Source organism: Sus scrofa, chromosome 7 (assembly GCF_054392235.1).
Source record: "Sus scrofa isolate SSC_HxYL_T2T_F1_AM1 chromosome 7, Sscrofa_HxYL_maternal_Yorkshire_Landrace_v2.0, whole genome shotgun sequence".
Lineage (NCBI taxonomy): Eukaryota > Metazoa > Chordata > Mammalia > Artiodactyla > Suidae > Sus > Sus scrofa.
Genome location: NC_139389.1, coordinates 97,184,665 through 98,305,000, shown reverse-complemented (window position 1 = coordinate 98,305,000; position 1,120,336 = coordinate 97,184,665). Strand labels below are relative to the sequence as shown.

Here is a 1,120,336-nt window from a genome sequence, read left to right as displayed (position 1 = left end):
GGTCAACAATGAAGTATTGCTGACTATTATCCTCCCCTAGTCCTGAATTTAACTAGGAGTTAAATGAATGAAAAGTCCAGGGGTGACAGTCCTTAAAGAAATAAACATCATTTTAAATTTTTTTATTTTTTATTGAAGTACAATTGATTTACAATATTGAAACATCATTTTTGAAATCAGCATGATTTTGGCTTGGACTTACATGGTACTTAGATGACCCTTAGATGAATATGCTCACCATCATATCTTTTATGTTCTTTTCTCTTTTTTTTTTTTGTCATTTTGTTTTTTTTCTAGGGCCACTTCCTGAGCTATATGGAGGTTCCCAGGCTAGGGGTCCAATCTTAGCTGTAGCCAATAGCCTATACCACAGCCACAGCAACGCCAGATCTGAGCTGTGTCCGCAACTTACACCGCAGCTCACAGCAACACCGGATCCTTAACCCACTGAGCAAGGCCAGGGATCAAACCGGCAACCTCATGGTTCCTACTTGGATTCGTTAACCACTGCGCCACCACGAGAACTCCTCTTTTACATTCTTTCTTTAGACTAAGTTGAATTTGTCTTTAAAAAATACTATGCTGTGCAGCAGGAATTGACACAGTGCTGTAAATGAACTATAATAAAAATAAAATTTAAAAATGAAAAAATAAAAATACACAATAAGTATTAAAAAAAATTAAATATAAGTAAAATGGAAAAGCATTTTAAGAAAATTGCTTTGGTCCTAGTCTTAGTCTATTCCTGTTTCTACTTTTAAAATTCAAAGAGAAAGTATCTGAGGAATAATTAAATTGTATCTGGTGGGCTATTTCCCCCAAATCCTCCCCCCCACCCTATGGGAGAGGAGATGGAATTGGGGGATTTGAAGCAGCCCTAAGAATATAATACTGTGCTACTGAGCTACAAAAATCCTGCCTGATTTGTAAATTTGTGTTTCCATAGCAACGCAAGTGTGTAGTTAAATAATCCTCACTGGTCTATGACTGAATTCCAGCAACTCTTCCTAAGCCTTCATCCTATTCTAATCCCACAGCTGTTGCCATGGAAATGATCAGATAAGATTCAGTCCTGGAGGCAGATGGACTGGTGGTGGAAGCTACTTCCTGGCCTACATTTACAGCTTCCTGCAATATTAGGTTTTGTTTTGCTTTCCCTGACACCGCCCCCCCACCCCCAATCTTTGAATCACAGAAAGCAGCTGCCTCCAATGAGAGGTTAATGTAGCACAATGTCAGGAAAGTCATTCGTGGGGTCTGGGCATCCGGAGCAAATGAGAAAGAGATGATTCCAAAGTATTGCTGAGGGATGGAGAAATTGGGAATGCTTTTTTTTTGGACTCATCTTTGGAAACTTGCTCTAAGAGATCATCATGCCAGTGGTTTTCTTGTGGGAGTCTGCATCCCAGAAGTGATTTCCCTAGGCTGTGTCCCCACCCCAGAAGGATAGTGAGTCACACCAGGCTGCTCCCTGGGCTTTGCCAGTGCTGGAGAGGCCAGTTCATTCTTCATTGTTCATGAGCTGCTTCATTTTTCACAGCTGATGGGAGTTAACAGTGTGCCTCCAGGTTCACTCTGGTTGTGTCGGCAATGTCCTTAGAATTTTGTGGCTCCTCCAACAATCTCCTTTTATTGTGCATATTCTTGCAGACTCTTTGGGAAGATCTAAAATTTAAATAATTGTTTCTAGGCACTATCCTGATGAAGTTATGTTTTGTTTAAAATAGAAAGAAGTAGCGCCTTGCCCCTTTATTTTGAACAGTATGATTTCATATGTCTGTCTTTGCCAGATACTTCACTTAGGGGGCTTAAGTTAGCCCCCAAAGCAATCTGTGTCTTTCATGGAGACAGATTCCCTGTAACCTGTGAGCCGTGATATGTCCTATGAGAACAGGACAAACCTTAGAGCAAAATGCACTGAATCCTTGAAGTGGAAGGGATCCTACAGGGTCTCAGGCAATTCAATTACCAGGAGCAGTTTTCAGATGAAGAACCTGAGGCCGAAGTGGCAAATGCCTCACATCTTAGGGCTCATGCATTTGTCTCTGGAATCCTTCCCACACTGTCACCGGTTTAACAAAGGATTCCAGAGTTCTATCTAGCTTTACTTTCATTCTCCTTACCCCAGGCAGCTCCAACTGAATTCTTATACTGTAGTTATTGCTTACTCCCTTTTAGAAGTTTTACTCATAAATGCTATACATTATTTTATAAATTTTCACTCACTATAATCAGTGAAATAAACGCCTGTTGAGTTAATATATGTATCACATGATTGGAGGCAGTGCAGAGTGTTTGGAATAGGAAGACATTATCAAACTGTTAATATTTATCTTATTCTACATGACTCCTTTCACCATCATTACAAAGTGAGGGAGTGACAGCTTTTAGAACCTGCTTAGTGCTTTCTGGACAAGTTATCTATTTTAGGAGGTAAAGGATATGCTTTTCAGTGACACGAGGTATAATTTCATTCTTGCTCTTCTTCTCTCAACTTTCATAATTGTAAGTGATGCTGAAGAGAGACAAGAGCTGAATCATTTCTTACACAGAAAAAGTGAAAAATTCAGACTGAAAGCTTGCATTCTCAAGCAGGCCTCTGGGATTCTCACCAGAGCTAGAAAGTTGCATTCTCTTTCACTGGGCAAAAATGTTGCTGCCTCACCTACCATTCATGCCTAAATAGAGCATCAGCCAAGGCATAGAACCTTCGTGTGCCCAGTGTGCTCTGCTGACCATTGTTCTATTCCTTGAGTTAATTCAAGCTTTGTGGACACCCTGTTCTCCCTAAGCTTGAGGTCTAATTTCAAAGAATACTCTTCATTTGCAAGAAGTGTACTTGTTACTATGGTGATGAATCATGCCATTTCAATAACCATGAGAAGTCCTGAGTTGGAAGTTCATAGTCACTTGGAGGAAAATGGTTCCAGATGTGGCCATGTTAAGTCCCTCTTCAAATTCTCCCTCTCCCAGTCAAGTTTCAAATCCTCATTAATGCACTCTGAATATCTCTACGTTTACCCTCTCCTAAGCCACCATTATTATAGTAGCCTTGATTTGTCTCTAAGACCCCCTCTTAGCCCCATTCACTGCAGGACCAGAGCAATGTTTTCGAAAACCTAAATCTGACCATGTCCCTGTCTTGTCTCAAACGTTTTAATGACTCATCTCTGCCTTGGATTAAAATCCAAAACCCTAGCATGGCTCTTCGTGAGTGGCCCCCTCCCACGTCCCCAGCACAGCCTGAAGCCACCTCGTCTGCATTTCCTATACCCCAGCCACATACCCAGGTCCCCTCCTGCACACCATGTCCTGAGAACTCCTCCCCCTGCCCCTTGCTCCAGGCTGACTTCTACTTACCCTTCAGCCTTAACTGAAATGTCAGTTCCCCAAATAAGCCTTTGCTGAGTTCCCCGCTTAGTTTGGGTCTTAAACTTTCCTTGCACAGTGTACATGTATTTAGAAAAATTTACTGCAACTGTAACCACATAGCCATGTGTAAAATACTTTTCTTTTGTCCCTTCTAGAATTAAGTTCCATGAAAATAAAAATTCTATTTGTCTTGTGTATCTTGGTCTCCCAAGAGCCTAGCATAGATGAGATGCTTTAAAGGTAGCAGGTAAAACAATGAAGGAATGGCATTGGCTAAATGGAGGCTGAGAACAGTCACCAACATTGAGAAAGTGCAGCTGGTCAATGGTGGATCATTGGAAAGATCACCAATGTTGAAGAATGGATAGGAGGGGAGTTCCCTTTGTGGCTCAGTGGTGATGAACCCAACTAGGATCCATGAGGATGCAGGTTTGATCCCTGGCCTCACTCAGTGGGTCAGGGATCCGGTGTTGACTTGAGCTGTGGTATAGGTTGCAGATGCAGCTCAGATCTGGCGTTGCCTCTAGCCTGGGAGCCTCCATATGCCACAGGTAGGGACCGAAAAAAATAAAATAAAATAAAAAGAATGGATAGGAAATAAGAGACACCACTGTGTTCCAATTCAAATATTGAGCACCTATATTTACCAGACCCTGAGCCAGACAGATCCCTTCCCCCACGTACCTTATAGTCTAATAAGGGTGAATGTAAGTGTGAATGTAAATTAGTGAAGTCACACCCTACAGTCTTCTAAGGTACATGGATTCAATTACATATGCCTCACCTCCACCACAAAAAGACATTTTACATGTCATGTTTTATGCCTCAGGATGTCAGCATGATTGAGAAGATCTAAATATTCTACGCCCTCATTCAGGCTGAATTCCTACTAACATCTTTTCTCAGGGACACTGATTCTAGTACTTGAACATCAGTATGTTTCTTATATCATAGACCTTACTCAAGCCATCTACTTCATTTGGTGTTTGACTAAAGTGAAGATGACCTTCGAAAGGAATAAAAAGGCTAGAGAGAGGAGGTGAGCCCTAATGAAGACTCAACAAAGGCCTTCGCCAATTCCATAAGGAGCTCTAGAACTGGGATGGCTCTCCTGAGTTGTTCTGAAGTCAAGCAATGGGGCTGAGCCTTTGAATCTGCACCCTGAGCAGCCATTGGATGTAGGATGCCCCAGACATGGGCGGACCCTTAGATGAAGCAACACTGTTAAGTTCAGGGCAATTCCTGGGGAGAAGTTCAGCAATGAGCAGGCATAGGAAACACTCAGAAACTGGGAAAAGGAGAGTCTTTATCTTTTTTTTTTTTCTTTTCTTTTTAGTGCTGCACCCAAGGCATATGGAGTTTCCTGGGCTGGGGTCGAATAGGAGCTGTAGCTGCTGGCCTACAGCAACAGTAACACCAGATCCGAGCCGAGTCTTTGACCTACACCACAGCTAGCTCATAACAATGCCGGATCCTTAACCCACTGAGTGAGGTCAGGGATCAAACCTGTGTCCTCATGGATCTCAGATTTGTTTGTGCCGAGCCACAGTGGGAGCTCCGGGAATGTCTTCATCCTGAAGGTGGGCTTTGCGGTGATGGGGTTTAAACTATTTTTTTTCTTTTTTAGTTTTTTTAGGGTCACACCCACAGCAAATAGAAGTTCCCAGGCTTGGGGTCGAATTGGAGCTGTAACTGCCGGCCTACACCACAGCACAGCAATGCCAGATCTGAGCCACATCTGTGACCTACACCACAGCTCACGGCAATGCCAGATCCTTAACCCACTGAGTGAGGCTAGGGATTGAACCTATGTCCTCATGGATACTAGAAGGATTTGTTACCGCTGAGTCACAATGGGAACTCTGAGTAAACGATTTTAGGCCCTTTGGCTTCACAATAATTCCATCCATTGCCATCTTGAGCAGGTGCTGATCAGTGGATAAAGGCAAGTGGAAGTGTCCTGTCCCTCCAAGAATGAAATGTCTTTCCTAAGGGTGAGGCTATATGCTTATTTTTCCCTTAGGAAGCGAAATGGTGCACATAGATGTGAGTCAGGGAGTTTCATAGCTCTGGGCAGTGCTGTGGGCCCCAGCTGCTTGCTCCCTTGCCTCCCTTCCCATTTTCAGAAGGAGCTGCTTGTCCTCCACTGCAGTTCAGCAGCGACTGACAAGGAGGCCGCCAGAGCCTCCAGCACTCACTGAGACTTGCGTCAAGCTACACAGAGCTGTAGCAGGGGTTGGCTGTAGGAACGATGGATCCCAGAGACAAACCTGCTATCTGGCCTCTTAAAAGCAAGAATCCAGATGCTCCCTAAGTCAGGTTCGAATTATTCACCTAAGTGGCAGTGATAGGCTCTCTCCATCTTGGTCCAGGCAAAGGGCAATTATTTATAAACACTTTGTTCCTAATGTCAGTGCAGCCACAGCCCCTCAGCCACACAATACACTCTTTTTCTAGGATCCCGGTCCTGACATTCTCTCCCCTTTCCTCTTCCCTTTGCCTCCAGTTGCAGTGCTGTGGGGTTATGGCCATGGGAACACTTCTTTCCATATGAAGGTTGGGAAGGTCTAGTAGGTGTGAGCTTGCCCCCACCTCCACATGTTTATAACATATAACATAGCCTCTAATTAGACCAAAAGCAATCAGATAGTCAGATCTTTCCTTTTTAAACTTATTATAGAATTGCTTAAAGCTCCTACATCATCCCAAAGAAATTGTAAAACCCTTGTCACACTTCTGGGACTCTTTTCCCATGGGGACCAACCTGCCTCTGAAATCTCTCTTTTTTTAAAAAAAAAAAAAAAAAAAAAAAAAAAAAAGCCTGACAGCCACATTGGGGTTTGGATGAAATCCAGAATCACAGAGGCACTTAAAAATTGGGCAAACTTTCTGGGAATAAATTTAGCTAAGACATTTTTGTTCTTTTTAATCTCACTGTATGAAACCTCCTGTCACTCAGAAGGAGAATCTGGGAGCTTCTTATGTGTTCATATCTTCATTGAAAATTGAAGAGAGTGCAATTTAAAGTCATTTCTTTTGCCCTTACCACTAACTCCCATTTCCAGCTGTCCCTTTATTCAAACATGCAGTGAGCCCGTGCTGTGTGCCAGTCTCCATGCTTCAGGAGGCATGGAGATGAGAGAGAGAAAAATACTGTCTGTGCCCTAAGGCTGTCCCAGTACAGGACAAAATAGAGTGAGGCGGTGCCTCCCTGGAGTTGTGCAAATAGAGGACCACCTACCTTCAAGTATTTTACTACCTAGACTCAGGCTACCAATACTCAGCCACTGGCCATCTGTGGATATTGAGCATTTGGAATCTAACTAAAGGACTGAATTTGTCATTTTCTTTAGTTCCAATTAACATAAATTTAAAAACCAATACTTGATCCCATTACTGGGAAATTTTAAGTACGTTTGGAACAGCTTGAGAACATGTCTCCTTTTGAACTCTAAATGTTACGGAATATAAATACAGATCAAGTATTTCCGATGAAAATTTAGCATCCACATTGAGATGTGTTATAAGTATAAAACACACACCGAATTTCTCAGACTTATGAAAAGAAGAAAGTAAAATGTCCCATGAATAATGTATATATTTATTACATGTTGAAATGATAATATTTTGGATCAACGGGGTTAAATAAAACATGTTAAAATTAATCACCTATGGTTTTAATTTTACTTTTTAAAATGTGGCTACTAGAAAACTTTAAATTATGCATGTGGCACATGTAATACTAGATAATGATACTCTCAAAGAAGAAAGAGACAGGATATAGAAAATTAAAATTTAATGGGTAAGTGTGAGATAGAGAAGTAAGGGACAAATAGGTGGGGTATCCCATACAGGGGATGGATAGGAGATCCTGGGCCTGAAAAAGTAGAGAGAAAAGAGTCCTACTCAGACAACTTGACTTGTGCAAAGACAGGGAAACACAGATGAACTCCCTACATCAGTAAGGTAAATGAATTCAAAAAATTTTAATGGGATTGGTAATAAAGGTAAGATGAGAAATTGAAGGGCATCATGCACCAAATTAAGAGAGCTGAGCCTTATCCTAATGACAATGAGGAGCCATTGAGATACTTTAAGGAAAGAAACGACATCTTCAGTGCTACCTTAATCTAAAACTATCTCCCTCGTGGCCATTTGAAAAATGGACTGAATGGCATGACCCTGTAGACCATCCTCCACATCCAAGGAGAGCAGGGCTGAAATCCAGGGGTCCTCCCAGAAGGGATGTTGAGGGAACAGGGTGACGAAAGGAAGGAACAATTCAGTTTGCTGCCACACTGTAGAGATAATGAAGTGAGTTAGCAATGAAAAAGAAGGAATTTGATATTTATATTCTTGTTAACTTCCTTTTCAGAAAAAGATCTAGTTCTTCTTAGAAAGTACAGACCAAACTTGTGAAAACAAACACATATTTGGGAAGGCAAGTTACAACCAGAGAACTCTGAAAATATGAGCTTCCGACAAACTAAATCAATTAATTTATACCCAGTAGGATGAAAAATGCAATTACAGAAAGAAGAAAAAACTGGCTGTGTTGTGGAGACAGATTTTCCAGGATTACATCCAACCTTGACATTATTTGGATCCAGTTTATTTGACTATTCTCAGAGGTCAGGCCTCCCTTTCATGTTTTTTGGCCTTGAGACCTTTGGACCAATGCCTTTGAATACAAATATTTTAGCTCTTCCTTGGGACTCTCATTATGTTCTGACTTCATTATTAGTTCAAACCTCAGTTCATTACAAATTTACATTTACCTCCCTACCAGGAGGTCAGAGGGTATTTTTTATAAGGAAATGTAAATTGCTGTATTTCTGTTTTTCCTTGAAACATCTACCACTTGGGAATTATGTGTTATTCTCTTATCTCCCAAGAAGGATTGAATGAATCCTAATTTAAGATGTGTAAAATGCCTCAGGCTTCTTAGAAGAATAATATACTAGAAGTATAACATAGAAATACAGAGTTGTAAGTATCACAGGCAATGTTTTGGGTTTAATCAACACAAATGGTACCCAGTTGTCAGGCAGCTTCTTCTTGGACAGGTTTGGGGGCAGGAGTCAGATGGCTGGGTCTCCAGTCCTGCTGTGTATCTGGCCTCTGTGCCAAATGGGCCATTCTCTTCATGGCCCCTGGCTTGCGCTTCCTGGGGTGTGAAATTAAAATAATAATATCTGCCGTCTATGCCCCCAGGGGGCCATTGGGAGAATCAAGTAAAATGTCTTCTGCAAAACCAACTGGAAAGTAGGTACTTTCCACTGTGCATCACTAGAACTGACAAATGTTTGAGGACAATAATTAGGATTATGGTGATCGGTGCCATGTTTGTTTTATCTCTCCAACTCCAGCATATACATCAGCATATGGCCCATCACAGACACTCAGTAAATACTGTTGAAGGGATCCCTTCTTTCTCAAAGAGTACTTTTCATGACATTGTCTTGAAAGATCCTCTTCCCTACCATACACTTCTTTTCATGAATTCTTAAAGCCATCTTCTTTCATCTCCAGTATATGTACCTTAGTCTTTGATTTTCAGAATATCCACAGATGGCTGGCTTTCTATGCTAATTTTCTCCTAGTCCCTCACTTTTAAAAACCTCACTTCCGGTCCAAATGCTGCCTCCAATTTGGTCCCGTCTATGGCTTTCTGTTTGCCTGAACTTCGTTTCCTTCTCCTGCTTTGAAAATGTCTGTTCTCACTTCAATTCTTTTGCTACTTTTTCCTGCTTCTTCTTCTGTATCAGCAAATCCTTTGCCTCACTGTCAGTGAAACTCTTTTTCTTTTTTTATGCAATGCAAACTCTTTTTCTTTTTTTATGCAATTCGACTTAAGCACCACTATAATCTTTCTCATCACATGGTTTCCCTTTTGGTTAAACCCATTATTTTTACACAGTTTATAGTCTCCTTCCTTCCTTACCTTTAGTACCTCGGCTCTTATTTAATACTAGGTTTCACATTGATTGTTTCCTTCTGGGTTAGAGCCATTTTTGATGCCATCATACATTTTATGATTACAAAATATTTGGCCTCCAAGAACCTCTGCAAGTACAATGCATTTTGGAAAGAGCAAGAGAAATAAGACAGACCACCGTGTTCTAAGAGCACAATTGGTGCTTACAGGAAACTTGAGAGACATCACAATTCTATTTACTGAAGTCTTAATTAGCCCTTTGTCTCACCAGATAGACTGTATTTCCAAACTACAGGAGTGTATGTTCTTTCTTATATTTATTCTGGTTAGTCATTACTTTGCTCAGTGTTATCCCATTGTTCTAGGCCAGCCAGAGGACATAAAGAGATGATAAGTAACCTAGTTATAACAGTAACAAATAATATTCCTAGATGCTTTACCATATAAGTCAGGCATTCTTCTAAACATTTTGTATGTTTTACCTCATTTTACCCTCCAACAATTCTAGGTTGAGGGCACAGTAAAATTATAGATAAAAGAGTTGAAGCATTGGGTTTAAGTAACTCACACAAGTTACACCACTAGTACGAGATGGAACACAAAAAGGGCATAAAGGTCAAATTCAATTCACAGTTGTGTCTGCAAGAGATTTGCCTTCTCATCCCAATAGGCGGATACCATCTAATAGCATGTATTGGTGAAAGTGCTCCCTGGCAGAGTGGTGATTGTGTCCAATGTGGAGGGCAGTTGAAAGGGCCAGAGGAAAATTCATCCATGAACACAAACCACTAAATGAAAGAGAAAAAACTTGTTTTATGACCAGTTGTATGAAGATCAAAGTTTAAGGTTTCCTACTAGAAAGTATGCAGCATCATAGAGGGAGAGTAGTGCTTTCTAATGGAAGTACTACTACCCTAAATCTGTGGGCAGCACAGATCAATTGGTAGCTGCCCAGTTCACACTGGTGACCAAAGGGACATCAGATTGGAGCTCCCTATTATGGTTCTACGATCCTCAATGACTGGGCCTGTGATACCTATTCCACTGCAATTTCACTACCTGACATTGTTTTGTTGTTGTTGTTGCCATGGGACAATTCAGATTGGTAAGGAGGGAATAGAGAAGAAAAGAAATTGAGTGGCACAAGGAAGTGTATAAACCATGCATGTTAAATCATCTTAAACATTCTTCAAAAACACTGACAGTCATGAATAGAATAAGGCTCTCTACAAGGAAACTCACTAATATTACTCAAACATTTCCATACAACTCAGTGGTGGCTTCCCATCCATGAACATAACACAACCACTCCTGAAGCCTTTCCCAATCTTATCCAATTAGTGAGCCCCCATTCATTCTCTAAGTTCCTGTTTATCTAATACCTCTTATGAAAGTCTTTCCTTAGTCCCCCCAAGAAGTATGAGATACAACCTCTCCCAGTGGCACTTTGTGCTTCCTTACTGTAGCAGTTACCACAGAACATTGAAATCCTTCATTTATTGCGTTGCTGTCAGTAGAGCATGCATATCTCTGGGACAGCAAAACTACTGTGTAGAATCTATATTATAGATCTTTAATACTCAGATTAAGAGGGTTACCATGAAGCAAATACCTAGTAAACATATAGATAGCTAGTTGAATGAAAACATGAATGAACAGATAAATAAATGGGCCAACTCTCAATCCACCTTTCAGCTATTCTAAATTACCTATTCTAGCCATGGGGGTATCAGAGTTTGATTAGAAAAACAGAACAACAAGGAGTGATATAGATATAGAATAAAAGATATTATAAGAATTGGACCATAACAGTTGTGAAAGCTGATTAAGCAGTCTATTTAAAGCCATTGCTTCTTTATCTGATGCCAAGGCTGAAGTCAGCAGTGCAGGCAATTAAAAGTGGAAATGAAGTGGGTAAAGTTAAGGACAAACTAGAACCCATGAAAACAATCTCCAACCTCAACAGTGCAGGTGATATTGGTGCCTTAAACAATGGAATTGTATGTGTACCTTGGCCAAGATTCAGAACGGCTAATAGAGGAGGTCCAACACAAGCTGAAGTACAGGGCCGAGGCTCCCTGCCAACAAGGCAAGCCAACAGATCATGGGCTACAAGCATGCTTGATGAACCTACAGTGACCTTCCAAATCTGGCACAAAATTATTTTCTCACGGTCAGCCTTCACCAGGAGCCATGGAATAGGGACAGGAATTCTGGGAGATGTAGTTCCAGCTTAACCAACTTGATACTGCACAAAGCCACCGCCAGTAGGTACACAGTCATTGCCCACCCAAAGTGAGACCCAAGACTCATTTTGAAATTTGAGTTTTCATCTCAATTAGAGCCTATGCAAATGAGAAAGAGATAATTAGAAGAAGAGCTGGAGAATGTAATCATGAGGTGGCTATGGCAAATTGCATTATTGGCTCCTCTCTGTATCTGCACCATTGATGGCCTCATAGTGAGTAGGTTGATCTTTCCTGAGCCTTGACTTTGGGTGTGGCCATGAAACTGACTTTGGCCAATAACCTACAGGTGGAAGTAATAATGAGGTATATTTGAGCCTAGATATCAAGAGGCCACACATGTTTCCACTTGCCCTCTTCTCTTCTGTCTCCATGAGAAGCGCCTAGGAAGACTACCAGAAACGCACAGAGCAGAGTCATCCAGCACCAATGCAGATGGACTAGTGATGACGATTCATGATTGTCTTAAGCTCTGTGTTGTGGAGTTGATTGTTACACAACACTAGTTAATCAATACGACTCAAAGCAGTCAGAGGCCTCTCTCTGAGCAGCTAAAGCTTAACGTTTGCAAGAGTTTCACTACCGGCTACACAGTTCTCCAATTATGAGAAGTCCTTGTGTTTTTGTGCAGTCCTTGCAACTGCTTTTGTGCAATGAACCGTGTGGAGTAGGAGCATACAGTTTGTAGTTCTCAGGGGAAAGAAGACATCTCTGATGGGGACTACCTCTGGCCAGCCATAGATCCACAACTTGAGCCTACAAATTAGAGGAAGCTGAAACTAAGTTGTGCCCAGAGGAAGTTAGGATTTGATAGTATTCAGAGTTTTTCTAAAGTGATTTTATTTTCAGGTGCGATCTGGATGATGGACAGCAGAGGACTGGCAACTGCAGAGTTGCTGCCTAAAGAACGCCTTCTGATGGTTCCCATCACCTGTAGGATAAATGTTAAATACCTCCACAGAACAAGGAAGGTGCTTTTCTGACACCTCTCCAGCCCCTCCTTATTACTCCTGTTCTTACATATTTGCAAATTCTCTTTGCCCAGAATGTTCTCTCTTCTCTACTTAGCAAACTTCTACTTGTTCTTCAGAGGCTATCACAGATGTTCTATTTCCTCTGCCGATTCCCCACCCTGGAACTACTTTGCAGCTTCCTGACACATCCTTAGGCAGAACCGTCCCTCCTTCAAGTACTGTCTTGGTTGTGTTACTACCTCTTCCATTAAATGATGACCTCTTGTAGGCAGAGACTGTGTCTCTCTCACCACTGCATCAGTCTTCAGTATTTAACCCAGAACTTGGCACAAGAAAGGTGAGGAGTAGATTATAGCTGTGAGATTCAGTTGCTAAGATACATTTCAAGAGGATGAAAATTTTTCTCTACTGAAACTTGTATTGTGATCGGAAAAGGTGACCTCCTAAGGTCTTGTTAATTATCAGTGGATGCCATGGCAAAGACGTGATTTTTTTCAATTCTTTTTAGAAAGGATGTCAACTGGGAATAAGAGAAGAGCCTGAACCTTAAAATATACCTAAAAATCTCCAATATGTAAAATGACTGAATTCCCATCTAATGCAAAATAGCTTAACAGAAACTCACTTTAAATGGGCCACTTAAATAAATGCTGACAGGACATGTGCTTATCAAGGCTTTCATTGGGTTTCAGATCCTTCTCTCTCAAACATCTATATTTTTTTTTCCAGAATTCCATCTCTTTTTCAGACACCTCTCAATCTTTCAACTTGTGAAAAAGCTGAAGTGATGTTTTCTCCTTTCTAAATTGACCTTAGAGGAGTCAAAATAATACCTGGGCAAGGTAGTAGAGAGGGCTCCTCTTCTTTCAGTTTCAGATATAGCAGAAAAGAAGTGCTGTCCATCATTGAGCTTCACGCTTTTTGCCCACAGTTAGACCTAATCATCTCTCTTGTCTAGGGGTAACCTTGTATTCAGCTCTCTGTCAATCACCTTTCCACTTGGCCAGCCATGTCCTATAGGGCACTGTCAATAGGGGGCGCTAGAGAGGGACTGTGAGACTGCAGTAAGGCACAGGAACTTGCTTCTGTCTCTGTTTTCTGTACTTTTACTCACTGTAGCTTCTTCACCTCTGCAGTAGCAGCTCCTTTATGAGGCAGAAGATGAGTCCAGTTTTCAACATTTGCAGAAAATGACTTATTTCATATTGCACCCCATCTCTAAAGACCCCAGATGCAGCCAAGCAACATCCCCCCTAAAGAATCTGAGTTTCAATTCCAGGAGTCCTCCTTTCTAACATTTTTAAAAAAATTCCAATCGTCTTGCTTTGTTTCTCCAGCACTAGGGTGCTGAAGCTTCTGCAGCTGACACCTTGAAACCTAAGAATTGTCTTAATTTTTCCTCTCTTTTAACTAGGTAACAACTTTATGCTTAGCTAACAAGTCTTTTTTTCAAAGAAATTATTATTGGAGTATAGGTGACTTACAATGTTGTATTAGTTTCAGGTGAATATTTCTTTATATTAAATTCTCTCTGTTTAAATAACTGGTATGATTTCTGCTTATGAAAGAAGACAAATCACACCAGCACCTGGCTGATACTGGCTTCTAAAATATATTTTTGGCTCCTGTTCCCTCCTCTGCACCCTCTATGAGGCTTCATATGGTGCCAATGTCCCTGTTAAGATGCCCTGATTGGCAGGCCCCAGGCCTACCCCTGGATTCCTCTGTTGGATTCTGCATCACTCTTCTTGTGGTTTCAATGCTCAATTTCCAGTCGCCACTCCAGCCCCCATTCTGATCTCATGCTCAAGTCCCCAATACTCACCCTTGTACCATAGTTCACAGCTTACTGCTCCGGTCTTCCTCAAGACTTTTCAAATTCCCAAGCCTAGGTAAAGTTCCCTGATTGTTAGTAACTGGCTCAACTGGGGCGGGGGTGGGGGGAGTCTTGTTTTATAGATTTTCTGATTTCTGGGGTGTATAAATATTCCCATCAAGGCCAACTTCACTGAACATGAAATTGAGGGGAGATACAGTCATACTTCATTACACAGTAGTTTCATCATAAAGATAAAATAGATCAATAATCTCAAGAGTATGAATCATAGAAACATGTAGTAAAACAATTTAAATGTGTGTTGAGTATTTATAGCCTTTCTTTTTAATATAATTTATTTGTTATTTATTTTAACTTTCATTTTTGAATGGCTCTATTTGACAGCTGGGTCACAGAATTTCTGCAAATTTAACAGTTAGCTCCCACCAGCCAGGAAGAGCTGGCTCCAGTAGAGCACAGCTTTGAGCTATACCTACAAAGTGTCCTCACTCTATCCATGGGCCCTGGGTCTCTTCAGAGCAAGCACAGCATGAAAACTACCTCCCTGGGGATCAGCAAACCCAGGCCACCATTCTATTTCATTTAATTACTCCAGCCACACATCTCAAATATGTCAATAATTTGGGGGAATAGACTGCAAGGCATATAAACACAGACACCCCAGAACTCCAGGGATACCAGCTGCCTACCATTAGAAAATGATCCCTTTGCCTTTACCCAGAGCTACATTGAGTATCTTCCTTTTGTGGAAAGTCTTTGGCTGACTTGAGGAAGAGACTGCAGAAGAGGATAAATCCAAAGAAAGGCAGGAACAGGGAACAATTGGGAACAGTGGAATTTTCTACTCTTGGAATTTTCTACTGGATCATAGACCTTGTTCAACAGTGAATAAAACCTCCCAGTTCTTATTCCACAGCCACAAATTCCACACAGCCCTCATGAAGGCAAACTAATTTTTTCAGCAAACTTAGTCTCTCAAAGGCCCCCCAATTTTCACCCTTTCAGGAACACATACCCAGGAAGCTGAGTATAGGTTCAAGTTCATTTCCCTCTCCAGGACCCACTAATATCTCTATTTCTCTCATTTCCTATTCATCCCTCATCCCCTCCACTTCTTAACAGCTCAGAAAATCTCCATTTTCCTTAGGGCTGGGAATTTTGGAAATAAATCCAAGCAAACTCTTTCTCTTGACATTCTGCCTGACTTCTTGAGTCAATGGCAATGAGGACCTAGATATTATGCAGCAAAGACAAAGAGAAAAGCCAATTAATATTTCTGTGAGTCTCAAAATAATAAATACTGACCGTCATGATTATAATGTGAAACCTCGTTTCAATTCTTAGTACTTATATAATGAAAGCCCTTGCACTGGATTCCCCATTGCATCAAATGTCTTTCTGGAAATGTTTCGGTGTATTGATTGTGTCTCAGGGGCCTCTAGGAATACCTTATTGGCTTCATCAAAATCAAAGGGATAAAACTGACCAGACTTAATACTTGAATAATAAGATATCAAGCTGTCACCTTGAATTAATCCCAGCAACAAATTTGTTGCAAGTCAGTTCAGATCTGTAATAGCTATGTCTGCCACATGCTAGGCACTGGATTAAGTGCCAAAGAGGTAGGCATTATTTTACACCTATTTTACAGATGAGTATATGGAGGTATTGAATTTAACCTTCCCTAAGAACACATTCATGGTGAGTTTACAGCCTCTTCACTCAACCCTTCCTTGTGCTACACTGACTTCGTTAGTCAAAGCCACCAACCCTTGCTGCTAAGAATTTTCTTGAGTCTGAAGCTGTAATAAAGAATCTTGAGAATTTTCCCACCTTCCTTTCCTGCCTCATCACCACACATTCTTACTCCTTATTTCACACAGCTTATTTGTTTTGAAGAATTGGTCTTTGATTCAGAAATTAAAGATGTCATCTGCTTGAGTCCCCTGCCCCCCAAACTCTTCAGATCCATGATCTCACAAATGAAAGAATTTCATTTGGATGCTTGATTTCCCCCCAAATAATACCAGGGGGTAATGTCCATGAGGTGCCTATCATGTACTAGGATGTGTGAAATTCTCATTACGTGGTAGTCAATACCATCATTTATCACATTACCAGACTTTACTTTCCTGACTACAATCAGATGTAGGTTTCATGATCACAATTTTTACCAATGAGGAGACGGAGGCTTCTTAAAAGTAAAGTGCCCTGAAAATGTCCCACAAGTAGGTAGTGGCTGAGTGGAGGTGCAGATATGCAAACTCCAGCATTGCCCTCCTCTGGCAGGCTACTTCTCCACTGCACTTCTCTGCATGGAGGAGCCATGATGGAGAGTCCCCAGGCACACATTACTTGAATTACACTTAACTACTGCAGAGCCTTATTATGCATTTTCATCTTCTTAGTGCTTTCTAATTAAAAAGGAGGAGAGTGGTGATCTTTTTGCTGTGTAACTTCTGTTTTCTCTGAGTGGAAAGCAGAGGAACCCCAACCCCAAGGAGAGCCTTTGCATAATAGAGCTCATTGTATTGCAATCAGCTGTTTAAGTGCAGAGTTCTCCAAGGTCCCCTTTTACTGGAGAGAGTTAATTAACAACACATCCACTAATCACTTACCCGTGCTTAGTCTTGATTGCAAAGAATATGTGAATGTACTTAGTCATCTAAAAGTCTAAAAGTGTGCCCCTACTGTAGCAGGCTTTAATTAATGGTAATAATAATATTATTATTCCTATTTAACATCAATGGAGTGCTTACCAAGGACCAGGTATTCTGCTAAGTGATTTTTTTTTAATCCTCACAAGAACTTCAATTAGAAGCAGGCACTATTATTTTTCTCTCCACCTTGCCCATTAAAAGCCCGAGGTGAAGGTTAGGGTCAAAGTGAAAGGTGAAACTTGAACCCAAGTATATGCAACTCCAGGGCTTTGATGGCCTCCGTGTCTTAGGAACTGAAAGAATAAATCATTTACTTTTATATTATACTAAAACCCTCCTTTACAAATACAGCAGAGCTCAGAGTTATGACATCTAAGAAACTGAACACCCTTATAGCAATAAACTAAACTTGCAGACCATTTGATTGGTCTGTAAACCTTCCTAAGACCTTTGAGTTTGAGTCAATGGCAGGTAAGCACTCAATCCTCCCGGCTGGTGCCCCTATGACTAAGACCTGGACAAGGCAGGGGTTGGTGACCTCTTAGTGGCCAAGTGCAAAAACCCAGCTGAGTGGTATAAGCTATCAACTCTTCTAGCTAAGACTGGTCCTTCACTGTACAGACTGGTCCTTCACTGTACAGATCACTGTAATGATCAGGTGGGGTGGATTGTGGGAATCAAAGAATTTGAGATTAGAAGACCTACATTTATTAGCACAACCTGTTCCCTGGGTCTTTCCTCATCCTCTCTCCCCACCTCCCTTTCTTTTTGTCACTATATTCATGACTACACAAGCTATCTCCTCTGCCTTGAATATTTGTAGATGCCCATAAAAGCCCCCTCCCCAACTCCTCAGACCCTTTAAGTGTCAGCTTTAAAGCTCCTTTTTCACAGAAATCATCCTGACCCCCAGAAGAGGTCGTCCCTTATCTTCCTGTGCCAGGGGACACTCTTGTGTGTATCACAGCCATGAATATTTACTTGTGCAATTGTGCATCAGATATCCATGGTTGGCACCTGGTTATACATTCCATGTCTTATTCTTTGTTCTATCTCTAGCCTCATACACAATGTCCATGCAATGGACATTCACAAACTGTGATTTTATTAGTCTCCTAGGGTTGCCCTAACAAAATTCCAAAAACTAGATGGCTTAAAACAACAGAAATATATTGTCTTACAGTTCTGGGGGCTAGGCATCTGAAATCAAGTGGTCAGCAGAGTCAGACTCACTCTCATAGTGGTAGGAAAGAATCCTTCCTTGCCTCTTCTAGCATCTGGCATTTGCCTTCTCTCCTTGGCTCACAGGCACATCCCTCCAGCCATACAGCTGTCTTCTCCCTGTGCGTCCTCACATTGTCTTCCCTCTGTGCACATCTCTCTGGGTTCAGATTTTCCCTTTTTATAAGGTTGTCCCTCATGTTGGATTAGAACCTGTTCTGTGACCTCATTTTAACTTGATTACCTTTGTAAAATAACCTACTTCTTTAGAAGGTCACATTCACAGGTACTGGGCATTAGGGCTTCAACACACTTTTCTTTAGGGGATACAATATAATCCATAAGAGTGATTAAATAGATGAAAGAAATTTGCTTGCCCCATCTCTTAACCTTTCTGTACTATATAATTTTCCTCATTTGCAATAGGTGATACCTGTTTTGACCCCATATATATTTGTGAGTTGAAAGACGTTAATGGCAATAGAACATAGCATTCTTCTTCCTACTAGTAAATTTAATTTGACTGGTCAAATGTTTGGAAATAGCATAAGTGTACTTAGACCAAATTTTAGGTGAAATTGGAGTAAGACTAATTATCAAAAGAGCAGAATTTATATAATATCCAGGATGGGCATTTCTAATCCCCAAACCAGAGTAGATGGTATAAAGAGTACAGTGTAGGATTAGGGTAATGAAAGTGACCCTCAGAGGCATAGGCGTAAATAGAAGGGCCTGGGCTCAAGTCTTGCATCCCATCTTAGCTATGGGATTTAGTCTGAGTCTTAGTTTCCTAATCTTTAAACTGGATTAATAATGCTTTATTTATCCTACCTAAGGTTACTGGGAAGACTGACTGAGGTTATCTTAATATGCACTTAGTATGGTATCTAGGATATAAGAACAATCAGCAAATGGTAGACTATATAAGACACACATTATATATAGATATATGTGAACTCTGCTAAAAATCCAGGCCATGCAATTGCCATAACTATGTAGCAAAATGGGAAAAACGAAGGATGATGACTTATGGTGGAGTTGACCCAGAACAGTTAGCTCCCTGGTCCTCACTAATCTCTCTAGCTCAGCCAGGAGATGACTGTGGACTACCATCCTCTGTTTCAGTGTTCTTTCCCTTTGCTGTCTGTTAAAAGAATCTGTCAGAGGGACGCCCTACTCAAGAAAGGGTTCAGAGGTAGCGAAGGTACAAAACTATGTCAGTGGTCAGTGTCCCTGCTCTCCTGGGACAGATGTGAATGAATTTTCACTTTTCATGAATTAGAAAGTCTTTCCAGGAGGATAAGAATGAGGAGAGGAAAGAAATCCAGCTGCATGTTTCTGGCCAAATCTCAGATTGTACTTTGCCATCAAGGAAAAATAAACTAAAGGCACAGTTTGAGATGCCAAGAACGTTAAGGCATATGTTACTGTTAAAGAGTGAGAACAGGATGATGGCTGGTGTGGCCAAGTGTCTTAACACTGAAAAGCCTAGAAACTCTGCAGGGGCCAGGTGTCAAGTTCTTTGAGGTACTGGGCTTGCCTTTTTAAAACTACAGTGGTGTGGTGTTTTGGAGTCCATTAGACCTTGCTTCAAATCTTGGCTATGCCACATCCTAGCTCTCTGACTATGGGGAAATTACTTAACCTCTCAGTCTCAGTTACTTCAACTGAGAAGGGGAGATAATTCCTATCTTCTAAGTCAGTCAAAATGATTTAATGAGACAGGTGTACAAAATGCCTGGAACAGAATAAACACCCAATGACAGATAGTCAGTGACACTGCATGTTAGAGGTTGAATTGAGAGGGGGAGACCCACCAGTCCATGGTTCAAATGTCAGGACTCACATTCTGACTCAATTACTCACCATAGGATCTTGGGAAATTTAACTTCTTTGTATCTCAGTTTCTGCACCTATAAAATGAGAATCATTAGGCATGACCACAACACATTATACTCAATTTCCAAATTCCCAAACTTTAGAAAATCAAAACATTTTTTCCTAATGAAATCGAGCAGGACCCTATGGCCATTCCCTCCACCCACCAAAGTCCTCCGCCAGCCTTTTGTCTATAGTGAAACTTCGGCCAAAGAGTAAGTGAAAATGCAAAAGAAAAAGTGCAGAAGCAAAGAAAAACAGTCAAAAAAGACCAAATAATAATAGTTTAGTCATTAAACAAAGTCAAGGACATTTACTTCCTCCTCAAGGGCTATAGATAATATTCTGAGCCATATACTGTGAGCTATCTTGTAGAGACTGTAACCCCCACCAGGCAAAGAACTTTACTACATGATGACAAAATTGTAGCCAGGACATAAGCTGCCACAATTCTAAGAACTGGCCTCAAAGAAATGGGAACAAACTGACCCTGCACTGAAGATCAACTATACTTAAAAACAATCAAGATGATGCCGATCAGGGAGTTTCCATCATGGCTGAGTGGTTAATGAACCTGACTAGTACCAGTGAAGACTCGGATTTGATCCCTGGCCTCGCTTAGTGGATTAAGGATCCAGCATTGCCGTGAGCTGTGGTGTAGGTAACAGATGCCACTTGAATCTAGTGTTGCCATGGCTGTGGTGTAGGCCGGCAGCTACCGCTCTGATTAGACCCCTAGCCTGGGAACCTCCATATGCGTGGGTGTGGCCCTAAAAAAAAAAAAGATGATGCTGATCAGACAACTGCATGACCAATTTCAAGACGACTGTCAGAGATGTTTGTGCTATTTCTGCTTGTAGCCTCCTTCCTCTGCCTATAAAATCTCTTGCCCACTAATTTCTAGTGGAGGGAGTCGGCTCTTGGACATAAGCACACCTTTACCCCCCTACCCAACTCACTGGTTGTCAGACTCTGAAATAAAGCAAGCTTCCATTTCCAACAACTTTGCTGCTGCTTCTCCTCTTCTTCCTCTTCTTCTTTTTTTGACATTTTAAATAAATTTTATTGGAGTATGAGTGACTTAAATGTTGTGTTAGTTTCAGGTATACAGCCAAGTGAAACAGCCATATGTATAAATATACCCATTCTTTTTCATATTCTTTCCCTATATAAGTTTCCTTATTGGCTTTATAGCAGCAAGCAGCAGGACCCCACTTCAGATAACACTAACTCCATTGCTGACCAAATATAATTTCCACTGTCAGGATGTGATTTCCAATCAGTCTCTATCCTGCTTGGTAGAAAGATTCACAATGACTATGAAGTTCTGCCCTAGACCTTGCTGAGGGTATTTTATTACCTATAGTACATGAGTTGAATTGCCTTCTGAGAATTTGAAAAATTTTGAATTCAGAAGAGAATCTGATCTCAGAGTCTTAGACCAGGCAGTGTAGACCAGGGTGTAGAACTCACTTCATGGGGTTGTGGGCTGATGGGTCCATCTCTATAAAACAGGACAGAGCACTTGAAAGGGCTCAGTGAGTATGAGCAGGGCACAGAGCACAGACTTGGCACCAAACTGCCAGGGTCTGTCTGAAACCCATTCCACTGCCATCCTGCATGACCTTGAGTGATTTGAATAACCTTGAGGTTTCCCATCATGAAAAAAAAATGAGGACGATGACCATGATACCCTAAGTTATCACTAAATTAATGAATATATACAAAGTACTTGGTAAGTTACTTGGTACATAATAAGCACTAGTGTTAGCTATAATTATAATTATTAAACTCTTACATGTATGTTAAGATTACTCTTTTAGAAAAGACGTGACATTATAGCAAACTTGAGAAAACAGCTCAACTTGTGTTGGTATTCAAAGAATTTTACAGAAACTAGAAAGGTTACCCAATGTATTAATGTAAGCTGATCTTTTGTGCCTTCTCTAATCAGATTAAAGTACTTTTCATTAAAACAGTTTTAATGTCACATAATGCTCCTGATGGATTTTTTTCCACTAAGAATTATAAGACAAAAAAAAAAAGGTAAGTTCTTGTTTTAACCAACACAAGCTATTTCAGAGGGACAGATGAGGAAGGGAATATTGGAAGAACCCAATAAGGATGCTGTTCTAGGGATTGTTGGACTCAGCACCTGTGTCTACTCCCTCCCACCCCCTTGTGGAGTGGCTGTGAGTGTATGCCATTCAGACTTCCAAAAGAACTTGCTGCAGGGGGCATGCTTGGTGGACAACTCCTCATTTTTCCATCTGCATCCACCAGGTGTGTGCCAAGATCCTATTTTCCCCACATGGTTGAGAGTAAGTGACTAAGCACAGCAGGGGTCTTAGTGCCAGGCCATTCCTGCCACCAACATGGGATTCTTTTAATGAGCAACTATTGCTGAGGATGCCCCATTGGCTTGGCCAAAACTTTCTTAGAACTGGAGTCTGTGGCTTGGCCCACACAATCCTTCCTGCCCTCTCTCCTCATACAGGTATTTGATCTGTTTTGGGGTCTGAAGATTCTCCCTGCTTAGTCGTGCTTTCTTTGCCTTTATTACTCAAAGGAGATCCCCCCAGTAAATATCTTGCACATCTAAGCTTTTCTAATTCCACTTTTGTGTTTGCTCCTTGAAGGACCCACATTGACATAGTTTATTTCCCAGAACCCCTTGCCTTGAGGGTTTTGGATATTGAAGTTCTGCCTCTGAGATGTTCTTGCAGGAGATTTGGAAAGGAGATGGAAGGGAGACATTAATGTCTCTGTGATGGGGTAGCAGACAATTGGGATCCAACAGATATGGGGTTTTGTGGTAATTAGACTCCACATTCTACCAACCTCATGGATTTGGGATACTCTGACATTGGTGGCACCAGGGAACCTCAGATCACAATTGCTATGGAAGGATTTCAAAGCTGAGCAGCATCTCCTGCTCCTGCCCTTCCAGCCTTTCCAATAATTTCATAAGTACTCATTTCTTTGAATTGGATTTCTTTCCGCTTAAAACTCCTGAGGTGACTTACATTTCTTGCGCTGAATGCTGACTAATAGAGCAAATGGATTTGCAGCTTGCAAAGCTGACCTGTTTATGCTCAGGAAAAATATTTAATAAACTTGTTACCTTCTATCACTTGGAAGTGAGACCATATACCTACCAAGCCACGAAGTCAACAGGAAAGAATTATAAAGAACTAGAGGATTAGTTTGTGATGGTTGCTCCTCACAAGGTATTTCGAGAAAAACTGAGCTCTAGCAAGGATTGCCTGGAGCTTAAGCAAAGATGGAAGGGAATAGGGAGTCCAGGAACTAAGGTCTTCACCATGTTGGAAAAGGCAACAGCTTCTATATCTGATTTTCTTGAACCAGTCCTTGACATAGTCCTTGTTTACATGCTCAAGGGTGTCTCACTTTGAAGAATAAATTCTATGGCCATGCTATTTGTGTTGCACATAGCTAGAGAAGGGACTATTGTTCAAAGTGGTTTTTTTTTTTTTTTTTTTGAAGATATATTGAATTGAAACCTTTTAGTTAAACAGTAAATCAAACAAAAGTAGCCATTGCTGACCTAGTATCAAATTGCAAATGTTGACTTTCAACCCATCCTATTGTTTCCAAAGGCTTCAGTGTGGGTAGCTATTGAACTGAGGAAGAGGGATTGGGTATAACAAAAAGGTTATAAGTTTAAAGTAATGTCTAGGATATTCAACATCACTCATTATTAGAGAAATGCAAATCAAAACCTCTATGAAGTACCACCCTGCACTAGCCAGAATGGCCATCATCTAAAAGTCTACAAACAAGAAGTGCCAGAGAGGGTGTGGAGAAAAAGGAACCCTATCACACTGTTGGTGGGGTTGCAAATTGGTGCAGCCACTGTGGAAAACAGTATGGAGAGTCCTCAGAAAACTAAACATAGAACTACCATTTGATCCAGCAATCCCACTCCTGGGCATCTATCCAGAGAAAACCACGACTCACAAAGACACATGTACTCTGATGTTCATTCCAGCACTATTTTCAATAGCAAAGACACGTACTCCAATGTTCATTGTGGCACTATTTTCACTTCGATGGAGGAGTGGATCAAGAAGATGTGGTACATATACACAATGGAATATTACTCAACCATCAAAAGGAACGAAATACCAGCATTTTAAGCAACATGGATGGACCTAGAAATTATCATGCTAAGTGAAATCAGCCATACAATGAGACACCAACATCAAATGCATTCACTGACATGTGGAATCTGAAAAAATGACAGACTGAACTTCTTTGCAGAACAGGTGTTGACTCAAAGACATTGAAAAACTTATGGTCTCTGGAGGAGACAGTTTGGGGGATGGGGGGATGTGCTTGGGCTGTGGGATGGAAATCCTGTGAAATTGGATTGTGATGATCGTTATACAACTACAGATGTGATAAATTCATTTGAGTAATAAAAAAAATTTTTTAAATAAAGTAATGTATAGGAAAGAACTCTCTTTTGATTATCTATATACATTATCTACATATAGCATGTCATCTGCAAATAACATTATATTTCTTCCTTTCTAATTTATTTTTCCATTTATTCTTTTTGTTTTAATGCACTTGATAACACCTTCAGTAAAATATTAAATAAAAATGGTAATAGCAGAGATCCATGTCTTCTTTCTGATCTCAGGGGAAAGTTTCCAATATCTCACCATTAAATATAAGATTTGATAACCTTCCCTTTATTAGATTAAATCAGCTTCTTTTTATTTCTATTTTGCTAAGAGTTTCTATCATGAATGGATATGAATTATATTGTATATCTTATGCACTTATGGAGACAATAGCATTTTCCATTTATTTATTTCCACTTTCCATTTATTCAGTGAATTAACATTTAATTATCAAATGTTAAACCAACTTTGCATTCCTGAAATAATCCCAACCCAGCTGAGATGTTTAATCCTTTGTATATAACACTAAATTCTAGTTGCTAATATTTTAGTTAGGACTTTCACACCTGAATTAAAGAAAGAGCTGGAAGACTATGTTTTTCCTCTAATGTACTTGTTTAATTGTGTTATTAAGTCTATGAAAACCTCATAAAACAGATTGAGAATATGTTGAAGACTGTACCTTCTTTTTCTACGTTTTTATGCATGCTGAAAGTTAAGCTCATTTCTTTAAAGTCCCCCTTTTCTCTGGGTTTTTGGCTTTTTAAAGCCTGTCTGCCTTAATAGCCCTAAATTCCAATTTTATTTTTTCTCCACTTGCAAGCCGTTGATCTCTATGCTCCGTGACACACATCCTCAAATGCTCCAAGTGGGAAAGTGGTAAATGTGGAGCTCACATTAATCTGTTCCTCTCCTTTTAGTATCTCACCCCTTCAAGAAACTTGGCTATCCTGATTGCTCCATGATGGCTTCAATAGCTTTTTAAAATCCAGATTGTATAGGTGTTGCTCCCAGGAGCAAACTCTTTATTGTAACCCAAAGGAGAAATGTAATCCTCTTTAAGGTTGATCTCACATTGAAACATTTCTCATTGCTCCTTCTTTGGTTGAAAGAATACTAGATGGCAGTACTCTCAAGAATGACCTCATGGGAGTTCCATCATGGCTGAGTGGTAATGAACCCAAGTGGTATCCATGAGGACACAAGTTCAATTCCTGGCTCCATTCAATGGGTTAAGGATCCTGTGTTGTCATGAGCTGTGGTGTATGTTGTAGACATGGCTTATATCTGCTTTGCTGTGGCTGCAGTGTGGACTGGCAGCTGGCATATATAACTCTGATTTGACCCCTAGCCCGGGAACTTCATATGCCATGGGTGCAGCCCTAAAAAGAATGACCTCATGGTATAAGATATGAGAAGATATGAAAGAGTACCTGAATTACTAGCATCTGCTGTCAAATATAGGCCTGAGTTACAATTATACCTGTAACTAGCATTTTCCAAAGTGTGACTTTGTGAGATTTTCGGAATCACAATATACTCATTTTAATGTAGAATAATAATTGTACCTACCTCATAGTATTGCAAGGACTTAGTGAAATAATATGCAAGGAGTTTCTCAGTGCCCAAAGCCTGATAATCATACAAAGTACAAGCTAACACTGAGTTAATGAGTATGATTATTCATATTGATCTCAGTGTCTATTTTGTTTCTCCTCCTCATTCATTTTTAGTTGCTCTCTTACCCAAATGTCAAAAAGACTGAGTTTATATTTATTTATATTCCTTCAAATAATAGAGGTTCAGTTACTCAATTAATATATGTTGAATAGGTTAATCGGAGGGATTTAAGTCAACACATTGCTAGTGATTACTTATTTCATTCCATTGACCCTAAAATAATGGTGATTTCCATCAGCAGGACTAAATCATGAGCCAGAGGCAGTCAGTAAAATCATTTTGGACTGTCATCAGCCATTCTCACCTCTATCCCCCAAAAAGCCAGAAGAACCGAATACTTCTAAGGAAAATTATGGAGTCCTACTATCTCTAAGGGCAGAGCCACAGCCCTGCCTAAAGAGAAATAATTTTCCCCATTGTAATTTTATATTCTGTAGTCTTTAAGAAAAACACATTTGTGCTTGGATGAGGAGTATCACAGGTAGCCTGGCAAAGGGACCCACAGGCCATAACTGAAAAGGACACTCAGTTGGAAGGATCAAGTTTTACTCTTGCCCACCCAACTGAGCCTATCATCACCCCAGCACATATAAAGTGTCATCACCCACCTGGCTTTGGAGCCCAAAAAAAGATGTCATGGAACCTGGAGCTTGAGACCAGAGTATGAAAGTAGAAGATAAGCACTCTTTTGTAGGAGGGGTGGGCTTTCCCAAAGCAGGTGATGGGCCTGTCAGACTGCAAGGGCTTAAGAGGGCTGTATGCTGTGGTCCTGAGGACAGAAAGACAAATCAGGTTCTCCCCATGAAGAAGAGAGCAGCTCTAGATTTCACAAGACTTGACACATACATTTTGAAGGTCTTTTTAGAAAAAAAGAATATAGTACTAAAGATACAAAAATTAATTTCAAAAGTGATCATTTATTTATTATGTGGAAGGAAATTACAACAAATTACAATTTTTAAAGCATTACCACAAATGTAGTAAATAACATGCTATTTTAATTATTTAACATGCCTCCTAAATAGTGTTTGCCCATAGTTTTTAGCTGTCCTTTGGGATTTTGTAATATTTCCTATAGAGAGAATAGGAATGTAGGTCAGTCTTTACTTTAGCATGGTAAGTAAAACTTGGGTTTTTATTATTGAGATATTAGAAAATTCCTTTAGTTTCAAAAATTATTTTTGGTAATATGACATGATTTTTTTGATTTTTTAAAATTAATTCCTGAGAATCAGTATCTACTTTCTTTCCTTCTTCTATGAGCTGTTAGATTTGGAAGAAATTTCCAGGCTCTTATCTAACTATGTATTTCATATCTTCATTTCTCTCCACCACTACCTACATACTTGGTTTCTGGGCTCCATATGAGATCTTCTTATGATCTTGGGACATGCTCCTTTGTGTGACAATGCTGGGTGAATCAGCACATAGGGCACAATATCTATTCCTTGAAGCCATTCTGTTACAGAACAGCTATTAGTAACTATACAGCAGTGTGTGTTGAGAGCAACCACATAACATATTTTACATTGAAATACAGGTGTTAATGTCCCTGAATCAGGCCAGGTGTATGACAGAGAGTAAAATGAAATGGTAGTGGTTCTTAATTGCTTGCAATTAACATATCTTACTTCTGGAGCTCTTGCACAGTGGGATCAGCACTGTCTTGGGAGCTTTGGGACGTGCATTTGATCGCAGGCCCCCCATAGTGGGTTGGGATCCCACATTGCAGCGACTGCAGCTCAGATCTGATCCCTGGCCCAGAAACTCCATATGCCATGAGGTGGCCAAAAAAAAAAAAACAAAAAAAAAAAACTTACTTCATGTTGTACAAAGATCTACAGGCAATTGAACACATTGCTAAGCCTACTTCCAGGGCCTCGTAAAGAGTCCGTGTAAGTGAGGAACTGCAGCTAAAGCTTCTTTGCCTATATCCAGGTGTATATTTACCTATATTTAGATGTAACTTCCATTGGGTGCAGCTAAGAAGTTTTAAAATGGCTATACCACTATCTGTTGTCTTTCTTACTTTGAATTTACTTTCCAAAAATGTCCTTCCTTGTTCAGCAGAGAATTTTACATGGGCCCATGTGTTTGTCTTGTGCAGATTGAGAGGACAGGGTAGGAAGGAGATGGGGCTACTTTTCCTCACTTTGAGCTCAGGCCCCCGGGGGAAGGAGCTTGAGCCCATCAGGAGAATGACACCAAGATATTGCCAATAGGGAATGACTTTAGAAGACCCCCCCAGGAGGGTCCCAGAGAGGGCTCAAGTGAGGCACTCACACCTCTCTGCAAAGCAAGCTTCCCAGGATGAGGTGGGTTTGAGAGATAATAAGAGTATCTTCAAGAAAGTCCCCTCTTCATTGTCTCCCCACACAATTGCCCTCTATCTGCCATTTGGCCCTCATGATGTAGCCAAGACAAGAAACTCAGGTTCTGAGGCCATCTAACAAAGAGGAAAAAAAAAAAAAATGAAGCTATGGTTGATGGTCTATAAAAAGTCTATAATTTCTTTGTTTGGGTCACTTTTTGTTTAAAACATAAATTGAAGACTGCTCCCCTCAAAATGGCCCCTAGCCAGTGACCCTTTGGCCAGCTCAATCTTGAATACAATTGTTCTATTGTTAACCAGTATGGAGGGTTATAGATGCCCACTCTTGACTGGACCTCAGTCTGCCCAGTAGATGGAGACTGGCTCCTATTCCTGTGACACCAACTGGGGTCAAGTGGACATGGGAACTGAGGAGTTAAGATAACCCAGACACAAGGGTTTAACAGAACACTATGTCCCTGTTCTTGATCTTTGGCTGAGGAATTTACCAGTGCTGCACTGGACTGAGACCAGGTCCTTTCCCTGGTTACAAAGGCCCATTCTCACTTGGGCAAAAGGCACCATGCATGTGCCCCTCTGGAATTCTAAAAAGCAAATGCCATGCTTGTGTGTGTGTGTGTGTGTGTGTGTGTGTGTGTGTGTGGTGTTTGTGCATATATGGCAAACATTAGAAAAATGATTATGGACCTCATACTGGCTCATAGTTACTTAGATTTGCTGACTGATCCTAAAGTTCATAGCTATTCTGCTCCACAGCTGGCTGTCTCATTAAAAGAGATTGCCTAGGGAGTTCCCGCTGTGGTGCAGTGGGTTAATGATCCAGCTTGTCTCTGTGAAGGTGCTGGTTTGACCCCCAGCCCTGTACTGTGGGTTAAAGATCCAGCATTGCTTCAGCTGTGGCATACTTGGCATAGCTGGCTCAGATTTGATCCCTGGCCCAGGAACTTCCATGTGCCTTGTGGGTGGCCAAAAAAAATTTTTAATTTAAAAAATAAAAAATAAAAGAGATTCCCTAGACTCAGAAAATAAAAAGTGTTCTAGAACCCCTGAGCTATGTAGACTATGTGATGAGTTGAAATACAATATGCCATCATAAGAATACCTAGCAGTTATTGAATGCATATTGACACAGTGAAGGATAAAATATTAGAGCTAAAAGAGGCCTTACAATGAATTATGTCTTCAACAAATGTTTATTAGGTACCTATTACATGATATTCACTGTTCCATGCATAGAGGATAGAGAAATGAATGAGATAGGCAGATAATGTGCTCTTGTGGAGTTGATATCCCAGTAGAGGAAAACAATAATTAACAAGCAAATAAATAGGGATTGAATTGAATCTGTAGATTGCTTTGGGTAGTATGCCATTTTTACAATATTAATTTTTCCAACCCAGGAGCATGGAATATCTTTCCATTTCTTTGCATCTTCTTTAATTTCCTTGATTAATGTTTTATGGCTCTCAGCATGTAAGTCCTTTACATCCTTGATCAGGTGTATTCCCAGTTATTTGATTTTTTGAGGCACAATTTTAAAAAGCATTGTATTTTTGTATTCATTTTCTAATATTTCATTGTTATACAGAAATGTGACTGACTTCTGAAAGTTATTCTTATATCCTGCTACTTTGCTGAATTTATTGATCAGTTCGAGTAGTTTTGGGGTTGGGACCTTAGGGTTTTCTATCCCATGACATTTTTCACAGAACTAGAATAAACAATCCAAACATTTATATGGAACCACAAAAGACCCAGAATTGCCAATTCCAAGGAATAAAAAACCAAGCAGGAGGCATAACTCTCCAAGTCTTCAAGAAATACTACAAAGCTACAGTCATCAAGACAGTGTGGTACTGGTATCAAAACAGACATACAGACCAATGGAACAGAATAGAGACCCAGAAATAAACCCAGACCCTTGTGATCAATTAATCTTTGACAAAGGAGGCAAGAACATAAAATGGGAAAAATTCTTTTCAGCAAGTATTGCTGGGAAACCTGGGCAGCTACATGCAAATCAATGAAACTGGAACACACCCTCACACCATGCACCAAAATAAACTCAAAATGGCTTAAAACTTAAATATAAGAGAAGATACCATCAAACTCCTGGAAGAGAATATAGGCAAAACATTCTGACATCAACCTTACGAATATTTTCTCAGATCAGTCTCCCAAAGCAACAGAAATAAAAGCAAAAATAAACCAATGGGACCTAATAAAACTGTCAAGCTTTTGCACAGCAAAGGAAACCCAAAAGAAAACAAAAGGACAACTTACAGAATGGGAGAAAATAGTTTCAAATGATGCACCAGACAAGGGCTTAATCTCTAGAATATACAAGCAACTTATACAACTCAACAGCAAAAAAGCCAACAACCCAATGGAAAAATGGACAAAAGACCTGAATAGACTGTTCTCTAAGGAAGATGTATGGATGGCCAACAAGCACATGAAAAAATGCTCAACATCACTGATTATTAGAGAAATGCAAATCAAAACTACCATGAGATACCACCTCACACCAGTCAGAATGGCCATCATTAATAAGTACACATATAATAAATGCTGGAGGGGGTGCAGAGAAAAGGGAATCCTCCTGCAGTTTTGGTGGGAATGTAAGTTGGTACAGCCACTATGGAGAACAGTATGGAGGTACCTTAGAAAAGTATATAGAGAACGACCATATGACCCAGTAATCCCACTCTTGGGCACATATCCAGACAAAACTTTCCTTGAAAAAGACACATGCACCTGCATGTTCATTGCAGCACTATTCATAACAGCCGAGACATGGAAACAACCTAAATGTCCATCGACAGATGAATGGACTAAGAAAAGGTGAGTAGGGTGGTTGGGGAGCTTGGGGTTAATAGATACAAACCTTAGAAAAGTATATAGAGAATGCCCATATGACCCTGCAATCCCCCTCTTGGGCATATATCTGGACAAAACTTTCCTTAAAAAGACCCATGCACCCACATGTTCATTGCAGCACTATGCACAATAGCCAAGACTTGGAAACACCCCAAATATCCATCAACAGACAATTGGATTAGGAAGATGTGGTATATATACACAATGGAATACTACTCAGCCATAAAAAAGAACAAAATAATGCCATTCACAGCAACATGGATGGAACTAGAGACTCTCACACTGAGTGAAGTAAGTCAAAAAGAGAAAGCCAAATACCAAATGATATCATTTATATCTGGAATCTAATATACAGCACAAATGAACCTTTCCACAGAAAAGAAAATCACAGACTTGGAGAATAGACTTTTGGTTGCCAAGGAGCGGGGGAGTGGGGTGGATGGGGAGCTTGAGATTAATAGATGCAAACTATTGCCTTTGGAATGGATTCGCAATGAGATCCTGCTGTGTAGCACTGGGAACTATGTCTAGTCACTTATGATGAAGCATGGTAATGTGAGAAAATAGAATGTATACATGTACGTGTAACTGGGTCACCATGCTGTACAGTAGAAAAAAAAATTGTATTGGGGAAATAATAAATAAATATTTTTTAAAAAGTAAATAAATAAAGTAAATTCTGATCATTACAATTGCTATGATGGAAACCAACTAGGTTTACGATGTTCACTGTAGCACTATTCACAACAACTCCAGCAACTGAGAGGTATGGGAGAGATTTAGGTAGGGTGGTGAGGGGAGGCCTCCATGCTGCATATCCTCCATTTGTTCCAACAGACCCACTGTCCACCCTTCCCCATAAGCTCTGAACTCCTGGAGGCTGATCCAGCAGATCCAGTGACAACCAAATTGTCTGCAGAGGACAGGGCTGCATCATGAAAGAACTGGTGCACCCTAGCAGAAGAAGCACTGGGAGACCTGCAGGGTTTTGGAGTTGGACCACCCACATCGCACCATTCTTTTGGAGACTAGCCAGTCCACTGGTGGTAGAATGTCAGGATATTCATATTTTACATGATGCCTCCTAAAGGATATCCATACTGGAGGAGGCTATCAACAATCAGATAGACAAGATTTTCTGTCCTATAAATGTCAGTCAATCTCATTTTCCATTCATGGTAGTGTTTGCTGACAGGGCCATGGATAAAGTGGCCCTGACAGCAGATGCGGAAAACACTTGGGCTCAAAAGCCTGGACTTTTGGTTAGTACTTTTACTGAGAAGCCACCTTCTCAATATGGGTCACCAATGTTGAGTCCCTGACATGAGACCATTCCCTTGGGGGACCTGCCAGTCACTTGGCATTCACTTGATTATACTACACCCCTCACTTCATGGAGAGAGCAAATTTTTTTTCACAGTAGTAGATATGTATTCCAGATATGGATTTGCTTTCTCTTCCTGCAATACTTCTGCCAGGACTGTCATTCAGGGATTCAGTCTTTTCCTTCTTCTTGGTACCCCTCACATTACCTCTGGCAGCAAAGGAAATGCGGCAATAAGTCAAGAGACTATGTTTGATGCTTTGCCTGGGTTAGTCCACATCACAACCCCACAAAGCAGGCACTGTTACCACCTATCTTTTGTGGCTATGCAAACTGAGACCTGAGAAGTTTAAGATTTAAATGTACCCAAGTGGATAAGCTAGCTAATGACCATGACTAGGACTAAAATCCAGGCTTTCTGGCAAAAAAAACCCAAAAAAACAAAAAAACAAACAAAACACAAAAATTGTGCTCAAAAATAAAACCATTGTATTGACTGATTACAGGGTTGGAGGAGAAAAAAATATAAGTGAGAAGCAACTTAAGAGTGTCAAAAAAAAAAAAAGGAAGTGTCCCTCCTACCCGACCAAAAAAAAAAAAAAAAAAAAAAAAGAAGAGGAAGGAAGGAAGTGAGAAGGAAAGAGAAGGAGGAAAGGAGAAAGGAAAGAAGATAGGTGGAGATTGTCAAAAGCATACAGAATGGAGTTCCTGCTGTGGTGCAGTGGGTTAAGTGTCCGACTGTAGTGGTTTGGGTCACTGAAGAGGCTTGGGTTCAATCCCTGGCCCAGTGCAGTAGGTTAAAGGATCCAGGCATTGCTGTAACTGGCGCTCAGATTCAATCCCTGGCGCCAGAACTTCTATATGCTGTGGGTGCAACTAAAAAAGAAAAAAAAAAAAAGGATAGAGGAGCCAATCTAAAATCACTCAATTGTGAGTCAAATCTAGAACAATTTAAATAGTAAAATAAATAGCACTAATATCAGATTATAACCCAAAGATTAAAACAAATGTCCATGAATTTATACTGATATAAACAATTGGTTGAAGGAGTTCCCATCGTGGCTCAGTGGTTAATGAATCTGACTAGGAACCATGAGGTTGTGAGTTTGATCCCTGGCCTTGTTCAGTGGGTTAAGGATCCAGCATTGCCATGAGCTGTTGTGTGGGTTGCAGACGAGGCTCAGATCCCGAGTTGCTGTGGCTCTAGTGTAGGCTGGTGGCTACAGCTCGGATTGGACCCCTAGCCTGGGAACCTCCATATGCCGCGGGAGCGGCCCAAGAAATGGCAAAAAGACAAAAAAAAAACAAAAACAAAAAACAGTTGATTGAATACATAAATATGTGGAGGAAAAGGGACAAATTTTTCTTACAGAAGAATTCCAAATAAAATATGTTAAGTTACCTCTCCCCGCAGAGATGGAACTTAATTCCTCTCCCCTTGAGTTCAGGGTGGACTTAAAAGCCAACTTATAGAAAGAGGAAAAGAGTCACTTGACAGTGGAGAAAGCTGGCAGATACTCCCTAAGACAAGATCATCAGTAATAAGTCATATTGATATCATGTGTTCCTGATATGGTACCATGAGAAGGGCACTTCTCTGTGGTCTTTTTCAAAAAAAAAAAAAAAAAAAAAAACCCTCCCAACCCTACTCAAATCATGAGAAAACATGAAACAAACCCAAATTGAAGGACAGCCTACAAAACATCTGACCAGCACTCTTCAAAACTGCCAAGGTCATGGGAAAAAAAAAAAAAAAAAGGAAAGACTGAAAAATTGTTGCAGATTGAAGAAGACTAAGGAGACCTAGCAGATAAATACAATGTGGTGTCCTGGCCTGGATCCCGGAACAGAAATAGGGTACTAGTTAAAAAACAACTAGCAAACTAAAATCTGTAGTTTAAAGTATTGTACCATGACAGATGCCTTAGTTTTGGCAAATATAGCCTAGGGATGTGGAAATTCTCTGTACTAAGTCTGCAACTGTTTGCGGGGGGGGGGGGGGATTGTGGGTAAATCAAAAATTATTGCAAAGAAAAAAATTTTTTAATTTAAGAAAACGGACCACTATATAGATTGCCTCTGAGTCATGGTATTGGATAAAACTCCCCATGGTATTGGATGAAACTCCCCTTTTCACTTGGGAATATTTAGTCATGGGTGAAAGAAAATTTGCCTCTCTGTCCAATTAATAGAGAAAATAAAGAAAGGCTAAAAGAAAAACATAGGAGTTGATTAATTCTCAAGTTTATAAAGATTGCATCAACGAGACTGCACCATTAACAACTGTGCATGATTTAATAAACTCAGCAACTCTACTATCAGCTACCAGTTTCAGTTGTTGAATTTTTCTCTAAGTATTTATTAAAACCACAGGTCTTGCATCTTTTGCTAAAAATTTCCAACTTCACCAACAAAATCCTGTACCAGCCTTGATGAATAGCCACTGGGATAAATTATTTGAGATAATCAGAAGCTTCATTATGCATTGCTTGAAAAATTGGCCTCTTTAATGAATATATTTAATGTATTTCTATCCCACTGCAACATCATGCTGGTGAATCAATATAGACAGTAAATGGACTCTACAAACAAAGGAAATGAAGTGTAATTACAGAGAAGCAAAGTCAAGGGCCTGCCTTCTTCATAGCAGCTAGATTTCTTCTGGTTACAAGCCACAGAAGTACCAAGTCTTTTCAGTGCAACTGGCATTTAATAACCACGTATTTATTGAGTATCTACCTTTGAAATTCATAAAAATAACCACCACCATGTGCCAGGACTGTATGATCATTATTTTTTTTTTTTTTTTACCAACCCTACAAAAAGGCATTATTATCCCCACTGCTGGAGATGAAAAGATTGAGAATTTGAAGCATTAAGCCATATTGTTAGTGGTGCATCAAATCTAGATTTCTCTGGCTTTTTTTTTTTTTTTTTGTCTTTTTGCCATTTCTAGGGCCGCTCTCTCAGCATATGGAGGTTCCCAGGCTAGGGGTCCAATCCGAGCTGCAGCCGCCGGCCTACGCCAGAGCCACAGCAACACGGGATCTGAGCTGTGTCTGCCACCTACACCACAGCTCATGGCAACGCCAGATCCTTAACCCACTGAACAAGGCCAGGGATCGAACCTACAACCTCATGGTTCCTACTCAGATTCGTTAACCACTCAGCCACAACGGGAACTCCATAGATTTCCCTGGCTTTAAATCCAAAGCATTTCCCACAGCACGGTTTATTCACAGAACGTCTTTGCTAACTGGACCACACAACACAGACACTTTACTCCAGGCAAACTAAAAGAGAAAAGGTAATTCTTTAAGTGAAAGTCATCTGACTTTTTTTTTTTCCTAAGTCATTATTTAAATAAGTCATTTTTTGAAAAACATGAAAGATCAGTTCAACAGCATTTGGTTACTAGTTAACTCAAATTGTCCCTATTTTTCTCTTCAGAAGTTATGCCCTAAGTTCCATGTAAACATTGGAAGAAAGTGAGAGTTCTCAACAGCAGAGACACCTGTTCAAGGTATAATCCAGGAAATAGCTTTTGAATGTTTTTCTCCCAAGTCACAAGAAACTGTTTGTAGTTTCAAAAATAGGAAACGATGTAAGTATGAACTATGAGAAAACAGTCTCTTGAGCAGAAGCACAAACAACAGGTTCAGTGAAAACCTACAGTAACACTGTTTTCTCCCAAAAGAAACATTAAACACACTGTACAAAGGTATAAGGTGAGGCTTGGTAAACAGAAGGCGGCACAGCAGAAAGCTTCAGAGTCACAGGCCTATAATGCACACTCCAGAAATGAGAGCGAGACTCGGACAAGCAGGGAGGATGCGGGATGACCAAACCTCAGCTCTCTTTTATATATGTATCTAAATATTTTGGATCATAGATGACATACATATGCCTTGTTATAACCTAGGTTTGTATACTTTCATCTCTTTCTCTATATACATAAATATACATAACATGATTAGATGGAGAGATATAAAATGCAAAAGTATATTTATATATAGATATGAAAAATTGTAACCTACAAACCTAAAATATAAAAGAAGGCATATTGTTTTATTTTTATTTATTTAAATTTTTTTATATTTTATTTATTTATTTATTTTTGTCTTTTTAGGGCCACACCTGCAGCATATGGAAGTTCCCAGGCTAAGGGTCAAATTGGAGCTACAGCCTCTGGCCCTACACCACAGCCCCAGCAACTCGGGATCTGAGCCATATCTATGAACTATACTGCATCTCATGGCAATGCCAGATCCTTAACCCACTGAGCAAGACCAGGGATCAAACCCACATCCTTATGGATATTAGTTGGATTCATTAAGCAGGAACTCCTAAATTTTCTTTTTTTTTTAATCTTTAAAATTCTATAGTGCTTTACAACTTTCAAAAGTTTCACATACACCATTTCATGTAATCCCATAATAACATTTTTTCACTCTATGTTTCTTCTCACACCTTCCTTCTCCCCACTGGTAACAACTTATTCTTTCTGAGTCTGCTTCCTTTTTGTTTTATTCACTAGTTTGTTGTATTTTTTTATATCCCACATATGTTATATCACACAGTATTAGTCTTCCTCTGTCTGACTTATTTCACTTAGCATAATGCCCTTCAAGTCTATTCATGGTGCTGCAAATGGCAAAATTTTATTTTTTTTAATGACCTACCTGCAGCATATGAAATATCCTGGGCCAAGGGCTGAATTGGAGCTGCAACTGAGGCTCATACCACAGCCAAGGCAACATGGGATCCAAGCCACATTGGCAACCTACACCACAGCTTGCAACAATGCTGGATCCTTAAGCCCCTGAGAGAGGCCAGGAATGGAACCTGCATCCTCACAAAGACAATGTTGGGTCCTTAACCACTGAGCCACAATGGGAACTCCAAAGTTTCATTCTTTTATGGTTGAATAGTACTCTGTTGTATGTGGTATACAGACACACACACACACTTATACATATATACACAGCATTTCCTCTATCCATTCATCTGTTTATGGAGACTTAGATAGGTATATTGTTCTACATAAAAATTTTTATCTTAAATAAAATCAATAGTCTCACTTTTCCTTTTTGACTGGAAGTTCAGTGCTAGTTAATCAGATGTGCAGGCATTCCCTGACTGGATAAGAAAGCCTCTTCAGAACAGTGATGTATAATTGGAGGGTTTAGGACTCCTTTGAGAATGTGATGAAAGCTACAGAATTTCTTCCACGGAAATGAATACACACTCATTCACTTGTATTTTCTTTCTGGAACACCCATAGATGCCTGGCAACCATCCCTATGGAGAGCCCAAGAGCCTCCCAAACTTTCTGCCATGTTTGTTTCTAAAATATAGCAAAAGAGATTGACAAGCCACTAAGATTTCTAAAAATTGTTTTACAAATTCTTTGTTAACAGTTTTGAGTTTTATACACTTGCACATATGGAGTTATTTTCTGTGCCTTCTAATTCTAAACAGTGTTCCATAAGTACAGGTCCCATAGTAATGCAAGCAAGACAGACAATAAAAGTACAAAACAGGAGACCAAACACCCTTAAGATTCAGTGTATTAGCAAGAGGCTCCTAAAGCTTAGAATCTGATAAACCTCAGCCAAATCTGGAAGGCCATAGAGTCTGGTCCACAAAAGCATGGCTAGGGGAGCCAGAATATTGTCCTGTCAGTTTCTAAATTGTGACTGGTACAGAATGGAAATGGGTCGAATATGGTATTGGAGCTGAGATAACAAAATCAGTATGCAGAGCACATGGACTGATCCTGAGTAATAAAACAGAGTTGCATCATAGGCACATTTCACTTTCATTAATTCCACTGCACACACAAGGAAATTAAAAGGAAAAATAACAAGATAAAGAGTGAATAATTCAAATCATGCAGACAATGAGGCCATGTCATTCAATGAACACATGCCAAAAGGCAGTGGATGCAAAAATGGTGGTAAAACCTAGGAGAGAGGATTTTAAGGATTTCTTGGCCACTGACAAGTAAGCAAGCCCATTGTTGAGCTTGAAAAACTGAGTGACTGTCCAAGGAAGTCCAAGAGGAATTAGGACTAGGGCCACAAAAAAAACATTAGCCAGTAGAGAAAGAGACAAATCTGTGAAATCAACTGCAAGGGATAGAAAATCCTAGATATCTATCTTCTTTAGTAGTTGGGAATGGATAGGGGTTGAGTCTCTCTCTTCCTCTCTTTTGTAGAAATAAGCTGTACAGTATTCATTCTAGGCAGAAAAACAAAACCAAAAATATTTGTTAACAATAGTAGGTACAAACTATTGCATTTAGGATGAACAAACAACAAGGTCCTACTGTATAGCACATAGAACTATATCCAATTTCCTTGGATAGACTATGACGGAAAAGAATTTTAAAAGTGTGTGAGTATACGTATAACTGAGTCACTTTGCTGTGCAATAGAAATAGTCACAACACTGTAAACCAACTATACTTTAATAAAAAATATTTGGTACCGTATGATATCATTTATATGTGGAATCTAAAATATGGAGCAAATGAACCTATCTACAAAACAGAAACAGACACACAGACATAAAGAACAGACTTGTGGTTGCCAAGGGGGAGGGGGAGGGAGTGGGATGGACTTAGTGGATGCAAACTTATTATATTTGGAATGGATAAGCAATGAGGTTCTATTGTACAGCATGGAGAACTATATCCAGTCTCTTGGGATAGACCATAATGGAAGATAATATGAGAAAGGAAATATATGTGTGTGTGTGTGTGTGTGTGTGTATGTATATACATATGCGTGTGCATATATATTTATGCATAATGTATGTATGACTGGGTCACTTTGCTGCCCAGTGGAAACTGGCATAACATTGTAAATCAACTATAATTTTATTTTATTTTGCTTGTTAGGACCACATGCGCAGCATATGGAAGTTCTCAGATTAGGGGTAGAAATGGAGCTGCAGCTGCCAGCCTACACCACAGCCACAGAAACACAGGATCTGAGCCAAGTCTTTGACCTACACCACAGCTCACGGCAACAACAGATACTTAACCCACTGAGTGAAGCCAGGGCTCGAACCCGTGTCCTCATGGATACTAGTGGGCATCGTTACCACTGAGCCACAAAGGGAACTACAACTATAATTTTTTAAAGAATGAATTTAAAAAGTATTTGCTAGCAGAGAAATATGGCCAGAGCCCAAGTCACTAGCGACTGCATCTCTGCCTCAGTCTGGGACATTGCTGGATTATGCATTTATTGGGTGCTCTTAGGTTTTGTCATTGAGAGATATTTAAAGCACAGACTAAAGTGGATTTTACATCACAACTGACCTTGAGCAAGAAATATCAAACCAGGAAGTCACCCTTCACACTAAGCGCTAGACTCAGCCCCACAGGTGTCTCATGAGTGTGTGAAAAGTATTTGGTCCAGACTACAGTCTGTCCATCACCATTGCTGATAGGGCTACTGTGAGGAAAGACTGGGTTCACAGCCCATGCAGGGGGGATTTAGGTATGAACTAACATTTCAGCTCTCAACTCTACCCACAAATTATTTACAGGAGTTCTGTGTTTGTCATCAATAATGAAACTTCAAAGCCAGTCTGATCACCCAGGGAGAGTCGGAGTACAAGAAGTGGCCTTTTCATTGACTTCAAAAGCAAATGAAAATTATTCTATCAAATATCAGATATAAATCAAAGACAGAGGATGATGATGAGGGATTAAAAATAATTTCTCCTTATCATTGGTACCTACTTTAAAATTGGCAGAAACAAATCATACTTGCAGATATATTGGTCTATAAAATTCTGTGATCTGCAAAATTGCTAGAAAAATGAACACTATCATTCATATGATTCTTGACGTTTTACAATGTGTTTTAACACCTATTATCTTGTATCATAGTTAGACTAAATTCTGATGCAGTGTCACAGCGAGGAAACAGAGCCTCAGGACATTTAGCGACTTGTCAGGGTTCAGACCCTCAATGGCAATGACTATTTGGTCTCATTGGCGAAGAATTACATTTCACCACTAATAACATCCTACATTGAGCTACAAAAGAAAAGAAACAACTGTTTGGTTGCCTCTTTTTCTTGATGTAGCAACTAGGCTACCTCAACTAGGATCCAACAGAACAACTAGGCTATCAAGACATTGGTTCTTCAAATTCCATCATTAATCCAGGATGCCTAATTTTATAGGCTTCCCTGGAAATCATACTGGCTAACTACTCCTTTCTACATCCTCCCAATTCAGTGCTGTTGTTTTGTTGTTTTTAATTACCTCCCTTCCATTTGTTTATTATGAATCCCCATCAGTTCCAACACTCTAAAAGATGTATAAATACTAATTCAGGAGGCATTTTTCATGTACATAACACGCTGTGTCACTACATCCACCTCTGGACGATACAGCAAATGTGTGTTAGTCTCGAGTGTTTTTATTTGTGGAATGTTCTTATTACAGAAAACCAAAAATGGCAGAAGATGGCTTATTTTGCCTGTAATTTAGGCAAATTTTCTATTCTGAAATAATTATAATAATGTCTCAAGAATTCAATATTATATTCAAAGCCCGCGACTCCCTCATGTAGTTGGCAAGTTTTGAAAACAGAAGAGAAAGAACAAGTTTCAATTTTACAGAGGAAAACAAGTGCTGAGCTCATAGAAAGTAATTATAACTTCATGAAAGTCTCAAGATGTTTCATGCACAAATGCTTCTCAAAATGGGCTCTCCTCTCCCTTCCAAATTGAACCTAAATCCAGTCTTCTCTCCTATACGCAGACAAAGGACAAATTTCTACCTATAAACTGTGCTGGCAGGAGGAAAATGTTAAAGTATTCTTTTAGGCACATATTTAAATGATGTTTTCAAATCATTTGTAACATTATGAGAAGCAAATTTAAAAATATACTAAACAAGATATGTATTCTATAACCTAATTGACATAAAAATATGTAATAGAAAATCAATTTTAAATGGCTGGAAAGTATATAAAATGTTCATAATGAACTCTGGGTTACACAATGATGATAAACTTGTGCTCTGTCTTTTTCATTCTCTTAGGCTTCTACCTTAATATATATCGGTAGTTTTTTTAAGTATTATTTTTTCTTAAATCATCCCTTCCCATATTACAGCAATTATATGTCAATTTGTATTCCTGCAACTAACTACTTCCATATTCCGTTCACTCTATGCTCAGGATTTTCTCTGTACCCCAGCCCTCTTCCTTTCCCACTCTTTATGCTCTACCTAGGAAAACTTGTCTATTCCTATTGTTATAGTTATAATCTACACACTAATAATTCCCAAACATATACTCCATATCCTAGATCTCTCCTTTGAACTCTAAAGCTATGTATCCAGTTGCCCTTTTAGCGTGCCCACCATGATCACTCAATGGCAACTCAAACACAGCACATTCAAGTCAGAACTAGGACCCCTGTTTCAGAGAAAGGAAAATGAAAAGTAAAACTGATGCTTTGGGGCAACAGAGTTATTACGCTGCTGAGTATCAAGGAGGATGATGCTGGTACAAAAGCAGAAGTCATCAGAGAGCAAGAGTCCAGCAAAAAGTCTTTAAGATGGCGCTGAGACTGGGAGCAATTTTGTTCCTCATTAAATAATCATAAGTGTTCCCAAAAAGGAATTACCTCACTGATGTAGTGATTTCACCGAGAAGTGCAAAACCTTTGTCATTACAGAACAAGTAAATGTTTCAGGAAATTAATGAAGCAACCACAAAGGATGCACAAAAGCCCTCCCTCCAGAAGAGTTTCTCCTATTCACTCTCCACTGGTTGCCCTTTTCCCAATCAACAAGAGCTTGAAAATACTCTTGGACATTTTGACATTAGGTAGTGGAGGCAGAGGTGAAGGAGGTGGTCCAAGTGGTGGAGGTGGTGGTAGTGGAAGTAAATGTAAAGCCGATGGATGTGGAGGTGGTGATGGAGGAGGTGGTGGAGGCAGCTGTGGTGGTAACTGTACTGTGTTTACTTCTTAAAGCCAGAGTGGTTCCACTAGAAGGAATACAACCCTGACTAGCTTGGTTATCGGAATCTTTTCAAAGGCATTCATGAGAGGTGTTGAAAACCATCTCTTTAGGTAGGTCTTTATTAGGTTTATAGCTCTGCACCCTACAGTGTTATGTCTCAGCTCATGACACTTCCTGTGGCTGCAGAAAGTCTAGAAGGGAACTAAAATTACTGATGATAAAGCCTATTTATTGAATTAACTTAACTCAATATAGGGTTAGATGATCAATTTATTTATTTTTCCCTCTGTCCCATCAAACCCAACTTTTCCCCCTCTCCTAGATGAAATCAACAGGACTCACTATTTTTTTATTGTTTTTTTAGATAATAAACAAACGAACCCTAGAAATTGACATCAAAATATTGAGTCCAATCTTATACTAACCCATTTCTAGTGGAGTAAAATACAATAATCAAAACATTGTGAATTTCTCACCCAATACAAGCTTGATCTCTGCCACTCCTGGGGGAGTTTCTGAACACTCCAGGAAAGTCCAAGAGGGTGAGAAAATTGGGGGAAATGGAAATTGTCTTGAAAGCTGATATGTTGTCACTTGGGCTGGATGGAAGATAGAAGGTACTCATTTGCTAGGTTTTGCCCTCATAGGCACTTTTGCAGGATCCTTCACACTCTGCCCTTGCCCCCACACCACCACCACCACCACACCCCACCTCTGAGACTAGCTTTCTCAGCACAGGCAAGACATCATTTCAAAGGCTCTGGACTTCTGATGGCCCATCCCTCATCTGAGGTCACATGGTCTGCCCAGGCTGTCTTCATTGGTTCCTTTCACCAAGCCTGCATCTGGCCCTGGGAGAACACTCACCTTTGCTCCCTTTGATCAGATGAGTGCAGTGTCAGCCATGGCCACTCCTCTTTGGATTCTCTTGATTATGATAAGACATATGTTTCTATGTGCCCCAGATGCCAACAGGCATGTGCTGGACTCTCTGGGAGGTCCCATCAAAGCCCTCTCCGTTGACTTAAAGTCAGGGAAAAACCCCTTCCACCCTCAGTGGAAGACAGTGGCAAAAGCAGAGCCTTGTCAAAGAAACTCCTCCTTCTACCACCCAGTCCCCCTCCCCGAAGCCTGAAAGTGAGTGAAGGGTTATTGCTTACAGAACTGATTTTCCAATCTCTCAGCATGTCCTGCTAAGGATGCAGGGGTACTTGGCACCTATTGTGCTGTTCTAAGACTTCTGGGCCCTGCTGGAAGTTCTACACAGTCTGAGTGACATTTTAACATCCTCTTAAAATAGAGTTGAAGTGCTAGCAGATAAGAACTGAACAACAAAAAAAAAATTATGAACATATTTGATCTGGGAAAATAAACACAAAAAGATGATAACAATGAGAAAATATATAGCACTTATTGAGCAAGCTTTTACACATATTGTTATATAATTTTCAAGGACTGGAAGTGGATATGAGGATCACAGTAATAACCTAACATTTGGATAACAAGGCAGAGTTTACAAAGAGCTTTCTCACAAATTGTCTCATTTGATTCTCATAAGAAGCCTGCAAGGTTGGTGCTGTTCATCTCATTTTACAGAAGAAAACCCAGGGTCATAAGTGGCAAAGGAGGTTAATCTCACAAGCTAACCCACATCGGTTGAACCTGTTGCCTAGAGCAGGGCTATGTAGAAATAGAAAATAAGTATTGAGGAGCTCTCATTGCAATTTAATGTTGCCCTAACATCCAAGTGTGTGATTAATAGACTTGTTTCATTGAGTAGGGTATGGACCAACCACTTCAGGTGTTATCAGATTCACAGGGTGAGTCTTATGCAGCATGAGCTATATACCAGTCATGTGTAGTAGGACTGGCATTTTAGTCTGCAATTGGTTAGAAATTAAAAGAGAGAAAAAACTGGTCTTTCACAGTAGGTCATTTGAAAGAAAAAAAAAAGTGCTCTCTACCCTATGTGCTCTGTACCCTATGGCAGTTCATTTAGAAGAATCAGAACAGTTCTGTGGTTGATTAATGATGTCTGCCCTGAGCTTGGAGATAGGAGGCAGTGATGTTCAAGACATGCTATGCCCTTTCTGCCACGTCTGTACTCCATTTACAATGGACCCCACTTAGATCTTTAAAAGAGACATATATGGGAAAAGGAAGCTAGAACCTGTGCCAACTGAAAGAAAAAAAATAAGTGCATAACCTAAAGTTAAGGATTATGTTTTATTTGGTGGGCTTTCTGAGGATTCAAGCCCCAGAGGTAGGCTTTCGGATAGCTCTGAGGGATGGCTCCAAAGAAATAAGGGAGGAGCAGGATATATGGGAGATTTGCAACAAAGTCCTGGGGGTTGGAATATCAAAAGATGACTGTTAACTAAAGAAAACTAGGTGTCTCAAGTTAATAAATTTAGTGCTTTTCAATGAATAGGAAGATGCTTTCATCAGCATCTTATAGTTTTAGAGTACAGGTTTTTATCTCTTTAGGTAGGTTTATTCCTGGGTATTTTATTCTTTTTGATGCAATAGTAAATGGATCATTTCCCTAATTTCCCTTTCTGATTTTTCATTGTTAGTGCATAGAAATGAGATTGATTTCTGGGTAGTAACTTTGTATCCCTCAACTTTACTAAATTCTTTGATGAGCTCTAACAGTTTTCTGATAGTGTCTTTAGGATTTTCTAGGTATAGCATCATGTCATCTGCAAACAGTGATAGTTTTCCTTTTTTTCCAAACTGGAGTCCTTTTATTTCTTTTTCTTCTATGATTGCCATTGCTAGGACTTCCAAAACTATATTGAATAGCAGTGGTGAAAGTGGACATCCTTAGTCTTGCTCTTCATCTTAGTGGAAATGCTTTCATCTTTTCACCACTGAGGATGATGTTAGCTGTGGGTTTGCCAGAGATGGCTTTTATTATGTTTATGTAGCTTCCCTCTATGCCCACTTTCTGGAGAATTTTTATCAGAAATGTGTGTTGAATTTTGTCAAAAGATTTTGTAGGAAGATATAAGAGTCTGGGGTCTTTGAAATAATTTATTTGTCAAGAACCTTCACTATCTGGGGCCAGTATTCTGCTTTCCTCCATCCTGATACCCATGAGGGTCCACAGTTGCAAGTGGCAGCAGTAGCTGTTGGCATGATGACCATAACATCCTTTGTTTACTGATATGGCAGGTAACATTCTTACTCTACACCTGATTACAGGAACAAAATGCTTTACAAATTTCCATAATGCTTTACAAATTTCAAAAACATTTATATGTGTACTATTTCATTTGACACTTGGTACAATCCTGTTAAGACAAAGAAAGGAGGATTAGTCCCATGTTACAGAGAGGAAAACTGTGAGCCAGATCATTGAAGTTCTTATCCATACCCACAGGGCTAGACCTGGGACTGGAACCCAGGTCTCCAGTTTTTCAGTTCAAATATTCTTGTCACCACCCCAATTTGCCACCCTGCCCATGGTTGATGGGGAAATAAAGAGATCTATAAGAAAGCTCTGAGTAAAATGAAAATGTCATATGATGTCATTTTTTATAGAAAAGTTTAGATAATTCCATGGATGACATTCCTAGATGGTTTTTAGATTGACATCGCAGAGGACAGGCCACCCTGATAATAAGAAGCAATTTCCCCTTTCAAACACACCTCTGGGCTGCAGAGGAATATGGGTCCAAACTCAAGATGACAATTTCTCCCTTTCATTGGATGTCTTAGGACATCCAGAGGAATCACTTGAGTGCTATTGTAAATTGGTTAGTAAAAATTATCTTCTGTGCAACATACACCTATTGAGCACTTACTAGGTGTCAGAGACTAGATTAGGCCTGAGAGACACATACAAGCACAGGCAAAAATAGGCATGAACAAATATTTGCAATGAACAGTCTTATGTGAAATAATAATAGATTGGCAAGAGGTCCAGAATTGCTTCTGAGGAGGGAGAGATTAACTGTGGGTAGAGAGGGTGAAGAAAGAAGGAAAGGAAAGGGATCCACAAAGGAGGTGACCTTCCTTATGGCATGTTTTGAATGGTGAAAAAGCAGACACTCTGAGAAAGGGTGTGCAGAGTAAAGGAAGAGCATGTGCAAAGGCACATGAGCTGTTGCACATGGTAGGTTTGGGGAAATACAGACTATTCTACCCATTGTGTGTGTGTGTGTGTGTGTGTGTGTGTGTGTGTGTGTGTGTGTGTGTGTATTGTGGTAAAATATACATTGTAAGTCTTACCATTTTAGGTATACAGCTCAATGGCATTAGGTGCATTCACATGGGAACCTTCTGAAGACAGACGGTCATGCACATCCACTTTTTTCAAAGGTGTGCAATATAGGAAGAAAATCAGAATTTGACTATGCAGTTTTTGAAAGATACTAATTTATTGTTCAAGGAGAGACACACATTTTGCCTTATTGAAACTAGCCAGGTGTATAACCTCACTGAGACTTAGTATCTTTTTGATAGTATAAGGATACTAACAGAACCTGCCTCATGGGGTTGTTGTGAAAATTAACCATGTAGAGTGGTTAGAGCAATGTGAGTATTTATAAATGCTCAGTGTTTTATTGTTGATAGTGATGATGACGATGCTACTGGTGTGGTAGTGAGGATGGTGATGATGCTGATGATGAAGCAGTGGTGGTGGTAAGGGAGGGGATGATAATGTTAGTGGTGGTTGGTGGTAGTGCTGATGGTGTTGATGTCGATGACAGTAATGATTTCCACTTTTCTTGGTCCCTTACCCCCTACTGCCACATCTTGGCTTCCAGGACCAAATATGGAATGAATGTGGAGTAATTTGATTATGATTTGACAATATAGAGTATTGCTTGGCCCACAGACACCTCATTGCTCATCATTTACTTCAGGGCATTATCCACTAAGCAGCTGGGCAGGTGTGATGTGGGCATAAAAAGACCCTGCTCATGCACTGGTTGAGACAGTGTTTGCCAGTTCTCTGGGCAGCACTTCCCCAGATGCTGTTGGCGTTAAGAAATGCACAAGCTGAAAGTTAAGAGTTAAGTTTTATTTGGAGCAAAATTAGGACTAAGCCCTGGAGACAGCATCTCAGGTAGCCCTGAGAAACTGCTCTGAGGAAGTAAGCATCGAGCTAGGATATATAGGAGTTTTTGCATCAAAGTGCAGGTAGCAGGAACAAAAGAGGTCTAGGATCATGGAAATCATTCCTTTGATCTGCACCTCAACTATGGGGTGGAGGCAGTAAGTAGCCTCGGTTTTCACAGCCCTCAGGGCTCACTGGCTAAACTTTGGAGGAGGCTGCATTTGTAGATGACTGTGACATCCTTTGTTTTGTTGACTTAACTATTGCTCATGCTCCCCTGGCTCTGATAGTTTGGAAATACTGCCCCTAAAGAGGAAAGGGGGAATATCAGGATATGATAAAAGTGAGAGAGAGGTGCATACAGCCACGCACACACTTTACAAAAGTTTGTTGCTGGGGAGATATGGGGAGATGCACGAATTGGGCACATAAAAGGGGGAATATCAGGATATGATAAAAGTGAGAGAGAGGTGCATACAGCCACACACACACTTTACAAAAGTTTGTTGCTGGGGAGATATGGGGAGATGCACGAATTGGGCACATAAAAATATTCTAAAAAATATCTGACCTTGCAGAGACCTGTTCTAGTTTTTCCAGAGCACAGACCACTTCACTCCTGATCTCCACCCTGAGCTCCATTCAAGGGATGCTGAGGGTCGGCAGCTGCAGTGGCTCATGATTTAATCCATATAGAGGCAGGCCCAAACTCCAGTTCACCATCCTCACTCTCTCCTCTCTCCTTGCGTCCCCTCTTCCCTCCTTCCTTCCCTCTTTCTCTGTTTCCTTCTTCCCTGACATCTCTCCATCTTAATGGAAGTTTGAGCCCTCTTTGTCACTCATTAAGTACATAAGTTTGGTCAGGTTGTTCATTCAATATTGAGTGACCCATTCTGGGTCCATGGGCTAGTATAGGAAATAAGAAGAATAGATGGCTGTCCTCATGAAGCTCAGATTCTAGCAGACACAGATGGACTATAAACAATAAACATAGTAATTACATAAGTTAGAATAGGGTAAGTGCCATGGAAGAAAGAATCATGGAGCAATATTACAAGGATGTACAAAATGGCATGAGGAATGACCACAAGGGGTTATCCTCTCCAAGACCCCATCTGCACAAATATAAAATGTAAGTGAAGTCTGGCCAGGAAGGAATGAGATAATAAGCATAAAAGGGCTGTATAAATCATAAGCCAGGAGATGAATGTTTACTCTGAGGAAGACGCTTCTCATCTGGATTACTCCAAGTTGAAAATAAACCCCCCATTTGGACAATAAAACAGTAAAGGACAGAAATTCACATTCGCTGAGTTCCTACCTTGCACCACTTACTGTGTTAGCCCCTCACTTCAGGGACTTCCTCTCATCTCCAAGGTGGGCATCATTATCCCAGTTTTGTGGCTGAGAAGGACAAGGCTGAGCCACGAAGTAACCCGCCCAAGGTCAGTAACCCGCTGAGAGATGACAGCACTGAGCTGAGGATTCATCTCTGTGTTTCCAGGGCTCTTTCCTCAAGGGATCCAATGTGTTATCCCAGTTGGCTGACCTCTAAAAGTCCTTCAATTCCAAGAGTGCCCAACATCTCAGTGACTACACTGCTGGGTGAGGATAATTGGATGACCCAGAGAAAAACACATGTCTCGGAAGGAAATGAGTTCCTTCGTTTCTAACAGGAAGGCTGTTTCTCAGCTCTTTGGGCAACATAGATCCCGGGGAGATGGATGTCAGCAAGCTGGAGGGTCAAGATGAATGGGGGAGTGATGGGAGCTTGACTCAAGGGGCTGCCTCCACCTGCAGGATCCTGGAACCCAAGAAGAAACTAAAAGCATGAAGAATTTTCCTGGGACTTCCAAGCTTCTGAATAACAAAATAAGGATGGACCACCAATGAAGAAGCACCTTCTGACAGTGAGGTAACTTTCAGAAGGGGCTGCCCAAGTTACTTTCTTTAGAAAATGGAGTACTACACGTGCAGTCGAAAGTATGAGGTGGCTTAGGAAAGGCAAAAACACATCTATCAGTTCAAGTTCCAGGCTTGTGCGCAGGGAGAATTGACAGGCGCATTAAATATTGCTCACTCAGAAGTTGACCAGGAAAAAAATGTGTTTTTCATGCTATTTTCCCAATGTTTGAGGTTTTGAGATATTAAATCACTTAATATTATAGATAACAGTGTTTTTTGGCTGTTATCTCATGTCTGATCCCTGCCAGGTTATGAATAAAGATAGTCTTATTTACATATTTATTAGCTACATTTTACAAGAAAATAGCATCCCTGTGTCTCCCATGGTTCACAATCTGCACTGACTGGCAAGGACATTTAAAATAAGCCCCTGTCACAAGTTTTCATTTTATACTGGTCATAGTGATAGCTGTGCATGAAATTACAATAGGGATACGCTCCCAAGTCTGTGCCGAATATCAAGTTTAAGTGTGATGAGGTCATTTGGTGGGTCTGTGACCCTTCTAATTAGGTAAGGGAGTTACTGATCCCCACTTTGGGAACACAGTGGCCCAGATCAGCTCTCAGAACAAAGGTTCAGATTATAGCATGCTCTGTCTGAGGGTAGTGGCATCAGTGCCCTTTGCAGAAAGGCCTCTCACCTCAAGGGGACATTCAATGGAGTGCCCTGTTTATGGGACCCTAATGTCTATAGTGATTTATGTAGAACCACTTGAACCACTTGACCACCTGACCACTGCTGCAGAGTTCCAATCATTCCCCTGGGAAGATGGGCTCCATTCAACCAAGAAAGCAGTGAACATGATTAGCCTCCTAGTCCAGTTTCCTTTAACTTAGAGAAAAATATGTGTGTATAAAATTTCGACAAGCCTTTCTCTTCACAGGTGTAGAAGTATCTGCAAGTAGAAACTGTTTGGCAAAGAAACAGAGGAACCTTGACAAAATAGAGCTGCCCCCACCACAAGGAGGAAACTCCTGATAACTTTTTATTTCCTAGAACAGGGATGCTCACCTGTGATGGGGACCTCACCACAGGTAGGCAAAAGAGAATAAAATTCTGAATGAATCTAAACTTTCACTTTTCAACTACCTCTTTGGGTTTTATTTTGTAACTACTGACATCCTTAGGTGATGAGTCAAGAGTTATGTGAGTGACTAGCCAACACTGGACCCACCTTATTACTATGAAAAAAAGAAGTCTCTTTAACACTCTACTGTTTAATCCAACAACTCACTGGCTTCTTGTCTGCTTCCCTGGTCATGGGAAGGACTTGAAAACAATACAGATATTGGGCACAAATCTTCTTTGAAAGAGGTGCTCATTATCTCTTCTCTCAAGGGCCTGGAAGCAACTTTATATCCAAACCAAAACGAGCCATCTTCTGAGAGGTCACACCAAGGTAATTTGCATCCTTATCTAAGGAGAGCATCCATCACAAGCTGCTTCAAAGATTTGCTAGAGGCTCAAAGATCTTGTTTTGGGGCCACCAGTCCTCTCTAAGTTGTTTTGGTCAAAGATATATTCATTTACTCAGAGGTTTATTTATTTACTAGGAGATTTATTCCAATGAACACAGAGAAAATGATGAAATACATGACATAAATCTAAAGATTGCTGGGTGATTCTCTAGAGGGAGAATACTGTTAGGTATTCTAAGCTCCCTTGCTACAGATAGGTTTTTGGTTTTCTTTTGCCTCAGCTAGTTCAAAACTGGAATCTTCCAAACTGAACTTGACCTCAGGGACCTCCCGCAAATGTCCAGGTCTTCCAGAAAACTAGATTGATTCTTACATCATCTTTTCCAGGCCTCCTGTGAGCTGGAGCCCTATTTTGACCACCTGTCCTCCTCCTTGAGTGGCTCCTCTAGGTTGAAACTCCACATGATAAGAACAAGCCTTTTTCTTCAACTTCAACATCCTCATCAGAATCAAGCCCCTTTCGGGAGGGACTCCACCCTTCCTTGTGAGGCAAGAGGTAGATGGACTCCAGGATGGGCATTTGCAACTAGCCTCTTATTTACACTTCTTGAGTTAGGAGATAGGTACCACTAGCCTCATATACACTTTCTGAGGCAGGTGATAGGTGGGCTTAGGGAAAATATTTACATCCAACCACCTATCTGTGCTTCAAGATAGAAATTATAGTCACAAGGCAAATAACTGGTACTTATCTTCTGTGAACTTGTTAAACAATGGTAATAACAAGATCAAAAGAGGGGCTAAACCCTGCTTGGACAAAAGACCAAGAGTTCAGGTATTCCCCATCCTCAGGGTCAGGGAGACCCCAACTACACATGTGCAGAGAGATCCCTCTGGGTCAGAAAAGGAGGGGATGCCAGGACGTAATACATCAGGATATACTTCCCGCCATGCTTTGCTTCGGAATCCACTTTGGCCAAAAGATGTGCATGCAGATTGGGTCTGGTCAGGTGTGAAAGATAAAAGATAATTTTCCAAATGAAAACAAAGATCCAGAAGAACTGTTCTATGGAAGTGGTTTAAGTCATCTCTGGTGCACTCCTCATTCAGGGGGACTTCCGAACCTGTGCCCCTCCTTTGGGTATGTATCACTGCTCTGCTTCTGCCTTAGATAAATGGACCACTTCTCTGTGTGCATTCCCACATATCGTACTGTGTTTCTAACAATAAAATTTGTACCTGTTTTTACAGTTTGCATCCTTGAAACAGTCGTGCTTTCAACAGGGTCAAAAATCAGGGCAATTCTGCTTTCAGCCTCTAGCTGGTGTAGTGGCTAGGATTTCTGGTTTTCACTCAGGCTGCCCAGGTTCAGTTCCTGAGCAGAGAATTAAAATCCCACTCCAAACCATAATTACAGCTGTCTGAAATCACTTGGTCTCTCAGGGATTTCTCTGGGGTATTCCATTATAGCCTTAGAAGGGCACACAGACGGACGGAGACCTTTTGAAGCACTGGGAGATTGAATGAGGAGCAGAGGATGCTGCAGGAAATGATACAAGTGAGGTGTAGGGGGCAGCTAACCCAGTCCTAAGAACAGAAGGGTCTGATGAACTCACTTCCTAGGACACGGTCCCTCCACCAGTCACAAACAGCGTTCTCTCTGTGCCAGTCCTCTCTGCATTCTCCTCAAAATTGCCATTAAATAGAAAATGTGGAGATGATGTAAAAAACTTGGAAACTGCATATGTATGTGAGAGATAAAGTTTTTTAAAAAGCAAGTTAAGAGGATGGAGGTAACAAGTACTGGCAAGGAAGTAGAGAAAAGGGTATCCTTGGGCACTGTTGGTGGGACTGTAAATTGGTTCAGCCACTATGAAAAAACAGTATAGAGGTTCTCCACAAAATTAAAAATGGATTTAATTTTCAATTAAGTTAAAAATTACCATTTTAATTAGATTAAAATAATTAATTTATTTGGGAATAATTAAATTTTAATTAAAATTAAATATTGCTACCATATGATTCAGCAATCCCACCTCTGGGTATGTGTCCAAAGAAAGTGAAAACGATACCTTGAAGAGACATCTGCATCCTGTGCTCACTGCAACATTACTCATCATAGCCAAGATACAGAAACAAGTTAAGTGTTCATCAATGGATGCATGGATAAAGAGAATGCGGTATATACATACAACAGAATAGCATTAAGCCTTAAAACAAAAGAGAAAATACACTTGCAACAACACAGATGAACCTGGAGGATATTATGCTGAGTTAGATTAGCCAGACATAAAAAGACAAATAGCATATGACCTCACTCATATGCAAAAATTCATAGCCAAACTCCTGCAAGCAGAAGGTAGAAAAGTGGTTGCTAAGGGCTAGGGGTTAGGGGGAAGGGGGAGATATTCATCAAAAGGTACAAAGTTTCAGTTATGCAGGATGAATACATTCCAGAGGTCTTAGGTACAGCATGGTAAATATAATTAACATTACTCTATGATATACTTGAAATTTGCTGAGAGGGTAGACCTTAAATGTTCTCATCAGAAGAAAAAGGTAAGTAAGTGAGGTGATGCATGTGTTAATTACTTTGACTGTGGTGATCATTTCACAATATATACATTTATCAAAATATCATGTTCACTTCAAATACATACATTTTTATTTGTCAGTTATACCTCAACAAAGCATAAAACGAATGAAGGTAACACTTTCTCAAGTACTTGCTGAGCCCCCTGGACCACCTCCCTGGAACCGGACTTGTCCCTCTTTGGGGGTTTGCTGGTGGTCACTACAGTGTGGTTAGGTAACTCCCCTCCAGCTAACAAAAGCCAGATTCTTCAGGAAAAGGAAATTCTAGAACTACTGGCAGCAGACACCCAGAGAGTGTTTCCAAAGAAAGAATATCTAAACTGGAAGCTCTATAGATGAGCCAATTGGAAAAGAAGATGAGCTATATGAGAGTAAGGAAGTTCCTTAAGCTCTCCACACCTAAGTTCCTCCTTTAAGGTAGATAGTGGAGTTCCCCTTGTGACTCAGTGGTAACAAACTCGGATACTAATCCATGAGGACGCAGGTTCAATCCCTGACCTCCCTCAGTGGGTTAAGGATCCAGCATTGCTGTGAGCTGTGGTATAGGTCACAGACGTGGCTCAAATCTGGTGTTGCTGTGGCTGTGGCATAGGCTGACAGCTGCAGCTCTGATTGCACCCCTAGCCTGGAAACTTCCATATACTGCAGGTGTGGCCCTAAAAAGACCAAAAAAAAAAAAAAAAAAAAAAAAAGAGAGAGAGAGACATAACCAAAAAAAAACCTAACCCATTGAAGATTGAAGATTGAATTGATTAATTCATAAAAAGGTGCTGTCATGAAAATTGAATTGATTAATTCATAAAAAGATTTTAGAACATAAGTGCTCAATAAATACTAATGTTCCTATTACAACAACACCATTTGGAAAGGATAAAATAAGATACTATCTCCATTAAGCTTGCCACCCAGTGGGAAGGCAGGGATTAAAATAAACAGATAGAGGAGTTCCCGTCGTGGCCCAGTGGTTAACGAATCCGACTAGGAACCATGAGGTTGCGGGTTCGATCCCTGGCCTTGCTCAGTGGGTTAACCATCCGGCGTTGCTGTGAGCTATGGTGTAGGTTGCAGACGTGGCTCGGATCCCATGTTGCTGTGGCTCTGGCATAGACTGGCAGCTACAGCTCCAATTAGACCCCTAGCCTGGGAAACTCCATATGCCGCGGGAGTGGCCCAAGAAATGGCAAAAAGACAAAAAGACAAAAAAATAAAAATAAAAAATAAAATGAAATAAAATAAAATAAACAGATAGAAAAAATAAGATAATAGATAATTCCTGTAGTGGAAGTGAGTGCATTTGGAAATTCTAGGAGAATTTTCCCCAAGTTTTCTGGAAAATAAGGAAAGATCCCCAGAGAAGATGGCATTTGAGCTAGGATTAGGGTTATTAGGATCAAGGATGCATGGCAGTGGTGTCTTCCACATGAACACCTTGTAGAATTTTTTTTACAGGTCAAGAATATGGAATGTGCAAGGCATATAGGTGCAAGAGAACAGTGGCTCTTGGGAATTGCAAATACTTCAGATCTTGTACTCTAGGGTTGCTCATTACGAGTCAAGTGTAAACTAAATCAGCAATATGATTTTTTTTAACTGCCAGAAATGTGAAAACTCAAGCAAGTAAAAACCAATTCATACCTCTTAACCACACAGTTGATATCATCAGGCTTCCTGTTTAAAGGAAAGCCTTAGATGTTTCTGCTTCTAAGCTATTACTAAGTTCCAGAGCATGGATTAACACTGAATATATTCTCTGGAAATTATCCTAATTAGGTAAATATTGCACCCCAAACCGCTGTGGTCACATTCTTAACCCACTGCCCACTCCTCAAGGCCAATTTTTTTTTTTTTTAAGTCTATCCTTTGACCCTTTGACTCAGTAGTTTCCATTCAAGGAATTTAGCCTAAGGAAATAGAAAACAACTCAAATATGTATATTCAAGAATATTTATTGCAGGAGTTCCCACCGTGGTTCAGTGGTTAATGAATCTGACTAGGAACCATGAGGTCTCGGGTTCGATCTCTGGCCTTGCTCAGTGGGTTAAGGATCCGGCGTTGCTGTGAGCTGTGGTGTAGCTTGCAGACGAGGCTCGGATCCCACGATGCTGTGGTCCTAGTGTAGGCCGGTGGCTACAGTTACAATTCAACCCCTAGCCTGGGAACCTCCAGATGCCGCAGGAGAGGCCCTAGAAATGGCAAAAAGACAAAAAAAAAGGAATATTTATTGCAGCATAGTTTATCATATTTTAAAAGACTGAGCTCCACCTAAGTACCCTAACACAATGACTGGTTTCAGTGAACTAGGGTTCACCAAAGAGTGGAATACTATTCAACCATTAAGAATGATGTTGGGAGAGTTCCCAACGTGGCTCAGCGGAAACAAATCTGTCCAGTATCCATGAGGATGCAGGTTTGATCCCTGGCCTCTTTCAGTGGGTTAAGGATCCATCGTTGCCATGAGCTGTGGTGTAGGTCGCAAACGTGGTTCAGATCCTGTGTTGCCACAGCTCTGGGGTAGGCTGGCAGTTGCAGCTCCAACTGGACCTCTAGCCTGGGAATTTCCATATGCTGCTTGTGCAGCCCTAAAAAGACAAAAATAAATAAATAAATAAATGAGGTTGAGAGTTCCCCACTGTGACACAATGGGATCAGCAGCGTCCTCTGCAGCACCAGAACACAGGTTTGATGCCCTGGCCGAAGATGGGGTTAAGGGATCTGACATTGCTGCAGCCGCAGCATAGATCGAAACTGCAGCTCAGATCTGATCCCCTGCCCAGGAACTCCATATGCCACAGACTGACCAAAAAAAAAAAAAGAAAAAGAAAAAGAAAAAAAATTGCTGTTGGCCCTTGTGTCTCCTGATGTGATGCACTGAGGACACAACATCACTTCTGTGGTATTCCTGACCAAAAATGTATAAACTGAAGAAACATCATCAGACACGTAAATTTAGGATCAGTCTGCTAAAAAACTGACCTGTACTCTTCAAAAATGTCAATGTAATGAAAAAGTAAGTCTCAGGAACTGTGTCTTTTTATCTTGTTAAAATAAAGGAGACTGAAAAGACAAGACAAATAAAATGAAATACATGATCCTAGATTAGATCCTGGACCAAGAAAAAAAATCATTATAAAAGATATTATGGGGCTATTGGAAAATTTTGAATATGGACTTCCGATTAGACAATAGTATTAATCAATCTAAGTTTCCTGATTTTGATAGTTATGCTTGGTTAAGTAAAAAAGCGTTCTTGTTCTTAAGAAATTCACATTGACGTCTTTAAAAGGAAAGCTATCTATCATGTGCAATTTATTCTCAAATGGTTCAGAGAAAATACTAATGTGTTTTTAGAGAAATAATGATAAAGCAAATATGGTCAAATGATAGTAACTAGTGAATCTGAGTAAAGAGTGTCCTGGAATTGTTTTTGATACTCTTGTCTCTTGTCTGTGTGTTTTTACTTTTTTTTTTTTTCCTTCCTTTTCTAGGGCCCCTCCCACGGCATATGGAAGTTCCCAGGCTAGAGGTCTCATCAGAGCTGCAGCAGCCAGCCTATGCCAGAGCCACAGGCAACGAGGAATCTGAGCCGCATCTGCAACCTACACCACAGCTCATGGCAATGCCAGATCCTTAACCTACTGAGGGAGGCCAGGGATCGAACCTGCAACCTTGTGACTCCTAGTCGGATTCGTTAACCACTGAGCTATGACGGGAACTCCTCTCGACTGTGAGTTTTAAATTATTTTGAAATAAAAAGTTAATTTTAAAAAAAAGTAAATAATATACAGGATCTGAAATAAACCTCGAGGCAGTCACTCTCAGTGTACCTAGAGCCAGTGTAAAGTCAAAAGTATTATTTAAGTGTCCTGTTTTCCAGTTATTAAAAAGCATCAAGACCCTCAACCAGACATGGTGTCATTTCCTACTGTATTAACCTCCAGGGTTCTCTGGAGAAATATAAGGCAGACATACTTCTGTATTGCTCTATATCACTGCCTACATATCTAGATATTTATTACAAGGAATTGGTGAATTCCTTATAGTTGTGTTTATAAGGAAACTCTTGTGATTATAAAGGCTAAGTCCCCAGCTCTGTAGTTGGCAAGCTATAGATCCAAGAGAGTTAATGATTTAATTTCAGTCCAAGTCTGAAGGCTTAAGAAGAAAGCAGGAGTTCCCGCTATGGCGCAATGGGTTAAGAATCCTACTGCAGTGGCTTTGGTTACTTCAGAGGTACAGGTTCAGCTTCCCACCTGGTGCAATGGGTTAAAGGATCTGGCATTGCCACAGCTGTGGTGTAGGTCACGGCTGTGGCTCGGATTCAATCCTTGACCCAGGAACTTCCCTATACCATGGACGTGGCCATTAAAAAAAAAAGAAGAAGAAGAGCTAAGAAAGCAGGTTATGTAGTTTCAAAGACCTAGGAAGAGCCAGTGTTTCACTTCTAGCCTGAAGACAAGAAAAACTGATGTCCCAGCTTGAAGGCAGTCAAGCAGAAGAAAGTTCTTACTCAGAAAAGTCAGCCTTTTTGTTCTTCAGAACTTGAATGAAACCCACCCACAGAAGGGAGACTATCTACTTTATTCAGTCTAGTGAGTCAAAGGCTAAGCTCACCCAAAAACACCCTCTTAGACATACTCCGAACAATGTTTGATGAAATATCTGGGCACTTCGTAGCCCAACCAAGTTGACACATAAAATTAACCATCATCTCCTTAGTTGGTGTGATATATTGTTTGGCATTTGCATTGCACATGGTGGAATTTTTTTCAGAAAATTGTTAATCGTAATACCAAAGATTATTATCATACTCCAAACTGGGGGTATAAGATTTACAATCAGGAAAAACATCTTCAGAGTTCAGAAGATCTGATTTGCATTTCCTTAACCTCCTCAATTTTTGTCAATTCTGTAGCAAGGTATAATGTGGCAGAGGATTATCAGAAGGGCTCCAAATATTTGCAATTTATAACAAGCAGCTCTGAGTATTCTAATAATGAGACAGGGAGAGAGAGATACTCAGCCATCACAGGATATGACTCTGCTAAGTTTCCAAGGCAGCATGTGGCTGTTCTTTATAAAAGAGGTATCATTAAAATCCTGCTCCCAGAGAGAACAGGCCTTTACAGCTGCCCACACAGCACTAACTGAAACAAAGTTCTGGCAATCACTTATCTGATTGATGTGAATAGCCAGTCCTGTTAATTCAGGGCTAGGGTGATTTTTCTTTTGTCTTATTTACCAGTCTTTTCTCTGCACATCGATCCCATTAATTGGTTAATTGTGAGCTTTCCACTGGGCTGCCTGCTGTTTGAAATCCCCAGGGAGTTTCACTTAAGGTTTAAAAAAAAAAAACAAACTTCATCATAACTATCTCCCACAAAACCCTTCTCCCAAAATAAGAAGAGAGTCAGATTTAATTAAGAACTTTCCCCCTTGAAGTATCCACTTGGCCACTCTTTTTTTGCACCTCATTTAATGCCTTAAGGATATAGAGTTCATTCTGGCATTACTTCCTCCTCTGCGCCTGGTTCACTGGTGCATCCTTGAATCCAGAAGCCAAGTGGATTTACTAGCCCTAATTAATGTCTCTACGCTAATAAGCTGTCTTTCCAAATTTGCACACTGATTCCCCAATTTGATCAAAATATGTATAAAATTTTTCTAGAATAATAATTTATACTAATAAATATTTTATACTAGCAAGAGATGGCTTATTAGTAGGGAAGAAAATGGGTTATAGCACAAGTTGTAAGAATAACCTTCAGTGTTGAGATTTTTTTTTCCTAATAGGGAAGAGTCAGCCGTCACTGGGATATTTAGAATCCCAAGGACATCAGAATCAAGTATCAGTTGTCTGATCCTTTTAACAGTAATATATCTTCAAAGCTCTTGCTTTAACATCTAGAAAGTGTTCATTTTCTTATTTCAAACCAATTAAATATTCTGGGTGAAACAAGTCACTCACTTGCCTATAACCTTTTTAAAAAGTTATTTTTTAAAAATACTGTACCTATTAATAACCTGAATTTATGTTGACTATGTTTTAGGGCATTTATAAATGGTGAACTCAATTTCTGAAATTAAGTTTTTCAATCGCAATTTTCTAAAGAGAAAAAAATGGGGACCATTGGCCTACTTTGAGCAGTCACCTTCTAAACTGGATTGAGGAGTTCCCATCGTGGCGCAGTGGTTAAGGAATCCGACTAGGAACCATGAGGTTGCGGGTTCTGTCCCTGCCCTTGCTCAGTGGGTTAACGATCCGGCGTTGCCATGAGCTGTGGTATAGGTTGCAGACGCGGCTCGGATCCCGCGTTGCTGTGGCTCTGGCATAGGCCGGTACCTACAGCTCCGATTCGACCCCTAGCCTGGGAACCTCCATATGCCGCAGGAGCAGCCCAAGAAATAGCAAAAAAGACAAAAAAATAAAAATAAATAAAAATAAATAAATAAACTGGATTGATACCATTGAGCACAAAACCCTTGCCAGTCAACAAATTCTAACTGTGTATTTTCAGGCCAGTGGTTCCAAACCATCATCTTAGGGGTTTGTGAAGAGGTTCCTCTAGAGCTGCTCTGCTTCTAAATGTTTTACATATAGGACTATAAGAACGACGTCCTTGAACAGAAGGTCCATGACTTTAAAAGTTTCTAGGCAATTATTTAGGAATCTTTCTCAATTATTCCTCATGACCTTTGTTGGAATTAACTCTTTGATGGTTACATATTAATAACTAGACAAGACCACAATAACAAACCAAGTCCAGGAATCTCAGTGAGTTACCACAACAATGGCTTTTTACTAACTCATACCAACTTAGATGACCAGCACAGATTGAGAGTCTTGCTTCACTAGACATTGAGGGGCCCAGGTTGACTAGTTTTCCACCATCTCCATCTAAGACCTCCATGTTACAAGGTAGGGCAAGAGGGAGACTGAAGGTCGTGCAGTGGAAATTCAAAATTTACAACCTAGAGGTGATAAACACTTTTACTTTCACCATTGTCCATAACACTCACATGGCCTCACCTAAATGAAAGGAGCCGGGAAGTAAAACTCCAGGTGCCCAGGAAGTAGGGAAGAACGGGATGTTTATGACATCTGAAAGTCCACCAGAACTCCTCTCCTTTTCCCTTATCCCCGACGCCTGACTTCCAATTCCCTCTCAACCTTTCCCTGATTTTATGACATCCTGAACCCTTTTCTGGAATTCTAGTTGTATCTCTGCCCTTGCCCTCTTCCAGTGAACCTTCATACGAGTCACCCACCCACTCACACAAACACAAACATGCACTCACACACACACACCCCTCAACAATAGGAAATGGGGATCTGACAATTAGTTGACAATGCTTTGTACACATGTAGAAGAAACAGAAGTCAGTGAGAAGTGTAAGCATTCTGAATGCCTAGTACTTGTTAAGGTGACTCATAAGACTTGGTATTGATGGTCTCCATGCTCTGCCATCGGGGCTCTCAAATATTTGAAAATGATTCAAGATAAATTCTCTGATCATGTTCAGTACCACTCCCCCCGTATATATTGTAGCTCACTGATGACACTGGTCCTGTCTCAGACGTGTGTGTGTGTGTGTGTGTGTGTGTGTGTGTGTGTGTGTGTGTGTGTGGCGCAGGAAGGGGGCTGGCAGGATCATCCCCATGAATGCAGAAATGCTGAAATGGCAAATTCAACTGAACTAACCTGGCAGAATTTTCAAAATTATAGTGCTCAGTGCTGGCAGAGGTACAAGGAGGCAGGGATTCTCCTAGAATATAGGTGAGAGTGAATTTAGTACATTTCCGAAGGACAATTTGGCCACCCCTCCGAAAAGATTTTAAATTGTGTATATACTTTGTTCCAGCACTTCCATTTTCACAATTTGTTCCTAGGGGTAAGCACAAAGATTTAGTTGTAAAGTTGTCCAGTATAACATTATTTATTATATAGGCTTGAAACATCCTAGAGGCCCAACAATAGGGAATGGAATAAATCATTTCATATTATTGGACACAACCCAACAATTAAAATTACATTGTGGAAATATATACTATTGACATGAAAAGCTGTTCATAAGTTATAATTACATGTTCCCATTTTGGAAATAACTGCACACACATTTTTCACTTTTGCATAAGGTAATTTGGCTTGACTGCTTTTTATCTTCTTACTTTATCTGAACCTACTTTCTGGCTGAGATATTTGTGTAAAGATATTATTTTGAAAACACTCAAAATGCAACATTTTTAAGAAGGCCTGCTGGATGGTATCCATCCATATAACATCCCTGCTCACCCCCAAACCCCCACAGGACGGAACTCATAATACTTGGCTAAAACTCTCTCCTCTTTGGTATTGTATTTACCTAGCAAACACCCTCACACTTGGCTAATTTATATCCATAGATTTTTGCTGTCTTCCATTTCATTCTCTAATAATTTAGGTGTGAATCGCCACAAAAGCTTCTCACAGTTTTCTCTCCATTATCTTGAGTTTAGTTTCCTTCTCTCTTGCACATTATTCCACACTAGATGCATGGTTTCAAGCACCACGAACTATGCTTAAGAGGCTTTCTTCAGCCCACTTGCCCCCATCCTTCAGAATCCACATATCAATCAATGTTATTTGTTATTTGAGGACCTGCTGTGTAGCACAGGGAACTCTACCCAATATTCTGTGATAATCTACATGGGGAAAGAATCTAAAAAAGAATGGATGTGTGTATATGTAACTGAATCACCTTGTTGTGTACCAGAAATGATCACAACACAGTACATCAACTGTACTTCAATAAAACTTTTTAAAAATGTTATTTGTATTATTATCTTATTGAGCCTTCAGGTCAAGTCTCATCCCCTTTGCCCTCCTTCCACTCCAATCATAGGAATGGATTATATACAAAAGGGAAATTGTTTATATTTATATAAACATAGAACTCATGAAAACCTAGGAAAACTATGAAATTCACACTGATGATTTTATATAGAAAGCTATAAAGACAGAGAAACACTATGAAACAAAATTCCTGTTAAGGGCTTGTTATCCTAATATCTAGAGTCTGACAATTAAGTATTTGAATATCCTTCTGTTTTCCCAACATTTGTCATGGGTATTAGGCTAATATGCAGCTAGAGAAGTCTGTGCAAACAAGCCCTTCTGTTTCAATATTAAAGTACATGAATGTCCTCACTAGTTTCCTCTTGTTAAAATTGTGCTGAGTACACCAATGAGCATTATTTATATGGCAGGAGCAAATGGAGATGATTAAGACTCTTCTATTGAACTGGAAACAAATGCCCACCTTTCCTTCAGATCAGCCCTTATTTGTATGACTTATGCTATTCAGACTCTTGTTTCATTTGGTAATGGCATTGCACTGCTGTGTGTTGGGGCAATTTGTCCTCCACCATGTCAGAATCAATGAGCATTCTTTATTGGTCTAAGAGCACTAAGTGCGAGGCATTGCCCTGAAAGAAAGAAAAATATGACTGTGCTACAAATTTTTCAGCACATTGAAAAGCACCTCTCCCCTGTTCTGCACTGTAATGGGGCTACATTCCTAAGGAAGTTATCTGTGCCAATACACACAGAGCCTTCCAAGGCCAGGCACACACCAGCTACTTCAGGACTGTGTGGGTGCAAGTGAAAAATTCTCCTGCTGGATATGTTATCACACATCATGGTTACATTGAGAAGCCATCCATCCATCTGGATCGACTTTATACTCTGAAATATAAAGTTTAAGAATTGGATACAATGGACATTTATTTGTTGAGGCATCTTGTTAGGAAGAATAATTGGCTACAATGGAGGTCAAAGCCAAAGAGACATTGAGATGTTCAATACCTAAGGAGATAATAAGTAACATAAGGGGAATTGTTTCATTAAGTGGTCTCTCAACACTTCCTCTGGAAGAGTTCTTTATTTATAGATGTGTATGCCTCACCCCAGTTAAAATATACAATTTAGATGAGAGCAAAATACAACTCTCACTATAAACCCAGAATCTTTTGGGCTGACAGGTGGCCCCTTTAAAAATAACATTACTATCGTTTGCATATACTCTTGGTAGAGGCATTATCACATTTACTATGACTATTTTCAACAAGATAGCTAATCAAGATATAAGATTCCTTGATTAAATCAGTAATAAATCAAATACCCTTAAAGCTCCATATCGCACTCTTGGTGAGAGAAAGAGTGAGTGACCGTGGCGTCATCTGCTCTGCTGTCAACAGCAGTCACTGAATTAAAGGTGCATCTTATTTCATTATCTAGAGGGACTGAAGAAGGGGAATTTAGGAAGGAATGGACAAGGCTGGCGGTCATGGGCAGTGATATCCTCCACAGTGTACAGCCAACCAGGAGCTAGAGGCTCTTTCTACTCCCCAGAGATTAAAACTCTATGGGGGAGAATAGAGACCCCATCAGGGTAGGGTTGTCTACTACAGAGGAAAACTGTAGCAGGAAGTAGAGAAGCAGAATGATGTAGCAGAGAGAAACCTGCATTGGAAACAGGTCTAGGTTCGCTGTGGGCTTTGATACATATCATGACCTATAAATTTGGGAGCCTTGGTTTTCTTACCTGACTGATGGCATTATATATGGAGGGTATTAGTTTCCTGGGGCTGCCATAACAAAATACCACAGACTGGACAGCTTAAACAATGCAAATCTATTTTCTTATATTTCTGGAGGCGAGGGTCCAAAATCTCGAGTTGGTTTCTCCCAAGGCCTCTCTCCTTGACTTGCAGACAGCTGCTTTCTCACTGCAGGCATGGCTTCATGTCATTGTTCCTCTGTGTCCTCACCTCCTTGGTGTTTCTCTGTGTGTACAAATGACTTCTTCTTGTAGGGTATCAGTCCTATCAAATGAGGGTCCACCCCAAGAAACCCATTTCAACTTAATCACCTCTTTATTTATTTATTTATTTTTAATTTTTTACATTTTTTTTGGTCTTTTTAAGGCCGCACCCGTGGCATATGGAGGTTCCCAGGCTAGGGGGCTCATCAGAGCTGTAGCTGCCAGCCTACACCACAGCCACAGCAATGCCAGATCCAAGCCGAGTCTGCAACATACACCACAGCTCATGGAAACACCAGATCGAACCTGCAATCTCATGGTTCCTAGTTGGATTCGTTTCCACTGTGCCACGACAGGAACTCCCTTAATCACCTCTTTAAAGCCTGATGTCCAAATAGAGTCACAGTCCCATGTAATTTATAGGTTGGGGCTCCAACCTATAAATTTGGGGGCAGGGGACACAATTCAACCCACAGCACACACATAGCCAATGTTCATATGCAAGCAGATAATGGATATTCAAGTACATGAGAAACTGCAAGGTGCTTTATGGCATAATCCATTATCATCGGGAAGGAAATGTCAGAACATAATGCTCCTGAACTCCACTAGGATCAAGTGGCCCACGGAAGCCACCTTCAAGCTTTTTTTTTTTTTCTGTGAGGGATAAAGGGTGGAAAAAGTGGTAAAGAGTGTGAACACATATGGAATTATTTTTATTCCTATTTTGGCCACTGGGCCTCCATTCTGTTTCATACTTGTACTCAGATTTCCTTTGGGAGCTTCCCTCCCCAATCCCCTACACTAGGTGCTATGAAAATGCCCTGCAGTCCCACCAGAGGAGCTGAGAGATCTGTGTGAACATCTTCTGCTGGATCCTTCCTTTTACCAACTCTGTACATATAAGGAGGTAAAACAACCTCCTTAGTTGGCTAACTGGTTACACTCGCTTGGAACACTGTGTCCCATTAAAGTGATATAAGGATATAAGGAAAAATTGTTGGGTTTTATTAATTTCTCCCAAAGAGATCTGATAGTCCAATGTGTCAGAATATCCTGCTCCTAAGTCTGGTTTTCTGCCCTTATTGCTGATTCTCAAGGCTCCTCAAATTCTCTTTTACTTAAATTAGCCAGAGTTTGGATCTATTGCTTGCAACCCAAAAAAAGCCATAGCTGGTAATGGTGAGTGGAAGTATGAACAGAAAGAAGCTTACAACAGAGGGGGACAGGTGGAAGGAGGAAGGAGGAAAAAATACATTAGGATAGGAAATTGAAAGGAAAGAATAAAGAGTTAAAGAAATAGATGTATGGGGCAGAAAAAAGAGAAGGGGTAGAAGAATCAAAAGGTTACAAGGCTTAGCAACTCACATCTTTCTTGAGTGAAAATAGCTCCATGCCCAGAGAAGACATTATGGTTTCCCTTGAGTGATTTCAACTCAGTGAGAAGATCTTTCTGTTCATGGAAACTAAAGCTTCCCTGGTCCACCCAGGTCATTTAACACTAAAAGGTTTCACCTCCTGAGGCAACCTATGGTTATGAAACCTTAGACAGGGCTGGAAACTGCTTCCAGTAATGTATACTCTCTGGAGCAGCTCAAAACAGGTCTCCTGACAGACTTGCACTATTTTAAGACTAAGAGAGAAAGGGTGGAGATACAGAAGCTACCCTCAATGAGGTTGCTATATCCCAAATTCTGGTCCTTGGCTTTGTAGGTCCAGAAACTCCACTTATCCAGGGAATCTAGAATGGACTACTTAATTCAAACACATTTATAATTTGATGGATGGGTAGAACAGGATTCCAATTTCTCAATTCAAAAGTACTAGGTTTGAATCTGATCTGGATCCAAACTTGGCCCCTGGATTTCTTATCTTGTGACTTTTGCAAGTTTATTAACTTCTCTGAGCCTAAGTAATGCCTGTGGTTGGTGTGAGGGTTGCATGAGTGGTTCTCTGCGAAGTGTGTGTGTGCTACAAGGACTCAGAACATGTCACTTGTGTTCCCTCACCTTCTGTACCAGACTCCTCTCCTGCACCTCTTCAGAAGCTCTCAGCTTCATCTGCTCTTGTTTCAGCTACTACATCAGCAAGCAGCTCTGTAGGGCCTCTTCCTTATTTCAAACAGGAACAACGTGGCAGAGCTTCCCTCTTGCCTATTCCTGCTCCTCTCCATCATAGGCCATCCCGGCTCACTGGGAGGTAGAGGAGGCTCCCACCCCCTGGCACCCTCCTGTTCATGACCTTGAATGGTAGGAGAGTTACCATCATAGAGTGAATTTTTGGCCAAAGGGAGACATAGCCCAGAATAGACCCTTTAATATTTTCTATTCCACTGAGACCATTTATAAGGCTGTTCAGAGGTCTTTCCCTTTATCCCCAAGACCCTTGGCTCCTCAGAACCTGGTAACTTGGTGATGAATGACTCAGTAAGTCATCCTTGTGTTAGATTTGCCTCCTTCTCTCCCTCACTCCCTGAGATACCCCCTATTTAGTAATGATACCAGATGCCTTTTCCCCAGGAAACCCAAGCTAAAATGAACTCTGACTCCTTTTCCCTTTCCAGTCACCAGAACCAGAATAGCCACATAGGTCTGTCTATTGCCTGGATCAGGAAAATTTCATGCTACCCAGGAGGTCATACTAAAATTTCACAGTTTGTTGCTATATGTATATATGTGTGTGTGTGTGTGTGTGTGTGTGTGTGTGTACACACACATATATATATACATACCAACAGAGAGAGAAAGAGAGGTGAAATATTATGCAGGCTTAAGAATGAATCCTGTCTTATGCTATGGCATGATGGCCTGGATAAACTTTGTGAACATTATGCTCTGTGAAATAAGCCACTCATAAAACAACAAAAACTGAGTGGTTCCAAGTATATGAAGTACCTAGAATAGTCACATTCATAAAAATAGAAAGTAGGATGGTTACCAGGACCTGGGAGGGAGGCAGAAATCGGGAATTGTTGTTTAATGGATACAAAGTTTCATTTTTGCAAGATGAAGAGTTTTAGAGATTGGTTGCACAACAATGGGAAGGTTTTTTAAAAAGAGTCCAGTGGGACCATTCCTGCTAGAATTTATAAACTATAATAAATATGGTCAAAGATTGTGCTAGACCTCACCTTTTCTGATTAGACTATAAATATCAACTAAGATACAAGTTAAGCCTTGAAAGCCCTCTGTTATGGATTAGATTGTGTCATTGTTCCCCCCTCCCCAAAAAATTCGTATGTTGAAATCTTAACCCCAATACCTTATAAACGTGGCCTTATTTGGAAACAGTATCATTGCAAATGTCATAGTCAAGATGTGGTCACTAGGGTGGGCCCCAATCCAATAGGAATGGTGTGTTTTCAAAAGGGGATATTTGGAGACACACACACAGGGGAAATGCCATGTGATGGTGAAGGCAGAGAATCTACAAGACAAGACATGCCAAAGCTTGCCAGCAAACCACCCAAACCTAGGAGGAAGACATGGAGCAGACTCCTCCTCACAGCCATTAGAAGAAACCAACCTATGACACCTTCATTCAGGCTCCTAGCCTTCAGAACTGAGATAATATATTTTAATGCTGCTTAAACCACTGAGATGGTGGCATCTTGTCACAGCAGCCCTAGCAAATTAATGTATGGCTCCCCAAAATCTTTCCAACCTGCCAGATCTCCCCTGTGCTCTACTGTGTAATTTTTTTCTTCTTTATACTCAGTGACAAGACTACATGTGTATTTTACATAATTTTGGTTTGGAATATATGCCATCAAAATCACTCAAACTCTTGATTCTATCATATATTGCATTTACTCCCTTTTCAGGTTTATAATAGCTGTAAAGTGAGTATTTAGCTCATCTAGGACAGGGACTGTGTTCTCCTTCTCCTGGGATTCAAAGTGTGACTGAGTGGTCCTTAGGACAAATTGACCTCACAGGAAGATACACATTCTGCCTGGCTGAATGAATAATAGCTATTTTATTACTTATGTCAGTGACATGTTTACATGATAGGCATATTTCCCATCAGCCAACCACAGTCAGTGAAATGGAAAATCATACCTCACTCTATTAAAATGGCTTGGTGTTAATATAATGAAAGATTCACAATTTTATTAAAAAAAAAATCAGAAGCCACTGAAAAATCAAGTTTAGCCTGTGTCTCTACCTGCCTTCTTTTCTTCTCTTTGGTGCTTGTTGTGCTGCCCTCAATAGATGGTAGATGATAGATAGAGCTATCACTGCATATTGAGAGAGAGCAAGAAAAATCCTATACATATTGTGCAACACATTCAAGCACAGAATGGCTTGGCTGAATTCAACAAAGGAAGAGCATACAAAGTGTGCCTTTTTTATGTTTGTTATTTTGAAATAATAGGCCCCAAATTCTCCATTTGGCTTGACACAGTTTTCATTATGAGCAAGTCTTATTTGATATTGCGGCACATAAAGGAAACAGATTGGACTCCATTTTTCTCTCTCCAACGCATCATACCAGTAGTCACAGCACCTGTTGATATACCATCTTTGTCCTCAGTTACCATTAACTCTGAGTAATCCTGGGTTCATCAGCTCATCTCTCTGGACACAGAAAATGAGAGCCTTGTGCAGTTGACCTCTGAGGTCCCTTTTCCCAGCCCTGATTCTGTAATCCTTTGGGGTGGTTGGGGGCAGGGAATTTCTCATCATCAATATATGTTTTCCAAATGGCAATTCTTTTCTTAAGAAAAGCAATTCTTGCTAGGAATTTCAGAGTTGACAGAGACAGAATTGGAATATGTTTAGTAACCATAATTTAAATCTCTCTCAAGACATTTTTTCCTAATGTTTATAAGTGAAGGGTGTCAAAACCATTATGTTCACTGGTGTGAATTTTTATTGAATATCAAGAGTAAATAATATATGACTTGGGATGAAATTTCTATGAAAGCTATTTGGGGCCTTATGTAGCTAAAGCTCTTCAATTTGTGCTTTGCTTCAATATGGATGCAGCATTAATATTTATCTACAAATGATCCATGACTATTATTTTTACAGGTGCCTGAAACAATATGCCTTTGAAAGACATGTGGGGAATCAGGAGCACCCCAAACCCCCAGAGAGCACCCTGGATAATAATTCTTTCACGATAGGACCTGACTAGACAGTGCCAAGCAGCAGAGGTGGCTGCAGCTCTGGTGAGGAAAAAAGACAAAGGTCTAGGGAGATGTCAAGGGGCTGGAGGTTAAAAAGAAGTAGCAGTTTCTCCTCAGTACAGAAATATAATATTGAACAAATTTAGAAAACAAATAAAATTAAATTTTGGATTTGTCTCCAAAATATGATCTCCCCCCCACCAAAAAAAAGGTCTTTGAGAAAATGAACATGTATTGATGGCCAACTCTGCCTAGGGAATATTACAAATGCAATCTCATCAAAGCCCAGAAAAGCCCAGAAAAATCCTAATGTCAAATCTATTCATAGATCTGCTAGGTGATTTTCATAGGGCAGGGAAACCAGCATTTATTCAATATTCATCACATTCCTTACAAACACTGTGTTTAACCCTTACAAGAATCCTTTGAGATACGAATCCATTTTACAGGTGAGGAAACTGAGCCTTGCAGAGGTAATGTGTCTCACCAAAACAAGAAGTGACAAGTTGAACTTGGCTCTGTTGACTCCTGACTCTTTCCATTCTTACCCTGCTGCATCATGGAGTATAGCTGAAATTTGAAATTAAAACATTAACCGTAAAAACATATTATGTTTCATTAAAATTCCTGCAAATCTTTAGGGCATTGGGACATTTTCCCAATAGTCCAAAGTTTAGACATATTTCAATAGGTAAACTGTTCCCCAATCCATCTTCTTGAATCTCTCCATACAGTAGTGCAAGGATCTTCACTCAAGATCCACAGATTTGCTGGGGTGGTCAATGAACCTTCTGGAATTATGTATAATATTAAGTGTGAGTGTGTGTGTGAGAGAGAGAGGGAGTCTGTGTGTCTGCAACTTTCATTTTTCAGAAATGCCTCAATTCCAAAGAACATTAGGAGTCAGTGGCATAGATTCACAGAACTGTTATTAACCTCCAAGCCACTGGAGCCCTAATGGACTGTGAGAGGATGGACAATATCAGCCAAGAGGAAGTAGCTACTTTAAAAGGAATTAATAGGTCCTTAGAAGAAATTCGTGGAGTTCCCGTCGTGGCGCAGTGGTTAACGAATCCGACTAGGAACCATGAGGTTGCGGGTTCGGTCCCTGCCCTTGCTCAGTGGGTTAACGATCCGGCGTTGCCATGAGCTGTGGTATATAGGTTGCAGACGCGGCTCGGATCCCACGTTGCTGTGGCTCTGGCGTAGGCCGGTGGCTACAGCTCCGATTGGACCCCTAGCCTGGGAACCTCCATATGCCGCAGGAGCGGCCCAAGAAATAGCAACAACAACAACAAAAGACAAAAAGACAAAAGACAAAAGAAGAAATTCGCTGACAAGCTTAAGGGAGTAGAGAGTCCCAAGTTTTACACAGAGCAAGTTATATCCAAGTGCATCCCATCCACTGAGTGCCATAGTTAGGAAGGCCTGTGGTCAACTAGGGAAGAGCCAGAGGGGAAAAACTACAATGGCTGTTGCCTCAAGAATCCACTTAATGTAAAGAACAGTTGGAGGAACAGAGGGTGAAAGGAACCCTCAGACATTGAGAATAGGAATTTAAATGGTACAACCACTTTGAAGAGCACTGTGGTGATGTGTACTAATCTAAAAACATGAATATTCTATAACTTGGCAATGCTACCCATCCACAGAGAAATTCTTACCCATGTGTCCAAGGAGCCAAGGAGGAGAATTTTATTATAGAATTGTGTATAATAGCAGGAATAAAAAGAACCAAAAAAAGAAAGAAAAAAATTTTAAAGCCTATATATTTATCAACAGGAGAATGGATTCCAAAAATACAGACTAGCCACAGAATGGAAAGTGAATAGAAGCTAAAATCAACAAACTAGAGATACATGTATCAAGGCAGACATATCTCAACACAAATTCTCAGTGCAAATTTTTTTAAAAGGCTATATACAATATGTCATTCTCCATGTAAACTTTAAAGTTATGCAAAAATAAATAATATAGTGTGTAAGTACACATGTGCATATAGCAAAATAGAAAAAATGTGCATGGTGATGATTCCACCAACTTCCAGGTGGCTATTTCAAGGGATAGGTAGGGAATGGCATTAGAGCTTTGTCTCAATTTTTTTTTTTTAACTGGAAGCATATTTGGAAAAAATAGTACAATTTAACAAGTGTGGGTGGTGGATACATATTTTCAATTATTTCTATTATTACTGCCATTATAATTATTAATACACACCTCTGCGCTTGAAATATTTTGTAATATTGAAGCACGAAAGGCATTGCGAGCTGTCTTTACTGAAAGGGTTCAGGTTGAGGTTGCATGTCTTTTGGAGGCAATTCGTGCAGCAGCCTAAGATTAAATTAAAGGATGGATCATTTCCAGCTAGAAGTCTGTCAGAGTCTATAGTCCTGGAGAACATCCTAGCACTTGGATAACTAGCTTGCATTTGTTTCGTGTCTGCTTTATTTCACCTGGTACACCAGGATCAATGCTAGAGCAGAATGCAAGGAAATTAATCCCCTTTGGAATGATAGTGAGCAGGGTCCCTTTCCACACTTTGAACCGGTGTGTGCTTCCTACACAATTTATGACCTAGTCAGTCCTTGTAACTTGACAATAGCATTACAAGGAAAACTTTCAAACCTTCCAGTTTTCAGAGTTCCAGCCAGAGGTTAAATAATGCTAGAGTGTGTCTCTATTCATGGTCCCTCTCACCTCCCTTCGTACTGAGAAAACAAGCCCACCATCCACTCTCTGCCCTTGTGCCCAGTATTTTCAAAACAGCTCTGGCCCACATATGCGGCCTCTTACCTCACCTTGTCGCTCTCCTGTGCCTCCCTCTGAACAGTGCCCACATGGCATGTGCTATCTTTGTATCCTTCTCCTGTTTAGAGCTTCAAATCCAATCTGTCAGACCTGAAAGTCCATGTACTTAACCATTCAGCTCAATGGCCTCATTCATCTTCCCACCCAACTCCCAGTCCTCAGCCCCCCTATTCTCAGCAGGGGGCCAGTATGGGTTTGGTGCTCAATTGGTTTCTGTCTAATACAACTGTAATGGACTCAGCTGTTTATAGATACAAAAATTACATTCCTACAGCTTTCATCAAAGCCGGGAGAAATGAACAAGTCTTTTTATATGTATGAGATTTAAATATACTAATCTCATTTTTTCCTTAGTGACAGGATAATCATCTTTCTCATCAATTCATGCAGGCTCAGTAAAAACTGCAGACAAAATGCGAATGTAATTGTTGTTGACATGTAACCATCTTGTACTCACATCAATTAGGTTTAGGTACATTAGAAAAGATTAGGGAGAAAGAGCTTCCACTCCATTCCAAAATGTGCAGTCATTTATAAGGTGGCTCTCATCTGTTGCTGAGTCAAGGCTGTTCATGTACCATATCTCAATGTCCCTTTAAATATCACTCTCTTGCTCTTTGGGGAAAAGGGAATGATGTCATGATGTATACTTCTAATTATAACTGACCAGGCTCTTCCATACTCAGTTTTGTTCCCCACGGGTTTCACTATTTGCCAATATCTATTTAACTATAGCAGTAACAGGAAAAATTCCCAAGTCTAATCAGCTAGAAATTCTTTGGCTCTCTCCTACTTTAGTGGAATCATATTTTGCACTTGAGGTCATCTTTGTATCTGAGAGCGAAGCAAGACTGGGAGAAAATCAGTATTAAAAATAGAGCAAAGTTCCAGACTCTCATTCACTAGAGCTCATGGAAGATTCTGGCCTTTTATTATTCATGCTTAACATGGGCACCAACCCCCTGCCTGGAGAGTACGCCAAGGATCTTCACAGTGCCCTGGCTCTATCTTAACAACTGCCAGGGCTGGCATCTTTTGGAAGGTTTTGGTTTCCTTCTGCCCGTCACATCCAGACACCACAGTGGCAGGGTGAGTCCAGGAAAATGGGATATCCATTCACCCCATCTAGGCCTGCCTCCCACTCTGAAACCAAGTCACCAAATGCTCTTTTGTGCTCCTCTGATTCTTTCATTCCTATAAGAGATAGTGCCACTGCACTACCATGCAATGGGGTGTATTTTGCTCTGGGTATAAAAAGACAAAAGCCAGCTTTTGTGCTATATGTCACAGGAGATGAGTTAGTGAGACAGACCTAGATTCTACCTCCTGAAGTTTACAATCCAGTAGAGAAGATAGAACACAAATTGGAACAGTTACACTATCAGGTCACATGTGATAAGGACCATGTGGAGGAGCAAAGCAGAGGCTCTGCATAATAACAGGAGGGAGAGAACTTCTAGAAGCAGGAGAAAGCAGGAGGGGCACTAGGATGATCTGGTGAACTTTGCTGTAAGGAGAACAAGAAGGGGTGTGGGGTCTGGAGGTGTAGGCTGCAGGACTGACCTTCAGGTCTGGGGTGACCCCTGTCTACATGTCATGGGCCCCTTCTATTCCTCTCTAGCTGGTCCATTTCAGTCATGCAGGCAAACTCCTTGGTCATCCTTCATGGCTACCTCTGACCTCAAAAGGAAAGACTATACCCTAGTCTGCCTGTCTTTCCAGTGAAACATGCTCTCTCCTCCTGAAGTTTGCTGATGACCTCTCCACCATGAAGTGGTCCAAGGTCACCTTCCTCCTGTGACTTTGTTGTCGAATCCCCTTTCCCTCAAGCATGCAAGGCTATGTGGATACACTTAGATCTCTCTGGATCCAAGCACTCCTCCCATTAACAAATGGCCATACTCCTGAAAAAGAAGGGAGAGAGCCAGTCTGTTCTCCAAGTCATATTTGAAAAATACTAGAGATGCTTGGAGTTCCCGTCATGGCTCAGTGGTGAATGAATCCAACTAGGAACCATGAAGTTGCAGGTTCCATTTCTGGTCTTGCTCAGTGGGTTAAGGATCCAGCGTTGCCGTTGCCATGAGCTGTGGTGTAGGTTGCAGACACGGCTCAGATCCGGCATTGCTGTGGCTCTGGCGTAGGCGGGTGGCTACAGCTCCGATTCAACCCCTAGGCTGGGAACCTCCATATGCCACCGGAGGGGCCCAAGAAATGGCAAAAAGACAAAAAAAAAAAAAAAAAAAAAAAAAACTTAGAGATGCTTATTATTACCCTGCAGGAAATCCTTGTTAAACAAAATGCTCATTTGGAATGCAAATAACCCCACCCTAAGTGTGAATTGTTTTCCTCTTTCTTATGCAAATGGACTCTTGGCTACATATTTTCGTGGAAGCTTGACTTAAAATTGTCCTACTCTCCAAACTATATGCGGACTTCAGAGTAGAAAAGTCATTTTTAAAACTCATTTTCTCAAAGGATCTTGCACAGTGGCACTCTGTGAGGCTTGACCACTGGCTTGGTTGGTTCTGTGGTGGTCTCATCTAGCACAGGAACAATCTGGGGCTGGGTAAATAGGTAAGGTTACTTTTTGGGGATGCTGTTCTCTGACTGTACATTAGGATGCTTTGTGTAAGTCAGCCCTTCTATGGGGGCAACTTTGTTCTGGTCTATTCTTCAAGACCTCTGCTTTACCCATTCTGGCTACCAGAATCCTAAAGGCCTGGTGTGTTGCATCCTTTAGCGGAAGTTTTTCTCCCCAGTAGGATGAAGCAGCTTAATAGCACAGAAAGAGAAATGACCCCCAAGTCAGGCAAACAGCTGAAAGAGCACATTTGGTAATTACGAGCTCTGTGGGCAAAATATTAAATGTAAACTCTTTTAAGGCTCTGTTTCTCTTATTATAAAAAGATAAACAGTAACTATTTCAGAAAGTTGTAAATATACGAGTCTGGGTCATAGAAGTCATTTAGTGAATGATAGCTGTATACAACCTTCCTTCTTTAGATTTCAATTTTTTTAATTTAAATTTAATTTTTTAATATTTTATTGACAGAGTTGATTTACAATGTATTAGTTTCAGACATATAGCAAAATGCCTCAGTTATACATTAAATATACATATATTCTTTATACATATATAAAGAATATTTATGTTCTTTTTTCAGATTTTTTTTCCCTTATAGGTTATTAGAAAATATTGAGTTCCCTGGAGTAGGCCCTTGTTGTTTATCTATTTTATATATAGAAGTGCGTATATGTTAATCCTAAAATTCTAATGTCTACCACTCTGTCCCTTTCTCCTTTAGTAAACCATAAGTTTGTTTTCTCGTTTTCTTTTTTTTAAATTTTGTTGGAGTATAGTTGACTTACAATGTTGTGTTAGTTTCAGGTGTACAGCAAAATGAATGAGTTATATGTACCCATATATACACTCTTTTTCAAATCATTTTCCTATATTAGTTATTACAGTGTATTGAGTAGATTTCCCTGTCCTATACAGTAGGCCTTTGTATTATTTTTCTTTTTACAGTCACACCTGCAGCATATGGAAGTTCCTGGGCTAGGAGTCAAATTGGAGCTGCAGGCCTACCCTACAGCCATGGCAACAGGGGATCTGAGCTGCAATTGTAATATATGCTGCAGCTGTGGCAACAATGGATCCTTAACCCACTGAGTGAGGCCAGGGATCGAACCCATATCCTCACAGATACTGTGCTGTGTTCTTAACCTGCTGAGCCAAACAGATACTCCTGTTCTTTGTATTTTAATGATTTTTAAGAAAAACTGAACCCACGCTCTTTTTAAAAAACTATTACAAGTTTAAAAAATTACATTTGGTTTGCTAATGGGTTGACATGAGTTTAGCCACATCTTTATAAAATACGTTTTTGTACATATACTTATATATCCTAACACTAGGTACCTGAGGTTGCATATGTGTGTGTGTGCACATGCACATACAGGTACCACACCTCTAATTGCAGATGTGATGAGTATTCATTTCCAGCATTAATTTTCAGCCCCTCCTCACTAAGGAATTATCATTGCTGCACTGAATTAACATCACTGTGTCTTGTTATTGTAAACACACCTGCTGGTAAGAGTTTTCCCAGGGCTCCTTAGTTGCCAGTTCTTAAACTCAGGTACCCTCTGGGCTGGACTAGCAGCCCCAGTTCACCTGGTTGCCACGAGAAAGAAACAGGGCACTAACCTTTAACAGAACTAAGAAGCCTCTTTAGGATTTCTTCCAGCCTTCAAACAAGAGAAGGAATGCACGCACAGCTCTGTGCCTCTGGTGGGAAAAAGAAACATCTGCCACACCTGGGGGATAACACCCACACCCAACTCTTCTGATGTATGTGGTTAACTAGATTGTATCACTAATCAAGTTTCAGTGTAATTATCTGTGCATCTGTCTTTCTCCTGTGCAAAACTGTGAGGTTTTTTTTTTTGTGCATGTGAAGCGTGGAGCATTCATTTCAGTGTGTCCTGTGTCTCACCTGCCTTGCAGAGCTCCTGGTACATATTTGTTTAGGATGGATGGAGGGAAGGATGGATGAAAGGATGGATGGATGGATGGATGTAGGTGGCACATTTGTTGTTTTGGCTACCTATATCAGCCATAGTCCAAAATCATAGGAGAATTTTTTAAAAATAAGTGTTTACCCTATTTTTTAAAGACTTCCAAGTATTATCTTTTCCATGACCCAAGGCTGACAATAATGGCAGGTGGTTAGGCTTGCTGTACACATCCTTTTATATATCAGCTCATACCTCAAACTATGACATTCTGCCCACTCAAACACTACTGCCACCCCCAGATATTCCCCCTAGAAGGGGATCAGTATATGCCACCTCAAAATGCACCGTTTTGATATAAGGATTTTTTTGTTGTTGTTGAGGGCAATTGAGAAATTGTGGACACAGGAAAATCTTCCTAACCGTCCCTTACCTGTATTTAAAAAAGGGCTTACTTTTCCCTTTGTGAGGGTTGCCTCTTGATGCCCCCCCCATAAAGAAGAGAAGAACAGTCTTTATGATCAGAGATGCCAATAGTCCTGAGGTGAGTCCATACAAACAAACTTTATGAAATAATCATTACCTTCCATTAGTTCCCCTCAAGTATTCACCTTTTCACAATTTAACATTCCTAGAAGCCCAAAACCCCTTTTCTTTGTCAAGTCATATCTTCACAATTTATCACCCTCTGTTAACATGGTATATAAACTCCCAGGTCAAACCACCTCTTTGGATCTTCATTCTTTTTTTTATGAACTCCTTACATATATGTGAAAATTAACGTCAAACAAAGTGTATATGCCTTTTCTCCTGTTAATCTTTTCTTTTTTTCAGTTTAATTTGCAGATGCTAGTTGCAGAATCTGAGGGTAGAGGAAAAATTTTCCTTTCCTACACCTTTTTTATCTTTCTCCTGACCTTATACTGGCCTGTTGGAGCTCAAAATAAACTGCAACATAGGTGTTCCCAGCAGGCATTTGAAGGCTTGTAAAAGAGCACCTTATCTAATTAATACACAAATACCTGAGAGAGTCAGCTACTTTAAAACACGTCTCTGACTCTAAAACAGTACTTCATAGCTGCCGGTTCATAGTCCTTGAAACAAAGGATTAGCTCTTGCATCTCCTCTCCTCCCTGACAGCATTCACAGTTCAATACCTTTCTTTTTCCTCCCCTCCTCCCTTCTCCCTCACTCCTGAGGGTTCCCTTAGAGACCACAGATCAGTCTCTAGGATGTGCTAATATGCTGGTTGGAAAATACCTTGCCCCACATGGATTTCCTCCTCAAGAAGTCATCATCCCTGACTTAGGTTGTGGTATGGCCCAGTCCTTCAAAACCAGTGGCCACTCAAAGTCACAGCCTCTTATTGGCCATTTCCTGGCAACCTTCACCCCTGGCACATGGAAGTTCCAAGGCCAGGGACTGAATCCAAGCCATAACCATGAACTACACCACAGCTGCAGCAATGCCAGATCTTTAACCCACGGTGCTGGGCTGGGGATCAAACCCACACCTCTGCAGCAGCAACCAAAGCTGCTGCAATAGTATCCTGAACTTGCTGCACCACAGTGGGAACTCCCCAGACTACCATCTGATTTACGGTTGTGGTCATCAGAAATCAGGTAAGGAGGCATTACCAATGGTAAGATGACCATTGACTAGTGGTCATCAGAAACTAGGTAAGGAAGTGTCGGCCTCTAAAAATCAATGTTTAGAGAATTGGGCCTATTAATCACTAGCCTCCCACCAGGACTTGAAGGATTTTTAGAAAATGTCTTTAGCTGTGTCTGCTGAAGGGACATGTGGGTGACTGGCAGCCCCTACCATCTCTGCTATCTCAGCAGTCACTGGCCCTGCCTGGGCAGAACTTCAAAATTCAGGGTTCGCAGAACAGCCCTGTACTCCCTCACATCCTTCAGTTGCCTCGCTGAAGCGGGGTCCCAGTGCTGAAAATGGAATTGATGTGTGTAGTTCTCACTTTCCTCTTTTCTTCTGTTGATTTTTGGGAAGAAGGGGGCAGGGGAAGAATATCAAATTTCACACCATCATCTTCAAGCCAGATGTCTTCCTCTGAGCATCAGGGTCACAACAGGAAGAGCTTAACCCTCACGCCCATTTTCCAAAATCTGGAGGGGGACTTTTGTATCCGTGCATATAGTCTTTTGTCTTTTTTTTTTTTTTTTTTTTTTTTTTTTTAGGGCCGCAGCCTTGGCGGCATATGGAGGTTCCCAGGCTAGGGGTCTAATCGGAGCTGTAGCTGCCAGCCTACACCACAGCCACAGCAATGCCAGATCTGAGCCGTGTCTGTGACCTACACCACAGCTCATGGCAACGCCGGATCCCTAACGCTTTGAGCAGGGCCAGGGGTCGAACCTGCATACTCACAGTTCCTAGTTGGATTCGTTTCCACTGCACCATGACGGGACTCTTTAGTCTTTTTATCTTATTAATCAGACTGTCTTTAGCAAATGTCAGAGTTCCCTGCTGCCCTTGGTACATTTCATCTCTTGTGATGAAGTCCAAACACAGCCCAGAGGGGGGTCAAGCTGAGTGTGCACTGATTTCGAGGTAGCCTTCACTCTAGGCCCCACTTTCCAATTTTCTTGGGTTACACTGCACAATCTAGAAAGAGTGAGCCTTGAGAGCTTCTGTACTCCCTTCATTCAAAAAGGGACAGTGCCTAGAGTGATAAAAGACATAGGCTCAGGACTCAGTTGGCCCAAGTTTGAGGCCCAGCTCTGCCACTGCTGTCTATGAGAGTTGGCCCAGGCCACCGGCTTTTCTTAAACCTCATTGTCACATAGGGCTGGGGGCACTAAACTGAACTCATCGGGGTCAAGGCTCCAGTTCCATGCAAGCCTCGGGACCTGGAGTCCACTCCTGCTTCTTCTGCTCCCACCCAAGTTCTCTTAGTTCTCTGACAAGGTAAAAGCAGAAGACATTTTTCAGAGCCAAAAAGAATAAAAAAATGTGTCTCCCAAATGATGTTATCCACCTCCCAGTGCCGCCACATATCTGACAAGTTAAAAAAAAAAAAAAAAAAAAATTCTACCCTTGGAAGAGAAGGGGAGGGCAGAGGCAAAGCAGTGTCCAGGTGGGTCATTGTCACTCCACTTTCCCAGTCTTGCCATGTAGTAGAAGATCCTTATCTTTGTAGGTCCTCCATAGGGGCAGGGGAGGGGTGGTGAGAAACACTCTGAAGCTGCTACATCTTGGCCTTCCAGAGAGTTATAGGGATGGTTTTGTTAAGAGGCATCTTGAGGGCATTTTATCCCAAAGCCTTTAGCACAAAAAACAATATAAAAAAGATAATCCTGGAAGTTCCCGTCATGGCTCAGTGGTTAACGAATCCAACTAGGAACCATGAGGTTGCGTGTTCAATCCCTGGCCTCACTCAGTGGGTTAAGGATCCCGGGTTGCCATGAGCCGTGGTGTAGGTTGCAGACACGGCTTGGATCCCAGGTTGCTCTGGCTCTGGTGTAGGCCAACGGCTCCAGCCAGTTAGACCCCTAGCCTAGGAACCTCCATATGCCGAGGGAGTGGCCTTAGAAAAGGCAAAAAGAAAAAAAAAGAAAAAAGATAATCCTGAAAATCCTAAAACCTTTTTAGAGCAATTATCAAACAGGAAGGAGTTTCTTAGACTCTAGGAAGACAGTTCATGATAGGAAAAGCCCTGGACAATGAGTCAGAAGACAGGGTTCTCAAAACAAACTTCAACCTTAACAAGACAGCTGAACTCTGGGGACCATAGTTTTCTCAGCTCTACCTAAGGGGTAGTAGGCTCTTTTTCACCAGTTTAGTGTGAAGATTTATGGGGATCTGTGTGAAAGACATTTAAAAATGACCATGTAACACAATACTATTATCAAAAATTATGAATAATAATGATAGTAAAAAGGAAAGTTCTTCAGTTCTTCTCCAAATTGTCTAAGAAGAGAAGACATTTGTTAAGGTCAGTGTTTTTGAAATTTTTTTTTTTTTTTTTGGTCTTTTTGCTATTTCTTGGGCCGCTCCCACGGCATATGGAGGTTCCCAGGCTAGGGGTCTAATCGGAGCTGTAGCCACCAGCCTACACCAGAGCCACAGCAACGTGGGATCCAAGCCGCATCTGCAACCTACACCACAGCTCACGGCAACGCCGGATCGTTAACCCACTGAGCAAGGGCGGGGACCGAACCCGCAACCTCATGGTTCCTAGTCGGATTCGTTAACCACTGCGCCACGACGGGAATTCCTGAAACGTTATTTGATGTGACCTTCAATAAGAAAAAATCAGTTTACATTGTGGAGCCAGGATCTATATACATATGTCTCTGTGTGTACATATATATTGATTCCCCAGAGAAACAGGACCAACAGGAGGTATATAAAGATACTTATTAAAAAGCCATTGGCTCACCTAATTACAAAGACTGAGAATTCTTATAATCTTCCATCTGCAAGCTAGAGTCCCAGAAGGCCAACGGTATAGATTACAGGGTGAGACTGAAGGCCTAAGAACCAGGAATGCCAAGGGCAGAAGATCAATGCCTCAGTTCAATCAGTCAGATAGAGAGTAAAGTCAAACTTTCTCTACATTTTCTATTCTATCCAGGCCTTTGAGAGATTGAATGATGCTCACCCACTTTGGGAGAGGGCAATTGCTTTCCTAAATCCACCAATTCCAAAGCTTAATCTCTTCCAGACACACTTTCACGGACTTCTGAGTATCTCTTGGCCCAGCCAGGTTGACACCTGAAATTAACCACTACAGCATTCAAAAACAAAAATTTCACAAGATAAGACTTACCTTGAAAATAAAAGGGACTCTGATATGTTCTATTCTTTTCCATTCTACTTGAAATAAAATGCTGATTATAATTCTTAAACTTGATTTGGTTAAAACTCAGCCTAAAAAATACTAGTCTAGATTAGGGATCAGTAGACTCCCTCTAAAGGGCCAGGTAGTAAATCTCTTAGGCTCTGTAGGCCATAGAGTTTCTGTTGGAGAAAGCAGTCACAGACAATGCATAAATAAATGAGCCTGGCTGTGTTTCAATGAACCTCATTTACAAAATCAGGTTGCCAGCCCCCTGGTCATAGTCTGCTGAACCCTGTTCTAGACGAACTCGAGTTTTTTTAGGTAGAAATGTCCTAAAGGACTATGAGAATATAATTCAAATTGCCTTAAAAACCATCTGTGTCTCTAAGTTCATTGCAGAACTTGCTAACAACCTCAATTTGGCCTCCTGAATCAATCCACCCTCATGGAGAGAGAGAGTTCTTCCAACAGCAGAAATAGCCAACCCCGGGTCTCATGACAAGTCCTCCTCCCAGTGCAAATCAACAACCTGGCATCTGGTCATGAGTTGAATTACTGTGAGTCATTGCCCAAGAGCCTGACCAGACTTGAATGGAAAAAGAAGTCATATTCTGGAGCCTACAAAACCATGGACTGGATTCCAAAATGTCTCATCTCACAAAGCACTGCCTTCCCTCTCCCACTGCTTTCCATTTGCCCCAGCCTGGAAAAGTGAGATTGGAAGATTATTAACTATGGAAACCAAACCGATTGTGCACTGGAAAGGGCAGTTCTGTTTTCAGCTGAGTCTTTGACACTGTGTAACTATGAGAGAGGAAACTTCAATGATCACTTTGGTGAAGAACACGTTTTTTCCCAAAACTTTTTCATATGCAACATAAGTGACCTTTTAGTTCGACTTTTCCAGAAAAATCATCTTGCCTTTGTTTCAAAGTCAGTAGAGCCCAGCTTGGTGACCCTCAACAAAGACAACCTATGATCCTGCAATTGCACTCAGAGAATCAGTGATTTTTAACCTCCTCTGTCACCTTACTTAGTGCCTTAAAGGCATAGGGTCATTCAGAGCTCTCCAAGGGGTCAGAAAATTCTCTTTTAAAGGACCAGATAATAAATGCTTTAGGTTTAACAGGTCCAGAGGCAAAAGCAAAGAAAAAAATTCAGGTACTTACAGAATCATTTAAAAATGTGAAAAGTAGGAGTTCCCACTGTAGTAGAGCAGGATTAAGGATGCAGCATTGCTGCAATTGTGGCAGAGGTCACAGCTCCAACTCTGGATTCGATCCCTGGCCTGGGAACTTCCATATGGCATGGGTGAGGCCAAAATAAGGGGGGGGGACTATTCCTAGCTCACAGACCCCTCCAAAACAATTGGAGAGCAACATTTGTCTCATAGGCGGTAGTTTGCCAATCCCTGGCTTAGAAGGATGGAGGGCAGGGCAGTACCACAGCAGCATTATTCAACTGGAAATAAAAAGATAGATTTGGCTTTTGGAAAATATGCTTTCAATGTCATTGTTTCTTTTGATAGATAGCATTAAGTAAAGGGAATTTATTGTACTAGAATAAGGATATTTACGAGGCTAAAAATTAAGTACATAATTTAAGGTTAGAAAGTCTTAAAAATAAAATTATGTGGTTAGAAGGCCTTAACGGAAAAATTGTATGGTTAATTTTGCTTATAAATGTTATTCATGATGTAGTGGAGAAATATTTTAATCTGGTGGATTTAGGCAAGTCCTAGTCAATAAATTGAAGACACAGAAATGGTGTTATAGAGTAAAATTCCATGAAAATTCTACATTCTTGAGATCCATACAATGGAGTGAAGAAAAAAAAATGAGGAAAAAAAATGTTTAGAATCTGGCCTGTAGAGCAGAAGTCACCATGAAGATTGGACCTGGTTGTCTTGTTATGGGATCCAAGACCACATGTTAATGACATATAGAAGCAAAATCACATGCAGGTAATGTAGCAATATAACTTGGGGTGAGCTTCAAAGGGTCTTTAGAGTCCCATTTGAAGAAAGTACCATAGAGGGGTTGGGTGGAGAACAAAGAGTAAAATAGTGAACAACTTGAATGGTAAATATAGGAAAGAAGCTGAGTCCTTGGGAATGAGAACATTTGGGATGCTGAATATGTCCAGCATTCCTGCCAAACCATCCATCTTCATGACTCCATGTTATCCCATCTGTTCTGCTCATCACCACTGCTGTTGACCTGAAGCAGTGTAACAAAAAAGTGAATCAAATGGAAATTGTAGTCAAGGAGTGGAGCATGATCTTGGCTGGGAGAACAGACTCAAACTCCAGGGCTGAAGGGTGAGGTGAGGCTCCAAGTGGGAGAATGGGTACAAAGATCTGAAGCCAAAAGGAGCAGGAATGTATAGACATGAGTACACAAACAGAATCAGGACCAGTAGTTCAGGACAAAGGTAGGAGCAAGTTGAAAACATGAACAGACAAATGACTGCAGAAAATGTTCCATTTGAAGGCACTGGAACACTATCAAAGCAGCGTAGAATAGGCTGATGGTTTCCAGAGCCAGAAGGTACATAAAATAGGTAAATGTGATAAAAAGATACAAATTTCTAGTAATAAAATTAGTCATGGGGATAGTATGTACAGCATGGTAACTAAATATTATATTGCCACCTAAAAGTCACTAAGAAAGTAAATTCTGAACCTTCTCATCACAAGAAAAAAATTATTAACTTGTATGGTGACAGATGTTAACTAGGTCTATTTTTGTGATTATTTCACACTATTCACAAATATTAAGTTGTACACCTGAAACTAATGTAATATGTCAATTATATCAATAAAGAAATCATTAAAAAAGAAAAGATTGCTGTAAGAAAGAAATAGATACTGGCTTGTAAAAAAAAAAAGCAGCAGAAAAGAAAAGCACATTAATGTGAGTCTGATATTCTAGACATATTTCCTCTTGAAGCATTTACTAATATTAAAGCAGCTCAGAGCCAAGAGACTAAGAAGAGAGTATAAAGTGGTGTCTAAGAGGCTGAGAGGCTAAGAAGAGATTTTGGTAATCTCATAGAGCCTTAAAGACAGCAATTGAAGGTCAGAGCTCACCAAAGAGAAGGAGCTCTGGTAAACACCCCAGACTTCTAGTTAGAACCATACAAAGCATAAACCCTAGGAGCAAAGGTAAACAGGAAATATACCATCCCTCACAAAATCTGAAAGCACTGTCCAAACCACTCAATCATAAACTGAATTAAAGATATCTGACTCAATTCTAACTGCCTGCAAAAAGAAAAAATAAATTCTCTATTGAAGAATATGTCATTTGATCTCAATAATTTTCCATAACCAATATTTGATTCTCAATAAAGAAATTACCAGAGTTTCTGTCATGGCTCAGCGTTAGTATCCATGAGGATGCAGGTTCGATCCCTGGCCTCTCTCAGTGGGTAAAGGATCCGGTGTTGTTGTGAGCTGTGGTGTAGGTCACAGATGCAGCTCGGGTCTGGCATTGCTATGGTTGTGGCAAATGTCTGCAGCAGCAGCTCCGATTCAATCCCTAGTCTGGGCACTTCCATGTGTCACAGGTATGGCCCTAAAAGGCCAAAAAAAAAAAAAAATATATATATATATATATATATATATATATATATATGAAAAAAAGAAATTACCATGCATGCTAAGATTTAGGAAAAGTGACTAAAAATTAAAAATCAAAAGAAAAAATAAAACAGAAAAATGTGACAAGCTGGAGGATTTCATTAGAGAGTTTCATTTTAATAAGAGATTCATGGAAATTCCAGAATTGAAAATATGAAAACAAGGACTCACTAGATGAGTTAATTAGTAGATGAGTAGGTTAGCTCCAGTAAAAAAGATAATTAGTGAACTGAAAGATAGGTTAATAGAATCTATTCAGATTAAATGAGGTAGAGAAGAAAACATGAAAGTGTATAAACGTTTATATTAAACATATGAGATATATTAAGAAGATATGATATTTTTAATATTTGGACAATTGGTTCACCAGAAGAAAAAGATGGAACGGAAGCAGTGTTTGAAGATAAAACTAAGAAAAACATTGGAAAACTGAGGAAAGGCATCAAATCAAAGATTCAAAAAGTTTTTTGAACTCTAAACAGAGTTTTAAGAAAATTTCCCCCAAACTCCAAGACCAGATGGCTTCCAGACAGATTGACTAGATTATCTTCAATGATAATCTTACTCCTAAAATTCTGACTATATATGATGGATACATTTTTCCTCGTGCATCACAGAGCAGATAGGAGCTATTTCTCCTGCATCTTGTCTGAATCGTTGACCAACAAAATAATAAGAATGATAAAATGGCTATTGTTTTACACACACATGCGCGCACATACACACACATACACACACGCACACACACGCACGCACACAACCTTCCAAAGAGAACTCCAAGACCAGATGTCTCCACTGACATCTTTCGAATACTAGAGGGAGGACCACAACAATCTTACATAACATTTTTCAGAGAGTACATTGAACACTTTCTCTTTCTCTCTCTCTCTTTATTTTTTTTCTTTTTTCTTTTTTAGGGCCGTACTTGTGTCATATGGAAGTTTCCAGGATAGGGGTCAAATCATAGCCTACACTACAGTGACAGCCATAGCAATACCAGATCTGAACTGTGTCTGTGACCTACACTACAGCTCACAGCAGTGCCAGATCCTTAACCCTCTGAGACAGGCCAGGGATCCAACCAGCATCCTCATGGATACTAGATGGGTTCATAACCCTCTGAGCCACACTGGGAAATCCAACACTTTCTAACTAATACTATGAGGCCAGTAGAATTTTTTTTCTTTTTATATCCGCCTGTGGCATATGGAAGTTCCCAGGCTGGGAATTGAATACGAGTTGATGCTGAAGACCTATGACACAGCCACATCAATGACAGCCATAGCAAGCTGTATCTGAGCTGCACCTGCAACCTACTCCCAGCTTGTGGCAACTCTAGGTAGTTAACCCACTGAGGGAGGCCAGGGAACAAACCCACATCCTCAGGGAGACCATGTTTAATCCTTAGCCTGCTGAGCCACACTGGGAACTCCCAAGGCTAGTATAATTTTTATTACACAAACTGGCATGACATTACAAGAAATAAAAATTACATGTAAATTTCTCTCAAAAAAATATTATGTTTCACATGGAGATCAAGAATAAATTAAAAAGATACTACATCAGGACTGATATTCAGCTTAGCCTAGGAGTCAAGTTTGGTTTAAAATTCAGTATCAATCGATGTAATCCATCCTGTTAATAGAATAAAGGGAAAAAAAACTAAATAATTATCTGAATATATGAAGAAAAAGTATTTGAGGAGTTCCTGCTGTGGCACAGTGGGTTAAGAATCTGACTGCAGCAGCTCTGGTTGCTGCAGAGGCATGAGTTTGACCCCAGCCAGGTGCAGTGGTTTAAAGGCTCATCATAGGCCACAGCTGCAGTCCAGATTCAATCCCTGGCCTGAGAACCTCCATATTCCATGGGTGCGGCCATAAATTTTTTTAAGTTTTTGACAAGTATATGATAAAACTCAACCCTGATTCATAATTTTAAAAAATAATCTCTTAGCAAATCAGCTCTAAAAGGGAATCTCCTTAATCCGATAAAGAGAATCTACAAAATACCAACAGCAAACTTAATGATTCTTACAGTTTTTTCAGATATTAGGAATAAGACAATGACCCTGCTCTGTCCATTCCTATTTAACATTGTATTAAAGCCTGTGACCACTGAAATACATTACTAAATAGAATTCACACAGGCATATATACCTACCTAAAATAAACATAAATGGGTTTAAAAGGAAGAAAACAAAGTCATTCACAGACAAGATGATTGTATACATAGAAAATATTTTTAAATCTATAAATTAGTAAAATTACTAAATAAATTTAGCAAGGTGGTTGGATATAAGACCAATATAAAAATAATTTTATTCCCATAGACCAACAGCAAAATTTTTAAGTGAATTAGACCTTATAATTAAATGAATTATACCACATAGAATAGTATCCAAAAAATTCAAATACTTAAATATAAACTTCTGCGAGACAGAAGGACAATATTGAAAGAACATAAATAAAACCTAAGTAAGTGGAAGACTATATCATGTTCCATGGATTGGAAGAGTCAATGCTTTAAATATGTTGATTTTTTCCAGGTTGATCTAAATTCCACGAGGTTTATTTTTATATGTGTGTGGAAAATGAGACTCAATTTTGAAGTTTATGTGGAAATAACAAGAACCAAAGGAAGCCAGAATTAACTTGAAAAACCTCCACCATCAGATGTTAAAATGTATTATAAAGGAATCGTGATTAAGATATTAATTAGTACAAGAATAGATGAGGAGTTTGGTAAAACAGAATAAAAGTCCATAGATTGATATGTAAAAGGCACATGATTTATGACAGAGTGAAAAGAGGATGTTGATGACAATAGTGATGCTGGATCAACTGAGTATTTATATGAAAAAAATAAAAAGCAATAAACCAAAACATAAGCCTTACCTCAACCTACATGCACAGCTCAATTTTACTTTTTATTTGTATTTATTTATTTATTTACTTATTTTTGCATAGATCGATTTTAAATCGGAATCCTGAAGATAAAGGAAAATATCTTTAGGGCCATTTAGTGTGGCAAAGATTTCTTAAACAGCAAAATATAGGCCTACTTAGATAAAAGAAAGCAGGTACATCAGATACTATTGAAAGAATGGAATTCCAAGCCACAGATTTCGATACTATATTTTAATCTATGTATACAATGAAAAACTTATATCCAGAATATAAAGAAAAATATGAATAAGGAAAAGATCAATAGAAATAAAAGAAAATATGGAAAAACAGAAAAAAAATAATTGAACAGTCATTTTTAAAAGCATATAATAATCACTAGGAAAATAGAAAACTACAGTAAAATAACTCTACATATTCAGAAGAATAGGTAAAAATTAGAAGGACTGGCAATACCAAATATTTATACATTCCTGGTGGAATCCACATATGTTAGTGCAACTACTTTGGAAAACTATGTGAAATTTTCTGCTCAGGCTGAATATACTCATACTCTATGATCCAGCTGTTCCATCCCTAGAAATAGATATATTCAACAGAAATGCATACACAGGGTCACCAATAAAGGGTCGAGAATACTCCCAACATGGAGTTCCTGTTGTGGCTCAGCAGAAACAAACCTGGCTAGTATCCACAGGGATCCAGTTTGATCCCTGGCCTTGCTCTGTGGGTCAGGAACCCAGCGTTGCCATGAGCTGTGGTATAGTTCGCAGACGCAGCTTAGATCTGGCATTGCTGTGACTGTGGTGCGCGCCAGCAGCTGCAGCTCCGATTTGACCCCTAGCCTGGGAACTTCCATATGCTGCAGGAGCAGCCCTTAAAAAAAAAGCAAAACAAAAAACCCCCAAAATTTCACAACAGCTTTATTTATAAGAGCCAAAAACTAGAAACAAACCAAATGGCCATCCGGAGTAGGATACAGAATGGAAAATTTTATAGCAAGGAGATGAATGAGTTCTGCATGCAAAACATGAATAAATATTATGAAAAGAATGATCAAAGAAAACTGCTTTATTTTATTTTATTATTTTTTTCTCTCTCTCTCTTTTTTTTTTTTTTTTTTTTTTTTGCTTTTTTTAGGGTTGCACCCAAGGCATATGGAAGTTCCCAGGCTACGGGTCGAATCAGAGCTACAGACACGGGCCTACACCATAGCTACAGCAACACAGGATCCAAGCCGCATCTACAAACTACACCACAGCTCACAGCAACACTGGGTCCCTGACCCACTGAGAGAGGCAAGGGATTGAAACCCCATCCTCGTGGATACTAGTTAGATTCGTTTCCACTGTGCCAAATGGAAACTTCCGATTTTATTTTTTGAAGTTAAAAAATAGATAAGGCTAATCTATGGTATTAGAAATCAAGAAAGGGGATTTCTACTTTCGTAGAACAGTGTGGATGGTAACTGAAAATATAGTGGCTGACCATCCTGATTTGCCTGGGACTGAAGAGTTAACCATAACACAGGACTTTCAATGTTACGACTTGGTTAATCCCAAACAAACTTGAATGGTTGGTCACCAAAACTGACAGGATTCCAAGAGATGCCTCTGCTGAGTTGTTGATATTCTCTTTCTACATCTCAGTAGTGGTTTCATGGCAATCACTTTGTGATAAGACAACTGTACATACATACATTGGCTATACATTGATGATGTCTTTTTTTTTTTCATATATACTTCACTAATGAATTTACTGAGCAACCTATCATCAATGTAGACTAATGCAGGAGTATATGGAAAATTAATTATCTGCAAATCATGTATTAATTAATGTGTATGACTTTTCTGCTGATTGGAAAGTTCCTTCCTCATCAAGCTCTTGCTTATTCACTCACTATATATATGTTTGATCAGTACCTGCCTGCAGGTAAGAACTCTGCCAGGGGCTGGGAATACAAAACTCAACAATGCTTCTATTCTTGGGACAGAGATAGGCAATAAACAAATAACATGAAATAACACACTATTATGTAACATAATATTATGTAGGTAAGTGTAGCCAAAAAATAAAAGATAAAGAGCCTCAATGTAGAGGGTGACAGACCCTGATCTTTAGGAAAGGTTGATGATCGGATTTCCCAATGTGGCTCAGTGGGTTACGAACACAACAAGTATCCATGAGAATGCAGGTTCTACACCTAGCCTCGCTCAGTGAGTTAAGGATCCTGCATGGCCATAGCTGCAATCCAGGTTGCAGACTTGGCTCAGATCTGGCATTGCTGTGGCTGTGGTGTAGGCTGGCAACTGCAGCTCTGATTTGATCCCTAGGCTGTGAACTTCCATATGCCATGGGTGTGGCCCTGAAAAGAAAAAAACAAAAAACAAAACATAAACCTTTTGAGCATTTATTGCATGTAAAACTATTCACCTAAAGTTTGTTTTTTCCACCATCCACTGGAAGCTTCATTAGGGCAAGGATGGTATCTGGCTTATTCACCAGTTTTTCCCACTATGATGCAATGGTACATGCACTTGCCCAATAAGTATCTATAAAAGGCACAAATTACCACAAGCCATCTTTACGTATCCTTCAGTTTGTTTCTGGACTATCTTTTCAGTCCCAGGAATCTGTTTGTTTGTGCATAGTCTCACACTAGTTTAATTACTGAGGGTTTAGAGTTTATCTTAACATTTGGTGGTACAGTCACAGAAGGCATGATTCAAGGAATGGGCTACTTACGGAGATACAAACATAAGTAAAACTAGAGTCATCGACCTGGTGAGGGTCCACTTCTAATAGGATGGTATGGGGGTGGGGAGAAAAGCTTAATTTCAAAGAAGAGATTGGCAGCATCATCCAAGTCTGAGCAATGAATGCATAAAAGCGAGAAATGGAAAAGGAAAGAAACCTTATCCACATGCATAAGCAGGCTGACATTGGAAAATCCTCAAAATGGGGCTCAGGGTTTTAATTCAAGTTGAGCTTATTGGGAGCCATTTGTAGGTTCTAAAAAGGGCCTGTGCTATTTCCAGTCCTGAAACTGAGTGGTGAGTGTTAGTATCTGTGAAACAGAGCCCAGAATAAATTCCTGCTGAGATGGTATGACCGGTGTGGGGTATGGTGTGACCTGTTCATCTGATCCTTGTGAAGTAGCAGGGATATGGACAGCCCAGAGTGTTCCTCGGTGTCCTTGCTTTGAACCAGGGCAGGCCTGGGGCCTGAGGGTTAAGTGTGGACTTAAAAAATTCAGCAGCTCTCTAAGACAGTTCTGTGGCGATAACCCACTTGTGCCCTTGGGCTGAGGCTTGCTTTTCCCCAGCCCCAAACATGGATAATGTTGCTAGCTGTCCCAGATTTTAGAGGATGAGATGACAAGAGGTGAAAATGTCACTGCTCTTGGCCAGAAGAGGATGCCTAGGCAGGTTTAGAAGCCTCGACAACCTCACATGCAGGAGAGCAGTTAAACATGTATTTTAGTCTATACCTGGGTTGCAAATATTTCCAACATTTTGTGTTTGTGCTATTTCTCTCACCATGAGCTTCCAATTCAATGGGTAAGCCTGTGTCTATTGTTTATTTCATATTCCATGTTTGGGTCTCAAGTTTGAGTCTGAATGAATTTTCATAACCCAAATCATGCCCTATATGATTTTCAAGGACTATTTAAGTAAGCAGAGTAGTTTCATAAGAGATAACTACCCAGTTGTGTATGTTAAAGTTTTAAAACATAAAAAAGCTAAAGTTATAGCTTTTCATAAAGTCAGCTATAACTGTCATGAAGTCTCACTCACCTCATTGTTGCAGACAAGCATGGACGCCCCTCCTGCCGAGAGACGGGCACATGAAATGTCTTGGCTGGAGTCTTAGGAAGGTCGGAGAGGAGCATAGTGGTTTCTCATATCTGTCAACATGCTGTGAGCCCCCCGTGTGCACTCATTATTGGTGCCTCATTATCGTCTTTATCCATATGAGTTCAGATTAAGGGGAAAGGGATTCCAAGGGAGAAAAGCATCTTTGGCCCTTCCTGGATTCTTCCCTTCACTCTCAGGAACACTAATACATCTTGCAAAAGTGCTTTGTCTGCCACCACCCAACAGAGCCAGCAGAGAGCACCCCTAGAACTCTGGGCGGTCCCACCTCCTACACCAGAGACAGGTGCCTAATTTGCTCCTTTGGGAACAGGATGTGACCATCTAAAGGGCAAGGAATCTGCAGTGGTTGATTGAATGGATCAAAGATGCCGTGTAGGGGAACAAATATAAATAGAAGACAAATAAGTTCTGGAGATCTAATGCATAGTGTGGTGAATATAGACGGTGATATTATAGTATAATCATCACATTTGCTAAGAGACTAGATCTTAATTATTGCCACAAAAAAAAGATAGAAATGATAGTGTGATGTGATAGAGGATACAAGGACAATCATGTTACAACATAGAAATGTATCAAATCAACATGTTGTACACCTTAAATATATCCAATGGTATATTTTTAATGTATTTCAATTTCTATTTTAATATTGATGTAGAGAACCACAGGAATCAGCTGAAGGGTATGTTGTGAAGGTTTTGTTCTCACAGATGGCAGATCTCATTCAAGTTCTGGCCTCTACATTCATGAGCCCTTTGACCACGCAAGTTACTTTGCTCTCTCTTTGCTCCAATTTCTTCTTCTGTTGGGAGAAGCATGACACTTACTTCACAGGAGGCTTGTGAAAATTACACACGGCAACATATATAAAGTGCATGCACGGTACACAGTACTTCAGTCCCCAGGCAATATAAATGAACAAATCCATTTCTGAGAATTAGTTGCCTCCAGCTATGGTGGCTGGACTGCTCTTTGCTATAAAGACTGTCGGGACTAGGCCTTCATCATTTTACTTAGGCTTAAATTAGTAATTAATAAACCTTGACTTTTGTAGATTTTAACAATAATAGTAAACCTTCAGCCCTTGTATTATCACTGAATTTTTCCCTTTACCTCCATATGCCTTAGTGTCCACTCTGCCTTCCCCAGCGGACAGCTCAGTCTGTTTGCAACTATCTGTTCACTGCCTTAAAAACAAACTAGCAGGAAATATTTGTGACTGAAGTAAAAAATAAAATAAAATAGATCTAATTATTAGCATACAGCTTATTGAGTTTGATCCTTTGCCCTTCATTAATCCCATTAGCACGAAACATTTATTCCTACTCTTAGGGACAGGAGCAATTGATTATCTATATATAGATTTCACATGGACTTCCATTGTTGTGGTTCTGGCATAGGAGGAAAGAATGGTTAACGAAAATAGTAAGACGTGCAACAGAAGGAAATGATCAGGAGCTCTGGACTTAGGTAAACATGAAGAGACAAGGGGCAGATGGACTAAAGCAAGTTAATTTGTGTCCACCAAGTCTCCCAAGTTCCAGAGCATTAAGTACAGTAGAGGGCAAAGATGTTGGAAGAGACTGGAAGTCCAGATGCAAGATAAAGTTTAGAGAGACGCTCCCCCCAGGTCTTCATCCTGACCATGTGTCTAATGAAGGAATGAGATCTTCCTCTGGAACCATCATTACTTTCCTCATCCTGAGAGTTTAGTGAAAATCAAAATATTATGCAAGATTGTAAATCAGAGATAGATTCCACTAGAATTTAACTCATCCTTGGAATCTGATCAGAAATGCAACACAATTAGGTTGCAGGACTCACCCCTTACCAGGGGTCTGCCTCTCTTTTGAGGACAGGCAAACATAGAAGGTGGGGGCTGAAGAAAATATTAAGTTATTGGCCAGATGATGGAGGTCCCAGATGATTCTTATCGGGATTTCAAGATGACATTCTCAACCCAGACTTGGCCATGGAGAGAGAAGTGACTTCCAACTTCCTTGGAAGGGAATAACGCCTGTCTATCACCTGAGTTTTGAAACCATCATTTTCCTAGACCTGAGAGGAAAATCTAAGAGGACCCAACTCTACTTGTTCCATGCTACCTGAATGAAAGAACTTTAAGTGTATTATGGACCTTTTCAATTTTATTAGGATCTCAAGGGGTTAATAAAGTGTGTACCAGAGTTTCTGCTATAGTGCAGTGGGTTAAGAATCCAACTGCAGGAGCTCAGTTCACTGTGGATGAATGGGTTCAATCCCTGGCCCAGCGCAGTGAGTTAAAGAATCTGGCTTTGCTACAGCTACAGCGTAGGTCACACCTGTGGCTCAGATTCAATCCCTGGTCTGGGAACATCCATATGCTATGGGTGTGGCCATAAAATTTAAAAATAGATAAGTGAAGCGGGTCCCTTCTTATCATTTGAGTTTAAAACCAATTAACTGAAAGAGAGACAAAAGGCCATCAAACAAATGAAGTTACAATATGTGTTTTATTTCTGATAGAGACTTAATTGAAAGACATAACTTAGATGTTGCAATTATAATGAGCTCCCCAAAAGTGCACCCCACATCAATCCACCCAAGGTCAGGCATTGCTAGAAAACATTAGGTCTCCCCCCAGGAGGAGAGCCGTGACTGCTAAGCTGACCATTAGGCAAAGAACTAGTGCACAAGTTCCTCTCAGCAGCCATCTCCCAAGAAAGGAAGGAAAGGTTCCATCTCCCACATATACCACTCAGATACATAAGCCAGAGGAAGGAGAAAGGCCAGGAGCATTTCTCTCCAACAGAAGTCTGTCCTCACAAAAGGAAGTATCAGGGTGAGATGTGATGCTTCCTATAATGGTTTTTATTTACTTCTTTCATTTGCCATTTCTCTCTCAAAGGGAGGGAAGCATCTCTTTTCCTTCTTCAGCATCATGGTCCTTGGAATGGTACATTGGATGTGAATACTCTGTGACACATGTAGGTTGACAGCTAAGGGTTTTCCATATGTTCGTGGAAATGGCAAAGGGACTGCTAAATGGCTAGAGCACCACACACAGGATTTGGCAGGGCTTCCAGCAATCGACTCAGGTCTTTCACAAAATGGCAAGGGAACTCTTTCAAGGAATCCTTCCTCATGGGGAACGCCAAATCATTTGAAGTGTGTATATGGGGGTGTGATGGTATCATGGCAGAATGAAGGATTTCAGGGGAAAGAACAAGTAAGAGAGTGGATATTTTTCAGAGTCTATACATAGCTTTGAGGATATAAGTGAGGCATTTGTTATTCACTCATTCAGCAAATATTCACCAGTGTTTGGGAGGGCTAGTCCCTGCTGTGAGGATTCAGCAGTGAATAGGACCCAGTCCCTGGCCTCATGGAGTTTCCCTTCTGATCCAGACGGCAGGAAATACAATGTAACAAATAAAGAAATGATGTTACTGCATGTAGAGACACACTGCTATGCAGGAAGATTAACTGGCCAAGGGGATGGGGAATGACATAATTGTCAGGGTGTGCATTTTTTGGGGGGTAACAGGTGTCTCGATGGAATAACTGCCAGCAGCCAGAGATAGTTACAGGCCTTGGAGTCTTGCCTTCCACTCAGTGAGGAAATCTCAGTTCCAGATTCCCTGAAACTCCTTTGCCAGCCCCAGTGTGACTATATCAAGGGCCAAGGAGATTTCTGGGTTTTTGAGAAAACTGTTTCAGTATTAGGCAGCTCTAAAATGTAACAAGAATTTTCCTTGAGCTGGTAGTTTCCATGTGCTGGAATGCTCATGAAGATTTCTGGAACAACCTAGAATAAGGCCTCTTCCTCGTTTGTTTGCTTGTAATGGACTCTTGCTTATTGAAGGTCTACTGCATTTACACAGATAGGCAAGTTCCATAATCTCTGTGAGCATCAGTTTCTTCATTTGTTAAATCAGGAAGAACAGTGCTTGCCTTATTGGATTTTAATGAGAATTAAATTAGGAAATGCATCTGTGCCCAGGTATTGAATTAGATCATAGCTGATCTAGCACAAAGCTGATCTCCTTTGATACACAAGAGAACTCTGTAATGAAAAGTTTTCTTTCCTCAATTTATAATAAAGGGGTGGGTTCTCACAGAGGTTAACTCACTAAACAAAATTTCTAGAGCTCATAAGTGATGAGTAAAACTAAATGAAAGTGTGATATGTATAACCGAATAGCTTTTTGTATAGCAGAAATTATCACAACCTTGAAAGTCAATTATACTTAATAAAACTTGAAGAAAAAAAAAACAAATGGAACCTCAAAAGCATACAAAAATCAAGGCAAAAATAGTCTAATACCATCCTTACTTTCTGCCCTTTGCTTTCTCATTTTAAATTTGTAGTGGAAATAAATTGGGGTCAAATTAACGTTTTAAAGGATACTGCAAATTATGCCATGGATTGTGACATTGAGAACATTTCTTCTCATTTGCTGATGTCTAGCACACCATATAATATACAATTTTTTGAGGTAAATTTTCCTGTGAAGAAGCAATGACTGTCTGGATTTTGAAGTGGAGATGCAAAACCTATGGATGTAAGAATAAATCTATACACAAGGATTCCTTTCAGGTTAATTTCAGCTCCAAACACAACACAGACTGACCTAAACACAGAAAAAAAACACAGGTGAGGAAGAAAAAAAAAAAAGCACTTCATTCTGGGAACCAGAACTTCCTCCTGGGGATCCTTTTTTTCCCTACTTTTAAATTTATATGATTACTTTAGCTTAGAAAAATTGGATATAATCTTGTTAGAATTCTTGCTTAATTCTTAGGAAAAAAAATCTTGTCATATTTTAAGGCATGCCAAAATTCAATACAAAGGAAAAGCTCTTCTTACCTTTATTTTCAAAAGCTTCTGAGAATAATTTTTGCTTTTGAATTTCCATGGAGACATTTCTCATAGTTTCCTCTATAGATTAAATATTTTATAGGACTCCCTCAAATTCTGTACTTGTGTCCAGTTTAACTGAAATAAAAATAAAATTTCAATCTTCCTAAATTTAAAAAAAAAAAGTTCATTTGGACTTCAAAGTAAATTTTTCCAAATTTGCATGCTTCTGTCTCAAATGCTAGTAAGAGCTTATCTGCTTATCCCGGGCTGTTAAAATCATGTATTTTCTAACACCTTATCTCTTTGCTCAACTTTTCATTACATGGCATTATTCTAGACGTTTCATCCTGCCTATTTCCATTTGGATGCACACCTATCGAATCGAACGCTTTAGCCAGGTGAGTTCTGGTTGGTGGAGAAATAAATGGGCTGAGTTTACCCCCAACTACTCCATGTGGGTGCTGGACTTCTATTAATGACATAACATTTATATTGACTTATTAAACTACTGCACCACATTAATTGTAAGTACCACACAAAAGATTACTTCAACCTTTATTTTCAAGTGCAATGATGTGAGAAGGGGTCTCTCAGAGTTCCCATTGTGGCTTAGTGAGTTATGAACCTGACTAGTATCCATGAGGATACAGGTTTGATCCCTGGCCTTGCTCAGTGTGTTAAGGATCCTGTGTTTCAGAGCTGCAGCATAAGCCAGCGGCTGCAGCTCCAATTCAACCCTTAGCCTGGGAACTTCCATATGCTGCTCTAAAAAGAAAAAAAAAAAAAAAAAAAAAGAGAGTTCTATCATTTTTTCTGCCCTCTATTTATCTTTTTTAAAATTAAAAGTTTCTGGATTTCTCTGATGGTGCAGCAGGTTAAGAATCCAGCATCGTCTCTGCAGTGACTTGGATCTCTGCTGCTGTGGCCCAGGTTCCATTCTTGGCTGGGGAACTTCCACATGCCACAGGAGGAGCAGCCAAAAAAAAAAAAAAATCAACAGCTTCTACTTTATATGGGTGTACAGAGCCCACTTTTTTGTCTGCTTTCATTCTCAAGACCCCAGTAAAACAGAAAAGAAGTATAAAAAAGGCTAAACCACTAAACCATTAAAGAAAATAGGTAAGAGAGGGAAAGTTTAAGGGCAACAAGATTATTAGCCAATGAGAAATTTCAAATACTTTCTGGATGGCAAACGCCAGCGGGAGCACTTGCTGAAGGGAATGGTTTGAAGAAAGTAGGAGTCAGAATTAAATCGTACCAGTCACAGATTTAATTTTTGATGGATGTGAGAGAGGGAATCTGGGACCCTGTCCTTATCTAAGGAACAGCTTGGAGACCTAGATCTTTATCTTGACAAGCAGAGCCCCTGGCAAATGCTATTTAGTGTTGATTTCCTATCAGGTCCTTTCCTTATTAATCTGTTTAGCCAATGCTCACTGAGCCCTGATAAGTGTTTCTGAGGCAGAGGATCCAAAGATGAAAAAGATATAGTGTATACCTTTGAGGAATGGCAGGGTCTAATGGGAGAGACAGATGTATACACATAATTACAATGCAGTATGAGGAGCACTTTAATGAAATGCCACAGAATCCCTAAACACGAAGACACCAGCTCCGCCAAGAAAGAAGTGGGACTAGGAAGGTTTTGCAGAGGCTAGTGTTTGATCATAGTTCTGAAGGAGGCTAGGATTTTGCAGGCAGATAATGGGAGAAGATCATATTAGAAAGAGACATAGCATATACTAAAAAAGCATCCTTTTAAATTTTTTAAAAATTGTGTTTCTCAACAGTCCTCTTTTTTTTTCTGAATCTAATGATTTGTAATGGAGTTATAACTATTTTGATCATTGTTATTGCCAAAAAAATACATCAAAAAGAAAAAAGGATTATTGAAGGAATCCCAGGGGGTGCATTAAAAAAAATTGTCTCATCTAATCTGACTACCAAGCATTGGAATGAAATTGAACATATTGTAGTAATTTTTAGATACAGTTATTTAACAACCTTGGAATTTGATAGCACAAAAATATGATAATGCCATGTAGGTACGTTGGTTTGGTTTTTGTGAGACTGATAGCCCACACAGTACAGTACAAAGGCATCCTCTTCCATGGGAAGACCAAGTTCAAACCTGAAGAAAAACATCCCTACCATTTGCTCCAAGAATAGCTTTGTTAACTTAAATGAAATGTCAATTTTCTCATCAAGTGATTATGTTTTCTACTTTTCATTAAAATGATTATGTCATTGATTTTTAAAATTTTTCCTCATCTAAGCACACTAGAACATTCTTACAACATAGCTAAGAACTATCATTAGAGAAAAGATAGTTTATTAAGTCTTGCCATCCTAAGGTGGTCATAAGGTGATCAAGTAGAAATGGCAGAATACAAAATTCAATATCAAGCAGGACTTCTTAAATTTCTTTTAGTTCAGTGATGAACAATATTCCACCCAAATCATCTATTAATCATCTGACTGATCATAAAAGTTTTTTTTTTTTCCCTAAAGATTTTACTCATGACTTCCTATAGACAGTAAACTCCACAAGGACAAGGACCATGGCTGTCCCTTCTACAGTTTATCCCCAGAACCTAGCCCTAGTGCCTCTCACCCTAATAAAGGCCTCTCACTCATCATTTAGTGAGCCTAATAAATACTCACTGAATGATGGTGTCAGTGAATAGAGGCATTAAAAGGAGAAGGTAGGCTCCACATATGTTAATGAGGACCAGTACAGTCGGTGTTTTCAGAATAAAACAGAAATATCCAAGAGCCCGCAGCTCAATGGATATATCATCCATATAGTTTATCAAATGGAGATCTACTTGAGTCAAGAGCTCTGGTTGAAGTTTAAAAACCCTCTTGGAGGCACAGGTATATTGGTTTCACTCTCATGCCCTTTGCTTTAATCTTACAATCAACATTAAGGACTCAGATTTATATCTGAAATAGGAATTTTTCATGTGCCCATGGAAAAAGGTTATCTTAATAGAAGACTTAAGCTTGCCTGGAGTAGGGGATTTGAGATAATAGTAGCTACCACATTTAAGTGCATACCTCAAGCTAGGATATCTTCTAAGTGTTTATCTCATTTTCTTCTCCCTAAACTATATCAAAAAAGGTATTATTATCCAAGTTTTACATTGAGGAAACTGAAGATAAGAGAGGATAAAAGACCTCCAAGATCAACTCAGCTAACCAGTGATATGACCAGTAATTAAATCAAATCTACAGCTTTTACCAACTATTAGAGGTTGGCAGATTTTTTTAATAAAGACCCAGATAGCAAAAGTTAGAATTTTTCAGGCCATACAGTCTCCAGCCTGAATTCTCAACTCTGCTGATGGAACTTGAAAATGGCCAGCGGATAAGTAACCAATGAGTATGAATTATTTATGCCAGTAAAACTTCACTTTGGACTCCAGAATACCAATTTCATACAATTTTCATGTGTCACAAAACATTCTTCATTTTAAATTTTTTTTTAGCCATTCAAAAATTTAAAAACTGTGCTTAGCTGCAGGCTATGCAAAACCAGGTGGTGGGCTGGATTTGACATAAAGGCTATAGTTTGCCAACAGCTGACCTACTACATTCTACTTCTGCCCTCTGTAGAAGTGGGTGCTGTGGGTATCTGGGAAGAAGGTTTGAGGAAAAATAGAGGAAATCTGGGAAAAATTTATGTGTGCTTTGAAGTTTAAGCCAAGGAATGAGGTGACCCTGATATGGCAGGAAAATGTGATTGTTCTATTAAGCCCCATGATCTTTTAGTACCATAGGCTGTTACATTGTAAATTGAGATGCCAAGAATAACCAATAAGTCTGCAAAGTCTCTCAGGTGCAGCCCTTCACTATCCAGGGCAATCCAAGGTTTCCCAACACATTTTAACTCCCTTACTCTTTGAGAAGGGAGAAAGCAAACCAAGAGGAGGGAATCTGACAATTATGGGTCTGAAAATAGCATAGTCCCGACTCCTGCTGTCATTGATTCCTTCCTTCTCACCTGTATTACATAATATTGTCTACAGACAATTGAAACCCTAAAATAACAAGGGCATGAATAACACACACAAAAAAATAATTTCCAGGAGTGGGAGGGAGTGAGCTGGCCTGGGAGTTTGAGGTTAGTAGAAGCGAACTATTACATTTAGAATGGATAAGTGGAGTTCCCCTCATGATGCAGAGGAGTTCCCCTCATGGTGCAGAGGAAACCCCATGAGGTTGCGGGTTGGATCCCTGGCCTCAATCAGTGGGTTAAGGATCTGGCATTGCCATGAGCTGTGGCATATGTCACAGACATAGCTCGGATCCTGTGTTGCTGTTGCTGTGGCTGTGGCATAGGCCAGTAGGTGTAGCTCCTATTAGACCCCTCGCCTGGGAATTTCATATGCTGTGGGTGTGGCCCTAAAAAGCAAAAAAAAAAAATTTTTAATTTAAAAAATAGAATGGATAAGCAATGAGGTCCTGCTGTATAGCACAGAGAACCATATCCAGTCTCTTGGGATAGACCATAATGGAAAATAATATAAGAAAGGGAATGTAGGTGTTCCCATTGTGGCTCAGCAAGTTAAGAACCTGACTAGTATCCATGAGGATGTATGTTTGATCCTGGCCTTGCTCAGTGGGTTAAGGATCCAGCATTGCCTCAAGCTGCAGATATGTTGCAGATGCAGCTCAGTCCTAGCATTGCTGTGGCTGTGGTGTAGGCTGGCAGCTGCAACTCCCATCCAACCCCTGGCCTGGGATGTCTCTATGCCGTGGGTACAGCCCTAAAAAGACCAAAAAAAAAAAAAAAAAAAAAAGAAAGAAAGGGAATACACACACACATATATATAGAAAACTGGGTCACCTCGTGGTACAGCAAAAATTGGCACAATATTGTAAATCAACTAGACTTTAATGCTAAAAAAAATTTTTTTAAAGAAATATATTTCCTTCTCCTAAAAATTCAGGCAGCCCAAATCTGGATCCTCTCACTTTATTTTTCAGCTGTCAATGGAACATTTCAGTGTGTGGTCCAAGACGGATGCTCCATTCTGGCCATCACATCACTGTTCAAAGAGAAAATTGTAGGAGAAGAGCAAGACTTCACCCTTTCTGGGCACTTGCACATCTGTTCATGTCCTGATAGAACACAATCACAGTAGCACCTAGTTGCAAGGGAGTCTGGGAAGTGTAGGCTTTGATTCTAAGCATTCAAGTGCCCAGCTACTATTTGGGATATTTTTAGTGGAAGGGGAAAAGAGATGTTGGTGCCTAACTGACAGTTTCTGCCACACAATTCATTGGTGGAGAGGGATTTTTGTCACCTTCTGCTCTTGACATCTACCTCTGCAATACTGATACCAAGAGTTTCAAACACTGCTTTTCTCTTGGACAAAGTTCAGAGTTGCTCATCCTAGTTGCACCACACACTCACCCCGTGTAGCCCTGCCTGGCCACCAATCTCTCTGTGTCTCTCTTTCTCTTTGTGTGTGTGTGTGTTTGTCTTTTTAGGACCGCACCCAAGGCATATGGAGGTTCCAGGCTAGGACTCAAATCAGAGCTGTAGCTGCTAGACACAGCTACAGCCACAGCCATAGCAACTCAGGATCCGAGCCCGCATCTATGACCTACACCACAGCTCAGGGCAATGCCAGATCCTTAAACCACTGAGCAGGGCCAGGGATTGAACCCTCATCCTCATGGATACTAGTCGGGTTTGTTAACCACTGAGCTACAACAGGAACTTCCTGGCCACCAATCTCAACAGTTAACCTCCCTTTCCCGTTCATCCTATTTGCTTACCTTTCCCCGTTACTACCCTGGCTCCTTTCAGCCTGATTCACAACACTACATTCTGGTAACATATTCCAGGGCTGAGATAGGACCTTTCAGGCTGACCTGATTCCTATGACCATTGACCCAAATGATCCCCTCAGATGGGTGTTCCATCCATCTTTTGCACTGAGTGAGTATCACAGAACCCATCACCTATATCACTTCAAGCTAACATTGACTATCTGAAGCACATTAATCCACTTTTATCTCAAAGATAAACTTTAAAATTATGAAGAGAAAACCATAAATACAGAAAAGAATGCACATTGAGCCGTCGTTTGTTTCAAAATCAAGTTTAGGAGTTCCCTTTGTGGCTCAGTAAGAACTTGGCATAGTGTCCAATCCCAGGGTTCAATCCCTGGCCTCACTCAGTGGGTTAAGGATCCATCACAGCTGCAAGCTGCAGTGTTAAGTCACAGATGCATCTTGGATCTGGCATTGCTGTGACTGAGGTTTAGGCCTGCAGTTGCAGTTCTAATCTATTCTTGGCCCAAGAACTTCCATATGCCACAGGTACAGCCCTAAAGAAGAAGAAGAGAAAAAAAAATCAAATTTAAGTAAAATTTAAAGAAAGTACAACTTGGTTCCATCACCTGGCATTATTAAGTCAAAGGTCATAAGTATATATGCTTAACTGATATGCAAATCTAAAATTTGAAAAAATGTATTAGCTGGATCAGATAAGATAAGCAGTGGACTTCTTAGTATAGGCCCAGAGTTTCAGTGTTGGAGAGAGCAACATGAAACATTGTTTTCTGTTCTTTCTTTCTCCTAGTTAGAAGTACAATTTAATGGCATTGGAAGAGATATTTTTAAAAATCTATCATAGAGTCATTTCTTTAGTGAGAAGAGGGGGACAGTACCATAGAAAGCCACCTTTATTTTTTTTCCCTGAAAACAATCCTTCCCCAAGTAAAGTCCCCTATTATAAAGTCAGAATGACATAACTATGAGTTCTGCTTGTTGGATGTCCTGCATCACACAGGGTAGCAAACAGATGGCTCTGGAAATGCCAATCTTGCATGGTGTGCAGCCACCCAAATACCCTGAGGCCAGCATCACCCCTCTTCAAACGTCTCTCTCTTTTATTGGTTAGGTATCTTTGTTTCCCTTTGTGTCAAAGGAATCGGAAACAGATGCATGCATTTGGAGGAATTCATTTTACTAATGAGTTGAACTTCGTGGTCCAACCTTTAGAGATTTAAGAATATTAGATTCAGTGTATTTTGTGATCTTTTTCCTCATTTCTGCCTCCTCAGAAGGACTTCTCCAAACACTCACATTATTTTCAAGGCTCTTTTGGGTCCGATTTATGTCTTTTGGATGTTATGCTGTGCAGAGATCAGCCTCGAGGCTAGCTGGGATGATTCTGTTTATATTTATTTGATTTAGTTTTATACTTTTTTGCAGATATGGAAGAGCATCTCCAGAATGGCCTCTGGCAATGTGTTCATCACTCAGTTTAAGTGTGGGACACAATTGCTCCTCCAGTTGCTAGAAGGCAAGGTCAGGGCTGTAGAAGCAGCTATGAGCTATATGATATATATATTAGCGTATGTTAGAAACCAAGTAGGCACAGAACTAAGAAGTTTAGCGTACAGTGGTTTAAAACACATTACCTCCAGCCCTGTTAGCTGTTCTCAATGCATCTCCCTGGAATCTCTTCAGACTAAGAACTAAAGTCCTTTTCTTGTTTTTAAAAAACCCACATACCATGGCAACCCTGACACTCTCCATATGATAGCCCACCCTCTCAATGCCAAGCTTTCTCGAGTCCATATTTTTGTATTTTAGGCATTTTAAAGAGAACTAGAGCTTCTCAAAGAAGGTGGTATCTGAATATTTTTAATTTTTTGAAGTCAAATATTTGTTAAATGAAGAGACAGCTGAGAAGTTGTTGAGAATTTTTCCTCCTTTGGTTTATGACCCTGATGTTGAGACAGAGTTACCTTTGTCGCCACCACTACCCTCTTTGTTTCATTGGACTTTGAAGGACCACTAGGAGTCCTACCCTATGAAATAGTTCATGGGGAAAGCAGGGAGAGAATTGAGAAAACGTGTCCAGATTCATAAAATGGGGAAAGGGTATAATATAAAAGAGGTATAATAAAGCAATCCAGGGTCATCGGTGAATGAAAGGTGAGGGTAAGTAGGAAATGGGGCTGGAGAATTGCGAATCAAGAATATTTTTTTTAAAGTTTAAAAAGAGAATATATAGCTCAGATAGATAATTTTAAAAGATAATAATTTCAGAGGTAACAGGTTTGTGGGATTTTTAAGTCATTATTAAAGTCAAGGACTGCATGATGAAATCCACCCAAGCATGGGTTTCTTGCATTATTTTATTCTTATCACAGAAAGGAAATAAATTTAACAAGCAATGGAAAAGCCACATCTGAGCAATGACTCTGGCTTTTGCTATTGATATGAGCCTCTTGCCACTAAAAGCCTATTGGAATCAGCAATTAACTGGCAATCTACTGCTTCATCACCATCAGAATCATTTCCTCCACATGTCACTAATTCAGAACAGACACAACATGGGCTTCTTTCTGGTCAGAGGGGAACTTAACACTATCTCAGGCTTGTCCGGGTCAAGAGAGGTTTCCATTTCCTAACAGAGTTTCCATAAATGTTAGACCAGTTTGAGGTCTAAACTGACTTCAAAGGGGTCAAGGGCACGGAGTTCCTGTCTTGTTGCAGCAGAAATGAATCCCACTAGGAACCATGAGGTTGGAGGTTCAATCTCTGGCCTCGTTCAGTGGGCTAAAGATCTGGTGTTGCTGTGAGTTGCAGTGTAGTTCACAGATTCGGCTCAGATCGGCTTAGATCTGGCATTGCTGTGTTTGTGGTGTAGGCCAGCAGCAATAGCTCCAATTAGACCCCTAGCCTGGGAAGCTCCATATGCCACGGGTGCAGCCCTAAAAAGACAAAAAAAGAAAAAAAAGACAAAACGGTCAAGGGCATTTTGGATTCTAGAAAATGAGAATAGGATCCATGTCGACTGGATCAAAAAGGTTCAGTGGTCTGCCTTGGCTTGTCAGGATGCTTCCAGCAATCAATGGGTCAACTGTGAAGGGTTCTTGCTACAAAGCCTATTGATATAACTAGGCCAAGACAAAGAGTTTATCCTTGTCTCATCTCTGTGTCCAAAGGCGACATTATCTAAGGTGAAAGAAGCCAGTATTTTTTGTGACATTGTCTCATGTCTTGGAAATGATGTGACTGTTGTCCACATGGAGGCGTTGAAGGACAGTGTCTATTTTGAGAGATTGGACTGTGCTTGGTGAAAATGGCCCTAGGCTATAATGATCATGAAATCTAACATTATCTTTGAAACTTGCATGTGATTTATTGCTTTAAGTGCCATCACTCAAGGTCTCCAATGCCTTGGTCATTCCATTCAATAGAGGCATTAAAATAACCACATGCCTTTTAGTCTTTGTCCCACTTCCAGCAGTCTGGCTCTTTGACTAGCATTCATTCCTTCTGGGACCAGTCAATTATGAAATAAGACCACACACTCTCAGTACTAGGAATGACCAAGGGTCTCATGGGCTGCGGAGTGGGGTGAGAGGTAGAAGAGGGACAGTGATTAAATAACTGCATCCTTGGATGAAGTCCCAATATAAATGGGTCTATGGTTTAATGGGTTACTGTGCCATAAAAAAAATCTTTGGCTACTGAATACTATTTTGTCTTTCTATCTTCCCTAGGCCCCACAATCCTACTATATCACTTTCCTAACCAGCTCCTTCCTCCTACACCTCACCCCATTCTCCAGTTTGCCCATAATTAGCAGGTACAGATGAACTTGGACTCAATATTTGTAAGGCGATTGTGGAGAAAAAGAGAACGAACCAGGTGGTCAGGCAAAGAGAAGGAAATTTATTAAAGGGAAATGAGAGGGTGACTGACCCTTGAGAAGAGCCAGCTCCCTGCCCTTCTGGCGGCTGGCGGGTCCTTCTTATACCGCAGATGGAAAATTGGATCCCCTGAAGGGGGGTTAGTTTATCTTTTGTCTGTAGCTGGATTCTGGTGGTCAGGTAGTCTTGAGAAAACCGGAGGTGTGCCACGGTAGAGTGGTCTCATGGTCTTGGGAAAGTAGGCACCAGTGGCGGAAACAAGATGCTGCTCGAGCAAGGTGGTCAGTCTGACAGGTCACTGTGACCTCAGATTTTGTTTGCGAGATCAGCACAATGAGCCCCCATGTGGCCCCTAACAATATCGAGATAATATTATCTATGCCTAGCAGTATTGAAGACATTTCTATGATGGTGTTTTACTAGGGACTGGGATGGTCCAAATGAGGGTAGTATGTAGGGTTTGGCTTCTGTGAGTAAGAGCTAAAGGGAAATGATCTCTCAAGGAAAACCAAGAACAGAAAAAAGACCAAGAAAGTGCCTAAAACAAAGCCACAAGAAAGACAATGTGCTCTGGTAGAAAGGGCAAAACCTAGGTGTCAGAAAGGTCTGAATATAAATTTCAGTGCAGCCCCTTACAAATTGTATGGCCTCGAGAAAGTCATTTCATAACTACTACTTTAAACTGAGTATAATAAAACATTTCAAATATTGCAAATAATACGTAGTACATCTGGCACATGGTAGGTGTGTGATAAATGTGAATGATTCATTATCATTTTCATCATTATCCTCATCATTATTCATTGTCATCATTATCATCTTCAAAGCTAAGGACCAAGCTGAAGATACCAAACTCAGTTAGCAAGTCCAAAGGGTAGGAACAGTTTCAAAAAATGGTAGACAAAACCAAAAATCTGAATGGGACTGAAGTGATTCCTAGGCAGTGTGACATCAAAGCTGGAATGCCTGTGCACCTCTCTAAACCGGCTGCAAGTTATGTGAAATGTGAGTGGGTGAGGCTTGTTTAAATGCATAGGATAGGGTCAATACTCTCTACCAGCGGGTGGGTTTTGGAGCACCTCTCATGTGCCCAGACCCAGGATGCAGCTTGTCTGATGAGAGCTTCCGGATACCATCCATCCATAGATGCCATCTTTCTCTCCCCTCTCCTAGGGCTGGGGTTGTGTGAACATGAAATGAAAAACAATGCAGTCCTGTCCTCTCAGCCACAGATCCAAATTCAGTTCTTTGGAAGGAGTGTTCATATTACTTTATTTGTTCAGGCACAAATATGAGAGAAGAGAGAACCTCTGGGAAAAATGAGGGAGGAGGCTTTGATGGGAAGAAAAAGGCATCAAAGACTGAAAAACAAAGAAAGAAGTTACTGGCTTCTTACATTTAGTATTTATGAGTGAATTCTGGGTTTAAGAAAGTAACGTCCTCTTCGCCAAAATTAAGAATGGACTTTGAGTAATCATTGACCCTGGGCAAGAAATTAACCATTCTCCTTCTGCAATTCCTTATCTGTGAAATGGAAAAGCATGAGTCTAGACTATTGAAAAGCATGTTAACTTTTTTTTGATCTTATACTCTGCCGTTATGGTATCATTAATAGCTGCGACTGGTTGTACAAGAAAAAGATTAAGGCATGTTAGAAATCTTCTCCGAGAGATCTCCACTCAGGGGTTCCAGCTAAATTAATTCCAAATTAAGGAGATTTTGTATTACATGTATTTATAAAGTAGAAGAAACATTTTAGCCTCTCGTGTTTATCTTTAATAGGGAAGAAATAAAAAGATCTTATGAAGAAGTCCCTTTTGCTGTGCTTCTTTTTCTAACATTTCATGTTATTTCATAATATTGATAACACAATATGATGACTAAAAACAAGCTAGGCTTCTTTAAACTTAATTCTTGTCTTTTACACAATAATGGAAACAAAGCCTGTAGGAATATTTGGCCTGCCAGGAAGTCTGATGGAATTGATGGCGGCCCTCTTGACTCTATTTTTAAGTTTATTTAAACACACATACACACACGCAGAGTTCACCCTCTTCTCCCTCCCCTTCCCTCCTGCCCCACTCTGACAACCAACAATCAGTCTTCTGTATCTATGGGCTTGGTTGTTTTATTTCTGTCTTTTAGATTTTGCAAGTAAGAGATTTTACAGTGTTTGTCTTTCTCTATCTAATTTATTTCACTTAGCATAATGTCCTCAAGGTCCATCCATTTTGTTAAAAATGGCAAGGTTTCATTTCATTTCAAGTTTTTATGACTGGATAACATTCCATTGTATTTATATACCACTTCTACTTTATCCATTCATCCATCGGTGGATACTTAGGTTGTTTCAACATTGTGTCTATTCTAAATAATGTGGCAACTGCTGTGGGGGTGCATATATCTTTTCAAATTAGTGTTCTGGTTTTCTTTGGATAAATACTCAGAAATGGAATTTCTGGGTCATATGGTAGTTCTTTTTTCAGTTTTTTCAGGGAGGTCCATATTGTTTCCATAGTGGCCACACCAATTTACCTTCCCACCAACAGAGAGCACAGGGGCTCCCTTTTTTCCAGATCCTTGTCAACATTTGTTCTTTCTTGTCTTTTTAATAATAGCCATTCTGTCAGGTATGAAGTGTTATCTCTCTGGCTTCAATTTACATTTCCCTGATATTAATGATATTGAGTGTCTTTGCATGTACCTGCTGGCTATCTATGTACATACTCCCTGGAAAAATATCCATTCAGATCTCCTGTCCTGGAGTTCTCATTGTGGCTCAGAGGGTTAGGAATCCAACTAGTATCCATGAGAACACAGGTTCAATCCCTGCCCTCCATCAATGGGTTAAACATCCCATTTGCTGAGAGCTGTAGTGTAGGTTGCAGATGAGGCTCAGATCTGACCTTGCTGTGGCTGGCTGCTGCAGCTCCAATTTTACCCCTAGCCTGGGAATTTCCATATGTCATGGGCGCAGCCCTTTAAAAAAAAACCAAAATCCTCAGACAGCTCTCCTGTCCATTTTTTAACAAGATTGTTTTTTGGGGGGGGTTGTTCATTTGGGGGTTTGGGGGGGTTGTTCTTCTGGGGGTTTCGGGTTTTTTTTTTTTTTTTTTGCTATTTTTCTTCTCTATTTTTTGGCCACACCTATGGCATGTTCCCAGGCCAGGGATGGAACCCACGCCCCAGGAGCAACCTAAGCTGTAGCCACATGGGAACTCAGTTTTTGCCATTGAGTTTTATGAGTTCATTATGCATTTTGGTTAATAGCCCCTTATTAGATATTTGATTTGCAAACATTTTCTCCCATTAAAGCTTTTCTTTTGATGATGGTTTCCTTTGCTGTGCAGAAGCTGTTAGTTTGATGTGGTCCCACTTGTTTATTTTTGCTTCTACTGCATTTGTTTTTGGTGTTGGATTTTAAAGATTATCATCGAGTCTGCATCAAGACATTTACCACTGATGTTTCCTTCTAGGAGTTGTACTCTTTCAGAACTTATCAAGTCTTTGACCCATTTTGAGTTAATTTTTGCTTATGGTGTAAGATAACGGTTCAGTTTTATTTTTTCACATATGGCTATATCAATTTTCCCAACACCATTCATTGAAAGAGAAAGTTCTTTTCATTTTATACTTTTGCTTTCTTTGTCATAAATTAACTGGCCATGTATGTGTGGGTTTGTTTCTGGGCTCTTTATTCTGTTCCATTGATCTTTGTGTCTGTTTTTATGCCAGTCTACAGCTTTGTAATGCAATTTGAGATCAAGAAGCATGATGCCTTTGACATTATTTTTTCTCAAGATTACTTTGGCTATTCAGGGTCTTTTGTGGTTCCACACAAATTTTAGGATTGTTTGTTCTATTTTCATGAAAAATGTCATTGAAATTTTGATAGGGATTGCATTGAATCTGTATATTGTTTTGGATAGTATGGACATTTTAACAATGTTAATTTTTCTCATCTATGAACATGTAGTATCTTTCCATTTATTTGTGTCTTCTTCAATAGGTTCCCTAATGTCTTATAGTTTTCAGTATGTATGTCTTTAACTTCCTTGGTTAAATTTATTCCTAGGTATTTTATTTTTTCTGATGCAATTGTAAATCAGATTGTTTTCTTAATTTTTCTTTCTGATAGTTTGTTAGTATATAGAAACACAACAGATTTTTATGAATTGATTTTGTATGCTGCAATTTTGCTGTTTATGTTTATTGGTTGTGATAGTTTTCTTATGAATTCTTTCATATTTTCTATATATAATATAATGTTTTTGTAAATAGCGACAGTTTTCATTCTTCGTTTCCCATTTGGATGTCTTTTTTTTTTTTTTGCCTAATTGTTCTGGCTTCCAATAATACGTTGAATATAAATGATGAAAGGGGGCATCCTTGACTTGCTCCTGATCTTATAGGAAATGCTTTCAGCTTTTCACTATTGAGTGTGGGGATGCTGGCTGTGAGCTTGTCATATACGGTCTTTATTATGTTGAGGTTAATTCTCTTTAACATGCTTTGTTGAAAGTTTTTTTTTTTTTTTTTTTTGTCTGTTGTCTGTTGTTGTTGTTGCTATTTCTTGGGCCGCGGCTCCCGCGGCATATGGAGGTTCCCAGGCTAGGGGTTGAATCGGAGCTGTAGCCACCGGCCTACGCCAGAGCCACAGCAACGCGGGATCCCAGCCGCGTCTGCAACCTACACCACAGCTCACGGCAACGCCGGATCGTTAACCCACTGAGCAAGGGCAGGGACCGAACCCACAACCTCATGGTTCCTAGTCGGATTCGTTAACCACTGCGCCACGACGGGAACTCCCGAAAGTTTTTATCATAAATTGAAATTGAATTTTGTCAAATGATTTTTCTGTACCTATTGAGATGATCATATGACTTTTACATTTCATTTTCTTTCCTTTTTGCTTCTCTTTTTTTTTTTTTTTTTCCTGGTCCCACCTGCAGCATGTGGAAATTCCCAGCACAGGGACTGAACCCACACCATGGCAGCGATATGAGATGCTACAGTGACAATGTTGGATCCTTAACCCACTGAGCCACACAGGAACTCATTATGTTTCATTTTCTTAATGTGATGTATAGCATAGACTTATTTGCAGATATTGAACAATCTGCATCCCTGGAATAAATTCCAATTAATCACAGTATATAATGGTTTTAATGTACTATTGTATTTAGTTTGCTAATATTTTGTTAAGGATTTTTTGCATCAACATTCGTCAGGGATATTGACCTATAATTTTCTTTTCCTGTGGCACCCTTGTCTGGTTTTGATGTCAGGGTAATGCTGGCCTCATTAAATGAGTTTGGAAGAGTTCCTTCCTTTTCTTTTTAAAGAGTTTGAGTTTTGGAAAGTTTCTAGTTTGAGAAAAATTGCTATTAATTCTTTGAACGTTTGGTAGAATTCACCAATGAAGTCATCTGGTCCTGAACTTTTGTTTGTTGGGAGGTTTTTTGATTGCTAATTCAATCTCCTTACTAGTAGTTGATCTGTTCAGATTTTCTATTTCATCATTTTTCAGTCCTGGTAGAGTTTATGTATCTAGGAATTGATCCATTTCTTCTAAGTTGCCCAATTTGTTGGCATATAATTGTTCACAGTAGTCTCTTATGATGTTTTGTATTTCAGTGGTATCAGTTGTAATGACTTCCCTTTCATTTCTGATTTTATTTGTTTAATAATTATCTCTCTTTTTTTCTTGTTGAGTCTAAGCTAAAGGTTCATCAATTTCATTTATTGTTTCAAAAAGCCAACTCAATTTCAGTGATATTTCTATTGGTCTTTCTCTCTCTCTCTCTATTTCGTTTATTTCTGCTATTTAGTCTTTGCTGTTTCCCTCTATCTACTAACTTTGGGCTTCATTTTTCACTTCTCCAATTCCTTGAGGTATTAAAATTAATCCTGCTGAATAGCACAGGGAACTATATCTAGTCATATATATATGACTGGGTCACTTTGTTGTATAGTAGAAATTGACAGAACACTGTAAATCACCTATAATGGAAAAAATAAAAATCTTAAAGAAAATAAATAGTTACTACTGTACAAATTTAAAAAAGTAAAATAAAATAAAATTAAGCTATTTATTTGAGATTTCTCTTATTTCTTGGGGTAGGCATTTATCACTATGAACTGCTCTCTTAGAAAACTGTTGCTGCATTACATAAATTTTGGTATGTTACATTTCCATTTTCATTTGTCTAAAGGTATTTTTATAATTTCTTTTGACTTTTCTTTGGACTCATTTTTGTTTAATAGCATGTTTCCTAATCTCCATATATATGTTAATTTTCCAGGTTTCTTCATATATTTAATTTCTACTTTAATATTATTATAATAGGAAGGTGAAAGATATGATTTAAGCCTATTAAATTTATTAACACTAGTTTTGTGGCCTAAAAGTGATCTTTATTGGAAAATATTCCATGTGCACTTGAGAAGAATGTGCATTCTGTTGCTTTGGAAGGAATGTTCGAATGTTCTATAAGCATCTAAGTCCCCCTGGCCTAATGTGTCATTTAAAACTTATGTTTTCTTATTGATTTTCTACCTGGATGATCTATACAGTAGTATAAGTAAGGCACTAAAGTCTCCTATAATTATTGTACTGCTGTCTATTTCTCCCACTAGGTCTGTTAATATTTGCTTTATATATTTATGTGTTTCTATGTGAGGTGCATAAATGTTTAAAAATGTTATATCTTCTTGTTGAATTGACCCCTTTATCATTATGTAACACCTTTGTTTGTCTCTTATTATAGTCTTTATTTTAAAGTCGCTTTTCTCTAAATATAGCTTTCCAGTTTTGTTTTCGTTTCAGTTTGCATGGAATATCTTCTTCCATTCCTTCACTCTCAGTCTGTGTGTGTCTTTATATCTAAAATCAGTCCATTATAGACAGAACATAGGGGAGTCTTTTTAAAAATCTGTTGTGGCTCAGTTAAGAACCCAACTAGTATCAATGAGGATGCAGGTTCGATCCCTGACCTCACTCAGAGGGTTAAGGATCTGGCATTGTGGTGGGCCGAAGAATGGGTTGAAGATGCAGCTTGTATCTGGCATTGCTAAGACTATGGCTGTGGCTGTGGCCAGCAGCTTCAGGTTCAATTCAACCCTTAGCCTGGGAACTTACATATGCCGCAGGTGCAGCCCTAAAAAAAAAAATAATAATAATTCAACTAATCTCTGTCTTTTGATTAGAGAATTAAGCCTATTTACCTTTAAAGTAATTATTGTTAGGTGTGATCTTATTTATAGGTAGTTGTTTCTGGCTGTTTTTTGCAGTTCTTTGTGTTGCTTTCTTCTCTTGTTCTCTTCCTTTCTGGTTTGAGGACTTTCTTTAGTAGTATGCTTATATTCCTTTCTTTTTATCTTTTGTGTTTTTACTATAGATTTTTGTTTTGAGGTTATCATGAGACTTCCATATAATAACCTATATCTATGACAGTCTATTTTAAGTTAATAAAATTTTGATCCAGTTTTAAAGTTCAACCTTTTTACTCCCCCATTTTACATTTTTGGTGACGCATGTTACATCTATTTTTATCTTGGATATTCTTTAAATAATTGTTTTAATCATAGTTATTTTTACTACTTTGTTTTTAACCTTCATACAAGTTTTATAAGTAATTAATCCACTACCTTTACTAATATTTACTTTTACAGTGAGATTTATATTTTCAGCATGTTCTTGTTACTTATTAGCACTCATTCTTTTCTTTAAAGAAGTTTCTTTAACATTTCTCCTAAAGCCAGTTTAGTGGTAATGAACTCCTATAGTTTCTTGTGTGCCTGAAAAATTCCCTCTCTCCTTTGTTTCTGAATACTAACTTTGCCAAGTAGAGTATTCTTGGTTGGAAGTTTTTTTCTTTCAGAACTTTTTTGTTTGTTTTTTGTCTTTTTGCCATTTCTAGGTCCACTTCCTTGGCATATGGAGGTTCCCAGGCTAGGAGTTGAATCGGAGCTGTAGCCACTGGCCTACACCAGAGCCACAGCAACGTGGGATCTGAGCTGCGTCTTCGACCTACACCACAGCTCACAGCAACGCTGGATCCTTAACCCACTGAGCAAGGCCAGGGATTGAACCCACAACCTCGTGGTTCCTAGTTGGATTCGTTAACCACTGAGCCATGACAGGAACTCCTCTTTCAGCACTTTTACCATATTGTGTCACTCCCTTCTGGCCTGCAAAACTCCTGTTGAGAAATCTGCTAATTGTCTTATGGGGCTTCCCTTGTATAGAGCAAGTTGTTTTCCTCTTGCTACTTTTAAAATTTTCTCCTTGTCTTTTACTTTTGACATTTGATAATGTGTCTTTCTGTGGGTGTCTTTGTGTTCATATTTTTTGGAACTCTCTGGGCTCCACAGATCCTGATGTCTGTTTCCTTTCCCAAGTTAAGGAAGTTTTTGGCCATTATTTCTTCAAGTAAGGTTTCTGCCTCTTTCTCTCTCTTCTTTTTCTTTTTGGAGCCATCGAAGTGTATAAGCTTTTTACTGGCAGATACTGCCAAGCTTCATTAAGACAGAGGGAGAGCACCAAGATGGAATTCATAACCTACACTTCTTGAGAGCAGCTTCATAGTTCCTGAGGTATGTGCCAACCCTGAAACCTGCCCCTCAGACCAAAGCTCCAAGGACAAGCAGAGACTGGTGGGTTGAGTGCCTCAGTGCACTGTCTGTGCAATGTCTGGGAGTGGTAGCTTACCACAAACCATTTCTCCAATTGCCACAGGCTCATGGAACCAAGAATGTAAGCCCCTTGGCCACCAGAGCCAGATGATCAAGCGTTATCCCTAAGGAAGCAGCCACAAAAATTAGGACACCAGACAAAAAAGCTACAGTGCCAGACACATATAAATCTCCCTTCCAGAAGACACTGAGGTTCTGAAGATTTGCAGATGGTGAGCAGGAAGATAGCACTGGTCCTCCAAGTTCTCTGGAAAGGATTATAGTCATCCCCTAGATTCATGTTTAATGAGAAGCCTACCCCTCAGGGCACAACCATAATGATTGGCTACTAAGCCTCTTCATGGAAAGACCAGGTTCCTGGGTCTGTTGCCTCTTGCTATGCCTTGGGGGTGGTAGATATTTAAGAATGCTTTTGCGGGAGTTCCTGTCATGGCTCAGTGGAAATGAATCTGACTAATATCCATGAGGATGCAGATTTGATCCCTGGCGTCACTCAGTGGGTTGAAGATCTGATGTTGCCATGAGCTGTAATGTAGGTACAGATATGGCTCAGATCCCACATGGATATAGCTGTGGTGTAGGCCAGTGGCTACAGCCCCAATTCAACCCCTAGCCTGGGAACCTCCATATGCTGCAGATGTGGCCCTAAAAAAAAAAAAAAAAAAAAGGAATCTTTTTGCCATTGCTTAGAGTCCTGTGGGACCCACAAGCAAAGCCCCACTAGCCACAAGAGCTAGATTATGTAAAGGTGTCCCTCCCTTCAGTCACAAAATTCAGGATGCCAGAGAGAGGTAAGAGCTTCTGGGTGACACTACATATTGCAGTCCCACAGGACAAGAACACAAACTACTGGCCTCCAGAGCTAGACAATCAAGAGGTCTGTCCTGAATGGTGGCCACAAAAAATCATTCTAGGTGCATGGAGAAACTCCAGACTTAAAGGCAGCTCACTCGCTTATATTACAGTGTTGGCCTGAGGGGAAAGCATCTAATTTAACATGCATGTCAAGGAGCCTTCAGGAACAATCTCTGGGGATAGAGATGGACAGGCACCACCTTCACACTCTCCCTTTGCTGTACTCAATATTGACTTTTAAATGTAAAAAATCCATTTTTTTTTCTTTTGAGGGCATATCTGATCACTGAAGATTAATGCAAATATTCCACCCTTTATCTTCTACTACATGCTGGGCATGTGTTATGCATTCATTCGGCATTAAGCATTTTTACATTAATTATCTCATTTAATCTTCATGACAACATCATGAGGTCAGTATATATTATCAACTCCATTTGAAGAGGACAAACTTAAAGTGAGACAAAAATTCTAAATATGCCCTAAGTTCACATAGGTAGAAAATGGCAGTGGTATAGGCCAAACCCTGGTGCATTCAGTAAATATTAAATACATATGATGTCCCAAACACTGTGGTAGGTACCTAGGTGCCAGGGTGATTAAAAACAAATACAACCTACCTTCATCTACCAAGGGGGATGAATAGAAAGTCCTTGTACAAACCAACATGTGTTAGAATAGCAACAAAGTCAAAAATGGAAAGAAGAGTTACATGGCACTTGCAGAGCCTGTAATAGAGGGATTGGATTCAGTCAGGAAGGTTGGGAAATGCTCCCTTGATGTGCCTAAAGAATGAGATTGGGAAGATCGTCATGAGAAGGGGGAAAGCATGTGCAAAGTCCTGTGGCAGGAAGAATGGAAGGAACTATGAGGGATTAAGAGAAAGCCAGTGTGACTGAAGCATAGAGAGAAAGAGTAAGAATGGTACATAATGTACCTGGGGAGGGAGATAGGCAGGACATGCAGAGCCCTGTGGACCAAAGTGAGGAATTTTTTCTTTCTTCTAAGAGCAATGGGACCTCTAAGAAAAGTTCTGAGGGAATTCCCATCGTGACTGAGTGGTTAATGAATCCAACTAGGAACCATGAGGTTGCAGGTTTGTTTCCTGGCCTTGCTCAGTGGGTTAAGGATCCCGAGTTGCCATGAGCTGTGGTGTAGGTCGCAGACGCGGCTCGGATCCCACGTTGCTGTGGCTCTGGTGTAGGCCGGTGGCTGCAGCTCCAATCAGACCCCTAGCCTGGGAACCTCCATGTGCCAAGGGAGCAGCCCAAGAAATGGCAAAAATACAACAACAAAAAAAAGAAAAAGAAAAAGAAAAAAGAAAAGAAAAGAAAAGTTCTGAGCAGGAAAAATATTGAGCTGCTAAGTAAGGTGTAAATTCCCTTCCTTATTTTGCCAGTGGAAATGAGGCCAGTGAACACCCAAATCAGGAGAAGGAAGGAAACTGAAAGAAGGGGACAGTGATTTATGCTTTTTCTCCTAGATGATATTGGCCTAACTACAGATCACTAGCCATAAGGTAAGTGGTCTATGGTGACAAATATTCCATGAAAACTCACAAAGGGCCCAACCTGGCTCCCAAAATTCTTTGCCAATGGAATTCTTGCACCAATTCTCATTCTTAAAACATAGTTATATGATAAACAGATGAGTTTTATTTGCTTTGTATATAAACCAACAGATTTAAAGCGCCTACTCACCCAGTGTGGTGGTTAGTAAGACTAAACACACATGTAAATCAAACACAGCAATGAATACACTCATTTCCTGCATTTCAAGTTATTGCTGGTGTTTTGCATGATGTGTGGGGAATTTTCTTTCTTTGTTAAAGGATCCTAGGCCCTTTTAGATATAAAGGGTTCTTAGAAGAAATAAATAAATAAAATGAGGCAAGTCAAAGTTGATTTCATTTCTTTTACTGAAGCGACATGTTCATCAGCTCTGAGACAAAACTGTGGCATAAGAGAAAGGACTTGAACATCTAACATTTTCAGCCATTTCTAGTAAGATCAGAAGTTTTGTGTTTATTTATGGTGACTGAACATACTACTCTGGCTTTATGAATATTCATAAGTTTTTAAACTTAATTTTCTTTATAGATTAAAAAGTAAAAGAGTCTCAAGTTCAGTTCCCCGTGCTTCAGAAAGGACAAGGTTCTTATAACAGATCTTAAAAGAAGCAGAAACGGAAAGAAAATCAGGAATGCTCAAGAAAATGGGTCTTTCATTTTGTTGGACTTTGGACAGCAGAGGGAACTCAGATAAGGCCATTCCATGATGACAATATGTTCTGTTCACAAATCTGATATTCACATATTACTTTCTACAAAAGTAGCAAGCTGGAAACTCAGCCAGAGTCAACTCCTCTGAGTCTGGCTTTCACAATGTTGCCACTCTGATCTCTCTTCTGTACTTTATGTGGTGGTTTTCAAATATGTCCACTAATTTCTCCAAATTCCACCTTCCAAAGAATGCGACCTCATTTCAAGTGTGGGCCAAGCTTCTGGACTTACTTCTAACAGATAGATTATGGTGGAAGTGCCAGTTTGTGGCTCCTGAACATTCATTATAAAGGATATCACAGCTTCCTCCTTTCTCTTTCTTGGAACACTCATGATGGGGGAAGCCAGTTGCCATGTTGTGAGGACACTTAGGCAGCCCTGTGAAAAAGCCCACATGTGGGGAATGGAGGCTTCCTGCCAACAGCCATGGAAGTGCACCACCTTAGAAGTTAATCCTCCAGCCCTAATCAAGCTTTCTGATGACTGTAGCCTCCACCAACATGTGAGCCAGAACCACTAGCTAAACCGCCCCCAAATTCTTGACCCACAGAAGCTAAGAAAAGAAAGATTTATTTTGGGATAGTTTGTTACACAGAAATAGATAACTAATATACCATATAATAATAGCAACAAAAAATACTAACACTTGCTGAGTTTACTAGAACATAATCTCCTTGCAAAAAGGAATCGTATGTCTCACCACTGGAACCTCCATGCACTGGCCCAAAGTCAGTCCTCAACACATATTTGTTGATTCAATAAATGATAAGACCTTGGTTACATGACTGGTATGTTATTCACTTTACACATATTTTCTCACTTCCTATGGATATTTTATAAAGTATATTTTTTATGCCTGTTTTACAGGTAAAGTAAGAAAATCTGAGGCTTAGAAAGATAATGTAAGTAGATTCTAGCATCTCTGGAACTCTGGGACCAGAGACTCACACAGGTGTCTGTAGCAGTTCTATGGACTTAGAGTCCAGCCACACTGAGATGTGTTTTTGCACTTGCTGCACTATCAGTTAGAGACTTGTTCTTCCCACACCTCTCCTCAGAATTCTGGCAACTGGGCTAGAATGTGCCAAAGCTCCTGTGGAGGTGTAACTGCCATCTGCTCCTGCAAGAAAGCACAAGAACAAGCTTGACTGGTTAGGATAGGAAGCCTCAGGTCTGCTTCTAGAGGGAGGAGGATGGGCAGGACCTGCACTTTGACACTCTTAGCAGGGCCTCCCTCACGCTAGATGGTTCCATACAAGTCCAATCTCCAGTATGGGCAAGGAGATCTTAGGCTAGTTTAGAACCATGGAAACAACGTGCCCTGACTTAGGCAAAATCCACAAAACTCTACATGGATTCTCCAAACCCAGCACACTCTGGGAATTAAGTTTTAAGGCTCCAAGTCCCCAAATTGCATTCCTGGCACCCCAGCCCCACCCCCACCCCCAAGCCTTGATTGAAAAATATTAGTTGTTGAAAACAAGGTTAAAAGAGATTAACCTACCAAATCCAATCAACAATCAACATTCAGAGAACACCAACCAGATGTGTTCATGTCTAAATACACAGTGTTTTTGTGGTAACCTACTTTTTCCTTTTAAAACAAATAAATCTGCAGTACCCATGTCATTTGTTAAGAGTTTCAGAACTTCATTTTGTACTGTTTGGAGCTTTTTGATTCATTTCATGAAATGCTGTGTGTCTGTGATGAGATATTTAAATTTGGATATAATCTTACCTATCTTTGTCCTTATAACTGTATATAGTCCTACCTTGAAGATGGTTAATTTTTTTGTGAAAAATTATGTTTTGAATAGAGTTCTAGTATGGCCCACGAGAGAATCTTGATATTTTCCCAATAAGCAGCTCATTTTTCTGGTGGGAAAAAAAGGGGGAAACAGGAAACAATATTATTTCTTTGAATGTCAAAATACAAATGTTTAATGACCTAGGAAGAAGCTTACTCTATAGTACAACCAAGAAATAGTATGTATTTTATGATGCTCTCACATTAAACATATAGAAAGATTTATGTGTACATATAGACAAAACAAGGATAGACATGAAATACTAATAGTTTGCCCTTTCTTCCTCATTCCCCTCCCCTATCCATCCTTCCTTCCAATGTCTCTTGAATACCTACTGGGCGTCAGGCACTGACCTAGGCTCCAGGTGTCCAAAGATAGAGTTAGTTCTGCCCTCAAGTACCTCAAAGTCCAATGAGAAAGTCAGTGAATTAAATAGTTGGAAAAAACCAGATGTATAAAGGTATTAGAGCTTAGTGGTTCTGAGAACTTACCCTTGTGATCAACCCAGATTTGATTCCAAACCATAGTTTTGCACTTACTATGTGCACTTAAGCAAATTTCCTCACTTCTCTAAGTTCCAACGTCCTCATGTGCTAGTGAGGATAAAAATACCTACCTCACAGGACAGTTGCTAGGAATAAGCAGGAAGCTTGTGTATGTGAAGGGCTCAGCACAGGCCCAGCTATGGTAAACACTCAGTAAGTGGCCACCATTGGCTTTCATCATGGATGGCAGAATGGGAGCTCAGAGAAAGCTTGCTTAAAAGCCCTGAACTCATAAACATGTGACAAACTCTGAACGGGCAATTATAAGTCAGTTACCCAGAGTTCCTATGCTGTGCAAACCCAATCACGGGCAAAAGCTGCCATTGTTATTTTACAAAATTTCTATAATCTACAAAACCATAAAACTCCTATTTGAAGAGGCCACTCTTTTTTTGTCCAAGTCTTTTTTTTTTTTTTTTGTCTTTTTAGGGCCACACCCATGGTGGCATATAAAGTTCCCAGGATAGGAGTAGAATTACTGCAGCCACAGCAACACGAGATCCAACCCATGTCTGAGACCTACACCACAGCTCACGGAAATGCCGGATCCCCAACCCACTGAGCGAGGCCAGGGATTGAACCCGTGTCCTCATGGACAACAGTTGGGTTCGTTACCACTAAGCCACAACAGGACCTCCTGTCCAAGTCTTTTAGCTTCATCATTTTTAGCTCTTCTAAAAGACACTGAGGTAGCCCCCTACTACACAGCAAATCTAAAACCAGTTCTAAGGTCCCCAGAGACTCTCCGAGGCCTGACTTCCCACATTTCTTCCTTTTTCATGTCTTCTTTTCCTATCCATTTTATTTAACATTTTTAGCTCCTATCCTAATTACAAGATTTTCTAAAACTTACTTCCCCAAGGGATAGCATGGAAAGGAGAGAAAGCACAGCCCATGGGGGTCAAGCAGCCCTGAATCTCAATCCTGTGGCTCAGACCCCAGGAATGTTGAGCAGGCAAACTGTGCCAGTCCCTATCTTTCTTGTTGGCATGAGAGTGAAAATAACTACCTCATGGGTTTGTTGTGGAAGGGAAATGAAGGTCACTTATCTAGTAATCAAAACTTGGAACATACTCTATAAATGCTGGTTTTCTCCCTTTGTCAATAAAAATGATGTGTTCACTATACTGACACAATGACTTGAAAGACTCTGCCACTCCCTGCCAACATGCCCTTCCTCTCTTTTCATGTGGAGCAAATAAGCCTTTCAGATGCTTTTAAAATTGAAGCCCAGCTGATCTATGTTTTGAAGGCAAAGTGCACACCTACCATTCATTTTAGGCATAATCAGACAATACTGACAAAAGGGGAATAAAACTGCCACATTGATTGGGCTTCATTCATTCTTATTACCTAACTATCTGAATGAATAAGTCTGTTCAGTCCAATGGTCCTAGTTTCATTAGAAACTGTACTAAAATTTTGCAATCGAAAGGTTAAGACACTCCAAGGTAGAGCAAAATGACTCACATGCTTCATTCATCCATTTATGTGGATCTTCATTCATTTGGCAACTAGCAGATATATGTGTAGCACTATCCTAGAGAAAAAAATGTACGGCAATAACCTTTGTTCCCACAAAGAGAATTTGATAGATAAAAGACATCTTTGATCTCTCCTGTTTTTATGGGGCTCCGTACCCTGTCAGCTGCCCATACAGGTGTTCTCTCTTTCCCCTGACACACCTCAGCTCTTTAGCATACACCTGCTCCCCACTGAATCATTTTCTCAGGGGATACCAATAACCTCTTCAGCAATAAGACAATGCCGCCTCCCGCCCCCACCCCCCACCCGCCCCCAGCTCTTGGCTGACTTGGTTTCTTCCTAGTTTCTAACATAGTTGACTGCTCTTTTCTCAGGTTTCTCTCATCCTTTGATTTCTCTCCAGGTGCGCTTGGGTTGCTTCCCTTTAATTCACCAACTTCTTTGTTGGCAAAGGTATTTGCTGAAAATCCAATTCTTCCCATATTATTCTCCTGTTTAGAACTCATCAGCGTCTGCCTATGGCCTATGGGAGAAAGTATCATTTCCCCACTACTATATAGAAAGGCCCTTTGAAACTTGCTCCTGCCTATCCTTGCAGCCTGGTCCCCTATTCATCTCCTTAGAAACTTTATTGTCCAGTGATATGAAAGGGCTTCTCTTTAAGCTGATCATGCTCTTCCAACCCTCCCTTACTCTGCTTTTACGGGCTAACCCAGAGGAGGATCTCTGACTTCCCCAAAATTCCTGGGCTCAACATCAACTTGCCACCCAGAAATGGTTGGCTGTATGCCTGCTTCCATCTCTAATAAGAAGAACATATTTCCTGTTGATAACCTTGAGTTATCAACAGTTATCCTGGTGCATTACAGGAAAATGAATCAAACATTGTCGGGTAAACAAGGTCCTGTTGGTTTTCCTCTGCAATTTCTCAGCTCTCTTTATCCTCCTCCCTACACTCTCTGTTGCCTCTCACACTAAAGAGTTAAGCCTTTTACCTGGACCATCACAAAGCCTTTTACTTATTTTCTCCTGTGTTCTGTCTCCTCAGTGATGTCCATCCAAAACAGAGAAGTTAGAGTAACATTCCCTGAGCATTATTTGCACATGGGCAATTGGTAAATAACCACCGATCCAGTCCACCAAGGATGTCCTACCCCACTAGCTGCCACCACCCCCAGACACCTCTACCTCCACCCCCAGACTTCAAGTTGGAGGAATTAGACACATCTGAGGATTTGTAGGACCTGTCCCCACAGTAAGACCAGCATTGATTCTACCAGATTGGAGTTCAGTCTACACATCAGAATCTGTTTTAGAAGGTGCCAATATTTCACATAACCTATCAAAAAACATCTACTTTCCTGGGAATGTAAACTGGTACAGCCACTATGGAGAACAGTTTGGAGATACCTTAGAAATCTATACATAGAACTTCCATATGACCCTGCAATCCCACTCTTGGGCATCTATCCGGACAAAGCTCTACTTAAAAGAGACACATGCACCCGCATGTTCATTGCAGCACTATTCACAATAGCCAGGACATGGAAACAATCCAAATGTCCATCGATAGAGGATTGGATTCGGAAGATGTGGTATATATACACGATGGAATACTACTCAGCCATAAAAAAAGGATGACATCATGCCATTTGCAGCAACATGGATGGAACTAGAGAATCTCATACTGAGTGAAATGAGCCAGAAAGACAAAGACAAATACCATATGATATCACTTATAACTGGAATCTAATATCCAGCACAAATGAACATCTCCTCAGAAAAGAAAATCATGGACTTGGAGAAGAGACTTGTGGTTGCCTGATGGGAGGGGGAGGGAGTGGGAGGGATCGGGAGCTTGGGCTTATCAGACACAACTTAGAATAGATTTACAAGGAGATCCCGCTGAATAGCATTGAGAACTATGTCTAGATACTCATGTTGCAACAGAAGAAATGGTGGGGGAAAAACTGTAATTGTAATGTATACATGTAAGGATAACCTGACCCCCTTGCTGTACAGTGGGAAAATAAAATTTAAAAAAAAAAAAAAAAAAAAAAAAAACATCTACTTTCCTTGGCATGTTATCAAGGCCCTTTGTAATTGGATACAATGCATAATTTACTAAATGATACCTACGATATTCTATACAAGTATATCTCAAAACTTAATATGTATATGAAACATTTGAGGGATGCTGCTCAAAATATATATTGATTCAGAGAGAGCTGGAGTGAGGGCCTGAGACTCTGCATTTCTAACAAAGTTCAGGCGATGTTGCTGCTCCCTAGGCTACAACTTTGAGTAGTGAGTGACTAACCTCCAAGCCACCTCTGTCCCTGTGTTCCTGCTTCTTCCGCCTAGAATGTACTCTGGGCTCTATTAGTTAATTGGTTAATCCCTCAAAGCCAAGCTCAAATGCAACCTCCTCACCAAAACTTTCTTTTATCTCATGAAGTAAATATGAACTCTGCCTCCCTGGGATTTTTGGATGTTTTCTATGGGATATCAATCACCCAAAAGGCATAACTTACAAAGCTTCTACTTAAATTTTCATCTTAGGACAAGTTTTATTCTTGTCCTGTAAGTGGACCTAATCATAGCCCCAAATAACCTGCCCATTCATTACTAATTCTGCATAGTAATTAAAGTATTATGGAAGGCTCCCATTCATTCATGATAAAATAATCAGAAAAATTTGAACAACCTAGACTGTGAAGAATTGCATGATAATAATTTATGTTCATAGTAATAAACCCAGAGGCGTAAGGAGCCTAAAATATCTTCTGAATCATCAAAGAAAGATTCAAATTATCTTCGGCATATTTTAGTGTTACGTGAATTTGATTGTGTTCTAATTCTCTGAAAACTGACATATGGTATGTGCATGTGTGCATGTGTGTGTGTGTGTGTGTGTGTGTGTGTGTGAGATATGTTCTGATTCCTTGAAAATATATAAGGAATGTATGATTGTCTTTTTTAGTTACATGCAGTATTCAGCACCCTTAGCACCACCTCTATGCCCGCCATTCCTCCAACACACACACACACACACACACACACACTCACACTCACACACATCATTTCTTAGGGGGAACAAATTAAAAGGCTGGGATTCTACTGTACTTCTTAAATCTCTAAAATAAATTCCCCAAAGCTTTCATTTTTTTTGTCTAATATTGCCATTACAAATTACCATTATCTGGACTAAATCTAGATACTGGTTGCGTCTCCAATTTTTTGATTTTCCCATAATGAATGCATATTGCTCTTCATTCCACAGAGATTTGCAATGGATTACAAACACACATGATACAATTTCCAAAACTGAAGGAATTAAATATGCAGGAGAAAAACCCAAGGGTTGAACATAAATGAAACCTGGAAGAGTGGCTGCCTGGACATATGTTTCAGACAGTGAACAGTGCAGCCTAATCTTCAACCTGGAGCAAGGATGTGGTCCGTGCAGGTCTGACTTCCCACTTCCTCTTCCTCTTCCTTTGTGTCTTTCCACAGCCTACCAATGAAGTGGCAGGTGTTTCTCTTCTTCCTCCTCTCTGGGACTTTGTCATATGCCTTCTCTACTCCAGAGGTAGCATATACCTCCCTGTCTCTCCTGGGATTATATCATAAACTGTTGCTTCATTTACAAGGAGAATAAATCACAGTTTCATATTTTCAAAAATTGCATTCAATGCATTCTCCCCCTAATAAACCCTCCCCTCCACACACTCTAAGGATGTTTCCTTTTGTGCAGGAATCTAACTCCTTCCAAAAAAGTGGGAAGTAATTATTGTCCTGCACGTGAGTCCTGGTTCATCTTCCAAGGCCCCAGAATCTGGCCAAATGAACCTTATTATTGGCTCAAAAGTCTCACTTCCTGCAGTGGGGGTTCTTTCTCATTCTCCAAAGAAGCTTGACTTTCCTGACATGGGCTCTATCTTCAGTGGAAGCTAGCCACACCATCAGGCCAAGCTGTCTTCTGTGTGGACTAGCTCTCCTGCCAACACTACCTGCCACCTCAGCTTGTCTATTGCCTCCAGAGCCTGGCTCCAGAAAGAGGTAGGTGCTCGCTGAGCACAGCTTCCTAGGATCTCTCAGGCTACAACCCCAAACCCCCACACTCCACCCCCACCCAGTTACCTAGGTTGGGGGAGGTCTTTCCCAGGATATTTAACAGTTTGTAAATCACATGCATCTGTATTTCACAGGGTTGATCTGATAAAAATTAGAGAACCTGGGAGGCCTGGATCAAAACCATAAGGGAGGGTATCCAGGCATGGACGCAGGACTGCAGGACTGTCAGAAAAGGGAGAGTGACCGCTTTTTATCTTCAAAGCCCCTTCATGGATTTGTAGTATTTGAAAGAGGAAGTCCCTTTCTAGAACAGAAAATAAACCCAACTCCGTGGCATAACCTGAGGTCAAGAGTGAAGGGCCTGGGACATATTTGGGATGGCGGTGCTGGAAGGAGGAAGATGGGGAGCCATTGGCAGGTGAGAGGGAAGACCCAGAGTGAGCCCCCTGAGTGTGCAGACCTGCCAAGGTGGGTTGTCCACAGTAGAGGCCAATGTCAGCAGAAGGCCCAGGGTGACTAAATTAGTGGAGGGAGTGACTATATCTTAGTCCTGGAAGCATGCAGGAAGGAGCTTCTTCTAAGGATTAGGAAACTGGATGGAAGCAGGCCATCTCTGAGCCATTGCTGAGTGTCAACAATGTAGCTGCTGAGCATTCAGTGTCCAGAGGCTATACTGGGGTCCCCTCCATGTCTGACCCATTGCCTGTGGACAACACACTGCTTTGGCCCTGGACACTTGTTAGCACTTGACTTTTATGCAAGAAGAGAACTTGTCCTGACCAAGGTGGGACTGGGCAGAATAGACCAGTTTTCCTGAGCCAGGGCAGCAGTGGACACTCTGCCCCTGATACACAGGCTCCCTCTTGCGTTCCCCTTGCTCTGTCACTGCCCTCGACTCCTAAGGATTCCCTTGGTTCCTGATTGCTCATAAAGTGTGTTTTGAATGGCTCAAAGTATCAGGGTTTATATTGATTGGCCTATTTCTTTTTTTTTTTTTTTTTTTTTTTTTGTCTTTTGTTGTTGTTGTTGTTGTTGTTGTTGCTATTTCTTGGGCCGCTCCCGCGGCATATGGAGGTTCCCAGGCTAGGGGTCGAATCAGAGCTGTAGCCACCAGCCTACACCAGAGCCACAGCAACTCGGGATCCGAGCCGCGTCTGCAACCTACACCACAGCTCACAACAACGCCGGATCATTAACCCACTGAGCAAGGGCAAGGACCGAACCCGCAACCTCATGGTTCCTAGTCGGATTCGTTAACCACTGCGCCACTCCAGGCCTATTTCTTATAAGTCTACCTTATTTCTTTTTTTTTTTTTTTTTTAATCTTTTGTCTTTTTAGGGCCGCATGCACAGCATATGGAGGTTGCCAGGCTAGGGGTCTAATCGGAGCTATAGCCACAGCTACAGCAACATAGGATCCAAGCCGTATCTGCAACCTACACCACAGCCCATGGTAACGCCAGATCTTTAACCCACCGAGTGAGGCCAGGGATTGAACCCACATCCTCATGGATACCAATCGGGTTCATTAACCACTGAGGCACCACGGGAACTCCCTACCTTACCTCTTGCACACAATTTGCCTTGATCTCAGTAATATGTTTCTGCCATCATTCAAAGCTTCAGACTTTCTCTTATCCATGACAAATACCTGATTTTTCCAATCATGTTTTATTTTCCTCAAGCTCTGCTTCTTACCCTTTCTCTGCAATCCACTGCTATTTTCATCATGGTATGAAAATATTTGAAGCAGTCATGAAAGTTGTCCTCTTCATGTACTAAGTGTTTAGCGAAGAGCAAGAGTCATGTGAGAATTTCATCCATGATCAAATTCTCAGCACCATGTCAACTGCCTATCTGATCAGGAGAGTTCAGGTGATAATGAGAAAGGTGAATACCTCCCAACTGTATGTTTCTTTATTCTTTTCTTTCTTTAAATTGCTATTGAAGTATAGTTGATTTACAATGTTCTGATAACTTCTTCTGTACAACAACGTGATTCAGTTATACATAAATACACACACATTCTTTTGTCAGATTCTTTTCCCTTATGGATTACCACAGATTTATTCATTTTCTTCTTGCAACTGGAGCACAGTCTGTGAGAATGGGAAGGGACCATGGAGATTACAGGAAACAATCAACCATTTTACAGGGAAGTAAGTAGTAGAATTGACAGTTTAAAGCCTTTGCCCAAAGTTTAGCTAAGACCAAAACCTAGGCTTCCTGATTCCCAGGTCCAGATGCTCTTTCCACCACATTAAAAACTCACTCAATACGCATAAGTAAATAAAAATAGAATTGGATTTTTTTTTTTTTTGGTCTTTTTGCCTTTTCTAGGGCCGCACCCACAGCATATGGAGGTTCCCAGGCTAGGGGTCTAACTGGAGCTGTAGCTGCTGGCCTACGCCAGAGACGCAGCAACGCAGAATCTGAGCAGCATCTGCGACCTACACCACAGCTCACCGCAATGCGGGATCCTTAACCCACTGATCCAGGCCAAGGATCGACCCTGCAACCTCATGGTTCCTAGTTGGATTCATTAACCACTGAGCCATGACGGGAACTCTGGAATTTTTTTTTTAAAGCCAAGACATCAGTGGCACAAGCTCAAGAAGACTTTGTTTCATTCATTCATTCTATTCCTATTTATCGGATGCCCACTATATACCAGCACTACTGGGAAAAGGAGATAAACATGGGAGCAAACAGATGTCAATGCTGTACATGAACCTCAGACACTAAGCAAATATCCATACGAACAGATCATACCAAATCTCATTCAGATGTAACTGTTCTCTTTTAAACATATCAGCATGTCCAATATCAAGTCTCACTGTACCAGGAATGTGTCTAACCAGCTCATTGGCCATGAAGGGAGTCAAGTTCTTCCAGTGAGTATTTGCATTTTCCCCCAGGGCTACTCCCGGCATGGAACCCCCTTTAAACTACACTCTCAAAGTTTCTGCTGTGGCTCGGACAGAGGTGTGGGTTCTATCCCTGGCTTGGAGTATTGGGTTAAACGATCCGACATTGCTGCAGCTGCAGCATAGATGGCCTGGGAACTTCTATATGCTGTGAGTACAGCCATAAAATAAAATAAAGTAAAACAAAAATAAACTACATTCTCTGCTTGAGCTTTTCTGTTCCACTCTTGCAGTTGGACTTTAGGACAGAAACTTGCATGATGATCACCTGTGGTTCAAATTACCAGATTTTTCTTCCTCCTCCCATCAGGGCTAAAGCAGAGTTTCCTTGCAGTCCCTTTCTCTAGGCTGAGTTTGTTTCTGATGTGCCCTTACGTTGATGGACCAGCTTTGTGTGTGGAGTCTGATGCTAAATTCTCTTCGTGAGTTTCAGTGGGTTGGTTTTTTCTTTTTTTTTCCAAATTTTTCAGAGATATAGACAATAATGGTGCATTTTACAATCAAGAGCATCCTCAGTTCTTTGAAATACGGTAACCATAGATTATGACACGAACTGTGAAATAAGTCAGTGGGGCACAAGGATCATGAGAATGATAATTTAGACTGAAAGCCCTACCAAGAAGGGACATGTAAACCATATGAGTTTGCCAGGGTTGCCAGAACAAGTACCACACACCAGGGGGCTTAAACAACAGAAATTTATTTTCTCGCAGTTCTGGAGCCTGAAAAATCCAAGATCAAGATGTAGGCAAAGTTGATTTCTTCTGAAGTCTCCCTCCTTGACCTGAGGATGGTCATCTTCTCCCTACGTCTGCACACGGTCCTTTGTGTGCACGAAGGACCTTTTCTTTTTTTCTTTATTTTTTAATTGAAGTATAGTCGATTTACAATATTTTATTAGTTTCAGATGCACAGCAGTGATTCAGTTTTATACACACACACACATAAATCTATTCTTTTCCAGATTCTTTTCTTTATAGGTTATTACAAGATATTGAATATAGTTCCCTGTGCTGTACAGTAGACCCTTATTCGTTATGCATTTTATGTATAGTAGGGTATATATGTTAATCCTAAACTCCTAATTTATCCCTTCATGTCCTTTCCCATTTGGTAATCATAAATTCGCCTTGTAGGTCTGAGTCTATTTCTGTTTTGTAAATAAGTTCCTTTGCATCATTTTTTAATTTTTAAAAAATTTTTTGCCAGCCTTTGTTGTTTATTTTTCATTTTGTATTATTTTATTATTATTTTTACTTTTTATTTATTTATTTTTATTTATTACTCAAATTTTTAGATTCCACCTATGTGATATATATTTAGATTTTTTTAGATTCCACCTATGTGATATATATTTGCCTTTGACTTCACTTAGTACAATGATCTCTAGGCCCATTCATGTTGCTGCAAATGGCATTATTTCATTCTTTCTTATGGTTGAGTGATATTCTAGTGTGTATATGTGTGCATGTGCACGTGTGTGTGTGTGTGTGTGTGTGTGTGTGTGTGTACATATATATCTTTATCCATGTCTCTGTAGATGGATGTTTAGGCTGTTTCCATGTCTTGGCTATTGTAAGAATAGTGCTGTTATGAATATTGGGGCGAATGTATCTTTTTTTTTTTTTTTTTTTTTTTTTTTTGTCTTTTTGCCTTTTCTAGGGCCGCTCCCATGGCATATGGAGGTTCTCAGGCTAGGGGTTGAATCAGAGTTGTTGCCGCCAGCCTCCACCAGAGCCACAGCAATGCGGGATCTGAGCCACGTCTGCGACCTACACCAGATCCTTAACCCACTGAGCAGACCAGGGATTGAACTCAAAATCTCATGGTTCTTAGTCAGATTCGTTAACCACTGAGCCACCACAGGAACTCGGCATGTGTCTTTTTGAATTAGAGTTTATTCTGGGATATATACCCAGGAGTGAGATTGCTGGATCATATGGTAGTTCTATTTTTAGTTTTCTGAGACACCTCTTTACTGTTTTTCCCTTGTGGCTGCACCAATTTACATTCCCACCAGCAGTGTAGGAGGGTTCCCTTTTCTCCACACCCTCTCCAGCATCTATTGTTTGTGGACTTTTTGGTGATGGCCATTCTGACTGGCGTGAGGAAATACTTCACTGTAGTTTTGATTTGCGTTTCTCTAATAGTGAAATTGAATATCTTTTCATGTGCCTGTTGATCATATGTATGTCTTCTTTGGAGAAATGTCTGTTTAGATCTTTATAAGGACACCAGTACTATTAAATTAAGGCCCACTCTCAATGACCTCATATAACCATAATCTCATCTTTACCGACCTTACTTATAAGTACAGTCACATTCTGAGGTCCTCGGGGCTAGGACTTGATACAAATTTGGGGGGCACATAATTCAGTCCATAACATAAACTGAGGCCTGGAAAATGGGACAAATGACCTAGGAGCTGAGAATTCCAGAGAAGGGGTCAGCCTATGCAAGGCCCTCTTAGATAAGGAGGCCAGAGCTAGGGGGTTTTTTTGGTGTTTGTTTGTTTTGGTTTTTGCTTTTTTTGGTTTTGTTTTGTTTTGTTTTTTTGCTTTTTAGGGCCACACCTGTGGCATATGGAAGTTCCCAGGCTAGGAGTCCAATCAGAGGGAGCTGTAGCTTCTAGTCTACACCACAGCCACAGCAATGCCAGATCCAAACTGTGCCTGTGACCTACACCACAGCTCTTGGCAATGCTGGATCCTTAATCCACTGAGTGAGGCCAGGGATCGAATCTGCATCCTCATGGATATTTGTCAAGGTTTGTTGTCCCTGAGCCACAATGGGAACTCCCCAAAGCTAGTTTTAAATTCCTTTAATGTGATTCTCCAAAGTGTTTATATCCAAGAGAAAAGAATGTCATTTCAATGAATGAGTTTCTCTTAAAATCTGAAATAAAAATATGGTGGATTCCTGATTATCAATTAATTTTAAAATCATATTTTTAAAAGTAAGTAGGATTATGCCCTTTGATTATAATTATCACCCATGATTTCCTCCATCTGAAGTTGCCTTTGTGCCCTGTTGCTGCACTAAATGCACTGTGAATTGACATGAGGCTCTCTAACAGGATAAATTACCACCACTACATATGCCTTTTGGATGGGGAAGTATTAAAACCATTCCCTCTCCCTGCTTTTTTAGACCAGCCTCATCTCCAAGGGCCGAGCATTCCAGACACGGTGAACAGCCTGTGGCATCAGAGAATAAATGATGATCTGTAACAGGCTCGTGGAAGGATGTGTTCCATCAGGTGCATGGAGGGTGCCATTTCTCTCAGCCCATCTTCTTTAAATCAGTGCAAAAGCCCTTGTCCATCCAGCCTTCCTCCATAGGTGCATTCCTAAGATATTAGAAAAGTGAGAGTCGGAGTTCCTGTCGTGGCTCAGTGGTTAACGAATCCGACTAGGAACCATGAGGTTACGGGTTCGATTCCTGGCTTTGGTCAGTGGGTTAAGGATCTGGCATGAGGTTACGGGTTCGATTCCTGGCTTTGGTCAGTGGGTTAAGGATCTGGCGTTGCCGTGAGCTGTGGTGTGGGTTGCAGACACGGCTCAGATCCCGCGTTGCTGTGGCTCTGGTGTAGGCCGGTGGCTACAGCTCCAATTTGACCCCAGCCTGGGAACCTCCATATGCCGTGGGAGCAGCCCCAGAAAAGGCAAAAAAAAAAAAAAAGTGAGAGTAAAAAAAAGGACAATTCCTATTTTATTTTCAGGTGTGTGGTGGCTCTACAGCAAACAGGACCTGAGAATGTCAGCTTTAACTGGGCTATCTCCAAAGTGGATTTGAAATCCCAGTTTGTTGGGAGATCAGACAAAAAAAGCCTACTTGTATTTTCAGAGTTCTCCTCTAAGAGCTTCTTGATAGAAGCACATGATTTACTATATTGGAGAAGCGCCCAGTTACAGTATAGCTCATCCGGATGAAATGCCTGATTCTTTTTTTCAAGGAGGCGCTCTGATCTTAAGTGACCAAAACACCCACGTGAATTCCTAGGAGGGTGTTCAGCATTTGCCCTAATCTATATCTGGGTTGTGTGACAAGCAGATCTAAATGTCAGTTTGCATTTGCAAGGCTAGAACGTGGAACTCCTTTGCAGGCAGGTCTCACGCTGGGCAGGTGTCGCGCTGGGAGCAGGGGCACATTCTGTCCACAGAGTTAAGGGAGTCGTGTTAAGCTGCTCTTTGTTACTCAACTGCCATCCTCAAATAGGAGAGGTGGGCCCCGGGAATGGGTTTTGAGATGACTGTCCCTCCCACCTGCAGCCAAGTCCTATGTTGGGTGGAAGAGGTGGGGCACATCTCACCAGCTGGCCCCTAATTTTATTTCATCCAGACTTCAGGTTAATCATTGGAGTCCAGAAGAAGGAATCTCTCTTCCTTACTATGTAGTACTGTGATTTATCATTTAGAGAAAGGCTTCGGCTTTGCTAAAGAACAGTGATGACAGACTAATGGATCATTCATTCATCCAAACAGTAATTAATAGTGCATTTTTCTTTCATTTTATTATTTACACAAGTTAAAGTTCTTTTGTAACAGGAGTTCTTGCAACTGAAAAATAAAACTATGCAATGTAAGAAGTCATGTAAACAGTTGATAAGCGTATTACCAAGGTAATAAATCAGTAAATTAGTCTGTACTCAGCAAATAAAAATCATTATTAGTGCATAAACACACATTGCATTTTGACTTTCAGGATGGAACACTACTTCTGGACCTAGTGTTTTGAGTCCTTGTATTTGCAATGTTACACAAACTGTGCTGTTTTATTTTATGTGCAGTTTGCATGAGTAAACCATCAGAGAATACATTCTGTCTTTAAATTTTAAAAAATCCTACTAGATGCTAGTGCTGTTCCCAAAGTCTCTCACTGAAGCTGTTGTGTCTGTCTCTGAATCTTCTTCCTTTTCACTTCCCTTCCTCCCTTCTACTCCTTTTTTTTTTTTAATCCAAGCTGTAGATGCGACCTATGCTGCAACTGCTGCAACCTTGGGTTCTTAACCCATTGTGCCACAGTGGGAACTCCTTTTTATTTTAAGGTTTATATTATTGGTTATTAGATCAAATAATTATATTTGGTTTCCTGAAAAGAAAGGAGGCCTCAAAGTAGTTACATCCTGACTTCAACTGTTAATTTCAGGCTTAGTGGAACAAAGCTGCTGTTCTACTTCAAAGATCAAAAATAAGGCAAACATTCAGCTATAGCAGTTCTGAAGCACTCTCAGAGAACACAGCCAACTGGCTGACACCAATAAAGTTCCAAAACAGTTGATTAAGCTTAAATCTGTCTCTTTCACCTGGGGAAAAATATTGTTGGCTTAGGTGGAGAAATACACCTTTTATTTCAAAACTAAACTTTGAAGTTTGAAAATAAAAGCTAAAGAGTTGTGGCCCAATACACAAGGGCCATTCCAACCTGGAGGGCTGATCGGAATTTCAAAGGGAGATGCTAAGAGATGAGCACAGACTCCTGCATGGACACACGTTCTGGGAACCCAGCACTAGAGACAACACAGAACCTGCTGCTAATATACTTACCAGATAAATGATGGGCTGGCCTGTGGACCAGCTTCGGGCACAGGTCCTTTGAAGGAAAATCATCCAGTATTGCCAATCTGCCTATGATCCTGAGTCAAAGGCAGAAGAAATGATCTTTTCTCCTCTGCCCTCCCCCAGCTGCCTGGAAATGGCAGCAGAGATGCCAAAAAGCGGACTGAGAAGGTGGAACCGCCAGAGACGTAAAATAGTGGCTCTCAAACTTTGCTGCATTGCTACACATTAGAACCACAGAGGAGTTTAGAAAAATTCTGACACCCAGGCCATGCTGCGGGGTGTGGGGGTGGTGGTGGGATCAACCAATTAAATCAGGATCTAGGAAGTGGGTGGGTGAATACCAGGTGTTCACAATTGCCAGAGACCCCCAGGTGTCTGCAATACATAGCAAGTATCAGACTAGATGTAGAAGTGGTGTTTTTCAATTAGGCGGAGCCTGAGTGTCTGCATTTCTAGCAACCTCCCAGGTGGTGCCCATGCTGCTGGCCCCCAGAATGCACTTCCAATAACAAGGTGTAGGGTTTCTCTCCCCATTCCACTCCCTAGTGTTCCCCCAGCAAAATGAAAGGAGAGGGGGTGGGGGATGGGGAGAAGTGGGCCTGGGGCAGAAATTCCTGGTAGTTAGCTTAATCGGGCAGAGAGGACTGTGGTGTGTGAGGTTATCCTGAGAGGCTCATCACATCACCACAGCCTGGAAAAAAAGATAAGGAATCTGCACCACCTACGAGGACAGAATCTCTTGCCATTTGAGGTAGGACACCTGCTCCTCCATGAGAATGCTTCCCTTGCCCCACACCCCAATACTATGCACATGGGAAGAAATGACTGGCCCTGTATCTCCATCTGGGATGCCCCAATCCTGTACCTCCCTGTTATTACAAAGCCTGATGAGACAGGAATGGGCTTAGGTCTCCTCTTCCGCATATAAATATGGTCCATCTTCATACAAATATGTTCCATCTTCAACCAACCAGCAAGCCAGCTCACCTCCATGGACTCTGGGTTCCCTAACCTCTCTCCTTTCTTGCACACAGCTTCAGAAAAAGAACCCACTGTGTGTACTTACTGTCCACATTCTCTTAATTTCCACTCTCTCAATATTTAGTGTTGAAATATTGCTCATCATATTTTTTGCATTAATTTTGAATATTTTAAAATACTGCCTTAAAATAGTATTAATTTTGGTTACTTGGTGTTTCAGCACCCCCTTACATTTTGCTTCCTGAGGGGAATTCCTCACCTGCCTTACCCTAGTCCCAATCCAGTTCTATTTACTCCTCAACCCATCATGAACTGGCTTTGCTCCTGAAACTATTAGAAGTAACATTGAAAGAGTCATAAAAAAATCCTCAGAGTGTCATTTTAAGAGATATACTTCAACTCCCTGTTGTAGTTGACAAGCTTCTGAGCATTTCAAAACATCAGACAACAAACAAAATATACGCAAATATATTTATTACCAAAAAAGTTACTCTACTTATACCTAAACCTGTTCCTAAAATGTCGTGTCATCTTACTTTCACCCCTATTTATTTATTGTTTTATTTTCTTTTATTCAAATATTGTTGATTTACAGTATATTAGCTCCAGTGTACAACCGTGATTCAATATTTATTATTAATTATACTCCATTTAAAGTTATTTAAAAGTATTGGCTATATTCCCTGTGCTGTTCAATATATCCCTGTAGCTTATTTATTTTATACATAGTAGTTTTTGCATCAATTCCGTACCCCTGTCTTGTCCCTTCCCCTTCCTTGTTCCCCACTGATAACCAGTTTGTTCCCTACATTTCTTTATTATGATAATACCCTTCTATACATTCTAAAATTATAGCAGTTCTTAATTAAAAACCTTCCCAAAGTTATAGTATTCTTACCTAAACCAAAGAGAAAATGAATATCAATTCAGACAGCCAAGATTACAGGATCCAGTTAACCAATTGATTCTTGATGATGGCATAAACCCAGGTTATTTCAACTAAGTCTATTCAAACTAAAGCTATGGACATCAGGCTGCAACTTTCATTTGGAGGTAATCTTTTCTTTTTATATTAAATTAAGAAAAAAAAATAGGTTCATGCTTTTCTCACGGATTTTAGTTTCTAGTAGCCTGGAATTTCCCCATCAAATGCTGAAGTCTTTCTTGGCCAGCATGATAGAGCTCATTGTCCTGTCATTGTAATAACCTAGTCTCTTGGTATAATTTAAAATATATGGATGCCATACTAGTGTCTCTCTGTAATTCATGGAGCCATCTAGAGGTTTTTGTCTCCCAAGAAAGGTAGCATTGAGGCTGTGCAATGAGCACTCTTTTTCAAGACATTTGGCCTTTTTGAGTCATACTGGAACACAGTTTGAAACTTTTCTGCATAGTTACTGTCTGTGAGCACTGGTGCCAATAAGTCCCTCCTGTTCTTGGTTCTGTATATTTTCCCAAAGCAATTTGGTAATTCACAGTTCTCTGTATTTCTCCTTTTCTACTTATGCAGACAGGTGTGAATTTCACATCTCCATTTAAAAGCAAGTAAAGTTAATAGAAGAAACACCAATACCAATTTATGTTAACCTCCTCTCATTAAAATTAATAAAAAATTGAACAGGTCCCTTTATAGCCAAACTTCTGTGTTCATCCTAATTACCTGTGGTATACTTCATATCAACTTTTTTCTTAACATCATTATGAAGTTATGGCCTTTCGCAAACTCATCATATTTCAAATAATCACAATTACTATACCCTTTTCTGATGTTTAAATAACCAATTTGGTCAGTGGGAGACCTCTAAGCTAGCTCTTTTGTCTTTTCAATATAGTCCTCTGTATCTCTGCTTTCTGGTAACATATGGTATTCAAAGCCCATTCTAGTGTGTGTGTGTGTGTGTGTGTGCGCGCGCACACACACGTGAGCCAGGAGTGCTAATTTCATCTAGTAAAATATTAGAGATCCAAATCTGGACATTTAAGAGTTTATGTGAGAATAGGCGGTGGAAAAAACTACACTACTGTTGAGATACTTCTAGTAGGAAAAATAATGCTTTTTAACATCATTAAGTCCACATTGATTTTTTTTTCTAATATTATTAACATAATTAAGTCACTGTATTTGACTCATCTTGTACCATGAGGTTTTATTGATGACCTCTAAGACTTTCTAATATATTGCTGCAACAAATGACCTCAGCATGAACCTCGTTTCTTTCATAGTTCCAGCCATGCTATCGGCTTTTATGCTTGTCATTGAGCTGCATGGACATTCAAAGACTCTGAGGACTTGGTCTTTGTTCCTCATGGTCCTTATCACACAGATTTCCAATCTCACCCCAGATGACTTCTTGGCTCCTGGGAAATGTCCCTAAGTGTTTCTTGCCCCTGAGGAGTAATTATTTTGGATGCTGAGATGTTGATTTTCTGCTATTCAAAGACAGGCTTGGCTATACTCATCGGGAAGACTCTTCTGTTTAGGACTCGGTTTTGGAGGATACCACATTTCCCTTAGTCCACTTTTCCTCTGCCACCAGTTCTATATCTGACCCTACAATTTTCAGCCATTGACTTCCAGCACATTTTAATCTAGGAAGAAATATGTGGTCTCTGAATGGTCTCCTTAATGACAACATTGAAGGGACTGGAGCACCTTTTCCCCATTTCAGCTTGGTTAATATATTGTCTTCTGGAAATCCAGGTGTTCTTACATTTTTTATAAGGAGGATCCTCCTTGACTGGTGACTCCTTTTGGTCAAGGGATCTGGAGCTCCACAAGAGTTTGCTCAGCCTACCTCCATGGGTTAGGTGGGGAATGGGGGCCACCACCCCCTTGCAGTCTGTGCCAGACACCCTCTCACAATTACAGTGAGGAAGAGGGGTTGCAGAACACCGGCTTAGAGAGAGAAGCTAGAAAGTAGAGATCATAGAGGGGCTTATATATGATCTCTTATTCAAATAACCTTACCAGGATGGAGTTTTGTTTTGGCAGCAGCCTGGGTTTCATTTTATGCCTTTGAACTGGAATAGAGAGCATAAGAAATGTCAGTTTGCTGGTGTTTGCCCATTAAATGAGGCAATTTGGGTCCAGAAATAATGGAGTGTATATGCATTTTTTAAATATTGGTGAATTGTTTTAAAAATTATAATCTTGATGCTTTTTTTTTTTTTTGGTATTTTGTCTTTATAGGGTTGCACCCATGGTACATGGAGGCTCCCAGGCTAGGGGTCTAATTGGAGCTGTTGCTGCCGGCCTAGGCCAGAGCCACAGCAATGCCAGATCTGAGCTGTGTCTGCGACCTACACCACAGCTTCTGGCAATGCTGGATCCTTAACCCACTGAGCAAGGCCAGGGATTGAACTGGCAAACTTATGGTTCCTAGCTGGATTCATTTCTGCTGTGCCACGACAGGAACTCTGCGTTTTTTTTTTTAATGGATCAGGATTATAATTTAAAATTCTTACCACCATTTTTGCTACCCATTCACCCATTTTAGTGGGTGAATAAAATGTCTACCTTGTATTTGTTCTAATTAGTATTTATTTGATTAGTCATGAACATGAACATTTTTATATGTATATTGGCTTTTGTACTGCCTTACATTTTCTGTGTGGATCCTCTGCCCACTTTTCTTTTGGAGTATTAGAGTTTTATTTATTGATTTGTTAGAGTGCTTCATGTTTTCATATTATCCTTTTTCCCTATTGCTAAATTTCTTTTCTCAAGTTGTGATCTTATTGTTGAGAACAAAGTGCCTTGATGTAGAGGAGTTCTAATTGTGTAATAGTAAAATCTGTTTAACTTTTCTTTTGTAAGTACTTGCATTGCTTTTATGCTTAGAATGTCTTTCCTGCTTCAGATATCTGATAATGATTATTTGTTGATATTTTTGTCTATGTATGATTCTTTAATCCACCTATTTTTATTGTTATTTTTGTTTTGGGCTGTTGCATGGTGAGGCTATAATTTGAGTTAATCAATTTTCTCCACTATTTGATGAATAACCTCTTCCATTTTTTGTTGTGCTTACTTTATTAAGCTGGAATATATACTGTAGTCTATTTCAAGGCTGACAGCTGTATTCCATCAATCTGTCTGCCAGTTCTTTGAACCAGTACCATACTGCTTTGTTTGATGTTGCTTGCAATATATTTTAATTCCTAGTAAAACATTCCTCCTTAATCTAATTGCACAGTTTTTCCTATGTTAATGTGTTCTTAATTTGTTTTACTTGTTATTCCTCTATGTGAACTTTAGGATTGCTACGTCATTAAGAAAGATAATATTGCTTATTTTTGGTTTCCATCATGTCATTGAATATTTAACACATCATTTCAAAATCATAATAGTCTTTTTTTTTTTTTTTTGTCTTTTCTAGGGCCGCTTCTGCAGCATATGGAGGTTCCCAGGCTAGGGGTCGAATCGAAGCTGTAGCCGCTGGCCTACAACACCGCTCACAGCAACACCGGATCCTTAACCCACTGAGCAAGGCCAGGGATAGAACCCGCAACCTCATGATTCCTAGTCGGATTCGTTAACCACTGAGCCACGAGGGGAACTCCAAAATCATAATAGTCTTTACTGTCCTTTCATTGTGCTATCTTTGTCAGTTTTATATTAGTGTTACATTGACTTCATAAAATGAATCCCTATATTTTCAGCTTTTGTTTTTACATTTGGACAAATCATAAAACATGAAATTACCTCTTTGTGAAAAATCTGAAAGTTATGACAATAGAAATTTTTAGACAGTGAGACATCTTTAGAGGTCTTAGGGTCATGTAAAATTTGCCATGAAAATAATCATTTATTCAGTTTATCAAATTTATTAATATAGTGCTTTTAAATAATATTTTTTGTTTTTAAATTTTCTTGTTTTTATTTTTCTTTTCTACTTTTAAATTTTCTCTCTTTACTTTTCACACATTCCCAAGTGTAAAAAAGCAGTTCTCAAATTTGTGTATCAACTTTACTACTTTTATTTTTAAAAATTTGTTCATTTTATATACTTTAGAAAATCTTTTTTCCTTAGATTTGTTTTAAATACATTTTAAATATTTATAGTACAAATCCTTTGAAATGTAGCTACTTTGTCTACTTGTTTTTCAAAGAATAGTTATTCTGTAAAATGACTCTGGTCTTTGAATGAAATAATTGTGTTCTGTCCATTTCTTCTTATACATCTTTGCTTTATATATTTGATGCATAAAATACATATTCCTTTGATATCATCATTGAAGACTGCATATTTTTATGCATTCTTTGACTCATTTGATATTTTTTGTCCTTGTACCCATTCTTGTATGAATTTTATAATAATACCTTCACTTTTTCTTTATGCTTTTCCTGGTAAGTATTCATTCTTTCATTTTTTTTTTTTTAATTTTTTTTGTCTTTTTGCCTTTTCTAGGGCTGCTTCTGCAGCATATGGAGGTTCCCAGGCTAGGGGGTCCAATCGGAGCTGTAGCCGCCAGCCTACGCCAGAGCCACAGCAACGCGGGATCCAAGCTGCGTCTGGGACCTACACCACAGCTCATGGCAACGTCGGATCCTTAACCCACTAAGCGAGGACAGGGATGGAACCTGCAACCTCATGGTTCCTAGTCGGATTTGTTAACCACTGAGCCACGATGGGAACGCCTCATTCTTTTATTTTTAATCTGCTTGTGTGCTTTTGTTTTGGATGTTTCTTATGATTAGAATGCAGTTGGATCTTTCTCAACACAATCCTGAAGTCTTAGGAGGTTAAATCGTTTAAATTTGTTATAACTGTCCATCCTCTCATTCTGGGATATCTGGGACTTTTGCTCAGGCAGCTTTCAGAGGAACTAAGTAAGAACATTGATATGGGAAACAGCTGCAGGCAGGAAAACAAGGATATGCTCACACTTGGTCAAGGGCAAGTTCATCTTGCAGAGAAAGGAACATTCTCAATGTCAAGTTTGTGCAATTGGTCAGAAATCTAGAACAGGATCTAAATCAAAGAATTTTAAAAGAGCAGACACAACTGAAGAGTGGGCTCAGGAAACAGGGCCAGGAGAGCATCTCTAAGGAGGGGCACCAGGGAGACTATTCTCAATCATTTACTGTAAGTGATAATGAAAGCAGAAATGAAGGCAACACCAGTATGCAACAACAACTCATCTATTGATTCATGCTTAGGCCAAGCATTGAACTAATTTCTTTAGATAAAGATTTCCTTTAATCTCCACAACTACCCTGTGAAGTACATGTTATTCCAGTTTTACAGTCAGGAAAAGAGAAGGTCTGAGTAGGTAAGACATTTTCCAGACCAGTATTAGCAAGTGCCAGAACCTCTTTCAAGACCCAGTTTTCCCTGACTAGAAAGCCCATGATTTGAACCACTGTAATATTCTCTTTCCTTCCCACTATTATTACATTTTTTTCTTGGTGCTTATTTTCCCCATTTTTACAAAAGCTGTATATATTCAAGGAGTTCCTGTCATGGCGCAGTGGTTAATGAATCCGACTAGGAACCATGAGGTTGCAGGTTTGATCCCTGGCCTTCCTCAGTGGGTTAAGGATCCGGCGTTGCCGTGAGCTGTGGTGTGTGTCGAAGATGTGGCTCGGATCCCGAGTTGCTGTGGCTCTGGCGTAGGCTTGGCAGCTACAGCTCTGATTCGACCCCTAGCCTGGGAACCTCCATATGCTGCGGGTGTGGCCCTAGAAAAGACAAAAAGACGACAACAACAACAAAAAAAACTATATATATATATATTTGAATTCTTCTAATTGGGTTTTTCAAAATCACACTTGAACGCATAGCTTCTCTAATTATCCAATTCATTAATAATATAATAACTTGATTCCTTCTTTTGGAAGATGAGAAATTTAGTGCCCTTCTAATTCCTCACTTACCCTTCTTTCCCCATTCTTTGCCAATATCATTTGGAATTATAAACCTATTTATTATTAGTTTTATTTTCAGTTATTTTAAGAAATAATAACAACAAAAACTTTCCATCTGGCTGGTACTCTATTTACAACCTTTTTTTTTTTTTAACTTAATTCTGTAGGTTTAGTGGGGACTGTCACAATGTTTTTGAACCCACTTTTGCTATTCTTGAGTTTTTGTCTTTAATTAATATGTTCATTTGAACCCATCTTTCCATAAATTTTTCAAGAAAAGTGCCTGGGTGGTATCTTTTTCAAGCCCCTTATTAGAATACTAAGAATGTCTTTTTTGTTTTCTTTGCAAATTAACAACATTCAGCTTGAATCATAAGCATTTTCTCTTTTTACCATTTAGACTTTGCCATTATCATTTGGCATCCACTCTTGTGATGCTTTCTCAAATCAGCCTGTTTTCATTTGATGATAAGTGACTTTAATGTTTTGTCTGGATATTTATAGAATTTTTAAAAAGCCTCTATATCCAAAGAAATTTTCTAGAATATATTGAATTGTGCATCTTCATTAATTTTGCCTGGAAATGGTTCACTGTTTTATTTATCTTTTTGTTTGTTTGTTTGTTTGTTTTTCTATTTTAGGCTGCCTCTGTGGTATAGGGAAGTTCCCAAGCTAGGGGTTGAACTGGAGCTGCAGTTGCAGCTGCTATGCCACAGCCATGTCAGATCTGAGCTGCATCTGTGACCTACACCACAGCTTGCTGCACTGCAGAATCCTTAACCCACTGAGCAAGACCAGAGATTGAACTCGCATCCTCATGGATACTAGCCAGGTTCTTAACCCACTGAGCCACAACAGGAACTCCTGGTATGCTATTTTAAATTGTGCATTCAACTTCTTTTTTCAGCTTGAAAAGTTTTCTTCCATTGTTTTTCTTCAAAACTGCAGCAACGTAATTTTATTCTGGTTATATCTTCTTTGATGGCATCCTTCTTATCCATATATTAAGTCTTTTATTTTGATCTACCAAGTTGCCCATCTTTTCTCTCATCTGATTTTCTTTTCTCTACATTGATAGAGAATTTTTCTACCCTGATTCCATATCATTTGTTTGGGTTTTCTGCAATTTCACTTTTGATCTTCAAAATCGGATTTCAATTCCAAAGCTTTAGTTTTGGTTTATGTAAATCCAGTTCTTATCTGTCAGCTTCCTTTTCAAATTCAGTTAGATTCTGAAGCATCTGGTGGGGAAGGGTTCCTTTTCCTTGTGTTTTCCCTCGTTCGTTCTCTTTCCAGTATGAGTTACAGACCACTCTGAGCCTCCTATCACAAGCAGTGGGAGACTGGCCAGCCTTCTTGTTCAGTGTGTCACGCCCTCAGCCTTCCTTTCCATCATTCCGTAGGGGAGGAGAGTGCCTGCAGGAGCCGGAAAGGCATTAGAGTGAGGAAGTTGGGGTATGGGGAGGACCCTAATCTGAGCAGGGATGTTCCTCTTCTCTCTCTTTTGTCTATGATTTCTCTATTCCTCATAGTCTTGATTGAAGGGTCAGTGGCCTGCTGCATCTTATGGATTTTCTGTCATGGTCTTTATATGTGCTCTCCAGGAACACTTCATCTCTTAGATGAGCTGGAGCATTAATTCACTTGTACCTATACCAGGTCTGCCAAGGGTACAGGTCCTGGAGCCTCTAGCCCCTCAGGTAGGCGGGCAGCTGTAGCCACTTTCTGTCAGGCTTGGAGCACATGAAAATCTTCCCCTGCCTCCTGGCCACCATATCAGCATGTGGAAGTTCCCAGGCCAGGAACTGAACCCATGCCATAGCAACAACCCAAGCTGCTGCAGTAACAATGGATTCTTAACGCCTTACACCACAAGGGAACTCCCTAAAGTTTGACATAATATTAGCTTCTAATTTTCATACTTCCTTGGCTGGAGATGCTGTGGGGCCTTCAAAACATTTTCAGCACTGGCTTATTTCATTTGCCAACAGTTGCTGTCTGTAACCATTATGTTTTTATTATTATTATTATTTTATTTTATTTTTTGTCTTTTTGCCATTTCTTGGGCCGCTCCCACGGCATATGGAGGTTCCCTCTAGGGGTCGAATCAGAGCTGTAGCGGCCAGCCTACGCCAGAGCCACAGCAACGCAAGATCGAAGCCGCATCTGCGACCTACACCACAGCTCACGGCAATGCCAGATCCCTAACCCACTGAGCAAGGACAGGGATTGAACCTGCATCCTCATGGACACTAGTTGGGTTCATTACTGCTGAGCCACAACAGCAACTCCCTGTTTTTGTTTTTAATTTTATTGAAGTATGGTTGACTTAAAATGTTGTGTTAATTTCTGCTATACAGCAAAGTGATTCAGCTATGTATATTCTTTTTCATATTCTTTTCTGATCCTTAATCCAAATTTGATTAATGGATTCCAAATCTGATTCTATTTCTCCACTTGGATTTTAGATTCACCCTTTTTAAAATTGCATCTACACTGATGTTTCTCCTTTTCACTTCTTTCCTGAGTTTTAGGATATATTCAAATTAAGAGCTATAATTAAAAATATAGAACTATGGATACAGTAAGCTGCAAACACAGGCTATATGGTTTAAAAGCATATGGATCAGACTAATTGGAAAGTAGGGCTTGGGAGAGAAAAACCCTGTGGAAGAGAAAATAAGCTTCATCTCAGTCCAAATATTAGTTTCAAACCAAAGGAAGTTGGCCTCAAACCAATTCTATCCTTGGTTGGACACAACATATGATTGGTGTATTTTCTTAAAAAAAAAAGAAATCCATCCTTAGGTGAGAATCTAAGCATCTATTTTCCATCCCAGTGACAATCAGAAATCATTCTTTGCATTTATTTTTCAACTTTGTATTTGCCTATGAACAAAATTGAAGCTGGCAAAAGATGGTTCATGTGAATTACTTGAACAACAGTTTCTCATTGTGTTGAATTACACTGAGGCTGCTTGCTGTGAAATCTTGCTACAGCCCAGTAACAGTGGAAGATATTGTCATTTTTTTCCCCAGGCCCACGAAGTTAACCCACTTCTCTCCTACATAAATGAATTGATGGTCCTTTTTAAAGCGGAGAAGCTCTCCAAATCCTAATCACTAAGCACATACATACAGCTTATTAACATTTTAGGAATCAAAAGCCAGTTCATCTCCCATGTTACCCAATCTTCTTTAGGTTTCCCTAGATCAGATTTCTAGAGTATATGCCATCTCGATGTTTAGAATACCTCTAGTAGTCAGTAAAGTAAAAACTCATGGAACCAGAGCCTCAGCTAGCAATATTTTCATGTAACTTAGAAAAGTCACCTAACCCAGAAAAGTAGTTGGGAGGTCAAAAATAATCACAAGGTTCTATGGTCATTCATACTGACCAGTTCTAAATCCATCATCCACCACCGTGGGGATAGATGAATGAAAAAGGCTCCAGCCTAGAGATGGTGGCTATATCATTTCCCCAAAGGAACATTCAAGGTCACCCAGTTGGTGGGTGGGGTTTAAGTCTCTTTGCCTTGCTCATAGTGTGATGGTCAACTGTTCATCCAGAGGCTGGCTGGAGGGGGCACAGCACATTATGGGAGGCCTACAAACTCCCTTAATCTCCTCCTTCCTCTTTGTAGCTTCACCAATTTGGGATGGAAAATGCAGGAAAATACAAGTCCTGCCATTAGCTAGGTGTGAGCTCCAAAAAGCCACTTGTTGCTCTTCCTTTTTTCTTCTTTTTAAAAATTTTGATGGCTGCATCTGTGGCATATGGAAACTCCTGGACCAGGGATTGAATCCAAGTGGCAGCTATGACCTACACTGCAGTGGCAAGACGCTGGATCCTTTAATCCATTGTGAGGGCTGGGGATGGAACTCCATGCCTCTTCAGCAACCCAAGTTGCTACAGCCAGATTCTTTATTTTTTCTTTTTAAGGCCACACCTGCAGCATATGGAAGTCCCTGGGCTAGGGATGGAATCAGAGCTGCAGCTGCAGGCCTATGCCACAGCTACAGAAACACCAGATCTGAGCCACATCTGTAGACTCCACTGCAACTTGTGGCAACACAGATCCTTAACCCACTGATCAAGTTCAGGGATTGAACCCACAGTCTCACAAAGACATCAGCTCCTTAACCCTCTAAGCCACAATGGGAACTCCTGCAGATTCTTAACCCATGTGCCACAGCGGGAACTCCTTGTTGCTCTCTCTTTTGAGTGAAACAAGGCTAATAAAATCTGCTCTCCCTGTTGTGAGATCTGAGTGAGATACAGGACATCAGAAAACTCTATCCAGCAGTCACATACTATATAGAGATGAAGACAGTTACTATTTTTCTGCTGCTCCCTGTCTGCCCAGGAGAGGAGCCAAGTGGAGCACCTGCTGCTCATAAAACCCACCTCATTATTCCTGGAACCCTGATCTGCAGGTAAACAAAGGATGATGGAGAAGAAAGAGAAATTGAACATCTTAAATTCCTTCTTTCTGTCATGAGGCTGACATCTGATTTCCTTCTGGCAGACTTTGATTATTTTTAGCTTCAGGCACTAGATTATTTACATGGCTGCTCACCATTAATCATAGGGGAAAAAACATCTATAATCCTAATCCAGAATCCCCTGATAGCAAAAGTGCTTGATTTCTCTAAAGACAGCTAAGTAGTATGTAAAATAAATGGTCAAAGCTGATAAAAGCCTGCGCCCCTTTTGGATTGTACCCAAGGCAAGGTAGTAGAGACAAAGAGAGCTGAACTTGGATTCAAGTCCTGTCCCTTTTCAGCTGTGTGACCCTGAACTAGTCACTCCACAATTCCGTGTCTCCATTTATAAAACAGGAACAATATGAATCCCGCCCTCCCCAAGAGACAGATGCCACTGGGTGATAAACGAGATAATATATAGGGAGTTCAGTACTGGGACTATGATAGCAAATACCTTTGTTTCAAAAGCCAGCCTTGCCATTTATTAGACACATGAGACATTGGTAAGTTTCCTTAACATTTCTGGGCCTGTTTTATTTCCAAGACAGGGCCGATAATAATAGTACCTACTTTAGAAAAGGGTTGTGCAAGTTAAATTGAAAACGTGGGCAAAGCACTTAAAACAAAGGGTGCCTGGCCAGAGTTAGCACACAATAAATGTTAACTCTTGTTATTGTAAAGTATGTAAATGAGATTTGAAGAATATACTCACACTTTGAATGCCATTTCAATAGCGACAGGATTGTGGGTTCGGAAACAAGTTAAATGTCTCAGCTCAGCTTTGTAGCTCACAGTAGGCAGGGGTGGCAGGGAAAAGAACTGGAACCTCAAGGATCTTCTCAGGAAAAAGTGACGAGGTACATATGATGCCAGAGTGATGGAGAGTGCCAAGGGGATGAGGGGAAAGATTCTGTAGAAAAGCTGGCTATTAGTGACAGGGATAGTGTAGGGAGTAAGTGAGTAGCTGCAGTAAGGGGACAGATTCTTGGGGAATTGTACAGCCAATAATGACAGGAATTGGGGAAAATGGAAAAAGACCTCTGTGGTGGGAGCCACTTAGGCTAGGCAACAGCCCAGACAAGGGGAGGAGAGCACCTGAAAGGGACATCAAGCCTAGGTGAGATCATGTCTGGAACCACAGAAGGATTTAAATAGTATAGCAAGACAAAACCCCCACCATTACACCATCCGCTCTCATTCAAGTTCTTTGGGAGTAAGTAAAAATTATGAAAGTGTTAATTACCATTCAGTTTCATATTTAAACCGGCTTTGGTACTCAGGAGCCTAGGAGAGTGGGTCATTTTCTTTGAAACGATTAAGAAAAGGCTTTTCAAATGATTGGTTGAGCCCCCAGTAGTCCAGGTGGAAGATGCTGAGTACTTCTTGGGTACTTGTCCAGTCCTTTCCAGTCTCCTCTGAACTTCCAAAAGCTGTCTGAGGACTATCGGTCCTACTGGTCGTGCCTTGTGGCCCAAACTCCTGGTAATGATTAGAAAGAGCAGCTGCTGCCGGGTCTGGGCATTCAGGCCAAGGAAGGTGGCCTGAGCCACAAAGATAGGGGAGGGGTGGGGACAAAGGCAGGCCTGTGGCTTATCACCTCTGCCTGGCTCCAGCCTCGCTGCTCCATCATTCTTGAGGATGGGCTCCAGGCGCTCCGCTGGGGTCACTGCGACCCTGCAGCCACCTAAACACTGGCTGGAGGCCACAGATAGTCTGAGAGGCTCCCGAAGGATTAACGGAACTTCCCTTTTGCTGTGGTTTGGTTCTTTTCTCTCCTTTGGGTCTCCGGCTCATGAGGTACACCCAGTGGCCCAGGAGAGCAGAAGCAGAGACCGGTAGGCTGCAGATGCCTCAACAGCTCTGACCTCTGTCACCTCCCCAAGCCCCAAAGTGCAACATGTGTGTGTCCCCGGAAATACCCGGGCGGAGGTGAAGGATGCGCCCCAACCTTTTCTTGGGTACTCGATCTTATCTTTCTTCCTAGAAACCACCCCTCTCCTCCGGTCTAGAGTCCTGTTGCCCGAACTCTACGTCCCCGCCCTAGGGGGGCGCCTCCGCACCCCGTCTCGGCGCCCTGAGTTCCTCCTGCAGTACCATCCGGTGTCTACGGCGGCGCCCCGGGCCCCGCAGCGCCATCTGGGGGTCGGGCATTGCCTTCCTCCCGCTGGGGCACCTCCTCCCTTACTCCACAAGGACTCCCCCTCTCCCACGTCCTTTGGGCACCGGGACCCTCCCAACCTCGGCCGCGCGGCCGCGCTTGGCGCCCCGGTCCGGTACTCTCACACCTCCCCCGAGGACGCACAGGCAGCAGGGAGCTGCGCGGCGGAGGCGTAGAGCGGCGATCGAGGCCCGGGCCTCGCGGCAGAAGCAGGGGAAGCGAGGGCAGGCGCGGCCCGCCGGCGACGGGAAGCAGGCGATGGCAGTGGCGGGCGTCCGCGGGCGGCGAGGCGGCGGCGGCGGGCGGCGCGAGGAGCCCCTGTGATTGGCACAGCCTGAGTCGGAGGAGGAGGCGGGGGGGAGGGCGGAGGAGGAGGAAGGGGGCGAGCGCGGCAGCGGCGGCGACGGCGGCGGCGGCTGCGGCTGCGAGGAGCCTTGCCTTCCACCTTTCCAGCCCCGGCAGGACGGGGGCGGTTGCCGCGGGCCCGGGGCGGAGACAGCACGCAGCCTCGCCGCGCGCACCCCCGCCCGGCAGCGGCCCCGACTCCCGGGGCGAGCGGGAAAGCGGCGGCGGCGGTAGCGGCAGCGGCGGCCGGGGGAAGGATGCAGGGGAAGAAGCCGGGCGGCTCGTCGGGCGGCGGCCGGAGCGGCGAGCTGCAAGGGGACGAGGCGCAGAGGAACAAGAAGAAGAAAAAGAAGGTGTCCTGCTTCTCCAACATCAAGATCTTCCTGGTGTCCGAGTGCGCCCTGATGCTAGCGCAGGGCACGGTGGGCGCCTACCTGGTGAGTCCCCGTGCCAACTCCGCCGTGGGGCCCCTTCCCCAGCCCAGCTCCCGGGTGTTCGGCTGATGCGAGGAGGGGCAGCCCGGGCGCCGGGGGCAGGCGGGCATGACCTCCGCCCGGTGTGGAGGTTGGCGAGTGGTGCAGAGGCGGCCGCCGGGGGAGCTGCCGGCTCCGGCTGCTGAGCGAACGGGGAGCCGGCGGGACCGGGGATGCCGGCAGCTGCTCGCGCGGCTGGCGGAGGCTGGGGAGGGGGGGACCGGGCAGGAGAGGCGGCGGGCAGGTGGGTGTGAAGCCGTTCTTCTCCCTTCTTGAAAGCACAGCCAGAGGGTGAGTTCAGGAGCTCTCCTGGAGAGGAAGGCTTCGCGGTTTTCAGGTGACCTGTACGTAGAAAGAAAAGCCCCTTAGCATCCTGCGTCCTCTACTCTCCGTTCCATCCGCCTGGCGAACAAATCCATTATGCATCATTTTCTCCAGGCGCTCTCCATTCGCCAATTACGGAGGGATTTAACAGTTTAGAGTAAAATGCGTCCGAATGTGGCCCCGATCCGAGCCGGAGCTGCGGCGGGGGCGGGGGGAATATTCCCACTCCATTTCTTAATAGCCATCTCTCAGCGTCTGGGATGAAGTTATAGTACCTTGAGAGCAACTGAGTTTGTGTAGTTTTTGCTACCCATTCCTGGACCTAAATTACCCCTACCCCAACTGGTTCACAAGGGGGTATTGTATTATTGTGCACAATATACACTGCTTTCATTTGCCTTCCGAAAGGGGGATATTAATGCTGAAATAGCCAGGGGTGCATTTCAGAGGAAACAGCTTGTAATGACTCAGCACTGTCAAATACCTACTTTACCGATGCCTCCTGCCCCGCGCAGGTGTTCCCAACTTGGGTTGGAGAGAGTGCACTTCCAGACCCAAGTACAGTTCTGACCAAACGGGAAAAGATTTTTCAGTGTGTATAGTGTTAAGGTATTAGTTGGCTATTGACCTGAAACTGGTATCAAATGTCAGACTTTTTTGAGTGTTAGTGACCAAGTTTGATGGAGATAGAATTGGACAAGATTTTGGCTTTTGGATAACCATATCTGGAGATACAGCTATACTCTTCCTGATGGCACCATTAATTCCTCATTCCTGGCCTTGGGGTGCAGTTAATGAGAGCCAGACACGGAGTGCCCTGGACCATTCACAGGCTTGGGGCTTACTATCAGAGGGAAGTACGCAGGCTTGGTCTCTGGTGTGGCGAAAAGGCAGTTATGTGGTTACGAGAGGGTTGTTCAAACTCAGCTCAAGTTCCTGGGGTGGCACACTTAGAGGGCTTCTGAAAATCAAATGTATTTTCTTTGCTCCTTGCATTTAAATCCCTGTTACTGTCTGCATCCATGACTTTTATGCTTCTAGTGAATCCTAAAGCCAAAAGCACATTTCCTTTTCTGTTTAGATTTTTGTTTTATAAAACGCACTTTGTAGTTCAGCTGCATAGTTGCAGACGGTACCTGTGGCCTTTGGAGATTTGGAGTTAGGGGATAACCGTGTCTTGGGGGTCAGAGTATCAGTGTCCTTGGAGGGTATTTGAGTGTTAAAAATACTAAAATGGAGACATATATTACTAAAACACAAATGCAGAATAATAACAGTACAGGTGGGTCAGGACTGTAGCATATGTGAAGTAGGTAATACCTAACTGGGGCTATATTTAAAAGGAGGTGATCAGTAGATCAACAGCTGCCTCTAGTTTCAACAGTTTGCCTCAAACCAATTTTGTTCAATAGAGTGCATTATTCATGTTCTATATAATATTATCTAATGTTGGCAAAAATTGATTTTTTGAGGTATACAGAGTACTATGGGGTTTGGAATTTGTGGACAAAGATTTAGAAGATCACCATTTACAAATAAAATATTTGCCACCTAAAAAAACAACAGAACGTTTTACACCACAAATGATGAAGGCATGGGCTTAGTTTTAGCTTTCAGTGACCTAAGGGTTTTGGAAAGAAATGAAGCTGGACTTCAATCAGATGAGTGGTCTAAGCCCCTTTAGAAAGTTACGAAGCAGGGGGCTGGTGGAGGGGTGGATGTTGCAGGTAGGGCTGGCAGACTTTTGATCCTAGAATAGGCGAGTGGCAGGCAGAGGAGGAATTGAGTCCACCTGGTGGGGACCTCCTGGCATTTCCAGCCTGGGCTGATAAAGAGCCTGGTTCGAGGGGTAGGGTAACAGGAGTCAACAGGTGACTGGCAGAAAGCAGATGGAGGCCCATGAGAGGACAGGCTTAGGAAATTGAATTCATTGTAATTATCAGGAGTGGAGGCATAAGGTGCTCAGGGCTCCACCTTGCCATCTGAACCTCATGAAAATAAATAATTTGCTTGCCAGGGGTGACTGAATCAGCTTGCTCTGGGTTTTGCTCTTCACCGCTGCTTGAGAGTTTTCATCTGTTATTTGGGAGATGATGTTGCTCCTTCAGCCATGTCAGACTTCTTTATGGCTAATTTGAGAATGAAACATTGCAGGATGTTTGCAGGAAAGGCAACTTTCTCCATTCATCAAGGCCTTCTTAGGAAACCTGAGAACCTGTGTTTGAAGGTGATCACACACACAGGGTACATGTGCAAGGTGTGTGTTATATATGATCTTTATGCTGGCAATCAGCTTGCCCCTCTGATGAAGCATTTTCAGATACCTGGTGAAGGAGCACATCTTGGGACGCTGCCAACACTGCTTACTTTCAGGGAGGGGAGGGTGATTGCAGATTCTATGCCGATGACGTTATTTCCTATTTAATTCCCAGAGTCCATGTCGTAGCTACCTTATTTGTCTTCCCAGATACCATTTTTTTTTTTTTTTAATATTTGGAGGCTTCATTCATTTTTACCTTTTCTCCCTGAAGAGACAGATTACCCGCTGTCTTCGCTGGCACTGGTATAGGCTTCCTGACTATAGAACTAAAGCAGGAAATCACCTGTTTGGGGAAGCAACTTTGAAAAGCTAGACTCACTCTCTCCGTCTGAGTGTGTCCCTGGGTCTGTGGCTATGTCTGTTTTCCCTCAAGAACCTGCCCCACCTCAAGGTAGACCTATAGGAAATGCCACTAATTGTTAAGCTGGGCAGGAGACCCGCAACTTTTGGCCTGAGTAGTGGGGCCTTCTAGAGGAGTGCAGAAGGACACTGACCATGATACCTAGACTCCATAGCGATGATGATATAGATAAAGCGACCTGGGTGCAACCCAAGCCAGGTGTGGATTCTGAAATGAATTGCCCTTTCCAGTGTTTTAACTGGAAATCATGCTTCAGCTAAGCCAGCAGTCACAGCGATGGTCTCTTGTAGTTACTTAGGCTGCCCACTGGTTATGAAATATTTTTTTCTGCCTAAGAAGAGGGACCTGTTCAGTTTGATTGTCACTGTGTGCTGAAGAGAGAATGCAATTTAATTTTCCTCGACTCGGGTCTTTGCTTCAGATGGCTCCAGCCTGCACTGACCTACTTGCAAGGCTGTAACATCTGCTTAAGTCTTGGGCTGTTTGGAGAAGGCACAGGCATATGGGAACTGCACAGAGCCAAAGTCGTGTGCACTTGATGGTGTTTGCTGGAGAGCCACTGAGATGTTCCAAGACATTCACTGAGGGGTGGCCTGCCTATAGACATGCGTGTGTATTCTCACATTACTGAGCACTGGAGCTGATAAGGATGTGTGCAGGAAATTAAAACCTCAGGCACCTCTGGGCAGTTATAAATGAGGCTCAGTTACTGTTGGGTTTGAATTTCCTCAGAACGAAAACTTAAAAAAGCCAATTTAGCCTCTGTGTAGAGCACCCAAGAGGTTCCTATGAACCAGAGGTGGGCATATCCCTTTTTTTTTTGTAGGTTGTTATTAAGTTATTTTTATTTATTTTTTGTTGAAGTATAGTTGATTTCTAGTGTTGCATTAGCATAGTGATTCAGTTATACATACATTATACATATATATTCTTGTTCAGATTCTTTTCCCTGATAGAGTATTATAAATATTGAGTATAGTTCCCTGAGCTATCCAGTTAAGTCCTTGTTGATTATCTCTTTTGTATATTGTAGTGCGTATATGTTAATCCCAACTTCCTAATTTAACCCTACTCCACTTTCCCCTTTGGGAACCACGAGTTTGTTTTCTATGACTGTAAGTCTCTGTTTTGTAAATAAGTTCATTTGTATCATTTTTTTTTGTTTCCATATATAAGCATTATTGTATGATGTTTGTCTTTATCTTACTTCCCTCTAGAGTTATGCAAAAATGAAGTCTGAGGTTTTGGTGACAGTGTCAGCAGTCTGAGTGTGTGAACAAGGTTCCATCTCACTACTGTATACTTTTTTTTTTTTTTTTTGGTCTGAGAGCATTGAGTGGGCTTGCAATTAATGGCTGAGGTGAAATGGCTGGATTTGTTCTTTTTCTGTTTTTTTTTTCCTAAAGAGGCATCATTGTGAAGATGGGTTTTTTTTGCATATCCAACCTAGAAGCAGGCAGCTGAGAGACATTTTTAAAGTCCTTGTCAAATCAATAGGATGACTAAAGCAACTGTCTTTTCCTTAATCAAATTATTTTACACACTTATGGTTACTCAAAGTGACAAATTCCCTGCCATTTGCATAATTACTATATAGCCCCAGGTAGGAAGAAATAAATTTACCCTGATTTTTTTTTCTTTCTTTTCTTACAGCTTGGTTGAAAAATGTTTAGCTAATAATCACTTAGGGGAAAAATTATTTCTGAAAATTCCATTCAGTCAGCTTTGTGTACATACCTCAGTTTCCATGGGGGTTTTCCTCTTGTGTATTTAGCAATTGAAGAAACTGGAATCAGTTGTGAAGTGAACAAGATCTCTTTCCTGAATTGGGTAACTCGCCCCATTTCAGTTTTAGATACCTTATAAAGAAGGTGACCTAGAGGCCTCTCCACGGCAGCTCTGCCCTGCTAATCAATTGCTCAGCTTCTTTTTCAACTCATCTTTTCACTGGCTGCCTGAACGGTGCTGTTCTGTATGAGGCTGGAAAATTTTCTTCTTGTGCCAAGGCCACTTGAGCAGGAGGGTCTCTGTGAATTTCTCTTGCTCCTCTTATTAAAGCAAGCTTTGAGGTGCTGCCTTGTTCAGGGACCAGGTTCACTTAGCAGACCGGCCAGGCATGAGTACGTGTAATGTTGCAAAAATAATGAGGAGACAGCTGCCTTTCCTATAGAAAGAAAAAAACTTAAAAAAAAAAAAAGTGTATGTTATTGGCTGGTTACAGAGATAGAACACAGGTTGGCACTGGTTTCAGGGTCTGTGCCAGGCCTCCTGCAGAGCCTGTGGGAGCCACAGGGGCTCATGCTGAGCTGACCTTGGTCCACGGATGAGGGAGGGTGGGGCCTGCCAGGTGGCAGTGGGCAGGCAGGTGGGTACAAGATGCTGAGCCCTTGCTGAGGTAGAGAATTAAACCATACTGGCAGCATCTATCCAGCACCTTACTTCCAATTTCACGAACACATTTAACTTGTACAGGTTTAACTGCCCATATCACCGAATAACCATGTTCCTGTGAAATAGAGTCAGAATACTTATCATCACTGGATTTTGTAGGACGTGTTTCGCTATTATATTCTGTGCATTTGTGTGCATTATCCATTTACATACATGTTCTTGTAAAAGGTTGTAGTCGCCAAATACAGTATCCTGTCTTTTTGTGAGGATATTAAAGGACATTTCAGTGGTAATTTGATTATATGGCTCCCACATGGATTTAGAACCTAATCTCCCCTGAAGACAAGTCACCTATATTTTATTCCCTCTCAGAAATGCCTTTGGTAATCGGTAGGCCAGGAAGATAGCATCCTTACTCTTTTTATTTAGCATTGCTTTCTGTTTCTCTATCTGTATTTGCAGAATAGATGAGAAACAAGAAACAAAAGTGGAATCACCGATTTTGGTTCATAGCATAAGTGAATTGATGTGGTTTAAGACACTTGTGTTTAATGCGATCTAAGTGCTTAGGTGTTCACGGGAGAGGCAGAATTGCTTAATGATTAGAACACCAAGTTAAATAGTTAAAATTCCCAGGTGGAGAAGAGCAAGCAACTGTGGCAGCTCTGGTTCATTGAATGAGCGTCTCGAAGACCTGGGATTCATTCCTGTGTCTGCCCCTTGCCAGCTCTGTGAGCTTGGGCTGATGACTTAACCTTTCTGTGCCTTTGTATTTAATTTTAAACTCACAGTGTTGCTATGAGGATTCACTGAGTCAATACATCTAAAGTACTTTGAACACTAACACATGGTGGGTACCCTATAAAACTATTATTATTAATAATAATAGGATTATACATATTTACGTAACTATAAGCCTCAACCTATGAGAAATTATTTCAGTCAAGCTTTGGTTTGGGTTTCATGAATTGTACACATTGTTTCCTATTTTGCTGATCATTTTGTTTGAGAGGTGAAAAAAAATTTTTTTTCCCCTTATGGCTGCTCTTGCAGGATATGGAAGTTTCTGGGCCAGGGACTGAATCTGAGCCACAGCTGTGACCTATGCGGCACCTGTGGCAAAGGCTGATCCTCTAACCCACTGCTCCCGGCAGGGGATCAACCTGCACCTCTGCAGTGAGCTGAGCTGCTGTAGTTGGACTTTTAACCCACTGTGCCACAGCAGGAATTCCAAGGTGAAAACTTTTTTTTTTTTTTGTCTTTTTTGTCTTTTTGTTGTTGTTGTTGTTGCTATTTCTTGGGCCGCTCCTGCAGCATATGGAGGTTCCCAGGCTAGGGGTCTAATCGGAGCTGTAGCCACCGGCCTACGCCAGAGCCACAGCAACGCGGGATCCGAGCCGCGTCTGCAACCTACACCACAGCTCATGGCAACGCCAGATCCTTAACCCACTGAGCAAGGGCAGGGACCGAACCCGCAACCTCATGGTTCCTAGTCTGATTCGTTAACCACTGCGCCACGACGGGAACTCCCTGAAAACTTTTTTAGAGCAAGATATAAGTACTAATAAGTTGCTAGTTTTGTTTATTACCTTATTATAAATACAGCAATCCATTTTATCTTAGAGGTGCTATAAGAATTACTAATCACATGGGAAAGGAACCTGCTACAGTGATGGTTCTGCTGGCCACTTACAGTTGGTGGGTGCTTTGTGGTGGGTGGAGAAGGGACAGGATGGGGACAGCTGGGAGGACAGGTGCGCCGATGCCTATCTTTGGGTGTCCCTCAGGATTTTGCTCTGGTCCATGGCCTCAGGGTGGAGAAAACTGTGTAGATCTTGTAGGTTTGTAGGCAGCTGAGAGGCAGGGAAGAGAGTGTTGAGCTTAGAGTAAAAAATATCTAGGTTTTGGAGTTCCCATCATGGCGCAGTGGAAACGAATCTGACTAGGAACCATGAGGTTGTGGGTTCCATCTCTGGCCTAGCTCAGTGGGTTAACGATCCGGCATTGCTGTAAGCTGTGGTGTAGGTGGCAGACATGGCTCAGATCTGGCATTGCTGTGTCTGTGGTATAGGCTGATATAGGCTGGCAGCTGTAGCTCTGATTAGACCCCTGGCCTAGGAACCTCCATACGCCTCGGGTGCGGCCCTAAAAAACAGGAAAAAAAAATCTAGGTTTGAACCTGGACCTTCTCCTTACCAGTTCCCAATTGACTTGACTTACTTGAGCCTCAGTATCCTTATCTGAAAACTGGGGATGCTGATAGAGCCTGACCTACAGATGGTTGAGAGATTTACATGAAAGGACACATGATAGAGTGCCTCTTGTAGGGTGCCGTATTCAATACTTACTTGAAGAGCAATGGCACAACCCTCCTCATGGACCTTGGCACAGCAGACATCCCTTCTAGGAATCCGACGACTGGGGGGATTGTGTGTGGCCTGGGCTCTGTTTCCTAAACTGGAGATCTGAGTGAGCCCTTAGAGCTTGTTCTGCTCCTCTGGAAGAATAGTGGCCACTTCAAGGCAGCCTGAGGTGTCAGAAAAGGGGACCAAGAGACATATGTTGTGGACATATGCTACCCTCCAGGCAGCCTTGTTTAAGATGTGCTACCTCAGAGCTCAGCCCTGGTTGAGGGGAAGGGCTCAGGTCCCATGCTGCACCTGCTGGCTTCACCTTAGTCCTCTTGCAGGACTAAGCAGGGCGCAGCAGCCACAGTTGTGGACAGTTCCATGGTCTTGGTTCTTTGTGGTTTCCTTTTTTTTTGGTCTTTTTAGGGCTGCACTTGTGGCATATGGAAGTTCCCAGGCTGGGTGTTGAATCGGAGCTACAGTGCCGGCCTACACCACAGCCATAGCAATTCGGGATCTGAGCTGTGTCTGTGACCTACACCACAGCTCACAGCAACGCCAGATCCCTAACTCACTGAGCAAGGCCAGAGATCGAACCTGTGTCCTTCTGGATACTAGTCAAGTTTGTTACTGCTGAGCCATGATGGAAACTCCTCTTTGTGGTTTCGTAGAAGCAGAGCACATAAACTCTTAACACAGTCTTGCTGCCCATCCCGTAAATGTAAATTCGTCCATCTCAGTTTATGGTTTAACGGGGATTGTTTAGGAGGATACCTCTTACCCGGTGCCACGCACCTGCTGTTGGTGGTATTAGAAGCATCTTGCCTTCCTCAGCCTGGTCAGTCCTGACCTTGGGAAGGACAGGGCATGAACTGGGCCCTTCTCAGTCCTTCATGTTGCAGTGTATATTTTAGGTGAGTTCTTACGTTCATGTTCAAATGTCATGGGATTCGCAAGAGAGAATGTGCAGCTGAGGACCCCTGATCCCCAAACCCTGGTGGCTCTGTGCCTACCTCAATGAGGAAGGAACCTGCCAGGTTTCTAACATGCTGAACTTTCTGCAGCCATGGTTGTGGAGTCAGCAAAAGCATGGGGAGCCTTCTTTCTAGCATTTTGTGACAATATGTAGGGCGGAAACTGGATGCTGGCAGAATCAGTCTCCACTGTTGCCTCTTCCCAGCTTCTTTATTTCAGTTCTTCTTTGTGGCTCTGAGTCAAGCCCTTCTGAAAAGGGAAGCCTTATTTTTTTTTTTCCTTTTTTGGCCACACCTGTCACATATGGAAATTCCCAGGCAAAGGGTTGGAACTTCAGCTGGGGGGGCCTATGCCACAGCCACCGCAATGCCAGATCCTTAACCCACTGAGGGAGGCCAGGGACGGAACCCATATCTTCACAGGCACCATGTGGGGTTCTTAACCTGCTGAGCCACAATGAGAACTCCCAGGAAGTCCTTTCTGATGGAATGTTCCATTGCGTGTTCTTTAATAGAAATGGTAGTAACCAACTCTGTTGTTTCTTAAATGCCTGGACATTCCTCTCCAAGTGGAGAATAGTTAGTTCACTAAGTTATGAGAGTTGGTCATTGGCATTTTCCTGGACTTAAAGCTGAAGTCTCATTTATCCCTTCCAGCCAGCACTCCTTGGAAATTCTTAAAAGCAAAAGGCAACACAGGTTGCTCTGGGCCTTACTGGTTGAATGTCTGAACCTTTTTAAAAGAGTTCAACTTGGTCTCTGCCAAAGTAATTAACTGTGGGGGAGAGGTGTGAATCGACTCTTCCCCCTTTGCTTTTATGATTCCATCATAAAAATACTCTGGCAACGGCTCTTTAGTATCCTCTTCTCGTGGGATGTTATATCCCATATGGCATCGTAAGTTACCTGGTAACAGAGTCAGAGGGTACTGACTATAACGAGGGGGTTTTATTTACTTGAGGCTGGTTTTGGTTGAAATCTGCCCGGAGCAGGCTGTGGCTTCAGACCCATCCAACCAGGCGATGGTGTGACTGTTATATTGCTAAGATGTGGCAGAAGGTCTGAGTTAGTAGGGTGAGTCCATTCAAAAGACTGAAGTATGCTATTTGCTCTTCTGTCTGTGCATCTGTATGTTCATCATCTCTCCATCCACACTCCCTATGGGAGGTCGGTACTACCTGCAGATACGAATTTGTCTGACAGGGTGCCCTTGGGGACGGGTCTCTGGATAATGAACCTGACTGTCCAGGTAACCCTTGAAACCTCTTCTTTGGTAAAGCCTATTGTGGCTGTCACTTCAGAGCCCCTTAAGCTGTTAGCTGTGTAGCGTTAGCGGAAATGGGAAGTCGAGCAGTCTTTGGACAAATAGTCCTGGGAATGGAATGGAATGGTATAGACTAGACTAGAATAGCCAGTTCCTAAACGCCCCCCCCCCCCCAGCTTACACAACCATGGGAATCTGGGGAAGGTAGAAATGAATACTTTTACCTCCTTTTCTGTACTTGTAAGATAGGTGTCGGGAAAACAGTGTCGAGTGGTGTCTTTCAATTAGACTATTGTAAAATGTTCTTAGGTATGGCTGTTGTCTTTCCCTTCTCCCCCACCTTTGGACAATGCTTATGTAAAATAGGCAGCCTCCTTTTAATTGTTGGATTTGGGCCCTCCCTCCCTTTCTGACACTGCTATTCTCCATTTTCAGCTGATGAGAATGAGAAATTACCACCTTGAATATAAGTAAGTTGAAATTGGAAAGCTGCCCTCTAACTGATTATGTAAGCTCGAAAATACTGTACCTGAAATCTTGGGTTTGAGAATTCCCTTAATGAAGATAGAAATCTCTGAGCAGCCTGGACGCACATGTTTTTATTATGTAAGATTCAATTATTGTGATGCAACCTGTAAAATAAAGAATGGCGTTGATGAGTTCATCTCTCCATTGGCTTTTTGGGTCAGAGAATTGTTTGAAGTAGACCCACAGAGCCACCTAGGGCTCACCCCCCGAAAGTAGGCCAGGCGCTGCTTTAGCTCCAGCCCCCCTTCTCTCCAGGGTGCACAGGCTTATTCTGGGTCTGTGGTCACTGAAGCTGTCAAGGTTGCAGAGGGCAGGTATCCATCCGTTAACGTTGGCTGTAGAGATTGCTCATGCCACTCAGGGGGACCTCTGGGAAAATCGCTGTTAACCGTGACCGGCTTCATCTTTTGACCGTTTCATTTCCTAAAGCACTGCCGTGATGGTTCTTGGGATGTACTTTGTATTGTTTTCCATAACTGGCATGTAACTGGCATGCATTGCAGTGTGGCACCATCGTCCCATCCCATTCTCAAAGGCCAGACCTGCATAGGGTGCATAGCATAGCGTGCCACACAGTTGATTTCAGATTTCCAGCCTCCTGAACCGTAGACAAGGAGCTTATTCTGTGGCCACAGTGAGCGCTGGGGGGAAGAGACTTAAAGGAAATGAAATCACTTGAAATAGCTATAGAAGGTTTTCAGACAGGCTTCTGTAGTCTTTATGCAAACAATTTAGGGGACGACCCATGATTTATTATGTGGCATGTTGGGTTGCCTCTCCAGTATTGGTAAGTGCTATGTTGGTTGCAAGGCTTGACATGCCAACAACAGGTTTTCAGCCAGTTCAAGGAAGGATATCTTTTGGGGGGGGGGGGAAGAGCACCTTCCCTTTCCTTTTGCCAATTCATATAAATAGATCAAAAGTCACAGAACAGTTTTTGCAGCTTTGCAGCCTGCAGTTGACGAGAGCAGATGGGGAGGTCTGCCTTGCTGCACCCGGGCTCAGAGTGGCGCATGGAGCCAGCAGCACTTGGGCTAAATCCAAAGGCAGCCCGTGGAACGTGCAAGATGCACAGGTGGAAGATTGTCTAATAGGCCTAGTGTCCCTGTGCCCCAAGGTTGGCCTTGGCCTGCCTTGGGACATCCGTCCTTAGGTCTTTCTAAAGATAACATTGCGGAAGCTCTACATTTGTTGCTTTCATCTTAGGGCAACTCAGGGCAGAGAGCTAAGTCACTTACCCAAATGTGCTCCAGAGCTGCCCCCATTAGCCAGCAGGTGTGAGCAGGTAAACATGCCCTTTATTTTTTTAGAAATAATGATTTGAAACATATATAAATAAAAATAATGTTTTGGGGAATACTAGGAAAAAAATCACTCATTTCTCTTACGCTCTTTTAAAACATCCCTCCACCCCCCCCCCTTTTTTAATAGACACAGGGTGTCCTACTAGGCATCATACCTTTCCTTAATCCAGTGACCAGATTTAAAAAAATGCATTTATATTTACCTGTCATCTGATACTTTGGATTTCATTGGGGAATGCTTTTGCCACTTAAAAATGAGAGTACCAAGGCAGCAATTAAAAATAACTCCAGGGCTCCTAGCACCCAAAGCTATCAGGGAGACGATTCCATGTGACAAGAGGAACATTTTAGACTCCCCCCGCCCCCCCTCAAAAAAGAGAATGTTGAATGTTTTTGTGTTGAGGTCTGTTGCCTTGTGGCTGCCTTTCTCTTTATGCCATTTGAGCTGAGCTTCGGGGGTCCTGGTGATCAGCTCAGTTCTGTCGCCTCCCGGTTGTTCATTAATTTTAGTCTTGCCTCCTTCTGCTGGCCCCTGACCCCAACAGTGCCATGCTTCACCAGCACTGGCAGCATGTCATCCAGGTCTGCGAGTGAGGATGTACTCCCGGGAGTCCAAACCCAGGTCACTCTTGAGTGGGACTCTCTGCCAGGCTAATGCCATGGGGACTGTTAATATGCGCCTTCCAGCTCCTCCTTTGCGGGCTTCCCACCATCCTTGTTCAGTGGACAAGGCAGCTGAGCCCTTGTCTTTTTCTTGAAGGCGCTAATGATTCAGTCCCACCCTTCACCACGGACTGCATGTTAATCTTTGCCGTCCTGGACCATTTCTGAGCTTTATTATATTGCATTTGGAAGTGGGAGTCAAGAAGTGGGGTCTTCATATTTAAACCTTTTGTTCTATGGTGTTCATAGGGCAGTAAGTAGGGTTATTTCGCAGACATTTTGGGGAATCTCAGATGTTAGAAGACCAAAATTGGGTTATATTTTCCCCCTTAGGTGTGGAAAGATGTGATACGTGCTAAAAGAGAAGGTGATTTTGACACTTTATCCTTGGATTGGGAGCTGGACACGGACCCACAGGTGGGAAGGTGGATGAATATGAGTGTATTTCTCTGAATGTTCTTGAAAGAAGAAACCAGGTGTATTTATCCCCTGGGGCTGCTGCAATAAATCACCACAAACAGGGTGGCTTCTAACACCGGATTTCTTTTCTCACAGTCCTGGAGGCCAGGAGACTGAAATCAAGGTGTCGGCGGGTCTGTACTTCTTCTGAGACTCTGGGCTGACCCCTTTCTAGCTTCCTCCGAGCCTCTGCTTCTTGTGGTGGACCCTGATCCTTGGGGTTTTTTAGTTTGCAGTTACACCCCTCTCGTGTATGCCCTGAGGCCATGTGGCTCTGCCCCTCCATGTGTGTCTTTTCTCTTTTTTTTTCCCCTCTCTCTTTTAGGGCTGCACCCATGGCATATGGAAATTCCCAAGCAAGGGGTCAAATCTGAGCCACTTCTGCAACCTACACTGCAGCTTGTATCAATGCCAGATCCTTAACCCACTGAGTGAGGCCAGGGATCGAACCTCAGCCTGATGGATACTAGTCAGGTTCTTAACCTGCTGAACCACAAGGGGAAATCCTCTCTCCTTCTCTTATAAGGACACCAGTCTTGTTGAATGATGCTCCCCCTGCCGCCCGCCCCATGACCTCATCTGACCTTAATTACATCTGCTAAGACATTGTTTCTGAATAAGTCACATTCACAGATCCGGGTGTTAGAACTTCGCCATACCTTTTGAGAGGACACATTCAACCCATAACGCCAGGGAAGCAAAAGAGCAGAGGATCCTAAAACAATCTGCAGGTACAAAGGGGAAAAAAGAAAAAAAGACCAACTCTTTGCCCTCTTTAGGGTTTTGAGTTGTAGGGGAAGATTATGGGATGTTCGTTGGGGAATCCTTCTCACCAGGAAGGCCCTGTCTTTGAAAAAATGCTGTCCTGTGGCAATCCTTGCTTCCTTTTTTTTCTTTTCTCTCTTTTGTAAAAGTTTTATTGATGTATATTTAATTTACAAGGTTGGGTCATTTCTACTGTACAACAAAGTGACTCAGTCATATGTGTACACATGTCCATTCTCTCTGATTCTTTTCCTACATAGATCATCACAGAATACTGGGTAGCGTTCTCTGTGCTATACAGCAGCAGGTCCTGGTCAATTGTTCCATAGACCTCGGTGAGCATATGCCAGCTTTGCTCCTTTTCTGTAAGAAAACAGCCATGTTGCTCTCTGCGGGGGTGGCGTGGCTTGTGGGAATGGGCCTGATCGGATCAATGAGTCGCTTAGAACAAGGCCTTTCTCTATTCTGAGCATAGCCAAATGCAGGGATTGGACTGGGTCATCACATTCTCTGATTAAGGGAAATGCATATTAAAAAACAAAACAGAAATGCCTAGAAATAACATGCGGGTAAGCATGGTGTGTATATATGTATTTTGGGTGTGAGTGTGTTTGTGTCTTACACCAGGACTCCTTCACAGGAACCAGGCCTGATAAAATGTCTTGCTGGCCCTGTCCCTTCCCTGACACCATCCCCCCCCCGCCCCCAATTTGGTCAGGCTGAAAGACACTTTATTGCTATGTCAGCCAGTCTCTGATTTGGCCAGGTACATGTTCTATGGGGACCAGATATCTGCCTTCTAGTCTCATTCATCTCTGTGTTTTTTTGGTGGAGGTGGGAGCAGCATGATTCTCGGAATTTCTCAGCACACACTCCTTTTAAAAGACTTGAGCTCGGTCTCTGCCAAACTAATTAACTTGGACAACTTCCTTAAGTGCTATAAGCAAGAGAGAGCTGAGGAAGGCGTGTTCTTGGCCCTCATGGAGTTTATGTATCCTAGTGGGGGAGATGGCATGTTTATGATGCTTTCATTGATGACTCATTCATTAGACTGTTTTAGGTCCCGGGCCAGGCAGTGGCTCAGCCCTCTCTGAGCCTCACAGCTATGTGACACAGGACAGTATGACCTGACCACAGAAGCAAAGTTTTGGGTCAAGGTGGGAGGTAGCATTGGAGGGGGCCTGAGTGGATGAAGAGAATGTTTATGGTTGCAGATGTAAAGTAATTTTGTCTCTCTCTCTCTCTCTTTTTTTTTTTTTTTTTTTTTGCTTTTTAGGGCTGCACCCATGGCATATGGAAGTTCCCAGGCTAGGGATCAAATTGGAGCTGTAGCTGCCGGCCTACACCACAGCCACAGCAACGCAGGATCCAAGCTGCATCTGTGACCTACACCACAGCTCACGGCAACACCAGATCCTTAACCCACTGAGCGAGGCCAGTGATTGAACCCATAACCTTAGGGTTCCTAGTCAGATTCATTTCTGCTGCACCATGACGGGAACTCCTAAAGTAATTTTCATAAACTTGGTCAGGGTCAATCTAAGGGAATGAGAGGTCAGGGTTAGTGTTGAAAGAGTCTGCTTGGGGAAGCCTCTGATGAGAAGGGGCAGGCTGGGAACACAGGGCTATGGCCACATACCAGGGCATGTCAGGCTGGCACCAGAGCATCTCAGCTCCAGCCAGCCGTACAGGGGCTCTCAGTATCTCTCTTGTCTAGGCTTCCATACATCCGCCCACCATCCAGCTTTGAAATAGTGCCCTAAAATGCTGCTAGAAGCCAGACTTTAAGCATGGAGAGGGAGGCCATATCAGGGCATTCTCAGACTCAGCTGGAAGCAGGCATGGCTGTGTTGCCTGAGGTAGCTGAGGGGCTGAAGAATGCTGCTTGTCCTGGAATGCTGTGTTTCCCAGGGTGGGGGCCGTGGCGGGGGTGCTGCTGTAGCATCCATACACAGTGGCACATCTGTATTCAACCTCTCTTTTGAGTTATCTCCAAAGATTCTGCAAGATGGGCTGACATTCAGAAAGGTCCTGTCCTATTGGACTTTAAACAAAACAAAACAACACTTTAGCTTGGCCTTGGATGTATCAGTTCTGGTTAACTTTAAAGCTGGTAAGAGAACACACTGTGTTCACACACAGGAAATGTCTCCCAACAAAAAGTGGGCGTGCAGCTTTCAGTTTAAAAGTTGGATGGAGGCCATTCAGACTTCCCATCCTGCTCTCCCTGAGAAGAACTTGGCAAGCTGCCGAAAGGGGCACTCGGCCTCAGAATCATCATGCGGGTCCAGAGAGAATATACCCTGTGAACAGAGCCGGCTACTGGGGGCTAGAAGGCTGGAGGGGGATTTACTGAGCTTGTTGCCCTTCAGCTTCAAAGCCTGGGTCGAGGGTGTGCCGAGCCGGTGCAGAATGTCTCTGGCCTGCTGCTCCACACCTGTTGCTGCATGGGGCTGACTGAAGCTCTGGCTGAGACCGCTCAGAGCCCCGTGTGGTCACATCACTTGGCTCAACCATTCACTTGAACTTCACGTTCATGCTTGTGGCTTTTTTTCTTACTATAAAAGCATTACTGTTTTACTTATTACACAAGGAATACTTGTGTTGAAAATTTGGAAAATATGGGTAAATATTGATGCAGGGTGAAAGAGAAGAAGAAACATCATCTATAATGCCTTGACCTGGAGATGCACTGTTGGCATCTTGGAGAGGGGGGTCCTTTCATTGCCTCTGGGTGATCTCCCCACCCCCCCCTTGCGCCTCGTTCCTTCATGGCTTGGAGGATAGAGTGGTGAATACGCCTACTTCATTGAGCTTGAGAATGCTGAAGGAGGCAGTCCATGCAAAGCCCTTTTAGCCCATGCCTCTCTGCAGCATGCTACTGTTGTTGTTACTTTAATAGTAAAATCAGATCACACTCCACATTCTGTTTGGGTACCTGCTTTCCCCCTAAACCCTTGTGATCACTTTCTATAATATTACATGTTCTCTGGGGTCATGGTTTTCAAGGAAAATGACTTTATGGTAACTAGACTTGGGACGATCATTTTGAAACATACAGAAGCATCGAATCACTATGTTATATACTAGAAACGAACGTAGGGTTGTCAGTCAAGTTTTTTTCAAAAAGAATCAAAAAAAGAACACACACACACACACATACATGTATAAAACTGAATCACTTTGCTATACACCCGAAACTAACAAAACATTGTGAATCAACTATACTTCAATAAAAAAATAAAATTTGGGAGTTCCCTGGTGGCCTGGTGGTTAAGGATTTGCATTATCACTGCTGTGCCCTGGGTCACTGCTGTGGCACCAGTTCGATCCCTGGCCCAGGAACTTCTGCGTTCTGTGAGCGTGGCCAAAAAATAAATTTTTTAAAATAAACTTTCTATAATGATAACATAATTTGATGAGTTTCAGGAGATTACGTTAGTGTTAATTAATTTATAATAAAACAATTAATAACCACAAATCCAAATTCATAGAAAAAGAGATCAGATTTCTGAAGCAGGGGTGGGGGAAATGCATGAAGCAGTCGATGCTAGACTTCCAGTTATAAGATAAATGAGTAATAGGGATGTAGAAAGATAATTAATGGCACTGTATGTTGCATATGAAAATTAAGAGTAAATCTTAAGTGTTCTCATCACAGGGAAAAACACATTTTTCTTCTTTAACTTTGTGTTTATGTGAGGTGATGGATGTTCACTAGACTTACTGTAATCATTTCATGGTGCACATAAGTCAAATCATTCTGCTGTACACCTTAAACTTAGTGGTGTATGCCAATTATATCTCAACAAAACTGGAGAAGCTTTTTTTAAAAGAAAAATGACTTTACTGTTTTTGTAAAAACAATATATGTTCATTATGAGGAATTTTTAAATGAAGGAAAAGTTCAGCCAAAAGTATTTTAAGGAATTCCAGATCCTACCCTTCAGAAGTCATCATGACTGATGCTGAGGTCTCGGGAGTGTTCATTAATCACGCCGCCCCCTCTGCTTCCTCTTCTCCCCAACTAAGAATCAGCCAGGGGGTAGACTTCTAACATCCAGCTGCAGGGATATAAAAATATCATCTTGGAGTCGGGGTTGGAGAACTCAGTTTATGGATGGGTTCAGGCTTCTCACTACTCAGCTAGTCAGAATGACAGGCTGTGTGTCCCCGCAGGGCTACACCTTTGGGTAAGGGTGCCTTCCCGGGAGAGCAAAGAATGTGTGCATTCTGAGGACTGGTCACAGAAGGAGAGGAAGAGCAAGCTGGTGAGGTTTTTTCTGCAGGCCAACCGATTGGATACGTTGCTCCAGCTCCCTTTGGGAAGGACTGAGGGGGGACGTCAGAGGAATAGATGGGTTTCTCTCTGTTACTTCCAGAAGGTAGAGGTTTCTCTAGTATGGATCAAGGTGTCCAGGAGGAGGAGAGGGAATTCCTGCTTATCTTTCTCAATAGCACCACAGCGTTGTGGAGTTCTTCTGTTCTCACCTGGAAAAATGGCTGGCGGGCTGGCTGGACTTTATAAAATCCATGTTCTCAAGATGAAAAGTCCAAACAGATTGCACTCCACATTCTGTTTGGGAACCTGCTTTCCCCCTAAACCCTGTGACCACTTTCTGTAATATCAGCTGTTCTTCTCTGGGGTCACGGTTTTCAAGGAAAGTAATTTTATGGTGACTACACTTAGGACGATCATTTCAGTCAACTTTAGCAGAAGACTTAATTCAGACTCAAAAGCCGTCGCTGTCTTCTGCCCTTGAGTGTTACTGTAGAAGAGGCCAAGGCCAGTGTACGTTTTCCTCCTTTACAGATTATTTGCTTACAGATGAGATGCCTGAGGAATTCTTTCTTAATAGTTGGCATATATATAACTTAATCACACTCTAGGTTACCGGTGCATGGCATGTGTCCTGGTTTTGTGGAGCTTGATATTTTCATTGAGTTAGCATAGTCAATTCTTTATTAATCTTGGGACTTTTCTTATATTGTCTCTTGGAACGCATTTTTTTTAATTTTTTTATTTTTACTTGCTGCAAATGGAGGTTCCCAGATTAGGGGTTGAATTGGAGTTGCAGCTGTTGGGCCTACACCACAGCCACGGCAACACTGGATCCGAGCCGCATCTGCAACCTACACTGCAGGTTGCTACAATGCTGGATCCTTAACCCGCTTAGTGAGGCTATGGATGGAATCTACATCCTCACAGAGAAAATGTCAGGTCCTTAACCTGCTGAGCCACAATGAGAACTCCTGAACACTTTCTTGGTTCTATACAGTGAGTTCTCTGCTATAAGGAGGCCAGTTATCTGTATGCTGGATTGTCTTTGAACTCCTTAGTTATTTCTTTTGCTTTGATTTTTAAAATTTATTTTAATTTTTTTTTTGTCTTTTTAAGGCCACACCTATGGCATATAGGGAGGTTCCCAGGCTAGGGTTCGAATCGGAGCTGTAGCTGCCAGCCTCCGCCACAGCCACAGCAATGCAGGATCCGAGCTCGTGTCTGCGACCTATACCACAGCTCATGGCAACGCCAGATCCTTAACCCACTGAGCGAGGCCAGGGCTGGAACCCGCAACCTCGTGGTTACTAGTCAGATTTGTTTCCGATGCACCACAACTCCCCTAATTTATTGCTTTAGGTAAGCCTACAATCTTCTTTTTGTTTGTTTACTAATATTTCCTTTGAGTTCTCAATTTATTGAACTCGTATTCATATTAAGCCCTGTTTCTCAAAGATCTTTTGGTGGGGGGGCGGTAATCCTCTTCTTCTTGGGTTGTGTTTTCTCTTAGACTAAATACTTTGTTTTTGATACAATGCCTCATTTGTTCGTTTTCTTCAAGAGTCCATGTGTATAGCTGCCATGCCTTTTTGTTTGCTTTTTCCCACTCTGTTTCTGCCGGAGTAAGTCTGCCCAGATCTTTTTGTTCTGGATATGGGTGATTTCTCAATTTGAAGCCTCTCTGTTTTTTTCCCCCTTACTACCAAGTCGAAGTATGAAGAGGGCATCTTTTGTTTGTTTCTGTCCATGCTTTCTATAGTCTGAAGACATGCACAGCAGCCAGGGCTAAGCTATAGCAGGTGGTGTGCAGGCTGCTGGCCAGTCATAGCCAGAAGATGTGGGCTTGGGTGGCATTTGCTCTTCGGATCTTTTATAGGCCCTTTGAAGTGAGTTCAGTCTTCCTATGTGGGGGCACCCACTGCATATCCGCGGGCAGTGTTTTGTGGCCTGAATTTCATTACGTACCCCTGGAGCCTTCACTTCCTTCTAGCAGGGATGATCAGCATCAGGGCTCATGGCTCCTCCATCCTTTCCTCCCCAGTGGATGTTTTTACTATTCCCCAGTCAGAAAAGAGGAATATATGGATACTTCTTGGGGTACTTTTTTCCAGCTTGGTGATACTAAGGAAAACACTCAGGATTTTTTATTTATTCACCAGCTCATCTTCCTGAAGGTTGTAGATACAGGGTTATGGACCTTGCTAAGCTATGCCATTCTGCTCTGCTCTAGACTCTTCCTTTACTTTCCGTGGTAGACGGTATGAATTTATGACACCAGGGTGTGCTCATTTTCTTATTTTTTTTTGGACTGGTGATTATTTTATTTCTGCATTAACATTTTAAAATATTTTTTCCATTATAGCTGGTTTACAGTGTTCAGTCAATATTCTACTGTACAGTAAGATGACCCACTCACACATACATATATACACTCTTTTTTCTCACTTTATCATGCTCCATCATAAATGACTAGACATAGTTCCCAGTGCTATACAGCAGGATCTCATTGCTTATCCATTCCAAAGGCAATAGTTTACATCTATTAACCCCAAATTCCCAGTCTATCCCACTCCCTCTCCCTCCCCCTTAGCAACCACAAGTCTGTTCTCCACGTCCATAATTTTCTTTTCTGTGGAAAGGTTCATTTGTGCCATATATTAGATTCCAGATATAAGTGATATCATATGGTATTACGGTATTTGTCTTTTTCTGACCTCACTTAATATGAGTCTCTAGTTCCATCTATGTTGCTGCAAATGGCATTATTTTGTTCTTTTTTATGGCTGAGCAATATTCCATTGTGTATATATACCACATCTTCTTCTTTTTTTTTTTTTTTTTGTCTTTTCTGGGGCCGCTCCCGCGGCATATGGAGGTTCCCAGGATAGGGATCTAATCAGAGCTGTAGCCACCCGCCTACACCAGAGCCACAGCAACACTGGATCCGAGCCGCGTCCGCGACCCACACGACAGCTCACGGCAATGCCGGATCGTCAACCCACTGAGCAAGGGCAGGGATCAAACCCGCAATCCCATGGTTCCTAGTAGGATTTGGTAACCACTGCGCCACGATGGGAACTCCGTCACATCTTCTTTTTTTATATCAAAATTTTATTTTATTTTATTTTTTTTATCTCTGTGAGATAGAATTTGGTATTACCTGAGTTTTCTTCTTTTTTTGTTATTATTTTTTAATAGTTATTTCCCCAATACAATTTTTTTTTTCTACTGTACAGCATGGTGACCCAGTTACACATACATGTACACATTCTATTTTCACACATTATCATGCTCCTTCATAAGTAACTAGTCATAGTTCCCAGTGCTACTCTGCAGAATCTCATTGCTAATCCATTCCAAAGGCAATAATTTACATCTATTAACCCCAAGCTCCCCCACCACCCCACTCACATGTTCTTAATCCATTCATCTGTTGATGGACATTTAGGTTGTTTCCATGTCTTGGCTTTGTGAATAGTGCTGCAATGAACATGCAGGTGCATGTGTCTTTTTCAAGGAAAGTTTTGTCCGGATATATGCCCAAGAATAGGATATATGGTAGTTCTATATATAGTCATATGATAGGGATTGCTGGGTCATATGGTAGTTCTATATATAGTTTTTTAAGGTACCTCCATACTGTTCTCCATAGTGGCTGTACCAACTTACATTCCCATCAACGGTGCAGGAGGGTTCCCTTTTCTCCACACCCTCTCCAGCATTTGTTATTTGTGGACTTATTAATGATAGCCATTCTGACTGGTGTGAGGTGGTACCTCATAGTAGTTTTGATTCACATTTCTCTAATAATCAGTGATGTTGAGCGTTTTTTCATGTGCTTGTTGGCCATCTGTATATCCTCTTTGGAGAAATGTCTATTCAGGTCTTTTGCCCATTTTTCAATTGGATTGTTGGCTAATTTTTGCTGTTGAGTTATATAAATTGTTTGTGTATTTTAGAGATTAAGCCCTTGTTGCATCGTTTGAAACTATTTTCTCCCATTTTGTAAGTTGTCTTTTTGTTCTTTTTTAATGGTTTCTTTTGTTGTGCAAAGCCTTGTCCGTTTGATTAGGTCCCATTGGTTTATTTCTGCTTTTATTTCTGTTGCTTTGGGAGACTGACCTGAGAAAACATTTGTAAGGTTGATGTCAGAGAATGTTTTGCCTATGTTCTCTTCCATGAGTTTGATGGTGTCTTGTCTTGGGTTTAAGTCTTTAAGCCATTTTGAGTTTATTTTTGTGCATGGTGTGAGGGTGTGTTCCAGCTTCATTGATTTACATGCGGCTGTCCAGGTTTTCCAGCGCCATTTGCTGAAAACACTGTCTTTCTCCCATTTTATATTCTTGCCTCCTTTGTTGAAGATTAACTGACCATAGGTGTCTGGGTTTATTTCTGGGTTCTCTATTCTGTTCCATTGGTCGGTCTGTCTGTTTTGGAACCAGTACCATACTGTCTTGATTGCTGTGGCTTTGTAGTATTGCTTGAAGTCTGGGAGAGTTATACCTCCTGCTTGGTTTTTGTTCCTCAGGATTGCTTTGGCAATTCTGGGCCTTTTGTGGTTCCATATAAATTTTTGAATTGTTTGTTCTAGTTCTATGAAAAATGTCCTGGGTAATTTGATAGGGATTGTACTGAATCTGTAGATTGCTTTGGGTAGTACGGCCATTTTTACAATATTAATTTTTCCAACCCAGGAGCATGGAGTAGCTTTCCCTCTCTTTGAATCCTCTTTAATTTCCTTGATTAACTTTTTGTAGTTCTCAGCATGTAAGTCTTTCACCTCCTTGGTCAGGTTTATTACCAAGTATTTGATTTTCTTGGGGGGTGCAATTTTAAAAGGTATTTTGTTTTTGTATTCCTTTTCTAATATTTCATTGTTAGTATACAGAAATGCGACGGATTTCTGAATGTTAATCTTATATCCTGCTACTTTGGTGAATTTGTTGATCAGTTTGAGCAGTTTTTGGGTTGAGTCCTTAGGGTGCATCAACATTCCCCCCTCCCCCGGTTAAGTTTCTGAAGAGTGAGATTTTTGTGTGAAAGTTTGTACCATTTTAATTGAGAAGTGCCTAGCATCATTTTCAAAGATTGCACAATATTCCACCATATTTTATTCTGTTTTAGCTCCCTTATTTCTGCATGGCAGGTGTTGACAGCTTTGTTTTGCTACTATACATCCGTATTCCTCATTCATTTTCATTGTGCTTTTCAGAATGTGAAATGGGGAAAGGAGATTAAAGAGGATGGTCACAGCTGAGGAGAGGGGAACAGACATTTTTGAGGGTCTGGCACAAATCAGGAAGTACATGAATGGTCTGATTTGACTCTCACCACAACCCTGTGTGGTAAATCCCATTATTTCTGCTTTACAACCAAGGAAACTAGGGCTCAGAGAAATTAAATGCCTTGCCCAAATTGACACAATGAGTGACTCGTCCTGGATCTCTCAGTTGTCCTTGGCCCTAAAATCCCTTCTCTTTCCTCCACCTGAAGAAATAGCAGCCGAATCGCATGCTCAAGTAAGTTTGATGTTTTGCTATCGTTTTAACACGTTGCTACGTGTGAGAGAACACTGCTGTTTTTCTGTTTGAAATTTTTTAACTGAGGAAGAAGGTCGTGAAGGTTCAGCATGACTTTGTTGGGCAGAGACCCGTGCTCTTGGTCCCTAGTGAGCACAAGGTGGCATTTGCAGGTGATGTGAGCGCTCAGCAAGTCAGCTGGTGAACATTCCATGGTCAGTCACAGGGCTCTGGCTCCCGGCATGTTGTTACCTGCGTGCTCAGCCCTCGACCACATTCTCTCCCTGAGCAGCCAGCTCCTCCAAAACAAGGGCCATTATGTAATAATTCTGCCATAACAACCCCCACAAAATTACAGACTGCTCTGTGCCAGTGGGAACAGACACTCTAATTAATGTTCACTTCTTCAACAGATAGTCATTTTTCAAAACCTTAGTACAAAATTACATGTACCTTATTCAAAAAGTATTTCACAGGACTTATCACGAATAAATGGATATTTATCAAATAACTCCTGATTGGGGAGTCATTTATTTACCTTCAGTCTCAGTTTTAGCATCAACACCAAAAATGGGTACAAGCCCACCCCACCATTTTATGGGTGTGGTTGTTTTTGTTTAACTTATATAAAGATTTATTTTTTTAATTTCCTATGTTTTTATTATAGTTGACTTACATTGTATCAATTTCTGCTGTACAGCAAAGTGACTCAGTCATATATGTATACACACACACACACACACACATTCTTTTTCTCATATTATCTTCCATCATGGTCTATCACAAGAGACTGGATATAGTTTCCTGCGCTATAGAGTAAGACCTCACTGGTTATTCATTCTGTATGTAATAGTTTGCATCTACTTACCCCAAACTTCCAGTCCATCCCCTTCCTCCCCCCTGCCCCTTGGCAGCCACAAGTCTATTCTCCTAGTCTGTGAGTCTGTTTTTGTTCTCCAGATAGGTTCATTTGTGCTGTATTTTAGATTCCACATATAAGTGATATCATATGGTATCTGTCTCTCTTTCTGACTTCATTTAGTATGTGAATCTCTAGTTGCATCCATGTTGCTGCAAATGGCATTATTTCATTATTTTTTACGGTTGACTAGTATTCCATTGTGTATAAGTACCGCATCTTCCTAGTCCACTCATCTGTTGATTGACATTTAGGTTGTTTCCATGTCTTGGCTGTTGTGAATAGTGTTGTTATGAACATACAGGTTTGCTGAGACATAGGCCAAGGAGTGGGCTTGCTGGATCTTATGGTAGTTCTATATTTAGTCTTCTGAGGACCCTCCATACTGATTTCCACAGTGATTGTAACAATTTACATTGCCACCAACCGTGTAGATGGGTTCTCTTTTCTCTGGGTGTGGTAGGTTTTAAAGTGTTGTCCTGGTTTATGTCATTTCAGCCCTATTGAAATTCTGGGAGATAGGTGGGCATTTTTACCCCACATTTATTTTTAATTCTATGTCATAAATTCTCAAACAAACAAAAATAGTAATTATAGTACAGTGAGCACCCATGTACTCACCACCTAGGATTGAATAGTTGTTAAAATTTGGCATATTTGCTTCATATATATATACACATGTAGATATACATATGCATATATGCATATACCTTCTTTTTGACCACTTTAAAGTAAATTATAGGAGTTCCTGTTGTAGTTCAGTGGTAATCAGTCTGACCAGTATCCATGAGGATGCAGGTTCAATCCCTAGCCCCGCACAGTAGGTTAAGTATCTGGCACTGCTGTGAGCTGTGGTGTAGGTCGCAAATGCGGCTTGGATTTGGCATTGCTGTGGCTGTGGTGTAGGCCAGCAGCTGTAGCTCTGATGCAACCTCTAGCCTGGGAACCTCCATATGCCTACAGGCACAGCACCCCCCCCACCAAAAAAAAAAGGCAAAAAAAGTAAATTATAGAAATGAAGACACTTCACGCCTAAATATTCTGTTTTGCTTCTCCATAAACTATGATCCCTTCCCTCTAAAACTACAACCTTATTATCACACCTAATAAATTGGCTGTTTCCTAATTTCAACTAATACCTGTTACATTATCAAATATCTCCAAATGTTCCTAACACAGCTCCCTTGGCATTGCTTGCTCTATCCCTAGCTCAATCTCTAGAGCCCTTTCTTTCTTTTTATAAACAGCCACAAGCCAATTAAAGATCATGCATTTCATTTGTTATGGGATTGTCAACCTCTTTTTTTTTCAATTCTTTTTATTGTGGCAAAATAACATGTAATATGAAACTTACCATCGTTAACATTCTTAAGTGATATTAAGTACATTTCTGTTGTAGCGTTAACCATCATCACTGTCCATCTCCAGAACTCTTTTCGTCTTGAAAAACTGAAACTCTCAACCCATTAAACAATACCTCTCTGTTCCCTTCTCTTCCCTCCTCCTGGCAACCTGTTCTGCTTACTGTCTGTATGATTTGACTACTCTAAGTACCACATAGAAATGGAATCATACAATATTTGTTCTTTTATCTCTGGATTATTTCCATTAACGTGATGTCTTAAGGTGCATCCATGTTGTACCACGTTTCAGAATTTCCATCCTTTTAAAAGCTGAAATAGGGGTTCCTGTCAAGGCTCAGTGGAAATGAATCTGACTAGTAGCCGTGAGGATGCAGGTTCAATCCATGGCCTCACTCAGTGGGTTAAGGATCCAGTGTTGCCCTGAGCTGTGGTGTAGATTGCAGACATGGCTCAGATCCCATGTTGCTGTGGCTGTGGTGTAGGCCAGCAGCTAGAGCTCTGATTTGACCCCTAGCCTGAGAACCTCCATATGCTGCAGGTGTGGCCCTAAAAAGACAAAAAAATAGTATTTCATTGTAAATATATACTTGCTTATCTGTTGATGGACACCTGGGTTGCTTCCACATTTGAGCTCCTGCGAGTGATGCCGTGATCAACCTAAGTGTACGATTTCCAGTCTCTTGTAACCTAGACTAATTCCCCCACTTTTTGCCACTCATGTTGACTTTTTGAAGAGGTCATTATTATATAGAACCTTCTGCAGAGTGTTCTTTATTCTAAATGTGTCTAGTTACTTCCCCATGGTTTGATCTAACTTGTCCCCTCTTCTCATTGGATGCTAGTTTTTTTACTTGACTGGGTTTACGTTTTTCTTGGTAATGTTAGATCACTGGTAAGGGTGTGTTTAAGTATCTCATATTAAAGTGTCTGATTGAGCTCTGTTGGTGATGCTGAGGTTGACTGCTGGATTGAGATGGGTAGCGACAACCAGACCTCTCCAAGTGAAAGGCATGTTCCCTCCCTTGAAGTTGCTAAGTGATCTGCTCGCACCCTCTTAACAGATGAGGCTCTTGCTGAAATTCTGGCTAGGTGCTGACTGGTTTACCAAGAACAGTACATAATAATCTCTCCTGTTTATTGATTTTTTTTTTTTTTTTTTTTTTGCTGTGTGCGCAGCACTGATGCCACACTTGGCATGTATAATCTCATTGAGTCCCTCAGTATTATCTGTGTTTTATGCTCTTTCTTTTGGGCATAAAAGTGTTTTGAAGATACTTCTCTGGCCTCTGCCCCTCCTGCTTTCTTTTCTTCTTTCTGCTCCCACCCTCAGTGAGTCATGCTCTTTCCCCCAGGCTGGCTGGCGTGATGTGGGCACTGTCTGTCCAGTTTATAAGTCTCCAGGTAAGACCTTGGCTCTGGAGTCAGACTACTTGAATTCCAGCCTCAGCTCCACCCCTCCTGTGTGCCTCTGGGTTGGTTCCTTCCCCTCTGGACCTCAGTGTCCTCACCTGTAACTTGGAGATGATAAAAGGTCCTGCCTCAGAGGGTTCTCATGAGTGTGAACCGAGTTAGCACATGGGAAAGGCGGAATGGGGTGCCTGGCACATGTGCTTAGTGACTCTCGGCCTTGTCCTCACTGTTACCCCTTCCTGCCTTGAGTCCCTAAAGATGTTTGTCAGGCCGTTTCTGCCTTTTGGGTTTTGGGTGAGCACCATGGAGAGACACTGGGATGGCTGGAAATCAGGAGCAGGTGCCCAGTGGTGATGGTGGTTCTGGAACAGGGCCTGCAAACTGTGGCCCACAGGCTGAATGCAGCCTGCAAGCGTAAGTGGTGTTTTCTTGGAACACAGGCTTGCTGGTTCATTTACAGGTTCTTGTCTGCAGCTGCTTTTGAGCCACAACAGCAGAGTTGAGGAGTTGTGACAGAGACCTTGTGACCTGCGAAGCCTAAACTATTTACAATCTGGTCTCTTCCAGATTGTTTGCTGACCCCTGCTGTAGATGCTGCCCTCCTAGAGAATATCTGCTTTTAGCTGCCCCTCCCGGGGGTGGTGTTTCCCCATGTTCCTAAGGCTGGCTCTGTCCTCTGGGTGGGCCTTCCTGCTCCTCCTAGGCTGGCTGCCTGGAAACAGAAGACATGTGCTTTAGACGGGTGTTCTGAGGGCCACCAAACTGGATGTGTTCCTGCACTGGGGCGGGGGGGTGGTGGTGGTTCTTGTCCAATGGGCCATAGCGTTTCGCACAGCATCTCCTAGATGACTCTGCAGTGAGCACCTTTGGGCTGCTCTTGGCCAGCCGCCCCATGTAGATGCGGTGCCTGTGCCAGGGGGTGTATATCCTAGGCCCCCCCCTCTATTTGTATTCCTGGACCACGGACACCCTAATGGCTAATTATAGGTATTTTATTTTTGCCAATACGTTTGGGGTCCTGCTGTTTGACCCAAATGGAACGGATTCAACTCCACGGAATGAGAAACCTCATTTCCATCAGTTCCTTCAGCATTTGGATGGAAATAGACCACTTTCCCAAAGCCATTTCATATTATAGGTGGCTTGTATTACTTGATTTATTTCCTGGTCTTTAAGAGAGTTTTTATTGATCTGAGGCATTAAATTGAATTCTGACTGGGAAGAATCTCTTTCGTTATATTTTATGCTCTTGCCTCACCACTTAAATAACGTTTAATATCTTAATTAATTTGGTGTGAAATTCTGCAAATGATGATGGCAGCTCTCCTTGTATGTATTTTTATTTTATTTTTAATTGTTATTTCCCCAATACATTTTTTTTTCTGCTGTACAGCATGGTGACCCAGTTACACATACAGGTATACATTCTTTTTTCTCCCATTTTCATGCTCCATCATAAGTGACTAGACATAGTTCCCAGTGCTACACAGCAGGATCTCATGGCTAATCCATTCCAAAGGCAATAGTTTGCATCTATTAACCCCAAGCCCCCAATCCATCCTGCTCCCTCCCTCTCCCTCCTTGTGGTTACAAGTCTATTCTCCAAGTCCATGATTTTATTTTCTGTGGAAAGGTTCATTTGTGCCATACATTAGATTCCAGATATAAGTGATATCATATGATATTTGTCTTTCTCTTTCTGACTTCACTCAGGATGAGAGTTTCTAATTCCATCCATGTTGCTGCAAATGGCATTATTTTGTTTTTTATGGCTGAGTAGTATTCCATTGTGTATATATACACCACATCTTCCTAATCTAATCATTTTTAATTTTGATGTCCAGCCCCCCCACTCTCTTTTTTTCTCTCTTGCCCTTAAAGCCTTTATGATGTTTGTACTCTCTGATGCTACCGTATTAATTCCACATCTCTTTATTGGGCTTCTGTGACTTGCCAGGTACTCTTCTTGGTGTTGAGGACATAGCCACTCTCAAAACACCCAGTGATCTATGCTCTAAAGGAGCTTACATTGTGGTGCTTCCTCTAAACCTTTGCAGATGACATCAGAGCAACGGCTGAGATTCTTAGAAGAGTGGGTGGGGAGGCTGGTTGTAAAAAGCCCCTTTGTGGAGACGGGGAGGAGGAAGACTCTGATGTGAATCCCACAGAAAAAACAGGATCAGACAAAGCAGTGGGGTGGGGGGAGGTGCTCTACAGAGAAGTGGGGGTGTGGTCTGATGGGAGGCTTTTGGCTGGGGCACCAGGCCCACCACTGAGAAAGGAAAGGGAGATGGCCCTGTTGGGTGGAGGTTGCCATTAAGTAAGGGAATGCCTTGAATTCTAGACCTAGTCTCCTGGAAGAGAAAGAGTCTGTACAAAGAGGTGTTTTAGGATGAAAGTAGCCAGCGGTCCTCAAAGCCATGGGGGACCCATAGCCTGGTCTGAGCACACTGCCGGAAGTTGTGGGGGGGGCATTGCTGTATGGCTGTGTCACCTCCCCAGTCCTCTGTGCTCTAGGTGGCAGGGCCTGTCCTGGGGAGGGATCCTCTCTGAAGCTTGGCTGAAACACAGGGACCTGGGCTGACAAAATGGCGCAAGAGCCAGCGTCCCAGAAGTGCAGCCATTGTCGCAGGAGAGCCTGAGCAGGGTGTAGATTGGGGCATTTAAATTGGCTCCATGGGGAGTTCCTGTCATGGCACAGTGGAAATGAATCTGACTAGAAACCATGAGATTGCGGGTTCGATCCCTGGCCTTGCTCAGTGGGTTAAGGATCTAGCATTGCCATAAGCTGTGGTGCAGCAGACGCAGCTCGGATCCCGAGTTGCTGTGGCTGTGGTATGGGCTGGCAGCTGTAGCTCCAATTTGACCCCTAGCCTGAGAACCTCCATATGCCTTGGGCACGGCCCTAAAAAGCTAAAAACAAAAACAAAAAAACTGGCTCCATGGCTCAGTCCCATTCCTGGTCCTTGGTGGTGACCCAAGGGCATCAGAAGAAAGTCTCCGTGGGTGTTTGTAGGACATACTGTCATGAGGTAGGCCTCTCAACACTGGCTCCCACAGCACAGAGCCTAAATAAATGAGAGAACCTCTGGAAGCTTCTGTTAAGGATGTTAAATGTTACGTGTTAAGTTTGACATTTTGACAGGGGCAGAGCAAGCATTCTGTTATGTTTTAAAAGCAGACTCTAGTTTTATGTCAAACCATCCAGAATTGTCACCTCTTAGCTGCCTTCCTTACAACTCAGAGCGTGGATTTTCACATCCGGAAAAGTCTTTGTTCACCAATATCCAAACGATGAAATACTGATTGTAACTGAAAAAGTACCCACGTTTCACCAAAAGGGTCTTCTGCTAAGAGAGAGAAACGTTGCATTTCCTGGAGATTTTATCCTTTTTTTCTTACAATGAGGAAATAGGAATGGAGGCTTTTTTCCCCTCTTTACCAGTTTCCTCCACCTCTTTCTTATGAACAGTAGCATTCTCTCTTCCTGGCATTTAAATATTTTTGAAATAGCTATTCTCAGGCTAATAACAGCATAATGGTAAAACAAAGGACATGACTCTGTTCTGAAACTCAGCCTGTGTTCTGTGCTGGTGCTGTCAAACACACGCCTTTACCCACATGCATGGAATTGGGCAGCCTTGCTTCTAAAGGCAGTTGTGTAATGTGATAGGTCACTGTTATATTGACTATCTGTTAGCGTAAGGGTTCTCATAAAATATTTATTGCTTGTCCCTGAGCCAGCGCCCCATAATGCAGGTACATTTTGCATCACCACTTACACCATGAGATGCTTGGTTTCTATCGCTTATTTTGTCTGTCTTTTTTTTTTTTTAAAGCCACTATCTGCATTGTCTACTTTGAGGTACATTAGTTACCATGGAAACAGTGATGTCATTGGTGGGGGTGAGGGTTAGTGACATCCGCAATGACAGTGTAAAATCATTTGATTTAATGGTTTGAAATTTACACCACGCCTGGGGAAACTTAGGAGTATGTTTGAGAGGATGATGCGCTTAGGCAATTATAGCTGGCGGGATGCATGTGCACGTAACAAAAGTCAGCATTTGTGTGGTTTTTAAGTTGCAGACAAAAATATGCCAGAAAGTTAAGGAAAGAAAAAGGAAGGTCAAGGCATTCATATAATTTCCAACTGGTTGGGGCTCACAGTTACAACAAATGCATAGTGTTCCTGCTATAGGGATGGTTTATGTAAGTAAGGCCCATTTTCCCCCATAAAAATATTGTTATAGGAGAGATCTTTGGCTTTCTGAGTGAAACTCATACGTATTCCAGGCAGGGACTGATTAATTCTGATGTACAACTGAACTTTTGACAAGATCCCTAACAAGGTGTGGGTGGTCTCAGAAGCTTTAGAAGGAGCTTTTATGTGACTACAGTCATGTGTGTGACAGCAGAGAGGCTGTGGGAAGGCCCAGGGAGGGCCCTGGGTCCCTTTAATAGGTGCTCAGGGTGCTGAGTAGAGTGTCCTAATGACGCTGGTCTGTGTTCTCCTTCAACCTGCGTGTCTCTTTTATTTTATTTTTTAATTTTTTTGGAGTATAGTTGATTTACAATGTTGTATTAGTTTCAGGTGTACAGCGAAGTGAATCAGTCATTAATATAAGCATATCCATTCTTTTTTTTCCCGTATAGGTTATTACAAACTATTGAGTACATTTTCCTGTGCTATATAGTAGGTTCTCGTTAATCATCTCTTTTACACGGTAGTGTGTGTACGTTATTCCCACCCTCCCCATTCTTCCTTCCCCCGAATGGTTTCACCTATGGTAACCATAAGATTGGTTTTTGAAATCTGTGAGTTTGTTTCCATTTTTTTTTAATGATTTTTATTTTTTCCATTATAGTTGATTTATAGCATTCTGTCGATTCTTACTGGACAGCAAAGTGATCCAGTCATACATATATATACATATTCTTTTTCTCACATTATCCTCCATCATGTTCCATCACAATGACTAGGTATAGTTCCCTGTGCTATACAGCAGGGTCTCATTGCTTACCCACTGCAAATGCAATAGTTTGCAACTTTTTTTTTTTTTTTTTTTTTTTTTTTTGTCTTTTTGCCTTTTGTAGGGCCATTCCTGTGGCATATGGAAGTTCCCAGGCTAGGGGTCTAATGGGAGCTGTAGCCGCCGGCCTACACCATGGAGCAAGGCCAGGGATCGAACCCACAACTTCATGGTTCCTAGTCGGATTCATTAACCACTGAGCCACGATGGGAATTCCAATAGTTTGCATCTTGTTTCTGTTTTTTAAAATAAGTTTTTTGTATCATTTTTTTTGTGCCTCTTTAAAAAAAAAAAAAACACCTTTAATTTTGAGATCATTGTACATTCACTGGCACATAAAAGATAGAATAGAGAAGGATGCCAGTCTTGCTCAGTGGTAGCATTTTGCATAGCTATAGTATATACCACAGTCAGGAAATTGACAAAGATGCAGTCCACTTGCAGGTTTTGCTAGGGTTACGTGCCCTCATTTGTGTGAATATATTTAGTCCTTGCAGTTTTATCTCAAGGGTAGATTGTTGTGACTGCTGCCATGGTCTCCGCACAGAACACTTCTATTATATGGATCCCACCTGCTCCCGTTGTCCAGCCACACCCTCCCCTGCTCCCCAGTCCCAGGCAACCCTGTAGTCGTCCTTCAGTATCTGAAGGGGATTGGTTCCAGGACCCTGTGGATGCCAAGAATCCATAGGTGCTCAAGTCGCTTATGTAAGATGGCCTAGTACAGTCAGCCCTCTGTATCCGTGAATGGAGAACCCAGGAATATGGAGGGGCAGCTGGAAACTGTTTTCCATCTTGGTAACGTCATTTTAAGAAATGTTATATAAATGGAATCATAGAGCAGGCAGCCTTTTGAGATTAGCATATGTCAACAATCCATTCATTTTAATTGCTGAGTAATAGTCCATGATGTGGACGTTACCACCAGTAGCTTAAACATTCACTCCTTGAAGGGCCTTGGGCTGTGCTTGTCTTTTTAAACAGAAATACTTGGGAGGAGTTCCCGTCGTGGCTCAACGGAAACGAACCAGTATCCATGAGGACGTGGGTTTGACCCCTTGTCTCATTCAGTGGGTTAGTCTCTGTCGTGGTATAGATTACAGATGCAGCTTGGATCTGGCATTGCTGTGGCTGTGGCATAGGTTGGCAGCTGCAGCTCTGATTCTACCCCTAGCCTGGGAACTTCCATATGCCAAGGGTGTGGCCCTAAAAAGACAAAAGAAGAAAAGAAATAGCTGGGAGAGGGCTTCTGGGGTCCTAACAGCACAGAGTCATTGAGCACTTTAAAGGAATGCAAGTTTTCAGAAGGTCTCCCTCTAGAGCAGTGAGGCCTGGATTATTTAGAAGGAATGGATGAGGTACAGAGCACAAATGGAAGCCCAGGAGAGCTGGCTGCCCAGGTCCCATGTCTCCTTTTGGTTGAGGGAGGGGAAGGGCTTGGTATCTACTGTAGTTCGTTCCCTTGCAAAGGGGAGCAGAGGTACTCTGTGCTCTGAGACCTGCATTTAAGCATCTTCATCTTTCTTCCAGGATTGATGGAACAAAGTATTTTTCCTGATAGAAGGAGCTGTAACAGTAACTACTCAGCCTGCTTGACCCCCCCACCCCCAAAGCCCTTCTGGGGAAGATGAAAACCTGAACTCTTGTTCTGGGACAGGTCACCGAGGGAACTGTTTCCTTGGTCTCACCGATTGAATTTTCATTTTGAAAGTGTTCCACTTGGCCTTTTCAAAAATATGCCCCAGGACTGGAGCCACATGATGGAATTTAAACTCGAAAATCTTTCTCAGAGTACCAGCCTCATGTCTGTGTTTCTGGTCTGAGGTTCATGGGAAGCAGCCTGAATAACAGACCCAGTGATCTGACATTGCTTTTCCCATCGAAAGACTTTTAATTACCCTGTGTTTTTATGCAACCCGCAGGCTCTCCCCTCATCCTCTGCTGTTTAAGCTGTTGACCTAAAGAAAGAAATGGGTTTTAGCACTGGAACTGGAGGTTTAAAGGCCATGCAGAGAAACTTGGTGGTTTGGATCGGAAGCTTTTGATACCAATAGCTGTCAGTCAGAGTCAGCTCTTGGACTTTTAGAACCGCACAGTGAATGCCAGTAAGCAGGGAAGTAAGTAGCACATGGAGATAGCCCACAAAGGACGCAGAAACATGTGCCTTTGACCCAGATGTCAGGAGACGGTTTTCAGAGCATGAGCACTGATTCCTTCCTTTCTTCCTTTTTCCTTTTCCTTTTCCTTCCTTCCATTCCATCCTCCCTCCCTCTCTTTCTTTTTTTTTTTTTTTTTTTTTTTGACTGCCCTGAAACATATGCTGTTCCCAGGCCAGGGATCAGATCTGAGCTGCAGTTTCAACCTAAGCTGCAGTTGCAGCAATGCCACATCCTTAACCCACTGTGCCAGGTCGGGGATCGAACCCACGTCCCAGCACTCCCAAGATGCCACTGATCCTGTTGTGCCACAGTGGGACTCCAAGCAGTGATTTATTTGCAGGCACTCCTCCTCATTTTCTAGCACTAACCTGGGATGTCATGCCTAAGAGGTGTAACTGTCCCTCCAGCCACCACCTTCCCTGCCTCCGTCCCACCAGGTCAGATGCCCTTCTCCTGGGATTTCCTTTGCCATTGACACTTTATAACACAAAACCCTTAAGATCAGTGCCATGAAGTATAGTCACCTCTTCCTGGGGAGTTTGGTTCTCAGGCAGCCTGGGACACTAACATTGTGAGTAGGTAGAATATTACCCAAGAATGTTCCTCAGCTGTCTGGAAGGTAAATAGCGCTTTCATGCAGTATGAAAAATGCTCAGACTGAATCACGCTTAGCATCAGTGAGATGGGTGTACAAGGAGAGGGCAGGTGAGGATTGGCCCTTAGTGGGAAGATGCCAAGGTCATGTCTCCTTTCTCAAGCACCTGCTCAGGACATGCCTCTACTGAGTGGAATTAGGGATTAAACTAATCACACTCTTTAAATAATGTGTTGTTGAAGCCGCGTATTTGCTTATCTTTGTGTTCACAGCTCCCAGCTCAGGGTTGAGCATGTGGTAGTGTTTGGTAAATGTTTGCTAAATGAATGAATGAATAATCAGGCAGCGTAAAGCAGGGAGATGTGAAGTTTACTAGTACGGGATGGGTTGGTGGGGAGAGGGTTTCCACCCTCCATTCCCATAAGCACCATATGTGACTTTTCACCCCCCACTCTGGTTTTACTGAATGTGTGCAAAAAGTAACACTCCATCAAGGCTAATAAATTATGGCCTAGAAAGAACTGGAATTTTCTTTGCAATTAGGTAGCACCAGGAACTATAATATCATCTGGTTCTTTAAGAAGTTGGTTGGGCTGCACTCTTTGTGCAAGAATGGGCCTTGACTCACCAGGCATTGAGGATGAGCCACCTGTCATGGTGCTGTCCAGGCTGGCTGGCTCCGTCTGCTAAAAAACAGGCAAGTAGCATGGACTTGGGGAAGAGCCCCAGGCTCCCTCTGCTCAGATTCCAGGCCTCTCTATCAACCCAACTCAGTCTTCAAGTTGCCAGGATGCTTTGAGGCTGGTAGGTAATAAAATAACTCCTTTCTTCCTCCCCACTCTCCACTTTTTTTTTTGTAAACACCTGGTATTAAATGATTGACTTTCTCTTTCACCAGGTGTCTGGAGGCTTGCTTTGTGAAATCTGCTTGTCCTGAGCATGCAAAGAGAAACTTGGTACTGAGACCCTCAAATTCTCTTTTCCTGGTTTGTCTTTTCATTCTGTCTGCTGAGGCACCAGAAGGAATGTCAGAAACCTAGGCCTCTTGGTAAAAGAAGCTCATATGCGGGATTAGAACGGGCGGTCTCTGCCTGGCCCTCTTGCTCCGATGCCAGGACTAGGAGTGAAGTGGGACTACCTTGGTTTGGCTTTGCTGGGCCCTTAGAAGCCACCTGTCCTTAACATTCCGCCCTGTGCATTTCCTTACATGTAGCTGTCATTTCCACAGGGATTTCCCTTTGCAGTTACTTGTAATGAGCTTATTTTATGCCATTATGTACCTTTCAACTTGGTTGTAAATTCCAAGTGGTGATTTATCTTGCTTAATGACTAAGGCAATCCTTTTGCGTATTATTCATACTCTTCTAATTACTTCATGTGCTCTGCTGATTTATGTGTAGAAACTTTGGTTCCAGCCCTTTTGCAAGCAGAATCGTATTGGTGGTGTCTCTGGGTGCCGCACCTTCACATGTCATGGCTGCAGCCATGGGATGCCACACTTCAGGCCAGGAACTGTGCTAAATGCTTTTTATCTGCCGTCTACTTAATCCTCTGGCCAATATGCCCACAGAAACTTCAGGGTGGAAAGTGTTGCCACCATAGCATAAAGTCACATGGATGATCAAAATCGTGGTCCTGAGAATGATAACAATAATTAGAGAAATACAAATCAAAACTATGATGAGGTACTACCTCCCACCAGTCAGAATGTCCATTATTAAAAAATTTACAGCGGTACCCATTGTGGCGCAGCAGAAATGAATCTGAACAGGAACCATGAGGTTGTGGGTTTGATCCCTGGCCTCGCTCAGCAGGTTAAGTATTTATTTGGCATTGCCATGAGCTGTGGTGTAGGCTGGCAGCTGTAGCTCCGATTAGACCCCTAGTCTGGGAACCTCCATATGCTGTGGGTGCGACCCTAAAGAGCAATAAAAAATAAAAAAATTTACACATAAGAGATGCTGGAGAAGTTGTGGAGAAGTGGGAACCCTTCCAAACCATTTGTGGGAATGTAAATTGGTGCAGACATTATGGAAAACAGTGTGGAAGTTCCTTAGAAAACTAAAAATAGAGCCACTGTATGATCCAACAATTCCACTCCTGGGCATATATCCAGACAAAACTATAATTTGACAAGATACATGCACCCCTGTGTTCATAGCAGCGCTATTTATAATAGCCAAGGCATGGACGCAACCTCAATGCCCATTGACAGATGAATGAATAAACAAGATGTGGTGTATATACAGTAGAATGTTACTCATACCATTTGCAGCAGCATGGATGGACCTAGAGATTATCATACTAAGTGAAGTAAGTCAGAAAGAGAAAGACAAATATATGATATCACTTATATGTGGCATCTAAAATATGACACAAATGAACTTATATATCAAACAGAAACAGACTCAAAGACATAAAGGATGGACTTTTGGTTGCCAAGTTTTTGGGTGAGGGAGAGGAATGGGCTGGGGAGTTTGGGTTTAGCAAATACAAAACCTTATATATAGAATGGATAAACAACAAGGTCCTGCTATGTTACACAGGGAATTACATTCGCTATCCTATGATAAACTGTAATGGAAAAGAATACGAAAAAGATCATGTATGTATAATTGAATCACTTTACTCTATAGAAATTAGCACAACATTGTAAATCAACTACAATAAAATAAATTAAAAAAATAATCATAGTGATAATGTCTAACACTGCTCTAAGGTTTTTATATATTTTAACCTCTTCGATCCTCTCTAAACCCTCTGAAATAAGTATGACTATTATCATTGTTTTACAGCTGATTCTGAGGTCCTGAGAGACTAGGAAACTTTCTCAGTGTCACATAAGTTCACTGTGGCAGTGCTGGGCACCAAAAACAGAATTCTGACTTCCTGAGCCTTTTCTTTTAAATAATAAGAAATTGTATTCAAATAAAGAAACCAGTATTAATGTCTTCAAGAGAGATTATGTGAATTGCCAAAGTCAGAAATTATCATGCAATGTCTATTTTCTAGTATTAAATAGAGTTTAAGTGGTTTCTGCAATTAGCATCTTTCTAGGAAGCTGGGATCATCAGAATCCAGTTATAATTTTGACACTTCCTTTTTAAATCATCAGAATCATGTGTTTGAAATGAACATTTTGGGAATGCCTCCTCCGTGCCAGGCCCTGTGCTGAGTGTTTTTCATCTATTATCTCACTTAATTCTCGTAATAGCAATATTCTTTGAGAGCTGAGGAAACAGAACACCATGGAGATTAATTGCTTGGGTTCAGTGGCTGGAGCCCTCCTTGTAAGCTCACCTGAATTCCGAGAGCATAGACTCTGAGGTCCTTCCGCTGTGCATCAGGGAAGCTCTCTGGGAAAAGATGCAGTTGTGTGGGCTATCTGATGCTCTCTCATTTAGTAGGAAAAAGCCTACCCATCCCATGTGGAGCCCAGGAAGAAAAGGGCTGATGGGAGGCACAGGGGGTGCTGAGCCCACCCTCTGCTCTGGGTCAGCTGGTAGAGGGTCTGCAGAGAAACGAGGTGGTCTTCTTTGTCCCTTTCCCCATCACTGGCCAGCTCTAGGCCTGGCTGTGCCATTTCTGCCATTGCAACACTCATTCTGTAAGTAAGCTCAGAGGCCAGGAGCTTCCCAGGTTCCTGTTAGAAGGACATTTGAGGTCAAAGTGCTCTTCCCAAAGCTGCCCTGGCTCTGATGTCTCTGGCAGTAGCTGAGAAGATGCCTCCTTCTTCCAGCAGCCCAATACCAGAGTGTCTGAATTCGTATGTTACATGAAAAGGGAACCTTTCTCTGCTGGGCGGTGGGTCTGAAACCATAGCCTTCGAGTGCTGCTTAGAATGGGACTTTGACTGGTCTCTAGCTTTTGTAAGATAATCAACCCTTAAACTGCTGTGATGATCCTTGATCGTGGGCATCATCCTCTGTCCTCAATTCCATTCATAGTAGGCACTTGGGGAAAATCCATCCTTATTGTGAGTAGCCATATACTATGTGAATTGACAGCCTCCGCCCGCCCTTTTAATTTTGCTGCCAACATATGGGAAGATCAAGAAGGCTGTTCTGGGATGGTGACATTTGAGTAGATTTAAAGTCTACAGCTGTTCTGAGCAAGAGTGTTTTAGGCAGAGGGAATAGGACGTGCAAAGGCCCTGGGGTTGAAGCTTGCTTGTTATGGTCAGGGAAAGGAAAGTCTAGGGAGTCTCTCACAGAGGAAGCAAGGGGAAAAGCCGTGGGAGATGAGACTAGAGAGGTTGCTGAAGATCATATCCCGCAGGGCCCCGTGAGCCATCATAAGACTAAATTGACTGCTTTAAAGTTTATTTGGGGCCAGCACATATGATCAGTCCATTTCCCCAGTATCCCCAGTAGCCTCTGTGTCTTTGTCTTTCATTATTCCTTTCCTTCAGGGTGTCCTGTGCTTCCCCTTCGTCCCCTTGTGCAATGGGAGAGTTTTGAATATTGTAAGAATAGCACAGAAATCCATATGGGAAGCTTAGAGGATTATATCTTTTTCTATGACCTAACTCTTCTTTTTAGCTGGACAGTGATGATAGAGCTCATCTCTTATGCTTTTCTTTAAGATCCTCCCACCCCACGCAGATCCTCCCATTAGGTGAGATTTGTTTGTCAGGAGCCCCTGGCCCCCCACACCTGCCCTGGGTCAAGGCAGCTTCCTGACTTGTCTTCCCCATGGGACAAGTGTGTGAAGTCGTCTGCAGTGCCTGAAGGCCCTGCACGAGTATGAACTGGAGAGGGTGATTTGCCTCTTTATGCTTTGCCCTTCCAAAGAGAGATGTAAAAGCCAGGCTGCCAGCATCAGTACGTTTCTGTGGGGTGACCATATTTATGTGCTTACTGATTGCTAAGTCACCCTAGTGCAGGGCTCATTCAATGTCCTTATCTTTGTGGCTATTGTTCTCGGGACCTCACACTGACTCCATCAATCTGAGTTAGTCCAGCGTAACTGCAGATGAGAATTAGGGTGTCATGTGATGGCACTTTGCTGATTCTCTTTAAAAGTTGTGAAGATGAGGGATAATGGGTACTTAATGAGCTCCTGCAAGATGGCAGGTGCTGACAAGTGCCTTATAACCTCCACTGATATGTCATTATTCAGAACCCAAAGCTTGGAGGTCAGAGGTGTGTCCTTACGGCTGGATGTTGCGGTTGACCGGGAGAGGGAGCAGGAGTTAATGTCCTGCTCCCTTTCTGCCTGTGTCTGTGTGATGGCCAAGACTCACTCTCCCAGTGGAATCCGTGCTGGCTTTTATGGCCTTTGTGAGAAGGCACAGGGAAGCCGACGTGCCTGAATACCAGGCATCATTGTCACTGTCAAGTGCCTGTTCCGCAGTGCTCAGTCATGGATGGGTTTAGAAATGCCTTCGATTTTAGAGTTGATACAGGTCATGTGAATAGACTGATGATGTTTTGCTTTATTTTTCAATACTTTCCTTTTCTCGATTAGAATGTTGTCCTCCTTTGCCCCCCCACCCCCATCAGCGTATCTCTCTAAGTGCAGGCTGGCTCTAGCCATTTCCAGTCTGTTCTAGATGTTCTGTCTGAACATCCCTGGCCACCCAGTTCTCCACAAAATGACCCTAAGTCTGCTAGGATGAGACACTACAAATACCAAGTCTGCCCCCCTTGCCCACACCCACCCCATCGGGTGCCATGGTACTGCCTGTGCGCATGGGGGCCCCCGCAGCAGCTGGCGTCAAACAATGCTCATTCTCATCTGGCCATCCCAGAATGGCCTGGCAGCTTCGGCCATTCAGAGCCCGGCTGGGGCCGGAGTCGCTGGGTTGCCCTGCAGAGGCAGTTTGCCACTTTGTGCTAATAAACTCATTTCAATCCGAGGAACTTCTGAGGGCTCTTCTCACCCTGTCTCCTGTTTTTGTGATGAAAGATATTAATGAAACCAGGCTGGATGTGACTGCCGAGGTTTGAAATATCATTCTGCTGTGCTGGCTGTGTGCTCTGGATAAGTTACTTAACCTCTCTGAACCTGTCCTTCTGTATCCCTATATATTTTTTTAATTTTTTAATTATAGTTGATTTATGATGTTCTGTCAATTTCTGCTATACAGCAGAGTGACCCAGTCATGCGTGTACACACACAGTCCCTTTCTTATATTATCTTCTATCATGTTCTATCGCAAGTGATTGGATATAGTTCCCTGTGCTATACAGCAGACAGACAGGATCTCATTGCTTATCTCTGTATCTCTGTATTTAACTTAATACCTATGCCACGCAGTCCATTTTAGGATTAAATGAGATAATGCTTGGGGAAAGCACCTGGGCTGGGTCTTGGGGACACGTATGCCTCCCTAGATAATGAACTTTCTTCCCTTTTTCAGATAGGATCCCAGACAGAAGAAAAAAAGGGCCAGACCAACTTCAAGACATGCTGCTTTGCTCGTGGCTGTAATCTGGGTGTGGCAGATTTCAGATATTTTCAAACAAAAGTAAAAGAGCTTTAATTACGCCCTCATTTGTGGTTTAGTTTGGTTGCCGCCCTGTCGATGCTGCAAAGTGCAGGGCTGGCTGGGAGTCAGGAGTGGAAAGTCAGTACTTTCTCCTGAAACTCCCAAGTGTCTGGGGCTCAGAGATGGGGTTGCTGGTCTCCTCTGGATGTGCCGTAGTTCAGGGACCCGCCTGCTGAGTCAGCCTGGGCTGCTTGCTCCCTTGTCACACCTTTGGCGTGTGCGTCTTTGGCCCCTGTACTTACACTTGCTCTTGCTCTTTGTTTTTCGATCCATTAATTTTAGCTGCAATCTTCCAGTTGATGCAGAGCATGCACATCACTGTCATTTGTAACCAGCAGGTAGCTGGAGTGTTTGGTGTGACTTCGTTGTCACACTCCCTGGATTCCAGGCCATTTCATGCCAGGTGATCTTGGGGGTGGGGAACCTCAGTTTCTTTATCCGAAAAGTCGAATAGTGATAGCAGTTGTCTCACAGGCTTGTATGAGGATTTAGGAGGATTAACCTGTAAAAGTGGTTAGCACAGAACCTGCTCCTTAAGTAAAATTAAATTGCTTGTACTAGTATTGGTAATAAGCAATATTTGAGCATTTATTATTGCTCGTAATCATGGCCAAGTGCTCTGCTGGCGGAAAGCATGTATTACATCTTGGGTCTTCCCTGAGCCTTCCCTGAACCTCTCATGACTCAGGCCACAGCCTCACCAGCAGACCCAGAACCCTCCCAGTGGCCTTGCCCAGGGCTTTACCCTTCTATGTGTGGCTGGACAGTTCCGATTCTCATGGTGCCTTTTAAAGCAAGGGTGTTCAAGATGCTTTATCTACCTTTTTTTTTTTTTTTTTTCCTTTCCTTTTAGGGCCACACCTGTGACATATGGAGTTTCCCAGGCTAGAGGTTGAATCAGAGCTGCAGCTGCTGGCCTACACCACAGCCACAGCCACACCAGATCCGAGCCACATCTTCGAGCCACATCTTCGATCTGTGTCATAGCTCACAGCAATGCTGGATCCTTAACTAACTGAGTGAGGCCAGCGATTGAACCCACATCTTCATGGATACTAGTCAGATTTTTAACCCTCTGAATCACGACGAGAACTCCTATCTACCTTTTTACTTTCGCAAGCCAAGAGACTTAACTAGACTCCCCAGAAGATGCTGTCTGCTCTCCACCCTTTGGCACAAGCTAAATAAAGGGTCCACCGAACAGCAGCTTCAAAGGCCGCCTGAGTTAGTCTCCGGTTTCCACTTTGGTTACTTTCCAGCCTTCTTTGGTCTGGGCAGCCTACCCGGCTGCTCCAGCTAGCCGATGGGGCTGACCTTTAAGGAGAAGGAAAACTCTGCTGTCCTGACTCACTGGGGCCCCAGTTCTATCCTGGCTGGACAGCACGGCTCTGAGGAAGGTGGGAAAGGAGGCCTTGCTGGGTGTGAACTTCCCATTCATTTAAAAATCACTGTTTTCTCCATTATTCCTTTTATTTTATTTTCTCTCTCTCTCTCTTTTTTTTTTTTTTAGTGCCACACCTGCAGCGTATGGGGGTTCCCAGGCTAGGGGTTGAATTGGAGCTGTAACTGCCGGCTGTCGTATATGACAGCTACAGCAACGCCAGATCCGAGCCATGTCTGTGACCTACACCATGGCTCAAGGCAACACCGGATCCATAACCCACTGAGTGAGGCCAGGGATCGAACCCGCAACCTCATGGTTCCTAGTCAGATTCATTTCCGCTGCACCACAGCAAGAACTCCTCCCCATAATTATTTTTGTAACAGTATCACAAAAGTGGCCACTTAACATGTGCAGTTCTGTCAAAAAATAATTGTGAACAAACATGTCCCTCATGTAATTGTAGAGTGAACTTGAATCAATATTTTATTTAACTCATCAATGAGGGACCCAAGAAATTGGTAAAGCTGGCTCAAAGAGCATTGGAAGAACTGGCTATTCATAGGCATTTTGGGGAGAAAAAAGGATGGAAGAGAATATGTGTGTAAGTGTGGAGGGAATGGCGAGGTGCCATGCAGATCAGCCTTGAGGTACCCCAGCTTCTGGGAGCTGCCAGCAAAAGGGCTTCACTGTCAGCCCCCTTCAGGGTCTAAGGGAGGAAGACCTTTCCCTTCTTCTAGGCCCTGTGGTTGGTCTGATAATTAAATTGACATAAGACAGATGAACAGGAAAAACTAATTTCATATAAACAGGAGCTCATACAAACATTACACCCTAAGAAGTGACCAAAGCAGGCAGCTTTTATACCTTTTAAACAAAGAATACATTTTGAAGAGTGAATAAGACAGAGGGGTTTGGGTTTGGGGTAGTAGATTAGTGAAGAAGTAACAAGGTTTGTTTATACAGCCTCTTGGCCTTGAAATCCTTATCTCTGGTGACAAGGATGTCTGTCTTCTTTCTGGTACAGGGAGGGTGACTTTCACATGGGAGATTTAGTTCCTGCTTTTAGGGGGACAGAGGAAGGTCAGACTGTTTTTCTTGCACTAGCTGTTCCTTACACAATTTTAATTCAAAATAATCAATGTGCTGGGAGTTCCTATTGTGGCTCAGTGGAAGCAAACCTGCCTAGTATCTCCGAGGATGCGGTTCAATCCCTGGCCCCTGGGTTTGATCCCTGGGTTTGTTGCTGCCAGCTGTGGTGTAGGTCGTAGACACAACTTGGATCCCACATTGCTGTGGCTGTGGTGCAGGCAGGGAGCTGTAGCTCCCATTTGCCCCCTGGCTTGGGAACTTCCATATGCTGCACCTGCATCCCTAAAAAAAAAAAAAGAAAAATTAATATGCCAAAGTGGTATATTTTGGAGTGGCCTCCCTGGAACCCCATCAGGGGGTTGCCTTAACTGAGCAGAGTCTCCTGGTCTCCTGGGCAGCCTGCACCCCATATCTGATCCATGTCTGGGTATAAAGGCTAGACTGCTTACCCCCTGCTTGCATCTCTCCAGGGTCGTCCTATCTTCAGAACTGCCCATAGCGTCCACCTAGGCTTCTGTCTTGACTGTATCCCAGCTTGCTTTCTCTCTCTCCCCAGAAATCTGCAACTTAATGCACAGCTTCTCAGTGTCCAAGCCTTTAATGTATAGTCAATAGGAAAAGCAAACCCAGATATAAAGTTCTAGATCTCAGGGTTTGGCTCATCTGTAAAGAGCCAGATAGTAAATATTTTAGGCTTTGCAGGCCCTCTGTCTCTGTAGCGCTCACTTCAGCTCTGTGCTGGGAGCAGGAAAATAGTCATGAAGACCAAAAAAATGGCTTTGTTCCAATAATATAACTTATAAAAACAGGTGGAGGGTGGGATCTGGCCCAAGGGCCAGGGTGCTGACCCCTGCCCTAAATACGTTAAGTAACCCTGGGTAGACTGTTAAACAATATTATGACATTGAAAGTACAAGGTACCTGCCGCCTTTGCCCCATTTGATGCTTATAGAATATAATTTTAAATACTTCAACTGCCTGCAAGGGGATCATCTTACCATTTCACAAATGAGCCTAGTACCAACAGCTGGGAGGGCTCTGCGTGGTCGTACTGTTTAAGTAGATGGTAGTTTCTGGAAATGAGTGTGGATCTAGCCTTGAGACTGGCTATGCCCCCTTCCACCAGCCTCCTTCACTGAGTCATGGAAAGCAGAGGTTTGAGTGACTCTTTGGAGAAAAGCACCCCCAAACCAGAGCAGACTGCAGATTCATAGAGCCCAGAGGTACCTAGAGAGGCCCTGCCCAGCATCAATTCTCTGCCTTGGTCCTGGAGTTGTCACAGAATTGGTGCAGTTACCTACGAGTAAGGCAATTCGAATGTAGATACCTTTATCCATTAAGGTCCTAAAGGAATTGTCCTGCCTGGACCTTGTTTTCTGGGATGCATTCCTCTGACACCAGCAGGAGGTAAGAACAGCTTATACAAGGAGGTAGAGGTCTTACTGGGCTGTGCCATATGCTACCTGTGCCATTGACGAAGCCCCTTGGTTAGCCTGAGACTCTATTAGCACTGCTATGAAATGTGAAGGAATCTCTTCCAACTCTCATTTTGCAGAAAGTCCATTAAACAAGGCCTGGATTCGAATTCTGACTCCCCATCTCACCAACTATGTGACCACAGGCCAGTTTCTTAAGGTGTTCTGTTCCTCAGTTTCTTCATCTATAAATGGGGATAAGTATGGTATCTGTTTAATATGAAAATGAAATGAATCTATCCATGTAAAGCTTGTAGAACAGGGAGTTCCCGTTGTGGCCTAGCAGTTAATGAACCTGAGTAGCATCCATGAGGACGTGGCTTGGATCCCTACACTAGCTCAGTGGGTTAAGGATCTGGTGTTGCCGTGAGCTGTTGTGTAGGTCACAGATGCAGCTTGGATCCCGCGTTGCTGTGGCTCTGGTGTAGGCCAGCAGCTATAGCTTCGATTGAATCCCTAGTCTGGGAACCTCCATATGCTGTGGGTACAGCCCTAAAAAGACCAAAATAAATAAAGAAATAAGAAGCTTGTAGAACAGTATCTAACATAGTGAGCACTATGAAAGTATTTTATGTTGGTGTTTTTATTGTTTTTTATTGTTTACTTTTTTTTTTTTTCTTTTTAGGGCAGCATCTGTGGCATATGGAAGTTCCCAGGCTAGGGGTTGAATCAGAGCTGCAGCTGCCAGCCTAGTGTGATCCAAGCCATGTCTGCGACCTATAACGCAGTTCACAGCAACCCATACCGCAGTTCACAGCAACCCTGGATCCTTAACCCTCTGAGCGAGGCCAGGGATCAAACCCATGTCCTCATGGATACTAGTCAGGTTTGTAACCTGCTGAGCCACAATGGGAACTCCTAATGTTACTATTATTTTTAGCACTTGCTGTGAGGTCCTACTAGTCTTAGGGACACAATAAGTATAATTCAATGCATAAATGAGCCCCATTATAGATTAGATTCAGATTAAGTTCTGGAACAGTGCTCTCCAACAGAACTCTGTGGTGATGGGATTGTGCTGCCTCTGTGCTGTTCAGTAGAGTAGCCACCAACCACATTTGGCTGATGAGGACTGGACATATGAATGGTGTGATTGAGGAACTACACTTGAAATTTTATTCAATCTAAATATGTATAGCCATGTGCGGCTAGGTCCTGCAGTGTTGGACAGTGCAGTCCTTTGAACACTCTAGTGTGTAGATATTATGATTCAGTGTTTGGCGTTTTTTGAACGTCTGTAGGTGATTCACATGCAGGTGGAATTGAGAACCACAGGACTAGGGCTTTTAAGCCAGTACTTTCTCATCCATCCATCCACCTATCCATCTATCAAGAGGTAAATTCAAGAAGTAACTATTAAGTTCCTGCTATGTGCTAGTTTCTCTTCTGGGCAGAAGCAGTCAGCAAAGGGAGAGAAGGTCTTGGCTGTCAAAGAACTTGTGTGCTGGTGGGGGAATAGATACCATAAAAGCACACAATAAACAGGCCACTCCCAGGAGTTCCCATTGTGGTGCAGTGGAAATGATTTCAACTAGTATCCTTGAGGATTTGGGTTTGATCCCTGGCTTTGCTCTGTGGGTCATGGATCCAGCATTGCTGTGAGCTGTGGTGTAGGACACAGATGTGGCTCAGATCCCAAGTTGCTGTGGCAGTGGTGTAGGCCAGCAGCTGTAGCTCCAATTAGACCCTTAGCCTGGGAACCTCCATGTGCTATGGGTGTGACCCTAAAAAGCAAAAAAAAAAAAAAAGAAATAGGCCACTCCTAGACAAGGTGCTTGAGTGCAATCAGGACAGAAGAGAGTTTTGCTGTGATGACTGGCTTGGAGGGGATGGTGGTACTTGGTTAAAGGAAGGCCTCCCTCAGGAGGGGACCCCTTGAGCTGAGACCTGTTTGATGAGAAGGAGACAGCCTTGTCCTGATCTGAGATTCCTGTTCCAGGCAGAGGGAACAGCAAGTTGTCCTGAAATTGGGGCTGTGCCTGGCCTATTTGAGAAACAGGTGAAAGGGCGGTGCAGTAGGAATGGCGAGGACATAGGACTGTAGTTGTAGGTGAGCTTGGAGAGGAGGGCAGGGTGTTATTTTTTAGGGCCTCTGGGGCCAAGGTCCTGTGTTCGAATTTTATTCTAAGTGCCGTGGGGAACCACAAGAAGATCCTGAGCTGCTCTGTGCTCAGAGCACCTCTTTAGTTGCCATACTGTACCTGGGTGATGAGGAGGGGCTAAGTGGTGGCTGGGGCACAGATGGTGGCAGTGCAGATATAAGAGTGTGGCAGACAGGAATCTACCAAGGTAGAGCTGACAGAACTTACTGCTAGGTGGATGGCTCTTGAAGGTCACAGAGTGTTTTTTCTTAGCCCTACACAGTGAGACTGGGTATTTGGTATTCCCACTGACTGAATAAGTTTCCCTTCCTTCCATCTTCAGGAGGCTGCTAAGAAGCTTTGAGAGGCCATGGAGTGTAGGTGAGGGGATGATAAAGCATGTAGCCTGAAGCGGTGTTGCTCTGACTTGAAAGTGCAGATCACCTTGGGGATCTTGTTAAAATGCAGACTCCGACTTTGTAGGTCTGGGCTGGGGTCTGAGATTTTGCATTTCTAAAAGGCTCTTCTGTGATGCCGGGGCCACCTTGGCTTGAGCCCCACTTTACCTAGGGAAGGCTTACTCCTGCCACCCAGGGGCTCAAAACCATGATCCCTGGAACCTGTGTGTCTTAGGAGCAGGTGGTAGGTAGCCAGGAAGAATGCATAAGAACACACTTGAGTCCATTCTTCTGGATCTACATGGGCATCTTGGACTTGGCCGAGCCCTCTCTAGAGACTCAAGGAATTTGCTTGGTGAGTAGACAAAAGTCCTTGCCCTTTTGTTTGTCCTTTGGGAACATAATTCCTCAGCAATTATTTCACAGCCTGTAGCAGTGTAGGCACAGCTCTTCAAGTCCAATCTCCAGAACTCCATTTGAGGGGACGTATTTTACATGAAAAAGAAGCCTTTAAAGCAAAATGACCCGTGGGCAAGAAGGCACATGACTCCCTCTGGATCAGCAACCTCATGTTATTAACACAATGCATTTACTCGGGTGTCTGGGTGGGAGAAATGAGACTTGATCACCAGAGATATTAACAATGGGATGATCAGTTTCAGTGGAGAGGCAGTTCCACTCCAAAGCAGTGCCTCTGGCTCTGGATCCATTTCTTAATGAAACAGGAAAGGAAGTGTCAAGAAGTTTAATATGATGCATTTCGCTGAAGAGCATTACTATAAGTGAAACCTATTACCAGGCCGCAGGATTTAGGGCTGTTTGGAAACAAGTGTACTCCCTTGTAAAAGGGGGCTGGTTCAACCGTATTGATCATCCGGGGCCAGCACAGGAAGTTTTATTGAGGCAGGATTTCATATGGAAGCTTTTTGTAAATGAAACTAACATTTGATTACTGGGAGAAAATTACTGCGACTTGCCATCTGGTTTCCCAGCCAATACCATTGATTCATGGTGCTTGTAGTAGTTCCTAATAATCTGTCCCATTTCATATTGTATGAGATATTGAAGCTATTTTCCTGACTGCTCCAGTCTAAACATTTAGGGTTATTGCACCAAGCTTGCACTCCAGCTTTCTTCGATCTAATTTTTTGAGTTCTCAAGTGCTGCAGCATTTATCATTACAGGTTATTAAATTATCATGTGGTAGTTTGCATTTTTATTATGTTCTTCCCTTCTAATATATGCAGATCTTCCCGTTAGAGCCCACATAGATTTTTTTCACTAGGCAAAAGGAGGAACGTTGAACTGTCTCAGCCCACCTCAGTCAAAATGACCGATATCTTTTCTTGTTTCTGAGTGGGAAGCTCTTCAATAAAGCCACTCGCTCTGTGGGTTTGCCGCTCCGGAGAAGCCTGATTCCTCCAATTCCCAGTGCTCGTTTTTTTTTTCTATTTATTTCTCTTTTCTTTCTGGAATTACTGCTTACTCTAGAGATAGCTGCTTAATAGGAAGAATCAGGCACAGTCTAAGGGAGCTCTTAATGAAATGTGTTCAGTTCATAATATGGTCTTAGAATTAAGGCTGCAGCTTTTCCCGTGTTTATAGAAGTGCTCCCAGCAAAATTATACAACACCTCCCTCCTCTGTAAATCAGCATGTTACTTCCTGGAGGGGGATTCAGAGTGATGGCCCCGATCAACACAAAGCAACTCTTACTTGCCAGTAGAGATAAAAGTCAGATCCATGGCGCAGCCACAATTGCTTTTCAGGGATAGGACTCCAGGCAGAAATGGCACATGGAGGTGTTCCTTCAGAAGGGACCCTCTTCCCAGTGCGAATAAAGATGAGCCTTACATAAGATGCTTGCCATCCCAAGAGGCTGTTTCTGGCAAGGAAATAGTCAGAAATGTCCATAGAAAAGTCTCTGTGATGCCAGCTTTGATTCTGCCAAGAGGCATCACAAGCTTAGGAGCCAAACAGTCCTGGGTGGAAATCCTATCTCTGCCACTTTCTCACTGTGTGATCTTAGGAAAGATAGGTAACTGTTCTGCTCTTTAGTCTCCTCTGGAGAATAGAATCATGCCTTCTTGGCTGCTAGAGAGTTGTAAGAATTCACAATAATACATGCTAACTTTCTATCACACTGGGTACCATTGCCTATACAAATTGTTGCTTTCAAAGCAAAACAAAAATGTTAAGTTGGACATTACCACTAATCTTTTATTCTTGTTTTTACATTCTTTGGATCAAAATTTTAAAAAAATCAACAACCTTCAACTGATTCTGACCATTTCTTTCCTCCTGGCTCTTTAGACTCTATTGCAAGCAGTTTTCTCTGCTGATGCAAATGCTGGGAGTGTCATCTTAATAAAGCCAGTCTCCCTAGACACTAGTGGCTGAGTGGATGGCTTTGTTCCCATGTGCCAAGCTGAACCTACCCTGCAGCCCAGGCTCCAGCAGCAGTGTGCCAAAGGCAGTGTTGGAACGGAATGTCCAGGGTCTGTGATGGCAAGGGCATCACCTCTGTTTTCTGACCTGCCGAGGCATCCTGCAGTGGATGACATGTCAGCAGGGGGAGGGCCACAGGAGCTGTAACTGCTGGACAGAGCCAGGTGCATTTGCGTGCATGAGAGTCTTTGCTGTAGACACACAGTGTTGAGTTGGAATGAGAGGTAGAAAGCAGCATGGTTTGTTTCTGATGTTCTTGGCTTGCATGAAGGTATCTCTTTCAACACATCTTATTTCTTAAGCATGAAGTCAAAGGGAGATAATATAACCCAGTTAACCTGATAGGGCTCCAGCACGTCCCAGGGGATGCATCCATTGACCATCTATCATCATACACACAGCTCTCTGCTCAAGAGAAGAGCCCTGACCCCATGTCAGGGGTGCACAGAGCAACATGCTTTTGACTCTCTGGTCCAGAGTGAGGCAATCGTTGCTTTCTTACCGAGGTGAAGGATATACTTCTCTGTACATCCCATTGGAGAGGCTGTGCCTCTGATCTAGAACCTGGAGATTACAGTCTTCACAGAACATATTTTGTTTTATGTTGGTAATATTTCTAAGACCCTCTTAGACCTGCTTGTCTGTGCAATTTCCCCAACAGGGTATCTCTCCTGGCCTCTCACTTTTATTAGACATAAAACATCCCATGTGCATAATTATTCTCCTTGTCAGGCCTGGCTCTATTATTCTCTGGCCCCCAGAGCCATTTGGATCTCTTCTCAAAGGGTCTGGAAGGCTGTACTCACTTCCTCATTTCCAATTGAGATCTGGAAAAATTCATCTAAAGAAATTTGACATTTAGATCCCTAAAATCCTAGTGTTACATTCAGTGGGTTGGGGTCCTCTTCTTGCCTTCATCCTGAGACGCCCCCTCCCCACCCCCGTGCATGCATTCTCAGTGGAGGCGATATCATTGCTAATGGAGTGAAGATTGCTTCTTGTGGGTGGAAGAGGGATGCAAAAAATTTATTGCTCTTTTTATGTGTAAAGCATAGATACTTATACAGCATGTAAACAGATATGCAGTATGTCTCTGGTATTAAAATACCATAGGAGGCCAATTAAGAAGAAATGTCTAAAAAGGCTCTTGGGTGTGGGATAATGAAAAAAGGTTGAAAAACACTGCTCTAGAATTTTACTCTTGGTATCTCATATTCATTATTCAAAAAAAACTAATGCCTGAATGGAGACTCTTGGCTCTCCACTTGGGGTGAAGATATTACCAGGTGTAGTTTTGGGAGGAGGGGATGGCTAGTAGTGTGTTTCCAGCTGAAAGTTGTTCAGAATTCTTGAAGGGAAAGTCATGCATGTGTCTTTAATAGCAAAGGAATCACCTCAGAGATTTCGAAGTTGCAACTCCTGGACTACACCTCAAATGTACCCTAGAATCTTCTGGAACTCTGGACATCATTTGGGTGATTCCTAAATTGTCAGACCACAAGTAGTCAGACTCAAGGTCCACAACTGCTGATCTAGAAGAAGGAGAGAAAGTGACTTAGATTAAAAGCAATAAATGCTGGAGAGGATGTGGAGAAAAGGGAACCCTCTTACACTGTTGGTGGGAATGCAAATTGATATAACTACTATGGAAGTAAAAAAAACTTATTATTTTTAGTTTCTTCAAAAAACTATAAATAAGATTACCACATAATCCAGCAGTCCCACTCCTAGGCATCTATCTGGAGAAAACCATGACTTGAAAAGATACATGTGGAGTTCCCATGTGTCTCAGCAGGTTAAGAACCCAACTAGTATCCATGAAGATTCGGGTTCAGTCCCTTGTCATTTTATTGTTGAGTTGTAACATTGGTATAAAGTGTTACTCAAATCTCTTTATTCTTAAAGATTTTCTGTCCAGTTGTTTTATCAGTTATTGAGAGGGATATTAAAGCCTCCAACTGTTATCATTGAATTGTTTATTTTTCCTTTAACTTGACAATTTTTGCTTCATGTATTTTGAGGGCTCTGTTATTAGTTTGATGTGGTTTGGTTGACATCTGACATTGTGTAATTTGCTTTATGTCTCATATCTTTTTTTGTTCCTTTGTTCCTTCCTTTTTGTCTTCTTCTGTGTTAGATACTGTCTCATGTTTCATTTTGATTACTTTTCTCCTTATGTTTTGAATTATTTTCTTAGTGATTCCATCTATAATAGCACAGGCTACTTCAGATTAATAGTAACAATTCATGCAAAATACGGAAACTTTGCTCTAATACACCTTCATTTCTCTTTCCTCCTTTGTGCTAGTGTCATATGTTTATATATGACATCTATCTATCCTATCTGTCTATATATCATGAATTGAACAATACAGTTACTGTTTTATGCAGTCCTATACCTTTTAAAGAAGTTAAGAGGGAAAATATTTATCCACGCATTTAACTTTCCTGGTATTTTTATTTCTTAGTGTTTATATTTGAATTACATATGGTATAATTTCCTTTCTACCCAAAGGAATTCCTTTAGTATTTCTTGCAAGGAACATCTACTGGCAATGAATTCTTCCAGTCTTGTTTATCTAGGAGTGTCTCTATTTTGCCTTTAATTTCAAGTTGTAGTTTTGTTGATTATGGAATTCTTGATTGATAGGTTTTTTTTTTGTTTGTTTTTGTTTTTTTTTTCCACAGCCATAGTATGTGGAAGTTCCTGGGCCAGGGGTTGAACCCATACCACAACAGTGACAATGCTGTGATTCAGCTGCTGAAGTGACAATGCTGGATCCTTAACCTTCTGCACCACAAGGGAACTCCTTTTCTAGTTTTTTAAAAATACAATCCCACTGCTCTCTGAGTTACCTTGTTTCCAGTGAAAAATCCGCTCTTTAACCTTATTGAGAGTTGCTTGTATGTGATGAGTATTTTTTTTTCTTTGCTGCTTTGAAGATCATGTGTTATTTTTGCCTTTTAGCATGTATGTACACAGGTTATAATGTATCTGGGTGTGGATCTCTTGGCTTTTGCCCAACTTGGAGTTTGTTAAATGTGTTAAATCTATAGATTCATGTTTTTCACTACATTTTGGATATGTTGGGCATTATTTCTTCAAATACTTTTTCTGCCCTTTTCCTCTCTTCTTTCCTTATGGGACTCCCATTATATGTATGTTAGTGTGCTTGCTGATGTCCCACAGGTCTCTGAGGTCCTATTCATTCTTCTTCTTGGTTCTTCAGATTGATAATATAATTTATTAATTTATTTTCCAGTTCACTGATTCTTTCTTCTGACATTTCACATCTGGTATTGAGCTTCTGTAGTAAATTTTTTATTTCAGTCATACTTTCAACTTTAGAATTGCCATTTGTTTGTTTATTGTTGTTATAACTGTTCAGAGTCTCTATTCATTGATTATCATGTTTAAATTTAAACATAGCTATTATTTAAAATTTTAAACATGACTTTCTTTAGTGTTCTGCACATATTATATTAGGTGCTTTGAATCTTGGTTATGTCCAACATTGGGATCCACTGTGAGACAACTTTTGTTGACTACTTTTTTTCCCTGAGTAAGGAAAGGCCACGCTTTCCTGTTTGTTTTTTGCATGACTCTATTTTTTGTTAAAAATTGAGCATATGAGATAATATACTCTAGAAACTCTGGATTCAGTTTTCTGTGCACCTGAGATTTGTTGTCATTGCTGTTTGTTTAATTACTCATCTAGACTAAATCTGTTGAATCTGTTTCTCTCATGGTGTGTGTCATGGATATCTTGGCTCAGGTTTTTGTTTTTAAATCTCGTGTGTGTGGTTTTTTTTTTTAAACGTGTTAAATTCTTGTTTTTATTTTTATACCTATCTTCCTAGGCGTCACCCCTGTGTCTGCAGTCAATAATTGGTAAGAGTTTGAACTCCAATGCCTGCAGCATTAAGATTTTACTCAAAATTAATGGAGATCCCATCGTGGCGCAGTGGAAACAAATCTGACTAGGAACCATGAGGTTGTGGGTTGAATCCTTGGCCTTGCTCAGTGGGTTAAGGATCCGGCATTGCTGTGAGCTGTGGTGTAGGTCACAGACATGGCTTGGATCTGGCATTGCTATGGTTGTGGCGTGGGCCAGCAGCTGTAAGCTCCGATTTGACCCCTAACCTTGGAACCTCCATATGCTGTAGGTGTGGCCTTATAAAGCAAAAAAAAAAAAAAAAAAAAAATTTATTCAAAAATAAGGCAGGTTTTAAACCTTCCCAGGTTTTACTTTCTTCTTTTTGCATCTCCTTTGCCAGTGCCCACAGGCTCACAGACAGGCAGGAATGAGTAGAGAAAGTGGACCCTCTCTGGTCTCTTTTCCACTTGTACACAGCTTTCAGTCAACAGAGACCTGTGAAGAGGTTATCAAGGACCCTGTGGCTGATCTTCCTGTTAAATTTCTGACTAGTCTGCCAGTCTGTTGCTTGACCCAACCAGCACCATGACCTCAGAGTCTTAAGGTGGACCCCCTGTTCATTTGCCCTTAGGATTGCTATTCTTACTTACAACACTACTGAGTGTGGAGTGGGGTTTTCATGTCCACTTCAAATCAAGTAGACTCCCTCCATCCTCAGGCCCACCTGGTAGAACTGCTGTGCCAGTCAACGTGGGTGGGGTGTGGGAGGGAGAGAAAGAACCCAGATCCCCATTGTTCTTATCAGAGGTTCAGAAGTTTTTCATGGATAAATGCTGCTCAATTTGTTGTATGTTTTAGTCAGCTTAGGGTCTCGAAATAGTTGTTTTTGACAATTTTTGTCTAGTTTTATTATTATTTTTTGAGGAGAGGATTTGTCAGGCTTTTAACACTGCTCTTCTAGCTCCATTGTCTTCTTATCTTTCAGAGAGGAGAAATCATGTGGCAGGAAAAATCATGTACCTGTTAAAGGTATGGACTCTGACACCAGACTGCCTGGGCTTTAACTGGCCCTGCCATTTATTGCATGCATGAACTTGGGCAAATTACTTAACCTCTAGGCCTCTGTTTACCCATCTGTAAAGTGAGGATAACAATAGTACCTACATAATGGGATTGTTGTGAGAATGAAATAGGTTAATATACATACAGTGACAGGAGCAGTGCTTGGCACACCTTAAGTGCTATAAAATGTGAGCTTTTATTATTATTTCAGGGAGGGCAGAGGCTTATCTGGGACTTTAGCCCCCATATCCTTGCCCTAGTGCCTTGCACATTGTCAGCTCCTCTGACCTCCAGATCATCTTTCCTAAGTGATGCTCGATGTGTGCAGGAAATGAGGGCAGCTCTCAGAGTATCCATGGGTGCGAGGAGGAAAGACTGCAGGGGACCCAAGGAACAGATGGCTTTGTGCCTTGTTGAGGCCAAATACTGGTCAGTCTTTGTCTTGGGCTCATGTATGTTTTTCCTCCCAGCCCCAGGAACTGCTTAAAATGTCCAAGTGCCACTCACATACCACATTGAGTTTGAGATCGGTCTGCACATTTGTGTTTCCAAGCAGTTGGTGAGCACAGTTCTCACATTTCAGAAGTTTTCTTGCATCAGACAGCTCCATGGGTGAATAAAGCAGCGTGGCCACACTGTTTCTAGAGAGGGAAGGATCACTGGGGAGCTGCAGGAGGACAGAGGAACTTACGGTGTGTGTCCACAGCCCAGGTGGCTGTGTGCCTGTGCAGAGCCATCCGGCCAGTTGGTACTCTTGCCTCCAGTGGACACAAGTGAGACGAAAGGAGTACGGGCTGAACCCCCTCACCACCTTGGTGGGACATCTTTCAGCAGGACAGTCCTGCACAAGTGTCCTAGCTTGGCCACCATGTGTCCTACTCTGTGCTCAGGAGTAGGGCTGCGGAGATGATGAAGACAGCCTGCAAGGAGTTTTCATCCAGATGGGCCCAAATCATGACGGCCAGGGAGAAGTGAAGGCGGGGTTTTCACAGAGGAGGTGTCATTTGAACTGAATAGGTAGGGGTATCTGAGGTGAGTGGAGTAGGATGGGTGGGGGGTATTTGGGGCCATTGGAAGGCCAGGGGATGAGAAAGATCCAGGCCAGTGCAGGAAAGTGCAAGCGGGGATGACTGCAGGAGGCGCACTGAGAGACGGAATGCGGCCAGATCTCGGCAGGTCTGTCAGCCCAAGACAAGGAGCTCAGGCTCTTTTCGTGGGCAGTGGGCGTCACTGGAGGTTTTTATAGAGAGTCTTAGTTGGGGATGGATTGAATGAGGTAAAATGGGAAGGAGGACAGCCATGAGTGTGGATATACTTGGGAGAATTCAGAAAAGAGGGAACGAGAAACAGAATTGAGACCAGTGGGGTCTGGAGGAGGGGGGAGAGGAGGAGGAGCAGGGGCCAGTGGGATGCAGAACTGAGGATGCTTCTTAGCTTTTCCTGGGCCTAGGACCGTGCAGATATCAGTGAAATTCTTTTTTGCCCTTTTAGGGCTATACTTGTGGTATATGGAGGTTCCCAGGCTAGGGGTCAAATTGGAGCTACAGCCACTGGCCTACGCCACAGCCACAGCAATGTGGGATCCATACCTCGTCTGTGACCCACACGACAGCAACGCTGGATCCCCAACCCATTCAGCGAGGCCAGTGATTGAACCCGCATCCTCATGGATGCTAGTTGGGTTCATTAACTGCTGAGCCACACAGGGAACTCCCTGAAATTCTGATGTTCATGGAGGGAGGGATCAGAAGGCTGGGTGGGCTTAGCGGTGAGGAGGCAGAATCCTGTGTTGGGACCCGTGGAGGCTGGGTGCAGTGGCCATCTAGGGCTGTGAGAGGGGGGATTGGGTGCCCTCAGCATGTGGGAGACAGAAGAACGTGGGTATCCCTCCAGGAGGATGGTACAGTGACTCAAGGACCGTCATATGTGACCTTGGGGAATCATGGCCATATAGACCAGGAGACAAGGAGGAGAGGGAGCAGGTGGGAGGGAGGAAAAGCATGGAAGGCAGCTCAGTTGTGCAGGAGTGGCTGGCTGTGTCAGAAAGCCCAGAAACCTGGTGTATAGGCGGGAAAAAACCAACCACCTTGAAGACATAGGAGCTCACTGGGAAGCTTTATCAAGAGCAGCCTCCATGGCTCTAGCAGAGTGGTGATGCCCCATCACTCTGTGTTGTCTTGAGCATGGAAAACAGCTGTCAACCTGGCAAATGTGGACTTTCTTTATGACCTTGATGGAAGGAAAGAGGAAGAATGGCAGTGATGGCATGTTCCCATTGTGGTTCAGCAGAAACAAATCTGACTGGTATCTATGAGGATGTGGGTTCGATCCTTGGCCTCACTCAGGGGGTTAAGGATTCGGTGTTGCCATGAGCTGTGATGTAGGTCGCATATGCAGCTTGGATATTGTGTTGCTGTGGCTGTGGCCGGCAGCTGCAGCTCAGATTTGACCCCTAGCCTGAGAACTTCCATATGCCTATGTGTGGCCCTAAAAAGCGAACAAAAGAAAAAAAAAAAAAGGTCGGTGACAAGAAGAGTGGTTTTAAGTTGTGGTTTTTATATGCATGAGCATTGGGCAAGCTTGTGGTTAGAATAGTGATGCAGCCAGTGGAGTGGGGAGGGAAAGAAAAGCGGGCAAAGAGGTAGAGGAAGGTCTTTGGGAGCCAAGAAGGGATGGGTGGGCAGAGGGGTCCGTGCTGAGTGGAGGGAGGGCAGCTCTTCCCTGGGTGCAGGTGAAGTGGGCACCCCCAGTGCCTTCTTTCCCTTCGAAGCCCCTTCATCCACGTTGGATCCCACCTCTTGCTCCAGCAGGAAGAGACGCTGTGTCACATCCACACTTAGGTCAACTTCACTTCTCTGTTTAATTACAGGAACCCTCTTTGGTACTTAGCTTGGTATAAATTGGTACAGCATTGTTAACTCCTTGAACAAGGTAACGTGCATCCAACAAGTAATAGACCGTCTTACTCAGGGGTGGTGAGGCCAAGTGGTACTGAGTGCTTTTAGTCTAATGTGGCGGGGTGGCGGGGGGGCAGAACTGACTGGGCATCGGGAGACAGCCTGTCCCTTAGCAGGTGCGTGACCCTGGGCTATGTACTGTGCTGCTCTGGGCTTCCCCCCAGTAAAACGTGGGGAAGGGGCTAGAACATCCTCAATATACCCTTCAGTAGTAACCCCATTGTCCTGTGAGCCAACACTGTGTGTCTTCGGTGAAGCTTGAGGGTGTTTTGTGTCTGAGATGCACTGAAATAACAATGGATTTGAGTAGGTCAGGGAAGATGAACTCCTAAGATATGTGGCTGCTTCCTTCGTTGCTCTGACACCAAAACTGGACTTTCTCAGTCTGTCTTTTGGAAGCTTTTTAATGCACATGAGCAGGCATTATTTGGTTCTGATCCTTATTTATCTTATATCTTACACCTGGATGCACAAACTTTGGCAACCATGTTATTTTCTTATCAGCTTATTTGTATGGTTCATTTCTGAGAGAGGTTGTCATTAGGTGGAAGCAGATGATTCTTGGTGTTTAGGACTAAACTTCTCTGTCTGGTGGTTTGCTCTTGAGGAATTACGTATAATGATTTTGTGTACACTGTCCTAGTCGAAGCAGTTTATAAGTAGCATATTCCTGTGGAATTACAAGTAAAACCTGGAGACCAGGAAGAAGAAGAAATGCAATGCTTCAGTACAGCCCTGGCATCCCACACTATTGCCCTAGCATGGCGGCAGGCTTGAGTCAGAGATTCCTGGTAAGCAGAGTGAAAAGGGAAATACAGCTATAATCATGCTTTTGAATGGGAAAGCAGTACAGTTAGTTCCTAGGCAAAGCAGAGCTTTTTCTAGTGCTTAATGAAAAGCATTTCTCATATCAGCCTTAATCCAGTGTTTCTGAAAGTATCTATGTTTTTTTTTTCCCCCAAGGGATGTACAGTATTTAAAAAAATAAATAAGGCTCCATATCAGGAGAGTTTCAGGAAATGCTACATAATATGTATTTTGACGGATGATTAACAATGAATATTACCATTTTGAAATCTCTCATAAGTCTTGCAGAGAAACCTGTTTATCTTTGTTCAACCCAGAGTTTTCAAAATTATGACTTCATAATGCTTTTCCTCCTTTATAGCTTCTAATAATAATAATAAAGCTTTTTTAAAAAAAACATCAAGTTTGTGTGATAGAGGCCATGAGCCTTCATCATTGGAGTCAGGGGCACCTCCCCGAGGCAGGGAGCCGGGTGCTCAGTCACTTGGGTGTGGGATGGCTGGGCTTCAGTCCTGGCCCCTCCACTCACCAGCAGCGGGACCATCATCTTCTCCAGCCTCAGGTTTCCTCTTGTGTAAAACTGGATAATACTTTGACCTACCCCCTGAAGTCATCGTGGAGGGTAACTCTGTCAATAGATGTACAACCCTCGTACTGTCCTGGATAAGTCACTGATAAGTGTTCTCTGGGTTGTAATTAATGTTACCTGCAGCCCGGAGGACACTTTGCCCTGATGCTGGGTTCTTTCCACGTGACTGGGTACTAACTGCAGTGCTTCTTTGGGTACTGGCGGTGCTTCTCTTTATTCTGGCAGAGAGGAGCCCTGTTTGCCCTGGGTGATAATTGCCTCTTTTCAGAGTTGTTTTCTCCATTATACTGGGAGCTGGCTGAGGGCACCTGCAGCCCTGGGATTACAACCTGGCTCGGCTACTCAGTCTGGGGTTTTCAGTCCTTCTGATGGTAAGCCCAGCCCTCTGGTATATGGAGAACCTGACCCAGTGAACACAGTTCTGCCTGGGGAGTTGTGTGTGTGTGTACGTACATTGATAGTGTGATAGATGGAAATCTCTTTCTTAAGACTCTGGTCCTCTATACGTTTTTGCTAAATGCTGAAGAAATCATTTAACTCTTCCTGTTCTTGAAATTTCTCTTATAAGAGAGACCTGGCACCACATACATTATGACTTCAAAGAATGGTCTCAAGTCCTGTGAAAGGTGCTAAGCACAAACTATTAATAGTAGTCAAGACTCATGCAAAAATTTTTAGTCATGACTTTATAGCTCACTCACTGAGTGGAAGAAAAGTCTATTTGCTGTATCCAGTAGGGATGGAGAATCCTTGTTTTTCAGTGATGGACCATTGAGCTATAGAGGAAAATCAGTGACAAGATTTATAGAAGAAAATTTAGAGGTTTTTTTTTTTTTCTAGAGAATTGGAGTTCCTGTTGTAGCTCAGCGGGTTAAGAATCTGACTAGTATCCATGAGGATGCAGGTTCAATCCCTGACCTTATTCAGTGAGTTAAGGATCCCACATTGCCACAAGCTGTGGTGGGTCACGGATGCAGCTCAGATCTGGCATTGCTGTGGCTGTGTTGTAGGCTGACAGCTGCAGCTCCATATGCCGTGAGTGCGGCCCTAAAAAGCAAAACAAACAAACAACAATAAAAACAAAAAAAAAAACAAGGAGTTGCAGGCATGTTAAGTACCTTAGTGTGTGGCTCTTAAAACCCCTCATGGGTCTCGGCTTCTCACCCCTTTACACATGCTGATGCCTTTGGGCGCCAGAGGCCAGAGTCATGTCCGAATCAGAGATCCTCCTTGTAATTCTAACTCTCCTTTTCAAGAGAAATGGTTGTAAATTTACACCCATTTATTTTGTGGGTCATAATGTAGGCTAAATCATTCCACCAGAAACAAAGCAACATTGACTGTTGGTCTTCCCTGGTTGACCTGCAAGGCAGCAGGGCAATCTGTTTGCCGCCAGGGCAGTTACAGGACGTGCTGTTGTGTTGTCTTTTGTTACCTGGTTCTGCAGACCTCGGATCCTGCAATTCACAAGTGAATGCCTGGTGCATGCCATTTCCCCTGTGTCCTAAATTACCCTCTCCAAGGAGCTGTTCAGATGAGAAACAAAACCACACAATACGCCTCCCCGCACCTGATGCAGTTGCTGTTGTCGCTACTGCTTCATCACGGGGAGGTTGGTGCCCAGGCTTATGCGGTTAAGCCCCTTCTTGCTTTGCCTGCAAGAGGATGTCCTGGTATATGAGGCAAGAAATTGAACTTGGCTTGCGAATTCTTTTCATGGGATTAAAAAACAAACAGACCTGTGTTAAAGTGGTTCCTGGAATGACTTCTCTGTGTCAGCAACAGGAGCGCTTCACGAACTTGTTACAAAGGGCCGGGGTTGTTACTGCCAGACACAGGAATAAGGCCGTTTCCCAAACTGGATGGATGGAGAAGGGTAGCACAGAAATGGGGCAAAACCTGTGTCCAGATCCAGCCCCGGCTTGTTTTTGCTAATAAAGTTTTCTTGGAACCCAGCCCTGCCCATCCTGTACAGACTGCCCGTGGATGGATGGTGCTTTTGTGCTACGATGGCAGAGTTGAGTAGTTGCTACACGGATTATGTGGCCCAGAAGCCTAAAATATTCAGTGTCTGACCCTTTGTGGAAGAAGTGCGCTGATTCCTGTTCAGGAACCCCAGGAAAGGGACCTTTCTCTGACTACTGTTTACTATGAGATTGATGTCCAGATTATTTCTGCAGCTGCTCCCAGCAGCCCTGGGCCCTGCTGCTGGGTGTGTAGTTTGAGGGTACAGGGCCCTTGCAAGTTCCCCAGGGGTGGCCTGCTGCTCTGACATCCGTATCCTTCAGGGCAGAAGAGCTTTTCGATACAGGTTCTTTGTACTCCCGGGCTCTTCCCTGCCTCCCAGCGCTCTTAGCCCTCACTCTGGCTCCAGATTGAGCTGGGGAGGAGACTCCCCCAGGTCCTCTTCCTCGACCCAGGCCTCTCATCAGCTGCCGGCTCCACCGCATTTAACACCCGAGGCATCATACACAGGCTTCCTCCTGGGTGGTCCTGCCAGCACTGCCTCGTTTCTCATCAGGACCTTGAAATAGCTGTCTGGGTGGTTTCTCCGCCCTCCATACCCTGCAGCACCGCCAGGATACTGTTGCTGAAGGATGGCTCTTGCTCAAGAGCCTCCCTTGGCTCCCCGTTGACCTTCAGTGGGACCCTCAGCCTAGCCTCCAAGGCCACTTTATCTCCTCAAAGTGCTCACAGCCCAAAATGTCTTCTTCCTCCCTTTCCCCGGGGTGGTGTGAACTTCCCCTCCGCCCTGCCTTCTCCACACCATTGATCTTTTTGCTCTTATGGTGTTGTGGCCTCACCCCCTACCTACCGGCTATAAAAATCCGGTTCATCCTGGGAGTTCCCATTGTGGCTTAGCAGTAATGAACCTGACTAGTATCCATGAGGACGTGGGTTTGATCCCTGGCTCCACTCAGTGGGTTAAGGATCTGGTGTTGCTGTGAGCTGCGGTGTAGGTCCAAGATGCGGCTCGGATCCCGTGTGTGTGGCTGTGGTGTAGGGCAGCAGCTGCAGCTCCAATTTGACCCCTTCCATATGCTCTAAAAAGACCAAAAAAAAAAAAAAAAAAAAAATCCAGTTCATCCTTGTTGCATCCCACGCAGATCTTCCTCCATAGGCTGCCGCTCCATTGCATTTCCCTGGATGGTAGGCTGGGTTGTTAGGACCATTTCTTTCTGCTCTTCCCAGATTGTAAATCCCACTGGGCAGGGATTCCCTCTCAGCCGTAGTCATGTTACTTGCACCTCCCAGGAGGTAGGCGCTCTGTGTGTGGCATTGGATTGGAAGTCACACAGCATGTGAACCTGGGATAGTTAGTGGTGGCCCTTTTTTTTTTTTTTTTTTTTTTTTTAAATAGCCGCACCTGTGGCATATGGACATTCCCAGGCTGGGGTGGAATCAGAGCTGCAGCTGCCAACCTAGGCCACAGCCATGGCAACACCAGATCTGAGCTGCATCTACGACCTACGCTACAGCTTGTGGCAGTGCCAGATCCTTTACCCACTGAGCAAGGCCAGGGATTGAACCTACATCCTCACAGAGACAATGTCGGGTCCTTAACCTACTGAGCCACAATAGGAACTCCTTGACTCTTTTCAGTGTGCCTACTATGGGCCAGCTGCTCTGAAGCATGGACTCGCAATGCAAGTATTGTTATCCCCATTGCACAGGTAAGAAAACAGCTCAGAAAGGCTGACTTGGCTAGGTGTTATCAGAGCCAGATTTGAACTTGAGCCTCCCGTGCTCCAGTGCTGCATGGACATGGCCAGGGTGCACTGGTATAACCATCCACGCACACATGGCCCCCTCCAGTGTCCATACCATGTGTCTCCTCTGCACACACGGGCATGCACATACGCACACACACACATCTCTACCTGCCTGTTCGTTAGAATCACTTGAGAACTTTGAAAATACTTATGCCCAGGCCCAGCTCTCACACGTTATATCACAGACCTGGTCAGGGAGGGGGGCAGATGCTGGTGTGTTTCTCCAGGTGATTCCAGTCCTGGCCCAACCTCCCCTCCCAGGCCAGAGTAAGAAAATAGACAGGGAGAGGCTTTACAAGGACAGTCCTGAGCTTCAGCTGCCGCCTCAAGAACTTGGCTGCTTATTCCGTGCCTCCCTGATAACCTTGGCCCTTTCAGATTGAGGAAGGGCTCATCTGTCCCTGGCTGTGGTCTCTGGGTGCCTCCTGTCCTACAGCATTTCTGACAGCAAGACTGAAGGTCTCCCTTTGGGGCTGGGCCCCCTTTGCTGTCGGTGGCTTGAGTGTGTGCCTCCCTGAAATGAAACCCAGATTTCCCATAGGAGGGGCAGATTGGACTTGAACTAGAATCGAGGGAGTGCTTTCAATTGGTATCCATTAAGAAAAACAATCTCTGGAGGGAGTTTCTCTTGTGGCTCAGTGGTAATGAACCCCACTAGTATCCATGAGGATACAGGTTCCATCCTTGCCCTCGCTCAGTGGATTGAGGATCCAGCGTTGCCTTGAATTGTTGCATAGGTTGCAGACGTGGCTCAGATCTTGTGATGCATAGGCCAGCAATTGCAGCTCCCCAATTGGACCCCTAGTCTGGGAAATTGCATATGCAGTGGGTGCAGTCCCAAAAAGAAAAACAAACAAAACAAGCTCTGCAGTCTTGAGTGGGGGTGGGCTTCTTGAGGAAGGAGAGCCCCTTGGAGCAGTAGTTCTCAAAATCTGGTCCCTGAATCAGCAGCATCCGCATCACCTAGTAGCTTGTTAGAAAATGTAAATTCTGGGAATTCCTGTCATGGCTTAGTCGAAACAAATCTGACTAACATCCATGAGGATGCAGGTTGGATCCCTGGCCTTGCTCAGTGGGTTAAGGATCTGGCGTTGCCATGAGTGTGGTGTAGGTTGAAGATGCGGCTTGGATCTGGCACTGCTGTGGCTGTGGCTGTGTGTAGGTTTGCAGCTGCAGCTGCGATTTGACCCCTAGCCTGGGAACTTCCATATGCTGCTGGTGCCGCCCTAAAAAGCCAAAAAAAAAAAGAAGAAAAAGAAAATTCCCAGATGCCTCCCTGAACTACTGAAGCTGAGACTCTGAGTTTGGGGTTCAGCTCTGATACCTTCCAGGTGATTCTGCTGCCAGTGAAGGTTGAGAACCACAGTTCTCGATTGGTGGTGAGCATGTGTGTAGACACCTGGAATGCCAGTGGCATTCCCCCCTCCCTGACGCTGGGCATCAGAGAGTTTTATAAAATCTCAGACCCCTGGGCCTCATCCCAGGGTTTGGGAATCTATATTTTTAACAAGTGCTGCAGGAGATTCTGCAGTACAAGTGGCCTTTTTATTTTTTATTTTTATTTTTTTGGAATCGTGGTAGCATCAACCTGATAAATATTTCATTCTTTTAATAATAACTTGGTATCTACTTGGCACAGGGTGAGGACACTTCCTCTCTTCTTTTCCTCCTGGAGTTGCGGCTCCTTTGTCTCTAATTATCAAGACATTTCCATCAGTCCTGTTACCCATTAAGTACAGACAGTCATTGCCGTTAGCAGGCATCTTCCTCATTCCTGGATTGTTCATTGCCACATAAAAGCCACAAGTGGGCTTATGGCCTCATGCATACTTAATTAGTCCAGCTTCTCCAAATTGTGTTTTAAGTGAGTGAAAATGGTCTCTGATCTAATTGATCCACAAAGCATCTTTTCAGAAGGTTTGTGTCACTTAACTCTGGGTCCAGAGAGGTGTCCCTGAGGCCTTTGAGAGGCCACGGGGTCAAGGAAATAAAGACCCTCCTAGTTTCTGTCACCCCTGTGGGTTGTTCTGCAAAGAGCAGGTTTGTGGCAGGACAAGAAGGGCAGGCACAGGCCTCAGCTTTCTCTGGAAGAGCTGATTCTTTGTTGTTTTGCCCACAGCTGGCTCTCTCCCCACCACTCTTACCTGTCATTATAAATGTCCACACCTGTGTGATATTTTATGACAGGGCACACCTGCTAGAATGGAGCAGTTGTCATGTTTCAGATATGCTGCCTAGTATGAATGTCGTGAAGGCTCATGAAATATGGCATCTGCTCCAGCCCTGCCCACCCTTCCTCCCACCACCGTTGCCTTTCACTCCTAAGGTGGAGGTCACCAGGCTGCAGCCCTGCCAGCCCACTCAAGGTGACTCTGGTGCACTCAGGGGGACCTTGCTTAGATGTGTTCACTCTGCATCTGGCTTCTTCTGGGCATTTCTCAAGCCTCAGCACCAAGGCCTGAAGGACACCCACCCTGGGGAGGGGTCCTCCACCTCCCAGGCAGTCAGGCTGTCTGCTTTTGCACTTCCCAGCGGCGTTGCAGATGACAGGCCTCTGTTGGAGCATTTATTCCATCATGCTTGTTTGTGTTAAGGAGCAAAGAAGAGACTAAACGAAGCCTTGTTTTCACTCGCCCAGACTTTTCAGAAAGATCTTTGATCGTCCCTGGGAGTACTTTTAAAGCCACTTTTAAGGAGACCAGGACTGGCTCAACTTCTTTTCTCAACATTTGCCATACCTGGTGCTCGAAAAATAGTTTCATCACATCAGCAGGGCTGCCTGAATTGTGAGCTGGCCTTGCCTTGGTGAGAAACACAATGGAAACTGGCATCAGAATTAGAATGCCGGTACAGCTACTATGGAGAACAGTTTGGAGATACCTTAGAAATCTATACATAGACCTTCCATATGACCCTGCAATCCCACTCTTGGGCATCTATCCGGACAAAGCTCTACTTAAAAGAGACACGTGCACCCGCATGTTCATTGCAGCCCTATTCACAATAGCCAGGACATGGAAACAATCCAAATGTCCATCGACAGATGATTGGATTCAGAAGATGTGGTATATATACACAATGGAATACTACTCAGCCATAAAAAAGGATGACATCATGCCATTTGCAGCAACATGGATGGAACTAGAGAATCTCATGCTGAGTGAAATGAGCCAGAAAGACAAAGGCAAATACCATATGATATCACTTATAACTGGAATCTAATATCCAGCACAAATGAACATCTCCTCAGAAAAGAAAATCATGGACTTGGAGAAGAGACTTGTGGTTGCCTGATGGGAGGGGGAGGGAGTGGGAGGGATCGGGAGCTTGGGCTTATCAGACACAACCTAGAATAGATTTACAAGGAGATCCTGCTGAATAGCATTGAGAACTATGTCTAGATACTCATGTTGCAACAGAAGAAAGGGTGGGGGAAAAACTGTAACTGCAATGTATACATGTAAGGATAACCTGACCCCCTTGCTGTACAGTGGGAAAATAAAAAAAAAAAATAAATAAATAGAATTAGAATGCCGGCCGTAGAGGGCCACTCAGATATCCTGCCTCCATCAAGACCTGCATCTATGTTGGCTGGTGCTCTGCAGAGCTCGCCCCAGGACCAGTGCTGGCAGAAAGGCTGCAGTCATTTGTGGTGTTTTGGCACTGTGCTAACCCACGTAGAATTGCCTGGGGTGGGTAGGGGGCTTTAACAAAATCCCAGGGCTCAGGATGCCCTAGCTCAGAAAGTCACAGAGGAACCAGGCATCTGAAATTTTTAGTGGTTCCCAAGTGCATCCCATCAGAAGGTAGCATTGAAAACCCCTGGCTTAAAGGAGTCTGTTTAAATGTGTGGGGTTGAAATGAGGCTAACAGGAATTACTGGGCTACTGTCTGTTTTTGATAATAAAGGTAAGTGGAATAGAGGCATGCACATCACTACAGGTGTGTGTCATGTGTGTGGATGCAGAGAGGCTGTGGATGCTGACACCAGTGCACATGTTTATGCATTTGGAGGAAGGCTAGTTCACCTGACTCTCTTTCCTCCCTTTCCTTAGCAGCACACGCTCAATCCATCAGCAGGGGCAGCCCAATCTCCCCAAAGATGTAATTCTGTCTCGTCAGTGCTGCTTAGATTTTCCTGTTCATTTCCACTGCCACGGTATTGACTCGGACCTTTCCTTCTCCCTTCTCTCAATCATAGTCCGGTCTTCTTCTCTTGGCATTCACTTCTTCATTCTTCTGCCATCCATCCTCCACACTACGGCCCCACCTCTGTTACTCTTAGGGTTTTAGAGTCTTTGCCGTCATTCCCCATACCCACAATAAATGGTGATGATGGCTGTGGATAGCCCCTGCCTAGCATTTGTGCATACATGTGTTTACTCCTGGCACCCGTTCTAAGGGATAGCCCTTTTATCCCCATTTTACAGATGGAACAGTGAAAGCACAGGGTGGCATACCCAAGGTGACACAGAGTCAGGACGGCCCAAGAGCTGCTGTGGTTCGCTGCCTCACCCCTGCTTCCTTGCCTCTCCTGGCGGCTCTCCGGCTAGGTAGGGAAAGGCTGCTCAGTGCTAATGGACTTTTCATCCATTCTGTCTGATCTTCACATCCATCCCACCTGTGTGTATCATAATTCCTAATTCGTAGAAATCAAGGCTTGGAGAGTTAAATAACTTGACCAAAGTCGCCAAGCTAATTAAGGAAATAATGGGTGAGATTCAGATCAGGGGTCCTCCCTCCACGCTCTGCCTTCTTTCCACCACACTGAAGGGATTAATTCCTTTAGGGTGGCATCCTTGTTGGCTTCTTGCGGTCTGTGGCCAACCTGTCTTTCCAACTATGTGTTTTCCATTCCATTATTAAATCATGCTGCCTGACTTTTGCTCATGCTGTTCCTTTCACCTGGAGTGTGGTTCCCTAACCAGCTAGGGTTGCTGGACCTCTCAGGACAGGGACTCCTGTCTTGCTGCCAATACCCTACGTGGACCCTAGGCAGGGCATTCGCGTTTTCCCTCTGCCTCCAGGAGCCCTAAGCTAGTGCATTGCCTCTTGACTTTCCTTGTGTGATTTCTGCATTATGAATGTAGCAGGTTACAAACATACATGACTGCCTTTCTGCCAGGTGGCATCTTGAGGCCAGGTGTCACCCCTTCCTCCTGTTTCTATTTTTTGTGCCTATGGCAACACCAACCCACAGCAGATGTTTTGTAGGTATTCGTTAAGCCAATGAAAGGCAGACAAGAATGCAGAGGTGGGAAAAGGCATAAAACTATTCCACCCAGGGGACCTTGGTGGGGATAGAGTAGACAGAATAGTTAGGGATGTTTATACTGGATGACCTCTAGGGAAATGTCCATTGTTTGGAAATTTCCAGAAAGGAGCAAAGAATTAACGATTATCCTAATGAGCTACTCTAGCTTGTCCATTCCCCCCCCCCCCCCCCCAGGTTTTAGTGTCTCTGTGTTTTTGTTTCTTTCCTTCAGGTATGCTTTGCTAATAATAATAACCTCCTGGTAAAAAGCCTGTGGATCCTTTATCCTCCAGCATGGACTTTTATAAATAGGATGTAGTTGGGAAAAAGCTTGTGAAAGCTGTGGACTTTAGGACTCTGGCGGGACTCATGAGCCGTAAATGGTGGCAGCTGTGGGGATGGGGAGGCGTTTCTTCCACATAGAGGCAGAACCTTTCAGGATGGAAACAGGTGCCAAGGAAAACTTCTTCGCCAGGGGGAAGGTTATTTCTTTAACCACTGAAATTCTTTAACCCTTGGGTTATCATACTAAGTAAATGGTTTTTGGACTCTTCCGGTTGAAATCACTCGGCACATCTAGTTAAAAAACTACCCGGCTAGAGGGCCTGGGATACACACGTGCGCCGCGCTTCGCGCAAAGGGGGCCTCCTGGGTGGTTTCTATTTGCATTGATGTTGAGACTGCGTTTTGCATCCCACAGGTGAGCGTCCTCACCACCCTGGAGCGGAGGTTCAACCTGCAGAGCGCCGACGTGGGCGTGATCGCCAGCAGCTTCGAGATCGGGAACCTGGCACTCATCCTCTTCGTGAGCTACTTCGGGGCTCGCGGTCACCGGCCCCGCCTCATCGGCTGCGGGGGCATCGTCATGGCCCTGGGCGCGCTGCTGTCGGCGCTGCCGGAGTTCCTGACCCACCAGTACAAGTACGAGGCGGGTGAGATCCGCTGGGGTGCCGAGGGCCGAGACGTCTGCGCCGCCAACGGCTCGGGCGGGGACCAGGGGCCCGACCCGGACCTCATCTGCCGCAGTCGCACCGCCACCAACATGATGTACTTGCTGCTCATTGGGGCCCAGGTGCTCCTGGGCATCGGTGCTACCCCCGTGCAGCCCCTGGGTGTCTCCTACATCGACGATCACGTGCGGAGGAAGGATTCCTCACTCTACATAGGTAGGAGCTGCCCCAGCGTCGGGGGGGCGCTGTTCACTTTTGATTGTTAGTAACTGGGGCGTGTTAACAAAGAAAGGAAAAAAGTGGGCTCCTCAGCTTTTAATTTTGCCAGAGCACCAGTTCTCAGACCTGGCTACACATCTCGGGTGTTTTGAAAAATGCTGATGCCTGAATTTCATCCTTGGCAATGATGGTGTAGTCCAGTCAGGGGTGCATCCTGGGTATCACCCCTCTTTTAAGGAGCGCCCCAGGTGATTGCAGTGTACAGGGGAATTTGATCTCTACCTTGCTGGAGCCTCAGCAGACCTTGAGTGGGAAGACATGGTGAGGAGGGGTTTTATGTTCATTAATCTACCTTTGTGTGTGTGTGTGAGGATTTGGGGCCTTCCGGCATTAGTCATGGAGGTATACTTGGGGTGTCTATGTATTTTTAATCATCAAAATTATCTCCTGGTCATTGCCCTGTTGAAACCCAATGAGAGAGGTGATTGCATCTCCAATTTTTGGTGTTACTCAAAGGTGGTGACTTCTCGTAAGTTTCTTTTCTCTAGTGGGGGTATGCAGTGGAACTGGATATTTAGGAAGACATAAGAATTTTGAAAAAAAAAATTGTTTTGCTCTGTAGTGGTCTCTGCTGTTTTATACTGGAAGGATGGAAGCCGTTTGCCCGTGTAGGGTTTAAGAAATATTCAAGTGGCAAATGGAACTTACAGCAAACGTGGTCCTTCGTCACTGCTTCTGGGCCCTGTTGGGTGGTCATTTGCAGAGTGAGGGCTGGCCTGCCAAGCATCTCCATCCTTTGTTTACCAAATCTGATTCTGCCTCCCACCAACAATTGAATTGTATGACACAGCCCCTGTCATTGAGTGCTAAGCTTTGAAAAAATTACCTCTGCCTGTGGAAGCCTTGTGCCTCCGGAAAGCAGTGTGCCTTGGAGTATAAAGTTAATTATAACATGGAGCTTTAGGTTAAAATAGAATTTGCACAGAATTTGTCCTAAAGATTCATATCTGCCAAGCTTCCTCTAGACACTGCCCAAGCTTTCTGAGACAGGAGGTTTTGGAACAGTTACACACTCACAGGCTGATTTTTTCTTCCCCCCTGTAATTTTCTGTCCCAGCGGTGGAGTAGATGACTTTGTTGAGTAAATATGTCACAGATGTATGTCTCAGCCCTCTGTGAACAGGCTCTAGGCAAAAAGGGTGGAGAGTATATGCCTTTCCACCCAGGAATGGAGCCCCTGGGGGTCTGGTCACGACCAACCTGTGGAACACAGAAAAGAAGATTGCACAGGCCGGAGAAAATCGCACAGGCCGGAGAGGGCCAGTTCCTCCTCCCTATGGGTAGGGGTTTCCATCATCGTGTCTGATGGTGGGCACCATGGGGAAAGGGGACAAAGGAAATCTTTGACATTTTGATGCTTTTAAGGCTTCAGTGAAAGCCGCTCCTTATGAGTCTGTTGCAGACCAGGGCCACAGCATGTAGTCAAAACTTAGTCTCCCAACATTCAGCCGGGCAATTGGTCTCTGGCTTGATTGTTGTCAGCCTAGGACCTTAGGATAGATGTTTTCTGGTGGCCGTAATACCAAGTAGATAAATCAGAGCACAGGGAAAGAAATGGGGAGTGAAAAGCTGAGTTCTTGTCTACGATAAAAATCAAGTAGAAAAATTTCTCCCTGGCATCCCTCCCGAAGTCACACCAGTGCTAAATCACCCCTGCTTGGGGGAGCAGGCTCAGGGCCCCCTTCCAGAAGTCCACCTGACTGAGTTAGGCTGTGGTATTTCCCAGCATTGGATGCAGCCTGGTCTGTCGGTGCAAGATTTTAGGATATGGAATCGTTTTGGTTTTGTGGGAGGTGGAGCAGCGGGAAGTAGGGCTGACCCTACAAGGCATGGGAGCCTGGTCTCATTTTGAGATCTCGTCTGTGGGATTTACAGTAAGTCTTTGGTAGGAAGAATGTTGAAGCCAAATTTCTACTAGGGGATCCATTTCCTTTGTGATAGTTACGCATTCGGAGTTGGGAGTGTCCGTTTGCATGGTGCATGAAGGTTTTGGTGGCATCTGGCCAAATTCCAAAACGTGACTGCACAGGGCTGTGGAGGTGGCCTTCCTGAGCATCTCCGACTGGTTTCATTGGCCTGTGTTTGTGGACTGGTTACAACAGAGAGCAAGCCTTCTGCACAGATTGGCCTCTGTAGGTGGCCTTTTACTCTGTGCATGGTTTGAATTCTCTGGGTACAATTTAAGAAGACCATGGCATATGCAGAGCATAACTGATTCAGTCATTTATTGTACAGGGCGTAAAAGGTGTTTGTGATCAGGAGACTGTTTTAGCATTTATCTCCTCTAATAAGGAGCTAGTTTCTGAAGCCAAATTAAGTGGCTTTAGAAAAAGGGGAAAGGCCACTGAATGCGATGGAAATGAATCATGGCTTTTAAAACTCTCTGCAGAGAGAAGGGCAGTCTGAAGGGACTGGTCCTGGGACTGTGGGTGTTGATGGGGACCCTTTGGGGTGTAATAGCCCGTGTGTCTCTTGGTTCTAGCTCCTGCAAAACTGGTTAAGAGGGAGAGGCCCAGCCATCTGATCATGCATCTAACATATGAGTGTGGCCTGGAAGTTGAAAGGATTATAAATACTACATGTGTGAAACAGAGGTCCTTCACTCCCTTCTTGTGGGTGTCAGCAGGGAAAGGGATGATAGCTATGTGATGCTCAGGCCGCAGGTCGCTGGCAACAAGCCCTGCCCCTGGGTGGCCTGCATGGAGGATCAGTAGCTGGGTACTGTCAGCACGTCTGTAGCAGTGTCCTAGACACCCTACCACCAGGGGGAAAGGGAACCGTTCCATCTTGAATCAAGCTGATATTTTCCACCCAGGCGACTATTTGCCTCAGCCTCTTGTGGCCGAGCCTCTGCCAAACTCCTGGATTCCTCGATGGGTCATTCACCAGGGGCTTCTCGGGCTGCCACTGTTCTGTAGCTGCTGCTGCCCAGCCTGGGGAGGGAGCCAGGGGAGCTCATTACCAGGGGACAAAACCTGATGAATGGGGACACAGCTCAGCTGGCAGGCTTTTCAGGACCACACAGTGTGGAGCCAAGCCTCACAGTGTGGCAGGATGGTGACCCGTGGGTGGCACGTGGCCCTCTTTCTTCCTAGAGGGCCTGAGTGGCAGAGGGGACTGTTTGATGTGGCTGCGTGACTGGGGTCCATGAATCCACCCTTTGGGAGTTACTCGCATGGCTGGCCCATGTTGTGACCTTCGATGAGCTGTTTTCTCAGCCGCCCTGCTTCTCCAAGTTCAAAGCATGGCCTGTTGTGTTGTAGGCAAGAGTAAGTAGGCTAATGAAATGGACTCACTGAGTCCTTTCATTAGGTTGCTGTGTCAATTGGTTGGTGCCTTTTTTTTTTTTTTTTTTTTTTTTTTTTTCCTGAGGAGGAAAAAGCTCCAACTGAGAGTGGTAAGGATTTTTAAAATAACTATATTTTTAGTTAAAAAGTATTACATGTTCATTGTTGACAACTTTGGAAGTATAAAACCTTTGAAGAATGATTACATTTAGTTTTATGGTTCTATAAAATCCTTTCCCTCTTGTATTTAAATGCTTTCCTATACACACAAAAAATGTGTTTATAGTAAACAATATTTGTAACTTTGTTTCTCTCTTAATATTCCATGAGCATTTATCCATGTCACTAAATATTCTTCTATGATGTTATGTCTGCATACATAATATTCCCTTGTGGATCTATATCGTGATATTTATGATATTTACATGCCCTCTGCTATTGAACATGGATTTTTTAAATGTTGCCGTAAGAAACAAAGCAGATGGTGAACTGTGATTCTGAGAGGTTAAATAACTTGCCTAAGATAATGAATGGGACTGAGCACAGGGTCTGAGAGTAAAATGGTTTTTTTTTTTCCAGGTGCGTCTGGGATCTCTGACAAGCCTGGGTGGGGGACGGAGGGCTGGAGCATGGTACAGGGGATCAGGTGCAAGTAGGGGCATTCTGTGAGACAGCCTGAGCCTTTAGGAAATAGAAATCAAAGGAGCCAGGAAGGTGAGAAGAGAGCCTTATGGTCTCAAGTCCAAAGGGAGAGGTGTGATTGGATCAGAGAATGGAAGTGAAAGGCAGGACAGAGAGTTGGGAGGAGGAAGGAGGGAGAGGAAAGAGAAGAGGATGGCTGCTGACAGTTCAAGTCAGTGTTCTGGAAGGAGGTTGTGCCCCTGTTTCATGGTTGCCTTGAGTAGAGATGGGCGCAGATCAGAACTGTATTTCTTTTTGCTTTTTTGGCTCTGCCTGCAGCGTGCAGAAGTTCCCAGGCCAGAGATCAAAGCTGAGCCACAGCAGTGGCAATGCTGAATCCTTAACTGCTAGGCCATCAGGGAACTCCAGCTGTGGATTCCGTGTTCTGCTTACCTCTCTCCAGAACTGTGGACACCATACCCTTACTTGGCTGTTCCTTCTATTTTGGAACCCTGATGGCCATTAGGAAATGACCCTGCGTTGTGTGAGACATCTGTCTCCTTAAACGTTGTACACGCTGGTTCTGGTTCTGCCCTCTGGGCCCACGCCGAGAGATCATGATCCCTCTCTCATGTGTTGATAACTCCACAGATGGCTGAGCACCAGCGTCGTGTGGGCGGGAAAGGGCACCTAAAACATGGCTCTTCTGTGCTGGGACCTCTGCTCCGTCCATGTCCATGATGCGGTTTCCCACCACACTTAGCTGCCATTTGCCCCTTAAGGAGGGATGCCAAGACTGGGGGCTTGTTACTAGGGGACAAAACCAGGTGAGGGGGAAGCAAAATTTGGGTACTATATTAGTTTTCTAGGTTGGTCACAACATAACCTTGCAGAGTGAATGGCTTAAACAGTGGAAATTTATTTGCTCACAGTTCTGTCCAAGATCAAGGTGTTGGAGTTGGCTTCCTCTGAGCCCTTGCTCCTTGGCTTGCAGATGGTGCTGTCTCGTCCCTGTGTCTTTTTTTTTTGTTTTTTTTTTTTTTGTTTTTTGGTGCTGCACCCATAGCATGTGGAGGTTCTCAGGTTAGGGGTCAAATTGGAGCTGTACCTACTGGCCTATGCCACAGCCACGGCAATGTGGGATCCAAACTGCATCTTCGACCTACACCACACAGCTCATGGCCGCACCGGATCCTCAACCCACTGAGTGAGGCCAGGGATTGAACCCGCATCCTCATGGATCCTAGTCGGACTTGTTAACTGCTGAGCCACCAAGGGAACTCCCTCTTCCCTGTGTCTTTATCTGGTCTTCCTTCTGTGTGCATGGTCCCTGGTGTCCTAATTTCCTCCTCCTATAAGGACACCAGTCGGATTGGATTAGAGTCCACCTCATGATCCCATTTAGGCGTAATCACCCCTTTAAGGTCCTATTTCCAAATACAGTCACATACCAAGGTACTGGGCGTTAGGGCTTCAACATGTAAATTTTGAGGGACATGATTCAGCCCATAACAGGTACCAAGGAGACCAGAACCAAATCAAGCCAATATTCCTGTCTCTTTTGTCCTAACTTTTCTATAAGGAGCTGCATTGTCATGTTTGTTTTTTTCCAGTTACTCCAGGTATTATTTGAGGATGTGTTGTTTTCTTTTTCAAATATTTTATTTTGAAATAATTAGAATCACAAGTTGTAATGAAATATAGGAAGGTTCTCTGTACCCTTCATCCAGTTTCCCCCAATGGGAACGTCTCGCATCACTATAGTACAATATCAAAATTGGGAAATCAGTGTGGTTACAATCCATGGGATTTGTTCAGATTTTACCAGTTTTATGTGAACCAGTTTGTGTCTGTCTGTATATAGTTCTGTGCAACTTTATTACCTAGGGACAACATTGTTTTAAAAATGCAGGATGGGATCAAGATGAAACTGGATCTTTTTTTAAGTTTTATTGAAGTTAATTTACAAGGATGTGATAATTTCTGCTGTACAACAAAGGACACAGCCATACATATACACATATCCATTCTCTCTCAGATTCTTTTCCCATATAGATTATCACAGAATACTGGGTAGAGTTCTCTTTGCTATATAGCAGGTCCTCTTTGGCCAGTCACTCCGTATACCTGAGTGTGCATATGCCAGTCCCAACCCCCCAGAAACCAGGTTGTTTTGAGTCCTTTGAGTGTTTGGCAAACAGACATCCATGCAATACCGACACACAGACATACACACATGTGGGAAGATAGGGAGCCAGAAGGCTGTTGTCAGAGTGGGAGCTGGCTAGAGGAAATGGATTCTTTGAAGAGGGTTTCTGCATTCTCACAAAAAAAAGGGATCCTTGCAAGGTACCCAGATACACAAAGCATTTCCTCCAGGTGGGGAGGCACATATATTTGACACAAATGTGTTACGTTTTCTTTGTTTATCACTTCTGTTGAAACCCAGCCGAGCCCTCCCATGTTCCAGTTAATGATGCAAAGAGAATTATTCTCAGATTTCATCTGCCAAGTGTTTGTTTAGCACAAAGGTCACTCTAATACCAGGCAGCAACCAAAGAGAACCAAATTTCCCTTTGGAGCCCTGGGAGCTCAGAGTCATTTTGCTTCTGATGAGTTTTTATTTTAACTTGACATTGGGTAAAATGTGTTTTAACTCTCTAAAGAGTGTGGGTCGGGTATGGATCAAGTACACTGTGACTGCAGTTCATCTGAAAAAATAATTAAAAGCCATCCCTCATGGGAGCAAGCACAGCTTGTTATATTCTTGCAACTTCATTGATATCGAAGTTACTCTCATTAATTTCTTTTTTTTTTAAATAAATGATACTGTAAAACCAGTTTGTCTTGGCCGGGTTCCACTCCCTTTCTTCAGCAGCCGATCACATGCCATTTTCCGTGTGTTTCAGACACTTGCTAGGAGACGTATGTGTGGCTCTTATCTGGCACTTCCATATTGCCCGGCCTGGTGGATGTTTCTCATGTTTCTCATTCATTTTCAGCTACTCACGATTCATGCCCCGTGATTCATGGAATCACTGCTGTGCTCATTGCCTGGGTGACCTTGGACAAGGCTCCAAGCATGAGCTCTGGAGTCCAACAGTCTTAACATTCAAATCCTGGCTCCTCCACAGACCTGCCACTAGGATTTTGGACACATTTTCAGTTGACCTGAGCCTGGTTCCTTACCAGTAAAGTGAGCCTGCGATCTACCAAGTGAGGCTCTGTCTGGACATCAGGTGTTTTATCCAAGGTGGAGCTCAAAGGCTGCTCTGTTCATCTTTGTGGTTGCTCCACCTCTGTTTACAGATGTAGAAATGGAGGCGGGAATAAGTGGTTGGCTTACTGAAACACACTGGCAGGTCGTTTGACAAGAATGCTTGGATCTTGATTTTCAGCCTGGGATAGAGTTCATCTCGTAGATCTGAGAATAGCAACCTCTTTAGTCCTGAATTAAACCAGCAGGGCTCTTATTTGCCTGCAGACCCCTTGCTGGGGCTCATCTCAAAGCACAGAAAGGGCTAGAGCTGCCCCAAGCAGTGGGCGATCTGGTTTGTATTAAGTTGGAGGCCCCCCAGAGGATGGCCATTGCCCCAACATGACGTATTGATTGGCTTTTTGGGTTCCAGCACATTGCTTCTTAATTTGCTTCTTAACTCTGTTTCAGTTTGTTTTGTTTGTTTGTTTGTTTTAAAGAATTGACTCTTGTTTTAGCCAAATTGGGAAAAAAAAATAAGAGTACGAAACCAAAGAATTTGTAATCCAGGTACCTATAGAAAATTATTGTTGATATTTCGGTGTATTTCATGCCAGCCTTTTTTCCTTGTATTTATTTTTTACTTAGTTAAGGCCATACTCTTAATTTTTTTTGTATCTCATAAACAGTAAACATCATTTTAGATGATTGTATAATAGTTTGCCGATCTAGAAATGCTGGAATCAGTTCACTGGACATTTAGGTGATGAATCGTTGTGGCTCTAGCCTAATCCACATTTGCTGAAAATATTCAAAGCTCAAGTTCATTTGGATAGATTCTGTGGGAGCTGGAAATTAGCCATTTGTCCTTGCGGTGGCTTTTCCCAGAAGATAAATGAGAGGATGTCACAAAAAGAGACTTTGGGCTGGCGGGGAGCATTGGTGTCCTTGTTTTTTGCAGCCCCCCCACTCCCATGTCTCTGCTCAGGGTGGCAATCAGAAGTGCTGCCTGGGCTCAGCTAGCAATTGGGGGAGGCAGGCTGCATGGAGGCTGGGGAACCAAGGGGCTTTGCATCATCATCCTCAGCCCTGTTGCCCCGTGGGAACTCAAAGACAGTCTTGCCAGATCTTCTGATTTTTGAGAGAGACTAGAGATTCACATTTTTCAAGTGGAGTGAATTGCCTGCTCATTGAAATTCTCTCTAAACCCTCTGTGGGCCAACGGCCATAGAATCCAGCCTGACCACGTAGGAACAGCCTACTGTTTTGAGTTCTTTGCTCCAGACATTCCATTTCAGAGGGCACCCACCTTCTGAGCAGCAAATAAATTAGACAAATAAGAAAGGAGGGAAGGAAAGCAGTTGCACACATGAACACCACAGCCAGAATACATAGCATTATCTCCTGTGATACGGGCATTGGGTTGGGGAGGCAGTGGGGCTCTTCCCCAGACACAGGACACAGTGGCCTCTCAGGGTGCTGTACTGGCTGAGGCTCTGCTCCTGCTGCATATGAATGGGCGTTGCAGAATGAAACAGGAAGGAAACCATTTTTCCCAGCCAAGCATGGGCAAGAGAAAGAAGGATCCTACTCAGGGCTCCCTGAAGGGAGTATTGGAACGCAGAAAGCAGGACCACTGAACACTGGTTGGGGCCTGAGGATGTTTACTGTGTGTGAGAGCATCTTTGCTCAGAGATTGTAGAAGAGCCTCAAAGTATTTGACAGACAGGGAGTAAGACCGGAGAGGATTCCTGCGAAAGGTAAAGACGCACATGAAGGAGTTTTCCTTCCATCACCATCTCCAAGTCTACTGCTCGTTCCTTCTGTACCATCAGCCTTTCAGTGCACCTGACTAGTGAACGCAGACCCATTTCATTTTTCTTTTCAAACATATCACAGGTACTATGTTTAAATAGAAGTTCTTGAGATATTTTTCCTGACTAACATGCATATTTTTTCTTTAGTTCTAGACTATTTACTTCTTTCTTCGAATAATCTTGGCTTTACTTCCTTTTTTCCTTTCACCTATGAGAAGCTCTCTAGGAGAGCAGATGACATGAAGGGTTTGGTTTCTGTAGGGGATTGTGACCTGCTGTTGTTAGATTAGGGATTAGAGGCTAATGGCCTTCCTCTTCAGTGGGAAATGAGTTCTTCATTGCTAGAGAATTCTTTAGTGTTAAAATGTCTCACATAAGAGTCTTTGTGGCAGACTCTGCTTTTGTCTGTCAAGAACCTCATTTTTTTTCCCCATAGACCTCTCTCCTTTTCAGGTGGTTCTTATGGGCTGCAGAGATGATCATGTGTCCCGGGCATGACCAATCACGAGACTGAGAAAGGCTCTGGTCTCCAGTGATTGGCCCAAGGAGTAGTACAACCAGAGTCTACCATGGGGTTTGAAAATTGACTAGAGAGCTGCAGCAGGGAGAAAGAGACATGTTACTTTTTCTTCTAGGACAGTAGGCTGTAACTACTTTGAATACCCACAGATTCCAGTGTCCATCTTTGTTTTCACATGTGATGAACTTGACCTAGGAGTGAAGACAGCAAAGGAAAGTAGACCAAAGAAAGAGAAGGCATGAGGGATCCCTGGATCCAGCTATGCCTGAAGCTTGCATCCCAATTAGCATTCCCCTTAGGATCCCCTTAAGCACATAACTTATCCTTTCCAGCATTTGCAACCAAATGTTTTGGATTATGATCCTGCCTAATCAGGCTTAAATGCCCAGTCATGTCATGTCAGAGTTGGACTGGATCGATTTCTTCTTGAGGTTTGATCAAGCAACTTCCAACAGGGTTGACTATTTGTGTCCCCATGTAAGGCAGTTGTCCTCTGATCAGAACACTAGTTCTTTCATAATATCAAGGTGTTCACCCATGATATTCTAAAGAACTGAAGAACGCATGAACGTATACATACAATACAAGGATTAGGTTGAAAGTTTGGGCTTAGCTCTTTATTCTTTATTTCATAAACATTTAAAATGCAAAATAGGGACCCAGAGGCCAAAAGTAATGCCCCCTTTACTTTCTCCCTACCAACACCCCAAAATCTCCCCCAAACAAAGTATTTAAAAATATTCTGGTGGCAGGCTTTGTCTGAAACACAAGTATTTAAAAGCAAATCACCTACGTGGGCAGGAGAGTGGTGAGCACATGGAGCTTATTCAGTGGTGCTGTTTATTGAGTGGAAAAAACAGAGCCCACCCTGGCTGCTTTCTATGGCTGCACTTGCCAAAGCTACCTTAACTCCCTCTAATGACTTCATATTGTCAGGAATGAATGAGCTCAGTGAATATGTTCCAATCCCAGCTTGGCTTTGCCAGTTCATTTGTGCCAAGCTGTGGGGTGTGTGTGTGTGTGTGTGTGTGTGTGTATGATGTATGTATTGTGTATGCATGCATGTGCTTATTTTTGCCCACATACACATAAAAATCAGAAAATACTAAATAAAGCATTAGGTGGCCCAATGGACACTCATAAAAACTTAGGTGTAGTCTTTAGAGCTGGGATTCGTGAATGTGCCTCAAGAATGCCGAGAGAAATTAACTGGGCTGCTTGAAGCTAGAGGTTCTTAGATGTGCTTTAGGGGAGGGATCCACAACCTTTCAAAGTTGTAGGCAGATGTATGTGTGCTCTTGTGGGGAAGCTTTCACTGGATTCTCAGGGAGGTTTGTGACCCAAAAAAGGTTAAAACCATAGAAAGTCCTTATGTTGAACAGACCTTGATGACAGGTGACTTGGGATGAGATAAACCAAGATAGTTGAAATAATGCTGTGTGCTGTGACAGATGGCATCTGGAATGTTGTTTAGTGCTCGGCCTTTGACTTGATGTGCTCTCTGGGGAGCAGCTGTGCTTACAACAGGAAGTATTGGAGCATCACTTAGGCAACTGTGGGTGAAAAGTCAGATGTGTTCCCAGTGGCCCTGGTGACACCCTTTCAGGGCTTATCTTCCTGGGCTGGCCCCTTCACCCCCCCCCCCAATTCCTTTGAAGCTAAAATTTTCCATCCGGACTTTCAGCCTAGCCATGAGTGTTTGGGATAATATTCAGCAAATTTTCTGTGCTGGTTTGAACTGATGCACAGATAGGAAAATCAGAACTTTTTTTTTCCCCTCTAAAGGCAAAAACATTTAAAAAATGCACTTGGATTAATGGAATCTGAACTCTCAAAGTCAAAAGTTTCCGTGTGTTCTTACTAAGGCAAATTCTCTGGGGGCCATTAAAAGCAAAACAAATAGGCAGACAGTTGTGAGGGACCCTGGAAATCATCTGAGGACACAAATGACCTCTGCAAACTTTTTATGGGTAAAATTTTCATCCCAGTGTTTTTGGGATGGTTGCTGTGTCTGAGAAACCTCCTTATTTTCTTTACCAATTAACATTGCCTCTTATGTGGGAAGTGGAAGCGGGCCTTGGGGTAGAGCTCATCCTAATCCCTCTCCAAGGAGAGATGCTTTTCTCCTGTTCTCTCTAATGTTCTAAGCATGTGGTCCAAATGGATGTGATTTTCCCCCTGCCCTCTTTCTGGGCAAGGCATTATTACCATAAGAACATCCACAGTTGCCCACCTGCCTTGTGGGTAGTTAATGGAGTTTACAAAGGGAATTTGGATTCCCAGCAAGGGGCCTCATTAACACAGCAAGGATCTAATAGATTCTAAAATTGTGCATGGACACTTGGAACCATTTGAAACCCAGCAGTGTCTATACTTAGATCTAAATCATTTCACCTGCTCTCCTGGCCTCAGTCTGTACATTTGTATCATGGGGAAAAGAACCTTGTCTGGATCCAGCCAGATCAACTGTATTGGTTTAAGCAAGCATGAATGCTTATGGTGCGGGAGCTAAAGACAAGATTCCAAAGCCATCAGGCAGTATAAAGGACAAAATGTCTCCCACACTGGTGCTTTTATTTATTTATTTTTTAATACTGGCCTTGTTACTGGCCCTGAGCAAGTGTTTAATTTTAGGATCCATTGTTGTCGCAAAGAAAATTTAACAGCTGTCTGCTTATTTAGACAAGTGCGTGAAGCACCCATGGGTTTGAACGATGATCGTAATAACACTGAATGCACTAGCTCTTGTTTATGGGGCCTCTGCTGTGTTACAGAGTATGGGAGCTTTACCAGTGGTCACTCTTGCTTCCTACTCCTAAAGCCCAGAGAGACAGGGGTTGTTATTTTTATTGTACAGGTCCTTCCTGGGGGAGGTTAAGCAGCTTGGCCAGGGTCATATAGCTAGTGGGTGGCAAGGCCTGGATTATAATCCGGGTCACCATTCCCTGGTATCTTTTCCACCATATGCTCTCCTCCCCTGTCTTTAGATGCTACAGTGATGGTGCACCTGGATTAATATGGGACCCCAAGTGTGCTAAGTGTTAAAAGTGGCTTAACCCAACTACCTAATTTATTTTTTCTTTCTCTTCCTTCCTTCCTTCCTTCCTTCCTTCCTTCCTTTCTTTCTTTCTTTCTTTCTTTCTTTCTTTCTTTCTTTCTTTCTTTCTTTCTTTCTTTCTTTTTCTTTCTCTCTCTGTCTCTCTCTCTCTTCCTCCTCTCCCTCCTTCCTTCCTTCCTCTCTTTCTCTCTCTCCCCATCCCTCCCTTCCTTTCTTCTTTCCTTTTCATGTTGGTTCTTTTAGCACTGAAGTATGAAATGGTGATGAATTTCTAGGTCAGGAGAGCTCAGAGCCTGGCTTTCCCCATGGGAAATTTTCAAACTGTCATCAGATAAAGCTTTCTTCTACCAAAAAGACCCCACATGGTATGTTTTCAACATCTCCCTGCAGTGGAGTGAGACAAACGCACTCACCAGACTGTCTTGTTTACGTTGGAGACCTAACAGCATTTAATTGGTATACATTCATCCCTGTTATGCAACTTCAGTTCTTTTTTGTTGTTTTTTTTTTTCATTCCCAAGCTTGGCCCAGCTCACTTGCTTTACTGTGCAAGTCGGGGAGTGACTTTAGAATGTACTAGACCACAGCTGGGGCAAAATTGGTGAGAAGGTAGGGTCACAAATGAACACATGTGGAAGATAAAAAACAAGTAGTGATCCACAGGTTACAAGAAGGTAATTCCCAGGGCCTTTCAACCTGGGAAAATAATTGGCCTCCGCAATTGTTCAGGCCCACTGGGGTTCTGAAGAACTTCCAGAATAGATCATCTATGGAAATGAACTTAGCTGGGGAAGGTAGTTACAGGATGGATCAGAGAGTGGTAAAGGCCTCCTCAAGCTGCCTTGGAGGACGTAATGTCCAAGTAGTTGAACACTCTTCCCAGTATAGGCAGACCTCAGAGAGACTGCAGGTTCACCTCCAAGGTGACTGTTGTGATAAAGTGGGTCCTGCAAATTTTGGAAGCAGATAAAATTGCATATAAGAGTTATGTTTTGGAGTTCCCGCCGTGGCGCAGTGGTTAACGAATCCGACTAGGAACCATGAGGTCGCGGGTTCGATCCCTGCCCTTGCTCAGTGGGTTAACGATCCGGCGTTGCCGTGAGCTGTGGTGTAGGTTGCAGACGCGGCTCAGATCTCACGTTGCTGTGGCTCTGGCGTAGGCCGGTGGCTAAGCTCCGATTCGACCCCTAGCCTGGGAACCTCCATATGCCGCGGGAGCGGCCCAAAGAAATAACAAAAAGACCAAAAAAAAAAAGAGTTATGTTTGTACTGTAATCTTTTTTTTTTTTTTTTTTTTTTTGTCTTTTTGCCTTTTCTAGGGCCGCTTCCCGCAGCCTATGGAGGTTCCCAGGCTAGGGGTCTAATCGGAACTGTAGCCACTGGCCTATGCCAGAGCCACAGCAACGCGGGATCCGAGCCATGTCTGCGACCTACACCACAACTCATGGCAACGCTGGATCCTGAACCCACTGAGCAAGGACAGGGATGGAACCTGCAATCACATGGTTCCTAGTCGGATTCGTTAACCGCTGCGCCATGATGGGAACTCCTATACTGTAGTCTGTTAAGTGCACAGTAGCATTATGTCTAAAGATACAATGTATAAGCCTTAATTAAAAATATTAAAAATGGAGCCGCAGAAACGAATCCAACTAGGAACCATGAGGTTGCAGGTTCAATCCCTGGCCTCACTCAGTGGGTCAAGGATCCAGTGTTGCCATGAGCTGTGGTGTAGGTCGTAAACACGGCTTGGATCCAGCCTTGCTGCAGCTGTGGCATAGGCCAGCAGCTACAGCTCCACATTAGACCCCTAGGGAACCTCCGTATGCTACAGGTGCAGCCCTAAAAAGACAAAAGACTAAATAAATAAATAAATAAGTAATATTTTATTGCTAAAAAATGCTAACCATCACCTGAGCCTTCAGCGAGTCAGAATCTTTTTGCTGGTAAAGGATTTGAAGTATTGCCAGAATTATCAACACATGACACAGAGGCAGTAGTGATCAAATACTGTTGGAAAAATGATGCTGATAGATCTCGATGCAGGGGTGTCACAAACTTCAATCTGCAAAAGTGCAATATCTGCAAAGTGCAATAAAGCCAAGTGCAATAAAACGAGGTGTGCCAGTTTATGTCTTTAAGCCCTATTTTGCTGAGATCTTTTTGGTGGCCTGTAGACAAATAACCATTTTTTACTAGTCTGCCTGGAGGAGTAGAGAGAAGGTTCAGAGGTCAGAAACCAGGTGTTAAGTGACCAAGTGTTCAATCTAGGAATCAATTAGCAATGAAGTTGGAAAGTTGGGAAAGTGAGCTTTTCTAGTTCATGACTCCAGATCCATATTTCTAGACTTTTTTTTTTTTTTTTTTTTTTGGTCTTTTTTAGGGCTGCATCCACAGCATATGGAAGTTGCCATGCCAGGGGTCGAATTGGAGCTATAGCTGCCGGCCTACACCACAGACACAGCAGTGCCAGCTCCGAGCTGTGTCAGCGACCTATACCACAGCTCACAGCAATGTTCTGTTCCCGACCCACTGAGTGAGGCCAGGGACTGAACCTGCATCCCTATGGATCCTAGTCGGGTTCGTTTCCACGGCCGCCACAACAGGAACTCCCAAAGTAACCATTTTTAATTATATAGGTCAGTAGTGTTAAGTGTATTCACATAGTTGTGTAACAGATCTCCGAAACTCTTTGATCTTGCAAAACTGAAACTGTACCCAATAAACAACTCCTGCCTCTGACAATCACCCTTCTACTTTGTGTCTTTATGGATTTGATTATTTTAGTTATCTCATATAAATGGAATCATACCACATTTGTCTTCTCGTGACTGACTTATTTTATGTCGCATCTGGCCTCCAGGTTTATCCATGTTGTAACATGTGTCAGAATTTCCTATTTAAGGGCTGAATAATGTCCCTTGTATGTATATATCACATTTTGTTTATCCATTCATTCCTTGATGGACATTTGGGTTGCATCTACCGCCTGGCTGTTGTAAATCATGCTGCTGTGAACATCTCTGTGCAGCCTGTTTCTGGCTCTTTAAATGACATTTACTTGGGTGTCAAGCTCAGTTTAAGTCCCAAATTTGACTCCTTAATTTCACCGCCATTTTTCTTTGTCATTGACCTGCCTTGTTCTCTCCCTCCTACCTCCTGCATTTAAAAGCCCCCACCCCTTAAGGTCATGAATCGTGAAGATCCCCTATATCTGGCTCGCAGTCCCCTCTACACTCACTGTCCCAGGCCAGGCTCTCAGCCCCTCTCCCCTGAACAATTGCATCTACTTCTGATGAATGTCACTATGCCTAAGCTGGCATGTCTCCAAATATCTCCATGGTACTACTGCTCCAAAGCATGTTCTGAATTCTTATGAATCTGGAGAGATGTGCATTTTTCTGGACTCTGTGTTACCAAAGTCCCAAGGCATCTGCATGGAGTTTAATTGAATTTTATTATATGCCCAGTGAATAATAACAATATGGATGTGTATATTAATAGAATGCATATGTTTAAAATAACAGTATTGTCATTTTCGAGAGAACTAAAATAACTTGACCCCTTTACACAAGCAGAGGCATGTTAAATTGAATTGTCTACATTTTATTCATTCACTGATTGGTTTAACCAACAATGATTGAGAAATTTACCACGTGTCAACCAAGGTGCTGGGGATCCATGGATTGCTCAGGCCTGGCACCAGTCTATAAGAGTAATAACAATATCGACAAATGTTTATAAGCCAGAGATTGGCAGAGCTCTTTAGTATATGATTTGCTGTGATTCTCCAAATAGTCTTTTGAGTTCGGTTTTATTGTTTGCATTTTATGGAAGGAAATCAAGACATAGATTGAGTAACCTGCCTGATGAGGGACAGCGTGGAGATTTGAGAGGGGCGGGTTTCTCTCTCCAAGGAATGTGTTCCCAGCAAACTCTATCAGCAACTGTCATGCAAAACAAGAGCTTGAAAGATAGGGTGGAATGAAACACCGGGCTAATGGGAACCTCACACACTTTTGTATGTGAGGTTGGGAAATACTGACCCAATGTGCCCAGGAATGTTTTACAAGTGTGAGTAATGATTCTAGGACTTGCAGAGAGACAGGCCAGCTTTCAAACCACAGCTACTATTAGAGAAAAGAAGCAATGCTCTGCCTGTTCTCAAAGCAGGGAGACTCCGTTTCTCATAGGTGTCAGATGCTGTTCCCTGATGTGATGCGTTTTCCAGGCAAGGAAGCAACATGACAGAGCCTCTCAGCCAGACTCAGAAAGGAAGGTGATATCTGAGCTGAATGTCTGGGGGAAGCTTTTCCAGAACTTGTGAGCATTCATAGCTGGGGAAGTGGTGTTGACTTTCTGTGAATCATGGAGGCCAGCCTGAGAGGGGCCACCTAGCACTGTGTGTGTGGTGTGTGGTGTGTGTGTAGATGAAGGGAGAAAACAGATTGCTGTTCATCACACCAAAGACAAGCATGTTCATTTAAGACATCATTTCACCCCTCTTGGAGACTATCAATCAAATAATCCATGAGTGTTAGATAGGTTTTTAACATGAAGTCAGACTAGGAGATTAGGGCCACCCTTTGCCACGTGCAGTAGGGAGGACTTAGAAAGCTGTGGTTGGTGGGAAGCTTTGGGAGAGCACACACCATATGCTGGGCACTGAGCTCCATGCTGGCCTTAATGTGTCCTTTTCTTAACTTCCTCATGACCATTTTACAGCATAGGAAACTGAGGCTCAGCAGAATGAAGTACCCTTGTCCAAAGTCTTATCTCTTGGTATGGTATATACATATAAAATGGAATATTACTCAGCCATAAAAAATAATGAATTTTTGCCATTTGTGACAACATGAATGCAACTAGAGAATCTCATACTAAATGAAGCAAGTCAAAAAGAGAAAGATAGGTACCATATGATTTCAGTTATATGTGGAATCTAAAATATGGCACAAATGAACCTATCTACAAAGCAAAAACAGACTTGTGGACACTGAGAATAAACTAATGGTTACTGAAGGAGAAAGGTGGAGGGGATAAATTAGGAATTCAGGATTAGCAGATACACACTACTGTAGACAGGTAAAGAACAAGGACCTACTGTTTAGCACAGGGAACTATATTCAATGTCTTGTAATACTTATCATGGAAAAGAATCTGAAAAAGGGTATATACATATATACACGCATATATGTAACTGAATCTCTTTGCTATATATTTGAAATGTAAATCAACTGTACTTCAATTAAAAAAAGAGAGGTTAGTAGTTCCCATTGTGGCTCAGTGGGTTAAGAGCCCAACATAGTGTCTGTGAGGATGTAGGTTCTATCCCTGACCTCGCTTAGTGCATTAAGGATCCATTGTTGCTGCAAGCTGCAGCATGGGTCACAGATGCAGCACAGATCTGGCATAGGCTGTGGCATAGGCTAGCTGCTGCAGCTCCAATTTGACCCCTGGCCTGGAAACTTCCTTATGCCACAGGTGCAACCCCAAAAGATTAACTATTCTCAAAAAAGAAAAAAAAAAAAAAAGCCATGTCTCTTATAAGTAAGTGACAAGATTTGAGTGAAATGTTCACTGATTGTTACTGACTCAGAAGAGATTTTGGAGAATAACTATTTTTTTTAATCATGGGAAATTTGAGACCTATCCGAAAATAGTTGAATGAACCTCATCGTGCCCATTGCCCAATAATCATCAACGTGGCCTTTCTTGTTTCATCTGTACCTCTACCCAGTCTCCCATCTTCTTGATTATTTCAGACATCTTTTCAGAAATTTTCAGATGTGTCATTTTTGGGCAAATATTTAGTATTTATTTCTAAAAGATAAGAACTCTTTAAAAATGTAATCAAACTACTATTGTCATTTCTTAAGAATAAATAACAGTTTCTCACTATCAGCAAATATCTACTCAGTGTTCAAATGTTTCCAGTTGTCTCAGATAAAAACGTTTAATCAGATCCCCAAACCCTTATCTTTGCAGTTAGTTGCCTTGTCTCTTACATATCTTTTAATTGATAGGTTTTTGTCTCTTTCTGCCGGATTAAAGAAACTGGATCCTTTCTCCTGCAGTTTTGTACAGTTTGGGTGGCTCTTTTCATCATGTTCTTCTGTCCCCTACTTGTATTTCTTGGTTGTTAGAGCTTAGGGACCAAATGGATTTGTTTGTTTGTTTTTGTTTTTTGTTTTTGTTTTTTTTTTTTGCCAAAGAACTCTGCCTAGGTAGTGAGATATACTCTCATTATTACACACACAATGTCTCTCCCTCTTTCATTGGTATTGACAGCCATTGTTGATCATGGCCTTGATAGTGGTGACATTCATGTTCCAATATTCCTTCTTCATGTATTACTTCTATTAAGAGAGAATTTCTCATTTCAACTATTTTATTATCCCGAGGTAGCATTCGAATAAGAAAAAGCAGAAGTGCTATTGGTCCCTTGAGTTCTTGGACCCAGTTCCAATGCATGCACATGGAGGCTTCCCCACACCCACACGCTGTGTCCATGAATTCCACTCGATTCTGATGATCCATTCTACCCAGAGGTGAAATAAGATTCTACAGTTAAAGGGCTCAGTCCCACAAGGCCTCCCTCCATTTCAGACACCACTTGCAAGTCCAGGTTGTCACCGGTCTTTCTGACTGAAGCATATAAATCATAGGTTCCCATGACCCCCTCCTGTTCTGTTACTTCCCTAGAATGCCTCACAGAACTCAGGAAAACTCGTTTACTCACTAGATTTCCAATTCATTATATAAGAACATTAAAAGATATGAGTCAATAGGCAGATGAAGAGATACATAGAGTTTCTGGCCTCACACAGTGGCACATGGGAACACTGTGGTTCCCCAACATAGAAGCTCTCTGAAAAAGAGACCGAAAACCTGTCCTTCTGGGTTTTTATGGAGGCCTCATTACATAGTCACAATTAACTAAATCATTGGCCAGTGGCATTGTTTCAACCTCTAGCCCTTTTCCCCTCCCCAGAAATCAGAGGGCGGGACTGAAAGTTTCAACTTTCTAATCACCTGACTGGTTCTTCTGGCAACCGGCCCCACCCTGGGGTGGGATCAGAAGTCACCTTCATTAACATAAGCCCAAGTGTGTTGGAAAGGATTTACTGTGAAATAACGTGGCACCCATTTTACCTTTCTGGCCCTGCAGTGTTTTCAGAACTGAAAAGAAGAGACCACATATTATAACAAAAGATGCTCCCCTTACTTTTATCAGAAAATTCCAAAGACATCTGTGGAAGAAGACCAAATATCTCAGAAGAATATTTTGGTTATCAGAATGACCAAATACAAACATACATAGACAGATAGGTATAGATAGATATAGATATCGATAGATATATTGATATCTATATCTTATAGGTAGAGATATGTATTTATATCTTATAGGTATATATTTATATATATCACAATGATTACCAAAAAACAATTTAAGATTTTTTTTTCTAGTTCTTTTTTTCCTTGAGATATATCCTATTAGGGATATATAGTTAAATTACTGTGTTTAAAAATCATTGAAAATGCCTTCTCTGTGGTTAGGACTCTAATTCACTGATTAAACTCGTTCCATGTTGTCTTCTTATAGGAAAGTTTTTGAAATATAATTTTGTTTTATAATTATGTAAACTGTTTACATGGTTTCAAAGTCAAATCTACAAAATAGGAATTTCCTGAGAATTCTAGCCTCTAAACCAGCCAGTTCTATCCTGTACTTTCCTTACCTTCAAGGTATCCATTTTTAAAAAGCTTTCAGTTTTTATTTCTCTGTTTTTAAAATGTAACCAAATGCACATATATATACTTTTGTCTTTTTAGGGCCACACCCATAGGATATGGAGGTTCCCAGGCCAGGAGTCGAATCGGAACTGTAGACTCTGGCCTATGCACATCCACAGCAATGCAGGATCCAAGCAGCGTCTAAAACCTACACCATAGCTCACAGCAACACCAGATCCTTAACCCATTGAGCGAGCCCAGAGATCAAACCTGCGTCCTCATGGATGCCAGTCAAATTTGTTTCCGCTGAGCCATGATGGGAACTCCTGCACTTATATGTTAATACCTCCCTTTTCTTGAATAAAATGTAACTACTTATATACATTTTTCTCCATCAGACTTTCTTTTTATTGACAATATAGCCTGTAAATAAAATAACATCATGTTATATGAAGGATTAGGATAACTAGCATTATATAAAGATGTAGAATCATTGAATTTTGAGAGCTGGTGGTAATAATAGCAGATACTCATGTGGCATTTACTCTGTGCTATGCATTTTTTAAGTGTTTTAATAATTCAATAATTTTCATAATAATCATCCTCTGGGGGATGTGTTATGATTGTCCCCATTCTGTGGGTGAAGAAACTGAGGCACAGGGTTAGGTAACTTGCCCAAAGTCTGAGAGATGGTGGATGGATTTGAATGCAGCTGTCTGTTCTTATATACCACATTATGCTTTAGAACTGCCAGGGTGTGATTTTCTGGTTTTCATGAGTAAAGAAGCTACAACCCCTGAGCAGGTATATGTCCATGTGCCTTGTCTGTAGATACATTCCTTTTTCAAGTGGTCACTAGCTTGCCTTGAGCTTCTTGTGGAGTCTAGAATTTGATTTTATCTCATCATAAGCTAAAAACTTAGCCTGCTATTACTTCATGGATGCTCAAAAGACATGAAATGCCTGGGTCAGAGAGAAAGGATTTATTACTCTTGGCACAATACTCAGCATGTTATGACTGTTGCCTTGGCCTTGGCAGTACCATGGGGGTGATGCAGAGGGCCTGGATGGATGTCTGCTCCTGCAGTGAGTTGTGTCATAGGAGAGCACTGCATCTGGGGAGTCCACTGCTTTTCTAGCAAACAGTAAGCAAATCTATTCTTTGTCGTAGTGTGTATGTGTGTGTGTGGGGCGGGGGTAGTTATCTCCTTCCTTAAGGTGGCTTGCTGAGAAATGGCTGGGTGATAAATGCCCTTACATTCTACTCATACTTGGAGGGTGTGTAGGAGCTTAGAGAGTCTTCAAGGGCTGCTTCTCCCAGTGCTTCCCTGTATGTGTCTTATTTGCTTTAGAATAAAGAGTCAAGTAGGTACGTATACTGTTTCTTTGACAAACTGTTGCTTTTTAAGACATTTTCCAGTTCCCTTACGTATTTACTCCAGGCTTTTTAGTTATCAGATTCTAAGTACAGTAAAAAACAAAAACCCCCAAACCCACTGAGATCTGTTTTGAAGGTCACCCTTAACAAATTATCAACACTCACCACGTTGCAAACCTGTGGCTTCTCTTTATTATTTGTAACCGTTAACATTTTGAAACCAGCCAGAGGGATGCGGTTGACAAGCATCGATCAGTTTCATTGCTACATAATGGGAGGTTCCTTTTTTTATTTCCTTTTCTTTTTCCTGGTTGAATGTTGAGCCCAGATTTTCTTGCTCATGATTTTTATAATTCCATAAATTACTGCTCTGCCTAATACCCTGATTATAACTTCACCTTTTCATAGTAACACATTGAGCTTTGAATGATAACACTCTTGGGAGGCAGCCCCTCCAGCAGGTTGGCCTTCTCACTGAATTTCCTGGTTGGGTTGCTTATGCTAATTTAGAAATATTATGGGTCCAAGCCTTGTACGTTTGAGGGTAAGAAGTGGCCTTGTAAGCTGGGAGCGGAAAAGGCAACATAATGAGCTTTTGTCAACGTGCTAACATCAGCTCTGATCCCTGAAAGAAACTGGGAGCCTGGGGCCAGAGGCCTGGAGAGAGAGTGGAAAAAACAGATCCTGGGTTTGAGGAGGAAGGGGAGACCAGTGAGACCATTCTTGCCACAAAATAGCCCTTCCCAGCCAGCCCACCCCTATTAGCTACCAGGGTGGACACTGTTTAATTCAACCAACCTGACTATTGAGTCTAATATGCAAGAGGTGGATAAGCCTTAGACTCTTCTCTTGTGAATTTGAATGAAAGGCAGTTGACTCTTGAGGCTGAAGGAAGGGCGTTTTTTCAGAGGGTTCCTGTGTGAGGGAGAGCTGGAAGGCTTATCCCTCCCTTCCTGGTGCTGTAAGGGAGTATTTCATGTGACCTTGCTCAGGGCGTGTTACTGAGTGGCAATCAGCACTTATACAGAGTCTCCCTTTTAGGAGCTTTTATGCTTCTTGTTGGAAGGATCTTTTGTTTAACCAGGCTATGTGGGATCTTTCAGGACCTTAAAACTGTTTCAGGAACAATTAGCCTTGGGAACATAAGAGAAAATATAAAGCTGATTATTAGCATTTTCACAGGTGTGAATAGAGAGAAGCAATTCATTAGCAAAGCACTGAGCAAGGAATGAACGGGGCTTAGTGATTGCTTGGCCAGCACTCGGTCCTGGCTCCTCGTTGCTTCCTACCTCTGTGACTCAGTTTCCTTATACGTCCAGTGAGAGCTATAATACCATTTCTCTTGTTAGAGATGCGACGATTATAGGAAGTAACATGAAAATGTGCCATTGCTAGTGGATAGTAAGTCCTTAATGTTATTAAAGTAGAGGACAAGTCCAGTCTACCAATTTTCGCATGACTTCTGGACATAAGCTATAATCAAATTTTTTTTTTTTTTTTCCTAAATCTGACCTGAAGCTGCACTGACCAGTATGGCACCCACTAGCCACCTGGCTATGTAAATAGATTCAAGCCCCCCCAAAATAAAACACACAATTATACAGTTGCACTGGCTGAATTTCAAGGTGCAAGAGCCACATGTGGCTCTTGGCTCTTGTTTTGGAAGGTGTAGGCTATTGAACATTTCCGTTATTGTAGAAAGTTCTTTTGGATAGCTCTAGGCTGGAAGGTTTAAACCCTAAGGGTTTTGATGACATTATAATGGCTGTTTAATTTTGGAACTTCTTCCTGATACCAGTTCCCTCTCTGTGCACTTTGCTGCAAGTAGAGAAGAACCTCCATAGTGCTGACATGGGACTGAACAGACTATTTCAGTGACTGCTTGAATAATGGAGCCCTTCGGGTAAAGTTGAAGAGAAGGGAGTTTCTCCAAGGTGAAGGCTGGGCTTGCCCTGAGTGGTGACTGAGGGCCATCAAGTGTCTTTCAGCTTCACAGACCCTGCAGATGACACAGCGGCCACATTTCCCCCTTTTGCTTCAGTCCTCAAGACACATTCAAGTTCTCATAGTCCATTCTGTTTCCCTCATAGGCACCCAGTTTGTGTCCCTAAACAAGGTCACTGTGATTCTGGGACACTGAAGGCCTTTCATTCATTAGCTGAGTATAGGAAGTTAATATTGTCCCAGCTCTGCTCCCAGCATGTGCAAAGAAGGAAACTCAGGCCTGGAAGGGGCCAGAGAGTCAGGACACCCATGTCTCCCTTTCCTTTGGGTTTCATCTCTTCAAGAAGAGTGTGAGCTACATTTTGTAGCTAAATAACCAGCTGTCATTCCAGCCGATATAAAAGGAAACCACCTTACATGAAAATGTGTTTCTGTTTATGAACTCCTGAGGGCTCAATAGAGATGGCCTTCAAAAGGACTCCTGTTCTCTGCTGTCATCTCTCTGCCTCTCCTAGGAGCATGGAACATAGAAAAGCGCTCTCCAGGTGCCAGGCCCTTTGGGGAGCAAGGGATGGAGCTAGGAGCTATGATTGCTCCCTGCCTTTGGAGTAAGCAGGATCTCTGGGGAGGCAGCCTACTGGACGGGGCTCTCCAAGCTGCATTGTAAAGAAGAGGAGGGAGGCTGGTAAACTGGGGACAGAGGAAGGAGGGCAGGGGACCTTCAGGAAGAACAGATTGTGCCAAGTTTTAACTTGACGCAAGAAATAATGTATTAGAACAATTCCATCACTTCCAAGTTGTACAGTTGGGTAAGTTACTTGACCTCAGTTCTTCCATCTGTAAAATGGGAGTGGGGGTAGTGCAGTTCCCACCTCTAGGGCTATTCTGAGGATTAGTGAACTAATGCATGCGAGGCATTCAGAGTATCACCTGGCTCAGGGGAAGCCCTCAGTGAAAATTAGCTGTCACCATAGCAGCTTTCCTCTTCCTCTTAGTATTTCATTATTGTTAGAAGTAGGCTTTGGTGTTGAATTTGGATCTCAGCTTTGCAGCTGACCCTGTGCAAGCCCCTTTGACTTTCCGAGCCTTCATTTGTTCATCATTAAAATGGGGAGAGTACTGTCTGTGGTATGGGGCTTCTTATGTAGTGTGCATGAGGTATTATCTATAAAATGCTGCAACAGGGCCAGGAATATGGAATGTCCTCAATAATCTCAGTTTTCTCCTGTCCTTCTCTTCCCAGCCAACTTTCCCAGTAGTCGCTTGTAACCCACTTAGTAGAAAAATAATGGGATGGAATGGCATTTGAGGAAAATTAATCCAGCAGCGGTGTATGGGGTGGGTCAGCTTATGTGCTACACTGCAGCTTAAATAGAAGTCAAAACATGGCCTTTTGTTAGCTGGGTATTTGTATCATGGTTACAGGATGGGGTTGTTGTGGTTGTTGTTGTTTTTTTTTTTTTATGATTACAATAGCTCTTTCTAGGTGCCAGGCTGCTCTAAATGTTTTACATATATTTACTGATTTAACTCTCAAGACAACCATAAATAGGACTATTGGTCCCATTTTACAGATTGGGAAACTGAGGCCAGTTATCTTGTTTTATTTCTCACATCTGAGCGGACACAGGACCCTTCCTGATATGCGTGCACATCTTTTGGTCTAAATGGATTCCAGAGCCAAGGGTGCCGGGATGGTATCAGGACATATCATGGCCTGACACTCCCCTCCCTTTTTGATCCCTAGGAGCATCACTGCACATGTGTAATCGGAGAGGTATCCTTGACCAGGAGTGACGGAAGCAGTCATCTTATCTTTCTACTCCAGCAGAGCTCAGCTCCTGCAATTAGCTGTTTCCTTGAAGTGTCAAAGAGCAGCAAGGCCCAATATACTTGGCCTAACAAGTCCCAGCTGTTCTCAGCCCAGGGGCACATCCACCTCCTACCTCAGAGTCAGGCATTGAGCATCAGCCATCTAGCCCTGGGGCCCATGTTTCCGGCCCTCAGGAACTGATAGCCTTTTTTTTGTGGTCCAGGGAATTGCAGTGCAACAGGGTGGTCCAGGAGCATCACTCGGGTACCCCAGCCCCCACTGCAAACACCTGGACAGACTCTTGTAAGCCTGCTGTGCCCTCCTGCCTGTGTTTGCGTCAGTGCACCTGCAGGTATTAATCACAGCTCAGGGGCTCTTTGGCACCCCAGAGAGCCTCCTGTGCCCACATGCCCCCGCGCCAGCAAGTGTTTTGTGCTGAGTAAATCTCATTTTCTATGCGGTGACCTGGGTAAATATCTTCCATCCTGGCTGCTGCCTCTCAGAGTTGTTTTTGCCACTTTCCACCTGCCCCAGGCCTCTCCTGGCAGCCTGAGAACATCTGGGCAGGCCTACTAAATGTTCAGGAGAGATCCAGCCAGGGGAGGGCCCCCTTGACCTCTGGCCTTGGGCTTTGCCACTCTGCCGTTTTAGGAGGGTGATTTATTGAAAGGGAGGCCGAGGGGGATGGTGGGAGGAAATCGCCCTTTGAAACGGATGGCCAGTTTTGCCTGAATTAGTGTGCAAGCCTCCAGCCATGCAATTAAGGGTCGTTAGGCAGCTACAATGCGAAATTAATTCTGCAGTCCTTCCTCCCCTTCCCTGCGTGATTGTGGGCGAAACTGCTCCAGGGCAGGGAGAAAGCAGGCCTGTTCCACCGGCCTGCTGAGAAGGTTGTACTGTTCTCCTGGGAAGGGACTGAGCACTTGCCCTGGGGTGTGTGTGGTGTGTGTTCATTTGCACATTTGTGACGGGGAAGGACATTGAATAAGTGAGTGATTGACCAGCTCAGACTGAGCCCAAGGCCTTGAGAGTCCCTGGGAGGCAGTGGTGTCAGCTGCTACCCAGTGGTTTTCCATCCGGGGGTGGCAGGGCCATCCTGTGATGGGGGCTGCCTCCTTCTGCCCTTGGGAAAGGCTGGAACCCAACTCTGAGGCTAATTAAGTCTGCGTGACCTTGGCCAAGTTACGTAGCTTCTCTGAGCCTTCTTTCCTCCTCTGTAAAAGGAAGATGATGGAAATGAGGATGTCAGGCTCTCAGGGGTTGGAGGAAAGGCAGGTGGGTGTACAACTCCATCCAAGACCTTCTCTCTCCCTTCATCCTGCAGAGGTTGAAGCTTCTAATCTCCAGTGGGTTTGTACTTTTTCGCACTTGAGATATTTGTTTCTTACTCATTCCCTTAAAAAAAAAATTTCCCTCCTTTTTTTTTTTTTTTCCTAGCTGCACCCACAGCATATGGAAGTGCCCTGGCTAGGGATCGAATTGGAGCTGTGGCTGCTGGCCTACACCACAGCCGCAGCAACACAGGATATGAGCCGCATCTGTGACCTACACCACAGCTCATGGCAACACTGGATCCTTAACCCACTGAGCAAGGCCAGGGATCGAACCAGCATCCCCATGGATACTAGTCAGGTTCTTCACCTGCTGAGCCACAATGGGAACTCCTTTCCTTCCCTTTTTAGTCTAAAATATCTTCCAGCCACTAATGTCCACTGAGCTTGTCTCCATGAGTGTGTGACTATATCTCACAGCTCCCAAGCACCCTTTTCCTCTCAGCCTCCCTCGGTGCTTTGTATGCTGTAGGTGCTCTGTAGTTGCAAACTGATTTCCAGGAGCCTGCAGTCCTAGAGTGAGGGTGAGGGGCTAGTGTTAGAGGGACAGCTCCTGGGCTACAAACAGGGGTCTACACCAAGGCACCCAAATGTTGGTTGCCTCAGGACCGCCTGCCTTTGATGCAGGGCTCGCCCATCCAGGATGAAAATGAGTTTATGACATAAACTTAATTTTTTCCATGTAGAGACCTGTTCTTTATTCAGAGATGATGCCCCCTACCTACTGTTTTGCCATTTAAAGATACCTAATTCTGCGTCGCTATAGCTTTTCTTTTTAAAATTGTACTTGTAGGAATAAAAAGATGGTACCTCTGTCATATATTGCCTCAGTTTTTACATTTGTTTGGTCCACAGAATTCAAAAATTCAGGAACTGCTGGACTCGAACGTGGCTGATCCATAGTAGGCGCTTATGAGCCTCCCATTCTAAATTAGATATGATTGCACAGATCTGATGTGAAAGCACGTCTGACCTTTGTTGAGAATTTATTTTGTGTTTTTTCCTAAAGCTATGAAGGTATAACGTGCCTCTTCGCAGCGCTGCCACAGCACACCTGCAGGGGGCACCAGACACAGGCTACAGTTTGAACAAAGCACCCTAGAGTTGAGTGTTGGAGGTCCTCCCTCTTAGATTTAAAAATACTAGGCTCTCTGGTTTTCAGACTTAAGCTTGGCAAAACTCCTTGCCTCTTGGACACCTTGAGTGGAACTCCCCACATCACACAAACAGCACAGCTGCCTTGCCTTAGCGGGCGTGAGGCCCGGGGCTGCCCGTTTGGCCTCCCCATTCCTTCCCTCTCCCCCTTGAAAGTGTCTCATGGACCTTCTGTTTCTGCAATCCCAGGACTCCACGGAACACACCAGAAACCTTGAATCTAGTCTAATTTCTCTGTTTTAAAGTTTTTAAAAAGATTTTTTTATGAAATACACATAACATAGTTCACCGTCTTAACCATTTTTTAGTATACAGTTCAGTGTATGCATACCGTTGTGAGATTGGTCTCCAGAACATCTGCATCTTATAAAGCTGGAACTCTGTACCCATTAAACAACTCCCCACTCCCTCCTACCCCCAGCCCCCAGCAGCCACCATGCTACTTTTCATCTCCATGAATCGGGTGACTCTAGAGACCTCATAGAGGTAGAATCATATAATGTTTGTCCTTTTGTGACTGTCTTACTTCACTTGGCATAATGTCCTCAAGGGTCATCGATGTTAACGGCATATGTCAAAATTGCTTTCTTTTATGGCTGAATAATATTCCATCGTATGTATACACCACATTTTTGCTTATCCATTCATCCATCGATGGACATTTGGGTTGCTTCCACCTCTTGGCTATTGTGAGTATTGCTGCTATGAACACAGATGTGTGAATATCTCTGTGAGGTCATACTTTCAATTCTTGTGGATATATATACCCAGAATTGGGATTGTTGGGTCATATGATAATTGATACATAATTTTTTTGAGGATCCATTATACTGTTTTCTCTAGTGGCTGCATGATTACCCTATTTTATTGATGATGGAATGGGAGCCCACTGGGAGGCTTTAGTGGGACCTCAGAGCCCTGAGTGAGAGAGAGAGATGGCTGGGAATGTGTCATCCTGAACTCTCCCCCATCCCTGCTGGGCCGTGGTTTGGGCATAGCTGCCTTCCTCAGCCCCGGCCAGATCTTGCTGGGCACCAATGGAATGGCTCTCTCCTCTTGCCCCTTCCAGCCTAAGGATTGATGACTGTCTTCCACCACTGCTAGCCCTAGTGCCTTAGTGTCCCTTGGTGGGTCCCTAGGCCTGCTCTCACCTCTGGAAATCAACATTCATTGGGTGTTCCTCAGTGGAGACCTTCGAGTGTAACTATTAGCTACCTGCGCATCTTCCCTGATCCACCTGCAGGGTGACCTTGCGCACGTTGCACAACCTCACTGTGCCTCAGTTTCCTTCGTCTGTGTTGCCTCCTTAGGGTTGTCGATGGGAACATGTTAGCTAATTCTCAACTAAAACATGCAACAGGCTTAGAACAGCCACTGGCTCATAAGGAAGCCCTCCATAAGCATTGCCCTTGTTTTTCTGCCTGCAGAACCCTTTGTGCAATGCCCCTCTTAAGACTCTAATGCTGCCGTAGCCCTCCAGGGCCCTTCTGTTAGAGCATGAGCCCCTTGGGGATTTGGTAGCTCCAGATTTCTGGGCTGAGGGGCAAGAAGGCCAAGGCCAACAGGAGGGAGCGGTAACAACCAGGATGCTCTAAGTCTTGTCCACCCAAGAGGTGGAGTGCTGGGCGCGCTGGTGATGGCAGAGTCAAATGTCTGGCAGTGCTTTGCACTGACTCATGATTATGGGTTTGGGATGGACCTCTTTCATGAGGTGCAAGTACTTGGGTCCCTTGGGGTCCCTGGCCCATGAGGGCAGGCCTTTTGTAATTCAAGAACTGAGAAGACTTCAAGATCACAAGGTTGGAGTTCCTGTCCTGGCTCAGTGGTTAACGAATCCGACTAGGAACCATGAGGTTGCGGGTTTGATCCCTGGCCTCGCTCAGTGGCTTAAGGATCCGGTGTTGCCATGAGCTGTGGTGTAGGTTGCAGACATGGCTAGGATCCCGTGTTCCTGTGGCTCTGGCATAGGCTGGTATCTACAGCTCCGATTAGACCCCTAGCTTGGAAACATTCATATGCCATGGGCGTGGCCCTAGAAAAGACACACACACACACCAAAAAAAAAAAAAAAAAAAAAAAAAAAAAAAAAAGATCACAAGGTTAACTCCTTTTGTCTGGAATTGAGCAACTCATCTGGTGTCACATAGCTCATCAGTGGTAGGAGCCTGTCTACGTTTTTGCCAGAGGAGAACAGGGCAAAAGCCCTGGGCAGCAGGTGGGAATGTGGCTACCTCCCTGCCCAGAGGTTCCCAGATAACCGTGGGCTCCGGGCAGTGCCACAGCACTCTTGAGGAGGGCTCAAGGCCATGGTGGACAGGGTTCATGGCTCATGGGAGAGACTCGAAAGTCACTGGTGCTGGTGACTCACGAAGGCACATTCATCTCTACCAAGGCCTCAGGGACAGGAGCCTTGGATATGTTTACACATGGAAACTTCAGGGCACAACTGGCCTTCTCTACAGGCAAAATAAGGCCTGATATCAGAGTCCACTCTTTCCCTCTGCTGTCTTCCTGTCATGAAGAAGCTTCCCTCCTTCTAGTAACATCATAACTTAGGAAATACAAGTGCCCTTGACCTGGTAGACCTATTAAAGAGAAACATCATGTAAGGAGCTTTGTTTTTAAAAGAGTGAAAAGGCAGCAAGTGGCCTGTTTTTACGTGAACAGAGAAAGGGGGTACCTAATGTGGACCCTGGGCCCCTTTGCTGCAGAAGAATTTTTCAAATGGGCCTAAGATGAAAAGCAAGGGTATGAATATAGCAGCGCTATCAAGAACTGAGATATCATCAGAAGAGCCTCCCAGAGGAAATGGTCCAGTCAGTTATGATTTATGAACACGACAGAATACCGTGTAACCATTAAAAATAATAGTTAGACTATTCCGTTATTTAGGAATGTACATGGTGGAGGACCCAGTGAAAAACAGACCTGGAACTACAGCATAGATTGGCTATGCAATACCTTTAAGGAAAGGGACCTGATGGAATTATATCCTTTCCTCCCCACATGTCTCTAAGGTAGTTTTTTGTTTGTTCGCACGTGTGGCATTTGGAAGTTCCCAGCCTGGCCTATGCCACAGCCACAGCAATGCCAGACCTGAGCTGCATCTGTGACCTTCACTACAGTTCACGGCAATGCAGGATTCTTAACCCACTAAGCAAGGCCAGGGATTGAACCCGCATCCTCATGTGGATACTAGTCAGGTTTGTAACCTGCTGAGCCACAACGGGAACTCCTTTTTTTCTTTCTGTTTTTTTTTCTTTCTTTTTTCTTTTTTTTTTTTTTTAAAGAGAGCATGCAACCGGGACCCATTTCCTGCAGTTTATTTTAATCCTTAAAGGCCAAGGGGAGAAAGCAAGTGACCTGAGTCACCAGAATCCCCCTCTAAGGGAGGACAGGTTGAACATCCTTTGGGGACCATTCAGCAGTCAGTGGAAGTTTGCCACAGTGGAGTGGCAGAGGTCAGGACTAGTGACTGCAAAGAGGAAGCTACCAGTGGGGATCCGTGGAACATTCTCAGTCCCCAGCACCACACCCAGGAGAGCAGCACAAAGGAAGCGTGCTGTTGGGACCCTGAGTGAATGGGGTGACCACAGGATGTGATGCTGGGGTAGGGGCTGTGAATATTGGCCTTGGGTCCTTGGCATTTTCTTCTCAGGCCTTGGGTGGGGCCTCGGAGGGCAAAACCACAGGGCACAGGAAGCTTGGTTCTTAGAAATAGCCATGCTTGGACCTTCCTCCTGTTGCATGTCCAAGATAAGACCCTCCTTACCAAGCCTGGCCTTCTCAGAATGCCCTGCGGCAGAAAGTGATGCTTGCCCCCAGCAAAGGCAGCTTGTCTTTAACCCAGAAATTCAATTTGTACGCTGGCCGTTCTGTGAACTTTTGAGAATTCTCAGGCTTGGCCTCTCCTGGATGTGGTTCTGTGGCCTTGGTCTGGTGGCTGCTGGCTGAGGGAGCATCTTTCAGCCTCTGACCCCCAGAGTGCCATGTGGCCTGTGTCCCCGGCACCCCTCTTCCCTTTTTTCTCTGCTCCAGGACTGTTTGCAGTGGCTCTTTGGGGACTTCTCAAATACTCATGGGTCTTCAGATGATGACGTTAGGAGCCTGGTTATCTCAGACAGGAAACAGACTCTATATAAAGGGCCCCTTATCCTCTGCACCAGAGGCCAGCAGAGCCCCTTCAGCCTTCAGTAATTCTGTCCATTGGTGGTTTAATCCACTTCAGTGTTCATTAAAGACATGAGTTCGTCCTGGAGATTAACTCTGGATGAGGGCTTCTCTTGGGCAGTAATGGTTGAACCGAGAGTTGACTGCCCCGTTCCCACCCAACCTGCTTTCCCTGTGTGTGCTCTGTGCCCTGTAGGCAGATGCCTTCAGGACGCCCAATCTCTGCATTGTAGAGTGCTGTCCTGGGGGCTGCTCCTCTTTGCCCACCTGCACAGGAGACAGGAAGGGGCTGTATCCTAGTTGGCACTGGCTTTCCAGTTCTACCTGAATATTGTTTATTCTCCCAGCTAGATGTTCCGGCAGGGCCGCAGGGGCAGACGGAGGACTCAGATGGCAGAGATTCTGCCACATGGAGATAAAATAGAGGTTGACTTCCACCTTCCTTGCTCAGCTTTCCACACCCTCCATCCAGCTTGAGCCAGCAGTGACTCTGAGACCCCGGCCCCCAACCATACCTGCCCATTGTTCCCATGTAACCCTGCTAATCAGGTGTTGTCAGCATGCAGGGTCTTTAGATCAGGAGTTCTAGCCAAGTTAGAAGAGATGTGATGCCAGCCCCACACCGTGTTCCTGCAGACAAATGGAGGACCCTGCAAAAGTGCCACATGCACATGGCCCCGTGGGATGGGAGGCAGGGCTCCCTGGTTAGGAGTCAGGCGGCAGGGGCTCTCCTTCCCATCTCCAGTGTTCTCCCAAGTGAGTGCTCACTGGGAAAGGTCGAACATAAACCCATCTTTGTAGGAAACATGCATCCCAGTACTTTGGGTTGTTGTGGATGAAACACGTGCTTTGTCCCCAAGGTTGAAAAGCTTTCAAAACAGCATGGGGAATTCCGGTAGGGGTTTCCTTGGTGTGCTGCACTGCTGCCTGGTGCTCATGGGTATGAGGGCTGGGTCATCCCTGACAAGGGAAGGCACTCTAAGGAGTAGGGGAGGCATGACGAAGGAGAGCCATAGTCAGTCCAGGACACGTGTAAGGTTGAAGGTCAAGATCAGCCTTGTATCACCACTAATGCCCCCAAGGGCATTCTCGATGGCATGTGCTCAGCCTTTGTGTCAAGGTTCTCAGAGACCAAGGAGCACCCCACATCCTCCTTTCCTTTAATAACCAAAGGAATGAGTCATTCTTAAATGAATCAGTTCTTTGGAAAATCCTCTTTGGCTTCTTCCTTCCATCATCCTTTGTAGGAATAGTTCCCTCTGTTATGACCCTTGGTGTAACCTCACTTGTCATCATGCCCTGAAGCCTCTTTACGGAGTTTTCACCACGCTTCATTGAGGGCTTACCCTCGCATCTGTGGGTCTGGGTGTAGACGTGGTGGCTGCTAGAGAAAAGGATATTGCAAATATCAAAAAAGTCTGGGGGAGTTCCCCTTGTGGTTCAGCGTGTTAAGAGACCTGACGCTGTCTCTCTGAGGATGCAGGTTCAATCCCTGGGCTCCCTTAGGGGGTTAAGGATACGGCATTGCCGCAGCTATGGCATAGGTCGCAGATGAGGCTTGGATCTGGCATTCCTGTGGCTGTGGTATAGGCCTCAGATACAGCTCTGATTTGACCCCTAGCCTGGGAACTTCTGTACACCATGGAGTGACCATTAAAATTTTTAAAAAAGTCTGGGAGTTCCCGACATGGCTCAATGGTAATGAACCCAACTGGTATCCATGAGGATGCAGGTTCGATCCCTGGCCTCGCTCCGTGGGTTAGGTATTCATGTTACCGTGAGCTGTGGTGTAGGTTGCAGGTGTGGGTCGGACCCTGCATTGCTGTGGCTGGCAGCTACAGCTCCGATTTGACCCCTGGCCTGGGAACTTCCATATGCCACAGTTGTGGCCCTAAGCAAAACAAAACAAAAAAAGGCTGATGCACCCACAGCTGAGCTCAGAAGGATGGCGCTGTGGGGAAGCATGTGAACAACAGGACCAGACTGCCTGGGTTCCGTCCCGGCTCCATGATTTCCTGGCTCTGATGTCCTTGCCCTGTAAACAGAGTAGTGCCCGCCTCAGAGGTTGCTGTGAGGATTAAAAGAATAACTCTAGGAGAAGTGCCCAAACAATGCATGGGAACTGGGAAGCCCCAGGAGTGTGTTGGCAGTGGTGGTCAGCACAGAAGACACCCTGTGATGGAGAGAGAGAAGTGCTTCGCTGTGGAAACAGGAGGAAAAATGAGTTCTGACAAGGGGGCTTTTAGGAGAGCTGGGCACTGAGGCTGCCCTTGGAGAAGAAGGTTGTAGCAGATACAGGAAGCATCTGGGACACAGAGAAGCCTGAAGGTAAGGGGTCTGTGTGCACGGATGATGTGGAGCCCTCTCTTTGCTGGAGTTCAGAGTGTATGGTTAGTGGGGGCGGGGGGTCAGTAGGGGCTGGAGAAGCAGGAATCAGCCTAGGAGCGATGGTAGGACCTGGCCCAGTGGGTGAAGAGAATCGCATGCGCTCCATGTGGTCTCCTTGCCACTCTGGCTCTTGATCCTAGGCCTTGACCTTGGGGAGTGGGGGTGGTCTCTGATCCCCGATTTTGTGATGGGGGTGAGTGGGGAAGGGCACAGGAGCTGCTGCAGGGGGACCTCGAGTACAGAGCAGATAGGACACACACAGGCACATGCTCCCCTGGCTTTGTGCTATGGGCTCCATCTTCTGGTCCAGTCTGTCTAGTCACCTGGATCCCTGGTCTTTAACTAGTTTCTCTTCCATCTCCCATGCAACACATGTTCACTCTATTTCTCTCTCTCAAACTAATTTAGATCTGGTCCAGATTCACCTGTTTCTGTATGTCCCAAGCAGTGCCCCTGCTTTTTGGGATGGGGACTGATGAGCAATGCTGTGAAATGCCTTTGGCAGTGCCAGGTTTCATGGTATGCAGAATGCCTGTTGTGCCTTTAGTAGCTTGATGACAAAGATGTCTTGGGAAACACCCTCTGTGACTATCACAGCAGATAGCTAATATCCAATCTGAGTAAGGGAAAAAAATCCAACAGATATTTCTTTGGCTTTCACCCCCTTGACAGGAGAGCTTAAGCTCTTATGCATCTTCTCAACTAAAGCCAGTTCCCACAGTTCCCTGAGGGTGGTGTGGCTTTAAGGTATTTGCCAAATCTCACCTCATTTATTCACAGTCTTAAGTATATGTCATTTTATTGAGATATAATTTACACACCATAAAGTTTACCCTCTTACAATGTAGAATCCTGCGGATAGTCACAAAGTTGTACGACCATCACCATTATCTAATTTCAGAACCTTTCTGTCATCCTCAAAGAAACCCATTGAGTAATCACCTCCCCACCTCCCTTCCCCCAGCATCCACTTCCTGTCTCTGGATTTGCCTGTTCTGGACGTTTCAGACAAATCGAATCATATAATACCTGGCCTTCTGGGTCTGGCTACTGTCACTTAGTGTCACAGTTTTAAGGTTCATCCGCATTGTAGTATGTGTCAAAACTTCATTCCTTTTTATAGCTGAGTAATATTTCTTTGTATGGATATAGCAGATTTGGCTTATTCATTCATCCAAAGAGTCAATGGCTCTTTGGATCGGTTCCTGGTTTTTGGCTGCTGTAGGTGATGCTGCTCCAAATGTTTATGTATAATTTTCTATGCATATACACATTTCCAGTTCTCATGGGTTTATACCCAGGAGTGGAAGTGCTGGGTCATATGGTAACTGGATTTAACATTTTGAGGAGCTGCCAAACTGGCTTCCAAGGTGACTGTACCATGTTATATTTCCAGAAGGAACCGACGAGGGTTCCAATTTCTTGACAACCTTGCCAACACTTCTTCCCATCTTTTTGATTGTAGCCATGCTGGTGAGTTTGAAGTGGTTTTGGTTTGCAATTCCCTAATGCCTGATCATGATGAGCATCGTTTCACATACTTACTGGTCATTTGTATATATTCTTTGGAGAAATGTATGTTCATATCCTTTGCCTATCTTGAAATTGAGTTATTGATCTTTTTATTTTTGTATTTTAATTTTTAATTTTTTTATATTCTTTTTTCTTTTTTTTTTTTTTTTTAGGGCCTCACCCACGGCATATGGAGGTTCCCAGGCTAGGGGTCGAATCAGAGCTATAGCTGCCGACCTATGCCATAGCCACAGCAATGCCAGATTGGAGCCACGTCTGCGACCTACACCACTGCTCATGGCAACATTGGATCCTTAACCCATTGAACAAGGCCCCTGCATCCTCATGGATGTTAGTCAGGTTCATTTCCACTGAGCCACGACAAGAACTCCAAGTTATTGATCTTTTTTAATGTTGACCTAAAAAGTTCTTTATATTTTCTGGTTACTAGGTCCTTATCAGATACATACTTTGCAAGTATATTCCTCCCAGTCCTGTGGTTGTCTTAAGTATACATTTGGACAGGGGCCTTTCACCAGAATTGTGAGCTGTTGGTAGTCACAAAGGCTTGTGTGCAGACACTCCACCAGCAAACAGTTGCATCTTTGTATCTGTAGCCTCTTACCCAGCGCCCAGCATGAAATAAGTGCCAGTGATTTGAGTAAATAAATGAATGGTTTTCTATTGCTTCTCTGAGGTTTAAAATGGATCTGGGTAAGGTAGGCGGAAATGGATAATAAATTGCTGGAAAAACCGCAGAAGCAAAAGATGCACATTTGCACACCCAGGCATCTTGTATCTGGATGTCATTTTACGATCAATGAAGGCAAAGACTGGAATGCAGAGAGGGCTTGCACCTGCGTTTCTGACGCAGTAAATATACTTTTCTGAGGTCATTAGGGTGACTCTGCACAGCCCTGTTAATGTGTAATTATTGTGCTGAGAATTACGCTTGTCACCTATTGATTCCATCCTCTCAGCAAGACTTTGCACATTTCCTCCTGCCCCCATTCCACCCCGGCTCCAAAATCAAATCTTCAATGACCTCTCCCCAAACTGCTGGGTCCAGGAGGGAAAAAGGAGTGAAATCCACTGAAGGAGTTGCCAGCTATATTGTTATTATCGCCTTGGTCAGGGAAGAGGCAGCTGGGAGAGTCTCAACTTTAGCAAAAAGATGAGATGATGTCACTCTAAGAAGTGGAATCAGAGAATCCCAAGAAATGGGAAGGTGTCGACCTCAGGGGAGGAGGATTCCTCTTGGAATCATCTGCAGAGAGAAGGATTTCTCATTCTGCAGATAAGACCTGGAGGGAGGCTTCTATAATCCTAGAAAGAGGTCCCAGACCATCCCTGTAGAAGAGGACGTCTGTTTATAAAGCAACTAAATGTCAGCTAAACTGTCATCTTAGAAAGCATAAGTCACTCACTCATTCTTTCATTCATTCTTTCATTCATTGGCAACACCTTTTGAGCTCACGGCTGTTCCAGAAAGGGTCTTGCGAGGGGCTGTGGAGAGGACTCAAGTTCTGCATCTGCCCTTCAGCAGCTGGTTTCCTCCTTGAAAACCCAGGCAGGGAGGCAGATGACTGCAAAGAAGACCCAGAGGTGGTGAATGGGATGGGGAGGTGGAATGGGGTCAGGCTCCCATGGGGGGCCCAGGAGGGGCTCCAGGGGCCACTGGAACCTGCAAGGAGGAGCAGGTGCCTGTCAGGCAGCCTGGGGCATTGCAGGTGGAGGCGGGTGGTCCCTGTTGGAGCCTGCACCTGTGAAACCACAAGGCATGCATGGGAAGCAGGGAGTTGGCTGTGATGGCAGCCATGCGCTGTCCCCAGGAATGGGGACAGTGAGGTTGGCAGTGGGAATTTCCCACCCAGCGGTCAACTCTGCTGAGTGGTGGTGGGGTGAGGGGGCGTGTAGGGTGGGACGTGGCGGATCTGGAAGGGCACGTTCCAGTACTCCGCTGGGTTGGTCTCAGGGTGCAGTGGTGGCATCCTACCTGTGCTGCTTGGTGAGTCTTTCTGGGGCTGCCCCATTCCAGAGACCCCCAGTCTCCTCAGCTCTCTGAGGCTGATTTGTCTTTGAAAGAACATCTTCCTGGGGGTGGGGGGGGGAGGGGGGAGGAGATGGACTGGAATAGTAAGCAAGTCTCACACTTTTGTTCTTGGACTCTTAAACACTTCGGAATTGTTGAGGACCCCAGTGTGTGTTTATGTGGGTTGTGTTTTTGGATTTGGACTGTACTAGTCACGAAAAGTGAGAATACACAGGCACACTTTCTGTCGGCCATCAAATGACCATGTCTTCACACATCATGTAGAAACCACGTCCATGCACTTGAGAGGAAATGAGAATGAACAGGAAAATGTCTAGGTATTATGAAAACAGTTTTGACCTCACAGGCCCTCCCAAAAGGGTGTTGAGGACCCCCAGGGTTTCCAGAAATATTCTTGAGGGTTCTGTTGGATTAGCAGCTATATATGTAGGTCCACATTCTGCTTTGTTCCGGAGCCCCAGTGAATGTCTCAGTATAAATCGTCCACCCACTGAGTGGGCAGGTCTTGGATGTGGGCGCCATGTTGGGGGAGAAAGGGTAGATACCACAGAATAAGAAATTCCTGCCCGCTGCAGTTCCCAGGGAGCAGAAATTCAGTGAGAAATTGCAGAAGCAGATAACTTCTGTTGCATTGGTGATGAGACTATGAGGGAGGGTGACGGGCTGAGCCTAATTAGGTGCCTGCAAGGCTTTGGTGAGGGAGGGGGACAGTGAATCCAGATTCTGAGCTGTAAGTTGGCCAGATGAAGAGCACTGTACGTCGAGAAAGTGGCCATGTAGAAATTTGATCAGGATGGAGGTTAGAGCCCAAGGAGCTGGGGGAAGAGGGGGCACATTGGAGGCAGAGAGGGTTGACTTGCATAGCACCCTCCACATTCCCTTCCCTGTCCACTGGAAGATCTGAGTGGAAGGAGTGTCACTGGCCTGAACACTGCATCCTGGACCTTCTAACTAGTGGCCCTAAGTGTGGCCTTCCTCTCTGGTGCCTCCCTAGGGGTGCACATTGCCACACCTCCCGGTTCCTGGCCACGCCCCCAGCTCCTGGCCACGCCCCCAAACCTGGCCACACCTCCCAGTTCCTGGCCACGCCCTTCCCTATTTCTGTGCCTTAAGCTGCCTTCTTCCTGCTACCTATAGACACTTGTCAGATGCCCCTGTCTGCACACCCCAGTTCCATTGCCTCTCCCCACCATTCCCCCACCATACCCTAGTCAACTTGTCTACCTCTGCTTCCTACTGTATCTCATTCATAAGAATCGTGAATGAGCTTAGTTTCATACTACGAGCCACTGTTCTACAGCTCCCTGGAGCAGGTCTGCTATCCCCATTTCACGGATGAGGAAATCGTGACCCAGAGAGGTTAAGTACCCGGCACAAGACCACAGAGCTGGGAGGTGATGCGACTGGGATTTGAAATTCAGGCAGTCTGGTTTCAGTCTATACTCCTAACACTGCCCGGGGCTGCTTTTCATCTCATGTAGATTTCATGCCAGCTCTTGAGCCAGGAGTTTATTCCCAGGGAGCCACATAGTAGGTGCTCATTAGAGGTTTGACAAATGAATTTCATCTTTCTATCCTGCTCGCCTGGGCGTCATGCCTTGTGCATTTGCTGTTAATAAAGAAATGAGTACATGGGCTGATGAGCAGACAAAGAGCAGATGACTGCCACCTGTTACTGTGTGTGGAAGCTGTAATTACCAGCATTTTTCAGGGCAGAGGTGTGAGTTCAAAATGACTAGATGGGTTCTCAAATCATCCCCATTGCTGGTGAATGCACTTCTGAAATGACTTTGTCACTGTAACATCCCTGGCTAACATGAGGTACTGTTCTTACCGTAATCAAAAGCCAAAGCCTCTTGGGACATGCCATCTCTGAGGCCTGGGCTGGGGCTCTTGGTTCAAAGCAAGGACTAGAGGAGGAGTGCTTTCCCCACACCAGGGTGCTCTGAGGTTGGAGCTGGCTTTTGGAAGATGAAAACGAGTTAAAGTCTGGCCGTTATAATTCCCTTATCTCTGACTTCCTGCTGGGGCTGGCTGGCTGGTGTCTGAGCTGCGCAGAATCTGGGTGGCCTCTCAGCAGGGGAGCTGAGATCCAGAATCTGTGCACAGGCTGTGAGCAAACACTTGAGGGGGCCTTGATGCAAAATGGGCTCCAGGTGTTGGAGATAAAAACCCAGTGTTGGTCATTACCATTTCCCCCTCTTTTGGGCAGACCCAGTTGCCCCTGCTCTGTGGGTTTTTCCTTTCAGTGTTGCAGATCTACTGGCATATTTATTTGGAAGTGGAGTAAGCAGAATTTTTCAAAGGGAAGCAGTTTGCAAAAGCTGCAAAGAAAACAACTTGGGGTAAATGGCTCATCTGGCAATGGGAAACAGCCTCTGGCATTGAGAGCTCTTTAACCTTGTCTGAACAAGCAGCAGGGAACTTGGCGTCTGCATCATCTTAGAGAAAGATCCTTTCTGTTTCCCTGCTGCGGCTAGATCCTGGGGAGAAAGAGCCTAAAACCCAACCCAGGACCCTTTGAGAATTGGATAGGCGGATGTCTCTTTGCCCTGTCTGGTCAACGTCTGGGCCCCTCCTGCTCAAGCCTCCGTGGTTTCTGTCCCCTAGACTTTTACTCTAGTCCTCCCCCTTGTCGCCTGGTTTCTGCCTCAGCACCCTGGCAGTTTCCTCTCTGAATACTTCAGCCATCAGTATGGTCTCCTAAAAGTCCAAAGGGAATCTGCTCCATTACACTTGTGAGCAAGGCTACTGGTGCCTCCTGCATCAGTGTAGAAACGGTGTAAAGCCTTCCATTCAAAATAAAAGCTGGCCTTACCAAGGCCCACGTGGCCTGGTATGATCAGTCCCTTCTGACTTTCTGTCCCCATTTCCTGCTGCAGCCACACTGGCTTCTTTGCTGTTCTCATGTACATCATGCTTGTTCCTACCTCAGGGCCTTTGCATTTGCTATTCCTTCTTTCTCTTACCTGTCTCACTTGCCTGGTTCTCCCTCACTTTGTTGAGGGCTCTCCATTGAATATCATCTTTTCAGAAATACCCTGTCAGCCTTATGAAGAATAGCACGCCGGCTCTGTCCTCCGCACCCCCTTTTCCCCATTCTCAGCTTTACTTTTCTCAGTAGAACTTAGTGTTGCTGGTTGTGGTGCACAGATACTTGTATGTTTGTTTTCTGTCCTGCAACACTGAAATGTGTCATAAAGACAAGGATAGTTTGTTCAGTTCATTGCTGTGCTCCCCATGCATAGAGCTATGTCTGGCCCAGAACCACGTCTTTGTTGTATAAATGAAGGACTGAGTCTCTAGTTGCTCCTTCATGTTCACCCACCACCCTATTGTGGAGCAAAGGGGAGCTTTGGATTTCAGCAGCCCTGGGTTTGAAGTCTGGCTCTTCCATTCCCTGGTCAGGTGTTGCTGGGCAGATCAGCTTCCTGCCTGAGCCTTCATTGCTTCACTTGCCAATGGAGGGAGCGTACCATGCCTTACAGGGCTGTTGTAGGAAAGGAAGTTTGGGTGCTCAGGATCTGTTACCCTGTGTGTTGTGTTAGTTTATTGTCCACAAACAGAGAATGACTTAAAAAATTAACTACAGTTTTATCGAGATATAATTCCCATCCAATAAAATTTACCCATGTAAAGCATGCAGTTCAGCACTTTGGTATGTGCAAAGAGTGGTACAACCATCAGCACAATCCAGTTTTGGAACATCTTCATCACCTTCGAAACGGGACCCTGTGCCCCTTATCTTCATTCCCTGTTACATCCTCTCCCAGTCCCTAGCAATGACTACTTTATATTCTGTCTACTATAGAGTTGCCCATTTTTGGCATTTCATATAAGTGGAATCATATAGTATGTGGCCTTTTGTGATTGGCTTCTTTCACTTTTGCTTCCAGACTTATCCATGTTGTAGCATGCATCAGTACTGCATATGTTTTTATGACAAAAAAAGTTTTTATATCATTGTCCAGATATATCACAGATTGTCATCGACAATCATCCATTCATCCATTGATGGACATTTGGGTTGTTACCAGTTTTTCATCATTACAAATAATGCTGCTATGAACTCTCGTGTACAAGTTTCATGTGAACGAGGAGAGGTTTTGTTTGTTTTTGTTTGTTTGTTTGTTTGTTTTTGCTTTTTAGGGCCGTACCTGTGGCATATAGAAGTTCCCAGGCTCGGAGTTGAAATGTAGCTACAGCCGATGGCCACAACCACAGCCACAAGGGATCTGAGCTGCATCTTCAACCTACACCACAGCTCATGGCAACACCGGATCCTTAACCCACTGAGTGAGGCCAGGTATTGAACCCACATCCTCATGGATCCTAGTTGGGTTTGTTAACCACTGAGCCACAAAAGGAACTCCTGAGGAGAGCTTTCACTGGATATCTCCAAGCCAGCTCAGAGATGCTTCCTTTGAGGGGTGTTCATACCTGGAGCCAGGTCCCAAATCTCTCAGTAGCTCTTAAACTCATTCCTCTCAAATTATGATTGTATTTGTAGAAAGCTGTTATATATCCCAGCAGACATTCTTTTCTATAGTATTGATTGATCATTATTTTTTCACTTTTTTATATGACTGGCTGGTTATTCATTTGATTTTTTTGCTACCTGCAGTTCCTCTCTTTGGGGCATACTTGTTATCTTCTTGATCCTAGGCTGCACTCCTAGGCTGCACTCTGCTCAGCCACCTGGCTCTGTTTGACTCTGTTCTCAGAACCAATTGTGTTACTTTCTCCTTTGAGCTGCCCTTTTCTGAATGAAATTTGCCATTCTGCTCCAAGAACTCTTGACTTTAAGCGGACTTGTCCCAAACGTGATCTTTGAGTTTTTAGTTCATCTCATTCTAGTCAATGTCTTTATCTCCTGATTGCTTTATCTACAACTCCAATAGAATTCCAAAAAGCATCTGTGCAGGGCAGAAGGCAGCTCTCTGCTTCTACTTTGAGAAAACATCTCAGTTTAAGGTGGGTGGGATTCCAGAGAACCATGTCTCACATTTTTAGTGCACTTTTAAGTGCATTTCCCTGCACATTATGTTACAGATTGTACCTCAGGGCCTTTGCATGTGTCTTGTCTTTCACTCAGTCCTCTGTCCATCTGTCAGCACATCAGAAAGGCCTTCCCTGAACACTCTATCCCCACTCACCCCTGGTCCCCTCCTTCTTTTTTTCTTTGGAGCACTTACCTCCACTTTGCATAGTGTATATTAATGTGTTTATTCATTGCTTTTCCTCAATACAGTGCAAGCTCCATGACCACGTGTCATCCACTGTTACATCTTTAGAGCTTAACACCGTTCTCAGAACATGGAAGGGTCTGAGTAAATGTGTGTTCAGTGAGTGAATGAATGGGTGCATTTACTTATGTGAAAACTCTGGGGGCAAAGGTCCTATTATCTGTGTCATGTGGGGGAAAGAACCCAGAGTCAGATGATTTGAGGTAATTATTCCAAGATCATGGGGTGGGATGTAGCTGAGCTCAACTTGAGCTCATCCAAATTGAGCTCAACTCTGCTGGGTCCCAGTGCAGCCATGGCCCAGGCTTACAGGGCCCCAGGAAGTCCTCTGTAGGTATTTTGGAAGTTCTCAGAAAGGGCCACAGACTTCAGCAGGAAGTGGCACATGAGGTGTACTGAAGGGAGTAGAAATTTTCAGAGTTAGGGAGTCAGGATTTCCTGTGTGTGACCTGAGAGGGAAAACAGGAAATAAGTGAAACCTGGAAAAACAGCAGTGGGAGAGACTTGGTGCTGAGGCAAGGGCTGGCGGGGGAAGGAGGGAGGATGTCACAGCCTCAATGGCTGTGGAGGGTCATAAACCCAAAGGAAAGCTTCCATAGTGTTGTTTTAGGAACCTTGGGATCAACGCACACTGGCCCACTGGTTCATCTCAGGCTGTTCACTGGGCCCAGCCTCATCCCCCAGTATGCCCAGATGCCTCTCTACTGAGGGTTTTGAGGGACAGGAGGGATGGCAGCCTGGGGTGCTGAACTCCTGAGTGTGGTGTTGAGGAGAAAGGGGCTGGGATAACATGAGCAGACACCTCGAGTCTCACTGGATCTGACTGGGGACTGCATTATGTGATTTTATTGCAGTAGGTTGTACTTTTTTGGATGGGGAATCTGCATGTCTTCAACTTGTGAAAATAAGTTTGCAGGAAAAGGGAACCTGTGGTGGCACCAAAAAACTCACTCAAGATTATAAACTTCCCTAGAATGATCCGTAGGTCACATGACTTATGTGGAAATAATCAAGAGCAAATTCTTTTTTTTTTTTTTGTCTTTTTGTCTTTTTTGTTGTTGTTGTTGTTGCTATTTCTTGGGCCGCTCCCGCGGCATATGGAGGTTCCCAGGCTAGGGGTCCAATCGGAGCTGTAGCCACCGGCCTATGCCAGAGCCACAGCAACGTGGGATCCGAGCCGCGTCTGCAACCTACACCACAGCTCACGGCAACGCCGGATCGTTAACCCACTGAGCAAGGGCAGGGACCGAGCCCGCAACCTCATGGTTCCTAGTCGGATTCGTTAACCACTGCGCCACGACGGGAACTCCAAGAGCAAATTCTTAAAATGACAATGATAAAAGTAAAAGATACAATGGTCTGGTCATTTGAATTTTTTTTTTTTTTTTTTTTTGCTGTCGCTGGTTATTATGAAGTGATACATTTTATAGTTCCCTTTTTCGGGTATGGTAAATGTTGAGATGCAGCTGCTATAACAAGCAAGGCCTCACATACGTCATTGCTTAAATATTTATTTCTTACTTGAGTGACGTCCAAAACAGATTTTACTCATAGGGCTGCTCGTCACCAAGGGGTGGTGGCTCTTTCCACTTCGTTATTGCCATATCCAACATGTCACGTGTGTGGTTGCTGGGCTCATTTGCGTTGAGGAAAAGGAAGGGACCTGGCAGGAGGGCTGCCCTGTGGTGTCCCTGGGAGGCTGGGAAATAGTGCTGAGTATGGAAAGAGAGAATCTTAGTCAACAGCAGCCCCTCTCTGCCACGAGGAGTCAGTGGTTTTTAGTACAATACCCTCTTTAAGGGGTATTGCCCTTTATGCGCTGCCAAGTACATTCTTGAGAAGTGTTTCCTTTGATCCCCACAGGAAAGTTGTTATTGTTCCCATTTTGCAGATGGGAACGCAGAGGCTCAGATGATACAGGTAACTTGCTCATGGCCCCAGAGGAGCAGGTGCTGGCGTCAGACTGGAATCCAGGCCGTCTTAGGCCTCATACTGTTCCTGGCTCTGGGCTTTCTTCCCATGCATTTTTGAACGTGGCCTCGAGTCCTACCTTTAGACTTTTTGATGTGTGCTGCGCTGACTCTCTGGCGAGTCGTGGCCATAACCCCCATCTGATGGGCTCTGGGGACTTGTCTCCTCAGTGACAGCACACAGACCAGGACACCATGGTGGGCAGAGTTTTCAGAAACTTTGGGGAAGAAAGAGATGTGCATTAAATCCAGTGCCTCAAAGAGCAGGGGAATCCGAGAAGGCGTGGGATTAAGGGGACAAACACCTGAGGACCCACCCCCCCATCCCTGTGCCTGGGAACCCAAGCCAGCCCTTGCCCTCAAGCTCTGCTGAGGAGACCTTAGCCCCTCACATGGTTGAATATCCCATAATGAGTTAGAAGCCTGAGATCCTGCTCAAGTCCCCGCATTCTGCAGTACTGAAGAAGGACTTTTAAAACTAGACCTGTAATTCCCTTTGTGGCTCAGTGGTTAACAAATCCAACTAGGAACCATGAGGTTGTGGATTCGATCCCTGGCCTTGCTCAGCGGGTTAAGGATCTGGCGTTGCCGTGAGCTGTGGTGTGGGTCGCAGACTCAGCTCGGATCTGGCGTGGCTGTGGTGTAGACCCCCTAGCCTGGGAACCTCCATATGCTGAGGGTGTGGCCCCAAAAAGTCAAAAAGACGAAAAAAAAAAAAAAAAAAAAAAACCTCGACCTGATGGCTCAAAATAAATATCCTCCCTCACCAGGAACAATCTCACTTGGGTCTCTGTGGCTTTTTCAGCTTCGAGCTCTCTCCACTGTCCTTCATTGACCGCTCACTTCCTCACCCACTCCCGTGCGTCCCCAGCTTGCCTTCATGCCTCTTTTGCTGTCTTGCCAGCTGCCTCCTTTTTCTTCGCCCAGCCTGGCCTGGCCTGCATGGTGGTATTGGCAGGACTTGCGTTAGGGCGGAACCTGTGCGGATGCAATAAGTGGGAAAAGAAGGTTTGCCCATGGGCACACTTGGATGGTGGGAAGTTAGCAGGCGGCCTGTGAGAGCCTGAGTGCGTGAGTCTGTGTGTCTTGAGTGTGTATGTGTGAGAGAGTCTCTGTATGTGAGTCTGGGTATGTGTGTGTGAGAATTTGTGAGTCTGTGATTCTTTCTGTGTGATTGTGTCTGTGTGTGAGAGTCTGTATATGAGTCTATGTGTGAATGTGAGTCTGTGTGTATGAGTCTATGAGTGAGAGTCTGTGTGTATGTGTGTGTGGGGGGGGGCCTCTTGTTTATGTGTCTGCGTGTGTGTGTGCGTGCGCTCTGGGGGCAGTTCTTGGGAGCTGGTGTAGGTGCTTTTCTCTGAGTGGCTTCTACTCCCAGAATTGGCTCCTGGAGGCATCTGGCAGGAGTGAGCCAGTCATTTGAGACTGTTGGGCCCTGAGGACAGTGATTCCAGCTCCCAGCTTTGCTGAAGTGGGGGTGGGGTGAAGCGCAAAGAGGAGCCGGGAAGGGGACCTTGTGAAGCTGGCTGCCTTCAAGATCCTTCTCAGGCAGTTCTGTTAGAATCTGTGTGGTTCATCTCAGCCTGGCTCCTTCAGTGAGTCACACAGAAGGCATCCATCCAGGCCTCCTTCTGGCAGCCACAGGACAGTTGTGCCCAGCTAATCATGGGCAGCTCTGATCTGAAGTAACAAGGTTGAGTGGAGCTAGGTTGAGAAATGACCCCGACGGAAACCGGGGCTCGGGCTAGCTGCTCCCGCTGCACGGTGCCTGCACTCATGGCTGGTGATGAGGTCAGGGCGTTTCTGCTTTGTGACAGATTTGGGACACGGAGGAAAGAGGGGTCGAGGCTTGGTACTGACCGAGGCCAGCGCTGACGCCAGAGCAGATGGAGTGGTCCACATTCAGGGAGTGTGGACAGCACTGAGTTTAACCCGAGGAGGATTCTGATGACTGGCAAACAGATATCCTCTGATGCATCACAAGCACCAGCATCTCTCAGTGAGCTGTTCTTCTCACTGAACACAGCACAGCATCACTGTGTCCCAGGGTGCCTGGGTGGAAAAATCCCTCTTGGATCTGGGCAGAAAATTGTGCTTCTGAGCAGTCCAGGCTATGGTATTGAGCCCAGTGCCTGAATTTTGTGGGCTGGAATTTGTGTTAAGGCACTAGGCAGAGATGTGCTTTTCGAATGCAAATTTTAGGAACATTTTACTTCAATGGTTCCCTGAGGAGCAGTAAGCATTCCCAGATCCCAATTAACCTGGGTGCCTTAGAATGAATGCCTCAGCAGTGGGAGGAATCCATGCCTGGGCCTTGGTGATTCTTCTCAGAGCCAGCAGCTGGCAAGGTGCTTTCAACACGAGGCTGGGTGATAAGGTGGCGCTTTGCAGAATGCAAAAAACTTTGAACCCTTGCTTCTGCAGAGAGCTTGGCTGCTGCATCACAGATCACATTTGTATGGCATTTTACTTACAAAGATCAGCTTTAGTCACGGAGAAGACAAAAGCTTCGTGTAAGTGTTCTTGCCTCTTTTTTTGGACAGCAAGAGAGATGAGACATGATTTGCATTTTTGAACTCTGCTCTCAAATCAAATCACTTTATAAATGACTTTAAAACTGTCTTATTGTGTTTAGGCGGCTGTAACAAAAATAACCACAGACTGGCTGGCTTAAACAAGTATTTGTTTCTCACAGTGTTGAGGCTGGGGGGCTGGGAAGTCCAAGGTCAAGGCCCAGGCAGTTTCAGTGTCTAGTGAGAACTCACTTTCTGGTTCATTTAGATGGTTGGCTTCTCACTGTGTCCTCACTTGGCAGAAGGGACACGTTTGTTCTTTGGAATCTCAGTTGTTTTTTTGTTTGTTTTTTTGTTTTTGTTTTGTTTTGTTTTGTCTTTTTAGGGCCGCACCTACAGCATATAGAAGTTCCTGGGACAGGGGTTGAATCAGAGCTGCAGCTGCCAGCCTATGCCACAGGCACAGAAACACCAGATCCAAGCCGCATCTGTGACCTATACCACAGCCCACAGCAATGCTGGATCCTTAATCCACTGAGCAAGACCAGGGATCAAACCCGCATCTCCATGAATGCTAATCAGGTTCGTTATCACTGAGCCACAATGGGAACTCCTGGGGTCACACTTATAAGGCACTAATCCCATTAATGAGTGTTCTGCACTCATGGCCTAAGTAATTCTCTCTCCAAAACCCCACCTCTTACTTAATACCATCTTATTGGGAATTAGGATTTTACCATACTAATTTTGGGGGGACACAGATGTTCAACCCATTAAAAAAAACTCTTTGTAAATGATCCAAAAGAGTTGCCTCTGAAGTAGTTTTGAAATGTCTTAATCTTTTTGTGTTGCTTATGGTTTTCTTTTTAAGTATGCACAGAAGTAGTTAGATGATAAGAATTTTATGTCTAAATAAATGCAATAACTCTTGCATTTATATTTATTTTAAATAAAAACTTTCAAGTGAAAAAGGAGCATTTTGATGATCACAGCCTACTGGAGAAGCATAATGAAGCACAGAGTACATTTTGTAGTTCAATTGCTTTACACAGAAGTGAAGCGCGGGGGGGGGGGTCTAGATTAATCTGTAAGAGTATAAATAGCTCCCCACTTTAAGCTTTATGTAGTGTCCTGTGGTAGAATATCTATTCTAGTTAGGCTTTTCTTTGGATAATAATGCTATCTGTTTCTATCCCTTCTTTCCTAGTTCACAGGAGCTGATGTGGGGACATAACCCAGAAGCATTGTCACATGGTGAGGGCAGACAGAACTTGACGTAATGTAATAATCCATTCTTAGATAAATCACATGGCATACAGTTAATCCCGCATGAAATAAATCAAACCCATTGTACGGATGGATTCACCATTTTGTCCTGTCTTGTTGACACCCAGCTCCTGTTTTCCATCCTGTTATCTGGATCCTGTTACCTCTCTGATATTAAATATCTAGATCCTGGGAGCTATCACATATCAAAAGCACAGTTGAGGGCTGTGTTTACTTTCCACCAGCCGGCCCTTTGAGAGGCACTAGAACAGATTAGCAGGAATAAGGGTCAAGGTCACTTCTTCAACAATCCCCCAAATCCCACTGGCATAAGTGCGCTTCCTGTCTGTGTTGCCACGAGATTCGGTGCCAAGAGCTCTCAAGGGCGGATCTTCAGGCCTCCAGGAACCACAAGGAAGGCTTCATTTCTAGCTCTGTCTCTTTTCCTGCAGAGATGCAAGGCGCCTTTGAAATGCCCATATCTTCTTTTCCTTCTGATCGCCTTATTTGTTCAGATGCTTCCATCCCGAGCTCTTGCTGAGTTCCTCTGCCTGGTTGCCTCAAAAGGTACCCAGGCGTAGCCCATCTGTCAAAGTGCAGTGCACGTCCACTTTCTCAGACAGAGGAAATGCTCACAAACGCTGCAGAGGAAAGAGTGTGTGCCTGGTTTCAGTGTAGGATCAGAGACTGGACAAGTTGTCTGCATGGCCCTCCCCAGTCCTATCTTGGCTCCCTCTATTTCTCCTTGGGAAATGGAGGGGGCGGAGTGGGAGGGGAGTTTAGCTGGCATCATTTAGACGATGCTTTCTAGCCTCCCAAGAACTTTCTCTTAAGTAAACTCTATGGAGTTCTGCTGGGATTGTTGGAAACAGAGTGTGAGTAATAGACTGGCCATCTAGAATTCTCCGGACTCTGCTTATTATGCAGCATGAAGGTGTCCCCCCAGAACAGAACACTACCTCTAATTTATCACATCTGGTCACTAGGTGAGATGAATAGGGGGACAGACCATCATGGGACAGATTACACGAAATTTTGGTGCAAATAAAAGGAAGTTTCATCACAGATAGGAAGTAAAGAGGGCTGGGCCGGAGACATGTGATACCTCACCCACACAGACACACCACGCATACACATATGTGCAGAGCACTTAGCACAGGTGCTCACACTCACACAGTGTTTGCAGTTGGCCCATGATCTTTATGCCCTAGTGACAGGCACTGAACTGCTTTCGGTCACCTTTAGGGTGGGCTGGTATATTAGTTCCTTTAGGCTTTGCATGTCCTGGTTCCTCTGCACGGAAGCCTTTGTCTTTTTCCTCCACCCAGTGCCTCAGGCAAACCTTGGTTGCTTCATGTAGAGTCAGTGCAAGGGTCTCCTCTGCACCCGCCCCATCCCCCTGCGCATGCTGCCAATGCTGCACTGCCAATGCTGCACTGCTTGTTACCCTGCGTTCTTCTCCATCTTTCTGTGATACTGCATCTGTTGCTCATGGACCTGTCTCCCTACCCTACCTTGAAGGGTGAATCGTGTATTCATTGTACAAAGCAAACGTTTGTGCATCATCACACTTGGCACATACAGGTAGTTAGTATTTATTAAACAAAGGAATGAGTGAATAGATTTTGGGGGGGACGGGTTGGTTTAAAATAGCTGACCACTGTATGTGGACACTAAGAACCTGGAATTCCTGTTGTGGCTCAGCAATTAATGAACTCGACTAGTATCCATGAGGACGTGGGTTTGATCCCGGGCCTTGCTCAGTGGGTTAAGGTTCTGACATTGCCATGAGCTGTGGTGTAGGTTGCAGACGTGGCTTGGATCCCATGTGGCTGTGGCTGTGGCGTAGGCCAGAGGCTACGGCTTTGATTCGACCCCTTGCCTGGGAACTTCCAAGTGCTGAGGGTGTGGCCCTGAAAAGATGGAAAAAAAAAAAAAAAAAAAAAAAAAGAGAGAGAGAGAATGAATGAATTGTTTTTGCAGAGTAAAATTTCTCATGTTTGTAATTATTGTCTTTCCATCAGGAATACTACCGAAGTCTGCTTTGATGTCTTTACTTTGACACTCAACCTATATAATTTCTTTTCTGGTAGTCATGCTCCTGCTGTCCCCAAGACTTGTCCCCTGGTCCTTCCAGGAGAAATGTCCCTTCCCCCATGGAAGAGATTTAGCTCTGTCTCTGGTCCTCCTGAGGGTGGAAACAGGGCACAGATCCAGATTGAATGTAGGGAGTTGGCCAAGGTTAGCCCTTTGAATTGCTGGCTAGAAGAAAATTGGAGCTGGGAGCAATGGTCAGCGAGGCCTCTAATTTCCTGGCTTTTTGTGCCAGAATTCTCTAGCATCACAATTGCCATGGTGACTGAGGTAGTATAGAATTTTCCCCTCTCAGCTAACTGCTAAAAGGCAGAAAGACTTTTCTTGCTCACGTGGAAAAACATTTAACTCTGACCAGAAAAGAAAAAAACAAGTCTTACAGCCATTAAAAAAAAAAAAAAAAAAAAAGGCATTAGCATTGAAATACAGCACCTTTTCCCAAGCTATACAAAACACTTCCTAAGAAATGTCCTGGCTGCACACAGGAGAGAGGTAGGGTGTGTTCTGGACTATACTCTAGTGTGTAATTGAAAATATGGCCACAGTGCAGGATATTTGCATGCCTGTCTTTGGGCTCTGTTTTTCAAACAAGGAGAGTTGTGATGAAATCTGCAGCTGGTGAGCTGGCCCCAAGCCTGGGCAGCTTGGGCTCCAGTAAGGCTGTGGAGTCTCTAACATGAGGTGCCTACAGGGTGGGGAGAGGCCTGAGTCCACCCACTCCTGTCCCTGCAGCTGGCATATCAGGGCTGAAATGGAATTCCAGGTCTGTTGACCATTTGCTGTGACACTCCCGCAGCATAAAAGCAGGTAGCTAGGAGATGGGCAGTAAGTGGCTTTCAGGGACCCAGAAGGAGCCCCAGTGAAGCAAGACAGTTCCTTTAAAAAAAAAAAAAAAAAAAAAAAAAAAAAAAAAAAAAAAAAGTTGGGCCCATTTTCCCCATTAGACCCTCAGACCTCCAGGTCTCTTCTGACCAAAAACAGGCAGTGAGGGTAGATCCTGCTACCGTGCGTTGTCTTGCCTTGACTAGACAGTGCCTATGCAGAGGTGAAGTTTCCTTCTGACACCAGCAGCCTCCTCAAGCTAACACCTGTTTGCCTCCCCTAGGACTCTGAGCTGGGGTGTCATGGGTCCATCATCATGAATCGCTTGTGTCCAACCAGCCTCCAGCCTGTGCTAACATGCAGGTCAACACAAAGACAGGTATTAGTATAGATCCTTAAGTAGGCATAAGCTTATACGTTTGGGCCTCCCTATTGTGGATTCTATATTTGCAAACTCACCTACTTGCTAAACATTCTTTGAGATCTCAAAATCAACGCTCATAGCACTTTTGTGATCATCTGCTACATACAGAGGGTGGAGAAAAATTGAGTCACCCCACACTCTGTAAACAAGTGTCCTTTCTGTGGTCTATTTAATGCTGCATTTTCGTGCCGTTTGTTGGTGATTTTGCTGTTTGAAACGGCCCCCATGCACAATACTGAAGTGCTGTCTAGAATTCCTAAGTGTAAGGAAGCTGTGATGTGCTTTATGGAGAAAGAAGGTGTTAAATAAACTTTGTTCAGGCATGAGTGATAGAGCCGTTGGATTGCAAATTCCATGTTCAGGCATCACAGACATATTAAATAAGGTGTCTGTAAGCAGAAGCATCCAAAAGAAGGTTATATAATGATCTATTGATGAAACTGCTGTGGCCAGGGGCTGGCAAGAGCCTGCCCTTGTATTTCCCCTGGGAGCAGTGGTTCCGTATTTGCTAATTCAGTGTTTGCAGCAACTTCATAGAACTCCCGTGAATCACAAATATTGAGAATTCACTGACTAAAGTGCTTTGGGAGAGAGTTTACATAGAGTTTTGTATCTGCGATGCCACATCTGGAAACATTTGTCTGCGGCCTTATGGAAAAGCCTTGCTGGCACAGATGTGTGTTCACACAGGCCTGGTGCTGGGTTGGGGGTCTGGGGATGGAGGGGAAGATGCTGCTGGGAACAGGGCCCCAGGAAAATGCCTCTGATGGATCTTGCAGTAGAGTGTTTACTGGTGAGGATGGTAACGCCCAGAGTCCTGTGGACTGTGGCTGAGAACAGAGGCCCAGGAAATGCCATGGCATCACCTGCCGTCTGGTTCCTGGCCCTACCTGGTCCTCTTCGGGTCTCGGCTATGAAATGAACTGCGCCTCCATCCACATAACCACTGGAGAGGACAGTGGGTGAGGCGCTGGGGAAGGGAACTGAGACAGAGGGGTGAGGGTTTTCTCTCTCCACTGTCTCACTCCCCAGAGAAGAAAGGGTGATGGATATCCAGACACCAACAACTTCCTGAGCGCCCACTGCAGCCGGGCACTGTGTATTTGATCGCATCTGAACTTGAACTTGCCCACAGCACTCAGCTTGCTCATCTCCACTCAGCGGATACAGAGCAGGCGCAGAGAGGTTACCTGAATTGTCAGAGGACTAGGCTAATAAAGGATAGGATTTAGATTCAAGCCTAGGTTAACCAAAGATACAATGAATAGGACTTGGTGGGTGACTGGAAAAACAGAACAGCAGGAAGAGGCTGAGGTTTTTGTCTTTCTGGGTTTTTTTTGGTCTGAGTGTCTAAAATAGTGGTTCCTTTAAGGGAAATAAAGAAGGTTAATAGCAGAGGACAAATGTGAGTTAAAACTGGTTCTTAATCTGGGATGGTTTTGCCCCTTAGAAGATGTTTGGCAATGATAGGGTTCATTTTGGGTTGTTGGGGACAGAGGAACATGATGGGCACCTAGGGGCAGAGGCCAGGGGGGCTGCAAAACATCCTGTGATGCACAGGGCAGCCCCCGAAACAGAGTTTTTCAATCCCTCATGTCAGTAGCGCACAGGCTGAGAAGACCTGAAATAAAATGAAAGCAGGTGGTTTTGGGGGGTTTTTTTAGGGCTGCATGTACAGAGTATGGAAGCTCCCAGGCTAGGGGTTGAATCAAAGCTGCAGTGGCCAGCCTACGCCACAGCAACACCAGATCCCAGCTGTGTCTGCGACGTACACCACAGCTCATGGCAATACCGGATCCTTAATCCACTGAGCAAGGCCTGGGATCGAACCCGCGTCCTCATGGATATTAGATTTTTAACCTGCTGAAGCCACAATGGGAATTCCTGAAAGCAGATTCTTGAAGGAGGCGTGTGGGTTGGATATCTAGGGTCAGAGTGCAGAGAACCCAGAGGTGCCTGGAGACAGGCCAGAGGGGAGACCACAGTGTTGTGACAGCAAAGGGCAGCGTTTTTACTTGGGGTTTCTGGTTATGTTTACTCTGCTGAAAAAGTAGAGACTACAATCCAGAAACTTCAGTAAAATTATTTCCTTCTAACCAGTCATTATTCCTGACTCAAAGTTGACTTTCTCTTTGTGCATTCTCTGTATTAAATAAGACATGCTCTGTCATGAGCCATGCCATCACATGGTGGCAGACGGTAGATCAATGACAAGTCAGGCAAAAGAGTGACCTTGGACCTGGGAGGCCAGGCTGTCTGTAATGACCTCAGATATGGCACCATTCAGGGCTCACGGGCAGTGGGGAGTCTCCACTGGGGGGTCTGACAGTCAGGGCAAGGCCAGGGGCAGTGGCAGGTCCCAGAAAAGCACACCCCTTATTGGAAGGGTTCAGGCTGACCCAAGTTTAGGGGCACCATTGGCTTTTTTACTTCTCTAAGTCTTAATTCTGGGGGCATATTTGCAATGTAGATTAGCTGTGTGTCCTGGGGGAGCTGGTGACATTTCCAGAGACAGACTCATGAATAAACATGAACTGTGCCAGTTCCTTCCTGTAGTGGGAGCATTTGTCAAGGGTGGTGGGAGCCCAGAAGTGGGGGCAGGTGCCTTAGGTGGGAGAAGCCTGAGGACGGCCGGGGAAGACTCAGGTGAGTCACTGTCAGGCCCAGAAGGTAGAGGAGGAGTCCAGGGAGAGAGGGGAATGTGCTGAAAAGTGGGAAGCAACCAGGAGACTGGGGGCTTGCTGTGGGTGCTCAGCCTTGGTCCAGGGAAGGTTGGGGACAGACACAAGGCAGCAAAGACCTGAGTGCCTCCAGAAGAGTCATCTCTAAGGCTTCAAGGGAGACTCTCTCTTTAAAATTTTTTTAAAAATTTATTTATTTTTATATAATTTTTAAAGGTTACTTTCTTTTTCTTGTTCTTTTTTTTTTTTTTTTTTTTTTCTTTCTAGGGCCACACTCACAGCATATGGAAGTTCCCAGACTAGGGGTCCGATCGGAGTAATAGCTGCCGGCCTCCACCACAGCCACAGCAGTGCCAAATCTGAGCTGCGTCTGTGACCTACACCACAGCTCATGGCAATGCCAGATCCTTAACCCACTGAGCAAGGCCAGGGATCAAACCCTCGTCCTCATGGATACTAGTTGGATTCGTGTCCTCTGTGCCACAACAGGAACTCCTTAAAGGTTACTTTCCATTGACACTTATTACAACATATTGGCTATATTCTCCTCGTTGCACAATACATCCTTGAGCCTATCTTATGCTCAATGGTTTGTACCTCCCACTCTCCCACCCTTAAGTTGACCTTCCCTCCCCCTACTGGTAACAAGAGTTTGTTCTCTGTAGCTTCGAGTCAGCCTCTTTTTTGTTATGTTCACTAGTTTGTTGTATTTTTTAGATTCCACATATAAGTGATATCATATTTGTCTTCCTCTGTCTGACTTGCTCCACTTAGCATAAGGCCCTCCAGGTCCTTCCATGTTGCCACCAATGGCAAAATTTCATTCTTTTTAGGGCTGAGTAGTATTCCATTGAATATACGTGCCACTTCTTCCTTAGCCAGTCATCTGTTGGTGGGCACTTAGGTTGTTTCCACTCTATGGAATGTTTTCCCTTCCAACTTAGGTTGTTGGCAATTGGAAATAATGCTGCTGTGAACAAGGGGGTGCTTATATCTTTTCAAATTAGTGTTTTTGTTTTTCAGGGTTTATACGCAGGAGTGAAACTGCTGGGTCATGTGGTAGTTCTATTTTTATTTTTTGAGGAACCTCAATCCTGTTGTCCATAGTTACTGCACTAATTTACATTCCCACCAACATTGTAGAAGGGTTCTCTTTTCTCCATATCCTTGCCAGCATTTGTTGTGTTCTTTTTGATGAAAGCCATTCTGACAGGTGTGAGGTGATATCTTCTTGTGGTTTTGATGTGTGTTATTCTGATGATCAGCGATGTTGAGTATCTTTTCAGGGGCCTGTTGACCATCATTTTCTCACCCCGAAAGATGGGCTGTCCCTCCAAGACGGCAGAGCTGTTTCTAGCCCTTCTGCAGGGGGAAAGTGTGTGACTTCTCTCCAAGAGGTGTGATAAAACCAGTGCCCCGTTTGGCATCAAAATAAGAATTCCTTCATCAAAAAAGCAAACCTTGGAAATTCCCATTGTGGCACAGTGGAAACGAATCCGACTAGTAACCATGAGGATACCAGTTTGATCTCTGCCCTTACTCAGTGGGTTAAGGATCCGGCATTGCTATGAGCTGTGGTGTAGGTCTCAGACGCAGCTCGGATCCTGCGTTGCTATGGCTGTGGAATAGGCCAGCAGCTGTAGCTCCGATTTGACCCTGGCCTGGAAACTTCCATATGCTGCAGGTGCGGACCTAAAAAGCAAAAAAAAAACCCAAAAAACCTTGGAGTTTCTGTAGTGGTTCAGTGGATAACGAACCCAGCTGGTATCCATGAGGACGTGGGTTCGATCCTTGGCCTTGCTCAGTGGGTTAAGGATCTAGCATTGCTGCGACCATGGTGTAGGTCAGCAGCTGTAGCTCTGATTCGACCACTAGCCTGGGAACCTCCATATGCAGTGGGTGCAGTCCTAAAAATATAAAAGACCAAAAAAAAAGGCAAACCTTGCTGGGTGCTTCCAGAGGATGGGAGCTTAGGAGCCAGGCTGCCTGGATTCCCACCCAGCATCTCTGCCTCCTCACTGTGTGCTTGTGAGTGATTAACTTCATTTCTCTGTGCCTTAGTTTCCTGTCTGTAAAATGAGTGGAATAACTGCACCTACATCATTGGGTTTTTTATGAGATAAAATGACTTCGTGCAAATAAAGTGTCTGGAAGTAAAGTAAATCCTCAATTAACATTAGCTAATTGTGCTTCCCTCTTTACCTTTTATGGGAGGCAGTGAAAAAGAACTTAGAGAGTGTCAAGCTCCAGGCTGAACTTGAGAACTAGCAACCCCTTATGCTGCTCTTGGCTGTCAGACGTTGTTTTTAATTGAATTTGAATGCCTTTACGTGGGGTTGGCAAGATCCACAGGCCATCCTGCACCCCACCCCCATCCCAAAAATTTCTCAAACCTGTCTAGCCTCGCATGCTTAACGTCCTCTGCTCTTGGCTCCCTGGACACCGGGTCAGAGAACACAGGAAGTTGTGGTCCATTGGGGAGAAGATACAGGAGAAACTGTTTGCAGAATTAGCCCTGAATTTTGAGCCAGCTGTCACGCCCACATACATGGACCTGAGCCCTGTTCATAAGGCAGTGGAGTATTTTCAAAGGCTGGATTCGGTCCAGGAGCTCACTGCTGCTCAGTCTCCATGGCAGCAGGTTTCCAGGCCAGGGAACCCGGCAAGCACAGGTGGTAGCTGTGGGCTCCTGCCCAGGAGAGCCTTTCTCTGGGACTTAACTCTTGCCCAGCTGGCAAGGTCTTTCCCCTCCTCCTCCTCCTCCCCCTCCCCCTCCTCCTCCTGCTCCCCTTTTCCACCCAACACTCAGCTTGCACTCCCACCCCGCCATGCAGGGGGTGCTCTAAGCAGGAAGTGCAGCCTGCCTTCCCTGGCACACAGCAAGCAGCCTGGAGAGCAGAGCTAGTGATGGAACAGGGAAAGACTGCTGGCCCTGGAGGCAGAGCTCCAGGCTAAAGTGTGACTCAGGTCACTGAGTCTCATAGTGGGTGGGTGTGACATCCTGTCTGTGACATCTGGGTGTGAGTTTGGCTTGTAGCATTGCCTGTGATTGTTAGGATGCCAGAGAGAGGCAATATATATAGCGAGGACTTAAAAAAGTATGAGGTGCTTAGTCTACAATTTAAAATCATTAAACTTGTGTGGTGTATTATTTCTCAAAGTATCTGCAGAAATGAGTGTGATGATTGGGGTGAGGGTCCCAGACTGCACTGAGGAGAGGGTAGGTGGAAGGGAGGGTATATCATATGGGCAGAGGATTTTATGCTAAAGTATGCCAGGGTGCGTCTTGCTTTGTGGCTGCTCTCAGGCTTATTTTGTAGCCAGAGTGGCGGGTCCTCAGATTCACTGTGACTCTGCTGTCCCACCTCCACACTGAGCTCGTCTCCCCCAGGTGGGGAGTGGGCTGCTTCTGGTGTAAGGTCCTCTCCTTCGCATCCCCTCCGCCTGCATTTGAATTGAGAGGGGATAACACCAGCTCTGCGTCTTGTTGAAAGCACCCTGGGAGGGGAGACTCTGGGCCAAAAGGGGTGTTGTATTGTTGCTCTACCCCTCGTTGTGTGATGGGGGAACACACTACTTTGCCTCAAGCTCTTTATCCTTTAAAATGGAAATACTGAATTGAACGGTAGAGTGCAGTCCAGGGAACTGTAGGGACCATTAAATATGCTAACGCTGGTGAGTACTGAGAACACTGAGCGCTTAATACATATTCACTATCATTATGAAAAATGATCTAAGATATCTATATGATTAGCATCTTTAGCCACTCTGACGCTCGCGTTGTCAGACACTAGAAACATGATGGGGCCACGAATACAAACCTCATAATTGTTATTTTCTACCACCTTAAAAAGAATTAGCCACAGTTAAAAAAAAAAAAGTAGAAACAGGAGAACCTAATTTTGACAATGTATTTTATTTAATCTGAAATATCTAGGAGTTCTCTTGTGGCTCAGTGGGTTAAGGATCTGGTGTTGTCACTGCAGCTGCTCAGGGCACTGCTATGGCACAGGTTCGATCCCTGGCCCAGAAACTTCTACATGCCATAGGTGTGGCCAAAAAGGAAAAAATCAAGTAAAATAATAAAATACCTGCAAATGTCGTTTCAACACCCCATCGATACAAATGACAGTAAGATGTTTCAGTCTTCTTTGGGTACTAAGTCTTTGAAATCCAATGTATATGTTACACTTAACAGTGCATTTCCATTTGGACCAGCTACATTTTAAGTGCTCAAAAGTTCTGTGTGGCTAGCAGGTATGGTATTGGTCAACAGAGCTTTACCGTATATACCAACCACTTCTAAAATGTACCGTCATCCCTCAAGACTTTTGCTCATTGTGTTCTTCCTCACCAGCTCCAACTTCTTTATTGGGTTACTCCTGAGTGTCCCCCAGTGTGAGGTCTGGCATCAGATTCTTTTTTTTTTTTTTTTTTTCGTCTTTTCCCCTTTTCTAGGGCCGCTCCCTCCGCATATGGAGGTTCCCAGGCTAGGGGTCTAATCAGAGCTGTAGCCACCAGCCTACGCCAGGGCCACAGCAACGAGGGATCCGAGCTGCATCTGCAACCTACACCACAGCTCACGGCAATGCCAGATCCTTAACCCACTGAGCAAGGGCAGGGATCGAACCCGCAACCTCATGGTTCCTCGTCGGATTCGTTAACCACTGCGCCACGACGGGAACTCCTGGCATCAGATTCTTTAAAGTCCCCTTAAAGTCTGAGATAGGGCCTTTCCTCCCTGATTCCTGACCATTGCATGTACCCCGGGACCTATGGGTGGATCATAGGAGCAGCGGCAAGGGAATATTTGAAATTGAAGAGGCAGCTATGGACAGTTATGCACGCAATCCAAAGGAACATTGACAGATGTATTTCTGTTTACTCTCTACCCTGATTCTATGGGGTCACTTTTTTTGTGTGTTTTGCTGTCAGTTACATGGTATTCTATTTATTGCTTCATACAGTTTTGGATTTACATGTTTTCAGGTGTAAATTTCTAGGTGTACGAGGTTTGGCCAAGGTTGGACTCCAGAAGCTCAGGTGGAACAGATTAGACATGAATTTGTTTTGCCCTCTTTTATTGTGCAGTGAAAGAGTGAAAATGAGGGGAGGAGGCATAAGGAAATACTACTTTTTCCATTTCATAGTCATGGACTTACGAGTAGAATGATGAGAATTGGCTCTTGTCACCTTCGTGACAGCTGACCTGGTTTTTGAATCCCTTGTCCACTGGCTATGAGACCTTTGCCAAATGGCCCATTCTTTATGTGTCTCAGTTTCCTTGTCTGTGAGCTGAGCATGATGACTGATAGCAATATTGTAAATATGTAAATAGGTAAAAATGAAGGAACATAGTTATTAATTTCCAATAGGTAGAGTTTATTATTGTTTGCACTTCATTCATTCATATTTGTGATAAGTAGTGATTTTCTGTATTCTTCGTTATAAAAAAGTCTAGTTGATTAAAAACTGAAAACAGAGTGTGTTAATCTCACACATATGATGCTGTCCTTTTCTTTTTTTTTTTTTTTTTTTGTCTTTTTGTCTTTTTGTTGTTGTTGTTGTTGCTATTTCTTGGGCCGCTCCCGCGGCATATGGAGGTTCCCAGGCTAGGGGCCGAATTGGAGCTGTAGCCACCGGCCTACGCCAGAGCCACAGCAACGCGGGATCCGAGCCGCGTCTGCAACCTACACCACAGCTCACGGCAACGCCGGATCGTTAACCCACTGAGCAAGGGCAGGGACCGAACCCGCAACCTCATGGTTCCTAGTCGGATTCGTTAACCACTGCGCCACGACAGGAACTCCTGATGCTGTCCTTTTCAATGTCTCCTTGTTCTAATTTTCAGATGCTGAAATATTCTTTCTTTATGCAGTATGTGTTATAAAGATGACTTTGTTCCTGTTCCTTTTTTTCTTTAAATGTCAGATTTATTTTATTACCTATAATAAAATGTACACTTGCAAGTATACATTTGAGTTTCGTATGTACAGTTTGAGTTTTGACAAATGTATACAGTTGTATGAGCGCCCTTGTAATCAAGATAGAGAATTTCCATCACTCCTGAAAGTTCTCTCTTCCGTCTTCCCAGACCATCCCCTCCTGCCTCCCCTCGTCCGTTGCAGCGGCAGGTCTGAATCCTATCCCTATAGACTTGTCTTTCTAGAATGTCATGTAAATGGAATTATATAGAATGCTGCCTTTTGTGTCTGACTTCTTTTATCCAGCTCAGTGCTTCTGAAATTCAGCATTGCTGGAACATTTACCTGTAGTTTTTTCCTTTTTATTGCTGAATAGTATTCTGTTGTATGAACGTACCACAATTTGTTTATCAGTCAAAGGACATTGGGCTGTTTCCAGTTTTTGACTACTATGAATAATATAGCTATGAACACTTGTCAGCAGTCTGTTTTCATTTCTTTCTGGCAAATACCTCAGTGTGGGACTGTTGGGTTGTATAATATATAATGCTTTTCTAATATGAATTTTACTTTATCTTATTTTAATATTGTTCCCCCTTTTATTTATGCTCCTGATATTTATCCGTCCATTGTTTTATGTCTATACTTCATAGTTCCTGTGTTTTATGTGCTTCATCAAACAGCATATAATTAGATTATGATTTACTTTTTAATTCGTTCTGGGATTTTTTTTGGATTTTAATGAAATTTCTGATTGTTTTGTCTTTGTCCTCTTATATGGAGTTTTATATTTTGTGTTTACTTGCTGTTTATACCTTTTATCTTTCCCTTTGTTAGTTAATGGTATGATTTGGATGATAGCTTATTTTTTAACGCTAGTAATGCTTTTCATTAAGTTGTAAACCTGCATTTCTCTAATCATTAAAGACAAGGAAAAAAAAAAAAACCTAGGAGTAAGATCTTCCTTTCCCTGTGACAAAATAAATTCATTGCACTTTCTTCCTTCTTTTTTCATCTTGCCCCCAGCCAGTTTCCAATTGTTAATGTAATCAAAGGTTATACAGTTTCTAATTCTGTATAGACTGAGGTTATCATTGCATAATTATTTATAGCATAAAATATTTCTTCAAGCTTAATTTTTGGCTTTTATAACCAATTTTTAAACCATAATTTTAACAGCCGTTTATACTTAAATCTTTAAATTTAGATGATGTCATTGCTCCTTGCTCTTCCTCCTATACTGAGACTTTCTCATTCTTGAGACCTTGATTTTAGCTATTTAGTCAGGAGTATGTCTGAAATGTTTTCTCAGTGAAGGCATGTGGGCGATATATTTTCAGAGTTCTTAAGTATCAGAGAAGGCTTTTATGTTTCTTTCCACCTCAATAATAAGTTGCCCAGATAGAAAACTTATTTGTCACTGTCACTTTCTCCTATAACTAGGGTGCTGTTGACTTCTGGTGGGAAAGTGGAGTAAGCTAAGATCAGTCTGACCACTGTTCTTTGTATGCAAGTTACACGTTGCTTCAGTTTCAAACTCCTAACCACCTAGCTATGACCTCATGGTCCATGGGGAGAAGTGAAGTTGCTGTCCAAGGATATCATGATACATTCCATGTGATACACTTAGAGGAGGCATCTCCTAGCAGCTCCAGAGAAGCCCAGGTAGCTCAGTACATTTTGGTTTAACTAGGGCGGAAAGAAAAAATGTTGAGAATGTACCCCTGGGGAAATGGAGTCCTAAGACATCTCTGTAAAGAAGGACCAGAGGCAGAGCTTTCTTTTGCAAGCAAAACCCTACGAGAGATACTTTTTTTTTTTTTTTTTGTCTTTTTTTGTTGTTGTTGCTATCTCTTGGGCCGCTTCCGCGGCATATGGAGGTTCCCAGGCTAGGGGTCGAATCGGAGCTTAGCCACCGGCCTACGCCAGAGCCACAGCAACGTGAGATCTGAGCCGCGTCTGCAACCTACACCACAGCTCACGGCAACGCCGGATCGTTAACCCACTGAGCAAGGGCAGGGACCGAACCCGCAACCTCATGGTTCCTCGTCGGATTCGTTAACCACTGCGCCACGACGGGAACTCCGAGAGATACTTTTAATGGTTGAGGTTAAAAATAAAAATGTATCTTCCAAATGATGTCCCCGCAGCGGTTGTCTCCTCAGTCCTTGCGTGGGGCCAGGCGCAGGGTAGACTCTCATTCAGTAAACACTGAATATTGACTCAGATAGTGAGAATAGAAATATTGATGATCAAATCAGATATTGGACCAGATAATCTCCTAAATAAACAAATCTGCCTTTTGCTTCTTGCTGGCTTTCTCTCATCACCACTTCTGGGGAGTTTTATAGATTTCTGAGATGCTCCAGGGCTAGGAAGCATGTCTGCTGGAGGCCGTTGGTCAAAGTCAAACCCATAAATCAGTCACCGGAGGGATTTTCTCTCCCATAAGAGATGGCCTCAATCCTGAACCCCCTGTCCCCCAATTACTGTCTATGAAGATGGATTACTTCTGATGTCGATATTTCCAATCCTTTAATTCTTTCTTTCCTCAGTGAACTAAGCTCCTTCATTCTTCAGTGAAAATGGTGCTGTGCCTAAGTTTCTGGCATCCGCACAAGGAAGAAGCTTTCTGTGTGCTTGTGGCCTTTAGAATGAAAGCCAGTGATCTTTAGCATTCTTAATTTCACAAACCACCAACTCGTCTAAGCCCCGGTCCATATTCCAAAGAGGAGGAAAGGATTTGGATGTCAATTTAAGTCTTAGCATCTGTTCTGTTATTCAGGGCTCAGAGTACGAGAATGTGCCCTCCCTTTTTTTTTAATCCCACTCAGTGGAAAATGCTCCCCTTTCTGTTCCCACTAGAAAAGTTGTACATGCCTTAGAATTTTCCCACCAGAGTCAGTTTAGTAATTACCCAGGCGTTTGCCTTTTGACAGCATATGCTAATGAGTCTAGGTTCATAGAACAAAGTACACTCTTGGAAATCATGAATGAATTGATATATGAAAGCTGCTCTTTGGAACAGGAGTCTCTGGAGATTTCATACTTTCCATGTGTCGTCATCTGATTCAGGGATCAGCAAACTATGGCCCATGGGCCAAATCTTGTTTTTATCAGTAAAGCCTATAACAGTGACTTTTACAGGAAAACAATGCCAACCTCTGCTCTAGTTCAACACTTAAGACTAAAGCTGCCACTCACCTACCCCATCTCCTTCTCTGATCTCTACCGCATCTTCCTGATTGGTTGCCTAAATCAATTACCAATCCCTGTACTCACCACTTGGGCTAATTATGACCCCATACCTGTAGTTTCACCTCTGACATACAGGTGGCTACAGTTTTGAGTGTTACACTGAGTTTCCATATATAAAGCACCTAGCATGATACCTGGCAGTTAGCAGACCCACCATCTGTATTTCTCTTCCTTCTTTCTACCTCTTCCCCAATGAGCATGACCATTTATCCATGAAAGAAAAAATTAAATGGTGCTATGGTGCACGGTACTGATAAATTTGCAATCAGACAGCTTGGGTTTAAATCACTGCTCTACCCTTACCAGCTATGTGACCTCAAGCAAGATGCATAATCTCATTAAACCTCCTCCCAAAACAGCAATCATAATAGTATCTGTCTCCTAGTAGTATTGTGACTATTCAGTGAATAATTAATGCGTGTTAAGCACTTAGCAGAAAGCCTTGCACCTGGTGTGTACTAACTAAATGGTCCCATATATTATTGTCATCATCAGTGTAATAATCATCGTTAGTTTCTTCCCGAGGCGCAAAGTGTTGGTGAGGATCGTGGCTTTCATCGGCTCTGCCCACACTTGTCTGCCTCACCTCTGCCATTTGAGGTCTGCTCTCACAAACAAAGAGAACAGGTGTCTTCCTGGGGGAAATGCATTCTGAGTTTCACCTTCTGAAATGTGGTGTCACTAAAAATAAAGGGGAAGCATTCGAGAGGCTGGGTTTGCACATTTCCTTTGGATCCACTGCCTGGTTTCCTTCAGAGCCCTCGATGTATCCTCTGCCAATCTGCCCAGCCTTAGCTGTGCACCATGTGGTTCCCACCCCACACAGTTCTAAGGAGGCTGCTGGGAGAAGACCCTCTTCTGCCCAGATGGAGCTGCCTGAGTCAGTCCATTCATTCCTTTGTGCATTCATTCATTTTCTCACTTAACGTATATTTTACTATTCCTTGCACTGCAACATCAAGGGAGATTTAAGATTTAACTTTGTCATCAAAGGGCCAGTCATCTGGGGACTGGATTTTGAGGATGTGTTGGAGAGGCAAGAACTTGGGGGCTGGGAAAGTAGGGAGTTTTAAAGCAATCCAAGCATAACATGGTGAGTGGATTAACAGGGTGATGGAGCGGAGGTGGGTGAGAGGCTAGGATGAAGCTCAGTCTGTGTGAAGTTTCTAAGCTTGTTTTGAGTGGGTTCTTTCTAAACCTGACTCCTTGACTATAAATCCCTCTTGCTCAGGGATTATTCTGCGGGACTGGTCAGGCTCTGCCTCCCTAGGCAGTGTTCTCCCTAACAGGCTACAGCTGTGGTTGAACAGAGGGCAGGCTAGAGTCACTGTGATGTGAGTGTCCCCTGCCACTAGCGATCCGTGAGCAGACACGGCCCCGGAATGACAGCTTTCTGGGTTCAGCATGTGCCGAGCAAAGGCCATTCACTGTCTTTCCCCAGACCCAGGAGATACGTGCAAGGTGGCACTAGGAAGGAGCAACCCCCTCCCCCACCCCATGCCCTCCAGGGGACCATAACTCAGGCCCTTTATGGAACAGTGGGTCAGTGCCCAGCAGCTGCGCCTTTCTTGTCAAACACTGGCCTGGGAGGGCCAAAAATAGCCCATCCTGGGAACAGTGTGCATCCAGGAAGTGGTGAGTGGGTTGCCTCCAACGGGGAGGGTGAGCCAGGACTCCTCATCCCAGGCGGCCAGGGAGGGCGGAGACCTGGGTAGCGGCTGGGCTGGGCTGGGCCAGATGTTTGGGATGCCAGGGTTCCTGTCCAGCTAGGCTTGCCTTCCTCTCCTGGCTCTGTCCTCCCATTCCTCCACTCCTTTGTGCTAAACCTCTCCTCTGAGCCCCCTGGTCCTTCTCAGAAAGTTCCACTGGGACGCCATCATCAACCAAGGGGAAGCAAACCTGACTCAGCCTGTGAGGCCCCTGGGAACCTGCCATCCGACTCCTCCCTGTGCCCTTTGTGCTCCAGCCAAAACTGGCTCCTCAGCATTTCCCAAACACTAGTGGCTTTTGCTCCAGCTCTTTCCTCCCCCAACCCCGCTCCGCCGCCCCCATCCTCAAGGATTGCTTCCTTCAAGGACCAGCTCACGTGCCAAGTCCTCCCTCTGTAAGGCCATCATAGGATTTATCATTTACCCTGGACTGTCTCAAAACAAAATTCACATACCAGAAGTGCCTGGGCAATTCAGGTTGTGAGGTCACCCTCTTTTGAAAAGAAACGGGTCCCTCCCTTTACAGGCTCCCTCTATTCTTTCTTGGAAAAACTGTTGGAACAGATCCCGTGGCACTGCAGAATATGGGCATCCAGCTAAATGTTCAGTTCCTGCCCTGGGATCTAAACTCCCTGGGGACTGCCAGCCCCTCCCCAGCACCCAGCACAGCTCATTGCCTAAAGATGGTGTTCATTTCTATTCAGAGAAGCCACCTGTTAGGGAGTGAGTTTGGATGCTGCGTGCCAGGCACAGAGCTACTGGCTCTACATGCATTCCTCTGCACCCCAGTGCTGCTCCACCAAGTGACCCACATCAGCACAAGAGCAGGAGGCCCCTGCCACAAAGCCTTGGCACTCCAGGCTCAGACCCTGATTTAGCTGGCAGACCAAGCTCTCCCAACTTCAGGCAGCTACCAGAGGAGATCCTGCCAAATTTGTGGCAGGAAACAGTTGATGGTTGCCAGAAAAGGACCACCTACAGGTCATGCCAACCACATGTTCCTTGAGATGGAAGGCCAGCCATGGCTTCTTGTGCTGCATCACTGGATCACTCAGTGATCAGAGCAAAGCCCCAGCTCTCTGTAGTGTAACTTAGCTCACACGCAAGAGTGCCTGTTGAATTAACCTTACAGTCTGGCCTTGGCTTTGTGGGGTGGGGGTCGGGGGGGCTGTATGAGAAATAGTTGTAAGAAAAGTTACTTCTGAAACTGACAACACTTATGACTTGAACCAAGCCAGAGCCCAGACTGACTTGAACCCATGTGGCAGGACTCAAACCCAGTTTAGAACTTGAACCCACAGTTTTTAAATTAGAATCACTCACCTGGTGTCTGGACTTAACTGAGGTTCAGGTTCTTTGTGCCTCAGTGCAGAAGGAATTCATTGAGAGACAAAGTGATAGGAAAGACATAGATTTATTAAGATAGGATGCTTGGGAGAGATACAAGTGGGCAGGCAAGGAGGCTCTGTCCTGAGGATTAGCTGGGCTAGAGTTTTATCATCTAAGGGAAGGTAGGGGTCGGAAAAGACCGCCTCTTCCTCTTTCTTAGAGTAGCAGCTCCACCTTAGCATCCGATAAGAGAGTAATTGACCCTATAAGGTCGAACTAGGATGGTCTAGGTGCTTATTCAAATCAATAGAAGGGCAGTCCTTAAACTCCTGCCCTTGGTCCTAAGGGCAATGACCTGAGGCATAGCTCATGCTTTTATTGGTGGTAAGCCTGCTTCATTCTGATGGCTTTCTTGAGCGATTATTAATTTACAGTGATTTCCCAAAGTTCCCTATTGGTCCCCTGTTGAGACCTCTACAAGTACCTCTGTAACTAGCTTACTCCATCCCTATCACTTCTACGCTTTAAGAGCCCTGTCGAAGTTTCCTTGAAGAATTAATGAGATTAAGCCCACCTAGTAGAGAGATAACTACCCCCCCCCCTTTTTTTTTAGCTGGGGTCAAAAAAGAAACAGTAAAATGAAACAAAATCTTAGGGGGGCATCCAAAATAGTAAATGACAAAGTAGAGTCTTCTGGGTGAAGGGTACAATGGGGCTTGAAATTCTGTGCTCCCACCAGCCGGCTCCCTCTACTGAGTATCTGAGAAAACAGCCTTTAGTGAAGAAGATTAATACCCCAGAATCACTAGTGGCTTGGGTTGCTGGAAAACACAGGATAAGCACGGCAGAAGGACAGGTGTTGTCCACCAGCCTTGCGGGAGGCATGCAGTGAATGCTGGTGGGCAGGTGCTGCCCGGGCTTGCCCAGAACCACACAGCTAGATCAGGAAAGCACCCCTGTGAGTCCCAAGCCCAGGTTTTCTGTACCGCACCTAATGAGGGGAACAGGAATCAGGTGTGACTTACCTGCATCAGCCACAGATCAGGCACTGGAGGGCTTTGTCCCTTCTCAGAATGGCATCCCTATGTGTGTCTGTAGGAGCAGCAGCGAAAGACAGGCTGCATCCAAAGTAGAGTATCTTCTCGGTGTACGCCCCCACCCCGCACCGGACTTAGGTCCATTAGGCCGGGGGGAGGGCTAGTCAGACGTAGCAGTCATTTTTTATTTTTATTTTTTAACAAGTTGTGGTTTACAAGATGCACTTGATTTTTCTGTAGAATCAGTAACCTGAGCAGGCAAGGTCCTGGGTGCTATGCATTTCATTTCTTACAACATTCCCATCTTAGAAATGTTGTCCAGTTAAGAATTTTGATAACAAGGTCAGGTGCTTTTTCCCCACATTTTTCTTGAAGCATGGCCCTGAGAATCACTGGGCAGGGGGAGTGGTAGCTATTTATTTCTAGAGACATCCTTAGGCTGCCCCTGTGAGGAAAGGTGGGTCTTTATCCTTCGTCTTTATCCTTTGTCTGGTCTAGTGGGTGAGCTGCCCCAGCTGAGCCAGCGGAAACAGTTTCTCTCCAATTCCAACTTAATCTTTAATTGACTTTCTTGGACAGATTGAGAGCTGAAACCCATCAGGAGGAAACACGAGGCTGAATTTCCTCTGAGTGCTCAGCACACTTTTAAAAGTAAATTATTTATTTCCTCAAAGCGGTAAAAGCACATTTGTTTGGCTGTGGCATGGGAAGGCTGTGGGGACTGTAACTTGGCGAAAATCAAGGTTTAATGTTTGTGACCAAAAGCGATAAAATAGTGTTGAAGGATGGAAGTGTGAGAGCTACATGAAATTTGCCGTGGGAGCAGAAAGGGGATGGAGGGCAGCTGGAATTCACAAACACATGTACAGATCTCTGATTGTAGAAGCCCTGCGGTAAGATCCTCAACTCGTGGTACATTCCTGAATCCTAGCAGCACCCTAATTTGGGTCTAGATGCTGCCATATGTTATGGCGTGAATCCATCTATGGTAACTAGATAATCAAAGGAGGACAGTGAAGACACGGTTGCTATGGAAGAGGTGAGATGCTCGTGAGAGTGGACTTGATTCTGGCTCCCTGGTTTTCCAGTTCAGCCGCTGCACCTCTGACCCTCTCCCAGCCAAACAAGGGTTCTGTTTATCTAGACTGGGAGCTGCAGGGTCAGATGTGCTCTTGGTCATACCTCTTGAAAAGAGGGGTCTGCACCTTCGTTTCTGCTGGCTTGCCTGGCCGCCCCATGAGCTGCTGGGCTACCCAATTTGTTGATTTTTCTCAAGGGGCAGTGGTGGGAACCCAGCGCAGAGACCTAAATCCTCTTTCCAGACTCTTTCCAAAGCTTCAAAAGGAAAGAAAGGTCTATTTGATAACCTTTCTTCAGCTGTGTTTTCACAAGTAAAGAAAAAAATGAAAGTTTAAAATGGATTTCCAGGAGGATTCAACTGTCCATCTTATGGGAGATTTGTGAATAATTTTAAAAGAGAAAAATTTCCACAAAGTCTAGATACCATTGTGCCTTTTTCTGAGAGATAAGATGGTATATTTATGGGAATGTCTCTAAATAAGGATTTCCAAACGGTTTTGCTTAAACCTGTCAGTGAAAGTTTCTGTAAGTACCAATAATACTTTTTATTTATGTATACATTCATACTTGGATTTCTTTGTTCATATAAAATACAAATTAAAGAACAAGCCAAAATGTACATAAAAAGAGATAAAGACGAATATTTTTAAATGTCTAACTAATCCTGATCATTTTCTACTATCTACTGATATCTCAAGACAAAAATGTACACTTGAGTGATGTTTATTGTAAATGATTTTGAGTATAAATCCGTATTTTAAGTTATTTTCTTTATAATTCACATTGTTTATGCTGATTTTTTTGGTCATTGTTTTAAACTTTGTAATATGGCTGGTGAAAGCTCTTACTAGGGAAACATGAGGCCCTGCCCTTTTTGTTTGTTTGTTTGTTTTTTGTTATTTACTTGTGTTTGTATTGCTGATATGTCTTCATCCCTTTTCTCTGTAGGAATCATTCTTTTTAAGTGAACTGTTTTTTTGTTTTGTTTTGGTTTGGTTTGGTTTTTTGTCTTTTTATGGCCGCACCGATAGCATATTGAAGTTCCCTTGGCCAGAATCTGAGCCACAGCTAAGACCTGAGCTGCAGCTGTGGCAACACTGGGTCCTTTAACCCACTGTGCCAGGCTGGAGACCAAATCTGCACCTCCACAGTAACCCAAGCCACTGCAATCAAATTCTTAACCCACTGCATCACAGTGGGAACTCCTGAACTTCCTTTCTTTTTTTAATTAAATTTTTGTTTGTTTGTTTTGTCTTTTTAGGGCTGCACCTGCAGCATGTGGAGGCTAGGGCTTGAATTGGAGCTGTAGCTGTTGGCCTTTACCACAGCTCACAGCAACACTGGATCCTTAACCTACTGAGTAGGGCCAGGGATCAAACCTGCATCCTCATGGATGCCAGTCAAATTCGTTTCCACTGAGCCACGAAGGGAACTCTGCAAGTGGCAAACTTTCATTCATTTTTATGGCTGAGTAGTATTCCATTGTGTATATGTACCACATCTTCTTTCATCTGTTTGACTTGAGCTGCTCTAGTGAAGCAGGTCCTTAGGTCAGACAAGGATCTCTAGGCCCTGGGGACCCTTTAGAGGGCTCCGCTCTACTGCTCCTCAGAAGGCTGAGGGGTCCAGAGGGCTACCCCCACCCCCTGGAGTTCTAGTCACTAGGGGCCCTGGAGTTCCCTGTTTCAAGGGCCATGGGACCACTTCCAGGGCTTCCATGTCCTGCAGAGAGTGGCCCCAAGTGTCTCCAGGAGATGCTCTTGGTGGTGATGAGATTGATGGAGGAGTGAGTGCATGGAAGTTGCATCTGTGGGCTCCTGGATCTCCATGCCCACGAGAGAGAATGGAGCCTACGGTGGGAGAAGGGGGCACCAGAACCATGAGCCAGCTCTTCCCCTCCTAGCGAGCTGCCAATGCTGCGCAGCTGAGAATTCCAAGTTTAGACCTGTCCTTCCAAGTTCAAGTTCCTCTGAGGAGTGTGGAAAGACAAAGCCAGTGGAGGAAGCTGCTGGGAGCACCTGTGGGCAGAGGCTGTGTGGTGCTCCACCTTTGCTGGGTGTTCAGGTAGGGACTTGGGGGTGGGTGATGGGCCTTGGCTGGTAGATGAAGAGCCTCCCTGCACCCCGAAGTGAAGAAGACTGGAAAGTGACATTTATCCTGTGTATTGCAGAGCCATGGGAATAGGAAGTGGAGCAAACGGTTGGACCCTGGAAACAGCACCCCTCCCCTTCCCTCCCTCCCATCCTGCTACAGCCTCCTGGGCTGCGTCTTCTTAGCGCAGCCCCGTCCTGCAGAAGCACACTGTGGGCCACAGGTGTAATTTTAAATGCTCTAGTGCACGCATTAAAAAAGAAAATATAGAAACTGGTGAAATCAATTTTAATGTATTTTAACCCAGTGTAGCCAAAATATTGTAATTTCAACAAGTGGTCAATAGACAGAAGTTATTGGCAAGATATTTATATTCTTTTTGTGTGCTAAGTGGTGAAATTCAATGTGTAAATGTGCACATAGCATGTCTCAGGTCAGACCAGTGGTTTTGGCTCCTCTCCTGGGTGGTACAGTCCTGTGGTGGGAAGTGAAATTAATTTGATTTTGCACTTTCCATGTTATCTGATGTGAACTGTGGCTTTTGTATAGTTTGAATTTTGTTGTTATAAAGGTATATTAAAATTAGGAGGGGAGAACATTTTATTTAACAACTTATTAGCTTGCTTTTAGACTTTTTCTTAAATTGTATTTTATTAAAGTGCAGTTGATTTACAATGTGTTAATTTCTGCTGTACAGCAGAGTGATTCAGTTATGCACATACGTATATTCCTCTTTTTTTTTTTTTTTTTTTTGGTCTTTTTGTCTTTTTTAGGCCTGCACTTGCGGCACATGGAGGTTCCCAGGCTAGGGGTCGAATCGCAGCTATAGTCGCCGGCCTATGCCACAGCCACAGCAACTCGGGATCCGAGCCGCGTCTGTGACCTACACCGCAGCTCATGGGAATGCCGGATCCTTAACCGACTGAGCAAGGCCAGGGATCGAACCCACGTCCTTATGGATGCTGGTCGGGTTCGTTAACCACTGAGCCACGACGGGAACTCTGTATTCCTTTTTTATATTCTTTTCCATTATAGTTTATCCCAGGATACTAAATAGAGTTCCCTGTGGTATACAGTAGGAGTTTATTGTTTATCCATTCTATATATAATAGTTTCTAGTGGCTAGTCCCAAACTCCCAGTCAATCTCTCCCCCATCTCCTTCCCCCTTGGCAGCCACTAGTCTGTTCTCTATGTCTGTGAGTCTTAAACTTTTACCATTAAAGCATACGGTAAATATGTTGTCATTTGGGCTTTTGCTCATAGATGCCAGGAGAGGTGAATGTAAAGAGTGAGGACAGCTGGAGGCAGCTATGGTCAGCTGGGGGGATCCGGTCCTGTCCATCTCTGTGTGTCCATGTCTAATTCTTATTCATCTTTAGGGCTGTATAGCACCTAGGCCTTTGCTTTTTGCATGTAGGTAGGTGCTTTATGAAGAAGGAGATTAGATCTGCCTTGTTCTTGCCATATATTCCTAGAGATACTAACATATTAAGAAAGAAATAAGATCTACCTTTTTTTTTTTTTTTTTTTTTTGGACTTTTTGGTCCGCACCTGCAGCATATGGAGGTTCCCAGGCTAGGGATCCATTCAGAGCTGTAGCCGCTGGCCTACACCACAGCCACGGCAACTTGGGATCTGAGCCACATCAGCCACCTGCACCACAGCTCATGGCAACCCCAGATCCTTAACCCACTGAGCGAGGCCAGGGATCTGGCATAAACCAGGGTTAACCACTGAGCCACGATGGGAACTCCGAAATTAGATCTACCTTGTTCTTCCCATACATTCCTAGGAGATACTAATGTATCACCTCATTCATTTAATGTGCGTTCATTGAGCGCCCATCATGTATAGGGGGTCAGGTGCTGTTCTAGACTCTGAGGATACAATGGTGAAAAGATGGAGTTCCTGCTCTTTTAGAATTTGTGTCATTGATGAGAAGCCTGTTGTGTTCTTGTTAGAAGTAGTAGTAGTGGAGTTCTCATCATGGCGCAGTGGTTAATGAATCCGACTAGGAACCATGAGGTTTCGGGTTCAATCCCTGGCCTCGCTCAGTGGGTTAAGGATCCAGCGTTGCTGTGAGCTGTTCTGTAGGGCACAGATGAGGCTCGGATCTCGTGTTGCTGTGGCTCTGGTGTAGGCCAGTGGCTACAGCTCCGATTAGACCCCTACCTGGGAACCTCCCTATGCTGCAGGTCTGGCCCTAGAAAACACTAAATAAATAAATAAATAAATAAATAAATAAAACAAATAAATAGATAAAAGCCTGAAAAAAAAATAGTAGTAGTAGTAGTAATAATAATAACAACACCACCACTCAAGGTTGACACAGTTCAAATAAAATTCTGACATGTGACTTTGAAAGTACTCAGAGGAAAAAAACAGTAATTATCTTGAGCCTTAGAAATTTAACTAGTCAGCAGGTACAACAGATATTCAAAGTATCTCTTGGCCACACTAGTAGGATGTGGGATTTGGCTGCCAGGGATTAAGGGGATCTCTTTAAGAACACGTGCTGTAAACTGAGTTTGGTCCATAAACCTATTTCTGGGCTGTTGTCTGTAACTTGACAAATAGTTGTTTCCCATTTACAGATTTAGGGTTTTCTAGAGGCTGCTGGGAAGGAGATATAAATTAAAGTGATGGCATAGATCAGAAGTCTGGCACATCAGTCAAAGAACATGTGAAAAAATTAAATAAGTTCGCATCGAAAAACGTACAGTATTTTCAGAGTTCCGATTGTGGCTCAGCTGTAACGAATCTGACTAGTATCCATGAGGATGTAGGTTCGATCCCTGACCCCACTCAGTGGGTTAAGGATCCACCGTTGCCATGAGCTGTGATGTACGTTGCAGACATGGCTCGGATCTGGCATGGCTGTGGCCGTGGTGTAGGCTGGCAGCTACAGCTCCAATTCAACTCCTAGACTGGGAACCTCCATGTGCTGCAGATGCAGCCCTAAAAATCAAAATAAATAAATAAATAAATAAATGTATATAGTATTTTAAAAGATAAAAATCAAGTGAGCCAAAGAAAAATTTTATCCCATGGGATGGTTTGATGTAAGGAGTTGGGAGGAAAAGAAAACTTGGAGCTCAGTTAGGAAAATAACGAGAGCTTTTGTGTCTCTATTGGTGGCCTTCAATCATGAGTGAAGTCAGGATCATCTGGGGGACTTGTTACAACACACATTGCTGGCTCCCACCCCCAGAGTTTGTAATGTGTAGGTCTGGGGTGGGGCCTGGAAATCTGCATTTCTGACAGGTTCCCAGGGGCTAGCTGTTGGTCCAGGAATCACGCTTCGAGTCTAGTCTCTTTCATTACATTGCTGTTATTAGATGTGCAGCAACCTCATGCCTCAGTTTCATGTGGTTGGTGTCAGCTTGGGGCACACATCCTATAATGCAGAAAAGGTAGAATATTGTCTAATCATGAGTGCAGCAAGAATTGGGGGAAAAACACAGCAACTCGGTATATGCTTTCATCACAGCCTTAGGCTGACCTTGGTGTGGTTGATGAAGTCAACAGTCTGTCTGTGTTTCCCTGTGGGGATATTAACATTCGCCTCTCAGTGATCTGGCCCTTCTCTTTGGCTCATATTCCGATACTGCCCTTCTGCAGAAGCTGCAACAACCAGCACTCATGGCTTCCCAGACCCACCACGTTGCTGTTCGTCCTGCTATGCCCTTGTATAAGCTCCTCCCCTGCATTAACCTACGTGAGGTTTTGTCCTCCCTCAAGGACCCTGCTACAGCACTTATATATTATCCTTTGTCATGCATATAGTCCCCTTGCTTTGCCAGAGCTACTAGGGGACATCTGACATAGCTTCTTCAGTGTTGTAACCCCATTCCCAGCCTACACATAACAGATGCACAGTAAATATTTATGGACTGCATGATTGGATGCTTTAGTGAAAGCATCCCGGATTTCTCAGGCTATAAAAATAAATAGAATGAAATCACAACCAATAAATGGAATGCAGCACGTTCATATAACTGATATTTGGAAAAGAGTTGCAGAGTCATGGTGCAAATAAGGCGATAATGAGAATTCCTGAGATTTCCATTACGTTGCTCTGCATCACAGCCAAGTCCGAATCTAACTCTGCTTCTATTAATTGCTTCATGGAAGAACCAAAATGTTATTTACGAATAGAAAGCAATTTGCTGATACCAGCCCAGGGACATGAGTGAATATTACAAAATCGTTACCCATAAGCGCCTGTAATCTCCTCTATATTTTGGTCACAATGAGAGGTTATCAAATGAATCAGAGGACCAGTGTCTGAATCCTCAGCTCTAACATAATCACTTGGGAAAATATTTGATGAGATGGTAAAAAGATTATGAGAATGAAAATTTCTTCCATTTACCTAGAAAAGAGTAGCTGCAGAATTGTAATCATCTAGAATATTTCAAAATCCACTATCAGAGGGTCCATGATGTCTAATGCGTATTTTCGATTACAGCATTCATCACTTCTGTGCTATACATACAATAGAATTTTTGAAATTATGGAGTGGGGAGAACAGTGGTTTCTGCTGAAGAAAATGGGCAATTTTTTGAGAGATAAGCATTAGCTGGGAGACTATGGTGTGGGCAGGGGAAGGCAGAGTTTGGAAGAAATTGTGGCATGCTAGAGTTCTGTGAAATTGCTTTAGGTTTGGCCTTTTTCTCCTTATCCACTGCCTGAGGTAATACAGTAGTTTTGATTAAAAGAAGATGATAGCAGGGCTGTCATGGCAGTCCGTCCGAGGACCAGAGCAAGCTTGTGCCCTCTGTTGTCAGCCCCTCAGCAAGCTTGGTTCCCTCCACACCACTCACCCCATGTACCTCCCTCTGTCTTGACTCACCCATCCTTCTCAAACCCATGAGCTGGTTTCATTTCATCTTTCTTCCTCTTGCCTCTGGGTGTCCCTAAGGCTCTGTTCCTACCTCTGGCTCATATATGTGTGTGTGTGAATATTATGAATACATAATATTCAATATATATAAATTGAATATTATGTATTCAGAATATATATATATATATATATATATATATATATATTCAGTTATGTATTTCCAAAGACCCCTGAGACATCTCCACTTGGATGTCCAGCCTTGAAAAAAGAAAAAAACAGAAAAGAGCCCTCAGCTGAAACCCACCTCTCTTGCCAGATCTTTTCTCTCTCTCTCTTTTTTTTTTTTTTTTGTCTGTTGTCTCTTTAGGGCTGCACCAGCAGCATATATGGAGGTTCCCAGGCTAGGGGTCTAATTGGAGGTATAGCTGCCGGCCTACACCACAGCCACAGAAACACCAGATCTGAGCCACATCTGCCACCTACACCACAGGTCATGACAATGCTGGATGGCTAACCCAGTGAGCGAGGCCAGGGATCAAACCCGCAACCTCATGGTTCCTAGTCGGATTCGTTTCTGCTGTGCCACAATGGGAACTCCAGGTCTTTTCTCTTGCTGCACTTGCCTTGCCTAGTGCCTTCCCACTGCCTTTGCTTTTGCCTAAAATCCCTCCCACCCCCACTCTGGAATGGGGCTCTCAAATACAAATGCCTAAGAAAGCCAGGAAGGGAATTTGAATATGTGATGCTGGCAGGGGTGGCGCAAAAAATGGCAACTGATATTTCGCTTCAGTGTTGGGGAACAGCAGGGCCTGGTGGGGACAGAGAAGCAGTGAAGGGTGGATGCCCTGTCCAAAAAGGGGCAGCTCCTGGCCATCCTTAGCATCTAAGAATGTGCCATCTAGGGCCTGGTGTTACACATTTCTTTGCTTTTAAAGGGAATACGGAGTCTATTTATTTGTTTTTAGTCACCTGATTTTATGAATGGTAGCAATTGTTTGACATTAAAATCACCTTTTGACCTAACACTTCATAACTCATACAGACTGTATCAGTCCTGCGTGGACCTCAGCTGCCAGTTTGCAGTCTCTAATTTCAAGATACCCAGCACCGTCCTATAAACAGATTTGAACCATATGTAGGATCTAAAATTATCTAGCAGGAGTTCCCGGCTTAGCGGTTAACGAACCTGACTAATATCCATGAGGATGCAGATTCCATCCCTGACCTTGTTTAGTGACTTAAGGATCCGGCATTGCAGTGAGCTGTGGTGTAGTTTGAAGATGCGGCTCGATCCCACATTGCTGTGGCTGTGGCGTAGGCCAGCAGTAGGCAAGCAGCCACAGCTCTGATTGGACCCCTAGCCTGGGAACTTCCATATGCCATGGGTGTGGCCCTAAAAAGACAAAATTAAATAAATAAATAAAATTGTCTAGCAGCCACAGTATAAAAAGTAAAAAAAGAACAAGGGTGATTGATTTTAATGATATATTTAACCCAGTATTGCAAAAATATTTCATCATGTAATCAATAAAAAAAAATGCTGATGAGATATTTTGCCTTCTGTTTTTTGCACACTAAGTCTTTGAAATCTGGAGTGTGCTTTACACATATGGCATGACTCACTGTGGACAAGCTCTGTGGGGCTTCTGGCTGCTGTATTGGACATCATAGCTCTGATGGTGAAGAACAAGAATTAATTACACGCACAGAAAATAAGGAGAGATTTTATTCTTATGTTTGCATAGAGCTCGATGGTTTGAATTTAGGATAAACCAAAGTGGAAGATAACAGCTCTGAGAAGGATGAGTCTAAAAATGACAGAAAACTACATGGGAAAAAATTCTGAGTGGCACCAGAGTGATCAGTTAGACTTTCGAAAGCCTCTTGTGCATGGCTAATCAGAGTTTTTTTAATGAGATTTTTATGCTTGGAGCTCTACCTGTCACACAGGAATTTATAGCTGATGTTCTAATCCACACTTTGAGCTGGGGTTACACTTTGGATCAGTACTATGCTGCTGTCCTTCTGAAATGTCAAGGTGAGCTTTTGTCCTTAAGCATTTAAAATGTATTGGGAGTTCCCATTGTGACTCAGTGGTAACCAAGCTGACTAGTCTCCATGAGGTTGCGGGCTTAATCCCTGGCCCCTCTGAGTGGGTTGAGGATCTGGTGTTTCTGTGAGCTGTGGTGTACGTCACAGATGCAGCTTGGATCCCAAGTTGCTGTGGCTGTGGTGTAGGCCAGCAGCTTCAGCTCCAATTCAACCCCTAGCCTGGGAACCTCCATGTGCCAAGGGTGTGGCCCTAAAAAGCAAAACAAACAAATAAAGTGAGTATTATAGAAGTGAGGGTAAAATGGGGGCAGATGTGCTGAAATCAGTGATGACTTTGTCATTCAATTAAGTTTTAGCAAATACACTCACTGCTAAGAATAAGCATTTCCGCCCAATATATACCTACTTTCACTGTACATTCCTACTGGGGATCAGAGCCTTGGAGCTGTTGTCCCCTTTGGCCAGTGAAGACTGTGACCACCTGTGATCCCTTTTTTGACTCCCAACTCCACTGTTTTTGTGTTTTCTTATTACCCCAAGCTTGGTACACTCAAGAATCCATTGAGGCTGCAAAACTGATGGTCATGATCATAGAAACCACCTTGGCATCTTCCAAGAGTAAAGTCTCAACAACATGGCACAGAGAAAATCATACTCTGAACATACTGTACTCTCACCAGGTCTCTGTACACATTTATTAAAACCAAAACGTGGTCATGTATGCTCTTTTCCTACTGGAGGGAACCAGGGACAGTAGGACATCTTCTTGGGAAACTGTCACCATACTTATTTGACCTGAGTATAGTGTCGTCAGAGACCACATTAGTAACTTGGAAGATCCTCGTCATCAGTGCTTTCTAGGAACCAGTGGTTGCATCTCTGGTGAGTTAGGGCAGTGGTGCAGTTGAGAATGTCATTCTGGGTTGAACTGCCAAGACTGTTGGAAAGGCCATCCTAGGGCCGAGGGGGCTGCCATTGCTGTGACCAGTCCCCATGTCAAAAATCCCTGGCATGGATCTGACATGGGAAAGCTGCTAAGAAGCAGAAGTTGGCAGGACCTTGAAGGGGACCCCAAAGGCTCACAGAGGTGTTGTTTCCCCGTCCTTAGGCACTCCATCTCTCCCTGCTTCTGGGCTCACTGGCTTCAGGGAGCAGCCTCCTGTGCATTCCAGCCAGGCTTATCTCCTGGGTACAGCTTTGGTGGGGAGAGGAGGACGCAGTTGGTCTGCCTTTGTGCAAGGGAGGAACATTCCCACAATTGTCTGGGGGCATATGTTGGTCTCTCTGTGATCGCAGTGATGCAGATGTGTCAGCCAAGAAGTATAATTTCAGTCAACCTTGTCTTGAGCCTTCCTGATTCTAGAGGAAGTATTTCATAGCGATATACCTGGTAAAGGAGAAAGTTACGGAGCACTTCTTGTGTGAGGTTAACGTTCCAGATGCTTTTATGGGAAGATAAAATTTGAGAGCTAATTTACAGAGATAATGATTAATAGCAGAAATAGAGAGCAAATCATTCCTTCCTTGGGAGTGGCTCAGAAAGCAGGTATTAAAACAACGGAGAGTAAAAGTGGAACCTGGCCGCATGACTTGAGTATTTCTTCTTTTCATTCATACATGCATTCTTCTCATGAATATGTATTGACTATCTCACCAAATGCCAGGCACACAGAATGCAAGAACAGTTGAGATCCAAGGCTTTTCTTCATTTAACCAACCTGGTCTTATGGTAACTAGCCTGCTAGGTTGTCCTCCAGTAATCCTAGCTTCCTGGTATTCATACACTGTGAATTGTGTAACCAGTGCAATGATGGGGATGTGATGCTCTGTGACTGTCAAGTTTAGGATATAAAAGATGGTGCTGCTTCCTCCTTGTTCTCTGGGGCCACTTGCTCTGGGGTGAAGCTAGCTGCATGTTGGGAGGACTCCCCCATGTGGAGAACTGAGGCCTCCTGCCAGCAGCCAGCACCAACTTGCCAGCCACGTGAACAAGCCATCTTAGAAGCAGCTCTTGCACCAGTCAAGCCTTCAGACGCCGGCAGCCCAGCTCAGGTCTTGATTGCATGAGAGACTGTAAGCCAGAACTGCTCAAATTCCTGACCTCTACTTGTGTGAGATAATAAATGCTTGTTGTTGTTTTAAGCCTCTAGGTTTCGAGGCAGTTTGTTATACAGCAATAGATAATTAATACATGTCCCTGAGCATGTGCCAGGCGTGTTTTTAAGACCTTTGCAAATAGTGGCCTATTAACAGTCATGACAACCCTTTGAAGTAGGTACTATTGTTATAGTCATTTTGTATATATGGAAACTGAAGTCCAGAGATGTGTAAATGACTTGCCCAAAGTTAACGGAAGTTGTAGAAGGCCGAACTGGGATTTGAAATAAGCAGTTTAGCCAGAGTCCTTGTTCTTAGCAAGTATATCATGTAGTCGTTTAAGAGGGAAATGATTTAGGAAATCAGTTCTAAAATCAGGTGGCTGATGAAAGGCTGGGTTAGGATCAAGGAGAGGAGGGAACTGCATTCTGAACCCAGCCCTGTCACCTTCCAGGATTGTGTGTATGTATGTGTTGGGCGGGGGTTGGGGGGGGCTTGGATAAATCACTTCTCTGAGTCTCTGTCCATGTGACTGAAAACCTGAAATAATACCAATTCCTATTTTGGGTATTTTGAAGATTAAATGAGGTAAGGCACAACAGGCTTCTAGCTGGTGAGTCAGCACACCTGAGTTCCCCTTGCCTTCCTCAGTACCTTTTGTTTGTCGCCACTCAAGGGGAATTTGGTCATCTGGAGAAAGTTACTGCTCTCTGCCCAGGGTCCTGCAGCCAGGCACCATGCCTGGGTGCTGCCTTTGCTCTGAGGCTAGGAGGCTCCTTGGTGTGCCTGCCCACGTGATCATAGCTCTCTGAAGGAGACACCCATTTGGGCCTCTGCCCTGAATTCTCACGTAGGAAAAACCAACTTCCTGAGCATCCCCTGACCTTCATTGCCAGGATGCAGACTAACAGCAGCAAACCATTTCCTGTGCTTAATTGCATTATTCACAGCACTCTGAAGAGTGGGCGGTTTGGAACCCCAACCACTAATTTACCAAGTAGTTGGAAAAGCAAAAATAAAACAAAGAAAGGAGAGTGGTTCTGCTGGCTTTTTGAATTCTACATTATGAAGCCAGAGGTAATTATGTTACCTCTCTTGGGTATATAGTTGTCCCTCAGTATCCATGGGGGATTGGGTCTGGAGCACCCTACGGATACCAAATCCCATGGGTGCCCAAGTTCCTCAGATGGCCCTCCATATCCACAGTTCCACATCTGCAGATTTAACCATCAGCAGATGGTAAGCATAGTACACAATTGATCCACAGTTGGTTGGGGTTGGTTGAGTCCATGGACACGAATTGCAGATACAGAGGGCCTACTGTACTTGGAGATTCAGGGATAAAGCCACATGCAGTGGAAAGTGCAAGGTGTGGAAGTCACACAGACTGGAGTTCTAATCCAGTTCCAGCACTTTCTGACATGAGACACTAGGCAAGTTACTTAACCTTCCTGAGATTCATTGAATAGAAAATGAGGATAATGATGCTGACTTCATTCATTTCTGTGAAGATCCTGTGGGATAATGTAGATACCCTGTATCAGGATGAGTTCTTTTTCTCTTCATCGTGACTGTGTTGGATAGCAAGTGTCTTGGACAGATGATGGTTAGGAATTAAAATCTCTACAAGATTTTCCTCTGTCCCAAAGGAAATTGATGGATAAGTTCAACCAAAACAGCATTGCAGCAATCCACCAGGCAACTACAGAAGAGTTTCAGACCTGGGTGGTCCTTGGTGGTACCCAGTGGGATGTCAGAGCCCAGCCTTGGCTGCTTAGACCTAGCCTGGCTGGAAGATGAGAGATTTCGCCTTTTCAAGTCTATTTTTCTGACCCTGCAGGATAAAAGTAGTTATACACACTGATAATACTTTTTCTTTTAAAATCTTGTGCATCTCTTATAAGGCAGGTGAAAAGAAAAAAACCCAACAACTTAAAGTATAATACATATTCATGATTAAAAATACAAAACTAGAAAAAAAAACAGAAAAGTCTGAGCAATTTAGAAATAGAAGAGAACTTCCTTATTCTGATAAAATATGTCTTTAAAAAACTATGGTAAAGATGATACTTCATTGTGAAACTTTAGGAATGATTTCAGGATGCTTTCACTTCTTTAATTCACTATCACATTGGATATTTGGGCTGCTTAATCAGACAAGAAAAAAAGGGGTACAAAGTCAGAAAAGAACAAACAAAATTGTCAACATTTGCAGATGAGATGGTTATCAGTGTCAAAAAGGAGAATCTGTGAACTATTAGTAAGAATTCAAGTTTGATGGATACAAGATCTGTGTACAAAAATCAATAGTGTTCCTATAGAGAAACACAAACCAAGTAGAAAAAGAAAAAGTTAAAAAAAAAAACAAAGCCAAAAACACATGTCAGCTTCAAAAACTGTGACATAATGTAAGGAAAAGAAATCGACAAAAATAAGCAAGACATTTATGGACAATATTTAAAACCCTATTGAAGGGCATAAAAGGAGACTTAAACAAAGAGTAAAATATACCATGTTCATGGATGGAATGACTCAGTATCAAAAAGTTATTATTGGAGTTCCTGTCATGACTCAGTGGAAAACGAATCTGACTAGTATCCATGAGGATTCCTGGCCTTGCTCAGTGGGTTAAGGATCAGCGTTGCTGTGAGCTGTAGTGTAGGTCGAAGACATGGCTTGGATCTGGTGTTGCTGTGGCTTGGTGTAGGCCAGTGGCTACAGCTGGGATTCCACCCCTAGCCTGGGAACCTCCATATGTGTGGGTGCGGCCCTAAAAAGACAAAAAAAAAAAAAAAAAAAAAAAAAAAAAAAACAAAGAAAAAAGAAAAAAAAAAGAAAATAGTTATATCTCTCCAAATATAATCTGTAATTGCAGTGCCATTGCAATAAAAAGAAAACAGGCTGTGCATGTGTGTGTATGTGTACGCGTGCATGTGTATATATGTATAAGTGTGTGTATAACAATACAAGATAATCCTAAGATCATGGAGAAAAGTAATTGATCAAAAATAATTAATGCAGGTGTTCCTACAATGGTACAGTGCATTAAGAATTTAACTGCAGTGGCTCAGGTTGCTCTGGAGGTGTGGGTTTGATCCCCAGCCCAGCACAGTGGGTTAAAGATCTGACATCACTGTGGCTGTGGTATAGATTGCAGCTGTGGCTCAGATTCATTCCCTGGCCCAGGAACTTCCATATGCTGTGGGTGTGGCCATTTAAAAAAACCAAGAATAATTAACATAGTTTTATATAAACAGATTATATAGGAGGGGAAATTGCTCTAGTAATTATCTGGATTATAAATTATAGTGATTCAAGTGTGTGGTATTGGCACAGGGACATAGAAATATATATCATTTAAAACTGCCTGGTATGACCAGAAGCCAATCTGTACATGCATTGACATATAAATAAGAGCAGCGATGTTATAATAAGTGAGGAAAAATTATTTGTTCATTGAGTATCTCCTAAATGGTCAGCAAGCTTAAAGGAACAAAAGTAAAATCAGATACTTCTTACTATGTTAAGCATTTTAATCAATTTAAAAGGATGATTAAAGCCCTAAATATGAAAGTCCCCAAGTTTAGAACTTTCAGGAAGAAAAGAACAAACGCTTAAAAAGAAATCGATTTCATTAAAATCAAAACTTTTTTCATAGTAGGATGCCATAAACTGAATTAAAAGATGTATCACATAATGTGAGACAACTGCTCTGCAAAATCAGTCAGGGATTAATATCCAGAATATTTGAAGAATTCTTACAAATCACTAAGATAAAGGGCTAAGCTGTAGAAAAATGGGTAGAGGATGGAAACTGGGAGAAATCAGAGGCAAGAAAACTGCATGGACTGTAAGCATGAAAGATATTCAAATTCACCAGTAATCAGGGAGAGGCAGTTTAAAAACAGCACAGTGAGGTATATCCCCACACCTCTCAGACTGGCAAAAATGAAAATCTGACCACACCAAGGGTTGGCAAAAATCTGGGGGTTTTCATACAGTGCTGCTGGGAATGAAAACTGATAACGTTACTTTGGAGAATAAGTGACAGTTTCTCTTACAATTCAGCAGTTCTCCATTTACAGGTACACTCTGGAGAAGATCCATCTACAGATAGACTCCAGAGGAAATCCAGGTGTGCAAATGTGGAAGTATATTCACATAAGAGTGTTTGCTATGGCATTCTTTGAAAGAATGAAAACCTGAGACCAATCAAATGTCCATCATTTAGGGAATGGATGAATAAAGTATTGTATATGCATAAGATAGAACACTCTATAGACATTAAATGAATGGATTAGATGAATCTGGATAGCTTAATGTTGAGTCAGAAAAGAAGTTGCAGCCAAGTAATATTCCATTTATGTAACTTTTTTTAAAAGAAAGCACAGAATAGCATGTTATGGCTTATCGTAATACCCTAAGTACCAAAATTATAAAATCATGCATGGAAAAGATGTGGAAAGTCAGAAGAGCAGTGCCCTCTGGAAGGGAAAGTGGGAAGGTTGGATGGAGCTGGAGTAAAAAGTAGGCTTCAACTCTGTAATGTTTTATTTCTTAAGAAACAAACAAATTTAAAAAAAACTGAATCAAAATGAAAAAGAGGGACCTGAAATCAGTCGTGTAAAATGTTAACATTAGATTTAAGCTAGGTTATGGAAATTAAGTTATTTTCCCTAGATGTATGTTTCAAATCCTTCTGGAAGCAGTAACCACCAGCACCTTTCTGATTTGCCCGGAGGAGCTTTGTGGAAATGAATCCCTTGCTGGTGGAACCATTCTCTACAGGCATGTCCCTGCGCTGAGGGAGGTGTTGTGCACCGGCACCCGTGCCTCTGTGTGCCCAGGCTTGTATTCATCTCCTGCTCAGCTGGTGTTGCCTTGGCAACTTGGAATGCCCTGCATCTGGGGAATTGGGGATAGGTGAATGGCTTTGCACGTTGGCTGTTGGCTGTTCCTTTCCCTTCAAGGAATGCAGTCCGAAGCAAGGCTGATCAGTCTCTCTGTCTGCCTTTGTCTCCCTGTCTTCTAAATATGCAGTTCACCTCATCTTCATCATCTTTTAGCTATTCTTTCAGCTCATATATCTCATTTCCAGCCATTCCTAGGACATAACTCTTAAGTGTCTAATCAAAAACAGACCAAATTTACCATCTGAAACCATTCCTCTAAATAAGCAGTCAATATGCTTTAAAGACCTGAAGGGAAAGATGCTCTATTTGCATCGTAGACCCTTTTCCCATCACTGGGAGTGCCATGGAGGGGGTGAGCAGGGTGGGGAGGGCTGTGAAACTGGACACTAGCGCATGTCACAGGATGCTGCCTAGTGCCTAGGAAGTAGATGCCTGCCTCTGATCCCTGTGGTCTGTAAGAACCTCCTGGCTTGAACTGCTTCTTGTCCAGCCTGGACTTTAGTGGGGAGCATGCCAGCATTTCCTGCCCAGCCTCCTGGGCCCACTGGCCTGCTGTGTGTACCAGTCTTCCAGGGTGTCACTTGGAGTGATTGAGCCCGGTGCTCGGGGCTGAAGGACAGAAACTGATGTGAGAAAGATACCTAAGTGTTGCACAGGCTCTTGATTTCAGATACACCCCCAGGGAGGTTTTTTGGTGAGTTGAAGGCTGCATAATGAGACACAAATTAAACATGTGCTTTTTATCAGCACAGAACGATTTAAATTTGTGCAGTGTTAAAGCTGATCACGTGAAAGATTTCTGGTCTAACCTAATCAGCCAGCCAGCTAGTGTCTACTGAGTACTTCCTATCCACCTTTTGGAATGGGAAAGTCAAGTCCACGGAGACTGCATGATTTCTGTTAGCCAAGTTGGCACCTCCCCTAGACAGGTGCAAGTCAATACAGGTTCCTCCATCTTGCTTATAGGGTCTTCAGAGCCTCCTTTTCCTACCACATTTCTGAGACCATCACACAGAGCCCTTGGGTAAGGAATAAATGGGTCAGGATGAGCCCTTAGCTGCTGGGACTCAGGATCTCGATCCAGTGAAGACACAAAGATTCTGAACCCGTGGAGAAGATGTGTGGTTTTCCCATCAGTCTCAGTGCAGATGCACATTCACAGATGCACCTGTCACCACCGCAGGTGTTGATTGTCCCTGATAATGGGCCAGGCCCTTTGTCCAGGCAGGCGGTACCCTGACCTCAGCCCTGGTGCAAAGCATCAAGAGGGAGAAACTGGCCAATGGGTTTACTCTGCAAAGGCCCTTGAACAAAGCCACCTGCTAAGGACCTGTCTGGACAAACTGATGCATTTTATAAGTCTGATAACTGTTCTTAAAATTATTTAAAGCCCAGGTACTGGGAGCAGCCTAGCATGAACTTATTTAGTGCTTTCTCTCTTTTTTAGTAAGAAAAAGCATTATGAACGTGGAATTGGGATCTGTTGGTTCCTATCTGACATTCTGAGAATTTTTCTTCTTACTGCTTCTAGCCTTTCCAAACAATCTTATTAGCTTGATGCACACTTGGTAAATGAAGAGTTTCATAGCAAAGTTCTTCCCAGAATTGGATAATAGTGATTGTCTCTCTGGAAGGGTCTGAGCTGGGCAAGAGAGACTCATTTTTCATTGACTATCTTTGTAGGATTTGAATTAAAATTTTGCCCAATGTGTACTGTTTGCAACTTAAGTGAACTTGGTTCATTAAAAAACCCTTTTGTGATAGAACACAATGCATGCCTGTGCTGATAACACCAAATAGTAACTCTGCACAGGCATCTCCATTGCCACATCCCTTTTCTTATAACTTACCAGCTTTATGATGTAATCAGTTACTTAATACCATGAGTCTCAGTTCTCAAATCTGTAAGGGGGAGTAAGACACTTACTTGTTTTCATAGTGTGTCATAAGGATGAGATTATACACACACACACACACACACACACACATATATATGTATGTATATGTGTGTGTATATACATATATATTATCACTCTTCTTGTGTTAAAATCACCTTGCTGGACTCCTTCCAGGTTGTGTGTACTTGGATAGTAGGAAATATATCTTACGTGCCTTTATATTTTCCAACCTACCACCTCATGTTCTGGAACTTCTTGATGGGGACAGGGCATTCTGCACACAGTTTATTGCTGTATCTCTGTGCCTGGAACAGTGTCTGGCATAGTGCAGGCATGGTGTAAATTTTTATTCACTGAATAAGTGCACGCATGCAAGATAGGGGTCCAATTCATGTTATGTGCTTGGACACAGATTTGCTGAAATAATTTACACACAACTCGTCTCATGACCAGTGGTTAGTGTTAATAAATGCCCTTGACTACAGAGAATAAATACCCCTTTTGCTTAGGTTCCATCAGCTGACCCATCCTACACTGGTCTCGGCATCCACCAACAAATCTAGTCATTATGCCTCCTGGTATTAAGCTCCATTGGTCAGTGTGGACCTCACATTATACCTTCAGCAAACACACTTATTTTCTCTGCTGTATGGATGAGGGATCCTCAGCTTGTGGGCAAGGCCACGGATTGCTGAGTGAGAGCAAGAGCAAATCCAGTAGTGATGAGCTTTCCCATCTGACGTGTGCCTTAACTACAAGAGTGAACAAATCAGGTACACAGTACAGCCAGTTCCCCATGGGATTCACGGAGACCAGGGCAGCAGATGACACCTGGTTAGATCACAGTCCTTGCCAGTTGGCTCTGGCCGGGCAGTACTGGAGCTGGCATCTCCTGGCAGTGCCACCTGTCAGCCCTGCTCAGCCGGGGACCAGCCAGCCTCATGGTTCCCATGGGAGTTGTGCTGTCACCTGCTCCACAGCTGGAGCTGTCAGCCTCTATCTCCGATTCCTGATGATCAGCCACATTAACTGAAGTGTGCACGAGGGGCAAGTGCGTTGGGTAGCTGGTACCTGGAGCATCTCAGGCACTTATTAGAGATGCAGATTCCTGGATCCCAGCCAAACCTTCTGGGGGTGGGGTGGAGAGGCTTGAGAAGGCTCCAGCTTTAACAGGCTCCAGTGGATTCTCATTCATGGGAGAGGTGGAGGGTCATGCTGGAGTAGAGAGGAGGCTGACTTTCAGATCTGGACAGACCTGGGTGTGAGTCCAAGCTCTGCCATGTGCGTGGCTTGTGGCATGCCACCCCTCCTGGACCCCTGGAGGGGGTATGATAGGGATGATGTATGATAGGGATGATGACGGTGGTGTCTGGATCACAGACTTGTTAGGATTCATTAAGTTAATGTGTGGGAGGCACCATCCATGTGTTTGCCCTGCAGCAAGTACTTATGAGTGTTAGTTGGTGACACAGTGGTGACAAGACAATGAAGACCAACCTGGGGGTGGAGTTTCCCTAATTCTGCTTACCACAATGTCCAAGCAAAGAGATGCTTGAGTGAGATTGAACACAGAATGAATTGTGGGGCACTTTTTGAAACCTGAACACTAAAGACGTCAGCTCCCTGGATGAGCTGTCACTGTCATCTGTGCAACCCCCCCAAAAAAAAAACAATTTCAGGCAAGCCGTGTAACTGAGTTGTCAGAGGATGTATGCTTGTGTGTGATTTGAGAATATAAAGCAGATAAAGCCACAGAAGCAATAGAGCTTCCTCTCTGTTGCCCCTTAAATGCATTAGTCCCAACTGAACTCTGATGATTTTTCTTATGTTAAAACATCTTTCTTTTATTTTGTAATCTGGGAGACCCAGGTTCTAGATGCATCCAAGGCTTGCATTTGAGCATTTACCTAAAGCAGTGGTGTTTGGCAATAAGTAAAATAGCACTCAAAGCATGGTACGTGGCTCTAAGCCCTGAAATCTCTGAAACACCTTTATTGAACCATAATAAACAGCAATGCCTTGATTTGCTACACCTCACTAAAGAGCAGCACATGGGTGAGATGAAAAGTTCTTGATGTCTGCATTCTATTTACTTTAAATATAACCTAATTCAATAAATAGCCCAATTTTCTCCTAGCTGTTTTGAGAGAGTGGTATATAAAACCCGATTGAGGAGCTTTCCTGGATCCAGGAACTCTCTGGAGGAAGTGAGTCTCTGAAATGTGACTGGCCTTTGAAAAATCAATAGAGCCACCATGGTCGCCCTGCAAATTTGTCATTTGCATATGGAAACCATCAGTGGGTTAATGCCCCCATGGCTTAAACCAGCCACTAGCTCAACACTCAGAACTTGCATGAAATTGTGATGACGGCCACATGTGGTGACTTCAGGAGCACCCAGAATTTGATGGCCCACCTGTCCCTGTCATGGGCAGGCACACAGGTCCTGTCATATTGATGTCCTGCTGTTGGACTCACAGTGTGTGTGGGGTGTTGGTAAGAGACCCTGCCTTCCAGTTGGTCTCCATGTTTCAAGGCGAGCCTGAGGGTGACCCACGCAGAGGAATACTTGGTAGTCTCAAGCACCTCTCTGAGCTTTGGCGCTGCTTCTTTAAAGGAGTGCTCAGAAATGCCAGCTGCCCCTTACCTGGAAGGTTGGGGGGCACCTGGTGCTGTGGAGGGATTGAGTTTGGGTACAGTCCTGCCCCCAGGGAAGCCATTCCAGCTTGCTCATTTCCAGGTTACTTTTCGGGTAACCTGGAGGGAGTCCCCAGCCTCACGCACCAGATAATCCACTTGTGTCTGAGACACTCTCACCTCTGTAAGGGCAGTCCATCCATATGGAATCAGGTGTTTCTGAATTCCACTCCTGAGTCTGCTCCAGACGGACCTGGGGACTCAGTGATAGCCTCTCTGAGCCTCAGCCCTTCTGTCACCTGAAGAATATGCTGGTTAATTAGCTCTAATGAAGAATAAGGAAGATATCATATACATGGAAGTAGGTACCTCCGTTCCAGGAGTGCTCCGTGTAGCCTGGTGCACCGCTGAGTGCTCTGTGGTCTCAAGCTTGGGCATGCAATTAGGTAACTTGCTAATCTATTTTTCATAAAGCCTGCAAGGCACCAAGGAGAAAAGAATCCAGAGGTTAATTAGGTTCACCTATTCGGCTGTGCTGGAGTTGCTGAAGGATGTTGCTATTGTTTCTTCTGCACCTGGGGGAAAGGCAAGGCTTCTTCCCATTCTAGTTCTAAGAGTAGATGTCTTGTCTTACTGACATCTGCAAAGAGGTGACAGTAGCTAAAGGTGCATAAGAGGAGCTAAAACTTGCCTGTGAATGAGATAACACAAGTTCTTTGTCAGGCACAAATGAGTTCTACTGAACCCAGTACAGCTCCTGAGTTAGTTCAAGAGGAAAGAGGCTTTTTGGTTAGAGAAGAAAGAAAGAAAAAAAAAAAAAAAAAGGGAAGTTCTGAGGTTCTTACTGAACCTTCTGTTCAGATCAGACATTGTTTCTGCCTGATCCTGCCTTTCCTGCTTCCGACACGTCTACCTGTCAAGTGTGTTAAGGTATGCTGAGTTTTTAAAAAATCCAGCTTGGGGAAAAAAAAAAAAACCTAAAAACCGATTTTCTATTCATTTAATGACTGCAGTCATTGATAACAACTCAACTCTTATCAAAACTTGAGCCCCAGAAGACAAAATATAGTGAACTTAATAAATAGTATATATGGAGTTCCCATCGTGGCTCAGTGGTTAACGAATCCAACTAGAAACCATGAGGTTGCGGGTTCGGTCCCTGGACTTGCTTAGTGGGTTAAGGATCTGGCGTTGCCATGAGCTGTGTTGTAGGCAGCAGACGTGGCTTGGATCCCGTGTTGCTGTGGCTGTGGCCTAGGCTGGCAGCTGTAGCTCTGATTGGACCCCTAGCCTGGGAACCTCCATATGCCACAGGAGCGGCCCTAGAAAAAGGCAAAAAGACAAAAAAAAATTAAAAAATGAATAAAAAATAAATAAATAGGATATATGTATTCAACGATGAGTCAATCATTTCTTTACTGACTAAACGTACTTCATTAAGTACCACATCCAGAAATGGAGTTCCCTTCTAGAGAAAATGCTAATTAAGATGCCCGTTTAAGCCCCCACATTTATCCTCTTAGCAATATCTCCCTTCATTTGATCTCTCTTTAAGAAGGCTGGAGTCCTTTGCTAGATGAAGGAACTTCTAAAAGAAGTTGCAGAAAGGCCCATTAAATGATATTTTGAGAATTGTGCCACATCGAGTTATATAACTTTCCACATCATATCATACTTACTAAGCACTCGTGTATAGTACAAGGGTTTATACTCGAAATAAGCAACCTTCCAGCCTGTGCAAAAGAGGCTGATGTGTGTCTGTGGTGAATCATTCAGGCCAGCAGAATGTGTTCTTGTCTAGGCAAGGGCCTGATTCATGTCAAATGCTGCTAAGAGTAAGGGAAGGACTTCCTTCTAAAACCTTCCTGGTTCATGTGAAAGTTGATGGGATAACAAGCAAATACAAGTTAGGCAGGCATTGTTCTGTAGGGAAAGGACAGTGGTGTTCGGTCATTGCAGACTCTGAGCTGGAGGTGACAGACATGTCAGGTGCATGGCTGGGATGTGAGGCTGGCTGGCCTCTCCTCACTGAATCAATGAAAACCCTCATACAAGGACGTATGAGAGAGGAGAGAAGGTGTCAGATGTTTAAGGCCAACACAGAGGAAGGGGCGTCTTTTTGCATGAAGCGCTTGCCGGGTGGTGCATCACGGCACCTCTTCAGGGAGGCACACGAGAAGTGGATCATTTTAATTGGTGGCAAGAACTCTTCATGGGTCTGTAGAAGTGGGCTCTTTTGAAAATCAGAAGAATTGGGTGGAGGGAGAGAGATTGCTACATTTGTTTTTTCCCGTCTTGTAATTTTCAAGGCATCACAGGTCAAATGTATTAAAATAATCCCCTAAACATAAAACAGGGGTGTCCTAAGGTTAATATAAGTTTTTTTAATTGGAAATGGAGAGCCAGACTCTCCTGACTTGCAGGGTACTAGCTCAATGAGGGTGCAAAGTTACTTATTTTCTAAATCTTTGAAAGACTCTGTTTAAGAAGTAAGTAGATGCCTTTAGAAGAAGCCAGACTGATGGTCTTGGGGCAACTTGCCATTCCTAGACCAATGGGATACATGTCCAGTCCAGTCTTCAGTGGGACCAGAGAGGTTGCCTTTGATAAAGAAGTCAGCTATCTCAGAGTACCCACTACCGACATCACTTCTTGAGTGAGCTGAGCAACTCTAAATACTTGATCCACAAATGGCCCTTGAGCAAAATCAGAAAACGTTTCCCCCCTTCTTGTAAACACACACAGACACAGAAACACACACACTCAACAGGCCTAGGTTGTTTTCTCAATGATATTTTTCAGTGAAAATTGGCAAATGTGGTTGTTCTGCGCAGAAAACACTAATATGAGCTTTTTTATGATAAGCGCAAATGTAAAATTGAAACTAAATGTGAGTCTTTACCTAAAACAGATATGCTTTGGATAGCATCATTCATGATCAAGGAAGGCAAATAAAGTCCATGCTTATCCAGAAGAGCATTGCTATAGCTATAGAGACTCTGTTTGGAGAGATTTTATAGATTTCTGGATTTCTGATGTGTAAAATGAGTTTGTACCATATCAAAGATGAAGTCATTTGTAGGGAGAATGAAAAATATATTCCTTCTGACGTCTTTTTTTTTTTTTTTTTGAAGTGACATTTGTATACTATGACATTTCTTTGCTCCAACTTGTTTTCCTTCTCAGTGACCCCAGCCATCATCCAAGTAGTCAAGGGCTGCCTGTTGCCCCAAATTTTGTGCTCTGCTGAGCCATCTGCTGAGTGACAGTTGGGAAGTCAGTGAACCTTTAAGCCTTACCATCAAAATGTTTTCCAAAGGAACAACTCTGGAATTGAAATAAGCAAGAGCCAGTTCTTCTGGGGCCATAAACTGAGCACGTAGCTCAGTCTTGGTGGAATACATACAAGGTGCCCTGGGCTCTGCCATGTCTCCACCTTTCTACCACTTAGGGGTCTGGTTAGGTGGCTCAGGCTCCAAGCAGTGGCCTGGGTTAAATTCCTTCAGCCTACTCAGTTTCTGAACTTTGCGAGTCCATTTGATAGGGTTATCATCAGGGCCCTCTGCTTGTTGGACAGCTGTGCAGTGAATAAACGAGGTACTGGTGTATCAGGAGGAGAGAAGATTCTGACATAGATCCACCTTTGAATTGGGTTCTGCCACTATGATCTGTGTGATCTGGGGCAGGTACCAAATGTCTACAGGTCCCACTTTCTCTAGTTTGGATAACAGTAACCACCTTCTTCAAAGGTATGTTCTGAGCTCCAAGTGGATGCTGCATGAAAAGGCTTCCCAAAAGGCTCCTCAGAGTTTCCTAAATGTTAGCGCCATTGCTGTGGAGCTATAATGAGGATTAAAGGGAAAGGATCTGTGTAAAAGGGGCTGAAGAAGCTCATTCTACACATGTTGCTTTCCTTGATTCCCTTTTGACTAGTTCAGGTGTGCAAGTGATGTGAAAAGAGGAATGTGCATTCCACAGAGGCCTTTTCCAAATCCCTGTGCTCATGGAAAGGGACACGGGGCCAAGAAGTCTTATGGAGGAGGAGCACCCTTGGGGCTGGACTGCTCCAGGCTTTCTTCTCACCTTGCAGCCTTTCCTTAACTCCTGGCAGCCTAGGAGGGAGGGAGCAGGTACCCCTGAGATCCCAAACTACCACATGATACTGGGCGTCCTTATTTTTCTTTGTGTCCCTTTACTCAGCACAGTGATGGGGACACAGAGAAGGTCCCTGGGAAACTTTGAGTTATGGGATGCTAGTGCACAGAAGAGGTGCTCAAGTGATGTGTTCTATCTAGTCAGTGTTTCCCCAAAGCGTATCGAATGATAGTAGTACTTTAGGAAGGAGCTCCATTTAAACAACAACAGCAAGAAAATACATAAGCTTGTTGAAGATCTGTTTTGGAAACTGGTGATGCATATTAATGTGTTAAAGGCCCTGAGAAGTCCTGTACAAAGAAACCCGTTTAGTATCATTCATCCCAGTGTTTTCCAGCTTCATTTTGATCTGGGGAACTTTTTTTTTGCTTGTTTCCAGGCCACGCATATTGGGGACTCTCATCAATGACATATTGACTAGAATAATTCTATAATCATTAATCCTCATACATTTTCATGTCATTGTGAGACCTCCATGAGATATTTGCTTCCTTTATGGTCTACTGTCCCGGGCTGACTGCAAAACAAACTTCATGTAACTTTTCCCCCGACCCATGCTCTGCTGTTGATATCAGTAGGGACTGAGTATTTGGCCAGTCTCATTTTCCCACTTCAGAAGTCCTGCTGATCTCTTTGCATGATGACCCATGAGCTGCCTTAAGCCTCAAGTCACTTGCAAGTGATGGGACAAGACCCACTGGGCAGTCCCAGAGAGGCCCTGATTATTTTAACAGCTATAGGAATCATCCAATTAACTTTGCTGTGTTATACATCCAGGAGGCCCCCTACCTCTCAGCACCTCCCTTTCCCGTCACCCTGCTCCAGGTATCATTCTGTCTCACTTGGACCATCACAGTAGCTGCCCAACCAGACTGTTCCAAGCACGGTAGCCAAAGAGATCCTGCAAAAACCCAAGTCAGATCAAGGCCGTCCAATACCCTGGAAATGCCAGAGTCCTGACAATGGCCCTTCAGGCCATGCATGACCAGGGTCCCTCCCCTCTCCTCCTCACCTGGCCGCAGCTACCCCAGACTCCTTGCTCTCACCAGAATGCTCCAGGCAGGGGCCAACCTCACAAGCTTTACATGTTCTTTCCCTTTGCCCAGGACACTCTCTCCTGTGATATCCAAGTGGCTTGCCCCCTCATTTACTTCTGGTGCCTGTCAGATGCTGTCTTACCACAGAGGCTTGCCCGGGCTGTCTTGTATAAAAGAGCAGCCCTCTCCTACCCCACACGCCTTCCCCAGTAGTTGTCCTCTATATTCTTCACTTCTTCCCAGCCCCCCAACATCCGTTCTGCCTGACATGTGATACATTTATCAGTTGTTTGTTTACTGTCTCCTCCTGGGTTGGGGGGAAGGGGGCATCAGATGGCTCCAGGCAGGGCCTTTTTCCCCAGCTCCTAGCATCATGCTTGTCAAGCAGACCGACTTTAGAATCTAGGGGTTGAATGGATGAGTAATAGCTATCGCCATCCTTCGCTAGTGACGCGACCGGGATGAGTTACATGTAGGAGGTTTTGAACACCAGGGATCTTTTCAGTCTGCGGTGTTATTTGGAGTTGTTCAGCCTGGCAGCTCTTCCCAGGTTCAGAGGCTTCTGAGTAAAATTGTCAGGGCTGAAGGCGAGAGACAGAGCCTCAGCGGTGTGTGTGGGCAGGGACTGAGCCTCAGAGGAGGAGGGGATGGGGCAGAGACAACTAGAGAAGACAAGGCCAAGGGCAAAGTCTGCAGAACCCCCCCGGCTGTGATGCCAGCAGGGCCCCATCCCTTTACAGTGGTTTTCCTGTAATAGTAGTGATTGGTTTTTGCACGAGTGCTTTTGTCCTCGTTGCCTCTCATACTCGCCATTGTATTTGAATTGCCTTTGAGAATATGGTGGTTTGCACCTGAGCAAACAACTCACCAGGAGGGGTCGCTTTGGTTGACAGGGCAAAAACGGCTCAGTCTTCCTGGGCCTCAGTTTCCCTGCAATGAAGTGAGCAAATCAGAAGTGAAGGCTGTGAAAGCCCCTGCCTGTCCCAGAAGTTCCATGATTCTAGGAATCAAGTCACCTTGAAGCCGTAGGACCACATATATCATTCATTCCATGACTCAGCTTGGCAAAGTCCAATAAGAAAATTGCAGTCACAACCAAAGGTGCTGGTGGCCTCAAGGAGAGGGTCCCCTTCCTGCTACTGCCTATTTGGCTTTAGAAATGGTTTCACCCAGAGGCGACATGAGAAGGGTCTTCCTGTGATGAGGACACTTCTGAGCTCAGGCTGTGCAGCCAGATTCCATGCTTGGCCTCATAGGATTGAAGTACAAGCAAATTCAGAGACTCCCCAGGGGGCCAGAGAACATACAGAAGAATCACAGATGAATAGAAGGCTAGAGAACTTCAGAGAAGGGCGTTTGCAAAGAAAGGAAGGGCCATTTGCTGGATGTAAAAGTACAAGTTTGGTAGCAGCTCTTTTTTTTTTTTTTTTTTTTGTCTTTTCAGGGCCATACCGGCAGCATATAGAGGTTCCCAGGCTAGGGGTCAAATTGGAGCTGTAGCTGAAGCTTACTCCACAGCCATAGCGACACAGGATCTGAGCTGCGTCTGTGACCTATACTACAGCTCACAGCAACACCCGATCCTTAACCCACTGAGCGAGGCCAGGGATTGAACCTGTATCCTCATGGATACTAGTCAGGTTCATTACCTCTGAGCCACGACAGGAGCTCCCAGGTAGCAGCTCATTGACCACAGCTGCCACACATGGAAAGCTGGATGGTTCCGGGTCACATGATCTGGCAAGAAGCCAGACAGTGGCCCAACTGTTCTGGGGACACAGTTTCCTGGGGGACCAGTGTCCCTGCAGGGCTGGAAAGAGGGAGACTGTGCCAGTGGGGATGGGGGGTGGTGGGGTTCCCATGCAGCAGACCCGGAAGCTAGAGGAGAGAGCAGCTCTTCTGGGCTCCCTCGTGGGGCAAGACGGGACTCTGCTTACCCAATACAAGGGGAGTGTGAACTATAAACCCCTTGTTGACCTCAAGAAAGAGGTAAACTGAGGCAAGCTCCAAAAGATGAGTTTATTAAGGATTAGAGAGGAATTGCTATTCAGGACAAGCAAACTGGAACTAGCTACGGGACAGTCACTGAGGGTGTGGGGCAGGTGTGCTTAGGCACAGGGAACCCAAAGAGGGGAGAGTTCAAGCTCCATTCAGGTCAAATCAAAAACAAATGGAGACCAGCCTTGCAAGCTTCCCCAGCAGACAAAACCACCCCAGTCACACAAACAAAGCTCACTTGGTGCTTCTAGCTTGCCCTGGGTCACCTCTGGTCATGGCTCTGGAGGACTTCCCCAGACTGATAGGAGACAGGTGCTGATTATCTGAGAAAATTCCAGCAGTATCACTTTGCTATAAATCAGGCATTTATGGGAAGTCAGTGTCTTGGTCCTTGGGTTTTGTTTTCCTGAGAACGTGAGGCTGTGCATTGTAAATCTCCAACTTTATTTTTTCTTGTTTTATTATTTTAATTTTTTTCCGCTGTGCAGCATGGGGACCAAGTTCCTCTTACGTGTATACGTTTCCCCCCCCTGCTTTGTTCTGTTGCAATATAAGTATCAAGACATAGTCAATTCTCCAATTTTATTTTAGATTGAAATTCTTTCACACCTTAAGCTCAGCAGCTGTCTCAGCAGTGCAGTGAGTTTAGTATGATTAGCCCCATTTCACAGATGGGAATGTGGAGGCACACAGATGTGTGGCTCGCTCCCGGTCACACAGACACTGCAGCTGGAGGAAAGGCCATTGCCCTTTTCTAGTATTTCCAAGATGTGTGGCCCATGCTTAGGCCCCAGTGCTGGGTTGGCTGCAGCTGTGGGAGAAGGGGGAGTGCGATCCAATGCCACCCCCGCAGGTCTTCCTGGCAGAGACCCCACTGTGGCAAAAGGCCAGAGGATGTGAGTTTTGTTCCTGTGGTCTGATGAGCTCCAGGGAGCCTGTCAGTGGTGAGGCAAGCTGGGGCCACCACCTGAGTGGGACTGGACTTGTCAGCTGAGGATGTAAACTATTAAAAATAGGCAAAAGGTTACTTTCCAATGAGATAGAAAATGTCACTCATAACCAGACTTCATTACTTGGTTTTAAATCCAGCCGAGACATAGACCCATCATAAAATCGTGGCGTCCAAAAGGACCTTCAGAGATCCTGCTGGCAGGAGGATGTTGGCAGAGAGCTTGAACTTTGTCAGACACACTGGATTTCATTCCTGGACTTGCCCCACACAGCTCTGTGACCTTGGGCAGGATGCTGAGCCTCAGTTTCTCACCTTGTTGAATGGCACAAGAATAGTGCTCATCCAGTGGGTGACAGAGGCCTGGCAGATTGAGCTGGATACTGTATGTAAAAGATTAGGCCTGGAGTTCCCGTTATGGTTCAGCGGATTACAGACCTGACTAGTGTCCGTGTGGATGTGGGGATGATCCTTGGCCTTGCTCTGTGGGTTAAGGATCTGGCATGGCTGTGGTTGTGGTGTAGGCTGGGAGCTGCAGCTCTGATTTGACCCCTAGCCTGGGAACTTTTACATGCCATGGATGTAGCCCTGGGGTGGTGGTGGGGGGAAATTGGTCTGCTTAGGGTACTTCCCACAAATGGAAGCAATGATGGCGAAGCCTCCATGCTCCCTGTTATCTGCCCTTCCTCCAAAGAGTCAGGTTAAGGCCTCCTTATCTCCCCCATCAGGCCAAAGCTTTAATACATTGCCCTTGGGACCTCACAGAGGAAAACTATATGGGGAAAATCAGCGCCTTTGGGCCTCCCAAGAAAAAGTAAGGCACATAAGCAGTTGGGTAGCTTACCTCCATAGCCCACAGTTCCCAGGGCTGTGTAGGCAACTGACCACCTGCTGGCCCTTCTCAGTGCAACCCTGGTGTGAGCCAAACACCTGTGCACGGATATGAAGCGTGGGTGCAAAGAGGCAGGGAAAGCACTGGAAAGAAAACTGGCACTCTTGGGAGGGCTACAGGGGTGAGAAAACCCTACGATGAGGGTTTTCTTCCAGGCCTGAAGTTTAAATTACAGTCATAATTTATTGCTATTGTGGGCACTGAACTGTACTTGCCCTGGGCTCTGTAAACCCAGGAAATCAGCCAGGCCTCTTAGAAGTGGTGTGCAAACAGCTCTAAGAAAAAGAGACTTAATGGTTAAAGAGCAGTGGGAGAAAGAAAACATGCCTGCTCCTCCAGGCTGATCACTCAAGCATCCACCTCCCCTGCTCCATTTGCCCAGTCAGATACCTGCCTTCCAAAATCAGATCTACAAAATTTACCAAATGCCCAGTGTTCCAGGCTCTTGCTGGATGCAAAGAGGGAAATGGAAACTTTCAGGGCATTGTCCTTCTTTGTACAGGGAGAAGCTGGGAGGGCTCAGACCCAAAGCACTCTGGGAATTTAGCAGCACGGCCTGGTGACGAGGGGAGGGGAGGATGGAGCACGGAGGAGGAGGTAGTGGCCAGGAGCCGATACGGGGAAACAGACCTTGCTGTTCCCAGGGGAAAAAGCTCCACTGCCCAGAGTGCAAGCCCCAGAGTCAGCTGCATTCTGATTTGGTTCCATAGCTAAGCAGGTAGGGCAGACAAAAGCCTTAGAAAGCAGGAGCTACTTGAAGGCAGGGGAGCAGCAGTTTCTAGTTCCAGGTGGAAGAGCCATCTGGAGTGGCCTATGAGAGGCAAGCTCCATCCTCAAGGATGCTGAGCCAGACAAAAGCTAGTCCTGGAGATGAGCATTTTGGTAAATGTAATGCCATTTTAAGGGAGCCTTCCATACATCCTGCCAGTAGGATGGTGTCCAGGGAAGCTTCCATTCCTAAGGGAGAGCTGGAAAGCTAAGCGAGCAGAAAGTTGGGGCAGAAGCCAGTGTTTCCACTGGGCCGTGAGGTGCTGGGTGCACAAGCTGCTGCAAGCTGAGGATAAGCATTGGGGCACCACCCCTGCCTTCCAGCTGTGAGCCTGAGGCTATTCCCCCGCTCACCGGTAGGGTTGGGGCACCTGACCTCTTCTGCTCCTGAATCGGGGGGGGGGGGGGCTGAGCTTGTGGAGGGATGGCTTCTGAAACAGTGGCCCCGAAACCTGGTGAAGGTAGAAGCTTATAGTTTAGTTGGAGAAGTAAAATGTAGGGCTGCTGGAAGAGCTGCAGTAAGTCAGCACATGAGTCATTACCAAGGGAATTGGAAAGACATTGCTTGTTAGAGGGTTGACGGATGGCAGGAAAGGATTTTGGGCTGGGGTACTTCCAGGGAGGAGCTGAAGTTTCTGCTCAGCCTTAGAGGATTTTCTCAGGTCCGAAAGGAGCGAGGTTGAAGAGGACCCGGGCCTGGAAGGCTGGCAGACTGCAAACCAGGTTCTGATGTTGCAGGTTTGTGGGATGTGACTAGGAAAGGCTTAGAGGCCAATGAAGGGGCCTGATCCTGACCATGGGTTTTAGGCACTGGGACTCTACAGCCTCTGTAGGTTGACATGGCAGAAGTATACAGCATGGGGCAAAGAGGCAGGAAGCAGAGAGACCAATGGGGAGGACTCTGCGGGAAGCAGAGAGACCAATGGGGAGGACTCTGCGAGAAGCAGAGAGACCAATGGGAAGATTATGAATCAATAAGAGCCTGAGTCAGGAATGTGACAGTGGAAATGGAGGATAAGAAATGGATTCCAGAGATTGATCAGAGCAAGAGAGGACAGGACCGAGAGAAAAGCCCATAGATACTACATGAGTAAATGACAGGTGGTCACAGTCATAAAAAGAGGAGGAGGGGATGATTAGGAGAAGATGGTGGGTGAGCTTTGAGCAGGTGGATTTGAGGTGGCAGTGGGCATCTGGGTGTTGCTATCTCAAGGTTGTCAGATGAGGTCAAGAGGCAGGAAGGGTCAGGCTGGGTTGTAGATTTCAAAGTCTCCTCTGTGGAGTGGATCTCGGGCAGTTGTGGTGGAGACCACTTCCTCTGAGGAAACTCTAGGGAAAGGATGCAGAGGGTCAGCATAACACCAGGTGGGGTGGGTCGAAGAAGGACAAGGAGAAGCTCAAGGGAAAATCCAAGGTTAAGAGGGAGCCCCACGGAGTTCCCGTCGTGGCGCAGTGGTTAACGAATCCGACTAGGAACCATGAGGTTGCGGGTTCGGTCCCTGCCCCTGCTCAGTGGGTTAACGATCCGGCGTTGCCGTGAGCTGGTGTAGGTTGCAGACGCGGCTTGGATCCCGCGTTGCTGTGGCTCTGGCGTAGGCCGGTGGCTACAGCTCCGATTAGACCCCTAGCCTGGGAACCTCCATATGCCGCGGGAGTGGCCCAAAGAAATAGCAAAAAGACAAAAAAAAAAAAAGAGGGAGCCCCACAAAGCTATTAGGTGCCCTTTGCAACGGTGAGGGAGCATCCAAAGAAGAAAACATTGGACATGGGCAATTTAAGCTGCTGCAGGTAGATTTGAGAAAATGGTTAATATCCAGTCATTGGAACTGACCCCTCCAAGGTCTAGAGGATGTTCAAACATGTTGTTTCCAAAGAGAGTCAGAGGAGCTGGAGTTGTGGGCGTAGGGAAAGAGTGGGTGGTGTGGACAAAAAGCCTGGAAAAGGATGCAGAGGGGCCACCAAACTTCCAAAGCTAGAAGTGAGACACAATGATATTCCCTGAGGGGAAACGAGCTGGTATTTAATGGGTAGGAGAGGAAAAGGGGATCTTGCAGGAAGGGTGCTCTAGGAAAGATGAACGTGAGCAGGGAGCTTATGCTTCAAAGAACACGGGGCCATAGAAGAAATGGTTGTAGAGGTGCAAATATTTGGGAGTGGAGAGGACCAGAGAAGGAGTGCTTCCACCACATAGCTGCTGTCTTCTTAGAAACACTCAGTGAGAGGGGCAGTGGCTGTGGGTGGCAGGGCAGGGGGAGGGAAGGGGAAGGCAGATGTCGGCTTTGGGAACAAAGAGAAATGCAGGAGGGACCACTGCAGGGGATTGGCTCAGGTATCAGTAGGGGAAGAGGGCAGGGTGAAGTGAGCCACAGGGCTCCATGACACCCCCCACAATGGTCAGAAGAGTGTGTGCAGGGGACCCTGAACTGGGTGGGCTTTGCTCCACAGACCAGGCTGGAGGGGTGGATGAGCCTGGGACACACATGAATTAGCTGAAACGTAAAGGAAGGCCCTTGATGGCATGAGGTTTGGAGAAGTTGGAAGGAGCTTCTGGGAGGGGGAAGCTAAGCAGATGATGGGTAGAAAAGCTTGATGGGGCACACGGTGGAACAGGGCAGTGTGTGTGTGTGGGGGGGGGGTTCCAAACTGAGACCACAGATGTGGAGCCAGGAGGGTGATGCTGTTGCTCAGGGCTGCACTGTGGCTGATGCAGAGCCAAGTGCGAGGGATCAAGCCTTCTGGGGGATGGAGAGGCGCAGGCTGAAGATGACAGGTGCAGGCCAGCCCTGCGAAGGGGATATGAGTGGTGTAGTCGGAGGCCACTGGCTGCGAGGCCCCTATTTTAGTTTTAACAGTTCTGCTGCTAAGTGGCTATGTGGCCTTGGCCACGTCCCTTGCTTTTGCTGGATCAGGGGCTCCATCAGAAGTAATCCCTACATTGTTAACTCCACAAGGTGGTCCAGCGGGACACCTGGGACCCTGGAGGGGAATCCTAGCACAGCCTTGGGTGCACCAGTCTCAAGACTCCACAACCACTCGGGTTGGCACCTCCTTCCAGCCAGTTTCAAGTCCGAGTGTCCACAAACCTTGCTTGTGGTGTCAGGAGCAACAGCAGGCAGCCCGGTGCTTTGTGACATCCCCACTCTCCTTCCAAAATTGGAAGCTCTGAATTTCCCAGCCAGGTTTAAATCAGTGCTCTCACCAACTTTCTGGCAGGTAAACCAGGGCCATCACAGTGAGTCAGGTAAAGTGAGACAGGGGAGAGGACCACCCAGAGGAGCCTCCCCGGTCTCAGGTGGGCTCTACCTGATTGGGTGAATACAGAGAGCAGCCTGGGAGTGGGGAATCCAAATACAGGGGGGCCCCCAGCATCCTTCCCGTTCCCACCTCACAGGTCTGTGAACCTCAGTGTCCAGACACTGTGACTATTGGGTGCAAACTGTGTGCCCCTCAGCTACAGCAATGTGACTGCAGCATCTGATGCCACTGCCCATGCTCCCCTTGTGCCCGACCTGGGGACAAGGTGCCATGTAGGAACATCTTTTTTCCCCAGGAGGCTATATTTAGAGTGCTCCAGCTGCATCGCCGCTGTGAATGCTATATCTTAAGTAGGAGCATGTGCGTCATTAATGAGGTTGCAGGTGTGCGCACCCCAGAGGGGCTGACGCTGTTCCTAACGGGATGTGCGTCTGCTGGCCACTGCTTTTGGTGCTGCCACCGTGGCTTTGCTTATTATATCTCGGAAGATACCATGGAAGTTGTCTCCCTGGGTGTGAGATTCCCGGTGCTCAGGAGTCAGACTGCTGGCTTTCAAACCTTGGCCCTGCCACTGAACAGCTCTGTGACCTTGGGCAAGCTATGTCCTTGACCTTGTTCTGGAACCTCAGTGTACTTGTCTGTACCTTGGGATAATGAGAGGACTGATTTCACGACATTCATGGGAGGGTCAGATCAGGGGAAGCATCTAGCTCTTCCTTGATCAGGGGTCAGTAAGTGTCAGGCCCTCCCTCCCCCCCCCCCGCCCCCGCCAGAGGTTTCCTTTCATTTATAAACTATGTTAATCACTGCTATGGCTAAGTCCTGCCCCTGGCCCAGGCATGCTGGTGGGACAACAGGAAGCCTTTTTTCTCCAATTTTTATTATAGTTGATTTATATTGTTCTGTCAATTTATGCTGTAGAGCAAAGTGACCCAGTCAGAAATACATACACACTCTTTTTCTCATGTTATCTTTCATCATGTCTGTCCCAAGTGATTGGATATAGTTCCCTGTGCTGTGCAGTAGGACCTCATTGCTTAGCCATTCTAAATGTAACAGTTTGCATCTATTAACTGCAAACTCCCGGTCCATCCCACTCCCTCCCCCCACCCCTTGGCAACCACAAGTCTGATCTCCATTTCTGCAGGTCTGTTTCTGTTCTGTGCCATATTTTCGATCCAACATATAAGTGATATCTCATGGTATCTGTCTTTCTCTTTCTGACTGACCTCACTTAGTATGAGAATCTCTAGGTCCACCCAGGTGGCTGCAAATGGCATGATTTTGTTCTTTTTTTTGGCTGAGTAGTAGTCCATTGTGTATATGTAACACATCTTCTTAAATCCATTCCTCTGTGGATGAACAGGAAGCCTTTTGAGCTGAGCCCTGAAGGATGTCTAGCAGTTTGCTGACAGCAGGGAGTCAGGGTCAGAGAGGATGGTTCTCTTATGACAGCACTCTCTCTCTCTCTTCCTGGGCAGGCAGGAAAGGGGTAGGAGGCTTTGTCACCTTCCATGAGGATTACCTGTCTGGGTCAGCTCTGCACAGAGCCCTCGTGGTCCTGGAGGACATACCCCAGCTGCTCATGGCTCTGCTCTGCCTGGTGCCTCTATAGGGTGTCACATGAAGCCCTGTGGGAGAAGAGACATGGGGGAAGAGAGTAGAAGCAGGGCCCGAGAGGGAGCGTGCCCCCATGGCTCCCCAACTCTCAGCATCCCCCAGGATGTGCCCCTTCTCCAGGGGTGGAGAGGTGGGGGTGGGAGATAGGTTTTCCCAGCAGTTGTATGTCTGGGACACAAGTTTTTCTCTAATTACATCAAGATTTTCACCAGCCATGTAGGCTTATAACCTCATACAATACTTCTTTTCCTCCATAGCACACCTCTGTCAGGTCCTGATGCTTCTGGTTTAAAGCAATGTTGAAATCTGTCAGCTCCGTGAGTTAACAGTCCCATCTCAGCAGACTTTTTTGGAAGAAATACTGAATTCCTGAAACCATGTGAGCTGGCCCGCATGAACTCTGCCCTGAGAGATTTAAAAAAAAAAAAAAAAGAAGAAGAAGAAAGAAAGAAAAAAAAAAGAAACAAAGCACATTGCAGGTTTAGGGAGCTAACTAGAATTGAAAAGCAGTCACGTTTTGTTTCTATTAGGTTTCTACACGACCGCTGTTGGCTGTCCTGCTGTGTTGTGTGGAGTGGTGTTTAGGAAGTGGGCAGGGTGGGCAGGAAGGAAGATGGGACGGCCAGGCTTGTGTCCCACCCACCAGTCCCCCTACAGAGAGAAAGCTGGCTCAGCAGGGCGGTAACTAAAGGCGGGCTGCTCTCCTCTTTGACATCAGCGCTCGAAAGAGACCTGTTTCCACATCTTAATCACTGTGCTCACCAGGGGAGAATTTAGTAAATCCAGAAGGTAGCATAGTGCACAGGGCAGCGTTTTCCAAAAATATGTATTCTCCCAGGCCACCTCAGAGCTATTTGTAATCATTTCATTTTTTGTGGGCTATATGGTCAGAAGTGATCTTAACAACATAAAAAACATATCTAGGAGTTCCCATTGTGGCGCAGTGGTTAACGCATCTGACTAGGAACCATGAGGTTGCGGGTTCAATCCCTGGCCTTGTTCAGTGGGTTAAGGATCCAGCGTTGCCATGAGCTGTGGTGTAGGTCGCAGACATGGCTTGGATCCCACGTTGCTGTGGCTGTGGCGTAGGCTGGTGGCTAAAGCTCCGATTTGACCCCTAGCCTGGGAACCTCCATATGCCGCAGGAGCGGCCCAAGAAAATGGCAAAAAGACACACACACACACACACACACACACAAATATATATATATATATATCCTGGCTTCACTGGTGTGTGATGTCATCTGAATTGCATATTCTCTCCAAACCATCTTCTTTGGCTGTTAAGGAAATGGAATGGAATGTTCAGGAAATGTTACGTGGAATTTTTAGCATCCAGAGAATTTTTGCAGGGATTAAATGAGATAATATGGGGGTTTTCCTAGACATAGAGGAAGCACTCAGTGCAAAGCAGCCACAGTCCTCTGGTCACCAACATGACTGAGGCGCCTCTTGTCCTCTTCACATCCTCACATTTTGGGGTGGCCCAAGTATACTGTATCTTGGATGGTGCAGCTTATCAAAGACATGGTTTTCATTCAGAGCAGTTATTGAACTTCTTTATGTACCAGGAAATTAAGGCCACAAAAATGAGTAATGACAATAATAAAATTAATACAAATTAAATAAAAAATAATAAGGCCCTGCCCTGAAGCAGCTTCCCCTGTGGAAAGATGCTCACGTGAGCCTCCACATCATTTCTCGCTCTAATGATGACTCTGAGGTCAGCAGGTTCCAGAGACATGGGGAACCTCCCCAGGAAAGGGAGGGAGTCTGCGGGAGGCAGGGGGAGTCCCCCTTTTCTCACCATTCCATGTCACTTTTTAGAATTGACCCCTGGATTTTAGAAAAGAAAGGCCAGAGCCAGTGTGGAATGAGAGCCTCCCACTTGTTGGGAGTGGCAGGAAGACAGAGTCAATCCATTTTAGTGCTTTGGGACTAGACTGAAGCAGAAGGTGTAGAGATGAGGCAGGAAATCCTGTCTGAAACCAAACTTCCCATCCGCTGGCATGAAATCCTAATGAGCCCTTACAGGGAAAGGGAAAAAAAAAGTCTAGTAATATTCAAGTGATGCCGAAGAATTCCTGACTTTAAAAGGATGAAATTTTTAGCCAGGGAAGTTGGATATTTAGAGGTGCTTTTTTTCCAAAATTATTTTTAGCTTCCAGCTATACAGTTTCTCATGCCAATTTAGGTGCCGTATGTGGATTAGACCCATTGTGTTTGGGAACAAAAATAAGACACATCCTCCTGTTAGAGCTGGGATGTTTTAAGGCCAGTGCATGTTTGTGGTTAGTCTCAAAAGGACGGCACCTTGGGGTGGGGGGGGGGTGGCACAAAGTAATAATTAGTCCCAGGGTCATAGTCACCAGTAAAACTCTTAAGGAAATAGATGGCATTAGCCCATTTGCTCTAACGTGTGGAAAGTTCTGGGATGGAAGAAAAAGCTTGTGCCCTGTCGAAGTGGTAATTTTCTCAAAATGCATTATTTTTGCCTTCTTACTAAGTACCTGTGAGAGAAGACATAAACCTAAATCAATGCATTCTTCTGTTTATGAATCCATCCATCGAGAATTCACTCACCTCATCTCTCTTTGAACTTGGTCTCTTGCTCTCAGGGGGGCACAGCCAGGACTGCAAACATACCATTAAAAGCTGCTTTGATAAATGGTCTGACACGTCCATGAGAAGCATATAGAGGACTCGAGAGGCTAACTGCATGGTCTGTCAGGGAATCATCTCTGAAATAGCTGCTGACATCCATGGCTCCAAGAATTGCTGAGGAAGGAAGGACGCTGGGTGGTGGGAGACGTGTATGCCGTCCTGCCTTCAAGGAAAGCTTAGAGCTGCGGGTCTTGGGGCAGAGACAGATGATCTGATTCTTGGAATGGCGGAGTGGATGGTCATCCCAACAAGCCCATGCATTTTATAGCTGTGGAAGCTCAAAGAGGGTGGGTGGCTTTTGCCCGGGGTCACACAACTATAGGGAAGAATCTGAGCCAGAACCTGGGTGTGCCCTTTGGGGCTCAGCTTCTTCAAGTGTGACATGAGGGCTTGGGCAGAAGTGTGTTAAGGCCTCCCAAGATAAGACTCAGCTTAAAGGGACTCCACCGCTCTTTACAGAACTTACAGGGAAAAAAGCCTAGTGGCTGTTTGTATCCTAAATGGCCACACATGTGCCAAAAGGCTAGGCTGTTTTCAAGACAAGTGGATTGAAATTCACTACGTTTTGAAAAATTGTCTTTTGTCTTTTGTTAATCTCTGTGAGAAGCAAACTGGGACTTTCAGAAAGCGGAGCCATTGAAGGGACAAGATTGATTTTTAATTTACAACCTTGAAAGTGGCGATGGACCTTACCCTCCTCCCTCAGGAAGTCATCCTGGAAAGCTGGACCCTTCTCCCTTGATCTTCATTCCCCGAATGGCTTTTGAACGAAATCTTTATCTTTGCTTTCACAGTGGTGGTGGGGTGGATGTGTTTTCTGTAGAGCCCAGCATGCGGTATCTGGAACCATCTAGTGAATCAGTTGGACAGTCTGCTCCCTGGTACTTCTGCCTCTTGGGCTCCCAGCACTTCTCGCCATGCCTGGTTAGCACTTAGTGTTGAAACGGTCCCTTTCTTGCTGTGAGTTCTCCAGGCTGCAGGACTCCAAATAGAGCACAGGCCTGTCCCCTGATGGGTAAGAAAATGAACGAAAAAGCAAATGAAAGAAACTGATGTAACCCCACTGCTTTACATACGACAGGAAGAGTTCATCCTAGTGATTTCTTTATTTTTGTTTTTTTTTTAGGGCCACACCCAGGGTGTATGGAAGTTCCCAGGCTAGGGGTAGAATTGGTGCTACAGCTACCGGCTCGCACCATAGCTGTAGCAACACAAGATGTGAGCCACATTTGTAACCTACACTGAAGCTCACACGCAACACCAGATCCTTAACCACTGAGTAAGGCCAGGGATCAAACCCCCATCCTCATGGATGCTAGTTGGGTTTGTTAGCACTGACCCACAACCGGAAACCCCCCTCCCTTTTTTTTTTTCCCATCTCAGTGATTTCTCTAAGGAGAATCTCTTTCTACTCATGTCTAGATTACAGTCTTGTAATTACACTGGCCTGGCTGAGACTCCCTGCCACCACCACCCCCAAGACCACCAGGCCTTAGTCTCCAAAGAAAATCAGGCCTCAGCCATTGTAAAGGTTATGAAAATATGGAGTTCCCATCATGGCTCAGTGAAGACGAATCTGACTAGTATCCATGAGAACGCAGGTTCGATCCCTGGCCTCGTTCAATGGGTTAAGGATTTGGCATTGCCTTGAGCTGTGGTGTAGGTCGCAGATGTGGCTCAGATATGGCATGGCTGTGGCTGTGGCTGTGGCTGTGGGCTGGCGGCTACAGCTCGGATTCAACCCTCAACCCCTAGCCCGGGAACCTCCATATGCCATGGGAGTGGCCCTAAAAAGGAAAAAAAAAAAAAAAAAGAAAGTTTATGAAAATATGCTGCCAAAATGAAAGTTATTTTTTCTTCCTTTAGAGCTTTTTAGCTACAAAAGAGTTTACTTTTGAGTTTCTTAATTGTGTTAGAAGAGTGAGTTTTTCAGTCCTAAGAGATTTTAACATTGAAGAAGTACTTACAGTTCTGAGCTCATAGGTAAAGTCCTTACATCTTAGGTTCCAAGGTCGCAGGTGGTACTTCACATGGTTCTTCTGAAGACTAGAGGGTTACCGAGTACATGCAGATTATAAATGCCAACTCTGTCATGACTGGCAAACATAGTGATGGAGGCCACCAATGGTTTGGGAGCACTTGCCAGACACTGGGCCAGGCCCTGTACATTCTTGGCTTCTAGTTTTTGACCTCCTTCCATGTGGGAGGGAAATAAGGCTATAGTTCAGGCGACTGTCTATTCTGTCCCTTCCTTGCCAGTCCCCACATGGTCTCCTATTAACCTTCCCCTTAAACTGGGGTGACTTGAGGCCATCCTCTCAAGTCCACAAAGCAGGAAGAATGTCTGAGTTATGCTCCGCTAGCCCACTTGCCAACGCTGTGTGATTCATGGCTGAGTAGGAGCTAATATTCCCCAGGGCCTCTTTAGCAGTGGCAAAGGCTAAAGGAGAGATTGCAGAGGTTTCTAAGTTGCCGAACAGATTTTATGAACCACTAATTATCTCATAAAGGCATTTTATTGGGCCTGGGTGATGGCTTATTGGCACTGACTGTTTGAACATCTGAGTCCATTCACCTGTTCCTTCTGCCCCAGCCAGGGCATCACTGGGACACTCTGCCCTGCTCCCGCCCAAGCCAGCGTCCACCGCTGGTTACCAAGTGTGGGGACAGGGGATTCTGGTTCTGTCCTGTGACTCTTTGAGTTACTATCATTAGGAAATTTGATCAGGGGGAAATACAGTCTGGATAGGTGTCCCTCTCACCATGGTTGCTTTAATAGAATTGGCAACGGACATGAGCCTGGGCTTTCTCACCAGCAAAATGGGGTTACGAAGGAGCAAGAGGGGTTTTGTTTATTTTTGTTGGTTGGTTCTTTGCCTGGGCTCTTCCTCTTCTGAGTCTTTAAGAATTTCTCACCAAGAGCACAGGAATGACCAGGACAGGTGGTAGGTTTAACACATGTCAGAGAGAAAGTAGAACTAGTTCATTCCCATTTCAGGCTTATTTTTCCCACTGATTAGAACAGCTTACCATGGGAGGAGTGGGGCAGACAGCTTCACAGAGTGACCGGAGTCCCTGGCAATTATGAAAAAGAGCAGCAGGGACTCTGGGGCTCTTTGAGTTCTCCTGTCCCTTTCTTTTGGAGAATTTGGAGTTGTGAGTGCATGGATCTGCTGTCTGGTTCTTTCAAAAGAGTCAGGAGGAATGAGAAAAGGCAGGTGGGCAAAGGAGGTGAGAAAGTTGTCATGGTTCTCATTAAGCAGGAAAAAGATAGATCTGAAAACAACAGACAGGACCCACGAGAGAGTGGCGGTATTGCCCAAAAGTGTCTGGAGTGGATTAGTAAACAGATGGGGGCTTTGATAGATTACTGGGAGTTGTCATGAATTCTGTAAAAACAAAGTCAAATAAATGCTTTCCATTTTTGTTAAGGCTGCTGTTAGGCCAAATAGACGACCCAAGATGTGACTTCCTGGAGATGCATCACAATTTTTCTTTTAATATCCTTATGAGCTTGTTAAACAGAAACACTGTGTTTCCATTTATTGAGGGAGAAGTCATGTATAGACACAGGCTAAGGCCTTTTTGCACCTTGTCACCCATAAGCCTCAGATCCCACATCTGAAGAAGATACTCTCATCATTATTTTTCCTATCTTGCGGATGATCAAATTGAGGCTCAGAGAGATTAAGCAACTTGTCCAAGGTCCCACAGCCTGCCAGGGCAGAGTAGGAGTCTTACCCTGGATTCTCAGCCTTCCCTACACTTGACCTTGATACCACACTGCCTCTTAGGGTCTACTGTAGCTGCACCATTTGCCCTCGAAGGATTCATTAATGGATTGACATTGGTTTGGAAAGACCTCTGGCGTGGAGTGCCACAGGAGCTTCCTTTTGCTTTGTGCTGTTCAGTATTTTTTTATCCATGACCGGAGTGAAAACATAAAGGCACACTTTCCATGTAAGTGAAACCGTTGGGCCAGGCTGGAGGAACAGGTCATGCACAGAATGACAGAAAATAATCTCTGTCCCCATAGTGAGCAGAAACCATGAGAGCCACTTCAAACTGTCCATTTATGCATCATGGCTTTCAGTTGAATGTTTAGGTGAGCCACACCTGGGAAAGAGAGGCACTTAAGAATGGAGTCCAGGGAGTTCCCATTGTGGCTCAGTGGGTTATGAACCCAACTATATCCATAAGGATGCACGTTCCATCCCTGGCCTCGCTCAGTGGGTTAAGGATCCAGCGTTGCTGTGAGCTGTGGTGTAGATCTTAGATGCGGCTCGGATCCTGTGTGGCTGTGGCTGTGGTGTAGGCCAGCAGCTGCAGCTCCAGTTGGCTCCATAGCCTGGGAACCTCCATATGCCTCAGGTACATCCCTAAAAAAAAAAAGAAAAAAGAAAAGGAAAAAAAAATGAGTGGAGTCCGTGAAAGGGATGAGGACAGTGAAGGGCCTGTGTTGACTCCTCCGTCACAACCTTCTGCTCAATCTGCACAAACCACCTATTTGAGAATCTTCCCTAGAATTCCTGCTGAGGGTTAACAGTGGGCAGAAGACCAGAACCTTCTGCAGACTTGTTGCCATCGATGCCGGCTGGGTGCCATTAGGGCTGGGTTGATGCAGAGCACCTGATGGAGAAAGAGAAGGTGAGGGCTGTGGGGAAAGCTAGTCACTCTTATGTCAGGTGGTGATGGAGCCAGAATGAGAGGAGTAACAGTGCAGGCTGCAGGCATCCAGGGCATGTCCCTGATTTGATCAAGTCTCCAGGGATGGGATGATCTCGTAGAACCAGAATCCGGGCCCCTGGCCCCAGTTAGTACTACGGGGAAGCCACGGTGATGAAGACTGTCCCTCCAGCCTGGCTTGGCATGCTGGCCCCGGGAGCAGAAAGGCACACCTGTTCCTTTGCAGTGGGACTCTTCCGGCCATACTCCATTCAGCAAACATATTTATTCAGTAAATGTTTATTGACAACCAACAGCACCAGACAATTTTCTAGGCCCTGGGAACATTTTTAATAAAATAAAAAATAGAAAAGGAGAGAAAAAGACACAAATACCAGCCCTCAACATTGGGAAACGTTCTTCTAACTCAGAAAGAGGACTACAGGGATATTGGACGTAATGTAACATTCAGGTAACTCAAGTAGACAATAACTTCTTTAGGCTAAAAAGGTCAGGACTTTTTTTTTTTTTTTTTTTTCCCCCAAGTGGATTTTATTCCACAAAGAAATCGCTGTTTCTAATTTTCATTGAGAACATACGGCAGCTGGGGCTTTTTCCATCCCTTCTGAGGCCAAGTGCAGAATGCCAGGAGTTTGGCATGCCCAGGGAATTTTGTAGGATCTGAAAATGAGAGAGTTTTGCTTTTTGCAGGCATACTGATTAGGAGATCTTGACTCCTGGCTTCAGAAGTGTGTGTGTATGTGTGCACGCACCTACATGTGTGTTTAAACATCAGACAAAGCTTGACCCACAGTCATACAGCCCCCAAAACTGTCTCTTGCTTGAAAAAGTACCCCAGTTTCCTTCAGGCCCCAGGGGGTATACATTTAAGTAAATAATTAAATTGCATCCTGTTGCCAAGGAATTTCTTAAAGAAGAGGCAGTAAATGGAATCCCTTCTGGGAAAGTTATGCTGCAGTTACTAGATGGCTTTCTTCAAGGGGAAAATATTTATTTGAAAACTCTCCACAGTATGAAATATTTACATCTCAGGTCTCTAACTGAGGGACAGAGAGAAACTGTGTTCACTTCCAAAAGATGCCAAATTTAGGATTTGCCTCTGGCGGTGTGGGAACAGCTGTCAGGGAGCCTTCTGCGTTCTGACCAGGTCCGTGCACTGATATGAGGGTGAGCCACGGGCCCCTGTGCTCTGGAGATTAAAGATATTTGCGCTGGCCCAAAGCAGGGATTACTACCGGGCTTGGTAAGCGTTGGTATACAGTTCCCCATTTTGCATCTTTTACCTACATAAACATAGTCATTTGCCAGAGCAAAGACCTGTATGAATACTTGTTTTTGAAAAATGTTTATATTTTTGCATAAGAGAATACATACTCCCCATGGAAAATTTGGAAACATAATAAAAGCTAAGAAGAAAAATAAGAACCATTCATTTTTCCCACACCTCTGGGATAAAGGACATTTTTGTCTTTTTTTTTTTTCCCAGTATTCTTTTTTCCCCATCCACATCTATGCAGTCTGTATAAATGAATTATTTCATAGGATTTTGTTGAAAGGAAAGGTGAATGGCCTCTGCCCCAAGGAGCTGGGTGGTCCTTCCAGCTGAGCCCTGCTCACTTGCCTTCATACATTTTAAAAGAACTCTTCCATCTGGTGTCATGAAAGGTAAAAAGAGCTATGATTCAATCAGGCACATTCCTGGCTCAGGTGAAGCTTCGGTGTGCCTGTGAGCTGTAAGGCCACAGGTCAGTTCCCCCAGAGCGGTTCAGAATTGCAGCCCGCCTGCTCAGTCACACTTTTCAAGGTGCATGATTGCTCTAATAAAATGTTCTCAGCTCTAATTTTGTAACAGTTGCTACTAGGACTCCCAGAGGGATTAGGCATTTATCTTGAACAGGAGCTGTGCCCAAGCCCCCACCTGCATGGCAAAGTTTGCTTTAATGATGTTCCTTTGAATAATTTAAATGTCATCCTCCTGTTGATTCTTTTCTGTGTATTTTATTCTGCAGAATGCCCCAAAGGGTTAGTTGGTTTTCAAAAGCCGCGTGTTCAACATAGTTGGCTGTTTTTTTTTCCCCCTTCTCTGGCCTTGAGATTTAAGCATTGATGCTTTTCTTAGACAAATACCAGGGGGAAAGATCTTTGCAAAATAGAAAATTTCATCCTGGGAACACACAGTGGAGGATTTCTCACCTTCTGGAGCGCCTCTGGCAGGAGCTCAAAAGCAAGGGAGGAGGGAGGTGTGTCTGTGGGAAGGGGCGTGTCTGTGGGAGGAGGGCGTGGTGGTGGGAGGGGCCTAGGCCTCTGTGATTAATCTCCTTGCCAGAGACACAGTAGACAGAGGAACCACTACCATCCCACCTGTCATTACTGTTGATTGGATCGAGTAACCCAGTGTGAACTTTGAAGGGCTCTGTCCTCAGGGATAAAAGATTTGGGAAATTTTAGATCTAACAGGGTCTGTGAGGTCATCTTTTCCTAGACCTTGGATCTACAGATGAGGAACCTGAGGGTCTGCCAGGGTCAAGGATCATGTACTGAGTCACACCCACCAGGACAGAGTGGGGTTAGAACCCTTGTCACCTGAAACCCAAGCCATGCCTCTCCTGTGCCCCCAGGGAACTTCTTTGTGCTCACGTTTCAAGAGCACTGGAAATGTGTCACAGGGTACCATGGAAATGAGAAACACCCTTTGCTCAGGGGTCTGATTACTTGAAAACAGATGCCAACTTATGTCGTTGCCACTTTGTGAAGAACTGGACTGTGCCTGTGGAATTGGGTACACACACCCCTAGCAGCACTTTGGCATCTGATCTGTAGCTGGGTCATGCCCTGTGAGGGAGGGATGTGAGGACGTGAGGGTGGCATGAATATCCGTTATCCTTTCAAAGAAATGTTCTGCACAGAGGATGCCCAGGATCCCCTCGGGCCTCATTTACTTGTGCCAGGGCCCCGGATGAAAGCCAGGAGCAAGGAAGAAAAAGACAAAGGAAATTGGTGATGCCTTGAATGAGGCAGAAAGTAAAGGAGCTAAACACTAAGAGGGTTTTTCAAAGAGATGAGTCAGTGGAGAAATAATAGCAGTAAAAAAAGAACTTGAAAAGCATGAGAGGAAAGAAAGAGTGTTAATTACGTTAACCTTTAAGAAATTGTGCGGCACGCAGCAGGAACAGGAGCCTGTTTTGTTTGGTTGAAAGCAGCCATCTGATGATAAACACTTTCCACAACCCCAAATAAGGGGGATTCCTTGGTTGCTCCGTTGTTCTGCTAATAAGCCCCTCATGCTCCTTAAGACCTCCAAAGGCTCACATGGATCCCTAACCTTGACTCTCTTTGGAATTTCATTGTACGAGAAATGGAGAGGTGTGGTGTGTCTTTGGTTGGTCTCTCTCTGCCTTTGCCACTTTCCCTCCTGGGGAAGGGGTCAAGGGCCATGGGGAGAGCACAGTCTTGGGAGCAAGGCTGAGATGGTTCATCCTAGGTTTTGCCACTTAACCAGCTATGTGGTGCTGGCCAAGTGGCGAGGACTTTTCTGTGCCCCTGTAAATGGATTGTCAGCTGTGTCCACCCAGCTGAATTAAGTGCTGAGTTAGTCGATCCGTGGGCATCATGGTGGTGGTGATAGTCAGCCTACCCTTAACCTTGGGCTCTTGCCCATGTGCGAGTCTCTACAGTAGCGATCTTTGGCCAAGACAGGGACCAGGAGACAGAGTTCCCTAAGAGAGGGCTGGTGATAAACTTTGTCCAGGATTGTCAAACCCAGAGGACCACAGTATTTGCCGGCATGTGACCAGGGGAGAAGGGGGGAGGGCATCAGGGGCCAGGTGTGAGGACCAAAACTGAGCCTCACCAGGAGCATCTGGGGTGCTTCTTGACGATGCATGACCTGAGTCTCAAAACAAGAGGGGGCTGTGGAGTGGTGTCTTTGATGGTAGGAAGAGCCGCAGGGAAGGCTGGGAAAGTGAGGTTTAGGGTCTCAGGGCTGTGCTCTGCTTCCACCAGCCTAGAGGATATGGAAGGCATAAATGAAATTGAAACTGCAAGGGAGGAATTTTGGAGAAGGTTGCTGATTTTCAGGTTTTTACTTTGTATGTAATGAGTGAGCCGCTGGAAGCTTTTGACTAGTGGAGAGGCGTTGAGTTTTTGGCAGAAAGCTCTGGCTGTGGTGATTGGGTGGGCTGGAGTGGGAAATAGCTGCAGATGTTCGGGTCCCTGGAAGGTTTTTGTCATACTCCTGGCAAGCCGTCGGGAAGACACAGACCACATCAGAGATGCAATGAGAAGACAGCTTTGAGGAACATGACAGCAGCAGTGTGAGAAAGATGGGGGGTCTGGTTGGATTGGGCTTCTAAGGGCCGGGAAGTGATGACGCTTACTCTGCGGTTCCAAGTCTGTGTAGCTGGTGGGGGTGATAGGACGTCTGGGTGGGGAAGGGGGGGAGGATGAGAGAAAACAAGCCCTGCCTGAGCATTTTGTCTTTGACATATCAGGGGACGTCTTCATCTGTGTGTTCTGGAGGCATCTCAAACCCAGCACTTCCACACAGGAGCTTTTGACTCTCAGCCCCACCCTTGCTCTCTGGGCAGCCCTGACCATCCTAAAGGCAGCCCCACCCATCCAGTGGCTCAGCCCCTTCTTGCCTTCTCCCACCCCCCACTTTCCACACAGTAGTTTTCAGAACACTCTATCAGTATCCCCCCCGACCCCCGGCCTCAGTTCCCAGGGATCCCTCTGCATCCCCCTGCATGGAGCCCCGCCACCCTCCCCGTCCCTTCACAGCCCACTGTCAACAGGGTACACAGGAGTCCTCACATCCCATCACTTCCCTGCTCAGGACCCTGCAGTGGCTCTCCATCCTTCTGCCAGAAACCAAAATCACGGGAGTTCCCGTGGTGGCTCAGCGGGTTATGAACCCAACTAGTATCCATGAGGATGCAGGTTTGATCCTTGTCCTCTCAGTGGGTTAAGGATCTGGCATTGCTGTGAGCTGTGGTCTAGGTCACAGACACAGCTCAGATCCCAAGTTGCTGTGGCTGTGGTGTAGACCGGGGGCCACAGCTCCAATTCGACCCCTAGTCTGGGAACTTCCATATGCCATGGGTGTGGCCCTAAAAAGACAACAACAACAAAAAAAAAACCCACAAAAAACAAGATCACCCCAGCAGTGGACAAGAATCCATGATCCCATGTGATCTGCCACAGCCCCCAGACTCTGCCCTCCTCCCGCTCCCTCACTGTGCCTGAGCCAGGCCAGCCTCCCTGCTTCCTGCTACAGAGCAGATGGGCTCCCAGGCCTCGGCCTTGGCCCTTGCTGCCCAGTGTGGAATGTCTTCTCCTGATAACCTCATGGCTTATCCCTCGCTCCCTTGAAGTCCTTCCTTGCATGTCCCAATCTCAGTGAGACCCACCCCATCTGCACCCAAACCCTCCCTGCCCGGCATTGCAGCCATCAGTGCAGGAGTCATTGGTGTAGAGATCGTACTTAAAACTGAGAGGCTGGACAAGGTGGCCCAGGGAGTGGGTGTGGGTCAAAAAGGGAGCCTGGGGCCCTCCCATGCTGAGCGGGCAGGAGAGGAGGACCTGGACCAGAGACGAGAAGGAGCAGAGTGGGAGGCTAGAGTGGGTGGGATCTGGGCAGCCCAGGGAAGAAAGGACTTCCAGGAGGAGGAGGGGGTCACCTGGGCCAAGGTGGCAGAGGATCAGGTAGGATGACAGTGGCCATTGGATTCATTCATTCATACCTGAGGAAGCCTCATCCCCTTTGGTCCCTCTAGCAGTGACAATGTAGCTGTCGTCAAAAGACCCAATGAGGATAATGTCTCCATTGATCAGTTGTGTCTCTGCTTTCATCCTGACAGGCCTAACCACCACCTCTGGGTATCCTGTGATGTGCCAGGGGCCACACATGCACACTCTCATTTAGTCCCCACTGCAGTGCTGCGAGGTCACCTCCTTTTACAGCCAAGGGAACTGAGGTTCAGAGAGGTTCAACAGCTTGTCCAAAGTCAGAGGGAAAGGGGCAGAGCGGGACCAAGAATCCAGGACAGGCTCCCAGGTCCATGGTTTTTCAGGCCAGGCCAGTTAGTCCTATAGGTGCAGAACAGCCCCCGAGAGAGCCACGTGCTACTAGTCTCTGACACCTGAGCCAGCCACGCAGGGGACCTCATGAGTCCCCAGAGCCCTCTCAATGCATTTGTATAAAGAAGTAAGACTAGGTTGGTAACAGGGCTAATAAAACTCCTCCTGTGCTGTGTGTCTTATGTCAATAATGGTGCAAAGGTAAACTTTGCCAGAGGGAAATGTCACTCTTTTCCTTTGCTTTTTCCTTTGTCAAAACTAGGTTTGGTTTAAAAAAAAAAATAAAAAATCCCTGTTGTATGGCCTGAAGGGATATTGAAACCCAGATATGTTTGAATTTAAAATATACAAACTCACGTACATAGGCACATATAGAACTGTGAATTCTAAGACGATTCTCATTCGGGTGGAGTGATCTGGGGCGGGGAGTCCGGGTGGGGGACCAGGAATGAGGCTGCTGGTCACCTGATTTGAGTTTCGACCAGCACCTGGTGAAAGGCAGCAAACTGAATTCTCCCTCCCTGGGGAGCTCCCCGATGCCCGAATTACAACCAACCAGCGAGAGTGAGTTCTAACACCCATGGAGCCCCAGACCTCAGGGTGCCCCCACTTGCAGTGGCCCATCCATGAGAAGTCCCATCCCTGAGAGCCTGACTACCTGCCCTCATCGAGTTTCCCTCCCTAACCCATCAACGTCCCCAGTCTGCTCCCTTCCTCCTCTAGGGTGGCAGTGCAGCTCAGTGCTGTTGGCAGCGCCTGTGGGGTGTAGGGGCTGATGGCTGGAGAGGACACCACAGTTTGGGGTCCTGGAGGCTGGATGTTGATAGCGAGGGGCGCTCATACATGTGTAGTTCAGACTATGGTGACAGCCAGAGATGGCCAAAGCCATCTTATCCGGTGTAACTCGGCAGGACCCCTGCCCCAGGTCTGGACCAGCACCACCAGGCAACGCTCCAACTGCAGAACCTCCCCGGGCCATGTTGCAATTAGAGGAAGACACCCATCTGTTTTCTGGATTTCTCCTGCGTGTCTGACAGTCCTTCTAGCCGGCTGGGCTTCGTGAAACCCAAAATGGGTCTTGCCTGAAGCACATTCTTGTCTAATGTTTAAAGCCAGCCTGAGAGTTTGTTCTGGGAAATCTAATCTATGCACTTCCTTTGCCAGCCTGTTGTTGAAGAGGGGCTGTTTAGTATCTGAGAAAGCTCCTGGGGCTTTTTAATGATTCTGTTCAAGTTTTTCTTCTCCGCTCACTGAAGATTCCAGTGTGCCAAGAATTAAGGGGCTTCATCTCCTGAGGACTGTCCTTCAGTTTTAGAAAGTGACAGCCCTGCCTTCTCCCCACCTGGGCAGAGACATCTGTTAATCCAGCTTTTTCACTCACCTTGATAGGGAACCATATGCCTCCTTCAAAGCCAAAGTCTGTATTTTTTTTTAATTAAAAAAAAAATAACATTGCTTCGGTTACCACTTCCTGGTTCTGAGTTCTAGCTTTGCTCCTCTCCAGTTATGTAACTAGGAACTCACCTCCCAGGCCTCAGCCTCATCCTCTCTCTGGAAGCGTGAAGTCAGGCCGCCTCTGCGATATCCTCAGCCTTAAAGTCTTGTGACTTGGTGGATTTGTAACTTCTCACCTTGTGCTGTGCTGGAAAGCTCCCAGATTTCATGGCAAAGTTACCTCTTCATTCACCAGAGCATTAGAATGTGACCTCGAAGGAGACGGGGCTAGGGGAGGCACGCTGTGACTGTTTGGGTTTATTACTCCAAGTCCTGCTCTCTGGTGACCAACTCAAGAGGGTTCATTATTTCAACAACCAGTAACTGAATGCCTTCTAGGGGCCACTCACTGTTCTGAGTGCTGAAGATGCAGCAAATGGAACAAAAGCCCTTGGAGCTTATACTGCAGCAGCATGCTGTGGGATGCTTGATTGCATCTTAGAAGCCTAGAGCCTTGATCCTCTGTGATCTGCCTGTTGCTTATAACCATCCTCTTTAAGATGAACAGACATCTTCTCCCACATAGTGTTTTTGTAATCATGTCTATGCCAAATGATGTGTTTTACTGCCAGACAGGACTGTCTTTTCTTATCTGGCCTGACTCGGGGGAAATTCATGCATCATTCATTAGACCCTCCAAACTACTCATCTGTGACTAGATAGGAACCCAAGGCTCAGAGGCTGGTGTATGGTAGCATTTGAAGAAAATGGTCAAGCTAGCTATCCAACCTAGTTTTCTGATCCTAAATCCATGCTTCTTGCAATTGAAATCTCAATAATAAAGTCATGTGTTTATATGAAGGGAGTTGGTTTCTAGAACTCTAAATCTAGAACTTGCTATACAGGTCCTATTTGCTAGCCGTGATCCTCCACCCCCAGCATTAAGTCAAGTTCCGGACAGATTTATGAAGCTATCCTTACTAAGCTTCTATTGCTTACTGTTGCTGTGACACCTGTTTTGAGTTGCCAAAAGACATGCCAAACTGTTACTTTATTCTTATTCATTCTTACTCTCAGTGCGAAATTGGCTGCAGGGTCCCCTGGAAGACACAGTCTGAGACTTAAACGTCTCTGCAACTCACACTGCCCTGCTCCAGTAATTCATTCAGTTACTAGAACCTTATCAGCCTTCCTGGACCTACTGATGCATGAGGATTCCATTCTCTCAGCCTTTTTTTTTTTTTTTTTTTTTTTTTTTTTTTTTTTTTTGTCTTTTCTAGGGCTGCACCCACTGCATATGGAAGTTCCCAGGCTAGGGGTTGAGTTGGAATTATAGTTGCTGGCCTAAACCACAGCTATAGCAAGTCCAGATCTGAGCCGTGTCTGCAACCTTCATCACAGTTCACACCAATGCCGGATCCTTAACCCACTGAGCAAGGCCAGGGATTGAACCTGCGTCCTCATGGATACTAGTCAGATTCATTTCCACTGAGCCACGATGGAAATTCGTCCGCTTTTGTTTTTGATCCCTCTCCCCTTCCCCACCACCTACTCTCCAGCATAGCAGTTGGTGGTGAGTATCCTGGCAGTCTTGACGTCAACACCGTCACCTGGGTCTCTGTTGAATGACAGGGTGGTCCATCCTTAACCATTGCCCTTGGACCACTATTGTCCCATGGGATGAAAAGAGCAGTTAGCCTCACACGTGCAGTGATAAAACCTGAAGCCATCCTTTGCTCACTGCAAAAATTATTTGGAGATGAGTATGAGCCTCCCATAAAGGTCAGATACAGCATGGCAGAGTGCACTGGAGCTAGAATATCTGTGTTCAGGTGCTGCTTTTTCTCCGGGAACAGATAGAGCCAGGTGTGTGGATGAGCCTCCTCATCTCTCTGACTCTGTGTCATCTCTAAAAAGGAGATAATGCTCCCAGACTGAAAAATCTCCCTGCTGGCCAGGGGAAAATGTTTGTGCTAATATGAATAAAAGTACTTGGCAAAGTATGAAGTTCTGTACAAATGTGAAAGATCATTACTCATCTGCAAACAGGAAAAAAGGTGATCTGTGGAAGAGGAAAATGCATGGGGATGTAGAAGAGGCTGGAAGGCTATGTGTAATTTTGATACCCAATTTCACTAATATCACTATAACATTTCTGTATGCCTTCGTCTTTTCAAAAATAGCGGTGATTACAGTCTCAAAAAAGGACATTTTCTCATGAAGGCAAACAGGTGACTTCTTTGAACAGTACAGGTTCCATCCAGGTTTTGGTTATCCTGCTAGGTTGGTGGATTTTGGTGATGTGATTTCTTTTTCTTCTTCTTCTTCTTTTTTTTTTTTTTTTTTTTTTAGGGCCACGCTCACGGCATATGGAATTTCCCAGACTAGGGGTTGAATCAGAGTTACAGCTGCTGGCCACAGCCACAGCAATGCTGGATCCAAGCCACGTCTGTGTCCTACACCACAGCTCATGGCAACGCTGGATCCTTAACCCACTGAGCGAGGCCAGGGATCGAACCTGCATCCTCATGGATGCTAGTCGGATTCGTTAACTGCTGAGCCCTGATGGGAACTCCAGTGATGGGATTTCTTATGCGTGTTTGAATCTTTAGTACCAGCGGGTATTCTGGGGGGAGATGCAAGTAAGCATGTGTCTTCTTCAAGTTCCAAAGAGATGGTAGGGCTGAAGGCAGACAGCCCAGGGGTGAGTTACCATCCTCACCTAGAAGCCTCCTCCCTAGGATCTCACAGTACAGTAAGAAACCAAGGCACAACCATGAACTGCACACCCGTCTGTGCCCTAAGAGCGGTGCACACAGTGACACTGGAACCCTCCTCCCCCAGGGACCTGCGTGGTACTCCGCCTGTGCCCTGATGTCCAAAGAGGCCATGGTGGTGCCGGGGCAGTGCAGTCGGCCTCACCACAGAATGTGCCTTGACCTTAACTGCTCAGAAGAGTAGGGTAATTACTGCTGACAATGGTAGGTAAAGGGCCCTGGGGAGCACAGAGACCCTTGCTCTGGGTCCCAAGCATCAGTGTACATTAGAAGCATCGGAGGAAGGGAAAATGCCCATTTCCAGGGGTTCCCACTGTGGCTCAGTGGGTTAAGAACCCGACATAGTGTCTGCAAGGATGTGGGTTCAATCCCTGGCCTCACTCAGTGGGTTAAGGATCTGGAGCTGTGGTATATGTCAGAGATGAGGTTTGGATCCCGTGTTGCAGTGGCTGTGGTGAAGGTCTCAGATGCAGCTCCAGTTCTACCCCTATTCTGGGAACTTCCATACGCTACAGGCGAGGCTGTGAAAAGAAAAATAAAGCATCCATTTCCAGACCTCATGTTTAGAAATTCAGACCAAGTTGGTCTGGAATGGGGCCTGGGAATCTACACTTTTGACAGATAGCTGAGTTGATTCAGGTGCAATCCTAGACTTTCGGGTGCCTGATCTAACCTGTCTCCTCACACTGTGGGGGCTGGGCCCAGCTGGCCTTGGGCCCTCTGCTTCCTCCTTGCTAATGCCCATCTCACGAGGCTGCTGGGAGCCTTAAATAGAATGGGACGTCCAGTCTAGAGAGGGGCTCAGTAAGCATTAGTGCCAGCCCTTTTCTCGGAGCAACCCTGGACACATCACTTGTGTCTCCCTCCCTGCCCCTGCAGTGCCTGCTGAGCGAGGTGGACGCTCCGGATAAAAAACCGCTGAGTGATGCAAGCACACCTGTATGCACCCAAAGGGCTTGTGGGAACGGCCCCATAAGCTGGCCTACATCCTAGGGAGTGTGAAAAAAGATCCAGTTCTCCTTCTTGTCCAGGGTTGCCTGCACCATGGACTGAAAGTCCTGCTTTTGGAGGAGAGCTTTGGCATTTGAGCCAAATCATGTTTGCTAAACAAACAGACCTCTTAGGAAATCAGCTGAAATGCAGCAGAAGACTAAATTGTACAGCGTTTTGCATGCTAGGGATGCAGAGAAGGGGGAAAACAGTGCTTTCAATTCCTGCCCTAGCTTCCAGGATGAACTGTATGACCTTTCAGCATGTATATTTTAAATGCAGATGGAGACAGGGTTCACTGAACCTATGTGTACATATGTATGAATAGAATCTTAAGAGTTTTAGGATCTAAAAGGACCTTACACTCATCTAGAGGCTCTACCATGCCTCCCATCCTTCCCACACACGCTGAGTGTTAGAGGTCAGAACCACAAGGCCCAGGGAGCTGGAGTGGCTTAGGTACTAAAAGGGATGATGAATTTGAAGTGTATAAACACAGAAGGTAATTGAAACAAAGCTGAAATGTTTAATTTGAATCTTTCAGACAATCTCTTCGCCGTAGATGCCTAGCTAAGTGATGCTGAGCACAGTCTAATCATTTAATTGGAGGATTGGCAGGAAGAGGAGGTTTATTTCCTTTAAGAGCCATGACGCTCAGCTTCAGACTAAGCGGTGAGCAGAGTTCACCTTCTTGAGAGAGGGGCTAGGAGTGGGTTAGCGGTCTTCCTCTCTCAGCTGAGGGCTGGGACCCACCCTCAGCCAGGTAGATCATCCGAGCTCAGCCGAGCAGCTCAGCTGTTGGCATCTCTCCTTAAGCAAACCCTTCTAGTCTTCGTTTGACTGTTAGCATTTAACATTCATACGATATCAAAAATGTGCCAGTCAGAGGCTGTGCCAAACCTCCTCAGATCATTTTGCCTCGTGAACCTAAAATTATTTTCAAATGTGAGAAGATGTCAAATATTGGAGATGATAGTAGAGGTTGACCTAAGGGCCGTGATGGGATTCTTTTGCCATGGCACCTAGAAAATGCTTTCTGGGGCACACACATGTCCAGCCAGTTCAAGTGAGGGTGAGGTTTTCAGGCGGTCTTGGCTTATTTATGCACCTCTGAACACTTAGGAGCTTTGTGGCAGGCACTGTGCTGGGCACCGTGAGATGCAGGAGGCACTTTCTGCTTCAGAGGAGCTCACAGGGCAGCCTGGCATTGCCCGTGTCTAGTGAAAATGCAGGTAGCTCATCATGGACTGGAGGGAGGGGGAACAGGGTCAGAGTATGAGGGTCAGGCTCCACAGATAAGGCGCAGCGTCAGCCGAGCCTCAGAGGGTGAACTGGAATACCCCAGTTAGAAAGGGAGGTGGATGGACAGCCCAGCTGAGGGGATAGTGTGTGCCAAGATGCAGAAGTATAGACAGATAGCAACGTGCACTGGGAAACTAGCAAGCAGAGGACAAGGTCAAGGAGAATTAAAAAGTTGATGTCATATTATGGGGAGTGTGTCTTCCCCAGGGGCTCAGGTGATCTTTGCCATAGGAAGTCATCAGCAGGTTTTCAGATGTTTATTTTAGGAGGATGACTCAGGTGGCCACAAAGTGATTAGAAGATAGGGGAGAAATTCTAGAAACAAAATGACCAGGAAGAGCTCTTCTCTTGCAGGTAAATTGTAAGATTTCTTGTGACCCACCTCTGTGCAGTCATCATAGCCACGACTGCCAGATCAGCTGAGGGTCACTGGCCCTGGCTGGCGTTTGGGCGGAGATGTTAGTAATTGGCCAAAAGCATGTGTTTTCTTTCCATGGATGCCATTCAACTTGACTTTGTTCCTTGGCTGAGGTCAACCTCCTGGACATGGCTTGGCCTTACCCCAAGGACCAGTGGAAGTGCTTGGACTGGGAGAAGGGCATCACCCAAGGGGTGATAGATATTCTTCATCTCCCCAGGGCAGGCCGTGAAAACCAAAAGTTGCCCAACAGCCATTTCCTGACAAATACTCAATATCCTTCATGGATCCATTATGTGTTAGCCTGACTTGGTTTTGGATCGAAACTCAAGAAGAGGCGCTTGATTAGTTTGGGAGTGAGTAGATACAAGCTTTTGGAAGATTGGAAGAGCAAGGCATGAAGAGTAAGACCCATTCTTGGGCCACCCCGTCCAACCTTGAATAGAGAACTTGGTGTCCTATAGATAAAACCTTTGGTACGTTTTTTTCTGTGGTGCCGGGATTCGAGTGTCAGGTGGTAAACAAGCTTCATGCACAGGGGATCTTAGTTTCATGTGCATTATTTTCCTAAGTGAGGTTCTCACCTGGTTCCTGGTTTATTTTTTGATCCACTGCCACCTCCTCCATTTTCTCTAGTTATTTCCACATAATGACAACCACTTCCATACATGGAATGTCTACTGTGCCAGGTGTTTTACATGTGTTAAATCATTGCTTCCTTCCTTAGAACTTGGAAAGATTAAAATTATAATAACCCTGGTTATAATGAAGATGAGTCTGGGGAAGCTCAGAGAAGCTTAAGCAGCCCTTGGCGCCTCTCTCCCCCTCTCTCCTCCTCTTTCTCTCTGGTTTTTGCCATCCCTACGGACAGCCTTCTTCCCTTGTGCCTTCAGACACACTTCCATCATTTCCACCTCCCCTCTCTTAAACCTTTCTCTTGGCTCAGCTGCTCCTTCCAGCTTAGGTCTGGCTCTCTTTTTCTCTTCCCATAACCATACCCAGTGGCTCCATGGTCTGAGGCACAGACTTTTGGCCTCCTAGGATGATTTTCAGCCCTGCCTCTCAAAGGTGACCCCTGTTTCATCACCAACATCACCTTCCCTGATGTGCTGTCCTCTCTCGGCTTCCTGGGAGAGAGCAGCAGACTTCCTTCCTCCCTTGCTGACCCCTGCTTCCTCCCCTTCCATCTCCAGCCCCAAAGGAGATGCCAGTTTCCTGGATCTCTGTTCCTATCTCTCGGGGAACTCATCCCCTCCCTTTCTAGATGAGCCCAGCTCCCCGCAGGTGTCTGCTAGGTCACATCGCCTGTTCGGCCAGTTTCTATCACAGCCCAGCTGCACACTCAGTCTCTCAGGCCAGCAGATGGGAGGCATCTCCAGCTACTCCCAGCCATTTCCCTTCCTGCCAGAGCAGAGCATAAGTCCTGCTGGATCTTCATTTCTGGATGCCTCCTGGCCCAAGAGCCCTCCTCTTTTTTTTTTTTTTTTGTCTTTTCTAGGGCCGCACCCACGGCATATGGAGGTTCCCAGGGTAGGGGTCTAATTGGAGCTGTAGCCGCTGGCCTACACCAGAGCCACAGCAACACCAGATCTGAGCATCTGCGACCTACACCACAGCTCAAGGCGGCAACACGGGATCCTTAACCCACTGAGCGAGGCCAGGGATCAAACCCACAACCTCATGGTTACTAGTTGGATTCCTTAACCACTGAGCCACGACAGGAACTCCGACCTCCTCCTCTTCTATCTAGGCCCCCAAGTCATCAGGCCACCCTGAACTCAGGGGCCGCATCTGCATTATGTTGTCCCCTCCTTGAGAAACCACCCCCACTCCTCTCAGCTGCTGTATCACATCTAGCCTGCCAGACACTCCAGCTTCTTCCCAAACCACCACCCAGTCTGTCTAGTGAGATGTTTCTCCCTCACCCTTGCAGACAGGCGGGTCCCTGCATCCTTACCTGCACCCTCCACACACCTGCTCTGTGCTTCCCTCTGTCTCTCCCTGCCCTGAACCCCTCCTCTGCTTTCTTTCCATCTCCTAGCCAACCACCAAGTCTTACCTCCAACCCTGATTCCTCTTATAACGCTTAGAGGTAAAATGTATCCTCTCTTAGAATAACCCATACTCATTGTAAAATGTGTTTTAAAGTACAGAGAGGAGTTTCCATTGTGACTCAGCAGGTTAGGGACCCAAAGTAGTCTCCACAAGGATGTGGGTTTGATCCCTGGCCTTGCTCAGTGGGTTAAGGATCTGGCATTGCCACGAGCTGTGGCATAGGTTGCAGGTGTGGCTCAGATCCAGTGTTGCTGTGACTGTGCCATAGACCACCAGGTGCAGCTCCAATTGGACCCCTAGCCTGGGACCTTCCATATGCTGTGGGTGTGGCCCTAAAAAGAAAAGTAAATAAATAAATAAACATATACATCCATACAGTACAGAAAAGCATACAGAAGAGATGAAAAAACTTATAATTTTACCACCCAGACATTCTGGTTATAATTTGCACATGACTTTCAAAGATGAAATGCACATGCATACAAAAGGGTATGTATATATTCTTTTTACATCATTGGCATTGTGCTATTGGTACATTTGCTCTTTATTCTGTAATTGTTAGGGGAATTTTCCCATCCTAGAGAATTATCTTGCAGCAGCATTTTTTAAAGCCATATAACAGCCCATCATATGGATGTGCCGTTGATTTATTTAGCCGTCTCCTGCCAGAGGGCATGTCATGGATTCTAGCCTTCCAATATTGTAAATAACAAATGTCCTTTTCTCCTCACTCTAGCTGTTTGTTTTCTATATCATATGATTTAGCTTCTTTTAATAATGCAGAGCCAAATGACATTGATTGAACTACTGCTGGGTGCCAACCTCTCTGCTTAGTGCTTTCCTTTCTTACTTACGCCTCAGAGCTACCTTGCAAAGCAGACATCATCAGTGTCTCATGTCACTTGACTGAAGTCACCCACTAAGTAGGTGATGAGGTCCCAGTTCAGGCCCAGCCTTTGATCCCATGCCCAACTCCCATCACCCTGCCCTCTGATGGTGTTCAGAGTGCATAGCCGTGGACATCTGCAGGCGAGCTAAGACTTAAGGAAAGCAGTGGACAGCCTCATGGATTTTACCACCATTTCCCAGCTGAATTATAAGATGCCCTTAGATGTCTTTTGTGCACCTCTAGGCTTAATCTTAGACCTCATTAGAGCCAGAAGGGACTTGCTCATCTTATAAATGAAGAAGCTGAGAGGCTTAACAGGCATCTACAATGTCGGGGTGTCAGCTCTATTGGATAGCCTATGGTAGCTACATAAAAGCCAATCATTAAAGAGTTATTGTCTTCATCATGTAGACTTATTTTTCCTGTGCTCATGTGTCAGCGTCTGTGGCTACATGGATGTGTGGAAGAGGTTGTCTCATCTAATGCAGCAGGGGCTGTAGCCACTGTACCACATCAAGATTGGAGAGTCCGTGCTGGGCCCTGCCGTTCCTCAGCTGCAGGTGCCTTCATGAATTCCAGGTGGAACAGAGCCATAAGAAGAGTATGATCCCAGCCAAGAATTTCATCCCCTACAGTATTAAAATCCAACTTCTTTTTTTTTTTGTTTTGTTTTTGTTTTTTGTCTTTTTAGGGCCGTACCCATGGCATATGTACGTTCTCAGGCTAGGGGTCGAATCAGAGCTGTAGCCACCGGCCTACGCCACAGCCACAGCAATGCCAGATCCGAACTGCATCTGTGACCTACACCACAGCTCACAGCAACGCCCAATCCCCAACCCACTGAGCCAGGCCAGGGATCGAATCCGCAACCTCATGGTTACCAGCTGGGTTCATTAACCACTGAGCCAGGATGGGAACTCCTAAAATCCAACTTTTAATTGCCCGTTTGCCTGGATCTCTTTTCTTTAGGCAAGACTGTCAGTTAACTGGAGGCCCCTTCCTACACAGCTGGCCTGGCCCCCTTCCCCGAGTTTCTGATTCTTTGGGGCTGAGATGGAGCCTGATGGTTTGCATTTCTGACAAGTTCCCAGGTGGATGCTGTTGCAGCTGGTTGAGGACCACGCTTTAAAGCCACAATCTTAGGCCATTAAAAAGATGCTAGAGGGCAGGTCATGCCACTGGTTCTCATGTCATCAGCCCTGCTATTTAAGACGGCAGAACCCACGAGATGCAAATCATTCACTCCTGTACATCATTTGAAATCCAAAGTGCTTTTGCCTTTCTGCTCAACCTCAGGCCCTCCTGCTACAGTTTCAGCTCCTCCTCATGCCTGAATCCTCCCCAAGTCTGGCAGTTGAGCAGAGGCCACATCTGAGCAGCTGGTGGAGACTGAACTCACCTCGTTGCCCAGACGGAGGATCTTGAGAACAGGGATTAGGTCCACAAGACCATCATGTGCTTGCTGAACTATGGTGCCTATGCTCACCTGTGTGTGCCCCAATGGACCCCAGCCATTTACCCGGGGCCCTTGACTTCCACGCTCAGTGGGTTAAGGATCTGGCATTGCCACAAGCTGTGGCATAGGTTGCAGATGTGGCTTAGATCCGCCACCTTGCCTGCCTTGGACCATCTCTTCTCTGCAAGAACTGCTTTCCTGATCTGTCCCTAAGTGGAATCTGAGGCCTGTTTGAACTGCCACAATTCCCCCCAAGAACTCTAATATCTAACTCCACCCCCACCTCCACCCCCGACATGCACATTTCACTGATGTCTGGACCTTCTCCTGCCATCGCTGCTCTTCCATCAGACCCAGGAACAGGCAGCCAGCCTGATGGAGTTCTTTGCCTAGTGAGATGTTTCTCCCTCACCCTTGCAGACAGGCGAGTCCCTGCATCCTTACCTGCACCCTCCACACACCTGCTCTGTGCTTCCCTCTGTTCCTCCCTGCCCTGAACCCCTCCTCTGCTTTCTTTCTGAAATAGGACTGCCACCCCCCTCTTCTCCTGGGGAAGTCCCAGAAGTCCCCTAGTCCCAGTACCACCACCTGTCTACTCATTTCCCTTCTGCCCATCCTTGTGAAGTGTCCCAAGTACTCATGGCCAAAACCAGTCTGAATACAATCATATTTTCTCCTTTCACTCCCAAATCTAAAACTGCCCCCCCATTTCCCTAGTGCTGCTGGCTCTGTGGCTCTTAAATGTGCATCTAACCAGCAAGGTGATTATGAGACCTTCCGGGTAAAGCTGGACTGTCTGATGGGTCTTGGGAGAACAGCTGAACTAGTGGGAGAAGAATAGATCCCAGGAGCTGAGACTGCTGAGAGGAGGGGCCAGGAGAAGGGCTTGCGTCATGCCCAGCCCCCTGGCCTGACCCACTCCCCTGTCGGCTACTGGCACACTCGGTGGGTTCCATGTGTCACCAGCCAAAGGGGTGCTTTCTCTCCTCCTTTCCAAGCCAAAGACAAGAGCAAGTAGGCACAAAGCCTTCTCCTCCAGGCTCTCATTATCACGTCTCCATGGGCTTCTCTCAGAGAAAGGGGAGTCCTGACTGGGGCATAGCTCAAGGCACTTCCATTCCCCTCAAGAAAGGGAGAGTGGGTTGGGGGAGAGGAGGTGCAGTGGGAGCAGGGAGATAGACGAGGAGTTGTGGGGGAGACAGGGGGTCCCAGAAAGGGTCACTTTAGAAGTGTTGTAGGAGTTCCCGTCATGGCTCAGTGGTTAACGAATCCAACTAGGAATCATGTGATTGTGGGTTCGATCCCTGGTCTTGCTCATGGGTTAAGGATCCGGCATTGCCGTGAGCTGTGGTGTAGGTCGCAGACATGGCTCGGATCCCACATGGCTGTGGCTCTGGGGTAGGCTGGCAGCTACAGCTCCGATTCGACCCCTAGCCTGGGAACCTCCATGTGCCATGGGAGCAGCCCAAGAAAATGGCAAAAAGACCAAAAAAAGAAGAAGAAGAAGAAGAAGTGCTGTAGCTGGTGTGAAATGTGACCATGGGTCCCTGGTGGTAGTGATCCAGATTCAGGGGAGAGCTTCTCAGCCTTCGAACTGTTGACACTTGGGGCTGAATAATCCTTTGCTGTGGGGATGTCCAGTGCATTGCAGGATTTCAGCTGCATTCCTGGCCTCTACCCACTAGACATAAGCAGCACCCTCACCCCGGCAGATGTGATCATCACAGATATCTTCATACACCAAAACTGAGCCAGTCAACAGATGTTACTGGGAAGCTAGGAAGCTTTCATCTGCATTGACTGGATCTTTGCAATAACCCCATAAGGCAAGTGGCATTAGCCCCATTTTACAGAAGAGGAAACTGAGCCTGAAGGGGTTACATGTGAATGGATTGGATGACATAGTAAGTCCCAAGACCCAGATTTGAATCCAAGTTGTTCTGATGTCGAAGCCAATTATCTTACAGAAGTATAGTTGCAAGGAAAAGAAAACCCATAGGCAGAGTTTATTTTAAGGACACAATAGGGTGTTTCACAGGCAGCTCAAGACAGGAAGTGAGGTTTGACTGGGCCTCACAGAAATAGAACTGGAAGGTTGAGAGCCAGTTTCACATTCTCTCCTCTCAGTGCTCATGACTGCACGCACACCTACCTCTTTCCACACAGTGGCTTCCCCGCCCCGACTCTAATACGGTGCCAAGTTCCCAACCTGGCTGAAATGCTCCAGTCTCTGTGGGAAATCCAGATTCCCAGAAGCATGGTGACTGGCTCAGCCAGGCTGAGTGATTTGTTCTTGGTCCAATCAGCTGTGTGGTTTGAGGGCAGGGGAGGCAAGGGGAGGAAGTGACTGGCCTCCCAGACATCCTGAACCCTTGTCACCACCCCTTTGCTGCCCTTGCTGGACTGTCACCATGACAACAGAGGCCAATCTACCCAACACCTCAAAGGTGGAGGATTTTACAGACCAGCACCTAGGCCACCGAGTCCTACTGAGTGAAACCACAAGAGATGAGAGCAGACACATCTGTCTTTAGCAAACAAGTAGAGCCAGATCAGCCCCCAGAAATTGATCTTTACCAACACTTAATGAAGAGTTAGCTAGTTAATAGCCCATGACAATTCCAAAGGCTGTTAGGAGTCTGACAACCCAGACATTAACAGCAGCAGTGGCCAATTTCCAAGAGATTACTGCCATTCGGGGCCACTCGGGAAGGTATCCGGGAGGAAATGGTCACAGAGGGTCTCAGGTACAGCGAGGGAGGTGGAGGGAGAAGCCTAGGTGGCAGCTTGGTGATGTACAGTGGCATTAGCATCTCTGAGTTCAATTCCCTTGAACTCAGAAGGAACCCAACCAGCCCCAGAGGCCCAGAACCCCTTGGTGTCATCAAGGCTGTCTCCATGGGTTCTGGTCCTCTCCCTGCCCTATAACTGGGTGACTGAAGGTCAGTGTAACTGACCTCTAACCAACACACTTAGGCGGCTCTCGCAGGCACATGAGCAGCGCTTCTTGCTTCTGGGAGGCTATGCCTATCGCTCTCAGTATGAGTTGTCAGCCTCCAGTAGAGTGAGAGGGTACCCACCGCGGCCCACCTGCTCTGCCTGGCTTCTGCACGTGGGGTCTCAGGGGGCCCAGAGGGATGACTGACCTGAGAGCAAAGATGACAGCACAGGGTGCTGTGAGCTCTAAGGGGAATAGAAATAATGCACAGGCGGAGCACTTTCTAAGGCTCATCCTGCAGATAGGGTGCAGTTGCACAGAGCCTGCACCCATGGGAGCATGGTGTGCCATCCAGAGATTCATAAAGTAGGCTTTAGCTCTCTAGAAGCTTGTCTTGTGGGAAGGGGTCAGAATCCCTTGCCTCTATTCCCTACATTTCATCTATCAATAAGTGCTCTCAGCCCCATCTCTCAATTTCTCTTCAGCCCATCACCTTGCTCTGTCCCCTGTCCACTGGGTCAGTCCAGTGCACCGTCACCACCACCAGCTACATCCATTCTGTAATCCATTACTTACTCAGCAGCCAGAATCATCTTTATTCCCTGTCCGTTCTTAAAATGCTCCCATGGTTTTCCATTCACTGTACAATAAACCCAGAGTGTTTACCCTGAACCGTGAGAGGGCCTGCCTTCCTTCCCAACCTGAGTGCTTACACTCTGTCTCTAGTCCCTCCTTGTCATGATGCAGCCTCCCAGCCCCTCTTGCTGTTCCTGAGATCCTTCAAGCCCACCTCAGGCTTTCACACTCCCTCTTCCTTCCACGCGGGTCTCAGCCTTCAGAAACTGCCTCCTTCTCATCTCTCAGGCCCCAGCTCAAACTCACCTCTTCTGAGCAGACTCTCTGGCCACCCTTCCACCCTGCCTCCCACCCCACGTCCCCCCTGTCACATTTTCCTGTTGTGTTTTCTTTGTCATTTCTGGAATTACCTTGTTTGTTTATTTTGCTGTGATAAAGATACAGATCATCAGAACTAGGTAAGAAACACATCACACTTAGGGACAGAGGCGGGGGTGGGGATGACATGTGAGCTGGCACTTGAAGCAGAGGTGTGACCTGCCAGGTCAAGAAGTGGATAGGGGAGTTCCTGTTGTTGTTCAGTGGAAATGAACCCGACTAATATCTATGAGGATGTGGATTTGATCCCCGGCCCCGATTAGTGGGTTAAGGATCCAGTGTTGCCAGGCTGTGGTGTAGGTTGCAGATATGGCTTGGATCTGGTATTGCCATGGTTGTGGTGTAGGTGGCAGCTGTAGCTCCAATTTGACCCCCATGTGCCACAAGTGCGGCCCTAAATTTAAAATTAAAAAAAAAAAAAAGAGTGGATAGAAGGGAATAGCATAAGCAAAGGCACAGAGGCCAGTGAGTGTGTCATTTCAGGAAACAGCTTTTGGGCCATGTGCCTGTCACACAACTGCACAGGAAGGCGGGATGAGAGTCGACGCAGGCAGAAACCCCACGCCAGAGCATGTTGACTTCATCCGGTGGGCAGTAGGGGGGTAGGCATACTCAGTGAACAACACACCAGACCTCCTGGATTTGCACAATGGAACCCAATAGTCAACATTTGAAAGAGAAGTTGAGTTTTGTTTTTTGTTTTTTTGTCTTTTGTCCTTTTAGGGCCACACCCATGGCATATGGAGGTTCCTAAGCTAGGGGTCTAATCAGAGCTGTAGCTGCCAAACCTACGCCAGAGCCACAGCAATGCCAGATCTGAGCCACGTCTGCGACCTACACCATGGCTCACGGCAATGCTGGATCCTTAACCTGCTGAGCCAGGCCAGGGATCAAACCTGCAACCTCATGGTTCCTAGTCAGATTTGTTTCTGCTGCGCCACAATGGGAACTCTGAGGTTTTTTTTTAAATAGACAGGAGTCACTGGAAGCCAAGCCTGGCAAGAGAGGGAGAATGTATTGAAATCAGGAGCTTGAGTTTCAGCTTCAGGTGAGACTCTAGGAAAAGCTTTGGAGTGCCAAGATCCTGTTTTCTAAACCCATCTAGAACTGAAAGACCATGCAGCGTTCCCTTGTGGGGTGGGTTCGTGCTGGTCTGAGAGAAGGTGCAGGGAAACGGCCATGAGCCTGGCAAGAAGACACGCGTTTTCTCCCGATGGCTTTCTCCCACCCCTGCTGGCTCAAGCCAGACCGAAATACAAGTGCTGCACGATGAGGGTCAGATGCTGTCTATAATTCCACAGCGATGAGTCTTTGTTGGAACATCCAGATGTCAGGGCTATTTTGGGCAGATGTTCTGGGAGCAGGTGATGACCTCACGAGGGTGTGACTTTACAGACCAGATGACACAGCTACTGTGAGCGAAGCTAGCCTCTGCTCACCTAGTGCCTGTATCCCAGGGCCCTGAATTCAGAGCAGAAGCAGTGTCCCCTGTATCACAGTGCATGTCCTCTGCCCTTCCTCACCCCATACTGCCAAGTGAGCTTAGTGCACTTGGCCTGGGGCCTTTGAGAGAATTTTCCTTAGACAGAGCACCTAGACCCAGCTGGGTGCAGCACCATCCTCTCCTTCACCTTGGGCAGGGGTCAAGCCTAAGTGACTGGTGCAGCCTCTTAACCTCTCTGAGCCTCTGTTTCCTTGACTTTAAAAGAAAAAGCTGTTGGTGGTGGTGGTTTTTTAAAAGGCTAGTTATCTTGGGATAGATTGCTAAAATTGTTCCAGCTTTAGCCATTGGGTGCTCTTTCTGTGGCTTCTGTGACCTTCTGACATACCCCCATCCACATGAGACTTGAGTTTAGTTTTTGTTCGTTTGTTTGTTGAGCAATTCCTTACTTCTTGGCACTACTATCTACAAAACTCAACTTGTATTAAAATAGGAGTATTTTTGTACCTATCTTGTGGAGTTGTAGTAAAGATAAAATGAGTTGCCACAAGTCCTGCCTTTCCCCCCAGACTTATTTTATTGAGCTGTAATTGACATATAACCCTATATTAGTTTCAGGTATACAATGCAGTGATTAGACCTGTGTATATGTTGCAGAATGATCACCACAATAATTCTAGTTAACATCCATCACCACACAATGGATACAATAGTTACAATTTTTTTTCTTGTGATGAGAACTTAAGATCTACTTTCTTAGCAATTTGCAAACATAGAATACAGCATTGCTAACTCTAGTCACCACGTTGGAATTATATCCCGAGGACTTATTTATTTTATTACTGGAAGTTAGTACCTTTTGATTTGCTTCACTCATTTTGCCAATCCCTTAATACTTTTTTTTTTTTTTTTTTGCCTTTGTCTTGGGCCACTCCCGCAGCATATGGAGGTTCCCAGGCTAGGGGTCCAATCGGAGCTTTAGCCGCCGGCCTACGCCAGAGCCACAGCCACATGGGATCCGAGCCGCATCTGCGACCTACACCACAGCTCATGACAACGCCAGATCCTTAACCCACTGAGCAAGGCCAGGGCTCGAACCTGCAACCTCATGGTTCCTAATCGGATTCATTAACCACTGAGCCACAACGGGAACTACCCTTAATGCTTCTTTCACAGCCATCTTTAACAGCTGTATCCCCACACTGAAGGTGACTCGGAAGTCTGTTTTCATTGAAGCATCTCCTACATTCAAGCTCCCTGTTCTGTACTTGTGTAGTTATTTATTTTTTTTGTAATGCAGAACTTTCTTCCCCTGGTCATTCTCATCTTGATCCCACTTCATTCTGGCAGCCTTCCAGTCTCCTGCAGTCTGGATTCCTGGATTCCACTGCATGCCCTCCCCCCATTTGATGTATAGGTCTGCCATGCAGACAAGGCAAGGACAGGGCCAGCAGCATGAGTCCACGTGTGGTCCTCCTTGGCCACATTTCGCCGTTTTGAATCATGGCTGCCAGGAAAGACATTGTCAGATAAGAGTCCCTCTCTGTTGGCTTTCTCTAATTTATTCAACCTAGTGACCTCTTGAAAACAGGAAATGAAGTCATTACCTTCGATGTATTTTCAGGAAACCCATCCTTACCTATATTTATTGTCATTTTCCCTTAAAGGCCCATAAACCATTGGTGAAATTCCCTTCATGATTTTACTGATGTCATTTCCAGAATCTGCCTATAAGTCTTTAAAAATGGGATACTTGCCTAGTGCCAGTTTTGTGGTATTTTCTTAATTTTTACCTGTTTTTCCCATGTAGTCTCTGTGTGCTTATATGCTTTTGTCTGCCTCCAGTACCTAGGGTAAGCCAGGAGTCTGGAAGTCATTGGAAAACATCTTTAGAAGTCTTTTCCTTTTTTTTCCTTTACTTCTGGGTTCTGGTTCTCTTATAACCACATTTGTTCAGCCTTTGGGGCTTGAAGAACATTTCCCTTGAAAGAAAAAAATATATATACAAAATCATAGTTATGTGAGTATGATTTTTTGCTGAACCATCTGCTCTAAATTGAAAGACTCATCCTTTGCTGCTGTTTCCTCCTGCTCCAAAAATGCCCTTCTAGAGCCTTTACTTTTTAGAATCTCAGTCACTTCGGGGCTTATAGCAGCACCAACCCTTGCTTAGAAGTTCCTGCCACTCTGCATCCATCCTTCAGAGCAGGTCATTCATTAGCAACCCTAGGTTGATCTAAGAGTTTGCATTTCAACTATTGACTCATCTCACCATTTTCCTCCTGAGTGGTGGTACTTCACATCCAGAGTGGACCTGCCCTCCAATGCTAGTACTGATTCTGGGACAGAGTGGGTCTGTCCAGACCTTCCCTACTTCCCCCATTGATGAGAAGACACCCCTTTGGTTATCTGCCTAAGAAAGTCTTGCTGGCAGGAGGATGTCTACATTTATAGGTACCTGGCCTTCAAGACCCTCAGATTAACTCCAGTGCTTGGATTTGCAAGGAAAAGAACAAGCTCAGCCCCTTCCCATTTTTGTGTCTGGACATATTTCTGGTTTCCTTTACCATGTCACCTCGTTGGTTCTTTCATCATGGATAGACAAATATCACACTACTTTTTCCCTTCCAGCCAGAAAATACATTCCCAGATATCTAACATCTTCCCTGCCTGTTCCCTTCCAGAGGGCAGTGCTTGCCTGGCAGCTGCCCTTCTCATTTGTCAGAGTGGCCAGCCAGCTCCTCTGCCATGCCAGCCTCAGCAAGCCTGAGTTCCAGGAACTCCTGGAACTCCAGCCCATCCAGGAGTTCCTGTTGTGGCTCAATGGGTTACAAACCTGACTAGTATCCATGAGGGTGTGGATTCGATCCCTGGCCTCAGTCAGTGGGTTTAAGGATTGGGCATTGCTGTGAGCTGTGGTGCAGGTCACAGACGCGGCTCAGATCCTGCATAGCTGTGGCTGTGGTATAGGTTACAGACATGACTCAGATCCTACGTTGCTATGGCTGTGGTGTAGGCCGGCAGCTGTAGCTCCGATTTGACCCCTAGCCTGGAAACTTCCATATGCCACAGGTGCAGCACCCCTCCTCCAAAAAAAAAAAAAAAAAAAAAAATACCAGTCCATCCATGCAGACCCGAGTTCCAAAGAGATGGGTCTCCTTGGGCCCCACTCAGGGCATGGAGAGCCCAGCCCAAATCTCACTCTTGAATCTTCCCATCTTCAAAGAGCAGGGAAGAAAGCAGGTAAGCAATACCCAGACATTGATTGACAAGAGCATTTTTTTGCTTCCTGCTGAGTTTTCCTGCCTCCTGCCGGACCTCCTAGGCCATCTTACTAATTGTCAGAGGCTGAATGGGTCCTTGAGTTGTCAGCGCCTATCCCTCAGTGGACAGATGAGGACCCTGGGTTGCAGAAGGAGAGGCTCCTTGCCCCAGGCGATAGCAGGAGAACGACAGTATTCAGATTCCATCTGGCTCCAATAATGGTCAACAATCATGTCTAACATCAAATGTAAGCCTAACGTGTGCCAGGCAGTGTTCAAGTTTTATGCTACTTGTCACCTCTCATGTTTATTGGAACCCTGAAAGGTACCTAGTATTATCCCTAGATTTGTAGATGTGGAAACTCAGTCCCAGAAAAAGGATATGACTTACCCAGAGATGGGGAAGGAGTCAAGCTGGCCTTGGATTTGAGCCTCATCATCACCCCTGATTAAAATGCAGCCAGCTTTGAGTGCTGTGCTGGATTCCCTTACTAGCAGGCTTGTGCACGTGCAACACACACACACACACACACACACACACACATTCTGATCTATGAAGCTTCTCTTTGTCCCTGGGAAGTGGGAGTATTATTCCGCAGACTGGGAAACTGAGATCAAATCCTGCCCTTTCTACTATTTATTCTTAAGAGGTCCAGGAGCTCTAACCTGGCTATAGAGTTAAAGAATAAGCAGGACTCATTCCTTGAGTTTTTCTCCTTTTACTCAATGAGTTAAAATCAGCCAGAAGGCTGAGGTCAACCTTAACGCACACCCTCAGTCCTTTCCCTGTAGGGGGTGGTGCTCAGATAACCTTGAAGGCAGGATACGGGATGCCCTTCTGAGTGTGGCTACCCACCCCCCTTGGGTGACCCATCTGGCAGATCGTGGAAGAGGAGAACTGGCAAACATGGACCATCCTTCCATCCACTTAAGGATGCTTGTTCTCTGGGAGGCAGTTAACTTGAGCCCACATCACAGGCCCCATCAGAGACACATGGCAGCAGAGTCCTGAGTCTCTGAGTTTCCTGGGGCCGCTGTGACAGAGTAGCATGCATTTGGTGGTGTAAAACCACAGAAGTGCTTTCTCCCATAGCTCTGAGGACCAGAAGACTAAGGTTAAGGTGTCAGCAGGTCGATTCCTTCTAGAGGCTCTGAGGGAGAATCTATTCCATGCCTCCTTCCTGGCTCCTGGTGGTTCTGGCAATCCTTGGCATTATTTGGTGTGTAGAAACATAACTCCATCCTCTGTCTCCATCTTCATGTGGCCTTGCCTTCAGGGTCTGTGTCTCCCTCTCCTTTCTCTTGTAAAGACACCTGTTATTGGATTTGGGGCCCTCCCTAAATCCTGAATGATCTCATTGTGAGATTTGTAATTTCATTAAATTGGCACTGACCCTGTTTGCAAATAAGTTCAAATGTGGTCAAGGTTACTGGTACTGGGGTTGGGATTTGATCATATATATTTGGGGGCCACTGTTCAGCCCTTTATATCAGCATTCTGTCATGGTTTATCAGCAGTTCAGGAAGCCATGGAAGGTTGTGGTGTAGGTGAAAAGGGAATGAGTGCTTTCTGTCCCAACCTTGCTTACCAAGTAAACCAACTTCCTTCTCAGGGAGCGAGCCCCAGCAGAAGAGAAAGCCAGAAGCCAAGGTCCTGGAACAGGTTTCTAAAAAAGAGCTGCACATATGAGAGTTCTCGTTGTGGCTCAGCGGGTTAAGAACACAACTAGTCTCCATGAGGATATGGGTTCGATCCCCATCCTCGCTCAGCAGGTTAAGGATCTGACTTTTCCTGATGGTGTGGTGTAGGTCACAGATGCAGCTCAGCTCTGGCATTGCTGCGGCTATGGCGTGGGCTGGCAGCTATAGATGCCATTCGACCCCTAGCCTGGGAACTTCCATGTGCCACAAGTATGGCCCTAAAAAGATAAATAAATAAATAAATAAATAAGCAAGCGAGCTGCACTGGAGTTTCCATAGTGGCGCAGTGGAAATGAACCTGGCCAGGAACCATGAGGTTGTGTGTTCAATCCCTGGCTTCGCTCAGTGGGTTAAGGATACAGTGTTGCTGTGAGCTGTGGTGTATGTAGGTAGCAGATGAGGCTCAGATATGATGTTGCTGTGGCTGTGGTGTAGGCCGGCAGCTGTAGCTCTGATTGGACTCCTAGCCTGGGAACCTCCATATACCTCCGGTGTGGCCCTAAAAAAAGCAAAAAAAAAAGCAAAACAAAATGTGTGTCTGGCCATCCTGAGGAAGCAGATGTGTGCCCTGTATCAGGGCCGATGTAGGCCTCCCTCCACCCTGAGGCATGGAGCTGGAGCCCCTGATTTCCCAAGCCTTCCCCCCGCCTTGGCACACATCCCCTTCCCTGGCAGCACACATGCTTCCTGGGAGATGTCACCTTCACCACCCCGCCTCCATCACCTGTGTCCAGCACCTCTCCCCAGAGCTTGGCAGGACACATGCCTGGCCTGTCGGCAAGCTTGTCGCTTCACTTGTTATCCAGCCTGTGAGCAGCAGCTGGTATCATGCCCGCTGTGGGTTCCGTGCCCCTGATCAGATGGCACATGAGGAGCCCAGGGCTCCACGTTCCACTGTAAGGCTAGTGGCTGACTTCCCTGGATCTAGAAACCAGAACCTCAATGGATGGAGTGGAGGGAGTGTATAGATAGAGTGGCCTCTGTGAGCATGGCAGACCCTGTTACTGCATCAAACTAGCATTGAGCGCTCTGCAGCCCTAACACAGCTCAGACTGTGTCGAGAAAAGCCTCTGATATATGCTTATTAGCGTGTTGTATCTGAGCTCTTGCAGGCACTGGTATCTGCGTTTTGGTATCCATGGGACCTAAGGATGTGCCTTACCCATGTTAAGTACAGTTCAGGTTTTGAATTAATAACCATTTCCCTTCTCCTTTGCACTGGGTCTGGCGTATAGTAGGTGCCTAATAAGTTAGTCTTGTTCTTCTAGGGACTCCCCCTTGCTTGGGTCCAGGAGTGTTTGAAGGTCACTTGGCTCAGGCCTATTCCTTAGCCCTGTCTGAATTACAGGGCTGCAGGGAGTGAGTTCCCTGTTGGCCTAGTAGTTAGGATTCAGCCCATTCCCTGCTGCAGCCCAGGTTCTATTTCTGATCTGGGAACTGAGATCCCACATCAAGCTGCTGCACACCGGGCTGAGAGCAGGCAGAAATGATCATAGACCTGGATGGTAGCGAGGACTCAGCTGCGCTGCATCCCAGGGATTAAAGAGGAAGAAAAATCATGGCAGAAGCCTTCTCTCCCTGACTCATATTTGAATCAAACTTTTGGTTATGAATAACTGCCCCCAGAGAGTCCTGAAATTCTGAGACTTCCCTGGGGTTTGTTCATTGAATCACTGCGGAGGTGTTTGCCTGCAGTGAGTGATTAGCTATACAATCTCTAAAACCCAAGGGCTGGTGGAACTGCTGGGCAGATCCCAAGAAACCTAAGAGGTAGGGGGTGTGCACACACTACTGGCCATCTTGGTGGAGATGGGGCTATAGGGGCTTCTGGGCTGTGGGAACACTGAGGGGTAGGCAGCGCACTGGAGAGAAGGAGGGACCTGGCAAGGCTGGCTTCCAGGCACCCATGTCACCCCTTCAGATGCCCCTATGGCTTGGTCCCAAGAGCATGGGCCCACCCTTCCCAGAAGGGGTTCCCCTTTTGAGCCACAAGATCTGGCTGCAAGGTGATGCAGAGGCTCTGGGCAAACCCGCAGCAGCTGCCTTCCTGCTGCTGTCCAATGAGGCACTGACAGACTGTGCCCAACATACCGGCCCGCCCCAGGGATGATGCTCTCTGCTGCCTCCATGCACTGCGCAGGCCCTTCCTGGAGGCACTGCCAAAATATAGTGACGAGCAAACCCTGAACATTGAGGAAATTCAACCAGGAGGAAAACCCGAGCCATTACCCAACTCTGAGCCTTTCAGATACCTGCACAAGGCAGACAGACAGACAGACACACACACACACACACACACACACACACACATACACACACACACAACTTATATCACATTCTGTCCCAGAAAGTTTTTAAGGTGACAAAAATCCTTAATGAGTGTGAGGGAACCCCTAGTCCCTTAGAAGCAGGCCCTTGGCATGAGAACCTCCCGCTGTGAGTGAGGGGTCCCCTGGCAGTTGGGGACACTTACTGAGGTCATCCTGCTGGAAACTGGTATTTGAGGGCCTGAAAAGGCATCTTATTTTTTTGGGGGGGGGATCTCTGGAGACACTTGTTGACATCTTAAGTGAAATGATCAGTATCTAAAATAATAGTAGAATTTCAGGTTGTACCGCTAAAGAGAGGGCTTTATTCCCCCAGGATTATCACAGCAATCTCTGATACTGGTTCTTTCCAGAATCCTGAGGGCCTCAGAGGGCTTTGCATAATTTTAATAATCTGATTCATCATTATCATCTGGACAGTGGAGTAGGGAGGGGGTGTTTTCATTTTGGAAAGCTGTTCAATCAAGCGGAGGCACCACTAGGGGAAAAGAATGGCAGCATAGGGACCAAAGTCCATGTTCTGCACCTTCAGCTCCAGCCTACACTAAGCTGTGCCCCCATTAGATGTGGTCCAGGAGGGCTGCCTGTACATCCTCCAGTGGCTGGCCTCACCTGGGAAGAAAAGCTTCGTGTCCCAGGCTGGGTGGGATGGTGTGGCCCCCGGTCCTCTCCCTACCACCAGAGGAGGGGGCAAGGTCAAGAGCAGCAAGTCCCCCGAGCCCACTGCTCTTGCCCCAGGAGTCCCTGGAGGTGCACCCTTGGCCCATGGAAACCATGGTGGTTGACCTTCCCTGGCATTGTTGAGGAGCAGAGCCAGTCTGAAGCTGGGGTACCAAATGGACAGCGTCTGTGGCTCCCCAGAGCCCAGTCTGGTAGGACCTGTCACATGGCCCTTGTGGCCAGAGGAGGCTTGTGTGTGACACTGAAGACTGTCACCACCCCCTCCTGTTTCTCAAGGGTCCCTCCTCCTTGCTGTTTTTGTCAAGCGGATCAGGGCTTATTTGCATTCCACTGCAGATTGCAGAAAAAAGGAAGGGATCCCTGTCTGCATGACCTTTTCCTGTGATATGCTTCCATCAGGCAGCCTTGCTCCTCCATGCAAAGGGCAGCCAGAGGGTAAGAGCAGAGAAACCCCACAGGAACCATAAGCAAGGAGGCTGGGCCCCAGGGCGCTGACAGTTCTTCCTCGTTCCTTCCTTCTGGGCACTAGAAGGGCATTTACTCAGAGGAAGGAGGAAGGGGTGACTGACCACATTCAGGGCACCCCCCGGGGCTACCAGCTCCCTAAGAATTCTGGGTAATGCTTACCTGTAACTTACAAACATGAGCTCGTTTGCTCACTCATTCATAAATATCTCCTGAGCACATAGCTGGGATCCAGGCTCCGAGCTGAGTATGAAGATGTAAAGCTGAGTTTCTTGCTTCTTGTGTGGTACTGCAGTGAAAGGAGCTGACTTTGAAGTTCGCCCTTTCTGGGTTCACAAATTGACTCCACCGTGAGTTGCTGTGTGACCGTCAGTAAGTGACTTAGCATCTCTGATGTTCAGCTTCTTCCCTGTAAAATGTGAATGAGAACAACCTATCTTAGGTTGACCATTTAGTTAGTATCTTAAATAAGATAAAAGCGCTTATCACTGGGTAAGCACTTGATAATAAGGGTTAGCTCTTAATAGGTTGTTTGGAGGGGATTGTTGGGTACGAATCCTTCTAGTGCCCCCAGGAGCTGTCCTGTTCAGCTGCTTCTGAGGTCTCTGTGTGGCCAGAGAGCTGCACATGTGTTGTCTGTGTGCCTGCAGGTGGCAGCCTGCTTGGACACCACGGAGGAGATGACACTAGTTGACATCAGCCTTTGGCTGCATTCAGCCCCAGGAGTCAGAGGAATTCCAGAGTCAGTCCCCTTCCTTTCTCTATGTGAACACTTTTTTTTTTTTTTTTTTTTTGATACAAAGTCATCCTGAATGTCACTTGCATCAGCCCCAAGCTGAAGTTGAAGTTCTCTCAAGATGGGGAAAGGATCCCAAGCCCCCTGTATCTGGTGCCACCCGGTATATGACCAGCACCAAGCTCCACCGGCCCTAATGTCCTGTGGTCAAACTCGTGAGCACGTTGGAGGCGACAGAGATCTTGGGCAAATCACCCATTGTCAGGGCCTCAGGTTCTCCATCCATAAATGAGACAGAAGGAAACTACTTTGACTACAGCAGGCGGTTACCATTACTTAGAAACTCTCACTTCCTACTGCAGCAGGTCACAGTCTGTTCCAAAAGGATCCATTAACCCCCCCACCCCAGTATCTCCCATCAGACTGTGAGCTTCTTGATCCAGTTTCAGCAGAAGCACAACAGGAACAAAATAACAGAAGACAAACTTCTGTCGTTTAGAGATTTTTTTTTTTTAGCTAGACTTGTATGGTTTAGTAACATTCCATTATACTATTTTGACAAATAAGATTTGGAAACACACTCTCAGTTGGATTTGGGGAGTGGGAGAAAAGAGAGGCCACAGACTCCAGCTGTCTGCCCCCACGGCTCTCCCTCATCAGTCCCAGGCAGGGGTCAAGGACTTCCCAGGGTTAGCTTCGTGCCCTTCTCCTTTCTCCCTGCATCTGGCCCTCAGTCATCCTTCTGCCATCAGATTCTGCACTCAGGGAAGCACCCAGCCAGCACTTTGGCACAGAAGCGCCAGTGACTAAGGAATGCTTCCTTTTCCAGATGAATTTGCATATTTTAATTGAGGGCAGATGCCTTGAGTTAATTCAATGCAGCAAACTTGGGTTGAGCATTTATTATGCTCAGAGGAATAAGATTCGGAGAGCTCAGTGGGGTGGGTGGGGGCAGCTTTAAGAGGGAGGTGACATTTGAGTTCCCTATGGATTTTATAGGGGTGGCTCAGGGAGCAGCTAGACCCTGTCCAAGTCATATCAGGCTTGCTGAGAAGTGCAGGGACTCAGCAACCTGGAGAATGGCACATAGGGAAGGGAACTCTGGGAAGGGGCTGGAGTTCCTGTAAATTGTGCCAGAATGTGTGAACTTCACAAGAAGGCAATAAAGGTCTCCTGATGAGTTTTGAAAGGGGTTGGCATGGTCACACCTGTGTCTCGGAGAATGCAACTCTGCTGGCAGCACCAGAAGAAACTTGGAAAGGGCAGGGCTTGGCAACCAGGCGACCAGTTGGCCCAAGGAGTGCATTTCTAATTGTGGACTCTTAGATTCCAGCAAGCTATTAGGGGAGTTACAAGTGAGTGGTGAGATCCAGAGCCACAGCCCCGAGGCAGTTTCTGACAAGCCAGGCCACTCTCTCAGGCTCCTGCTCATGTGGCATGCCCATGGCTTGGAGCGTGGCCACTGACTGGTATTCTCTTTGCTGTCCCTCTGCCAGAGGCTCATTAAGGCTTTCCTTGGAAATGGGTGTGCCTGGAAGCCATTGGCTCCCATCCAACCCGTGTCCCACCCCAGGCAGCCCTGGGAGGGTGCCTAGGTCAGAGCCTCCCTGCCAGCCTCCTGCAGGTCGTTTTCCTTAAGTCAGGAGCTGCGGCTCTATAACTGGGCCAGCCCTTTGGAGTCTCAGCATTTCTCAAGGTGGGAGTTGGTGAGAAGAAAACACCAGAACAGGAAATGTTAGCTCAGCCTATGCTATCAGATCACCCAAAAAGGACAACAAAAAAAAACGGGAAGCTAAAAATAGCCCCTGAGGGCTAGTTCAGGTTCTGCTTTTAAGTACTGAGCACCAAGCTGAAGGGCAGTTTAACCATTTGGGAACCTCGAGGGCTGTGATGTTTCACTGAGGCCTGTTTTGAGGTTTGACAACTGGGAACGTGGACCTCAGCAAAGAGGGGGTATTTTGCTGATGGGACAGATACTGATCAGCACCCCCTCATGTGTGTAGTCCGTTAAATTCATTTCAGTCCAAACCCTAGAAGGGTGGGGTCCTTGTCATAATGGGATAGTGGAGCCACGACTGCGTCAAGGGCAGGCCAGGGTTCAAATCCTAGCTCTGCTGCCCATCCACTGGATGACTTTGGACCATTGTTTTAATTTCTGGGAACCTCTCTTTTCCTGTCTGCAAAATGGGGACAGTAAAAGTCATTGCACAGGATTATTGTGAAGACTCAATGAAATCATATGATTCCATTAGTTGGAGGCTCTGCCTAGACTTGTTCTTTTAAGTAGTATATATATTTTTTTTAAATCAGCCAGCCAGACGTTGTTCTAAGTTTTTGCATTTCCCATAGATTACCTTGTTTAACCCTTAGGGCAATTTTATGGAGTAAGTACTAAATTTAATTTCATTGGGTTTTGTAAATTTTATCAGGGAAATGGGTGAGTCTTAGGGATGTGTTTACTCTGAGCTTACTGGTGCTCAGGGGCAAGTTGACCTCTTCATCAGGCTGACCTTGCAGCCGTTCAAGCCGTGGGTCCTGCCTTGGGCAGTCTCCTAACCCACTGGGCCTTCAGGCACTGATCCCCATGGATGAGCCCCACCTTATGCAAAACTCTGCTTTGGAGTCTCTGACATCCCCCACCCGCCACGCCCCCCCACCAGAGCTTAAAAGTCAGTTGGATGAATTGGAGTCCCAATTTCAGTTTTTCCGGCAAAGGAGAAAAAGGGAGTGAGCTGGATCATTCAGCTGAGTTGCCGTAAATATGTGGCCAGCCTTTCCCATGTAGCCCCTGCTTCCTGCGGTAATTAAGGAAGGTCTGTGTGCTCAAACTCCTTTATAGCTCTTTTTAAAAACCTCGTTATGTCTTTCTTTTATTTTATCCAACAGTGTTATTGAGGTATAATTTATATCCCGTAAAATTTACTCGGTTTACGTGCAGGGTTTACAAAGTTGTCCAACCATCACCACAATCTAATATTAAAACATTTACAACCTCCCTGCTATTTCTGTTTAAAAGCAGATAAAAAGTTATGGGCTGGTCCTGTTGCACCCGTGACTGGAAAGTTTAACATGAAGAAGCTCCGCCTTAGAAGGCTAGAAGCTTCCCCAGCCTCTTAGGGAAGAGTAGTAAGAAGGCAGCTTAGAAGGGGTGCCAGGCTGCTGGTTCCAGCATCATATTAGGAAATGCCATGGAGTCCTAGCAAGCATGGACCCTGTGGGGACACTCACACCCTGTGTCTCATGGCTGCTCTTTTTGTAAAATAGAAAGGTTGGACTAGATTAGAGCCTTGAATTCGAAATTACATTCCAGGGAGCCTGGGGGTTCACCAAGGTGTCTCTGGAGCCAAGGAGGAGCCAGGAAGAGGGGGTCACCCACCTTCAATCAGAGCATCCTTTTGTTCATCTGGTTTAGATCAAAGAAAGGGTTTCACTGCAAAAAGAGAGAAAAGACAAGTTGGGCGGATGCTGAGCTGGAGTATCTTCAAGCTCCTTGAAACACTGTGGTTCTTGGATACTTCTGTCCAGGGAAAAGCCTGCCCAACCCCAGGCAAGGGTAATAGGTGTGGCAAGATGTGATGCCCCTGGGGTTAGCTGGGCAGGGCCTGGGGGGCCCTGAGCCTGGGGCTGGTCACTACAGGAGAGAGCAACCCTGTCCATTTCCCAGGAGCCGTACAGATGCTACTGTCTTCGTGCTTCGTGGGGCAATGGTGGGAGGGTACATTGTAGGGAAACACCTGTGGGGGATCAGGGTTGAGAAAAGGGAGCTTTTCCTTCCATATCAAGATTCCTTCCACAGGTGCTTCACCGTGGGAGAGCAGAGCAACCTAAGCCCTCAGTAAGGGGAGGCCACCCCTCCAGCCTCTGCATCACCCGCATCCCGTCCTGTGGCTCTCGCAGAAAGGCTCTTCCATGCCAGCATTTCCACATCACACGTGAGCTCCTGAGCTGTCAAGTCTGACCCTCTGGAAGGCTTCTCTTCAGTGTCACTGCATGTTTTAGGAGCTCCAGCCTATTCATGTTTCAGATAATTGCTTGTGGAGGGTTTCTGAGGCCACCACAAGAAAACCCCACCAGGAGTTCCCATTGTGGCTCAGTGGAAATGAACCTAACTAGTATCTCTAAGGATGTGGGTTCGATTCCTGGCCTCACTCAGGGGGTTAAGGGTCTGGTGTTGCCAGGAGCTGTGGCATGGGTCATAGATGTGGCTCTGGCCTGGCATGGCTGTGGCTGTGGGAAGGCCAGCAGCTTTAACTCCGATTCCACCCCTAGCCTGGGAACAGCCATATGCCACAGGTGTGGCCCTTTAAAAAAAAAAAAAAAAATAGAAGACGACCCCACCAGTGCCACCAAGTGTTCACAGGGGACTCTGTGATCCTAGGGATTCACTACCTGCCTGGGTGTCTGCCTCTTTCACCAAGAACTTAACCAGCAACTTGAGAACATGGTTATTGAGCATGGCAATAAATACATGCCCTGTTGAGTCAACTCAGCAAACATTTTTGGGAGAGCTTAAAAAAATGGTAGACATTATGCTAGCTGTGGGGAGAAAGGCGTGGTTAAAAGGATCCTCCTATTGGGATTCTCATCAGCTAGTGGGGACCACTGCATCTGCCAGGCACCATGTATGCATCTTAATTTTTCTCTTTTTTTTTTTTTTTTTTTCTTTGCTTTTTAGGGCTTCACCTGTGGCATATGGAGGTTCCCAGGCTAGGGGTCAAATTGGAGCTACAGCTGCCGGCCTACACCACAGCCACAGACAGCAGTGTGGGATCTAAGCCATGTCTGCAACCTACACCACAGCTCACAGCAACGCCAGATCCTTAACCCACTGATCAAGGCCAGGGATCAAACCCGCAATCTCATGGTTCCTAGTCGGATTCATTTCTGCTGCGCCACGATGAGAACTCCTCTTTCTCTTTTTCAGTCCTCCCTACCCACACCAAAGAGCTGTCAGGGTCATCTTCCCACAGTGTGGCTCTTCTTCCTGGAAACCTTTCTGTCCTCCCACAGCTGTTTGCTGGTGACCACAGCTGTGAGTCTGGCATTCTGGGTGTCCCATGATCCAGCCCAGATCTGCTTTTGCAGCCCTCTGCTCCAGACCACCCTCCACTTCCCATGTGGTTTCTGTAGCCTGGAATGGTGTCCCCTCACCTTCCTCCAGAGCACCTCAGGGCCACCTTCCATGTCCCAGGCCACATGTCCTGCACCCCTGATGAAGGAGTGAGGGAATTCTTACAGGATAGTAAGCTGATGGAGGATGTCATATGGTGACACTAGAACCCTTCCTCAGATACAAGGGACTTCTCACACGTTGGCAGTAGTAAAACCTACAAGCCTATCGTGGTTAAGGCATTATTAACCTGGTGTCACATGTCAACAACTGAATCATTAAATAAGAGTCATTAAGCATTGCAAGACTGCACGAGGACCACGTGCATCTTTTGGGACTGAAACCAGGATTGGTGCAGACTATTCTCCTTTGCAGCCACTTGACCACTTGGAATTAGAAACATCTGGCTCAGGCTACCTCTTAAGGACAGCAGCCCAGGGGACATTGGGGACGGGGAGTGAGAGTGGGGTGCAGGCCTGCCTGAGCTCCAGGGTAGAGATTCAAGACAAATACCATATGATATCACTTATATCTGGAATCTAATATAAGGCACAAATGAACCTTTCCACAGAAAAGAAAATCATGGATAGACTTGTGGTTGCCAAGGAGGAGGGAGTGGGGTGGTTGGGGAGCTTGGGGTTAATAGATACAAACTATTGCCTTTGGAATGGATTGGCAATGAGATCCTGCTGTGGAGCCCTGGAAACTATGTCTAGTCACTTATGATGGAGCTTGATAATGTGAGAAAAAAGAACGTGTACATATATGTGTAACTGGGTCACCAGGTTGTGCAGTAGAAAAAAAATTGTATTGGGGAAATAACTATTAAAAAATAATAATAACAAAAAGAAAAAAAAAGTAATTTGTTTTCTCCCTCATTAGCATGCTTTTAAAGGCAAACATCACAGTCGCCCAGGCAGCGATGGAGTTAGAAATTAGACTCTTCTGCTCAGCGAATCGCTCACGAGCTTCCCGAACACATGAGTCCAGCCCCCACCCCGACCTGGCTCCCACGTTTAAATATGAATCAGATGGTTTACTCTGTTCTACTTTCCTCTTCAGAAAGGAAAGCAGGCTCCAAACCTAATTAAGATAGCACTTCAAGTCTCTAACTAAATTCATTCACAGCCCCACTGCACTGGGCGCCAAGCTTCCTCTGACCTATTGCAAACCTGATTCAGATCAGTATCACTTATTCAGGTTTAAGCTACTAGAAAGATTTAAAAAAAAAAAAAAAAAAAAGAAGGCTGCTTTTCTCATGCTCGGTGGGGCCACGTGGCTCCGGTCCTTTGATCCCAGTCAGCACAGAGGCTCTACACCAGAAATGTCTCAAGACACACTCCTCATTAATTAACAGCTGCAGGCACTTGGAATGTTCTGTCCAAATGGCGTTAACAGACTCGCTTCTGTGGTGGCCAGAGCTTGAACGTTGAACGCAGAAGGATCCTCTTTCAAGCTACCTGCTCGCTCCCTCCCCTTATCGCAGCATTTGGAAGCAGTGCAGCTGCGGAGTTACTCACCTGGTCCCTCCCTAGTCACGTGACCCAGGAAATCCAGAACCTCTCTGGGCCTCCCTTGCCCCATGTCTAACATGCTTGGTCACATGTCCATTTTCACAGGGTGATTCTCAGAGATCCACAAATATTTGGAGATTCCTACTCTGTGCTGGGCATTGTGCGGGGCTCTTGGGAGGTAAAGGGGAATAAGACAGAGACTCTTGCCCTCAGAAGCCCATGCTCTAATTTTTTTTTTTTTTTTTTAGGGCCACACCAGTGGCATATGGAAGTTCCCAGGCTAGGGGTTGAATTGGAGCTGCAGCTTCCAGCCACTGCCACAGCCACAGCAATGTGGGATCTGAGCCACTTCTGCGACCTACACCGCAGCTGGTAGCAATGCTGGATCCTTAACTCACTAAGTGAGGCCAGGAATCGAACCTGCATCCTCATGGATACTAGTCAGATTCTTAACCCACGGAGTCACAATGGGAACTGCCTTCCTGGCTCTAATTTGTATATCCAATACTAATTATGTAGTGAGTACCCAATAAATATTAGCCATGATTTTTATGGTATGGTTAAAAAAGAAGTCCATGCTTTAAATTGATAGTTCTCAATCTGGGCAACGTTGCCCCCAGAGCACATCAGCCATAGCTTGAGACATTTTTGGTGGTTAAGACAGGGCATCTCATAGGAAGACACCAGAGGGTGGGGCTCAGGATGGTCCAATGCACAGGACGGCCCTCCACAACCAAGAATGACTCACCCTCTAAGTAGTGCCATGGTTGAGAACCTGGTCTAGGTAGATCAACCCAGATATGCAAGCAAAAACATGTCAGTGCACTGAGGTGGCAGTTATGAGAATTAGACCAAATGCTCTGCACACAGGGGCCTAGATCTGACGGTTCTCAGTAGAAGGTTGTCCTTTTTGTCCTCATGCATTGCAATACTTCTGCAAGGACTCAGGCTGGGTGCAAACATCCAAGAAAGAAAGCGGTCTTTGTGTGTGCTGCACAAGGGAAGCAGCCCTCCAGCTGACAGAAACCCAACTCATGGAACCCAGTGTGCTTCTGACACTCTGTTCCAACTCCGTCACATTCCACCCCCATCAAGGGTCCCCAAGGACGGAGGGAACCCGGACCAGAGCTGGGAGGTGGCTTTCAGTCCTCGACAGAGCTCCTCCAGGCAGAATTATAAATGAGTCACCTGGTGACTCATTGGGGAAAGGCCTCCCTGACGGTGGTGGCTCAGAACCCACCCAGGTGACATAAATCCACTTTCCCAGTTCCTTTCTTGCCTCTGCCCTCAAAGACTAAAAATAACATGTAAACTACTTAAGATGATTTACTCCAGTCACTTTTGTACTTTTATAACAGGAAAAGAAAGCAGAAGTGTTGAAAGGGGCCAAACTGGGAGGCAACCCAAGTGAGGATCTGGGAAGGTCAGAGCATGGTGAGGATTTTCTTCCATTGCGAGGGCTTTGGGCTCATTCAGAACTGGCTTCTCTAAGCAGATTGTCCCCCCGAACAGAGGAAGGGAGAGTGGACAGAACAGGAGCCTCTGACACAAAGTCTCCAGTCTCAGTGTCGGTGTTCTGAGGAATCACTCATCCTCCGAGCATCTGTTTTCCAGTCTTCACAATGGGTCTTGATGGCACCTCAAAGCCTTGTTTGGGAGATAAATGAGTTCAGGCTTTGAAAGTTAAACAGCCTTCTGTAGTTAGGTGAATGGCTGGGGGTCTGATAAGAACATTGTGGTTTTGTCTTTGTCTTTTTTTTAATTTTATTTTTTTTATTCCTCAATGAATTTATTACATTTATAGTTGTACAATGATCATCACAATCCAATTTTATAGGATTTCCATTCTACATCTCCAGCACATCCCCCCTACCTCCAACCTGTCTCCTTTGGAAACCATACGTTTTTCAAAGTCTGTGAGTCAGTATCTGTTCTGCAAAGAAATTTATTGTGTCCTTTGTTCAGATTCCACATGTAAGTGATAGCATTTGATGTTGGTGTCTCATTGTCTAACTTCACTTAGCATGATAATTTCTAGGTCCATCCATGCTGCTAAAAATGCCAGTATTTCGTTCCTTTTAATGGCTGAGTAATATTCCATTGTGCATATGTACCACATCTTCTTGATCCACTCCTCTGTCAATGGACATTTAGGTTGTTTCCATGTCTTGGCTATTGCAAAGAGTGCTGCAATGAACATTGGAGTACATGTGTCTTTGCGAGTCGTGGTTTTCTCTGGATAGATGTCCAGGAGTGGGATTGCTGGATCAAATGGTAGTTTTAATTTTAGTTTTCTGAGGCATCTCCATACTGTTTTCCACAGTGGTTGCACCAATTTACAATCCTACCAACAGTGTACTAGGGTTCCTTTTTCTCCACACCCTCTCCAGCACTTCTTGTTTGTAGACTTTTTGATGATGGCCATTCTGGCAGGTGTAAGGTGGTACCTCATAGTGTTTTGTTTCATTGGGGTTTTTTTTGTCTTTTCGCCTTTTCTAGGGCTGCACCCGTGGCATATGAAGATTCCAAGGCTAGGGGTCTAATCGGAGCTGTAGCTACCGGCCTACGCCAGAACCACAGCAAGGTGGGATCTGAGCCATGTCTTTGACTTTCACCACAGCTCACGGCAACACTGGATCTTTAACCCACTGAGCAAGACCAGGGATCGAACCTGCAACCTCATGGTTCCTAGTAAGATTCGTTAACCACTACGCCACGACGGGAACGCCTCATAGTAGTTTTGATTTGCATTTCTCTAGTAATGAGTGATGTTGAACATCTTTTCATGTGTTTTTTGGCCATCCGTATGTCTTCTTTGGAGAATTGTCTGTTTAGATCTTCTGCCCATTTTTTGATGGGGTTGTTTTTTTTGTTTTTTGTTTTTTTTTTTTTGGTATTGAGTGGTAGGAGGTGTTCATAAGTTTTGGAGATCAATCTCTTGTCAGTCGATTCATTTGCAAATATTTTGTCCCATTCTGTGGGTTGTCTTTTCATTTTGTTTATGGTTTCCTTTGCTGTGCAGAAACTTTTAAGTTTAATTAGGTCCCATGTGTTTATTTTTGTTTGTACTGTCATTACTCTTAAGAGGTGGATCTGAGAAGGTGTTGCTATCATTTATGTTGGAGAGTGTTTGGCCTATGTTTTCCTCTAAGAGTTTTATAGTATCTGGTCTTATATCTAGGTCTTTAATCCATCTAAACTCAAAATGGATTAAAGACCTAGATGTCTTTGTCTTTTAAAGATAGATCCTGGCATTGTTATGGACAAAATGAGGTCTGGGGTTTGCTTTAAGGTAACAGATAGTAGGATAAGTAGATGGAATATACATGGAAAGTAGACCACGAGTATCAGGAGGAAGGTTGGGGCTAGTGATGGGTAACCTGGACCTTCATTATTGTAGTCTGGGCTCTCTACTTTCATATTTGAAATTTTCCATTCTTTGTGAATATTTAGAAGATATCTTAGTAAAGAGCTTGGGAGGCTGATCACGCACAATGTAAATATATTAACCCTTCTGAACTATAGACTTCAAAGTAGGTATGATGGTCAGTTTTCTGTTAAATTTTATCACTGTTTTAAGTATAGCTGTATGTCTTTTAAAGTCAGTTTTTCAAATCTATATGTTTGGGGCAGAGGGTGCATGAGATACCCAGGATCAGAGGGAAAAAGCAAGCCTGGATGAAGAGGGTGAAGCTCAGCCCTGGGGAGCTAAGAGCTGGTAAAAGGATGGCCTCTCCCCAGGTGGGGGCCCGGAGGTGAGCTTTGGCACCGCCGCCCTGAGCTGCCAAGGCCCAACTGGACCTGGAGGAGTGGGAGCTTATGGATGGAGTGGAAGAGGGAGCAACAGACAAGCCCTGATTCTCCTTCCCCAGGAGGGTGAGCAGGAAGGAGAGAGGGCCCTGTGTTTGGGGAGGCTCACAGCTTGCAGAGGAAGCAGTTCAGAGAAGGCCAAGTCCTCCCGTTTGGCAGTGATGCAGTGCAGATGGAAGGCATTCAGACAAGAGTGTGGGGCCCTCCGAGTGCCTGGCTCAGTAATTTCAACTCCAGAACAGATGAAGGCGGAGCCATCACCACTCTGTTTCTAGCCTTTTAAAAAAAGTACATGTCAGAGATTGAGTCATTTGAAGCTAAGTGTCACCTGTCTCAGAACCATTTTCCTCCAGCATTAGCATTTACAGAAATGATTGGTGGCCCAGAGCACTCTTCCTGAGGAATGATGCTCACCTGCCACTGGAGGTGAAAGTGAGGGGTGCTGAGGCAGAGCCGAGGGTCTTAGGCAGAATGTGACCTCCCTTCTGGTCCTGATTCTTCAGTTGTGACACCTGGGGACATGTTACTTCATCTTTGGGTTCTCTGTGTCTCCGTCTGTGAAATGAGCCAGGCCATCTCTAAGGACCCTGGTTGACTGCTCTGTGACTGAGTTTATGCAGAAAGGCCACTTTAGGGTCGCCCCCGCAGGCCAGTCACACAGCACGTGTCTTCATTGTGATTTGGGGGCTCAGACACGGTGCGTTCTTGTTCCTTCCACTGAGTAACTTGCGCCAGAACCTGGGAAGGTCTCTAGAGCAGGGGCCCGCCTTTCTTCCTCTGTCACCGAGAGTACAGTTAGTGGCGCTAATCCCCTCTTCCTTACGAGGTGCTCGGATTTTTCCATTTCCCTCATGGATTCCAGTAACTTCTCAGTTAGTTAATAGGTTTCAAAGGATTTGGGATGGTGCAAAATGAAGGCTTTGGGAAATAACTGAGAAATTCCAAGTATCACCCCCCTTTATTCCTCCACACCTACGCACCACACACACACACACACACACACACACACACACACACACGCATGCACACTGGATTTTGAATCATATATTTTCAAGGATATTTGGCCCAGCCCAACCTCAAACCATTATTCACTCAACCTCCATTTAACAGTTGTTTTCTGAGTCCCTGAACTTGATGGAAGACCCAGGGCCCAAGAGATGGCCCAAGAGTGGCAGCAACTTTTAAATTTTTGGCCCATGAGACTCTTTCTTTAAAGAAAACTATGTTCATTTCCTGGGGCTGTCACAACAAATTGCCATACACTTGGCTTAAAACAACCCAAATTTCTTCTCCAATGGCTCCAGAGGCTAGAAGTGGGAAATCAAGGTGTTGGCAGTGCCAGCCTCCCTCCAAAAGCTCAAGGAAGAATTCCCTCCTTGCTTCTTCCAGCTTCCAGTGGCTCTGGGCATTCTTTGATTTATGACTGTGTCCTTCCAGGCTCTGGCCTCGCATGGCCTTCTTTTCTCCATCTTGTGTATGTTTTAGGGACACTTAGATTTATGGGCCCTCACTTCTCCAGATCCTTAATTAATTACATCTGCAAAGACCGTCTTTCCAAATCACATTCATCAGTTCTGGGGTGTGGGCATCCCTTTGGGGGATCATCCTTCAGCCCTCTGTGAAACCTTACACAGAGGTCCACATGGTAGACTGGAGAAGGAAGGGCCCTGGGTCCATCACATCCAAGCCCTCAACCTCACACATTCAGTGCCCTCCACCTGACAGCCTTTGGCACCAAGGAGCCGAGTTTGGAAACCAGAGCTGTAGTAGCGAGAGTTTGGGGGACTTTGGAGTCAAATCCTAGGCTTGGGAAGGACACCTGGACCTCTCTGTGTCATCGTCCGTGAGAAGTATTGGATCTACACTGCAGTGTTGACTTGTGGTCTCCGTGACATTGACTGTCCTCAGGCATCAGTTTCCTCTTGCCTCACTCCCACCCCCTGCTGGAAACAGGTGACAGAGGACCGGGGATTATGGGGATGCATCTGACTGCACAGCAAGGGGGCGTCAGGAACCAGTGGAAAAAGTCATTAATGGCTTTTAGAGGCAATTGAGAGCATCTAAAGTTGTAGGGATCAGAGACGTCTTTTCTTTTTCCCTGCAGAAATGAAGGTGCATCTCAAGCTTATTCGATTCTAAGTGCCAGAAGACAGGGTGTGATAAATAGACATGCTCTTCCCACACCCTGCCCCTACCTCTGCCTGCCTACACCACAGGCTGGAGCTGGGCCAAGCTGAGGTCCAGGGCAGCCTGCTGCTTCTGAGCAGGTCTTCTGAACCTCGGCCCTAGTGACATTTTAGGCTGCATCCTTCTTTCTCATGAGGGCTGTCCTGTGCATCCTAGGCTCTCCAGCAGCATTCCTGGCCTCTATCCACTAGTGGCCAGTGGCACTCCCCACCCCAGTGTGACAACCAGAAATGTCTCCAGACATGGCTTCCCCTGGGGCACAGAATTGCCACTGGTTGAGAACCACTGCTTTAGAGAAACTGTCCCCTCCTGAGCCAGCCTGTCAGGGGTCAGAACTGAGACAGCCATTTTCCTTGTAAAAATTAAAATGGAGTTCCCGTCATGGCTCAGGGGTGACAAACCTGACTAGTATCCATGAGGATGAAGCTTTGATCAGTGAGTTAAGGATCCAGCATTGCCATGAGCTGTGGTGTAGGTTGAAGATTCAGCTTGGATCCTGCATTGCTGTGGCTGTGGTGCAGGCTGACAGTTGCAGCTCCAATTCGACCTCTAGCCTGGCAACCTCCATATGCCATGGGTGCGGCACTAAAAAGACAATAAAATAAAATAAAATAACAAAACCACACAAGCTGCAGCCTGCCCAGAGCTTCTGGCAGAGGATTTTGATCCAGTCACTTTAGTTAACCTCTAACCAAAAAAGTACAGCCAGAATCACCAGGAAACCACTGGGTTTTCTTGTTTGCCTAACGACCTCCCTCTCCTCTCCACACAGAACCAGAAGGGGTTTCCCAGGAATAGGAGGCTCGCAGTGTTGGGTCCAGTTATTGGATCTCAGAAGGGCCTTGAGGACCTCTCCCAGTCCCCCAGGTGGGCGAGGTTCTTCGGAGACCTGCTTTCCATCTGTCCTGTCGCACTTTCAGAAATGGCCATCGCTCAGCAACTCCTCTTCCCCATGCCCCAATCAGTGACTTGGAACCCTGCCCCTCCACATTCCCTAGAGAAATTCAGTATCTGCAGAGATGACTTTTGCAGAAAGCCCATCTCCTGGGACTGAGACGCAGGGAAATCAAGCACCTGGTGTTGATTCAGACTCAGACTCTTGAGGGGGCAGACGGCAGGGCAGTGGGAGGACGGCGGGGGTGACATGGCTTTCTGGTTGATCCTCACCCTGTCCTGCCTCCCCTGTCCCTCTGGAAAGGGCCCTCCCACCCGCTCTTCTGGAGCAGTGGGTAGGGAGGTGCCTCAATCCCTGCATGCCCGGTGTGGGGAGGAACTTGAGAAATCCCTGGCCTAGATGAAAATCCTAAAAATCTCAGAATCTGCCTTGTCTGCCTTCCAACCATCTGGCAGGAAAGCCATCCTTTCAACCCAACACCTTGGCTTCTACTTGAACACCCCCAGTGGCAAGGAGCTCACTCCCTCCTAAGACAGCCAGTCCACCTGTGCCCAGCATTCTGGTCATCTGCATCCCTACAGCAGCATCCTGAATCTGGGTCTGGCTTCTGGAAAAACACACAGTGGTGGAGCCCCTGTCCCCACCCCAGGGCATCAGTCACACCACCAGCTCATTCTTTTTTTTTTTGAGAGGTCCCTTCCTCTTTTTCAGCCCTTTAGGCATTTCATGGCATGGCTTCTAGATCGCTCCCTCCCCCAGGTGCCCTTCCAGGAGATAATCCAGCATGGCATGGCCCTTTCTGATGGCATATTCTGGCCTCACACTGGGGCTGACACGTGAGGTTGGGGGGCCACCCACTCACATCCCAGGTTCTGTCAGTGCTGCTGAGGGAGCATCGGCATCTGAGACAAGTGCTTCTTCGCTAATGATGATTCATGCTGAGGCTTCCTGCCTTGACCAGTTGGCCCACTGCACCTTCTCCAGCCCATCCTCAAGTTCCCATCCACGGGTGCTGGCTGTGTTTCATCCTGGTAGTTCGGTCCATGGATTTAACCTATTGCATCCATTTATCTTGAGCCTTTATCCTTCCTTCAGTATTGCAAATGTGCCAGTGCACCATCATGTGTTTACCAGTGGGGTAGGAGCGAAACTCCCTCCTGCCTAGCAAGACTCCCTGCACCTGCTCTGGTGGCCATAGGTGTTCCACCAGCTCTGGGTCTGTGTCCTCGCCCAGCCTGTGCCTGCCTCATGGTATCGTGTGTTGATGACATCCCCCAATCTAATCAGCCTCCCAACCCCATCAGAAAACCACAGAGGAAATGAAGCTGGTGGGTTCGCTTCCTGGGGCACTCTGCTGACTTCTGACAGCAACAGCCCCCGTCTCTGAGAACGCTCATTGAATACCCCATTCCCAAATTCTGTCAGGTTTCAACCTCACCAGCCTGATCTTTCAGCAAGCAGCCGTGCCCTCTTCATGATGAGTCAGGATGAAATTTGCATTTCACTCATACCTCCTCTGTTTTCCGGCGTTCTTCAAACAAAACCCCTGGTGCAGAGGCACTGCTGGAGATAGGATCAGAAACAGAAGAAGGCAGCCATCAGGTCCCACTAGCCATCACCTCTGTGATCTGCTTGTCTTGCCCTGGTTAGGACCTCAGAATGCCCCTCCCTGCCCCCCCACTTCTCAATGGAGAGATTTCTGCAGTGGCAGCCCTTGTTCCAAGGCACCTTTCAAGGCTACAGTGCAGTTAGTTCTGGACACAGGATGCAGTTTTGATGGTGGAATTTCTGCTTCCGTGCAGTCTCCCAGCTCCCATCCCCATCTTCTGCCCCGTGAATACCAGCTGGCCTTCTGCTCATTTCCTTACATGGAGGGGCTCTCATTCCATTGATAGCCTGATGGACAATGCCGGGGACCTCCTCTAGCCCACCCTCCCTGGCCCCAAAGCCTGCTTCTGACGCTTCACTCACACTAGGTTGGCACTCTGGACACCAAAAGCCTTCCTGGACACCAGGCTTACTGCTAATGTGTGATCTGCACCCATCAGCTCAGAGCCAGGCAGCCCTGCCCTTCAGTGTACACTCAGGGGAAGACTTACCAGGTCCCGGCCTGCCTCGGTGTCCCCAGCATGCTCTCAGAGGCCAGTCTACCCAGAGGCTACCCAAGTCTATTCAGCCTACTCAGAGGCCCCTCATGCTGGGTAGACTGGCCTCCGAGCGCATGCTGCAGACACTGTGGCAGGCAGGGACCTGGTTCTACTGGCTGGCACTGCAACCCTGCCCCTGCCCATGACAGTGCCCACCGCCTCACATTTGTACATTATGTTGTAAAGTACGGAGCCCCGACTTTATAGTTTCAGGAAGGGGGTATGATTGGACAAGTTTTAGAAAGGTGAATCTAGTCAAGGACAGACTGCGCAGGTTGTGGGGTTCGAGGCACCACGGTTGGGTTAACAAGTTATGATCCCAAAGACCTCCTTCCAGCTGCCAAGGCATTTTGGAGACAGTCCTTTTCTTGACGGCACAGTACCAGGACCTTCCCTGAGGACCACAGATCTGCCAAGTCCTTTGCCCGCTGTGTCCTCCTGCAGGTGAGGAAGCTGCCCTCAGAGGAGCAGGTGGGGGACCTTGCTGCTTGTGCCAGAATCTCTCTGCTTCCCTGAAGCATCCATCCTGGGCATGAGCAGGTGTCTGGCTCCCTCTGGTGACCAGGAAATGCCTAGGCATTTGCCTTCTGTTTCCGCTGATGGTGGAAAGCACACTTGTTGAGTTAAAGACAAGTGAACACAAGTTAAAGACAGGCTGAGTGTACATATCTCTATGCTCGGGTCCAGTAATTCTGTCCATCAGGTGCCAGCTCCTTTAGAGTGACTAGAAGGATTTTTCCACAACCCACAAGCATTCTGTTGCCCTTTCTCCCTGCTGGATGGTAGGTGGAGCATGGGCAGGATTGGGAGCCCATGGAACCTGGGCTCCTATCTGGTTGTGTGGCTCTGGGTGGGTAACCTAACTTCTCTGGGCCTCAGTTTCCTCATTTGGAAATGAGGTGGACAGATCCAGGTCTCAGGGTTAGCATAAGGATTCAGTTATGTACCAAGTCTGAGGCACCTGGTACCTGAAAGATGCTTAAGGAAGAGTTATCTCCTTGTGATTAGCAATGGCATCTGTATGGCCAGATGGAAGTAGTGGTGGGCTTTCTGAACCTGAGCACTGAAGACAAAATGAGCTCGCCTTGCATGAACACCTGAGGACTTGGGTGAATGAGCATGAGAAATGCTTACCAAGGTCTAAGAACTGACCTGCAGGAGCTCCCACCCCAGGGGCTGGGTCTGACCTCCTATGCAGGGTTCTGCTGCCTCTCTGAGGCCTGGGTGCATCACTCCGGTTCTCTGAGCCTCAGCAACCTCCACAACAGCATCCCTGCCATCAGAGAGCCTCCCGAAGCCACAGAGAACATTCATGAAGATTCCAAAGCCCTTTGAAGGTAGAGGCTGTGCCTGTCAGGGAACAAGACACACCCTCTTTAGCAAGTAACTTTTCTTTGAGGAGCAGCTAGCGGAGGGCCAGAGGAAGCTAGTACGGGGTCCCCCGAGTCCAGCAAGTTCACTGGGCGATGACCCACTTCTGAGGCAGGGGTCTAAGATGCAGCACTGCCGGGGGAGGGCAGGGCACATACATCTCCTGCTCCCAGTCAGAGATCCGGGCGCCTTCAGTGCCCGGTTCATCCCACCCACATTCCGGCCCTCCCCTGCTCTCTGGATCCCCACGAGCTTCCCCACTCATTTTCTCTGTTGTCCCCATGTCCTGGCACCAGGTTTCTCTTCCTGACACACAGCTTTTGTGGGACACGCACACGTTGCCCAGGAGCTGCTGGAGCCCTGTGGCCTGAGGCTCCATGCACGCGCCAGGGTTGCTTCATATCCCGGCCTCAGCCACCTCTGCTGCTCTCTCCTGGACCGCCCTTCTGCTCCTTCCTCATTTTCCTTAAATCCTTGGTTCTTATTTCTGCTTCCCACTTTGGTGTCCGTAAATCATTGGCAAGTTCCTTGATCTCTCTGTGCCTCAGTTTCCGGAGGGGTAAAATGGGGCCGCATCTGCTGCTGAGGCTGCTGTGAGGATCGAACAGGATAGTGGAAAGTCCTTCCACTGGCCAGGTGTCCGTGCCCCCGTCACCCTTCACACCCTGTCATCGTCCCTCATGATAGTCCTCATTCGAAACCTGACTCCAGCTCTCAGCTCTGGATGGCTGCTGCCTGCATCTGGTTTACTGTAGTTCTGTCTGCAGCCCACATCCTGTGTCAGAACCACTGGCCATTTATACAATGTGCAGCAAACATACCCCTGTGGACCCAGAGAAGGGTTCGGAGGAAGGTACTAAATAAGACGAGGGTCCCACACAGGCGAGAGAGCCCCCTGCTGGTTTCGCATTCTGCCAGCCCTACCCAGGGGGTAACACCTATGCAGGGAACTGTTTGTTGATTCTGTCCTGATGTTGTGCGGACATCCTGGGACAGTTTCATTCATGCTTATTAGCGCAACTTCTGTGTCTGATTTCCATGCCATTTGGGTGCCCTCTGAGTTTCCAAGCACCTCCTCACGAATTGCCACGTGTGCTCTTCACACCAGTCTTGGGAGGCATATACCTGTTAGGGCTGCTGCTATAGAACATCCCAGACCGGGTGGCTTCAACAACAGACGTTTATTTCTCACTGTTCTGGATGCTGAAAGCCTGAGATCAGTGTGTCATCGGGGTTGGTCTCTCCTGAAGCCTCTGTCCTTGGCTTGCAGACGGCTGCCTTCTCCCTGTGCTTCACAGGCATTTTCTCTCCCCATGTCTGATGTCTCCTCTTCTTATAAGGACACCAGTCCTGGTGGATTAGAGTCCATCCTAAGGGCTCCATTCTGACTTAATCACCTCCTTAGAGGCCACATGCTGAGGTCCTTTGTGGGGCGGGATGGAAGTGATAGGACCTACACAAATGGATGGAGGTGGGCACAGTTCATCCCCCAGCAGGAGGTAAGCAAGGCAGGTGCTTGCTCCATTTGACAGCTGGAGATGCCAAGGCTGAGGGAGGGTGAGTGCCTTGAGCACAGCCTCCTTCTGTAGTGGCTCTGCACCCAGGCTGACTCTGGAGGACTCCAGGCCGGGCCATCTCTCCACTGCCCCCTGCTGGAGGCAAAGGGCAGGAACAACAGGAAGCCAGGAACCCTGCTGCCCTTCGAGCTCAGAGGATCTCTAGAGAGAACTTCTGGGAAGACCCTACTTAGCTTGCAAACAGGATGTGGGCCCTTCAGGAAGAAGCAGTCTCTTGTTTATTAGAGTGGGTTTCCTGCTTGTGTGGCTCGTGGCTTCCTGGCCCTTGCTCTGCCCGCAGCCTTTTCTCATTTCATCAGCCAGTGTGGTCTCAGCATGCTTGGACCCACAGCTTTCCCGGGGCTTTCACGGGGGATGAGGAAGGGCAGGCCGATCTCACTTGCTTTGAAGAGAGCCAGCCAGCTCCAGCCCTGCTCCTCGGTACCTGCCGCAAAGAAAGCGATGTGCTGGTAGTTCCAGCTGTGACACTTCAGCCCCACGGGGCTCTGAATGAGGAGTCATGGCCTGGCTCCTCCTGATAGTGGGCATCACATCCAGAGGCCCAGCAGCTGGCCAGACGAAGAGACATGTGCCCTCACCCTGGCGAGGCCCTGCTGGGCAGGAGGGTGGGGAGAGAAGCTTCTCCTAGCTGGACTGAGAAACAAGACCAGCAACAACTGTAGCTTTGACCAATTACTGACTCTTGCCGAGCATTCTAAGAATCCTGGCCTTGTAGATGCTTTCATTAGATACATGATTCTCCAGGGTGCCAGGGCTCCCCGCCTCTCCTGGGACTGGGTGGTCATCAGTTCATGGTTCAACAGACAAACATGGAGTCCCTTGTCCAGGCAAAGGACTGCATCCCCCTCTATGGAAAATAGGATTTTTTTTTTCCTTAAAAAAAAAAAAAAATCTCTGCCTTCCATGAGTCTACAGTTATTACAGCACGCCTACTCCATGAAACTTTATTTTTGCATCCAGGAAGACAGTAAGCAGAACTATAGGAAAAGTCTCAGACTAGGTACCATGGCAGAAGAGGGAAGAAGGAAGAAGAAAGAAAATCTCGGAAGGCTCCTTGGAGGAGGTGGTATTCAAGGCAGGCTTTAAGTGGAGGGGAGAGCTTTGATGCACTGACCAGGGCCTGGAGGAAAGCGAGAAGCTGGGTTGAAAACCAGCAGGGAAGCCTGGAACACAGGCAGCACCGAGGTCGGGTATGCCAGGCAGGGTTCTGGAGCGGAGCGCACAGTTGTGGTGGCATGCAGGGCTGCTTTGGCTGGCTGCACAAGAGCAACTTGGGTTCTGCCACTATGCACGGTGACCAGGTCTGGCCACATGCCTCCACCTCGCAGAGCTGACATCAGATGGCTCTGACATCCTTCCCTTTTCCCACATGCCTAGATGCATTTTGGGTCCCAGCTGATTCCTTGGGCAAGGTCAGCAAGGGCAGGGCCAGTGCTTCTCAACTTGGCTGCACATAGAATCACCTGGAGAGCCTGGAAAAAAAATCCCCAGGCCTGGGCTGCACCCCAGACCCCCTACATCAGCTCTCAGGGGGCAGGGCCTGGGGGTTAGTATTAAGTTTCCCAGGTGATTCTAAAATGCACCCAACTTTGAGACCCAGTAACATAGCTGACCTTGGAGGCAACATGTATGATACTGGTGGGAGGGGCCCGTAAGCTCTGGCAGCCTTAGCAACATGAGTGTTTTATTTAGTTTTGTTTATAAACTTTGCCATGGGGACAATGCTATTACACCAATTGCGTGCACTGTCTGGCCCATTATCTGTGTTCAGCAAATGGTCACCCCTTCATCCTCTCCCCTCCGCCTCCCCCTCCCCCTCCTAGCTAAGCAAGGGCAGTTATGTAATGCTGTCAGGCTGTTGGCAGAGGCCACCGGATAAATAGGTATCGCATGTTTTGCAGGCTGCCTGCTGTTTATGCATCATGTTTTATTCATGTACGTATGATGCAGAATGTTCCTTCTTAGAGGAGAAATTTCAGCCTGCAGATTTCGAGATGGAAGAATACATTTAGATAAATTGAGGGCACGGAAGGCAAGTGAGAGAAGAGAAAAGCAATTCTCTGACTGAGGGCTTGGTGGGCAGTTGGACAAGGAAGTTCTGCAAACCTGAGCTCTCTCTCTCTTCTGAGCCGGCGCTGCCCTCTAGTGGGGAAGAGCCACAGTCGACCCCAGCTTCCTGCTTGCTGCCGACTTGAGGAGACCCTCCAGGGTCTAAATTGCTCTGAGACCAGCTAAGGAAGCAGGCACATGCCTGAGAAGACCAGCCCTGCAGGCCTCCTGTCTTGGACTCATCATCCCAAAGACACAAAGAAAATTCTAGAAAGCATGTATAGTCTAGGTACCAGAAGCTTTGCACGGACTACCTCTAAGTCTCACTGTCCTGCAAGGCGGATATTCTTGTTCCCAGACATGTCTGGCTGTTTCCAAAGGCTTCACCATGAGATCCTGTCTGATTTTTTTTTTTTTTTTTTTTGGTCTTTTAAGGGCCACACCCGTGACATATGAAGGTTCCCAGGCTAGGGGTCCAATTGGAGTTGTAGCCTCCAGCCTACACCACAGCCACAGCAACATAAGATCTGAGCCACATCTGTGACCTACACCACAGCCCACGGGAATGCCGGATCCGTAACCCACTGAGTGAGGCCAGTGATCGAACCTGCATCCTCATGGATACTAGTCAGGTTCATTTCCACTGAGCCATGATGGGAACTCCCATCCTTTTTCTTATACTTACCAGATATATGATAATTATTTTGGGGGTGTCCATAGCTCTGAAACTAAATGTCAAGTCTAAATACAACTTTCAAAGAATGGTCAACATTATTTCACCTTATGAGGTATAACTGTATCAGAATTTTTAAATTTAATCAAGATCCTTCAATATCTTATCCCCAAATGCTTTATTTATCTAAATAATTTTGGGACTCTTCTTTTCATTAAAGCCTTCAGAGCTACATTTGTGATATCACAATAAAACTATCATTACTTTCTAGAATCACCGGCTTTATTTTTTTTAAGGGCTGAACCCATAGCACACGGAGGTTCCCAAGCCAGGGTGTCAAACTGGAGGTGGAGCTGCCGGCTTACATCACAGCTCAAGGCAACGCCGGATCCTTAACTCACTGAGCGAGGCCAGGGATCGAACCCACACCCTCATGGATACTAGTCGAGTTTATTAACCACTGAGCCACAACAGAAACTCCCTGTCTGTTCTTTCTCTGAGAACCTAGGTGGTCCTGGAGGCCTGAGTTCAAATCCACTTCTACTGTGTATAAGCTGTGTGGACTTGGGGCAATTGACTAGCCTCTCTGAGCTGCTGTTTCCTCATCTGCAAAAAGAGCTTATAATAACATGTATCTTACTTATCAAGCGATCGTGAGAGCCTTCGTTTGACCTCAATTATATCCAAAAGGAAAAAAAAAAACTTGGAAGTGATTGTCTCGGGACAATAGGATAATAGGAAGTTATCACCCGTTTTGAATGCATTACTTTTTTATTGAAGTACAGTTAGCTTACAATATTGTGTTAGTTTTAGGTGTATGGAATAGTGGCTCTTTTTTTTTTGTAGATGATATTCCATTATAGATTATTAAAAGGTGTAAGGTATAATTCCCTGTGCTATATGGTGAATCCTTGTTGCTTGTCTGTTTAATGTACACTAATAATGAAATATCTGATTGCATTACTTTTACAATCAGACAAAAACAAAGGATTAATTAGCCACTTTCCTCAGAAAAGAGGTCAAAACATTCACCCCCATGTTCTAGCCCAGATAGATACCACTGGAAAGATGTTGTCTCATTTTATTTCTTTCTTTCTTCTTTTTTTTTTTTTTTTTTTTTTTTGTCTTTTTAGGGCTACACCCACGGTATATGGAGTTTCCCAGGCTAGGGGTCTAATCGGAGCTATAGCTGCCAGCCTACGCCAGAGCCACAGCAACTCGAGACCCGAGCCTATGCCACAGCTCATGGCAACACCAGATCCTTAACCCACTGAGCGAGGCCAGGGATCGAACCTGTGTTCTCATGATTACTAGTCAGATTTGTTGCCACTGAGCCACGATGGGAACTCCCTCATTTTCTTGAAGTTGTATTAAGCAAATCTGAGGATCTCTCCAGAGCAAACCTGACTTGCCCTGAAGGGGTCTGTCCACTTGTCAAGCACAGAACCCTCAGCCCCACATTGCCTTGCCCCTGCCCACCTCAGTGCTAAGTCAGGACTGTCACATGAGATCCCAGTGTCCTCAGGTGTCCTCCCTCCCAGGAAGGGATCTGGAGCTAGAACTTGGGTGTCAGGCACTGTGGTTTTTAAGTGTATATGCTTCCTCCTTCACCACTGACTGCCCTGAGGGCCGCCGAGAAATGCCTGCCCCCTAAATTCCCTTTTATCCTCACCATAAATTCTACTGCCATAGAATATTCTGTTCTTTAAAAGTATACTCTGGGAGTTCCCGTCGTGGCTCTGCAGTATCCATCTGACTAGTATCCATGAGGACGCAGGTTCGATCTTTGGCCTTGCTCAGTGGGTTAAGGATCCGGTGTTGCCGTGAGCTGTGATGTAGGTCACAGGTGCAGCTAGGATCTGGCGTGGCTGTGGTGTAGGCCGGCAGCTACAGCTCCTATTGGACCCCTAGCCTGGGAACTTCCATATGCCGCAGAAGTGGCCCTAAAAATACAAACCAATAAAAATACGCTCTTTGGAAAATATTGTCATTTGTTTCCTGACTTTATTGGGTATGTTTTAAATGACTCTTTACTAAAATTGACCTTATATATAGGGACAGACTGGAAGTGAATGTCTCTATGAATAGGAGTGTTTCCCTCTGGGTGATGAGAGATGGTGATTTGTGCCATCTTCCTTGTAATAATAACAATAGCTAAAATGTATTAAACACGTATCATATGCCAGGCACTGTGGAGAGCCCTTGACCTGTATTAATCACTTCGACCTTCAAACAACCTTGCAAGGTAGGTGCTGTTACTATTTCCACTCTCAGGTGAGAGCATGTAGGTTCAGAGAAGGTGAATACCTTTCTCTAGGTCACACAGCGAGTTCAGACACTGGCCAGCTCCAGGCAGGTCTATATTCTTGGCCCCTGTGTGGTGGTGCCTCTCCATCCTTGCTTTATTCTCGGATGATTCTTCAGTGAGCCTATATGTCTTTTAAGATGAAGAAAAGAGGTTTTGTTTTTAAATGAACCTCTATTGTCCTACCAGTGCAAAAAACACATAGAAATAAATTTGATACAAATACAGTAATGTCCATGGGAAATATAGGAACGATGGTATTTCTTTATATGATTCTGTATTGATCACCCACATTCTCTAAAATAAGCATCTCTTACCTAAGTAATCAAAAAAAGTAATACATATAAAGCAGAAGAGAAAATCCTGCTGTTAGAAGTACCAGTGAGAAGAGTAACAGCTAATGTTTCTTTAGAAAGTCTGTGTTCCAAGAAATTATCTGATTTGCTCCTCAAAGGTACCTGAGGAGGTCTAGGCTATTGTGAACCCATTTTACAGAGGTGGGAACTGAGGTGCAGGGAGCGTTTGCGCTGTGCTCACAGATACACGGTGAACAATGGAGCCTGACCCTGCCCTTCCTGTAGTATCCTGACCTACCCTTAAGGTGTGTGACCCCTGTTCTGTTCCACTGGTGCTTCTCCGAAACACGAGTGGGTTTGTCTGATTACAGAGTGAGTAGAGGTGCTAGGAGAAAACCCTGGAGGTCTGGATGGCCTTTTTGCTTTTCTTTCCGCAACATAAAAGAGTTTGTGCTTTCAGCTCCCCAGGGACAGCCTTCACCCCTGGGTCCTGGGCCTGGTGGGATGTTGGCACAGAAGCCAGGCCCTGTGTCACCCTCCAGCAGAGAGGAAAAATAAAGGCTGGAAGGGAAAGGTCAGCATTTTCTCCTTCACACAACACCCTGTGTGCTACTGTAGCCAGCCCAGGGACAGGGGTCTTCTGTGGGTCCACTAGGGGGCAGCAAAGAGCAGACCTTCAGGTGGGCCTGAATGCTTAAGCCTCCAGGCCCGCTGAGAGGAGGAAAAGACCCACATCGCATTTCCCTTCCCCGGGTTCTGCTAACTCTTACAGCACCCAGCAAAGCCACGGAGCATCGGTGGAAATCAGCATTTATGAAGTGCTTCTGTTCCAGAGGTCATGCGGGGCCCTTAACATCTGCTCTCGTTCACCCGTTTATCCCTCCGTAGAGCGCTATGAAATATGCCATATTAGCATCTCCCCTTTTCAGATGTGGCAACTGACAGAGAGGGTGAGGGGCTCCCCTGGGGGACGGCCAGCAGGAGTCCCACCCAATCCAGTAGAACCCAGTGTTAACCCCACCACATCCACCTCTGAAGCCAGATAGTTTCTATGCACATCCTCCTCCTCTGTGGGGCAAGTATGAGAAGCAGGTGGCTGGCTACCTGTGAGTAGCAGGTTTGGGGTTGGATTCGATGTTTGCTCTTTAACTTTGCTTGTTTGTGCTTGAGCTAACTGAGGACCCAGTTCTTCAGAGGGCACAGGGGTCAACTGCCCCCTAGAAGCCATGTGTCCTGGAACAAGTGGCTTAACCTCTGTGGATACCCGCCCCATTGCATTGTTAGAAGGAATCACAAGATAATGTGTATAAATCACATTGTCCAGTCCCTGACATCATACAAGGAACACTCAATAAATAGTCAATGGTCATTTTTCTATAGATACTTCTGTTACATGTGTATTGACAGATAAGAAAATGTAATAATCATGTTTTTAATGCAGAAAACATATTACAGCTTAATAAATGGTTGTGAAACAAACATCCATGCAGCCTGTAAATAGACCAAACAAAACCAGCACTCAAGAATACCCACCCACCAACCCACCTCCTGCATAGTTTCTCACTCCCAGGCAACAGTAACCACAGTCCTGACTTCTCTATTATTCATTGCTCTGTTCTTCTTTAGAGTTGGACTGCCTAGTTATATATCACTAAATGGGAGTTCCCATCGTGGCACAGCGGAAACGAATGCAACTGCAAACCATGAGTTTACAGGTTCGATCCCTGGCCTTGCTCAGTGGGTTAAGGATCCAGTGCTGCCATGATCTGTGAGATAGGTCGCAGATGCGGATTGGATCTGGTGTTGCTGTGGCTGTGGTTTAGGCCAGCAGCTACAACTCCAATTGGACCCCTAGCCTTGGAACCTCCATATACTGCTGGTGTGGCCCTAAAAAACAAAAGACAAACATGTATACATATATATCCCTAGATGGTTTAATTTGGCTGTTTTCGATTCTGTGTAAGTGGTATCATCGCATCAGTATGCATTCTTGCCTGTGTCCCTTCCTTTGCTTGGAATTATGTCTTTTGAGTTTCATCTGTGTTATTAATGATTTGTTTTCTTCGCCGTGTAGCAGTTCCGGCATATGGAGATGTCACAGTTTGTTTCTCTGTTGTGCTGCTGATGGGCATGGGGGTTGTTTCCAGTTCAGGTATCTCACAGTGTTAGGACAAGCATTCTTGGATGTGTCTCCCAGTAGGTGTCAGACTCTCTGTAGGGTATTTACCTAGGAGTTAGGATTGTGGGTCATCAGGTGAGTTCCTCTTTGCTTTTATAGACACTGCCAAAGTTTTGCCAGAGTGATTATCTAATCTATGCTCTTAACAGGCGTGTGCAAGAGGCCCAGATCCCCCACATCCTTGACCATACTCGGTACTGTCAAGCTCTTTAATCAGCTGAAAATGCATTTACATTTCATCGGGGTTGTGATATACATGTCCCTGGAGTCTAATGAGCTTGAGCATCTTGTCCTCTTCCATTGTTTATTTGAATTTCCTCTTTGGCAAGGTACCTGTTAAGGTTTCTGCCTCCTTTTCAGGTGGTTCATCTTTTTCTCATTGATTTACAGGAATTTTTGTATAGTCTTGATTTCAGCTCTGTAATTCTTGTTTGGGTGTTTTCAAGAATGTGTGTTACACATATAGTTTCCTATGTTTTTGCTTTCTTAGTGGGCTCTTTTAATAAATCTGAGGAGTGACCCTTCTTAATTTTATCGTAGACCAATCTGTCAAGCTTTTCTTTTAATGGTTAGGGCTGTCTTTGTTGGATTTAAGAAATCTCTCCCTGGAGTTCCCATTGTGGCTCAGAAGTTAGTGAACCCAACTAGAATCCATGAGGATGGGGGTTTGATCCCTGGCCTCACTCAGTGGGTTAAGGATCCAGCATTACCGTGAACTGTGGGGTAGGTCACAGACACGTCTCAGATCCCACATTGCTGTGGCTCTGGCGTAGGCCAGCAGCTACAGTTCTGACTGGACCTCTAGCCTGGGAACCTCCATATGCCATGGATGCAGCCGTAAAAGACAAAAAGATCCCCCCCACGAAAAGAAAGAAAAAAAGAAAGAAGTCTCTCCCTGCCCCCAACATCGTGACAGTACTTTTATCTATTTTCCTCCATAAGCTATATTGTTTTGCTTTTTCACACGGGTCTCCAATCTGCCTGGAATTGATTTTTTACATGTGTTCTGCAGCTGACTTTTTTCCCCTGTAATTTCGAGTTGTCCTCGCACCATTTATGGAAAAGATCATTCTTTCCCCCGCTGCTTGGTATGCATACTTTGTCGTAAGTCAGATGTCCACGCAAGCATGGATCTGTTTCTGGCCTCTCTCTTCTCCTTCACTTGTGCATTTGCTGTATCTTGTGCCAGAAACGCACTGTCTTCATCATTTATAGCTTTCAAAGAAGTCCTGATATCCAGTGGGGCAAGTCTTGACAATTCTTCTTCAAAGATATCCAGGTTGGCCTCCACCCTCAGCATGTCTACACATAATTTGGAATCAGTGTGTCACATTCTACAAACACACAAAAGATAGTCTCTCGTTTTTTATTAATTATAATAATAAAGTCAATTAATTCTTCCTAGGCCGGGCAATTCCAAATATAATATGTAAAAGTCTTCATTGGGATTTTTCAAGTTCGTTTGGTTCTCTCTCTCTCTTTTTTTCCTTTTAGGTTTGTTCCTGCGTCATGTGGAAGTTCCCAGGCTGGCGTTGAATTGGAACTGCAGCTGCAGGCCTGTGCCACAGACACAGCAATGCCAGATCTGAGCTGCGTCTGCAACCTACACCACAGCTTGCAGCAACACCGGATCCTTAACTCACTGAGCAAGGCCAGGGATCGAACCTGCATTCCTCACACTATGTGGCGTTCTTGACCTGCCTAGCCACAACAGGAAATTCAAGTTCTTTTGGTTCTATGTGTCTGGTCCGACCCCTTTTTGTCAGGCCGTCCTGTCAGTCCCCTTGGCACATTGTATCTAGAAAGAGGCACGTTGATGGGAGAGTCCTCAGCACTGAGAGAGCCACATGCAGAGACCACTGTTCAGGGAAAGAGCAGCTCGGGGCTGAGTCCCAGCTCTGCCCCCAGTCGGCTGGCTGAACTTGGGCAGACCTTGGCCTAGAAGAGTTGCTCCCTTCCCCTTTTGTGTCACTGTTGTGACTGGGGTTCTCCTTCACACATCGTTTCAGCAGAGGGTGAGATGACTGTCACACTGGGCCAGACTTGGAACAGAACAAAAGAAAAAGGCAGCATCTCTGCCTCATGGGTATCTGGGACTGAGCCCTGAGCATTCATTGCCATGTCTGAAAAATGATCCACAAAAAATGTCCTGTGGTCAAGTAATTAACAAGCAGCTTCACACAGCATCCTGTTCTTGGAGATTCACATGTATATTTGCAGGTATTAGATCTGAGATTGTCCTCAGATTCGCATAGCAATTGTATTCGTTTCCTGTCTTTGCTATTAATAAGTTAGCAGAAACTTAATGGCTTAAGATAATACGAATTTATGATTTTAATTGTGGAGGTCAGAAGTCCATAATGCCTGTCACTGAGCTAAAGTCAAGGTGTCAGCAGGGCTGCCTCCCTTTGGAGGATCCTTTCTGGAGGGGAGAATCCGTTTTCTTGCCTTTTCAGCTCCTAGAGGCTGCTCACATTCTGGGGGGTCTCAACCCCACCCTCCATCCTCCAAGCGAGCAGTCACTAGTCAGGGCTTTCTTGTGATGCCATTGCTCAGGTTCTGGGGTCTCATCTCCTTCTCTGAGTCATCTTCCTCCTTCTTCCACATTTAAAGGTCCTTTGTGTTTACATTGGCTCATTGGGATAATAGCGTAATCTCTTTATTTTAAAGCAACTGATTAGTGACCTCAATTTCACTTGCAGCCCTCATATCTCTTTGGTCAATTACAGTAACAGACGCAAGGTCCAGGGATTAGGGTACGGACAACTTTGGGGACTGTTTTTCTGCCTCCCACATGATGGAACTTAGCCTGCAAGTCTGCTCACCCCAGCTCGATAACACATATAATGCATTGCTGTTCGTGTTATTTACAGCGCACGGTACAGCGGGAGGTCGTTCTCTAACCCCACACCGTTTTGCACGCTCCTCTTTGACATCCTGTGGTAGGTTGATTTGTCGTGGCCTTTCTTCTTCCCGAATACAAACTCCACCACAAAAGCAGGGACTTCTGTCTCTTTTGTCCACAGACATATCCCAGCTCCTTTCACAGCACCCAGCACCTGCAAGCACCATTACATATTTTGAATGATGGAGAATGATTGGAAGTCTCTCCAATAAGACAGTGAGTTTTTTCAGAGAAAATGCCTTGTCCAATTTATGTCTTTCCCCAGGTCCAGAGATGGCTGGTACTAAGCCTTAAGATTATATAGCATCAGATACATGGTGTATATGATGTATATCTGGGCTGCACAGTTACACCAGAGGTCCCCAAACGTGCTTGGTTCACTGGGCCCTCAGTGTCTTATTTTCCTAAAGCCCAGAGTCTGCAAGAAATGCCCCACAGTCATGTTTAGCATGTCGTTACTTCATGCCTGTTTAGAAAAAGAACACACATGAAGTGAAAGAAAAAATATTTCTATTTTTAAGTAAGCATAATTACTTACTAATAGGTTGTGTTTCCCTGCCTGGGGACTGCACAGATTCTCAAACCTTGGAATCAAATTGGATTCCATCACCCCCATTTCCTGTTCTGCATTGATTTCCACACAGCATCTGCTTTTTATCATGGTGACCACTGAAAACTTAGTTCACAAAGGTGTGATGTGGTTGAAAGGAATGGAGCTCAATCCAGTACGAAACCATCAGCTACCTTGAGTAGGTAGTTGTACGAGGGGCCTCTAACAGATGTCAGATAGTGCTGAGTTTCCCTCAAAAACATAAAACATTTTGCTGTGCCCCTGTGAATTCACTGTGGAACCCCGAAGTGCCTCGGCACACAGTTTGGGAACTGGAGATTTATGCAGAAAGCCTGTGTTGAGACCAGGATGCCAGACCAGAATGTCATCACCCAGGTCATCTCATACCCTCTCCCTTTGTCCAGTTGTCACATCCCTAGAAAGCCAGGTTAGCATCAGAATGAGCTTGGCGGGTGGGCAGGGGGATGAACTCTGGACTCTGAAGGGCCAGTTGGTCTTGGGATCACAGCTGCTTCTCCTGAGGAACCCACTTGGGGGGTCTGGCCTGCTGCCAGCTCCAGCCTGTCTCCCCCGGTGGTGGCTTTAGGAAATGAGACTGGGGGCGGGGGGTGCAGTACACTCTGGAGAGAGGAGGCCGGGAAACATACCTGTGCTGGCCCTCATTGTAGCAGAAGGGACAGGGGCGTCATCTACATAACAAACACTTCTGTGGCACTTTCTGGGTGCCAGATGCTATTCTCAGAGCTTTACAAACATGAGGTCATTAAATCTTCTCTAGAAGCCCCATGAAATAAGCTGAATAGCATTCCCATTTTACAGATGAGAAAGCTGAGGCACGGGGAAGTTCAGTAGACTTTTTCCAAGGTTCACAGAGCTCAGAAGTGGTGGAGCGGGGACTAGAACTCAGGTGGCCGGTGCTGTCTCCTGAGCTTCCTCCAGTACAGTTTTCCCTGAGGGAATGAGAGAAACCCGGCTTCAGAACCTGGCTGTGCTGCTTTCTAACTTTTTTTTTTATTTATTTTTAAATTTTTATTATAATTGCTTTACAATGTTCTGTCAATTTCTGCAGTACAGCAAAGTGACCCAGTTATACATATACATATATATATATATATATATATATATATATATATATATATACATACATACATTCTACCTTTTAAACTTTTCTGAGTTTCTGTTCCTTCCCTGTGAAATGGGTGCAGTAGACTCCCCGCGGGGATCACTGAAAGGATTACAGGAGGTTATGCTTGTAAAGCAGCGGGCTCAGGGAGGTAGTGAGCATTTCTGATCTCCGTGTCTCCTCCCCTCCCGTGTACATAAATCTTGCAGCCAGCAGGGGGAGGCACTGAGCCACTCAAGAACCTTCTCTCCTGGACCTGAGACGCTCAACACAGGGCTTCAGGATTTTAGTGCCCGACCATCTGTTTCTTGTCATTTAGGCAGAACTTTTTGAGGGGATTTTGCTAAACAAGAGCAAAATCACAGCCTGGTGGGATGAATCAAAAAGAGAGCAAGGAAGCAAATTCAAAAGTTCCTTTCTGGGAGATCACAGTCTGCCTCTTTGCTCTCTGGGGAACAGCATCCCCCAAACACCCAGGGCCATGCTCTCTGACGCTGCTTCATTTGTGCTTTTATCCTGAGACATTTCTCAAGTGCAGAGGGGCACTTCCTGATGCGGAAAGGCCCCCTCCTTTATCCCTTGGAAAATATTCGAGACCCCACTGCTGCTAGAGGTTTACTTGACATCTTTCTGATAAAGGAAAATGCTTAGAAAAATGTTCCCGAGATTTCAGCTGAGTGGGGGAATGCTGTCCACACAAAAATAGGCATCCTACCTCTTTCTTTGATTTTTGGAACGGGGGTCTCATCAGGTTTCTTTGGGAGAGAACTCTGTCCTATTGCATGGAAAGCCACAGTTCAGCATTTTGGAAAGCTGTGCCCTGTCCTGGAGGCCTGGGGTGGGAGGTGCCCTTGGCTGGATGGAGAGACCACCTTGGCACACGGCTTCTCCATGAGGCTCTGTCCATCCACGCTGCCAGAATGGGTGGCTGGCCCTTCTGGGCCCTGCTGGGCTCCTCTGGAGAGCTGAGCTTGAGGGATGCCCTTCCTTTTGTGTCATAACTTGCACAAGGGCAGGAGGTCCAGGACCTGGAGTCTCCCGCTTTCCCGTGTTGTCTGGCCTGTCCACACTCTCCACCGCCCCCATGTCGGGAAAGAGTGACAACAATCTGGACACAGGTTCCAAGGCTCATTGGATGTTTCTTTCCAGTGATACTAAAAGCTTGGTCCTTGGACCTATTCAGTGTTATAATTTTCATTGTTTCATCCATGGGGGATGGACCAGTGATTATTTCATTGATTGACATTTTTATTTCATTTGCGTGAAAGGAGGTGCATTATCGTGATGGGCAGGGGGTTGCTGCTGGGGATCAGAGTGTCTGCTGCAACGATGGGAGGAGAGTCAGAAGGGCACCGTTTGCAAGAGAATTGTGTTTCTATCTCTGTGTCCCTTTCTTCTGGGCGGTTGATTTACTTGCCGAGGTATCTTTAGAGCACCAATGGGTGACCACAGCCTGCAGCCTGGACAGGAGGACACGGCTGGCTTCATCGTATTGCCCTTCACTCAGTCTTCTCCTGGGTGCTGCTCTTGCCCTAGACACCCTCCCCATGGCTCTGCTCTCCCGCATCCTTCTTAGCTTCCCTTCCTGCTTCACTTACCTCCATCTGTGGAATGGGGCCAAGACCAGCTCTACTCCCCAATGATACCCCACCAAGGACAACGCTCCTAAATCTAGCACATACCTGAACGATCCCTACTTTCCAATAATACCCCCACCTTTCTTAGCTTTCTCTGTTCAGTTGTCTGAACCTAAGTTGTGACCAACCAGAGCCAGTGTTGTAACAAATGTGCTCCTTTCCAGATTCCTGTAAAGAGGACTATCTGTGAGACTGAGGGTCACCAGCTGGCTATGGGACAGGCTACCTTGAGACACTTGAGCTTCTAGATTGCTCCCCATCACAGAGCAGGATTTCACTGAGGGCAGATTCAGCCCCATTCCTGTGATAGAACCCATCCTCTTTTCATTCCTTCCTTCATCCCTTAAAAGCCGTGTTTAAATGGCTGTGTTGGGGTTCTGGGTTCTTGTCCGTGAATGGGGAAGATATGGCTTCCTTTGCCAGGTATGTAGAAACCAGTCAAGCTCCTGTCTATGGTTTCTTGTGTTCCCCGTCTCCCCAAGACAGTGAGCTCCAGGAAGGCTGGCTTTTTGACTGTTTGGTCCAGTGCTGAATCCCCATCCTAATGATCATGCTGCTTATTAGCACATAGAAGGAACTCAATAAGTATTGATTAAATGGATGACTATTTGAGTGGTTCCGTGATGACATCACTGAGAGATTTCAGGCTGAGTTATAGTCCACCCTGCGAACAGACCAGAATGACCCTCTGCTGAGCTCACATTCCCTCGGGTTGAATCTGTCTCCCACCTTGTTCTTTAAGTGTCATATGGACCTGTTAGCACCCACCCTCTGGACCCTCTGCTTGGATTGAATTGACCCAATCAGCACATACTGATTGTCCCCATGGGTGGCTAGCCTCTTGTGAAAGGGTCACTTCTTTACCCTTATTTTTATCCCTGGGGCCTTGGGAATTGTCAGTGCTTAGGAAATGTTTACCAAGTTGAAATTTATTTCATTTGATTTTCATTAAAGTATAGTTAATTTATACTTCCATTTCTGCTGTACAATCAAGTGACCCAGCTACCCATACACACCCTTTTTTTTTTTTTTTGCCCATTTTCCGTCAGCTTCTTACTGGAGAGACTGGATACAGTTCCCTATGCCGTACAGTAGGGCCCCATCCCCCATCCATTCCGAATGTAACCGTCTGTATCTACCAACCCCAAACTCTCCGACGGCCCCCCTCTCTCCCCTCTCCCCGCCTGGGAAATGTAAGTCTGCCCTCCATGTCCGTGATCTGTTTCTGTTCTATAGACAGGTCATTTGTGCCACATTTTAGATTCCATGTATAAGTGATATCATATGGTGTTTGTCCTTCTCTTTCTGACTTACTTCACTAAGTATGAGAGTCTCCAGTTCCATCATGTTGCTGCAAATGACATTATTTTGTCCTTCTTGAAATTTAAATAGATACAGGCTGTGGAGTTTTAGTTTGGGCTTTTTCCACAGTAATCCAACAGTTTTCTGCAAAAGTCCGGGTAACATATCCACCAGATATGTACCTAAGCATGTGCCTTATACCATCTTATTGAGTCCAGCAGAAGAGCTGAGTCCAGAACAGCTGTTACGACAATAACAGATAGCCATTCCAAAAACATGGAGGGACTGCAAAATCGAAACTTTAAAAATGTCTGATTAAATGTGCTCAAAGCATACCATTATGTGAGCTTTGTTATTTGCTAAATTCAAGGCCCGTAAATATTTCAGTACATTTGCGAATAATTTGTGGCTTCAACTTTCCTCACTTCACAAGAATTCCTGAGTTTGCACAATGAGTGCTGCGAAATCTCAACACTAAATTAAATGAATTACATCAAGCCAAAAAAAAAAATGTGAAAGCAAAATTATAAACATCCTTTCAAAAATGTTGTGGAGGAAAAAAATGATCTCATAGCAGACATGAATATATTTTAATAGGTTTGCCATGAAGTGGGGTGGAGTCCTCTAAAAGTGTGCTTGGAGCCCACAGTCATCTCAAAGCAACCCATCAAAAACTATAAAATTTCTGCCTAGTAGTACTGTAATAGAGTTTCCAAAAATGTGAAATACTACCTTCCCTCTCTAGGATTTTTAGACTGATTCCTCCAAAGTTATTTGTCTAATTAGACCTCCCATCTGATCAATGTAAAAATAGTTTTCTTGAGCTTTGACTCTTTTGCTCATTGAATGGCTTCTGCTTTTAATCTAATCTTGGTTTTGTCTTCTTCTTTCAGGTATCCTGTTCACGATGCTGGTGTTTGGACCCGCCTGCGGATTTATCCTGGGCTCTTTCTGTACCAAAATCTATGTGGATGCAGTCTTCATTGACACAAGTAAGGAGTTTTATCTCAGTTTCTAAGCGCCATCCATAAACCCTTCCACCGCTTAAAGGAGCCCCTGCCTCTGGGTTCTAAGACCTTCCCAACTCAGCAGCAGGATGCGTAGCTGGTGCCTGTCTGAGATTTGAGAAAAGAGCATGAGTGTTGGTTCACAGAGCCTGGACTCAAGTGTGTGTTCTGCCCGTGTTTCCTTAGGAGCCAAATAAATAATCCATTGTCATTGATTTTGCTCCTCAAATCTGAATGTTCCTCATCTGTAAATTAAGAGCAATAAAATGTACATCTGCCTCACGGGGCTACTGTAAGATACATCAGAGAACAGATGTGGAAATGCCTGGCATGTCACATACTCATTGAACACTGGTCCCTTAACCCACACGAGGACCCTGTTTTCTAAACGAAAAGTTGAAGTACTTGTTCTAGAAATGCAAGTGTATGCATGGGGTCAAGGGGACAGGATATTTGAAAATCATTTCTGTAAGAAAGATACTGTTGTAAAGGGCTTTATAGAGAAACACACCACACCTCAAGCCCATTTCAAGCAACACTTCTTGTGTTCCTAGCAGCAGGGGCAAATGTATTTCTCAGCTTGCTCTGGGCCGCCCCTCCCCACCCCCCAACTCTGATCCCTGAGCACACTTTGATTAAATAGAGTACTGGTTGAGATGGGCTAGGCTTTGTAGTGGTAATAGCCAGTGCTCAAATCTAAGTGAGTTTATGCAACCAAAGTTTATTTCTCAGCTGTACCATATCCAGTGCAGGTTGGTGGTGTTGGCAGGGTGAGGCTTGCCCTCTAGGACCCAGAAATTTCGTCTGACCCCAATCCACCTGGTTGCCAATGCAGGAAACCAGACTGTGGCACACTGAGCAACTGCTCAGAAATGACATGAATACACACATTTCAAAAGCCACAGCAAGCCGCCTGATGTATTAGCCTTCTATTGCTTTGTGCTAAATTATCCCAAGCTCAGTGACTTAAAACAATCATTGTTATCTCTCAGTTTATTTCTCTGGGTCTGGAATTCAGGAGCAGCTTAATTAGCTGGGTGATTCTGGCTCAGAATCTCTCAGGAGGCTGCAGTCAAGGTGTTGGACTGGTCTCAAATCATCTGAAAGCCCGACTGGAGGGGCTCCGCTTCCAAGCTCACTCCATGGCTGCTGGCAAGCCTTGGAAAATCAGCTTTCAGGCTGGCTCCCACCAACCGCTCTATAGGGCTAACCTCAGCCTGACTCTCCTGGAGCCCTCAACCCAAGAAAGGGTAAGATCACCTGGGACAAAGCCGTAGTCTTTTTATAACCTAGGCTAAGAAGTGACACCTCATTGCTTCTGTGGGATCCCGTATGTTAGAAACAAGCCACTTGTTTCTGTCTGCACTTGGGAGAAGGGATCATTCCACAAGGACATGGATTCCAGGGGTGGGGATCATTGAAGACCATCTTGGGACTGCCCACTCTATGGGGTCACAACTGCATGCTCGAAAGAGGACACTGTATTCCTGTGCATCTTAGCTAGTTGAAAAGCCAAGTTTCCTGTCTGTGAAAACAGTGCAGGAAGCAGGTCCAGCTTCTCTTCCCCCTCCCAATCTAGTCTCAGGATCAATAAGGACTCTCAGTCCCCCGGTTCTCAATTCATCATCTCTCGACAGTACTAAATTTACTAATTCACCCCAAAGAAATAATGTGGTTTTAAATCCGATCAAGTCACTTGGTGATTCACTCCATTAATCCCACTGATATATTTACTTGTAGCTAATGATGTTACAAATTTCCAAAAGGGAGGGGAAAAAAATCCAATGGAGCCTTATTTATTTATTTATTCTTTTAAAGCACTGGGTCTGTTCAGGCAGTGATTGAATGCTGCCATTTTGTAGCATTGGTTGGCCCTTTGTGCCATATTCCTAGCGAGCAGGTGGCAGGGTGGCCTGGTCAGAGAAACACACCAGGGTGGGAGCCAGCTGCCATCTTGCTTCTATGGATGAAAAGGCAGCTTACACCGCTGCACCAAAGGCAGCACAAGACAGAAGGGGAGGGAAGCGGGCACATTCCCAGGGCCACAGGGAAGGCTGCCTGGGGTGAGAAGGCGGATGTCCAGGCAGTATCCTGCCCCCAGCATGCCAGCCATGCCCCCCTTTAATCAGGGCTTGTGAAATGCCAGAATTCCAGAGCCAGCAAGCACCTCAGACATCATTCACTTTCAGCTCTTGCATTCTATAGACCAGGAAGCTGATGCCTAGTGAGAGAAAAGGCTGTGCCTAATCTAAGGGATGTATCCGAGCCAGCATGTGGGTATTTCCACTTCCAGATGCCCCCTCGCCAAGATTCCTCTTGGGGATGAAATTGCATCTTTTCTCAGTGCCTGGGATGACCAAGAAGTAGACAGGTGGCTAGAGGGTATCCCCTGGGTGCACCCTCCCTTTGCTTGGGCTGTTCCCTCAGGCTGGACCGCTGTCCCCACCCTTTCTGCTCCATCTCTGTCCTCGCCCTTCAGGGCACAGTGGGAGGTGGTGTCACCAGTGGTCCTGGGCTCACTGGCAATTTGACACCTCCCCACCTAAGACAGAGGGACTGTTTCCATTCCCTCCCGGCATCCTGCTGCCAGCAGCCTTCTTTTCTACAGAGTTAATAGTGGACTTCAGATCTGATGTTGCAGCACGAGTCTCCCTCTTTGTTTGCAGCCTTTCTGAAGGCCCCGGGAGGGCTGGTGCTGCTCTTTACCAGCAGAGGGCAGAAGAATATTATTTATTCTATTCCGAGAGCCAGCCACAGAATTCTGTAGTTCCCGGCAGTTTTTATTGTTTCTAATCCAGCGGTGGAAACTTGTCATTCTGTCTCTGGGTGGACTGGGGCTGTATTTCAAGGAATGGGATGGCCCTTTCCTGTCTTTTCCTCACCCACTGAGACTGAGCCGGTCTATAGGGCCATCGAGCTGAGGAGAGCGTGCCCTTAAGCCTGCATATACAGGGGCCATGCATGCAGCCATATGTTTCTGAAATTCCAGCTGAGACCTGGGCAAGGGACCTGGGAATCAGCAGCCTGGGAACTGTGCGAGGTGGGCAAGGCAGGTCCCTGGAAGGCCCCTGTTAGAGGGCAGATGGCGGACAGAATGTGCTTCCTGCCTGGTAGCCTGACAGCTGCGGAGGAAGCAGGGTTGAAAGGGAGAGATCAGTGAGACCCTGGTTGGAATGTGTGTGCAGATGAAGCTGGGGGTGCCGGGGAGGTGGTGGGTTGTGAAAACAGGCCAGCTGTGGGCCAGAGAGACCCCATGGGCAGCTCCCTGGGAGGGCTCCATGGGCAATGCTTAGACACGAGGATTCTACCGCCACTGCTTTTCATCTGTGTTTGATCCCTCTGTGGCTCCCTTTCCCCGCTTCTTGAAGAGGATAGACACCGCCTCTGACAGCCTGGGCAAGGAATCTTTTTAGAATATCTTTGTAAGACTGAGATCAGTCAAGGACAGGACATAGAAAGAAGGGCTTGGTAGGTCCCGTTGTGGCTCAGCAGATTAAGAACCTGACCTAGTGTCCATGACGATGTGGGTTTGATCCCTGGCCTCACTCGGGGTTAAGGTTCCGGCATTGTCACGAGCTGTGGTGGAGGTTGTAGATGCTGCTTGGATCCTGCATTGCTGTGCCTGTGGTGTAGGCCCACAGCTGCAGCTCCTGTTCTACCCCTAGCCTGGGAACTCCCATATGTTGCAGACTCTTTTAAAAAAAAAAGACGTGTTTGGTAGCAGAGTAGGCCCCTAAGTGTTGGACTGATCAACCCTCCTTCACAGTGTGGGTTTAACAGCTTGATGACAATGGCAGACATGAATCACCTGCTTCTTAAAGCTGTACGTGAACTGCCTCAATGGAACCTCAGAGCATCCCGTTGGAGGGCGGGCCCTGCTGTGATCCCCTTTAACAGTGGAGGTGTTCTCCTATGGTGATTTTGTGTTCTGGGGTCAAATAGACCTCCTTTTGGATCTCAGCTGCACCCCTTTTGAGCTGTGTGATCCTGGGGACATTTGTCCTCATGGGTCTGTGTGTGTTTAGCAGGAGTTAATCCTGCAAAGCACTTAGCAGAGTGCCTAGGGGGTAGGAAGCATACAGTAAAATTAGGGGTAATTAGGAACCGAGAGGTAAACTCACTTCCACAGCTACTTGGATTCAAAGCCCAGGCCTGTCTGACCCCACACTGGGCACCTGGCTGCCCCGAATCCTGTCTAGGAGTTTAGCCAGAAGGCTTCCCACTTCCATGAACAAAGGAACGTCTCATGCTGAGATGACCTGCCTTGGCCAGCAACTCCATACAGCCTAAGGTACACCAGCCCGCCAGCCCACCCTGCTCCAGCTACATAGCTTCTGCAGCTGCAAAAGATATGTCCAGTTGTTAACTTCACCAAAAAAGATCAAAAAGCAGAGAATCTTGAACTCTCTGCCACTCTAGGGCTGGCTGCTGCCACCAGATTCCTTCATGTTGAACTAATGAGCCCCACGGCTGGGATTCTGAATGCTCCACGCTGCCCTCCACCCCGAGTCCCTTGCTGTCTCGAGTTTCTAATTAGGTCTGTAACTTAATGATACTCTTGGAATTCTCGAGTCCCACAGCAAAAGTTTTGCAAAATAGGTTAGACAAATAGGTATATGGACTGTGTGAAAGGGGGGGGGACTGCTCAGAAAGCCAGTGTATGGCCTGGGATGAAGTAAATGTTCCCAAGCTGCTTCGATCTGCCCTTCTCACAGTCTTGGGTATCCTCATGGGTGGGTTGGTTGGTTAGCTTTAAACCGGTTTAACCCTGTTCCCAGGGATTTGTTGTTGTTGTTTGAACCTACAGTGGTAGCAGTCCCTGGAAATAGGGAGAAATCGCAACAAAGCCCATGTGTTTATGTGACCTTCAACAAAGGGGACAAACAGCTGCCAAAAGCTTGCTCAGCTCACCCAGCGAAACCACAAGGCACTCCAGACGTCAGATCCCAAGGGTGAAAGAGTCAGATCAATGGATTTTATAAAGCAGAAATCCTAACAAGCCCGCTGATGCCTATGCAAAGTCAGGCCCACCCGGTGCCTGCCTTGTGGTGGCCCACTGTGTAACCCTCCCTGTTCCCTCTGCTTCCTTCTCAGCACCTTTTCCTGGGGCCTGGAATGACCTGGGGCGGGGGGGGGGGGTAGGCAAGTCGCTGGAGGGAGCTTAGCCAGTCCATTCAGAGTCCCCTGAGAATGTTGTGCCTTTGCTCAGCTGTTCCCATGGCCCAGGATACTGTCCTCACCCCGTCCTTTTCAGCATCTTTCTTTATCCGTGGTTCTACCTTCATTGGCAGTTTGATACATTCTACGTAAATGAGGCAGACAGGTGCTCTTTAGTTGTGTTCTGGGCAGCTTCCTGATAGCAGCCTTTGCCAAAAGGCTGAAACTGCAGTCGTTGTTTTAAGACACTAACAGGACCCAGATAGAGACGTTTCCAGGCCTTGCCTCCTACCTGACCCTGAAAGAATACCTTTGCTATGCTAAGCCTGCCCAGGACCACTTTTCTTAAAGGGTATGAGTTTTTGTGTCCTGAGCCTTTTGTACTAGTCAGGGCAGGCCAAGTTATGCTGCCATAATGAATACCCCCAAAATGTCAGCACTTGGAGCACTTAAAGTTTTTTTCCTGATCATGTTATATACCAGATATGGGTCAGCAGGAACATTTTGTTCACTGTAGCTTCTTGGGTATCATCTTAGGGAGAATTTCACATGCTTTGGGACCAGGCAGGAAAAAAAAGCGTTGGGGGGGGGGGTCACACACCAGCTCATCCATGCCTCCACACAGAAGTGACGTGTGTCCCCTCTCTCTCATTTCATTGGCAAAGCTGTGTGGCTCATGGCCACACCTAACTCCACAGTAAGGGAGGTAAAGGCTTCCTTGTTTTCAGAGAGGGAGACCCGTGCATCCAGCACACATGCTTTGCCAGTCCACGTAGAGAACTTACCCTCAACATCCATGATACTAGAACAGTATCTGCTGGGCAGTGACAGTTGCCAGGAAAGTGGGAAGAGATATCCACCTTCACTGCCAAAATGCCTCCTCAAAGTACCATTCATTGTGGAAATGAGTAGAGAAAAGTGCCTCCGAGAAAAACGTTTCTCAGGTCTGGGTCAAGCATCCACGGTCTTCCCAAAATTGAAAAGAAGCTCCGCTCAGGAGGCCCATGCTGTCCTGAGGGCAGCAGGCTCCAAGCTGAGGGATTTCTTCTCAGAGTGTGATTTCTCTCCCTGCCATCGTCCTCTGGATAATTGAAATGAAGGGGAAAAATCAATACTTCCCCAAATAGTCAACTGTGATTTTCCTGGCTTTGCAAAACCCTGCCCTCCACATGCCTCCCTGCAGCCCTGTCTCCCTCTCCTTCTCAAGAGGCAGGTGTGGAGTTCCCGTCATGGCTCAGCAGTAATGAAACTGACGAGGAGCCATGAAGAGGTGGGTTTGATCCCTGGCCTCGCTCGGTGGGTTAAGGATCCGGCATCACTGTGAGCTGTGGTATAGGTCGCAGATGTGGCTCGGATCTGACGTTGCTATGCCTGGGCTGGTGGCTGCAGTTCTGATTTGACCCCTAGCCTGGGACCCTCCATATGCTGCAAGTGCAGGCTTAAAAAAAAAAAGAAAGAAAGAAAAAAGAAAAGAAAAACCAAGAGGCAGGCGTGCTCTGATGCTCAGGTACCCTTCCTGGTCTTAGGAATCACACGCTTTCCACCTACAGGCACAGGCACAGGGAGAAGGTGCCACGTTCATGTAAACATCCGCTTCCTTCAGCGCAGCCCTCTCCCGGGGATGTTTTCTCACACGTAGAGCAGTCACTAACTTCCTTTCTACAATATGGCTTTCCATGCGCTGCTAATTTGGTTCTCCCCAACAACTGCCAGGATTTCTCTCTCCCTACTGGCTCACATCTGCTAGCTTTCCATCCCCCCCTTCATGGGGCCGGTAGACATAGGGGGAAATACATAGCTCCCTCTTCCCGTCTTTTGTTTTCATTCATTGCTTGGCAGCAGGTGAAGAAAAACAGTTAAGTGACGGGTGCAAACAGTGTTGCTACCCGAGGCAGTGTGACTTCCTTTTCTCTTGTTTGCATAAAAAGGTTTTCAAGATCACCCAGAGTTCTCCCACACCATACTGCTTTTTAAAAGTCTGTATCTTAAAGGAATTCCCACCATGGCTCAGCAGGTTAAGAACCCAGAGCTCTCTCTGAGGATGCAGGTTCAATCCCCGGCCCCACTCAGCGGGTTAAGGATTTGGCATTGCTGCAAGCTGTGGCGTAGGTTGTAGATGTAGCTTGGATCCTGCATTTCTGTGGCTGTGGAGTAGGCCAGCAATGGCAGGTCCAATTTGATCCCTAGCCTGGGAACTTACATATGCCGCATGTGCAGCCTTTAAAAAAGAAAAAACATCTGTATCTTAAAATTTGCATTTATATAAACATATCCCTGAAAGTAAAAAACAAAACAAAACAAAAAAAAACAAGAGCTCCTGCAGACAAAGAGCCTACTGTTTGTGAGGAGATGTTTGCTCATTACCTCTCATCCTGGTAACCACTCTCCATGGATATCATCTTTATTTCGCAAATGATGAAACTAAAGGTGGGAGAGGGTAAGTAACTTCCCCGGCATCACATGCTAATATGTAACAATGCAGGGATTCAACCCCACGCCCACCTGAGAGTTTGTACACTCTCCTCTCCACTGTGCAGCAGTGCAAAAGCATCTAGTCCATTCTGGTGCCCTGGTTATTGCTTCTGGGTTGATGTCAAGGTCTCCAGGACAGAGACCACTGATGTCCCAAAGGCCAACTTGACACCTACCAGAAGAGCTGGTGGTCGTAGCCCATTGCGCAAAGCATGGGAATTAGTGGTCCACTAAGGGCCCTCCAGGAGCCCAGGGATCTTAAAACAAAGACCTAACAGTCAAAAGGAGAAGAGCGTGGCCCTTGGCACCTGGGTGCTTGTGTTCCCAGGTTCATCTCCGTAGATGTGAGCAAAGCACCTAACCCCTCTAAGCCTCGATTTCTCCATCTACACGAAGTAGGACGCTAAGGGTCTCCCTTGTAGGGTTGTGGGAGGGCTGGTTGGAACAGCTAAGAATGCACTCTGCATAGTGCTGTGCAGAGTCAGTCCTCAATAAAGGATGGCATTCCCACTGTGGCTCAGTGGGTTAAGAACCTGGCATAGTGTCTGTGAGGGTGCAGGTTTGATCCCTGGCCTTGCTCAGAGAGTTAAGGATCTGGTGTTGCTGAAAGTTGTGGTGAGGGTTGCCAAGGCGGCTCAGATCCAGTGTGGCTGTGGCTGTGGTGCAGGCCGCAGCTGCAGCTCTGATTCAGCCCCTAGTCTGGGAACTTCCTTATGCTGCAGGTGCAGCCATGGGGAAAAAAAAAAAAAAAAAAAAAAAAAAAAAAAAAAGATGGCTGCTATTTTCATTACTGTTAACTAAAGAATCTTTAGAGATGCTTTAGAAATAGGGACACGCTCATCTGGTGACTGTGGTCATCTCTCTTCCCAAGCCCGTCCATCCATCTGGTCCAGACCTGCAGCCCAGTTAGCTCTTAGCTCATATGCTGTGGTCCAGGTCTTTAAGAATTTCTTTCCAGGCTCCAAGGGTATGAGATTATCATTAAAGGAACATCTACAAGCAGCTCATCTGAGAGAGATGCTCTGAAAGGCAGTCGTAGAAAGAAGGGAAAACACCAACCAAGGGGTGAGATCTGGTTGTCGTCTTCTTGACTTCAGTTGGCAAGTCAAAGAAGTAAGAGCACGAGCCAGCCGGACCGCATGCTTGCTGCCTTTGAGCATAGACATTGGCTGCAGAGCTTTCTCCTAGAGGCCTAGCCCCACACCACAGGCCACCACCAAGGCTGGAATCAGCCCGTCTCCTCACAGCTTGGAAACAGGACCCTTGCCATAAATATTAAGCCAACATCCATGAATTGCTTAAGCACATACTACGCACTGTTTTGAGCACTTTCTGCTTGGCGTGGCTCATTTGATCACCCTAGCTTGGTAAGGGTGAGTACATCATAAGCATCTGTATTATCCAGACCAGTCAGCTGAGCCACTGACTGAGCCACAAAAAGTTTACATCGCTGGCCTGAGGTCGCACGGTGAGAAGTAGGCAGGATTTGGATCCAGGTATCCTGGCTCTTGTTTTCCAATCAGTGCCGCCTCATGAGATCTGTGAACAGATTTAAGATGGAGTGGGGTGTGGATCCCAGGTTAGCTGCTCTGTAGGGGGTGCAAGTGGTATACAGAGTAAAAATAAACTCTTCAACAATATATACATATATATATATATATTTGCTTCCCTGTGTTTTTGTTAGCAGACCTTGGCAACTCTGCCAAGCCAGTCGATTCCAGCCTAAATTCAGGGGGCGTCTGGCTTCTCACTGTTTTTGTTTAGACTGATGCAGGCACAGGGTTGGCAGGGAAAATAAGGAGAAAAAGCGATCAGCCTTCAGCTTGGGGAGAAACAGAAGCGTGGGTGTGAAGCCATAGGCTGCTTTGCCTGCCGTCCGGTCTTCCCCATCCCAGGCCATCTCCAGAGCCCTCAGCCCATCTGGACAACTGGTTCCAGACCTCTGCCAAATGCCGGGCCCCGCCAGGTCCCCTCCCATCCCGCTGACTGTGCTCTTTCCGATTGCAGGTAACCTGGACATCACCCCGGACGACCCCCGCTGGATTGGAGCCTGGTGGGGTGGCTTTCTGCTCTGCGGTGCCTTACTCTTCTTCTCTTCCCTCTTGATGTTCGGGTTTCCACAGTCTCTGCCCCCGCACTCAGACCCTGCCCTGGAGAGCGAGCAGGCCATGCTCCCCGAAAGAGAATACGAGAGACCCAAGCCCAGCAACGGGGTCCTGAGGCACCCCTTGGAGCCGGACACCAGCGCCTCCTGCTTCCAGCAGCTGAGAGGTAAGGGTGCCCAGTCCGTGGGTGGCACTCAGGGCCGGACACTGGGGGACTTGAGGTTGAATCACCTTGGTTTTGAGTGAGTCCTGTGCTTTACTTACCCCTGAGAAATGAATGCACTTAATAAAGCAAAAGCAGGAGTTCCTGCTCTAGCACAGTGGGTTAAGAACCTGACTGCAGTGGCTCAGATTGCTGTGGAGGCATGAGTTTGAGCCCTAGCCCAGCACAGTGGGTTAAAGGATCTGGTGTTGCCACAGCTGTGGCTTAGGTCACAGCTGCAGCTGAGATTCAATCCCTGGCCAGGGAACTTCCATGTTGTTCCATTAACAACAACAATGACAACAAAAGAGAGCTTCCATTGTGGCTCAGTGGGTTCAAAACCCAATATAGTGTCCATGAAGATGCAGGTTCCATCCCTGGCCTCTCTCGATGGGTTAAGGATTCAGTGTTCCCACGAGCTGTGGCGTAGATCACAAGTGAAGCTCAGATCTAGCCTCGCTGTGGCTATGGCATAGGCCGGCAGCTGCAGCTACAATTCAACTCCTAGCCTGGGAACTTCCATATACCGCAGGTGTGACCCTAAAAAGGAAAAAAACGGGGAGGGCAAAAGCAAAGTCACTATCATTTAGTGAAGGGGCAGCAGACAAACCTCCGCAGCTGAGACCCCAGTGGCTAACATAGCACCTGCTGTATAATAAATATAAATGTCTGTAGAAAGAAGAAAGTGAGCCTGGAAAGGAGGGAGCTGGACACTTCACAGCACCCTCTTGAGCTCTTTCAGGCTACTTACAAGAGCATTGAAGCAAGAAAGGACTTTGAAGTCGGTTCCCTTTGCCTGATGCAGGCATTCTTGAAAAGTCACATTCGAAGTGCATTTCGTTAGCTTCACTCTGTCCTCCCCTCCCCTCCATTAGAGATGAGAGCCGTGTTCCCTGGAAAGAAATATTAACTCAGGCTTGATAACAGAGCCACACTTTAGAATGCTGCAAAGCGCTCATCATCATTTCTATAAGAAAAAAGTGCATCTTTTCTGACAACACAGCAAGGCCCAAACAGTGATGCAGAATGCAAATGAGGGGTCCCCCCAGCCCCCATGGCTTCCATGTTTGGCACAGTCTCTTAGAGGCGGGCACGGTGACAGGGCAGCCTTGAGGCAGCTCAGCGTTTGTCCTGGCCCTTTCCCCGCCGAGAGGTATGTGCAATGCTCCCTGACTCATAGGACCCTTTCCTGCCGGGTATCCTGAAGAACCTGCTGGATTTGGAAGTGGGCAGGGGCAAGGCTGGGGTTACTTCTCAGCAAGGCTGGGGTGTCTGGGAAAGAGGTGGACGGTCACCTCTTGGCAGGATCCGGGCACACAGCCAGGCCTGCCTTCAGCCGCCGCCCCCATGGTCTTGCAGTGCTCCATTTAGAGATTTGATGAATGTCTTTTTACTGAGCTTCTGTCTGATGAGGTGCACTTTCTATGGAGATGCTTGAGAACCCCAGGCGACCTTGGGCTCCGACCCCCATTCGGCCCTTCTCTGGCTCTGCGATCATTAACTTCTCCGCGCTAAAGCTCCACAAGTGTCAAGTTGTAACACCGTTCCTCAGTGACAATGTGGTCATGAGAATTCAGACACTGCCTGTGGAAGACTGTCTGTTAAAACCACTAATACCGTGAGCCAGGGAGGAATTCAGAGAACTTGTGATGTTTCCCAGAAGTGACTAAGTTAAGAGCCTAATGTCATGTTTGACTCCTTGTTCTGCGCTGGCTTCTACCAGAGTCAGGCTGTGAAATTGTCTATAGCGGATCTTAACATTCATCTCTAGGTCCCAGAATGCAGTGTTAGATGAGAAGGCCACCTGCTTTGTGTCCTCTGAGGTGGCCTTGGTTGGGACCCTCAGGAGTATGCGCTTAATAAAAGAGGTTCCCCAAACCAGCCCCCTTCAGGAGCCCCCAGGTGGCTGGAGAGAAGTGCTTTGCTGCTCCTTTGCCACACACAGTGTCCCAGATGCCAAATCCACAGGAGGAGATGGGGCTGGCGGGAGAGTGGGCCTTGCAGGGGACACCATGACCTGCATGTTGGCAACCTTTTCAGGTACTTCCTCATCCCAAGATGATGGCCCCACCTTCCTAAGGCTCTGCTGGGAAGAGCTTCCCCTGGAGTTGCTCGTCTTTCATCTCTGGGGATACACAGAGAAAAAAGATACAATCATGACATCAAACAGCTCACCGTCCAGCGTAGGGAGAGGCCAGCGAGCCACCATAGGCAGCCTCATCTGGCAAGAACTGCAGTCCCAGGCAGCCCTGGAAGTTAGGGACATACAGCCAACAGGCAGGGAAGGCCCCCTTTTGGGTCCGAGGCAGAGCTGAGCTGCGTCCTGAGGGACACCACGGCCTCAGAATTCTCAGGCTCCAATGGAGTCACTTGTTAACCCATTTGTTAACTCAGCCAGCATTCACTGAGACCCTGCCAGGGACATGGCGGTGACCCAGGCAGCTTATATTCTGGAGCTTGTAATGTAGCCGGGGAGGCACACAGTGGACAAAGTCAATGACCAGGTCAGCAGTGGACGGCCTACAGCTGAGATGACAAGTGCACCGTTGGGTCGATGGCCTGAGATGCGCTGCTAGACCGTCGCAATCGCAAATTGTGGCCTGTGTGTCTGTGGCCTCCACTCAGATAATTAATGATTTTTAATTTAGAATTAGCAGTTCCCAGAGGCATCAGGTCCATTAATGGCCCTAAAGGATGTTCCAGCAGGAAAGGAAGGCAGTGAGTGTGTCTGGAAGAATCCCCAGGAGCCAGGGCACAGTGGAGCGAGCTATTATGCTAACAAACTAGTTTTACACAGGCCAGCACAAGGAGTAGGGGCCACGGTGGTTCGCAGTCTTTATTTTTTCTCTGTGTGAGACAAAATGTTTTTGCCACGTGGGCATTTCCACCAAAAGTACCCTGCGGTGCTGCTGGGTGCTCCCAGATGCTTCCTTCGATTTGTAGCCTTGAAAGCCCTGCCGGTCTGCAGGCAGCATGCACCACATTTACGGCTGCAGATAAGTGGAGCATCTTTGCACATATCGGAGGAATTAACATTGCTTTACAGATATGTATGTTGCAGTTTCTCATCCATTTCATTTGAGCTTGCAAATGGGTTTCTTCTCTGGTCATCAATCAGTGTCCCCTGCCAAGCTCTTCAGGCAGCAAGGGTCTCTGGGAAGAGCTGGTGTTGGCCTGGGAGCAGCCACTCCACCCTGCTTCCCCACTGGGATGGAAACACCCAGCCTCTTTTGCTCCTGGGAGAGCCGTGAAACTACTCACCTGGGTTCAAATCCAGCTCAGCCACTTCCTCATCATGCTGTCTTGCCCGTGCCTTTCAACTCCCCTTGGCTTTAACATATGGTGTCTGGTTTAATCTTTACAACAGCTGTATAAGGTCAATATTGTTACTTATGACCATTTATAGGAGAAAAAACTGAGCTCCACTTGGGAGACAGAGGACATCAAGCCTGTGGTCACTTTCCAGAGTGCTTTTCCCCAAAAGCAGGCTTTGAAGGTCTGTTCCCAACAAAGTCAAGCTGCAGTGGCAGCCTAAGCTGCAGCTGTGGCAATGCCAGATCCTTAACCCACTGTATCGGGCCAGGGATCGAATCTGCATCCCAGCACTCCCAGGATGTCACCAATCCCATTGTGCCACAGTGGAAATTCTGGGTTTTGCAATTGTTGTAAGAAGGTGAGAGATGAAAAGCTCAGAGTCTTGTTCCAGAACTGTGTGGAAAAGCTGTCACTTCTTGCACAGCCCAGAAGTCCCCAGGTAACGGTCACATAACCGTTTTGCAAAGCAGGCGGCAGGTAAACAAATGCTTGGCCTTCTGAAGCTCCAGCATCTCCCCTAGGTCTGCCGATCTGAGACACGTTCTTACATCTCAGCTGGGCCACCAGATAACTTTTCCTTTTCTCCCTGGCTCTAAAGCCCCTCCTCCCTCATCTTCTTCTTCAAAGCATTTTACTGATTCAGCTTTCAGGACCCCCACCCCACATCCTTCCCCTTGTGTCCAGCACTCACTGTGTCCACTCCCCCTCCTTTCCTGAGCCATGAGCCCCTGGGAGCTAGGACTGCACTTAGTGTGGCCTCCTCGAGCCGAGATGCTGAGAGTTTGCAGAACGGTTTCTAAAAGTCTAGATCAGGGGCCTGTTATACACACATATACAGTGTCATCATTAACTAGTGCTAATCCCACATCCACAGTTTTGTGTTGCATTTGGAAATGGACTCCAGTGTCACTTGCCATGGAGGGGCCTTTACAGTTGGGATGTGGGCCCTTTCTGCAGCCACATGTTTGTCCAGCTTCCCCATCACGTTCTGTACAATTTCTAGAACACATCAGGCGCAATCCTCTCAGCTGCTCTTTCTGCCTGGAACCCCCTACCTCCCTTGGCCCATTTCTGGACTGCACCCGGTCCCCACCTCCCCAGGAGGCCCTCCCTACAGCCTGTCTGCACAAACGCCCCCGTATTCTCACTGCTAGATTAGCCACATTCCTCTGTCGCCCTCAAAGTCCCTGCAAAGTGCTTGTTACCCCACTATGTGTTGTGGCCTGTCTGCTTATCTTTATCTTCCCAAAGCTTGTGGGTTCTCCAAGAACAAAGCTCTCATTCATCTTTTTGTTCCCAATGCCTAGGACAGTGCCTCACAGGTAGGAGATACAGGTTGAATGAAGGAAGGAATAAACAAATGAACACTTTCTTGCCAGCATGCATGCACACACACACACACACACACACACACACACACACGTGCGCACACACACACACACCCACAATAGCAACTAATGTTTGTTTTCCACACAGTATCATATTTAATCCCCCCAACCCCATGAGACATCAGTACTGTTTTACGAACAAGGAAATTGAGGCTTACAGACGGAAAAGAAAGGCATTTGAACCATGGGAGGGACTCAGGGCTTATCTTCTTAACCACGACATTGTCCTGTGTCTTCAGGCAATAACCAGACCCTCTATTAAAGAAAAAGTGGTATCCGCAGATGCTAAGTGACTTTTCAACTGCATGCATTAAAACCCCGGCTGTGGCTCCAGCCACACGGATGTGCCCTAAAGCAATGAGTCTTCTAGACAAAGGTACAGCCTAAAAGGGAGGGAAGGACCAACTTCCTGCAAGCACTTGTGTGTCCTGACCTTCTGATGGATGTCCAGCTGAGATGAGTGTCGCTGTAGCCATGGTTTAAAATCTGAAGGGAGAGCCCACCTTTGATCACAGAGAGAGCAGAGCAATCAAAAGCCGAGTGCTCTTGTCTTGACGCGCTTCACGCTGACTGCCGAGTGGCCTCTTCTGGTCCCAGAAAAGACAGCTGCACCAGGTGACAATGGCAGGGCTGAGCTGGCAGGGTGGGGGTGGGGCTTCAGGCACAGAGTCTTAAAAACCACCCCCAAAATGCAGAGGATGGTTGGCCACTTGCAAAAGCCCTTGCACAAATCTTCCCACGAGCCCCGTAAAGCAGGTGTTGTTCCTAATCTCTGAGCCACCTGTGGAGACACAGAGCCCTGGGGCCTTAAACCATGCCACCCGGTGCCCGTGGCTGTGAAGCATGCAGCTGGGACGGGACCCAGGTCTTGAACTCCCAATCTCAAGCTGTTCCCTCTGTTTCCCATAAAGGGCCATTCAAGTGTTACTGCACTGCCTGAGAAGAAGGAATCTGTCTAGGTGGTTGGAACAGAAGCCCTTACTGTGTTGGAGACACCTCCACTATTTTTTTTTTTTAATTTTTCAGGCCATATATGGCATACCGGAAGTTCCCAGGCTAGGGTCCAAATCAGAGCTGCAGCTACCGGCCTACACCACAGCCACAGCAACACAGGATCCAAGCCTGTCTGTGACCTACACCACAGCTCATGACAACACTGGATCCTTAACCCACTGAGTGAGGCAGGGCTTGAACCTGCATCCTCGTGGATACTAGTCAGATTTGTTACCGCTGAGCCACATCGGGAACTCCTCAGAACTTCCACTCTTAATGTCTACTTGCTCCCTGCCCCAAAGAGAAAATGCAGAGCTCGACCCTAGAAGACCTTCGTTTTTAGAGGAGATGGAACCTGCCTGGATTGATACCTGCCCACCCTTCTCCTGCCCACACCCCTGATGCCATCCGTCAGTGGGTTTTGCTGATCTGACCCTTACAAAACTCTCCATTCTGCTCTTGGGCTTTCCAGCCCTCCCGGCTGCTCTGACCCCTCCTGGCTGTCACCCATAGCAGGATGTTTGCAGAATGCATCTGATTCTGAGAGGCAAAGCCCTTCACGTGGCCACAGCCCAGTGACGTTCTGCCCCTCCAGCCTCACATCATCGGCCTTTTAGCCCTCCATGTTCCCCAGGCTGCCTTCCTCCCAGGACTTGGCACTTGCTGTTCCAACCACTGGAATTCTGATCTCACCTTCAGATATCAGCTCATGCATTGTGTGCCCAGGGATGTTTTCCTGCTGGCACTTTCTCCATAGCATGTTTCTCTCTGTGTCATATTCAGAATGAGACCTTTCTAGGACCAATCATTTACTTACTCTGAAAGCTCCATGAGGATTGGGACCAAACCCATCTTTGTCCACGCCCTTGTGCATGACTGGTGCTCAGTACACATCTGATAAATGGGAGGATGCATGGATTGCTGGACAGGTACGGCCCAGCCCAGCACAGTTTGCTGCTTTTGCTAAAGCTTCCCCTCCCAGAGTTTTTGCCTGTGTTTGACCCACCTGCAGACACTGGCTTAGTAGGAGCTCCATCTGTGCTCAGTGTCACGGCTGGTCCACAGGTTACCCCTGTATGGGAAGAGGGTCTGCTCCTGGTGCCCCGGCCACTGAAGCAGAGGGTCTGCTGGCTCAGTGGCCCAGTTGGCCTGCACTGTGACTTCAGGCTGTGTGTCTTTCCCATCTTCCTGGCAGGCATTTTGCTGCTTAGGCAGGGTGCCCGCTTACCCCCACTGTTGTGCCTCCACTGTTCTGCGGGCGCTCACATGCATTGGCCTGGCCACGGGTCCCAGCTCACACCTCCAGCTTCCGCATCTCTGCCAGGCCGCCTCCATCGTCTGCCAGCCAGCAGTCGGTTTCTGCTACATTTTTCTTAATTAGGGGCCTGTGCCTTTTTCCACATAATGTTAATGTGAGGAGCCTGGTGATCTGAGAGTCCTTGTTCTGCAGGCTAAACGGCTGAGTGTTTTTTATCCTGTGATTTGTCTTCTGAAATGTGTTTTCCCCTCATGTGGACTTCCCATGAAACTCTTCCTTCTTAATTCCATGGCCAAGGAAGACATCTGCCTTCCTAACTGCTTAGAATTCTGTGCTAAGCTGTGGGTCAGGTGCTGCCGTGGCGCACGAGTCATTTTTACAGGTCCTCAGGGGCCAGCCTGTCAGTAGCTTCATCGCGTCCGTATCGGCATTGATGAAAGATGTGCTGGGGGTTATGTCTGTGAATCAGCCACGGCTCCCCTCCTCAATCTATTTCAGCAAAGTGCCTGAGATGTTCATAGGTGAGGGCACCTAGCACGATGCTTGGCACATTGTGGATGCCCTTCCTGGATTTGGAAGGAAGGGAGGGAGGAAATAACTAGAGAACAGCATTTCCCAGTGAGGGTTCCTTGGAACATGAGTCCTCTGAGATGTTCAGGGAAAACCAAATCGACAGTAATAGGGAGGAGTGGTTACATAGCCCAACACGTTGGGAAACTGTCTGTATACTCTGGCCCCCTTGGATATTCATACATTGTGTTTGCATTAAAGGCTCTGAAAAGGCCAGCTCTAAGGAATACTGGCTGACTTTGCTTTATGTTTCTCAGGCTCATGTGATCCCAGGACTCTTTCATTCATGGTAACTCTCCAGGCCCTTATGCAATGTTGCTAGAACACAGGATAGAATGTGGCAAGGATTATGGACAGTTCAAAGGGATGTAGTAAGGACCACAGAGGGAGGATTTGAAGATGGGTGTGGAAGGATGTGGCATTTTCAGCTGGATGTGGAAGGATGAGCAGGATCCCCATGGATGGAGGGAGGAGAAGGGTTTCCGGGCTGGGAGATAGTTGTTAGCAGGGGCAAGGGACAGAAATGCTCAAGATGTATGTGGGAGAGAGACCTCTGGTTTGGGGAATAGGATTTAGAGAAGGTCATGATAGAAGGTAGGCTGGTCTCAGGTCCCACACTCAGCAGAGTTCCTGGCATCCAAAGCTACCTCTAAGTCTTAGTAAAATTATGAATGAACTATTTAGGGCCTTGTCATTGCCCTTCTCATGAGGCTGGTGGGGTGGGGGTTGGCTTGGGACAGTCTGTGACATGATTCTTGGAGGTCGACGCTAGCATCCTGAAGACTCTGAGAAGGACTGCTGCAAACCCAGCACTTCCTGAAATAGCATTAGGAAGCCTAGGTTTAGAGACAGGCATATACCTCAACTTGGGTGTTTTGGCCTCAGCATTTCTTTTCTGACCATTGCTGTTTCTTGCTCCAGACTTCTCAGGAATGAATCCTCCTATTGTCAGTGTTTTTGTGAATACTGGCCACCACTGAGGTGGGGCACCTTGCTCCCAGCGAAGGTTCTAGGGGCTGGCCTGAAGTTATAAAAGTGGTTTGCTTACAAAAGACTATTTCCTTACTCATTTCCTGTCTTTTGCCAACATGGAAAGATGCAATATTTGGGTCTGAATGAGAGCCTTCAGCTTCCCAGTCTCATTTTCCCACCTCGGAAATCCTGTGGTGATCACGTCTCTGACTTTACACTCCTGATGTCAGGAAATGGCGGGGCTGACCCCAATTTAGAGCCACAGCTTGCAGGCACTGGGCATGTCTCTGTGGATGCTTTGTTCTTGCTTTAAACCAGCTAATGGGCAACCACACACTACTTCTCCATGGTGGAGCTGCAAGGAACTTGTGAGTTTTAAAGAATCAGTGGAATTGATGGGCTCTGGGTTTTCCTGACTGGTCCACACCCATCTGACACTTGGGTTTCACTGAAGATACTTGTTTCCTGTGGTAATGCTTTCTTGTTTGTTCACTCAAACCACAGCCTTCTCTTTACCATGGAGGTATTACCTTCTGCCTTTTCCCTCACTGAAGATGGGTAGACACAAGTCTCGTAGCTGCTTCTCTCAAAGCTGGCAGTGAGAGGGTGCCAGAATCTCCCCTGGGTTCCTCGGGTGGAGATTGGGGGATGGGCTCCTCTGTAGTGATGAGACCACTTGGCTGCTGGTTCGGGGCCATTGCGTGGTGGGTATTCACTTCCAGGAGGCTAACAGGTACCACAGGCCTCCCTACCCGAGGGATGGTTTGAGATCTTCCAGAATCAGTGATGCAAATTACCCTATTAGCTTATTACCTATTTCCCTCATAGCCCATGAACCTGTAGAATATTATTAATGGTGTGAACATATATTGGTCTCTGTTCCTTAAGAGATGATGATAGTTATTTTTCAAGGCTGTGCAATTTGTTTGTTTTTTTATGGGATCCTTTCCTCTACATTGCATGTATTAAGCATCTGCTCTTACTAGGCACAGTGCCCATGTCTGGGGATGGAGCTGCTCCATCTCAGCTCATGTGGGAAAGACAGGAGGACCCAGGCAAGGGCATCCAGCAGGGTCAGAGGTGCCAGGATGATAGCCTCCCCTGGGCATGTGGGGACCAGCCCGTTGGGTGCTGAATAGTCATGCTACTCCAAGAAACTTCGTATTTCCCAGGATTTGTTCTACCTTGGCTTTACTCTTGAGCCTCCATGATGGCGTTTTTCCACATCATCATTATTTCTTCCTTCCTCTTTCTTTTTTTTTTTTTTGATAGTGCCTTGAATACTGTTGTTTATCTCATCCCATCCAAATTCGCCCACCTCTGTTCTCTCCTGCTCATGAGTCCTGGAGGTTTAGAAAGGCCTCACAGTCCCTCATCTTTTAGCAAAATGCTTTTCCACTGATTCAAGGCCCCATCCAGAAACCTGAAGATAGAGAAGTGGGCTCTGAAGTACAGGCAGACCTGAGTTTGAATCTCCCTTTTTTTTCACCTCTCAGTTTTACCCTTTCAGATAGGAGCTGTTGGGTTTCAGCCTCACGAGGGAGCCTTTGTTCATTGGGTCTAAATGGAGGATGGTAAGGACCCCCCCTGTTGTAATAGCGGTGAGAGTTAAGTGAGAAACCCTTACCACAGTGCCCATCCAACACTGTTGCCAGGCAAGCCTTGGCTGTTATTGCCATAATTACTGAACAGTTGCATAGACTGGCTCTATCTCCTCTTTTGGGAATTCTATTCATGCTATATTGACAGCAATGTTATTAATGAGAAAGACAGGTAAGGCCAATTGCAATAGAGACTGAAGCAGAGATACCTGAGGGTCGAGGGGAAGATAACTGGGCCCCACAGTGAGCACTTCCCAGAGTACCTCCCATTCCCGGGGAGGGCGGTGGACAAGGAATTGTGCCTCCTGACTCCCTGACCTGCTGTACAGTGAAGGGGGATCTTGTTGGAAAGCCTTCTGCTCCCAGGAGCTTAGCTCACCCACCATAGTCTCTTCCCTGCTCCATCTTCTCACAATGTCTGATCACATAGGCATTTCTTAGGAAGCTCGATGTCCTCTGAGCTCAAGGGGTCTCTCTCTAACAGAGCCAAGGATTATATTCTACTTATTATTATTAATCCTATTGGATTCTTTTTCATTGATGTATAGTTGATTTGCAATGTTGTATTAGTTTCAGGTGTACAGAAAAGTGATTCACTTATATATGTGCATATATATTTTTTCTATTATTTTCCGTTTTAGTTTATTACTAGCTATTGAATATGGTTCTCCAGGCTGTGCAGTCAGTCCTTGTTGTTAATCCTATTGGACCTGTGTTCCAGAAGCACTGGGCCATGTACTTTACATGCAGTGGGTCTCATTTCATCTTTGCAGCAATCTATGGGATGGAGTGGTGTGTTCTGCTCACAGACCTACTCCATCTTGAAGCCAGAATTCAAATCCAGTGACCTGGCTCCTTAGACTATGTTCTTAGCCATTATTTTAAACAACCCCATTCAGTGAAACCTTTTCTGTAGTTCAGGGCTCTTCTCCAGACTCACCAATCCTTTCTTTCTTTCACTCCTGTCCTTTCCCTCCTTCAAAACCCATGGACTATGCCCTTAGTCCTGCCAGATATGGCCATTTTCCCCAAACCCACTGGGAATATTTTATTATTCTTCATTCTGAGAATTAAGCCAAACTTTGACTACCAGGGGTAGCCGATGCTTAGTCCTCAGACAACAACAGCACTGCTCAGAACCCAGACCAGAATAACACAAAGGTTACCAACACACTGCGTGGCAGCAGGTGCCAGGGTTTGAGTTTCAGCTTTGCTCCTTTAATCGTGGGACCACTCTCTGCCTTAGTTTTCTCATCTGCCAATGGAGGACTTTAACCATCCCCAGATCACAGTTTTGTTGTGAGGATTGTATAAGGAGATGTGTAAGCAGTTAGAATGGTACTTAGCACACAGGTGATGCTCTGTCAGTGGTAGTCCTCACGATTTCTCCAGACCTGCCTTTCTTTCACTTGCAGGACCCACAAGTTTGCAAGAAACTCCTTCCTACAGGACTACCTTCCAAAGACTAGCAGTAGAAAATCTGTTCTCCCTAGAGATTGCTCCCCTACCACTTTTCCCAGCTTTGTACCACTCTGCTAGTTGCAGCTCTATGCTCCTGATGAGAGGTGAAAACGTCCCCCTAGCTGTGATACTGCATGATACAAGCCTGCCTGCCTCCCACCCCAACTCCCAACTTCTGAGGCTAAGTATGAAGGTGGGGGGCAAATGGCTATAGAAAACAGTAGGGGTTTGGTGGTATGGTGTGGCCTTGGTTCACAAATTTTTTTTTCTTTTTTCTTTTTTTTTATTAATGAATTTATTACATTTATAGTTGTACAATGATCATCACAATCCAATTTTATAGGATTTCCATCCCACAACCCCAGCACATCCCTCCACCCCCTGAACTGTCTCCTTTGGAAACCATACGTTTTTCAAAGTCTGTGAGTCAGCATCTGTTCTGCAAAGAAGTTCAGTCTGTCCTTTTTTTCTGATTCCACATGTCAGTGAAAGCATTTGATGTTGGTGTCTCATTGTATGGCTGACTTCACTTAGCATGATAATTTCTAGGTCCATCCATGCTGCTAAAAATGCTGGTATTTCATTCCTTTTAATGGCTGAGTAATATTCCATTATGTATATGTACCACGTCTTCTTTATCCACTCCTCTGTCAATGGACATTTAGGTTGTTTCCATGTCTTGGCTATTGCAAAGGATGCTGCAATGAACATTGGAGTACATGTGTCTTTTAGAGTCATGGTGTTTTCTGGATAAATGCCCAGGAATGGGATTGCTGGATCAAATGGTAGTTCTATTTTTAGTTTTCTGAGGAATCTCCATACTGTTTTCCACCGTGGTTGCACCAATTTACAATCCCACCAACAGTGTAATAGGGTTCCTTTTTCTCCACACCCTCTCTGGCACTTCTTGTTTGTAGACTTTTTGTTGATGACCATTCTGGTGGGTGTAAGGTGGTACCTCATAGTGGTTTTGATTTGCATTTCTCTAATAATTAGTGATGCTGAGCATTTTTTCACATGCCTGTTGGCCATCCATGTGTTTTCTTTGGAGAAATGTCTATTTAGGTCTTCTGCACATTTTTAAAATGGGGCTTTTTGTTTTTTTGCCGTGTGCTGAATGAGTTGTTTGTATATTTTAGAGATTAAGCCTTTGTCAGTTGAATCGTTTGCAGGTTCACCAATTTCTATGTGTCTGGGCCACCTCATTAGCTACTGTCACCTTGGAAAATTAGAATTTTATAGGGTTTATGGGCTTTCCATTGGCCTGAAAAAGCTTGGAACACTGGGATAGCCCTAGGATCAAGCTAATTAGTAGCCCTTTTCAAACTGAGGCTTTGAAGGGTAGGTTAAACCTTTGAAGAGGAATCTTCTTTGAGAACACTGCAAGTCATTGCAGTAAAACCCAGGATAGGAGGAAGAACCTGGGAGGAAAACAGCAGAACACAAGAAAAGCTGTTGTTTCTGGAGGCAAATCGGCCAGGTAGAGGGGGAAAAAAGAATATTTCTCATGCAAGTAAGGCCCACTGACTCTTCCCTGGGCTTTCAGTCAGATGTTCTCAAAGTTAATGATTTTCACATCTGATCCAAGGCCAAATTAGTCATTAGATATTAAGACAAAGCAGGCAGGCTCCTATCTCGACAAGGAATCCTTCCCAGTGAAATGGAATTATCTCTGGAATAATTAAAATGCTTGCTGAAGGATGAAAACGTTCCATTAGCTGGAGTCGCCTGTGTTGAGAGGTGCCCTCCTCATCCCCGGATAAACTGGGATGGCGTGATCAAGGACAAGGAGGTTCCGAGGCCCCTGATAGATAATGTGATCAAACAAGTCCTCACGGGCCTCGTTTCTGAGCCACAAAACAACTTTCCTAATTAGAGGATGCTGGTGGTGGTAGTTCAGCAGCGATTTTATTTGTAAGCAAGTGTGGCTGTGGTGCCTTCTTCTTCTGAAGTCTCCAAATCTGAAGAGCCTGTGCTGTGGCAGAGGAAGTGGCGCCCACCCTAAAAGTGTGGCAAAGGATGGTATTCCTGGAATGTCCCCAACCTACCTACCGATTATTGACAATGTTTCCAGAGTTTAGATATCTTGATGCCAAAGACTGTAGTGATTGAGCAACAGTGTTTCTATCTGCCAAAACATGAACAGCTGGAGGCTTTCAAATTCATTTATTACAAGGAAGCACGTGGTCACCTGATGTGATCTGTACCACTTTCTGTGGAGCCTGGTATTTCATGCCATAATCAACTGGTCCCTTGTCATGGGTACATTACACCATCACGATGTACCACACGCTATAGCAAATCAGCTTTCACTCATTAGTTGTGATTTATGATGATGGAGTCTTAATGTCCAGGGGGTTTTGTTCATGAAGACAAATACCTCATTACCTTCGGTTTATGCCTAACATCTTCATCTTTTGTTTTTGTTAAACAGTGCACATTTTTAAACATTACACAGTCAACATCCCTCTAAATATTTGTACAATACTTAATAATGTGGATTTAACAAAGGAAAATTTTCCAACATTTAAACATAGATTTTAGCTGTAACCTCTTCTTGGTATTTATTTGAAATGACATTTCTAAAAAACAGATTATCTCAAAAGTTTAAAACCATGTTAAAAATAAAACACACATATAAAGGCCAGTATACTTGCAATAAAGTAAGGTGTGAGTAAATGAATAGCATGGATGTAAAGTTGTTTTCTCACCTTTATTCTTATTCAGACCCTTTTTAAAATTTTTTGTTTTATCTGTGTGTGTGAGAGAGAGAATGTGTATGTATGCGTTTATTTAATCAAAGAGTCGCCGTCCTAAGGTTTTAGAAATTTAGCAGAAGCCACTGTGGAACAGCTGAGGCTATCTGCACTAGTTCTTGTCTGGTAGTTTGTAGTTATTTGTCTGATTGTTTCTTGGTTGGAATATGGAATCAGCTGGCTCAGCCTACAGCGATTTTAGCTCCGCAGTCATCTGGCTCAGTTCATTCCCATAACTAAGTTCCTTTTATTATGTCAAAGGATCCTTAAGTCTCTATCTTTTATATAGATTTTCTTTTCTTTTGTTTTTTTTTTTTTTTTTGTCTTTTTGCCATTTCTTGGGCTGCTCCCATGGCATATGGAGGTTCCCAGGCTAGGGGTTGAATCAGAGCTGTAGCTGCCAGCCTGTGCCAGAGCCACAGCAACGTGGGATCCAAGCTGTGTCTGCAACCTACACCACAGCTCACGGGCAATGCTGGATCCTTAACCCACTAAGCAAGGCCAGGGATTGAACCTGCAACCTCATGGTTCCTTGTCGGATTCGTTAACCACTGAGCCATGATGGGAACTCCTAGATTTTCATTTTTGAAACTTGGTATTTTTCCCAGAAATGATAAATTTTAAGTTGTGTGTAACTGCCAGTTCCTGACCCATTGTTCTGTCATTTTGATTTATTGAGCTCGTCTGTTAACATTATTAAAAACTTACATATCTTCTATTATTATTTTATTCTAATTAGTTGGGCCATTTAGAGGTTTCATCTCTGTGGAGATGAGTTAAGCCTGTGTAATTAGCTCTTTTCTTTAGGACAGCTGGCTAATTCATCACCTTGGAATGCAATGTTAGACACTGCTCACCTGTTTACTTTGTATGACCATGGGCACTGATTGGTTTTCCTAGACTTGGAATAGTACTTCATCTGGGACTCTGTTTTATCTTTTTCTATGCACACAGGTAGAAACAAGTACATCACATGCCAAATGTTCCACATTATTATGATTACAGTAGAGCAGAGGTCCCTAACTTGTCACTGTGCACCACCTTTACAAATATTTGCCTTCTCTCTTTACCACCTGTACCATTATTTACATAAGACTTACCTTTAAATAACTTTAAATCTACTTGTTTTGACCTAGCATCATCTTAATCTATGATAACTATGAAATAACACATTTGATATATCAGTTTTATCTTAGTTAACTTTTTTTTACTAAGTACACATTGAACTAATGGCATAAATATTGAAATGATGGGGTTGTCCTGGTACCCTCTGGCCCCTTGCATAGTGTTAGCACACCACAGTTCAGGCGATCTGGTCGAAGACCACGTACCAGGGGTTCTAATCACTGGAAATATCCACATAACGTGATTACTTTCAAAGGACTTTAATAAAACCAAATCTCTCATTTGCAAAAACACCAATTAAAAGGAAGTCTTAGGAGTTCCCGTCGTGGTGCAGTGGTTAACGAATCCGACTAGGAACCATGAGGTTGCAGGTTCGGTCCTTGCCCTTGCTCAGCGGGTTAATGATCCGGCGTTGCCGTGAGCTGTGGTGTAGGTTGCAGACATGGCTCGGATCCCGCGTTGCTGTGGCTGTGGCGTAGGCCAGAGGCTACAGCTCCGATTAGACCCCTAGCCTGGGAACCTCCATATGCTGCGGGAGCGGCCCAAGAAATAGCAAAAAAAAAAAGACAAAAGGAAGTCTTATTAGTGGTTCATGAAGCCATATACTTTAAGAAAAATAGGCTCCATTGGTAATTAAAGTGGGGCACAAGCTACAAAGCACTTTTACACCATCAACTCTCATCTGAGCCCTGAGCACCAGGACTGAGTGGGTGGTGGCTTCTAGGTTGGTTTGAGTGATGAGGAAAGACCACTGGAGTTAGTCACTTATGATGGAGCATGAAAATGTGAGAAAAAAAGAATGTATATATATATGTGTGACTGGGTCACCTTGTTATACAGTAGAAAATTGACAGAACACTGTTAACTAGCTATAATGGAAAAAAATAAAAATCATTTTAAAAACTCAAAAAAACCACTTGAGGAAGAGGGAATAGATGGAGGAAAGATCAGGGGTGAGAGCATTCTAGTGAAGGGAGGAGCCCCAGTGCAAAGACTCAGTTGGGGAGGATCAGGTACAGGCAGGGTTGGTCCAGAGGGAGGATAGAGCGTTATCAGATAGCCAAGGTGCAGACCAGGGGCCATTGTAATAAGTATGGATTTTGGCCATTGAAGAGTTTTGAGTAGGAAAATAATTTGAGCTGATCCCATCAACTGCTATATAGGGAAGGATTCTGTTAGATCAAGAGTGAAAACTAAACCCTAGTCTCCCCAGAGTGAGAGCTTATGGAAGCTTGGTCAGGTAAATGTGGTTGGGACTTGAGAAGGAAGAGGGTATGGAGGTTGGATTTTATGCATATATATATATATATATATATATATATATATGTATGTGCATATATAAGCATAATATATATGTGCATATAGTATATTTTTTCTTGAAGTAGTTAAGTTTAAATATTTTCTTATACAGTTATGAATATTCATCATAGGTATATTGCAATGTCTATACTTAGATATATTGTTATACCATAATTAATACCTCTATAATTTATAGTATATAATTTATATTTTCCCTCTTGAGAAACAAACTCAAACTCTTCTTTCTTTTTTTAGGTGAAAATAACTTGTGCTGGCTTAGAAAATATTTTAGTTTGCCAGTGCACTCTAAAAAGGCGTGGTATAGTCTCTCCTGCTTTAGTCATTGTCAGTTTCATTGATGAAATATCAGTGTATATTTCAAAGCCAGAGTTTTCACAATTAGGGGACTTACAGGTTAGAGCTTTTGGCCTGAACAACAAGGTGACTCTTGATGCTGTTTACTGAGATGGGTCAAAGTGAGATCTTGGGGGGAAAAGGCCTGAGAGTGCAGCCTGTGTGACCTTGGGCCTCTGCTTTTCTCCCTCAGTGATCCCGAAGGTCACCAAGCACCTGCTCTCAAACCCTGTGTTCACCTGCATTATCCTGGCCGCCTGCATGGAGATTGCAGTGGTGGCTGGCTTTGCTGCCTTCTTAGGGAAGTATCTGGAACAGCAGTTTAACCTCACCACCTCTTCTGCCAACCAGCTGCTCGGTGAGTCTGTTTCTCAGTCCCCTGGGAAGTCGGAGGGAGGCTGATGATGCCTATAATTCTGTAAGAATTGACTGAGACCCGCCGAAGGGCCAGACTGTGCTGCCCCTACAGCATGTATGTATGTTTCATGTGCAGAGGAATTTCAAGGTATATTCTTAGGGTCAGATATACCTGTCTAAAATAAAAAAGTACATGATAATAAAGAGCTAAAGTATAAAGTGTGCATAAATTGGTGTGCTCTGAAGAATTTGGAGGAATATGTGATAAAGGCAGAGAGGAATCAAGGTGGGTCTTGAAAGGTGAGTAGGCTTTGGTCAGGAACTTTAAAAAGCAAGAATATTCTTGGCATCATGAAACCATGGTCAGCAAATACAGAGGTCAGAAGCCATATGTTCCCCTCCATCCCTGTGGCTGTGGCAGATATAATTAATGGATCATGACTCTTCATCTCCCCAAGCTCAAGCATGGCCTTACCAGTCTTTTCAATAGTAGATGACAGGCATCTGCTTCTAATCCTTTGGCGATGATATGCTAAAGAAAACCAGTTTGTGGAGTTCTCATCGTGGCTCAGCGGAAATGAATCTGACTAGCATCCGTGAGGACACAGGTTCGATCCCTGGCCTTGCTCAGTGGGTTAAGGATCCAGCTTGAGCTGTGGTGTAGGTCGCAGACGTTGCTGTGGCTGTAGTATAGGCTGGTGGCTACAGCTCTGATTCGACCCCAGCCTGGAAACCTCCATATGCCTCGGGTACATCCCTAAAATAAAAAAGACAAAAAGAAAAAAGAAAACCAATTTGCCCTCATGAGAAGTAGCATTTATAAGAGTTAAAAAGAGGAAAAGTTAAAGTGATAGAGGCCAGAACGATGGCTACCCTTGAGGGTGAAGGGGAACAGAGGTACCAAGGAGCCCCTGGGGCTGCTGGAAATGTTTTAATGCAAGAGTGTATACAGATTCAAACATTCATCAGTGTCCCTTCAGCTTTGTGAATCTCTCAGGACATAAGATATCAAGTTAAAAAAAAAAAAAAAAAACGAAAACCCTACTACAATGTCATGGCCAGATCACAGCCCCTCTCCCTGGGAACTACGAGAGCAGCATAAGCCTTATTTTTTCCCCCTTTTTATTAATAATTCTTTATATCCCACTATTTTATAAGTATTTCTTCCAAGAAGTTTTAACAAAATGGAGCCAGCCCTTTAATACCTGCCTGACAGAAATAGGGTAAATTGTGTCTCTGTATAATTAAAGTTACAACCTCTTCGTTATACCTATGATCTCTCAGTCTTTGCCCTCCAGCACCCGAAGAGTTTATCTCTCACCTCCTGATTTCTCTGCTGTAGCTCCTTACATTCCGATTACATTTGCACAGTTGCTTCAAAGTCGGAACTTTGTTCTATTTCAGGACAGATTCGGAAGTTTTCTAAGTACAAACAAATCAATAGCCTTCAGGGCAGAAGGTCAAAAAACAATCTCACCTTCCTGCACCTGTTGCTTTCCTAGTGACTGTCTGTTAGAGCACTTGGCACAGGAGAACCCTCACCTGCCTCGCAGAAAGGCAGCCCAGTGGCCTGTCTGTCGGTCTGCCCATCAAGCGAGCGGGACTTGTGCCCTCTCACCGTGCCCTGCCTGGAACGTTACTCTGATAGCATGGCTCTGGAGGGCTGGCTGCAGGGGGGGTACTGTCATTGGACCTTTAGGGGACAGAGAGGGGCACCAGAAGCATAAAGCAAGGCTCATGTCTAAAAATGCTTCTTTAGTAGCTCCTGCAGATCTAGGGAATGGGACTCATGCAGTCATCTGGGCCATCAGTGCAGTGCTCTGTGCCCCCCATGAAGTCATCAGCAGATGGGGCAGAGTTCATAAAAGAGCAACACAGATGATTAAGGGCTGATGGCACTGATTTATGCATGAAGATAAAAAGGACTCAATCTGCATAGGTTAAGGTAATGAGGATAGAGTTTGGGGGAAGTTCTGATAACCACCCACATGCTAAGGCTGCACACACATTGGGGGGGGGGGCGATGATGGCTTTCAAAAAAATGGTACCCAAAGCCTGTTATTGCCATAGTTACCATCATCACCAGGTGCCGCTCCCTGCTGCCTTTTATAAAAAATGGAACAAACTGTCGCCTGCTTTCTAGGCGTGGGCTGTGGTCGTCAGATTCAGTCTGCTTGCTGTTTCATTCATCCTGAACATAATCTTTGAGTGTCCACTCTGTGCTGGGCACCATGCTAGGCATAGGGAACCGGGACTGAACAGGATGGAACGGTTCTTGTTCTCAGGGAAGCTGTATCGGAGGTGGGGAAGAGAGAACAAGAAACAAGAAAACTGAAAATACACGAGGCAGTTTCAGATAGTGGGGGGAGCCATAAAAACAATAAAGCAGGGCAAGCAACAGTAGGAAATGCCAGAGTGGGCTTCAGGACCACTCTAGAGACCTGGCAGGGCCTCTCTAATGAGGGCAGGGCCCGGCCGAGTAAAGTCTTAGGATGTTCTAGAAGAGCGACCAACAAATGCAAAGACTGGGAGCCTGAATTTGGCCTGTTTCAGGTAGAGAGTGAAAGAGGATTGGGCATGGTTGGAGGGGGCAGTGGGGCATGGGGCCAGCATGGAGAGGCAAATAGAAGTGAGGAGGTTGTGCATATCAGCTCTATACCAGGACAAGAAAGAACCCAGCACAAATAATCCAAGAGCATCAAATAATGTCGAGATATTATGTTTTTTTTTAAAAAAAATATGACTCGTGCTATTTTCTTTGCAGAACTCAGCTTTCCTGATTATGTTTTTCTCACCCTAATATTAAAATGAATTTGCATTCCCTTAGCACATGCCAGCTGATTGATGTAGTCAGTTGACCTAGAGGTCTGTTGATTGGCAAGGAGGAGGCAGCCTAAACTGGAAAATTGGCCATGCAGCATCTACACAGTGGATAAATGACACACGGTAATTTAAAGCTGAGTTTTAGATGAAGTGAATCCGAACAGAGCAAAAGCAAGCAGGAGATTGGAACCCTAGGATCCTTTGGTCCTCCTAAAATGCCCTGAGTCTCCAAGAATCAGAAATAACAGGTTTATGGTCCTGCTGCCTTGCAGATAGCTCTGTTTATAAGAAAGGGGGAAAAAAATTATGCCAGTTACTCACCAGGAGCTACAAACATAGTGGTTGGATTGATGCTACTTCCTGAGAGGCCATGGAGCTGGTTAAAACACTATCTCCACAGGCTGGTGAGTTCTGGTCCCTCTGTTTAAACAGCCTCCAGACCATTCCTTGTCTCATTAGAAGAAGGGGAGGAAAAATCCCCAAGTGATCTTGAGCCCCCCTTCCTGTACCCCCTGGAAAACACCCTGGGAACGCATCCCAGATCTCTGATGCCTTCCTCAAATGTGCATGCATGTTCCCAGTCTAAGCTGTCTCTTGGTTGTTCCTAAATCAGCTGTGTGTCTTTCCCATGAGGGTCCTCCACTTGGCGTGAAAGATGCATGATTTGGATTCCTAATTGTTGAGTTTTTTGCGTGTCTGTTGCCCCCGGTTGTCCTTGAGCTCCTGGAGGGATAAAAATGAGACCCCTAATGGAAACCTCAGGACATGGTGGAGGATGTGGAGAGTGAAGACTCAGGGAATTCTGTCGGTACGGGGCTCAGCCGGGGGCCTGGCGCCCACTGTCTGTGTCGATTGGTCCAGCTTCCCCTGCTAATGGTTCCGCCCCTCTGCCCTCCTCCCAGGGATGACTGCGATCCCATGTGCCTGTCTGGGAATCTTCCTAGGCGGTCTCCTGGTGAAGAAACTCAGCCTGTCCGCCCTCGGGGCCATTCGGATGGCCATGCTTGTCAACCTGGTGTCCACCGCTTGCTACGTCTCCTTCCTCTTCCTGGGCTGTGACACGGGCCCCGTGGCTGGGGTTACTGTTCCCTATGGAAACACGTAAGTCCCAGAAAGGTGTCATCACCCCCTGCCTGCCCAGGACTCTCTCCGGGGTAGGTCAGTGGAGCCAGCCTTGTCCCTAGGAACCATGAGCCCAGAAGTCAGTGATGCCTCTGCGTCTTACTTCCATGGTGGAAAAGTCAAGGTGAACGTGCCAGGCAGAGGGGGCAGACTTTACCCGGCGCGGCGCTTTCCCAGGGTGGCCAGGGCAGCACTGGGGAGACAGTCAGATGCTCATCCCCCAAGGACTCAAATGCCTATTTGACTTTAGAAATGACCTGAAGACAGATAGTAAAAAGCAAGTTTTATTTTAAAATTCAGCTTAAAATAAAAGACGGAAGATCTTTCAACAGTTCCTTAAACTATCAGAAGCTCACATTAGACTCAGAGTAATCACAGGGTCCAGCCCATGGCACGTATTGGTAAGTGTTGGAGGGAGAGATGGAGATAGAGAGGAGAGAAGGGAGGAAATTAGCCAGCTCTGTGGGACCACTTTCCTTATCTCCTAGTTATTATCCCAAGACTCTGAAGTAAACTCCAATTAGACCTGCCCTTCAAAGGAATTACAGAGAGGCCTTATGTACCCAGAGCCAATACCTGTCCTCTTTTCTGTGTGAGACTCTGAGGCTGGAGCATGGAAGCTGCAGCATGGTTGGCCTGCAAGATGCCAGTTCCTCTCCATGGCAGTCTTCTCCTCGAGGCCGGACACTAGGCCTTCTTCTGAAGTTAAGTCAGAAGATGCAGGAGTGGAGTTCCCGCTGTGGCACAATGGGTTAAGAATCCAGCTGCAGTGGCTTGGGTTACTGCAGAGGTGTGAGTTGGATCCCCAGCCTGGAACAGTGGGTTAAAGGATCCAGTGTTGCTGCAGCTGAACTCGGATTCAGTCCCTGGCCTTGGAACTTCCATATGGTGCAGGTGCAACCAAAAAGAAAAACACTGGGGGACATAGTAGAGCTGGCCTTATCTGCCACCCTGCGAGGTCACACAGGCAGAATGGGAGAACATAGGCAGTGGCAGCTTCTCTACATCCCCACAGAGGTCAGAGGGCTGTCACTGGGGGGGATCCAACAGAAGTTGACCTTTCTCTGATGGGTTCCATATTTCCTTTCTTTTCTAGCTCAGCACCTGGCTCGACCCTGGACCCTTACTCGCCCTGCAATAAAAACTGTGAATGCCAAACTGATTCCTTCACTCCCGTGTGTGGGGCAGATGGCATCACGTACCTGTCTGCCTGCTTTGCTGGCTGCAACAGCACGGTATGGGTGATTTTCTGATGGAATGGTACGGGGTGGGGGACTCAGGCAGCCAGAGTAGCTTGAAACCCAAGATCTGGGGCAAGAGTGGGCAACCACATGTGTCCCACACTTTGTGTTCCTGCACTGTGATTTTGTCTCAGCCACTACCCTGCTCTAGTGGAGGATTCTCCAGCATCAGGATAGGAGGCCTGCCAGGCCATCTAGCTGCTTCTTGCTAAATCAAATATGTTTCCAAAAAATGTCATTGAGTAACTGAAAGTAAAAAAATTCAAAGGAAGCTATATGGAGTCAGAGAAAAAGATTGTGATTCAAAGCACTCACAAAAAGTGTCTGTGGAGTAGGAGGACTCCACAGGTAATGAGCTCCCCGTCAATAGAAGTATGTAAAAGGGGGGGGCTAGAAAACCATTTATCAGGAAAGACTTCTTCCAGACCTGAATTATGTGACACGTAATTCAACCTCTACCAGGTTCCATTTCCCTTTATTTCCTCAGCTAAATGCTTCACACCTTTTTCCATCCTCCCACTATTAGCTTATTTTTTGTTTGTTTGTCTGTTGTTTTTGTCTCTTCTCAGTATGAATTGTACCATTGACTGTCAGCCTGCAGCTTTCCACATTCTCTGCTTGAAAACCTGATGCTAAGGGACTGGCCACCTAGTCCTGCTGGTCCTACCTTGCAGGTGTGTCTTGCACCTGTCCTTCTTCTGCATTCACATCACCATTGCCCTGGTGCTGGCCCTGATCTCTTGTTAGACCAGTGTTGGAGTTGCCTTCCTGGCCTCACAACCCCTTGTGTCTGTCTTCTACACTATAGCCAGAATGATTTCTGGTAACACTGCATATGACACTTTCTAAAGCTACTATCAGCTAGAAAATAAGATTTAGGTACTGAATTGGGTTTGTATATGTCTTTAGCACATGGCTATCCTCAGCCATGTTCTACAGCTGTGCATCTTTTCAGTTTGGAGTGTTCAGCTTTCCCTACACATACGACTTTTCATACTTCTTCCTCCAACTAGACAACTCCTACTCACCTGTCAGTACCCTACTCAAATGCCCCCTCCCCTGTGAAACCATCCTTGCCCTCCTTTATCTTTATCTTTGGGGTTTTTGCCTCTGCTATCTTGGTACCTGTCTCTCATGGGGGCATTTCTCTTGTTTCACTGCAAGGATATGTTAAAAGTGTTTGTCATCTGCTCTGACCCGTGAATTTCCTGAGTGAGAGCCAGCATCCACAAGTGTTCCATAAATGTCCAGAAATGCATAGATCAAAAGGAAGATATGAGGGCTGGGTGGTTGCTTTCAAGGAAACTTAGAGTTGAAATCTTATTTCTTCCTCTTTCCATACCTATATCTTTTGGGAGCAGTGATTTCTCTAAAGGAAGAAAAATCGATCATTTATTTTCATTTCCAAAGATCTCATTTTTTCCTTGCACTTAACATTTAGATTCTTGGCCGGTTATTAATATTTTTCTATAGAGAAAATAAATCACCCTGGGGGGAGGGTGGGGAGAAGCTGATTTTTTTTAATTAGGTGATAAAGTAGTTCCTTTATGTGAGTGGAAATGAATTTTAAAAAAGGGACGGGACCTTGAGAATGGTTAAAATAAAAATCCAAGCTATTCTTTTTCATGACAACAATTTCATTAACATTTTAATATCCAAAACGTTATATTAAAAATAAGTTTGGGTTACTGTGGTAAGAATTACTGACTCAGTATAGGCTAGTGTCTTGAGCCCAAATGAGTCTCTATTTCCAGAGCTTCTCTGAGCAAAACATTGTCTAAGAAATGTGTGTTCCCCGATCTTGCATGGACAGGTCTTATTGAATAAGAACCTAACCAGACCTATGTTTTCTTCTGGCTGCTGAAACAGCAAGCCGTGGAATGCAGTTATCATCACAGGGCAAGCTTGTCTGGAGAATAATCATTTATTTTCCAGACACCTGCCTTTTCTTGACATTACTGGAAGCCTCATATCATCTGCTGGGGGCTAGGCAGAGAGGTTATATCCCCCTGCGATTCCAAGGCAGAGATTGAGAAAGGCCCAGGACTGGGATGCAGGGAACACTCCTCTGCAGGGAGGCAAAGCTCTGGAAGCCCTGGCTTCCAACAGATGGACACAGGCTTCAGGGCCACAGAGCCACACTTATCTTGGAAAGGGGCCCTTGTGACAGCCTTGCCCTAAAAACCACCACAACTGTGAAACTTGCAACAGCAGCAAGCTTTTCCGAGCGCCTGTGCCAGCCAGGTGACCGGGTCTTCCACGTGACACTGATGGCCCATGGCAGCTTGGCTCAGAGTCAGCAGAATCTCTGGCCAGTCTCCAAAAAGGAGCAAAAAGCAATTTCAGTCGTTTAAAGTATTTGAGAAAATGCCCACATGGTGCATTATATTCCTGCTACGTTTACTCCCTCCTGCTCTCCTTTCCTTCTTGGTGCCAAGCTTTCAGAAAACAAAAACAAAACTCCCTCAGTTTCCAAAGCCTTCTCCATCTCTCTTCCCTCTTTCCCTGTTCATATCCATTCCTTCTGCATCGGCTAGAGTCCTTTTTTTAGAGTCAATGCAGCTGTTCTTCTACCTACATCCCAGCCCCACATATATTCTCTCACTCATCCTCTTCATAACCTTGAAATCAAGGAGCTCTTATACTTATTCCTTGATTTCAGATTAGTCACTTGCCCCATGTCATGCAGAACACAGTGACAATGGCGTTGGAACGTAAGGTCTGTCGGACAGCAATCCCAGTGTCTTCCTCTGACCCTGTGACAGCCCTGCATAGCTTCCCTACCTCTTTCCCACCTGAAGGAAGCTCTCCAAGCCTGCACCCCACACGTGGGATGTGGTGCCTTCCCATTAAGGCCATGCTGCCTCCCTAGCCTCAACCTGCCCACTCTGCCCATCTCCAGCAGGACCACCGGCTCTATCAGACTTCTTGGGATGCCCCAACATACCGAGCTCTTTTTTTTTTTTTTTTTTTTGAGAAAGTAAAGGAGGATTTATTTAAGTGAGAAATATGCCTCTAGAGGGGAGGTGGGCAGACTGGCAGGCAGCTGCCATGCATTTCTTGGGCAGGCTGGTTGAGGGACATACAGATGAATGGGAGAAATATTCATTGAAAAGGAGGGCTTTGGAAGTTTGTATTCCCTGATTTTCCCTTTTTTTAAATTTTTTTTATTATTCAATGAATTCATTACTTTTACAGTTGTACAATGATCATCACAATCCAATTTTATAGGATTTCCATCCCACAACCCCAGCGCATCCCCCCACCCCCTGACCATCTCCTTTGGTTCCAGACATGCCGTCCCTTTTATCTGGGCTGGTCTTCTCCTGAGCCCTTTATGTGCCTAACACCTCCTTATCCTCAGCTGAGAAGCCTCCTCCCACCTCCTCACTTCTGAGGCTGCACTGGCCCCCCCTCCTGAGAGGCCCCAGCCCCTGCCCTCCCAGCAGGGCTCTTCTTGCCCATCCCCTCACCAGATCTAATGGCCCCTATGCTTGCCCAGCTCCCTCACTAGTCTCTAGCATCCAGAGGTGTGGCTCTGCTGTGGACTTTTGCATTCCCAGTGTTAGCCATAGCCCTGGATAAAGGCTCCAGGCTTCCCACAAGCCCAGATGGAGGCCCAGAGCTGACTTCAATGAGCCCCAGGGAGCCAGGGGGTGATAACATCACAACTGGCAGGCGGGCAGGTTGGCTGGTGCAGATTTCAATGCTAAGCACCTCATCAATGCTCATCTCTCACCACTTAACAGCTTCCATCCAGACTTAGGAGAATTTCCCCTAACTTGATTAGATGTGAATAAGTCACTGACGAAATCATTCTGATTATTAGGAAATCTGGTTTACTAAGTTAGCAGTTTTCTGATATGCGACTCTCCTTCCTGCCCTGGTCTGGGCTTTGTTTTCTGTTGTCTCATCTCATTTCTCCTTGAGTGATAGTGATGGAAGTTTCCAGAATTGCATTAAATATACAATTTCTAATTCTTCTCCTTGCCTATGGCCAGGAGGGGTGATGAAAAAGATTGCAAGTTAATTTTGTGAGCTTCCTTTGGCATGAATATATTGTCCGGATTGTTTCTGTATCCTTCTCTCTCAGAGGTAATTATTCCGAGAGAAAGCATGTTGGTAGCTGCTGATTGACTGCTGCAAGTTGTATCCTTTTGATGTACTGAATAATTGACTTAAAAAAAAAGCTTCTATCAGCCACTGACAGAATGTTGAAAGTCAGTCCCAGTCCAGCACAGCAGTTTATAAGGGACTAGTGATGTACAACTAATCTATCCCCCCATCCAGGTGACAAGTATTTATCAAAAACCTTTTTGAACAGAGACCCAAGTAGGTGCTATGTCAGGGAGGGAGGGGATGGCCCCATTTTGAAACATGCAGGGGATTCCTCTTTCAGTATCATGGGTCTCAGTCCTGGCTGCACTTCAGAATCACTTGGAAGCTTTTAAAATATGAGGCCTGATCTCCATCTGCAGAGATTCTTTTTTTTAAATTTTTTGAGCCACCACAGCATGTGGAAGTTCTCAGGCCAGGGGTTGAATCAGAGCTGCAGCTGCTGGCCTGCACCACAGTCACCACAACACCATATCCAAGCCGTGTCTGCAACCTGAAGCTCTTGGCAATGCCAGATCCTTAACCGCCTGAGGGAGGCCAGGGATCAAACCACATCCTAACAGATACTAGTTGGATTCTTAACCCCCTGAGCCACAGGAGCTCCCATCCTCAGAGATTCTGACTCCCTCGCTCTGGAGCGGGACCCAGCCATTACCTTTTAAACACCTCTCTCCCCTGCAAGTGTGTCTGACACGTAACCAAGGATGAGAACCACTCGGCACTGTTGACAGTTGGGGCTACATCATTCTTTGTTGTGGAAACTGTCCTGTGGACTGGAGGATATTTAACAGCATCCCTGGGGTTCTACCCACCAGAGGCCAATAGCAGCACTGCACCCCACCCCCACCCCCGCCACTTGTGAAACCACCAACATCTCTGGGTATTTCCTTACCCACCCCAGTTATGAACCACTGCTGTAGTCAAAAGGATGAATTCTTGAAGTTTTTGAGTTCCCGTTGTGCCTCAGTGGCTTAAGGACCCAACGTTGTCTCTGTGAGGATGAGCATTTGATCCTTGGCCTCCCTCAGTGGGCTAAGGATCCAGCGTTGCTGCAAGCGGCAGTGTACATCAGATTTATGTTTGCAAATCCTCTAAGATGTGGCTGGGATCTGGAATGGCTGTGGCTGTGGCGTAGGGGTGCAGCTGCAGTTCCAATTTGACCCCTAGCCCAGAAACTTTCATATGCCACAGGTGCAGCCATGGGGGGAAAAATTCTAGAATCACGGCGTCATCAGAGCTGATGCTGAGCATTCATCCTTCAGCTTTCTCTCCCTTCTCACTATTCCTGGATTCACCCATGATAGAAACCAAGCTGGAGGTCAGAGGTGCCATATTAGCATATTTCTTCAGAAGAAACAAACTGATTATACCTCCTGTCTGCCCTGAGGTTGTCTTTACCATGACTGAACTGAGGTTTAACTACCTGGGCATTTCATATACAAGTCTAGGCTTCCCATCTCTCTGTAAAAGGTGGGTGAGAATTAACATGGCACCTCTACCCAGATGGGGCAGCAGTTGGCTGGAGCTGAGAAATGGCTGACCCTTTAGATGAAACACTTGATCGCCTCTTAGCCACAGTCCCCACCCCTTAAACCCTTATTTGTCTTCTAATGGTTTAGCATTGGCAAATCCTCTTGTATAACCTGACCCCATTTTCCAGAACTGATTTAAAAGTCTGTCCTCATCCTGGTGATGGCTTGTCAGAAGGGACCTTGGGGATATTCTGAAATCAAGCCCAATGGCAGTGGCATTTCCACCCAGGACACTTAATATAGATCTAGGCCCTGGGCTAGACATTAGAAATATAGAGATAAATAAGGTAAATAGATCATGTTTATTATAAGAGGAGGTATATTAGTCGAGTTATATACTGGGAAACACCCCAAAGCAGAAGTTAATCTGGCCTTATATGTTTATGATGTAGCATTAAGTGAAAAGAACACATTATGAAACAGTATCTAGATTATGCCCCCTTTTAGTAAAGAAAAAGAACAATCGAAATATTTGTGTATCTCCGCATGGAAAAACATTGGCGGGATATATAGGCTGTTACATTTTTTTTGTTATCTTTTTTTCATTTTTTAAAGTTTTATTGAAGTATATTTATTTATGTTTGTGATAATTTCTGCTGTACAGCAGAGTGATTCAGTTATACAAGTACACGAATCCATTCTCCTTCAGATTCTGTTTCCACATAGATTATCAGAGAATATTGGGAAGTGTTCCCAGTGCTATATACCAGGTCCCTGTTAGCCAGTCATTCCACATACCTCAGTGTACCTATGCCAATTCCAAACCCCAGTCTGTCCCTCTCCTCTGCTGTCCTCTTTGGTAACTGTAAGTTCGTTTTCAAAGTCTATGAATCTGTTTTCTGTTCTGCAGATAAGTTCATCTATATCCTTTTTTTGAGTCCACATATGAGTGATACCATACAATGTTTGTCTTCACTGTCTGACTAACTTCACTTAGTTTGATAATCTCTAGGTCCATCCATGTTGCTACAAATGGTATTATTACATTCTTGTTTACGGCTGAGTAGTATTCCATTGTATATATGGACCATACCTTCTTAATCCACTTATCTGTTAATGTACATTCGGGTTGCTTCCATGTCCATTATATGTAATGTTTGTAGAACATTATCTCTGGCTAGGACTGAAAATTTAATTTGTATATATTTCTTTATATTTTTTTCTGTGTACTTCTAAATTATCTAAAATGAACATTCATCCTTTTTCTAATAAGGAAAAACTTTATTTAAAAATCATACATGAAAGGTTAGATGGTTACAATCTAATAACTTAAAGCTGAGAATTAACATGGCATCTGCACCGCAAAGGGGCAGCAGTTGGCTAGCTAGAAAGAGGCTGATGCCTGTTTGGGTAGGAATTGATCCGGGGCAGACTGGGGCTAGAAGGAGAGAGTGTGGAGGTTATTTACTGGAGGAGGGGCAGGGCCAGCCTCATCCTCAGAGAAGGCATGGGTACTTGCCTGGTGGGCGGGATGGAAAGACATCCCAGCACAGAAGGTGTGCAGACACAGGCATGGTGGGGAGGCTTGAGCCTCGTGACAAGGGCAAGGTGTTGGTTTGGATGGGCGGGGGACGGGGCGGGGAGAGAAAGCTGGAGGGAGGGGCCTAGTGTCATTCTGAGCTGCAGGCACATCTGTCCCCTCCGTGCTCTGCACACATTTCCATCTGCGGCAGCTGGAGCAAAGAGCGAGCTTGGCCACTCCCCAAAGAACAGCCCTTTCCTCCCCTTCGGCAGGAGATAATTAAGGCTCCAAGGGGATGTGCTCTTCTCCTGCGAGGTCCAGGTTATGGGGGTGAAAGGTGGACAGAAGTCTTGCTTTCATTGCAGAGTTTTTCTCCCTGGCCATTATCCTTCAGCCAGTGACCCTGCCAGGGAAAAAGGGAGCACATTTCTTCTTGCAGTGTTTCAATATTCCCTTTGCCTGGAGGCACGTGCGTTGTCAGAGATGCTCTTTGTGACACATTCTGAGGTCTGCATCTGAAAATACTGGCTTGGGTTGGGCCAGTGAGGTGAAGAGATTCTAAGCTACAAAAAGACAGTAATAAATGACAGGAGAATGTATGAGGAACCTCACTGAATCATGAAAGGGTCCATAAAAGTCTCAGACACATGGGAGTATATTGTTATTCAAAGGAAGACATCCCAGCCATTGTGGTACCATCTCAGTCCTTTGCCATCTGGGTCATCAGGCAAAAGCAGGGCAAAACACTGCATGTGTCAATGCTCCCTCTGACAACCCCGATCTCTGAACTGCAGGACAGGGGCCTGACAGTTAATAGAAATTGTCATTTCTTCCTGGTAACTGAATACATTTCAGAAACACAATATTCCAGGATGTGAGAGTGAAACTTCCACGTTTTCACAGGCTCTCTCTTAATACAAATAACATCATCCGCCCCCACACCTGTCCCCTTAGAAAAGTCATTTTTCAACCTAGAGATTAGTTTTATTTGTGCAATTAATAGGAATTGATTCATCAGTATTGAATATGGGAGGAAAAGACCAAACAAAAACAACTTTATTTGCCAGATGTTTTTGAAACACTGCTGAGAAGTATTTTGTTCCTATAATATGAGCTGTCAAAATAGCATGCTTATGATTTTCTTCATCAATAGAGAATGAATCCAAGATTCCACAGAGTCATTTTTCTGTTTTTATGGTCTCTGGCTTTATTGTAATTATTTATCCCCATCATTGCATGTGAATAGAAACATTTCTCAATTTAAATTAATGACCGAATGTAGAATAAGAGTACAATTTTCAGTGACTGTGTTTTTATTCTTTGGTTAATTTCTTCTTTATTTTTTAATGTTCTGGAGTTTTAAATATTTCAATAGACAATACATTTGTACAGTTCAGAAACCAAAAACTATAAAAAGGAGGAGGAGAAACTCTGCTTTCCACCTCTATCTCCTGTTCACTCACTTTTCAACCCATCACCCTGCCTGATAGGTAATTACTATTATTAGTTTCTTATATGTCCTATGGATTTTAATCCACCTATAAAGGCATTATCCTGTACCTTGTTTATTTTTTTTTTAGTTGAGGTGTAGTTGATTTATAATGTTAATTTCATCAAGGTATACAGTGATTCAGTTTACACACACACACACACACACACACGTGTGTATAGTTCCCTCAGCTATACGGTAGGTTCTTGTTGGTTGTCTATTTTACACCATAGTTTTTTATTTTTGTTTTTCAATTTTGCTAATGATTTTTCTTGGAGTTCTTTTCACATTAGTACATGAAGCGCACTAATTCCTTTTTGACAGCTGCATAATCTTCCATTGTTTGGATGTACTGGAATGTATTTAACCAATCCCTATCTTTTTTCTTTTTTTCCCATTCTCTTTCAGAGTCTTTTCCCTCATAGATTATCACATACTATTGGTAGAGTTCTCTGTGGTACATGGCAGGTCCCCAGTCCATCTACCCCACCACTTGTCCCCTTTAACAATCCCTATTGATGGGCATTCATATGACTGCAGATGTTTAACTTCTGCAGACAGCATTGTGACTCAGATTGTTCACATCATTTTATTTATTTTTTAAATTTAATTGTATTGGCGTACAGCTGATTTACAATTTTGTATTAGTTTTAAGTGTACAGCAAATAAATCAGTCATACATATAAATATATCCATTCTTTTTTCTCGTATAGATTATTGAAAACTGTTGATTAGATTTTCCTGTGCTATACAGTAGATTCTTGTTTATCATCTGTTTTATATAGTAGTATGTATATGTTATTCCAATCCTCCTATTTCTTCCATTCCCACCATGGTTTCCCATGGTTTTGGAATCTGTGTTGGTTTCCGTTTTTTACATAAGTCCTTTTGTATCATTTTTGTTAGATTCCACACAGAAGTGATATTATATGATATTTGTCTTTCTCTGACTTCACTCAGTATCGTAAATTCTAGGTCCATCCATGTTGCTGCAAATGGCATTATTTCATTCTTTTTTATGGCTGAGTAATATTCCATTGTATATATGTATCACGTCTTCTTTATCTGTTCCTCTGTTGATGGACATTTAGGTTGCTCCCATGTCTTGGCTATTGTAAATAGCACCACAGTGAACATTGGGGTGCATGTATCTTTTCAAATTATGGTTTTCTCTGGATGTATGCCCAGGAGTGGGATTCCTAAATCATATGGCCATTCTTTTTTTAAAAAAGCGTAGTTGATTTACAGTGTTTGGCCAGTTTATGTTGTACAGCATAGTGACCTAGTCATACATATATATGCATTCTTTTTTTCCTACTGTATTCCATCATGTTCTATCCCAAGAAATTAGATCTAGTTCCTTGTGCTATATAGTCTGATCATATCATTTTGTGCCTGGGCAAGTCTCTCTGTAGGATAAGTTCTTGTAGAATTTATAAGCTAGTCCCACTCTGTCTGCCAGATCACCACTGCTTCCACATCTTATCAAGCCAGTTCTGCTGTGAGCACCTGTGTCATCTGATTACAGCACGATCTGTCAGGACACACTTATTTCTGGGAAAGCTCCATCTGACGCGCACATGTGGCTCCAGGCAGAGACTCCAACTCTCACAGAAGCAGGGGGGACTACCTAGCTCCTCAGAGAATGGCAAACTGGGAAGATATTCCTTTGCCATGAGGATGGAAAACTGGACATTTGCCCTGTCAGGAATGGTAAACTAATCTCCAGAAGCCTAGTGCGCTTTTAAATATATTGGAGACTGCCAAGGACAGCACTAGAGACGTACCCACTTCATTCAGGTCATGATCGGCCACAGGCAGTTGCTAAGGTATCTGCATTGTAAACAGAGAGGGTGAGAATTAGAACCCCAACCTCTGTCATCTCCTTCCCTCACACCCAGGTTCTCTCTCTCTCCTTTTAAACTTCCTACTGCTTGGTGCTTTGGAGTTCCAGGGGCCCCCACTTAGATGATGCCCAGTTTATATCAGCAGAAGGGCTGTCCTGATATTTCCTTCTTGCTTGGAATTGTAGTGTGAAACCGCATTGGTGGAAAATCACTTCTTCCAATTACACATCCTGGGGTGATTATTCCCACCACACTGTGACCTGGGGGTGGAAATTTCCTCTCTAACAAGCACCTTATGTGCCCAGAACCCCACATCTCTTTTAGCCCGACACCCAGGTCAGTCTGTGGTCTCCTGTACCACCTAAGCCCAAATAAAGGATGTTTCCCATCCCTTGCCTGAGGACTGCAGGCTTAGCATTTTCCCTTGATACCCTGCGGGAAAGGCCCCAGAACATCCCAGCTTGCTCTCTGGGCTCCATTCTTTCTATTGAATTAACTCCTTTAACTGAAAAGGAAACCCTCCAAGTCCTTGCCTACATCACTCCGGCTTACCTCCTCCCCAGCCTCTTTCACAGCTCCTCTTGGATACATTAAATCTGAATAAAGTACAGACTTGCCTAGAGCCTTTGGGAGGGACCCATCCATTTCCAGCTTCTCTCCTTGGCACCAACAAGTGGACCTCATCACTGGTCATGTATCAGTTTCCTGCTCCTCCTCTCCTGGTGTCAGTAACTATATAAACACCTCATTCCTATCCAGCTGGCCTGGTTTTCCCTGGGCCCACTTTTGTCCCCTCCCACCCCCTGGCTTTGTGCTCTCACTGGTCCCCTTTGCCTTGCTGCAGATCCCACTGTGGCTCAGCTTTGCCGTCCACTCACGCCATTCACAGGATGTTGCCTTCCTGGACCCTTTCATCTTACCTGCAGCAGACAAGCTGTGTAATCATTGAGATAAAGGTGTCTCATTTCTGTCCCATTCAGTGAGGGCCATGATCACAGGCCTAATCCAGAGTAGACCCATTGCAGAAGGGGTTTTTTACTTCTCAGAGCAGAGACGGGCGGGGCAGTTTCCTCTTATGGTAAATGTAATAGAGTTGAGCCATGGGCTAGATATGGGGCAAAAGTCTACGACTGGGTGTAACTTCCAATTACAGATTACTTAATAAATTAAACAAAGCTCTCTGGTCACACAGTTCATTCAGAGGATTCTGGCTCTAAGTGCTCAGTTCCAATACTCTTATCACATTCATCAGGGACGACATGAGTCAGAACTCAGTTCCTGGGTTACATGGCTAAACAAGAACTTAGCCGATCCATGAGCAGCCTGTTCCCTGAGCACTCTTTGAGTCCATTTTGTTCTCAGGACCCTGATCTCTGCTACAGGAGGGATCAAAGAGAGAAGTATGGGAGTGGTTTGGACTAGGGTAGGGCTTGAGAGATATTTAGGATATGGTAAAATGAATAGGACTTGAGAATTTATTCATTCATTCAGTAAATGGTATGGTGTTCAATAAATACGACAGTGGTTTCTTCTTTATTAGCCTTATGGTCATGAGAAAGATTTGACATAGGAGTTAAGGAGAGAGGTCCAGAATTACTGCCTGATTTCTATAGAGGTAACAGGGTCCTTCCTTCCTTCCCTCCTTCCTTCCGTTTGTCTTTTTAGGGCCGCACCTGCTGCATATAGAAGTTCCCAGGCTAGGGGTCAAATCAGAACTGCAGCTGCCAGCTTATGCCACAGCCACAGCAATGCCAGATTGGAGCCATGTCTGCAACCTACACCGTGGCTCATAGCAATGCCAGATCCTTAACCCACTGAGCGAGTTCAGGGATCAAACTGCATCCTCATGGATACTAGTCAGGTTCGTTACCACTGAGCCACAATGGAAACTCCAAGGAGTGTCATTTCTTAGGCAAGAGATATGGAGGGAAAGGAGATTGGGGCTGGGGGGATATGTCTCTGTCAGGGTTTGGTCAGGAAAACAGCACCCACTAGTCTTGTGGAAATAAAGGGTTTAGCATGGGAATTAGAGCTTAACGAACATGGAGGAGTTGGGGAATTAAGATGTGGAGGAAGTGAGATAAAGGATTGGAGAGAGAACAGTCACTCATTACATCCCCAGAAGCACAAGCTCAGGTGGGCAAGTCCAGGCTTATGGAAAATTCCCAAGAAGCTGTGCTCAGGTGGCTGCTCAGTGAGATGAGGGGGTGCTCAGGGAAGGATCTGGGGAAGCACACCAGCAAGTCTGTATCCAAGTCAATAGAGGTGGGCACAGGGTCTCTGCTGTCAGCAGGGCAGTCAGGAAAGAAGGCAGATATGCTGAGGGAAGCCAGGGCCAACCAGCCCCTTCTGGGCACTTCTGTGTGTGTCTGTCCCGGTGTCTGAACATTTGAGAGCAAAAGCCTCTGCTTCACTTCCACCTTCCAAATCTCACCTGTATTCTCTTCTGGTCCAGCTCTCATCCATGCAGGGAAGGGAATCCTACGGAAATAGTTCCCCGCCATGGATGGAAAACTAGTGCCAAAATGCTGGCACAGAGTCTTACACAGGGCTTTCCTCCCTGGAGTCAGTGTTGAAATCTCAGTACACTTGGGATCTAGGAAGGATCATCCCTGGTGGGTCTGGGAGGGATATGGAATCTCCCAGAGATTATTTAGCAGAGTCTTCAGAAAGCACATAGATGTAAAACCATGTAAGGAAGAGTCAAGGCAAGAAGGGAATAAGGTCTGGACCAGACTCCCAAGGAACCCTGGCATTTTAAAGTAGGAGATGGGCAAGGTGCCATCAAGGAAGGTTAAAAAGGAGCAACCTGAGAGGGAAGAAGGAAACCAGAGTGTGAGCCGTGGAAGCCAAGGGGGGAGTAGGTCACAGGCCTGTGATCGGAGGTGGGGGGTGGGGCTCCAGAGAGAAATGGATGGTGGGGCTGTTCAGGATAGAGGCCAATGGCCAGCTTAGCCAGTCCGATTCCTGCATGTGGGGATCTGAGCTATCTGGACTGAATTGAGAGCACGGGAGGATATGGAGATTGTGAGCAGCTAGAAAAGTTTAGCTGTGAAGCTGGGGTCGGGGAGAGGGGGAGAAGGAGCAGTTTCTTTCCCCAAGAAGGAAGGGAAGTAGCATCCTCAGAGTTGGGGAGAAGCCCTGCTTCCTGATAAAAGCAGAGGAAGTCCTGTTCACATAGGGATTCTAAAACCATCTTCTGAGTTTGTCTACTGTGTCTCAGTGCTGTGCTGTGAGGTGATGCTCAGTGAATCACAGGTGAGACATTCTCATTCATGGAGCTCAAGGTCTCCTCCAGGAGGATGGGGAGGGTCTCTGCCGAGGGGTGTGGAGCGCATCCTCTTGGAAGGAAATAATGACGCAGATGGGGTTGGCAGGTATGCCCTCCCAGCCAGAGATGTCAGCACTGGCTCCTGAAGAAGAGCTAGGATGTTTCCAGGCAGAGGTGAACAGAAAGGTCAGAGGGGCAGGGCCTCAGCACCTTTTGGGGAATGACAGTAAAACCCCCCAGGGGCTGTAATGGGGCCGTTTTTTTGTTCTTTTTTTGGCTGCCTGGAGCCGTATGGAATTCCTAAGCCAGGGATCAGATCTGAGCTGCAGTTGCAGCCTAAGCAGCAGCTACAGCAACGCCGGATCCTTAACCCACTCTGCTGGGCAGGGGATAGAACCTGTGTCCAAGCGTTCCCAAGATGCCACTGATCCCATTGCGCCACGTGGGAACTCCTATAATTTGGCCATTTATACAAAGACACCTGCTCTGGGCAGGTGGCTTAGGAAGAAGGGTCCAGCCCCACACAATTTCTCCCCCTCTTTTCCACGAATAAAATCTCCTGAGCAGGACACGGCCATGCAGGATGGAGGGGCCAGGCTTTGGACACCCCTGAAGCTACCCATGTATCTTTATGGGATAAGAAAAACCTCAATCTGTATGTCCTATGGGGAAAGAAAAAGGGAGGAGGAGGAGAGGGCCTGAGGAGGAGAAATGTAAAAGCCAAGGGGGATTTGTTTGACCCTCAGGAGGATTTACCTCCACATGTGCTCAGAGAGCCGAGCAGTCCTGGAAAGAAAAGCCATGAATCATTTATGATTGTTTTCATTTTGTATTCATTAAAGGCCTCCGCACTATTATTATCGAACCTTAATTGTCTTGGCCGCTGGCTCGGCACTGCCTCTCCCAGCCCCTGCTCCTCCCTTCACCATCAGAAATTCCTGAAGCGTGAGCCAGGACCGTGCTGGGGGGCAGGGGTGGCTGGGCAAGAATCCACCTAAAGATCAAACGGAATGCAGCCGCTTTTCTTTCCCTGCTCTGATCATATATTAATAAACGGATCTCACTGGGCTTCAGCTCGCTCCCCACGCCCTGCTCTCAGCTCCCTGACACCTCTGCACCCTCTTGGCTCTCTCAGCCCCCGGAGAACTTTCCCATTAGCTCTCTCCTTGCACGGCCCCAGAGCGAGCACAGCAGCTTCATGCATGACAGTGCACATCCTTTGTTCCAAGTGCCACATCGGCGGCAGAACCAGCCACCCTATGCAGGTTACCTGATTTACCTCTTTTAATACACTTCAGGGTAATTATAACTGCAGAAAAGAGAGGACAAATCAGCATGTGATTACAATGTTAATTTGGCAATGTTTTATCACATTGTGGAAGCACAATTTCCTCTCTAATTGTATGGGGGGGGACACGTGTCTATGGTGCTGCTTATTGAGGGATTCTTGAGCCATAGTCATGAAATACACAGGAGGCCAAGGCTCTGCTCCCCATAAATATTCCTTTATTTGCATGTGTTTGGCATCCTCCTTAAAAAAGCTAACTCATTTTATTCAGACCTAATTAATGGAATGCTACAGAATGCATAATAAGGCAGTGACAGTTCCAGCCAATGGATGGCTTTGGATTTGTAAACTAGAGGTATGTACCCCTGGTTAAAAGGGCTGAATGCTTCCCTTTCAGAATCTCACCGGCTGTGCATGCCTCACGACTGTCCCGCCTGAGAATGCAACTGTGGTTCCTGGAAAGTGCCCCAGTCCCGGGTGCCAAGAGGCCTTCCTCACCTTCCTGTGTGTGATGTGTGTCTGCAGCATGATTGGGGCAATGGCTCAGACGCCCTCGGTCATCATCCTTATCAGGTAAGCTTGGCCCCAGGGCCCTGAGAGCCAGCTTCACCTCTCCCCCTCCCCACCTGCTGTGTGTCTGCAGTTCTCCTGGAAATCAGAACTTCTGGGACTATAGGAGTCTTTCAAGCCAGCTTCCCGGGCTGGCAGGAATCAGTTACCTTCGATAGGAACCTCACACCAAAAGTAGAAAGTTGGGCCCAAGGGAGAACACTACACTTTCATCATGTCCCCAAGAAGACTCTGCGGGTGATTTTAAAAGGAACTATGGGAGTTCCCATCGTGGCTCAGCAGAAACGAATCTGACTAGCATCCATGACACAGGTTCAATCCCTGGCCTCACTCAGTGGGTTAAGGATCTGGCGTTGCCGTGAGCTGTACTGTAGGTTGCAGACATGGCTCGATCTGGCATTGCTGTGACTGTGGCCTAAGCCGGCAGCTGTAGCTCCGATTAGACCCCTAGCCTGGGAACCTCCATATGCTGAGGACACAGCCCTAAAAAGAAAACAAAAAGTAATTATGTTATCTAGAAAGTCATTAGCAAAGCTTTTTAAATGTGCAGAACCATTAAGGGTACTAGAGCAAAGTGCCATTTTATACTTATTAAATTTGAAAAATAAATTTAAAAAACTTACACCCAGTGCTTACAAGGCTGCAGCAAAATGGGTAAAATCACATATTGCTGGTGGCATTGAAAAGCATGTGGCTGCTTTCAAAAAAGCAATATGGTAAATGTGAGTCAAGAGCCATAAAAATGTTCAGATTCTTTATGCGGTAACCCTACCCCTTGCCACTTATCTTAAGAAAATACTTCTCTACAAGAAGGAAAGTTCAATCCAGACAGATTTTTATTACAGTGTTAACTATAATAGCAGAAAAATCTGAATGGGAATAGTGAGTTAAATTACAGTGCCACAGCTCAGTGGAATAATGAAAATTCTTAAGAACGTGAACAGTGTTATGAAATGAACCATTGAATTTAAATTATATATGGAGGATGATTATATGCAGTGTGCGTATGGATAAAACCCATCAGATCTTAGGTGTGGGTTTGGGGGGCTGCATTATGGAGAGTTTATTTTTTGTTCTTAGAAATTCCCAGGAAGTTATATTGTACTGTTCACACACAAAAGGCACCAAGAAGCAGGAAAAATGACCCTCATGACCACCATTAGCAATGACTAGTCCCCTTTTTTCTTTTTCCTCCCCTTGATTCCTCTGCAAAACCCCAGCTCAGTAGTTGGGCCTGGCAGAGCCAGCACAGAAAGTCAGTTGAAATCTTAATCATTTCTGTATCTTAGCTTGATAAACAGCTCTTGGAAATTTTTCAGGAGATATTTGATTCTTTTTTTTAAAGCCACACCTGTGGCATATGGAAGTTGTCAGGCTAGGGGTCAAATCATAGCTGCAGCTGAGGCCTATGCCACAGTCATGGAAGCACCGGATCCAAGCCACACCTGCGACCTACATCACAGCTTGCAGTAATGCTGGATTCTTAACCCACTGAGATAGGCCAGGGATTGAACCCACATCCTCACAGATACTCTTTTGGTTTCTTAACTTGTTGAGCCACAAGGGGAATTCCTTGGTTCCTTTTCAATGAGCCAGAAACAGTTGGCCTGAATGACCTAGGCTGAGCCTTGTCCTCCTCATAGCTCCATACTACTAGGGTGCCCACGTGCCTTTTGAAGGGTCCAGGGTAATACCATACATATTCCATCATCGTCCACATGCCATCACAGATGTTGTAGGGAGGTACAAGGGGACAAACACTCTGAGCCACAGCCCAGATGGGCACCAGCCTTTGTCCTGCCCCAGAGGAGTGGATCCACTGAGACAGAAATGTACCTGCCAGCGAAAGGGCTCAGGACGTCCACAGGTGAGGATAGTAGTAGTCACTGAAGTGCCAGCACTAGGCTCTTGTTTTAACTTCCTATGTTTGTGTCTTTACTAACATACGAAAGGGGAGGCAGAGGCTCAGAGAGTGATTAACCAGTGTCCTCAAGGTCCTGTAGCTAGTAAGTTGTGCAACCAAGGCTCTTTCCCTGGCCTTGCCTGGGACTTTCAATAATGTTGACCTGAGCCCTCCATTGCTCCATAGCTAAATCCCAGAACAATTATTCCTCCTGTGGGAACCAGTTTCCCAAAAGGATATCAAAGGAGAGCTTAGTATCTTGTTCACTTTATTCCTAGTGACATGATAGCTAAAAGGAAATCAGACTTCAAGTGATAAATATTCTAGCTCATTATGCCAGAATGTTTTCTTGATAAGGAGAATTTGCCTTTATCTTTGTGTCTTTCAAGTCAATGCCTTCAAATGAATGTGCGAAAACTGAAACCACGAAGCCAGTATTAATTCTGAAGAACTTGGATGTTGTCCCATGCACATTCTAAAGGGAACTGACTGTTTCTGTCCAGACACACTGACCTCATCCCTGATATTGCACAGGCATCTGGCTTAGCCAGAGAGTGGTTTTCCCATCACTCAAAGTCTTGACTTGGTGCCCTGAGATTATTTACCCATACTGTACTCTTCACAATTGAGAAGAAACCTATATTATGTATATTTCCCCAAGAATCACACGTTTAGTTTTCTCTGAAACTCTCAGAAAGAGGGCAGAGATTGTGAAAATGACATCCATGTTGTGTTTGGTTTGTAATTTGGGTTTGACAGTGTCTTTTGGCCTCATATACCAAAAAGCCAAAGGCATGCCCATCTGACACGCAAACCAGGTAGTAGATCAGTGGATGGATGCCACTGGATGGTTGGAGGAATGACCCCTGGGGTTAAGAATATTATTCCAGGAGTTCCCATTGTGATTCAGCGAAAATGAACCCAACTAGGATGTGGGTTCAATCTCTGGCCTCACTCAGTGGGTCAAGGATCTGGCATTGCCATGAGCTATGGTGTAGGTTGCAGGTGTGTCTCGGATCCCACATTGCTATGGCTGTGGCATAGGCCAGGAGCTACAGCTCTGATCTGAACCCTAGCCTGGGAACTTCCATATGCTGCAGGTGCAGCCCTAAAACAAAAGAAAGAAAGAAAGAATATTATTCTAGCTACCAAGTCCACAGGCAGGTACCAACCAGCCCATGGGACTGAGATAGCCCATTGGTAACTTCATTTCTAATGCTTATTTTCTGCAGAATTGATTGCATGAGGGTTTTTCTGGTCTTTCAGCCACACTGAAATGTTCTTGGTGTTTCCAAAGGCTCAGCCGCCCCCGACTGTCTCTAGGCCCAGCCTGGTCCTTCCAGGGAGCAGCATAGCAGAGTGCTTACCTCCCCATCTCCCCTAGGGACTCATGATGGCAATGGTACAAGAGGAAATTTCCCTGCCAGTGGTGTTCAGGATGACCTAAAGCACATGTGATCTGTCGAACGCCTCTCCCTCTACCAGCACACTGGAGAGATGGGGCCCCCAGGCTCAGTGGGAGATATCTGCCCCTGCCCCCCCCATACACATTCACTCAGCATGTGCTGCATGCCACACACCACGCTGATGATGGGCAAGACACAAACAGTCCTTGGCCTCAAGGAGCATAGACAAGTGTTGAGTAAGTACTAGTTTTAAGAGTAAGAAGCATGGGTTAGCAGATGCAGACTATTATATATAGAGTGGATAAACAGTAATCTTCTACTGTATAGCACGGGGAAATATACTCAATATCCTGTGATTAAACCATAATGGAAAAGAATATAAAAAAGAATGTATATACGCATAACTGAATCACTTTGCTGTAGAGCAGAAATTAACACCGCATTATAAATCAACTATACTTCACTTTTAAAAAGAGTAAGAGGCATAACAAAGGAGCCCTGTCACCAGCTGTGATGGCCTCTCCATCTGGAATCAATTATCATCATCTATCATCATTTCCAAACAAGCCCTCTACTGTTCTAGAAAACGTGTGAAAAAGTCACACCCAGGGACTGTTCTGGGTAAACCAATGTCTAGGATGATGTCAGTTCAAACAGATGCAATCATATGAAGGTACCTTTCCAATTTAAAAGGAACGCGAACTAGATATGGATGAATGGATTGTTTCACAAATGGTCCATCTGGGGAATCAACCCTATGCTGGTCTGCGTGATTTCACAAAATGGTACCAGAATGACAGAGGTGTTTGTGGTTCTGGCCTGTTTATTTTCCCCATCGATACTTCCTAATACAAGTACGCACCAACTTAAGATGATTTTCTGTCCTGGCAAATGCAAAATGCCTTTAAATGAAGACTTTATGGACCATATTTGCATTCCATCCTTCAAATAACAAGATTAGTTTTAGTTATTTAAAAAAAATTTAAATTCCTAAACTTATCTTGTCATTGCAGTTGCCGTGATTTTTCAGACTTTAGGCAGGGAAAGTGAAAGAAAAAAACAAAAGCACGAAACCATTAATAATTTCCTAAAGAAAGACTCTGATGGACAGCAGCAGATGACTCTGAGGTCTGTTAATTAAAGTGGAGCAATAAGAATCTTTTCTCTTTTCCTCTTCATCTCTCTGCACGTAGGACAGTCAGCCCTGAACTCAAGTCTTACGCCCTGGGAGTTCTTTTCCTCCTCCTCCGTTTGTTGGGTACGTATTACCTCTTTATTCTCTCAGTGATGAATCGGATGCCTATGACTAGGTGAGTATATATCAGTGAAATTGTCCCCGTTCTTTAGTTTGCTTTTTTTTTTCCTATGAAATTCAATGTTTGGTAAATAGGAGAAATGTTAATTTTGCTCAGGGTTTGCACCTAGACTCTGGATCTTGCAGAGTTTTTGTTGATAACAACTCTGCCTTCATGCCACCCTGAATTCTCATTGACACAAGGAGGAAAAGTGATGACACCAAGGGGAAAATAATTTGATGGTGTCATTTGGCACCCTCATTAAGCAGCCCATGAGCAGCTTGTGAAATGCCTCATTTATGGGGCTGCCAGCGGCGGGGGGAGAGCCATTCTCCCAGTGCTTCACAAATGGAAACTCTGCAGCCTTTAAATTTTTCCAAACTGATTTAGTTTATTTACCTTGGGTTTCCAGGATGGGGCAAATATGACTTCCATGCCTTAGAGTCTGCATTCCAAGGTTTGGTATGGATAGAAGGAATTAAGTCTGACACCACCACCCCCAGGTTTTAAGATGAGAAGTCAAGAATGAAATGGCCCACGGTTCTCCCAAGGTCCTGGGACCAGCTAGGGAAAAGCTGGAGAGTCCAACCAGGTATCCCACCTCCCAGCTATGCCCTAACCCTCTCTCCCTCTAGGCCACACTGGTGCTTTGTCAACTCCCTTTGTCAAGATCAAGATAGGATAACTTTTTTCTTAAATAATAAAGCAGTGGTCTTCCTTAATGGACATTAAATGGTAAATAGAGAAAGGGAAATAACCATGGCCTCTATCTCCAGAGTAAAAATAAAATTTCTCATTCTAAATCCTGTATAACCATGGGGGGAGGGCACAAAGAAGTAACTATAGAAATGTTAAAATGTTTATAAAAGTGAAAAATTGGCAACAACCTAAATATCCAACAAGCAGGGAATTAGTAAAATCCATTATGGGTTCCCCTTTTAAATTCTGGAAAGAAACATTTTCTAGACTTGGAAAGGGCACATGATAGGTGGAAGGGGAAAAAGAAGTCTATGGTATGTTATATATATGCAAATACTCTTAATGTGCATATAAACATGAAAGAATATTGAGAAGCTTGACATGGAAATGATATCCACTATTATCATGAATAGCGAGGCAATAAGTGATAATTTCTAAATGTCTTAAAATTTGAATAAATATATATATTTGTCTGTTACTCTCATAATGACATTACTTCCTATGTAATTAACACATGAAAGAAGAAAAATATTCACCCTTAAGTCCATTAATAAGATAAGGTCCTCCCTGGAGAATGGCACATACATGGTGTATGCCCCTTCTCTGCCTATTGCAAATAACTTCCTATCACTTGCCAAGATCACTTTTGCCATGCCCAAGAAAGACCTCTGAATCTCTTCAACCACTATCAATCCATGTTATTGATATACATAGAGAAACTTACCTGGTGTCTTTGTCTTATTTCTAGTTCATGGAGAATAGAAAATCTCTGGGTGTAATAATACCTAGTTAAAACAAGTTCAGCAGTAATTCAAACAAAAACTTTCAGTCCTTCCTGGAAATTTTGGAGGCTTTTAAAGCTCTGTAGCTACACAAGAACTAATTATGCTGATTTTTTTTCTCTATCATTGAAATGATGGAAAATGGCATGTGTCTTGATCCCTTCAACTTCCCACCCTGTTTGGGATGGATGGATAGATAGATAAATGTATAATATCTGATAGAAAGTCAGGGACCCTTATTTGTGAAAATAGTGAAACCATTCCCCATACACACTCATTCAATAAACTGACATTTATGGAGTGCCTAATGTGTTCAGAGCTCCATGGACCATACTCACGTGAACCCTGCACTGCCCTTAGGGAGTTCTTTTAGAAACTGACCAGGGAAGGTGAGAGCCCTCATCTATAGAATCACTATAGAGGTCTCTGTACCTCTAAACAAATGCTGAGGACTCAGTATAGCAAGTAAGAGAGAGTTATCCTTCGGAATAATCTTGGTAGCATAAAATGAAAGAAAACTTGCCAGCTATTTTTTTGAAAAGTTAATGAAAATCATAAGACCCTTGAAGACAGGACTGAAAATTATAGAGCATGTATGATGTGACACTGTTAAGATCATTGTATGCTGCTCTGAGGCAGTTTCTTTATTTGTATGTCTGCCCAGGAATAATCAGCCAGGCATTATTTAGAAGAGTATTTTCCAACTTCTGTGACTGTGAACCACAGCAAGAGATGAGCTTTTACATTATGGCCCAGTACATAATACATAGGCATAAATATAGCAGAAACAAAGATTTCATGAAAAAAGTGTTCGCCCTTAATATGAATGATGTGTTCTGATATTTTCTCTTCTGTTTTCTTCCATGCTTTTTAAATAGTGGATCATGACCCCCTGTATTGATTTTATTGCCCATATGGGTCCTAAATCACAGCTGAGAAAACAGCTCTAGAATGATATGCCAGTTTCACCTTTTAATTAAAAGTGGCTTATCAAAGAAGTCTTCATATTTGGCCTGATTCCATTTCCTACAGTACCCAATACGATTAACCACCATTACTGTTAATGAAGGGCCAACTGAGAAATCAGATTTCATGACATTGTCAACCTTTGTGTTTGACCTCACGTGTAGAAGAGGGATACAGTGAGGACGTTGCAGTGGAGTGAGATGAGATCTGAGATGCAGCAAACCAAATGACCTACTCAAAGCAGAAGAGGGACATGTGGAAGAGCCACCAAGGCTGGCCTTGGGGTGGGGGCAGGGGCGTGCATTTGAAAGGAAGTGATGTCCACTTATGAAGAAGGAGGAACAATTACACAGCTGAAAAAGGGGAGAAAGCGCTTTAGACAGAGGGACCTAAAGGAGTAACAGCCTGGAAGTGAACAAAGGCTGCAGCATGTTTGGGGCTGCAGGAAGCCCATGTGGCTGGGGGCACTGGCAGAAGATGGGGCTGTGGAGGGTGGCTGTCAGAAACATGATCGGGAAGGGCTGCTGGCCTGCTGACAAGTTTGACCTTTGTCCCTAAGGCAAATGAAGTCACTGATGGACTTTAGATGAGATCCATTGTGCACTTTTACGAAGGGTCACTATCTGCCACATGGACAATGTGGAAACTAATAAGCTGCTGGTATAACAGTAGCTGATGGAGACCTGTGCTGAGATGCTGGCTACTGAGGTGGGGAGATGTGGGTAGAGGAAGAATTGTCAAGGCTTAGTCTCTGAATGGAAGTCTACAGAGTGGAGTATCCAAGAAGGAGGAACCCACAGTCACAACTCCTTATAAAAAGTTTGGGCTATATATGGTGCACAGGATATTATTAATTAAAACAGGAGGAGCAGGATGAGGAGCAAGTAGGGAGTGGTAGAGACCAACACTGTCCAACACAACTTCCCGTGCTAGTGAAAATACTCCACATCTGTGTCACATGGGGCTCTTGAGCACTTGAAATGTGGCTTCTGTAAACTAGCTTTACTTCATTTTTATTTTCATTTAAGTAGCTGTGGCCAGTAGCTGTCGTGCAGGGCAGTGCGGGTATCAAGGCTCAGTCTTTGATGCACCACCATTGGTGGATCTGAGCTTGAGGAAGTAAAGGTAGCAAGGGGATACTACTCTTCACAGACGCTTGGCTGTGAAGACTCAGGAGTGAATGCAAGGTAGTCTTCCCTTGCTGTTATAAATGCCACTGGAAAGGAGTCGTTACAAAGGGCAGAGGCAGAAACTGCGGTGGCCTGGGTCAGTGTGACACCAAGAGCTTCCCAAGCAGCCAGTGGCAACCCCAGAGTCAAGTGGGAATATGGTTGGTGATATCAATGACAGGCGCAGTGGAAGGAGTGTGGAGCAAAGAAATTAAGGACAGTGTTCACAGGGGGGCTACAGTGATTGACCATGGGGCCTGGGCTGGATAAGGAAGAGGTGGGACTAGGAGACGGGAGAGAGGACAAAGAGATCACTGAATGTTGTAATTCATAGGAAAAAAAGGATTGGAATCTGGGGCCAAAGCTTTGTTGCATGAAAGATGTCAAAACCCAGGGTGCAGCAGTATGACCAGAGAGGATGGGAACAGCCTTGACACCAACGATGAGTTTTGCCTTTTTTTTTTTTTTTTTTTAAAGGGCTGCACCCACGGCATATGGCAATTCCCAGGCTAGGGGTCGAATCAGAGTTGCAACTGCCATTCTACCCCACAGCCACAGCAAGACTAGATCTGAGCCTCGTCTGAGACCTACATCACACCTCACAGTAACGCTGGATCCTTAACCCACTGATCAAGGCCAGGGATCAAACCCACATCCTCATGGATACTCAGTGGTTTGTTACCACTGAGCCACAACGAGAACTCTGAGGATGAGTTTCTGAAAGCTTGTGTCCATGGAGAAGTTCAGGTCATCCTGGACAGCAGTGGAAGTTGAGTAGGGGAGACTACTGAGCTGGGTAAAGGTAGGAAATTCAGAACAAACCAAATGACCTACTCAACGCAGAATGCCTGATGTTATCAAATCCGTCCTTTGCTTGCATCTTTTTGCAAATGCCTTGATCACTGCTTTGCTCTCTGCATGTGGGCATAACATCCACTCAAGGGTCTGATGCAGAATCTTGCTCTTGGAGTCTACTGCATGCCATAGGTGTTACACCAAATTAAATGAATGGAAGCAAATATTCACTGAGATCCTGCTGTGTCCAAGAACTCTTTTAGATGCTGCAAAGGATATAAAAATAAACAGGAGTCAGAGCCTGCCTTCAGGGGGCTCCAGTAGGAGAATGAAGAAAGTATGGGGAATAGATAGGGCTGGAAGAGTTTGGACCTTGATTTCAAGGGAAAATAGATTGGCTGAATAGTTGCCTGTGTGAAAGGCATGACAGTATGAGGTGGAAGAATGGATATACATTCAGAATTCTGATTTAGGAAGATCAGCCTGGAAGAAAGGTGCAAGGTAGTTCAGCAGGATGCAAAATAACTAAAGCATTGAGATAAAAAGAAACCGACTAGGGTAAAGCAGCAGGAATATAAGGCAAGAACAGACAGAAGCCATATTGTGGTGGTAACATCTCTTGACACCCCACCCTGACCCCAATGACTAGATTTGAGCCCCTGGGACTGAACCTACAGAGAATCTTTTAATAGGATAAGATAACAGCCACAGTCAGATGTCTCAGGGGAATTATGAGTGCTGGGCTCACCACCACAAACTCTCTTCCCACAAATGCCTGCTCTTAGTTTTCCAGAACAACCAGCTGGGCAAAGAGCACTGGGAAGGTCGACCTCAGGGTGCACCTCTGTACACAGAGGTCATTCCTGAGCAGATGCTCCTTAGGTCTTGGGTGACTGGTGATGAACTAGTCTAGGAGAAGTACATCTTGGAAGCTCCTGCTATGGTGCATCAAATATTTGTTGAGCTCCTATTGTGAAGTCTAGAATATAAAGAGGTTCTAGAGGCAAGTGAGAGAAACAAACACATTGGAAGTAAGCATGGTGTGCGGAAGACCCCAAGTGAGAGGCTGTGCCCCCAGCTGTGGGATGTTTGGGCACGGATTACAGGGGCTAGGATGCACAGGAGACCCCTTCCACTCACCTCTGCATTTATTTGCTTATTCAGCAAACATTTACTAAGCACCCATGATGTGTTTGACCTCCTGAGGGACCTGCACCGAAGATCTACTTCCTGACCTGTGCTAAGGTGACACCACATATTTGCCATGGAACCCTCTGCCGACAGGCACACCCAGGTTGAGTCCAGCTCTGCCATCTCTGGCTGGGAAACCTTTGGCAGGTTATTTTAGCCCTCTGTGCCTCAGTGAGTTTTAGCAAGGCACCCAGGAATGAAATGAGAATAGTTCCCCCACAACTTCTCCTATTTAAGAAAAGTGAATGTTAGGCCCATGTCGACAGTCCATTCTCTTTCTTGGCATCGCTGAAACAGAGAAACTCCTCAATCCTTTCAAGAGAAGTACTTTTTTCCCCAACAGCCCTCTGTCTAGCTTGCACTGGACATAACAGTAATTCCATTAGGTTGAATAGAGAGTCTGTGGTGAATTCAGGTCTTGGCAGGTAAGCTGGGAGGGGAATGGATATCTTTTGAAATGTAAATGCAAGAGTAATTTGCAGCTTCCATTTTGTCCCATAAAGAAATGTGAATTTATTTCTCTTACAAAAGCCTTTCAGTTCACCTTTTAAGTTTAGACCAAAGAATAAAAATAGGCCTGGCCTTTTCAACCCAGGGTTAGTGAATTAAGTAGCCAAGATACAAGACCCTGAGGTTTAATCTTTGTTAATAGATTTCAGGAAAACAGAGACAATTTCCTTAAGCAGTGCTGAAATTTCTGCATTGAAATATGGCTGCAATTTGGGCTCCAGTGTAATAGGAAGTAAGATTTAATCCTTTTAATATTCTCTGTAATAGCAAGTAACAGCATTGAGCCTCCGGATACCCTCCCCAACATATGGTGGGTTCCCAGTGTCCCAGTGATGGGACCCTGGTGAATGCCTGCTTCCTGCATGAGTTCCTGAGGAGACACAGGAAGAAAAGAACATAAAAGGGAGAGGTCTGCTCCTTCAGGCTCCAGGGAGGAGTGTGTTCTTTTACACTATAGTTTCTAGGAGTTCCCATTGTGGCTCAGTGGTTAATGAATCCAACTAGGAACCATGAGGTTGCAGGTTCGATCCCTGGCCTTGCTCAGTGGGTTAAGGATCCGGCATTGCTGTGAGCTGTGGTGTAGGACCCAGACGCAGCTTGGATCCTGCGTTGCTGTGGCTCTGGCATAGGCTGGCAGCTACAGCTCCAATTAGACCCCTCCCCTGGGAACCTCCATATGCCACGGAAGTGGCCCAAGAAATGGCAAAAAAATATATATATATATATGTGTGTATATATGTGTGTGTGTGTATGTGTATATATGTGTGTGTGTGTGTGTATAGTTTCTAAAGAAATACTGTATCATTATCACCTGCCTCCTTATTCCTTAGGTCACTTGAGGGCCTAACAGCAGACACAGGCACTAACATACACCTGATCCACGCAGCCTCCTTGTTGCCAGAATTCTGTGCCAAACTGAAACACAGAGACGGCGTTTTGGGGAAAGGAGGAAAAAATAACTTTATCGCTTTGCCAGGCAAAGGGGGGGCCATAGCAGGCTAATGCCTTAAAGACTGTCCCCCCCCCCCCACTTCTTAGAAAGAATTGCGAGTTTTCTAGTAAAAAGGAGAAAAACAGGTTTTCAGATAGGAATCAGGATTGGGACAAACATGCATTCTTCTTTCTTTGGGGGAATCTTGGTCATCAAAGCTGGAGTCAGGAGATGGCCATGATGGTGGTGTTCTGGGTTATTGCCTCGAATAAGAATACTTGCAAAAAGGGCAGATGGATCAGAGAGTAGAACCAACCAGGAAAGTTCCTGAAAAACATCATGTGCTAATAATCTTTAACCCACAGGGAAGTATGCTGAGGGTGCCTGATCTTTAGCTTACAGGAGACTGTGTTTAGGGTGCAATTAAACCAGGGAGAAGGACAAGGAAGGCATCTAAGCTGTTCAGTTTTAAAGTATTCTTCTTTTTTTTTTTTTTTTTTTTTTGCTTTTTAGGGCCACACGCATGGCATGTGGAGGGAGGTTCCCAGGCTAGGGGTCTAATCGGAGCTGCAGATGCAGACCTACACCACAGCTCACAGCAACGCCAGATCCTTAACTCACTGAGTGAGGCCAGGGATCGAACCCGCAAACTTACCATTCCTAGTTGCATTCGTTTCCACTGTGCCACGACAGGAACTCCTAAAGTATTCATTTCTAAAAGAAACATAAGGAATATCACTTTTCTCTTAGGTAGATGCCTATATTATTATGTGTGTTCCTTGAGAGGGAACCAGGATCCTGCCCCAAGGCTGTACCATTGTTACTTGACTGTTCCTCCCTTCCCTCATCAGCAATTGTCTGGAGTTGTCCCTAGGAACTCAGTGAAGGTCATGGTGACCGAAGGAGGCCCATTTCCTAAGAACAAGAAATGGGGGATGCAGAAAGGTCCTTGCACCCAGGAGCAGGGCTGTATCCAGTTTCATCCCTTCATGGTAGCAGCTGATTATCCTCCAGAACTGACTTATTCTTAGCATGTGACAGATTCGTGCCAGTTGGGATTATTTGCTGAATCTTGGCTGGAAGGATGTTCTGAAAATCTTTCTCCGGAGACGGTGATGTAAGACAAGTTTTGGAGTTTCCACTCTGTGCAATGGGTTAAGAATCCAGCTTCAGCAGTTCCTGTCACTGTGGAGACGAGGGTTTGATCCCCACCCAGATGCAGTGGGTTAAAGGATCTCGTGTTACTGCAGCTGTCACGTAGGTTGCAGCTGCAGCTCAGATTTGATCCTTGGCCCAGAAGTTTCTTTATGCCTTGGGAGTGGCCATAAAAAAAAATTTATTTAAAAAAAAAAGGAGTTCCCATCGTGGCTCAGTGGTTAATGAATCCGACTAGGAACTATGAGGCTGCAGGTCCAGTCCCTCGCCTTGCTCAGTGGATTAAGGATCCGGCATTGCCATGAGCTGTGGTGTAGGTCTCCCACATGGCTCAGATCCCACGTTGTTGTGGCTCTGGTGTAGGCTGGTGGCTACAGCTCCAATTAGACCCTTAGCCTGGGAACCTCCATATGCCGCAGGAGTGGCCCTAAAAGGCAAAAAGACCAAAAAAAAAAAGACAAATTTTCATTGATGCAAATGAAAAGCCAAAGAACAGAAAAGGAACCAGATTTGTTGAGATGCCCACAACATGAGGGCCTTTCACAAATGCTATCTCAACTTTGCAAAGATCAGAACTCCCTGCATGTGTGGGTGTGTGTGTTTCCCCTGCCACACTTTGCAGAGACCAGAACCCCTGTGGAAAGCTTCAAAAACCAGGCTTCAAAACCAGTGATTCCAAGAAGCTCAGAGGAAGGGTAAATAAAATGTTTTCTGTGTAGCCCTGGAAATCTCTGATAAGAGCTCTAAAATCTCCTCAAATCAGCAAACTTTGAATTAGCAGGAAGAAGATAATTGGATTGGGGGTTTTGAAATACCAAGCCTGGGAAAAATAACCTTTCAACCTCAGTTTCTCTGTAGGTATAATAAGGGGGTTATGGGGAGTTTGTGCTGTATTATGAGCGCCCCATGCAGTGCAGGGGTGGGGGGGGTTGGTAGACAGGAGTTACTACTATAGTCATCACACTGTAGATGTGTCCCATTGGTACCTGGGGGACCAGCATCATGCAGGGGCTGCAAGGGCTTTTAGAGGGTCCCCCCGAATGGTAAACATATAAAAATGAGTGGCCAGGAATTCCCGTTGTGGTGCAGCGGAAACAAATCCGACTAGGAACCATGCGGTTGCAGGTTCGATCCCTGGCCTCACTCAGTGGGTTAAGGATCCAGCGTTGCTGTGGCGTAGGCCAACAGCTGTAGTTCCAGTTTGACCCCTAGCCTGGGAACCTCCATGAGTCGCGAGTTCGGCCATAAAAAAAAGAGTGGCCATGTGTGAAAACTGATCACCAAGTGGAACTGCCTTCTGTCATTAATCAGATGAGTTAGTTCTAGGATAGCAAAGGCCTCTAATAAAAGAGATCTAGCAAGTTCTTCATCTCTATACACCTGGAATCCAGGACCTGAGCACTAGAGTTCCCCTTTGGGAAAGCATTTGAAGTCAATAAAAAGGAAAAGATGAATTTGGCAGCAAAGGAAGCTAATATTTTCTCTCCAGAAACATAGAATCTCATAAAGGTTATGAGGTACTACTTTCAAGGTACTTAGCCTAAAGTTTATTCTAAACTTTCACCCCCGAGTCGCCTGGACAAGATGAATCAGGAAGCAAAAGTTCTGGGCATGTGGAAGGACCAGACCCTTGCATAGCACTCCCCTCATTTGTACCAGTGCTCACCTTGACCCTGACCAGGCAGATCGTATTAGTTCCATTTGAAAGATCAAGAAACTGGGGCACCGAGAAAGGTGACTTACCCTAATCTTTCAGCTCCATAAGTCAGAGGGTCTTTCATCTCATCCACGAATGCTCTCCAAAATATTGAGCAAAATATGAAAAACTTTGCTAGACACTTAGCTTTCTAATTTCTGTTTGAAGGCTTCTTCCAACATTTTCCAGGGCCCTGTCATCCAATGTAGAGCTTGACAAGGATAAAATCAACACCGTTAGCACATAGAAGTATGCCCTACTATAAGACAACTGAATATCATAAAAATTCTCACTGGGATACAGATATGTGAAGGAGTTACATATTGGCACTTTAGAGGCATTTTTTTTTTCCCTTTTGGTTTAAGCAAGTATTAATGGTCGCATTATAATGCAGATTTCCTCCAGTGTGCTTAAACCTAACTTGCCCAACCTGGATTTGCATACAACTCTTCGGCACCTGTGCACTGTGGACAGGGGGCCCCTGTACCATCCATTCCCTTGGCAAAGCTCATAGCAGAAGCATCATGCTCTTATCTTCTCATTGCCTGTTGATGGGCAGGTGAGGCTAAAGAGGCAGAAGGAAGAGGAGGGAGGAGCATGGGGAACATATCACCTAGTAAGACCCCGACAAATGGAAAGGTGAATGGATCTGCATTCTCCCCTTGGGCCATAGAAACAGGCCAGATGAGTTCCACTGATTCCCCCAGTCTATCCATAATCTAAATTGGCTCCAGATCATCATTTCTTTACCCCATGATGGGGAGTGTGGCTTCGTGTCTCTGGCGGCTGCCATGGCCGTTCCACCAGTTGGCCCTTTTTCAGTTAAGAAAGGCATTTGTTGGGGAGCTGGGAGAAGACACTGGTTGGCAAGGTAGGTCTCAAATACCCGGGCAGCCTTTAGGACAGAGAATGATAGAAATGTGAGTTTCTACCACCAAGGCCAGGCTGACCTGGAAGCTGCAAAGAAGGAATAGGTTGTGTGGGATTTTGAGCTTGGGGCTTATGTATTCAATCAAGCTGCCAGGGAGGTTTAATGAGGTTTCAGTGAAAAATCCTTCTTTTGGGTTTTTTTTTTCTTTGGCGTTACAAGCAAGAGTTGGAGAGCGCTAAGGGTAAGTGCTGAGGTGCCTGGGCCCTGCCAACCTCATCACACTGATGGATAGTGCAGCCCTCCCCCACCCCATCCCAGGCCTGTCATTAAAACCAAAGAAAGAGACCCACAGATTTAGAAAATAAATGTATGGTTACCAAAGGGCACAGTCAGGGGAGGGGTAAATTAGAAGTTTGAGATTAGCAGATACATGCAATTATATATCAAACAGATAAACAACAAAGACCTGCTGTATAGCACAGGGAAGTCTGTTCAGTATCTTATAATAACCTATAATCAAAAAGAATCTGATTTAGCAGGACTTTCCTTAATTTAAAAAAGTGAAACTTGGAGTTCCCATTGTGGTGCAGTGGTAATGCACCCGACTTGTATCCGTGAGGGTGTGGTTTTGATCCCTGACCTTGCTCAGAGGGTTAAGGATCCAGCATTGCTACAAGCTGTAGCTTGCAGATGTGGCTTGAATCTGGCATTGCTGTGATTGTGGTGTAGGATACCTCAGATAATTTGAATGTGCAGCCAGGCCTTTGCGCTTGAGAATAACAGCAGACACGTGAACACAAACAGTAACATGGAACTGAATTAAGGGTGGTGAGCAGTTTCCGTCTAATCTGCCTTTTTCGATGACTGGTTGTAAGTGCCTGGAATGATCTATTGTCAAGGTTTTAAAACCAGGTCCCAGTTCAGAAGGAAAAATATTCTGATCCAGTGGTAATATCTAGGGAAAGGAAAATTGTATGCATGCAGATACCTTTTTAAAAAAAAAAACAAAAAAAAAACAAAAAAAAAACGGCTGCCCCTGCAGCACATGGAAGTTCCCGGGCCAGGGGTCAAATTGGAGCTGCAGTGGCAACACTAAATCCAAGCTGCCACAGCTTGTAGCAACACTGGATCCTTAACTCACTGAGTGAGGCCAGGGATTGAACCTGCATCCTCACAGAGACAGCTCTGGGTCCTTAACCTGCTGAGCCACAATGGGAATTCCGTATGCAGATATTTTCTATTGTAAACTATATACACATGTATATTTACATCCGTGAACACATACTTCATGTCTATCTACGTGTGTGCGCATGGATGTATGTGTATACACACACACACGTAACGTATAATGTACTTGTTTTCAACTTCTAGTCCCTCTGGGGTTCCAGCTCCATCCTCTCAAGAGCACACATAGCCCTGAACACCCCGTGCAAAAGAACAATGCACAGAGTACAAGCAGTTTCCTCTACAAGGTTGCACTTCTTTGAGTGACACCAAGAAAATCTCCCTTAAAGGAAGACTCTCTCTTCCTTCTCAGATTCTCAGTGGATGATGGCGATGATACCAGCTGTCACTTATTTTTGTGTTTACTGTGTGCCAGGCACGAATCTAAATGCTTTCCCTGTATTCAATGACTCAACCTTCACAGCAATCTGATGCTATTAACCCCAATTTGTAGATGGGAAAGCTGAGGCCCAGAGGACTTACATAACTGGCACAGGTTTGTGCTGTAAGTCAGGCAGAGCTGAGATTTGAACCCCAGCAGTTCCACCTCCCAACAGGGTCTTTCCCCCCCACCCCCCGCCCTGTGCCGCAGAAACACAATATGACCCAGGAGCCCTGTGGTCACATAGGAAGACACATGCACATAAGGGGGAGGAGACCCCTTCTCTTCATCCAATGGGCTGGCAGAGCGGGAATATTCATTAGCGGTCCTTTTCCCTCTGACAGGCTTCATCCCCCCTCCCCTCATCTTTGGAGCTGGCATCGACTCCACCTGCCTGTTCTGGAGCACGTTCTGTGGGGAGCAAGGCGCCTGCGTCCTCTACGACAACGTGGCCTACAGATACCTGTATGTCAGCATCGCCATCGCGCTCAAGTCCTTTGCCTTCATCCTCTACACCACCACGTGGCAGTGCCTGCGGAAAAACTATAAACGCTACATCAAAAACCACGAGGGCGGGCTGAGCACCAGTGAGTTCTTTGCCTCTACTCTGACCCTAGACAATCTGGGGAGGGACCCCGTGCCCGCCAACCAGACACATAGGACAAAATTTATCTATAACCTTGAAGATCATGAGTGGTGTGAGAACATGGAGTCTGTTTTATAGTGACCGAGGAGGGTTGAACTCTGTATTAGTCATCCAAGGGTCATATTTCCTAAAAAAAAAAAAAAGAAAAAAAAGTTTCCAAAAAACAAAACAAAAAAAACCCACACAGAGACACACACACACGTACACACGGCACCTTTATCCTTTTTCTCAAAATCAGAGCCAGACAGGATTCAGAATAAGGAGAGCGTGGGATCACGTGGTTGACGTGCGACCTTGGGGCTCAGAGTCTACTCTTTGAAGGCACCTCATGGTTTTTCAGGATGCTGACAGCTGCAAGCAACAGGCACTGCCAAATTCAGGGAACAGTGGTGGCCAGCTTGGAGGACGGACCTTTCTGGATATACACACACATACAAAACAAAAAAATACTTAAGTCTACTAAAAAAAAAAACCCAAGTTGACAACATTGCCAGGAAAAGCATTAGTGACACAGCCGGTGCCACCCTCCCTGTCCACACAGGGTACAGGGGCACGAAAGTCGGAGGAGTGGAGGCCTGCTCCTCTCTAACTTTTGCAATATGGGTCGCTGTGTAGACGACTCACCCAGTCTACATGTGGTTCAAGGCCCCAGAGTTCTCTCAGCGATGCTAAAGGGTGACCCATGCTGGAGTCTGTAATTGGCACCTCTCACCAGCTCCATTTCCATTTCTCAAGACTGAGGGCCCCCCCGGGGGGCCGGGCGTTGGGGGGCCAGCACCACCCCTTCCCCAGCAGCACCTCCCAGCGGGGGGTGCCCCCTCCCCCAGCCCCACAGAGTGACCTCAGGAAGCAGTGGGCCTCACCTGGCTATGACTGACCTCGCTCAGAGCCGGTGAAACCCAACCTAGTCCAACTCATTTGCTTACATTTGCCAAACATTTTGCCATTTTTAAGAAGAAAAAAAAAATGCCACGCATATGAATTTCAAACTGTTGTATGTATAACCCTCTGATACTATTTTTAACTACTTCTCAAATCTGTGTTAACCCTTCAGTCACTAACACAGTTCTCTAGGCCGAGTTTATTAATGCTGGTTGCTTTTACTTTTCTCCTTTTTTTAATGCACCAAAAATATAATGTGATTCAAGGGATGCAATTAATCTATTGTAATTTTTTTATCATTTTATCCTCATTCGGATATTCTGTGGAAACAAATATGCAGTGTATTAACAGAAGAAAGAAAATGCTTGAAAAAGAGAGTGGATATGCAGCCTGCCTTTAAAAGAATCACATTTGAGACAACAGGGGATAATGTGATGAATTGCAAATGTGCCTTCTCAATTTCTTCCCCCTGATTCAGTGATCACTGTCATGGGAAGCCCTTTCATATTCCTGTTTCACATGCCAAGAGTCGTTCTTTTCAGCCTGTGGAGGCGGCACATAGTTGTGGGTTGTGTGTTCTGGGGATAGGAGAGAAAGAACGGTTCCCTAGCACAAGCTTTGAGCAGCCTGTGGTGTCTGGGATAATGAATAGACCCACAAGCTCCTGGGAGCTTCCACAACGTCCACTGCCTGAAAATGTCCGTAATGTTTTCAGGGTCAGTCTTGAACTAAGAGTCCTTTGTGTGTGTTTTGAAAGTGACGGAACCTCAAACAGCTGGAAGCAAACCCACAGTTGTTTAGGGTAAGAATCATGAGAAAACCTCTTGCAGCCAGCAAATGGGGCCCAATGAGGCCATTTGCAGAAGGGGCAGAGCTTAGGTGAGAGCACAGGTACACACACGAGGGCCCAGTTAATCCACTTTCTGTGCCTTTGTGGTGACCTTGGTCCAGAGCACATCTGGCCCTGGAAGGACCCCAAGGGTGGGTGGGTTGGTTGGTTTGCTTTTTCACCACTGACATGTATTTGCACCAACACGTATTTGCGGTTCATCTAGTGACAGACCAACCAAAAAAGAGTGGAAGAAGAGAGGGGTGTTGTACCAAAATGTTAACAAACCCAGTAAATAGGGCGGTTTGATTGACAGCCCCAAACGAGGGAAAGAACCACGCACGGAGCAAATGCCCAAAAGAGAAGCTGGTGTGGTGACATGGGGCCACAGTGATCAGCTGCTGGGGACAGGATGCTTCTGCAACAGCCCTTTCATCTGTCTTGCTTGAGTCTGTCCTTGTTCCTGAAAATGGGACACTCCTCAATATGCTGACTCGTTAAAGTCAGGATTGTTCTCCAGCCAATTTACAAAGTATGTATGCTTTGTCTCTGCTCCAAAAGCTGGGATTCCATCTTGTATAGGTGTGCGGTTGGTTTTGTTTTGAAAATGTATTGCTAATGGATGACTGTCCTCTTGTAAAAGATTGTGTAGTTCTCCAAACACAGTCCACACGCACTGAGGCCACAAGACCTCGGGTTTTACAGGGCTATTTGCTTTTAAAAAAAAAAAAAAAAGGTTTTTGAAAACTCTTTGCATTTCAGATATTTTCCCCAAGATTCTAAGCTGAATAAGATGTTAGGATGACAAAAGAAAACAACTCCTCCGGGGAAAATCCGGGGCTGTTTTATTAGCAATCAGATAGACATTTTAAGTCCCCTCTTTTAAGATGGTTCTAGTGTGTATTGTTGTCATCTTTAAAAATTTTAATTTCTCTCATATACTCCAGAACCGAAAACCTAGTCTAGCTTTAATTTTCCTTTTGTGCTACCAAAAAACCCTTGTGCATACCCTGATCGCTCCAGCTCCTTGGCTCTTTGTTTGGTTTTGAGCAGGATTTTGAAGGGAAGGATTTCCTGGGGAGAGTGCCCTTGGACTTACAGAAAACAAAAATGTAAGGGACGGAAGAACCTAGAAAGTGAATGTGAATACTCTCTCTTCCGCTCCAAACCCCTCCACCACCTTAGTGGAAGATGTCCAGGGATGGATGGAAAAGGCTCTCTTGGCTGCAGCCTGTGACAGATTTGTGTCACTTCAAGAAGTTTTCTGCCCATATTATTCCTGCATATGAAATGAACACATTTTATAAAAGGATCTGTCTCTGGGGAACCGGGCTTGCTGTCTTCTTCCTGCCAAGGCTGACAGGGAAGCCCAGCAGCTTTGCTGCCTTCTTCATGCCTCCACAGAGGAAGGCTGTGAAGAGTCCAGGCACCCCAGGGGACATGGCCACTCCAGGAGGCAGCAGCATATGGGCTTTCCTCACAGCTAACCAAGAAGCCAGAGAGGCCTCTGCCCGCGGGTCCCCTAAGGAGTTTGCTTGCAGCGCTCAACAGGCAAAATAATGAGAAACCAAGAGCTTCTAAGGATTCCTTTGATAGACTTCCCAGTGTCTTCCAAGCAGGAGGGAATGTGCTTCTCCATAAAAATTGCTTCTTTCTCACCGCCTTCTGGTGGCATTGCCTCCCCTACTGATGATGTGTACAGTTAAAGTGGCGTCTGCATTCACATGGCTGATTCCACTTGCCCCTCTCCAGGAATGACCTAGGGTTTCCCCTCACTCAGCCATGGCAGGATTTCCCCTGCCTTCACGGTGGGAAGTTCTCAGGCCCAAGGGGACCTGCAGAAACGTCCCATACAGGGAACCAGCCGGTCCCTGGAGTGGGAGCCATGCTACTCCTGAGGAATTTTCTCAGGAAAAAGATTCTGCCGTGGTTGCTAATGGGTTATCTTCTATGCTTCTGAAGCAAGCCATTCATGAGGAACACACAACATGGAAATATGTATATAGATGTACTCACAGAGAACCCCTCTGAGGAAAAGCCCCGTGAGCCTGCAGGGCTGGTTTTCTCGCTGCCTGCAGTTCAGGTCCCAGGAAGGGTGGTTTCTTTTCTGCCCAGTCAAATCCGCCAGGTGGGCCAGTGTCCCAAGCCCTCTTTGGGCGTCTTGAGTGCACTCCTGAGCAGTGTGAAACAGCACAGGTCAACCTGGAGAAATCAGTGCAGCCAATCATCCAGTCCAGAGCAGAGGAACAGGACAGGGTCCGCTTCTCTCTGGTTCGGTGGTGTTATGCTGTATTTTATCTTTATTTGTAAGTATGGTTTATTGTTGTTTGTAAGTGTGGTGAGATGAGGCAAAAACCAGGCAAGCAGTTTTTCAGTCCAACAGACAGAATATTTGCCATCTTGCACTGTTCTTACTGTTTGGATGGTTTGGGAGAATTAGCTATCTGTCCAGAAACCAGTAGAAGGTACCAAATGCAGAGTAGGGGCTTGATTGCTCCTTTGACCTCATGGCACTACCTCTCAACAGCCTCCTCTCAGCCAAGATCTGTGTTTCCCTTTAGGTTAGAATCCAAGTCAGATACCTAAGGGGTGTCACATTTTCCAAGAGAGGGTGCTAGTGAAATTAAATCTGGCTGGGAAATTAGTTTGGAATGTAAAGAGAGTCCTTTTCCTCCCCTCTCTGCTTCTCCCTCCTTGATCCCTCTGTATTCACTTCTTCTAACTCAGTTCAAGCTCTAAATCCTGAACAGCTATGAAGACTGAAACTCTGAGCGCCACCAAGCCCTAATGACAGCCTTTGCACTTTGCTTCCCAGGGTATTATGGTTGCCCAAGAATAAACTGGTGAAACAGAGTAATGTCTAACCAGCAGAATATAAAGGAAGATGTTTTTGCTTAGATGCCTCTTACAGGGCCTGTTGCTGAGGATCACACGTGGAATTTACACTATCTGCATGCAGCCACCCACCCACGCCCCCCCTTCTCACATTTGTAGGTGACCTCTGAGCGCTTGGTTATTGTGGCAGGGAGGACACGAGTTAAGAAGCCTAAAGTGAGGGAGTTCCTGTCGTGGCAGAGTGGTTAACGAATCTGACTAGGAACCATGAGGTTGCAGGTTCTATCCCTGGCCTTGCTCAGTGGGTTAAGGATCCAGCATTGCCATGAGCTGTGGTGTAGGTCACAGACGCTGCTCGGATCCCACATTGCTGTGGTCCTAGTATAGGCCGGCCGCTACAGCTCCGATTAGACCCCTAGCCTGAGAACCTCCATAGGCTGCGGGAGTGGCCCTAGAAAAGAAAAAAAAAAAAAAAGCCTAAAGTGGGGAACTCGCAAAAGCAAGAATCTTCCAGCTTCTTAGAAATCTGGGACTGCCATGGAGACAGGCAGAGCTCATGCTTCTCAGAGGCCACCCACATGGTAGCATGGTTTTCTTTGCAGGATCTGTGCCATTTGGGAGAGCATTGTATGAGCCTGATATTTTCCAAACACATATTTATTCACTCACTCCTTTAATAAAATGTTCACTATATGCCAGGCCTTGTACTAGGTACAAAGGTTAATAAGTCATGGTTCCAACCTACAAGAACTCACAATTTAATAAGTCAGACAGACCAGAACACAAACAAAAGCAATGTAATAGTCACTTTAAGAGCCCAGGTCTGCCTGTCTGTGTTTGGGTACCAGGATGGCTGACTCAGGGAGCTGGGAAGTTCTGCCTCATGGTGTTAAGGATCAGGAAGCTCCAGAGAGTGGATGGTCTAGAAACCAAGAACGAGAGAGAAGTGGGTGTCTTCCCGGGAGACGGGGAAAGAGCCCTTCCATTGAAAGGACCAGCCGCGCAGGGTCACAGACCTTCTGTAAAGGGCCAGGTGGCAAACCTCTTAGGCTTTGAGGGCCATGATGTCTGTCACCACTACTCAACTCTTTCGTCTTAGCATGGAAGTGGCCCCAGACAATGCCTAAACAAATGAGTAGGCTGTGCTCCACTAAAGCTGTATCTACAAGGCAGGCATTTGCTGGCTTTGGCCGAGGGAGGGCTGTAGTGTGCTGATCTGTTCTGGAAGACAGCTGAGGTCTGAAGTAGCAAGGCATACAGGCTGGGGGGGCTATAGCAGCAAAGGCTGCTGTAGCATGGGCTGAGTCAAGCATTGGAAGGGTCCTTCAGCTGCAAGGACCTAATTCACATATCCCATTTTCCAAGAATGAGGTAAGTACCCCATTATTGTCAGGGTTTATAATGAAAGCAACATCGTCTTTCTCCTGGGTAATGAGGAGAATTTGAACTACACAATTTACAGTCCCTTCCAGCTCTGATGCTTACTCCCTAGTTCTACCAGAATAAGCATTCTTTTTTCCTAAGGGATGGAAACGGGCATGGGAGAGGAAAACGTAGGAACTAGACAAAGAAGAGTGAATCCAGATAATGAAAAGTATTTCAAATTCCTTCCCCCTTTCCTACCAACACAAGACATTGGATTGTAAAGCTAATAGATATGCTAAGTGTAATAACTGGTAAGCACTAATGATAACTAATAATATAGTAGCTAATACTTACCAAGCACTTACTGTGAACCAGCTTATTGCTTATATTAACTCATTCAATCTCAACCATAGTTCTGGGAGGCAGAAAGTGTTTTTAAGCTTCAGTTTACAGAGGAGGAAAATGAGGCTGGGAAAGTGCTGCATCCAGCGTTGCAGGGAAACGGGGAATCCTGGAAGGGGGGCAGTGCGGTGTAACAGAACACCCAAGACTCTTACATTTAGAAAGTGGGGAACCAGGAGGCAATCTGTTGTGCAGAACAAAGGCACCTAGGGTTTAGCCTATCTTTTTATTAAGGAAGGTGATGAGATTATTATTGATGGGATTAATGAAGGTGGCAAGATTTGTGGGCAGGGACAGGCATGGGCAATAAGGAGATTATCATCTTAGCAATATCCTTAGGACATACTGCAGCTGTTTATAGAATAACTTGGTTAATGCATAAGTCCTTCATCTTGTCTTTGAAGGAAACTCTGGACTTTAAAACTCTTGAGTCCATAGATATTTGCCTTCTGCAGTATTCTGCTGTTCCGTGGTTTCCAATAGGAAAGCTTCCAGAATTAGCTCAAGATCACAAAGCAGAGGTTCAAACCCTGGTCTGTGAAACCAAAGCTCAAGTTTTAGCCTTTATGAGGACTCCCTCCATACTGGGCAAGAAATGAGGGAAGCTTCCCCACCTGTAGGCACTGTCTTATCAGAAGACTCTGGCCCCTCAGTCTCACATGCCCCCTAATGTAACCACCTGGGACATGGCAACAGCTATATTCTGGCAGCATCCACTCTTTCTGTGTTATACCTGGTCTTAACCACAGAGCCCAGTGGTCAACATTTATGAGGAGTTCTACCAGAAGCAGGCAGATAAGAGGAAACAAGAGATTCCTCTGCTCTAATGCATTCTGAAATGCAGTGTCAAAGTGCTGAGATGCCAGGCAGGCAGCCCTCAGCCCTGGTCGCCAGCCTCCTCTCCCACCTGGCACCCCTAGGGTCCTCAGCCTCAGCCTCAGGAGCTCGGCTACAGCCCAGGGCCTTCGGACTCACCAGTGCCGGTCACTGGTTGGAGATATATATTGCTCTATTATCAGATATTAGACTTTTAGGGACAAAGTCTCTAGATTTTTCTATTTTTGTATTAGATCAACAATCAATGACTCAGATCAACAATAGTTGATGATTGGCACAGATACTGAATATTTTTCTGTGAGTTAAAGTGATTATGTTCTCTTATTGGGAGCAGCTGGAAAGACATAGTAAATTTTCTGGAGATTAAACATTCTGTATGTTGAACTTTTACTCTCCCATGGAATCCCAGAAAGTAATGTTCTTAAATTCAAACTGACTTCATAGAAGGTAACTCTCCCGGAGATATGTTTATCAAAAGTGTTGGATTTCAGGAATTCCCACCATGGTGCAGTGGGTTAAGAATCTGACTGCGGCCACTTGAGTCCCTGTGGAGGCATGGGTTTGATCCCCAGGCCGGCTCAGTGGTTAAAGGATTCAGTGTGGCCCTGGCTGCAGCATAAGTCACAGCTGTGGCTCAGATTCAGGAGCTTTCATATGCTGTGGGTGCAGCCATTAAAAAAAAAAAAGACTGTTGGATTTTATAATGGAAGGCCATAAAATGAAGTGGAAGTATGCAATGTAGGAAGTTTCATTTACAAGAAGAACCAACTAACACGTCACTTGTTCTCTAGCCCAACCCCTTAAAGGAGGAGAGGGGACTGGGAAGCTCATGTTTATTAAGAGTCTGCTACCCATGTGCTGGGTGCCCTAAGGCAAGATCCCAGATAATGCTCTCAGCAGGTTCCTCACCCCAGCCCTGTGAGGTAAGTATAACTGTTTCCACTTTACAGATGAGAAAACTAAGGCTCAGTAAACCAAAGCTTCCCAAGGTCACACAGCTGGTTAGAAAGTCACTAGAGGCCAATGCCAGGTCTGTCTGACTCCTGAACCAGTGCTCTTTTTGCTTCATCTCAAAAGCTACCAAAGTGAGAACACAGATCTGGCTGCTTAGGAAGCTTCAATGAGGCCAGCAAGCCATCTGTTAGGAAATCAAGCCCCTGCCGCCAACAAAACCTGATAGTTTCATAGAGAAATGAACCAAGAGCTGCAGGTGAAAACCTCTGCCAAATTTTGCCTATAGGCACAGAAATCTAAAATGAGAAGAACTCTTTACTTAATAAACATTGGAGACCTTTAAAAACACACCTCTTGGAGTTCCTGTTGTGGCTCAGCGGTAACAAACCTGACTAGTATCCATGAGGATGTGGGTTCGATCCCTGGCCTCGCTCAGTGGGTTAAGGATCCAGCGTTGCTGTGAGCTGCAATGAAGAAAGCATATGCAGCTTAGATGTGGTGTGGCTGTGGTATGCAGCTCCAGTTTGAGCCCTAACCTGGGAAATTCTATATGCTGCAGGTGCAGCCCTTAAAAACAAACAACAACAAAAAAACACCTTCCTTTTCTTACCTTTGCCATGTCAGCATAAATTGACCAGCCCTCATCATTCTCTGCCTTTATTCATTCTGTGCAAAGAACCAACATCAGCTCTCTCATTTCTATTCCCCCCCCCGCCGCCTTCCCCAACTCCCTTCTCCTGAGGCTTCTCTAACAGAGCCCCTAAGAACTCAAGCCTTATGAAAGTTGAGGAAGCATGATCCAAACTGCTCAGACGATGTGGGGTCCTGCTTCTACAAGCCAGATCTCAGCTGCAAAATCCTGAGGAAAGGCGTGACATTCCCACACTTGTCACATTTTGTACCACTGGGTCCAAGTCTAGAGAGGACAAGGAAATGAGCAGGGGTTTCTATGGCTCCACCATGCCTGTCACAGAACAGGAAAGCTGAATGTCATGGTCATGCAGACCTACACAGCTTGTAAATCACCAATGGGACTAAGCTGGGTTCTTAATGCATTTTAAATGAAGCCACGCCTCTTTTGGAAGCGTGGCATAAGCTTAAAAACATTGTTCCAACGAGGAGATTCTTTCACTCAGCAGGTGGTGACTCGGTGGCTGAATGAAAAGCAAACTGGCTGGAGGAGAAAAATGACATTAGGACACCGGGAGGCCCTCCCTGGCCCTCAGCCACCTCTTCAATAGAGATTGCAGTGACAGGGCCTGTCACTGGTGACTTAGATAAGATAAAGAGAAGTTAATGGCTGTCTTATTCCCTGTAGAAGAAACGTCCACATGGGTGTTGGTATAGATTCAAAGCGAACGAGGCTTCTCAGAAAGTTTTAGCCTTGACAAAGGGCTAGGCTTTGGGGTCTGGTTCCTCGGAGTGACATGGAGCAAAACTCAGTTTTTTTATTGGCATTGTTTCCAGCAATGTCCAGTCACAGGATGCTAGTATATAAGCCTAAAAAAAAAAAAAAGTAGGAAAACCAGAAAAGACCGATCGATCTCTTTTTCCTCTTGGCTCTCTTCCCCCCTCCCCCCTTTAGGCACTGAGTACCAAGACATTGAGACTGAGAAAACCTGCCCCGAGTCACAGTCACCTTCAGAAGACTCCTTTGTAAGAAGCTGAGGGCCCGGCCCTCTTCCTCTTGCTGCAGAGAACAGACCTCGCGGGCCTGACTTAGAGTGCTCTGCCCTGCCCGAGAACCCAAGGGTCCCTGTATAGACTCTTTGGCCAGTGTGTGGTCCTTTGAGGCCCCAAGCCCAGGCCTGTGACAAGGACTAAGGTGGTGTCTGTGGCCAAGAGTCCTCCAAACCCTTGGAGTAGGCATTTTTCCTGGATCACTAAAGAGTAATATTGGCCTGGTGTGCAAATTTCCTTCCACCCATCCCCCCTTTGGTTCCTGTGGGGGTGGCCTGCTGACATGCTTTAGAAAACCCCTCTTGAGAACGCTTCTCTGACCGAGGGCTCCAACGATTCTTCTGCAAGCAGCCAAGGCTGGCTTTTCATAGGAGAAGGTAAAAAAAAAATCCTGTTTCACAGAAGGGAGGGGGAAAAAGCACATACTCAATAGATTTTGAGTGTGGCATTCTGTATTTTTGCAGCTTATATTTTCCAGATGAGTTTAGAAATACGCAATGTCAAAGAACACACTGTACGTTTGCTGAAAATTATATTAAAAGCACTATTTTAATTCTTCCTCGGTCTCACGCTGTAATCTCTATTGTCTTTCTCTCATGTCTTTGAGTAGAATGATTTTAAAAGACTCTTGAGGGGAGTGTTTCTGGCTGTGTGTGTTCTATACTTATGGGCTTTGAATTATTCAAAAAGAGCACGGTCTTTGGAGCCAAAACAGACCTGGGTTCAAATCTTCCGGGCCCTTGCTACTGGTGTGGCATTGGGGAAGTGATCAGACTCCTCTGAGCCCCAGTTTCATCCATCTGTAAAATGGGACTATTGTCACCTGCTTTACACAATTGTGGTAAGACTCGAGGGAGATCCCAGGTGAAGGCGGCACAGTGCCTCGCAGGAGAGTAGGCACAGAGAAATGGCACTTGTTCACTGCTTCCCGGGCTCTGGCTGGAATTAGATGCTCCACGGTACTGACATAGTTCCTATTGATACATTCTATTGTCCTGTACTGTCAGCATCTGGTTTTCTTTGCTGGTTCTCGCACTGCCGGTAGACCCTGGGAGAGCAGAGAATGACTTCCTCTTGGGGTATACTGCTGAGGCTAGAGCGTGACATTTGGCAGATATTCATTGTACAATTGAATGAATGAATGATGAACAAACCCAACCCCAGACTCACCAACCTCTGGGGCTTTGATTTTAGCTCCACTCCCCTGAGAGAGCATTTGCCTTCCCTTCTCTAGGTCCTTAGATCCTCCCACAAGCCTCACCCCCTGGAAGGAGCTCCAGTTGCCTTCCCAGTCCTTGTGAGGCCTCTTCCTAATTGGCTAGCTTCTCCTCTACATCCTTAGTTCATTGGCAGGACCCCTACCTCTCACATGGACAGTCAGGTTGATGCCTGCCACTGACGTGCATCTTAGAGTCCCCACTGCATTCAGTGTATCCCTGGCCCGACAGGAGCTCGGGGAACTGATGGTCACTCTCTACCATCTGAACAAAAGACCCAGGATGGCCTCACTCCTCCTGTGAGGCCTGCCCTAATAACTGACCCACGTTCTCATATCCCCTTCCAGCCTGGGTCTTTCCCTCTACACCCCATCATTTGCAATTGAGTTTACCTGAAATCAGAGCTTTTCAAGCTGATATGACTTGAAGACTACACCCTCCTTCAGCCCTGCATTATTTTTTAGTTTGCTTGGGCGAGTTACTTTCTCTGAGGCTCATTTACCTGGCATGTTGGTGCCTTCAGGACTTCTTTTTAGCCTGACCCTGTTATTCATGTGATTGTTTATTTTTTTGCAAAGCAACATGATTTATTCTCTCCAGCATAAAAATCCCAAGAAAATGCAATTTCAACATTTTCCATCATGATGTGAAAAGATGCTGAAACGGCTGAAAAAGTGGTTAGTGATTCCTCGCGGGAGCTGGGCTTCATTTGCACTGGAAATTCAGTTTCAGGCAGAAGAAGGAAGCTGGGGAGGGTATTGCTTATGGCATCCATGCTCTCCATCCAATATTTCACATTTGTTTTTCAGCCACAGTCCAATTTCTTTTCTCTTGCTAATTTTCCCCCATAAAGGTGGTTGATTTATGGGAAATTTATTCTCCCCCCATTTTATCTGAACTTCACAAAGAACTGTTACTTCTTATTTGGAATCCAGAGATTCATCCTTCAATATTTAAGCAGACCTGTGAGAGAACTGTTGACACAGGTTGTTCAACTCAGGGAGAATATACAGCTTAGATTAAATTCCCAATGCCAATTCCTCCCAATGTCCTATCAGCTACCGTGGGCCACTAAGGCTTTGAACTACATATACATTTGGTCCATCTTGATCCAGATCTGAAAATCCAACTTGACATTTCTTCCAGTCTTCGTGAAAGGGCTAGCCATGCACTCAAGCATTTGGCTCAACCTAAATAAAATCAGGCTGTTTTTGTGCCCTTGAATGTGGATTCAGAACCATGAGCATATCCACTTTACAAAAAACTGCCTCCCCCCCACCTTTTTTCCTTTTAGGCTTTATTACTTACAGAACTCCTGCTATGGAACTGTTTCCATAACTCTGCAGAGAAATGTCTATAATTAATGCAGAGTGCAGAGACTAGCTTTCCCTTTCTAAAAGGCGCTTTAAAAAAAAAGCCTTAACCTTTCTAAGTTCTAATGTTCCCATGTTTGAAATGCATAAACACCTAGTTATTGGATCCCCAGAGGAGGGCTTTGCAGATCTATAAGAGTGTTTCAATGGGCACTCTCACTTCTCTTTTCCTCCTAAGGTAATTAAGGGGTGAAAAAAAGAAGGCAATTAACCTGACATACAAAAGCAGGGTGACAAAGGCATGAGTTCAGTTGACCAGGGATGTACAAAACTCTGAGTCCCTCAGGGACTCAGAGATGGCATGGCAGAAGCCAGCAGCCTCCTTTGGAAGAGAGACTGTAAGGCTCCTGTCTGTGGCATATCACTGAGAATTTGGCCTTGATGCACAGGTGAGGTTCCTCTTCATAACGAGTCACGGAGAACCTGACCATGGTCCACAGGTGCATCTGAAACCCCTCCCCATGAAATGGATGCGGGAACCTGTCCTCACGCTGTACACCCCCAGCTTAGCAATAGGCTCCTTTCTAACTCCAGAAGCTTAACTCACCCCCATGCCAACACTTCTACTTCTTTGGGGAATTATCCTGTATGAAGACAACTAAATTTTCATAGTAACATCAGTGCTCAATACAGATTAAAAAAAGAAAAACCCCCTCCTTGCAATGGCTGTTCCTTCAGCTGTTTTTAAAATAATCATTGGCTAGCTCTTTAAGTTTGATACAAGTGGTTCAGCTTTACAATGCCATGCTAGAAAAGGAGACGGATGTCTTGAGCAGGACACTTGAGATAAGATTTTATTTAAATAGCAACTGTGGAGTTTCCGCTGTGGCACAGTGGGTTAGGAATTTGGCATTGTCTTTACAGCAGTGTGGGTTCAATCCCTAGCCCAGAGCAGTGGGTTAAAGATCTGGCATCAATGCAGCTGTGGTGTAGGCTGCAGCTGCAGCTTGGAGTCAGTCCCTGACCTGGGAACTTCCATAGGCTTCAAATGTGGCTGAAAAAGAAAAAATAAATAAATTAATGGCAACTGTCTCTGTGAACACGACCCTTGAAGAAGCGTGTGGTCGCCAATCATTCCCTCAGATGACAGGAGCAGAACAATCCTGAAAATAAATGACCAAGACAGGGAGGAGAGATGAGAACTGAGATTATGTGAGAGAGGGCAGCGTTTAACAAACACTCGGAGGCCCTCAATGTGACTTGGTTCCCCACGCCCCACCCCTGCCATCCTTTACATCATCTTATGCTTCTTGGCAATATGAGCGCTGGGGGAGATGGTTGGTATTCCTCCATCCATTCCACATGTCAAACTGCTGTATGTTAGGTTTAGAGCAAGGCCATGATTTTCAGTTAGTATAGACAGGACCCTGCAAGGTGGTCTGCATAGCGTAGGCACCCTACAGCTGGGGGCAGTAGGAAAGCGGAATGGCCTGATGGAAAGAGCAGGTAACAGGTATGCATCTTGGCTCAGCTGCTTACTAACTTTGCCAAGGCAGCAAGTCAAGTCACCACTCTGAACCTGAGCTGCATGTAACTCTGAGAAAGGGAGGTTTCAATATCCTCGGCAAAGAAATCGTGAGAAGTCAGCATATGCACAGTCCAGCATCTATCCCCGGTGGGGCTTAAGAAGTGATGAGTTTCACTGAGAAGTCTCATTCTTGGCCACTTACATACAAATCACCTTCCATTTATGAATATTTGCTACTGCTCTGTTTTTTGGAGACTGTCTTTCTTGCTGTGTAGCTACTCCTTAAATGACTTAGTCAATTTCTTAATTTTTGAGTCATCTTATTAAAATAGCTTCCCTTCATTATTAAGACCTGGTTCTGGCCATTTGAGAACTCCAGACACATATTCCATTCAAGCCCTCCCCCAGCAAGGGCAGGCCTGATGGATCTGTGGCTCTGAGGGCCTAAAGGGAAGAGAAGCTTGGTCTGTTCTCCCCACCCTCTTCTTTGCCCATACTTGGCTCTAGACCATGATGTGGAAGTGAAGAGAAAGGCATGGTTTGCTTACCAGACTGCCCATGGCTAAACTTGCTATTATCACCTGCCATCACTGCCAACTGAGACCCTTCTGCAAAGTACTGATGTGGAAGCAGGCAGGCCACAGTAAGTCCAGCTGAAGAAGGAGCCCATCCCAGGAGCTTCCCTGGGCTCTGTGACTTCATTTTGAGAAACAGCTCCAACTGCAGGCAGATCTCAGTCGCCAGCCATGGGCTTCATTGCCCTACAGTAAGCACTTATTTCCCCAACACTGAGTTATTCTCTAGGAAACCTTCAGCCTCCAAATTCACCTTCTCCTAGCCTGAGCTTAGGCCTAGGGTAGGAGCAGGGCCACTATAGGGCCCTCCCTGTAACAGACTGGATCCAAGGACTGTCCTTGACTCCCTCCTGCCCAGCTCCATCTCTCCAGTGTACTCCTACACCTCTTCCCAGCCTGCTCTGATAGCACAGGACAAAGCAGCACACCTCTGCATTCAGGGTGCAGGCTGTCAGCCTCCCCTTCTTATATAACTGCAAATTTTATGAGCAATTTCTTTGGGGACCCCCTTTCCTCAATTTGGGGGCAGAAAACCATTCAATGTCACTCTTAACAAACATCACTTCTCCCTGCAAAATAGTGACCTCTCACCCCCTTCTATAGACCTTTGTGTGGGGACACAGTTGGGACATAGGGAAAGAGGGAAGAGTTGTCACTGCCAGTTTTTCTGAAGAGGGAAAAACCCAACAATCTCCCCTGGAGTGGCACACCACCACGTTATGCTAATATCGTCGAAAGAGGCCAGCCAATATGTGGCACTGATCATGGATGATGGTCCCTCAAGAGAAGTTTCCCACCTTTGCATAATGAGCTGCTGCCTTGCTCTGGAACCCTCAGCACCTTCTAGCCTTCAGGTAGTTAATGACTTGTAGGGTTCACCTTTAAGCAAAGAGTATTTATACAGGGCCTTGTATGGAGCCCTGTACCATAGGATGCCCTGTGCAGAGATCCAAGGAAGCCCTGTACACAATAAATTTACAATCTAGATTGAGGAAAAGCAGAGTTCCTGTCATGGCGCAGCAGAAACAAATCTGACTAGGAACCATGAGGTTGCAGGTTCAATCACTGGCCTCACTCAGTGGGTTAAGGCTCCAGTGTTGAGTGGGCTGTGGTGTAGGTTGCAGATGCGGCTCAGATCTGGCATTGCTGTGGTTCTGATGTAGGCTGGCGGCAACAACTCCAATTATACCCCTGGCCCAAGAATATCCATGTGCTGCAAGTACAGCCCTAAAAAGACAAAAGGCAACAACTACAACAGCAACAACAATAATAATAGATTGAGGAAAAGCAAGTCACCATATAATAAAAAGACCTCTACAATGCACTCTACATCCAGGCATTATTATTAAGAAACAGAGACATGACAGTGATGACTGTTCAGAGAGGAGAGAATCCCTAAGGATTAGAGCAGCCAGATGAAGTATTCTCAAGGAGGTGGGGTATGCAAGGAACCCACCCTTTCATTTAGGTTCCAGGTATTTGCTCTGTCCATTGGAATGGGTTTCTGGAAGGAGGCAGGCAGGAGTCACAGAAGTAAGAATGTCTGTGACAGATATGGGGATAAAGATAAAAACGTACCAAGCACTGGGCTAAATTCTTTACACATGCTGCCTCCACATTTAAGCCTTCCAAACACCCTATAAAATGGGAATTATTTTGTACCAGCTTGCTGGCCTTGGTTTGAATCTATGTTCCCTAACTTGCCATCTACAAGACTGCAGGTTTCCCAATCATGCCCACTTTACAAGAAGATTGCGGAATTCAGTGGAACAGTGTACATAAGGCGCTTAGCTCTATGCCTGGCACCCAGGAAATGTCTAAGAAATGCAAAGGCTCTTACTCCATTTGAGAATGTAGGAAACACATTCTTCCATATTGCTGGTCATTTGACAGGATTAAATTTTTAACTGAGCTAACTTGCATGGGTAAATAATTATAAAAGCAATTATCTCCCTGAGGACAATTATTTGCCATCACCATTTGCACCTACTGAAATTACATGCATAAGAAGCAGAGTCACCCATTGGCAGATAAACGTAATTAAACTGGAAAAATGTCATTCAATGGCTGATTGGATTAATAAAATAAATTTATTCCCCAGAGATATTTCCAAAATGCTTCTCCAAGCTGGATCATGTTTAAAAGCTTGTAACTCTGAATTCAAATTACGTATTAATTCCTTTCCAAAATCAGCATGCATCCAACTCTTATAAACACCATGGACCTCTGAGAAGCTATGACTAAATGGTTTGGTAAGCCACACAGACACTAATCCCCCTGATATTTATATGAGAATAGATGTATAAAATACATAGAATTTGTAGTAAAGTCCATCCTTTAAGTATTTCATGTGAATAATATGTTTCATGGTTTGAGAATTTTATTTTAAATTGTGGGCAAAAATGTGACATAATGTATTCAATAAGCAAATTTAAATAACATGGAGAGTTTAAGGATAAAAAATTTATATAGTGATCATATGCAGATTTGGCTCAAAATAGCTTTTAAAATTGAGTTTACAAACTATGTATTTCTCATCAATTTCCCCATAAACTAGAAGTAATTGGTAGGGTCCAAATTTATGGACCTTGAGTGATAAAGGATTTTTCCTTTTCCCTTTTGGTGTTGCCCAATACCCTACATGTTCTTATACTTATGAACACAGGCCTCTAAACTTTAATTTCTAATATTTTTCTACTGTTTATCACTCCCAAAGCCTCAAGATAATTGGTATGTTAGTTTCATAAGTTTAGATGCAGCTCTACATTTATAAGTTTTGGTGGCAGTCAACATCAGTGCTCTTCTCAGGTGCTTGAAATACTAATATGGGGTAGAGATAAGGAAGGCATAGAACTTTATTTTACTACCAGAAAAATTCAGTAGAGGAAAGGTGTCTTCCCAGTAGTACTTACTTCATTTCTGTGACAGAGGAAAATAAAAGTATCTTCTTACTGAATTCCAAAATGTTTGCCAGAGAGCACCACAAGCTTTTATTGGCCTAGAAGAATGGTTCACTCACTTGCACATTTCCACACATGAAAAAGAAATTTTCATATGAAGCTATTGAAGAAGTAAAAATGGATATGTTCAATAGTTTCTGCACACTTAAAAACTCCCTCAGAGTCTAAACCATGGTTAGTTATCAAGATACACTGAAATATATCCTTGGACCAAACCAAGTTCATGAATTATCTAACCTAATAAGACTAGAGCTGAAGTATAGCCAAATTGGTACAATCCTGAAGTATTTGGAAAACCATTTAATGACCATTCTAAATATTTACCTGAAACTTTTGATATTAGAAAGATTCTTGTACTTTTATAAAAACATAAGATCATCTTTTCAAGAGTCTAGTATGAATGGATGGCTCATCATGGCAGTAAGAGCATCAGTAGTTGTGTATACAAATTAGTAATGTGTTAAGTAGACATTCACCACTTTGCTGCCTGTGTAGGCTCAGATTCACAACTGATAAGTCATCCCTCATTGGTAGAAATCAGCACATTCTATCTGGGGCATACTGAGTGTAGAGACGTGGTTCCGTTGCTGAAGTCCTGATAAATAGAAAACTACCCGATTAGCGTGCAAATTTCTAAAAGAGCAAAATGCAAATTCATAGCTACAGGGAAGTATACACTCAGCTGAGTTCATTTACAAAGCTTTTGCTATTTCATACTTCATAAAATCACAATAATAATGATGCTGTCTCATTCATGAGAGCAACACACATAACCAGGGAAAATGCCAGCAGAAATGCAGAGTATTTTTTAAAGAAAAACTGTGAAGCCATCTTCAAAGACAAAGGTGATATCGTGAGAAATAAAGAGTTCTACCATATTCCAAGATTGAAAGACTAAATATTTGGAAAATGTGATTTTTTTACCCCCTGAAATGACAGTGATTCAATCCCCAAGAAAATCTCAATTTTAAGAATTTTTATGGAAATTCACAAACCAATTACAAAACTCAAATGGAAGTACCTCAAGAATAGCCAAGTAATTCTGAACATAAATATTAAAAAGAGTAATGACTGAAGAGTAGTATCCTCAAAAATCAATGTGTTAATAAAGCTCTAGTACTTAAAAAGCTGTGGCATTAGTACAGAAACAGAAAATAGATCAAAGGCTCAGATGAGCAACTATAAACAGACAGTGAAATATACTGGGGAACTTGAAATATAGTAAGAGTATTGCAAATTATGGGGAAAATGCTGGTTATTCAACTAACAGTATGGTGACATGATCTAGAAATGAACTTGACTCACTATCTCTCACCAGGGAAGAGTACATATCCTACATGTCTTTTTATAGTTAAAAGTATTTAAAAACTATGAAGATTTATGGTATTTCCATTGTGGCTCAATGAGCCCAACTAGTATCTATGAGGATTCAGGTTCAATCTCTGGCCTTGTTCAGTGGGTTAAGGATCCAGCATTGCTGCAAGGTGTGTGTAGGATGCAGATGCAGCTTGGATCTGGTGTTGCTGTGGCTGTGGTGTAGGCCAGCAGCTGCAGCTCTGATTCAACCCCTAGGCCTTAGGACTTTCATATGCCATAGGTGTGCCCCTACAAAAGCCAAAACAAAACAAAAACAAGGAAGATTTAGGAAAAACAGAACACATTTATGGTTTGAGAATTTTCTAAAAAGATCCAAAATATACTTTGGAGCAAGATGGTGAAGGAGTAGGATGTGGAGCTCACAAAGCTCACTGCTTTTCCCATAAATACATTTAAAAAAATCTACATATAGAACGAGTCTCACAGAACATCTAATGAATGCTGGCAGAGGACCTAAGACTTCCAAAAGGGCAAGAAAACCTCCATATAACTGGGTAGGACAAAAGGGGAACAAAAGAGAGCAAAAAGAGAGAAAAAGGAATCAAAACAGGATCAGCACTCCCTGAGAGGGAGCTGTAAGAGGAGAAGAATCTGCACACAGGAAGGTTCCCTGGGTGGTGGAGAGATCATCTTGGGGGTCAGAGGGGGAGCCTCAAAGCCTCAGAGAAAAGTGATGCATCCAGGCTGAGAAGTGCGAGGCAGAGGGAGAGCTGTACAGATGATTGGTTCCACCACCTCACAGCCCATAGCTTGAGACACTTGGGTGGGGGATATGTGCTGAGGCTCAAGCTTTGGAGGTCAGTCCTAAGGAGAGGACTAGAGTTGGCTATATGGAAACAGCCTAAGGAGACTAGAGAGTGTCTGGGGAGTCCCAGAGAAACAAGGCACCATTGTTGGGGAGTGCAAGAGGAGGCAGGGGCAGGACTGCCATAGGAACTTATTTCTCTGCACACTCATGGGCTCTCAAGCAGGCTACATGGGTGGGCACAAGCCTCCAGAGCCATCTCAAACTCTAGAAGTGGGCATGGCCCACCACTGCCTCCCATCCTGACCACCCCAGGGATCTATCCCACTGTGGAGGGCCCTGTGACTGGGCACTGCCCACTGCCCCCACCTTCCTGGGAATGCATGCACCCAGCCACAACTAGAAACAAGAAAATTTCGAAAGAGAAAAATCAGTGGTAAAAACAAAGATAATATAATCGTAGAAAATCACCCATTGACAAAAATGATGTGAAAACTAGTAGACATGAGAAGAGGAAAGGCAAATGCAGAACATCAAAAATGCATTTGAAGAGAACCACACCACAATAATAAGTACAATAGACACACATATAAAAAAAGAAAAAGCAATCCCAAACATGACACTAAAGATAGTCAGCAAATCACAAGAGAAGGGAAGAAAAAAAAGACACAAGTAATTAATAAAATGAAAATAAATACACACTTATCCATAATTACACTGAATGTAAATGGATTAAATGCTCCAACCAAATGACACAGACTGCCTGAATGGATACAAAAACAAGAACCATATATATGTTGTCTACAAGAGACCCACTTCAGATCCAGGATCACACAGACTGAAAGTGAGAGGATGGACAAAGATATTACATGCAAATGGAAATCAAAGGAAAGAAGGAGTAGCAATACTCATATCAGACAAAATAGACTTTAAGATTAAGAAAATCACAAGGGACAAAGAAAGACACTACATAATAATTAAAGGATCAATCCAAGAAGAAAAATAACAATTGTAAATATATATGCACCTAACATAGGAGCACCTCAATTTATAAGGCAACTTCTGACAGCCATAAAAGGAGATATCAACAGCAACACAATAATAGTGGGGGGACTTTAACACCCCACTTACATCAAGAGACAGATCATCCAGAGAATCAACAAGAAAACATAGGCCTTAAACAATACTGTAGACCAGATAGATTAAACTGATATATATAGAACATTCCATCCCAAAGCAACAGAATATACATTCTTCTCAAGTGCACATGGAACATTTTCCAGGATAGATCATATTTTGGGCCACAGATCAAGCACTGGTAAATTTTAAAAAGTTGAAAATATCCCAAGCATTTTCTCCGACCACAAGGCTGTGAGAATAGAAATCAACTACAAGAAAAAAAAAAAACAGCAAAAACCACAAACTATTAGAAGCTAAACAATATGCTACTGAACAACCAATGGATCATTGAAGAAATCAAAGAGGAAATCAAAAGATACTTAGGGGCAAATGACAATGAAGACAGAGCAACCCAAAACCTGGGACACAGCAAAAGCAGCTCTGAGAGGAAAGTTTAGGGCAATGCACTCTTACCTCAAGAAAAAAGAAAAAAAAAACAAATTAAAAAATCCCTAACCTTACACATAAAACAATTAGAGAAGAACAAAGCCCAAAATTAACAGAAAGAAAAATCATAAAGATCAGAGCAGAAATAAATGAAATAGAGACAAAGAAAATGACAGAGAAGATCAATGAAACCAAAAGTTGGTTCTTTGAAAAGATCAACAAAATTGATAAACCTTTAGTCAGACTCATCAAGAAAAAAAGGGAGAGGGCTAAAATCAATAAAATTGGAAGTGAAAAAAGAGAAATTACAACTGACTCCCCAGAAAGACAAAGGATCATAAGAGACTAATAAAAACAACTATATGAAAATAAAATGGACAACCTAGAACAAATAGATTCTTACAAATGCACAACTTACTAAGACTGAAATCAGGAAGAAATTGAAAGTCTGAACAGACCAATCACAAGCACTGAAATTGTAAACGTGATTAAAAATTTTCCAAAAAACAAAAGTCCAGGACCCAATGGAAACACAGCAGAATTCTATCAAACATTCAGAGAATAGTTAACACCTATACTTCTGAAACTCTAAAAAAATAGCAGAGGATGCCACTACTCTTCAACATAGTTTTGGAAGTCCTAGCCACAGCAGAGAAGTAAAAGAGATAAAAAGGAATCCAAATTGGAAAGGAAGAAGTAAAACTATCACTATTTGCAGATGATATGATACCATACATAGAGAATCCTAGAGATTCTACCAGAAAACTGTTGGAGCTCATCCATGAACTTGGCGAAGTCACAGGATACAAAATTAATACACAGAAATCGATAGCATTTCTATACACTAACAATGAAAGATCAGAAAGAGAAATTAGGGAAGCAATCCCGTTTACCATTGCATCAAAAAGAATAGAATACCTAGGAGTAAACCCACCTAAAGAGACAAAAGACCTGTACTCTGAAAACTATAAGCCACTGATGAAAGAAATCAAAGAGGACACAAATAGATGGAAAGATATACCATGCTCTTGGATTGGAAGAGTTGATAGTATCAAAATGACTATACTACCTAAGGCAATCTACAGATTCAATGCAATCCCTATCAAATTACCATAGACATTTTTCACAGAACTTGAACAAAATTATTTTAAAGTTTGTTTGGAAGCACAAAAGACCCAGAATAGCCAAAGACATCCTGAAAAAGAAAAATGGAGCTAGAGGAATCAGGCTCCCTGACTTCAGACTATACTACAAAGCAACAGTCATCAAAACTGCATGGTACTGGCACAAAGACACAAATATAGATCAGTGGAACAGGGTAGAAAGCCCAGAATTAAACCCACATACCTCCAGCCAACTAATCTATGACAAAGGAGGCAAGGATATACAATGGAGAAAGGACAGCTTATTCAATAAGTGGTGCTGGGAAAACTGGACAGCCACATGGAAAAGAATGAAATGAGAACACTCCCTAACACCATACACAAAAATAAACTCCACATGGATTAAAGACCTAGATATAAGACCAGACACTATCAAACTCCTAGAGGAAAACATAGGCCAAACACTCTCTGACATAAATGACAAAAACATCTTCTCAGATCCACCTCTTAGAGTATTGACAATAAAAACAAAAATAAGCAAATGGGACCTAATGAAACTTAAAAGTTTCTGCACAGCAAAGGAAACCCTAAACAAAATGAAAAGACAATCCACAGAATGGGAGAAAATCTTTGCAAATGAATCAACTGACAAGGGATTTATCTCCAAAATTTATAAACACCTCCTACTGCTCCATACCAAAAAAACAATCAACCCCATCAAAAAATGGGAAGAAGATCTAAACAGACAGTTCTCCAAAGAAGACATGCAGGTGGCCAAAAAAACACATGAAAAGATGCTCAACATCACTCATCATTAGAGAAATGCAAATCAAAATCACTATGAAGTACCACCTTACACCTGCCAGAATGGCCATCATCAAAAAGTGTACAAACAAGAAGTGCCAGAGAGGGTGTGGAGAAAAAGGAACCCTAGTACACTGTTGGTGGGATTGTAAATTGGTGCAACCACTGTGGAAAGCAGTATGGAGAGTCCTCAGAAAACTAAAAATAGAACTACCATTTGATCCAGCAATCCCACTCCTAGGCATCTATTCCGAGAAAACCATGACTTGCAAAGACACATGTACTCCAATTTTCATTGCAGCATTCTTTGCAATAGCCAAGACATGGAAACAACCTGAATGTCCATCAACAGAGGAGTGGATCAAGAAGATGTGGTACATATACACAATGGAATATTACTCAGCCATTAAAAGGAATGAAATACCAGCATTTTTAGCAGCATGGATGGACCTAGAAATTATCATGCTAAGTGAAGTCAGCCATACCATGAGACACCAACATCGAATGCTTTCACTGACATGTGGAATCTGAAAAAAGGACAGACTGAACTTCTTTGCAGAATAGATACGGACTCGCAGACTTTGAAAAACTTATGGTCTCCGGAGGAGACAGTTTGGGGGGTGGGTGGATGTGCTTGTGTTGTGGGTCGGAAATCCTCTGAAATCAGATTGTTATGATCATTATACAACTACAGATGTGATAAATTCACTGAGTAATAAATAAATACACTCATGAACAAATAGCAGAGGATGGAACACTACCAAGCTCATTCTATGAGGCTGCTGTCACCCTGATACCAAAATCAGACAAAGATACCACAAACAAAATTACAGACCAATATCACTGATGCACATAGATGCAAAAATCTTCAACAAAATTACTACCAAACTGAATGAAAATATATATTAAAAGGATCATATGACATGATCAAGTAGGATTTATCCCAGGGATACAAGGGTATTTCAATATCTGCAAATCTATCAATGTGATACACCACATCAACAAACTGAAAAATAAAAACCACATAGTCATGTCAATAGATGCAGAAAAGACTTTTGACAAAATTCAATGGTCCTTTCTGATAAATTTTCCAGAGAGGGAACCTACTTCAACATAATAAAAAACATATATGAAAAACCCAGAGCTAACATCATTCTAAATGGTGAAAAATTGAAAACATTTCCACTGAGATCAGGAACAAGACAAGAATGTACATTTTTAACACTGTAATTCAACATAGTTTTGGAAGCCGTAGTCATGGCAATCAGAGAAGAAAAAGAAAGAAAAGGAATCCAAATTGGAAAAGAAGAAGTAAAACTATCAGTGTTTGCTGATAACATGATACTCTACTTAGAAAACCCTAAAGACAGCACTAGAAAACACTTAGAATGCATCAATGAATTTGGTAAAGTTGCAGGCTGCAAAATTAATACACAGAAATAATTTGCACTTCTATATACTATTAATGAATGATCAGAAATATGTCAGAGAAGACATCCCATTTACAATCACATTAAAAAGAATACCTAGGAATAAACCTACCTAAAGAGTCAAAAGACTTATATGCTGAAAACTATAAAACATTGATGAAAGAAATCAAAGACAACACAACAGATGGAAATATGTACCATGCTCTTGGATTGGAAGAATCAATATTATCAAAATGACTATACTACCCAAGGCAATCTACAGATTCAATGCAACCCCTATCTAATCACCAAAGACATTCTTCACAGAACTATAACAGAGTATTTTAAAATTTGTATAGAAACACAAGAGACCCCCAAATAGCCAAAGAAATATTGAAAAATAAAAATAAAAATGGAGGAATCAAGCTTCCTGACTTTAGGAATATTAGAAAGCTACAGTTCATCAAAACATTACGGTACCGACACAACAACAAAAATACAGAACAATGGAACATATTTGAAAGCCCAGATATAAACCCAAGTAACTATGATCAACTAATTTATGACAAAAGAGAACAGAACATTCGGTGGAAGGAAGATAGCCTCTTCAATAAGTGGTGTTGGGAAAACAGGAAAGCTATATGTAAAAGAAGGAAAGTAGAACATTATCAAACCCCACATACAAAACCAAACTCAAAATGGATTAAAAACCTAAATATAAGGCCATACACTATAAAAGTCTTAGAGAAAAACATAAGCAAAACATTCTTTGACATAAATCACAGCAAGATCTTCTTTGATCCACCTGCTAGAATAATGACAATAAAGACACAAATAAACCAATGGGATCTATTCAAACTCAAAAGCTTTTGCTCAGCAAAGAAAAACATTTAAGTATTAGAAGACAGCCCAGAGAATGGGAGAAAATCTTTGCAAACGATGCAACAAACAAGGGCCTAATATGCAAAATATTCAAACAAATCATGCAACTCGACAGCAAAAAAACAAACAACTCAAGGGAAAATGAGCAGAATACCTAAATAAACATTTCTCCAAAGAAAAAAATGGATGGCCAACAGGCATATGAAAAAATGCCCAATATCACCAATTATTAGAGAAATGCAAATCAAAACTACAACAAGGTACCACCTCACACCTGTCAGAAGGGCCAGCATTAAAAGTCAACAAATGCTGGAGAGGGTGTGGAGAAAAAGGTACCTTCATCCACTGTTGGTGGGAACATAAATTGGTACAACCACTGTGGAAAACTGTGTGGATACCTCAGAAAACTAAATATAGAGCTACCATATGATCCAGCAATTCCACTGCTAGTCACATATCCAGACAAAACTTTCACTGAAAAAGGTACATGCACTCCTATGTTCATAGCAGCATTATTCACAATAGCCAAGACGTGGAAACAACCTAGGTGTCCATCAACAGATGAATGGATTAAGAAGACATACATACATAAAATAGAATATTACTCAGACATAAAAAAGACAAATTAGTGCCACTTGCAGCAACATGGATTGATCTAGAGACTCTCATAATAAGTGAAGCCAGAAAGAAGAAGACAAATACCATATGATATCACTTATTTGTGGAATCTAAAATATGGAACAGATGATCCTATCTAAATATTTAAAAAAAAACCAACAACAAAAAAACAGAAACAGATCATGACCAAGAAGAACAGATGTGGTGTTCCCAAGGGGGAAAGGGGAGGGAGTGCGATGAATGGGCAATTAGGGGGTTTTTCAGATGTAAACTGTTGTATGTGGGATATGGAAGGGATGGGCAATGGGATCCTATTGTACCGTACAGGGAAATCTGTGTGATTGGATCACTTTGTTGTACAACAGAACCTGATGGAACATTATAAATCAATTATACTTTAATAACAATAATAATAATAATTCATTTCTGAGACAAAAGCTGAGCTAAAGGCAATAAATAGCAGAATGAATAATATGCAGAGAAATGACTAAGTAACTTGGAAGATAGAATAATGGAAAACATCCAATCAGAAAACCAAATGGAAAAAAATGAAAGCCATATAAGAGACCTATGGGATAAGATAAAGCATGACAATCTACACATAATAGGGATTCTAGAAGGAGAAGAAAGAGAAGGGGATTGAAAATATATTTGAAGAAATTATGTCTGAAAACTTTCCAAATCTGAAGAAGGAAACAGATGTCCAGATATAGGAAGCACAGAGGTCCCAAACAAGTTGAACCTAAACAGACCTATGCATATTATAATAAAAATGCCAAAAGTTAAAGAAAAAGAGAGGAGACTAAAAGCAGCAAGAGAAAAACAAGAATTAATTATAGGGAACCCCTATAAGGCTATCAGCCAATTTCTCAGCAGAAATGCTGCAGGCCAGAAGGGATTGGCAGGACATAGTCACATTTCTAAAAGGGAAAAAATATGAAATATAGAATATTCTACCCATCAAGATTATCATTTAAAGAAATTATCAGACAAACAAAAACTAAAAGAATACAGCAATACTAAACCCATACTAAAAGAAATACTGAAAGATCTCCTCTAAACAGGAAAAGAATGTAAGAAGATATAGCATAGAGGAAATCAAAATTGGAAAGTAATCACTTAAATAAGCCAGTATACAGATCAGAGGTGAATTTTGTAAGTGATGATAAAACAAGGAAAAGCAAAAGAATAAATATGAAGATTTAAACGAGGACATCAAAATCATGAAACTTGGGGAAAGGGAGTAAAAAAATCTGGAATCTTTTTAAAGAATGTGCTTGAGTTTATACAAATATCAGTCTAAAGTAAGCAGATATAGGAAGGAGTTAACATTACTTGAAAAACAGGTATGTTAACCGCAAGTCAAAAACAAGCAATAGATTCACAAATACCAAAAAGAAGAGGACACATGCTTAAAAGGAAATTATCCAATCACAAAAAGAAAAAGAAAGGAACAAAGGAGAAACAGAGAATCAATTAGAAAACAATGTAATTTTAAAACAATGTAATTTAAAATTGCAATAAATACATATTATCAGTAATTACCTTTAATGTCAATGGACTGAATGCTCCAATCCAAAGACATAGCATGGAAGACTGGATGAAAATACAAGAGTCTACAACATGCTGCCTAAAAGAGATCCACCTTAGGGCCAGGGACACATAGTGTGGAAGTGAAGGGATGGAAAAAGATTTTTCATGCAAATAGAAAAGACAAGAAAGCAGTGTCATAATGCTTATATCAGAAAAAATAGACTTTAAAACAAAGGCCATAAAGAAAGATAAAAAGGACACTAAAGATAAAAGGATCAACTCAACAAGAGGATATTATACTCATCAACGTATATGCACCTAATATAGGAGCATCCAAATACATACAACAAATATGAACAGACATAAAAGGAAAAATGCGTGGAAATATAATAGTCAGACAACTTAACACCTCACTGACATCAATGGACATACCTTCTAGAAAGCAAATCAATAAAGCAAGAGAGATCTTAAATGACACAACAGAATAATTAAACTTAACTGCTATTTTCAAGCAGTTGTATCAAAAAAAAAAAGCACAGAATATACATTCTTTTCAAGTGTAGATGGAACATTCTCCAACATTGACTACATAACAGGGCATAAAACTGTCAACAAATTTAAGAGTACAGAAATTATTTCAAGCATCTTCTCTATCCACAATGGAATGAAACTAGAAATCAAGCATGAGAAATGAGAGAAAACTGATTACATGGAGGCTAAGCAGCATGCTACCAAATAAATAAATAAATAAATAAATAAAACACAACCCAATGGATCAATGGGGAAGCAAAAAGGAAATTAAAAAACACCTTAAGACAGATGACAATGAAAACAAACCATACAAATCTACTCTACATGATGCCACAAAAGCCGTTCTTAGAGGGAAGTTCAAAAAAAATACAGGCCTTCCTTAAAAAACAAAAAATAATCTCAAATAAACAACCTAATCTACCACCTAAAAGAACTAGAAAAAGAACAACAAACAAATTTAAAGTCAGCAGAAGGAAGGAAATGATAAATATCAGAAAGGAAGTAAATAAATAGAAATTCAAAAAATAGAAAGAAATCGATAAAACAAAGAACTTGTTCTTTTAAAGGGTTAGCAAAGTTGACAAACCTCTTACCAGGCTCACCAAGAAGAAAAGAATGAGACCCCAAATAAACAAAATAAGAAATGAAAAGGAGAAACCCAAACTGATACTGTGAAAATACAAAAAAAAAAAAACAACTATAATAGAACACTATAAACAATTATATGCTAACAAATTCAACATTGTAGGAGAAATGGACAACTGTCTAGGAACACACAACCCACCAAAATTAAATCAAGAAGAAATAGATAATTTGAACAGACTAATAACTAAAAATGAAATAGAATATATGATAAAAAAAAAAACTCCCTACAAACAAAAGTCCAGGACAAGATAGATGGCTTCACAAGCAAATTCTATCAAACATACAAAGAAGAAATTATACCAATTCTTCTCAAACTCTTCCAGAAGACTGAAGTTAGGGGAACACTCCCAAAGACATTCTGTGAAGCCATAATTACTCTAATACCAAAATCAGATAAAGATACCACCAAAAAAGAAAAATTACTGGCCAATATCGTTGATGAATACAGATGCAGAAATTCTCAACAAAATTTTAGCAAACCAAATCAAAACATAAAAAATGTCATATTCTATGACTGAGTGGGATTCACCCCAAGTTCATAAAGATGGTTCAACATACCCAAATCAATCAATGTAATACACCACATTAAGAAGAAAAGTCAAAAACCACATGATCATCTCAATAGATGCAGAAAAAGTATTTGACAAAATCCAACATCCATTCGTAATAAAAACCCTTACCAAAGTGGGTATAGAGGGTACATATCTCAACATATAAAAGCCATTATGACAAACTCACAGCCAATATAATACTCAATGGAGAAAAGCTGAACGCATTCCTGCTAAAATCTGGAACAAGACAAGGAGGCCTACTCTCACCACTTTCATTCAACATATTATTGGAAGTCCTAGCCACAGGAATCAAACAAAAAAAATAAAAGGCATCCAAATAGGAAGAGAAGAGGTAAAACTGTCACTGTATGCAGATGACATGATACTATCTATAGAAAACCATTAGGGTGCCACACAAAAACCACTTAATCTGATCAACAAATTCAGCAAATCTTGTAGAGCAGGATACAAGATTAATATTTACAAATTGGTTGTGTTGGAGTTCCTGCTGTGGTGTAATGGGATCAGCAGCATCTTGGGAATGCTGGGATGCAGTTTCAATTCCCAGCCTGGCACAGTGGGTTAAGGTTCTGGTGTTGCCTCAACTGTGGCTTAAGTCACAACTGAGGCTCAGATATGATCCCTGGCCCAGGAATTCCATATGTCATGGGGCAGCCAAAAAAAAAAAAAAAGAAAACAAAAAAAAACCTGAGGAAAGAAAAAACAAATTGATTTTGTTTCTACTTAACTATGAAATATTAGAGGAGGAATACAAAAACAATACCTTGAAAAATCATATCCCCACCCAAAATAAAATACATAGGCATAAACCTGACCAAGGAGGTGGAAGACTTACACATTGAGAGCTACGAAACATTAATCAAGTAAATTAAAGAGGATTCAAAGAAGTAGTAAGATATCCCATGCTCCTGCATTGGAAAAATTAATATTGTTAAAATGGCCATACTATGCAAATCAATCTATAGTTTAACAGAATCCCTATCAAATGACATTTTTCACAGAACTAGAAATAAATAATCCAAAAACATATATGGAACCATAAAAGACCCAGAATTGCCAAAGCAATCCTGAGGATAAAACCAAAGCTGGAGGCATAAGTCTCCCAAGGCTTCAGACAATATAACAAAGCTACAGTGATCAAAAGAGTGTGGTACTGGTGCAAACACAGCCATATGGATCAATGGAACAGAAGAGCGAGCCCAGAAATAAACCCAGACACCTACTGTCAGTTAATCTTCAACATAGGATGCAAAAATATAAAATGGAAAAAAAGACAGTCTCTTCAGCAAGTGGTGCTGGTAAAACTGGACAGCTGCATGTAAATCAATGAAACCATAACACACCCTCACGCTGTGCACAGAAATAAAGTCAAAATGGCTTAAAGACTTAAATTTAAGACATGACACCATAAAACTCCTAGGAGAGAACATAGGCAAGTCATTCTCTAACATAAACCATACAAATATTTTCTTAGGTCAGTGTTCCAAGGCAATAGAAATAAAAACAAGAACAAACAAATGGGACCCAATCAAATTTACAAGTTTTGCACAGCAAAGGAAAACATAAAAAAATTAATAAATAAACTGAAAAGACACCCTAAGCGAATGGGAGAAAATAGTTGCAAATGATTGACCAGCACTTAATATTCAAGATATACTAACTTGCACAACTCAACAAAAAAACCCAAACAACCCAATCAAAACATTGGCAGAAGATGGGAGTTCCTGTCATGGTTCAACGATAACAAACCCAACTAAGCATCTTTCAGTACGCACGTTCAATCCCTGACCTTGCTCAGTGGGTTAAGGATCCGGTGTTGCCGTGAGCCGTGATGTAGATCGCAGATGTGGCTCAGTTGCTGTGGCTGTGGTGTAGGCTGGCAGCTGTGGCTCTGAATCGACACCTAGCTTGGGTACTTCCATGTGCCATGGGTATGACCCCAAAAGACTAAATAAATAAATAAATAGATTTTAAAAAAATGGCAGAAGACCTAAATACACCTTTCTCCAAAGAAGACATACAAATGGCCAATAGGCATATGAAAATATGCTCAATATCACTAATTATAAGATAAATGCAAATTAAACTAAAATGAGGTACCACTTCACACCTGTCAGAATGGCCATCCTTAATAAGTCTACAAATAACTAATGCTGGAGAGGGTGTACAGTAAAGGGAACCCTCCTAGGTTTTTGCTGAGAATGTAAATTGGTACAACTACTATGCAAGATAGCATGAAGTTTCCTCAGAAATCTAAAATAGAATTACCATATGATCCAGCAATTCCACTGCTAGTCACATATCCAGACAAAACTTTAATTCAAAAAGATACATGCACCCCTCTGGTCATTGCAGCATGATTCACAAGAGCCAAGACATGGAAACAACCTAAATTCTGTTAACAGATGAATGGATACAGATGTGGTACATATATGCAATGAAATACTACCCAGTTTTAAAAAAGAACAAAATCTTTCCATTTGCAACTATGTGGATGCAACTAGAGATTATCACAATAAGTGAAGTATGTTAGAAAAAAATAAGACAAATACCATGTAATATAATTTATATGTGGAATCTAAAATAGGACACAAATGAACCTATCTACAAAACAGAAACAGACTCACAGTCATAGAGAACAGACTGTGGTTGACAAAGGGAGGGGGGAGGGAGTGGGATAGACTGGGAGTTTGGGGTTAGTAGATACAAACTATTGCATTTGGAGTAATAATCAAATGAAAGTCCTACTATATAGCACAGGAAACTAAATCCAATGTCTTGGGATAGACGGTGATAGAAGATAATATAAGGGAAGTGGTCACTTTGCTGTATAGCAGAAATTGGCACATTAAAAATCAACTATCTTTTAATTTTAAAAAGATCAGAATGAAAAAAGATCCAAAATACAAAAATCTGTAAATAACAGATTTGACTATTTCAAAATCAAAATATCTGTGCAATCTAAAACAGCACAACAGGAGTTCCCATCATGGTTCAGTGGTTAATGAATGTGACTAGTATCCAAGAGGATGTGGGTTCGATCCCTGGCCTCATGCAGTAGGTTAAGGATCCCTTATTGCCGTGAGCTGTGATGTAGGTCACAGACATGACTTGGATCCCGCATTGCTGTGGCTGTGGTGTAGGCCAGCAGCTACAGCTCCAACTCAACCCCCAGCCTGGTAAATTCCATATGCAGCAGGTACAGCCCTAAAATAAATAAATAAATAGATAAATAAGCAACAGTGCATACAAAATATAAAGAGAATAGAATGTTTAAAATATACAAATGACAAAGAATTACTGTCAGAACATATAATGAATCCCTACATATTGACACAAAAAGTAGACACAACCAGAACTGCTGAATTACACAGGTCCAGGGCTGCCATTTCCATTGTTATCTCTGTAAATCTGATAGAAAACAGAGCAAATAACATGAGTGGGAAGTACGTAAGAGGAAATGCAAATGTCCCATAAGTATTAGAACTCATTAGTAATCAAGGAAATAAAAACCTTTTAAAAATTAAAGACCATATTTATCAGAATGGTAAATATTTCTTTTGATAATATCTCATGTCAGGGCACAAGACAACTGACTTTCTCATATGATTCAGGAGTGTAAATTTATAGGACATTCCAAAAGACAATTTTCCAATGTCTATTAAAAATTTAAGTGTTCTTAATATGTGATCCATAATTACATTTCTTTACATCTATCCTAAATAAAGGTGTGGGAAGGGGGACAGAGGAAGGACATGACAGGATTTGGGTTTTTAGGACCCCTTGTAATCAAGACTTAAGTTCCCGGCCACCTCTAATCTTTCCCCAAGACCTGTATACAGAACATGGCGGGCATTTTCCATCAGCTTCTTTGACCTGACATCCCTGTTATGACCCCACTGCCTCCCGTGGTTTAAACTCCATCTGTCTTTCAACATCATGCACAAATATTATAAAGAATCATGATGGTTCTCTATGATTGGTTCATTAAGCTTGGCTTTTTGCCAATAGTTCATTGTCTCTAGTTCACATTATAGTTCTATGTGATGTTTTACCAATCCCAGTTATCCCCAGGATGGTTATAGTAAAGCATCTTTCAGACTCAGGTTGGCCCCTCCACTGGGGCCTCACAGCAGCAACTTGGCTGGGAAAGGCTTAATGCACCAGCGAGTTCAGTGATGAGTCAGTGGAGAGTCCACTGATCCACATTCCCCATAACTTCACTGGGAGTGATGCCTTCCCATGAGATCCCACAATCCTTTGCTTTCACAGCACTTATACTTACTGTATTAATTATGTTTGGGTCCATCAGTTCTCTTCCTCTATAGAGATATGCTCCTTAAAGACAGTATCTTTTTAAATTCTTTGGTCAGATAGTGCTTGAGATAACATATGTATAAAAGCACATTAGGTATTTTAATGCATTGTCAATTACCTATGTGGTAGTCTAAAAAGATAGATAACATTGCCAGGAGGAAGGTCTGATGCTCAGCCACTCTAACCATACATGTCATCATGATTGACAAAATTGCTCCTAAGATTACATAAGGAAGACCAGAACTGAAAGTGTCTTATTATTCTCCATCTCCTTTTAGCATAATCTAAACCATTCACTCTGGACTGATAATTTTTTTACTGAAGTATAGTTGATTTACAATATTGTGTTAGTTTCATGTGCACAGCAAAGTGATTTGGTTATATATACATATTCTTTTGAAATTATTTTTCCATCATAATTACAAGATATTGAATAGAGATCTCTGTGCTACACAGTAGATCTTTGTTGTTTTATCTATTATATATATGGCAGTGTGCATCTGTTAATCCCATACTCCCAATTATCTGCCCCCCACTTTCCCTTTTATAACCCTAAGTTTGTTTTCTATGTCGGTCTGTTTCTGTTTGGTAATTAACTTCATTTGTGTCATTCTTTTTTTGTCTTTTTTAGGACTGCACCCACAGCATATGGAGGTTCCCAGGCTAGGGGTCAAATCAGAGCTGTAGCTGCCAGCCTACACCACAGCCACAGCCACGCCAGATCTGAGCCATGTCTACAACCTATACCACAACTCATGGCAATGCCAGATCCTTAACCCACTGAGGGAGGCCAGGGGTCAAACCCGCAACCTCATGGTTCCTAGTTGGATCCGTTTCCACTGGGCCATGATGGGAATTCCATGTGTCATATTTTAGATTCCACTTATAAGTGATATCATACATTTGTCTTTCTAAATCTGATTTACTTAGTATAATCTCTAGGTTCATCCATGTTACTGCAAATGGCAGAATTTCATTCTTTTTTATGGCTAATATTCCACTGTGTGTGTGTGTGTATATATCACATCTTCTTAATATAGTCATCTATTGATGGGCACATAGGTTGCTTCCATGTCTTGGCTATTGTAAATGGCTCCTCAAAGAACATTGGAATAAACGCATTTTTTTTTCAAATCAGAGTTTTCTGGATTGATACATCTTTATGCCTACATAAGATTTTAGAATTCCCAAAGTTTTCCTGCAATCATGATCTTTATTGATTCTCTAACAACAAAGAGGAATAATTGGGGCTGCAAGGGTTAAGTGACTTACCCAAGGTTACTTGACTGGCAAGTGATAGAGCTGTAATTAGGAGCTTAGTATAACTTCCTCCAAGATTTAAGTGTTTTTTCTTCCACTGCACTATTTCTGTCTTTGAAGGAAAATCAAGAATCAACTCATATCTGAGCTGCAGGTGGACATGGAACAGGACAAGTACCCAACTCTCACTTTGGGATACCAGGATTTCACTTTTTTTTTTTTTTTTTTTTTTTGTTTCAGGATTTTGTTTTTAACTGTGTAAAATTGCATGGGTCTAGGAAGCCGTAGAAGAGTTCATAGCCCCTGGGAAAATGGTAGACAATGCATCAATTCTCAGTCCATACTTCTAGGAGACAACTGTGATTTGTCCACCTGGCTAGGGTATAGCTCTTATGTCAGAAAATGGCAGGCATAGTCTGAGGGACTTCTAGCGTTATTGCTTTTCTCTGAGCTCTGAGGTGAGAAATACATGCTGCTCAGCAGACTGGAATGTTCAATGTAGGCATCTTCTGGATGAGAGGCGAACATCATCTCCTCTGGCAATAATCAATCCAAAGCCTTCCTCCAAACTCTGTGTAGTTCAGAAGTATCCTGAACTCAGGCTGGGACAAATTTCTAGCTGCAGTGGGTTCTCTTACCTCTTAATCCAATTCCCTTACCATCCATTTCCAAACATTTACATTCTCCTAGCATGTTGGGTGTGTAGCCTGAATTATTTATGTATTCCCTCTGAATCTCTCTAGTGCAACCTAGGCAGAATGGGTCACTCTTCGTCTGGAAGAGCAAGGTAAACAGTCTTTCCTCCTGTGACTCTGCTGATACCCATTTACAAGGATTAAGGTCAACTCACTTTGAATACTCATAACCTGGGAAACTGTGCCTCTTTCTTTCCCAGAGATCCTGCTGGATATTGGCCAGCATAGACCTAGGTTACTCTACCCTAAAAGAGTTTTTGGATTACTTCTCCAAAAAGCCCTGAAGGCAGACTCCAATGTCTGTTTTGAAATGCACACCTCCAAGCATGTGAAGCCACAGCCACACCTGAAAAAAGACCAACACCCACCAAAGTAAATCAGGTATAGCCTAAGCATTGAGGTAGTTTTCACAAATTAAGCAGGATGACATCTCATTATGCCAGATGGCAAGACAGAGTGCAGGGAGCCACTGTTGTTTTTCTTTCCTCTTACTGTTCTACCCTAAATATGCAGATTATCCCAGAGGGCAGCTAAGAAATTAAAAACAGCAGCTATTTATTGAGGCTCAATTATATGGCAGCCACTGTCCTAGGTATCTTACCTTTATCCCCACAGTCAATTTTATTAGGTATGCATAGTTATCTCGTTTTTTTCAGAAAAGGAAAGAGGTGTTCAAAGTCCCTGCTAAGAATGGGTGGAGCTGGGGTCCAAGTCCCAACCTCTGTGACTTCTGTCTCCACTAGAGGGTGCTCGCCTCTCTTTCTAGTTTTAAGAGACTGACATCAGAAGATGGTTTTGATGGGATTGGTAGGTTCTGGGAACTAAGGAAACTCTAGATTCTGAATGGAAATCCTTCTATTGCTGTTTTTTCAGACAACAGGCTCCTAGGAGGATCCCTTAACACCATGTCGTCATGTCGCTGACAACTCTGTGGGCTCTGTTGGGCACAGGATGCCCTGTGAGTCCTGGAACATCCATGTGCTTCAGATTGCACAGAGATTTGACATCTGAGATAGCTGCTGGGGGAGCAGACAAATTTTCTGGTTGATTGCCCACCTTGAGGCTTCATGATGCTGGGTCGCTTATACTTAGTATTGAAGTGTCAGAAATGGTGGTGGTGGTGGTGGTGGAGACTAGAAATGTCTGCAAAAGAACGCCACTAATTGGAAGTGGCCACATCCAGGAAAATGCCAGCTCAGAGGTTGGTGACAGAATTCTCTGGACTCAATCTGCTTGTGGGTGGGGGTGTGGGATCTCAGAGGAGGAGGAAGTGGTCAGCGGTCACTGTCTTAGCAGGAGCAGTGGCAAAGGCCACTGATCAATACTACTTCCAGTGATGATGGAAACACTCTGTACTCTTATCCCAAATGGTAGCCACATGTGGCTTTTGAACATTCAGTACAATTGAGGGACTCAATTTTTAATTTGATTTGATTTTAATTAACTTAAATGGTCATTTGCATCAAGTGGCTACTAGTACATGCCTAGAACATCAGACTACACCCATCTTGAAGATAAGGGGCTAAGAGGTAGAAATTCTATAGGAGGAGGAGTTCATAAGTTAAAGGGTGGGAAAGTGTCTGGGCAAGGATTAGTTTATATTCTGCAAGAAATCATAGCCACTACTTCTTTTCTACTAGAAAAAAGATCTGTTGCAAAGGTATAGAGACTGAAGTCCATCATTACATACCCTACATATGTTGCCATCATTGGGTTCTTCAAAGCTGGCTTTATCCTAGCCACTCGCACACTCTTTTCTGGGGCTCTAAGGAATTTCAGCTGCTGTCTATACTTGATGGAAGCTCTAGGAAACTCTTAAGATTGTCCCAGGATGATCTTTTTTTTTTTTTTTTTCCTTTTTAGGGCTGTGCCCATGGCATATGGAAGTTCCCAGGCTAGGGGTCAAATTGGAGCTGTAGCTGCCAGCCTACACCACAGTCACAGCAATGCCAGATTCAAGCCACATCTGCAAGCTACACCACAGCTCACAGCAACACTGGATCCCTGACCCACTGAGCAAGGACAGGGATTGAACATGCATCCTCATGGATATTATTCAGATTCATTTCCACTGTGCCACAGTGGGAACTCCCTGTCCCAGGATGTTTCTGCCTAAAGAAATACCAAGCAGCCATTTCTAATCTATTCCTTTCCGTGCCATGCTGACCCCAAGGAGATTCTATAACTTGCCAATTACCCAGGCTCCAATCTAACAGTAAAACACAACTACTCTGGATGCATAACTCCAACCTACCTGGGAGCTCCATAATGAGGTTGCCCCACCCCAGAATGACTAACAAGAACTCAAAATACTTCTTAAAACCCACACCAGAGTTTACCTGTGTGTATCACCCACCCTCTAATTCTCCCCTCTCTCTCTCCTACCTCAGAGGACTTTTAACTAGTGAGGAGGGTGAGGGAAGAAATTGCTTCTGACAATCCTCCTCCAAGACTTTGAATTTTGATACTCAAAAATCTAAGCTTTAAAAATCTTTTCCTCCCCTTTCCTGCTCTACCAATCCTTTATTGAGACAATAGATGCCTAAGAGGGTAGTTTAAATGAGAAAGGACTAAAATAATTTTTTTTTTTTTTTGTCTTTTTGTCTTTTTGCCTTTTTGCCTTTTTCGAGGGCCGCTTCCCGCGGCATATGGTGGTTCCCAGGCTGGGGGTCGAAGCGAAGCTGTAGTTCGCCACAGCCACAGCAACGTGGGATCTGAGCTGCGTCTGCAACCTACACCACAGCTCATGGCAACGCCGGATCCTTAACCCACTGAGTAAGGCCAGGGATCGAACTCGCAACCTCATGGTTCCTAGTTGGATTCGTTAACCACTGCGCCACGATGGGAACTCCTAAAATAATTTTTAATAAGGGTGAGGATAACTAGAAACATGTTGTTTCCTAATCCTACAAAATATTTTTATGCCACTGCAGGCATAGATATTGAGACTCTGAGCTCAGAGAAGACTCTGCAGCAAGATTTACAGAGATTCCTTCTCCCATTCCAACCTCTAGATATCTCATAGCTGAAAAGATATCCACTCAGTTTTTCTTGAAAGGAAAAAAAAATAATATCAAGAATCCTTTGGTTATTCCCCTATGCCAAGAGTCTGCCTTTGTATTTGACATGATCTGCAGGCTAGAACCTGGCCATGCTATTTTCCTCAAGGACCCACCCAGGGTTGTAGTCAGCTGGTACTCACGAAATCCAGTGTAAATGTTGACATGGTGTAGTTCATTGCCAACCAATGCTCTCCAATTCCCTCTGCCCAGTTTTCTTCCTCACTTCCATCTCCCCAAGATCAAAAGAAGCCATGCAGAGTGTCTGTGCTTCAGAGGATGAGACAAATTGAAATCTCCCTCCTTTCCTGAGCCAGAGTAAAGCAAGCCCCCGTGGGCTTCCAAAGACCACTTCTGTTTCTAAATGTAGCCATGTCCTATGGAAGTTGAAAGGCATCTCCACGGTATAAGACTCTGAATAAAGCTGGAATGGGACTATCACATTCCAAGCCCTCCCCCAGAGAAAGAGCAATTAGTATTCCCAGTGCAGAAGGTCATTTAGAATAGAACCAGTAGAAATGATAGATCCAAGCCAAGAGTCAAGCAATTGAGTAATTATACATTTTCCATTTCTTTCTTAAGTGGGTACCTTGCTATAGGGGGAAACCTGTAATGAAACCAGGAAATCAAGAAAGTAATTGCAGCTTGCTTTTTTTTTTTTTTTTTTTTTTTTTTTGGTCTTTGAGGGCCTCATCCACAGCATATGGAGGTTCCCAGGCTAGGGGGTCAAGTCAGAGCTGTAGCTGCTAGCCACAGCCGCAGCCACAGCCATGCAGGATCTGAGCCTCATCTGAGACCTACACCACAACTCATGGCAACACTGGATCCTTAACCCACCGAGTGAGGCCAGGGATTGAACCTGAATCCTCATGGATGCTAGTCAGACTTGTTTCTGCTGAGCCATGATGGGAAATCCTCAGCAGCTATTTTGCAACCACTGACACAGTTCTCTGCTAGTCCTGTCCTTCCTGCATCTAGCAGGAAGGCTGAGGTCAAAAACACAGTTAACCACAACACAAAGCAAGAGGATGGTAAGTCCTTTAAGGTAGATTATATCCTCATTAATATACTTATCACCCTGAGGATTCAGTGAGTGCCAAAACAGAGTCTCAAACAATATAAACATGTATTAAGCCTTCCATGGCATTACTCTTTAACTTCTTTAGCTAAAATATGCTATACATAAGATCTGCAGACAGACACAGCCATAGCATATGGAAGTTCCCAGGCTAGGGGTCAAATCAGAGCTGCAGTTGCTGACCTACACCACAGCCACACTAGATATGAGCCATGTCTGTGACCCACATCACAGCTCACACAACGACAAATCCTTAACCTACTGAGCAGGGCCAAGGATCGAACGTGCCTCCTAATGGATACTAGTTGGGTTCATTATCTATGATTTACAGTGGGAACTCCAAGAGTAATTCTTTTTTCACGTCTAAATGGAAAGGCACAATGTCCATTCTGATCACAGACAGTCACACTCTCTCAGGGTCAGGGATGGGAAGGAGACAGGGTGCTTTCAGCCGGAGGGGAAAGAGAAGGTTAACCCATGCCATGGAATCCCTTTTCTGTCATGCTCTGTCTGGAGCTCTTCTTGTATCTTGTCTTATTCCTCCAAACATTCCTCCCAATAGTGAAGTACTACTGTATTAATGTACTAGAATAATGCTTCTGAAATACTGATGAATTTCCCTTTTTTGTAATTACTTTTCTCCCTTGGCCCTTTTTTCTCCTCTCAATCAGGTAGGCTATTTTGTGTTAGTTGCTCGGGGGAAGGATGTGGAACCAGAGCAGATAAAAAAGCCATTTCAAAAGCCAAGGCCCTTTGGCAAGGAAAATCACTCAAGCTTAAGAGTTGGACTGAGTAACAGAAGTTACTACCTCCAGCTCAAAGCCATCTTGCCAACTAGAAAAATGTTCTCCAGGCTGGAAGAAGAAGTCAGAAAAGAAACAATGAGACAGCATGGAAGATGGGAGGCCCCTCTAAATGTGGTCCTGTCCTCTCTCCTTGGGCTGAACCTGAGCAGGTAGAAAAAAATCTCATATTTGTTTTAGGGGTGTGAGAGCAAAAAGACTTCTGTCTTGTCTGCTTATATTGTGGCAGGAAGATAGTTCATCTCCAGAGACTTGGTTACAAGATGTGTCATGCAGTGGTGTGCTAGACCTGGCTAGCTAAAGTTGATTGGTACACTTACGGGAGTTTTGTGAGCTGAGTGTTAAATCATAAGTAACTTAAAATCAGTCATGGTGGGAGCATTTATACCCCAGAAACTGGAAAACTCTGAAAATTAGGACCTTCCTCTCTCCACCCCTCAGAGGTCATTAAACATTTACCTGCACACAACTGGAGAGGTGGAGGAAGACTTAGACAGTGTTGGAGAATGATACCTGTGTTCCCACAAATTAATGAGAAGGAGAGGAAATCCCTCCAGATGGAGGGATCCTCCAAATAGGTGACTGTCTTTGGAAACTGCACAGATCAACAACAGAGACCCACAAAGGAAGGAGAGGTCAGCAAATGTCCAAATGACACTGCTAAGAGATTAGGCCCTTGGGATGATGATGTTTTAGATAAGTACCCTAGAACATAAATGCAAACCTGGGAAAAGGCCCAGATATCCTAAATTATTTGACAGGACATTTCCTACACCACATGGAATAGGGACTCAAAACATGAATTAAATTCTTACGGAAAAATAAAATCACACATATTGTATACCTGAGTTTGTGAAATTTACATCTACATCTACATCTGTGTGACAGATGAGAAATGTGAAGGCTGGAGAGGTTGCCTCCCCAGAATCTCATCTAACTCCCTGATCCATGCTGTTTTCACCTCGGGGGAGCTGATATTGTGGGTGGCATTTCTGGGGGTGGGGAACTGATTTAAGGAGTAGGACCCAGAGCAGGTGCAAGCCATGAAAATGTAAAACATTCTCCCAGTCCCAACCCAAATCAACAAGAAGCTCCTGGACTCCTTACCTAGTAAGGTAATTTTAAAAACATTAGACAGCTGAAAAGGCCTCTTTTCTTTGTTGTTGTTATTTTTTTGCCATTTTCTTGGGCCGCTCTCGTGGCATATGGAGGTTTCTAGGCTAGGGGTCTAATCGGAGCTGTAGCCACCAGCCTACGCCAGAGCCACAGCAACGCAGAATCCGAGCCGCGTCTGCAACCTACACCACAGCTCATGGCAACGCCGGATCGTCAACCCACTGAGCAAGGCCAGGGACCGAACCCGCAACCTCATTGTTCCTAGTTGAATTTGTTAACCACTGTGCCACGATGGGAACTCCTGAAAAGGCCTCTTTTGAATTAGTCAGGTTTTGCCAAATAATTTAAAAGCCGAGTTTGATAGAGGGGCAAGAATGAGAAATGAGTAATCCAACTGATGACAGATGGAGTGTAAAAGCAGGAGGTCAGGGACCAAGAGAAGAGAACATGGCCATGGTGCCATGAAGGAGGAAAGAGCATATTTGGTGGAATCCAAGCAGTGGGCTATAGGCTGGTCTGTGTGGGGCCTGAGCATGACTGGGTCAGCTCTCAACAAGCCTTAGGAGACAATGGATGAATGACATTGGCATAAAAGGGAAGCCATGTGCCTGCTGATGGCCCAGAGGGAGAACTCTCTGGTGGAGCATGAGCTTTAGTTGTTATTCATGGCAGAGTAGACACTCACTTCTCCATCCCCTGCCACCCTCCCCCACCACTTTCCAAAGGCATCCCTCCCACTGCAGTGAGCACAGTGCTCCAACCAACATCAGCACAAAACAAAGGAGTCAATTCCAGCTACGAACCAGCCCAGGGAATCGTCTCAAACTAAGCAAATGGACCTGCCTTTACAGAGAGCCTCTCTTCAGGAACTGCATCCTTCTGTGCAGAGGGAGGGTCCTTCAGTTCACCCAAGGCAACAGCCTCATCCTGTTTTCCCTCCTGTTTCCAGGGTCTGGCTGAGCCTCCACAGAAAGCCAGACTCCCTCAACTTTGGAGGGAGACTTGAGCACCTATCTCCTTTAACTAGACCAAAGCGCCCTCTACCTCTGCTGGCCATTAAAGGGTATTTTAGAAGGCAAGGAGCATCTCTCTTCTTCAGGGCTTGGCTGGCAACTTGGTGAGGCTGGGGGGAGGAGCAGACAGTGTGGGGCTCTCAGCTCTGCCTTCACTGGGGTATAAAATCCATTCCACATCAGGGAGCCAAATAGTGACCCAGGTCCCTGCCCTTCACCCCGTGGACACTAGTCAGAAGCCAAAGTGCACTAGGCACCTTGGATCTCCTCTGAGCTATAGGAGGAGGGCAGAGGCTGCTCTTTCTAGCCCACTCACATTTTCCCCTTCTTCATTCTGCTGTTTGGTCCTCTTTCTTCACCTAGATTGTAACTGCACTGAAGAGAGGGGCTCTGCCTAATATCCCCTAAAATCATAGTAAGTGCTCAAGAAATGCATATATAGTTTGATCACTGATAATGGGTCCATGTGTTGCAAACAATGTCCATACCTTCCCAATAGCTCTCACTACTTGAGTGCTAAAGAGGAGGAATGGGAATTCTCCCTGTGATGCAGTAGGTTAAGGATCTGATTGCAGTGGCTCAAGCCTTTACTGAGGCGTGGGTTTGATCCTTGGCCCAGCACAGTGGATTAAGTATCCCGCATTGTTGCAGCTGTGGTGCAGGTCACAGCTGTAGCTTGAATTCAATCCCTGGTCCAGGAAATTCCATATACCATGGGAGTGGCCAAAAAATAAAGAGGAAAAATGAGGATTGAAGGAAAGCAGCAGACTATAATAAACTGTTTCCCCAAAAGTAGAGCACAGGTCACTAATGGTACACAAGTTGCAGTTAGGTCCAATGTTACCCAGAAAGAATGTTATAATCAAATTGGTTATTTACTTTGGTTATTGGTTAATCACACTGATTATTAAAATATGGTACTCAGATGTGTCATTAAATAACATTGAGTCATATCGTGGGAAAGCTATTTTACTTACAATTTTTTTTGAATTTCTAATTTCTTTCAATTCATCTGCTTAAAGAGGATGTCTTGGTCTCTCTGTCAGGTGCTGGTGTGTCTTTAACACTTTCAAACACTTGCTAATCTCTTCTAAAGAAGCTGTCTTAGTACCTGTGTCTAGATAAAATTAATTAACATTATTTATCATAGTTGTTTTTATGGCAACCTTACATTTTGGCAAGAGATACAGTTTTCCTATTTCCAACAGCGATAAGGGTTCATTTTAAACAAGCTTATAAGAAAGAAGTGGGCTTGTTTAAAGAAAACTAGTAAGGAATACCACAGATGGTATGCTGATATTGCAAAAAAATAATGTGAAGGTGTCACTTGCATGATAGAAGTTTCAGAGTGTAACATAAATGGCAATAGAAAGAAGACAGAATTTGGATTCAGAAACACTCTCATTCTCAGCAGGATGAGAGCCAGCAGCCCCAGCCTTGGTCCTCACACAGACAGGCTCTGTGTGTAGACAATTTGTCTTGCTGGAAAAGAAGTGTGGTGGGCATCGTAGTTAACTCCCAAATGTCCAATCACACTGTTTTGGTCTAAAAGCCAACAGTTGTTCATGTTATTTCCTTGGTGACTGATTTTGGCCTAAGAACAAGTGTGTATGTGAGTGAGAGGGAGGGAGGGAGAGAGATAGAGAGACAGATAGACACATAATTTAGTCAAAACAGGTGAAAAGGAAAAGTTTATGTCATGGCTGGGAAATAGATGGCCATCTTTTCCCTCTTCTGTCAATAAAAATTCATGTGGGAGTTCCCATCGTGGCGCAGTGGTTAACAAATCCGACTAGGAACCATGAGGTTGCAGATTCGGTCCCTGGCCTTACTCAGTGGGTTGACGATCCGGCGTTGCTGTGAGCTGTGGTGTAGGTTGCAGACGCGGCTCGGATCCCACGTTGCTGTGGCTCTGGCATAGGCTGGTGGCTATAGCTCCGATTCGACCCCTAGCCTGGGAACCTCCATATGCCGCGGGAGCGGCCCAAGAAATAGCAAAAAGACAAAAAAATAAAAAAATAAAAATAAAAATTCATGTGACCCCAATGGCTCTTTGTTTCTATCTTACAACCATCAAGGGAAGTTTTAGGATGAAGGCAAAGCTGAAGACACCTGCAATGAGGAAATGAAGAGGTCAGAGCCTAGGTGGTATTGATAAGAAGTTCACCATTGCACCCTGAAATCCTGACCAGTTCTCTATGTCCCATGATGGAAGATAATGCCTCTCATTATTGGTTAAGCCACTTGGAGCTTGGGTATCTGTTACTTGTATCTCAAATCCCCTATAACTCTGGACACTTTGAAGAGTCCCATAGGGGCTGGGTGCCATACAGGATTCCAGTTAATGACACAGAGGTGGGAAGAGTAGAGCAGGTGGCACTGTGCCCCAGCTCAGGTGATCTGTGACTTCCTTCATATCATTCAGCAAGAACATCTGCTGTTTTGCATTCAATACCTTCCTCTCTTTTCAGGAAAACACTGCCAAATAGGTTGGTGCATTCAAATACCCAGAAAAAGATTATGACAAACATTACTGGGAAAATAAGTCCTAGCCCACCAATGAAATCTCATCGGCAAGGGTCACACTTTCATTTACATGCCACCTGGACCCCACTGCAATTCTCTTCCTCCACCATCTCTGGGCAATGAGAAGCCTCCCTCTCCTCTCTTTATAGTGAATCTTTGTTGCCTAGAACATCACAAATGTCATCAACATGCCACAACATCTTTCTCTCCTTCAGACTAAATCCTTTGAGTCCATTCTCCTAAGTGTTATCTTCTAACTTTATTATTCAGTTCCAGTCCAGATCATCTAGCAGCCAAGGTTCTCTCTAATTAAAACTTCAATTGTACGTGGTTCCAAGGGGGTCTGAAAAAGCCTGGGCATATGAAATCCTTTATGAGCATAAGCTGAGTACAGAACATGTGTGCGGCATCGTTACTAGATGGAGAAGGCCCTCAGTGAAACTCACTATTTGTTGAACTGAATTAAACAGTCATTTTAGCCAATGCTCTTAGACTGGCTTTCCTCACAGGGCTGCTGAATTGCAAGAAGCTCTAGCATGTGATCAGGAAACCTCTGCTCTCGACTGAGCTCTTCACAAGCAGACTATCTGTATGTGATCATCAGCAAGTAACTTTTTCTATCTGGGTTTCTCTTGGTTTCCTCCTAAATTCTGGGACTTAATGGCAAAGATAGGAAGTGACCCACAGGCTCTGGATGGAATCAGGGAATATTCTGGGAACAAAGGCTAATGTGAGGCAAGTGGGGAACCAAAAGATAGGATTTTTGTTTGACATTTTTTCTTTCCTGCATCCCAGGGGCCTCACATCCAGGCTGTTCCATCAAACTCCAGCCGGGTTTTGCCAGGGAAGGAATCATTGGACCAGGCAAGAGATCTTCCTTCTGATGTCTGAGTGGGAGATGCCTGGCCCATGCCATCGACCTTATGACTCCCTTTAGATGCATAACAAAATAGGCTTCTAGGATAGGGACTTTCTCAGCTGCGGGGAGCAATCCAAGATAGAAGGGAATGAGGAACAGTGACCTCAGGCCGACAGTTGTGCTTGCTACATGTGCTAAGAACCCCTAGCTCCTCCATGTGCCTGGCCTCATTTAACCCTCACGGCTGATCTGCCAGGGAGATGTCAGCTTGAATGCACACATACAGCCACACCAGTTGTTTAAAATTGAAGTGTTTCCATGACAGTTCATAAAGAGCCTCTGTCCTGGGCCCCCTGAATACCTTGCTCCTCAACCTTCTGGGTCTCAGCAAATGAAGGCTGTCCCTGGGCACTAAGTGGGCTTCCAGAACCACTTTCAATACTTACACAACATCTGTTCTTCTTTGTTAGTGCCTATTATTGAATATTTTGAAGATCACCTTTGATGTATAATGCATATAGTAGACAGATTATATAGATTGGGGTCTACAATGTTTGCTTATTCATGAGACCAGTGGTAATTGGGTAAATAAGAGATGGTATATCCCCAATAGAATTTTATTCATCCTACAACATGGATGAACCTTGAAAATATGATGCTAAGTGAAACAATCCCGAGACAAAAGGTCAATTATTATGATTCTATTTACATAAAATACTAGAATAGGAAAATCTCTAAGGACAAAAATACATAAATGGTTGCTGGGGTAGGGAAGGGGGATGGATGGGATTCAGGGAGATGATAGCTAACGGATGTGGAGTTTCTTTTGTAGTGTTAAAAAAAAGTGTTCTAAAATGGATCTTGGTGGTAGATACACAACTGTCGGAAAATAGTAAAATCACTGAATTGCATACTTGAAATGGATGAATTGTATGAAATGTGAATTAAAGCTGCTTAAAGAAATGACTGGATTCAACCTCCATATTTACTAAATTTAAAATTATACACACACACACACTCCAATGCATTAACACAAATATAGAAACTAGATTTCTAGAGGATAAAATGAAAAATAGAGGTTTTAATATTTTCTGTCTGCAACCCAGTGGACTGCTTCTGGAGATCCATGTCCTAGAAGCAGAAGCTAAGGTTCACAAATGCTGTGGAATCTGCCTGCTCACAGAGCCTTTGCCCATCCTAACACAATGTGCAGACTCCAGGGCCTCCTGGAGGTTGAGGGAGGCCAGGGAGCCCCGCTATTTTTTTTTTGAGGTTCACAATGTAGTAATGAAAAACAAAGATATGCAAAAACAGTTAAAATATCAAGAAATACTTTGTTTATACTTGAAAAAAATAAGGCTTGTGACATAAAACAGAATGCAATATAATTGTGCTATTCACAAGATAATTTAGAGAGTTTCTGAGAAAAGTTAATTGAGAGCACACAGAAACAGTAGAATGGTAATGAAGAATATTTGGAGATGGTGTCTTATGGCTCCATTCAGTTCAGTCTCTAGGCAGGTATGTGCATAATTGTGCTTGGCGAGGTGGCTGAAGCCCTCGTGGGTATGTGAATCATGCTAAATGGACGCTGGGCTCCTGCAGTGGTAGACTGGTGGATACCTTGCTTTAGGGCAAAATACGAGAACCAGAGAGCAGGAAGGGAAGTGGCTTGCGAATTGCCTTTTACAAGCAGTCATTCTGCAGGATTACTTAGCCAGAGAATAGAACGAAGTGGAAGAAGATTGTGGGAGGAGCCAGCAGTTCAACTGTTAGGGGAATTATCAAGTCTCCTGGAGGCAAGGCAACTCATTAATTCACAGCTGGCAAGATGTTTCTTGTCAAAAGGTTGATTTTTGTGTGTGTGTCTTTCTCTTTTACCAACAGCACAATAGCAATGAGGACAGAAAATTGTGATAGTTCCTCCTTTATATCTCCTTTTGCCCCCACCATTTCCAAAGCCACTGAGCTCTGGAAAAAGGCAGGGTCAAAGTCTCCTTCAGGTCTCAGTCCTTGGAAATCGAGTCCCTTCTTCATTTGGAGCCATCCACTGGTTTCCATGGTAACACAACATCTGCTACCCAATTCTGCTCCAGCGGTCACTGGGTTTGGCATCCTCCAAGCTGTTGCTGGTTCTGTGTTTTGCCTGATGTGCTACTCTGCTCCCTGAGGAATGCATCACACTTTTTCAGCAAAGGAACACTTATTCAAAAGGCAAGGTTATGGAGAGAAGGGAGGTTAAATCTGTGCAAGCTGCAATTCTGAGAAAGCAGGCTCTCTTGCATGTAGGGCCATTAACTCTTGCCAAACTTTGGATTAATGTTCTGCATCTGTTGATCTCAAATCCTACAGCAAACCATCCTCCTAGATTTATTTTATTAGCATTTGCTTCTGAGCAGCATACATTATTTATTAAAACTTCTATAAGACATTTAAAATATATATAAATTCCATGTTCCTCTGTCTTATTTTCTCATGTTAACACATTTCAACTTTAATTGCTTGTCTGCCATTCTTTCTATTCACCAATTATTTTTGAAACTGAACAATATAGAATATAAATATAGGTTTCCTTGCCTACCACTTTCTCCTGTTTTTCAAGACAACATCTTTATTCCCACTTCCCCTTGAAAACACATGATTTGTCTTGCTTGCTTTAATAGTTACAATTCTCAGGGGGTCTCTAAGAAACGGAGTGCTAGTGTGGTACAGCTGAAAGAATACAGACTCTGAAGTCACGAGAATCTAGGATTGGCCTCCCATCAAGGGTAACCAACTCATCTCATTAGTTTTAGTACTGAAGTCCCTCATCTGGGGAAAGCCTTCAGACTTGGGAAAACCAGGATGATTGGTCATCCTCTTCCCAGCTTCTTCACCCTCTTGCTCCATGTTCTTGGGGAATTTACTCTGCTTTCCTGAAACTCAGTTTTCTTATTTGTAAAATGAGAATGATAAGATGTTCCTCAAAAGATTTTAGTAGGGATTAAATATGTTGATAGATAAGGTGCCTAATGGTAAAACAGAAGTCCATGTTCAGTAGTTATTATTATGAATCTTAGAATTAGAGCTCTAGAGATAATCTTGAATCACTCATCCAACTTACAGCTGAGAAACTGGTTTGTTCAGGCTGTCTATATTTTGAAGTCTGGAAGTAAGGCTAGGACTAGGATGGGGCACATGAGGTACCTGGGGCTCAACATTTAAGGAGGAATTCACTCTGACACCATGCAACTGCTAACTGCAAGCAAGGTGCCAACCTGATCACCTGCTCAAGTGACACATTTGGGTAATGCTGCCATATTAGCACTCATGGTCCTGCCTTAGATAAAAATGTCGTACTCTCTACTAGACAGATTCTCCATATTATCTTTGGTGACAATTAGTTTCTAATAGCAACAGTGTTCCTAAACCATGTGGAGCTTTGACTGCAGCAAAATACTTTTACCCTGAGCATCATTACAACAAAGCAAAACAAAAACCCTTGTTTCTCGAGAGACCTTGAGAAGTGAGTCATTATATCCAGTCATTTCCCAAAGAGCATTAAATTTTCTCTTATTGTTCACAATCTTTCAAGGAAATCTTTCTAAAAGATATTGCACATTTCTATCCCTTTTTCTTTTCCTATTCAGCTTTTAAGTGTTGAAATAGTTGTAAGTTCTGGTATAGTTGTAAGCAACAATACAGAGAGATACTTTGTAAACTTTACCCAGTTTCCTGTGGTTGTAATATCACAACTAGGATACTGATGTTGATACAGTCAAGATATAGAACATTTCCATCACCATAAGGATCCATCCTCCTGACCTTTGGTAGCCATATCTACCACCCTTCCACCCTCATTCCATCCCTGGAAACCACTAATATTATTCATTTCTATAATTTTATTATTTCAAGAAAGTTACATTAATGAAATTATATGTAACATTCCAGATTGACTTTTTTCAACATAGCTCTCTGGAGATTCATCTGGGCTACTGAGTATATCAATAGCTTATTCCTTTTTATTACGGAGTAATATTCCACCATGTGGATGTACCACATTCTGATAAATCATTAACTCCTTGAAGGACATCTGGGTGATTTCTAGTTTTTTACCATTATGAATAAAACTGCTTAGAAACTCATGCACATTGCTAACAGAAACTAAAAACACATGAACATATGGGCATCCTATGTTAATGAATTGGAAGACTTAATATTGTTGAGAGGACAATACTACCTAAAGTGACTTACAGATTCAAATTTCTACCAAAGTCTCAAAAATACTTAAAAAAAAGAAAAAAAAGAAAAATCCATCCTAAAATTCATATGGAATCTCAAAGGACCATGAATAGTCAAAATAATCTTAAGAACAAAGGTAGAGCTCACACCTTTCAATTTCAAAACTTACCACAAAGCTATAATTATCAAAACAGCATGATTCTAACATCAAGGCAAACATACAGACTAAATCAATAGAACGTAGAACACAGAAAAAAATCCTTGTATATCTGGTCAAATAATTTTGAAAGGGCCAAGACCCTTTAATGGGGAAAGGAAAGTCTTTTTAAAAAATAGTGTTGGAAACCTGGACATACACATGCACAAGAGTCATACCATGTAATAAAATTAACCACAAGATGATCAAAGACATAAAAATAAGAGCTAAAACTATGACACCTAAAAGAAAACACAGTGGTGGGGAATCTTCATGACACTGGATTTTGCAAAGATTTCTTGGATATTACATCAAAAGCACAAACAGAAGGAAATACAGATAAATTGAACTACATCAAAATTTAAAGTGTTATACATCAAAGGACATAATCAAAAGTGAGAAGGAAATTGATGGGATGGGAGAAATATTTGGAAATTGTACACCCAAAAAACCAGTTAATATTCAGAATATATAAAGAACCCCTACAACTCAACAAGAAAATAACGCAATTTAAAAATAAGCAGAGTACTTGAATAGACATTTCCCCAAATAAAGCTACACAAGTGGCTAAAAAGTACATGAAAAGATGTTCAATATCACTAATCATTAGTGGAATGCAAATCAAAGCCATAATGATATACAACCTCACACCCATTAAGATGGCTATTATTTATAGATATATAGATGATAGATAAAGAAAGAAAGAAAGAAAGAAAGAAAGAAAGAAAGAAAGAAAGAAAGAGTTGAGAAGGATGTAGAAATGGAAACCTGTGCTGCTTGTGGGAATATAAAATAGTTTAGTAACTATGGAAAACAGTATGGCAGTTTTTCAAACAATTAAAAATAGAATTATCATATGATCCAGCAATTCCTCTTCTGGGTATATACTGAAAAGAATTGAAAGCAAGACTCAAACAGATATTTATACTCCCATGTTCACAGCTAAAAGCAAAAGTAACCTCAAAGTCTACCGACAGATGAACAGATTTTTTTTTAAGTGGTAGTAGTGACATCACCACAAGGTACCATAGGTTGTTTCCAACTCAGCTCTTCCTCACAACTAATGACTATTCATGGGCAAGACATCATAAAGAAAATCCTAGAACACAGGGGTGTGCCAAAGCATCCTCAACATCACAGATATCAAAACAGATTAAATTAGGAGGGTAATAGGAATAGCTACACACTGGCTGTTTTTTCTTTCCTGTGGGTTAGACAACATGCCCGGTTATCACAACACCCTGAGGTCTCCCTTGGGCCTATGGTTCCTCCTGTGTGAAAAGAGAGCCCAGGGTGAACATTCAGTTCCCAAGCATTGTGGGGTACTTAGAGGGAGTCCCCATTCTTATCTCATCCCACAAGAATTGTGGGATAATTTGTGAAGCTTGACCACTATGGATCTGACCGTGACTGAGGCAGGGGGTGGGGGTGGGGCTTGCAATAACCAACTCCTGGATCCAGGTGAGTGAATTTCTTACCTGTGGTACCCAAGTAGAAGTCCCAATTGGTGAATTTTCTCATCTGCAGAATAAAATCAGTGGCACAGTCTAAATTAGTTTTCTTGCCTTAACAAAGCAGAAGACCCAGATCCACTTCTTAGGCAGGGGAGCTAATTCATAGCTCCATCTACTGCTGAATTTAGCTTTCTTCAGACCAATAAGCATGATCAGGAATACCTGTAAGGTTTATTGGAGCTGGACCACCCAGGCAAGGGAGCTAATTGATAACCTCACTCAATGCTGAGTATAGCTTCCGGCCCCATCTAAACTGAAAGGTTGGCAAGAATACCTGTAAATCTGCATATCCCAGAAATATTTAAGCAGAAATAATAGCAAGCATATCTGACCATCCAGAGAGCAAGGCCAATGGCCTTATTTAGCCAGGGAACTTGGGACATAGGTCAGCTTGAGTCAAGACAAAAAACAAAAAGCAGCACAGACTTGGATCTGGGTCTTCTGCTTTGTTAAGGCAAGAAAACTAATTTGTACGTTCACTCATTGCTGAATACAGCCTTCAGCTTGCCTGACCAAAGAACCTAACCAGAACACACAGGAAACTGTCTAACTATCTAACAACCCTGCTTATAGTGATGCTTGAACAGAGTGCACAGCTTGTGGCTTTCTCAATTTGCAAAGTAAAATCAGTGGCTTCATCTAGCCAGGGAATTACGTGCACAGTCTTCCTGATTCAGTCCTTATGCAAAGCCACGCAGGCTCTGGGGCCCATCCTGATGAACTACCAGGGCATGGAAGCCAATTTATAGCCCTAGATGAGTATAATGCCCAGTCCCAAATGTCTAGAGAGCCTGACCAGAGAACCCAGGCAACCACAGAGCTCATCCTATAGGCTTTCTTTGGTAGGGAATCAACACAGCAGTTGGTCCCTATCTAACTGTTCTCAGCCAGTGACACAATCACCTAGCCTCAGAGCTTGGTCAGTGGCCTCTGCCAAAAATATACCCTGATAGTAAGCCCTACCTGCCCAAGGATGTTACCAGAAGACCTGTTCAGAAACTCAAATGGAACTGACTGGTAAAGAACTATCTCTGATAAAGTGAACCTATAAAGTCTGGAATAGGAGATCACTTACTCAAATGCTCGGATACTTATATATATATGGAAGCAAAGGTTAGAAAAATCAGGTAAACATGATAACAGTAAAGGAAACTAATAAAACTTCCTAAGATTTGGAGATCTAGGAATTGTCAAAGAATTTAGAATAATCCTATTGAATAATATTAGTGAACTATAAGAACATACAGACAACTAAAAATTAGGGAAAAAATGAATGAACAAAATGAGAAGTTCAACAAAGAGATAGAAACCATAAAAACAGGAGTTCCTGGCATGGCACAGTGGTTAACAAATCTGACTAGGAACCATGAGGTTGTGGGTTCAATCCCTGGCCCTGCTCAGTGGGTTAAGGATCCAGCATTGCTATGAGCTGTGGTATAGGTTGCAGGTGTGGCTCGGATCCTATGTTGCTGTGGCTCTGGTGTAGGCCGGTGCCTACAGCTCTGATTCGACCCCTAGACTGGGAATCTCCATATGCCGTGGGAAGTGGGCCTAGCAAAGGAAAAAAAAAAAAAAGAAAACAGAAAAACAAAACAGAAATCTTATAGCTGAAAAATATAGCTAAACTGAAGAATTCAATAGACAGTTTCAAAAGCAGACTAGACTAAACATAAGAATCAGTGACACAGAAAACAGGGCATTTAAAATTATCCCAGTCAAAGAAGCAAAAAGAAAAAATAATGAAAAAGTCTGAAAAAAAGACCACAAGGTTATGGGACACAATCAAAGGAAATAATATACACATTATGGGTTATCGAGAAGCAAAAGAGAAAGGGACAGAAAGTATATTGAAGGCAATAATGGCTTAAAACTTTCCAACACTGGAAAGAGAAAATGGACATCAAGACCCACGAGACCTGGACTGCATGGCAAGATGGCAGAGGAATAGGTCATGGAGCATCCTTTCTCCAATAAATACATCAAAAATATATCTACATGTGGAATAATTCTCAAAAAACATATACTGAACTGTCAGAAGATTTCAGACTTCCAAAGGGGTGAGAAAATCTTCACATAACTGGGTAGGACAAAAGAAAAGAGAAAAAAGGAAGCAAGAGAGACAAAGGAATTCAGGATGCCCCTGGGAGGGAGCTGTGAAAGAGAAAAAGTTACCACACATCAGTAAGACCTCTCAATGGCAGAGAGATCAGCTGGGACAGAGGGGGAGCTTCAGAGCCTTGGAGGAGACCTCAGCAAAAAATTTGCAGAGGGTAAACTGGAGAAAGATCTTCAAAGTCAGTTGGTGCTACTGCCCAGCACACTCTAGCCAGTGAGGTAGGCAGGGGCTGGATGCTGAGGCCTGGGCTTTGGAGGTTAGATCAGGGGTGAGGACTGAGGTTGACTGCTAGGAGAAAACCTGAGGGAACTGGGGTGGGGTGCCTTGTAATCAAAGGAGACCAGGAAAAATCCTGGTCCCAACCAGAGAGGCTGCAGAACACCACTTGCCTGAGCTTCCAGGGGGTGGGTGCTAGCTACCACATCATCTCAAATTCCAAGGGAGGGAGCACCCTACTGCCCCACAGGGGGTCTTAAGAGCATATGACACTCACTGCTCCTTCACTCTCAGTAATGTGGTAGGTTCACTGCTGCCACTGCTCTCAGAGGGCCTGCAACTGTGACCAGGCACCAGCCCCTCTCAGACCCCTGCCACCATCCCCAGGGAGTCTGTGACTGGGCAACAACAATTGCCCCTGACCCTCTGAGAGCTTTCAAGTCTCACTGCTGCCATCCCCAGAGGATCTGCAACTAGGCAGTCACTACTGCCTCTGATTTCCCTGAAACCTTGCACAGCTCACTGCTGCCATCCCCAGGGAGTCTGAGACCAGGCACTGACCATTGCCCCTAACTCCCAGGGAATTGCATGGCCTACTAGCACTGCTGAGATGTCTTCAACTGGATACTGACCATTGACCCTGACTCCCTGGAAACTTGCATGACCCACTGCTGCCACTAAGTTCCACAACCAGGCCTCTGCCCTTGCTTTCTTGGGATTATGCATGATCCACATTCACCACCAAAGGGCCTGTGAATAGGTGTCAACTTCTGGCTACCATCAGGCTCCAAGAGGGGTCACAAAAGCCACTGCCACCTCCCTCACAGACTATATCCCTAGTCACAGCCTCGCTCTGGGTGTGTGTTAGAGCTGCTACTACTTTTTAAAACTTTATGACCAGGTACCAGCTGCCACATCTGCACACCTACTACCAAGAGTAAAATAGCCAGCACACTCCAAGGAAAGAGACAGTATACACCCATACCAAATTAAGGAGGATGAGCTGAAATCTCTCCTACCAACTCTACCAACTCTGTGAATTGTGGACTTAATCCACTGCTGCTGGCCTTATAAATTTAGTGCTGGTGGAATGTCTGAAGGGACAATGAGTGCTCCAGCACCTGAGATAGTTCTGGCTTGAGCAGTGTGGGCTTCGTGGGCATGTACATGCAGGGGCTGAACAAGGTCAGAGTCTGAGTTGCCTCCATATATCCCACAGTGGGCCCAGGAGAATAAATACTGCAATCCTTAGTCCTGACCTCAGTGGATCTGCACTGGTGACCTAGTGAAAAAAATGCCTGAGAGACACCAAGGCAAATTACAGCCATACCCACGGCTAAAATGGGGCTGAAAGCAGCACCGATAACAGTGTACTCTGTGAGTCCACATAAGGAAAATGTGACACCACAGAGCCCACTCACAGGTGAACAGCTCCAGCATAAGAATATTCAGTTGCTCCTTCCTTAGGGAGACTGCTATAAACCCACCTACTTCATGCTGCAGATCAGTACCACAGCCTGGAAACAGATCTAGGGGCTCCTGCTTCAACAATTAAAGAGCAGACCCTACCCCTTACAGGGCAATAACAACCACAGAGGAAACAGGAGGCCCTGCACAATATCCAGTACAGGCTCGGGTCACCACAACATCAAGCATACCTCCTATCAAGGAGATAAAGCCCAGCATACACTGAGAAAAGAGGTGATAGGTTGCCTAAAATCATACTGAGCTAATGGCCACCTCTAAATACACCCCTTGGCATGGCTCTGACCAACAGAGGGAAAAGACCCATCTGCAGTCTGTGGAAAGTAGACCATAAGCAAAGAAAGCTAGGCAAAATGAAATGACAGAGAAATATGTTTCAGAAAAAGAAAAAATATTAAAAATCCAAAAAAAAAACCCAACTAAATTAAGAGGAAATAGGCAACCTACTTGAAAAATAATTCAAAGTAATGATGGTAAGTGTGATCCAAGGTCTTGGAAAAATAATGCTTGCACAGATTAAGTTATAAGAAATTTAAAGAATAAGCAAAGATGAATAATACTATATCTGAAATGAAAAATAACTAGAATTAATCAATACCAGAGTAACTGAAGCAGAAGAACAAATTGGTGAGGTGGAAGACAGAATAGTGGAAATCATTGCCACAGAAAAGAATATAGAAAAAAGAATGACAAGAAATGAGTACAGTCTGAGAGACCTCTGGAACAACATCCAACACATTATCATTCACATTATAGGGGTCACAGAAGGAGAAGAGAGAGAGAAAGGGCTTGAGAAAACATTTGAAGAGATCATAGCCAAAAACCTCTTATACAGGAACCCTCACTCAAGTAGAGGAAGCACAGAGAGTAGCATACAGGATAAACCCAAGGAGAAACACATCAAGACACATATTAATCAAACTGATGAAAGTTGAATGCAAAGAAAACTATTAAAAGCCACAAGGGCAAAGCAACAAATAACATACAAGGAAACCCCAATAACATTATCAGCTGATTTCTCAGCAGAAAACCTACAGGCCAGAAAGGAGTGGCAAAATAGATTTAAAGTAATGAAAGGGGAAACCTTGAACAATTACTCTACCCAGAAAGGCTATCATTCAGATTCAACAAAGAAATCAAAAGTTTTACAGACAAGTAAAAGCTACAAGAATTCAGCACCTTTAAACCAGCTTTAGAACAAATGCTAAAGAAATGCGCCTAGGTTGAAAAGAAAAAGGCCACAACTAGTAACAAGAAAATGAAATGAAAAAGCTCACCAGTAAAGGCAAATATAAAATAAAAATAGGGGAGTTCCCATAGCAGTGCAGCGGAAACTAATCTGACTAGGAACCATGAGGTCGAGGGTTTGATCCCTGGCCTTGCTCAGTGGGTTAAAGATCTGGCGTTGCCCTGAGCTGTGGTGTAGGTCACAGACATGGCTCGGATCTGGCATTGCTGTGGCTCTGGTGTAGGCTGGCAGCTGTAGCTGCAATTAGATCCCTAGCCTGGGAACTTCCATATGCCACAAAGTTTCAGCCCTAAAAAGACAAAAAGACAGAAAAAAAAATAGGAAGTCATCCACAGACAAATATGATATCAAAACCAGCAATTGTGAGAAGAGGAAAGGATAAATACAGAATATTGAAAAAGCATTTGAAATTAAAAGACAAGAAACTTAATTTTTGTGTACACACACACACACACACACATAATGCTATATCAAAATCTTGTGGCAACAACAAACCAAAAACCACAATTGGCATACCCATAAAAAAGAAAAAGCAAACAAACAAACAAACAAAAAAAGGAGTTTCCATCGTGGTGCCGTGGTTAAAGAATTTGACTAGGAACCATGAGGTTGCGGGTTCGGTCCCTGGCCTTGCTCAGTGGGTTAATGATCCAGCGTTGCCGTGAGCTGTGGTGTAGGTTGCAGATGTGGCTCGGATCCTGCGTTGCTGTGGCTCTGGTGTAGGCGGGGGGCTACAGCTCTGATTTGACCCCTAGCCTGGGAACCTCCATATGCCGCAGGAGTGGCCCAAAGAAATACCAAAAAGACAAAAAAGAAAAAAAAAAAAAAAGAAAAAGCAATTCAATTACACCACTAAAGATAGTCATCAAATCACAAGATAAGAAAAGAGGAAGGGTAGACAAAAGCTCAACAAATCCAAAACAATTAAGAAAATGGCAATAAGTACATACATATTGCTAATTATCTTGAATGTAAAATGTTCTAAATTTACAACCAACTAAATGCTCTAACTAAAAGGCCAAGACTGGCTCAATGGATACAAAAACAAGACCCATATATATGCTGTCTATGAGACTGACTTCAGATCTGAGACACATACAGACTGAAAGTGAGGGTATGAAAGAAAATATTCCATGCAAATTGAAGTCAAAAGAAAGCTAGAGTATCAAAACTCATATCAGACAAAATATACTCATATCAGACTTTCTAATAAAGAATATTATGAGAGACAAAATAGGACACTACCTAGTGATCAAAGGGCAAATCCAAGAAGATATAACAATTGTAAATATATATGCACCCAACACATGAGCACTTCAATATATAAGGCAACTGCTAACGGCCATAAAATGAGAAATAAACAGTAATACAATAATACTGGGGGACTTTAATACCCCACTTTCAGCAATAGATAGATTCCCCCAGATAGGAAATCAATAAAGAAATACAGGACTTGAATAACACAACAGGACTTAAATAACACAATAGACCAGACAGACTTAATTGATATTTATAGAACAATTCATCCAAAAGCAGCAGAATACACTTTCCTGTCAAGTGCACATGGAACATTCTCCAGGATAGATCACATCTTGGGCCACAAATCAAGCTTCAGTAAATTTTTAAAAACTGAAATCATATCAAGCATTTTTTTCTGACCACAATGTTATGAGAATAGACAAACACACACACACATACAGACAAAACTGCAAAAAAAAAAAAAAACCAACAGAAACATGTGGAGGTTAATCAATATACTCCTAAACAACCAATGCATCACTGAAGAAATCAGAGGAAATTAAAAAATACCTAGAACAGATGAAAAAGAAGACACAATGGTTAAAATATATGGGATGCAGCAAAAGCAATTCTAAGAGGGAGGCCTCTAGCAATAAAATCTCACCTCAGGAAATAAAAATCCCAAATAAACAACCCAAACTTAAACCCAAAGCAACTAGAAAAATAAGAGCAAATAAAATCCAAAGTTAGCAGAAAGAAATCATAAAGATTAAAGAAAACAATAGAAAAGATCGATGAAACTAAAACCTGTTTCTTTGAAAAAATTAACAAAATTTATAACATTTTAGCCAGACAAATCACAAAAAAAGAGAGGGTTCTCAAATAAATAAAAACAGAAATGAAAAAGGAGAAATTACAACTGACAGCACAGAAATAGAAAGGATCATAAGAAACTATTTCAAGCAACTCTATGCCAAAAAAAATGAACAACCTAGAAGAAATGGACATATTCTTAGAAATGTACCATCTTCTAAGACTGAATCAGGAAGAAATAAAAATATGAATAAACCAATCAGAACTTCCAAAAATGAAACTGTGATTTAAAAACTTCTAAAAGGCAAAAGTCCAGGACCAGGTGGCCTCACAGGCAAATTCTATCAAACATTTAAGGAAGAGTTAACACCTATCCTTCTGAAACTCTTCCAAAAAAATTGCAGAGGAAGGAACACCCCAAACTCATTCTATGAGGCTGCTATCACCCTGATGCCAAAACCAAAGTCACCACAAAAGAAGAAAATTACACATTACCAATATTACTGATGAATATAAATGAAAAAATACTCAACAAAATGTTAGAGAATACTAACAATATTTTAAAAGGATCATACATCATGAGCAAGTGGGATTTATCATAGGTATGCAAGGATTCTTCGATATACACAAATCAATCAATGTGATACACCACATCAACTAACTAAAGAAAAAATATGATTAACTCAATAGATGCAGAACAAACTTTTGACAAAATTCAACACTCATTTTTGATAAAAACTCTGCTGAAAAATGGGTATAGAGGAAAACTATCTCAACAGAATAAATGCCATATATGACAAACCCATATCTAACATTCTCAATGAGGAAAAGCTGAAAGCCATCTTCAAAAAAATATACAAGCAATAAATGCTGGAGAGGGGTGTAGAAAAGGGAACCTTCCTACACTGTTGGTGGGAATGTAAGCTGGTGACAACAGTATGGAGAACAGTATGGAAGTTCCTTAAAAAACTAAATATATAACTACCATATGATGCAGCAATCCCACTCCTGGGCATATATCCAGAGAAAATCATAATTAAAAAAAATATACATGCATCTCAACGTTCACTGAAGCACAATTTACAATAGCCAAGACATGGACACAACTTGAACGTCCATCAGCAGAGGACTGGATAAAGGAGCTGTGGTACATTATGCAATGGACTATTATTCAGCCTTTAAAAAGAATGTGATAATGACATTTGTAACATCATGGGTGACCTAGAAATTATCATATTAATTAAATCACACAGAGAAAGATAAATATCATATGAGATCACTAATATGTTGAATCTAACAAAAGTGATACAAAAGAACTTAAAAAAAAGAAACAGAAACAATAATTTTGAAGCCAATTTATGGTTACTAAAGGGGAAATGTGGGTCTGAGGGATAAATTAGATGTTTGGGATTGACATAAACACACTAATATATATAAAATAGGTAACAAGGAAGGATCTACTATATAGGACACAAAAATCTACTCATTACTGTGTAATAAACTACATGGAAAACATATGAAAAGGAACAGATATATGTAAATGTATTACTGATTTACTTTACTGAACACCTGAAATGAACACAACTTTCTAAGTCAGCTATACTCCAATAATTTTTTTAAAAGAACCATAAGATCCAAATGATCCAAAATAGTGATAGACTGAAACACATTATAATTAAATTATCATAAGTTAAATAATGAAGAATTTTGACAGCAGCAGAAACAAAGAGGTTATATACCAGGAAACACCCCCACCCCAATAAGAAACTTCAGACCAGGAGAGAATGGAATGATATATTCAAAGTATTAAAATTAAAATGTTAATCAAGAATTCTGTGTTCAGAGATTTCCCATCATGGCTCAGAGGAAATGAATCTGATTAGTATCCATGAATATATGGGTTTGATCCCTGTCCTTGCTCAGTGGTTTGGGGATCTGGCATTGCCATTACCTGCAGTGTAGGTTGCAGTCACAGTTCAGATCCCATGATGTTGCTGTGGTGTAGGCTGGCAGCTGTGGCTCTGATTCAACCCCTAGCCTGGGAACTTCCATGTGCCACAGGTATGGCTCTACAAAGCAAAAAAAAAAAAAAAAAAAAAAAAAAAAAAAAAAAAAAAAAGAATTCTGTGCCCACAAAACTCTCCTTCAGAAGTGAAGGAGAGATAAGGGCTTTGCCAAACATACAAAAACTAAAGGATTTATTTATCACTAACCCTGCATTAGAAGAAATACTAAATGGAGATCTTTGAGTAGAAGTAAAAGGATGGTAATTACTATACTGAAATTATAAGAAGGCAAGATAAAACTTAGTAGTAATGGTAAATATATAGCCAGAATCAGATCCTGTAATACAGTAATGATAGTTCATAATTCACTTACAACTTTAGTTAAAAGTTAAAAAGGATATATGGTAAAAATAACTAAGATAATGTATCATTAAATATACAATATAAAAATATACAAACTATAATGTCAGTATCCTAAAATGTAAGGGGAAGGAGAAATAAAAGTGTAGAGTGTAGAAATGCTATTGATGTTAATTTGTTATCAGTTTCAAATATGGTTTTATAATTTTAAGATATTAAATATAAACCTCATGGTAACTACAAGGGAAAACCTATTGTATACATAAAAAAACATGATAAAGAAGTCAAAGCAAAAGCAAAAGATATCAAAACATATAAAAAAGATAGCAGGGTAATGAAGAACAATGGATGGATCTACAAAACAACCAAAAAACAATGAACAAAAGGCAATAGTACATTCTTACTTCTCAATGATTAAATGTAAATGGATTAAAATCCTAATAAAAAGACATAAAATGGTTGAAAGGATAAAAAAAGTAAGATCCAACAATATGCTGCCCATATAGCACACATAGACTGAGAGCAAAGGGATAGAAAAAGATAGTTCAAGAAAATGGTAACCAAAAACATCATGCAACAAATAAATCAGGGTAGCTACTTACATCAGACAAAATAGACTTTAAACTAAAACCGGTATAAATAGACAAAGAAAATTATTATATAATGATAAAGGGGGTCAATCTACCAAGATATAAGAATTGTAAATATATATGCAAAAAACATTGGAGCACTGAAACAGATAAAGTAAAAACTAACAGAGATGAAAGTAGAAATAAAGAGCAATACAATATTATGACTTGCAATTTTTAATACCATGCCTCCCCAAATGGATAGATTGTCTAGAGAGAGAATCAATAAGGAGACAGTAGACTTGAGCAATTCTATTGCCAAAGGGACTAACAGAGCATTACATTCAATGGCAGCAGAATGAACATTCTTCTCAAGCTCACGTGGAATGTTTTCTAGGATCAACCGTAAGATAGGTCATGAAAAATATTTTAGCAAATTTTAAAAGACTGAAATAATACCAGGTATCTTCTCTAATCAAAATGGCATGAAACTAGAAATCAGTAACAGGAGGAAAACTGGAAAACTCAGAATACATGGAAATTAAACAGCACTCTTTTAGACAAATAATGAATCAAAGAAGAAATTAAAGGAGACGTTAAAAAGTATCTTGAGACAAACAAAAATGAAAACAGAACATAGAAAAACTTGAGATGAAGCAAAAGCAGTTCTAAGAGGGAAGTTCTCTCTCTAGATACATCTGTATGTATATTTATCTATCTATCTATGAGAGACAGTGCCATATGTATGCCTCATGGTAACCACCACCAAAAATCTATAATAGATACACAAATACAGAAAAGGAGAAAGGAATCCATACACAACACCAAAAATAGCCATAAAATGACAAGTGAAGAGAACAAAACAGAACTCAAGACAATCCTAAAACATACCTACCAATAATTGCTTTAAATGTAAATGGACTAAATTCTTCAATAAGAACACACAGAGTGGATGAATGGATACAGTAATAAACCCATATATATGCTGCCTACAAGACACTCACTTCAAATCTAAATACACACATAGACTGAACCTTAAGGACAAATAATATACGTAATTATGCTTCATTTCTATACATTAACAATGAACTATCCAGAAGACAAATTAAGGAAAAACTCCGTTTACAATCATAACAAAAAGAATAAAATACACAGAAATAAATCCAAGGAAATAAAAGACCTGTACTTAGAACAGGACACTGTTCTAAGATATTGATAAAGATATTGAAGATGACACAAGTAAAAAGATATATCATGTTTATGGATTGAAAGAGTTAATATTGTTAAAATGACCATAATACTCGAGGCAATCTACAGATGTTATGGAATCTCAATCAAAATATCAATGGCATTTTCCACAAAACCATAACAAATAATTTTAAAATGTGTGAGGTTCCTGTCATGGCGCAGTGATTAACGAATCCAACTAGGAACCATGAGGTTGCAGATTCGATCCCTGGCCTTGCTCAGTGGGTTAAGGATCTGGCATTGCCCTGAGCTGTGGTGTAGGTCACAAATGTGGCTCGGATCCCACGTTGCTGTGGCGTAGGCTGGCGGCTACAGCTCTGATTCGACCCCTAGCCTGGGAATCGCCACATGCTGTGGGAGCAGCCCAAGAAATGGCAAAAAGACAAAATAAAAAATAAAATAAAAAATTTTAAAGTGTGTTGAAACACAAAAGACTCAGAATAGCCAAAACAACCTTGAGAAGGAAAAATAGAGCTGGAGGTATTATTCTCTTGACTTCTGACTAAGCACAAAGTTACAGTTATCAAAACATATGGTACTGGCACCAAAATAGACACACAGATCAATGGAACAAAATATAGAGCCCAAAAATGAACTCATGTACTTATGGTCAACTAATCTATGGCAAAAGAGGCAAGAATATATGACAGGAGAAAACAGTCTCTTCAACAAGTGGTGCTGGGAAAACTGGACAGCTACATGTAAAAGAATAAAATTAAAATATGTTTTTATAACATATACAACAATAAATTCAAAACAGATGAAATATCTAAAGGTAAGACTGAAAGCCATAAAACTCCTAGAAGAAAATTTAGGCAGAACACGCTTTGACATAAATTGTAGAAATAAATATATTTTTTGGATCTGTCACCTAAAGCAAAGGAAACAAAAGCAAAAGAAAAACATGAAACCTCATTAAGCCAAAAAGATGTTTGCATAGCAAAGGAAACCTTTGACAAAATTTAAAGACAAATACTGAGTGGTAGAAAATATTTGCAAATGATATGACTGATAAGGGGTCAATGTCCAAAATATGTAAACAGCTCATACTACTCAATATTCCAAAACCAAACAACTTATTTTTTTTTAATTTTTTTGTTAAAGTATAGTTGATTTACAATATTCCCTCAATTTCTGCTGTACATCAAAGTGGCCCAGTTATACATGTATATATTCTTTTTTTCATACTCTCTTCCATCATGTTCTAACCCAAGAGATTGGATGTAATTCCCTGTGCTGTACAGTAGGATCCCATTATTTATCCATTCTAAATGCAATACTTTGCATCTACCAACTGCCAACTTCCCATCTATATCACTTCTTCCCTTCCCCATGGCAAACACAAGTCTGTTGTCCATGTCTGTCATCTGTTTCTGTTTTGTAGATAGGATCGTTTGTGCCATATTTTAGATTCCACATGTAAGTGATATCATGTGTCATTCTCATTCTGACTTACTTTACTTAATAGGAGGATGTCTAATTCTATCCATGTTGCTGCAAATGGCATTATTTGTCCTTTTCATGGGTAAGTAGTATTCCACTGTATGTATAGACAAACTCTTCTTAATCCATTCATCTGTCGATGGATATTTGGGTTGTTTCCATGTCTTGGCTATTGTGAATAGTCCTGCAATGAACATAGGGGTGAATGTATCCTTTTGAATTAAAGTTTTGTCCAGATATATGCTAGATCATGTGGTAGTTCTATATTTAGTTTTTTGAGGAAACTCCATACTGTATTCCATAGTGGTTGTACCAATTTACATTCCCACCAACAGTGAAGGAGGGTTCCCATTTCTCTACATCCTCTCCAGAAGTTCTTATTTGTAGACTTACCAATGATAGCCATCTGACTGGTGTGAGCTCTACCTCATTGTAGGTTTGATTTGCATTTCTCTAATGATTAGTGATGCTGAGCATTTTTTCATATACCTGCTGGTCATTCATATGTCGTCTTTGGAGAAATGTCTAAGTCTTCTGCCCATTTTTCACTTGTGTTGTTTGTTTTTCTGTTGTTGAGTTGTATGAGATTAGAGGCTTGTCAGATGCATCATTTTCAAAGATTTTCACCCAATTCTGGGTCATGATTTCATAATGAGCAAGAGACCTGAATAGATATTTCTTGGAAGGAGACATACAATGTCTAACAAGCACATGAAAAGATGCTTAATATCACCATTCCTCAGAGAAATGAAAATCAAATCCATAATGAGATATCTTTTTACATCCATCAAAATGGATATCAGACACAAAGTACAAATATTGGTGAGGATGTGGAGAAAAGGGAAACCTTATACATGTGACAGGAATGTAAATTGGTGTGGCCACCATGAAAAAATGCTTAGAATTTCCTCAAAAACCCAAAAACAGAATTACCATATGACCTAGCCATTCCACTCCTGGTCATATATCCAAAGGAAATGAAAATGCTCATTCAAAAAGATACACACACCTCAACATTCATAGCAATACTATTTACAATAGCCAGGACATGGAAACACAAGAGCACATCAACAGATGACTGGATTAAGAGGATGTGATACCCATCCAGTAGAATATTAACCATAAAAAGACCTAGAGAATGTTATGCTTAGTGAAATAAGTCATACAGAGAAAGACAAATACTGTATAACATATGTGAAATTTAAAAATTAATACAAGTGAATGTATATGCAAAACAGACTCAGATAAGGAAAAGCAGCACGATTACCAAGAAGAAGGGGAAGGAGGGAGGTACAAATTAGGGATATGGTATTAACAGATCCAAAATACTATGTAAAATAGGTAAGCAATAAGAATATATTTCATAGCACAGAGAACTATAGCCATTACCATGTACTAACCTATCATGGAAAATAATCTACAGAAATACTAAATCACTATGCCATATACCTGAAACTATCAGGGACATAGTTAGAAAATAAGAATCAATGCGACCATCTCCAGGATTATACAGTTCAGCTAAAATCTAAATCAATCATAAGAGTCAATATTAAAATGAATATATGCTCATTATTCAGTGCAACTATATCCTACCATCAAATGTTTAATAAAACTGCACTTTTAAAAATGAAAAAAAGTACAGAGAGAAAAATGTATCAGGAAAAAATACTAGATATAGAAGATAGATATTGAAGATTTAATAAATGGATAATTAATATTTCTGGAAAAATAGAAGATAAATAATTTTCAAAGTTAAAATACAAGAAAATATTTTAAACATAGGGAGAATTGGACCTGTGGATCAAAATAGGCTAATGGGTACCAGGAAAAATTAAAATGGATCCAGTAATTTCTTATTCTTATTCTTGAAATTAATGAATTTCACAAGAAAATGCAGTTTTTTTTCATTGCTCGTCAGGATGATATAGGCCTATTACAACCTATTTCTCCCAATGATTACAACTGAGAACTCTTGAAAAGATAGAAAAAGGATCTACCCAAAGACTCAAGAACTAAGTAAAAAGCAGGTAAATTTGGTAGGAGAGTAAAAAACTGACAAGAAAATTCATAAAGGGATTAGTATCTCATTTTATTTTCTTTTCTCTCACAACTTTGACCCAAGAGTGGTCCTGGTCAGAAAGCTGCATGATGGCATAGTCAGAAAAAAACAACAAATAAACTTTTTTTTTTTCTGAGCAGAGAATCAGAAAAAGGAATACCTCAGATAAAAAACAAGTGATACTCCAATTTTTTCCTTCCTTATTTCTCTCCTGGCCCCACCTCAAAAGTAGGTCATAGTTGTCAAGGTGCAAGAATGACAGCATGGGCAACTTATACACTGCAAAAAAAAAAATTCTAAGCAGAGAAACCAGGAAAGCAGGCCGAGTTGTCTAAAGAGTGTAGAGAGATCCCCACTTTAATTATTATTTTTATTCTCCCTGATTTCCCTTAATGGGGGCCTTAGTCATGGAGCTGTATCTTTGACAGCAGAGGCCTCGGGTAAAATTTCAAGAGAAATTCTATCTCTGGCCTAAAGATCAGGATAAGGAACACCTGTGAGTTTGAGAGTATGAGAAAAATTGAAGGAGATCTAATTCTGTATATGAACAAGTATAAATTTTGTATTTCACCCTCAGCTATGAATGATAGAACAGGCCCAAACTACCATAACAAAACCTTTGGAAACTGAAATATAATATAAAGTACCATCCATGAAGAGTACAGGCATGAGATAAAGCCAATGAAGCAAAAAACTGACCCTAAAATTGAATTGAATTGGAACCACCATTCATATAAAGCAAGAAGAACTTTAAATTCAACCAAGCTGTTTTCTAAATCAGCAAAAATCAATATTCTCCAGAAAATTTGACAGTCCTAAAGTCTCATAATTTAAAAATGTCTGGAATAGAATCCAAAATTACTCTACTTATAAAGAACGTGGAAAATATGACTGATCCTCAAGCAAAAGGCAATTAACAGATACTATCCTTGAGATTATTCAGAGGTTGGAATTATCAGGTAAAGATTTAAAGGAGCTATTATTTATATGTTCTATAAGGTAAAGGTAAATACTTTTGAAATGAATAAAAATATGTATGTCCTCTACAGGGAAATATAAACTATTTTTAAAAGAGCCAAATGAAAAACTTTAACTAAAAAACAGCATATATGAAATAAAATTTTACTGGATGGCTCAATAGCAGAATGTAAATGAAAGAATGAAAGAGAAAAAAAAATTGGACCTAGAGAGAGTAATAGAAATGAATCAATCAAAACCAAACCAAACAAACAAAAAACTAGGGGATGTGGCAAAGATGGCAAAGTAGAAAGACCCTGAACTCACCTTTCACAGGCACACCAAAATTATAACTATTTATAGAACAAGATTTGATGAGAAAAAAAATGAAAGCTGGCAAAAAGACCATCCACAACTAACAATATAATTGAGGACTGTGGTAGACAAGGTATAGTTAAAGACCCACAACCCTGAGTAGGCTACCAATAAATGGGAGAGTAATTATAATTGCAGTTTCTCCCCAAGGATAAAGTGGTCTGAACCCACTTTGGGCTGCCCAGGCTGGGGGACCTGTACTGGAAAGATGACATCCAGAAAGTTTGGCATTGAAGACCAATGGTGATAACTGCCAAGGGAGCCACAGGGCTGTGGGAAACAGATTGCGCACATACACAACACACACAAAAATCTCACACACTCTGGGGCCCAGGGCAGAGCAGTAATTTGAAAGGTGCCTGAGTCATACCTACTTGCTCATCTTGGAGAGTTTCCCTGAGAGGCAGGGCAAAAAAACAAAACAAAACAAAACAAAAAACAAAACAAAAAACAAAACCTGGAGCTCACCCTGGAGGCATAGACACTAGTAGAAACCATTTTGGGAGCTCATTTTACTGCATGGACATTGGGGCTGGTAATAAGGTCTTGGAATACCTTCCTTAAAATTATTAGAGCTGGAATCCAGCCCCACGCACCAGCACTGGGACATATCAGACCAAGCACATGGCTAGGTTGAGGCATAGCCCACCCACCAACAAGACTACTGCTTTAAGACTTATTGAGCAACAGTCACCTTGGGACCCAACCCTGCACAACAGATGTCCCAGGACCTGGTATCACTCACTAATGTATTAATTCTAGCCTTAGAACATCCAAGCATCATGGCCCTGTATCCAGAGACCCTGGGACTCACTCCACTCACCAGTGGGCCAGGATTAGCCCCAGGACCAGCCTCACCCACCAGTGAGGGGGTGCCAGCCCTAGGCAGCCCAGAGCTGCCCCATCCCTATAAACCAGCAAGACAAAACACCAACTCTGGGACTCCCAGGATCCAGCTCTGCACACTAGTGGGCTAGCACTAGCCCTGGGACACAGCCTCATCCATAAGAAGGTGAGCATTAGCTCCAGGACCACTGCTGCCCTCAGCCTACCCTATCAGGACCCAACCCATCCAAGAGCAGGCCAGCACTAGCCCAGGACAACCTGGGAACTGACCCTGCCCAGAAACAGGCTAACATCAGATATGTGACACTCTGGCCATGTCAGGAACCCAACCCAATCCACAAGTGACAAGAAGCCTCTGCACAAGTCAGTGTTTGGCACCAATAACACCAGGGCCAGCCACAACTACCAACCACACACAGTATCAGCCCACTTCAGCAGGAAGACATATGCAGTCCACATAGAGGCCATACCTAAAGTGTAGAGGTCTGTTGACCAAAGGGGTATGCACTGCTGGAATGCATAGGACATTTACAAAAAGCTGTACCTCCACAGTTGGGAAACATAACCAACCACACACATAGAAATAGCAAATTAGGCAGAATGAGGTGATGAGAAATATGTTCCAAACAAAAGAACAAGATAAAACTCCAGAAGAACTAAGTGAAGTAGAGATACGAAATCTACCAGATAAAGTATTCAAGATAATGATTGTAAAGATATTTTAAAAAATTAGGAGCAAATTGGATACACAAGGTAAGAGAAGTTTTTAACAAAGAGTAACAATCAGAGACAAAGAATACAATTACTGCAATAAAAATACAATAGATGGAATCAACAGTAGATTAGACAGAGAAGAATGAGCTAAAAGAGCAATGGAAATCACTGAAGCTGAACAGAAAAAAATAAAACAAATTTTTAAAAAGGAAGACAGTTTAAGAGATCTCTGGGACAACATTAAGCATAACATTATAGTATTGGGGCCCAGAAGGAGAAAAGAAAGGAACAGAGAATATGTGTTTGAAGAAAAAACAATCTGAAAACCTTCCTAATCTTGAAAAGGAAACAGATACCCAGGTTCAGAAGACACCAAGAATATAAAACAGGATTAATCCCAAACTACTCTAAGACATATTATAATTAAAATGGCAAAAATTAAAAGATTTAATTGTAAAAGTAGTAAGGAAATAGCAATAATTTATATAAATAAGAACTCCCACAAGGCTATTTTCTGATTTCTCAGCAGAAACTCTTGCTAATCAGAAGAGAGCATAATATATTTAAAGTAATGAAAGAGGAAAAACCTATAACCAAGAATACTCTATCAATGCATTCATTCAGATTTGATAGAGAAATCAAAAGTTTTACAAAGAAGCAAAAGCTAAAATAGTCAGCACTACCAAAACAGCTTTATAATACATGTTAGGGAGACCTCTCTATGCAACAAAGAAAAGGACACAATTAGAGATATGAAAATTAGAAAAGTAAAAATCTCATTGTTAAGGGCAAATATACAGCAAAGGTAGTAAATCAACCATGAACAAAGCTAGTAGAAAGGTTAAAAAACGAAAGGAGGAGTTCCCATAGTAGCTCAGTGGTTAACAAATCCAACTAAGAACATGAGGTTGCAGGTTCGATCCCTGGCCTTGTTCAGTGGGTTAAAGATCTGGCATTGCCATGAGCTGTGGTGTGGGTCACAGACGTGGCTTGGATCCTGCGTTGCTGTGGCTCTGGCATAGGCTGGCAGCAACAGCTCCAATTAGACCCCTAGCCTGGGAACCTCCATAGGCCATGGGTGAGGCCCTAGAAAAGACAAAAAGACTGAAGGAGTTAAATCATCTATAACAACAATAAGTAGTTAAGAAATAAACAAAACAATAAAAAAAATGTGATGCCAAAAACAGTAAACATGGTGGGGTGGTAAAAATGGAATGAAAATATATTTAAACTTAAGAGATCAGCATTTAAAATAATCACTTACATACAGAGAATAATGTCTAAAAACTAAAAGACTATGATAGATATACTCCCCAAAATGGAAATAAATTCAAACACTAGAAATAGTTATCAAATCACAAAAGATCCAAAGTAATAATTCAAAGCAATTAATAAAATGGAAGTAAATACATACTTATCCATAATTACACTGAATGTAAATGGATTAAATGCTCCAAAAAAAGACACAGACTGGATGAATGGATACAAAAACAAGACCCATGTATATATGCTGTTTACTAGAGACCCACATCTGACCCAAGGACACATACAGACTGAAAGTGAAGAGAATGGAAGATGTTATTGCATGAAAATGGAAATCAAAGGAAAGCAGGAGTAGCAATACTCATATCAGACAAAATAGACTTTAAACTAAAGAAAATCACAAGAAACAAAGAAGCACATTACCTAGTAATTAAGAGATCAATCCAAGAAGAAAAAACAAAAATTGTAAATATACATGCACCTTACATAGGAGCACCTCAATTTATAAGGCAACTGCTGACAGCCATAATAGGAGAAATCAACAGCAATGCAATAATAGTGTGGGAACTTTAACATCCCACTTGCATCAAGGGACAGATCATCCAGAGAATCAACAAGGAAATAATACTCTAGACTAGATAGATTTAACTGATATGTATAGAACATTCCATCCCAAAGCAACAGAATATACATTCTTCTCAAGTGCACATGGAATACTCTCCAGGAGAGATCACATTTTGGGCCACAGATCTAAATATAGAGCTACCGTATGATCTGGCAATTCCACTACTGGGTATATATCTAGACAAAACTTTCAATGAAAAAGACACATTCACCCCGAAGTTCATAGCAGCACTATTCACAATAGCCAAGACATGGAAACAACCTAAATGATCATCAACAGATTAATGGATTAAGAAGATCTGGTACATATATACAATGGAATATTACTAAGCCATAAAAAAATTAATGCCATTTGCAGCAACATGAATGGAGCTAGAGAGTCTCATACTAAGTGAAATAAGCCAGGAAGAGAAGAATACCATATGGCATCACTTATTTGTGGAATCTAAAATATGGAACAGATGATCCTATCTAAAAATAACAAACAAAAAACAGAAACAGAGCATGGCCAAGAAGAACAGACTTGGGATTCCTGGGGGGTAAGGGGGAGGGAGTGGGAGGGATGGGCATTTTGGGGGTTTGGGGGGATGCAAATTGTTATATCTGGAATGGATGGGCAATGGGATCCTACTGTACAGGATGGGGAAATGTGTGTGATTGGGTCACTTTGTTGTACAACAGAACTTCATGAAACATTGTAAATCAACTATATTTAATAATAAAATTTTTTAAAAAACACAATGGAGGAGAATAAAAGAAGCAAGGAATAAAAAAAGAACTACAAAAATAACCCCCCAAATAACAATACCTATCATTGGTTGAAATGCAAATGGATTACATGATTCAATGAAAAGAAATAGAGTGGATGAGTGGATGCAAAAATAATACTTATCTATATTCTGCCTAGAAGATTCTCACTTCATATATAAACACACATATGGACAAAGTAAAGGGATGAAAGAAGTTCTTCTGTACAAATGAAAATCAAAAGAAAGATAGATAGCAATTTAAAACAGACTTTAATACAGACAGTAACAAGAGAAAAATTGGACATTACATATGATTATAGGTATCAATCCAAGAAGAAGATATAACAGTTGGATGGTATAAAATATACCACCCCCAAACAGCAGAATACATATTATTTTCAAGTGTACATGGAACATTCTACAGGATAGAGCACACGCTGGGGCACAAAACAAGTATCAGTAAATTTAAGGAGATTCAAATCACGTAGAGCATATTTTCTAGCACTATGAGACTAGAAATCAACTACAAGGAAAAACTACCAAAAAACCCCACAAATATTAGAGGCTCAATAATATGCTACTAAACAACCAATCACTGAAGAAATCAAAGAAAATTTTTTAAAAAGCTAGAGACAAATGAAAATAAAAACAAAATTATTCAAAATCTATAGTATGCAGCAAAAGTAGGTCTGAAAAGTTTATAGTGATAGAAGCCTATCTCACAAAACAAGAAAATGCTCAAATAAACAACAAAACATATCTAAGGAAACTTCAAAAAAGAACAAACAAAATCTAAATTTACTAGAAGGAAACAAATTATAAATATTAGAGCAAAAATAAATGAAATAGAAAGTTAAAAAAAATAGAAGACCAGTAAAATAGCTGGTATTATGAAAAGATAAAGATGATAAAACTTGAGCAAGACTCATCAAGAAAAAAAGAACAGTGTGCCTAAATCAAAAGTTAGAAATGACACCACAGAATTGCAAACGATCATAAGAGACTAGTATGAAAAAATGTATGCCAATAAAATGGACAACCTCCTCTCCTAGAGTAATGAAAATAAAACAAAATATAGAAATGGGACCTAATCAAATTTAAGAGATTTCATACAACAAAAGAAACTGTAAAGAAAATGGAAAGACAATCCACAGAATGGGAGAAAATATTTTCAAATGAAGCAACTGACAAGGGATTAATCTCCCAACTATACAAACAGCACATGCAGCTCTATATCAAAAAAAACCCCAAACAATTCAATCAAAAAATGCACAGAAGATCTAAATAGACATTTCTTCAAAGAAACACACAGGTGGTCAAAACACATGAAAAGATGCTCAGCATTGCTAATTATTAGAGAAATGCAAACAGAACTACAATGAGGTATCATCTCACACAGGTTAGAATGGCTATCATCAAAAAATCTACAGAAAATAGGAGTTTCTGCTGTGTTGTAGCAGGTAAGCATCCAATATCATCTCTGCAGCAGCTCAAGTATGATTCCCAGCCCTACACAGTAAGTTAAGGATTCAGTCTTGCCACAACTGTAGCATAGGTTGCAGCTGTGGCTTGGATTCAATCCTGGCCTGGGAAATTCCATATGCTGAGGGTGCAGCTGAAAAACAACAAAGATGTTTATGAATAATAAATGCTGGAAAGGGTGCAGAGGAAAGGAACCCTCTTACACTGTTGGTAGGAATGTAAATTGGTACCACCACTATGGAGAACAGTACAGAGGTTTCTTGAAAAACTAAAAATAGAATATCATTTGATCCAGCCCATCCCACTCCTGGGCATAAATCCAAAGAAAATAATAATTTGAAAATATACATGCATTCCAATATTCATTGCAGCACTATTTATAATAGCCATGACATGGAAACAACCTAAAGATAAAAGAAGATGTGGCATATATACAATGCAATAGTATTCAGCCATAAAAAGGAGAATAATGCCATTTGTATAAACATGGGTGGGCATAGAGGTTATAATGTGGTAAGTCAGACAGAAAGACAAATTTATGATGTAATTTCTATGTGGAATCTTTAAAAATGATACAAAGGAATTTATTTTCAAACAGAAAAAGACTCTCAGACTTCAAAAACACACTTATGGTTACCAAAGGGGAAAGGTTTTAGTATTAACATATACACACTACTATGTGTAAAGTATATAACCAATAATGACCTACTGTATAGCACAGGGACCTCTACTCAATATTCTGTAATAACCTATATGGGAAAACAATATGAAAAAGGATGAATAACTTTATACACTATTTGAAAGTATAGCTGAATCATTTTTCTGTATACCTGAATTAACACAACATTGTAAATCAATTATACTCCACTATAAAATAAAAGTTACATTATCAAATAAGAAAATAAAAATTCTCAGAAGTGAAGGAAAAAAAAAACAGAAACAGAGAACAAACAATTGTTTGCCAGATGGAGCAGCATGAGGGAGCAAAGAAATAGGTGAGAGAAGTTAAGGAGTACAAATTTCCAGTTGCAAAACATAGGAGCCAGGGATGTGAAATGTACAGTGTGAGAAATAGGGAAAATAATTATGTAATATCTGTACATGGTGACTTATCATAACTAGATCATGGTAATAATTTTGAAAGGTATTGATATCAAATCACCCCGTTGTGTAAACAGGAACTAACAGTGTTGTAAGTCAACTATAATTTAAAAACACACAAATTATAAAAAAGAGATCAGGTTTGTGCTTAAGAGGTAGGTTTGAGGTGAGGGGGAGTTGGATGAAACAGTCAAATAATACTAATTTACTAATTACCACTTAGTGATAAATAAACACTAGGCATGTAAAGTACAATTTGATAAACATAATTAAAACTGCTGTATGTTAATATGAAAGTTGTTGAGAGTAAATCCTAAGATTTCTCATGACAAGGAAAATTTTTTATTTCATATCTATATAAGATAATGATCACTAAACATGTGATGATCATTTTATGATTATGTAAGTCAAATTATTATGCTGTATACCTTAAACTTACACAGTGCTGTATGTCAATCACATCTCAGTAAAACTGGAAAAAGAAAAAGAAAAACAGGAAAAAATGAACATGGCCTGAGGGACATGTGGGATAATGACAGAATCTAACACTCATGTAACTGGAATCTCAGAGTAGAAAAAGAGATTTTTGAGAAAAAAGAAAGAAAGATGAAAACTTCCTGTTTGCTTAAAATATAAATCCAGGAAGATGCAAAAGATTATCTTAAATTATTTTATTGTATGAAAGAAAAAGTATACCATGAAGAATAGGGCAAAAAGATGTATATAGTTATAAGGCTTCTAACTTTTACTTGCAGTAGTAAAGAAGGCTTTAAAAAGTTTGGTGTGTATATTAAATCCCTAGAACAATAATTAACAGTGGCAAAAATGCACGAAGGAAAAGTAGAGGAACAAAACCTAGATGGGACCATCAGAAAATAAATAATAATATAGTAAACCTAAATCCAAACATAGTAATAATTATATTAAATGCAAGGCACTCCCATAAAAAAGTTCATGTGAGGGCATATCAAGAAATCAGCCACCTACAAGCCAGGAAGAAAGGATTCCACAGAAACCAACCCTAATGGCAACATGACCTCAGACTTATAACCCCCCATACTGTAAGAAAACTAAACTTCTCTTGTTTAAATTGCCCACTCTGGGGTATTTTGTTATTGAAGCCTTATCATACATATATGTATGACAGAAGTATAATTCCATCAAAAAGAATTAACTCCTCTAAATGCATATGAACCTAACAGATGAGTTTAAAAATTCACAGAGCAAAAATTGATACAGCCAAAAGAAATTTCTTAAAATTCACAATTGTACTTGGAAATTTCAGTATTCAATACAATAGTAATAAAATAATAGATAATTTAGCATTGACATAGAAGACCTAAACAACAAATCAACCACCTTGACCTCAAAAATATACAAATTCTCTATGTGCATATGAAACCATAAACTGGGCCAGTAAAAAATATTAGAAAATTTAAAAGAATTTGAATTAAAATTACAAAAAAGTATATTAGAAAATTTAAAAGAATTTGAATTAAAATTACAAAAAAGTATCTTCTCTGAGCAAATTGAAATTAAAATTCAGTAGCAGACAGGTATCTGGAAATTTTACAACCTGGAAACAAAATAATACACTTTCCTATAGCTCATGGATAAAAGAAAAAGTCTCAAGAAAAAAATAGGAAATATTTTGAGCTTAATAAAAATAAAATTACAGGAGTTCCCATTGTGGCTCAGGGGTAACAAAACCAACCAGTATCCATGAGGACATAGGTTCAATCCCTGGCCTTGCTCATTGGGTTAAGTAGCTGGCATTGCCATGAGCTATACTGTAGGCTGAGACCCAGCTGAGATCTGACATTGCTGTGGCCGTGGTTTAGGTCAGCAGCTACATCTCAGATTCGACCTCTCTCCTGGGAACTTCCATATTCTGCAGATGTGGCCCTAAAAACACCAAAAAAAATTACATCATATCAAAATTTGTAGAATGCAGATAAATAAATGTTGAGAAAATTTATAGCAAAAAATGCTTATATATAAAAATAAAAGTTTAAAAACAACAATATATGTTCCCAACTAAAGCACTTAGGGAAAAAAATACAAAGCAAGGAGAATAGTGAAAATAGCAAATAATAGAAATAAATAAAATGATTAATAGAAAATAGAAGAAAAAGACAAGATAGCAGAGTAGAAGGACTCAAAGTCACCTTCTCTCATGAAAACATCAAAATTACAACTAACTGCTGAACAATCATCAACAAAATAGACTTGAAACTACCAAAAAAGATCCTACACCCAAAGAAGCTGCAGCAAGATGGTAAGAGGGGCACTTTCATGATATAAGCAATCCCATACCCACCAGGTGGGTGATCCACAGACTAGAAAATAACTATATAAAAGAGGCTCTCACACAGGAGTGAGTTCTGAACCCCACGTCATGTTCCTCAGCCTGGGGGTCTGGCATTGGGAAGAGGAGCGCCATGAGCATTTGGTGTTGAAGGCCAGCATGGCATGTGTGAAAAACTCCACAGGACTAGGGGAAACAGACTACATTCTTTGAGTGTGCACACAGGGTTTCCAGTACACTGAGTCCCAGGGCAAAGCAGGGACCAACCTGCAGCTCTTGGAGGGTCTTCTGGGAAAGCATAGGGTGGTTGTGATTCACTGTGGCAGAAGGACATTGGAGAAGGAGGTTCCAGGGAATAGTCATCAGCATGAGAGCTTCTTGAAGGCTGCCATTTTAGAAAAATCTGGCCCCACCCATCAGGGCTGAGAATCCATAGGCCATACAACAAACAGGGTGGAAACACAATACCACCCATAAGCAAACAGGTTGCCTAAAGTCCTCCTAGGCACACAGCTTCCACTAATCATACCCAGAGACAAAGCCCACCCCTCCCTAAGAGGGACAAGACTCAGCTTCATCAGTCAGTGGGCAGGCACAAGTCCCTCCCATCAGGAAGCCTGCCACAAGCCCCTGTATCAACCTCACCCACAAGGGGAAAGACACCAGAAGAAGAGACATTACAACCCTGTAGCCAAAAAGGGGACCACACAAAAAGTTATACAGAATGAGAAGGCAGAGAAATATGAGCCAAATGAAGGGACAAGAAAAAGCCCCAGAAAAACAGCTAAGTGAACTGGAGATAAGCAACTTCCATGGAAAACACTTAGAACAATGACAGTAAAGATGATCCAAGATCTCAGGGGAAAAAATGGAGCCAAAGGTCAATAAATTATAAGAAACATTTAACAAAGAAATAGATGATTTAAAGAGTAAATGAGCAGAGATGCAGAACAAAATAACCCAAATAAAAAAAAAACTGACTATAAGGAACCAATAGCAGAATACTAGAGCCAGAAGAATGAACGAGTGAGGTGGAAGACAGACTGGTAGAAATAACTGATGCAGAACAAAGTAAAAAGAATGAAAATAAATGAGGACAGTCTAAGAGAACTCTGGAACAACTATAAACACACCAACATTAGCATTATAGGGATGCCAGAAGTAGAACAGAGAGAAAGGGTCAGAGAAAATATTTGGAGGGATAATAGCTGAAAACTTTCCTAACATGGGAAAGGGATCACTCACTCAAATCCAGTAGACACAAGAAATATCACATAGAATAAACCCAAGGAGGAACACAAGACACATATTAATTAAACTTATCAAATTAATGACAGAGAAAATATTGAAAGCAGCTAGGAAAAAACAACAAATAACATACAAGGAACCCTGATAATGTTATCAACTGATTTTTCAGCAGAAACTCTGCAGGCAGGAAGAGACTGGCATGATACACTTAAAGTGATGAAAGGAGAAAAACAGAGTTCCTGCCATGGCCCAATAGGACTGGTAGTGTCTCTGCAGCCCCAGGACTCAGGTTCAATCCCCAATCTGGCACAATGGGTAAATATTCCAGCATTGCCACAGCTGTGACATATGTTCCAGCTGTAGCTCAGATCTGGTCCCTGGACCATGTACTCCTTATGCTGTGGGGTGGCCAAAAATAAAAAATGAAAAGAAAAAAACTACAACCAAGAATACTGTACCCAGCAATGCTCTTATTTGGATTTGAAGGAAAAATCAAATGCTTTATAGACAAGCAAAACCTAAGAAGGTTTAGCACCACTAAACCAGTTTTATGACAAATACTAAAGGAACTTCTCTAAAAGGAAAATAAAAGATCACAACTGGAAACAAGAAAGTTACAAATGAGAACATTCAATGGTAAAGGCAAAAATATAGTAAAGGTAGGAAATCATCCACACACAAATATGATACCAAACCAGAAATTGTTGAGAAGGGGAAGGTACAAATGCAGATAGTGGAGATGCATTTGCAAGTAAGAGATCAGCAACTTAAAACAATCTTTAGTATGTGTGTGTATCAAAACCTCCTATGTTAAAATCTCATGGTAATTGCAAACCAAAAATCTACAATAGATACACACACAAATAAGAAAAAGTCCGGGATTGATCCTTTGATCATTATGTAATGTCCTTCCATCCACGAATTTGGCAAAGTTGCAGGATACCAAATCAATACACAGAAATCGATGGCATTTCTATACATTAACAATGAAAGACCAGAAAGAGAAACTAGGGAAGCAATCCCGTTTACCATTGCATCCAAAAGAATAGAATACCTAGGAATAAATCTGCCTAAAGAGACAAAAGACCTGTACTCTGAAAACTACAAGCCACTAATGAAAGAAATCAAAGAGGACACAAATAGATGGAAAGATATACCATGCTCTTGGATTGGAAGAGTTGATAGTATCAAAATGACTATACTACCTAAGGCAATCTACAGATTCAATGCAATCCCTATCAAATTACCATAGACATTTTTCACAGAACTTGAACAAAATTATTTTAAAGTTTGTTTGGAAGCACAAAAGACCCAGAATAGCCAAAGACATCCTGAAAAAGAAAAATGGAGCTAGAGGAATCAGGCTCTCCGACTTCAGACTATACTACAAAGCAACAGTTGTCAAAACTGCATGGTACTGGCACAAAGACACAAATATAGATCAGTGGAACAGGGTAGAAAGCCCAGAATTAAACCCACGTACCTACAGCCAACTAATCTATGACAAAGGAGGCAAGGATATACAATGGAGAAAGGACAGCTTATTCAATAAGTGGTGCTGGGAAAACTGGACAGCCACATGGAAAAGAATGAAATGAGAACACTCCCTAACACCATACACAAAAATAAACTCCACATGGATTAAAGACCTAGATATAAGACCTGACACTATAAAACTCTTAGAGGAAAACCTAGGCCAAACACTCTCTGACATAAACAACAGCAACGTCTTCTCAGATCCACCTATCAGAGTATTGATAATAAAAAGAAAAATAAACAAATGGGATCTAATCAAACCTCAAAGTTTCTGCACAGCAAAGGAAACCCTAAACAACACAAAAAGACAACCCACAGAATGGGGGAAAAATCTTTGCAAGTAAATGGACTGACAAGGGATTCATCTCCAAAATTTATAAACAGTTTCTGCAGCTCTGTACCAAAAAAAACAAACACCACCATCAAAAAATGGGAAGAAGATCTAAACAGACAGTTCTCCAAAGAAGACATACAGATGGCCAAGAAACACATGAAAAGATGTTCAACGTCACTCATTATTAGAGAGATGCAAATCAAAACCACTATGAAGTACCACCTTACACCAGCCAGAATGGCCATCATCAAAAAGTCTACAAACAAGAAGTGCCAGAGAGGGTGTGGAGGAAAAGGAACCCTAGCACACTGTTGGTGGGATTGTAAATTGGTGCAACCACTGTGGAAAGCAGTATGGAGATGCCTCAGAAAACTAAACATAGAACTACCATTTGATCCAGGAATCCCACTCCTGGGCATCTATCCAGAGAAAACCACAACTCACAAAGACACATGTATTCCAATGTTCATTGCAGCATTCTTTGCAATAGCCAAGACACAGAAACAACCTAAATGTCCATCAATAGAGGAGTGGATCCAGAAGATGTGGTACATATACACAATGGAATATTACTCAGCCATTAAAAAGAACGAAGTACCGACATTATTAGCAACATGGATGGACCTAGAAACTATCATGCTGAGTGAAGTCAGCCATACAATGAGACACCAACATCGAATGCTTTCACTGACATGTGGAATCAGAAAAAAGGACAGACTGAACTTCTTTGCAGAACAGATGCTGACTCACAGACATTGAAAAACTTATGGTCTCCGGAGGAGACAGTTTGGGGGTTGGGGGGATGTTCCTGGGTTGTGGGATGGAAATCCTCTGAAATCAGATTGCTATGATCATCATACAACTACAGATGTGATAAATTCAGTTGAGGAATAAAAAAATGGAAAAAAAATGGACTACACAAAGGTGTAAATATCAGGAGGTGTTAGTGGCCATGCAAATTTATATTACTATGATTCATGAATAAAGGATTAAAAAAACCCCACAAATTGAACAGGTGCCAAGTTGCAAATAATAGAAGATATTTAAGCAGACTGGCAGACCTGTGAAATTTAAAGGTATATACTGAGGCAAAAGGGGAAAAAAATGGTGTGTGCCTATATAGACAGAGATCCCTAACGTTATATTAACTGTCCTAGACAGTAGGTTACAGTGAAAACTTATTCTGGTCCTCAATCTGATCAAGTTTTGGTAACTTTATGGGCATTCTATTCTCAGAGAATGTTGAGGAAATCAGTCATCGCTGACGAATGTAAAATCCCTGTTAGCTCTGCCCTATTTAGTGCTCTTCCAGTGAGTCATGCTCATCATGTTCAACTTTCTTCATCCAATCAGGTGTGCTGTGATGCTCTCGTTTTGCCATTTCACCTTTCAGTCATCTTGAAAATGATCCCTAGTGGCCTTCTTGTGCTCTTGTACACCCCAGCACTACAACCAGGTCTAGTCCACCTATCACTATGCCCTAAAAGCCCAGAAGTCATCTTCCCACATGGACAATTGTCATTGCCAATTGGCTATGGAATGTTACACTGAATCTGTGTATGTTACCCTTTGTGTATCCAATTTCAGGACTTGTTTTTCTATGTGGATAGCCAGCTGTCCACTGCCTTCTTCCTAGATAGATCAGCTCTCTTACCCTGTACTCTTCATAGTAACTCAGAACACTTTGATACCTGTCATTAACGTCTCTGGGACCATTACTGAGGCCTCCTTCATAAAGTCAAGGAAACAGACTTTGATCCATTTATAAGAGGATTTGAGAGTTTAATCTGCACTTAGAAGGCCAAGATCTGATCTGGAACCTACTGGCTACCCTAAATCACATTGCTCAAAGCCAGCTAGAATCTCAATCCTGAACAGATAAGCCTTAACTTCTTTTTTCAAATCATGTGAATAATCATGTAGGTCTGAGATAAGTGCATGTGATGGGCAACATCTCTTGCCCTCAAACATCAGGCTCAGTAAATAATCCAAGCACCATCTGAGAGAGGGCTGTGCAGCTCCATGATCATTTTGCATCTTCACCGTGGGGTTTTCTCCTCTTGGCTTAGCCTGAGCTTCATGCTGGGTTGGCTCAGAAGAGCTCTTTAGATCCCTCTGATGTGCATTATAGTATGATGTGAGACCTTTCTCATCATACAGTGACTCATCTGACATTGTCAGGAATTTTGAAGTATTACTATTTTCCTGATGGGGAAGCAAATATTTAATGAGTCCCAAAGATCAAGAGACACCAGGGAAAGACAAACCTCTAGTTTCTTATGGCCATTGGGTGTGATGGTCCTTTCTAATGGATAGGGAGTGAATTGGTTTAGCTGGTCTGTGTCAGCTTATAAAATGACAGCAAATTGTATCAGCAACATTGGTAATTCAAAGTCCCTCACTGAGGACCTGAGTAACAAGGCTACTTTCTGTACCAGGAATCACCTTTGTATCATAGAATGCTAGGTAGTCTCCACTCCATCTTAATTTAGCCTATAAATATGTAAAGTGGTGGCACAGAGACATTTCTTTGATTGGAAGCATCTCTGCTACCTAAGCACACCCCTCAAAGGAATAATTTTTGGATAGAGGGGATACTGTGTGCTCTGTACTTTGCTGCTCTTAAGTTCTTCTCAATAAAACCTGTAATTATACACCTTGTGTCACTAGTGTAGGTATCACCATGCAACTTGATGATAATTTGGTTGTCATGTAAACCCTATCCTGAGCAATAGCCCAGCACCTCATGAATTCTACGGGCCCTCTGGGTCTCCCAAGGGGTAGGAGCCAGGCTCAAGGATGATAATTTAGAAATGAAATGGGGCTTGTTAGTGTAGCCTGAATTTGTACAGTGGGGACTAAATAGCCCTTTTCCATATGAGAGTTCATTTGGGATACTTTAACTTGCAGATGCTATTACATCCTAACAGAATGTACAAATTGAGGTAACCCAGATCATAAAATAAGGTTATCTAACCATATTGCCACCACCCTTTTTCATCCTGTAATATAGGCATTTACCTAGTTAATCTGGTTCCAGACTGGAGGGAAACTTTGCTAATGTATTCAGTTAGCAATAATGCCAAGATGCAACCCAGTTCACTCCAGCAGAGATGCATCTTCAACTAGACATTCCCTTATGTTGGATTCCACCAAGGATACTGACTAAACAGAATAAATATGAAAGATATAGAAGACTGATCTGATTTTTGAAAATTCAGAGGAAGGATTAAGATTATCTTTATAGGAACCAGAAAAAAGGTTGCTCCTAGGGGCCTTTCTTGGGGTTACAGATAGATTCAGTCGTTCACCTAATCCTGCTCATGGTCACATTACCAAATGTTCCTTCTCTTTCCTATGCGATCAATTCTCAGCAGGGCCAAGTATGGACACTGAGAGAGTTCACTGCAGGGTAAATTTTTTAAAAATTTCTTTTAGATATGATTTAGAGCTGTGAGAGATTTTTTCCTTAAAAAAACATTTTAAGCTAATGACTGTTCCAGCTCTGTTCATCAAATGTCATTTACAGGGTCAGTGAGTGGAATAAAAAGGAAAATGACAGTCTTTGAGGAGACATATGGCTGGCATTTAACTACCAAAAAGCACAGAAATGGAGGTATTTTTTAAGATGCCCAGAGTACAGACTGTGAGGAATGAGAACAGAGAGAAAATGTGTCATGATTTAGAAGGAAAGGATGAGGGGGTTGGAGGAAGGAGTTGTGGTAACACAAAATTTATAGGGAGAAAGATAAAAGAAAATTTCTTCCCTGCTTTGTAAACTTTGGTAGACTTCAGGTTTTCAAAATGGAGACATGAACTCATGTATTTATCGCACATCCACCCTAGAAACTCATTAGAATGAACAAGGAAATATAAAAATAAGAAACACATCTATAACAGCATTTAAAAAATAAAAAAGGAAAAACATTAGAGAACAAGAAACTTGGAAGGATTTCTGGACATGAGTATGAAGCATGTATTAATTAGGGTTCTTCAGAGAAATAGAACCAACTAGAGAGAGCTAAGTAGGTAGATAGATGAAGAGAGTGGGTTTGGGGAGGAAGAGAGGGGGAGGGAGGAAGAGAGGATTAAGGAAAAGGGAAAAAAGAGGAGATTATGAGAAATTGACTCAGTTATGGAGACTGGTAAATTCTAAGAGCTGTAGGGTGAGTCAAATTGGAGACCCAGGAGAGACACTGGTGTAGTTTCAGTTGGAAAACTGGAGGCTCAAGACCCATGAAAAGCCAAAGTTTCAACTCCAGTCTTAAGGCAGGAAAAGTTCAAACCTGAAGGCAATTGACCAGGAGAATTCTCTCTTATTTAGGAGACGGTCAGCTGTTTTTTCTATCCAGGCCTTCGATGAGGCCCACCCATATTAGGGAGGGAAATCCCCTTTACTAAATCAGCAGTTGATATGTTACTACCATCCAGAAACACCTTTCCAGAAATTTCCAGAAATATCTGCAGTAATATTGGAGCAAATATCTGGCCAGTCAAGTTGCCACATAAAATTAATCACAAAGAAGATGAAATGTTTTTAAAAAGATATGCAGATCTATGATACCCAGAACATGATTCCACAATGAAACTCAGTTGCAGGGGTTGGGGGGTGGGGTGGTGCCACTGAACTTTATGTGGCTCTGGCCACAGCATCTGCTCCCAATATTTGCTTGACGTAGACTAAGTGAACGTCCTGTCCTCCCACCACAACCCTTCATTTCTCTTCTTACAAAAGCTCTGGTCAGACATCGATAAGCCTAAATCTTACCAGCAGAGACCAGATGAAAGGGCCAAGTGGGATGCTTGGGAGAACTTTGAGAACATCACTGGAGACTTGCACATAAGGCAACTGCTTGCCTCAGCTCCCACCCTTGACACCCCACTACCTCTGCTTAGTGCTGCCAATAAGGGAGGGATGAGGATGTCTGGATAAAGATGTGACTCACTGCCCAAGCTAACCTAATGGCATAAGATGAGCGTATTGCTTCCCTTATTCCACCTTCTACCCACTTCTAAGTTCTATTTGGAAATAATTTTAGCATAATAATGTATCTAAAGATATACAATGGGTACTAACAACTCACTAGGGCTCAAGGAGATGAGGGGAAGAAAGTACTCAGCAAAGCTAGAGCATACCTAGCAGTTTCATCTTGCTCCTGACAACTCTTGGTGTAGAAAAAAACAAACAAAAACCTAAAGGAAATGAGAATTTCCCCTGTTCCTCTTCACCAGAGATTTAAAAATTTAAACAAGAGTCCATATGACCTTAGGAAAAAACCATCATAAATTACAACACTGAGGGGTTTCAGCTTGTGGCTCAATGGTAAAAAAAATTATCCAACTAGTATCCACAAGGGTATGGTTCAATCCCTGGCCTCAGTGGGTTAAGGATCTGGTGTTGCCATGAGCTGTGGTGTAAACTGCAGACCCGGCTTGGATACCACATTGCTATGGCTGTGTGTAGGCCAGCAACTGCAGCTCCAATTTGACCCCTAGCCTGGGAACTTAACATATGCCACAGGTGCAGCCATAAAAAAGATTTTTAAAAAATTATAACACTGAAAAGAAGTCTTCCTCTTAAAGAATGAGAGAAGAAAAATCATCAGACCCCGAAAGACTCTGTGTTCCAGGAGGTCCTCCTGGGAAATCAGACAAACATTATACTCTGAAAAGGTCCCTCTAGGAAACATATGAAAACTTGTATAGATCTCTAGATCACTCTTCCAAAATAGCTCAAGAGGACATTACATCTGTGGAAAGGGAAAAATCTGAAATCAAGACATTAGGTTGTGCTGCATGAAATTGCTATTTGATTACTTTTGAGCCACAAAACTGACAGTTTCATGTGTTCAATGAAATAGGTTGCCTTCCAGTGAAAATCTGAAGAGTCAAGGGACTTGGGATTGGAACAGAGATAGATGTCATGCATATAAAAAGAAGTAAGAATTAAATCATTTGATTTTTTGCAATATCTACTTATCAGTTCAGTTTGAGAAACTATGGCAAGACTTAGAGGTAAAAGATAAATTGATTAACTAGTAGGCAGATAAAATGCAATCCAAAAAGAAAAGAACAGAGCAAATGGAAGCAAAATCATCATAAAATACCTAATATTAAAAATTCCTAGGAGTGATATTAAAATGGCGACACGGATCAATCCTGATTTCAGTTTCCCCCTTCACAAGAATATCAATCAGGCACTATCCATAGTCAAGACACCATTATGAAAATCTTGGAACCTGGGGAGTCTGAAGCACCCTCTGGCCAACAGAATGAGAAGGACCACATTAGCAGGGTTAAAGGAGCAGTTTAACTTTGACTGCATTGCCTCTCCCTAAAGAGAGTGCAGAGTTGCACAGAGAAAGCCACCTTGGGCCTACAATTTTTTCTCCAGCGGGAGAAAGAGAACCCACAGTGACATCCAGCTTCCAAGCATTAAGGGACACTTTCTTGGAGTTTTATTCAAGTCTCATATCATGAAGATTTCCAGGGGAACCTACAGAGTACAACTGCTGTGGCAATCAGTGAGAGATGGAGAAGGGGAGTTGGGCTGATAGCAACTAGGACTTAGATCTTGGCAGATCATTTTCCTGCTTGAAGTGGTAGCTGGGAAGAGACTTCATCCATCAGTTATGCCCATCTGCAAAGCCAAGCTGTTGGCCATGCTGGGCCAGGTTGCTCTATTGGAAATTCTGCATGGTTTGGATCCCAAGCCAATGGTGTATCATAGTCATGGAGCCTATTTTGTGGTCCTGACTGGGCAGGGAAGCAAATTCTTAGTCCTGCTCAAATAATTCCATCCAGTCCCATCACTCTGGGAAACATGACCATAGATGTATGGCAGCTGTGGAGCTTATCCTACAGCTAGTCCAGGCATTAAATGAAACCAGCAGTTCTGCCCAACTGGTGAGCATACCTCTGGCCCCATATAACCAGGTAGAGCAATTAGTGGCCCTGAGGAGCCTCAGAGCAAAGCCTATGATACTGCCTAGCCATGGAGCATAGCATATGACTCTGCCAAATTATTGAACACAATGTATAGCTTGGCCCAGTCAGAGATCCCAGTATGTGATCCTACCCAATAGAGAAGTATAGCCTGGGTCCCCACCTGACCAGAAAGCATAGATAGCAATTTCAAATGACCACAGAGAACAATACCCAGCACCATCCAACTGTGTGGTATAGCCAAAGACCTGACCAGGTAAGAGAGCCCAGCTAGCAACCTTGTCCTATAGTGGAGCAGACCCAATGGCCAACCTGATTGCAAAGGCCATCCTGCAGCCCCACCTCAATGCAGGGTGGTACCATCAAGTCAGAAAGCATAGACCAAAGCCCCACTCAAACAGGAGCAGTAGCAGAGCATGTCCTGCAGCCCTGACAAGCTGTGGAATCCAACCTGTGGAACTGCCCTTCCAGAGAAACTGAGACCCCCTGAATAAAGATGGGGCTCAGCCAGTGGCCTGACCTGACTGCAGAATACATCCAGCAGCATGACCAAACCAGGCAGCTCACCAAATTGCCCCACTTGAATGCAGAGTCTAGCCGACAGTACCACCTCACCATGGAGATTAGCCAGCAACACACTATAACCCAAGAGCATGGGCAGTGGTCTCAACAAAAAGCCCCACCTATCCATGGATATCACCAGCTGACCCACCTAGTACCCCCGCTGCCACCAAAATTGAGCTCATTCCTGAAGTTTTCCCATGCTGAAATGAACCTATAAAGTCTGGAAGAGGTGACCACTTACTCAAATGTGCAAATGTAATGCATCAAAACCACAAAGAGCTGGATAAACATGATACCACCAAAGGAAACTAATAAAACCCCAATAACTGACTCAATAGAAATGGGGATTTATGAACTGTCTGACAAAACAGTTTAATGAACTACAAGAACACACAGCGAAATGAAATTAGGAAAATAATGCAAGAACAAAATGAGAAGTTCAAATAAATAAATAGAAACCAAGCTGAACAGAGAAACTACTAGTAAAAAGATTGAATCAGTAATCAAAAATCTCCCAACAAAAAATAGGTCCAGGACCAGAAGACTTCACTATAATGTTCCACCAAACATTCAAATAATAATTAATATCAGTCCTCTTCAAATGATTCCAAAAAAAAATAGAAGAGGAAAGGTAACTTCAAAATGTATTTTAAAAGGCCAGCACTACCCTGATAACAAAAACAGACAATAACACCATAAAAAAATAAAATTACAGGCCAATATCCTTGATAGACATAGATGCAAAATTTTAAACACAATTTTAAGCAAACTGAATTCAACAATACATTAAAAGGATCATATACCGTGATCAAGTGGGATTATCTCAGGGATCCAAGAATGGTTCAACATTCACAAATCGACATGATGCATCACATTAACAAAATGAAGGATAAAAATCACATAATCGTCTCAATAAATGCATATAAAGCATTTGACAAAATCCAACATCCATTTATGACAAAAACTCTCAAAGCAGGTGTAGAAGAAATGTACCTCAACATAATAAAGACCATTAACTGAGAAGTTCACAGCTAACACCATACTTAATGGTTAAAAAACTAAAAGATTTCCCTCTAAGAAAAGGAACAAGGCAAGATGCCTACTCTATTTCTTTCAATATAGCATTGGAAGTCCTAGCCAGAGAAACAGGAAGAAAAAGAACAAAAGTCATCCAAACTGAAAAGGAAGAAATAAAACTGTCACTATTTGCAGATGATATATTATATAGAGGAAACCCTAAAGTCTCATCCCAAAACTTCTAGAATAAACAAATTCAGCAAAATTATGATACAAATATAGAAATTTGTTGTATTTCCTTACACTAATAACAAAGTAACAGAAATTAAGCAAACAATTTTATTTATAATTGTATCAAGAAGAATAAAATACATAGGAATAAATTTAACCAAGGAGGTAAAAGTCTTATAAATGAAACCCCTAAGATATTGATGAAAGAAGTTGAAAAACACTATTGAAGGAGGTGATCAAGAGGCTGTGATCAGTAGTGGACCTGTGAGCTGGACCCAGGCAAGTAAGGGCTCCTACACACCTCCATCCTTAAAATGTACTTTCCATTCACTACTCCCATACTAGGAGCTGTTTTAAGGATATATCCTTGAAAGGTGGGATGCTTTTGAGACCATCTGGCCTGAATATGTGACTGAACACAGTTAAGGCCTCTATATAAAATTTTAGATACTGGAAGGCAAGTATGGAGATCTCTTCATCTTGCAGCTATCCAAGAAAAACCTTCATGTAAATTCCCTTGAGTATTAATACTGCCACCTAGAAATCTGGAGTAGTCTGTTTCTTTATATGGTCTCTCCTTACCCGCCACATATAGGGGACAGTTTTAGATTTTACCCAGGGAGCTGCCATCATTTTGAACCAACAAAGACACAACTAAATGGGAAAATATTCTGTGCTCATAAATTGGAATAATATTTTTTAAATGTTCATACTACCCAAAGCAATCTGTAGAGTCAATGCAGTCTATCAAAATTCCATGTCATTTTTCACAGTACTAGAGCAAATAATCCTAAAATTTTTGGTAGAACCACAAAAAAATCCCTAATAGCCAAAACAATCTTGAAAAGAATTAACAAAGCTAGAGGCATTACATTCCCTGATTTCAAACAATGTTACAAAACTACAGTAATCAAAAGAGTGTGGTATTGGCATAAAAATATACACATCAATGGAACACAATTAGAGAGATCAGAACTTAACCATCATGTATACAGTCAATTAATTTATGACAAATAAGCCAAGAATATTGAATAGGGAAAAGACATTCTCTTAAAAAAATGGTCTGGACAGCCACATGCAAAAGAATGAAACAGAAACACTATACTATACACAAAAAATAAGCACAAAGCAGGTTGAAGACTTGAAAATAAGACCTGTAACCATAAAACTCCTAGGAAAAAATCAAAGGTTGGTAAGCACCTACATAATGGTTTTAGCAGTGATTTTTTTTGGATTTGACACCAAAAGCAAAAATAGACAAGTGAGACTACATCAAATGAAAGCTTCTGTGTAGCAAAAGAAATCATGAACAAACTGAAAAAGCAACCTGCCAAATGGGAGAAAATAACTGCCAATAATATATCTGGTAAGATGTTTATATACAAAATATATAAAGAACTTATACAATAACAAAACCCTAAACAACCCTATTTTTAAAATAGGCAGAGAGTCTGAATAGACACTTTTCCAAAGAAGACATGCAAAAGACTGACAGGTATATGAAAAGTACCTTGACATCACTAATTATCAGAGAAATGAAAATCAAAACCACAAAGAGATAGCATCTCTCACATATTAGAAGTATCATCATCTAAAAGACAAATTACACGTACTGTAAAGGATGTGGAGAAAAGAGGAGTCTTGTATGCTGTTAATTGGAATGTAAATTAGTGCAATCACCATGGAAAACAGTATGGAGAGTCCTCAAAAATTAAAAAGAGAACTATCCTGTGATCTAGAAATTTCACTTCTGGGAATACATCTGGAAATGAAAACACTATGTCAAAGAGATAGTTGTCTTCCAATGTTCATGGCAGCAGTATTTACAATAGCCAAGACATGGAAACAATCTAAGTGTCCATTGACAGATGAATGGATAAAGGAGTTGTGGTACATAGAAGGATCAAGATGGCAGTGTAGGAAGATCCTGAACTCATCTCCTCCCAGAAATACAACAAATTCGGAAAAATATGGAATAACTGTCTTGGAAAGGGACCTGAAAGATGCATGAATAGAGCCTCCACAGCAAAGGATAAAAGGACGACATCAAGATGGGTAGGAGAAACAGACATATAGTTTTGCCAAGGGGGGGAAAAAAACATACCTAGTCATGGTGATCCACAGTGGGCAGGAATCACAAAGGTACCGCTATTTCCCCGAGGAGCAAAGGATTCAAGATCCACATCCCCCAGACCCTGCACATTATAAAAGAGACCTCAAAATACCTGGCTTTGAAAACCAATGAAGACTATGTCCAGGAAAACTATAGAACTGCAGTAGAAAACCTGATCTTAAACTCATACAACTTTGAGACTCATACAACCCAAAATCCAGTGCAAAGTCACCAGATTGAAAAGCACACCTGCCATAGGTGAAAGGGACCCACTTACTAATCTTGAAGCATCTTCTGGAGAGGAAAGAACCGGCTGGTACTCTCCCTGGGAACTGAACATTAATGGGAGATATTTTTGTGATTTCTGGTTACCATGCTAATGTCAAGATTTAGTGGGCACAATTTTGAAATTCTCCCTCTAATTTCTTAGTACCAGTGGGTACATGACGCTAAAAAGCCTCACCCACCCCTTTGTCTAAGCCAGGCCTCACAGCTGGCCATACAGTATCCCTGCCTTACCAGTATGCTGCAGCAGTCATATCTGGGCCACACCACAACAGGATGCATGCAGCACCCATGGGGACATCCCTTGAGCACCTCTGGTGGCCAGGTAGGACTGCACCTCTGAATCCCATAGGACATCTCCTAAATAAGGTCAGTCCTTTAAGAATGGGAGAGATATGAGTTCCCTGGTGGCCTAATGGTTAAGTATCTAGTGTTATCAGTGCTATGGCTTGGATTCAAATCCCTGGTCCAGTAATTCCTGCGTGTCATATGGGAGAGATAGCTGCCTTAAGGGATCTTTGGGTCAAACATAATGGCATTTGCATTACAGAGGTCCCAGGAGGAGAAGAGAGAAAACACTAGAAAAAATTATTTGAAGCAATGATGTCCTATTATATAGCACAGAGAACCATACCCAATCTCTTGGGATAGAACATGCTGGAAGATAATATGAAAAAGAAGGTATATACATGTATGACTGGGTCACATAGCTGTACGGCAGAAATTGGCATAACACTGTAAATCTACTATAGTAAAAAAAGAAATAACTGAAAACTTCACTTTCTCTGACAATTTCCTTGGGTAGGAAGTAGAAATGCAGGTTCAAGAAGCCCAGAAAATTCCAAGTAAGATGAACCCAAAGAGAAAAACACTAAGACACATTGTAATTAGAATTGTGAAAGTTAAGGTAAAGCATGAATCCTAAAATCAGCAAGAGAAAAACAAATTACTTACGAATTACTTAGAAAGCCCATAAGGCTCTCAGCACACTGCTGTTGGAATGTCTATTACCAAAAAGACAGGAAATAACAAATGTTACAAAGGATGTGGAAGAAAGGGAACACTTGTACACTGTTGATATGAATGTAAATTGGTGCAGCCACTGTAAAATAATATGGTGATTTTTGAAAACTTAACAGTACTACCATATAACCCAACTATTCCACTTCTGGGTATTTATTTTAAAAACATAAAAACACTAATTCAAAAAGATACATGCACTCCTATGTTCATTGCAGTTGTACTTCCAATAGCCAAGATAATAGGGACAACCTAAGTACCCACTGAAGGATGACTGAATAAGGATGTGAAAGATGTAGGTATAGACATATAGAGATATAGCTATTGATGCAAATATAAATAAATACCATTCAGCCATAAAAAAGAATGAGATTCTACCATTTGCAATGACATGGACGGATTTTGGAGGTATTATGATAAGTGAAATAAGTCAGGTGGAGAAAGATAAATATGATTTTGCTCATATGTAGGGTCTAAAAACAAACAAAACAAGAACAAACTCAGATATACAGAGATCAGATTAGTAATTTTTACCAGAGGGGAAGACAGTTTGAGGTGAGCAAAATGGGTGAATCCACTGTATGGTGATGAATGAAAACTAGACTTATGCTGGTGATCATCTTGTAGTATGTACAAGAATTACAATGCTGTACACCTGAAACCTATATAATAAAAATATATGCAGAGATATAAGAGAAACAATGTAATGGTGTAGCTATATAATGGAATTTAGCCATAAAAAAGAAGGAAATCCTGCCATTTGTGACAACTTGGGTGGACCTTAGGGCATTATGCTAAGTGTAATAAGTCAGACAGCTGAAGATAAGTACCACATGATCTCACTATATGTAGAATCTAAAAAAAAAAAAAAAAGCCAGACTCATAGAAACAGAGAACAGTTCTGTAGTCGCCAGGGGTGGCAGGCAGTAGGGTGGGTGAAAGGGTTAAGAGGGTCAAAAGGAACAAACTTCCGGTTATAAAATAAATGAGTCATGAGGATATAAAACACAGTATGGCAACTATAATTAATAATACTGTATCGCACATTTAAAAGTTGCTAAGATAATCTTAAAAGCCTTCACTAGAAAAAAAATTTATAACTGTGTATGGTAATGGATATTAACTAGATTTACTGTGGTTATCAGTTCTTAATTTATGCAAATATTGAATTATGTTGTACACCTGAAATGAATGTAATTCTATATGTCAATTATATCTCAATAATAAAAAGACAAAGTATGAAATCAGGCATAGTTGGGTCTTGTTAGGTGACAGAAGACTCACAACCTTCCAGGTTTAGGGACCTCTTCAGCAGGAGAAAGACTATGTGATTCATTAAAACAGGTAGTTAGTACTACAAAACCACTCATTCCTCCATTCAATAAATATGTTTTGGGGAGTTCCCACTGTAGTGCAGCAGAAATAAATCTGACTAGTATCCATGAGAATGTGGGTTTGATCCCTGGCCTTGCTCAGTGGTTAAGGATCTGGTGTTGCTGTGAGCTGTGATGTAGGTCGCAAACGAGGTTCATACCTGCATTGCTGTGGCATGAGCCTGCAGCTGTAGCTCCAATTAGACCCCTAGCCCGGGAACTTCCAAACGCCATGGGTGAAGCCCTAAAAAGCAAAACACAACAGGTTTTTTTGTTTTTTGTTTTGTTTTTTTTTGTTTGTTTTGTTTGTTTGTTTGTTTTTGCTATTTAGGGCTGCATCCATGGCATATGGAGATTCCCAGGCTAGGGTTCCAATCAGAGATGTAGCTGCTGGCCACAGCCACACCAGATCAGAGACGCATCTGTGACCTACACCACAGCTCACTGCAGTGCCAGATCCTTAACTCACTGAGCAAGGCCAGGGATCGAACCCACATCCTCATGGATGCTAGTTAGATCTGTTAACCACTGAGTCACGATGGGAACTCAAAAAAAAAAAAAAAAGTATGTTTTGAACTTCTACTTTATGCCAGACACAGGGCTTAGATCTGAAACAAGGAACACCCAACTGCACTGCCCTTCTGTCTTATAAGTGGATTTTTTAATCCACCTTCCAAACTTTCAATGGTTAGATCTGTTTCTTTTTTTATTTTCTTCAATAGAAATACCTAAAACTCTAATGTTAAGTGGCTCCAGGAAGGATCCCATAATGCTTCCCCTATTAACAATAGGTCCTGCAGAATGTGATGCCATCACAGTCCACAAGGGAATGCTCCACATCCACAGTTCTCTATCTTTGGTTCAGGAACAGGTTGCAATTTCAGAGAGTGGCAGGAATCTAGCTTCCACAAACTCCTTAATCTTGAACAAAGACCAGACTCCACGATAGCATAACTTACCAAAATTAGTAGGAAAAATATTATTGCTTCTATGATATGCTCCCTAAGAAATTTCAATTTTTTTTTTGTCTTTTTTTGTCTTTTTTGTTGTTGTTGCTATTTCTTGTGCCGCTCCCGCGGCATGTGGAGGTTCCCAGGCTAGGGGTTGAATCGGAGCTGTAGCCACCAGCCTACGCCAGAGCCACAACAACGCGGGATCCGAGCCGCATCTGCAACCTACACCACAGCTCACGGCAACGCCGGATCGTTAACCCACTGAGCAAGGGCAGGGACCGAACCCGCAACCTCATGGTTCCTAGTCGGATTCGTTAACCACTGCACCACGACGGGAACTCCAAATTTCAATTTTTTATTTAACATTAGTGAAATTATCATTTATGCATTATAGTACGTTCAGATGAGGAGACCAGCTGACAGGTTTTGTTCAGGTCAAGAACTGCCAGACAGCTCTCAAGACTATTTAACCTCAAATTCTACTTTAATAATTCATAATACAGATTTATCTTCTTATGGCCATGCAAAACTTTCTTTACAGGAGTTCCTATTGTGGCTCAGGGGAAACGAATATGACTAGCATTCATGAGGATGCAGGTTTGATCCCTGGCCTTGCTCAGCATTGCCATGAGTTGTGGTGTAGGTCACAGATGCAGCTCAGATCTGACATTGCTGTGGCTGTGGTGTAGGCCAGCAGCTACAGCTCAGATTCCACCCTAGCCTAGGAACCTCCACATGCCCTGGGTGTGGCCCTAAAAAGACAAAAAAAAATTTACGTCCTTATAGTTTTCCATCAAATTTATGTGTCAAATGCGGAATATGGAGCTAAAAATAGTCACCTCTGATAGGTCATTTCACTGTCTCCTTGATTCCTCTTATTCTTCTGTCCTAACTCTCCTTTAGTTTCCCCATGGCTCCCACTCCTGAACTGGTAACTATTGCTGGGGTCATCAACAAATGATCCCATCACTAACCCATGTTTTAATCAGTTTTTTAAATCAATAATTTGTTTACTCATTCAACGGAAATATATCAAGTGCTGCAATATGCTATCACTACGCTAGGTGGGGAATGCAGAAATGAATGAAACTGTTCACTGAGGTATGTGTTGTTTTTGTGCTAGTACTATATTTGATTATTGTAGCTTTGTAGTATAGTTTGAAACCAGGGAGTGTGATACCTCCAGCTTTGTTCTTCCTTCTCAATATTGTTTTGGCTACTTGGGGTCTTTTGTGTTTCCATAAAAATTTTTAAATTGTTTGTTCTATTTCAATGAAAAATGTCATTGGCACTTGATAGGCATTGCATTAAATCTCCAGATTGCCTTGAGTAATACAGTCATTTTAACAATATTAATTCTTCCAGTCTAAGAACATGGTATATCTTTCCATATGTTTGTGTCATCATCAGTCTTTTGCATCAGTGTCATATTCTGAGTACGGGTATTTTTATCTCCTTAGTTGGACTTATTCCTAGGCGTTTTATTCTTTTTTGTAATTATAAATGGGATCATTTTCTTAATTTCTCCTCTGATAGTTTGTTATTAGTGTATAAAAAGACACAAATTTCTGTATATTTCTGCAATTTTACTGAATTCATTGATGAGTTCTAGTATTTTTTTGGTGGCATCTAGGATTTTCTATGTATAGTATTATATCATCTGCTGTGACAGTTTTACTTTTTTTCCAATTTGGTTTCCTTCATTTCTTTTTTTTTACTGATTGCTATGGCAAGGAGTTCCAATATTATGTTGAATAAAAGTGGTGAGAGTGAGCACCTTTGTCTTGCTCCTCATCTTAGAGAAAATGATTTTAGCTTTTTAGCACTGAGTATGATGTTAGGTGTGGGCTTGTAACACATAGCCTGTTATGTTGAAGTATGTTGCCTCTACACCTACTTTGTGGAGAGTTATTATCTTGAATGGATGTTGAATTGTGTCAAAAGTTTTTTCTGCACCTATTGAGATGATCATATGATTTTTATACTTCAATTGGTTAATGAAGTGTATCACATTGATTGATTTGCAGATTGAACCATCCTTGCATTGACTGATTTGCAGATATTGAACCATCCTTATATGATCTTTTTGATCATGATTTATCAAACTTTTAATGCATCATTGGATTTGTTTAGCTAATATTTTATTGACCATTTTTAATCTATATTCATCAATGATATTGGCCTGTAATTGTCTTGTGTGTGGGGAGGTAACTAGTTTTGGGAGTAGTGATGCTTGTAGAATTGAGTTTGGAAGCATTACTTCTCTGCAATTTTCTGAAATAGTTTAAGAAGGATAGATGTTAATTCTTCTCTAAATGTTTGGTAAAACTCCTCTGTGAAGCTGTCTGGTCCTGGACATTTGCTGGGAGATTTTTTTTTTCTGATTCAATTTCATTACTAGTAATTTATCTCTTAATATTTCCTATTTTGTCCTGATTCTAGGGAGCTTGTACATTTCTAGGAATTTGTTCATCTATGTTGTCCATTTTATCATAATATATTATAGTAATTTTTATAATTCTTTGTATTTCTGTGGTGTCAGTTCTAACTTGTTTTCATTTCTGATTATACTGAATTGGGCCCTCTTTCTTTTTCCCCTGATGAGTCTGGCTAAAGGCTTGTCAATTTTGTTTATCTTTTCAAAGAACTAGCCCTTAATTTCATTGATCATTTCCATTGTTTTTTAGTTTCTACTTCATTTATTTCTGCTTTGAATTTTATTATTTCTTTCCTTCTACTAACATTTGGTTTTGTCTGTTCTTCTCTTCCTAGTTTTTTCAGATGTATGATTAGGTTGTTTGAGATTTTTCTTGTTTACTGAGGTAGAATTGTTTCACAATAAAATTCTCTTAGAACTGCTTTTGCTGTGTCCCATAGATTTTGGATTTTAGTGTTTCTTTTTTCATTTTGTCTCCAGCTATTTATTTATTCCTCTTTGATTGCATTAGAAATCTATTGGTTGTTTAGTAGCATACTGCTTAGCCTCCATCTTTTTCAGTTTTTATCTTGGAGTTAATTTCTAGTCTCATAGCATTGTGGTTGGAAAAAAAGACTTGACATGATTTCAGTCTTTTTAAAAACCTACTGAGACTTGTTTTGTGGCCTAGTATGTGATCTATGCTATAGAATATTCCATGTGCTCTTGAAAATAATGTATATTCTGCTGCTTTTGGATGGAATGTTATACACACACATATACACATATATCTATCAATCTAATTTTCCATTTAATGTTCCCTTATTGATTTTCTGTCTGAATGATCTCTCCATTGATGTAAGCACGGTGTTTTAGTCTTCTATTACTGTGTTACTGTCATTTTCTCCCTTTACGTATGTTAATATTTGTTTTATGTATTCAGGTACTCCCATTTTTATTGCATATATATTTACAATTTTTACATCTTCTCCTTGGATTGACCCCTTTACCATTATGTAATGTTCTTCTGTTATCACAGTCTTTGTTTTAAAGTCTATTTTTTTCTGATATAAGTACTGCTAATCAGGCTTTATTTTCCTTTGCATGGAATACTTTTTTCCATACCCTTAGTCTGTGCTTTTCTTTAGAGCTAATGTGAGTCACTTGTAGGCACAATGTATATGCGTTTTGTTTTTGAATCCATTCTGACACTCTATATTGTTTTTTGTTGTTGTTGTCTTTTTGGCTTTTAGAGCCATACCCATGGCATGTAGAGGTTCCCAGGCTATGGGTCCAATCAGAGCTGTAGCTCCTGGCCTATACCAGAACCACGTGGGATCTGAGCCATGTCTGCAATCTACATCACAGCTCACAGCAATGCCAGAGATCCCCAACCCACTGAGCAAGGCCAGGGATTGAACCTTTGTCCTCATGGATGCTAGTCAGGTTTGTTAAGTGCTGAGCCATGATGGGAACTCCCACTCTATATCTTTTGATTGGAGAGTTTAGTCCATTTATATTTAATTATTGATATGTATGTACTTACCACTATTTGATTGTTTCTTCTTTTGCTATCCTCCCTTGTGACTTGATAAATATCTTTAGTGTTATATTTGGATTCCTTTCTGTTTCTTATTATATCGAACATAGATCTCAGTTTGTGGCTATCATGAGGTTTATACATAGCTATATGTATATACATAATATATACAAATTATATATATAATACATTTGATTACATTGCTGATCTCTTAAGTTGAAACTCATTTTAACAACTCTGGATTTTGACTCAACTTCCTATGTCTAATATTGATATTATATTTTTACATATTTTAGTTTTGTGCATCCCTTAACAATTTACTGTGGATATAGATGATTTTGCTTCTGTCTTTTAACTTTCCTACTAGCTTTATAAGTGAACGATCTTCTACATTTACTGTATATTTGCTTTTACTAATGAGATTTTCCCTTTTGTAATTTTCATAATTCTAGTTGTGGCCTTTTCTTTCCATTTAGGTAAGTACCTTTAACACTTCTTGTAAAGCCAGTTTCTTGGTGCTGAACTTTTCTTTGTAAGACTTTACACCTCTTCTTCAAATCTGAATGACAGCCTAGCCAGGTAGAGCATTCTTTGTTGTATATTTTTTGCCTTTCATCACCTGAAATATAACAAGCTGATCACTTCTGATCTTCAGAGTTTCTACTGAGTCAGATGATAGCATTATGATAGTTCCCTTGTACATAAGTAATTTCTTTTTAAGAAAACAAAAAGACAACTTACATAATGGGAGAAAATAGTTTAGAATGATGCATGGACAAGGGCTTAATCTCTAGAATATACAAGCAACTTATACAACTCAACAGCAAAAAAGCCAATCACCCAATGGAAAAATGAGCAAAAGACCTGAATAGACATTTCTCCAAGGAAGACATACAGATGGCCAACAAGCACATGAAACAATACTTAACATCCCTGATTATTAGAGAAATGCAAATCAAAACTACCATGAGATATCGCCTCATACCAGTAAGAATGGCCATAATTAATAAGTCCACATATAGCAAGTGCTGGAGGAGTTGTGGAGAAAAAGGAACCCTCCTGCACTGTTGGGTGGGAATGTACAGCCACTATAGAGAACAGTATGGAGGTACCTTGGAAATCTATACATAGAACTACCATATGATCCAGCAATCCTACTCTTGGGCATATATCCAGGCAAAACTATCCTTAAAAAACACACACGCACCTGCATGTTCATTGCAGCTCTGTTCACAATAGCCAAAAGCTGGAAACAACCCAAATGTCCATTGACAGATGATTGGATTAGGAAGATGTGGTACATCTTGGTATAAAATTACACAAAGGAATACTACTCAGTCATAAAAAAGAACGACATAATGCCATTTGCAGCAACATGGATGAAACTAGAGATTCTCATAGTGGTAAAATAAATCAGAAAGAGAAAGAAAAATACCATATGATAGCACTCATATCTGATATCTAATATACAGCACAAATGAAACTTTCCACAGAAAAGAAAATCATGGACTTGGAGAATAGACTTGTGGTTTCCCGGGGGGAGGGGGAGGGAGTGGGAGCTTGGAGTCAACAGATGCAAACTATTGCTCATGGAGTGGATTTACAATGAGATCCTGCTGTGTAGCACTGAAAACTATGTCTGGATATTTACAACACAGCATGACAATGGGAGAAAAAATTATGTATACATGTATGTGTAACTGGGTCCCCAAGCTGTACATTGGGAAAAAAAAAGTCTGTTGGGGGAAATAATAAAAAATAATTTTAAAATAAAAATAATAAAAAATAGTTGATTCTTCCCTTGCTGCTTTTAATATCTCTTTATCTTTAATTTTTGCATCTTAATTACAATGTGTCTTTATGTGGACATCTTTGAGTTGGTCTTGTTTTGCACTCTGTGCTTTCTGGACCTGGATGTCTGTTTCCTTTCCCAGGTTAGGGAAGTTTTTAGCTGTTACGTCTTCAAACATGTTTCTCTGCTCCTGTCTCACTTTCTTCTTCTGAGACCTATATAATGGAAATGTTAGTATGCCTTGATGTTCTCCTAGAGGTCTCTTAAGCTCTACTCATTTTTTCCCATTCATCTTGAGTGATTTTCACTACTCTGTCTTCTAGTTCACTGATCTATTCCTTTGGGCCATCTTATGTACTGTTGATTCCTTCTAGTGTACTTTTTATTTCATTTCACGTCAACCCTATTTGGTTCTTCTTTATATTTTCTAACTCCCTGTTTAACTTTTGTGTATATTCATTCTTCTCCAAGTCCTTTGAGCAATGTTATCACTATTCTGAACTCTTTTCCAGGTAGATCACTTAGCTGTTCTTCTAAGGACCCTCTGCTGCCTAATTTTGCCTAATTATCTTTTTTCTCCTATGTACTATGTAGGTCAGTTATGTTTCTCACTCTTGGAGAAATGGCTTTATATAGAAGATATCCTGTGAGGCCCAGTAGCACTCTCCCCTTTAGTCACCAGAACTATATGCTCCAAGGGGTTCCCTTGATGTTCCTCCCTTCTGTTTTGGTGGTGTCAAGTACTATGGGGATGCTGGTCCTCACTGAGTTGGTTATCGTATCTTGACTAGTAAGAAGACCACCGGTCATTGGTGGGCACGGCATGGTAGGGGTGGAGGTCCCAGTCCTGGTGCCTGTCTGCTGGTGTGCAGGGCCACAGGAGCCTGGAATTTGTATTGCCTCCTGGTAGGAATTTCCTGTGCCTGAGGCTATTGTTGGTCCATTCATGGGTAGGGCCATATCCTGGGGAAGCTGGTGGAGGGGGTCAAGGTGTCCCATAGCTGATGTTACCTGCTGGTGGGTGGATCCAGATCCTAGGGAATCCTGGGGCTGGTGCCCACAAAGTTATTGGTGAGACCAGGTCTGAGGCTAGTGCTAACCCATTGCTAAGTGGAGCCAGATCCCAGGGTTTCAGGGCTGGTGCCAACCCTCTGATCAGCAGAACCTGGTTTGGGCACTAACAAGCTAGAGGGAGGACTCTAAAATTTTGTTTACCAAAACTGGTGTTCTGGTGGTAGGATAAGCTCCCAAATGTGGCTGCCACAAGTGTTTATGTACCCAAGGGGAGTCCCAGTTGTCTCCTACTTCTCTGAAAGGCTAAGACTAGCAAGTGGGTTTGACACAGGTTCTTTTCAAATTACAGCTTCTGCCCTGGGTCTCAGGACATGTGAGATTGTGATTTGTTTCCTACTGCTCCAAGGCTTTCCCAAAAGCCAAGTCCTGCTGATCTTCAAAATCAAATATTCTAGGGGATCTTTTTCTTTGTGCAGAATCCCTGGGCTTGAAGCCTGGTATGGGGCATGGATCCCTTGATTCTTAGGGAGAACCTATGAAATTGCATTTATCTTACCATTTATGGGTTGCCTACTTGGGGATGTGGGTGTTGATTGTGCTCCATCTCTGCCCTTCCTACCCAACTCATTGTAGTTCCTTCTTTATATCTTAGGTTGTAAAATACTTTTTTTCTGCTATTTTCAGGTCCTTCTCATCAATAGTTACTTTGTAAATAGTTTCAATTTTGGTGTGCTCATGGTAGGAGGTGAGCCCAGGGTCTTTCTATACCACCATCTTGGCCACTCCCTTCCATTCAAACTCTTTGAAGTTTAAATGTCTTTAAACTCAAGGGGAAATTATTTTAGCTATTTTCCTTAAAAATTTAGTCTGCTATAAAAATTCCACATTGGAATTTCTTTTCAGAATTCTTGGTCCCTTTGAAAGTAAAAACTAAATTAACTAGAAAAGGAAGAAATAGAGACTTTCATAGATTAATTCTTTCCTTTTTCAAGAGGAAGCTATATATCTTCAATAGCTAAAACATCTTCATGCACATAATCTATAAATTGTTATAGAATTTACAGTCCTCAGGTATACATGCAAATTCAGTGAAATGCAAAGAGTTGCTATGGTTTTTAGATGTTTCCTGTATTCCTGAAACTGTTCCCAACTTGGCATGGATACATTTTGCACAGCTTTTGAGGATTGATTCAAATGTTATTTCTTTCATTAAGTCTGTTTTTATCACTAAAGCTGGAAGCAGTTCTGCCTTCTCTAAACTTGCATGCTTTTAAGGATTTACTAGATAACTTTATTCAATAGTCAATTTAACTAGACCAATTAAATCATTTAGGAATACAGTGCATATTATGCCATAAAACCAATGGTCTCACCTTGTGAAGAATTCACTCTGACCTGGGGTTTTTAATTTTTGCAAAATAGAATATTTGCTTTTGGCATTGCATCTAGCTCTTCAATTTTTTTAACCTATAGAGACACTAACCACATTGAAATTTATTTATGACAACTTTGCTTTCCACATCATGTTGAAGCTATCATTCCCATTGTAGTCATTTTATCTTAAAGACTTATGGGAAATTAAGACATTAAAGAACAAAGACAATTAGTCATCTCATTGCCCAACCTTGAAAAATGGAATGATAGGAAGTACAGAGAGACAATTTTACTTGAGTAGCCACTTTGAAAAATATGAAAAAATGAGAGGAATTGCTTACTATTCTTAGTACTGCACAAGGTACTGAGGAGTCATTTTATACTTTAACAGGTATTTGTTGAGAATCTTTTGTGTTTTATGCCATGTACAGATCTGTGGCAGTGGTATGCCAGACAGGTCTGTCAGCTGGCAAGAGCTGCTACTTAAAATTTCAGGATTTTTTTGATAAATTAGTTAGAAAATTGATAGCTTGAAATTGGCTGTGTTTGGAGTATTTACTCTGCATAAATTGGAAAACAGTACAAATCAGGGCTTTTACTTTCAGGGAGCCAGTTACCAGCACACCACTGGAAACACATTCGTAAGTAATATGCATCCTGAATCCCCAGGAGTTTGCTTTATTGTTGAGGGATAAGACAAATACAGCAATGATCAAAACACCTGGCACCATTACTGGGCTACAATCCATGTTAAATTCTGATGCTTAAGTCTCAGTCCAAAGCAGAATTTCATTAAAAAAAGTCATAAAAGAACTTTAATTGTGTGCCCTATATATAATATGAATCCAAGGACATAGCACATCACAACTCTTAGTAGAACACTACTGTTTCTGACAACATGATAGGCTACAATTCTGAAATTCTCTGATCACAAGGTGGGTAATAATTTTGCATCACCCACACACATACACACTTTTTAATGAATGGAGTATTAATTTCAAAGAAAGAAATCACTTGAGGCAGTAATTTTAAAGAGTGAAAAAGAAAGTAGAGGCTCAGGAGAGAAGTGAGTACAATCATTGCCATTGAGGCTTCTGTGGATACTTACATTGCTAAATCTAGATTTTATGTAGAGAGTGAAAAAAATTAACTTAAAAATAGACTTTCCATAACTACTAACATCTGTAAAAGGAAAAGAAACTGACAATAACAAAACACCACTGGGGGACTTAACACCCCACTTACAGCAATGTACAGATCATCCAGACAGAACATCAGTTAGAAACACAGGCTTTAAATGACACATTACTCTAGATGAACTTAATTGATATTTATAAAATATTCCATCCAAAGGCAGCAGAATACACAGTCTTCTCAAGTTCATATGGAATATTTTTCAAGATAGATCACACCTTGGGCCAAAAATCAAGCCTCAGTAAATTTAAGAAAATTGAAATAATATCAAGCATCATTTCCAACCACAATGCTATAAGATTAGAAATAAACTAAAAGAAAAAAACTGCAAAAACACAAAGACGTGGAGAGTAGATAATACGTTATTAAACAACCAATGGACTACTGAAGAAATCAAAGAGGAAATAAAATATACCCAGAGACAAATGAAAATAAAAACACAATGATTCAAAACCTATAGGATGCAGCAAAAGCACTTCTAAGAGGGAAGTTTTTAGCAATAAAATCTTACCTAAAGAAACAATAAAAGTCTCAAATAAACAACCTAATCTTACACCTAAAGCAGCTAAAGAAAGAACCAACAAAACCCAAGTTAGTAGAAGGAAAGAAATCATAAAGATCAGAGCAGAAGTAATGAGATAGGAACAAAGAAAACAGTAGAAAAAAAATCAATGAAACCAAGAGCTAGTTTTGGAATTCCCATTGTGGCTCAGTGAGTTAAGAACCCAACATAGTGTCCATGAGGATGCGGGTTTGATCTCTGGCCTTACTCAACAACCAGAAAAAAAACTGCAAAAAAAACCCACAAACATATGGAGACTAAACAAAATGCTACTAAACAACCAATGGTCAGTGAATAAATCAAAGAGGAAATTAAAAAATACCTTGAAGCAAGCAACAACAAAGATACGACACTCCAAAACCTATGGGATGCAACAAAAGCAATCCTAAGATGAAAGTTTACAGCAATACAAGCCTACCTCAGGAAACAAGAAAAAGCTCAAATAAACAACCTAACATTACATATAAAGCAGCTAGAGAAGAACATATGAGACCTAAAGTTAGCAGAAGGAAAGAAATCATAAACATCAGAGCAGAAATCAATGAGATAGAAATGAAGAAAACCATAGAAAAGACCAATGATACTAAAATCTGGTTCTTTGAAAAGATCAACAAAATCAATAAACTCTTAGACTCATCAAGAAAAAAGAGAGGACTCAAATCAATAAAATTAGAAATGAAAAAGTTGAAGTTACAATGGACATCACAGAAACACAAAGGATCTTAAGAGACTGCTAATGCAATGAAATGCCAGTAAAGGAGAAAACCGAGAAGAAATGGACAAATTCTTAGAAAAGTACAAATCTTCCAAGACTCAACCAAGATGAAATAGAAAAGATCAATGGACCAAACACAAGTACTGAAATTGAAATTGTGATTTAAAAACTTCCAACAAACGAAAGTCCAGGATCAGATGGCTTCACAGCTGAATTCTAACAAACATTTAGAGAAGAGCTAACACCTATCCTTCTGAAACTACTCCAAAAATTTGCAGAGGAAGCAACACTCCCAAACTCATTTTATGAGACCATCATCACCCTGATACCAACACCAAACAAAGATACTTAAAGGCCAATTTCACTGATGAACACAGATGCTAAAATCCTCAACAAAACACTAGCAAATTGAATCTGCCAATATATGAAAAGGATTGTACACCATGATCAAGGGGAATTTATCCCAGGAATGCAAGGATTCTTCAATATCCACAAATCAGTGTGATATACCATATTAGCAAACTAAAGAATAACAACCATATGATCCTCTCAATAGATGCAGAAAAAGCCTTTGACAAAATCCAACACTGACTTTTGATAAAAACCCTTCAGAAACTGGGCATAGAGGGAACCTATCTCAACATAACAGCCATATATGACAAAACTAGAGCTGACATCATTCTCAATAGTGAAAAGCTGAAAGAATTCCCACTGAGATCAGGAACAAGACAAGAATGTCTGCTCTCACCACTACTATTCAACATAGTTTTGGAAGTCCTAGCCACAGCAATCAGAGAAGAAAAAGAAACCAAATTGGAAAGGAAGTAAAACTATCACTATTTGCAGATGACATGATACTATGTTTAGGGAGTCCTAAAGACTCCACTATAAAACTCTTAGAGCTCATCAATGAATTTGGCAAAGTAGCAGAAAATTAATACACAGAAATCAAATGCCTTTCTATATACTAACAATGAAAGATCGGAAACAGAAATTAGGGAAACAATCCCATTTACCATGACATCAAAACGAATAAGATAGGAATAAACCTACCTAAAGAGATGAAAGAACTGTACTGAAAACTCTAAGATGTTGATGAATGAAATCAAAGATGACACAAACAGATGGAAAGACACACCATGCTCGTGGATTCTAAGAGTCAATACTATCAAAATGACTATACTACCTGAGGCAATATACAGATTCAATGAAATCACTATCAAATTACCAAGAACATTTTTCACAGAACTCGAACCAAATATTTTAAAGTTTGTTTGGAAGCACAGAAGACCCAGGATAGCCAAAGACATCCTGAAAAAGAAAAATGGAGCTGGAGAAATCAGGCTCCCTGACTTAGGACTATACGACAAAGCAACAATCATCAAAACCATATGGTACTGGAACAAAGACAGAAATATAGATCAGTGGAACAGGATAGAAAGCCCAGCATTAAACCCATGCACCTACAGTCAACTCATCTATGAGAAAGGAGGCAAGAATATACAATGACAAAAGACAGCCCCTTCAATAAGTGGTGCTGGGAAAACTGGACAGCCACATGGAAAAGAATGAAATTAGAACACTTCCTAACACCATACACAAAAATAAACTCCACATGGATTAAATACCTACATATAAGACCAGATACTATAAAACTCCTAGAGGAAAACCTAGGCCAAACACTCTCTGACATAAACCACAGCAACATCTTCTCAGATCTTCCTCCTAGAGTAATGACAATAAAAAGAAAAATAAATAAATGGAACTTAATTAACTTCAAAGTTTCTGCATAGCAAAGGAAACCCTAAACAAAACGAAAGGACAACCCACAGAATAGGAGAAAATCTTTGCAAATGAATCAACTGACAAGGGATTAATGTCCAAAATTTTTAAATACCTCCTGCAACTCAATACCAAAAAAAAAAAAAACAAAAAAACAAAAAAACAAAAAAAACAAAAACAAAAAAAAAACGAACAACCCCATCAAAAAATGGGCAGAAGATCTAAACAGACAGTTCTCCAAAGAAGACATATAGATGGCCAAAAAACACCTGAAAAGATGTTCAACATCACTCATTATTAGAGAAATGCAAATCAAAACCACTATGAGGTACCACCTTACACCCACCAGAATGGCCATCATCAAAAAGTCTACAAACAAATAAGTGCTGGAGAGGGTGTGGAGAAAAGGGAACACTAGTACACTGTTGGTGGGAATGTAAATTCATGCAACCGCTGTGGAAAACAGTGTGGAGATTCCTCAGAAAACTAAACATAGAACTACCATTTGATCCAGCAACCCCACTACCGGGCATCTATCCAGAGAAAACCATGACTCGCCAAGACACATGAACTCCAGTGTTCATTGCAGCAGTATATACAATAGCCACGACATGGAAACAACCTAAATGTCCACCAAGAGAAGAATGGATAAAGAAGATATGGTACATATACACAATGGGAATATTATTCAGCCTTTAAAAGGAAAGAAATAATGGCATGGACCTAGAAATTATCATGCTAAGTGAAGTCAGTCAGATAATGAGACACCAATATTGAATGCTATCACTTACATATGGAATCTAAAAAATTCTAGAGAGGGTGTGGAGAAAAGACAACCCTTATGCAGTGTTGGTGGGAATATAAATTGTTGCTGCCACTTTGGAGAATAGTATGGAAGTTCCTCAAAAAACTAAAAATAGTCCTATCATATGATCCTGCACTTGCACTCCTGGGCATATATCCAGAGAAAACCATAATTTGAAAAGGGATGTGCACCACAGTGTTCACTACAGCACTGTACAATAGCCAAGACATAGAAGCAACCCAAATGTCCATCGACAAAGGGACAGATAAAGAAGATGTGGTACATGTATACAATTGAATATTACTCAGCCATAAAATGATGAAATAATGCCATTTGCAGCAACATGGATGGACCTAGAGACTATCATACTAAGTGAAAGTCAGAAAGAAAAACATACAAGATCATTGGTATGTGGAACCCTGAAAATGATACAAACAAACTTATTTACAAAACAGAAACAGACTTACAGACTTCAAAAACAAACTTATAGCTACCAAAGGGACAGGTGGAGGGGAGGGATGGTTAGGGGTCTGGGATTTTTATATGCACCCTATTGTATATGAAATGCATGTTCAACAGGGATGTGTTATATAGAACAGGGAACTCTACACAATATTCTGTGATAACCTATATGGGAAAAGGATCTGCAAAAGAATGGGTATGCATGTGTGTATAACTATCACTTTGTTGTATAGCAGAAATTATAACATAGTAAATACTTCCATAAAACATTAAAAATGGGAAAAATAAAAACACCATTTTCTGAACTTCTATAATCAATAAGTAGCCCCAGACAGAACCCATTTGGGACCCATAACCTCATAAGGGAATTCTACTTAACAAGGACTTGCATCTGAGTGACTCCAGGTCTTTCGGGAGAAAGAAAGAAATCTTCCCTGGAGAAATGAAAACATCTTTCATAGAAATTATAGAAAGTATCCCCCAGAAGAAGGGAGTTCCCAAACAAAAAAAAAATCACCAAATATATGAAAAAAAAAACATCCTGAGTAAGAGAAAACAAAGAAAAAGCTACAATGACAAGCCACATCTATAATTACTTCAGACACAGTATATGCATATACTTATTAGATGTAGAATAATTAGGTATATAAAATATATTTGAAGAACCAAAAGGGAGTATAAGAAATGAGTAAGAATCTATTAAGCAGATTTGAAAAAGGTATAATTTCTTGGAATAAAGTATGTAAAAATTTAGTTGTTAAAGCCTTATAGAAAAGTTAAAGAGCATAACGAAGTCAGATGAAATTATTTGTGAACTGACAGGTGGATTTGTACAGTTTGGGACTACTTTTTAGACATCAGGCATAATACTTTAGACATTTCTTTATTTAGGAATTATATACCAAAATTTTTAAGAACTTGAAAACATCCTCATTTCATTATTCTTTATATTTCCAACTTTTTATTATGAAAATATTTTAAATATAGAATGGTTGAAAAAATAGTACAAAGCTAAAACTTAGCATGTGTAAAAGTAAATTTATATACTTATATTTTTGCTGAAGCACCTCAAGGTAAATTGCAAAGGTCATGATGCTTCACCCTTAAACATTTCAGTATGTATCTAATTAAGGGTGAGAAAATATGAGATTTCAAGGCATGAAAGATTGAGTTGAAAGGTTCAATAACCAACCAACTAGAATTCAGATGAAACTAAGATAAATAGTGAAGGAGAGGCAGTATTTCAAGGAATAATGTTTTAGATTTCCTAAAATGGATAAATGATAACATTGTTAAGATTAAGGATACCCAATGAAAACCAAACAAGATAAATTAAAAAACTCCATACCTATATATAATATACCAAAGAAAAAGAGAAGATCTTAAAGTCAGCTGGAAGTTCTTAAAAGTAGAATGCTTAAAAGGAAAAAAAAAAAAAGAGACTTACTAAAAATCTCAACAGCTACAAAATGAACAAGCAAGCATTTGAATAGTGTTTTCCAAGTGCCGGGGGGGTGGTGGTCAGTGGAAACACATCTGTCTAGGAACCATGAGGTTGCGGGTTCGATCCCTGGCTTCGAACCCACAACCTCATGGTTCCTAGTCACTCAGTGGGTTAAGCATTGCCATGAGCTGTGTTGTAGGTCACAGATGCGGCTTGGATCTGGCTTTGCTGTGGCTCTGGCGAAGGCTGGCAGCTATAGCTCTGATTAGACCCCAGCCTGGGAACCTCCATATGCTGCGGGTGTGGCCCTAAAAAGACAAAAAAAAAAAAAAAAAGTGCTGGGGGGAAATTATACTTCCTGTTGTTTAACTGTAAAAAAAAATTTTTTTTTCAAGAATGAGGTTGAACTTTAATCTTGTGATTATATTTAGCATTCTAACACCATGAAAAAGACACCAGACAAATCCAGGAAATGAAGAAGTAATTATTTGGATGTGAGATTTTAATCATAATTTATAAAATGATAAAATTAGAAATAGATTTCCAAACTAGTAAAAGGTGAAAAAGGGAACGAGTGAAGAATCTTATTAGTTAAAAATAAGGCAAAGAAGATATAAAAAGTAAACAGCGAAAACACAGATCATACTGATATAAATAAAGCAAAAAATTTCACCACAATAAATGGGAATGAAATGAAATTTCCTGTTCAAAGCCAATGATTTCCTGACTTGATTAAAAAAAAGTCCAGCTGTGAGTTCCCATTGTGGCACAGTGGAAACTAATCTGACTAATATCCAGGAGGATGTGGTTTGATCCCTGGCCTCTCTCAGTGGGGTTGAGATTTTAAAATGTTGGTGCATTAAAAAAGAAGACAGTTTTAAATTAAAAGAAGCTAAAGAGATTTAACAACCAAAATAATGTGAACCTGATTTTAAGGCAGTAAATTTAGGGGGATATATAAGCTATTAATGTATTTTGAGAGCAATACATTAAGAAATTTTGAATATGGGCAAAATACTAGATATTATGGAAATATTGTTACTGTTTTCTTCAGTGTACTATGATATTATGATTAGGCAGAATAAAGTCTGTCATGATATATGTGACTTACCTTCAGATAGTTCAGCAAAAATTTTTATTGAGAGCAGCGTTGATGTGAGCTGTGGTGTAAGTCACAGACTTGGCTCGGATCCCCTGCTTCTGTGGCTGGGGATCTACAATGGGAGTTACAGTTGCCAGTGGTGTATTACTATAAAATAATAAAAGCTGCTGTGCTGTATTACTATAAAATTGATTTTAAGATGAAAATCATTAGCAAAAATTAGAAGTATAAATATTTTAATTCCCTAGGAATATGTATTGAATCTAAAATTGTAATTGCCTACTAAAATAGCTTAAACAAGAAAACAGAATAAAGATTAATGATGTTGGGTAGCTTTTCATGTATTTATTGTAATCAATCCATAGTCTTTGGCAAAATATCTATTCAAATAATTTGTCTGTTGAGTTAGATTGTTTTCTTATTAATGGATTTACATTTTTATGCAATTCTAGATACTATTTCTTTTTAATTACGCTTTTCTTTTTCTTTTTATGGCTGCTCCTGTGGCATATGGAAATTCTAAGGCCAGGGGTCAAATCAGAGCTGCATTTGTGGACTATGCCACAGCTTGATAACATGAGATCTGAACCTTTCATCTCTTCAGTATTTGCTTCATGCAATTTGAATCTATTATTATATACATACACATTGAAGATTTTTAAGTCATTTTGATGAATTTATTCCTTTATTATTATGAAATTACCCCTGGCAATATTTCTTGCCCTGAAATCTTTGTTTGATGTTCATATAGCCACTCTTTCTTTGGACTAGTGTTAACATGGTATTTCCTAATTCTTTTGTTTTTAACCTATATTGTTTTGTAATTAAATATATTGCACATAGCATACAGTTCAGTTGCATTTTTAAATTCAATATGGCAATCTCTGCTTTTAAGATAGATGTTTAGATTTTTTATATTTAAATATGGTTCTTAATATTGTTTTCTGTATTTTCTTTTTAAAATCTTTAAAAAATTTTTTAAGTTGTTTTATTGAGATTAGTTGATTTACAAGGTTGTGATAATTTCATGCTGTACAACATGTACACACACTCATTCTTTTTCAGATTCTTTCCTACATAGATTATCATAGAATATTGGGTAGAGTTCTCTGTGCTTTACAGCAAGTCCTCGTTGGCCAGTCATTCCATATCCCTCAGTGTAAATATGCCAGCCCCAAACCCCCAGTCTACCCCTCCCTACACCCTTCATGTCCACTTTTGTAACCATAAGCTTTTCCGTTTGTGGGTCTGTTTCTGTTCCACAAATAAGTTTCTTTGTATCCTATTTTTAGATTCCACATATGTAAGTGATATCATATGATGCTTGTCTCTCACTTCACTTAATACGATACTTTCTAGGTCCATCTTTAAAATGTCCACGTTGCTGCGAATGTCATTATTTCATTCTTTTTTGTGGCTAATATTCCAGTGTATACATGTACATCTTTTTAAAATCTATCATCTCCACAGTTGTTTTCTATTTGCCCCACATGCTCTTCCTTTCTCCCTCTTTACCTACTTTGTATTAAGTATTTATTATTTATTCTATAATAGACTTATTCACTATAATTTTCAGTGATTACATAGGCATTTAATATACCTTTTAATTTATGAGAGTTTTCTTACAAATAGTATCACTTCACATATATTGTGAACATTACAAAAATATTCTGTTTTCCCTCTTGACTTCTGTGCTATTGCTGTCATGCACTTAGTTTTATGTTATAGATCCTATGGATTATATGTATATTTATGTATATATAATGTATGAATATAATTCTTGCTTTGAAGAGTCAGTGATCACCCAAAAAATTTTAAGATTAGGAAAAATTATATTCTTCTATATATTTACCATTTCCAGTGCTTTTCATCTATTTGTATAGATTCAAATATTCATCTGGTAACATTTTCTTTCCGACTGAAAAATTTCATTTATCGGAGTTCCCGTCGTGGCGCAGTGGTTAACGAATCCGACTAGGAACCATGAGGTTGCGGGTTCGGTCCCTGCCCTTGCTCAGTGGGTTAAGGATCTGGCGTTGCCGTGAGCTGTGGTGTAGGTTGCAGACGCGGCTCGGATCCTGCTTTGTTGCTGTGGCTCTGGCGTAGGCCAGTGGCTACAGCTCCCATTCGACCCCTAGCCTGGGAACCTCCATATGCCGCGGGAGCGGCCCAAAGAAATAGCAAAAAGACAAAAAAAAAAAAAAGAAAAGAAAAATTTCATTTATCATTTTTTTGTAGTGCTAATCTACTGGCAATCAATTTCAGTTTTTTATGTCAGGAAAGGATTTTTTCTTTTTTGAAATTTTTTTTTCAGACTATAGAATTCTAAATGGAATTTATTTTTCTTTCAATAACTTAAAATATCACTCCACCGTATTGTGGCTTTGTTTCTAATGTCTGCCATTATTATTTATGTGTAATATCTTTTTTCCTTGGCTACTTTTAAGATTTTCCCATTATGATTAATATTTGACCATCTGACTGTGACATGCTGTGATGCTGTTTTCTTCATACTTGCTTTCTTTGGCTTTCTTGGAATTTCTTTGTTCTGTTTCTAGTCTTCATTAATTTTGAGGAAAAAATCTGACATTGTTTCAAATATTTTCTCTATCCTCTCTTTTCTGCAATTCAAATTACATGCATTTAGCCCACTTGAAATTATTCCATAGCTCACTGATGCTTCATTAGGTTTTGTCTTTTTTTCTTTCATTTTAGTTTATATTACTTTGTTTGTAAATTAATATTTTCTTCTCCATTATATAATCTGCTGTTATCCCAACCAGGATAACCAGTTAGTACTTTTACTATCTTTAGAATTTTATTTGGGGTATTTTAAAATATCTTCTATTTCTTTTTGTATTGATTAATTCCTCTCTCTTCTTGAGTCATGTTTATTGCTATTAGCCATTTCAATGTATTTGCCTATTGATGTTATTATTTGTGTCATTGCTGGATCTATTTCTCTTGATTGAATTGAGTTTCATCCTGGTTTTGTGCCATATTTTACTGTTTCTTTGTGTGCCTTATATTCTTTTAAAAATTGAAGCATAGTTGATTTACAATATTGTATTAGTTTCAGGTGTGCAGCAGAGTGATTTATTTTTATGCTTAAAATCCATTATAGGTTATTACAAGGTATTGAATACAATTTCCTGTGCTTAGCAGTAATTCTTTGTTGCTTATCTATATTATGTATACTAGTTTATATCTGTTAATCTCATACTCCTAATTTGTTCCTCCCCTCTACCCTCCCTCATTTGGTAAGCATAAGTTTGTTTTCTATGTAAGTCTGTTTCTGTTATGTAGACATATATTCACTTATTTTTTAGATTCCACATAAAAGTAACCATAGTTGTCTTTCTCGGACTTAGTTCACTTAGTATGATATTCTCTAGGTTCATCCATGTTTCTGCAAATGGCAATGTCATTCCTTTTTATGAGTAATATTCCATTATATATGTATACATGTGTGTGTACAAACAATGCATATATGTATATAATGGAATACTATATTCCCTGAAATGGAATATATGATATACATGGATGGAATGGAATATATAATATTCCATTTATTCTTTACCCATTCATCTGTTGATGAACACTTATATTGCTTCCATGTCTTGGCCATTTGAAAATGGTGCTGCTATAAACACTGGGTGCATGTACATTTTCAAGTTAAAGTGTTTTCATCTTATCTCGATGTATGCCCAGGAGTAGGATTGCTGGATCATATGATAACTATTTCTAGGTTTTTTTGAGGAAACTTTGTACTGTTTTCCACAGTGGCTGCACCAATTTACATTTCTACCAACAGTGTAGGAAGATTCTTTCCTCCACACACTCTCCAGCATTTATTATTTGTATACTTTGATGATAGCCATTTTGACTGGTGTGAGATGATACGTTATTGTTGTTTCAGTTTGTGTTTTTCCAATAATTAGCAATAATTTCATGTGTCTGTTGGCCATCTGTACATCTTCTTTGGAGAAATTATCTATTTTTAGGTGTTCTGTCCATTTTTCAATTTAGTTTTTTTTTTTTTTTTGTATCTTTTATATATTAACTCTTGGTCAGTCATATTGTTTGCAGATATGTCTCCCGTTCTGTAGGTTGTCTCTTCATTTTATTGATGGTTGCCTTCACTGTGCAAAAACTTTTAAGTTTGATTAGATCTTATTTATTTTTGCTCTCATTTTTTTGCCTTGGGAGATTGATATAAGAAAATATTGCTCTGATTTATATCTAAGTATGTTTTGTCTATGTTCTTTTCTAGGAATGCCTGATAAATTTTGGTTGGATGCTAAGCATATGTCCTTTTTTTAAAACTTTTGGGAGCATATTTTGTGGCAGTCTATTAAATATTGTTGGGCTTTGGGAGATAGTAAATGTTAATTGCAATCAATTTTATCCATTTATTTTTGCTTTAAAGTTAGGTTATTGCAGTTCCAGAATAGCCTATAGGCCCTGGCTATTTTGATTTCACCATTGAGGCACTATACTTCCATGTCATGTCTACTAGGAAATTTTCCACTCTGGCTATGGGAATGGAAACTATTTGGGGCCCTGTGAGATGCTAAAAATTGTTTTTCCTACTGTTTTCTGGAGGTTCTTTCCCCAGTCTCAGCAGTTCCCTCATATGTATTTGCAGATCAATATTCGGCCAAAGACTCAAGACGACCTATCAGAGGATCTCTGGAACTCTCTTTTCAGCAGACTCCTCTTCAGGATTTTGCTCCAAAATTCTAGCTCCCTTGGTTTTTCTGAACTAAGAATTGAGACAAACTGCTAGATTTTGGGGGGTTTCCCCTCCTTGTGCTATGGCATGAAAACTTTAAGCAATGAACTATGGTACTTAAAGTTCTCTCCTTGCTTTTTCCCTTGCTCTCAAAGATCACCATGCCAGGCTTTCTGTTGCTCAAAAAGCAAAAAAAAAAAAAAAAAAAAAATCATTTTCAATATGCGGTTTTTTCTTATATTAAGGTAGGAAAGTAAATTTAGTCTCTTTTCTTCTGTCATTCCTCTGACATACTAAATTTTAAGTGAATATGGAAAAGAAAAAGAACAGGAGTAAGCAAGGTACTCTTGAAGAACCGCCAAATAAGTGAATTTTCTTAATATCTATCAAGACATTACAAATAATAAGACAATCTAGTTGCCATAAATGGATGGAAAATTAAAATAAAAACAAGAAAGGGATTCACATGTTTGTATACATTTAATGTATATCTGGGGGAAGAATGAATTATTTCATATATAATGTTAGGACTTATTACCAATCTTGGAAAAAGTTTGAATCCATCTCTACCTTATACCATATACAAAAACCAACCTGACTATGGAAATGAAAACTACCCCCTGGATCAGGTAGAAATAAATGTCCAAGAATAATAGCAGCAGCTTTGTTCATAATAACAAGTTAAAAATAATCCAAGTATCCATCAACAAGAGAATGGATAGATTTAAGTTCAGTATAGTCAGGGGGATGCTATGCAGAGGTACAAATAAATGAATTAAAACTACACCCATGAACATGGATGAATCTGTGAAATATAATCTGATTGAAAAGAAGTCACAAAAGAATACCAGCAGTATGATATAATTTTGTGCAAAGTATAAATCAAATAAAAATGAAATAAAGATACTATTTAAACATATCTGTATTGACAAAACTATAATGAAAGCAGTTGGGATAATAAAATTTGGGGAATAGTTGTAGTTACTCTAATTGGTGGGACAGTGTGGGTGATGAGGTTATAGAGACAGATGGGGAGATGGATTGAAGGAAAGCATTGGCGAGTTTGAATGTATTTTATAATGCTCTATTTCTTAAGTTGGGAAATGGACTTATGAAGTATAAAAATAATCATAAAGTGACACTCATAAGATATTACATACATTCTCTTTGCATAATAAATTTCATAAAAACCAAACTTCTTAAAAACTGAAAAACAGTCTCTAGTGTTATATTCTTGAGTACCCTGCAACTCCCAGGAGCCCTCACACAGATGGCCCAAAGAAATTCTCTCTGCTTCAAATAAGACCTATTTTCCCATTCTGCCCAAGACTGCTTCTCTCTACTGCCTCCCCTGTTTTGCATAATGGGCTCAGAACTCATCAAGTCTTCACACTGTCACTGCAGAAAATAGACCCTCCTCAGTTCGTTGCTCTCCTTTCATGTTTTTTTCCTTGATATCTTCAGAAACATGTAGAGTGGTTCTCTAAAACCTTTAGAATAGGAGTTCTCAATGGGCTCAGCAGAAACGAATCTGACTAGTATCCATGAGGATGCAGGTTCAATCCCTGGCCTCACTCAGTGGGTTAAGGATCCCATATTGCTGTGATCTGTGGGGTAGGTCACAAATGCAGCCAATATCTAGCATTGCTGTGGCTGTGGCATAGGCCAGGGGCTATAGCTCCAATTTGACCCCTAGCCTGGGAACCTCCATCTGCCACAGGTGTGGCTCTAAAAAGAAAAAATAAAAACAAAAAAATAAAACCTTTAGAATAGCTAAAACAGCAGTCTGAATGATGTGTTGGGCAGAGAGAACAAGTAAATGCTGTAAGCATACATGTTAACATTTGTGAAACAGAGTCCTCCAGAGGAAACATTTAAGAAGGATGGGAACTCTGGCTGGGGATTATAGAAAAAGCTTCAGGCTTTGGGCAACATAGGAACTGGGCTTTGAAAATTGGATAGAATTTTAAAAGATGATAGAATGAGCATTTTCTGTAGAGGGAACTGTAATCATGAGAGACACTGAGTTTTTGGCTTGATTCATTCATAGGGGAAAAGAGTAGGTAACAAAAAATTGGATTGAGGTATCAGCATAGATTTAGGATGGTATGTTAAGGAGTTAGATCTTTATTCCCTAGAGCATAAGAAGCCATTGAGGATTGTTGAATATTTACATGACCCAACCTCTCTATGAAGATTTGAATAATTGATCTTAAGAACTTACTAGGGACAAGGCACTGCATGTGTGTGTATGAGTGGGTGTGTCTGTGTGTGGTGGGGTTGCAAAAATCAAAGAATGATCACTGTTCTCATGACTTATAATCTAGTTGAAATTAAAGATTATCATCAAGGGGGGGAGGATTAAAAACAGGACAGTTTTCTTTCTTCCCTGAAACAGGTCTGTCATGTGTGGTTTCCTTATTTGATTGGAATCAGTGTGAATAATCAGACATGACCAAATTCAAGAACAAAGACAATAATGCATTTCTGCTTTGCTCAGCTCATTATAAGCTGGACTGAGTGGTAACTAGTTGGTATAATGCTAGGAGAGAGGGCATTACTAACTCTCAGGAAATGCTCATTCCTGTTTATAGGAATAACCACAGGATCCATGTCTATAAATCCCATTGACCCTTTTTTTAAGGTACAGGCCACAGGAATCTGCATAGCCACATGGTGTGTGAATCAGAATGTAATGCCCATTAGAGGATGGATTTGCCTTCCCTGGGCAGTAAGCTCCACAGAAAGAGTATCTCTCCCAGACAAGCAGTAGGTTATTGATGTGGAGTATGCCAGACAAAATTCTCTTAGGCATCCCTTAAGCCTGATCTTCAAACTGCTTGCATTGTGAATCCCATCATCTATCAGTCTGGATAAATGCACCAAACTTCCTCAGGGGTGGTGAGGTGATCTATTTATGTTTATCACTGTATGTTGACTGAGATCTTGATGACAAGGAGCAAGATGGGTCTCTCTTCCTCTCTACTTATCCATCATCCCGTAAGTGCCAACATACCCTATTGAAAAGGAAGAGGCTGCCAAAACATATGCTAAAATTATATTGTGTTTCATCTTACTTTGTAAGTAATGAGATCGTTTAACGTGAAATGTAATTTAAAAGTGCAATGGGGCTTTTTTTCTTTTCCCTTCCCCTGGTAATAGCTTCAGACTCTGCGTGCAGCTGACTGACACATCAGTAACAGGTGCAGAATGAAACCTATTCCTTTCAGAAATGAGTGTCCGCTGAGAGAGCTGGACAGAAAGCAGCAATGAAGCGGGTCTTTGAAGACTTTTCCTGTGCCTCAAGGTCATCTCCCAACTGGCTTACAGTACATTACTCTAGGCTCCACAAAAAGCCTGGCTTTCAGTGAAGAGAAATCTTCAAACACATGCATATTAAGCTCACTCCACAACAAGACACCAAGAAGCTCAAACCACATTTCTTTCCCTTTTCCTCCCCTCAGCCACTTCAGAAAATGATATGCCTTCCTTCCAGGATGCAGAAATAGAGCAGCTGATTCTGATCAAATGATGCCAGATACATTAGCAGTTTCAGGTATTTGTTATCCCTTGAGGGGTTTAACATGAAGAACTGGCACCACTGGATGAGGCTGTAAATGTAATCTTCTGGAAAATTTTCACATTCAAGGTGAAGTCACATCTAAGGCAGCTAATAGTTTTAGATTCACATATTTAAGAAGAAAGTGGTAACTGTATGATAAAATATTAGCAAAGTTCAAAAATAGAGCTAGAATATCTCAGTCTCTGCTAGGAATGATACACAAAATGTTGTGAGATTTTACAAATGTACCTAACCTGTAGGCATCCATAATAATACCCTCTATTGCTATAATTTAAACATTTGATCAATATAAAGATTAGTACAGTCGGGAGTTCCCATAGTGGCTCAGTGGTAATGAACCTGACTGGTATCCATGAGGACACAGGTTTGATCCCTGGCCTTGCTTAGTGCTTTAAGGATCTGTCTTTGCTGTGAGCTGTGGTGTAGGTCACAGATACAGCTCGTATCCCATGTTGCTGTGACTGTGGTGTAGGCCACCAGCTGTGGTTCCAAATCAACCCCTAGCCTGGAAACTTCCATATGCCATGGGTGCAGTCCTAAAAAAAAAAATAAAGATAGTACAGTCAAAAAATATAGATCTAGAGATACAAAAGTTAGGTATGTTAAGGAAAGAGAAGGTCATGGCACCAGGAGATTAAGTTTTGGCTTGTTCCATTATTAAACACTATTGTTATTATTAAATCACACTTCTGAGTGTGTTTTAGTTATTTAACACTCAAAACCATAACGTAGAAGGCAGGTAAAGAGACACAAACCTGCTTGCTTGGCTTCTGGAGGAACTAGTTATACAATCTTGAGCAAGTTTCTTTCTCTCTCGGCTTTATTTTTTCTCATCTTTAAAAAGGAAGCTATTACTAGTAATTTATAAGATGCTTATATAAAACACCTGGTATATATAAATACTTTTAAAGCTCATTAGGTGTTTTTCCTTAAAAGCTTATTTTCAAAAATCTAACATTGTATCAATATAATATACAAATATAATTTAATATAAATTTAGCTGTATATATTTTTCATTTCCTAGTAGACAAGACCAGAAAGGAAACAAAATGAGTTCTAGAGGTCCCTCTAGATATTACAAAAAATGTATCCAGTCAGGTAAAAAATAAAACAGTATTCAACATTGTATTCAAGGCAGGAATTATGTTCCAAGAGGGATTCTTTGCATAGATCCATACAGAGAAGTAATTGATAACACAGTGGGCACTACTTTTAAATATTATTTTGTTGAAGCTGCAAAAAGGTCTAAGAATGACTTATTTTGTGTCAAACTTTGACAAATACTGAGATAGTATTAAACTTTTGTAAAGGCTTTTCAGTGAGGAATTAATGTAATTTACATGTGTTGCTTTTTGATGAACTAATTTAAAAGAAAGTTTAAATTAAAAAAAAAAGATATGCAGAGGTCAATATGTCCTTCTCAACTATCACTTATGATAACAGAACCCTAGAATGAAGCAGAAAAAATTGTTCCCTTTATGCCTTCTACTCAGGTTTCCACCCTGAGTTCTTGGATTAGGTAGGGCATTATTCTAAATCTGATTTTGGTTAGACTTATATTCTGAAAATGATTCGCTAAATATGCTATTACATGTAGGGTAAACTGACCTGTTATATGGAGTTTCCTTATTGTCTTTGAAAATAATGACAAGTATTCTAGTACAGTTTATCCTTAGTTGAATCTTCTTTAAAAAAATTATTTAATTGGAGTATAAGTTGATTTACAATGTTGTTTTCTGCTGTACATAAAAATGATTCAGTTTTATATATACATAAAAGAATGCATATATATGTACATGTATGTATGTACACTTTTTCATATCTTTTCCATTATGATTTATCACAGGATATTTAATATAGCTCTCAGTGCTATAAGCAGGACCCCTGTTGTTTACCTAGTCTATGTGTAATAGTTTGCATCTGCTAATCCATCATAGGTGTTTCCTAAAAGTATGAAAAAATGCCTGATAAAACTTTTTTTAGTGTGGTCCACAAACCAACAGCACCCACACCAACTAAAGCTCATTAGTAACGCAGACTCTCACATCACTCCAAACCTACCTCATGAAGATCTGCATTTTAATAAGAGTCTGATTATTCATATCACTCTTAATATGTTAATTCCCACATGGTAGATATGGAGTGGAGCCTGAAGTTCTGCCTTCCTAACAAGCAGCCCTATAATGCTGATGCCACTGCCTCAAGGGCCACAATTTGGGTAGCAGGGTTTAAAGAATGTCTGCCACCTTGGAGGTGCTTAATACAATAGCCTACAGCACTGCTTCTCAAACTGGGTGCATCAAGATCACCTGAAGGACTTGTTAAAACAGATGGATAGGCACCCCCAGAGCTTCCGAGTCAATGAATCTCAGTGGGACCCACAATTTGCATTTCTACCAAGTTCACAGATGATACTGATGCTACTGGTCCAAGATGACATTTTGAGAATTATTGGTCTATAGAGTTAAATGGAAAATTAAAAAAGATTAACTGGAGGCGGGATCAACATGGTGGAGGAGTAAGTTGTGGTGCTTACCTTCTCCCACAAACATATTAAAAAAAAAACTACATGTAGAACAATTCACACAGAACACCTACTGAATGCTAGCAGAAGACCTCAGACCTACATAAAGGGCAAGTAACCCTCCACATAACTTGGTAGAAGAGAAAGAATAAAAGAGAGAGAGAGATGAGGAAAAAAAGGAATCAGGATGGGACAAGCCATCCTGAGAGAGAGCCATGAAAAAGTAAAGGAATCCACACCCTGGGAAGCCACTTATCTGATCAGGAGATCAGCTGGGACAGAGAGGGAGCCTCAAAGCTTCAGAGAAAAGTGCCAGTCAGATAAGTGCAAAGCAGGGAGAGAGCTGAGCACTGAGACTTGGACTATGGAGGTCAGCTCTGGGAAAAGGACTAAGGTTGGCTATGTGGAAACAGCCTGAGGGGGATAGGGAGCAGTGCATCACAGCCAAGGGAGTGCAGGAGCAAGAATAAGCCCATCAGAGAAGCAAGGCAACATTGTTAGGGTGAAAGGAGCAGGGGGTGGGACCACTATAGGATCTTTTTTCTCTGAGTAGGTGGGCTCTAAGGCAGCAGGGAACCTCTTGTGCAGGCTGCAGAGGTAGGTACAACTGATGCAGCCATTTTGGATTCCTGAGGTGGGCATGGCCCAACACAAGGGTCCCATGAAGGGGCACCGCCTGCTGCCCTAGTCACCTCAGGAGTTGCCACCATGGAAGACTGTGCAACAGAGTGCTGTGTGTTTCCCTCTTCTCCTGGGAATGCACATACCCTGTCACTGCCATTGCCAAAGGCTCTGGATGCCAGCCCCACCTCCTTGAGGGTCACTGCCACTCTCCAGAGTCCTGAAACCAGAATTAGCATGCCACCCCCACCTCCTTGTGGGTCATCACCACTGCTAAGGACCAGAAACTAGGTGCTATTTACTAGCACTGCCCATTACTGCCTTCCTCCCTGGAAGCATACGCAGGCAGTACACCTGCACACCCCCTATCAAGGGGATAACACCCTGCACACACTGAGGAAAGAGACAATAAGCATCAAAACCTAAAGCAGGTCTCTCTCACGCGTGCTCACACGTGCTTGCCCTCTCGTGTGCTCTCTCTCTCTCTCACACACACACACACACATACACACAGGTGCACACAAAACCCTCACAAGCTACCCAGGGATATGCCTGCGTATAAATAGCCCTCCAAGACTTCAGTAGACATTTGTTTTTCCTAAACTCACAGATAAGAATAATGTTAGCAAAATGAAGACTCACAGGAACTATTCCTATTTAAAAGAACAGGAGAACTCCCCTGAAGGAGCAAACAAAGAAATAGGCATCTTCAGTCTAACAGGCACTGAGTTCAAAAAGGAGGTAATGAAAATATTGAAGGAATTAAGAATGGCTATCAACAGTAACATAGATTACTTTACGAGGAACTAGAAACAATAAGGAGGAACCAATGCAATTAAAAATTCATTTGCAGAGAAAAAAGCTGAGCTAAAGTCATTGAACAGCAGAATGAATAATGGAGAGAAATGAATAAGTGACTTGGAAGATAGAATAATAGAAATAACCCAATCAGGACAGCAGACAGAAAACCAAATAAAAAAAAACCAATATAAGAGATCTATGGGATAATAGAAAATGTGCCAATCTATGCATAATAGGGATCCAAGAAGGAGAAGAAAAAGGAAAGGGGATTTAAATATATTTGAAGAAATTACAGCTGAAAAAATTTTACAAACCTAAAGAAGGAAACGATAACCGGATATAGGAAGCATAGAGGGTCCCAAACAAGTTGAACCCAAACAGACCTATACCAAGATATATTACAATAAAAGCGGCAAAAGTTAAAGATAAGGAGGGCATTCTAAAGATAGCAAGACAAAAACAGAGTCAATTATAAGGGAACCCCCATAAGGCTATCAGCTGATTTCCCTACAGAAATGCTACAGGCCAGAAAAGAGTGGAAAGATATATTCAAAGTTCTAATAGAGAATAATGTGCAGCCTAGAATACTTTACCCAGCAAGATTATCACTTATAATAGAAATGAAGAATGTCTCCAACAACAACAAAAAAACTAAAACAATACAGCAATACTAAACTCATTCTAAAAGAAATATTGAAAGGTCTCCTCTAAATAGGAAAGAAGATATATCACAAGTGGAAAGTAATCATTTAAATAAGCCAGTATACAGATCAAAAAGAAAAAAAAAACCTATTTGTGAAAGCAATGATAAATGCAAGGAACAGCAAAAAGATAAATGTGAAGCTGTAAGAAAGGATATAAAAAATCATAAAATGTAGGGAAGGAAAGTAAAAATATAGACTTTTTTTAAAGAATGTGTTTAAGTTTGTATGACTATCAGTCTAAAACAAGCAGATATAAAAAGGGGTTAACATACTTGAAAAAATATGGAACCACAAATCAAAAACAAACAATACATTTACAAAAAAAAAAAGAGGACAAAAGTATAAAGGGAAATCATACAACTACAAAAAGGAAAAGGAACAAAGAGAAACGGAGTCAATTGGAAAACAAGGTTTCAAATGGCAGTAAATACATGTTTATCAATAATTACCTTAAATGTTAATGAACTGAACGTTCCAATCAAAACATGGAGTGGCAGACTGGATTAAAAAAAAAAAAAGATCCTACAATATGCTGCCTACAAGAGACTCACCTTAGGGCAAAATACACATATAAATTGAAGGTGAGGGGATGGAAAATATATTTTATGTGAATGGAAATGACAGGAAAGTGCAAGTTGCAATACTCATATCAGACAAAATAGACTATAAAACAAAGGCTATAAAGAAGGACACTATTTAATGATACAAAGATTAATTCAACAAGAGGTTATTACACTTGTCAACATATTTGCACCTAATATAGGAGCATCCAAATACATACAACAAATACTAACAGATATAAAAGGAGACATGAATGGGAAAACAATAGGAGGAGACTTTAACACATCCCTCACATCAATGGACAGATCTTCCAGACAGAAAATCGATAAGGCAACAGAGATCCCAAATGACATAACAGAACAGTTAGACTTAATTGATATTTTCAGGACATTACATCCAAAAAAAAAAGAAAAGAAAAGAAAAGAAAACCAGAATACATATTCTCTCCAAGTGCACGTGGAACATTCTCTAAGATTGATGACATACTGGGGAACAAAACTAGCCCCAACAAATTTAAGAGAAAGGAAATTACTTCAAGCATCTCTGACTGCAATTGAATGAAACTAGAAATCAACCACAAGGAAAGAAATGAGAAGTAAGAAAAAACTGACTACATGGAGACTAAGCAACATGTTATTAAAAAACCAATGGGTCAATGAGGAAATCAAAAAAGGAAATTAAAAAATACCTTGAGGGAGTTACCTGTTGTGATGCAGCAGAAATGAGCCTGACTAGTATCCATGAGGATGCAGGTTCAATCCCTGGCCTCACTCAGTGCATTGGGGATCTGGTACTGCTGTGAGCTACTGTAGTTTGCAGAAACAGCTTGGATCCCATGTTGCTGTGGCTATGGTGTAGGTTGGCAGCTGTAGCTCCAATTTGACCCCTAGCCTGGGAACTTCTATATGCCATGGGTGCAGCCCCCGCCAAAAAAAAAAAAAATACCTTGAGACAAATGACAATGAAAACACAACCATACAAAACCAATGAGATGCTGCAAAAGCAGTTCTTAGAGGGAAGTTCAGAGTGATACAAGGCTTCCTCAAAAAGAAGTAAAATCTCAAATCAACAACCTAACCTACCACCTAAAGAAATTAGAAAAATGTAGGACAAATAAAACTTAAAGTTCACCAAAGAAGGAAATCAAAGATCAGAGACAAATCAATACAGTAGAGATAAAAAAAGAAAAGAAAAAAAATCAGTAAAACCAAGAATTGGTTCTTTGAAAGCATAAACATTATTGACAAACCTCTGGCCAGACTCACCAGGAAGGAGACAGGTAGAACCCAAATAAAATAAGAAATGAAAAAAAAAGAAATCTCAATGGACAGTACAGAAATATAAAGAACATTAGAGAACACTATGAACAATTATATGCTAACAAAAGTGACAACCTAGAAGAAATGGACAAATTTCTAGAAACATACAGCCCACCAAAACTGAATAATTTGAATAGACCTATCACTAGAAATGAAAATGAATACGTAATTTTTTGTCTTTTTAGGGCCACACCCATGACATATGGAGGTTCCCAGGCTAGGGGTCTAATCGGAGCTAATGCTGCCAGGCTATGCCAGAGCCACAGCAATGCCAGATCCAAGCTGTGTCTGTGACCTACACCACAGCTCACAGCAAGGTCAGATCCTCAATCCACTGAGTGAGGCCAGGGATCCAACCCACAACCTCATGGTTCCTACTTGGATTCATTTCTGCTGTGCCAAGATGGGATCTCCCTTAATATGTAATTTAAAAAAAACAAACTCCCTACAAACAGAAGTCCAAGACAAGATAGCTTCACAGGCAAATTCTACTAATCATAAAGAAGAACTTATACACATTCTTCTTAATTTTTTCCAAAAGATTGAAGAAGAAGGAATACTCCTGAAGACATTTTATGAAGCCATCATTGCCCTAATACCAAAACCAAAGATAATACCAAAAAAGAAAATTATAGGCTAATATCATTGCTGAATTCATATGCGAAAATCCTCAATAGAATTTTAGCCAACTGAATCTAACAACACATAAAAAAGATCATACACCACGACCAAGTGGGATTCATTCCAAGTTCATAAGGATAGTTCAACATACACAAATCAATGTAATACACTTATTAACATAAAAAGTCAAAAACCACATGATCATCTCAAGAGATGTAGAAATAGCATTTGACAAAATTCAACATCCATTCATAAAAAAAAATGCTTACCCAAGTGTGTATAGAGGGAACATATCAACATAATATAATCCATCTATGACAAATCCACAGCCAGTATAATACTCAATGGAGAAAAGCTGAAAGCCTTCCCACTAAAATCTGGAATAAAACAAGAATGCCTACTCTCACCACTTTTATTCAACATAGTGCTGGGAGTCCTAGACATAGCAATCAGAAAAACAAAAGAAATAAATGGTATCCAAATTGGAAGAGGTAAAATTGCAGACGGCATGATACTACATATAGAAGACCATAAGGATTCCACACAAAAACTACTCAATCTGGGAGTTCCCATTGTGGCTCAGTGGTTAACGAATCTGACTAGGAACCATGAGGTTGCAGGTTCAATCCCTGGCCTTGCTCAGTGGGTTAAAGATCCGGTGTTGCCGTGAGCTGTGGTGTAGGTTGCAGATGCGGCTCTGATTCCGCATTGCTGTGGCTCTGGCATAGGCCGGCGACTACAGCTCTAATTCGACCCCTAGCCTGGGAACTCCCATATGCCACAGGAGTGGTCCAAGAAATGGCAAAAAGACAAAAAAAAAAAAAAAACCCTACTCAATCTGATCAACAAATTCAGTGAAGTAGCAAGATACAAGATTAACATTCATAAATCAGTTGCATTTCTTTATACTAACAATGAAATATTAAAAATGGAATAGAAAAAAAAACCTTTTAAAATCACACCCCCGCAAAACAAAATACCTAGGAATAAACCTGCAAGACTTGTACACTGGAGGTGAAAGACTTATACACTTAGAACTAGAAAACATTAATCAAGGAAATTAAAGAGTATAAGATATAGATATCCCACAATCGTGGATCTGAAAAAATTAATATTGTTAAAATGGCTATACTATGCAAAGCAATCTAAAGATTTATTGCAATCACTATTAAATTGCATTTTTTCCCAGAACTAGAACAAGTAATCCAAAAATTTATATGGAACCATAAAAGACTCAGAATTGCCAAAGCAAACCTGAGGGGGAAAAACAAAGCTGGAGGCATAACTCTCCAATACTTCAGATAAAATTACAAAGCTACGGTAATGAAGACAGTGTGGTATTGTTAAAAAAATAGACATATAGATCAATGGAACAGAATAGAAAGCCCAGAAATAAACCCAGACAATACTGTCAATTAATCTTTGACAAATGAGGCAAGAATATAAAGTGGGAAAAGAGTCTCTGCAGCATGTGGTACTGGGAAACTGAACAGCTGCATTTAAATCACTGAAACTAGAACACACCCTCATACCATGCACAAAAATAAATTCAAAATGGCTTAAAGACTTAAGTATAAGACATGACACCATATGATTCCTAGGAGATATCTTAGGCAAAACATTCTGACATAAACTGTACATTCTATATAAATGTTTTCTTAGGTCAGTCTCCCAAGGCAATAGAAAACAAAAGCAAGAACAAACAAATGGGACCTAATCAAACTCAACAAGATTTTGCATAGCAAAGGAAACTGTAGAGCTGTTAAAAAAAAAAAAAAAAAAAAGATGGAGAAAATTGTTGTAAATCATGCAACTTAACAAAAATAAACAACAACAACAAAAAAACCCAATAGAGAAATGAGCAGTTTCAAAAAAGACACTCAGATGGCCAATAGGCACATGAAAAAATGCTCAATATCAATTATTAGAGAAATGCAAATAATCAAAACTACAATGAGCTACCACCTCACACTAGTCAGAATGGTCATCATTTATAAGTCTAAAAATAAATGCTGGAGTGGGTGCGAGAAAAAAGGAACCCTCCTACACTGTTGGTGGGAATGTAAATTGGTACTGCCACCATGGAAAACAGTATGGAAGTTCCTCAGAAAACTAAACATAAAACTACCATATGATCCAGTAATTCTGATCCTGGGCATATATCTGGACAAAAATCAATGTTCAAAAAGATACATACATACGTATGTTCCTAGCAGCATTTTTCACAATAGCCAAGACGTGGAAACAACCTAAATGTCCATTAACATATGAATGGATAAAGAAGACGTGGTACATGTACACAATGGAATATTATTCAGCCATAAAAAGGAATGAAATAATGCCATTTGCAGCAACATGGATATTTCTCATACTAAGTGAAGTAAGTCAGAAAGAGACAAATAACTTATGGTATCACTTACATATGGAATCTAAAATATGGCACAAATGAACCTATCTACAAGATAGAAACAGACTTACAGATGTAGAGAACAGACTTGTGGGTGCCGAGGAAATTGGGATTAGTAGATACATACTATTATATTTAGAATGGGTAAGAAATGAGGTCCTACTGTATAGCACAGGGAACTATATCCACTTTCTTGGGACAGATCATGATGGAAGATAAGAAAGGGAATGTATATATATGTATACTGGGTCACTTGCAGAAATTAACACAACATTGTAAATCAACTGTAATTTTTTAAAAAGAGGGACAAGTTTAACCATTATACAATCACGAAAAGCAGAATAATAAATTAGCACAGCATTATTTTTAGTTATAAATAATAATGTTAAAATATAAAAGGAAATGCACAAGAGATTGTACAATGAGCTTGGGAATGCCCAGCCTATGGTCATATTCTCTTGGGCTTGACTGTGCATTCCTTTCACTGGCATCTTCTTTGGAATCTGCCCTTTCCTCTTGGATTCCTTTCTTCTCAGAGAATCTGGAACCTATGGATGCCTGGAGCTCTACCCTGTGGAGGCCATATGGGAACTGGAGTGGGATTCAAGGGAACAGAGGCAACCTCCAGACGTTTAAACCTGCCTGCTCTCTGCTCAAAGACATTTGACTGGTGGCTGTGACCTCAACATGGTAGCTACAAATGTTTTTTTATCAGATACTGTATAAAATTGAATGCATAAAAGGCTGCTAAGGTTGTCAATGTACAAAAGAATAAGTTCTGTAGAATTTGAATATACAAAAATGGAAAGATCTCTTAGACCTTTCTTGGAAAGTGATTGAGACAATGAGGTTGTATTGGAGTCCAGCTTAACACAGGTATTTAGTATACACATTCCTCTCATGCCCTTCATCGCTATCTCAAGCATAGAGTTCACAAAATCCTGGCCAATTAAATTCAGCTATGGAAAATCAATCAACATCCACAAAAGGGGCCCTGGAGAGAACAAGCATCAAATGTTTTAGGGGGAAAAACAGATCTTTATTCCCTGAACTTATAGTTAGGCATTGTACAAGGGAAAGCAAACCACTTTGCCCTTGTCAGTCCACTGGTGAGAGAAATCCACCTAAATGACACAATCAGTGCCTTGAAATACATGCATACAGAGAGCCAAGAGTTGTAGCCTCCAGAAGAGGTGACTTCCCTCCCAGATTGGAAAGCTATAGAAGGCTTTGTGGAGAAGAGGGCATCTGAAGAAGATGTAAGATTTAGATTCCAGGGTAAAGGGGAATAGAAAGACCAAGATAGGGAGGAGAAAGAGAAAGAAGTTCAGTTGGATTGCACACGAAATGTGTCAGATGTTAGAACTAAAGGGAGGCAGGTTGGAAGGTTCCATTGGGATCAGGCAATGGAAGGCTTAGAGGACCAGCCTTCTGCCAACTCCAGAATTTCCAGCCTGCCTGGCTTGGGCACCTCGAGGACACTGGGGCAGGACTGGAGGTGGTGAATGAGCATAGCTGACAAGAAACACCTGTGACCACCAATGGCAAATATTAACACTTTTGTTACCCATGATGCTGGAGTGCCCCACCAGTTTCACACCAACTGCACTTAAAGAGCAATGGCTCTATTTCCACCCCTGGTAGCTATGTACCTGTCCCCTACTCCACTCATCACATTTCAGAAAAACACTGCCAATCCTCCCAGGGCTGATCCATCCCAGGCAGTGTGGTCAAAAGACACAATCAAGATCCAGGACACATACCTGCAGCAGACTGGGCCTGGATGACATACCCCAGGACACACACCTGCAACAGAGTGGGCCTGGATGACTTACTCCAAAAGGCAACCATACCCCCTGGCCTCTGCTTGGTAAATTCAGGGTAATAGCTGTGGAAAAGTAGCTCGTTTCATTTCTGCGTTTTCCACATGCCTCCCAAGTCCCCTACTGCTGAGAAGAGTTTGAAGTTTTCCATGTGTGCCTCCCATGAACCATTGTTGTTTTTCTTGAAAGCCCTTTCATTCCAGAATGATTCCACATCTCAGTGTTTACTCCTCTTACATCCTAACTAGCCTGTGACCAACAGCTGTCATATTCATCCACTTAGACAAACTCAGAGTACCTCCCCTCCTGACCCCAGCCCCAAACAGTCCTGTCAAGCCTCTTCACATCTGTATTCCATGGTAGAAGGAACATCATTCATCAGGAGGAGTTATCAACAATTAAAACTATGAGATACATTTCCAACTGAATGCCTTGTTAAACACATATAATCAACCCTACATAAAATGACATACAGCTGATAAGGAACCACTGGCCCCAGGGGGATGATCCCAGGAGGAAACACACATTCTATGACCAAATCTCTGACATAAGCAATGAGAAAGCACCAAGCTTTAAAAATGAGCCAATAAAATCTAACAGTAAATGGGATGTTGAAGAAAATCAGTATTGTTATAATTGGCAGATTTAAACTGTGCTCACAAAAGATTCAACAATTTGTTAAGCCCTTGTTTCTTAACAGATTTTTACTTGAAAGTACATTGTATAAAAGAATAGAACATTTCCTTCTGATAGAAATGACAATGGTTAAGGTCAAAGCCAGTCAAAAAAATCCTGTTAACCCATAATTATACTGAAGAGCAGTACTGCCAAACTCTGTCTCATCTGGATGTCCTTTGCTTCTGCCCACATGTCATATCCTACATTATCGAGATACAGAATGGGTACCTCTTCCTGCATGAAGGCTCCCTTCCAGCTTCAGACAAAAGAAAAACTTTGTGAGCTATGACGTATGTGTCCACTTCACCCTGTTCATCTGGGAGTCCCTTGTTGGGAGAGTGTATCTTAATCATTTCGTATACTCTACAGTAGCTATCTTGGTATCTTTCAAAGACTAGTCCTTTCATAAAAGTGTTCTAATTGAAAAACATATGCCTGTTGTTAAACCAGGCAGAATAATGAAGAATAAATGGAACTTTGAAAAAATGATTGATAGCTCCTTATCTACAGTTGGATTCACAAGGAAGGCTAATTGAATTTAAACCTGAAAAACAACAGAAAGATGAAATGTTTTTCTTTGGACAGCATTCCATTATATGGCTAGGCCATATTTTATGTAATCAACCTCTAATTATTGAACCCTTCCAGTGACTTTTCTTGTTAATAAAGAATCCTACAAGGAGCAAAAATGAACTATCAATTTTGTGGATGTAATTATTACTTTAGAATAAACAATTGAAAAATTTCACCCATAAATGGGCATATGTGTTTTTAAGAGTATATAAAAATTGATATTTCTAAGTGGGAATTTCTAATGTTTCACAAATAGATGAAATCTTTGCTTCTGTTTTCTGCTAGATATACTTGACTAGAGTTAGGGAATTTTGCTTTATTTATATAGTTTTTTCTCTCAAGTGTGTGCTGGATTTTATTGTGTTTTTACACACTCTTTAAAAAATTGTATTTACAATATTCCATCAATTTCTGCTGTAAAGTGACCCAGTTATACATTTGCATACAATTGTTTTCTCACATTATCCTCCATCATGTTCTGTCACAAGTGATTAAATACAGTTCTCTATGCTACACAGAAGAATCTTATTGCTTATCCACTCCAAATGCTGTAGTTTGCATCTACTAACCCCAAACTCTCAGTCTATCCCACCCCCTCCTTTGGCAACCACAACTCTGTTGCCCAAGTCCATGAATTTTTTCCTTTTATGTATGTAGGTTCATGTGTGCCATATATTGGATTCCAGATATAAGCAACATAATGCAGTATTTGTCTTTCTCTTTCTGACTTCCCTTAGTATGAGAGTCTCTAGTTTCATCCATGTTGCTGCAAATGGCATTATTTTGTTGTTTTTTTAGGGCTCAGTAGTATTCCATTGTGTGTATGTACCACATCTTCTTAATCCATTCATCTATTGATGGACATTTAGGTTGTTTCCATGACTTGGCTTTGTGAATAGCACTGAAATGAACATATGGGTGCATATATCTTTTTCAATGAAAGTTTTGTCTGGATATATGCCCAGGAGTGGGATTTCTGGATGCTCCTTTGTTGAGTCTTCTCTTTATTGGGCCCTCTGATCTGCATTTTCCAGCTCTGTGTGTTATCAGGGCTTGCTTGCTCTCTGGAAATTGGCTGGGTTCAGCCAATGTATGGGACATTTAGGAAATCTAAAAGGGTGTTGGTGGAGGAGAAAGAAACTCAGAACATCCACTCTCCTGGCATCCTCCTTATTATCTTGTCAGTAGCTACATTTCTCAACCAAAGACCATAGATTCTATTAGATGTCCCTACTCCACAGTTTCTTGGAACTATTTCCTCCTCCTGTCTTTCAGGCCTTGGGTGGCAGGGAATATGCAGGTAGCAGCTCTCCACTATACTAGTCTCGGGGTATTTCACCATGCTTTGTGAACTCCCAAGCTACCTCTCTGCAAAGAGTCCCTTCATTAAACTCTGCCACTCTCCTTCTCAGTGTTCTGTTTCTTTTTTTATTTTTTTCTTGCTTTTCAGAGCTGCACCTATGGCATATGGAAGTTCCCAGGCTAGGGGTCAAATCAGAATGGAGGCTGCTGGCCTATGCCACAGCAACGTGGGATCCAAGCTGCATCTCTGACCTACACCACAGCTCACAATAACACCTGGATCCTTAACCCACTGAACAAGGCCAGGGATTGAATGTGAACCTGCATCCTCATGGATACTAGTTGGGTTCATTACTGCTGAGCCATGAGGGGAAATTGCCAGCTGCTTCTTGGCAGGCTGGGACTAATATAGTAGTTGGTACCAGCAATAGTCCAGGGCCTTTGTGGTAGCACTCAAACATTAGAGACAATGTGGACACAATTTCTAAAATTAGCCATGGTGTCTTTTGTGAAAATGGAAGTATTTCGACCCATAGAACCTGCAACAATGGCTGATGGAATCCTCAGAAATGAAATAAATGGGCAGCTTATCATATATACATAACATTCTGATTCTGGTGGGCAGAATCGTAAAATAAGTCACTTCCATTGGTTTTCCATGGCCTCATATCCAATTCCCACACAAAAATGGGTTCACAGACACAGAGTCAGTTGTATCCTTTGAGGAGGAACCTACAATGCAGCCACAGGTATATACTATGAATTTTCCTCCAGGCTTTCCCCAGAGTGAAGGAAATAACCAGGAAAAGGAACACATAGGCCTTCTTTCCAAAAGTTACAAGATTATGTCTCTGAACCAATGTCAAGCTGTAGAGATTGACTAGTGGACTATGGTGGAAATTCAGGGTGGTGACTTGTGGAGATTAAATGACACATGGTGTTCTGGACTAAATCCATCTCTCCATCATTCTAGTGGGACCAATCATAGTTTGTCCCATTCAAACATTTAGCCATCCGCCAAAGAGATACAGGAATGGTAGTTCTTAACACAGCCTCATTTAAGGAAATTATTTGCCTCATATAAAACTCACATGGACGTAGAGAATAATTATGCATTACTGCAAACTTAATCAGGCAGTGACATAAATTTTAGCTTTGGTTCCAAATGTGGTGGTTTACTGGGAGAACAAGCACAGTGGCCATGGGAAGGCATTGGACCTAGCAAAGGCCGTTTCTCCAATTTCTATTAATGAGGATAATCATAAGGCATTTGCCTTCACATTTATTTTTTTGTCTTTTTGTCTTTTTCTAGGGCCGTAATCAAAGCATATGGAAGTTCCCAGGCTAGGGGTCGGATCAGAGCTGTAGCTGCTGGCCTGCACTACAGCCATAGCCACTCCAGATCTGAGCCACGTCTGCGACCTATACCATAGCTCGCAGCATGCCGGATCCTTAACCCACTGAGCAAGGCCAGGGATCGAACCTGTAACTTCATTGTTCCTAGTCGGATTCATTAACCACTGAGCCATGATGGGAACTCCAGCCTTCACATTATTAGCTCTTCCACTCTTCTGCCAGAAAATCCAGAAGGACCTTAACCATTTTGATATTGCACAGAACATCAGGGCAGGCCATTACCTCAGTGATAGTAGCTGCACATAGTGAGGAAAATTGCCCACTGTGAAATGAGTGGTATCTGATTCACCAAATCAGAGCTGGACACAGCATCACTGGTTAAAGGGAGATGATCTAAATGAGACTGGGCTCCAGTAGGTCCAAAATGCACAATTAAATGCCGTAAGCATGTAGTTCACTCCCGCAAGGCACATTCCTAATACTTCCCTGCTTTTCCATCTACCCACACTGATGGCTTCATGGGGAATTCTAAATTAAATTAGAGGAGGAAAAATATGAGAACAGTTTTATGGGTGTATCTGCAGGATATAACTCCACTGGTGGGGGTGTAGGCTTGAAAGAGAAAGGGAAAGCTTCATTTAGGCTGACATTGAGTACTACCTGTCTGCCTCCTTTTCGTAGAAAAGGAAAATGCTAGAAGTGAAGTTTGATGTTAAGTCATTGGCAGTGGTCAATGGCTAGGTGGCTGTTTAGGAACTCCGAAAGATCAGGATTGGAAAATTAGTGATAAGGAATCCTGAGCTAGAGATGTGCAGATGGATCTCTCAGCATGACCACAAAGATAATCATTTCTTACAGCAGTGTCCACCGGAGAGCATCACTGCAGAGCAGGCTCTCAACAATCACTTGGAGTATGGATGTCAGTCAACATTTCCCCAGCCACAGTGCTTGCTCAGTGAGCTCAAGTCCAAAGTAGCCCTGAGGGCATTGATGGGGCATGGGCTCAATAACAAGATTTTCCCTCTTAAGACTCATTTCATTCCTGCTACACGGAGTGCCCTATCTGCCAACTGGCAAGTAGTACTCAATATAGCCCTAATCCCTGGGTCTACCAGGTAACCATCTGGGACAAGCCAATCATATTATTTCTTCTATCTTCTACTGTGGAAAGGGCAACAATATTACCTCATTAGGATAAATGTATTTTATATTAATGGACTTGCTTTCTTGACTATAATGCTTTCACCTACACTGTGAATGATTCATTATCTACTACTACAGGTCTTACCAAACCAAACTTGTGTCTTCTCACCCATGCACAATGAAGCCAATCTATTGACACCAGGTTATGGTGAAGCAAAGTGTAGCATTTATTGTAATAAGGAATAAAGGAATGGAATATGGGCAGCAAATGATCAAAAGGTTTAAATTCCCTGATAGCTTTTAGGGAAAGGTTTTTAAAAACAGGGTGAGAAAGAGGGTTTTGGGGTATGTAATCAGCTCATGGACATTCATCTGATTGGAAGGTGTTGAGGTAATCAGGAATCAATATCTACCTTCTTGTTTCTACTAGTCTGGAGACTACATGCTTGTGGTTAGCATGCAGTTAACTTCTTCCACTTGTATTTCACTATCTGTAAAAAAGCTAAATCATATGGTTCAAAATATTATCTATATGGTTCAAAATATTATCTATAGGCCTTGAGGCAAAACTGAATGTTGTTGACTTCAACGGCTAAGCTGTTATTTTGTCTTGCTTGACTCTTTTACTTTGGTTCTGTATTTTTTAAATCTCTCTGATTAAACGTGTTCTTTGGAACTCAGGGAAGGCTTAGGAAGCTAAAGTATTTCCACAAACAAAAATCAGGTGGAGGACATTGGGAGAGGGTGTGTCCATCCCAGGAAAGTCCCATAGGTTCCTCATTACAATGGTATCCTAAAAAAAAAAAATCATCTCCAACAAAGTCATCTTTATATGGCAAAAGAAATGTAGGTAGTGGGCTTGTGCCCAGGAAATTACAGTGTGCTCCATCACCCAGAGGTAGCTGGCTTGATAAAATGGTGAAGGGTTGGTTATAGAACCAGTAGAGAGACAACATTCAGCAAGGTTGGGGAGCTGCCTTATAGAATATAGTATATTCCTTAAATCAGCATTCAATATTGGGGCAACTCCAATTGCCAGAATGCATGGGTCTTGGAAGTAAAGAATGGAAGTGCAATTGTGTCTATTTTACCAAATAATTCATTCTAGCCTTGCTTTCCTTTACTGTGACCTTGGGTTTGATGGATTTGAGTTTCTAGTGCCCAAGGTGAGAAAGTTTCCACCAGGGAACACAGTCACATTTTAATGAAACTGCAGCCTGACAGTAAAACCCTACCCGTGTTTAACTTCTCATACTGCCAGACTAACAGGTAGAGAAGTCATTCTACTGACTTGGGAGATTCATCCAATTTCCAAGGGTAAACTGGATTGCTGTTATGAAAAGGGAGCAAGTGGAACTATGGGAGGCGGGGGAATCACTGTATTGGTGGAAATTTGCAGCAATGCAATAAAAACAGGACCATGAAGAACTTAATCTTGTGAAAATGAGAATGGGTATGATTGCAACACAACAGAATCCCTTCCACACAAGATACTGGAAGAAAGCAAGGGAAACATGGAACAGGTAGGCAGAAAACTTATGATGATCAATTTAGGGTTCTGACTTGTTCTAGAAACAGGAGCTACAGTAGCTGTTATAACTTATGCACAGTAGTTCTTTCCCATGCTTCACCTTTTGCAGTCTCAACTTAGATAAAGAATACTTGATGTGGTGATGCTACTGAAGTCATATTCAGCTCAGATCATTTCATTTTTTGCTTCTCCATCTGCTTTAGCTTCTCCTCCTGGAACTTCTGTTCTACAGATATTGAGCCCCTGGCTCTATATGTTTCTTTATATTTTCACTTGTAATTCCCAAGTTGTGTGTTCCAGGAGGATAACATTTGTTGGTCTGATTTCTAATATAGTTTTCTGAAGTGTCCATTGTGATATTCATTCTATCTTGTCTTATGGACAAATATATTTTGCTTCCAAGATCTCGTTTCATTTTTAGAATTTGTTTTTCCCCGATAGCTGTCTTCTCTGGTTTCATAAATGTGATATCCTCATGGAAAATATGAATTTAATGTTTTTGAAGTCTCTCCTGTTTCCTGTCCACTCAGCTGGATTCACTTCTTCAAACTGCTGATTTTGTTTTTTCATTTTACAAAGAAAAATTGAGATCAGTGGTGTGAGGAATTGTGTATCAGAATCACTTGGAAAATGTTTTCAAAATATACATTGCCAGTTCCTCCCTCCCTCCTTCAGTTCTGCTCTTCCCAATCCCAACAAAACTATAACAATCTCCAGGAAAGATGTCTCTAAGAGCCTTAGAAAATAAAATACCTACCCAGGTGATTCTGACATGCTTCCTCACCCCACATTGAGAACTAGTAGACTTCTATGAACACAGAAGTTCACAGTGATGTTGTGAACTTCCTCTGGCAGATCAGGTTATTAGCTAGTTAGCACATTAATTTGTTAGGATGTATGTATGTGAGCAGTCTGGGTATTGGCAGTGGTGACTCACAAGAGAAACCTCCTTTCAGAGGTAGCAGGCCAGGAATGTTTGTGGAGTCTTAGAGATCTGTTTAGCTTGCTCATCATCATGCCACACTTCTTAGCCTCAATTTAGCATTCAGTAAATAATTGCTCTTGAAACTGTAAGAAGATCAGAGCACTAGTTTCCAAGGGGAGTCAAGAAAGCACTAGTAGGGAGGCTGTGAGCGCCCAACGGCCCACTGCTGTGCTGGTGACTTTTTCCTCTCACATTGGCTGTGGCACCTGGGGTCAGCTGAGGTCCTGACCCCCTTTCTCTCGATGGCCCTGTTGAATATCTTTTGACTCCACTGCTGATAGGCCCCTATCTTTGCTTGTGCGTTCTCTTGAGTAGGAGCTGGATCCACCAGTCCAGAGTATGGACCTCTGGTCACTTGGCTCCTAAAGTCCATTCAGGAACATTGGGATACTCCTTCCAACTCTGACATATGTTTTGAGACTTTTGTTACAGAAATGCTGACAATTTTCAGAAATGTCCACTCATCCATTTCTACGAGGCCATCTCCTCTCCTTGTGCTAACCTGCAGGTTAGTTGCTGAGTGTGCCTATCAGTCTGAATCTAGTTGCTCACCTCCAAAAATGTTGCAAAATGCCTGGCCTCTAGATAATAATGCCCTTCCCCCCAAGGACACTGCAATATTTCCCCCTATTTTATGTAATTTTTGTTATTTTGAGGAACTTTTAAGATCAAATTTTTATCTTGAAAACTGATTTTTGATATAAATTTCAACATCAAAGTCAGAGGCTGCAGGCTTGTGGACTATAGGGCAAATGTGGTCACAGATATATTTCCTGTCCAGTACATTATTTTAATTATTAATTTCATTTGGAAGAAAGGTTGGAATCATACTGCAAAGGACATAGGACATGATTGATGTTCACCAGTATTGAGTTCTTTTCCTTTCCTGGTTATAACAGTGATTAGCTTAGCCCTTTGCAGTTGGAATGGGTCATGACATTAGTTTGGGTCAATGAAACATCAGACATTGACTATATTACTTTCTGGCTATTCTCCAAACTCTGTTCCCCCATAGCAGCAACTACAGGGACCATACTGGAGTCATGAGATTGTAGGGCACAATAAGCCTGGATTCCTAAATGCCTGTTAACCCACATGAGTCACACTTTTGCTATGTTAAGATAAATATGTTGAATTTTGAAGGTGAATTTTGAATACAACATAACAGTCTATTCTTATTATTTTTATATTGGTTTTATTTTTCACCCACATAATACGCAAACATTTTTCAATACCCTTAAAGATTCTAATAAGATTTTTCAATGGCTCTAGAATATTTCACCATGAGTGTATATACCACAATTTATTGAACTAATTCCCTATTGTTAAATGCCTACTTGGAAGCATTTTTATAAACCAATACTGCAGTGGGCTTTATTATGTTTGGCATTGGTTCTTTATCAAATTTCACTAGTGCTACTCTTATGCTTAGATAGGATTAAGTACTGTAGCAACTAACAGAAGGCATTGCTATACCAGGTTTAAAAAATACAGTCTTGGCTCAAAGAGGACATGATGGTTTACATAGAAAACCCAAAGGAATCTACAAAACAACTAGAACTGATCAGTGAATTTAGCATGATCAAACCATATAAAATACGCAAAAATCAGCTATATTTTATATACCATTATGTGAATGATTGAAAAATGGCAAAAAGTTCAATTTATAATTACATCAAAAAGTGCTTAAGATTTGATTTAAGACATAAGATCTATATTAGAATTTATAAAACATTGCTGAAAGAAATTGAAAAAAAAACTAAGTGAAGAAACACCATTTTCAACTAATTTAGAGCTAAATATTCATATGAAAAAAATGAATCTAGATCCCTTACTATACTCAAATATTTCAAGATGTATCATAAACCTAATTATAAGAACAAAAAGTCTAAAGCTCCCTTGAAAAAACTTAGAATATCTTTGCAAACTTGAGGTAGACAAAAGTTTTTTTAGATGGGACACAGCAACAGCCATAAATGAGAAAAAATTATAAATTAGACTTCATTGAAAACATTTGATATCAAAAGACATCATTAAGAAAATTTATGGAGAAGCCATAGAAAGGGAAACAATATTTGCAAAACAAATATCTAACAAATGCAACAACTCAATACAAATAACAAAGTCAAACCACCAAATAAATAATTGGGAAAAAGATTTGAACAGATACTTCACAAAGGAAGATACATAAATAGCCAATAAAGACATAAGAAAGATGTTTTTCCTCATTAGTTATCCAGGAAGTGCAAATTAAACCACAGTGGAACACCACTACACACTTATTTAGCTAAAATTTTAAAAGACTGACAACACCAAATGTTGGTAAAGATGTGGAGATATTGCAACCTGCACACATGATTGGTAGGAATGTAAAGTAGTGCAACACTCTAAAAAAGTCTGATAGCTTCTTATAAAACTAAGCATATACCTATTCTATGATCCAAGAATTCCATATAAGGAAATGAAGGAGCAAGATCAATATGGCAGAGGAGTAATATGTTGAGCCCAACTTCTTCCACAAACACATAAAAAATAAAAATCTACATGTAGAATGAATCACACAGAATACATATTGAATGTTGGCAGATGTACTTATAAAAAGGGCAGGAAACCTCCACATAACTTTATAGAACAAAAGGAGGCAGGGGAAGGAGAGAGAAGAGGGAAAAAAGGAACCAGGACAGGACCAGCACTCCTATGAAGAGGTGTTAAAGAGGAAAGTAATACACACACTGGGAGGCCATCTGACTGGCAGGGAGAACAACTGGGATGCAGGGGATACTTAAAGCCTTGGGAAAAAGTGCAGCAAATGGTCCAAGAAGAGCAAAGCAGATAAACAACCACACAGAAGATTGGTACCATCAACCAGTGTACCACAGCCTGAGACACTTGGGCAGGGTCTGGATGCTGAGGCTTGGGTTTCAGAGCTCAGTCCTGGGGAGAAGACTAGAGCTTCTTGAATGGAAACAGCCTGAGGGACTGAGGAGTGGTGAGCCACAGCTGAATGTGTGCATGAGCAGGCCAGGCCCCTCCCAAGAAACAAGATACCATTGTTAGGGAGTAAAAGAGGAGGGGTGCAAGACCTTCTTCTTTGTGCACATGCAGACTCTCAGGGAAAAGGGTGCCCCTTGCTTGGGCTATGGGGATGAGTGCAAACAACTACAGCCATCTCAGACTCCAGAGGTGGGCATGGCACACCATGACTGAGTCTCCTGACCAGGTATTCAGTCACCCCAAGGGTCACCACCAGAGGGCCTTGCAATCAAGTGCCACCTGTGTCCTTTCCCCCTCCCCCCATCCCTGGAAGCACACACCCTATCCCACCATTTCCACTGTCCTAGGTACTGTTTCCACCGCATGAGGGTGTCACTGCCCCTGCCAAGGGCCCTGCAACCAAGTACAGCCTGCTGCTCTCACTTCCCCATAGGTCATCACCATTGCCAAAGGCCTGGTGACAAGGCACTGTGTACAGGCACCACCCATTGCCCCCACCTTCCTGGAAGAATATGCAAAACACCTATCTTCACACCCCCATCAAGGGGATAATGGCCTGCATGAACTGAGGAAAACAATAGTAAGTATGCAAACCTAAATCAGTCCTTACACAAAAAAGTATAGAAAACTTCACAAGCTACCCAGGGACACTCCCACATATAAATAGCTCCCCCCCCCCCAAGACTATAGTGGATAATTGTTTTTCCTAAACTCAGAGTAAGAAAAATCTAAGCAAAATGAACAAGCACAGGAACCATTCCCAGTTAAAAGAACATGAGAATTACCCTGAAAGAGCAAACAAGGAAACAGACCTCTGTGGTCTAACAAACATCAAGTTCAAAAAGGAAGTCTTTCAGTATTTTCATTGCCTTAAGAAAGACTATTGATGTCAATACATATTACTTTAAAAGAACCTGAAACTATAAGGAGGAGCCAAGAAAAAATAGGAAATTCATTTTCTAAGGTGAAAGCTGACCTAAAGGAACTGAACAGCAGAATGAATAATGGAGAGGAATGAATAAATGACTTGGAAGATAGAATAACTGAAATAAACCAATTAGAACAGAAGATAAAAAGCCAAATGAAAAAATGGAAAAAAATTATCTATGGGATAATAGAGAGCATGTCAATCTATGTGTAATAGGAATCCCAGAAAGAGAAGAAAGAAAAAGGGATTTGAAAATGTATTTGAGATCTTCTTTGCTGGCTTCTCTGACTCCTGGGCCAGAGGACGGGATTAAGATGGTGGAACAGAAGGACTGGAGCTCAACTTCTCTCATAAAAGCAAGAAAATTACAAACGCTGAACAGCCTTCGACCAAACAGACTGGAAACTTTCAAAAAGGTATCCTACTCCAGAAGACAAAGAGGAGGCCACATCAAAAGGTAGGAGGGGCGATTACACTATATAAGCAAGCCCATACCTCCCAGGTGGGAAACCCACAGACTGGAAAGTAACTGTATCACAAAGACTCACCTATAGGAGTGAGAGTTCTGAGCCCCACGTCAAGTCCCCATGCCTGGAGATCTGGCATTAGGAGAAAGAGCCCTCAGAGCACCTGGCATTGAAGGCCAGTGGGGCTTGTGGGCAGGAGCTCCACAAGACTGGAGGAAACAGAAACCCCATTCTTGAAAGGCACAAACAAGTTTTCATGTGCACTGGGTCTCACGGCAAAGCAGAGGCTCAATAGGAATCTGAGTAGGACTTGACTGCATTTCTAGGAAGATCTCCTGGAAAAACAGGGGGTGACTGTGCCTCATTGTGGGGAAGGGCATCGGAGGCAAAGCTCTCAGAAATATTCATCAGTGTGTGTTTCTCTGGATGTCACCATTTTGGGAAAATATGGCCCCACCCACCAGTGCTGAGAAGCCCCAGGCCAAACAATAATCCAGGTAGGATGACAGTCCCACCCATCAGTAAACAGACTGCCTAAAGAACCACCCCCAGGCACACAGCCACTTCCAATCTCACCCAGAGACAAAGCCCAACCCAACAGAGGGATAGGAATCAGCCACACCTACAAGTGGGCAGGCACCAGTCCTTCCCATCAGGAAGCCTACAGTGAGGCCCCACACCAACTTCAGCCACAAGGGGGGCAGATATTAGAAATAACAGAGGCTACAACTCTATTGTCTGCAAAAAGGCCACCACACCAAAACCTATAAAAATGAAAAGGCAGAACTGTAACTCAGATAAGGGAGAAAGAAAAAAAAAAAACAAAAAACAGAAAAACAGCTAAGTGACCTAGAGATTATCAGCCTCCAGGAAAAAGACTGGTGATGCTGAAGATGATGCAAGATAGGGAAAATAAGCTGGAGGCAAAGATTGATAATATACAGCAAACACTGATCAAAGAAATATAAGATTTAAAACTTGAGCAAGCAGAGATGCAAAATACAATAACTGAAATAAAAAATTCATTAGAAGGAACCAAGAGCAGAATACAGGAGGCAGAACGAGTAAGTGAAGTGGAGACTAGTGGAAATCACCAATGAGGAACAGAAAAGAAAAGATTGAAAAGAAATGAAGGGAGCCTCAGAGAACTCTGGGACAATGTTAAACACACCAACATCCATATTATAGGGGTGCCAGAAAGAGAAGAGGGAGAGAAAGGGACAGAAAAAATATTCAAAGAGATAATAGCCAAAAACTTCCCTAACATGGGAAAGGAACCATTCACTAAAATCCAGGAAGCACAATGAGTACCATATAAAATAAACCCAAGGAGGAACACCCTGAGACACATATTAATCAAACGGAACAAAATGAAAGACAAAGAGAAAATATTGAAAGTAGCCAGGGAGAAGAAAAAAAAATAACCTGCTAGGGAACCTCAATAAGATTATCAGCAGATTTTTCAGCAGAAACTCTGCAGGCCAGAGGGGAGTGGCATGATATACTTAACATGATGATAGGGAAAAAACCTCCAGCCAAGATTACTTTACCCAGCAGGGCCCCCATTCAGATTTGAAGGAGAAATCAAAAGCTTTAGAGAGAAGCAAAAGCTAAGAGAATTCAGGATCACTAAATCAGCCTTACAACAAATACTAAAGGAACTTCTCTAGGCAGAAAAGAAAAGGCCACAACTAGAAACACAAAAATACCACAAGTGACAAGGCTCACCAATAAAGGCATATATACAGTAAAGATAGGAAATCATCCACACACAATTATGCTCCCAAAATCAGAAATCGTGAGAAGAGGAAGGTACAAATGCAGGACACTGGAGATGCACTTGCAATTAAGAGACCAACAACTTAAAACAATCTCATACACACACAGACTCCTATATCAAAACATCAGGGCAACTGTAAAACAAAAATCTACAATTGATACACAAACAAATAAGAAAAATCAATTCAAATACAATACTAAAGATAGTCATCAAAACACAAGAGGAGCGAACAAGAGAAGAAGGGAAGAAGTAAGAGCAACAAAAACAAATCCAAAACAGTTAATAAAATGGCAATAAGAACAAACAAATCAATAATGGCCTTAAATGTAAATGGACTAAATGCCCCAACCAAAATACACAGGCTGGCTGAATGGGTACAAAAACACAATCCATATGTATGCTGTCTTCAAGAGATCCACTTCACTTCTAGGGACATATACAAATTGAAAGTGAAAGGATGGAAGAAAATATTCCATGCAAATGGGAATCAAAAGAAAGATGGAGTAGAAATACTCATAACAGACAAAATAGACTTTAAAATGAATATTTTAAGACACAAGGAAGGACATTACATTAATGATCAAAGGATTAATCCAAGAATAAGATATAACAATTTTAAATATATATGCATCCAACATAGGATCACCACAATATATAAGGCAACTGCTAACAACCTTAAAAGGACAAATCAACAATAACACAATAATAGTGGGAGACTTTAACACCCCACTTACAGCAATGGACAGATCATCCAGAGAGAAAAGCAATAAGAATACACAGGTCCTGAAGGAATCATTAGACCACATGGACTTTATAGATATTTGTAGGACATTTCATCCAAAAGCAGCAGAATACGCATTCATCTCAAGTGCACACGGAACATTCCCTGGGACTCTGGGCTACAAACAAAGCCTCAGTAACTTCAAGAAAATTGAAATCTTATCAAGCATCTGCTCCAACCACAAAGCTATATGACTAGAAATCAAAAACAAGAAAAAACTGCAAAAAAAAAAAACACAAAAACGTGGAGGCTAAACAACATGCTACTAAACAACCGATGGTCACTGAAGAAATCAAAGAAGGAATTTAAGAATACCTAGAAGCAAACGACAACAAAGATATGACACGCCAAAACCTATGGGATTGCAACAAAAACAATCCTAAGAGGAAAGCTTATAGCAATATAAGCCTACCTCTGGAAACAAGAAAAAGCTCAAATAAACAACCTAACTTTATATCTAAAGCAGCTAGAGAGAGAAGAACAGACAAGATCTAAAGTTACCAGAAGAGAAATCATAAAGATCAGAGTAGAAATCAATGAAATATAAATGAAGAAAACCATAGAAAAGATCAATGATACTAAAAGATTGTTCTTCGAAAAGATCAACAAAATTGATAAACCCTTAGCCAGACTTAGCAAGAAAAAAAAAGAGAGAGAGAGGTCTCAAATCAATAAAATTAGAAATGAATAAGTAGTTACAACAGACATCACAGAAATACAAAGTTTCATAAGAGACTACTACATCAACTATATGCCAATAAAATAGAAAAACTAGAAGAAACGGAAAAATTCTTAGAAAAGTAAAAATCTTCCAAGACTCAACCAAGATGAAATAGAAAAGATCAATGGACCAATCACAAGTATGGAAATTGAAACTATGACTAAACAATTTCCAACAAACAAAAGTCCAGGATCAGATGGCTTAACAGGCGAATTCTAGCAAACATTTAGAGAAGAGCTAACATCTATCCTTCTGAAACTACTCCAAAAATTTGCAGAGGAAGGAACACTCCCAAACTCATTTTATGAGGCCATCATAACCCTGATACCAAAACCAGACAAAGATACCCCCAAAAAACCAAAATTACAGGCCAATTTCACTGATGAACACAGATGCTAAAATCCTCAACAAAACACTAGCAAATTGAATCCACCAATACATGAAAAGGATTGTACACCATGATCAAGGGGGATTTATCCCAGGGATGCGAGGATTCTTCAATATTCACAAATCAGTGTGATATACCACATTAGCAAACTGAAGAATAAAAATCATATGATCCTCTCAATAGATGCAGAAAAAGCCTTTGACATAATCCAGTATTTTTGATAAAAACCCTTCAGAAAGTGGGTATAGAGGGAACCTACCTCAACATAATAAAGGCTATAGATGACAAACCCAGAGCTAATGTCATTCTCAAGAGTGAAAAGCTAAAAGAATTCCTGCTAAGATCAGGAACAAGACAAGAATGTCTGCTTTTGCTACTACTATTCAACATAGATTTGGAAGTCCTAGCCACAGCAGTCAGAAGGAAAAGAAATAAAAGGAATCCAAATTGGAAAGGAAGTAAAACTATAACTATTTTCAGATGACATGATACTAAGAGAGTCCTAAAGACTATCACAAAAGTGTTAGAGCTCATCAATGACTTTGGCAAAGTCACAGGATACAAAATTAATTCACAGAAATTGACTGCATTTCTATGTACTAAAAACAAAAGTTCAGAAAGAGAAATTATTGAAACGATCCCATTTACCATCACATCAAAAAGAATAAAATACTTAGGAATAAACGTACCTAAAGAGACAAAAACATGTACATCAGTAAGACACTGATGAAAGAAATCAAAGATGACAAAAACAGATGGAAAGACACACCATGCTCTTGGATTCTAAGAGTCAATATTATCAAAATGACTATATTACCCAAGGCAATCTATAGATTCAATGAAATCCCTATCAAATTACCAAGGACATTTTTCACAGAACTCGAACAAAATATTTTAGAGTTTGTTTGGAATCACAGAAGACCCAGGGTAGCCAAAGACATCCTGAAAAAGAAAAATGGAGCTGGAGAAATCAGGCTCCCTGACTTAGGACTATACTGCAAAGATACAGTCATCAAAACTGTATGGTACCAGCACAAAGATAGAAATATAGATCAGTGGAACAGGATAGAAAACCTAGCATTAAACCCATGCACCTACAGTCAATTCATCTATGAGAAAGGAGGCAAGAATATACAATGACAAAAGACAGCCCCTTCAATAAGTGGTGCTGGGAAAACTGGACAGCCACATGTAAAAGAATGAAATTAGAACACTTTCTAATACCATATAAAAAAAAAAAACCTCGAAATAGATTAAATACCTACATATAAGACCAGATACTATAAAACTCTTGGAAGAAAACATAGGCCAAACACTCTGACATAAACCACACAACATCTTCTCAGATCTTCCTCCCAGAGTAATGAAAATAAAAAGAAAAATAAATGGGACTTAATTAACTTCAAAGTTTCTGCACAACAAAGGAAACCCTAAACAAAACGAAAGGACAACCCACAGAATGGGAGAAAATATTTGCAAATGAAGCAACCGACAAGGGATTAATGTCCAAAACTTATAAACACCTTCTGAAGCTAATACCAAAAAAAAAAAAACAAACAACCCCATCAAAAAATGGGCAGAAGATCTAAACAGATAATTCTCCAAGGAAGACATATGGATGGCCAAAAAACACATGAAAAAGTGTTCAACATCACTTATTATCAGAGAAATTAAAATCAAAACTACTGGCCAGAATGGCCATCATCAAAAAGTCTGCAAACAAATAAGTGCTGGAGAGGGTGTGGAGAAAAGGGAACCCTATTACACTGTTGGTGGGAATGTTAATTGGTGCAACCACTGTGGAAAACAGTGTGGAGATTCCTCAGGAAACTCAAAATAGAATTACCCTTTTATCCAGCAATCTCACTCCTGGGCATCTATCCAGAAAAATCCGAGACTTGAAAAGACATACGTATTCCAGTATTCCAGTATTGTAGCACTATATGCAATAGCCAAGACATGGAAAACAACCTAAATGCCCATCGACAGAGACGTGGATAAAGAACAAATGGTACCTATACACAATGGAATATTACTCAGCCATTAAAAGGCAAAGAAGTAACCTCACTTGAAGCAACATGGATGGACCTAGAAGTTATCATGCTAAGTGATGTCAGTCAGATGATGAGACACCAACATCAAATGCTATCACTTACACGTGGGATCTGAAAAATGGACACAATGAACTTCTTTGTAGAACAGATATTGACTCACAGACTTCGAAAAATTTATGATTCCTAAATCATTCATGTTGGGGGGTAGGGGCATGCACTGAGGGTTTGGGATAGAAATGCTATAAAATTTGGTTGTGATGCTCATTGTACAACTATAAATGTAATAAAATTCATTGAGTTATTTAAAAATAAAGAAAAAAAAAGAAAATTTATATAAAGAAGTTTTGCCTGAAAACTTTCTATTTCTAAAGAAAGAAACAGATATCCAGACATAGGAAGGGCCCCAATCAGGAAGAACCCATACAGACCTAGAGAAAGACATATTATAGTAAAAATGGCAAAAGTTAAAGATAAGGAGAGGATTCTCAAGGCAGCAAGAGAAAAACAAAGAAGTAATTATAAGGGTACCCCTATAACGTTATCAGCTGATTTCTCTACAGAAATACTAGAGGTCATAAAAGAGTGTCAAGATATATTCAAAGTTTTAAAAGGGAAAAGTATTGCAATCTACACTACTTTACCCAGGAAGATTATCATTTAAAATAGGAGAAGATTTTTCAACAAAAAGAACACAGCAATACTAAATGCATTCTAAAGTAAATATTGAAAAGTCTCCTCTAAATAGAAAAATATATATAGGCTATAACAACTAGAGAGTAATCACTTTAATCCAGTGTATAGATTAAGAAAAAACTATTTCTGAAAGTGATTATAAACAAAGAATAGCAAAGGATAAATGTGAAGGTATAAAAAAAGGAGCTCAAATCATAAAGTGTGGGGAAGGAGAGTAAGAAAATCTAGACTCTTTTTACAAAGTGTTTGAGCCTATATAACTATCAGTATTAAGTAAGAAGATATAGGAAGGGGTCAACATACTTGAAAAACAGGGCAACCACAAATAAACAATACAGTCACAAAAACCAAAACGAAGACACAAGCAAAAAAAAAAAAAAAAAAACCAAAGGAAATCATCAAACCACAAAAAAAGGAAGAAGAAATATAGAATCAATTGGAAAAGAAAGTCTAAAATGACAATAAATACTTATCAGTAATTACTTTAAATACTTTAAATGTCAATGGACTGAATGTCTAACTGAAAGACAGAGTAGCAGACTGGATTAAAAAACCAAGATCCTACAAGGGACTCACCTTAGGGCAAAGGACTCACATAGATTGAAAGTGAGGGAATGGAGAAAGATATTTCATACAAACTGAAAAGGATAAGAAATCAGTCCCAGTACTCATATCAGACAAAATAGACTTAAAACAAAGGCCAGAAAGATAAAGGAGAACACTCTTTAATGATAAAAGGATCAATTCAGCAAGAGGATTTTACACCCATCAACAATACATGCACCTAATATAGGAGCATCAAAGTATATACAACAAATACTAACAGACGTAAAAGGAGAAATGGATGGGAATAAAATAATAGTGGGAGACTTTTAAAACCCCACTCACATCAATGGACAGATCTTCTAGAGAGAAAATCCATAAGCCAAGAGAGATCCTGAATTATATATTAGAACAGCTAGATTTAATTGGTATTATCAGAAAATTACATTTAAAAAAACCCAGAATATACTTTCTTTTCAAATGTACACAGCAGAACATTCTCTTGGATTTACCACTTACTGGGCATAAAACTAACCTCAACAAATTTAAGATTATAGAAATTATTTCAAGCATCTTCTCTGATCACAATGGCATGAAACTAGATACCAACCACAGGAAGAGAGGGAGAAAAACTAACTACATGGAGACTCTTAGAAAACCAAAGGGTCAACAAGGAAATCAAAAGGTCAATTAAAAAATTCTTTAAGGCAAACAACAATGAAAACAACCATACAAAATCAATGGGATGTCACAAAAGCAGTTCTTAGAGGGAAGTTCATAGTGATACAGGCCTTCCTCAAAAAAAAAAAAAAAGAAAAGAAAAGAAAAGAAAGAAAAATCTCAAATCAACGACATAATCTACCATCTAAAAGAATTAGAAAAAGAAAACCTAAAGTTAACAGAAGGAAAGAAAGATCAGAAGAGGAAATCAATAGAGATTCAAAAAAATAGAAAAAAAAAATCAATAAAACCAAAACCTGATTCTTTGAAAGGGTAAACAAAATTGACAAACCTCTGACCAGGATCATTAAGAAGGAGACAGACAGAACCCAAATAAGCAAAATAAGAAATGGAAAAGAAATATCAATAGATACTGCAGAAAAAAAAAAACCATCAGAGAATACTACAAAAAAATTTATGCCAACAAATTTTATAACCCAGAAGCAAGACAACTTTTAGAAAGAAAAAAACAAAACTAAAGCAAGAAGAAATAGGTAATTTTAACAGACCAATCACTAGAAATGAAATTGAATATGTAGGGGGAAAAAAGCAAAAACTCCCTACAAACAAGTTCAGGAACTGATGGCTTCACAGGTAAATTCTACCAAACACACACACACAAACTTATATCATCCTTCTCAATCTCTTCCAAAAGACTGAAGAAAGAACACTCTGAAAGGCATACTATGAAGCTACCACCACCCCAACACCAACCAGAATGATTATTACCCAAAAAATTTATACACCAATGTATTTGATGAATATAGACGCAAAAATTATTAAAATTTTAGCCAACAGAATCCAACAATGCATAAAAAAATCATATACCATGGCCAAGTGGGATTCATCCCAAGTTCACAAAGATGGTTCAACATATGCAAATCAATGTCATACACTGCATTAACAAGAAAAGTCAAAAACTGCACAATAATCTCAATAGATGCAGAAAAAGCATTTGACAAAATTCAACATCCATTCATGATTAAAACTCTTAACAAAAGGGTATAAAGGGGATATACCTCAACATAATAAAAGTCATTTATAACAAACCCACAGCCATTATAATACTCAATGGAGAAAAGCTGAATGCTTTCCTGCTGAACACTGGAACAAAACAAGGATGCCCACTCTCACCACTTTTATTCAATATAGTATTGGAAGTTCCAGCCACAACAATCAGACAAAAAATAATCAATATTCAAACTGGAAAAGAAGAGGTCAAATTGTCACTATATACAGATGGCATGATACTATATATAAAACCCCTAATGACTACATTAAAAAAACGCTCAATCTGATAAGTAAAATTAGCAAAATAGTAGGACACAAGATTAAAAATCAGAAACTGGTTCCATTTCTTTACACTAACCATGAAATATTAGAAAAGGAATATTTAAAAATACTTTTTAAAATTCACCCCCCAAAAATAAAACACCTAAGAATAAACTTGACCAAGAAGATCAAAGACTTCTATGCTGAGAACTATAAAACATCAATCAAGGAAATTAAAGAGGATTCAAAGAAATGGAAAGATATCCCATGATCTTAGAATGGAAGAATTAATAGTTTTAACAGTTATGTTATCCAAAGCAATCTACAGATTTAATGTGATTCGTATCAAATAAGCCATGATATTTTTCACAGAACTAGAACAAATAATCCAAAAATGTATATGGAAACATAAAGGACCCAGAATTTCCAAAGCACACCTGGGCGGGGGGGAGAAGCAGGAGGCATAACTCTCCCAGACTTCTGATAATATTACAAAGCTACAATAATCAGGACAGTGTGGTACTGGTACAAAAACAGACGTATGGAGGTGGAACAGAATAGAGAGCACAGAAATAAACCCAGACACCTATGGTCAATTAATCTTTGACAAAGGAGGCAAGAATATAAAATGGGAACAAGAGTCTTCAGCAAGTAGTTCTGGGAAAACTGGACAGCTGCATGTAAATCAATGAAACTAAAACACAATTTCACACCATGCACAAATATAAACTTAAAATGGCTTAAAGATTTAAACATAAGACAGGATATTGTTATACTCCTAGAAGATAACATAGGCAAAACATTCTCTGACATCAACCTGACAAATGTTTTTCTAAGTCAGTCTCCCAAGGCAATAGAACCAAAAACAAACCAGTGGGACCTAATCAAACTTACAAGCTTTTACATAGCAAAGGAAACCATAAACAAAAAGATAGTATATGGAATGGGAGAAAATATTTTCAAACAATGCAACCAATGAGGGCTTAATCTCCAAAATAAACAACTCTACAACTCAACAAGAGAAAAACAAAAACCCCAATTTAAAAATGGGCAGAAGACCTAAATTGACATTTCTCAAAAAAAAAACATATTGATGGCCAATAGGCACATGAAAAGATGATCAACATGCTAATTATTAGAGAAATGCAAAACAAAACTACGAGCTACCACCTCACATCAGTCAGAATGACTTTCACTAACAAGTCTACAAATAATAAATGCCGCAAAAGGTGTGGAGAAAAGGAACTGCCCTACACTGTTGGTGGGCATGTAAATATACAACCACTATGGAAGACAGCATGGAGGTTCTTCAGAAAATATGTAACTACCATACCATCCAGCAATCCCACCCCTTGGCATACATCTGCACAAAATTATAATTTGAAAAGACATGCACCCCAATGTTCATAGTAGCACTATTCACAAATAGCCAAGACAGGAAAAACCACCTAAATGTCCACTGACAGCTTAACGGATGGAGAAGATGTGATTCATATGCACAATGGGGTACTACTCAGCCATAACAAAGAATAAAATAATGGTATTTGCAACAACATAGTATGATATCTAAGTGAAATCAGTCAGAAAGACAAATACCATATGATATCACTTATATGTGGAATCTAAAATATGGCACAAATGAACCTATCTGCAAAACAGAAACAGACTTAGAGACAGAGAAAGACTTGTGATTGCCAAGGTAAGGGGATGGAGGGATTGGACTGACTGGTTGCTTTGTGTTAGTAGATACAAAATGAACTATATCCAATTTCCTGACCCTAATGGAAAATATTTTTTTAATTATATAAAATTTACTGTACAGGAGAAATTGGGGACAACACTGTAAATTAACTATGTTTTAATTTTTAAAATTTGAAAAAAATAAAATTAAACATGTTATAAATCATAAAGAATGTTCATAACAGGTTTATTCATAAAAGGCAAAAACTATAAGATAACCAGGTGCCCATCAATAGGAAAATGGATAAATGAATATATTCATCTCATAGAATTTGCTTACCAATAGAAAGGAAAGAACCACTTACTGATAAATGTAACATCATGGCTTAATACGACAAGACTCACCTGATTCTATATACCTGAAGTTTTAGAACAGGGAAAATTGATGTATGATTAAAAAACTAATAGTTGCCTAGAGGGAAAAAGGTGGAGGCAAGCGCTTATGGGAAGGAACATGAGGAAATTTTCTCAGGTAATAATGTGCCATTTGTTGATGGGAATTTGTCTTACACAGATGTATGCATCTGTCAAAAATCATCAAATATTACAGTAAAATTTGAGGGTATCCTTTATGTAAATTTTATCTCAAAAGAAAAATATAAGAACTGTATAGAAATATACGCTCCTAAGTAATGGCAGATCTGTTGAAGTGTATAGGGGTGGAATGTACTGATGTCTGATATTCACTTCATAATGCACCAAAAATCAAGTGTATCAATGGCTGGAAAGGGATGAATAGATGGATATGTGGCAGAAAAATATTTTTAAAATGTTATAGAATTAGGCATTTACTTTTGCATAGGAAAGGAAACCATAAACCAGATGAAAAGATAACCCACAGAATAGATGGATGGACCTAGAGATCATAGTAAGTAATCAAAGAAAGACAAATATCATATGATATCGTTTATGTGTGGAATTTTTACACAGCAGAAACAGACTCACATACTTTGAAAACAGATTTATGGTTACTGAAGGGGAAAGGTGGGGGGAGGGATAAATTAGGAGTTTGGAATTAACATATACACACTACATATATAAAATAGATAATCAACAAGGACCTACTACGTAGCACAGGAAGTCAACTCAATATTCTGTAATAACTAACCTATATGGGGAAAGAATCTGAAGGATGGATAAATATATAAAATTGAATCACTCTGCCGCACATCTGAAACTAACACAACATTGTAAGTCGACTATACTCCAAAATAAAACAAAAATTAAATTGAAAGTATTTTTTTTTCAAAAAGAAAGTAGGTGTTCTGTATTTATTGTACAATTCTTTCAAGTATTCTATGTATTTGAAATTTTTCTTAAGAACATGCTGAAAGAGGTTTATTTTTCATGTAATGTTGGTCCAGAAATAGGTGGCCCAGAGCTTATCTGGCAGCTCCATGATGATTAGGAATCCAAGCTCCTTCTGACACTTCATGGCTCAAGGTGGCTGCAAGATCTGGTATCTAATCCAAATTGTAGCCAGCAGGACACTCAAAGCATCACAGCATTATTTTCCTGTCTCTCCTCTGCATTAACAATTTTTTTTCTCTCTACCAGGCTCTTGTAACCAAAATACAAACTTGCAGTTCTTTTTCCTTTAAAAATTCCTTGGAGTTCCCATCAGGTGCAGTAGAAACAAATCTGACTAGGAACCATGAGGTTGTGGGTTTGATTCCTGGCCTTGCTCAGTGGGTTAAGGATCCGGCATTGCCATGAGTTGTGGTGTAGGTTGCAGATGCAGTTCAGATCTGGCATTGCTGTGGCATAGGCCGGCAGCTGCAGCTCTGATTAGACCCCTAGCCTGGGAACCTCCATATGCCACAGGTGTGGCCCTAAAAAAAAAAAAAAAAAAAAAAATCCTTTCTTTTCCCAATCTCCACCTCTACTGACTGTCAACCTGTTTCTTTGCTTGCCTTTACACAAAACTCCAACAAATAAGGGTGCCTACATTTGGCATGTCTGATTCTACCCTCAGTCATCTTGTATCTGCAACACTCCCTTCTTAGTAGTGCTTCTGAGACACCAGTCTTCGTTTCCCTCCTCCCATTCCCCTGTCTCCTTAGAGTACACTCTCATTCTCCATCACAACCTCTCCTTCGCCCTCTTCCAATGCTGATGTCTCAATATTGGACTGACCCATGGCTCATCATTGGCCCTTGTGTCTTCTCCATCCCACCTGTTTCCAAATATTTGATATCATTCATTTGTTTATTACTCTCAAACTTATCTCTAACTCAGCCTTTCAACCAAGGTCCAGTGTCATACCCAACTCCTACAATTAGATCTTCATCTTCATGTCTGATATCTCACACATAATATATCCAAAAAAACACTCCTAATCCATTCCCTAAATCTCAATTTCTCAACTTCCCCTCTCAATGATTTCAGCTCCACACTCCAGGTGCTAAGCTAAAAAACATGGAGTCATCCTCTTCTCTCTTATACCTAATCCATCAGGAAACCTAGCTGGTTCTAATTACAGAATATGCCTAGAATCTGATGACCTCCCATTGCCCCTCTGCCATCCCCCCAGCTCAGTTTACTGCTATAGCTTTCTAACTGGTTCCCTGGTTTCTTTGCCCCCAAGAGTCTATCTATAACAGAGTAGTAAAACTAATCCATTTAAATGTAAGTCAGAAATTTCAGTCTTAGATTCAGAGAAAACATGGCAGAGTAGAAGGACTCAAGAAGCTCACCTTCTTTCACAAAACCACCAATACTTCTGAACAGCCATCAACAAACTAGAAGGTCAACTACCAAAAAAGATATCCTACACCCAAAGAAAAAGAAGCAGTCACATGGGAGGGGGTTTTCAAGATATAAGCAATCTGATACCCACTGGGTGGGTGACCCAGACTGGAAAATACCTATATTAAGAGATGCTCTTTTATAGGAGTAAGAGTTCCAAACCCTACATCAGGTTCACCAGCTTGGGCGTCTGGCACTGGGAGGAGATGATCCTGGAGGATTTGGCATTGAAGGCCAGTGGGGCTTAGGTGCAGGACATCCACAGGACTGTGGGAAAAACAGATTCCACTGTTGGAGGGCACACACAGAGTTTCATGTCCACTGGGTCCCCGGGCAAAGTAGGGACTCCATAAAAATATGGGTCAGGAGTTCCCATTGTGGCACAGTGGAAATGAATCCAACTAGTATCCTTGAGGATGCAGGTTCAATTCCTGGCCTCTCTCAGTGGCTTAGGGATCCAGTGTTGCCATGAACTCTGGTGTAGGTCACAGATGCGGCTTGGATATGGCATTCCTGTGGCTGTCGCATAGGCTGGAACCTGCAGCTCTAATTTGACCCATAGCCTGGGAACTTTCATATGCCACAGGGGCAGCCCTAAAAAGTAAAAAAATAAATTAAAAAATTTTTTAAAAATCTGGGTCAGACCTACCTGTGGTTCTTGGAGTTTCTCCTAGGAAAGTAGGGCATGACTGTGGCTCGCTGTGGGGGCAGGACATTAGCGATGGAGGTCCTGGAAATAATCATCAGTGCCAACTCACCTGGAGGCTTCCATTTTGGAAAAATCTGGCCACACACATCAGGGATGAGAGGCCCCAGGTCAAACAACAAACAGGGTGGGAGCATAGCCCCACCCATCAGCAAAAAGTTTGCTTAAGGGCCACTTAGGCACACCACTGCTTCTAATCATACCCAGAGACAAAATCCACCCCCCCCAGAAGGAAAAGACTCAGCTCCATCCATCAGTGGGCAGATACAAGTCCCTCCCATCAGGAAGTCTGACACAAGGACACAGATTCCAGAAACAAGAGAAGCTAAAAACTCATAGCCTGCAAAAACGGGACCACACAAGCTATGAAAAAAATGAAAAGGCAGAAAAATATGATCCAGATGAAGGAACAAGACAAAACCCAGAAAAACAGCTAAGTGACCTGGAAATAAGCAACCTCCATGAAAAAGATTTAGAGTAACTATAGTAAAGATGACCCAAGATCTCAGGAAAAAAAAACAAAAACAAAACAAAACAAAACAAAACTGCAGGCAAAGCTCGATAATTTAAAAGAAACATTTTTTTTAATTTTTAAAATGAAAACAACTGTCACTTTATTTTTTGTCTTTAGTCATTTTAGGACTGCACCCGTAGCATATAGATATTCCCAGGCTAGGGGTCCAACCAGAGCTGTTGCTGCCAGCCTATGCCAGAGCCACAACAGTGCCAGATCCAAGACATGTCTGTGACCCACACCACAGCTCACAGCAACACTGGATCCTTAACCCACTGAGTAAGGCCAGGGGTTGAACCCTCAACTCATGGTTCCTAGTCAGATTCGCTTCCACCACACCACATTGGGAACTCCAAGGAACATTTAATAAAAGATTTAAAGATTAAAAAAGCAGAGATGCAAAATACAATAACCAAAATTAAAAATTCAGTAGAAGGAACCAATAGAAGAATACAGAAGGCAGAGAACAAATTAAGTGAGGAGGAAGAGACTGGTGGAATCATTGACACAGAACATAATAAAGAAAAAAGAGTGAAAAGAAATTAGGACAGTCTAAGAACTCTGGGACAACTACAAACACATCAACATTTGCATTATAGGGATGCCAGAAGTAGAAGAGAAAGAGAAAGGGCTGGAGAAAATATTTGAAGAGATAATAGCCTCGAACTTTCCTAACATGGGAAGTGATCACTCAAATACAGAGAAGACAAGAAATATGATATAGAATAAACCCAAGGAGGAACACCTTAAGACATATATTAATCAAGTTAACCAAAATTAAAGACAAAGAGAAAATACTGGAACTAGGGAAACGAAACAACATACAAGGGAACCCTGATAAGGTTATCAGCTGATTTTTTTGGCAGAAAATCTGCAGGCCAGAAGGGAGTGGTATGATATACTTAAAGTGATGAAAGGAAGAAACCTGAAACCAAGAATACTCCATCGACATAAAAACAATATAACCTAATGTCCAGCAACAGATGAATGGATTAAAAAGATGTGGTACATATGTACAATGGAATACTACTCAGCCATTAAAAAAAAACAAAATAATCCCATTTGCAGGAGCATGATGGAACTAGAGATTCTCATACTAAGTAAGTCCAAAAGAAAAGACAAATACCATATGAAACCACTTATATGTGGAATCTAAAATATGGCCCAAATGAACCTGTCTACAGAACAGAAAACAAACTCATGGACAGAGAACAGATTTGTGGTTGACAAGGGGGAGTAGGGAGAAGTGGGATGGACAGAGGTTTGGAGGTTGGTAGATGCAAACTATTACATTTAAAATGCAAAAACAATGAGATCCTACTGTATGGCACAAGGAATTATATCCAATGTTTTGGGAACTATATCCAATGAAGGAAGATAGTATGAGGAAAAGGATGTATATGTATGTATCACTGGATCACTTTGCAGTACAGTAGAAATTGGTACAACATTGCAAATCAACTATACTTTAATCTTAAAGAGAAAGCTACAATATCAGTACTCATATCCTCAAAATGGTCTTTAAAGATGGTTACAATAGGCAAAGAAGGATTTTACTTAATGATGAAAGGATCAATCCAAGAGGAATATATAACAATTATAAATATATATGCACCCAACATACAGACACCTTAATATATAATGCAATTGCTAACAGCCAAAAAGGAGAAATTGACAATAACACAATAATTGTGGGGAACTTTACCATCCAGTTACGGTAATGGACAGATAATCCAGACAGAAAATCAACAAGGAAACACAGGGCTTAAATGATGCATTAGGCCAGATAAACTTAATACGTATTTGTAGAACATCCTATCCAAAAGCTGTAGAATACATTTTCTTCTCAAGTACACATGGAACACACTCCAGGATAGATCACATCTGGCCCATAAATCAACCTTGGTAAATTTAAGAGAATTGAAATCATATCAAGCCTCTTTTCCAACCACTATGATATAAGACTAGAAATTAATGACAAGAAAAAATAAAAAAACACATGGGATACTAAAAAATATGCTACTAAACAACTAAAGGGTCACTAAAGAAGTCAAAGAGGAAATCAAAAAATACCTAGAGACAAATGACAACAAAGACACAAAGAAAAAAAAACTGATAGGATGCAGCAAGAACAGTTCTAAGAAGAAAGTTTATAGCAGTACAAGCCTACCTCAGAAAAATCTCAAATGAATAACTTAATCTTACACCTAAAGCAACCAGAAAAAGAACAAAAAAACCCAAAGTTAGCAGAAGGAAATAAATAATAAAGATCAGAACAGAAATTAATGAAATAGAAATGAACAGTAGAAATGATCAATGAAACTAAAAACTGGTTCTTTGAAAAGATCAACAAAACTGATAAACCCTTATCCAGACTCATCAAGAAAAAAAGGAAGAGAGCTCAAATCAATTAAATTAGAAATGAAAAAGAAGGAGTTCCCATTGTGGCTCAGGGGAAACTAATCTAAGATCCATGAGTACACAGGTTTGATCCCTGGCCTTGCTCAATGGGTTAAGGATCCAGCATTGCCAGGAGCTGTGGGTAGGTCACAGACAAGGCTCGGATCTGGCATTGTTGTGGCTGTGGCCTGGGAACCTCCATATGCCACAGTTGCAGCCCTAAAAAGACCAAAAAAAAAAAAACCCAGAAATGAAAAAGAAGTTACAACAGGCGTCACAAATATACAAAAGCTATAAAAGACTACAAGAAACTATATGCCAATAAAATGGACAACCCAAAAGAAAATGACAAATTCTTAGCTACAATCTTCCAAGACTGACCAAGGAAGAAATAGAAAAGATGAACGGACAAATCACAAGTATGGAAATTGAAACTGTGACTAAAAAACTTCCAAACAAAAGTCCAGGACCGCACAGCTTCACAGGTGAATTCTATCAAACATTTAGGTAAGAGTTAACACCTATCCTTCTGAAACTATTCCAAAAAATTCAGAGAAAGGAATACCCCCAAACTCATTCTGAGGTCACAGTCACCTTGATACCAAAACCAGACAAGATACCACAAAAACAAAATTACAGGCTAATAGCACTGATGAATATGTATGCAAAAATCCTTAACAAAATACTAGAACAAATCCAGAAATACAATAAAAGTATTATACACCATGATCAAGTGGGATTTATCCCAGGGATGCACGGATTCTTTGATATATGTAAATCAATGATACACTACATTAACAAATTGAAGAACAAAAACTACATGATTATCTCAATAGATGCAGAAAAAAGCTTTTAACAAAATCCAACACCATTTCTGATAAAACCCTCCAGAAGGTGGGCATAGAGGGACCATACCTCAACATAAAAAAGGCCATGTATGACAAGCTCACAGCTAACATCATTCTCAATGGAAAAAGTTGAAATAATTCCTGTTAATATCAGAACAAGACAAGGATGTCCACTCCTGCCACTGTTATTTGATATAGTTTTAGAAGTCCCAGCCATGGCAATCAGAGAAGTAAAAGAAATAAAAGGAGTCCAAATTGGAAAGAAGTAAAACTATCATTGTTTGTAGACGACATGATACTACACAAAGAAAATCTAAAAGGAGTCCAAATTGGAAAGAAGTAAAACTATCATTGTTTGTAGACGACATGATACTGCACAAAGAAAATCCTGAAGATGGTAGAGCTCAGCAATGATTTTGGTAGAATTGTAGGACACAAAAATATTAGAAATCTCTTACATTTCTATACACCAACAACAAAAGTTCAGAAAGAGAAATTAAACAATCCCATTTACCATCTCATCAAAAAGAAAATACCTAGCACTAAACCTACCTAAAGACAAAAGAAGAGGTCCCTTTGTGGCACAACAAAAACAAATCTGACTAGTATCTATGAGGATGTGGGTTCAATCCCTGGCTTTGCTCAGTGGATAGGGGATCTGACATTGCCATGAGCTGTGGTGTAGGTCACATCTGCAGCTCAGATCCCATATTGCTGTGGTGTAGGCTGGCAGCTGTAGCTCCAATCCAACCCCTAGCCTGGGATCCTTCATGTGCCATGGGCGTGGCCCTAAAAAGAAAAGAAAGAGAGAGAGAGACAAAAGACCTGTACTCTGAAAACTATAAGTGCTGATGAAAGAAATCAAGAATGACACAAACGGAAAGATATATACCATGCTCTTGAGTTGAAGAATCAATGTTGTAAAAATGACTATACCAGGCAAGGCAACATACAGATTCAACACAATCCCTATCAAAGTACCAATGGCATTTTTTTTCAAAAATATAAAAAGATGTATGTAAACACAAAAGACCCCAAATAGCCAAAGCAATCCTCCTAAAGAGAAACGGAGCTGGAGGAATCAGGCTCCCCAACATCAGACTGTACTACAAAGCTACTATTGTGAAAAGAGTATGGTACTGCCACAAAAACAGACATATAGACCAATGGAATGGGATAGAAAGCCCAGAAATAAACCCAAACATCTATGGTCAACTAATCTACAACAAAGGAGGGAAGAATATACAGTGAAGAAAGTCTCTTCAATAACTGGTGCTGGGAAAACTGGACAGTTACACATAAAAGAATGAAATTAGAACACTCTCTAGAAATAAACTCAAAGTGGTTTATAAACTTAAATATAAACTTAAATATAAGACTGGCTATTGTAAAACCCTTAGAGGTAACATAAACTGCAGCAATATCTTCTCAGATCCACCTCCTAGAGTAATAAAAATGAAAACAAAAATAAACCAATGGGACCTAGTTAAACTTAAGTTTTTGCACAGCAGAAGAAACTATAAAGACAGCCCATAGAATGGGAGAAAATATTTGCAAATGAAACAGTTGATAAGGGGTTAATCTCCAAACTATACAAACAACTCATGCAGCTCAATATTTTAAAAAAGCCAATCAAAAAATGGGCAGAAAATCTAAACAGACATTTCTCCAAAGAAGACAGACAGTTAGCTAAAAAAAAAAACACAGGAAATGATACTCAGTGTCGCTAATTAAAGAAATGCAATTCAAAAATTCTAAAAAAATTAAAATAAAAATAAATAAATAAATGAAAATTAAAAAAAAAAAAAGGAGTTCCCATCATGGCTCAGTGGTTAATGAATCCGACTAGAAACCATGAGGTTGTGGGTTCGGTCCCTGCCCTTGCTCAGTGGGTTAACGATCCGGCTGAGCTGTGGTGTAGGTCACAGATGCGGCTCGGATCCCGCGTTGCTGTGGCTCTGGCATAGGCGGGAGACTACAGCTCCGATTTGATCCCTAGCCTGGGAACCTCCATATGCCACGGGAGCGGCCCTAGAAATGGCAAAAAAAAAGACAAAAAAAAAATTCTATAAGGTACTATCTTACACCACCCAGAATGGCCATCATTAAAGTCTACAAACAATAAATGCTGGAAAAAGTGCAGAGAAAATGGAACACTCTAACACTATTAGTGGGAACGTAAATTGGTGCAACTGTTATGGAAAACATATGGAGGTTCCTAAAAAAACTAAAAATAGAACTACCATATGATCCATCAATCATACTCCTGGGCATCTAGCCATAGAAAACCATAATTCAAAAAGATACATGCCCCCCCAATGTTCATTTCGCCACAGCTCATGGCAACACCAGATACTTAACCCACTGAGTGAGGCCAGGGATTGAACTCACAACCTCATCGTTCCTAACTGGATGTGTTTCCACTGCACCATGATGGGAACTCCTCAATATCACTAATTATTAGAGAAATGCAAGTCAAAACCACTATGAGGTACCACCTTACACTGGCCAGAATGGCCATCATCAAAAAGTCTGCAAACAAATAAGTGCTGGAGAGGGTGTGGAGAAAAGGGAACCCTATTACACTGTTGGTGGGAATGTTAATTGGTGCAACCACTGTGGAAAACAGTGTGGAGATTCCTCAGGAAACTCAAAATAGAATTACCCTTTTATCCAGCAATCTCACTCCTGGGCATCTATCCAGAAAAATCCGAGACTTGAAAAGACATACGTATTCCAGTGTTCCAGTATTGTAGCACTATATGCAATAGCCAAGACATGGAAAACAACCTAAATGCCCATCGACAGAGACGTGGATAAAGAAAAAATGGTACCTATACACAATGGAATATTACTCAGCCATTAAAAGAAAAAGAAGTAACCTCACTTGAAGCAACATGGATGGACCTAGAAGTTATCATGCTAAGTGATGTCAGTCAGATGGTGAGACACCAACATCAAATGCTATCACTTACATGTGGGATCTGAAAAATGGACACAATGAACTTCTTTGCAGAACAGATACTGACTCACAGACTAAAAAACTTATGGTTTCCAAATGAGACAAGTTGGGGGTGAGGGGGATGGGCTGGGGGTTTGGGATGGAAATGCTATAAATTTGGGTTGTGATGATTATTGCACAACTATAAATGTAATAAAATTCATTGAGTAATAAAAAAAATTTTTTAATTAAACAAAAAGACACATGCCCCCCAATGTTCATTTCAGCATTGTTTACAATAGCCAAGACATGGAAAGCAACCAAAATATCCATCAACAGAAAAATGGATCAAGAGCAATGTGGTACATATAAACAATAGAATATTATTTAGCCATAAAAAAGAATGAAATTAATGGCATTTGCAGCAACATGGATGGAACTAAAGATTATCATACTAAATCAGACAGTAAAAGACAAATATCATATGAAATCACTCAAATGTGGAATCTTAAAGGATACAAATGAACTTATTTGCACAGCAGAAGACGACTCAAAGACTTTAAAAACAAACTTATATTACCAAAGAGAACAGGTTAGAGGGAAGGGATGAACTTGGATTTGGAGATTGGCATATGCACACTGAGGTATACCAAATTGGCAAACAGAAACCTGCTGTATGGCAGAAAACTCTACCAAAGATTCTGTGATAATCTATGTGGAAAAAAATCCGAAGAGAATGGATTGTGTAAATGTATAACTGAATCACTTTGTTGTGATAATTTCTGCTGTACAAGACTGTACATCAACTATATTTCAATAAAACTTTAATAAATGTAAAATAAAATGTAAGTCAGATGTTATCTTCTCTGCTCAGAACCCTGCATGGCTCCCCAGCCTCCACCAGAGCAGAATGTGAAGAAATTCAGTGGCCTGCAAGGCTCTGAGGGGTCTAATGTTCCTCATTGCTTCTGGACCTTGTACACTGACTTCAGCCTCCCAGTGGTTTCTGGAAACTGGTAGGCATGTTCTAGTCTTTAGGTTCTTCACTAGCTGTTTCTTCTGCCCAAAACACTCATTGCCCAGACTTATCTTTGGATAATGCCCTTTCCTCCTTCAGGTTTTTTCTCAGGCACCTGCCACCAGTGCTTGTACCAAGACCAATACATGCTCAGTAAGTAAGAAGCATACAGAACTGTGTGATCAAACCTCCACAAACCCTCCATCTAGCCACACTTTTATTTGTCATTTAAGCTGGTACATTTCCTTCCTCCAAGAAAAAGACTTGTCTTCTGATCAACACAGCATTGTCTGAAGAGTTTTTAAATTGATTTCCCCAAACAACCTTAAGTGTAATCAGGACCCAAGGATATGAGGAGAGTTGGACTTGGTTGAAAAAGAAACACCATTTAAGTCCACTGCTAAGTCAGAGAACTGCAGTCAGGTAGGCTCTGCACTCGGGAATATAAAACCAGGACAGTGTGCTACCTAAATACTGGGTAATGATTTATAGAGTCATCTTTATTTAGAACAAAACCAAAACTGAAAACAAAGACCAATAGCAATGAAAAGAAAATAGGTCATCTCTCCTAATTTCTGCTCAGTTTCTAAGGAATTTAAGTTCAAATCTTGATAAATCTTAATATTCAGCTTTCCCCCCTCAAGACCTTGTGGGTTTATCTTTCCTCTTAAGGATGTGCCTAAAGCAAAAGTAACCATCACAACCATATGTTGTATGCAAAGGATTAAATTTATTTACAAAGGCAAATTGCTATCCCTGAGATTTCCCACTTTTCACAAGTAGCTAAGATTCAAGGTACAGCAGAACAGGTAGCATCTCTGGGTCTCCCAAACACCCCCATTTTCATGCTGCCCCTGCACTGTCATAAGTGGTGAGGGATCTAGCTCCAGAGCATATCCATGACTAGAAACTCAGAGGTGGTACCCCAATGGTTAGTTTCCTATAGTCCTGGAAGTTTCATTGCATGCAGCCAATTCACAACTTCTGCATAACTTGGAGGATAGGGGTGGCTCTCAAATATGGCCCCTGGCACCCATTCATGGGTCAGCTTTTACATGTGACACAACTGTTTCTCTACCTGCAATCACCTACAGTCAAGGAAGGAAGGGATCATGAAATCAGCTAGGATCTAGATTTAGACCACAGCATGAGTCTGATGTTGGCCACTGATGACATCATTTTTTAATACAGTTATTCTAGTTTTATTTTTTTATATAATGATTTTTATTTTTTTCATTATAGCTGGTTTATAGTATTCTGTCAATTTTCTACTGTATAGCATGGTGACCCAGTTACACATACATGCGTAGATTTTTTTTCTCATATTATCATGCTCCATCATAAGTGACTAGACATAGTTCCAGGTGCTACACACCAGGATCTCGTTGCTTATCCATTACATCATTTATGCTATCCGAGTGGGCATCGAAAAACAAAGGAGTTCTGATGGCAAATATAATACAAAGTTCAGGAAGCTAGAGAAGCCATATGTGCCTTTATTATTATTGCTGCTGCTGTTAATTCATTATTTGAATGATTTGTGTCAAGTCATCCTTCCAGTATACCTTGAAGCTGAGTATTGGTGCATTTTCCTGGTTACCAGGGCAAGGTCAGATCAAGTGTGTGGGTATGAATAATCTATATCATTCCATGGAGAATACTCAAATTAAACAGTGGGTAGCCCCCTTTCTAAGGCCTCCAGCTCAAACAAGAGTAACTCCATCCCAGCACACTACTTCCTGCTATCAATTTCAGTGCTCTTAAAACATTGACAGAAAAACCAAAGGATTTTATGAAAAGCTGGTCGAGTGCCTTCATACTCTATGGAGTCTTGGTCTGGGTGAAGGACTGCTTCCATATGGCAGTTTAATAAAATCTAATATGTCAAACTCATTCTGGAGTAACCTCTATCCCAGAGGGACACCATTCTTGAGCCTAGCTGTGCCCTACCCACATCTGTAGCTTCCTGCTGCCTGTTCAAATCTTCCCTCTCTTTCAAGGCCCAGGTGAAGATCATCTATCCTGTGAAACTCTGTAGATGACTCCAGTCACAAGGATCTTTCTTGTCTCTGAATACACATGCCACTGATTTCCCACTTGATTACACATTATTTGACACAATCCTTGTGATATTGATGTTACTCGTAGTGTGTTTCCCAATAAAACTATACTCAAAGTCAGAAACTTAAAATTTTACTTTGTTGTTTGCTCCCACCATACCTGGCATGGGCGTGAATGCATGATAGACAATGAAAGAACAGCTGAATTGTTCAAAAGTTAAAATTTAGCACAAATATTTTTTAAAAGGCTAGAACAGATAAAACCCCCTCATCAAAGATGTCTAAATTACATGTAGATCCAAAATTATATTCTTGAAAAAAGAAAGGCAAACAGAGCTATCCAGCCAAGGAAGCCAGCAGAGGATAAAAGAAATATATTTCAGCAATAGCTTCAAGTTGCACAGACAACACAATTATAGAAAAAAGGGAGGGAGTGAAAGATGGAGGGCAAGATTTTATTCCAAATTGACCTTTATAAAGCTTTTGAAGGATGCTGAGGGAAAGCTGAGGATGACAGCAGACAATGAGCTAGCCGCTGCCTTATGGAGTAAAAGAATGACAAGAAAAATAAGCACTAATTGTGAGGGAAGGAGCATATGAAAGGGCATTACATGAAGGACAGGGAGATAAAGAGCTCTGTGCTCAGGGCCAGGAGAACTACATTCCATTTTGACAGCTTTCTTAGCCAAAAGATGTAGATAAATTAGAAGATATACAGATGTGAACAAAATTATCTGAATGGCTGGGAAATTCACAAAGCATGGAAGGAGTCATGGAAAAGTCCAGATATAAAAATCTCTCATGATTCACATTAATCGCTCTCTGAATCAAATCATTGTCCTCCCTTTTCTAGAACCACATGTAGCATCTTAAGCACATATGATGTGCCTGGCACTTTACACACACCACCTCTAAGCTAAACACCAACTTTGTTAGCAGTGTTACTCTTATTCTACAAATGAGGGCACAAAGGCCCAGATGATTATAGTATAATTTACTTATTTGCCCATTTTGCAAGTATTTATTGTTGCCTTACTTTGTGCTGGGAATAGAGTATTAAGTGCCCTCATGAGCTTACATTCCAAAGCTCATGGTCACAGAGCTGGAGAGCTGGATAAGATTTGGACTCTGATTCTAAATCACATGCATAGTCTCTTTTTCTCTTCTACCCTAACAACAACCAAAAAAAAAGCCCTACAAGTGGTTTTCTTTGTAGAATTGTCAAAACAACATAATAATGTGGTTGTAAAAACTTTTGTCTCAACAACACTTATTGAAAAGACTGTTTAAGCAGAGAGAATATGAAGTGTGCTGAAAAATTGGAAGAAAGTCTTTTCTTACCTTTTTATTTAGATTCCAAAAGCAATATATGGAAGTCTTCTATGGTGGATTGGTAAAACATAAGCTCTTCCTTTTCCAAGACAAACATAAATTGTGGGAAAGGATTATCAAAAAACCATAAAAGTGAGCTTGCAAAGCAAACAAGAGAAAGAAAATATGAGATTCCAGAAAAAAAGAGCTTCAAAGCTTCAAAGCTAAATGACTGTGGTAAAGGGAGATCATGGATAGTGGCTCCTGTGGATATTGAGCCCAACATATATTTTAGGGGTTAGGGTTAGGGTTTTGACCCTTTGTGAGATGTGAAACCTAGGAATTGGCAAACTATGTATAAATGTAAGCCCTTGCACCTGAAGCCATAAGAGCTACTCCACCCTCCAAATGAAAACAACAAAACTTCACCTATGAGCTGGAAAGTTGTCTTCATGGGTCTAGGGATAAAGAAACTATTGCTCTTGGAATGGATTTACAATGAGATACTGCTGTGTAGCACTGAGAGCTATGTCTAGATACTTACAATACAGCATGACAATGGGAGAAAAAGTTATTTATACATGTATGTGTAACTGGGTCCCATGCTGTACAGTGGGAAAAAAATTTTTAAATAAATAAAATCAAGGCACATATTGAAGAAACCTCAAGTTGAGAAGGGAATACAAAACTAGTCCTGAACTAGAGAAACTCCTAGAACACTTGCTAAAGCAAGTCATAAATCCCATTACATGGACACTTTCACAAGCCATTATAGATGCAAAAACCCCTATGAGAGGTGAATTCACAATAAAAAATATAAATCCAATGAAAAAATCAAATATAATGAGGGTAGGTCTGCAAACAAATCAATTGGAGTATTGGAGCTAGTAGAACAATTTGAAAAGAACTATAAAATAAGCAACAGAATTAAGAGATGGAAGAAGTAATAGGAATTACAATGAAAGAAAAGTGCAGAATTTTTGAAGAGACATATTTTAAGGGGAAGTGGGGCTTTTAGAAATTAAAAACTTAGTCATTGAAACTGAAAACTCCAATACATGTACAGTAAGCAGATTAGATAGATGTCACTGATGAGAAAAATAAGTCAACCGAAAGAAAGTATTAAGTAAATACTCTGAATACTGTAGAGAAAAAAATAGATGATTATTAAAGAGCTATCAAAATATATGAATATATGAGAGGATTAAACTTCTACATGATGCCAGTTCTAGAAGTAGATATTGAAAAAAAGGAGAGAAGCATTATTCAACAAAAATGGTTGAAAACTGTTCCCAAGTTTAATAAGACATGGGTTCTTTGAATAGCACAGAAAATCATCAGCAGAATATAGAAATATTAATTCCAGCAATATAAATAGAAAATACTGAAGGAAAAAAATCTTAAAAGTAACAACAAAAGGAAAAGACAAAAATCACCTTAAAAAGAATGACTATCAGAGTTCCCATAATGGCACAGCAGAAACAAATCCAGTTAGGTAACATGAGGTTGTGGGTCTGATCTCTGGCCTCGCTCAGTGGGTTAAGGACCCCGCATTGCTGTGGCTGTGGTGTAGGCCAGCAGCTACAGCTCCAATTAGACCCTAGCCTGGGAACCTCCATATGCTGTGGGTGCAGCACTAAAAAGACCAAAAAAAAAAAAAAAAAAAAAAGAATGGCTATCAAACTGATACTATATTTCATATTAGCACCAATAAATATCAAAATTCTATCCCCAAAGGGCTGGGAGAAACTATCAACCTAGAATTTTATACCCAGAAAATCTGTCATCATGTTGTGAAATATGGAATATTGGAGCCACCAGTCAAATGTGGCTATTAAGCCCTTGAAATGGAGCTAGTCCAAACTGAGGTATAGTTTAAGTGTAAAATATTATAATTGATATTTCATATTTATTGCATATTGAAATGCTAGTATTTTGGATATATTGGTTAAATAAAGTATAATAGCATTAAGTACATCATTTTTTTTTACTTTTAAAATTAGTCCTACTAATCTCCCTCCAGCAAATGAAATTTACCACCTTTCTCCAACCTCAGGCTATTTGCAATTAAGATAATATTGTAGTTATCTCCTTGGCTACCTTGTACTTCAGAAATTTATGTTTCTAATAACACATTTGTACACTCATTTTATCCATAAATCCATAAGGATAGAGATGATATCAGCCATGTTCACCTGTAAGCATAGCATGGATCTGGGCCATCTGTCTCAGTGATAGATAAGAATGTGTACTTCAGCATACAGTGCCATGTTTTCAATCTGCCCACTTGGTGCTGCCTATCTGACCTTGGGGCAATTCATTTAACTTTTCTGAGCTTTGAATTCTCAGTTCTTCAAAATTTAATGAAAAAATGAATAAAATACCTCTTAGGTTAGCTCCCTCTAATGCTTTTAAATTTGTGCCTCAGTCTTAATTTATAAATGTGACAACACAGAGAGGTCAATGACATTGAAAGAAAAGGTTGTTACTCACAGTTCCCTTAGAAATAGAGGCATGAGACTCAGGGCCACATAGGGAAGCACCAGTGCCCAGTAGGAGAAAAGCAGGAGTGAGGGAAAAGTAGAGACCACAACTATTATTAGAATTTCCATGGGAACAGCAAAGCAGGGAAGAGAGGGCAAACACTTTAAGATTGAATAATTCCAGTGAGCTCTGGAGCATAGGGAATGCTCCTAGTTGTTTGATACCTGGCCCTGGGTGACTCAGGACAGGAGAATATTGACTTGTTTTGGAGAGTTAGATAGAGGTGGTTGGAGATATGGAGATTGTTTTGTTTGCATGAGAAGAATGTGTTCAAAGGCAAGTTATATGCTATCTCTAGGAGCAGATGGCTTCTTCCCAGGCAGCAAGCCCCAATCTGCCAAGATGTCAAAACATAATATAATAAACACCCTGTTGTCCCTCAGAAGAGAAACATCTTGCAGGTCAAAGTGGCCATTCCCTTGTGTCTAATACAATTCTGATTATTTGGGCATTTTTTGTAATTCTTGCCTTGTACCAAAACCACCCTACCTACTTATCAACATGCCAACCAGATAAAAGCTGAAGTTCTCCATAATCCCAGTCTTACTACTAAGAGTACTCCCTGGCTAAACCTATCACGGAAACCACTCTCAGTGGCTTAAGCAGAAAAGGAGAACCTATTATAAGGACACAGATGTATCCCAGGAACCCTCAGCCAGCTGGGCCTATGGAATGAACTGGATCAAGGATTCCATGCAGATATTCTCCTCTGTTCCTTTTTGCTTATCTGTTTCTCTTGCTTCTTCTACAGACTGATATCCTTTGCTGCTTCAGTGCACACTGCAGGTTAAAAGTGTACCACTGTAGCTGATTGGCCCAGTTTGGGTGAGGTGCTTATCTCTAGTCTAATTGAGTGTTGCTAGGCAATGAGTCACATTATCCAAATGGCAGACAAATGCCCTTTGCTCTGGGAGAGGGAGAGCGTTTAGTGGAGCCAAGGTAATTTTGACCAAAGCAATTAGATCACCTTGGTTGAATAGTTTGAAAGATGCTGGTGAAAATGCTGGGTAAATGAAGTTAAATAGGACATTTCAAGCCACAAAGCTAGAGTGCATTGTATATTTTTAAGAGGGTGATATAATATGTAGTGTTAACCAAACATTTTCAACTCCAAATACATTTTCCTCCCAAAGATTTACTAAATATTATGGAATCAGCATCCTGCATAACACAATTGCCAAAGGGCAGAACTTATAGCCTGTTTTTGAATTTCCAAAGCACTTTGCCCATGTGACAGATGTTCAAAAAAATTTGCTGGTTTTCTGTATATCTTCTATAATATTTGGAGAGATGGGTGCATTGAAAGTTGAGATTATTTCATGAGAACAGACACAAGAAGAAAGTGGAAACTCCGAAGTCCTTGCTTAATGTATATAATCAAAGTTGGAGCTAGACCATTCCTCTGATCTAGTTCTCTCCTGCTAGAAGGCCCAGGAAAGCTGAGTAACTAGCTTAACAACCCACAGCAAAGATAAAACTAGAACCAAAGCACGACAAGTTTAATTAACAGTAGAACAACCTTGGATATGTTCATGGTAGAGATTTGATTTTTCAAATTATTTGCCAAGCCTGCTTTGAGCTAATTGGTACACAGATACTATAGATGCACCTGGGTTTTATGAGAAGAGGAGCAAGGATTTTACAAGTTCAGGGGCAAAAATCCTTATTTGCCAGCCCAAGCTGAGCCTCAAGAGGCTCCAAGATGGCACTCTTCACCTCTGTGCTGACAGCCACAGAGGCTGCCGGTACTCAAATGTGCTCACACTGAGAGCTTCTCAGAGTGTTTAATCCTTAATTTAAATCCTAATGATTATTCAGCCTTTTTGAGAGTTTAACTCGGTCATCAAAGGTTAAACTGCCTCCAGGTTCTGCATGCAACAAGGCAGGATATTAGCTGCTCCAGCCCTCAATCCAAGTGGAAATCAAGGGCCAGTGAGAAACTGACACTACCTTTGTTCAAATGACCCACCTAAAATTCTGCCAAGAGGAAGGCAGAGTGGCGGACACCTCCAATGGCCCCCCAAGCGAAAAAATAGTGTCCCTCCATTCCCAGAGAAAAGAAGTCCTTCAGAGGGGAGTGTGTATGTTGCTGAATGGAGGCGGAGACCTCCTGCGCCCTGCCCTTCCCACACCCCAGTACCTATCTTTATATCCAATGCAGAAAACAGAGTGCAGCAAGGAGACTCCCATTTTTTAGCCATCATGTAGCAAGCACCTTAGTGCATGAAGATTTTGCTTGGCCCAAAGCTTGTGCCAGGAACAGTTTTAAAGTAAATTCACCCTTGATGCCTTCTACCACTCAGTGGGAAAAGATCATTTAATGGAACATGCCTTTCAAAATGATGAAATTGAGAATGCTTTTTAGCAAGCACCAGCCTCCCAGACAGTTAAGTAGTTTATATAAAACACACATTTGAGGATGGAAACATTGCAAGAAATGGAAAAGGCTGGGAGGATAAAAGCCATAGCAGCAAGACCCCCATAGAATACTAAGTTAATGTTTCTTCTCAAAAATCCATCTTCCTGAATAAGTCCCTTCTTAAATAAGGATTGGACTCCCACCCACCATGACCACCTCTTTTCCCCATTCAGCACCTGCACCATGCCCAGCAGGGCCATCAGAGGCCATTTTCCAAGGTATTAGATTAGGACAAATTGTACAAGACACAGAGTCAACACTCATGAATTTTTGCCAATTGACTGAGATGAAAATATATCAGGCACCCCTGGGATTGATGGAAAAGTTTATCTGTCCCTGCTTTGCTCCAGACCCTTCTCCTGAAGGGAGAGGCAGCCCATGGAGTTCTCCCCCTCCAATCCATCCATGAAATGTGTTTTAGATTATTCCCTCCCTTGAGAATTTTGTCTGTTCATATGGATTTTGTTTTTTTCCTTTTTGCTTTATTAAGGTATAATTGACAAAGTTAAAATATGTTTAAAGTGTACAACATGATTTGATATACATATACATTGTGAAATGATTCCCACAAATGAGTTGGCGTACGGATAACCTCACATATTTACCTTTTTGGTGTGTGAGAATGTGTGTCTACTCTTAGCAAACTTCAATTAGACTGTACAGTTTTATCAACTATAGTCACTTTCTCTTCACGTAATTTTCTAAGCATCGCCTATGGCATCTCCTCCAATGGCTGGATCAGCTGAATGGGCAAATGCATCACAAGATTCTCCATTTCCTCCTTGTGTTGATGTAATGGGGAAATCTAAACATAGAATGACCTTTACTTTTGTTTAATTTTATTTCCTCACATTTAAAGGAAGAGTGGTTCATTATGAAGTACTTGGAAAATACAGAAAAGTAGAAAGAAAATTCTCCAGCAAATCCATAACTCCACCAAGATTAAAATTATTGACTAACCCTTCTTTTAGTCTTTACACATTTTACATGTAATTTACATGTAAAACTAAGAGCTAGCATCCATTGAGCATGTTGGTAAGGATTCAGACACATTAATTCTCACTGTAATTCTAAATGGTAAATACAACTTATTACTGTATGTGATTATACTGCACATGTAATTTTGTTGTTTTTGCTTTTAACATTAAAAATAGGCATTTTCCACTTTACTAAGTGTTTTATGGTTATCACTTTTAATGATTTTATATTTTTAGTTTAGACATACTTTTAAATGATTTTATTAAAGATTTAAGTTGTTTTCAATTTGTCCTTTTATAAATAATAGTGCCATGAACATCTTCATGCCTGTTTCTTATATTTAACATTATTTCCTTAGGATAGTTTTTCAGAAATTGAACAACTAGGTCAAATTGATGTAAATATTTTAAAGGGTTTATTCAGTTGTTTGCAGAACTGATCCCTGTGATTTAAAGCAATTTCATGTAATTTAAAGAATGTGCTATCCATCATTTTCTGAAGTTACTAACTATATTATCCTGCTAAGAGTAAAATAGCATTTGAGGTCAGCTTAAAACTGTAACATTTCACCCCTAACAAGCACGCAAAACTAAAAATGCTACTTAATGTAAATGAGTAAAAGCAGTTTAAAAGTGCGCTAATGTAATACCAGCTGTTTGTGGGTTGTTTGGTTAATAAAAGCATAAAGCATCTATAAAAGTTAGCCATAGTCCCACTAGCACCCAGAGGTTGTCAAATTTAAGATTTCAGTGCGTTTCTTTCCATTCCTTAATAGAGAGATCAGATAAATAATGTATAATCCATGTTTATACCTTTTTACTGAATATTATGCAATATAAATCTCCTAAAGGATCTTGGTGCTTCTAATCATATGCTTCCCAGATGTGTTATGCAAATAAACACGCTCTACAGCTTTGGGGGAACATACCTCCAGACTGCCCAACAGCTACAAAACGGAATGTTCTCCACCAGTCTAATGAGGAGCCAACATGGAGAGCAGACCCTCTCCACTAAGGCCCAGATCCCAACTAGAGGAGGGTTCCCCAGCTGCTGTCACTGCTGTGGCAGACCAGATGGCTGAGCACTTGCTCTTGTATTAACCAAAATGCCCATCAGCTCTCTGCTGACTTGGGAAGGACGACGTATTTCAAGAAAATGAAACTTTAACCAGGGACAGGCTCCTCTTGCCTGAGCAGTGGGAACCAATTTTGATGACTGTAAGTTATCAAGACCATCAGATAGAGAATGCTGCTGGTGGAGGTATTTTTAGAAGCCTAACACAACTGGGAGGGGGCAAGGGGGGATCTAGTTGTTTACTTAGGTTCAGTGACAAGCAGTTTAACCTATCAAAAGCACCTTCTGACCTCAGCTCTGGGGAGAGGACCCCTCATTGATTACTTGGTGTTACTTCACCCCCAGGTCTGTCTGTCACGGCTTGCAGAAAACATGCTGCTCCAACTTATCCAGAGCCTCTGCTCACAGTTCTCAGCTGTTGTCTCCATTTCAGGGTGGGGGAATGCTGAGACTCAGAGGAGATTCAGCTGTGCCTGGTCCCCGCAGTTCACAATACTTAAGAGCAAGCAGGCTGCAGTAGCCAGTGCTGACAAGGACCAAGACAAAAATAAGCGTCTCAACCTTAAAAGAACACTGACTCCCCACATGGGCTCTCTAGGATTTGTTATAGTTGGTGTAGCTCTCATACAGACCCACCCCAGTTAAGAATTTTCAGGAAGAGATCTTGGAAATAAGGTGGGTGAGAAATTACAAACTGCTGCCCTTCACAGCCTGAGTGCCAGGAACTGATACCATTCCCCAAGGTAGATTTAAAACATTTGAATGTGTTGCCAAAATGTAAAGTTCAAGCAATTTCACATAAAAGTCTGGGTTTCTGGCTTACCTTGAAAATATGGGACATCTTCCAGCACTAGGCTTCTCTCTTGCTTGACAACACAAGCTTTCCTGTTACGGGGTTGCACTTTCCAGTCAGCCACATTGCCCCCTTTCCCTATTACATCATGTGCTTCTCACCTAGCAAGACCCACACTTCCCAAGATCTCTTTTGCATATGAGCACATGGACCTCTGGAGACCCTTACAACTTGCCCAACATCAGACAAGTTGTTTATTCCCTTACTCTATGCTCTTGGCCACAGACGTGCTTCCACCATAACTACCCACTACTTACAAGGTCTCTGGGAAAGGCTTCAGAGTAGCTTTTATAAGCTCCTAGGAACTCCACCCCTTCCTTTGCAAGCCCAGCTGATCTTTGTCTTCATTTCTGAATTAAAGTCCTTCTTCAAATTAGTTGGGTGAGGATGGGGAAACTAGAGCTCTTCAATAGAAGACTTCTGTTTAATGACTCTTAATGCTGAAATGCATTTGTGATCTTTCGAACCTCAGATGCACATTAGAATTAGATGCCCTTGCCGAGAGGCAGCCAAAAAAGAATCAGATGCCCTGGCCCCACCTCAAACCAACTAAGGCAGCGGCTCTGGATCCAGGTGTCGGTATTTTTCATCACCTCAGATGATTCCAATGTGCCTTCATGGTCTCTGATGTCTCTCCGAGGTCATGGTCTCAAGCCCACCTAGGTAATTTATGTCCATTTGAAGGGTTCTGGCAACCTTTCTCATCTGGAAAATGAGGAAGAGAGATTAGATTTATGATCTCCAATTGGGATGCTTTGCCCCTTGGCATCCACCAAGGAAATTACGAGGTTGTCGAGGTACTATAGGTATTGCAAAATGTCTCATAGAGATTGCACACTTCTCCATGTTAAGGCACATTTACACATATTAATAAAGATATTAGATCTCTTTGCTACTGCTTATAATTGCATTTACTTGGTGTGGTGGTTCTAGTTGCAAAATATGGGGTTTGGAGTGGGGAAGGGAAAATGTCATTGGTGATTAAAAATTGAGAGCAGAAGGAAGGAAAGAAGGGAGGGAGGGAGGAAGGGAGAGAGAGAATGAAAGAAAAGTTGGGCTCTGTCATAGTGATTTCATCAATTATTTCCAGTTCTGGCATTCTGTGGTTTGATGATAACACCTGGGAAAAAGAAAAAATGACTTCTGAGGAAGTATGTAGTCTTTGAACACCCCCTACCTTAAAAGAATTATATTCTAACACAATCCTTTTTAAACGGGACTTCCTTCCTAGTCCCTTTCTTTGCGGAATGTTCTAATCCCTGGAGGCCAAAGCCCTTGAAAAGAATTGTCCTTAATTCAGGGACCTCAACCCAGGAGGCCCTGGTTTACCTTAATGAGCCCAGCAATTTGACAGCAAGAACCAGGCAAGGCAGCAGGGACAAGGACAGTGTTGTCAGGATAAATGTCAGTGGGCAGTGACAAAAATAAAACATTTTGCTACACGACAGATAGGTGCTCCCTGACAGTCTGTCTGCTTTTATTTCTTTGAAGTCTTCCTCCTGCTTTACTCTCACTCAGCTGTTAAATTATTCTAGCCAACCTGACCATTTCTTCAATAAACATTTTCCTTGCCTAAACCTAGAAGGAATTTCATCAAGGAAGCAGAGGCTGTGTTCATTAGGCTGGTTTTTCTCTTTGTTGCATCTCCTGGGGAAATGCCCCCTTGAGTTTCACTCTTGCATATGCAAGCAGATCTGGTGACCATTGCTAGGCAACATGTCATCATAAATATTTCATTGGCAAAAGAACGTCTGTCTCAGAGAAGCCATCCTTCGTCTGTTCTGGTATTTCAGCTCTCCTTTATAAAAATGATAGGGAAAAAAAGCCATCCTTCGTCTGTTCTGGTATTTCAGCTCTCCTTTATAAAAATGATAGAAATCCATGCCCCCTTCATTCCCTGACATCTGTGATGAGAAACTGATGACAAAGTAATCAGGTAGAAAATTCTTAAAATCCAGGCATGGCAGTAATTAGAAGATATAATGGGGAAAAAAATCCAATTCACAATATTGTCTTAGTCAGGTTAGGCATCTATAAAAAAATGCCATAGACTGATTAGCTTAAACAGTAGACCATTTTTCATAGTTCTGGAGGCTGGGAAGTCCAAGATCAAGGTGCTGGAAGATTCTGCTCCTCGTGAGGGCTGTCTTCCTAGCTTTAAGATGATTACCTTCTTGCTGCATCCTCACTGGTCAGAGAGAGGAAGCTCTGAAGTTTCTTCTCACAAAGGCACTAATCCCATGGTTGGGGCTCCACCTTCATGACCTCTCCTAAACCTAATTACCACAAAGGTCTCACTTCTTAATACCCTCACATTTGGTGTTAGGGCTTCAGTAGTTTTAGAGGGAAATATTCAGTCCATAACAAATATTAACCAAATTTTCTTAAATGATATTCATAAAAACTTTGAAGTGATACATTGGCACATTTTTATGAAGAAAATAAAGGATGTGATGGTGTCTGAGCACTGTAATGACTATTTCTTTTTAAAGAAATACCAACACATAAGGGTGACAATAATCAAGCACATAACCAAAATATCAAAAGTGGTTTTCTTAGGGTATTTGCACTCTGGATGTAGTAGACAGAATTCTAAGGTAGCCTCCAAGATTTCCACCTTCTGATGCGTATGACATACAATCATTTACTTAAGTGTGGGCAGGACCTATAAATAAAATGGGATATGACTCCTAGAGTTACATGTCAAAAGGAATTCTTCAGATACAATTAAGATCCCTAGTTGATTGAATCAAAAGGAGGATTATCCCAAGTGGACCTAACCTAATTGGGTAAAAGAAAAGCTATGAATTGCCTGTGGGGACCACATAGCAAGGAATGGTGGGTGGCCTCAATAAGAATAACCCCAGCTGACAATTAGCAGGAAAATAGGGACTTAAATTCTACAAGGAACTGAATTCAGCAACAACCTTGAATGAGCTTGGAAGAAGACCCCAAACTCCAAAAGAGAACCAGAGCACAGTCACCACCTGGATAGTGGCCTCATAGGACACCAAGCCAAGATCCAGATAATCTCTGCCCAGACTCTTAACCCACAGAAACTATAAATTTGCATTGTTTTGAGCTAAGTTTGTCATATTTTATGATGTAGCAAGATAAAACTATTACAGTGGGTAAGTGTCCTTTTCTTTCCTCTGTTAGCATTTTTAAAAATTCTCATGTATTTCTTGTACAATGAACCAACTGAGGACAAAGTTGAAGGTTCCATTTGGAACACAGATTTTTAAAGAAAAAGTATAGCATCACTGGCATCTTTGGCAGAGGAAGTTTCCCACCAATTTCCTAGCCCTTGGGCCACTTTCACCAACTTCCTTCCTGACTCTAAGGGAGAGAATTTCATCACAATATTAACTCAGAATCTATTTTTTAGATGTATGCCTTGTAATGGACCTTACTCTGGGCATAAGCAGGGAGATCTCACTTCAGTGTTCTAAGGAAATAATTAGAAAAGATCATAGGAATGGATTTAAATAGATATCCATCACTATCTTGCTTATAAAGATGAAATTCAGAACATGTATAAGAGTATAGTAATAGGAGATTGATTAACTAAAGTATGCTCCACTCATTCAGTGGAATACTATGCATCTATTTAAAGATTATATATCCTCTGTAGTATTTTTTTTTCTTTTTACAGCCACATCTGCAGCATATGGAAGTACTCAAGCTAGGTTCAAATCAGAGCTGTAGCTGCAGGCTGAACCACAGCCATGGCAACACTGGATCTGAGCTGCATCTGCAAACTACACCACAGCATACCATAATGCTGGATCCTTAACCCACTGTATAGCTCTATATTATTAAAATATAAGGATGTTTATGATATAGTGTCATGTATTAAAAAAAACAGGTTACAAGACCCTAGGCTTAAATAGGAGAATCTCAATTTTTTTTTAAATGTAAATGGATGTATAGATACAGATACAAATTTAGAGATGGAGATAGATTAAAAGGTATTTGCAAGGATGTACATCAAGGTGATAACAGTAATTATCTTTAGTGGTTGTTGTAATTTTTCTTCAATGAAAATAGATTTATTGTACAATTTTTCAAAAGCAAAGAAAAATGAACTATTTAGTAGATGAAAGACATAGAAGATCCATGAGGCAGCTCATTGTAAGAAAGATTTCCATTTCTATTTAATAGTCAATAGCTTTGACTTTCCTTGAGTTTTGTTATTATTCCCATTTGTCCTCATGTTTACAGTAATGGTTGTATCTATTGATTGATTCTAAGAGAGACCAGAGACCTGGTCTCTGGAATAATCAGATAAATCTGTTTTCTTAGCATTAATGGTGTATTTTCCAGATACAAATCTTGAGAGACAGTACTCAATTATGTTTGTTGCGGTGGTTTCAAAACACACAAAAGGCAATGAGAATGCCATATCCACAACACTTATTGATGCTTCCATTCTGAAACTCCCAGTAGAAGACATTCTTACTGAGAAAACAGACCCTTTCAATCATCTTCCCTTCACCTTAAATTGAAGTGTAAATAATAAACTCACTCTATAGGTTCAGAGTTCTTATGTCTCTACCAAAGCCATCAGACAAAAGCCATTTAAAGTCATGGGACAATCACTGGATATGTTGGCCAACAAAATATTTTCCCAGTGAGATAAACCCTTGGTTGGAAGAGCACATGTCTATACATGAGTCAGGGAATAGAAAACCCTCTACTACAAGAAGGCTATGAATGAGGGGGTTGCTACTATCTGGGGAGCCTAGGCCAGTGGTTATCAATGAGGCATGGTTTTGGCCCCTACAGGACATTTAGCAATATCTGGAAACGTGATCATCAAATCTGGAGTGGGGAATGTGCTATTGGTATCTGGTGGATAAAGGCCAAGGATGTTGCTAAATATTCTACAATGCACAGGACAACCCCTCACAACAAAGAATTTTCCATCCCCCAAGCATCAATAGTGTTAAGCTTAGAAACCCTAGCTAGAAAGTCAGGAACATATAAAACAGGTGATGTGAAGGACCTGAAAGAAGTGAGAAAAGACACTTACAAGCAAAAATACCCATGCACAGAGCAACAACAAAATCATACTCAATTCCAGTCAATACGGGATAATGAGGATCAGATTTACCCTCCTGCCTTACACAACTGAAAAGCCTGACAAATATACCTAAGACAATGTTTATTAGACATTAGACCATTTGTGGGGAGGCAGGATGAAGCTATACAAAGGGGGTCTTGAGTCTTTGGATAAGTACTGATCTACACATGCTTGAGGGGAAATGTTCGAGACATGTTTGAGTCTACCAAAGACTGAGGAAAGAACTACTAGTAAAGAGTGCACAAGAACAACCTCCAGGGCTCACGCAGGGATGGGTATAGTTTATGTTCCCACAAGCCAGAGTGAAAAAAAGCCTCTTAAAATATTTACAATAGGTAAAATCTTCAGAAGCACATTGACTTACTTGTGGGGCCAAATTAGCCCTAGACTCAAGGCCTCTGTGACCAGCCCTAAGAAAACTTTTTTCTTTTCTTTTCTTTTCAGGGCCACGCTTGTGACATATAGAAATTCCCAGGCTAGGGGTTGAATCAGAGCTGCAGCTGCCAACCTACACCAAAGCCACAGCAATGCCAGACCCAAGCCATGTCTGTGACCTATACCACAGCTCACAGCAATGCCGGATCCTTAACCCACTGAGCAAAGCCTGGGATCAAACCCACATCCTCATGGATACTAGTTGGATTTGTTTCTGCTGAGCAACAACAAGAACTCCAAAAGTTAAAGGCAAACCTCAAAAGGATAAATTTGATTCCAAGTAATTTAACTGCATGCCAAAACAAAATTCAATAATCTATTAAGGAATACAACAAAATCCAGCAACCAAAAACATAAAAATATACAGTATCCAGCATTTAATTAAAAATTCCCAGACAAGAAGTTCCCATTGTGGCAGAGTGGAGATGAATTCAACTAGTATCCATGAGGAAGCAGGTTTGATCCCTGGCCTCACTCAGTGGGCTAGGGATCCAGCTCTGCCATAAGCTGTGGTGTAGGCCAATTTGATCCCTAGCCTGGGAACTTCCATATGCCATGGGTGTGGCCCTAAAAAGCAAAAAATAAATAAATAAAAATTACTAGACAAGCAAGGAAGCTGGAAAATTTGATATATTACCATAAGAAAAATCAATTAACAGAAACAGACCCAGAAATTTCAGAAATCATAGAAATAGGAGTTAAAAACATTCTAAAAATGTGTAAGTATGTCCCATATGTTCAAGAAGGTAGAAGAAAACATGACCAAGATGAGGAAAGAAAAAAGAACATAAAGTACTGAGAGGGCTGATTTATTTCTTTATTCTGGCACTTTATGAACATGGTGTTATGCTAGGCACTGGGAAAAGAGAGATGATTAAGGCACAGCCTCTGATCTCCTATAGTTCATCATTTAGCAGAAAACATAAATGCAGAAATGATTAGGTATTATGGACCGAAGAATGCCAGTGGAGATTTGGCCAAAGTGCTAGAGGAACACAGAAAGGTTGGGGGATGGTGACTACCTATGATAGGGATGAGAGCTAGGGTTTGGGTTTTTTATCATGGGGACAAATAATAAAAATAGCCAACTTCATGCAACAACAAAAAATTATTGAATAACTATATGCAAAAACATATTGGGAGCTTAGGAACAAAATGGATGCATAAAATCAGAAATGAACTCTCCTCTCTCGAAGGTAGCGTTACTGAGCCCTGAAAATTCTTAATTTTTTCGTCCTTGTAATAACAATGCAAGGTATTATTATCACCCATTTTAGCAGGTCACATTAATGTTCTTTCATTCTCTAATTCTCCCTGTATGTATTTCCTTCGACTTGTGACCTTGAAGGTCTTCCACTAAAGAGGCAGAGTACATTTTCCCAGCCCCTTATATTGGTGACATGACTTATTTGGGCTGATGAAATATTAGCAGATGGATGTGACCAAAAACTTGAAAAATGCCAGCACATTTGGGTTTCTTTTCTTTAGTATGTGCCATTACATGAGAAGAATATGCCTGTAGTCAGGAAGAGGATGAGACAAGTGGAACAGCCAACCCAATGAACCCACAGACCTGGAGTGAAAAGGAGTGTCACTGAACTGAGTCCAGTATAGATCAGCTAAACCCCAGCCAACCTACAGATGTGAAACCTGATAAATGCTTATTATTGTGTCCCACTGGCATTTTGGACTTGTTTGTTACACGCAATACCTGACTGATATGCACTGTCAAAGGAAGGGAGGGAGGTTAGGGCGACACAGCTAGACCAACACCTCTAGTAAACAATATAATCAGAGTTTGAATTTACATCTGCATGACTCTGGAGCTACTATCTCACAGATTTACTGTTTCCCAAGAGCCTCACTCCTAGGGATTTGCTCTAATGTAATAATTATATTCATAAATATGTTGACTAAAGTTTTGCTTAGGACTGAAAAAAATAAAAAGTGACCTAAAGTCCCCAAAGTGCAAAAAAGTGCTTAAGCAAAGTATGATGTACCATCTCAAAGGAATGGCTTGTGCATATAAAATGCCAATTAAGAAGAATTTGCAATGTAATGGGAGGTCTGTATTCTAATGATAATCTTTAAAACTAATATATATTTTGTAGGTCAACTAGAAGTAAAAATGTGTGTGTGTAGATATATAGATATATGTGTTTATATACATATATGCAAACAGAAAAGGGCAGGAAAGAAGCTTATTAAGTAAAATCAGTTTCACAGAGTTGTGGGATTAGAAGTGATGTATTTTAGTCTTCTAATTTTCCATTAGAGTTATTATAATAAAAACAGTAATTAAACTGACACACACACAGCTCTGGTGTCACACTTAATCCATTCAAAGGGCTTACACAGCCACCCACCATCTTATCCACTTGGAACCTCTGGAGCATTCAGGATGCCTGGGGGTCACAGAGACTTTACCTCTAGTGCTGTGAGCAATGTGCTTCAGAGGGCATCTTCCCATAACAAACCCCCACTAGAGGTGCCATGGCTTACATTTGACCTTAGCAAAAGAAGGGGGAAAGCCTTCAATCCCCAAAGACCTTGCATTTGTTAGCCAAGACAGATTTCTCCATTAATAAATTCTTTCATATCAAAGCTGGAGCCAGTTCGTACCCTGGTTGTCAAATGGGTTGGAGACTTAGCGGGTCTGGATATAACATGGGGGCATTTGCCGTCTTCCTTCAACCTTTCCAGTGTTTATAGCTCACTATATGGCACACTTACAGATGTCACTCTTCTCGCCTGGGCAGTGTGTACATCATCCCGCTTAATCTCCCAACAATGTCATCACCCCATTTTCTTGTGGCAGACCCAGGCCTTAAAGAAGTTGAGTAAATTGCACCAAGTTGGATGATAGTATTAGATGAATCAATAAACAAGTTGGTACCGATGTTAATAAAAACCAGTTCATCCAATGATTCCAACTGGAAGGTCTTCAGGTGCCTTGAAGATGGACTGGAGAAAATACTGTATTGGGAGCATGTGACAGGGACCTTCTGCCTTGGTCTGTTACTAGGTCTTCCTTGAGCCATGGCCAGAGAGGCGTCACTGTCTACTTTTCCCACCCTCTTTCCCTCTAAACTATTCTCTTCTCAGTAGCTAGAGTGATTCTTCAAAATCATACCCAATCAGGAGTTCTCATAGTGGCTCAGCATGTTAAGAACCAGCCTAGTGTCTGTGAGGATGTGGGTTCAATCTCTGGCCTCACTCAGTGGGTTAAGGATCCAATGTTGCCACAAGCTGCAGCATAGGTCACAGATACAGCTCAGATCCAATGTGGCTGTGGTGTAGGCCTGTAGCTGCAACTTGGATTTGACCCCCAGCCCTGGAATTTCCATTTGCCACAGGTGCAGTCCTAAAAAGAAAAAAAGAAAGAAAGAAAAAAAAAAAGCATACCCAGTTACAGCATTCTTGCTTACAAGTCCTCAGTTACCTCAGCGCCTTTCAATGGAACTTTAACACACCTCAGCACGACGTACTGGAACCTTATTTATTGGCTCTGCTATCTTTTTAGCATCGTCTTCCCTGTTATGCAACTGAACGTCTACCCTTCAGTCATCCAGGGCTACTTGCAGATCCCACAATACACCAGCTCAGGATCACAGAACTTTGCCCAGAGTCCTCTCCCCTTGGTCCATCTGTGTTATGGACTGATTGTGTCTCCCCAAAATTTGTATGCTGAAGACCTTCCTCCCAATGTGATGATATTTGGAGATGGGTCCTTTGGGAGTTAACTAGGGTTAGATGAGGTCATGAGAATGGGGTCCCCCATGATGGGACCAGTGCCCTTAACAGAAGACAAAGAGAGTCCAGACCTCTCTCTCGCCAATGTGAGGACAAAGTCATAAGGTAGGTGGCCATCTACAAACTAGCAAGAGGACCCTCACCAGGAACCAAATCTCCAAGCACCTTGATCTTGGACTTCCCAGTCTACAGAACTATGAAAAATAAATATTCTTTCTGTTTAACCCACACAATCTATGATATTTTGCTATAGCAGTCTGAGAAGACTAATTTTGCCTAAATAAAAGTAAAAGGAATCTCCTTTTCTCTCTCAAATGGCACTGTTTGATTATTCACCCCTAAATGGGGCGAGAGAGTTATCCCTGTAATTATCAAGCAAATTTGTTTACTGTAAATCTTGTCCCATGAAACAAGAAGTGTGGACTTTCTCCAGAACCATAATTATGTTTACATGTCTATGTCCCCTTCTACACTGTGACCTTCTTGAGGACAAGGGCTTTTTCACTGGATTCATCTTTGTATTCCCAGCAATAGCACATGCATAGCACAGAGTCGAAACTCAATTATTGATTGTCAAGTGGAACTCCACTTGAAATAGCCCCCACTCCAAGAGAAGAGAGACTGACCATTCACTGAGCACTCACTGAATGCATGCTCTGGGTTAGGCTCCTTACCATGTTGTTACCACTGGTGTCTCATTTAATCCTCACGATACATCTAAGATGGCTGTGATAATCCCCATTTGCAGAAGGTGACAAGGACGTTCAGAGAGGTTTAACTCCAAGACTTGCCCATGGTCAGGAGTCACTAAGGAATGAAGACAGGGTTGATGTCTGTGTCTTTTGTGGCTCCAAAGCCTGCACTCCAGTCCCCTCCCTGAACCCACTGTCTTCCTCTCAGAAGACGTGTGCATTCTTGCGCCCACTGGGTGAGCCAAGTATTTCTAGACAGTCTTCCCCTGAGAAGCAGAATCCCCATCACAGCCATCCTGATCTCCATTCGGCCTGTGGCCTGAGGTGTCAACTTCTACAGCTTCCACTAGGACAGGGCACCTCTGTACTTGGTTTTCTGGCAAGCATAGGGGGCAGGGAAAAGGAAACCTTGTGAGGTTTTAATTGTCATGAGGGCACTAGACATAAGGCATGGGGGCATAGGCTGGCTTTCCAGGATCCACCTGCTTGGGAAGCATCCTTACCTCCCGAGGGCTCTAGTGGGGACCCCTTGAGGTTCTCAGCATCTCCAAAATTAAAACCAAGTATGACACATATTTAAGCCATCTAGGGTTTTCTACCATGCCTTCCTCAACTCTTCTAGCCTCTGCTCATTATCCAAAGTCCAAGCCACTCCCACATCTGTAGGTGTTTGTTATGGTAACAGAATCTGTATGAGTTTCCTGGCAGTAGAATCTGTACAGTTTCCTAGAGCTATTATGGTGAAATGCCACAAATTCAGTGGCTTAAAACAATAGAAACATGTTCCCTAAGAGTTCTGGAGAGCAACAGTCTAAAATCAAGGTGTTGGCAGGACCATGTTCTCTCTCTGAAGGCTCTGGCAGGGGTTGGGGTGGGGTGGGGGGATCACTTTTCATCTCTTCCAGCTTCTGGTAACACCAGATGTTGCTTGACCTGTGGCATCATAATTGCCATCTCTGCCTCCAAATTCACACAGCCTCTCCCCCTGCATCTCTCTGTGTCTCAATTCCCCCTAATCTCCTTTCTTTTACAAGGACACCAGTCATTGGATTTAGGGCACACCTAAATCCAGGGTGATCTCATCCTAGGATCTTTAGCTTAATTATATCTGCCAAGACCATATTTCCAAATAAGGCTGCATCCATAGGTATGAAGACTTGAACATGTCTCTTTAGGGGATACTTCTTAATCCACAACAATGCACTTTAAAAAAAATACAGAATCTAATTAAAATTTTTTGTTCAGAAACCAAAAGATAGAAAATTCATAAGGAAATAGCATTCTTCCTGCATCTTAAAATAATTTTGGTCTTGTTAATGGCTTGCATTGCCCTGGTGGAATCAGGGCAGCCAACTGCTGATGTGTGAAATGAAAATCCCTTGCCCACTACAAGAGGAAGAAATAGTAATGGGGTTGACTCAGATGTGGTTACAAATATCTGTCACCAAAGAATTAGAGTACATTTTAAAATGGATATGAATATGGTTGGAGATTCCTACTTCTCTTTGCTATCCCTTCATCACTGTCAGCTAATACATAGGTCTGGAGTCTGAGAGACTCAAGTTCAGATCTTGATTTTATCCCTCTTAGCTATATGTCTTTCAGCAAGTTGCTTCACATTGCCAGGTATGTTTTCTCATTCGTAGATGGACTTGAAAATAACAACAAAGCAGGCACTTCCGATTTCCCAGAGTTTTCTGAAGATAAAATTGTATACATGTAGGCACTATGTGAATATCTATGGCTATTTTGAAAGATTCTTGCAGAGCCTTGGTTACCAAATTGAGTCTCTCAAGGTATGATGACCATGCAAATAGTGAAAGCTCAGATGCAGGAAGATCTTAAATCCCAGTGGAGGCCTTTCCCTAGAGCCTGGTTAAGTAAGCTTCCATGCTAGGTATTGAGGAGGGAAAGGAGTTTGAAAGAATCAACTAGCTGCCTGCCATCTTGTCTTTGCTAATCCCACTTCAAGGCACTGTACTGGCTCTCCCTTTAGAATTCCCACAGTATATGCAAAACGTGCTCAAAAAATATGTACCATCTATAAGATTATTCCCTTTCGCTATAAAAATTATGTGTCTATTTTCTGTAGAGCCTTTATCCTTCCCTTTCATTATTGTAGTTCTGGTACTCACTCAACAAACATTTGCTGCACACCCACTCTGGGCCAAGCCTTAGGCTACCACTAATGCTATAGATCTTGGAAGGCAGGGCCTCTAATAAAGGGAAAAGACCTAAGTAACCAGTACACCATGAGACATGCCATCATAGAAGGAAGTAAAGCTTCCATTGGTGGGAGAAGAGGGAACAGCAAGAGAATGGGGATGGAAAAGTAAAGGCTTGATGAGAGAGTGGTTCATGTGTTGGAGCTTTCCAGGGTGTCGAACACAAGAAGAGAGTTGAAGCATGAGGCAGGGCTTAGAAGACTAGCTGAGCCCCAGCCTGGAGAACTTTTTACGTCAGAGGGAAGGTTTTAGATTGTACTCTTCAGCCAAAAGGAGTTCAGGGGATGGTAAGCAGGACAGTGACTATATCCAACATACCCTAGCCCTATGAGATAGAATTTTGGGGATACTTCCCACAGGAAATTATCCTAGCTGAGGAAGTCTGTTTTCTCTTGTGAGTCAAGGGAATGGTATGTCAGCAAATGGCTTGGCACCTCTATAATCCCTGCAGAAAAGCTCTAACACAGATCAGAATCAAAACAGCCACCAGCTTGGTGTCCCTTAAAGTCTCCTGCTAGGAAATGCATCAAGGGAGTGAAGAACACATCCGGGAAGGGCAACTGGAAGGTGCCAGGAGTTGTAGGGAGGGAGGTGGAAAAGAGTGATGAAAAACAAATGGAGAGATGTATCAAAAATGGTAGGACTCTGCACAGGTACCGCAAGAACAAGGAGGTGGAGCAAAATCAATAACTCATTTCCTGATGAGAGCATAACTTACAAAATTATCAGAAAGTCAGGACAAGAAACAAACATACTCCAGAACCATACAGAAGCTTCTGCCAGCAAACATACTTAACAGATGGTTTTAGAAATCCACAACAAGGTAAATTAAAATGAGGTGGTTTACATCTTCTACTTTTCTTTGTGGCTTAGGTGGCTTTAGAACCCTCAGAGTAGTGCTGATGGGCCCTGAGAGCAGGAATGATAAAAGAATAGATTGGTATATTTGACAATCTAAAATGCAACATGCCTACATATCGAAAACCTACATATACAAAATGAAAAGGCAAATCCAGAGAAGAACTTTTATGCCCAAACTATCTTTAACAATTTTATCTATTCCTTAAAAAATTGGAGACAACCTAATAACCCAAAAATCAACTTTTAAAAGGAAGTTTTGAAGACCAGTAAATGTTGGAAAAGTTCTCAAAAATGCATCTAGCTAAGTAATAAAAACAGATCATGAGATTCTGAACATATATTATGACTTTATCTACATAGTAATAAAATGCTATGCATAAAATACAAAAGAGAAAAAATTAAATCTTTGTTATTACTTCTTCCTTTTCATAAATGATATCGACTGGAAGCCACTGAGAATGTTTGCGGGCATGAGGGTTCAGTGTTAACTGTCAAATCCTGTTGGGACTTCATCTTGCACTTGTAGTCTAATTCCTTAGCTCAGTTTGGGAAAAGCCATCTAAGGAAATAATGTGTCCTTAGATAAAATGACATGAACATTTTTTTTGCCATTTGGTGGACAATAATAGATGTAGAAACTTGTGCTCCTGACTGGGAATCCCCAAATGACACAGACCTTGATGGAGGTGTTTCTCTCTCATTTCTGGTACCTGCCAACAGCCCTCATATTCTGTTCTGGGAAGGCAGAGGTGAGGAATTGAGTATGTAGAGAAGGCACATTGTGTGCATTCAAGCAAAGGACTCCTATTTAAGTGCTATTTAAAAGGTATCAGAAGCATAAACAAATTACATGTTGAACCAAACTCCTGGTATAAGAAAAATAAATGCCACATGAAAGCCAGAATTTGTTCCAAAAGCCAAGAAAGATAAAAGACTCTATTGGACTCTTTGGTGCCTTTCTGGGAGGAAAAAGTTGTCACATTTGTAAATGATGTGAACCCATGCCTAACTCCTGCACCATCTGCTCCAACTGGCTTGTGGAATCTAAAAAAGAACATTTCCCTTTCTGGGTCAGCAGCAACCTCACATGCAGGGATGGAGGATAGGAGGGTAGGTGTAGATAAATGTACAGAATAGCATCAGCCCCTGGAGGCTCCCAACACATGTGGTAGACATGTCCTAACACTAGATGTCCCATGTGGAGTGGGGGCGAGCTGCTTACCAAAGGGTAAGAATAAGAATAGAAGTATCAAAGTTCCCCTTGGAGGTAGGGAGAAATACAAATGGACACAAACTTCTGTGATTTTCTCTCAAAGCTCTACTGCAAGAACCTGCCTGTCACCTGCTTCTAGAAAAGATTCCTTGGGGTACATCAATGCTATTTATAAGTAGGTTGCCTCTACTTATGCTGCCATTGATGTGGGCAAGGGGTGTGTGGGGAGTTATAAAAGGAGAACTGCAGAACGACCTTGCTCTGTAAAGGCAGCCTCGGGCCTCTTGAGCATGCAGAGACCTGAATTCAAGTCCAAGCCTGGCCCCTATGGTCTTGGACAAGCCCCAATTCCTACATCGACCTTTTGATACTACGTACAAAGTGGAAATGATGCACTTAAGGCTTCCTTCTCCTCTGGGGCTGCTTCTGGCATCAATTAGCAGAGTGTTTTGACCTGAAAACTTCCTCATGGATGCTGAGAATCAGGAGAACAACCACATGCAGGGTCTCCACTGTAGCATTCAGGGAAAGGAAGTCCCTAGATGCCAAGGGTTCTGGGGACTACAGAATGACTGTAGCCCCATGCCAACAAGAAGGTCACAGTTTGTGATTCATCTATCTTCCTGATATCCTGAGTAGCTCTCTATTTGCTTACATAGTGGTATGAATCAAATTTATCAAACTGAGTCTTGCAAGAAATTTTGACTTTATTTTACAACCACTTGAATTCTATTTCAAGCTCTCTTTCATTTAAAGGCAGAAAAAGTACTCTTAGTCAATTCTAAGTAAACTTAGTATTTCAGGTTTAAAAACTCAAACTTTCCCCATTCCCTTCTGTTTCCCCAGGAGTAACACTGCAGTTTAGAGAGCCTCACACAGCATCATAGCACTGGACCTGAGCTGGAAGAAGGGAAGAGTCTATGTTCCCCAGTCCTCCTATCCAGGTGGGGAGATGTTTGGCTCCTATCTTCAAGAGTCCTTTAAAATAGACACCGGTGAGCGTCACACAAACCTCAACCATAGTTATATCCACATTTTTCACTGTTTCCAAATTGCATTCCCTCTTTTGACAAACGTAAAAGTTTCATGAACTTCTTTAGAGTTATTTGGAATTTCAGAATAAATAGAACATCATGATGAAGAGCAGGGCAAAGAATTAACTGTTTTGATTACAAATTTCTTCAATCTACACATCTCACCCTGAAGAGTCTAATCCCTCCACTAGGGGACTTAGTGCCCCTCTCCCTGCTCTGTCATCTTCGCCACTTTGGGGGCTTTAAAATTCTGATGATTTCCTTAGATTTAGAGAACAAGGTCTTGGAAGAATGTGTCCTAAACTGATAGGTTTGGGGGCTTAGAGATGGGTTGGGGGGGGGGGGTAGTGGAAGAAGTGGGAAGAATTCTTACAGGGAAGAGCAGACCTTGCAATGCACCCTTGCAGAGAAAAGGGTCATAAAAACCCACCTTCTCTAGAAGAGGCATGGGGAAAGTTGGAGCTGGGTTCCCAGCAGAGAGTGGAGAAAACACCATGCAAGGAGTCAGGAGACCCTGGTTTGAACCACAGGTCTGCTGCTTAGAAATCTCATGACTGTCTCCCAAGGCAACAGAAATAAAAACAAAAATAAACCAATTGGACCTAATCAAACTGAGAAGTTTTGTACAGCAAAGGAAACCATAAAAAAAAAAAGATAGCTTATGGAATGGGAGAAAATACTTTCGAATGATGCAACTGACAAGGGCTTAATCTCTAAAATATACAACTTATGCAACTCAACAACAAAAAAACCAACAACCCAATTGAAAAATGGGCAGAAGACCTGAATAGACATTTCTCCAAAGAAGATATACATATGGCCAATAGGCACATGAAAAAATGCTCAACATTACTAATTATTAGAGAAATACAAACCAAAATTATAATGAAGTACTACCTCACACCAGCCAAAATGGCTATCATTAATAAAATCATCAAATAACAAATGCTGGAGAGGATATGGAGAAAAGGGAACCCTCTTACACAGTTGGTGGGAATATAAATTGGTACAACCACTATGGAAAACAGTATGCAGATACCTCAGAAAACTAAGTATACAACTACCGCATGGCCCAGCAATCCCACTCCTGGGCATATATCTGGACAAAAGTTTCCTTGAAAAAGATACATGCACCCCTATGCTCACTGCAGTGCTATGCACAATAGCCAAGAGATGGAAACAACTTAAATGTCCACTGACAGATGAATGAATTAAGAAGATGTGGTACATATATACAGTGAAATACTACTGAACCATAAAAAAGAACAAAATACTGCGATTTGCAGCAACATGAATGGAACTAGAGAATCTCACACTAAGTGAAGTAAGTCAGAAAGAAAAAGACATACCATATGATATCATATATCTGTAATCTAATATACAGTACAAATGAACCTTTCTACAGAAAAGAAACAAATTCATGGACTTGGTGAACAGACTTGTGGTTGCCAAGGGGAGGGAGTGGATGGACAGAAGTTTAGGGTTAGTAGATGTAAGTTATTGCATTTGGAGTGGATAAGTGATGAGATCCTGCTGTAAAGTGCAGGGAACTGTATCTATTCACTTGTGATGGAACATGAAGGAGAATAATGTGAGAAAAAGAATATATATATATATATGTGTGTGTGTCAATTTGCTGTACAACAGAAATTGACAGAACAATATAAATCAACTATAACAGAAAAAAAACACCTAAAAATAAAAAGTTAAAAAGGAAACAAATCACATGACTGTGATCCACTTCCCTAAGAAAACTGACAAACTCCGTGCAAAGTTACCTTTCGGAATTAACCTGGGAATGGGGGAGGTAATTCTATGTTAAGGTGCTAACTTCCTGCTCCCACTTTTCCTTATTCAGATTGGCTTTCAGTAACAGTCACCTCCCTGGTGGGGGATGGAAGGCTGAATCCAGTGTAGAAATAGTCTTGTTATTTTATCCCTGCCCTCTTCTCCAGGCATGGCCCACCACTTCTGAGGGGGGTTTGTTCCAAAGTCATTCCCACTGTCAAATGCTAGTGGCTTAGGAGCCTCTGTTCAAGAACCTTTGAATAATCCTTGAGTTAGTCATTCTCCAATGACAAGGGCCATCCTGAGTCAAAGTGGCAGTGTCTTCGCCATTGAATGCCAGCCTGAATGCCTTTTAGATCCAGAGGTCCTGCCGATTCTGGATGGTGATTTAAGTTCTTCCAGGCAATGACAGATTGCTGCCTGCAGATCATCTCCCTGCTACTCCTCCCTAACCCCCCCAACCCCGCTGTGCCCCCATCAGCAAAGTAGATGAAGTAGCTTCATTTAAAGGGAGAGGTTAGAATGGATATTCCCTTGGGATGCTCATTAGAATACAGTTCTGAGGCAAATGAATGAGTTAAGCTGGCTGTTAACCTTTAGAAACAGGGGGAAAAAATAGATGAGAAATAAGGTTGAGGTCTCCAGTTAGTGGTTTTTTAAAAATCTGTCAGATTTAATTAAATCATCACAAGTGCCTTTTAAAGGGCTCGTGTGGTTGTCCTGCGTGGTTGGAGGAACCTGGTCCAAGAGGCAGCCGGGGCTTTGGTGGCTCGCCAATTTCTGTCCTTTCCCAGGCAAAAAACACAAGTCAGCCCAGTAGCACTCATCATTATGTGGACCCAGAAGGCCATCAAATGCAGAGCTGGCATCAGGTCCTGAAGCTCAGCACAGCGTGGGAACTTTGCCAGAAGGTCCAATGCCCACATCTTTCAGACCTGAACTGGCTGGACTTGCTCTGCAGTGCTGTCTCTGCATTGTATCCACTGAGAGCCTAAGCTACAAACCCCCCTCCCTCTTCACTGCCCTCAGGACCAGAGACACAATACTTGGGGCTTAACTTTCATTTTATCATCCAAGAAATAGCTGTTAAATGAGAAGTCTCTATCAGTAAAAATATCACATATATTATTATATGTGAATAATACAGGTCAAAATGAAAACAGGAAGCACTTCTTTAGGAGATGGACATTGTTCTCAATGCTCTACATATTTCCAAAATACGAGACAAATCAAGAGCTGAGTGCAGAACTGCCCGTGGTAATCAGTTGTGCTCTTCACCAGACAATCCTGGTTCTCTGTTGGTCTGCAACCTCAGAAGCTGCCCAGGCATCATCTGAAACCAGCACCATCCACAGGGGGCAGGGAGAAAACGAAAAGGCAGGTCATTCTAGGTTGGTAGATGGTGGGTTTAATAAGCAAGAGAGCTTACATGCGAGACTTGTCTTTGGCTGCAAGACCAGTAGGTCTCAGTACTCAGCCACCAGAATCTTAAAGTATATGTAGAGGTCTTGATAAGGTTCAGGCATATATACAATCTAGATGGTCTTAGCAACACCTACTGTCTCAAGGTTGTGTCCTTGGGCAGCTTCTGGGTGGGGCGGGGAGCAGGCAGAATGCACATTCCAAGGACAGGAGAGGGCATAAGGAGCCTCCAATTGCGCAGGTCCTGCTCATATCCTCTTGTTAACCTCTCCTCACATGCCACATGTTATGACCAGCTCTTACAATCTCATAAGAGCTGCATTGTACCCTAAGCGGTCAGCAAGAGGTTTTACTATGATGGAGGTAGCTTTTCTTGTGGCTATCTGGCTGCATTGGAGGCAGATGTCACAGCAATAATATAGGCACATGTAGGAGAAAACACCAATGAAAATAAGGCTTCCCAAAATAAGTAACTTTTTTTTTAATCAAGAGCCCCAAGATCTGAACCACTAATGTATTAAGTCTCCTAAGCTGAGGGTCTGATCACTCAGGATGTTCACCTGTGGTTTTATGCAATTTAATAAAGAGGAGTATTAGCAGACCCATCAGGTAGGAACACACGGTGTTTTGATTGGATAATGGCACAGGTGCCTCCTTGAGGGGCAATAATATTGTCCAAGGCCATTCTATTTTAGAGGACAGATTTTATCATTAGAGACATTTCAGTGTTTAGTAAGGACAGCCTTCATTAGCTATGGTTTAAGCCCTGATGGATGAATTTAGTAAGAACTGTATGAGTTGTAACGTCCTCCAGGCCAATGGATGGGACAAAGATGGCAGCCAAATGATTAAACCAGTGGAAAACAGAATGGCCTCAATGAGAGGGAGGCTGACATCTTGGAGAACTTGACCTGATTGTGTCTTCCATACATGTTGGCCCGGGTGAGCCAGCACTGTCAGGTGTGAGGAGATGGGCTGGAGCAGGGTATGTCAGACCAGGACCCCACCTTCTCCCCTCTTTCAATGATGCATATTCCATTCCAGGTATAGTGCACTTCAGTAGGTCTAGCTGCAGCAGGAAAAGGTGATCCCAGTGGAGGCTGAGTAGTTCCCTCTAACCCAGGGATGTGAGGTAATTCACTCATCCCCACAGGATGTTCCACTGCAAATTGCAGTAGATATTTCCTTTCCCAGGTGTGAAGGGGCTTGATGTTCTCAGCAGCATAGCACATTGACCCACAGTGAGCGTCAGGGTGATGTCTGCGTCCTGGGACCTTCACACATTTACAGTACTGGGTCGCTCAGCAGGGGTCACCAGTCTGGCAATAGGCCATATTGGTTGATCATTCAAATGTATTACAGCCTGAGACAGAACTTTAGTCCACCAAATCAAGGGGGTTTTACCTGTTAGTAATTTAATCTGTTGCTTTAATGTTCCATTTTTCTCTTCTGTCAACCCTGTTGCTTATGGGTTCCAGGGGAGATCGAACTTCCATTCAACATCATATTCGTTGGCCCATTCTTGTACATCATGACTTTTAAATGTGACCCCCGTCACTGTCTATTTGATGAGGGTATCCATTCATGGAATTTAGCATCCTTAATCACCTAACGGTGCCAGCCTGGTTTTCACAGTGACAGGAGAAATCTTGGGCTAAGCCAAACGCAGAGTCCACACAAACCAAAGGACATTTAGAACCCTCACTTGGAAGGGGGGTGGGGAGGGAGTAATATAATCAATTTGCCAGTCCCTTACCATCTGGGAACTCTGGTGGATGGCCCCAGACTCCTTTGGTAGTTGGTTTAGATGCTGTCAAGAATACACAGCACATGCAATTACTGCATTAACCACATCACTGTATTTCAAGAGCAATTTGGCATTTTCAGCAATAGGCCATCCCATCCAGGCTTTACAGAGGCTGCTCTTTATCCATCCAGTCTGCTGTATCCACTGAAGGGTCAGTTGCTAGGGCTTGTATCCAGGCTAGGGCATCAGCTGCCTGATTGCCAAGGGGTGTCAGTGAGGACTGCCTCAGGCTCTTACAGGTAAACCGAAATGTTTCTTCACATATCCTCACCTCACAAGGGATTATTTATGATCATCCACCCCTTGGCTTTCCATTGTCCAAGCCATGGGGTTAATCCCTTTAGAACAGCTCAATCATCAGCACAAAGGGTTAAGAGACAGGGCTCAGGAGTGATTACCAGCTAAACCACTCTGAGTTCAGCCCACTGGCTGCTGTGGTTTGTTCCTGTTGTTAGGCAATTATATACCAGGTATCAGCATGAGATTTTTTTGCACCTGCTCTACAGGCTACAGACGCCACTACAGGAATAGGAGTGAGGGCATTGGGAGGATTTACACATTCTACAGGACCTAGGAGCACCTGCATTTCTAGAGACAGTGGGCTGGCAGACAGGGCCCTCCTCTGCTGCAAATAGGCAGGCCACTTAGTCAATGTGGGAATTTGAGCCATGGCAGAGGTGGGTTGATGGAACATATTTTTAACCCACCTCTTGATAGGAATGGGAAATTCTACTACTATTCCTCCATGAGACATTCTGCCTGAAGAAGCATTGTGTACACTGCTGGGAGCTGCTGCTCTAGGGGTATATGGGCTTCTGCCCCTTCTGAGAACTGGCACCAAAATCCTAAGGCACACTCTCCTTTTATTGTCTCCACCACAGCTCCCAACACATACCTTCTGGAGACACAGACACATCTAACTCAAATGTCAGCCTCGCTTGGGAGATGCCCAGAACTTCTGGGCTTCATTAGTATCTCTGCCTTCTCAAATGGAGCTGTGTGCTCTGCTCCCCCATCCCACACATGCCCTTTCCTTACGAGGTGATATACGGGATGGAGGCACTGTGCCAGGTGGGGAATGAAAGTCCTTCCAAACCCCCAGTCCCTACGAAGGCTTGCACCCCCTTCATGTTCTTAGGGGTTGGATAGATTTGCATTTTATCAATTACAGCTTGTGGGACTTACCCAACCAAACTCCCCAAATCTTTTTTTAAACAGTGTATGGGTCTTAAATTTTCTATGGGTGCATCTCCCATTCTTTCCCTCACAAATATTCCAACAAAGTCTGCAGGGTGTCCTGCAGCAGAGCCACGTCTTCACATGCTAACATGTGGGCCCAATTTGTTGATGGAATACTAGAAGGAGAAGAGGAACCACTCTTGGGCTATGATCCTACAACATACTGTGGGCCTGGGCAGGTAGCCTCAGAGAAGCACTTGAAAGGTCCATTAATGTCCCTCCCACATAAAGGCAAGTGGACCTTAGTTATCAGAAAACTGTACTTGTCAGATGTTTCCATGAATCTCCTTGAAGATGAAGCACTCTTGCATGTTAATAACATATATAAGATAACCTAAAAACAGTTTAATATCACTTTTGACAATGCTTCCTATGTAATTTAATATATCAAATAAACCTAATTTTTTAAATCTCTCTTTTTTTATACATCTCTTGGGTTGTTTCAGAGACCCTTTGGATAATCCCAAAGTTAAAGGTCAAAAAGACTTCATTTAGAATTTGATTTTGTGGAAGTTTGTCAAAAATATCAAAAAGTTAAAAATAGTTGATTACATAGGTCAATGTTAAACAATATTTAGTCATCCATTTAAACAAAGTGATAATTAAAGACTTCAAAGGCAAATTCAGAAAGTTAGATAATTGTAAAAAAAAGTTAGTTCTTTTAATAAAGCAGATTCAATTGTCTTAAGTAATCAAAAACCTAATAAACTCAACATGAAACATGGGAAATTATTTTGATAAAACACAGAATCTTTGTTTTCTAGGTAGATTACTTAAAACATAAAGTTAAAAACTTTCACAATCCCATTAAGAACAGACTAATAGTCAAAAGAACAGTTTTTAACAGATGAAACTTGTTTTTACATAAGTACACTATTGAGGTTAAAGCTTATTTATTCTTTAATCCAATAAAATAAAGCTCTTTTACAAATTAAGTTCATTAATACCCTCCTGAAGGTAGAAAAATATCACATATATATAACATATACATACATAAATATACAAACATAAACAGAACCCCATAACTTTCATCTCAAAACTTGAGTCAGGTATAACAATATAAAACTCGCTAGTTTATAAAACAGTTAAATTCAATGTGTTTCTGGCAGATGGAACAAGTTAAATTTACCTATTCATGTGGCTAAATCTTTTTACTAATATTTGTTGAGAAGACTAATATTTGCATTTGTCCTTTACAGCAATCTTATGGATTGATTTTGGGCAAGGGAACTTTTATAGAAGTGTGTTTTTTAAATAGCTTCTTTTTTTTTCCTTCAATCTCTGGCAGTTGTGGGCAGTGTTTTTGTTACCTCTTGGGTGTGTATATTTCAGACATGATAAGATTTGCAACTTCAAAATCAGAAATAATGCAAGTTCTCTCCTAGGGTTTGGTGTGTGGGGGGGGTTATTTCTCTATTTTCAGAAGTCTATGGTAGTTGCTATTTAAAATGTTCCCTTATATTAGGGACTTAACAGCATGGAGCAATCTGTCTATTTCATTGTCAATCACCACATCTCCCCCTTCATTCTTCTCACTTTCTCAGCCATTTGTTTCCCTCATTTGTCACAGTGCACTATGTACACTTTCTCAAAAAAAAAAAAAAAAAAAAAAAAAAAAAAAAAAACGCATTAAAGCACCCTGTGTTTTCTAGGCATCCCATACCCATGCAGGGATGTACAAGCATCTAACTCAGGATTTCTGCCATGGATCCCTCTTCCCCAAGATCCATTTCTTCAGACTCCTGGCTGGCTCACCAATTATTAGTGAGACAATGTTTCACTAATGTCTCCTGTTCTTTGGGTATGATCTTAAACTAGCCCTTTGCACTGAGGGCAAGGAGAGAGTGAAGAATGAGACTGACCATTCCAGATTGATTGGTAGCAGATTTAACATGGAAGGGAACATACATACAAGGCTTGTCTTGGGCACCATAAGATGAGTACCTCTCCACATCTGCCCCTAGAATTGTAATGTCTACATAGAGGCCTTAATGAGGTTCAATCACATATACCACCCAGATGGTCTGAACAATACCTTACTGTCTCAAGGCTGTGTTTTGGGGCAGCTCCTACAGTGGGGAAAGCAAGAAGAATACATGTTCCAGGGGCAGGGAAGAGGATGAGAAGCCTCTGATTGCCCAGATATAGCTTGCAGGTCAGCTGATGGTCACATCCTCTTGATGATTTTCTCCAATATCCTCCCTTTCTGAGCATGTGGTTGGTTGAACACCTTAGCTCCACTGTAGTTTGGGAGGGGCTGCATGATTCATTATGGCCAATAAATTTTGTGTTTAAGTGATGCATGTCCCTTGCAGACCATAGCATTTAATTATCAGTGCAAGACCCTCAATTTCTCTCTTTCCCACAGGCATAGTGACTGGCAACTTTCAGCATCAGAGCCCCCTGTCAATCCAACCTGGATATGTGGCACGAGTGGGAAATAAACTTCATTTGTTTTTAATTTTTGAGTCACTATTATTTGGGTTGTTGGCTAGCAAGACCTCTTCTAGGCTATCTGATTAAACATGCAGTCACAGGTTATTTCTGAAAAGATAAAAAAATGTGACAATAGAACAAGACATAGAATCAGAAGCAGGAGAGATTTCATACTTTCATTTTTTGTGCTATTTGTTTTGTTTAGCATGTCCATGCCTTTACCCTACTCCTCCGTGAAATTTAAACAAACAAATGAATAAAACATTCTGAGTAGCACTGTGTGCTAAGCATCACAGTAGGTAATTGGGAGACAAAGTTTGAAGCTATTCTACTTTCCTAGCCAAGGTTCTGCAAGGTCAATGTTCCCAAGTTTTTTCTGGTCATCTACATCTTATTCAGATCCCAACACCATACAGAGTTCCTCTCCCATTCATAGCCGGGAAGGCAGAGAGAGTGGGGCCAGACTCATTCTGGCCATGTCAGAGAAGTCTGAGTGAACCTCTCCATTACCTTCACTGACGTCTAGTTTGGAGTGAGCTCAGGAAAGTCTGTGATGATGCTTGAAGCCTCTCAGCTCACTGTGTGGACAAGCAGTGCTGCAGCTGGGTCACTTAAGGGGCCTCTTCCTGGCCATTGAATGTGATGCTGAAGCAGGCTATGTCCTAAAAAAATTTCTGATATAAGTGAGCCCATAAACAGCCCTCCTTGCCAGAGGCTTGGGCCAGTGTACTAGTTATGATTCATTATTCAGCTACAGAAACACAGTGGGTTAACCAAATAGAGAGTTATCCACCCCCCCCCAATAATAAGGAGCCCCAGAGAGGCTATCCAGAAGTGGTACAGCAGCCCATGGTGTCATCATTGCCCCAGGCTTTATCATCCATAAAGCTTGTCACCTCAGGGGCGTAGGATGATGCCTCTACCTCACACCTCCCATCAGCATTCCTGGCCAGAAGAAGCAAGAAGCCCTGTCAGGAAAGCACAGACTTTCTCAGAAATCCAATTTATATTGGCTGCAACCAGCCAAGCATAATAGTTCAGAGCATCAACACTAAAAACTTACTGTGTTCGAATCCTGGCTCCACCATTTTACATTTGTGTTCTAAAGCTGTTATCCTCTCTGTGTCGCAGCCTTCTCGTGAGTACAATAGGATACCCACATCATAGATATGTTATGAGAACTAGATCACAATGTGTTTACCATCATGCTTGGTCCATAGTTAAGTACAACATAAGACAGCCAAAGCCTTGACTGTAACCCTAAACTCTCAGGTTTTCACCAGCCACCTTAAGTACAAGGCCTATGCTCAGCTCTCAACACTGAGTGAGTATCTGCAGGGACCTGAGACTATCCTGTATGACACTGCATTTGTCCTCACTCAGGGGTACTTGGCTGCTGAGACATGCTGTGATTTTAGGCAAGGCCTGGATGGGGAGGTCAGCTAGAAGACAAAAGTCCAGGATGCCGGTGACAGAAGGAGCTCCGAGGGAGTGCTAGCCAGCCCCCTGCTACACTTTAGATCTGCGACAACACAGAATCGGTGTACATACATAGTAGGTGCATCTGGCAGTGATGCTTAGAGAAGGGTGGTCCACTAAACTCAAGGCAGGAGCCTAGTCAGCAGTGAGGAATGCAGGATAAGACATGGGGAATGGGACAGAGCACAGGCCCCAGGAAGAAGATTTAGAGGAAGGCTGGACATGGTCAGAACCTGGTCTCAAAGATAGCTCCCATCCAACTGGGAACTAGAGAGAAAAAACTAAACCATCGGGAGAGACACCTGGACTCACACATACAGAGATATTCAAAAGAGCGCACAACCAGCAAGGTAGGACACCCAAGCAGGTACCATTCTAGAGTAGGAGCCTGGAGCCCCCTCCTATTCCAGGACCACTGGCCCTTTAGTTGCGGCATCACGAAGAGCTCCAGGCACCCAAGGGGAGTCCAGGGAGGGGGGTGGGAGAGCCAATTGATGCAAGAGCATTTAGATAGCACTGCAGTTTTCCATTTCCTAAGAAAGCATTTCAGGATTTTAACAACTAGCTTATTTGTACAGGTGCCTTCTGCTTAAATGTCAGCCATCCATTCACCAAGTAAACTCCAGACATCATCCCCACGACTGTAGTTATACACTTTTGAAGGGCCCCTGTCATACTTAGAATGGCTGGGAAAAGAGCAGGGTTTAACCTGCAGGCATAGGGTCTCAGTGCCTGAAGACCTAGGGTTATGGCTGTCCCAATTCCCCTGTGTTCTTTCTCTAAATCCTCCAGTCCATAAAGGTTCTTGTTTTCCACTTTGAGATATTTCTGGGGATCAGGTAGCCATTTGGGGGTGTCTGCTAGATGCTCAGCTCCAACAGAGACTGAGTAGAGGGCACAGGCATGTTCCCGAGCCCCTGTCTTCCAGGAACAGGTAACAGAAGAGGCAGGACTCATCCTCTGCTAATTGCACCATTTCTTTAGGCAGCAGGACTTTAAAAAAAAAAAACTCAATCCTGTTTCTAGCCCGTCTCCCTCTTCTCCACTCCCACAAGCTGCGTTCTACCAGCAACAATTTTAAAATTGATCTTTGAAGTGACTCCCCACTTAAATCAGCTTCGGAGTTTTAAAGGGTAAGAAAATATCTCTTACTCATTTAGACTAAACTAATGTGCCCATTAACCATGTTGGAGACATGCAAAACCTACTGCCTAGAAGTTATCCATTAGCCTCATTGCAGGCTCTCCTACCCGCCAGCCTTCCTCCCATGCTGCTTTGGGGTTCTAAATCTCAAGCTTCATCTTGATGTTCCCCCCTCCAAAGACTAACATTCCCTGGCTCTCTATTGCCTTAAGGGTAAAATCCCAAATCCTCAGGCTGTGATCTAACTTGAATCTCCTTTTACCATGTCACTCCCTCCTGTCTGACCTAGGAACTCCAGGCTCCAACTCTACCAGACAGATCACAATTTTAACCCACTTGTTCTATCTTTTCCACCTGGAGAGACTTCATCCCATCTCCACATGTCAAATCCTAGCTCTCCTTCAAGGGAGGGAGTTAGCACTAACCTTCTCTAAGCCGTCTTCCCAAATCCTCCTGGTTTAGAGGATTAACCTTCCTGTGCTCTCTCCCCCAGCACCTTGTACTTACCAATTACAGAAGCTCAGCTTGCCTCTCCTGTGCCCCCCAGCGCATCCTTTCTTATCCAGGTATATCTATATACTCTTGGTTACTCCTTGAAGGCAACTTGCTCTATGGTGTTTTTTGTGCCTCTGTATATGTTTATTCCTGGACGATCTTCTCTCTCCTTATCTGTCTCGCAAACTCAAACTCATCCTCCTAAAGTAGTGGGTCTAACTTGGCTACAAGTTAGAATAAAATGGAGAGCATTGCAAAAGCCTGATGCCCAGGCTTCTCCCCCAACAAGTAAATCAGAACTTCCAGGGGTGGGTTCCTTGCATCATCACTGCTTTTAAAGCTCCCCAAGTGATTCCAACGTGCTGCCAAGGTTGTGAATACCTCTTCTGGAATTGCCTCAAGCTTTCACCTACTTAGTTCAGGTTAATTATTATTTCTATCCTGGGAGCTTAGCATTATGCTTGTAACTAAATAAATTTTTGTTGAATGACTAATTAAATGAATGGCTGGATGGTTGGATAAATGGAAGGAAGGAAGGAAGGGGGATAGAAGGGAGGGAGGGGGAGGAAAAAGGGGAGGAAGAGGGAAAAACGGAAGGACTGATTGATGCTGTGTTGCTTGGGAATAATTATATGCTGCCTTCTACTTCTAGACTTACTCATGGAAGAAAGGTATTAGTCCCATACCTCTACCAATGCAAAAACAACTCCTGTTGGTTGGTACACAGAGGGTAAATAGAAACCAAAGAAAGAGGCAGACTCCACATTGGAGGGAGCAGATTTAATAGGCAAGGTGTATGGTTAGGCTATTCAAGATGGACTTTTTTTCTCTGTATTTCCCCTGCTCAACCAACTCCTGCTTCACTCATAAGACTACCCAACCTTCTTAATTACAGGGATTTAATTAGTCCCTGGTAACTGAAGACCCCACATGATGTTAATTCCCCCTGTAAATGGTAGCCTCCTTCTCCTCCAAGGAGCAAAGACTGCTGCCATGTCCTGTTTGTCATTTGCCACACACAGTGGGGGTGGGTTTTCACTCCAGGACCTTTTGTGTAAGATCCCCAAGTCCAATAAACTATTGATGTCTCTGCCGCTGTCCCTGGGCTCTTTCTTGGTTCTTGGCTAGGCAACTACATGGTTTGCAGGCCTGCTGGATGCAGCCAAAAACAAGAGAACTAACTTATGATACTTGTCTTGGGCACCACAAGATGAGTAGATCCCCATATCCACCCCTAGAATCTTAAAGTTCACATAGAGGTCTTGATGCGGTTCAGCCATGCATACTCTCTAGATGCTCTCAACAGCACCTTACACTTTCAAGGTTGCATCCTAGGAACTGTTTCCACTGTGGGAATGGTGGGCAGAATGCACATGCCAAGGACAAGGGAGAGAATGAGGAGCCGTCCATTGCCATGGTCCATCTTGCGGGTCAATGGATGGTCACATCTTCTCACTGACTTCCTCAACCATTCCCTCCCATTCAACCAGCACAAGTGATAAGTAAATATTTGTGGACTTAAACTTAGCTGTGGCCTCCTAGCATAGCAGTTCTCTTCTGAGTGCCCACAAAACTCAGTATTGACCTAAAATGGAGCACTACGAAAAACGAAGTAATAAAACTCTATTTTCTCCTAATTTGCAGGGAAACTTGGAACTTGGAATTTTTATGTGTTTTAACTGTGTCCTTTCTGGGAGCTCCCATCATGGCTCAGTGGAAACAAATCTGACTAGTATCCATGAGAAGGCAGGTTCAATCCCTGGTCTCGCTCAATGGGTTAAGGATCCCACATTACCATCAGCAGTGGTGTAGGTCGAAGACACGGCTCGGATCCTGCATTGCTGTGGCTGTGGTATAGATGGGCAGCTGCAGCTCTGCTTCGACCCCTAGCCCAGGAACCTCCATATGCCATGGGTGTGGCCCTAAAAAAAAAAGTGTTGATTCCAAAACTTTTCTAAAAATGTTGTCTCCCTGAGGCCAAGTATTTTTGCTAGCAAGTATTGATAAATCAATATAATGATTAAACACAAGGGAAAACTAATAAAGGAAAATCTCTAAAATATGATTAGAAAATAACATCTGGAGAATATTTCTTCTGGTTAAATTGATTACCTGTTCTCTTCTTCCTCCCTCTCTTCTCCCTCCCTCTCTTTCTTCCTCCCCTCCCTCCCTCCTTCCCCACTTCCTTCTTTCTTTTGCTTCTCCTGTCCACAAATATCTACTTACCGTGTTCTAGGTGCCAGGCATTGCACTAGGTTTAACGGCACAATACAGACATGACCTTTTCCCACTAGAAATTTCCTGTGAATATTTGAATATTTCATGACTCTCACAAGGAAGTCTCACAAGACTTCCAGAAACTCCACCTCCTTGACAAGGTTAAGATACATTAATGCTTCACAGCCAGGGCTCAATTAAATATAATAGGTGCAATTAACTGTCAGATTAAGTGACTCTTTGTGAGGGCGCAGAGCCAGAGAAGGCAGGACCTGCTGGGCGGGGCCTGGGCATTCCCTCTAAGACCCTACTTTCCCTTTGGGAACTTACCACAGTACCTGTCCAGGCTCCTGACAGCACCCACAGTTAGGCCCTTTTGCTCTCAGGCCTCCAGACTCCCAGATCTCCCTGGGTTCCATGCTGCTGGACCTTCCACAATCACAGCAGGACCTCTGCGATTTTCCACGCCCTCTCTATACCCATCTTACTGTGGAAAGAAACACAAACCCTAAGGGTTACAAAGGTAGGGGGAAAAAGAAGGTAGAAAACAAAATCACAGAAACCATGAATCAGTCAAGTGAGCTGGATAGATTTGTGAGCAAGGAATAACTTTCCTCAGCCCAGATTGCTCAGCTCTCCCAACCTCAAACAGTGGTGCTCACTCAAATCTGGTGGAAAGCAGGTCTCTCCCAAACCTGCTTTCTATCCTTATTTGGGCCTGGGGCTTGCAATTCTAGCCTCAGAAGTCCTAACATTTCTGTGCACATGATTTCTTGTGCACAGTAGCTCTACCCCTAAAGCTTACTCACATTTCCCTCCAAAAAGTCCAGGCCTAGACTTCTGGTCTACCTGGCATCCCTCTGCAAGGCCATCAATTTTCCTGAGATCTGTGTGGTATGGTTTCCAGGCCTCAGATCCACTTTGCCTCTTCAAGAAATAGTCAGTGCATTTGGCTTGTCTAAACCCATTTACTAGCCTGTTGCTGAACTCTAGCATTGAACAAAGCTAGACTCTAGATTTTTCAATCTATTGATTTCACTGAGCTCTCTCTGCCCACCCTCCAGTGTCTGAGGGAACATTGTGGTGGAAGCCACCTCACCTTGGGTCTTCAGACTGTAGGGAGAGTCACACATGATTCAATAGCCTAGATTTCACTCCAGTTCACTTAGCAAATATCTGTGCTGCCATACAAGAGATTCTTCTAAGAGTTCCCATCGTGGCTCAGTGATTAACGAATCCAACTATGAACCATGAGGTTGCGGGTTCGATCCCTGGCCTTGCTCAGTGGGTTAAGGATCCAGCGTTGTCATGAGCTGTGGTGTAGTTCACAGACACAGCTCGGATCCCATGTTGCTGTGGCTCTGGCGTAGGCCAGCAGCTACAGCTCTGATTTGACCCCTAGCCAGGGAACCTCCATATGCCACAGCAGCAGCCCAAGAAATGGCAAAAAGACAAAAAAAAAAGAGGTGCTTCTAACTTCGAAATGTGGTATGAAAAAGGGGGAAAAAAAAGCCTCTCCTGTTCACACTATGGTTCAAGTCATTCTCAGAAGATTCATCATTCAAGCAGAGAAAGGAATGGAATTTTCCAGAGGCCACTTAATTGCACTCTTATAGATTATGGTATTTTAAACATTAATACTCTGTAATAAAAGAAACTAGAAGAAATTTGGATTAATCAAAGGCTGAAGCTGGAAGAGAGGACACATTATGGAGATTGATGACTTGGGTTAGATAATCACAGAGAGCTATGCATACGTTCAAGAAAGTAATTTTTAAACTCTGGCCTTAAAGAACAAGGGCCCTGTGGGGATGCTTCAGGTCTGCAAGAATTCCATAAAACTTTGATTCAGAAATTCTATATACTTAACTGTCTCTCAAAAAGTCTAACAAAAGCTTGCATATCCTAAGGCTATGTTTCCAAATTTTTACTATTATTGGAGACCACTGGTACTTTGTATGCTAACTCACCAACTTTATAACAAGTGTCACAAATGTGAACAAATTTGCCTGGGTTATACACACAAACACATGTAGGCTACGAAGAACAAGGTGAAAACTATTTTTCATGTCCTTTACAATCCAGGCTCCTGGATTCCCCCTGGATAGCAAACTGTCTTTATTTGCTTTTTTCTTGCAAGTCCTACTTCTCTTCATGTTTATGTTTGTTTTGTTGATGAGTTCCCTTTCTCCTCAGAGCCCATTAGTCATGTAGCTGCCATTTGGCTTTCCAGATCCACTCTTCCCACAAACATCTTCACTCCTCTTTCTGTCCAAGAGGCAGACAAATGGGTTACATCAATGGCCTTCCTTGCCCTTTGGCTGTCTGTTGAGTAGGCCAATGGTGAGCTCGAGGAAGAATGGGGGGATGGAGAGTAAGGTCAAGGGAATGCATCTCTGATTTGCTTTCTTGGGGTTATTTAGGTCTAGCTGGGTTCTCAGTGGCTGAAGGCCACTGCTGATTTCTGACAACTCTCTCTTCACAAGTCTTTCACCTTTAAGTCCTACCATCCATTCTCTCCTCCAGTCCTCTCAGGCTGGGTTAACATAACAGCTCTGGGTTTCTGTACTACCTCTTGTAGTTTTCCTACATCCTCCCACACATTTGTAAACAGACCTATCTTGAACTATCTTAATTTGAGTGTACCATCTGTCTCCTGCAGGAACCTTGACTGTACACCTGACTCTTGTTCCTCTTCCCACAATGGAAACCATCCATATGAACGTATGGGCTTCTGTTTATATGTGTTCTTGCAAAATAGCATTGTTTTATATGCATGTATTTGAACTTTCTCATAAATGTTATTGGGTTCTATATTTCATTCTGCTTCTTAACTTTCTCACTAATTACAGTTTTTTTTTTCAAGTTCATCCATATTGCTATGGCTACAGTTAATCTGTTGTTTATAAACTGCTGCACCCTGCTCTGCTCTGGGCACACTCCACATTTATCTAATTGCCAGATGATAGGCACCCAGGTGGTCTCCAGATTCCTGGCACCACAACCAATGCTGCAATGAACAGTCTTGTATATGTCCTCTGGGGAGCTGTGTTCAGAATTTCTTTGGACTCCAGAGAGAAGGATAAAATTGCTGAGTCATTCAGTGTACATCTACTTAATTGGACTCAATTAAGAGAAGAGTATCAACTGTGCTCTACACCATCTGCCCTCCTGGCAGCAGTGCCCAAGGTTTTTCATCACCAAATCCCCACCAACACTTGGCATTATCCAGCTTTCTAATTTTGCCAATCTATTTACAAAGTGGTATATTATTTTATAATTTGTCTTTCTTTGGTTATTAATGATTTTAAGTATCTCTTCCGGAGCATTTTGTTTCCTCTTCCATAAATTATATGTTCACATACTTTGACTATTTTTCTATTGGGGTTGCTATTTTTATTATCCACAAGAAATTCCTCATATATTATTTTTAACATGCTATTAGTTTCAGTTGCTAATATATCATGTAATGTTTTTACATGTACATTCATAAATGAAATGATACTATAATTTATTTTCTTCTATTGTCCTTATCTAGAGTAACTTTAATAATATGGGAATTAATCGTTCCTTGCAAGACTGATGGCTCTTACCATTTACACACTGATCCAAATCACTGTGATCTCTCACCTGCATTACCAATGAAGGATGACTCCGTGCAAAGGACAAGGGCATTGGGTTTTGGAATGAAGCAGCCCCTTCTCATGAGTCCCCATGTATGGTGTGGTAATTATCTGCTTTTATATCTGTCCCCCACCCCCACTGGACTGTATGTCCAGTACCTGGCACAGGTGTGCATAAAATAAATGTTTAATTCATTGGTGAGTTGGAGCTCATTCTTCAGCTGCCTACTATATGATGTGGAAACAGTCAGGAAACCTCAGTTTTCTCATCTCTATCAGGATAGTAATTATAAAATCATGTCCCACTGTTGTGATAAGTTAGATAGAACAATGCATATAGAGCACCACAGTCCCAAGGCCTGATGCTTGATGACAAGCATGTATGGGTAGAGGTCAGCCCAGGGATAATCTCCAGCTTATTTGAACCATGGCTCAAGACACCAAGGGGTCAGAAGCAGCACTGCTGTTTCAGGCTGGAGGAAATCCTCCGGGCCTGGTGCATCTGCCTACACAGGAGCACAGATTCCCTCAGGGCAATACTGTCTTGAACTTCCAAGGATCCCAGCACTGATTAGCATGTGAATGGCCTGATTTAGAGAAGAGTATCTAAGAGAAAAGCAAGGGAGCGTCTTCTCTGGTCCCTGGATCTGCTCACCACACCTCTCACACCATTCACTCATTAGTGCATGAATGGGGCCTTGATTACCAAGCCCAGCTATTGTACAGCCTTTCAGTGGAGTGGCTTCATGTGGGGATTTATTGGTAATTAAGCCTTGAATAAATGTTTTGCAAATGGGGCTTCTCCTGATGAATAAGAAGGGCTTTGGGAGTTGAGAAACTCTCAATGCTGGGACCATCCAGGCCTGCAATGTGTGCTTTCACTTTCACATAATTGTATATTTGTCCACTTCAAGGCTGCCCAGGCCCCAGCTGGCAGATGACAACCCATTACAAATGAAGGTCTACCCTCTGGGTTGTGTTCTTTCCTGGAAGATGTGTGTATATTTTCCAGACTGTTTATCTTGGCTAGTGCCAGTCCAGAGTCTCCCTCACTGCATCTCGCTGGAGAGACACAGGGCACTAGCAGGGCCTGTGGGGGAGTTCCAACCTCATGGGAAAGTGCCACTTCTCCAGGACACTGTGAAGTTACTTTCAAGTTTCTCAAAGGTTTGGTTTGGCCAGGAACTCTCACAGAGTTATTATTCTTAGCCCTTAGAAGGGCTCTCAGCCTTGGCATTTTTGACGTTTGGGGCCAGGTAATGTCTTGTTGGGGGTGAGCTGTCCTTCACATTTCAGAATGTTTAACAGCATTCATGATCTCCACCCACTAGCTGCCAATAGTATGGCAGACAACAAAAAAGTCAGCAAATGTCCCCAAATATCTCTGGAGGACAAGGTAGCCCCACTTGAAATCTTTTGTTTACAAAAATCCATTTTTACCCAGGCTTTCTTGGGCTCCTCCCCTGTACCAGGCACTGTCTGGGGTGCTGAGAGTCTGCAAAGAACAAGACATCCAAGATCCCTGCTCCCAAGCAGCTCAGCTTTTAGATGGAGGGGCAGACTGACAGTAAACAAGTCAACAAATAAATGGAATAACTAGTATTATTCAGAGGATATGATCAAGAGTACCCTAAATGAGGGACGGAGTGGGTCATTTCAGACGGAGGTCAGGGAAGTCTTGGATGAGGAGATGGAGCCGGCCACAGGACTCTTCTGATGAAGAGTTTGCCAGATAAATAGAACAAGGAAAGCAAAAAGAATGGGGGGTGGGGAGTGAAGGGTCTTGAGCATGTTCAAGGAAAAGAAGAGGCTGGTGTGGCTGAGTTAAGGACTAAGGTGCAGTGTGGGGTGACTGGGAGTTTGGAGAGGAAGTAAGGAGACACTACCTCATGGTCTGGATTGTATTTTATGTGTAATTACCCATTACCACCACCATTGCTCCTTCTAGTAGTTTAATTCCAACCATTCATCCATCCCACAAGGACCTCTAATTCCTTGAGCCTACCACTTTCTTACTTCCCACCTCTTCACTAAATCCTTTTATTTAATTATTTTTTCCACTTGCAGCATGCAAGTTTCCCAGGCCAGGGACTGAAACCTCAGCACAGCAGTGATCCAAAACACAACAGTGATAACACTGGATCCTTAATCTCTAGGCCACCAGGGAACTCCCTTCAGCAAGTTCTTACTCTCCTTTCTCAGCTTACATCCATGGCCCATCCTTAGTAACACTTTTTTTTTTTTAACTATATCCTCAACCCCTTTCCCTTCTTTCTACCAATGCACTTACCTAACACAATTTTAATCCTGCTTAAACATCCCATGTTTGCCTTGGAAGAGCTGGATGTAGCTGAAGAGACATACAGGCAGATTTGCCTGACATTAAAGTAACGCTCGCAATCTCAATAGAGCCTTATCCACTGCTGGCAACCTTCCTGTGGTCCATGCTCTTAATCACTCAAGGAAAACTGAGTTATGGAGACTTAAAATGACATCCTAGAAGGCCTATGGTGAACAGTTTAGAAAGGCCAACCTGAAAAAAAAATAGTTTTCTGTAGAACACATTTCTGTTTCCTAACCATTTCTTCAAACGTGGAAGCTGCTCTTGGCTATCACGCCAAATCTCAGATTCATCTCCTCAAGCAACTGGCCTGCGGAATGGCTCTGCAACCTGGTCATGTGGGATTCCCCCCTCCAACCTTCGCAGATTTCATGATAAGTCAACATGTTCTACGGCAAGTGACTGTGATGACACATGAACCTTCCTCCACTGGTAGGAGGTTAGACACCCAATAAATTACTCATGATAAGAGGGTTGATGGTTGACATTGGTATTAGTTTCCTATTGCTGTTGTAACAAGTTAACCATAGATTTAGTGACAATGAATTTATTCTCATACAGTTCTGGAGGTCAGAAGCCTGAAATCAGTTTTAATGGACTAAAACCCAGGTGTCTGCAGAGCTGGTTGTTCATGGAGGGTCTGAGGGGAAAATATGTTTGCTTGCTCTTTTCAGCATCTAGTTGCCACCTGGATTCCTCAGCTTGTGGCCCCTTCTCCATCTTCAAAGCACATGCCTCCAATCACTGCTTCCATCATTATAACACTTCTTTTCTGACTCTGGCTTTTTCTGCATCCCTCTTATAAGAGCCACTGTTATTGTCTCAGGTATACCTAGATAATCTAGGATAACCTCCCCATCTCAAGATTTTTAGCTTGATCACAACTACAAAGTCCCTTTTGCCAAGTAAGGTAATATTCACAGGTTTCAGGAATTAGGATATGGACATATTTGAGGAGCTATTACTGAACCTACCAAAAACATCTGTTCAGAGGGCATAAAAATCCAATAATAATATTTTTCCCAGTAATTTCTCTGGCTTCTTCAGGTCCTGACACATTGAAAACACTGTGTAATCATATCTCAGCCATCAGTTAGAAGTCTGTTAGGCATTTATAACTTGTGTGGATTAATCCTTTACGGATAAGAAATGGCCTCTGAGATTTGACTCCCCCCTACTTCATTTTTAAAACTGAAAACTGTAAATGTCATTTTGTTAACAGGGTCTCGATATAATTGAGAGAACATTTGTTCTAAGCACAAGGCTTAAATGAGGCCTTGACTTCCTGTATACTCACTTTTATCATCTCTTTTTCCAATCAGCTCTGGCCACCATAGCAATGATGAGAACCAGAGCGAAGACCAGCACTGCATACGACTGTGCATTAAGCAGGCCAGCTCAGTTCACAGGGCTCATTTCTGTCCAGCGCCTGCAACAGATAAATCCCACAAATCAGACCATATGGAACATGTCAGGACTGACAATTTTCTGAGGCTGAGACACCCCAAACCATGGGGGACTATAGCTATTACTGTACCTTCAGGATAAGCTATAGGATAGGGAAGAAATGAACCCTCAGGAAAGAGTGCGTTAGGTTATACCTGTTAGATCCAGGGACAGTGAATTTATTCAATCAATCAATCATCTCTTACTATTTAGAAGCCTGATAATACCCACCGCAGTGCTGGTGCTGGAAAGGTAAGAGGCAATATTGCAAACATGGATTTATGGTCTTGCTACCTTTTCTTTAGAACTTGTCATGGACCAATCACACAGAATATTTTGGAATGCAGTTCTTATAGTCCTCCAACAGATATCCCCAGAGAATTTAAACCAATCTTCTGATGCAGGAGGAATGGGTGGGTGGAGTGAATAGGGAGGGGAATAAAGTCAAGAACAAGTCAAGTGAAACAGGGGTTGTGCACTGTGGGTTCTATCTGAGGGCTTGGGGAAATGTGGGTCACATCACACTCTCCGGAGTCAGGCATGTGCTGATTCAAATCACTTACTGAACGGATTAAAAGAGGGAGTTCCCACCATGGCTCAGTGGTTAACGAATCCAACTAGGAACCATGAGGTTGCGGGTTCGATCCCTGGCCTGGCTCCGTGGGTTAAGGATCTGGCATTGCTGTGAGCTGTAGTGAAGGTCACAGACTCATCTAGGATCTGGCGTTGCTGTGGCTCTGGCATAGGCCAGTGGCTACAGCTCCAATTAGACCCCTAGCCTAGGCACCTCCATATACCATGGGTACGGCCCTAGAAAAGTCAAAAAAAAAAAAAAAAGGATTAAAAGAACTAAATTGAGTTTATCTGTAGAGCAGCCTCACATTCAGTGTTTTATACCATTGTTTCAATGGAGCCCTGGACCCAGCTATCCAGGGACAGATTATCATATGAAGGTGGCCATTATATGGATCAAAACTCATGTCTTAGAAAATGTGGTGCTATCTCTGGGAGGTAGGAGGTAACAGACATTTTGCTCTCTCATCACAAAGACAGGTAAATTCCCTTTCAGAAAACATGCTGCCAGAAGCCAGTGTGCAAGGAGCACAGGGCAGACCCTTATTGATGGTGGAGACAGAAGTGAAGACAGGGCCAGCTATTTTGAGCAGCAAAGTGTAGTCATTTCCATGGATGACCACTGATCATGGTAAATTAGACAAAAGCAAAGTGTTTCATGATGCCTGGCCAAATTATACTTCTGATGTGATCAAATTTAATGTCAGCATCTAAAAGTCTCGAAAACTGGCTGCAACACACAGCACCCCCAGCTGTAGTCAGCCCTGGAGGACCTGGGTTGTATGGGAGACACAGTACTTTTTAGTCACCAACTGTGCTCCCCTCTGAACCATATGTCCAGTGTTGATTGATGCTAGTTCTTTTAAGAGAAGGAACCAAGCCAGGCCCACCTGCATTCTGACCTTGGGTTGGAGTCTCAGGGTCTCGACTTGGGAGAACTAGTAAATTCAGAGAATTAGCTGAAATGGCCAAAAGCAAAATGATTTAGACTAAGGTACATAACAATGAAAACCATGAGTGATGGGGATACGTGGAAGCATTTTTCATTCATTCATTCAACATTTCATAAATATATATTGAGCATTTATGCTGGGCCAGACTCTGCAACTAATGATGAGAATTCATTGGTGAACATGAGTCCTGCCTGCGAGCTCTTATGGGCATCAGCTCTACCGTAGGGAGAGCTGGTGGTGGCTGGTTCAGCAACCATTTCCATTGCATCCCTCTCAAGCCATACTCCACTTTACTCTGGAGGCCTGGGCTTGGAGTGGGTATAATGCTACTTCCCGCTATAGAGATGGGGCCCATTAGCTGAGGATAATCACCATATCCAGAACAGCAATAGACAATAGGGCCCCTGTCCTAGGCTGCACATTTCAACATGCCCTGCTTTGAACATATTTCATGTATGCATTTTGCTATGATGTAAGAGTGTGAGGGACTGAGAGGACAAACCCACAGGGAGCTGGCTGCTCCCCTTAAAGAGCAGGCCCTTGGTATCTAAGCTCTAGCTCCCAGGCCTGCACTGGCCTCTTGCCCAGTTTTGTCCCTGCAAAGGCAGACCATGCTGCCAGCAGGCCTGCAACTAGGCCAGATGTAGAGCTTCAACACAAGGGCTGGAGTATCCACATGTGTGTAGGAAGCCCTTTGCAGTGATGGAGCATAGGGTGGATGAGCAAAGGAGTGGGCTACTGCCTAGAAGCCTCTATCTGTACACTTGCTTGGAAAGCATAAGTGTTCATGTAAGGCTAGGATATCCCATTTTTTCAACCCCACAAATGGTTCAAGAGTAGGCAAGGAACCCAGGTTAATCTGAGTGAACTTCAGGAATTTTGTAAATCATGATGGAAAGAACAACTCTTGCCTAAAGCCAGCCCTACCTCTGAAGGTTTGAGGCTTTGTAAGTCAATCAGTTCCCTTCATCATTTAAGCCAGTTTAAATTGCAGTTTCTCCATTTTACAACCAAAAACATCCCAATAGGAGGGTGTCAACCCCACTTCTGTCAGCTACCAGCTGTGCTATCATGAGCTCACAAGTCATTTTTATGAGCTGTTTCTTCAAATGTACGTGGGGATGATAACTGTTGCTAGGTGACTGGGAGGAAGAAGTGAAATGAGTGGGAAAAAATGCTTAGCATGGTACCTGGCATGGAGTTGGTGCTTAGTAAATGTCATTTCCTTTTGGATTGATGTGGACTAGAGAACTAAGGTGGAGCCTCTAGGAGAGTCTATAGCAGTCACTTTTTCATGCCATAAACCTTTTCTAGGCCCCTCTCAGGCATCAGTTTTCACATTATGGGTTAATACCCAAAGATGAATGAGTCAGAGATTCTGCCCTTAAAGGGCATACAGGTTCATGGACTGCAAGAGAGAGAGACAAGTTCTCAGTCACATCAACATGGATGATGCTGTGCTCACCTGTCTTTGCATTTCCAGGGCCTACTCAGGGCCTGGCATGGGGGAGATGTTCCCCAGAGTTTGTTAAATAAATAGGGCATTAAAAAAAAAAAAAAAACAGGTCTTAAAGAACAGGTTGGGTGTGTATAAATAAAGGGAAGTTTGGAATGCATTTTAGGTTAGAGATTACTCTTACTCGTCCTTAACAGAAACCTCATTTCCATGGCTTCTACACACAGGGAGTTCCTTTCTCTTGTCAGTTTCAGAGATTAGATTTCAGGGTGCCATGGTGGTTCCGTGGAACCCGTACTTTTTCTGTCTTTCCGCTTGGCCATGTGTAGCCTTCCTGGCAAGGTTTCCCCCAAAGGTTCTAGAAGGCTGCTATAGTTCCAGCCATACCATCTATATTCCAGGTAGCAGTCAAGGGAAGAGAAAAAAGTAGAAAGACAAAAAGGGGCTCACCCCAGCTCTCTGTCCCTCCTTCTCAGGGGTCCCTCCCTCTAAACTTCCACTTAAAATCATTAGCTAGAGTTTGATTCTGTGACCATACCTAGTTGCAAAGGAAATGCGGTCAGCTAGGCAAAAAGGTGTCTCCATAATACAGATCTATTGGTAATAAAGACAAGGAGGATGGTGGTTGGGGAGAAAAACCAGCTACTGCTGTCATCTGTAAGCACCGTAAGAGCAGAGATGAAGATGATTAAATAGCCCATAACCAGGAGCAGGGAGAGGATAGAGACTTGGCTGAAATGAAAGCTAACAAAAAGTGGTAGGTCAGGATTTCAAGCTGCAGAATCAAAAATACCTAAAGGGCTGTTGAAACACAGATCCCTGGACCCCACCTCTGGGGTTTCTCATTCAGAAGATCTGGAGTGGAGACCTAAAAATTTGCATTTCTAACAAATTTCTGGATGATATTGATGCTTCTGGTCTGGGGACCACATTTTAAAAACCACTTTTGGATGAAGTTAGCACTTTATCCTATAAGAAATATGGACCCCCTTAAAGTTTTTGATCTGGGAAGAAAAGCAATGAACTGATTTATGAACACCTGTCAGAGGTCTTTAGGATGGTTTGGAAAGGGTAGAGAAGGCAGAGTCTAAGGCCAGTAAGAAGGCACAGATGAAACCAGCATCAGAAACATGTTTGGCTAGGCTTAACTATATCATTTGTAGTAATTCCATGAAGATGCTGGCCTCCAAACCCCAACTTTATCAGCTTTGAGGAAAACTATCAAGCTACCTTCCTTATGCCCAACACGACTCTGTTATTGAAGGTGTATTAGTATTGAAGATTTATTTAAAAAAAAAAAAAAAAGGAGTTCCCATCGTGGCACAGTGGAAACAAATGAATCTGACGAGTATCCATGAGGATGCCGGTTCAATCCCTGGCCTTACTCAGTGGGTTGGGAATCTGGCGCTGCTGTGAGCTATGGCCACAGACACAACTGGGATCTGGCAGGGAAAATTTTTTTTTAATTTAAAAAAGCAAAGATGCTATGTAATATGTGCCCCTATCTCCCTACCCTACTCAAATGGAGCCCATAGAAGTTTACATTGAAAATGAGAAGCAGCTGCGTGGTACGAGTGAACAAGCTATCAGGTCACAAAAGAAGAAATAAGATAACAGAGAGAAACGAGGTCAATGGATCCTTGGTCCCTGCATTACTGAGTCTGCCCCAGTTTCTGTTTGTTTTGCCCTCACCTGAGTTTGGACCTCCATGGGGTTTGCCATTAAGACCAAAATATACAGGGAGCCAGGAAAGCCAGTTAAGGATTTGGACCAACCTGAGTTTAGCCCTCATCCTAACTATGAAGCAGGGTGGTGCTCAGAATCTGGGAGACTTTTGGAAATTAGAAAAGACACCCTCTTGGGCACAGCTTGACAACCAGAATGTGGCTAGATTTCAGCCCCCATTTGTCTGCTTGACCAATACCCTTTTGCAGGACCGAGCCTATAGGATGGTAAGAGGTGGTCCGGTGGTGAGAGGCAATGTGCTCTCAGGAGCCCTGGGTGTCTCCTCTATCAGATGAGATAGTAAGCAGAGGCCCCACACTTGTCAGGCAGATTAAATGAGGTAAAACCATGTAAAGTACCTGGCACATGGTTGGTGACCAACAGCATCGGTTTCCTTCCAGATTTCCCTTTGAATCAGTGAGGGTAGCTGGATGGATTAAGCCTCTTGGGCTGCGAGGGAATCATCTGTTTCTCCAAATCTTGGCTCAGCTGCCCCTGCTTGGCATTTGCAGTGGCGTGCCTGCTGCCTCTCTACCAGCATCTCATTGCCTGGCACAAGGAAAGACTGCCTGGCTCCCGCTGTGATGTGGGGTGCAGGACTGGAGACCAGCTGAGCTTCCGCAGTCAGCAAATTAGCTCCCTAACACTCACTGCCAGCTTCGGGGGTCACAGGGCCCCTGATCACAAGTCTGAGATCCCAGTGCCTTCCATCCCTTTTCATTAATTTCCTAAGCTCCATGCCACAGTGACAATGTTCCAGATCAGGTGCTGGGACTTCTCAAAAACCACTTTTCCCGCCAATCTAACCCATAGTGGGGTCCCTGGGCAGTTGGCGCAGGTGCTAGAGAGGCCAGGAGGGCGGTGGTATGGGCAACATTTCAGCAAGCTCTGTAGGCGGAGGCGAGGTGGAGAGCTTTCACCGCTGATGACTCTCTTTCTAAAGGGGCCAGTGAGAGGCTGAAGCACCAAGTCCCAATTAAATCACGAAAGAAGTGGGAGCAGGCGGAGGATGAGTGGGAAGGGAGGGAAGCTGCTGCTGCTGATTCTCCAAGGGCCACTTACCCTACTTGCTCAAGGCTGAGCAAGGCTTGCTGGATAGGGACTTGTCTTGGTCCAGGCATAATTGTCACAAACACTGAGCATCAATCATGAGCTGAGTATGGGCAATCCAGAGAGAATGAGACCTAGTGGGCAGACCTGCATTCAAGGGGGCAGACAGACCAGCAAACACTCCCTGGCTTGCAATATGGCACAGGCTCTAATAGAGATCAGTAGGAGTGTCGTGAATGAATGCAGGAAGGAGAGATTGTCCATCTCTGCCTGCAGCTATGGGGAGGCATCAGAAAGGAAGAGGCACTGGAGCCGATACACAAAGAATGGGCAGAAATTTGCAAGATGAGAGGAAGGGAATATCCTTCCAGGAACAGCATGTAGCAACCAGAGCCCTGAAATGCAGTGTCAGTGGAGGAACAAGTAGGGCAATGAAGCCAGGAAAGTAGTGAAACTGAGAAGGGTCTCCTATGCTGACAGTCTTATTGAGGGGGCATATCCAAAGGAGAAAGATGTCTTGTAGACAAAAAAGCAAAGAGGAAAATCCTTAAACTGTTCTCTCTCTCACACACACATACACACATAGACACACACTTTCTCCATCCCTGTTTTGTGGGGCTAGGGAAAAGCAGGCTGGTAGGATAATGAACTTCTAAGAGATGGGTGTTAAGATATCCAGGCTAGCAAGAGGGAGAGAGTAAATTATAAACTCTGAGATTAGTGCAAAAGGCAAAGAGCTGGGAACAGGAGTTTGAGTTAAAAGATCTGGAAGAAGGCAGTGGAATATGAGGGAAAATGTTGGGCAAGAGGCAAGAATGTCTGCGTTTTTGCTATGCCTACAGCTCTTTATCTGCATTCTTGTCTTGTGCTGTATCAGTGAGATGGCCTCACCCTCCCTAATTATCTGGATTCACTTGTCATCAAAGACCATCAGACCCAAGCCCCTGACCCAGGCCTCTATGTAGTCAGTAGTGTAAGGAAAGGCATCAGGCAGGAAGCTACCAGGGGCATAAAGGCCAGGTCTTACGGGTACAACGTTTTTTGGGCTCATGGTTATGGGTTTTGTAGGGTCTGGCCCAGCTCAAGCCCTTGGAATGCTGGAACTATATTCAGGATTCAGAATAGATATGGGGTCATTCTGCAGCCAGTCAGAGAAAATTGACACCATGCCAATTTGATTTCTCCCAAGACCAAGTGATAGAGAATACACAGGTGATGATGTGAAGAAGCATGCACCTGGGGCTTCTTTGAAAGAAACTGATTTTTCACTGTGTACCAGTGATGTCTAAATAGTCCAGATGATGTCCCTGAGGCCGTAAAGGGCAATGGGATGAGGAAGGGCCATGGCAATTCAACTCAATAAATATTTCTCAATGCCTGCTCTGAGGCAGCACTGTGCTCAGCACCAAGAAAGAGGAAAAAAACACCAACCCAGGGCTGGCCCTCCTGAAGCTTGTAGTCTCGTTGGGAAACATAAAATTAAACCTCAGTTACAAATGACCTGTAAATCCAGGTCTATGATTGAGGAAGCACAGGTAGCCAGCTGCCCCAGGGACCCAAAGGGGCTATGCGGGTGTGAAGGATGTTCAGGCAGAGGAAAGCATGAAGTAGGGCTCTGGGAGCACAGAGAGTGGGCCATACACTGGGCCGGGGGGAAGATGCAGGTCAGTGTGGAGTCCCAAAGCCAGGATCAGAAGAAGGGGCTTTACGTGGAGATCATGGGAAGACCCTGGAGAAGGGAAAGCACAGGAACAGCATCACCTTTAGGGGTAAATTACTTTGCCTTGAAGAAAGGGGACTAGAGGGTAGCAAGAAGGGGGACAGAGCTTCATTTAAGTGATAACTGTGTAGTGTAGACAAGAGATAACAGGACCTGGATTTGAACATAGCAATGGAGATGGAGGAAAGTACAAAGACTCGAGGTGCTTATGGAAGTAGAATGGGTAGAATTTGAATACTAACTAATGATGGCAGCGTGGGAGTGAGGGAGTTTGCAGTGGATTCAATACTGGCCCCTAACGTTACCAGGTCCTAGTCCCTAGAACTTGTACATGTTACTTTATAGGGCAAAGCTGCTATTATAGGTATGATTAAGGACCTTAAAATGTGGAGATTATCTTGGATTATCCAATGGATCTTAAACGTAATTATAAATGTCCTATAAGTGAGAGGCAGAGGGAGATCTGACACAGACAGAGAAGGCAGTATGACCACGGAGGCAGAGATCAGAGTAATGTGGCCACAAGGCAAGAAGTGCTGGCCCAAAGATGGAAAAGTCAAGGAACAGGTTCTCCTTAGCTCCTACAGAGGGAGCATGACCCTGCAGGCACCTTGGTTTCAACCCCCAGAAACCATATTTAGGGCTTCTGGCCTCTAAAGGGTGAGAGAAAAATTCTCTGTTAAGTCACCAAGTTGTAAAAATTTATTTACAGCAGACAAGGGAAACTAATAGAGAGTTGAAGAATAAACTCTAACCATCAAGCTAGCTTGATAGTTCCCTAGCTTGGGCAACTGGTGGGATGGTGGTAATGGAAAATCCCAAAAGAGAAGCAGGTAGGTAAAAGTGGATTCAAGAGTGGCCTTAGTGAAGGTGAGGGTTCTGTGAGCTAATGGGGGTAGATGCCTAACAGGCAAATGGAAATGCAGATTTGATGCTCAGGAACCAATGTTTGGGCTAAAGTCTTGAAATTCATGAGACATCAGAATTTAGAGACTACGTCATATTGGTGGATGAAATCACCAGGGTGATGTGGGTCTCACCCCTAGGAATACATTAGGATCACCTGAGCAGCCTTTCTAAATGCCTGCCCTCCCTTCCCAGTTATTCTAGTATCCAGAATCAAGAATCGCTGGTGTGGAGGAGAAAAAGGAGTAAACACTTAGGAGCAGGGGTTTTCAAAGTGTAGTCCATGGACCAGCAGCATTAGCATCACCTGAGAGTTCAACAGAGATGCAAATTCCCAGTACCCAACCCAGACCTATTAAATTAAAATTTCCTGGCAGGGGAGGTCTCAGGCCCAGGATCCTGTGTTTCAACAAGCCATCCAGATGATTCAGATGCATGCTAATATTTTTGAAAATCATTGGGTTAAAGGATGATCATCAGAGACAAAGAAGACCTTCCTCTGAAAAAGAGATTGAGTACAAGTAGCCAGCAAGGTGTTGTGTAGAGATCCAGAAAATGCGTGAACTGGCATCCAAAAGAGGCAGTATTTTTGTAAAGGGAGTGATGCTGCTGAAAAGTCAAATAAGATAAGGTCTACATCATTGGATGTAGGGACCATGGATGCTGGTCCTTGTTGACTTGACCAGAGCACTTTCAGTGGGGAGGTAAAGTTATGATGGATTGCAGAGACCCAGGAGTGTGTAAACATGAGGAAATAGAAGCAAAGAGTAAAAACCACGACTTAATAAAAGAGCAGTGAAAGATGGGACCAGCAGCTAAAGGGGAGGTATGGAGCCAAGGGAGCTTGTTTTCCATTTATTTTTGTTTTCTAGGGTGAGGATGACTTTGGAGGGAAAAGAGACAGGGGAAAAGGAGAAGTTGAAGATATGGGGAAGAGGGGGAATAGAGCAAAGGTGTGGAGGAGGCAGGAGGGAATGGAGTTCAAAGCAGAGACGTTGGAGGGGCCCTGGATGCAGAGGGAAGGGAGGAAGTATACATGGAGGTACAAATCAGTTGGCAGGTGTGAGGAAGCCTGAGGACATTTTTAGAATGCTGGTTTGTGGTGTTGCTTTTCCCTGGGGTTAAAGCCTAAGTAAGATCATCTGCTGAGACAGGGTGGGTATAGGCATGATCAATTAAAGCCACCATGCAGAATGGGACAGAGAGCTGACAGGAGAAAAAAAGAAGCCATCCTGGGCAGGGTCATAGCTCCACTTTAGGCTGACTATTGGGAATTTATCTTGGCCCCATTTTGCAGGCTCATGTGATTTTTTTTTCCTTTCACAACGCTCAGCAAAAAGGGCTAAGTGGTGCACCATTGGGGTTTTGCCAGAACAGTGAGACGGAGGGGCTTGAGTTGAGGATGCTGGCAGGAGAGTGGCTGACACTCTGGATAGGAGTTGCTGATGGACAGTGGGGAATTGATAGGTCAAGTGACCAGCTGTCAGGAGGAGGATGCATGTAACTAGTGATATAGGTGAGCAGAGACAGGGCTGTGATTGAGAATAGGATGTCTGAAATGTTATGCTTTCAGAGGTGAATTCTAATAGAAGCAGACTAGAGATGCACTGGGAGGCAGTACCTGGTCAGGATCAGGGAGAAGGGTGTGAATTCAGGTTACCAATCCAAATGGTTCCAGACAAAGGGGTGAGGTAAAGCCGGGAAGCTGAAAGATGGAGGAACTGGGCTGTGGTCACTGAGTTTCAGGGGAGGGAGCTGCCAGAGAGTTCCCTCAGAGGGCTGTGATGGGGTGCTTGAGAGACACCCTCTTGATGGGAAGTATCAAGGCCCCCTTGTGCCATGCTGTTCTTGCCTTACATGTGAACGTTGCCACACTGCTTCATTGTTGTTGCTGTAACAGCTGGTGTGACCTAACCAAATTTATATACCAGAGTTAATGTCTGTAATGGGCCTCATCTGAGCCCCCATTTTGGAGGCAGTGAGGGTAAGAAGGAGGAAAATTATCATCTGTCTTTTCCTGTAGCATATGGAGGTTCCCAGGCTAGGGGTCAAATAGGAGCTGCAGCTGTCAGCCTACACCACAGCCACAGCAACTCAGGATCTGAGTCGAGTCTGCGACCTAGACCTACACCACAGCTCACGGCAGTGCTGGCTCCTTAACCCAATGAGCGAGGCCATGGATCAAACTCACATCCTCATGGATACTAGTCAGGTTCATTACCACTAAGCCAAATGGGAACTCCCATCATCATCTATTAAAGGTATCAATTTCTCAGCTCTTCCTCAAATCCCACTTCCAGGGATTTCCCCTCCCCTCCTCCCTCCCAAGCTGGCACTGAGGGCAGAGGAAGCTGGCATAGCCTCATGGCAGTGAGGAGGAGGCCTCTGGTCACCTACTGTCCTCTGGACCCTTGTGTAACTTGCTAGGTGATCTTATTTGGAATCCCTGCCATGACCCCTACTTAGGTCCCCCACATTGCTAGGGCTACTTCCCAGGGATATTCTGGACACTGAGATCTCTCGCTATTTTGCATCCCCCACTGGGGAAAACAAGCAAGAACTTCCAGAGCCCCGGGTGCCATGGGAACCAGGGAACAAGGGAGTCGGGCATCTCCAGCTGCCATCCAGGCACCTTCAGTGCTGGTCCACACCAAGAGCAGGACTTCTCCTTGAGGTCCACAGTTCTCCTGGGCTACCCTCTGGGAAGTGGGGACCGTTCTGAGACTCACCCAAATTGTCTAATGTTTCTACAAATCCTCAGCCTCCCGGAAGAGTTGGAGAAGAGAGCAAGGACATCTATGTCTGACTCCTTCCTCTTCTCACCTTCCCCTTTCTCTGTTCCCCCCAACAATGGCAGGCATTCTACTTCCTCTTCCCATCTAACAAATATTCCTTCCTCAGTATGTTTGGTCTTCCCTCCCTCAGGCAATGAGGGCAGAAGAGTCAAAGGAAGAAAACTAGAAGTCCAGAAACCATGGATCTCCTTTTCATTCTCTGTCCCTGAAGCCCCAAGAATAGCATTTTCTGCATTTTCCCCTAACAGCAGCTGAAGGAGGTAAAGGAATATTTCACCACCTCTCCAGTGTCTGAACCCTTGGGAAGGAGAACCAGGTTAATATTCATCTAGGCTGTCCCAGATCAGTCATATCAATTGTGAAAATATTTCTATTCCAGCTGGTAAAGAGCTGCTGTCCTCAAGCCACTCCCAGAAAGAAGCGACATCCTCTAATGCACCATTCCAACTGGCTGGTACCTAAGCCATACACATTGATAAATATATTGAATATTACCCCTAAAAGAGAAAAAGAGAAGTTTTACCCTAATAGGATTGGACATATATGCATAAATGCTACCTCAAGCTATTGATGTTTCCATAAAATCGTCATTTCTGTAACATTAGTGAAATAACTTGTGTGAAAGCGCAGAGCATAATGCCTAGCACATAGCAGGTGTTCACTAAACATTAGCTAAACTATAATCTAAGTTATGTTGCTAAAAGTCTCCCTTGAGGGAGAGTTTGGAGCACAGCAATTCCCAGGGTTGATAGAACTGATACTCATAGCAATTTTCATTTAAGTCCCTAAAGCAGAGCTATGAATCAGATATGGCTAGAACTGGAGCATCTGGATAAGTTAGCAAAGGCAATTGCTTGGGCATCAGAATCGTTGGGCCTGAATGGCACTAGCTGATAGACAAAAGCAAAGCAAAATAGAAATAAGATTTGTGCCAACAGCACAAGCCAGTTGTATTCATCACCAAGTCCTCCCCATGGACAGATGTTGGGCCCTGTCATTTAATGAGTGCTTTATCCTCTCTGAATCCTCAATTCCACTGTAGAAGAGTGTCAGCATTCCCATTTTTGATGTTTGGAAACTGAAGTTTAAAGAGGATTGGTAACTTGTCCAAGGTCACATGGGTATCGAGACATGAATTGGGGAATCCCAACCACTCCATCTGGTTCTGTGGTAGTTAGCTGGTCCCCTCCACCATAAGCCTAGCTGTTCCCCTCATACACTGCTGTGGCTTGTTTTACTAGATCCTTTACAAGGAAATCACAAAAGTAATGGTCTAAATATTCACATATTCTGAATTAGACATCTTTTTCATAGAACCCACCCATAATCCAGAGAGTTCATCAAAGACTATGATGATGGAAAGAGCAATGAGATACAAAGAATCAAACACACACATCTACCCCCAACAAGAGAAACAAGAAGGCATCATTTGACAAGACCAGTGACAACCCTCACTGTCTTGAGTGCGTCCATGTGGGTGGAGAATTGGATGGTGCCAAGGACAGACTTTGCCAATTGATGGCATCTCTGGATGAGCAGTCTTGGTCTTGGTGTAGAAGGGAGCTGTGAACCAGGAGGAAGGTGATTGTTCACAGTGAGCCTGGTGGCTGGACGTATGCAGGGGGAGTTTATGTTCCTGGACTGTGCATATTTACAACTGGGATCAACACAGAGGAGGAAATAAATGCTAGAGTCTGTCTGCATATTTACACAGCAACTCTAACATCTAGTCTTTGCTAATCTCTTGGTGTCTGTAGCTTTCCTGGTTTTCAAAGTGGCTCTCTCAGACAGGATGGCTTTTTAATTTGATGAGGATTTTAAAGAACTTGGTAATCTGGGTCACTGGAACCAAGTCTTTTCATTAGCAGATGGATGAGTGAGGTTACATTTTCCTTTTCCCTCAAGCAGAATTAGATACATTCTAGCTGGTCTCCTACAGGCTTGCTACCACTGTGTCCATCTTTTTTTAAAATCCTTTTTTAAAAATTTTTCTTATGTATTTGTTTGTTTATTTTTAAATGATTTTTATTTTTTCCATTATATGATTAAATCTTTTTCATATTGAAGTATAGTTAATTTAAAATGTTGAACTAGCTTCCAGTTATGCAGCAAAATAATTCAATTATATACATTCTTTTTCTGATTCTTTGCCATTACAGGTTATTACAAGATATTGAATATGGTTTTCTGTGCTCAAAAGTAATGAGATACAAAGAACCAAACTTGTTGGCCCTTGTTTTTCTATTTTATACATAGTAATGTGTATATGTTAATCCCTCACTTATCTCTCCCCACCTGCGCTATCCCCTCTGACATTCCCTCCATGTCTGTGAGTGTATTTCTACTTCATTAGTATCTTCATTTATATAAATTTTAAGATACTATATCTGAGATCATGATATTTGTTTTTGTCCAACTTACTTCACTTAGCATGATAATCTCTTGGTCCTTCCATGTTGCTGCAAGTGGCATTATTTCACTCTTTTTTGTGGCTGAATAATATTCCACTGTGTATACATACTGCATTCTTTTTTATCTATTCATCTTTTGATGGCCACTGTGTCCATCCTTGAATCCACTGCCTTGGATGCCTTTATAAACACAGATCTAATTATGTTTATATTTAGAAATTATCTGAGGCTCTCAACTGCTATAGCCTATCTATAAATGATATTTTGAGCATGGAAATGTGGCCAAATAGATTTGGGGAATATGCTGCAAGTCAGAGTCTCTCTTTGTGTTTCACAATGTACAGCAGCATATTAAAGAGAATACACAGAAGTTTCCATCGTGGCTCAGCTGAAACAATCTGACTAGTATCTATGAGCACGCAGGTTCAATCCCCGGCCTCGCTCAGTGGATTAAGAACCCGGCATTGCCATGAGCTGCAGTGTAGTTTGCAGACGGGCTCAGATCTGGCGTTTCTATGGCTGCTCTGGTGTAGGCCAGCAGCTGCAGTACAATTTGACCCCTAGCCTGGGAACCTCCATATGCTATGTGTATGGTCCTAAAAAGGCAAGACAAACAAACAAAAACTTCCAGAATCTTGATTTAATATTCTTCAGTAGTGGTAAAAGTTCAGGCTGAAGACTCAGATACCAATTCAAATCCCAACACTGGCATTTAATCCCATGAAACCTTGGCCCTAGCTACTCTCCCATTCTGTGTCACAGGTTCCTATCTATAAATGACGATGATTGTGGCTTCCTTGAAGGGTTACTATAAAGGATTGCATGAGAGGATGAATGTAGAATATGTAGCCTACAGGAAGGACTCATGAATGGAATTTCTATTATTATAATTATCTCTGATCCAAAAAAGAATGAGACAGTTTCTGAACACAAAATACCTGGCATTCCTCTAAAACTTCTGCAGATTCAAATAACAAAAGGCCCCTAATAATGACAAGAGCAGTGAAAAAAGCTGACCAGGATACTGAATACAAATGATGACTTCTAGAGGTTTGCAGCATCAAAATAATAATAATAATAACTCAGCTACATAATTAAATATGAACATCATTGATTGTGAAAATGAGAAGACAAGGGTCTGCATTTTCTGGTCCTGGCTCTCCCTATAACTTGGTGTAGGATCCTGGGTAAGAGCCTTGTCCTCTGAGGGACTCAGGTTCCCCTTCTGCAAATGAAGACACTGGGCAGGAAGATGACCAAGCTCCCTATGGACTCGAGGTCCATGGGGAAACTCTCCCTCTCTATTGCTTCAAGTCTCAGACATGTCAATTAGCGTCCACTGAGGCACTTGCCCTGTCACTCTAAGAGCATCACACTGAGACTGACACACCAGCGATGTTGCCTTATATCAAAAGGATCACACTGGACCATCTCCTCCCCCAGATCTACCTGTGTGACTCAGGTCACAGGAGCAGAACCTTGCTCCAAACATGAGGCTAAGTCAAGAGGAAAGGAGAAAGGGAAGGTTTATCCTCTCTACTGATTGAATAACTTCTGTCCTGTCTCTGATTCACTTGGCATCAAAAAATGAACCCTTGGGGGTGGCAATAAAGACTGGGATTTGGGTTTTATTGTCTGACTATATGATAATCTCTGCAGAGGGATGATAAGAGTCTCTCTTGGGTGAGAGGTTGACAGATTATCTGGTTTGTTTGTCTATTTCACTATTTTAAGCTCTGGTGAATTAAGAATTTAAGCCTACAAAGAAGGAGACCAGTGAATATTTTAGTTTTTGTATTTACTTTTAAAGTCTGGCTAACATTGCAGAACTAAAGCTAAAAATTCTCTATATGACTGTTCATATATGAAAAAAGGCCTTGCCTTCTCACTTGTAAGGGTATAAAACGTTTTCCTAATTCTGGAGGATATTAGTTGTATTTCTTAAATTATAGGATTACTCTTTTGATTTGTTTATAATCTATATAATCATATAAGTGGTATATTCCTAAAATTCCCAGGAAATCAAAACATTGAATTTCTGATACTTTAACGTGCTAGACCTGAAAAAAATCCATTTTACATAAATTGTTACCTCAGAAATATTTTAGGGATCCAAAGTCACATAATCACAATAAGTTTTGGCAAATGACAATTCAAGAAAAACTAGCTATGTCTTTTCTCTGATTTTATCAGTGTTAAGTTTAATACAGTAGCACATTTTATTTTCCATGGGTTTGTTTTCTCAACAACAAAAAAAAAGTGAGTCTCCTAAATTTATACAGGTTTACTAATCAAAAAAGCTAACATTATTCCTGATGATGTTTAAGATTATGAAAACTGTAAATTTGCATTCAACTAAATTGAGTCATTATCTGAACCAACTTTTCATATCAACAGTAATTATGTTTTATATTAAACCAGTTTAGACATAATTTCCAGCATCTTTAGGTGAATTAAAATCTTGGACAAATATCAAAGTGAGCTAATTAATGGATAATTCTTATATACCTAGATATTTTCTAAGTAATATATAATAATGAGACATTGATTGCAAATTATAATTTAAAGTGCATGTGCTTTTGGATATTTTTATAATCTATACAGCTATGTCTCTGTGTCATGTTAATAAACATGTTTCTTTTAAAGTGTAAAAGTGGTGTGCCTGTGGCTAAATAAATTGTATGTATCACAAGCTTTGTTAGTCTGCTAAAATGCTTGTATATGACTTAATTATCTAGCCCCCAATTTTCTCTGTGAATTAGAAGTTGGTTACTTTAGTTAAAAGTCATAATATTTTTTTTTTAGATCCACACCTGCGGCATATGGAAATTTCCAGACTAAGGGTCAAATCAGAGTTACAGCCGCTGGCCTACACCACAGCTACAGTGACACAGGATCTGAGCCGCATCTGCGACCTACACACAGCTCACGGCAACACCAGATCTTTAACCCACTGAGTGGGGCCAGGGATCAAACCTGCATCCTCATGGATGCTAGAGGGGTTTGTTAACCGCTGAGCCATGAAGGGAACTCCCAAAAAGTCATAATTAATATGAATTAGGAGCCATAGTGACAGAACTACAGGTGCCTGTGTGCTTTCACATTTTAAGCAAGTCAGTTCCAAGATATGAAGGAGAGTAGGGGAAAGACAAAACTTGGAATGTGAAATCTATTTGCCTTGGTTTCACCCAACTCTGAAAAGAAACCATAAAAATGTTAACCTTTTGCTAAAGTTCTCTCAGTTTTGAAGGACTACCTTCCTTTATTTCCTAGCCAATGTCATTATTCACACTATAAAAGAATATTCTTTACCTTCTGTGTAATCTGCCTAGATAGCAAAGGTCCTTTGTCTTAGCAGAATGGGTTCCCATGCCTCTGTCTGAGCTGCGTGTTTATTATGTCCTTGATCGTGAAAAAAAAAAAAGCAAAAAACAAAAACCCAGAGGTTCATTACATAGAAAGAGTTCAGATGCTCAGTTAAGTCTGTTATTTTAAAATATTTAATAGTCACTCTGATAAACAGGTAGCCAACTTTTATTTTTCAAGCAGCCAATGATCTTGTCTTAATTAATCAAGTATCTGAATCTCCTCTGACAACTCTTCAGATTTTTGCCTTCCCCAGATTGGATTCTAATTAAGAAAAAAAATAATAAAATGTTCAGTATATTTTCTACACCTATCTTTGAAAATTCCCAACCACTGGAAAGTTACAAATATTTGTACTTTCACCTTATAAAAAGAGAAATACTAAATATAACTAGGTTTGTTTGGTGTTATTCATTGATTCTTCAGTTGGATTCACTGTTGTAATGGATGCCTTTGAAGAGCTGTCAGATCAGGAGAGCTGCTCTGACTCCCCTGTCTCAGACATTGTCCTAGTCCCCGTCTGGGCAACAGTAAAAATACTCTGGTTTCCCTCTTCTGTCATAGAGCTTCTAGAAGGTGAGAGGACTTAGGACTTCAAAGGACTTGGGGGAAGAAAGAGATTTGTGATTAGAGCAAACATGGAGAAAAAAATCTCTCCTAAATTCCTTCTCTCTTCTCCATGCTCATGGGCCCACCATTTTCCAGATGTTTTTTTCTATATGGAACCAGAGGGGCCTATATATATCATAGACAGTCAGAACTACTTGGACAAGTGGGTAGGCAGATGGTTGGGTAGATGGGTAGGTGGGTGAGTAGATGGGTGGGTGAGTGGTTGGCTGGTTAGGCGGGTAGTTTGCTGGGTGAGTAGATGGATGGATAGGTGGATATTGGATAGCTAGGTGGGTAGGTAGGTGGGTAGATGGGTGAGAGATGGGTAGGTAGATGTGTGGGCAGATGGGGAAGTAGATGGGGAAGTGGGTGGGTGGATGGGTAGGTGGGTGGGTGGGTGAGTAGGTAGTTGGTTGGATGGCTGGGTGGCTAGGTAGGTGGATAAGTGAATGGATGGGTAGGTAGATGGGTGAGTGGATTGGTGGGTAGGTAGATGGGTGGGTAAGTGGGTGGTTGGATGGGTAAGTGGATGGACAGGTGGGTGATTGGATGGGTAGGTGAGTGGGTAGATGGGTGTTGGATACTTGGGTAGGTGGGTATTTGGATGGATGGATGGGTGGGTGGGTAGATGGGTGAGCAGATGGATAAGTATATGGGGAGGTGGGTAGATGGAGGGGTACAGGGGTGGGTAGGTGGCTATGTGTGCTGCTACAGCAGGGATTTGACCTTACACAACTGTAAACAGTCCCTGGAAGCCTGTTGTCTGATGCTGCACTTGAAATCCTCAGGGCTGCAAGTTGGACAGGGAAGCTGGATGTAATATGAGGGAGAGCAAGGACAACTTGGAACTCATGGGCTGGACTAAAACCTGTGTCAACCTTGATGCAGTCACCTGCAGAAACTGACCCTAGGCCAACAGGAAAACGCAGCTGTTCCTGCACACCTTAAGAAATGGTGTGGATTTCTCAGGTACTCTCTACTTTATTTTCCAGGATACCATTTTGCTCCCATTGTAGCTTATCCCTAAACTTATCTGAGGGTTCTATTGAGTAGGCTTCCCCCTCCTCAGCCTGAGGGGACAGTTCAAAAGGGCCCACTTCTCTTATTTCTTCTCTGACTGTTCTATCCTCCTCTCAGCCTGTGGAATTGTTAGCTAGCTAGTCTATGTCTGGAGAAGAAAAAAGAGCTGTTTGGCAAACAGCCTTCCAAAATTTTTCTGTCACACTCTGGAGCGGTGACTCTTTCATCTTTAAAGCAAGTATGTGTTGTCTTTTCCTCTGACTCTGCTGTGGTCAGCACCTTGGGGGGAAGTGGGCTCACACTGAGTGCTGGGGCTGAGGGGTGAGGAACAGATGAGGGAGATGGAGAGAAATCAAGCAGGACATTTGGGGAAAATGGAGAAATGTGGGGGGGGGGCCTCATCATTTAGTACTCCAGAATTCTCTCTTCCACAAAATATTAAAAAATAGGGAATTTTCTGGGTCATAATTTCAACAAATATCTTATTCCTTTCCAGTAAAGAAACAAACCTCTTCCCAATATCCCTACTCCACACACTGCATTCAAATTCAAGGAGATATTGCCCTTGACCATGAAAGCACAGAGGCATGGTTATTGGGACTGGAACCCCCATAAGCCCTGATCCCCCTGCATGCTCTGCTAAGTGTGCCAGGAGTATAAGGCTCTGGCTGCACTATACCTGGGCCACTTCCCAGGCTGTGTCTGCAATGACTAGCCTTGACAGAGAAGGTAGCATCTCTCTCCCCAAAGCCAGCTTTCTTCCCTTCCCTATGCAAGAGATGAAGCCTTCAAGCTCAGTCTCCTTCTCCTATAAGAAAATTCACCACTTGTGAGTCAGCCATTCAAGCCCACTGTCACTTTACCTTACCTCCGTGGGACTGCAGGTCACAGAGAACTGGTTCAAACATGAGGCTCTGGCTACAGCTTTTGCCGTGAGTAATAAAGTTCTTTGTCTCTGACCCAGGAGTATCATATCTTCTGCAAGCATCCTTGAAAGCATGATGTGTTAGTTTTAAGTAGGGTAAAATCCCAGACTATTGGTAGTTCTTTTAAATGGTGGCCTCTCAATGCCTTCTTCCAAAGGGTATGTGGATCGCCTTGTCCACCATCTCTGTATCTTAGTGTAACCCTCACTAAGACCCTGCTAATTGATAGTGAAGAAAAGGTGATGACGTTGATGATAACAAAAACCAAAGCCACCGAAGAAATCAATTGTTTATCTCCCACTAGCTGGGTTTGTCTAGCACCAATGCCTAGAAACCCCAAATCACCACCAGCCATCACAGGAAAAACTTTTTGATGGTGTCCTGGTCCAGCACAGGTGCCTGGGTGATTTGGGTGCATTCTTAGTGGTTTTAGGAAGAAGGTACCTACCAAACCAATCTGGTTTCTTAGCCTGCTGCTAGCAAATGCTCGCCATTCCCAGACTCCGCGCAGCCTTTCTAGATGAGATTTCAAACCTAATTAAGCTTAGCATTATCATTGTTTTTATCACATTAAGTTCCCACTTGGCCCACAGCAGCAGAGACCAGAAAGTCAGCGCTGCATCTTTAAACAGAAACAACAGATTTTGGTTCAATTAAAAATTCATTAAAATGCAAATTAGTTTGTAAATTTTTTTCCCTCCTTCTGATGATTCCTCAACATGGCTTTTTAATCATAGCTGGCACCGAAGGAAAGGTGACTCCATGGCTAGAAAGGAGTAGAAGAGAGGACGAAGTGAAGCTCTGGACCCCTCCTGCCGTGGCAGGATGGTGATTCTCCAAGATCCTTACCCTTCTCCCCTCTTTCTTCACCCCTCCATTGCTTTGTTTTCTCCCCAGAGGGGACGGGTTTCATTCTTATTTCTCCCTAGTGCTTGACTGATAAACTCTATCATTTTCCTGATCTCCAGCTCGCTAAATCTTAAGGGAACCACCAGGAGAAAATAATTTGTCCACCTACATCCCGTGGCCATCCTATAATATTTTGATAATGCTTTCAAGGAGCTTTCTCCACTAACAGAGCTTTGAAATGTGACTAGGGGTTCCTGCAATGACTTAAAATGACAATTAGCCCCACCACCACAACCACCAAGTGCTTAGCCAGGTAAATTTTTTTACCCAAATCCAACAAAATCACAAAGCCCACAGAGAAGTAGCTGCAGACTAAAAAAACCTCTACTATATACAGGACCTGTGAAGCTTTGCCCTCACTCTCTGATCAGTTTACCCAGGAACCCCAGTAAGCTCTCCATTGCTCTGCCTGCCGTAGGAAATGGGGAAATTGAAGCTCAGAGACTTGGGGTGATCTTTCCCCTGCAGTCACATACCTAGAAAGTAGTGGTCAAGACCTGAACCATGGCCCTTGGATTCCAAAGCCAATGCTCTTTCCATTGCATGAATTCCATGATTCTTTGTTTCCATTTTCAGAGACCTAGGCCAGCTTATTGTTCAAGGATTGACCAGCCACTCCATCCAATGGATCCTGAGAGAGGGTGGATATATACACTGATGCTAGCTCTCAAGAAAACAATGCCATGCGCCTCAGACCCCACAAGTCATGCTCTCCACGTTCTACTTGCTGTAGGAAACAGGCAGCCACTGCAAGTTCATTATGATTCCCCTAATTGTTGAGAACACATTCAGGAAGCATGGTAGATGCAACTTAATTGAGAACTAATTAACTTGTTATAGTTATCTCGTTACATGCCAATTAAATGTCTAAATATTCTTTTCTTCTTAGATAAAGGAATAAAAAAGAAAAAGGTGACGGGGTTAAAACAGGATCTCCAAATGAGAGAATTCAGGTAGTAGGGCCTGGGTAGCTTTCAACCCTGCTGGGGCAGAAACAGGGCCCCTTGGTCCCGATGTAGTCAAGCTCATTAACACTATTTTAAAGGAAGATGTTCAAAGGCAGTAAGCAGATTTTGACTTTCAGTAGAATTCTCCATTAAATCCGGTGCGAAATGGGATTTGGCCTCAGAGGCCCCTGTAGACAGGACCTGGCAAGGGCTGTTTCTCTCACCTGGATTTTTAAGGTTTGGGCTATTTAAGGTTTGGGCTTTTTATCCCTTTGTTTGCTGTTAATCTGCCCTTTTCTGTGAAAATCCAAGGAGACCTTCCACGTAAACTGCATGCTGTTATCTGGAGCACATTGCCAGGGCAGGGCTCAGTTTCAGTTCAGCTCTCATGTAATCATTCACTCTTAATCTGTTTTCAGCCACAATGTCGTTTAACCCTCTCCTCTGCCGAGTTTCCAGAAGCTCTTCAAAAGAGGATCACCAGCAGAGGGGAGGCTGAGAGGTGCCTTCCCAGAGGACCAGGAACAAACGGAAAGCTAAAAGATAAAGTCTATTCACAGCGGTTTACTTTCAGCCCTAATGTTTCCTGTTAAAATTATGTCTTTAAATCACCAAAAAAAAGTGAATTCTGTTTATTTCTGTCAGACACTCAAATCACATTGTAAATCAACTGTACTTCAATAAAATCTTTTTTAAATGAAAAAAAAATACCACTTTTAAAACAGAAAAAAAAGGGAGTTCCCGTCATGGCTCAGCAGTAATGAACCCAACTAGTATCCATGAGGACATGGGTTCGATCCCTAGCCTTGCTCAGTGGGTTAAGGATTCGGCGTTGTGTGGTGTATGTTGCAGACATGGTTCAGATCCAGAGTTGCCGTGACTGTGGTATAGCTCCAATGTGACCCCTATCCTGGGAACTTCCACATGCTGCAGGTGAGGCCCTAAAAACAAAAGAAAGAAAGGAAAATAGAAAGAAATAGGGAGGGAGGAAGGGAGAAATTCAAATCAACATCAGATCCTGGCAGATGAGGGGTTCAATCCCATTCTCATTGGCTCCTTATAGTTGGAACCGACAGGCCAGTAAATTTGAGCCCCCTGGATGAGATGAATTGGTCCTATAGGAGGAAAGGACCGTTATCTGGCTTTTCATCTTAATGCTTAGAATTGCTCCACTTGACTCTCTCAACCCCCCCAGTGTGACAATGAGCGCCCTTTCCAGATCTTTCTGACTCCCTGTCTCGCTGAAGGAGATCCCAACCACATCCACTATTCCCAGGGCTTTTCCATTGCTCCTTTTCCACAGCCACTGCTCTAGGGGCTGATGGTTCCAACACAAGTCACAGCATTCCTAGGGAGAAATTAGGATGCTAAAGGCTCAGTCTCTAGGATAGCTACTTACTAGTCTTCCCCCAGGCTGGACATCTAAACCCCTAGGTCCAAATATGTTTCTGTAAAAGAATGCAATGTGATTCTCTAGGTTCCCAGGCTAGGGGTTGAGTCAGAGCTATAGCTGCTGGCCTACACCACAGCCACAGAAGCACCAGATCTGAGGCATGTCTGCAACATACGCCACAGCTCATGGCAACGCAGGATTCGTAACCCACTGAGGGGGATCAGGGACCAAAAACACATCCTATCCTCATGAATATTCATCGAGTTCATTTCCACTGTGCCACAATGGGAAGTCCAGCCCATATCCACTTGGAAAGAAAAGATGATGAATCGCTTACTATACAATCAGCTTAAACTGTGATGTGTAGTGTAATTAACATACAATGAGAGTCTGATAGGAATTCCAATTTTTTCTCACTGCAAAATTTGTGCAACCCCTCCTTAGAATCACAAGAAGCCTGCCTGCCATCTGATTCTCCTAGGTGTGTCCAAGTTTACTACCGAGGTTTGGCTACTTTATTTCTGCTGGGTCTCCAACCCCATTCCTGTCACACTTCCGTCTGTGCTGGGATGTGGCTTCTTTGTATAAAGCCTTTACTCACTTCTATTTGCAGAAAATACTCAATCTCTGCTTATGCATTTGTTCAAAGTTCACTTTAAGTACAGAGTATTTATCAACTGTATTGCTTTGCAAAGCGTCTGCCGCTGGTTACTCATTACGGGGAATGGCTTCTCTTCCTATTTTGCATGGCCCTGCAGCTTTCTGTCTGTGACTCTCTCATTTGAGCGCTCTGTTTTCCTTGGCCAGCTGCCTCTGTTCTCAGCCTGCAACCTGATGATTGGGGGCATATTTCAAACTCTCCTCCTTGAGGGTAGAGAAGGCAACAGTTTGGGACTGACATTAAAAGAGTTCTTCCATTGCATGGAAACATGGTTGCTGTGTTAAAATCCTCCTGGCAGAAGCAGAATCCTGGTGGCAGAGGTTTAACCAAAGCTTTGGGGTTGGCGGTAGAGGTGGCGGCTGCAGGGAGGTGTGGTTTCTGCCAGAGGATAGCTCTCCCAGCCCCGACCACCCTTTGGAATCCCCTGGTGAGCATGTGAAATTCTGACACCTCTGCCCCAGCCCAGAGATTCTGATTCAGTTACTGGGAAGGAGAGAGCTTGAATCAAGATTGTTTAAAGTTCCTCAGGTAAGACCAAGAATCACTGGATTAGAGGTTTGAGCCCAATCAGAGCCAGCAAGAAAAGTGAGCTCCCCATTCACGGCAGAGCAAGTCTCAACTCCAAATCCAAAGGACCAGCAACAGGACTGGCATCCAGACTGCAAAGCCAAGAGTTCAAAGTGGGGCAAAAAATGAAGCATAGTATAAAGAAAGCCAACCAGACAAAAGCCACAAGAACAGAGTGGCCTCTGCAAGGGCCAGGCCAGTGGGGCCATGGTTCACCTTAAAGGCCAAGGTATCTGGAGCCCCAGTTCAGCTCTGCTTAATGTCTGAAGCAGGATGCAGAGGGACACATGACTTCCTGCTTAAGGCTCTTAGACACCATTCTGGCTGCATTAGCTAATGGTTGAACCATTTCATACCATTGCTACCCAGATTATATGATAAATATAACGATGTAGAATCATAGACTGTTAGAGTTGGAAGAAATAATGTAGCACGATCTCCTCCATTACATCAAAATCAGATCAGGGCCTGTCTCTCCTCTGCTCCACTATAAAGGCTTAAAAGACTAAAGCCAAATGTTCACAGAGCCAGGCAGAAATGGTTTGAATTTTTGGTAAGAAAGTTTCCATTATCACCAACTCTGTTATTGTGGAGTAGTGGAAAATGGGAAAGAATCCCTAAACCAGCCATTACCACACTTTTGTGTGCTTGAAATATGTCCGAGGGGGTATGGGGGTGGGGAGATGTTAAAAATTCAAAGTCCTGGGCCCATTCCAGAGAGTCTAATTCAGTAGGTCTGGGACAGGGCTTAGGACTCTGCATTCTTAATATGTGAGATGCTCTATTACCCCCAAGGATTCTGATGTCAGTAATACCAAAGCATGTCTTAAGAAATACCATTTTCAGCCATGACAGCATCACCTAAGTCTTAGGTAGAAAAGCAGTGTTCCAAATTGGCTATGAACACTAACTGCACATAAAATCATCTAGGTACATTTTGAAAAATACTAATAGCCTAGACCTCAACTCAAATCAGTTGAATTGGAATTTCTTAAGACTGGGGCTATGTATTAGACATTGCTATAATAATGCTGTATAACAAACATCTCAAAACTCAGTGGCTTAAAGCAACAAGCCTTCATTTCTCACTTACAGGTTTGTTGCTGGACTGGAGCTTGGCTGAACTAAGCTGAGCTCAGCTGGGCAAACGCCCTAGACTACAGGTTGTATTCAGCTGAGATTTATGTATGTTTCATACTCCTTAGATCAGTGGCTACCTGGGGTACTTATTCTCATGACCCATCTCTGGAGTGTGAGGGACAAGCCAAACAAAGTACATTAAGGCTTCTGCTCATATCATGTCCAGTAGTAGAGACAGCCAAGCCTAATATCAACGAGATGGGAAAAATACCTTGCTTAATGGTTTGAAATATCACAGGGCTCCATCCCAGACCAATCAAACAAAAACTTCTGGAGTGGGGTCTGGGAACTGACAAAGCCCCTAAAATATGTGGGTGGAGTTGGGACTCCTCCTTCCAAAGATGATTCAGGTCCCAGGCGGTTAACCCTGTGTCAAGGAATTACAGCCCTATGCACTTGGAATACCACATGAGAAGCAAGCTCCAGGGCAATAGGATCCTAATTAATGATAGAAAAAATAATAAAAATCAAGCAAAGTACATTATTTTTCCATGTCACCCTTTCATGTATTTAGATTCTATCTTGTTCTGCACTGTCAACCCCCAGCTCATTTGATCTTTACACTGTTGGTTCCACTGATCACTGTCCACGTGCCATACTATCACATCCCCTCACCCCATCTCACTCTTAAGATGTACTCCAGATGTTTTTATGTGCACCTCTTTAATCTGGGGTTCTCCAGAATATCCCTCAGTGCTCTTGCTGTGGCCTTGACTCAAGAACAATCTAATCAGACCCCTTGCCTTGAGACCAAATTCCTGTTAACTCAGCCCAATTAAAACCACCAGGGAGGAAATGGCACCTGCTCACCCAGGTCAGTGGCAGTGGCCCTGGCTCAATGTCAAGATCAGCTTCTCAGCCTGTTGCCCTCCCTTTGGGGTCTATTCCCAGCTCTGCCTCCAACTCCCTCAGTTTCCTTGGATGAGTTGCCTCGTCTCTAGGTCCCAGTTTTCTCATCTGGAAGAAGGATTCTGGAGACACCCATGCCCTTCTGCTCTGCCTTTGGTGAGTTCGTGTTATGGGGGCCCGAGAATGGTCCACAGAGGAGCTCTGTTATAGTCAGGGGGGCTTGAAGAAAGCCCAGACACTAACCTGGAGTTATTTCTCAGCAGCTCACTTGTGAAAGGCTCAGGTGAAGGCTGTGCGGCTCCAGAAAAGGTAATTGCTTTGTTGCTGTTAACAGCACAAGCCACTAACCACATCCTCTCTCCTGCACAGTGACTGGGCTCCCAGTAAGGAGGCTCCCAGTAAGGAATCTCCCAGTAAGGAAGAGCTTTTATCACAGCTGGGAACAGAGCCATCTAGGACGCAGTTCCTGAGACAATGAGCCCACCTGATGCAGTATCAGGGGAGCTCACAGGCCGCACTCCTTTTGGCAGTAAAGCTCTGGCTTTGTAGACATTTCTCCCTGCTCACTGCTTTCCTCTTGCCCCTGCATCTGAATCCTTGGGATGGTGATGTGGAGATTATTCATCCAACTTCCCTTCACCAAGTCCCTTTGTGGCCTGGCCCCGCCTCCCCCTCTGTGCTTGTCTCTTTCTCTCTCCCCCTTCTTTACCATATACCTGTCACATCAGCCTCTTAGACATTCCCAAAACACACTAACTTCTTTCCCTCTTACTAGCCGGACTCCAGGAGCCACAATCACACCCTCAGGAAAGTGTCTGCTCCTACACCAGCATCTTATCCCAATGGCCTATGTTCTTTCTCCAATATCAGCACCATGCCTTCCTCTCCAAGCATGGACCGAGAGCGATTCTCAGCCCCCTTTCCACAGAATCCATGTATCAGCCTTCAATAAAAAAAGAGAGAGAGAGGTAAGAGAAACCCAAAAGATTTATTTCTTTCATACTTCACGTTAAAAATTTGGAACAGCACAGTACATGGATGCACGATGGGTCTCAGTTTAGACAAACTTACTAGATTTAGGAGTCTTATTTTCTCTTCAGGAGCTGTACAGAGGGTTAAATAGTATATGATTCATAAGTTTTACATTCATTAGTATCATTTCTATGCTGCCAAATGCATAATTCTGACTCACAGTTCCCACTGAACCTATAAGCAAGAGGATTTATTTTACTGTTTTATTCATTGATTTTCCTTCCCTTTTCAGTGTTTCCTTAAGGCTGTGTCATGGGCAAAATTTCACCTGTGATTAGATGTGGGATTAACAGTGATGGGAGCTGGGAATCTGAGTACCAGTCTCTGATTGGCTGGTACTTACACTTGGGTAGGATGAGGATGTTTTTCAGGAGGGGTATGGTCCCAGCCAAAATTCTCTAACCAGGACAGAGAAGCCTTACTTTCTAGAAAAAGTCAAAGTTCTGATAACAATGTCTAAACCTTAACACCAGGGTATTAAGAAACTCCTCCCTAATATTTCATATTTTTGGCAGCTTGGACAAAAGAATGTATTTTTCTTTTAATCTGACATTCCCCAAATTCATAAATAGCCCCCATCATGAATAGGCTGTTCATAGAAAAGGCATACAAAAAATATTCACTCTCACATATAATGAAATAATTTGCATTTAAAACAACAAAATGGAAATTTTTTTACCTAGCAGATGGCACAATGCTATTTTAGTACGTGTGGAAAAATTTTGATGGGAGAGTACATTTGCATAGCTCTTTGGCAATGGACACCAAAACAGAAAGTGTATATGATGCCTGATTTAGCAATTCCGCTCCTGGGAGTCTCCCAGAGCCATAGTGGCCCATGTAGAGGAACATTGCTGGAGAAAATCCCATGCCTATGCAGACTGGATTCACCTTGAATTTAATCTCAAGTGTGGAGAAAAGGGAGTCCTCCTACACTGTTAGTGGGAACGTATATTGGAGCAACCACCACGGAGAACAGTATGGAGAGTCCTCAAAAAACTAAAAAGAGAGCTACCACATGATCCAGCAATTCTACTCCTGGGTATACATCTGGAAAACAGGAAAACTCTAATTTGAAAAGATATGTGCACCCCAATGTTCATAGCAGCAATATTTATAATAGCCAAGACATGGATGTATACTAAGAGTCCATTGACAGAGGACTAAAGATATGGTACATATATACAATGGAATATTATTCAACCATAAAAAAGAAAGAAAGAATGCCATTTATAGCAACATAGACGTACCTAGAGATTATCATAATAAGTAAAGTCAGATAGGAAAAGAAAAATACCATATGATATCACTTATTGTGAAACCTAAACTATGACACAAATGAACTTATCTGTGAAACAGAAACAGACTCACTGACATAGAAAACAAACTTATGGTTACTAAGAGGAAAGGGAGGGAGGAGGGATAAAATAGCAGAATGGGATTAATAGATATACACAACTATGTATAAATAGATAACCAACAAGGACTTACTATATGGCACAGGGAACTATATTAAATATCTTTTAATAACCTATAATGGGAGTTCCTGTTGTGGCTTAGCAGTAATGAACCTGACTAGTATCCATGAGGATGTGGGTTTGATCCCTGGCCCCACTCAATGGGTTAATGATCCAGCATTGCCCTGAGCTGTGGTGTAGGTCTCAATAAAAAATAAATAAATATATATATATATGATATACACACATATAATGAAAAAGAATCTGAAAAAGAATATATATGTATATATGTGTACATAGGCATCTGAAAAGAATATATATATAATCACTTTGCTGTACACCTGAAAATATGATATTGTAAGTCATCTATTATTCAATTTAAAAGTAAAAATAATAATATTAATTTTACCTCAAATCTTAAATATGCACCCCAACCCTGCTTAGGAATTCCACAATGCTTTCTTAATCAAATGACTTTCTGCTCTTCTGTATAGCCACATCATACAGGCCCCTCACTCCCTAAATCTCTAACTTCTTTGAGCTAGAGACCCCGCCTCAGTCTTCATGGAGAAAGTGATGCAGATACACACTCTTCCCCATTAAAAAATTGTCGTGTGTCGTTCTACCACGGGGAGGAAAGATAGCATAAGAGGTGAATGGGTTTAAATACCGCATGTCAGCATAAGACTTTGGTCAAGTCATATGAACTCCCTGAAATTCAGTTTCCTCATCTATATAACCAAAATCTTAGTCAGGGCCATGGACAAAAGAGAAGAATCAAGAATGACTCCTTGGAGCTCCCGTCATGGCGCAGAAGAAACGAATCCGACTAGGAACTATGAGCTTGTGGGTTCAATCCCTGGCCTTGCTCAGTGGGTTAAGGATCTGGCATTGTTGTGAGCTGTGGTGTAGGTCTCAGATGCAGCTTGGATCTGGCGTTGCTATGGCTCTGGTGTAGTCTGGTGGCTACAGCTCCAATTAGACCCCTAGCCTGGAAACCTCCATATGCCATGGGTGCAGCCCTAAAAGGACAAAAAAAAAAAAAAAAAGAATGACTCCTAGGTTTTTGTCCTAAGCAACTGTAGATATAGTAGTACTATTAGCTCAGATGGCAAAGGTTTAGGTCCATTGTTCTCAAAGTGTGGCCCCCAGGCCAGCAGAATGAGCATCACCTCACTCCCACCCAGGACCTACTGAATCAGAAATTCTGTGGTGGACCCAACAGTCTGTTCTAAAAAGACTTCTAGGTACTTCTAATGCATGTTAATGTGTGAAGGCCAGTAATTTGGAGAATATACCAGAAGTGAAAAAATTTGAGTGTTTTAAGCAGAAAAGGATTTAAGGTAGTAGGTGCTTACAAAACCCTTGAAAGGGAAAAGGAATGTAAGTCAGGAAAGGGGGTAAACCTGGTGGCCTGGTTTACCTCCAGCTTACTAGAATGAGAAAGTTATGGGAGTTTAGGAAACATCTTACAATAATTTCAGCTTCGGAGATGATTCATAAGAAAATGCTGGAGGTCACTGCAAAAATCTTTCATTTGCTAAAGCCCAGGAGAAGCAATTGTTTGGTTTCTGGTTCTTTCTTCCCTCTAAATCTCATACAAAGGCTTCATGTTGGTAGAATCTAAACTAGAAAGTCATGCTTGGGAATTTGGAGAAATGGAATTGCCAGATTCCCAGCACCTGTGATGGGGGCAGACTGAAAAGGGGAGAATGATGTTGAGTTCCTCATTGATGCCAGTTCCCCACTGGAAGAGTGGGGAAAAACACAAGAGTCTGTTTGAAGTATGGATGAGCCATCCAAATGGAGATGTGAAGTAAGTAGCTAGATCTCTAGACTGAAATTCAGGGGCAAGTCAGGGCTGGAGATCCAAGTGTGGCTATCTTCAGCATGTAGGTGGTATTGAAAGTCTTGAATCCCTAAGATGACATCATTAGAGAAAGCATGTTGCTATAGAAGGTATGAAGAGACTTAAAGCTTGGCCCATGTTGACCAGAGGAGGAGAAAACAGTCAAAAACAAGGGCAATAGATCCACCCAAGGGAGTGTTTTGTCTGGAAGCCTACAGGGGAAAGTCTTTGAAGAAGAAAACAGGGCTAACCAAGCCAGATGCTGGGGGAGATCTGGCAAGACAGAAATAGAAAATGAATCCCTTGGCTGTTGAGATGGAAACCATTGGTGAGGTAGCTAGGAGCCACTTCAGAGGAACAGTGGGGCAAAGCACCACTGGGATTTGGTTGTGGAGAGAGTAAGCATAAAAGAAAATGGACAGATAATTGACAGCCCATTCAAGAACATTTTGCTCTGAAAAGGGACAGAGAAAAACTGAATTCCATAGTTTATATGTTTTGACCAAAGTCTGATACAAATAGATGGTATATAAACTTTTACCCCTGAGACTGTCTGTCAGCAAATCCTGTTCTATCTTCCCTCCCCAAGACAGACTGTCCACAAATTTTCAGTTTGTTTGTTGTTTTTCCTCTGGGTTTGCTTTCCCATAGTTATTGGAAAGAAATTCAATTCCTTACTTATTCCTCAAAGCCTCTTGTCAGGAGGTGACTTTTCTTATTAGAAAAGAGAGCTTATTAGACAGAAGCAGGGATGAGGCCCCAGGCAGGTCTTTGTAACTTCAAAAGCAAAGACCTTCTACTAATTCACTCCCATAAGCACTTTCACAGAAAAAGAACATTCAAAGAGATAATGGGGACAAGAAAGATAGACACTCCCTCCCTTTGATTGTTTCAGGTTAATAAATCAGTATTTGTGCAAATGGATTGACCCTAATGGCCACATGAATCTGAGCCATACCAAGAGAAAAGACCTCTGAAAATGAGTACAACATGGACCAGTCAGTGCCACTCTGTGATGGGGTTACTATCTGCATGTCACTCACTGTCTTCCTAAGGACGTCAGATGGCATTACTTCCATGTCCTGAGGCATTACTTCCCAGGTCCTGAGCCATCCAATCGGCCATGAATTCATCCTGTGTGGATGTCAAATGCACTTGATGAAGTCAACCCAAGAGAGGCTGAGAGCCAGCAGTGGGTCCACAAAGGTGTTAAAATTATCTGATCAACTGGTTAATGGAACTTTCCCCTTTCCAAGCAGATGTTTGGAACTTTGATCATATATGCTCCCTTACACCCTAGAAATTGTAACTAAATTAGTTGAAACAAATAATCAAATTAGAAGTTGACCTGATTTGACTTTCAGCTTGAAAAATGAAAGTCTTATTTTGTTCTTATTTTAGATAGAAAAATAATACATAAACATTGTAGGAAAAAATAAGGAATACATTTTATCAAGGTGGTGGACATTGGCATGCCTCACCAAGATTCCCATTCAAGGAAAGATTTGTTGCCTCAACTGCTGGGGATGCGGTCAGCATACAGCTCCAGATGTTAGATCCCTCAACATTTGCCTCAGTTCCTGAGCCCTACCCTGCCCAAGAACATGCCCTTCCCAGGGGAATCCATGCCCAGAGAGTCATCACTGGTGCCTGGGTATTTCAGCCCAGTAGGAGGCAACTCTGATGGGCCAAGCACATTTCAGAGCTCTCTGGGGCATTGACCAGGACCTTACCAAGTCTGCATGCTAATTTTGCTCCCTCATTTGCCCAATCATATTGCCTCTCACAGGCATTTGGTCTCCATTAAAAACTCCTATCCCAGCATCTACTTCGAGAGAACACATCCTGGGATAACTGGTACTGGGAGTGGTCCAAGAAAGCAGGCAAAAGGATGAGGTTTTGGAGGAAAATCACTGGCTGTTTGGTTGGCAATGAGAACCCCATGATTGGTGGTAAGTAAAATGCAGGGAGTAGAGTTATTTAAATTCCTCACCTTTGCTGAATTGGTATGATGAGTCTGCTAAAGGGAATGCTTTAGCTGGTGCAACTTATCAGAAGAGTGTATTAGAGTGGGAGTGGGCATAGTAACTATAAACACAGTGAATTCAATGGCTATTGTTAGGTACCATTGATGCCCTAGAAAAAGTTTGTGGATAGCTGACAAAATTCAAGTGAAAAAGCCAGAGGTCTTCCCTGGTAGCCAACAAAGAGGTTTTCATCTCTTGTACTGAGAGGACAAAGAAAACTGAAGCCCAGGCTCGGGACTTCATAGAAGAGTAGAGAACATGCACCCTAGCCAGTCCCCCAGGAGATGGTACCAACTTGCCACTAGCATGGCATCTAGAAGCATGGAACATTGATCGTTCATGCTAAATGAAGTTGAAATGCCAGAACTCCCATGGCTGATGCTGCAGAAAGGCATTAAAAGGCTTAGAGAAATGGGTAGGCTGGAGTGTATACACAATGAAAAGCCAGTAGTTTCAACACAATTTCCAAGGAAGTCTCGAAAAATATACTGTTTTCCAAGGTCAGTGGTTGGAGGACACCAGCATCACTAAAAAGTTCAGTAGTGGCTCTCCTCTGTAATCCATAACTGGTGGTTAGGGAGGCGGTTGCACAGCTAGGCATACTGAAAGCAATGTGGGTAATAGGACCCTTGAACAATAAAAGCCAGGGGGCCACAGTTATTGTAATGAGTACCAGGGTAGACATGGCATCCAATTGGACTTAACCATAGAAAATTCAGAATGTTATGGAGAAAAGTAATAGAACATAATGACACTAGAGGTAGTCTATATGGGCATCCAACAATGGTACATTAAAGCTTGTACCACCAGAAGAAAATAAGGATAGATGAGAAGAAGGCTGAAGGCAGTCACCCCAATAAAATATCACACCCTCTTACTCATGTTCTTGATTTGAGCCACTTTTCAGACTCAGACCAATTGACTAAAGAGGTGGCTTATTCCCAGGAGGAAGGAGCTTACTACACCATGGCAAGTAAGGACTCCCACAGTCCTTCCCCAAAAGGACCCACAGCCTTTACTTGGGTAGCTGTACACTGGGGAGAGAGGCTACTCAGACATCTGGAGGACTGTTGGACACAGGTTAAGTTAACACTGATACTCAGAAGCCTAAAATATCACTATCTTCCCCTCTCTGTTAGAGTTGGGGGCTCATGGGACCCAGGTAATAAGGGGAGTCTAGCTAAGCTCTGGCTCACAGTGAATCCACTCACCCACTTGTCACTCCCAGGGACTCCAAATGCATATTTGGGGTGCATTATTGGGGAGTTGATGTAATCCCCATTTAGGGTTCTTGATCAGTGGTTTGGGAACTATCACAGTGGGGAAGGCCAAGTGGAAGCCTTGGAGTAGTATCCTTTTTAGAGGTAATTATTCATAATTATGGCATTTCTGCTCATCTTCTGAGCCAAGCCTCTTGCAAGACTGTTTCTATAACAGACAGTCTTAGAAGGTAGAAATAGTGTCTCCAAGATAGAGACCCTCAGACACATTCCAGGATGATAAAATCTCCCACCTCCTAGAAGATTTTCTTATCTTCTAGAGTAATAAGCCTAATCTTTCTCTGGAGAGGATGGGCATGTTTGACAGCAGCCTGTATAGAATTTAATGTTTCCTAGGCTGGATATTTCCTGGCTGTGGCACAGACGAGTGTGCATTGCATTCAAGAAGCCCACTCCGCATGACCCCATAGAGTTTGGAGGGCAATCGGAATCCATGCAAACATTTTTTTTTTTTTGCCTTGACTAATAGATTGTCTAAATTCATCTTGCCTCATCGCTCTCTTAACAATAAAATTTATGGAAGTGCTGAAAGCAATCTATAAAAGCTGCTTGACCGCTCAACCTGACATACCCTCCCCCTTCAAAACAAGATGGCAAATTAAAAACAGAGTCACATCCTGGAAGGGATGGCAGGAATTGCTGACACTCTTAAAGACCTAAAGCAGGGGTTGGAAAATTATAGCCCACAGGCCAAATCTGGCCCACTACCTATTGCTCTAAATAAAGTTTTATCATATTTGCTGTGGGTTTGTCATAAATTGCTTTGATTATGTTAAGGAATGTTCCCTCTATACACACTTTGGTGAGAGTTTTTATCATAAATGGATGTTGGACATTGTCAAATGCTTTTTCTGCATCTATTGAGATGATCATATGGTTTTTGACTTTTCTTTTTTAACGTGGTATATAACATTGATTGATTTGTGTATGTTGAACCATCTTTGTGAAACTGGGATGAATCCCACCTGGTCATGTTATACAATCTTTTTGATATGTTGTTGGATTCGGTTGGCTAAAATTTTGTTGAGAATTTTTGCGTCTATATTCATCAAAGATATTGGCCAATAGTTTTCTTTTTTGGTGGTGTCTTTGGTTTTGGAATTAGGGTGATGGTAACATCATAGAATGTCTTTGGGAGTGTTCCTTCTTCTTCAATCTTTTGAAAAAGTTTAAGGAGGATGGGCACAAGTTCCTCTTTGTATGTTTGGTAGAATTCTCCTGTGAAGCCATCTGGTCCTGGACTATTATTTGTAAGGAGTGTTTTTTTGTTGTTGTTGCTTTTGTTTTTTGTTTTTGTTTGTTTTTACTTCTTAGGGCTGCACTCTCGGCATATGGAAGTTCCCAGGCCTGGGGTTGAATTGGAGCTGGAGCTACCAGCCTATGCCACAGCCACAGCAATGCAGGATCCGAGCTGCATCTGGGACCTATACCACAGCCCACGGCCACATAGGATCCTTAACCCACTGAGCAAGGCCAGGGATTGAACCCGCATCCTCATGGATGCCAGTCAGATTCATTAACAGCTGAGCCACTATGGGAACTCCTGAGTGTTTTTTGACGTATTCAATTTCAGTTCTAGAGATTGGTATGTCCAGTTGATCTATTTCTTTTTGATTCAGTTTTGGCAGGCTGTAAAACTCTAGAAAGTTGTCCATTTCTTCCAGATTGTCAAATTTGTTGGCATATAATTGTTCATAGTATTCTCATATGGTTTTTTGTATTTCTGCAATATCCATTGTGGTTTCTCCCTTTTCATTTCTTATTGTTTATTTAGGTGCTTTCTCTCCTCTTCTTAGTGAGTCTAGCCAGAGGTTTGTCAATTTTGTTTACCTTTTCGAAGAACCAACTCTTGGTTTTATTGATTTTTTCTATTGTTTTTTGAATCTCTATTTTGTTGATTTCCTCTTTGATCTTTATGATTTCCTTCCCTCTGCTGACTTTAGGATTTTTTGTTCTTCTTTTTCTAATTCATTTAAGTGGTGGGTTAAGTTATCAATTGGAGATCTTTCATCTTTTTTGAGGAAGGCCTGTATTGCTATGAACATCCCTATGAGCACTGCTTTTGTGGCGTCCCATAGATTTTGAGTGGTTTTGTCTTCATTATCATTTATCTCGAGGTATTTTTTAATTTTCTTCTTGATTTCCTTATTGACACATTGGTTTTTTAATAGCATGTTGTTTACTCTCCATGTAGTAGGTTTTTTCTCATTTCTTTTCTTGTGGTTGATTTCTAGTTTCATCCCATTGTGGTCAGAGAAGATACTTGAATGTTGCGACATGAGTATCTAGACATAGTTCTCAATGCTATTCAGCAGGATTTGAAATAATTTCTATACTCTTAAATTGTTGAGGTTAGCTTTCTGCCCCAATATGTGATCAATTCTTGAGGATGTTCCATGTGCATTTGAGAAGAATGTGTATTCTGATTTTTTTGGATGTAATGTCCTGAAAATGTCAATTAAGTATAATTTTCCTATTGTTTCCTTTAGAGAGCGGTCACTTAAATAAGCCAGGATACAGATCTAATCATGAAGATGTTTGAAATAAAATTTAAAAAAAGACATCAAAATTATAAAATGTGGGCAAGGAAAGAAAGGAAATAAATAGATTCTTTTTTCTGTTTTTTCTTTTTTCTTTTCTTTTTTTTTTAAATTTTATTATAGTAATGAAGTATATGAACCTACAGGACTATCAGGCTAAAACACACAGTTACAGGAAGGGGTTAACATACTTAAAAAACAGGGCAAGCACAAATCAAAACTGAACATTACATTTACAAAAAAATGAAAAGTACTCAAGCAGAAAATAAATGGAGACCATTCACCCAAAAAAAGAAATGAAGAATGGAGAATCATAGAATCAACTGGAAAACTAGGTTTAAAATGGCTATAAATAAACATCTATCAATTACCACCTTAAATGTCAATGGACTGAATGCTCCAATCAAAAGACACAGAGTAGCTGAGTGGATAAAAAAGCAAAAACCTTCCTTCTGCTGCCTACAAGAAACTCACCTTGATGAGTTTTAAGATGGTGGAACAGAAGGACTGGAGCTCAACTTCTCTCCTAAAAACATCAAAATTCACAATTAAAGACTGAGCTCTCTTCACCCAAATGGACCGGAAATCTTAAAAAAGATATCATACTCCAGAAGAAAAAGAAGAGACCACATCAAGAGGTAGGAGGGGTGATTTCACAATATAAACAACCCCATACTTCCTGGGTGGGAAGCCCCACAGACTGGAAATTAACTGGTTTACAGAGACTCACCTACAGGAGTGAGAGTTCCGAGCCCCACACCAAACTCTCATATGTGGGGATCTGGCACTGGAAGAAAGAGCCCCTGGAGCATCTGGCATTGAAGGCCAGTGGGGCTTGTGTGCAGGACCTCCACGGGACTGGGGGAAACAGAGACCCCCATTCTTAAAAGGTGCACACAGACTTTCACGTGCACTGGGTCGCAGGGCAAATCAAGGTCTCCATAAGAATCTGGGTCAAACCTGACTGCAGTTCTTGGAGGACATCCTGGGAAAACAGGGGTGAACGTGGCTTGTTGTGAGGAGGGACATTGAAAGCAAAGCTCTCGGAAATATTCAGCAGCAGTGCCTTTCTCTGGAGGTGGCCATTTTGGGAAAGTCTGGCCCCACCCGTCAGTCAGCTGCTGAGAAGCCCCAGGGCAAACAACAGTGCAGGTGGGATCACAGCCCTGCCCCTCAGTAAACAGGCTACCTTAAAACCCCTCAGGCACACAGCTGCCTCTAATCCCATCCAGAGACTAAGCCCCACCCACCAGAGGGGTTAGAATCAGCTCCACCTACCGGGGGCAGGCATCAGCCCCTCCCATCAGGAAGCCTACAACAAGCTCCCCATACTGACTTCAGCCACGGGGGGTGGGGGAAGGAAGGGCAAACATCAGAAGTAAGAGAGGCTACAACTCTATTATGTGTAAAAAGGTCACCACACAAAAACCTATAAAAACGAAAAGACAGAGGACTATAACTCAGATGAGGGAGAAAGGAAAAACCCCAGAAAATCAGCTAAGCCATGAGGAGATTCTCAGCCTCCAGGAAAAAGACTTCAGATTGTTGATGCTGAAGATGATGCAAGACATTGGAAATAAACTGGAGGCAAAAATGGATAACTTACAGGAAACACTGAGCAAAGAGATACAAGATATCAAACTTAAACAAGAAGAGATGCAAAATACAATAACTGAAATAAAAAATTCACTAGAAGCAGCCAACAGCAGAATACAGGAGGCAGAAGAACGAATAAGCGAGGTGGAGGATAGAGTAGTGGAAATTATGGATGCAGAACAGAAAAGAGAAAAAAGATTGAAAACAAATGAAGAGAGTCTCAGAGAACTCTGGGACAATGTTAAACACACCAACATCCATATTATACGGGTGCCAGAAGGAGAAGAGAGAGAGAAGGGGACAGAAAAAATATTCCAAGAGATAATAGCTGATAACTTCCCTAACATGGGAAAGGAATCACTCACTCAAATCCAGGAAGCACAACGAGTACCATATAAAATAAACCCAAGGAGGAACACCCCGAGACACATAATAATCAAACAGACCAAAATTAAAGACAAAGAGAAAATCTTGAAAGCAGCTAGGGAAAAGAAACAAATAACATACAGGGAACCCCAATAAGGTTATTGGCAGATTTTTCAGAAGAAACTCTGCAGGCCGGAAGGGAGTGGCATGATATACTTAATGTGATGAAAGGAAAAAAAACCTCCAACCAAGATTACTTTACCCAGCAAGGCTCTCATTCAGATTTGAAGGAGAAATAAAAACCTTCACAGATAAGCAAAAGTTGAGGGAATTCAGCAACACTAAACCAGCCTTACAACAAATACTAAAGGAACTTCTCTAGGCAGAAAATAAAAGACAGCAACAGGAAACAAAAATTCCACAAATGACAAGGCTCACTGGTAAAGGTACATATACAGTAAAGATACAAAATCATTCATGCACAATTATACCACCAAATTCAGAAATCATGAGAAGAGGTGGGTACAAATGCAGGACAGTGGAGATGAAATTGCAATTAAGAGGACAACAACTTAAAACAATCTCACATATATATAGACTCTTTTTTTTTTTTTTTTGTCTTTTTGCCACTTCCTGGGCTGCTCCTGTGGCATATGGAGGTTCCCAGGCTATGGGTCGAATCGGAGCTGTAGCCACCAGCCCATGCCAGAGCCACCGCAACACAGGATCCAAGCCACATTTGTGACCCACACCACAGCCCATGGCAATGCTGGATCCTCAACCCACTGAGCAAGGCTAGGGATCGAACCTGCAACCTCATGGTTCCTAGTCAGATTCATCAACCATTGAGCTGCGATGGGAACTCCTACATGTAGACTCTTATATCAAAACTTCAGAATAACTGCAAACCAAAATCTACAATTGATACACAAAGAAAAATCAACTCAAATACAACACTAAAGATAGTCATCAAAGAAGAGGAGAGAACAAGAGAAGAGAAGAAAAAAGAACAACAAAAACAAATCCAAAGCAATTAATAAAATGGCAATAAGAACATACATATCAATAATTACCTTAAATGTTCATGGACTAAACGCCATAGACTGGCTGAATGGATACAAAAACAAGATCCATATATATGCTGTCTTCAAGAGGTCCACTTCACTTCTAGCGACACATACAAATTGAAAGGGAGAGGATGGAAGAAAATATTCCATGCAAACAGGGATCAAAAGAAAGCTGGAATAGCAATACTCATATCAGACAAAATAGACTTTAAAATGAACAATATTTTAAGGGACAAAGAAGGTCATTACATAATGATCAAAGGATCAATCCAAGAAGAAGATATAACAATATTAAATATCTATGCACCCAGCATAGGTTCACCACAATATATAAGGCAACTGCTAACAACCTTAAAAGGACAAATCAACAATAACACAATCATAGTGGGGGACTTTAACACTCCACTTACAGCAATGGACAGATCAACCAGACAGAAAATCAATAAGGAAATACAGGCCCTGAATGATGCATTAAACCAGATGGACTTAATAGATATTTATAGGACATTTCATCCAAAAGCAACAGAATATACATTCTTCTCAAGTGCACATGGAACATTCTCTAAGATTGATCACATCCTGGGCTACAAATCCAACCTTGGTAACTTTAAGAAAATTAAAATTATATCAAGCATCTTTTCTAACCAAAATGCTATACAACTGGAAATCAATGACAAGAAAAAATCTGCAAAAAACACCAACACGTGGAGACTCAGGAAACAAGAAAAAGCCCAAATAAACAAGCTAACTTTATATTTAAAGCAGCTCGAGAGAGAAGAACAGACAAGACCTAAAGTTAGTAGAAGGAAAGAAATCATAAAGATCAGAGCAGAAATCAAGGAAATAGAAACAAAGAAAACCATAGAAAAGATCAATGAAATGAAAAGCCAGTTCTTTGAAAAGATCAACAAAATTGATAAACCCTTAGCCAGACTTCTCAAGCAAAAAAGAGAGAGGATGCAAATCAATAAAATTAGAAGTGAAAAAGGAGAAGTAACAACGGACATCACAGAAATTCAAAGGATCATAAGAGACTACTATATGCAACTATATGCCAATAAAATGGAAAACCTAGCAGAAATGGACAAATTCTTAGAAAGGGACAATCTTCCAAGACTAAACTGAGATGAAATAGAAAAGATGAATGGCCCCATCACAAGAACTGAAATTGAAACTGTGATTAAAGAACTTCCAACAAACAAAAGTCCAGGATCAGATGGCTTCAGAGGCAAATTCTATCAAACATTTAGAGAAGAGTTAACACTTCTCCTTCTGAAACTATTTCAAAAATTGCAGAGGAAGGGATACTCCCAAACTCATTCTATGAAGCCACCATCACCCTGACACCAAAACAAGACAAAGATACCACAAAAAAAGAAAACTAGAGGCCGATTTCACTGATGAATATTGATGCAATAATCCTTAACAAAATACTAGCAAACCACATCCAACAATACATTAAAAGGATTGTACCTCATGATCAAGTGGGATTTAACCCAGGGATGCGCAAGGGTTCTTCAATATCCACAAATCCATCAGTGTGATACACATTAACAAACTGAAGAATAAAAGCCATATGCTCCTCTCAATAGACGTGGAAAAAGCCTTTGACAAAATTCAATGCCCATTCCTGATAAAAACCCTTCAGAAAGTGGGCATAGAGGGAACCTACCTCAACATAATAAAAGCCATATATGACAAACCCACAGCCAGCATCATTCTCAATGGTGAAAAGCTGAAAGAATTCCCGCTGAGATCAGGAACAAGACAAGGATGTCCTCTCTCGCCACTATTCTTCAACACAGTTTTGTAAGTCCTAGCCACAGCAATCAGAGAAGTAAAAGAAATAAAAGGAATCCAAATTGGAAAGGAAGAAGTAAAACTATCACTATTTGCAGACGACATGATACTACACCTAGAGAATCCTAAAGACTCTACCAGAAAACTGTTAAAGCTCATCCATGAATTTGGCAAAGTCACAGGATACAAAATTAATACACAGAAATCGACGGCATTTCTATACACTAACAATGAAAGAGCAAAAAAAGAAATTAGGGAAGCAATCCTGTTTACCATCGCATCCAAAAAGAATAAAATACCTAGGAGTAAACCTACCTAAAGAGACAAAAGACCTGTACTCTGAAAACTATAAGCCACTAATGAAAGAAATCAAAGAGGACACAAATAGATGGAAAGATATACCATGCTCTTGGATTGGAAGAGTTGATATTATCAAAATGACTATACTACCTAAGGCAATCTACAGATTCAATGCAATCCCTATCAAATTACCAAGGACATTTTTCACAGAACTCGAACTAAATATTTTAAAGTTTGTTGGAAGCACAAAAGACCCAGAATAGCCAAAGACATCCTGAAAAAGAAAAATGGAACTGGAGGAATCAGGCTCCCCGACTTCAGACTATACTACAAAGCAACAGTCGTCAAAACTGCATGGTACTGGCACAAAGACACAAATATAGATCAGTGGAACAGGATAGAAAGCCCAGAATTAAACCCACGTACCTACAGCCAACTAATCTATGACAAAGGAGGCAAGGATATACAATGGAGAAAGGACAGCTTATTCAATAAGTGGTGCTGGGAAAACTGGACAGCCACATGAAAAAGAATGAAATGAGAACACTCCCTAACACCATACACAAAAATAAACTCCACATGGATTAAAGACCTAGATATAAGACCAGACACTATCAAACTCCTAGAGGAAAACATAGGCCAAACACTCTGACATAAACGACAAAAACATCTTCTCGGATCCACCTCTTAGAGTATTGACAATAAAAACAAAAATAAACAAATTGGACCTAATGAAACTTAAAAGTTTCTGCACAGCAAAGGAAACCCTAAAGAAAATGAAAAGACAATCCACAGAATGGGAGAAAATCTTTGCAAGTGAATCAACTGACAAGGCATTAATCTCCAAAATTTATAAATACCTTCTGCAGCTCCATACCAAAAAAACAAACAACACCATTGAAAAATGGGCAGAAGATCTAAAGATAGTTCTCTAAAGAAGACATACAGATGGCCAAAAAACACATGAAAAGATGTTCAACATCACTCATTATTAGAAAGATGCAAATCAAAACCACTCTGAGGTACTACCTTACACCAGCTGGAATGGCCATCATCAAAAAGTCTACAAACAAATAAGTGCTGGATAGGGTGTGGAGAAAAATGAACACTAGTACACTGTTGGTGGGATTGTAAATTGGTGCAACCACTGTGGAAAACAGTATGGAGATGCCTCAGAAAACTAAAAATAGAACTACCAGCAATCCCACTCCTGGGCATCTATCCAGAGAAAACCACAACTTGCAAAGACACATGTACTCCAGTGTTCATTGCAGCACTATATACAATAGCCAAGACATGGAAACAACCTAAATTCCATCAACCAAGGAGTGGATCAAGAAGATGTGGTACATATATACAATGGAATATTAGCCATTAAAAGGAACAAAATACCGGCATTTTTAGCAACATGGATGGACATAGAAATTATCATGCTAAATGAAGTCTGCCATACAATGAGACACTAACATCAAATGCTTTCACTGACATGTGGAATCTGAAAAAAAGGACACAATAAGCTTCTTTGAAAAACAGATGCTGATTCACAGTCATTGAAAAACTTACAGTATCTGGAGGAGACAGTTTGGGGGGTGGGAGATGTGCTTGGGCTGTGGGGTGGAAATCCTGTGAAATTGGATTGTTATGATTATTATACAACTACAGATGTGATAAACTCATTTGAGTAATAAAAAAATTAAAAAAAAAAGAAACTCACCTTAGGACAAAGGACACATATAGATTGAAAGTGACGGGGTGGGAAAAGATATTTCATGACAATGGACAAGACAGGAAAGCAGGGGTTGCAACACTCATATCAGACAAAATAGACTTTAAAATGAAGGCCATAAAGAAAGACAAAGAAGGACACTATTTAATGGTTAAAGGATCCATTCAAGAAGAGGATATTACAATTGTCTACATATATGCCCCAAATATAGAAGCACCCAGATACATACAACAAATATTAACAGACATAAAAGGAGAAATTGATGGGAATACACTCATAGTAGGAGAACTTAACACCCCACTCACATCAATGGACGGATCCTCTAGACAGAAAATCAATAAATAAAATTTTATCAAAACACTGCCACTCATTTGTTTACATAGAGTCTATGGTGGTTTTTGCACTAAAGCAGCAGAGTTGAGTAGGAATAACAGAGACTATATGGCCACAAAGCCTAAAATATTTGTTATTTGGCCCTTTGCAGAAAAGATTTGTTGACTCCTGACCTAAGGAAGTCAGGGTATGCAATCTCCATCATACCTCAAATTAACTCATCACTCTGGCCCCTTGAAGACACCAGATGGAGCCTGAAAGATGACTATAAACTATGGCAAACTTAACCAAGTAGTAACCCCAATTGCAGTTGTCATGCCAGATGTATTGACTTTGTGCCAGAGGCCAGGTCCAGCAGCCAGGGAGTGTACACTTTTCCCAAAGGAGAGGGATGGACATCGGCTTTTGCAATGGAGACAGCCTCTTTGTCCCTTCTTTCAGGGTGCTGGACTGCTCAAATTTTATTGGCACGCGTGGTTGATTATACAGACAGTTTTTCACTACAGATTACATCACAGTGTTAAAAGTACATTGGTTAACTTTTACATGGTACAGCAGCTATATGTCAAGTTCTAACATCTTTGTCTTAACTAAACTTAGTGAGTAAAATTTAGGGGCAATTAGGTACAATACACCATGTGGAAAGGAGGAGACTCAGTACAAATCATCCCATGGCCAGCCAGTCTTTACAATTTGAAGAGGTCACACACACAAGAATTTGGCATTCACAAATCTTGTTTTTAGACTAGTGCTTATCTTTAAAGTGTTATGGCAGGGAGACAGTGTAAGTAAATATAAACCAACTTAACTAAACTAGCTATCACTTTAAAACTTCTAAAATCAAGGACAAAACTCACAGCTAGGTTTCTTGGATAATATATGTCTAACTTTTATGAACCTCATTAAAATCCTAATTCTAAAGTTTACTATATAACTAGTTAATAGATAAGCACTATGTTTTAACTAAGTTGGATTTAAATAGGGGAAAGTCCTTCAGGATGAAATTCTTATTATATTATTGTTGTAACTTTGTTAAATCAAAAATCACCACAGGAAAATAAGAATGGAAAATAAGAATAATAGGTAAATAATCAGGAAAGACTGAGGAAAACTGAATAACAAATAAAACAGGAAAGACTAGGTCACCCGAGAAACAATTCATGTTCTCCAGTGCAAACATGGAAATTGTTTTCCCAGGAAAGCCCCAATTCTTTCCCCAACAACATCAAAATGTGTAACCTGAGGCCTGCCCTCGGCTTGTACCATGCAGGAAGGCTTTTATCCTGTCCAGAAGCCCACCTTTGGCTTGTACCGTTCAGGTGAGCGCCCTTCCTTTGTTAGGAACCTCCTTCAGGTTTTTCTGCTGTCAGGCAAGGTCCTTTTTTTGAGTCCCTTCATCTTCTCGGCTCCCCGCAACTTTGTTAGCTCAAATTAACATGACCTCATTTACATGTGGCCATTGATTTGATCAATGGATTCTCTATCAGTTCTCTATACTCCTATTAGAAAAGAGGCTCTGAAACAGTTTACACTCACATGGAAAGGGCAACATTGTGCATTCGGTTTTGTCCCAGGAATATATAAACTCCCCCTACAGAAGAGAGGTAGGTACTTTGAATATTTCACAGAACAGCCCACCTAGCCTATCCTCTACATTGATGATATTGTGATAATTGGCCAGACAAGAAAGAATTGGATAGCATGCAGGATGCTTTGGTATGACACATAGGCTCCTGAGGATGGAAGGTAAACCAGGAATACTAAGGACCTGCCACATCGATACAAATTTTAGGGGTACTGTGGTCAGGGACATGCCAAGACATCTCCTTCCAAGCAAAAAGTAAACTTTTGCATCTTCTACTTCCCACCAAGAAGAAGGAAGGAAGGAAGCACAATGCTTGACAAAACACTGGCAGATTTTGTCAAGTTCTAGAAGTATCGTATTCCACACTTTGCTACTGTGCCAGCCTATATACTGGGTGAAATGAAATACTATGTACCTCGAGTGGCACCAGAGCCAGAAAGGACATCACAGTAAGTCTAGGCTGCAGCACAAGAAACCTTGCTGCTTGAGCCATATGACCCAGCAGAATCTATGCTACTAAGTAATTGGTGGTGGGCAAAGATGGTGTATGAAGCAAATTGTAAATTTCAGTTAAATAACCACAGTGCAGGCCCCCAGAGTTCTGCAAGGTCATAGCCTCTGCAGTGGAGAATTATACACCTTTAGAAAATCGTTCCTGGAAGACGTGGAGCACCTGACCATGGAACAATAGGAGACCATAAGTCCAGAACTTGCCATCATGGTCTAAGTCTGTCATCATATCCTTAGGTCAGATTGGCCCAGCAGCAGCCTGACATAAAATGAGTGGGATGAGATGAACGACACTTGGCCCAGAGGGCACAAGCAAGCTGCATGAGCAGATAATTTAGATCCTCATGACTTCCCTTACAGGAGCCTGTATGACCAGCAGAGGGAGGAAAAGGCCCAAGCTTGGTTTACAAATGGGTCAGTGTTATGGGCTGAATATTCATGTTCCCCCAAAAATCATATGTGATAGAATTCGGAGGAGGGGCCACTGGCAGGTGATTCGATTTAGGAGAGGTCGCGGGGTGGGGGGGGAGCCCCATGATGGGATTAGTGCCCTTGAAAGAAGAAGAGGCTAAAACCTCTTCTCTCTGCCATGTGAGGACAGGGAGAGAAGGCAAATATCCACAAGCAAGGAAGGTGTTCACCAGGAACTGAGTCTGCCAGCACCTGGATCTTGGACTTCCAGCCTCCAAAACAGGGAGAAACAAATGGCTGTTTTTTAAGCCACCCAGTCTATGGCATTGTGTTATAGGAGCGGAGCAGACTGACATAGCCATCTTGGCATGTGAATCTAAACTGAGAATGGATGGCCATGGCAGCTGCTCTGGAGCCTCCCTCAGGGGAAGCTTTGAAAGAAAAAAGGTGAAAAAAATGCTTCCAAGAGTTTTCTCTTTAGCAGCCTAACTCCCCCCTCAGCCCAGCCTTGCTTCCCTTCCGTCTTTCTGTGGTGAGCGACACAGGAGCCTGTTCAAGGAGGATGGGCTATAGAGCGTGAGAGGGGCAGTCAGCTTACAGTCTCCAGCTCCTTCCAGGTCTGTTGTAGAAGTCGGAAGTCACTCCCCTCTCAGTGCAGCCTGCATCCTGTGGCTGAGCAACAAGGTCACAGAGGCCCAGCCATTTTGACCCCATTCAAGGCACATCTGAGGGACAATACTGTTTCTTTCTGCCCAGTCCCGCCCCTCCCTTTCCTTTCACAGGTGTTGACCCCTAACAAATATCATGTAACCTAAACTCTGTTTTAGCGCCTGCCTCCAGAGAACACAAACTGCAACAAAGAGGGAAAATATGTGAATTGAAGTCACCCCAAATCACAACCCCCATTGTAAATAGTGTGTCTCAGAGACGTGATAGCTCTGTCATAAGTATATGAAATCAGCCAAATAAATTGTAAACTGTTAAGTCACCCTTCTGTTTATTCAATGACAGTGTCAAAATCTCAACTTTTTCATCAGCATAAAATATAAAAGCTTGCCAGTTCCAAATCTAAGTGATTTGTAGCCCCCAAACATTTTAAGAAGGCTACATTGATGCCATTCAGACATACTGACATCCAATATTATCTGTATACCTCCAGGCTTCTTACCCTAGGTATTAGTTACCTGTTAGTATCAAATTACTACAAACGTTGCAGCTTAAAAAAACACCCATTTATGATCCCACAGTTTCTATGTGTCAAGATTCTGGACATGGCATAGTTGGATCTTCTTTCTTAGGGTTTCCCACAGGCTGCAAACGAGATGTTGTCCAGGGCTGGGGTCTCATCTGAAGGCTCGCCTGAGGAAGCTCACTCAGTGGTTGTCAGTGAGATTCAGTTCCCCATGGGCTATTGGACTGAGATCTTCTGTTCTCTACTGGCTGTTGGCTGGAGGCCAACCTCAGTTCCTCACCCAAAGGGCCTTTCCAACATGGTAACTGACTTCATCAAAATGAGCAAGCCAAGTAGGCAATAGAGTCTGACAGCAAGACAAAGCCACAATCTTTTTTAACCTAATTAGGGAGTTGATATCTTCCTAATGTTACTACAGTCTAACAGTAAGAAACAGGTTACTCTCTGGAAGAGGATTACACCAGGCCATGAATACTAGGAGGCAGAACTCACAGGGCACCATCCTGGAGGATGTCCACCACGTCACACCAATATGAACATGTTTATATTTGCAAAAGTGGGATCATATCATTTTACAAACTTCAACTTACTAAAATGCAGTGTAACTTCTGTCTACATAAATGTCACCTATTTCTGATTGTTAAGGACTTCATAGCATTCCACCAAACAGCTGTCACGTGATTTATTCACAAAACCCTATTTTCAGACAATAGGTTGTTTTTGATTTCTTCATTTCTATAAATGATGTTGCTATGACCATCCTTGTAACTAAACATTTCCACACTTATTTATATATTTACCTAAGAAAAAAATTTCTAGACATGGGTGGAATTGTTGGGTTGAAGACATACTCTGTTTAAATATTTTAATGGATGTTTTTAACTGAACTCTATTTACTGGTCTTAGGTTCACAAACGGCCTTTGTCCTCTCTGTAAATCATACTGCTGCTCCCAGGGCCAGCTGTGCAGAAGGAGTAAGACTCCTTCTGGTGGGTCTACACACTTCTATTCTCACCAACCATCAAGTTACCATATAGAACAGGTGTTCCATATAACAGGGCTTCTGTTCTATCACTAAATTGCCCTCCAGAGAAGTTTCCCCAAGTTACCCTCCTGTGAACAGAATGTGAGACTGTCTCCAGGAGTTCGCATGGTGGCTCAGCAGAAAAGAACAGTAATCATGAGGTTGCAGGTTCCATCCCCAGCCTCGCCAGTGGGTTAAGGATACAGCATTGCTGTGAGCTGTGGTGTAGTTCGCAGATGCGGCTCAGATCCCGCATTGCCGTGGTGGCTGTGGTGTAGGCCGGCAGCTGTAGCTCAGATTCCCAGCTAGCCTGTGAACTTCCATATGCTTCAGGTGTGGCCCTAAAAAGCAAAAAAATCAAACCAAACCAAAACAAAACAACACCAAAAAAGACTGTCGCCATTTATTTAAAATCTATTAAATGAGAAGCTGCTCACCCATCCTCAATAAAGAACACTCATTCTGAGTTCCTTTTCTAACAATAATATGAGTTTCATGGGGATCCAGTTCTTTTTTTTTTTTTTTTTTTTAGGGCCACACCCAAGGCATATGGAGGTTCCCAGGCTAGGGGTCTAATCGGAGCTACAGCCGCCAGCCTACACCACAGCCACAGCAATGCCAGACCCGAGCCACGTCTGCGACCTACACCACAACTCACGGCAGTGCCAGATCCTCAATCCACTGAACGAGGCCAGGGATGGAACCCGCAACCTCATGGTTCCTAATCGGTTTCGTTTCCACTGCGCCACAATGGGAACACCAGGATCCAGTTCTTAGATGCCCCTGGAGCCAGGCACAGATCACAACGGAACTGGACTAGATGTCAAACAACAAGGAGTGGTGGACGCTATTGAGAGCTGAAAAGCCTTGGGCTCACTGAAGTGTTTAAACATTTTTAAACACTTTATCGGCCCAAGAAAATATTTCTGTGACTCAGATTAAACTTGCACTATGAGTGTATGTTCCATGATTTATATCTGAGAGACACTTGTTGAAAAATAGTTATTGCCTCTGAACATGGGGTTGGGGGGGAGAAGCATTCTCTAAGAAAAGCCAACTGCCTCATACAGGTGACCCTAAAGTCTTCACTACAAACAAATCATATAAAATAGAATAGCAGGAACCCCAAGATGGACAAAGGGCACAAAAATTAATAAGCATTCTCTCCTTGGGAAGAAAAATTAGGTGTCATAAAAAGCATAAGTGAATGAACAAATGATGACAGTTTCTCCAGGAGCCGTGTTGCCTTCCTCCTTACCTGCTACAGAAGCAGAGTGCTCTCACTTTGAGAACCAGGAGTAATGGGAGATGCATTTATAAATACACCCACACTTGCCATGAATCTCAGTAGCTTCACTCCACATCCCTGCAGGACTGACTATAAGAATCCATTAAGTTAATGAGGGGTTGGGTGCAGCTGTATCTGTGCAACATGTGACAAGCCTCGCCCCATAATTGAATCAGGGATCTTTCAAAAAGACTCTGAGGGAAAAGCTCTGACTTCAGTTTCTCAAAAATCAGAGCACTGGGCACAGGATAGACACGTAAGGGGAAGATGTTTTATAGAGCCTTGTGGCAGGTGTGTGAGCTGTGAGGACTCAAATGCTGTATTAATATCACTCTCTTCCTCCTCCTTCAAGGAAGTGGATTCGTTGTTTTATATCCCTTTCTTTGGAGAGGGGAAGGGACATCAAGACAAAGGCTCTGATTTTTGGTCTAATTGTATGTCAGGATATCTGGGAAAAGTAGGGACATTTCATATTTTTAACTTTATGATGTAAACAGCTAGAAATGCTCATCTTACTGTGGTTGTTCCCAAATAAGGGATAATAGAAGGTGTAGATTTATTATTGATTTTCACTGATGGTGCAAGGTGTCAATCTTTTATAGATTATTTGAAGAACTGCTCAATTGTTAATTTCTTCACCAAAGTGAGAAGGGCATTAAGAAAAGGACCCCTCTGCAGCGATAACTTGGATTATCCAACCAGTTTTTGATGGTCTATGTCCATATCCCTTTGCTCTGTCTGCCTTGGATACTGCTTTCCAGAGGCAAGACTATGTCTATTTTTCATCTCGATTCCAGTTACATTGTGATTGAAACTGGCTTCTAACACAGATCAGTAAGCAAAATGTAAGATTCTTGTCCTTTTAGGCTATTATCATCTCCCTGCCCTTTTCCTGTTCTCTCAATTTCCCTTTTGAACCTCCCTGGTCCAGTATTTACCTGGCACTGGCTCAACCCAGCAATACCACTTCATTTTGGGTGTCATCCCCCGACCATACACCCATCTTGCACAGTGCCACCTGGTGGCTCCCCTCCACTATTACAGCATGACAACAAAAAGCAGCAGGGAAAAGCGTTATCTATCTAATGAATGGAAATGAAAACATCCAAGACTGACTGCATAAAAGAAATCAAATGACTGAGAGAGAGGGGAAAATGCCTCTTTTTTATGGAACGGCCATAAATTCACAAGTTGTATGAATGCAGAGTAAGGATTGATTCTGAAGGGACTAGTTTACAAATATCAAAGTATATTAACTATATTCCCACCAACCTCTTCTTTGAAAATACCTTTTATATTTGCATTTTGTCAGTGCATGAGGATGACTTTTGAGTGGTTAACCACTCCCTATGGAAGCACTTGCTTTACTGGCTTCTGAAAGCAAAACTGTCAAACAGTTTTCTATTATCTAGCAAATTATGATGAATCATCAATATTATTGATACTTAAGAGTTTATCCTTTCAAATGGCTGCAGTGACCTTGGAACGATAATTCCTGCTTCATACAAAACATCTCCTTCTCACAGTGGTTAGCTGTGTACTGTCATCCCAATCTGGGCTGGTATTTTGCCACAGGAAGGAAAAAAGAACAAAGTGGTAGTAATTTTTTAGCATTTATCTTTTTTTCAGCTATGCTCTGGAAATAACAGAAATGTTTATGGGGTGTGATTTTTAAATTTCTCTACTTTTTAAAATAGGTGCTGCCCCGTGATGTCTGCTTCAACGTTATTTGTGGTCAATTCCACTCTAGAAACAGAGGAAAAGAAGTTCTTTTCCTGCCAGCTTCATCTTTCCCATTGATTTCCTCACCGAACACATGCCCCTAATGGAGCTTGAAATGAATGCAGCTTTGCTTTTGTTTTCTGGCTTTGTTGGCACACCTCTGCCAGAGGCCAGCTGTGGTCTAAGCCTGAGGCACTCACCTTGCAGAAAGGGCCTCTGCCCCTCCCAGCTGCTGGCACACAGAAGGTGAAGAAGGGGAGGGGAAGATTCTGTCCCCTTGGCTAGGCCTGGCACAAGAGAAGCGTGCCCTTTGAAAAAAGCTGAACTATGGGTGGGGAGGTTTGTAAAACACCTAAGAGCCAGGAAGTTAGCAATTCCAGGAGATAGAAAAGGAGGATCACAGGGCTGGGAATGTTGGGGAGTCCTTACAAAAAGCCAGAGAAACTCACTTACACCTTAAAAACTACAAAATAAGAATAACAAAACGCATCCTAAATTACAAAACTCAGACCAAATGGGGATTACTCGCAGCAAGGAAAAGGGATAAGGAAGGACATTGTAAAGAAAGTCTTCTGGGAGTTCCTGTCGCGTGGCTCAGCAGTAACAAATCCAACAAGTATCCATGAGGATACAATTTGGATACCTGGCCTCACTCAGTGGGTTAAGGATCCCATGTTGGCCGGGAGCTGTGGTATAGGTTGCAGATGTGGCTCGGATCCTGCACTGCTGCGGCTGTGGTGTAGGCTGGCGGCTGCAGCTCCAATTGGACCCGCAGCCTGGAAACTGCCATATGCAGGAGTGGCCCTGAAAATCAAAAAAAAAAAAAAGAAAAAAGAAAGAAAGAAGAGAAAATCTTCCAAGTTCTGCAGCTGTCACTGGGCTTCTCTTCCTTCCTGACCTTCCCTCTATGTTCAATAAGCACAATCTACACTAAGAGCTGAGTCCGTGGATGAGAAAGAGTTAGGCTGAGGACTTTATGAGCACTTAAAGAAGTAAAATGACCCACAATGGGGCTCTTCTGGATCCAGCACCCCAGCTTTCCCCTTTTGGAAGAAAACTGAAAGAGTAAACTGGCCTTCCTAATCTCTCCTGGTCCCCTGCACTGCTCTATTGGAAAAATCACTTGGCATTTCTCTGACTTGGTATCTGAGTAACTTAAATGCTCATGGGGATGACTGCTACGTGCCCAGGCAACCTCCCAAAGATGTCAGATGTCTGGAGGCCACAGTTGCTCCCAGGGTCACCCAGGAAAATTTACTAAACAGCTTTCAGACCGAAAGAGTAACCCAGCACTCGTCTGTCACCTCAGGGAATTTCCAGAAACCTATGAAATGAACTTATTTTCTATATTGGATCAAGACTATAAATAGGGTTCTGTTACTGACCAGGGACTTGAAAAAAAATAAATCACAGCTATCACCAATAATATGCTGATATAAAGGCAGGTACACAGCTACAAATCTCCATACTCATTCAGAATTGTCAAATTATCTCCCGGTTGGTTAACATGTGGTCTAAGCTTCAATTATATGTAGGATTCCAATGTACTATGAAGGATGTTTTTAACATAAAAACATGCAACTCTACTAGGTGGTAAAGCTAGTCTTTCCAAAAGAATGTTCACTCTAATAACTGTTGAGTAGTAATAATGCTCTTTTAGAGTTGGAAAGAGTTTGAGAAAATTTGGATTAAGTAAATCTCTAAAAAAAACCCAAAGTTTTCTGAGGAAATTTAAATTACTGCCTTCTTTTTCATCTTTTAAAAAGAGGATATTTCAAAATGTCTGTAGTGGAGACATAGCTGCATTTAAGATGAGGATTGTTCTTCTCCAAGAGAGCTATGTGCCATGAGATGTCTTAAAGTCCCGGCCAAGAATTTTATTTGTGAAGATCTAATAAGAAAGGGTGTCTCAGAGTTCTCCTTGTGACTCAGTGGGTGAAGAATTTGACTAGTATCCATGACAATGCCTTGCCCGTTGGGTTAAAGATCTGGTGTTACTGTAATGTATGGTATAGGACACAGATGTGGCTTAGATCTGGTGTTGCTGTGGCTGTGGTGTAAGCCTGCACTGCAGCTCTGGTTTGACCCCTAGCCTAGGAACTTCCATATGCTGCAGGTGCAGCCCTAAAAAAAAAAAAAAAAAAAAAGAATGTCTTTATGATCTTCATGTTTCTTTCACCCCTCACCCCTCATTTTAGCAAGTATCGTTGACAGCACAAAACCCTCCTTAGCAGAGTTTAAGCAATGGTGACACAGAGAGGAAGCAGTCCCATTGGCCCCCAGGAGTTGCAAGATTTGGGGCACCATGTGGGCATTAAGCCACTGCCTCCTCTACTGTGGGTGGCTCTCCAAATCTCCCCTTTGCTCCTGGGGCTGGACTGTGATGCAGAACAACCTACAGCGAAGTTAGGTGATGATCAGCCACATCAAGTAAGAAGGATACGACAAGGAAGCTTCTCCAGAGGTCCCAGCACTAGTAGGACAAGGTTTTGTAGGCTGTACTTTCCTTCAATGGAGATTGCAATGTGAATATTAGGTAGATGCTTACAAAACATCAAAGAAAGATTGGAAATTGTTTGCAAAACCAATTTTCTTTACTTAATGTGTGTGTTTATATTGGGTTATTGAGAAAGAATATTAAGCTCCAGCAGAAAAAAAAAATCAGTGCAGTGAAAATAGGCACAACAAATTTTAATGACATTTTTCTTGATTACGGAGTCATTTATGGTCATTGAAGAAAATTTATAAAAGAGAGAAAAGTGTGTAGAAAAATACAGATCAACACGTTTCGTCATCCAGAGATAACCACTGCTCACATTTTATATATATCCTTTCTATTTTGGCCTTATCCTAAATAATAAATGAAAGTCCATATATAATGAACACATTATACTAGGATTCCACGAACTTTTGATACATTATCTTAGTTCATTCTTGAAATCCATCGAGTTGTTTTCTTCATTTAATATTTAGGAGACTGAAACTTGGATCAAGATCACACAAAAAGCTAAATTCTGAACCATGATTTGTGTGATTTCAAAATCAACCCTAAACAAGAACTATTCCAAATGTGGTCCATGGACCAGTGCTGGTGTGCAAACTGTAGGTTACTGACCCCCTGCTGAAATAAGTACAGAAACTAGTCAAGCATTTAGAAATTTTATAGAGATTTTGCATTTGCAACATCTCTCTGCCTGATCAGTGGTTTCCCCTGATGAAGAGAGTTTGGGGGTGCCTGGCACACACAGTGAGCAGCACATGGTATAAACACACACTAGTCACAAAGAAGAACATGCATTGGTTTGCAGTCCATGAGAAATATGAAACCAAATAAAAACCTGATACTGCACCATGAATGGTTTTAGGATCTTTGCTCTAAACCATGTTTTTAAATGTGTTATTATGATTATTTAGCTATGGTGAGGCAACTGGATCAGGAGATCCAGTGAAAAGACAATTTGCTGCTTCTAAGAGGAGGGGGGACAACAGGCTCCAGCACCACCAGGGGAAACACCAGGTCCGGTAGGGAGGCAGAAAGTATAGGAAGAAAATGTGGGCAAGAGTTTTATTGCAGTTTCCATGGAAAGGAACAGGTGAGGCAGGATAAGCAGGCTTAAGATTGTCTAGTTTGCATAATTTCAGTGGGCCCTGGGAGTTGGGGATGTCTCTAGGTACCTGGCCTTAGGGTGTTTGGGACAAGAGGATAGTGGCCCAGTTTTTGAGAGCCCCTTAAAGAGGTGGTTGGGGTGTGGATTCTGGATTGTTTGGCTTGCACATGAAAGGCATAATTCCAGACAAATCTTTAGCCATCTCTAGGAACTGACTAGCCCTGGGAGAGGCAATCTCTCCAGAGGCAGCAAGGACCAGGTGTCAAGCATCAGAATCAAAATACCTGCTTAATACAAACCACTATACTGCCTCCTAGAGTGATAACAATGAAATCAGTGTAGCAACATGGGGTGCTAAGAAACTGAAAATGCAATAACATGAAACTCAGCTACAGAAACAGCTCTGCTGCCCACACACTGTTATTTGTGGTCAGCAACTTTCCTCAAGACCTTGCTTCACACAGTGATCTGAAGGCAGGGCTAATGAGGTGAGAGAAAAAAAAAAAAAAAAACCTGCAGTGTTTTTTTCCATCCCTGTTGTGGCAGAGCCTGCCAGTCTGTCCTTCCCGTCTTTCATAATAGACTCATTAGATGGGCACATAGAAGATCAGAATAAAAGTTTGTTTCATGCTTCCCTTGCAGCTAGATGTGGCCACACAACAGTATCCAGAACAAAGGGGCAGAAGCATCCAGTGCCCAGTTTCAGGAACTTTCTTTCTGTCTATATCTCTCCCTCCATCCTGTTGCTTGGAACCTAGTTGTGATGGGCCAGGAGGAAAGGGCCTCACCATAGGGGTGGGAAAGAGCAAAGCTGGAAGAACGAGAGTCCCTAAGGACCCCATGGTCAAATCTGTCCAAGTGACCTGCTTGGGGACTCATGTGAGAGGGAAATAAACTTTTTTTAAACAAGCTGTTGGCATTTGGGGTTTATTGTTGCTTGCAGTTCAACTTAATCCAAACTAGCATACTCATAAAACCACTGGTCTCTTGATCCTTCTGCAATTTTCCCAGTCTGCTTCATCAAACCTGACTGGGGAAACTGGAAAGAAAAGATGTACAACCACAAAGAACACATTTGAGGGGAAGTAGAAGAGAACTCCTAAAGGGACAGATAATAAGGAACACACTTGAAGCCAAAGGACACTCCCCTTTACCCAGTGTTTAGCACTAAGATCCTAGCAGGTGGATATTCTGATGAATGCTGCCATGGCTTTGCAGACTGTCCCATCTGAAGTTTACTTCAGAAATAGTATTTCATCAAGCATGCTCACCAGATTGATGTGACTGTGACAACCTCCTATTGCCGGGGGTCACTCACGTTGTGCTAGAAATGTCTCATGCCAATTGGTAAACAGAGCCATCATTGAAAGTTAAAGTATATGAACTTGTATTAAATTATATTACAAATGAAGGTGATACATACTCAGAATACATCACTTCCTAACTTTATTTTCCAACTTTTACGATTGCCTATGCTTTTACATTTACCTATGCCCTTTGGTCTGTCTATGGGCATACATATATCTGTATATATCAACTCTACTCAATGTTGCCTTCAATGAGGTGATGGTGGTAGCCAGAGATGGGCCATGGCAGGAACAGGTACTATTTGCCCTTCCATCACGATAGATAACGAGGGTCCAGAAGAGGAATAAAGGTCCACCACTTGGAAGTTTACGATCTCATTGAAATGTCATGAACAACTAAAAAAAATCATTGTGTGAACTCTTCCAGGAGACAGGAGAGCTGGACTCTGTTCTCAGTTCTGACACTAGCATGAGGCTTTGGTCAGGTCTTTTGGTCTCTGGGTCCCAGGGCTTTTCATCTGTAAGATCCCCCAGGACTCAAAGCTCCACAAGGTGAGAAACTGTGCCTAAAGATCCCCACTGGAAGTTCTCTTCATGGCTCAGTGGTTAACAAACCCAACTAGGATCCATGAGGATATGGGTTCAATCCCTGGCCTCGCTCAGTGTGTTGGGAAGCCAGCATCTCCATGAGATGTGATGTAGGTCACAGATGCAGCTTGTATCCCTTGTTGCTATGGCATAGGCCAGCAGCTGTAGCTCTGATTCAACCCCTAGCCTGGGAACTTCCATATGCTGCAGGTGCAGATTCGGCCCCCACCAAAAAAAATCCTCGCTACATCCCAGCCCTCTCTAGCAGGGCTCTAGACACGTGATGGGTGATGTAGCAATACTCATGAGGTAAATGAATGACCAGGAACACACTGTCTGTACCAATCTTTCCTTTCAGCTCTGAATCTGCAGAGGTCCATGATCCAAACTGAGGCTAAAAGAAGTGACACAAGACAGTGCCAAGGATGACCAACTCAGGCCAGCTCCCTCAGATGCCTCAAGGGGTAAAGGGGTCGGGGGGAGGGGAGGAGTGTCATGCTGGACTCCAGGCAAAGTTGGGTGAGCTGATTCAGAGAAAACTGATTCTGAAATCACAGTGATAATTTTACAGAAGCACTGGTCAGAATAGAGAAAGGACATTCCTTTTATTTATTTATTTATATATTTGTGAGAAAATATTTTTCATATCTGTGTCTGACAAAGGACCAGTATCATGGATAATTTTTTTTTTTTTACATAGTCTGATCCTCTTCTCTTTTTTTTTTCTTTAAACTTTTTTTAAAACTGAAGTATAGCCGATTTGCAAAGCTGCACAGCCAAGTGAGGACACTCCTTTCTGTTTATCTCTGCCATCTGGTACCTAACTTCATGCTTTGGTTCAAAACCACCTTTAGTACTGCCTGAAGAGTTAGGAAAAAAAACCAGCAAAAAAAACGGAACTATTCCCCACCCCCAACCCCCCAAACCCCCAGCCCCGATGTCACTTCTAGTTCCCTGGGGAACTCATTCCCAAGTCCCTTCCAAGATCCCCAGCTGATAATCCCAGAAACACTTACGGGAATTGCCTGGATAGATTTCCTTCCTTTCTTTGGCTAATACACAATTTTTCTATTTACGAAAGCTACAAATGGAATGCAAATGTGCCCGTTTACTTTACCATGTTGTTACTGCTTGGATTGTGATTTTGAAGAAGGAAAAGTCACATTTCTGAGAACATTCAAATGTAGCATAAATTTCGGAAAAGAAGGCAGGCTTTCTCAGCTGTTGGAGGTGCAGAAACACAACAGCCTATTAGTCTGTTCCAACTATGATATTCTACCTCTTTACACCCCCCACTTCACTCTGCCCGCATCTAGCTGCGCACAGCTCCTACTTAAGAGATGATGAAAAAGTAAGCCCATTACCTCTTTACAGTTCATTTTTTTTTCTTTTAACATTCTAAACTGCTTTCAGAGAGAAAAAAAGGTGTTAGGTACTATTAGGTCAGAGTTTGGGGTAAGCAAATTATTATTTATTATTGAGATGAAAAAAATTGGATTGACTGAAAAGCCTCAGCTCTTCTTCCATGTGGAAAGATGAAAATTGAGATTTATGATTATGGTCTCTCCAGTGATGAAGGATGTGCAAGGAGTGAAGATAAATTTGTTCCCTGAATCCTGACGTCCCAGAATTAAGGGGATACAGTGAGAATCAAAGGCAGTGCCTCCTTACAAATCCATTTAGAACCGCCTGAAATGCTGGAGGGGGCCCTGACAATCCGATTCCAGAAGTTGCTGAGGCCCAGGGGAGGCTGACTGAACTAAAATTTCCTCTCTCAGAGTTCCCGTTGTGGCACAGTGGTTAATGAATCCGACTAGGAACTTGAGCTTGCGGGTTTGATCCCTGGCCTTGCTCAGTGGGTTAAGGATCCGGCGTTGCCATGAGCTGTGGTGTAGGTTGCAGACGCGGCTTGAATCTGGTGTTGCTGTGGCTCTGGTGTAGGCCGGTGGCTACAGCTCCGATTAGACCCCTAGCCTGGGAACTCCATATGCCGTGAGAGCGGCCCAGTAAATGGCAAAAAGACAAAAAAAAAAAAAAATTTCCTCTCTACCAAGTGAGTGAAACTGCTTGGGCAATTTGGCCTCCTTTAAGCCTCAGTTTCCTCACCTGCAAAATGAAGATGGTGGTACCCGTGAGAAAGGATTGCCAGGAGGAGTCTTCATTACCCCCAAGAAGTAGTTCAGGTGAAAAGTTGACATACCTATGGGTGAGCGGTGGAGGAGTTTAGCTAGAGGTGTAAACCAGGGTACATGCAGTTCTGGGTTTCCATGAATTTCAGCTCTTGAGGTTGGCCTCTGAAAGGAGAAGCACCCCCTTCCTCAGACAGTGACAGCGATGAGTGGGGGCTGCCCCAGGAATAGGTGTGACTCCACTGGGCTCCTTTAGGGATCCGCAAATTTTCCTGCTCCTCTTTCCCTCATTCATATGCATTTCCCAGGACCTGATTAGATGTCTGAATAGCTAATATGCTCTATTAATTTAAGCTAAAATGTTAATGGGTGGCAATGATTTTTAATTTGCTGCCCCTCCCATAAACTCATGTATTTTAACACAAATGTTCAATGACATAGCTTAGAGAAATGATTACAGTGGGACCTTCCAGTTTCTCAGACAAATCAAGGCAGAAAATAGTAACACATTTAAACAGAGGGGTCAGAAGGAAAGGAAGAGTCAGGATGGCCGAGCACAGGGGGCACCCATATGCAGTTTAGCCAGCATCAGCAGACATGACACTTCCCAGCCAATCATTCCTTTTCTTTCCAGATTCTAGGAGAAAACTTAGTTCTCAGAGACAGCTGCAAGGGGCAGCAACCGTGCACAGATGACTGTAAAAGTAGCTGGCCGGCTCAGATTCAAACCTAGGTGCTTAGGGACAGCATTCTACAGTCAACTATCACAAGAGTCCCCTATCATTCTCCAAGTAAAATCCAATCTCAGTGACTCTCGGTGCAAGGACAGCCTCTGCCTCACAAAGCTTCCTCTAATTCCTCACAGATGTACTTGAGGGACATTGCTCTGTGGGTCTGGTTGCAAGAATTTCTCTCTAAGGGGTGGAAATGCTCACCAAATCTCTAGTCTTCCTGGCCACTCAGAATGACTCTTCTCAAGTGAATCCAACAAAGGAAGCCTCTGAGGCTAGGATGATAACACGAGTCACCTTATAGGAAATGGAAATAGACTCTGCTATGGTAGTGCTTATAAACACTGTTATAATAGTGACTTTTACCCAACCTGGGATGAATTTAGGATCATGGCAATGTTTCCATGCTGTTCAGCATAGTAAGAATATAGTTGGTAGAGGAGCAGAGAGCAGAGGAGAGAAAGGCCAACCAGTTTCTTTTTGCTCTTTAGGGTGATCTTATTGATCAATCATAAGCTATTCAGGAGACCATAGCTGTACTGTAGTGCACCTCTTCCACCATCATTATAAACTAGCAAGACTCTTCCTCCTGAACCATGAACCACTAGAGGGCAGGACACATGTGTCTCTCTCTTCTTATGGTATCTCTTGCCCCTAGCACAAAGTCTGGCACAGAGTAGGTGCCCAATAAATATTGTTGGGTGATGGAGTGAAGGACAACTGGTTAAAATATTGAGCAGCATCACAGCTGCATCCTGTTCTTTCCTCTCCCTATTCCGATAGCCATTCATTGCAGAAAAACAAGACAAAGGTGATAAGACACATAACATCACAACTCCTAAAGTGTCCATCAAGCAAGATAGAGGGAAGGAAACAGGCCCTGAGAAAACTTGGAAACAGGATGTTTAGATCACATGGCCAACCCCTCAGATGGGAAATCCTGTTTTGAGGTCTGTTACTGCCTCTAACAGAGAGAGTGACATCCGACAAAGTGCCTAACATCAGAAAGCCTCACCCCCCAAAAAAAGAAAATAGTGATATTCTGGAGGATCTCAGTGTAAAAAGAGCAGAGGGGCACAGATTTTGCAAAGAGCTGAGAAAGAACTGGAGTTCTCTCATGGGAATGAGTACACCCTTTCTCTAGCTGCTCCCCACACTTAGAGCTTTCCCCATTTCTCTGTGCTGCTTTCCTCTGCAGCTCTCCAGGCATGGTGAGAAATGTTCCTGCAAAGGAGAGCTTATCCTGGCTTCCATGGTCAGCTGTCCAACAACCCCCTAGTTTGGAAGCCTTCCTTCTGCCCCTCCTTCCTGCAAACGAAGGGGCAAAAGGACTCTGAAGTGCTTTGGAGGGGGAATCAAAAAGGCTCTCTTACCAACCCAGGGTTCCTCTGAAGGGGCTTAGTCACTGCCAGCCCCTCTCCAAGCCCCTCTGGGGCCTGGCTCTGTATGGATGGCCCTGAGGCCACAGCCGATAGACCCCTCCCATTCATTCACCAGAGTCTTCCAGGGAGGACATTCTGCATAGCTTCTCACACAGGATACTTTCCCCCCACTCAGACCCCAAGAACACTTTCATAAACCAGCTGATCATTTCTGGGAACCTACATTCCCTGATTTCAGCATTGTTGCAATTAGTGCAAGAAAAAGAAAATTTAGGTAATTATCTAATTCCGGTAAAACTTAATGGGGCCCTTCCCACCCCGGGCTAATGGTTGGTGCAAAATGTAATCTGAGTTAAACTGACTAAGGCTGGAGAAAGATAAAATATTAGGCACAGAGAGAGGGGAGCATTACTCCTCATGGGAGCCATATTTTCTAGCAGACCTTTAGATCGAAATGAGGCTCGCGAGGTTGGGGGTTGGGGGGGTGGTATTGATTTTGCCAGGAGAGAGCAAGAGCTGGGAAGGTGAAGTCCAGCTCAGAATTAACACCGCGAAGGCCCCATGGCCCAGTGGACAAGTCTTTCATTGTGGGTGGCGCAGCCACTCCAGCAGGAGCCAGTGTTCTACCACCGCTGCAAGACGACCTCAGGCAACTCAGGGAGCTTCTCTGGACCCAGTCTCCTTGGGTCTAACAATGGAAACGAAGAAGACCTCCTGGAGGAGATGGTTTTCCCCAGGCCAGCACCTCGCCCACTAATTGCAATCAGAATCTCCGCCGAAGTTGACCAGTCTTGGATATGTCTTCTCCTCTCCCCTTCCCCCACTACTCCTTCTAATTCGTCAACTGCTGAAACATCTGTCTGGTTGAAACCACCTCCTTGTCCCGTGCTGGGGGCTGTCCCCAGGTGTTGGTCTTTGTATCGCGAAAACTTTGCGAGAAAGCGAGGGCACTGGACAAAGAGCGGGCGAGGGAGGGCGTTTGCCAGCCGGCAGGGTACGCCGGGCTTTGCGCGCTCTTCCCCGGGCTCAGCTTGGTACACGGACGCACGCGGTGCCCAGAGCCCAGCCTCCCTAGGCGGGGAGTGGCTGGCTCCGGCCACATCCCAGCGCCCTCCGAACCAGGCGGGAGAAGCAAAGGCGGGCGGCTGGACATTAGAGTTGACTGGGGTGGGAGGAGGCGAGCAGAGGCGCGGAGCGAAGCTGTCAAACTGAGAGCGGAGCCCCGCGCGGGGCGGGGGGAAGGGAGGGGAGGGGAGAGGAGAAGAGGGGCGGGCGGGAGCTGAGAGGGAGCTAGCTGGCTTGCCGCGCCTGAGCAACCCTTGTCTGCCGTTGTCGCCGCCGCCGCTGGCCCGGACTCGCCCGGAGCTCAGGGTGTCTGCCCCGCTGCGCGCCGCGCGCGGAGGCTCAGGCGCCTGCAGCTGCGCCCTCCAGCCCCAGCTCCTCGCGCCGGCCCGCGCGGGTCCCGGTGGGCGCGAACCCACCATGCAGCTGCAGTTCCGGAGCTGGATGCTGGCTGCGCTCACGCTGCTTGTGGTCTTCCTCATCTTCGCAGACATCTCGGAGATCGAAGAAGAAATCGGGTAAATAACTGAGCCCGGGCCGGTGCAGAGCCCTGGCGGGATCTCTCCCCGCCCTGGTACTCCGCATCTTCCCCGAACACCCTCTTTGTGTGTGCCGCGCCCCCCTGTCGCTCTTCTGGAGAGGTGGGGGACGATTTCGACCGGGTGGTGGTACCGGGGGCCGGGGACTGTTTGCGGAGCGGAGGGCGGGGGCGCGGCTGCTGTGGGGAGTCCCCGGGCGGGGAGCACTGGCAGCCTCCAGCTGGCCTGCACAGGGGAGCAGACTCGCCCACCTCCCCCAACCCCTTCCCCAGTGTGTCCGCGCGTGTTGTCTCCGGGGTCGAGGGAGGGCGCCGGGGAGTGTCTGGGGCGGGTGGAGGGGCCGAGAGTGGAGGAGGCAGGAGTTTCTTTGTCTCCAGCTCGGCCGCTTTCTCGCCTTGGCAAAGTGGGCAGGGGGCGCGCGGGGATCTCTGCTCTGGGGGAGGGGATCCCTGGGCCAAGGCGGAGGGCGGGGGCTCTTTATGGGCTCCTGGGAAGGAGCGTGTCCCCAGTATACACAGATACGCACACGCGCCTCGCGCTGCCCAGGAGCCCAGCGTTGGGGCGCCGACTGGCACCGCTAAAGGCGGAGTGCTCAGGAGTGAGCTGAGCTCCCTTCCCCACCCTCGCCTGGCTTTGGACGCTCAGCTAACCTCCTGGTGCTCCCGGGTTCCTGTGCGCTCTCAGCGCACAGATCGAGACCTTTAGGGGAAAGTCTGTATCTCCGCCCGCTAATCCTGAGGGGCGGGGGGCGCCCAGGCACGCGTGATATCGCTCTCCCTTTTCTCCCGATCTCTCCAGGGGCGGGACCGCGAGCCCCTGCCCCGGCGTAGGACTTCCAGGCGTCCCACTTACCGCGCGGGACGCAACCGCTGTGGGTCGCGGAGGCTGAGACTCGCGCCCCGCCCCACAGTCTCTCGCACCCCAAGCCGGGGCTGGCCCCTTACTGCTTCCGCGCTACCACCAGCCTCCAACCGGCGGTGGGCAGGTGGGGAGGCAGCTAGGGTTCTGAGAGATCCTTTGGAGAGCCTCCTGGCCCTGGACAAAGAGAAAGTGAGGTCGTAGAGTGGGCAGAAAGTCCCTTCCGTCGTGGCGCTAGTGCTGAGCCAGGCACCCTCCGCTAGTCCCAAGCCGCGTGAGCCCCTCCTTTGTCCCATTTGTTATTTCATTCACTTATCAGCCTTAGTTGAGGGCCCGCTGAGCTGACAGGTCTCTCATAAGGGAAATGCCAGTCCTGGACCAGGATGCCAAGGCCTTCAGGACTCAAACCTGGGGCAGGGGCCTCTTCTCGCTCTCCTTTTCTCCCTGCCCCTTCCCATCTTGGCAGCCCCAGAATTCCTTCTGTGAACTCCACAGCTCTTAAAGAACCCTCCTCCTCAACCTCGGTTTCCCCAAGAGCTCAGAAAACTTTTAACAAACACTGTTCCGTTAACACACGATGTGCTCGCGTGCGGAGATAGAGAAACGTAACTTCCCTCAGCTCTTCGCCTCAAAAAAAGTGGATAGGAAAGGAAATCATCTGTCAAGACAAGTCTTGGGGTGATGGAGAACACGGCAGGGAGAGCCTTTCTCTTGGCTCCCTGCTCTTCTCCCAGATGTGGGCTCTGCCTAGCCCAGACCACTTGCCGGCCTTGACATGTGAGGGAGGGTCCAGCAGCTGCCCATTGTTTTGCTATGAAAACATAAGAGATACACCCATTCAGGCATCCCTTGCTTGTCCATTCACTGAACTTTTACCCAATTTCTTCTACACACCAGGGACTTTTGATTTGTAAAATGCAATCAGGAAGTCACTTTACACACATAATGCTGCACTTTCCTGCCAAATGCATGGTAAAGCCCCCACTCCCCACATTAGGTTGTTCTGACAGGACAGCCACAGGACAGTGTATCCAGAAATAAGTTCCAAGGCCTGAGCTAACCCTGAGACCTATTTCACTGGGAGCGTGCACGCTGTGGGGGGGGGGGGTCCCCTATTTGGACTGATGCTGGGAAATTGTCAAATAAGTCCTGTGTGGTTGCAGACGCGGCGGATCCCACGTTGCTGTGGCTCTGGCGTAGGCCAGTGGTTACAGCTCCGATTTGACCCCTAGCCTGGGAACCTCCATATGCCATGAGAGTGGCCCAAAGAAATAGCAAAAAGACAAAAAAAAAAAAAAAAAAAAAAAACAAGTCCTGTATGTTATCTTGTGGTAGCCCTGTCCTCAGGTTGACCCCTGGCTTGACCAGTCCTGACCCAGGCAGGAGACACCTCTCTTCCTCATCTCTCCTCCAGCCCCACCCCAGTCTGCCCCAGATGACTCATTTAACTCATCTGGGACTTGCCCTGACTGGGGGAGGAAGGACACGGGGCAGAGGGCTGGGATCCCAACAGCTTCCTTTATCTGCTTACAAGCCAAGTTGCTTATTCAATCCTTGGAGCCACCCCAACATTGAGCAGCTAGAGGGGGCTTAGTGCAGTAAACGCCCTGGCACAGTGACCAGTGAGGGGAGCCAGGAGTAGGACTCTCGTCTTCCTCACCATATGCCTCACTTTCCTGGGACACCTGGAATCAAACTCCAGATCATGGTGCTGTTGATGACTCAGGGTGACTCCAGCCCTGCCCACCCTCCCCTGAACTTGCTATAGACCTGTGCTGGTGAAGATTGCGAATTACCTGCTAGTGTCAGTCCCTGGGAGAAAACAATGGTTCTGTAAAAGGATGGCAGTGTTTGGAAGGCAATGGTGGGACCCTGGAAAGAAAGAAGGAAGGAAGGAAAGAAGGGGAGGCAAGATGGGCGAGGGAGGGGGGAAGGGGGGAGAAAATGGGGAGGGGGGAGGGAGGGAGGGAGGAAGAGATCTCTTTTGGGAGTGTATTTTCCAAGAATTAACCAATGAGAACTGAAAGAGGAAAGACAATTTCATGTGTATTGTCTGAAGGAGCAAAACTAAAATATAGTTTTGAGTGCTTTAAGCTCTTGATTTCCTTTATTATAAGATGACTTTTGATGTGATGATCTCACAGGTCCTGTCCTGCTGAAGGAATGATATAACAGGTTGCAAAGGGCAGGGCTTTCTTCCAGTGCCTATTTCCTAAAAGACACATTTCTGCCTAAGTGATGATTTTCAAAGTTCCATTTCTAACTTGCTAGCTTGGGGAAATGCCTCCCTGGGGCTGGATAAGAAAATAAAAATGTAAAAAGAAGAGTTCTCTGCAAAGCACTCTAAGAGTGAATTCAAATTCTAAATCAGAGATTGGGTAGGGCTTTGGTAAAACAGCCCCTTGTCAACATCCCAAATTTTACAGTCATTGGGACGAATTCATAAGCTAAAATCTTTTTCTAGTTGTCCCCTGTGCTTTAGTCTTGCATGTGACCTCCAAGAGAGAGGTGTGGGCATGGCTTTCTTGCCCACTGCAGTACCCCAGAACCTGCCACACAGAAGGCATTCAATAAACATCTATTGGACAAATATCTTTCTGGGGTCTGGCCCATTGATGGGTACACACAGTATCCTTGGGAAAGGCTGATACTCGCAGAGCCTTAGGATGGAAGGGAATGTGGGATTTCCCCCTAAGAAATCTCTCCAAGGTTTACAGTAAGGGTAAACTTGACCCTGAGAAGTTGAATCGCTTATCCAAGATCACAATCTGGCTGATAAGGGGCAGGGCAAGCCCACACAGGTCTCCTTACTTGTAACCTAGTGCCCTAGTCCCCAGATGAGCTCCTCTAATCATGAAAGAGTTACAGAACTCTGGTTAAAGAGGGTGTAGCTAGCAATAGGAATAGGAATCATGGCAATGGTGAAGTTGAAGATGATTGTGATCATTAACATTTATTGATTTATTGAGTACTTGCTCTGAGCCAAGAATTATTCCAAGTGCTTTATAGACACTAACATATGTCATCCTCATGACAACCCAATGGTCACCTACTAGTGGCGCCAAGAGCTACTATTTGTTGAGCATAAATAGTTCCAGACACCATGCTTCCTGCTTTGAAACACTAGTTCACTCAATCCTCACCGAATTCCGCCAAACCTCACCAAAGTAAGCTACTGTGGCCATCTCTGGTTTATCAGTGAGAAAACTGAGGCTCAGAGAGGTTCTGTAACTTGTTTGTAATAAAGCAATTGACCATAATTCTTTGAGCCGCCAAAGCCCCTGTCCTGATCACCGAGCTAGATGGCCCTGTCATCTGAGATCATGTCCCCCTACAGTAATATTATGGAATGGGTCTCAAAACTAGCCTTCCTAACTCATTCCCCAGAGTTCTTCAAAAGGCCCTGTTTTCCTAAGAGCCTGGTCTGACTTAGTAGTTTGGAAAGAGGAAAGGTGAGTGATGAAGACAGGAGAGGGCCTTGGGGCTCATCTCCCCTAAAATGCCCCTCTAATCCAATCAAGTTCAGTGTGGTGGGCAGAAGGCAGTATCCCCTAGTTTGCCACACAGCTCATTTGCCATGAGCCTGAGTACCCCACACTCACAGGAGAAAGAGGGGTGGGGGTTAAAGCTTCTGAAGGAGGGAAAACTCATTCCGTTGCAACCCTGATTCTGATGTCAGTCGAATGCACCTTCCTCACTTCTACATGCCATGTGATTGGGCATCTAGGGGTCTGGACTAAGGGGGATAGTAAAGATGCTTAACAACTGGTCCCTCTCAGGCACTGACCTGTTAGAATGGACCACTGTCTGGTCAGAACTGATGCTGTCCAGCACATCATGGCCAGGGTCCTGGTGCACCCCAGCCAAACATCAGACGCTGTTTGGGAAAGTAATGGATAGGGAGAAGGTAGCTCTGATCATCAAATCTGTGAGGAGCAGGCAACTACTGCCATCAGCTGAGAATGGAGTGAGGTACACCTTTTAGTGGATGAGTCCAGGTGGATGTGGAAGGAAATGACCTTGAACGGTTGCAGTGCGGCATTCTTTAAGAAACACACACGTTTGCATAAGACAATGCAATGTTTGTTTGAAGCCCATACTTCTCCTCAGTCCTGGTGTACTTCACTCAAGTATAAACATGATTGGAGGATAAAATAAGACAGAAAGAAGGTCTGGTTTTTTAACTGACTTGCTCCAAGTCCTTGCTGCCAACTGTTCCTAGCATCAAATTTAAATTGTAAATAGATATCCATCTTAGAAACCAATTCACCACTCAGGGCCTCTTTCCCCTGGTAAAGCAGGGTTGCTAGGTTTTAAAAATGTTTAGGTTTTTACAAATTGGGGGTGTTTCAGATTGCAAATTATAAATACTTCTCAGAGAGAGTAGAATTCTAGGAAAGCTCCTGTTGCTTTTAGCACAGCATACAAGGTAATTCCTAATCTGGCCCCTGCCTCCCTTTTCAGCCTCCCTGGGCTCCAGTCATTGTGGATTGCTCACAGTCCCTGGAATGTAGCGTGAGTGACTTCACACATCTGTGCCTTTGCACAGGCCCTTACTGCTTTGTGGAGCAACCTTCTTGCACGCACTAGTCTTCCTGACCTCCACCCCTCCCACATCCTTCCTTCCCCTGATTCCTCCTTCACACTTAAGGGCTAGTATCACCTCCTTTGCAAAGCATTCCAGGACCCCAGGTCTTCCTTGGACTGTCTAAGGCAGCCCCCCCTCCTGCGTGTACCCTTAGCCTCCTGTCATGACAGTGACATCCTATGGAGATGGACTCAATGATTATGTTTTATTTTTTCCCTTATCCCTGGCCCCTGGAGATAAGTATATGGCTTAGTAAAGCCCATAAAGTATTTTTGGAATGAACAAACTCAGGCCGAGCACATGGTGAAATTTAAGCATGCAGCCTTTCTGCCCCCAAAGGTCTACACTACTCTAAGAATAATTAAATACCCTCTGCTTGCTCAGAAAGCCCACTGCTTTTCCCAATATGTGTATTCAACATAGAGGCCAGAGCTCTGTTAAGGGCAGAGTTTTTATTGTCTCAGAATGTTGGGGAGCAGGTCAGTGGCATGAAGGGAACTTTCTAGTTTGTAAAAGAGGAGGACCCAGTGGTCTATTTCCCAGTGCCAGTTCAGATTAAAAGCAAAGATGTAAAGCCCTACCTGCAAGCCTCTGTCCAGCTCTTTTTTCTCCCAGAGAGCCCTATCTAGCCTTGCCACTGCCCAGTGTGCCAGTGCCTGTGTCACCCTCCTTCTCCCTGGGGAGGAAGTGCCCACTCTGTCCATCTTTATCACCATAAGAGCTTCCACACTGGCATGAAGAGCAGACTTAACTTGAGGCCAGCTCTTTCCTTCCAAGGGCTGGTCCCCAGAAAGAATGCTGGAAGTTGTTTGTTTGAAAGGTTGAGAGAATAAGAAATATGAGGTCAGGTTGATTATGTCATCTCGAAGATTTTCTTTCTTAAGCAGTTTTAAGTAGTGTCTTGACTTTCCAACCCTGGTCAAACCAGCAAATCGTGATGGAATAGCCAAGACTTGTGGCAGCTGCAAGAACACAAAATGGGCTCAGGAGCCTTGCACCTATGCTTGAGGAGCTGCCTCAAGCAAAAGCAAGTTAGAGAGGCAGAAGGAAAGATACAGGGAAAAGACTGAGGGAGGGACAGGAACATGAATGCCACCAGGGGGTGGGTCAGGTGGCCACCTCCCACCGGCCCAGGGAGGGGAGGGCAGGCGGGCGGGGGGGGACCTGGGGCAGGGGTTGTGGGGCGACAAGTCCATCTCTCCAGGAGAAGTCCCAGAGTGAGACACTTGCATGCCGTATGCATTCAGGGAAACCTTTCCCTGTGTCTGAGTGATTCCTGGTCTGGGGCTTGTCCTTAAGTGTTGAGATTAGTCACTCTCCTGGGTGGCAGCTGGGCTGGTTTTAAATTCTCCCCAGACTCCTGCAATCCTTCTCTCGGCCAAGAAGCCGCCTGGTGTCCTGACAGGACCTGTTTGTCCCAGCGTTCTCTTACCCTCAGCTGTCACAGACTTGCAATGACAAAGAGAAGTGCTCCAACTGGGGAGAAGCAGGGCCTGATGAGACGTGTGTCCGTATCACCTGTGGATAGGGAGCAGCTCCTCTGGACACCTCTAGCCCCTAGAATCCTGATTCTCAGCTCTTGAAAACCCAGCCTCCTGCCTGGCTGTGGGGGTGGAGGGGGGTGCTTGAGATTCGAAATTGCTCTGCAAAGGAAGCTCTCAGCTCTGTCACAGAGTTTCCCCAGCATTTTGCTGTTATTATTGAAGGAACACAGAGGTATTCAGCTCTGCTTCCCGGCCCCTTTTTAAGGCTCAGGGCTGCTATTTTTCCTCTTGCTCTTAGTCGATGGCTGGAGGTTGCAATGACCCTAAGGTCAGCGGTCCCCAATGCGGATCTGCAAGAGGTGGTGACCTGGAAGAAAAAAAAAAAAAAAGAAAGGAAAATAAGAAACACAATGTAGCCGTGACAGTTACATTAGTTTCAAGTTTGCCAACCCAGTGATTTCCTGAGAAGAGCTCTTCCATATCCTGAGATGATGTTCTTTTTCTCTTTGGGGTATTGATGTCCTTTCTTTCCTGAAAGAGGGTGATGGTAGATAGTGGTTGTGGTACTTTTCCGAAACTAAGTCCCACAGCCCAGTCTTTTTGGAAATGTTACTGATGGTAGAAACCTGTAGATTGGGGTCTGATTTACCTTGAAGGGTAAGCAGAGGGTGTCACTCTTAGAAACAGAGGCTCGGAGTTCCCGTTGTGGTGCAGCAGAAATAAATTTGACTAGGAATCATGAGGTTTTGGGTTCGATCCCTCACCTTGCTCAGTGGGTTAAGGATCCAGCATTGCCGTAAGCTGTGGTGTAGGTCACAGATGTGGCTCAGATCCTGCATTGCTGTGGCTGTGGTGCAGGCCGGCAGCTGCAGCTCTGATTCGATCCCTAGCCTGGGAACCTCCTATGACGTAGGTGCGGCCCTAAAAAGCGAAAAAAAGAAGGAAGGAAAGAAGGAAGAAAGAAAGAAAGAAAGAAAGGAAAGAAGGAAGGAAGGAAGGAAGAAAGAAAGAAAGATTGATTCTCACTCCTCATACCTTTTCTCTGTGAGGGCTAATGCCAGCAGAGGATAATAGCAATTGTGTGTGTGTGTGTGTGTGTGTGTGTGTGTGTGTACGCATGCACATGCATGTGGCTTAAGCATCTTAGCTCTCTTCAGCCCTGTGATCTTGCCAACAATCCTGTAAGCTCCGTGCTATTACTATCTCCATTTTACAGATGAGGAAACTGAGTCATGGAACAGTTAAGTAACTCAGCCAAAGTCATACAGCTAGTCAGTTGCAGGGCTGGAGTGTGAACCCAGGCTCCAGGGAATCAGGAGAACTATCCAGTGTGGGTCATATGCTCATATTCCCAAAGAATGGTGCTTGGAGACACACAGAGAAAAACCTGGGGTGGAGCATCACTGGAAGAGAGCTCAGGAGACAGCAAGCAGAGGCGAGGTGGTAATGGAGTATGGCAGCCCAGAAGATCGATGCAGTTTAGGGTCACCAGATCCAAGGCACCTTGTTTTGAAACGGTGCCACCCCCACGCTGCCTTCCAACCTTCCCCCTCCTCCAGCCCCTTCCTTGTCCCCACCGGGTATCATCAGACTGGCTCTGAAGCGAGTTTGGTTGACCAACTAATTACAGGAGACACACACACTGAAAGAAGAGGAAAATAACACAAACAATTAAGGCCTGGAGGAGTTTTCTTTTGGGGACAGATAGAGGGCTAGGGCAATCAGCTCCCTGGAACTTGATGAGGAAAGAAGGAGGCAGGCGGGGATGGGAGGGGCTTCTATGGGGAGGCTGTACAGGCCCCAGGAGCCCTTTCTAAGTGCTGATGTGCTGAGAGCTCCAAGGGGCACGCAAGCCTCACAACTACCCTGTTCCCTCATCTACAGATGAAGAAATGGGTGCCAGAACTTGCTAAGGCAATTAGCTAGTAGCAAAGAAATGAGGGGCCAGCCAGCTTTGCCTAACTCCACCACCCATGCTGTTCTTAGTGACTGGCTCTGTGTCCTGGAATTGCCAGGCTCCCTGCTCCTGTTCCCTCTGCCTCCCACCTCCTGCCCTGGGCCATTTTCTGTACCACACAGATAGTTTGCAAAGGGGAGCTGGAAATCTTGGGACTTCAGAAAAGACTCGTGGCAGGACAGATGAGCCTCCCAAACACTATGATGACCTTGCCCTTGGGCACAACATTTCAGGGGATGTTGAGGAAGGGTGTGCACCCTTGGACTCTGTCCAGTGAGATGTGGGCACTGGTTTTTGGGTTTCTCATCTCCAGTTTCAAGAACAAGAATATTGACTGCACTCAGAGGAGTGATATGCAGGATTAATTCACACCTTCTTTCTTGGCAAATGCCGGCACGGCTTAAATAATGAAGTGGGGAGGCTTAAGATACCTGGAGGAAATGAGCTGGTAAATTGATAGGGCAGGCGACTTTTGTTTGCTGTACTCCTGTATTCAGCCAAGCCCCTCCTACTGCACCTCTGGGGTTCCTGATGTTTGGGAGTTGACTCTAAGTAGATTCTCCAAACTGTACCCCAGTCCATAGGTTTAGTTTCCAGGAGAGGCAAAGAGAAAGGCAAGAGAGAAACAGTGCTGCACAAATCCTGGCCTGGGTAGGGAGCCTCTTAAGCTGCAGCATGAAGGCAGCAGCTCATGACAAGTGGCTTCCCCAAGACCATTACCATCCTACCTTGGGGGTGGAGCCAGCCAAGGCACTGCAGCCCCTTTCCCAGCCTGAGTCCTCCCCTCCAGCAGCATCAGAAGGACTATGTGAGGTCTTCAGTGTAACTCCCTTCCAGCTGCCGACCTGGGATCTTTCTTTTCTCCTGTCCATAAGGACTGGCAAGTCTTCCCTGTGAGCCAGACTCATTGCTCATGCCTCCGGACACTGGACTTCACCTTTGGAGGCCCCAGGAGCTGCTATGGGAAGATTGAGGCTTTCTTTACTCTCTGGTGAAACACATTACCTGTGTGATCTCAGGCAGGTGCTTCCCCTCTCTGAGCCTCAGTTTCCTAATCTGCGTAATGGAGGTAATGGTGTACAACTCACAGTGTTCTAAGGAGCAACTAAAATATGACTGATGGGAATGTGAAATGGTGCGGCCACTGTGGAAAACCATATGGCAATTCCTCAGAAAATTAACAATAGAATTATCATCTTACCTAGCCATTCCACTTCTTGGTATATGCCCAAAAGAATCAAATGCAGAGACTTGAACAGGTATTTGGAAGTTCTCTTTGTGGCTCAGCAAAAACAAACCCAACTAGTATCCATGAGGACATGGGTTCAATTCCTGGCCCCACTCAGTGGGTTAAGGATACAGCATTGCCATGAGCCATGGTATAGGTCACAGACAAGGCTCGGATCTGGCATTGCTGTGGCTGTGGTGTAGGCCAGCAGCTGCAGCTCCAATTAGACCCCTAGCCTGGGAACTTCCATATGCCTAAAAAGAAAAAAAAAAAAAAAAAAAAAAACAGATATTTGCACATCAAATTTATAGCAGTATTATTTGCAATAGCCAAAAAATATCCATCAGTGGATGAACGGATAAGCAAAATGTGGTATATACATATATTGGAATGTTAGCCTTAAAAAGGAAGGACATTCTGACACCTGCTACAACATGGATGAGCCTTGAGGACATAACACTAAGTGAAATAAGTCAGTCACAAAGAGGACATATTGTATGATTCCATATTGTATGAGGTAACTGGAATCATCCACTTCAGAGACAGAAAGTCGAATGGTGGGTTGCCAAGAGCTGGGGGGATGGGCGGTTACCGTTCAACCGAGTTAAGAATTCTGGAGATTGATTGCACAACAACATGGACTGAACTGTATCATTGAAAATAATGAAGATGGTAAATTTTTTGTTATGTGTATTTTACCACAATTAAAGACACATGCACACACAAGAAAGCTGCCAGAATAGTGCCTGGCAGGTGCTCAAGACACATTGATTTATTTGAAGAACATAGCAGTGGTATTAACAAAGCAACATCAATGTAAGTATTATTTAATATAAAAAAATAGTGTAGTACCAAAATGCGTGGTGGGGAGGGAGAAAAGGGAGAAAAAGAGGAAGGGACATAGACTAGAATTAGAGAAATACCAGCTACTTCTTTGATGTGAGTATATTTGGATACACCTGCTGGAGGGGAGGCCCAGATTCTCACCACCTGGGACTATAGGGTTGTGGAACATGCAGACATATATTTTTTGTGGGCACTCTGTAAATACTCGGCCTACCTTCCGGTCTAACTTCTCTAACTTCTCATAAAAGCCTAAACTGCATGGAAGGTGCCAAGTATCCGGGAGGGAAGCATAGGGGAGAGGGGTGAGGGAGGGAAGGCTGGGAGAGGGAGGTGGGAGGCTAAGGGTGCAGACAGCAACTCCACCCCAATCCCTCCCTCCCAGATCCAGGATCCTAGCTGCCCCTTTCCTTTCCACTTATGTCTGAGAAGCTTCCTGTAGTGTTTTTGGCTCCAGGGTGAATCTGAACTAAGAGAGTCCTAAAACGTTTATCCCCAGAGACCTGGCTCCTGCTGGGCTGGGACCTGCTGGGATGCAGCTGTCTCTCCCCTTTTAGGCTCAGGCCGGACAACTCCCATAAGACAACAGGAGTGAGCAAGTGCTGTGGTTTCCAGGGGTGGGAAGTGCCAAAGCTAGGGATTGTGACAAATAGGGCAGACACCACCCCAGGGTTCCTGATTCAGCCAGTCTCGGATGGAGCCTGAGAATTGGTATCACTAACAAGTTCAAGGTGCTGCTAACACCTCTGGTCTTTCTGACAACCCCACTTGGAGAAGCCCTGGGCTAAAGCCTTGTCAATCAATGTGTGGACCTACAACAAGGGCATCATTTGAAATTTCAGTAGAAATGCAAAATCTAAGACCTCACCCAGACCAGACCTAATGATACTGAATCTGCATCATAACGAGACCCCAGATAATGCCTATACGTTCTCCCTCCACTGGTGGGAATAATTGGTTTCCTGGCCCTCTGTAGAGCACCAGCCCAAGGCAGTGACCTTGGCCCATCTAACCAGGGGAAACTTATCTCAGGATTCCTGTTGCCCTCAGAGATGACCTGGAGTGACCCTTGAATGGATGTCAGAAAAATTAATAGGAGTTATTTTTACAGACACTTGCTGGATGCCTGTGCACACACCAGTTTTTGTATGTTTTTTCACACATTTATTATAAAACCCTGGAAAGCCCATTGCATGGCTGAATAAACTGAGACTCAAGATAAACTTAATAAACACAGAAAGAAAAAAAAAAAAAGAACTGCATTTTATCAAGATCTAGCTGCCATTTCCCTGGTGCCAGAGTTTAGCCCTGTGGATTAGCCTGCTTCTCTCTCTCTCTGCCCCTCCCACAAATGAGGCCGGAGGCATGAAATAAGGTAAGGAGCAATCTTAACCAAGGGTTAAATTGATTTATTAAACGAACATGAGGAGGCTGCATTGTCTGTACCAGGAATAACCTTGACCCAGGGCTAGAGCATATGATAGAAATTTCCAGAGAGACCGGTCAGCCAAGTACTCCTTGGCTATGCCATTAAGCCCCCTGATGAGCTTGGCAAGGATGTGATCATTCACACAGCCAATGGCCCCACTTCACATTTGGCACACGCAATGACGGTTCCCTAGAGTTCTTGGGGTTCCTGAGTGGTTTTGGTGGCCTGCCCAGCCAGCAATCTAATTCCAAACTCCATTCTCAGTTATAAAAAGCAGAGGAATTGATGAGGAGGCCTCTAGGGGCGATCGAAGGCAAGTATAGGGGAGCCTTTTAAAACCAATCTGCTATTTCAGATAAAGACAGCCTCTGGGCAGGCTGGAAGCCAAAAATTTAATTGTACTTATTTTTGCCATTACTTTCTATTTAGGGTAAGAGATATTAGTATTCTATTTATGGTAGTGATATAGAGGTTCCTTTTATGATAAATTCATTTAAGTTTTAAGTGAGTTGATTTAAAGAAAACTATTAAATCAATGAAGTGGAATTAGCAAAACACATGAAGGTAGACCCTGAAAGTGATTGAAGTTGACAAGTAACCCTGAAAGGGACTGAAGTCAACGCGGCGAAGATGCCCTTGCTTTACTTCTTCTCGTGACTGTTATTTGCCCCTTTGGCAACAAAGCCGTGACAACTCCTTGAAAAACTTCTATAGAAAGTAATTGAGTTCATCTTCCGAAAAAGTACCTAGTTACATGTACAATTTCTCATTTGTATCTAGGAGATTGCCCAGTGCATGGGAAAAGAATCCCCCAATGAAATGATCCCATGCATGACTCAAAAAGCAAGGTGATTAAGCCCCACAACCCCCAGCAACACCATCAGGTGAGACCCCTGTCTCACCATCTCCTGGCACCCTCTAGATGTCCCTTGACTGTTCTTCATGTTCCACATTTCTTGCATGATGCCTTTCTTGCCTGCTAAATAGTAGCTTTAGGAGGGCTGGGACCATTTCAGATCTGTGCTGCTCTATGCTTCCAGATCCTTGCATGGTGCCTGGCAGAGCCAGTGTTAGTTTGCAGAACAAAGGAAGGAAAGGAGGGATGGCAGGAAGGAGGCAGTTAGTTCCTGAGAGAAGCTCAGCAAGGCCCCTGCCACCTACATTCTGCAATTATTTATATATTCATTTCCATGGCCAAAGGAGAGAAAATAAGGTGGATTCTAAGAGCTCCCCTGATAACTGTCTGATCTGAAACCCATGGAGTTCCATCTTGTTTAGAGATGAAACCCACTTTTCCTTCTTCCCAATTCCATGGAGAAAAACCAGCCTGCTCTTAAAGTATTCTTAGCAAGGTAATTCACAGTGCTATGCAAGCTCTATGGCCTGGTATGCAAAAGCCAGAGGGCTGGAGGGACGTGGATGTGGCTAGAATTTGGAATCAGGCGAGCTGGCTCCTGGCGGGCTGAGATCATGCTGATAACAAGGAGATTAATAAGGGTCTGCAACCTCCTTCATCCTGTAGTATTGAGGTGGGTTTTTAAATCAATGCCGGTCTGGCCAGTGTAATGGTACCTAATCTTACCTTTTGAAGCTGGAACATGTGAGAGTTGAGATCAATTGAGATAAAATAAAGTAAAATGTGTTGACTTTTGGATTTGGGGTCTTCATCAGAGTCCCATTGTGTAGTCTTGTTTTTAGTTTCTGTCCTGGAAATAGGCGGAGATTAGCCACTGGAGAGGATTGTTCTGCCTGGACGAGGTAATGGTCTCTTTACTTTTTGTTTTTATTTTTTTCATCTTCCACAAAATGATTCTCCATGAGGGAAAGATCCATTTCTGTCCTGTTCATCTCCATTATACCAGGGCACGTCACCTGGTAAATGCTCAATAACTCTATCTCAAATGCAGCATTTCAGTGTAACCAGCACACTCTATCCTGGGCCAGTCTCCTAGAAAAGGTAACCTGTTCCCAATTAGGTGCAGAAACAGCAGCTTTACATGACGTCACAGTGCCCCTGGAGAGAAGCCTCAAGAAGGCTCCTTGGTACCTGATTTCTGTGACAGTTACCGTGAGCCTCATGTGGTCATCACAAAATTGTTTGAGTAAAATGCATCTGATTCATTACACATGGGGGCTCATGAGCACCAGGCTAGGTGCTGGTGACATGCAGAGATGAAATCAGCACAGAAAAAAAAAAAAACATTCAAGGAGTTTGAGTTCTTGTGTGATGATGAGAAAAGTGTCCAGAGTGAGTGAGAGTTTAGAGATCTGGGCTTTGGTTGTGAATCTGCCACTTCAGTTGAGGCCCCTAAGCTCTCAGAACCTCAATTTTCCCATCTGTAAATGAGGTTCAGCAAACCCACCAATCTTCTCTGGCTCCAAAGCATCACCACTGGGTGCCTCCCCTGTTGAGTGAGGCTGGACTCACTGGAAATAGCTAACCCTTTTGCTATGCCTCTAAATTCCTTGCCCTGAAATCTTAGAGCAGAGCAATAAATAGGTGCTGGTCTATTTTCACTTACCACCTGCTCTACACTAAAAAGGGGGGGGAGAAAAGCCACTCTAAGGAAGGAGGAAGGCAAACTCACAAACCAAGCATCTGCCACATGCCGAGCATCAAAGTAGATGCTATCCCATCTCAGTGGAGGCTCTTGATGAACTTGCAAGATAAGCTCAAAGCATTGTTATTCCCCACCTCAGTACCACTTGGAGAATCATTCCATTAAAGTCAGATTGGTGTTCCAGACACATTATGCTCAATATACCATGTTTTAGAAAAGCACATGAGTGTGTGTAATCAAATATAAAAAAGCTATCATCAGTCATAGCTCAGTTGGAGCATTTCGGAAGCCTTCTTCCTTTGGTTATCAGGAAGATTCATTATTACCAGCAAGCATCTCAGCCTAGTGACAGTCCCCATCCTCAGTGGTGAGCCCTGCCGTGTCTTAGAAACAAAAATTGACAGTATTGTGCTGCCGATGCTGATGACTCAGACCTAATGGAGCTCCAAAGAGGGAATCCCCACAAAGGGCTGGAGACAAGGAAGAGAGACATTTTCTGGAGGAGGCAGGATTAGGATGGGACTGGAAGGAATGGTCCAAGACTTAGCAGGAAGGAGAATGAAGTTGGTGATCCAAGGTGGGGAGAATGGGTTGAGCCAAAGAAGATGCAAGGGCATATCATGGGGCTCTTCAGTGGGGCTTGGCTGGAGTGGAGGACCTAGACTGGAGGAAAATAAGGTAGGACAGAGGATGCAGACCCAAGCTGTCAGGGGCTGGAGACTCACACTTCATTCTCTGGGAGTTGCTTTAGTCCAACCTGGGGTTAAAGAACCCGAAAGAGTCTGTGACAGATTTCAGGACATCCATGAACCTCTTGAAATTTTAGGCATTTTCTGGGCAAAGGATCCATACAGTTGAAAGGATTCTCAAAGGGATCCACGGAGCTGAAGAGGAGCTGCTTTGGACAATTGGGACCCTTGAAGTGTCTTGAACAAAGGTGTAGACTGTGCATTGCTGGAAGGTGCAGGAGCTGGGGATACTGCCCAGGTCATCTATTAAAGCAGCATGGAGGGTCTGGGTTTGAGGGGATGGTTACGGAAGGGAAGAGAGGGAGTTGTGGTTACGGAGATGAAGCGACAACACTCTGGGATTGTCAGTGATGGCTGAGCCCACTGTGGGTACCAGAATCCAAAGAGAAGCTATGCCTTAGGGGCCAATAAGTAGTTTGATTTTAAACATGATGATTTTGAGAGGATGGAGTACATCAATGTGGGGATGAAGGCATTTAAAAGACACTGACTCACCATTCATTCAAGCATAGGGATAAAAGAGGCTGGCCTGCCCATTCCCCTTTATTTTCCAGGTTTGGGAACGAGGCCCCAAGATGGGAAGGAACTTGTCCATGGCCACCTGGATGGTGGGCAACAGGGATCATTATGTAAAAGAATAACATTCAAGAGAGAAGTCAGAGCTGAGATGGAGATCAGAAGCCACTGGGGGAGATGGTAGTTGGAGCCATGAGTGAAGACAAAATCCCTAACTTAGCAAAGACCCCAGGATTAAGCTGCAGTGTTTACTGTCACTTAAAGAGTTGGAAGGAAAAACCAAAGGAGCAAAGGCCACGGGGAAGAGCAAAGAAATGAGGGTAGAACCAAGAGACCAGAGCAAGACCAAGGGGTGCAAGTGCCTGGGCACGCATGAGCACTCCTCATGGGGTGAGGGTACCCCAGGGCCACTGGCCAGGGCATCAGCAGGCTCCTGGTAACACTTGAGAGACCTCTTTGCTTGGAGTGATGAGGTGATACGAAATTTCAGAGAGGTCCCTGATTAATAAAAGGGGGCTGTGATCACAGTCTGGACTTGCTAGAAGTTTGAGAATCAAAGAGAAGCAGATCAGGGACAGAGAACCGGCAGGAGGCGAACATATCACAAATAAGTATGTATTTGTAAAAATAAGGCATTGAAACAATGAGGGGAGAGGAGGAAAGAGGGAGAGGTTATATGAGAAAGCCACAATCTCTAAGGGAAAATAAACAGAGGTAGGGAGGGAAGGGGGGACGAAGATGCAGAGACCATCTTTTGGGGGGGAGGAGAGCCCAGAAATGACACGAATTTTAGTGGATGGAAGACTAGGATCCATTCATCCATCAGGTTCTTCTTGCCTTCTTGCCATGGCCTGTGCAGATCTCTCTTCCTAATGCTCTTCCTCAGCCCTTTCGAGGCTGAGCCCTTCATATTTTAGGATTCTGAGAAAATGCTATTACCCAAAACAGCTCTTCCCTGTCCACACCTGGGTATAACCTTGGTCTCTAATCCTCCATCACTGTTTGTCTTATTTTCTTCTTAACACTATCCAGTGTATGGATGGGTGGTTGACTCTGTTCCTTTGCTGGGATGTTTCCTGTATGTGTATGTATGTGAGTATTTCTTGTCTCCAAATTTCAAATTTAAGGACCTTCAAACTGGAGATTAGCTGTCTCCATCCCCCACTGTGACCCTATAGCCCAGCCCCAAGCCCATCACATAGTAGGTGCTCAATTAGCACATGCTAATTGGTGCAAAAATATAGGAAGGCAGAAGAATTCAGCCATGACCTTCTCTCTCTTCTCAGGAAAGTCTAAAGGAATGATAATAAAAATAAAATAAAAATAGCATCTGTCAAGCTGTTTGTACGTATTCATTATCTCTTTAACTCTTCATGGTTTACTCATTTTAAAGAGTGAGAAAGCTCTGTTTTAAATACTCCGCTAGTGAGGGTGGAGTTTGGGATCCCACCAAAGCTTGTTTTCTTTTTTGCTGCCTCAGTTCTTGACAGTGCTGGATCAAAGAGGCCTTCCCATCAAGAAAACAAGAGTCTGGATCCTTTTCTCCCATCCCCTCTGCTAGATGGTGGGGAGGCTCTATGTGACCTCTGCCCACTCCTGCCCACGGCATCACCCTGTTCTGCATGCACCCGAACAAAGCCTTCATGTGCAGGTGTTTTACAAGAGGACATGATCTGTCTAGAAAAAGATATTCAGTCTCCCATCCACTTGTCAGTTCACTGCAGTCACATAGGAGGTCAGCAGGTAAAAAATTCTCTTTGCCTCTTGACCATTCTAAACCCCAAGGCAGGCCTGGGCATGTCCCTCCTTCACCCTAGCCTTCTTCCTTGGCATCTTCTATAAGAATATAATGATAGGACAAATGGGAGGCTCTAGCAGCCTCAGGATGCCGAGCCCTCAGTGACAGCTCGAACCACTGTCCCCTGGGCACCATCCAGAGCCACCAGCCCATACCTTGCAGGCAGGCGAGCCTGTGACTGTGATGCGCCTGGGGCCCCAGCCTACCCCAGGGTCTGGACTGATGCTCAGGACAAGAGGAAGAGCAAAGGAGGGGGTGCCATGTTAATTCATTTTTGTTCCTCTCACTTGTGCTTATTTAAAACAGAACCAGGTTCCCAGGCTTCTTTGAAGCCTGAACTTTCTGTCAGAAGCTGCTGGAAACATTCAGAGTATTAGGGTCAAAGCCTCTTAGAATGAGGATGTAGGAATCAAGTCGGCTTGGGGACAACCCCAGGCTCCTGCCCACACCTCTTGTGCTGACTTGGTTTCATGCTTCCTCCTCTTAGCTATGGCCAGTAACGTTTTGGGCAAGTCTGGAGCCAGGTATAATGTCCCAGTTATGATGACCATCCAGCTCTGCTCTCTGGCTTCTCTTTGGGGTTGGCTTCTATGACACGAAGCCCCAGTTTTGTTTGAGCTCAGGCTTTGACCCCCCACTCCCACCCCTCACACCAATTTCCTAAGTTGGAGACAATCCGTCAGACGAGCCAGGTTCACATCCTGCCTCCAGCCCGCTCCTCACTGTAAATCCTTGGATAGGATACTTAACATTGCTAAGCCAAGTGGGAGTAATAAAAATGTCCCTCCGTAGGCTTGCTATAAGGATGGAAGGAGAAAATCCGTGGTGAGGACTTGGTCCATGTCTGCCCTGTGCTAAGTGCCCTGGCAGCGTTAACTTGGTGAAGATCCCTCCTCTGGGTTCTGTCCATTGGAGTAGATTCCTCCTCAAATCCCCGTTCAGACACCCAATTCTAGCATCAGCCTGGACACGCCTTGGATGCCACCATCTTCGCTTCACCCATCCCCACCCCACCTCCCACCTGCCAGTAGCTACAGTGATATTTGCGGGTGAAGTCACTTCCCATGCCCTAAGCAGCAGGGCTGGAGTTTGTTTTTTCCACCCTGAACACCATCTCTGGGCTTTTCTCTAGGGCTGTCAGAAAGCAGCTCACGGGGAGGACCCAAAAGGCAGGACTGCCCCTGCTCCAGATCCTCCCTGGAGCCTTGAGCTCCTATAGAACACAGGTGGGGCGGGGGATGGAGGCCACAGCTGACACCTGAGACCTTAGGGCTGAGCATCCTTCCAGAGCAAGGGCTGACTTCCTCTTACTAGTCTATCATCAGTGATTCAATCAGCAAGCCCCCAAAAGCCTTGTCATAGGGAGGACAGAGCTCCCAAATTTCCTTTTCCAGCACATTCATCTTCTGATTATTGTGGGGAGGGGGGGCAAGGACAGTGTCCTGGATGTTCCTCTTCTGCCATGGTTGATTTTATCAACAAGCATCTTGTCAGCTGTCATTGAAAGAGGATGAGAGACTAGTATCCCCTGCCACTTCCTGTACATCCCCGGGTCCTGTGGGCTTGCTATGCTTGGCCTAAGAGGAATTTCTGAATCAGGGAGTTTCACAGAGGTGGCATGAGCTGAGTTTTGCCACCTGAGTAGGAGTGGGTCTAGGGAGCTTAAATTCCAGTGTCTTCATGTATCCAGGCAGGTCACATAAATAAGTGAAGCAGCTCGGTGTAAGACAATAGGGAGTGGGAGTTCCCATCATGGCTCAGCGGTGACAAACTCAGCTAATATCTATGAGGATGCAGATTCAATCTCTGGCCTTGCTCAGTGGATTAAGGATCCAGCATCACCATGAACTGTGGTGTAGGTAGCAGACACAGCTTGAATCTGGTGTTGCTATGGCTATGGCTGTGGTATAGGCTGGCAGCTGTAGCTCCGATTCGACCCTTAGCTTGGGAATTTCCATATGCCCCAGGTGCAGCCCTAAAAAGACAAAAAAAAAAAAAGACAATAATGAGTGGTGTGAACTGTGGGGAAATGTAGTATATACTGCACCCCCAACATGAGGCACAGCTTCTTCTCAGCTCCACCATTTACTATGGTTCAGGGTTGCTAGTGCTTCTGATTACTCAAAAGAAGCCAAAACTTAGGATATTTTGTAACGACTGGTTCCTTGAGTTTTAACCCTTAGCTTCTTATTTTTAAAAGATTTAACATTGGAGTTCCCATTGTGGCTCAGTGGGTTACAAACCCAACTAGTATCCATGAGGATGTGGGTTGTATCCCTGGCTTCATTCAGTGGGTTAAGGATCCAGCGTTGCTGTGAGTCGTGGTGTAGGTCAAAGATGTGGCTCAGATGCTGCGTTGCTAAGGCTTTGGCATAGGCAGTCTACTGTAGCTCTGATTCAAACCCTAGCCTGGGAACTTCCATATGGTGCAGGTGCAGCCCTAAAAAGCAAAAAAATATATATAAATAAAATAAAATAAAAGATTTAACAATATGTTAGCCCCCCCCAAAATACATATTTAGGCCAGATATGACCTGGGGCTGGCAAGTTATAAACTCTGAATTAAGTGAATGGAAAATAGAATAAAGGGTTCCGGAGAGAGAAGCTAATGTTCAAAGGCACAATCTTGTGATCTGACTTGCACACTCCAGAAACTGCCCATTGCTTGGTGGAGTCAGCAGGTGGATGTGTGGGGCAGTGAAGATGAGGATGAAGAGGACTGTCTCAGAGGGGTCTTGTGTGCTGTGCTAAGGAATCCGAAACTTATTTGGAAAGCGGGGTGATTCTGTGAGGGAACCTAGAAGAGTTTCAAGGAGGGGGCACCCTGCTGCACTTTGCATTTTGGAAATCTGAGTCCAACTGGGAGAGGTTGACAGAGAATGACCCTCTGAATACAGGAAGCTAAACTGGAGGTCACCGATCCAGAGGGAAGGATGAGGGCACCTGCTTCCTCAGGTGGAAGAGTCTGAAGTCTAAGTGATCTTAGAGGAGGACTGGTGAAGGAGGGTGAGGAGAGTATGCAGCACCCTGATTCTGCAGGACTGGGTGCCAGGCCCTAAAAGGACACTGGGAGAGAGTGGGGTGGCATGGTCTGAGATCTGTAGGAGGATTTCCAGGCTGTTCTATGATTCTGGAGCCAGGCGCCAGCTGTGCCTAAAGATGCATCTGAAGTCATGACCATGAAGATGGACAATGGAAGCTGGAGGTTCAAAGGGTTAAGGATGCTCTGAGCAACCCCAACATCTCGGGAAGAGCAGAGGGAGTAGGCAGGGTGGGGAAGCATTTCAAAGAAAGCCAGAAGTGTTGGCACTTGGTGAAGGAGGGAATCTAGGACCTAAGGGATATTTCAGGGTCTCGCTCAAGAGAACTGAAGCATCGTTAAACTATTCAGGGAGCAGGCCACTCTGTGTGCATCCCGTTGGGGCTCCATCTAGCACAGTCCTGTGGCCAGTGGACAGGCCACACCCAGCTCTTGGCATCATGACTGTCAGATGTGCCTCTCTGTGTGCTGTTTAGCAGAGCACTTCTTTTTTTTTTTTTTTTTTGTAAGATCTATATTTTTCTATTATAGTTGATTTACAATGTTCTGTCAATTTCTGCCGTATAGCCAAGTGACCCAGTTATGCAAAGATATACATCCTTTTTCTCCCATTATCCTCCATCATGTTTCATTGCAAGTAACTAGATATTGTTCCCTGTGCTATACGTCAGGGTCTCATTGCTTACCCACTGCAAATGCAATAGTTTGCATCTACTAACCCCAAACTCCCAGTCCATCCCACTCCCTTCCCCTCCCCCTTGGCAACCACAAGTCTGTTCTCTAAGTTCATGAGTTTTTTTCTATAGATAGGTTCATTTGTGTCATTTATTAGACTCCAGGTATAAGTGATATCATATGGTATTTTTCTTTCTCTTTCTGACTGACTTCACTTAATATGAGAGTCCCTAGTTGCATCCATGTTGCTGCAGATGGCAGAAAATGCAGTGATTTAATCTTGGGCAGGCCTCCCCTCTGGACGGCCTCAGAGCCATCAGACAGCAGCTTGGTTCTGTCATGGTCAACACGTTCCATTTTCTTCCATCCACCAGTCCTTATCACCCCCTAACAGATGCAGCTGATGGAAGGCATCTTCCCTGAGGACAGCTGTTCCAAGGGGGTTCAGCAGAGTCCACACGCAACAATGGTTTTTCTCATCCGAATGGCAGAGCCATCACTTAAATAGCAGCACTGCAACTGACATTCATGTCTGCCCAGTGCTTCTCACTGTAATCCCAAGACAGGACCCACTTTGCAGAGAAGGACACCAAGACCTTGAGAGACCGAGGGCTGCAAAACCTGAGCCCATTTGGAGCCTTCACTGACAGTCCCACTGTCCCTCTTCCAGACAAGAGCAACATTCTCTGAGTGGTGACTGCTGTCGGGGGTGTGGCATTTATCCAGGATCAGCAGAGTGGGGAAGGGGATACATCAAACATCCAGAAGAAGAGTGCCTTTCAAGTGCCCCCCAACCCAGTTGCCCTCCAGGGGGTTTCTCAGGGAAAGGCAGCAGCTGTGTTAATAGGGACACGGCCTCTGAAAGTGGGTCTGTCAAGAAGTGAACAAAAGAAAGGGAAGAAAGGCCGACTTAAGGCAGGGGCCTTTCAAGTCCCAGCAAGGCGGGTTCAAGAGCAGAGCGCGGCACAATGGACAGGCATGCTGCTTCTCTTTAAAGAGCACAGATTTAGCCATACCGTGTGATATGAATGAAATGAGAAGTTTTCAGGCTGCCAATCTCTCTGTTAAGGATGTGCAGTAGTATATTTCTAATACAATAAAAACACAGACAACGACAGCCAAGGCCAACACTGTGTCTGCAGCAGGAGGCCCAGTGACTTCAATAGTGGACTCTAAAAGACTGGCCAGTGGAGGTGCTATGGCTTAAATGTTTGTACCTCCCTCAAATTCACGTGCTGGTGTACTGATGTGATGGTATTTGGAGGTGGGGCCTTGGGGTAATTAGGTCATGAGCATGGTATCCTCATGAGTGGGATTAGTGCCCTTACAGAAAAGGCTCCAAGAGGTCCCTCGCCCCTTTCCCCATGTGAGGATACAACATGATGCCTCCATCACAGAGCTTACACTCCAGTGGCAGAGGTAGACAGTGCACATAATACATGATATGGTGATAAGCAATAAGAAGATAAAAGGAGATGAGAGTTGGGAGGGCTGCAATGGACGTGGTAGGAGAGCAGATGCTTTCTAAAATGCGAGAGTCAGGAAAGGGCCCTCTGGGAAGGGGGGGTTTGAGCCAAAGTTTGAAAGAGGGGGCAGTGAGCCAAGACATATCTGTTGGAAAAATGAGGGAACATTGTTCCAGGAAGAGGGAACAACCAGTGCAAAGGCCCTGCCCTTGGAGTACTCCAGATGGGTGTGGGTAGGTAGGCAATGGTGAGAAGGATAGGCTGGGGTTTCCCTTTATCCTCCCTAAGACATGCTGCCAGGAGGCTGAATCCTCTCTCTACAGTGGAGGGAGGGCTTTAGATGTTTCAACTAATCTATTCATTCAGCCATCCTCTCTAGAGCACAGTGGATATGCAGGAGTTACACCCCTCCCCCAGTGGCAATACAGAGATGAGCAGGACCTTATCTCAGAGTTGGCCCAGTCTAGGGGCTGGTGGTGAAATTGTGTGCTAGGTGAAGCTGCAGTTGTAGCTGAGTGTAGGAACTCCTTTCTGCAGGTGTGACCAGGACACTAACACAGGACAGGGGATCTGGCTCACTGTAAAGCAAGGCCTTCAGAATGGGGGTGAGAGGCACCCAGAAAAGTCTCTATAGCCATGAACCATTTCCTGAAGTCTTCCCTAATGATCACTTTCACCAGCTCCAGCTCAACCAACTGCATAGATATGTATCACCAGAGTTTACATTGTTTTAGTTTCTGGGATTTCGAGCGGTGCAGATTTGAAATGCAGCATTCTCTTAGAAGTCGTTTTATTATAAAGTCTGTCTCCTTTATAAGATGAGTGTAGACTGGAGAAGGACAAGTCAAACATGAGTTGGTAATCCAAGTCTATGTATCCTTTCTGGTTGGCGCTTCAGTTTACTCAGTTTATTCTGAAAGCGTTCTGGTCTGGATAAAAAATTATACAGTCCCTCTCCTGGTTATCAGTGATAGTTTCATGATGACAAAGAGAAAAGATCAGGAATGAAGATGGTAGGAAATTCTTGGGATCCAAATGGCTTGTTTGCTTTTCTGAAGTGCAGATGACTATAAGTACTTTTATAACAGACTGGGGAAATTGGCTGGAATCAAAGTCCTCAGTTCTCACGGATGTTCTCTGAAGTTAATCAGAAGGAAGAGCCAAGAGTGAGCTGGTACCTTTTTGTACACTGATGGAAGCTGATTAATAAGGAAAAGTTTGCTGAAATCACAGCTAACATCTATATAAAATCAAGCTGATATTTAACATGAAGGAAGAGGGGATGGCAGAAGAAGGAGCTGAACATTTGGTGAGGAGGCAATAAGAAAGCAGATGCCCATGAGCTCATGGATGTAACCCTTCTGTTGGCACCTGAAGCACCTGCAGAAGCCCAAGCTAGAGATCTCAATTGTCATGGAAACACCATTATCAAGGCTGAACCCTATACCAGTCTCTTTAGAGCTCTGCGCCCAGTGGTGTTTCAGTGTCTGTGAGGTTTAAGGGCCTCAGTGCAGTGATAAAACCTACTGTATAGGAAAAAGCATCTCAAAGTCTGTTGAGCACCTCACTGAAGCTGTTAGACCTGACCTGTACTCAATCATTTTTATGATACTTTAATTTCATCAATAAGAAATTTGTGGAAATTTGGGGGTTCCCACCATGGCTCAGTGGTAATGAACCCAACTAGAAGCCATGAAGTTGTAAGTTCGATCCCTGGCCTCATTCAGTGGGTTAAGGATCTGGCATTGCTATGAGGTGTAGGTCACAGACACAGCTTGGATCTGGAGTTGCTGTGGCTGTGGCATAGGCCAGCAGCTGCAGCTCTGATTCAAACCGTAGCCTGGAAACTTCCATGTGTCCTGGGTGTGGCCCTAAAATAAAAAAAATAAATAAAAGAAATTTGTGGAAATTTGTTTTCCTCCTCGTTAAGCACCTTAACCTGCATAAGATCTTCAGATTTTCCCTGTCAGGCCTGTCAGGCCCTTTAAAGGAAAAGTTTACTGACTTTTATCCTACAGAATTTAGAGCCTTGGGGTTGCTGTAAAATGTGATTGGAAAGCCTAGTGAACAGCGTACAATATCTAACTCTTAGTGTTTGAGAAGTATACCTTGAACTTTGACCTCAGCTATTACATCACTCCTGGCCAGTTGGTGAACGAATACAAGTACCTTATCATGACTACCCATTGATATCTACTGGGAGTTATTGTTTGATGAGTATAGAGTTTCTGTTGGGGGGTGACCAAAAAACTCTAGAAATAGGAGTTCCGTCATGGCTTAGTGGTTAATGAATCCGACTAGGAACCATGAGGTTGCAGGTTTGATTCCTGGCCTTGCTCAGTGGGTTAAGGATTCAGCGCTGCTGTGAGCTGTGGTGTAGGTTGCAGACGCGGCTCAGATCCTGCATTGCTGTGGCTCTGGCGTAGGTCGGCAGCTACAGCTCCAATTAGACCCCTAGCCTGAGAACCTCCATATGCCGCGGGTGCAGCCCAAGAAATGGCAAAAAGACAAAAACAAAAAAAAACAAAAAAAACCTCTAGAAATAAATAGTGGTGATAGAGACTCCATAATGTGAATATATTTGATGCCACTGAATTATACACTTAAAAGGAATAAAATGGAAATTTTATGTTATGTATATTTTTAATGCAAAAAAGGAAAAAGTCTTTAAAAAAAGACTCTTGGAGGTCCCATCATGGCTCAGTGGTTAACAAATCTGACTAGGAACCATGAGGTTGCGGGTTCGATCCCTGGCCTTGGCCAGTGGGTTAAGGATCCGGTGTTGCCGTGAGCTGTGGTGTAGGTTGCAGATGCGGCTTGGATCCCACGTTGCCATGGCTCTGGCGTAGGCCAGTGGCTAAAGCTCCGATTAGACCCCTAGCCTGGGAACATCCATATGCCACAGGAGCTGCCCAAGAAATAGCAAAAAGCCAAAAAAAAAAAAAAAAAAAAAAGACTCTTGAACCCCGTTAGAAATTCTAGCTTTGTTCATGTGACTGATCCCATATCACCCTTTACCCTTGCTTTTCTCCCCACCATGGGTCTGTGAGGCCACAAACTTATAATGTGTCCTTGGAGAATCAACAAGCAGGAACCCCAATGGTTTTTATGCACAAATTGAAAGCAAGTATTCAGTATCCTCCCAGAACTGTGAAGGAAGAATTATTTGCAAATTCACGAATTGTGCTTTACTTTAATCTTCTATTCTCAGGACTAATCAACTGTTTGAGTTGGGTTCAGACTCTTAATTAAAGCTGTCAGCTCTTGAAAGTTCATTTACTGAGCCTGACTCTCCAGTGAGGAACCAAAGATGTGGGAGATTCCAACACAGCTTCGGGAACCCAACACACTTGGAACATGACCTTATCTATAAACAACGGGGCTTGGATGTAAGAAGCTAAACAGAAAGGCAGTTTTCACCTTTGCTAATTGCTTTTCACTAAAAAGAAATCCAACCATGCATGTTACTGTTTTTTAACATGCTATTTTTATTTATTGTCTTAGTTTACTACTTGGAAAGAGTATCATGTTGGTGGTGGAAAGAACACTGACATCCTGAAACATAGAGCTTTAAATTAATCAACCTCTATCCTTACTATGGCTTGAGGATATTTGGCAGGGCCAAATGGGCAGTGATTATTACTAACATTATACCTTGTTTTATAGAGTTCTTTATAGTGTGCAAAGTGCTTTCCCATATATTTTCTCATTTGGATGATCTAAGCATCTTTGTATCTGCGATTGCAGAATTCGGTAAATTATCTTGAGCAAATTTTTCTCACCTGATCATCTTCTATCATTCAACCAAGAAGGTGCCAGCATTCCCCCATCACAAGTGATGTTAAGCTTATTTTAATAACAATGGAGGCAAAACCTAATTAGAAAAAAAAATCCCTTGCCAATTCATGTAATTCACTTTGACCCAAACATCTGCAGTCTGAGTTTCTTTGAATGATAGTCTGTCCCATTCTATGTGTGGCTGAGAGGTGAAACTGTCTTGTGCAGTTAAAAATAGTATATGGGAACACGGCATGCAAACTGCAGGGAAGACTTTGGAAGCAAAGTCCCACTTAAATGATGAAGTTAGATTTGATTCATTGAGCCCCAGTTGGGCAAGGCACTGTGCAAGGCTGAAAAGATGAACATAGGGTCAGCTGGCTTTAATATAGGTTTTACTATTATTTAGGTATGGTTGGGCCAACAGATCAGGGGATGACTGCCATTGAAAATGTAGTTTGGGAGTTCCCGTCGTGGCGCAGTGGTTAACGAATCCGACTAGGAACCATGAGGTTGCGGGTTCGGTCTCTGCCCTTGCTCAGTGGGTTAATGATCTGGCGTTGCCGTGAGCTGTGGTGTAGGTTGCAGACACGGCTCGGATCCCACGTTGCTGTGGCTCTGGCGTAGGCCGGTGGCTACAGCTCCGATTCAACCCCTAGCCTGGGAACCTCCATATGCCGCGGGAGCAGCCCAAGAAATAGCAACAACAACAACAACAACAACAACAACAAAAGACAATAAAAGACAAAAAAAAATATATATATTAAAAGAAAATGTAGTTTGTTACACTCCCAGATACCAAGAGAGGTGGCACACCACATCATGCAGGGCCACAAGGAGTAGCACCAGGTTGCTCAGAAGGCAGAGAGAGAGGGGAGAACTGTGGGCAAGGGCACAATAAACTGTGGTTTCCATGGGAAGAAAGATGAGGCAGAATAAGCAGGTTTAGGATTGGCTTACTTTGAATAATTTCAGCAGACTGTGGGGCATAGGAGTTGTCCCTGTTTGTCTGGTACAACTGTAACCTCTGGTTATATTAAACCAGATAGGAGTTCCCATCATGGCTCAGTGGAGACGAATCTGACTAGTATCCATGAGGACGCAAGTTGCATCCCTGCCCTTGCTCAGTGGGTTTAGGATCCGGCATTACCATGAGCTGTGGTGTGGGCCACAAACAGGCTTGGATCTGGCATTGCTGTGGCGGTGGCATAGGCCAGCAGCTGCAGCTCTGATTTGACCCCTATCCTGAGAACCTCCATCTGCCACGGGTGCACCCATAAAAAAACAATAAATATATATATAAAACCAGATAGATGCATAGATGTCTGTTACCTGGCTTCAGGTGATTAGGGCAGGTGGATAGTGGCCCCGATAAGGGAGGTGGCAGGGGTATGGGCTTTAGATTGGCTGGTTGTGTTTGAAAGTTGCACTCCCAAGCCAGTTGCTTACTATCTAAGAATTGGCTAACCCTGAGAGGACCTGCCACTCCAGAGTCAGCAAGGCTGCAGATGTCAAAGCATCAGATACAGAAAATAAAAAACATGGTTAATGCACATACCTAGGGTTTCCCTTCCAGTGGGGCAAGCAGCTGAAGAAGCTGCAACTAAAACCATATCTCTATTCCTTGGCCTCTTCAACTATAAGAGGAGGAGTTTAGACTATGTAAAGGACAAGATTTTTTTTAAATCTTCTACCTGGAGGAGTTCTCATGGCGGCTCAGCAGAAATGAATCCGACTAGCCTCCATGAGGATGCAAGTTCAATCCCTGGCCTTGCTCAGTGGGTTAAGGGTCTGGCGTTGCCGTGAGCTGTGGTGTAGGTCACAGACGTGGCTCCGATCCCACGTTGCTGTGGCTGTGATGTAGGCCAGCAGCTATAGCTCCGATTCAAACCCTAGCCTGGGAAATTCCATATGCCACTGGTGCAGCCCTAAAAAGACCGAAAAAAAAAAACAACTCCCACTCCTAATTCCATTAAATAATTAAATATGAAAAGAAGGGGACAAATGCTAGAGCAGAATTGCATGCTTTTGGGAAGAGAACTGAAAATTGGGGTGATTTGAGGGGAGGCACAGGTGTTGGGCTTGGGGTTTAGCATAGAAAGGTAATAGGATGGGTTGGCCGGGGCGGGAGAATGGAGTGTGGGGGGATTCATCTCAGAAGCACCAGGCCAAAAACAAGAGTTAGAGCCGAGGTTCTTGAATGGAGGCAATTTTGCCTTCCTGCCCCAGGGGACATTTGGCAATGGCTGGAGATGTTTTGGGTGGTCACAACTTGGGGGGGGGGGCGCTCCAGGCATAAAGTAGGTAGAGGCCAGGGATGTAGCTCAACATCCTACAGTGCACAGATAGCCACCCAACACCAACACTGAAATCGCAATAATGCTTCGTCAGGGAAACCCAGAGTTAGAAGAGGGATTGGTTCAAAAAAATGCATGAGTTGTGGTGCCCAAGTCAGCAGGTTGAAGGCTCCCCAGGACCTGGCCTGGAGGCAGGAGAAGAGAAACACAGTGGGAAGACTTGTTGCCCAGCATTGGTCCCTCTCCAAGCCCCTGGTTACGTTCAACCAAATAGATGCACAGATGCAGTGCTCTTCTCACCTGGAGCCCTCTCAGGTTTCATGAAAGATGCTGAACAAGAGTTTGTTGAGTTTATATAAGCAGAATTTTACATTTTTATCAAGTCAAACCTGTCTGCATTTCTCGTAGGATTTCTTCTTACACTTATGAATTTAAGAAGTCCTCACATACGCCCCTCAAATGTCATCAAGAGTTGATAAATATTCTCTTCCATTTTCTTACCAATTTCTTATAGGTTGCCTTCTTTCAATATTTAACTGTTTAATTCAGTCTTTTCCAGAGGTGCCATAAGTGTTCTTGGTGATAATGTAAGATGATTTTAGGAATTCCACTGATAAATATTTTTGTGGAAATGGTTTTGTGTTCTTTTCAGATGTGTGTATAATCATGATATCAAACCCATGTGTTCACAGATGGTGTTGCTTAAGAAGTTTTTAAAAAATGAGTCAATTTAAAAACTTAAAGTAGATAGTAGTATGGGTAATAAAATATGGCAAATTGCTGATAGAAATACAAGAATTACTAAAGTCTGAGAAATACTTATTAAATTCACTTGAAATTTATTTTGCTGTCTAGAGTAGGGGAACACTCACCTGATTCCCCTCCAACTCACTTCCAGATTATTAATGAACTTCTTCATACCCTTTACTGAATTTCTCACTGATAATGATTTTTAAAAATCATACATCCGTTCTCATGTGCTGCGCTTTTGGGTGATCTTTTTTGTTCCATTAGCCTTTCATTAGTCTTGAGCTGTGACCACACTTTTAATCACTGTACTTGACTTAATATCTGGCCCACCAAATCTTCCCTTCCCCTGAGGAATGCTGATCTTGAGGACTGGGATTAAGATCGAAGCGTAAGAAAGGTTAGTGATGTGTGGACAGCAGCGTGCCTAGGAAAGCCCTTGGGGTCTGACCTGCATGGAATGTGGTTACAGGCCAGGGCCGGCCAGATACTCCCAGACCTTTGAATTAGAAGTGTGAGAGCTCCACCATCCCAAGGGGAAGTGAAGAGAGACGAAAAACAGATATTAGGCATTGATTTAAATATGAAGATGTATCTCTTGGTCACTACGCTGTACAGCTGAAATTGACACAACACTGTAAATCAACTATACTCTAATAAAAAATAAAATTAAATAAAAAAGATCCAATGATGTTCTGTGCAGTTAAAAACCAGAGGGAGCATGGTGAAATTTGAGGCCAGAAGGGAGACCTGGGATGAGGTGCTGAGTAAGTTCTAGCACTCTTCCTGTTGCTGGTCATCCTGCTGTGAGGCAGAATATTTTCTGTTGCCCAACAACATTGAAAAGACATTTCAATCTATCAGGAAAAGACACATATATATGTTTACACACACATGCACACACTATGTTCCCTATACACGTATGCAAATCCTAAAGAAAGCAAATAGAGGAGTTCCCGTTATGGTGCAGCAGAAACGAACTCAACTAGTATCCATGAGGATGCAGGTTTGATCCCTGGCCTCATTCAGTGGGTCAGAGATCTAGCGTTGCCATGAGCTACAGTGTAGGCTGGCAGCTGCAGCTCCTATTCAACCCCCAGCCTGGGAACTTCCGTATGCCAAGGGTGAAGCCCCCCAAAAAAATAAGTAAATAAAGGCAAAAAAAGAAAGCAGATAGAAAAATCCAGACTTAAAACCAATGAGGAGATAGGCATTAACTTCCCCCGAAGAGTTCTTATTACATCACAGGATTCTTTAAATATATAACTTTTGCAGTGATTTTAATTGTTTCTTGGGAATGTCCCAACACCTTGACTGAAAGGCTAGATGAAAATTTTAAAGATGAGAAAACTCTGAAGAAATATCTCCTCAAAATGTATATCCTATAAATCACTGGGGAAACAGTTACTTAATTTAATAAAAATGATTAGTCTCACATACATCTTTTAAACATACACACACAGGGCACAAAGTGAGCTAGGTAATAGGTACCAGGAGCAGATAATTCATCTATCCCCTGGCCCAGTATGATTAGCAAAGCAGGGTGAAACTTCATGGCCCAATAACCCCCATCTAGAATGGAATCTGACAGAACTGAATAGATGGTAGGGCCGGAAAGGGCCTTAGAATGAATGCTTTTACTCCAAAAACTTATCCTCCCGAGAAAGAAGCAAAGGCTCCCATGACTCACCCTTTTCCTGCTCCCCTACAAAGTGACACCACTTAACATTATCTTTCCTGCCACCAAAAAGCAAATCATTCTCATATTTGGTTGGAGATACTGACTGAGTCAGTCTTGTTGAACTTCTGATGTCTCAAGTTTGGAGAGGATATGAGGGATCACATTTTATCACAGGTGAGTGAAACAAGAGAAGACCAGGGGCAGATGCTGAGTCAGGCTAGGGTACATGCTGAGTCTTGCTAGAGCAGGTGCTGAGTCATGGTAACCCTTGCTGGCCTGTGGGATTAACCATAGGAGATTAATCCCAAAGGAGTATATCTCAAAACTCACATGAAATTCTCAAGTGGAAACCTTGGTGCAAATTGAAACAATGTTCAGGTGGAGGCAGGGGAGGATCTGGGAAGTCTACTGCCCTGGCTTGGGTTTGTGACTAGGCCAGGCTGTTGCCCATTCTGGAGAGGCTAGAGTGAGATCTCATCCGCCCTCTGTGGTCTCTAGGTGGGCTGGGGGACCTCCTGGCAATTGAAGAGGGCTTTGCAAAGAAGAGCTGGGTTTATAAATAATGCGTTTCCTTTGTCTTGCAGGAATTCTGGAGGCAGAGGTACAATCAGATCAGCTGTGAACAGCTTACATAGCAAATCTAATAGGTTTGTAAATTAGATTTTGTGTTCATTTGTTTTTGCTGTAAGGCAGCTATTAATCTGCTTCTCCTCTTTGCTGGATGGTGCCCTTCTTACTTAGCAAATAGATCTGTTTTGGTTCACTTTGGCTTTGCATTTCCCTAATCACTTTGGGGTGGGGGGGGAAATGGGGGGAGCTATTGATAAAAGAGTCCATGAAATGGCCCAAGGTCTAGAGGCTGCAGAGATGGAAAACTCAGATAGGTAAGAGTCACTTCCTTAAAAAGAGCCCACCTACTTGGAGGCACCTGAGCCACCAGTGGGCTTATTCATAACTTGCATTTTTGCTGAGTAATGGAGACTCAAGGGAATCAGGACTTTCACCCAATTTCATTGAGGTAGTTGGCTTGTCCAGGAAGTAAAGGTAAAAATTATGCATTCAGGAACTTTACTGAGACCTTTTAAAAATATTTAAGACAAAAAAAAAAAAAAAAAAAAAGGAGCTCGCGTCATGGCGCAATGGTCAAAAAATCCGACTAGGAACCATGAGGTTGCGGGTTCAATTCCTGGCCTTGCTCAGTGGGTTAATGATCCAGCGTTGCTGTGAGCTGTGGTGTAGGTCGCAAACGCGGCTCGGATCCTGCGTTGCTCTGGCTCTGGCATAGGCTGGTAGCTACAGTTCCAATTAGACTCCTAGCCTGGGAATCTCCATATGCTGCAGGAGCAGCCTAAGAAATGGCAAAAAGATAAATAAATAAATAAATATATATATTTAGGACATCAACTTGGAAACGCTAACCTTGATTACTGAAGGCACACTCCGTAAATTCTAAAAGTGTTTCCTCAAATGACAGTCCTTGGCCAGAGGACAGCTTGATTCAGGAGAGTGAGAGTTGCTTTGTAGAGCAACAGACCCAGGCTTGCCCTGGCTATGGTTGGACAGTACCTCAGTCTCCATCCTTCAGCAATGACAACTGCCCCAAAGCTCTGACCTACATGCAGTCTTTCAAGCCTAAGCTTAAGGAGTAGTAGAAGTGAGAAGAGAGTGTCAAGTTATTGACATAAAGGAAGGTCAGTATGCAAAATGAAGGTCTTGTTTTACTTTCTAAATATTCTGTTTTGGTCAATCTGGGAATGAGTGGTCCAGGTTTTTTGGGGTAAGGTCTGTTATTTGCCCTTCCATATTTTTTTTAGGTCTCTTACATCAAGTAGGTCTATTCCTTACCTGCCATGATTGGCTCAGGAAACTGTCCTGTCTGTCCTTGACATCATTGCTCCTAAACTCAAATGACCTCTTAGCCACCTTGGAGCTAAAAATGAGGTTAATGCCATGCCTGGTGAAATACAGATCCCACATGTATCTCTTCTACTGTGTGAAAATGCCCCATTTTGGAGGAAGAAGATCCTGTCCCTGGAGCAGTATATCCTATGCCCTGTGGTTACTTGGTGTAGGCAAGGGGGTGGGGACGGCTTCAGTCTTCTCAGGAGCCAGGCAAACCTGGAGTCAGTCCCAGCACTTGTTAGCTGGGCTGTGGCCAAGTAAATTCACCCATTCGAGCCTTGGTTTCCTTATTCAATTAGAATAATAATGCAACATCTTTTTCAAGGGATGTTTCTAAAAGCGCGACTACCGAATATAAGGCTCTAGCCTAGAGCTTGGTGTGCTAAAGGCACTCAACTGATGCTTATTACCATCACTGTGGATGGATCCATGGCATCAGAGGATGGACAGTGAGGTGGGCAAAGAAACTTAAGCCCAAAATGAGACTCTAGTGTCGTTGGGGTGGGCGGGGTGCTGGAGACAGGAGAACACATTCACTAACGAGAAACACTTCAACTCACCCATCGGCCGTGTTTGTGCAATACTGAGCAGGTAAAACCAGTGAACTGAGGTGGTCCTTAGGGTTATCTCATCTATCCCCTTGATTTTACAGATAAGGAGGCTGGGCCAGAGACCCAAAATGACTTTCCCAAGTCCCCCTTGTAGATAGTGGCAAAGCCAGAGTTAAAGTCCAATAAGACCTTGGCTGGGCGTGGAGGATCCATCCAAGTATTCACTAGGAAGTGAACAGAGATGGAATTTTACCATTATCCAAGCCGGTATTTCTCTTTCCCTTCGTAAACCTCCATACCCTTTACCCCAGAAAAGCCTGGAAACCCTCTCTGGAGGTTTCCAAGTGAGTCCTTTCTACAAACACCCATGGCAAAATACCTCTGGAGATCCTTCTTTCCTGTGAGAACCTGGGGTCACCCAATATGCCCAGCTTCTGAGGAGCATGGCCCTAACTGAATCTACCATAAGCCATAAGATATCAGGCCTCAGGTACCAATTACTGATGAGAACACCAGCGAGCTTCTGAGGGAGACAACTCTGCATCACAATCATTAAGGTATATCTCTCCCATGTACCTGTGGATGTAGGTGAAGCAATGAAGCTTGAGATCTTGGGGTGTGGCAACTAACTCTGGAATCCTGAGTGTCACTACTCCTGCCTGTCACCTACAGAGGAGTATTTGGAACCAAAGGGATGAAGCCACAACAAGAACTCCTGGAGCCTCACGAGATGGCAGCCAGGGGTAGAAGCAGGAGACATTAGCAGTCCTTCTAGAATTCTAGAACTTTAGAGCTGGATATTTCCCCTTCTATACCTTCTTTCTATAAATGGGGAAACTGAGGCTCAGAGACATAATGTGATTTGCCCACAGTCACACAGCTCATGAATCCTTCCTACGATGCCCTGTTCTTCCGTTCATGAAAACAGCAACAATTGCAAAGGAGTAGACCTTCTGTTGTCTTTTCTAGGCTCCCTTTAATTAAGCCTATGTGGTAGAGGAATACATCTGCCTTACTCAAAACTCTTGAATTTTCCATCCTCTGCAAAAGTTATGTATATTTTAATCCAAAATAAATGATATCATCCAGAAATATCGGGGGATGGAGGTGTGCAGGGAGAGTGTGCACCCCCAAATGAATTGCTTCTCTACCTACAAAAGCAAGATAGATCATTGGGTTTAAACCTCTTTAAAAGGATTTCATCTTTTTTAACTTGGCTGTTTCAAGATAAATGCAGAGGACATGAATGTTTGGTTTGAATTCTTCAAAGCTCCAGAATTTGGCATCACAAATCCACTTATCATTCTAACTGGGAGAATCTGCTGTCAGCACAGACAAAAGGACCTTGCGATGTGACCCACATGCATCTTTGTGCATCTGGCAGAGGCAGGCTGCCTCCTACACTGCCTTTAGAGATGTAATTGTAACCTAGTTTCTTAGAAACCTACTAGCATAGATTTCAGGCATCTGAATGCAAGCAGGTCCTATAATGCCTGGTATTCCTGAGTCAGGTGGAAAGATGATGTGCAGCCAGAGTTATGACTGGTCCTGGCATTCAGAGCCAGCATCTTGATCCATCCAGGATCCCCCAGGGTCAAATTCAAATTCAGCAAACACTTGTTTTTTGAGCACCTGCTGTGTTAGACCATTGGGGAATATTGAAATGAGGGAAGGAACAACCCCCGCCTCCCCCCTGGCTTACAGTCTAGTGGACAAGAGAAACAGAGAACTGGTAACTCTGAAACAAGGCGGATATTTGAAAGGATATCTCAGAGTTACAAACGAGGGATAATGGGATAAGGGGAGGAGGGAGAAGCCACAGGCTACATCCCATTATCCCAGTATGAGTTCTTGTTTTCTCTTTATTAAGTTTGTAAACCAATCTGTGATACTTGGTTGTTAATGCAACTGCTCTTTGGAGGTTCGCAAAAGCAGCTTGAAGAAGTATGACTATTTGGACAGTGACTGCTAGGCTTCACTGACAGGAAACGTTGGGGGTGGGGTGGGGAGAAAGATAGTTTATCATTCCCTTCCTGTCTCCCAGAATGTATGTAGGTTATACCTGAGGGAGAGAGTTTGTGCATTCTAGAAGATAAATAGACTCCCTTCCCTTCTTAGGTAATAACTGCAATTTTGCTCCTCCGAAGAAGTTTACATTCGGGCTCGTGCAAAAACAAAACTATTAGACTTGTCATTGGCTTGCTAACAGATCATGTCTCCCCTCTTCCTCTTTTTTTTTTCCTTCCAGAGCTGAAGTTGTAATAAATGGCTCCTCATTGCCAGCTGTTGTTGACAGAAGTAATGAAAGCATTAAGCACAATATCCAGCCAGCCTCGGCCAAATGGAGGCACAACCAGACACTCTCTCTGAGGATCAGGTAGTGGTAATTACCTCTAGGACAAGACACAGACTTGGCCTTCTTTGGCACGAGCCGGAAAATTGCCGTTCTCCATCATCTAAAGAAGTCAGGATAGAAATAAAATGTTTACCTCCTACTGAGGCAGGTTTCATCTGTAAGCAATCAGTTGGAAATAAAAACACAAGGCAAGCCTGGCATCCAGGCATGCGTGAGCAGCAATTTGGGCTGGGGAGGTGGTGGGAACTCTGGGCTGAGGTCCTAGATTTGGAAGGAATGAGGATCTCAGATCATCATAGAGGGCTTCTCCCCAAGGAACCCCAAAGCTGCAGTCCTTGCAGGGCATCCGTCCCCCCTTTTGACCACAATGCTTCTCCCATTTGTCTTTGGAGAGCTGCCCCTCCCACAGTCCGATGCCTTGAATAGCTAGCCCCTCCCTGATGACATGAAAATGAAAAGCCACAGCCAGTCATGGGGTGACCTAGGAGCTGATGGGACACCTGACCACAAAATAAGAAGTCTGTTTAGCCAGAGAACAACTCTTTTCCTGATCTTTGCAGAGGGGATGTTCCCAGAGCACTGCAGTCATTGTTGGATGGTGGGAACGGGGAACTGTAGAGAAGGGATTCCAACATCATCCCTTTGGCTACTTGGCTCTGAGAGAGCCGTGATTGACCCAGCAAAGACTGGTCAGTATAACCCAATCATTCACTTCTAGGCATTGTGCTGAGAGCCAGGGGGCACTGACGTGAATCAGATGTACTCTCAGGAGACGCAAATGTACCAAAGACAGAGCAGTGTGTGCTGTGTAATGTGTGCATTCGACAGTGTTGCCTTGTATAAACTGGTGGAAATAGCAAGATCATATTGAGGAGAGTACTTCATTTTATACAGAGACTAAGAGGGCTGGCCAGGAAAGACTTGCCCAGAGCAATGGGTTTTGTAGGATAATTAGGAGTTTGCCAGACATGCCAAGCTGCTGTCTGAAGTCTGGTGTTTGTGCTTCATGCTGCTGGAGCACTAGTCAGGGGGAGGGAATGGGGGTGATAAGGACCAGATGGGAAAGCCTTAACTATCACAACCCACCTTCCCAGTCCATCACCCCAGGGAGGAAGCTGAGAAGAGGGGACTGGGGCAGGGCAATCAACCTTGACCATAGCCACCAAAAGTGTCAGCACAGAGCAGGGAGCATGAGGAGCAGCATGAGATTGAAGCCCTGGCAACTGAGACACATCTGAAGGAGCTGATTCCTGTCACCACTATTCTGCCACCCCTTTTTCAGTGCCACTTCTGAGGTCCCCTGGGTGGGCTTGCCCACTTTTTCTTGCACCGCAACAGCCAGGGTTACTCACCCTTTCAGCACCCCTGCTTTGCACTAGTCCTGGGGCTGCCATCACAAATTTCCGCTAACTCGGTGACTTCAAACAAATGAAATATATTCTCTGGATTTCCCACTGTGGCTCAGAGGGTTAAGAACCCAATTAGTATCCGTGAGGATGTGGGTTTGATCCCTGGCATCCCTCAGTGGATTAAGGATCCAGCATTGCCGTGAGCTATGGTATAGGTCACAGACGTGGCTTGGATCTGGCGTTGCTGTGGCTGTGGTGTAGGCCAGCAGCTGCAGCTCTGATTTGACCCCTAGCTTGGGAACCTCTGTATGCCATGTGCATGGCCCTAGAAAAGACAAAAAAAAAAAAAAAAAAAGAAAAGAAAGAAAGAAAAACAAAAGAAATTTATTCTCCTATAGTTCTGGGGGCCAGAATTCTGGAAACTTCCTCTGAATGTTCTAGGGGAGAATCCTTCCCTGCCCTTCCAGCTTCTGCTGACTTCAGGTGTTCCCTGCATGTGGCCTCATCACTCAGCCTTGTATTCACTCAGCTTTCTCCACTGTGCCTGTGCACCCCTTCTCTTGTGTCTGATAAGGACACTTGTCCCTGGATTTAGAGCCCATCAGGGTAATCCAGGATGATTTCATGATCCTTAATTCAGTAATTCAATTATATTTGCAAAGATGCTGTTTCCAGTGAAAGCACCTCACAGGTCCCCAGGGTTAGGAGGTGGACATATATTTGGGGTGAGGCTACCGTTCACCCCATCGCACCACCTGTGAGTGAAATCCTCCTGCCACCACAAGCCCACTTCCAGTCTCCACTCGCCCTTTCTCCCAGCACTGAGTGGAGAAAAGGACACCCCACACCCACCCCCTGCCTTTCAGAGAAGACCAGACTGTGGCCTTTGTGGGGAGCCTGTAAACACACAGCCACCACGGCAGGAACAATGTGCCTTCACCCAGAGGGGGAAAGGATTTCCTTCATCTTCCTTCCATTAGTCTCACTGAAAGTATTAATAATAAAAGATTCTGTGAGAGATTTGGAATGATGTTTAATAATTGGTAGTAATTTCTCTTAATTAGTTAGAAATTAATTCCCTCACAGAGGAGTTTATCTCTGGGCTTTCTGGGGGCTCTCCTGCTTCTAAAAACTCTAGAGTAAGTAATTGCAAAGATTTCAGCAATTTCCCAACTCTATTAGTTTGTCAAGTTGCATTATCTTTGGTAAAGCCCAGTAAATAAAAACAATGCCTCTTGTTTTCCATCAAGAGATACATATTACTCATCAAGGGTGGTTTCCCCTTGCAGGATAGCAGGAGATCCAGGTCACTGATAAGGAAGGACCAGTGGGAGATGAGTGTCATGTTCTAACTGCCCCTCTAGACACTCACTAGAGGCTCTCATACCAGGACCCACCTTAGCGTCCCCTGTAGACCTTTTGAGAGCGTGCTGAGATCTGGGCCAACTCAGAATCAGGATATTTCAGAAGTCACCCTGGAGCTTCTGAATTCTTTATAGTTCCCCAAGTGATTAAGTGTGCATCCTGCCGGGACACCCACAGGTTATGACCATCTCAGATCCCACAGGTTCTCAGAGGTCAATATCATCATCTGCGCAATGGGGCAACCACTGTTGCCGAAAACTCAGCCTCTGTCTGCCATTGATGAATAGAAACACAAAGACAAGAGTTTTGGGTGAAGGAGAACACAATAGCTTTATTGCTTTGCCAGGCAAAGGGGACCACTGCAGGCTGCGCCCTCCTTGAGAGATTGGGAGGTGGCTTTATAGTTTGGGGAGTGGAAAATAGGGCCACAGATAAGGATCAGGGTGGAGGCAAACTTGCATTGCCTTTCAAAGCTGGTGTTTAGTGCTCCCAGGACTGTGTCTGGTGGTCCTCCTTCTTCCTGGAATGAAGACGGCTTGATCAAGTAGTTTTTCCATTTGTTGGGGATTTTAGTTCTGCAGAACCGCTCAAAGACATTGCTATGTATATTCCTTGAGAGGAACCAAGACCCTGCCCCAAGGCTGCACTTGACTGCTCCTCCCTGGTCTCTGCATCCCCTCCCTTCCCTGATTAGCAACTGCCCTTTGGAACTCAGGGAAGGTCATGGAGGCTGAGGCTTATTCCCTAAAAACAAGAAATAGGGGACACAGAAAGGCTTGGGTTCCCAGTTGCTCTACAGGGCCCTGCTCAGTTATACCACCTTGCAAATTCTCCCATTTGCAACATGTGTGAAGGTCCTGTCCCTGTGAAAGTCTCTGTGGGAAAGAACAGCATCATCATGTCTGTTCTAGATGGCAGTGCGCTCCCTGTGGGAAATGGTACCAGATTTCCTCCTCTCCATGACTTGAATCATTTCTAAAGATCTTTGGGGCGGTTTACACAGTTAAGTAAAATTTCCAGCTAGGATCCTCACATTCCTGGGTTTGAGTAAAGCTCCACTGTGCTTCTGAGAGGGTATTCTATTCCTTTTCTGACCAATCCCATCCCATCTATGTGCTTTGCTGGATGAATCTAGAACTTTCCCCCTAAATCCAAGTCACCCTAGAGCCTAGAGAGTGGTTTTTTTTTTTTTTTTTTTTTTTTTGTCTTTTTGCTATTTCTTTGGGCCGCTTCCGCGGCATATGGAGGTTCCCAGGCTAGGGGTCGAATCGGAGCTGTAGCTACTGTCCTACGCCAGAGCCACAGCAACGTGGGATCCGAGCCGCATCTGCAACCTACACCACAGCTCACAGCAACGCCGGATCATCAACCCACTGAGCAAGGGCAGGGACCGAACCCACAACCTCATGGTTCCTAGTCGGATTTGTTAACCACTGCGCCACGACGGGAACTCCGAAAGTGGTCTTTTGATCACCTTTGTTCTGACGCAACACAAAGGAACCCTGCCCTGAGGGACCAAAGATCAGTATTTACAAGCCCCAAACTAGATAGTAGTGAGGTGGGGTTGGGAAGCACAGGCCACAGAAACAGCCAGGGCTCAGGTGTCAGGCCATGTTCCCTGTCTCACAAAGGGAGATAGTCGACACACCTTAGTATCTATACCCCACTGACTCCCTGTGCCCAGCGAAGGCTTCCAAGGAAGAAAATAGGAATGAGGAACACAGGTCATCCCAGATTCCTCTTCCTAATTCAGGACTGCCTGTCAGATGGTGGCCCTGGATCCTGTTCAGAGATGACCACAGTTTGGGTTTGCCCAGGACACAGGGACACAGTTTGTCCCTGGGACATGGGGCTTTCAGTGCTAAAGGCATACTTTTCTAGGCAAACCAGGAGGGCTGGTCCCCCTTCCTTCTAGGGCCCTTTGTTTTGGGGGATTTTTGTCTTGGTTGGTTGTTTGTTTGGGTTTGGGTTTTGTTTGTTTGTTTTTTGCTTTTTAGGGCCGCACTTGTGGCATATGGAGGTTCCCAGGCTAGGCGTCAAATCGGAGTTGCAGCTACTGGCCTACACCACAACCACAGCAACGTGGGATCTGAGCTGTGTCTGTGACCTACACCACAGCTCATGGCAGCACCAGTTGCTTAAGGCACTGAGTGAGGCCAGTGATTGAACTGCATCCTTATGGATATTATTTGGGTTCCTAACCCACCGAGCTGCAATGGGAGCTCCCCAGGGCCCTTTGTGATGAGCTTACATTGTATCCAATGAAGTTGTTTCCCAGGGCAGTTATCCTGTCTCCTAGAAAGAGGTTGTGACCACAGAGACCTGATTGGCCTCTGGGCTGTTTTGACAATCCCTGTCTGGAACCCTTTCTCAGAGGGCATCTGACCTCTAGCTGCACCTGACCTCTAGCCCAGCAGAGTGATGGAGGAGAGGAAAAGCCAGATTGGCAAAGGGCTGCTGGCAACAGGAGACTTTTTCCTCATGTGTGTTTGGTTTTCGTAGGAAGCAAATCTTAAAGTTCTTGGATGCTGAAAAGGACATTTCTGTCCTCAAGGGGACCTTGAAACCCGGAGACATTATTCATTACATCTTCGACCGAGACAGCACGATGAACGTGTCCCAAAACCTCTACGAGCTCCTTCCCAGAACCTCTCCGCTGAAGAACAAGCACTTCGGGACTTGTGCCATCGTGGGCAACTCGGGGGTCTTGCTGAACAGCGGCTGTGGGGAGGAGATTGACACACACAGCTTTGTCATAAGGTAACTGCTGTGGGGGCTCTGGACCCAAAGCGACAGGCATATTTAAGTTGAGCATTGCCAGTTGTCCCAAGAGTTTGAAATAAGACAAGTTGGGTTAGTCCCCATTCTCAACCTTGATTGTGCATTAGAATAAAGGTAGCCTTTATCTAATTTTTTTTCTCTTTTTTTTTTTTTTCCATTGCCACATGTATGCCATATGGAATTTCCCAGGCTAGGGGTCGAATTGGAGCTGCTGCTGCTGGCCTACACCACAGCCACAGCAATGCCAGATCCAAGCCACATCTTCAACCTACACCACAGCTCATGGCAATGCCAGATCCTTAACCCACTGAGCAAGGCAGGGATTGAACACATATCCTCATGGATACCACTTAGGTTCTTTACTGCTGAGCCACAATGGACACTCCTTTTTTATTTAATTTAATTTATTTATTTACTTTTTGCTCCAGGTATCCTTTAAAAATCCCAATGTCCAGACCACATCCCAGAAAGATTAAATTCATCTGAGGGGTGGTAGTGCATGGCCCAGGGAGCCTGAGTGCTTCCGGTGTGCAGCCAAGATTGAAGGTCGCAGATCTAGAAGAGAGGCAGGCAAACTATGGCCCAGAGTCTGTATTTATCAATAAAGTTTTATTGGAACATAGCCACCTCCATTCATCCTCACATCCTCGGTGGCTGCTTTCTCACTGCAATGTAGAGTTGAGTTACTTGGTCAGAGGTGAAGAGTGATTGCAGAGGAAGCATGCAGCCCACAAGCCTAAAGCATTTATTATCTGGCCCTTTACAGAGAAAGCCTGCTGACTCTGCTGACTCCTGGATAGAAGCTAGTACAAAAGTTTGTTTTAAAAAAAAAAAAAAAATCTTGGGCTGATCCAAGTGGTTGATCCAAGTTTGTATAACTCTTTTAATTGTTCTGTAAGTGGCACTCGACTGGTACCTTTATTATCCTGTAGTCAAATCTGGGAAGTGAGAGGGCAACAGAGAAACTTGGACTTGTTCTTGACCATCATTGTCTCTGAATGTCACTGTGATCAGCGTCATTTTCCAGTCACCTGGGACACTTTTGGACACAGTTACCCACCACCCTGACACCTGACCCCCAATTCAGACAGACTCGGAAACAAGGCCTTGCTGTCCCCTGGTCAAAAGTAGGGCACCCCGAGCCTCGAGTTTCATCCCCAACAGCGCCCCAGCCGGGGCAGAACCACTTCTCAGGTTTCTCCTGGGGCTGTCTCTGTGCAGAGCCTTGTCCTCGGCTTTGGGAAGCGGCCTTATCACAGAGCTCCCTGGATCTCAGGATGTGGGAATAGACGGTGTGCTGATTCCCACGTCCACTGTGATGGAAGAGCCGCTGCAGTTTGGCAGCCACTCTTGATGTCATTTGTTGTCCTTTGCCAGGTCTGTGCTTGGCATTACCAGTGGCTTCGTTCCATTTCTCAAAGCCCTCTAGTCTAAAAATCTGGGGAGGATGGGGAAGATCAGGTTTGTCTAATTGGAAGCCAGAGAAGGGGTGAGGGTTGCTGGAAAGGAGTTAAAGGTGCAGTCAGAGGGCAAAACTGCCCCCCAGCAGGGGCTGATCACCTCCTGGAGAGCCAAGCGGCATTGAGGGCAGTTTCCTGACCTGTTCCCCATGGCGTACTTTCTATGCTCCACTCAGCCCTGCCCCAGAATTTCCAAAGGCCACGGCAGTTTCTAGCAAACGGTTTCTTTTTTTAGACACTTGCATGGCAAGATGAGCATTGCTATGTCCAGAGTCCAGCCTTGGCTCTGCTGCCCATTTGTCACATGACGTAGAGCGTGTCACTCCCTTTTCCGAGCCTTGGTTTCATCGGTGGTTGGTCTGGTCTCTGAGGTGCTTCCATTAGGCTCTAGTCCAGCACCTCCAAACTTTTTTTTCTTTTTTGGCTGCCCCACTACATATGGAGTTCCTGGGCCATGGATCAGATCCAAGCCATAGCTGCTACCTAAGCTGTAGCTGCAGCTGCAGCAACTCAGGCTCCTTAACCCACTGTGCCGGGCCAAGGATCAAACCTGCGTTCCAGTGCTCCCAAGACACCGCTGATCCTTTTGCACCACAGCAGGAACTCCCAGAACCTCCAAACTTTAATGAGCAAGATGCAGAGTCTTCAGATCTGGAGTGGGACCTGAGACTCTGCATTTCTTTCTTTTTTTTTTTAGAGCTGCACCTGCAGTGTATGGAGGTTCCCAGGCTAGGGGTCTGATCAGAGCTGTAGCCACCAGCCTACACCACAGCCGCAATAACACCAGATCCGAGCCACATCTACAATCTACAACATAGCTCACGGCAATGCTGGATCCTTAACCCAGTGAGTAAGGCCAAGGATAAAACCCACAACCTCAGTCAGATTCATTTCCACTGCGCCATGACAGGAACTCCAGACTCTTCATTTCTAATGCCTTTGCTGCTGATGAGTGGACTGCACTTTGGGAGGCATGGCCATAGTATGCTTTGCCTCTTCCAGGAGTCAAATCCACAGTGGTCCATACACATTTAGAAAAGAGGGACCTAAAATGCTATGGAGAGAGCCACTCTGAACAACGTGCAGTTGTCCTTTGACCTTTACCCTATGACTCTCACAGATCTGCATGTCTGTGGGGTAGACTTGTGTGGTCTTTTAGGATAAAAATCACAAGAAAATCATATGACACCCCACCCCCCCACCCCACCCCCGTGTAGAGAGGCCCATTTGACGCCAGGTTGCTGCACTGGCTTGTCTGCCCCCAGGACCACTCCTCTGGGTTCTTTCCACCTGGGAGGGGGTGGATCCTAGAGGTCAAAGACCTGCCCAAGCAGTAGATGGAGTGTGATGCCAGGGTACCACATGTGCCCAGGGCAAGGTGAGTGCTCATTTCCGCCCCTGCCTTTCCTTGGGGTATATGGACATTACTCCATGACTCCACACCACCTCTCCTGCCTCTCTGGGTGGTCCATGACCCTGTGCTCACACCAGCTGTGAGCATCACCCAAGCACAGGGGTGTCCATCTCTGGACTCCAGTCCAAGCCTGTTCCCAGCCCAGAAAAGGGGCTCCGTGTAGCTCTGCTGAAATAAAGGACACCGTGAAGTCCTAATGGGATGTTTTCGTCTCTATTCACCCAAGTCTTCAAGCAGTTGGCCTTACTCTGAGTTTATGGGAGGCATGTAGTCCCTCGCCCCCATCTCAGAACACTCTGCATGTGAGTTGCAGGAAGACACTGTGCAGACAGAATGCAATGAGCCCATAAAACATGGAGCTTCCTGGGGGAGCCCCAGGGGTGGGGGTGGGGGGTTCAAAGAGAAGCAGCCTGAAAGTTGATTGACCTTGGCGAAGGGAAGCGGTGAGGAGGAAGAAGGAAGCAGGGTGAGGAAAGGCATGGAATCAAGAAGGCTGATGTGTGTATCAGGGAGGCTGGTGCTAGACCGAGCATGAGTTCCACAAGGTGCCAGTGGGGACTGAGGCTGGACAGGAGGGCTGGTCCCCTCAGGGACCCCATGGTCCTGCAACACCAGGTTGGGGAAGGAGATTGCCACATGCAGGGTCATAGGTGTGCAGAGTAAATTCCCAGATGTATGGGGGTCAAAAGTTCATTGTTTGCTCACAGTTATATACACACATACAACTTCAGTAGGGAGAAACCTGTGAACAAATGCCCTTTCACAGATAAATCATCATCGTTATTATCATCGTCACTCAACCTTTACTAGGCACTTAGCGTGTGCCAGGCAATCCTACACACTTCATGTTCATTAACTTATTTAGTTTTCACAACAGTCCTTTCAGGAATGTTTCATCCCATCTCGGCTCAAGGAAGCTGAGGTACAGAGAGTCAAAGGTCAGTGTCAGACTGTGGGCCCAGGCGTCTGACTCTGAGCCCCCACTAACAGCCTCTCCCACCTGCAGATTCCTTCTCTCTGTGAACCCATGCATGTGCCTGCTGGGAGGGACAGCCTCCGTTCCAGCCCAGAGCCATGTTCATCCACATGATGCAGCCCACCCAGAATCTGTGCTGGAGGCCTAGCCTACTGCTGGAAGAGTGAGCTTAGATCAGGCTTACACCCTCCTGACCCCACACCCTCATGAAGAAATTCACGCCCAGTGAGGAAGGGGGTGTCTAGAGCATCCATTCAAGGCAGAGGGCTCCTCCTCACTCAAGAAGTAGCCCTGGGAGTTCCCATTGTGGCTCAATGGAAATGAACCTACTAATATGCATGAGGACGCAGGTTCGATCCCTAGCTTCGCTCAGTGGGTCGGGGATCTGGCATTGCCATGAGCTGTGGTGTAGGTCACAGATGCAGCTCAGATCTGGCCTTGATGTAGCTGCAGCATAGGCCAGCAGCTGTAGCTCCAACTCAACCTCCAGGCTGGGAACCTCCATATGCCACAGGAGCGGCCCTAAAAAAGCAAAAATAAATAAATAAAAGAAATATCCCTGAATATGATCCTGGGAAGCCTGGCCTTCATAGCACCCCTGCCGGAAACACCTCCCATGCACTGGGCCCCATGTTAAATGAGGGCAGGGCCCACCTCCTGGGAGCTCACAGCCCTGGGTTCCTCAGAGCCCACAGTCCCCTACTGTGGATGACACCCCAACTGACCAGATTGTCATCATGCATGGATGTCCTGTTTCCCAACCACCCTGAAGTTGGCTGGGGGAAGCTCCATATCTGCTTCCATCTTAGCCTCTCTCACAGCTCCACTGGCTCAAGGTGGACTCCACAGGTCTGAATGGCATCGGGTCCACCTCTCTCTGCTCTCAGGACCTGGAGGCTGGCCTCTGCCCAGAGCCCCAGGAAAGCCTTGGAAGTCTGGCTAAGACAACAGGAGAAATGGAGACCTGGGTGGCCCCCAGCTGGCAGAAATGACATCAGTGACGCTTCGTTCCTCTGGGGTCATGGGGGCCCCTGCAGCCATCCCAAGGCAGTTCAACCTCTTAATGTTTAGGCACAATCAGAGATAGCAAAGCCATGGGTAGGAATGGAGAGAGTGGATATTTCAAGGGGGCCAGACTGACATAGCAAACAGGTTTTCAAATCAGACACCCAGGTTCCCTCACTAGCTCTGTCAAGTGAGTGAGTTTCCCCGCACACTCTGGCTCTTGGTTGCCTCGCCCATAAAGTGAGGGTGATTAAAACTGGTTCACAATAAGATGAGCTGACCTGTCAATGGACCAGCCCAGGGACTGGCATACACAGGGCCTTGATGATATTAGTTTTCTTTCTGATTATCCTGCTTTTCTCCCCAATTGTTGAAGGAGGAAGGGTCTTGCTTGAAAAGAAGGATGAGTGGTGATTTTCCAGATTTCACTATTTGGTGATGCTGTGTGGTTTTGGTCTAAATGTCTCCAGTCTTTGTTCTATGACCACTTATCCTAATTTCTCAGACTTATTTCCATTGGTTGAAGGGCTTCTCCACCATTAAATCCTCCATGCCAGGCAGCAGCAGCCAGTCCTCCCTAGATGTGGTCCCAGTGTCACGGGCTTTCAGCATGGGCAGGAATCCCAGGTGTACACACCCAGGCTAGATCCTTGGAGGTGGAAGTTTCCCCACAAGGGAGACATCTATTGAGATAATAGAGGCTGCCCACCCAGCAAGAGTTGGCCCTCCCATACCCAATGCCATCCATCCCAGTACCTACTACAACTTCATCCTATTTCTGTTGCCTAAAATGCAAATTTTCCTGTGTTACTCTTCCCCTGTGGCCCTCGGAACCAAGTTCCTGACATATGGATCCTTTGATATCTCACCCTGCTTGCCTCTCCAACCTCATCTCCTCCATACAATACACTCCAGTGGGACCAAATCACCTGCCTCCCCCTAAATACCCATGCTGATTCATTTCTCTATATCTTTGCAATACATTTCTTTGGTGTAAAATATTTCCTAAGCTGCCTGGTTATAGGGCTTAACTGAAGAACTTGTGAAAATACATATCAATTCCACAGCTTACCTGCTGAATCTGGATCTCCATGTGAGGGACCTGGGGGTTCTGTGTTTTTAAATATGGCCTATTCTGGCAAGCTGGAGAAACACCCCGTCCTAATGTACCTTATCCACAAATGGCTCTACTCAGCCATCCTTCTAGACTTCCTGCAATGGTCACCCCTCCTGAAGACCACCTGTTGCTCCTCCTTCCTGCATTAATGATGATAACAGTGAACATGTATTGAGCTCTCACTGTGGTCCAGCAGCGTTCTAAGTACTAGGTGTCTAGGGACTGTTTCAATCCCTGGGAGGGGGTGCAGTTGTCATCTCCTTTGTAGCTAAGAAACTTGTGGGTGTTCCTGAGTCATGAGGAAGCTCTCAGAAAGCATAGAGAGGTTGAGCAGATTACCTAGAATCACACAGGCAGAAAGTACCAGAGCTGAATTCTGAGCCCAGGAGTGTGACTTCAGAGCCCTCACTCAGTCACCTGATATGACCAGATCACACCTGCCTATAGCATGGTCATCTTGTGAGCTGAGGGCTGGCTGACTTGCTTCCCTTCTCATCTACTAGATCCTGAGCTCTGGAAGGCAGGCCTTTTACAACCCCAGGGTCAAGCAAGTTTCTATGTATGTGCAAGAACCTAGTAAATATATATCAGGAGAAGGACCAGGGATAATAGATGGGGCCGCAAGTGCATGCAGATGCCCTGGGTCTTTGGGGATGAGAAGAAAGTGAGGAGAGATAAAGGATGGATAAAGTTAAGTACAAGAAGTGGTGTCTCAGCTTTCCTCAGTGGACCTTGCTGCCGTTTTCTCTGGCAGGTGCAACTTGGCCCCTGTGCAGGAGTATGCCCGGGATGTGGGGATCAAGACAGACCTGGTGACCATGAACCCCTCCGTCATCCAGCGGGCCTTTGAGGACTTGGTCAACGCCACGTGGCGGGAGAAGCTGCTGCAACGGCTGCACAGTCTCAACGGCAGCATCCTGTGGATCCCTGCCTTCATGGCCAGAGGCGGCAAGGAGCGGGTTGAGTGGGTCAATGAGCTCATCCTGAAGCACCACGTCAACGTGCGTACTGCATACCCCTCTCTGCGCCTCCTGCACGCCGTCCGAGGGTGAGCGGCCATGGGGTTCGGGAGGTGCTTGGTGGGCAATATTTCTTTTCCAGATGCATTTCCTGCCTAGCTGTACTACTCACACATTGTATGACCTCTGCAAGTCACCTGGCCTTTCTGAGCCTCCCTGGGAGGGGATGGGGTTAGCCAATGGGTTGCATATGGCATGCCAGTTTTGACCAGTTTGTCAAAAAGAGAGCTGCCCAGAGAGCTGCGTGGAAAATGATCCTCCAACTACTGCTGTGTGGAGAAGAAACCATAAGGGGAAGGGAATGGAAACAGGCATATTTGTTGAGAAGCTGTTGCAATAGTCCATGTTGGGAATTGTTGTGATTTAAACTGGGAAGGCGGTAGTGAATATGCATTAGTTTGGGCAGATTTGCCATAAAATTTGGAGTAGGGGGAGCATGATTTGCTGATAGATTCTATTTAAGAATCTCAAGGGGCAAGAAAAAGAGAGAAATCCGGGATGACTGTCAGGATTAGAGTTGGAGCAGATGTGTGAACAGTGGTGCCATTTTCTGTGATGAGAGCCTCTGGGGGAGCCCGTGAGTGTTTGAGCGTGTCAAGGAAGAGAGCTCTTTCTTGGGCATATTAAGTCTGAGATGCCTGTTACAAATACACCCCCCAACACTCCTGACTCCCAGCTTGAGGTCAGGTCCTGCATCCAGCCATGTGGTCATTCATAGTCCTGCTCTGGTGACATAAGAGGGCCCATTGTCCAAACTCCCACTGACCCAAGGACATTGAAATGCTCTTCACTGGGGCCCTAAGCTAACTCAATGTGACTCTGTGAAGCCTCTGAACTCAGAAATGATTTTGCTGTCCTCATAAAGATGACTCCCCCCTCCAAGGCACCCAAGCCTATGACTAGCACTGGTCTCATTAGGGTGGGTATTAATACTGAAACCCATTGCCCCAAGAAAGACCTAGAGAGACATTCGATGAGAAGCAGCCACATTCATGGCTGATGGAGCAGCGTGACTCCTGTATGGACTAAGGCTCACTGAGGCCACATCCCTTATCCTGGAGGTTAAACCATCAGACTTTCCTTCAACATCCACTTCACCCCCTCACAAAGCGGGTCTGCTGCAGCAACACCCCACCCATGTCATGGATTTAGGCTCATGTCATTAACGTTGTTTCTTCCTGGAAACAGGAAAGTCTTTACATGGTTTGATGGTCAGAAGACAAGAGGGAAGGAGATGAACTTCCTTTTGGTAAAGAGAGAAAAATTCCCTTTGCTGGGGAGTGAGCAACCACCTGGAAGAAACTATGCAGCCAGAGCTATTTCCAGCTATAATTGACTCACTTTCACCTGTCAAAATAGCATTAAGCACCAGTAATAAGCCCTTTAAACAAACAGGCTGTTAATCCTAAGATTGCAACATCTTCCTTTGCAAGAACTTCCTGGAGGAAATACTGCAGGAGAGATGGATAGAGAAGGGCTTCTCTTTTTAGCAAGAGGAAGAGGTGGGGGATGAGGGTCTCAGGAGCCTTGGAATGTATTTCTGCCAATGGCCCTCTCCCTCTGTGGGGACACTGGGCCTTGTAGGGTATGGATACAGTAGGCATCACTGAAAAGGTGGGCCGTGTCTGTAGTGAGAGGAAGGGCTTAACTCTGTCTTGGTGGGAAACTACCTGCAGGAGAAAGAATGAGCTTGTGAGGGATGCAGAACAAAGGCAGCTGAGAAAAGACCAATGGGTTATGGAGAAGAAAGCTAGCCAAGAGGCATTCTGGCCCAGTCTCAGAAACATGACCTTTAGAGGTAGGGACACCTGAGTTCACATCCCAGCTCCATCACTCACTTGGTTGTGTAACAACTTTGACCAGGTGGCTTGTGTCCCAAGCCCTACTTTATATATACACTGGGGAACTCTACCCACAACAGAATGTGTGTCCTGCGCCAACACAGGGGAGACACACAATCAGTCATAGCTACTACAATCATAGTAGCTGCCATCAACCACCGGCTAAGGAATTAGACTTGTCCTGTAGACTCAGGAGGTAGAAGCATGTACCAGAGGGTGGAACCACAGGGAGGAAAGTACACTTAGACTCCATGTAATAAAGGATTCATGTAAGTAATTTACTTGCCAAGAGTTCTTCACCTCAAATTTCCAATATAGGCTGTAGTTTGCAAAATAATCTTGTTGCCTTATTAAAAATCTATGGACCAATAAAACCTTCTGTTTATGGGGTGGGGTGGAATAAACACTTTTTTACTGCGGTAGATATATACCCCATAAAATTTACCATTTTAGCCATTTTTTTATTAGATTGGCTTTACAATGCTGTATCAGCTTCAGGTGTACAGCAAGGTGATTCAGTTATACACATACATATATTTATTCTTTGTCAGATTATTTTCCTATATAGACCATTTTAACCATTTTTAATGGTATAATCCAATAGTGTTAAGTATATTCACGTTGTTGTGAAATAGAACTTTTTCATCTTGCAAATCTAAAACTCTATACTCATTACACACAGCAGGCCCTCTTTTTTTCCATGTATCCAGCCCCTGGTGACCACCATTCTACTTCTGTTTTTATGAATGTGGCTACTTTAGATGCCTCATACGAGAATAGCGTTTACCTCTCTGTGACTGGCTTATTTCACTTAATGTAATGTTCTCGAGGTCATCCATGTTGTAGCATGTGTCAGAATTTTCTTCCTTTTGAAGGCTGAATAACATTCCATTGTATGTATATGCCATGTTTTATTTATCCACTCATCCATCAATGGATGTTTGTATTACTTTCATCTCTTGACTATTGTGAATAGTGCTTCTATGGACATGGGTATGCAGATATCTCTTTGAGATGCTGCTTTCAATTCTTTTGGATATACACTGAGAAGTGGAATTGTTGGATCATATGGTAGCTCTATTCTGAATTTTTTAAGGAACCCTCATACTGTTTTCCATAGTGGCAGCGCCATTTTACAATCTGCCAACAGTGTAGGAGGTTTCAATTTCTCCACATTCATACCAACCCTTGTTATTCAATTTCTCCATGTTCTTGCCAACACTTATTATTTTGGTTTTTTGATAGTATCCCATTTTAACCATTTTAAAGGGCACAATTCATTAGAAGAAATTCACTCTTAGAGGGAAATATAGGGGAATATTTTTATGACTTTGAGTTTTGCAATGACTTCTGAAGTAAGACAACAAAACACAGGCAACAACAACAAAATAGATAAAATGAACTTCATTATGCTTGAAGAACAATATATCAAGAAAGTTTTTTTAAAAACAGGCATAGAATATGAGAAAATATTTGCAAATCATATACCCAATAAGGGATTAATATCTGGAATAGAGAATTCCTACAACTCAACAACAAGAAAAAAATCAACCCAATTCAACAATGAGCAAAGGACTTAGAATAGACATTTCTTCAAAAAATATATACAGGTGGCCAATGCACACAAAAAGATGTTTAACATGAGTAGTTACTAAGGAAATATAGACCAAAACCATGAATTACCACTTCACATCCACAAGAATGGCTATTATCCAAAAAAGTAGAAAATAGCAAGTATAGGAAATTGGAATCTTTGTGCTTGATGATGGAAATGTCAACTGGGAATCAACTTTGAGCACCCTCATGTCTTTGTTTTACAAATGAGGAACTTGATGCCCAGACAAGTTGGGTGATTTGTATGCAGTCACCCAGCCAATAAGAGTCACAACCATGAAATGAACCACATCATCTCACTCTAATGCAATGCACCAAATGCAATAGACATTCACAGCCACCCAGTTCTGGACTGGGGGCCCCTAGGAGCTCAGTGGGCTGGGAGCTGCCATACTGTAGATGAGGTGTCAGGAGATAATAGTTAGCAGTGTATCAAGACTCCATGTGGGGAGTTTCTTTCACGGTGCAGTGGAAACAAATCTGACTAGTATCCATGAGATGCAGGTTCAATCCCTGGCCTCACTCAGTGGGTCGGGGAGCCGACGTTGCCATGAGCTGTGATGTAGTTCGCAGAAATGGCTCAGATCCAGCGGTGCTGTGGCTGTGGTGTAGGTCAACAGCTGTAGCTCCAATTCGACCCCTAGCCTGGGAACCTCCATATGCTGTAAGTGTGGCCCTAAAAAAAAGACTCCATGTGTACAGCATTGCTATCCTGAGCACAGGGCACCTTCTCCACCAGACAGAACAAGCAGGAAGGTCAGCACACCTTGGAACAACCTTGGAAGATGGACACAATTTTCATCCCCATTTTACTCATAAGGAAGCAGGCTCAGAAGAGAATTACCCAAGATCACATTGCTGAGGGGGAGGGGGATTAGAATCCGCATGTACAGGCTTCAAAGGTTTCTGCTCTTCCTACTGCCACCCCCTCTTCCCATATCCTAGACAGATAGACTGACCACTCTCTGTTGACCACTGATGCCCCAAAGTCATTACTAATTAAATCAATATTGCCTTTATGGAGATCTCTAAGAACATGCCACCAACCTCCTGTCCTGCCAAATGTCCAGCTCATGTATACCAATGACTTCAATGAGGCCATCATTTGTCTGTTTAACATATTCACATGTGATGTAACTTTGAGGGAATTCCCAATATTTGGGCCTCAGAGTTGAGTCTAAATTTCTCTTGTCAGACTGAAACAATGAAGAAAAAGTTATAATACAGAAAAATGCCAGATGCTATACTTGACTTCTAAACAATTGTACAGGTATAGAGGAATGGATTGTACCAACCATAAGCAGATATGTGATTGCTCAAAGGGATAAGGTGACTTTCAATCACAGCTATGGACTGAGAAAGTCTTTGGGAGTCAGGGAGGTCAGTAATGGCCCTGATCAAATCCCACTTGGAGATCCACATTCAGTTTTGGCTACCAGGCTGGAGAGGGACCACAGGGGCAAAGCAATTCAAAGTTGAAAGGATTTGCAAGAGAATTCTCTAAGGAGCATGAGAGAAATCTTTCTTCATTCAGCAAAATGCACAAGTACCTGGAGGGTTCCAGGCCTTATGCTGAAGGGATCACAGATTTGGACTGTGAGGCTCCAGGTGTAGAACTAGCCTTGGAAGAGGATCTACAGTGAGTCAGGTTTTATCTGAACACTGGGAAGAACATTTCACACTCATAAAGATCATCTGAAATGAGCATGGTTGCCTCTTAGGAATTAATGAATTCTGTATACTTGGAGATGTTCAGGCAACAGCAGATGCCTCTTCCTGGGCAATGGAGAGGGAAATTCTTCTTATACAGACAGCTGGTGTGTTCATTTGCTAGGGCTTCTGTGATCAAGTGCCACAGGCCAGTATTTCCCTACAGTTTTGGAGGCTAGAAGTCCTTCTGGGATCCCTTAGAGAACCTCTCCAGGCCCCCTCTTTGGCTTGTGGTTGGCCATCTGCATCTTTCTCCCTGTATGCCTGCCTGTCTCCAGATTTCCTGTTTATACAGACATCAATTATATTGAATTAGGACCCACTCTAATACCTCATTTTAACCTGATTACCTCTGTAAAGACCCTCTTTTGCAAATAACATCACACTCTGAAGTACTGGGAGTTGTGACTTCAACAGAATGAATTTGAGAGGATGTAATTCAACCTGTTATGGCTCAGCCTAAATGAACCCAACTAGTATCCCTGAGGACGTGGGTTCAATCCCTGGCGTCACTCAGTGGGTTAAGGATCTGGCATTGCCGTGAGCTGTGGTGTATGTGGCAGACGTGGCTCGGATCTTGCATTACTGTGACTGTGGTGTAGGCCAGCAACTACAGCTCCGATTCCACCCCTAGCCTGGGAACTTCCATATGCTGCACCTGCAGCCCTAAAAAAAGGCTAAAAAAGAAAAAACAGTTGGGCTAATGGCCACCTTTCCCACACAGAGAGCCTTCGATTTACCACACCTGTGCGGGAAGATGCCCCACCCACCATGTGCTCTCCAGATTCCTGCCCATGTGAGGCAGTTACTAGACCTGGACATTGCAGGGGAGGGGGCAGTGTGGGTCAGAGACCCTTAGCAGAAGGCCTCCCCTTAGACCCTCACCACCTCTGTTCCAACCTGGCTTCCAGGAGCTTCTGGCTTTGCCAGCCTGCATGTTGGCACAGTGCCCTGACTAGCTGTTGGTAGGTGACGTGGGCAATGGGGAGGAAGGACACCCAAGCAAATGAATACGGCTGAGGGAAGCAGGAAGCTCTGGTGAGTGGCGCTAATTCAGTTACAAGAGTGGGGAAGGCTGTGACCCACAGAGACCACAGCCCCTGGGCAAGAAAGCAGCCCCCTGCCTGGCCCATTTAGCCGCCCAGCCCACAGGCCTCGTGCAGAGGAGGCCTGTGAGCTGGTGCTGGTTTAGGCATTGGGGGTGCTGAGCCTAGGCCCTCGGAAAGCACTGATCCAGGGCGCCCCTGCTAGGCCTTGCTGCCTGTCGGCCAGGGGAGCGGAACCTGAGGTCAGAGGGCAGGTCCAGGGTGTGAGAGGAAGCATGGGGCAGCACGTCAGGGGAGGGACCAGCACAGCTGCCCCCCTCCAGATATGCCTGTCACAATCCACAGAGTGTGTCACCAGGGCCAGTCACAGGAGCTGAGCCCCAGTCTCCCCCCATGGGCACAGAGTGTAGAAATGCATCCCATGGTGGTGCTACCTAAAAAAAAATGAGGGCAGTCTGGGGTATTAAGGCACAGATGCTATTTGGTCATTTTTAGTGAATTGTCTCTCCATTTTTTTCAATAACAATGCACATAGTCAAAAGAAAAATCCAAATAATGTAAAAGGATTTCAAGCTGGAGTTCCCATCGTGGCGCAGTGGAAACGAATCTGACTAGTATCCATGAGGTTGCAGGTTCGATCCCTGGCCTCGCTCAATGGGTTAAGGATCTGGCGTTGCCATAAGCTGTGGTGTGGGTCAAAGACGAGGCTTGGATCCTGCATTGCTGTGGCTGTGACATAGGCTGGCAGCTACAGCTCCTATTTGACCCCTACCCTAGGAACTTGCATATGTCATGGGTGCGGCCCTAAAAAAAAAAGGATTTCAAGCGAGAAGCAAGCCCTCCTCCACAGAGACAGCCTGTTAAACTGATTTTCTGTGTGTATCCTTTCAGAAATATCCACTTTCACACCTAAGGGAGCGTGTTTGAAGTACTGCACCTCGCTGAATTCTGGAAATTATTCCATATCGACATGCACCACCTCATTCTCCTTCACAGCTGCCTAACATTCCTCAATGTCTGGACCATGATTTATGTAAGCAGAAGCCATCACGGTGGGCATCATAGGCTTTTCCAATCTTCTGCCAGTGCAATCAGTGTTATGGTGATCATCCTGTACTGGCATCTGCACACATACATACATCTGTACGCTTGCTTTTTAGATGTGCCATTGTAAAAAGTGACACAGAGATACGCTATATGTGTTGTTAGCTTTCATAGAGATTGCTAAATTGCCCAATACAGAGGTACCGATTTACACTCCCACCTGTGATTATTGGAAATGCCTGTTTTCCCATAACCTTGCCAATATGGTATATTATCAATATCTCTTATCTTTGCCAATCTGGTGAAAAATGGCATCTGGTTTTCTGTGAAATTGGAGTTCTTTAATTATGAATGAGATTTTTTTTTTTTCCTGTTTGGAGTGGCATCATTTTAGATTCCAGAATCCAGCCAGAAGGTTTAACCCTCTAAGAAATAGTCTTGCAGGGTCCCTGCAGGGCCTCTCAGGACAGAAGCAATGCCTGTGCTTGAGCGGCAGTCTCTTGACTTCCTGAGGGGCCCACCGGTAGTGGGAGGACCCCCTCAAGTAACCAGCATCATGGTTTTTCCTCCTTTCTTTTGGTAACATATTGCCTGGGATGCTGTTAGGCTGCCTTTCATGTGCAGATGCCTAGAAAGCTTTAGAGCAAGGCCAGGCTCTTTCTCCTCTCCTGCCCATGCCCCTGGAGGGAGCCTCTACTTGCTCATCTTTGCTCATTAGTTTGTTAAAGACTTGTGAAGCTATGCTTGGATCTGGGGTTGTATGGGAGCAGGAAATCAATCCACTTGCTCATCGATGTTTAAACTGTAGGGGAAAGAAGGGAGTTCCTGTTGTGGCTCAGTGGTAACAGGCCTGACTAGTATCCATGAGGATGCAGGTTCAATCCCTGGCCCCCTGCTCAGTGGGTTAAGGATTTGGTGTTGCTCGAGCAATGGTGTAGGTCGCAGACACAGCTCAGATCCTGTATTGCTATGGCTGTGGTGTAGACCGGCAGCTGTAGCTCCGATTCGACCCCTGTCCTGGTAACTTCCATATGCTACAGATGCAGCCCTAAAAAGCAAAAAAAAAAAAAAAAAAAAAAAAAAAGCAGGGGAAGAGAAAGAAGAGTAAACAAGTCATTATAGCATAGTGTGACAAGTGCTATGATAGGACAAGGACACCATACAAGACACAAAACCATCTGGGCAGGCCCAGGAAGGCTTCCTGAAGGGAGTGGCATTGAAGCTGAAAGTATAAGAAGGAGTTTCCAGCCAGGAGAAGAAGGAGGTGGTGATGTCCTAGAAGAAACCACAAGTTCTTCATGGTAGGGTGGCTGTGCACACCAGGGAGTGGAGGGATTTCAGGCCCAAATCTGAAGGGCTTCACAAGTCGGGCTAAGGATGCTGGATGTTATCCCATGGACCCCAGGAGTCATTGGGGAGTTTTTGGTGGCCTGGTCATACCTGAGGCTGGCCTGGCTTACTTGAGTGGGAGCACTGGCTCGGAACCAATGCTGAACCAGGAATCAGCCTCAGGCATCCCCAGGGCTTGACCCGCTCTGCATGCCTGCCCCAGATTCTGATACAAACCCCTCAGATCTCCACCACCACAAAGCTGGAAAAAGCTGCATCCTGGGATGTCCCCCAAGACACCAGAGCTCTAAAGTGATTCCAGGAAAAGGTCAGCAATGGACTATGGGGTCACTGGGTCAGCACCCAGACTAGTGATGTGAATGATGAGAGCTTAGGCGTCTGAGTCCTGCTCCTGGCTTTGCTGCTGATCCTGTACAAAGCATCACCAAAGCGTCCCTCCTTGATCACCCGTGAGGCATTCCCATTCCTTAAGGACAATATGAGCTGTATCCACAAAGTGCTATTAGCTTCATAGAAGAGGCCCTTTTGGTCCCTTTTTCCAACAGTGGCAGCCACCATGCTTTGCCATATACAGAGCACAGGAATCCAGGGAGAAGGACAAACGTGCTTTGACCATGATTTTGGCAATCCTCATTTATTGCCGTCCATGCTCATAAAATACAGCACTTAATCGTCTTGGCAATTGGGGTAACCAATTTGAAAAATAATTACTGCCTTCTTGGAGATTACTTTGCCTTCTAATTAAAACCTCCAGACTGGGATATTAAAGGTGCATTGTCAATACAGCATCCCGGATGCACCCAGCTAACCTCATTCGAGAAGGCAAAATTAATTAGTTTGTGTTTTAACACCCAGCTGTTATCCTAAGGAAAGAAATCGTCTCCAAGTCAGCCACGCACACAGTCTCTAAATTGGCCAGGGCGACTGAGGAGATATAAAGGAAATGAAGAGTGATTTGTTCCTGCATAACTCAGTCAGCTTCTAGTACAAGCTGCTCATTAAACGGTGCCCCTGTGTCCCTGTCAGACATCACTCAGGAGTTCTTGTTTACCCAGAGCTCCCTCCCTGCCACCGAGCTCTCAATTCACTCTGGAGCCTGTACTTGATGTTAACACCTTTCCCAGTGAGTGATTCCGGGCAGCGAATCTGAGAGGATGGACGTTTCTATTCCTGTCCCGGCCAGCCAGAGTCACGAAGCTGCGTGCACTGCTAGCTTCCCCCCACCCTCTCCTTTTCTACTTCCCATTTTTCACTTCCATTTGAGTCAAACATTTGCTGAGCACCTTGGAAGCCAGGATAATCAATTCCAGTTTATGCTACAATAACAACCCCCAAAACCCTCATGGTTTAGCACAACAGAAGTTTATTTCTCATCCTCACAAAGTGTGACGTAGGTTGACGGGGGCTCTCTTCCAACCAGTGCTTCAAGGATTTAGGATTCTTCCATCTCTGGCTGACACCATCCTGACAGGAGGCATTGAGTTTCTCTGAGGCAAGAGAAGAGAACTCTCCTAAGGAATAGTTGGGCCAGTGGGTACCATTTCTAGTTGCAGCCTATTGGCCAGAAGTGGTCACATGACCCCAGCACTATTACAAGGGGTGCTGGAAGAAGTAGGTGAACCCATGGAGGATCTGCTGAGCAATGCTGTCTCGGTGTCTTGGGCTGCACCACACACTGAGCCAGGTGCCCTTGAACCCCCCATGAAGGAGTATAAGGCACGGCCCCCATTCTCGGGGAGATCACAGTATAGTTTCCAGCGGGAGTCCAACCCATACAGCAATGAAGGATCCGCCTGGGTTGATAAGCGCAACAGGAGCCATGGAAACAAAGCTCATGATAATGAGGGGGAATGACTAACTCAGTTTGAGCTGAGGAGAAGAGGGTGGAACAAAGGGAGCATTTCCAGGAAGACGTGATTCATGTACTTAGTTTGGGGGGAAAAAAGAGAGTTCACCAAGGGGACAGGTGGGGGAAGGGCACATCTATGCAGAGGGTACAGCACGTATCTGTGTAACCTCAGACCTACATATGAGCTACTTGGATGTGTCCCTCCTGATTCAATTCTCCCTGCCCCTCTCTGGGCAGAGCACTGAGGGCCTGAAAAGAAATTCCCTTCTGAAAGCCCTACCCTGCTAAGGCCTTGCTATCAGAAAATAAACAAACAGCAAATCCCTAATATGGCATGTGGCCGGTGTTAGGGCTTGAATTCACTCAGGGAGTGAACAGGCAGTGAGATGCTCTCATGTGGACACAGTGCCCATGTCTCACATGTCCCTGGATGGTATCAACAGCGGCTGCGGCCAGCTCATTCCTGGCCCCAACCCCCTCCCCCAGAATCACCATAGAGTGAATAAAGCCCAAGAACCATGAGTGGGGAGGCTGCATTTTATCCAAGCTCTTTCTCACCAGCTACACGAAAAGTTTGCCTCTTCTCAGGCAAGTGACTCTGGATTCCCACTTTTTCTACAATTCCATAAATTGAGAGAGGAGAACAAGTTCAATCCCAGAGACCTGTGGATTACCCACAGGTGTGGTGTCTTGACTCACCCAACAAACACTCTCACATGATTTTGTATTATTTTTCCTTAAAATTAGTTGCCAACATTTAAAAATTTGGACAATTTGCATTAAAATCCAGATTTCTGATACCTTTGGAAAAAAATCAGAAAATTTGCCTCCGCCATATAGGACTACAATAAAACTGTCTACCCCTTTATTTATTTATTTATTTACTTATTTTTGTCTTTTTGCCATTTCTTGGGCCACTCCCACAGCATATGGAGGTTCCCAGGCTAGGGGTCGAATCGGAGCTATAGCTGCCAGCCTATGCCAGAACCACAGCAACGCGAGATCAAGGCCACGTCTGCAACCTACACCACAGCTCACGGCAATGTCGGATCCTTAACCCACTGAGCAAGGCCATGGATTGAACCCACAACCTCATGGTTCTTAGTCAGATTCTTTAACCACTGAGCCATGACAGGAACGCCTGTCTATCCCTTTAGATGCCACAGTCCCCACCACTCCCTACTGCCTTGGCAACACTTGAGGCTGGAGTCAGTTTTCCTTATATGCATATCCCAACTCTCATTCCCTTAGTTATATCACCTGCCAGGCTGCTGAGCTAGATGAGTTCTCCAGGTCCACCTGCCTTAAAAAATCAATGACTATACCTTATGCTTACCCCCCTCCTCCCTTCCTCTAAATAAGTTTCATTCTTAGGTTCTTTTAGAAGAACCACCTAACAGTTGAAACAGGGCCTCTTAGCCTTGGCTGCACATTTGAATTACCGGAGGAGGTTTTAAAAATCCCAATGCCCAGGCTGCCCCTGGACTGGAGGTGGGACCCAGGATCCGTCCTCTTAAAGCTCCAGGTGATTCCAGTGTGCAGCCTAGGTTGGAGAACCATTGAATGAAAGCTGAAAGTGCAATTGACTAGCTCAGGAGGAGGTGAGCCTCCCTTATGAGAGGTGGTTAAGCCAAGGTAGATGAGTGGCATTTGGCAAGGATCAGCTGGACTCTTCTGCTCCATGCATCCTTCCTGCTTTCTCCCCCCAGGGTCCTCCCAAGCTCAGTTCAGCCCCATGAGCATGTAGAGTATTAAGGTGGTCTAAGGAGAGGTTTCTTCCCTAAGAAGCCCCAGCCTCAGCTTCAAGCATCCCCCAGAGCCAGCATCATGCCTCCTATGTATTAGCTGGGATGAAATTTCTCAACTGTGCAGGGCAGAAATCACGAAGCTCTGCAGTATTGCAGTATGTCCACCAACTCCTTTTCCTCTTTTTTTTCTTTTTCTTTTTTTGATTGTTTTTTCAGTGTCTGAAGACTGTTGGGGTTTTTTTGGGTTTTTTGTTTCATTGGTTTTTTTGCTTTTAGGGCTATGCCCGCGGCATATGGAAATCTTGAAGGCTAGGGGTCGAATCAGAGCTGCAGCTGCCAGCCACAGCCACAGCAACGCCAGATCCAAGCTATGTCTGTGACCTACACCACAGCTTACAGCAATGCCAGATCCTTAAGCAATTGAGCGAGGCCAGGTATCGAACCCATATCTTCATGGATACTCATCCGGATTCGTTTCTGCTGCACCACAACAGAAACTCCTGAAGCCGTTTTTCTGTTCTCTGCTTTTGCATCCTCCGCCTGTTCCGGTCTGGAAAATTCAGCTGCAGAGAAGTTTCTCAGCTCAGACAGGATGAAATCGGAGGAGGTGCAAGGAAAAGCGTCCTCAATTAACTGGCTTATAAAACAACACGCTTGTGAAAGGAGGCCACCTGCAGTGCCCCAAAGGATGACATTCACCCTGATTCTGGCCATCAGGGACCACAGCCCCCATCATCAATGTTAGGAGGAAATTCAGTTCGCCCTGGCCTGACAGACAGGTTGGGGTGGGAGGGATCCTTTAAATAAGTTTTATGATATCAAATATTATATGATTCACTGAGATGATATGGGTAATTAGGAATCTATAACTTTTCTGATGCAAAAGCTAATGCCCCCTTTAAAAAATAAAAGATTTAAGGTTGACATTCTAAAACGTTTTGGGGTTCCTTTGTTGGAGCTGCAGAAAGAACCTCTTGCAAAAGGAAGAGCATAACTGGGCTTCCAGAAAACCTGCCCCCTAAACTTTGAGCTAGATGCACTGTGAATAATGTAAAACAGTTGTAACTTTCAGCAATATGTAAGTGCTCTGCCTGACATGCTTTTACTTTCTGACATAAATTAATTGACAGGTGCAACTTTGTAGTCGCTGGCATTGCTATGCTGGCGTGCCATGGGGCCTGTGCTGCAGGTAGAGAGTGGGTGTTTTTCACAATGGCAAGCGGGAGCGCGTGGAATGGGTACCCGTGGAATGTGTTTGAGTGCAGAAAAACGTGGACAGCTCCTGGTGTAGACACAATTGTAAAGAGATTGTGCTGAGGAAATACATCTTTCCACCAAGAGTACACATTGCATTTAAAGGGATTCAGCATTGGGTAAGTGGAAGGCTTTACTAGAAATAAAGGTTGGCCTACACGTCCCAGTGAGTTCTAAATCCTAGCAGGAGAAAAACCATGATGGAAAACAAAAATGATGGCAAATAGGGTGGCTGTTTTCCCACTTAGGGAGACCCTTCTAGATTGTGTTAGGACTTAGCGGCCGTGTTGGCAATCCCTGGGTCTGTGCCCCATCATTGCATAAATATAAAAACTGGGTCTAGCAGGGAGCAGCGACTGGCTCAAAGGCACACAGGTGGTTGCTGACGGAACTGTCACTGAAACCCCCTCTCCACTTCTGCTGCTTAGTCTGATGGCTTTTTCCTCACTGCTTTCTTGGTTAAGGTAAACCAAGGCCCTCTATTGGCAGAGGTAGCTCAGCGCCTCACTCAACACTGGAAGCCCTTAGCTTAACGCTCTTCTCTTTCCACCTGCCGTGTCTCCCTTCATACCTCTGTTCAGAACCCAGCCTCTCAGGACAGGCCACAGCCCACTGTCCCTTCAGCTCTCCAGGGGAGCCACATGCTATCAGAGACAGACAACCTGCATCAGAGGGTGGAGGGCCTGTGGGCAGGGATGGGAAGGTAATCTGACCATGCTCAGGAGGCAAAGAAGTCAACCCCTGCCCGAGTCAGGTGTGGTAATTGGTGGTGGGCACTGTGCAAGGGGCGGTCCTTTATCAGGGGCAGCCAACTACAGCCAGAGCACCAAGCCTGTATGTGTTGTCTGTAGCTCTTCTGTACTACCATGGCAGAGGCCAGGCATATAGCCACAGAGCCAACAATTGTTGCCACCTGACCCTTTTACAGAAAAAGTTCGCCAGACCCTCCTTTAGATTTTTTTATTCTCATTTTTTTAATTAAAGTATTAGTTGGTTTACAACATCATGCCAATTTCTGCTGTACAGCAAAGTGACCCAGTCATACATAGAGACACATTCCTTTTCTCATATTAGCTTCTATTATGTTCTATCTCAAGTGGCTGGATATAGTTCCCTGTGCTATACAGTAGGACCTCATTGCTTATCCATTCTAAATGTAATAGTTTGCATCTACTAACCCCAAACTCCCAGTCCATCCCACTCCCTTGCCCTCCCCCATGGCAACCACAAGTCTGTTCTCTAGGTTTGTGAATCTACTTCTGTTTTGTCAATAATTTCGTTTGTGCTTTAGATTTCAACAGGCCTGAGCTCAAGTCAATTTCTGGCCTTTCTATCTAGGTGACCTTGGGCAAGCCACTTTCACCTTTGAGGTTCATTTCTCCATCTGTACCTACTCACAGGCTTGTCTTGTGTCCATAAAATCACCTATAGGAAAGCACGCAGTGTGAGGAGCAGTTCTGTTACTTAATAAATAGTGGCTGTCAGTCCTTTTTGAAGGGAACTGAGAATTAGTCACTTGATTGGTCTCTACAGTTCCTGGGGTGGCAGGAGGCAGACTGTGGAACAGAAGAAAAATTTTCTTCTCCTGGAAAGGATAATTCACACACTCATGTCTCTTTTTCTGTTTCTTTTTTCACTTTTTTTTCCCCCAGATACTGGCTGACTAACAAAGTTCACATCAAAAGACCCACCACTGGCCTCTTGATGTACACGCTGGCCACACGCTTCTGCAACCAGATCTACCTCTACGGCTTCTGGCCCTTTCCATTAGATCAGAACCAGAACCCCGTCAAGTACCACTACTACGACAGCCTCAAGTATGGCTACACCTCCCAGGCCAGCCCCCACACCATGCCCTTGGAGTTCAAGGCCCTGAAGAGCCTGCATGATCAGGGGGCTCTGAAACTGACTGTTGGCCGGTGCGATGGGGCCACGTAAGATGGGCACCCCGTGGCACTCAGTGGCTCACATTTCCTGCCAGCTATACCACAGGCAGATGGGAGTCGGGGCAGCACAAACTCTAGAACAAGCAGGCTAGTGGTTTTCTTTGTTCAAGTGTAAAACAGTGACCAGAATATATATATCTATACGTGCATATATATATTGACCTGAGTATTTATAACTGTGTGGTGTTCATCTAGCATTAGGCAGATAAGCCACAGGAAGAAGGTGTGGAGAACCCACCTGGACCTGACTAAGACTCGGTCCATCTTTGGGGGCAGAAGGACTCGACATGAAAAGAAGCCAGTCCCCTGACTTTGGATGACATCTTGCCTCCCGGGTTGGAGGGATCCTTGGGTTCATGGGTGACTGGAGAGCCCCCTGTTGGCAGCTACCCTGAGCATCTGAGAAATGTGGATTCTGGGTGAGCTAAGACCCAGAGGGAACAACTTGACCCAAGTCTAAAATGGTGCTGTTCCCAGAGAAGAGGGAGATTGGAAAGTTCCGCCCAGCAAAGGAGCACGGGGTCACCAAGGAGCAGAGGCCACGTTGGACCTGAGGACCTTGTTCCATGAACTTAGAGTGGAATCGCCCATGGGACAAACCACAGTTGGTCCCATCTGTCCCAGACCAGCCTCCGCAGCTCTGGAGAGAAGGTTGGAGGAGACACGATGGACAGGTCATATTCTGACTTCAAAAGAACCCCCTAGAACCTGGGACAGAGCAGGCAGATGACACTAAAGAGCTTCGGTGTTCTAAAACATGTTTTTGAAAAATCACAACTTCCTGCTAAAAGTTGGCGCTCCAGCCCAGAATAAGGCAAAAGAGTGTCCAAAATACGGTGGTTGTTCTTTAAAGCAACTTGAGTTCATCAAGGAGTAAGGGACCCTGAGCTTTCATCCTCAGGGTTAGCCTCCTCCCTGTCCTGTTGGAAAGTCACGTGAGGGACTGTACTGTTCCCTTCTGTCACCAGGGAAGCCACCGCCAACACTTGAAAGGGCACCTGAAGGGTAAATGTCATCCTGTTAAAATATATATGATTGCCTTTCTAAGGGCCTCCAGGGCCCCGGAGTGTGAGGCTGGAAGAATGTTAAGGGTCCAGCTCCATTTCTCTGCAGCCACTGTGTTTGCTTTCTGCATCGTGCACTCTGTGAGGCCTCTGCAGCCAGCCTGCTGTGTCAATGTCACTTCCTTGTCACTCCTGATGGTCCCACTAGCCAGCACTGAGCTCCAACACAGGCTTTCAGCTCTGCAGGAAGAGGTTCCAGCATCTGTGTCCACCTCTCTCTTTCCACGGAGACAGTCATTTGAGAATCTGGCAAAATCCATCTCCCCTCTATTAAGATTTATAGAGTTAAGACTTTCTTTGAACCCAAAGCCAAAAGTAGTATCCAAATACTGGACATAATCTCCCCAGGGAAACCCGGGCTCAGTGCCAATGACTTAGGGGCTGGAATCCCAGGTCACATGTAGACAAGCATTAGCCAGCTTGATTTGCTGGATTTATTTCCCTCACCTGATAAATAACAGTGTTTTAAAATATATTTGAAAGATAAGTTAAAAACCATTATCTTGAAGGTGAAGGGAGTTAAGAAAAGTAATCAAGATCTGCTCCCAAGCATACTAGACTGGACATCATTAATCAAAGGCAATTCAGAGCAGGACATTTGCTCTAAATTAATGCCTGACAGAAAGCCAGTGGAGGCGGTGGAAGGATGCTTAGAACCTCATCACCCCACATGCAGATACTCCAGCTCCAAACTACGATCACAATTCTACGTCTCTTTGTTTCTTCCCTGTTGCTGTTCTTCTTCTTGAAATCAGAGATTTGGGATTTGCATTATAAAATGAATATTTAAAAAGCAACAGCCCTAACAGCCTCTGTAGGAACAGAGGAGTGTGGACTTCTCACAAAAAGTAGAAATAATTAGTATCATCTTTTACACTTCTCCAGGGCCTTTCATCTTGAGGATTTCAAAGGCCCCGGAAGACATGTAATTTCTGAAGCTTGCAATGCCCTGGGGAACAGGCAGAATTGCCAGCAGGGCCTCAATGGATTAGCCAAAGCCTTGGATTCCAGAAAGTTCCAGTGCTGAGTGCAGAGAGGAGCCTGGGGTCAGGTCTGGGGTTGGCGCTGTGCCTCCATGTTCCTGCCAATACCCCTAATGCAGGGCAGTCAAAGGGCCAGGGCTCTTTGGAAAACATGGTTTTCTTTCTGTCTCTTCTTGGTCTTGGTTCCTTAAGCTGAAACTGATGGAGCTGAAGGGAAATGAACTCTTGCCACCTGCCTCTGGGTTCTCTCCAGAGAACAGCGAGAGACCAGAACAAGCCACATGTCACCGTCCCTGACCTGCAGGTCCTCTGCTGTCAAAACACCTTGGCTGTGATGGCAGGAGCTCTGGGGCCTTAGCTTCCCCTCCCTGCTTGCCCTTCTCCATCCAGGCACGCACAATCAGGAGGCAGTCTGACCTTGCCTCTGTTTAGAGCTCCATTTGACCAAGGTTCCACTGAAGCCTCTGGCGCAGCCCAGCTAGCCTGGGGTGACCCCCCAGGAGTACCTGGTACCCAGTGCCCTGGTCCACCACCTTGTAATGACAGGGGTCACAGGCCTCTGGGAGCAAGTGGTCAGCCAGCCTCCCACTGACCATCAATCTGCAGTCGCCCCACCATCACCCACCATGGAGCCCCTCAGACCCTCTCCATTCACCTCCTCTCTCCCCCTTCACTTTCTTCCTCCCATTTCTAAGGAAACACCATCCCTCCACTCACCAGTCCTCAGCTAGTCTGCCACCTCTGTTCTCTCTTTCTACCATCAGGCGCTCATTCCACCGCCCTGGCTCCTGCAGCCTCATCCCTTCCCCACCAGACCTGGGAGGGGCTCTCTGGTGCTGCTACTGCCTTCCTCCTGACCTCCTACTCCGCCTCCACGCTCCTTGGACCAGCAACTCAATTGCCACATTGAAAGCCTCATTCCCATCACCAAGCTCTCTGCACCACCTGGCTCTCTGCTGACTCTTCCTGGACACTTGCGATCCCCTTTGCACCCAGTAGGCCATGTTCTCATGGCTTTTCTCCTCTTTCCCCAATGCCCCATCATTGTTTATTTATGTATTTATTTATTTATGTATTTATGATTTATTTATTGACACTCTTACCTTAATCTAAAAAGTAACCACCGTAGATCTGACTATTATTTCCCTCTCTCTGCCTAGCCCTACACATAAACCTTTCCCACCTTGGCATCCTCTCTCCCACCCCCTTGCATCACCTCCCTACACACTCCATCTGCAACCTCCCACCTTCCTGGGAGCCACCCTCCTCTTCCTGCAGCCCAGCCCCTGTCCCAAGTTCCAGGCTCGGATCGCATACTGCACATTGGTGGTTTACCCCATCTGCTCCCGCAGCGCCATAAATGCAACACTTCTGAAGCCAAGTTTATCATCTCTCTGCTCTCCTTCCTCCACAACCCCTCCTTTCCCTGTTGCAAGACCCCTGATCCTCTCAACCATCCAATGCTGAGACCCTTAAGTCATCCTTGCTGTTCCTTCCCTGCTGCCCTACCCTTGCCTTCTGGTCACTCGCAAAATTTCAGCAGCAGTGTCCTCTGCCAGGTTTCCTCTGGGCATGCTTGCAGGTTCTCCAGTCCATCCTGAACATTTATAGAGATTTCTTCATCTCCACCCAGTCACAAACTTTTAAAATACCATGCAAGTCTCATATTACAGACCATCAAATAAAGCCCTACCCTTTCTTTACACCCTGCATCAGTCCATCTAGAATAGCTGTCATTCCTGGAAGGGGGTGCCCGGTTTTCCTGTCTCTGTGCCTTTGGTCCTGCTGCTCTCATCCCCTGGGACACTCTCTTCTGTTTCCTTCAAGGCCCACACAGAAACCACATCTTTCATGAAGCGCCCCTGATCTACCAACCGATGGGGATCTCTCCCTCCGCTGAACCACCGTAGCACTTTATTTGTACCTTTCTCATGGCACTTACCATATTCTGCCTTGTATTATAGTTATTGTGCACTTGTCCTATGACTTCTTAGATTGTAAGCTCGCCAAGGGCAGGGACCGTGTTTTATTCATCTGTGTCCATCACAGCACCAGGGGTGGTGCGTAGCACACAGCAGTTGCTCAATAAATGTTTGTTGGATTAAATCTTTGATGCCTCTCAGGGCTGTGTAATTAAGGAAGCCGTTTTGCATCCATAATGTCACAAGAACCTCCAAAAAATCATGTGAGTTGGGAAGACAGAAATCATTATGTTCATTGTATAGATCATAAAACTAAAGCAAAAATCACATGAAGCCACATAGCTCACCAGAAGAATTTGCATCTAGGTCTTCTTATCCCCACTCCAGGTATTTTTCTATTAAGCTTTGTGGTTGGGTCACTTACACTGGCCCTAAGCTCCATCCTGGCTGCCACAGATCTGGACATCACCTTCACAAAGTCAGGCGAAGGTCAATGTGAACCTGAGCTCGTGTGCCCATCACCACAGGCAAAATCTTGCTCCTTTTTGGAGCAGACAAAAGCCATTCAGGTTTTACCAGGCCCAGGGGGTGGAGCTGTGGGACCTCATAAATCATTCCCACTGCTGTTGTCATGGGATAGAAATCATCCGTCCAGATGGCAAAGAGACTACCAGCTCCAAGGGGCTGCTGTTTGATAAATCTCTTCATGCCTAATTAAGGCTCCCCTTCCAGAATGAATAGAACAGGAACAGGAATGGATGATGCCAGTCAGATGGGACTCCAGACGTGCCTCCTGCCTCATGAATGTCCTTAATAGCATCCCCAATGACACTGACAGCCTGCCCCAGCCGGCCTGTCTCTCACCAGCACTGCTGGATGTCCTCATCTCTTTCCATCCCTATCCCCATCCTTTTCTTCCCCCCACCCTGAGGCTCTTACCCTTGGCACACACGCAAATCAAGGTGAGCCCGAATAGCCAAGTTGTAGCTTTTCCTGAGGACCTGAGCCCTGGACTGTAGCAATGAAAGGAGGTGGCAAGAGGGGAGGAGGTATGGGGCATCTATGCTACAGAACGGGGGGCTATTCTGGTGATGGGCCATCCCCAGCAGTGGGAGGTTTCCATAGTTACTGCAGAACAATGTAAACACTGTAGAAGCAGTGTTTTTCTCACCTTTAGGCTTCATGATGAGGGTAGGAGTCATTTCCATCCCTAGTGCACTGAAATCTCCACCTCCAGGCCGTCAGGGTGTCTAGAATCACCCTAGCTGTCTATAGCCAAAGCCCAACAGAATCACCCAGCAAGGACACTAAAGGTCCTTTGTGGCCTTTCTCAGTCTTCCTCGTCACTTTCTCAGCCATCCCACTTCCTCCTAGACCCTGGGGAGGAAAATAAGGCTCTAAAGGAGGTCTCAAGAATTGTGCCAAGAAAACCCCAAATGCCCCAGACATGACAGTGTGTTCAAATATTAAAGACACTTTTCCAAAACTGACCCAGCACCAGCTAGCAGCAGCCAGTCTTTGGGGGAAGAAAGAGACTATGAAGAGCCGACAGCCAGGCAGTGGGGAGACCACCCTGTGGCCCATGTGGCCCCTACCAGGGCAGGGTCAGCCAAGAGTAGTGCAGACTCCAGAGCTGAACACTGCGGTGAGTCAAGGTGGGGTTGGGGCTGCAAAACACCACTTTGATTTAGTTCAAGGTGCCCTCATTTTCTAGAATGAGGTTGTCCCAACGGAGCTGCTGGACAGAGTCTGCAAAGGGATGGCTGACTCAGTGCCTAAGGGAAGCTTGGTGTTGCAAAGAAGACCACTCTTCTTTCCTTTAGCTGTTTTGCTCAAGGAAAGCCAAGACTGCACTCTTCCATCCCAGTCTCCGGGGATCGGCACAAATGTAACTCAGTGGAACAATAGCTGTGGCAGTTTCTCAATCTGAGCTGGATACCTGATGATCCAGAAGCTGGAAGCTCAAGAGCCTGGGGGGGTGGGGGGTCATAGATGAGCCACTTGACACTGGTGCCTTCTCAGCCATAAGATGGAGAAGATACGTGCCTACCTCCTTCCTGGAGTTATGGGAAAATGCAAATAAAGAATGGGATTGAGAGAGAAGTGGGTGGAGGAAAGTGGGTACAAATGAAGTGCATGCAGCTGTGAGGTTCAAGATTCTGCTGATGTAATTTCTCTGCTTAAACCTGCCAGTGGCTTTCCTTCTTCCTTGGAGAAAGTTTGAATCATCTTACCGTGCTTATGAGGTCTTAAGCCCTCCTCCCCTCTGGCTCACTACATTCCAACCACACAGGCCCTGTCTCACTCTGTTCAAACCACATAGACCTTTTTGCTTCTAGAAATTTCCAGACTCATTCTAGCCTCAGGACCTTTGTGCAGGCTGTTCCCTCTTCCTAGAAAGCTTCCTCTCCAGCTCCAAGTAGGTTGCCTCTGCCTCTTTTTATTTTTTTAATTTATTTATTTTTATTTTTTTATTGTTTATATATATATACATATATATATATATATTTTTTTTTTTTTTTTGCTTTTTTAGGGCTGCACCCACAGCATATGGAGGTTCCCAAGCTAGGGGTTGAATTGGAGCTACAGCTGCCAGCCTACACCACAGCCACACAGGATCCGAGCCACATCAGTGAACTATATACCACAGCTCACGGCAATGCCAGATCCTTAACCCACTGAGCAAGTCCAGGTATCAAATCTGCGTCTCATGGATGCTAGTCAGATTTGTTAACCACTGAGCCATGACAGGAACTCCCTGCCTTATCTTTCAAATCTCAAATTGAATGTCAATTCCGGGGTAATTGCCCCTGGTCTCACTCAGCCAATCACTCTCTATTATATCTCCTATTATCCTGCAAGGCAGTCTTTATAAACAATCTGATTACCTCACTTATTTTGTGTTCTCAACTCTGAGAGAATTCATAAAAGATCCCAGTGCCCAGGCCACCCTTTGGACAAGTTTAATCAATATCTCCAGAAATCAATGGGGGCATCAGTACTTTTTTTTAAAACTCCTCCTAGTGCCCAGCCAGGATTGGGAAACACAGATATATTTGCTCCCCCCTTTTTTACTGTCTGCCTGCCCTTCTAGAATGTTCAGTTGGGAACTTGTTTTCTGTAACAATGTCCCATGCCCATGTGAGGGGGAAGTGGCCACCCTCCAGGGTTATGGTTAATGTCTTTCCCTGGGGAGCTGGCAACAGACTGCAATGTGACAACTTTCCTGGCCCTCTCAGGAGGTGCAGACCAGCTCTGAATTCTCATGATGACATTTTGTCCTTGCAGCCCCAGGTAGATGGCCAGCATTTTATCCCTTTAGTTGAGATTCTAGAGTTTTTCCAGTTCCAATTCACCTCTTCAGAGACCTTCATGACTCTTGCCCTACAAGGGAAGCTCATCCCCAGCCCCACCGTCAGAGAACTTGACCAGCTCAGCTGCATATTAGAGCCACTGGAGGAGCTCTAAAAACCAGGAGTTCCTGGACCCCACCTTCAGGGACTTTGGTGTGACTGGGGGGTGGCCTGTGCATCTCCAGAAGCTCCACAGGGTAGTGCTGAGGTGCAACCCCCACTGGAAAGTCCTGAGACAGGCCCAGTTCCCAAATCCTGGAACTCCTTCCACAGCAGCCCACCTCAGACCTCTGGTTGGAGGTCATGCTTTTATTTATTGCTTGTAAGGGTTTCCTTTCTTGATTTCAGGCCAGCAGGTTTTGTTGTTACTTCTCCTGTATCAGTCACCTCCAGGACCAGGATTGCTGTACGCTCGGCATAGGAGGAAAGGTCTGGCCGCCATAGTGCTTCCCTTTCCAAAATGCATGCTCAGTGAGGACAGGGCCCTGTCTGGTGTGTTCACCAAAGCACCTCTAGCTACTGGAACTGTGCCTGGTACAGAGAAGGCACTTAGAAAACCCCTGTTGCATGAATGACAGAATGAGCATGAGCTGTATGGGTATGTGAGTGCTTCCAAGGAAGACTTGCCCTCTGTTGACCCCCAAAGTTGGGAGGCATCCCACCTAGTGGAAAGAACCCCAGGGCCTCCTGAAGAGGAAAAGGAATTTCTCCACTTCCTCAAGTAGGCCTTGTGTGAGGTGATGTCTATCACTTTTATCGTTTACCACAGCCCTGTGTGTTTTATTGTCCCCACTTCAGAGATTAGATAACCAAGGCTCGCAGAGGTTAAAAACTAGTTCAAGATGACAAAACTCATGAGTGGAAGGTTTGATGCCAAAGCCAACACTGTTAGCACCAGCCCATCCTGCTAGCCCCTCAAGATCACTTAATTCTCTCGACCTTCTACCACGTGGTCACAAAGAGAGAACAGGACTCACCTTCATTCCATCCAGGCTCCTCATTGGCTCTACCCATTGGCAGAGCCACTATAGACTCTGAACATGCCTGTGCAAAAAATGTCTTTTTTTTTTTTTTAAGGCCACACCTGTGGCATATGGAAGTTCCCAGGCTAGGGGTCGAATCAGAGCTACAGCTGCCAGCCTATGCCAGAACCACAGCAACGTGGGATCAGAGACACATCAGTGACATACACCACAGCTCATGGCAACACCAGATTCTTAACCCACTGAGCAAGGCCAGGGATCAAACCTGCATCCTCATGTATATTAGTCAAGTTCGTTGCCACTGAGCCAAAATGAGAACTCCAAAAATGTCAATTTTTAAAATACTTCCTTGTCAATTGGTTAAGAGCTATGGTCCCTAGACCCCAATTGCCTGTGATGCAGCACTGTGGCCATGGTCAATTCAGATTAGTCAGGGCCGTTCTGAATTTTTCATCATTTCACATATCACCTCCACTCCCAACGAGAGAGCTTTTTGGACATTTGGACCCCTGAGCCACATCACATTGATGTTTTTGTGGAAGCCAAGCCTGGAGAAGTGATTTCCTTTCCTCCCTCTTGTTTTCCGTGGGCACATCCTTAGCCAAGAGAAGATGATGCAGGCAGCTCTGTGAGTATGATTGCAAATTCAATTCTGGAAACATGGAGAGGCCCCAGAAGAAGGAGCGGCATCTTGAATAATATCTGTGAGGCACCAGTGAAGGACTGGCAAGCAGGAGGGTACTCAGGCACAGAGGGAGCAGCTAAGGACTGAAAAGAGCAGATAACATTTATTGAGCACCAAACGCTTTACATGGACGAAGTCATTTAAATCTCATAGCTTCCCTTTTCAGGCAGCTATTATTATTGCCACTTCACGGATGAGGAAACTGAGGCAAAGCATTTGGTTAACTTGCCCAAGACCAAAAAGGTAGGAAGAAATTGAGCTGGGATTTGAACCCAAGTCCTTGTCTTCCAAAGAGCTTCAGAAGCTCCTAAGCCTCACTTTTGTGTGTGTGTGTGTGTATGTGTATGTGTGTGTGTCTTTTGTCTTTTGTCTTTTTAGAAACTCCCCAAGCTTCACCTTGATCAGCAGCCCTTGATCTCCTGGGGGCTGCATTATCCTTGCTGGTGAGTTATCCAGCTGGTTCCCTCACGTGCTATTCCCATACCAGTCTCATCCACCAGGGTTTCCCCACCCCCAACTGTCACCCTGAGGCCCAGCCAGTGGAAATGCTCATTAGTGCAGCTATAGTGACAGGTGCTGGCTACACGGCCTTGGGCCCTGTGGATGCAGCTGCTGCCATTTGAACTTGGCAGGGAAGACGGGCCTAGGCATTCCCCCCTGCACACACTGGACTGCTTGGCCAAGTGTCTGGGAATGAGATGGGGGGCAGCCAAACCACAGGCTGCTAGAAAAATGTGGAATTGCCTTCTGGCAGAGTCCAAGTTGGAAACAAGAAGTAAAGTCAGTGAAACAGAGAACAGAAAGGCACGAATGATGAGCAAGAAGGCCACAGATACAGGGTGGGGTTCCCTGGTGCGTCCCTGTGCACACTCCAAGATATCACCAGCTGTTCTCATCAGGACTTCTGCTCCTACAACCTGCCTCAAAATCAGGTGTTTACACTGGGCAGGGTTACAGCATAGGGGTGGCCTCTAGCCCTCCTCTGCAGCATTAGGGAAGCTGGGAGGCCTTAACCTCTCCTCCACAGGATTCTGCCTGCAGCATGGGGCGGATCCAGCCACATCACCTCCCATCTATTTCCTCATCAGTAAACCAAGAGAAAACCTCCTGGCTCAGATGCTTTTGGGATTGAACCTGATGAGACCCCTTGAATCCTTCACCCACAGAAGGGAGCTGACAGAAGCTGCCCTCTCAGGCCAAGGGGGCCAGGAGAGGTGTGGGAGGAGTTCCACTTCCATCTGGCTCGACCCGCTTCCTTGGCCTCCTCTGCAGTGAGTGGAGGGCCTGGCAGGCAGTAGGTTCCCAATAATGAAGGAATGTCTGTTGAATGAATGAATACTTCCCAGTTTCCTGAAAATATTTCTTTCCAATTGCTCACCAGACTGGCTCCCCAGGCCTCAGTTTCCATACCTGAACAAATAGGTAGGTTTCTCTACCTCCCTCTGCCCAGGAACTGCAGCAATGGTCACAGTAATGGAGCAAATAGCTTTGGGTTTTGAATACTATTTGGCACCCCTAATTTAGTGTCAGTCCCCCTCAATTCCCTCCCAGTTGCATTCAGAAGAGGCACTTTTTTCCAAATGGCTTGGTGTCTCTGCAACACCCTGAGTCCAAGTAGTCTCAGAACTGTCCATTTGTGAAGTGCCTAGCATGTGCCAGCCCCTGCATTGGGCCCTTTGCCTAGACTGTCTCCCTCTTCCATCAGCCCTCTAAAGTCAAGATTATTTATCTGAGGAGTTCCCTTCATGGCGCAGCCAAAATGAATCTGAGTAGTATCCATGAGGCTGTGGGTTTGATCCCTGGCCTCTCTCAGTGGGTCAAGACCCAATGTTGCCATGAGCTGTGCTGTGGGTTGCTGCTGTGGCTTGGATCCCACATTGCTGTTCCTGTGGTATAGGCTGGCATCTGTAGCTCTGACTGGACCCCTAGCCTGGGAACCTCCATGTGCCATGAGTGCAGCCCTAAAAAGGGAAGAAAAAAAAGAGAAAGAGAGAAAAGATTATTTCCATTTTATGGATGAGGGATGAGGGAGTCAAAGCCCATGGCTTGTCAGATGGCTGGTAATTAGCATTCCTTCTATGAATCTCTACCTCCCTATCTTCACAGCAGTTGAAGCCCATTCATTCATCCACTCGCTCATTTATTCATCTCTTCACACATTCATCTGAGAAACATCAGGGAGTTCCCACAGAGTGTCATGACACATCAACACCCTGTCCATGGTCCTGAGGGGCCCACAGTCCAGTGGTGGGAGTGGAAAGGGAGGGGGGATACATGGTACAGTGCTGTAGGGCTAACGTAGGAGGAATGAGCAGATTGTTGTTGAGAGAGTTGGGGATAGACAGCAGAAAAAAAGAGCAAGGAACTCTGTTCGCAGGAGGGTGCATCAGGTAGGATTACTCAGGTCTTGCTTCCCAGAAGAGAGGGCATTTGAATTCCTACAGTAAATGAATGTTCCCAATGCTGCTAATTGTCTAATTCACCCACATCTCCTCCTTCCTCTTCAACCTGTCTATTCTCTATGATGACCTCTACTACTCAGGGGAAGCAGAGCTTGGAAACAAGCCCTAGGGACTCAGTCCATGTACCTAGGAAGACAGCTCCCCTTTCCTCCACACACAGAGGGACCACAAAGGGAGAGGGAGTGATGGGACCCTCTGGCCCCTCCCCTCCCATGTTCCCAAAATTTGGTGACCCTCCAGCTGTGGGACAGCTGTGGGCTATAGTCCACCATCCCAGTACACAACTCCCACCACTGAGCCACTCAAAAGATGGCACCAGCAAGAACAGGTATGGAGAGGGTTCTTTGTGTGACTAACCATATCTGCTTCCAGTCATTCATTCAACTTCATGGACACTCTGAGAACCAGCAACCAACTATCCCTGATCTGAGCATTATAGAGGACACAGCCTCTGCCCCTGAGGACTCGGGTCTAATGGAATGAATATGCCCAACCAATAGCAACATGAAATGCAAGGGAACCCACCTATCCAAGCAACTGGGATTCAGATACAGTTTCACAGATATGACAGATGAGCTGGACCTTAAATGAGTGGGATTTTAATAGACGGTTAGACCCTTGACTATTTCCTCTGGAAGTTTCCACCCTCTTTGGTGGCAGCAAGGGTCAACAAGGGACAAAGAATGGATGGAGCGGCTGGCTACCACACTGCTGCCAATCCTTACTGATTCACAAAACCCACCAAAGGAATAAGCCCTGCCACCACTGGTCCAGCAACTTCTCTGGGTCTCAATGCTGCCCTAAAGGAAGGCACTTGGACCCATGAGATCCTTGATTTGTGAGTAATGTCTCTGCCATCCCAGGGGAGGAAGGATCAGCAGGTGCCCACTCAGTAGGCAGCTGAGGTCCACAGTGTCAACTTGCCTTTTCCAATCCGAGCCCATCCCTCACACCCTCATCTTGTTCCCACTGCACCTTCCTCTGAGAAGAAGATCTTGGTGTTCCACTTCTAATCACAGTATCTTTGATTGGTTTTCAGCTCTTCTCACTGTAATACCAGCCACCCATCCAGTCCTGGAGGAAATGGCACAGCATTTCCCAGGATGGGTGTTAACTACATGGGTCATTGAGGCCCAGATCTTCTCTCTCCTGGTCTTTCTCTGGGAAGATAGTTGTCTATTGCTGCTTACCAATGGGAGTCAAGTGGATAGAAAGGAGGAGCTAAGGATGAAAGTATTGGCAGCTCCATAGATCACTGAGTGGTGTGAGCAAGTCTCTGGACTTTTTCTTGCAGAGAAACCATAGCAACTGGGAGCAGGTTGGGGGCTGCTGCGGGAGTTCCTGGCTGCACCCTCTGCTCCACCTGGTCAGCAGTCAGGCATGCTCTCGGACCTCCTCACTGTGGCCATGCACTGTGGCTTCCTCCTTCTAATCTCTTTTTTCTTTCTCCTAGTCCTTACTGTATGAGACCTGCTCTCTTGATTTACTTAAAAATTTTAATTCTACCAATATAACAGGCAGAATATGTTCATATATTCATGTACACATACATGTATATGTATATATAGATATACAACTTTATGCCTTTACAAACACTCTAGTTTCTCAACCAATATATGATCAACACATTCATTACTTATCCTAATAAATGTGTATCCTCCAAAGCAATAGATTATCTGACCAAATCCACCCAAAGTTATAAAAAGTTAGAGTTAGATGTAGCCAGATACTTTAATGCATCTCCTACATTCCTAGCACAGGAATTCAAAACTACACATGAAGGATACCCAACCCAGCAACCATAAGCTTCTCTGACTATGTCCAAGATGAGAGGGTTCTGAGTCTGCTCCTTTCCTTGTCCTGAGCCACTGGCTTCACTATGCCCAGTCACCAGAGGTGGCATGTCTATTTGCCACTCCTGTGGCCTCACCTAGCCATGTCCTTCCCAAGTTTTTGTCCATGTGTTGCTGTTCTCTTTCATCTGGCCCAGAATATTGAGTGGACCCCAGAGTGACTGACCTCTGGCTCATCTTGGAGTATCTCCAAAGAAATCTCCCCTTAGGTGGCCTAGGTGGGCAAAAATAGGAATTTCCTGGCCTCACCCCTTAGGCACTCCACCCCCAGCACATCAGATGTGAGCACTGGAAGGAACTACACTCAAGCCTCAGAGGAAAATGGAAGCTCAGATGGGAGGTGCCATATGGACAATACAGAATATTGCAATTGCTTCTCTCAGCCCCATTCTGGTATGTGAAGCCATAAAAGAATCATGGCAGAGACATGTCCCTGTTACTTGATGAGGTCTCTTCATATTTGCTTCCTTCTCTTGATTGAATTTGTTGTGGAAAATAAGACAACCAACTCAGAGTTTAAAATAAGACTTTGTCAGATTTCTGGTTGTGGCTCAACAGTAACAAACCCAACTAGTATTGAACGATGCAGGTTCAATCCCTGGCCTTGCTCAGTGGGTTAAGGATTTGGGGTTGCCATGAGCTGTGGTGTAGTTTGAAGATGCAGATTGGATCCCACATTGCTATGGCCATGGTGTAAGCTGGCAGCTGCAGTTCTGATTTGACCCCTAGCCTGGGAACCTCCATATGCCACAGGAGTGGCCCCCCCCCAAAAAAAATAAAATAAGGCTTTGTCTTTACTGAAAAGCTGGAAGAAGAGGGTGAAGTAAATTCCCATAAGTAGGAGCAGATTGACTAGCACATCTCCACTGCTGATACATCAAAATTGCAGGTTTCTGTTATACTGAGGTACAACCTGAGATCCTTTCTGAGAAGTGCCTTGTGGCTGCACAGGAGGAAGGGCTCATGCTTTTCCTCAGAAGACAAATCTTATTATTTAGCCAACTCTGAAAGGGCTATTTGAATGGGGTGCAGATGACATTTATTTTAAAAAGGTCAAGAGTTTTGTCCAATAAAATATTAAAGAGATCATTTCATGGCAATTACAGGTTTTTTCCCTCCCACCACAGGTTACATAGGTGCACCTCTGTCTATTAGGCATTTCAATCATCTTTTCTCCACCTACAGTCTCATGGTCATCAGGATTAAGAAGATTATTTTTCCATTCAGGTTACATTTTTTTTTTGTCCAATTTATTTTTGCTTGAGATCATTTTGCTGTCAAGAATTACTTGTCCAGGAGTTCCTGCTGTGGTACAAGTGGACTAAGGATCCAGCATTGCCTCTGCAGCAGCACAGGTTCGATCCTCAGACCAGTGCAGTGGGCTAAAGATCTGACATTGCCACAGCTGTGGCATAAGCTGTGGCTGTGGATTTGATTCAATCCCTGGCCCAGGAACCTCCATATGCTGTGGGTGCAGCCAAAAAAAGGAAAAAAAAAAGAATTCCTTGTCCAGTGGCAGGGAAAAATAAATAATTTAAAATTTCTTTTTTTTTTTTTTTTTTTTTTTTTTTGCTTTTTTACGGTTGCACCCACTGCATATGGAAGTTCCCAGGCTAGGGACTGATTCAGAGCTGCAGCTGCCAGCCACAGCCACAGCAACATGGGATCTGAGCAGCATCTGTGACCTATACCACAGCTCATGGCAATGCTGACCCTTAACCCACTGAGCAAGGCCAGGGATCAAACCCACATCCTCATGGATACTAGTCAGGTTTGTTTCCTCTGAGCCAAAACAAGAACTCCCAAAAATTTCACTTCTTATATAGATGACTGTGATTTCCCATCCTTTCTTCCTTAAGCTCACCTGGTTAATCCTGAGCCAAGTTTTCCCAATTCTCAATGTCAATTGTTACAATTCGAGCCTCCAGAGTCTATCTTTCAGATTTGTAAATGTTCCTCTTTTTTTAGGAAAACATAAGAGAATTCATTCTCACCAATCCTTCTATACTTTTAAAACTCAGATATGTTAGTAAGATTCAGCCAGGAAAACAGAAACCTCTGTAGGTATTTCAAACAGGAAGGGGTTTAATGCAGGGAATAGGTTTATGATACTACTGGATAAACCGAGAAGATAAAGTCAGGGAAAGCCACAACTAACTTTCAGGAATTGAGAAAGTACAAACCCCCAGAAAGTACCACTGGTGATCTATGCTGCCCATTGCCCCCGACTGGGTCCACTTTAGGTGGAGGTCGCAGGAGCCACTGGAAAATCTTGTGTCTACTGTCTCGTGAATTTGATGTGACTGTGCAGGTGCAATAGTGACTTCTGTTTTAATTTTCTGCTTCTAAGTCACATCACAATGCTCCCCATTGGTGGAATCCACATCAGAATCCTGCTTATAAGTGATGCTGGGAAATGTAGTTCCCAGAATTCCAACCCACCAATACAGCAGAGGTTTTATAAGGGAGTAGGGACAAATGTTAGTTTCCCACATCTAATACACTGAGTGTGCACATTTTTCCAAGCTCTGTATTAATGTAGATGGATGTACAGATAGAGACAGATTCCACATTTCCACATGAAGAAAAGGAATTCAGGCTTGTTGGGTAATTTGTCCAAGGACATACAACCAAAAGTGATCATTGGTCTCACTTCTTAGCCTATGCTTTTTCTACAACATTCTCCTCTATCCTTTAATGTTTAGAACACAAACTTGTATAATCTATACTGTCCTTCCTGCAGCGCATCCCCAGAAGCATGCCAGGAACAAATTTCTCCCACTCCAAGGAGTCAGTTTAGGTGTCCTTATTTCATAGCATTTCCATGTAGTTTTGTCTGCCCCTCTCCAGTGGTATTCTGCCTCACATGGTCCTGCTGCTGGATGTCCATGTCTCCTCTACCAGTTTCAACTGATCCTTAGTTGTCTGGGGTTTGCTCACTTTCAACTTGATGTTGTTAACTTCTAAGCTGGTACACGGAGGAGTCTCAGCAAGCCTCCACTGCAGCTTCCAAGGTGCCTCTTCAGAAGGTCTCTGGTGGCCTCTGAAGGTCTGCTAGTTCAACCTTTCAGGAAATATTATAGACTTTCTTAGGACTGCTGTCAACTGCATAGACTATTCAGGTGCAACTCAGCTTTCTTCTGATCTTTTTCAGGTACTATGGAAGTCTCCTGCCACCCTCTAATGAGAGTTAAACTAGATAGAGAAGAGGAGTTGAGAAGGAAAGCAGTAGCAGCTCCATAAATTGCTGAGATGGGTTAGCATGGCCTTATACCTTTTTCTTCTGCCCTAGAAAGAAAAGGAACTTTTTTGGCTATGAGGAGCAGACTCTCAGCACCTAACGATGTCATCAGTCAGGATCCTATTAAGGAGACCATAATCTCCACTTTCCATCTTCAACAAGGGCATTATTCTTACTCTGTATATAGATATGAAGGATGTATAGTCCTAAATCAGAGGCCCTTCACTTTCAAGAGGATAAGATGAATGGCAGGAATAAATGCAGCATGGTAAATAATAGAGTACTTAAAAATTTGCTTTCTCAGTTAAAAAGAACGAGAAAAAAACTAAAAACTAACTAACTTTCCTGAATCATATCTGGAGGTGGGGGGTAGAAGGCAGAGAAAAGCCCATTCTACAAAGTGCTACCTTTTCAAAAATCTTTAAAGTAATAAATTGACAGATGAAAAGGTGTTGGAAGAAGCAAGGTGAAATCAAGATATAGAGGCATATAGATAAGTGGTGGTGTTTTACTGATGCTCATAACCCCACCCAGCAACATAGATGTCAACAGAGATCGTCCCTGTCTTCATTCCCAAAGGGAGACACCAGAACCTGTCTATATCAGATGGTAACTCTGAACTCAGCCTATTTAAAAAAGAGCATACACAAGGAGAAGGGATTAGCCTTTCTCTTGAACTGGGGCACAAAGAAGAGCCCTGTCTGCCTTTTATTCAGGCAGTGTCTTTGCCAATCCTGAGAGGGAATCTGAGAACAATGTGACTTCCATTAGGCAATTGCAATGAGGTTTCCCAGGGAAACATTAAGTCATAAGCTAGATTCCAACCAAACTTTTCCTCCTACATGTACTAGAGGCAGGAAACTGCCTTCGATGATGTAGAGGACACTGTTCTAGCTCTGTAATTCTAGCCTCTGTTTCCTATTCATGACAGCAGGTGAGTGCCATCAGAGCTCAACTGAGAAGGGCCATAGCATTGCGCAGGGAACTGGATGATGTCAACTATTCACATGTAAATCTGTACACAGGGGCTAGACCCAAGATGACTTACAAGTACTCAGAGTAGGTTTAAAGGCAACATTGGTTAACTGAGTCCCAATAATCATCTAAACACCAAACCCCAAGCACAAAGCATGTGTTTATCCTCCCTTTGGGAAGCATAAACAATGGCCCATTTCTCCTGGAGACAAAATAAAGCCTGTGAGAATCTAATTCAGGCTGTAGCTTCAATATGGCATTCCTGTGTCTCACTCACCACTCCTTCCCCGAAGTTTCCCTTCATTCTGTTGTATTCTCTGAAGAAAAAAAGAACCAGCTAAATTACAGTGTGTTTCTGGAAATCAGGTCTTTTATGACTCCCTATAAAGAGAACAAAGTGGGCTTTCATTAAGCTTCAAATAAACCATCAAATAAACTCTTAAAACATTAAGAGACACTCTGCCTCTTCTAAGTTGAAAAAGTTTGTGAGTAGGCTACACTATGCTTCTCTTTCATGCTCTGAAGCTTTATGGTACTAGCCATAGAACGACAGTTTTAAGTCTTGAGAGCATAGAGGGTGGATGAATTTGTGATCTGGTTGATGAAGATAGGAAAAAAAAACAAAAAACAAAAACAAAAACAAAAAACTCCCTTTCCACATTCAATGGCCCTGCTCTACCAAGCTTCCTTGAGTTAGCCATGGTCTGTCATCTACAAAAATGCTCCAATGCTAAGAAACGTATTCATCACCTTGCTAAAGAAGAAGACAAGTAAAAAATGCCCTGCTTTGCATCCTGAATGGCAGTGGGACAGAGCTGTCCCAGTTTCCAAGAAAACAACTTGAAATGATATAGTATATGTGTGATTTCAGGCAAAGTCATCAAATAATAAAGGGTGTTTTCTAGAAATTGTGAGAATAGGTCTTCTGCATCAAAATGGGGTTGAAAGCATCCATTTACCTCTACTTCCTTCAAAATGCCTATTAAAATAATTAAAAGGGATAAAATCCACTGGCGCATAAAGAGGAGAGAGAAAATGAGAAATTTGGAAGATGAAAAACAGATGGGTGAATGGGAACTGACTTAGCTATGCTGTAAGCTGGCAACAGGAAAGGTCACAACAGGTGCCTATGAACCAGTTATGAAGATGAGGCTAAAAACAGGAAAATTAGTTAAAAGCCTTTTAACAGTGATAAGATTTCCTCTCCCCACTAAGAATCTGGATGACGGCTTCTCCTACCTAACCCTGGAGCAGATGAAACCTGAGAACTGTGGACACTAAGCATGGGTACAGAACGGAGGGGATGAGTGACCCCATGCAAACAACGCTGAGACTCCCCTCACCCCATTTCAGCCCTTCCCTCTTCCAGGGATTAGCTACTAGGACTCACTCTCTGGGTAAGAGAGTAGAAGAGACTTCTTCTGGAATCTGACCAATTTAAGAGAGAATAGCATAAAGATATTGATACCAGAAGCCAGCCAGATCACTGTACACTGAAGCTCACAATCAAAAAGCCTGTGGCAAAAGCAGCAATGGTCAATAAGCATTCCATCTGCTCTCCACACTTACCAATCCACTTTCAATTAGGCATGGTCCAACTGTAACTGGCCAGTTGACTATAGGCAGAAGTGTTACGGTACTTCTGGAATAAACATAAGAACTGGGACACAACCATTTGGCTGTCTATTTCTGTACCAGGTGCACAAAGAGACTGCAGGATCCAGATGAAACAACTCCAGAATGATGGAACCTCCATCAACCTGTGTCCCCGAGTGTGGAATAGAGTTCCATAGCAACCTTCACTGAGGATGTTGTGCAAAATTAACTTTTATTGTGTGAAGCCACTGAGAACTGGAGGTTGCTTAAAAACACAAGTCTAGTCTCTCCTAAAACAAAGCCACACATACACACACGTACACATACAGTTTTCAAATGCCATTTTGGTGTAAAATAATAAAATGCAAGCACACGAGGATTATCAGATATCTGGTCCATTGCCCTTCCAACTGTAGCTCATGGTCAAAGTCCCTTTTAAGGGATATCCAGGCCAAGACTTCTTTGACTCATGCGAAATTCACAACCTTGCCACCCAGCACCCAGGATCTCTCAGCCCTTGTGCCTTAATTTCTAACCTGGACATATGTCAGGCCACAGTCTGCTGTGTCCTCTGATTCCAGGGAATAATAGATTTCCAGGTGGTCCTCCAGATGGCTCCAACCCCTAAAGGGTGTGGATTGGAGTATGGAGCAGGTCACATCACATGCCAACAACTTTGCCCCCAAATATTCCCTTTCCAATTTCTGGCCTTAATTATTTTACACCCTTGAGATGGGTGATGCTATAAGGGTCAGGACACTGGTTTTGGGTCACTCTCTTTGTAAGCCCTATCTATGTTCTAGCTTCTGGCTTTGGAATGGGAGGGTGGTTGGCTGCTTTTGTTTGGCATTTCAGCTAAAGGAGAGACAGAAAGTCCTGTTTTAAAATGCTATTACACGTACTGGTTCAGACAGCTTACCTGAAAGCCCGTCAAGACCTAGATTTGTAGAGCTTCCTCTCTAAGGACCCAGAAAATAGACATCTGTTAACTTGAGAGCCAAGATTACGGCTGAGTGAAACATAAAGAACTGTAAGAAGATGTGGGCCACACTTTAGCTATCTGAAACAAGATGAAATTATCTGCCTCCATTATCTGCCTCTTGCTTCTGGTTTACAGTCTCATTAAAATCAGAATTCCAGATTAGCAGCACCATGACATCAAATGGTTTGTTGCTAGAACAGTTCCCTAGCCAAGAAGTAAAACTTCAGAGCAATGGGCCAGTGGAAATAGGAGTTTGTCCAGAGGCTCTCCTGGTGTTAGAGGATGATTTGGAAGCTGAAGTGCACTTCTTCAGTCACTAAGAGGTTTCCAAATGGTGCCCAGGCTTCTGAAGGTCAATTGTTGAGCAAACTGAATCACAGTTATAGAATGTTATTGCTGGAAGGGACCTTAGAGACATTTGAGGCTGAATCAAATAAGTGGTAAGTAGGTCACTCTCAGATCCCAGGCTCATGGCAAACATTTAATTTATCTCACCATGCCGCCCACGAAGCCCAGCCTCAGCCAGTACCATCAGTGCAAGACGGCATCAAAGATGAAATCTATTGGGAAGTCCTACCTGATTCCCTTGGCGTACAGGTGAGGAATATTAAACTAGCACTTGCTCAAGGTCAACAGCAGAGATAAAATCAGCCTTTCCTGTTCCATGTTCTTTTAACCACTATACCCTGGAATAAATGGGGAAATGATCATTTCCCTCTTACTTACCTTTGGTCCATTCCTCCCTTCAGGTCTCTCCAAACGCTCAAGGCTTATTCTAGTTATAGATATGATTCGGATGCCACACTTACCAGTCTCTTTTGAGGCATAGTACTACTGCTTTTCCATTCTGTGATCCCCCCAAGAAGCATCAAATTAAGATCAAATGCTTTTGAATGGGCCAGAACCTCTTAATTCATTATTTCTAGAGCCTCCTAACCTTAACAAAAAGTCAATGTTATGCTTTCAAGTTAAAACACCTAACATATTCCTGAAAAGTGAAAATAGGATACTTCCAAGTGCCATATTATGGATGAACAAAGCTCTAGGAACTGAATGCATTTAAGGTCTTGAGGCTGGAAGGGATCAAAGAAAACAAAAACCATCCCTTCATATCTCAGCATCTTTCTGAATCTTTTCCAGATGAACTTGTCTACCTCTGTCCAGAATGGAAAGTGCTTATGGGTTAGAGGTGACCAGAAATCCAGACATAGAGAAATAGTGCATTCTATTCTTGGATTGCATATTACTGCTCCATATGGGGGTGGGGTGGGGGCGAGCCAAAACATATGGTGTTCCATCTGTAAGATGGGGCTGGCTGGGTCTCATGAATGGCTTTTAATGCAAGTAGATTCAGCCTGATTTGGTCTGCCTCCAAAGGAGAAGAAAAGCCAGTGATTCAAATATTGTGTAAAACCATTGAAATTAATGGCACAAAACAAGACTCGTTTGTATTCCGCCTAATTTAAAAGATGTCTGCTTGGTGGAGAGTAATGAATTAGTTATGGGGGAGTGTGGACTGAGTGTTCAACATTCTCCTTGAAGGAACAAAATGCCTTTTTTTCCTTCTTTCAAACCATTCTGTGTTAAGTTATTTTGTACCATTTGCCTTCAGGAAACCCACTAAGTATTTTGGCTTCTGTAATGGGCCAAATTTTATGAAGTTCACAGCACTGGACACAGCTGATCCTACTTCAACTTCCCAAGACCAAGCTGGGAGAATTCAAGAAGATACTCTTTAAAAATCTGCCTAACTGTGCCATCTCGTTCATGTCCTACCAGTAAATCTCCAAGGACTGCTTGTTGTTAGCAGACCCAGTGGGCAGGAGACCTTGCCCTTCCTGAATGCAACAGGAGAGAATTTGGAGTTCATCTTTGAATGATTGCACTGTGTCTCCAGGCCACAATTCCACTGGGTATCTCAAAGGGCTCCCTTGCATCTCCAGCACAGTTCAGTTGATGAACTAGCTATCCACTCCAGGATAATGATGATAACAGGAATAATGTGGTGAGACCCTGCTTTGTGCCAGGCACCATGCTACACATTACACATAAAGTATCATTCTTACCATAACTTCATGAGATACACTCTGTCCTCTGCCCTTTTCAGATGAGGAGGCTGAAGTTTAAAGAGTAAGCTGCCAAGGTCAAAAAGATGGTGAATGGCAGACCAAGAACACTGACATTCCTGCCTCAAAGGCTACACTGAGATTAAAGAGGAAAAGTTGTGCAGCTGCCTCTATGAACACCCCTCTAAGCTGCTGCATCTTTCCTTGGGACAGCCCAGCCTCTTTCAAGTAACTCAATCTATGGCTGAGAAGAAAAGCAACCACTCTCTAGTCATGACCCTCAGTCAAAGCAATGCTGGGCAAAAACCTGCATGAAAACTCCGTGGCATCATTCCTTCCTGGATGGGACTGGCTTTCTCAACACTGTATTTATTATATGATTCAGATCAAGACCCCCCCCTTATCAAGGCCAAAGCTCACCAAAACCCCCGACACTGCCCATCTTTTCCTTTAAGGGAAGACCTTGTGCAATTTATAGTCCATTTGTGGTTTAGTCACATGGTTTTCAAACCTATTTCAGCAAGAGAGACCTTTTCTCCACCAAATGAAATTAGAAAATGAAACTCCTTCATCTTAAGAGAGAGTAAGAGACTCACAGCTTTATTTTCCTCCAATGAACAAACCCTGAAGATTCCAAGGAATTTAAAGCTTCCAAGCATCACCATTGGAAATCCAGGGTTTTAGACCCATTTTTCACCTTCTATCTATAAGGGTTCCAGCAGACACAGACTCATGGACACATCCCCCAGTTTCTTGCTAGGAGGCAGAATTATTGTGGAAAGCTATTGAGCTTATCATTAATAAGAGCCATTTTCATGCTTGTACCCATTAAACCAACTATACTAACTAGGTGATCACAGAAGGTAGAGTTCAAGGGAGCCCAAACTTGAATCATTTGAAAGAGGGAGTGTTATTAGAGCCCTTTGGTCAGCATCAAACTTTCCTTTGCAGGAGGCACCCAGCATGTGTAAGGTGATCTTGCCTTATTTATTGTTTGATTTGAAGGGGGTCACAGAATGCATTGCATGTTTGTTGTGTGTCTTCTGGTGCTTTCAACGTAGGGTGAAAGGTAGAAGGAAATTAATACAAGACAGTTTTAGTTCTCTGGTATCCACTGTAAAAGAATGTATCCTAAAAAAATAAAATATACCCACAGAATGGGAGAAAATCTTTGCAAACCAAGAAACTGACAAGGGATTAATATCCAAAATATACGAACATCTCATGGGGCTTTTTTTTTCTCTTTTTCTCTTTTTATGGCTGTGCTTGAGGCATATGAAAGTTCCTGGGCCAGAGCTCAAATCAGAGCTGCAGCTGTGGTCTACACCACAGCCATGGCAACACCAGATTCTAGCTGCATATTCACAACCTACACCACAGCTATGGCAATGCCAGATCCTTAACCCACTAAGCAAGGCCAGGGAATGAACCTGCATCCTCACAGAGACAACATCAGGTCCTTAACCCTCTGAGCCACAATGGAAACTCCTCATGGAGCTTTATATCAAAAAAAACCAAAAAACACAATCAAAAAATGGCAAATCTAAATAGAAATTTATCCAAAGAACATATACAGATGGCCAAAAAAACACGTGGAAATAGCACTAATTATTAGAGAAATGCAAGTTAAAACTACAGTGAGGTATCACTTCACACCAGTCAGAATAGCCATCATCAAAAAGTCTACAAATAGACTGGCGAGACTGTGGAGAAAAGGGAAACTTCCTACACTGTTTATGGGAATGTAAACTGGTACAAACACTGTGGAAGACAGTATTAAGATTCCTTAGAAAATTAAACATAGAACTAACATATGATCCAGCAATTCCCCCACTCCTGGGCACCTATCCAGAGAAAACTCTAATTTTAAAAGATACATGCACCCCAATATTCATTGCAACACTACTTACAATAGCTAAGACATGGAAGCAATCAAAATGTCCATTGACAGAAGAATGAATAAAGAAGATGTGGTACATATATACAATGGAATATTACTCGGTTATAAAAAAGAATGAAATAATGCCATTTGCAGCAACATGGATGGACCTAGAGATTATCATGCTGAGTGAAGTAAGTCGGACAAAGACAAATATCATATGATATCACTTATATATGGAATCTAATAAAAAAGATACAAAAGAACTTATTTAAAAAACAGAAACAAACTCACAGATTTCAAACAGAATCTTATGGTTACCATAGGTGAAACTATTGGGAGGAGGGAAGAATTGGATGGTAGGAATAACACATGCACACTACAGTATAAAATAGATGCTTAATAAAATGTACTATGTAGCATAGGAAAATCTACTCAATAGTTTCTAATAACCTATATGGGAAAAAAGAATGGAGGTATTTATCAGTATGACTGATTCACTTTTCTATACTATTGAAACTAATACAACATTGCAAATCAACCATACTCCAATAAAACTAAATTTTAAAAAAGAATGAAATATGGATTACTTGAAAAGGTAGATCAGGGACTTTCTTTGCTGGAAAATCATGGAATTTCTTTTCTTTTCTTTCCTTTTTTTTTTTTTTTGTTTTGTTTTGTTTTGTTTTGTTTTGGTCCCTTCTCTTCTCTGTCTTCATTTTGACACCCAGCACGAGGCATAGAACAATTTATTTCAGGCTCTCCTATCACAGAGCACAACCATCAGAGTTCTTCATCAAGAAGCTATTTGTCAGTGGCTGTCCCAGCAAGAGCCAGTGTAGGAGAGTTTCAGGGGCATGGCTGTAAAAGTTAAAAAGTGGTATGAAGAGATGCTGTGCTGAACTGAGCTGGAATTTGATCCCAGGAAGGCCTGGATGCCCAGGCTCAGAACCATCTCCTGCTTCTGAAAGAAAATTCGCTATAGAGCCCAGGTCCTAGAAAATTAATGTTACACTGAGTCACTGGCCCCCAGCCTCCTTACCACCTTCCCTGAGACAAAGAAGCCAAGTAGCGCCCCCTCCCCCACAGCAGGCCTCCTCCCCATCCCCACTCTGTCCTCGTGCATATAAGTCTGTGTCCCCCACTCCCTAATTCAGGACTGCCCCCCCTCCTTTTCCAACATCTAATCTATAAATAAACCCAGAGTTCTGCCACCTGAAGAAAGGACTTTTAAATCTTGAAACGTGTGTTGCAGACACGAACTGCTGTCCTCACTTCAGTGTGCAAGTAATAAAACTTGCCACATCTTTCTATAACTCAAGTTTATTTCTATTTTGAGCTATCACTTCATAGGGCTGGGGGAAATCTAATCAATTCAGAATTTCCTCACCTCCCTGTGACCATGCCTAAATCCTGGGGATGAATGTGGTGCCACAGCATGGGGACAGGGGTGCCATCTGGTCCTTGACGTCAACTGTCAACTCAGGCATCTACCAGCACCCCTTCATCCTTCTCTTCGATGCCTTTCAAGCCAGCTTTCCACTACTCGCATGCCTGTTTTGGAGGGTCCAGGAATCTGCTCTTCTGGTCCTCAGGATGGGGCTGGTAGGGCTGAAGATGTTCACCCAGCTTCCAGGTTCTACCCTTGATATCTCCATAAACATGCTCGCTGTGTGGGGTTCTTACCTTCCCTGAAGTGTGATCGCTTGTGGGACTCTCTTGGATTTGTTGAGTTTGATATAACCTGTTGCTATAGGCTGCAATATCATCACTGCAGAGTAGGAGAGGCACAGACAGGAATTACCAAGGGACAAAAACTGTCAATACATTTTAAAAACATGATACTGCCCCTCAGGTGACCACAACGCAGCAAGTCCAGATGTGGTCTGTTTTCCACCCTCTTAGAAGGAGGCCCAAGCTTGAGAGGGATGGAGACAAAGCAGCCTGTGGTCATGGTGGGGACAAACTGGGACCCACCCCCCTCCCCATGAAAGGCAGGATGTAAGCTGGAATAGGCAGAGGGGTAGGGGTTTTATTCTTTTCTTTTTTGGCCACCCTAAGGCATATGGAGCTCCCAGTCCTAGGAATAAGATCTGAGCCATAGTCTAGACCAAGCCACATTCAAGACCTAAGCTGCAGCTGTGGCAAGACCGGATCCTTAACCCACTGCACTGAGCAGGGGATTGAACCTTTGTCCTGGTGCTCCTAAGACACCACTGATCCCATTGTGCCACAGCAAGAATTCCAGCAGAGGGGTATTTTTGGCAAGGACATCCCCCCATGCAGACAGAGCTGGGCGTCTCCAGAGCTCAGGCCATTTGTGTGGCAAGCTCCTAAGGAACTCAGAATCTTTACGGCTGACACCTTCCTTCCTTCCTCTGACACAACACCCAGCATGTGCTCAGGATAAACACCCAGAGACTCCTGGAGTCCTGATAAGGGACTCAGGAAGAGGAGCCTGGGGCTGCTGTTACAATGAAGCCTTTTCTATTTTTCAGCCTTCATCTCACAGGTGTGAGCTTTCCGAACCTGCACAGCAGGCCTCTCATGCCCGCCAGGGGAACGAGTGGTCATTTCATGGCTGGAGTCCTGGAGATGATGAGTTTGGGAGCCAGAAGATCTAGGTTTGAACTCTTGCCATAACTCAACCTAGCAGTGTGACCCGAGTCCCCTGGAAGCTCCCATGTATCTGTCTGTAAACTCAGGTGCCTGCAAGAATGGAACAAGAACATTTGTGTGAAATCCTTAGCACAGTGTCTATAGGAGAGCGAACCAGGAGAGAATTCAGCTAATCCTATCATCGCAACCACCCAGCTGTGCCCCAGCCCCTTTCCTCATCCTCCCCCCAGGCAGGTAGACCTGGGAGAGGGTGCTCCAAACTCCCCGCTGACCCCTACTCAGAGGAGCAGGGCATACGCCTCAGCTGCCCTGTCCCCAGGAAAGCCCTGTCTCTAGGAAAGCCCTGTCTTTACAACCTGACCCAATGGGCTGTGATTTCACCCTGTGTTTGTGGAGTGGAGGGCTGACTCTGGTATCCTCTCTTCCTCTCCACACAGCCTTAGCAGGCTTCACTCTGCATGGGGGACACATTCTGAGTCACCCAGATGAGCATCAGGGGCCTGAGGTCATGCCACTTCTGTGCCAGCCACTCCTCAATGGCCAACCTTACTGCCCTTTGCTATAAGCTGAGCCTTTCCAGGCCACTGTCCCTTAATGTCTTAGAATGTCACCTTGGCCCTAGTTTTAGGGTAAAGAGATCTGCAAAACCAGGGTCTCTGACACTAAATCCCAATATTTCTGAGGGTTGGCTTAGATGGCCAGAAGCTGGAGCCTGAAGCAATCATTTCTCATGATGTGGGAGCAGAAGCTGCAGTTTTCTCTGGGGCAGGCTTTCCCTGGTTCTGGGAAAGACCATTCTGATGCCTCTTTTACAGGCTGCAGAGCAAGTCCCATGTAAATATCTGGATGAACAAATCCAGAAGCAGATACTCCAACTGGGATCTCCAGTCTTTTTTTTTTTTTTTCTTTTTATGGCCACACTGCAGCATATGGAAGTTCCCAGGCTAGGGATAGAATTGGAGCTGCAGCTGCTGACCCACTCCACAGCCACAGCAACGTCAGATCTGAGGCACGTCTGTGACCTTCTCCACAGCTCATGACAACACCAGATCCTTAACCCACTGATCGAGGCCAGGGATCAAACCCTCATCCTCATGGATACTAGTCGGATTCATTACCTCTGAGCCACAACAGGAACTCTTAGGGATCTTCAGTCTTGACAACGTAAAAGGAGACTTGACAACATAAAAGGAGTTTTGACAACAAAACTCTTTGCAGGAGTTAGGGGATATCTCTCCAAAGATAATTTTGACACTAACTAAATTTCACTAACTCCAACCTAGTTGGATATGGGAGGAGGGTACATAGAGGGCTCTAGAACTGGGGCAGGTGCAGCAGTGAGGGGATGGGAACTTCAAGCTGATGCAGCTTCGGAAGAAGAGGCCTCATAATTGGCCAGGCTTGGGGCTCAGCAAAAAAAAATTGCTATGGAGAGGGAGCAGGGGCCCTGTGAGACATGGAGCTACGCACTTTGAAGGAAAAGAAACCCCAGAGCCAATGTTCAGGTTTTATTTTCTTTCATGTAATTCCTTCAAACCTTGGTAAGAAATGTTTTAAACAGATCGATGTTTGCGTTAGTCCTTTAGAAAATAAAGGGAAGAGTCAGTGTTTAACTCTGGAACTAAGGCAGACTGCTCGGGGGGTGGGGATGGGGGGATCCTCTATAGTGGAAGGCACCCCCCCATTCAGCACTTGTGGGTTGATTTTTAGGATGTGCGTGGGAGGTAGACACTGAATCGCCTGAAAAGCATCTGAAGTCAGTGTCATTTGTTTTCTAATAGAGGGAGAAAACTAAGAATGCACTTATGAGGAAGTTCCCATAGTGGGTCAGTGATACCGAATCCGATTAGTATCCATGAGGACATGGGTCCCATCCCTAGACTCACTCAGCGGGTTAAGGATCCCAAGTTGCTGTGGCTGTGGCTGTGGCCGGCAACTGCAGCTCCGACTCAGCCCCGTAGCCTGGGAACTTCCATATGCCGTGGGTGTGACCCTAAAAAGTACAAACAAACAAAGTGCTTATGAATTCACTGACTCACAATTTCTTTCTAAGCACATGCTCTGTACCAGGCCTTCTGCGAAGTGATCAGGATACAGGGTGAAGAGAACAGTAGTGGTTCTTGCCTGGATGGAGCATCCATCACCAGGAACAGATGAACAACGAAGTAATCATTCCACAGGCCGTGTATTTATTAAGGCTCTGCTGAGTGCAACAAAAGAGAAGAGCAGAGGGCTGTGAGACAATATAGGATCAACCCAATATACAACTTTGATTATTTTATCGGAACACTTTATTTTTGGATGTTTTCAACAGCAGGTTATTATATTATGTAGACATCAAATTTGATTGGCCTTCCACCATATCAGCAATGGACATCTAGTAAAAGTGGGGTTCCAGACACTGTCCTGGTTTGCCAGCCTCTGAGACACGCTTCCAGAACACAGCTCCAGCTGTTCCCCCAACACACACAGCACGGGGGCAAAAGTGACCCTGGAAAGAGAGCTGGTTAAGAATGGGTGATTATTATGGGCTGACCTGTGTTCATATGTTGGAAACCCAAGCCTCAGAACATAGGATTGTAATAGTATTTGGAGATGAGGCATTTAAAAAGGTAATTAAGTGAAATCTAATTGATTAGGGTGGATCCTCATCTAATGATCCTTATAAGAAGAGGAGATTAAGACACTGACACACACACAGGGGGAGGACCATCTGAGGGCACAGGGAGAAGAAGGCTTCTGCAAGCCGAGGAGATTGGCCTCAGAGGGAACCACCTTGACCGACACCTTGATCTCAGACTTCCAGCCTCAGAACCAGGAGCAAATCCATTTCTGTGATTTCAACCCCACAGTCTTTGGTGTTTTGTTATGGCAGCTCTAGCAAACTAACAGCATGGGGAAGGAGGCAAGGATGCTGACCCCAGCCAGCAGAGCCCTCTCCTCTGCCTGACCAGCATCCCACGGCAGGCCTCCCCTCCCCTCAGGGCAAACTCGGAGCCTTTGCTTCTGGGGCCCGGGGGTAGAGGGTGGGGGGTTAGGGTGACTCGGGGACTGAGGGTGACACTGCCGTTTCCAAACGCAGCCTTGATCTTCCCGCTACCCCAATGGTCCCTTTTGCCAAACTATCAGCCAAAGCCTGGGAGCCCAATCTATCCTCCTGCAGGCTCTGTGAGTGTCACATATTTCTTGCCTTCTCCCCTCTTCCTTTGTCCATGGGCTGAGTACCAACCAATTTCAAAAAAAAAAAAGGCAAAAAAAAACCCCAGTGGCAATTGTACATGCCAGCTTCTCTCCCAGAACAAGGGGCATGGATCTTGTAGTTTAAAGGAGATTATCTCCTCAGATTTAACGAGAGCCGCTGTGAAAACAGAGTCCCTTGGAAAAGGAGAACAACATCACAATAAAAAATAAAAGAATATTCATCCAATTAGTGTCTCTAACACGGCCTCATTATACATCCACTTCTGACATTTGCCAGTGGTATAAGATCTAAGCTGCAAAAATGCCTTTTGAAAGGCAAATTGACATTTGCCATAGCCACCCCTCACCGCCTCACGTCCTAAGACTTCGACCGACACTCCGGGGCAGCTGGATTAGGAAAAAGAGAAGAGGGGCCATGAATGAACCAACTCGTGGGAGAGGAGCTGAGACTCGTGATGGGGCGGGGAGAGGGCAAGAGAACATCGCAGCTACACGTGAACGACCCTCATCTTCTTTGTCTTTGTGTGATTTCCTTTTTAGGGAGCATTTAATAAGATACAGAAGCCGGATTTGGTTGAGCTGAATGCAGGATCGCCATGGCAACCTTCCTTTGGAGGTTATCCAAGTCAGGTAGTGACAGCAAAGCTGAGTTAAAGGTCACCCCTGCCGAGAAAGATGGGCATTGATAACGTATTTTAACAAGACCCAGGGGAGCTGGTATTTGAAAGCTACCACAGAGGATCAACTAGGCCCTAGGAATGGGAGGCAAACAACAGCAGTGCGAGAGGGGGCGGGGGAGCGTCCTGTAAGGGATTCCATCAGAGACCTACGCTGGAGCTGTAAACACCTCGTCCTATAAACAGAGAGCTTGGCCTCCACCAAAAGCTCGGACTTGACACGATTCGTAATGGTTCAACAGAAGGATTAAAAACCATTTTAACCAGGCATCTGGATGGTAAGGAAATACTCCTGGGCCTCTCTCTCTATGCCCAAGACATGCATTCTTGAAAAGTTCTAAATAAACCAAATGTTTGCAAATGGAAGAGCATTGACCTTCTATATCACTCCAGAGATACTTTGTTTAATTCCTTTTTTCCATTTTTTAAAGTTTTATTGAAGTATAGTTGATTTTTAATGTTGTGATAATTTCTGCCATACCAAAAAGTGATTCAGTATATATATGTGTGTGTACACACACACACACACACACACACACACACACACACACATCTATTCTTTTTCAGATTCTTTTCCCATATGGGTTATCAGAGAATATTGGGCAGAGGAGTTCCCATCATGGCTCAGCAGAAACGAATCTGACTAGTATCCACGAGGACACAGGTTCAATCCCTGGCCTCGCTCAGTGGGTTAAGGATGCGGCGTTGCCATGAGCTGTGGTGTAGGTCACAGATGTGGCTCAGATCCTATGTTGCTGTGACTGTGGTGTAGGCCAGCAGCTACAGCTCCAATTAAACCCCTAGCCTGGGAACCTCCATATGCTGCTTGTGTGGCCCTAAAAAGACAAAAAATATATATATATATTGAGTAGAGTTCCCCATGCTATACAGTAGGTCCCCGTTGGCCAGTCATTCCATATAGCACAGAGTGAATATGCCAATCCCAATATTTAACCTCTATCCTATTAGAACATCACTTTAAAATCTTGGAGTTGAGAAGCCTTTTTGTTGTTGTTATTCATGATGCTGAAGCCAGAAATCTTTGAGGAAATCACATAGATATGAATGTCTCTGTGGCTGGTCCCAAGAAGAATATGTAAAAATGAATTTTAAACATAAGTAAATAGGATAAAGTAACTCAACTTTGTTCATAAGTGAGCAAATGCCAATTTAAATAATAATAATTAAACAGAGGTACATGAAAATAATATTTTGCTTATCTGATAATCAAAGATCTACAAGCGTGCTACTACCTAAAGTACATGGAGTATGAGGAAACAAGCATTTTTGTTCACTCTTGGTAGGAGTGTAAATTGGTGCCACTCACTGGGAGATAATTTGTAAATATCTATCAAAATTTAAAGTGGACTTTTGGTTGGGATTAACATATACACATTGCTATATATAAAATGATCAATAAGGACCTACTGCACAGCACAGGGAACTATACTCAGTATTTTGCAATAACCTATAAGGGTAAAGAATCTGAAAAAGAATATATATAGATGTGTTTGTGTGTGCACGTGCACGTGTGTGACTGAATCACTTGTGCTATACACCTGAAACTAACATGACACTGTAAGTCAACTATAATTTTAAAAATTTTAAGTAAAATAAAACAAAATGGGAGTTCCCATTGTAGCTCAGTGGTAACAAATCCAACTAGTATCCATGAGGATCATGTTCAGTTCATGGCCTCGCTCAGTGGGTTTAGGATCCAGCATTGCCATGAGCTATGGTGTAGGTCACAGACATGGCTCAGACCTGGTGTTGCTGTGGCTATGGCGTAGACTGGTGGCTACAGCTCTGATTGGACCCTAGCCTGGGAAATTCCATATGCCATGGGTGATGCCCTAAAGAAAATAAAAAATAATATAAAATAAAATGGACCTCCCTTTCAGCTGGAAATTCCACTTCTACATATCTGCTCTCATGCAAAGATATATGGACACAGATGTTCATTTATTGCACCATTGTTTATATTAGCAAAAGATTAGAAACAACATAAAGGTCCACCAACAGGAGACTGATGGAAGAAATTACAAAACATTCATAAAATGGAATAATAGAAAGAATTAAAGAGATTTATGGGCAGTGACATAAAATACTCCCCCTGATATATTACCTGAAAAATGCAAGGATAGAATTGGGAGCATCGTATGTGCCCACCTAGACTTTCTATGACCACGAAATTTCACTATGAGCATGCATTAATTTTTCTGTTTAAAAAGTTAGGTTTAAAAAGTCATCTGGGATTGAACCGGGGAACATTTGTCCCACATAATGGACCTGGTTGGTACCTCCCCAGCATCCATTTCTCCCTTCATCCCTCACAGAACCTCAGCCTTGTTCAGTACTCCATCCAAGCCCTAAACAGCTCATGTGATTCAAGGGCCATAAACCTACCCAGCTCAAGTGGTGGACCCTGAGCCAGTGAGTCTCAGACTTGAGGGGGCAACAGAACCAGCTAGAGGGCTTATTAAAACCAGAGAGTGTCTGATTCAGTAGACCTAGAGTGGAACCCCGAGAATTTTCATTTCAAAGGAGCACTGATACTGCTGGTCTGGAGACCACACCTTGAGAACCCTTGATTTAAGCCAAGTGCAACAATGTCTTCTGAGCTAGGGAGTCTACACTATCTGAGACATTTGATGTGAGTTTGATGGGATGTCTTTTGGAAGAAGCTCTCTTCTTTTGAAAAAGAAGCACAGGGCAAGCCAGACTTTCCTTCTCTTCCCCACTCCCGAATACGAACAGAACAAGGATGACACCCTGACTGTTGTTAACAGGAATCTTATAACCACAAGAGAAATCAACCTTAAGATGTCACTGAGGAATTCCTGTTGTGGCTCAGCGGGTTGAGAACCCAACGCTGTCTCTCTGAGGATGCGGGTTCAATCCCTGGCTTCACTCAGTGGGTTAGGGATCCAGTGTTGCCACAAACTGTGGCATAGGTCACAGACGCAGCTCGTATATGCTGTTGCTGTGGCTGCAGCATAGGCCTACAGCTGAAGTTCCAATGCTATCACTAGCCCGGGAATTTCCATATGCTGCAGGTGCAGCCACAAAAAGAAAAAAAAAAAAAATTACAGGATGTCACTGATACTGTGAAAGGTGCAGCAGAAAGATGAAAACCCTAAGCCCTGGATCTGAGGCCCATCCCACTACTAGACTTCCCTTCATATGAGCCAATACATTTGATTACAGGTGAAGCCCCTCCATTGTGTCTTACCTGCAGACAATACTTTCCAATTGACACAAGCCTAGAAGACATTATTTTAAACTATTTAAAGTTAAAACAATTTCTCCTTTATTGCAAAATGCCATAAATTCCGCCCAGACCAATCACAGACTGAAGGAAGTATTCACAACATGCACCTTATGGGCACCACCTCGGTTAACTCCCTACTCAAGGAAGCCTCACTGCTGTCTAAACCCAGGGTCACACAGCGGTAGATGATGAAGAAATGCAGTTCTGAATCAAATCTTTAAAAATGAATCTTATTTGGAGTTCCCACTGTGGCTCAGTGGTTAACAAATCCGACTAGGAACCATGAGGTTGCGGGTTCGATCCCTGGCCTTGCTCTGTGGGTTAAGGCTCTGGCGTTACCGTGAGCTGTGGTGTGGGTCGAAGATGCATCTCAGATCTGGCATTGCTGTGGCTCTGGCGTAGGCCAGCAGCTACAGGTCTGATTAGACCCCTATCCTGGGAACCTCCATCTGCTGAGGGTGCAGCCCTAAAAAGACAAAAATAAATAAATAAATCGTATTTAACACGTAGCTCTGCAGTGTCAGAGCCTACAAAGATGTTATAACACTCAGAAAAAATTCCTTTAAAAGTGTTTAGCCCGTCTGTCTTTCTACATCCCATTGGGCATGGGAGCTATCTCCAATCTTCTCTCTCTACACCCATCCTCCAGAATATTGCATGGTTCTTCTCTTTAGGATTCCTGCCTTCTCTGGATAAGTCACTACCATAAAAAGTCATCTAATTTTCTTGGTCACTACCAATACTATCTTTCCCAGCTACCCCTGGAGGGGTGCAGTCAAGGTGGGGGGTGTGAAGGAAAAGCAGTACTATTTATACCTTTAAAATATGAACTAATGTAGAGATGAAGAAGTGATGATAGAATTTAAGTAACTTAGTCCAAAGGCACATCTGGAAAACCCAAGCTGTCAATTGCTATACTAATCCACCATCAACAAAGGATTGAGATTCTTAACACAAAAATCACTCTTACAAATCAAAGATGGAAAAACTATCCTAATGGAAAAATTCTCAAAGAATATGTACAAGCAATTCAAGAAAACAAATTGAAAAAGATGTTCAAGCTCACTAATAATAAAATGAATGGAAATTAAAACAATATTTCAGCTAGCAGATGAGCAAAGATTTTTTTCAAATTAATTATAGCTAGTGTTGGGTAGGGTATGGAAGAAAAGGAACTCTCACACTGTGCTCATGAGAGGGTAACCAAAGAAAAATTAGGTAATACCTCTCCATATTTAAAATCAGCATAGGAGTTACTGTTGTGGCGTAGCAGAAACCAATCTGACTAGGAACCATGAGGTTGCAGGTTCGATCCCTGGCCTTGCTCAGTGGGTTAAGGATCAGGCATTACCATGAGCTGTGTTGTAGGTTGCAGACCTGGCTCAGATCTGGCACTGCTGTGGCTGTGGCATAGGCCGGCAGCTACAGCTCCGATTAGACCCCTAGCCTGGGAACTTCCATCTGCCAAGGGTGCGGCCCTAAAAAGACACACAAAAAAGTAAATAAATAAAATAAAATCAGCATACATTTGACCCTGCAATTCTGCTTCTAGTAATTTATCCTAATGAGTTCATCAGACAGGCAGGAAAGAAATCTGTATAAGAATGTTTGCAAAGCTTGTGTTTTAATAGCAAAATATGAAAAAAATTTAAGGACCACCATAGGGGATTAAACATTATATAGGAGAGAAAGAAACACCTATTATGGACTTCCCAACACAACTCCACAATTGACTTTGTTGCCTTCTCAACCACAGGCTACATAGGACAAACACAGACTCCTTCAATAGGACCAAACCTTATCTCTGTAAGTGCGCAGCAGGGAGCCTCAAGGCAGAATGGGGTTTCTTGGCATATCTCTGGAAGAGGGAGGTGCTGAGCCCCACAGACTAGCTTCTTTCAGCCCCTCCTCTTCAGAGGATTAAGTGAGGTATTAGAGGAAGGCTGGGGTGTTACTCTAATAGAGGTCCTACCATCTGGAAACATGAAGACAGAAGAAAGGAGGTTCCCCCTACCCCAATCTGAACATAGATTTCAATAGTCATAGAAAAAGTCTGCAGGTGAGTAGCCATCAAAATGGTCAGAGAGCTTGCCTCTGAGCAGCAGAACTGCCTTTTCTTCTTTAACCCACAATTCCAGCATGGCAGGTTGGTGAAAGGATCGGAGCCAGACAGAGCCAGACATGTGATTGCCTACTGCAAAAAGAGAGGGGAAGGAAAACCGACCTTTATATACCTACTATGGGCAGGGTTGGGCAGTTTGTCTGCCTTACCTCAGCATTTATGTGTTGGGACACTTTGAGGATGTTTCCCGAGTGAGAGAGCGGCCAGAATCCTCACGCTGCCTTACCCTCAGGAATGCAGGAAATGATAGTGTTGGAAGGCAGCCCACCTGCAGTGGCACTACTGTTGTGAAGGGCAAGGGGTGCTCACAGAAGGAGAGGTTGCAGAGGAGATGGTCCAAGCCAGCAGCCAGGTGGAAAGTGTCGTGAGACTCAAGATCTGCAAGGTCAACAAGAACCTAAGTAGAGCCGAACCAGTGGAGAGCATGGATGGAACCAGGTCCCACCTTCAACAGGTGTAAGTGGCAGATGTCAGTAGGATAGCCATTGAGCTGGCAGGAAGAAATCCTCTCCAGGAAAGTTGTCAAGAATCCAGAGGATGGGGGTTCTCTGCGGCATAACAGGCTAAGGATTGGGCATTGTCACTGCTGTGCTTGGATCACTGCTATGTTGCAGGTTCGATACCAGGCCTGTGAACTTCCACGTGGTGTGGAGGTGCCCTCCCCCACCCCCGCAAAAAAAGAATCCAGAGGATGGCAAAAGGACCCCTTAGTTGCCATGAAATCACATACACGTATACTCATATCCAAACACCATCCTGTAAAGATAGAATAAAGTATTTGAAAGAAGAAAAACTGGCCCAGTAGAGGTTTGAACATTGAATTTGATTAGATATTTATAGATAAGAGCTAGAAATAACTTATAAGAACTGTTACAAGACTACAAAAGACTGTGCAAAGCGTTTTTTAAATTACACCCAGTGTTGACTAGAGTATAGAGGAAAAAGAACCCTCACATTTTGCTGATAGTAGAGTAACTGAAGAAAAAATAGATAATACTTCCCTAAATTTAAAATCGCATCCTTCTGACCATGTAGTTCTACTTCTAGTATTTATCCTAACGAGCTCATCGAACAGCAAGAAAGAAATATAAGAATGTTTATAGTGAATCCTCAGTCTCTGCCAGTACTGACAAAAATTAACATTATTTTTTCACACCTGAATTTGTGTTAATTTCTACCATGCACTAGTAATATTTTTTTTTTTTGGTCTCTTTTTTAGGGCCACAGCTGTGGCATATGGAAGTTTCCAGGGTGAGGGTTGAATCAGAGCTGCTGCTGCCAGCCTATGCCATAGCTCATGGCAACGCCAAATCCTTAACCCTCTGAGTGAGGCCAGGGATCAAACCCGCGTCCTCATGGATACTAGTCAGTTTCATTACTCCTGAAACACGACAGGAACTGCAGTAATTTTTTTTTTTTTTTTTTTTTTGTCTTTTGTCTTTTGTTGTTGTTGTTGTTGCTATTTCTTGGGCCGCTCCCGCGGCATATGGAGGTTCCCAGGCTAGGGGTCCAATCGGAGCTGTAGCCACCAGCCTACACCAGAGCCACAGCAACGCGGGATCCGAGCCGCATCTGCAACCTACACCACAGCTCACGGCAACGCCGGATCGTTAACCCACTGAGCAAGGGCAGGGACCGAACCCGCAACCTCATGGTTCCTAGTCGGATTCGTTAACCACTGCGCCACGACGGGAACTCCCAGTAATATTTTTTTTTAAGGAGAGGAAGTATGTTTTGCTATTGCTAGCTGGCCCCTTATCAGTACACTGCAAAGAACTTAAGGGATAGTTCTAGAATGAGAAAATGATGCGTGAAACTTAATGAGGGAAGAGATGTGTAAAACCTTGGAATCGACTCATGCCATGTCTTCAGGTAAATTTATAAGGGTTCTCTCTCTGCTCCCATCCTCTTGCTTTTCCTCACTTTGGGGTGTGTTTCCATTCATTACTTTAATGTCATTTTTATTTAAAATAGTGTCTGTAGTATATAGGGTTGATTGCCTAGTCAATTGCATTTCCTTCCTGTCTTTTCTTCTGGCAGAACAAAGCCCAGAGCCCCCTCAAATAGAGGGTATAATTGGAAATCCCCCAGCAAAAATGCTTAATGCTATCCCCAGTATAAGAGTGATTTGGAAATAAACCCACCTCTCTAAAGCCTACAAGGAAGATGATCTATCTCAAGCCTTTGTGGTGAGTAGAGGAGAAAAAAATCATCTCCCCTGAGAGTGTGTAATCTCAAATCAGACTCATGCGTGTTCACAGGCAGGATTCAAACTATGTGGCTGATTTGAAAAATCTCAAAGTAAGAATTTAGTTCAAATAGTCCTGGGTTGGTAATCCCCCAGATGCCTCACTTTCTTCCCTATCTGAAGGAAGTCATCTTCAACCCCATCCTCAAAATACTCAAGATCCGAGTAATATAGCTCATGATCAACAGCAAGAAATCATGAACCAAAACTAGCTGAAAACAAAGACAACAGAATAAGACTAGAAAACATGGTAAGATACTAAGATTATTAGACACAATATAAAGTCAAGTTAATATGTCTTTTCAAAGGAAAGTTGAACTTTGTAGTATGTACAGATGTCCGATTACGACGTTGTACACCTAAAACTTATATAATAATAAGAAACAGTAAGGGAGAGTTGAGTAATGAGAAAGCATATCTAAAAATGACCAAGCATATATGGGGGGAAATGAATAGAAACTCTAGAAATAAAAAATAATTGAAATTGAAAATATACTGCAGAAACACTGCATAACCATTATATTGGCTAAATTTTAAATGACTGACAGGATGCAGAACAATTGGAGCTCTCATACATTGCCAGTGAAAAAATGCAAAATGGTTTGAAATTTTGAGAAAAGTTTTAGGAGTGTTTTATAAAGTTTAACATACATTTACCATGTGATCCAGATATCCTGCTTCTAGATATTTATTCATAATAAATGAAACATATGTCCACACAAAGCTGATAATCACATATTTATAATAGCCAAACACTGGAAACAACCCAAATTCTATCAACTGGTGAATAAAAGTTGGTACATCCTTACATTGGAACACTACTCAGCAATTAAATGGAATGAAATACTGGTACATAAACTACATGATACACGAATGAATCAGAAAAATAGTATGCTTAAATAAAAGAATTCAAACACAAAAGACTCTGTACTATATGGTTTCATTTAGATGACATTCTGGAAAAGGCAAAATTATAAACACAGAAAATAAATCAATGCTGCCAGGAACAGAGAGAGGATGGAGGGAACTGATTATGGGATTATGGTTAAAGGATTATGAGGAACTTTTGAAGGGGTTGGAGATGCTGTCTATATCAGTAGTGATGGTATAATTTTGTCAAACCTGATAAAACTGAGCAATTAAAAATAGAGATTTTTGTGAGTTCCTGCTGTGGCTCAGAGATAATGAATCCGACTAGTATCCATGAGGACACAGGTTAGATCCCTGGCCTTGCTCAGCTGGTTAAGGATCTGGCGGGACCATGTACTGTGTTGGTTGCACATGCAACTTGGGCCCTGAGTTGCTGTGGCTATGGTGCAGTCCGGCAGCTGCAGCTCTCACTCAACCCCTAGCCTGGGAACTTCCACATGCCATGAGTGAGGCCCTAAAAAGACAAAAAAAAAAAAAAATAGAGATTTTTATTAGCTATGAATTATATCTCAATAAACCTTTTGAAAAGAAAGATAACACGGGGAAATTTTTTTTCTAAAAATACGTTGCAGAGATGGAGCAACTTAGACAGAGCTGAGGAGAAAATTACTTGACTGAAAGTCAGAGCTGAGTCAATTATCCAAAAAGTGGCACATGGGAAAACAAATGAAAGTAGGAAAAACAGATTAAGAAACATAGAGACTAGAGTGGCCTCTCTTATAATTAATCAGAACCCAGAGAGAAACTGCAATACTCATCTCCTTATCTCTACATGACCCTTCTAGTCATATAAAAAATATAACAGAAAAATAAAACGCAATTTCCCAAATCAATACACTATAAAGTATCTAAGAAAAAGCTTTACCAAGGATATACACAACATCTATGGAGAAATTTAAAATTCAATAAGGTCTTTGACAAGGGAGGCAAGAACATAAAATGGGAAAAAGAAAGTCTATTTAGCAAGCATTGCTGGGAAACCTGGACAGCTGCATGCAAAGCAATGAAACTAGAACACACCCTCACACCATGCACCAAAATAAACTCCAAATGGCTGAAAGACTTAAATATACGACAGGACACCATCAAACTCCTAGAAGAAAACATAGGCAAAACACTCTCTGACATCAACATCATGAATATTTTCTTAGGTCAGTCTCCCAAAGCAATAGAAATTAGAGCAAAAATAAACCCATGGGACCTCATCAAACTGAAAATCTCTTGCACAGCAAAGGAAACCAAAAAGAAAACAAAAAGACAGCTTACAGAATGGGAGAAAACAGTTTCAAATGATGCAACCGACAAGGGCTTAATCTCTAGAATATATAAACAACTTATACAACTCAACAGCAAAAAAGCCAATCAATCAATGGAAAAATGGGCAAAAGACCTGAATAGACTGTTCTCCAAGGAAGATATACAGATGGCCAACAAACACATGAAAAGATGCTCAACATCGCTGGTTATAAGAGAAATGCAAATCAAAACTACCATGAGATATCACCTCACACCCGTCAGAATGGCCATCATTAATAAATCCACAAATAACAAGTGCTGGAGGGGCTGTGGAGAAAAGGGAACCCTCCTGCACTGCTGGTGGGAATGTAAACTGGTACAGCCACTATGGAGAACAGTTTGGAGATGCCTTAGAAATCTATACATAGAACTTCCAGGAGTTCCCGTCGTGGCGCAGTGGTTAACGAATCCGACTAGGAACCATGAGGTTGCGGGTTCGGTCCCTGCCCTTGCTCAGTGGGTTAACGATCCGGCGTTGCCGTGAGCTGTAGTGTAGGTTGCAGACGTGGCTCGGATCCCACGTTGCTATGGCTCTGGCGTAGTCTGGTGGCTACAGCTCCGATTCAACCCCTAGCCTGGGAACCTCCATATGCCGTGGGAGCGGCCCAAGAAATAGCAACAACAACAAGACAAAAAACAAACAAAAAAAAAAAAGAACTTCCATATGACCCCGCAATCCCACTCTTGGGCATCTATCCAGACAAAACTCTACTTAAAAGAGACACGTGCACCCGCATGCTCATTGCAGCACTATTCACAATAGCCAGGACATGGAAACAACCCAAATGTCCATCGACAGATGATTGGATTCGGAAGATGTGGTCTATATACACAATGGAATACTACTCAGCCATAAAAAAGAATGACATAATGCCATTTTCAGCAACATGGATGGAACAAGAGAATCTCATACTGAGTGAAATGAGCCAGAAAGACAAAGACAAATACCATATGATATCACTTATAACTGGAATCTAATATCCAGCACAAATGAACATCTCCTCAGAAAAGAAAATCATGGACTTGGAGAAGAGACTTGTGGCTGCCTGATGGGAGGGGGAGGGAGGGGGAGGGATCAGGAGCTTGGGCTTATCAGACACAACTTAGAATAGATTTACAAGGAGATCCTGCTGAATAGCATTGAGAACTTTGTCTAGATACTCATGTTGCAACAGAAGAAAGGTTGGGGGAAAAATGTAATGTATACATGTAAGGATAACCTGACCCCCTTGCTGTACAGTGGGAAAATAAAAAAAATAAAATAAAATAAAATAGCCAAAAAAAAATTCAATAAGGAACACTTAATGATATCTAAACAAATGCAGAGATATTGCATTTCATTATCTTTAATGGCATAACAATATTGTAAACACAGACATTCTGCCCAAGTTAATATATAAATCCTATGCAATCAAAATTCTATTTGGATTTTGTGAGGGACAATAAATTTACTTTAAAATGTACATACAAGAATAAATATTCAGGTATAGGTAAGCCACCTTTTTAAAATAAAGGAAGGGTCTTTTCTTAACATATATTAAGACAGTCTACAAAGCCATATTGACATATTAGCAAAGATATTTTTGTAGTAGAGAAAGAATAGGTAAGTATGCCAAAGGAAGAAAAAGGAGAGCTCAGGATCAAAACCACAGGTTTCAGCCAAATCTACGAATACACACATATGCACACACACACATAAATGCATACACAATGTCTCGTGTGTGTAGGAATTGAATGTGTAACAAAAGTGACACTATGAATCAACTGGAAAAGAATGAGTCATTAAATCTGAATTTAAATCTGCCGCTACATGCAAAGGTGAACTTCTGGTGGACTAAATATGAAAAGTAAATATGAATATAAAATTAATGAAAGAAAATACAGGAGAACATTTTTGTGATCCAGGGGCAAGGAAAGACTTTGTAAACAAATTTTAAAAAGCATAAATCATCAGGCAAAAAAGGGGGTGTGGGGATGTAATTGATTACATCAAAATGAAAGATTTCTATGTGAGATATCTTGGACAAACTTAATAGAAGGTAGACAGACTAGGAAAAGATACTTGCAGTAACTAAAATCAACAAGGGAATAATATATATGCTATGCAAGGAATGTCTGCAAATCAGCAAGAAAAAAACAGAAAAACTATAGAAAAATGAGGAAAAATATAAACATGCATTTTTTACAGAGGCAAAAGCCCCAAACTAATGAGTGTATGAAGAGATGCTCAAACTCATTAGGCATCAGAGACACAAATTTTAAAAACAATAAAATATCCACTTACATTTATTAGATTGGCAAAAATTAGGAAGATGGCTTCATGCCAAATGTCAGAAGACATGTGGAGACACGAAAACACCAGGTGATGCTGGCAAGCGCTGTCCTGAAGTGCCATGGGTACCACTTCATTACATTAGGAATATGCATTCCCTATGAGCCCACAATTCCACTCCCACATTAGATTCCAAATGCACTCCTCTGCAGGTCTATAAGGGGATATATATGGACATGCTTATTGTAACTGTATTTGTGTGACAAAGGGGTTTTCTAGAATCCATTCCTGAGAGAATGAAGAGACAAAATATAATAAATTTGCTATGAAGCTGTGGATTAAGTATTCACATACTTAAATATAAAAAGAAGCAGGATGATCTATATAACACAACATAAGTAGGTTAAAAACATATTCCCACAAGAAATAATATCTGTCTTCCAAGAATACATACAAAGGAAGATCTATATGCATTAAACATATTGGCATGGTTGCCTCTGGAGTAGGGGGAGGGCAGTGGAGGGGATAAATGATAGAAACAAGGAATAAATAAATGATGGCAGAGAAGTGCCTTGAATGACTCAATTATGATAATACACTATGAATTGAGAAGCATAATTAGCTTGATCCTCTGATCTTGAAGGCTAAAAAATAATTCAGAATAATAAAAAGAAAAAAAAAGGAGTTCCCATCGTGGCTCAGTGGTAACAAATCCAATGAGTATCCATGAGGATGTGGGTTCCATCCCTGGCCTCGCTCAGTGGGTTAAGGATCCAGCATTGCCATGAGCTGTGGTGTAGGCCACAGACACAGTTCAGATCCTCTGTTGCTGTGGCTGTGGCACAGGCTGGCAGCTATAGCTCCAATACAACTCCTAGGCTGGGAACTTTCATATGCCGTGGGCATAGCCTAAAAAGTCAAAAAAAAACCTTTCATTGTTTGCAGAATATGCTATCAAGCACATAGAAAACCCAAAAGTATCTACATATAATTAGTAAGAGAATTTGAGAAGTTTGCCAGAATTGAAACCAAAATATAAAAATATTTTTCATTTCCACATACTGGTAAAAAAGAAAAGTTTCAGGATTTCCTGTTGTGGCTCAGGGGTTGCCGAGACCAGCTCAGCAGGATGGGGCTGATGAACGGGTGCTGTGGAACTTAAGGAAAAGAGTTAACATAAAACAAGACACAGAGACATTTACCTTTTTTTTTTTTTTTTTTTTTGTCCTTTTGCCTTTTCTAGGGCCGCTACAGCGGCATATGGAGGTTCCCAGGCTAGGGGTCGAATCGGAGCTGTAGCTGCCGGCCTACACCAGAGCCACAGCAACTCGGGATCCAAGCCTCATCTGTGACCTACACCACAGCTCATGGCAATGCCGGATCCTTAACCCACTGAGCAAGGCCAGGGATCGAACCCGCAATCTCATGGTTCCTAGTTGGATTCGTTAACCACTGCACCACGATGGGAACTCTGGGAGACATTTTTCTTAAGTAAAGGTGGGAACCTGGGGACTCAAGGTCTCAGGGACCAAGAGCCCTGCCTCAAGAAACCAAACTGCTTTTATTGTGCTCTTTAGGATGAGATCAAGCAAGGAGGGGCTATGGGTGGAGGATAAAAGGTTTGTTTACTATTTTATAAGTTCTTTTACTATTTTAAAAGCCCTTAGCTGGCAAAAGGTTAAGCTTTTACTCCCTTTAGGCACATATTAGCTTACGCCTTTGTTCTTAAGCTTAAGTCATTAATGCCTTTAGGTCTTTGTTCTTAAGCTTAAGTCATTGTGATTGTTTTTCAAGCAGGAAGATGAGATAAAGTAAAGCAGGAGGATGGGATAAAGAAGGACAAGATGGAGTTTTCAGCAAAGAGGCTAAGAAAATATTGTAGAAATATGTCTCGGGACAAGGGGTGACAAACCCAACTAGATTCCATGAGGATGCAGGTTCAATCCCTGGCCTCCCTCAATGGGTTAAGGAAGGATCTGGCATTGATGTGGCTGTGGCATAGGCCAGCAGCTGCAGCTCAGATTTGACCCCAGCCTGGGAGCTTCCACATGCCATAGGTATGACCCTAAAAAAAAAAAATAAAAATAATTTTTAAAAAGTCATAGTAATTTTTAAAAGATGGAATTTACGGCGTTCCCTTGTGGCACAGCCAGTTAAGGCCCGGTGTTGTCACTGTTCCTGTGGCACAGGTTCAGTCCCTGGTCTGGAAACTTCCACATGCTACACGTGCAGCCAAAAAAAAAAAAAATGAAATTTAAAAATACACAATTTACAACAATATATATCAATATATGGACCACCATATTTATCTAAAAATAAATTTTATTAAATTGTGCAAGACCTATATTATGAATCAATAAAGAATACCTAAATAAATAGATAGGCATACCATATTAATGGATTGAAATTAATTTGTCTCAGCAGACACCAGGAAGAGCAAACAAGGTGTATGGTATTGGTACAAAATGAACAACTAGACTAGTGGAAAGATTAGAAAGCCAGACACAGCAAAGGAAACCATCAACAAAGTGAGAAGGCAGCCTACTAAATGAGAGAAAAGATTTGCAAGTTATATATCTAATAAGGAATAAATATCCAAAATATATAAACAAATCACATAACTCAATAGCAAAAAAAAAGTACTTGACTGAAAAATGGGCAGGGGAACCTGAACAGGTATTTTTTCAAAGAAAATATTTAAATGGCCAACAGGTACCTAAAAACATGCTCTGCATCACTAATCATCTCAGAAATGCAAATCAAAACCACAATGAGATATCACCTCACATCTGTTACAATGGCTGCTATCAAAAAGACAACAAAAAGTGTTAGTAAAGATGTGAAGAAAAAGGAATCCTCATACACTGCTGATGAGAACAGAAACTGGTTGCAGCCACTACAGAAAAAAAGCACGGAGTTCCTCAAAAAATTAAAACTAGAACTACCATATGATCCAGTAATTCCACTTCTGTGTATTTATCCAAAGAAAACAAAAACACTGGCATTTTCCACAATGGCACAGTGGGTTGATGATCCAGCTCGTCACTGTGGTGATGCTGGTTTGATCCCCAGCCCAGTGTGGTGGGTTAAGGATCCAGCATTGTCACAGCTGTGGAATAGTTTGCAGATGTGGCTTGGATTCAGTCCCTGGCTCGGGAACTTCCATATGCTATATTTATCTGAAAAAGGAAAAGCAAAAACAACAGTAATTCAAAAAAAACCTCATGTTCATTGCAATATTATTTACAATAACCAAGATATGGAAACAACCTAAGTGTCCATCAACAGTTGAATGGATTAAAAAAAATGGGGTATATACATGATGGAATATTATTCAGCCATAAAAAAGAATTAAATCTTGCCTTTTGTGATAAAGTGGGTGGATTTAGCTATAATATGATCCCACTTATATGTGAAATTTAAAAAAACAAAAACAAAAACAAAAAAAAACCATTAAGCTTGTAGTTACAGAGAACAGAGGCTGGGGGGTGGGGGGTGAGCAAAATGGGTAAAAAGACATAAAAAGTCAAACTTCCAATTGTAAAACGAATTTAATGTACAGCATGATGACTATAGTTTATAATACTGTACTGTATATTTGAAAATTGCTAAGAGAATAAAACTTAAAAGTTCTTATCACAAGAAAAAAGATTCTTTATATATGATGAGAGATGTTAACTAGACTTATTGGGATGACCATTTCATAATATATACAAATATCAAATCATGTTGTACACCTCAAACTAATCCAATGCTGTATGTCAATTATACCTCAATTAAAACAAAAAGAATAGAAAACCAGGACCAAATCTTCTCATAGATGATAAACTGATTTACAATGAAGGTGGCATTTTAGTGCAAAGAGGACTAATAAATAACTGGTGCTGGGATTTTTTGCTTGTTTATGTGGAAACTAATGAAATTGGGCCTTTTCCTCACATCATACACACAAATAAATTCCAGGGATATTAAACATTTAAACATGAAAATCAAAATTTTGAATTATGAACACAATACAGAAAAAGAACTTTAAGACTTTGAAGGTAAAGCTTTTTTTTTTTTTTTTTTTTATCTTTTCTAGGGCTGTCCCTGCGGCACCTGGAGGTTCCCAGGCTAGGGGTCAAATCGGAGCTGTAGCCTCCAGCCTACACCAGAGCCACAGCAACACGGGATCCGAGCCGCGTCTGCGACCTACACCACAGCTCATGACAACGCCGGATCCTTAACCCACTGAGCAAGGCCAGGGATTGAACCCACAACCTCATGGTTCCTAGTCGGATTCGTTAACCACTGCGCCATGACAGGAACTCCAAGGTTTATTTCTTGTACAAGACCTAGAAAGAATAAACCATGAAGAAAAAAATTAAAATACACTACTATATTAAAATTCTTCAAAAGACCATCAAAACAAAAGTGGAAAGTCCAGACAGAAATTAATATATATAATCACTAAGGAAAAGCAATAGATTTTATTCCACTGGTTACAATAGGAAAAAAAAACCAGCAAAACAGATAAACAAGAACTTTATAAAAGAGGAAAACCAGAATGGCCAAGGACTATGTGGAAAGATAGGAAAAAAGTGAAATTCAAATCAAAACCATAGTAAAGGAACTCCCTGGTGACCTCGCAACGCAGTTCGGGACCTGACGTCATCACTGCTGTGGCTCTGGTCACTGCTGGGGGGCAGGTTTGATCCCTGGCCTGGAAATTTCCACATGCCATGGGCCAGGCTAAAAATCAAAAATAAATAAAAAAAAAACACACAATAAGAAAGCAGTGATACTGATGCCAGTAAGATGTTACCGGAATCCAGGTTCTTGTTCACAGAACTGAAAAATGAACTTCAAAGTTTTTATTACAGGAAAGCAAAGAGCTCCCAGCACAGACACCGAGAGGGGGAAGAAAAGTCCCCCTCTCTATTGTCTTAGAGGGGGTTTTATCCCTTAAAGACGGGGGTACCAATGTGTGATCCAGAAAGATATGGGTTTTTTTCCCATTGGCCTTGCCCAGTTACCTATATCAGTCCTTGTCCAATAGGGGTCTTAGAGGTGGAAATGCCCCCTAAGTTTTATGGTTTCTTTTCTCTTCCTTAGACCGAGCATCACCATTCCTCTCATTCCTTTTCTGTCAGTTGAGGAGTGGGTTAGTGATTAATGTCCATCTGAGTCTAAAACAGATACTCCCTCTAGGAAACAAGGCCTGTGGGGATGTTACTCCCTGGAACCCTTAAGCCACAGATGTTAATCAATGGCCATATCAAAACATGCATAGAAGCCTATGCTCCTACAATAACTACCTGAGTTATTATCCTGCCTCAATACCTCCAGATTGGCCTGAGTTAGAAAACCTGCCGTTTGTCTCGGGTGAGGAGTAACCAGTGTACTGTACAACCAGAACGCGTACACAGCACAAGGGTGCTGTGCATTGCCAAACACTTTGGAAAATAACCTGGCAGCAGTTTCGCTCCTGGGTGTACACACGTGTTGTTTCACCCAGCTGGGTGTGCTGCAATAGAATGCTGACACCACCCACCTAGAGTTAGTGTTGACCCCGCAGGCTGAGGGCAAGGTCTGGGAGGGTCCCAGGCTCAGAGCTTCTAGGCTGTACCCCTTGGAGCCAGAGCCCACCACCCTCCCCACACACCAATGTGCTCCCTACACACCAATGACGCTCCACCAAGCTTCAGTGTCCTGGATTTTTATTGGGAATTCATTATGCAGCCATAGCTGATTAAATCATTAGCCGGACAATTAAATTCATAATCCCAGAGGTCAGGGCACTGAAAGTCCCAACTCTAAGCCTTGCTCTTTCTGGAGACCAGCCCCTATCCCAACACTACCTAAGGACCCACCCTCACTAGCATAGCAAGGACATATCTATCGCTCAGGAATTTCCAAGGTTTCTGAAACTCTGTGCCAGGAACCGGGGCCAAATATCAAGCTGATTCTTTGCTATAAAACAATCCTAGAAAAATTCTTGAAAATATGCCCCAGGAGACATGAACAGCATGTTTAAAGAAGCACTGTTTGTATTGGGGGAAGAAAATGAAATAACCTACATGTCCTTGACTATCTTATGATAAATTGGTACAGTGTGTATTATAGATTCAGGGATGATGGAGAGAGCTGGGGAACAGGGAGGGAGTCACTGGTTAGAAAAAGAAAGGAAAGACCCATGTGCCCCTCCCCCTCTGGAGTGAAGACTTGGACCCTCCTGGAGATTAAAGATGACTCTGGGAGTTCCTGTTGCGGCTCAGCGGAAACAAATCCAACTAGGAAACATGAGGTTTTGGGTTCGATCCCTGGCCTTGCTCAATGAGTTAAGGATCCCGCGTTGCCATGAACTGTGGTGTAGGTCACAGTCGCAGCTCGGATCTGACATTACTGTGGCTCGTACACCAGCAGCTACAGCTCCGATTCGATTCAATCCCTAGCCTGGGAACCTCCACATGCCGTACGGCCCTAAAAAGCAAAAAAAAAAAAAAAAAAAGATGACTCTGAATATAAGGGATCTGTCCCTTCCCCTCGATTTCAGATTTCCATAGGCAGCACACTGGCCCAAGTGCACCCTCACCAGCAAGAATAAGAGAGTAGAATATTCTATCCCATTATCATCACCAACCATCAATTCCCTGAGGGTCAAGGGCCATGGAAAGGGACCCAGCATCTCTCTCTCACCCCCAAGGGGTGAGTGGTTAGCTTGGGGATGAAACCTGGCAGTAGTGCAACATACAAGTCTGTCAGAGACTGAAAGACACTGTGGCTGCACCTCTAAGAGTCACCTGCAACAGGAAACTAGCATGAAATCATCATGGCCCAAGGAAACCTGTATCTGGACAAGGCAAAGACTACTGTGTGGACACGGACACCGTGCCAGGCCCTCCTGAACCAAGATGAGGGCACTCAGAAGTGGGAGGTCCAGGATGGAGCCAGCAGACACTCCTTGACAGACATGCAGCCTACTACCTCATGGAGAGAGTGTCAAGGTGACAATCTTCCATTAACTGACATTGCCCCCAAAACCTCAAAGTTTAGGCCAGAAATGACCAAGTCCTCTGCAGTGGCAGGTTTTCCATTTTTGCACCCTCATAGAAACAGGGACTGCTGTTCTAAGGCTGGATGGAGGGATGAAAGAAAATTCACTTTTGTAAAGTGAAAAACTTGAGTTTTACAAACTGCATGACCTCTGAAACATCATATCCAATATGTTTATATATGTGTAACATAGAATAGGTATTGATATGTATGGATATGGATACATACATACCCATATATGTATACGTATATCTCTGTTAACATTTTTCTTTTTAGGGCTGCACCTGTGCCATATGGAGGTTCCCAGGCTAGAGGCTGAATCAGAGCGGCAGCTGCTGGCCTACACCACAGACACAGTGACGCAGGAGCCACATCTTCAACCTACACGGCAGCTTTCAGCAATGCTGGATCCCTAATCCAGTGAGCGAGGCCAGGGACTGAACCTGCATCCTTATGAACACCATGTCAGGTTCTTAACCTGCTGAGCCACAAGGGGAACGCCTTTGTTAACATTTTTAAACAGAACACGAGGACGGTCTAAGCCTACTGTTCTGTAACCAGCTTCTTCCAATTCATGGTGCATCAGGGGACCGTTTTCCCAGTTATTTACATAGTATTTCACGCTATGAATTATATATAACATTGACTTGAAGACAATTACCTTGGCCCCCTGAGTCTTCTCTTCAGAGCAAACATCTCCCGCTCCTCCAGGGCCCACGTCCAGACCCCTGTTTGCTTTACTCTGGGAAACTTCAGCTTGTCACTGTCTCTCTTAAAGTATATTAACCCAGGAGACACCAGGTCCAGGCGTGGAAACTGAACAAAGGCAGTTAAAAAGATGATTTTCCCCGTATAACATTCAGCCACAGGATTTAGCCTGTGTCACGACCCTTTCTGGACCCCAACTTGAAAGTCTCATTTCAAGGTGCTGACGACAACTCAAAGGCAGTCTTTTGACCCTGCATTCTGACCAGCCCCACCCACCACCTGCCCCAAACTATCCTTTCAGTCCAAACTCTTTCTCGACCAAAATCAAACTCCCTGGTCTTTGCTGCTCAGGTGTGATCTAAGCTCCAAAATCCCTCATGTTAAAGAGCTGTGCCCTGAGCGTTAGAATCTCCTTCTTAATAAAAAGAAAAGAGTTAAGATGGAAAATTGGGTATTAGGTGTTCTATATAACAATAAAGGAAGGAAGGGTCTTCCTGTTGTGGCTGGAGTTCCTGTTGTGGCTCAGCAGTAAGAACCCAACTAGTATTCATGAGGATGAGGGTTCAATCCCTGGCCTCACTCAGTGGATTAAGGATCTGGTATTGCGGTGAGCTGTGGTGTAGGTCACAGACATGCCTCAGATCTGACATTCCTGTGGCTGTGGTATAGGTCAGCAGCTGCAGCTACAATTCTGCCCCTAGCCTGGGAACTTCCATATGCTTCAGGTGCAGCCCTAAAAAAAACAAAAATTAAAAAAATTAAAAATTAAAAAAATAAAGGAAGGAAGGGAGGGAGAGAGGGAGGAGGGAAGGGAGCATGGTGGTAGGTGCAGGCCATGCGAGTATAGTATTTTAGCATCCAGGAGAGGGGTGCTCCCAGCCCCAGCTCACCACCCCCTACTCCGTTCCCATCCTGGCTTCATGGAACATCACGAAAGGCCTCCGGAGCTTATTGGTGTCCAACCCGGTCCATAAATGTAAGGTCATATGACATTCCTCTTCATAAGAGTAGCTTCCCCTTAGCTGTCACTCTGACCCCTCAGGCCCTAGAAGTAGGCTAGGCCCCTCTGGGAAGAATATTCCTGGTCCTGACACTCAGGGCGTGGTCTAGACAGGAGGCATGGGCTGGGCAGGCAGGGCCCAGCTGCAGGAGGGTCCTCCAGAGCACAGAATCCAGGACAGGCTTGGCTCTCCTGCGGGAAGGGGTTCAGCACAAAATGGTCCAGCCCAGCTGGCTTCCCAGAGAATCTTCAAGGGCAGGCAGACATCTGCTCACTTTAGGCAGGAAAGAATATCACAGGCAAAGGAAAGACAGTAAAAGAGAGTTTCCGCTGTGGCGCAACGGGATTGGCAGCATCTTGGGGATGCTTGGACGCAGGTTAGATCCCTGGCCTGGCACAATGGGTTAAGGATCCAACTTGGGTCACAACTGTGGCTGAGATCTGATCCCTGACCTGAGAACTCCATATGCTACAAGGCAGCCAAAAAAAGGGAAAAAAAGAAAGAGAGATTGTGTGTGTGTGTGTGTGTGTGTGTGTGTGTGTGTGTGTGTTCTAGATGCTGCCAACAATTCTGTGCAGTGCACAAAGGGATGAGTGTGCCTGGTGGGGACAGGGAGGACAAAATGACCAAGAGTAAAGGCCCCTTGGGCCTTGTGCATGCCCAGGGTTCTGTCCGGAAAGCAATGGGGAGCCAAAAATAATTTTATCCTAAACGGGAATGTGATCAGATTTGTATTTTAAAGAGGCAGCACTGCCATCGAGGAAAATAATGGAATAGAAAATAAATGAGAACAAAAGATAATAGCTAGGAAAATGCAGGCTGTGGATAGCAGATGTTGTGGGGACAGGAAGAGAAAAGGGGGGGTCAGGGGCCAGGGGCGGGGTGGAAGGCAGCCCACGGGGTGTTGGGGAGGACGACACTCCACAGCTCAGATTTCAGACCTGAGCCGAACCCACGTTCTCGTCGTGCCGGGAAACTGGCATTGCTACTTGACCTCCCTGAGCCTCAGTTTCTCTCGTCTTTCAAACACCCAAGAGATCTAGTGAGAGAATTTAAATGCGTGCTCGAATATAAGTTGCTAAGGCAAGCCTGACTCATTGCAGGTGTTCAGGAGTGGGAAATTCTCCATGGAAGTCAGTTGGAGAGTTTCCACAGAGCAAGAGGCTCCAGAAAGAAAGGCTGGGAAGAAAAGCAGCAGTTATTTCATGATCTCAAAAAGAGCCTTGAGCAGAAAGGGAGCCAAAGAAGGAAACAGAGATAAGGAGAGATCAGAACTTTATGAAAATGTAGAAGTCTGGACAAGTCTCAGGGAGGTGCTGTATGCTTTTCAGAGAAGCACGGTGGAACCTGCTGGAAGCAAAATGGGAACAGCTTTAATTCACTAAGAGCATCTTTGGTGAGACCTGGGAGAACCATCAACCCTCACGGCCAGCAACCACCCCACCCCATCAAGAAACACGCTTCCAGGGCACTGGAATATTCTGGCATAGGTGATATTCTGGGAGTTTCCCCAAACTAGCTTCTCAAGGAGCTGTTCCCTCAGGGATGGCCTAGGCAGAGCCTCAGTTTACTGGTGAACCAAAGGAGTCAATCACTAAATGACCGGGACACCTGAAACAAGACAGTTTCAAGGAAGGCACTGAGAAGGGCTGGAGAAAAAGTACAGACAGGAGTTGGAGAGGAAAGAGAAACCCACAGCTGGAAAGATCAATTTTTCTTTTAAACTTCAACATAGGAGTTCCCACTGTGGTGCAGTGGGTTAAGAATCCAGCATAGTCTTCAGTGGCGCAGGTTTGATCCTCAGCCTAGTGCAGTGGATCCTACATTGCCTTAGCTGTGGCATAGGCCACAGCTACTGCTTAGATTCAATCCCTTGCCCAGGAATTTCCATATGATGTGGGTGCATCCAAAAAAAAAAAAAATCCCTCAACATACAAAAACATACAGAATGCTTTCATCAAGAAATTATATTTATAGAGATAAGTAATAGATATGAAAATCCTATTTAATCAAAATCAATTAATCATCATTCTGCAGCCATTTAATTTGGGCTGAATTAAAGAGGGTATTCAGGGGACGGATAAATTAGGAGTCTGAGATTAACAGATACACACTATTATATACAAAATGGATAAACAACCAGGACCTACTGTATAGCACAGGAACTTTATTCAATAAGTTATAATGGAAAAGAATCTGAAAAAGAACAGATGCATACATATATATTATGTTATATGTGTGTACATATATACATATATAACATACATATATAGGTATAACTGAATCACTTTGCTGTATACCTGAAACTAATACATTATAAATAAATTAAATTGATTGATTAAAAATTTTTTAAAATAATAAACCTATGTTCAACCTATGGCAGCAGAGCTTCCCCACCACACTGTAAATAGAATGGCAGGAGATGTGGAAAGCCATCTCACACAGGTGTCCCTCCTTACCATTTATATTACATATTCCAAACACACATTCTCTTTTTGGAGCAATATCCAAGGCAATATTCACTTAAAAGTAGCACCCTCCCTGTATGGGTAAATCAACTATACTTCATTAAAGCTTTAAAAAATGGGGGGGGGGGGAGTAGTACCCTTCACTGCTACCAAATCTATCAATAAAACCCTTTTCTCTGTTGTATTTAATGTCTTGTTATTCACCATGGCAGGAATGACAAGCCCCTAACACACACATTACCTCTCATCCTGCCCAAGCCCTCTGCAGACATAACTAGCCGATCACAGCTTAAGGATCCTTGTCAACCAGTGTTCCAAAAGGGGCAAGGCATTTTTAATGTTCCTTTCTCCTAAATAACACACTTGTCATCCTCTGTCCAATGAGAAAATATCTATTTTGTGCCCAAGGTCCTAAGGGCTGAGGGTTCTTACCCAGTGGAATTACCATTTTAGAAAGAACTGGCAAAGCAGATGGTAGAATAGGGCTTTCTATGGGGGGAAAAGAAGAGGGGATCCCAGATGCCCATTCAACTGGCTTAGCATAGGAGTTAAGCCCATGGCTCTAGTTTCAAATCCTGCCTGCATCATACTTACTGGGTGCCCTTGGGTATGTTATTTAACATCTCTGTACCTTGGTTTCCTCACATAAAAATAGAAACAACATGGGAGTTCCCGTTGTAGCTCAGCGGAAATGAATCTGACTAGTTGCCATGAGGATTCAGGTTTGATCCCTGGCCTCGCTCAGTGGGTTAAGGATCTGGTGTTGCCGTGAGCTGTGGTGTAGATCACAGACATGGCTCGATCTGGCGTTACTGTGGCTGTGGTGTAGGCCAGTGGCTATAGCTCCGATTGAACCCCTAGCCAGGAACCTCCATGTGCCACAGGTGGGACACTAAAAAGACAAAATAAATGAAATAAAATAAAAATAGAAATAACAACAATACCTGCCTCTTAGCATTGACATGAGAATTAAAAGAGATAAGCTATGAAAAATTCCCAACACATGCTGAGTACTCAACAAATGTTACCTTATTCTTGTTATAATTCCTGCTATCAGGCAGTGTGCTGCTGGTGTAGGTAACACAAGATTCAGATAACGGCATTGATTTCTTTGCCGTGAATCTCGAGGTAGGGAGTTCCAGGCACAAATGGTTACATCACAGTTGCTCTGCATCATTTTGTTGTGAATCTCCAGGAGGTCAACAAGTGTTTCCCCACTGTTGTAAGGCAACCCTGTGTTTCCAGCTGCCATGTGGGTGCTAACAAAAAAAGGGAGGCAGCATTTCCAGCAAAGGAGATAGCTGGTGGTGGTGGAACCAATAACATATGGCTGGACTGAATTCAATGGGAAGAGGAAGGCTTTTTGCAACATGGACTCCGTATGATTCTGTTTGGTTAATGAGCCACACCTGTATGCCTTCCAGACATCCCTGGCACACCGACGAAGGGTTACACCACTGTGACCACCCACATCGTCCTGGGGCGGGGGCATCCCGAATCATCTTGTCTTTCCCTGGGCCTCTCCACTGTGTAGCAAAGCCTTCAGCTGGGTTTAACCAGCTTACTTTGCTCTTAAGTAATTAGTGCTTTGAAGAATCCATAGGCTTTGACTTATCTAATGCTGGAGCCTGTTCACTATGAGCAGAATTTAATCCAGGATCTATAGCATGAAAATAAACTTGCCTAAAACCACATACAAACAAAACCTGACAATAATGCAAGTAGGGAGACTTTTCTTGTGTGGACTGTAAAGTGGTTTAGAAGCAGAGGGGTTCCAGAAATCTTTCAGCAAAAGTGCTTTGGAGAAAAATGATGCTTATTTGGAGACTAGATAGATAGATAGATAGATAGATAGATGATAGATAATAGACAGATAGATAGGTGATAGACAGACAGATGGACAGAGACACACAGATAGATAGATGATAGATAGATAGACAAATAGAAAGATAGATATGGAATTCCACAGGTTTAGCAATAAAACCTATAATATCTTCTTGTTCCCATCATTGTGTGATCTTAGACAAATCACCTAACTTCCCCGAAACTCAGCTCAGTTTCTTTGTCTTTAAAATGGGTACAATACTATCTACTTCAGAAACTGACTGAAGTCAGACAAATCATGGACATAACCTACCTGACCTAATCGCGGGCACTTAGGGAGTATTCAAGTAAGAGTGCATATTATATTCAGGCCCCCAAAAGATATGTCTACCCAGAACCTGTAAATGCGACCTTATTTGGAAAAGAGGTCTTTGCGAATGTGATTAAGGATCCAAAGTGAGGTCATTCTGGATTATCCAAGTGAGCCCTAATAAGTGTCTTTCTAAGAGAAAGGCAGAGGGAAATTTGAGATGCACAGAGGAGAAGGCCATACAACCACAGAGGCATACTGCAGTGATATGGCTGCAAGAAGTGCTAACAGCCACCAGAAGCTGGAAGAGGTAAGAAAGGACTCCCCCCTCCCCGCCCACAACCCCGAGAGCCTTGGGAGGGAGCATGGCCCTGCTGACGCCTCAGCTTCTGGCCTCCAAAACCGTGAGAGAAAAAACTTCATCTTGCCTTAAATCACTCAGTTTTGGGGAGAGGAGAGGTTGTGTCCAAGTGGTTCCTGCTGTGTCTCCATTTTCAAGCAAAATCTTCAGCTTTTGTGCTTTGTGGCGTTGTTCCTTCATTTCAGTTTTTCAGTAGTATGACAAAAACTATGACTGGTTTCAGGAATGAGTTGATATGATACAGACCTATCCCAACTCATGAGGGAAAACAATGAAAGATTATTTCTGGGCAGTTCCCATTGTGGCTCATTGGGTTACGAACCAGATTAGTGTTCATGGGGATTCAGGTTCGATCCCTGGCCTTGCCAAGTAGCTTAAGGATCCAGCATTGCCATGAGCTGTGGTGTAGTTTGTAGACGTGGCTTGGGTCTAGTGTTGCTGTGGCTGTGGCATAGGCCAGCAGCTGCAGCTCCCATTTGACCCCCTGGTCTGGGAACTTCCATATGCTGCAGGTACAGCCCTAAAAAGACAAAAAGAAAGAAAAGAAAAGAAAAAAAAAAAAAGATTATTTCTGGCTCACACAACCTGTCCAGCCTGGGCTTGGAGAGGTTCTGCTCTGTGACATCCCCACTCTGGGACCCAGGCTGATGCGGCTGTTCCTTCTTAAGAGGCTGATATCCGCACAAGGCAGCTGGGTTTTCTGCAGCTGGGATATAGGCCTGGGGACCCAGCATGTGCACCTCAAGGCTTATGCCTATCGAGTGATGTCTACTACATTCCAATGACTTGAACCCTTGGCCTGGAAAACGGCAATGCTCAGGGACCAGAATTAGGGGAAAAGCTAGATACTGGGGAATTTTAGAAACATCAACCACAGGTCTGGATTCAGTCATCTTTTTGTCTCCCCATTTTAACAATTACAGAGAACCCCAATATGAACTGACAGTGAATAAAATGATCACGGACCTCAGTGTTTTCAGTCTAGTTATTACCATCTCAGTGTTGGCCCTGATTCCCCAGACTCCACGATGAGGCAGCAATGGATAAGAAGCCCTCTGTGAAGCCACTGTTTTATTTTTCCTTCCCCTGGACAACCACTCACCCCCACCACGGAGATTCATGGGAACTCAGGCCCCAAGGGTCTGTCAACTTTAGATGCTCCACAGGGTCCAATGCAAAGAGCCCAGATGGATAAGATCAAGCAGACAGTTTCTCAGACGTCTATAGCAAAGAGCAGAGGGCTGGCAGCCAGCATGAGATACTAAGACTAGTCTTTGTGGGCAGCTGGCGGGAGCCTGGGGATGCTGCCATTTTTCTAACAGGCTCAGAATGGAGATGGATTTTTTTTTTACCTGCTGGAGGAGCCACTAGTTAGCAAACACTGCTCTTCCAGGAAAACAAATACACAGCCAGGAGACCCATTTTTCCTCCATGATTAAACACAGTTAGCTCAGATAAAAGAGATTTCAAGTATGGAAACTCTTTAAAATCCCCTCCCTCCCTCCTTTCTTCCCTTTCTCCTTCTCCCCGCCCTTTGATGGAGTTTCAGCGCCTGCATGAAGCACTAACAACCACTATTTCATCTTACATTTCTATAGCAGGAAATGTAGGTCACTGATCTTCCAAGTGGCCTAGTTTTCCAGCTCTAAATAGACATATTTCCCCAGGTTGAGATTTTTTTTTTCTAGGTTTGTGTCTAATAAAAGCAGGACCTGCTTAGCCAAGCCAAAGAGGCTGTGCTCCAGCCTCCTCCTCTGCCCGCCAGCTATGCACAGGGAGGTTAGAAGGATGATCTGTAGGGCCTGCAGCCTTAGGAATGTCCAGGGCCACAGCTTTCCTTGTAAGCGGCATGAGGGCCAGAAGCTGCCTCTGAGGGCACAGGGGATAGGACCTAACAGGAAGAGTGGAGCCACTTCTCCTCCACCAGGAAAACAAGGACAGAGCAACCACTGCGGGTCAGATGCCCACCTGTGCTGGAAGCCTGCATTCTTCACATTTTATCCCTCTCCAGGTCAGCTTGGGTCTCCTCTTGTCTTCTTGCTTTATCTTCCTTCCTTCCTTCTTTCCTTCCTTCCTTTCTCCCTTCCTCCCTCCCTCCTTTTCTTTTCTTTTCCTTTCCTTTCTTTCTTTCTTCTCCAAGTTCATGGTAGAAAACTGGAAACAGATGAGTGAAAATAAAAACTGGAGTTCCCATTGTGACTCAGGATTTTTTTTTAAATAATTCAGTGAATTTTATTATATTTATAGTTGTACAGCCATCATCACAACCTAATTTTAGAACATTTCCATCCCAAATCCCCAGTCCACCCCTCTCCCTCTCCCCTTTAGTAACCTTAAGTTTTTCAATGTCTCTGAGTCAGTTTCAGCAGGTTAAGAACCCAACGTAGTGTCCGTGAGGATGCATGTTCGATCCCTGGCCTTGCTCAGTGGGTTAAGGATCCAGTGTTGCCATGACTATGGCATAGGTTTCAGTTGCAGCTCTGATTCAACGCTTGGCCCAGGAACTTTCATACGCTGCAGGTATGGCCATGAAAAGAAAAGTAAATAAAAGAAAAGGAGAGAGGGAGAGAGAGAGAGGGGAAGGAGGGAAGGAAGGAAGAAGGAAGAAAAACAAAAAAAAACTCATAATACTACCAGAGAAAAACCCTGTTACCATTTCTCTGTGTATCTTCCCAGTTATTTTTCTATGCATATACACTAACATAGGCTTATTTTTAGCAAGACTCAGATCACAATGTTCTATGGCCTTGTTTTCTCCCTTAACCTATGTTATAATTATAAACACTCCTGGTCAATTCGTGTGTGTGTGTGTGTGTGTGTGTGTGTTTACGTATATGACCTTGGGTTTTTTTTCTGAAATTACTCACAGAATTTTGTAAAAATAAATTCTAACCTGAAAGAGATGGCTTGTCATTTTTCAAAGATTGCTTTATTTAGGGTACTGTTAAAAAGGAATAAAAATCATCCCTAATTCCATCAGTTAAATCTACCTCTCCTCCCAATGTGCTGCTTCTCCAGCCCTGATATCTACAGGTAACCACCGTTACTAGCTTAATGGCCTGAGATTTTTCGTATGTAGTTAACATATATACATAGTAAACACTATATATAGTAAATATTATAAATACATAGTAAGCATATATACATACATGAACATGTGTTTTTAATGGGACTGCACCATCTTTTCTGTTTTGCAATTTGCCTTTTTCACTGAACAGTATGACATGGACATCTCCACATCAGAACATGTGCAGGATCCAGAGCATTCTTTTCAATCAATGCATGGCACTCCATCATGAACATACCATGAATTCAACTATTCCGTAATGAAGGGAATGAGGATTTGTTGTGGCGGTTTTTTATTTATTTTTCTATTTTTTTATATTTTGTTTGTTTGTTTGTTGGGTTTTTTGTTTGCTTTTTAGGGCCTCGCTCGTGGCATATGGAAGTTCCCAGGCTGGGGGTCAAATCAGCTGCAGCTACCGGCCTACACCATGGCCACAGCAACTCCGGATCTGAGCCACATCTGTGACCTACACCACAGCTCATGGCAACTTCGGATCCTTAACCCACTGAGCAAGGCCAGGGATCGAACTCGCATCTCCATGGATCCTAGTTGGGTTCATTAACTGCTGAGCCATGAAGGGAACTCTGTGTTTTTCTATTTTAAATCATGTTGTAGATATCACAGCAGGAAGGGCTCTATTAGAAGAGACCACTTAGGAGTTCCCGTCGTGGCGCAGTGGTTAACGAACCCGACTAGGAACCATGAGGTTGCTCAGTGGGTTAACGATCCGGCGTTGCCGTGAGCTGTGGTGTAGGTTGCAGACGCGGCTCGGATCCAGTGTTGCTGTGGCTCTGGCGTAGGCCGGTGGCTACAGCTCCGATTCGACCCCTAGCCTGGGAACCTCCATATGCCACTAGAGCGGCCCAAGAAAATGGCAAAAAAGACAAAAAGACAAAAAGACAAAAAAAAAAAAAAAAAAGAAGAAGAAACCAATTACCTTGTGGTCGATTCTGTCAAACAACTCTCCTAAAGATGCCATGGTTCAAATTTACATTTTTTCACCTTTCATCCATACAAGAAAATTTTCATTGTGGCTAAAGATAGAAAAAAACATCTTCATAATAGTTGCCTTGTATTTCTCTTTAGGAAGGTATTTTTTTTATTGTGCTAGTTGCAACAGAAAACCCAGTTCAAACCGACTAGAACAGAAAGGGGAATGATCTGGTTCAAACAAATGAGGACCCACCGGGTACAGGATTTTGTGGTAAGTCTCTGGCTCTATGCGTATGTGTGTTAGACTCAGCACTACACCTCTTCCTTCCTGACCCAGCCATAAAGGGCTGCTGGGAGCTCTGGGGGGTTATGCACTTTTTTGGTTCACATCCAGGAGATAGGACCCTGTTGCTGAGCCCTAAACCAGCCACTACAGTCTGAGTAATGTCTTGAGCCCTCTTGGGCCATCACTTATATAAACTGATCTCTATAGCAAGAGGAGTGAGGTCACCCTGCTTGGTTTAGACATGAAAACCAATCAGGACCCACTGTTGTTGCTGGGTGTGTGCCAAATCCACCCAGTCAACCTGGCTGCTATTGAGAATGGCGGGGAAGAGTATGGTTGGTGGGAGACCAACCTCACGTCCATATAATTACAATATGGGCCTTCGGTGAGTTTGCCCTTAGATAATTTCTTCACCCTTCCTCTGCGCTGCTCTGCATTGCCAGAGTGCGCACGTGCACACACAATGGGGATGGGCTGATCCCTGCAGCATGCATTTCCCATCTCCCACATTAGCTGGGCTTCTGCTGGATTCAGCCAACAAGAACTATTGAAGAGGTGGAGGATGAGGGAAGGGAGAAGCCAGAGTATTTCCTCCCATAGTTGCCTGCCTTGGGCAGCTTCTCTGGAAATAGCTTCCTCTCCTACAAGGCTCCAGTCCCCAAGTCAACCCCTTAGTTGCCTTATCTTCCACCGGGTGGGACCTTATCAACCACCTCCTGTTGTCTCTCCAGCCTAGAGGTGGGGGTGGCTTCCTGCCATTGCCAGTTTCTAAAGTGCATTCCATTTGTGTCTCAGCAATCCAACCCCCTGCATCACTGCTTCCCTGTGTTCAGCAGCTTCTGTTTTGAATGTATTGAGTGGTTTCGATTTTTCCTAGTGGGAAGTCTGCTACACTCCTAAATAGGTACAAACATAAAACCAGGTGTAAATTCACTAAGCATAGGGCTCCGATATAACAATAAAAACAATAACATTCCAAATAACATTAACTCAACGTGATAGACTGTATAGACCATATTATTTTGCCGAAAAAAAATTCCCTCTTGAAATGTGACGCTAAGCCTGTCCCCTGTGGTGCATGTACTTTCTGAGTTCTGCAGGCTTATGCCACCACGTGTGACACCACATGACCCTATTCTTCCACTGCCTTTCCCTATTGGAATTTCTGTGAAACTTTCATTTGTAGAGTACCAGCATTGATTTCTGGCTTTCCCATCTAAAAACCATTGTAAAGAAGATCTCCAGCATCTCACAGCCAAACTCAGTAATCACCAATTATCATCGGTTATCATCATCCAGATTTTCCAAATTTTTCTGTAAAAATAATGTTTCTATTATTCAAATAAAGGCAGAACATTTAAAAATATGTAGTGAAAGAAATGCCGGCATGGTTTTCACATAGATACTGGTAGATGAAGAAGAGCCCTGGGCCAAATTTCACGGCTCCTGGAATAACATTATTGTTCTCAGACTATGTGCTAGGGAACGCCCTAATTAATACTAATGACAATGCTCCCAGGCAGGTATTATAATTTTCATTTTATAGATGAAGAAACAGGCTCAAAGAAATTAAGCCACTTCCCTCAAGTCTCATATCTAGAAGGAGGCAGAGCCTCACACATTCTAAAACCCATGCCTCTTCATTCACCTCATTCATCCAGGGAAGCTAGAGTTGCAACATGCATTCATTCATTCAATAAATATTTATCAAGCACCTACTATGTGCCAGGCACAGTTCTAAGCACAAGGGTATAGAAGTGAACAAAATAGACAAAAACTTGCCCAGCCAAGATGAGCTTCTAGAAGAGGAATCGGGAAACAAACAATACTTGTAGGTACAACATATGGTATATGGATGGTGGCAAGTGTCAGGGAAACAGGGAAGGGAATAGGCAATTTTGCCTGAGGGGAATTGAAGAATTAGATAGGGTAGGCAGGGAAAGCTTTTAAGCAAAGACCTGGAGAAATGGAGAAATAAGACATCCAGCTAACAGGAGAAGGGTATTTCAGGAAAGAGCCAAGGCCAGGGAGAGCACCCCTGCAGGCAGTGTGGCTGGAGCAGAGAAAACCAGGACGGGTGTAGCAAAAGATGCATGTAAGGGTTCATGAAGAGTCAGACATATAGGGCCATGAGGGTCATTGTAAGGATGCTGACTGTTACTCTAAGACACAAAGTTACTGGAAGGTTCTAAACAGCATCATTCTGGCTCTTATGCAGAGAAGAGATGGTGAGAGCCTAGGATGGAAGCTAGAAGCGGAATTATAATAAATCCAGGTGACAGGTGACAGTGATGGGACCAGGCTGTAGGTGCTAAGAAGTAACTGAATTCTGGCTCTATTCAGCATTTGAAATATGACCAGGCATGGCTTTAATCTCAGCCTTTCTGGCCAATCAGTTTATGAGGAGAAAATTCTTTCAATCTAGGGAGACACAAAAGACCCCAGCACCAACGCAGCCCCGAGAAGCGCTGCCCAGTGGAAATTTCTGCGATGCTGGACTCTGCACTCTCCAATCTGATAGCCACTGGACCACGTGTAGCTATTGAGCACTTAAGATGGGGCCAGTGTGATGGGGGAACTGGATTTTTAATTTGATTTAACTTTAATGAATGTACAGTTTACAAAACCATATTGGACAGCTCAGCTCTAGAGAACCAGTCTGATAAATTGCATCCTAGCTCTCGCCTCTCCTTGGGATTTACCAAGAAGACAATTGCCTGGCCTTTCATTACGTGCTCTCAGATCTCAGCCCTCTGACACAAGTTAGCGTGCCTTTGAGAAATGGCTGCCATGTGAAGACAGTGCTAATTTTATCTCTGAAATGGCCCATTAATAAATAACAACGTGTTTATAAATATGCAAAACACACAATTAGTCAATTCCACAAAGTGCCTGTGATGGGAACATTAAAAACGTGTCCTAGAGTGAAGGGTGGGGGAATCCAAATAAATTTAGTTTCTCTTTAAACATGACAAGCAATGAATACTGAATCATTTACTTCTGAGAGTTGTAACACAAAAGCGAGTCATTTATTGGTTCCTCTGAGCGGGAGCAGCACATTCTAACCTAATTCATAGATGTGGAAAGCCATTATAAGAAAGTAAATGAGTTACCAATGAGAGCGATGGCAGATGGCAGCTGTTTTTGCACGACTTCATGGACCCTGAATTACTCTAATCATCATTTTATTTAAGCCCAGAAGGCCATAAGAAATAAGTTACTGACTCCACTGAAATATGTCTCCCTTAAACACATAAACTAGAACCTGAAATAGGTACATTATTCAAACAATTTCTTGCAGCAACAGGCACCAGCTCACAGGCCAAAGGCAGCCAAGAATTTCTACAGGACTTCCTGGGCCCCGGGGAAGGCCCCCTTATGAAGATGATTGAAAAAGTTTCCGTGTCAGCAAATAGGGTGCTGTCTAGCCCAGCAGAGCAACCGCCTTTTCTAGAATCTGTGTTGGCATATCTGCTGTACTCCCTCACCCAGAAAATGACCATGCTGGCCCCTGGGTCCCTAACTAGAAATCTGGACACTCTGAGTTTTTTCCACCCCCAGCTTTATTGAGATGTGATGGATATGTAATATCATGTAAGTTTCATTTGTACAGCGCGTTGGTGTGATACCTTCACATACTGTGAAACGATTACCTCCATAGCACGAGCGAATGCCTCCCTCACATCACATCATCACCATTTCCTTTTTGTGTTGAGAACATTTAAGATCATCTCTCAGCAACTTTCAAGGATATAATACAGTCTTATCAGCTATAATCACTCGACTGTGTACGCGGTTCCCCAAGCTCATCAATCTTATGACTGGAAATCTGTCCCCATTTTCCCTCACCCCCTGCCCCTGGCAACTACCACTCTACTCTCTGAGCTCAGCTTTTTTAGATTCCATGTAGAAGTGCCATCAGGCAGTGTTTGTCCTTCTCTGTCCGACTTACTTCACTCAGCATAATGCTGGGCATTACCTTTTACTCCCTTTCCTGCCCACTTCCAGTCCATTTGTTTCACGGGACGAAAAGAGCCTCACAACTGATCTCCCCACCCCAGCTCTAGCTTTGTGTTGCAATATACTCTCCACACAGCACTTCCTGTGCCACAAAGGGTCTCTGGCTCAACCTAGACCCTCAACCATACTCATGGAGTGAATGAATGATATCTAAGAGGTAAGGCAGAGTCAAACAATGTAGGTGTTGGAGAGAGATTGACTTTGAGAGTCATAGGAAGCAGGTGTGAAAGCATCTTAACCTGATGTGTGTCCTCCAGCCCAGGACCACCAGGATCATACCTGTGGTTAAACAGTAGGGTAACACACACCGTGGGGACCTCTGGGGGCATCTCAGCTAAGTGGCATTAGAAATGTTGAGCTCTGGATTTGTGTTCATGGTTTGAGAGAAGGTTCAAGGAAGTGGGGTTTGCTCTGCATTCAATGTTGTCAGGAAGCGAGGGGAGGGCATTCTATATCTGGATTTCTTAATAAACCTTACTTTGAAGGTGGGAGGAATGAAGCGAAGCTAAAACAGATTAGTAAGAAGTAGCAGGAACTCATCTGAGCCAGGATGGAAGGCTCATTGGTCATTTTTGTGGTTTGGACATGGGTTATGTCAATGTCTCTGTTTAGACATGACTAGAGAGTGGCCTTGTCTTTGTCTTCATCTGTCAAGGTCACAGGGTGGCCTGGCCTGATCTTGGCATTCTACAATGTGTTTGTGATGGACAGAGGGATGCGTGGTCCAGCTGAAAGGGCCAGGCCAGCTCTTGCCTGCCAGGGGCTCCTTCTCCCCTTCTCAGTGTTAGTAGGACACAGGGCAGAAGCAGGGTGTCCAGTTAGAAAGGTGGTGCAGTGAGAGTAGTCCTCATGAGGTGAGAGATGATGGTGGCTTTCACGGGGGTGACAGTAGCGGAGCCAATGAGAAGTAACTGACTTCAGGATATATGTGTGGTCACGGCCCATGCTCAAACCATACTGAGCTTTTCAGCTCCTCCGAGGGACCCCAACAGGTGGTGCCTGCAGGTCCTCCTGTAACACTCTTTCCCAGCCTTCTTCTCCACCTCCACCACTACCCAAGCCCTATTTCCTGACCTACTCCTATTTATCATGCTCTCATGTTATTCCCACCAGGAAATCTACCCCAGTCCTCCCATTCCATGTCTGACTGGTTGTCTTTTCTTTGGGATTCTATGATATTTCATTGCATTATTACTGTTTACTTACCTGCATCTCCAACACCGTAAGTTGAATCCAGGAAGGAGTGATGTCTTGCTCACTGTGTGTACCCAAGTCTCATCACATAATTGATGCTTAATGAATACATGTTAAGTGAATCAATGCTTTATTGATATTTACAGCTTTCTCTAGACTGGTTCCCAGCAAGTCATTATCTACTCCCTGACTCTTAAGCCACACTACCAATCCAAAACTAAACTGCCTTTTCATTTGAGCATACTCACCAAATAGTATGATATTGCTGGAACCAATTTTCAGATTTCCTGAAAATTATTTCTATAAACTCCAGAAATAGCAGGAGCTACTATGGGCTGTTGTGATTAAGTAGCAGTAAGTGTCTGGGTTGCAAATGGTTTTGATTTAATTTGTTAGCAGAGTTGAGATGTATTTACAAGCTCTCTACTGTTTATGATTTTATAGGTCAAAAATAGAGTTTTGGAGTTTTGTCATTTATTTCAAGAATCACGTATTCTTCTAGAAGCTGGAGCTACAGGGATAAAAAAAAAATAGAAATCTCTGGCCCAGTGGGGCTTCCATTATAATGGATGGGAAAGACGATTTTAAAAAGACAAATAAAATGCATGGAATGTTAAAAGCAGGAGCAAAGGGGGAAATAAAATGTTATGGGAGCTGGGACCTTAAGTAGTGTCTCCAGAAAAGGTTTTACTGAAAAAGTAGGTTGGAGGCAAGGCCAGAAGGAGGGCAGGGTGTCAAGCTCAGCAGACATCTGGGGGGAGGCAGAGGGCAAAGCCAGTGCCAAGGCAGAGAGTGCCTGGGCTTGATGCTGATCAAGAAGGCCAAGGTGGAATTACCTTTGTGGCACAGTGGAAATGAATCTGACTAGAAACCATGAGGTTGCAAGTTCAATCCTTGGCCTCACTTGGTGGGTTAAAGATCTGGCATTGCCATGAGCTGTGGTGTAGTTTGCAGACATGGCTCGGATCTGGCGTGGCTGTGGCTGTGGCGTAAGCCTGCAGCTATAGCTCTGATTAGACCCCCGGCCTGGGAACCTCCATATGCCCCCCCTGAAAAGCAAAAAAACCAAAAACAAGAAGGCCAAGTTGACTGGACCAGGGGAAAGAAGGAGTGGAGAAGAAGATGTCAGAGCCAGGAGAGCAAAATCAAAGTGGGTCTTCGAGGCTTCATCAAAGATGGTGGCTTTCTCTCTGATTGAAGGGGGAAATTTGGAGGGCTTGGATGACAGTTGAATACTTAAAATAGTACCAAGACAGAGTTCACATTGGTGGGTTAAGAACCCAACGTCTCTGTGAGGATGAAGTTTCAATCCCTGGCCTCGCTCAGTGGATTACTAACCTGGTGTTGCTGCAAGCTTCGAAGTAAATTGAAGAGGCCGCTCGGATCCAGTGTTGCCGTGGCCATGGCATAAGCCTCAGCTTCAGCTCGATTTGATCCCTGGCCCTGGAACTTCCAATATGCTGCAGGTGAAAGAAAAAGAAAAAGAAAAAAATAATGTTAAGTAAAATAAAATAAAACCAAACACTGAAACATTATCTGTTGTTTACTAAGATTAAAAATAGATTAAAATTTTTACCTTTTAATTTTTGATCATTTCTCTGCCGCATAATTTTAAAATTATGTTTTTGTTAGTAAATTTAATATGCTAATTATAAATGATGCAGAAAATACAAACATGGTAAATGAGAAGATTAAAAACTGTGGCTCCCCTACCACTCAGTGATAACCATTGTTATTTTTAAGGTTTTTCCTACCTTTTTTCTTTATACATGTATTACTTAAAATTTTTACATGGAATACACACACACACATATGTGTTGTGAGGCTTTTCCCTCGTTTTAATCATGACCACGTTTGCAATGTCATTAAAAATTCTGTCAGGAGTTCCCATGTGGCTTAGCAGGATAAAGATCCGGCATTGTCACTGCTGTGGTTCGGGTTGCTGCTGTTGTGCTGGTTCCATCCCTGGCCCAGGAACTCCCACATGCCTTGGGCACGGCCGAAAAAAAAAAATTCTGGAGTTCCCATCCTGGCGCATTGGTTAACGAATCTGACTAGGAACCATGAGGTTGCAGGTTCGATCCCTGGCCTTGCTCAGTGAGTTAAAGGATCTGGCGTTGCCGTGAGCTGTGGCGTAGGTCACAGACGCAGCTCAGATCCTGCATTGCTGTGGCTCTGGCGTAGGCCGGTGGCTACAGCTCCAATTTGACCCCTAGCTTGGGAACCTCCACATGTCATGGGAGCGGCCCTAAAAAAAGAAAAAAAAAAAATCTTTCAAACCACATTTTCCATGCTTCCAAAGCATTTCTTCACATGACGAACCCTAATTTCCTTATTGTGCATTTCACTCCTTTTCTCTTCCAGCAGCTCTACTTGCAAAACCAATAAGCTTCTAAAAGAATGTTCCCCACTGTCTTTGTTTTCTACTCTAAGACCACACACCAGTGACAGCTTGCATCATCTGAGGGGGTCAGACTGGAACAGCTTGTGGTAGTTTTTCGGTGATACGTAGTGATTTCTTCAGTGGGAATATCTTTAGGTTGAACAGACCTGTGTTGAGAATCTTCTGTAGTTGGAGTCACTCAGAAGTAATTACTGTTGTTTTTGAAAATACAAATCTGGCATCACTTCAACGACAACAGTGGTTCTGGAGCCCCTTCCCCACCCTCCCCTGTGCCACGTCAGATTTAATCAATCAGGAAGGAAGACAGAAATGCCAGCCCTCCTGCCTGGCTCAGCATCCCCTGTGTAATGCCACTGGTCTCCCAGCCAGTCCCCAAGGCCTGCTGGTGCCCACCCCCTGCTCTGACACCCTGACAGATGTCTCACTCCCTAGGATTCAGCCAGCCTCACCTCACCCTCCTTCTTCCAGGCACTACCAGGCTCTTTCTTAGACTTACACCATAGAAGTTGACAGGAAGTGTCAGGGCAGTGACCGAAGATCCATCAGGCTGTCATTTATAGTGCAGTCATCAGCACTGAGGTCCCTAAAAAGTCCCCTGGTTCCACCCCTTCCCAATCCACATGCCCAGCAAGGCTCATCACAGACTCCTGGCCCAGAAAGGCCATGTCAGAGAACATGAGGGTTTCAAAGGCCATGTCTTCTGGTGCAGGAGGCAGAAATAGACCACAGTCTCCATCTCACTCCACCCAGCAATAAGGTGGTTCCTCACTCTTGTCCTTTCGGGGTGAGCTGGGCACAGCTGTGATGACTCAAGACAGTCGTTCTCAACCCTACCCACTCAGAGCTTGTCCAAAATCCAGAACCTTGGGTCCCACTAATGAATTAGCTAATAAGTCCACTAAAGGATCAGAAGCTCCATTTTAACAAGATACCCAAGTAATTCAGATGTACGGTAAAATCTGAGAAGCACTGCTCCAGGTCAGCAGGTCTCTAACTTGAGTGAGCATTAGCATCGTCCCGAGGGCTTGTGAAAACACAGGCTGCTTACTATTCAGCCATAATAAGGAACGAGATTCTGAAATATGCAACAGTGTAATGTGGATGGGCCTGGAGAAAATTTTGCTTGACAATAATCCCGACCCATGGACAAATATCGCATGACTCCATTTGTATGAGTTACCTGGAACAGGCAAATTTGTAGTAACTGAAATTAGAATTGAGGTTTACCAGGGGCTGGGAAGGGAGAGCGGGAAAGAAGAGGGGAGTGATTATTTAATTGGTACCCAGTTTTTGTTGGGAATGATGAAAAAGGTTTGGGTATAGATAATGGTGATGGCTACACGACCTTATAGATGTTTTTGACGTCACTGAATCACACACTTACCCGTGGTTACCACGATACATATTAGGTATATTTCATCACAATGAAAAATAAATAAAATTTTATTTAAAAAACCCACAGGTTGCTGGGTGGGACAAATCCAGACCAGGGCCCAAGTGATGCTGCTGGTCCAAGGATCATATTCAGAGGGGCCAGAATCTGAGCACTGTTCCCGTATTGAAATTAAAGGAAAACTGGAGCCCACTCCAGCAATTCTCATCTGATTGATCTGAACTAGGGGGTGGGCATAGGGATCGGGTCAGCCTTCTTCAAGTAACTTTCCTGTAGAGTCAGGGGGAGGAAGCACCAGGATTCTCTGGGAAGCTTCCTGTCTGCCCTCACCCTCTAGGCTTTGGGATTGATGAGGAGCTCCTGGTGTTTCTTTGTGGAAGCTTTCAAAGCCCTGATCAAGAAGGCATCTGGGCAGGGAAAGAGTTTTTCAATGCTGGGAAAAATCACCCCACCCTTTGTTCTTCCAGAAAATACTTTCTAATTCATAGGACAGATCAAGAGAGAGAAGTTCGCTCAGTTACTACAGGGCCAGCCTTAATAGACTGATTTGAGTTTTACTACATTCTTCATTTTAGTGAGTATGACCTTACTTAGTTTCTTTAATAGACCTTCCCTGTTTTGACAAAATTTTAGACCCCTGGACTTGTACTTCAATTGCTAACATCTGGTAAATCTGTCACAAGTGAACCTACTGGAATAGAGCAGGAGAGAGAGAGATTGAAGGCCAGTGGTGCTTTTCTGAGCCTTCCTCCCCAACACAAGGCAATCCCATGAATAGATAACTAGCTTGGTGACTTTCCACCACTTCTACAGAGTTCTGTAAGATCACAGAAATGACCATGGACACCTCCACAAATGGTACTAGGACAATGAAACTCTTTTTTTATTTATTTATTTATTTTACAGAAGTACAGTTGATTTACGATGTTGTGTTAAATTTCTGCTGTGTAGCAAAGTGATTCAATTATACACATATATTCCTTTTTTTTTATATTCTTGCCCATTATGGTTCAGCAGAGGATACTGAATATAGTTCCCTATGCTATGCAGTAGGACCTTGTTGTTTATCCATCCTACATATAATAGTTTGCATCTGCCAACCCCAAACTCCTACTCCATCCCTCTCCCACCCTCCTCCTTCTTGGCAGCCACAAGTCTGTTCTCTTTAGGAGTCTGTTTTCGTTTTGTAGATAAGTTCATTTGTGCCATATTTTAGATTCCGTTTGTAAGTAATACCATATGATATTTGTCTTTCTTTCTTACTTCTCTTAGTATGATAATCTCTCAGTCCCTTCAATAAAACACATGCACTTTTGAGTCTCATTAAAATTTCCTTAGCCTCTTTGCCCTTTGCTCATGAAGCTATGTGTATTCCTTCAGCTGCTCAACCCACTGGTCTAGCACCACAGTTGACACACTGGGTGGGCAAAACCCCTTTCTGCTGCTTCCCTCCTTCCTCCAGCCAGCACCCGCCTACCGCTATCCTCATTGGAGATTTGTTTTCTCCCCACTGGAACGAGCAGGGAAGAGCAGCCCCAAGACCACATGTCCTACCCAACTCAATTATAGGGAACTTCCAGTACGTTAAAAATAACACACTTAAGAGGAGCACTAGCAAAGAAGAAAAGCATTCCATGGTTAGCCTTGGCCTCAAAATACAATGTTGCCTTCAAGATGGCCTTTCTGAAAGTCTTTGGCAGAAGCCCACAAAAAGAATCCACTTTCACTTAAACCTTCTGAAAGCTACCCTCCTTGCAGCTCTTTCTCTCTACTCCTAGTGATTTTTACACACAGACACCCAGTAATAACTCTGCTATTCCTTCTGCCCTTCTCCCAACCTTCTAAGTGAACCACTCTTCCCCAAGGTTTTTCTCAGGAAACAGTCACATTTCACAATACCCCCTCCACATTGTGAGGCTAAAAGGCTGATCTGGAAGTCAAATTTAAGTGGAGTTAGAGCTATCACTAAGGATCCCAAGACCAGGAATACAGATCAAAGTAATCTATAGGATTCTGGATTCTGTTAGTTACTTACTGTCCTGGGCTACCAGATCCGTATTAACTAACTCTCTTCACTGTAAGTCCCTCGGATGGAGGAAGTGATTAAAAGCAACAGGTTGGGAAAGACCAAGGGAGGATTTAAATAACCCAACTGGCACAATTCAGATTTTGGCCTTGAGAAGAAAGGGAAAATAGGAAATGAAATACATGGCCATTGTTGAAGTCTCCCCCTTAAGAGAAAATGGGACAAAAATTCCAAGTTGTGAACAAAATAAAGAAGACTCAATCGGAGACTTCAGAAAGATTTGGGGGAGGAGGGCTGGGTTGGGAGGTTGGGACTGGCTATAGCATACACACCACTATATGCAAAATAGATTGGTAACAAGAACCTACTATATAGCTCAGGTAAATCTATTCAATACTCTGTGATAGCCTATTTGAGGGAAAGACTCTAAAAAAGAATGGATATATAGCTGATTCACTTTGCCCTACACCTGAGGTTAACACAACAGTGTTAAGTCACCTGTAATGTATTTAAAAAAGAAAGAAAACTTTTCACAATGTTCGAGGTGACCTAGCAGATGAAGTGAAAGGAGCCTTACTCTCTCTTTTTGTAAATAGACTCAGATCTGAAATAGGAAAATTCGGCAGGAAAATAAATCAGAATGGGAAATGGCCAATTTAGAGGATCTCTGACATGTGGCTTAACATTTTCCAAAAAACTTGAAAAATAAAACAGATAGAAGTGAAAACAAACTTCTGGCTGTCCCAGTGAAATAACTGGTCCTGGAAATAATGTTCTCTTTTCCCTAGGAGCCAAGTTCTTATGAATAAATACATCTGTAGGCACTGCAAGTGGAAGGGTCACTGGAAAAACTAACATCACATATTTTGGTTAAGAAACAGAAAACAAGTGTCCAAAATCTGTTCAATGGTGCTGCAGCCGAGAGAAAGATTAGGACCTAATGATTCTCGTTCCTCATCTAAATTCCCAAGGGGACTGCTTACAAATACATGTGGACAAGAATTCAGCTTTCCTGTTGATATGGCTGCCACTCTATCTTCGCTAACATAGTACATTAGACGTGCCCCAGAGGACCTAAACCACTCAAATGATGGAAATCCCTAACCATCATAAGCCCTTTCCCCATCCCTACCTGTAACTGCTGTGTTGGGACCAGGAGCAGGAAAACATTCCTTCCTCTCTGTGATGCAACACCCCCAAATTTAATAGATAGAGAACAAGTTTGCAAGTGGAACTGCCAGCTAAAATGTATTGTAGAAGGATTCTGTTGGGAAGACCCCAGAATTAGAGTTGATATGCCTACTAAAACACCTACACTCTGTATGATTCAAGAAACAGATGAAAATTAGCCACGGTCTCAGAATCCCTAAAAGCCAAAAATTCTACAAACCCAGGCTAACTAATTGGAGCAGAGCCATAATAATTCAGATTGATTCTTCTACACTTTTACCTAGACATCTCCAATACTTTACTAAAACTAAATGCAAAGAAGGACTTAGGCTGATTACAACTAGCTTAATAGAAAGAGGATTAAGTGTCCTTTGTGCTAGCACCAGCAATACCTGTTTCACCTCTTTAAAAGCCTAACAGCTGAAGATGTAGATTTGTCTAAGGTTGATGAGCAGTTAAAATAAGCTTGTCTCCCTACCATGCTTAATTCAAGTCCCCCACTCTCCTCGGTCCAACCTGAAGCTAAATTCCGTCCTATTATAGATTTGTGTTTGACTTTCTCTAGTCTCCCACTTGATGATGAGAACCAACATTTATATGCCTTTCCCTCAGAAAATCAGCAGTACTCCTGGAAAGTCTGCCCAAGGGATTCACCAAAACTCCATCCTACTTTTCTCAAGTCTTAAAATATGTTGATGAGGAGTTCCCATTGTGGCTCAGTGGTTAACAAATATGACTAGGAACCATGAGGTTGAGGGTTCCATCCCTGGCCTTGCTCAGTGGGTTAAGGATCCAGCATTGCTGTGAGCTGTGGCATAGGTCACAGACGAGGCTGGGATCTGGCATTTCTGTGGCTCTGGCATAGGCCAGCAGCTACAGCTCCGATTAGACCCTTAGCCTGGCAACCTCCATATGTTGCAGCCCTAGAAAAGACAAAAAAAAAAAAAGACCAAAAAAAATATGTCAATGATATACTGTTTCCTTGTGGGTCCATTCAGATCCAATATGTAGATGACTACTTCTTTTGTTCCATTAATCTTGAAAATTCTAAAACCAACTCTACATCCACTCACAGAGCTGGCTGAAAAAGGACGCTGAACTTATAGGGAGAACTCCTATTTCGAAAAACAAGTTTCATTGTCTAAACCACAGCCTATTAGCTACAGGAAATGCATAAACTAAGGGGAGATTATAAATTATCCAGAATTGCCGAAAACCAACCAGGAAAAGATAAGATTTCTGGTATTAACTGGATATTGCAGAAAAAGGGCATAATATTTTTCTGTAATATCGAGGTTCTATATTATCTGACACAGTCAAACATCTCAGAATCCTCAGTAGAACAACAACCACAACAACAAAAAACTGAAAAGGTCTTCAGTGAACGCAAATATGCCTTTAACAACTACCTGAGCCAGATCTCCCAAATTATCATAAACCTCACTTTTTGTTTATGCTTGAGAGGTTTGGCTGTGCACTATGGATACTAACTCAAAGACATTCCACACATCAAAGACCCCACTGCCTCTTGTAATGGGTCCCTTGGTCCAATAACCAAAGATTATCCTCTTTGCCTCAGAGCAATTGTACCCTTAGCTAAATTAAACAATGCACTTCAGGAATTCCCATTGTGGCTTAGCAGTAACAAATACAACCAATATCCATAAGGATGTGGGTTTGATCCCTGACCCCACTCCAGTGGGTTAAGGATCCAGCATTGCCATGAGCTGCAGTGTAATAAAGTTGCTGGATTGAGAGTGTGAGATGGTGTATGGTAATATGAAAAGGGAAAAAGTAACATTATTTTCTTATTAAATGTCTAGGCAAAGATTATTGGTATTTTCAACTAGCCATTGAGGATTGTTCTGCATGTGGTAACATCAAGTTTAAAGATCCAAGTAAAAGATCTGAAATGTATCTTTATTTATTTACTTATTTTTAGGGCCACAACTGTGACATATGAAAGTTCCCAGTCTAGGGATCAAATCAGAGCTATGGCTTCGGGCTTACACCACAGCCACAGCAATGCTAGATCTGAGCTGCGTCTGTGACCTGCCAACAGCAGGAGAATGGATAACAATGGATGTAGATAGATAGATAGATGATAGATAGATAGATAGATAGATAGATAGAGGACTATTACTCAGCCTTAAAAAAGGAAGGAAATTCTGACACACACTACACCATGAATGAACCTTGAAGACATTATGCTGAGTGAAATAAGTCAATCACAAAAGGACAAATACTGTATGACTCCATTTTATGAAGTTCCTAGAGTAGTCAAATTCAGAGACAGGAAGTAGAATGGTGGTTTCCAGGGGTTGAGGGGAGGGGGAAAGGAAAGTTATTTAATGGACATAGAGTTTCAGTTTTGCAAAATGGAAAGAGTTCTGGAGATGGATGGTGGTGATGGTTGCATAGTATGAATGCGCTAAATGCCACAGAGTTATACACTTAGAAATGGGGTTTTTTGTGTTTTTTACCACAATAAAAAAAATGAAAAGAAACAATGCCAGGATATTTTTACAACAGTTATCACAAATATTCTTGAAAAATCCAATCCCTTACTGAGTCAGTGCGGGTGGTCAAAAATATAGGTTTTTCAAGGACATAGCTAAATTCACTTTTATCACTAAAAATAAAAGGGCAAATATATTCAATGATAGCTGACATATTTTTGGAGCAGTTAATGATTTTGAACTAATATGGAAGTAAAGATATTTCTTAAGCTCCCCAAGTACCCCTATAAAAACAATGGAAAACAAAAACACAAATTTACTTGATGTCTTAATGGCCCAAGGAAACAGTTCCTGTAGAAGTAAGTGAGATACCTTAGAAGTTAGAATAAATGCTTTAGCAGAGCATCTTGCTAAACAAGCTGCTCTAATAATCATTTTTATATAAGAATTTATTATATAAGAATTATATAATTCTTATATAAATCACATATAAGAATTTATGAACATATATATCTAGATGGAGAAATTCAAGAATTTCATAATAGATACACAAAATCTAGCTACCAACTCTGAAAATAAACACTGTGAATAAATGGATGATAAAATCCATAGGCTAAGAGCTGATGAAGCCAGGAGAGCAGAACAGCAGCACCAGGTAATCTCAAATGTATACTTGCTAAAAATATACCGTGAAACAACTCATCAGAGTATGAACAAATTGACCACCATATTAAGCAATCACTGTTAGAGACTTTTCTAAAATATTACAAGATATGTCCGTTATTCTTCATCTGTACCGAACATAATTAGGGGAAAATTGTAAATGTATGAACTGGAACCATATCCTAAGTGATACTTTGACAATCTCTGGATAGATTTTATACAGTTGCTTTCTTCTACAGGTTATGCGTGTGTAATAATAATAGTATGTTTATTTTGTGGGTAGCCTGAAGCATTTCTCTGATACAAACCTAGCATTCATTGTAGCCTACATACTATTTCTTTTGTGGAACCTACTTGGTACCCTCCAACTTACCCATCCAGGGATAGGGAATACATTTTATTGGGACAGTTATTTGGTTTTGTTTTTTTTTTTTTTTTTTTGGTCTTTTGTCTTTTTGTTGTTGTTGTTGCTATTTCTTGGGCCGCTCCCGCAGCATATGGAGGTTCCCAGGCTAGGGGTCGAATTGGAGCTGTAGCCACCGGCCTACGCCAGAGCCACAGCAACACGGGATCCGAGCCGCGTCTGCAACCTACACCACAGCTCATGGCAACGCCGGATCGTTAACCCACTGAGCAAGGGCAGGGACCAAACCCACAACCTCATGGTTCCTAGTCGGATTCGTTAACCACTGCGCCACGACGGGAACTCCTGGGACAGTTATTTGTAAGTTAAGCAAAGCTTTGCTCTTTTCTCAAAAATTCTGTCGTCCTTATCACCTCCAATCTTCTAGCAAAATAGAAAGAACAACTGAAATACTAAAACTGGAACTAGCTAACCACTTTTAAGTCTTATTGTATTGAGTTCCTTACCTTTAGGAACCCATAATGTCAGACAAAATAGACTTTAAGACCAAAAGAATAATTAGGGAGAGAGAGGGTTCTCCGCATAATGATAAAATTTCAATTCACCAAGACAATCTAGTCATTCAAAATATGTTACCATCTAACAAAAGTGCCCAAAAATATATGAAGCAAAACATCACTTCACAGAGAAATGTGAAAATCCACCCATTTTACCATATATTCCTCAATTATTGATTGCCCAGGAACAAAATCAGCAGATTTAGAAGATCTCAACAACACCCAGGCCAATTTTGTTTGATCTCAGGCAGAATTACTGGTGTGTCTGCCATCAAATGGTATGGTTTGTGGGAGGCCAGTCAATCTAGGAAATCCTCACATACTATGTGATTGGGGCGGCTGACTGCCGGAATAATTGGATGACTAGGTCACATGTCTTTCATCATACAGATGTCTAACCCAGGTTTGATCACATAGTAGGAGCACGGTTCCAAGTCAGGAAGAAGTAGAAGCTGCAAGACTTCCAGAGGTTTAGGCTTGGAACTGGCATAGTCCCTTCCACTGCTTTCTATTGGCCAAAACGACCCACAACCCCAGCCCAGATTCAAGGATGGAACACTAAACTCTACCTGTTGGTCATACTGCAAAGGGTGTGGGTGTATGGAGAAGTGAAGTATTACAGCCATCTCTTCAATCTTCCCATCAAGTTTCGAGAGGGTAGTTTCACATACGAAAATGCTTGTAGGGAGTTCCCATTATGGTTCAGCGTGTTATGAACCTGACTGTGTGGGTTATAGAACCCATGAGGATGTGGGTTTGATCCCTGGCCTCACTCAGTGGGTTAAGGATCCAGTGTTGCCATGAGCTGTGTATGTCGCAGACGCGGGTCAGATACCACGTTGCTGTGGCTGAGGCATAGGTCAGCAGCTGCAGCTCCTATTGGACCCCTAGCCTGGGAACTTCCATATGCCACAAGTGTGGCCCTGAAAGACAAAAAGGCAAAAAGGCAAAAAAAAAAAAAAAAAAAAAAAAAAAAAAAAAAGGCATTTCACTCTTCGGAGAGAGGGAGGCCAGGAAAGATGAGGAACGAAAAATATCTGCTAAATTTAGCCATTAGGAGTCATAAGTAAGTTCAGAGAGCGTGGCTTCAGCGAGAAGGTGGGTCCAAGCCTGGTGAGGTTGTGGGGAGAGTGGGAAGTGGAGGGATATGGGGGAGCTTCTGAGAAGGCGCTTTCAGGGGCTGGGGTGGCTCCACTGAGAGGCATGTCTTTCTCCCTGTTTAGCCCCACTTTCCTACTTCCTGCCAGGAATCTGGACATGATGACTGAACAACAGCAGTCCTAGTTCCACAGGGAGGAGAAGAAAGCCTAAAGGCCTCCGTCCTAGCACTTTGAGCTGCTGAACCAGCTCCAGCTCTCACCCACCTAGAGGTATTTCATGGCATGAGAAAAAGGTGTGGCCCTAAAAAGAAAAGAAGAGAAAATGGGAGTTCCCATTGTGGCACAGTGGTTAACGAATCTGACTAGGAACCATGAGGTTGCAGGTTCGATCCCTGGCCTTGCTCAATGGGTTAAGGATCCTGCATTGCCGTGAGCTGTGGTGTAGGTTGCAGACGTGGCTCAGATCCCGCGTTGCTATGGCTCTGGCATAGGCCGGTGGCTACAGCTCTGATTCAACCCCTAGACTGGGAACCTCCATATGCCTCAGGAGCAGCCCTAGAAAAGGCAAAAAGACAAAAAAAAAAAAAAAAAGAAGAAGAAGAAGAAGAAGAGAAAATGCTTGTAATTCGCCCCGCTAATAGATTAAGAGAGAAAAACTGATTATTTCGGTAGATAAAGAAAAAGCATTTGATACATTACAATGTGATCTCATGAAAAAAATCATTTGTAAATTAGTAATAAAGAGGAAGCTTTTTTTAACTACAGAAATTTACATCATCTTGAGCGGATAAATCTTAGAAGCATTCCCTTTAAAATAAAAATCTAGAATCGTGTATCCACCACCACCATTTCTAGTCAATATTTTATTAGATGTCTTTGTCAGTGCAGTGAGGCAAGAAAATAAATAGGAGCATAAGATTAGAAAGAAGAAAATAAAACTGAAATCATTTGCAACTGATATGACCATTTTCAGAGATAACCAATAGAATCCACAAATAAATTATTAGAAATTAAAGATTATTTGCTAAAATGACTGGCTATAAGATTAATATTTAAAAAGTTAATTTCATTCTATATATCAGCAACAAACAATTAAAACATCTTTTTTATAAAAAGGCCACATTTGCAAGAGCGTCAGAGAAGATTGGATCCCCATTAACTCTAACAGAAGACATGCAAGAACTCCATGGGGAAAGTTAAACAAATTTATTGAGACGTCTTAAAAGACCTGAATTAATGGAGAAATACATTTTGTTCATGAATAGTAAGACAATATTGTAAAAGTGTCAGTGCTCCCTGCATTGATTTATAGATTCATTTCAATTCCAATCAAAATTCCAGTGGATTTTTGTTTTCTTGAAAACACATTTTTATTGATCATTTAATTCTGAAGAACAAACAGAGAAAAAATTGTGAAAGTATTTCTGTAGAAAATCAAGGAGAAGGGATTATTTTAAAGTTATGGTGAAATAAATAAATGGAGAGCCCAGAATTTGACCATTCTTTGGTGTGTGTTTGTTTTTTCATTTTTTATACAATTTTTAAAGGTTACTTTCCATCTACAGTTATTATAAAATATAGGCTATATTCCCCCATGTTATGCAATATATCCCCCTAAACTATTTTACTCCCAACAGATTGTACCTCCCACTCCCCCACCCCGCCTTGCCCCTCCCCCCTTCTCTCTCCCCACTGGTAATCACTAGTTCATTCTCTATATCTGTGAGTCAGCTTCTTTTTTGTTATATACACTGGTTTGTTGTATTTTTTTAGATTCCACATATAAGGGATAGCATTGGTCTTTCTCTGACTTACTTCACTTAGCATAATGCCCTCCAAGTCCATTCATGTTGCTGCAAATGCAAAGTTTCATTCTTTTTATGGCCGAGTAGTATATTTTTTTTCCACATTTTCTTTATCCATTCATCTGTTAATGGGCACTTAGGTTGCTTCCATATCTTGACAATTGTAAATAACGCTGCTAGAAACATTGAGATTCATGCATTTCTTCCGATTAGTGTGTTTGTTTTTTTCAGGCACATACCCAGGAATGGAACTTCTGACATCTAGTTCTCTTTTTAGTTTTTTGAGAAACCTCCATACTGGTTTCCACAGTGGCTGCACCAATTTACCTTCCCACCAATAGTATATGCGGTTTCCCTTTTCTCCATATCCTGGCCAATATATGTTATTTGTGTTCTTTTTGATGATAGCCATTCTGACAGGTGTGAGGTGATATCTCATTGTGGTTTTAATTTGAATTTCTCTGATGATGAGCAATGTTGAGCATCTTTTCATGTGCCTGTTGTCCATCTGCATTTCCTCTTTGAAAAAATGTCTATTCAGTTCGGCCCATTTTCTAATCAGGTTGTGTGTTTTTTGAAGTTTAGTTGTATGAGCTGTTTATATATGTTTGATACTGATCCCTTATTGGTCATATAATTTGCAAATATTTTCTCTCATTCAGTAGATTTTCTTTTCATTTTGCCAACCATTTCCTTTGCTTTGCAAAAGCTTTTAAGTTTACTTAGGTCCCATTGGTTTATTTTTGATTTTTTTTCCTTTATTTTAGGAGGCCCACCTCCTAAAAAATATTGCTATATTACTGTGATTTATGTCTAAGAATGTTCTGCTTATGTTTCCCTCCAGGAGTCTTGTAGTATCTAGTCTAGCATTTAGGTCTTTAATACATTTGGGGTTTATTCTTGTATATGGTGTTAGAGAAGAGACTAGAGCCTGTCTTTTCTCCATCGCACATTCTTGCCTCCTTTGAGAATCTGGCCATTCTTATGAGTAACTGGTGTGTGACAGGGCCCAGCAGATCAATTATGACAGAAATCACTCGGCTAAAAAAACTAGATAGAAAACTAGACTTCATATGGCAAAACATGAAATGGGAATCCTACCTCACAACATGCATAAAAATCAACTCAAAATGGATCAAGTATTTAAATGGATCAAGGTTAAAAAATAAACCTTCGGATTATTAGAAGAATTTATTTATAGGTAGGAGAGGATCTTTTTTAAGAAGGCAGAAAACAGTATAAAAGATTAATTTTTCTATATCAGTATTAAGGAATTTTTGGCTTACACAGGGAATGGAGCAACCCTTATAACAATCAAGAATAGAAGAAGGATGAGCTTTGATAGAGGAAGTGAAGGAGTGACTGTCTCGTGACTTCTTTTTGCCTTTGTGGCATGGAAAGCAAGTCCATGCATGGATAGAGGGAAAGGTGTTGAAGGCAAATGAAGAGAAGACTGGGTCAGAAAGGGGTGTGAAGATAAAGGGCACCAGTCACCAAGGAAGGTAGGAGAGAGGGTGGGACAGAGAAACATATCCGGTGGCCAGGCCTGGCTGAGACCCCAACCAGATCAGTGCCCTGAACAATGGCTCCATCTGCCGAGTGGTGTAACTGCCTCTGGCTACACCCACCTGCATGTTATGCATGTTGTGAGGGGGGCCAGTCCCACCAGGCTGATAAAGAGCAACAAGCTCTCCTAACTCAGTCACTGGGTTCTCACAGTCCCAGCCTCCTCCATCACAATAAATTTTCATCTCTTCCCACTGCTGTCTGCATAGTTTAGCAAGGTTACCCTGGAGACAGTTAACCAAGTGCTATCTAAAACTGGCGCCCCTTAAGTCTTAGCAGCTAGATGTCATGGTTTAATCATAGTCTTCCATCCCAAGCTGATTGGCAAGCGTCCCTCTAATAGCACACAGCTCTAGGGGAGCCCTTTGGGCTACTTGTCAGTCTGCCTGGCTCAGGTGCCTGCTTCTCCCTGTGGTCTGGAAAGCCGGCATCGCCAGGTTCATACTGTAGTGAGAGACTTGAACTTTTCTTTCTGCCTGCACATTACAACCCTCTGGCTTCTCAACATCTTTTCTCTCAAGTTCCCAACTAGAAAGAAAAATGATTACAGCCACATGGATGTCTTTATACTGTAAGAGACTCTGAGGGTTTTTTCCTAATTTCTTTGCAATTGTTTATCAACTTCCCCCATTGTTTCTTTGCCCCAAGAAGCCCTCCAAATGTCCCCTTCCAAACTGATTTTATGCAGCAAGTTCCCTCCGGGAACAATTTGCAGACTGGCCCCTGACATCATCTGTTATCTGAGGCCTGATGTTTCATCACAGGGCATTTTTTTAATCATTCAAATAGAAAACATAACACGGTTTCCCAATAAGGATGTTCGATCGCCTTCTTCTCTCTTGTGGAGGTCAAATGACAAAATTCTAGACCTGATTCTGTTACTCATTAGTTAACTGCTTAGGTAAGTATCTTTTTTTTTTTTTTTTTGTCTTTTTTAGGGTTGTACCTGTGGCATATGGAGATTCCCAGGCTAGGGGTCTAATCGAAGCTGTAGCCGCCAGCCTGCTCCACAGCCACAGCAACACCAGATCCAAGCCATGTCTGCAACCTACACCACAGCTCACAGCAATGCCGGATCCTTAACCCACTGCGTGAGGCCAGGGATTGAACCTGCGTCCTCATGGATACTAGTCAGATTCATTTCCCCTGAGCCACTATGGGAACTCCACCTTTCTGTAGGTCTTTTCCTTCTCTGTGGCTCTTCCTTTTCCCGTATAAAAAAGAATAGTCATACTGAGCTGCCTCCTCCCTCCCAGAGGTGTCGCATGGATTAAATATGATAATGAATGTCAAGGTGCTTTGCAAACTGCAAATCTAAGGTGTTATTATACCCTTGGTGAAAGTAAACACAGGCCGTACGTCTTCCCTGCAGGAGTATGAAGGTTTGGAGTTTTCACTGAAGACAAATTCACAATATTTATTGGGCCTCTTTTGTTTGCTTGCATTTTCTAGGTAAAGGTTTGTATATCAATCATCTCAATTTATCTTTGTAGTAAGCCTCGGGAGCAACTAGTATTAAGACCCATGTCACAGATAAGTAAACAATGATTCAGAAAGATTAAGTGGGAGTTCCTGTAGTGGCTCAGTGGTAACAAACCCAACTAGTATCCATGAAGGCACAGGTTCGGTCCCTGGCCTTGCTCAGTTGGTCAGGGATCCATCCAGTGTTGCCATGAGCTATGGTGTAGGTTGCAAATGCGGCTTGGATCCTACGTTTCTGTGGCTGTGGCATAGGCCGGCAGCTGCAGCTGCAATTCGACCCCTAGCCCGGGAACTTCCATGTGCCGCAAGTGTGGCCCTAAAAAGCAAAAATAAATAAATAAATAAGAAATTCACCCAAAAATCACACAGCTGACATCCTTCCTTCTCCATAATGTCCTCAGGAGCCAGGCTCCTTCCAGCCCACGACATTGCCTTCATCTTCAGCATCCAAGACAGATGGTAGTTTCACATCCAAGGCAGGACAATGAAGAAGAGGCAAAGGTAGGGCGAATGCTTAAGGAAAGGTCACAGAAGATGCCACGTGACACTTGTCAACCTCTCCTCGGCCAGAATATAGTCACATGGTGACTGGTCAGTTTGCTGGCAAGATGCTAATGGAGCACTCAAACAGGGCAACTGAAGAGAGTTTAGCAAAGAGGTCACATTCAAAGGCTTGGGCGTGTTTAGGGGAAATACACATAGGAAGATGGCACACACCAGAGCTGGCAATAGTGGGAACCCTTATAACTGTGGGCCTGAGGGGCATAGGAGGGATGATTTTCAGAACCCAAAGAGAACTTGAGTTGCAGCTGCAGGAGAGGTGTATCCTGACCAAGCTACAGCCTTTGGTGGAAGAAAGCCATCCTCTGCCTCATTCTCCTGCACTAGGTGTCTGCCAATGGCACAGGCAGTAAAAGCCAACCCTCTAGCCAGTGGACCAAGAAAGAGGCAGCTTAGCAAGATTTTGAGATAGTAACCCATCCACTCCAACCAAACACCACACAGAACATTGCCCCTCCCTCCACCAGTAGCTGCAAAGGTCACAGGAGGGGCTTTGTCAGCCACCCCCAAAAGGCTGTGATGAGATGCTCTGACACACAAAGCCCTCAAAAAGCATGGTGTCAGAAAAGGCTGGGCAGGGAGCCAGGATTTTCATCCTCTCCAGGAGCAGGGCAAAGCCTCTGGTGACCATGCAATGCCAGTAGAAAACACAGAATGAGCCTGGAATTTCTCTTCCCTGCTTGGGTGCTTGTTGTGGGCTGAATTGGGTCTCCCTAGTACCCCACTAAATTTAAACATTGAAGTCCTAATCCTCAGGACCTCAGAATGTCCGTATATTTGGAGGCAGTGCATTTAAAGAGACAACTAAGGTAAAATGAGGACACTGGGGCAGACTCTACTGCAATAGGACTAGTGTCCTTTCAGGACACAGACACAGAAGTAAAACCTCTAGAGACACAGGGAGGAGGAGGTAGCTGCTTATAAGACAAGGGGAGAGGCCTCAGGACACTTAATAGACTATGTAAGTATAATGGAAACACAACTTAATAGTAGAAACATAACTTTTCTATCCACTGGGAAACTAAAAAATTCATGGGACTCACTTTAATGCAATATTCTCTTTATTTCCATGGGTTGAAACCGAATCTTCAATATCTCTGGGGTCTGCCTGTAAAATTCTTACTGTTTTGTTTATCCAAACAATATTTACTGCCAATTCATTGCATGCCAGATATATTAGTTTCCTGTGGCAACTGTAGAAATCACCACAAATGGGGTGGCTTAAAACAAGAGAAATTTAGGAGTTCCTGTCATGGCTCAGTGGTTAACAAACCTCACTAGTATCCATGAGGACTCCAGTTCAATCCCTGGACTTGCTCAGTGGGTTAAGGATCCAGTGTTGCCCTGAGCTGTGGCGTAGGTCATAGAGCTGTGGTAGGTCACAGATGCAGCTCAGATCCCAAGTTGCTCTGGCTGTGGCGTAGACCAGCAGCTACAACTCTGATTCGACCCCTAGCCTGGGTACTTCCGTATCCTATGGGTGTGGCACTAAAAAGACCAAAAAAAAAGAGAGAGAAATTTATTGTCTCACAGTGCTGGAGGCCAGAGGTCCAAAATTAAGGTGTCAGTGGGGCTAGGCTCCCTCTAGAGGCTCTGGGAGAGAATCCATTCTTCACCTCTTTCAGCCTCTGGTATCTGCTGGCATTCCTTGGCTTGTGGTCACATCACTCAAGTATCTGCCTCTGTAGTCACAATGCCTCCCCTTCTGCCTTTTCCTCTGTGTGTCTCTTATAAAAACATTGGTCATTGGATTTAGGGCCCATCCAAATAATATGGGATGATCCCCACATTTCAAGAGCTTAATTACATATGCAAAGATGTAAATAAAGATCCAAATAAGACCACATTCACAGTTTCTGGGGATTGGGATGCAAATATATCTTTGGGGGGATCATCATTCAATATAGCAGGCATAGTACTATATAGTGGAATTATAAGTGGTGAGCAATACGAACAAAGCCTTTGTGGAACTTACAGTCTAATTAGCAGAACAACCATTAATCAAATAATTGTACATATAAATGTTTAAACCAAGTGATACACAAGAAAAATGTAAGGTGCTGGGAGCCCAGTCTGAGCAAATCAAGGAAGCATTCCACTAGGAAGTGATGCCTAAGCTGAGACCTAAAAGGTGAATAGGCATTAATCAGATGAAATGATGGATAAAGCATTCCGTGCAGAAAGAAGATTCCACCCAAAGTCCCTCAGAGAGGTGAATATGGCTAAAGCTCAGAGAGTGAGAGAAGAGATGAAAGTTTAGGTCTGTCTAAAAACAAGAGTTACCAAAATCCAAAGAGTAATCTGAGCAGACTTGTGTTTTATTTATTTATATTTTCCTCGCCTGCAGCTTTCTGAAGTTCCTGGGGCCGGGGATCTAACCCAAGCCACAGCAGTGACAATGCCAAAGCCTTAATTGCTAGGCCACCAAGGAACTCCCAAATGTGTATGTTTTAAAACCATACTCTAGTTTGTAGGAAAATAAGGTTGGGAGCCAGGGGACCAGTTAGAAAGCCATTGCAATGAGGTAAGAAATGATGACGGCCTGGCTCAGAGTGATGGCAGTAGGGAGGGATAAAAAGAAGCCATATTCTATGGGAGTTCCCGCTGTGGTACAGTGGAAACGAATCCCACTAGTATCTGTGAGGACACAGGTTCAATCCCTTGCTCAGTGGGTCAGGGAAGTGGCGTTGCCCTGAGTTGTGGTGTAGGTCGAAGATGTGGCTCAGATCCTGCATTGCTGTGGTGTAGGCCAGCCACTATAGCTTCAATTTCTGGGAAACTGTATTCTCTGATAGCTGGGAACTTCCATATGCCTCAGGTATGGCCCTAAAAACAAAGAAGAAAGAGAGACAGAGAGACAGGGAAGGAAGGAAGGAAGGAAGGAAGGAAGGAAGGAAGGAAGGAAGGAAGGAAGGAAGGAAGGAAGGAAGGAAGGAAGGAAAGGAAGGAAGGAAGGAAGGAAGGAAGGAAGGAAGGAAGAAAGAAAGAAAGAAAGAAAGAAAGAAAGAAAGAAAGAAAGAAAGAAAGAAAGAGAAAGAAAGGAAGGAAGGAAGGAAGAAAGAAAGAAAGAAAGGAAGGAAGAAAGAAAGGCAGAAAGAAAACCACAAAGAAAGACAGACAGACAGAAAAAAAGAAAGAAAGAAAGGGAAAGAGAGAGAAAAGAAAAGAAGCCATATTAGAGATGCTATAGAATTAAACTCAGTAGATCTGATGATGTCACTAAAATGGAAAAGAGACTCCAACAATATATAAAGCCGGCAGAAACTTATCAGAATCAACTTTTTAAGAATAGTGGAACTGAATCAAAAATGTACAATAACCAGGGGAATCTTAAATAAAGAAGCTACTAAATTTCCATTAAAAAAAAAGCACATCTTGACATTTTAATTCACCTACTTACTCTCCCCAGCTCATCAGTAGTAATAAGGATGGTGGGCCTGATTCCTGGTGTGACTTGTTAGTGTCAAAGGGGGAGATGCAGATGCTCTTAGGAACTGTCATTGTGTGATTTGACCTGTATGGTGGATTCCTGTGAGATTAGTCTTGGAACTTTCTCAGGGCCAGGGCAGCTTCCAAGGTGGTGTTCGCCAAAAGCACTTATAGGTGAATATTCTATCCACAGCTGCCTGGATGGTAGACAGGGCAAGCAATGGATGGACAGATGGACTAAGGAGCCTGGGTAGGGGAAGCTCAGGGGGCGATGTCTGTCTTTCATGTTATGTGTATTTTTACCACAATTAAAAAAAAACACTAATAGGTCTTAATGGTGCATTTAATATAAAAATAAGGGGAGTTCCCTGATGGCCTAGTGGTTAATGACCCAGTGTTGTCACTGCTGTGGCTCAGGTCATTGCTATGACATGGGTTCAATCCCTGGCCCAGCAACTTATGTTGACATGGGCACAATCAAAATAAATAAATAAATAAATAAATACAGATTATATGTGTGTTCCTTTTATGGCTCAGCGGGTTACAAGCCCAACTAGTATATATGAGGATGCAGGTTTGATCCCTGACCTAGCTCAGTGGGTTAAGGATCCGGTGTTGCCACAAACTGTGGTGTAGGTCGCAGATGTGGCTTGTATCCCAAATTGCAGTGGCTATGGTGTAGGATGGCTATTGCAGCTCCGATTCAACTCCTCGCCTGGTAACTTCCTTATGCCGCAGGTGTGGTCCTAAAAAGGAAAGATAAATAGATAGATAGATAGATAGATAGATAGACAGACAGACAGAGATATAGATAGGTATAGAAAATAGAAGGTGACTCAGTTTTCCTGCAACCTCAAATTGATGGAAGATGTTTGGGGTAGTTTAAAAACAGGACTTGTGGTTGCCAAGAAAGAAGGGGGGTGGGAAAGGGATGGATTGGGAGTTTGGGATTAGGAGATGCAAACTGTTATATGTAGGATGGATAGACAACAAAGTCCTACTGCATAGCACAAGGAACTATATTCAATAACCTGTGATAAACCATAATGGAAAAGAATATTAAAAAGAAAACATAGATACAGATATCCGAATCACTTTGCTATACAGAAGAAATTGACACATGTAAATCAACTACACCTCAATTGAAAAATAAGTAAACATGGCTGAAAAATTGGTTGATTCTCCTATCACAGATAGGTGGGGTCTCTAACCCCTCCACTTGAATCTGGGCTCTGTGACCATCTGAGCAATAAAATACAGCAGAAGTGATGCTGTATCAGGTTCCACTTCTTGGGTCACCTGCTTTTGGAACCTGGATACCACACTGTGGGCAAGCACAATCTGCTCCACTAACATGAGGAGATTCACATGGACAAGAACTAATAGCCAACCCCAACCTGCCAGCCAGTGAACAAGCCTTCTTGGAAGGCTTCTTCCAGGCCCAGGCGAGATACCCAAGCTGGCATGGCATGGAGCAGAGACAAGCTGTCCTCATTGAGCCCAACCCAAACTGCAGACTTTTAGAAGCAGAAACAAATGGCTGTTGTTATTCTAAGCCACTAAGTTTGGGAGTGGTTTGTCACTCAGCAATAGTAACCAGAACAGGACTGGCCATACAGCTTCCTGATTTGGAGACAGAACAGCTACCACTGCTCCACAAGGAGGCATCTCCATTAACTACTTCACTATTATTAGTTTCTCTGTCTCTTGTTGTCACTTCCTCTGTCAGCTCTTACCCTAGGCCTGCAATAAGCACTTTATTATTTGCAAATTGTATTCATGCTGCCTATTACCTGGTTCCTTGGCTTCTGATGGAAGCCAGTCCATAGCCACCATGCACAACATTTATTCAGGACTCAAGCAGGGATCTGACTTTTGTTCAAGGTCCTGGAGACCCAATACAATGCCCCCAAGACAAACCACTAATGGCTCAAGGTGGGAGACTTTCTCAAAAGATTTTCGTAATTAAAGAACACCTCTACATGCTGACTAGTAGGCAGGTAGGAGCTAACCACGAGCACTCCCTCCACTGTAGTTCAGAGTCAAGAACTAAAGACTTAGGTCGGGCTCTCCAGAAGCAGGCTGTGAAGCAAGGGTTTGTGTGCAAACGCTATAAAAAGAAAGCTTCACAGGAGAAAACCAAGAGATAGGGGGTGAGCTGGGAAGAAGCCAGTTTAAACCCATAGAAGACATCTGCCAGCTGGTTCCTGCAGGGCAATTCTGGGTGTAAGATCCATCTCAACATAGTCTCACCTGGGGAGAAAGAAGCTGGGCTCTCACCACTGGCTGAGGCCCTCCCAGCCCAGGGCCTGCCCTGACCCCAAGATCTTCCTCTGCTGTTTTCTGTGTGACACAGACACCCCCCCCCCCATTTCTCCTATTGCTTCACATAAATCTTTCTCATTTTCTTTCTTTCTTTTTTTTTTTTTTTTTTTGTCTTTTTAGGGCCACACTCACAGCATATGGAAGTTCTCAGGCTAGGGGTCTAATCGGAGCTATAGCCGCCGGCCTATGCCAGAGCCACAGAAATGCCAGATCCGAGCTGCATCTGCAAACTACACCACAGCTCACAGCAACGCCAGGGATCCTTAACCCACTGAGCCAGGCCAGGGATCAAACCCACAACCTCATGGTTCCTCGTCAGACTCCTTAACCATTGAGCCATGACAGGAGCTCCATCTTTCTCATTTTCTTGACTCGCCATCTCCGTTGTTTTTATTTGGAGGTAGGCTGAGTGGAAAGGTCAAAAATTCTGCCCTTTCCCTTGACCACTTGGCCTTCTGGTTGGGATTTGTGTATAGAATTTTTCTACATTGGTTGCATTTCTCCTAAATCCCTGGTTGGTATTTAAAAAAAAAAAAATGTGGAAAATCAAATCCTCAGCTAGGATCAGTGCCCCTGAAATTTTGGAAATGTCTGTGAAACGCCACACTAGCCTGAATTTTCTAGATATGTAACCCCCACTCTCCTTTCCCAGTCTTGGAGGAAAATGCAAACTGTCTTTGGGTTGTACCACTTCCATCAAGCCTTCTTCAAGCCCTTCTTGCCATCCCAGATTCCTCAGCTCTTGGCCATAATTCCCTCAAGGGGCCTTAGGTACCCAATGTCTTGCGGCTTGATTTGTCCACTGGCTGAAAATGAACTAATTCTACTTGTCACTAAGTGGCCCAGATTCATTCAATCTCTTTGGTTTTCATTAAAATATACATGAAATAATAACCAGTGAAGAGAAATCTTAGGAAAAGTGAAAAAACATGAATAAACCAATGCCACTGGCCTCTCTTGCCTGGGATGAGGATAGGCAAAGAGGACCATTCCCTTAGTCTGTTTTCTTAATAACCCATCCTGTTATATAAACTTCATGCCTACATTTTCCAGCAATATACACTATTGTAGGAACTAGCCTTTTAGGCTAACACAATAAAATAGCACATTTTTCTCAAATTGTCTGCCCCTGAGAGAATTTTCAGAAATTTAATATTGGAACATAAAAAGTCTCCCCACTAAAAACCAGGAGTTCTAAAAAATGTCTAGACATGGGGTAAGAAACTCGAAATATTTTTCCTAAAGAAATAACGGGAGTTCTCATCATGGCGCAGTGGAAATGAATCCGACTAGGAACCATGAGGTGGTGGGTTCGATCCCTGGCCTTGCTCAGTGTGTTAAGGATCCCCAGCATTTTGGTGAGCTGTGGTGTAGGTCACAGATGAGGGTCGAACCCCACATTGCTGTGGCTCTGGCATAGGCCGGCAGCTACCGCTCTGATTAGACCAGTAGCCTGGGGCCCTCCACATGTCGCCAGCGCAGCCTTAAAAAAAGTAAATAATGCAATCGTTTGTGGTAAAGTTCCAAGTTCAACCCACAGAAACATATTAGACTAATGATACATATTAAATATATAGCTATTATCATATGTTAAATAAATATATTGATACATATTAAATAAAAATATTAAATTTAGAATATTTTTAAATATTAAAATAATGTAAATGAAACTAATAACACAACCAGTGATGCATTTGAATAGGAAGTAGGACTATGGAAATGCGTAAGACAATAACACAACAGAATAGGGTAAAAAAATCCTTTATTAATTTGAACTCCGCTGCTTCAGGAAACGTAGATCTAATCGTAGGGTGCCTGTGGCCTGAAGACTCCTGGGAGTTCTGGATCCTTTCAGGCATGTTTAGAAAACTCCTCAGGAAAAATAGAGAATTGCTTCTTTTTAATTTAAACATTAAATTTACTTGTAAAAGAATGCTGAAGAAAGAGGAAAAGATCAAGGCACCCCAATATTGCCCTTAAAAGAGCACACACCTAGAAGTGCATTCATTTTGGACATCAGGGCCTGGTGAGTGGATGGACCAAGATGGGGCGAAGAAGCCCTCGCTCTGAGCCCCACTTCTGCCATTTACCACCTCGTGATAGAGAATAAACCACCTCCCCCATATATGCTTCTGCTTTCCTGAAGATGCAGCAAACACTTCCGAATAGCTGAAGCAGTGAGAATGTGCAGCTGACACACAAGACTTGAAAATATTTGTCTGCCAGTTCCTGTCGTGGCGCAGTGGAAACAAATCTGGCCAGGAACCATGAGGTTTTGGGTTCAATCCCTGGCCTCGCTCAGTGGGTTAAGGATCAGGCGTTGCTGTGGCTGTGGTGTAGGCCAGTAGCTACAGCTCCGATTAGACCTGTAGCCTGGGAACCTCCATATGCCGTGAGTACAGCCCTAAAAAGCAAAAAAAAAGAAAAAAAAATATTTGTCTGTGCATCTTTGCCGCTACTCTTCTTCACCCAGGTGGCATCCACTCCCTGCCCAGGCCTGAGCTGTTAGAGGTGAGGTGCAAAGAGAAGGCAAACAGTGTCCTTGGAGAAGATGAGAAAGCCAAATGGTGGCATAAAGTGCGTCTGGAGGAAGACTTGCTGGAAGTACCCCCACTGCACCAGCACCTTAGAGATGGAGGGGTTCCCAAGGTAAGGCCAGTGCCCAAGTGGGTGGTGAGGGAGCAGGATAGCTTGGCTTTGCAGAGTCCCTGAGGCCCACACCGGCCTAGCAAACCAAAGATCTGCCCACAGGCTTGCAAGGGAGGGCAACCTACTGCAAAACTGTCCCAGGGCTGCAGCCTCTCGGGGCTTCAGGACAGCCAAGCTGGGATGGCCACAGACAGAAGTGGCTGGGAGAAGGCCCACAGCCCCGCACCTGTCAGGGTAGGATCCAAGGGAACTAGCTCCCAAGACCACCGCTCAGTATCTGTTATGGCCCCTCAGATCTTAGATGCAAATCTCTGGAGAAAGGGTGATGGGTTATAAAAGTTTAAAGTTGCCAATTTCCAAGCATGCTAAGAAACCCCAGGTTGGCTGAATTTTTTTTTTTTTTTTTTTTTTTTTTTTTTTTTGTCTTTTCTAGGGCCACACCCACCCAAGGCACATGGAGGTTCCCAGGCTAGGGATCGAATCAGAGCTGTAGCCGCCGGCCGACACCAGAGCCACAGCAACGCGGGATCCAAGCCACGTCTGCAACCTACACCACAGCTGACAGCAACACCAGATCCTAAACCCACTGACCGAGGCCAGGGATCGAACCTGCAACCTCATGGTTCCTAGTCGGATTCATTAACCACTGAGTCACGATGGAAACTCCTGGCTAAATTATCTTGAATCAATCATTTCTACTGGTAGATTTTTTAAAATGGGAACCCTGGATAGAAACTGAATTATTGACGGTGTTTCATGTACACTGGAGTTTGCGACTCAAGAAATCCATACCCAGTTCTCCAGTGGTGCCTCACCCATGCCGGATGGATAACAAGCACTCAGAAACAGCAGCCGTTTTATCCCCAGAGCCACAGTGTAAACTCTCTTGGGAAAGAACAGGCTAACTTCCCATCCTACTCTTGTCTCCTTCAAAACAAACATGACATTCCTTTCCAAAGCCATTGTTACTCTCGCTCACAACTTCCCTCCCTTCCAATGGAAGAAAAAAAAAAAAAATACAAAGCACCAACTCCCACCCATTTTTATCCCCTGCCTTTCGTCTCAGTCCAAGGCAGCTCTGGGGTTAGAGTTGCTTCAACCACTGTTGCTTCCCCACTACCGCCCCACATGCCATTCGGGGCATGGGAGAAGCCAAGTCTATCCTTCCTACAATGAAGAGGGTCAACTGCTAGGAGCCCCCAGGCCACTAACCCTGGGAGAGGGATCTCATGATAGACCAGGCCCTAGACCAGCTTTTGAAAAGGTCATCCTAAGGCCATCCTCTGCCTCCAGCTTAAAAAGACTCACGAGCTGTACTTCCTATACCTCTGATACCCCCTCCGTTCAAAGAAGCACCTGGCAGCCCTGGGTTGTGGGGAGTAAGGGGGAGAAGGGGAGAGGGGGAAGCCAACCAGGTTGAGATCTGTGGGCTGGAACTTGAGGGGCCAACTGTCTCAGGGGCCAAGATATTAAAATAAGATAAATATGTAAATTAAACTAATAACCAATGATGCATTTGAAGAGTGGGAAAGATGCAAGGAGTTGCTTGATACAAATATAATGAGAGCACTCTATAGATGAAAGGCTTCTTGCTATTATGGTAAAAAAAAAAACCCTAGGACCACAGGAGAACAGTTAGGATGGACAAACACAACACAGGTAAACAGCACTCGGAGTCGCTGAGATTTTGACTTTGTTCACTGAGATTTTGACTTTTAGAGCAAGTGACATCAAGTTCTACATATCATGGAGACCAATTTGCCACTTTTCCTATTTTCAAAACATTTTATAAGCTCTATCCCTTCAACTGAGATGGCTATGACATTCTTATTTTTCTCTGAGAAGATACCAAGTGTCTCGACTAAAATCTCACAGCTGGCTTGGGAGTCACAGACCCCAGGCCTCACGGATGCCGCCATTGTCTTCAGTATTGATAGCAAAGAAGGTGAGCCTTCAGCAGAGAGGATGTCAAGAGAATCTTGAAAGAAACAGAAAATCCATTGCAGCAGCTTCAAAAATCTTCACTTTTTTTTTTCAATGCCAGCTTCCCAGCTCCAGAGGATCTGAGAATGCCAGAGGGAGGGACGCTGTGGGATTTCCATGCTGGCTACTCTCCAATGACATTTTCCTGGGCTCTGGACCTAGAAACAACCAAAAATAATTTGGTGAGTGTACAGAAATTATTCATCAACCATTTATAAAGCCCGCGCTGTTGTAAAGGGCACAGAGCCGATGCCGGGTGCAGATGAGTGGTGCCGGGTGCAGATGAGTGGTGCCGGGTGCAGATGAGTGGTGCCGGGTGCAGATTCCATCCCCATGGAACATCCCTAACATCTTTCCAGAATCATCTGTCCCAAAACATAAACCATCTCATTTCCTGGGCGGGCACACTGTCAGGACAGAAAAAGGAAGGACTAAATTTTCCTCTAAAAGCACATTGCAAAATCCACACGAAGGAAATACATTTTTCAAGCACTGATATGAAATGAGAGATAATGACACTAGCTGACATTGGAGTCATTAGTACATGCCAATCACTGTTCTATCTATTTTACATCTATTAACTCATTCAATCTTCACAAGAACCCTAGGAGTGAGATATCGCTTTTATCCCCATTTTACAGACAAAGGAACTGAGGGACAAAGATGAAGGAGTTTGTCCAAAGTCACGCTCAGAGGCAAAGTGGAGACCCAAAGCCAGGCGGCAGACCTCAGAGGCTGTGTCCTTAACCACTGCTTTCTACCTTTCTGAGCACACTGCTCTTAAGTGAAAACACCCAACCCAATGGCTGTGTCTTTGCTTCCCAAATAAATCCACAGGTTTCATGAGGTTACGGTAATGCTCATGGCCACATTATCGACTTTGACAAAGCAAACTGAAACTCATCTAGAGCCACAGCCAATTACATACATCACAGAACTTCAAAATAATGATGGTCGTTTCACCGTATCAAGATTTTCAAACACATTACCTGACAGCTATCATCTAACCCCTGTGCTAACTGGGTTCAAAACAGAAACCTGACTGGTGGTTTCAGGATAGAAATTCTAGAAAAGGATTCAATTTCTCCAAAGTTTTTAGTTTCTCCCAGAAGTTACTGGAAGATGCCATGCAGAGGTCTGGGCTTTCTCAGCTAAACCCATCTATGTGGACTCCATCTACATGGACGCTATATCCATGCGGACATCCTGGTGGCGGGTGGGGGGCTCTTCTTGCTCCAGAACCTACAGCCCTTTCTCTGCTCAAGAGCCAGTCTCCACTAATAGGTAGTTCCACCACAGAGGCTGTCAGGGTCCCTCCAAGAAACCCAAACTTGGCCAGATGCAGACAAGCTCACTGGTCCCCAAGGGGCAGCCCCTGGCCCAGAAGACGTGAGCTCCATCCAGTGGGCTCCCAGGATGCTACAGCTCTCACCACCAGGAAGAGGGTCTCAGAGGCTGCCCAGCAGCCTTGCTTCCACGCAGACCTTACCTCTTGTTCCCTCTCCACGTCTGCTGGGTTCTCTTATTCCAGTCTGTACATCTCACGAGCTGCCAGGATCCCCAGGAGAAGGAGTAAGGACATTCGTGGATCATTTTACTTTACATTCTTCCAGCTGAACACTCGGTTCCTGAAAGGAAATCTTAATTCCCACCCCAGGAACTCCTGGCAGGAGAGTCCAGGGCCCATCAAGGGTAGCTGCCCAGCCTCTGAGGGAGACATTCAGAGGGCCCTGAGCCCAAGTGGCTACGGGGAACATTGAGTCCCTTAGGACCCGCTTCCCCCCACGCCCTGGAGGGGCTTCCCACTGGGCATCTGGGTCAGAAGCTAGGAAGCCAGAGGGGTGGCTGCTGGGCTTTTGAAATGACTCTTCCTTGGGAGCTTGTCTGCAGCTATGGGTGTGTTGGGCCTCTCTCCTCCCCCAAGTCCACAGGCGTTTGGCACTGCTGTGGGGACAGAGCACCTCCTTCACTACCTGGTAATAAGCATCATTGGTCATCACTCCCCAGCTAGGGCTCATTTTCACAAAAGAAGTGTCCCCCAGGCTGACGACGAGCACCCTCTCCCCATTCTTCCTTGGCAGTGGGTCTCCTTGGAAGCGCCCTCTCCCCTCCATCCTCCCCCAACACCGCAATAACCAACCCAGCCAGATCCTGGTGTCCTTTCAGCATGTTCTCCCCAATTTCATCCGTACACACTTCCCTGCAAATGCTCTTTCCAAATCTCAAGTCATCCCTTAGGGAACACTGGATATAGGTCAGTACACCGTGCTAAAGACTTCCTCTCAGGAGCAGGAACACTCACGCATTGTGACCCCAAGTCTCCAGGGTCCCAGCCACAGGGCTCAGGCTCTGGCTGCAGGGGAGACACCGGGCTTCGCCTCTCACCACGCGCCCCTGGGCATCGCTCACCAGTTGCTGGGGATGGAGAGGAACTCTGTAGTACTACACTGAGGCGACTCCCCCAGGTGGGACTCAGGCACATGCTGCGGCCCTAGGTGACTCCGCAGAGTCACAGCAGCTCCCCCAGTTTCCTTCCTTGGTCAGGCCAGTGGTCTCTCCTCAATGCCTCATCTTCCTCTCAAGACTGGAATCCTCTCAGAGTTCTGAGGAATTCACTGTCCAAGCCAGGTCCTTCCTGGACCCTTGAGTCCTTGGCCAGAGGCCAGGCACGCATTGGCATGTGGTTGTGCATACAGTCGTGAGCGTGAAGGGCCAGGTGCTGTGTGAAATATGGAGGGATATGGATGGAGGGACCCCCTCCCTTGGCCTCCCCCAGATCTTGGCTTGTTCTTTCCAAGCAAAGTCTCATGCAGGGTCCTCTCCTCTGACCCTGAATTTGAGAGGAGGAGACCCGCTATTGTGCCTACTTGATCCCCTACTGCCCTCAACTTGGGCTCTGATACTGGAATCACCAGCATCTCCTCAGAGGACACCTGGGAGCTGAAACCTTCTTTTGCCAGAAGCCAGCCCTGGCCCAATAGAGTTTCCAGACTGAGAAACCCACACAGCTTCCCGGGCCACAGTGTCACTGTCGTTTGTGAGCCAGCTGGTTGGGGCTCATGCCCTAGCTCCCCTTGGCCAACGTGCTAGGGGAGAAATTCCAGGATTCCAACATCCAGGGGTCACCAGCCAGTGGGCTCCATGGCATCAACTGTCCTACACTTACAGAGAGCTCATGCTTCTGCCAAAACAATAAGGCTCTCACATACACATCCATTCTCTGACTCCACACAGTGGCCACCCTCCATTCAGTCTAGCTGAGGGGGAGGTGTGCCCCATGTGCCCCCAACCCCAACACCCCACTCCCCACCCCACCCCTGCCCCCGAGTGGGGCAGGAAAGCCTTGAGGCACAGGTGTAGAAGGAAGAACTAGAGGAAGAGGAAGCCAACGGCCTTCTACTAAGTCTTGCTTAGGGCTCTGGGGTCCAGCCTCAAAGGGAATTTACCCTCCTGTGGGGAAAAAAGAGTTGAATTCACAGAAACTCTCTGAGCCCAAGTTTCCTCAAGTGTAGAATGAGGACACCAGATGACAGTCCCCAAGTGCCCTTTGGCAGTGGACACAATGTTGCTTACACTGCAAAGATATCCCTGTCCTGTTCCCAGAACCTGTGAACACCTTATGTTACATAGCAAGGGGGGTTAAAGTTGCAGGTGGAACATCAGCTGCTATTCAGGTAACCTCGAGATGGAGAGGTTATCCTGCATTATCCAGGTGAGCCCAGTATAATCTCAAGGGCCCTTGGAAGTGAAAGAGGGAGGCAGGAAGGTCAGAGAGAGATTTGATGATGCTAGCTTTGAAAACGGAGGAAGGGACCAGGAGCCAAAGGATACAGGTTACCTCTAGAAATGGGAAAAGGTAAGTAAGAGGTTCTCTCCTAGAGCCTCTTAAAGGAACATAGCCTTACCTACACTTTGATTTTAGCCCAGTGAGGCCCCTTTTGAACATGCTGACTTGCACAAGAGTAAGATAATAAATCTGTGTTGTTTTAACCCACTCATCTTCTTGTAATTTGTAATGGTAGTGATAAGAAACTAATTCACTCTCCATCCCCAGCATCCGCACCCACATGCTATGAATCAGAACCCCAGTCCTGGTGCAACCTTATATAAAATATTTACATGCTCTGTCGACTTGGAGAAGAGACTTGTGGCTGCCTGATGGGAGGGGGAGGGAGTGGGAGGGATCGGGAGCTTGGGCTTATCAGACACCACCTAGAATAGATTTACAAGGAGATCCTGCTGAATAGCATTGAGAACTATGTCTAGATACTCATGTTGCAACAGAACAAAGGGTGGGGGAAAAAATGTAATTGTAATGTATACATGTAAGGATAACCTGACCCCCTTGCTGTACAGTGGGAAAATAATAATAAAAAAAATTTACATGCTCTGAAGGAAAACATGAGTATAATGTCCTACACTTACAGAGAGTCCTGCTGTTTTTAAACTACTGTCATTTTAAAAAAAAAGTATACATCTTCTTATGAGCTAAATCCTGCCGATGTAAAGTCAACTGGATATCATCCTTTCCCTCAAGTAATTCACTGTCTAGTTGGAAAAAGAAACACAGGAGCAACTACCCAGAAACCTCGATGTTTCAGAAGTTAAGAGTTGGACAAAACCCAGTCTCCTTCAATGGAAATGGCAAGTGGCAAGAAGAATCACAGTAACCAGCCACCTCTGCTCCAGACTCAGCTGTGAAGCCTACCTGGGCATGGGTGGTTTTTTTTAATCTAATGAGTAATTCCAAGTCACAACCAGGACACTGAACCATTGCAAGATCTTTTCATGTTTTACTTGGTATCAAATCTTCTTTGTACTTCTTTTTTGTCAGAGGTGGATGGAAAATTCTAGTAATAGGGAGCAGTGGAGAAAAAAATCACTGCTTAAGAGCAGAATTATGAACAATGCATCCTTTTCCTCCTATCTCCTCTCCCCTTCCTGAATCTCAAAACCTTTCAAACCCATGCATATTCTTTGTGTAGATGGATAGGACCAGCTCAGCTGGAATCATTCTTATCTGTGTGGTCGACTTTTGCTTTGTTTGAACCTGAGCGGAATTGCTGTTAAGACCTGCAAACAAGTACTTTGCATGGGAGACTGATCTACTAAGGAAATTCTGCTAAATCCTTCCTCTTGTGTTGATTACTGACTGCTGAAATATCCAAGCTGGCAATTTATCAGGAGGAAAACTGGCAAACCTTTGAGATGAAATGTCTAAGAAACTATAACTTTTTTAATGGAGTCAAGGGTTGCCTATTTTTACAATAAGACAGATATTTTCTGCACCCAGCTAGGTAAGACCATACTGATGGACTTATGAGTCAACAGGGCAAGGTTCAGAACTACTACTGCAAGCTGCCCATCAACAGTTCGAGATGCAAACATTCTTCCCCAGCTATTTCTTTAAGCTTGGGTTTCTAAACCTACCCCATAAGGGAGCATTGTCAAACCTATCCCATCAAGAAGAAGCCCTGCTAGCTTCAAAGATTTTGATGTTGGAAACTTGTCTTGGTATGTCTGAAAAGCAGAATATCACATGTCAGTGGGCTCAGCCCAGAGCCCATACTGTGAGCATCTGCCCAGAATTCTCATCCCAATTCTTTATACCTCCTCTCCTCTCTCTTGGGTGGACTACTTCTTGATTCCCAAGGGCAATGCCTGCAGGGCTTTGATGCAACCGAAGCATAATCAGACAGGAAGAACAGAGTGCAAGAGACAAGGAAGTTTAGAGGAGATCTGCTTCTGGATGAACCAAGTTCTTCATGTGTACCCATGAAGATGCAAAGCTTTGAGAGAGAATTTGAAGAGCCAGTGGCCAATCACATCCATTTGGGGGTGGGAGGGGTGGAATGCCTAGCAAAAGACACTGATAATATTTGGAATGAAACCACCTAGTTACTTCCAACTTTTCAGAGTATCAATTAAAGCTAATAGTGAAAGGCGTTGGGATCTAACCCATTCATTGCATGATATGGCTCCAATTATACCTCCCTCCCAGTCCCTACCCCCACCAGCATCTCTTTCACCAACTTTCTATTCAGGAGAGTGGGGGCAGGGCATTCCCCAGGGATCATTACAACTCCCTCACACCAGCCCAATGCCCCTTGGCATCCAGCCTTGAGGATTCACTTCTCCTGCAGCAGTTCTGTCATTTCACCCTTCCTTTGAAAGACTAGTGCCCTTAACTCATGAGGTAACAACTATTCTCTCCTTTCCCCTCATTTCATCTCAGCACAGGGCTCTCTGTTTGCTCCAGACATCATAGGGCTGTAGGCATGAGGTGCTCTGGTTACTGCATTGAACGTAACAGCCTTAATCACCAAGCCCCTGGCAAGCTCACCCAGCAACAGGATCCACCACCATTTACCACAAAGCCACATGATTCAACACACCACTTTCAAATCTAAGGACCCAAAGAAGTATAAGACCCAGGCTCATCCTTGAGTTAAAAAAAATATATAGATAGATATGTATAGAGATATATATATGTTCATTCCAGCAGCAGAGGCTAGCTTCACTAGAGACCAAGAAGTGGTGAAGAGTGGGGAGTCAAGTCAGTCTGTGAGCAGAACTGAGCCCTTTGATCTTGACTGACTGCAAATGTCCTCACAAGAGAAAAAAAGTGTGATGTGACATGGGTGTTTGAGAAGGACAGAATCTAGGCTAGGGACAGAGGACCAGGCAGGAGACAAGAGCACTTACAGTATGTTCAACAAAGTGGAAAACCTTTCAAATAAAATCGGAGGGTGTGAACAGGAGAACTGGAGAAATGGAATCCGAAAAATAGCATTGCGACCAGACTGTTCTGAGTTTTCTAAAGCTGAGCTAAAGAGATAGGACTTTATTCTGTTGGCAGTGGGAAGTCAGCGAAGGGTTTTAGAGGGAGGGTGAAATGCTCCTGCTAAATGTGGTTCAAGAAATATAGCTCTGACAAGGTCTATGTAATGGATTGGTGGATGGAAGTGTCTGAAGGCAGAGTGACTACATTGGGTTGAAGGGTGACTCCCCCAAATGCATGTCCCCCACAACCTCAAGGTGTGACCTTATTTGGAAATAGGGTCTTTGCAAATGTAATTAGTTAAGATGAGGTCATATGAGATGAGGGTGGGCCAATGAGTGGTGTTCTCATAAGAGGAGAGGATAGACATAGACACATAGAGAGGAGAAGGCCATGTGAAGATGGAGGTAGAGATGAAAGAGATGCATCTACAAGTCAAGGAATGCCAGGCGTTCCCAGCCACCACCAGAAGCCAGGAGAGAAGCAAGCGACTGATTCTCCTTCAGAGCCTCCAGCAGGAACCAGCCCTGCTGACACTTTGATTTCTGACTTCTGAGGGTCCAGAACCACAAGACAGTACATCTGTGCTGTTTTAAGCCACTCAGTTTGTGATAATTTGTTACAGCAGCCCAAGGAAGCTACTGAGAGACCAGTAAAGAATCTGGCTGGAGTGCAGGCTCTGGAAATGATGCCTGCAACAAAAGCAAGGCCTTGGGAATTTGAAAAGAATCATCAGTGAGAATTAATAATTGGGAACAAGCAAGCTGTAACAGAGAGGTATGGGGACTCTTCTTGGTTCCAGCACTCTGGGATGTGAATTTCAGTCCTTGAAGGTGCTCCTGGAGGGGAGGGGTTAAATTTGGGCTCCTGAACTTGGAGTCAGATTGGAAGCAATGCAGGGTGATCTCTAGCAACCCTAACCCAAAAGCGAGTAACTACTACATATTGTAAACCAAATTACCTTGTTTGTCTTTTTTGGTGTTTGTGTGTGTGTGTGGTTTTTTTTTTTTTTTTAAGGAAAAACTGTAAATAGCTTACTGTGCAAAAAAAAAAAAAAGAGGAGCAGGCTCCTTTGGGGGTGGCATGGTGAAAGCAGAAAATGTTGACAGTGTCCCAAAGGTAGTGTGGATGCTGAGGGAATCTTGCCTATCCCAACATCTAAGTTTACCTCCAGGTCCATCTTTGCTTGAAAGACCCAGGATTTATGAGTGAGGGAGTGGCAGGCTTCCTCAGCATTCCTCTGACTCCTCTTTCATTTGGGTGTGTGTTGTAAGCAGCCCATAGCCTTCTTTCCCCAGTCGGGTATCCAGGAGCCCTACCTCGCAGTGCACCTGACCTGAGCTCTCACCCGAGACCTTGTGCCTGGGACAAAATCTAGGGAGAGGAGGGCTTTGCTTACCTAATGGCATTCACTGACTCCAACAGACTGCTCCTGGAACCCCTCCCAGCACATCAGAAGCTGTCAGTGAAGAAATCACAGGATTGCCTCTTAAGAGGGGAAAAGCAAACAAAAATCCAGCATGGGTACCAGCTGTCCCTGGACTTGCCTCTGGTTCCTATTCTTTGAGGCCCTTATGCCCACCATGGCCTGGGGCCCTCCCTTCTGCCTGGGGATTTCTGGAAATGAAGAGCCTGTCCTTGGCTTAGCATCCACCAACAACATAGCCACCAGGACCTCCCATGGCTCCATCTTCTCTGCTCCTCTGCCGAGTCAGCCCTTCCCAGGCACTCAGGACTGCTCTCTCAACCCCTTGTCCCCTACTGTCCCTCAAGGTGCCATTAGTCTCTCCTATAGTGCAACCCACAGTGAGGGTTGGAGGCTTCCATGAGCATCCCTACCCACTAAGTTGGCACAGCTGGTGGGGATAGGCACTCACATGTTTTGGGGTGTGTCAATTGACATCAGCTTCCTTGGAGGTAAAATCTGTTTTTGAAAGGCTTTGTTTTGTTTTGTTTTGTTTAATTAGTTCTTCCTTCTAACCCCAAAATTCCACTTCTAGAAACTTACTCTGAAAAAAAAAAATAAGATATGTGTTCAAAGATGTTACTGGAAGGATTTCCATCATGGACTTACATATAATAGTGAAATAAAATTAAATAGCACCTAACTCTCCATGACAGAAAGCTATTTCAATAAATTTTGGAATATACCTGCATGGGAATATTATCTCACCACCAAAATGGATGTTGCGAGGTAATATCATTTTCCTCCAGAAAGAAGAGCAGAGTGGCTGGGAGGCAGGCAAGAAAAGGCAACTTTCCTTGAAAACTCTTTTATACCTGTTGCATTTTTGAAGCATGCAAATCATAGATAGTAGATAGGTAGATAGTATTGTCAAGGGTGTTCTGAATAAGAGTAGCTTAGAAAGGTATTCAAGAAGTATTAAGTGAGGGAGTTCCCGTCGTGGCGCAGTGGTTAGCGAATCCGACTAGGAACCATGAGGTTGCGGGTTCGGTCCCTGCCCTTGCTCAGTGGGTTAACGATCTGGCATTGCTGTGAGCTGTGGTGTAGGTTGCAGACACGGCTCGGATCCCACGTTGCTGTGGTTCTGGTGTAGGCCGGTGGCTACAGCTCCGATTAGACCCCTAGCCTGGGAACCTCCATATGCCGCAGGAGCGGCCCAAGAAATAGCAAAAAAAAAAAAAAAAGTATTAAGTGAAAAATATATGTTGCAAAATAAGACCGTTCTGCAAAATACCATTTCTACTATCAAAAACAAAAAGTCTAGAAGGAGATGACTCCAAGACTTAACACTATACATTTGTTTGTTTAAAAAAAAAATTTATTGAAGTACAGTTGATTCACAATGTTGTATTAGTTTTGGGTGTACAGCAAAATGATTCAATTTCATATATGTTTTCAGATTCTTTTTTCTTCTTTTTTTTTCTCTCTTTCTCTTATTGGCCACTCCATGGCATATGGAAGTTCCCTGGCTAGAGGTCAAATTGGAACTATAGCTGTCAGCTTACACCACAGCCAGAGCAATGCCGGATCCAGGTTGCATCTGCAAACTACACCACAGCTCATGGCAACACCAGATCCTTAACCCACTGTGCAAGGCCAGGGATTGAACCTGTGTCCTCATGGATACTAGTCAGCTTTGCTACTGTTGAGCCACAATTGGAACTCCCTCATTTGCATTTTTAGATTCCACATATAAGCGATATCATCTGGTATTTGCCCTTCCTCTGTCTGACTTATTTCACTCAGTATGATAATCTCTAAGTTCATCCATGTTGCTGCAAATGACATCATTTCATTCATTTTCGTGGATGAGTAATATTCCATTGTCTATCTGTATACTACAGCTTCTTCATTCATCTGTCGAACATTCAGGTTGCTTCCATGCCCTGACTATTATAAATAGTGCTGCTATGAACATTTAGGTGCATGTATCTTTTCAAATTAGAGTTTTCTCTGAATATACGCCCAGGAGTGAGGTTGCTGGATCATATAGCAACTCTAGTTTTTTCAGGAATCTCCGTTAACAGTACGTATTTCTAATGGATGGAATTATAGGTGATTTTCATTTTCTTCTTACATATGTTTATTTCCTACTTTTTCTACAAGGAACATGCATTGGGGAAGGGGGTTTGGTGGGGGCAGGGAGGAACAATAAAAGTTATTTTTAATTTTTCATAAATGTTCCAATGCTTCCCGTCTTGGTCAAACTTCTAGAAAGAACAGGGAGACTCATTGTCTCTACTTGGTCACCCCCCCACCTTACCCAACTCCACCTGCATCCACTCCTCCATCCTTCTACCAGTTCCCATCTCTTCCCAGAAAGGGTCTGGCAAATGCCTCTCCCCTGTTGCCAAACACACTGGATGATATTTTCAGGCCCCCCTTTTTTCTGGCCTTCGTGCTGTATTTGTGCTCAATGTATTTAACAAACACCAACGTTGTGATTATTGTGTGTCAGGCACCATAAGGGTTAACAACCCTGAAAAGCCAGATCGCTGCCCTCAAAGAACCACTTGCAGGCTGGTGGGAGAGGAGGAGGAGTGGCCACACAGGGACAGCCCCCTACGGCACTCTCTGGATTCTCCACCAAGCTCTTCTCCCCACCTACACCCCAGCCGCCTCTGCCTGCCCCTCACACATCTGTCCCCAGGAATCTGTGCTCACCCCACACCCTCTTCCCCTCCTCACCTCCCTGGACTACCTCTCTCTCATCTGCTCTTATTCAAGAGGCCCGGGCCGGGGCAAGAGCAACAGACACCTTCCCTTCTGTTTCCCCTGAGGCCACAATAGACCTTGTCATCATCACCCCCACCTCCCAACTCTGTTCCTTTCTTACTTGATGGCATCTCCCGGGGGCCGCTCCTACACACACCATCACTCACCTCTCCTCCACTCAGGTCCTCGACCCCGTTCCCCCCTCACTTGGACTTCATCTCCCGCCCCATCCATTGCAGTGGCTTCTCAGCCCCTCTTAGGTTTGTTCTCTGCGGATTGGAGCCAAATTTCCATCGGAAAAAACTTGCCCTACCCGTCTAGGCCCTGCTGCTCACCAGTCTCTATGTGATAACAGCCCTCCCTCTCCACGCCCACCTCCCACCACTTCCCTTCACGTCTCCACTGTCACCCCTCTGTGCCTTTGCCCACGCTGGAGGCCCATCCCTTGATTCTCTCCCAAGCACTCTGAGTCCTTTCTTCATCAGGATTCAGCCCAGGCGCCTCTGTTCCAGGAACTGCTCAGGAATGAGGGCCCTGAGTGGGCGGCCCTCCTCAGTGACTGGGTCACGACTAGACCAGAGGGTTCGCCTCATTACATGGATGTGACCAGCACACCTGTGCTGACCTCCTCCCAAGTCATCCGTTGGGGACAATTACTTATCTCCAGGTCTGAGCACAATGCCTGGCCATTGCTGGCACTTCCTGAAGTGAACCCAGAGCTGCTACCATCACAGAAGGAAGCCAGCAGAAACTTGGGCCCAGCAGTGAAGCTTTGGCTTAGGTTCAAAACCATCTCAGGCCCGAGTGGAAGCCATCTGTTAAGGTGCCTTTGCCCATGTTGGAAACTACAGCTCAGTTCTCCCTGTGATGGGCCCCCACCTGGAGGAGGGGTCCCTCTCCCAGGCACCAGCCTGGCTGTGTCCCTTTGCTGCTCACCCCAGCCCAAAAAGGAAACCCTCCCAGCCACAGGGCTCCAATCCCCTGCCCAGGGGCACAGAGTTGATCTCTAGGCCTTGGTGATGGAGCGAGCCAGCCCTGAGCCCTCCAGCAGGAGACCCCCCTCCTCCCCCAGTGTGCCTGAACCTCCCACGGTGAGTGAAGGGGAGCAGAGTGCACTGGAGGGTCACATGTGCTAAACCTCATTCACCAGGAGCCTCAAACCACTGGCCATGAACCTTCTCTCCAAATGAAGGTCTATCCAGCCATTCTATTTGTATGATGTTAAAAGATGTTTGGAGTTCCCATTGTGGCTCAGCAGTTAACAAATCTGACGAGCATCCATGAGGATGCAGGTTTGATCCCTGGCCTCGATCCGTGGGTTAAGGATCTGGCGTTGCCATGAGCCGTGGTGTATGTTGCAGATATGGCTTGGATTCTACGTTGCTGTGGCTGTGGCGTAGGCTGGCAACTACACCTCGGATTTGACCTCTAGCCTGGGAACCTCCCTATGCCGCGAGTGTGGCTCTAAAAAAGCAAAAAAAAAAAAACAAAATTATTTATTAAGCATTTACATGGAATATACCATCTACAATTTTTGTTCCAATTTTTTGCCATTTCTCTTTTTAATATTCAACACTCAAAAAAAGTGGAAAAGACCAGGGCTTCTTTTCACCTCCAAAATAGTCTTCTGGTGTTGACACAGGGTAGGTGGCAACCCTTCTCCAGGCCTCTCTCAGCTCCCCACCACAACCCCCCAGCCCCTGCACACACTTGGTGACAAAAGAATGCAGTAACCTGGGGAGGCAGGGTCCCCAGAACGAGGTAGATGAGGAGTGGACACCTCCACCTTGGAGACAGGCAGTCTCCTGTCCCCGTAGTGGTGAGAAGGGGGAAAGAGGACAAAATCCAGCACACAGATCTCCCTGCAGCCCTGCTCACCTCTGTGGGCACCCATCACCCCCTCAAAAGACACAAGAGCCAGGGCAAGACACAGGCACAGCCCGGGGGGCATGAAGGAGCAGGACGAGGAGGCCGAAGTCCCCCAGCCCACAAACCTCTGCTGACTCTGCCAAGGCTCCCACATCAAGTTTTTCTTCAGCTAAGGCAGGGAGAGCACCTGGGAAATGATCAGGCAGTGAGCAGAGGGCTCTCACATGCAGCCGTGACTGGCCTAGAACCCGTGCAGGGAATAAGTTCCTAAGTGGATTCATCACACGTCCCCTGGGCATTTCCAGTGTGCTCACTGCCAGGTCCCCTCCCAGAGGTCTGGATGGCCCACCTCCCTGAGGCCTGATAATCCACCCAGCTGCAGAACCAGGCCACCAACCGCTGAGAATTCTAGCGAGAGAAAATTCCAACGGCAGTTGAAGGCAATGGTCAAGGGAAGCCAGGGGGACGGCAGGACCCACAGTCTCGGGGAGGGGCACAAAGGGGGACAGGATACTTCAGGGCCTGCAGCGGAAAGCTGATGGGAGAAGGGAGGTCATCAGAGACCATGCTGGGGGGCCCACGGGGAAAAATGGGAGGACCTTTTCTCCAGGTCCAGAAAGTGGGGGCACAGCCATCTTTATCAGGTGGCCTTAAGGCAGACCTTGCTGACCTTTGTGTGTTCACGTGGGAAGTCTGCCCCGAGGATGAAAACTCATGGCCTTTGCCACAGCCATTGCACTAACTGGCTCCTTCTTAGCTCCAAAGCCAGGAGTCCTGGCTGCCTCTGGGCCGAATTCTAGGTAGGGACCATGAATCAAAATCAAGATCAAGCTCATGCCAAAGATATGACTACTTTATAGAAACAAATGGGCAAGTTCAAATGACCAGGCCAGTGCCAAGTCTCAGCAGAGGAAACGGAGGAGGCATTTGGGAGTGGACCCATTGCCATGGGCCCTGAGATTGTGTACGTGCTGACACCACACCAAACCCACAATGGTGGCCCAATAGTCTCCATTTGAGGGGCACTACCTGCCTTGGGAAGGCTTTCCAGTGCCCCTCGGCTAAGTGCCTGATAGTTCCTTTAATGAGCAGTTAGTTCCAAACAAAAAAAGCTTGGAGCCTGATAGATATCACTGTGTGCACTTGGCAATTGTTTACATATTCAATGGCACTCTTGGGAGTTGGCTGCAGTGCCCCTGGGGCACCTCGGTGCAGAGCTGGGGAACCTCAGGGGCAAACCATTGATTAAGATTCCTGGTTGAGTCCTTTCCGTACTTACTCTCTCCTACCTCAGAGTGAGAGGTGACAGGCATGCTGGCCTCAGATTTTTATAAAATGTGTTTACAGTCAAGGAGGTTTCTGAATGAGTTGTTTTGTTTCCACAGCCATCTAATACCAGTCCTCTTGGGAACCCTTTGCCCCAAAGGAATCGTTTCATGAACTTCACACGGTCAAAGTTGCAGCATCTGGAAGAATGCGTCCAAGGGTCTCAAAGTTTCTCCATTAACATGGAAATAAGTTGAATCTGCAAAACACACCCCGTGTTAAAGCAACGACAACAGCGTGATTCTATTCCTGACGGTCACACTCTCGGTCTCATCCCAGCTGTCGCTGTCCTCTATTCCATGTCTCCGTTTCCATGCTTTCCCCACCAGATTAGAGCCTTGAGGAGGGCAGGGGTTCTGGCTGGCCTCCTCCTCGGATCCCTCCCCAGGCACAGTGAAGCCAACTCCGGAATAATGAAAGTGACAACAACACAGTCAAGGCCTCACAGATGGCCTTTGCTCAGCAAGGAATCCCAGTTGGATCCTTGAGCTTATTGCCAAATGGCAGTAAAAGGAAGGTCTCATCGATTGAGAACCCATCCTGGGAAGTAGCCCAGACTCGACCCAACACCCAAATCCATACTTTCTCTTTGTCCAGTTATTTTTCTACCCTCTTCATGGTGTATTGAAAGCCAGGGAGATGCATAGCCCAGGAAAGGGAGGCAGGGTGCATGAGGGAATGAGGAACAGGGATGGGGTGCAGGAGGAATGAAGGGAAGTAGAGGGGTTTTAAAAGAAGCAAAGAAGAACGCACATTGTTATCAAAGCTTCGAAAGCCAGAGCTTTCATTTAACACTAGAATCCTGATCCCAGCTATTTCTGTGTGCTGCCCACACCCCCTGGGCATGACACCTGTCTTGGTTTTTGCAGTGACTTACAAGCACAAATTCTGAAACCTTTGGTGAAATCATTCTAACTAAATTAAGCGTGTGGTCTATACTTAAGGTCATGTGCAAGATGTACTGTGTCACTTATCACCTTAGTGACGTGCCATGTCTCTGTATAACACTCCCACCACCCTGATTCAAGGATGCTTCACGCAGGGCGTCGCCTTGGCGGAATGCTGTGGCCACTAGATGCCATGCGGGCGTATCATGCGTGCACAGGAGCACACGTGTTTATATTCTTTCTCCTCCCACTCAGCATTCTGGACACTCTTCTCTAATCCTCAGTCATTTGTGAAGCTGTCCTGCCGTGAATGATCAAAGTCTTGCACTCTTTTTCTCTACCGCGGCTTGCAGCTGGCCAAAAGCCTGGCTCTGAGTGAGGAATCCGGCGGGCCTGGCCCCTCCCGAGACCTCTGTGCTTTTGCTAATGGGCTCCCAGTGGGGGCCCTTTGAACCCGATCTGCCAGAAGAAGGCTCCCAACCCTAGCACTGCCAGCTCTTCCAGTGAATCTTGAACTTCATGCTTTTAGCAGAGCCTACTAAAGAATTGAGAGTACTTGTCCCTGCTCAGCCCTTAAGCTCAACTAGCATGTCCTGGAAGGCCGCTGCCATCTCCTGACAAATTCCTGGTTTCCCTTCTGCCTCCCCATCCTCTCATTTCTCCAGGTTCTCCCGGGATCTCTCCTTCCAGTCTGTTCATCTCAGACTCTAACGTGAGCCCCAAAGCCATAAAGAGCTGTGGCATTTCAACAACAAAAGGTACAATTAGCATCCTCCAAAGGAGCTTCCTCCTCGCAATCCTTCCCACACAAAGGGCCCAGCACATCCTCCCACCAAGGAGAGATGGGGTCCCCCAGGGTGGCCACCTAAACCCAGGTTCCAGGTCCATGAGGCCAGAAGAGGCCCCAAACTTTGGGCTTGCTCTCTCTGGACGCTCTTCCAAGTCTGGCTCGTCCCAGCTGTTATGTTCTAGTCTAGACCAGTGGTTTTCAATTTGTTTTGACCCCCCCAAATCACCCTAAGAAATAAATGTGCCTTTTCATCACCTCCCAGTAAAGATATTTAGGTATAATAGAGCTATATGTATAGGTATGGTACATATATTAAAAAAAAAAAATCACCCTTTCTATATGCAATACACGGAGGCTTTTGTTTCTAATCTGTTGTTTTAAAGTGCTGGCTGTAAACCACTAAATTGATTTCACAACCCACTAATGGTTTGCGACCGGCAGTGTGAAAAACGCTGCCATGTGAGCAGTGTCTAATTCAGCCTTGCACCCTGGCAAGCAGTCTTTTATTCTCAAGGGATGCCGAGGAAATTTCCAAATCTGAACAGATCCCAGGGCCCCCCTCTGCACTGGCCACATCCCCCTGGGGAGCCTGTAGGAGGCTGGCCTCTGCTCTGCCTCTTAAGGGGGCTCCACTCCTGCAAAGTATCTAGATATCTATCTATCTGGGCATGGACTGGGCTTGGCCACATCCCTCTTCATGGCCGTCTTCCCCCAAACCTCCCCACCCTCCTCTCCTCTCTCCCCACTGTTTACAAGATTGTGGGGTGAACTACACCTGTTCCCCGGGTGCCCGCAGCTCTGGCAGGAGAGAAAGGAACAGGGAGAGGTGGGCGGAGATGGAGGAAGAGAAGATCAGATCCCACGGGGTGCTGGGGGGAGGGGGGGTCTCTGTCCCATCCCCGGGACAATGGCCCCTTGGCACCGCAGCCCACTCAGGGCTGGGCTCCAGCCTGTCCACCTGCCCCCCGGCCGCGTAGAGGACCCCATCTTTCAGATTTCAACCCTGTTTCTCCCCCCGGAAAACCCTTTGCATAACAGAGACCATCCCTGACCCTGAGAACCCAAAGGAGGATGGGATGTCACCCACTGCCTGTTTGGCCAGTGTTTGGAGACACCTGTGATGACGCTCCATTCCAGTTTAAAGAGGGTGAGACCCTGGGAATCACTTGACAGAGCCTTTTAGTTTTGGTCAAAGGAAGGCATAGTCTTCTGGCCCCTCCCCCATGGTGAACCCCCTCTGGGTGGGCAGAGTGCGGGCAGGCAAGGGGCCTTTGCCCAAGCCCGAAACTCCTCTGCTGAGAGTCCATGTTTTTTCTCACATTCTTTTCTCCTCCCCTCACTGGGTGGTAAAAGGTCTGTTTCAGACATTCACTTCCCTTAAATGGGTGGCCTTTGTTGTGTTTGTGACATGACCTCCAGCCCCAGCAGCTTCTCCACTGACCCGCAGCCAGGTTTTCCAGCCACTTGGCCTTTCTGTTGGGGGAGCATGCAGGAAACACTAGGCACAGTGACAGTAGTTTCCACTCAGGCGACTCTGGGGTGGGGGCAGCGTTGGCATTCCCTGTTGATGGGTACAGAGAGTTTGCCCCTTTCCCTCAAGAACACAAGGAGCCATCCCTAGGCTCTCTTCCTCTCGCCCTTTCTCCCTGCTCATTTCATTTCAGCCCAGGCTGCTTCCACGCCAGGCTGGAAGACACTGTTGTTAAGCTGACGGTTGCATCTCTTCAACTGAAGGTTGTGCTTCCCTTGACCTGGCCCTGGGAGTTAAACCCACCAGCCAGCAGAGTGAGCAAGCTGAGGCTTCCGAGAACCCCCCCGAAACACAATCCATGCCCTCAAGGAATTTACAGTGTCTTTGGAGAGAAAGATGGACAAACATAGGCAACCATAGGAGGCAGCTAGGGGAAACGATAATCCCCTTTGGAAGATTCCTAAAGAGTGCTGGGCAACTGCAGAGGGGGGATCCAAGCTGGATTCCGAGTGAGATTCGAGGCTCCTAATGGGGAGAGGCGATGGGGGTTGCAGGCCACGTGCTTGGGAACAATTGAAGAAATGTTTGTGCAGGGAGGGAAGGTGGCTGCCGACGAGGGGCAAACATGGCAGCAGGCCACGGAGGCTCTGGGCCCTCCCTGAGTAAGAGTTTGGACGCTCACTTACGGGAAGTGGGAAGCTGTTGAAGGTTTTGTGAGCCAGTTACAGGGGAGATTAGCAGTTTCAGGGGAGAATCGCTTGTCAGTGGTGCATGGAAAGGACAGGAAGGGTGGAGCCTGGAGACTGGGATGCCAGTAGGGAACCAGAGATAAAGGTCAGTGACTGGCAGCTGCCAGGCTCTGGAGTCAGCTGGCGACGGTGTGCCTGAGCAGACGAGCTTGCTGTGGAAGGGCTGGGGAGTGGCAAGAGACACCATCTGTTAACGGATTGTGTTGGGGTGAAAGGTGACTTACTGGTGCCCAGTTTGGAAGAACTCGATGCCATTACACAACAGGGAAATTGGCCATAATTTAAGAGCAGAGTCCAAAGAGTTCCTTTGCAGGAGTGCTGGGCGGTGGGGTATATGGAAATGCTATATCCTTGACGCAAAATTACACCGGGAGACGAGGCAGAATTGTGGACTCATTTTCTCCCTCTCAGCTCCTCCCCACCCCCAACCCGATCTCTTCAGGCACTAAAGAACATTTTCCTTGGACACAGATGTCATTCCACCTTGAGCAAGACTGGACTTCCCCAGTCGATAGAGTTGCAACCAACTGCCCCACCTACTAGGGGGCCCAGGAGAGGTAGGGCCCCGCCTCCCTCACCGAAGGGCCTGGCAAGTCACAGAGGACAGCGGGCATGCTGCCTGGAGCGCCCCTGGGCTTGTCCTTGGGGAAGAGTAGTGCCACTTCCGTTTCTATTGGTCTAGTGGCATGAGCAAAAGCCCCAACAGCTCCGCTTCCTGTGGTTGGGGCCTCCCTTCTTGACCAGTAAGTTGCTGGGAGTGGCAGAGATTTCTGCAGGAAAGTGGAACAAAGCCCATCCTGTTTTCCCATGTCTTGTCATCTATTCACTCTTGTTCCTCACAACGTACAAAGTCAAGTCCGCTTAGGCCAGACCTCAGACCTCTGCTCTCAATGCACACATTTGGCTACTTCGCCAGTGGGAGTTCCCTGCCCCCCTCCCCTTTGTGATATTGCCCCAGCATCCCAGGGCCCTTGGCCTCTGCCTCTGGAAAGGACTCTATATTCAGGACCCAGGATGCTTCTCCGAGCATTCTGGTCCCTGGTACCACCTAGATGGCAGAGCAGACTGCGTGGCAGTCAGCCGGGCTGGGAGCAGGTAGCAGGGGATGAGAGGGGAGGAGTCCAGCCCGATCTCTGGGGGCTCTTCCCCAGTCCAGAGCTTGTTCTTTGGAGGGTCTGGTGTTGTGGCGTGAGCGCTGCTGTGTCTCTCCCCCTGTACTTTGGTCTTGATTGCAGCCCTCATGCCACCAAAGACACCTGCCCCTGCCCCCACAACTCAAACCCTCTTTGGCCCCACTGCAGGCAAGGCAGTGGCCCAAGCCAGAGAAGCCATGGTAGGCTGTGAGAGCTAGGTGTTGGTGTGGATACACACAGGACCCAGCCTCAGAAAAAAATCTGGCCCCAAGCAAAACGCATGCAAAGTGTCCTCCAGCCACAGTGGCCTCAGGTATAAAATGAGGTCTTTGGACTCATGAGGGAGCTGGAAATGACCCTCCAGCACCAGTAACACATCATTTTCTGAAAACCCATCACTCTTTCTTCTCCAACCCAACTCAATTTTCCTGACTCCTACATGTCGAGAACACAAGTAGGAGTCAACATGGCCTCCCAGGGACTATATCGTGATCATTGGCCCAGCACTTGCCTGAATAGAAACCAGGCAGCAACATCAAAAATCTCCCAGTTTGAAAGCCTTTTCCTTCCCTAAGCATTGATTCTATGCTTCTTAGGGGGTAGAGGGTACCTGCCCAGAGAATGAGCGAAAGGCAAACACTATTTCCACATACTCAAGACTCAGGAGGAGAAACAGACAAACAAGCAACAGTGTTAACGATGCTGTCTTTACTAGTGGATGCGAGCCCTGTCTCCTCCCCAGTTAGCCTGGGATGATGGACTTTTGGATCCAGCAATGGGAAGAAGGCAGTGATGCCCCAGTTCAACTCAATAGCGCCAAGACCCATGTAACTTTTACCTTAGACTTTGGCACTTTCTTTGTTTTTTGGTTGACAGGTGATTGGGATCTTTTGAGATTGGGACACTTTTATAAATTTGGCAGATGTACACGGATTCTTCCTTCCTGGACCTGAGCTCAGGGGATTAGTACCCCAGGCTTATTTCCTGATGGGTAGAGGGCCCTGGAGCCCCGGTGCCAGACAAAGGGGCAACCTTGTCTGAAAGAGTCTTCCCCAGGTATATTAATGACAGGGCTCTAGGCATGGGGAAAGCTGGGAGGATTCCTGAGAATTGGTGGCTGAAACTGTCCACCTGTTGGTGCCAGCCCTCACCCCAGGACCCCCAAGGGAGGGTCAGTTTCTCCTTTTGTCTGTGCCCTTCTCCTCCTGAGCCAGATGCCACCCCCATCTGTTTGAGCAATGTTTTTAAGCCATGGCACCTGTTCCCTCTACCTGCCCTATCTCTCCTGAGGCAAGGAAACCCCACCTTCCTTCCTCTCTGTCTGCCTGCCCCCATCAATCTTGACAAGAAAATCCTAGAAGTAATACAGTCTAAAACTAGCATAGATGTGTGTTGGCTGGGGCTGGGGTTCCCCACCACAGATAGTTTTGATGCTGATGTTGAGCGCATGCCCCTAAATGAGCCGCACCCCTGACCTGAAGCAAAATGGCCTCCAACAGCTTCCAGACTACACCTCCTCCCTGCACCTGGAGGTCGACCTCCTCCAGATTTTATGGAACACTTCAGCCTTCCTGAGGATAAAGTTATGAGCAGACAGTCAGGATCTCTGCCCAAAGGAAACCAGTAGTCTAGAGGGATGAGACAGGCATTAATCAAATAATCACGCAAGTTCACACTGACAGTTATTGGTGCTGGGAGGAAAATGTCCAGGGTGATCTGAGACTATTGAAGGTTAAAGTGGAGAAAAGGACTCTAGGCAACGCTGAATCCCCCTTTTCTCGGCTGAATTCAACCACTCAACAAATTTACTCGTCATATGATAATGGCTTCTTACTTCACTTCAAAACATGAGACAAAAGGGCTCCACTCCAGGTAATTTTTATGCTGACTCCAGGAGCCTCTAGGGCTTGACTGGTTCCTGGGGCTTCCCAAGGCCCAAACAAGACCTCCTCATCCACCTACTTCCCCAGGCTCCAGGCTAAGCACGCAAAAACACAGCAACCACATAAGACAACCAACAACTTTGCACATGCAGGAAGGTTGGGTTCCTAGATTGCTATTTTTGTTTATTTTTTAACCTTTCTCTTTTCTACATTTCTATCGCTTGTTTTCAATAAAGGCCCAAGTGATTTTGAGCCTGGTTTCAGAAATGGAAACTGAATGCACTGTGTTCTGCCCTGGAGAGGCCCACTGGCTTGGGCTGCTTCCAGTTCCTCCTGGCCTCGGAGGGGGGATGCTCAGAAATCCCTCCAGAGAGTACGGTTCCATCACTGTGTCCAATGTGCTGCCTATACCATTTACCTGTGGCTTCATGGTCCAAAGCAGACCTGCCTCTTTGTTTCTCATCATAGGTTAATTTCTAGCAGAAAGGTGATACTCCCTGACGGGGATCCAAATGGTCACTTGCCCCCAGATAACCCTTAGCTGAATCTATTGTGAAGCCTGTGTGGACCCCAGTCAGCTCACCTCTCAGGAAGCAGAGAGCTAATATTCGTCTGAAGACTGTCCCTCATTTCTTGCTCAACACACTTTCTCTAGCGCAAGTCCTTGAAAAGCGTCTCGGTTGACCAGAAAGGAGTAAACCAGAAAGCTTGGCTTCCAGGAATTGATTCAACAAGTGCCACTTTGGCCTGCCCTTTTCTGACTGATGAGATCCTATGGGAAGGCTGTGCTGTCTCTTGCAAATAACACCCAGACAAATGGAGCCTGACTAGTTCTCTCATGCTGATGGGCCTCACTGCCACATGGTGTCGCTGTTAAACATAGACCTTGCTCAGCTCCCCAGACTTGGGCTGCTAGTCCAGCAGTGCTTGATGCCCTGCCTGATCCGTTGGTCGCAGAGCAGGTTGCAGGCTTTTTAGAGGGAGAATGGCCCTATTTCCTAGATATTAAGCTCGCTCTAGAGTGTTCTGCCTTCAAGTGCAACACACACACTCAAACTCAGTCACTATTTTCCAAAGAACATCCAGTGTGCCTGACTGTCTGGGTCAAGGGTTGCTTCCTACCACACACTGTTCTAGAATTCCACCCCTTCCCCAGGTCAGGCTCTCTTTGCACCTTGCTTGTATTGACCCTGGGTCAGCAGTCTTCTCTCAAGGTCATATTTTATGTCTTGAGTTTGGCCCATCCTCACCTCCCCCAAAAGAGTGTAGGATTTTCAATATCAGGAATTAGGGGGTTGGAGTCTTCCCCAGACGACCCTAGCTCAGATGCAAATAATCCACCTCCACACCTAATTACCTTTGTATCCAGGAGATTCAAGGCAAGTTACAGAAGCTTCCTTAACAGCCAAAATTCATTAAAAATTAGTTCTTGCATTCACTGTTTCATATAACTGAGAAGGCTGAATAGTGGGGTTTTTTGAGGAGAGAGAGAAAAAATTTTAATCAAAAAAAATTGAAGCAGCTAAATTTACAGTACTTCCATATGTGTGGTCCATTCTGTCTACTTGGGGAATAAGGTCCCCCTTTTGTGATCTTTTATTTATTCTGTATATTCCACTAAAGAGTTAACTATCAAAGCCTAAATTCTAAGGTTTTTTTTAGCATCGGCAATGGACCTTCTGTGTTTAGAGCTAGAAAAGAAAATACTTCCCCATGGGCTGTTCTTCTAGAAAGAGATGGTTAATCTAAACAGAAATTCCCTTGACCCTCTTACTCAGAAATAGTGACAGTGTTCAATGTGGTACCTAGTATAAGTCTGAAAAAAGAACAATCTCATTTTTACTCTGGGGCCACATCATAAATTGTATCACATTTGGCTGCGTTTATCACTCTTCTTTAAACTTTTGAGATATTTAATTGGAATGATTAGAAACCTGAATACGCCAGACTGTTCGGCCACATGTTACTTTGTACCAGACTCTCATGAGCTCTCTCCAGGAAGCACCTCTAGAAGGGAATTCCTACTCGCTGCCTCTCAAATGATTATTTCTTTTGACTAATATCTTGTGACTGGTTTTATAACAACTGCTGAAGACCAGCCCTTAGCAGCATCCCCCCGCCCAAAAAAATCTTTCTGGCCAAAAGCCACAACCAAACTTAACAAATTATTATTATAAATGTCTTTGTCATAAGAAAAAAACTCAGCTGAAATAAATCCTTGATGGAGAAACCAGAATTTGTCCATCAGATCCAGAGAAGGGAGTTGTCTTGGGAAGAAGGAAGGATGGGGAACAGGTAAATTAGAGCATTCACTTTTTATTACATATAATTTGATATTATTTGATGCTTTTACAGGAAGCAATTACTTTCATGCTTTACTTTTATAATACTTAATTTCTTAAGTTTTAGTAAATGTCACTTCATTCTTAGTTAAACCCAGGTAATGCTGTCTTCCACTAATGTTGTACAAAAGAAATAAGGATTTAAGCAAAATGGTCTAGGGCCAAATTAGCTTACTGTTTAGCATCCCAAGAAAAAAACCTTTTAGGACTAAGATAAGACTGTAGCTTATATGGAGTTTAGACTTCACGGATAAGAAAGGTTTTTGAAGTGTGCCATATGAGACCAATTCAGATTTCTGTTCTGATGCATGTAAAGAATCTGTACTTTAGTATCAGAACAAGGCGTATATAGAAAATGTCATCTATCAGATAAGAATTTCTAATATGGGCACAAAAGAATGTAGTCTTATAACCATTCACATTTGTTAAGCGACTCAAAACCACTTTTAGGTGAACCACTACAAACCCACCACTGTATAAGGGTATCTCCTCCATGCAGATGACACGATTTCATTGCCATTGGTAGACAACCAGCCAAATATCTAATCAGCTATTACAAATTGGCCCCCATAACTTGGCTATATCCCCATACTTTTACTTACTGGATGACATTTTGAAAGCATGTAGTTCTTGAAGGATACAGGAAACTACTTTGCTTAGAGTTAGTTGAGCATTTTATAGTGATTTCAGAAATGTGTCTATAGGCTAAGGGGTCTTTTGGTTACACCTGTTCGGAATGATTCAGGCCAGAAGGAAAAGCACAGTCAACAAATGGGTTTAAACATGTATTTTATTTGGTTTTCTGGAATCAAAAATGAAAATATAGGTTGAAATTTAACTACAGCTTCCAAATAGATCAAAGCTTTAGAAAGAGAACGAGTTTTTAATTGTGTGAATTTTTTGTACTCGAAATACTGACATAGGTTCATGATTTTATGTTTTGTTTCTAAACGGTAAGTGAGAATGACCATGTGCCTTCCACATTTCCCCATATAACACACTACAGAAAAAGAAGGCTTTTATTTCCACCTCTCTGAAATGTATGTCCTTTTGAGCACTGATTTTTGAGGTATCAGAGACCTCTGGATATGAGTACTTCAAAACATTCTTCAATCTAAAGATTTTGATGAGATGAAGGCAACCTAGAGATCTGGCAAGGGTTACCCTGGTGCACATCTGTAGAATCATTTTTAAAGCTTAGGCTCTGCACTGGCTTGTAATTCAACATCAAGTTTCTCTTTGCTTCTTATTTTAAAATAACAAGTCCATTGTGGTTCTAATGCAAACAGCAAAGGACTAAGGAAAAGAGTTTAAACTCTTTGGTGGTCAGAAAGCATCTTGGCAGCTGGCAGCGATCAAGTGAAAGCTCAGTCCCTCAACCACTAGAGACCTGAAGATGCTCAGGGAATTCCCCTGAACTCCCTTCATATGCAGCTGGCACCTGCATGGAGCACCCACATTTTGCCTCAAAGGGGAATTGCTTAAAAGAAACTTCACCAATTAGCCATTTACCTCCTCTAATTCCTCCGCATGCCTCTTGTGACCCAACCATTGGGAAACTAGGACACCTGATGGAAAGGCACGATGACTAGGACTCTGAGAAGTTTCAAGTGTGTGTTTAGGGGGGTGTTTTTGTCAACTGGCTGATTTGGAGGGTGCCATTGTTCCTGTTGGCCTGTGTGTGCTTTCTCAGTCCCACGCTCTTCAATCCCAAGGACTTATTAGGATTCTCAGCTTTCCCAGAAGATCCCAATCCCACTCTGTACTGTCTGTTAACTAGCATCATGAAGTAAGCACACCCCTGGGATTCACCAGGAATGACATACTATCCAGCTGAGACAGGATGGGGATTATCTTGAAACACGGGTCTGTTCAGTTAGCTCTCCAAAGTGGCCTTGTTCAAACCCTGTCCTCAGGTCGATGGACCCCAAATCACACGCTGTCCTTTAAAGTTATCTGAAATTTCAAAATAAATTTGACCCTATAACTTGAAAATTCAACCCTCAAGGCAACAAGACAGTAGGCCAATTTGTTTGCAAACTGGAAGAAATAAAATGTCTAACATCTGTAGACTGTGATATGCACCAAGATAAAAGAAGAGCATCACTTGGAAAATTCTTAGTATTAATAAGATATTAAGGAAGTGTTAAGGTACAAGATAAATATACCAAAATCTCCCAAATGAATACGTTCCCTGTACTCCAACAACTAGCAGACTACATATGGGGAAAATTGCATTTAAAAGAGAATTGAAAAAATTATAAATGCTAATGAGAAATGTCTGAGACTTAAAAACAAACATTTGGAGTTCCCATTGTGGCTCAGCAGAAACAAACCTGACTCATATCCTTGAGGATGTGGGTTCTATCCCTGGCCCCACTCAGTGGGTTAAGGATCCAGTGTAGCTGCAAGCTGCAGCATAGGTTGCAGACACAGCTCAGATCTGTCTTTATTGTAGCTGTGGTGCAGACCAGTAGCTGCAGCTCTGATTCAACCCCTAGCCTGGGAACTTCCATATGTCACACACACACACACACACACACACACACACACACACACACACAAAACCGCAAACTTTTTACACAAATTAATAAAAAAGAAAAGTTAATGGAAAGACATAAACTTGGATTGAAATACTGGGTATATTAATGCTGTTCATTCTTGCCAAAGTAACTTTTTGGTGAAATGCAATCCTAATTAAATTCTAGTGGAATTTTTTTTTTAATTTGGTGAATGATTCTAAAGCTCATCTGACAACCAAATCGAAAAACGGGCAGAAGATCTAAGGAGACATTTCTCCAAAAACATACAGGTGATCAATAGGCACATGAAAAGATGCTCATCATTGGTAATTACTAGAGACATGCAAATCAAGACTGCAATGAGATACCACCTCACACCAGTTGTTAAAGAGTAGTCTACATATAATGAATGCTGGAGAGCGTGTGGAGAAAAGGGAATTCTCCTACACTGTTGGTGGGAATGTAAATTAGTGCAGCCATTAGGGAAAACAGTATGGAGGTTCCTCAAAAAATTAACAACAGGCCATATGATCCAGAAATCCCACTCCTGGGCATATAGCCAGAGAAAACTATAATTCAAAAAGATACACGCACCCCTATATTCACAGCAGCACTATTTACAATAGCCAAGACATGCACACAACCTAAAGGTCCATCAGCAGATGAATGGATAAAGAAGATGTACATATATACAATGAATTATCACTCTGCCATTAAAAATGCCATTTGCAGCAACATGGATGGACCCAGAGATTCTCATACTAAGCAAAGTAAGAATGAGAAAGACAAACACCATATGACAGCACTTGTATGAGGAATCTGAAATATGACACAAATCAACATGTCTACAAAAAAAAACAGACACACAGAGAACAGACTTGTGCTTGCCAAGGGGGAAGAAGGGTGGGGAAGGATTGAGATTAGCAGATGCAAACTATTATATATAGGATGGATAAACAACAAGGTCCTACTGTATAGCACAGGGAACTATGTTCAATATACTCTGATAAACCATAATTGGAAAGAATAGGAAAAAGAATATGTATAACTGAGTCATTTTCTGTACAGTAGAAATTAGCCCAATATTGTAATTAACTATACTCCAATAAAATTTTTTAAAAATAGATTTTAAAAAGCCTATCTGGAAGAAAAAAAAAGATGAGAATAGTAAGAATTCTTTAAAGAATATCAGGAGATCAAGGAAGTACTTTCCCTAAGAGATAGATTTAACTATATTATTATTGACAAGGTAAATAAAAAAGTGTAGTGCTGGTGTGAGACTATGCAGACCAATCAATGAAGGAGAGTCAGACAGTCCTTTTGTTTTTTGGCAGCACCTGCAACATGTGGAAGTTCCCAGGCGAGGGATTGAATCCACAACACAGCAGCGACCTAAGCTGCTGCAGTGACAACACCAGATCCCTAATCTACTGCACCACAAGAGAACTCTGAACCTGACTGTCCTGAAGTCTATTACATACTGTTTAAAAATTTAAACCTGAGAAAGAAATCACCAAAAAATCCATAGTTGGGGCGGGAGTAGGGGGAATAAATTGGGAGTCTGGGATTAACAGATACACATGGCTATATATAAAATAGATAAGCAAGGACCGACCTATAGCACAGCGAACTATATTCATTATCTTGTTTTTTTGTTTACCCAGGGGAGGGTGGTCTTCTTATGGCCACACCTGCAGCATATGGAAGTTCCCAGGCTAGGGGTCAAATCAGAGCTATGCCTGCCAGCCACAGCCACAGCCACAGCAACACCTGATCCAAGTCACATCTGTGACCTACACCGCAGCTTGTGGCAGTGTCAGATCCTTAACCCAATGAGCGAGACCAGGGATTGAACCTGCATCCTCACAGAGACAACATGGATCCTTAACCCACTGAGCCACAATGGAAACCCCTTGTTTTCAACATCTATAATAACCTATAACGTAAAGAATCTGAAAAAGTGTGTGTGTGTATGTGTGTGTGTAACTGCATCACTTGGCTGTACACCTGAAGATAACATTTTAAATCAACTACACTTCAGTTTTTTAAGTGATATTTACTGGTTAAATTATCTAAAATCAAAGTTGGAAAATGTGGCTGTCTGGGGGGAAAAATCAAATTTCCCTCCCTCATATCATACCCCAAAATAAAATCTCAGCATATTAGTTAAAAAACAAAATTCAAAAATATCTAGAAGAAAATATTGGAATATATTTAACTAAAGCCAGGATGAGTGAGAGCTTTCTGAACACTAAGCAAATGAAAGTGATGACCATCACAGAAGAGTTACTTAAAAGCAATATCAAGAACATCCTACATAAAACATAAAGAGAAATGATAAGGTGGTTTAAAATGTTTGTGGGAAATAAATAACAGGCTTCATCCAGCAAATACTTCTATATATGTTAACAGGGAAAACAATCATGGGCAAACTGAGAAGCCAGGCATATGATTTTTAGAAGAAATACAAATGTGTAATTAAATTCATGATAAATGTTGGATCTCAAGGTTAATCAGGGAAAGGCAAATCAGCAAAAATGAGACCATTTTTTGCAGCTAATAACTATGTATTTTAATTATATTCACAGTTGATCAGGTGCAACGGGGCGCCCATGGGTAGAAGAAGATACTGCTCGGTCTCCTCCAAGAGAACTTGCCCCCGGGAAGCAGATGGACTGACAGCCCCAGCTGCCTGCCCCTTGGGGTCCATAGAGGTCCCCAACCAAAGCTGGAGAGTGAGTGAGGAGCGTCCTTGGACCAGCCCCTTCCTGTCTGACTCGCAGAAATCCGCCTGCTAGAGACTTGGGTGCGGGATTTCCCATCCCTTCCCCCACAACATACTTCCTTAAAATCTTAAACATCTTAAGAATTTGGAGCAGTCCAAGACCCTTCTATTCAGTCCTGTCCTCTCTTCCCTTCACCGACATCAGGCCTAAAGATTCCCCCTACCTGTCCTGGTCCCTCTACCCTTTCCCTTCTCTGGTCATCCCCTTCCCAAATCCAGCTCAGTGTATGCTTCTCAGACCCCAAACTGGCCAATGGAGTGATGCAGGCCTTTCATATGCCACTGGTGCAAGCATAAATGAGTACTTTTTGGAAACATACAAGTAATTGAATTATGATCTTCCCTCACTTGTTGGAATATTGCGTGGTCAGCAAATACCAGGTTTGGGAAGACCCCTGACTGGGAAAATAACTTGCGTATAATCTTAGCTGGGTCAAGTGTGAAACTACATGGACAGCATGAGATCAGTTTTACAAACCATCCGGTATAATGGACACATACACGGAAAAGAGACAGTCAGCAAGTCCACCCAGGTGTACACGATGACCATCTCCAAGGATGGAATTGTGAATAATTTTCCCCCTTTATACTTTTCTGCCTTTTTCATATTTTCTGCCAAAAGTAGAAATTCTTTCATGATCAGAAGACGTTGCTTTAAAAAACCAGATTTAGGGAGTTCCCATTGTGGTTCAGCAGGTTATGAACGCAACTAGTATCCATGAGGATGCAGGCTCAATCCCTGGCCTCAATCAGTGGGTTAAGGATCCAGCGTTGCCATGACTGTGGCATTGGCTAGCAGCTACAGCTCTGATTAGACCCCTAGGCTGGGAACTTCCACATGCCAACAGGTGCAGCCCTAAAAAGAAAAAAAGAAAAAGATTCAAACGTTAAGGAGGGTTCAGTAGATCCAGAGGCTGGTGTGATGTTGGGAAACTGCTGTGAAAGGCAAGAGGACCCCTGCCTGGGATGGATGGAAGGAGTGACACTGAGACATGTGGAGTGGCCATGGCCACTGGGAGGAAACGATTGGAATCACCCATGGGAACAAGAGCTTTGAAAAAAGTAAGAGGAACTAGTGAAAGACAGGTCCAAGTCAGACTAGTGAAGCATCTTCACTAGTAGCCAAGTAACCAACGGAAACAATGGAAAGTTGTTGGCAAGGCCAGTTGACTAATGCTGCTTTCTGTCTAATTTTCCTCTAATTGCCCCACCTCAACCATTCACCCAGAGAAAGCACTGACACCCCTCAGCTGCCAGAAGTAGCTCAAGCCTTAATGGTCACATGTACTCCCCCCGACTCAATGGCACCCATCTGGAAGACAGCCTGGGCAGCCGTGAGCCCCCGGGGGCAAAAGGAAACCAGGTGACAGCACTGTCCCCACCTTCCAGTCCAGGGGAGTCTGGGCTTCCTTTGAAAAAGCTATTTTCCTGGAATTGGTTTTTCTTCTCCTTTGCTTAATCTGTGTTTCAGTTTTGAAAGCAGAGGTTTGGGAAAGATTTTGCCAGTGTAGATCCCACACTCACAGTGTGGCAGTCAAACGCTCTGAGAACACGACTCTGAACATCCTCAGGTTCAAGGACGCAGACCTGTTGTTAGATTCTGGGATGTGTGCTGACCCTAAGAAATATTCTGAAGGTGGAAGATCAATGCTCAACAGAGCTGGGATAGAGCCCTGGCTGCTCATCTCTCAGAGGGCTCTGCTCATCTCGCTGTCCTTCCCATGGACCAGTTGGGCAGAGACCCATCCCCCAAGGTCAGGTCTGCTGGCCGAGACCTAAGAGGACAGCTGAGAGGAAAGGGGCCGAGGACATCTCCATTCTCCCCATCTTCCTGTAAACACCGGCTCTGCAGAGACCTCTTCCAGCTCATAAGGCACAAACGAGAAAGAGAAAATGGAAACAGAAAATAAATTCCCAGCCCGGAACTTGAAGACTTGGAGGAAGAACAGATTTGTGGAAGTGACCCCAGGCTGTGTTGCTTAGCCACGGTTTAGCTTGTAGCACTTGGGCAAACTAGAATCACTGATCTTCTAAAGACCCTGCAATTTAGAAAAATCAGAGCAAAGCCCTCATATCTGCTGGAAGGCCTATGCTGAGGAACCACCCCCACCCCCCTACTGGTTTGGCCACTCTCATTTTCCTTTTTGACTCTTGGGACCCTTGAGGGCCCTCCTCTGTCACCTCTTTTTTTTTTTTTTTTTTTTTTTCCATTTCTAAGGCCGCTCTTGTGGCATATGCAGGTTCCCACGCTAGGGGTCTAATCAGAGCTTTAGCCGCCCTCCTACGCCAGAGCCACAGCAACGCGGGATCCGAGCTGCATCCGTAACCTACACCACAGCTAACGGCAACGGCAGATCCTTAACCCACTGAGCAAGGCCAGGGATCGAACCCGCAACCTCATGGTTCCTAGTCAGATTCATTAGCCACTGAGCCACAACAGGAACTGTCATCTCTTCTTTGCTTTGTTCGTTTTTGTTGTTGTTGCTTTTTACTCCAGTAGCTTATCACCCCTATCACTCTTAAACCATGAGCTCCAGTTCTAGAAGGCTCCTCCCTCCCCCAGTGCTGTTCCAGCTGTTCAATGCTGCTCATTCATGAGGTCTTCCCGTGCCACTGTGGATCTGACCTGCCAAGAAAAACATCCCATATACCCCCAAAGACCGTCTTTTCCAATCTCCCACTCTCCATAGGAGGCGAAGGACGTTGCTTCAAGGGGGAGGGAGAGGAGGGAGCAAGGCAGTGAGAGGGGGGCAGCCCAACCCTGTCTCTCTCCTTCCTTCCAAGCCTCAGCCGGTCTCTCTTCTTCCAGTCTGTGCATCTCAGAAATTCACAGGGATTCCGGACATGAAGGAAAGCCCCGGGCATGTCATTCATACTTTCACAGCTAACTGCCGAATCCCCATTAAATCCCCAAAGGGTAGCCCCTCCCGCCCAGGCACTCTTGACAAGGCTCTGCTCTAAGAAGTGATGGAGGCCCAAGGCTCATGGTAGTCCCCCAGGCCCAGAAAGGGCCTTAGACCCTCTAGCGGTGGTGCAGGTGTTCCACATCCAGCCCAGGAAGCAGATGAAAAGGCTCACCCCCTTCTTTGGAACCTTTCCCCCTCCGAGTTCTGGCCTTCACTCTCACTGTGCACAACTCCAGGATTAAGCAGGACCAATGAAGACCCTCTGAGAGCGTCATTCAGACATTTTTTTTAACCAGGACTACAGTAAGAAAGACATCTTACATGGGAACCCATCACAGTGCTGATGCGCTTTAAGATGAAACATTGTTTCACAAAACAGAACTTACCCTGCCACGTGCAGTGCACTCCGATGTTTCTACTGTTACTTCATCACTGCCCAAGACCTACTAAATGATTTCACAACTCACCATTGGGTGGCAGCTGGCAGTTTTAAGAAGCACTGCCCTAAGCGACGGGTGTTATCCCTTGGGTAGCCACGCATCCTAGCAGCCTCATCCTAGGTGCTAGAAATGACCAGAATTAGCGGGGATGGGTGATGGGCCTCCCCTCCTTCCCTGTTGCATCAGAGGGAACATCTGGGGCCCTGGCAGAGCTGCCAGGGAAGGGTGACAAGACATTAGAAATTCCACTACTGGAATCTAGACCATAGAAAAGGCACATGATGAGTTGTCGCAGCAGAGAGTCTGTCTAATGGATGTCACTCCAAAATCTAGTGTTTCTCCAACACTCACCCCAGCATACTTTCTGTCACTTTTTAGGTTGAGGACGCAAGCTCTCATGCCCCCCACCCCGAGGTGGGGATCGGGGGGAGACATGGAGGGCCAGGGCCTGTGGGAAGGACCCTGGGAGGAGAGGGAATTTCCCATTTCCCAGGGAGGTAGGGCTCTCATCCAGGCCACAGGCCAGTTTACACATAGAATTTTGTCTTCCTGGCTGAAGAAACACTATTCACCCCACGAGGCAATTGCTCAGGGAATCCTTGGCTTCCGGATCCCGGGTCTCAAATAGAGCTGAGCTTGTTCCCACTTCCTAAATGACTGGAATTTGGGGCCACCTTGGACTCTATTATATTCCAGCTTGAAGAGTGCAAGACTGAACTCATCTGACACCCTTCCAGTTTACAGACACAAAAAAATAAATGATTACCCACCTTTTGCTCTCTCTGGGCAAGAAGTACTATCTGAAAAGTCCCTGGAGCAATGAAGCAGGAAAGGTGGGTGAAGCCCCCTCTCCACAAGCCCAGATTTTCTGGCTCCAGCCCATTCTCATCACCCTTGCTTTTGTCTCATCTCCCCATTTCTGGGAAGCTGTTGTCTTATCCATTGAGCTGAGTGTTTTCAGTAATATCCCTCAGACTGCTAGCAGAGCCCTGAGCCCCAGGGTGCTGCACACTAGGGTCTGACCCTGCCAGAGCTGAGTCCGCCTAGTGAAGTGGGGGCCCTTCCTTTTTGTCCTCTCTCTTGCTGACCCTCCTTTTTGGCTCCTGGCCACCAGGAGCCAGCCCCATAGAAGGATTTTATCAATCTCTGCCATCCAAGAACTGAGCTCATTTAAGTCTCCAACTCAAGTCACCACAGACTCTCCCAAGTGCTTGCAGACCACCATCAACGATAAGGGTTTACAGAATGCTCACTACACCATGCTCAAGCCCAAGGAAGCCACAAAAGACAAACTCCAAACAATCAAGGATCTTACGGTATCACTTGGAAGACACGATTGACATTGAAAAACAGTCCAAGCAACGTATAACTGCCAACAAGCAGCCAAGATAGGAGTCTAGGGTGTGAAAGTTGAGCAGGACGACCAGGATGTTCTGCACAGGGAGCTGCAACGTGAGCTCAAGGACAGCGGTAGGAAAGTGCAAGTTCAAGAACGATCAAAGACATACCAAGGCCAGAACTGGAGGATTTGTATAAGAAAGTTAATGGGATGACAGGAGTAGAGGGTGTGGAGAGAACGAACATGAGGAAGTGAGGGCAGCCATGCTAAAAAAAAAAAAAAAAAAAAAAAAAAAAAAAGGGCTATTCATGAAGTAGGAAATCAGGATGCAAGAAAGCTTTCTAAAGTCATCTAGGGTTGATGTGGCCTTTCCACCAAAATGACACACACACACAAAAAGTTATCCTTCTAAAAGTGGCAATCACAGCCATCCAGAAGCAGCAATTACAATACAAGTCACTACAGTTTCCAGTGATCCTGTGACATCATCATGGAGTCCTGAGATAACTAAAGCCTGTGGTCTCAGTCTCCTGGGACCACAAAAAATGGGCTCTGCCATACAAGTGGCTTCTGTGGATTTATTTTCTCCCTCATCCATGTCATTATGTTTGCGAAGTGACAAAGAATGTGTTTGAAAGAAGAGAACCCTTCTGTTTTCTTACCATGGTCTGATGCTTGTGGTCTACAGAGCCCAAGATCAGATTAGGCAAGATGAAGGAACAGAGCACTCCCAGTACTGGGCTGGCCTTTGGACAGGGAGCCACCTAAGATCTCTTCCAAATCCAAAATCTGTATGTGTCTCTACTTCCACCCAAATTCACCCCATTTCCAAGGTTACTACCTATATGGCTGCCCAGCTCTTATACCCCATTTCCCAGTCATGATGTACGGTAGGGCCAGGTGGCTCTGTTCTCTCCAAAGTGAGCAGAAGGGGTGTGTGTCCCTTGTGTGCAGCCCGTGAAACTTCCCAGGTGTCATCATCCATGTTTTCCCACATCACATACCTGGAATGATGCTGACAGTGATGGCAACTTCGGAAGCCACTTATCAAGAATGGCAGAGCCACTATATACCTGGGTCCCACGGGGAAACTATACAGCAGAACTCCCCCCTGCCAATGCCTATAATGTGGAACACCTGCCTTGGACTGTTATGTGAGAAAGAAATAAACCTCTAGAGTGTTTGAGCCATTATATTTTGGGTCTATTTGTTATAGCAGTTTGGCCTACCCTAACACAATCTCCAAGGCCTTGATCATTGACAAGATACCCAATTACTTAAATATACATATGGGTGTTGACACCCTAAGGAAAGAGGCAACTAAGTGGTGATTTAAATAAAACAGTTACACATTCATAAACTTCTTAGCATTTTGGGGGGGTGGGGGTATCAACTTTGGCTTAGCGCATCTCCATTTGAATTTGAAGGCAGGTTTGGAAATTCTGAGGCATAGTACTGGGGATAGTTTTTCAATTCCACGAGCCTATCCTGAGAGCCTCCCAGGTAGATCAGCTCCCAGAAGGGAACTGGACACAGAATGGAGGAAGCAGCCAGTCCTCACCCCAGCGCAGTTGCCATGTAATGGATAAGTATCAACAGTCTATTGTAGGACTCTGCCCTTTCTTCCTGCCTGACCAGCTCAGGGCACACCTTGTTTGATTCTGAATGAAGCCGTTAACAGGAATCTGCTGAGTCTGGGACACAGAGCTAAGGTTCAAGATGCGCAGCCTCATTCTGGTCTTGACTTTGTGGTTACCAGGGAGCCATAGGTGTATTCCAAGTGTCCTCCTAGAAGCAATGTTACCCTTCAGTGGCCTCCAAAAAAGCAACCAGATACAGTTACCCAACTAATTGCTGCCTACCAAACTACTTCTCCAGGCCCTGGAGAATACTGACATGGCACTAATGCACCATATAAAAGAGAAAAACCAAGAAGTTTCTGGAAGGATACCATTGGAAGGAGGGAATGGTGCTTTTCCTCCTCCCTTAGAATTCCCCTTTGGAGAAGAATTGTGTCTTAGGAAGAAAACTACTATTGTCAGCGCAGCACCGTCCATCGCCAGTAGGAACACAAGGGGCCCCTGGGCTGGGGAGAAACACTTTCCCTCGGCCAGCTGCTATGACGCGCCCATGACCCACTAGGATGCTTCTAGAGCTGCCATTTTTAAGACACACACTAAGCATGTGTTAGCATGTTGCTCACTATAGAACCTGAGATATACCCTGTCCCGGGACCCAGGAAAATATCCCCAAATATACCCACACCCGAGGGGGAGGACTCCCTAACTGCTTTATTAATCCTGGTGGCAGATGGAGAAAATGTACCAGCTGCCCTCTTGTCAAGGAAGGCACAAAATCACCCTCTCCTCACCCTAACTCTGGGACACAGGAGCTTCACCAGACCTGAGATGGCACCCCTGCTCCATCCTCCAAGAAGAACCTTCTTCTGAGGGGGGAGAGGATGGAGGCCCAACCCTGCCCCCATCAGAGTCATGTCTCCATGTCTAGTCAGAAGGGCCGCTAGAGGGCTCCCAGCCAGATTTAGCAGGTCAGGCACAGGTGGGTTGCATCCTCCAAAGGATATTCTGGTGTGAACACCCTGGCTGTCTTCTCCCTTCCCACAGCCCAGAGTTATCATCACCTCCGTGACCTCCTGATGGGGCGCAGCTCAGTGAACGGACAGCCCTTTACCTCACTGAGCCCATCAGGGGTTTAAACATGCAAGCTTAGCACTACAGAGAAGGACTTCCCCTCCTCACAGGACAGGACTGGGGGAGGACAAGTAGTAATGGGGCAGGGGGGTCCCTGGTGACCTTTCTGAGGACCATATATAGCTCAGCCCCCCTCCCCACCCCTACCCCACTTGTTGAAGCAGCCAAGTCTACAGAAGAGACCAAGAAATGTCTGGTGGGATTGGTTTGTCTGGGGAAAACAGTGAAGGGGCTGTGCTTCACATTTGCTACCTCAAGCAGAAGCCTGAAGTTAGGGAAAAATGAGAAGCCCCATTCCGCAAAATAGTGGGAAAACACAGGTGTGCTTTGGCCTTCTGTTGACCTACGGCCTGGAGCACTGATGCATGGGATCCCACAGGCTGCAGATGATACAGCCACCCCCTCCCAGGGCCCACCCAGCAGACCACCCTATTCTGCACGGCAGCCCTACTGGTGACAGGCAGGTCTCCACGGAGCTCAGTCACTTTTTGTGCTAAATTGCAATCATGCAAATACATGTTACATCCCATTTCTTAACCCAGGTAATGGAAAGAAAATGCAAATGAATGCGTCCAGAAAAAAATAGTATGACTGGTTCAAGTCTTTTTTTTTTTTTTCCAATCACCGCAGCCTTCTGAAAATAGACATCTAAACCCCAGCAATGTCACAACCCCAGGTCCAAACATTTGGCTGTATGAACTTCTGCTAAAGCTCTTAGCAGACATCTCGACGGCCTGGGCAATATGCCATATGCTGCGTCTTACCGGCCCCCAGCCAACCTCCTCACCCCCCAGTCCCACACTCTTCTTGGATGAAAGGCAGCTGGTGTCAACACTGAGCTCTGGCTTCCCTGCATCTTACCCCACCCAGAGGGTATAAACTTGACAAAGGGATCTGCTCAGCCCCCAAAGGTTAGTAAAACTCCAGGCACCCTAGGCTGCTGGCAAATAGAGGTCCTGGAGGCAACCCCCTCGTTCAGGAGCAAGTAACCTTAGGGAGAGAGGGAAATCCTACTCTGAGGGCTTAAAAGAGTGAAAGATTCCTAACTTCCTCCTCATGCAGGAAAACACTCCTGAGAATGCTTGTCTAGATGGGCAGAGCCTTTTGGGGGGGGGCTCTGTTTTATAGGCTGGTATGTCCCCAGTGCTCAAAATAGAGCTTGACACGTTGTAGGTGATCAGTAAATATTTGTGAAATGAATGAATGTATGAAGATCTGTGCAACTATGAAGATGAGGAGGGTCCCTTGCCAGCCAAGTTGCCGATGGTCGTTACCGGAAAGGCCAACTGGCTCACTACCAAAAGGCATTCTTCTCCCTAGAGGCAGTGGGAAGACCGGAGAAGACATGAGGACCTCCACTCTGGCTTTGCAAGCTCAGAAGACTGGTCTTCCTTGGTATCCTAACCCGATTACCTCCAAGTCCAAAATAATTGGTTAAAAAAAAAAAAAAAAAGAGAGAGAGAGAGAGAAAGACTCTATCCCAGGGACCATCAGCATGAGCTGCAGGCATACCTGCCTGGTTTCTGCACCCTCCTCTCTGATCCTCTGAGGTCTGCAGTCCTCTCCCCATCAACAACCCTGACTCCTCTCTCCTCGTGGGCTGTCTCCAGGACACATCCGAAGCTGACAATAGGGTTAGGAATATGGAATCAGGACAAGGCATGTTAATGGGAGTACATGGGTGAGACTCACATTATCATCTATAGCTTCTTGGATGACAAGCTGATACCAACTCTGCAGAAAAAAAACAAAAGCAATGACTTTAGAAACCAAAAACGTTTGCCCTGAGATCCCATTTGCAGGAGTCTAGCCTTCGAAACAAGTGAAGGCAATCATTAAAAAAATAAATAAATAAAAAGAAGACAATCATAAGATGCTCATAAAAGGATGTTTTTCAAAGCATTAATTATAACAAGGAAAACTTGGAAGCCACATAAAGGTCTCAGGAGAGGAGACTTGTCAGAGATATGATCATAAGTTCCTTGGGAAACCCATCCATGACCTCAGCCATGCGGTAGGACTAAAGGATGAAAGGAACCTCAAATTCAACCCAACGGAGCCTACAAAGGACTTTGTAAATTTGCAGGAGGTGTAGGGTTTTGTGGCAATGACTTAATGTTGCAGAATGTGTAGCATTTGACTCAACCCAGAAAAAAAAAAATGCTGTACTTGGCTTTTGTGCCAATGTCTCCCCGGACTCACATCCAGCCTACTTGGAGTCTAGGTTATCATCTACTCCCCCTGGACTCAGCATCTTACTCCTTGTTAGATATTGACAAAAAGAGGCCTAAATACAAAGGTGTCTGTGCTAAATAAGGGATCCCATGAGACATGTGACAGGTGCCCATGAGACATGGCAGAGGAGTGTCTCAGGTCAAGAGGAAAAGCTGGCCACAGTAACATAGATAGATAGATAGATAGATAGATAGATAGATAGATAGATAGATAGATATGGAAATATGTGAGAAAATAATTGGAGTGCATATGAAAAAATGTAATTTGATTTCTACTTGGGCCTCTCTTTTTATGACTTTGCCCAAGTTCAGGAAAAAAACAAAAAACAAGAATACCTTTCCTAAAGGCTTAGGTGAGAGTCCCCCTAGAAATATGTGGGTTTTTTTATATCTGCAGGCAATCTGATCCCTCCTCTCTGACCCTCTGAGATCCGCAGCCCCCCTCCAGCACTCCTGACTCCTCTTCTTTCCTTCTGGGCTGTTCCCATCCCCAAAGCCCCTGAGAGAAATATGGACTCAACAGCTAATGATGAAAATATCAATTCTGAAGGCCACCTTGGGTAGCCCAGATGCTGGACCCTCCAACCCCCACCCCTGGGAAACTAGGTGGGTCTGACTTGAGGCTGTCTGAGCTCTTCCTGCCCCAAAGGCCCAGCAGTGCCAGCCTCCACACCCCCAACCCCAGGTTCCCAGCCTGCCTCCCTCTGCCCTCACCCGCCCCTGCCCCCAAACTCTGCTGGATGCTGTCTTCCCAGGATGGGCAACTTCAAAGCTGGTAAGAAGCCCCATGGCAAGCAGGTACCAAGAGAAGCAACGGAGATTTCCCCTCCTGCAAATGGCCCACTAGACCATGGAAACCATCCCCTGAAGACAGTTATTATTTTTTTAAGGTAGAATATTATAAATGAAAAAACCTTCTTAAAGTCATCAAAGAGACAACAAGATGGTGTGAAGTTACTGGGGCAGAGTCATAGAGAAGAGAACCCAGAACCGTAAACCTGGCTCTCAAGGCTGCTTTGCCTTGAGGGTACTGGTATCCAGATACAAATCTCCTTAGAAACCCCAAGCTGTGTTTCCAACGGGCCACGGCTCAGGACCCACCAAAGTTGGGAACCCCAGAGAGCCTCCTTCATCCTGACCTTGAAGGGTTATGCTCTCAGAGTAAAGGTGAACCAGAATTGAGCCAGCCCTCCATGGACTTGCAGCTCAGCTTTATGTCATCAGATTGATTTGGGGGACCTCAAGCAGTGAAGCTGCATTACAACGTCCCTGTCTGGAACTGCCAGCAGGCATGTGTCAGAGGCAGAGAAAATCTTCTCGGAGAGAAGAGAACATCATCCTAGACCTCTTAACTATTCTTACAAAGAAAGAGCCATCTTGTCTTTCCTCACCAGGAACTACTGGCGGATCACCTTCCCTAAAAAGATTTCTGGGAATCATCTGGCAAGGATGCCGCAATGCCTGAGCCCAAACCTGACCCCCCCACACACTGCAACGAGCCCTCACTGTGCCCTTTTCTGGGATGAACCTGGATCCAGATGTAGGTTCTCTACAAAACCAATGATGTTATTACTGGAGGCCACTTCTTGCTAAGTGAAATCTAAAACTCCTGCTTAGAATCACTAAAACCCATCACCCTCTTTTTCCCCACACCATTCTTTGCAAGGGGCCATGAGGCTCTCTTCTCTTAGGGATCAGATAGCCCTGCCCCAGAGAGGGTGTCTGATGCTGGGAAATCAGCTCCAGCCTCTTTGAAAGAAAAGTAGCCCCTATAATGGTCTCCGGACACACCCCATATCATAGCCATTTCTCCTGAGCCTCATTCCAGGTCCCCCCTCATCCATCCCCAGTCCCTTCCTGAAGCCCCTTCAGACTGGATTCAGGGCTGATCACCACCAGCTCTATCATCCCTTAGGGCTCCCGGCAGGATGGCAGGGTTTTTATTTGCTTGATGTACTTCTTTTGCTTAGTATAAATTCCATGTGCTTCGGGGCATACACAGCGTCCACAAACAAAAAAAACAAAAAAAAAAAAAAAAGAAAAGAAAAAAAAATTTCCACAGACACCAAAGCTAAGTCTGTTTTGGCCACTAGGGTGTTCCCAGTTCCTAGAACAGCACCTGACACAGAGTAGGGTTCGCTGCCTTTTTTTTTTTTTTTTTTTTTCTGAGTGAACCAATGAAATCACAGCTATCCTATGAAGCCCAGAGGCTCAGCACCGCCAGCTTTGCAGCTTTGGGGATTCACCCCTGTTTTTGCTGTAGTGATGGACTCCTCCTTCCTTTACAAATACTGGGAGCCCCTCCGCTCTTCTCCCCTCATTTTCCTCTTCTCGTGTCTCCTCCTTTTGTACGAGACTTTTCAGGTGTCTGGGTCAGCAGCTGCCTTCAAATCATGCGAAATGGTAAAATCGACTCATTTTCACTCCAAAAACACTTCCAAAGTCACTTACCACCATGTCCTCATACTACCGTCATTGTCACTATCAAAAGTGATCACTGCCCCTCTGCCCAAGTTCAAGACCCCATACCTGGCTTTAGAAGGATGAAGAACCCAGGAAGCTGGAGCATCATGGGGAAGGCTGGACCAGTGAGTGCTCTGATGACCTTGCAGTGACATAAGCAAGGGCCCTTAGATCAACGGCACCTTCTGAGAGAAAGAGTTCTGTTTGGGGGGGGGGGCAGGGCAGGGTAGGAGAGTGATGCTCACGGCAGGAGGTGAGGTGCTCAGAGAAAACGAACTAACTGCAAGCAAGGAGCAGGGGGGTTGGGGGATTTCTCTGGCTGGGGAGAAGGGATGGGAGGGGTACACAGAGGCAAGAGAGGGCAGGCAAAGAGTAGGGGTCAGCAAGATTAAGAGGCTGAACACTGACCTGGGGGCCAAAGGAATGTTCTAGTGGCAAGGGGGTGAAAGAATGTTAAAAGCAGGACCACCCAGAGCCTGCCTGTCAAAGTGTGTGCCACTGTGTCTGTGCACACAGCCCTCCTCAGAACACCCCTGGCTGCTCCAAAGAGTCAAAACCTTCAAACAGGTGATTTTACACGACTGAGTTTGGATCGCATCTTACACTCAGGGTGCCCCGGGAAACAGAGAGCAGAGGTACGGAAGGCAGAAACCAGAGGAAGCCAAAATGACCCCATGGTCCCAGCCCTCAGGCCTCTGAAGGAAGCAGGCAAAGGGGGCTTGCACTTGAGCTCCCTAGATCTTAAATCTCAACGGGGCCCTGGCCACCTCGGAGAACAAACACCTCTGGAGAGCATCACCACGGCCCTGGTGGGCGATGTCCCCACATAAACATGGCACTTGAACTGCATCTGGACTGGAAAGGGAGGGCGTGTGGTGTGTCCAGGAACAATTGAGGAGGCTGGAGGGGCGCAAGGAAAACAGCTGTGCAGGCAACTGGAGGGAAAGGCAGGAGGAGCCAGGAGCAGGCTGCGGAGAGCCTCCTAAGCTAAGTTAAAGAGTTTGGACTTTTAATCTGTTGGCAATGGGAAGCCACTGAAGGTTTATTGACTAAAGGAGCAGCTGTGTCAAACCATGCTTGAGATAACCCCCTCCGCCCCCCAAAGGTGGGCAGAGTAGAGGGTGCCTAGGGACCAAGAGACCGGTTAGGAAACTAGGCCAGAGTTCAGACTCTGGACAGGAGATCAGGGACAGGGGCAGGGGCTGTGGCGGGTGGGAGGAGGGACCAGGACTTGCAATGGCCGGAGGAGAAGTGACAAGGACTGGTGAGTAACTGGTTGGGGGCAAGGAGGGAGGAGGAGGACAGATATTGAATCAAAGATGACTTGGATGATGTGGGTGCCTGGGACGAGAGTGGGGAAGCCCAAGGGACCTGGGCGTGAGATGGGGGTGGGCTTGGGGCAACTGGGAGATGCGGCAGATGAGCTCACTTGCAGGGGGTGGGGCAGGGTGGGAGAGATCCTGAACATTCACGCTGATTTTCTCGTGTGCGAACTTGCTGTCAGCCTCCACCTCTGCCTTCTCAAGTGCACAGAGGCAGTGTGCCACCTTGCCCTTCGCTAAGAGAGCTACCTGTTCTCACTGGATGGAGACCCCAGACACCCCAAAGTGCCCACTCGGTCTCATTCAGCCCCCTGGTTCACAGCACTCACACGGAGCCTGAGCCAGGCAGCTCCCTCCTGCCGCGGCTCCTCCCTGCCCACTTCTCCTGGGAGGCAAGCTAAGGGATCAGCACCCTGCTGTCCGCCTGACCCCGCTCAGAATCTACACAGCCACCATGTACTGTTCATTTTTTTTTTTCTCTTACACCATTTAACCCCCCACATACTATTATTACATCGGGAGTATCCCATGGGCAAATGTCTTAAGTTCTCCAAGGCATTTAAATTGCTCCACCCACGTGCTTACCATCCTCTTGCTCTAGGTTCTTGATTCTTCACCCCTACTTGCAAAGTTTGAACCTGTAGCCTTTTATATATAATGTCACTGAGGGTTCCGGAGCACTTTCTGTTCTCTGTTGTCTATTTCTTCCTTCAGCTAATTGGCATCACTGCTTGGCTAGTTTCCAAATACTTTCCTGTATTCATCCTCTCCGTGGTCATCATTCCCCTGGACAGCCAGTGATCACATTGGGCCTAAATCCCTAGAATTACACCATATCCCATCTTTCTCTCACCCATAGCCGAACTCTCACTGGGAATCCTGGAGACTTGCAACAACTTCTTTTATTTTAACTCTCCGCACCAGCACCCCAAGCTCTGGCCCGTCCATGCTGCACCAATTATTGGCGACCCCACCCGTGATTCCTGATGCCTGGGACCAGCCCTCGTCTTACTTGAAGGGTATTTGGGCTCCTGCTAGGACAGATGCCACTGCAGGATTCCCTCTTCGACAACCTGGCCTGCAGTACCAGGAGGGTCCCGCAGGGGGCGTCGGGTTTCCTCCTGGGCTAGACCCTCCCTTCCTGAATTGCAGGTTGCTGAGAGGGAAAGGGAACTCTGTAGTACTTTTTGCAGTTTTTTCTTTCTGCTCACCAGGAAGAGCCAAATATCCATGTGGGCTGACAACCAACCCTCCTCTCAGGCCAGATGACCCTTCCTCAGACATCAGGGCCATCTTCCCAGTACCCACCATCCTGGAAACCCTCATCCTCCAAACAGGGGGGTTCTCCTGGGCACGAGGAGGAAACGGCCATGGCACCAAATCCCCGCTCTCCTCCAGGGCACAAGCGATGTCCTCATCTGGGCTTTCTGGCCTCCGGTATCTGGGATGCATCAGCACACATGACCCTCAGGCCAGGACATCCAGAGGCATCATGGTAACTGAGGGCTGTTGAAGAAGAGAGGGCAGGTCCGGGCGATGGCAGGCCTGTGGCCTAAACCTCCACAGCCAGGATTCAGAAAGCCACAGGGTGGTGGCAAAGCATGGTGCAGGGGAAAGGCAGGCCAAACTCTTGTTCTTCAGAAGGTGGCCTCTCCTGGGAGCTTGTTAGAAATGCAGAGTCTCAGGCCACCAGCCAGCTGAGTCTTTCTGGGCTCCTGTGGTGAGCTCTCATGCGTGTTCCCATGGTCTTCACCTCTCTGCATCTCACAGTGGGACCTGCCGGGCTGGGCAGCTGCCTCCTGGCATCTCCTCCCGCCCCTGCCTCACGTGCCCTGACAGGGCCTTCAGACTAAGAAACGTGCAACTGAAGCCTTAGCAACAGACGTCGCAGTTGGCCATGGCCAGCCTGTTGGAGTCACCGCTCTCCACGGTGCTCTCTGGTCCCCCCTTGGTGAAGTTCAAGTCTTTCAGATTCCTGGGCACTTCAGTCACTGAGCCTCCTGCTTTGGGAAACATCTGGCAGCCACCACCCTCACTGGCACTGCGTTGTGAATCCAAGGGGTTTTTTAAGTGGGTCCAAATCCACTCCCTGCCCCACATGCAGTCGCCTTGCCCACTGCAGTCTGGAAGCGGGTGGGGGGGTGCCCCAACACACCCTCTCCCCTAGGCGGGCAGGAAAGCCATGAGGCACAGGTACGAAAGGAAGAAGCAGAGGAAGAGGAAGCCCACAGCCTCCAGCTGAGTCTTGCTTAGGGTTCTGAGTACAGATGCTCCAGGCTCAAAAGAAATTTACCCTCCTGTGCAGGACTAGCTGGCGTTCCCGTAAACTCCAGGAGCCTGAACTTCCTCAAGTGTAGAATGACGATGCTGGACTCCATGCTCCCCAAGGCCCCCCCCCCCCCCGCCGCCAGCACCACCACACTACAAATCCCAGCGTGCCCCCTGCTTGGCAGTGCTCAGTCCTGCTTGATACTGCAGAGACGAGACACAGGAGCTCCCAACATAAAACTCTGATACAGAACTTAGTGTGCGTCTGAGACGGCACCCCCCCACACACCCCCACCCCGACCCCTGGCAGTGGTGCTGGACAATTGGATAGACATCTGAGAACAAGTAAACCTGAACCTGCATCTCACATGATGGCCACTTCAGAGCCAGGGCTCAGGGAGCCTGGTGCTTCTGAACGCTCTCCTCATGTGAGGAACACTGGGGGCCCCTGGTGGGGTGACGCACGCAGAGGCTGGGCGAAGGCTGCTGAGGCTCTGACGGGTCTGCCGAGGGTGGGAGGCTGAGCTCGCTCTGCCCACGGAGCCCTCCCTAGATGGGCTCCACGCAGGAAGGAGCTGCCTTTATGAGCTCCACTCAGTGACACGAGGACGGTCACTGAGCCACTTGGCCAGGGTGGGGACAGCTGAGGGTCAGAACTGCACACAGCTGGGTGGTGACAGCCGGGCCTGACCACCTGCAGAGGTGATGGATTGTGGCAAGCCCAGTTCTGCACTCAGGTAGACCTCAGCCTTCATCCTTCCCAGGTTTGTTTTCTGGTGGGTTTCTTTTTTTTTTTTTTTTTCCGCTTTTTTAGGGCCACACCTGAGGCATTTGGAAGTTCCCAGGTTAGGGATCAAATTGGAGCTAAAGCTGCCAGTCTAAACCACAGCCACAGCAATGCAGGATCCAAGCCACATCTGCGACCTACACTACAGCTCACGGCAACGCCAGATCCTTAACCCACTGAGCGAGGCCAGGGATCGAACCCCAAACCTCATGGTTCCTACTCAGATTCGTTTCCGCCGTGCCACAACAGGAACTCCCTTCCCCAGGTTTCAGGCTGAAATAGCAAAAGGGGCAAAGGAGAGCAAAGAGAAGGAGGAAAGAAAACTAGCCATTCTGAGCTCTTCTTGGGGGCCATTCCATGCCTTGCACTTGGCCATGGGGCCCCTCCTGTCCTCCGCTTTGGCCAGCATATGTCAGAGACAAGGCCACTCAGTGGTGCAAGCCTAAAAAGCACAATGCTAAGGCTCTTTTTAAAACCTGTTTTAAATATTCATGGACACAAGGGAATGCTCTAACAGTAAGTGGAAAAAATCAGGTTATATGACCCAAATGTGTAGAGAAGAACGTGGAAAGGCACCCATGCCGAAGTCCGGGGGTCACCTGTTGTGCAGGCAGAGGTGGCCCCTCCTTCATCAGGGTTTCTGAGGCCCCTGCATCCCTGTCTTCACAACCCTCTGTCCTCTGTAATCCCTCTAGGTCATGTGTCTAGTCTTCCCCTAGACTCAACTTCTTGAGCTGTCTAGGTGATACAGAGCCCAGCTTAAGTGGGCATTCCATACAGGTGTGCAAGTGATAGGCAGATAAATGATGGAAAGAAGGGAGGGAGGGAGAAAGGAAGGAAGAGAGGAAGGTAGGGAGTGAGTTTGAGTTAAAGGGAAAACACACCAAAATGCTGTGAAGGGTTATTATCTGGCTGACTTGTTTTATCTTCTTTACAATTATCTGTCTTTCAAAATGTCACCCATGAAAACATTGTTTTGATAATAAACCCACTTTTAATCAAAATTCTACTTCAACCAGTCTGAAATGTTTTCTCCTCACTCTAGTCCTGCCTTTCAGTGGCTCCAGAAGACACAGGACCAGATCATCTCTCTAGAGGTCACAGCTGCTTGAGCCGATACTGGACAGGTGAGCCGACAAGTCCCCAACTGCTCGTAGAAGAGTGGGCCATTTGGAGTCTGGGTGCCCCCAGTTGAGGAACATCTAATCCTCCACTTGGAGAGGAAGGCAGTAACGCTTGGGACGTGGGATCCCCAAAGTTGGCCCCTGAAGTGTCCAGAATACGAACAAAAAGAGGGGGGCATCAGAGGAGGAAGATGTCAACTCAGTTCCATATTCTCTCCAGCCCAGCTTTGCTTCCCCAAGACCCAACCCACTCTGTAAGAAATGGGTCTTCCTGGAGGAAGAACTGGAATATCCAGGTAAGAGGGGGGCCTCTGCAGCCTCCTTTCCCACCCCTCCCCTCTCCTCCCTCTGCCCAGGGCCCCACTCTCCCCAGCACCGGTTACCACAAACGCCTTGCCCCAAGGCAAGAACCACGGCAGGAGACCCCTGTTCTCCCCCCACCTCAGCACTCTCCACACCCTAGAATCCCACAGAACTGCACTCTGGGCTCCTGAGCTTTATCCCAGCCCCAGCACTGGGTGGCAACAGCACCCAGGGCTTCAGACCTGGAGAAGCGCTTGACCAAAGCCTCGGTCTCCTCGCTGGAAGAGCAGAAGAGGTAACAGAAGCTAAAGAACTGCCATCCGCATTCACATGTCAGTGCTGGGTGGTGGTGGCACAAGCACTCAAAGATACTAAGGCATTTAGGATCTCTGTTGCCTTATTGATTTTCTGGCAGGTTGCTGAGGTAGGGAGGGAGAGGTGGACTGGGAGTTCGGGGTTAATAGATGTAAAGTGTTACATTTAGAATGGATAGGCAATGAGGTCCTGCTGTATAGCACGGGGCACTATGTCCAATCACTTGTGATGAAACATGATAGAAGGCAATATGAGAAAGAGAGTCTGTACAGATGTATGACTGGGTCACTTGGCTGCACAGCAGAAGTTGACAGAACAAGGTAAATCAACTCTAATAAAAATTTTTTTAAAAAAGATACTAGCGCATTCACTTCACAATGCCCAGATGGAGGTGGGTGCTATTACAGGTAAGTGGCGGGGGGGGGGGGGGGGGAGCGCCGCGTAGAGGTTAAGGGCCGGATCCAAGGTCCCATGGAGGCAAATAGTAGAAACCAGGACTCCAATCGAGCTTCAGAGCCTGAGCTTGTAAGACGGCACCTGGAACCTATCAAAAGCACAACCACAGCAGCGGATGCTCTGCAGTCACAGACACTGTAGTCAGACAGAGGCCGCCCGAGATGGGGTTCCGCCTGCAAACCTCTGTCCCTCGTACTCGCACAGCCTTAGAAGACAGAAGCGTGCCTGGCCCTTTCACCTCTACAACCCCACAGGCCCCACATCATGCCTTGTGGCTCCCTGAACTCCAGCTGGAAGTGCCATAGAGCACCCACCACGGTCACACACACACACACACACACACACACACACACATATATACACACACACACCTCACCTTGTGGACAGCTAGGAATTTCAGTGTCTCGGCCAAAAGGGCTCAGCCAGGAGGTGGCCCAGCTGGAAGACTCCAGGCTGGCCTGCCAGCCACACCTGGGCCACCTCTCCACCGGCAAGGGGTGAGCAGTGGACAAGGGGGACTGATTGATGAGGCGGTGTGCCGTGCCCCTGGGGGAGCTGGCAAGTGAAAAGCAGATTATTCCATTTCATTACCTTATGTGGTACTTCTACTACTCTGCCATTCTTCACTTGGTCTTCCAGAACACTTTCAGCCCTTATTTTCCATGGAGAGCGACGCCAAGTACACTTGAGAGAGAGAAGAGGGCACTGGTGCCCATCCAATCTCCAGGGAATTGGGAAGGAGCTCGAGAGGGTCGGGAAATGGGGGTGGATGCCAAGCCTGGTGGAATCAACCATGGTCTCACAATCTTATCACGTGAAGGACAGAATCACCACGGAGAAAACTGACGTGCTCTCAGAACAGCAGCAATCTCGAAGCGCGTCCCTACCGTCTCTTGGATAAGAAAAAAAAAGAAACATGGAAAAATCAACTTGGGGAACAGTCTGGGCTAACCTCACAGGCCACCGGACAGGCTCTTCACTGAGGGTATGGGTCTGCTTCAGCCTCCCGCCCCCGGTTCTAACGTTGTACAATGATGCAGATGCCGTCAGAGCTGACACGCAGACCATGTGCCTCCTTTTCCCTGGTGCGCGGCCAGAGCCCAGTCCCCACGGAACCCAGCTGCCCTCAGTGTGTGCTGGGCCCAGGGCAGCATCTCAGCCTACAGCCCGTTCCCCTTCTCCTGTCATTCCTTGTGGCCTCCCCCTCGCCTGTGCACACCCCCGCCCACACATCTCCATCCTGGTCACAGCTGGCCACTCTCTGACTGAGGTGTAGGCGCACAAACGGCCCCAGGCAGGATGGCTTGAAAGCCAGCTCAGGGATCTTCAGGCAGAAAATTCTAGGGCAAGCTCTGGAAAAGGGGGGGGGGGGCGTGGGCCCCAGATGGCATCTCCCCTCCACCAGCTGATTGTTTTCCCCATCAAGAGGCCACAGTCACAGGGGGGCCTTCTAGAGCATGGGGTGCCGGTTGGGACATGGGACCTCAAGGTCCTGGGCCCAGAACTCAGACATCTTATGAGGGAGCTGCTGTGGTCTCAGAAGGGGAGCCCTCCACGGGGCAGGAGACTCATGGTCCATGTCCATGGCAACCAGCTGACCCAACACAGCGACAAGACCTTCCCAGTCCAGTCCCCCACGTACAAAAATGAAGACAGTCACTAGCCTCGCCGCATTGTTGGCTGGATTCGAAGGTGTTGAAGGGCTGGGCCAACGTGAGATATATGGGTCTTATGGGAGTGAGGTTCTCACAGCCTGAGGCCCCTGGAAATGATGGCAGAAAACTCCAGGTCGGTTCCAGAAACGACACCCACCTAAAGGGACTCTCCCAAGGCCTGAATAAGAAAGGGGAGGCAGAAAAGTACCTGTCCCGCAGGAGGGACTCTGACAGTGCTCACAGTGGAAGCAACCATTTCCTAAGTGGCCCAGTGCCAGGCACACGCAGCTGCACTTGGCTGAACTATTCCTGTTAATGATCCTAATAAGGAAAGAAGGAAGCCTGCTCCCATATTACAGATGAGAAAGAAAAGTGAGGCCAAGCTCGCACGGCGCATGAGCAGCCAGACCGGGGACGGGCTGTCTGCATCCAGATTCTCAGCATAGCCAGGCTGGCTTTCCTGCCAAGAGTAATCCACAACATTACCTGCTTGCAGCACCCCACGTGAGTAGGCTAATTCAACGTATAAGCCAGAGACTGTGGGCCTCCTGCTTTGCTGACAGACACACAGAGCTCACCAGGCTCCACATCAATCTGACTCATCACAAACCCATCCCCCAGGGAAACAGAGTTGAGAAGCCAGCCAGCCTGGCGAAGGTCCAGCCTGAAATCACAGCCCAAGGATTTGCAAGGAGGGTCACACCGGGTGCTTCGTGGACCAAAGGCTCAGGTGGCTCAGGTAGCAGTGCAGGTGCGTAGTGACAACCACTAGGACTGTTTGCTTCTATTGGGCTCCCCAAGAGTCATGCAAAATAAACCCTGGTTTCACAAACTGCATGCTGGGCACACTGGGTCCACATCAAGTGTTCTCAAAGCCTCTGATTGATATAAACCACTAGTATTTCCAAACACAAAGCACTGGATCCCACCTGTCTCAGAGGGAGCAGCTTGGGGGTCTTGTGGGGCAGACCCTGTCTGCATGGTGGGCTGGTGGAGACACCTCCCAGCCCCCAGAGATCACTTGCTCCTTGCCCTCAAAGGAAGTCACCGTTTAATTAAGACCTAACCCCAATATCTTCAGAAGTCCCAGGAAGGTGTCAGTGGTGAGAAATGTCAGCAGTATTGGGACCTGCAAATTCATGATGCTGCTCTGGGAAGAGGGGTGAGGGGAAGGGTGAGATGCTGAGGAAGGCGCCCCTCCCCTCCCCTCCCCACTTCCTTCTCCAGGAAATGACAATACAAACACTTCAACCTCTTGAAATGATCTGGTCACCCACCTCCCACTGGCAAGTTTAGGGCACTGGGGCACCCCACCCCCCGATCCTGTTCTTCTAGATCATTTCCCCGATTCCACTGAAATGGTACCCAAACCTAGGAATGCCACTACAGGGGACACAAATACAAGACTTCATAGGGGCCTTTTGGGGATAATGTGCCAAGGTTCACCCAGGCTCTCTCCAACCCCACACAGTATGAGAAGAGCCATATCGTGACTACTTTGTGAAAGAAAACACAGGCAACAGCCATGCCAGCTCCGAGCCGCGTCTGCAACCTACACCACAGCTCGAGGCAACACTGGATCCTTAATCCACTGAGCGAGGCCAGGGATCGAACCCACAACCTCATGGTTCCTAGTCAGATTCATTTCCACTGCGCCACGATGGGAACTCCTAGATTATCTTTAATTACAGGCTTTCTGTAGGTCCTACAGGGCACACTGGGGAAGACTGGTTTTTGTGTGTAGAAGGCCCCATGGTGGGGGTTGATCCCCAACTGAATCCTCAAAAACAAAAGGCAAGAAAAGGCAAGGTGCACCATCAGCCAACGGGGGTAGAGGGGGAGCGTTGACCCCAGACCACACAGGCTCTCCCTCAGGCCAACCCCTCCTCCCATGGGAGCCTTCAAAGGAACCCACCCACCTGACAGGACCAACCCTCACCTGGGGGGTTCGCAGCCTGGCAGCCCCCCCCCCACCCCGGGAGAAAAAGCCACGTGAGACACCTCAGGCTGCAGCTCCGGCTGAAGAGAAGATGGAGCCCAGGAGTAGCCCCTCTGGGAAGAGTCAGGCAGACCATCGACAGCATCTCCATAACTCCCAAGGAGTCCGCATTAGAACGGGAGCAAACAGGAGCTCCCACTGTGGCTCAGTAGGTTATGAACCCAACTAGTATCCATGAGGATGCAGGTTCGATCCCTGGCCTCTCTCAGTGAGTTAAGGATCCAGCATTGCTGTGAGCTGTGGTGTAGGGCACAGACGTGGCTTGAATCCCACATTGTTGTGTCTGTGGCATAGGCTGGCAGCTGCAGCTCCGATTTGCCTCCTAGCCTGGGAACTTCCATATGCTACTGGTACAGCCCTAAAAAGCAAAAAAACAAACAAACGGGAGCAAACAGGCCTTTTTTAACCTGCATTTTCTCACCTGTGCGCTAAGCCAGCCTGGACTTCTCTGCCTGTTCCTTGGCCCCTAAGCCAAGCCAGGGCAGAGGCAAGAGTCAGCAAGCAGCTTCTGACACAGGTGGTTCTCTACTCTTTGGAGATACCCCAAGATTCTCCAAAAGCAATGAGGGTTCAATGTCCTCACCAGAGAGGCAGCCTCCAGGAAATGATGTGCTATACCCACAAGTGCATATGGAAAAACAGGACGGCCCTCTCCCCCCACCCACCCTACACCATTTCATTCCTAAGCTTTCTTTCCAAAGCCCCAGGACCAGGGAATGGCCCAAGGGCCCCACTTCTCCTCCAAGCCTCGGGCCCACAGCCCTGATCACAAAAAGGCACCTCGCTGGCTTCCATCTCAAAAAGCATCCAAAAAAACAACCAAACCGATGCATAGAAGGTTCATGCCAGAAGGGTGCTTTATTGAAGAGTCTGTAGTGCTGAAGCTCTGCCATCTGGAAGGTCATCTCAGAGGCTGCCTCTACCAGGCCAGGTGGTGAGCACATGGCAGATAGAGGCCAGCGCTTACGCATGAGGCAGTAGAATCCAGCTTTTCCACTGATGGTTTGGCCGCAGTTGTCGGAAAGGCAAGTGTGAGCCACAGTTCCAGTTCAAAGGTTCCAAGGGCGCACAGCTGCTAGGTGGCCCATCCTGTTTAGTCACCACCCTGGCCCACGAGGACACGGTGGAGGGAGGAGATAGAGCAGTCCCACCCCTCTGGCAAACAAGGCGGAGAAAAGGAGAAAGTCAACATAAGAGTGAAATCACAGGAGCTGAAGGGCAGCAGGCCACTCTTTTCATGATCGCCCCCAAGCACCCCCTCTTTCCCGCAGAGGCCGACATGCCAGCCTAACCTGCCAGGGCCATAGAGCATGCATGCCCAGCCAGCTTCAGGAACTAGGGGACCCCAAAGTACTAGCAGCCCTGTCTCAGGAAACTGAAAATAGGGACGAATGCGGGAAAGGCCAGAGTTTTCATCCCAAGTAGTGGAACAGACAATCAACCGGGAGATATGCAGACCTGCACCACACCAGAAAAGAAAAGAAACTTAAGGCTACAAAACACCTTCCAGAAGGAACAAAGTCCCCAGGCCCCAAAGGCACTGCTAGGAGACGTTAGCAGAAGCACATTCATTGCAGCGAATACCCCTGGGGAAACAGTGGCCTCACCATCCTGAGAAGTCAGCCAAGGCCCTACTCCCAGAAGCCAAAAAAGGTCAGGCACTTGAGCTCTGAGATAAGCCACTACCTGAAGCCCTGCCCCCCCCCACGGAAGGGGCCTTCCCGGGCCTTCCTGGGTCCAAGTGGGTTCTTAGGCCAACCCAACCCAGACCAACTGCAAACAGCGTCCCTGGCAGTGGGCTTTTTTCAGCCAACCAACCAGACCATCACTCGTTTAAATTACCACAGTGATTTTCTTTAAAAAAAATTCCATTTCTGAGACCAACAACATAGACTCATGACAGGGCAGACATACACACAAGGGATATTACTAACTGAAGGTTGCCAAAGCACTTTCTTCTCTCTTCAGAGAGAGAAAAATTATTTCACCTGTACATACACACACATACACACAATACCCACACATGCACACACATACACAGGTAGAGGTTTTTCCCTGATACTCAGAATTCTTTGTAAGCTAGGCATGCCTAATTCTGCTGAACCCTTTGAAAAAGGAAGGAAAAGGAGCCAGAAGGACGTGTTTGCATCTGCTGGGAGCTGGGGCAGCTCTGAGACCTTTCACTTTGAACTTTCATGCAGCCATCACCAGCGTAAGGGCAGAACTTCACCAAGCCCAGAAAAGACCGTGAAGGAGCAGATACCTAGAAGGTCACAGATCCAGGGCAGCAGACGGTCAGAAACCCTGCTGTAGAGATAGATATCCTTTAGGCTTTTTTTTTAGGTTCTTGATAACTTCTGATCTCTTTTGCTTTTGTTGGCGATCACTTTAAAATGATTATTTTTAAAACCAGCATGTTTCTGTGCCTTGCCCCTTAGCAAGGCAAAAGCCCCGCTGAGGAGGGAACAACGGGTGACATTTTAAAGGGGCATCCGAGGGTGGTGTCTCCTGCAGTGACGTTCAGAGTCGACATTCCACACACACACAACTGTGCCAGAGTTTCATAAAATAATGTTTGTTTTGGTTTCAACACCTCGGATGGGACAGCTTCCAGATTCTTCACGCCCCGGGCTTTGGCTGACCAACCTTCCACAGGATGCCAACCTACTGGAGAACAGGTTTTACCTAAAAGAAAAGGAAGGACAGGGGTCAGTGGCCTCTGCCAGAGCTGTGCACCTATCGTGACCCTTCCTTCACCATGTCCACCCTCCAGGATGCACTGCTGTCCTGTCAGAGCAGCTGACATCCCTCTCCATGCCTCTCCAGAAGTGCCACCCCCCCATCCACTGCTCCCTCACCCCCATCTCTATTCCTGCCATACAAGCCATCTTTTCAGTCCTTGAAAACCCACCCTCCTCAACCTCAGGGCCTTTGAACATGCTGTCTGGAAGGTCTCATTCCTCCAGGGACCCCCTTCCCTTCCCTCCTCTCCCAGCAAGAGACTGTTTCCCAGCTCCTCACACAGATCCCTAGTACACAACCTCCTTCCTCCTTGTGTCCCCCTCCCTAGTACATCTAAGGCTGTTCATGCCAGGGCTCAGCACACTTTCCCTGCAGAAGTACTAAATACTTTTGACTTTGCAGGTCCTATCGTTTTTGTGGCAACCACTCAGCCCTGCTGCTAGAAATGTTTGGCATGGCTGTGTTCCAATAAAACATTATCTGTGGACACTGAGGTTTGAATTGCATTTAATTTTTACAGGTCATGAAATGCTATTCTTCTTTTGATTCTTTCGTCAAACATCAAAAATTGTTTAAAAAAATCATTCTTGGCTCGAGAGCCATATAAAAACATGCAGTGGGTCAAATCTGGCCCACAGGCCGTAGCCTGCTGGCTCCTGGTTTATGTTTTATGACCCCTGGCTTATATTATTATCTGATTCGTGTCTGTGTCTTGCTTAGCCTGGGAGCTCCTTGTAGGCAAGACCGTCGTCCGAGGTTGCTCACCTTTAAACCCCAGTGTCAGACAATGCAAAGGGTGTGAGAAATATTTGTGCAGTGAGTGAAAGAAAGTTGAAAAACTAAATCTACTCAAGACACCATCCAAAGGGACTTAGAAAAGGAGGAAAAATATAAGAGATTAATCATCTATAAACATTTGAACATGAGTATCATAAATCACACGTGGAAAAACAAGGGGAACTTAATAGAATTTACAAAATAATAAACTGCATTTCATGATGTTACACGATCCCAAATATAAATATCGGTCTGTGATGATCTATGTAGGAAAAGAATCAGAGAGCGTGGATAGGTGTATATGTGTGACCGGGTCACTTTGCTGTGCAGCAGAAATTATCACAGCCTTGTCAATTAACTATACTTCAATAAAACTTAAAAAATAAATAAATATCAGGTACCTATTTACTTAAAGATATCGATATCCTATTCTTTAAAAATGTACACTTAAGCAGGAAAGGGACATAAGATATGTAACTTACCCTCAAATCGCTCAGAAAAAAAAAAAAATAAGTACACACTCACAGCCATCAGAAGGCAAATGAGGCAAAATAATAAAAGAGGAAAATCTGGGAGTTCCCATCATGGCGAAGCAGAAACAAATCTGACTAGCATTCATGAGGATGCAGGTTCAATCCCTGGCCTCGTTCACTGTGTTAAGGATCCAGTGCTGCCGTGAGCTGTAGTGTAGGTTGCAGACCCGGCTCAGACCTGGCCTTGCTGTGGCTGTGGTGTAGGCTGGCAGCTGTAGCTCTGATTTGACCCCCTAGCCTAGGAACTTTCATATGCCACAGGTATGGCCCTGAAAAGCAAAATAATAATAATAATAATAAATTTTAAAAATAAAAATAAAGTAGGAAAATCTGGGCAAAAAATATACAAGTGTTCCCTGTACTGTTTTTCCTTTACAACCCTTTTTAAGTTAGAAATAATTTCCAAATTAAAAAAAAAATCAATACGGGTACCCTCGTATTGACCATTAGGGTCCCCTACTCAACAGATCAGAGGGAGAAAAAAAATAAATCCCCATGGCTGTGCCCACACTGGGAAGGCTGGCTTGTGTAGAGCTCTCACATGCCCCCTACTCTCTGCTGGGGTGTGGGGGGCTCACCCACTGACTGACACCCTCAGACCCCACTCCACAGATGCAGCCTGAGGACCCCTCAAACATTAAGACCCCCAGCAGCCTTGACCCCACAGTCGGGCCCCCCACTACATCTTACTACAAGTTCAACCTTGAGAATGAGGTGTAGGTGCCAGGCAAGGCTTCCAAAAACCAAGAATATATTACTCAGCCATAAAAAAGGAATGAAATAATGCCATTTGCAGCAACATGGAGGGACCTAGAAACTGTCATACTAAGCGAAGTTAGTCAGACAGTAAAAGACAAACATCATATGATATCACTTATATGGGGAATCTTTAAAAAAAAAAAAAGGATATAAGTAAACTTATTCGCAGAACAGAACAGACTCTGAAAAACTTACAGTTACCAAAGGGGACAGAGAAGGAGGTGGGAGGGATGGATTGGGGGTTTGGGACTGGCATACGCACACTGAGGTATACGGAATGCTTGGCCAACAGAGACCTGCTGTATAGCACAGGAAACTCTACCCAGTATTCTGTGATAATCTATGTGGGAAAAGGGTCTGAGAGAGAATGGATATGTGTGCACATATGCCTGGGTCACGTTGTTGTACAGAAGAAATGATCACAAGCTTGTAAATTAACTAACTTCAATGAACCAACAACAACCAAAAAACACAAGAATCAGACCAGTGTAGAGACCTGATTCCCCAAAGCTAGCCCAGAGCCGGCATGCATGTGAACAAAAGCAGACCACAGGGGGCCTTCTGGATGTAGAAAGTGTGGATGGTCAGAATGCAGAGACGTGAATTTGACATTCCTCCAACACACTGAGAATTCACTTTCACGGGTGTCCCGGTATTGCCACTCTGCTGAACTGCATCTTCTGGATGCCCCAGGGCACACCCTGGGATGCTCTGCTAGGTTCCCTGCCTGCGCCCCAACCCCCACAGGCAGCTGTTGACATCCTTTGTGCTTAGAGGAATAAACACCCACACGTACACAAACACATGCAGAGAAGCAGAGCCCATCACAAATTATCAAGCACATGGCGATTCCTCAGGCTCCCTCCTCAGCAGCACTAAACCTCGGGGGCTGCTCCTGGAAAAAGGAAACAGATCCCCTTGCACATCCCATGGGGAGCTGGTGACCTCTGCGGTGCTGGCTGCTCTGGGCACAAGCTGGCACCGCAGAGGTCACCAGCTCTGAATCTTAGGTCTGAGCAGTGTGGCTGCCTGCCCTTCAGACTGTGGTGAGACTGTGACTCAGGAAGCTCTTGGGGAAAATCAATCTGGGGACCAGGGTGAGGAGGTTGGCTGTAAAGTCCCGGCTGTCTTCATTTCATCCTGTTGTTTCCCTGAGGCCATGAAGCTTTGGGGTTCACCCTTGAGGAGGGCTGGAGGGCAGGGGGTCGGGGGAGACAGGCTGACAGCTGCAGCTGGCCTGGCTAGCCCAACACTCACTCGAACTTGCACTTGACAGCAGCATGCTATTACTTCTTCCTCGAGTGCCCTCACTGCTCCCTGCCCATCAATCCACTCTTGGCTCTCTTCCTGGTCCTTCCAGACCCACTGTAAGCTTCATCTCCTCCAGGAAGAGATGCCAGGGAGAGGTGCCCATCCCAGCTGCCCACAGCACTCTGCTCGCCTCCCTGGGGTGCTTCCTAGGTCATCTTCTAAGAGTCCACACTCTTGGCTGTCTCCCCATCTCAGCAAGAGCTCCTGGAGGGCAGGCCAGGCTTACCCATCCTGCACTCACAGGGAATGGAATTAGGGGGCTCATGAGCTGGGTTCACATAGCAGGTGACAAGCAGAGATTTCTAGGACTCTCTAGGCCCTTTCCCTCTTCCAGAGCAGCCAAAATGCTACTGACATCCCTGCTTCATCCTTAAGATCAACCAGAAAGGGGGTCCATGCAGAGGCCAGCCTTGCCCTCCCTGGAAACTCCCGGCATAGTGAAGGCACGTTTAAATGCCATGATCCATGCTCATTCCTTTCAGATTTTGAACTGTCCTGTATGAAGACACTGGGTTACAGCCATCCTAGAGAAGGAGAGTGACATGCCCCAGCCCATCCCTGTCCCACGTTTTACAAGAAGCTTGTCGGTGGGCACAAAGAACCCTCCACACAGAGCTCCTGTCTCGGCACCTGTCCAGCACCCTGACCGCTGACCCCTCGGTGCAGCAGACAAGGACGCTTTGGGAAGACAGCCCAGTAGCATGGGGATAAAGGATGGAGAAGTCAAAGGAAGAAGCTGGGCACCGAATGTGAGTGTTTCTGAGCAACGGACAGCTACAAAAACCACACACCATGTGCTGAGGGGCCCTTGGCAGTACTACTGCTTTCATCCCAGGACACAGAACACGGAAAAGAACAACTGAATTATGGTACTAGCTTTTACAAAAGCATTGCTAATCAGGTTTATTTGTGCTGTTTTCCTTTTTTTCCCCCCTTTCTTGGCTTAATCCTTACACAGCACTATAAATGCGTGTGCATATAGGCAGGAAACTAAGTTAGATTCACTTAGCAGTAAATTTTCATTGCCCCACAAATTCCTGTTCGTATAGGCTCCCTCCTCATAGACATAAAACTCAAATAGTTTTAAGGTGCACAATACCTTAGCTGAGAACTACCCCCAGAATGCCAATATTGCTTTTCAAAGAAACCAAAACGCCTCATGAGATGCCCATTTATATGTAACACCTAAGCTCGGCATTCTGCAAGCAAGCAGGCTAGCACAGTGTTATTCAGACTGCTTTGGGGATAGCCTATGATGCTGTTTCAAGTCCAGGTAGAATGCTCCGGCACCCTTGGGGAGGTTGTGTAGGTCGCTAGATCCCCTCTGATTCCCTACAGGCCCCAGAAGCTCAGGGTACCCATTGCCTGTGCAGCTGTCCCCAAGCTAACACTCCTAACAGTTTCACCCCTTGCCCTCAGGAGATGAGGAAGCGTGGGGCAGGCAGAAATGCCTTCCAAGCCCGATGGTTCTAGAAGCCACCACCCTAAGTGTTGCCCTGCAGAGACTTAGCTTTGTCACTGCCGCAGGGTGTCCATGGGGACCCTGACACAAGACTTCAGTCCAGGATAAGCAAGTTGTCTGTTTTCTCCCACTCCCAGTCTAGCCTCCAGGAGCCTCTGGCTGCAAACATCCACCAAATGTCTTTTATTCCAAAGACAAGATGTCAGGCACAGCCCCCAGAGGTGCAGCACCCATTACATCCGTTTCTAATAATATTCCCTTGGAAAGCTCTCCACAAGAGGGTGGGAGGCAGGCATTTCTAGAAGGCACATCTGCCTCATGGGCCACATCTTTTCCAAACCTAAGAAGCAAGAGAACAGAGCCGTCCCTCAGGGTGGGGACCAGGGTTGGCAGGAGCAGCGTGTTCTCCCAGCAATGCGTCTTTGGACTAAGCTGGTCACAGCTTCCGGTGCAACCTACCAGACCAAACTGGGAGAAGCACAGCATCCGCTGCTCAGGAGTGGGGGTGGGGGGAAGGGGGATGCCTAGAGGGGGTCACGAAAGTCTCCAGTAATGAACAGGGGAGGCACAGAGGCCCATAACATCAGGCAAGACCGCATGCTAAGCAAACCAAGCTCAAAACACATGCAACCAGGAAGCAAATGCCTTTTGAAATACGGAATCATTTCAAAACCCCAGGGTTCTCTGCACTCCATTTAGCCATCATTTCTCTCTTCTAATTAGCCCTTTTAAGTACAGAGTTAGAAACTCATTTCCACAGACTCTTCTCTCCCCACATCTGGCCCTAAACATCGGAGGCCTTACCTCCCACTAACATTATAGCACATCCCAGTGGCGTGGGAGCCAGAGAGGAGTGTTGGCCACAGAAGCTTTGTCCTGCCTTCCTTCCCTCCACCCCACTTCACACCTGGCTGATGCACGGGGCTCTAAGTCAGGAAATATTATCAGAGATCTGCCTCTGTAATATGAGACAGGTTATTGTCCAGGCGCCCAAAATGTGATCCTCCCCTTCGCAGTCACTCGTAAAACCACCCAAGGTCATGATTCAGCCACATCCGATTTAAATGTAGTCTATTTCCCTGGGGGAACCAAAAAATTTAGTTGAGCTATGTCTAAACAGGAAAGACAAGGACCTGTGAACAGATTATCATGTGCAGAAAGTCAAGTTCTCAAAAACACTAAACCCAACATAAACTGGCCTTGAAATTCTTGTTCTTTCAAACGTATTGACGTAAAGAGTTGTCCATGATGTGCCATTCCAGTGGGAAAATGTTCCAAAGCAGCATGTATAACGTGGTCCTGTTTCTATAAAAAAGAAAATTCCACGTGTATGTACTCACACACACTCTAGTGGTTATCGTTAAGTAGTGAGATTGAAGGTAACTTTATTTTCCCCTTTTCTTATCTGTAATTTCCATACCATACATCACATCGTAATAAGGAAAGCTATGACTCGGTCTTTCTAAATGGTCCATGGTCCTTGGGCCTGAGGACTGGAGGGTTCTTGTGCCTAGTGACTCCCTCCCAAGTCCACGCACATCCTCCCCAAAAGCACCAACTTCTCACATGAACTATTTGAAGTCTGTGCTTCACAACAAACAGGGAGGCGGGATAGTGCCTGGCAGTGATGAGGAAAGCCTGTGGGAGGCAGCTAAAGTAGATAAGGTTACAGAATAAATGCTTACACCAGAAAAGGCAGCTGAAAATGAACAAGCTAAACTTCCAATGGAAGAAGTTAGAAAAAAAGAACAGAAGGTATCCAAAGAAAGCTTAAGGAAGAGAAGCAGAAATCAGCTGAAATGGGAAATGATAGCATAATGGAGAAGATCAAAGAAACCAGAAGCTGGTTCTCTGCGCCAATGAATAAAATTAAACATCCAGCAAGACTGATCAAGAAAAAGAAGAAAAGGCAAACATAATCAATATGAAGAGTGAAATGGGGAGTTCCCTGGTAGCCTAGTGGTCAAGGATCTGGTGCTGTCACTGCTGTGGCTCCAGTCACTGTTATGGCGCAGGTTGCACATGCCACAACCAAAAAAAAAATAAAAATAAAAATAAAAGAGGACCATGACTAAACATGCAACAAAGATAAAAAAGATGATAATAAGAGAATGTTGTAAACAACTTTAGGACAATACATTCGAAAAACTAGATGAAATGAACAAAATCCCAGAAAAATATAACCCATCAACACTGACCCAAGAAGAAATAGACAACGACTAAACAGTCCTATGACTATTCAAAGAACTGGACATCCATAGTTTTTTCAAATCTTCAAACAAATAAAGTACCAGGGCCCAGCCAGTTTTAGCACACTCTACTAAACATTTAAGAAACAAGTATTTCTAGGAGTTCCCATTGTGGTGCAGCGGAAATGAATCCAACTAGGAACCATCACTCCCTGGCCTCGCTCAGTGGGTTAAGGATCTGGCATTGCCGTGAGCTGCAGTATAGTTTGCAGATGAGGCTGGGATTCTGCATTGCTATGGCTGTGGTGTAGGCCAGCAGCTGTAGCTCCAATTCGACCTCCAGCCTGGGAATCTCCATAAGCCAGCCCTAAAAAGCAAAAAAAAAAAAAAAAAAAAAAAAAAAAAAAAGAGGTTAGGGGAGAAAGACAAGAAACAAATATTTCTAATCTGGTACTAACTATTCCAGAGAAAAGGAAAATAAGAAACATGCCCCCAACTTGTTTTATGAAGCTAGTAAAACTTCTACCAAAGCCTGACACGGATATTACAAAATAGGAAAATGACAAACCAATCTCAATCACTAAAAGAAACAAGAAAGTTCTAAGGAAAATATCAGCAAACCAAATGCAGCAATGCAAATAAAGAGATAACACAACTGAAGTTCCCAGGTGGCGCAGCAGGCTAAGGATCTGGCGTTGTTACTGCTGTGACTCTGGTCACTGCTGTGGCATGGGTTCAATCCCTGGCCTAGGAACTTCCACATGCCATGGGCAAGGCCGAGAAAAAAAATAACATAATCATGACCAGGCTTGCTTTATCTCAGGAATGCAAAGTCGGCCTAATATTAGAAAAAAAATCAATGAATATGATTTCACCACTTTAACAAATTAAAGGAAAAAGTAAAATTCTCAATAGAGCTAGAAAAAAGCATTTAATAAAATTCGACATTAGCAAATTAGGAATAGAGGGAAGCTGCCTCGGGGGAAAAAAAAATCTATGAAACCCTTGTACTTGGAATGGATAAGCAATGAGATTCTACTGTATAGCATAGGAAACTATATCCAATCACTTGTGATGGAACATGATGGAGGATAATGGGGGAAAAAGAATGTATATATGAATGACTGTGTCACTTTGCTGTACAGCAGAAATTGACAGAACATTGTAAATCAACTGTAACAAAAAAAAAATTTTAATCTACAAAACCCTATAGCAAACACTACTCTTTGTATTAATATTAAAAGCACATCCTTTAAGATCAAGAACAAGACGGGATGCCTATTATCATCACTTCTATTTAACAATGACTTTAGACCCAAAAGTGAGTCTAAAAATGCCTTAAAAAGAGAGAGATAAAATGTGAAAAGATCCAGGGGAGTGAGAGGCCCTCTTATTAGTCTCATATGCTACATCTACATGGAAAACCCAAAAGAATCCACATTTACACCCTAGAATTCATAAGAATTTAATGAGGTTGGTGGATTTTTTAATCCATGTTTTTAAAAATCAACTGCATTTCTTGACACCATGAATGAAAAAAGTGAGAAAATGATATTTGACAAAAGGTATTGGATTGAGGTCATGAATTGTGTGGCAGCGGCTTGCAGAGGAGTCTGTCTCTGAAGCTGTCCCTAAAGTGACAGCAGAGAGAAGCCCGCAGCCCCAGAAGCAGAAACCCAAGTGTAGAGACTGATTCAGCGGGACACAGGGGTTCGTTACGGTGGATGATCTGGGATGAAAGACTAATACGAATGGACTCGCTGGGTCCTGAGTTTCTGCCCAGAATGGGGGTGGAGGAAAGGCACAGAGGTGCCTGAGGGACTTTAAGCGATTCCTGTGCTAAAAATCACCATGTGTGAAAGGGCCCCATGCCATTGTTATGTCAGATAGAGACGGAGGGCCCATGACTACAGCAGCCAACGAAAATGTTCTAGAGCATCGTTACCAGGCCAGGGAGCAAACTGGGACTTTCAAAAAGCAAGAAGTATCATCTGTCACCTTAACACCTACAAGGTGGTTCAATGTAATCATTTGCTTTTAGAAACAAAATCACTATGTTGAAGACATAGTTCACAGCAGCATTATTTACAACAGCCAAGACATGGAAACAGCCTAAATGTCCCTTGACAGATGAATAAATAAAGAAAATGTGTTGTGTGTGTGTGTGTGTATACATATTTATACTTATATATATAAACATGGTATGTATACACACACATACACACACACTCACACACATACAAAGGAATGCTACTCAGCATAAAACAGAAAGGAATCCTGCCATATACAACACCATGGCTGGACCTTGAGGGCATGATGATAAGGGAAATTAGTCAGACTGAGAAAGACGAATACTGTATGACTGCACGTATATGTGGAATCAGAAAAATCAAACTCTTAGCAGAAGAGTTCAGATTTGCAGTTATCCAAGGCCAGGGTTGGGGATGGGAGAATGGGGTAAAGTGGTAAAAAGGTACAGACTGCTAATTATGAGATGAAAAGGGTCCCTGGGATGTAAGGGACACGATGATGACTCCAGCTAACACTGCCGTATGGTAGATTTGAAAGTTGCTAAGAGAGTAGATCCTGTAAAGGAAAAAAAAAATGTCTTTGTAACGATGTGAGGTGATAGATATTAACTTATTGTGGTGATCATTTCACAATATATGTATGTTATACTGTATGCCGTAAAGTTATACAGTGCTATGTGTCAATTATATCTCAATAAAACTGAAAAAAAATAATTTTTAAATTGTTTGCCTTTGACAGTGAGTTTCACAGCCAGAATCAAGGCCAACACAGCACTGTCAGGCTAGGAAAAGAATCTGCTCCATTATTTGAAGAACTGAGATACCCTGCAGAAATTTTTTTTTTTTTTTTTTATCTTTTTGCCATTTCTTGGGCTCCTCCTGCAGCATATGGAGGATCCCAGGCCAGGGGTCTAATTGGAGCTACTGCTGCCAGCCTATGCCAGAGCCACAGCAATGCGGGATCCGAGCCGTGTCTGCGACCTACACCACAGCTCACGGCAACGCCGGATCATTAACCCACTGAGCAAGGGTAGGGATCGAACCCACAACCTCATGGTTCCTAGTCGGATTCGTCAACCACTGTGCCACAACGGGAACTCCCAGAAATTTTTTTTTAATTAAAGTAGAATTGATTTACAATGTGGTCTTAGTTTCAAGTATACAACACAGCAATTCACTTATATGTGTGTGTGTGTATCTGTTTATATTCTTATTTATATATATGCCTATTCATATATATATTCTTTTTCAGATTACTTTCCCTTATAGGTTACTACAAAACATTGAGTATAATTCTCTGTGCTATACAGCTGGTCCTTGCTGGTTACTTACTTTATGTATAATAGTGTGTATATACTAATTCCAACCTTCTAATTTATCCCTCCCCTACACCACCCCCCTTTTTCCTTGAGTAATCTTAAATTTGTTTTCTTTGTCTGTGAGTCTCTTTCTATTTTGTAAATAAGTTCATTTGTATCTTTTTTTTTTTTTTTAGATTCCACATATAGGCAATATCATATATTTGTCTTTCACTGTCTGGTCTACTTCACTTAGTATGACAATCTCTAGGTCCATCTCAAGCTTCTTAATCTGACAGAGGTTTCAATACATGCCTCTACATGACACCAGACCCGATATCCACCCAGCAGTCTTCAGACCCCAGTAATGCTTGTATCCAGCTACTCCTGAGGGGGGCTCCTTTTCCACCTTATACTCAAGAAAGAGCCTACAGATAGATGTTCTGAACAGAACAACTGTTATATTTCTTTGCTTAGAGTCTTTTCTGATGCAGTCAGATCTGAGGCCACCACAAAAAATGGCTCCGTCTATCACAGCCCCCATGGAGTTAGCGCAGTCACCAAATATGGATGAGATTCCATTCAGAAGCTTAGAATCAAAACAATGCGTTGATCCACTTAAGCCATCAAGGGCTCCCTATTGTACAATAACCCCAGGCCTGCAGGACAAAGCGAGCCTTTCCACTGTGACTCATAATGAGGACGCTGTTGTCTTCACATTTTGTTTTACTTCTGTGCCTGAATGTGAGACAGATAAAATGGCTTAGCAATAAAAATCAGTATAATCACTTTCTTATGTGTACAGTATTTTGCAGTGTGAATGCACATTACTAATTGTTTTGATTCCTCTCAAAGGGGGCTGCTCTTTATTGAAAATGCAAATTACAGCTAAAGATTTGTCCCTCCACTCTTTCTACACTCAATCCATGTCTTCACACTGTATGTTCATAAAATTTAGGTGTGATTGGTTAACAAACTCTATTTCCAATATCAGTATGCATGTGAACATGATAATTCAGCCATTTTTTCAGACATAGACTAAACAGTATTATAAAAACTTACAATGCATTTATGGAGAAATTTCTGAAAGACATTTTTAAAAATGCCTAAATCAACACAGTCATTCCATGTTCATGGATGGGAACAGTCAACATTAAGGGGCTAATTCGCTGTAAATCAGTCTACAGAATCAATGTCATTCTAATTGGAACCCCAAACACTATTTTCTCCTTTTTTTTTTTTTTTTTTTTTTTTTTCTCCTTTTTACAGCCTCACCTACAGCCTATGGAAGTTCCTAGGCTAGGGGTTGAATGGATGCTACAGCTGCCGGCCTAGGCCACAGCCATAGCAATGCCAGAGGAGAGCTGCATGGGGGCAACACCAGGTCCTTAACCCACTGAGGGAGGCCAGGGATCCAACGGCATCCTCACGGACACTATGTCAGGTTCTTAACCCACTGAGTCACAACAGGAACTCCCAAACATTTTTTCTTGAATCCGACGACTCATTTACAGCCAAGAATGCCCAAGGCCATACTGGAAAAGGACAAATTAGGAGACACATGGCAGACCTGCTTTCTCAGGAAAGGAAAAGCTGCGTGTGATGGTGATCTGACGGTCAACTTGACTGGATGACACTGTGCCCAGATATTTGGTCAAACATCAGTCTGGGTGTGTCAGGGAGGGTGTTGGGGCTGAGATTACCAATGTCTGGGTAAACTGGGTAAAGCAGACTGCCCTCTGCAGAAGGGTGGGCTGCATCCAGTGAGTTCGCTGGGGACCTGAATAGCACAAGAGGCAGGATAAGCAAGGATACACTCTCCCTGCCAGACCATTTTTGAGCTGGGATGTTGGTCTTCTCCAGCATGTGCCCTGGAACTTACACTATCAGCTTTCTCGGTTCTCAGGCCTTCAGAGTTGGACTTTTATAATAAATCTCTTGCTGCATATAGATAACTATTCTATTGGTTCTGCTTCTCTGGAGAACCCTAGTGGGGAAAAATCTGAAGATTGGGTCCTTATGTCTTACCTTTGCTACTAATTAACCAGGATCTTGGGCAATGACCCCAATCTGGGGCTCCAAGCCCTCCTCTCTAAACTACACTCAACCCCTATGTTCACTGCAGCACCATTCACAACAGCCAAAACATGGAAATAGCCTAAATGTCCATCAACAGATGAATGGATTAAGAAGATGTGCTACATATACACAATGGAATACTACTCAGCCATAAAAAAAGAAATAATGCCATTTGCAGCAACGTGGATGGAACTAGAGACTCTCATATTAAGTGACGTAAGTCAGAAAAAGAAAGACAAATACCATATGATAATACTTATATCTGGAATCTAATTTACAGCACAAATGAACCTATCAGAAAAGAAACAGACTCATGGACATGGAGAACAGATTTGTGGTTACCAGGGGGGAGGGGGAAGGAGTGGGATGGACTGGGAGTTTGGGGTTAACAGATGCAAACTGTAACATTCGGAGTAGATAAGCAATAAGATCCTGCTGTATAGCACAGGGAACTACATCTAATCACTTGTGATGGAACATGATGGAGGATAATGTGAGAAAAAGAATGCATATATAACTGGGTCACTTTACTGTACAGCACAAATTGACGAAACACTGTAAATCAACTGTATTTTAAAAAATTAATAACAAAATAAAAAATAAACTACACTCACCCTCAGCTCTTACACTGAGAATCTCACATATGCAAGTCATACGTCCCCAAAGGAGCCAAAAATTAAACTACAATCTTGAACTCACAAAGTCATTCTGACTTTCCTAGAGGCTACCTCACAGAAACACACCTATCTTTGGAGCTCAGTGGTAAATTCCATCCAAGGAGTAATCCCCTGCCCTCAGCTACCAACTAAGCAAGACTACAAGAAGTTTCCATTTGTGGGCACGCTGCTGCTGGGACCAGATTCCCCACAGCCAGGGCATGACCAGCTCGTTGTCTGAAATTCAGCCCTCTTCGTGCTCACATAAAGCTGACTTCTCAAACCTTCAAATCTGGAAAGAGCTGAGAAGAAGCATTTCTCTGCAAGCATTTCCCTGCCAGCTTTCTGGATGCTGTGCCTTCCAGGAAGGGATCAGAGTGGTTCTCCCAATAGCAGAACGCCCCAAGGTCAAAGACTTAGCCAAAGAACAAGAATACATGCCTGGCCACTGGCTGGTTTCAAAGGTGAACTGCCCACCTCCCCAAGCCGGCAAGCCCAGGAAGAAGCCACTGTCCCCACCCCATACCTGTATTTGATGTCAAATACTGTGGAGTCCTCGTCCTCGTCATCCTCTTCGTTCAGTGGGGCCATTTCCACTCGCTCCGCCGGAGTGGTGATGATGTCATATTTGCGGGTCTTCTTCAGCCTCTTCCCCGACCTGGAAGAGGGGAAGCACATTCCTGAGAACTCGGCAATACCCACTGACATAAGCCACACTGCTGCCCCCAGCCCGGCTCCCGGGAGATCTGGCAAATACTCCCGCTCCTCCACCATGGCACGTGGGGCAGGTTCCTGATGTCACCAGCCCTCGTGATCCTCACCCACAAAGCAAAGATGATACTCGGAGTTCCCGTCATGGCTCAGCGGTGACGAATCTGACTAGTATCCATGAGGACATGGGTTCAATCCCTGGCCTCGCTCAGTGGGTTAAGGATCCAGCACTGCCGTGAGCTATGATGTAGGTCGCAGACATGGTTCAGATCCCATGTTGCTGTGGTTGTGGTGTAGGCCGGCAGCTGTGTCGCCAATTCAACCCCTAGCCTGGGAACCTTCATATGCTGTGGGTGCAGCTCTAAATAAACAAAAAAAAAAAAAAAAAAAAAAAAAAAAGCAAAGATGATACACCTGCCCCAAGTACCATAAAACCCAGTAATCAAGATCTACAATACCCAAATGCAACATTGTTAGAAGTCAAAATTAATGCAAAGAAAATCCACGATGAGCAAAAGATCAAAATGTTCAGTGAGAACGGGATGCAGCCCTGCCCCTGTGCAGGTACAATGCACCTCACCCCAGTGCACACTGCCCCGTGGGCCAGGTAGGTGGTTAGAACCCAGGCTTGGCCACTCTCTACCTGTGCAATCATATGCAAGTCCATCTCCCTAGGCCTCAGTTTCCTCCCAAATAAAATGGGATAAGAATAATATTTGTCCTTCACTGGCGAGGGAGGATTCAATGAGATGATGCATTTAACCAGCCTGCACACAGCAGACTCTCGGCAAAAATGATCAACAAGCAGGAGTGCTACAGCCTCTCTTGGATGACAAGAACTCGTAAAAATGAATCCGTATTGTTTCCATCATGAGGATTTAGGAGCACAGAGAGTTAGAACACTATGCCTTTACCTCTGGGATGGTAGACCATCACTGGGGGCCTCAGGAAAAGTGCTGAGAAAGCCTCCAGCCTCCAGAGTCAGACCTCATGCATGAAGGATGCAGTCTTGATCAGGGCATGGCTGAAAGTTTATGATGCGAAGGGGAACAACACTTTTATTGTGACTCCTGATGTTCTGCGCATTTATTTCTCTATGATCTTGAACTTCTGCCCAAATGCCTTGTATTCTCTGATGTGCCTCCTTTTTTTTTTTTTTTTTTTTTTCTGGTCTTTTTTGCCTTTTTCTAGGGCCACTCCTGTGGCACATGGAGGTTCCCAGGCTAGGGGTCTAATTTGAGCTATAGCCTCTGGCCTACACCAGAGCCACAGCAACTCCGGATCTGAGCCGTGTCTGCGACCTACACCACAGCTCACGGCAACGCCGGATCCTTAACCCATGAGCAAGTCCAGGGATCGAACCCTCAACCTCATGGTTCTTGGATTAGTTAACCGCTGAGCCACAACGGGAACTCCCTGATGTGCCTTTTTAAAAATCTTTGAAACTGTCTATAAGAAACCAGCCAATCCCCCACCCCACCCCATCCCCGCTTAAAAAACCTTAAATGGGACATTGAAGAATCATTCTCTAAACATGCTTCCTGTAGCAGTACCCAGATGAAGCCCCCATCAAAGGCATGTGCGGGATTTCTTTGTCCTCGGCACACAAAAACTCCTCAATTAGTTTGCAAAATTAGAAAAACAGAATTTCACCTTCAAGTGTCCTCAGAATTTCCATGAACAGCAACTCACTCTTTTCTTACCTAGTATGATTTACCAAAAAGATGACTTATGAAAGGATCATTTACATAGAAAATACATAATATTTATATCGTTGGCTTAAAGGAAGCTATACAACTTAGGATGCCTGCTCCTCATGGTTCTTTGGGTAAAGATTTTGGAAAACCAGCTCTAAGGAGAGAAACCAGCTATAAAGCCTGATGATCCTCTAGCCTCATTGCAAAGCACTTTGCCCGGCTTTCATCACAGGCACACACAAACACACACACATAGAAATGTAGATGTGAAACTTCATGAATTTCAAACACAACGCAAGAGAGTGCAAACGCCAAGCCAGGTGTCTAAAAAGATATGAGGGGCACAGCTGGTTGCCTCCCCAGGGGCCATGGGACAATGGTACTTTGGAAGCAGGCTTTGTGCAAGAGTGTAAATGCTAACCTCATAAACATCATTGGTCCCAGATTCTCGCCATCAATAGATTCCTATTTTCTCTCCACCTCCCCATGAAGAAGTACAATAGATCTTTGTGTTCTGCCCCAGATGGCTTATAATCCCTGACCATTCAATCTCCAATACTGGATGGGGAAAAGTGAAGCCCAGAAATGGCTCCATATGCTGCAAGCAACCCAAGACCAAGCCACTCGGAAAACTACCCGCTCCCAAGCCTCAGAGACTTGGGTCAAGCTCCAGTCTCCATGGATGCACACACCACACCTCTCTCAGGAAGTCCCCTATCTCTGCCCTGACAGTTCACAGCTGTTTGGAGGAAGCACCTGGCTTTGCAGGGCAGCCTGACTTGCCCTTCTGTCCACTGTGCCCAGTGCCAGGGCTGCCCATCCCCAACACACATGTGAACAAGCAACTGAAATGCTAGCACGGGAGACATCCTGTGAGCCAGAGTCTTGAGAAAGCTCCTGTAGATGCCTGAAGAGACAGGCAGCCAGATGGTTTCTGGTTGAAGAGTCACAGTTGTTTGTAAATGTTTTTCAAATATCATGAGGCTTAAAACATGCAAAATCTGACTTGTCCTGCACTTGGAACTTGAAACCTTGCTTAGTCACTGGCCCTGGAGCAGGGTTGACTGATGATCTTGGGAGAAGGTTCTGGAGACTCTGACTTCAGCTCAGCTTCATGCAAGTGGATTCCAATCACCCAAAGAATCACCTTCTTTCTTCCCAGCGTCTTGTGATGAGAAAAATTAACCTACTAAGCTTAAAATAAGACCCTTGGGCACATACTGAGAGAAGGTGGAACACGACCTGGCATCTAGAACATCATGATCTATTTGCTTTAGTGCCAGCCATTCCAACCATTTCACCTTAGGAACTAATTTTAAACCTCAAGATTACACCAAAGGTGTGATAATTAATTTTATGTGTCTGCTTGACTGGGCCACAGAGTACCCAGACATTTGCTCAAGCATTATTTCTGCATGTGTCTGAGCGGATGTTTCAGGTGGAGATTAACATCTGAATCAGTAGACTGAGTAAAGCAGATTGCCCTCCCCTAAGTGGGTGGGTCTCGCCCAATCAGTTGAAGGTCTGAAAAGAACAGAATGACTGACCTCTCCCAAGTAAAAGAGAATTCCTCCTACCTGTCTGCCTTTGAGCTGGGATATTGTCCTTCCCTTCCCACCCTCCCGCCTTCAGACTCAAACTAAAAATCTTAGCTCTTCTTGGATTTCAAGCCTGTATTTGTGACACACACACACACAGTCACACTCACACATATGCTCTTGGTTCCATTTCTCTGGAGAAACCTGCCTAATCCAAAAGGCCATTAGCAAGACACAATGTTTTGACACAATGAGCTGAAGAAATTACATTTCAAACAATCAACTCTCTGAAACACAACACCCTTCACAAAAGAAGAGTCATTTCTGTTTCACTACTGGGTGTGTTCATATGGGAAAATCAGGACTTGTGAGAAGCCGAAAGAGGCTTAGGCTCATCCATGGCAAAAACTGACTGGCCACACCAATTGGTGCCCGAGGAGTTGGTGGGCAGGATGGAAACCACAAAGTACGATTGAGTCAGGTGGGGTGGGAGGGGGGCATCTCACATGCTTCTCAGATTAAAAGGTGAGCCTTTGCTTTACTAGTTGTGTGCAAGTCAGAAGCATGGAAACGCATGACCAGAGTCAATCACCATTTCCCACAGACCCTCAATTTCCAGCCTCACTGTCCTGGAGTTAGAGAATGGAACCAGTCTGCCTCAGGGAGGGAGATGCCAGATAAGAGGAAATCAGACTCACTCAAAGCCTAAATATCCTATGGTGTCCTGCTGTCTCTTCTGAGTGTAGATGCTCTAACGCATCTTTTCTGATCATAAAATTTGAGCTCCTTCTGGGTGCTCGCTAAGCATTTTACATGTATGGTCACATACAAAATGTATAAATCACCCTATAAGGCAGTACTGCTATCCCTGTACTACAGCCAAGGAAACTGAGGCTCAGAGAGTTCGACATCCCCCACAGCCAAGGACTGGGGCGGGGGGCGCTGCCCCAGCATGAACCTCCCTGGCAGGTTACCTTGAACCATCTCGTGCTGGCCAAGAGGCATGGCACCAGCTCCCCCACTCACTCCCACTGCAAGCCCACTCCATGCCCCCACCAGACTCCACCCCCACTTAAATTTAATGCCAAGACATTCTTTGCCCTCATTATAAGTGTTCTGGAACTGTCACTTTAGCTATACTATACATACTATAGCTCACACCTTACTAGTTCAAACTGATCTGGGCAGACTTCTTAAAACTCTTTCTGGGAGTTCCCGTTGTGGTGCAGTGGAAACGAATCCAACTAGCATCCATGAGGAGTCAGGTTCAGTCCCTGGCCTCACTCAGTGGGTCAGGGATTCAGTGTTGCTATGAGCTGTGGTGTTGGCCAGCGGCTGTAGCTCCAATTCGACCCCTAGCCTGGGAACTTCCATGTGCTGCGGGTGCAGCCCTAAAAAGAAAATAAAAAATTCTAATGGTGACTCTCTTAGTATATGTGTTGGGTTGGGGCAGGCCAACATCCATCTCCTCCCTCATTTGGGCATCTGTATCCTCAGTAAATCCCCCTCCCCCATGGTCCCTGTGGGTAAGGAGGCCTGACCAGTGACCACATCCCCAGCTGCTGGCGTGAACCTGGGATGTCAGCCTGAGTCAATCTGTGAATTGCAACCCCCCAGGCCATGGTGGGGTTACAGAGAGGAGTAAGAGACTAATCAGAGCCAGTGACCTTTGCTAGGACAGCAGGAAGGGGGTGCAGTAAATCACACAGGTGAAAGCCACCTTGCCATCTTCTGGAAATGGAAAATAAAGACAATATGGTTGGTACAGGACAGAGAGGGAGAGAGACCAAATCCTAAATCTACCATGAAGCCAGCTCTCCTTTACACCAGCAACACTACTCTCTGGCACCAAAGCCAGTCTGGGCGGGGCTTCCTGTCCCCAGAACCAAGGAACTGTAACGGTCACAGGATCTCGAAGGAACAGAGGCATCGCTGTAACAATAAACACCATCTTGGGATTTGCCTACATTTTAATAGCAAACCTCCCACGTGTAAGTGTAATTTTCCAATTTTGTCCCTTTGAAGCCCTAGGACTCTTCCCCATTTCTGGTTCTAGAAACAAAGAACCATACAGATGAAGTGCCTCCGTGACAATATCATGAAAGTTTTCGGTCAGGGCTACCTGTGAACAGGTATTCCAAGAACACAAACATCCGTGTCATCGTCCCACAGGGCTGTTTACCAGCACCTGGGCCAGAGGAAAAACAAAGGCTACATGGCCACAGAGAATCTGAAGTCACCCAAGTATCCCCAGGGGACAGTGGGTCAGCCTCAAAGACACAGCTTGAGAAAGAAGCCCGTGGTTCTAGACAGAGCCCTGGTTTAGAGTCAGACTTGGGTTCCTATCCCGGTGTTTCTCCGTACAGACCTGCTCCCTCACCTCCCCACGGGGTGGGGGCTGGGGAGAGCAAGCAGGAGGACAGCTTCCTCAGCATTCCCGGCCCAAGAAGGAGAAGGTTCAGGAACAAGGAAGGGAAAAGATACTGCTGGCCAATCCTCAACAGCATGCCCCCCTCCTGCAACTTTTCTTTTCTGCTACAAGGTCCCTTTAAACCAGGTGGCCTCAACAAAGAGGTGATCAATGGTGGTTTTAAGTAAATGCCTACATTGTGCATCACAGGACCCAGCAAGACCACAGAAGTTCTACAAGAGACAAAGGATCCTTCCACTGGAGCCAAAACACACATTTTTAACAAGACAGAGGAGCGGTTCAAATTCTTGTACTCTGAAATGTAATCCTAAAGCCAGAGGGTTTGTTTACTCAAAGGTCCTCTCAACAGCTGGGCTGAAGTGGGTTTCCCAATTGGCGCACGGCTCAGGCAGACGCAAAGGCTGAGGAGGGGTGTAGGAGCCCAGAGGACCCGCTTGAAGGGGGGCCTGCCCTCCCCTGCAAAGAGACACAAAGCAATGCAACCCCAGATGGGTTAGTTTGCTGTCAAAAGTTCAATCTGGGGGTGCAATGGTCAGATCATAGACTGCGTCCAGAGGTGACACTCCATGTCAGCCCTGCAATGCCCCTGCCTGTGAGCCTCCGGGCAGTCGTTCACCCTCCACTTGAAGGCTGTACCCTCGTCTACTGCTTGCCACTGGGGTGTAGCTGGGGTTCTGGGGGCAGATCTCGTGGTGGGGGGGGTTGGGAGGGAGATGGGGAGTGGTTGATAATGGGCTCACATTTCTTTCCGGAATGATAAAAATCACTGATTGGAGGGTGGTGTACAACTTGGTGAATATACCAAGTTGGTGAAAAACCGTGAGTTGGACATTTTATTACCTGATGATTTTTTTTTTTTTTGGCTTTGTAGGGCTTCACCTTCAGCATATGAAAGTTCCCAGGCTAGTGGTTGAATCAGAGCTACAACTGCCAGCTTAGACCACAGCCACACCAGATCCAAGCCACATCTGCAACTTATACCACAGCTCACGGCAATGCCGGATCCTTAACCCACTGAGCAAGGCCAGGGATCAAACCCACATCCTCGTGGATACTAGTTGGGTTCGTAACCTGCTAAGCCATGACAGAAATTCTGAGTTGGACATTTTAAATGTGTGAATTGCATGGTATGTGAATTATATCTTATAAAGTTATCATTAAAAACAGGGAAAGATAGATATATACATGTATGTGTATATATCACACTCATTCATTTCTATACTTATAAAATCTCTCTGGAAGAGTCACAAGAAATTGACTGCATCCAGAGAAGGAAGTGGGGTGGCCGTGGAACGGGATGAAGAAGAAGATGGTTCACTAAACACGAATTTATTTCAAACCATGGGAATAGATCAGCTATTTTTAAAACAAATAAACCAGTACATAAGTAGATACAATTCCAAGAAGGTAATGGGAGTCCCCATTGTGGTGCTGCAGAAACGAATCCAATTAATATCCCTGAGGATGCAGGTTCAATTCCTGGCTTCACTCAGTGGGGCAGGACTCTGGTGTTGCCATGAGCTATGGTGTAAAAAAATTGTACTTGGCTGTGGCAGCTACAGCTCTGATTCGACCCCTAGTCTGGGAACATCCACGTGCCACGGGTTCACCCCTAAAAAGCCAAAAAAAAAAAAAGTAGGTAATGAAGATAAACATTTGAATGGATGCAGTGTGCATCAGGCCTGCCCCCCTGGGAGGAGACCCTTCTCCTGGCAAGGCCAAGGGCGCACCCCACACTTCCCATCCAGAGGCTGCCCGTCACCTCCTACTCACCTGGCAACTTCAGGAGCCAAACCCAGCACCTCCAGCCCATTCTCCAGCTGAGCTGCCCGCCCTGTAAAGCCCACTAACATAGTGCTGTGGCTCAAGACCAGCCTTCTGCAGAAACCACACTACTCGTCCCAGCAAGCGCGTTGCTCTTGACAATCAGAACATTAGTAAAGAAGATGAAAATGGAAAGTGGAAACAAGAGACCAACCGAATCCAGCAGCTGCTGTGAGTGGCATGCCTGTCTTCAGGCCCCTTGGAAGCTCCCACTGCTCTGAGGACAGAGGCCTTTCCTGTTTTCAACCTCTGATCTCTCCTCAGAACATGAAACAACTGAACCTTCCCTAAAAAATCAAGCAAACTTGGAGAAAGAACATGACCCCCAAACCCACTTTCCATCCCCACTCTGTAGGGAGGCAGGTGCCCAAGAGGCAGTGACAACAGTGCTATGTCCCCCGGGGAAGGGGCGATGACATGGGATTGGCCCAGGGCTGAGCGGCAAATCCAAGAGGGGGCGATCAGAATCCAGTTCCCGAGCACCAGCTTCTGCACTACTGCCCTGGGCTCAGCCCCTGAGCTCCACCCATCACCTTCCTCCAAAAGCCATTTCAACAAGCCCAGCACCAGTGTGATGGGAATTTCATCTGGCTCCACTCCACATGGGCAACCTGAGCACTCTTGGGGACACGAGACAAAAGCCTTTTCCTTTACCTCGTGCAGCACGAGCTTCAAGATCTTAGACAGGAGTTCCCGTTGTGGCTCAGTGGGCTGAAAGCCTGACTAGTATCTGTGAGGACACAGGTTTGATCCCTGACCTTGCTCAGTGGGTTAAGGATCTGGCATTGCCAAAAGCTGCAGCAGAGGTCGTAGAGGTAGCTTGGATCAGGTGTTGCTGTTGCTGGGGCAAGGGTCACAGGTGTAGCTCCAATTTGACCCCTAGCCCAGAAATTTCCATGCCAAGCACAATGACTCAAATGCCCCGGAACCCGCAGGCACAGAAAACCAGTGAGGCGAGCCTGGTGTGATGTAAACATTAGAACAAACATGGTGACAAATAGCAGCCACTGCTCTATCTCAGAGTCAAGGAGACACCAAGACTGGCACTTCCAAATCCAGGCAAGATGGGATGGCAGCTACCCAGCTCCCGCCCCCCCCCCCCCGCCGCAACCCCGCACATTACTCCCACTCATTATAGAGATCCTGTGTTTCCAGTATTCTTATCTGCTGAGAAAATGCAAATCTGAATTGTGATCTGAAGACTCTCAATGTTAAGCCCCCTCAACTATCTCAGCTGTCAAAAACACTGTGCATATATGTGGAATGTAAAAGAATGCTACAAATGAACTCATTTACAAAATAGAATGAGACTCACAGACTCAAATTTATGGCTACCCAAGCATAAAGGGGAGAGGGATAAATTGGAAATTTGGGATTAACAGGTATACACTAATAATAAGGACCTACTGTATAGCACAGAGAATTATATCAATATCTTGTAATAGCCTATAATGGGAAAGAATCTGAAAAAATATATGTGTACAGAAATTGGCACAACACTGTAAATCAACTATACTTTATTTTTTTATTTATTTTTTCCCACTCTACAGCAAGGGGATCAACTTATCCTTACATGTATACATTTTTCCCCCACCCTTTGTTCTGTTGCAATATGAGTATCTAGACATAGTTCTCAATGCTACTCAGCAGAATCTCCTTGTAAATCTATTCTAAATTGTGTCTGATAACCCCAAGCTCCCAATCCCTCCCACTCCCTCCCTCTCCCATCAGGCAGCCACAAGTCTATTTTCCAAGTCCATGATTTTCTTTTCTGTGGAGATGTTCATTTGTGCTGGATATTAGATTCCAGTTATAAGTGATATCATATGGTATTTGTCTTTGTCTTTCTGACTCATTTCACTCAGTATGAGATTCTCTAGTTCCATCCATGTTGCTGCAAATGGCATTATGTCATTCTTTTTATGGCTGAGTAGTATTCCATTGTGTATATATAACACATCTTCCTAATCCAATCATCTGTTGATGGACATTTGGGTTGTTTCCATGTCCAGGCTATTGTGAACAGTGCTGCAATGAACATGCGGGTGCATGTGTCTCTTTTAAGTAGAGTTTTGTCCGGGTACATGCCCAAGAGTGGGATTGTGGGGTCATATGGAAGTTCTATGGATAGATTTCTAAGGTATCTCCAAACTGTTCTCCATAGTGGCTGTACCAGTTTACATTCCCACCAACAGTGCAGGAGGGTTCCCTCGACTATACGTTAAAACTTGTAAAAGGCAAAAAAGAATATATATATACACACACACACATATAACTGAATCACTTTGCTGTGCACATGAAACACTGTAAATCAACTACACTTCAATAAAAACAAAAGCACTACCTAGTTCAAAACAAAACAAAAACATATCCGTGGGCCATTGTCCTGCAACCTCTGACTCAGTTTTCTGGCCATGGTTTATTTGGTTCTGGCTGCCAAGCCTGAGTGACACTGAAGAATCCAGCTAAAATCATGGGCCCAGAGAGATGGCACGACAAGCATGGTCAACCAAGGTCTTCCTTATATCTGCTCACCAGCAGTTCAGTCATGATTAAGGGGTACCAGTTGTTACCTACACAACCTCGCCACTCCCCTACCCTCTTGGGCACCGTACCCTCAGGACTAACAAAGTAACACCGTTGATGGAGCCCAAAGCCCGCATCCAGCACCCAACACACAGTGTGCCCGGGCTTATACTGCACACAGGAGCACACCACATGGGCCAGATAACCCCAAGCAGCTCAGATGACAAGTCTTGGGGTTCTTCCTAACACTACAGGGTTACACCTCCATCTGCTTCTCTTTCCTGCCCTCAGTCCCCAAGGGACAGATCCAACCCTCATTCTTCCAAGAAAAAATAAGCACACCCCATGTCTGACCTGTTGAGGAGCCACGAGAACTATGGCAAGAGCAAATGCACGAGACCTGTTCCTCCAGCTCCCAAGCATGTTTGCAAAGGGCTGGGTCCATTTGGCTCACATGTGAGGTGCCAGGCAGAGGAAGGGAGGCTTAAAGCGAGGAAGGAAGCCTCTAGGGGCCGCCCCACTGGTTCCAGGGCAGCGGCAAGATGACCAAGAGGGACTCTCTGGTGGACCCAGGGGACCCAACCACAGCCTGGAAATTCTGGGGTCATTGTGCTTTGGGACACACGTCATAAGTGACCCTTTCAGCATCCACTTGTCCCTGCCACGTGGTAGGGGAGGCGTGGGAATGTCAGTCCTTGCCACCACTACCCCCACTGCAGGGACAAGCACTTCTCGACAGAACGCCCAACCGCTCCACCTCGAGCCAAGATGTCCAGCTGCATGGCTGGCGTTTCTGAAAGAGCAAGTTTCACCTTCTTTCTCACCCAGCCTTCTCCCCTGCCTCGCATTCCCTCTCCATGCCCACCCCCCAGACCTTTCTGCTCATCCTGACACTTTCCTCTTCCTCCCCCTCTCCATATACTTGAGACTCCAGCCCTACCAGACCTTCCAGCATCTTTCACATGTCTCCCCCAGGCATCCTGCTCCCTCAAGGCAGCCACGTCACTATTCATCCCTTCACTCAGCAAATACTGAGTAAGTACCTGAAACAAACAGGTCAGCATCACTAAAGCAGCTCTTTCAATTACGTGCTCCTCTGACCTACTACAAATCTCAAAATCCTCTGGCTAGGATTTTTGTCATTGGAGATCTGGCTACAACAGGAAAAGGGGGTGGGGGTGGGGACAGGGAATGCTGGTTCAGAAATCAGATTCCTGCCCTTCACCAGCTGCATGGCCTTGAGCAAGACCCTTCATCACGTTGCACCTTGATTTACCCACCTGTAAAATGGGATTCTGACATGCACCTGTCATAGGAATGAGGAAATACATATGAAGTGTTCAGCACAGAGCTTAGCATACAGTAAGGGCTTAATAAACATTAGTTATTATTATTGTTGCCACCATAATTTCCAAGTGATAGCTTTCACAAACCCTACCCACAGCAACACCTGCTTGGCTAGATGGTCCTGGAAGAACCTCTTCTTCTGAAACCCCCCACCCCTATCATGTCCTAATCCTTCTCCTCCCCACGTGCCTTCCCTGACCATTCCACCCCTTCCCCAAAAGTTCCTGGGGCCATCCTTTTGCAGCTCATCAAGTGTTGCTTTTTTTGGGGGGAGGGGGGGCGGTGCATACCTGTGGCATATGGAAGTTCCCAGGTTGAATTGGAGCTGCAGCTGCAGGCCTGTGCCACAGCCACAGCAACAAGAGATCTGAGCCATGTCTGCGTGCGACCTACACCACAGCTCATGGCAACGCCAGATCCTTAACCCACTGAGCAAAGCCTAGGATCAAACCCATGTCCTCATGGACGCTAGTTGGGTTCGTTACCGCTGAGCCACAACATAAGCTCCTCAAGTGTTTCTTTTGATACATGACTTCGCTACAGAATTGGATCGCTTTTTACCTGCCAAGGAGAATCACCTCAAGGCATTATCCTGTCTCCCAGACTGAACTGGAAACTCTCTCACCTCAGCCATGTTCCCCACAGCACCCTCTAGGCTCCCAGTGGGTCTGACTAAATGCACTGGGAAGACCATGCCACCCATTCAGCCATGCCTTCTCCTGGGATCCAGGCTGACATGGGAGACCCAGCTGACCAGGTGAAAACCCAGTCCACCACATCTCAGAGGCCTAGAAAGGGCTAGGCTGAGCATTTGAACATTTGGGCTACAGCCCTGCTTTTCCTACAAACCCACAGTCTGAGACGTCTTTCTGTTTCTGGGCCTCAGTTTCTTCATCTGTACAATGGGTAGAAGGAGGGAGGTCAGTGGAGCTCCGAGTGCAAAGAAACTCCACACTCCACACTCTGTGGCCCTCCCAGGGCTGGAGAGCTCTGCCCATGTTCTTTGCCACAGCCCCCCTGCTCTGCTCCACACCTGCCAAGGGACTGCTCTTCCCTGTACCCCCAGGAAAAGAAATATCAAGTCTGGATTTCTGGCAGATCGCCTTAGATTAAGGAGAGATTTTTAAATTGAAACCATGACAACATGATTCTAAATTCATGGTCCCAGAATTTCTCTTTGCAAATAGCTAGAACCAAAACATCAACCATAAAATTAAAATTAAAGACATAACCCGTGAAGCTTTCTCTGCTTAAATCTGGGAGGGTTTCTCCTCCTGTGACACTCTCTCTACAGGATGCCATGCAGACACTGATACTCCAGACCCCCACCCCACCCTTTGATATGCCCCTATTTCATGAAGGGCCTGTGTTTGCAAAGCCCCCAGACCCAATGAGCATGTGGACATGAGAGTTTACAGGCAAAGCCAGACAAGTCAGAGGGCTCATGTTTAAACTAAAGAGGGGTCTCCCCCTTTCCAACTTGATAGAAGGAATCGGTGGCAGGTCCCAAATCCTTATAGGGCTGTTAATAAGGGCAGTAACGGGTTCACCTCCTTCCTGGGGGGAGGGGGTAGTGCACGAGGATTGAGTAGTGGGAGGGGGGGCCTACATGGGGTGCTACATGTTCAGAGAAGCTCATGCAGGCCAAGAGTCACCAATTTCATTTTTTAAAGGCTCAGAAACAGATGCACCTGCCTGATTATCTCGGCCATATGGCTGTCTCCTCATTTACAAGCAGAAGCAAGACCAAAAGGTTGGGTGTGGATTACATCTGTTTCCAGAATCACTTTTTTATAAGACAATAGGACACTTGGCTGCTTAAAGGGGAGCCAGGGATTTGATGGACCTGAGATCATTCCAAGCATCTCGGTAGCCCGTGGAAGCAGGTACTTTAATTAGTGCTGTGAAGCAGATGCCCCAAAAGGTTCAGTAAACTGCTCACATCAGACAACCAGCAGGCTCCCACCTGCACTACTGACATCCTGGGCTGGATTCTTCGTTGAGGGGTCTGTCCTGGACACTGTAGGATGTCCAGCAGAATCTCCAGCCCCCAGCCACCAGATGCCAGTAGCATTCTCCTCCCCAAGTCATGACAGTCCAAAGCATCTCCAGACATTGTCAAATGACCCCAGAACAGGCATAATCCACCCAGGAAAGGACCACTTTAGGGACCCTATTCCTCCCACAGACTGTGACTTCTTTTTTACCTTGATGGAGAACTGAATCAAAGGCACACTCTTTTTTTTTTTTTTTTTTTTTTTTTTTTTTTTTTTTTTTTTTGCTATTTCTTGGGCCGCTACTGCGGCATATGGAGGTTCCCAGGCTAGAGGTCGAATCGGAGCTGTAGCCACCGGCCTACACCAGAGCCACAGCAACGCGGGAACCGAGCCGCGTCTGCAACCTACACTGCAGCTCACGGCAACGCCGGATCGTTAACCCACTGAGCAAGGGCAGGGACCGAACCCGCAACCTCATGGTTCCTAGTCAGATTCGTTAACCACTGCGCCACGATGGGAACTCCTAAAGGCACACTCTTTACCCCACTCCACCCCCTTTTTTCTTTAATGCCTTCACCTGCGACATATGGAAGTTCCCGGACTAGGGGTGGATCAGAGCTGCAGCTGGGGCCTACACCAAAGCCACAGCCACAGCCATAGCAACGCCAGTCCAAGCCACATCTGTGACCTACACTACATCTTGCAGCAACACAGGATCCTAAATCTACTGATTGAGGCCAGGAATCGAACACACCTTCTCACAGAGACAACGTGGGGTCCTTAACCTGCTGAGCCGCTAGGGAACTGCACTCTTTACCATCTTTTTTTTTTTTTTTAATCTGGATTTTTGCTGGACTCGATTTATTTAACACTCTTTCTTCACTGTGGTACATCAAATTAAACATCCGTGGGAAGTGGATGAAAGTACAGACTTCCAATAAGACCAATAAGTCCTGGGTGTGGAATGGGAACATGGCTTCAGTGAACACTACTGTGTGACGTATAGGAGAGTTGCTGAAAGAGTAGACTCCAAAGGTTCTCATCCCAGGAAAAAAACCATTTTTCCTTTTTTTTGGTATCTATATGAGATGATGTCAACTATACTTATTGTGGTAATCATTTCACAATATACGTAGGTCAAGTTGTTATCCTATCCAGGTTAACTTATACAGTGCTAAATGTCAATTTTATCTCAGTGAAACTGGAAAACAGAGAAAGATGAAAATCCACTTGAAAAGCAAAAATTAAATTAAGATATTTTTCACTTCTATAACTTTTCCCCCAATTCAAAATCTTGGTCAGGAGTTCCTGTCGTGGCTCAGTGGGTTAAGGACCTGAAATAATGTCTGTAAGAATGCAGGTTCAATTGCTGGCTTTGCTCAGTGGGTCAAGGATCTGGTGTTGCCACAAGTTGCAGCGTGGTTGCAAGTGCAGCTCAGATCTGGCATTGCTGTGGCTGTGCCATAGGCTAGCAGCTGCAGCTGTGATTCGACCCTGGGCCCAGGAACTTCCATATACCATAGGTGCAGCCACAAAAAGAAAAACAAAAACAAAAAACCTTATTCAAACAATCAAAAGTGACCTCCTGGTACTAAACAAGTGCCACTCTCTCTCTTAAAGTCAGGAAAAAAAGGGGCTTAACTTTCTAATCAGAACTCGGCCACAAACCCCTATTTATTAAAATAATATTGATATACTATTGAGCAATAACTGAAAGCATTTCAGAATAGTCGCTTTTTCCCCAAATCCTGCAAAATTTTTTTGTCTTTTTTTTTTTGTCTTTTTTTTTTTGTCTTTTCTGAGGCCGCACCCATGGCTTATGGAGGTTCTCAGGCTAGGGGTCAAATTGGAGCTATAGCCACCAGCCTACGCCAGAGCCACAGCAACACGGGATCCGAGCCTCGTCTGCGACCCACACCACAGCTCACGGCAACACCTGATCCTTAACCCACTGAGCGAGGCCAGGGATTGAACCCACAACCTCATGGGGATTCATTAACCATTGAGCCATGATGGGAATTCCTGAAAATATTTTATATATATATATATATATATATTTTATATATATATATATATATTTATATATATTTTATATATATATATTTATTTATATATATATTTTTTTTTTTTTTTTTTGCTTTTTAGGGCCGCAGCTGCAGCATATGGAAGTTCCTAGGCTAGGGGCCACATTGGAGCTACAGCTGCTGACCTATGCCACAGCCACAGCAACGCCAGATCCAAGCCACCTCTGTGACCTACATCACAGCTCACTGAAACACCGGATCCTTAACCCACTGAGCAAGGCCAGAGATCAAACCCACATCCTCATGGATACTAGTCAGATTCGTTTCCACTGTGCCACAACAGGAACTCCCTGAAAATATTAAGCTTCTAGCTTCTATATTTTCTCTTAAATAATATTTATTTTTATTTCAAATGTAAATAAAGACATTTGTAAAGACCATGGGAGATCTAGGAAGTCCAGGAGAAGCAAAAGCATTTTTGTTCCTTTTCAAAGACCAGGCTTAGTAATTAACTAAGCTCCCATGGTGCCAATGTCTTCAGGACATGACAGTGTGCACCTGTGCCACTGATCCAAGTGCAACAGCTGGGCAACGTGAGATCGCCTAGAATTCTTCCTCCTCCTCATCCCCCAGGAAGCACCAAAACAAACCCTCCTTTCAGATAAGAGGATTTTACAAAGCTTTTGAAATAAGTGGTTAGGCATGCAGCCAACAGAGATCTGGGAGAAATGCAGCCTGGGCTGTGGAGCTGGGGGAGGGAGGGCTGTGGCCAGGATGGGGACAGGATCTCCAGGAGGAAGGGAAAGTCATGGTTTCAGGTGGCAGTTTCTGACTTGTCTCCTCCTTGTTCGTAAGACAGCAGAGAGTGAAGTCAGATTCCCCCCAGATCTCTAAGGGTAAAGTCAGAGTGAGCACATGGGGCAAAAGGTCCTGAGAACAGCAGCCACTGGCTTACAGGTATTATCCCTGAATCCATGCAGCCCCATGAGATGCTTCCCAACATCGAAAAGTGGAGGAATCGCAGTTTCCTACTTCCTAAACACAGCTTCTTTGTTAATTTCCTTCCAGATCTCACAAAACACATCAAGTAACAGACCCAGGTGGGCAGACCCTACCGAGAGCTGGACAGAACTTCCATCCAAATAAATGATGAAGGGCCAGTCCTGCTCTTAGGAGCCGTCAGCCTGGTGACCTCAACCACACTCTTGACTCCTAGGTAGAAAGTTCAAAACTTAAGTGTGTTCTGGGAGCACTGAGGGGCTATGACTGGGCAAAGGGTTGTATGGGGGGTGATTCTCAGAGAAGGCGACACAGGCTGGCAAACAGCAAGGAACTGGCCGTATAGTCTTGGTGGTGGAGGGGACTCTGGACAGAGGGTCAGAGTGACATGCAGTGCTAAGGCCACAGGATGCATCTGGAGAATGCCTGGGGGTCGGGCAGGGCTGGAGCAGTGGGCAGAGCTGAGATGGGGGCTGAAGACAGAAGCGGGACCCTGGTCATGAGCATCTGGCATGCCCATGTACTAAGGTGCCTGTGCATTGTGGTGGGGGTGGGGGCAGAAGAAGGATGAGACCAGAAGAGGGAGGATGGAAGGAAGCGGGACCAGGATGGTGGCAGGAATATCAACCTGAAGGATACTGCTCTGACTCTGGAGACAGGGACAGAGGCAAGCCAGGCAGAAGTGCTGGCAGGTGGGGAAGCTCCCGTGGGGGAAGGGGGTGTGGCCTAGATGCGACAGTCTCAGGGAGACTTGGGGGACAGAATAGCCAGGGTGCAGTGACCGCATGCTAAGAAGCTAGGAGTGGAAGCAGGTAAGGAGGACACCCAGCCAGGGCAGCAGGCCTTCCAGAATCCTGCAGAGGACCGAAGAAAGGTCACAGTACAGGGCAGTGAGGTGGGGTGCTGGCCCTTCCTTGGCCACAGGCTTGCATTGTTCTAGAATCTACTGGATGATTTACTCCACTCCCTGGAACTTTCTCCTCTGCAAAGGAGCACATAGGGACTGTGTACCACCATCAAGGCCCTTCACAGCTGTAAAATGTAAGACCCTGGCCACATCAGAAACCAGGGTGGCCGCCGTCCCCCTGTAAAGCCACCCTGGGACGAGAAGGCAGACCACATCCATGACCAGCTTCTCTTATGAAGTCAGAACCTTCCTCCAACACTCATTTCACAGGCCAGCCCTGAGTGCAGGCTCTCCTGCTCAAATCCAAAGCTCAGGGCCCTCACATCTGGCCACATGCTGCTCGCTTTTCTCCCCCACTCCTGGGTAATAAGGAGCAGACTGGCAAAATAGTTCAAATACCTTCTTAAAAAGTACACCGCCTTGTGGGCTTGGCGGCCTATTTTGAGCGAAAAGTTTCAAACCTCCAGGCTCAGAGCTGCTGTACGCATCAACGTTCATTGCAACTGAACAATCAGGAAGTCAGTAAAGGACTACAGCATGTCTGCTGAATGCCAGGCTGTCCTTGGGCATGGGGACTGGACACCCCCACCCTCCGGCACAGGTCTGCTGAGTGCGGGAGCTGAACACTATACCCAGCCACCCAGAATGGAGTGAAAAGGGCTGTATGGTAGATGTAGGAGGCTAAGCCTGGGGGAGACCAGGAAAGGAAGTGACAGCCTGGCTCAGATGTCTAGGAAAACTACCCAGGAGAAGGAGCATGAGAGCTGGTCCTTGCAGATGTGTGCAGTCATGGCAAGTGTGCAGTGGGAAGTGGCCCATCAGAAAAGCACAAGCCAGCAGCCCGAAGTGTAAGGAGGAAAGTGACAGAGAGGAGGCTGGGAAGGGCTGGCTAATGGCCTCAAGGTGCCTGGGGCTAGTTTGTAAGGGTCCCGAATGCCTCACCCAGGGAGCCACTGAAGTTTGTAAGCAGAGGATGGGGGCAGTGGGAAGGATGAGGTGCAGAGAGGGGCAATCCACACATCAGGGGATCAACACAAGGAAGAACAATGGGGCCAGAGCCAAGGCAGGGGATGGGGGGGGCCGGGGGGCAGGGCACATTTCCCCCTTCTCCATTTTCTCAGGACCACTGGCATTTAATCCTGTGGAACCACAAAGAAACACCTTGACTCAAAGTCACACTGCAACCAATAGCAAACCTCAAGGGAGAGCTCCCAACCCTTGGTTTTTCCAGATCTGGTTTCTGCTCCTCCTCTGAAAATGCTCACAAGCCCCTGGCCCCAAACCTCCAACAGCTGATCAAACACCCAAGCACACTGTGTACACTCAGAAGGGGAGGGAACAAGCTGTGAATAACTCTCTCTCTCTCTCTCTCTCTCTCTCTCTCTCTCACACACACACACACACACACACTCACATGCACACACACCAGATTTCCTGGTGACCTGCCTGAGTAACAGGACACATTTGGTTCACTTCCTGCAAAACTATTATTTCCCAGGCATTTAGGGGAAATGTCCTTCATGCATCCCCTGTAGCCCTCTCCAACTCACGACTCCAGGAACCCCAGCCATCCTTCCTAATTTCCCCCTTTCTCCTTGAACTTGAGCAACCTACAAAAGCATCTCCAAGACCCTTCATGCCAGCTGTGAATCTTCCTCCTGGCAATTCATTCGGACAGGGGTGTAGGCAGAAAGTCACTGAGGCCACCAAGGGTCGCCAAACATTCTGGAGCCGGATTCCAACCCCAGGCGCAAAGCACACTCCAGCAGGTATCCTAGGGGCTTCCCCACATGCTAGATATTGCCTCTTCTGGTAGCAGAACCAAGGAAAAGAAAAGAAACAGGTGGTACATGAGGGGCCCTCAGAGGCAACAAAGAGACAGGTAGCAAGGTGGGTAAGGTTAAAGTCAAACGGGTCAGGGTTCAAATCCTACTTCCGCCATTGAATTACTTGGATAAGTCACCTCGCCTCGTGGGAAAAATTTTCCTCATCTGTGAAATGGGTATAAAAATAAATTCCATGTAAGGTTTCAGAATTGGGGGCGCTATTGTTAGTGTTAATCATTAGAGGAGAGTTAAAAGGAATTCAGTATTTATGATACATATATATCGGCCAAAGGGAAGAAAATTCCTAAAGTGTGTAGCAGAGAAAACCAGCCGAGCGCACCCCTGCGGGGCCAGACCAGGAACCCCTGGCTGGCTGGAGAGCACCCAGGCGCGGAGGCCGAAGCATCTGTGCGCGCAGGTGCAGCGGGCGCTGAGGCCGCAGGTTGGCGGTGTACGTTGGCCCGCGGGCGTTGCAAAGGAGCTGCGGACCCACCTGAAGACGCGCAGCAGCAGGCAGGCGATGAGGAGGGCGGTGAAGGCGCACGCCACGATCACAGCCGCCTTCAGGGTGGGCAGGTCGCGGAGAAGGCTGGAGATGCGGGTCACCAGGGCGTCACCGCTGCTGTTATAGCTGCCGCCGCCGCCCGCTGCCTCCCCAGACCCGGTCCGGGTGGCGTTCCCCGGCTCCGGGCCAGGCGGCGGCCGCGGCTGACTCTCGGGTCCCGGCTGCGGTGCGGCGACGGAGTCGGCTCTGCTGGCGCGGACGGCGGGCGCGGCCAGGAGCGCGAGGAGCAGCAGCGGCAGAAGCAGCGCGGCAAGCGGCGCGGTGCGCATGGTGCGGTCGGGCGGCACTGGGCCGGGCCGGCGCGCGCGGCGGAGCCCCGGGTCCCGCACGCGCGCGGAGGCCTGCACCGGGGACTCCCGCGGCGAAGCCAGGCGGCTGCGCGGCGTTTGGCAGGAAGCTGCGGCGCCCGGAAGAGTCCGCGCCGCCCGCCGCTGCCGCCGCCGCCACCGCCACCAACACGTTGCACCGAGTCATTCGATGGGCTGCGGCCCCACGTGGGCGGGGCAGGCTACCAGGCCTGATGCGGGCTTCGCTCTGCTCCCGGGCGGGCCCAATTCCTCCAAGACCTGGGACCCCTTAGAGAAGTAATAAAGAACAGGCGCCGTGCTGCGTATTTCATATTGTATCTATTTCATTTCATCTTACAACATCCTTAGGAGACAGGTATTTCTGTTACTCTTCTTTAAGAGTTGATTTAGGACCCAGAGAGCTAGCTCACAGCAACCCAGATCGTATCAGACTAAGAATCAAAAACCTGGGATAAACCTCCATTTTACAGATGCAGAAACTGAAGCCTCCAGAGTGAATGAAGTACGTTGCCGGATGCCCTGTACAGTGCGTATAGTTCAGTATTGCCCTCATGTCCTTGTTTTCCTCAAAAAGAATGTATTCTATTTGCACCCCTACTTATGAAATGGATTAGGATGTGCAGTCGTACCATTGCTGTGGAACAACAGCTGGGGGGAATAACAGTCTCCCTCTAAGGCTGAAGTTTCACGCCCTGGGGAGTAACTGGCTCGCTCTCTCTGGTTTGTAAGCTAAACATGTTTAAGTGGAGAAAGACAATTATGGAGATTCTAATGTGATGCCCAAAGGTGGGAATTGCTGGAGGGCACACAGGGCTTTCCTGGAGCACTAGGAACTACACTAGGGACCTCAGGTTTCGCCTTTCAATGTGAGGATGGATCCTGGCAGGAGAAGGTGTCCAGTGGCAGGTAAACAAGTAACACATGACAAGTACTCAGGGACCTTAAACAGCTCACTCCTGGTCTTACCAGAGAAAGCAAAAGGTAAATGAAGAGAGTAGTGTATTAGTTAGCTATAAACTATCCCAAAACTTCACAGCTTAAAACATACATATATCACATTGTCAGTGGTTTAGGAATCTGCGCATAGCACAGCAGCCCTCTCTGCTTCAGGGTCTCTCACAAAGGTATGATCAAGGTGTCAGCTGGAGCCGGGGTCTCATCTGAGGGTTCAACTGGGGAAGGATCTGCTGTCAAGCTCTATCAGTGGTTGTTGGCCAGATTCATCTCTTAATAGGCTGTTGGACTGAGAGCCTCAGTTCCCCACTGGCCATTGGCCAGAGGCTGCTCTCCATTCCCCACCACATGGGCCCTTCCAACATAGCAGCTTGCCTCATCAAAATGTCCAATCTTTTTTTTTTTTTTTTGTCTTTTTTTTTGCTATTTCTTTGGGCTGCTCCCACGGCATATGGAGGTTCCCAGGCTAGGGGTCGAATCGGAGCTGTAGCCACCGGCCTACGCCAGAGCCACAGCAACGCAGGATCCGAGCCGCATCTGCAACCTACGCCACAGCTCACGGCAACGCCAGATCGTTAACCCACTGAGCAAGGGCAGGGACCGAACCCGCAACCTCATGGTTCCTAGTCGGATTCGTTAACCACTGCGCCACGATGGGAACTCCAAAATGTCCAATCTTGAAGGCCACAGAGAGACTCTGTTAGCAAGACAGAAGTCACTATCTTAGGAAACCTGATCACAGACGTGACATCCCAACACCTTTGCTGTATTCTGTTGTTCAGAAACACGTCACAGGAGTTCCTGTTGTGGCACAGCAGAACCAAATCCAACGAGTATCCATGAGGATGAGTGTTCCATCCCTGCCCTCACTCAGTGGGTTAAGGATCTGGTGTTGCCGTGAGCTATGGTGCAGGTAACAGATTGGGCTTGGATCCCGAGATGCTGTGGCTGGGGCGTAGGCCCTCAGCTGCAGCTCTGATTCAACCCCTAGCCTGGGAACTTCCATATCCCTTGGGTGCCATCCTAAAAAGAAGGAAAAAAAAAAAAAGAAAAAAAAAAAAAGAAGAAGAAGCAAGTCACAGCTCTCATCCACACAAAAGGGTGTGACTATCAGGAAGCAGGGCTTATTGGGACATCTGAGAAGCTGTCTGCCATATACAGTGTGATACATTTTACAATGTACGGATGAATAGTAATCAGGTTATCAAAAATCACCACCCACCGGGTACTATTTGAAATGCACACTGAATAGCCCAGTTGCTCAGTGGTGAGAAATTTGGATGGATCACATGATTTAGGTCTCTTCCAACTCTAAAATACCACTTTAGGGTATGTCAAAAATGTCGCATTGGTAGAGAGCCAGCATTATCATATCATCATGATAGAATTTAGACAAGAAATTTCTTAAAGAACCACTGCTGACGTCCATGATTTTGCAGCACTGCCCTCTAAGGCATAAACCTCAGACATCACAGGGTTATATTTTTGTCCTTATCAGAAATTGCTGCGTGGTAGAGTGAAGAGGTCCTGGGCTTTGGAGCCTCTCAGCTACAGTGAGAGGTTTGACCCCTGAGAGGCCTTGGCCAAAAACTTAAGTACAGAACACAGGTCTTTCTAATGTCTAAAGTGAGGGCAACAATACTTAGCAAGGTCTCCGGAAGGATACCTAAGAAGGGAGAAAATGTTAATACCCTTATCCTTCTTTTGCCACAACTCATGGACTGAGGTAGACTTGCTTGATTGTTTGACATTGACTTAATGACAAGAATGTACATAAATGTTACATTATTTTAATAAAGTGAAACTTTAGAATCTTTTATTCTTCCTGATTCTTTTCTACAAAAACCATCACAACAGGACTTATAAATTGCTCTGAAGTAGAGTTCCTTAAACATTTCTAATCAACCAACCATAAGCAGTACCACTTTTAACACAGAACATTGGTGACAGGCAACAGAAACCAACTTGAGCTGATATCAGAGAAAGGGAGTTTATTGGAATGTCTTGGGTTGCTTCTAGAATAAACTAAGCTAAAGCAGAAGTTTTAAAACTGTGGTCTGGGGACTCCTGGGACCCATGAGCCCCTTTCAGGGAAACTGCAAAGTCAAAATTAATTCCATACTAATACTAAGTTGTTATTTGACTTTTTCACTGATGCTGCAAAAGCAATGGTGATGAAAACTGATGGTGCCTTGGCATGAATCAAGACAAACTATACTCATAGTAATTGTATTCTTCACAACCATGCATGACAGAAAGAAGGGGGGAAAATGAGCCAGTTTCACTTTATAGTGTCCTTGATAGGGCCATGAAATTATTAAATCTTAACTACTGAGAACAGAACATTTTACTATTAGATGTGATGAAATGAGAAGTAGGCATAAATTACTCCTGCTGCACACAGAGCCATGATGACTGTCTCCAGAAAAATCACGTGTGCTATTCTTAGAGTTGCAAACTGAATGAGCCATTTTTTTCATGGAACACCACTGTTAATCAAAAGAATGCCCAATGAACTTCAGACCTGGTCTTTGGCAGGCATCTTCTCAAAAATGAACAAGAATGAGCCTGTCACTTCAAGGATAGCAAGCGACAGGATTGTAGCCAATGATAAAATTCAGACCTTCAGAAGTTCCCATTGTGGCACAGCCGAAGCAAATCTGACTAGTATCCATGAGGATTCAGGTTCCATCCCTAGCCTCACTCAGTGGGTCGGGGATCTGGCGTTGCCGTGAGCTGTGGTGTAGGTTGCAGACACGGCTTGAATCCCACAAAGCTTGTGGCTGTGGCGTAGGCCAGCAGTTGTAGCTCTGATTTGACCCCTTGCCATATGCCCTGAGTGCAGTCTTAAAAAACAAAAAACAAAAAAAGATTCAAACCTTCAAGCTAAAATCTGGATTTTTAGAAAACTTGTCTATTAGGATGCTCTTTGCTATGAGCTGGATGGCTTCCCTATACTTTTCTGATGAGCTTGGAACTGATACTAAAAAGTGTGGGAATTTCAATATTACATAATGAAATACGTAAAAATTTGGAAGATCAACATAAATCAGCAAACCAGTTTTTCATGGCCAATGCACACTGTTACAAAACCATGTGTAGGTAAAAGAGCCATTCAAAGTACAGGACAGAGCAATGGATTTTGATGAAAAAGAATACAAAAGGTGTCACTGAAATGGTTCCATATTTCACACCGCAACTAATCTTTGAGAAACCACTACTTGCACGTTTGAGTGTGGAATCAAAGAAGCAGATCTATATTATTTAAAAAACTATTAAAATTCTCCTCCCTTTTCCAACTGCATATCTGGATGAGGCTGGATTTTCTTCCCATTTTTCAACCCAAACAACAAATTGCAGCAGATTGAATGCAATAGCAGATATAAAAATCCAGCTATTTTCTACTGAGTTAGACATTGAAGAGGTTTACCAAAAAAGTTCAAATAATGCCACTCTTCTATTTTTTTGAGAAATAACCATGTATTGATGTTAACATGTTCGTGTATTTATTGCTATGTATCTAATTGTTCTAGTAGATATTTTAAGGTTTTTCCATTGTTAATTTCTAATGCAGTAAATATCAATAGGTATAACACACATGACAAAAACTCTGAGTTCCTTTGTCTTTCTTGAGGGTGGAAATCAGAGTTTCCTGGTCACCTAACAGTTAAAAATTCAGCATTGACACTGCCACGGCTCAGGTTTGATCCTTGGCCTTGGGAAATCTGCATGCCATGGGTACAGCCAAAAAATAAGTAAATAAAAAATAAATTGCTTTCTATATTAAAAAAAAAAAAAAAAAGGAGTTCCCGTCGTGGTGCAGTGGTTAACGAATCCGACTAGGAACCATGAGGTTGCGGGTTCGGTCCCTGCCCTTGCTCAGTGGGTTAACGATCTGGCGTTGCCGTGAGCTGTGGTGTAGGTTGCAGACGCGGCTCGGATCCCGCGTTGCTGTGGCTCTGGCGTGGGCCGGTGGCTACAGCTCCGATTCGACCCCTAGCCTGGGAACCTCCATATGCCGTGGGAGCGGCCCAAGAAATAGCAACAACAACAACAACAACAACAATAACAACAAAAAAAAGACTGGAAGACTGGGAGTTCCCATTGTGGCTCAGCAGGTTAAGAACCTGACGTAGTGTCTGTGAGGATGAGGTTTTGGCCTCTGGGCTTACTCAGTGGGTTAAGGATCCGGTGTTGCCACAAGCTGCAGCAGATGCAGCTTGGATCCAGTGTCACTATGGCTATGGCATAGGTCGCCAGTTGCCACTCTGATTCAACTCCTAGCCCTGGACTGGGAACTTCCATATGCTGCAGGTACAACCTTTAAATATTTTTTAATTAAAAATTTAGAAAATTCTAAAAATTTTAAAAAGACTGGAAATCAAAGAGAGATCAAGAGTTCCTGAGATCAAAAGGTCATTTGAGAGATGCTGAGCTTTGAGAATCAGGCTTGGGGAAAAAAGAAGCAAATCAACTAGGATATTTTCTGCTATGAGAAACAGAAAACTGAACTTGAACTGACTTAAACAAAAAGGAAATCTCAGACAAAAAAAAAAAAAAAAGGAGTTCCCATCGTGGCGCAGTGGTTAACGAATACAACTAGGAACCATGAGGTTGCAGGTTTGATCCCTGCCCTTGCTCAGTGGGTTAACGATCCGGCGTTGCCGTGAGCTGTGGTGTAGGTTGCAGACGCGGCTCGGATCCCGCGTTGCTGTGGCTCTGGCGTGGGCCGGTGGCTACAGCTCCGATTCGACCCCTAGCCTGGGAACCTCCATATGCCGTGGGAGCGGCCCAAGAAATAGCAACAACAACAACAACAACAACAATAACAACAAAAAAAAGACTGGAAGACTGGGAGTTCCCATTGTGGCTCAGCAGGTTAAGAACCTGACGTAGTGTCTGTGAGGATGAGGTTTTGGCCTCTGGGCTTACTCAGTGGGTTAAGGATCCGGTGTTGCCACAAGCTGCAGCAGATGCAGCTTGGATCCAGTGTCACTATGGCTATGGCATAGGTCGCCAGTTGCCACTCTGATTCAACTCCTAGCCCTGGACTGGGAACTTCCATATGCTGCAGGTACAACCTTTAAATATTTTTTAATTAAAAATTTAGAAAATTCTAAAAATTTTAAAAAGACTGGAAATCAAAGAGAGATCAAGAGTTCCTGAGATCAAAAGGTCATTTGAGAGATGCTGAGCTTTGAGAATCAGGCTTGGGGAAAAAAGAAGCAAATCAACTAGGATATTTTCTGCTATGAGAAACAGAAAACTGAACTTGAACTGACTTAAACAAAAAGGAAATCTCAGACAAAAAAAAAAAAAAAAAAGGAGTTCCCATCGTGGCGCAGTGGTTAACGAATACAACTAGGAACCATGAGGTTGCAGGTTTGATCCCTGCCCTTGCTCAGTGGGTTAACGATCCGGCGTTGCCGTGAGCTGTGGTGTAGGTTGCAGACGCGGCTCGGATCCCGCGTTGCTGTGGCTCTGGCGTGGGCCGGTGGCTACAGCTCCGATTCGACCCCTAGCCTGGGAACCTCCATATGCCGTGGGAGCGGCCCAAGAAATGGCAAAAAGACAAAAAAAAAAAAAGGAAATCTCTTACATAAAGGGAGCCCCAAGTGGGGAGGCTCCAGGTGTGGCTGATTCAGCAGCTGCCTGACATCTAGGACCCTGGATTTTTCCATCTCTGCTCTGTTGCCCATAGCATCAGCTTCTTCCTTAGGAGGGCTGCAGTGATCACAAGATCCCTGCAGTGGCAACAGAGGTAGCAAAGCTTCTTGTTCACAAACAGCAGATGTGGTAAGAAAGAAACACTCTTCTTCCAATTACAGAATAGAAACCTCTTCTCAGTCTGGTCTGCCTGCCCACGAGGGGCATGGCATGCACTTATTGGACCAGACCTGCCTTAGCACTAGGATTAGGACAGCCTCTCGACAAAATAAAAGGAGAAAGACAGTTGTTAGGAGGAGGAAGGGACGAAACAGATGCAGCATAGTCTACCAATCCCATTCCAACAGGCAAGAAGCAGGGAACTGAGTCTGGCTGGGTTTCTAGAACCAAAGCCAAAATCAGACCCCAGGAAGGATACTGTTAGGAAGCTACCAACCAGCAGCACTGCCCAGCAGACGTTCTGCAGGCTCCAACACCACCACCTCCTCCTTTGCAACTGGACCATAGACACTACTGCCATCACCACTGCTCCAAGAGTGAACTTCTAAGCTGCCCTTGAATTGCATCACTCATTTGAATTTCAAAGTCCTGGCCTGGAATGCCTGACTGGCTGCCCTAAGTCACATATCACTGTCCCAGCTTTTCACAGAGGGAAAGAGGGCATATCTCACTCCCTTCATCTTTGTGTGAGAGATGAGGTCCTCCTCCACCAAGGCTCACACTACTGAGGGAGCCCACCAAAGCAAGAAGGGTATCTGGATGCAGGGTAGCCAAAAATGACAAATGGTCACTTCAAATTCAGATGAAAATTCTTCAGATATGATTCAGATTGAATGAGAATAGATAGATAGATAGATAGATAGATAGATAGATAGATAGATAGATAGACAGACAGACAGATAGCTAAAAGAAAGAGGAAGGAAGGGAGGAAGGAAGGAAGGAGAGTTACTTATATATACACATATATGTGTCTATATATACACAGTAAAGACACAGAAGTAATTTAATCCCAGTACACCATTTACTACCTGTGTGACCTTACTTAAACCTCCGTTTCCTCATCAATAAAATACAGATTATAAGAGAACCTATCTCATGAGAATATTTCCAGGACTAAATGAGTTAAAACTCATAACATGCTTAACACAACATGTAAGAAAGAAATGGTGTGTGCTCAGCAAATGTTAATTATTAAGATAGCAGAGCAATGAAGAAAGAACACTGAGGAGTGCCCATTGTGACGCAGCAGAAACAAATCTGACTAGGAGCCATGAGATTGCAGGTTTGATCCCTGGCCTCGCTCAGTGGTTTAGGGATCCAGCATTGCTGTGAGCTGTGGTGTAGGTCAAAGACATGGCTCGGATCTGACATTGCTGTGGCTCTGGCATAGGCCAGCAGCAATAGGTCTGATTAGACCCCTAGCCTGGGAGAGATATGCTGTGGTTGCAGCCCTAAAAAGACCAAAAAAAAAAAAAAAAAAAAAGAACATTGAAATAGCCAAACATATTTAACTGTAAATTGCTTTTCCAGCCCTCAAGGCTCACCAATACCCAAGGGAGAAGGTTTCCAACATCCTGCTTGGGAAGCCTCCAGGGGAAGTATCTGAGGAGCAAAACTAGTTACCTTAGTAACCTAGACCCCTTTGAATTCAGAGCAGGAACAAACAAGAGCCAGCTCTCACCTATTCTCCAGTTTTACACGTCAGCCCTGTAGAAATGGGTTCTTGGGCCTTTGGAAATTAACATTCCCCATTCTCTGGGACTACCAGCTGACTCAAAATGGAAAGACACCCAAGACAAAAGATTGGAAGGAAACATACCAACATGTTAACAGCCATTACCCCTAAGTGTGGGGTCGTGGGGCATTTGTATTTTCTTCTTTGCCTTACCAGAATTTTCTAGTCTCTACAGTAAACATGTATTAATTTTATACTTTTTTAACCTGAAGTATATATTTTAATCTGAACTATTCTGTTGCCTAAAATGGATAATGACGTGAATTCCCTTCTTCTTAATATAACTTTGGGGAAAAGGTTTACAAAAATGACCAGAGGTCATCAGCCTTCAGAGTGTGTATAAGGAAAATGTGAAGGGTGGGCTTGGGAACTCAGAGCAGAGCCCCTCCCTCCCTGCTCCTCTCCACACACCCTACACTCTACAGTGGAAATAATTTTTGAGGACCGACTTAATGGAGGTAAAGATGTTCTAGACAATAGTAGTCCCTCTTCTCTGAGCTTTACATGCATAATCGCACTTAACTTTCCAACCCAATTTTACAGATGAGGAAACCGAGGCTCACTGTACTCTCTCAAGTTAGGGATCTGAGAAGGACACGCTGCTTGGGCAGTGGGGGAAATGGCCTGCAGAGGGGTCCCTAGAGGCCTTGGGGAGGTATTGCTACTGCAGTTTGGAAAAGCAGGTGACAACCATCTTCCTGAAGGGAACCCATGGCAAAGAAGTGGACACAACTCAGCCAGAAGCCCAGGGGGGCAACCCCACAGTGACTCGGCCAGTCCTTCCTTTTTCCCTATTGTGTCAGCAGAGCACATGTCCTCTGGAGGGCATCCTACCACAGCAGCAGATATTTTATGAGCTGGGCACCGTAGGGAGTGAAGAAGCATGTGACATGTGGCCCCTGGTCTTAACGAAAGCCACTGCGATTTGCCAACAAGACCTATTGGCCAGTAATCTAATCACTAGAAATAGAGTTTCCAGACTCAAGAGAAAAGCGTCAGGGAGAGTAGGTAATAGGTTTTGAGTGTACTCCACAATCATAACTGGAGAAGTTTGGACAGGGAACTAGTATTTCTTGAGTGCCTGCCGCGTCCCAGTCTCTACCTCACTTGTGGCTTTCTTTAGTCCTCATAGCAACCCTCTGTCATCTGTTTCCCTTCTTCCACTTCCAGGGAAACTTTATAGTCATTCTGTCACAATACTCTATGACCAAGTGGCCAGGCAGGGCAGGAGGAGCCACACAGAATAGTTTCCAAGCAGGTAAGATGGCTCTCTCCTCCCCCTTCTGTGTGCCAGGTAAACTAGTGTCTCATAATCCAGAGGACTGGTAACCACACACCTGCTGGAGCTCTGGCCCTGTAACAGTTTCTGGCCAACAAGAGAAGTAGAATAAAAGAGGGCAAATTCAACCCAGCCTGACTCAGGACGGTGACCAACCTGGGGCATGGCTGGTCTGAGGCTTCTCAGGATGCAGGACTTTCCATTTTAAAACCAGGCAACTGGAGTTCCCCTTATAGCTCAGTGGTAATGAACCCGCCTAGTATCCATGAGGATGAAGATTTGATCCCTGGCCTTGCTCAGAGGGTTAAGGATCCAGCATTGCCGTGAGCCGTGGGGTAGGTCACAGACACAGCTCAGATCCCACATTGCTGTGGCTGTGGTGTAGCCCAGCAGCTATAGCTATTATTTGACCCCTAGCCTGGGAACCTCCATATGCCGTGGGTGTGGCCCTAAAAAGACAAAAAAAATCATGGACTTGGAGAAGAGACTTGTGGCTGCCTGATGGGAGGGGGAGGGAGTGGGAGGGATCGGGAGCTTGGACTTATCAGACACAACCTAGAATAGATTTACAAGGAGATCCTGCTGAGTAGCATTGAGAACTTTGTCTAGATACTCATGTTGCAACAGAAGAAAGGGTAGGGGAAAAAATGTAATTGTAATGTATACACGTAAGGATAAGCTGACCCCCTTGCTGTACAGTGGGAAAATTTTTAAAAATATTAAAAAAAACAACAACAACAAAAAAATAACTTGTATACAAATAGCTCCATAAAACCAGATTCTGCCCACACCTGAGTTTAGAAAGGGTCTTTGTACTCTGCTTTCTGAAGTTTGCCAGAGGGGGATGGGAGGAGGGAAGGAAGGAAAGAAGAGAAGGAGGGAGGGAGGATGGAGGGAAGGAAGGAAGGAGAGAGGGAGGGAAGGAAAGAGAGCGAGCACAAGTGAGAGGGGGATTTCTTGACCATCGTCCCTGGAGAAGGTGCTGCATCTCAGCCATCAGCCCCTTTCGAAGGCTGCAGCCCCCTCCTCAACTTGCTTCGGCTCAGCTCTCCTGGGGAGCAGAAAGAGCACCAGCTGCAGCTCATTTTACTCCCTGCTAGAAATGAAGGTATTATCATATGATATTCATGCCTATTTTTATAAATAATTCATTCTTTTTTTTTTGCACGAATGTAAAATAGCCTAAAGCTAGAGCATTTAAAAGGAACGTTGGTGCCTTATTCATAAAATAATAATGTGCTGGTTTGCCAGACAGTTTGTAAAAATCCTGAAGCTAAAATATACCAAGTTCTAGGTCTATTTTTAGCCTGGAAAAGGCCTCTCCATGTCTTTCTCAGTTCACACTTGATAAGGGCAGTGTTATGCTTTCTCTGAAACTGGGCTTTCCCAAATCAGTTGCATTCGCACAGGGAAATCGAAAAAAATAACTTGGCAAATAAGCATATTTATGAAATCCAAACCTCAAGTACACAAATGCTTTTTTTAACCGCACAAAAATAAATTATAAACAAAAGGATAATGGAGTCTCTGGTCAACGCCAGCTATGGGAAATGAGGCCACAGACTGTTACCGTTTGCATAATTCTTTTCCAAGCCTGACAGGGAGGTTTCTTTTGCAGAGGAAGAGCAGTTCCAAAGATGGAAATACTTAAAAACAATTCTTAGACAATAAGATTTGCGCCTTCGCGTTATTATGGTTTCCTCCTTCACCACTAGTCTATTACAACATCTTTATTTCGTCACCTGGAATAGGATTTTTTTTTTTTTTTGAGAGGGGGTGCTTTTTAGGGCTGCACCCACAGCATATGAAGGTTTCCACACGAAAAATCAAATCACAGCTGTAGCCACTGGCCTATACCACAGCCACAGCAACACCAGATCTCAGCTACATCACAGCTCACAGCAATGCTGGATCCTTAACTCACTGGGCGAGGCCAGGGATTGAACCCACATGTTCATGGATACTAGTCAGATTCGTTACTGCTGAGCCATTATAGGAAATCATGGGATAATTTTTTAAATACTAAGATTGCTCTTGTTAAATTACCTCCAGAAGGACACACAACAGATTCAGATTGTTGGTGCTATGATGTTGAGTAACCAACCAGTTTGCTAAGGATTTTCAGTCCCAGACAAACCAGGACCAGTGGGTCACCCTATCTTTACAGAGGGAATCTGAGTCACTGAGACAGGGAGGGGGAGAAAATAGTAACTATGTACCCTTTGATATATTTGGAATATTAAACCCTGTGAGTTTATAATCTGTTTTTAAAAGTTAGGTGAAAAATATTGTCAGGTGAATGGATAAAGATGTGGTATACAATAGCCAAGACATGGAAGCAAACTAAATGTCCATCAGGGACATGAATTAAGAGGAATGGATTAAGAAGATGTGGTACATATATACAATAGAATACTACTCAGCCATAAAAGAGAATGAAATAATGCCATTTGCAGCAATGTAGATGCAACTAGAGATTCTCATACTGAGTGAAGTAAGTCAGGAGAAAGACAAATACTATATCACTCATATGTGAAATCTAAAATACGGCACAAATGAACCTGTCTACAAAACAGAAACAGACTCATAGACATAGAGAACAGACTTGTGGTTGCCAAGGGGGAAGGGGAGGGAGTGGGATGGACTGGGAGTTGGAGGTTAGTAGATGCAAACTATTACATTTAGAATGGATAAGCAATGAGGTCCTATTGTACAGCACAGGGAACTATATCCAATCTCTTGGGATAGAACATGATGGAAGACAATATAAGAAAGGGAATGTGTATATATACGGAAGATAACATAAAAAAGGGAATATATATATACATATATGACTGGGTCACTTTGCTGTATAGCAGAAATTAGCACAACATTGTAAATCAACTATACTTTAATAAAAATTTTTTTAATTTTTAAGTATTTTTAGAAGTACACAAAACCACAATAAACTTCTCTATAATTAAAAAAGATGTGATACATACACACACACACACACACACACACACACAATGGAATATTACTCGGCCATTAAAAATAATGAAATTATGCCATTTGCAGCAACACGGATGGACCTAGGAATCATCATACTAAGTGAACTTAAATCAGACAGAGAAAGACAAATATAGGACAAATCACTTACATGTGGGCTCTAAAAAATTATGCAGATGAACTTATTTAAAAAACAAGAACAGGAGTTCCCATCATGGCTCAGTGGTTAACAAACCCAACTAGTAACCATGAGGTTGTGGGTTCAATCCCTGGCCTTGCTCAGTGGGTTAAGGATCCAGCGTCGCTGTGAGCTGTGGTACGGGTCACAGACATGGCTCGGATCCCACGTTGCTGTGGCTATGGTATAGGCAGGTAGCTACGGCTCTGATTCGACCCCCAGCCTGGGAACCTCCATATGCCGTGGGTGTGGCCCTAAAAAGACAAAAAAAAAAAAACAAAACAGGAACAGACTCACAGGCATAGAATCTTAGGGTTACTGAAGGGCGGCGGGGGTGGGGGGGGAGGGATAAATTAGGAGTTGGGGGTAAACAGATACATACTACTACATATAAAATAGATAAGCAGCAAGGTCCTACTGTATAGCCTAAGGAACTATATTCAATATCTTATAATAACCTAAAATAGAAAAGAATTTGAAAAAGAATATATGTATATATTATATGAATCACTTTGCTGTACACCTGAAACTCATGAAACATCATAAATTAACTATATTTCAATTAGAAAAATATTCTGTCACTATCAGATGAGAGGACTATTTACTTAAATTGGTAGATCTCTAAGACTGGCAAACAATAGTTTACTAGACCCATATGAAATTAACACTACATTTTTTTTTAAGTTTTTATTGTTATTCCCCCAACACATTTTTTTTTCTACTGTATGGCATGGTGACCCAGTTACACATACATGTACACATTCTTTTTTCTCACATTATCATGCTCCATCATAAGTGACCAGACATAGTTGCCAGTGCTACACAGCAGGATCTCATTGCTAATCCATTCCAAAGGCAACAGTCTGCATCTATTAACCCCAAGCACCCCATCCATCCCACTCCCTCCGCCTCCCCCTTGGCAACCACAAGTCTATTCTCCAAGTCCATGATTTTCTTTTCTGTAACACTACATTTAAATTCTTTGTTTCTTATTTCATGTGTTTCTAAAATATACCCTCCAAAGGACTTTACAATTATTCTCTTTAAAAGAGCTCAAAATTTTACAAGGTTAACAATTGTACGCACAGCACAAGGTCACCAGGGCTCCTGTTGTTGCTCCATTTCAAAGATGAGGAAAAGAAGGGCTAAGGAAGTTATCTAACTTGCCAGGGCTGGACGAGAGTGTGTGAGGGCCTTCTGTTCCCCAGGGCAGGCCTCTCCCTGGCTGGCCTGCTTTACATCCGGTTAGCATGGTCAAACCGTGGAAACAGCGGGCAGTTGCCAAAGAGAAATATTTCTATCAAAGTTTCTCAAGTGTCCCCTAGGAGAGCCTGCCAGCAGCCAGTGATGACATAACATTGGCTGATGTAGGCCGTCCAGCCAATCACGCTACGGCAAAAAGTGCCACCCACAGAGAAACTTTTATGGGGTTTTGATAGGACACAAAGCCTTGATGTGCACGTGTGGGGAGAGCCCTAGTCTCTGAGCTGAGAGCAGACCGTCCATCCACAGCCCTGTCTGCAGTTGAGTTAATTGTCTTGTACGCATCAAAGTCACGTTCGCTCCTTTTCTTCTCAAAGTGAAGGTCTTGAGAGGTGAGGACCAGCTGGGCAGAACTAAACAGGCTGCAGACATTTTCCCCCCATAAAAGTTGAGGGGAATGGGGAGGAGGGGTGGTTCACACACACACACCCCCATGGCTGTTTGTAAGCCCCGTGCAAGCCCCAGCCCACAGGCAGTCCTTAATGATAGTCAGGGTGGCCAACTGTCCCACTTCACCCAAGACTGAAGAGTTACCCAGATTGCAGAAATTTAGTATTAAATCCAAAGAATCCAGGCAAAGGGGGCATTTGGTCACCCTAATAGCATTGATCACATTGTTTTGGAATTCCCTGTCTTTCTGAAAAGATTGGGGAGTGTAAACTTTGCATTGCTAATCTTAATATCTACCCTAGTGCTGGGCACATATATAGTCCATAGTCACTAAGTATCTGTTAGGAGTTCCCTGGTGGTCTAGTGGTTAGGATTTGGCACTTTCACCACTGCAGCCCAGGTTCAATCCCTGATCTGGGAACTGAAATCCCACATCAAGCTACTGCATGCCCCACAATAAGTAAATAAATAAATGTTAGATGTGTTCATTATGATAGAAATTAATTGAGGCAGCAGAAGAGCTAAAGGCAGGAGTTCAAATCTTGTCCCTCTTCCTGTATGACCTTAGCACATTATTACTTTCATTTATATATTTACATGTCCGTCCTTGAATCACTTAAGGCAAATTCTCACTGAGCCTGGGTCTCCATTTCAGAGAAAAATTGTGAAGGTTAAATGGATATAAAGTGGTTAACATAACACCTGGCATGTAACAAACTTTCAATAAATACTAGCTGCTATTACTATTCATTAGTATTTAAATAGTGAGCACATAACATTCAATAAGAGTTGGTTCCCTTCTCCCCATTAAAGAAATTAATATAGGGAGTTCCCACTGTGCTGCAGTAGGTTAAGAATCCTACTGCAGAAGTTCCCGCTATGGCTCAGCCCAGCAACGAACCTGACCAGTATCCATGAGGATGCAGGTTCAATCCCAGGCCTAACTCAGTGGGTTAAGGATCCAGCATTGGTGTGAGCTGTGGTGTAGGTCACAGACGTGGCTCAGAACCCACATTGCTGTGGCTGTGGTGCAGGTCAGCAGCTGCAGCTCCAACTCAGCACCTAGCCTGGGAACTTCCATATATTGCAGGTGTAGCTCTATAAAGCAAAAAGGCCAAAAAAAGGGGGGGGGGGATTAGAAGAATCCTACTGCTGCAGCTCAGGTCACTTTGGAGGTGCAGGTTGGGTCCCCGGCCCAATCTGGCATTGCCGCAGCTGTGGTATAGGTCAAAAATCTGGCTCCAGAGAATTTCCTTTGCTGTTTTTTTAATAATGATTTTTATTTTTTCCATTATAGCTGACAAAGTGTTCTGTCAATTTTCTACAGCACAGCAAAGTGACCAATCACACATACATGTATACATTCTTTTTTCTCACATTATCATGCTCCATCATAAGTGACAAGACATAGTTCTCAGTGCTATACAGCAGGATCCCATTGCTTATCCATTCCAAAGCTTACAGTTTGCATCTACTACCCCAAATTCCCAGTCCCTCACACTCTCTCCCCCTCCCTCTTGGCAACCACAAATCTGTTCTCCATGTCCATGATTTTCTTTTCTGTAGAAAGGTTCATTTGTGCCATATATTAGATTCCAGATATAAGTGAAATCACCATGTTGCTGCAAATGGCATTATTTTGTTCTTTTTTATGGCTGAGTAGTATTCCATTGTGTATACATACCACTTCTTCCTAATCCTATCATCTGTCGAAGGACATTTAGGTTGTTTCCAGGTCTTGGCTATTGTGAATAGTGCTGCAATGAACACGCAGGTGCACGGGTCTTTTTTAAGGAAAGTTTTGTCTGGATATATGCCCAAGAGTGGCATTGCTGTGTCATATGGTAGTTCTACGTATAGTTTTCTAAGGTACCTCCACACTGCTTTCCATAGTTGTTATACCAATTTACATTCTCACCAACAGCGCAGGAGGATTCCCTTTTCTCCACACCCCCTCCAGCATTTGTTATTTGTGGACTTACTAATGATGGCCATTCTGACTGGTGTGAGGTGGTACCTCATAGTAATTTTGATTTGCATTTCTCTAATAATCAGGGATGTTGAGCATTTTTCATGTGCTTATTGGCCATCTGTATATCTTCTATGGAGAAAAGTCTATTCAGGTCTTTTGCCCATTTTTCAATTGGATTGTTGGTTTTTTTGCTGTTGAGTTGTATAAGTTGTACGTATATTTTAGAGATTAAGCCCTTGTCAGTTGCATCGTTTGAAACTATTTTCTCCCATTCTGTAAGTTGTCTTTTTGTTTTTTGGGTTTTTTTTTTTAATGGTTTCCTTTGCTGTGCAAAAGCTTGTCCGTTTGATTAGGTTCCATTGGTTTATTTTTGCTTTTATTTCTGTTGCTTTGGGAGACTGACCTGAGAAAACACTCCTGAGAATTTCCATATGCAGTGGGTGTGGCCACAAAAAAAAAAAAAAGGAAGAAAAGAAAAGGGAAGGGAAGGAGAGAAATTAATATAGGTGGCCTTAAATGTAATTATACCACAGAGAAAGTTTCCCTTAAAATAGTGGCTGGCTGGAGTTCCCATTGTGGTGCAGTGGTTAACGAATCCGACTAGGAACCATGAGGTTGCGGCTTCAATCCCTGGCCTTGCTCAGTGGGTTAAGGATCCAGCGTTGCCATGAGCTGTGGTGTAGGTCGCAGACGCGGCTCGGATCCTGTGTTGCTGTGGCCCTGGTGTAGGCTGGTGGCTACAGCTACGATTGGACCCCTAGCCTGGGAACCTCCATATGCCGTGGGAGTGGCCGTAGAAAAAGCAAAAAGACAAAAAAAAAAAAAAAAAATAGTGGCTGGCCACCTTGGCTACACATTAGAACCCCCAGGGAACTTTTACAAAGACTGATGCTCAGTCCCAACCAGTTAATTCAAATCTCCAGTGATGGATCCATGCATCAGCTCCTTTAAAGTGCTCCCCTGGTGATTCCAACAGGCAACCTGGTTGAGAACCTCTGCCTTAGAGCACCGGTTTAGCTGCTCTTCAACTCTTGAAGAGTAATTGCTGCGCTGGGTCTTTCCAAACAGTTACCCCTAATCTACCTCTTGTCAACAGCAAGCACTCCATTCCCTTTGCCCCCTCCTTCGTCTTTAGGACAAGAACATGAGAATTCTCAGCTCACCCAAGGGGAGCTAACGGCTCATCTTTTAACCATCCCAGGCTGGTACCCTTGTTCCTAAAGCTTTTACCCAGGCCCCTGCCATGCCCTTTCCTTTCCGCATCTTCACAGCTTTACATTCTCTCAGGAATTTGTAGAAGTGAAAAAAATAGGTCAATTCATGTGTCTTCCCTAAGGGAGCAAGATGGTTTCATTTTCTGGCCAGTTTTTCTTAAGCTGGGGTCTGCAGACATCTCAGGGATCCACCAGTTCTGCAGGACAATTTTTTGTTTGCATTTTCAGCTTGGTAACAAATGACATATGTTATCTAGTCACCCCTTTATAAGTCACCTGCAAGATCTGAGTGCTCGTGTTTGTGTTCTGTAGCATAAAGGCAGTGCACATATGCAGATTCCACAATAGTCCAAACAAAGGTACCAAGGCAGGAAACCACAGGGCAGTAAAAGCGGATTTGAAATGATCAGCAAGTAGCCATTAGTGTCAAATTAGCTGCAGAAACAGGTGCAGTTTGTGTGTCCTGCTGACACAGAACAGTTTGCAGTAAGTAGTAAATACACATTTAAGACATTTTACTTTCCCATTCCAATGACAACAGAAAGAGCAATTCAATTTAAAGCTGATTTTCAGAATTCCCATCATGGCACAGCAGAAACAAATCCGATAGGAACCATAAGGTTTCAGGTTCAATCCCTGGCCTCGCTCAGTGGGTTAAGAATCCAGCGTTGTCATGAGCTGTGGTGTAGGTCAAAGATGCAGCTCGGATCTGGCGTTGCTGTGGCTCTGGCATAGGCCGGCGGCTACAGCTCTGATTCGACCCCTAGCCTGGGAACCTCAATATGCCACAGGTGTGGCCCCAAAAAGACAAAAATAAATAAATAAATAAATAAATAAGTAATTTTTTAAAAAAAACTTAAAGCTGATCTTAATAAAGATATTTCATAAATATATTTTAGTGGATGTGAGTCATCTATAGATTTACCAAGTGACCATCTCATTAAAATTAGCAATTTGGAACTGCTCACTGGCCAAATTTTGATCATCAGTGCCTAATGGTCCAGCATTAGCAAATATAACTTTGATATTATCAAAACCACTTGTGCTTCATTCTTATGAGACAGTTCTTTCTTTTTCTTTTTCTTTTTCCTTTTTAAGACCACACTTGTGGCACATGGAAGTTTCCAGGCTAGGAGTTGAATCAAAGCTACAGCTGCTGGCTTACACCACAGCCACAGCAACTCAGCATCCGAGCCACGTCTGTGACCTACACCACAGCTCATGTCAACACCCACTGAGCAGGCTAGGGATCAAACTCACATCCTCATGATACTAGTGGGGTTCATTACCCACTGAGCCACAATGGGAACACCTTATGAAAGTTTTTACGTTAGTGTTATTAGTTTAAAAAAATACAGAAGGATATTATACAAAAAGACCCAAGACAACATTATTTCATCATTAAGCTGGTAATAGCGATTCATTTTTAGTAGAGCCTCACCATAAATCCCATCAAAATAATGTCATTTACCTGTACCCATAACTCTCTTTGGCTTTTTTCTAAATTTGGTTTTGGTTTTTGGTTTTCTTCATTTTCCGGCTGCACCTGAGGGATATGGAAGTTCCTAGGCTAGGAATCAAATCAGAGTCACAGCTGCCAGCCTACACCACGGTCACAGCCACACCAGATTCGAGCCACATCTGCCACCTACATTGTAGCTTGTAGCAATGCCAGATCCTTAGCCCACTGAGAGGGCCAGGGATAGAACATGCATCCTCATGGACACTATGTCAAGTTCTTGACCCACTGCGTCACAATGGCAACTCCAGTTTTTGGCTTTATCGGTATATAAGAGAGGTAGGAATTCCCGTCATGGCTTTGCGGAAACAATCTGAATAGCATCCATGAGGACGCAGGTTTGATCCCTGGCCTCACTCAGTGGGTTAAGGATCCGGTGAGCTGTGGTGTAGGTCACAGACTCGGCTTGGATACCTTGTTGCTGTGGCTGTGGCGTAGACCCCTAGCCTGGGAACCTCCATATGCTGTGGGTGTGGCCCTAAAAATATAAAACAAAAAAGAGAGGTAAGCATTTACTGTAAAACAATGTATGTCTAGTTTTATTGTATCCCTAATTAACACATGATAAAATAATTCTCGTTATGTTGTCAGTCGTAAATTATCTTTTCCCTCTGTTTTAGAAGGCTTGTCCTGACTGTAGGTCAAAGTCAGCTGGGGCATGGTCTGAAATTCAGGCTCCCAGGTCCTTCTCGGGGCAACGAGAGGTTAGAGTCAGGCGTTTGAAGTAGATGACACTTTCCTGGGCTCTAGGGAAATTTAGTTTCATTTCCTCTGGGCAGTCCCTCTGGATCTTTTAAATTCTAAATGCCCTTCAATTGATTGATTACTTTTGTAGGAACTTCCTAGTGTCAGAAATTAAACTGATAGACTTCTCCTTTCCAGGGTTGTTGATTTCATACTTGTCTGGGTCTCAGCCCTTCTCACCTCCATCTAGCATCTACGAATGAGCCTGGAAATAGAGAAATGTTGCTGCGTTCTCATGCTACTTCTTTTCAAGGTGGACCTCGGTGTCAGGGTTGCATTAATCACCCTCCCCAGTTACGACATACTGTCATCCTGGGTCAGTGTAAAGCCCTTTCTTGTTTTGTTTTTCCCTTTTTTATCCCTTTCCCTACTTACACACCCTGGCACACACACACCTGCCATGCTTATCATTCTAATGCCTTTTATGCAAATGTTTATAAGTATTTTTTCCTGTAAACTTAGTACTGCCAGATAAAATACAGAACATCCAGTTCAGTTTGAGGTTCAGATCCACAGTAAATAACTTTAAGTATAACAAGTAATTTTTAGCATAATTACTCGTTATCTGAAAGTCAAATGTAACTGGACATTCTGTTAAGAGTTTCTGTTGTTGTTTTATTTGGGCTAAATCTGGAAGCCTTAAGTAAAATGTAAGTCCTCACTTACATAAATATTATGCTACAGCGTTCAATTAATTTTTTATTTCATTCAGATCTAACTTGACCCATCTGTGTGGCTGTTTTTACATCTAGTCAGATTCTTCTGGCTGCTCCATCAAATGCCAAGATGCGTGTGCCACTCTGTATTATCTGTGGCTCCATGGGGACACCAAAGTTTCCTCCAACACCCCCCTAACAAGAGCAACGCCACAGTGAACACCTTTGTCCATGTCTCCCAGTGGACCTGTGTGATCATTTTTTTTGGACATATTAAATATGGTATACACATCCTTAATTTGATTAAGACTGTCAGTTTGATCAGAGCAGCTGCCCAGGTCAACACAGCCATGGGTCCCTGTGTTTCCACATTCCTGCTAACAGGCGGCATAATCCACCTGCCTAAATTACCTCTAATTAAGTATAAACTGCCAGCTCTTTCTTGCTCTTGGGTTTCTCTTATGATTTGAAGCATCTTTTCACAGTAAACTTTTGGTTTCCACTTTTACTAACTGCTTGATGCCTTTGCCCATTTATCTATGGAAATTCCTATTTTTTCTTCTTTTTTTTAGGAATTCCTGGAATTTTTTAGATATTAGTCCCTTGTTAGATGTTAAACATTGCAAATATCTCCCTCCATTTTCCTTCCCAGTAAGTTTATAATGATGTCCTTTATTTTGATATGATCAACTATGTCTTGTGCTGGGAAGTTTTGTCCAGAAGGTCTTTCTCTATCCTTGAATCACAGAGATAGCCTCCAACATCAACTTCTATTAACTTTGTCATTTACCTTTAAATTTTATGTATTTAATTCATCTGGAGTCTACCTTTGCATGCGATGTGTTATGTGGCATCCAGTTTTATTTTTCTCTGTGTAATAATCCAGTTTTCCCAACACTTCCATTAAACAACACATCTTTTTCCCATTGATTTTTTTTGGGGGGGACTAAGTTTCCACATATACTTAGACCTCTCCAAGAGCTTTCCTCTCAGAGTTCCCGTTGTGGCTCAGTGGTTAATGAATCCGACTAGGAACCATGAGGTTGCGGGTTCAATCCCTGGCCTTGCTCAGTGGGTTAAGGATCCATCGTTGCCGTGACTGTGGTGTAGGTTGCAGAGGCAGCTCGGATCCTGCGTTGCTGTGGCTCTGGCATAGGCCAGTGGCTACAGCTCCGATTCAACCCCTAGCCTGGGAACCTCCATATGCCACAGGAGCGGCCCAAAAAATCACAAAAAAAAAGACCAAAAAAAAAAAAAAAAAAAAGAGCTTTCCTCTCTGTTCTATCGGTCTAACCATTTTTCCATAAGTCCATTCTACATTGCCTTTATTATTAAGGCTTTGAAATTGTCCTAATATCCAGTGGGCATATCCCTCCCATTCTTTGCTCTTTTTTAGAGCTTGCTTACTTTTTTGTGGACCCTTGTTTCTTCCCTATATTTTGAAGCTTTATATCAGTTTAAATTGTTTATATGTATAGATTACTGAATTCATCAAAATATCCAACTAGAATTTTTATTGGTGTTGCCCTGAGTTTACAAATTAATTAAGAGAGGAGTTCCCGTCGTGGCGCAGTGGTTAACGAATCCAACTAGGACCCATGAGGTTGCAGGTTCGGTCCTTGCCCTTGCTCAGTGGGTTAACGATCCTGAGTTGCCGTGAGCTGTGGTGTAGGTTGCAGATGTGGCTCGGATCCCGCGTTGCTGTGGCTCTGGCGTAGGCCGGTGGCTAGAGCTCCGATTCGACCTCTAGCCTGGGAACCTCCATATGCCGCGGGAGCGGCCCAAGAAATAGCAAAAAGACAAAAAAAAATTAATTAAGAGAAATGTAATGATATTAAATTCTCCCATCTGAGCACAGACAACATCTCCATAGATTATCCTCTGATTCTCAGAGTTTACTTTTATCCAGAAAAAAAATTTAGATATGTCAATATCTAGATACTTGTTCATATTGTCAATATCTTTTTGTGCTGAAATGTCTAATGGACTACGACTGATGTAGGAAATACTGATGGTTTTTTTTTAAGTGATCTCATATCCAGCAAAATCCTGTCAAGCCTTCTGATTACTCTTAATGGTTGAGCCTGTTACATTATCTACGTAGATACTCATATCATGGGTAAGCAGTTTAGTTTCTTCCTTTCCAACCCTTTCTCCTCTTACTTATTTCCTGGTCACCTTAACCAGCAGCTCCACTGTGTTAAACAGCAGCAGCAGCACAGGGATAAGTTACAGTAATGTCTCTGGCCCCTCGTAGGGATGAGACCTTGGGTGAGTTTCTTTACCGCCTTGACTCCATTTTCCTAACTGATAAACCTTCCTCATAGAGTTGTGGTGATCACAGTATAAACCCAACGTTCCTGGCACACGGTGGGCACTCGAAGCAAAAGTGTAGTTTTACTGATTCCCCTAATAAAGACACAAGTCATCCATTTCCTCGGTGTCCCATTCCCACTGTTACAGAAAGTTGTACCGTTTAGAATATGCGAGATAGCCCAGGGAACTATATCCAATCACTTGTGATGGAACACGATGGAGGACGATGTGGGAAAAAGAGTATACATATATGACTGTCACATATATGTATGACAGCAGATTGACAGAACATTGTAATCAACTATAATAGAAAAATAGGAGTTCCCATCGTGGTGCAGTGGTTAACGAATCCGACTAGGAACCATGAGGTTGCGGGTTCGGTCCCTGCCCTTGCTCAGTGGGTTAACGATCCGGCGTTGCCGTAAGCTGTGGTGTAGGTTGCAGACACGGCTCGGATCCCGTGTTGCTGTGGCTCTGGTGTAGGCCGGTGGCTACAGCTCCAATTGGACCCCTAGCCTGGGAACCTCCATATGCCGCGGGAGTGGCCCAAAGAAATAGCAAAAAGACAAAAAAAAAAAAAGAAAGAAAGAAAAAGAAAAAGAAAAAATCTTATTTAAAAAAGAATATGTAAGATATCTAAAGTAGAGAGGTTGTCATTATTATTTGAATCCAAAATAAATGGCTTACAAGACTAGTGGAAAGAATTGCCACCCCTACCAACTCTAGAGCATTGCTCACAGATAAACTAGTCAAGAATAACCAGAATAAATTAGCAATAGCAGCAGCAGATTCACAGACCACTCCCAACTTTTCACTGTAACTTCATAACGTATGTGTCAGCAGACTCATTATGGACATATTCTTTTTCTTTTTTTCTTTTTAGAAAAAAACACACAGCCATGGCAACACCAGATTCGAGCTGCATCTGCGACCTATGCCATAGGTTATGGCAACACTGGATCCTTAACCCACTGAGTGAGGCCAGGGATTAAACCCATATCCTCACATCCTGCATCCTCACAGAGACAATGTTGCATCCTTAACCTGCTGAGCCACATGGGGAACTCCATGTTTTTAAAATAAGTTTTCATGATCAAGATGAAACTCATGGACTTGGAGAACAGACTTGTGGTTGCCAAGGGGTAGAGGGATGTAGAGGGAGTGGGAGACTGGGGTTAATAGATCCAACTATTGCATTTCAAATGGATAAGCAATGAGATCCTGCTGTATAGCACAGGGAACTGTATCCAGTCACTTGTGATGGAACATGATGGAGGATAATGTGAGAAAAAGAATATATGTGTATATACATATGACTAGGTCGCTTTGTTATACAGTAGAAATTGACAGAACACTGTAAATCAACTATAATGGAAAAAATAAAAATCAAAAAAATTTAATTAAAAAAATGATGGTGATAGAGAATCTGAAATTGAATGCCATATGTTTGAAATTGATGGGCAATGATTGAAAAAGAGGAGGAAAAAAGCAGTGTAAATATCAGTTTTTAATTTAACCTAAATATTTTGGTGAGGGAAAATACAATTACTTGTTATCTATCATGCAAAGTTTTAATTTGTATATAGTAGACCAATGCCTAAAGTGATGTAAATGCATTAATAAATTCTAAATTTTATTCAATCCTTTTTTAAAAAAGGTATAAGCCAGACAAATGAAACTTTCCACAGAAAAGAAAATCATGGACTTGGAGAATAGACTTGTGGTTGCCAAGGGGGAGGCGGAGGGAGGGGGATGGATGGGGTGCTTGGGGTTAACAGATGCAGACTATTGCCTTTGGAATGGATTAGCAATGAGATCCTGCTGTGTAGCACTGGCAACTATGTCTGGTCACTTATGATGGAGCATGATAATGTGAGAAAAAAGAATGTATACATGTATGTGTAACTGGGTCACCATGCCATACAGTAGAAAATTGACAGAACACTGTGAACCAGCTATAATGGAAAAAAATGAAACTCATTATATTTTTTAAAAAAAAGTATAATCCAGGAGTTCCTGCTGTGGTGTAGTGGGTTAAGAATCTGAATGCAGCATCTCAGATCACTGCAGAAGCAGGAGTTCAATCCCCGGCCCAGTTCAGTGGGTTAAAGGATCCAGTGTTGCCACAGCTGTGGCACGGGTCACAGCTGGGGTTCAGATTCAATCCCTGGCCCAGGAACTTTCATATGCTGCAGGCGCAGCCATAAAAAAAATAATAAACATTTAACAGTACAAGCCATTAGGCAATTTTCTTTATTAAATTAGATTTTAATAGCATTAAGAAAGGGTAGAGGGGAAGGATGGACTGAGAGGTTTGGGATTGGCCTGTGCACACCAAGGTGTATGAATGACTGGCCAACAGGGACCTGCTGTATAGCACAGGGAACTCCACCCAATATTCCATAATAATTTATACGGGAAAGAATGGTATATGTATATGATATCACTTATATGTAAAATCTAAAATACGGCACAAATGAACTTATCTGCAAAACAGAAACAGACTCACAGACATGGAGAACAGACTTGTAACCACAGGTTTCCAAGGATGGTGGGGAGAGTGGGAGGGATGGGGAGTTTGGGGTTATTAGATGCAGTCTCCAACTGATAGACTAAACCCAAAACTATGTTCCTGTCCTGGCGTAGCAGAAACAGATCCGACTAGGAACCATGAGGTTAACGAATCTGATAAGCATCCCTGAGGACACAGATTCGATCCCTGGCCTCGCTCAGTGGTTGCTGTCAGCTGTTGTGTAGGTCACAGATGTGACTCGGATCTGGTGTTGCTGTGGCTGTGGTGTAGGCCGGTGGCAACAGCTCTGCTTTGACCCCTAGGCTGGGAACCTCTATGTGCCGCAGGTGCAGCCCTAAAATTAAAGACAACAAAAAAAAGAATATATATATATATATATATATATATATATATATATATATATGACTGAGTCACTTTACAGCAGAAATTGGAACAACATTATATAAATCAACTATAATTTTAAAAAGAATGGATGTGTACATATGCATAACTGAATCACTCTGATGTACAGCAGAAATTACCACAATACCGTAAGTCAATTATACTTCAATAAAACCATTTAAAAAATGGGGAAAAAAAAGAAAGGGTAATGCCTCCTCTAATTGTTGATGCATGCTCGTGCTGGCAAGCCGGTCCTCCCTTTCAAGATTTACGTCAAAATGCTGATAAGTGGATCACCAACAACAATTATAAATATTCTGGGGATGTGATTTCACAGCTCTGATTTTCAGGACATTGTATATTTTTTACCCTATTTGGGTGGAAGCATGTTTGCAGTAACAACTTAGTCATAAAACCATCTATGAAAACTATTCTATGCTTTGATGTGCCTGCAGGGACTTTTCTCAGAGCTGATGGCTGGGGTTTTAAATAACATTTGCACAACTTGGACAGATTTTCTCTTCTGCTTGGAACAGGGTGATTTTGCAATCCCCCTAGTGACATCACGCTGAACAGAAGAGCGATAAAGATGATTCACTCCCCGGGTACACATTCCTCACTGTGGCTGACGGATGGTTACAGCTGTGGAAACAGAGCTTGAGCCCCCTACCCGGACTGTTCTGACTCTCTGATCTCAGCACTTTTTCTCCTGTGATCCTAAGCTGCAAGATTGTTTCATGTATGAACTACAGCACGGTGCATTTAACATGGAACTACAGAATTATAGTTTTAGAAATTACCCTCGGAGTTCCCATCGTGGCTCGGTGGTTAACGAACCTGACTAGCATCCATGAGGACACAGGTTCCATCCCTGGCCTCACTCACTGGGCTAAGGATCCGGCATTGCTGTGAGTTGTGGTGTAGTTCACAGACTCCGCTCAGATCCCGAATTGCTCTGGCTCTGGTTAGGCCAGTGGCTATAGCTCCAATTAGACCCCTAGCCTGGGAACCTCCATATGCCGTGGGCATGGCCCTAAAAAGACAAAAAAAAAAAAAAAAAAGAAAGAAAGAAATAAAAAAAGAAAGAAAAGAAATTACCTTCCATGTCAACTACCGCTAGCCCTACCTCCTACACCATCTCCACGAACATGTAACAGATGAGGCACACGAAGAATTGTTAGGTATTTAAAAGATTGTATTAAATGCCTACTGTATGCCTACCCCTGTGAAAGGGGATTTGGTGTTATCGTATCATTAATTTTCTTGTGAGATAATAAAATAAACATGTATTGGCCTCTGCCCCCAGTTCCTAGCATAGAGCTCCTAAAACCCTTGTCATTTTCTGGATGATAGGAGTGTCTTTTGTTTCAGTGAGGTGACTCTGGGTGGGCTCCTGGAGAAGGGCTGGACACTGGAAAGACAAAGCCATGATTAGAAGTTTGGAATTCTCAGGAGTTCCCATCATGGCTCAGTGGTTAACGAATCCGACTAGGAACCATGAGGTTGCTGGTTCAATCCCTGGCCTTGCTCAGTGGGTTAAGGATCCAGCGTTGCCATGAGCTGTGGTGTAGGTTGCAGACACGGCTCAGATCTGGCGTTGCTATGGCTCTGGTGTAGGCCAGCGGCTACAGCTCTGATTAGACTCCTAGTCTGGGAACCTCTTACATGCTGCAGGTGCGGCCCTGGGGAAAAAAAAAAAAAAAAAAAAAAAGACAAAAAAAATAACAATAATAATAATAGTTTTAAAAAGCCTGGAATTCTCAGTCCCACCCCCACCTGCAGTATCTTGAGAAGGAAGGAGGATTGCAAAGTGAAGTTCATAATTAATCATCCCTCCATAAAAATCCCACAAGTGTAGGGTTTGAAGAGCTTCTGGGTGGATGAACACACCCACACCAGGAGAGTGATGCATGCCATCTCTGTGGAGAGAGAAGCTCCTGGGCTCAGACCCTCCCAGACCTGGCCCTGAATATCTCTAAATCTGGCTGTTCATCTGCATGACTTATCACATCCTTTAATAAGCTGGTAACACATTTTTTCCCCAAGATCTGTGAGCCACTCTAGCATATTAATGGAACACAAGGAGGGAGTCATGGGAACCTCCAATTTAAAGGCAAGTCAGGCAGAATTGTGGGTAACCTGAGGACCTACACCTTGTGACTGGCATCTGAAGTGATGGGCAGTCTTGGGAGACTGAGCCCTTACCCTGTGGGATCTGAGGCTGCCTCCTGAAAGATAGTGTAGGAACTGAGTTACATGGTAGAACACCCAGCTGGTGTTGGGGTGCTATGTGGTGGGGGGAAACCTACACATCTGGTGTCAGAAGTGCTGTGAGGGTGACAGTGGTGTGGAAGCAAAGGAGACACACACAGAAGGATGGGGCTGTCCTCGGTGTATCTCCCAATGACCTTTGAGATAAACAGCAATGATAACAAAACTGATAATAACAGCTACTGGGAAAACATATCGCAGCAGTAAGGACCTGGTCTTGAGTCAGAAATTCTATCTTTATATCTCAGCTCCGCCACTTAGTTGTACCACCCTCATTTCTTAACCTCTCTGTGCTTTGGTCTCCTTGTCTGTAAAACAGGAACATCAAAAGCACTACCTCAAAAGGCTATGGTGGGGATTAAATGAGGTCATGCAGGTGACATGCAATAGCAGTGACAAATTCTCTTCAGCTTCAAATAACACAGTTTTATTTTTTCTCATGCGCTGAAATACCTGGAGGTGGGTGAGAGAGCCGGAGCTGGTTCAGCAGCTTAAAGTGCTAGGACGGAGGCCTCTAGGCTTCCTCGTCCTCCTGTGGTCCTAGGACTGCTGTTGTCTGGTCATCACATCCAGATTCCTGACAGGAAGGATGGGAGTGGGGCTAAACAGGGAGAAAGACATGCCCCACAGTGGAGTCACCCCAAACAGCACCTTCCCAGAAACGCCCCCCCATACCCCTCCAACTTCCCACTCTCCCCTCAACCTCAGCAAGCTCAGACACACCTTCTCATTGAAGCCACGCTCTCTGAACTTACTCATGACTCCTCATGGCTAAATTTAGCAGATATTTTTCATTCTTCTTCTTTCCTGTCCTCTCTCACACAGCAGAAGGAGATGGCCTTCTTGAAATCCATTCTTCCTGTGGCCTCTGTGAGGGACACTGCGTTCTCTGCTTCTCCCCTGCCTCAGGTGGCTCCCTCTGTCTCCTTTGCACATTCATTCTCCTCCACATAACCACTAAACACCGGTATCCTCAAGGCTGGGCCCAGACCCTCTTCTCTGCTCATCTGAATCTTTTGTTGGACCATCTCAGCCACACAGCAGCCTAATTTCCACCTACACACTAATGATGCCCAACTTCTTCAGTCCAGGTGCCTCTTCTGAGCTCCAGACCAGTGCAGCCACCCACCCCCCTCACACTCAAATCTTCACTGGCTGGTTCCAAACCTTCTCCTACTCAAAATATCCAAGACAATGTTTGCGATCCCCATTCACCCATGAACATTCCACTCCATCGCCACCCACCTTCCAGCCTGGCCCTCTTCGCATGGTCCCCTGCCCAGGGAATGGCCCTACCTGCTGCCCAGTCAGGCAAGCTACAAACCTGGGACTCACCCTTGACTGCCTCCTCTCTTTTTCCTTCCATTTCCAAACCAGCAGCAGGTGCTGAAGATCTCATGCCTAAAGATCCCCCAAAGCTTCCAATCTGTCTCTTCCCTGCTCCAAGCCACCTGACTTCTCACCCAATCCTAGCAAAAGCCTCCTCATCAGTTATCCTGTGTCTATTCTTTTCTGGTCCATTCTCTCCACGGTACCCATGGAGATCTTTTCAATATGCAAATCTGATCACACCACCTTCACCAACACATGCCACACTCTCTGCCGCATTTAAAAACCTTTCAGAGAGTTCCCCTCGTGGCGCAGTGGTTAACGAATCCGACTAGGAACCATGAGGTTGCAGGTTCGATCCCTGCCCTTGCTCAGTGGGTTAATGATCTGGCGTTGCCGTGAGCTGTGATGTAGGTCGCAGACGCGTCTTGGATCCTGCGTTGCTGTGGCTCTGGCATAGGTTGACAGCTACAGCTATGATTAGACCCCTAGCCTGGGAACCTCCATATGCCGCGGGAGCAGCCCAAGAAATGGCAAAAAGACAAAAAATAAATAAATAAATAAATAAACCTTTCGGTACCAGAGTTTCCGTCATGGTGCAGCGGAAACGAATCTGACTAGGAACCATGAGGTTGTAGGTTCAATCCCTGGCCTCGCTCAGTGGGTTAAGGATCTGGCGTTGCCATGAGCTGTGGTGTAGGTGGCAGATGCAGCTCGGATCTGGCATCGCTATGCCTGTGGCATTGGCCGGCGGCTATAGCTCTGATTAGACCCCTAGCCTGGGAACCTCCATATGCCACAAGTGTGGCCCTAAAAAGAAAAAACAAACAAAAACCTTTCAGTACCTTTAATTTCTCTTAGAATAGAGGCCAAAATCTCTAATATGACCTACAAAGCTCTGAGTGAGGGGCCCTGATTAACTCTGGGAACGTATCTTGCACTTTGGGCACTACACCCTGGGCTGTAGCCAAAACAGCCTTCTCTCTAGCCAACAAGGCTTGGCTCTTGCTGGACTCTTTCATGGTGTGGCCTTGGGAACAGATCTCTGAGGTGGAAAAGAGTGAAGAGTGTTGCTATAAAGGAAACCAAGCTGTTGAGAGGCTCTCATACAGAATAGGTCATCCACATGAAAGACAAATTTGACCAGGATGGTGACTAGTGGTGACATGGAGAAGACTCAGAGTCACCTTCCAAAGCCCTCAGTGTATGTGCAGAAGAAACCACAGTGTAGACAACAAGTGCAGCCGCAGAGCTTGAGCTGTTCCCACGGCATGTGCTGTAGTATCCTGGGAGTTCTTGGTTCATGAAGAAAGGTGGGGAAGCCCTGAGGTGCTAGGAGGATGCTGACCCACCCCCTGCCAACCTTCCTCCAGGACCTACAACAATAGAACCCCAGCAGAATGAGCAGCCTCTGCTGGAGACACACAGGGGAAACCTAGTCTCTAGCGCCCCCACTCTGCCTCTGTCCTGTATCCCATCTCTCCTTTCTGCACCCTCCTTTTTCCCTCCTTCCCCATCTTCTTCCCCATTCCTAGCTGCCTGGTGGCCTTCCCAATAAAATAGGGTTAATAACACTGACCTTAAAAAAGATTCTCACACAGATCGGTAAGAGGACATGTTCAAGGAAGCTCCTCGTTGTGCTGTTTGTGGAAGCAGGAGAAGGTAGCCAGCTTGGGCTCCATCACTGGAGAAATGGGTTTGCACCACGTAGAAAATACACACTGTGGAGTGCAGCACAGCACTTAGAGAAGGCAGACTGGAAAAAATTGCCCACTGCAACATGGATAAAGTGTGAAAACACAGTGCTCCAGTACTCAGGATGTCACATCCAAATACAGACTCCCATTGATCAGAACAAGGGCTGCTTGAAGAAATAGCTAACTCTGGGTCTGAAGCGATAGAAGTCTAATATAAGCCAGGACCATCTAATTCTACCAGTAGCAGGGACACTATCGAAGACCAATGCAGGAGTTCCCACTGTGGCTCAGCGGTAACGAACCCAACTAGTATCCACGAGGATGCAAGCTCAATCCTTGGCCTTGTTTGGGTTAGGGTTAAGCATACAGTGTTGCCATGAGCTGTGGTGTAGGTCAGACATGGCTTGGATCCTGAATTGCTGTGACGGTGGTGTAGGCCGGCAGGCAGCTGCAGCTCCAATTCAACCCTTAGCTAGGAACCTCCATATACCACAGATGCAGCCCTCAAAAGCCAAAAAAAAAAAAAAAAAAAAAAGCAATGGTATCAAAAACGACTAAAAGAAGAGTTTTTGATGTGGTACAATGGGATTGGTAGAGTCTCTGCAGTGCTGGGACACAGATTTCATCCCCAGGCCTGGTACAGTGTGTTAAGGATCCCATGTTGATGCTATGGCATAGGTCGAAGCTGCAGCTTGGATCTGACCCCTGGCCCAGGAACTCCATATACAGAGGCTCCCATTTACCAAAAATGGGACCATTTGAGCACCAAAATGAATAACTGCAAATAATAGAAATAATCAATTAAACCCATGAGTTTAAAATCTTATTTTTAAAACCTTATTGATTTATCTTTAGAGAAATTAGCTCACTATTTTGAAAATAAAAGGAAAAAATAACCCCGATAAATAAAAGGAAAAAATCAAGCATTTACCTTGCTTTTCCCATACAAACTCTATCTCAAGGTAGTTAAGTTTCTCTGTATAGAAATATTCCAGCTAAGAAATGAAGAAGGAACGACAGAACTAGATTATTGAGATTTGAAAAGCCCTGATGAACTCACTGATTTTCGTCACTGCTAATATCACAGAGACTACCAGATACTAGGAGCCTCTTAATAGAAGGCCAGAACTTCACCTATGAAGTGTTTCTTGCAAAGAAATTAACCTGAATCTGGGCAAGTTTCTAGATCTTACTACCAGTTTATAGGAAATATACAGGGCAGAGAAACATATTAAACACCACCACAGGGATACAGTTAGCTGAATCCAGAGTATGGAAAACTCCATGAGTTTATTTATTGATCTAATCGTCAGTAAATACCTTCTTAGGAGTGAAGGGCAAACCAATGAATTAAAAGAGACAACCAATCACAATGTATAAATCTTTTTTGAATCTTGATTCAAAGAACTGAAAAAACTATGAGACAATACAGAAAATTTGAACATTGAATAGTTGATGCCCTAATTATTTCTAATTTTTAAATGTAATGATTATTTATTATAACTATTATGTTTTGATTTTTTGGGGCCACACCCGTGACATATGGGGGTTCCCAAGCTAGGAGTCAAATCAGAGCTGCAGCCACAGGCCTACACCACAGCCACATGGAATTTGAGCCGCTCATCTGCTTACACGACAGCTCAGAGTAACTCTGGATCCTTAACCCACTGAGTGAGGTCATGGATCGAACCTACATCCTCATGGGTACTAATTAGATTCGTTTCTGCTGAGCCATGACGGGAACTCCTATATTATAACTATTATATTTTAGGGGTTCATATAAAATCTTTGTTGGTGAAACAGTATGATGCTGGAACTTTAGAATAATCTGTGAAGTATTGGGAATGGGTGGGGTTGTGGATGAAATAAAATTGGCCTCAAGTTTACATTTTTGACTTTGAGTAATGGGTACCTTGGAGTTTATATTACCATTCTACTCTTGAAAATGCTTGAAATCTTTGCATAATAAAATTTTTTTAAATAGGAGTGAGTGAAAAAAAATGAAAGAGGACATCTACCACATCATTTATGTAAGTTTAAAATACAAACACAGGAGTTACCACCGTGGCTCAGCAGAAATGAATCTGACTAGCATCCATGAGAATGCAGGTTCGATCCCTAGCCTCCATCAGTGGGTTAAGGATCCAGCGTTGCTGTGCACTGTGGTTTAGTTAGCAAACGCAGATTGGATATGGCATTGCTGCGGCTGTGGCGTAAGCCAGCAGCTACAGCTCAAATTAGATCCCTAGCCTGGGAACCTCCATGTGCCACGACTGTGGCCCTAAAAAGACAAAAAAAAAAAAAAAAAAAAAAAAAGGAATTTCCATTGTGGCTCAGTGGTAACAAACACAACTAGTATCTGTGAAGATTCGGGTTGTATCCCTGACCTTACCCAGGAGGTTAAGGATCCAGCATTGCCGTGAGCTGTGGTGTAGATCACAGACAAGGCTCAGATCTGCCATTGCTATGGCTGTGGCATAGGTCAGCAGCTATAGCTCCAATTCAGCCCTTAGCCTGGAAACTTCCATATGCTACAGTTGTGTCCCTAAAAAGAGAAGACAAAAAATAAAAAATAAAATACAAACATATATACACACACACACAAAATACAAATAAAAGGACATACACCAAACACATTAGACTGCCTGCTATTAGAAAAGTTGGGGAATGGATATAGAAAATAAGGATAGAGGAGTTCCCGTCGTGGCGCAGTGGTTAACGAATCCGACTAGGAACCATGAGGTTGCGGGTTCGGTCCCTGCCCTTGCTCAGTGGGTTAACCATCCGGCATTGCCGTGAGCTGTGGTGTAGGTTGCAGACGCGGCTCGGATCCCGAGTTGCTGTGGCTCTGGCGTAGGCCGGTGGCTACAGCTCCGGTGGACCCCTAGCCTGGGAACCTCCATATGCTGCGGAAGCAGCCCTAGAAAAGGCAAAAAGACAAAAAAAAAAAAAAAGAAAGAAAGAAAGAAAGAAAATAAGGATAGAAATGCATAAAAATAAGTGAAACAAGAAAGGGACTTGCATTGACCAGCAACGAGATGTCATTAATTCAACCCTCTGCTTCTGAGGTCAATAAAATTCTTTCACACAGATTTGAGGATTCAAGGAGAAATGTGAGTCTTAGTCCTGGCACATCTTAGGTCCTTAATAAATGCTCATTCCCCTCTGTTCCCTCTACCTCCCACCATCTCTCTGCCCTGATAAGGGATAAAAGTGATCCGATTATTCACTTTAAGGTTCTAGGCACTAGTAACAGCTCCATCCTCCCACCTCTTCAGCAAAGGCTTTCCAGAAAGAACAATACTTAAGAAATGATTCTCAGAGTTCCCGTCGTGGCGCAGTGGTTAACGAATCCGACTAGGAACCATGAGGTTGCGGGTTCGATCCCTGCCCTTGCTCAGAGGGTTAACGATCCGGCGTTGCCGTGAGCTGTGGTGTAGGTTGCAGACGCGGCTCGGATCCCGTGTTGCTGTGGCGTAGGCCGGTGGCTACAGCTATGATTAGACCCCTAGCCTGGGAACCTCCATATGCCGCGGGAGCGGCCCAAGAAATAGCAACAATAGCAACAACAACAACAACAACAACAAAGACAAAAAAAAAAAAAAAAAGAAGAAAAAGAAATGATTCTCTAGGAGTTCCCACCATGTCTCAGCAGAAACAAATCTGACTAGCATCCATGAGGAAGCAGGTTCAATCCCTGGCCTCGGTCAGTGGGTTAAGGATCCAGCATTGTGATGAGCTGTGGTGTAGGCCAAAGATGTAGCTCAGATCCCACATGGCTGTGGCTGTGTCGTAGGCCAGTGGCTACAGCTCTGATTAGATCCCCCCCGCCCAAGCCCACAAAAAAGAAAAAAAAAATGATTCTCTAATTAGTGAACTTCCTGCACTGCAGCAGAAATTCCCATTTCCTTAGTGCAAGCCCTAAAACAAGAGGGCCAACAGTGTCCATTTCGAGGGTGACTGCAGGAAGACTCAGATCCACCCACCAACCCACAGCTCTTCAGAGTAGCAGTCTGGCTTTGTTTCCATCTCCCTTCTAAATCAAACCTATCAACACTAAAACGCCCACCTTCTGCTGTCTCATCCCAGGAATCCGAGAGCTCCAGGTTGTACCTTGGTCTTAGATGAGCATCAAAGTGAAATATTTATGTGCTGAGCTCTGCTCCTCTATCTAGCTGGAAAAAGTTCCCAGTCATGCCCCACCCAACTACTGCCAGAAGCCAACCTCTACCATTTCCTCCTCTCTGCCTCTATCACCATGACTGCCACGTTCCTTCCAAGCAATGTTTGAACTTTTAATTCAAAACCACGTTTTGGGTGACTGGTTCACTGGGAATCACTCAGAGGTTACCAATGACTCATCCAGTAAATTGGAAGCCCAGCAATTACCTTGGAGTCAGTGGTGCCTGACAGCTGCTCGCCAGTCTAAGGAGAAAAGGAGCAGAATTTTACATGGGTTTAAAACAAATAGACCTTTCTGGTTCATCTTATAGGAGTGAAAAGCAATCAATTAGTCATGTTCCTGGCTGCAGCTTGGCTCCGGCAGGTCAAAGTTAAGGTGAGCTATAAGCAGAAAGAAGGACATTTCACCATCTGAATAAAGCCCAGACCATGCACATAGCTTTATCTAGCATATTCTACATGTCTAGCATCATGCTGGAAGACACTGAGAAAAGTCACTCCAGGAAGGCCCCTTGTGGCTCAGCAGTTTAAGGATGTGGCATTGCTGTAGCTGTGGTGCAGGTCACAGCTGCAGCTCGGGTTCAATCCCTGGACCCGGAACTTCTACATGCCATGGGCACAGCCAAAACTAAATAAATAAAGTCACTCTAAGACCTCCACTTTCAAAATTTTAATAACCTCGTGAGGGATATAGAAAATTACATAGAACAATGTGAGACAGTACAACCAAGTAACCACATAACCAGCTGGCATTCGTCTCTGTTTAGAATAACTTTTCCCAGTTTAATTAGTAGATCTGAATTCTACATGTGTCCAAATGCCAGGACCTACACCGAATCCTTCTCTGGTGACTTTTCTTGGCACTCCATTTTATCTCTGACCCCTCCAAGGATGCAGCCTGGGACCCCTAGGACACACAGGGACCCCTTGCCCTCTGGAGCCCAGCCCTTCCCTTTGCTGGTCCCTTATGTGTCAGAGAGGAAAAGGAACGAGGCATCAAGGTGGATTCTGATGGCATCTCTACACTGGGGTGGAATGTGGGCGAAATTCCCTCTCCAGCTCTGTACCCATAGCATGCAGAAGTTCCCTGGGCAGGGATCGAACCCAAGCCACAGAATGACCCCAGCTACAGCAGTGACAACACTGGATCCTTAACCCACTGAGACACCAGGGAACTCCTCCAGCTCTTTGCTTCTTGAATCCAATGTTATTTTGAGCAGATGCCCCTGTGCACATTATCAGGAGTACTGACAGTAACAAGTAACAGACAAAACCATCCAAAATCACAGGCAAGGAGTTTTGAGGTACACCGCCAGAACCATACTACATTCTGAGTCATTAATCCCCCCGCTGCCAGGTTAGTCTTGGACTCTGCTGAGTATGGACCATTCAGCCACATTTGTATTGCTGGGAACAATGTTGAAATTGCCGTAGCTCAGAGGTCTAATATCTGTCACAAACTGTTCCCGGGCTCATTCTTTTCTCTCCTGGTTCCAAGCCTTCTGAGCAAGCAAATGAGGGCTTTCAGCTATAAGTGATTGAGTCACCTAACCAAACTGACCAGAAAAAGGTGGACCCAAACCAAATAAAAGCTAAAATTTAAATGTAGCCAAAGGAATCATACAGTGGAGAATTGGCTTTTCAATCTGAGAAAGCTGAGGGTAGATGTTCAGAAAATTAACTTAGGCATTTTTCATGCATCAGGGGCTCCATGTTAACTAAAAGAGCTTAGAATTTTGGATGGGGCAGTGTCTTCAGAGATGGTGAAGGCTGAGAGAATTCAGGACAACCTAGCATGAATGCATGACACGTACCATGCATCTGGCTGTCTCATGCTCAGCCATCTTGTCTATAATGCTGTGATGAAAGACAACCCCAAAACAACAATTTCACTTCTAAAAGTCCATCACTTATGATAACTACTCAACCTGTTAAGAGTATCTGATGCAAGCAAGCAAAACCACTTCTCTTAAACAAAATGGGAATCTGTTGGGACAATACAAGATGGTTTGTAGGATGGAATATAAAGCTGATTTCTTGGTCCCAGAAAGGTCGAAACCAGACACTGTCTAAGGGCTGGGGAGCTAGGGCTGATGGACAGCTCATGGGGAGTAAATATGGAACTCAAACATTTTCCTCCACATGTGTCACTCCTACTCGGGATTCAGGGATCCCAAAGAGAGCCTGACTGCCCAGCCTGGATCACCTTGTGCAGGATTGGATGAGGCATTTTGATCACCAGGCCCAAAACCCCCAAGTAAATCCAGGCACATTGCCACAAGAAAGGGGAAAGAAGTTGGGCAGGCAAACACAAGCCTCTTATCCATCTCTTACCAAATGCTATGCAATGGATACTACTGAGGTCCCAGAGTGCATTTTCACATAACTTCATGTATTATTACAGAAGACTGTCCTCCCTAAATGACTGTGTTTCTGAAAGAAAGACATTTACCCTCCTTGAGAACCAGAAATGGGAAGGTGAGCCAGATAAGAACTTTCAAACTAGAAGTACCTCAGGCAAGAACAAACCCCTGATTAATTACAAAGGACTCTGAGAGTCAGCGTCAGTGGCTGAGGACACGAGCCTGGTGACCGAAGTTGACTGAAGACCGTGCTCTGTGCATCAGCACCATTGTGTGAAGAGAACAGGTTGGAACAACACCATTGCCCAGATTATGGCAAAAATTCAGGGGGATGGACAACACTAGTGATATGGGGGTGCATGTCCCAAAGACTAGAGTAGGAAAGAGAAGAGCAGAGAAAGAGAACTTGGAGGCAGAACTTTTTGTAAAATGAGGCTCTGCGGTGGCCATAATCCTCTCCTCAAACTGGCTGTGGGATTTGTGCACCCCTAATCTGGGTACTAAGGATGCCCCTGAAAATAGATGGCTGGCTGACTCAGCTGACAACAAGGAGCGGATGGGGAGTGGGGTTCCTTATTCATATGCACCCCAAGTCTCCATCAACCCACTCTCACCACCACGTCTCTGATATGGGCAATTGAGGCTTTCTCAGTCATAGCCAAACCTCTATGAATACAGATTCGAAACAATCCCTTTCAAACTGACTGCTGCCCCCAAAGCCCCTGACCCCAGATAAAAATCTTGACATCATCACTGAATGTTCTCCAAGGAAATTCTGGCAAACTTGGGCACTTCTGGCCACACTACTATGCAATTTGTATCCCAGAAGCCAATGCTACAGAAATCCAGACACACACCACTAAAATGTGGCCAGCGGTTATTACAGAATTTGGTTAACTAGGTCCTTGACTTAATTACCATGTGTACCAGTGGCCGCTGGCCTAGAGTGCCTTGGGTCAGCAGATAAGACCAGCAAATTCTGGCTCCTCAGGACCTCTAGTTTTGGGAAGGACAGTCTCATGTGCTGCTTTGTCTCTTAGGAATGTTCCTTCCCCCTCAGCAGCTGACGGGACAGAGGTTGGAGGTGGATTTGACCCACCAGGTGGAACAATAGTTACCTTTTATCTCTCCTGTTGCTTATCAATAAAGGTACATTTATTTCAGTTTTGTGATTACTGGGGCAACATGGAGGCAAAGGCAGAAAAGCCTTTACGGAGATATTTCACTCCTTGGCTGATCTCCTGACAAACACACACCAGCTGTCAAGGGGAGCATCTTTCAGAGGCTCCCATGCCTCCGTGTCCATCCATGGCATCTCCTAATCTAAGGAAGAATGAGAGGGTGTGGTTGTGGGCTGCCAATGTCTAACGCACCTTTAAACCAGTGCAGCAGATGGGCTAGTGTTCCTGCTCCTCTCTGGAGCTCCCATCACAAAGCAGCCCTTGTTTTTTGCTTGCCATTGCTTTAGTCTCAATACTCCCATCCCCACCATTCCCAACCCTCTCCTCTGTCCAGCTATGACCATGGCCTGTCCCTGGTCAGCTCCACCATCATCTTCTTAGGGTCTCAGTATGGCCTCAGGAAGAGAAACCAGCCAGAGGGTCAACGAGGGGAGGAAAATACAACTGAAAGCAGAGGAGGTGGGTGTCACAGGGTATATGTGCCTATGTGGCCAACACCACTTCTGCCCTTTCAGGTTGGTTTGAGGTCTATAAAGTGTGTGTGTGTATATATGTATCTTTTTATATTTATAATTATTTACATATTTACTCATACATCAAAATATATCCTTATGTATATTTTAGTAATATGTATGTGAATCAAAGTTTAATAAGTCAGATTGGATGAAAAGGAATCAAATTTCCTGGGTGACATGGGGTTTCCATTACAGGACTTCAATGCTGGAGGGAGAAAAGTTACCAAGAGGATTGAAGAAGGTCAAGGTTGCTAGGAAATCATGCTCTTTCTCTGGTCTGCAGGAGTGTCTCTCTATCTTTCTCTCTTTCTTTCTCTCTCCCTCCCTTCCTCTCTCTCTCTCTCTATCTTTGCCCTTCCTGCCTGCTCCTGTGCTCACAATTCCAGGCCCTACTTCTCTATAGGTCCAAAGTCATCTTACATCTCCTATTCTACTCTTGCTTTTTCTTCATATAAACAAGTAATCTATCATCATTTCACCATTGTCATGACTTTATAGGCACTATTTTTCAGGATTGCCAATTGAAAATTGTTTCTGTAAAAAATGTTTATAAATCATCTCATTTTCCATTGATTTCCATTACCATTTCGAAGCAACAAGCCAACAGAGGAAACAACTTTGGTTTATGTCATAAAAACCACAGATGGAACTACAATATCCTTAAAAGAATAATCACTCTTTGAGTGTGATTCGTATGTGATTCTCCCCCAAATATCTACAAGAAAAGTTAGTCAAACAGGCAATCAATTACAAAGAGTGTTCCGTATTAACAGTATATTTATTATTTATAAACCACCTTCATAGATCGATTGGCTTCTGTTTTATTGGTTTTTCTCAATGACCAATGTAAACTGACTACTTAATCATTCACACTTGTAATCATTTGTCCAGATACCCAGTGGATACCTCCTGAGAGCCTCCAGGGCAGCGCTTATTAGGAACAGCCCATCAACACCCTCCCCCTCTTTGTGGTCACTGTGTCCCAATTTGTCCTATACTCCTCCACCCCTTAACCACTCTCCTGGTCATGAGACAGCCCTCTCAGCTCTAAGTCACATATTCTCCTTGCTGAGATTTTTTTTTTTTTTTTTGGTTATATATATTTTTTCCTTTTCAGCCACTGGAAATTCCCAGCCCAGGGATTGAACCTGAGCTGCTTCTGAGGCCTATACAACAGCTGCAGCAACACGAGATCCTAAACCCACAGTGCTAGGCCGGGGATCAAACCCACAATGCCACAGAGACAAGTGGGAATATTAACCTACCGCACCACAGTGGGAACTCCCTCCTTGCATTATATTTCCTTCTGCTTCCTCCCATCCCAATTTTTGCCTGGCTCAGGCTGTTCCACCTACTTGCCCTGAGATCCATGCATTTGTCTGTCAAAGGCTCAGAGCAGAGTATTAAATGTCACTCTTTTCAACAGAGACAAATATCACATGATATTGCTTACATGTGGAGTCTTTAAAAAATGATACAAATGATCTTATTCACAAAACAGAAATGGACTCACAGACATAGAAAACAAATTTATGGTTACCAAAGGGAGAGGGATAAACTACAAGATCCTACTGTACAGCGCAGGAACTCTACTTGATATTTTATAATAACCTGTATTGGAAAAGAATCTGAAAAAAGAATAGATTCAGGAGTTCCCATCATAGCATAGCAGAATCAAATCCAACTAGGAACCATGAGGTTGCGAGCTCAATCCCTGGCCTCGCTCAGTGGGTTAAGGAACAGACACTGCCATGAGCTGTGGCATAGGTCACAGATGTGGCTCAGAATCCTCGTTGCTGTGGCTGTGGCATAGGCTGGCAGCGGTAGCTCTGATTCGACCTCTAGCCTGGGAACCTCCATATGCCATGGGTGTGGCCCTAAAAAGAAAAATAAATAAATAAATAGTAATAATAATAGATTTATAATTATATATGTATGTATAACGGAATCACTTTGCTGTATACTTGAAACTAACACATTATAAATCACATCATATTTCAATTCAAATTTTTAATAAAAATAAAATGTTACTCTTTCTTTAAAATCATGTTAGCATTGTGCTAGTAGCTGGTAGGTTATGTTCTGTTTAGTTCTAGCCTTTCTAGGCAGGGATACCCAGTCTTCCTCGTTTTGTTTTTCTATTGTGTTTTTTTGGTCCAATATTACAGGCACATTGGAGGTCCTACCCCTGTGAAGTACAGTCCGGCCCTGGGTTATCAGATGTGCAAAAGCAACACATCCCAACCATCTGCCCCTGAAATCTAACCTCCTTGAAACTCAGGAGGAAGCACCTGATGAGGCTTCACAGCACCCAGAATTCATGTCTAAAAGGATGTAAATCTGTTCCCGCCCAAGCAACAGCCAGAGCCTGGGAAACCAAAACAGCAGCAGACTTACAGCAAAAAGTTGACTAAACAATACCTATCTTTAGGCAGAGGCTCCTTGCCTGCCTGCTTGCACCTCTCACAAGTATCCTATCTTAATAAATCTATTTCTTGCCAAAAAAAAAATAATTATCTTTGTAGGTGATGTACTTTGATATTATCTACGCTATTCTATTTCATTTGCAGAAACTGGTTGCACACATTAAATTGATTTTACCATTGTGTTGCATCCCATGGTTTGTATAAATATTGATTCCATCAGTCCTAGGTGAAAAATTAAAGCTAGATAACATCCCCCCTTGACAGGGTGGGAGCTGAGTAAGAAAACACAGAAGACCTGAGGCCAAACCTCTACCCTTGTGCTGCCTTGCTGATCAGTGAAGGACAAATCACTTAACCTTGCTGTGACTCACTTTCCATCTTAAATCAAGGTTCTGCCTGCTCTGCCCTACTCATGTGTCTCTCAGAGGGATCTACTGAGAGGAGAGATGTGACAGCATTTTGAAAATATTGAAGTGCCATTCAACTTCAAGGGGGTAGTTTCTTCTTTCATTGAGAAGAAAGAAGCAACAGAATAATCTGCTGGTTTGCACATGCTGTTCCTCTTCAGCTCACCTTGGTTGCTTACAGATCAGGCAAAGTGGTCTAGCGATTGAAGAGGAAGGAAATGAAGGAAACCAATGAAAAAAAAACACAAAACATGCTACAATAAGCATCACGTTATTGGCCAGTGATTTATACATAGCACCAGCAACTAGGAACCAGTAGCTCAGCATCTTACACTCTAAGAAAATCTCAAAATTCATACATTATATTACATATATATTATATATAGTATTGCATATTTGTATATACAATAAAATATAGCATACTCTATATACTAGTTATATAGTATATAATACTATGTATAATAGATACATATACACATATATAATACTATATATAATATATGCAGTATATGCAGTGTGCATACAGTATATGTAATATACTAGTATATACTACATAATATATAGCATAACATTATATTTTTGGCAGTATATAATGAATAAACATGTTACAATGCACACATACACACCATATGTGTGTGTGTGTGTGTATATATGTGTGTGTATATATATATATATATATATATATATATATCTTTTTTTTTTTTTTTTGGCCATGCCTACAGCATGTTGAAGTTTCCAGCCAGGGATCCAACCCATGCCACATCAGTGGCCTGAGCCACAGAAGTGACAATGCTGGATCCTCAAGCTACAGCGAACTCCAATATATATTTATATTCTTTTTTTTTTTATTTTTTTTTTTGTTTTTGTCTTTTTGCTATTTCTTGGGCCACTCCCGCGGCATATGGAGGTTCCCAGGCTAGAGGTCGAATCGGAGCTGTAGCCACCGGCCTACGCCAGAGCCACAGCAACGCGGGATCCGAGCCACATCTGCAACCTACACCACAGCTCACGGCAACGCCGGATCATTAACCCACTGAGCAAGGGCAAGGACCGAACCTGCAACCTCATGGTTCCTAGTCGGATTCGTTAACCACTGCGCCACGATGGGAACTCCTCTCTTAATTAATTTGTAAACTCAGGGCAACACCAATAAAAATTCTAGTTGGATATTTTGATGAATTCAGTAATCTATACATATAAACAATTTAAACTGATATAAAGCTTCAAAATATAGGGAAGAAACAAGGGTCCACAAAAAAGTAAGCAAGCTCTAAAAAAGAGCAAAGAATGGGAGCGATATGCCCACTGGATATTAGGACAATTTCAAAGCCTTAATAATAAAGGCAATGTAGAATGGACTTATGGAAAAATGGTTAGACCAATAGAACAGAGAGGAAAGCTCTTTTTGTGTGTGTGTGTGTGTGTGTGTGTGTGTGTGTGTGTGTGTGTGTGTGATTTTTTGGGCCGCTCCTGTGGCATATGGAGGTTCCCAGGCTAGGGGTTGAATCAGAGCTGTAGCCACCGGCCTACGCCAGAGCCACAGCAACGCAGGATCCGAGCTGCCTCTGCAACCTACACCACAGTCACGGCAACACTGGATCCTTAACCCACTGAGCAAGGCCAGGGATTGAACCCGCAACCTCATGGTTCCTAGTCGGATTCGTTAACCACTGCGCCACAACAGGAACTCCTATATTTATATTATAATTCTCAGAGGCTTTTGTTGCCAAATTTCCTCATAGGTGTACTAGCACTAAGCTGATTGTTCCCTCTGTCATGATTCAGGACATCTCAAGAACAGTGTCGGTTTCATACAGATGGCCAACAGGTACATGAAAAGATGCTCAACATTGCTAATTATTAGAGAAATGCAAATCAAAACTACAATGAGGTAACACTTCACGTCAATCAGAATGGCCATCATTAAAAAGTCTACAAATAACAAATGCTCGTGAGGGTGTGGAGAAAAGGGAACCCTTCTACACTGTTGGTGGGAAGGTGAGAGAAAACACCATGGAGGTTCCTCAAAAAACTAACAACTGTCATAGGATCTAGCAGTGCCACTCCTGGGCATATATCCAGACAAAACCATAATTCAAAAAGATATGTTCATCCCTACATTCATAGAAGCACTATTTACAATAGCCAAGACATGGAAACAACTTAAATGTCAACTGACAGATGAATGGATAGAGAAAATGTGGTACAAATATATAATGGAATATTAGCCAGAAAAAAGAATGAAATAATGCCTTTGCAGCAACATGAATGGATCTAGAGATTCTCAAATTAAGTGAAGTCAGTCAGAAAGAGAAAGACAAATACCATGTGACATCACTTATATGTGGAATCTAAAATATGACACAGATGAACCTATCTACAAAGCAGAAACAGACTCACAGACATAGAGGACAGACTTGTGGTTGCCAAAGGGAAGGGGGCTGGGGAGGGAGGGATTAGGCGTTTGGTATTAGCAGGTGCAAACTATTATACACAGGATGGCTAAAAAACAATCTCCTACTGTATAACACAGGGAACTAAAGAAAAAGAATATTTAAAGGAATTTTTATATATTCAGATATATATATAAATATATATCTGAATCACTGCTATGCAGCAGAAATTAACACAACATTGTAAATCAACTACACTTCAATAAAAATCTAAAAATTTTTGAAAAAGGACAGTAACATTTTGTTAGGGACAGTCTTCATAGCATATACAGTAGAGATCTTGGCACGTGTTCTATATTATTCAATCTGACTCCCACTGTCAAATCAACAAACACTTCTAACTGGACCAAGTGATGCAGCGATCTATAAGCCATTAGCCACAGTTTATATAAGCTTTCTGAGAAGCAGTTCCTAGAACAAGACTTCAAATTGAAATTCCCTTTACCCTGGAGACTTTAAACCCTAGTACCTATGAGGAGCCAGGCATATTCCACAAATGCAGAGAAAGGGGCCATATGTAGGAGCATATTTGTCACCGTGCACGTCCACTTCATCTAAAGAGGGCCACAAATGCCTAGCTCTAGCCAAGTGTTGGTCTATGTTGCCGGATCTTTCAGTGTCTCAAAAGAAGTAGAAAAATCTGGATATTTATGTGAAATTGGCTGGTTCTTAAATGGTCATTCAATTTTTAAACAACAGTCACATAACAGAAAACAGTAAATTCAGCCTGTGAACATCCAATTAATGGCCTCTATTTTTTCTCAAAAAATCAGAATTGTTATTTTTTCCAATGACACTATTTCATTAAAAGATGAAAATCAAATTAAAGTCAAATTCACCTAGTGTTTTGTCCTAAGACTTTCATGCCATGTTAGCCCATATCCTCTAAGAAACAGAGCCTGAGGCAAGGATTAAGAGGCTTTCACTTCTTGGGGAGGGATACCATCCTGGGCTTTAAGGGTAAGGGAAAAGGAAGGAATGGAGGAAGGTAGGGAAGCGTTAGAGTGTAGCCTCTGTTTCAACACAAGCCACAAAGAGACACAACAGGTCATCAGACAGGTGGTTCCCTCCATCCATGGAGATGCAGATGGGCTACAAGGAGAAACTGACCCTCAGAGAGCAATGTGTGGGAGAAGGAAGGAGGGAGTTTAATCTGAAAATTCCAGGTCAGAAAAAAAGGAGAGGCAAGTAAAACACCAGGGGTGAAGATGCAACCCTGAGAGCATGTGCCTCCTTACTTTAGGCCTTCAATATCTCACCCCAGTCCTGGCCCTGGCCAGCTCACACCTGTCTCCTGTTTCCCATTAAGTCAATGTTCACCCCAGCAGGTGACCCTCCCCAACACTTGAAGATGCTAGATCCCAAAACTACCCTGGTGCTTCTGTTTGCTCAAGTCCAGAAATTCCAGGCACATGGCTGGTTGGCTAGCTGCTCGGCAGAGGGAAAGGGGAGGCCCCAGCACTCTCAGGTCAGGTGACTGGTTGACCGAAGTGGTGGCTGTAATATAACCCAGGAGGTGCCTTCAGAAAAAAAGGAGGCAACTGGGAGAATCTAAGTGGTACATATAGATATAAGATACATGAATATAGTCAATGAATAGCTCTATCAAGAACCATTAAGTTAGTCACCAGAAGTGAGAGAAGGGACATCACTACAGACCCTCAGATAACAAAAGGATAATAAGGAAATGTTAGAACAATGTTATGCCAATAAATACAACTTAGATGAAATAGACAAATTCCCCGAAAAAAAATGACTGAGTTGACATGGCCCAAGCCTATAAAACAAATCTGAAACTTCAATTACAAACTGAGGGAAACTGCTGTCATTTATACATCTACATACATTTTCCCACTCTCTCAAAAGCATTTGATTCAGAATATTCATAAATTAAGCAAGGCTCATAACTCTAAAATCAAATAGCAAAGATCTTTAAGCCAGGGTCTTAGTAGAGAGGCATATATAGAAGCCTACCTTCTATGCTTAATATGAATACAAAAAGAGGGTTGATAAAACCTGTTGAGGGAGCTGAGTGGGTGGAACAAATCTGGAGAATCTGAGAAAACTAGAACTGGACCCCTATGGCTCCAGAAAGCTTAATCCAGAAAAAAACTGCAACAACAGCTGGTTACCAGGTCTTTTACATCAGAGATGGCCAACTCGGATGCCGAAGGGGTCAGACGCCAGCTGGGATGACAGGCAGTGGGATGGTAAGATGCTGACACACTCCTTTCAGCCTCATGGCTCCATCTGGTTTTGCAGTTAACTACGAGTGTGGTCAGGGACTCCAGATTTTCCGGATTGTTATTTGAAATCCCCCAGTGTTTAAATGTTGGCTCAAATTGGGAAAAAAAAAAAATATATTGTGTGGGCCAAAGAAACACATCAGCAGAGCAGACACAGCTGCACTCTACCGCTCTGTGGTCTTTACTTCGTGTTTTGCTTTTAGGGGGTAGAGTGTGTAGCAAGAGGACTGGGGGAGTGTGTTTGCTTATTTGTTTGTTCGGACTTTTTCTTATTTAAAAAAAGCTAAAAAAAATCAAGCTCTGGAAATTTTTTTTTTCTGTTTCATGACCCCTGGGGCATAGGGGTTTCACAGCAAAGGGAAACAGTCACCATCACACATCCCTTTCTCCATCCTGCCACCCCCCCCCGCCCCCCAACTCCAGCAGATAGGAAGCTAAATTCTAAGATTTGAAGAGGCGGGGTTTCTTCTCTCTCCTTCAGGCTGCCACCAACTCACAGTCCTGTCTTTAGTTTTTGAAACACAAAGGTAGTTTGTTTACTGCTGTTTCCATATGGCTGAGCAACACGGGGTGGGGTGGGGGAGTGGCAAACCCTGAGATTTCATTTTACTCTGATAACAAGTTATCCTGTGTCAGGAAAGGAGATGAAAAGCAAATGTCCCTGAGATTTCTGAAAAGAAAGCAGACTACTCTGGGCCTCGGATCCAGGCACTGGTAGACAGAGCTCGCATCATCCCCCGAGTTTAGCTGTCACGGCCACCTGTTCAAGCTCCTGTGAGCCAACCTAAGGTAGCCGGCGTTAGCTCTAGGAGACTCTTCAAAGGGACAGAGACAGCTCTGTGGAGAATGCCTGGTACTAATGAGCCATCTCCCACCAGCACCTGGCCTCCTGGTGGGAAGAGAACTTTCCAGCATCATCATGCAGCACAACGGCTGCAAGGCAAGCATGAGATGAAAGGGCTCAGGAGGGCAGGGCGGGAGTCTCAGCATCCCCCACCCTGTCAGAGAGGAGGCTGAATACTCAGAAACTCAAGGGGCTAAGAGCACTGGGGGGAGCCCATCAGAATGCAAAGGGATGCTGAAGAAATGCCACTCTCCCAATGCACTTTGATGATGAGCTCAGCTGAGCTTCCCATGGATCTACCCACCCCCCACTCCCCACACAGTAGCCCTGAGCAGTTCAGGCCCCAACTGTCCTTTGTAAATCTCCATCAAGACCACTCAAGCCACAATTTTCAGCAATAATAATCAGTAAGCTTGCAGCAAAAGTGTTTCTTTTCACACCAGCTCAAGCAGAAAGCAGAGGGTTTCCAAGATGTCCTGCTGCTCCTTGTCCTCCTGGGATGACTTCAATTCTCTCAGATCCACATAGGAAAGGCTGAACCTGCCTGGGACTTTAACAAATTACACTCAGACTGCACCTGGAGGAAACAGGGAGGGCAAGGTTTCACAGGGAACCAAGGGAGTCCTTCAGGGGAATTTGGGATTGTCTAAAGACTCGAGGTGTTGAGGAAGAGCCCCACACACACACAACCCCTGCCCAGTCACCTGGAGGCCAACTATCCCCCTAAATGAGGGAGTCTGTTTATGGGATGGTCTTCTCTGGAAAAATAAGAGAGCCCATTCAGAGAACGAGTCACCTTAAGGTTCCCAGAAAGAAAGAATAGAAAGGGGAACAAGGGAGTTCCCGTCGTGGCGCAGCAGAAACGAATCCAACTAGGAACCATGAGTTTGCAGGTTCAATGCCTGGCCTCGCTCAGTGGGTTAAGGACACGGCGTTGCCGTGAGCTGTGGTGTAGGTCGCAGAAGCGGCTCAGATCTGGCACTGCTGTGGCTGTGGTGTTGGCCGGCACCTACAGCTCTGATTTGACCTCTGTATGCCCACTTCCATATGCCTGGGAACCTCCATATGCCGCCGGTGCGGCCCTAAAAGACAAAAGACAAAAAAAAAAAAAAAAAAAAAGGAAACAAGCAGAGACGTATTCCTGCTCATGTAAAGGTCTTTCCAAATCCTGTAAAATTGGATTGTTATGATCATTATATAACTACAGATGTGATAAATTCATTTGAGTAATAAAAAATAAAAATAAAAAAATAAAGGTATTTCCAAAAGTCTTTGGACAGCCCTCAACCCATGTAGGACAGGAGCTGAAGATGGAGAATCCAGCTTCTCTGCTCCTGGGGGCAGGAGTGCAATAGTGCTTTTGGCACAATCTCCCAGAGGCCCTCGGGGAGACCAGAGCACCCACAGCAATAAGGGCTCATCAGCACACTCTCTCTCTATCTTTTTATGGCTGCACCCACAGCATATGGAAGTTCTTGGGCCAGGGATCAAATCTGAGCCAGAGCTTCAGCAACCCCCCGATACTTAACCCACTGCACAGGGCCAGGGATTGAACCTACATCTCCACAGAGACAATGCCAGATCTTTAACACACTTGCCACAGCGGGAACTCTTCAACACACTCTCTTGACTCACTTCCCTTCCCTGTCTTACCTGTGACCCCCCCCCATGCTTCCTGAGACACCCCCTAAATTAACCATTTGCGCTCAAATTCTATCTCAGGCTCTGCTTCTGAGAGCCCAATCTAAGACAATTGTTATCACTGAGCAAAAGAGAGACAGACAAAGGAGGAAGAAGCAGTGGCCAGACACGGAGGCGTGTAGATGAGGCAGCCACCCCCTAGGGCAGACCTAGTGGCTCTCAGGCTCCAGAACAGCATCTTCTTACCTGTTGGTCCTAAGAAGAGCCTGCTCAGAAGAAGCCACTAGAAGAAACTGTTCTCCCCTGAGCCACCCCCAACCCTGGAGGGGCAGGACCATCATTTCTTGACTCTCCAAGTAGAATCCCACTAAGCTACTGAAGGCTTCTTTGGGGTAGGCAGCAAGCCCCAGGGTGTTTTCCAGAAGGTTCTATAACTGGCTTAGGACCCTGGAAGTTTGAAGAATGCCCAGCTGTGTGGTTCAGCCTTCTCTTCTGGGTCACTGAAGCAGTTGGGGGACTGTGGAGATCTTCAGGGTGCCGGGCAACCCCCAAAAGACTGGTTTTTAAAGTATCAGCATAGGTGTTCCCATTGTGGCTCAGTGGTAACGAACCCTACTAGTATCCTTGAGGATGCAGGTTCAATTCCTGGCCTCGCTCAGTGGGTTAAGGATCCAGCGTTGCTGTGAGCTGTGGTGTAGGTCTCAGATGAGGTTTGGATCTGGCATTGCTGTGGCTGTGCTGTAGGCTGGCAGCGGTAGCTCCGATTTAACCCCTGGCCTGGGAACTTCCATTTGCCGTGAGTATGGCCCTAAAAAGACAAAAAATAAATAAATCAATAAAGTATCAGTGTAATCTCTCCTGGTGGGCAGAGGGAATGGGTAAGATCCACAGCAAACCACTTCTGCATTCTGGCTCATTCCCACAAGAAATGTAAAGGAAACCAAACGTCAGCGCCAGGGAGGGGCAATGCCCCACACAAATGAAAGGAAGATACAGAGCTTAGAGCAGATTCTCCGCTGAAGGCCAGTGACTGGAAACGGGCGGAAATTTGTAGAGCAAACGTTAACACAAGATAGAAAATAAGAGAGAAGTGAGAGGAAAAGAATATCATAATGATGAAAGAGCTACTAACTGAGGCCTGCCCACACCCCGTGAGCCAGTGCTCTGGCTGACAGCCACTGCCAATGTCACCTCTTTGCTGGAGGCTCTCTCAAAGCAGCAGAAGATCAGCAGCCCTTCGAGGAATCAACACCCCCAGCTCTCAACCAACCACTGACAAGCTAGAGTATAAATACCCCAGCTCCCTTGCCCCTCAGATGGGATAATCCTCTACTACCTCCTACGAATCCTGCAGGATGGAGCTGCAGCTGCTCATGGTGGGAGCTGGCTTCATAGCACCCCTTTGTTGGCTGCCTGCCCTCCCTTGTCTCACTTCCCCCAACTCCTTACTGCGTGTCTCAGGTTGGCTTCCAGAGAATCCCAAACCAAAGCAATTAGGCAATTGCTGACTGCCAGGTACCAAGCTAGAGGCTTTATACATATCATGCAGCTCTGGTACAGCTTCTATCAAGAAAGGAAAACATCCAATACTGCCCATGCATAAAGGGAAAGTCCAGGCCCTTGTTTCAAAACAAGCATCCAAGATGACGCAGGGAGAGCAATCCAGTTCGACGCCAAGCCAGGTGAACAGAATGTGACTGAACAGATCCTTTTCGGGTCATGAAAGCTTGACAGAAGAAAAACAAGGTCAGCGGAGGGAGAACCAGCATATCAAATGCTCTCCTGCTGTCAGGGGTTGTGTGTCCTGACTGGGTACATGCTCCTTGGAGAAATCATTTCACCAAAGTAGCTGGGATCCAGCCTGCCCAGCTTTTGCGAATCTGTTCCTTGCTCCGGGACTGGCCTGAATTCACCACAACAGGTAGGAGGAAAGGAAAACAAAAAACAAATAAACAAACCAGGTCTCTGTGCCTCTTCTAGGAAAGGCAGAGTGAACTCAAGTTAAGTTTGGGAGCTGGATCATTAGCATCTCATTAATGACTCTAATCTCTCACAAGCACAGAGAAGGCACGGAAAATCATTGCCTAAGCCGCAAGCTGTAATTGCTGCTGTCCTTCTAAGCAAGGGGGGAAACAGGCCATGCTTTGTGGCTTCTTCAGAACAAAAGCCCCATTCCTTAATGAGATTTCTTAATTTAGGGCAGGAGAAAATTTTTGGGTTATTATTAGGCCACAAATGAAGGCTTGTTTCATTTAACTGCCCCACTTAGCAAAAGAAACTTTGCTTTGGTAATTAAAGAATTATTTTTAAGTGTTAGAGGTTGCTGGATAACCTTGAGTGAAACCTCACATGTGATCAGGCTTTGGTGCCCCCATCTGTAAGTTTAACAAACTGGGGCAAATGTTCCCCAAGGCTTTGTCCAGCTCAAACAGTCTATGGTTTTGTTCATTCCCTTCATAGAGTTCTCTTCAAAATCCACATCTTAATCCTGTCTGTTCTCTCTAACCCTCAAGGTCTTTGGATACTATTGGGGACCACGGTACCTCCTGCTTGCAAAGTATCTCCAACCTGGTTCCCCAGAGGATCCCATCTTTGCACTAAGACAGCAACATCTCCCCTCTGCCACCGTGGGAAAAAAAGATAATCATCTTTCAGCCCCATATGTGGAGTCATCATGAGGTCTTCTCCTGGCTGAGTTAACCACACAAATCATCACCCCAGGAGGAAGTTCATGGGCACTAGAGAGGGGCAGCCCTGCATTAGGAAGGCTTTAAAACCCATACTCATAAAATGTGGTAGGAAAATTCATCTTTGAGGTTTACGACCAACAAAATCTGCGATGTCTCTTTTATGGGTACTTTTAATGTTCTCTGCAGAGCAGTGAGCGGCTGACCCTGGAGGAAGTGCCGATTATCTTCCTGAGTGGAAACAAGAGATGGTAACTGTGTGTCCCCAGTCGGTGACCCTGCCCAGGCTGGTAAACCAAACTCCAGGCTCCAAAGGGTAGCTCGTCCTGGAGGCTTCTCAAGACTCCTGGCTTCACACAAAATGAGAAAAATTCAGTTCCACCACTTAGAGTTTGGGGACTTTCCCTGGGACAATTGTCCTGGAAGGGGTGCTAGTGACCCCATTCCAACTGGCTACCCCCATGTGTTCTCTGTCGGCAGTCACCATGGAGACAACATAGGATGCCCTTTGAGGGCTCTTGTACGGCGTTTATTCTCCTGGCTACTGGCTCTTGACCCTAATCAACCCACCCTTCCCAACAATAACCTAAGCACCTCAAGGAGCCTGGATCATGCCTTGGGGAGTCTCATGAGAGATCCCTATGTGCCCTGGGCCAGCCCTTCCTTTGGCCTCTCTGCTTCTGCCCAGCAGCCTGGCCCTCCCCAGCTTGAGCCTCCTCGGAGAGCTGGTCTCTTTCTGCTGATCCCTAATTGCCCTGTGCAGATACTATCTCTTCCTGTAAGGATTGTTTCTGCACAGTAAACAGAAACCTCCTGGCGGAGATCCAAAAACCAATCATCCTGAAAACTTATCACTGGCTCCTTGGAAGTAAAAGGTCCCGTGTCCTGCCCCAGCCTGTCTCCTCCCAAGCTTCCTGACTTCTCGGTGAACTTGCTGCACTCTCTTTCAAAATACTTCTCGCTCTGTTCAAACTGCAAAGGGCAAAAAGACTTAATGAAGTTCAAGATGACCCACTTCCTCCAAGCATCACTCCATGTTTTCAGTAGTGATAACACTTTGTCTCCCTGTGAAGCCCGCCCGCTCATATTCCCAGAGTCAGCAGACCCTTCCTGCTCCAGGGAGGAATCTTTTGCCGTGGAAGCTAAGCTGGGCTGATGGAAGCCCCAGGTGTCATTGGTCTGTTTCTAACTGAGCCTTTAGGATGGGAACCCTGGCCCATGTGTCATCAAAGGGCTCCCAGGATCCTAGGGAGGTGCTGGTGACACTGGGCTCTGCCAACTGAGACTCAGAACCCAACTGAGACTCAGAAACCAGCTCAGTGACCTCTAGTGACACTATTGGACCCCAGAACTGAGAAGGACCCTAGAAACCACTTAGTGCAGGGGTCAGGGTCGGCTCCTCTTTGCTAAAGATGCCTCACATGGGGACAGGATTTGGGAAGAAGCAAAAATAGGAAAGGAGTTGGAAGGCAGGCTCTCTGAGGCCACATCAACCTAAGCACCTCCCTGGTTAACTGCTGTATGCATTTTAGGCATTCTATATACAGGGCTACCATTTCTGAGCATTTACTGCATGCCGGGAACTCTGCTAAGAGCTCATTATGCCTTATCTCATAATGCCATTTATTCCTACAACCAACCTACGTGGAAGGAATTATTATGAACCCTATCTGTCAGGTGAAGACATTGAGGCTCAGAGCAGCTGTGACTCACCAACATCACAGAGCCTGTACAGAAGGGCACCGGGAATCTCAAGCTGTCATACACTGGACCCCTGCACTTAACCACCAGGCCACAATGCACAAGCTCTTGATTGAAGAAAGACTGTGACTTTGGTAAATAAAAATCAATTTCTCCAGAAAATGTAAATCAAAACCACAGTGAGAGGCCACTTTGTGCCCACTAGGATGGCTATTATCAAAAAATAAGAGTTGTGGAGTTCCCACTGAGGCACAGCGGAAATGAATCCAACTAGTAACCATGAGGTGGCAGGTTTGATCCCTGGGCTCGCTCGGTGGGTTAGGGATCAGGCGCTGCTGTGAGCTGTGGTATAGGTCTCATATGCAGCTCAGATCCTGCATAGGTCAGCAGCTGTTGCTCTGATTAGGTCCCTAGACTGGGAACTTCCATATGCTGTGGGTGCGGCCCTAAAAGCAAAAAAAGTGTTGTGAGAATGTGGAGAATTTGAAACCCTTGTGTTACTGGTAAAAACGTCAAATAGTGGTCACGGTGGAAAACAGAATGGCTGTTCCTCGAAAAAATTATACATGTAGCATGACCTTTTAATCCAGCAGTTCCACTTCTGGGAATAGACCCAAAAGAAAGGAAAGAAGGGATTCAAAGACATATTTGTACACACATACTCAGAGCAGCATTATTCACAACAGTCAAAAGCTAGAAGCAACCTAAATGTCCATTGACAGATAAATGGATAAACAAAGTGTGGTCTGTACATACCACTGAATATTTGGAAATTCTGACACATGCTAGAACACATTGCAACATGGATAAGCCTCGAAGACACTGCACTCAGTGAAATAAGCCAGATACAAAAAAGATAAATACTTTTTGATTCCACTTACATGAGGCCCCTAGAGTCCTCAAATTCATAGCGACAGAAAGTAGAATTGTGCACTGCCAGGGGCTGGGGAAGAGGGGATGCCAGTGGCTGGGGAGCTGCTGTTTAACAGGTACAGAGTTTTAATGGCTACAGATGAAAAGAACACTGAGGATGTTGGCGATGGTTGCACAATGATGTGAATGTGCTTAATGCCACCGAACCATATACTTTAAAATAGTGAAAATGGTAAATTTCAGGTTATATATTTTACCATAATGAAAAAGTTAGTTTTGTTTTGTTTTTTTTTTCATTAAATTAAAATGTTGGCGTTCCCACTGTGGTGCAACGGGATTGACCGTGTCTCTGCAGCTACAGGGACATGGGTTCGATCTCCAGCCCAGCATAATGAGTTAAGGATCCAGGTTTGCAGCAGCTGTGGTGTAGGCTGCAGCTCCAGCTCAGATCTGATCCCTGGCCCAGAAATTCCATATGCCACAGAACAGCCAAAAAAGGGAAAAAATTAAAATGTTAAGTTTCATGTCAAGTATATTTTGCCACAATTTCCCAAAAACCAAGTTCTCCATTCTTTCTTTGAAAAACATGGGCCCACAGGGGAGAAGATACCTGTGTGGAGGGCCTCCTCTCCACCCCACCTGTCTGTCCCCCTTTTTTAGCCTAGGGCTACCTGGAAGCAAAGACCTTCTCCCCATCCATTCATGACAGGCACTGCTGGGCAAATGCTCACTCAGAAGCAGCTCCACTTCTCTGCCTTTTTCTGCCTCTTTCTCCAAATGCCTTTTCCACAGATTTTGAGGTTCTAAGGATGGGCACTAGGGCTGCAAAATCTGTAGCTGGCTTGTGAAAGAACTTAATGAAAAGAGATGAGGCTATGAGGGTGGGCAAAGGCGTGTGCTAGCTACCCTAGCTTCACAGCTTCCAGAAATGCCAACTCTCAGAAATGGCTTTTGTCCCCGCCCCCCTCTCATCCCCACCCCCACCCCAAGTCTGCCCCTTTTCATTCAGGTCTTTCAGGTCCATGGAAGCAAATCCCTCTCCACTTCAGCTCTCTGGTGCCATCTTGTGTTAGTTTAGCCACAAAGTGGGGCTTGTTTTTTTTTTTTTAATCTAACATTTTTAAAAAACAATTTTTAAAGTTTTATTGTAGAATTTCTCCAATATTCTATAATAACATAACAATATTGCATTAACAATACCAACAATATTCTAGAAGAAACTCAGCTTCACCCATTGTTTTAGCAGCAAGTAGTCAAAGCCTTTTTTCCCCTGAACATATCCATAAATATTTCAAAGATAACCTTAAAGTGTAGAAGCTGGTTTTATTCATCTTGCCTTTAGCATTGCTTTTGACAGAGAAACTACGTATGAAATAAAAAGGAAGGTACGTTTTGTGTTTAAAGTTTTATCAGAGCCAGAAGAGGAACGGTTTAAGTAAAAGATATTATAATCCCCGTCTTTACCTGGTGTCTCAACTCAGCACACTGCACATGGGTATGACCTAAACAGAAGCTAGTAGAACTGTCTTGTTCATATAAAATAAATGTAGCCCAGGGACACTCCCTAAAGACTGGACCTATGTGGTAGATTATGCTGCAAAAACCAAAATTGATATCTCGAAAGGGAGGAAGAGGAAGCAAATGACATGTAATTGTGAAAAGAAATAAAACCATTAGTTAATCTAGTAAAACTGATTAATCTAGAAAAACCTAACAGCAAGATTGTAAGCAGGAGTTCCCGTGGCTCAGTGGTTAATGAATCCAACTAGGAACCATGAGGTTGTGGGTTCGAACCCTGGCCTCATCCAGCGGGTCAAGGATCCAGCGTTGCTGTGGCTGTGGTATAGGCCAGTGGCTACAGCTCCGATTAGACCCCTAGCCTGGGGACCTCTACATGCCACAGAAGCGGCCCTAGAAAAGGCAAAAAGACAAAAAAAAAATTAAGATTGTAAGCACCTGCACTTCAGAAGTTTCCTGCGCTTTTCTTATTCTTGCAGAATGGCAAATAAATCTTCCCTTTCTTCACAAAGAAGTAAAGGAACGAAAGGTGCTTCCAGCGAGTTGCACAGAAAGAAAGGAAAAAACAAAAACAAAAAAAAAAACACCACTTTGATGTTATAATCCCCCCTTAAGTTACCTGTCATTGAGAGGCTTTAAAATATCTGCTCCACTCACAGAGGCCCAAACTGAAGGGAGACTCAGGACTGAATCACAGGCTTTGTTCTGGAGATGTGGCCTTTCTCCACTGACCCACTCCACTAAGCCTGCAGAGTTCAAATGCAAGAGCGGCCACAGGATCTGGGAGAGGGAAGGGCACTGGGGCCTTCCAGGTTGGCAGCCACACAGCAAGCCCATTTATATTTAATTGATAAAAGTAAATCCTTATGGCTTGAAGTAGAGAAAGCCTCCAAAAGAAAACACACCTCTTCCTAGCAAGAAGGAAAGCAGACAGAGGCCTCATTTTTTTCCTTCAGGTACCTGTTCCATTCGTTATCCCTGCAGTGAGAGGAGTCAGGCTTGGAGGTGCCAAGAGCTCTGACTTTAAGGCCTGCCTGTGTTGCTGTCTGTGTGATTTAGGATGGCTTCTGCAGCCTCTCTGAGCCCCGGTGACCTCATCTGACATTGAAGTTAACACCTGTCCCAGTGACCTGAAATGGATACAAACGAAGCACCCCTGGGACAGAGCCCAGCTCAAGCAGGGGCTCAGTAAATGGTGGGTGTCATCTTGATGATGGTGATAACAGTTCTTATGTTCTGCTCCTCCTGGACCAACATCCTCCCAGACATAAACCTGCCTCCTTTTCTTACTGGCAGTCATATTCCACTTATAGCAAAGGCTAACATCCATTGAGCATTTACCATGTGACAGGAGCTGTGCCTTCAATTATTTCAGTTAATTCTTAGGGTATCCAAACATAGCTATATACCCACCTTTATAGGTAAGGAAACATATCTAACACCCACCTTTACAGGCAAGGAAACAGGTTCAGAGAGTTTGGGCAATGTATTAGGGTAGGCTAACTGCTGTCACAAATAACTCCAAAATTTCAGTGGCTTAACATGGTGAAGGCCTACATCTCTTCCGTGTCACTGTGGGCAGAGGGCACGGGAGGAAGGATTCAATCTAGCAGTCATTCAGGGACCCAAGTTCCTTACATACTGTGACTCCATCACCTCTTGCACCCAAATCCACCACTGAATCCTCTGCCCTCCTAATGAGGAGGAAAGAATGAGAAAGCCCATGGCTCTTACCTCCATAAACCCAAGGTGATACATGGCACTTCTGCTTACTCTCAACTAGCTAAACTAATCTCCTTACACTAATGAAAGATCAGAAAGAGGAATTAAGAAAACAATCCCATTCACCATCACATCAGAAAGAATAAAATATCTAGGAATAAACCTAAGGAAGCAAAAGACCTATACTCCAAAGACTATAAGACACTGATGAAAGAAATCAAAAATGACACAAACAGATGGAAAAATATACCATATTCTTGGATTAGAAGAATCAATATTGTCAAAATGACTATACTACCCAAGGGAATCCACAGATTCAATGTAATCCCTATCAAATTAACAATGGTATTTTTCACAGAACTAGAACAAAAAAGTTTTAAATTTGTATGGAAACACAATAGACACTGAATAGCCAAAGCAATTCTGAGAAAGAAAAATGGAGCTGGAAGAATCAGGCTCCCTGGCTTCAGACTATACTACAAAGCTACAATCATCAAAACAGTGCAGTACTGGCACAAAAACAGAAATACAGATCAGTGGAATAGGATAGAAAGCCCATAAATAAACCCACAAACCTATGGTCAACTAATCTACAACAAAGTAGGCTAGAATATACAATGAAGAAAAGACGGTCTCTTCAATAAGCAGTGCTGGGAAAACCAGACAGCTACATGCAAAAGAATGAAATTAGAACACTCTAACCATACACAAAAACAAACTCAAAATGGATTTATGACATAAATGTAAGGACAGATACTATAAAACTCCTAGAGGAAAACAGAATGCTCTTTGATATAAATCTCAGCAATATCTTTTTTGGATCCATCTCCTAGCGTAATGAAAGTAAAAACAAAATTAAACAAATGGGACCTAATTAAACTTAAAAGGCTTTGCACAGCAAAGGAAACTATAAACAAAATGAAAAGACAACCTACTGAATTGGAGAAAATATTTGCAAATGACACTACTGACAAGGGATTAATCTCCAAAATATACAAACAGCTCATACAGCCCAATATCAAAAAAAAAAAAAAACCCAATCAAAATATGGTCAGAAGATTTAAACAGACATTTCTCCAAAGACATACAGATGGCCAAAAGCCACATTTAAAATGCTCAATATAACTAATTATTACAGAAATGCAAATTAATGTTGAGTCTGGGCTATGTTAGTCCTTGGCCAATAGAATATAGCAGAAATGACACTATGACCAGAATTCTCTTGTGGCACAGCAGGTTAAGGAGCCATCATTGTCACTGTTGTGGCTTGGGTTCTATCCCTGGACCGGGAAATTTCACATGCCATAGGTGTGACCAAAAAAAAGGAATAAGAAATGACATTATGACCATGTCCAGCCCCTCAAGACACTGGGAGCATCTCCTTCCACCACAGCCATCAAGTCATCCCCAGCTTTTAGTCTTCCCAGATGGAGCCCCAGACATAAAGGAGCAGAGACAATCAATCACAGCAGTGCCAGTCTGAATTCCTGACCCAGGTAATCTTCAAGCATAAGAAAACTGATTTATGGCACTAAGTATTGGGTTCGACCCCTAGCCCCACATGTTGGGTTAAAGATTTTAAATGATGTATCTTCCCTAATCACCAAACTGCAGTGATCTCTGTGTGCCCTTGTCACCTGACTTTGCCAAGAAAATGAGACTCCTTGGTCTGCATGGGAAAGCTGGGTGGCTCTGCAGATCCCAGAAGTCCTTGTCCTTGTTTCAGTAGGATCTCATTGTTTATCTATTTTATATACAGTAGTGCATATCTGTTAATCCCATACTCCTAATTTATCCCTCCCCCTAACCCTTTCCCCTTCGGTAACCATAAATTTGTTTTCTATATCTATGAGTCTGTTTCTGCTTTGTAAATAAGTGCATTTTTCATTTTTTAAGATTCTACATGTAAGTGATATCGAATATTTGTCTTTGCCTGACTTACTTCACTTAGTATGTTAGCCTGTGTTGCTCATTGCATTTTTTTTTTAATGAAAATACAAAGATGTTCAATTCCAGGTTAATTGTTTGGTGATAGTTCCTGCATTTATATGTTTTATATGAGTAAATACTGCTTAAGTCCTAAAATCCTCTGATCTAAATGAATACGTATATATAGTACAATCGCTTCTTGGGTTTCAAATGCTTATACTCTAGTCCTATTGTTTCTAAATGTTTTATTTTTGAAGCACCAAAACAACAATTTTTTTTTTTTTTTTTTTTTGTCTCTTGTCTTTTTAAGACCTCACCAGCAGCATATGGAGTTTACCAGGCAAGAGGTCGAATTGGAGCTGCAGCTGCCGGCCTACACCACAGCAACCACCAGATCCTTAATCTACCGAGCAAGGGCAGGGATTGAACCTGTGTCCTCATGGATGCTAGTCAGATTTATTTCTGCTGAGTCACAACAGAAACTCCCAAAAAAACAATTTTATCATGTAAGAGCTAAGCAGTGTCCCAAAATGAAGAAAATATATAAAACTGGAGCTTCCGTAGCTGAAGGGGATGAGGCCAGAGTCCAGCCTGTTCAGCCTCCTTGTCCCTCCCTTTAGATTTCCTGGCATCTGCTGGGGACCTTGGGAATCCCTGGGATACAATGTCCTGTTCAAAAACGAATCTGCCATTTCACCATCCAACACTAGAGGGCCCGAGGCTGAGCCTCAGCTTAGCTCAAGATTTATTATTCAATTTGCGCCCAGGATGATAAAGATTCCTGCTGCAAACTACGTTTTTTTTTTTTTTTTTTCAGCCACATCTGTGGCATGTGGAAGTTCCCAGGCCCGCCAGGGATTGAACCTGAGCTGGGGCAGACACCCGAGCCACCATTGTGTCAATGCCAGATCCTTAACCTGCTACACCACAAGGAAACTCCACACATTACATTTTTAAAGAATCCACTTTCCATTCCAAAGTTTAACTCTTTTGGAAATATAAGTCTCTATTAAAGCAAAAGCTGTTGTAGAGTGCCCTAGAAAATCAAACAATTTATTAACATCATACTTCAACAGATCAGACTTCGGCAAACCTCAAACCAGAAAACAGATAAAATATATATTCAATAAGAAGATGATACACTTGGGCCTTGATAGGAGACAAAGCACAAACAAGCTTAGAAAATAATTTTTTAAAAACATAATAAAATAATTATATTGTCTTCAAACATAATGAAACCATCTCATTAAGCCTGAGTTAATTTAAAGGTCAATAATGCATAATTTATGTAAGCTCTTAAAATGCATTATGTAAATGATGATTAAACCAATATCTCCTTTTTCTTATCTCTAACTTATTAACTCTAAAAACACTAGAACAGGAGTTCCTGCTGTGGCACTATGGGTTAATGATCCAGCATTGCCACAGCTGCAGCACAGATCACAGCTGTGGCTGAGATTTAATCCCTGACTGGGGAACTTCCATATGACACTGGTGCAGCCAGAAAAAACAAACAAACAAGAGTTCTCACTGTGGCTTAGTGTGTTAAGAACCTGACATAGTGTCCATGAGGATGCAGGTTTGATCCCTGGCCTCAATCAGTGGTTTAAGGATCCAGCATTGCCACAAGCTGCGGTGCAGTTCACAGATGTGGCTCAGATCCAGTGTTGCTGTGGCACAGGCCTCCAGCTGCAGCTCTGATTTGATTCCTAGCTGAGGAATTTCCATATACCGCAGGTGAAGCCCAAAAAAGACCTAAATAAATAAAATAAAGTTTTAAGTGGAAGAAACAAACTTTAAAACCATCTAAATTAAATGGGCTGCCTCTGATGGTACTGAGTGTTCCCATGACTTTAGGGGTTCAAGAAGAGACCAATCGATCTCTTGATGGAGACATTGTAGATAGACTGAAGCCCTGACTAGGAGACTGAACTAGATGGCTCCTGAGGTCCTTTCCAGATCCAGTAAGTCTAACACATGTAGAGCAACTGCTTGTGCAAAATACTATAAAAAGCACTTCACATAACAAATCTATATAATGAGTACTCTTATTGTCTTCATTTGCACAGGAAGGCACTAATATGGAGAAATTCTCCTCAACTTGCATGAGGTTTCATAGCTGGAGATCAAGCCCGATATGCTCTACCACAGAGCCCGTGAGTCTAATACCTATTGTGCCCCAACTGCTATGACAGATGCCATATAACACACGAATGCACATAAGAACAGGTTCCCATGCATAATCCATAATCATACGGTAAGCTAGAAAAAGCAAAGACTGGGAATCATGGATGCTCCCCCAAGGTCTGTCAGTAACTCACAGCATGACCTTGAACTTCTTTTTTTTTTTTTTTTTTTGCTTTTTAGGGCCGTGCCTGCAGCATATGGAATTCCCAGGCCAGGGGTCAAATAGGTTCTACAGCTGCCAGCCTACACCACAGATACAGCAATGCAGGATCCAAGACTTGTCTGCAACCTATACTACAGCTCACAGCAACACTGGATCCTTAACCCACTGAGTGAGGCCGGGGATGGAACCCACATTTTCATGGATCCTAGTCAGGTTTGTTAACCTCTGAGCCACAAAGGGGAACTCCATGAACCTTCTCTCTGAGCTGCAGGTTTCCTTTTTGTAAAATTCAGGGAAGTCAGATTTAGCTGTAAGAATTCACTCTCCTCCAGCCATCACAATGGACCCTTTCTGATTATCACAGCTGCTACATTTGGATTCCTGACAAACTACTTCTCCAGGGGAAAACTAACATGATTTCTTACCAGAACCAAAATGCTATAACCCTTAAGTACCATTTATTATCTCAGAGAATAAATTTCTCCAGTGAAACTTTGGTTTTCGAAAACCGTGAATTTCTTTCTCATTACAATTAAAAGCACAAAAAAGAAAAGAGAATGAACTGGAAACGTCCAATAAATGAGTGATTTCGGCAAGATTCACACAGAGTAGATGAAGATGTTCCAAAAAGTAAAATGGAAGAAGTCATGATCTTTAGTATTTTCAGAGATGACTTCAAAGAAGAAAAAGAAGAGCAGACAGCAAAGCCAGAGAGACCTCTGAGACAGCAGATATTCCTACCTCAACACCTTTTCATTACAGGCAAAAAGGTGTAAGCTCACTGCCGGGCAAAATATCAGGGAGCTCTGCTAAGGAGATGGAACAAAATGCCAGGGAAGAATAAAGGAGTTAGTTGTGTGTGTCAGCCCAATGATAAGCCCCACTCATGAATAAAAGCTCTAATTCTGCCTGCCTGGTCTACCATTCTTCATCTGTTGATATAATCATGTGGCTTTTATCCTTTATCCTAATATGATGTATGGGACTGATTGATTTTTTTATATAACCTTTATTAAATTTTTATTTTTAATCAAAATAGAGTTGATATATAATGTTCCAGAGAAAAAAAAAGAATACAGGGGGAAAAAGAAACACAAATAAAAAACAAAAAAAAAAGAGATGGAGTTCCCGTCATGGCGTAGGGGTTAACAAATCTGACTAGGAACCATGAGGTTGCGGGTTTGATCCCTGGCCTTGCTCAGTGGGTTAAGGATCCGGCGTTGCCACGAGCGGTGGTGTAGGTTGCAGACAAGGCTCGGATCCTGCGCTGTTGTGGTTCTGGTGTAGACTGGCAGCTGCAGCTCCGATTCGACCCCTAGCCTGGGAACCTCCATATGCCGCAGGAGCGGCCCTAGAAAAGGCAAAAAGACAAAAAAAAAAAAAAAAAGGCAAAAAAAAAAAAAAAAAAGAGAGAGAGAGAGAAACAAAAGGAAAAAAGTAAAACAATGTTTCAGGTGTACAGCAAAGTGATTAGTTATATATATGTGTGTGTATATATATATATACACTCAGTATTTTATAATTTATAATGAAAAAGAATTTGAAGAGGAATTCTAGATATATATTCTTTTTCATTATGTTATTATAAAATATTGAATATAGCTCCCTGTGCTATACAGTAGGTCTCTGTTGTGTATCCATCTGTATTATATATAATAATGTATATGTGTTAACCCCAAACTCCTCTTATTTCTCCACCTGGCTATCCCCTTGGCTATCCCTTTCATTCCTGATTCTAGTAATCTGAGCCCGCTCTCTTTTGATCAGTCTAGCTATAGGTCTGTGAATTTTATAATTATGTTAATGAGATTAGAAACCAAAATTTTCATTGTAAAGGAAAACAGATACAAGGATAAAATCTAACAAGGTTATATAAAAGCCTTGGAATGATAAATTTGAATTCTAAGTATCAGCAGAAATACAATTTTTTTTTTCTTTTTGCCACTGGATATGCCTAGAAACAATGAAAAAGACTGAACAGTAATACAGCACATTGTACCACTCAGATTGTGGCCTCCAAAACCATTCCTCAGAGAGGTAACCAGAGACAGTGCAAACATGCCTGGTTCCAGGTCTGATGAAGGAAATGTCTGGCACAGCTGTGCAAAAAGCAAGGAAGCCATCTAAGAATAATAGGGTCATTTCAAAAGGCCACAAAACCAGCTTAAAAGGATCCTTATTGGTTAAAGATGGTGCAATGTGAAAATCAAAGGTATCAAGAGCTTTTCATTAATAAACTCAGGTAATCCTCATGTCAGCCTGTGAGAGGTCTCCAGACTACAGACGGGGAAACTGGGACACAGAAGATGGTTAAGAGTCACTTGGAAAAAAAAAAAAAAAAAAAAAAAAAAAGGAGTTCCCGTCGTGGCGCAGTGGTTAACGAATCCGACTAGGAACCATGAGGTCGCGGGTTCGGTCCCTGCCCTTGCTCAGTGGGTTAACGATCCGGCGTTGCCGTGAGCTGTGGTGTAGGTCGCAGACGCGGCTCGGATCCCGCGTTGCTGTGGCTCTGGCGTAGGCCGGTGGCTACAGCTCCGATTCAACCCCTAGCCTGGGAACCTCCATATGCCGCGGGAGCGGCCCAAGAAATAGCAACAACAACAACAAAAAGACAAAAGACAAAAGACAAAAAAAAAAAAGAAAACTCTTATCAATCCATGAGGACTCAGGTTCGATCCCTGACCTTGCTCAGTGGGTTAAGGATTTGGCATTGCCATGAGCTATGGTGTAGGTCATGGATAAGGCTTGGATCCTGAGTTGCTGTGGTGTACGCTGGCACAGTCACAGTTCCGATTCGACCCCTAGTCTGGGAACTTCCATGTGCCACAGATGCAGCCCTAAAAAGACAATAATAATAAAAATGCTTATCATTACTAAGTTTCCTAAAGTTGAAATTAAGAAACTGGTTCTGGGGGCTGCTGAGGCACGGGTTTGGTCTCCAGCCTGACACAGTGGGTTAAGGATCTGGCATTGTTGCAGCTGTGGCATAGGTCAAGGCTGCAGCTCGGATTAGATTCCTGGCCTGGGAAATTCCATATGCCACAGGTATGGCCAGAAAAGAAAAGAATTTGGTGCTGATATTTTAGCATTTGAACTTGGCTCTTTGGGTGAAATGCCTGAGCCTAGTTGTAGAAGCAGAGCATTATTGAAGACCATGGCTTTCATATTCCTTGGCTTGGTAGGCAGAGCTAGGTTCCAACTGCAAGGTGCTCTCTGGAGGTTGCCCAGTTCTGTGTTGGAGGCTTATGAATAGATACATCAAGTGCCAGATATTCAATCCATGGCAGCTCTTATTAATATGAAAATCCCATTTGCAAAGGGCTTTTTCTACCCAATTAAATTGGCCCATTAAAGTAATCCTGTTGAAAACAAAAACCTGTCTCCAGAGGCTCAGGAGGAGTTGCATATTATTTGCATAGATCTGCATATCAATTTATAGCCACTAAAATTCCTCATTAGGAAGTGGATTTCTCTAGGCTACTGAAATCCAAGGGGGGAAATATTTTGAGCTAATCAGTTTGATAGATTAGAACTAGCCTCTCCCTCTCACCTTAAAAAAAATAAGTCTTCACCTCAAATCCAGGCTTTCCCTAGAAATTCTAATGTGAGGTTGGGAACTGGGTTAACCTGCGTGTCCACTGGTTGGGGATTCTGAAGGAAGGAGGCAAGAAACACACTTCCAGATCTTTTTTTTTTTTTTGTCTTTTTGCTATTTCTTTGGGCCGCTCCCACGGCATATGGAGATTCCCAGGCTAGGGGTCGAATCGGAGCTGTAGCCACCAGCCTACGCCAGAACCACAGCAACACGGGATCCGAGCCGCGTCTGCGACCTACACCACAGCTCACGGCAACGCCGGATCGTTAACCCACTGAGCAAGGGCCGGGACCGAACCCGCAACTTCATGGTTCCTAGTCGGATTCGTTAACCACTACGCCACAATGGGAACTCCACACTTTCAGATCTTACAGAGCAAGCCCAGACCAAGGGCAAGAGCCCCTGGATTCTCCACAGTCTTTTCTCTGATGTTCCCTCTCAGTTGCCTTATCTGATTCCCTTCTGCCTGTATCTGAAATTTCTTTAGTTCCACCTCTCCTTTCCCTGACCATTCTTCCCCTCATCTGCGTGTCCCCTTCTGTAAAATGAAGATAATAACAGCATGACCTCAAGGATTAAGGAGGGGAGGCCTAGCTCTACAATTTTTTTTAAGTTCTATTGAAAGGTAACATACGGCTAATTTAGGATACACCTTTGGATTCTTTTTGGCTAATATTTTACTTGGCATATACATATAGAGAGAGAAAATTTTGATTCAGTGATTATTTACAAATAAAAAGTTAAGAGGATAATAGACAATACTTCCAGGAAAACAGCTAATGCTAATCATGAATATTAAAATCTAAGTGGCTGGGATTACACTGAATCTGCCACCCAAATCATGCATAACTGACATCTTAACACTATCACCTAACACTATACTTGACATGCACTGAATAGCCAAGAAATGTTAGCCGTTTGTCTGGGTTGTCTACTGCTGCATAACCAACTACCCTATGACTTAGTGGCTTAAAACAACCATTTTGCTTGCTCAAAATTCTGTTAGTCAAGAACTCAGAGAGGGCTCAGCTGGTGGCTTTTCTGTTCCACAGGGCATCAACTGGGGTCATTCACTCAGCAGTATTCAGCTAAAGCTGAGCTGGAGAGGAATTTTCAAGAAGGCTTCACTCTTCTGTGCTTTTTCATGTGGCTCTTTTCATATGGCTAGCTTGGGCTTCCTCACAGCATGGTGGTCTCAAAGTAGTCAGACTTTTTAAAGTCCAATTCCAAAGGAAGCATTTTGAATGATGCTTCAAAAGAAAGCCTTCCAAAGAGGAAGGCAGAAGCTGCCAATCTCTTAAGGCCTAGCCTCAGAAGTTACACAATGTCACTTCCATTGCTTTCAGCTGGTCAAAATGAGTTCCAAAGCTAGCATAGATTCAAAGAGTAGGGAAATAGGCTCAACCTGCTGATGGGAGAATGACAGAGAATGAGCATCCATCTTTAATCCGTCTCCCTGTTGTTCAGCGCTGTTGTCTACTTCTATGCCCTATATTGCAAACTTCTAATCAACAGCCCTGAGAGTTCTCCCAAACTTGAGATCACAGATCTTTCCAAAACAATGACCTGGACATGTTATCCTTGCTCTTATATTATTAAAGTCTGAAGTCTGATCGCTGGGTTCATTTCTGACTCTGACCTTGAGCAAATTGCTCTACCTCCATTTTTTCCTCTGGGAACTACCATATGCCACAGGTGCAGCCATAAGAAAAAAGGAGAGAGAGACAAAAATAACAGTTACCAAATACATGTTCACTTACCAAATTTTCTATGTTCTATGGAGAACATTGTTATGAACACTTTAAATATATTAAGCATTTAGGAGTTCCATGGTGGCTCAGCAGATTAAGGACCTGGCATTATCACTGCTGTGGCTTAGGCCGCTGCTGTGGCACAGGTTCGAGCCCTGGCCTAGGAAATTCTGCATGTTATGGGTGTAGCCAAAGTAAGAAAAAAATATATATATGTGCATACATATATATATATATATTTATGTTCAGCATTTAATCTTTGAAATAGCCATATGAGTTTGGCACTATAATCCCCATTTTATAGATGAGGCAAACGAAGCACAGTAAAGCAAATTTCTGAAATCAAAACACTCTATTGGCAGAGCTGGAATTTGAACCTAGAGAGTCTGGCTCCAGAACTGGTGCTCTAATCCATTATGCTATACTGTCAAAGTTGAAGGTAAATGACAAGTGGGAAAAAAAAAAAATGTTGAAACTTGCTTCACGAAGGGCTAATCTCCCTAATGTATTAAGAGCGCCCCCCTAAGAAAGAGGCCAATAACCCAAAAGAAAAACAGGCAAAGCATATGACTAGATAGCTCGCTAAAATTAAATACATACAAGAAAAATGCAGATTTTTAACCCTACTAAAATACCATTTCTCAGGGACCAGATTGGCAAAACCCCAAAAATTTGACAAAACACTCTGTGAGGCTCTGGGAAATGGTCTCACATACCTTATAGGGAAGAATGCAAATCAATACAATAAATATGGATGGCACTTTAAAATGACAAATCCATGCACCCAGCAATTCTACATATAGAAATTATTCTACAGGAGTTCCAGTCGTGGCTCAGCAGAAACAAATCTGACTAGCATCTGTGAGGACACAGGTTTGATCCCTGGCTTCTCTCAGTGAGTTAAGGATCTGGCGTTGCCGTGAGCTGTGGCATAGGTCATAGATTCGGCTCGGATCTGGTATTGCTGTGGCTGTGGTGTAGGCTGGCAGCTACAACTCCAATTCGACCCCTAGCCTGGGAACCTCTATATGTTGCAGGTGTGGCCCTAAAAAGACAAAAAAAAAGAAAAAAAAGAAAAAGAAAAAGAAAAAAATTATTCTACAGATAACTCACACATACAAAATGGTATTAATGTTAGGCTCATTTTGCAACTTTCTTTGTGCTAGCAAAGTCCTGAATGCCCATCAACAGACACTGCTGATGAATATACTTGGCACACCCATATAATGGAATACTCTGTGCTTTAAAAAGATTGAGGAAGCACTTTATGGATTGCTGTGAGACGATTTCAAGATACATGAAGGGAAAAAGCAAGGCAAAGAACAGTGTGTATGATGTATTACTCTTTTGTGTATATTATATATTCTTTTGCATAAAAAGAAAAAGAATATTTCTTTTATTGACTTATACAGACATAATACCACCTTTGGGGCAAGAGGAAAGGGCAGAGGGAGGGCAAGGATAGGAAGGAAAGCTTCAAAAGATTGTGTACCTTTTGCATTTTTTTGAGGCTTGAACCACATATTCATATTTATATTTTTAAAATTTAACAAAGAATTTTTAAAAGAAAAAAGAAAGGCCTTTCAGAGGAGGGGTCGTTTTAGGATTCTCTCGCTCCAAGAGGACAACTCAATGGTCCTGTAATGAGATAGTCTCTTCATGAACACATCAAGGCTGAAAAAAAGGGGGAGATATTAGAGATCTCCATGGGTGCAGGGAGATTCCTTTTAAACCACTCAGGCAGCTCCTATCGCCTTTCCCCATTATGCTCCTGAGGCTCATTCAAAGCTAAGACTCAGGCGCCTGACATCTGGTAACAGAGGTAACCATGGGCAACTAGGCTTCTCTCCTGGTTGTCATGGCAACGGTAATGTTGCTCCAGTTGGGTTTCATTGAGGTAATTATCAAGCCTTGTGGTGGGCTCCTCCACACTTGCCATCATTTACATCAATGACAGTTATGAATGAGCTTAAATTAGATGCAATTTCAATTGAACTGTTAAGAGAGGCTGTGAATTGAGTCAGATTTACATATCCTTCCATCAGGGCCGCCAAACCTATTGAATTGTGTGTCTGGAGCAATTCAGGGCTGGGGTGTCACTTGCACAGCAGCCATCAAGCTGCTGGCTGACCAGAGACCTACCATGTTCCAACCAAGCTTATCTATAGCCACTTTCCTCCCCATCCACCACAAGCTTTAGGAGCAGATCCAGCAGGCTCTTGGTTTCAAACCAATATGTAGAACAGAATTTCTGATTTATCAGAACTTTGTAAAAAATTGTAGCTCTACACAATTAGCCCCACTGTGCACAGGAGAAATCTCAAGTTTCTGCTGCACAGGGTATTTCCCGTGGAAAGTGATGGACCCAGGATTCATTTCCACAGCTCATAACTCCTTCCACTTTTGCTATCTCACTCGGGCCAGTGATGGACATTTTCTTTGTGTTTGCAAAGTGACACCAAGTTTCACAAAGTTCATGTGTCTTAGTGAAAAGAACAGCTGCTTCTGCATCTATCAGCCAAAAGATCAGTAGGAAGTAGCTTGGTCCTGGCAGCCAAAGATCCTATCCTGCTTGTCAATGACAAGCTCCCAGTGACTCATACAGATCCTTAATCCCCGACTTGAGTGGTTACATTATGCTCGATGTTCACTGAAAAAAAAAAAAACTGCATAATCTAAAAGTTGAGAATTACGTTTTATCTATCAGACTTACTAAGGACTTAAGCTTGGGATACAGTCTCTCAGATAGCTCTGAGGGACTGTTTCAAAGGGTCAAGGAAGGAGCCAGGATATATAGGAGTTTTTAGGGAAAAAAAAAAATTGCTAGTCAAACATCAGTACAAGTTAAGGATCCGGTACTATCACTGCAGCAGCCTGGGTCACTGCTGAGACATGGGTCTGTTCCTGGCTCGGGAACTCCCGTGCCATGTGTGCAGCCAAAAGAAAATCAAATCAAAGATTTGTTTAATTATTTAATTAATTACTGCTAGATGCAAATACTGAGAAACCTTGCTCATACAAATAAGTATTTGGAAACAGAAGAATATCTGGTTTTCTTCTTTTTTTTTTTTTTTTTTGTCTTTTTAGGGCCACACCCAGGTCATATGGAAGTTCTAGGGGATCTAATAGGAGCTGTAGCTGCTGACCTACATACACCACAGCCACAGCAATGCAGGATCCAAGCCACGACTGCGACCTAAGCCACAGTTCATGGTAACACAGGATCCTTAACCCACTGAGCAAGGTCAGGGATCAAACCCACATCCTCATGGATGCTAGTCTGTTTCCTTACGGCTAAGCCACAACGGGAACTCCCTGAAGAATGTCTGTTAATGTCATTCAATTCTTAACTTCTGAATTATATGCCATTTGTGACTTTGTTAAAATTAGCGTTTTGGGGTTTTTTTATTGTCGTTTTTTTGTTTTTGTTTTGCCATTTCTTGGGCCACTCTCGAAGCCAAACAAAATGGATATAAGGCAGTAAACAAAATGGCCAAAGTGGATATAAGGTAATAAAATATTACAAAGTAATTTAGCTAAACTCTTTCAACAATGTGACCTAGCATCAAAATTATTTGAATGAAAGCCTATTAACTTACAAATGCTTTTGTTACCCAACCATTAAGGTCATTCACCAACTCAAACCGAACACCAGTACCTTTGAATCAACCCTTTGTTGACAGCTTAGTTTGTACACCCAGGGCAACGTGCCAGAATTAGATTCAGGATGGGCAAGGAGTAGGAAAATGGGGACTATGAAAGAAGACATGGGAAAGGAACCCCTCTGCTTGCATCTCAAAAAAGTTCACAGGGAGTTCCTGTCTTGGCTCAGTGGTTACGAACCCGATTAGGAAACTTGAGGTTGTGAGTTTGATCCCTGGCCTCACTCAGTGGGTTAAGGATCCCGTGTTGCCGTGAGCTGTGGTGTAGGTCGCAGACTCGGCTTGGATCCCGAGTTGCTGTGGCTGTGGCATAGGCCGGCAGCTGTAGCTCCGATTAGACCCCTAGCCTGAGAACCTCCATGTGCCGTGGGTACAGCCCTAGAAAAAGACCAAAAAAAAAAAAAAAAAAGTTCACAAAAGGAAAATCAATTTTTTTTTCTTTTTAGATCCAAGTCGCATCTGCAACCTACACCACAGCTCACAGCAACACCAGATCCTTAACCAACTGAGCAAGGCCAGGGATGGAACCCACATCCTCATGGATCCTAGCTGAGTTTGTTAACCAATGAGCCACGATGGGAACTCCAGGAAGATCAATTTTTAGAAAAGAGTACAAATGAAAATAGAGGATCCGAAAATTGATTCCCTTAAAACAATTCCCATATACTTTGTGGAATGTATATGCATAAGTATTCCAATCTGAAGATACCAATCTAAAGCATTCTAAGATCTCTGTATCTGAAGGAAGATAAGAAATTGATTAACTCAATATTGTTTACTATGTACATTGGAGTATCTAGGGTAACCATTAAAAGAACAGATATCCTTGGAGTTCCCATTGTGGCACATTGGAAACAAATCCTGCTACTATTCATGAGGATGCAGGTTCAATCCCTAGCCTCACTTAGTGGGTTAAGGATCTGGTGTTGCCATGAGCTGTGATGTAGGTTGAAGATGCAGCTCAGATCCATTGTTACTGTAGCCTGCAGCTGCAGCTCAATTCGACCCCTAGCCCAGGAATGTCCGTTTGCCATAGGTGCAGTCCTTAAAAAAAAAAAAAAAAAAAAAAAAAAAAACAGTGAGGAGTAAAGGAGAGGTCGAGGGAGCCATAGAAGTGTTAGCCATCATTGATGATAGTGCGTCATCACAATCACAGATTCAGTGATCATAAAGCACAACTTCCAAGCAGTTTTTCAGAAACCAAAAACATTTTCCATTTTTATTAAATTGGAATATTTGAAACAGAAAAATTATTTGTCACTGATAATCAATGTCCACAGCTAATGGGCAGCATGATTTTAGTTATTGGAAAGAGAGGCAGGACCTGACAATCTCCCAGCTTTTCATGATGTGAAACCCAGCTGAAAAGCTGGCAGATGGGCCTGCATTGTTCAGGCACTGATGAGACCATGATACAGGTGATGGCGATTACCGCAGATACTTCCGGTAATCAACAAAACCCACACTCTCTGGGAAGGCCTGTACATTACCCCTGATCCGGATACATCAAGACCAAAGCATCTATTCAGATGAGCCTATCAAATTCATCTCAGGGGAGTTTTCCTTCCTACTTTAGGCTGCTTTAAAAGGACCATCATTCAGAAGCCTGCACTTAGCCACTGAGAGGAATAGTGTAGAAAGTCAAGGCTCTGTTCTTAAATTCATTTAGGAGTTCCTGTTGTAGCTCAGCAGGTTAAGAACCCAATTAGTGTCCACAAGGATGTGGATTTGATCCCTGGCCTCGCTCAGTGTGTTAAGGATCAGGCATTGCCATGAGCTGTGGTGCAGGTTACAAACACAGCTCAGATTCTGCGTTACTGTGTCTGTGGTGAAGGCCGGCAGCGGCAGCTCTGATTTGACCTGGGAACGTCCATATGCCACAGGTGTGGCCCTAAAACAAATAAACAAAATTCATTCCGATGGATCTTTTTCAGGTCAATTGCTAAGTATCACAGAGTTAATCAATATACCATTGATAAGATTCCATTATAAAAAAAGTCCCTGCTGAATAGCATTGAGAACTACGTCTAGATACTCATGTTGCAACAGAAGAAAGGGTGGGGGAAAAAATGTAATTGTAATGTATACATGTAAGGATAACCTGACCCCCTTGCTGTACAGTGGGAAAAAAAAAAAGAGAAAGATGGACAAATCGAAGAACTAAGCACATATTTCTATAAGATGGAAAAAGATATAAAGAAATGGAAATTTAAAAAAATAAAATAAAAAAGGAATTATACCAAGAAAAATAAATAAATAAATAAATAAATAAATAAATAAAAGTCCCTGGAGTGGTCAAAGAAGCAGATCCAAGGTTAATCTTCACTGAGAGTCAAGAGAATTAACCAACCAAGTTTAATTTGATTCGAGTCTTTCTCACTGAATTAGTTTAATAATTTTTTGTAAAGAATTAAGCATCCCTCTCTTGCGTGAGATCTACAGGGAACTAATCACTTCTCCTTCTGGACAGGTTTTTTGCTTTCTTTTCAACATTTTTACTTAATAAAATATAACGCCTGATACAAAACACAAAAGATATAGAGAAGCATGAAAAGTACATCATCAATTTCCCTCCCTAGTAAACAAACAGCTCATACGACTCAACAACAAAAACAAACAACTCAATTGAAAAATGGACGGAAGGAGTTTCCGCTGTGGCTCAGCTATTATGAACCTGACTAGTATCCATGAGTATGCAGGTTCAATCCCTGGCCTTGCTCAGTGGGTTAAGGATCCAGCATTGCTGTGGCTGCAGCGTAGACTCCAATTCGACCCCTAGCCTGGGAGATTCCATGTGCTGAGGGTGCAGCCCTAAAAAAAAAAAAAAAAAAAAAAAAAAAAGGAAGAAAAATGGGCAGAGGACTTAAATAGACATTTCTCCAAAGAAGATACACAGATGGCCAACAAGCACATGAAAAGATGCTCAGCATCACTAATTAGTAGAGAAATGCAAATCAAAACTACGAGGTACCACCTCATACCAATCAGAGTGGCCATCATTATTAATAAGTCTACAAATAACAAATGCTGGAGAGAGTGTGGAGAAAAGGGTACCATCCCTCACTGTTGGTGGGAATGTAAATTGGTACAACTACTACGGAAAACAGTACGGAGGGTCCTCAGAAAACTAAATATAGAACTACCATATGATCCAGCAATCCCACTCCTGCGCATATATCCAGGCAAAACTATAATTTAAAAAGATACATGCACCCACATGTTCACAGCAGCACTATTCCCAATAGCCAAGACATGGAAACACCTAAATGCCTATCGGCAGATGAATGAATTAAGAAGATATGGTACATATATACAACGGAATACTAAACTACTCAGCCATAAAAAAGAACAAAATACCATTTGCAACAATGTGGATACAACTAGAGATTCTCCTACTAAGTGAAGTCAGAAAGTCAGAAATACCATATGATATCACTTAGATGTGGAATCTAAAATATGGCACAAATGAACCTGTCTACAAAACAGAAACACTCAGACATAGAGAAGAGACTTGTGGTTGCCAAGGGCGAGTGGGATGGACAAGGAGTTTGGGGTTAGTAGATGAAAACTACTACATTTAGAATGGATAAGCAATGATGTCTTACTGTGTAGGATAGGGAACAATAGATCTCTTGGGATAGAACATGATGGAATATGAGGAAAAAAGTGTGTGTATATATATATTATCTATATATGCATATGTATGTACAACTGCATCCCTTTGCTTTACAACGGAAATTGGCACATCATAAATCAATCATACTTTAATAAAAAAAAAATTTCCTCTCCCAGAGGCAGCCTTGGCAACTATGAGAAGCAGTATATCTGTACACATACCCTGATTTGTTTGGTTTTGTTTTGGTCACATACCAAAAGTAAAACAGTCTACAGTTTTTATTACCTTAACATTTTATTGCAGTGACTGTTTTATTATAGATGGGAGTGGCCTCAATTCTTTTTTTTTTTTTTTGGCCTTTTTAGGGCCACACCCGAGGCATATGGAAGTTCCCAGGCTACGGAGGTGCAGGTGCCAGCCTATGCCACAGCAACGCCAGATCCAAGCCGTGTCTGCGACCTACACCACAGCTCACCACAACAATGGATCCTTTAACACACTAAGCAAGGCAAGGCCAGGAATGGAACCTGCATCCTCATGGATATGAGTCAGATTTCTTTCCACTGAGCCACGATGGGAAGCCCCATTCTTTATCACTGCTACACAGTTTTCTACTGTAAGGTTATTTTACATCACTAATCCCCTACACATGGATATTTATTTATTTTTATTTACTTACTTTTATGGCCACACCTGCAGTCTATGGAAGTTCCTGGGCCAGAGATTGAATCCAAGCCACAGCTGTGACCTCCACCACAGCTGCAGCAACGCCAGATCCTTTAACTCACTGCACCAGGCCGGGCATTGAACTTGTGCCTCTGCAGTGATCCAAGCTGCTACTGATGGTTTCTTAACCCACTGTGCCCAGCAGAAATGCTCACATGACTTTTAGATGGCTTACAACCTTTCACTATTTCAAACAATGCTACAAATTACATCTTTGTACAAACAATACATGAAAGCATAAACAAAATAATGGTCTATACGTGCAACGGAATATCATTCGACCTTAAATAGCAAGGAAATTCTGACATACTCAACAATGTGAATGGGTGAAATTTGAGGACATTATGCTAAGTGAAACAAGCCTGTCACAAAAGGGCAAATACTGTATAATTCCACTCATATGAAGAATCTGGAGTAGTCAAACTTGTAGAAACAAAGTAGAATGGTAGCTGCCAGGGTTTAGGGGGAGGGGGAAATGAAGAGTTAGCATTTAATGGGTACTAAGTTTCAGTTTCCACAAGAAAAAAACATTCTGGAGATGGATGGTGGTGATGGTTATAGAAAAATGTGAATGTACTTAATGTCACTGAACTCTACACTAAAAAATAGTTAAGATGGTAAATTTTGTGTTACATGTATTTTACCACAATTTTTAGAAATCCATTTTCTTTATACTTATTTATTCATTTATTCATTCCCACGTTTGTCCAAACATTCCATAAACTTATACATGCCAGAATTACACAGTTACATAAAGACTTATCCTTATGCTAAAAAAGATGAAAAGGAATTAGGCAAAGAAGTGACACAAGGACACTCCAGGCAGAAAGTTCAGGATGTCAAAAATCAAAAAACCGCACTGGAGAGAAGAGGATGGAGAGGTAAGCAGGGGCCAGAAACAAAAAACTCAGGCACCTTGCTAAAGAAGGAGTTTTATTCCATGAGAATAAATATTGTGAAATATTTATACTGCACATCACCTAACCTGTGTGTCAGGAGGGCTCTGGCTTCTATGAGGAGGCTGGACCAGGAAGAGACAGGTGCACATACCCAGCAAGAAATGACAGCAGGAGTTCCAGTCGTGGCGCAGTGGTTAACGAATCCGACTAGGAACCATGAGGTTGCGGGTTCGGTCCCTGGCCTTGCTCAGTGGGTTAACAATCCGGCGTTGCTGCGAGCTGTGGTGTAGGTTGCAGATGCGGCTCAGATCCCGCGTTGCTGTGGCTCTGGCGTAGGCTGGCAGCTACAGCTCCAATTCGACCCCTAGCCTGGGAACCTCCATATGCCGCAGGAGCAGCCCAAGAAATAGCAAAAAAAAAAAAAAAAAAGAAATGACAGCAGCCTCCACCAAGGGTGTCAGATGCACACAACGACGCAGGCCAGGCACAGACATTTCCAAAAAGGCCATGTGAGCCAACACTGTAAGACCACAGGACCTAAAGCGGCCAGCAGCCTAAGACCTCTCACCTGGCCACCGAAGATGTTGATTAATGAAATCCTCCAGCGTGTCAGGGGAGCCAGGCCCAGGGTCACTGACCTCTGCCAGACTAGCTGGAAGAGACAGGAGCCATAGAGACTGAAGCTGAAAAGGAATTCCCTCTGTACTGCTTTCCTCCTAAGTGGGGAGAGTAACAGTGAAGTTTGGGGAATCTTGACTTGTCCAGAAAAAGACAGAAAGCAGGGAACAGACTGCAGTAAATTAGGGTATATTTCACTGCTTTGGTAGTTTTCCAAGTGTGGTCTCTGGACTAGTCACATCAACTTCACCTGAGAGCTGGTTAGAAATGCAAATTCTCGGAGTTCCCTTGGGGCACAGAAGGTTAAAGATCCATCATAGTCACTGTAGTGGCTTGGATCGCTGCAGAGGCTGGGGTCACTGCTGTAGCACAGGTTTGATTCCTGGCCCAGGAATTTTCATATGCCATGGTGCAGCTGGAAAAAAATAAAATAAAGAAAAGAAAAAGAAAAAAAAAAAAAAGAGGCAAATTCTCAGGCCCTCCTGAAACAGAAGCTGCGGGGGCAGGACCCTAGTGATTTACACTTTAACAAGCATAGGTGATTCGGAAGCAAGTTCAAGTTTAAAACCATTTCCCTATAACATAATTCACCACAGATGTCATTTAAACAACATATTTCTTACTCCTCCACACAACTTGATGGTAAAAATGAACACTCTGGGACTTTCGTGGTGGCTCAGCAGGTTAAATATCTGGCATTGTCACTGCTGTGATGTGGTTCAATCCCTGGCCTGGGAACTTTTGCATGCCGTGGGTGCCACACCAAAAAAATTAATTAATTTTAAAAAGTTAATACTTTGGCTCTTTTAATTTATTCAATAGAAAATTATCAAATTATCAGATTTACCCCTCCCCATTTATTTGCATAAACTTGTCAGGAACATAAAGCAAAGAACAACTGTTTCATACATTGTATGAATAAAACTTTGTTTCCAAAAAACACTGGAAGTGGCTGGTGATGAATGTAATTACTGTTTACCAGAGATCTCAAATGTGCTATATGAAGACTGTTAAAAAATTTACTCAAGTTCTCTTGTGGCTCAGCAGTTTAAGGATCTGGCATTGTCACTGCAGTAGCAGGTTGCTGCTGTGATGTGGGTTCAATTCTTGGCCCTGGAACTTCTGCATGCCTTAGGTGTAGCCAAAAAAAAAAAGGAATTACTTCATAAATGACCTAAAACCTTGCAGAGATTTGAAGACCAGCACTTCCTGGGCCAGAAAATCAAAAAGCCTAGGAAAAATATGCTGAGATCTGTGAGCCATCCAGCAATACTGCATATAGAATTGTCCTGGGGCCTTCAAATGAGAACATTCACCGGTCTTCGGTTGCGGCATAACCAGTGAGCACTCGTCTGGGAATTCTCATGTGTTGATGAAATTCCAAGAGCCCCATAGTACCTTCTCTAGCTACAAAATATATTTTCTTCCATTAAAGCGAGTTTTGTTCAGGCCCTCTGCAACCACTACAATGATTCTAGTTTTCTTATGGGTACATTCCATGTAACAAATGGCAGAAAACACAGAAGTAGTGGGGCTAGGCTCTCTAACCTGGTGCTGAATTACAAGTCTCCCCCTTAGCTCGTGACTCTGGGGAAGGCAGCTTACATGCCCTTTGCTCAGACATCAAGTAGGCAATGTTGAGAAGTGCCTGCTATAATACCGCACCAAGAATCTATTATTCATGTATTGATTCCCTTCTGGGCCAGGAGTACAACAGATGTCTATAAAGGGCAATCGACTGAGAATGGGCCCAGCGGTATCATAACATCAGTCTCCACTAGGTGGCAATAACGGTGCTAGGTAATTGGTTATTAACGTTGATCTTCAGAACTCAGCACTGTTTCTTACTAGTGATTTATTCATTCATTCAACAAATATTTATTCGATGGCTGCTATGGGCCTGCCACCATAGTTAAGATACAAAGACCAGTGAAGAAAGACAGAGTCCCTATCTATGGACCTTAGGTCTAGGTAAGGAAATGGACAGAGAATCACAGCAATAAAATAGCACACCATAGTAAGTGCTGTGAGTGCACAAGGGGAGAACTGCCCATTGGGGGGGTGGGGGGGAAAGCATCCCTGATAAAGGGATGACGAAGAGATGGAGGTGTCCCAGGAAGGTGAGGGGTGGGAAGTCAATGCTCAGGCAGAAGGGAGGGCCTGTCAGTGGCTCCTGGAAAGTGGGACGACTGCAAGGCCACATGGCTGGAGCCCAAAGAGCAGGGGAGCAGGATGGGAGCTGCCCACCCTGGAGGGAGGAGCAAAAGGCAGGCAGCCTTGTAAGCCTAGTTCTTGGTGGGGCTTTGGATCTAGATCCACAGAGCAGCAGGAGCCCACTGATGGGTTTTTAAACCCAGGAGGGGAGAGGGCTGGGTAACTAGATTGGATTTGCATTTAACAAGGTCAGATTTGCATTTTAACAGGGTGACTGAGGTCTTCTCTGCTGGGGGTTCAGCTGAAGTGGGGGGACTGAAGGGGGGCAGGTCCTCCCAGGTGCAGGAGACCAGTTAAAGAACTACCACTGGAGTCTAAGAGGAAGGATTTGTCTTGGGTCAGGATAGGGACCTGGAGACGGAAACGACTGAGAGATGGGGAAAGTACCAGAACTCAGTGGCTAGGGGGTGCGCAGGAAAGGGAGGTGCCAGAGATGGCTCCCCAGTGTCTGGCTCGGACAAGCCGACAGATAGAAAGAAAATCGAAGGGGGCAAGGGCTCTCAAATAGTGGCTGGGTAGCAGAGAAAGAAAGTCATGAGCACTTTTATTTATCATTTATTTATTTTTGTCTTTTAGGGCCACGCCCATGCTAGGGGTTCAATCGGAGCTATGGCTACTGGCCTACACCACAGCCACAGCCACGCCAGATCCTAACCCACTGATCGAGGCCAGGGATCGAAACTGCAGCCTCATGGATACTAGTCAGTTTCATTTCCTCTGAGCCACGTGGGAACTCCACAAGTTCACTTTTAGACATGCTGACTTTGAGAGGTTTTTTTTTTTTTTTTTTTTTGGTTTTTGTTTTTTGTGTTTTTTGTTTGTTTTTGTCCTTTTGCCTTTTCTAGGGCCGCTCCCTCGGCATATGGAGGTTCCCAGGCTAGGGGTCCAATCGGAGCTGTAGCCACCGGCCTATGCCAGAGCCACAGCAAGGCGGGATCGAGGCCACGTCTGCAACCTACACCACAGCTCACGGCAACACCGGATCCTTAACCCACTGAGCAAGGCCAGGGATTGAACCCGCAACCTCATAGTTCTTAGTCAGATTTGTTAATCACTGCACCACGACGGGAACTCCTGAGAGGGTTTTGAGATATCTAAGGGGAAATCCCAGAAGGCAAAGGAAGCTCTGAGTCCAGAGTTCAAAGCTAGAATCGAGTGAATCAGCTCGCTTGGGGTGAGACCGCCAGCACACAAAGACAAGAAAGAAGCATGGCTACCTGGATGAAGGCCAGAAGCCTGGGCACTGGAATCCCACAACTCACTACCGAAAGGAGTATATTGCTGAAGGCAACACTGGAAATCCAACAGAAGAGTTCCCATTGTGGCTCAGTGGTAATGAGCCTAACTAGTATCGATGAGGATGTGGGTTTTGACTTGTTCAGTGGGTTAAGGATCCAGCATTGCTGTGAGCTGTGGTGTAGGTCCCAGATGCAGCTTGGTATTGCTGTGGTTTTGGCCTGCAGCTGTATCTCTGATTTGACTTCTGAGCCCTAGCCAGGGAACTTCCATATGCCCCAGGTGCAGAAGAGGAGGAGAAGGGAAGGGAGGAAAGGGAGAGAAAGGAAGGAAGGAAGGAAAGAAGGGAGGAAGGAAGGAAGGAAAGGAGAAATCTAACAGAGACTGATTGGAGAAAAGAAAAGAGAAGGGGTTTCAAGGGAGGGAAAGCATGAAAAGAGCAAAGATTGAGAGATAATAGGATTATAAGAAGCATGTGACTTAGGGCGTTCCCTTCATGGCTCAGTGGTTCACAACCCAACTAGTATCCTTGAGGACTCGGGTTCAGGTTGGATCCCTGGCCTCGCTCAGTGAGTTAAGGATCTGTCATTGCTGTGAGCTGTGGTGTAGGTCGGGAGACGTGGCTCGGATCCAGCATTGCTGTGGCTGTGGCAAAGGCCGGCAGCTGCAGCTCCAATTTGACCCCTAGCCTGGAGATCTCCATATGCTGTGGGTGTGGCCCTAAAAAGATAAAAGACAAAAAAAAAAAAAAAAAACAGAGAAAGAAGCATGTGACTTAGATCTCTTGCCAGCAAATTGCTCTCACTTCCCCCAAACTCACTCTCAGAGATGGGGGATGACTCCTTTCCAAGGTCCCCAATCACTTGCAGGGGCTACATTCCAGACCTTATTTCACAGATAATCTTCAGCTTACATGCTGCAGGAGGAGAGGTACCTGGTCTGACAGAAGGTCAGCTGCTCTGAAGGAAGGTTCTTAGAAATTAGACATTTCCCTTGTCCATTCCTATTTCAAATAGTTAAAGCATAACCAACTTGACCATCAAATCAACATCTTGTACACCTTAAACTTACCCTATGCTATGTGTCAAGTATATCTCACTAAAGCTGGAGAAAAACCCAATTGATGAATTTAGGGGATATGGATGTTTACAATACTAGTATAATTTTTCAGTAGCCTCAAAATTTATAAAAAAAAAGTTTCTTTAGAAATTTTTTTCTAAAGGAAAAGTGTTGGGGTATTTCTCCTGTGGTGCAGCAGGTTAAGAATCCGGCATTGTCACTACAGTGGCTTGGGCCACTGCTATGGCACAGGTTCACTCCCTGGCCTGAGAACTTCCAAGTCTCAGATGCACCCAAAAGAAAAAAAAATGTTGGGGGAAATAAAAATATCTGGCAGGGAGAGCAGGTATGGGTATAGATGAAACAAGTCTGACCATTAGTAGGGCTCAGCGGAAACAAATCTGATTAATAACATGAGGACGCAGGTTCCATCCCTGGCCTCGCTCAGTGGGTTAAGGATCCGGCGTTGCTGTGAGCTGTGGTGTAGGTAGCAGACGTGGCTCAGATCTGGCTTTGCTGTGGCTGTGGCGCAGGCCAGCAGCTACAGCTCCAATTAGACCCCTAGCCTGGGAACTTCCATGTGCCACAGGTGAGGCCCTAAAAAGACAAAAAAAAAACAGACCATTAGTTGAAAAGTGTTAAAGGTGGTCATGCATTAGCGTAGGGGTACATTCCATTATTTTCTACTTCTGTATTTTTAATTTTTTCATAAGCTTTTTTAAAAAATAGGGTTGCCCTGTGGAGTAAAAGATACACAAAGTAGCAGCACATAGTTCTGCTGTTAGTTTAGTGGAATTTTGTCCTTAATCCCTTCCCACTTACTTTTCATTTGCCCTTCTTCCCTAGGGGGCAAAGGTTGCCCTACAGTGCAATTTTCTTCTCAGATTTGCTGTAAGACATAATTTGTTGCATTTATCATCTTGAAAAAGGTGAAAATCAGTGATGACTAATCGGAAGCTTTACACAATTCCTAGACTTAAGGTCGTGACAACTGAAAGGCTTCCCTTGCTGCAGGCATACCAAAAGTCACAGAAAGCCACAAGAATGCTGGAGAGGGGGTAAATGCCGGAAGACAAAAGGTTCCACTGAATGGCACATTCACCCTGCCCTGCTCTGGGCAAGCTCTGAGGTTCCTGGCATCCTTCCTCCAGGCTGCTGAGGGGGACCCTGGCGCCTCAGCTGAGAAGCATCCGCCCCAGTTTGGAACACTGCTCTTTCCCACCTCATCTCTCGCCCCTTCATCATCCCATTTTTCAGCCACACTACAGGCAGTTGCCAACTGGACCCGACTCTCTCACACAGACATGTTTTTGATCATGCAGTAACTCACACCTGGAATGTGCCTCCCAGTACCTCCCTCGTAAACCTGCTTTTCTACTCCCAGCTGCATTAAACTAACAAGCTGCTTAACCTTCTAAGACTGTTTTCTAAGGGGGTATTAAATACCTTCCTCCTAGAACTGTTTGGAGAATTGGAGAATCAAGCTGTGAAACACTGGCCTCAAGGCCCCTAAGAGACCCCTAAGTCCAGACACATTGTAACACTGGACAAGCTGAGAGGAGCTAGGTGCCTTATCTGGGTTTCTCCCAGCAGGGCTTCTGGGGGACAAGCCATGGGGTTGCAGATACATGGTTTTTGCTGTTGCTTTTTAGGGCTGAACCCATTGCATATGGAAGTTCCCAGGCTAGGGGTCGAATCTGAGCTACAGCTGCTGGCTTACACCACAGCCACAGCAATGTGAGATCTGAGCGGCATCTGCCATCTACACCACAGCTCATGGCAACACTATATCCTTAACCCACAGAGCCAGGCCAGGGATCCAACCCCTATCCTCATGGATACTAGTGAGGTTCATAAGCAGCTGAGCCACAACAGGAACTCCCGCAGATACATGTTAATGAACAACCAGCTCTACAGGGCAAAAGCCTTGGATTTGTAGTGTCTATTTAACCCTGAAGTGTAAACAATCCCATTGTGACCAATTTCAAGCTGCCAACAAGGTGTCTCTGAAAGTGCAGTTGGGAAGAGCCTGCACCACATTCCCACCAGCCAACTCCAGCATGTCACTGCAGCTCCCAGCCTCAGACCTGTGGGCAACTTTGGCCTCCTCTCAGCAAAAACATGCAGGCCCTGGGAGTTCCTGTCGCAGCTCAGTGGTTAACAAAACTGACTAGGAACCATGAGGTTGCAGGTTCGATCCCTGGCTTTGCTCAGTGGGGTAAGGATCCATGTTGCTGTGAGCTGTGGTGTAGGTCACAGACTCGACTCAGATCTGGTGTGCTGTGGCTGTGGTGTAAGCCGGTGGCTACAGCTCCGATTCGACCCCTAGCTTGGGAACCTCCATATGCCACAGGAGCGGCCCTAGAAAAGGCAAAAAGACAAAAAAAGAAAAAAAGACAAATGTGCAAGCCCAGAAGCCAGACAGTGTAGCTCTTAGAGGATCACCACAGAGCGTCAATTTCCTAAATTCAGAAACTAAATACTGCTGCTAGGAACATGTGTCTAAAATAGTCACACATCTTTACAATTCCTCTGTGCCAAGAACTGTTGGAAGTGCAGTACGTACCTTGACTCAATTTATCCTCATAAGCCTCTAAGGCAAGTACTTTCAGATTTCTCTCAACAGATGAGCAAACTGAAGCATTGAAAGGGTAAGTAACATGCCCAAAGCCACATAGCCCTGAATTGTCTTTGCCCATAAAGAGTGGCAAAATAAATGTTCAGTCTCCCCAACCCAAGAAGCTCTTCATAAATTTTAAATAGATTCAAGTAAAAAAAAAAAAATTATTGGGAGTTCTCATCGTGGCTCAGTAGTTAATGAACCCATCTAGGAACCATGAGATTGTGAGTTTGATCCCTGGCCTTGCTCAGTGGGTTCAGGATCCGGCATTGCCGTGAGCTGTGCTGTAGGTCGCAGACACAGCTCAGATCTGGCGTTGCTGTGGCTCTGGTGTAGGCCAGCGGCTACAGCTCTGATTAGACCCCTAGCCTGGGAGCCTCCGTATGCCGTGGGAGCAGCCCTAGAAAAGGCAAAAAAATAAAACCAAAAACATTATTTATACATAATTATAAATTGAACCTAACAGATACACAAATACACCAATAAAATTCTTCACAATGATTAGTCTTGGGAGTAACAGGACTTTGCCATCTCCACTGAAAGAGCACAAATCTTTCTGCAATTATCCTTTTAAAAAGAAATTATGTTTTTATTTATTGTTCCAGCCACACCTGCAGCATATGCAAGTTCCCAGGCTAGGGGTCAAATTGGAGCTGTGGCTGCAGGGGGCCTATGCTACAGCCACAGCAACACCAGATCCACACTGAATCTCAGATCTACACTTGCTTGTGGCAATGAAGATCCTTAACCCACTGAATAAGGATGGGAACAAGGAAATTTCTTCATGGATACCATGTTGGGTTCTTAACCTGCTGAGCCACAATGGGAACTCCACAATTATCAATTAATATACATTAATATTCCTCAGAAGGTAGGCATTACATTTATGGTCTGTTTTATGGTTCTTATAGTTATTACTAGTACGGAAATATGCACCACACAATGTGTTATGTAGTTACTAGAATTAGGATCATTGTTCAAAGGTTTAAAACAGAAACAAAATTTCTAACTAATAAGTATTTCATGATTAATTACATAACAATACCTCAAACTTACAAAGTAGTTTATGTTTAAAAGTCTGTCATGTGTTAGTCAATAGAACACATGGAATCTGCTGTCAGTCAAACCTGACTTCAAATTCTGGTTTCTGCTTTCATACCGTTCTGAATACAATTCTTACCTATTTAATTCTATTGAGAATAAGATATAAATTCCTACTGATGAGATAAAATTCATATCATACAGCAAGACAAGGAAATTTAAAGGTAAGTTTTTTTTCTCTCCCCATTTTGGCTGCCTCCCTCCCCAACAACAATGAAGTGTGTGTTGTGCTTGGTTAAACAGCCCTCCTTAGGAGCCAACATTCCTTCTTAATCTCATAAAGGGTTACAACTCCTGAGGAGATAACCATGCTTCTTAACCTGGAAATAGGCCATGATGACCCATGACTCATTTTGTATACATAGGTCTAGGTTCTGCAAACTGCCAATAATACATCACTTGATGAACAGCGCATGTGTCTCAACAACTTGTATAACTGTGCTTTCACCTCTAACAAGTAGAACAGTCCTCAGAGGTTTCTCAAAGAGTGTCCCCTGGGTTATAAACCTTAGGTTGGCAAAAATAAAATTTTTCTTACATCAACTATAAATTTTTCATTGACCATGTGGCTGAAATTCAAAATTTACAAAGACCTACTAAGAAAAAAAAAACAACTTCCCAACTCAGTCCTGGCAACCTGCTTCCTTTCCTTGGATGAAAAAGCACTATTAACAACTTCTTGATATCCTTCCAGGGATATTTTATGCATATAAGGTACAAGCAACTAACAAGTATAAGCTCGTGTCATTTTACGCATTACACTCAACGGGAAGTTTGAGCTACAGTTTCCTCACCTGTAAAAGGGCATTGTTAGGATTACATCACATATTCATGAAAATGCCTTAACCCTAGTGCCTGGCATGGAGTTTGGACTCAAAAACACATCCGCCCTTTCCCTACCTTTAAAAAGGCTAAGAGATAAGCGTTTTTTGGGTGCCTCAGAATCACACAGTGCTAGTTAATCACAGATTGTCTCCCAATCCCTCAGTTTCCAACCCAGCAGGGCCCGAATAGATCCAAGTATGTGCATTTCCAAGAAGCTCTCAGGTGCTGCAGATGCTGATCAGAGGGTCATCTGACCACCTGAAAGCACAGTGGGAACTTAGACGCCCCAGATTCCATCCCAGGTTCTGCATCTGGAGCAAACTACTCTGGGCTTCAGTTTTCTGTTTAATAAACAAAACTCCCATCTCGGAGGCTGTTGCGCAGGTTAAATAAGATACTGCACATGCAGGGGCATTTGTCACGACAAATGCTCAAGGACGACAACGCGAAAGGAACGTGGAGCTGCTGGGAAGGCGAGGGATGGCCCGCAAAACAGGAACCGTGGTCCTTGGCTACGTCCCAACTCGCACATCGTCGTTTCCCACCCCCACCCCAGAAACCTGCGGGGCCAGGCAAGTGCTGGGGGCCAGGGACTGAGGTCAGAATCCACACCTTAAAGGCGAGGCGGGGGCTTCTGTAAGGAAGTCCTGAAACACCGAGCACCGAGTACCTCCACGCTTCTCTACGGGGCTTACTGTTTAAACTGCGTGTAAAGATGCAGGTGACACTCGTTGAACCTCACTGTAAACGTCCACGCCCAGGGGAGGGTGCGCTGAGTGCCCCGCCCGTGGCGCGTGCGCTGCGGCGCTCGGGCCGGGGACTGACTGCAGGGCGCGGACGTGCGGCCAGCCGGGAAGGAAATGGCGAGGTCCGGACGGGCCGGGGCACGGCCGGGTCTCGGCTGCCAGCCGCTAGGGGGCAGCCGGGCGTCTGCGGGCCGCGGCCGGCTGGAACCAGTCCGGCCGGAAGTTGGGGCGGTGCCTTGACTTCCGCAGCGACGCGCCACGTGGTCTGCCGGGGGTCCTGGAGAAAATAACAAGATGGCGGCGAAGGGGCGGGGCCGGTCGGTGTCCTTGAGGCTGCAGGTCCCTTAAAGGGCGGCGTTGGCTGGGCAGGGTAAGATGGGCTGATGGGTTGCCCGGCCGAACCTGGACCCAATAGCAAGGAGCTGCGCGAGATCGGAGTCCTGTTCCTGCGGAGCTCTCTGGCCCGGCCCGCTATGACCGCACCAGCGGCAGGATCAGCACGGCGCATTCCTGTGCAGCCGCCAGTCGGCTTCTCATTCCCGACCCCTTTTGCTTAGTTCCTGCGTTTGCTGTTCTGTGCCAACAAGGACAGCAGAGACGTCTTCCTCGGGCGTTTTCTTTCTGCGGGAGAGATTAGGTGTTGCACTTCGAGTGGGCGAGTCCTACTTCGATCAAAAGGCACTCTCCCCCTTGCAGCAGTTTCCATTACCATTTCCTGTCTTTGTTCAAAGGCCTGGAACTGCTCCCTTTCTGATGGGAAAAAACAACTCGCAAAGATCTGGGCTTTAAGTGGCTTCCCTGCCTTGTCCAAAGTGTTGGAGCTTGTTTGACTTGTACCCAGAAGCTGCTCTGGGACCTCCAAAGTGTTGCAGAGTCTGAGATTGTATTACTTTATATCAACCACCTTAGATGTTTTTTTCAGAAAGATAAATGTAGTTGTGGGTTGTTGCATATTATAAAATGCAGGAAATAAGAGCAAAGTCGAATAGTGTTCCTGGCCTTTCAATAAAGACCTGCAGTTTCGGAGTTCCCCCGTCATGGCTCGATGCTTAATGAATCCGACTAGGAACCATGAGGTTGTGGGTTCAATCCCTGGCCTCGTTCAGTGGGTTAAGGATCCAGTGTTACCATGAGCTGTGGTGTAGGTCACAGACACGGCTGGGATCTGGCGTTGCTGTGGCTACAGCTCTGGTTCAACCCCTAGCCTGGGAACCTCCATATGCTGCGGGTGCGGCCCTAAAAAGACAAAAAAAAAAAAAGACCTGCAGTTTCTCTTTTGGATAGGGAAGACCAAGCCCGTGAATCTCTGCTTGGCCAATTGCCCAGGCTTGGTTTTCATTCCTCATCCTGTTTCATTTTACATAAGTTGGACACAGAAGGGCCAGTGTGGGTAAAAATAGTTAACACAGCCATTGGGCTTCTAGAGTATATTTAGAGTAAAGGAGACGTTTGTCCTTGATTTTATTTATAAATGTGTCGTTTTAGGATTCAGATTCTCTCATTCTAATTTGTGAGACTTGGCAAGTCTGAAACGATACGACTGTTTTGTTTCTAAATAGTGGAACTTGACTCTCAAAGGTATGGGAGGTTAAATAAAATTTTCTGAATGTAGCAGGTCCCCACTACAGTGACAAAGCTTGAGAAGGACATTACTTTATGAAGGAGCCCTTCTGGTTTTGTCCGTCTGGTAGGGATTTTAACACTTGTGCTGTGATCAAAACTGCATTGCTGTTAAGTGCAGACTAGGAACAGTATAATTTGATTGGGAGGGGAGGAAGTGACAAGGCCGCTCAAGATTTTCGTTCTAGGGCTTAAATTCGGATTTTTTTTTTTTTTTTTTTAACCCAGCGATTTGAGAGAATTTTCCTTCAGCCACTCCTTTTTGTAACCAAGCCTTCAGAGGTTTGTCCAATGTCTGGCTAAAAAAAAAAAAGGAATGAATGGAGTTTGCAAAGAATCCTTTTACCTGGAGGGGTTAGAACCTTCCCTTCCTTGAACGGGAAAGAATGCAGCTACCTTCAGAACATTTTCTCAGAAAGAGCCTGCCTCATTGTGTCCTTATGTTTTGCAGTGATTACCCCCTTCTTTGTCTCCTTTTGTACATATAATTCAGATGGAAACTTGGGCAGCTTTTTCTGCAAATGCCCATCATACAGGAGCACAAGAATTAGCATCCTCAGGCCTTCAACTGTTTGCCTCCAAAATTTCCTTAACACTACCTTACTATTAAAAGGAGAAAATGCTTCATAAATATTTAAATAGTTAATTTCAGCAAATTTGACTTTTTTAAAAAACCAGAGAAGTAGTAAAAAAAAAAAAATTTAAAAGAACCAGCACTCTAGTAATTCTGAGATACTTGTCCTTGTAGGCAGAGATTTAAGTTTTGTTTTGTGGGTTGTTTTTTTTTTTTTTGATGGCCACACCCTCAGGTGGAATGGGAGTTGCAGCTGCCGCCGTAGGCCACAGCCACAACTCCAGATCTGACCCTAATCTTCAAGCTATACTACAGCTTGAGGCAACACCAGATCCTTAACCCACTGAGCGAGACCAGGAATCGAACCCACATCCTTGTAGATGCTAGTCAGATTCTTAACCTGATGAACCGCAATGGGAATTCCCATAAGTCTGTTTTGAGGAGATTATGTTTGTACAGTTTGGTACCTTTTTTTTTTTTTTTTTTTTTTAGTTTGGTACCTTTTTCACTTGACTTTAAAAAATGTATTGTTTTCTTTCATATTGCTTAAATTATGCTCAACACCAAACAAAAGGTATTGATGAGGAGTTGCCGTTGTGGCTCAGCAGTAACAAACCTGACTAGTATCCATGAGGACATGGGTTTGCTCCCTGGCTTTGCTCAGTCGGTTAAGGATCCGACGTTACTATGAGCTGTGGTGCAGGTCACAGAGGCTTGGATCTGGCATTGCTGTGGCTGTGGCGTGGGCCGGAAGCTGTAGCTCTGATTAGACCCCTAGCCTGCGAACTTCCATATGCCGTGGGGGCAGCCCTAAAAAGATAGACACACACAAAAATTATAGAAGAATACAAAGGAAAAAAAAAACAGAATGCCTCAGTCATGGAATAACCACTGTTAAACAAGGTGTGTCGTTGTCTTAGAGAGAAGTGCTCCTGTGGTGCTTCGGGTTAAGGTTCCGGTTGTCACTTCAGCAGCTCAGGTCACTGGTGTGTCGAGGGTTTGATCACTGGCCTGGGAATTTCCATACACCATGGGTGCAGCCAAATAAATAAATAAATAAATAAATAAAACTACCTAGTTTTGTAACCTACATTTTGCATTTAGCCCCATATAATATACATTTTCCCAGGTCAAATAAGAATCTTCATGGGAGTGTTCATCGTGGCTCAGTGGTTAATGAATCCAACTAAGAACCATGAGGTTGTGGGTTCGATCCCTGGCCTGCTCACTGGGTTAAGGATCTGGTGTTGCCATGAGCAGTGGTGTAGGCCGCAGACATGGCTCAGATCTGGCGTGGCTGTGGCTGTGGCGTAGGCTGGCAGCTGTAGCTCTGATTAGACCCCTAGTCTGGGAACTCCATATGCCCAGGGAGCAGCCCTAGAAAAGGCGAAAAGACAAAAAAAAAAAAAAAAAAAAAGAATATGATGTTTAACCTTAAGTTAAATATTTAAAAGGAATCCTTTCACTGACAGCCTGTTAATAATACAGAAACCTCTTTTCCCTTTAACAAGTTCATTTCTACATATAGATATGGTATAAAAGGAACTTATTGCTGGAACTTTCTTTCCAATATGCAGCAAGTATAAAAACTTTGTTGTTCTTCAAAATTATCTACTATAAATGAACTTTGAGGATAGGGGGTTTTTTTAGGGTAAAGTCCTCTAAACCTCACCTATAGTCACTTTATTAGCTATTTTCAATTGTGATATTGTGGACATGCTGCTAAAACTTTATCCATAGGAACAAGAAAGACGGTTCTATTCAAAGCAAAATGACTGATTAAGATTCCTCCTCTATGTTTAGTATAATGATGTCTGGATACGCCTTACCAGAAACTGTTCCATAGCCTGTTCTTCCAAAATTACCTCTATTTGCCACAATCCTTCCTTCACTCTCTAAAAGTGATTTAGAAAACATGGAGAAGGAGTTCCCTTCGTGGCACTGTGGTTAATGAATCTGACTAGGAACCGTGAGGTTGCAGGTTTGATCCCTGGCCTTGCTCAGTGGGTTAAGGATCCACCGCTGCCGTGAGCTATGGTGTAGGTCGCAGACACGGCTCTGATCCCACGTTGCTGTGGCTCTGGCATAGGCTAGCAGCTATGGCTCCGATTCAGCCCCTAGCCTGGGAACCTCCATATGCCTCAGGAGCAGCCCTAGAAAAGACAAAAAAAAAAACAACCTGGAGAAGTAAAGATGAATAAAACAAACACATAAATAATGAGGAAAAAAATCAATCAGCAGCCGTTGTGATCGTCTTAAAATTACTTCAGGGAATGCGATCCTCCTTCCTGGGGGTAATACCAGTTCTTATCACCCACTATACTTTATTTTTTTATTTTTATTTTTTTTGCCATTTCTTGGGCCGCTCCTGCGGCATATGGAGGTTCCCAGGCTAGGGGTCTAATCGGAGCTGTAGCCACCAGCCTACGCCAGAGCCACAGCCACGCGGGCCGAGCCGCGTCTGCAACTTACACCACAGCTCATGGCAACGCCGGATCGTTAACCCACTGAGCAAGGGCAGGGATCGAATCTGCAACCTCATGGTTCCTAGTCGGATTCGTTAACCACTGCGCCACAACGGGAACTCCCAACCCACTATACTTTAAACAACACTAGTGCCTTTGCAAATGAAGCCCCTTCCAATGACTAAACATAGATTAAGATATGTTCCACTAAAAGGAATATGTCATTTAATAATATTTATTCAAATAAGAATAAATATTATATTATTCTTATAGTAGCTTTAAGAGCTACTATATATGGCAATCATGATTAGTTTCTAATAGTCTTCCTTTTGGTGACAATACCCTGGTGCAGAGACTTATCTCTGGAGATAGAGCATTTGAGGCCAGTTACAAAATTGTCTAATTCTACAGATGCCCAGTAATAAAAATGGGAAGTTTTTTTTTTAGCTCCATCAGCACTGTGCATCTGAGATTAAAATCTATTATCAGAGATTCATTCACTGTGATCCTTTCAAAACAACTCTAGATTTGTTTGTTTTATCATTCAGATTTCATAGCTGATAGCCAAGGCAGTAAATGGATGAGTATTTTTCATTTTAATTCTTTTAAGGGACATTGTCTTTGAACAGCTTTTGGAAGCTATAACTCTTAGAAATCTGTCTCCTAGGAGCTGAAGTTTAAAAATCTACTGATATTGGACTTCCCTGGTGGCCTAGCAGTTAAGGATCTGGTGTGGTCACTGCTGTGACATGGGTTCCATCCCTGGCCCGGGAACTTATGCATGCCACAAGTGGGACCAAAAAATAAATAAAAGAATTTAAACCAAATAAATAGGGAGTTCCCAACGTGGCTCAGCAGTAATGAGCACAACTAGTATCCATGAAGACGTGGGTTCAATCCCTGGTCCTGCTCATTGGGTTATGGATCCAACATTGCTGTAAGCCACAGTGTAGGTCACAGATGCAGCTTGGATCCAGTATTGCTGTGGCTGTGGTGTAAGCCACAGCTCCAATTCAACCCCTACCCTGGGAATTTCCATATGCCGAGGGTTCAGCCCTAAAAAGACCAAAAAGAAAGAAAAAAGTAAATACATAAAAGCTACTGACACAAACGAAGTGCGGGAAGAAAAATATATATATATTTTTTTATCTCCAGAGCCTTTGAAAACAGGGATTCCACTCTCTTCAAAGGAAAGAAAAGTGCTTGTAAATTTGCCCCTTAACTCAGGCCTGCCGGAATCAAAAAGGGAATCTAGGTTGTCTCCTGTCCTGGACTCAAGGCGCAGTCTTGGCTGCTATGTTGGCAAGTTGTAGGCACATTCCAACAGGGTGAGGGCCTATGCCTCAAAACTTTCTAGTCTCCCTAAATCTTCCTCTCTTCCTCATATCAAATAGCCCTAAAGCCCTGCGCTTCATTCTTTCTAGGCCCTCAGAATAGCAATTAAGAACTGGGGCTTGAGAGTCAGGAAGTCAGTTGCCTTCTGGATCTGTCATTTACAAACTGTGTGATTTGGGGCAGGTTAACTTCTCTGGGCCTCAGTTTCCTTCCCTCAAATTCAGAGTGTTTCTTTCTTGTGAGGATGTGCTTAACACAAGGCCTGGTACAAATGAGCTTTTGACAGATGGCAGTGATTGTTAACCCTTCTACCTCCCTAATCCACCTTCTGCCTGCACTCAGTCCTCATTCTCCTTTGACCAGTTGCTTCATAATGGATCTCCAGCCCTCCAGCCTAGACCTCTGAGCTGCTTGCTATTCCTGGTACCACCTTCCCTTTAAATATGCTTTTTCTGTATCATCTGCCTAGTAAATCCCTCCTCATTCATCAAAACTCAAACAAGGAGTTCCCGTCATGGTGCAGCAAAAACGAATCCGACTAGGAACCATGAAGTTTCGGATTCCATCCCTGGCCCTGCTCGGTGAGTTAAGGATCCAGCATTGCCATGAGCTGTGGTGTGGGTCACAGACATGGCTTGGATCTGGCATTGTTGTGGCTCTGACATAGGCCGGCAGCAACAGGTCCGATTAGACCCCTAGCCTGGGAACATCCCTGTGCCTTGGGTGCAGCCCTAAAATGCAAAAAAAAATATATATATATATATATATTAATTTATAATTTCATCATCAGGATAGTGAGGTTTGAGGTTTTTTGGTTTGGTTTGGTCTTTTGCTTTTTTAAGGCCACACCTGTAGCATATTAGGCTAGGGGTCTAATTGGAGCTGTAGCCACCGGCCTACGCCAAAGCCGCAGCAAAGCAGGATCCGAGCTGAGTCTGCGACCTACACCACAGCTCGCGTGGCAACGCCGGATCAGATCCTTAACCCACTGAGCAAGGCCGGGGATCGAACCCGAAACCTCGTGTTTCCTCGTCAGATACGTTAATCACTGGGCTACGACGGGAACTCCTAAAGACTGCTAGATTTAACAAAAATACAAGGTGCCCAGCAGATAAACAACAGACAAGATTTTAGTGTAATTTTGTCCCAAATATTACTTACACTAAAAAAAAAAAAAAAAAAAAGATTCATTGTTTATCAGAAATTCACGGTTGACTGAGTGGCCTCCAGTATTTTATCCCACAGCCCTACCTGAAAGGCTGAACTCCCAAACCCTGTCTTCCTGCATTCAAACCGGCTAATTCTTAGAAAATGTTATGAACTGTGCCATTTTACCTTTATTAAATAAATAAGCAAGCACAATCTACCAACTCTGCTTGCTAAAATTTTCTACATGTTTAAACACTTTGCTTTCTTCTGAAACTCCATGATTATATTTACCTAAAGTTAGATTCTAATTTCTACGAATTTAGTCTCTAAGCCACTTAACAGTAGAATTAGATCTGAGAGGGAAAATCCAGGTGACTCTACATCTGAAGTCTCTGTTCTGCAGTAAATTCTAACAGAGATAGGGACACTGTGGGCCATTAGAAACCCCACAGAGCTGTTTGGGCTGTAAAATACCACTTCCCTGCAGAGGAAAGAGGAAGCCCCACTATTCAGCTCTGGCACCTACACTGGCCAGCTCAGCAGCCATTAAGTATTATTACAGACGAGGCTTTCCACGACAAAACTATTTTAAAAATTAGAAAAATCATCCTATCTGAAATGGGGCATTTCCTGATTTCAGTTTTTTGGCACAGGTTCACATCCTGTAGGAAAAAAAAAAAATTCAAGCGGCACATATTTTTGTTTCATAACCACAGCTCCCTTTACATTAAATCACATTCCCCTGAAGCTTCAAAGTGGTTGACAACTCTACACGACGTATCTTTTTGTTACATGTAATTAGTTTTCCCTGCGGTTCTGAAAAGTAAGATGATGTCACAAGTGCATCCCTTCCTTAACACCCAAACTTGAAAAACCAAACGCTGTCCTGGGTGTCTAAACTCATGCAAAACATTTGCTTAGTGCTCAAATATCACAACTATGCGTTCTGGAAAACAAGAAGATCCGTCAAAAATTACTAAGAAGTGGCGCATGGAATGCGAGAGAATTCACATTAGGGATAAAAAGAGACGTGTTAAAAGGGGATTGGGGTGAAGGTGGTTTAATACAGCCGAGAAGCATGAGGGAAACAGCTCAGCCGGGAGCGGAAAATCAATTTGCCAGGGCCATAGTAAGACTGGAACATCATGTCTACACTTGTCAGAATCCATCCTGGCTCCCCCTGTAATGTCTGCAGTCGGAGCATGAGCACAGGAGATATGCCTCATACCAGTTTAACCACGGAAAAGACTACTACCACCGAGCAAATCTTCAGAGGAGGAACAGACCGAAGGACGATCTTTTATCTTTTGAAACGAACTAAAGAGATTTAGTACGTCAAAAGCTTTACTCCAGGAAAAACCAAAATTTCTTTGTCATCCACTTGTTTTCTGGATGGCTTCTAGTGAATATTGCTTGGTAGGGAGAATCATTTCAGAGTCACGGAGAATATATCTTGGATGTTTATGCTACAAAAACTAGGAGAATTATGTTATCTGTTCCTTCGGAAAAGTGAAGCAGCAATAAACCACCGCTTAACTAGTAAATCATAAAAGCTTACATGGAGGAAAGCCCAACGACTAAGAAGCTGGAAAAAAAATCTCAAAAAACTGTAAAAACTGATCTACAAAGAGAGGAAAATTTTTCTGATGCATGCTAAACCCATCCTGTTGCTTCTTACAAACTTTGTTTTTTGGAAATTTCCAGTATGTTATAAGTCGTCATTCTGTCAAAAAATGTTTGCTTCGGAGCCCCATCATTCTTAAACCTGTTGCATAGTCAGTGTGACTTTACTCATGAAGTTCTTTTCTGCCTTTCCTGTATGTTCAGTAGCTCTTCCTGCAACAGAGTCGTATTTATTTTTCGGTTTCTTTCTTTCTTTTTTTTTTTTTTCCCTTAACTTGGTCATGAGGAAGCCTATTCATTCCGACATCAGTTGCCTAAGTATAGACTAGTCCTGCCCTGGAAATTGCGAACTGAATTTGATTTCCTCTAAGAAGATAAAATGGAGAAGCTGCTTTACATTTTCACTCAAAGGGCAACTGGCGCCGAGGTTTGGGGCCGGAAATGCGCGGGTGCCTTTAAGAAGAACCGGGGTAATTTTCCATCGCCCCCCCCAGCCCCGCCCACGCGGCGGGCGCCAGGGCTCGTCGGAGCGCGGCTGCGCGGTGGGGCGCAGCGCGGGCCTCCCGTTGCCTGGATACCAGCTCCCACCCCTGGGCGACTGAAGCCCTATTGTTTCCAAGATGGCGCCGAGTCCTGTCTTAATGTGCCAGAAACAAAGCCAGCTAAATACCCTTGAGCTTAGCGGAAAGCAAGGGTCTTAGGGCCGGCTTTAAGAGTGTTCTATGTCAATATTTATTTACTATTATAATGTTACAAAAATCCTCTTAGGTTGTCTAAATGGGGAGAAAATCAGGGATCGCCTCGGGGTGTGTAAGCCCTGGCCTTTTTCCATAGCAGGGCTTGTGGCTTCAAAGTTGGTGATACATTCTTTTCTTTTGGTAAGAATTCTGGTTTTTCCTGTTTAACTAGCTCAGAAAGACGTCTCTTTTTAAGTGTAAACTGGACCATGCCGCTTAACCTTAGAGACCGTATAATTATGTGGAGCTCAACTGGGGTACTAGCTCTTGACTGTGTCCCCTCCCCTTTAAAAATACCTGTTGGGCTGCAAACTATTATATGTAGAATGGATAAACAATAAGGTCTTACCTCATAGCATAGGGAACTATATTTAATATTCTGTAATTAAACCATAATGGAAAATAATGTCTTTTAAAAAGAACATATGTGTATGTATAACTGAGTCACTTCTCAGTATAGCAGAAGTTAACATTGTAAGTCAGCTATATTTCAATTAAAAAATTGTTTAAAAACCTGTTCGTTTTTCTCTTTATCTTGAATAGTTGCTTTATGTTCAAATTAATGGTACCATTATAATTATTATAAGATTGTAAATTTTTTTGGGGAGAAGTATGTTTTAACCATCTTTGTATCCCAGAAGTGTTTCTGCCCATAATAAACCTCCAAAGAATGTTAAGTAAGTCTCATTAACTACCGAGGCTTTAAACTGTGGAAAGCACTGTACTATGAAGTAGGTACCCCCATTTTTTTCTCCCATGTACACAGAAACTAAGGCACCAGGAGGTTAAGTGCCTGAAGCACCACAGCTAGTAAACACTGGAATGAAGATTCAAACCCGGACAGCCTGAGAGCTTGTGCTAGCCTGCCATTGTACTATACTGCTGTCTGTAAATAGTGCAGAGAGTCCATGATGTCTTCTAACTGCAGTACTTTCAGGGAGGAGTGTGCAAGTCTCTTTCTCTTGACTTGCATTCTTTGTCGTGAATAAACTTTTCACATTTGTTTCAGTCAGGGCATTTAGATGCTAACCATACCCTGAGCTTAAAGACCCAAACCCAGGCAGTATTGGTGGCAGGTGTTGAGGAAATATAATTTAAAAACAAAATCGCCTATGCTGAAACTTTTTCCACGGAAGTAGAAGAGAAAGAAAAAACATTTTATATTGAATAAGCTTTAAACCAAAATATGCTATGCATCACAGGCAATCCACTGAGAGACTGCAAAGATAGGAGGAATTTCTTGTTTACATAGCTTAGCAGATACACCCTGCTACTACTACCTGTTCTCTGTTTATCTCCAGATAAACAATAACTGGGAGGACTTGACAGCACCATTTGTCACATATAGTTCATCCTAAATTCACCTTGGTAATTGGTACCTTCTATCTGTGTCAGCGAGTTAGCTTATCCAAAGGAAAAGTGAACTTATATTTTTACGAGTGGAGGTAGGTTTGCAACTTGGCAACCTACTGAAGTTAGACTCCTACTTTCCCCAGGGAGAGTAATCTTTCCACAGAAAGAAAATAGGGATGTTATCTTCCTTGGTGATTACATTTCAAAGAGATGGCTCCCAGGTCTTTAAGAAAGACATTCTTGTATTGTAAAACTGGCAAGAGGCTTAGTTAGCTTTTAAAAAGGTTTGCATAAGTCTCGAAGGGGCAGGGAAAGAATTTACAATCAGAAATTTCTAGTGTAAATGTTGGAAGAAACAGAAATGGGATGCGAGGAGATTTCTTTCTTTCTTTTTCCACAATGATTTTCTCCTTTATTTCCTTCAATAAGTTTTATAGTTTTTTTTATTAAGTTTACAATCTATTTGATTTATTTATTTAGACTTGTATTTGCCCGACACGGGATCCAGAGACAAAACAGGCCAGTTCTTCCAATCAAAGGGTCAGGTTGTGTTCAAATTTTCACCTTACTGGCCCATGCTTTCCACAGATGAAGAGTAATCCAAATAGTTGGAAGCCAGGAGAAGTGTATTACCAAATGTTGAGGATTGAATTTTCTATTCTGATTCAAATACCTACTTCCTTGTTTCTTTGAAATGACAGCTAATTCCTAGCAGATGCTGAGTGAATTTGCATGCTGCACCAGCCATGAGAACACGTCCAAGATCTGACAAACGGACAGCTGGCTTTGATGTTCTTTTGAGTTCAGTCTTCAGTCCTCCTGGAGATGCCTGGCTGGGAGGACCTCTTACCTCCACTGTTCTCCTGAGTCTCAAATGCCTACCTGTCTTAGCTCCTTTAACAAAAGGCTCTGGCTGCTTGTAGCCTCCGTGCCTCAGCATGTGCTGTTGTCTCATCTTGGACCACCTTCCTCCACATTTTCTGCTTGCTTGGCTCCACTAGCAAGACAACTCAGTTAATCCATCCTTCTGGAATTCTCCTCTGAACCTCCTCTTTCCTACCCACCCATCTGCATCTGGTTTGGTCTTCCCTGGGCTCCCGGACTACTTGGAGATTTCCCATGTTAGATATAGATATCTATGTGTAGTCATGCATGAGGTACTAGTGTGAACTTCATGAGAGTAAAAATTTTTTTTTAATCTTTGTATTCCCAGCATCTCACAGCAGGGTACCTAGATGAGTAAGTCTGAGATCTCAAACTGGTGATCTACAGGCCTAATCCAGCCTACCAAACTAATTCGTTTGACTCTTTCTCAAAATTGTATTTTTAAATTTCAAGTCACATTTTTTAAAATCTGGATTTACATACAAATCAGTGTCTTTGACTTTTTTTTTTTTTTTTGCTATTTCTTGGGCCTATGGAGGTTCCCAGGTTAGGGGTCGAATCGGAGCTGTAGCCACAGGCCTACACCAGAGCCACAGCAACGCGGGATCGATAACCCACTAAGCAAGGGCAGGGACTGAACCCGCAACCTCATGGTTCCTAGTCGGATTCGTTAACCACTGCGCCACGACGGGAACTCCTCAATTGTATTTTTAAATCTCAAGTCACATTTTTTAAATCTGGATTTACATACAAATCAGTGTCTTTGACTTATCTTGAAGAATAAGATATGGCGCCTCTGGACCTGTTTCTGTGGCAGCAGGTGCCTGGTGCAGAGGTGGGCCCTTTGGCCTGGGCTCCTCACTTTACTGCAGTCTTTGTCACTCCCTGTTGCTTCCTCACTGAGGCTCAGTATGAGCTATCATTCATATTGAGTGTGCACTGCTATTTTTCTTGTAGTAAACTATCTCTCAGTACCAAAAGAGAGAACAAGACTAAAGTATTTCTCAAGAATAATGGAAGAGGGTGTTCCCATTGTGGCCCAGTGGTTAATGAACCAACTAGTATCCATGAGAACTCAGTGGGTTAAGGATCTAGCATTACTATGAGCTATGATACAGGTCACAGACTTGGCTCGGATCTGTTGTGGCTGTGGCTGTGGAATAGGCCAGCGGCTACAGCTCTGATTCGACCCCTACCTAGCCTGGGAACCTCCATGTGCCACGGGTGCGGCCCTAAAAAAAAAATAAATAAATAACGGAAGAGACAAATATCAAATGATATCACTCATGTGGAATCTAATTTTTAAAATGATACAAAAGAACTTATTTACATAACAGAAACAGACTCACAGATTTAGAAATCAAACTTATAGTTACCAAAGGGGAAGCACAGGGGTGAGAGGCATATTAGGAGTTTGGGATTAACATATACACACTGATATACAGAAAATGATAACTAACAAGGACTATTGTATAGCACAGGGAAATGTACTTAATATTCTGTAATAACCTATATGGGAAAGGATCTGAAAAAGAATGGGTATGTGTATAACTGATTCACTTTGTTGTACACCTGAAAGTAACACAACATTGTAAGTCAACTACAATAAAATTTTTTTTTTTTAAAAATAATGAGAGCTTGTTTCTTGGTGGGAATGAAGAGTCAGCCCTGTGTTTATTAGACACATGAATTGACCTATCTCCATTTTTCTTCAATCCACCTGCTTTGATTTTTTTTTTTGTCTTTTTTTTTTTTTTTTTTTTTTTTTTTTGTCTTTTTGCTATTTCTTTGGGCCGTTCTCGCAGCATATGGAGATTCCCAGGCTAGGGGTCGAATCGGAGCTGTAGCCACTGGCCTACAACAGAGCCACAGCAACGCGAGATCTGAGCTGCGTCTGCAACCTACACCACAGCTCAGAGCAACGCCGGATCGTTAACCCACTGAGCAAGGGCAGGGACCGAACCCGCAACCTCATGGTTCCTAGTCGGATTCGTTAACCAATGCGCCACGACAGGAACTCCTTGCTTTGATTTTTTTATGTTATCTTTTTTTTTTTTTTTTTTTTTTTGGCCCTGGCATGCCAAAGTTCTTGGGCTAGGTAGGGACCAAACCAGAGCCACAGTAGTAATCTGAGCCACGACAGTGACAACACGGGATCCTTAACGAGGGAACTCCTGCTTTTTTACATTATGTTCTTAGCCCCTTTAGATATTTGAATATTTAACCCTTAGAATAGACACTCAAGATCTGTTTGAGGAGAGGAGGAAAGAAAGAAGGAAAGAAAAGCAAGTTCGGCAAATTGTTAGGATTCCAAACTTTTATCTATTATTTTTTTTGACTGCGCCCATGCCATTCCTGGGCCAGGGATTGTATCTGTGCCACAACAGTGACCAGAGCCACAGCAGTCAGAATGCCCAATCTTTAACCCGCTGCACCACCAAGGAACTCCAAGATTCCAGACTTTTAAATCCAGCTACCTAAACAGAATTCCCAAATTACTGACTTTAGCCAATCCTTCAGTTTCACCCTGAACATCTTTTTAGCATTTGGTTGTTATCTTGGTTGGGTGTACTCATATTCCTATAGCAACTACCTTATCAAAAACCATTAAGTTAAGTTGAGCTATGTGCCATTTGATTTCAATGACTCAACAGCCATAGAATGCACACAACAAAAAAAAGCTCACTTTACGCAGTTAATTAATTTTCCAGAGGATTATCCACTGCACCTTATACTTGGTAGACAACATTTGATGGATAAAACTGAGGACTATTTTGTAAAACTTAAAAACAAGAGGAGGAGTTCCTGTCATGGCTCAGTGGTTAATGAATCTGACTAGGAACCATGAGGTTTCGGATTCAATCCCTGGCCTTCCTCAGTGGGTTAAGGATCTGGTGTTGCCATGAGCTGTGGTGTAGGCTGCAGATACGTCTCAGATCCCGAGTTGCTGTGGCTCTGGCGTGGGCCGGTGGCTACAGCTCCAATTAGACCCCTAGCCTGGGAACCTCCATATGCCATGGGAGCAGCCCTAGAAAAGGTAAAAAGACAAAAAACAAAAAAAACAAAAAAAAAACAAACAAAGAGGAAATATTTAGTCCCATTTCTATCAATGCTTACATATCAAAATGAATTCCTAAATAAATACTATCTTTGAATAAATACATGCACCCAATGTCCATAGAAGCATTATTTACAATAGCCAAGATATGAAAGCAACATAATTGTCCATCAACAGACAAGGGGATAAAGATGTGGTGTATATATACAATGAAATATTAGCCATTAGAAATAATGAAAATTTGCCATTTGCAAGAATATGGATGGACTCGGAGGGTACTTTGCTAAGTGAGATAAGTCAGACAAAGACAAATACTGTATGATATCACTTATATGTGGAATCTAAAAGAAACTAGTGAATATAACAAAAAAGAAACACAGATACAGAAAATAAACTAGTGGTTACTAGTGGGGAGAAGGGAAGAGGGGAGGGGCAAGACAGGTAGGGGGTCTAAGAGTTACAAACTACTACATTAAAATAAATAAGCTGCAAGGATATATTGTACAGCACAGGAAATGTAGCCAATATTTTATAATAATTGTAAATGTATAGTCTTTAAAAAGTGTGAATCATTTTGTTGTACAGCTAAAATGTGTATAATATTATAAAATGAAATAAAATACAATAAATACCGCCTTTTTTCACCAAGGAGAGGAGAAGTACTGTTGTGTGTTCAAAGTGGAAGGATGTTGTTGTTCTGTCTTGCATGAAACCTACCAAGGTATGAAATCCAAATTTAAGAAGTTATAAATGCTGGGGTTTTTTTGTTTCTGTTTTTTTTAGGGCAGCACCCGAAGCATGTGGAAGTTCCCAGGCTAGGGGTCGAACTGGAGCTGTAGCTGCCTGCCTACACCACAGCCACAGCAACGCAGAATCCGAGCCATGTCTGCAAACTGCACCACAGCTCACAGCAATGTCAGATCCTTAACCCACTGAGCAAGGCCTCAAGGATTGAACCTGTGTCCTCGTGGATGCTAGTCAGATTTGTTAACCTCTGAGCCATGACAGGAACTCCATAAATGCTGTTTTTAATTCCAGAGATTTGTTCAATAGAGTTTTTGTTTTCAAGGAAATATTTTAAATTATTATTCCCTTCTAAATTCTCATAGCTTAGCGTTAAGAATCCTATCTGGCTTAGTGGAATAGAGGATCTTTTGGAATGCAATAACTGCTGTCCTATTATGGTATTATGGAGTATGGAATGATAATATGGAGTCAGGCAAAGTGTTCCTTTCTGATCCACACCTGCAGTGACATCAACATCATGATATGTAATTCAATTCATCTGTCTCCTTATTCCTGCTTAGAACTTTTCTTTTTTTGGTCATTCCTGTGTCATGCAGAAATTCTGGGGCCAGGGCTCGAAGCGTTCCACAGCAGTAACGAGAGCCATAGCAGTGACAACACTGGATCCTTAACCCACTGAGCCACCGGGAACTCCTCTTGCCTAGAATTTTAAAGTCAGTATATTATTGTCTTGGATGGCCATATTAGTCCTTTCCAAATATGTAGAATTAATAGGATAGTGGCTGGGGTGGGATCAGTTAGGAAAAACTTACAGTCGATTCCAACATACCCTGCCCTTAAAAACCCCCAGTTTTCCTTTTAGACCAAACAAGTCAAGGGTATATAATGGGGTTCTCAGTGGAAAGTGTGCGTCAGATAATTTTACACCTATTAAACTCATGATGAAAGAGTTCTAAGCACGGAGAGAAAAAGCAATCAGCTATGCAAATTGTATTTACTTTGGACCTGAGAAAAACAGAATCAACCAGCTACTCACTTTTCTAAAGGACCTAAAGCAGAATTGGAGTCCTGAGACCTATGTTTTATGAAAAGACTCAGAGGGACAGGAGTGGCTGTATCAGTGAGAAAATGGAACTATATCTCCTCTCTCAGAGCTTAGAAGCTGCTCAAAATTTAAATTCCAGTGTGGTAGAAGACCCAAACCACGTAGCACATAGTAGGGTTGTGTTTTTCTGCTTGTATTGGGTCACCGTCCTCCAGATAGTTCAATAGCTGCACTTGATTATGGTGTTAGTTCAAGAACCAGCAAACCTTTAGCGTCTCCGAAGCTCATTGATAAATAGGTTAATTGCATGTGATATAAAATAGGCTCATTCAGAGAACTACACAATTACTTGCTGTTAGATGTGAGAAACTAAAGCCTTGACTATTGCCATTTCTCTGAGCACGCTGCAGTAGTTGTGTCCTGTCTACAAAAACAGAGAATTACTTAATCTTTTTGGGTTCTCAGTAGCTTCAAAAGACTAATGCAAGTATTTTGATCCCTGACTTTTTTAAGGATGCTGACAATCAAAGAAAGGTGCTCACTGTGCTAAATTATAGCAGAAGTTTGAAAGAAAGCAAAATATCTTTTGTTATTCAGATTCTTTTATTTATTTTCCACAGTACAGCATGGTGAGCAAGTTACACATACATGTTTGCATGATTTTTCCTCCTGTTGTCGCGTTGCGATGTAAGTATCTAGACATAGTTCTCAGTGCTACACAGCAGGATCTCATTGTAAATCCATTCCAAGAGCAATAGTTTGCATCCGTTCACCCCAAGATTTTGATTCTTTCTTTCTTTTTTTTTTTTTTTTTTTTTTGTCTTTTTGCTATTTCTTTGGGCTGCTCTCGCAGCTTATGGAGATTCCCAGGCTAGGGGTCGAATCGGAGCTGTAGCCACTGGCCTACAACAGAGCCACAGCAACTCGAGATCTGAGCTGCGTCTGCAACCTACACCACAGCTCACAGCAACGCCGGATCGTTAACCCACTGAGCAAGGGCAGGGACCGAACCCGCAACCTCATGGTTCCTAGTCGGATTTGTTAACCACTGCGCCACGACGGGAACTCCAAGATTTTGATTCTTTCTAATTCAGAATCTACATCAGTTTCCATCTGTGGGATAGAGTGGCCCCATATATCACAGGAAACCAGCCAAAGCCAAACAAGTTCCCTATTACTGCAGAAATTTAAAGGGCACAAGAAATGATATCAATTCACATAAAGGGATTTCCTGCTGTTTTATTGAGCACCGTCTTTAATTTCCAAATCCCATCCATAATCTTTTTTTTTTTTTTCTTGCTTTTTAGGGTTAATACCTGAGGCATATAGAAGTTCCCAGATTATGGGTCGGATCGGAGCTACAGCTGCTGGCTTAAACAATGGCCGAAGCAACACCAGATCAGAGCCGTGTCTTCGACCTACACCACAGCTCACAGCAACGCTGGATCCCCAACCCACTGAGTGAGGCCAGGGATGTAACCTGCATCCTCATGGATACTAGTCGGATTCCTTTCCACTGTGCCACAATGGGAACTCCCCATAATCTTTTTTTCTTCAATATCAACTGTCATCATCCTTATTCCAAGTCAGAATAACTTGAAATCTTTAAACACGTAGACATGTAGGTGAGTAAAAGAGGCCAAAGCAACAAGAGTTCAAAAATCTGTTATCTCTGGCACACTTGCAGAAACATGGTCAAATGTGAGGCCTGCCTCTCTAGTTTTTGGACTGAGATGTCCCATGAAAGGCAAGAGATGTAGTTCCTTTGTGGTGCGGTAGGTTTAAGGACCCAGCATTGTCACTGCTGTGGCTTAGGTCATTGCTGTGGCCTGGGTTTGATCCATGGCCTGGGAACATCCACTTGCTGCAGGCACAGCCGGAAAAAAAAAAAAAGGTGAAAGATCCCACAGTCTAGGAGTGCCCGTAGTGGCGCAGTGGAAACGAATCCAACGAGGAACCATGAGGTTGCAGGTTCGATCCCTGGCCTTGCTCAGTGCATTAAGGATCTGGTGTTGCTGTGGCTGTGGTGTAGGCTGGCAGCTGTAGCTCCAGTTCAACCCCTTGCCTGGGAACCTCCATACGCTGCAAGTGCGGCCCTAAAACCAAAAAATAAAAATTTAAAAAAATTTAAAAAAATAAAAACTACAGTCTAGGACAATCTCCCATGGAGGGTTAAACTAGCTAACATGAAGGAAGGGCTCTGTACATGAAAATATGAGGGGGGACATGATGATTAATACATTGCTTTAGAACTAAGGATGGAAGCCTATGAGCCTTAAATTTAGCCATGGGAAATAACCAGTCAAAATTACCATTTATACAAATCACGGGTAAGGTAAAATCTAGTATTGTATACAGCCAGGCCACAGGTTAAGACAGACTAGAGGTTTAAACTAAGTTTGCTTCGTTTTATAGGCCCTCGCACAGGCTGTAAATAGAAGGCCCCCTGGTTTTAGGCCTCTTCTGTTTGTGGACAGTACATTTAAATCCCTTGTCCCCAGAGACCAACTCAAAGCAGTAACCTTGGCTACCGTTGCCGCAGATTTCCAGTTCCATATTCAGTTTTAGAAAATTGGTTATGGCGAAAGGGAAAAAACAGTTTTCCTCTGCCTCAGTTATTGACACAGAGGAGCACTCCTCAGACTGTTCTGAGGGGAAACAATGAGTCATTCATGCTGTCAGCCCAGGTGGTGCATGAATTCCAGACAGGCTGCCGCCGCCGCAGAGTTAACCCCTTCAGGCCTCCTCTCTGGCCCGCCACCCCCCGCCCCACCCCCCCCAGCCCCCCAGCCCCCCAGCCTCTGGGGAAGCAGGGCACAGGGCCTGAGCTGGGAAGGAAGGCCAAGCCCGGTAACCAAGGCACTACCTCTGCAGTGTCAGTCCCAGGAGGGCCTCTGAGCTGTTTGTCACCATGTGATTGGCTCCAGGAGAGGGGTGGAGAAATGAAAACACTCTGCTTAGGATATATTTAGTTGAAGTGCAGCTGGGGAAGCCTTTAAACAAGGGAGCTTTTGTCCTCAGGCTGAAGTGATTTTCTTAACTCCCCAAGGGTGAAAACCTTAAGCTGTGAACTGATTTTTCTCCTCACTCTATTTTCTCTTCTTTGGGGCGTGTTCTTACTCTGAAAGTTTAGTATTATCTGGGGTTTGTTATCTAAGAGGAAACTGAGCGACTCTGGTGCAGAGCTGACACAAAAATTTTAAGCAGACACCCTTGTGGAAGACATTCTTTAGAGATGAAATAAAACGCAGATAATTTCTGAACATATTCTACATGTTTACATTCTGGCCATTAATTTTCTGTCGATTCAAACTGGAAGTTAGGTATTTTTCAATCGTCTTTACTGAGACAAATTTATGGAGTTAAAAACATAATTGAGTTTTATAGGCTGACAGAACCCTGTTTCACTTGAGTTGATTCACATTTTCCAGTAATGAAAGGTTTACTTCTGCGCTGATGAGCACAGCTTCTTTGCAACAGATTACTGACGAGCCATGTAATGGCTCCTGTTCACGTCCTCCTCAGAAAACCACTGAAAACTGTCACCTTGCTACGAGGTTTTTCAGCCACTATGAAAATGCTGTGTATCAGGGGCACACTGTCTACTAGTAAGAAGTAGCATGGGAAATAGTTTAACTGAAAATCCCATTTGCAGTTATGAACCAAGGGCAAAAACTTCTGGACAAGAAGCTCATAGGTTTGGTGATGCTAAGAAGCCAGGTTGTATTAGTTACAATTCTCCAGAGAAATAGAGCCAATAGGAGAGAAAGAGAGAGAGGTTGATTTTCAGGAACTGGCGCCTGTGACAATGGAAGTGGTCAAGTTCAAAATCTGCTGGGTGAACTGACAGGCTGGAGACCCAGGAAGAGCCAGTGTTGCAGTGCAAGTCTAAGAGAAGTCAGCAGGCAGAATTCCCTCTTGCTCAGAGGAGGTCAGTCTTTGTTCTAGTCAAGCCTTCAACTGATTGGGTGAGGCCCACCCACTTTATGGAGGGGATTTGCTTTATTCAAAGTTCACCAATTTAAATGTTAATCTCATCCAAAAATATCCTCACAGGAGTTCCTGTTGTGGCTCAGTGGTTGATGAATCCGACTAGGAGCCATGAGGTTGCAGGTTCGATCCCTGGCCTCGCTCAGTGGGTTACGGATCCGGCATTGCCATGAGCTGTGGTGTAGGTTGCAGATGTGGCTCAGATCCCGCGTTGCTGTGGCTCTGGCGTAGACCATCAGCTATAGCTCCAATTAGACCCCTAGCCTGGGATCCTTCATATGCCACGGGTGCAGCCCTAGAAAAGACCAAAAAAAAAAAAAAAAAAAAATCCTCAAGGAATAATATTTGACCACATAAGGGGGCACTGTAGCCAAGCTGACACATAAAATCAACCATCCCCTAGGCTAACACTCATTTTGAAATAATCACTTGTTAAGTTACAACGTGGTTTATCAGGTTGAAGCTGTCAGTGAAGATATAAAAATTGGGTTAGCTATGATCTCTGGTTTCAGGAATCTCTTTCTCCCCTTCCCTTTTTCCTTCTGCTCTCTCAGGAGGCTTGCCCTAACCCAGGAATAATGTAGTGGGGAAGCCCAGGCCACATGGAGTAGACTTGTGGAGGTGTTCCAGAAAACAGCCCCCAGCCAACACCAACATCATGTACCAAATGTGAGAGTGAACCAGCTCACAGGTGCTCCTGCCCCAACCTTCAGTCCAGCTGTGCCCAGACATGGTGGAGCCAAGCCAACCGCACCATGTCTCAATTTCTGACCCATCGAAACCATGAGAGATTTTAAAAAGAGTTAATGCTCTTTTAAGCCACTAAATTTCAGGGTGATTTGTTACACAGTAATAGGTAACTAACATATAAGATTATGGTGAACTTTGTAAGAAAATACCAAACAATTTTCCAGTCATTTTAGCAGCATTCAGTACTCCTGCCAGCAGTGCATGAGGACTCCGTCTTTAGTAACACCTGATATCTGTTGTCGAAGTCTTCCGGTGGGTGTGAGGTTGTTTCTCCTTGTGACATTATTTGCATTTCCTGGCAATGCCACACCTACTTTCTATCAGAAATATTATTACCCAGCTTAGAAACCATGATATTTCATAGTCACATGTCATAAAACCAACTCGTCGCTGTCCCTCATATTGGACAGCTTATACTATGTTCCAGTTTGTTTTCAAAATAATTGCTACCAAAATGAACCTCTATTGTTAATAATTACCCACATGGGACATTTGTCTAGGTAGTTTGCAAGTCCCTGAAAGAGTGAGGAATGAAAGTGGTCTAGCCACAGATGTGATACTCCCGGGCCTAACAACATCATCAGTATATTTTTAGAGAAATGCTCTGTGCGGGAGTTACCATGGTGGCTCAGGGATAATGAACCCCACTAGTATCCATGAGGATGTGGGTTCGATCCCTGGGCTTGCTCTGTGGGTTAAGGATCTGGCATTGCCATGAGCTGTGGTGTCGATCCCAGACACAGCACAGAGCCTGCATTGCTGTGGCTGTGGCGGAGGCCAGAAGTTACAGCTCTTATTCAACCCCTAGCCTGAGAGCCTCCATACGTCGCAGAGGCGGCCCTAAAAAAAAAAAAAAAAAAAAAGAGAGAGAGAGAGAAATGCTCTGTGCCTGCATTTTACATGTAGAGGCTCACTTACCACAACAGCACTACAAGGTACAGGTTATTATCCTCATCTTATTCCTAAGGAAGAGCTCAGGAAATCTGGCTATGGCCACACACTGAATGTGAACCCAGTATCTTTTTTTTGGATCCAGAACGGATTTCTCCTCATTTCTTTCAAATTTTATACCAGGTTGTAAGAAAACATCCTGTCCTAAACAGTGGAAAATGTTCTAGGTTGGGAGTTGGGAGATGGAGTTTTATTCCTGGCTCTGTTGTTAATCAATAGTCCCCTCTTGGGCCAGTCACCCCCTGGAGTTCCACATTATTCAAAACAAAAAATTGGGTTAAGACCTTATCCAGCTCAAAAATCATTATATACGAGGCACTATTATCAGCATTTTACAAGTGTTAACTTATTTACATCTCAGAAGCCCTATGATATAGTTGCAATTATTCTGTCCATTTTATAGATGAGTAAACTTAGGCACAGAGATTAAATAACTTTCCCAAAGTCTCAAAACTAAAAAGTGGTATAGCTATGATTTAAATCCAGGGACTCTGGCTCCAGAGGCCATGATCTTACTCAGCTAGGCAACATTTATGGAAAGTTTACTTTTTTTTTAAGGACAAAATTTTAACAACAAATTTATGACATCTTTAGTAGCATTTTTGTTTTCCCAGCTCCACCCTCCCTCTTCATTCTTGAACAAAAACGCTGAGGCTTAGAGAATTTATCACCAAAAAATAATTTAAAAAGTAGGAGTTCCCCTATGGTGCAATGGGTTAAGGTCTGGCCTTGTCACTGCAGCAGCTTGGGTTTCTGCTGTGGTGTGGGTTTGATCCCTGGCCTGGGAAGTTCCACATGCTGCTGGTGTGGCAGAAAATAAATTAAATAAAAATAAAAATAAATTAAAAAAAATAAAAATTGTCATGTCCCAAGTCCCACAGCCAGTCAGTGGCAGAGCCAGGATGGGAAGCCCAGGTGGTTTGTTATCAAAGTCCGGGATCCAGTGTCCCCAGGAGTCAGAGTCCTAGGGAGTGTGAGAGACCCCGCCTCAACTAACCACTGAGAACTTTGCCAAAGGCCCTGGAAATACCGACGGGGACCTGACATAGCCACATCTTCCACTCCAAACCAGCCTTGCTTGTTTGCCCCTCCTTCTTTTCTTCCCTTCTTACCAAACCAGTTGCCTGTAAATCAGAAATTAGAGCTGCAGATGCTCAAGAGAATCTGTCCTGGGGCACAACTGGTATGTGCGGGGGGTGCTTCCCAGAGTGGATCCTGCTGCAAGCTCCTGGGGTCCTCCCAGCAGGTCCTCACTGTGATGTGACCTGGTCTCCCACCCTCCAGGCCCAGTGTGGAATTCATTGCCTGGGACTCACTTGAGCAACTTGAATACTATGGTTCTGATGCCTTGAGAGTCTGTGTTTTGGTTTGTTTATTTGTTTTGTCTTTTTAGGGCCACATCCGCAGTATATAGAAGTTCCCAGGCTAGGGGTCAAATCAGAGCCGTAGCCTCCAGCCTACGCCAGAGCCACAGCAAGGCGGGATCTGAGCCGAATCTGCAACCTACACCACAGCTCACGGCAATGCTGGATCCTCAACCCACTGAGCGAGGCCAGGGATCGAACCAGCAACCTCATGGTTCCTAGTCAGATTCGTTAACCACTGAGCCACGACAGGAACTCCTCTTCCTTTTTATTTCTAATGCTCAACATAGCTTGGAAATCACTCCTTATCAATATCTAAAGCACTCTCTAGCTTTTTTAAAGAGACTGCACAGATCCCTGTTGTAGGGCTGAGTAATAATTCATCCAGCTAGAGGGTTTAGGTTGCTTCTAATCTGAAGCTCTGCCAAGCCAGCACGATGAATCTGCTTGTGTTTTTGTTGCAATATGCGTAGGCCCCTGTGAGATCTTTAATGTTATCTACACAGAGGAGGAGGGGCTGGAGGGGAGTTGGTGGCACGCCCTCCCCCAGCCAGCAGAGTATACTTGACTGCTAGAGTTTCCTCTATAGGGCGGTAGTCAGAAGAGAATTAATTCATGCGGCTAGGTGAAGGGATAGCTCAGAAAAAGCATCTAGACAGCTTGACTCAACTAATCACTGAAATCTGGCAGCAGCAGCAGCAGTGAAAACACACCACAACTTTTCCCAAAGATGCCTGGCTAGTATGCCACTGTCATCTTTTCCAGCAGGACCTGCAGTGGGCTGATTCTGTGACTCATGCAGCTGGAGGCACCGCTTACGATCCAGGGCAGCTGGGATCAACAGACACATAACGAACAGGATGGGGTTCTCTGGAGGTTTCCTACCTCTGGCGGTTCTTCTTTTGAAAAGACCTGGGCGCCTTGTTTCAGCCCAGTTCCCATATTCTCTTCACTGACATCAGAGCTTTTGGTGAGCCTCATGGTTCCTTCTAGAAAAGCCAGTAGCTGAATGTCTGCTCCTGCCAGGCTTTATCTGAAGATGCCTCGCTTGACTGCCAGCCCTGGGCGAGCCCCTCAATGGTGTTCCTCCCAAAGGAGATGCCAACACTGAGAAATCTCACCCACACCCCAAAATGTCTTCTGCCAGGACACAGGAGAAATCTTTGCAATATCCAGACTACTGTCCCAGTCCTCTTCACAACAAAAATCAGTTGCAAGTGACAAATATAAAGTCATTGATTCCCACGACCACCACCACCACCATTTCACTGTGACAGTTTCCAAACATCAAGAGACATTGAAAGAATTGTGCAGTGATCACCCATCTATCTACTGCTTAGATTCGGCAATTAACATTTTGCTGGATTTGCTTTCCTTATTATATATTCTTCCATCTCTCCAAGCCACTGATGTTGGAGACTTTTTAAAAACGTGGCTTAAATATTCAATTCATTTGTTTTTAAAACTTCAGAACAGGCAACTTAACGCCTTGTTTAATGAACACAGAATAATTTAGTTCCATTCTAAATTAGTCTAGTAGGGAGGGAAGAGGAAAAGGCTAGAGGAAAATGGAGAGGGGGGTATGTGGCGGCGGGAAGGCAGAGAGGGTGAGAGAGTAGAGAGGGCAAGGAGGGAGGGGTCTGAAGACACAGGAAAAGAGTCTCTGGGTTTGCAAATGAGCGTGGATCAGGTCAGAGGGGGGGTGTAGAAGCTGTGTACCCAGACGGCAGCTGCTACACAGTGAGGATGCTGCAGGGGCTCAGACCAGCTGCCAACATGGAGCACACATGTTGATCTCCCCACACTGGGGTCAGGACAGCCACAGGCAGCCGCCCCAGGACTCCTCATGGAACATGTGTGGCACTGTGGACTTCCTGGCCAGAGGAGTCAGCTCTACAGACAGCTGGCAAGCGGAAGAGACCTGGAACTTGGACTCTACCCCTGTTATTTACTCCTGACACACAAGATCTCGGACAATTATTTAAGCTCTCTGAGCTGCTGTGTTCCCATTTATAAAACAGGCAATATTTAAGAATACATACCTTTTGGGAGTTCCTGTTATGGCGCAGTAGAAATGAACCCGACCAGTGTCCATGAGGACTCAGGTTCGATCCCTGGCCTCACTCAGTGGGTTAAGGAGTTGGCGTTGCCATGAGCTGTGGTGTAGGTCGCAGATGCAGCTCGGATCCCACGTTGCTGTGGCTGTGGTGTAGGCCAGCAGCTAGAGCTCCAATTTGACCCCTAGCCTGGGAACTTCCATGTACTGGCAATGTGGTCCTAAAAAGCAAAAAAAAAAAAAAAAAAAAAAAAAAAAAATCAGTTCAACACCCCAAAATGGAAGCAATCTAATCATCCATCGATGGATGAGTGGATAAACAAAACGTGGTCTACACATTTTTGGTCTTAAAAATGAAAGGTAGTTTGACACATGCCGCAACATAGATGGACCTTGAGGACATTATGCTAAGTGAAATATTCCCCAAAAGGACAAATACTGTATAATTCCACTTACATGAAGTATTTAGTCAGATTCATAAAGTCAGAAAGTAAAATGGTGGTTGCCTGCGGCTGGAGGGAAAAGGGAATGAGGAGTTATTGGTAATAAGTGCAGAGTTTCATTTTTGCAAGATGTTCTGGAGCTCGATGGTAGTGATGGCTGCACTAAATGGTACATTTTAGTAGACTTAAGATGGTAAATTTTATGTCATGTATATTTTACCAAAAGTAAAAATAATTATTAAACAATAATCAATTCATTTGCCTTATGATGGTAGTTTTGCCTCATTTCTACCTTAGCCAGTATATTCCCCCCACTTTTTTTTTTTTTTTGGCCATGCCCAAGGAATGTAGACATTCCCAGACCAGGGTTAGAACTCACACCACAATAGCAACCAGAGCCACTACAGTACCAATGCTGGGTCCTTAACCCGCAGTGCCACAAGGGAACTTCTATTTTTCACTTTTAATAAAATGCAGGGACATGAGCTAGTAAAGAGGCCAAAAAACAAGGACTAAGTAAAGGACTTGAAGCTGGAAGTTCAAGCAGCCATTAGACACAGCTGTGGTCCAAAGCTGATGGCAACTGCGTCCTGGACTGCCCTTCCCTGGAGCCAGAGGACACAGTAGTTTTTAGGAATCCCAGGACTGAAGGGGCTTTGGAATGTCAGTAGGAACCTGGGAGGGTTTGGGGTTGTAGTACTATCCTCTGTGAAACCAGGGGCTTGGCCCTGCCTTGGAGCCTGTCTTGGCTCTTTCTACTCTGATGTAGCATTGGCATCAACAAAGAAAGCACTCAATCCATAAACCTCTGCTTTTAGACAAGTCCACATTAAGCAAATTCATCAGTTTTCAGGGATGTGTGATGTTTTGAGAGAGAGCAGAAAATTCCAAGTTATCTGTTTTCAAGTTGCTTCTGTAGTTGTAAACACTCACGGTGCGTTGCCATTCCTCCTTTTTGAGGGAAGAGGGTGATGATGTAATAGATCAGCAAGTCTCTACGTCTAATTTTTGTAGCATACGTCTCTTTTCGGATTTTTTTCTTTGTACAGCCACACCTGAAGCATATGGAAGTTCCTAGGCCAGGGATCAAAATGGAGCGGCAGCTGCCGGCCTCCACCACAGCCACAGCCACGCCAGATCTGAGCCACATCTGCGACCTACACCACAGCTCACGGCAATGCCGGATCCTTAACTCACTGAGTGAGGCCAGGGATTAAACTCGTGTCCTCATGGATATTGGCTGGGTTTGTTACTGCTGAGCCACAATGGGAACTCCAGCATCTCAATATTCATTCTCTAGTTTAATAAAAAATTCTGATTTCCCACCATCTAGCCTCAGTGCATTCCAGTGAATCTGTGGGTTTCCTTTCATTGAGGAATTTTGCAGCGAAGTTCCCTTCATTAGCTGGGAGAACTTGGCTCACGAGTCTTTTTCACTGAGTTTGGTACTCCTCATTCTCTTGTTAATATACCTTATACGCAGGCAGCCTCCCATTCGGAGTTTTGTACTTCACTCAACATCAAACTAAGTCCTTCTGTGAATTTCAGAAACAAAAACAGACCCTTAGCGCAAGTTCCTTCATTCTCTTCCTCCATCCCATCCCCACCCCCGGACCCCAGTCCCTGCTTTGTACTTTTTATAGATTATTGGCTGTATCTTCTGGAATAGCCCTGAACTGTCTATGCTATGCAATGCAGAGAATGCATTTCTCATAATCTGGAGTTGCTGGCAGAGCAAAGAGAAACAAGAAAACAAAAGCTGCATTTCAGGAACTTCACTTAGTGAAATACACTTCCTTTTGGTGATTGGCCAGCGAATTTCCTCAGCTGCGAATATATTGAAAGTAAATGGCATAATAAATAAATAAAAATAAATTTTATAAAATAAAAAAAGAAAGCAAATGGCTATTGGGGAGCTGGGGGGAGGAGACTGTTAGGCAATGAAGGGAATCAATATACTAAATCAGGTGCCGGTTTCAACTGAGGTCATTATTCATGAATGAAATTGTAGAAAAGAGATAAATTTACTGGTGAATGCAACTTATTACCATAACTACTTTGTTCCCTGTCTCTCATATAGAGGAGAATTAATTTTAAAAAAACTGATGTAAAGTGATTGCTGAAGATTATAAACCTTACAAAGAATATTAAAATAAACATAATCTCTTACAAATGCTCAAAATAGGCCCTATGTTAAACTTTGTTTTTCATAATAATTAAAACCTTGAGATTATCTATATGTTTTCCTATTTGATATTCGGGGGGGGTCTTTTTTTTTTTTTTTTTTTTTGGTCTTTTTTTTGCTATTTCTTGGGCCGCTCCCGCGGCATATGGAGGTTCCCAGGCTAGGGGTCCAATCAGAGCTGTAGCCACCGGCCTACGCCAGAGCCACAGCAACTCGGGATCCGAGCCGTGTCTGCAACCTACACCACAGCTCACAGCAACGCCGGATCGTTAACCCACTGAGCAAGGCCAGGGACCGAACCCGCAACCTCATGGTTCCTAGTCGGATTCGTTAACCACTGCGCCAAGACGGGAACTCCCGGGAGGGGGGTCTTTAAATTAATTCAGCTATTAAGATTACAGGTGGTCATATAGGACTTAAAAAGGCATTTTGCATTTTTCTACAAAGAGTTTCATCAAAGAATTTTATCAATTATCTTGTTTTTCCCATTGGCAGATTAGCAAACTATTGTATAAAAGATAAATGATACAACTTTTTTGTTTGTTTGGCCACAATATAGAGCGACTTGATGTAGGATCTCAGTTCCCCAACCAGGGATTGAACCCAGGCCATAGTTATGAAAGCATCAGGTCCTAACCACTAGACCACCAGGGAACTCCCTAGAAGATCACTGATACATCTTAAAATGCACAAGTCAACATTAAAGCAATACGCATGTGGGATTTCCTGCTGTGGCTCGGGGGTTAAGAACCCAGCTAGAATCCATGAAGATGTGGGTTCGATCCCTGGCCTCATTCAGTGGGTTAAGGACTTGCTGTTGCCATGAGCTGTGGTGTAGGTCAGCAGCTGCAGCTCTGATTAGACTCCTAGCCTGTGAACTTTCATATGCTATATGTGCAGTCATAAAAAGAAGAAAAAAAAAATAAAGCAATATTCATGTGATTGATTTTAACTTCTATTTCCCAGGTATTTGAGCACCAAATCACATTATTTTCTGTTTAATAAGTATTTTTGAGCACCCATTATGGTCCCCAATTGTTCTTTGCACTGTGGGAGAATACAAAGAAGTACAAAACAGTCGGTTTCCTGAAGAGCTTTCCACATACAGAAAGATGAGACAGGAAAATCCCCTGAAATCCCTTGAAAACAACTCAAAATGTCTGTAAGAAAAATAACATTAGGTATATACTATTCATTTTCAAAATGTTGACAAAATCCATGGACATATTTTAAAATTCAAAAAAGTAAAATATTCAAATGGTACAACAGAGTACAGTAAAAAGTAATTCTGCCTCCTACCCCTCAATTCCTTTTCCAAAGGCAATCTCTGTTATGAGTTCCTTGTGTAGCTTTCCAGTGACAGTATAAACATATTCAAGCATTATAAGCTTATTTATAGTCATATACATCTATCTAGTTCCACAAATTCTACCCACTTTTTAAAAGATTATTTAAAACAACTAGCCACTATTTAGCAATCTCAGGAAATGATTGCATAGTAGGCATTCAATAAATTTTTCAATGACTGAATGAACCATTCCTCTTTGGTAGGACGCTTTGATTTCTTGCTATTTTATTTTTTAAGTAAACAATTTTTTTTTTTTTTTTTGGTCTTTTTGTCTTTTTAGGACTGCTCCTGTGGCATATGGAAGTTCCCAGGCTAGGGGTTGAATCCGGGCTGTAGCGGCTGGCCTACACACAGCCACAGCAACTTGGGATCTGAGCTGCGTCTGTGAACTGCACCAGGGCTCAGGGCAACACTGGATCCTTAACCCACTGATCAAGACCAGGGATCGAATCCGCGTCCTCATGGACACAAGTCAGGCTCGTTAACCACTGAACCACGATGGGAAACCTTTATTTCTTGCTATTTTAAATTATGCTGTGTCAAACTTTTTTGTTATTCAAGGCTTCCTTAGGTTGATATCCCTAGAAGAGGAATTACTAGGTGAAAGCTTTTAGGTATTTGCCAAATTGCTTTCCAGTAGGCTATTTACTCCCATCAGCACCCTCATGGGTAGTTTGATTTTTTTCCTCATGTTGCTAATCTGATAGAAGGTAATCATGATTTCATTGTTGCTTCTGTTTGCATTTCTTTGAATTAATGGAGTTGGGCATCTCTTCAGATGTTTGCTAGCCATTTATATAACGTGTTATTGGGGGTTTTTTGGCCGACCCCATGGCACATGAATATTCCCGGGCCAGGGCAATTCCCAGGCAGCTGGGGCAATACTGAATCCTTAACCCACTATGCCACAGTGGAAACTCCTATATAATCTGTTTTTGAAAAATGTGTGGTAGTAGCCTTCTTTGCATATTTAGTTATTGGGGTTTTTCTTACTGATGACATCTTTAAATACTATTATTAATCCTGTTCCATATTATTAATAAATAGGTCCCTCATCTAGTATTTGCCTTTTGAATTTTGATTAAATTAGCTTATTTTTGGCCCAGAAGATGTACATTTTTATTTGTTCAGTCCTCCCCATCGAGTCATCCATAATTCATTTCATTGCCTTTGAGGCTAGAATAACCTACTTATTGCTTCTTTTCAAGAACTGTGGAGAGGTGGAGAAAGCCTATATTAGGCTTATAGCCTGTCAATAGGGAATTTTATAAACATTTATTTGTAGAGGTAAGTTTAGAATTCAGTCCATCTTTGGATCTCGGGTATGTGGACCCATGAAAACATCTTAGACATTCTTCTTTGTTTCTTTCTTTCTGGGGGGGGGGGCGGGTGTCCACACCTGAGGCATATGGAGATCCCCAGGCTAAGGGTCTAATTGGAGTTTTGACAGCTGGCATAACGCACAGCCACGGCCACAGCAGCTTGGGATCCGGGCTGCGTCTGCCACCTACACACAGCTCACAACAACGCCAGAACCTTAACCCACAGAGCGAGGCCAGGGATCGAACCTGCATCCTCATGGTTACTAGTTGAATTCATTTCTGCTGAGCCACGACGGGAACTCCCTAGACAGTCTTCTTTGAAGGACTTTGCCTTATTGGTGCAATCTCCAAGTGGGAAGCAAATAATTTGGAGTTGTCAAATGCTATTATCTTTCTCCTCTCTTTCCCTACTAACCAAAGTGGAAAACTACTAAAGATTTGGTTTCTAGACTCTCAACTGGTTCATCTCAAATCTTTCTCCCTTCCTTCCTTTCTTTCTTTCTTGTGGCACCCGCGGCATGCAGAAGTTCTCAGGCTAGAGATCAAACCCACATCACAGAGGCTACAATTTCCAATCCTTAACCTGCTGAGCCACACAGGAGCTCCTCTTTCAAACTTATCCTGTTTTCTTGGCTACAACTAAGACTGAATGTGATTGGACTTCCCGTTGTGGCTCAGGGGAAACAGATGTGACTAGTATCCATGAGGACACAGGTTCAATCCCTGGCCTCAATCAGTGGGTTAAGGATCCAGCATTGCCATGACCTGTGGTTAGGTTGCAGATGAGGCTTGGATCTGGCATTGCTGTGGCTGTGACGAAGGCCAGCAGCTACAGCTCTGATTTAACTCCGAGCCTGGGAACTTCCATACACTGCAGGTGCAGCCCTAAAAAGACCAAAAGAAAAAAAAAAAATCTGATCATATCAATCAGAGTTCTTGAGAAATAGAATAAGAAAAACACACAATCTCTCTCTCCCTCCCTCTCTGTGTAGCATTAAAGCAATACCTAGAGTGAAGCGGAGAGAGAGAGAGTAAGAGAGATTTATTTTAAGAAACTGGCTCACATGATTGTGGGGGTTGGCAAGTCTGAAGTCCAAAGGGCAGGCTGGAAACTCAGGCAGGATTTTCACGGTACAGTCTTAAGGCAGAATTCCTTCTTTTCCAGGAAACCTCAGTTTTTGTTTTTAAGAAATTCAACTGATTTGATAAAGCATTATGGAGAGTAAGTATCTTTACCTAAAGTCAACTAATTGTAAATGTTACATCTACAAAATATCTTCACAGCAACACCTAAATAAACGAGTGTTTGACAGAATAACTGGGCACCATAAGCTAGCTAAACCGACACATGAAATTAACCCTCACACTGATCTTCCCACTGGATTGACTTTCCTTATGTTACACACCTGGGCTTCTTTTCCTTTAAAGGTCCCTCTCTGCCCATGCTTTCATGACCCTGAAAGCTTGTCTGTGAGTATGCAGTCCACTAAATTTTATTAAATATATTGTAATATTTTGATAGTACCCACTCGTGGGCACGATCATTGCCAGAATGTTTCCATGGTTAGTTCACTGGCTGTACAAATGTACTGCTCTAAAATTAGGATTCCAGTGAATTCCATCCGATGAATTAGGAATACATCCTGGAGTTCCCATTGTGGCTCAGTGGTTAATGAACCTGACTAGGAACCATGAGGTTGCGGGTTCGATCCCTGCCCTTGCTCAGTGGGTTAAGCATCTGGCGTTGCCGTGAGCTGTGGTGTGGTTCGCAGACGGGGCTCAGATCCCGCGTTGCTGTTGCTGTGGCTCTGGCGTAGGCTTGGCAGCTACAGCTCTGATTCAACCCCTAGCCTGGGAACCTCTGTATGCCAAGGGAGCAGCCCTAGAAAAGGCAAAAAGACAAAAAAGACAAAAAAAAAAAAAAAAAAAAAAAAAAAAAGGAATACATCCTGCATAGCTTTGACAATATGGTTGTGGGAGAGTTTCAGATCTAACCAGACATGTGGTAAGAGGAATTGCTGAGTTGCAGTTAAGCACCCGTTGTCTGGGGGCGGTGTGGAGGGTGAGAGCATCAGCTCTGTCCTTCGTTAGTCTTGGTAGAAAAAGGCAAGGCCTGGGAAAGGGAGGCTGGAAGCAATAGATGGCCAGGGTGCCACAAAACAGATGGAGGATATGGAGGCAGATGTGAAAACCTGCAATGGCCACTGCTCAGGTAGTGGGAGGGCGAGTGGTGGGAGCAATGCCATCCTAGCTGTGAGGATGGGGCTATGTGGACAGTGCTGCTAAGCTACTGATGAAGCAGAGCTTATGGACAAAGATTGGAATTGAAATGATAAAAAGGATTTTCCACCACCTGGACTAATGGTGGGGTGAGGAGACAGTCTTGCTTCCCATTCTCATCCAAACAGAAGAGGTAAAGTTGAATCTGCTTCCCTCTCAGCCGATTTAATAAGACAGATCAGTCCTTGGTTTCCTGGAGATTCACAATCTTGGAAATGACAACTATTCATCCTGAGAAATGAATCTGAGGTCCAGAGAGGGTAAATCTCTTACCCAAGGTCATGTAGTTATCAGTGACAACTACTGTTCAGGTGTGTTATGGGTTGAGTTGTGTCCCCACCATATTCATAGGTTGAAATCCTAACCTCCGTACCTCAGAATGTGACCTTGTTTGTAAATAGAGAAATTGCAGATGTAATTAGCTAAGATGAGGTCATACTAAAGTAGGTTGGGACACTAAACCAGTATGACTGGTGTCCTTAAAAAAAGGGCGAAACTTGGACACAGAATGGCACTGGGAGAACACCAGTGAAGGTGAAAGTAGAGCTGAGCAGCAATCACAAAAAGCTAGAGGAAAGGCATGGAACAGCTGCTTCCTTATTGTCCCCAGAAGGAACCAACTGTGCTGACATCTTGTTCTTGAGATTCTAACCTCCAGAACTGTGAGAGAATAAATTTCCTTTGTGAAGCCACTCAGTTTGTGGTACTTTGTTACAGCAGCCCTAGGAAATGAACACAATATGGAAGCATATGTTATTATTATTATTTTTAAATTTTGTGGCCAAACCATGGCATATAGAAGTTCCTGGGCCAGGGATTGAATCTGAGCCACAGCTGCAACAACACTGGATCCCTTTACCCACTGTGCTGGGCTGAGGATTGAACCTGCACCTCTGCATTGACCCAAGCTGCTGCAGCAAAACCACAGTAGGAACTCCATTTTTTTTTTTTTTTTTTTGTCTTTTCGCCATTTCTTGGGCCGCTCCCACGGCATATGGAGGTTCCCAGACTAGGGGTCAAATCGGAGCTGTAGCCACTGGCCTACGCCAAAGCCACAGCAACGTGGGATTCAAGCCGTATCTGCCACCTACACCACAGCTCATGGCAACACCGGATCCTTAACCCACTGAGCAAGGCCAGGGACCCGCAACCTCGTCCTTCCTTGTCGGATTCGTTAGTCACTGCGCCACGACGGGAACGCCTGTTTTTTTTGTTTTTTTTTTTTTTTAATGAAGAAAAAGGTCTAGGAGATTGATTCTATTTCTCATTTTAAGTGAGAACATTTTTTGCTTAGCAGATAGAAACAGAAGTTTTCAACAAAGTAAATCAACAAAGATAATGGCATGAAAACTCAAACACTAAGTATATATTTATTTTATAAAGGAAATAACAGGTTCTCAATGAGATAATCTGAAGGTGTACTTTCTTTTTTATTTATCCATTCATCAAGTGAAGGTGTTTAGAATGCCCACAGAACTTTGAGAATCACTGACTTAGAATCATAATCTTGCAGAATTCCTGCTGTGGTGCAACGTGATTGGTTGTCTTGGGAGCTCTGGGAAGCAGGTTTGATCCGTGGCCAGCAGAGGGGTTGGGCTTAGGTTGCAGTTGTGGCTTAGGTCACAACTGCAGCTTATATCTGATCCCTGGCTGGGGAACTCCATATGCTGCAGGACTGCCAAAGGAAAAAAATAAATAGATTTATTAAAAAAAAGAATCATAATTTCTGATTGCTCAGAAATTTCCAAGAACTACTCTATAAGGGAAGCAGGAACCAACATTCAACTTTCTCCACAATCCATCCTCAAACTAAATTTTTTTTTGCTGCACCCACAGCACTTGGAAGTTCCCAGGCCAGGGATTGAACCCCGAGCCACTGCAATGACAATGCCAGATTAACCAGTTGAGCCACATGGGAATTCTTTTTTTTTTTTTTGTCTTTTTTTTGTCTTTTCTAGGGCTGCTCCTGCAGCTTATGGAGGTTCCCAGGCTAGGGGTCTAATCGGAGTTACAGCTGCTGGTCTACACCATAGCCACAGCGATGCTAGATCCAAGCCATGTCTGCGACCTACACCACAGCTCACAGCAACTCCAGATCCTTAACCCACTGAGCAAGGCCAGGGATCGAACTTGCAACCTCATGGTTCCTAGCCAGATTTGTTAACCACTGAGCCACGACGGGAACGCCCACACGGGAATTCTTAAACTACATTTTTTGGTCTTTATTTTCATGAGCATTTTCTCAGTAAGAGCAATTTTGAAAGTCGCATTGCAATTTCATTTGAATGAGCTGGAGAGTTTCATTTAAATTAAGTTTTTTTTGTTGTTTTAAAGTGGTTTTTTTTTTTTTTTTTTTTTTGATCTGCTGGAGTTTAACAGATTGAAAGAATAATTGTCTTCCCATATGAAAAGTAGCAGCAGCAGTTGCTCAATAAGACCTCTGAATACAGACATTTTTTAAAAATTTGTCACTCCACAGAATAATATGAAAGACTGTTAATTAAAGGGAAGAGTCTCCTGGTGAAATCTAATAAAAAAAAGTTTAAAGTATCAAAGTAAAGACTGAAGTCCAGTTTGGGAGCTTTTTTGGCTTTTGAAACAGCAAATGGTCAATCATCTGCAGTCCATCACAAGCGTAAAAATGCTAAAACCCAAGGTAATTTGAACCATTCAAGGCTACCTTGGAAATTTTACCCTACTCTGCGGTCTTTTAAAATCCAAGAAAGGAATTTTGTTGACTAGTATTTCACTTTGCTTACTTAATTTTTTATTTTCAAGTGGAATAATAATATTGATGATGTTACAGAAAGAGAATGAGGAAAAATATTTGTAGAGCATTTCAAAGCTAATGCATACCTTTTAAAATTATTATCCAATTAAGGTACATGCTGCTTTTAGTGCATTTTTCACAAAAATAAATTCCATTACAACTCTTTCTGTCATATAATAACTGCATTTTAATCTCAAGATCATTTTCCTTGTTACCAGTAAAGACGATTGCTAACATTAAAATATTTAGACGATTAAAAAAAAAATCACTAAATTTATTTACATTATATTCCTGAAAGGGAATGGCCATCAAATAACATGTTTGGGGCTTCAAATTATCCAAAGTTCTCCAGAAAATTATGAAGCTGAAAAAATATAGGGAAATTATGGTAGCAGGCAATACAGACAGAGGACTCACCAGGTTTCTCACCATCCATCCTAATACTGCACCCAAACAGGAGTCAGCCTACAAAATGACCAAATCGGGAGTTCCCGTCGTGGCGCAGTGGTTAATGAATCCAACTAGTAACCATGAGGTTGCGGGTTTGATCCCTGGCCTTGCTCAGTGGGTTAAGGATCCGGTGATGCCGTGAGCTGTGGTGTAGATTGAAGATGCTGCTCGGACCTGGCATTGCTGTGGCTCTGGTGTAGACTGGTGGCAACAGCTCTGATTAGACCCCTAGCCTTGGAACCTCCATATGCTGCAGGTGCGTCCCTATAAAGACAAAAAACAAAAACAAAAACAAAACAAAACAAACCAAAAAAAAAAAAAAAACAAAAAAAACCAAAAACCCACCGAGTGACCACAGCAGTGATGTCTTAAGATTTCCCTGTGTTGGAAGTTCTCAAGACCATCCCTGGCTTCAACAATTTGCTAGGAGGACTCCTAGACCTCAGCATATGGTCGTGTTCATGGCTATGATTTATTACAGCAAAAGGGTACAAAACAAAGTCAGCAAAGGGAAAGGCTCTCAACTTGGCTCAGGCCCAGCATCACAAATAGCTCCTCTGTCATAGATAGAGATCAGTTTTACCCTGGTTTCGATTCGTTTTGTTTTGACTTCATCCTCTTGTATTGACTTGGCTCCATCTCTCTCAAGACTCACTTGCAGAAACATCCTCCTCTGTTCTATCTTCTACCTCTCATTTTTTCTCCCTTCCCTCCTGTGATAATACTAGCCAAGTCTCATGACACTGAAGGTGCACCAGGCACTGTTCTAAGGGTTTTGTATATTTACTCACGTAATCCTCACAGCAGTCCATTAAGGTAGGTGTTATTACCTCCATTTTCAACAAGAGAAAATGGAAGCACAGGAGGAAAAGCAGCTTGTCCAAGTATTACGGCTAGTAAGTGGCACAACTTCTATTCAAAGCCCTGCAGTCTGGCTCCAGACTCATGCTCTTAACTCTCTAAGACTGTTTCTCAGAGGAATACATTCAGAGCTGCATGTAAGCAAGCTCCCAACTCTGGGTGGCTAACAGACTTTCCAGACCCAGTGAAAAACAGAAACACTAAGAGAATCAAAGCCAGTCCTGTGCTAACAAATACTCTCCACTTGCAGGTATTTCCAAGTCTCCGGAAGGGCCATAATTAATGTTCTCATTGATGACCATGAACCACAAAATCCTGAGTGCTTCATGACCTCTTAAAAAAAAAAAGACAGGTGCACAATAGCAGAAGAGTGTCAATGTCCTTAATGTCACTGAACTGTATTTTTAAAACTGATTAAATTGTAGACTTTACTTAATGTGCATTTTATCACAATTTTTTTTTTTGGTCTTTTTTGCCTTTTCTAGGGCCACTCCCACGGCATTATGGAGGTTCCCAGGCTAGGGGTCGAATCAGAGCTGTAGCCGCCGGCCTACACCAGAGCCACAGCAACATGGGATCTGAGCCGCGTCTACAACCTACACCACAGCTCACGGCAATGCCAGATCCTTAACCCGCTGAGCAAGGCCAGGGATCGAACCTGCATCCTCATGGATCCTAGTCAGATTCGCTACTGCTGAGCCACAACAAGAACTCCTACACTTCAGGAGTTCCCATCTGATTCGACCCCTAGCCTGGGAACCTCCATATGCTGCGGGAGCGGCCCAAGAAATGGCAAAAAAGACAAAACAAAAAACAAAGCAAAAAAAACTACACTTCAATTTTCAAAAAAAGATTTTTTTTTCTTAATATCCAAGGCTGCTGATTCTCAGCACCACAGTTTCATTCTTTTTTTTTTAATAGACATTTTTTTTGTCTTTTTGCTATTTCTTTGGGCCACTCCCGCAGCATATGGAGGTTCCCAGGCTAGGGGTTGAATCGGAGCTGTAGCCACTGGCCTGCGCCAGAGCCACAGCAACGAGAGATCCGAGCCGTGTCTGCAACCTACACCACAGCTCACAGCAACGCCAATGGATTGTTAACCCACTGAGCAAGGGCAGGGACCGAACCCGCAACCTCATGGTTCCTAGTCGGATTCGTTAACCACTGCACCACGACGGGAACTCCCACAGTTTCATTCTTATAGGGGAGTTGCTCAGTCCCCATCACTACTTCTTCTGGGTTATTTCCTCCTCAGCCATTAAAAACCTGTACCTCTGCTCTCAGAAACCAAGACCAAACAGGCCTTTATCGTCTCCAGGGCTCTCTTCTGCTTCTTCCTTCGAGTCCTGGATTTTGTACATTAAGCCTATATGTACAACTCATGGCCTGTATCTGTAATATTTACAATGAAATATTTGAACAAATAGACATTTCCTCAGTTTTTCTATAAAGAGACTGAGGGGAAAAAAGGGTTAAAGTCTCCTTTAAGTAGCTTTCCTTCCCAAGCTTTATTTGACATAATAATTGTAAAAAGGTACCGGTGCTAAAGCAGTCCTTTCCCCAGCTTTCTTCATTTATATACATAGACTGAGCTGGAGACTTCTGGTAAAGAAGGGGTTAAGACTGCAGCCCTGTGTCTTTTCAGGAAAGCAGTAAAACCTTGCCTGCTGCTTGCCCAGAGCCATCATTCTTATCCAACCTGGTAGTTTTTCCTTCTAAAACTTCAGGCTCTTCCGTGCCTCTCTGTGTCTCCTCACTGAGCAGCACCCTTCCCTGCAGCCCTGCCCACATTTCTTGAACTTTACATATTTTCTCACTTTTTTTTTCCTTTTTCTTTTTTAGGCCTGCACTCGAGGCATATGGAAGTTCCCAGGCTAGGAGTCGAATCAGAGCTGTAGCTGCCTGCCTACCCATAACCACAGCAACAAGGGATCCAAGCCACATCTGCAACCTACACCACAGCTCAGGCAATGCTGGACCCTTAACCCAATGAGCAGGGCCAGGGATTGAACCCACATCCTCATGGGTACAAGTCAGGTTTGTTACCAATGAGCCCAACGGGAAATCCTATTTTCCCACTTCTGAGTACGCTGGAAAATAATAGCTCCTAAAATTCTGCCCTTTTCTTCTTTTTCATAGTTTTAAACCATATCTGTCAAACTGGTTAATGCCTTCAACTTCACCCTTAAATGTAGTCGTGTCACACATAACGTTTTCTGACCTCCAGGTCTGAGGTGATGTAAACTGATTTTTCTTGTTTTATCAGCTGTGTTAATTCTTTTTTTTTTTTTTTTTTTTTTTTTGTCTGTCTTGTCTTTTTGCCATTTTCTTGGGCCGCTCCCACAGCATATGGAGGTTCTCAGGCTAGGGGTCCAATCAGAGGTGTAGCCGCGGAGTTCCTGTCATGGTTAACGAATCCGACTAGGAACCATGAGGTTGCAGGTTCGATCCCTGCCCTTGCTCAGTGGGTTAACGATCCGGCGTTGCCATGAGCTGTTGTTGTAGGTTGCAGACAAGGCTCAGATCCAACATTGCTGTGGCTCTGGCGTAGGCTGGTGGCTACAGCTCCGATTAGACAGACCCCTAGCCTGGGAACCTCCATATGCCACGAGAGCGGCCCAAGAAAATGGCAAAAAGACAGAAAAAAATAAAAATAAAAAAAAAAATAAAAAGAGCTGTAGCCACCAGCCTACACTAGAGCCACAGCAATGCCGGATCCTTAACCCACTGAGTGAGGCCAGGGATTGAACCTGCAACCTCATGGTTCCTAGTCGGATTCGTTAACCCTGAGCCACAACGGGAACTCCATCAGCTGTGTTAATTTGTTAATTCTTAAATGCTATGTACTGCACTCAGTATGAAATATAGCTTGGTTATAAAGCTTTTGAGCAAAGCTAGTTTTCTATTACATAGTTTGCTAAGTTTTTTTTTTTTTCAATTTAGTCATTTAGTAGCTAATTTGAGGATTATACAGTGTACCTATATTCTTCTTTCTTTATGCTTTGGGCATTTTCCTTTACTGGTGAGTGATACTGGTCTTTATGCAATGGAAACAAACCATCATTGATGAGGATTGAAGATGAAGCAATTAACGGGAATTTCTGGTGGAGTTTAGGAACATGAAAGGCAACAGAGAACCACACGAGTTAGATTTTGGTGGCGGATGGGCAGGAAATTTTGGAACCTGGGACTAGAAAACAACGTCAGGTGAGAGGTGTGCTTCTACCTAGCCAGCATTGTGGCCAGGTCCTGACATGAAGGATGGAACCGGGGTGAAGGTTGTGTCCCTGATCCCTGGGGATCAGCAAGGCAATGCATTTCTAACCTCGACTCTGGTCCTCATAACCCTGCTATCAGTGGGGGAGGATGATGTGATGCAGAGAGACAGGAAAAGTGAATGTTGTGTACCCAGACCCATGCAGTGTGGGAGGTCAACCTCACTTTCGCCTTACAGTGAGTGTATTAATTGCCCCATATTTTCCCACTTGTTTCTCATTGTGTGTTTTAACTTGATCTTTATCAACTATGTGACTCAAACATTTTATTTTAATCCACGAGCCTTTCTGTTGTGTGACCTTTGGATAGTTTGCAGGTTTACTTGGAGTCTACCATTGCATCACGTTCATGTCCAGCAAGACAGTACTTCTCAAGAAAAGGACAAACACATCACAATGATAAGTCAATTTATCAGGAAGCTGTAACATTCACAAATGTGTGTTCCTAACAACACATCCTCAAAATACATGACATAGGAAAAAATCGTCAATCCGTAATTATAATTGGAGATTTTTTTTAACAGTCTCAGTAATCGACCAATAAAGACATAGATGATCTGAATAACATTATCAATCTCCTTGACCTAAATGGCATTTATAGAACACCATACCAGACAACTGCACAATATATATTCTTTTCAGGTTCATATGAAACATTCACCAAGTTATACATCTATTAGGCAATAAAACAGTCCCAATGACTTTAAAATAATTAAAATAATATAAAATACGTTTTGGAGTTCCCATCATGGTTCAGCAGGTTAAGAATGCAATGATATCCATGAGGATGTGGGTTCCATCCCTGGCCTTGCTCAATGGGTTAAAGCATCCGGTGTTGCTGTGAGCTGTGGTGTAGGTTGCAGATGAGATTCAGATCCAGAGTTTCTGTGGCTGTGGTGTAGACTGGCAGCTGCAGCTCTGATTTGACTCCTAGCCTGGGAACTTCCATATACCACAGCTGTAGTTCTAAAAAGAAAATAAATAAATAAAAAAACAAATAAAATACATTCTGTTTTCACATGGAATTAAATTAGATATCAATAACAATAATATACATAGGAAAATTGTAGATGTTTGGAGATGAAACAACACACTTCTAAATAATCCTTGGGTTATAGAAGAAATAAGAACTGAGTAATAATACAGCATATAAAAAATTAGAGAATGCTTTTAAAATAATGATTAGAGAGAAGTTTATAAAACTGTTTATAGCTTTAAGTGACTATGATGGTTATTTATTTATTTATTTGCTGCAACATGCAGCAGCTTAATGTAGGATCTCAGTTTCTAGGCCAGGGATTGAGCCCAGGCCATAGCAGTGAAAGCACCAAATCCTAACCACCAGACCACCAGGGAACTCCTTGTTATGGTTAAGTTTATGCATCAATTTGACTGGGCCAAATGGTGGTCAGATTATTTATGGATGTGTCTGTGAGGGTATTTCTGGATGAGATTAGCATTTAAATCTGTAGATTTGGTAAAGTAGATTGCCCTCCTCAATGTGAGTGGGCACAATCCAAATCAATTTATTTTATTAATTTATTAATTTATTTTCTTTTTACGGCCACACCTGTGACATATAGAAGTTGACAGGCTAGGGGTTGAATCAGAGCTACAGCTGGGGAGTACACTATAGGCGTGGCCACACCACATCTGAGCCAAGCCGTGTGTTCCGCATGTGCCGCGTGTGCAGCCTACACTACAGTTTGTGGCAATGTCAGATCCTTAACCCACTGAATGAGACCAGGGATTGAATTCTCATACTCACAGACACTAGGTTGGGTTCTTAACCTACCGAGCCACAAAGGTAACTCCCATCCAATCAATTTAGGACCCGAATGGAACAAAGGGAAGGGAAGGAAGAATTTTGCCCCTTTAGCTTCCTGCCTGCTTGTTTGAGCTGGAAAATACAGACATCAATCTTCTCCTGCCACTGGCCTGGGATTTACGCCATTGGCTACCCTAGTCCTCAGGCCTTCAGACTCAGACTGGAATTGTGCCACTGGCTTACCTGGTTCCAGTTTGCAGACAGCAGATTGTGGGATTTTTCAACCTCCATAATCACAAGAGCTAATGCCTCATAATAAATTCCCCCCCCCCCACTGCTGCTGTTTCTTTGGAGAAAACTGACTTATACAGTGATTATATTTAAAAGAAGAAAAAGAAGAAATGCCTAAAATTAATGACTGAAGTTTCCACCTTAAGAGCAATGTAAACCTAATATAACCAGAAAGAAGAAAATAAAAAGGATGAGAGTTGTAATCAGTGAACTAGAAAACAAACAACAGAAAAAATTAACAAAATCAAACTTGGATCCTTTAGAAGATCAACACAGTTGATAAAGCCCTTGCTAGACTACTCTATAAAAAAATGTAAAAATGTAAATTAAAGTGGTGTCATCAGTACAGAGCCTACAGACATTAAAAGCATAATATTCAACTGAGCAAAGGAGAGAGCAGAGGAGAAGTGAATATGTGGCTATGTTTGATTTGTGTGCTGGTAGAGGGTGAAGAACACTGATGATTTATCTAGAAAGTCTCCAAGGTGTCAGGAAAGTTTCCCCAAAGCAAAATCAAGTGAAGGGAGGCTTAAATGGCCAAAAGGGGGGTATTTTGGAACCCTGGTTCACAAACTTTGAAAAAACCTTGGGCATTTTAAGTAAGGCAGAGAAGCAACAATGAGACCTCCTCCAAAAGTAAACTCTCTGATCTTAACTGCTTCTGCAAAAGAAAATATATAAAATAAGCAGCGAGAAGAATGGTCTTTAAATTTTGAGAAGCTGGGGGCTAAGAAGAACCTCAAAAATTACAAAATTCGGGAGTTCCCGTCATGGCTCAGTGGTTAACAAATCTGACTAGGAACCATGAGATTGCAGGTTCGATCCCTGGCCTTGATCAGTGGGTTAAGGATCCAGTATTGCCATGTGCTGTGGTGGAGGCCACAGATGTGGCTCGGATCCCGCGTTGCTGTGGCTCTGGTGTAGGCCGGTGGCTACAGCTCCGATTCGACCTCTAGCCTGGGAACCTCCATATGCCGCAGGAGCAGCCCAAGAAATGGCAAAAAGACAAAAAAAAAAAAAGAATTTGGTAAATTTTTTTTTTTTTTTTTGCACTTTTCTAGGGCCACACTTGCGGCATATGGAGGTTCCTAGGCTAGGGATCCAATCGGAGCTGTAGCCACCGGCCTACACCAGAGCCACAGCAACACGGGATCCGAGCTGCATTTGCGACCCACACCACAGCTCACGGTAACGCCAGATCCTTAACCCACTGAGCAAGGCCAGGGATCGAACCCGCAACCTCATGGTTCCTAGTCGGATTCGTTAACCACTGAGCCATGACGGGAACTCCCCAAATTCATTTCTTAAGCAGATAGTTATAAAACATTAATGATAAAGACGACTGAACCTTCTTCACTTGACTAAGTGGTCACTGAAAAGCCAGGATTATTAGGTATCTAATTATCTTGATGGATCAGAGGAAGACCTCACCCTTAATGGTTAAAAGTTCTTCTGCTGGCTTTAGACAACTTCTAATTTCCCTTCCTATTTAGGGCTATATATGGAAAGCGAAATGATCCTATCACATTATTTCTCAGTAAAAGAAGCCATGTTTTCCTTAAGTGGGAAAAGGGTCTACTAAAGAGAAAAAAAACAAAACAAACAAAACAAGATGGAACGTCCCTGGATGTAAAGGTTTACATAACGAAAGCACAAATACTGTATGACACTACTTATATGTTACTGAAAATAGGCATATTCATAGAGACGGAAAGCAGAATAGAGATTACCATGGGCTGGGGGAGGGAAGAATGGGGAATTGTCGTTTAGTAGGTACAGAGTTTCAGCTTGAGATGAAAAAGGTCTGTAGATAAATAGTGGCGATAATCACACAACATTGTGAATGTACTTAATGCCACTGAATTGTATATTTTATTTTATTTTATTTTATATTTTTTTCCACATAGGCAGTATGTGGAAGTTCCTGGGCCAGGAGTGGAACCTAAACCACACAGCAGCAACCAGAGCCTCAACCCACTAGGCCATCAGAGAACTCCCTGAATTGTAGCTTTTAAAATGGTACATTTCATGTTATGTATATCTTACCACACAAAAAAAAAAACCCTTAAAAAAAATAAGTAGCAGGAATAACATTTTTTTGATGAGACACTAATGAGAAGTCACAAATAAATTACCTAATTGCACAGGAAACAAAAAAATTAATGCTACAAAAATGTTTATGAAGGATCCTTAATTACTATTCCACAATCCATACTTTAGGAACTTAATGTAGATAGGAAGTATAATTATTACACAAAAAATAATGACATTGGAAAAAACAAGTAGAGAAGGGGTTAGCTTATTCACAGTTATGACTATTTCCTGTGTACAAGCCTACAGTTTAGAAATAGATCAGGCCTGAATTATGTCAGCTGAGTTCACTAATCATAAAACCTTTGTAAAGGATATGGATTGAGAATGAGGATTACATCCTATTTCTGGGTCTGGAAGAGGCAAGGCAGTGGTCAGGATCACTCTGCTCACACAGACCTGTTCCAAGGCCAGTACCTAGAAGCCAGAGAGCCCTCGGTGCGTGTTAGCTGCCATGAGGTTTCTGAAGGTCACCGGCCCATTCAATCTAGAAGCTCACAGATCAAGCTGGATCTGCTAATCCCTGCTCAAAGAGCAAGCCTAAAGATAAACTACTGCTAATTATTGTTCCATTTTGTGTATGTAGCTGTTTAAAAGTGTTTTTTTCCCCTACATTTCATCATCTGACCATCATAGTTAATTGCCCTGCAAAGAAAATGGGGCAGATATAATCATCTACATTTTATGACCGAGGAAGTCACAAGGGTGAGGTCCAGAAAGTCCATGTCTTGAAGCTTTTAATGGCAGAGCTGAGGTCAAAACCAAAGCCTTTTGGTTACCAGAATCCCTTTTCTCAAATTCTGCAGTCCTGGCAGGACTGGGATGAAGGTAAGCAACTTGTCTCAGGCACAAAATCTAAGAGGCACCAGAGAGAGACAAATAATATTTTAATGGAACATTTTAAAAAGTTAAAAATTAATGCTAAAATATCTCTGATGAACAAAATATCAAACCTTTAAATAAAGACCGGCTCTTTGCTTGTTCTCTGACCCCGAGCTATTGTGTAATGGGAATAGTTGTTTTCTATCAGCTTGAGGCTTCCAGGTCCCCTAGGCTGTCTTATTCCCCTCTCCAGGGTTTATGAGGGTTGATGGTGGTGTGCAAACAGAAGGGGTATGTGGGGCTTTCTACAGAGTCATGATTTTTTGATTACAGAGGCATAGCAGAATTGGCTGGGGTCAGAGAGCCAGGGAATGGCCACATCCCGGTTGGCTTTCAGAACTGAAGACAGCAAGGTCCTCATGGTTTGTCGCTCTGTACTGCCTCTGTCCATTCTCTCTCTTCCTAGCGCCTACATCCAGTAAAGAGAAAACATATTGTCAAGGACTCACTCTACTGTGCCCTGAAAATGGGAGGAGCCCAGGTGAAGTCCTAAGAAGTTCTCAGGACAGAGATACTTCTGGTTGGCTGGTCAGGGGCTATTGCATAACAAGTCGGTTTTGCAGAGATTCTATCAGAGTGCCAGGGGCAAGATCTATTTTTGGCCACCGACATACAGGGCGTGTCCTACTTTTAAGGAGCTCTAATAAGTGGGAAACTGTATTTACATAAGACGTACATTAAATTGTGATGATTTGCGTTGACTAAATGACATGGCATCCCATTCAATAGCAAGTTCCCCTAATCTATTTAATGGAATTAGATTTACAGTTGGTGAGTATTTTACTATAGCAAATCTTCCATCGGCTGTTATTTGAGCATCTACAACTGTGCCGTGGTAAACAAATAAAGTCTAAGTCAAGGTCTCTGCCCCCAGTCAAACCACGTGGAGCCTACTCAGGGAGATATGATCCATGTACCCAAATAGGCAAATATTAACTTAAGATAAGAGCCCATTGGGTACTGAATTACATAGCCATTAGCTCATAGGAATTCCAAGGAGGGAAAGCAATCACTTTGGAAGACAGAAAACAGAACAGTTTGCATGAACTTGTTCTGTGTAACAAGAGCCTCACTGGCAATGCGAGTGGCACACATGGGAGGGTTATGGGGAAGGGTGTGCAAAAGAGAAGGGCAGGCAGGTGCCAGACAGGATCACAGGAGTGACACATCCAGTCTGGCTGAGTAGCTGCCTCATTGAGCTGGCAAAGCACCAGTCTTAGAATTGAAACTGGCAATGGGAAGACGACTGAGAAAGAAATGGTTGAAACTATCTGAAGAAAGCTGCATCAGTGTAATGTCAGGAAGGTCCATGTATGAAGAGCCACAAGAGATGACTGGTTAGTGTGTGATGTAGGAGAAAGGTCAAGGAGAGACACCTGAGACTGATGGTCATGCTTGGAGGGGAGGGAGTATCAGAATGACTTCACAGGGACTACACTGGTCTGTTTGTCTAATACTGAACATGCCCTTGATCCCGCAGTCTTTGAGCCAACAGACAAAATACGACCTCACTCTAATTCTTCTCAGTAGTGTGATCTTTATAATAAAATCTAGACTATCTTTGGAAGGACACTGGGGAAACTAGTTACATTAATTGCTCTAAGAGAGGAGTGCTGGGTGAATGGGAACAGAGGTGAGACTTTTCACTGTATATCTTTTGTAGCCTTTGAATTTGAACCAGGTGTTAACTTATTTTTAAAAATTTTTTATTTTTTTGTCTTTTTAGGGGCCCACCCATAGCATATGGAAGTTCCCGGGCTAGGGTTGAATCAGAGCTGTAGCCAGAGGCCTACACCACAGCTACAGCAACTCGGGATCCAAGCCTCTCCTGCGACCTACACCATGGCTCACAGCAATGCTGGATCCTTAACCCACTGAGTGAGGCCAGGGATTGAACCTGAGTCCTCATGGATAACTTCAGATGTTAACTATTTAAGACATTTTTTAAAAAATCAAAAGATAAAATACATGTGTGCTAAAAAAAAAAAATGGATGAAATACACAAAAATATTTCAAGAGTACAATCTTGGGAGTTCCCACTGTGGTGCAGTGGAAACAAATCCAACTAGAATCTATGAGGAAGCAGGTTCTATCCCCATGTTGCTGTGGCTGTGTGGTAGGCAGGCAGCCATAGCTCCAATTCGACCCCTGGCCTGGGAAATTCCATATGCCACAGGTGTGGCCCTAAAAAGCAGGAAAAAAAAAAAAAAAAAAAAAAAAAGAGTACAATCTTAACAGGATCTGCCATCAAAAAAACAAATAAAGAAACTCCTTCCCAATTGTTAAAGAAACAGCCTTATTAAGGTCTGATGGACATACGAAAATCTGCCCATTTGTAAAGTGGACAGTTTGCTAAGTACGCCTTGAGTGCATTTACATCTGCAAAGCCATAAGCATAATAAAGATAACAAACCTATTCATTACCTTTGAGGGTTTCCTCATGCCCTTTAAAGTCCGTGTCTCACATCTATCCCCGTCCATTCTCCCATCCCCAGGTAACCAAGGCACTGTCCTGCTTTCTATTTGTTTGCATTTCCTAGAATTTTATATAAATGGAATCATATGGTATACATCCTTTGGTCTGGCTTCTTTCACTCAGAAAAAATATTATTGAGATTATCCTTGCTCAGTCACTAATTTTTTTTTTTTTTTTTTTTTTTGTCGTCTTTTTGCCTTTTCTAGGGCCACTCCCGAGGCATATGGAGCTTCCTAGGCTAGGGGTCTAATCGGAGCTGTTGCTGCCGGCCTACGCCAGAACCACAGCAACGTGGGATCTTAGCCATATCTGT

General features: G+C 43.6%; 4 protein-coding genes, 7 long non-coding RNA genes and 1 other non-coding gene across 20 annotated transcripts; 6 read left to right on the top strand and 6 right to left on the bottom strand.

The window, feature by feature from the left end:
• Positions 1–145,782: 145,782 nt before the first annotated feature.
• Positions 145,783–149,121, bottom strand: LOC146401797 (uncharacterized). The gene is made up of 4 exons (XR_014811001.1): positions 149,013–149,121; positions 148,659–148,894; positions 148,128–148,325; positions 145,783–146,901 (listed from the first exon to the last, which is right to left on the bottom strand). It is a non-coding gene; the product is annotated as an uncharacterized LOC146401797 (long non-coding RNA).
• Positions 149,122–149,553: 432 nt separating this feature from the next.
• SLCO3A1 (solute carrier organic anion transporter family member 3A1) lies at positions 149,554–474,853 on the top strand. Of its 2 annotated transcripts, XM_001924347.6 has the most exons (11): positions 149,554–150,355; positions 219,761–220,226; positions 398,631–398,729; positions 408,381–408,644; positions 425,966–426,130; positions 429,855–430,053; positions 431,171–431,309; positions 446,718–446,893; positions 451,393–451,457; positions 464,210–464,452; positions 474,201–474,853. In XM_001924347.6, exons 1-11 carry the CDS (start codon positions 150,176–150,178, stop codon positions 474,281–474,283), a joined length of 2,079 nt encoding a protein of 692 aa, XP_001924382.3. In that variant the 5' UTR covers positions 149,554–150,175; the 3' UTR covers positions 474,284–474,853. The 2 variants fall into 2 exon arrangements, with proteins under 2 accessions (XP_001924382.3, XP_005666353.1); XM_005666296.4 differs by lacking the exon at positions 474,201–474,853 and having other exon boundaries at positions 149,939–150,355; positions 464,210–465,766.
• Positions 168,512–175,281, top strand: LOC146401796 (uncharacterized). The gene is made up of 2 exons (XR_014811011.1): positions 168,512–169,137; positions 171,250–175,281. It is a non-coding gene; the product is annotated as an uncharacterized LOC146401796 (long non-coding RNA).
• LOC146401795 (uncharacterized) lies at positions 362,819–367,525 on the top strand. Its single transcript, XR_014811008.1, has 2 exons — positions 362,819–364,718; positions 365,042–367,525. It is a non-coding gene; the product is annotated as an uncharacterized LOC146401795 (long non-coding RNA).
• On the bottom strand, positions 453,589–640,398 carry LOC110261616 (uncharacterized). 2 transcript variants are annotated; one of them, XR_014810997.1, is made up of 5 exons: positions 640,106–640,398; positions 468,239–468,395; positions 464,726–464,926; positions 461,436–461,489; positions 453,589–456,171 (listed from the first exon to the last, which is right to left on the bottom strand). It is a non-coding gene; the product is annotated as an uncharacterized LOC110261616 (long non-coding RNA). The 2 variants fall into 2 exon arrangements; XR_014810998.1 differs by lacking the exon at positions 453,589–456,171 and adding an exon at positions 459,277–459,848 and having other exon boundaries at positions 461,436–464,638.
• Positions 640,399–738,979: 98,581 nt separating this feature from the next.
• Positions 738,980–807,841, top strand: ST8SIA2 (ST8 alpha-N-acetyl-neuraminide alpha-2,8-sialyltransferase 2). Of its 4 annotated transcripts, none has more exons than XR_014809031.1 (7): positions 738,980–739,276; positions 771,576–771,638; positions 775,693–775,821; positions 781,017–781,274; positions 788,022–788,315; positions 795,389–795,530; positions 803,395–807,841. XR_014809031.1 is itself a non-coding variant. In NM_001315676.1 (6 exon segments), coding segments are annotated over 6 exon segments (1,128 nt in total).
• Positions 761,985–762,122, top strand: LOC146401794 (small nucleolar RNA U109). Its single transcript, XR_014811553.1, has one exon. It is a non-coding gene; the product is annotated as a small nucleolar RNA U109 (small nucleolar RNA).
• An 86,783-nt stretch (positions 807,842–894,624) lies between the features above and the next one.
• On the bottom strand, positions 894,625–985,238 carry FAM174B (family with sequence similarity 174 member B). 3 transcript variants are annotated; one of them, XM_013978276.3, is made up of 3 exons: positions 984,708–985,238; positions 964,914–965,045; positions 894,625–897,669 (listed from the first exon to the last, which is right to left on the bottom strand). In XM_013978276.3, the coding sequence occupies exons 1-3, from the start codon at positions 985,046–985,048 to the stop codon at positions 897,636–897,638; spliced, it is 507 nt and encodes a 168-aa protein (XP_013833730.2). In that variant the 5' UTR covers positions 985,049–985,238; the 3' UTR covers positions 894,625–897,635. The 3 variants fall into 3 exon arrangements, 2 of the variants coding, with proteins under 2 accessions (XP_013833730.2, XP_003128667.2); XR_014810937.1 differs by lacking the exon at positions 894,625–897,669 and adding an exon at positions 949,389–952,639 and having other exon boundaries at positions 964,104–965,045; XM_003128619.6 differs by lacking the exon at positions 894,625–897,669 and adding an exon at positions 949,389–951,236.
• Positions 899,001–910,679, bottom strand: LOC146401793 (uncharacterized). 2 transcript variants are annotated; one of them, XR_014810938.1, is made up of 4 exons: positions 910,467–910,679; positions 906,170–906,301; positions 905,692–905,751; positions 899,001–899,139 (listed from the first exon to the last, which is right to left on the bottom strand). It is a non-coding gene; the product is annotated as an uncharacterized LOC146401793 (long non-coding RNA). The 2 variants fall into 2 exon arrangements; XR_014810939.1 differs by lacking the exon at positions 899,001–899,139 and adding an exon at positions 899,795–899,926 and having other exon boundaries at positions 910,351–910,528.
• LOC146401792 (uncharacterized) lies at positions 943,674–949,171 on the bottom strand. The gene is made up of 2 exons (XR_014810941.1): positions 948,805–949,171; positions 943,674–948,115 (listed from the first exon to the last, which is right to left on the bottom strand). It is a non-coding gene; the product is annotated as an uncharacterized LOC146401792 (long non-coding RNA).
• LOC146401791 (uncharacterized) lies at positions 952,774–957,903 on the top strand. Its single transcript, XR_014810940.1, has 2 exons — positions 952,774–954,302; positions 954,403–957,903. It is a non-coding gene; the product is annotated as an uncharacterized LOC146401791 (long non-coding RNA).
• Positions 985,239–1,013,598: 28,360 nt separating the features above from the next.
• On the bottom strand, positions 1,013,599–1,072,552 carry LOC146401790 (uncharacterized). The gene is made up of 2 exons (XM_084969373.1): positions 1,071,746–1,072,552; positions 1,013,599–1,013,724 (listed from the first exon to the last, which is right to left on the bottom strand). Exon 1 carries the CDS (start codon positions 1,072,385–1,072,387, stop codon positions 1,071,872–1,071,874), a length of 516 nt encoding a protein of 171 aa, XP_084825499.1. The 5' UTR covers positions 1,072,388–1,072,552; the 3' UTR covers positions 1,013,599–1,013,724; positions 1,071,746–1,071,871.
• Between the last annotated feature and the right edge of the window lie 47,784 nt (positions 1,072,553–1,120,336).

Excerpts from the sequence above, each read along its gene's own strand:
- SLCO3A1 (XM_005666296.4), top strand. The coding sequence starts at position 150,176 with ATGCAGGGGAAGAAGCCGGGCGGCTCGTCGGGCGGCGGCCGGAGCGGC. Across the intron at positions 426,131-429,854 it reads TTCTGCCAACCAGCTGCTCG|GGATGACTGCGATCCCATGT; the intron begins GTGAGTCTGTTT and ends CCCTCCTCCCAG. Across the intron at positions 451,458-464,209 it reads CCTCCTCCTCCGTTTGTTGG|GCTTCATCCCCCCTCCCCTC; the intron begins GTACGTATTACC and ends TCCCTCTGACAG.
- ST8SIA2 (XM_084966447.1), top strand. The coding sequence starts at position 781,123 with ATGAACGTGTCCCAAAACCTCTACGAGCTCCTTCCCAGAACCTCTCCG. Across the intron at positions 781,275-788,021 it reads ACACACAGCTTTGTCATAAG|GTGCAACTTGGCCCCTGTGC; the intron begins GTAACTGCTGTG and ends TTTCTCTGGCAG. Across the intron at positions 788,316-803,394 it reads CTCCTGCACGCCGTCCGAGG|ATACTGGCTGACTAACAAAG; the intron begins GTGAGCGGCCAT and ends TTTTTCCCCCAG.
- FAM174B (XM_013978276.3), bottom strand. The coding sequence starts at position 985,048 with ATGCGCACCGCGCCGCTTGCCGCGCTGCTTCTGCCGCTGCTGCTCCTC. Across the intron at positions 965,046-984,707 it reads CTGCTGCTGCGCGTCTTCAG|GTCGGGGAAGAGGCTGAAGA; the intron begins GTGGGTCCGCAG and ends CCCCTCTTCCAG. Across the intron at positions 897,670-964,913 it reads GTATTTGACATCAAATACAG|GTCCAGAGCCCAGGAAAATG; the intron begins GTATGGGGTGGG and ends GGTTGTTTCTAG.
- LOC146401790 (XM_084969373.1), bottom strand. The coding sequence starts at position 1,072,387 with ATGCGCCGTGCTGATCCTGCCGCTGGTGCGGTCATAGCGGGCCGGGCC.